At 42.2% G+C, this 975175-nt stretch overlaps 3 protein-coding genes and 1 non-coding gene across 7 annotated transcripts; 1 reads left to right on the forward strand and 3 right to left on the reverse strand.

Moving 5' to 3' along the window:
* Positions 1-62384: 62384 nt before the first annotated feature.
* Positions 62385-200968, reverse strand: LOC141140706 (bifunctional protein GlmU-like). Its single transcript, XM_073628144.1, has 4 exons — positions 200852-200968; positions 192805-192864; positions 82343-82525; positions 62385-62833 (listed from the first exon to the last, which is right to left on the reverse strand). The coding sequence occupies exons 1-4, from the start codon at positions 200852-200854 to the stop codon at positions 62573-62575; spliced, it is 507 nt and encodes a 168-aa protein (XP_073484245.1). The 5' UTR covers positions 200855-200968; the 3' UTR covers positions 62385-62572.
* LOC141142032 (U5 spliceosomal RNA) lies at positions 165600-165714 on the reverse strand. The gene has a single exon (XR_012244282.1). It is a non-coding gene; the product is annotated as a U5 spliceosomal RNA (small nuclear RNA).
* Positions 200969-340049: 139081 nt separating the features above from the next.
* LOC141141584 (uncharacterized) lies at positions 340050-342610 on the reverse strand. Its single transcript, XM_073629169.1, has 2 exons — positions 341599-342610; positions 340050-341480 (listed from the first exon to the last, which is right to left on the reverse strand). Exons 1-2 carry the CDS (start codon positions 341775-341777, stop codon positions 340496-340498), a joined length of 1164 nt encoding a protein of 387 aa, XP_073485270.1. The 5' UTR covers positions 341778-342610; the 3' UTR covers positions 340050-340495.
* Positions 342611-369578: 26968 nt separating this feature from the next.
* RALGAPA2 (Ral GTPase activating protein catalytic subunit alpha 2) lies at positions 369579-974309 on the forward strand. 4 transcript variants are annotated; one of them, XM_073628149.1, is made up of 41 exons: positions 369580-370014; positions 438708-438818; positions 444454-444503; positions 448969-449026; positions 472458-472501; positions 486269-486446; positions 487923-488038; positions 494197-494335; positions 496786-496985; positions 510894-511136; positions 517087-517260; positions 519375-519509; positions 522563-522711; positions 529784-529895; positions 533256-533493; positions 534768-534932; positions 537931-538071; positions 541101-541244; positions 542619-542701; positions 557331-557421; positions 558132-558308; positions 573533-573726; positions 581503-581601; positions 584595-584750; positions 625641-625769; positions 636362-636490; positions 638134-638192; positions 642899-643007; positions 648174-648284; positions 651810-651878; positions 652555-652692; positions 657090-657273; positions 668624-669392; positions 675088-675159; positions 726605-726728; positions 734126-734281; positions 739547-739705; positions 763148-763275; positions 890274-890395; positions 943769-943798; positions 970570-970701. In XM_073628149.1, exons 1-40 carry the CDS (start codon positions 369909-369911, stop codon positions 943771-943773), a joined length of 5766 nt encoding a protein of 1921 aa, XP_073484250.1. In that variant the 5' UTR covers positions 369580-369908; the 3' UTR covers positions 943774-943798; positions 970570-970701. The 4 variants fall into 4 exon arrangements, with proteins under 4 accessions (XP_073484246.1, XP_073484248.1, XP_073484250.1 ...); XM_073628145.1 differs by lacking the exon at positions 943769-943798 and having other exon boundaries at positions 369579-370014; positions 970570-974309; XM_073628147.1 differs by lacking the exons at positions 890274-890395; positions 943769-943798 and having other exon boundaries at positions 369579-370014; positions 763148-763289; positions 970570-974309.
* The last annotated feature ends 866 nt before the right edge of the window (positions 974310-975175 follow it).

Raw genomic sequence — 975175 nt, forward strand, 5'->3', positions numbered from 1 at the left:
TATTAAGATAGGTGATAAATAAGAAAATACAAACAGTGCACAACCAACCCAACAAACCCACCAACAACAACAGTATATACAGCAAGGGGCAGTACCAGAAACACAGATGTCAGCCAGGCTAGGGTCATACACAGCAGATCAGCAGAAGGACAAGGGATGTTCCAGAAACATAAACATTAGCCAGGCCAAGGTCATACACAGGGAGATCAGTAGAATGAGGGACTGGGAACCAATAGGACAAGGGAGGGGATGGGTTGGGCTGAAGGGTAAAGGTAAGGGTACAGGAACACAGGAGGGACTAGGTCAGGATAAGCTTGGGAACAAGGTCAGATGCAGGCTCAGGATCGGGTAACAAGTGAGCAAGGTCAGGGCCCAAGGAGAGAGAGATACCAAGGCAAGCATGTGAGGGCTTGCCGGGTATTTTTGAGACTGCCAGTAATTGACCTCATGTAACACCTGAGTGCAGGAGGTGCTGTCTGCTCTACCGTGCCACCAGCAGGGGAGTCCTCTTATTACAGGTCCCGGGTGTAGGAAGACACCCGCTGGTGGACACTGGTACTGTTATCCAAGAGACCGACAGTGCCACCAACGGGTTAACCCTTTCATGACATTGTTAAACAGGCCAGTGACAGTGGGAGTGAGCTGTTCTGTTTCCACTGATTGGGGTAGGCCACGGATTCTCAGGTTATGGTGTCTACCCCGGTTGTCTAGGTCCTCCATGTGGCACTGGAGTTCCCTGAGCTGGAGGGTGTGCATGTCCACTGTCCAGGTAGCCCTGCAGAGGACAGTGTCATGTTGCTCAGAGATCCGCTCCACCTCATGGACCCTGTCAGCCAAAGTGTGTATATCTAGCCGCAGTTCTGAGATGGCGGCTGACAGGGTATCCTTGATGTCTGCAGCGATGGCCCTCAGATCTTGTATGCTGAGGTGCTGCGGGGGAGGGATACTGTTCTCCCCTGATCCCATCTTACCCACTGTAGGAAGAGCGGATGGCGTTCCAGGCAGCGGCGGGGATGCGGCCTGTGTTCGCCCGTGGCAGGAAGAAGCCATATTGTCTCTTTGAATCCGGAAAATCTCTGGGATGTTTTGGCCCAAACTCCCCTTTTGTTCACGGGGGAGCGGGAGCGGGATGCTGAGGAGTTGCGGAAAGCTGTCCCCATGGTGTGTGCGCAGTCTAGGGCATTTTTACATCCGTAGGAGAATGATTTCAACCCATAGTGGCGGGAGCTCTGCCTTTACTCGGCCATCTTCTAGCGAGGTCAAACCACCGGGAAATAAAGTTTAATGAAATTTCATCCATACCACTAACATCTACCATGGAAACAAACTACTTTCATGTCCATTTTCATGTCAGTAGGTCAGTATGTTTAGTAAATATAACCTAAACAGATGCAGCCTGCAAAAAAACAGTTGTGAAGCTTGCCATAGTATGGTCACTATTATCTTAATTTGTATCCCTCATCCAAATTTTATATCTTTGTTGTTCACTTTAACAGGCAAAATGAGCCATGATTATGGAGACCATTCAAAACCTCAAAAAGTGTTGGCTTTTTTTGAATGTTTTATGATGAAATACACATATTCAGATTAGTGTGGTACTCTTTCTCTCCCAAAGCCCATGGATTCAATCTTATATATCTGCTTGAGGTCCTTTTTTCTATATGAACAGCCTAACTTGGATCACTGTGCTCATTCATGTCCCAGTCTGCACTGAAAATGTTAATACATCATTTGGTTCCAGGACCCAAACCCAATTTCTCTGTAAAGTGACTCTAATGCCTCGTACACATGATCGGACTTTCCACCAACAAAACCATGGAATTTTGTCCGAAGGGCATTGGCTCAAATTTGTCTTGCATACACATGGTCACACAAATGTTGGCCAACAATTACGAACATAGTGATGTACTAGACGTACTACGTGGTTTCTCAGCTCTTTCGCGCCACCCTTTGGGCTCCTTCTGCTAATTTAGTGTTAGTAGAAGTTTGGTGAGTGTTGATTCACGCTTTTCATTTCGCACTTTTCAGTTCGCACTTTTCAGTTCCCGCTTTTCAGTTAGTTTCTGAACGGCCGTTCGTCAACCAGACATGTTGCGGAATCGGAGGAGATAACGTGATATTTATTAATGGCCTCGGAGTTATTGCTTTGACATTATTTTTTTAGTTGAATAATGATTTGATTTGGTATATTTTCTATATTTTTGGATGCATAGAATGCACTTTTTGGTTACATTTTATTGGCAGATAGCATGTCTAATTTTATTTGTTTTCTTTTTTTAATGCACAATAAAAAAATTGTGTAGAATAATACTTGGCTATGTGTTTTACTTCAAATGACAGTTTGGGAGTAGGCAGTTACATTAAAAAAAAATACAATGTAAAATTGACCAGGGACACCAACATCTTTGATCTTAAAAACTATGGGATAATGGTGTTGTGGTAACTTGCCCAAATAAAAAAAAAAGCATAATAATATTATTCTTGATATCACTAGAATAAAAAAGCCTTTAAAAGTTCATTTCCAATAACTCCATCAGTATCACCAGCAAAGCAGCTTCATTATTATCCCATTAAAGAAGAAGAGAATTGTGCGCTGTATTTAGAGATTTCTAATTTGGCACGTTCCGAATGTTAATTCTCCATTACAAACGCTAGTTTATAAGACCGACCGCTTCTGGCTCGTCCTTGCCTCCGAGCATGCGTGTTTGTACTTTGCACTTTTGTCCGACGGGCTTGTGTACACACCCTCGAAAAATCCGACAACACACATTTGTTGGCGAAAAATTTGAAGACATGCTAGCCAACATTTGTTGGCGGAAAGTCTGACAACAATTGTCTGATGGAGCATTTTCCGCCAACAGCCTGACATCCAACATTTCCCGTCGGAAAGTCTGATCATGTGTACGGCCCTTAAACCTAAAAAAAAAAAAAAAAGAAAAACTGCTAAAAGATACGAAGTGTAAGCACCTAGATGTTCCTATATATAGCTGTAGTAATTCTCATTGCCTTCTTCTATTGCCAAATGTCATGGCACCTAGAATGTAGGCACTAGGGATGAGCCGAACACCCCCCGGTTCGGTTCGCACCAGAACCTGCGAACGGACCGAAAGTTCGCACGAACGTTAGAACCCCATTGACGTCTATGGGACTCGAACGTTCAAAATCAAAAGTGCTCATTTTAAAGGCTAATTTGCATGGTATTGTCCTAAAAAGGGTTGGGGGACCCGGGTCCTACCCCAGGGGACATGTATCAATGCAAAAAAAACTTTTAAAAACGGCCGTTTTTTCGGGAGCAGTGATTTTAATGATGCTTAAAGTAAAAAAAAAAAAGTGAAATATTCCTTTAAATATCGTACCTGAGGGGTGTCTATAGTATGCCTGTAAAGTGACGCGTGTTTCCCGTGTTTAGAACAGTCCCTGCACCAAATGTCATTTTTAAAGGAAAAAATCTCATTTAAAACTGCTTGCGGGTTTAATGTAATGTCGGGTCCTGGCAATATGGATGAAAATCAGTGAGACAAACGGCATGGGTACCCCCCAGTCCATTACCAGGCCCTTTGGGTCTTGTATGGATATTAAGGGGAACCCCGCACCCAAATTAAAATAAGGAAAGGTGTGGGGCCACCAGGCCCTATATACTCTGAACAGCAGTATACAGGCTGTAGGTTTGTTGTTAAGTAGAATCTCTTTGTAATTTTGAACGGGTACATTTTTAACGTGTTTAGCTCCAGCCAAAAAATCTTTTTTAAGCTTTTTGGAAAACATAGGGAAGGGTTATCACCCCTGTGACATTTGTTTTGCTGTCTTTCCTCCTCTTCAGAAGATTTCACCTCACTTTTTGTCCCAATGGATTGGAAAGCATCAGTGGAAAGGAGAAATGTTTTTCCCATATTAACTCTTACAGGAGAGAATTTCCCTTCCTAGGATTTATTCTCACTTCCTGTTGTCTCCTTCCATTTGCAAGTAGGAGTCGTTTGTAAGTTAGTTGTTTGAAAGTAGGGTCCTGCCCTATATACTCAGCAGAAATTTGGGCCTTAGGTTTTGCTGTGGCCACAACACTGTAAGCCCTCACAGGGCTCTGCTGTGAAATATTAGATCAAGAATTGTAATTACATGCCCCTGTTGAACAGGAGCTGAAAAATTAGGCCTTAGGCACTGGTGCTGGTGCCACAACACTGCAACCCCTCACAGACACTCTAGTTGGAATGCAGGAACGAGCCCTGCTGCAAAGTATTGCATCAAAAATTGTAATTACACGCCCCTGTTAAACAAGGGCTGAAAAATTGGGCCTTAGGCACTGGTGCTGGTGCCACAACACTGCAACCCCTCACAGACACTCTAGTTGGAATGCAGGAACGAGCCCTGCTGCAAAGTATTACATCAAAAATCATAATTACACGCCCCTGTTAAACAGGGGCTGAAAAATTGTGCCTTAGGCACTGGTGGTGGCACCCAGAACCAAAAATGTTCTTACAAGCTATCAGCGTGATGATTGAGGAGGAAGAGGATAATTACTCAGGGATAGTCACTCAGCATCAGCATAGGCAGTCTTTGAAGGGATCTGAGATTTCAAAAAAAATTATTCGGTTACATCAGCATCAGGTGCTTGGTAGCTGGTGGTGATCCAAGACTCATTCATTTTTATGAAGGTCAGTCGATCGACCGAGTCAGTGGACAGACGCACCCTGTGATCGGTTACCACGCCTCCAGCAGCACTGAATGTGCGTTCCGAAAGAACGCTGGATGCAGGACAGGCCAGTAGCTCAATTGCATACTGTGCAAGCTCTGGCCAGTGATCCATCCTCAAGACCCAGTAACCCAGAGGATTTTCGGTAGGAAAGGTGTCCAAGTCTGATCTTGCCCCTAGGTATTCCTGCACCATGTAAAACAGACGCTGGCGATGGTTGCTGGAACCGATCATACCTTGGGGCTGCGGACCAAAAAATTGTCTGAACGCATCGGTCAGACGGCCACCTTCTCCACCGCTCCTTCTTTGACTGACCGAAGCCTCAGCAACACGTTGTCCAGAAACAGGAGTTTGTAACCTCCCAGTCTCTGGGAACGCGTTGCACAGACCTTTCTGCAAGGCCTCCCGAAGATGTTTCATCCTCTGCTCCCTCTGCGATGGCAAGATAAGGTCCGCAACCTTACCCTTGTAACGTGGATCAAGGAGGGTTGCCAGCCAGTATTGGTCCTTCTCCTTGATACCACGAATACGAGGATCCTTACGCAGGCTTTGCAGGATCAGGGAGGCCATGCAGCGTAGGTTTGCTGAGGCATTCGGTCCGGAGTCCTCTGGGTCACTAAGGACGACATGGTCCGCAGCCACCTCCTCCCAGCCACGTACAAGTCCATGTGTTTCTTGGGACTGATCCCTTAAAGACTGCTGCTGATGCTAAATGCCAGGCTCCACCTCCATACTGACACAATCTTCCTCCTCCTCCTCCTCCTCTTCCTCCTCGTCCTCTTCCTGTGTGATCGGGCGGGCACACAGGAACACTGTCTGGATAAAGGGGGCCTTGAGAGCTAAGGAAGTCTTCCTCTTCCTGCCTCTGTTCTGCCTCAAGTGCCCTGTCCATTATTCCATGCAGCGTGTGCTCCAACAGGTGGACAAGGGGGACAGTGTCACTGATGCATGCACTGTCACTGCTCACCATCCTCGTGGCCTCCTCAAATGGTGACAGGACAGTGCATGCATCCCTGATCATGGCCCACTGGCGTGGGGAAAAAAACCAAGCTCCCCTGACCCTGTTCTGGTGCCATAGTCGCACAGGTACTCATTGATGGCCCTCTGCTGCGTGTGCAGCCGCTGCAGCATGGCCAACGTTGAGTTCCACCTGGTGGGCATGTCACAGATTAGGCGGTTCTTGGGCAGGTTAAACTCCTTTTGGAGGTCCGTCAGCTGAGCACTGGCATTATATGACCGGCGGAAATGCACACAGACTTTCCTGGCCTGCCTCAGGACATCCTGTAAGCCCGGGTACCTGCCCAAGAACCGATGCACCACCAAGTTAAGGACGTGAGCCAAACAGGGCACATGGGTCATTTGTCCCTGTCGGAGGGCAGAGAGGAGGTTGGTGCCATTGTCGCAAACCACCATTCCTGCCTTAAGTTGGCGTGGCGTCAACCACCTCTGAACCTGCCCCTGCAGAGCTGACAGAACCTCTGCCCCAGTGTGGCTCCTGTCCCCCAAGCACACCAGCTCAAGCACCGCATGGCATCTTTTGGCCTGCGTACTTGCGTAGCCCCTTGAACGACTACGGAGCACCGCTGGTTCCGAGGAAGAGGCCATGGAGGAAGAAGAAGAGGAGGGGGTGGAGGAGAGAGGTGTGTCACAATCATTAGCATTTTGGAGGCGTGGTGGTGGAACAACCTCCAACACTACTGCACCTTGTCCTGCATCCTTCCCAGCTGCCAGCAGAGTCACCCAATGCGCCGTGAAACTTAGGTAACGTCCCTGTCCATGCCTGCTGGACCATGAGTCAGCGGTAATATGCACCTTACCGCTGACCGCCCTGTCCAGCGAGGCATGGACATTGCCTTCCACATGCTGGTAGAGAGCCGGAATCGCCTTCCGTGAGAAAAAGTGGCGTTTGGGTACCTGCCACTGAGGAACCGCACATTCCACAAACTCACGGAAGGGGGCAGAGTCTACCAACTGAAAAGGCAGCAGTTGAAGTGCTAGCAATTTTGCCAAGCTAGCATTCAACCGTTGGGCATGTGGATGGCTGGGAGCAAACTTCTTTCGGCGGTGCAGCAGCTGGGGCAGGGAAATTTGCCTGGTACAATCTGACGTCGGTGTACCAAAATCAGATTGCCCACAAGTACGTGGCTGTGACACACCTAATTCTACACCTTCATTCCTCTCAGTGCAGGTCTCAGAGAGGACTGAAGGTCTAGTGTGGTTGGAAATCTCAGCTGATGAGGAGCAAGCAGAGGTCCTCTTTGTTCTTTGGTGTGGGTCTTTTAGATACGCTTGCCAACGAACTGCATGGCAGGTCAACATATGTCTGGTCAAGCATGTGGTACCCAAGCGGGAGATGTTTTGGCCACGCGAGATACGCTTGAGACATATGTTGCAAATAGCAGCGGTGCGATCTGATGCACTCGTCTCAAAAAAGGCCCACACCAAAGAACTTTTTGAATAACGCGCAGAGACTGCAGCGCCCTGCACATGTGGAGCTTTGGGGTGTGATGCAGTCAATGTGCTGCCCTTAGGCTGGCCCCTGGAGGGCATCCTGCCTCGTTGGTGATGTGCCGCCTCCTCCTCCTCCTCCTCCTCCTCTCTCCTATCAGGCATCCACGTTGAGTCAGTGACCTCATCATCCCCTCCCTCCTCATCACTGGAGCAAACCTGGCAGTATGCTGCAGCAGGGGGAGCATGACTGCCAGATTGCTGTCCTTCTTGGGCACCCCCTCTGTCCGTGCTCGTGTTACTGCCTTCATCGAGCTCAGTATCATCATCAGAGCCTTCCAAACGCTGGGCATCCTCCTGGAGCATGTACCCAACACTGTGGTCAAACAGTTCGAGGGACTCCTCAGGAGGACATGGTGGGGCTAGGGAAGCAGTCACTGATGACATTGAGCCGAGGGAAGAGGCCGCTGCTTTGCCAGACAAAGTACCCTGGGCATGGGTGAGAGAGGATGAGGAGGATGAGGACGGCTTGGTCATCCACTCGACCAAGTCTTCCGCATGTTGCGGCTCAACATGGCCAGCTGCCGAAAAAAAGGCCAAGCGTGTCCCATGGCCACGTGCTGATGAGGATGCACCGTCTCCACGACCAGCACTAGACGCAGAGCCTGCTTGCCCTCTCTTATTGGCTTGTGACTGTCTGCCTCTCCTTCTTGGCCTTCCAGACATACTAATGGCCTGTAGCTGCATTAAGCTGGGATATATATATATATATATATATATATATATGTACTGATACTGCAGCTAGCAAAATCAACTGCCTGCCTGTAGTATGAGAACACCACCAACCTTCTACAGGTAGCTTTAGCTGAACACTGTGAGGTGGACGCACCCCACTAACTTGTAGGTTTAGCAGAACACTGTGAGCAGGACGCACTGCACTAACTGTAAATAGTCTAGCTGCCTGACTGTGGTACTAAAAGGATCAAAAGAACACCAGCAATTTTCTTCAGGTAGCTGTATTTACTGTAACAAGACAAGCCTGCCTGTCAGTAAGAAGATAACAGAAACGGATCTAGCTGAACACTGTGAGCAGGACGCACCCCACTAGCTTGTAGGTTTAGCTGAACACTGTGAGGTGGACGCACCCCACTAACTTGTAGGTTTAGCTGAACACTGTGAGCAGGACGCACCCCACTAACTTGTAGGTTTAGCAGAACACTGTGAGCAGGACGCACTGCACTAACTGTAAATAGTCTAGCTGTCTGACTGTGGTACTAATAGGATCAAAAGAACATCAGTAATTTTCTTTAAAATACTGTAACAAGACAAGCCTGCCTGTCAGTAAGAAGATAACAGAAATGGATCTAGCTGAACACTGTGAGCAGGACGCACCCCACTAGCTTGTAGGTTTAGCTGAACACTGTGAGGTGGACGCACCCCACTAACTTGTAGGTTTAGCTGAACACTGTGAGCAGGACGCACCCCACTAACTTGTAGGTTTAGCAGAACACTGTGAGCAGGACGCACTGCACTAACTGTAAATAGTCTAGCTGCCTGACTGTGGTACTAATAGGATCAAAAGAACACCAGCAATTTTCTTTAAAATACTGTAACAAGACAAGCCTGCCTGTCAGTAAGAAGATAACAGGAACGGATCTAGCTGAACACTGTGAGCAGGACGCACCCCACTAGCTTGTAGGTTTAGCTGAACACTGTGAGGTGGACGCACCCCACTAACTTGTAGGTTTAGCTGAACACTGTGAGCAGGACGCACCCCACTAACTTGTAGGTTTAGCAGAACACTGTGAGCAGGACGCACTGCACTAACTGTAAATAGTCTAGCTGCCTGACTGTGGTACTAATAGGATCAAAAGAACACCAGCAATTTTCTTCAGGTAGCTGTATTTACTGTAAAAAGACAAGCCTGCCTGTCAGTAAGAAGATAACAGGAACGGATCTAGCTGAACACTGTGAGCAGGACGCACCCCACTAGCTTGTAGGTTTAGCTGAACACTGTGAGGTGGACGCACCCCACTAACTTGTAGGTTTAGCTGAACACTGTGAGCAGGACGCACCCCACTAACTTGTAGGTTTAGCAGAACACTGTGAGCAGGACGCACTGCACTAACTGTAAATAGTCTAGCTGCCTGACTGTGGTACTAATAGGATCAAAAGAACACCAGCAATTTTCTTCAGGTAGCTGTATTTACTGTAACAAGACAAGTCTGCCTGTCAGTAAGAAGATAACAGAAACGGATCTAGCTGAACACTGTGAGCAGGACGCACCCCACTAGCTTGTAGGTTTAGCTGAACACTGTGAGGTGGACGCACCCCACTAACTTGTAGGTTTAGCTGAACACTGTGAGCAGGACGCACCCCACTAACTTGTAGGTTTAGCAGAACACTGTGAGCAGGACGCACTGCACTAACTGTAAATAGTCTAGCTGCCTGACTGTGGTACTAATAGGATCAAAAGAACACCAGCAATTTTCTTCAGGTAGCTGTATTTACTGTAACAAGACAAGCCTGCCTGTCAGTAAGAAGATAACAGAAACGGATCTAGCTGAACACTGTGAGCAGGACGCACCCCACTAGCTTGTAGGTTTAGCTGAACACTGTGAGGTGGACGCACCCCACTAACTTGTAGGTTTAGCTGAACACTGTGAGCAGGACGCACCCCACTTACTTGTAGGTTTAGCAGAACACTGTGGGCAGGACGCACTGCACTAACTGTAAATAGTCTAGCTGCCTGACTGTGGTACTAATAGGATCAAAAGAACACCAGTAATTTTCTTTAAAATACTGTAACAAGACAAGCCTGCCTGTCAGTAAGAAGATAACAGGAACGGATCTAGCTGAACACTGTGAGCAGGACGCACTGCACTAAATGTAAATAGTCTAGCTGCCTGACTGTGGTACTAATAGGATCAAAAGAACACCAGTAATTTTCTTCAAAATACTGTAACAAGACAAGCCTGCCTGTCAGTAGGAATATAACAGGAATGGATCTAGCTGAACACTGTGAGCAGGACGCACTGCACTAAATGTAAATAGTCAAGAAGATAACAGGAACGGATCTAGCTAAACTGAATACAGTGTATATATATATATATATATATATGCAACACCTGGGATGCATATATATACACAATACACTTTAAGTGCAGCTAACTGACTGACTGTCCTGCCTAATCTAGCTAACTCAAATGAAATGACACTGTCTCTCTCTCTCTCTAAGCACACCGGAACACACTGCACAGGGCCGCCGTGCAGGCGGCCTTATATAGTGTGGGGCGTGTACTAAATCCCCTGAGCCATAATTGGCCAAAGCCTCCTTGGCTTTGGCCAATTATGGCTCTCTGTTAAGGCGGCGCTGTGATTGGCCAAGCATGCGGGTCATAGTGCATGCTTGGCCAATCATCAGCAAGCAATGCACTGCGATGCCGCAGTGAATTATGGGCCGTGACGCGCCACACAAATTTGGCGCGAACGGCCCATATCGTTCGCAATTCGGCGAACGATCGAACAGCCGATGTTCGAGTCGAACATGGGTTCGACTCGAACACGAAGCTCATCCCTAGTAGGCACCTAGATGTTCCTGTATATATCTGTAATAGCTCTCATTACCCTCTTCTATTGACAAATGTCATGCCATTCTAAATGGGCAAAGCTCTTCCTGGTCGTGACATAGCAGGCCCACCTCATTCTAGCTCACACACATTCATTTTAATCAATAAGACAGTCCGTCACAGTGGATTTCTAGGTATAGGTGAAAGCAGGCAAGCTCCATAACTATCTGAAAGAATTTTCAGAAAGAGTTCTTCTTGTTCATAATGGGCTGACCTTTTCGCCATAGCAGAAAGAGATGAGAGTTGCTACTGGTATCTGTGGAAAGCTTTAGGTGTTTACACTTTACACCTGCTAGCAGCTTTATTTTTAAGTAACAGAATCACTTTAACATCTGCCTGGAGTTCACCTTTAAAGTTCAAGCCTGTGTGTAAACAACAGAGGTCATTTGGGACATTCAGGAACAAGAAACAGGAATATTTTCCCTTAAGCAACATTTGCAATTTTCAAAATCAAACGAGAAATTATTTTTTAACATGGTAAGTGCTCATTAAAATCATTTTTTGCAGCCACTTGGGTGTAGAATATATTATTTAGTTGGTAAATTGAGCAAAAGTAACTTATTAAGCACTGAATAACCTTTTTCTGATTGCTCCTATAGGTTATGTTTTTTTTTACTTCTCCAAAGATTGTCTGCTTCTTAGAAAAAATAATAATTGTTTTATTCCATGGCACATCATGTACGAGAAAAAGCAAGTTAGGTTTAAAGATCAAGTGTGCTTTTGAAAAAGAAAAGTACTATACCCCCACCCTCTTCTTAAAAAAAGACCACACAAATCTCAGATGAAGATATGTAGGGATGAGGTTCTGGTTCGAGCCCACCATAGGTTTGAGACAAAACCTGTTCATTCATGGTTCAAGAACATGCCATACTATTGCGAGATTTCACGGATATAGAAATCAACTAGCCATAATGCACTTCCTGTCCTTTGAAAATAGGTCAACTGGCTTACAAAGGGTCAACGAGGGGGATTGTTGGATAAGTAAGCCCCTTCACAATAAAAGGATGGGTTCCCAGCAGCCATATTTACAGTATGTTTAATATGTTTAGCTATGATATGGTTCAGCAGAAAACTATGTGGATTTATTTTATTTGGGTTTTCTTATATGTGTCAGGACCAATCAAAGTCTGAGATCTGCAGCTTTTCATACTTTGAGTTATGCAGAGCCAGTTCCTTTGCGACACTGTTTATATACAAGTGACTAAAATGCCTTTGCATGGTGTAGCATTAACAATACCCTTTACTGGAAACACCACGCCTAATATAAACTTTTGGATTAAAGTCATGTACTTTTAAAAAAATAATTGGTGTTTTTGTTTTGTTTTGTTTTTTCGTTTTTATATCTATGTGCAGGTCCCCAATAAGTAGGGATACGCTTGGGTTTAAGTTAACTGTCATTTGCTGTGCCAATGAGCTGCAGGAAAAGATCCCCTGGCCGGTAGCTGCATGTATACAAGAGTCTGGGGACTGTTTGTGACATCACTGACCTAATATGGCCATATTGGGGCAATGACATACTAGCATACACACTAGCAGTAGCCCCAGCAGAAAAGGAGGTATTTATTTTTAGTTGAAATATATTTGTGGTGGTAACTATGCATTATTAAGTAGTTTAGCTTCTGCTCTGACCCCCTCCGGGTTCTATTAAAACAAATCCTCACTGACCTCTGTAGCTGCAGGCACTGTTGACCAATTCATCCTCAACATTTACAACAAAAGCAGTGAAATCATCCAAGTTAATCTCAAACAGCTCAGGTCATCCTGTCCCCCTACCAGAGAACCTGCTCTGTGTTTTTATTAAAGATTTGTAGGTTTAAATGCTGCTGAGTTATTGCTGAGAGGGAAGCAGGATGTGCTAACTCAGGGATCTCCAAACTACGGCCCTCCAGCTGTTGCAGGAACTACACGTCCCATGAGGCATTGTAAAACTCTGACATTCACAGACATGACTAGGCATGATGGGAATTGTAGTTCCTGAACAACTGGAGGGCCATAGTTTTTAGACCTCTGTGCTAAGTTAACAACTTGAACCACTTCAGCACACTTGCTATGAATTAGGTGATTTACTTCACAGTTCCAGCAGCTACAATTCAGTAAGGGTTTGTTTTAAAGCAAATTTACTATTTGTTAGGAATATATAAATACTTGTATGGCCATAGCATTGCCACAGGTTCACTGTAAAGTAAACTTGTCATTATTATAATTATAATAAAGCACTATGCCAATGGTTAAGGCACTGACACAGACTTTCTGTCAAAACTTTAGTTCCAGCACTCTTGAACCCCGGGTACACATAGTATGTAAAGCTGACTTTACAGAAAGATACATTGGAGTTGACTTACTAAAACTGGGGAGTGAATAATCTGGTGTAGCTGTGCATGGTAGCCAATCAGCTTCTAACTTCAGCTTGTTCAATTAAGCTTTGACAAAAAAAAAATGGAATCGGATTGGTTTCTATGCAGAGCTGCACCAGATTTTGCACTCTCCAGTTTTAGTAAATCACCCCACTGAGACACACCCCCTATATTCTGTAATGCATTACACACAGCTCCCAAGAGATTCATTAGGTGGCTACAATGCGTTGTGGCATGTTTCTCTTGTTTATGAAATTGTATTTGGGGGTTTCATCATAAGGCTACCTTTTTCATCTAAACCAAAAAGTAAAAATCACGAGTGCACCCATGGTCATTTCATACCACCTGGAGTATCCACCCGGCAGGGGAGGTAGGGGGCTAAAGACACAAAAACAATAAACAAATGTCCTTGCTTCAGTATGTTTCACATACAATAATTACATTACCTTTTGATTCAGAGTTTAAAGTAAATAATATTTATACATCTAAAACATACTCCAGACAAATGAGAAGACTCTAGATGCTTTTGTATGAGATCCTCAAGAGCTCTACAAACATGAAAGCGCCACCTCAATTAGGCCCATCTTCATCTGGGAAAAGAAGCAGCGAATGAGGGCTGAATATATTAGATAATGCATACTCACAGAGGAGCATTCTCTCACTGAAAGGAAATTTTTCAGATAAGAAACCTAAAGCTGGCCTCCTAGTTTCTCACTGCTAATTTTATTTGAAACTGTTTAACTAACTGTGAGCAGATATCCATATTAACAAAGACTTAATTAATGCAAGCCACTCTTTCCTTTTTCTTTTTCTCACTCTGAAAATGTTGCAAGAAAGCCCACAAGTACAGGAAAATGTATTTTTAAAGAAACTAATTTAACGACAAAGGGTTGACCTATAGCATTTCATTAAATAAATCATTAGGAAAAAAAACACTGCCAGAACAAGCCCAGTGCAATTCAATAAGGCAATTTCAAAATGCAAATTGTAATCTGCAGATGTGGAGGATGATATTTTAAATATATATGTATATCATTTGCTCAGAAAAAAAGAAAACAGAACATTTGAAATTGAAATGCTAAGCAAAATCAAACATGCTTACAAGAGTCTTTTAAAAGTGGATCCAAAAATAAAAATATAAAAATGCAGAAGTAGTTAATACATTTTAATAATTAAACATTCTTGTTACATCATCAGCATAATATATTAATTATGGAGCATTTTAAAATTCATTTTTTAATTAAGATAGTAAGCTTCAAAAGGGTATAAAATAAGCTTCATTAAAAATGCATAGGAGCAAGTTTTGTTTCTCATTTTTGAAAATAGTGTACTACTATAGATATATAGGTAAAGAGTCAATCTCAGATTGCCAGATTACAGTGAACCTACATAAATTTTTTTTATTTGCTTTGAGACAATGGGGAAATAGAATAAAGTTTCTACTGGGATTCTATCAGTGCCTTCGTTGTATAGGAGATTAATATCCATGTCCTTTTATGTCACTGGGAGAAGAAGTTGGGTAAAAACCTCCAACAGAGACACAATGATAGGCAAGGGCTGCAACTCTGGACCATTAGTCTCCAATATAGGCTAAAACTTTTGTCAAGATTTCTTTTTTGTACTGTAGTTTCAGTTTAAAGCTGAATTCTGGGATTTTTTAAAAAAAAAACAATTTTTGCACAGAGATTGCCAAGATTTACAAATAAAAAGCAGGAACAAATTTAAAAAAATACATTGCTTACAGATTTTTAAATTAGTAATTCCAGTTTGATTGACTCATAGTAGTATGTAATTTAGTTTACTGCCCTTCACTTGTGTGCACAGAAGTTAGAAAACCTTATTCCATGTTAAAGCAACCTTAAAAAAATTACAAAGGGAGCAACCTGTAAAAGAATTAATACTTACTTGTCCAACAGATGGCAAAGAAAATCTTAATTGCCTTCAAGGGATTCCAGTGCCACTGAAAGTCTTGGATAGCATTGGTGCCAGTATTTTATGAAGAACAACGATTTTATTGCCAGGAAAAGTACATAATAATCTTCTTCTTTACAGACTTCCCACTTTTTCTTTTATTCAACAAAGCAACAGGGTTGCTGTAAGGAAAAAAGGTTCTGGATATATTTAATTTTTTTTAGGTCAAATAATTCAATTTTAGTCTTGTCTAACCACCTTAAACACACCTTCAACGCACCTTGAAGATTCTGAGGCCACATAGAAAAAAGTGTTATGGTCAGATGAGAATAAAATTGAATTATTTGGCCTCGACACCAAACTATATGTCTGGCGGAAATCCAATACAGCTCACCATCCAAATAACACCATTCGTACAGTTAGGCATGGAGGTGGTCATATCCTGTTATGGGGGTGTTTCTCTGCAGCAGGAACTGGAGCACTTGTCATGATAGAAGAAAAATGGATGGGGCAAAATACCATCAAATTCTAGAGGAAAATCTGGTGCCCTCCGCCAGAATGTTGTCAATGGGAAGAAGGTTTACAGCACACAGCAAAAATGGCCACAAAGTGGTTGAAGGAGAAAAGAGTGAATGTCCTCGCATGGCTTAGTCAGAGCCCAGACTTAAACCCCATTGAAAATCTGTGGAATGACTTGAAGACTGCAGTCCACAAACGGTCGCCATCAATTTTAACTGAACTTGAGCAGTTCTGCAAAGAAGAGTGGGCAAATATTGCAAAGTCTAGATGTGCAAAGTTTGAAGAGACATATCCCAACAGACTAAAGGCTGGAATTAAAGCAAAAGGTGGTTCAACAAAATACTGACATAAGGGGGTGATCCTTTTTTCAACTCAGTGATTCTATTTCTGATTTTTTTTTTTCGAACGTGTTGGTGTTATATCATTTACTTGGAAGTTATAAGTAGTAAATACAGCTGGATAAAACAAAAATTGCCTCTGTCTTCATTTCAGGCTGCAAAGCAACAAAATGTGGTTATTTGAAAAGGGGGTTATTCTTTTCTATACCCACTGTATTTATTACATGACAAAAGATTTCTAGCGCATTAGGGGTTAGCTAAGGAAATAACACAGCAAAAGCAATTTCCTTTATGATTGGACCTATCTGAATGAAACTTTGGTCTGAGCATTCTGATAAGGGATAAGACACTTATGCCGCGTACACACGGCCGGACTTGCCAACGGGCTAAACTCCGTTGGCATTTCCGACGGAAAGATTCAGAACATGTTCTATATCCGAGTCCGTCGGAAATGCCGACAGAAAAAGTCAGATGGGGCATACACACAGTCGGAATGTCCGACCGAAAGCTCCCATCGGACTTTTTCTGTCGGGAAGTCCGGCCGTGTGTACGCGGCATTAGACTTTTTCAGGTCTGTGTGTAAATTTCAACTTGGATTATTGATCTGAAAACATCAAGCTTTTTACATGGAGCAAGCACAAGTACAGTAGTTTATGTATTGTTGTGTCCCTATGACCAGGAAAAATCTTCACAAGGAAACAAGCAGGCCCATGCTTTTGGAGCAGCTTTTCTGTAATTGTAGATAAACACTTACCAATTGGATTGAACCCCTATACAGGGGGATTACTTTGGACCCTTTTAAAACCTATAACAATGGGCTTACATCCATGTGCATCATATTGACAGGGTGCAGCTTGGATCACTATCAATTGCTCATTTCACCCATTACGATTTAAAATCGTTTTATCTCCTTTTTCTACCACATTCCTCCATAGAGTGCTCCCTTCCCACCAGTTGTGTACTAACTGATGTCCCTTTTCCTGTTGCCACTAGTAGTATCTGGTTTGTTGAAATGTCTTTTGAACAGTAACCACATCTGTACATATTATCCACTTATAACATTTCTCATCACGATGCATTTTTTAGTTTACGTTTTTTATTAAATAATGTAATTAATACCCAACACTGCATACTGTATGTTATAGTATTTTATTAGTACATATCACAGAAACAAAAGAAATCTAAAAAGCAGGGGAGGTGGAAGTAAGTGGGTGGCAGTTGGTGCTTTATGGAGTGTCAGACGTCCTTTATATATGGCCAAATCAGTTAGATTTATACGTTTACAAAGCAATATTCGGAGGATCATTGTGGTTAAACATCAAAGGCGCTTGGTTAAAGCAGTTGGGTATTTTGTGTGAAGTTTCTTAATCAGATGCATATAGAGAACATTACATTTAAAATTACATTTCACATTGCTCCACCAATGTACAATTTTGTCCCTACTGGAGCAGTACAGGGTGCAAAAATAGTATATCTTCCTATGGCCAACTCTCCCACAGATTTTTTTTTATGTGGCTTAACATAGGTATTGGACATACCTCCCAAATTTCTGTGATGAGAATGACGCACAAATTAGTATAAAGTAGGAAGGCAAAGCATGCCTCCCTGTGATGCTTCAAGCTATATGGTCCATGAAGAACTTATACCCAAAAAAGATTGGTTAAACCCGCAAGTGATATTTTTCTCCACTACTTTTTTGATTGGCTTTTCGAGCAAACTAGTTCAATCATTCAGTAGTTGGATGTACAGTTTATTGCAGTATAACAATTCTGGTAGATAAATATTACATTTCTTTATAAAGAGGGACAGAGGGATTTGGTTCCAAAAGAGGGACAGTCCATCCAAATCAGGGACAGTCAGTAGCTATGGTATTGGAATCAGTACGCATATTCCAATACCCAATACCAGGTGAGCATTGAAGTTTGCTAGTATAGCCAGCTGTAACACTCATCTAGAAAAGCAAGACCTTGGCATAAACAAACCCACTTTGCCTTTATATGTTAGGGGATATAGGGGTTTATTTACTAAAGCTGGAGAGTGCAAAATCAGGCTCACTTCTGCATAGAAACCAATCAGCTTCCAGGTTTTATTGCCAAGCCCTAATTGAACCAGCTGAGGTGAGAAGTTGATTGGCTACCACAACTGCACCAGTTTCTGAGTGCTCCGGGTTTAGTAAATCTACCCCATAGTCAGGTTACAGACAGTCCAGCCTAGTAGCAGCCAAGTTCCTAAAATTAAATTATAGACATTTTTAATCCTACAGAACTTGCATAAAAAAGAAAAAAAAACAGGACTTCAGAAGATAAATAGTCCTCCTGCTGACTTTGTACAGTAACAATTTATAAGTTAAGATTTCAAACCAAACAATTTTTTATCCAGGTTCTAATAATGTTAATTTGTTCCATGTCCTACCCTTATTTTTAAATACAGATAAAGCACAGCATACAAGTGGCTATTTATAATGCCTATTAATGTGCTCTAAATTATGTAGCAAAATTAAAAACTGCATGTTACATGGACATGCATACTAAACAATTCTCTTGGCTGGTGTGGGATAATAAATCTGAAATTAATTCATCATGTTAAGTGGACACTTAAGCAAACACTAAAAAGAATTGTATTATTTTAGAGATGGAGTGGAGTGGTAATGTAAAAAGATGGAAAGGTATTCTTGCAGGGTTTTGTATCAAAGATTTGTATTTATGAATCAGAAATATAAGTGTACCTTAGTTCCTTTGTGTCTGCATAATGCAATATCTTCACCATACATGCAGCTCAGTTACATTATCATAGTATTAACCATGACATCACTCTAAGTACAGAATGACCTTTCACACATTTAGTCAAAGAAACCATGTACAGTTGCTTATAGAAACCACTCAAATTCCTTGCTTGATTTGAAAGATATTAGGTGCTTAGCAGCTATAGAAAATGACTGCAGATTCTCTATATACAGGAACTGACTTACACATAGTAATAATAGTGGACCATAGGGATAAAACCTAAATGATGAAGGTTTTTTTGTATACATAAAGGTAAAAAACCTTCTGTCTGCAGCTCCCCCCCAGCCCCGCCTAATACTCCCCTGAGTCCGATCTCAATCCAGAGATGTGCACAAGAGCAGCTGCTCTCCAAGCTTTCTTCTTCCTCACTGGCTTAGACACAGCAGCAGGAGCCATTGGCTCCCACTGCTCTCAGTCACAGCCAGTGTGTATGGAGTGGGGGGTGGGGCTGAGCCCCATTCTGTGTGTTAATGGACATACAGAGGTGAGTGAGCATGCATGAGTGCTTGAGGCTTGCTATGGGGGCACTCAGAGGAGGGGGGCCTAGAACGCTGGGGGGAACCTGAGAAGAGAAGGATCGGGGCTGTTCTGTGAAAAAACATTCCACAGAGTAATTATAGAAATCCACCCAAATAGACCCAGAGGTTGCCAACATCCCAGTAAAAGGAATAATGAGAAAAGAATACCCCCCAATGAAAATACTATGGGACTTTAAGGGCAACTAACAAATATCAAAATATACGAAAAATATAAATTTATTTGTATTAAAAATGTGGTGCATACATCACCATTGATACAGATACATAAAAACAAAGAGCAGCCAAGGATCATATGAATATAGTTCCTTCAATATTGAGTCCGACGCGTTTCAGGACCGATATAGAGTCCTTTCTTCAGGGGCATTCCATGTGAAGTATTATTGCTACAGAACATTCTACAAAAAACACAATTACAGATAAGAATCAGAGTTAGGGACAAATAATTCTTTGTCCCAGATTCTGATTCGTATCTGTAATTGTGTTTTTCATTCATCATTCAGGTCCTGCAGAAGGACTATATTAATGTAAGTTTTCTCCTTTAACCACTTGCCGACCGCCTAACGCACATATACGGCGGCAGAATGGCACGGGCAGGCAGAATCACGTACCCATACGTGATCTGCCCCCTGCGGGTGGGGGGTCCGATCGCCCCCCCCCCCCCGGTGCCAGCGGCGGTCGGCATTTGACTGGGAGCGTCGGGAGGCGAGGGGGAGACCATCCGATCGTGGCCCCCCCCTCGCGATCGCTCCCAGCCAATCGGAATCCTCCCCTGCCTGTGTGTAGTTTCACACAGGCAGAGGATGTGATGTCATCTCTCCTCGGCTTGGCAGTTTCCGTCCCAGCGCCGAGGAGAGAAGACATGTGAGTGCACAACACACACACAAACACAGTAGAACATGCCAGGCATACTTTACACCCCCGATCCCCCCCCCCGATCGCCCCCCGATCCCCCCCAATAACCCCCCAATCACCCCCCCCGTCACAAACTGACAGCAAGCAGTATTTTTTTTTTTTCTGATTACTGCATGGTGTCAGTTTGCGACAGTTACAGTATTAGGGCAGTGAGTATTACCCCCCTTTAGGTCTAGGATACCCCCCTAACCCCCCCTAATAAAGTTTTAACCCCTTGATCACCCCCTGTCACCAGTGTCACTAAGCGATCATTTTTTCTGATCGCTGTATTAGTGTCGCTGGTGACGCTAGTTAGGGAGGTAAATATTTAGGTTCGCCGTCAGCGTTTTATAGCGACAGGGACCCCCTTGATTGCCCCCTAGTTAACCCTTTCACCACTGATCACCGTATAACCATTACGGGTGACGCTGGTTAGTTCGTTTATTTTTTATAGTGTCAGGGCACCCGCCGTTTATTACCGAATAAAGGTTTAGCCCCCTGATCGCCCGGCGGTGATATGCGTCGCCCCAGGCAGCGTCAGATTAGCGCCAGTACCGCTAACACCCACGCACGCAGCATACACCTCCCTTAGTGGTATAGTATCTGTACGGATCAATATCTGATCCGATCAGATCTATACTAGTGTCCCCAGCAGTTTAGGGTTCCCAAAAACGCAGTGTTAGCGGGATCAGCCCAGATACCCGCTAGCACCTGCGTTTTTCCCCTCTGCCCGGCCCAGCCCACCCAAGTACAGTATCGATCGATCACTGTCACTTACAAAACACTAAACGCATAACTGCAGCATTCACAGAGTCAGGCCTGATCCCTGCGATCGCTAACAGTATTCTTGGTAGCGTTTTGGTGAACTGGCAAGCACCAGCCCCAGGCAGCGTCAGGTTAGCGCCAGTACCGCTAACACCCACGCACGCAGCGTACACCTCCCTTAGTGGTATAGTATCTGAACGGATCAATATCTGATCCGATCAGATCTATACTAGCGTCCCCAGCAGTTTAGGGTTCCCAAAAACGCAGTGTTAGCGGGATCAGCCCAGATACCTGCTAGCACCTGCATTTTGCCCCTCCGCCCGGCCCAGCCCACCCAAGTGCAGTATCGATCAATCACTGTCACTTACAAAACACTAAACGCATAACTGCAGCGTTCGCAGAGTCAGGCCTGATCCCTGCGATCGCTAACAGTTTTTTTGGTAGCGTTTTGGTGAACTGGCAAGCACCAGCCCCAGGCAGCGTCAGGTTAGCGCCAGTACCGCTAACACCCACGCACACACCGTACACCTCCCTTAGTGGTATAGTATCTGATCGGATCAATATCTGATCTGATCAGATCTATACTAGCGTCCCCAGCAGTTTAGGGTTCCCACAAACGCAGTGTTAGCGGGATCAGCCCAGATACCTGCTAGCACCTGCGTTTTGCCCCTCCGCCCGGCCCAGCCCAGCCCACCCAAGTGCAGTATCGATCGATCACTGACACTTACAAAACACTAAACGCATAACTGCCGCGTTCGCAGAGTCAGGCCTGATCCCTGCGATCGCTAACAGTTTTTTTTGTAGCGTTTTGGTGAACTGGCAAGCACCAGCGGCCTAGTACACCCCGGTCGTAGTCAAACCAGCACTGCAGTAACACTTGGTGACGTGGCGAGTCCCATAAGTGCAGTTCAAGCTGGTGAGGTGGCAAGCACAAGTAGTGTCCCGCTGCCACCAAAAAGACAAACACAGGCCCGTCGTGCCCATAGTGCCCTTTCTGCTGCATTCGCCAATCCTAATTGGGAACCCACCGCTTCTGCAGCGCCCGTAATTCCCCCATTCACATCCCCAACCAAATGCAGTCGGCTGCATGAGAGGCATTTTCTTTATGTCCTCCCGAGTACCCCTACCCAGCGAACCCCCCCAAAAAAGATGTCGTGTCTGCAGCAAGCGCGGATATAGGCGTGACACCCGCTATTATTGTCCCTCCTGTCCTGACAATCCTGGTCTTTGCATTGGTGAATGTTTTGAACGCTACCATTCACTAGTTGAGTATTAGCGTAGGGTACAGCATTGCACAGACTAGGCACACTTTCACAGGGTCTCCCAAGATGCCATCGCATTTTGAGAGACCCGAACCTGGAACCGGTTACAGTTATAAAAGTTAGTTACAAAAAAAAGTATAAAAAAAAAAAAAACACACATACAAAAATATAAAAAAAAAAAAAAAAATAGTTGTCGTTTTATTGTTCTCTCTTTCTCTATTCTCTCTCTATTGTTCTGCTCTTTTTTACTGTATTCTATTCTGCAATGTTTTATTGTTGTTATGTTTTATCATGTTTGCTTTTCAGATATGCAATTTTTTATACCTTACCGTTTACTGTGCTTTATTGTTAACCATTTTTTTGTCTTCAGGTACGCCATTCACGACTTTGAGTGGTTATACCAGAATGATGCCTGCAGGTTTAGGTATCATCTTGGTATCATTCTTTTCAGCCAGCGATCGGCTTTCATGTAAAAGCAATCCTAGCAGCTAATTAGCCTCTAGACTGCTTTTACAAGCAGTGGGAGGGAATGCCCCCCCCCCCCAACGTCTTCTGTGTTTTTCTCTGGTTCTCCTGTCTCAACAGGGAACCTGAGAATGCAGCCGGTGATTCAGCCAGCTGACCATAGAGCTGATCAGAGACCAGAGTGGCTCCAAACATCTCTATGGCCTAAGAAACCGGAAGCTATGAGCATTTTATGACTTAGATTTCGCCGGATGTAAACAGCGCCATTGGGAAATTGGGAAAGCATTTTATCACACCGATCTTGGTGTGGTCAGATGCTTTGAGGGCAGAGGAGAAATCTAGGGTCTAATAGACCCCAATTTTTGCAAAAAAGAGTACCTGTCACTACCTATTGCTATGATAGGGGATATTTACATTCCCTGAGATAACAATAAAAATGATTTAAAAAAAAAAAATGAAAGGAACAGTTTAAAAATAAGATAAAAAAATAATAATAATAAAGAAAAAAAAAAAAAAAAAAAAAAAAAGCACCCCTGTCCCCCCTGCTCTCGCGCTAAGGCGAACGCAAGCGTCGGTCTGGCGTCAAATGTAAACAGCAATTGCACCATGCATGTGAGGTATCACCACGAACGTCAGATCGAGGGCAGTAATTTTAGCAGTAGACCTCCTCTGTAAATCTAAAGTGGTAACCTGTAAAGGCTTTTAAAAGCTTTTAAAAATGTATTTAGTTTGTCGCCACTGCACGTTTGTGCGCAATTTTAAAGCATGTCATGTTTGGTATCCATGTACTCGGCCTAAGATCATCTTTTTTATTTCATCAAACATTTGGGCAATATAGTGTGTTTTAGTGCATTAAAATTTAAAAGGTGTGTGTTTTTTCCCCAAAAAATGCGTTTGAAAAATCGCTGCGCAAATACTGTGTGAAAAAAAAAAATGAAACACCCACCATTTTAATCTGTAGGGCATTTGCTTTAAAAAAATATATAATGTTTGGGGGTTCAAAGTAATTTTCTTGCAAAAAAAAATTATTTTTTTATGTAATCAAAAAGTGTCAGAAAGGGCTTTGTCTTCAAGTGGTTAGAAGAGTGGGTGATGTGTGACATAAGCTTCTAGATGTTGTGCATAAAATGCCAGGACAGTTCAAAACCCCCCCAAATGACCCCATTTTGGAAAGTAGACACCCCAAGCTATTTTCTGAGAGGCATGTCGAGTCCATGGAATATTTTATATTGTGACACAAGTTGCGGGAAAGAGACAATTTTTTATTTTTTTTATTTTTTTTTGCGCAAAGTTGTCACTAAATGATATATTGCTCAAACATGCCATGGGAATATGTGAAATTACACCCCAAAATACATTCTGTTGCTTCTCCTGAGTACGGGGATACCACATGTGTGAGACTTTTTGGGAGCCTAGCCGCGTACGGGACCCCGAAAACCAAGCACCGCCTTCAGGCTTTCTAAGGCCGTAAATTTTTGATTTCACTCTTCACTGCCTATCACAGTTTCGGAGGCCATGGAATGCCCAGGTGGCAAAAAACCCCCCCAAATGACCCCATTTTGGAAAGTAGACACCCCAAGCTATTTGCTGAGAGGTATAGTGAGTATTTTGCAGACCTCACTTTTTGTCACAAAGTTTTGAAAATTGAAAAAAGAAAAAAAATTTTTTTTTTCTCGTCTTTCTTTATTTTCAAAAACAAATGAGAACTGCAAAATACTCACCATGCCTCTCAGCAAATAGCTTGGGGTGTCTACTTTCCAAAATGGGGTCATTTGGGGGGGGGTTTGTGCCACCTGGGCATTCCATGGCCTCCGAAACTGTGATAGGTAGTGAGGAGTAAAATCAAAAATGTACGCCCTTAGAAATCCTGAAGGCAGTGATTGGTTTTCGTGGCCCCGTAAGCGGCTAGGCTCCCAAAAAGTCCCACACATGTGGTATCCCCGTACTCAGGAGAAGCAGCTAAATGTATTTTGGGGGTGCAATTCCACATATGCCCATGGCCTGTGTGAGCAATATATCATTTAGTGACAACTTTGTGCAAAAAAAAAAAAAAAAAATTTGGCACTTTCCCGCAACTTGTGTCAAAATATAAAACATTCCATGGACTCAACATGCCTCAAAGCAAATAGCATGGGGTGTCTACTTTCCAAAATGGGGTCATTTGGGGGGGGGTTTATGCCATCTGTGCATTTTATGGCCTTCAAAACTGTGATAGGTAGTGAGGAGTAAAATCAAAAATGTACGCCCTTAGAAATCCTGAAGGCAGTGATTGGTTTTCGGGGCCCCGTACGCGGCTAGGCTCCCAAAAAGTCCCACACATGTGGTATCCCCATACTCAGGAGAAGCAGCTAAATGTATTTTGGGGTGCAATTCCACATATGCCCATGGCCTGTGTGAGCAATATATCATTTAGTGACAACTTTTTGTAATTTTTTTTTTTTTTGTCATTATTCAATCACTTGGGACAAAAAAAATGAATATTCAATGGGCTCAACATGCCTCTCAGCAAATTCCTTGGGGTGTCTACATTCCAAAATGGGGTCATTTGTGGGGGTTTTGTACTGCCCTGCCATTTTAGCACCTCAAGAAACGACATAGGCAGTCATAAATTAAAGGCTGTGTAAATTCCAGAAAATGTACCCTAGTTTGTAGGCGCTATAACTTTTGCGCAAACCAATAAATATACACTTATTGACATTTTTTCTACCAAAGACATGTGGCCGAATACATTTTGGCCTAAATGTATGACTAAAATTGAGTTTATTGGATTTTTTTTAGAACAAAAATTAGAAAATATCATTTTTTTTTCAAAATTTTCGGTCTTTTTCCGTGTATAGCGCAAAAAATAAAAACGGCAGAGGTGATCAAATACCATCAAAAGAAAGCTCTGTTTGTGGGAAGAAAAGGACGCAAATTTCGTTTGGGTACAGCATTGCATGACCGCGTAATTAGCAGTTAAAGCGACGCAGTGCCGAATTGTAAAAAGTGCTCTGGTCAGGAAGGGGGTAAAACCTTCCGGGGCTGAAGTGGTTAACATCACATTCTATGTATTTAATGTTTGCTAATGTATTGTATTTATTTCATTATTCCATAATTACCATGATTGTAATATGCTGTGAATGTCCCCTTTGTCCTCATGCATCCTGGAAGTTCCTTTTTTGTCCTTCATGCATATATGCATTCACTAACCTCCCCAGCATGCTATCCTGGGCCCATACACACCTAGCCTGGTCACTTAACAATGTATTTTGTCAGCTCCATTGTAGTGCTTATCCTAAACACCCCCTAAAATGTGTCCAAATGTTATTTTTGTCCTTAAATTCATGCAGGGTGCAAGAGGCTTTTTTTTGGGTGGGGCCAAAACTCATTTGGAACCCTCCCTCCCCCCCAACCGCTAACTCAATCGATACCAATACTCTATCTGCTAACTTTGACAAACCCATACACACTATACCTACCTCTTTTGCGGTCATTAGGGATGAGCTTCGAGTTTGAGTCGAACTCATGTTCAACTCGAACATCGGCTGTTCGCAAGTTCGCCGAACAGCGAACAATTTGGGGTGTTCGCAGCAAATTCGAATGCCGCGGAACACCCTTTAAAAGTCTATGGGAGAAATCAAAAGTGCTAATTTTAAAGGCTTATATGCAAGTTATTGTCATAAAAAGTGTTTGGGGACCTGGGTCCTGCCCCAGGGGACATGGATCAATGCAAAAAAAAGTTTTACAAACGGCTCTTTTTTCAGGAGCAGTGATTTTAATAATGCTTAAAGTGAAACAATAAAAGTGTAATATCCCTTTAAATTTCGTAGCTGGGGGGTGTCTATAGTATGCCTGTAAAGGGGCGCATGTTTCCCATGTTTAGAACAGTCTGACAGCAAAATGACATTTCAAAGGAAAAAAAGTCATTTAAAACTACTCGCGGCTATTGCATTGCCAGTCCGACAATACACATAAAAGTTTATTGATAAAAACGGCATGGGAATTCCCCACAGGGGAACCCCGAACCAAAATTTTAAAAAAAAATGATGTGGGGGTCCCCCTAAATTCCATACCAGGCCCTTCAGGTCTGGTATGGATATTAAGGGGAACCCTGGCCAAAATTTAAAAAAATGACGTGGGGGTCCCCCTGGATTTTAACCACTTGAGCCCCGGACCATTATGCTGCCTAAGGACCAGAGGTCTTTTTCCAATTTGGCACTGCGTCGCTTTAACTGCTAATTGCGCGGTTATGCAATGCTGTACCCAAACGAAATTTGCGTCCTTTTCTTCCCACAAATAGAGCTTTCTTTTGATGGTATTTGATCACTTCTGCAGTTTTTATTTTTTGCGCTATAAACGGAAAAAGACCGAAAATTTTGAAAAAAAATGATATTTTCTACTTTTTGTTATAAAAAAAATCCAATAAACTCAATTTTAGTCATACATTTAGGCCAAAATGTATTCGGCCACATGTCTTTGGTAAAAAAAATGTCAATAAGCGTATATTTATTGGTTTGCGCAAAAGTTATAGCGTCTACAAACTAGGGTACATTTTCTGGAATTTACACAGCTTTTAATTTATGACTGCCTATGTCATTTCTTGAGGTGCTAAAATGGCAGGGCAGTACAAAACCCCCCCAAATGACCCCATTTTGGAAAGTAGACACCCCAAGGAAATTGCTGATAGGCATGTTGAACCCATTGAATATTTATTTTTTTTGTCCCAAGTGATTGAATAATGACAAAAAAAAAAAAAAAAAAAAATATTTACAAAAAGTTGTCACTAAATGATATATTGCTCACACAGGCCATGGGCCTATGTGGAATTGCACCCCAAAATATATTCAGCTACTTCTCCTGAGTACGGGGATACCACATGTGTGGGACTTTTTGGGAGCCTAGCCGCGTATGGGACCCCGAAAACCAATCACCGCCTTCAGGATTTCTAAGGGTGTAACTTTTTGATTTCACTCTTCACTGCCTATCACAGTTTCGGAGGCCATGGAATGCCCAGGTGGCACAACCCCCCCCCAAATGACCCCATTTTGGAAAGTAGACACCCCAAGCTATTTGCTGAGAGGCATATTGAGTCCATGGAATATTTTATATTTTGACACAAGTTGCGGGAAAGTGACACTTTTTTTTTTTTTTTTTTTTTTTGCACAAAGTTGTCACTAAATGATATATTGCTCACACAGGCCATGGGCCTATGTGGAATTGCACCCCAAAATACATTTAGCTGCTTCTCCTGAGTACGGGGATACCACATGTGTGGGACTTTTTGGGAGCCTAGCCGCGTACGGGGCCCCGAAAACCAATCACCGCCTTCAGCGTTTTTAAGGGAGTGAATTTTTGATTTTACTCTTCACTGCCTAACACCGTTTCGGAGGCCATGGAATGCCCAGGTGGCACAAACCCCCCCCAAATGACCCCATTTTGGAAAGTAGACACCCCAAGCTATTTGCTGAGAGGCATGGTGAGTATTTTGCAGCTCTCATTTGTTTTTGAAAATGAAGAAAGACAAGAAAAAACTTTTTTTTTTTTTCTTTTTTCAAATTTCAAAACTTTGTGACAAAAAGTGAGGTCTGCAAAATACTCACTATACCTCTCAGCAAATAGCTTGGGGTGTCTACTTTCCAAAATGGGGTCATTTGGGGGGGTTTTGTGCCACCTGGGCATTCCATGGCCTCCGAAACTGTGATAGGCAGTGAAGAGTGAAATCAAAAATTCACGCCCCTTAGAAAGCCTGAAGGCGGTGCTTGGTTTTCGGGGTCCCATACACGGCTAGGCTCCCAAAAAGTCTCACACATATGGTATCCCCGTACTCAGGAGAAGCAGCAGAATGTATTTTGGGGTGTAATTTCACATATTCCCATGGCATGTTTGAGCAATATATCATTTAGTGACAACTTTGTGCAAAAAAAAAAAAAAAAAAAAAAAAATTTGTCTCTTTCCCGCAACTTGTGTCGCAATATAAAATATTCCATGGACTCGACATGCCTCTCAGCAAATAGCTTGGGGTGTCTACTTTCCAAAATGGGGTCATTTGGGGGGGTTTTGAACTGTCCTGGCATTTTATGCACAACATTTAGAAGCTTATGTCACACATCACCCACTCTTCTAACCACTTGAAGACAAAGCCCTTTCTGACACTTATTTTTTACATGAAAAAGTTTTTTTTTTTTTTGCAAGAAAATTACTTTGAACCCCCAAACATTATATATTTTTTTAAAGCAAATGCCCTACAGATTAAAATGGTGGGTGTTTCATTTTTTTTTTTTCACACAGTATTTGCGCAGCGATTTTTCAAACGCATTTTTTGGGGAAAAAACACACTTTTTTAAATTTTAATGCACTAAAACACACTATATTGCCCAAATGTTTGATGAAATAAAAAAGATGATCTTAGACCGAGTACATGGATACCAAACATGACATGCTTTACAATTGCGCACAAACGTGCAGTGGCAACAAAATAAATACATTTTTAAAAGCCTTTAAAAGCCTTTACAGGTTACCACTTTAGATCTACAGAGGAGGTCTACTGCAAAAATTACTGCCCTCGATCTGACCTTCGCGGCGATACCTCACATGCATGGTGCAATTGCTGTTTACGTTTGACGACAGACCGCCGCTTGCGTTCGCCTTAGCGCAAGAGCAGGGGGCGACAGGGGTGCTTTTTTTTTTTTTTTTTTTTTTTCTTTATTATTTTTTTGCTTTTTTATCTTATTTTTAAACTGTTCCTTTCATTTTTTTTTTTTTTTAAATCATTTTTATTGTTATCTCGGGGAATGTAAATATCCCCTATGATAGCAATAGGTAGTGACAGGTACTCTTTTTTGAAAAAATTGGGGTCTATTAGACCCTAGATCTCTCCTCTGCCCTCAAAGCATCTGACCACACCAAGATCGGTGTGATAAAATGCTTCCCCAATTTCCCAATGGCGCTATTTACATCCGGCGAAATCTAAGTCATAAAATGCTCGTAGCTTCCGGTTTCTTAGGCCATAGAGATGTTTGGAGCCACTCTTGTCTCTGATCAGCTCTATGGTCAGCTGGCTGAATCACCGGCTGCATTCTCAGGTTCCCTGTTGAGACAGGAGAGCCAGAGAAAAACACGGAAGACGGTGGGGGGGGGGGGGGCATTCCCTCCCACGGGTTGTAAAGGCAGTCTAGAGGCTAATTAGCCGCTAGGATTGCTTTTACATGAAAGCCGACCGCTGGCTGAAAAGAATGATACCAAGATGATACCTAAACCTGCAGGCATCATTCTGGTATAACCACTCAAAGTTGTGAATGGCGTACCTGAAGACAAAAAAATGGTTAACAATAAAGCACAGTAAACAATAAAGTATAAATAATTACATACCTGAAAAACAAACATGATAAAACATAATAACAATAACAATAACAATAACAATAAAACACTGCAGAATAGAATACAGTAAAAAAAGAGCAGAACAATAGAGAGAGAGAATAGAGAGAGAGAACAATAAAACGACAACTATTTTTTTTTATTTTATATATATTTTTTTTTTTTTTTACACTTTTTTTGTAACTAACTTTTATAACTGTAACCGGTTCCAGGTTCGGGTCTCTCAAAATGCGATGGCATCTTGGGAGACCCTGTGAAAGTGTGCCTAGTCTGTGCAATGCTGTACCCTACGCTAATACTCAACTAGTGTATGGTAGCGTTCAAAACATTCACCAATGCAAAGACCAGGATTGTCAGGACAGAAGGGACAATAATAGCGGGTGTCACGCCTATATCCGCGTTTGCTGCAGACACAACATCTTTTTGGGGGGGGTTCGTTGGGTAGGGGTACTCGGGAGCACATAAAAATGCCTCTCATGCAGCCGACTGCATTTCGTTGGGGGATGTGAATGGGGGAAGTACGGGCGCTGCAGAAGTGGTGGGTTCCCAATTAGGATTGGCGAATGCAGCAGGAAGGGCACTATGGGCACGACGGGCCTGTGTTTGTCTTTTTGGTGGCAGCGGGACACTACTTGTGCTTGTCACCTCACCAGCTTGAACTGCACTTATGGGACTCGCCACGTCACCAAGTGTTACTGCAGTGCTGGTTTGACTACGACCGGGGTGTACTAGGCCGCTGGTGCTTGCCAGTTCAATAAAAAGCTTCCAAAAAAACTGTTAGCGATCGCAGGGATCAGGCCTGACTCTGCGAACGCTGCAGTTATGCGTTTAGTGTTTTGTAAGTGACAGTGATCGATCGATACTGCACTTGGGTGGGCTGGACTGGGCCGGGCGGAGGGGCAAAACGCAGGTGCTAGCAGGTATCTGGGTTGATCCCGCTAACACTGCGTTTTTGGGAACCCTAAACTGCTGGGGACGCTAGTATAGATCTGATCTGATCGGATCAGATATTGATCCGTTCAGATACTATACCACTAAGGGAGGTGTACGGTGCGTGCGTGGGTGTTAGTGGTACTGGCGCTAACCTGACGCTGCCTGGGGCCGGTGCTTGCTAGTTCACCAAAATGCTACCAAAAAAACTGTTAGCGATCGCAGGGATCAGGCCTGACTCTGCGAACGCTGCAGTTATGCGTTTAGTGCCTTGTAAGTGTCAGTGATCGATCGATACTGCACTTGGGTGGGCTGGGCTGGGCCGGGCGGAGGGGCACAACGCAGGTGCTAGCAGGTATCTGGGCTGATCCCGCTAACACTGCGTTTTTGGGAACCCTAAACTGCTGGGGACGCTAGTATAGATCTGATCTGATCGGATCAGATATTGATCCGTTCAGATACTATACCACTAAGGGAGGTGTACGGTGCGTGCGTGGGTGTTAGCGGTACTGGCGCTAACCTGACGCTGCCTGGTGCTTGCTTGCCAGTTCACCAAAATGCTACCAAAAAAACTGTTAGCGATCGCAGGGATCAGGCCTGACTCTGTGAACGCTGCAGTTATGCGTTCAGTGTTTTGTAAGTGACAGTGATCGATCGATACTGCACTTGGGTGGGCTGGGCGGAGGGGCAAAACGCAGGTGCTAGCGGGTATCTGGGCTGATCCCGCTAACACTGTGTTTTTGGGAACCCTAAACTGCTGGGGACGCTAGTATAGATCTGATCAGATCAGATATTGATCCGATCAGATACTATACCACTAAGGGAGGCGCATGCTGCGTGCGTGGGTGTTAGCGGTACTGGCGCTAATCTGACGCTGCCTGGGGCGACGCATATCACCGCCGGGCGATCAGGGGGCTAAACCTTTATTAGGTAATAAACGGCGGGTGCCCTGACACTATAAAAAATAAACGAACTAACCTGCGTCACCCGTAACGGTTATACGGTGATCAGTGGTGAAAGGGTTAACTAGGGGGCAATCAAGGGGTTAAAACATTTATTAGGTAGTATATGGGGGTCCCTGTCACTATAAAACGCTGACGGCGAACCTAAATATTTACCTCACTAACTAGCGTCACCAGCGACACTAATACAGCGATCAGAAAAATGATCGCTTAGCAACACTGGTGACAGGGGGTGATCAAGGGGTTAAAACTTTATTAGGGGGGGTTAGGGGGGTACCCTAGACCTAAAGGGGGGTAATACTCACTGTCCCAACACTGTAACTGTCACAAACTGACACTATGCAGTAATCAGAAAAAAAAAAAAAAAAAAAAAAAAAAACCTGCTGGTGTCAGTTTGTGACAGGGGGGGGGGGGGGTGATTGGGGGGGGATCGGGGGGCGATCGGGGGGGGGATCGGGGTGTTTTGTATGCCTGGCATGTTCTACTGTGTGTGTGTGTGTTGTGCACTCACATTGATGTCTTCTCCCCTCGGCGCTGGAACGGAAAATACCGAGCCGAGGGGAGATGACATCATTTCCTTTGCTGCTGTTTAGCATACAGCAGCAAAGGAGTGTTCCCATTGGCCGGCGGCGATCGCGAGGGGGGGGCCACGAACGGATGGCCTCCCCCTCATCTCGGATCGCCGGGGAACAGAACGGGACCGCTTCGGGCACCGGGGGGGGGTCCGATCGGACCCCCCACCCGCGAGAGGCAAATCACGTACATGTACGTGATTTTGCCTGCCCGTGCCGCCTTGCCGACGTAAATCGGCGTTAGGCGGTCCTTAAGTGGTTAAGGGGAACCCCGCACCAAAATTAAAAAAAAAAACGGCGTGGGGTCCCCCCAAAAATCCATACCAGACCCTTATCCGAGCACGAAACCTGGCAGGCAGCAGAAAAAGAGGGGGGGACGAGAGAGCGCCCCCCCTCCTGAACCGTACCAGGCCACATGGCCTCAACATTGGGAGGGTGCTTTGGGGTAGCCCCCCAAAACACCTTGTCCCCATGTTGATGAGGACAAGGGCCTCATCCCCACAACCCTGGCCGGTGGTTTTGGGGGTCTGCGGGCGGGGGGCTTATCGGAATCTGAAAGCCCCCTTTAACAAGGGAACCCCCAGATCCCGCCCCCCGTGTGAAATGGTAAGGGCCTACCATTTCACTAAAAAACTGTCAAAAATGTTAAAAATGACAAGAGACAGTTTTTGACAATTCCTTTATTTAAATGCTTCTTCTTTCTTCTATCTTCCTTCATCTTCTTCTTCTCCTTCTTCTTCTTCTTCTTCTTCTGGTTCTTCTGGCTCTTCTGGTTCTTCCTCCGGTGTTCTCATCCAGCATCTTCTATCTTCTTCTCCTCGGGCCGCTCCGCACCCATGGCATGGGGGGAGGCTCCCGCTCTTCTCTTCATCTTCTTCTCTTCTTCATCTTCTTCTCTTCTTCTCTTCTTCATCTTCTTCTCCGGGGCACCCCTCGAGGTGAGGAGGACAGAGGGGAAGGAAGCCGGGGGCTGCATTCTTCCATCATATTTTTGCGGGTGAGACACCTTCATCGAGTTCCGGACCATCAATCTCCCCCAGCTCACCAACGATTGCCATAGAGGAACCAGGGGATCCTGCTGCACATGCCCTCTCATCGAGCCTATATTGGGATCGCTGATCCTCAAGCCTGTATGACACCTAGCCGTACGGCAAACGTGTCCACCCATTCTGGTAAGGGTATTTGCTCCTTCTATACTCTTTTGTGGATATCGACTATTGGAATACTATCCCAGTGATTTACATGGCTTCCAAGAGTTTTGAGACATCATCCTTGTGATTTACATGACATCTTAGATTCACTTCGTGCTCATCCATAAACACATCATTTCACCATTATTTCATGGACTAAATAGTTATTTCTTGAAAAGAATTGTTCAAATATTTTTTCACTTATTTTACAATTTTTTTACATGTCTGGTAGTCACTTATATGTGCACCGTTCACTTTCATTTAGCGCTGCATCTTTTATCACTCATCTATGACAATAACTTGCATATAAGCCTTTAAAATTAGCACTTTTGATTATTCATGTTCGTGTCCCATAGACTTTAACGGTGTTCGCATGTTCGAACAAACTTTTTTCCTGTTCGCATGTTCTGGTGCGAACCGAACAGGGGGGTGTTCGGCTCATCCCTAGTGGTCATATTTATGGATGAATTCACCAAAGCATGTAGTGCAAGGGCCTGCCTGAATACTTTAAAATGGTACTGTTTAAAATTTTGTTCTCCTATTATCTTGATAGGTAAGAATGTAAAAATGTGCTCCAATTTGGAGAGTGTGTATTCCTATTTTTGTATTATGACACTTCTTACCTGTCCAGTGGGCTGCTAAGAGTATAAGTAAGGAGGGGCTGGCCAAAGCAATCCACATTATTTATGTATTCAGCTCACAATGAAGTGGAGAGGGTTACCTGTCCAAAACATCTCCCCCCCACCATAAACCATAACATTTTTACAATGGGCCATCAGAGGGGGTGAGGAATCTGATAAGTGGACCTTATACTTTTGTCTTTAAAGATTCATTTCAATAAATGTTCTACTTATGTTGGCCAAGAATGTTTGTGTCTAATCTGCTTGCAATGTTATGTGCAAAAGTTCTAATTTTTTTGCATGTTTCACTCCTTAGTTTCCTACAAACCCACAGGAATGGCAGACTGTGGCATCCGGTTTGCTCATCAGTGGGACTTCCCAAACTGCGGAGGGGCAATAGATGGGAAATACGTCCACATTGTCCCAACTCAGGGTCATGCTATTATAATTATAAGGGGTTTAATAGTATTGTGTTGTTGGTGGTAGTTTAGGCGACATACAAGTTTTTGTATGTGGACGTGGGAAAGAATGGCTGGATGTCAGATGGTGGAGTCATCACCCAGATTGAGTTTTACAGACGGCTCCAGAATGGTGGCTTGGGCTTGCCACCTGCGGAAGACAACGTGGCTGGTCTTCCATTTGTGTTCGTCGCTGATGAAGCATTTGGGCTAGGTGAACATCTTATGAGGCCATTTCCCATGAGGACCCTCACCCTGGACCAGAGGGTTTTTAACTACCGGCTGGCAAGAGCCAGAAGAGTGGTGGAGAATGCTTTCGGAATAATGGCCAGCCGGTTCCGCCTATTTCTGACACCAATCCACATGGCAGAATATAAACTGAACCATATTGTGCTTGCTTGCTGCATTCTACACAATTATCTCCGCAAAAATGCTACAAACTATGTGGCCTCAGTTGGGCCTGAGGCCGGATTACCAAATAGTAATTTGACAGCACTTGAAGCTGGCCGTCCTGGCTTGCCCCCCCAAAGCACCTGCGAAGTGAGGCAAATTTATCTTGAGTACTTTGCGGGTAGGGGGGCCATTAATCTGCCAGCGAATGCGTGAAACATTTTTTAAATACATTTTCATTATAAACTGAACTAATATTTCATTTGATTTACTGCTTGTGTTTCTTTTAGCTGTCTCCTAGGTTCTCCAATGGGCTTTTCTTTTTGGCCATTTACTTCAATAGTGGAAACGTAATTTATTTTATACATGAGGTGACAATCTCTTCTTCAGCTAACTAGTATGTTGTGGGTCTGCTACACACACACCTTGTTTTTGTTGTTAAGGTATGTAATGCATTAATTATAAAAATAATCATCCTTTTCAGCACCATGAATTAATTGTTTTGAGTCTCTAAAATGGCTTGATTGAGGCAAATTTTAGAGCACTGTGGGGGTTATTTGCTAAAGGCAAATCCACTTTGCACTACAAGTGCACTGCAAGTGCACTTGAAAGTGCACTGAAACTGCACTGAAAGTGCACTTGTAGTGGAAAGTAGATTTGGCTTTAGTAAATAACCCCCATTATCACTGTAAACACCAACTTACTCCAAAAACTGGTATTGAGCATTGAAAGAAGAAGCCACACATTGTTGAGTAGAAAACATTTTACTCCGTGCACATCCACATGTGCGTTAGAAAAGGGTTTTTGAACAAACCGACATCTTTGGTGTATAACATTTTTATGTTTGACATTAGAAATATCTTTTTTTGATTAAACTGGCATGTTTAAAACCATAAAAACATACACAACTCAGGAACTTACAAAGTTCAATTTTGAAAAAGTGAAGGCAATATCAGACATTAGTATGCCCAAACTGTTTTGATCTTGCCTTCATCAGATGGGGTGATGTCACTCCTGTAAAAACCAAATTTTGAAGATGCACACAAATTGGGAGTCAAAATGTGGTTTTCACTCCTGACTCCATGCCTAGGATCAATGGACGTGTTTTGGGGGTGCAACCCCTTCCTCTCACCTACTTGAGTTGAGAGGAAGGGGTTGCACCCACAAAACGTGTACATTGATGTCACGTGATGGCAGATAGCACATGTTGACACACTGTGTCCATCTTCAAAATTTGCCTTTCAAATTACTTTAAAACTTCCCAACGGATTTTTGAGCAGGGAAAGTGGTCAGGCTGCTTGTTGGCCTGGCTCTCCAGGGAACAGGCAGGGGGATGAGCATCTCACATATTAGGGACTCCTCGGGACAGCTGATCCATACACCTGAAGGGATCAATTGCTGTTTTGCGGAGTTCTACGAATCCCTCTATGGGTCCAGGGTGGACTATAGAGGGGAGGATCTGGTGGCATACCTAGACGACATTGATATCCCAACCCTTACAGTAACTTATCGTGACAAGCTTGGCGCTCCAATCACGTCCTTGGAGATACTACAGGCACTTAAATCAATGCAGACAGGGAAAACTCCGGGACCCGATGGCATCCCTGTGGAGTTTTATAAACAATATGCTACGGAACTAGTCGATAAACTTCAGGGCCTCTTCTCTGCATCGACGCGCCTTGGAAAACTCCCGGACACTATGAGCGAGGCGATCATAGTGGTGATCCCCAAGCCAGGGAAAGACCCCAGGTTATGCTCCTCGTATCGCCCTATTTCCTTTCTGAATGTGGATGCAAAAGAACTGGCAAAAGTACTGGCCAATAGGCTTAACCTGGTAATTACTGCTATCATCCACAGGGATCAAACAGGCTTCATGCCCGGGAGAGGAACTGACATTAATATCAGACGCCTCCATACCCACATAGACAGGGCGGACGAGGTGACTAATGGAACGGTGGCCTCACTCGACGCGGAGAAGGCTTTCGACTCCGTCGAGTGGAGCTACTTATGGGAAGTGCTCTCGCGATTCGGGTTTGGCCCGGGTTTCACGAAATGGCTCCGCATGCTATACCATTGCCCCTCACCTAGCATACGTACCAACGGATGCCTCTCGGGGAAGTTCCAATTGTTTCGAGGCACGCGACAGGGGTGTCCCCTCTCCCCGGGTCTATTTGCTCTGGCGATGGAGCCCCTGGCTATATTGTTGAGGGCCGACCCTGGGGTGAGGGGACTCCAGGTAGGTCCCATTGAGGAGAAGTTATCACTATACGCGGACGACGCTCTGCTTTATTTAGCGGATGCGCCGTCCTCTTTGCAGACTGCACTCGAACTGATTAACCAATTTGGTGGGTATTCGGGGATTCGCATTAATTGGGACAAGTCGGTTCTTTTCCCGCTCCATCCCTCGACCCCTAGGGTACCACACCCGCAGCTCAAATGGGTAGATGACTTTAAATACCTGGGGATAAAAATTAGTGGTAAAGTCCAAGACTACATGGACAACAATTTGCGTCCACTCATGGCACAGCTTACGGCTAGGTGTGCTGCTTGGCGTTCCCTTCCACTGACCCCTGTTGGCAGAGTCAATTTATTAAAAATGATTTACCTCCCAAAATATCTATATTTCTTCCACAACACACCCATACCCATCCCTAGGACTTTTTTTCGAAGGCTGGAGAGTCTGTTGATACACTTTGTCTGGGCTGGGAGGCCACCTAGGGTGGCCAAGCAGATCTTATATCTCCCACTCTCAGGGGGGGGACTGGCGCTACCGAATTTTCAAATCTACTATTGGGCAGCCATTTTGGTCATGATTCGGTGGTGGTTCTCCCAGCCCATGCAGAATCTGGCGGTCATTCTGGAGGCAGCCATTCTGGGTTCCTTTGCTGCCCTGAGCAATCTCCCGTTTCGTGGTCTCAGGGCCAGTTTGTCCATGACAACTCCGATGCGAACCACTGTGACGGTATGGCAGGAGGCTAGGAAAATCTATAGGAAGCCCAACTACATTTCACCCCACATGCCCCTATGGGGTAACCCTATGCTCCCCCACTTTTACACTATACCGGACCCCTCTCTCTGGGCAAAAAAGGGAATCCTTACATTAAAACATATAGTTAAGGATGGCAGGCTTATGACTTTCCAAACCCTGAGGTAATCCTTTGCTATCCTATCCTCCTTCCAATTCAGATACTGGCAGCTGAAGCACGCCTTTGAGGCTCAGTTCCCTGCCCCCCTCATTCTGGAACCAGACTCCATTGAAAGGCTCCTGACTTCCAGTGTGATGGGGAAGCCTCTCTCAACACTATATCTATACCTTACTGTGGAGTATGATGCTAAACTAACTAAAACCTGGGGAAAGTGGAGGGTTGATATTCCCTCTTTAGACGAGGAGGAGTGGAAGGAGTGTTTAATATCCTACATTCCTTCCATGATCGCTGCAAAGGATAGGTTCATACAATTCAAGTTCCTACAAAGAGCGTACTTCACCCCACAGAGACTGGCGCGCATTTACCACCAAAGAGATCCGAACTGTCATAGATGCAGACAGGAAGTGGGTCCTTTCTGGCACATGGTCTGGTCTTGTCCCAAACTCCGACCCTTTTGGTCAGCAGTGGCCTCCACACTGAGCAACGTCATAGGCTCAGACTTACCGGTTGATCCCCAAATACTATTGCTCAGTCATCTGGAGGATGTTGAGGGTGATAGGTATGGTAAATTGTGTCTAACCTTCCCATTGTACTATGCTAGGCGGGAAATTCTACTGCGATGGAAACTGGTAGAGCCTCCTACCCTGGCCTCGTGGATAAGGTCGGTGAACAAGGTACTCCCCCTGTATAGATTGACGTATGAAAGTAGGCAATGCCCGGGGAAGTTTGATCAAATCTGGTCGTCCTGGGTGGACGCCTCCGGGGACCCTGAACCCCCCTACCTCATAAGTAGAGGACATAGGATGAAACATAGTAGAGGACATCCTGCATCTCACGTCTATTCTTCTTATGCCCGTTTCCCTTCATTCCCTTCCTTTTCCTCCCTTTCCCCCTCCCCTCCCTTCCTCCCCCTTCCCTCCCCCCCTTCTCCCCCCCCCTCCTTTTCCCCCCATCTCCCCCCCCCCCCCCCGCCGCCCCTACTAGGCTTGATTGAATATTGGGTTATTTACTTTATATTATCTAAGAATTTTAAGATGATATGAGCCATGAGAAGTATGGTTAAGTGAAACTTCTTGTCGTTTGCACATCTGGAGCACCTGATAAATAGTGGTTATCGCTTATGGGTAAATCTTACTGTCATTATTCTCACCGTAATGAATGTACTAATTTCTTGTACTGTAATGATGATTTGTTTAATAAAAATTTTCTGTAAAAAAAAAAAAAACACATCTAGACAACAATGTAATAAACTTCTTTTAATACAAATAGGCCTGAACAAATGTAGTTTACCTGCATCTGTCAAAAACATCGTATTAGTGGGCGAACGAGCGATGTTTACTACGAACGATTAGCTGTCCCCACGAACCTGAAACTTGCCATTTTAAAAGCCATTTTAAACTGTACAACAGTAAAGAAAAGCGCATGGAGCAGCATGCAAGTAATAATAATAATAGGAACGCATACTTACAAATACTTACATTTTTGCAGCACTCTCTTGATCCTTCTGTACTGATCCTGCTCCCTCAATTTGAGGTCTGACCAGCGTTTCCTCAATTGCTCCTTGGATCGTCATAACCCAAAATTCTTCTGCTGACTTCTCACAACTTTAGACATGATCTTGGCCTTTCTCACATTTGGGTTTGGGTACGGTCCATACTTCCCATCATAGTCGGCCCTCTTCAAGATGTCCACCATCTCCACCATCTCAACAAAGGCCATATTTGAGGCCTTAAATCTCCTCCTGGAGCGGGACGTTTCTGGCTCCAGACTTTCGTCGTTGCTGCTCTCTGCTGCATGCACCTGTTGTCTCTCCGCCATGTGCTCTCCCACTGCGCCAAAAGAGAAGGGGAGGGAATATACTAGAAATAAGGTCAGGAGCGGAGTTTCACGCATGCGCAGTGTATATAACGCTGACACGCGTGCGTCGTACGTACGATCTGTGAGCTGGGGACGGAGTAGCGTAAGCGCCAATCGTGCTAACAAAGGGAACAATTTTAACTTGGGGCATCAGTGGCCTATACTGCTTATAGATTGAGGCCTATATTGGGACAAGATTGTGGGTGCCAGTAGAATCAGAGATTTTAGTTTTATTGTGAACTTCCACTTTAAGAACTGTAGATATAACAGACATACAAAAACTACATTGTTTTAGATGCGCCAACTCACTCACTGTGGGAAAGTACACAATATTGCACACATTCCTGAAACACACAAATGTCAATTTGGCCTCGGACTTATGTCATGAGAAGGAACATGAAAGTACAACAGTGTGTAGCACTGCACAGCAGAAAGCAAGGCGCAAATAATGATGTAATATTGCTGCCCCTATGTACATATATAATTACAAATTATAGGGAAAAAAGGCTTTTAAGGCATTAACATGTATTGACACTGACTCTTTATCAGTTGTATCTAAAAAAATATTTAACAGACTGCACACTATAAGTGACTCACAGAGATTAAACTGCAGTTTAATGTTGGATCTGGACCTGACCACCAAAAAGCATGATCATATGCTGTTATTTGGAACATTTCACTGGAACCTCTTTGTTACTATTAGGAACCAATACGTGAGAGTTTATTTTTGAAAATGTCCATCAGAACACATAGTCAAAACTCTCCGTAGGATTGATTCAACCTAACCAAGCGCAACTGCAGTAAATGTACAGTTACACTCTAAAGTGGTTGTAAAGGCAGAAGGTTTTGTTTATCTTAGTGCATTCTATGCATTAAGATAAAAAGCCTTCTGTGTGCAGCAGCCCCCTCAGCTCCCCCCCCCAATAATTACCTGAGGTCCGTGTAGATCCAGCGATGTTGCACAAGAGACTCAGCTGTCCGGGACTCCCCCCCTCATTGGCTGAGACAGCAGCGCGGCGCCATCGGCTCCCGCTACTGTCAATCAAATTTAGTAAGCCAATGAGGAGAGAAAGGGGGCAGGGCTGGGCCGTAGCTCTGTGTATGAGTGGACACAGGGACCTTCGGCTCGGCTCGGGTGCCCCATAGCAAAATGCTTGCTGTGGGGGCACTCAACAGGAGGGAGGGTCCAGGAGAACCAAAGAGGGACCCGAGAAGAGGAAGATCTGGGCTGCTCTGTGCAAAACCACTGCACAAACATGTAACATGTTTGTTATTTTTAACGGAAAAAAAATTAGACTTTAGTATCACTTTAAATGAGTCAAAGTTTATGCAAATCTATTCATTACAAACCCACATATGTTTTAATGTGTTAATGTAATTTTCAATATCTTGAATTAAGATAATATCTGGAGATCCTGCCATGAATGTCCTTGGTGAGCTACTACTAGTCTGTCCCTGTCTCCCAGAGGTGTTTTTATATTGTGGCCATTTCAACATAAATTATGCAGCCACGGTCCACTGTTGTCACCATCAGGAAATTTGCTGTGATGCAGCCAGGGCTTTTTTTAAACAGGAACGCAGGGGAACTAGAGTGTGCTGGGGGGTCTATTGATGCTGGCTGCTGGGAGATCTATGGGCGCTGTGGGGATCTAATGTTGTGGGGTTTCTAGTGTTGCTGGGGAGGTTTATTGTTGCTGGTGGAGGATCTACTGTTGCTGGTTCGATCTTTTTTTTGCTGGGGGGTCTATGGTGGATGTGGGGGTCTATTGTTGGCTGCAGGGGATCTATTTTATTGCTTTTCCTGTCATCAGTGTCAAATTCCATACAAATCACTTCTATACAAATTACCTGGTTCTGTATTCCTTAACTGCTTGCCGCCTGCCCACTGTCAAATGACGGCAGGGCGGTGCGGCTCTCGATCTGGGACACCGTCATATGACAGAGTCCTAGAACAACCGTTCTCACGCACCCGTGGGCGCACGCAGAGCGGCGATCACGGCCACACCGTGTTGCTAGGACATGGCGCGACCCCAATCTCTGTAAAGGGCCGCATCCACTGCTCTTTAACCATGTGATTGGCTGTGTCTAATCACAGCCGATCACATGTAAACACGGAGATGCCGGTGTCTTGCCGAGAAAGTTCCCCCGGTGGATAAGGACCCCCCTGTACTGCGCAGCGCTTGCGCAGTACGAACGACTAGGAGCCGCTGAAAATAGCCGAAGGTATAAAACTTCAATCAGCTGTACACGGCGCCTGCACCCTGAGTCCAGGTTGAAGCCCCACCATCCAAGTGGACCTAGAGGGAGAATAAAAAAGTGCCGAGCGAAGCGAGGCCGTGCCTGAAGCGTGGCGAGTGAAGCGAGGCCGTGCCTGAAGCGTGGCGAGCGAAGCGAGGCCGTGCCTGAAGCGTGGCGAGGGGCCCTCTTACAGGCGCCGTGTACAGCTGATTTCTATTCTATTCGGCTTCGGCTATTTCCGCCGGCTCCTACTGCGCAAGCGCTGCGCCTGCACAGTAGAGGGGGGTACTTATCCGCCAAGGGGAACTTTCTCGACAGAACACCGGTAATCGGATCTCCTCGCCTCACACTGACAGAGTGTATGGCGAGAAGAGCTGATCAGCGGCATCTCCACACAGGGGGACATCTAGAAATGTAATCAGGGCACTGATCATCAGTGCCCTGATTACAATATACCCATACAGTGTCACCAATCAGTGCCCACCATTGCCCACCAATGCCAGCAATCAGTGCCCACCAGTGGCAGCAATCAGTGCCCACCACTGCCCACAAGTGCCACCAATCAGTGCCCATTAGCAATGTCAGTCAGTGCTGACAATCAGTGCCGCCTATCAGTGCTGCCCATCAATGCCCACCACTGCTGTCAATCAATGCCCATCAGTGTTGCCCATCAGTGCCACCCATCAATGCCCATCAGTGCCCATCAGTACCGCCTATCCGTGCGGCCTATCCGTGCCACCTATTAGTGCCCACCAGTGCCGCCTACCAGTGCCCACCAGTGCTGCCTATTAGTGTCCATCAGTGCCACCTAACAGTGCCCATCAGTGCCGCCTATCAGTGCTCATCAGTGCCACATATCAGTGCCACCTATTAGTGCCCATAAGTGTGGCATATTAGTGCCTCCTCATCAGTGCCCATAAGTGCCACCTCATCAATGCCCACCAGTTCAGCCTATCAGTGCCCATCAGTGGCCCCTCATCAGCGTACATCAGTGAAGGTGAAAAATTACTTAGTTACAAAATTTACTGACAGAAAAAAAAATGAAAACCATTTTTTTTCAACATTTTTGGTCTTTTTTTTGTAAAAAAAATAAAAAACCAAGCAGTGATTAAATACCACTAAAAGAAAGCTCTATTTGTATGAAGAAAATGATAAAAAAAATTCTTTGGCTACAATGTAGCACGACCGCGCAATTGTCATTCAAAGTGCGATAGTGCTGAAAGCTGAAAAATGGCTTGGGCAGGAAGGGGGTGTAAGTGCCCGGTAGGCAAGTGGTTAAAAGGGGTGGCACTGGGAGGTGGGTAGGGGTGGAACAAAGGGACGGTGCTCGAATGTGGATATGAGGGGGAGACTAGGGATTATTGGGAAGGGGGGAGAACCTGCACCTATCCCCTGAGAAAAATGCCCTGGATGCAGCCATTAATGGAGTGCACGTAGACAGGAAGTGGTTGCAAGAGTCTGCAGGAGATCAGCAGTACTGAGATGCAAAAATGTTAAAAAAACTTATTTCAAAGAAATGTTTATTTTTTTATGGTATACAGGGTTTAGCAAATTAAATATCAGCCTTTTAGGGTTAACATCTACTTTATAAGTCTATCAGTGCCTTACACTACTATAGATTGATACTTATATTACATTTGTACTCTTTGGTTCTAGATTGGCCTTGATGCACCATATCATGTGCTTCCATTGTTTAATAATGGGTAAAGGACAATGTCCTACAAACAATGCGGTATATAGAGCATCTTTACTAATAATAAACAAGCTTTACAACATTTTTATTCTAGCTGAGTGCCCTGAAAGCATTATAAACAAACAAGGCTTACAGATGTCAGGAGGACAAAATAGATGACTTCCGGGCGTGTGGAAAATAACAGAAAGCATTCATGCAAAAGTGAAGGGGCCATTGTACTTGCCCTGTACGGCACCATTGCTTAAAAGCTTTCAGGGTACAACAGAAGTCATTCTACCCAAGTACTAAGAAAGAAAAAAATTGAAAAGAATGACACCGTTTTTTTTGGTTTTGTTTTTTTGTCAATAAAGGAAAACAATTATACTGAACTATTATGTGTAGCATTTATGAAATACTGAGTGTGAAGAGTAGCTTTACAATTATATGCATACATGAGTCAATGTCAACCTTAGCTTTGTTTGTGGGCTTGTAAGGTTTTATCCAACTATCTATACTTCTATTCCTGTGCTTGGTTGAATAGGTATTTACTATGCAAAGGCCATTTATCAAAATACATCAAAGGCACAAAGTACCATAAACATATCATACAGGCAGTGCTTGTCTCTCTCGTCCCCTGACTGTAGGAGCTGACTCTCCACAGTGGTGAGCCACTGTACATAGGACATTTAGATACTCCAGAACAAGGAAGGCGGAGATGCTCATATAAAAGCCAACATTCTGATTTATTGAAGTCATAAGGAACTTTTGACTAAGCTCCTGTGAGGAACGCATTGCATTGGGGCTGTCTTGGCACCAGAGAATTTGTATGTGCATCGGTTGACTTGAATAAACTAGAACTTTGGCTTTTATGTGGGTGGCTCCCCTTTCTTGCTCTGGTTGTATCTAATTGTTAAAGGCACAAAGTAAGTGAAAGGTTGACTAACATTAAGGAAATAGGTCCCTGCAGGTATATAGATCTTGTTCATTGGCCATGATCATTTTTTTATTTCTGTGACCCCTATGTGGTTCTTTGGCACTATATCTTCTGCTAGTTAGTTTGGTCAGACCCAGCTACTGCCTGTTTTTCAGTTCTGGTTGAATGACTCCTTCTGTACTCATTGCTGTTTTCATGGACATTTTTTTTTACATTTAGATGCTTTTTTTCAATAATATGTTTTATAACCAGTTGCCAAGAATCATTCTGAGAGACTTTGCAGCTTCATTCAATACAAGCTTTAAAAGAGTTGCGTACTTTCAGGCAAGCCCACAGAGACAGCTATTATACACATACACTAATTATGTACATTTGAATATTTTTACCCCTAAGGTTTCAACAAAATTCTATTTAATAGAGATGTTTTTTTTTTTAAATCATACTTACCTAGGTGGATACAGCATTGGGCTGAAGCTGCATCTGTTCCCAGCCAGCTCTAAGACTGAGAACTGAGCAATCAATCACCAGTGACCACTCAGTTCTCAGTGCTCTGTGAGCAGAGAACTGGTAACTGTTAGTCATCGCTGTCTGCTGCGCCCCCCCCGCTCACTGGTGCGCTGGGCAGTGGAGGGGGCGGGAGCAGCCTTAGAGGCTGAGCCAGCTGTCAGTCCAGGCTTCTGGGTGGATCCGGACCATATGGTTGTGATCTTTCCCCAGCCTGGACCAGCTCTGTGACATCAGCCGACAGCAGCCTTCAGCCCGCTGTTTGTTGAAAACAGGTCACAGGAGTGTGGAACAGACTGCACTCCTCTCACTCACAGGAGAAGTACAGCCAAACGAGCTTTGGCTGCACTTCTCCTTTAAGAAGGACCCATATTCTTCTGAGGCCAAAAAGGGGAAGTGAGGGGCAAGGGGGTATAAACCAGTATTGCATGTGGGCTCTCTCATGCTGTTCTTTTTTCCAAAACTGACCTATAATGCCTTTTACACAGTGTCTGTGTGTGGAGGTAGCCATCTTGGTGGGGGAGCAGGGCTTTGCTTCCTCATATCACAGCTGCTCCCCAATAACTTGTGGGTTAATTATGTAGCACCCTGGTGTTAGGCAGGGTTACTAACAAATTGAGTTTGCTCGGTGGTAACTATCTGATTGTTAGGGAGATTCACTGACCTTTTCCTAAATCTGGGTTTGATTCATCTCTCTCCTCTGTCACTAGGTGGCATTGTTACCTGTGGCATTCAAGCTTGGAGCCCAACCAAGTTGCAGGGGGTTCTGCCGCAGGTGTTCGCCACAGATGAAGGGAAGCAGTTGCAGTTGAGACGACCACTCCTGTCGCCAGAAGCAAGCGAGAACCAGAGTCAGAGGTAAAGGGGACACAGGCTGAAGAAGAGAGGGCAGCCTTTTTCACTAGCCGGGGATGGTGAAGAAGCTGGGAAAGCTTCAGCAGAGTCAAGCTAGGGACCCAGCGGAACAGTGTGGGTGATGCTTGCAGAGTATTCAGCAGGTTAGCTGAAGAGCCAAGTCAGGCACCCAGCGGGACAGTGTGTGTGACACTTGGAAGCCACAGTTGTGAAGAAGCTCAAGAGATCCAGTTGCGGCTGGGATCTGAAGAGTCTAGTGAGAGACTGGGAGAGAATCTGATCTGTATTGAAGTTATCAGATCAGTTGCTATAGGAGACAGCGGTCTACAGATACAGTTTGCTGCAATTTAGCTTAAAGGCCTTTGAACTGTATAGCTGTTCTTCTATTCCTATTTTTGTCTCGGAGTCTGCCAAGCATCTGCCTAAACTTTTTTAGGCTCTAACCCTCTTTCCTCAGTTCTGTTAAGAGACAATAAATCTTTTTTTGCATTTTCGAAGTGTCTTGCACCCAACTTACTCTATCTGTATCAAACTCACTATGCCTAGTAACCCACACTGTGAAGATAAATGTCAGCTCTCCCTGACTCTGGAGGTCACCATTAGGCCTCTAGGGGTAAGGGGCCAAGGCTACAATTCTAAAAAGCATCAGGTGGGGTGCAAGAGGTATAGTTCTACAGAGTAAAAGAAGTATTAGCAAGTAGACCCTTGTATTGCAGGGCCTCAGACTAACAGTCAAGGGTTAGTTAGAGTGTCTAAAGTAATCTCACACTGTAAGGCTTGCTAATAATGAGTTTTGGCTGCCAGGTAAAGCAGGAGCAGTGAAGGCCATTTCCAGAAATATTTGTCAAGCCACTTAACGGCTGCTTTCACACTGAGGAGTTTCAGAAGCGCTTTTACGTTAAAAAACACCTGAAAAGCTCAAGAAAAATGCTTCTCTTTAAATTATTCTATTATTATGTTCACACTGGGGTGGAGCGTTTCCATTGCGGTATAAAAAAAACATGCTTGGAGCAAGTTTGGTGAGTTAAAAACCGCACCCAAAACGCTCCTCCCCATTTAAATGAAAGGGAACCACATCAAAATCGCCTCAAAAAGGCAAACACTAAGTGTTTTTGTTGCAGTTTATGAGTCACATGTCCTTAGAGAGGGAACACTTTTTAAAATGTATGTTTTTCAGTTTTGGTTTAAAGCCATAATAAATACATGCTAAAAACCTATGTTCCCTTTTTAATTAAACGAATATAGTAGTATACTGCCACCCCTATACAATTCGGTCTAATTTAAATAATTATTTATATTCTATATAACAGGCATCTTTTCAAGAAAAACATCAATGTTTTATATTCTGTTTTATTTTATTCTACACGTTGTAAATATTTTCAGCATGTTTTTAGCTACTCTTTATTTAAAACAATTTCTTGTATTTTTTAGCATTTTAACTTGTTTAGAAGAAAAATTGAGAGCAGGATTTGTGCTTCTTAAAATACAATTGATGATTGTCTTCAGTTATCAGTGTCAAAATTCAGTACTACAGTGCAGCATTATGTTGGTGCCAGACTTCCATTGTCATGAATTTGTTATCACTGTGTCATGGTGTAGTAAAAAGAAATACTAGGCTCTTCTATGGAAGATACGAGGAGGAAACAAGAACAGCATGTAATTCATTCAAGCACAGGGAGTTACTGTCCCTTAGATTTTACCAGCGCTGTTTTATGGCCTTCTAACCAATGGGCTTTTAAACGACATGTCTTACCTTCCAAGGATTAACATAAGACTGTATGGCTGTGTAAAGAGGGATGAACTCTGTGAACTTGCTCCTTTTTTCCAGATATATTAAGTATGATCGTTTATCACTAGAATGAGTTTCTTGACATGCAGTTCCATAGCAGCAAGAGTGGAATGTGTTCTGCCACTATTCTAAACTACAGTTTTAACAAAAAAAAAAAAAACTGAAAAAAAATTGCTTTATGATGTCTTGTCACTTTAATTCCTTTTTTTTTTTCTTTTTTGTCGATTTTTCAAGAAGACACATTATTCATAGACTCACAATTAGTTGAAGTTTTGTTGTTGTTTTTTAATCAGAACCAAACCCCCATTGTATTAAAACATGTATTAAATGTACTATATAATAAAAAGATCAGACATTTAAAGCTACACTCCATGTTCAATCCTGTTTTCTTTAATCTTTTTTCCATTCTACAACATCAGTATGTACTGTATGTAATATTGTATTACAAGCAAATTCATGAACAGTATAAATAATTTTGTAAGTAGGTACATGTTTTCTATAACACCACTACTTATTAGGACTGTTTCAGATAATATTTGTCCTGTGACAGCTAGCAAGCTTAGGCTTGCAAAATACACAACAATTTAGTGATGTTTTTAAATATTTTTTTTAATCAATTTGAAGAGCCTCATTACTGGTGTTTTGATGGTTTATCCTCTAATTCCAGTTGCCAACGTTTTCCAGTTGATTGATTTAAACAAATGCCAAAGCCCCGATGAAAGCTCTCAACAACTTTCCAACCTGTTCACTCACTTCCTTTTCATTTTGACCTTAGGAGAACTAACAGTGATCAAATAATATCCCTGTGCATTTCTAATGTGTGTGTGTGGGGGGGTGATGATGGTGAAGGATAGAGAGTAGAAGTTGATGTGGAGGTAATCAATATGAGCTGATGTTCAATGGTGTGGGAGACAGGGGATGGTGGATCTCAATAAGAGTTATTGGTGGTCAGTGGGAGCTGGTGGTATATTGGGTGGACGTGGAGTAGAGGGAAAGGTGGAAGCTGATGGAAGAAGTGTCTGAGGATGGGAGCTGATGATGGAGAAGGGGCAAAGAACACATGGGGATCTCATTTTAATGTATGCAGGACAGTATAGGCATGTGTGATAATAAAGGGGGGTGGAGATCAGGAGAGCCGATAAGGACATGCATAGTTAGTGGTGGATAAAGTTAGTCTATGTTATGTGGAGCACATTTTAGAGTGTCAGAGGGACCAAATTCCACCATTTCTCTTATGTTCAAAACATCTACTATGGCATCCAAGGGCTACAGTTTTTTGCAGAGATGAAAATAATTTGGAGGAGCAAATTCCAGTGCTTAAAAGAGATTTGAAGGAAGGCTGGAGAAGATCTGTGAGGAGTGACAGAGATTTGAAGGAGGAATATTAAAAGTTTGGAAGGAGTGAAGAGAATGCCTTGAATTTATCACAGATATCTGAATTTAAGAGAAGTGTTAGATGTTACTTTTCTTGCCTGTAATTTCTTGTCAAATTTGTTTATTAACTTCTAAATGTAATAGGAACAATTCAGGTACAGTGAATGATACATAAATGGACATAGACATGTACCGGTCTGGCATCAGGTAGAGAGATCAAAAGTTAGGAAAGTCAAGGTCAGACACAATACTTGCTGTAGGCCAAGGGTAGGCAACCCCCGGCACTGGTGCCGCAAGCGGCACGTGAAGCCTCTTTTCCGGCACTCGACTCCCTCCCCATCAGCAGAGCAGTGCAGCATAAGGAAGTGTTAGTGAGACACTAATGCACTCCAATTTCAGAAATCCCCACATCGCACCTGCACTGGGGAGAAGGCACTGTGCCCCCACAAATTGCTTTTTGTGATGGGGAAGAGATTGGGTGCAGTTCTGCTAGGGTTGGGCAGTCCCTGTTTCCAGGAGGAGGAGGACTGTCTTGGCCACTGCTAAAGCCAATCACAGTCCTGCTAGCCCCGCCCACCACCTGGAGGAAGATGACTTGCTTGGTTGCCACTACCAATCTCAGAAAGAAGGGATTTCACTGTGATTGAGAAAACCACAATCAGGTGGTGACAGCTTGTGGAATTACTGTTGAGCTTCTGGGAACTTTGTTGAATTTATTCCTGAACCTTTGCGTCATTTACTACTGAGCCCCTGCACTTTGTTTCCCTTTAAGCCACAGCCAGAATTCAGCGCAATGAAAATCACACCCAACCACTTTTTCTCAGCTGCAGGGACCCAACTTATGACCCTGCATACAGGCCCACTGCTTTCAGAAAATGCCCCGACCTGAGCTCATTATTGCGCATCCATTCCATATTCTTGTATGTGACATCACTTACAAGCACGTGGGCTGGATGAGAGAGGTGGATCAGCAGGATGAGTGTGCCAGGACAGGTAGATGTGTCGCCTCTCTGCTTCCTTTCACCATTCTGCATATCACGCATATCATAGATGAGAAGAGGGTACAGACGTGGAGCAGATGAGCAGGAGGGTACAGCATTGGGGAAAATGAGCAGGAGGGGTTCAGAGGTGGAACAAAAGAGCAGGAGGGTACAGCGGTGGGGCAGATGTGCAGGGGGTTCAGTGTTGGACCAGATGAGAAGGGGGTTCAGTGTTGGGGCAGAAAAGCAGGGGGGCAGAGCAGTGGGGCAGATGTGAAAGGAGGTGTACTGGTGGGGCAGATGAGCAGGGGGTTACAGTGGTGGGGCAGGAGAGTAGGGGGAACAGTGGTGGGACAGGAGAGCAGGGGGAACAGAGGTGGGGCAGAAGAGCAGGGGGTACAGAGGTGAAACAGATGTACAGGAGGTACATTGGTGGGGCAGATGAGAAAGCAGGTTGCAGTGGTGCGGCAGATGAGCAGATGGGTTCAATGTTAGGACAGATGAGAAGGTGATTCAGTAGTGAGACAGAAGAGCATGGGGATAAGGCGGTGGAGCAGATGTGCAGGGAGGTACAGTGGTAGGACAGAAGAGCAAGGGTGTACAGTGGTGGGGCAGATCTGCAGAAAGTATAGTGGTGGGAGTAATGAGAAGGGGGTTCAGCAGTGGGACAGAAAAGCAGGGGGGTACAGTGATGTGGCAGATGAGCAGGGAGTTACCGTGGTGGGCCAGATGAGCAGGGGGGTTCAGTGTTGGGCCAGATGAGAAGGGGGTTACAGTGGTGAGAAAGATGAGCAGGGGGGGTTCAGTGTTGGGGCAGAGGAAAAAGAAGGTACATTGGTGGCACAGATGAGCAGGGGGTTACAGCGGTGGGGCAGAGGAGCAGGGGGTACAGAGGTGGGGCAGATGTGTAGAAGGGTGCAAAGGAGAAAGAAGGTACATCGGTGGAACACATGAGCAGGGGGTTACAGTGGTGGAGCAGAAGAGGAGGGGGAACAGAGGTGGGACAGATGTGCAGGAGGTACAGTCGTGGGGCAGATGAGAAAGGGGGTTACAGTGGTGGGGCAGATGAACAGATAAGTTCAGTGTTAGGACAGATTAGAAGATGGTTCAGTGGTGGAGCAGATGTGCATGGAGATATAGTAGTGGGGCAAATGAGAAAGGGGGAACATTGGTGGGGCAGATGAGCAGGGGGTTACAGTGGTGGGAGAGAAGAGCAGGGTGGTACAGTGGTGGGGCAGATGTACAGGGGGTTACAGTGGTGGGGCAGATGTGTAGGGGGTTACAGTGGTGGGGCAGATGTGCAGGGGGTTAAAGTGGTGGGGCAGATGAGAAAGGGGGTTACAGTGGTGGAGCAGATGAGCAGGGGGGTACAGTGGTGGGGCAGATGTGCAGGGTAGTACAGTGGTGGGGCAGATGTACAGTGGTGGGGCAGATGTGCAGGGGGTTACAGTGGTGGGGCAGATGTGCAGGGGGTTACAGTGGTGGGGCAGATGAGAAGGGGGTTACAATGGTGAAACAGATTTACAGGAGGGACAGTGATCTGAGATGTGGAGTTGCCGGAATTGGGGCTGATCTGAGGCGTGAGAGTGCAGAATGTTCATTTCTCACTACTAAAGTAGTTTATAGCATTTGCTTTATAAAAAATCCTTTTTGTGATTGAGAGTGGGAAGTTGACATTTTTTTGTTATAAAATCGGCATTCGCTCAATTTCTTTGAAAACATTTTTCGGCACACTGTGCTCAAAAGGTTGCCTGCCCCTGCTGTAGGCAGTAAACATAAATTTACTTTTGACAAAACTTCTGGAGTGGCTATCTCCAGATAAAAATAAAAGGTGAAATACTGTAAAGAGCAAATCCCAGCAATCTTTGCAATAGAGAAGGACCAGCTTTGATAAACTGGTGTAGTTGAAGACAAGGCCTGCAATTGGGAACTGTACCATTACTGCACCATTATGATAGGAAAGCGTTAAAAAAATAGGAAAGAAAGATTACAAGAGATGACCAGGGAAGAGGAGGAAAAGGAGGAGAAGTAGGGCAGGGAAGTGGGTGAAGGTGAAGTAAATCCTTGAGGGTGGGACTTGCCAGTAATTTCCTATCCACTTTTTTTTTTAGAACAGAGCTCTTTCATATATTAAACGATTAGACTATTGCAATAAACAGAACTTCCCTTCCAGATATCAAACAACTTGGATGATACAGGCACATATCTTTATCTGTTGCTAGTCACAAATTTGGAATATTTCAAGTCTGATATTCTTTTTTAAGTGGGGGCTCTCCTGTCAGTCTGTTTCACCAGTTCTGGTGCATCTCTCTGAGTTGACTGTTCTAACTCTAGCACCCCAGCCTATATCTGTTGCTGCATTTGTGTGTATGACCTGTTCTCACCTGTTTTGGCTTCACTTCTAATACAGTCTGTTTGCTCTGTACTGGCATTTTGTCTGCTCCTGTCTGTGCTCATGCAGGCATATGTCTAGGAAATACCATGGACCAGATACTGCTGCACAACTCTATCTGTACTTTCAGCACTTCTAAAGAAGTACCTGCACTCCAAGAAGAGCCATTTACTCTTGGCTGGCAATACAGTATTTAAATGTTTGTCTGTTCTGACCCTGTACTTGTTCACACCATCAACTCCTGTCCAGTCATCAAGTTCCGTTACCCCAGGGGTTTCCAAGAATGCTAGATATGGACAGTAGTCCCCTGCAACCTATGACAAGTTTTTGACTAAAGGATACGTCAACTTCGGTCCCCTCAACCCTTTTCTAATAAAGACACAGACTGCTTGACATGGGTTTAAATGGCCACAGCAGTGATTTTATTAACAAATTAATAAATAACATAAACTACAACAATTTCAATAATGCAAATTTACCAATGCAACCAGGAGGGGGTCTTTGGTTGTTCTTATGGCACACTTTTGCAACCATAATCTTCCATGTCCTCAGCCACACCCCAATCAGCTCGAAGGCGATTACGGACTCAACATTCTTACATTTTCCCCCAGGAGACCTAGCTCCTGGGAGAACCACCAATAACCAATTTGAGGCACCATACCTTAGATGGGCCACCCAATTTATGTAAAAATATAATTAAACACTGACCCCTCCTTAGACCCCCTGACCCGCCAAGCTGCTGTGACAAATGTAAAATTGGTACATTTTTATTCATTATTATTAATATTTTTTTAGTAAAATTTATAACCACAAAACATTGCCTCACAATCCCACGTACACCAGGAACCAAGAATACAGGGCGGGAAGGAGGGGAAACTTCCTCTTTGTCAGAACTTTCTAGAATGAATCCCAGCATCCCTTGCAAGCACCACCCTTGCGGCTCAATCCTGCCCAACTGAGCCGCCAGTCGAGTAAGAACCATGCCCCTTCCCCACTACAATCATAGTTAACCCTTCTCTGACCTGTTCCTCTCTTTAGTTATGCAAACCCTCCATCCTTTTTCTCTTCTCCAGGTCCCACTTTTAGTACTCAACACAAACCAATAGAAACATTGCTTTTGATTTTCACATTTACCTTGCATCACAAACTCTTACTCAAAATAAACAAAACCAAAGATTTTTTTAAATAGTACGTGGAGATAATTATCTTTAGTAGATACTCTAGTAAGCACAATTACCAGCTGATCACACAGTAGATTTAAAGACGAGACCATACAGTATATTGCTTCTTCTACGTAGATACACCTTAGCTTGCATATTTGTGAATTACTGGTCCTCGGAAGCTGCACAGACCTAAAGTGACCATAGAGAAGAGATCTATTTAATAGAGTGTTTTTGAGAAATCTGGGTCACAGCAAGAAGTGAAGTCTTTATTGAAAGCTCTTCATTTTTCAATTGACATGAATGGAGATGTTTTAAATTGGCACTTTTCACCCTTTATTAAATAAAGCTATCAGAGCAAAACGATTATGCCAGATTTATACTAATGACAATTTATTAGCTAAACTGACTAATGTTCTGCCTGTAGAGTACAATTAATCAAAAGTATTGTTTACAGTACGAATAATAAAATAAATATTTATTTGAGTGCATATATACATGCGTCTTTGAGTGCAGCATATAATAATGTTGGGAATTATATATTCCAACTAATTATATAAAATATGTTCTGTTTATTGAATTTTCTCAAACTGCAGAAATGTAAAGTGTTACTTTTTATCCACACTTCTGTCCTAATAAAGACACACTTTTTCATTTTTTTATACATTTTATTGTGGGCTTCAGCTTCGATTCAGAGAGGTAATCCAAGCCACATGTAAGGTTAAATGGCTTCCTGCCTGTGTTTATTGGTCAGGGTGTACAGCAAACTAAAGGATTCCCGCACAGGGCTAAAAAACACAGTCTAAAAACTAAAGTCCAGCAAAACAGTTTTAAGCTGCCTGGCTAGTAAATAGACCTCACTGGGTCTGCTCCAGTCCTGCAACATGTTCCCTCACAGCCTGCTTGTCTACTTTCTCAGCACCAACCCTGATTAACCCAGGGAAGAAAATTATACCCCAGGTGGGGAGCAAGGCATGGCCAGTGCTTAACCCCTTGCGTCCTGCTATAGACCCCTCACTGCCACCCATTTACATTTCGAACCTCTAAATTCTATGTGGCAGATACGCACCATCGACAATTGACAGGGGCTTTCTGTCACAGTATGTATTCTTAAAGGGGTATATTTAACAATTACTTTGCCCAAAATTTGCCCAGTATTAGCTATTCACCCAACTTATCAGGTAGGGTTGCCACCTCATCCCTTTAAAACCGAACACATATTAATTACACAGGTTCTGTGGCCTATTAAGGTGGTAATTAAACTCACTTGGTGCCTTATCTGCATTAAATTAGCATCAGAACCTGTGTATTTCATATGTGTTCGGGTTATGAAACGCGCTTACAACTCATCCAAAACACGGCGGCAAGACTGTTAACAGGAAAAAAACCCTGGGAATTCATCTCCCCATCCCTAAAGAGCCTACACTGGCTAACCGTGAAGAATCGGATCACATTCAAGACCCTCTGCCTCACCCACAAATGTATACAAGGAAATGCTCCGCTATATCTCAGGGAGAAAATAAAACACTACACACCGAATCGCAGTCTTCGATCAGCCAACCAAAACCTCCTTATCATTCCCAAATACCGCTACAAAGCAAAGGGAGAACGAAGATTTGCAGTCCAAGGACCCCGACTATGGAATGCTCTTCCTACCAACATCCGCATGGAAGAAAACCACCAGGCCTTCAGGAAAAAACTAAAGACCTTCCTCTTCTAACAAGCTGACAACAGAGCGGTTAAGCTGCATTATCCCAACAAAGCCATGTACGGATTTTAATCATGTTATTACTTTTTCAATAAAGAGGATTTTATTTTTCACTTTTCCAATCCGGAGTGCGGCTGTCCAGATTTTTCCATCACACACATACCATTGGAATAGCAATTGCCGGCACCTGGGGCTCTCACAATCATCCACACAGCGGAGGACGGGAAGCTTGAACCCGATCACCTAGAGCGGTGGTAATTATCCTGTTAAGCTGACAACAGAGAATGTATCTCAGCGCCTTGAGGCGATTCAGTTCGCATTTGCTGCGCTTTACAAATCATTCATTCATTCATTAAAGGGATGCGGTGGCAACTCTAGTATCAGGTCAGATCAGTAGAAATTTGCCCAAGATTCACCCAGTGAAAATGACACTTCCTGACATTTGGCAACATCGGTTCTTTACTGTAATATTCACCAGTCACCACATGTAAGGAAGAGTTGAGTGTTACCTTCCCTGCACATTCACCTGACATTCCCTCAACCTGTTATTTCTAAAATTCCCTCCACAATGCAACAAATTGTCTGTGGTGAGTGCTGTACCTGTGTTTTTAATACAAATTTAGCACTTCAATTCATATTTGTTTATATTTATTTTTCTAATAATAATGTTTTAACTGTTTTTCCTGCTAAAATGATTTCACGCCATTTTAACCACTTCAGCCCTAGGAGGATTTACCCTCTTTCTGACCAGAGCACTTTTTGCGATACGGCACTGCGTCGCTTTAACTGACAATTGCACGGTCGTGTGACGTTACACCCAAACAAAATTGGCGCCCTTTTTTCACACAAATAGAGCTTTCTTTTGGTGGTATTTGATCACCTCTTCGTTTTTTATTTTTTGCGCTATAAACAAAAAAAAGGCAACAATTTTGAAAAAAAGCAATATTTTTTACTTTTTGCTATAATAAATATCCCCAAAAATATATATAAAAAAACAAATTTCTTTCTTAGTTTAGGCCAATATGTATTATTCTACATATTTTTGGTAAAAAAATCGTAATAAGCGTATATTGATTGGTTTGCGCAAAAGTTATAGCGTCTACAAAATAATGGATAGATTTATGGCATTTTTATTATGAATTTTTTTTATTAGTAATGTCGGCGATCTGCAATTTTTATCATTACTGTGACGTTATGGCGGACATATCGGACACTTTTGACACTATTTTGGGACCATTGTCATTTATACAGTGATCAGTGATATAAAAATGCACTGATTACTTTGTAAATGACACTAGCAGGGAAGGGGTTAAAAACTAGGGGGTGATCAAGGGGTTAAGTGTGGCCTAGGGAGTGAATCTAACTGTAGGGTAGATTGTCTCACTAGAGCATGACAGAGATCACTGCTCCCGATGACAGGGAGAAGTAGATCTCTGTTATGCTGCTAGGCAGAACAGGGAAATGCCTTGTTTACATAGGCATCTCCCCGTTCTGCCACTCTGTGACACGATTGCGGGCCCCCGGCGGACAATGAGTCATGGAGTACGCGACGGGCACACACGCGCCCACTATGCCGTGATTTAAAGGGGACGTACCTGTATGGCCATTTGTGCCGACGTATATCGCCGTGCGCTGGTCGGAAAGGGGTTAAGCACCTACAGCATGAGGCCTTCAATATGCCATTTGTTTGTAAAAATATTTTTTAATAAATGTAGGTAAACTGACAAAGTTAAAAAAATCTTGTATTCAATTTTTTTAAAGCATAATGCATTTTCCTAAAGAAGAATTTCAGACATGGTATATTTTTACATAGTTACATTAATCCATCTTGGAATAATGTAACTAAGTATATACCAAACCTGGCCAATGCCTCTGGAAGCTGGAAATCACTGAAGTAGAGACCGCTACTTCACTGATCCCCACTTGCTTCTAGGTGTAACGCTGAGCGCCCCACCTGATGCATTGTGAACACAGGGGGTTGCACACTCAGCATAGGCTCAGAATTTAAAGCATTCTCTGATTGAACAAGGAGGAGAGGCAGGGCAGTGAAGTCACACTCTTCACCCCATCGAATCAGAGAATGTTTTGCAAAGCATTCTCTGAATGGGGCGCATGCTGAGCAGTCAACCTCCTGTATTTAGAATGCATCAGGCTGGCCACTCAGCACGGGACCCAGAAGAAAGTGGAGATCACTGAAGTAGCGGTACCTACTTCAGTGATTTCTAGCCTATAAGGGCATCGGCCAGGTAGGGTATAAACATAGTTGCATTGCCCAAGCTTCAATGGAATTATGTAAAAATATATCATGCTGGAATTCATCTTTAATATCTTTTTAATCTAAAAGTGTTATTATTAACATTGAGTTGGGCTTAAAGTAACAACATCAAGGCTGCCAAAGTCAAAGCTATGTACCTAAGTCGTACCTATTCAGTCAAAGGAATACATAAAACAAGGTCTTTCCAATATAGCATACACAGAAGGAATGTATTGTATAGGCAATTGCCAAGTTAAAAAAAATACTGAAGACAATTGAAATGAGAGACCTAATCATACATTGCTCAAGAAATAGCTGCAAAATAATATATCAAAGACCATATAATTATAATCAGTTGATAAAATATGAAACCTTAAATCAAAACTGAAGTGTGCAATCTCAAATATAGGAATATTTGGTGAGTAGTATTCTTAGACATAACAGATCACAAAAGAGTATATGGCCAGAGTACACTGTACCTAAACATACAAGAGCCACTGTTTAAAATCAAGTAGACACTGTGCTAATGGACCAAAGACTGTGCCTGCACATACCCCAAATGTTCAGAATTTTTCATGGGCAGTCTCTGTGGTCATAGATCAGTTTCTTATACAAGAGCGTTTTATTAATCTTCACTTTCCATTGTTGTAAGATCGGCATCCCAGCTCAAAACTACACAATCACCTTCTTGGAGTACTATTCTTTATGTTTAATGTTATTTTTTTTTGTTTATTTTGAATACAGAGAACCCGAATATGCATTGATGTATATGCCAATGCTGTGTGGTCATTAAGCAGATGCATACATTTTAGATTTTTAGATACTGGACATTTTTCAGTAATGTGCTCTCAATTCAATGCTTATAATTCATAACAAAAAAAAATCCTAAAAATGTATTTAATCAAACTAACACTAATTAAATAATTTATTAAATACCTTAAAAAAAACATAAGCCTATTAGCAAACTAATCAAATGACCCATTGTTACCTAATATATAAGTTTACTATTTAATATTTTACATTTACACTGTGACTGTCTGATATACAAATCTACCAAAAAAGATCCTATCACCATACATAAAAACACAATCACCAAATGACCCCCCCCCCCCCCCAAAAAAAAAAATGCCAGCTGCTGAAAGAGCAATGAGCCAGGCTGTATGCATCCGTAGACACACACAGCGTGGCATGCCAAGGCCCCCCCCCCCCCTCGCTTCTCACAGGATTTGACTTACAACAGAGCTCATGTGAATGCAGGAAGAGAGAATCAGCACTGCTGTACCAAGATTAGTGTGTGCTGTAAATTGCCTCCAGAATTGCCTATGTTTCTTCTAGCTGGAGGCCTCCATTTTGTTGAAGCTCAGAGCAGTCACTTTCTTATTGAAAATGTTTCCCCTCTCCTTGGTCTCAAAAACTATATATCACTTTCTGCATTTCTAGGCTTGATTGTGTGACTTGGCTCAGCAGGTTGACAGAAACTTTACACTGCTGACTTTCAAAGGCTGCCAAAGAGGAAGAAAGGGAAAATTTCAATTTATTCTGCCATCTCTTCTGCTTTTCATTTCCCCCTCTCTAATCTGTATTCCCCCTGCACAGTCTGTCATTCCTGTTGCTTTCTTCCCCTTCAGCAACAAGAAATCTTAAAGCTGTCAGCTGATTAGCCTCTAGAGGCTCTGATTTTAGGCACAGTGCCGAGAATAGAGAGCAACTGAGGTTGTGCAAAGCAGGGTGAGATGGTGTATTACTGGATTTTTATTTTTTATATTTTACAGAGATTTACTTGCAAAAGGGGTCAGCCTGAAGTGATCTACCAGGACTTCATTTTTTTTACTAAAGTTCCTTTAAGCATCTTCTGTTCTGATGACAGTTAGTAATCAGAAAATTGGTTACATTTCCATTCACTTCAAATCTGCTAATTTATATCAAAACTTTTATGAACTTTGAATACAAATTGCATTAAAGTAAAACAGGGTGAATTTTGGCCCTTAACCCTGGACAAGCTATTTTCACTCCAATGGCATGGGAAGCCAGGCACAGCTGTAGGGGGCCTTTGGCGATGTAGAAAAAAAAAACACTTCTAGGCTGAAGCACTAATTTGTTTATTCAAATGGCTGTCTTTACCTTAGGTCCTTGTATTTGCCTGCTGGCACTGCCATAAAACTGTGGTGCAAATGGCCAATTTTTATCTTCTCAAACCTAAGGACTAGCCGATCAATTTTTTTTAACCCTCATCATGACTAGTGCTGCCATTATTAGGCCTGTTAATGCTGCCACCAAACTGTGGTGACACTAACCAATTTTACCCATCCATGCTTCTGAGGGCTGTAGCTGCAGTTTCTTTAGAGAAATTGTCTGCCTGTGCCTTGTGCCTTCACATTTGCCTGTCCACTGCTGTCAAACTTTGGTGCCGCTGGTCAGCTTTAATCCACCAATGCATCTGTAATTTAGAAGGACACCTCCTGTTGCGTGCATCTTTGCATTTAGGCTTGTTGGCCCATAGTTTTTTTATTATTGGACATATGGTGATAGTGAGGTGTGCAGAATTTGGCGTGCACACTGTTTAAAAAAAAAAAAAAACTTTTCAAACTATGCCGTGGGTTGCTGTGAAAAAAAGCCAGCATACATTTGGGCAGCAAGCGACTACAAAAGAAAATCTCTATCACTATACAAAAAAATGCACAATCACCAAATTACCTTCTCTCCCCTACAAAAATTGTAATGCACAAAGTGCAGAATAAGTTCTCCAAGTGGACAGTCAGCAGCAAGAGACTCCAAACATAAAAAAAACATGTCTTGTCCATAAGGCATTGCATGGATGTGGCCCAGAGTACCTGAAGGAAAAATTCAAGAGTAAGTATGTGCCTTGAGATCAGCAAACTTGGCCATATTGAAGATTCCAAAATTCAAAAAGGAAATATGCGGAGGGAGAACGAGTGAAGTACAAGGAGCGAAATTTTGGAACTCCTTGCCTCTGAAATTGAGACTTGAGAATTACTTTCTGAAATTCCGAAAGAAATTGAAAACTGTACTTTTTGTACAAGCTTTTGGAGTCATTTATTTTAATGGGGTGTGATGGACAGACCCCCAGGCTTTTATTCTGTATGTTGTCATGCTGGTATGTTGATTCTCCTAAGGTCTTTATCATGGTTATGCAATAGAGTTTGTCAGCTTACCTGTCTCCATGTGTTCATCTCCAAAGACCAGCTGTCTCTCACCTGATTGTTTTTATTAACTCTCCTCTAGCGTGGCTCCACCCCAGCTCCTATCAGAGAACTCTATATTAACCTCCATACTGCAGGTTAGCCCTGCTGATCAACCTTTGTGTATTTGGCTTCCTGTTCCTGCCTGCTGTGTGCTCTACTTTCATTTCTGTTACAGAGCTTGGCGTGTCCTATACTATTCCTGTCTGCTCGTGACCCTGACCTTTGGCATGTCCCCGACTATCCTTGTTTGCCTGTGACTCTGAACCTTGGCGTGTACCCTGTTGTCCTTGTCTGCTTGTGGCCCTGACCTTGGCTTATTCCTTTACTATCCCTATCCTTCTGTTGCCTACTGTGGGTGTGAGCTGGGGGACCCTGGGGGTCGCGACCTGGAGCCAGTTGCAGCCCAGTCCATCCTCACCACTAGAGGCTCTGGTGAACACCTGCTGGCTCTTAGACTCCGCACCCCAGAGAATCCTACGCTCTAACCCGGTGGGATCCACTGCCTTGCGGTGCACTCCTGATCCCAAAGGTGTGCATCTGTCACCTAGCCTCAAGGTGACCTGACAGTCTTTTAATGTCAATGTATTTTGTTTTGCACATCGAGGCCTTCGGGTAAAACTGTGTAGGTTATGCATTTTAATAAATAAATATAAAAAAATAAATAAATATCACCATACAAAAAAATACACACTCACCAAATTACCCCCACCAATGGCCAAACTCCAGCTTTTAATAATAATAGTGATAAGGAATTATTTCCATTTTTATGATTGCATGTATAATTGTTATTAATACCAAATATATTAAACATGCCTGTTCTTTAAAATCGTATCACAACTAAAATCATTTTATTTATACAATGTAACATATTATGAAGAACAGGTAGAAGTTCTCTTCCAGGATCCGTTAGGTTACAACAGCTGTTAACCTTTAATAAGAGCATAGTTTGTGCTTGTAAACAGTAAACTGCAGGACTAGGAAGTACATTGCTACAGCTTTTGCTTTAAATCCAAGTCACGCATATCAGATAACTGCTCCTCTGCATTTGTTCACCCTGTCCCTCCCAATTAGTGTTCTAGTAACCATATAAAGATGAGCAAACGGTACATTCATTAGCCTTCTGAGCAATTGTCATTGTCCTATACCCTCTCTGGGGCAATCAGTCTCATAAAATCCTAGCAGAACGGCTGGCATGAGAAGAAAAATCCCCAAACATTAAAGGCAGCCCATGTTGATAAACCGCAGAAATTAATGACAAGACATTTAAAGAATTTATTGAGATGATTTTGCCGTGTGTATTTCATACATGACTGATTATGTTGTGAGTGATCAGATGGTTGAAATCAATACAATAATGCAAAGAGCAGTCTAAGGACATGCTATGAAGCAAATTTATCTCATTCAGTGGCTGGCAAGGAAAAATGGTAAATAATTTAGAAGCTAGGCAGAGGTAGTGTTTTCTGTTCGCGGACTAATGACGAGTTCTGGGAAGCCCGTGCGTTCATCCATCTCCCGAGTGAATTGAAGGTCACTGAGTTCCCCAATCACTATCTCAGCAGTGGTGAAGACCTCCAAATCTCCTATTGCATGGCCACCGATGGTCCTTCCATCTTTATCAGACAGGGAGATGTGCAAGTGAGCATGCTCATTTAGTGTTCCAACCAAAGAAACAATTTCAAATTTTTGATTTAGAGATATTATCTGAAAAACAAATCAGGGAAAAACATATTTATAAATGAACAACACATGCATCCCCAGCATAGTTTCAGAAAAAAAATAGGATGCAATTTCAGCTAAATTCACCTCAAATTGACTCCAGTTCATTTAGATAAAAGTGTGAGAAAAAATTCTCATCTTAGAATGATAAGTGAAACTAAGTATTTTTCCTTAGGTAAAATTTTGGAGAAATGCATTGGCAACCAGCAACTGTTATGTGAGAAGTGCTGTAGCCTATAGCAATGAATCAGAAAATCAGAGTTGGACTCACCGATAACTATATTTCCAGTAGTCTTCCAGGACAGCCAATGAGACCTAGGGCTCCTCCCGCCAGAACAGAAAACACGTTACTGTCCTGCAAGACTACTGGAAATAGAGTTATCAGTAAGTCCAACTCCTGTGTTCCCCAATCACTTTCCAGGAAAGCCTATGAGACAATAGGCAAGGCCTTACACAGTCTAGGAGGGACCTGGAGGACCTTTCCACAAAATTCTTGATCCTGAACTGATAATAGGACCCAACAGTAATGCTTTACAAAGGTGAAGAACCTTGACCAAGTTGCTGCTCTGCAAATCTGTCCTAGTGTGGCACCAGTTCTCTATACCCAAGAGGTAGACAAGACCCAAGTTGAGTGCGCATTCACAAACAGTGGAGGCGTCTGCATGATCCAGTATGCTTCACATATGGCCTGTCTGATCCATCTGGCCATAGAGAATTTGGAGGCCCGGACACCTTTATGTGCACCAGAAAGGAGGACAAAAAGGGCTTTCTGACTTTCTGAAATGCATAATAACTTCAAAGTAAGCCAAAAGACATCCCAGGACATCAAGTAAATTGAAACTCCTTTCTTTTTTTTTTCCAGAATGGGAATTGCAAAATGTCGGCTATACAATATCTTGATATCTTTGGAAAGAACAAGATACCTTGGGTAGAAACCCAGGGTAAGTCTTTACAACAAATTAAAAAAAAATAGAGAGAAAGGGTTCTCTAATAGAAAGTGCTTGCAATTTACTGATTTTTTGGACAGATGGGATGGCAACCACAAAAACCACATAGCCGCGTCATTTATTCACACAGCTCTGTGTGTGAATGAACTACAAGCCCCAACATCCTTTGATGTTGACCACTTGTAGTTCTCGATGAACTACCACGGTGCTGTGGAGCGCCATGGTAGTTCATTGATTTCTTCCTGTCAGAGTTTCTGCCTGTCCATACGGGATGTAGGGATACACAGATATACTGACAGATCTGAAGGAGATGTGCATGATCTACTGATCACTGGTGCAATGCTTTACAGGCTCCAAAAGCAAAGAAAATAATAGCTTCAAAAAAATGTGCATTTATTATTTTTTTCTAAAAGGTGAACTTACCCTTTAAGGTGAGAAGCTTTACAAAGGTGTTTTCCAAAGAGGCCAGTAGTAGGTAGGGCAGAGTATAGGAGTCAGCAGTTTGTAGGACAGATAAGTGAACGGTGTCAGTAGAGCAGTGGATGGTGTCAGTTAGTAGGACTGCGGACGGTGTCAGTTAGTAGGACTGTGGATGATGACAGTTATGCCCCGTACACACGGTCGGACTTTGTTCGGACATTCCGACAACAAAATCCTAGGATTTTTTCCGACGGATGTTGGCTCAAACTTGTCTTGCATACACACGGTCACACAAAGTTGTCGGAAAATCCGATCGTTCTAAACGCGGTGACGTAAAACACGTACGTAGGGACTATAAATGGGGCAGTGGCCAATAGCTTTCATCTCTTTATTTATTCTGAGCATGCGTGGCACTTTGTCCGTCGGATTTGTGTACACACGATCGGAATTTCCGACAACGGATTTTGTTGTCGGAAAATTTTATCTCCTGCTCTCCAACTTTGTGTGTCGGAAAATCCGATGGAAAATGTCCGATGGCGCCCACACATAGTCGGAATTTCCGACAACACGTTCCGATCGGACATTTTCCATCGGAAAATCCGACCGTGTGTACGGGGCATAAGGCTGTGGATGGTGACAGTTAGTAGGGCTGTGGATGGTGACAGTTAGTAGGGCTGTGGATGGTGACAGTTAGTAGGGCTGTGGATAGTGCCAGTAAGGCTGTGGATGGTGACAGTTAGTAGGGCTGTGGATGGTGACAGTGAGTAGGGCAGAGGATGAGGTTAGTTAGTAGAGCAACACACATGACATGTGTGTACAGGGGCTCACAGGAAAGCAGAATTTTTCCTCACGTGCAGAGAAGGGACTGCCGATGACACATGACTCTTCTTTCTCCTGGCTGCTGGTACCCACTCTGTCAGCCCTGCTACTAAGACTAAAGCAGTGGTGTCACTAGGGTTGGTGTCACCTGGTGCGGTAAAAATGGTGTCACCCCCCACCCCCCTATTTTTGGGCCAGAGGTCAATAAGGCCTAGAGGATAGCAGGTTAGGCACTTCCATGAGCACTTGGAGCCCCCCGTTGCCTGCTCGATAAGATGGCTCTGACTGGGCTTCCTAATGTACTGGAAGCAGACGATCCACAGCTACCACCTGCCAGCAAAGAGTGGATTTTGTGGATGGGTAAAAAGGAAAAAGAGGTACAGATGTACAGACACAGACAATGAGACTAGGGATTCCACTACCAGTTCCACAGGTAACATGGTACTCCGGTCAGGAGGGAACACTAAGGCCCCTTTCACACTGGGGCGTCGGCAGTAAAGCATTGCTATTTTTAGCAGCGCTTTACCGTCATTTTTGCAGGGGTTTTTGGCTGCTAGCGAGGTGGTTTTAACCCCCGTTAGTTGCCAAAAAAGGGTTAAAACGACCTGGGCAGGAGAGGTGAAGGAGTGGTGTATACACCGCTCCTTCACCGCTCCAAAGATGCTGCTTGCAGGAGTTTTTTAACGTCCTGTAAGCTCACCGCTCCAGGGTGAAAGCCCTCAGGCTTTCACCCTGGAGAGACAGGAGGGGCTCTTTACAGGCGCTATGCAGGCACTATTTTTAGCGCTATAGTGCCTGTAAAGCGCCTCAGTGTGAAAGGGGTGTAAAACTGAGGTGAGGATATGGAGGACCACCTTTTAACTTCCTAGGGAGGAGCTCTAAATTTCATGGGCTGTCCTGGAAGATGGTTGGAGAAAATATTTATTTAGTGAGTTCAGTTAGTGACTTTAATGCTTGCAATGTCAACAGAAGCATGTCAGCTGCTGTGTGTACTCAGTAGCCTTGTTTTAGAGCCATTAGGATACTGTATATAGACACAACCAGATCGGTGAATCTACCCAAGTTCAGTATGAGGGGGTTCATCAAATCCTGTTTAAAATTCACAATACCTATAAATAGCAGTAAATCTCACTGGCATCTATATGAGGCAAATCTTTGATACTAAATTCTCCCCATTTCCAGGTTAATAGGAAAGCTGTTATCAAAAAAGGACATGGAGAGCTGGGAACTACCATGGGATGGGGGATATTTAACAAAGCAAACATTTAAAAAAAATACCACACAGCAGGGAAAGGCTATAAATAATGAGACAACATGGAAAAACCATTAATTGTTTAAATTGCATGCTTAGGAAATGCTTTTAATCTGTGTGTGCTGTTATGGAACAGTGCGATTTTCACAGACAGCATCAGCGACATCATATTTTAGCATTGCATATTTTGGATGTGTAATTGATTTTTTTATTTTTAAGTTGAGGTTTGTTTAACCACTTTCTGATCGCCAGCAGTACCCGTAAGACACGGTGCACATGCGCACTGGCGCATGGTGGATTGCATCCGGTGAATTGCAGTGCTCGGTATCAAGTTGCTATGAGCTTGGTATCAAACAGCTGTGATTGCTATGATCCATTTATGACATCAATGTTTACTATTGTCTGTGATCTGTGATTAGGTACCAGTGATCACAAGAGCCAATCATATAAGCTGCTGATAGTCACCATTACTAATAAAAAAAATAAAATTAAAATAAATAAAGCTATCTAGTTTGTAGATGCTATAACCTTTGCACAAACCAATCAATATATGCTTATTGGGATTGTGTTACCCAAAATATGTAGCAGAATACATATTGGCCTAAATTTATGAACGAATTTGGATTTTTCTAGTTATTTATTGGATATGTCTTATAAAAAAAAGTAAAAAATTATTGTTTTTATTTTTTTTTTCAAAATTGTCGATATTTTTTTGTTTATAGCGCAAAAAATAAAAGATGCAGAGGTGATCAAATACCACCAAAAGAAAGCTCTATTTGTGGGGAAAAAATTACAACAATTTCATTTGGGTACAGTGTCGCACAGCCACGCAATTGTCAGTCAAAGTAATGCAATGGCGTTTTGCAAAAAATGGCCTGGTAATGAAAGGGGGGTAAATCTTCCGGAGGTCAAGTGGTTAAGTACCACTAGAGGAAAGCCCTATTTGTGTGAAAAAAATGATATAAATTTTATCTGGGTACAGTGTTGCATGACTGAGCAATTGCCAGTTAAAGTAGCACAGTGCTGAATAGCAAAAAATGCCCTGGTCATGAAGGGGGTAAAACCTTCCAGAGGTCAAGTGGTTAGTGGTAGCTAGTTTTAAATTAAGCAGTAATAAGCCTAAATTGAACAGTGTAAGTAACAGTCAAAAGAGATCTTAAAATTATAGGAAACATTACTATAAAAAAAAAAAAAGCTAAAGCCCTCAACTTTGTACAAAGTTTGTGAGATTTTACTTTTGCAGTACCACCCTATATTCTCTTAAAAAGTTTAATAAAATGCCAAAACAGAGTGCACAAAAACACTTCAAATCCTTCAGGTTCTGCAGAACCTGCTGTTATTTTAGGCCTTCCTGATGTTTTTTTTGTTTTTTTTTTATAAAGGGGATTGCCTAAACCTAATGGCAGCCGTATGCAGTAACATGCTGCAAACAAAGGGCAGCTTTGCCTGTGTCAACAGTAAGTGTGCACCCTGTAATAATATTAATAATCATAATAAAAAACACCCTAGCAACAGAAAATAAAATAAAAAATAAAAAAATATGAAACACTAAACCCCAACCCAATTTTTTTAAACTTTCTGGATTGTAAACACAGGTGGTATACAAAATATACACCCTAACACTTTGCAAAACACAGTAATTTAAAATAGTTGTAAACCCTGGGGAAAAAAAACAAAAAAGAAAACCCTGCACGGGCTCTAATGACATCATCGGCTGCATGCACTCTGAATATCCCCTAAACTGTGCAAGTTTAGAAGATATTCACAGTACCTACAGTATGCCTTATTATAGGCTTACCTGTAGGTACAAGTAAAACATAAGACTTTACTCCCACTTTAATACAATGTAGCACAGTATAGCACGGTATCAGCTGACTATCTCTGCAAAGACCATCAGCTCTTCCTTAACTACTCCAACACACAATGCCTGCTGGGAACCCACCCTTTTCATAGTGAGGGGGCTGGCACATAACAAGGGCCTCATTATGTGCCCTTCTAAGACAAGCTGAAAGGCCAGACATTAAAATTATAATTTTTGCAGAAAACAAAAGCAGCTTCAATCTGTGTTTTGCTCCTGCAGAAAGCAGAGGCTCAATCTTCAGCAAGAACTTAAAAAAAGTCTTGCGTAAAAAATAATAATACGCAAGAAAGAAATCTCTCTAGCTCTACCCCCCCAATTCTCCAGAATCATGAATGCTGGGCACAGTGAGCTTGGGGCCACTATCTTTCAGTGGGGTTAGTTTAGTGTGAGAAATTTGTTTAGGGGGTTGGATTAAGTTAGCGCTAGACTCAGGCATTCAAAGGGCTCAGAGGAAACTTGTACTAAGAAAAAATGTTTCTATTGCCAATCCATCCTTGCCAGGAGGTCCCTGACTTCAGTACTTAGAAATACTGACCACAAACAACCATGCAAATCGAGAAAGTCAAAGCTTCCAATCTGCCAGTAACATAACAAATTCTATTGTATCATCAAAACAATCTGGAACTAGCATAAATGGTCACCAAAAGCAGTCTTGGTATTTCCTCACACAGATTTCTTGTAAGGAGCTAAGGTTATATGTTAGGTTTATGGTGGTATTTGTCATTTATGTGTTCAATGAGTAGAAAAAAAAGCCTATTCTCTGCTAGGAGTTTACTTGCTTTCTATGTAAAAGCAGTGGTCTCTCTGCAGAGGTCTGATACACCCTATACTGAGTCAGAGCTATAGCAGTCACATACCTGTATAAGGAGCCTGAGATGATGAGGGTGGCTTCTTGCATAATTCCTGTCTGAGCACTCCTAGAAGTTGAGAGGAGATCTGCAAGGGCAATGGAAGGGCACATATGCCAGTGTGCAGACAATAAAGCCTGGATATTGTGAGTGCTGTTATCAGATAAGTAGGGGTACAGCTGGTGCTATACAAAGTTGCGTTATGAGTAATGGACTGTGATATTAAACTTATACTCTCCACGTCCAGGAAACTTAATATTGAATGTGAAAAACCAAATTGAATGAATCCCACAACAGCAAAGCCCCCAAAGCAAATAAGATTATTTGCCTGGTAAACTGTCTATCCAAAGCGTAGCTCATAGTATTTATTGCTTTGGATGAGTGGAGTGGAGTCCAGTAACAGCCGAGCAAGAAGGCACTGAATTGTATGCAGGATCAGAGTCAAGAATAAGCAGAGGTTAGCAGCGTGCAGGCAGCAAGATACTAAGTCAATAAACAGAATCTTGGTCAGAAGTCCAGGCCGAAGTCAGTAATGGAGATGAGCAGAAATCACAGACAGTCAAGGATCATTTCAAAAGCAGGTCAGGTGGAAGCTGGGTCAATAACAAGGTCAGCATAAGTTTCAAGATCAAAAGTCACAGCGCGTATGTGTGCGCAAAGTCGCACATCTAGTTAGGTTTCTATATGAGTAAACATGTGCATGTTTATGCCCATGCACAATAATAGGATTTTTATAACAGCTTATCTGTAAACTCCTTTTCTTGGAGTAACCAGAAAGAGGGGAGGGACCTCTGTGTCCCATGAAGTACTCCAAGAAAAGGATTTTACAGGTAAGCTGTTATAAAAATCCTATTTTCTTTATCGTACATCACGGGACATAGAGCCACAGTAATTACTGTATGGGATGTCCCAGAGCAATGCTATCTGAGGGGAGGGAGACACAAACAAAAGTAGGGTGCAATAAGACCTGAGGACCTATACTGCTGCCTGCAGCACACTGCGCCCAAAGGCGATATCCTCATGTCTTCTTATATCCACCTGATAGAATCTGGTGAATGTATAGACTGAAGCCCAAGTTGCAGCCTTGCAGATTTGAGCCATGGAGGCTTGGTGACGCACTGCCCACGAAGCACTAACGGCCCTGGTGGAGTGCGCTTTGATTTGAAAAGGTGGAACTTTCCTATTCAAATCATAAGCTTGAATAATTACTTGCCAAATTCATTTAGCAATAGTAGATTTCGACTCTGCCTGTCCTTTTCTAGGACCTTCAGGCAACACAAACAAAACATCAGTTTTCCGAATCTTAGCAGTCGCCTTCAAATAGATTTTGACTGCTCTCACTACATCCAGAGAATGTAGTGACTTTTCTTCCGTAGAACAGGGTTCTAGAAAAAATGACGGTAGAACAATATCCTGGTTTACATGAAAACCTGAAACCACCTTTGGCAGAAAGCCAGGATGAGGACGCAACACTACTCTATCCTTGTAAATGATTAAATATGGCTCTTTACAAGAAAGGGCAGCCAATTCTGATACCCTTCTTGCATAAGATATGGCCACCAGAAAAACTAGCTTCCTTGTCAACAGGAGCAAGGGAATATGTCGTATCGGCTCAAAAGGCTGTTTCTGTAACGCCGACAGAACTAAATTCAAGTCCCAAGGGTTCAGGGGTGCTCTAACAGTGGATTAAGCCACGTTACCCCCTGTATAAAGCTTCGGACCAAAGAATGCAAAGCAAGTGGTCATTGAAACAAAATCGATATGATGGTATTCAAGGCCAGCTTCAACTCTAACGCCATTTGCAGAAAGGCAAGGATTCTACCTATAACATAGTTTCTATGCCACCCCTGGATTCACACTAGGAAACATATGCCTTCCAGACTCTATAATAAATGACTCTGGAAGCTGGCTTCCTTGCATTAATCAAAGTAGATATCACTGAGCCTGAAAGCCCATGACTCTTCAGAATGTGGGTTTCAATAGCCAAACCGTTAAATTTAGCGTTTGTAAGGTAGGATGGAATATTGGTCCCTGCGATAGCAGGTCTGGACGTGGTGGTAGGGTCCATGGGGCCCCTACCGCCATCTTTACTATTTATGCATACCAAGATCTTCTGGGCCACGCTGGGGACACAAGAACTACCGACTTCCTTTCCTACTTGATCCTGCGAAGAAGTCGAGGTAGCAGCAGAATAGGAGGAAATGCATAAATCAGTGAAAACTGATCCCACGGGGTCACCAACACATCTGTTCCGCATGCGAGTGGATCCCTTGTTCTTGACACAAAGTTGTCGACTTTGTTGTTGACGGGACGCAAACAGATCTACGTCCGAGATCCCCCATCTTTGGCATATAGCCAGGAAGATGTCGGGGTGAAGGGACCATTCCCCCGGGAACAACTGCTGGAGACTTAAGTAGTCCACCTGCCAGTTCTCTACCCCTGGAATGAAGATTGCTGATATGCACAACACATGCTTTTCTGCCCAGGTTAGGATATGGTTTACCCTGGGCTGCATGACTTCTGGTGCCCCCTTGGTGATTGATATAAGCCACTGCTGTGGCATTGTCAGATTGAATCCTGACAACCTGAATGTCCAGGCCTTTAGGGCTAGGTGCGCTGCCCGAATCTCTAGAATGTTGATGGGCAAGGTCCTTTTGGTTCTGGACCATTTCCCTTGGACAGACACTTCTTCCAGGACTGCTCCCCAACCCGAAAGGCTGGCATTTGTTGTTACCACCTTCCAGGTAACTGGTAAGAAGGATTTCCCCTTCTGCAGATTCTCGGATATCCTCCACCAACTGAGGCTCTGGCACACTTTTGGCGACAAACGCATTGGAAAATCTAGTGCTTGGACCTTCTTGTTCCAGGCAGACAGGATACTGTTTTACAGCAGTCATGAATGAAACTGAGCATAAGGAACCTCTTTGAAAGAAGCCATCATCTTCCCCAACAACCTCATACAAAGGCGAACAGAAGGACCCTTCTTCACCCTGACCACCAGAACCAGCTCCTTTATGGCGCTGATCTTTGCCTGGGGTAAAAACACCCTCTTCTGGGCTGTATCTATAACCAGACCCAAGTACTCTAATCTTCTTACTGGCTTTAAAAAGAGATTTCTCTAGGTTGAGGACCCAACCTAGGTATTCCAGATAGTTGACTGTGGTGTCCATACTTTGGTCTAAGCGGGCTACCAACTGGTCTATCAAGAGCAGGTCGTCTAGGTATGCTATCATTTTTATACCTTGAATCCTTAATCTGGCCAGAGGAAGGGCCAGAAGTTTTGTAAAAACCCGAAGTGCAGTAGCTAGACCGAAAGGCAAGGCTACAAACTGAAAGTGAAGTTTTTCTACTTTGAAACGCAGATATTTTTGATGAGCGGGAAAAATAGGTATATGCAGGTATGCATCCTTGATGTTGATTGATGCTAGAAGCTCTCCTCCTTGTAGGATGGAGACTACTGATCGGATTGATTCCATGCGAAAAGAGCAGATCTTCAGGAACCGGTTTAGATCTTTGAGATCTAGAATGGGTCTGACATCTCCATTTGTTTTGGCACCGTGAAAAGGTTTGAATAAAACCCCAACCCCTGCACTTCCATGGGGACCACCATGATCACTTTTTGCTACAAAAGTCGGTCTAACGCTTGAAAGAGAGACTTCTTTTTCTCTGGATCATTGGGAACATTTAACCTGAGGAAACGAGGAGACGGGAATTCTCTGAACTCTAGTTTGTAACCTAGAGCTATTGTGGAGACCACCCATCTGTCTCAAAATTCCTCCTGCCAGACCCTTGAGAACTGCAAAAGTCTTCACCCCACTCGAACGAGGGGGGGCGCCCCTTCACAAAGAGGCTTTAGCGTTCTGTCTTGCAGGTTTCCTCCCCCAGGACTTCTTTTGTCCCCGGGGTTGACCCTGTCTGGAGGCTGATGCCCCTGGCACTGGAGAAAGAGCCCATTTAAATGAGTGATGTTTACTCCTTTTCTTAACTGGCAAAAGGGTACTTTTCCCATTTGATATATTTTGGATATATTTATCCAAATCATCCCCAAACAGCTTTTCACCGCGAAAAGGAAAACCAGCCAGGAGCTTTTTGCAATAGCGCTTCAGCTGACCAACTTTTCAACCATAAGATTCTACGCATATGCACCAACCCATGCGTAAGGTGAGCGGTTTGAATAATAGAATCTATGATTGTGTCAATTGCAAAACACAAAGCCGCTGGCAGCTCGGCTAAAATATTGGGCCTGCTGTTCAGGGAAAACCTTGAGCACCTGTTACAAATGGTCTCTCAAGGATTGACCCCAATTGCCACCACTGCACGTTGAGCCACTGAACCTGCCAAGGAGAAAATGTTTTTTAACAGGAATTACAATTTTTTATCAGTTGGATCCCTAAGCATTGTGCATTGTCAACCTTATAAGTCAAGCTTTTATTCACAGAGGATATAGCAGCGTCAATTGCTGGTATACTCCACATCTTAGTAAATTTTTCCTCTATAGGATAAAGTGTTGAAAACTTTTTAGGGGGGGGAAAATGCTTATCTGGGTGATCCCACTCAGAATACATAAGCTTTTCCAGCAACGAATGGACAGGAAAAGCACGAAAAGAGAAGGTTTTAGTGAACCCAAACAAGAAGTGGGCTTTTCAACCGACTCAGTTAAGGGTAGCTTAAATTTGGAGGGGACCATTTCAGTAAGAGAACGCACCAGCAATTTCTCAGATTGTGAAGCTGAAGAATGTTCTTCCCCACTTGATCCCACGGAAGAGGAGTCATCAGTCTCTTCACAGTCCCCTGAGGGGGATTCATCTTCCCTCTCCCACTGTTCCTCTGTTTGAGGATCCTGGGTGGTAGAAGGGGACCTAATGCGTTTTCTTCCACTATGTGAAGATGCGATTAAAGCTGCTAATCTTTCCTCCAATCCAAACATGGCTGAGGAAAAAACCTCCTCAGTAATATAGACAGTATGGAGAAAGAGGAGCTAGTTAAGAAGCTAGTCCTGAGGGTCTCTGCCACATCCCAAAACCTAATATGAAGAGAAAAAGATGCCCCAAAAGGGATAATATGGGCAGAAAAAGAACACAGGATCAAAGTATGGTGAATACAAAAATAGATAAAAAGTATATAAATTTTATTCAGTATACAAAAATAGCACAAAAATGACAAATGACATTCCTAAAAACATTGGATAGCAAATGAAGAACAGGAGTATTGCACAAATGGTTCGAATAAGGCGTGCTGTTGTGTTTAATAAACGCACGTTCCTCTGCAATGATAGTGACAAGATACACAGCAATATTGAAGATAGATGAGATCCCACATCCAAAAGTCCACTAAGTTGAATTGTCAAGTTGGAGTAACCCAGGTGAGATTAACTTTTTACTGCCCACTTGGGTGTAAAATGGGTGGGACATGCCTCAGATCATAACTTGGAGAGACAGGTGAGCTGGACCCAGAGAGAATGGAGCGGTAAGTCAGAGCTCACAGGAACCGCCAATAAGATAAGGAGGGTGCGAATCTCTAAATAGGCCTCTCATGTTCCTGCAGGAATGGTATTCAATTGGGCTGTGTAGCGGGTAATATAGACAGGGGCTGAAGTGTCGGAAGCATTTGCAACCCCTGACGACCCTGATGGCTCACTCTGACCAGCCTCCCTGGGCCTTTCTGGGGGGGGTGGTGTTGCAGAGGGAGGATCCTTAGAGCCTGAGGGCGACCCCTTTGTGCCCTTGTTTTTTTAGGTATTTGTACCTCCCCCCGGTCATAGTGCCAAGCACAAATGCAGAGGTACTACCAAAATGCACCCACTGCTGAAGAAATAGTCCAGCAACTGCCGCTGCTATATATGTTCAGCCTGATGCTAAGTAAATGTGCCCTGGGAATGCCTGTGTCACCAACACTCACATGCCCCCATCTGCTCTGTGTCCCTCTGACAGCTGAATAAACCTGAAAAAAGGTGCACTTTATAGCTTACACAGCCCCACGTTTGTGAACGTCTGAGGCACATCAATGCTGCGCTAAGCCCTGCCCCCCTTTTTCCATCTTCCCAACGCGCCCCCCCCCCCCCCCACTCTTTTCAAAAAAAGATTGTTTTCCTGCGCAAGCGGGCCTCTGATCCGACCGGATCGCATGGGGAGGGGGGGCTGGGGTGGAGGAGAGCTGATGGATGGAGAACTGTCATTATGGCGGCGGGAGCAGGAGCGGCGCGGCATACCGCCAACTGGCCCATGCTCCTTCTGCCTCCTGGAGAGGAGCTGTCCAGGTGGGGGATGTTTTAAAGAAAAAAAACCCCCTTCCCACGTCTTACCTGGGCTCGGGCTGGAGGAAGCGTGCAGCTTGTATTGACACAGAGCGAGACTGACAAGCATGGAACAGGTACGTGCTCTTGACAGCCCGCGGTGGCGACTTTAGGCATGACAACATTTACTTTAAAGGAGAAAACCCAAGAATTAGAAAATTCCTTAGGAATCTCCACTTACCTTATCCAGCTGCAGGGTTCTGTGGTAAATCAAACAGACCCAATTTTCATCACTCACGGTGGGCTCCGTTTAAAAAACCTTCAGGGACCAGGGCCCCTTTTTATCGAGGTTACACACCCCTGGACCTGTAAAGCACCCCGTCAGGAAATATGGCTGAAATAACCAAAGCACCGGATCCCAGGGTCCAGCTCTCTAAAAAGAGAAGCATTACAGGAAAAACCTCTTTTCCCCACCACGAGGCCCGGGTACCATTCAATTCGGCCTGAAAAGACACTTTGAATGGATCCGGTAAGGGGAGGGGTTATATGGGAAGTTGAACTTCATGTCTAGGGTGTGCCAGTGTCCGTCACCTGAAGGTGCCATATAACCCATTCAGTAATTACTGTGGCGCTGTCTTCCGTGAGGTGCGATAAAGAAAGCCCAACAGCTTGCGCAATGTTCCTTACAATAGCTCTGCAATCAGCAAAGGGCTTGCTCAATGCTGAATGGAAAGCTCTGCAGGGAGACCACTCCTTCCACATAGACATCAATGGACCCCTTTCTGCAGCATGCTGGCAGGGGACCAGCTTTTCTACTTAGGCTGTAGCTGCTTTCTAAAGAAAATATACTGTAAGACTTTGCATACCTTTTCTATAGAAGCATGTCGGAATGTAATTAAAGTGGTTGTAAACCTCAGTCATGGAATTTGAGCAAAGCACATATATCTGTAGTGTTTACTTATCTCTCCAAAGCTCTAATGCCCTGTACACACGGTCGGATTTTCCGATGGAAAAAGTGCGATTGGATTGTGTTGTTGTTGGAAATTCGGATCGTGTGTGGGCTCCATCGGACTTTTTACGTCGGAATTTCTGACACACAAAGTTTGAGAGCAGGATATAAAATTTTCCGACAACAAAATCCGATCGTTTAAATTCCAATCGTGTGTACACAAATCCGACGCACAAAGTGCCATGCATGCTCAGAATAAATTAAGAGATGGAAGCTATTGGCTACTGCCCCGTTTATAGTCCCGACGTACGTGTTTTACGTCACCGTGTTCAGAACGATCGGATTTTCCGACAACTTTGTGCGACCGGGTGTATGCAAGAGAAGTTTGGCCCAAAATCCGTCGGAAAAGATTCGATGGATTTTGTTGTCGTAATGTCCGATCAATGTCCCATCGTGTGTACAGGGCAAAGGTGTTGTTTCTCTCTGGTGCTTTGTTCCTCTTTTATCAGCAAGAGTCACTTCTGAGAAGTTTTCCCGACACATGAGATAAAATTGTGTCGGGAGGGGGAGAATGGAGCTAGTCTATTCACAACACAGTTCTTCATCTAATTTCTTTTCTCCAATCAGCTCTCACACACTGTAACTGCAGCCTCTCCGCCACCTTCTCTGTGCTGCTGACAGATGAAAAAAGATTTTAACATGACCTGCACTTTTGAAAGGGTGCAGGGAAAAGGAGACTGCAGATAAACACGTAAAAGCTATGTAGGAGGATTTGTTTTATCTCTGTGTATCACCTGAGGCTGTTCACTTCACTGGGTATATGTGAGGGTTTACAACCACTTTAACTAATTTAAACTGAAAGTGCAATTGGGTATTCACTTTTAAGACACACAGTAGGTTAAATGTTGAGCATGGGGGGGGCGTAGCTTAGCGCATGGAGCCATAGGACATGTATCGCGGCAGCTCCTGGTCCTGACGGTTCTCACAGGGCTCTAACTCCTCCAATCCTTCTCAATCTCCTCCAGACTGTACCGATGGGCAAGGGCAAGCCCAAGGCCAAAAAAAAATCCAGCGGTGGCCAGGTAGGAGGCGATCTGGGACATCATCTGCAGCCTCTATGCACAAGGCAAAATCCAAGATCCTCCCCAGCCTGCTCTGAGCCAGCAGATGCCATGCAGGTAAGCTCCAGGGGCCGTTCTGCATCCCTTGCTGACTTTGATCCACCCACACGCAGCTCTCAAAGCCTCTCTCAGGCCTCACTATACTCAGGGGATGGATGGATGGGATATGGAATCGCAGAAGTGATCCTTACATTCATATATACGCTCTCTGCCTAGTAAGGTTGATTTTGAACACTATGTCAAACGCATTGATAAGACATATAAGCAGGAGATTACTAAGCTCAAGAAAGACCTGGGGGTCCACATGGAGGACATTGAAAATACCACGGATGGTGTGTGCAATGCTCTGCAATCCCATGAGGAGACACTGAACTTTCATACTGTTTTACTGCAACAGCTCATGTACCAGCAGGACGACATTGAAACAGAAATAGACAGAACAACATCAGGATCCATGGCATTCTTGAATCAGTAGAGCATAAGGATCTGGCGGGGGCAGTCATCGCCATCTTTAACCAGCTGCACCAACAGCCTAAAGATTCCCCTTTTGAATTGGACAGAGTCCACAGGACCTCAGTCCCGAGGAACCCCGATTTTTTCTTTGTTTGTGACACACTGTGTAGGGTGCATTTCTACCATGATAAAGAGGCAATCATGCGAACTGCCGGCACACAGGATTCCATTCGGCTGAATGGGACCCTTGTCATGCTCCTGCAGAATCAATCCCGCCAAACTTTTTCCATGAGACGCTCTCTAAAACCACTCACATCCCTCCTCCAGGAAAATAACATCAAATACCAATGGCGGCTCCTCTTCCAGCTACGGGTCCATCATGACAGCAAAGCGGCCCTATTCCTCACCTTGGGGGATTTTCCAAATTTCTAGAGTACCCTGGAACTGCCTCAGGTCTCTCTTCCAGATTGGCCCCTCTCACCTACAACCCCAGGACTCTCATTCCCTCCACAGTGGCAGAAATACAGCAAGAAGAAGCTCTCCAAATCCTCTTCTCAGCTGCCCCCAGATGATTGAGCTTCTGATAGCTCCTGCTATGTTTACCCTTCTTTGTTGTTTCGGGGGCCAGGACTGTTCTTTGCCCCTGCACAGGGTTTACACCCTGCACCCATGACCCCTTAGGGTCTGCTCATTTGGCTCTCCAAGTAACCTATTCACAATTTACGTCTTGTGTTTTATGTTCTCTAAACCGTTCTTGTTTGCAGGTGCCAAAGAGACACATACTGTATCTTAAACTATCCGGGATCAGTGCTTATATCCCGTTGTTCCCTCGCCCTCCCATATAATATGTAATGTTGTTTTAATCTTGTTTTCCTCAGTGCTCACTGTGGGCTTCAAAACCCTTGCCTTACAATAGTTTGGCGGAATTTCACATATTGTATTTTATCGCCTTATGGTTCCTTATATGCTATATATAATATATGGTGTCCATTTTTTTTTATTCATTTAAATTTTTTTGCCTACATTCGCCTCCCCCGTGGGATTGTGAGATGCTACGTGTGCTTAACACGACTACACCCCTTAGGACCTGCAGTGTGTGTCCATGCACTGTACATTTTCTAGATTGCTATATATTGTAGAGATATGTTTCTATTCATTCTGTGGTTTATTGCTGCCACCTAGTGGCCTGTCATTTTTAGCTGGAAGGTGGTTTCCTTCTCATACTGTCTTGACTTTTCCTTCTCCCCTGACCTGGAGTTGGAACCTGCCCACTCTCCTTACTTGATCACGCTTTCCTATTCTTTTCTTTCTGTCTACCTACCTTTTCTCGCTAACCCTCTCCTGTCTTTCTCTATTGAGCAAATCTTGTTACACATTTGGTCAAGTGATGGCTATATCATAGAATACCCGTGGGTTTTTTTTTCTTTTTTCCGTTACAGTCATAATGTCCCATAACAATATTGCGTTATCTTCTTTCAATTGCAGGGGTTTTAACACCCCGGAAAAGAGGAGTCAGATATTATACTACTTCCACAAAGCCCGCTCTCAAATCTTACTCCTACAAGAGACCCACTTTAGGGGCACGGACATTCCTGCCCTTAATAATCGCTATGACCGAAAGTGGTACCACAGCACGAACCCGCAAGCCAAATTACGAGGGGTTTCCATAGCCTTCCATAAAACATTCAATCCAGAGGTTCTGGATTCCCTTATTGATCCTTCAGGTCGCTTTATTTTTCTCAAACTGAAATCTAACTCATCTATCTTCACAGTGGCTAATGTGTATGGACCTAACTATGATCAGGGAGTTTTTCTGTCCGTGGTTCTAAACAAATTACTCTCTTTCGGTGGTCTCTGCTTCATTCTGGGTGGTTTATCTCAGCGTGACTCTTTCCCCAGCTGTGGATACCTCCTCGGGTAAGTCCTCCATCCCTCACTCCACCCTCACACATATCAAGTCACTTCTACACTCCGCTCAACTGGTGGATGTTTGGCATATACAGCATCCCTTCGAGAGAGACTACAGCTGTTACTCAGTAGCTCACAATTCCTATAGCCGTATTGACTTTTTTCTTGTCTCCCAATCAGTGTTAGACCTTCCTCTTAGAGCGTCCCTTGGTAATCTATTGTGGTCCGACCATGCTCCTATACATCTACAACTAGCACACCCCCTAAGGTCCATAAGAAGTTCTCTTGGCGCTTAAATGACAACCTATTAAAAGATACTCCTTGTATGGCGGCGATTAAACTAGCGATCCAAAACGTTGTCTTGGATCATAGATCTGTTGATACTAGTCCTTCAGTTAAATGGGAAGCCCTGAAATGCATGCTGCGTGGGGTCTTCATACAGCATGGATCACGCTTAAAGAAAGCCAGATCTGCTGATAGCCCGTCTTCTCTCAACTACAGCTACCCTTGAGCTCTCCCACAAACAAAACTTATATCCTACGATCTATGAAGATCTCTCTAATGCCCGCTGAGAATTGCTGGGTATCCTAGACTTCCACTTTCTTATAGCTAGGGATAAAGCACATAACTACCATTACTCCTTAGCCAACAAGTGTGGACAGCACTTAGTGAGGGCCTTCCACCCACGCCACCCTCGTCGTTCCATACAACTCATTTGCACCTTCTATTGGCAGCGTATCTGCAACACTCAAGGCTTCTCCACTGCCTTTCGGCAATATTATTCCAAATTATATAATCTTCCCCCGCAACCTAGGACCCAACAGATGGGCCCCCCTTCCTCTGTCATGAAAGACTACATCGTAGAGACAGCCCTACCACATGTAGACGCCGAAGCGGCAACTGACCTCGAAAAACCTTTATCTGAATCAGAGTTCCAAGGTGCCATTAAAGCTATGAAACCAGGGAAATGTCCAGGCCCAGATGTGTTCTCACCTAGGTTCTATAAATTGTTTGCCCCTCTCCATGCTCCCTTACTATCGACAGCATTCAACTCCATTGACGATTCCAAATTACCCTCTAAAGACCTTCTATCCGCTAACATCTCTGTCCTTCCTATCCCTACCTGCCAATACCCTTGCTCAAGTGAGATCTAATTTCTCCTTTCCTTGGGGCACTAGGGGTATCTCATATTTAGGGATAATGATTCCTTCTAACTTGTCAGACCTATACGCCCTGAATTATGTCCCATTATTAGCTCAAATCAGGAAGGACCTAGATGCCTGAATTAATCCTCTGTTATTCCTGTTATAGAATGCAAGATTACATTACCACATTTAACAGTCAAGGAAGCAATGATGATCTCTGTGAGAAGATGTATGTGAAAAGAAAGTTGGTTAATGAGAATTGGACAGCCCTGGGTCTTCTTGAATACTGGTGCCAAACTGTCTGGGTGGCCAGTGACCTAAGTTACCTAGGCTTGTCTAGGTGACAAGTTGTTAATTAGCTTACTGTTTAGTTAAATTACTGTTTATGTTGGCTGTTCCTTACGTGTGCTAATGATATTAGTGTTTACAGTTTGCTTTGCTTAGGATCTTATCTGATTTTGTGTGGTATATATTCTGTGTGAGTTTATGATAAAGTCAGTTCCAGTTTGCACCTAAGCTAGTGTCTTCTAGTTCCTGGGTGTATATATTTAGCTATAATACCTGGTTCCTGGTTCCAGATTGGAGGAAGCTGTATCTTGGTGTAAGCACCTAAGCAGGGTGCAAGGCAGTCCGTCACAGCATACAAAACCAAAGCAATAACATTGTGTTGGTGCTGAGTGGCAACAGGAAGGACCCAGGTTGAATACTGCAACCTGCTTAGATGACAGTCACACACATCATGACATGTTGCTAGCCACCACTATCCTGACTATGCAGTCCTAGCCTACATGTGGCCTAAGATCGCATGCATCCCTGGTTATTTATGCAACTTTTATATAGCCATAGCTGGTCATTAAGATGTCATTTTCTAGGACAGTATAGTAAATGAAATCTATCATCTACTTGGCTTCTACAGGCTGCAGCAATTTTTCATTCACCATTAACCTTCAAAAGAATGCCATTAGTGCCTTCACTGGTATCTCTGGTTAAATGTGAATTAGTCCACATCAACTCTATTTATAATCTGATCCATGTACCTGCCTATCCTATATAATATTCAGCACATTACCAAAACAGCCATTCTTCTGGAGAATCATAAAAAATAAATAATGCGAAAGACATAAATGTAGCCCTTGTGCCTACCAGAACCATTATACAGTAATTCTATTCAACAGCCGGAGCTTGGAAAGAATATGCATGCCAAGTAATTGAGATGAGGAGTGCGAAGAGAGGTATTTCCTTTGTGACATAAGAAATATTCTACATATTTTATCATTTCAGCACTGCCAATGTCTTTAATTAAAGATTATATCAAATTAAAGATGACAGGACACCTTCAGGGGAAATGCATTTCATTCTCTGCATTTCTGGAGCAAGACACAAAGAACAGATTTTAGGAACAGCTTGTAGTGTGGCACCAAAATCTTATAATTACATAATTAGGAACAGTACACTTCTCTTGAAACACTCCACGGCCATCTTGCTGTATCTATGCATGACTTAAAGTGATCCAGTATATCAAGCAGACCTGTCAGGTACCTCATTCCTATTCACCGCATCTGCGTTAGCCAGTCTAAGTGTTGCTTTGGTGACACTGCCCACACATGTAATAACAAACGGCGCTCTCAGTTCCTTCTCTTGCACAAATTTAAACAATGATGTGACTATTTCTTCTCCTGGTCCCAATCGCAGGGCGTACACTGACAGAGAGCTCGGTCCCCCCTGAGTGAAAGAACAGAAAAAGAGATAATTGTTTATGTATTTGTCAGAAAAGTATAACCCGTGCATATCAAGACAGAGAGTTAGATATGAATGGAAAATGCAATCTAAGTTTAATTCAAATGTGCAAGATTGCATTACATATTTTTTTGATTTTGCTATGCTTCTCTCCATTGTATAAAAAAATAAATAAAAGCTAGAGCCCTAAAAGAAGAAGACATTTTTTACTGGAGTGGAATTCCTTTGGGTCTAGCCAGCCACAGCTTATCTGCAGCCAATCAATGCTTTTGCTGCACACAGAATGCATCCTTAGCTGCGGATGAGAACCAGAAGTGTTGGGGCACTCAGATTTAGAGGTAGCCCACACTAGCAAATATATAAGCATTTCAGAGTTCTAATTTTTATTTCCTAAGGGGAGAAGTAAACCTAAAGCCAAAATCTTCTTTAAAGTGTTATTAAAATCATTTTTTTAAATTAAAATAACATGTTATACTCACCTGCCCTGTGCAATAGTATGGCACAGAAAGGCCCAGAACCTTCTCTTCTGGGGTCCTCCGCCGATGCTGTCTACTCCGCTTCTGTGTCTGACCCCCATAGCAAACCACTTGCTACTGGGGCAGATATGCGGGCTAACTCCCGAGCCAAGCTCTGCGTGTCCATAGACACACACAGCACATCTCAGCCCTGCCCCTCTCCCCTCCCTCCTTACAGGATTTGTTTGACAGCAGCAGGAGCCATTGTCTCCTACTGTTGCCTCCGTGCATGTGAGGAGAGAGAGAGTAGCAATGTTGCTCTCGAGCACAGCACTGGATGGATACAGGACTCAGGTAAGTAATTGGAGGAAGGGCCCAAAGCCTTTAGAACTACTTTAAAGTGGTTGTAAATCCTGTTACACCACTTTTACCTACAGGTAAGCCTATAATAAGGTAAGCATGTGCGGGAGTTGCGTCATCGCGTCTCCAGCAGATCACAGCGCCGGAGCCTGAAAACTCAGAAATACCACGCAAAAGTATGGCAGGCATTAATTCTACTATACCATTTGGTGGCATGCAGTTTATTAGATGCATTTGGGGTGCTGTTGACAAATAAAGGCACCGGTGAGTGTCTAACAGAGGGCAGCTATGTGGTGCAGGAAACACATGGAGAAATGCATGTTTCCTGCACCACAAGTGGTGTGAACAGGCCCTTAAGCAAGACCCTATGTTCTACTTTGTAATTTATCATTAAGAACCATTATCACAAAAAATATTGTATTCTGATAACTGCATTGTCAATATATGTAATGATAATAGTAATTTTATTAATTCTTTTATATTCCCTTGTTTATAGTTTTTATTCTAATTTTTACACAGACACACCTGTCCACAAAATTGACAGGGGATAGGACAAACTAAAACACAGCCTAGGCTGCTGGGCCTGTTGCAAGAGCAGTAATACAATAGATAATATAAACCATGTAAACCGAAAAGCAGTTAAATGAACATAAAAAATAATTTTAAAGTAATTGTAAAGTCTCGTTTTTCTTTTTAAAAATAACAAACATGTTATACTTACCTCCTCTGTGCAGTTGGTTTTGCACAGAGCAGCCCAGATCCTCCTCTTCTTGGGTCCTTCTTTGCTGCTCCTGGGCCTTCCCTCCTATCGAGTACCCCCTCAGCCAGCAGCTCTCTATGGGGGCAGCTGAGCCAAGTCAGAGCTCTGTGTATCCATTTAGACACGGAGCCCCAGGGGGCCGTGTCCGGATGTGAGCCGTAGAGGATGTGCTGCTGAAGAGCTCCGCAAATCCTGCCACTATCCGTTGCCATCCTGTACACTGACTATCCTGGTGAGCCTCCAAATCTGCCCTACCTGTCCCTGGGCATCCCCTGCCTCAGCCCCAGCCTGAATTGCGGAGCCCGGCAGGATGGCTGTGTCTTTACCCGGCCCACGGCTGGCTCCACACAGCCGAGATCCGCCGCCATCTTGAGGCCTACATAGCCTCCTGCATCCTCCGTGCTTGAGTGCTGTGATCCGCGGGACGAGTGGCAGCCCCATCCTCACCCACCTGTTGCAGCTTCTCCGGAGGAGGTAGATCGGGTGTATGTCATTGGGGGGCCGCCTGAGGATCCCTAAAGGCTAATTCCACACACCCGCGGCCCACTGCCATCTTGCGGCCTACGAAGCCAGCCACATCCTCCCCGCTCGGGTGTTGTGATCCGTGGGAATTGCGGCCATCCCATACTCCTTCCCTTGTGTCAGCATCCTTGGAGGGGGCAGACTAAATATATTGCAGCTGGGGGCTGTCAGCTGAGCCCATCTGGTTCCAGAGAGGGAGCTCAGCATTGCACAATCCTCAGGTGTCAGCCATCCCTGCAGGAACTCTCCCTCTTTACACATCACAGGCTCTTAAAGGGGTATACCTACCTACCTGCAATTGATCTGAAATTCTCCAGAACACCCACTCACGCCCTCAAAGAGCAAATCAGCAACCAAAAAGGTGCCTGCATAGCCCGCCCAGTGTCCCAGTGCCATCCTGGATCAACTTAGAGTGCTATTAGCGGACACGGACCAGGCAGCGAAACTGGCAGCCTCTCCACCTCCTCAAGTGCCGCCACAAACGAGTGACACCGCTGTTATCCTTGCAGCCATAGAACAAAGTAGAACCTCCTTACTGGTCCGTATTGACCACCGGGCAGAGGAATGCAACCTTATCAGGGCGGATCTGGATAAAATCAGGGGCAGACTTTCTGAGACCGAGTCGCAGATCTCTACCACAGAAGATCTCACTGCACGCCATGATGTTGCCCTCCATTCACTGCAGCGCACCGTCCAATCACTGGTGGATAAATCTGATGACGTGGAAAACTGCCTCCGGAGGAATAATATCAGGGCCCTGGGTCTGCCAGAGGGGGCGGAGGGAGACCGCCCTGCTGAATTTGCAGAGGCCTTCTTTAAGACACTTCTTAACCTGACTGAGGTCCCCCCGACCTACATGGTGGAAAGGGCCCACAGAGCCCCAACTGGCCGGAGCACCCCTGGGGCCCCACCAAGGCCCTTTCTAGTGGGGTTCCTGAACTTTAGAGACCGTGATCGCATCCTTAGTGAGGCCGCAAACATCCCACCCTTCCCTTTGAGCACACTGTGGTACATCTTTATCCTGACTTCTCCGCGGACCTACAGAGACATCGAAAAACCTTCACTGATGTCAGAAGACAGCTACGGGAATGGAATATCAAGTACTCCATGCTTTACCCAAGTCGCCTGCGAGTTCAACATGGTGGTTCGGTGAAGTTTTTTGAATCCCTCGAAGAGGCAGACAACTGGCTACTATCTTTGCAATAATCTTTCTGTTCCAAGGATCGTTTGTTCCTGTTTCACAGCTGCTTGATTACTTCTGCAACAAGTGGAGTGAGGCAGTTCACCCATGGGGGGGGCATGCAGGGGGACTTCTCCACCCAGCTGCCTGACACCCTTCTTCATCCTTGTGACCATCTAACAAGACTGCCCAGATGTCCTCTGAGCATGCCCCCCACTCGGGGGGTGGGCTGGCCTTCCACTAGCTAACCCATGTTGTTCCCAGTGTCTTGCCGCAGGCTCCCTCCAAGGCGGGCGACTAGGGCAGCTCACCCCCCCAATTGGGGCAATACTCTCCCCAGCACTTACTTGTTCCTAGCTAATTGGAGCTACAGCAAGACATTTCAACACACCTTCTCAATGACACTGTGGCCACACAGGGCATCTATGGACTACCCGGTCCCCTGCCGGATGTGATGGGATACGCATCCCCTCACCCACGCCTGCTGTTAGAAGCCAGGCACCATCAGGGTTCTGCCCTGAAACTTTGAGACTTCCGTAGGTAATTTTTGTTGGTACTAAACTTTAGGGAGTAAACTACAAGCCTGGTTATGTTGGGTATTGGCTAAGTAGTAGGGAGTTTTTTAATATGGTTATAACTACTCGGTTGTCTGATTACACTGTTCTGCTTATCACCACCTCATCTCCTTTTCTACTCCACTGTTTTCTGAGGAAATTTTTTCTAAGGTCATTATTGAAACATATAGCGATAGTCTTCACTAACTATCTGAAATTATTACATGATGGCTATGTCTAATGTTAAACTGGTTTCCTGGAACATAAGAGGCCTGAATTACAAATTTAAACGTTCCCTAATGTTCAAATTCTTAGCGTCACACAAGCCACACATCCTCTTTCTACAGGAGACTCATCTCATGGGAAGTAGGATATTGGCTCTGCGTAGATTTTGGGTGAGACAGGCCTTCCATGCCACATACTCGACCTATGCGAGAGAAGTCGCAATCTTAATCAATAAAGACCTACCATGTAAAGTTGAGAAAGTGGTCTCGGACCCCTCTGGCAGATACATAATTCTGTTACTGGAACTTCATTAAGTTCTCTGGGCTTTTGTAAATGTCTACCTGCCCCCTCCTGTAGACCCCACTCTTCTCTTCTCCATTAGCGAGAAACTAGCTTCCCTCCCCCAACACATATCATTTTTGCTGGGGATTTTGAATAAATTCTTGATCCTGCCCTAGACTCCTCTAACACCCAGCGCACTGTCTCCCCTGATCTCGCCCAATGGGCGGACACCTTTGCTCTATCTGAGATATGGAGATGGAAACATTCTGACTCTAAAGTCTTTTCAGACCTGTCCACAACCCACAAATCTGGCTCAAGAATTGATTTTGCACTTGGTAGCGCTCCAGTGCTTTCCAAAGTCTCTGAGGCATCGTATCTCCCAGCAAACAAAAAGAAATACCCCCTGAATGGGACTTTGAAAGACCACCAACTCTGATATAAAAATGAATGACTTTAATAATACCGCATAATTCAATACAAATGAGTAAAAAGACGTATAGCGTCTGTACAGTACATACATAATACATAAAAAAACACAAAGAAAATCATGGTATACAGAAGAACATCAATATTCTCCAATGGGTAGTGTACCCTGATACCCTCACATGGTGAGTTTCCCTTCTCTTCTATTGTATCTCCCAGCAGGACTCTCTGACCACTCTCCACTTGAAATATGCTTCCGGTTGGGTAGACTCAAAGATCCAGGCACCTGGAGGCTAGCTCTCAGATGGATTAACAATGACAGTGTGTCTGAGCTCATATCTCCACAACTCAAAGATTACTGGTCTCACAATACGGACACAGCTCCTCCTGGGGTGGTGTGGGATGCCTTCAAGGCCACAATTCGAGGCTCCTATATTTCGGCCATCAAAGCTACCAGAACCGATTGTGCTTCTGAAACCTTAAGACTAGAAGGTCTAGAGGCTGATGCTTCTGCCTCCTTTGCTGAGCAACCCACACCATTCAACTATCTCCAACTGGCCCAAGCCAGGAGGAATATAGCTCTACACTACACTTCTCTGACCCAAACTGATATCCGTTTGTTGTCTGGTAAAATATTTGAATCGGGTGATAAAAACGGACACCTGCTAGCCAACCTGGTGTCTGAGCCTCAACTTCAAACTATAGTCCCTGATCCCGACGCAATCTTTCACAAATGTTATGCCTTCTTTAGGAACCTATATCACCATCCCCACTGTCCTGCCCCTGAGGTTCTTGAATCTGAACTACAAAAATGACATCTCCCCAGCCTCCCATCTCTAGAGATCGAGGCCCTGGATGTCCCAATAACAACCCAGGAGATAGAGTTGAGTATATATATAAATGGGGTAGTGGCGCTCCCTAGAGTTTGGTTGGGCAGGTGGGTGATATAGAATACCAGTAGTGAATGGGACCAAAAAAAATGTCCCAATCATTACTGGTATTCTATATCACCCACCTGCCCAACCAAACTCTAGGGAGCGCCACTACCCCATTTATATATATACTCAATTCTGAAACACCTTGGGGAGTTTCCTTAGGGGGGCTGCATACCTTTATACCGTCCTAAGCGCAGTCATTATACTTTATTCACGAGATAGAGATGGCTATCGCCTCAATATCTCCATTCAAAACCCCTGGCCACGGTGGCCTCCCGGGTGACTAGTACAAAAGATACACCAAGATTATAGTTCCCAAGCTCCAGCTACTCTTCTCCCGATCCTTAGAGGTCAACTCCTTACCACCCATGTACGGAGCCCACATTATTTTCATCCCTAAACCGGGCAAAGACCCGAAACATTGTGCCTCTTACAGGCCTATTTCTTTATTAAGCTATGACCTAAAAATTCTGGCCAAGGTTCTCGCCACTAGGTTGGTCAAAGTTCTACCTGATCTGGTCGACACTGATCAAACCAAGTTCATGCCAGGAAAATCTACTGACATCAACCTGCGTTCTCACTCATCTGCAGCTCCCAAACTCTCATTCCCAAACCCGTGTAATGGTAGCATTAGGTATTGAAAAAGCCTTTGATATGGTAACTTGGCAATATATGAAATCAGTCCTACAGACCTTTGGATTCGGTCCCTCCTTTTGCAAGTGGATAGACATACTGTATAAATCAAAGGATATGAAAAATGGGAATCTCGTTGGGGTAACACATAGTAGCACTCACCACATATATCAAAGGGGGTGTGATCAAAAAACTATATTAAGAAAAAATAAAAATAAAAAACTAAATGACCAAGGCACACTTAAAAAGAGTAAACTACAAAAAAGTGTATTTGCTATACAAAACTGAACACAAAAGTATGCACAACCACCCCTAAAAGATAGATATGGTGGGGTATAATCCCTGCGCAATGGCTTTGTTTTCTGTGTTTGCTTTACATATCATGGAAGTCCGCTGAAAACTGGAAAACTCTACCATAAACCAACGGCAGTGAAATTGGTATTATTTTTGAACCCGTTGCTATATATTTAAGCATACCTACTAATGAATCCACTGCATATATCTGGGTTTACATATAAGGTCCTGTCACTTTTTTACAAAGGACATTTATGTTACACAATTAGTGGACGTTTTATTTGTGTATATTCACTTATTAAGTGTATTTTAGTTCACAGGAGGACTATTTATTATTTATTCACAGTCACTTATCATATTGTTGAAAGTTCACTCATTTATGGTACTTATATTTTAAGACACACAGTGTATTATTAACAGGTTAATATCAGCCCAATTATTTATTTATATATGCTTTAGCTGTAAAAAAGCAGATTTCTCTGTCTGTGATGTCACTCCTCCATTCAGCCAGGAGGAGGAGTGACATCACAGACACAGAAATCTGCTTTTTACAGCTAAAGTAGTCCTCCGTCTATGCTGCTGGATCTACTCACCTTCTTCACCCCTCCTAGTGGGTAACAAGCGTATTTGATCATTTGTTCACTCAAATGGTCCATCTTATCTGGTAAGAGTGCATTTTTACTAACGGTGGAGGATCTTTCACTAAGAACGTTGGCTATAGCATTTGGCTCATTCCAATATATAACGTGGTGGATTACATAATATGCTGGATGTGTATGGACTTTCATTATTGCGCTGCACCTTTTTATTTTTTATATTTTTTATATTTATATGTCAGATACAAAGGCAAAAATTTATATAGTGTCTGGTCATATATCAAAGGTTGGGCAGTGAACACAAAATCATTCTCATCATAACACTAAAATGAAACAGCCTTTTAGAATAAGAGACATTGTATGAACCTTAGAGTGTTTGAAAATAAAGTAATAGATTTAAAATATCTATATTTTGTCACTAACATTCTAAGACACTATTAATATCCAAGTTGTACATCTAGAAAAGCACTGACCTTAATAACAGCAGTATACTAATCCAACTGTAGAACACTAAAATCCATTCCACCAGATAAAAAAAATAAGAAAAATTATTTTCTAAAAAATTACATTCAGCCTGAACAGGCTGCCTCTGGCAGATAACTCTAATATCTTATAAGAAATGGCAACCAGTAGCTGGTTGCTGTTTAGTATGTAATTAGATATGCGATAAGAATCAAAATAAATCTATATGAACAGTTTGAAAAATGCTATGCAGATAAGATAAGCTTTTTTAGCATTAAGTTTTCTAGCTGCCCTGAGCTCCAAGCGCTGCCTGTGAGTTAGCCTGCTGGGAGACAGGAAGAAGTGTTGACGCATCTTTGCCCTACTGAGATTTTATATTCTGCCAACTTAATTTCTCTGGATGTCGCTACTTTTGTTGGCTGAAGAATCTGACGTTGTATTTTTGCTCTTTAGTTGCTAACTTTGGTGCTGAAAATTAAATCTTCACACAAGTAGCAGACTGCGTAGTGAAATGGTAATAGTTATTATTATATAACACTTTCCAAAAATACAGTATAGTCTTATCACTCTAAATATACCAAAAAACAGAAATGTTTGCCACCTAAATGGTCCATAAAACTCAATGATATCCTGTCTTTTCTGTATGAGAAAGTGATGTGGGTTTTGCACTCACGGTATACACAAGCTAATCCTATTCTCCTCAGTCTAAATAAACCAACCCTATCCATTGTCATGTTGCGTCATCCTTCCTCATAAAGAAACACCCATCCTGGAGAAAAAGTGGAGTTGCGCCACTTCCTATTCACAAAAGAATCACTCAATATATTGCAGCTTACCAATAATTAGATGTGGTGGCTGCATTAGTTTTCTTTTTTTAGGCTTTTTTTCCTTTGTTTTCACCTGGTCATCTAGCAAGTAACACATCTCCTGTATTAGTAAGACACAACTCCAGATGAATGAGCACAGGGGGCATGGCAGACAGCAGCATTGTCAGTCTGGGGGGAGGGTGGTGTTAAATGTATTAGCAGATTTAGATACCCTAACAGACTGAAGCCAAACTACAGCTCACATTTTATAACCAGTTAAAGCAAACAGTTATTTCCTTTTGGGATACATTTTTACATGAATAAGTAAAAAATAAAAATGTGCATGCTGTGTCGGTAACACCAGGTGATGTCGCCAGGTGGCCCCTCCATTACCTATATAAGAACTGGCAAATATCGGAGAAGGCATTCAGTGGTCAGCAGTCAATGAGTGCAGAGCGTATTTTTTTTTTCTTTTCCAGGTGCGGAGGGCGGCGTGATTGGCGATGGCTTTACATCAGGGGAGACTGTTTTTCTATTTTTTATTTTTTAACCGTCTCTGTGTTTTTATTACTTTTTTACACTTTTGTACACTTTTACACTTACACATACTCATTCACATGGGGGGGCGGGATCTTGGGGTGCCCTTCTGGAAGGGGGCTTCCAGATTCCGATAAGCTCCCTGCCCGCAGACCCCCACAACTACCACCCAGGGTAAAGGGGCATGTTAAGGGCATGTGGCCTGGTATGGTTCAGGAGGGTGTGGGCGCTCGCCCCCCCTCCTTTCCTGACCTGAGAGGCTGGGTGCTCGGATAAGGGTCTGGTATGGACTTTAGAGGAGACACCCACACTGTTTTTTTTTTATTTGCCGTTTTTATTTTACTATTTTTTTTTAACAGCAAATGGTTTTTTTTTTATTATTCAGCTGTCAGCGGGGAAGCCCATTGACAGCTGATGACTCATCGGTCAGCTGGCTTCCCAAGCCCGCTCCTTAACAACCAGCTTTTACTGTGCCCTGATTGGACAAAGCTTTGCCCAATCAGGGCACAGAATGCACTGTGCAGTGCGCAGTGCATTTCAGGGCATTTGGAGGGCATTTGGAGGGGCGAACACCCTGCAAATGCTAGTGTTCCCCAAACAGGGCACACAACAAGTGCAGGGAAGGGCTAAGTGGATCTAAGCTATTAGGGTAATCCAGAACAGGCGATGTGTCACTGCTCAGTGGTATACTGCATAAGTATGCTAGTGTCTAAGGAACTGGATAGCAAATTGTGTTAGCTAGTGTCTTGCCTTGTTTTGTGGTGCAGAGTGTTTGGTGGGTTGGCAACCCTCTCACCAATCCTGTGCTTCAGCTGTTAGTACCGACAGCAGAGGGGCCCCTCATGGATCGATGATTTGTCTCTGTCAAACCTGCATTGTGTGGCTGTAGATGCAGTTGTAGGCCCACTAACCCACTCTGAGTGGCTGCGGATGCTGCTGCTAAGGCCACACTGTAAGGCGAGTGCCCATGGACTCATCACTCTAGCTTGGACATCTGTTTCCTTCCCTGGTCTAGTGCCAAGTCCCCCTCTCTAATTGCCTTTTAGGTGAGAGGAGCAGACTGGCAGAGAGCTTTAGTCCTCGGGATCCTGAGCGAAAAAGCCCTGAACTTTCCCAGGCAGTTTGATAACAAAATCCTCCTCTGCATCCTCCTAGGTCTTGAGTCAGGGATCAGGAGCAGGGATGGGGCAAAGAACAGCAGCAAGAAGAAGCTGGTGGGAAGCCACTCATAAATCTGTCTCTATAAGATCAGAGCCACTGTGGAGCAGTGTCGGAAGGGAGGGGAAGGCAGCCCACACATGATGCCACTTCCTCTGTACCCCAATGCCCGCAGTGGTGGGGGAGGGGAGAACAAGCAGGGATAGATCACAACAGTCGACACTCGGCTACACTCCATTCTTCAGCAATGGCAAAGGAAAAGATCCATAAGCCGCACATCATGAAGCAGACCGATGTGCTTGAAGTGAGATGAATGGCAGCCTCTGCCCGAACTCTAGGACAGCCATGCCCCAACATGTTTGGCTCTGCCCCTTGGAGCTTAATCATGGGGATGGGAGTTTTGAGCATAAGGGGGTGTTTATAAGAGCATCATTGGATGTCATGTGATAGAAATGGATGACACAGACAAACAAAATACACAGGTGCTTAAACAAGCAATCAAATGGGTAAAACCGGCCACAGGCATCAAAGTTGGTCACAAACATCAAGATTGAAAAATATCTATTATACAGCAGATGTATATAAGGAAAAATGAAAAAACAAAACTACAAAAAATTGCAAAACAATATTGTTGAGTTAATCATTTAAGCTGTTACTAAACCCAGGACCCTGCAATCACTATATCTGGTCTCCCACAGTACACAGAACATGGGATTGCAATTATTTTAGTAAATATAAACTGCTAAAAACCTTTTCTCATCAACAGTTAGAGCAGTCTTGTGACTTCTATCAGTATCTAGTCAAGCACCATTTAAAGCTTGTAGGAGGAGTTTTCTGAGTGTCTTATGAGACTGCAAGCCCCCTGACCCTCTGTCTGGATAGTGCTGATTGGCCCTGTGCTGATCACATGCACTCTCCAAAGAAAAAAAAATCTCTCTAGCAATACAAAGCAAACTGAGCATCTGCAGCCTGACTCCATAGGCTCTGTGTTAGCAGTAAATTATCAGGGGACAGTGGAAGGAGGGGAGGATCAGAGAAGACAGGATCAAACAGCCTTTTTGCACAATGCGGAGGATTAACCCCTTAGGTCTCCACAGTGAGTATAACAAGCATGCTTTACGCAATATACAGACTGATTTTAATGTTGTGGGTTTAATAACACTTTAAGGTGATCGATGTAATTATTATTAATAAGTAGTTTATTTAAAGTGACTGATGTATTCAGCCACATAGAAAAAAATTAAATAACAATAAAATGTAATGCCGCGTACACACGAGCGGACTTTACGGCAGACTTTGCCCGGCGGACGGGATTTCGTCGGACAATTCGATCGTGTGTGGGCTCCAGCGGACTTTGTTTTCTCAAAAGTTGGACGGACTTAGATTTGAAACATGTTTTAAATCTATCCGTCGAACTCGAGTCCGGTCGAAAAGTCCACTCGTCTGTATGCTAGTTCGACGGACAAAAAGCCACGCTAGGGCAGCTATTGGCTACTGGCTATAAACGTCCTTTTTTTAGTCCGGTCGTACGTCATCACATACGAATTCGACAGACTTTGGTGGATTGTGTGTAGGCAAGTCCGTTCATTCGGAAAGTCCGTCATAAAGTTCGTCGAAAAGTCCGCCGGGCAAAGTCTGCCGTGAAGTCCGCTCGTGTGTACGCGGCATAAGTGTACCTGCGTGTGTCAGCCTGGTGAGCATAATGAAAACCAATAAAATTAATCGAGAAAAAAAATTGAAAACAAATGAATATATATGCTCTGGAACAGAATCAAAATTGTTAAAAAGACTAGACACCCCCAAAACACAGACATAATGGGAGCATATTATCGATGAGTTTGTTACTGTGTACCATCAATGATTTGAAGCAATTTGTGCAAACTATATTTACTAATAATAATATTGGACATAAACTACACTCCATTCTTGTATGATTTGTTGTCTCTTTCTCTGCACTCTCCTGTGCACCTGGATTTCTTTAGTCTTTCACTTTTACTTTCCTTTCTTGTATGTGTGCATCTTTGCAGCCTCTCGCTCCCCCTTTCCTCTTCTTTGTGCCTGTGTCTCTGCAGCCTCTTACTCCCCTTTCCTCTTCTTTGTGCCTGTGTCTCTGCAGCCTCTCACTCCCTATTCCTCTTCTCTGTGCCTGTGTCTCTGCAGCCTCTCACTCCCTATTCCTCTTTTTTGTGCCTGTGTCTCTGCAGCCTCTCACTCCCCTTTCCTCTTTTTTGTGCCTGTGTCTCTGCAGCCTCTCATTCCCCTTTCCTCTTCTTTGTGCAAACCGAGACAAAAGAAAAACAGGGGCGCACCAGCCTAGTGTATTAACTCTCTTCTTTGTGCCTGTGTCTCTGCAGCCACTTACTACCCCTTACCTCTTTTGTGTACCTATGTCTCCACACTCTTTCACTACCCCCTTCCTCTCCTGTGTCTTAGCCTCTTACTCCCCCCTTCATCTACTCTGTGCCTGTGTCAACACAATCTTCCCCTTCACATTCCCCTTTCTGTGTGCCTGTGTCTCTACAGCTTCCCACTCCCTATCTTCTTACCTGTGTGCTATTTTCTTTGGCAGATCAGGGCTGCTGTTCCTACTGACATGAAAGTACACCTAGAGCCAATACCAATTTTAACATTTTGGATATAGTGGGCATGCCTAGACACCATGTTTGATAGATAAATAATACAAACAACAAGAGTGGCCGCAGGCATGCAAAGCAAAATATGGGGTAAGTGGCCACTTGTTTGGGTTGCACACAGACAGCAAATGCCTAAAGTTGCTGTTTCCATACATGTTTGAAAATTTACTTCTGTTTTGCAACACATTGATGATATGTTCATTGATTAGAGTAGAATTAAAGGTAACAGAGGCACCTTGTGTATCTTTCACATATTTTTGCCAATGTAACACAAAGATCTATTTTCAAACTTAAAACTGGTTAGACATGGGCTAATCCTAAAATCGACCTAATCAGACTACAAGAAATTTCATACAACCTTTGACTATTACTAAAAAAATGCCTGTTAAATATATTAAGTGTTACATAAAAAGAATGGTATCGCGTACGCTGCTTAGTATTATACACTGAACATTAATTAACCATTTATGCCATGTTTGAACTGGCATCTAAGCATTACACATTGCACAATTATCCTTTATGCATAGAGGTTTAATTTCCATGCACCTGCCTCACAGAAAGTGTCAGGTTCCATGTCTAAAACCTCTCAGGCCAGGGGAGAAATAGAAGAGGCTCTATGTAACACTGTCCTTTATACTGGGTTTGTTAATGTATTACTCTACATATTTAATATGGAAATTAACCTATAACAGAGGATAAACATGAATATTTGGACAGGCAGCTGCTAAAATGTATATGCAACCTCCTATGTTAAAGAAAGACATAATTAAAGAAAGAGATAGGGAGATGGATAAATAAGATAGATAGATAGATAGATAGATAGATAGATAGATAGATAGATAGATAGATAGATAGATAGATAGATAGATAGATAGATAGATAGGTGTTGAAGAGACTGCAAGAATATAGAGTCTATTGTAGTGTCTGTGCTGTTTCTTTAGTATCTAAAGTGGCAGAAATATTTGTAAATAGGGATGGGTTATTCTGAAAAAAAAAAAAAGATTTTGCTGAAAAATTACCAGTTGCATCTTACTGAGCTGCTTTGGCAAAATCTACACTTTTTATGTATTCAGGGGTTGCGTTTGGGCACAATAACAGGTCTAGGATAGCTAGCTTACAGGAGGGAAAGGCACTGAAATCAGCAAATGAGTTTTCTGCCATATTCCAGTCAACCGACTGGATGTGAGTTTTTGACCAGGCTATCTTCCTAAAGTGCCATGGAGATTAGCGAGGTCACTGGCTGTGCTATCTGGCAGATTATTTTGGATAATATTTGAATAACAAGACTGGCAGAAGAGATCTTTTGTCAGGTAGTTTTGTCAGAAAGTATTCATACCCCCTTGAAATTTTTCACATTTTGTCATATTACAACCAAAAACGCAAATTTATTTTTTTTTGTGATTTATTTTTATGTGATAGACAATTACAAAGCGGCACATAATTGTGAAGTGGAAGGAAAATTATAAATGGTTTTCAAATTTCTACAAATTTGTAAATTTTTTACAAATAAATATCTGAAAAGTGTGGCATGGATTTGTATTCATCCCCCTTTACCCTGATACCCCTAACTAAAATCTAGTGGGACCAATTGCCTTCAGAACTCACCTAATTAGTAAATAGAGTCCACCTGTGTGTAATTTAATCTCAGTATAAATACAGCTGTTCTGTGAAGCCCTCTGAGGTTTGTTAGAGAACCTTAGTGAAGATTATAAACAAAATCCCAAGCTTTGAACATCTCACGGAGCACTGTGCAATCCATCATCCGGAAATGGAAAGAGTATGGCACAACTGCAAACCTACCAAGACATGGCCGTCCACCTAAACTGACAGGCCGGTCAAGGAGAGCTTTAATCAGAGAAGCAGCCAAGAGGCCCATGGTAACTCTGGAGGATCTGCAGAGATCCACAGCTCAGATGGGAGAATTTGTCCACAGGGCAACTATTAGTTGTGCACGCCACAAATCTGGCCTTTATGAAAGTGTGGCAAAAAGAAAGCCATTGTTGAAAGAAAGCCATAAGAGTCCCATTTGCAGTTTGCAGTTTGCATGAAGCCATGCGGGGGACGCAGCAAACACGTGGAAGAAGGTGCTCTGGTCAGATGAGACCAAAATTTAACTCTTTGGCCTGAAAGCAACTAACACTGCACATCACCCTGAACTCACCATCCCCACCTTGAAACATGGGGGTAGCAGCATAACATTGTGGGGATGCTTTTTTTTAGCAAGGACATGGAAGCTGGTCAGAGTTGATGGGAAGATGGATGGAGCCAAATACAGGGCAATCTTAGAAGAAAACCTGTTAGAGTCTGCAAAAGAATTGAGACTGGGGCAGAGGTTCAACTTCCAGCAGGTCAATGACCCTAAACATACAACCAGAGCTACAATGGAATGCTTAGATCAAAGCTTAGATCAAAGCATATTCATCTGTTAGAATGACCCAGTCAAAGTCCAGACCTACATCCAATTGAGAATCTGTGGCAAGACTTGAAAATTGCCATTCACAGACACTATCCATCCAATCTGACAGAGCTTGAGCTATTTTGCATAGAAGAATGGGCAAAAATTTCACTCTGGTAGAGACATCCCCAAAAAGACTTGCAGCTGTAATTGCAGTGAAAGGTGGTTCTACAAAGTATTGACTCAGGGAGGCTGAATACAAATGCATGCCACACTTTTCACATATTTGTAGCGGTACCCCCGTAGGGGCTGCTAAGTGATGTGGCCCACCTGTCATCCTGCCCAGCCCGGCATTCAATCCTCAGACACTCTAAGACAATGAACAGCCCATATGCTTTGTTTTGTATTTTTATTGGGGGAATTTAACTTGGATGGGGTAAGGGAAATATTGGATGCCCAGTGGAATTTGAACAATTTGATTGGGACAACCTTTATACACTTTGGTATATACACGTCTCTCTTCCTCCAACACAACTCTTGCTGCAGACTACCAGTCTCCAGAACCTCCAGCACTCTACTTGTTTGAACTTCCAGGCACAGCTAGCACTGTGTGGTTAGGCCTGACACTGGCTCAGCCAGGCCTTAGCAACTGCCTTTTGTAGGCAAGGACCGCGGGCCCCTATAGTGAGCAATAGAACGTTCCTGGTGCTAGGTGTTCTAACTTCAGCTACTAAGTCCAGTAATCCATCTTCAGGCCCTACCAGCCCTCCTGACTGCAGCTGCCCTTCCCCACTGCCCATGACACCACAGTCCACACCACTGGTTCTGCACCCATTCCAGACTGCATCCTCCCAGTCTTCTCAGGCGTGCCTCCCCAGTCCTCCTGACTGTGCATGTCACTCACCAGCTCTCCTGGCTGTGACCAGTTGTTCCTATCTCTGGAGACTTGCCCAGGCCCAAGGTCACCACCCCAGACTAGGGGGCTCCCTCAAAGCCCGACAGCCTAGCGTTCCATCTCCATAGCTCAGAACAACTCCAACTCCTCCCCCGCTGGGCTGACCCAGGGTATTTAAGGAGGCCTGCTCCCTGCCAATCCAGGTTGGGAAATGGTATGGGCTTCTCGGAATATCCCAGGCAGCTCCACCTCTCCTCTCCTCCTCTCTAGAATCTTCTAGAAAGAAAGGGGAGGTCTCAGTGATGCTGCCTGTGAGTCACCAGCTGCTACCCTGAGCCACTCCCAGCCCAGACCAAATCAAAACAAACAGGCCTGGGTGCCAGCCAGGCCTGCCTAAATTTACCTAAACCTAACCAAAAAGAAATCCCCACTCTAGCACCTAGCTACCTAGAGGGTGCTACATATTTATTTGTAAACATTTTTTTAAGCCATTTATCATTTTCCTTCCACTTTACAATTATGTGCCACTTTGTGTTGGTCTATCACATAAAACCCAATAAAATACATTTACATTTTTGTACGTAACATGACAAAATGTGGTTATAATATATATATATATATATATATATATATATATATATATATATATATATATATATATTTTTTTTTTTTTTTTTTTTTTTTGTTCAATGTTTGTATATATACTGTGATTTTAGCTATTTTCCCAGAGTTCTGCTTAAAAATAATGAGAACACAGAGCTCAAAGTCTAACACTGAGGATTTATTTTGCATATTATAGCTTTGATGTCTACATATCTATATGATTGTGTGCAGTGAAGAGAATATAAGCTCATATGGGCAGCATTTTCTCTCTAATTTCATCTTCTTGTTATTAAAGTCGCAATTTCCCTCTCCCCTTCCCCCCCCCTCCCTTTTCCCTCCCTTATTTCCTCATTTTCTCCATAATGACAGGGATGGAGGTGCTTGATCTTACCAGGCCATTTCCTCATTTAAAGTCCCAAATTCCAATTCCTCTCCTTTCTTATAATAGTCAGTATAAGGATGGAAACATGTGGTTGTGCGCCTTTTATTATTTGAGAGGTAGTCTTTAGTCCATTGGATGATATTCTATATACTCTCTCATGATGCCCGGTTGGCCGAAGTTGTCCCCTTCATTTATTTTAACTACTTAACATGTCCCCTCAGACTGCTATGTATGGTGGTTGTGACCATCCGCGCTGTCATTTAATTCGGGAGCTGTGATGCCCACTGCAGGCTCCCCCTCCTCCCCTGCCGTTCTAACGTGGGATGGGCGGGTGCACTGACACTGAGCATCGATGTCATGTATTGTGCGCCGGACGTGCGGCGCCCACGTGGAGCTTTCCTGCCGTTGTTACACCTGCGAGCACGGTGAGAGCTGATTGGCGCCAATTGCCCGATTATATCATCGGTGCACCACAGCTCCTCTACTCTCGCTCTGCACAGTTGCATGAAGTTAGTGGGGTGCTGCAGTGTTGGCCATGTGGGATTGGTCCACGGTGGTTTTTGCACTCGTGTCATTTTTTTCACATTGTATATTATTATCACATGGGACCTCGATCTATATCCTAGAACGAGGCAATCTCAGCCTTCAACAGTCACCACACAGGTTTGTTTTGATTCCACTTAATTTTTGTTCTGCAATTGGGTGAATTAGCTGTTCACCTTCCCCACTTCTTATTTTTAACCTTGTAGTTGGGCTCCTAATAAGCCACTGTTGAATAATTATCACTGGCCAACTATATATTTGGGCCAGTTTGCACAATTTTGATCTACACAATGTCATCTATTATATTATTTTTCACAGAGGCCCTTATTGATTGATCCCACTCATCTACCCAACCACTATCATTGATCTATACCCCCCTTGATTGTTGTCCCGCATTGGCCGACATCTGTTACAGCTCCCGGAAATGGTTTTCTCTGTCTGATTTGCAACCTTCAGTGCCATGCCATCACTACACAGACACCCTGTGAGTAACACGCCCTAGGGGGATTTTTCATATCCACCCGATTATTGCTATTTATCAATATTGCCCTAAAAACTTTTTTTAGGAACCAATATAATTATAGTTTTTAACCATAGATCCAGCTCTCCTGCTTCGTCCTGAAAATTGGCTACAGCTATGAAACGTGTTGAGCTACAGATGCCGTGTACTTTGTCATACCCATTCCAACTACTTTATGTTTATTATCTCAGATAATAGGTTCCATGGGTGTCTGTGTGAATCCTTCTTGGGAAGTTTTAACTAGTGGAAGGGAAAGACACCAGCGCTATATATGCAGAAATTTAACACAATCAAGAAAATAATTTAAATTGATAAGGTGAAAAATCAATAAAATTTAAATAACAAAAGCAGCCGCTAAAAGGTGAGATACACACACTAAAGACAATCAATATAAGGAGCAGCGCTGTGAGTGTTATATGCTTATAAAATTAAACCTTTGTAGGTATAAATAAACCAATATGGTAAGATAAATAAATAAGCACAAGATTGAAATAATTAATATCAAAAGTTCATAATCAAAACATATATAATTGATAGCAGTCCTAATCCGTGATCAAAATCGAGATAGGTGAAGTGAAGTGGAGAGACATAGGCAAGGCCCCAGTCTAAAGGCAGGAATGCAAGTAGGAAGTGGATGAATCCTTCACCGCACCACTGTGATACTGATAAAAAATGCGCGCTTACCAAACGGCAAGCATAGGAGAGCTTGCGACCTTAACCCGGTCGGGGCCTTTCATGGGATGGAGACACCAACATACCACTCCGTAAACCTTGAGATAAGCCCGCTGTCCACCAGGTAACAAACAATCCCTCTAATGTGGGGATAATAAACTCCTAGCTAGGGGTTGTTCTCACAAGAAGTGCCCCAAGGAAAAAAAGGAGAGCAACATAGCGTAATCCTGGTTAAGTATTTAATAAAGGAAATTAAAATCAAACTTACAATGTGGTAGATGCACATAAGCATAAAGAGCCGGCCGGCTAGAAGCGAACACCCGTCCTGCAGACGGTAGATGCAGCACGTCAGCACGCCCAACGTACGTTTCGTCACACTCTGACGTCGCCCCAGCATTAGAGGGATTGTTTGTTACCTGGTGGACAGCGGGCTTATCTCAAGGTTTACGGAGTGGTATGTTGGTGTCTCCATCCCATGAAAGGCCCCAACCGGGTTAAGGTCGCAAGCTCTCCTATGCTTGCCGTTTGGTAAGCGCGCATTTTTTTATCAGTATCACAGTGGTGCGGTGAAGGATTCATCCACTTCCTACTTGCATTCCTGCCTTTAGACTGGGGCCTTGCCTATGTCTCTCCACTTCACTTCACCTATCTGGATTTTGGTCACGGATTAGGACTGCTATCAATTATATATGTTTTGATTATGAACTTTTGATATTAATTATTTCAATCTTGTGCTTATTTATTTATCTTACCATATTGGTTTAGTTATACCTACAAAGGTTTAATTTTATAAGCATATAACACTCACAGCGCTGCTCCTTATATTGAAAGTTTTAACTAGTATCTATGATAGGGATCTATGAGGCCCCACAATAGGGCATTATTGTGTGTGTGTGTGTGTGTATGTATGTGATCCATTGGACCCTGTATTGCCTTATTGTATAATCCTGTGTATCATCAATGTTGGGGATTAGGAGAGGCCCCAGATTATATTGTCTATATTGTATTTTTATATGTTCAATCATGCATATTGTTCGATTTTGTATCATTACCATATATGAATCGAATTGGGTTTTTGTATTATTACCATAATATACCCTGGCCATGAACTATTAAATATGAATTTTACTCAATTAATTATATTTATTTACCTTGTATCCACAAGTTTCAATTAAAGTCCCGATTTCCCTCTCCCCTTCCCCCCCCCCCCTTTTCCCTCCCTTATTTTCCCATTTTCTCCATTTTTGTTATTAATATTGCATTGTTAATGACTATCTATAAGAACTTTGAAATTTCTTTCAGACCATATTTACATGTGTAAATACAGTAGATGTATATAGAAGGTTGAAGTTACGCCAATGTTGTGTTTTTGAAAATACCTTTGTTCTTTTTAAATTGAATATATTGTTAAATTGTAATAATTGTGCTCTATGAGTACCATGGGTATAGTTTTGTACGTAATTACACCCTTTAGCAATTAATGATACAATATCTTAAAGTGATATTAAAGTCAGTATTTATTATCATACAGTTCACTTTCAAATTTTAAAATAAAATATACATGTACTTTTTTGTACTTAGCGCCTGATTCAGTTAACCGCCACAACTGCACTTACTGGGCACCTCAGAATTTGCACATTATGGAGGAACATCATGTTAATTTACCAGAAGTGACGGTGTGGTGCAGCTTGTCAGCGCATGGATTATTTGGACTATTCTTTCTTGATGGTACTGTAACTGGTGTCATTTACTTGCTGCTGGAATCTGTCATGCCACGTATTCAAGAAGATTTTAGAGATGAGACCTTTTATTTCCAATAAGATGGAGCATCCTCGGGGGCGTGACCGGAAGCTCACCTGGATGGGTGCCTGATCTTCCAGCTCTCTCAGCCCGCAGCATAAACGGCACGGGAGGATCCACCACACTTACATGGGCAGATCGAGGACCACCCACTCATCCAAAGCCCGGGGCACATCGCAGCCCCCTCTGGGCTCCTCGGCGGACCTCTGATCCTTCTTTTATCCGCCGAACATGGCACTAGGCGGAGAGGACAACATGGTGCCAGACGTCTATGCATCCCACTCCCGGACCACCATGCAGCTCTCTTCTTCAGCTCCCTCCATGCATCGGACCTCCACAGGTCCCCTGCTGGCTGCTACGGGCCCCATGGAGTCCGCCCTACACTCCGGAGCGGTGAGTCCCCGGACCATCCCACCTCCCCGGAGGCCTCACCACATGGACGACAGACCGCTATGTCTGACCCCCCTCCAGCATTACACACAGTGCTCAGAAGCATTCCCGAGGCTGCTGAGGACAGCCTCAGACCCCTGCGTCCATGAGACAGATCCTGGATCCCCTACCACCTCAAACTTTTCCCTGGACTTCCCGGCCCTACCAGGCCCTGCATACCCCTCCAGCCAGACACCTCAAGGGCCTGCGGACTTACATGCGGCCTCCTGGGCCTCGGCTGCATCCTCACCCCCCCAAAGCACAGAGACTATCCCGCTCAAAGGATCCTAGCTCATCCAGAGCGCAGCCAGCACAAAGGACCATATACGCACAAAAGGCCCACTCCCCGGCCCCCCTCCCACCTGGGGGACACAGTGTGAGGCCCCTCCAACCAGTGCAGGCTTCAATATGGTCAGAACCGTGGGACCCTCCGGTACTAATACCGCACCTGGCCTCTGGCATGGCTACAACGAGCCCCCAACCACTGCCACCCTGTCCATCATCACCCCCCCCCAGTTCTATGGGCCTGTTCAAGCACCTCTTTTACCCCCCAGTGGCACACCTATTTGGAAAGAAGAAGGAATGCCTCCAAATAGTGTAACTCAGGGTATTTTTATTACTAAAAAACCATGATACATGTAAAAAGTGATCACGAAGTAAAAAAGCAGTGTATAGGGTCTATAAAAATCCGCCCTACGTGTTTCGGTCCAATGACCTTCAACAGGGGCATATGGGACCCTCATAACACTGCCCAAATTTATAAAATAATGTATACCATCTAAAATAATACAAGACCAATGGGCTGTAAACATACAAACAACAATAGACACCATTGGACCCAAAGAGCATCACCTGTTGGGGTATGACACGTCCTCTGAATATGTCCAATCAATTTACCTGTGACATAAAACTTACTATATCTTTTAGACCAATAAAAATATAACATTTCCCCATGTCTATATCAATACTTATGGCTGCAGAGTGGGCGTCCACGTGTAGAAAGCCCGGGAACACAGCCAAACCTGAACGTGTGACGTGCAGGAGGGTTGCCTAGCAACCATGTACGCTGCCGCTCGAAAGCCCGCGAACACAAGGGGCGTGTCCACGCGGCCGTCACATGACGCTAAGTAGTCGGGAATATGCGGACCGTGCAGGAGGGTTGCCTAGCAACCCTGCACGCTACTGCCCAAAAGCCCGCGAACACAAGGGGCGTGTCCGCGCGGCCGTCACATGACGCTGAGTTGTCCCTCATGTGGTGACTGACGTCATTCACACATGGACGCTCAAGGCAGGTTGTCAGGAAAGTCCGCAACAATGCGGATGCACCCGCACTGCAGTCACCTGATCAAAAAAAAAGGATCTTTCCCATAACCCCTGACATAAATCCCCTTTTAGAGAATACGCCAGTGTGCTGGGAGAGATTGATTACATTCTAAAATGAGCACCCAAGCTGGATAATCCTGGTGACACTCAGAATTTAAAGGGGGACGTGCAAAAAATGAGGAAACTAAAAATGTGAAAAAGAAATGGAAATAAAAATATTGAGAAGCTAATAAATAAAAACCTGTTCATTAATGTGTAAAATGAAATATCAGGTGATAAATGAAAAATAAATGAAAATAAAATAAAAATAAAAAATGAAAATGCGGTGAGGGTTATGCTTTGGGGATTCTCAATAAAAAAGAGAAGAATTATTTGGTGCCCCTTGTTCCACGGATCCCCGCAATATATTATCTCCCTAAAGTCCACAAGGACCCAGTCAATCCCCCTGGCAGACCTATTGTCAGCGGGATTGACTCGGTCACCTCCAGGATAGGGAGATATGTGGATTTCTTTCTCCAACTACTGGTTCAATCCACTCTGTCCTATCTGAAGGACACTAGGGATGTTATCCAACGTCTAGAAAAAGTTAAGCTTAAAGAGGGAACATATTTGGTTACAGCCGACGTGGCTGCGCTATATACGTGCATACCACATCTGCTGGGATTTAATGCGGTTGAAAAACATCTATCCAGGAACCATACGTTGCCAATATTGCAGCGCAATTTTATCATGCAGCTTTTACGGTTCGCCACCGGCCACAACTACTTTTGGTTCTAGAACTAGTTTTACGTACAACAAAAAGGTGTGGCCATGGGGGCTAAGTTTGCCCCCAGCCTGGCCAACCTTTTCATGGCCCAGTGGGAGGAGGATGTCGTCTGTGCCTGCCAGAGACCAGAGTTGGCCCTCTGGGTCAGGTATATTGACGACATCCTCCTCCTATGGCAGGGAGACCGTGAGTCGTTGGACGTTTTCATGGCATTTTTGAATGCCAACGATCGTGGTATTTCCCTGAGCTATGAGGCCAGTTTACATTCTATTCATTTTTTAGATTTGGAAATCATGGTAGTAGACCAGCATTTGGAGTTTAAAACTTACTTCAAACCCACAGATCGTAACGGGTACATCCCGTCTGACAGTTGTCACCATACCCAATGGTTACGGTCTGTTCCACGCAGCCAGTTTTTACTATTGCGTCGCAATTGTTCCCAAATTAATGATTATTATGCTCAATCTCATATATTAAAGGACAGATTTATAGCTAAGGGGTATAATGCAGGAGAACTTGATGTAGAAATCAATCGAGTGTCACAGATTGATAGGAACTCGACACTCATTGGACGGTCCACTAATACCTCTGATTCCAGAGCCAAATGGTCGTTTTTCACTACATACTCTACCCAGTTTAAGGAAATAAGGGCCATCTTCAGAAAACACTGGAAGGTACTTAAGAGTGATAGATTTCTAGATCCTGCGTTACCGGAAAATGCTGGGGTCATTTTCAGAGGGGCCCGTTCTATACAGGGACAAATTGCCCCTAACATCATAGATCCCTCAAAGAAAATTTCCTTCTTCCAACAATGCCAAGGCTATTACCCGTGTCGTAGGTGCAATGTATGTGCACATAATGTGTAAATAGGATGTAAAATGAACACCTTTAGTTCTACCATTACCTCACGTATTTACCATATGAAAGAGTTTGCCACCTGCACCACTCAGTATGTGGTTTATTTGATCACCTGCCCATGTAAAAAGCAATACGTGGGCAGGACCATCAGAACATTCACCATACATGTAAATTAACACATTGCGGGTATAAAAAGTGGCAAGGATAAACATACGGTACCCCGACACTACTTACTTCACCACAATAAGGACCCCACGGGAAGTACTTTCCAGGTGATTGACAAGTTTGTCCCCCATTGGCGGGGCGAGTCCCGCTTGCAGGGGGTATCTAAGCTGGAGACGTACTGGATACACCAGCTCAGATCTTATTTCCCGTTTGGGCTTAACGTGGAATGGAATCTGAACTCGTTTATCAACCTATCCTAACACAATTTTATTTTTCTTCATTCACCTCATCACCATTATCACCTTTTCAGGTCACTACAGCAACTTCTATTTAGTATATTTCCACATATTATTTTAATACACCTCATATATATATTTTTATACATTTATATATATTTTCCCCACATGTGTATCCATACACATGTACTAACATTCACATGATTTCCATTTATTTAATACCAGATTTTTGTCTTGACCTTGAGTCAAGACGCACATTATTATTATTTTTTGTCTGTATGTGGTTTAATGGGTTGGGCTGAGTTCAGGTCCGGTCCACTTACCGCATTTTCATTTTTTATTTTTATTTTATTTTCATTTATTTTTCATTTATCACCTGATATTTCATTTTACACATTAATGAACAGGTTTTTATTTATTAGCTTCTCAATATTTTTATTTCCATTTCTTTTTCACATTTTTAGTTTCCTCATTTTTTGCATGTCCCCCTTTACATTCTGAGTGTCGCCAGGATTATCCAGCTTGGGTGCTCATTTTAGAATGTAATCAATCTCTCCCAGCACACTGATTTACGTCAGGGGTTATGGGAAAGATCCTTTTTTTTGATCAGGTGACTGCAGTGCGGGTGCGTCCGCATTGTTGTGGACTTTCCTGACATTGCATTGCCGCTGCCTGGCAACCTGCCTTGAGCGTCCATGTGTGAATGACGTCAGTCACCACATGAGGGACAACTCAGTGTCATATGACGGCCGCGCGGACACGCCCCTTGTGTTCGCGGGCTTTCGGGCGGTAGCGTGCAGAGTTGCTAGGCAACCCTCCTGCACGGTCCGCATATTCCCGACTACTTAGCGTCATGTGATGGCCGCGCGGACACGCCCCTTGTGTTTGCGGGCTTTCGGGCGGCAGCGTACATGGTTGCTAGGCAACCCTCCTGCACGGTCCGTACATTTCAAGTTACTGACGTCACACGTTCAGGTTTGGCTGTGTTCCCGGGCTTTCTATACGTGGATGCCCACTCTGCAGCCATAAGTATTGATATAGACATGGGGAAATCTTATATTTTTATTGGTCTAAAAGATATAGTAAGTTTTATGTCACAGGTAAATTGATTGGACATATTCAGAGGGCGTGTCATACCCCAACAGGTGATGCTCTTTGGGTCCAATGGTATCTATTGTTGTTTGTATGTTTACAGCCCATTGGTCTTGTATTATTTTAGATGGTATACATTATTTTATAAATTTGGGCAGTGTTATGAGGGTCCCATATGCCCTTGTTGAAGGTCATTGGACCGAAACGCGTAGGGCGGCTTTTTATAGATCCTATACACTGCTTTTTTACTTAGTGATCACTTTTTACATGTATCGTGGTTTTTTAGTAATAAAAATACCCTGAGTTACACTATGTGAAGGCATTCCTTCTTCTTTCCACATATTCTGAGGAACTGAGAAACCACTCTGTTTTTTGGAATCCATTTTGGCTCTGCTTCGGTGGATAAAGAGGGGACGTCCCGGCCTTGCAGAGGCTCTACCCTTGCCTCCAACACTTCACCACTTTGCCCTGGGTGGCACCAAGCTCCATTGATTCTATGCTTATGGCAGTAGAATCCAACCTCTCTGGTAAGCGTATTCCATCTATTCGCTAAAGTTGATGACATACAAGTTGACGGTTGGGAAGCAGACAGGATTGATACATGGATTATTCACTTTCACTGTGGACTATCGTCCTTTTGGATTATATATTACTTTTTGGGACATTACGTTTACATGCACTTAGAACTTTTTATTTACCTTTAGTGTATGTGTGTTTTTAGCGCTACAATTTATTTAATATTTGTTTTCCTTTTTGTCACATGGTTTGTAGCAGCTGGTTTTGTTTCTTTTGGGTAGCGCATTAATCATCCCCTTTTCACTGTTAGCACACCTATTTGCAAGCAATGCCAACAAAAGAGGACTTCAGGCAACTAATAGAGGATGTGAAATCCACATGTTGCTCAGAAATCCAAGTACTTCAATCTGGCCCTAAACATCTTGCAGATAGCGTAGAAATGGGCGAAGAAGAAATCCAGGAAACAAAACTGGCCATGCATAGGACCTAACTCCAGGGAGCAGACCATCAATCCCTGCTCAGAGACATACAGCGACATGTAGAGGACCTGGAAAAAAGGGGGCGCAGAAAGAACATTCATGTGAGAGGTGTATCTGAACCGGAGGGCTCCAAAGACCTGCAATCGACCCTGCAGACCATATTCAATAACCTACTTGGCGAACCGCCCAGTGTTGCCAACCGATGGCCATAACAGGCTTTAACGGGCAGCCCAAAAAAGGGGTTAAATTTACGGGCTGCCCGATAAAGTCTGTTATGGGCATCGGTGCCCGTTAATAAGATGGCTGCGAGCTGACCATGCAACTGCGCATGGGCCATTCCGAAGCCGGCCGGGCTCGGGAAAGCTCGTACACGCTCAGCCAGGCGGGGCATGTGCAATAACATAATGGCGCCGCCCAGCGCCATTTTCGAATAGATGATCGGGACACTATGACGGTCGGTGGTTCGTGCAGTGCACTCGCCATAGGCAGAGGTCCAGAGGAGCCGAGCCGAGACTGATGTGCTCTGTCCAGTGTCCATCATCATATTACTTCTCCACATCATCAGTGTGCTGTGTCCTCCTCCTGTGCCCCTTTCACCTCTCCACAAGTCAGGGCAGACCAGTGGAGAGGTGAAAGGGGCACAGGAGGAGGACACAGCACACTGATGATGTGGAGAAGTAATATGATGGTGGACAGAGGAGGAGGCTACTGTAAAGGGGTGAGGAGGACACTATCATATTCGCAGCCTTTGTCCACCTCCTGCAGTATGTCCGCAACCTCTGTCCACCTCCTGCAGTATGACTGCAACCTCTGTCCACCTCCTGCAGTATGTCCGCAGCCTCTGTCCACCTCCTGCAGTATGTCCGCAGCCTCTGTCCACCTCCTGTAGTATGTCCGCAACCTCTGTCCACCTCCTGTATCGTGTCCACAGCCTCTGTCCACCTCCTGTATCGTGTCCACAGCCTCTGTCCACCTCCTGTATCATGTCTACAGCCTTTGTCGACCTCCTGTATCATGTCCGCAGCCTTTGTCCACCTCCTGTATCATGTCCGCAGCCTCTGTCTACCTCCTGTATCTTGTCCGCAGCCTCTGTCCACCTCCTGTATCATGTCCGCAGCCTCTGTCCACCTCCTGTATCATGTCTGCAGCCTCTGTCCACCTCCTGTATCATGTCCGCAGCCTCTGACCATCTCGTCTTTTATCATGTCTGCAGTCTCTGAGGGGGATCCTAGAAAGTAGTCAAGAGTGGGAGCACCGCCGGGATGGGGGTTACGGGAAGAGACAGACGTGTATGGACTGTAGAGAGGAGACTATAGAATAAAACCAGAGCCGCCAAGCTGGAGCCGTCTGACTGAGCCCTGCACAGTGCACCTGAGAGGAGGTCAGTGACAGCACCACCAGGCCAGTCTGGGGGGGTCACTGATGTAAGAAGGGGAGTGAATACAATAATGTAAGGGGGCACTGATATAAAGGTTCCCCCCATATTAGTAACCCTCCCCTTACCTTAGTGTATTCACTCTGCGGAAGGTGGCCTCTATCCACCAGAGCCCCCCTCCAAGTCAGAGTTCCCCCTTACATCATGATCTGCAGCGTTCCCCTTTACATAAGAGTTCCCTTGCACTATAAGGGGGAATCCTGCAGACTCTGATGTAAGGGGGAACTCTGTGCTGGCTGGGTTATAGTAATCTAACCTTCAAGTAAATTGAGAAATACAGTATCTCACAAAAGTGAGTAGACCCCTCACACTTTTGTAAATATTTTATTCTATCTTTTCATGTGACAACACTTAAGAAATTACACTTAGCTACAATGTAAAGTAGTGAGTGTACAGCTTGTATAACAGTGTAAATTTGCTGTCCCCTCAAAATAACTCAACACACAGCCATTATTGTCTAAACCGCTGGCAACAAAAGCGAGTACAACCCTAAGTGAAAATGACCAAATTGGGCCCAAAGTGTCAAAATTTGGTGTGGCCGCCATTATTTCCCAGCACTGCCTTAACCCTCTTGGCCATAGAGTTCACCAGAGCTTCACAGGTTACCACTGGAGTCCTCTTCCACTCCTCCATGATAACATCATGGAGCTGGTGGATGTTTGAGACATTGGGCTCCTTCACCTTCCATTTGAAGATACTCCACATATGCTCAATAGGGTTTAAGTCTGGAGACAAGCTTGGCCAGTCCATCACCTTTACCCTCAGCTTCTTTAGCAAGGCAGTGGTCTTCTTGGAGGTGTGTTTGGCGTAGTTATGTTGGAATACTGCCCTGCGGCCCAATCTCCGAAGGGAAGGAATCATGCTCGGCTACAGTATGTCACAGTACATGTTGGCATTCATGGTTGCCTCAATGAATTGTAGCTCCCCAGTGCCAGCAGCACTCATGCAGTCCCAGACCATGACACTCCCACCACCATGCTTGACTGTAGACAAGACACACTTATCTTTGTACTCCTCACCTGGTTGCCGCCACACACGCTTGAAACCATCTGAGCCAAATAAGTTTATCTTGGTCTCATCAGACCACAGGACATGGTTCAGTAATCCATGTTGTTAGTCTGCTTGTCTTCAGCAAACTGTTTGCAGGCTTTCTTGTGCATCATTTTTAGAAGAGGCCTCCTTCTGGGACGACAGCCATGCAGACCAATTTGATGCAGTGTGCCGCGTATAGTCTGAGCACTAACAGGCTGTTCCCCCACCCCTTCGAACTCTTCAGCAATTTTGGCAGCACTCATACCTCTATTTCCCAAAGATAACCTCTGGATATGATGCTGAGCACGTGTACTTAATCTCCTTGGTCGACCATGGCGAGGCCTGTCCTGAGTGGAACCTATCCTGTTAAACTGCTGTATGGTCTTGGCCACCGTGCTGCAGCTCAGTTTCAGGGTCTTGGTCTTCTTATAGCCTAGGCCATCTTTATGTAGAGCAACATTTCTTTTTTTTAGATTTTTTTAGATCCTCAGAGAGTTCTTTGCCATGAGGTGCCATGTTGAACTTCCAGTGACCAGTATGAGAGAGTGAGAGCGATAACACCAAATTTAATATACCTGCTCCCCATTCACACCTGAGACCTTGTAACACTAACAAGTCACATGACATTGGGAAGGAAAATGGCTAATTGGGCCCAATTTGGACATTTTCACTTAGGAGTGTACTCACTTTTGTTGCCAGCGGTTTAGACATTAATGGCTGTGTGTTAAGTTATGTTGACGGGACAGCAAACTTACACTGTTATACAAGCTGTACACTCACTACTTTACATTGTAGCAAAGTGTAATTTCTTCAGTGTTGTCACATGAAAGGATAGAATAAAATATTTACAAAAATGTGAGGGGTATACTCACTTCTGTGAGATCCTGTATGTTTTTTGACTTTTGTTTAGCTTAAACACATTGCTAATAGCAATAGCTATGTGTTTATAGTTCAAATATTGATATTGGCACTGTTTAGCACTAAAAACAGTTATTTTAGGTACTTTTTTGCAGTGCCAGTAAAGAATGTGGATCTGCGAGTAAATTTCATGATTTTTTGCCAGTAAAAAAATTGGTTCCGTTTGTAAATTTGGTTGTTCTGCCAGTAAATTTCACTTTGGGGGATTGGCAACACTGGAACCACCTGCAAAACACATAGAAATGGACAGAGCCCACCGAGCCCTACAACCCAAGGGAGCCACCTCTAAGCCAAGAGATATCATATGCAGGATTAGCTCCTATCCCCTCAAAGAATAAATTATGCGGCAAGCCCACCTGGCACGCAAAGTGACTTTTGACGGTGTCAGATACAATTTTATCCCAACTTTCCTGGATCACCCTCCAAAAACGCAGACTGCTCCAACCCTTACTGCACACACTGCAAGAAGAAACCATCCCTTAACGATGGGGGTTCCACTTCAGCCTCACTGCAAAACACCAAGGCAAATCCGCCATTCTACGATACCCAGAAGATCTACATGCCTTCTGTGATGTTCTGGGGATACAAACCCACAACTACCAGATTGGGACTTAGTGGCTACACCGCCAACACCACCCACAGTTTGGCAGAAAGTACCCCCCTCTAACCGTCCTCGGAAACACGGATACTCCCTGTAGATCTGCCAAGCAGAAAAGCAGCTGAACTATAATAACTGCAGCTCTAGATCAACGCAAGAACCAATCACTTAGACACTGTGGATGAATCAGCCCTGGACAATTTTTCTTTTTTCAGCTCAGAGTCCCCCATATAGCCCCAGCGTTAACTCCCAGTTTATTCTAAGGGCATGTCTCCGATGAGACTTGAGAGTGAGGGTTTTCTCTCACACACCTACCAACCCCCCCCCCCCCGGTTTATAGCTTAGAGCTATCTGAAGTTTACTTGTTTTCTTTGACCAGTTTAGGGCCCCCCTGGGCCCCCCCCGGCCCATCCATTTGGTACGGGGTCGAGGGGGCACCTGGGAAACCATATTAACCTAGGCTTGTTAGCCTCTGAAGGTTTTATGACATTGTTTGCTCAGTCCTCTCCCTGTTATATTGTACTAACTACTTTCCTCTTTTTCAGCCCCCCCTCCTTCTCTCTCCTCTCCATTCATCGTCTGGCCCGCCATGTAGATTTCGAAGATTGCCTAGGTCTCCTCCCGAGGAGTGCCTGCTCCCAGTCCTCAGCTTTCGGAAACTCCACATCCTCATCAGGTAAGCATACATCCTTTTGCTTATACCCAACATCATGGCTAAGATCCTATCTCTGAATGTACGCAGCCTCAACTCCAACAGAAAGAGGCATCTGGCACTGAGGGAGTTTAGACAGTCAGGAACGGATGTTGTATTGGTCCAGGAGACTCACTTTGACAAGGGGGGCTCCTTTGCATTCGCCTCCAAATATTACCCCCAGATCTTCCTCTCATCGGGCCTCCATAAAAAATCTGGAGTTGCCATACTTATTAAACACGGGTCCCCCTTTACCTGCTCGGCTCACTACTGCGACCCTCATGGTCACTTTATCATACTGCAGGGAATTTGGCAAACACAAGAGGTCACCTTCTGTGCCCTATATGCCCCAAACACTAAACAACACAGCTTTTTGTCCAGGGTATATGCCCACATTTTTAAGACAAATCACGGTATCCTTGTAGTGGGAGGGGACTTCAACCTAACCCAATCAGCAACTGCGGATCGCCATGTGGTGAGCTCCCGGGCACCCCCTTCTCGGGCCCTTAGAGACTCGAAGATCTTCCGACAAATCTCCAGACGTTATGCTCTCTTTGATGCCTGGATGGCTCTCCATCCAAGTGATTGGCAGTTCACCTTCTACTCAGCTCCCCATCGCACACACTCCCGTATTGATTATTTTTTCGTTATAACACCACACTCAGAATAACATGCACAGCTCAGATACTCCCTATCTCATGGTCGGACCATGCCCCTATCTTGCTTATGTTGGACCTAGGCTCCCCCAATCGTAGACCATATAATTGGAAGCTAAACATATTCTTCCTCCAACACCTCCCCGCATGAGAAGAATTAAACACCACCCTCAAATTCTATTTTACATAGAACAATACCCCAGATATATCTCTCCCCACAGTATGGGAAGCCCACAAGGCAGTCCTCCGAGGTAGGTGCATGGCACTGTCCTCCGCAATAAAAAAAAAAGACACAATGGCCACAAAAGTGCCCTCGACTACAACTCACCCCTACAATATCTCTCCTTAAAAAGATAGTTAACCTACGTGCAACCCTGAGTGAATTGGCCCAAGGCCGTGTCAGTGAAAAATCACTGACCAGGCTGAAACAATTGTTATACGACAAAGGTAACAAAGCATACTCCCTTCTGGGAAAGAAGCTACGTGAAAACTTCCACATGCCGACCCCACACCAGATTAAGAGCAAATCGGGCCATATGCTATCCCACCCCACAGAGTTTGCCCATGCCTTTGCAGATTTTTATAAGGATCTCTATAACAAACCGGACATCCCCAGTAACCCCCCTTTCCTGACCTTTCCCCTCGCATGTGACAATATTTGGAACGAAGTGGGATTCTCCATCTTCAACTCTCTGACCTATTGTCATTTAACACCCCGATCACCGACGAAGAAATAGAACAGACTCTTAAATCCTTACCATCTCACAAAGCCCCAGGCCCGGACAGATTGCCCTATGAATATTATAAAACCTTTCTCCCCCTTATACTCCCCCACCTATGCAAACTGTTTAACACCTTCCTTCCACCCCCATTCCCTCAGACATGCAGCGCTCTTTTATTACCCTATTTCCAAAACCAGACAAGGACCCCCCTTTACGCTAACTACAAACCTATTGCCCTACTGAACTCTGACCTTAAAACTTCACAAAATTACTCTCAATCCGCCTGAACATGGTCCTTCCCTCCCTGATTCATAAAGATCAAGTGGGCTTCGTCCCACTTAGAAAAGCTGGCGACAACACCAGAAAAGTGATAGATCTGATAGACGTGGCGAACAGGGAGAACTCGGCAGCCTTGCTACTGAGCCTGGATGCCGAAAAGGCCTTTGACCGTTTAGGGTGGCCCTTCCTGTTCGCCACGCTACGTCACATAGGGGTTCAAGGGCCCTTCATGCGGGCGATCAGACATCTCTACTCCAACCCCTCCTCTCAAGTCTCAAGTTAGGACCCCCTTTGCCCTTTCCCCTTCTTTTTCAGTGGCTAACGGCACTAGACAGGGGTGCCCACTCTCACCCCTGCTATTTGCACTATGCGTTGAACCCCTACCTGCCTCTATCCGGGACAAGCCAGACATTCGGTGCATATCGATCAGGGGCAAAGAGTTCAAAATTTTCCTTTTTGCCAACGACATTATCCTCACACTGACCCAACCCCACATATCCCTTCCGATCCTGCACACAGAACTAGACCGCTATGGAGCCCCCTCGGGATATAAAATTAATACATCCAAATTAGAGGCCTTGCCTATTAACATTCCCGGCGCAGAGATCACACTTTTAAAAACCAACTTTTCTTACAGCTGGAAACAACTGCCCTGAAATACCTGGGGATCCAAATCACCCCAAAATTCGCTACCCTATACCAAGAAAATTTCCCACCCTCTTCCGCTCAATCAGATCTTTACTGCTCCAATGGAAGAAACACCACATCTTCCTCCTAGGGCAGATCGCTTCAGTTAAAATGACAATCCTCCTGAAGCTTTTCTATCTTTTCCAAACTCTGCCCATACCTGTCCCTTACAAACACCTGAAAAAGCTTCAATCCGACCTATTTCACTACATCTGGAACTACAAAAGACATAGAATACCTAGGTCGGTACTGATGGCAGCATGCAGTGAAGGGGGCCTCGCATTTCCCAACCTTATCAAATACTATCAGGCAACCCAGCTATGAGCAGTTGCCTCATGGTTCTATCATGGTTTGTTATAGGACCAACGGAGGGAGCCCCCGAACGCCTGCTGGGCTCCATGTCCTAACTTAGTTATAGGACCAATGCAGAGGTAGCCCCCGAACGCCTGCTGGGCTCCATGTCCCAACTTAGGTGGCTATGGCGCAAATTGTCACAATCCATGGTTTGTCATCTGAGAGATCGCTTCTGACCTCTTTTATCTGTAATCCCAAGGTGTCAGATAGCCTCACTCATCCCATGTCGTATACGTGGACATCGCAGAACCTATTTCACTTTAGGAACCTAGTGGACCCCAGGTCACGCAAATTGTTACCCTTTGCTGAACCTCAGACCAAATTTGATCTACCACAACAGGTGTTCTATGGGTATCTGCAAATCCGAAATTACGCACTTACTATAGCCCCTAACTTACAATTCTCCCCCCATCCCCCTTTGAAAATATAATTCTGGCTGGTACTGCACAGAAGGGCCTAATATCAGATATTTATAAGATATTAAATACTTGCCCCCTAGAAGATCAAGGGAAGCATTGCTACGTGACTAGAAGGAAGAAAGCCCTTAATGAGGAAATTCCCATAGAACAGTGGCAGGTGATATGGTCCCAAGCAGCAAAGAGTTCAATATGTACACTATAAAAAGAAAACATGTACAAAATCCTCCTATTCTGGTACATGACCCCAGATGTACTCCACGCCATCTATCCTACTAGCACAGATAGGTGCTGGCGATGTCAGGGGGGAAAGGTACTCACCTCCATATCTATTGGAGCTGCCCACTAATCACCCCATATTGGACCACAGTCCAACAGCTATTGGCCCATTGAGATACCAGTCCCGGCAACCCCAAAATTTTTTCTATTAGGTCTGTACCTGCTAAAGCTCCCAGCACCCTATAAAAAATTAGTGTGCCATGCCCTCACAGCAGTACGCTGTCTTATAGCCCTAAAAATGTTGTTCCCCCCTTCTCCTGAAGCCCTTTTCTCCAGAATTAAGGATGTCGAATTGATGGAGAAAATGATGGCTAGGATGCAGGACAGACTGGAGGCTCATAATAAGGTCTGGGAGCTGTGGCACCTACGGGAGGACCCACCATGATCAGGTAATTAAAAAAAAAAAAAAAGCTTGATGACTTCTTTCCCCTTTCTTCCTCTTTCCCCCTCCTTCCCTTCATATAGAGTATTCTTATGACTCTTATAGCCACATACAAACTGTTACGATTCATTAAATGGTTCAGCGATGCATATTTGACAAAATGATAACGCTAGATAAATATCTACCACTGTCTTTAAACATAGCATCAGTATTCATGAGTAACTATTACTACGATTTGCACCTTTGAAATTGTGTACTTCTTTATTTTGTATCGCAAATACAAACAATAATAAAATGTTATTTGGAAAAAAAGAAAGATGGAGCATCCTCATACTATTATCGTGATATAAAGGCCTATCTTGATGACAATCTGCCAAACAGATTGATTGGGTGAAGAGGTTCAGTAGAATACCCTCCGCGTTCACCAGAACTCACGCCACTGGACATTTTCTTATGGGGATTTCTAAAAAATTAAGTTTATGCTACAAAACCGGCAACTCTTGACAAATTAAGAATAGCCTTTGAAAAATAATGCACCCCAGTTGCAAACAAAGTGATTCTATGCATCAAGTTATCAGCCATGCTGTAACCAGACTGGTCATCTGTTTGAGAACAAGCACTAAGTATAAAAAGTACATTTATGTAATTTATTTTAAAATTTGAAAGGGAACTGTATGGTAATTAAAAAAAAATACTGACTTTATAAGCATCCACATTGTGTAAAAATTTGTGGGACACCATTTATACAGTATATGTGCAACATATACCATATGTATATATATATATATATATATATATACACACACACACACACACACACACACACACACACACACTGTATATCATCTTGAATAACTGAATCCCATGACAGCTTAGATGGATTGGGAAAACATTTATTTCCCATTGAAGTGAGAGCATGTTCTATTTGTTGCAATGGGTAAAACAGAGCATAATAGGTAATAAAATGCATCTAAAGCATCTGCTAATTTACAACCTATTTACCCATTCCACGTACAAGTGCCATTTGTTTTAAAATGTTTAACTAAATAGATAGTTGTTGTCTCTTCCATCCCTCACTCTGTCTTTAGCTGCTGCCCAATTCACCCATGATGTTAGCAATCCATAGCTAATTTAGATACACTGAATATGTTTTTAATGGGATTTGTTCTAAACGAAAGCTCAAAGTCTATAGCCTTTTGTGATATTTAGCAGCATACATAGAGACCCATGAGGGGGGCTTTAATTGTTCTTCCCTGACAAAGTAGACCAACAGAATGACAGACTTTAGTCATACATCTTTTAAGTGAGAAACCAAATAAAGGAGGACATTTCATGGCCATGCAAAGGCATGGTAAATGTGCACTGTATAGCATTACTGTACATAATAACACTTGGATACTCCACCATAAAAGCCAACTTTAGTTTATTGAAGTAAAGTGATACACCAACAATTCACCTGGTGCCAAAACAGCTCTGCCGCATTTCACTCTTCACATGAGCCTAATTATAAAGTAAAAGTACATGGAGAGATAATCCATATATCCAAATCTAACAGCTCCACCTGTAACAGTTTAATTATCCATTCAATTATTATTATTATTATGAGCTGAGTGGACAATTCCACAGCATACCAAAAGCAGTTTCACTCTGGTCAAACCACAATACTATTGTAACATAAAATAAACTAAATAGACAAAGTACAGTGAAGACCCCCATTAAGAAAAATTGTGACAATAATATCAGGCTCAAAGATATATCCAAATAATTGGAACCTGAATTATATTAAAGTATAACTAAGGGCAAAACTTTTTTTTTTTTTTTTCATTTTGGATAGAGTGCAGATATATTGAGCAACCATTGGGCTTTTATTGCTGTCTGTGCCACTGTTAGGGAGATTTAAACCCAATTTTCCTGTTTACCATTATCACCCAAAAGTGAAAGTGAAAGAAAATCCCAAATTTTGGGTTTTCCCCAGAAAAGTAATGAAAGGGAAATCTTCCAATGGGGACATTAGTTCTGGCTACATAAGGGGCCCCAAGGGATTCCCTTAATTTGTAGGGATTTCCTCTCACTTCCTGTTTTGGCTACGGGAAAGGAAGTGAAAGGAAATCGCCCCAATGAGACATAGATGGCAAAAAAACTGGCAGGGGTTATAACCCTCTCTAACTTTAGCAAAGTGGTTATAACACTCTCTTACTCTAGCCAAAATAGAAAAAAGTTTTGCCTGTAGTTTATCTTTAAATCATTGTCACAATGTTTATCAAAAAAATGAAGGTCTAACACTACTGGACTGGACAAAGAATGTGAAAAACTCACATCCAGTGTAACCATCTCAGCACTAAGCCAATAAGAACACAAAAAATGCCTTATAACATAAAATTACATAAATATAAATATGCCTTATAACATAATTTACATACATATATAACATAAAATGATCTATTCATCTCATCATTATCAACAAAACTACGTGCCATGTTCACCAATGCCAGGAGTCTGGCGGACAAGATGGGTGAACTAGAGATATTGTTGTATGAGGAGGATTTGGATTTTGTGGAAATTTCAGAGACCTGGTTCAACAGCTCTCATGATTGGCTGGCAACCATTCAAGGGTATACCCTTTATCGCAAAAGCATAGTGAGGGTAAAAAAGGGGGAGGGGTATGCCTATATATCAAGAATAATGTACAAGTGAATGTGAGAGATGACATCACTAAGGGAGCTAGGGAGGAGGTGGAGTCCTTATGGGTAGAGCTCCAAAGGGATGAAGCTAAGGTGAAAATAATACTGGGAGTATGCTATAGGCCCCCTAACTTGAGGGAGGAAGGGGAGACAGATCTCCTATCACAATTTGGATTAGCAGCAAGGATGGGAAGTGAACAGGGGGCGTGGCGACCAAGCTCCAAGATGGACACTTAGCCTAGGAGCTCCGTCCGCCGGAGAAAATCCACCACAATCTGAGCCCACCGCCTCAATCCCCAGCCACAAACATCACCATCCTCTAGACAACGACCCGCGGCACAGATTGAGGATGACTAGGTGACGAAAGGACCCACAGCAGCCACGCAAGCTCTCCAGCTACTTTACCACAGAGCAGAGCGGGCTACAACAAATGGTGGCGGCGCATGGGACCAATGGCCTGATCACAGGGCCAGAACACACAACAACCATCGTGTTATGCCGTCCGTACCATCCAGTGCTGCCAAGCCACACAGTGAGTCCTCCTCGGGGACGTCTAGCCCCACAACACGAAGTCTGGCGAAATCTAAACCCAGGAGGGACTCTCCTGCTAGGCCGCAAGTCCATCCAAATATGGAGGTTAGCGGGCCGCAACACTCCTCCTCAGCACAGAGGGCACCTGAAGGAAACCCCATAGTAGACTTCCCCACAGCAGATGGACCCATCTCTGACACTACATTAAAGGAAATGTTGCTGTCCCTACGGTTGTCACTGCAGGCTGATATGATAAGGGGGATTAACAAATACCACAGGGAAGTACAAGCCCTAAGTATCAGGGTGGACCAAGTGGAAAACAAGATCGAGGAATATACCCCCTCATATAATGTGATGGTAGAGGCCCATACAGCACAGAGGGAAGATATAACATGGATGAAAGACAAAATCGCAGACCTCAAGGACAGATCCAGGAGGAAACTGTGAGGCATCCCAGAGTCTGTCCCTCCTAATCAACTTCTGCAATATGCCCAAACCATGTTCTCCACACTTGTGCCAGAATTAACAGTCCAAGACCTCATTGTGGACAGAATCCACAGGGTCCCTAAACCATCCTTTCTCCCTGACGAAACCCCAAGGGATGTCCTAATGAGAGTTCACTACTACCATGTGAAAGAACAAATACTGCAGGCATCCTGTAAACCGGACAAAATCTCCCCACAGTACGCTAACATACGGCTGCTCCCTGACCTCTCCAGGCATACACTACAAAGGCGCCGCAACCTGGCGACTATCACTAAAGCGCTGAGGAATCACAACATTCTCCACAAGTGGAAATACCCAGCTACACTCTCGATCACCCATAACGGGGTTACTACACTGATAGCCACATTGGAGGAAGTGATCACCTCCCTAAAAAAGTAGAATATTCTACTAGACCAAGCCGCAACCCACTCACCTCCAGAAGGCACACAACCTATGCACAATGAATGGCAAGTAGTGTCTCACAAGCGCTCACATAAGAAAATCGCCGGTGGAAACTCGTAAGCAAACCACTAGCATACATATGAAATTCTCCCATGACAGGATATCTATGTTTGTTTTCTCCTCTTTCCCTCCAAGTAACAAGTAGCAGACATAACTGCCCGCGAATCCATTCCAAGATCCTCTTCTTATGCTACCCATGTTGACTTTCTTTTTCGTTGTTATTACCCTTTGTTCCTTTTGTTATCCATTCGATATGCACAGATATCTCCGAAGCCACCGGATCCTAACTACAGAAGACACCCGGCATCAGACACATCACTCACTATGGACTGAATCATACCAAAGAGAACCATACGGACGCAGTAAGTACCTACACCGCACAACCATACAGCAACCTGCAATACCCAAGCAATGACGATTGCATGCTTATCAATTAATGCCCGGGGTCTGAATCATCCCGCTAAAAGATTTTCCCTGTGGACGGAAGCATGCAAAAGTAGAGCAGATATCCTCTGTGTACAGGAAACTCACTTTCAACTACACAAAACCCTGCAGTGCTCAAACAAAAACTATACGCATATTTTCATGGTCTGCACTCCCAACCACAAGAAAGGAGGAGTCCTAATGGCCATAAGCAACTCCGTATCCTTCCAACCCAAGGAGTCATTTCTAGATGAAGGTGGGAGATTTATAATCGTCACTGGAAACATTAACTCCAAACCATACACGTTAGTCAAGCTGTATTCCCCAAACTCCCACCAATTTTGAATTATAAAAAAGGTACTCAAAAAAGCTAATTATGAAAACAATGAAATATGGCAACATCTTAATGTGCGGGGACTTTAACCTGGTATCAGATCCTTCACTGGACACAACCACAAGCAAACCTAGAGGTACAGTATCTCTTCAGGCACTACTCCACACTGAGGACCTATTCGACGCATGGAGATGCCACCATGCCAATGAAAAGGACTACAACTTTTTCTCACATAGACATGGTTCATACTCACATATAGAGATGTTTCTGACAGATAAGTGGCTCCTACAACACGTAGAGACCACTAAAATACATTACATCACGTGGTCCGACCACGCTGCAATATCTTTGTCTATCCAAGAAAAGGGAGTCTCCTCTTCACCCCCCATCTGGTGAGACTATTCAAAAAAGGAAACAAATCAGTGCAAACATGTATATAGAACACAGCAGCTGAACACCAGGGTCAAAAATCAAATCCCTAAGCAACAATAAAAAACAAATGGTGCAGCGCTCAAAATAAAGAAACAATGAAAGTCCATAAACATTCAATCAATCCGATTGTTCAGGTGTAGTGTGACTTCATGCTGACATCTCAGTGACTTTCTGTGAGCCCTCCACCAAAGTAAAGGATGGCCTGTCACCTTATAGCAGGGACCCTTTGGTTATAGAGGGTCAAAAGTGCCTTCCCTTACGGGTCAATTAAGGATGGTGCACAGCAGATCCAGATCAGTCAGACAACGGGACACAGGCAAGCAAATGGTAGCATATGGCGCTCTCCCTGCGTTTACATTAGTATAAAACAGAAAGGGTACAACATAGTGCTCTCCATATAGTACAATTTATTGGATAAAAATCAAGTATCTCACTTACAAACAAGGCACTCATCCAGTGCCGGATAATGCAGCATGTAATCGTGTGGAAACAGAGAGATGCGTGATGGCCGCGGGTGACGTCACGACGCTTCCTCGTTCTCGATATCCCTCACCCCCTGATCACAGGTTTCCAGTTTGGTCCTAGCACGCATAACATCAATCTATTCGCGGACGATGTCATCCTGCTCTTGACTAATCCACTTACATCCCTAAACCAGGCACATAAAATCCTAACGGACTTTGGGGATATCTCGTATTACAAAGTGAACTTTAGTAAATCCCTAATCCTAGATTTGAGTGTACCATCCCCGTTATGGAGCTCACTACAAAACAAATTGCCGTACACATGGAGTGACAAAAGTATTACCTACCTAGGAATCACCATTACTAATACCATTTCAGCGCTAGTTAAAACAAATATGACCTTGCTAATTGCCAAACTGGCAATTGAGAGGCATGTCGAATAAAGAAATATCATGGCTAGGTAGAATAACAGCCTACAAAATGTTGATATTGCCGCAAATCTTATATGTTTTCCGTACCTTGTCAATTCACATACCAAAAACCTACCTTAATCACCTGTCAAGCATCAGCTGGAAGTACATCTGGGGAAGTAAAAAAGCTAGATGCTCACGGAACAATCTCCCACAGGAAAGCAGGAGGGGCAGGCCTAGTAGATATATACGACTATCTGTGGGCAGTTAGACTAGACCACATCAAATACTGGCTATGCAGCCAGGAAACACCTTTATGAGTAGACATAGAAAAGACAACTTCACTGACAAAAGACCTCACATTACTACTTCTGGGTGATTTATGGTCACCATGGGACATATCAACTATTTCCCCTCCCACACAGACTTCTTTAAGGGCAATGGAGATTCCTCCTCCAGATAAAAGAATCTGATTCACAGGAGATAAACTATAGACTACCGTTAAATATACTAGAAGCAAAAATCCCAATGCTCTCAGTTAAAGAATTGGTAAGACACGGCATTACACACGTGTCGGACCTATACAATGGACCACAGCCCAAGACCACAGAACAAATAATTATGCAATATCAACTGCCTAGCGGCAAGTTGTTCACATGCTTACGCATATCACACTTTCTCCAATCTCATCCAAGTCCACAACTAAAAATCCCGCCAAAAATATGGCAATTCTACTCAACTTCCGAACAAGCTGTAAAAGGAATTTCACTATTCTATAATCTTCTTCACAACTAACAAACATTTTAAAAAACCATAGCAATAGGCAAATGGGAAAATGACCTAGGCACCTCATTTTCAAATGATCAATGGCAATGTACGTTTAAGGAAATACACAAAGCTTCACACTGTGTTAAACACTGGGAACTGACAATAAAAATGGCAAATAGATGGCACTATACCCCATATAGACTAGCAAACTACTTTTTAGGATCATCACCACAATGCTGGAGAGAATGTGGGCAAATAGGAAAGTTACTCCACATGTTATGGCAATGCCCAAATATAAGAAGTTTGTGGAACCAAACATTCCAGCTAATTTTTTCCCTAACAGGAATACTGCCCCCTCCTGCCCCGGCCTTAGCAATCCTACACCTAGGCATAGAAAAGTTCCCACCAGACTATAGACCAATCGTGAGTCACATCCTACTTGAAGTACGAATACTAATGCTCCATACACACGGTCGAATTTTCCAACGGAAAATGTGTGATAGGACCTTGTTGTCGGAAATTCCGACCGTGTGTAGGCTCCATCACACATTTTCCATCGGATTTTCCGACACACAAAGTTTGGGAGCAGGCTATAAAATTTTCCGACAACAAAATCCGTTGTCGGAATTTCCGATTGTGTGTACACAAATCCGAAGCACAGAGTGCCACGCATGCTCAGAATAAATAAAGAGATGAAAGGCTACTGCCCTGTTTATAGTCCCGACGTACGTGTTTTACGTCACCGCGTTCAGAATGATCGGATTTTCTGACAACTTTGTGTGATCGTGTGTATGCAAGACAAATTTGAGCCAACATCCGTCGGAAAAAATCCTAGGATTTAGTTGTCAGAATGTCCGATCAATGTCCGACCGCGTGTACGGGGCATAATACTACGTAACTGGAAAACTAAAACTACCATAAACCTCTACAAAAGCAGTCCATAGGAACTACACGTTCGAACATCTCATAGCAATCAATTCTATGCAATGCAATAAGTTTGACATATGTTGGTCTATATGGCCTAAAAAGTAATAGCGCTTTATAAAAGTCTCATAAGATAGTTGCTTTATGTATGCTTCAATTCAGTTCTTACGTTTAAACTGATATTTTGTTACTACTCATCTTACGCAATTCCGTTTATGGAGATTTAATGTGTAACTGTTAACCAAGCACAAATTTTACAATTGGGTGTATATCATGTTTATCGAATTGTCCTACCTGATTTGTACACTGTTTTATATGAAAAATTCAATAAAAAAATATTGGATAAAAAAAAAAATTCTTAGGAACAAAGAACACGGAGAAGAGATGGGTTTGCTTTAAGAGCATATTAAATAAGGGCATTAGCCAATGCATCCCATAGGGTAATAAATTTAAAAGAGCGAACAAAAGTCCTGGATGGCTTAACTCCAATGTAAAAACGCATATAAAAGCAAAGGAGAAGACCTTCAAAAAATACAAGATTAAGGGATCATCATCAGCATTCAGACTTTACAAAGAATGCAACAAGAAATGTAAGGGTGCAATAAGGACGGCTAAGATAGAACATGAAGAACATGAGAACATACATTAAGTATGTAAACAGTAAAAAAAGGGAGGACAGACCATATTGGCCCCATAAAGAATGAGGAAGGACATCTGGTTACAAAGTATGGGGAGATGGCGAAGGTATTGAATTTATTCTTCTCCTCAGTTTTCATGAGGGAATTGGGAGGCTTCAGTACCCAAAACTGCAGTGTTTATCCTCGTGACACATCATAGGAAGTAACTCCATGGTTAACAGAGGACAGAATTAAAATTAGACTTTGGAAACTTAACATTAATAAATCACTGGTACCAGATGGCTTGCACCTGAGGGTACTTAGGGAACTCAGTCAAGCAATTGCCAGACCATTGTTCCTAATTTTTACTGACAGTCTACTGACTGGAATGGTGCCAGCTGATTAGAGAAAAGCCAATGTAGCACCAATATTTAAAAAGGGCCCAAAATACATCCCTGGAAATTACAGACCAGTTAGCCTAATATCAATAGTATGTAAACTCTTGGAGGGGATGATAAGGGACTATATACAAGATTTTAGTAATGAGAACGGTATCATTAGCAGTAATCAGCATGGATTCATGAAGAATCGTTCTTGCCAAACCAATCTATTAACCTTCTATGAGAAGGTGAGTTGCCATCTACATAAAGGAAGGCCCGTAGATGTGGCGTATCTGGATTTTGCAAAAGCATTTGACACAGTTCCCCATAAACCTTTACTGTACAAAATAAGGTCCGTTGGCATGGACCATAGGGTGAGTACATGGATTGAAAACTGGCTACAAGGGCGAGTTTAGAGGGTGGTGATAAATGGGGAGTACTCGGAATGGTCAGGGGTGGGTAGTAGGGTCCCTCAGGGTTTTTGCTGGGACCAATCCTATTTAATTTGTTCATAAATGACCTGGAGGATGGGGTAAACAGTTCAATCTCTGTATTTGCAGATGATAATAAGCTAAGCAGGGCAATAACTTCTCCGCAGGATGTGGAAACCTTGCAAAAAGATCTGAACAAATTAATGGGGTGGGCAAACTATATGGCAAATGAGGTTCGATGTAGAAAAATGTAAAATAATGCTTTTGGGTGGCAAAAATATGAATGCAATCTATACACTGGGGTTAGAACCTCTGGGGGAATCTAGGATGGAAAAGGACCTGGGGGTCCTAGTAGATGATAGGCTCAGCAATGGCATGCAATGCCAAGCTGCTGCTAACAAAGCAAACAGAATATTGGCATGCATTAAAAAGGGGATCAACTCCAGAGATAACACGATAATTCTCCTGCTCTACAAGACTCTGGTCTGGCCGCACCTAGAGTATGCTGTCCAGTTCTGGGCACCAGTCCTCAGGAAGGATGTACTGAAAATGGAGCGAGTACAAAGAAGGGCAACAAAGCTAATAAAGGGTCCGGAGGATATTAGTTATGAGAAAAGATTGCGAGCACTGAACTTATTCTCTCTGGAGAAGAGACGCTTGAGAGGGGATATGATTTCAGTATACAAATACCATACTGGTGACCCCACAATAGGGATAAAACTTTTTTGCAGAAGGGAATTTAACAAGATTCATGACCACTCATTAAAATTAGAAAAAAGAGTTTTAACCATAAACTAAGTAGAGGGTTCTTTACTGTAAGAGCGGCAAGAATGTGGAATTCCCTTCCACAGGCGGTGGTCTCAGCGGGGAGCATTGATAGTTTCAAGAAACTATTAGATAAGCACCTGAACGACCGCAACATATAGGGATATACAATGTAATACTGACATATAATCACACACATAGGTTGGACTTGATGGACTTGTGTCTTTTTTCAACCTCACCTACTATGTAACTATGTAACAAAATAAAAAATAAAACATACAATTTATTACAAACTCACTAAAAAATGGGACCAAATTCTCATGATACTCACTAATCCATGTTTTTTAAAAAGCAACATTGCTAATTCCTGAACACAACAGGAGGATGGGAACAAAAATAAATAACTTATACATAATAATGGGAAACGTCCCTTTTAAAGTTAATACCACCCGGTATAAAAGTGTTCAAAGTGTCCAAAACAATTCCCAACAGCATAACTTTGAAAGCCTATGACCTCCTCTTGTTGGCTTCTTTACACATTCAATAATTTGTATTTTAAAACTCTCAACATTTTTGGCATGTGAATCTATAAAATGTTTCTCTGCATTGGTCTGTTTATTTCCTTTGATATTCTGTAGGCAATCTTGCAGTCTGTAACCCACATTCTTCACATGTAATGACATACAGTATATTGCATATCGTGTTTAGCAGTTCACCAACTGTTTGATTTAATAAATGTTACCTATGGACGTGGAGACCACGTCATGGGGATCTCTCAAAAGACTATAGAAAGAGCACCTTGTCCCTCCTCATCTAAATAGCCCCTGGGTTCTCAGCCAATAATTCCCATTTGTTCTGGAGAGCCAGCTCCTGCAGCCTGGAGAGAAGAGAGAGGAGTGCAGCCTGTAACGGAGCATTATCTTTCCTGACTGATATTAATATTTTCTAATTGGCAGCTGCTGGTGGGTCAACTCACCCACTGGCATCTTACATCTCTATAGGATTCCACCAGGGCAATGTCCCTTACAAGAGTCGCTTTCCCGCAGCTGTAATATTAGGACCGAAACCCAACTTAAAACTGGGTGGGTACAGAGAAGTTCAAATGGTATAAACTGCAGAGTAAAATGTGCAATGTGAGGCAAGGCAGCACAGATAAATGGTGTGTTGAGTTATTCAGTCATGCTTCTTTAGCCCCTGGTTTCAGGCAGTGCCTGGTGGGTTGCCAATGGACCCAAGATAGAGGTTGTAAAATATTATACCTGAACAGTGGACAAGTATGCAGGTTTATATTGAGTGCAGGTACTCCTGACATCAACCATATCTCAGAGGCAAAGCAATGATTTGAACTTGGATGATCAAGGTGCGTTCTCACAGACTGGTTAGTATCTACCACAAATCCATGGATTTCCAGGAATGATCAGATAGTTTTAGTGTTAACAAACAATATGAATAATAAAGAGCATTAACAAGTAAGCGGGTACAAATAACTCTGCATTCATAGGGTACAGCTATGACAAAATAAAAAAGTCAATATGGGTTTTCTGAAAAAAAAGAGTACTGTACATTTCTACAGTGCCCTTCAGGCTTTCTGAAATAAGGAAAAATCACTGTTCTGACACATTCAATAGCTGTGTAAATTTCAGCTTGAGTTATTGAACTCTGTAAAAAAATGCTTTTTACAACATGTGATAAGCTGGAAAACTTGTAAAATGAGTCTTAAGCACCACTTGCTGGCTAAAAAGAGATTCCAGGTATTCATATTTGGCTTTTTCCTGGAAGGCTTCCTCCTAGCTGCATGACCAGTCCTCCAAAAACACTTCTCTTCACCGCTTCACCATTACAGGATTTACCACATTATCATGTACAAGTGCTGCCTGCTGCAGGAGCAGTAAATATGGTAAGTATTACGCTTTCAATCCCCCTAGACCCCAGGTGCCCAACATGCAACAATTTGGTCCTGTGAGCCCTCTGCGTGTAGCCCACAAGTGCTGGGCTGTACTGTGAGGCAGTAAGGTACTGGCCTCACAGAGAGAGAGCCACACAGGAGCGGGTGATCAGTTAATGACCATCTATTGGGGGGAAAGGAGTTAACTTTCACTGCCATTTACCATCAATGTGGGAAATTGCACTGCCATTTATCACCAATGTAGGGGGAGGATGATGGGGTTACCTTTCACTGCCACTGAAGACCAATGCATGGAGGATAGAGGGCTAATGTCCATTGCTTATAACCACCAATGTGAAGGAGAAAGGGGGTTTAACTTTTATATCTATTGATTAATATGGGGGGGGGTAGAAGTTAACTTTCACTGCCGCTGAGATTAATATAACTGACACCAGTGCTAGAGGTTATTATTGTACTCACTGACACTAGGAGTGGGGTTATTATTGCATCCACTGACATCAATGTTGGGTATTATTATTTCACTCACTGACACCAATGCTGGGAGTTATTATTACAGCAACTGACAACAATGTTGGGGGTTATTATTGCATCCATTGACACCAATGTTGGGGGTTATTTTTGTGTCCAAAAACTCCAACGTTAGTGGTTATTATTGTGTCCACTGGTGCCAATGTTAGGTTTTATTATTGCACTCACTGACACAATGTTGGGGGTTATTATTGTGTCCACTATATTGTAAAGCTGCTGCCACACAAGTCCTGATACAATATATATATATATATATAATGAAAACAATAAAAGTGCAGCACTAAGCAGATTCATATTACTTAAGAACCATATTCAACACAAACCTTTCAAAATTAGAGCAAATCACAATAAATGTTGTTCATCATATATATAACAATCTGTGATCAATTTCAATGTGTAAACAAATTTTGTGTATGTGAGAAATTTCTGTCAAAATGTCCATACACAATCTGAGACCAATCTCAATGAATACAATTTGTGATAAATATTGCTGTGCTCATAGAGGTTAAAACATAAGGGTGTATAACCAACCTAAAACATTTAAATGCATAAGCGTGAAGAACTCAATGTGAAGATCATTGTATCTAAAAAGATATCCAAGCAATGTGAACACGATAAACCCAAACTGCTTACCAGAATGGAATGACCCGCCATGATTGAGTGGTCATTAGCACTTGTGGGAATATTTCCCAATGTCCAGGATCACACTTGTCCCTCTCTTGGTATAAGAGCATACTCACAAACAGATAAAAACAAAATGGAGAGCAATCTACATAGTGTAGGTATAGGATATTAAAATAAACAGGCTTTATTAAGAAGTAAAGTGTGCACTCACATTAAAAGAAAGATCGGTACAGCATATCAAAACAAGTCCAAACTGCATATCAAGCTGAGAAAATGTCAACTATAGGCTACTTTGCATGATGACAGTACGTCTGGCTTTGCCCTGTGTGTTTCGGCACTAGATGATGTTGTCAAGGGGCTTGGCTGGATGGTTTCAATCATGTATAGTCTTTATATATACAGTATTTCACAGAAGTGAGTACACCCCTCACATTTTTGTAAATATTTTATTCTATCATTTCATGTGACAACACTAAAGAAATTACACTTTTCTATAATATAGAGTAGTGAGTGTACAGCTTGTATAACAGTGTAAATTTGCTGCCCCCCTCAAAATAACTCAACACACAGCCATTAATATCTAAACCACTGGCAACAAAAGTGAGTACACCCCTAAGTGAAAATGTCCAAATTGGGCCCAATTAGCCATTTTCCCTCCCCAATGTCATGTGACTTGTTAGTGTTACAAGGTCTCAGGTGTGAATGGGGAGCAGGTATATTAAATTTGGTGTTATCGCTCTCACTCTCTCATACTGGTCACTGGAAGTTGGCACCTCATGGCAAAGAACTCTCTGAGGATCTAAAAAAAGAAATGTTGCACTACATTAAGATGGCCTAAGCTATAAGAAGATTGCCAAGACCCTGAAACTGAGCTGCAGCACGGTGGCCAAGACCATACAGCGGTTTAACAGGACAGGTTCCACTCAGAACAGGTCCCACCATGGTCGACCAAAGAAATCATGTACAAGTGCTCAGTGTCATATGCAGAGGTTGTCTTTGGGAAATAGAGGTATGAGTGCTGCCAGCATTTCTGCAGAGGTTGAAGGGGTGGGGGATCATCCTGTCAGTTCTCAGACCATACGCTGCACACTGCATCAAATTGGTCTGCATGGCTGTCATCCCAGAAGGAAGCCTCTTCTAAAAATGATGCGCAAGAAAGCCTGCAAATAGTTTCCTGAAGACAAGCAGACTAACAACATGGATTACTGAACCATGTCCTGTGGTCTGATGAGACCAAGATAAACTTATTTGGTTCAGATGGTGTCAAGTGTGTGTGGCAGCAGCCAGGTGTGGCGTACAAAGACAAGTGTGTCTTGTCTACAGTCAAGCATGGTGGTGGGAGTGTCATGGTCTGGGGCTGCATTAGTGCTGCCGGCACTGGGGAGCTACAACTCATTGAGGGAACCATGAATGCCAACATGTACTGTGACATACTGTAGCCGAGCATGATTCCCTCCCTTCAGAGACTGGGCCGCAGGGCAGTATTCCAACATAAGTACGCCAAACACACAGTGATGGACTGGCCAAGCTTGTATCCAGACCTAAACCCTATTGAGCATCTGTGGAGTATCTTCAAACGGAAGGTGGAGGAGCGCAATGTCTCAAACATCCACCAGCTCCATGATGTCATCATGGAGGAGTGGAAGAGGACTCCAGTGGTAACCTGTGGAAGCTCTGGTGAACTCTATGGCCAAGAGGGTTAGAGTGGTTGTAAACTCTCCCCCACAACTTTGTCCCATGTAAATCAGCATAAAAAACCCTAATGAACACTGCTTGTAGATATCTCCTTACCTGCTTAGTATTGTTGTAATCCTTTATGATCTTTAGAATGACATCAGTGAGCATGCCTGGATCTCCCCTGATTTACAGCACACTCTGTGTAATTATCTATCTATTATCAGGACTTCCTATGGCACACAACTGCAATCCCAGGAGACTTCATAATCACTCAGAGCTTCCTCCTACACCCCATGTGACCATGTGACATCACATGGAATGTAAACCAAGGCATCGGACAGCATTACTGCAGCCTTATCAGCTGAAGCTGATAAGACTGACACAGGCAAACACTAGATTATCGGCACAAGTAAATACTATGGAATAAAACAAGTCAGCTATTAGCAGGGAAGCAGGGTTGCCATAGAAACGATGGATTGAGAATGAGGTTTGGTTAACAGTACAGGAAGTGCTCAATGTAAGGGCGGAAATACACTCCACTGTGGACTCAGAAAACAATACTTAAGATGGCGCTGCCTAACCACTAGAAACAAGTTTTTTTAAAGTTTCTTTAAACAGTAAGTAATATGCGATTTGGGCTGGATTACAGTGGCTATAGTTTGATAATTACTTATTATAATGGACTAAATGAAAAGAAGCATCAGAGGTGGAGAGTTTACTTCCTCTTTAAGGCAGTGCTGGGAAATAATGGTGGCCACACAAAATATTCACTCTTTGGACCCAATTTGGACATTTTCATTTAGGGGTGTACTCACTTTTGTTGTCAGCGGTTTAGACAATAATAGCTGTGTGTTGAGTTATTTTGAGGGGACAGCAAATTTACACTGTTATACAAGCTGTACACTCACTACTTTACATTGTAGCAAAGTGTAATTTCTTCAGTGTTGTCACATGAAAAGATAGAATAAAATATTTACAGAAATGTGAGGGGTGTACTCACTTTTGTGAGATACTGTATATCCAAGTGAGAGCAACACTATTAACTCCTTCCAAAAATCAAAAGTGTTAAAAAGTCAAAGGGGAATAGCATTAAATACATCCAATGTATACATTTATATTAATCAAAAGCTAAAAAATAAGAAATACATTTAAAAAATACATAGATGAAAAAGGAGTAATACAACAGAGATATAGCAATACTAAAACCATTATCCAGCTACCAGTATTATTCATATACAGTATGTGGATGTGCAAGCAAACCCTAATTTTTAAGGTGTATCCTGCAATGTAACAATACTGCATCAACTATTATTAATAAAACAGTTTACATCCTTTCAATATTTAAACCAAATGGGGTAAACATTCTAAGATTGTATATCCAATATGTCTCAAGCCTAGAAATATCACCTTTAATATGGCTTGTTCTCCAAAGCAGTATAAATGTATCAATACTCATAAATAGGGTACCCACATGTTTTTTTTGATGGTGCATAGCAGAAGGTTTTGAAACACTATGTCCTGGGAAGACTCTTTTATTATTACCAATAGGTTCATTGAGACGTGTCTGCAAAGTAATGTGTGGTACATCCCACATAAATAGACCTCATTCTTGAAAGACCATGTTATGAATATATCAATATTGTATCCCCTAGAAGTTTGTTGAGATTGAAAGGAAAGTAACTTTCTACCCCTAAGCTTGTAAGAGTGCAGTGCCAAACTGCACATTTACAGTAGGGATAGTAACCCTTCGTAGTTTGGAAAAACAAAGGTTTCACCGGCTGGTGAACCCCATTGGAAGATACATTATGTCTCAAAGACGGTACCCCTTATATAAAATCGGCAGATTTTCTGGGAGAAGGTAGCCTAGTATTTTGTCATTTTTTTTTAGTACAGACTGATGTTTCTTAAAAATTATTCTTAATGCATAATGTTGGGTAGAATATGTAGTTAACATAGCTATATTTAGTAGTTGTGTAATTGTTATAACCTTCTTAGAGTGCACCTCCAAGTGCCAACAAAGCTACTTGTGTGTTCCATTACTTTGAAGGGGTGCTGGCATCAGAAATCCTCATCCAAACAGCATACCAAAGTGTGCAATGTGAAGGCATGGTCTCAGGAGGAGCTGAAGCTGTCGGTGTACGGCGCCTTCACATGGCAGATTTAGTAAATTTCTCACCCTTCTCCCTTAACATTATTTCTCTGTCATGATAACCTCCATAATAACTTGGTCCAAACTATCTTTATTATATCCCTTTTCCAAATCATCAACTTTATATCATGTGCCTGTCTAAAATAATCCTCTGTCAGAGTACAATCTTAACCTCCCTGGTAGTAATCCTGAGTGTGGCTCGGGGCTTAAATTTCACTACCATTAGCGGTAACCCCATGCCACACATTTAGGATTGCATTGCAGGATCCTGGTTCAGGTTACTTACCTTGTCCCCAGGATCCTGTGTCCGCGGGCTGTATCCTCCGCCCGATGCCTCTGTGTGCTGGGCTCCGTTCCCTGCAAGCATCGCGATGCATGGTGGCGGAGCCCAGCAGCAAATTCAAAAAGTACAAAATTCATAACACATACAGTACATTGTAATCTTACAGTTTACATTACTATATCAAATCTTTTCACATCCCTTTTGTCCCTAGTGCTTTGTCCAGTGCCCTGCATGCAGTTTTATATTTTATATACTGTTTTTTCTGCCTGAGAAACTTGAGATTGTCCATGGCAACCAAAAAGTGTCCCTTTACGTCAAAAGTGGTTTTAGACCAGCCAGAAAACAGCGATAGTAAATTAGAACACTTGCAGAATTGAGCGCTAGTGAATCGTAGGGAAATTAATTTAATTATTTTTATATTATTATTTTTTATAATTATTTACAGTTATTTATTATATTATAATTTATGATGTCGTGATTCAAACGTTATCATACCCGGGATGTCTACTAGACTCTTGTTTGAACAGATTTAGGTGTGTTATTACTAAGAATGGCAGGCCTACAATATAAAACACCGAATTTATATATTTTATTTATATTTAAAACAATTGTACCGCTTTGAGACGCAAAAATCTGACATAATCATACCACCAGGGTGGTTTTAAGCATTGTCTTTAAGGAACAGACCTGAGTCAAAAGAGGTGATGACAGCTATTAAGTGAAATGTAATGTATGCATTCCTGTCAGTATCTTTAAAATAGGTGTAGTGAGAATGGACTCCCCACAGCCTTAATTCTGAAATCTAGGAAGTTCACCTCCTGTTGACTTGCTTTGTGATCCAAAATAATGTCTCTATAATTAATTACTAAGGCCCTGAATGAACAAATCAAGGGAATGCATGTCCCCCCTCCCATATTATCAATATATCCTCGCCTCATAATAAGCTCTGGTCGGCAATTTCCATATAAGCCATCCTCCTCCCATTATGCCATGAATAGATTGGCCATACTGGGAGCAAATTTAGCCCCCATTGCAACACCCTGATAATGCAACTAGTACTTGCCCCAAAACCAAAAATACTTAATTGAGAAGCTTAATAATTGTAAAATGAAATTTATTTGGACCAATTTTAACTTGTCATCTCGTTCCAAAAAATATCTGACTTTGGCTAGACCTTGTTCATAAGATATTATGGTATACAAGGAGACCATGTCAGCTGTATTCCTTTCAATAAGTTAATGACATACATAGTGTCCTTGGTGATAGTGTACAACTAAAGGTTGTACAACATGTACACTGCAGACACATTTCAATAAACATATTGTTACTATTAAAAGTGGTTTCCCAGGAAATAGTGTTTCAAAACATTATGCTATGTACCATAAAAAAAAAAACCCTGTGGGTACCCTATTTATCTGTATTGATAAATGTATCCTGCATTGGAGGAGGAGCCATATTAAATGTGATATTTCCAGGCTTGAAACACATTGGATAAGCAATTGTAGAACATTTACCTAATTTAGGTTGAACAACAAATGGAATTTAAAACCGTTTTATTAATAATAGTTGACGCAGTATTGTTACATCGTAGGATACATCTAAAAAATGAAGGGTTCATTGCACGTCCTTATATCTTAATAATACTGGTAGCTGGATAATGGTTTTAGTACTGATATTTCTCTGTATTATTCCTCCTTTTTTCATGTATATATATTTTTTTATTTCGTTTTTAGTTTTTGATTAATATAAATGTATATACTGGATTATTGGATGTATTTAATGTTCTTTTTTTTCACTTTATTGAATAAATTAGTATTAGACATTTGTCTTTGTGTATATTATCATCGAGAAACAATTTGTTCTTTAGACATTAAATGGCACTGTGTTGTGTATTCCAGCGCTGATCCATTGATTAAGGAGTGAATGGGGTTGCTGTCACTGATCCTGGGCATTGGAGAACATTCCCACAAGAGCTAATGACCACTCAATCATAGAGGGTCATTCCAATCTGGTAACCAGTTTGAGTTGATTATGTTCACATTTCTTGGATATCTTTTTTGGATACCAGAATCTTCACATTGAGTTATTTGCACTTATGCATTCAAGTCACTTATGTTGATTATTCACCCTTTTGTGTGAACTTCTATGAGCACAGCAAGATTTGTCACAGATTGCATTCATTGAGACTGGTCACAGATTGGCTTGTGTATGGACATTTGGACACAGATTTCTATAAAAAATTGCTTGCACTTTGAGATTGATCACATATTGTTATATGTATGATGATTAAAGTGGAAGTAAACCCTGCTATTGTTTTCAGCCAAGGAAGCAGCCATCTTGGCCTCTGTTTAATCTACAACTGCCATGATGCTGCACATGTGATCAGCTATGACGCCAGCCATTGGATGGTTTGACAGTTTGGTTGAGAGCACAACCAATGGGAGTGTTGCATTCCCGGCATGTGCCGGAAATGTAACTGTTTTTTGAAACTGGTAAATGGTTTACTTCTGCTTTAGCAATTATTGTGATTTGCTTTCACTTTGCATGGTTTGAATTTAATATGATTTTTAAGTAATATGTACCTGTTTAGAGCTGCACTTTTTTGTTTTCATTATATAGGGTTTACTATTGCACTCACTGGCACAATGTTGGGGGTTATTATTGTGTTTGCTGACTCCAATGATGGGGTCCACTGACAGCAATGTTTGGGTTTATTATTACAGCCACTGATATCAGTGATGGGGGTTATTATTGTGTTCAGTGGCGCCAATGCTGGGGGCTTATTACTGCACCCACCGGCACTAATGCTGGGAGTTATTATGGTAATCACTGACATCAATGCTGGGGGTTATTATTACTGCCAAATGACACCAATGATGGGTGTTATTGTACTCAAACTTAATTTTCAGTGTGCATTTGGATACACTGCAAAAAATTCAGCAGGTCAAAAAATGTTGGCGTTAAGTGAGATGAGATACAGCCCATCCCTTTTGAATAGACTGCCTAACTTGGTGTCATGTCCCTCAATGCAGGAAAATTAGCTGCTATTGTGAGGCTCTCTGGAAATGTCAGGAGCTGCACCGGAGGCCCTCTATAATTAAACTAGTACAAATTTAGTAGCTTAGTACAAAGTTACAACATGTGTTGCACTGTACAATGTTAAAAAAAATTATTTGTACAGAGAGTGAACACGAAAATATGTGAAAAATGTATTTTTCAGGAATGAGGTAACGGCTCTAGTCAAAATGTGGCATTTGAAAACGTCATTCAAACTTTCCTTTCTAATTCAAATATTGTTAGAAAAGCAGATACCAATGTTATCTTCGACTTACTAGATTATTTAAAAAAAAAATGTAACCTGTTATAATGAAACACATACTGGTAGAGAAAGATACAGGTTACATGGAAGTCATTTATTATTCAGTGGCTGTAGACTTTAACATATCATTTTCTTAGCGTTCAACCATTAAACTTGTGATGACCAGGTTCCTTTCTGAGCAGTTTCCAAAGCCCTCTGCGTTACAACTGCACCACTGACCAGCGTATACTGCGTGACCTTTGTATTCACTTGTACTCATAAGTGCATCTTTATTGGATTTCTGCATCTTAGAGAATATTTGAGACTTATATAACTAATATAATTTGAATCTGAATGTGACCATGAAATGTAATTTTCATTCTTCACTTTGAATCAGTTGTTCACCAACCCAACTAGTATTGAGAAACTGCATTCTTAAATATTTTATAGATTCTCATGGCAGAGAAGTATAGTTCTCTAAATAAAACCTATGAATAATTTTGGCTTAGCTTTTAATGTTAGGAGGACGCTAAGAAAAGCCAGTGTCTCAATTCAGTCACCCATAATAAATCTTTGTCTTTGCCCACCCTGTATTGAGACCACTAGAAGTCAGGAAGAGATCTGTGGTTTCTCTGTCTCACCCCACTATTGACAGCTATGGCATGTTCATTTCTTCTGAATATGTTTAGTAGTCGGAGGCAGGCCCAGACTAACCATAGGACACGTGGGCATTTGCCTGGTGGGCCGGGGACGCACATCACAAGGCTGGTACCCACCTCATCCCTTTCTGCCTGTCATGGTAGAGGAGGAGCCTGGAATAACCTCCTGGTACCTCCTCCCCGCAGGCGGTCCGCCACATTTAGTGGCTGTTCAGTGTCCTGGCTCGTTACTATGGATTGGACCGTGGGATGGACCAATAGCTGCAGAAGGTCAGAAGGTCTTCTATCACCTGGCCTGTAGAGGAGGGGGCACCATTTCTGGGGTAAAGTTCCCTCTGCAGGGTCCTGGACCTGGAGCCTGGGATAGATGAATGCAAGGGGCTGCTGGAACAGCCGCTGAAGTGCCTACCCTTCCAACACTTCCATGCCAGGCTCTGCAGACACTTCACCTCCAAAGCTGGGGCCCTCCACCTGTCTGGGAGCCAAGAGAGCCAGATCCAGCTGAACAGGAGGAAGAGCACGGAGATTACCCTGACAGAGGAGGACGAGGAGCTAAATAGGAGGATGAGAACCAACATCACTGGGAACTGATAGAGTACCTGAGGATAGTGCTTCAGGTGAGTAAGAGGATCTGCAGGGGCAGGGACTAATTACTGGATAAAGGCTTAAAGTAGAGAAACCCGATCACTAATGCTTCTTGCATGTTTTACAATGTCAGTGTATTTTCAAAAGTTGTCTTCAGTATTTTCTTCTGCAGTTTTCATATATATAACACTTTGTCATCCTGCCATAAAAGTCCTTCCCAGGAGGAATTAGTATATTCTTGCCGGTGGTTGTAAATATGTGCAAACAGATGCAGCTGTAAACAGTAGTGGCTGTCAGGCCCAGATTGGCCATAGGGCACACCGGGCATTTGGTTTATAACTAAAAAATGGGCTGCTCAGTCTAAAATGCATAGTCCTATTTTTTGTCCCAGTCCGGGCCTGGTCAGAGGCATAGGGGAAACCTATATACAGTGTTGTTTTCTTTTTTCATAAAGAGGGTGTATTGCTTGTAGTGCTTCTAAACCATGTTATGTTTTCAGTTAGACTAACATTAGTCCTTTATTCATTTCTTCTTTATAGCTGGTAGCACACCGCCCAAATCCACCAAAATCTCTGTGATGTCTTGCCCCGCAGACAGTAAAAGGTTTGGCCAAGCTCTCTGGAAACCCATCAGTTGTGTAGCTGCAGACCTATATGGTTCAAATCATTTGGTGGAGGGGGGATTAGGGTGTGGGGTAGTTTTTTAGGGTTGGGCTTGGCCTTTTGGTTCCAGTGAAGGGAACTCCTAAGGCATCAGCATACTAAGACATTTTGGACAATTTCATGCTCCCAGCTTTGTGGGAACAGTTTGGGGATGGCCCCTTCCTGTTCCAACGTGACTGCGTACCAGTGCACAAAGCAAGGTCCATAAAGAAATGGATGAGCAAGTTTGGGGTGGAGGAACTTGACTAGCCTGCACAGAGTCCTGACCTCAACCCAATAGAACACCTTTGGGATGAATAAGAGTGGAGACTGCGAGCCAGGCCTTCTTATCCACATCAGTCCCTGACCTCACAAATGCGCTGGAAAAATGGTCAAACATTCCCATAGACACACTCCTAAACCTTGTGGACAGCCTTCCCAGAAGAGTTGAAGCTTTTATAGCTGCAAAGGGTGGGCCAATTCAATATTGAACCCTATGGACTAAGACTGGGATGCCATTAAAGTTCATGTGTGTGTAAAGGCAGGTGTCACAAAACTATTGGTAATATAGTGTATATTAGTAGCTTTCTTAGACTATATACTGTATCTATCTATCTATCTATCTATCTATCTATCTATCTATCTATCTATCTATCTATCTATCTATCTATCTATACAGTAAATGTCCAGTTAGGGTTTACATGGCATTAAAGTTCATGGGCGTGTAAAGGCAAGTGTCCCCATACTTTTGGTAATATAGTGTAAATTCAGATTGCTGGAAATCAACTAGGCAAGTTGGCTTTCCCTTTGATCCCTGTTGATTATTTAAAGATAGTCCTATTATACTCCTACTGCTCTATGAAGTGCTTGTCCCACATCGTTTGATGTAGATATTAGACTGGAAAATGCAATCCACATACAATCTCCGCTCTTCTCAAGACCTCCTACTCTCAAGCTCTCTCATCTCCTCCTCTCACGTTCGTCTCCAGGATTTCTCCAGAGCCTCTCCCATCCTCTGGAACTCGCTACCTCCACCTGTCCGGCTATCCCCTACTCTTGCTACCTTCAGGTGATTCCTGAAAACTCATCTCTTCAGGAAAGTCTATAACGTCTCTAACTAATCTTTTACCACTTCCATCAGCTTATTCCCCACAGTTACAACCTTTTGTACCACCTGCCCCACCCTATTAGATTGTAAGCTCTTCTGAGCAGGGCCCTCTTAATCCTCCTGTATCTTATTGTATTATAACTGTATTGTCTCCCTTTTATATTGTAAAGCGCTGCATAAACTGTTGGCGCTATATAAATCCTGTATAATAATAATAATAATACAACAAAAACTGCTAACAAAAATAAAAATAAAAAGGCATATATAAACAGTAAAACAAAAAAATGTGAAACTGAAATCCAGCTACTAGTAGTTATCTGTTTGTATGTTGATTCTGTCAGCTTTTTTCTATGGCCTTTAAAAAAGTGCATTCAAAAGACTGGGAAAGCAGCAGTTAGTAAAATTAATACATTTATACATATTATCCCAAAACAAGGTCTAGTAACTTTTAGAGAACTCTTCATTTGTTTCCCATTTAGGAATCCCCAAATCTCTCACCATAAATCATGTCTCTATAATACAGCAGGTCATAGATCGGACAGACACGCACCCACGCACAAGCCTGGGACTCCTTTCTATGGCTTTTGTTTATTTGTTTATTTGTTTTGGCTGAGTCTGATGAGGAACCTTGGACAGGTCAACATCGTGAACTTGAAACTTTTTTTTTTTTCAAAGTTGTCAGTTGTTTAGTGAGCACCAACTTAAACATCTACTCTTATTTTACTATTGAAGTGAAAGTTCATCTAAATTCAAGAAGAAAGTATTCATATTTCTGCCTGTATGTCAAGGATTAGCACTATTGAACGTGTTTTCTATTATCAGCTTGTCACTTTCTTTGCTTCATAATCTCTTTCTTTCTTGTGCTCAATGGCTTCCCATTGTGTTTTTTTCCCACTGCAAGTGTATTCTTTTTCCCCCTTGCCATTTTTGTTTCAAGACGTGCAAAGTTAAAAGGCCCAGCTCAGCCTGACCACCTGGACACAGCAATGGGGCTTTATCCTTGGACTGGCTCCCTGCCAGTTGCCAGCTGTGTCATTGTATGCATCCATCTTAGTTAATTCCATGAGCTAGGATTGTACTGGTTCTGTTTACAACAACCTCTTGCCCCTCCTGTGTCCAATTCCAATTGTCCTTAACTCTCCTTGTTTAATACTGTTTTGCAAATTATTAAGCACTGGAAGTCCATTAATCACAGTTCATGTCCTGTGTAAGCCCACACAAGGTAAGGAAAAGAGGGGGAAGGGGAGGCACGTTCATAGCCCTGAAAGGGCTTGGACGGTGGTCCATTCAGATCCCTAACGAGATCATTACAGCTAACTAAATACAAACCTGACCTTGCGACCCTCTGGGAAATTACGTGGGCCCACTGCTAGACATTAATATGTATCCCATCTCTCCCAGTCCCTTGATAGGATGAACACTAACCCTGCGATCAAAAGAAATCTAATCACTGCTCTGATTGTAGTAAACCATGCCTGACAGAGAATTCCCTGGGATCTCAATAGCTACATCAGTGCCACCCCCAGTGTGCAACATTTGCCAGGCTCTACAGCAGCCAGCCAACTGCAAAGAGCCGCAGCTTTTCAGTTTATTTAACACAGTGTGTCTACTTTCACAGACCACCTGGTAGGCTCATTTTAACACGGTGCTGGTTCCACTCTCCCACAGCCGAAATAAAAACAATTGACAAAAAATAAGTTGCATGCCACTTAAAAAAAAAAAAAAAAAACAAATGCTGGTTCCCAGGAAGTTTTTCCATGAATATGTATATTATGCAGAAAACCAGTTATGTGAAAGCTATGAAGAACACAGACATAATAGTAGAAAAATACTTCCATGTAAAATTCAGGTAAATTACTTTTCTGTTAAAAAAAAATTTAGGTAAATTGTTGGAGGACTTTCACATTCTTAATGTAATACTATGCCTTTTCTACCTATTGCAGATCCAGTGCATACTGATAAAAATATATTTATGTAATAATTTGGTAACATACCTGTTCTTCAAATTTCCAGTAATTTCAGAGAATGCTTGAATACTCTTAAGGCTGCCATAGACATTATAGATCAGTTGGACATGCATGCACAGTCCGAACACCCTCACACATTTAAGTTAGCTGATGGGTCTCTAAACATGAATGACTGAATCATGCAACTGTTCATGTTTAGCCTATGCAAGGAGCCAGGGGAATGCACGTTGGTCACTTCAAGCAAAAACTTATCAGTGGTAAAAAAAAAGGGATTAGAAATTATTTTTCACATAACAATTTTTATGTACACTTTACAAATTATAATTTATATATTTTCTTTCCTAAAATATTTCCTTATTTATATAATAATTTGCAAGGGCACTTTTAAATTAACAATGTATAGTTATATTTTTTTTTTTTAGCATATAGATAATATTCACTTATTTACATAACAATTTGCATGCATATTTATGCACATTTACATATTTATATTCATATATATGTATGCACAGTATATTATTATTATTATTATTAATAATAATATTATTATACAGGTTTTATATAGTTTGTGCATCGCTTTACAACATGAGGGCAGACATTACAGTTACATTACAATTTGGTACAAGAGGAATCAGAGGGCCCTGCTCGTTAGAGCTTACAATCTAAAAATAAAGGGTCAATTGATACAAAAGGTATATAGTATACAGTATATATAATTATATTTTTTTTTTTTCATAAAAATTCAGAATATAAAAAATATCTTGTAAAATATATTCCTAGAATTGGTAAGTAACGCCATTTCTGTAATTTTACCAGGGGCCTTGAATTACTGTGTTTGTGTTTAAAGAGCCATACACACTTCACAATTTTCTTTAGTTTTTTTCCTTTAGATTTACCAAAACCATATAATATTAGGTCAAACCTTAACAGTTTAAATTTGTATGCAATCAGGCAGGCCCTTGCACTACATGGTTTTGGTAAATCTAAAGGAAATCAAACAATAAAAGTTGTATAGTGTGTATCCAGTTTAAGATTTTTTAACGCCACTGAACAAAAAAATTGCGTTTTAGGTCATGAATGACTGTTTTTGAACAGATTTTGAAATTGGCTTGGGCATTGTTACAGGTTTTTATTTGTCCTTTCTTAACGCATCTACAAAGTTGGTTTTGTGGTGTGTATTAAAAAAAAAAAAAAAAAAAAAAAACTGTGTGCATCATAAGCTAAAGACTTAAGTAAATGAAGTGGCTGGTGATGGCATGCTAGGACACATCCAAAACAAATCACCATGGTATACTGACACAAGATTAGAAAAATTTAGATCTCCTCAGAAAATGAATATTGTAACGGGTAATTTTCTTTGTATAAATAAAGCAAAATGGAAAAGAAGAGCGTGTAACAAATATTCATACCAAATAGAAATCATATTTATATTGGCAAGTATATTTTAGACAGATGTAGATAATTTGTCTCCACAGAAGTGCAATGTAGTTAAAGAACATTTTGTGAAGCAAATTAGAGGGATACATTTTAATGCCAAACATGAATGGAGATTTAGAAAAGACAGATTTGCATAAGCAATTGCCTATATTTTAGTCTAATAGGATTGTTCATATGCAGATCTGGGACATCATGATCATTTGCATAGAAGTGACCAATTGGTATTGTTTAGAGCACTCTCTGGTTTACTGGGGTATTGTCTAACTATACAGAAAAAATACTATAACACAGAAAGATTTCTACTTATTAAATAAACAGTTACACATAGACCCCTTATTCACTGCCAATACCAACAGACAAAATATAGGTATGATTAGATCAGAAAATCTGTTTATGTGTGTACCAGTGGAGGTAGGAGCCTTGACCCTATAGCCACATCATTAGATCACAGAAGATCTGTGCCCATTGCTTAGAAAAGTTTTCAATTTAGCAAATTTTGACTTAGATTTTGCCCCTGAGATAAACATGGTACCAAAGGCACCCACGCATTGTATATGCATGCACGTTTATGGATACATGTCTACGCACAGAAAAAGTCTATGACAGTCAGAATGAGCATTAGCCTGGTTTATAACATCTATGGCTAACTTATAATTTTATTATACGCCTTGTGTATGTGAAAAAATATACAGCCAAATTAAAAGGCACTACTCTCCTATTAACCTAATTTAATCATTTGATACCAACTTATCTATGGCCGAGCATACCTGGTTCAAGCAGAAATTAATCTGTGGTGGGGATGCAGACATTGAATCAATTACTTATTCTGAACAAGCAGTAGATGAGTTTAAAAACAAGCCTCTACTGATCACTTGAGGTGCAGGCACTGTGGAACAATTCATGCTCAAATTTCACAGCAGAAGCACTACACAGCTCCCCCCTGCTACTTCTCCAAGAGCTTTTGCATTGTTTTTGCATTAGGGATTAGAGGGCTAGATTGTTGCTGATTCACTGCTGGGAGGGGGAAGCGGGGTCAGCTGGGCTGCTTAGAGAATAACGTAAACCACATTGCTGGGATCTACAGCTGCAGTAAAGGCTTGTTTTAAAGCTCTTTAGCTGCCTAATAATAACAGAAGTGCTGTAGTAACCACAAAATCTCTTGTCCGTTGATGGACACAGGAATCAAGGAACTCCTAAACAGTCGGGTTATACTGCTGCCAAAAGTAAGTTGAAACACTGGCAAACACTGGTGGTATAACTCTGTCTCTAACAGTTTTACCTCCATTTTTGAACAAGCAATACAAACAGGCATTAACACAAAATATCTTTTATACATGATTAACCACTTGGCCTCCGAAAGATTTATCCCCCCCCCCTTCATGACCAGGCCATTTTTTGTGATACGGCACTAAGTTTTAACTTTAACTGACAATTGTGTGGCTGTGCGACACTGTACTAAAATAAAATTTATGTATTTTGTTTCCCAAAAATAGAGCTTTCTTTTGGTGGTATTTGATCACCTCTGTGTTTTTTGTGCTAATTTTGTGCTAAATTTGAAAAAAAATTTACTTTCTGCTATAAAACATATTCAATAAAAAAAATTAAAACATCAAATTTCTTCATCAATTTAGGCCAATATGTGTTCTGCTACATATTTTTGGTAAAAAAAATCCCAATAAGCGTACAGTGCCTTGCAAAAGTATTCACCCCCTTGGCATTTTTACTGTTTTATTGCTTCACAACCTGGAATTAACATTGATTGTTTGAGGATTTGCATAATTTATTTAAAGAACATGCCCACAACTTTGAAGATGTTTTTTTTTTATTGTGAAGCAAACAAATAGGACAAAATAACAGAAAAAGTCAATGTGCATAATTATTCAATTATTAACCTCCCTAAAGTCAATACTTTGTAGAGCCACCTTTTGCGGCTATCACAGCTCCAAGTCATTTTGAATAAGTCTCTATGAGCTTGCCACATCTTACCACTGGGATTTTTGCCCATTCCTCCTTGCAAAACTGCTCCAGCTCCTTCAAGTTGGATGGTTTGCGCTTGTGAACAGCAATCTTTAAGTCTGACCACAGATTTTCTATTGGATTGAGTAATGGGCTTTGACTAGGCCATTCCAACACATTTACATGTTTCCGCCTTAAAACAATCAAGTGTTGCTTTAGCAGTGTGTTTGGGGTCATTGTCCTGCTGGAAGGTGAACCTCCATCCTAGCCTCAAATCACACACAGAGTGGTATGGGTTTTGCTCAAGAATATCCCTGTATTTAGCACCATCCATCTTTCCCTCAACTCTGACCAGTTTTCCAGTCTAGACTGCTGAAAAACATCCCCACAGTATGATGCTACCACCATGTTTCACTGTGGGGATGGTGTTCTTTGGGTGAGGTGAGGTGATGTGTTGGGTTTGCGCCAGACATAGCAATTTCTTTGATGGCCAAAAAGTTTCATTTTAGTCTCATCAGACCAGAGCACCTCCCTCCATACATTTTGGGAGTTTCCCACATGACTTTTTTCAAAGTCAATATGTGCCATTTTGTTTTTTGCTGAAAGTAACGGTTTTCTTCTGGCCACTCTGCCATAAAGCCCATTTCTATGGAGCGTATGGCTTATTGTCATCCTATGTACAGATACTCCAGTCTCTGCTGTGGAACTCTGCAGCTCCTCCAGGGTTACCTTAGGTCTCTGGGCTGCCTCTCTGAATAATGCCCTCCTTGCCCGGTTCATGAGTTTTGGTGTGCGGCCTTCTCTTGGCAGGTTTGCTGTTGTGCCATGTTCTTTCCATTTGGTTATGATAGATTTGATGGTGCTCTTAGGGATCATCAACGATTTGGATATTTTTTTATAACCTAACCCTGACTTGTACTTCTCAACAACATTGTCCCTTACTTGTTTGGAGAGTTCTTTGGTCTTCATGGCAGTGTTTGGTTAGTGGTGCCTCTTGCTTAGGTGTTGCAGCCTCTGGGGCCTTTCAAAAAGGTGTGTATATGTAATGACAGATCATGTGACACATAGATTACACACAGGTGGACATCATTTCACTAATTATGTGACTTCTGAAGGTAATTGGTTGCAGCAGAGCTTTTTATGGGCATCATAACAAAGGTGGTGAATACATACGCACATCTCAATTATCAGTTTTTAATTTCTTAAAAATAGTTTTATGTATATATTTTTCTGATTTTACTTCACCAACTTAGACTATTGTGTTCTGATCCATCACATATAATTCAGATTAAAAAAAACATTGAACTAAAGGCTATCATGTAACAAAATAAGTAAAAAGCCAAGGGGGGTGAATACTTTTGCAAGGCACTGTATATTGATTGGTTTGTGCAAAAGTTATAGCGTCTACAAACTGTGGGATATATTTATGAATTTTTTTTTAATAGTAATGGTGGTGATCAGCGACTTATAGCAGAACTACGATATTGCGGCGGACAAATTAGACACCAGCTGACACTTTTTACACTTTTTGGGGACCAGTGACACAGTAATACAGTGATCAGTGCTAAAAAATATGCACTGTCACTGTACTAATGACACTGGCTGGGAAGGGGTTAACATCAGGGGCGATCAAAGGATTAACTGTGTGCTTAGCTAGTGCTTGTGTACTGTGTGGGAGGTGCTTGGACTAGTGGCAGGCATTGATCTGTGTTCCTGCTTTGCAGGAACACAGGATCAATGCCTTCCCTACTGACAGAACAGCAATCTGCCTTGTTTACATAGGCAGATCGCTGTTCTAGCTCTCTGCCTAATGATTGACGTGTGCTGGCGAACATCGAGTCCGTAGTACCCGCAGATCAGCTCCCACTGTATAATCACAGTAGGAGTGTGTCGCCGGTGGCGCACATGCGCGCCCCAGACCCGGAAGTGCAGGATCACGTACTAGGTATGCGATTCTGCGCAGGAGAGCCGTATATGTAAGTTATACGGTTGGCAAGTAGTTAATAGAGTTTTGGCAATAAAGTTTGACTTATGAATCCCTGCACATATAATTATCAATGTCATCTTGAAGTTACTCCAAGAGAGAAGCTTGTAGGGGAGGCAATAAGCTGCATATATTGGTCGTCCATGTTACTCTGATGGTTGTTCAAGTTTGTAAACATATTTGTGTCACCATTCAATATGAACATGCTATTTGCAAACAAGAATCTTTTTCTTTAGTTTAGTTTATTGCCCCTAATGATGAAACGTAGTCTTTGAAAAGTTCTAGGGTATAAGTCTAATAAACCTGCCTTTTGAAGGAGTAAAAGAAGAACTTATTTAATGAAGCACTGAGAAATCTGCTTTTATTTCCCACACAAGAAAAGAAACGTCTTTTGTAATTTTAGCTGGTTTACACAAATCAGAAACCCTTATTAAGATTGCAACACATTTTCTTCTACCAGCGATTAAAATTAACAATCTTTAAGACCTTCCCGTTTCCTTGGCAACCCATTAGAGTGTGACTCCTTACCTTGGTTACCGCAATGAGGCCTTTTAAATATTCTGCGGAGTACTTATTATCTATTTGCTTGCTCTCACCTCAATCTCACCTTTCCGTTAAACACAGAATGCAACTCAATCCACTACAACTAAAGACCAGTCTGAGAGTCTGATTAAAATTATCCCTGTCTGGCCTGACCTCTTTTCTCTGCAGGTGAGAGTGTCCCCATTCACAAGCTAAATGAAGCAGAAATGATGGAGTGTTTGTTTTCCTTGACTTTCTTTCAGTCTGCCAGTAAATTTACAGCCACGAATATGAAGTGTTAATTTAATGTTCCCACTGAGCATCTCATTGTCAACAAAGACTTCAAACCTTAAGAGAGGAAAAAGGTTAGTTCATGCAGAAAATGACCCTTATGGGTTGATTGTCTTCTGGCATAGACAAGCAGTCAGCAGAAAGCAGAGGGCTTTGACTCCCAGCTTAATACATTCGATAGGTCCTAATAGAAGCCCTATACCTCTCTGCCAAGACAGAATCACCTGTATTGTTCACTTATTTATCTTTGCTGTAATCTCTGGGAAAACAAACAATGGGGATCTCTCTTTTTCACTCCTGCAACTTGTTTGACAGGAACCAAAACTAAAACCTTCCGATATCTCAAACTTAAACAAAGAGGTCTATTGCTGCAAAGATTTCAAGAGAGAATTAATGACAGAATAAAAAACGGCCTATTTCTTTTCCCACTTGAATGTTTCATGGGTTTGAGGGGGACTAGAAAAGCTCATCATCTGACAACCATGTTAGAATAATTTATCTCTCTAATTTGGAAAATATGAACAGTGTTCATACTTATCAGTTGTCTAATAATTTTTTTTTTAAACCTACATTTTAAGAGCCTGTCTATATTTTACAAATTTATTTTGCAGCTTTATCACTGTATTGCCAAAAAGTATGTGTTTTTTTTTTTAATTCCTATGGTACCACCAACTGCCATACACCTGTCCAATGAGAGTTCCCTTATGGGTCACTGGGGTAATCTCATTGGACAGTGGAATGGCAGTTGGCATAGTTTGGTAATTAAAGCATAACTATAGACATAATAAAAATAAGAATAAATAAAGGGACCAGCAGGAGGATGTACAAGTCCACACGCAATGTTTCTCTATCTGAGTAAATTGAAGGAATGGCCCTTAGGGATTCATCTCCTGGGTGGCTCTGGGATAACACACCAAGTTTCTAACCTGCTATTCATGTCTTTGAGGGTTCTCTAGCCAACATCCACCCTATAAGGCTTCTCCTGCTGCCAGCCACATAAAGCATCACCCAACCCTCCGGGAGGCAACCTCCATTTTTTTACACAAAAAAGTTTTTTGATGTTTCATATTTCTCCTCCTTTTTTTTTAATGGATAATCTATCAGAAATAAGGGACTGGTGTGATAATATACATTTCCTGAAGAAGCCTACAAGTTGGCGAAACATGTCAGAAGCAATGTACCACAAATATAAATCTCCAATAATACTATCTGTATGAGTACTCAGAATCAAATAGTTCAATGTTTTTAATATTCATTTTTTGCCTGTTCATATGATTCTCTAACATGAATTACATATTTAATTAAAAATCCATAACCTTATTCAATCAATATTGAATAAAGTTATGGATTTTTAATTAAATATGTAATTCTAGTTATTGGCATCTTAAAAATCCCTGCTCCTTATGCCCTGCACATACGGCCGTTTTTGCCGTCGGAAATAACTCTGAAGGTTTTTCTGACGGAGTTCCGACGGAATTACGCTCAAGCTGTCTTGCATACACACGGTCACACCAAATTCCGACCATCCAGAACGCGGTTACGTACAACACGTACGACGGGTCTAGAAAACGGAAGTTCAATAGCCAGTAGCCAATAGCTTCCGTCTCGTACTTGCTTCGGAGCATGCATCATTTTTACGTCAGAACAGCATACAGACGAGCGTTTTTTCCAATAGTAATTTGTTCCGTCAGAAAAATACAAAACATGTTCTCTATCTAAGTCCGTCTGAATTTTCAACAGTGAAAGTCCAATGGGGCATACACGCGGTCAGAATATACGATGAAAAGCTCCCATCGGACTCTTTCTGTCGGAAATTCCGCTCGTGTGTACGCGGCATTAGAGTAGCTTTTGTATCCTGTTCAAACATAAATTATGTTTTTTGTCACTAGCATCAATGCATCAATTTTTGTCTTTTTTAGTCACCTCAGAACATAGTTTTATTACCGTTTGAACCAACCAGTAGATCCACTATGGGTCAGGGACAGAGTTTTCAGTGTTTATTCAGTGGTTTTTATAATTGCTAAATTACTCTTCAGTTCACCATAAAAATTTTACAAGTAAATCTAACTGGGGATGTAAAAAACAGGTTTGCTTTAAAAGCCCTGCACTATTTGTAATACATTATTTGATTTGGGGTATAACAGAAGTAAAAGGTTCTATCGGATTATTAATGCAACCTGGTCAAAATGGGAAGATTTTTCCCAACTTCCTGTCAGGACAGGAAATGAAGGGAAATCTCTGCAAAAGTGACACAAGTAAAAACATATTTTTAGTGCAACAAGGGAGAGTTCAGAGTCTGCTGCCCACGCATTTCATGTCACAGTGACATAAAAGTAGGTAAATATCTCCCTAATAGAAACACAGATAGAAATAATAATCTAACAGAAATTTTAAAGCATACAAACTTTATTTAAAAAAAAGCACAGGTAGGCTTAAATGGCTGATCCCCCAGCTGCATTTATTAACCTGCAGCTCTGCTACCCTGCTGCTCTGTTTAGCCACTGGAATGGAGGAGAACACCCAGTACTTTGGGGTATAGCAAAGCATGTGATACACTCACCTGTGTAACAGCACTGTTGGGATTATGTTTTCATTGTCTGTGTCCCATTTGGGATATTTCCCTTTATGTCCTGTCCCAGAGACACCCAATGATGTAAAAGGAAATTCCCTCACCTCCTCTTCTTTTACAATTCAAAAAGATTGTATTCCCAGTCACTTTCTGTTCTAGAGACAAAGGTGACCAGGATAAATAGAGAGACTCCGGGTGTTATTTACAAAAGACAAATCCACTTTGCACTACAAGTGCACTTGGAAGTGCGGTCACTGTAGATCTGAGGAGGACATGCAAGGAAAATAAAAAACAGCATTTTAGCTTGCACATGATTGAATGATAAAATCAGCAGAGCTTCCCCTCATTTCAGATATTCCCCTCAGATTTACAGCGACTGCATTTCCAAGTGCACTTATAGTGCAAAGTGGATTTGCCTTTCATAAATAACCCCCTCTATCTCCACAGAAGGGACACAAACCGCAATAAAAAAATAGACAGGGCTAACAAACCTTCAACAGTTTCTTAAAAAAAAAAAAATTTAAACTTTTTTCCTAGTTTTTTCCTAGTTTCCATTGTTTTTATGTAACTGATTTCTACAGCAGTAGAAAACAATCTCATCCATTTGACTGACCCATTTGGCTCTTTTAGTCGAAAAACATTCTTAAGGAGCAGTTTATTGATGTTGCTTTACCAGTCAATAATGAAATAAGTTACACATAAAACAAACAATAGATTTTTATTACCTTTACCTTTTTGTGACCGCACTCAAGGGACATCTTCACTGTACTCCAGATTTTATAGGGTTGACAATATCTGACCATTAAAAAGGAATGATGAGTATGATCTAGCTTTGGCACTAAAAATGGTAGAGCTCTCAATAAGTGTTGGTGCAGAATTGCAATCAGTTCTTCTGCCGTGCACTCTTCTTGTATAGGGCCTATTGGGAAGAGTGGGGGGAGGTGCAAGGAAAATGAAGGCTGCATGCATTTTCCCATTAAAGAATGTGAAAAGAATGCTCCTCTAAACACTTGTTCTACACAAATCAGCTAAACACTTTTATTATATGGAGAGCCATTAAAGTGTATGTAAAGTCAAATTTTTTTTTTCTATAGAGTGAGAAAGTGTTTAACCCCTTAGTAGCTAGAATAGCAACCATTAGGTCTTGGAAATCCTTATCCATTTTATTCAACTTATTTAGAGCAAAACTGTTGTGGATTATGGTGAATTAAAGTTTAACTGCTATCTTGAATGATAAAATGCCTTTATTTGACAAAACATGGAAACCTTGGATATAAATCTCTCAGGCGTCAACAAATAGTTTAGAATGGGGGCCTCCAATGCATCGCCTGCTTTCTTCCCTTCTTTTTTTACTTGTCTCTTTCCTCTTCTGTACTCTTTTCTTTTCTCACCTTTATGTTACCTTTGGAGTTCGTTAAGAAACGTCTAATTTTGTTATCATGAAACAAATGACTTCTAACATGGAAGACATGAATATGTTTTATTTTGCAAGAAATATCTGTTTGGAGATATTATAATACACATCCTTCCACATTTGAATGGTTGTGACCAGAAATTGCTGCCTTTTTTAATCCTTTGATTTACATAAAGTGTACATGTTTTATTGTTACAATGTCTTTCCTATTACCACCTCACTACCACTAGCTGCCAGAAGACCACAATGAAACACTGTAATTTTAGTCCAGTCAATTTCTATTCTCAACTCTACCATCACAAGAAAGCTCTCGGAGGTTGCCTGTTGAGCACCACCTCTATAACATGTAGAATTATTTATTCATGGCAGTACACAAGTGAAACATGGCTTCTATGGAATAAAGATTCCAGAAAATCTACATGGCAGAACCATTTGAATATTCGGCTCAATAGGTATGCACAGTAGCCATGATCAGAAGGGACATGTTGATTGCATTTTAAGGGGTTTGAGACCGGTATGGAAACAAGGGACAGAAAACATAAGATAGAACATAGACAGTGAGAACTCTTTAACTAAAACTCAAAGAGATTGATTAACTAAAGAAGTCAAATCTGTTCACTCAGAATACCAAATTATGTGTGAAGCAAATTAAAATAGAACACATATTCGCCTTATTTACTAAGCTCACTAAACATTTGCTTTGCAAAGTGACTATTCCACTTCCGAAGTGAACAGTCTCTAATCTTTTAATAAATCATCTCAATATGTTGAGGCACGCTTGGTTTGCCTTCAGGACTTACCACTGGATGAACCTCTGCTGTAACTGAGCAGAGATGTCATAAAAGAGCAAGATCAATACCCTTGGAAAAACAGAAATAGATGTCATGCAGAGGCAACTAGACATGTGCTATTAGTTTCCTTAAAAACTTGTTTTCAGAGGAAATTCGGCATATTCGTTCATTTGGAAGCATCCGAATGAACGAAAAACTCTTTTGATGAATGCATACAAAAACAAATTTTCAGAAAAAGTGAAAATCCAAAGCAACGAAAATCAGAAGAACGTAAACCCGAAATCTGTATTTTCTATTGTAATGAAATTATTAACTATTATTATAGTTTTTATTGTTATTATTATTATTATCATTATTTATTATTATTATTATTATTATTATTATTATTATTAACTATTAAATTATAGGTATTGGAATTTCCTTTCAAATTTGGCTAAAGTAACTGTTAGTGAACGTAACGAATACAAATGCATCCAAAATTACAAATTATCCGAAGGAACAAATGCCTCTTCTAAACGAATGGAACGTAAGGAATACAAATGCTTCTGAAGTTACGAATAAACCGAAGTAACGAATGCCGATCATAAGAATGAACCGATAAACGAAAAAAAAATCTTTTGGTAGTGCACATGTTTAGAGGCAACATCAATACAATTGGAAGTCTGAACCAGGAATAGCAGATAGGATACATAAACAAGGCGAAGCCAGATCATCCACAGGGCAACCTGAACAAACTTCTATGACCCAGAGGATGTCCAGGGGGCCCAGCTATAATCTTCATGCTCCTACATTAAGCCAAGGTAATATTACAAAGGAGGATGTACTTTCAGGAAGTTGGTATCTAGTGGTACCATACCAATACAGGCAATTCAAACATACAGCTAATCTTTGCCTATTGCAATCCTAATCAATGTCAATTGAAGGTATGGGGTGCGAAAACTGCCACCTTTCCTAGGTTCCCATTCTGCTTTAACCGATTCCCGACCGTCTCACGCAGATATACTGTGGCAGAAGGGCACGTACAGGCAGATTAACGTACCAGTACGTTGCCCTTTGAGAGGCCGTGACAGTGATCGCGGGGACCCAATGTCCGCGAGGATACCCGCGATCGTCTCACGGTGAGGAAGAATGGGGAGATGCTAATGTAAACAAGCATCTCCCCGTTCTGCCTAATGACACTGTCACTGATCACAGCTCCCTGTAATCGGGAGCGGTGATCAGTGTAGTGTCACACACAGCCCCTCCCCCCACAGTTAGAATCACACCCTAGGACACACTTAACCCCTACAGTGCCACCTAGTGGTTAACCCCTTCACTGTCAGTCACATTTACACAGTAATCAATGCATTTTTAATCGCACTGATCACTGTATAAATGTGAATGGTCCCAAAATCGCGCCAAAATTGTCCGATGTGTCCGACATAATATCGCAGTCACGATAGAAAACGCTGATCGCCGCCATTACTAGTAAAAAAAAAAAATCAATAATGCCATAAAACTATCCCCTATTTTGTAGACGCTATAACTTTTGCACAAACCAATCAATAAACGCTTATTGACATTTTTTTTACCAAAAATATGTCAAAGAATACGTATCTGCCTAAAATGAGGGAAAAAAAAATTATATATTTTTTGGGGATATTTATTATAGCAAAAAGTAAAAAAATAATGCGTTTTTTTCAAAATTGTCACTATTTTTTTGTTTATAGCGCAAAAAGGTGGTGAGGTGATCAGAGGTGGCAGAGGTGATCAAATACCACCAAAAGAAAGCTCTATTTGTGGGAAAAAAAGGACGTTAATTTTGTTTGGGAGCCACGTGGCACGACCGCGCAATTGTCAGTTAAAACGACGCAGTGCTGAATCGCAAAAAGTGCTCTGGTCTTTTGCCAGCCAAATGGTCCGGGGCTTAAGTGGTTAATGCATCTCTGAAATAAGGTGGACAAATCTGAAAATACAGAGCTGAATATTGAGTCAGGGTACATATGACAGGAAAGGAGAGCTAAGTTAGGTACATAATTAACAGTGAACTGAGAATACACAGGGTGATTGACTAACGGAAAACAGACGACTCAATTGGTAAGGTGGATGTTCAAATTAGAAGGTGATGTACACTTTGGGAAGTGAATGTTCATTTACCTTAATGAATAAGATGAAGCTGTGTCCATTTCCATCATCCAATCATGCAATGCAAGCAAAAATCATGTTTTTTTTCTCCCCCTTCACATGATTGGGTATTCAAAATGAGCATAGGTTCATCTTTTACAATGGCTATAAATGAGTAACAGGCAAGCTACACAGTCAAAGTATACAGGTACATATGTATTTTAACTTCATATTTTACACCAAACCTGCTTTTTTTCCTAATTTGTAAAGTCCAAACAGTGCATGAGTGTTTTTTATCTTAGGCTACTTTCACACTAGGGGGGCGGGCGTCGGCGGTAAAGCACCGTCTTAGTGGCACTATTCGGCCGCTAGCGGGACGGTTTTAACCCCGCTAGCGGCCGAAAAAGGGTTTGGCGGCGCTGCCCCATTGTTTTCAATGGGCAGGGGTGCTTTAGGAGCGGTCTATACACCGCTCCTACAGCGCTGCAAAGATGCGGCTTGCAGGAATTTTTTTAGCATCCTGCAGCGCACAACTCCAATGTGAAAGCACTCGGGCTTTCACACTGGAGAGACAGGAGAGGCTCTTTACAGGCGCTATGCAGGCGTTATTTTTAGCGCTGTAGCCCCTGTAAAGCACCTTAGTGTGAAAGTAGCCTAACAGTTTTATTGTGCATTGTGGTGTTCTCAGTTTTGTATATCAGTGATTACACCCACATCCCATATGTAGTGCTGTCCCCGAAGGAGCCACTGATAGATTTGGGTCCTCTGCTCTTTCCTTGGCCCTAATCGGAGCCCCACCCTGCTGACACCACAAAAATACCTTGGCCAGGTGGTCTCCTGGCAGTCACACAGGAGAATACCAACACGTTATGTTGATAAAAATATAATGGTAAAGCAATGCAACAATTTGAATGTTAGCTGGTAAACCACAGTGAATCAACACAGTAAAAATACAGTACAGTCAAATATACTTTAAAGTGTGGCCACCTATGTCCTGCAGGACCAAGAGCACAAATACAGTAGGGATGGGCCGAACAGACCCCTGTTCGGTTTGCACCCGAACTTTCGAACACCGCGAAAGTTCGGACCCGAATAACGAACCCCATTGAAGTCAATGGGACCCGAACATCAAAAATCCAAAGTGCCCATTTTGAAGGCTTATATGCAAGTAATTTGGCATACAATGGTTATAGGGGTTCGGGTCCTGCCCTGGGGGACATGTATCAATAAAAAAAAAGTTTGTGATAAACGTAATTTTTAAATGAGCAGTGATTTTTTGATTTTTAAAGTGAAAGCATAAAAATGAAGAAATCCTTCCAATATAGTGCCTGTGGGGTCCCCTTAGTCTACCTGTAAAGTGGCAGATCTGTACCATGTCTAGAATCTGCTTCAGCAATAATTTCATTTATAAAGCCAAAAAAGTGAAATTTTCCCAGCAAGCTGCCTTTATTTTTCTCAGCAACAGCTGGGGAGCCTCTGTGTAGGATGAGGCCACAATGTAGTGCACGGGGAACAAGATTAGAGATTTTTTGGATACATTCTGGTGTCACTTTGACTTTGGATAGAAGTAACGGGTATGTAAAAATTTGGTCTTTGGGTGTCGGTGGCGCCTTCCCACCATAACCCTGTAGAGGTACTCTTGATGAAAGCAAGAATTGGCCTTGCTGTAAAAAATTGCAATGATATGCACCTGTCAAACAGGTGATGAAAAATTGGTCTTTGGGTGTTAATTGTGCCCATGAAACCTATACCAAAAGCATTCTTCCAGATGAAATGATTGAACACCCTCAAAGCTAGGCAGCCTCGAAGTCCTGCAGAGATTCTACATCCCAAAAAGACTTAATCAGTGACATCGGCATCAGGGGCTTCATAGCTGGTAATCCAGGACTGATTCATTTTTATAAAAGTCAAACGGTCCACGGAGTCTGTGGACAGACGCGTTCTATGATCAGTAATGAAATCTCCTGCAACACTGAATGCCCGTTCTGAAAGCACGCTGGATGCAGGGAAGCCCAACAACTCAATAGCATACTGGACAAGTTCTGGCCAGTGGTCTATTCTCATGACCCAGTAAATCAGTGGATCGTCAGCTGGAAAGCTCTCCATCTCTGTTTTAGCCCCGAGGTAATCGTCCACTATGTGATGCAGATGCTGCCGATGGGATGTGGAAGCTGTCAGCCCTGGGCAGCAAGGAAATTCTGAAATGCCTCACTTAGGAGGACGCCTTCTCCAACGCTCCTCTTTTGACCAGCAGAAGACTCAAAATGACGTTTTCCATGACACTGTAATCTACTGTAGTCAGGAAAAATGTTCAATAAAATTCTTTTAACCTCCCTGGCGGTTTTCCCGAGTGTGGCTCGGGGTTAAAATTCAGGACCATTAGCGGTAACCCCGAGCCACACTCGAGATTACATCGCAGGATCCTGGTGTGGCTTTACTTACCTTGTCCACGGGATCCTGCGATGTCCCCCGCTGTGTCTGCGGGCTCTGTCCTCCTCCGAAGCCTCTCCGTGCCAGGCTCCGTTCCCTGCGAGCGGCACGATGCACGAGGGCGGAGCCTGGCGGCAAATTCAAAAAAATTGTAAAATCATAACACATACAGTACTGTAATCTTACAGATTACAGTACTGTATGAAATTATTTCCCATCCCTTTTGTCCTATGCCCTGCATGCAGTTTTATGTTATATATACTGTTCTTTCTGCCTGGAAACTGGAGATTGTCCATAGCAACCAAAAAGTGTCCCTTTACATCAAAAGTGGCTTTAGACCAGCTAGAAAACAGCGATAGTAAATTAGAACACTTGCAGAATTGAGCGATAGTAAATCATGGGGAAATGTATTTTATTATTATTTTTTTTTTTTTTTTAATTATTTATTTTTATTTATTATATTATAATTTATGTTTTTGTGTTTCAAACTTTATCATACCCGGGATATCTACTAGACTCTTGTTTGGACAGATTTAAGTGTGTTATTACTAAGAATTACAGACCTACAATATAAAACGCCAAATTTCCGTGCAAAATAATGGTACCGCTTTCAGCACCTAAAATCCGAAATAATCATACCGCCAGGGAGGTTAAGAGATTTTATCTTCCGCACTCTCTGTGGGGATGGGATGAGTTCTGAGGCCTCCCCCTTATAACGGAGGGTTGCCAACCAGTAATCATCCATCTCCTTTATGCCAAGTATTCTTGGGTCCTTTCGCAGGCTTTGAAGCATGAGGTTTGCCCATGTGCCTCAAATTTGCCGAGGCTTGAGAAGCAGACTCCTCGGGGTCACTCAGGATGACAGCATCTGGAACTTCCTCCTCCCAGCCATGTACTACACCCAAGGGTCCGGGGGTTGGAAAGGCATTGCTTACAGATTGACGCATGTCTTCCTCTTCTTCGAAGCCTATGAAAGTGCCAGAATCCTCCTCCTCATCCTCCTCCTCTTTCTCCTCCTGTGTGTTCTGTGACATAGGAACGATGGTGTCTGGATAAAGTGGGCCTTGAGAGGAAAGGAAGTCCTCCTCTTCCTCCTGCTGCTCTGCCTCCAGTGCCCTCTCCATAATGCCACGCAAAGGACAATACAGTGCATGCATCCTTAATGATCAGCCATTGGCGTGGTGAAAAAAAGCAGAGGCAGCCTGAGCCTGTCGTCATGCCGTACTGGCATAGGTACTCTTTGACGGCCCTCTGCTGCATGTATAGCCGCTGCAGCATTCCCAAAGTTGAGTTCCACTTGGTGGGCATGTCACAAATCAGGCGGTTTAAGGGGCAGGTGGAATTCCCACTGAATTTCAGCCAACTGAGCACTGGCTGTGTATGACCACCTGAATGGCTACAGACTCTTCTGGCCTGCTTTAGTACATTTTGCAACCCTGGGTACGTACTTAGGAAATGCTGCATCACCAAATTGAGGACATGTGCCAGGCATGGCACATGTATTAACTTTCTCAGTCTAAAGGTGGACAGGAGGTTCGAACCATTATTGGACACCACTATTCCTGGCTCCATCTGGCGTGGTGTGAACCACCTCTGGGCCCGTGGCTGCAGAGCTGCAAGAATCTCTGCTCCAGTGTGGTTCCAGTCCCCTAAACACACCATCTGAAGCACTGCATGGCATCTTTTAGCCTGACTCTGGGAATAGCCCTTTGAACGCTTAGGGGGTACCTGATGTTCATAGGACAATTCTGCAGAGGAGGGCATGGAGGTGGCGGAAGAGGAGGAGGAGGGGGTAGAGCTCACAGGTCTGGCATAATCACCACCAGCTGTATGGAGATGTGGGAGCACAACAAGCTGCAGCATTGAGCCCTGTCCTGCATCCTTTTGAGTTGCAAGCACCGTTACCCAGTGTGCTGTGAACAAAATATATCGTCCCTGCCCATGCTTGCTGGACCACGTGTCAGCAGTAAGGTGGATTTTACAGCTGACTACCTTGCCCAGCAATGCCAGAACATTCCCTTCTACGTGATGGTAGAGAGTTGGAATGGCCTTACGTGAAAAGTAGTAGCGACTGGGAACCTGCCATTGTGGTACAGCACATTGTGCAAATTCACGGAAGGGGGCAGAATCAACCAGGCTGAAAGTCAGAAGTTGGAGAGCCAGCAGCTTTGACAAGCTTGCATTCAGACGCTGGGCATGTGAGTGGCAGGGATTCTATTTTTTTTCCACTGCAGCAGATGGGGCAGAGGCATTTGCCAGCAACAGTCTACAGCTGTTGGTGTGCTGCTGGCAGATGTGCTGCTAGGACCTGGGAAACCCTGTGCTATACCATCATCCCTGTCAGTGGAGGCTGATGAAAGGTAATGACTCGGTATCACAGGGGCAGAATGAAGCAGGTAAGGAGGAGGAGGAGGAGGGACAGATTTGTGCCCCTTTTGTGTAGCTTTTAGGTGCTCTTGCCAACGGGCTGAGTGGTTGGACGTTAAATGCTTTGTTAGGCATGCGGTGCCCAAATGGTTGGTGTTTTTGCCAAGTTTGATGTGCCTGTGACACAGTTTGCCATGTTTGATGTGCCTGAGACACAGTTTGCAGATAGCAACAGTGCAATCTGCTGCAGATGTGCTGAAAAAGGCCCAGACAGCTGAGCTTTGAGGAGTAGGCCGGGAGATAACAGCTGCAGAATGTGATGGAATAGGGTGGCTGCTCTCTACTCTTTCTTGATGTCGGCCTCCTTGGGGTTGTGCTGCCTCACCTTCAGTTTCCTCCTCTGCTCTATCTGGCACCCAAGTCGCAACAGTGACCTCATCATCATCATCATCATCATCTCCATCTCCTCCATCTTCATAATTACCACTTGAGACAATTTGGCAATACGCTGTGGCTTGGGGAACATGAATGCCAATTTGTCTACCAGTGTTCCTCCCTCTCTCTAGGCTCATGTTCCTGTCATCCTCAACCTCAGAACCAACATCTGAATCCAGTAATGGCTGGGCATCATCAAGTGGCAAGTGGCTGACGCTGTGGTCAAATAACTCAGCTAACTCCTCAATGGCTGATGTTGGGGCTATGGCGGGAATAGATGTGGACAAGGAGGCAGGTTTATCCACTCTGGCAACTGCAGGGGACTGCACACTTGTCTCTGCTTGTGTGACAGAGAATGACGCGGATGAGGAAGGTTTAGTAAGCCAGTCCACCACCTCCTCTGCATGCTGTGGCTGGATAGCACGGGCAAACTCACTAAACAGAGGAAATGATGCCCTGCCTGAGGACTGACCACCTCGTCCACCTTTGCCTGTGGACACATTTGTTGCTGGCCCCCTTACAGTGCCAAGGGAATGTCTGCCTTTCCTTGTTGTCCTCCCAGACATTATTGGGAGGGAGGGGGCGGTGCTTGTAAGCAAGTGTAAAGAAGAAGTTGAAATCTGTACATAGATGCACTTTAATCAATGTAAAGAGGTGTTTGGTGCACTTTAATTTGAGTACTCACATTACACAGACACACGCCACTGATACACTAGAATATACTACAATGTAATGCGCCAAATGTACAGTGACGCACAGAATTATATGGCGTTAAACTGACAGTAACGCACACAGAAGTAAATGGCGTTAAACTGGCAGTAATGCACACAGAACTGCATGGTGTTAAACTGTCAGTAACGCACGCAAAACTATATGGTGTTAAACTGGCAGTAACGCACACAGAAGTAAATGGCATTAAACTGGCAGTAACGCACACAAAACTATATGGCGTTAAACTGGCAGTAACGCACGCAAAACTATATAGCGTTATACTGGCAGTAATGAACACAGAACTATATGGTGTTAAACTGGCAGTAACGCACGCAAAACTATATGGCGTTAAACTGGCAGTAACGCACACAAAACTATATGGCGTTAAACTGGCAGTAACACACACAGAAGTAAATGGCGTTAAACTGGCAGGAACGCACGCAAAACTATATGGTGTTAAACTGGCAGTAACGCACACAGAAGTAAATGGCGTTAATCTAGCAGTAATGCAATCAAATAGATGGTGTTCAACCGTCACTACACTGACGCTATCTGAACTGTCCCTACTCTAGCTATACACTAATATAAAGATTACTGACACGGTCTCACTACACTACACTGAAACTATCTGAGTTGTCCCTACTCTACACTAATGTATGTATGAATGACACGGTCTCACTATACTACAGTGAAACTATCTGAGCTGTCCCTACTCTAGCTGCACACTATGCAAAGCTGAATGATGGTCCTCCTCACTACACTAAAGTCATGATGACAGTGTCCAATCATGACTCTGACAGTGCTCTGTGCCCTGATTGGCTGAAACTTTCACTGTTTCAGCCAATCAGGGCTTGCAATGCACTGTTCAGCACGGCAATGCATTGTGGTCGGTTCGGGGGGGCGAACAAACGATCAAATGACCCGTTTGTTCGGCTGTTTGCCGAACGACCGAACAACGAAAGTTCGGCCCGAACCTATGCTCGGGCCGAACCTTTCGCCCATCCCTAAGCACAGACAAACAATAGCCCTCTGACTGAAAGATCACTCCCCAAGTGAGGCATATTAGGTTAGCAAGGAAACAACAGGCTAACTCAATTGCAGGTCCTTAGTCTAGAGAGTCTAAAGCCCCATCCACACGATCGGATTTTCCAACGGGAAATGTTCGATCTCTGGCTGTTGGCGGAAAATCTGACCGTTTGTATGCTCCATCGGACAATTGTGGTCGGACTTTTCGCCAACAAATGTTGGCTAGAATGTCTTTTCCGCCAACAAATGTATGTTGTCGGATATTCCAATTGTGTGCACACAAGTCCATCTGACAAAAGTCCAAAGTACAAACACACATGCTCGGAAGCAAGGACAAGCCAGAAGTGCTCGGTCTTGTAAACCAGCGTTCGTAATTGAGAATTAACATTCGTGACGTGGAAAATTATGAAATCTCGAAATGCAGCGCATATTCTCTTGTTCTTTAATGGGATAATAATGAAGCTGCTTTGCTGGTGATACTGATGGAGTTATTGCAAACTCATTTTCAAACCTTTTTTTTTCTAGTGATATCAAGAATAATATTATTATGCTTTTTTTTTATTTTGGCATGTTAACACAACACCATTATCCCGTAGTTTTTAAGATCAAAGATAGAACTATGTTGGTGTCCCTTGTTAATTTTACATTGTATTTTTTAAAAGATAACTGCCTACTCCCAAAATGTCATTTTAAGTAAAACACATAGCCAAGTATTATTCTACACAATTTTTTTATTGTGCATTAAAAAAAGAAAAAACAAATAAAATTAGACATGCTATCTGCCAATAGAACTTAACCAAAAAGTGCATTCTATACATCCAAAAATATAGAAAATATACCAAATCAAATAATTATTCAACCAAAAAAATAATGTCAAAGCAATAACTCCAAGGCCAATAATAAATAACACATTATCTCCTCCGATTCCGTAACATGTCTGGTTGACGAACGGCCATTCAGAAACAAACTGAAAAGCACGAAATGAAAAACGCGAACTGAAAATAGCTAAATGAAAAGTGCGAAAGAAAAGCATAAATCAACACTCACCAAACTTCCACTAACACAAAATTATCAGAAGGAGCCCAAAGGGTGGCGCTAAAGAGCTGAAAAACCATGTAGTACGTCTAGTACATCACTACGTTCATAATTGTTGGCCAACAATTGTGTGACCGTGTGTATGCAAGACAAGTTTGAGACAATGCCCTGGACAAAATTCTACGGTTTTGTTGTCGGAAAGTCTGATCGTGTGTACAGGGCTTTGGTTTAAGCCTGAAAAATCTGTTAGACCTCCTACACACCAGTACTTCTAAAAGGATTAACCCTGAGTGTAAACAGTCTGAAGGTTGGTTCTTCTGCAGGCTTAGTTGGGCCCCTTATGTTGGTGCGCAATGAAAGGTGCTGTCCCTTTAGGATGTAGAGTTAATATGAGAATTTCCTTTCAGATCCAAAGTTACTGGCATAGGTCCCTTTAAGATGTAAACATGTTGTTACAGTTTGCTTTAAAAATATGAAGTTGCTGGCTAGGGTTAGTTTAGGATAGTGGAATTGTAGGTGCGGTTCACTTTAACAGGAAAGTTTGAACTTGAACAGCAAAAGTGCTCTCTATAAATGGCTTGGGCTGAAGTAAATGCAGCTACAGGGACAAATTCTGCCTAGCAGGGAGCAAAGGAGGTGACTTAGCTCAGCAATTGGTGGGCAGTGGCCACAATAGCAAACAAGCTATGGTGGTTGTCAGCAATAAAGGGCGAAGATATATTTGTCTCTGCTAAATGCAAATGCTGAAGAATGTTGTAGTCTCAGCAAGCCTAACTGGCAAAACAAACTAAATCTAACTGGTAGCTATGATGCAACCCCCTCATCTAGTCCCCCGTGACAACTGAGCAAAGCGACTGTCATCTGGCTGTGGGGGCCCCCTTTTGATTGCGACTCCCATACCCCTGAAGCTGAACGATCTCTCTGGAGCGACACGTGATGTTCAGCTTAACAGTCTCCTCCTCAGCTTCCTCAGCTGTACTCGACACTCTGGAACAACTCAGACTGTTCGGGAATAGCACAGCTCAGCACAAACACTCACATACTCTTTTCTTTTCCCACCCCTTGGCAATTACTCATGGACTTTGTAGTTCAGCTTCAGGTTTACTGTTTAGCCTACAACTCTCAGAAGACTCTAAACACCTGTGTTAAGGCTATGGCAAGTAAAAGTACTCAATGCTGCCACCTTGTGGATAAATAAAGTTCTGCATTCTCAGTAACAATGCATGGTGTTACACATATGATACCACATTACAATTCAAAGGTCACTAATATCCATGAGCAAATCTGCCTGCTATCGATTCACAGAAGGTTTACCTGCTATCGATTCACAGAAGGTTTATCAATTCCTGCTTGAAATCCATGCAATGTGAACATAGCTGTGAATTCCTCTGAAGTCAAAGGGGGGCATCCTGATACTAAATTCTGTCCATTTCCAGGGATAATAGACAAGATGTTGTCATAAGCGTACATTTTAAACTAATCACTGCTATTGGGGATTTTTTTTTTTTTTTTTTTTAAGCCCAGCTTTAGCTAGGCATCAAAAAATTCTCTGAAACTCATGGTTGTTCCCCTCCATGGAAATCTTTAGTAAAAGGCGAAAGATTTATTCGATCTGAATAGAAACTAGAGTATATTATTGGGGATATTTAACAAAGCCAAACATTTTTGTTTGACTTTGCGGGTGACATCAGAAAAACACCAACGCTTTAAATGATATGCTTGGGAGATGCCCTCAAGCTTTATGCAGTGTTACAGAACAGTATGATTCTCATGGACAGCATCAGAGACATTGTATTCTGCCATCACATATTTTGGACGTGTAATTGATTTCTTAACTTTTACATTTAGCTTGGCTTAAACACAGCCAGCAGCAATCCAATCTGATTCAATGTAACTTGGAAAAGAAGCTTTAATACATACTTTTGGCTGTGACACCTGATTTATCAAGTGGTAACAGGTATGAACTAACAGATGGCTGTAGTAGCCACAACAGATCTAAAAGCTATATGAATGTTTATTCTTAAAAAAAAAAAAAGTAAAAGCTGTCAACTTCGTACAAATTGGCCAGTGGTAAAATAGTTTATTAGGATAGATTGTGTACAAAGTGTGCACCAAAGCACCACATATTTATCCCCCTACTCCCATTAAATTTAACAAAGCGATGGTCAGGCAGCACCATCTAGAGTCAGGGCATGTCTGTCTTTTCTATTTCAGAGTGGCTATGCAAAAGCTCGTGAAGTGGCTGACAAAGCCTTTATCTTATTTCTCCTTCCAGGCACAGAGTAGTCAGTTATCTGCAAGTGCTGCCAATGCGCACTTTTTCTTCTCCTTCTCTTCTCCTAATCTCACCATAGCCCCGCAAACTGGCTATGAAGAGTCAAAGTAATTATTCAAGCACACAATCACTGACAATGGTCTTGGTAATGCACAAGCATCCTTTCAGATATTGGGGAAAATAGGGCCATGACTACGAGGGAGAGAAGGTTTTTTCCTCAAAGGATGCAGTAAGGTACTGTGGAAAAATGCACCCTTGAGCAGACTGTTAGCAACAACTTCCTGTCACACTAAGCATTCCAACCAAAAACATTTTTTTTATAAAAAATAAAAAGAACCCAATGAATAGAAAAAGTAGCTAAGGCTACTGAAAATTGAAGTAGCTTTCAATCAGTTGTTGCAAAAAGATATTGGTTCCTAAAATGATTTTTGGTTGTACAGACCTGGGCACACAGGGCACATAAGAAAATGTACCCCAGTACTCATAGTTTTAACTCAAGCAAATAGAAGTAAAACCAAACACTTAAAGCTCATATTAGCTTCCTTATGTTTTCGAACTCCCAGTATCTTTAAACTTAAATGAGTATGGTTACATTAAATACATGTTATCTGTTATTTTTGTACCCCAGACAAACATCATATTTTTCCCACCCCACTGTGTTGATGGTAGTAACACATGGATGTTGACTTTAGTCTGGGTTTTTTCTTCCTCTTAGGAAAGATATAAGTTTAATACATTTGGAGTAAGCATCAGGTTTTACTCTTTACAGTATTGGATCTAGAAATTACAGGATTCAATTCCAAACATAGGAATAATTATTTATGATGTTGGAGGATGTAATCTTCAGTCCTATATTATCTATATCACTTTATCTGTTAGTGTACCTGTTTTGCTATGACTCTTGGTATTGTATCTTTCTGTTTTTCTTTCTTTTTTTGGCAACTGCTATACATTTTTTCCTACCTGGTTGTCCCACTCCTGTCTAAAGATTTGAAAAAAATGCTCATATTAGATTAGCTTTACCATGATATCTCTTAGGGCTTGTTCACACTTGACAACATTTCTAACGCTCCTATAGCGTTAGTATGGGCATTAGAGTTTTGAAGCGTTTGATGAGCATTAAGGCGTGTTAAAACTGCTTCACAAATGCAAATTCTATTACAGTAAATAAACTAAACTTAACGCCCCACAACCGCACCGCAAATGCCTGCCAGAGTGTTTGACAAGCGTTATCATAGACTTGAATGGGAGGCAATGAAAGGCTTCAAACGCCTCCTGACTTGACATGAGGCTTCAATTTTGAAGCAACGCTAATGCTTCATGTTTTTATAGTGTGAACAGCACTATGTGCTGTCTATTGTATCATGTGCATAGGCATTTGAGGGGCATTTTTAATGCCTGCTTTTAATGCCGGTGTGAACTTAGCCTTAGAAAGCTTATTTTTATTTTATTCACCAGTTTTCATGAAAGTTACAACTGGTGTAAAGGTCCTTGTTAAAGCACTTTGTGTTATGGGGTGACAATATTCTGCGCAACCTCCCACAATCTCCTGCCTGTAAACCATCTCAGACACAGGGGCGGATCCAGGGGGGGGCAACGGGGCAATTGCCCCCTCCGAGAAATGCAGGTGACTGTGAGAGCAGGGTGTGTGAGAGAGCCGCCGGGCGGCTCCGTGAGTGAAAGAGGAGCCGGGCGGCTTCGTGACTGAGAGAGCCGCTGGGGGGTTCGGTGACTGAGGGAGCCGCTGGGCGGCTCAGTGACTGAGGGAGCCGCTGGGCGGCTCGGTGACTGAGAGAGCCGCTGGGCGGCTCGGTGACTGAGAGAGCCGCTGGGCAGCTCGGTGACTGAGGGAGCCGCTGGGCGGCTCCGTGACTGAGAGAGCCGCTGGGCGGCTCCGTGACTGAGAGAGCCGCTGGGCGGCTCCGTGACTAAGGGAGACGCTGGGCGGCTCCGTAAGTGAGGGAGCCGTCGGGCGGCTCCATAGGCGAGAGAGAGACGCCGCCCAATGTGTTTGTGGGCGGGCTGCTGCCTGCTGGCCAATCAGGGAGCCGGCGGGCGGGGGAGCAGAGAGATGACATCATCTCTCACCACCCGGTGCCCGCCCTGCATCCCTGCAATTCAACTTCCCCCCGCAGGCAGCTGCGGCAGCAGAGAGATTACATCATCTCTCTGCTGCCTGTCTCTGGGACACAAGAGACCACCTTAGCAGGTGGCAAGTGACAGGCGACGTGGCAAGTGACAATCCGCAACATGTGGCAGGCGACGTGGCAAGTGACAATCCGCAACGTGGCAAGTGACAATCTGCATCTGGTGACAGGCGACGTGGCAAGTGACAATCTGCATCTGGTGACAGGTGACGTGGCAAGTGACAATCCGCAACATGTGGCAGGCGACGTGGCAAGTGACATGGCAAGTGACAATCCGCAACGTGGCAGGCGACGTGGCAAGTGACAATCTGCATCTGGTGACAGGCGACGTGGCAAGTGACAATCCGCAACGTGGCAGGCGACGTGGCAAGTGACATGGCAAGTGACAATCTGCACAGTGGCAGGCGACGTGGCAAGTGACATGGCAAATGACAATCTGCAACGTGGCAGGCGACGTGGCAAGTGACAATCTGCATCTGGTGACAGGCGACGTGGCAAGTGACAATCTGCATCTGGTGACAGGTGACGTGGCAAGTGACAATCTGCATCTGGTGACAGGTGACGTGGCAAGTGACACACTCGGGGCTCCCACTGATTCTGCATTATGGTGAGTTAAACTATTTAATTTTTTATAACAATGTAATTATAGTAATAATGCGCTTCAATCATCCTGACACCATAACAACCATGGTGCCGTGATGATTGAAGCGCCAACACCAGCCACTTCCCCGATAAATGTACCCCAAAAAAATATATTTTCTGGCAGTGCCCCTCCCGAGACTAGACTCTGGATCCGCCCCTGCTCAGACATGGTGATATCAAATACACCTCTTGGAAATACCAGAAGTCGGGGCTGAGGTAAGTCATTTTCAAATTGTTTTTAGCAACATCTTTATTGGTAAATCATTTTTGGGCTTCAATACAATGGACCTTGCATTTTCATGGAAGCCTTTTAAAAAACAACTGCAGCCATCAACAGTTATGAAATATGCCCCGTGAAAGACACATGCAGCCTGTTATCATGGTAGTGTATGTGGACAGGACATGCTGTACAGAGACTACAGCATTAAGATATAAAATGGATGAAAAAAAGATAATGCCCCCACCCCACTCCCACTCCCACCACCACCACCACCACCATACACAACATTTTGCTTTCTAAACGCCATTCGAAAGCCAGGCACTGCATTATGGTTACTACTTTCCAAAAACCCACATTATTTTGCTGGGTCTGCAAACCTCATACACACAGGATTCGAAGTGAACTTGAACCTCATCCATAGTTACTAATAGGCTAAATACACATGGTACAAATAAAGGTATATTCCCAAACCAAATTTATTATTCATTAAGTCAGTGTGAAGGCCATCTAATTATTTTTATTCTGAAAGCAATTTATACTTTTAAATGACCCTTTTTACTGGATGATTTACCCTACAATTTACATGATAAGAAAATTATAACACTGACACACTACATAACAAAATATTATCATAATTAAATGAGGCAAATATGTCACTGTGTCAATCGTTGTTAAAATACAGATTAGAAATAATACAATAATAAAGCCTTATAAAAGTTTGGCTGTAGCAACTTATATAAAAAAAAGACAACTGTGTTCCTGGGTTTTGGCTCAGCATATATAAACTGACCAGGTGAGCAAACAAATATTTTACATTTGGGCATTCTAGTCCATATTGCAGGTATAGACTTGCAGACTTTTGGTTTTACCATTGCAAATGATAAGAGGGGTAAGAGAGTGTCTCTGCCTTCTCTCTTAATTCAGTATTTGATCCTCTGCTGATTTTGTACGTTTGCCCACTGGAAAAGAAATGATCAGTCTTTAATTTTAATGGTAGGTTTATTTTAACAGTGGGAGACAGAATAACAACAAAAATATCCAGAAAAGCGCATTTAAAAAAGTTATAAATTGATTTTAATGACTGAAATAAGTATTCAACCCCTTCACAAAACATTTTTTTTTACCTGTGCTTGTATATTTTACTGTAGATTTTAGAGCTAACAATCCCTGTTAACAACAGGATTTTTAGAACAGGTAGTAAGAAAAAGGAGCCTTGAACTGATGGGATTTGATAAAAGAAAACATATTCTTATGCAGCATTTTAGATTTACTTGACTAAAAAAAAAAGAGATCTTTTTAGATCTCACCATAACTAATGTAGCACTTACCCCCGAAGGAGCTGCTGGTTTTTATTGGGCTTACCGTTACCTTACCCTTACACCATATCCGTCACAGGGGTCCCATTAAAAAGAAAAGATTTAATGATGTCTGCACCAAACACTTACTAGTTTCTTTTTCTTCAATACTTTTATTCTTCAATGTCAGCTAGAGGGATGGAGGGTTAAGGGGGGATTCAGGTACCTTGTATTGCGGATCAGGGTATTTTTTCTATCCAGAGGACAAACAGGTTCCCTCAACTGGATATAGCATTCACCGGATAGGTCTCTCTCACTGACCTAGCAGCCGGTGCAATGCTCGTACAGAGTCTCTGCCACAGACTTGACGAGAAACAATAATCGCTGCGGTCGTTACACAATCCTCTGCCACAGGACGGTGCAACCAACTTTTGCTAGAGTTAAAGCTTAACTGCACAGTACCAGTTTCTTTCAGCCGATCCAGCGATACTGTGAGGTAGGTGATCCAGGTTGCATCCTTCGATTAAGTCTCCAGGCTCCTCCTGAGATACCAGCATACTTTGCTCGATCACCTCCAGAGAAGTCCTCCCCTGGCCTCCTCCAACCAATCAGCTTCTCCCCGCAGGCAAGACAGCACAGGACCACCCTTTGGATCAGCAGGCCCCAGAGCTCCTGGGCCTACTTCTGTAGTAGCAATGCCTCGGGCCAGCCGGCCCCAAGGCAACAGAGCTGCCCAGGCCCCCTTTTGGCCAGGAGGGCCTTCAGGTCAGGGACAGTGATAAAAAAAGACCCCGACCAATTGGCACCTGTACCTTAAATACCTTAAATACCCTCACCCAGAATGCACAGTGAGTGAACCACTCCCACTCCGCTGTTTCTGAGTAAAAAGGGTACCCAATGCATCCAACCTGTTGCATTTCCAACACTTACCGGGGGCCACAGCGACACCCACGGTCAAGTGGAAACTGACACAACCCAGCTGAACTGATACAGAAACCAGTAAATTTACCATAATTAGTCTGAGCTAAACTATGACTTCAGCCAAACTTAAATTTACACAGATAGCACCTGCCCATCAGGAGCAGGGCGCTACACTAATAGGGACATTAGTGTAGCATATACAAAATGATTCAAAAGACAAATTACATGCCATGTTAAAGTTTTCACACAAATTTTCTTTCAAAAACTAAAATCTTCTTCTGTGCCCTCTCTGATTCAATTATACTTTGTTACTGGGGCCTGACTTCCTCTGACTGAGCCCTGCCATCTGCCATTCCACTGTCTGATGACACATCCCCAGTAAAGACATACTTATTGGATTGCAGTTAGTATATCTAAAGCCAACACTTTTTTATTTAGGATAGAGTTATGAATGGATACGAATAGTTTTTGGATTTTTCTCTTTTGGATTTTTTTTTTGTTTTTTTGGTCACATCTGTCCCAATGGGAAGATTTCCCTTTGCTTCCTGTGATAACAAGTGAGAGAAATTATCTTATAGACAGTTTTGACTGAAAGAAGTGTCCCCATTGTGTCCCCTATTTTTCTGTTCTAATAACAACTCACAATTTTGGGATCCTGGGGACCAGGGCTGGGACAAGGGGTGGGAAGGAGGGGTGGCTGCCCTGGGCACTGTGGTATCATGTGAGGTGGGGACACCACAGGGAGATTGGGGGGAGGGGACTTGTGTCGGATGGGAGAATTTGGGGGGCATCAGGGAGTAAGTATTGTTCCAAGAGGGGACATTTGTGGGGGTGCTAAGATTTGTGTTGGAAGGGGGGATGGTAAGGAAAAGATTTGTGCTGGGAGGGAGGGATTTGAAGTAGGTGGGGGAGAAGGTGTACTAGGAGGGGAAATTTTAGGGGTAGAGGATTTGTGGTAGGAGTGGTGAATTTTTTTGGGGGGGTATATTTGAGCTGGGGGGACAAAGATTTGTGCTTGGAAGGGGATTGCAGCAGGGGGGTGGATATACATCTTTGGGGGGTGCAGTTTGGCATGTTCACCCTGGGCTCTAGATGACCTTGTCCCAGTCCTGCTGGGGACAATGGTCTTTGGGGACAAACAGAAACATTGAATATCCCCAGTGGGGATACAGGCAGCAATAAAATCCGGACAGGGGTTCTAACTCCTTGACACTGTATCAAAATGTAAAAAAAGTACCTTAGATACACTTTAAAGAGTAACAAAGCAAATAAGGAAAAAAAGCAAATAACAAAATAGTATAGCATATACAATTGCTACACAAGCCATATTTTAATTAAAAGTGGTTGTAAACTAGACGTGTGCAATTCGTTTAGTTACAAATTCGTTAATTCGGAAATATCTGAATTTCCAAATTTTTCCGTATATTCGGAAATTCGAAAATTCAAAAATTTCGGAAATTCGGAAATTCTAAATTCCAAAATTCCAAAATTCCGAAATTCGAAAATTCGGAAATTCGGAAATTCAAAAATTCGGAAATTCCGAAATTCGGAAATCCAAAAATAAGAATGAAAATCCGAAAATTCAAAAGAACGAAATTCAGAAAATAAAAACAAAAATCTGAAAATTCAAAATCCCGAAAACTCGAAAATCTGAAATAATAACTAATAACTTAACTATTACTAACTATTAAAGTATAGGTATTGGATTTTCCTTTTAAATTTGGCTGTTAGTGAACATAACGAATAAGAATTTATCCAAAGTTACAAATTATCCATAATAACGAATGCCATATCTAAATGAATGGAACATAACAAATTAATAATACATAACAATAATATTAATAACCTATTATTATTGTTTTGTTACGTTACATTTGTTTAGATGTGGCATTCTTTATTTTGGATAATTCGTAACGTCAGATAAATTTGTATTCATTACGTTCACTAACAGCCAAATTTGAAAGGAAATACTTATAATTTAATAGTTAGTTAGTTAGTTAGTTATTATTTTGAATTTTTGGATTTTCATTCTAATTTTCTGATTTTCCTTTCTTATTTTCAGATTTTTGAATTCCGAAATTTCGAATTTCCAAATTTCCCAATTTCTGAATTTTCAAATTTCCGAAAAAAACCAAAAAGGAATGAAACGAAAACAAACAAATTTTTCGGCAGTGCACGTCTATTGTAAACCTTTACATATACCCAGTGAAGTGACAAGGTGATACACAGACATGACACAAATCCTCCAACATAAGTTGTACCTATTCGTCTGCAGCCATTCCTTTTGTACAGCCGTTAAAAGTCCAGAATTTGCACTGCATTTCTGAGCTTCAGAAAGCAGGGGACAAGGAGTTGAAGTTACACTCTTCAGAGATTAATGAGAGCTGATTGGAGGGAAGGGACACACCCCCGTCACACAACACACAGGAACAGAGCTGAGGCTGCCAATCACAGGCTGTGTGCTGGAGTGTCCCTCCCCTGTCACCTTTTTCTCTTGGTGTCATGAAAACCTTGTCAGATGTGACTCATGCAGATAACAGAGGAATGAGGCAGCAGAGAGAAAAGACACATACTGCTCTGGATTTGAGACAAGTACACACTATAGAGGGATATGCTTTTTTCTTATTTCATGTCAGTAGTTTACAGCCACTTTAAAGTGTTACTAAAGGCAAAGTTTTTTTCATTTTGGAATTTTTTTTTATATAAACTAACCCCTGTCAGGTTTTCTTTTCCACCCATGTCCCATTACAAAATATTTCCCTTCACGTCTTGTCCCATAGCCTAAACAGGAAGTGGGAGGAAATCCCTCCAAAGTGAGGGAATTCCGGGGTGTCACCAGAGTCACTAGTGTCCCCATTGGAGGTTTTCCCCCTCTATTACTGTTTTCTATCAAATTTAGTGCAATATGGCAACCTGGAGGCATTCTTTCTTGCTAGAGTGCACTCTGGTGGTTCAGCTTCAGCTGGTGCACTGTCAGTGTTCTGATGAGAAAAAAATTGCAGTATCTGCATCCCTTTACAAGTAGTTAACCCTTAGGGAGTATCTCATCAAAAACGACGTGCTCCCTAATGGTTTATCACTTCTAAAGGGAGGCAGACACTGCAACTTTTTTTCCATCAAGATTCTGAAAGTGCACCAGCTGCTTATAATGAATAAGGCACTCCCATTACTCTGCACACAACATAACCAAAAAAAAGGGGCTGTGCTTTCAGATCAGAAACAGGTAAGACTCTGCAACAAAGTTTGGTAAAATCCTTGCACAGTACATAGATCACACAGAGGGGATTGTTTTTTTCTCAACAAAAGTGGAGTTACTCTTTAGGTCAAGAAAGGTCACACCCCAGTTACACAACAAAACATAATCAGAGAGGGCACAGCAAAGGCTTTTACATTTATTGAAGGTACTAGCAGGTACTTTCTAAACAGGGCATTTACTTTTAAATGTTTAAAATTGAGTGAGCTTCACTTTAAAGCCTTAGAAAAAAAAAAGTTTGGTTAAGCAGATTCTTATAATGATTGACACAGTTGTTATATTACAAGCTCAACTACATTGCATTCTGCAGACTGAGCTTGAGAGATACATAGCAGAAGTTTTCCAGTGAAAATAATTGGACGTTCCATCAATACATGCTGTCCCAGAGGAGAGTCTAAAACAAATATATCCCTCAGGAAGACATTACTGACAAGTCTCATCCTGAACACCCTGAATACGATCCAAGCCAATGTGGAAATCAGGTGCTCTCTTCTCTCTCTAATTGCCATATTCGAACCTAACTTGTACATGTATGCAATGAACATCAACACACAGCAATATTCTGCATGATTCTGTCTTCAATTACGAGGTAGGGGACATTACTGACAGCTCTGACAGGGGCTCTGAGCTTTACCCAGAGTCAGGGGACACAATGACACAAAAGTGATTAACACTTGAAAGCCAAGATGTGGCCTGTGACCAATGAGTTCAATGTTGATGAACATGGACATTTCTAATCACACCAAATAGTTATCACAGGGGATTACCCAATTATCAGGAACTGCAGAGGAAGGCAAGGGATGGCCAAGAGAGGCAGCATCCAGGGGAATGACAAGGCTGGTGGTCCAGCATATGCAATGAACACATCCATTAGAGGACATACGTATAAGAACTTTCACACAAGGAACACATGCTGTTACCCTTGCTATTAATAATCATTTTTTTCTGTGGTATTTGCCTAAGAAGAAAGAAATTCCTGATATTTCTCAGGGCACTCCAACTGGCACCTGCTCTGAGTCTTGTGTAGGTAAAAGGGGTCATTACCCGGCAGTAAAACTACCAAATAAGGTGTGCATGCATTTAAATTGTCTCCATTGGAACCTTCTGTTTATCTAAACCCTAACTGGACATGTGTGTGTGTGTGTGTGTGTGTGTATATATATATATATATATATATATATATATATATATACACATTATACAGTCTAAGAAAGTTACAGTACTAATAAATGAAAGGGTAGATGACTGCGCTTAGGAGCCTGTCTAGGTGTGCTGCCTCCCCCAATATAGCTCCCCTGATGGGTCTATTGATACAAGGTTATAATGAAAATTGGATGGTGGCGCTCCCTAGTTTGGGTAAGAGTACCAGTTAATGGTGTGTACTTAACTCAAATGTGATACACTACAAATTAATATAATTGATTATAAAATATAGTTAACAGTGAGCTTCAAATCCGTGAATAGTGTTTATAACTATTAGTCACTTGAGCAAGATGATCCGCCATATAATTAGCTTATCTTCACTCACTTGACGTTTTTCCACTAGTGAATTTAACCCAGTATATATATCTCTAAGGTGAATATTGGGTTAATAGAGCTCCGTATAAATACTGTGCTTGACAATCATAAGTGGTTATGTGTTTATAACAACTTAGGTGGGTATGTAAAAAATAAAATTATACATATGCACTTATTAGAAAAACCATATTAAAGAAAACCTTAAAAAAGAACAGTAGAAATAGTGTTGGTATACATATGCATGCTAATATTCCATATGATGTATTAGGTCCCCACTCAGGGTTATCAACACAAAATTGCTGAGTATAAGTGTTTTCAAGAAATCTTGGTACACCTGTGCGTAACTAATAGTCCATCTGATAGATTGGGTCTTCATTCAGAATGATTAACACAGAAATGGTGACTGTGAGTGTTTTCAGAAATTCCACTTGTGACTTTGTGCTCCCCCTCCAGAGTCCCCACTCACCAGATCCCCTCACCCCCACGGGGGTAATGCGCTTATATTTGAGACCACTACGGTTGCTCCACCATCCTCATCCAGGGACCTGGGATGTCCCACCTTCTTTCAGATGTTTTTTCTGATGTACTCTGTGGTAGACTCCTCATAGAGGAAAAAAGATGTAGGCTCCCATAGTGTAGTAAAAATGCTGGGTTTATTAAAAATATACAGCAACTCGGTACAAAAATAGCAAACTTGATAAAAATATATATTAAAATTATTCCTGGAATGCCTTGTTATACCCCACAAGCCGCGCACGGGGCCGTGATTTGTAGTGGGCGGCTAGTGTTAGGATATGCCGGCCTTGCTTTGCAATATTCACCTTAGAGATATATATACTGGGTTAAATTCACTAGTGAAAAACGTCAAGTGAGTGAAGATAAGCTAATTATATGGCGGATCATCTTGCTCAAGTGACTAATAGTTATAAACACTATTCACAGATTTGAAGCTCACTGTTAACTATATTTTATAATCAATTATATTAATTTGTAGTGTATCACATTTGAGTTAAGTACACACCATTAACTGGTACTCTTACCCAAACTAGGGAGTGCCACCATCCCCTTTTCATTATAACACAGTACTAATAAACACCATATTACCAAAAGTTTTGGGATGCCTGCCTTTACACACAGTCTTATGCCCCGTACACACGGTTGGACATTGATCGGACATTCCGACAACAAAATCCTAGGATTCTTTCCAACGGATGTTGGCTCAAACTTGTTTTGCATACACACGGTCGCACAAAGTTGTCGGAATTTCCGATCGCCAAGAACGCGGTGACCTAAACCACGTACGACGAGACTAGAAAAGGCCAGTTCAGAACCAAGCGCGGCAACCAACCCTTTGGGCTCCTTTTGCTAATCTCGTGTTAGTAAAAGTTTGGTGAGAGACCATTCACGCTTTTTCAGACTTGTGGCTTTCAGATCGTTTTCTGCTGTTCAGTTTGTGCTTGTGGGTTTGTATCTGCTCTTCAGTGCGTGCAAGTAAGCTATGCGTGACTTATTTGAGTCATTGTGTTCTTGTTCGTTCGTTACTGTTTTTCAGGTCGCTCTTCACAGGCCTTGCTGTTCTTCAGTGCGTTCTGTTACTTCGTTCTGAGCAGCCGACCGTTTTCTAGCCATGTTGCGTATACGTACTCCTCGTAGAGTTCGTGCTGTGTGGGGGCTTGGTGTTGGGGTCCTGACCTTGACACAAGTCCAGTCCATGAACAGGGTGGGGAGGAGTTCATGGACCAAGAATTGGTTGCTCCAGCGTGACCAGTTCTGTCATATGCCTTTGCTCCGTGAGATCCGCGAGAATAATCCTGATGATTTCAGGAACTTTCTCCGGATGACGGACCCCGTATTTCACCGTTTGTTGGCTTTGCTGACCCCCTATATTAGCAGGCAGGATACCTGCATGAGGCAAGCCATCACTCCGGAGCAGAGGCTCGTCGCTACCCTGCGGTACTTGGCGACGGGGAGAAGCCTGCAGGACTTGAAGTTCTCGACAGGCATCTCCCCCCAGGCTCTGGGAATCATTATCCCAGAGACCTGTTCTGCCATCATACAGGTCCTGCAGAAGGAGTATATGAAGATAAGATGTTTATCCTTTAATATCACATTTTATTGTATTTATTGTTTGATAATATATTGTATTTCTTTCCTCATTCCCGAATTACCATGATTGGAATATGCTGTGTCTTTTGTCCTCATGCATGCTGGATTTTTATGTAATTATTATTTTGCTCCTTCATACATATTTGCCTTCACTTACCTCCCCAGCATGCTCTCCTGGCCCTATATTTACCTCATGTAGTCACATAACAATGTATTTTATCAGCTCCATATTAGTGCTTTACCCCAAACACCCCCTAAAATGTTTTAAAATGTGATTGGTGCTTTAAATTGAGGCAAAGTGCCAGAGGCTTTTTTTGGGGGGGGTCCCAAATCATTTTTAACCCTCCCTCCCCCCAACTGCTAAGTCAGCTGATAACAATTCTATATCTATCCTCAATCATCTATCTGCTGACTTTGCCAAACCCATACACACTATACCCACCTCTTTTGTGGTCAGATGTATGGATGAATTCCCCAAAGCATGTAGTACAAGGGCCTGCCTGAATACTTTCAAATGGTACTGTTTAAAGTTTTTGTATCCTATTATTATCTTGATAGGTAATAGCAGAATTTCCAAATGTGCTGAAATGTGTACAGTGTGTATTTATATCTTTGTATTATGACACTTCTTACCTGTCCAGTGGGCTGCCAATAGTGTAACTAAGGAGGGGCTGTTCAAAGTAATACCCATTATTTAGGCATTCATCTCTCAATGAAGTGGAGAGTGTTACCTGTCCAAGAGCTCCCCCCCCTATAATGTTAGAAATGGCCCATGAGAGGGGGTGGGGGTGGGGGAGGGGGAGGGGGAATCTGATAGGTGTACCTTATACTTTGGTGTTGAAAAATTCCCATTAATAAATGTTATCTTTATGTTGGCCAAGAATGTTTGTGTCTAATCTGCTTTCCATGTTTTAATGTGCAAAAAGACTAATTTTTTTTTGTTTCCTCCACAGTTTCCTTCCACGCCACAGGAATGGCAGACTGTGGCCTCCCACTTTGCCCAGCGGTGGGACTTTCCTAACTGCGGAGGGGCAATTGATGGGAAACACGTCCACATCGTCCCACCACCCAACTCGGGGTCATACTATTATAATTATAAAGGGTTCAATAGTGTTGTGATGTTGGCGGTGGTGTCGGCTAATTATGAGTTCCTGTATGTGGACGTGGGGAAGAATGGACAGATGTCCGATGGTGGAGTCATCGCCCAGACGGAGTTTTACAGGCATCTCCAGAATGGCAGCTTGGACTTGCCACCTTCAGAAGACAATGTGGAAGGACTCCCATTCGTCTTCGTTGCGGATGAAGCCTTTGCGCTGGGGGACCACCTTATGCGGCCATTCCCGATGAGGACCCTCACCCCAGACCAGAGGGTTTTTAATTACCGGCTGGCCAGAGCCAGAAGAGTGGTGGAGAACACATTTGGAATCATGGCCAGCCGGTTCCGCCTATTTCTTACACCCATCCATATGGTGGAGTATAAACTGAATCATATAATCCTGGCGTGCTGTGTTCTACATAACTTTTTACGGCAACATTCTGCCAACTATGCTGGCTCAGTTGGGCCTGAGGCCGGAATTCAAAATGAGTACCCGTGATGTCCGGCTAAGATACCTTGAGTTCTTTGCGGGTAGGGGGGCCATCAATATGCCAGACAATTTGTGAAACCTTGATCAAATAAAAAAAAATTAAGCAAATCTTTGGTGACATTTACTGCTTGTGTTTGTTTTAGCTGACCCTGACCGAAATGTGTCCTGAAAATGGCGTGATTAAGTAACCTTACAAAGCACTGTTGGGTGTTATTTACTAAAGGCAAAGACACTTTGCACTACAAGTGCACTTGAAAATGCACTGAAACTGCACTTGTAGTGCAAAGTGGATTTTCCCTTAGGAAATAACACCCATTGTCACAGAAAACACCAATTAGAGCACCCCAAAAGTGTTGTAGCGTTGAGACAATAATCCACACATTCTTGATTAACAAGCTTTTTAATACCTGCACAATCACATGTGCATTTAGAAAAGGTTTTTAAAACAAACCAACATGTTTGTTGTATAACAATTTTTGTGGTGGCATTATCAAAAATAGAAATGTCCATTTAAGATAAAACAGGCATGTTTCAAAACAACAAGAAAGACACAAATCTTGAACTTACAAAGTTCACATTAGGTAGAACTTGAAGGCAATATCAGACATGAGTATTTAGGAACTGTGTTTGATATTGCGTTCAGATGGGGTGAAGTCAACCCAGGAAAAGCCAAATTTTGAAGATGCACACCAATTTACGAATGTCAACATGTGCTAGCTGCCATCACGGGGGATCAAGGGACGTGTTTTGGGGGAGCAACCCCTTCCTCTCAGCTACTTTAATATTGAGGAAGGGGTTGCACCCCCAAAACGCATCCATTGATCTCCCGTGATGGCAGATAGCACATATTGACACACTGTGTGCATCCTCAAAATTTGGCTTTTCTCAAAATCGCTAAAACATTTTTAACATTGTAGCACACAAAAAACAAAGGGATTTGGAGGGGTTTTAAACTCTCCCCAAAACATCAATGATGTTATTATTTTTTTGAATAACATCATTGATGTTTTTCTTGAGGTTTTCCAATGCTAAATTACACCCCATGATCTCCTCGATAAGGATCTGTGCACTTTCCGAGGTGAAATGCCCTGGATCCACAACATCACGATCACCTAAAAAGATAGAAACCAAAGAAAAAACCATGTATTATAAATATGCCGGCATCCATCTCTTACCTGAGTCTGTGGTCGCAGACACTCCCCTGTTGTGGTGACTAGTTCCACCACGTCTTCTTCCTCCTGCTCTTCTTGTGTTGGGGGTATTTCCCCTTCTTCCCGGGGAGGGGGGTCTCTGGTCTCCTCGGATGAGGGGTGTCCTCCGAGTCTTTTCTCCCCTATGTGAAAAAAAAAAGGTATACTTAGCACACAGATATTTGATGGCAGAACTATAAATATGAAACATTGCTTGGAAGTGGGGTACAATTATCTGTTTTGCAAGAGTTCCAAGATGTAGAATTTTGAGTGTCTTTTGTCAAGCTTCAATACTTTACCTGTTTGGTACAAGCTTCACAGATGGAGACACCCCTATAGTATACACTGGAGCACCTGTGTGGGCCCCCTAATAAAAAGGGTGTTCTTGTGTCCCACACTAGTGCTCCAGTATCCAGATGTGTAAACAGCTGCTGAGTGTCCTCTCCTTACACAGAATATAGTTTGCATTTCATTCTAGTAACAAACCCATCTACACAACCAAATTATTTTCATACAAGTAGGCCCTAAAAAATGTGGGCAAAAGCATATGGCCAAAACAATGGTGTTTTATAGGCCGAAAGAAAAATGTTTGATACGAATGAATAATGTACCCTTGAACATGAAATTTGCCATTTTAAACTGTACAACACTTAAGAAAAGCACATGGAGCAGCACGAATGTAATAAAGACAAAAAGAATAGGAACACAGCACAACTACTTACTTTTTTGCAGCACTCTCCGGATCTTCCTGTACTGCTCGTATTCTCGTAATTTCAGGTCCGACCACTGCTTCCTGAGCTGATCTTTCGATCAACGTACCCCGAAATTCCGGTGCAGACTTTTGACCACTTTCGCCATGATCTTGGCCTTTCGGACATTGGGGTTGGGATATGGTCCATACTTTCTATCATAGTTGGCCTTCTTCAGGATGTCGACCATCTCCAACATCTCCCCAAAGGACATATTTGAGGCCTTAAATCTTCTCCTTCTGGATCCAGACGTTTCCGGATCCGGGCTTTCCTTTTCCTCATTGCTATAATTAGCACGCACCTGCTGTGTCTCCGCCATGTGCTCTTCCCCCCACTGCGCCGAACGAAAAGGGGCAGGGAATAGACTAGAAAGAACGTCAGGGGCGGGTGGAGTTACACGCATGCGCAGTGTGTATAAAGCGTAACACGCGTGCGTAGTACGTACGATCTGTGAGCGGAGGAAGGAGCATCGGAGGCGTCGATCATGAGAACGAAGGTAAGATCTAAACTTGGGACTATACTGCTTCTAAATTGTAGCCTATATTGTAACAAGATTAGGAGAGTTTGGCCTGACATTAGGGTTTGTCTTGTGTTGTTTCTTGTAGAGAAAATGGATGGCTTCAATGACCACGACTGCTGGAGTTGGTGAAGCCGGTGGTCCCCACGGCAACCATCCCCTATTTAAAAACCAAAATTGGTGGCCTGAGGAGCACTTATCTTAGGGAGCGCAAGAAGGTCACGGATTCCCAGAGGTCCGGAGCAGAAGCAGATGACATTTATGTCCCCAGGCTGTGGTACTATGAAAGACTGCGATTTCTGTCAGACCAGACTGAAGTCAGGGAATCCCTCTCTACTCTTCCTTCCACTCTTCCTTCCACCCCAGCTGAGGCTTCCGATGTCCAAGCCGGGACTTCCAGCCAGGGAGAAGTGGAGGAGCCCAGCTTGAGCCAGGTATAGCATTCTTCTACAGATTTCTGTTCAATAAAGAAATGATCTTTACTAGATGTCATTATTGATCACTAATTGCTGATTGAAAAAAGTGTTTGACATATCAATAGACAGTAGTGGGCACCAAAAAATGGGACAAGAATGAAAAATGCTGGGCTCAGAAAGATAGTCTGTTATATTTGTTAACATTCAATTTGCAACAGTCAGGAGGTGAAAATTGTGTGTGATTGATGAATAAAAAACTAAAACTATGTCCCTTTTTCATACACAGGAAGACCTCAGCCAGGAGGAGGCTGTGGAATGTGGCAGCCAGGAGGAGGCGGGGCTAAGTGTCAGCCAGGAGAAGCCTGGGACAAGTCGAAGCCTGAACGAATCACAGGTTCCTCCCCTCCGCCTTCCATACAAAAGAGCGAGGAAGGCGACTCACATGCAGGATTCAGCGCTCAGGCTCATTCAGGAGGCTTCTGCGTCCCTCAGAGCCTTACCCACTCCTGAAGAGGCCTTTGCCTGCATGGCTGCCACAAAACTGCAGGGCATGCAGGAGGGTCAACGCAAACTATGTGAGGACCTTCTTTATAAAGTCCTAAGTAAGGGGGTGAGTGGTGAACTAACACCCAATACCCACCTGAGTGAGTTGGCCCCTCCTCCTCCTCCTGCTGCTGCCACAACTCCACCACCAGAGCCACAGCGTGGAAGGAAGCGTGGAAGGAAGACCAGAGAGTGATTGGCCTGGGTTCAGTCTGGTCTGACAAAAGATGCAGGCTCTTGTATGACCACAGCCTGGGGACACAGATGTCATCTGCTGCTTTCCAGATCTCTGTGACTTCTGGACCAGACTGCACTCCCTTATATATGGACTCCTCAGGCCACCAATTTTGCTTGAAAATAGTGGATGTGTGCCCTGGGGGCCAAAGGCTTCAACCATTTCTACTATTTCTCCAGCGTTGCCTCCCTCTTTGTTTAGTTGTGAGCCCTTAATAAATGCAATTTTTGTTCAATTATACTCTCCTATGTGTGTTTGCATTCAAAAAGGACAGTTTGTTTGTGAGGAGGCAGGTACATTTCAAAATACAATGTGAAATTAACAAGAGACACCAACACCAAGCAATCTCCTACAGATTATAAATAATACAAGATATCAATGGTGTTGTGGTAACTTGACACACAAAACACACACAAAAATATTATAGAGTAAAACACAACAAAAACAACAACACAGCCTGGAAAAAAAAAAAAAAACCCCCAAAAAATACAAAAAGCAGCCACGAAGAAAACCAAAAAAAATTACAAACAACCAAAAACTAATTTGGTCAGATGTGACAAGTCTAAATATATTGAGGGAATCCCAATAAATAATAAAGAAATAAGTTTGTGAGAAGTCTGTGTGAATATGAGCAGCAAAACTATTTCATTCTTCTCACATTATAAAGAAGAAGAGAGTGCGCTGTATTAAACAATTTTTGACATTGCAGCGTGACAAAAGTGCTGTATCCATTCCGAACGCTAATTTTACCCGACCGAGCTGTTCCATCTCGGAATTTCTTCTGAGCATGCGTGGCACTTTGTGCGTCCGAACTGGCCACACACGGTCGGAATTGACGCGATCAGATTTTGTTGTTGGAAAATTTTATAGCCTGCTCTCAAACTTTGTGTGTCGGAAAATGCGATGGAAAATGTCCGAAGGAGCCCACACGGTCAGAATTTCCGACAACACGCTCCGATCAGACATTTTCCATCGGAAAATCCTACCGTGTGTATGGGGCATTAGTCCGTAAGGTTAAATATTGAGTTTGTATATAGGAGCAAGGTTTGGGACTTTGCGTGAAAACATGCAGCCAGGGAGGCAACACAACATAATGAGGTCTGGTGGGTAAACCATATTTGTGACCAATATTTTGCATAATAACGATATACATCCAATATAAAAAAAGTAAAACAAAGAACCTTTAATTCCATAATATAGTACATAATAATATATTGGCATAGCAACATAGTGTTATCACAATAGTAAAATCATAGTGGTCATCCCTAGTTAAATTGAAGTATCCATACTTCATACATCCAACGAGACACCCACTGGGCTCAAGTTAGTTCCCGTAGACACTACACACCATTGAATTGAGATATCTACACAGGAGACTTTAGGTATTATTTTGGTAGTTCATTCTTATTATATACAGTTTCTTCTGTGTTTTCTTTTTGCCTTGATGATCTTTTTCTATTTCACACACTAATTATGTCCCCTGGTTGGTTTATACTAGTCCCTTTCCACCACCTGTCAACTTGTTTCCTGTCCAAGTTTTGTCACTGTACTTACCCATCAATACTTGGTCACATATTAGTATATCCTTTACTAAACCATTAGTCATTATTTTATATACACTTTTTTACACTATATACTATTATATTTTTTATAGATGGGTTTTTTATATGTGGCTCCCACTACCCTTCATTGTCCATGGAGACTGCCTCCCTTGTTGATTATTCCATCCGTGTTATGGGGATCCCCACCTCAGCTCCCGGGGCTGATGACCCCGCCCTCCCCAGCACATTTCCTGACTCATGGCTGGTCTGTAAGTGTGAGTGGGGGACTTACTCTTGTACTACTTCATTTATTTATTACCCTATCTAATATTTACCTTTAATACTCTTATAGACATCTACACCGTATCTTCTCCTGAAGAGTGGCAAATTAGTCACGAAACGTGTCAAGCTATTAGACGCCCCACATATTACTCTTATCTAATATCTACAAAATGCTCTTTTGGATTCTGCCAATCTTAATTTAAATTACATTTTTTACTATGAAGACACACATTAATGAGTCTGGCGTTTCTATGATGTTACTATTGTAATAATACTATGTTGCTATGCCAATATATTATTATATTATTATGTACTATGTTATGGAATTAAAGGTTCTTTGTTTTACTTTATTATATTGGATGTATATGCAAGATATTGGTCACAAATATGGTTTACCCACCAGACATCATTAAGTTGTGTTGCCTCCCTGGTTGAATGTTTCACACAAAGTCTCAAACCTTGCTCCTATATACCTCAAATGTTGGGGATGGAGGTACAATCAAATGTCCTCATATAAAGTCCCAAACCACACTTTTTCTCTTCTTCTCGTTGTCAATATTGAGTTGGCCCACTCTTTGCAGCTATAACAACTTCAACTCTTCTGGGAAGGCGGTACACAAGTTTTAGGAGTGTGTCTATGGCAATGTTTGACTATTCTTCCAAAAGCGCATTTGTGAGGTCAAACACTGATGTGGACGAGAAGGCCTGGCTCGCATTCTCCGCTCTAATTCACTCAAAAGGTGTTCTACTGGGTTGAGGCCAGGACCAGTCAAGTTCCTTCTCCCCAAACTCGCTCATCTATGTCTTTATGGACCTTGCTTTGTGCACTGGTCTGAATCATTTGGTGGAGGGGGGATTGAATTAGAGTGGAGACTGCGAGCCAGGCCTTACCGTTCACATTAGTGCCTGACCTCACAAATGTGCTTCTGGAAGGAGGATGGTCAAACATTCCCATAGACACACTCCTAAACCTTGTGGACAGCCTTCCCGGAAGAGCTGAAGCTGTTATAGCTGCAAAGGGTGGGCCAACTCAATATTGAACCCTATGGACTAAGGCTGGGATGCCATTAAAGTTCATGTGCGTGTAAAGGCAGGCGTCCCAATATAGTGTATTAACATTTCTGATGGTTAATGAAGTTCCTTTTAACTATTCTAGACCTGTTCCTATGCTAAAACAATGGCCCCTCGTTACCTTACAATTTTTTTACTTTTTTTTCTTTAAAGAAATAAATAAAACACAAGTGGAAAAAAAGTTTATGTAGTTTTATACAAATAATAATTAAATATTAATTTTAACACAAATACAAACAATACTAAATGAAATAAAATAAATGACAATAAATACACCCTGCAAAACACACTAATGCCGCGTACACACGATCGGACATTCCGACAACAAAATCCTTGATTTATTTCCAGCAGATGTTGGCTCAAACTTGTCTTGCATACACACGGTCACACAAATGTTGTTAGAAATTCCGAACGTCAAGAACGCGGTGATGTACAACACGTACGATGAGCCGAGAAAAATGAAGTTCAATAGCCAGTGCGGCTCTTCTGCTTGATTCCGAGCATGCGTGGAATTTTGTGCGTCAGAATTGTGTACACACGATCGGAATTTCCGACAATGGATTTTTTTTGTCGGAAAATATGAGAACCAGCTCTCAAATTTTTGTTGTCGGAAATTCCGACAAAAAATGTCCGATGGAGCCTCCACATGGTCGGAATTTCCGATAACAAGCTCCCATCGAACATTTGTTGTCGGAATGTCCGATTGTGTGTACGCGGCAAAACACTCTCTAAGGGTCCTTTCACACTGGGGGGGTTTGCAGGCGCTATTGTGCTAATAATAGCGCCTGCAAACCGACCCGAAACAGCCGCTGCTTTAATTCCAGTGTGAAAGCCGAGCGATGCGCTGGCAGAACGGTAAAAAAAGTCCTGCCAGCAGCATCTTCGGAGTCGTGAAGGAGCGGAGTGTATACCGCTCCTGCCCATTGAAATCAATGGGACGGCGCGGTTATACCGCCGGCAAAGCGCCTCTGCTGAGGCGCTTTGCGGTGGCTTTAACCCTTTCTCGGCCGCTAGCAGGGGGGTAAAACCGCCCCGCTAGCGGCCGCATACCGACGGTAAAGCGTCGCTTACAATAGCGGCGCTTTACCGTCTACAACGCCCCCGCCCCAGTGTGAAAGGGCTCTAAATAAAGAAAAAAGTAGATTTTTTTTACTCATTGAGCAATAAGTATAGTCAGGACCTTTTGTGGTAAAAATCCATTTCTTTAAAAATACTCTGGTGATCTATATACTTTAGGGTACATTTACACCTCTCAGTTGTGATGCACTGCCATAACACACAAGCTAACAGACACGTTATAATCATTACCTTTTTTTGGTGCAATTCAATTTTGATGGTACCCTAGCACGCTAGGGCCATGTATCTCCGACAAACATTTATTTTAGTGCACCACAACACGTGAAATAGCACTACTCTTACTGTGGTGCCTTGTTTTGGAAAAATAGTTTGTGTTCTTTTTTTTGCTTGAGGTGATTGTAGCCGTATGGTGCACTTGAGTACTGTCCATTCCTTTTTTTTATAATGCATTAAAACAATGCACTCCTTATATTTCAGGAAACATAAAACCATTTCTCCTATCTCTTGATTGGTGGTTATACGATCGAAAAGGATCTCTACATTTGAAGCAGACGGCCAGTTGCCTCCAATAGTACATTTAAGCAACATTTTTCACTCCAATAATCACATGACACAAAGGGTGGAGCCTATACAAGGAGGCATCATCATTTCGATGTTCCTGGCACAAAATCAATAAATACAGCTTTGCCAAAAATTCCATCACATGTGTGCTGCCTTGTACAGCCCGACCTTCTCTTCTCTCTTGCAGAACTCCAAAAACCGCCACCACCTAGCAGACCACAAACTTGTTCAGTAGCAGCAAAAAGGCAATTGATTTAAAAAAATCCTGCAATACAGTGCATTCTAAGCATGGAAAAAAAAATTCCCAACACTGCCTGATTAAAGTTGAAAATGTCAGTTCAAAGTTAAATTGTGGTGATAGCGGCATCCATAAAAGCAAAGATCAGTGGGATCCCCTGTGAATATAATCACGTCACAAAACGCCTTTTTCTCCAGGACATCTTACCGGGGGGTTCACACTCATTTTACGAGATCTATTGTGCTTTACATTTCATGTTCTATTTACTGGAAATGTGTATTTGAAGAATCAATTTATTTTAGCAAGGCACGATGGACACACAGCGTGGAATAATTGCTCTGCTCTAGGCAGTAAGTGAAATTCACAGATGTAGAGAAATCAGGATAAGAGTAAAAATCTGTTAATGATCAAAAAGTGTTGCAACTGAAGGTTCAGTGACTCAGTCTACATGTATACCAACACTATACAAAAAGTGATTATTCAGCTATTCACAGAGACTGCACTATTGATTCTAAATAACAAAGAGCGCTATATAAATCTCAGTGGCTGGGAAAATTGATTTTCCTTCTTCCATTTCTTGCCTTGAAGTTACTCTAGGCTTTTAATCTTTCATCGGTGCAACTTTCCAATTCTTCTGGCAAATGCACAAATAATTAAAAGTTCATAACAAAACATACATATTGAAAAGAAATCTTGCTTTCATAGCAAAGAAAAAAAAATAAATCAACGTTGATAACTGAACCCCATGTAGCATTGTCTGGAGTTTTAATATGTGAGAAGATTTTTTAAAATACAGAATATGAAAGGATACAGATCACATTTCTTCATATGAAATACACTGATATGGTTGGGAGGAAAAAAAGAGACCTCTGGGAAAACATAATTTCTATTGAGGACATACATTCCAGACAGCGGATTAATTTTTATTATCAATAAGATTTGTTTCTCGAATGATAAAATTTTACCTGGAACATTTGTTTAACAGTATTTGAAGTTACAGGATTAGAATGAAAAATATATGTATGTATTTCGCCTGTATTAGTGGCTCGACATTTGGGGATGGTCCCAGCAGAGATACAGTATATTCCATATACTGGATCTTAGAGTAAATGTATCATTCTGAAACTTTAATCCATAAAAATATTTTACTTTGGTAATATAGCCAATTGCTATATGCCCAATCTGTAGTTGCAGGTAGTACACACTCTCTCTTTTTAAAGGAAATCTGGCATATAAGGCAAAATTACAGAATTGCTCAGCATAAAGAAAATGTTTTATTTTTTTTTGGCAAGGCTGAGTAGTTAACAGAGAAAATAAGTGGCTATTCTCTTTCAGAAATACAGATACTCCTCGTTTAATGACTTACCTGTTTAACGACTGCTCGGACTTACGACCAGCTCTCCCAACCTGAACGACATGCTATACATCATTGTATTGTACAGTACAGTACAAAATTTTCATTTGTATTCTGTACTTATGCAAATTAAAACAAGGTTATTGAGCTGGAGTTTTGTGTTTAGACCTTTTTTTCATACTATAGTACAGTACAGTCGTTAAGAATGCTTAAAATATTGATTTCTTGTGACTCCTCATTTAACAACCAATTTGTTTAATGACCTGGTCGTTGGAATGGAACTTGGTCGATAAGTGAGGAGTACCTGTATACTGAAAGCAATTATTATGCAGAAATCTAAAATTCACAAAAAAAGTGACAGAACATTGCTTATATCTTTTAAATTAGACTTAGATGTCTGCCCCCAAATATATATGAAATTATGAATATAAACATTTTAAATGTATATTTTTTCCAGTTTAATAAAAAAAATAATAGCAACATTATATTAACTAAATAGTGGAGGATAAATAAAAGCATGAGCATGTCAATATGAAATCTCATACCCTTGAATACAGTCCTGTTCTACCTATAACAATCTATTTAAAACATTTTAGCACTGAACAGCTATCCTATGTGTAAAAATACAGAGCTATAATGCATACTAAGAAAGTCTAGAATTTGCATGTACAAACAGGGGTTTGATGTTTGATTTTGGTGCCTATTTTGAAATCTTTACCACCTTTGCAGAAAAGCTGCTTGAAGATAGACCTTGTAGCACTACTCTGCATCTGCACACTTCAACATGGCAGCTCCTAGAGTGAACTTTAAAATCACACTGTAAAATACCTAATGGGAATATGATACTCAGTATGGGAATATGAACCTAAGTCTTTTGGGTTCATTTTAAATAATGAGTTTAGGAGAACAAAACACAATACAGTATTTAAATGGAGCAACATTTTTTTTTAAGGGTTAGGTTTCATTGTTGTTTGTATATGCCTTGCACAGACCTCTAGAAGATGCCAGTAATATAAAAATGATTTTTAATATCATTATTATTTTTATTTTTAATAATAATAATAGTAACCTGAAGAAGAAGAATAAAAACAATGTGGATGAAAACAGAGATGTACAATTCCAATCTAAATTCCAACAGACTGAAAAAAAAGTAAAAAGGCAAATAAAAATAAAAGTAATCCACGAAAGTAATGTATTTTGTAAAAATCCAGGTTACAAGAACTAAAGCTGGAAAAACACAGCCATGTGTATAAAGCAACTCCTCCTAATACTCTCATGTTCCTTATACATAGTACAACATATATGAAAAAAAATCCTATTAAGGAAATGTGTTTGTTCTAAGAAACTGCTGATCTTTAAGTTTAGGCAAGAGCAAAATTAAAAAGCATCATAAAACACTCTCTATAGAGAATTGACCAAAACCTATATTTTAAAACATTAAATATTGGATTGTACAAAGATTATTTATGAAAATAATTTACTAAAGCAAATCTCTGCAGTTATACATCACGACCAGTGCTTAAATAAAATAAAAAGAAATAAAAGTTGTTATCTAATTGGTCTGTCTATGATATTTCTGTTGCCAATATGTTATCATGAAAGTTCACATATCTTAGTAGGGGCACTAGGAATGAGCGTAGTGATTTTAGTGAAATTTTGCCAAAGTGGAAACTCTCAATTTTTTTTCTTTATTTAAAGGGTGAGTTTCTTGTGAGGGAAATATTTAGCCTGGGTTCACACTAGAACACACAGCAGCTCACAGCAGGAGTCTGATGCGTCTCCATTCACCGGTTCAAGTTCAATTTCAGCCCAAATTTTGGGCTGAATTCGGACCTGAAACGGACCAAAAGACGCACAGGGCTCCTGTGCAATTCACACCAGAGCCACTGCAGAGATGTGTGAGGCGGCTCCATAGAGAGCCGGTCACAATCTCCTGCTATGCAAATTGGATGTGGGGAAACCCGCCTTAAATTCATATAGGTGCGAACCCAGCCTTAAGGTAGTTTATTTCATGTAATGTTCTTTGTCTTCATGTTTTTGTGTATTTTTGGGTGTATTTGATTGTTAGTTGTGTACTATTGCTTTATTTTTTTTATTTTACAATGTACTTCTTTTTCATTGCCTTTATTTTTTTAAGCGTCAACCTCTTGGATCATCTTTGCAAAGCTTATTAATGATGGTTTCTTAGTATGGTCAGCATTTCACAGGAAATTGTATTTGATGGTTTTACCGACAATATTTTTAATGTTTTGGAATAAAATTTATATTTTTATATAATTTTGTGTGTTTGTTCCTCTCTGGTACCAGTAAAGTCTGATTACTATAGTTTTTTTTGTAGATAATGGTTAAGATGGATGAGGTACCTTTACAATAGCCAAAAACCTCTTTTTTGTTACATTTATTTTTTAAGGTAAAATGATGAGGTAATGCTGGGATGTATGTTAGTTTAAACGAAGAAGTAAAAAATATATTAAACTAATTAAAATGCACTGACAAAAGTGGCTTAATGAAAGGGGGGTGGATGGATGCAGACCACATGCATAGGGAGATGGATGAGATGCAGACACCTGCAGTGCTGAGGATACCTTGATTGGGCGTATGAAACCCAGAAGTACAGCCATGACAATGGAATTTCCTCCGTGGCCATGTCTGTGTCACTTGTGGTGCATGCACAGGCAGGACAGTGTTTGGAGGAGTTCTCACCTCTCCATGAGTTTTTGGCTCAAGAACAGATTAAGGATAGTTGAAATGAGCTTTTAAAGGAGCCATTTAAAGCCTGTTTCACCCTCAAAAACAACCGTCTTTTGCCCTCTCTATTGAGCCCCCAACAGTTCACCAAAATTACAACAATTTGCTAAAATCTCAGGTTTTTTACTGAAATTTCAGGGATATGAAGACCTCTAATTTCATCCATCCCCAAGGAACACCCAATAGGGAACCATCTAACAATTAAATAGGCTGAAAACATTTATTTGGAAAATGTACCTGAATATAGGCAAATGCACATGTTGTCATCAGTAACAACCCGAAGCACTGAACAGGAGACTGCAAAAAAAGAAAGGTTTACCACCTTTAAATGTAAAAAGTTCTCATACTGAATGTATACTTCTAACTCAAATATTGTACATGTAAACGCTTTACTAACTTTACTATCTTTGCTGCACATTTATATGGTGAGTTAATACATAGGGCAAAAGGACCTGTTCATGTAACATACAGTTATGCCGCATACATACGAGTGGACTTTTCGACCAGACTGGTCCGACAGGCCGAGTCAGTCGGACAATTCAACCATGTGTGGGCTTCATCGGACCTGCAGCGGACTTTTTCTGTCGAAAATCTGACGGACTTTAGTTTTGGAACATGTTTCAAATCTTTGCGTCGGAACTCTGCCAGCCCCAGTTCCTATAGAAAAATCCGCTCGTCTGTATGGTAGTCCGACAGACGAAAACTGACGCTAGGGCAACTATTGGCTACTGGCTATGGACTTCCTTATTTTAGTCCGGGCGTACGTCTTGGTACGTCATCACGTACGAATCCGTCGGACTTTGGTGTGATCATGTGTAGCCAAGTCCGTTCGTTGGGAAAGTCCATCGGAAGTCCGTCGAAGGTCCGTCGAATAGTCCGTCGGACCAGTCCAGTCGAGTCGAGTCCGCTCGTGTGTATGCGGCATAAGGTGCAGTAGAAAATAATTCCCCTCAATCTGATAGCTTGATTGTATGATATACACATCAGCATTCTTTAATAAACAGCTCTTGTTCAGAACTTAAAGAACAACAATTTAACTTAAAGAAATCTAAAAACAAAGACTAAACAGCTGCAATTCAGTAATATTAAAAATAGCGTAGAAAAAACTTTTTGAAAGAGAAATGGAACTTTCAGAGGTGTTGAGACCTACGTTCAAAATGATTCACCAAAACATTTTTATATTAAAAAATACTTTTTTATGATAAATTCAAAACAAAAACAAAAATAAACTTTTGTAATAAAAACAGCGTAGCGCTCCTAGGAGCGCTACCCTTTTTTTTATGATTTATATATTTTTTTACATACTTTTTTATATCAAATTACTTATTACTGACCCCCCCCATCAACAGCCACTGTGCCCATCAATTGCAGCCATTGTGCCCATCAAACACAGCCACTGTGCCCATCATATGCAGCCACTTGTGCCCATCATATGCAGCCACTTGTGCCATCATATGCAACAACTTGTGCCCATCAAATGCAGCCACTTGTGCCCTTAAAATGCAGCCACTTGTGCCCATCATATGCAGCCACTTGTGCCCGTCATATGCAGCCATTGTGCCCATAATATGCAGCCACTGTGCCCATCAAAAACAGCCACTGTGCCCATCATATGCAGCCATTGTGCCCATCAAACGCAGCCACTGTGCCCATCAAATGCAGCCACTTGTGCCCCTCATATGCAGCCACTTGTGACCGTCAAATGCAGTCACTTGTGCCCAGTATATGCAGCCACTTGTGCTCATCATATGCAGCCACTTGTGCCCATCATATGCAGCCACTCATGCCCATCAAATGCAGCCACTTGTGCCCATCAAATGCAGCCACTTGTGCCCATCAAATGCAGCCACTTGTGCCCGTTAAATGCAGCCACTTGTGCCCTTAATATGCAGCCACCTCCTCTCCAGCATGTGTCTCCTCCACTGAGTCCGCTCCCCTTCCTAAGAGTCAAGCATCCAAAAGGTTGGCCTGGTGCTTTGGCCAATCAGGAACCAGGTCTAACACCCTGCCTCCTGATTGGCGGGGAGGAAGGTTAGTGTGAAAATAGCAAAAATGAATTTGCTATCGTCACACAATTGGGCGGGAACAGGGCACACTCTCTGTGCCCCGAGCCTACCCTATTTTGAAGCCTATTAGAGCCTTCAGTACCACTCCTTCCCGCCCCGCCATAGGAATCCATGCATCCGGCGTCCTGAAAGGGGCCCCGGGCGCATGGATGGGGGGGGCGGCGCCCATGCACTGTGCACGGGCCACCACTGTTTATATGTGATCTATTCCTGCAGTGCAGCATTTATAAACTGGTAACTGGATACATCCAAAATATAGATAATGATAACCTGATAATTATAGTCTTATATTTTACAATGAATGAATGACTAAACATTTCCATCTAAGTAGAAACATGGACACTATCAGTGTGATTACAAGGGTATCCTAATGTCAAATACAGTATGTTATGTCATTTTTTTTGATTTGCTGTTGCTTATGGTAATTGTGGTAAAGCCTGTGTTGAAAAACAATTAACAACTATGTGCTTCATGAGTAAAATCTTTTGGAAGGGTGATAATCAGCTATGCAAACAGAGGGATTGTTTCACTGTGTAGATACTCTATTTAAAAATGCACTGGAATACTGTTTTACAAAATATTTTCATCATGTGTCTTGCAAAGACTTCTTAAATTTTGTAGGAAAAGATCAAAATCTTCATTGCACTGGGGGGGGGGGGGATGGGGCAGGTAATAGCAAAAATAAATCTGAGCTAGATAAAACCAGGGACAGATTGTTAATTAAAGCTAATATGCCACCGAGTCCCCCCAGAAAAACTCAATGTGGTGTTAAACAAATGGTTGCACCAATGTGCTGCCAGTACCATCAGGTGTCAGACTATTAAGCCTTAACTCTATAATTCAAGAAGATTGCCTACAAGTGTCTGCATATACATATTGTATAAACTATATTGTCAATATACTGTATATACTATATTGTCAAAAGTATTGGACCGCCTGCCTTTACACGCACATGAACTTTAATGGCATCCCAGTCTTAGTTCATAGGGTTCAACATTCAGTTGGCCCACCCTTTGCAGTTATAAGAGCATCAACTTATCTGGGAAGGCTGTTCACAAGGTTTAGGAGTGTGTCTATGGGAATGTTTGATCATTCTTCCGGAAGCACATTTGTGAGGTCAGGCACTGATGTTGGAGGAGAAGGCCTGGCTCACAGTCTCCACTCTAATTCATCCCAAAGGTGGTTTATCGAATTGAGGTCAGGACTCTGTGCCAAATCATTTGGTGGAGGGGGGATTATGGTATGGGGTTGTTTTTCAGGGGTTGGGCTTGGCCCCTTAGTTCCAGTGAAGGGAACTCTTAAGGCATCAGCATACCAAGACATTTAGGATAATTTCATGCTCCCAACTTTGTGGGAAGAGTTCTGGGATAGCCCCTTCCTGTTCCAACATGACTGCACACTAGTGCACAAAGTAAGGTCCATAAAGACATGGATGAGTGAGTTTGGGGTGGAGGAACTTGACTGGCCTGCACAGAGTCCTGACCTCAACCTGATAGAACTCCTTTGGAATGAATTAGAGCAGAGACTGCGAGCCAGGCCTTTTCGTCCAACATCAGTACCTGACCTCACAAATGTGCTTCTGGAAGAATGGTCAAACATTCCCATAGACACACTCCTAAACCTTGTGGACAGCCTTCCCAGAAGAGTTGAAGATGTTATAGCGGAAAAGGGTGGGCTAACTCAATATTGAACCCTATGGACGAAGACTGGGATGCCATTACAGTTCATGTAAAGGCAGGCGTCCCAAAACTTTTGACAATATAGTATGTGAAATGCCAGTTTTTTTTAAATAAACACAATTTTCTCCAGGTCAACTACTGTGCATGCTTTAAATTTTAAAAACTATTTTACTTTGTGAGAGGGTCTGCTTTCACTACAATCACCTGATAAGCCTCAAACCTCCATACAGACTTCAGTGACAAGTGGTAAACCCATCACATAAACAGGTGGATAGTGATTCTGGGAAGCTCCTTAATAAAACAAGTACTGTTGCCATGAATGTACAGAAGAGACCTTTGAATTATTTGGCAGGTTTAGAGAACCAAAGCTTTTTGGAGATTGGAATACAAATTTCAAACTGAGAAGCAATTACATATTGTATGTATATAATTTACATAGTGAAAGTGATGGTTCCTTTAAAACTGCTTCTCCTGAACAGGAAACCTGCAGTTTAAAATGGTAATTAAATATAACAAGAGTGGATGTGCTTCTGCATCTAGCGCCTCTGTGTACAAGCCCAAGAGTTCACAAATCAGATAACTCATCATGTTATTGGATGCCCTTCTAAATCCAGTGCCTGTTTAGACAGCCCTGCAGTTCACAAAACATTGCAATACTTAATGTCCCTCTACATGCAGCCTGTTTATCAGTGTCAGCACTCCCTGTGAAGATGTTTTTCTGCTTCCCTCCCTCAGCATCTCTGATGAAACAAAGGTAGATGTACAAGTAATCTGCAGCCAGGTGAGTGACCTTCTACTGTCTTAACTGGTGTGTAGGCAGTCAGACCAGAGCCTAATAATATGCAGCTTTTCCAGAACCCCTTTAAACTGCTACCAGAGTACTCTATTTCCACTGGGGTGACTCTTTGTCCATGGGGTTTGGATCCCTCCAGTCATTTGCCTGTGTTACCAGAGCTACTCAGGACTTCACTGCGAGGGACATTGTCTATAAGGATAGTCACAAGTACAGTGGCAAAATAATTATTTGATCCCCTGCAGATTTTGTAAGTTTGCCCACTTACAAAGAAATGAAGGGTCGATAATTGTTATCATAAGTGTATTTTAAATGATGGAGACAGAATATTAACCCAAAATCCAGTAGAAAAACACATGATACATATCTTATAAATTGAGTTGCAGTTCAGTGAGTAAAATAATTATTTGATCCCCAAACAAAACATAACTTAGTACTTGGTAGAGAAACCTTGTTGGCAAGCACAGAGGTGAGACGTTTCTTCTAGTTGGTAACCAGGTTTGCACACATTTTAGGGGGGGTTTTGGTCCACACTTCTGTACAGATCTTCTCTAAATCCTTAAGGTTTCTTGGCTCTCGCTTGGCAACTCGAAGTTTCAGCTGCCTCCATACATTTTCTATAGGATTAAAGTGGATGTAAACCCAATGTCATCCTTTCTAAACTACTGCCATAGGGGTTATCTATAAGGATATACATGCCTCCTGCATGTATCTTTACCTGTCAAATGTCTCCCCTCTGTCTGTTATGAGAGCTGAAAAACTGCAGATTCTGTGGGCGGGTCTGTTGCCTGGAGCTCGGTGGGTGGAGTCATGATGTCAGTAGACTCCCCGCCCACCTCTACACTCCCCTTGTCAATATGCATTTCTAACACTGAACTTCTGCTGAACTTCTGCTATGATCTCTAACATCCAGTGAAAAGACAGGAAAGTAACCACATGACTTCAGCATGCCAAATCATGCTGAGGTGTGGAACAGCCAATCCTTGCAGAGCTGCTGAAGAAAGGAGTGGGGGAGGGAATTAAAAAATACTGCCTCTCACTGAACAATAAAAGGGGATTGCTCAGAGATGGATTAACTCTGTGTGGCAAGACTGGGCTCAAATGATAGGAAATCTTATACTCTACAGTATGATATAAAAAAAAAAAAAGAATTTTCGGGTTTACATCCACTTTAAGGTCTAGAGACTGTCTAGGCCACTCCATGCCCTTAGTGTGCTTCTTCTTTAGCCACTCCTTTGTTGCCTTTGCGGTATGTTTTGGGTCATTGTCATGCTGGAGGACCCAGCCACGACCCATCTTTAGTGTTCTGGCTGAGGGAAGAAGGTTCTCATCCAAGATTTTACAATATATGGCCCCGTCCATTGGCCTCTCAATGCGGCAAAGTCTGCCTGTACCTTTAGTAGAGAAACAGCCCCAAAACATAATGTTTCCACCTCTGCTCTTGACTGGTGGTGGGATGGTGTTCGTAGGGTCATAGTCTGCATTTTTCTTCCTCCAAACACAGTGAGTCGAGTTAATGCCAAAGAGCTAAATTTTGGTCTCATCTGACCACAGCACTTTCTCTCAATCCTTCTCTAAATCATTTAGATGTTCATTGGCAAACTTCACATGGGCCTGTACATGCGCCTTCTTGAGAAGGGGGACCTTGTGGATGCTGCAGGATTTCACTTCATGGCGGCTTATTGGGTTACCATTGGTTTGTTTGGTGACTGTGGTCCCAAATGCCTTGTGATCATTCGCAATCTCCTCCTGTGTAGTTCTGGGCTGATCCCTCACTTTTCTCATGATCATTCTTACCCCATGAGGCAAAATCTTTCATGGAGCTCCAGACTGAAGGCGATTTATGGTTATTTTGTATTTCTTTCATTTTGCGAATAATCACTCCAACAGTTGTCTCCTTTTCACCAAGCTTCTTGCTGATGGTCTTGTAGCCCATTCCAGCCTTGTGCAGGTACTCAATCTTGTCCCTGACATCCTTTGACAGCTCTTTGGTCTTTCCCATGATAGTGAGGGTTGAATGAAAGAAAGAGATTCTGTGGACAGGTGTCTTTTATACACATAATGAGTCGTCGTTAGGAGCACCTTTATAAATTGACAGGACTAATCTGTGTACCACATGAGCACATGCTGTAGCCAGTCTGTGGGAGCCAGAACTATTGTTAGTTGGTAGGGAATCAAATACTTTTTTTTGGCTCGTCAGCGGCTTGAGATGGATTATTTACTTTGCGGGACATTTTTATTTTTACATTTTTTGATAAAAGACTTGTCCCAAAGTGTCTCCTGTCTTTTTTACTATTTTTGACACTTTTTTTGTGAAATGGTAGGGGTACGATGTACCCGTTACCAATTCACATGGGGGGGTCGGGATCTGGGGTCCCCTTGTTAAAGGGGACTTCCAGATTCCGATAAGCCACCCTCCCGCATACCCCCACAACCACCGGGCAAGGGTTGTGGGGATGAGGCCCTTGTCCCCATCAACATGAGGACAAGGTGCTTTGCGGGGCTATGCCAAAGCACCCTCCCCATGTTGAGGGCATGTGGCCTGGTACAGTTCAGGAGGGGGGCTGCTCTCTTGTCCCCCATCTTTTCCTGCGACCTGCTAGGTTGTGTGTTCGGATAAGGGTCTGGATTTTGGGGGGCCCCTACGCCATTTTTTTAAAATGTGGTGCAGGCTTCCCCTTAAAACCAGGTCTGGTATGGATTTTGGGGGGGACCCCTACGCCATTTTTTTTAAACTTGGCACAGGGTTCCCCTTAATTTCCATACCAGATCTGAAGGGCCTGGTGTGAATTTTGGGGGGACCCCCACACATTTATTTTTTTATTTTTGTTCAGGGTTCCCCATAATATTCATACCAGACCCAAAGGGCCTGGTAATGGACTGGGGGGAACCCATGCCATTTTTTCAATGAGTTTTATCTATATTGCTGAGACCCGACATTTCATTACAGCCGCGATCAATTTTAAAATACTTTTTTCCTTTAGAAATGTCATTTTGTTGTGGTATTGTTCTAAACATGGGAAAATGTGGGTAGCACTTTCGCCTAGCAGTAAGAAGGGTCGCTGGTTCGAATCCCAACCACAACACTACCTGCCTGGAGTTTGCATGTTCTCCCTGTGCCTGTGTGGGTTTCCTCCGGGTACTCCGGTTTCCTCCCACACTCCAAAAACATGCTGATAGGTTAATTGGATCCTGTCTAAATTGTCCATAGTATGTATGAATGTGAGTTAGGGACCTTAGATTGTAAGCTCCTTGAGGGTAGGGACTGATGTGAATGTACAATGTATATGTAAGGCGCTGCGTAAATTGACGGTGCTATATAAATAACTGAAATAAATAAATAAATAAATAAAAACTGTGCCACTTTACAGGCATACTATAGACACCAGTAGGCATGATATTTAAAGGAAAATTTGGGGGGTGTTCGGCTCATCCTTACTACTCAAGAGATAGTCTATGCCCCTGTATGTAGGTTTATTTTTATTTTTTTTTAACTAACTTCAAAATTCAAGTAGCCTTCTGCTTATTAAGCAAAAAGCAACATGCATTGCTGATTTTAAAGGCACACTTTAAAAATCTACTTTTTGCAACAAAGTTTGAATAGGGAAATAAAATACTAAAAGTACATATCATTTTATATTAAACTCCTGAAGTGATTTATAAAAAATAATTATACCATGGAATACACAATGTATTGTTTAGCTGGTTAGTTCCACTTACAACACATGCACAAAAGTTAAACTCACCATGACTAATGGACAGCACCCAGAGTTTTCTTTAGGATGACACACACTTGTAGCTGCACTGTTTTCTTATAACAGACCATTAGTTGTGGTCTAAAGGTCACGAGTGACGTGATATATTCCAGGTCACAGGATGGCTTCTTTAATAAAGGATTTCATGCGCCCTCTGCTGGAGGAAAACTGATTATTATTTAACCAGCAAGATGGCAATGATTGGTTTCTTCATCTTGACCCAGAAGAATAATACTGAATATATTTCCTCTACATTCTGATAGGATCAGTATTTGCCAAATTGATCTCAGACCGGTTTTATTACTAAACAGACCTACAACTTGTGTCCTACTTACAGTGATAAACTACCTAATAAGCCCTCCTATTCGACCAGTTTTCCTAGCAAATCATAGCACTTTCAACCAACCAATAGAAGTTGGAAGAGAAAGTTTTTGAGGCTTCTTCACAGGTCCTGCATGCAAAAGCAGAAAGGATGGCGCAGACAGAATTGTGTGCAAAATTTGGACCAGCCACTTAACTTGGCAAGCAAAGGTGAGTATACTGAGTGAACACTGTCAGAACTGTGAGCTGAGGGCCCTTTGCAGGTGTCAGAAATAACCACAAGTGCCCAAATGTGGCTACTAGTCTCCTGAACACTGCATTCTCCTATTTTCCACCCAGTGCAAACCTTTACTAATCTCTTGTATCTTTAATTTTCACCACAACAATAATGTACTTTCCCATAGTATGATATTATTATTATTATTATTATTATTATTATTATTATACAGGATTTATATAGCGCCGACAGTTTGCGCAGCACTTTACAACTTTAGGGCAGACAGTACAAATATAATACAATTCAATACAGTAGGGAATCAGAGAGCCCTGCTCGTTAGAGCTTAAAATCTAGGAGGAAGGGTCAAGTTATGATATGGATTAGTGTGGGTGTGTCATAATTTAAGTAAAGCATCACATCCCTTAAATTGAAAAAGGTAGAAGCAGAGGGTTCCTATGGACTTTTAAGGTGTAACACCAGTCCAAGCGATTCATTAGAATAACAATATTTTTACAAAATTTGGTTAAAACAATATATCCATATAAAACTTAATACATTATTGACCCATTTCCAAAAGTCCTTTAGTCCAAAGCAGTATTATGGTGTTGAATCCCAACATGTTTCACCCGCTGGGCTTCCTCAGGGGAGTACCATTCGCTAAGGGGTCATGGCACTAAATCAAATAACGACAGAATATAAATATACATAGATCTCACAACAAATGTGTACATATATTCAGAAATGCTGATCCAACGTGCTTACCCCATAACTATATCCATATCTATACCCTAAATATTATATTTGGATATAGTTATGGGGTAAGCATGTTGGATCCTCATTTCTGAATATATGTACACATTTGTTGTGAGATCAATGTGTATTTATATTTTGTCTTTATTTGATTTAGTGCCATGACACCTTAGATGATGGTACATCCCTGAAGAAGTCCAGCGGGCAAAACATGTTGGGATTCACCACCATAATACCGCTATGGACTAAAGGAATATAGAAAATGGGTCATGAATGTCATTCATTTATATGGATATAATGTTTTAACCTAATTTTGTAATAAATATTGTTATTTTAATGAATCGCTTAGTCCCTAGGAACCCTGTTTCTAACTTTCTCAGGCGCATGTGAATTCTAGATCACAGCAAGTGCAATAGTATGCATTACCTTCCCTCCATGTCCAATCTAAGCATCTTCACTAGTGATGAACAAATTCGCTTTTCTTTAGTTCCCTGGAGGATCCGCAAACACAGTCTGAAATCGGCAAACCCCAAACTTATCACCCAAACCCCACTGAAGTCTAAAGGTGACAAAATTTTCTCGCCTCTTTTCAGGGCCAATTTGCATGATTTTGGTAAAAAAAACAAAAACAAAAAAACAGCAACAGTAGTTATGCACTGTTATTTTGGGACATGTACAATGCGAAACACATTTTTTTTAAATATCGGTCAGCAGGGAATGGGTCTTAAAGTGTAACATTAAAACACACAATTTCTTAGAATAAAATGCTTGAAGATGCTTTAAACCTTCATGTAAAATGGTGCATCTGTAGGCTGTGCTACAGCAAGTGACATCATACCATCAGTATAGTGGGACATGTTTTTAATAAAAATACTGTTTTCTGTGGTTACTTACTTTGTCAAGTTTTTTCATGAATGAGTAACAAGGGTTACATCCCCTTGCACATTTACAGTGGAGGGGGCCAGATATCAGAGGGCCCACCTTATCTTAAAGGGGCTTCAGATTCTGATACATCCCCCTGCAGAGGTTCTTGTCCCCAAGGGGGAGGAGAGCCTTCTTGGGGCACGTGGCCTGGTATTTTTCTGAGGAGTGGCATGGGGTTTCCCTTAAATGGCGAAGACTCCCTTAAAATCCAAACCAATCCCTTATTCTAATGGCCCATACACACGATCCGAATATTGTACGACAGATCGTACGACTTTCATCCAGCGATGTAGATCCATATCAGTCAAAACAAAACAATGCCCCAACAACCTCCAACACAAACACCTTGCCAGGCTCTTTCCACAAATAACAGCTAGCTGGTCAGCAGCTAAATGTCAACAAACAGGTCGGGGTTGCTTGCTGTTGTCTTTGACCAAATATGAAATATGAAATATGAAACAAGGCAGCGGAAGCTGTCATTTAGTGACCATTGAGATTCTGCCACTAAATGAATGACTTGCAGCTGCAGCAGCCAAATGTTTGGATGAGCAAGTGAGCAAACTAAACAAATCTTGCTATTTAGTTCCCCTTTTTGAAGATCATCCTTAATCTTTACCAGGCAAGGTGCCAAAACAGCACACTTCTGCTTCCAGGGCAGTTGTCTTGACAAATTCTGTGCACCCAGCTCAGAGACATTTGCATTGCTACTTGTTGTATAGATGTTCAACTGAACTGCTTTACTTTGCAAACTGACATTTATGTGGCAGCAATTGTTTTCACACAGATGTTTCTTACCACTAGAGATCATTGTTATTGACAGCTTGCAAGCAATCTAGCCCAATGTAATTCAGACTACCCAAAATGGCTGGCACAATTTGATTCATTGAGATATATTACAGACAGGATAGGGTTTATTTGCTAAAGCTGGAGAGTTCAAAATCATTCTCACTTCTGCATAGAAACCAATTAGCTTCCAGGTTTTATTGCCAAAGCTTAATTGAACAAGCTGAGGTTAGAAGCTGATTGGCTAAAATGCAGAGCTGCACCCGATTCTGAGTGCTCCAGTTTTAGTAAATGTACCCCAATGTGTCAGCTTGGAGTGTAAAATGTGATGTCAGGGAGGACGAGAGATTTCTGGAAGAAGGCAGCTGAGAAAGGTTTCAGAGAGACATCCTGTGGCAACCTTCAGTTGGGTTGTTTGTTCTGTACCTGAGCACAGTGCAAAGAAATTATAGAGGTTTCTTCAAATTTTTGAGATGAGAATAAGGGACACCTAATAGCAAAAGTATGTAGGCATAGGACACACCCCATGCCACACCCCCTTAACCGCTAAGCCACCGCCCACCGTCATATGACGGCTGGACGAGGCTTCTATTGTTCTGGGAGGACGTCATATGACGTCCTCGCCTTCCGAGCCACTAGGGGGCGCGCGCGCGCCGCCGGCGGCGCGCGCGCGTGCCCGCTGCGTCGCTCGGGACCCGGTGCGCGTGCCCGGCGGCCGCGATGTCCGCCGGGCACCCGCGATTGCCGGGTAACAGAGCAGGAGCGTGGATCTGTGCATGTAAACACAGATCCACGTCCTGTCAGAGAGGAGAGGAGACCGATGGCGTGTCCCTTGTACATAGGGACAGCGATCGGTCACCTCCCCCAGTCAGTCCCCTCCCCCCACAGTTAGAATCACCTCCTTAGGTCATACATTAACCCCTCGAGCGCCCCCTAGTGTTAACCCCTTCCCTGCCAGTCACATTTACACAGTAATCAATGCAATTTTATAGCATTGATCGCTGTATAAATGTGAATGGTCCCAAAAATGTGTCAAAAGTGTCCGATATGTCCGCCGCAATATCGCAGTCACAATAAAAATTGCAGATCGCCGCCATTACTAGTAAAAAATAAATAAATAATAAAAATGCTATAAATCTATCCCCTATTTTGTAGACGCTATAACTTTTGCGCAAACCAATCAATATACGCTTAGCGCAATTTTTTTTTACCAAAAATATGTAGAAGAATACGTATCGGCCTAAACTGAGGAAAAAATTTGTTAAAAAAAAAAAAAAAATTGGATATTTATTATAGCAAAAAGTAAAAAATATTGTGTTTTTTCAAAATTGTCCCTCTTCTTTTGTTTATAGCGCAAAAAGTAAAAACCGCAGAGGTGATCAAATACCACCAAAAGAAAGCTCTATTTGTGGGGAAAAAATGATAAAAATTTCATTAGGGTACAGTGTAACATGACCGCGCAATTGTCATTCAAAGTGCGACAGCGCTGAAAACTGAAAAATGGCTTGGGCAGGAAGGGGGTGAAAGTGCCCTGTATTGAGGTGGTTAAATAAGACTTATACAAAAAAAAATTAGTTAAACACACAAGTGCTTATTTTACCACTATTATTGCTTTCTACTGACTTTTGACATTTTCAATTTAGAGATTGGATGAAAAGTTAAGCACTGTAAACCACTTTTTAAAAGATAAAAAGTACATTTTATATACAACTATATATACCAGACCAAAATAAGGGACAAATGAGAAGGAAAGAGAGACAGTCCCTCTAAATCATGGATAGTTGGGAGCTATGAGACTGCTGAAGAGCACTGAGGAGAGCTGATTGCTTTATTGTAAGTGCCACATGCTCTCTGCAAAGAAGTTCCTTGTGCTACAGTGACTTTCTCTCAGATTTTTAGGAATCGGAATGCATTAGGCCTCATGCACCCAGCTACAGAGGCGGCTCTCTAATTAGGCAAATTAGGCAGCCGCCTAAGGCCTTGCACTCACAGGGGCCTCGCGGCCACCTAATTTGCCTGTGATCAATACTAATGTCGGCGTCGGGGGCTCCACCTCCCCCCCGCCGCCGGGATGGACTGACCAATCGGGCACTGCCTGAGGGCCCCCTGGGCAAATCATGGAGCATCTCTGTCTGGTGGCAGCAGGTGCGGGGAGCTGGACGTCAAAGACCTCTAGGTGCCAGCACCCGACTCCAGGTGCAATCTCAGCAAGGCTGCTCCTTCAGTCCGCGCTGCTCACCTGTGACCTGACCGCCAATTCAGTTCAACTGTCAGGGACAGAAACTATCCAGCAGCGCAGCCACATGACTGTGAAAGGGAAGGAGCTTCAATGGATCTGATCTTCTAATGCTGCCTGGCCATCCGGAGAAAAAGTGAGTGCCTGGCCATGAAGCCCTCCTATTCTCCCGAATAGGAGTAGCGGCGGGGCCACTGCATATAGAAGAATTGATCTTTCAATATTCCTCCTGCAGTTGCTAAATGTTTGCAGGAGGGGGAGGAGAAACTAGCATTCACCAGCTGCAGGAAGAATATGGAAAGATCAATTCTTCTATATGCAGCGGCTCCTCCTATCCAGCTTTTTTTGCTGCCCCCCCTGGCTCCGCCCCCATGATCTCCTCCGACCCCTGTGCTCTTCACCCCACCCCATGCTCTCGGTCCCCCCATTTGCTCCTTTGTTCTGCCCCCCATGATCTTCTCTGGCCCCCCTGTGCTCTCCACCCCACCCCATGCTCTCAGTCCCCCCATCTGCTCTCCACCCCCCCATACTCTCCACCTCACCTTGCTTTCCAGCTCCCCACACAGTGCTCTTCAGCTCCCCCAGCGCTCTCTGCCCCCCATGTGCTTCCTGGCTACTCTCCCTAGTGCTCTCTACCCCACCATGCTCTCCAGTTCCCCCATGTGCTCCCTGGCTCGGCCCCCCCTGTGCTCTCCACCCCACCATGCTGTCGATCCCCCCATGTGCCCCCTGGCTCCGCCCCATGATCTCCTCCACCCCCCCTTGTGCTCTCCACCCCACCATGCTCTTGGTCCCCCCATGTGCTCCCTTGCTCCACCCCTATGATCTTCTCCAGGCCCCCCCATGCTCTCCAGCTCCCTCCCCCGTGTTCTCCATCCCACCATGCTCTCGGTCCCCTATCTGCTCTCTGCCCCCCCAGTGCTCTCCACCCCACCATGCTCTCAACCCCTATCCGCTCTCCGCCCCCCCATGCTCTCCACCTCACCTTGCATTTCAGCTCCCCCAGTGCTTTCTGCCCCCCATCTGTTCCCTGGCTCCCCCCAGTGCTTTTCACCGCACCATGCTCTCTAGTTCCCCATGTGTTCCCTGGCTCCCCTCCCTAGTGCTCTCCACCCCACCGTGCTCTCCAGTTCCCCCATCTTCTCTACGCCCCCCCGTGCTCTCCACCCCACCATGCTCTTAGCCCCCATCTGATCTCCACCCTCCATGCTCTCCACCTCACCTTGATTTCCAGCTCCCCAAACAGTGCTCTTCAGCTCCCCCAGTGCTCTATTCCCTCCAATGTGCTCCCTGGCTCCCCTCCCTAGTGCTCTCCACCCCACCATGCTCTCCAGTTGCCCCATGTGCTCCCTTGTTCTGCCCCCCATGATCTTCTCTGGCCCCCCTGTGCTCTCCACCCCACCCCATGCTCTCAGTCCCCCATCTGCTCTCCACCCCCCCATACTCTCCACCTCACCTTGCTTTCCAGCTCCCCACACAGTGCTCTTCAGCTCTCCCTAGTGCTCTCCACCCCACCATGCTCTCCAGTTCCCCCATGTGCTCCCTGGCTCAGCCCCCCCTGTGCTCTGCACCCCACCATGCTGTCGGTCCCCCCATGTGCCCCCTGGCTCCGCCCCCATGATCTCCTCCACCCCCGTGCTCTCCACCCCACCATGCTCTTGGTCCCCCCATGTGCTCCCTTGCTCCACCCCCTATGATCTTCTCCAGGACCCCCCATGCTCTCCAGCTCCCTCCCCAGTGTTCTCCACCCCACAATGCTCTCGGTCCCCCATCTGCTCTCTGCCCCCCAGTGCTCTCCACCCCACCATGCTCTCAACCCCTATCCGCTCTCCGCCCCCCCATGCTCTCCACCTCACCTTGCGTTTCAGCTCCCCCAGTGCTTTCTGCCCCCCATCTGTTCCCTGGCTCCCCCCCAGTGCTTTTCACCGCACCATGCTCTATGGTCCCCCATGTGTTCCCTGGCTCCCCTCCCTAGTGCTCTCCACCCCACCGTGCTCTCCAGTTCCCCCATCTTCTCTCCACCCCCCCAGTGCTCTCCACCCCACCATGCTTTTAGCCCCCATCTGATCTTCGCCCTCCATGCTCTCCACCTCACCTTGTTTTCCAACTCCCCAAACAGTGCTCTTCAGCTCCCCCAGTGCTCTATGCCCCCCAGTGTGCTCCCTGGCTCCCCTCCCTACTGCTCTCCACCCCACCATGCTCTCCAGTTGCCCCATGTGCTCCCTGGCTTGGCCCCCCTGTGCTCTCCACCCCACCATGCTCTCGGTCATCCATGTGCTCCCTGGCTCCGCCCCCATGATCTCCTCCACCCCCCTGTGCTGGCCACCCCACCATGCTCTCGGTCCCCCCATGTGCTCTTCACCCCACCATGCTCTCATCCCCCATCTGCTCTCCACCCCTCCATGCTCTCCACCTCACCTTGATTTTCAGCTCCCCCAATGCTTTCTCCCCCCCATGTGTTCCCTGGCTCCCCCCAGTGCTTTTCACCGCACCGTGCTCTCTGGTCCCCCATGTGCTCCCTGGCTCCCCTCCCTAGTGCTCTCCACCCCACCGTGCTCTCCAGTTCCCTCCCACAGTGCTCTCTGCCCACCCCCATGTGCTCTTTGGCTCCCCACTATGCTCTCCACCCCACCGTGCTCTCCAGCCATCCCCCCACTGCTCTCCACCTGTCATGGATCTGCCACCTAAGGGTTAACTTAGTGCAGGCTGATTTCAGTGATTGGCAACAGGCTGCCTTATTTAAACACCTCAGCAGCACTGTGTCTTTGCTGTCTGATCTGCAGCTCCCTGCGACCCCTGCTCCTGTTTACCTGCTTCTGTGATTGATCTCCTAAATGACCCGGCTTGACCTTTGGACTTCCCTTACTTTCTGCCTGTACCTGACCTCGGCTCACCTCTGACCTTGAACCTGCCTGCTCCTTTGGATTCCACGCTGACCGCCAGTTGTAGACTCGGCCTGTGACCTGACCTGTTTGCCTGTAGCTCCTGCTCCAGCATCTCCTGTCTGTGCTTTACCTGCCTGCTTACCTCTGCTTGAATCCACACCCCTTTGAACTGTGTACTGACTGCCAGACCCGACTTCTCCAGGGAGCATAGATAGCAAAGCCACCTCAGGAGAGGGTATGATTGAGGTCGTCATGAGTCTGCAGTACAGGTCGAGGACCTTTTGCCAGAACCTCTGCACAGGGGGGCATTCCCACCAAATGTGGAGTAATGTTCCCATGGATGACAAGCAACGCCAGCAGGTATCCGGGAGCGGCGGTTTATCTGGTGTAAAGTCGAGGGGCATCTGTACCAATGGGTCAACAACTTTTTCTTGATCTTTGGAGGCTAAGGATATTTTGTGAGTCAGAATGAAGCACTTTTGCCAGTCAACAGGTGAAATGAAGTGACCCAAATCTTCCTTCCAGGCCTGTGTGTATAGGGGGAGGTTGGGATTAGAAACCATATGTAGGAGAAAGTATAGTTGAGAGACCACATGCATGGGGGGATCTGAAGCAGCATGTTCTCCAATTCTGTTAAGTCAGTAAGTATAACGGTCAGTGATGGGAAGGTACGAATGTAGGATATCACTTGTTGCCTCTGCAGCCAATGCGTCAAAGTATGAGGAGATGGGCCGGAGGGAACATCTTTAATCAGAGAAGAGTCTGAACGTAGGACTTGAGCAAGTCGTCTGTGTTCCTCCTTACACCAAGGTCCAAAACTCACCCCCTGTAGGGCCGGTGGAAAAGCCGGAGTCCCAAACAGTGGTGTCATGGGTCCCTTTTAGTGGAGATAGGGTCTTGGAGGAATTCATTTGGGTCCATATTTGTATAGTTTGTCAGGTGAGATCGCCAAGGGGTATCCCGCCCTTTCGGGAATTCAGTGGGCGTCCACGGCAAGGAGCGGAGATCTATTGGATTGAGATGGCTCTCTATTTGTACCCATAATTTGGTAGAGGAATAGTGGAACAGTTAAGTATATGCGTGAGTACTGCTGCTCTATAGTATATAGAGGCATCTGGAGCTCCAGCTCCACCACGAATCTTGGGGAGCGATACAGTCTCATAGCGTATCTAAGGACGAGTCCTCCTTAATATAAAGGAGGAAAACAGTTGGTGGAGCTTCTTAAAGAACCAGGAGGGTATGGAAATGGGAATTGTCTGCAACAAAAATAGAAACCGAGGGAGGATATCCATTTTTAGAGCATTCACCCTGCCTAGTCATGATAGGCATTTCTTCATGTAGTTTGAGAGATCTGTCTTTGTTCTAAGCAGAAGGGGAGCGAAGTTCAGGGAGAACAATTAGGACCCTTCTGTGGGTATTTGGATTCCGAGGTAATGGATGGAAGTGGAACCTGTTTTAAAGGGAAACTTACTGGAGACTTGGCGGAGGGCCTCCTGGGACAGTGAGATGTTCAATATTTCTGACTTATTTCTGACTTAGTATGATTTACTTTGAAGTTGCTCAGCTTCCCAAACCTTGTGAACTCCTGCATTATATGTGGTAAGGATAGATGGGGTTGGGTTACAAACATTAACAGGTCATCTGCAAAAAGAGACAGTTTGGAATGAGTGGGGCCTACCGACACACCTGAGATGTTGGGGTTATTGCGCAAGGCAATTGCCAGGTGTTCCATGACAAGGACACAGAGAAAGGGAAATAAAGAACAGCCTTGTTGTGTCCCATTGTGGATGGAAAATGTATGATCGTGCCTTTGCGGCTGATCGTGCCTTTTTCAAGTGGGACCCCATCTGAATAAAGATTCCTTGCAGGACAGCTTTAAGTGCCTCCCACTATAAGGGTAGCAGGGTAGTGTCCGTGGCATGATCTGTTAAGAAATTAGTAATGGGAATTGTCTGGAACAAAAATAGAAACCGAGGGAGGATGTCCATTTTTAGAGCATTCACCCTGCCTAGTCATGATAGGCATTTCTTCATGTAGTTTAAGAGATCTGTCTTTGTTCTAAGCAGAAGGGGAGCGAAGTTCAGGGAGAAAAATTGGGACCCTTCTGTGGGTATTTGGATTCCGAGGTAATGGATGGAAGTGGAACCTGTTTTAAAGGGAAACTTACTGGAGACTTGGCGGAGGGCCTCCTGGGACAGTGAGATATTCAATATTTCTGACTTATTTCTGACTTAGTATGATTTACTTTGAAGTTGCTCAGCTTCCCAAACCTTGTGAACTCCTGCATTATATGTGGTAAGGATAGATGGGGTTGGGTCACAAACATTAACAGGTCATCTGCAAAAAGAGACAGTTTGGAATGAGTGGGGCCTACCGACACACCTGAGATGTTGGGGTTATTGCGCAAGGCAATTGCCAGGTGTTCCATGACAAGGACACAGAGAAGGGGAAATCAAGAACAGCCTTGTTGTGTCCCATTGTGGATGGAAAATGTATGATCGTGCCCTTGCGGCTGATCGTGCCTTTTTCAAGTGGGACCCCATCTGAATAAAGATTCCTTGCAGGACAGCTTTAAGCGCCTCCCACTATAAGGGTAGCAGGGTAGTGTCCGTGGCATGATCTGTTAAGAAATTAGTAATGGTTTCAAAACCTTGTGGGAACAGTCAGGGTTCGTGAGAAGTGAATCATTCAGCTTCCATGTCCATTCCCTCATCGGAGTAGTAGGGAGCGATAGTGTCGGATAGATAGGTGAGTGGTCAGACCAGACCATTGAGTCTATCTTGCATTCAGGTGACCAATCCAAACAGCTATGATCAATAAGAAAATAGTCCATACGACTATAAGAGTGATTGACCTGTGAGAAGTGAGTATAGTTGCGATTTTTTGGAAACAGAACCCACCAAATGTCAAATTGACGGAGGTCGTAAATAACCTCTGAATGCTCTCAGCTTAGTAAAGGAGATGGCTGAGCGAGAGGCTGATGAGTCTAGGAGTGGATCCAAGGGGGCATTAAAATCACCACCTAAGACCAGTTTACCTTCTGCAAATTCTGACAAGATCCTCATGTACTGCAGAACAGATGATATTTGGTTAGTATTTGGTAGGTAAAGGTTGGCGATAGTGAATTTCGTACCTCATAAGGAGAACTTCACAAACACATACCTTCCCTGAGGGTTTTATGGAAGGCGATAGAAATGCCTTTGGTTTTCTGGGAGGGGTTTGTACTGTGGAACCATCTGTTAAAGTACCTGTTGGAGCAGGAAGGGGTGGAAGGGGTGGAATTCGTGAGGAAATGTGTTTCCTGTAACAGCGACACATTTTCCTGTTGTTTATGCATTTGGTAGAGGATTTGCCCTCTTTTGGATGCAATATTGAGGCCATTTACATCGTAGGAGCAAAATTTTAGGCGAGGACGAGATAGTATGTGTGGGCCATAATGGAATGAGAAAAAGAAAATCAGACTATAGACAGCAGAGAGAGGAAGAGGGATGGGGAAGGGGGAAATTGTAAGACGGAAGAGATATACTAGGACAAAAACTAGGTAGGGGGCCACCTAAATAAAGAGCCTATTGAACTCAGTTCATGCCAAGCCTATTGAGGGTGGGAAGTCAAGGTGGAGAGTCCAAGCCATGAGCCCAGTAGCATAACAGGCATATATAGCTTAATTGAGGCACATCAGTGTAATAAGAAATTTAAACAGTAGAACACACATTGGATTGTTTGCGAAGGAGGGTGGCGGTCTGCGTGGACAAATATCCCTGATCAAGATCGCCCTCTCTCCTGTAGAGGAGTTATCAATATATGAAATAACATCATGGGGGGGAAGTAATCATTTTCAACACATGCTATCCACAGACCCCAACAAGGGCCCTGCAAAAACAAATCTGAGTATCAATACTAAAATCAGTAACAGTGTAGATTACCATTTTAAGGTGAAACTAATCGGTGTATGAGAAACTGTATACGGAGAGCTATAGGTGCCCACGTGGACAATGGCAAAAGACCATGGACCCAACCAGTCCATCTATCGGTCCCTCTGCCTGTATCCAGGTGGGACACTTCCGCTAAACACATAAAGATTAGACCAGTGCAAAAAAGTATATTAGAGGCTCAATAATTGCATAACCAAATCAAACATCAGAATTTTTTCAGATCCATAGTCCCTCCCGAACCCCAGCTAGGTATAGCACACCAGCAAAGGACAGGGAGAAGGCCAAACAATTTGTTGCACCAGCTATCTTGACACATTAGAGTACTAAGCAGGTCATTCTGTCACCCATTGTAAAATATCTGGCTGAAAACAGTTGAAACAAAGAAGGAAAATGTAATAAAAAAAGGGGAAAAATGGGGGGGGTCCAAACATCGACCTGTCCAGGAGACAAGAAGTAAGCAGTGTATTAGAATGGTACATCAGTTGGGTCCGGCTCCAGAAAGAGGAAGAAGGCTGGGAGTTGATCCAGGTCAGAGAGGACAAATTTACGCTCAGCCCTGGTCACCTTAATACTGAAGGGATGTCCCCATGTATACGTTGCTTGATGTATCAGGTCTAGGAGTGGGCGGACCATGTGGCGGATGTGGATAGTGTTGCGTGAGAGGTCCGGATAGAGATGGATTGCAGAACCATCAAAGCCCACGGGGACCAAAGTTAAGCATAAGTTCTTCTTTAAGGGTGTAGTAATGTACCCTACAGAGGACATTGCGTGGGCGATCGCTATGATCTTTCCTCTGCCATCCTACTCTGTGCACCCAGTCCAGTTCAATGGGGGATGAAACCTCTCTTCCCAGGACTAGGTTGAGGATGGCAGTAACAGAAGGTTTTAAGTCTGTACCAGCCATAGGCGCCGATATTCTTTGCAGCCGTATATTGTTCCTGCGGCTCCTGTTTTCTCCGTCTTCTATGCACAATTAATGTTGCCACATACGGTGTAAGTGCTCCCTGGAGGCTCGTTCGAGGGATGTGATGCAGGCTGCATGGTCAGTTTGAATGTCAGTTAGGGCAGACACTCCAGTTTTATTAGTTGAAACCTGCTGTTGGAGGGCCTGGAGGTCTTTGTGGAGGGAGGCCTCCATTTTGAAGGCCCAGGACTCAAACTCCGCCCGGAAGGCCAACAGGAGGGCCGAGGCCTCAGATCCACAGGGCCTGTGTCTGTGAGCAGGGCAATGGGGATCACTGACCTGGATATCACAGCTGGAGGGTCCGAGTGCGAGACCGGGGGGTCATCCGATTCCTCGCTGCTGTCTGTCACCGGCTGAGTGGGGGGAGGAGGCTTGCTCTCGCCCTGTGTTTCGAGCAGGCGCCATCTTGTCTTTGGGAGTATGGGGTTCCAACTGAGATGTACGGAGCAGGTATCGCTGGTATGTGCCCTGTTGCAGATCTGTAGACTCAGCAGAGTGAGAACTGTGTGCAGACATGCTTTTTAAAGATGTGCATTGACTGAAATATAGCCTGTCAGCTATGGGCAGTCATGGAGCTCAGCAGCTCATGTCTTTAGCCATCCATGGGCATCTACGTTTCCCTGTGGAGCTTTATGGATGGGGCCATAGGTGACAGCTGAACCTGTTGGGCAGCTCTTGTGGCTGTGCAGGGAGTGATCAGGCTCAAAGAGGTTAAGGGGACCAGGAGCATATGTGGATACTGCAGCAGGGTGTAGCAAGATGGCCGCCACAAGTGGTCTCTCCGGGGCCAGGGCCGTGGCTGCAACCCGTGCACAGATGGGGGTGGATGCTTGTTAATATCCCTATATGGGGCCACGATCTGCCAGGCTGGGGTGCCCCCGGGGGTGGATGGGGCTTTGATCAGGCCCAAAGGGGACGGGGAGGCAAGATGGCCACTGTCACTTACCAGGTCCTTCAGGCTGGCATACCAGAGTGTCACAGGGATGATTGTGGGCCACAGATGACAGGCTGGATGTCTCCGGTGTCCGTGCAGTGAGAGAGCCTGTCACAGGGTAAGTGGAAAAGCCTGGAGACAGCGTTCACACAGTATCCGGGTGGAGCAAGATGGCCGCAGCTCCCTGTGTTAAGGCCAAAGCCACGGTCTGTCTCTCAGGTGGCTGGAGCTCCGCGATCGCCGCTCCAACAGTTTCAGGTGGCGCCCTGACAGTCCGGGGGAACCCTGGATCCCTGGAGGGAGCAGAGCAAGTCCGTTGGGTGAGTAAAGAGCTAAGTGCGCTCCAGGACGGCAGGAGCTCACCCCAGGTATACTCAGACCTCCGTTCGGCCACACCCCTGCATTTATGGTTTTTAATTAGCATCAGCATCGCAGCTGCAGAATGACTGAAGGTCAAGGTCATTTTGTATCTGCAATTTCTGCCTATTATTTACAATTGTTTATTTTGTTGTGTCATGGGATTTTGAGGGTGTCACCAGATTCAGGTAGGAACCTTAACCACATACTTACCAAAGGAAACACTAAAGGGTCAGCTACATCTGACAGATATCTGTGGAGCTGAAAATTATATTTAGCAGCTGCAGAGCAAAGCTAAGAGATCAGAAATAGACAGAGTAAAGCTTTTGCTTGTTTTTGGTGTTATTTAATGAACGTGAAGCTGAATGCAAAATGGTCAATTAATTTAACTGCACCAAGAATACACAAGTGTGAACAGGGCATTTCTAAAACTGTCCTTCAGTGCTATCATTTTCCTTAATGGCTAATCTCCTGCTGAGCACCATGCACTAAGGGTCAGTCTGAACACAGGGACGTGAGATGTTTTCTAGTTATACTGCAGCCTTTATTCAGGAAAGGTAGTTGTAAAAAACACATCCTTTCATAAGGACAGCAACAGGTTGCAATCTTTCTTGTCATTAACCCTGTGAACATCTGAGCACAGCCTGTTTACCAAAACAGTGTACTCAGCCCATTGAAGATACTGTATCTTCTCTGTATATACAGTTTGCGCTTGCTCCAAGTACCAACAGCATTAAAATCTGGTGGTGCTCACGTTCAACAAGCACTAGCTCTTCACACAAACCTACTGACTGATCTCCAATGGACATAACCGTCCCTCTGCAGACCTGGCTGAACACAACATCTCTTCCTTCCCTCCACCAACTGGGCTGAACTGTGACCGTCTCTAGACACATCCTCTTGCAACGTGTCTTAGAGATTGTTGTAGTCTATCTGTAGTGGAGTGTTTGTCTAATTTTCTATTGGTTAGTAGGGTTAATTAATGAATGAATTAATTTTTTTCTTGGAAAAAATCATACACACTGTAATGAAACATGTTTGTTATGTCTGGGATTCCTTTCAAATAGTAGGTCTGGACAAAATTTAAGGGGGTTTCAAACGAAATTACTTGACAGGATGACAGGAAAAAATGTTCTGATTTTTCCACAAACGATTTTTCTACAAATGTTAGAATGAAAATCCTAATATGAATGCCCAGCTCAAGTCCAACCATTTCATGTTCTTCTCCAAAATGAATACCTAACTTTCTGAGATGGAAAAGGATATCTGTTACCAAAAAGTATGTAGGCAATTGGGGTTTCTTTACTTGGATGAAGAAAATGTTTACTCAGCAAAGTGAATGTTCCTTGAACATATTAAAAAAAAACAAGTAGACTTCCGGTATGTGAAGAACCTTTCCTTAGAGCTCCAGACCGCGCTGAGATCCTTTCACTATCCTGAGAACCCCCAGGCTTGGAATTTTGCCATCCATTCGGTGGAACCGCTGTGGGAACACATGACCATGGTAAATAAATACGGCCCGAAGGTCAGTGTTAAGCCCGCGGACAGGCTGGCTCGCTTCGCACACGACGCAAGCCGAGATGGCGCCCAGACGGCAGAAGCACAACACAGCTCTGCAGCTCCGGATGGATGCCTGTGGACCGAGGGGGACACGGACTGGCTAGATCTGACTGATCCTCTGGCGAATCTCCTGCCCTCTCCACCGTCGGAGTCAGGGGAGGGTGGCTCCAGTGCACAGGTAGGATAGTCGACGCTTGCCCAAATAATAGATACCATTAAAATCTGCCATGCGGCGCTGTCCACGCAAATAGAGACTATAAGGGTGTTCTTTGCCATACTGAAGGATGATGTCCACAAAATCAGACACAGGGTCACCAGTGCTGAACAGCGTATCAGCACAGTGGAGGATGAGCTTAATTCACTGCTGGTGCATGTAAGAGATGTGGCGGTGGACCACAAGTCCCACAAAGCCAAACTTGGAGACATTGAGGACCGGCTCCGAAGGAATAACCTCCACTTCCTGGGGTACCCAAAAGGATCGGAGGGCAAACACCCTGAGAAATTCCTACTAGTCTGGCTTAAGCAACTTTTGGAGCAGATTGCTTTTCCCATCTGTTTGCTATAGAGCGGGCCCACAGAGTTCCCCTAAGGGCCCTGCAGCCGGGGCAGATATCCCAGGCCCATGCTGGCCCGCTTCCTGTACTTCAGGGATAAAGAAACTATCCTACGCAGGGCCCGCACCATGCCTGACTTGACGTACAACAACAACCGCATCACCATCTTTCCAGATTTTTTGCCCACAACACAGAAGCAACGGTCGGCTTACCAAAGCGTGAAGCAGCGCCTGAGGGATCGCAGTCTACCATACAGTATGCTCTACCCGGCAAGGCTGAGAGTGGTATATCACGGAAAAACGCAATTTTTTACCTTTCCTAAAGAAGCCAACCACTGGATAGAATCCTTGGGACCCGCATAATATAATCCTATAATTTCGCTGGACACACAGACTCACCTGAGGACTGGAGGGGACCCTCCAGGCAGCCGGTCCTGGACTGCAGGCCAATGATAATCCTCGCTGGTTCATTGTTTGGGATGAAAGCCTGTGGGATGTTTGGGGCTACGGGCAGGGTGGGGGCACAGAAGTTTGAGATCCTCTGTTATGGATCACAGTTTATTATTTTTTGTTCATTAGTTTTATATGTCGTTTTCTTTACACTGAAAGGTTATGTACACCCTCCACTGTTACAAACAACTGTCTTACTGAATATAACTATACCCCTTATTGAGGCCTACGGGTCCGGGGTGGGGAATTAAATGCTCGGTCCCTATCTAGGTGGCTTCTTATCCGGCCTCCACAAGCATTTCTGTAATCCTCTAGTTTTGATTATACCAAACATTAAGCATGCAAACCCTTAATTTACTATCGTGGAATGTGAGAGGCCTCAATTCCAGGATTAAGCGAGCTTTCGTTTTTAACCACTTCCGGAGCACCCACTGCAGTTTTACGTGATGACTTTGAAGGAGGATATCGTTGTTATGGCAGCAGCTATCTGCCATAACCCCGGTATCCTCGTCTTCAGCGGGTGGTCCAGTTTAAGATAAAAGTGGTCTCTGCGGCAGATTCGCTTTTATCGGTGGCGGGAGAGGGCCACCCCCTCCCGCTGCAATCCGGTGCCCTTCCTCTGCTTACCGGAGCTGTCGTCAGCGGCGGAGGCGATCGCGTCCTCTCACTTGCTGGGTATGGAGACGAGTGAGGGGAAGATGGCCCCCACCCATCTCCATATCACTGAAGGGCGGAAGCGACGTCAAAACGTCACTTCCGCCCGTCGCTCTTAAAGGGCCATTTTTCTTTTTAAATTTTTTTAAATTACACGCCCCCTCCCGACGAGCTCGCGTGCAGAAGTGAACACATATGTGAGTAGCGCCCGCATATGAAAACAGTGTTCAAACCACACATGTGAGGTATCGCCGCGATCGGTAGAGCAAGTGCAATAATTCTAGCCCTAGACCTCCTCTTAAAACATGCAATCTGTAGAATTTTTTAAACGTCGCCTATGGAAATTTTTAAGGGTAAAAGTTTGTCGCCATTCCACGAACAATTTTGAAGTATGACATGTTGGGTATCAATTTACTCGGCGTAACATTATCTTTCACAATATAAAAAAAAATTTGGCTAACTTTACTGTTGTTTTTAATTCAAAAATTGTTTTACAAATGCGCTTGTAAGACCGCTGCGCAAATACGGTGTGACAGAAAGTATTGCAACGATCGCCATTTTATTGTCTAGGGTGTTAGAAAAAAATGTATAATGTTTGGGGGTTCTAAGTAATTTTCTAGCAAAAAAAAAATGTTTAACTTGTAAACAACACATATAAAAATGAGGCTCTGTCTTCAAGTGGTTAAATACATACAAAAGCATAGTCCAAGCCTTATCGTCCTCCAAGAATCAAATCTGATTGGATCCAAAACACTAGCCCTCCATAGGGCATTTGTGGGCAGAGCATTTTATTCCACGTACTCGAATTACGCTAGGGGAGTATCAGTGCTGGTGTCCAAGTCTCTACTATGCACTACCAAGAAAGTCAAAACAGATCCTCTTTGTAGATTTGTAATCTTGGACCTGATAATTGATAACAGGCCACATACATTTGTGGCAGTGTATATGCCACCTCCTTTTACAGTGGGGGTATGGGAAATGTTGATGACAGGGGTCCTCCAAGTAGCAGAGGGACCTATAATTTTGGCATGACACCAAAAAGCAGCTCCCCTCTAGAAGAGTGTGTGAAACCATATGACTTACTGGAGGCTTGGAGGTGGAAAAACCCAGATACTAAGGCATACTCCTATTATTTCTCCACATTCAACACCCTTTCTAGACTAGACATGGGTTTTGTGTCTAGGGAGCTGTTACCAAAAAGTAGTAGAGTAGTGGAGGCCCAGTACCTCCCCCGAGCCATCTCGGACCACTCACCTCTGCAGGTTACCTTTGACATGGAGAGGCCAAGAGGGTATGTCTTGTGGCGGTTGAGCCCTTTGTGGCTCCAGGAGGAATGCTTTGAGAGATCCACAATGGTGTCCATAACTAACTTCTGGCTGGAACACAAAGATGAAGTACCGATAGGGGTTACCTGGGATGTTTTCAAGGCCACACTTAGAGGATCTATCTCTGGAGTTATTAAACAGCTTACAGCAGATAGGGAATGGAAAGTGAAGGAATCAAAACAGATTGTTAAGGATGCTGAGGTGGACTATATCAAAAATCCTAACCCAGATACACATAGGGCCTGGAGGGAGGGCGTTCGCAAAGTAGACTTAGTCCTAGTGGAAAAAACCCAGAAAAAACTCATGTATCAATCACAACGCATCTTTGAATTTTGTAATAAAATAGCAGGCTGTTGGCCTACCTAGCTCACTCACAACAAGCACCGGCCTCCATCCCATGCATTTATGATACTCATCAGAAACTATGTACAGCACAACTAGACATTGCGAACGCGTTTGTAAAGTTTTATTCTGAATTATACTCTTCCAGGGTGGATTATGGAGGAGAGGCGGTTCACGACTATCTGGCCCCCATTCCTCTCCTGGAACTATCCGAGGCAGCAAAGGAGTTAGAACTCCCAATTACAGTGGGGGAAAATTATATCTACAATACGTGCACTCAACCCAAATAGGTCACCAGGACTGGATGGCTACCTAGTTGAGTGGTACAGCACTTATGCAGACAGCTTGGCATCTAAGTTACTAGAGATGTACAGGGGGGCTCTCGATCAGGGAGCCCTCCCTGAGTCCCTGAGAGAGGCACTTATTGTGCTGATCCCTAAGCTGCACAAGGACCATGAGCTACGTGAATTATATAGACCCATATCGCTAATCAATGTTGATGCTAAAATACTAGCCAAGCTACTAGCCACACAACTAAACAATGTGATAGCTTCAATCATTCATCCTGACTGGACAGGCTTTATACCTGCAAGGTCGACTGCCATAAATATACATCGCCTCTTCACTATTTTGCAATCTGATGGGCCCAATCCAGACACCCGGGTAGTGGTGTCATTAGATACACAAAAAGCATTTGACTCTATTGAGTGGCCATATCTGATAGCGGTCCTTGGGTGGCTAGGATTTGGCCCTAGATTTATAGCCTGGGTGGAATTACTATATACCAAACCAATAGCATGATTAAGGATAAATAACACAATTACGGATCCCTTGGAGATAGCAAGAGGCACTCGGCAGGGGTGCCCACTGTCGCCCTTGTTGTTTGCCCTCGCTATAGAACCATTGGCAGCACTCCTGAGGACAGATGAGGGAATCAGGTAATGTAGAGTCAATGAAAGAGAGGAAAAAACATCACTGTATGCAGATGACATGTTCCTCTATTAAGCAGAAGTGGGGGTCTCCCTGGGGGCGGACCTGGATAGGATCTCCGTGTTCGGGGTATATTCTGGCTTCAAGGTGAATTGGAATAAATCTGTAATCCTCCCGCTCAGCTCCGAGTATAAACCTGTGATGCTGCGGGTGGTTTCCCAATTTCAATACCTGGGGATTGAGATCCAGCTGCCATTAAACACGTATATAAATAATAACCTATCTCCACTGATGTTGCGCCTGAAGGAGAGTCTCCAGACATGGAACAAGCTGCCTCTTAACCTCCTGGGAAGAATAAGCATATACAAAATTATTTATCTCCCCAGATTTCTATACTTGCTCTAGCATGCACCAATATACGTCCCTAAGAAACTGGTCATAGAAATCAATAAGATACTTATGTCTTTCATTTGGGGAGCCAAACCAGCTAGAGTGTCATTGGACACATTAAATTTGCCAATACGAGCGGGAGGTCTGGCATTGCCAAACCTGCAGTGCTACTATCTAGCGGCCCAATTAACACATGTGCACTGGTGGGGCTTCCCAAAAATGGATATTGCCTCTGTGGCCACTCAGGCAGCCCAGGTCCACTCATATGAGGCTCTAATTAATATTCTATACAGAAACGGCCCATAACCTTCACAAGGAGCAGGTATACTAAAACTATCATACAGGATATTCATATGTGTAACGCTAGGATGGGGGCACCAGCCTGACCATTTCTCCAAACGCCCCCTTGTGGCATAACCCTCAACTTGGAGAAATATATAAGATCCAAGATGGAGTGTGTTGGGCAGCATATGGGGTTAAATATGCCCATCAACTGTTTAGGGATAGGACCTTCAGAACGTTTATAGACCTGAAGTCCGAATATAAGATACCTAACACATTCTTCTTCCGTTATCTACAACTGCGTCATGCAGTAACAGCACAATATGGTGGAGGGGAGATGGTGCTTTTCTCATCATAGATAACAATCACTAATACCGGGACAGGCACTCTATGACTGTTTTTGCATTACGAGCTCGCTGCTCATCGGATCTCCACCCGGTATTAGTGATTGTTATGTGAGTATATATGATTTTTGAATAAAGAGTTGTACGCTTGCCATACAATATTATACCATTGTGGGCTTCCTTTTCTGATTTATCTGGGTGACCCCGGGACACTACTTAAAGGAATAGACGCCCGCATAGGAGATAGATCAGGATAGGATTACATCTCCACCATCCCCCACAGCTGGTTGATTCCACCGTCTCTACAAGGATAGCTTGCCATGCCTTTAAGTGGCTAAATGTGAGTACCCCATTACCTTCAGGTAAGGGGCCACTGCCCACTAGTGTGTGCCGTGCTGCATGAAGATTTACCACTACTGTCACGTATACTCAGCACCAAGTGGATCACTCATATTTTGTGGACTTTGAATAATTGATCATTTTTTAAGTGGAGCACTATTTTTGTTGCATGTGTTTTTTGCATGCATATGAATGAACTTTATATCACTCAGCCATATTAAGACTGTCACTCTATGTTATGCACTATAAGCACGATTCACTTTGTATATATACACCTGGGAATGTGTTGAATCACACCAGGTACATGCCAGTACAGTCAGAGACTGGTTACGTTGAGAGCTAGCTGATATTTTTTATATATTTTTTTATATATTCTTATATATTCTGTGTATTTTGGATGTATTTAGAAGCACTAGTCACTGTTCACTTATCTCGTGTGTTTTATTGTTAGAACTAGTAGAGTATCTGTATGATAGATATATAGTCATACGCTGCTAGAAGACAGATCACCACCATATGCTTTTACTACAGTGTCACATTTAGGTATTGGTTTATCGTTATATATTATTTTATTATATTTTTTATATATTTTTATGTTTGGAGATACCCACTATCACTGAGGTATTACACTTATAACCACTGTTCATCTAAAAGGAATAGCGCAGCACCACATTTTTACTCATGGAAAAAATGATAGCTGATGAAGACCACTCCAAGCTTATTTCTAAATACTATTTCACTGTATGAAAGTCAATGGTCCCAAAAAAGTGTCAAAAGTGTCTGATCTGTCCTCCGCAATGTCGCAGTCCCACTAAAAATCGCTGATCCCCGCCATTACTAGTAAAAAAAATGCGTGCAGCTCCCCTCCCTGAACTGTTCCAGGCCACATGCCTTCCACGTGGGGGAGTACCATGTCAGGGAGGAACACCCTGACAAAACACCTTGTCTCCATATTGATACAAGATAAGGGCCTCTTGCCCACAACCTTTGCCCAGTGGTTGTGAGGGTCTGTTGGTAAGGGCCCCCTTTAGATTCCCCCCCCCCCCACACACACACACAGTTAAAAAGCAAAAGGCGTACATAGCACCCCTACTCATTATTCACAAAAAAAAGTAAATGGTAAATACACCTAAATCTATCTACTGTATCTACACCCCACACCATGCCCTTATACCAACTAAATACCCACACATCTCAAGATCTACAGCAAGTAACAAAAAAATCTATGTCATCCTGTTGATATACAGTGGGGACAGAAAGTATTCAGACCCCCTTACATTTTTTACTCTTTGTTATATTGCAGACATTTGCTAAAATTATTTAAGTTCATTTTTTTCCTCATTAATGTACACACAGCACCCCATATTGACAGAAAAACACAGAATTGTTGACATTTTTGCAGATTTATTTAAAAAGAAAAACTGAAATATCACATGGGCCCAAGTATTCAGACCCTTTGCTCAGTATTTAGTAGAAGCACTCTTTTGATCTAATACAGCCATGAGTCTTTTTGGGAAAGATGCAACAAGTTTTTCACACCTGGATTTGGGGATCCTCTGTCATTCCTCCTTGCAGATCCTCTCCAGTTCTGTCAGGTTGGATGGTAAACGTGGGTGGACAGACATTTTTAGGTTTCTCCAGAGATGCTCAATTGGGTTTAAGTCAGGGCTCTGGCTGGGCCATTCAAGAACAGTCACGGAGTTGTTGTGAAGCCACTCCTTCGTTATTTTAGCTGTGTGCTTAGGGTCATTGTCTTGTTGGAAGGTAAACCTTCGGCCCAGTCTGAGGTCCTGAGCACTCTGGAGAAGGTTTTCGTCCAGGATATCCTTGTACTTGGCCGCATTCATCCTTCCCTCGATTGCAACCAGTCGTCCTGTCCCTGCAGCTGAAAAACACCCCCACAGCATGATGCTGCCACCACCATGCTTCACTGTTGGGACTGTATTGGACAGGTGATGAGCAGTGCCTGGTTTTCTCCACACATACAGCTTAGAGTTAAGGCCAAAAAGTTCTATCTTGGTCTCATCAGTCCAGAGAATCTTATTTCTCACCATCTTGGAGTCCTTCAGGTGTTTTTTAACTCCATGCAGGCTTTCATGTGTCTTGCACTGAGGAGAGGCTTCCGTTGGGCCACTCTGCCTTAAAGCCCCGACTGGTGGAGGGCTACAGTGATGGTTGACTTTCTACAACTTTCTCTCATCTCCTGACTGCATCTCTGGAGCTCAGCCACAGTGATCTTTGGGTTCTTCTTTACCTCTCTCTCACCAAGGCTCTTCTCCCCCTATAGCTCAGTTTGGCCAGATGGCCAACTCTAGGAAGGGTTCTGGTCGTCCCAAACATCTTCCATTTAAGGATTATGGAGGCCACTGTGCTCTTAGGAACCTTAAGTGGAGCAGAAATTTTTTTGTAACCTTGGCCAGATCTGTGCCTTGCCACAATTCTGTCTCTGAGCACTTCAGGCAGTTCCTTTGACCTCATGATTCTCATTTGCTCTGACATGCACTGTGAGCTGTAAGGTCTTATAAAGACAGGTGTGTGGCTTTCCTAATCAAGTCCAATCAGTATAATCAAACACAGCTGGACTCAAATGAAGGTGTAGAACCATATCAAGGATGATCAGAAGAAATGGACAGCACCTGAGTTAAATATATGAGTGTCACAGCAAAGGGTCTGAATACTTAGAACCATGTGATATTTCAGTTTTTCTTTTTTAATAAATCTGCAACAATGTCAACAATTCTGTGTTTTTCTGACAATATGGGGTGCTGTGTGTACATTAATGAGGAAAAAAAGAACCTAAATGATTTTAGCAAATGGCTGCAATATAACAAAGAAAAATGTAAGGGGGTCTGAATACTTTCCGTCCTCACTGTATATGATGAAAGGGACATATTGCAAACTATTATATTACTGCATCTCACACACATACATCATCGCTGCCATGTCATTGGACCTGCATCCTACAAGCAGCTTTACAAATATTATTTGCCCAGTGTCACACAGCAGCATGAGCATGAGCACCTTTAAGTAAACAACTTCTTAGTAAGGGTTTAGTTAACTAAACCTCAATCATTGTGGTAGGCAGGCTGAGATGCCTACTGGTGTCTTTATTTTAGTCCTTTATTGCTCCCATCTGCCAATAGAGACCTGTAAACCCCCAAGGAAAATCCAGGTATGGGGTACACATGACACTTCACCTTGCCTCTCACAATCAAGCTCTTGGTGCTTGAGTTGCCAGTGGCCAGACTCAGCACCTGGGGATTTAGGGGCATGCTCAATATCTACTCCACAGCGGCACATCAGGGTTACAGGGAGTCTGCTAAATGTGAGAACAGGCACTAAGTAAACCTTTGGCCAGGGTATGGGCATTTGAGTATTTGCATGTTCATAACAAGCAGCAAATGATCCTTAAATCAAGCCCTATTTTGATCTTGTAGCTGCAAGCACTGTAGAGCAATTAGTCCTCAAAGTTCACAGCAGAAACACTGAAATTTCAAATATTTCTCTTAGCAGCTTATTTCACTCTGCTGTTCCCTTCCAGAGCACCTGTTCCATGGTACATTTAGGGATATTAAAAGACTGGAAGGTGGCTGAGTCAGTACTGGGAGAATAGAGCAGGGTGAGCTGAGCTACTGGAAGAATGACTTAAACAACATCAACAATGTTTTGGCTGTAAACTTTAAGGATAAATTGCACCAAAGTATCTACAGCTAGAGAGGTCAGTGAGGGCTTGTTTTAAAGCTCAATTACGACTTCATACAAATATGTCAATACCTGAATTTTCATAGAGTGAGCATACTGTATATTCACCTTAAGCCTTTGTATTAAATGGCTGAGATATTTTGTTTTTATCTGATTTGTCCATAGATATCAAAGCTAGGTTCAGATACATGCAAGCATGCCTTTTTGTGAGCAAATGCCCAGCTCCAAGGTTATTTAAGAGAAACAATAGCTACAGCTACTGGATACCCAACTAGCTTCACACTGCTAAAAAAATGGAGCCAGCATCCGCAATCTTAACGAATGGCCAATTAAAATCTATACATCCCTTTGAGGCAAACAAAATCCATGAAAATGTTGATTCCTTTTAAAAAATTAGGCGCTTGTTTGATTATTTACTTTCATTTTTGTTGGTGTCAAATTATCAAACGATTCTCAGCTGTATAACTCCACACACCAGAGCTGTACATACAGATAAATACATATTGCCAGATCTGTGTTTAAAGTACAAAGAAAAACAAAAGGTTCCTAGCTCCTATTTTCTCTGTAGGTTTAAGCCCTGGCAACTCAGAAATAAACTTATTAGATCTCATATTTCTTAATATCAGCAAAAACAGACAGGAATATATTTTGTTTGTTTTCATCTCTTGCTTCTTCTTTCCCTGCTCTTATGCCCTTTTCACAGTATGTGGTCATTCATTACAGTACGCCATAAAATAAATAAATAAAAGGGGACTTTTGTTGTTAGATTGCTGACATGGTGGTTTAGCGGTATGTGAAGTTGTTGAAAGTGATGGATTTTCAACAGATATCATTATGGAATAAATAATGTCCTAAAACTCACACAATAAACACCCAAAGATCTCAGCAAGAACCCTAGGACAGCATAGACAACATGAAATGTTAGTGCTCATGAATATAGCAGCTAATGTGCTTAAATGTGCAGTGCAATTTAAATTTTCATTTAACATTAGCGCATGTTGAACACTCTTTCGAGCGCCTTTAACTTGTGAACAAATTGCGAGAAATGTTACAGGCAAGTGTTAGATATTATTTCTACATATTTTTTTTTAATTCAAATATTTCTTTCAGAGGTTGTTCTAGATATGTGGATAATATTGAAACAGCTTTGTTTCTTTTACAGAAAAAATGGTGACAGGTGATCCCTACATGGCTAGGTTATTTATTAGTAGAATTGGGCGAACGGTTTCAGCCCACGCATAAGTTTGTGCCAAACATTGGCTCTTCGCCCATTCGGCGAACACTCAAATTATCAGGGCGTTTGACTATTTGTTCGGCCCGCCGAATGACCACAATTCACTGTGCCACATGTTGCATTGGAAGCCCTGATTGGCTGAAGCAATGAAAGCTTTGGACAATCAAAGCACAGAGCACTGTCAGAGCCATGATTGGAGAATGTGATGATGACTCTATCCAATCATGGCTCATTGCTCTTAGTCCCTCCCCACACTATAAAAATATTCTCCCCAGGGCGGCCGTTTGCAGTGTGATATTGGCGTAGAGAGAGATAGAACAGGGCTCTGTTCAGTGCTACAAGCAAGTTAGTGCGCTATAGTGTGCTATTCTGATTCTTTTGTCAGTGTAGAATATCCGTTTAATGTGAATCTAGTGATAGTTCAGTGTGAGTGTAGTGTGACCAAGCTGTACACTCACTACTTTACATTGTAGCAAAGTGTAATTTCTTTAGTGCTGTCACATGAAAACATATAATAAAATATTTACAAAAATGTGAGGGGTATACTCACTTTTGTGAGATATTATATCTGTGCATTACTGTGCGTTTAATGCAGTACATATCTGTGCATTACTGCACATTTAACGCAGTATATACCAGTGCAATACTGCACGTTTAATGCAGTATATTTGAGTGAGTTACTGTAAATTTAACGCAGTATATATCAGTGTGTTACTGTACGTTTAACGCAGTATATTTCAGTGCATTAGTACATGTTTACCACAGTATATTGCAGTGCATCAGTGCAGTTTTACTGCAGTATATTGTAGTGTGTCATGGAGTCATGGAGTGTTTCTGTGTAGTGAGTACTTAAGTTAAAGTGCACCAAACACCACTTTCCATTGATTAAAGTGCATACACGTACACATTTTCACATCTTTATTACATTTTGTTAATAAGCGCCCCCCCCCACATCATGGGAGGCCAACAACGAGGGGCAGACATTCCCATGGCACTGTGAGGAGGCTGGCAGCATATGTGTCCATTTGCAAAGGTGGACATGGTCAGTCCTCCTTGGGCAGGGCTTCATTTCCTCTGTTTAGTGATGTTGCCCATGCCATCCAGCCACAGCATGCAGAGGAGGTGGTGGACTGGATTACTAAACCATCATCATCCTCCTCATCCTCTGTCACCTAAGCAGAGACTAGTGCGCAGTCCACTGTAGATGCTTATTCTGCCTCCTTGTCCTCCTGCCATAGCCCCAGCTACTCCTGTCATAGCCTTAGCATCAAGCACAGAGGAGTCACCTGAGTTATTTGAACACAGCATTAGCCATTTGCTCCTTGACAATGCACAGCCATTACTTGATTCAGATCTTGGTTCTGAGTAGGGATGGGCCCGATGTTCGAGTCGAACGTAAGTTCGATTTGAACATCGTGTGTTCGGCCGTTTGCCGAATACTGAACATTATGGGGCGTTCGCGGCTATTCAACTGCGACGGAATGTCCTATAATGCACTGCAAGATGGTAGTGCATTGATGTCTGATGATTGACCAAAGCATGCACCTGGCCTGCATGCTTTGGCCAATCACAGAGCGCTCTGCTGTGAGAGCCATGATTGGCCAAAGGCAGGGTGCCTTTGGCCAATCATGGCTCAGGGAGCTAGGTCCACGCCCCACACTATATAAGGCTGCTTATACGGCGGCCGTATATAGTGTTATGCTTATGATTGAGAGAAAGTTAGCTAGAGGAAGGTTAGTTAGTGGCGTGCAGGCAGTTTAATATATAAATATATATATATATAAATACAGTGCAGTCAGTGTAGAATATATATACAGTGCAGTCAGTGTACAGTATATAACTATATAACACAGTGCAGTTTAATATATTATATATATACACGGTGCAGGCAGTCTAATATATATATATATATATATATTTATATATATATAAATACAGTGCAGTCAGTGTAGAATATATATACAATGCAGTCAGTGTACAGTATATAACACAGTGTATTGAAGTGGTTAAGGTGAACCCTAAGACAGAATTAAGAAAAAAAACATCATGGGACCCCCCCCCCCAGTTCATACCAGAGGTATAGATTTTAAGGGGAACTCCACACCAATTTTTTTTTTTTTAACTGCGTGGGGTCTCCCCAAAACTTATATCAAGCCCAGACCACAAAAGATAGCTTTTGACAATTCCTTTATTAAAAATGAAAAAAAATCACACCGCCCAATGGACCCGAAAAATAGTAAAAAAAATGAAAATACTCCACCTCCATGGGAGGCGTCCTGCCAACTGCTGTCTTTTCGCTATGACAGCTGTTATATAGGAAAGAGCGGGGCCACCCGGTGACGTAACCGAGTGACCCCACCACTTCTAACATTATGTGCCGTAAACAACCTGATTTGTGACATGCCCACCAGGTGAAACTCGACTTTGGCAATGCTGCAGCAGCTGCACATGCAGCAGCGGGTCGTCAACAAGTACCTGTGTGAGTATGGCACAATGACAGGCTCAGGCCGGCTCGGCTTTTTCTCGCCACGCCAATGGCTGCTGATAAAGGATGCATGAACTGTACTGTCACCATTTGAGGAGGCCACAAGGATGGTGAGCTGTGACAATGCATGCATCAGTGACACAATCCCTATTGTGTTCCTGCTGGAGCAGACTCTGTGTGGCATTACAGACAAGGCACTCGAGGCAGAGTAGCGGGAGGAAGAGGAGGACTTCCTTTCCTCTCAAGGCCCGCTTTATCATTGAAGTGGCAAGAAGATAACAAAAATATAGCAAAATACTCAAAAGCCTCGTACACACGATCGGACTTTCTGACGGGAAATGTTCGATGACAAGCTGTTGGCAGTAAATCCGAACGTGTGTATGCTCCATCGGACAATTGTTGTCTGACTTTCCGCAAACAAATGTTGGCTAGTATGTTTTCAAATTTTCCGCAGACAAATGTGTGTTGTCGGATGTTCCGAGCGCGTGTACACAAGTCCATCGGACAAAAGTCCAAAGTACAAACACACATGCTCGGAAGCAAGGACGAGCCAGAAGCAGTTGGTCTTGTAAGCTAGTGTTCTTAATGGAGAATTAACATTTGTGAAGTGGCAATTTATGAAATCTTCAAATGCAGCACACATTCTCTTCTTCTTTAACCACTTGCCGACCGCCTCACGAGGATATACGTTACGTGATCTGCCTCCCGCGGGCGGGGGGTCTGATCGGACACCCCCCCCGGTGCCCGAGGCGGTCGGCTTTTGTCCAGCAGCAATCGGAGGTGAGGGGGAGGCCATCCATTCGTGGCCCCCCCCTCGCGATCGCCGCCGGCCAATGAAATCATTCCTATGCTGCTGTATGGTAAACAGCAGCAAAGAAAATGATGTCATTTCTCCTCGGCTCGGCAGTTTCCATTCCAGCGCCGAGGAGAGAAGACTGTAATGTGAGTGAAAACACACACATACACAGTAGAACATGCCAGGCACACAAAACACCCCCGATCCCCCCCCCCGATCACCGCCCAATCACCCCCCCCCCCCTCCCGTCACACTGACGCCAAGCAGTTTTTTTTTGTTTTGTTTTTCTGATTACTGCATGGTGTCAGTTTGTGACAGTTAGTGTGTTAGGGCAGTTAGTATTAGCCCCCTTTAGGTCTAGGGTACCCCACTAACCCCCCTAATAAAGTTTTAACCCCTTGATCACCCCCCGTCGCCAGTGTCACTAAGCGATCATTTTTCTGATCGCTGTATTAGTGTCGCTGGTGGCGCTAGGTAGGGAGGTAAATATTTAGGTTCACCGTCAGCGTTTTATAGCATCAGGGACCCCCATATACTACCTAATAAAGGTTTTAACCCCTTGATTGACCCCTAGTTAACCCTTTCACCACTGATCACCGCATAACTGTTACGGGTGACGCTGGTTAGTTCATTTATTTTTTATAGTGTCAGGGCACCCGCCGTTTATTACCGAATAAAAGTTTAGCCCCCTGATCGCCCGGCGGTGATATGCGTCGCCCCAGGCAGCGTCAGGTTAGTGCCAGTACCGCTAACACCCACGCACGCACCGTACACCTCCCTTAGTGGTATAGTATCTGAACGGATCAATATCTGATCCGATCAGATCTATACTAGCGTCCCCAGCAGTTTAGGGTTCCCAAAAACGCAGTGTTAGCGGGATCAGCCCAGATACCTGCTAGCACCTGCGTTTTGCCCCTCCACCCGGCCCAGCCCAGCCCGCCCAAGTGCAGTATCGATCGATCACTGTCACTTACAAAACACTAAACGCATAACTGCAGCGTTCGCAGAATCAGGCCTGATCCCTGCGATCGCTAACAGTTTTTTTGGTAGCGTTTTGGTGAACTGGCAAGCACCAGCCCCAGGCAGCGTCAGGTTAGCACCAGTACTGCTAACACCCACGCACGCACCGTACACCTCCCTTAGTGGTATAGTATCTGATCGGATCAATATCTGATCTGATCAGATCTATACTAGTGTCCCCAGCAGTTTAGGGTTCCCAAAAACGCAGTGTTAGCGGAATCAGCCCAGATACCTGCTAGCATCTGCGTTTTGCCCCTCCGCCCGGCCCAGCCCACCCAAGTGCAGTATCAATCGATCACTGTCACTTACAAAACACTAAACGCATAACTTCAGCGTTCGCAGAGTCAGGCCTGATCCCTGCGATCGCTAACAGTTTTTTTGGTAGCGTTTTGGTGAACTGGCAAGCACCAGCCCCAGGCAGTGTCAGGTTAGTGCCAGTAGCGCTAACACCCACGCACGCACCATACACCTCCCTTAGTGGTATAGTATCTGAACGGATCAATATCTAATCCGATCAGATCTATACTAGCGTCCCCAGCAGTTTAGGGTTCCCAAAAACGCAGTGTTAGCAGGATCAGCCCAGATACCTGCTAACACCTGCGTTTTGCCCCTCCGCCCGGCCCAGCCCAGCCCAGCCCAGCCCACCCAAGTGCAGTATCGATCGATCACTGACACTTACAAAACACTAAACGCATAACTGCAGCATTCGCAGAGTCAGGCCTGATCCCTGCGATCGCTAACAGTTTTTTTGGTAGCGTTTTGGTGAACTGGCAAGCACCAGCGGCCTACTACACCCCGGTCATAGTCAAACCAGCACTGCAGTAACACTTGGTGATGTGGCGAGTCCCATAAGTGCAGTTCAAGCTGGTGAGGTGGCAAGCACAAGTAGTGTCCCGCTGCCACCAAGAAGAAGACAAACAGGCCCTTCGTGCCCATAATGCCCTTCCTGCTGCATTCGCCAATCCTAATTGGGAACCACCACTTCTGCAGCGCCCGTAATTCCCCCATTCACATCCCCAACCAAATGCAGTCGGCTGCATGAGAGGCATTTCTTTATGTCCTCCCGAGTACCCCTACCCAATGAACCCCCCCAAAAAAGATGTCGTGTCTGCAGCAAGCGCGGATATAGGCGTGACACCCGCTATTATTGTCCCTCCTGTCCTGATAATCCTGGTCTTTGCATTGGTGAATGTTTTGAACGCTACCATACACTAGTTGAGTATTAGCGTAGCGTACAGCATTGCACAGACTAGGCGCACTTTCACAGGGTCTCCCAAGATGCCATCACATTTTGAGAGACCCGAACCTAGAACCGGTTACAGTTATAAAAGTTAGTTACAAAAAAAAGTGTAAAAAAAAAATATATATATAAAATTTAAACAAATAGTTGTCGTTTTATTGTTCTCTCTCTATTCTCTCTCTATTGTTCTGCTCTTTTTTACTGTATTCTATTCTGCAATGTTTTATTGTTATTATGTTTTATCATGTTTGCTTTTCAGGTATGCAATTTTTTATACTTTACCGTTTACTGTGTTTTATTGTTAACCATTTTTTTGTCTTCAGGTAAGCCATTCACGACTTTGAGTGGTTATACCAAAATGATGCCTGCAGGTTTAGGTATCATCTTGGTATCATTCTTTTCAGCCAGCGGTTGGCTTTCATGTAAAAGCAATCCTAGCGGCTAATTAGCCTCTAGACTGCTTTTACAAGCAGTGGGAGGGAATGCCCCCCCCCACCGTCTTCCGTGTTTTTCTCTGGCTCTCCTGTCTCAACAGGGAACCTGAGAATGCAGCCGGTGATTCAGCCAGCTGACCATAGAGCTGATCAGAGACCAGAGTGGCTCCAAACATCTCTATGGCCTAAGAAACTGGAAGCTAGGAGTATTTCATGACAGATTTCACCGGATGTAAACAGTGCCATTGGGAAATTGGGAAAGCATTTTATCACACCGATCTTGGTGTAGTCAGATGCTTTGAGGGCAGAGGAGAGATCTAGGGTCTAATAGACCCCAATTTTTTCAAAAAAGAGTACCTGTCACTACCTATTGCTATCATAGGGGATATTTACATTCCCTGAGATAACAATAAAAATGATTTTAAAAAAAAAATGAAAGGAACAGTTTAAAAATAAGACAAAAAAGCAAAAAAAAAATAAAGAAAAAAAAAAAAAAGCACCCCTGTCGCCCCCTGCTCTCGCGCTAAGGCGAACGCAAGCGTCGGTCTGGCGTCAAATGTAAACAGCAATTGCACCATGCATGTGAGGTATCACCGCGAAGGTCAGATCGAGGGCAGTAATTTTAGCAGTAGACCTCCTCTGTAAATCGAAAGTGGTAACCTGTAAAGGCTTTTAAAGGCTTTTAAAAATGTATTTATTTTGTTGCCACTGCACGTTTGTGTACAATTGTAAAGTATGTCATGTTTGGTATCCATGTACTCGGCCTAAGATCATCTTTTTTATTCCATCAAACATTTGGGCAATATAGTGTGTTTTAGTGCATTAAAATTTTAAAAAGTGTGCTTTTTCCCCAAAAAATGCGTTTGAAAAATCACTGCGCAAATACTGTGTGAAAAAAAAATGAAACACCCAATATTTTAATCTGTAGGACATTTGCTTTAAAAATATATATAATGTTTGGGGGTTCAAAGTAATTTTCTTGCAAAAAAAAATAATTTTTTCATGTAAACAAAAAGTGTCAGAAAGGGCTTTGTCTTCAAGTAGTTAGAAGAGTGGGTGATGTGTGACATAAGCTTCTAAATGTTGTGCATAAAATGCCAGGACAGTTCAAACCCCCCCAAATGACCCCATTTTGGAAAGTAGACACCCCAAGCTATTTGCTGAGAGGCATGTCGAGTCCATGGAAATTTTTTTTTTTTTTTTTTTGCACAAAGTTGTCACTAAATGATATATTGCTCAAACATGCCATGGGAATATGTGAAATTACACCCCAAAATACATTCTGCTGCTTCTCCTGAGTACGGGGATACCACATATGTGAGACTTTTTGGGAGCCTAGCCGCGTACGGGACCCCGAAAACCAAGCACTGCCTTTAGGCTTTCTAAGGGCGTAAATTTTTGATTTCACTCTTCACTGCCTATCACAGTTTCGGAGGCCATGGAATGCCCAGGTGGCACAAAACCCCCCCAAATGACCCCATTTTGGAAAGTAGACACCCCAAGCTATTTGCTGAGAGGTATAGTGAGTATTTTGCAGACCTCACTTTTTGTCACAAAGTTTTGAAAATTGAAAAAAGAAAAAAAAAATGTTTTTTCTTGTCTTTCTTCATTTTCAAAAACAAATGAGAGCTGCAAAATACTCACCATGCCTCTCAGCAAATAGCTTGGGGTGTCTACTTTCCAAAATGGGGTTATTTGGGGGGGTTTGTGCCACCTGGGCATTCCATGGCCTCCAAAACTGTGATAAGCAGCGAAGAGTGAAATCAAAAATTTACACCCTTAGAAATCCTGAAGGCGATGATTGGTTTTCGGGGCCCCGTACGCGGCTAGGCTCCCAAAAAGTCCCACACATGTGGTATCCCCATACTCAGGAGAAGCAGCTAAATGTATTTTGGGGTGCAATTCCACATATGCCTATGGCCTGTGTTAGCAATATATCATTTAGTGACAACTTTGTGCAAAAAAAAAAAATGTGTCACTTTCCCGCAACTTGTGTCAAAATATAAAATATTCCATGGACTCAACATGCCTCTCAGCAAATAGCTTGGGGTGTCTACTTTCCAAAATGGGGTCATTTGGGGGGGTTTGTGCCATCTGGGCATTTTATGGCCTTCAAAACTGTGATAGGTAGTGAGGAGTGAAATCAAAAATTTACGCCCTTGGAAATCCTGAAGGCGGTGATTGGTTTTCGGGGCCCCGTACGTAGCTAGACTCCCAAAAAGTCCCACACATGTGGTATCCCCGTACTCAGGAGAAGCAGCTGAATGTATTTTGGGGTGCAATTCCACATATGCCCATGGCCTGTATGAGCAATATATCATTTAGTGACAACTTTTTGTAATTTTTTTTTTTTTGTCATTATTCAATCACTTAGGACAAAAAAAATTAATATTCAATGGGCTCAACATGCCTCTCAGCAATTTCCTTGGGGTGTCTACTTTCCAAAATGGGGTCATTTGGGGGGGTTTGTACTGCCCTGCCATTTTAGCACCTCAAGAAATGGCATAGGCAGTCATAAACTAAAAGCTGTGTAAATTCCAGAAAATGTACCCTAGTTTGTAGACGCTATAACTTTTGCGCAAACCAATAAATATACGCTTATTGACATTTTTTTTACCAAAGATATGTGGCTGAATACATTTTGGCCTAAATGTATGACTAAAATTGAGTTTATTGGATTTTTTTTATAACAAAAAGTAGAAAATATCATTTTTTTTCCAAATTTTCGGTCTTTTTCCGTTTATAGCGCAAAAAATAAAACCGCAGAGGTGATCAAATACCATCAAAAGAAAGCTCTATTTGTGGGAAGAAAAGGACGCAAATTTCGTTTGGGTACAGCATTGCATGACCGCGCAATTAGCAGTTAAAGCGACGCAGTGCCAAATTGTAAAAAGTGCTCTGGTCAGGAAGGGGGTAAATCCTTTCCGGGGCTGAAGTGGTTAATGGATTAATAATGAAGCTGCTTTGCTAGTGATACTGATGGAGTTATTGCAAACAAATTTTCAAAGGCTTTTTTTTTCTAGTGATATCAAGAATAATATTATTATGCTTTTTTTTTTTTTATTTGGGAAGTTACCACAACACCATTATCCCGTAGTTTTTACGATCAAAGATACAACTATGTTGGTGTCCCTTGTCAATTTTACATTGTATTTTTTAAAATGTAATTGCCTCCTCCCAAACTGTCATTTGAAGTAAAACACATAGCCAAGTATTATTCTCCACAATTGTTTATTATTGTGCATTAAAAAAAGAAAACAAATACAATTAGACATGCTATCTGCCAATAGAACTTAACCAAAAAGTACATTCTATGCATCCAAAAATATAGAAAATATACTAAATCAAATCATTATTATTCAACCAAAAAAATATAATATAAAAATATATAATATAATATAAATATAATATATAAAAAATGTCAGAGCAATAACTCCAAGGCCAATACAAAATAACACGTTATCTCCTCCGATTCCGCAACATGGCTGGTTGATGAACGGCCGTTCAGAAATGAACTGAAAAGCACGAAATGAAAAGCGTGAATCAACACTCACCAAACATCTACTAAGACGAAATTAGCATAAGGAGCCCAAAGGGTGGTGCTAAAGAGCTGAAAAACAACACAGTACGTCACTACATTCGTAATTGGCCAACAATTGTGTGGCCGTGTGTATGCAAGACAAGTTTGGGCCAACGCCATTTGGACAAAAGTCCACGGTTTTGTTGGCCAACAATCTGATCGTGTGTATGAGGCTTTACACTAACTTAGTGCTGCTCATCTACTGCACCATACTTCTGCCACTTCCTGACAACATGCATGTGTCTCAGTGGGGGCTTCATGTTATGCTTAAGGCTTGTGTTCTGATAGGAATGTTGGAAGATAGCAAAGTGTTGTCGTTCCAAAACAGGAAGGGTATGAACAACGACCTTCATGTCAGGATTACCAGGTTTGATTTAAAATGTTAAAGCAGAACTCCATCCAATAATAACAAGATAAAAATAAATATCCCATTAAAAGATAAAGTACCAAAAACATTCACTGTTATTGAAGAAAATTCCCTTGTGCCGCGTACACACGAGCTGAATGTCTGACAGAAAAAGTCCGACGGAAGCTTTTCATCGTCTATTCCGATCGTGTGTATGACTCATCGGACTTTCTTTTTCGAAAATTCTGATGGACCTGGAAATAGAACATGTTCTAAATATTTCCGACGGAACCAATTCCTATCGGGAAAACCGCTCGTCTGTATGCTGTTCCGACGGACCAAAAACGACGCATGCTCTGGAGCAAGTACGAGACGGAAGCTATTGGCTACAGGCTATTAAACTTCCTTTTTCTAGTTCTGTCGTACGTGCTGTACATCACCGCGTTCTTGATGATCGAACTTTGGTGTGATTGTGTGTACACAAGACAGTATCAGCGGAATTCCATCAGAACTCCGTCGGAAAAACCTTCAGAGTTTATTCCGACAGGAAAACCGGTCGCGTGTACGCGGCATTGCAGTCCTTTTTAGTTCTGCAGGATGTCCTCAGTTTAATGGCTAAGCATCACTCAACCCACTTCCTCTGAGCTCACCCCAGCCTGTGATTGGACAGTGAAAGGAGAAGCAGCACAGTGATGAGTTCATCTATCTGTCCCTCTTTTCTCTCCTCCTATCAGCATGCCTCTTTTCAGCACAAGTACACTCCAGCCCTGATGCACAAGGCTGATACCAGGACAGATTCTGGTACTTACGTTGCTTGAATATTAAGATACATTTAGTGATGTATTAAAACTTACAGAACTTCATTAATTTGTGTATTTAAAATCTGCCTAAAACTGATCTGACAATTATCTGAGTTTTTCATAATTGGGCTTAGATTTTTTTTTTCTTTTTGGCTTAGATTTCACTTTAGTGTATTAGATATGTTACATGAAAACTAGCACTTGTTAATGCATTTTATTGAGCAACAGACAGCTATAACATATTTAAAGTATGTAATGCAGTGTCCATACCATGGTCTATACTGCCATCTTCTGGCTAGATTGGAGTGGGCACAAAAGGGTGAATGAATGGAGGAGATAAATTTGTATGGTGTCAATATTGATTCAAAAACAATTAGACAGATACACAGGCAGCCACAACTGCAACAGAGAGTAGTCGTTTACCTGGTGTAAACACAAAATGATTCAATATAATTATAGCTTGTTAACAAATGCTTTCATTGCTACAGTTAGAATCACGATGCTATCTACAATCATTGTATTCAGCTATGTCAGTGGCCGTTGCAAAGCACATTAAAAAAATTACTAAATTTGGCACATAATTAACATAATTAGTGTGTGAAATGAAGATGATGATTACAGCGTAATTACGGCTATAGTCATCAGTGTTTTTTTTTTCTTTTCTTTTTTTTTTTCTAATACTGTATATGAATTATATCACGTCATTCACAGCTGCTCTGACTATTGCCACTCTTTACATTGATGATTTTTGGCTATAGAAACATATTGCATGACACAATACACAGTAGAGCTTATGTAAAGCATTGTCAATTTTTATTATAGACAAATATCAGATGCTGGGCTTATATAATTTGTCTGTCATTCCTATGTACTCAGACAGAAGACAACACATTCACTTTCTTCATTGGAGCAGTTGGCAAGTGGTCTATTTCAATTTTTTATTATCTACAGAGAAATGCAAATGCCACATCTTATAATTTATTATTATTATACAGGATTTATATAGCGCCAACAGTTTGCGCAGCGCTTTACAGCGTGAGGGCAGACAGTACAGTTACAATTCAATTCAATACAGGAGGAATCAGAGGGCCCTATATATGTCACTGTCAATAGCTTGAGCTGTGCTATATTGCAAAGTGTTGACGACTAAAGTGGTTGTAAACTGTTTTTAACAATTCCAAAAAAAAACAAAAAACTGCAAGATAAAGGCATAATGAGCTAGTATGCATAACATACTAGCTCATTATGAATTACTAACCTGAGATCGAAGCCCCCGCAGCAGTCCTCATTCACCGCTCCGGCGGGCCGACATCTCCCCAGGGGGGGTTACTTCCGGGTATCACAGCTCCGGCGCTGTGAATGGCCCGGAGCCACGATGACGCCACTCCCACGCATGGAGCCGCCAGTAACGGCACAGTACAACTGAAGCAAGGGGACGTACGTGCCCCTTGCTTCAGTTTGCTTAAGTGCGCATGTGCCGATGACGTCGGCACATGCAAATACAGGGATATCTCCTAAACCATGCAGGTTTAGGAGATATCCAGTGTAGCTACAGGTAAGCCTAATTATAGGCTTGCCTGTAGTATAAAGTGGTTGTATAGGGTTTACAACCACTTTATTTGTGATTCTATTCTGGCACAATAGTACTATCAGAAAAAGAAATCCAGTGGTATGTCCCACACACCACCTTTAACTTTTTGTGTCTTGTTTATGTAATTAAACTGGTCCTATCATTAAACTGTAAAAGCTTATGGATTCTTAAAGCGGATTTCCAGTCCCCCAATTCATTTCTTTTTAAATACTCCACTGTAATTGTGTCCACTTCAAATACAACATTTAGGCTCTGTTCACACATGTTGCAGCCGCAGCCCAGAACATGGGGTTTGGTGCACCCCTGTTCACCGATTCAGGTGCAAATCAGGTACAAATTTTTGCCTGAATTCACACCTGAATCAGACCAGAAGATGCAAAGGACCCTTTTTCAATGCGGACCGCGGCCGCCCCGGAGCCGTGTGAAGCGGCTCCATTGAGAGCCGGTCGCACTCTCCTGTCATGCAAATTGGATGCAGGGAAACCAGCATACAATACACATCTGTGTGAACCCAGCCTTAGCAAATGGCATTAATGTTGTCTTCTTATTTAATGTTTAACCACCTGCTATCCGCGCTATGGTCGGATGACGGCCACAGCACGGACCTGCATTCCTGGGAGGCCGTCATATGACGGCCTCCCCTGTGCACGCTCCCTGCGCGCGCCCTGCAGGGCACGCGCCGGGCACGCTGTGATCACCGAGTCACTGAGACTCGGCTGATCACCGATCCGTGTAAGGGGCCAGTCCTGGCCCCTTACCATGTGATCAGCTGTCAGCCAATGACAGCTGATCACATTATGTAAACAAAGGATCAGTAATCATTTTTTTTTTTTACTCACGCTGACAGCGCGAGTAGAAAAAAAAGCCGATCACGGCTCGGATGCCAGGGACATCGGTCCCCAAGTGGAAGAGGCACATCTGCCTCATCAGTGCCACCTATAAGTGCCACCTAACAGTGCCCACAGTGCTACCTAACAATGCCCACAGTGCCACCTAACAGTGCCCACAGTGCCACCTAACAGTGCCAACAAGTGCCACCTATCAATGCCCACAAGTGCCACCTATCAATGCCCCCCTGTAGTGCCAATCAGTGCCACCTGCCAGTGCTGCCCATCACTGCCACCCATCAGTGCCCATCACTGCCACCCATCAGTGCCCATCACTGCCGCCTATCAGTGCCCATCACTGCCGCCTCATCAGCGTACATCAATGAAGGAGAAAAATTACCCGTTTTAAATTTTTTATAACAAAATATAAAAAAATAAAACTTTTTTTTTTTTTAATTCAGTTTTTTACATTTTTTTAACAAAAAGTAAAAACCGCAGAGGTGATCAAATACCACCAAAAGAAAGCTCTATTTGTGGTGAAAAAATGATAAAAATTTCATTTGGGTACAGTGTTGTATGACCGCAATTGTTATTCAAAGTGCATCAGCGCTGCAAGCTGAAAATTGGTCTGGATAGGAGGGGGGTTTAAGTGCCCTGTAAGCAAGTGGTTAAATCGTTTAAAACAAACCTGATCTCGGACGCAGGCAGGGTCCATCAAGGCTGTGGACATCTGAAGCCCTCTTTCTTTCATTTTCAGGATTCGGTGCAGCTGGCTACCCAGCATGCACCTCCTGATTTTGCGCCTGCGCAGTAATGCCTCTGCGCAGCACTTTTTCGTGCTGACGCGTTGCTATAGGAATGGCAGCAGAAGTTCCCATTCCATTGCTATAGCAACCTGTCAATCAAAGAAAATCCTGAGCAGAGAGGCTCCACTTCCTTCCTATAGATGCTCATCCTTGAAAATGTTGCCTAACTCCTCCAGTTCGCGTCATTTCATTGATTGATTGGTGAGTATGCATTGCATGGGGGTGAAAGCTGGTGAAGGCTGGTGATCAGTGTTTGCCCATCTATTTTGCATGGAGTGATATCCACTTGGGTGTAATTATCGAAATTGTAACAATATTGCACCATACAAGTTTTTTTTATCTTTTTTCTAACATACCTGGAGTTTCACTAATAATGATAAAGGAGAGGACACACCAACTCCAAACGCTGCACATTTTGTATGTTTATTGTCTTGAAGGATTAGGTATATTGCCTTTTGCTAGCAGCTGTATAATTTTGGTTAATGGTCACTTTACAATTTTTTCAGGCGATTCCCATGTACTCCTGGGCTAGATGACGCCGATATCCCAGGAATCTATGGGATTCGCCTAGTTACGTCTTTGTCTAGGCAGCCAGGGCCAGAAGTGTTCCATACAATAAAGAAAAAAGGTACCAAAAAAAAAATTAAAAAAATAAACTATTTGCCATTTTAAATATAAATGAGAATAGGCACTGGATTGATTCCAAGTTGAAAAAACAGGTGGAACTCTGCTTTAAATATGGTGGTTGCATTCTTTTTCTTATTTAAGGCTTTTTTACCTTTATTTTCACCTGGTGATTTTGCCAGCAATGCACTTTCTTGCTTAGGGTGTCTCCAAAGGGTAGTGTTAGATGCCCTATCAAATTTAGACACAAAATATCAAATTACAGCGCAAAAAGGTGTAGAGACACTGACCGCATACAACTCCCTAAAAATCTGTCAAGGCTAAAAAAGTTACCAATGGGAGAGAACATACAACAGTCTATTCCTATGACTTCGGAGTTAAGAGAGAGTCTACCTGAGACATATAAATTTCATGAAATCCCATTAGGTGTTGTACTTCAGTAGGCAGCTCCACCTGCGACAAGAACAAATCTCTGAAATCGCAAAAAGGAACACAAGTGCAGCATCAATGAGTGTTTAATCAGATTAAAATGCCAAGTGCAAACTCACAAATCTAAAAATAAAAAGAGCCTAACCTGTCTGCCTTGGAGGACCACATATAACGGCCAGCGACGTTTGAAAAAAGTGGCCATTGGTTTGAAAAAGGAGCCAATAGAAGCTCCGAAACGCATAACCATAGCAACCAGCTCACCCACGGCATGACGTCACATCCACTCCTGCGTTCCATTGTGGCTCTTCCAGCTCTTCAGACTTACGGGAACAGAGGACTTGGCTCTCCAACTGTTATAATTGCTATATGCGGTCCTCCCAGGCGGACAGGTTCCAGTATATTTGATATGGCCGCCGATAATTTCTTACTATTTTTATCCTTGTGAGTTTGCACTTGGTATTTTCATCTGATTAAACACCCATTGATGATGCACTTGGTTGGGGCAGTCCTGTGTTCCTTTTTGCACTAGCAAATTTTGTTGAAGTTGACTAACGAATTAAAAAAGCTGAACTCCAGTTAATATTTTTTTTAGTAGTTACAGCAACATTTTTTCCTCTTGAATTAAAGGTTTTCCATAAATGCATAAAAGCTGACAATTGTAAGCACCCCTGTCCCCTATTGGCCAGATCACCAGGTGAAAATAAAGGGAAAAAAGAGACTAAAAAGGAAACAAATGCAGCCAACCCATTAACTGATTGGCTAGCTGCAATATTTATTATATATATATAATCATTGTCTTTGCCACATAATAGTGTAACATTATAGAATAACTACATATCCTTTATTCCTTTATAAATAACTTTTCTATGATTTGTACCAGGAGTATAATTTTAGTGGGATGCTTTATGGGACAAACTACAGAATAATTTTGTACTTTGCATCTACAGCTCTAGTTGTTTTAAACCTATCATTGGTTAAAAAAACAAAAACTATTTTTTTTTTTATAACACATAAAAGCGAAATAACACCAAAAGAAAGCCCTCTTACCCTCATGTAATGAAAGTTTGGAAAGGCAATTTTTTTAGCCCTTGATATAACGGGGAAGGGCAATTTTTTTGCAGCCTGTGTCCTTGCTGAGGAGAAGAGAGAAATGTCACCAGCACACCATGTGTCTCCAGAATGGGTCCAAAGCTTTATTCAGCGATCACATCATTACAGCAAATAGCAAAGTTTCAGAACCACCCAGGACTCCTTCTTCAGGCATGTGACAATGTGTGATACAGAACAGAAATGATTGCTGAGGAGACGCTCCTCTCTATGTATCCTAGTAACCACTGCCACTGAGGCAGAAAGTGGAAATCATCCAATGGCGATAAATAGTCTGGTGACAACTGTCTAAGATGGGAATGACACTTTTTTAATTACTTCCTCTCACTTCCTGCAGCATCTAAAGACAGGAAGTTAAGTGACATCTTCCAAGCAAGACATAATAATAACAACCTGATAGGGTTTTAATCCTTCCCTACTCTGTTTAAAACTACAAAAAACTAGGGAATAAGAAGTAAGCACACTTCATATTTTATTAGAGGGCTCTTTGTGTCTCATCAAAAATCATAACTATAGGCAAACATTATTTTTTTTAGATTTAGATAGAGAGGTGAGGGGTTAGAACCACTGTCATGTTTTTGTTGCTAGAAAAGAACATGTACCAACAGAAGGAGCCCCAGATCAAATGATAAAAAAGCCCAAATTGATTTATTGGTTGATAATAAAAAACAGTCAATGGGGTAGATTTATTTAAACGGGAGCACTCAGGATCTAGTGCAGCTGTGCATGGAAGCCAATCAGCTTCCAGTGTTAATTTTGTCTGCAAATTTCGATTTAGTTTTAGTCTTATGCCCTGTACACACGATAGGATTTTCCAATGGAAAATGTGTAATAGGACCTTGTTTTCGGAAATTCCGACCGTGTGTGGGCTCCATCAAAAATTTTCCATGGGAATTTCCGACACACAAAGTTTGAGAGCTTGCTATAAAATTTTCCGACAACAAAATCCATCGTTGGAAATTCCGATCGTGTGTACACAAATCCGACGCACAAAGTGCCACGCATGCTCAGAATAAATTGAGAGACGAAAGCTATTGGCTACTGCCCGTTTATAGTCCCGACGTACGTGTTTTACCTCACCACGTTCAGAACGATCAGATTTTCCGACAACTTTGTGTGACCGTGTGTATGCAAGACAAGTTTGAGCCAACATCCGTCGGAAAAAATACATGGATTTTGTTATCGGAATGTCCGATCAATGTCCGACCGTGTGTACAGGGCATTAGTCTTGGGACTAAAATTGCATTTTAGTTTTAGTCCCATTTTAGTCTTCTGCAATTGTTTTAGTCGTTTTTTATGGTTAAATTTTGTATGGTTAAATGTAAGTACAGAGCTTAGTTCTAGTAGATCAACTGGCCCTTTGCTTTAAGGTGCTCTTGGGTCAGTTTAGATCATGTCTCCTTCATTATTTTTAAATTTAACTTAACTCGAGATAAATATTTACCTTTATTTACTTATATAGTCACTACCCCCTTTTTTGCTTAATTGCAGCTGGGTATTGACATTGACTCTATGGCCCATTGAAATCATGTTAGCATCTAAAATCGCATGTTACCCAATATCCAAATTAATCACATTAATTTCTTATTCACATGTTTTTTGGCTTAGGGTCACTTTCTGTAATTTTTGCACAATCACTATGCATGGCAGTTATTGCTCACTATATGTACTGTTTCATCATATTTTTCCACCAGTGATTAGTAGGTGGTTCTTACCCATTCACCTATGTAGATTCCACATTGCACCATTTATAAAATAAATTTTTCTTGATTATCATATTCCCTCAATGGTTATCATTTTCACCTCCATGTACACTATCACACTAATTTTTTTCAATTAATATAATAATCTTCACTAATATTACAATAATAATGATTAATCAATTTTTATGTATTTTTTGTCTTCTTCAATCAGGAGTCCTCATAATATTAATGACAATAGTGTATCTACACACTGATAACTTTTATACAACATGTACTTAGTCCATTTATACTTCATTTATTTATCATCTTGATTATTTCCTTTCATCTAACACATTATTTTTACATGGGAATTTTGCCGCAGGTGCCGCTGCTTCAGCCCCTCCGAGGGTGGTGTCCAAAGTTTGGCTCCTTGTAAGCCCCTTTTGTTTGCTGGGTCCCTCTCCTTTGTGGGCAGTGAGCAGAACCACAGGGCCTCCTGGATCATTCACCTGCTTTTTAGAAATACTCCCGGCTATGTGACCACCCATTCCATTTCTAAGTGGTAAATATAGCACTACTACGAATAATTGTTTTGGTGCACAACCTATTATAAAAAAATTGAGATTTCTAAAATGTATCTTTGTAGCAAATCATCCCCCTGAAGAAGACCATAAATGCACAGGTCGAAATGCGTTGGAGTCTTCTACATAGCCAAACATCCAATTATGAAACACTGTGTATAGTCCTATTTGCATTATTGGAATATTGTATGTATTCTATAGTCGGTATCTTTAATAATTTTAATTGTAACATGACATTTGAACTCTTTGAATTTTTAATAAAGAATTTTCTACATTTATTCCATCTTGAACTTTGTTATATTGCTGCTAAAAAGCCCCATGGGGGAATTTTCCTTGCTTGTCTATTCATTTTTGGGGTGTGCAGCCTCTATGTCTCTCCTATATGTGTGTTTCTTCCATTGTTGCCAATCATCTTCTAACTTCAGCTTGTTCAATTAAAGGAGAGGTATGTTTTTTTTTTCTTTAGATTCATACTTACCTAGGTGGATGCAGGATCGGTCCGATGCTGCAGCTGTCCCCCGCCGTCTCTGCACTGAGAACCGAGCCACCAAACATGGCCAATAGCTTGGTTTTCATAGATCCCAGAGAGGAGAGCTGCTGTCAGTCAGCAGCTCTCCTCTCTGCTCCTCCACACTCATTGGAGCCCTGAGCTGTGGAGGGGCGGGGAACGTCCATCTCAGCGTCTCAGCTGCTTGCTGAGACTGCCATCAGTCAAGACAGCTGGCGGATCCAGACTTCTGAAGTTGGGATGACACGCTGCCTCAGCCAATGGCAGTGACATCAGCGGAGAGCGGACAACAGAGCGCTCTCTGCTGAAAATGGGTCACAGGAGTGCAAAACAAATTGCACTCCTGTGACCCAGAGGAGAAGCCCAGCCTAAAAAGCTCAGGCTGGACTTCTCCTTTAAGCTTTGATTAAAAAAAATAGAAGCTGATTGGTTTCTATGCAGATCTGCACCAGATTTTGCACTATTCAGTTTTAGTAAAACAACCCCAATACATAATAAATGTGAATGAAATTGGTATAACTTATACGTCTAACAACCTTAGACTTATGATTATACCAATCGCATTCAAATTTATATTATATCATGTTTTGTTGTAGCCCTGATGAAGTGGGCATTTGTTCTAGCCCCCGAAACGCATTAATTGATTTTTAGTGGAAACCAATATATCAATTTGGACTCTTTTTTTTCTAAACTGCTGGGTACCCACAGGAGATTATCCCTGTCTGTTGTGAGCAGCCTAACTTAAACCAGTAAGCTCTTAAAATGTTTTTGTCCTAACTACTTTGTATGAAGTCACATCAAAATCCCAGCTCCTATTGGTTGCTTTCTCCATTGGAGGCTTTTGTTGCTGTCTGTGTCCTCATTAGGGAGATTCACTCTAATTGTCCTGATCACCAATGTCACTTGATATGAAAGTGAGGGTATACATTTTTGATTGCCATCAGAACAGGAATAGATGGGGAATCTTCCAAAGGTGACACCTGTTCCATAACATTGGAAAAATTACCTCCCACTCCCTGTTGAGTCTAGAGGACAGGAAGTAAAGGGAAATCTCTATAATGTGATTGGAAAAATGGGGGGAAAAAACTGCCATTTTAACCCTCCTCTACTCTATCCAAAATGGAATTAAAAGGTTGACTATTTTTTATATATATATATATATATATATTTGTAGCACCCTGACATTTAGGCAGGGTTGCCAGCAAATTTACCTGCCAAGTGATAGTTACCTTGGCCGATTGATAGAAGGTCAATTGATTTCACTCTAATTATGGAATTGCTGCACTTCTCTCTTCTGTCACTAGATGGCCGGGTATCTGGTGGCATTGGATAAGACAAGGGCATTGCAAGGATGTGTCTCAGCCAATGGGCAGGGATTTTCTTAGGTGCCTTGGCCTGCTGGGAGAGCCTTTTTATTTGGGTGAGGTCAGGTGATCAGGGTTGTGTGCCACCTGGACGCCTGTCTGGGTGGATGTGTGTTGTGCTGCCCTGGGCTGCTAGGCCGGAGCCTGACGCCTATCCCGGGGACAGCTGGCTGCTAGGCTGTCTGAAGGCCTTGTAACCCACTCTACACAGAAGGATGTCGGCTGTCCCTAACTCTGGAGGTCACCATTAGGCCTGGAGAGGCTCAGGACTTGGCTACATATACTTAAAAATAATTTGACTGTTTATACTGCCTTATTGCTCCCCAAGCTGTATGCCATATGAACTATGTTTTCCTAGTTTCCATATTGTGCAGTAATGACAGCTAAGAACCCTGAAACAGATATATCCAGTTTAGTCACCAGAGTAGCAAATCCCAGCAAAGGTTCCATGGAATGGTGCTGGCAAAGTTCCATGGCCAATGCCACTTGAAAGATTAAGTAGCGTGACACCAATGATCTTTCTAGCTGTCTGTAAGGGAGGCATTCTGACCACCACTGAAAGAAAAGGGGGGTGGAGGTAGCATTCTTCCAAATGGCCACCAATATAAGGTACATTTTTCCCACTAACTCCTAAATGAATTGGTTCTAGCAGGGGTTCCCCTTTCCTAGATCTAAAGGATTCCTTCGGGGTAAAGAGGTTGGAAAAGGCTGCACTTGAGCTAAACAAAATAATATCTAATTCAATGTAAAATATGTAAATACTTTATATTTTAGATAGAATTTCCTCCATAAGTACCAGCTTTTTATTGTGAAACATAAACAGGTTGTCATCTGATCACCTTACACAGCAAAAGCTCCATCAGCACATAACAATACATTTTTCTCTTCCTTTCACTGCCGAAAGTTGGGCAATTTCTGCTGAATTGTTACCTAGTTATTTTCAGAGATGATAGCATGCTTGCTTTGTATAGCAAAGGAGAAGAGAAACCACAATCAACTATATTACCCATGGCAAGAACTCATTGTATCATTTCCTGTGATTTCAAGTATGGTGCGTTTAGAATAAACTGAAGATGATAACTTCGATTTTTCTGTGCGGCTCAGATACATACTAGTTGGTAAATGACTGAAAATAGAGCAGGGAAAGATAACCTTCAAACTGATAAAGTGAGAGGGAATCCATTATTGAGGATAGGTTAAGTAATGCTGGTCACACATTCATAGATTTAGATATTAGTTGTATCAATAACCACACAGAGATAAAAAAGTGTATAAATATTATCAGTCACTAATCATATCATTAAAGTGACATTAAATGATATTGTTAAACTCCAAAATATTCTATACAACTCCACTACTTAAAGCAGAACTACACAGTATGTGAGCACCACAAATCAAAAATGCTATTTAATTTATTTTTCAAGTTGCGTTACATGTAAGTTGTTTAAAAAATGCAATATATCAAATACAGTCCACATGAAATAGTGAAAATATATTAAAGAAATCTTCTTTAAAAGTCCATTCAAAGCTCCAGCACCTCAAGTGAAAAAGACTCCTTGTGTGAATACCACCACCTCAACTCCAGACCAGCCACGTCAATTCCCATGGACGAATGTATAAAGGGAAAGAGATGCTCCTATAGTTGAAAATTGTTTACTAGTTTATTAAAACAATTAAAAAGTGCACTTACATCCAATAAGAGATATATATGCCAACTGTACAGTCTTTCTTGCCGAAAAACAATACACCCGCGCTTGCAAGATCAGTGTAAACACAATGACATCAGCACGCTGCACAGCTCTACATGTTTCATCATAGATGACTTCCCCTGAGGCACGATTGACGATGATCATCTATCCTTTGTTCAGGCCTGCAGGCCGGAGGGTGTGCTTAGCTGAGAAAACCCCTCCTGAAGACTCATGGGTGATAGCCTGGTACAGGTGTAAAAGATAACACCACATCGTTGGGGAATGCTTCAAGCCTTGCTGCCCTCTAGGGCTGGGGATGTCCTGAAGCCGCTACAAAAAAAACAAAACAAAAAGGGGTGTACCAGCTGATAGGGAAATTACATATTTTTTATGGCTCACTATATCTAATAATGAATGCTAAAGTTAGTTAATGGGCCACATAAGACATAAGAACGCCTCTAATATCCTGGTTTTCCTGATTACTTTGGATGACTCATGTGATAGGAATGTAATTGTAAGCTGACTATATGGACAAGCCAGCCCACTCTGTGCCATTTTCCTTAGAAGGTCATACTGTTCTGAGAGTGGGCTTGACCATTTTCTACACATAAGACCTATATACCCTAGCTAGAACTGGTAGGTTTGGTCTCACTCAGAACTGCCATCCGGCATGTGTCTGGTTCTTATCCCACGGCGCAATGCCATTTAATGGGGGGACCCATGGCGGAAACAGCATCTTTAGTTAAGTATTCTTGTCATATCTTCTTTATCTTTATTTGTATCTGTCATTATCTTTAATAAATGTTATGCTTATAAGTATTTGTGCGATCTCTCTTTGCACATATCAAAGAGAAAAAACTCATCTATAACCCAGTGGTTCTAGACTGCACACTCCAGAGTGCAGGGGGACCTCGCCGGGACCCTAATGGCTAACGTATTTAGAAGGAAGGCTTTCAGAGGTCTTTTATGAAGAAGGGGTTTCCTTCTAAACGTCTTAACCATTAAGGATCCTGGTGAGGTCCCCCTACACTCTGGGCTTTAGATGAGCAGCTTGATTAGTGATTTTTAATTCACATTCTTCTGAGTATTATTCTTGTTGATCTTAAATCAATGCTGTGGGAAAATGCACTATGCTGGTGCGCCCTCTTTTGTTTGTTTTTTGTATTATTTGCCTAGGCATGGAATCCAGGAAATAACTAAAGAAATATATATATAAAAAAAAGTTTAAAACAAGTGAATATGATATACTTTCCTATGTATTTACTAATGCTAGCAACATAAGGATTAAAAATAGTCAATGTTGATTGAGAGAATGAAGTGCCACTTTAATGGCTCTGTAAACTATTCTTCATTATATAATTTCTTTCTTTGTTTTTCTGTCTCCTTGTAATGTCCTCTGTGAGCCCCAAACCTCTCCTTTTCTGTCTCCCTTTTATTTAATTGGAATGAGCAGTGCATGTTAGATGCAATGTATCTTACGTAAACGTTATATGGTCTGTGCAGGAACCCTGTAGCAGATCTCAATGTGTTTCGCAAATACTTATTGCTTCTTCAGGAGACATACAACAGAATAATTAAATGTGCATGTGGCATCACATCCAGCGAAGAGCCCAAATAAAGTCCAAATACAAGTATATGACTGCCTAAAAACAATATCCAGGATTAGAGTAATACTAGAGATGTTGTGGGTGGCCAATGGAGCCTCTCAATAAGGAGCTCAAAACATCGGCTTTAAAGTATAGAAGAAATGACCAACCATAGAAAAAAATTTTCTCCGCTTGGGATATTATAGCACACTGCAATCACATTGAGCCACAACCAAAAACAGCACTGTCCACCTTTATCCCTGCTAAAGATGATCCACAGCATAAATGGCAATGTTCTAGGCAGCTGCTGCAATCAAAATAAAATGACAGTTGCATGGCTGAAAATAAAGATACTTATCATTGTGTAAATGCCATAAGTGTAAGGCAGGCCAAAGATGATGTGATTTTCTTTCCTGCGACTACGGGTTGCAGGAAAGAATATAGCTTGATTCTCTATCAACACAGGCAGTTTGATGGGGGTATTCCTCCCGTGGAGATATTGTGTTCTCCCGGCAACTTGGATACAATCAGCCTGCCCATTGATGGTTCGAATCTTGGCTGGTCCCTGCTGAACCAGCCATGATTCCAACCATCTATGGCCGGCTTAAGTACCTTAATTTGACTTGGTATTAGCCTCTTTCAGTCCTTGTACAGCAGAGCTCAGAGAGGTGAAGGGAGAAGAAAGGCAAGAAGCCCATTGGGTGTGTTGCAAAGCAAGGAGCACACTGGTAGGAGGAGAGGGTTGACAGCCTGGGAGATGAGCTCATCAGCATGCTGCTTCTCCTTTCATTCTCCAGTTACAGGATGGGGGTGGGAGACCTGTAAGTGAAAGTGAAACTGCAACATAGAAAGTTACGGTCTCCTCCACTGTTAGGGAGGACTGTGTTGTGTGGAAGAGTTATGTAAATCCCAGGAGTCAAACTGGATGGACAATAATACAAATCCCTAGTCAAATAATACAGTTCCTATATATGTATTTCATCCATTTATTTGGCTGTTTGCCTAGAGGCAGTTTTAAAGCAATGTGAATTGAGCTTATAATAGACAATCACCTGAGCAGTGCCGACTGAACCATCTACCTAATCATCCATTCATAATTTATCCAGATAATCTATCTATGGGGGCCCAATAGGCTACTATGAACATTGACTTACATGAGAAAATTGAATAGGCTATGGGGGTACCTCATCCTATAGATATTTTGAGATAGAACTGTTATGATGGACTTTAACGGTACCAGTAAGGGACATATACACAAATCTAATACTTAATGTCTTTATTATAAAAGATGAAGATTATTTTTTTACAAACATAAAATCATTGAAAATTACTTGGGTATCAATACATTCGAGAACTTTAATAGCGTTCCAACGTTCAAATCTAACGTTGAAGGAACTGCAGGGTCCCCGCTGATATGCCGTTTGGTTGATGTCCATGCTCCCTCTCCTTCCCTTTCTCCATGAAGACTCCATCCTTTGTGAGTACAGTGTTATGACAAACCTATGTCTCATTTATTGTCTCCACACCGAGTGGCATTTCCAGGCAAAATTACATGATCTTTTGATGTTTTATTTATAGTGACTAATTCTGTGTTTAAAGACACTAGTTGTTGGATCACTCTCTTATGACACCTGGCACGTCATTTTTTGCGGGTTCTGCCTAAATGTGAGTTGCTGTATATGCTATTTTTCACCTTATTGGATGATTTTTTGGAATAATTCTGTTATGCTCCTATGTAATCCAAATGTAAATAATGTTTACATGTTTTTCTCTGTTTTTGAACAGAATCTCTGTTTTAAGTCAATAATAAAAGGTCCTGAAGAAGCAAGGATATGAAACGCATCGACTTCTTCATATTTGTAATAACAGAGATCTCTAATGTATTGATACTCAGTTATTTTCAATGATTTTATGTTTGTAAAAAATGAATCTTCACCTTTTATAATAAAAACATTAAGTATTAGATTTGTTTATACGTCCCTTACTGGCACCGCTAAAGTCCATCTTATCAGTTCTATCTCTGAATATGAACATTGACTGTTAATGACTTTTGAAAGAATGCAATGCATCTATTACATACAGCGGGTCATAGATGAGGTAGATGAACACACCCTTCAAATAAAAGAAACAAAAAAGTTTTTTTATGCAAATTTTAACACTCTCCACCACCACCTCTTCCCACTACTCTCTCTCTGATTGACAACAATGATTTAATTTATTTTTTAATACCACTGACACCAATAATGGTATTTACTTTATTCTCATTGACACCAATGATGTGATGGGACTTATTTTATTCCTACTATTTCTTCAATGTACCCCTCAGACTGTCTTGACAGCATGCTTCGCACACCTCATTTTTTTTCTCAAACCCTTTGAGAAGCTTGATCCCTCTTGTTCTGCAACTTTTTCCAAATTGGCACAACACAACTCACGTTGCACCACAACAAGCGGCTTTAGGTTGTGTTGTGCAGTGTTGGGAAAAATCTGAATCAACCCTCTGAACACTGCTATACACCCTTACACATTTCTAGCATAAAAACAGGGATTTTTGGTTCACATACATTGCAATACATGTTTAACTCCTTGGCTCCGGTCGTACGCATATATGTGGCCTCTTGGCATGTGGGCCTTAACGCTAAGCGGCCCTATATATGCAACCCTGTGTAAACTTTTTTCCATGCTGAGAGCGTGCTCCCTGCACGCTCCCAGTGGGGATCGATAAACTCCCAATGCATACTTGCGATTGGGAGCTTTCCGATCATGTGACTGCTGTCACAGCCAATCACAGCGGTCACATGACTGGAAAGCCCGCTTCCGCCTCACTTTTAGAACCCTTAAAGGCCCGATAGGCGGCCGTAGCCAAGGGGTTAAGCTGGCCAAATGCATCCACGTAATCCCTCTCTGACCAGTCCCTACTCTGCTCTGCATAATGCACTTTACTTACTAGCTGGCTCAGAAAGAGTCCAGGGGCCAGGCTTGGCATGAGTCTAGTTTGTGGGCTGAACAAAAAAAGAACATAACAGATGCCTCCATTCACAGCGATCAATGTCCATGAAGAAATCTCTGCCAGAAAGAGTGTTTTCCCATCATTAGAAGTTTCTGCCACACATACACCCATGCTTCTAATGTTGCGCATACATGTAATATGCTGTTTTTCATTTAGCCTCTGGACTGAACAAAAAAAATAACATAACAGGTTGCTCCATTCACATCGATCAATGTGGATAAAGAAATCTCTGCCAGAAAAAGTGTATGCCCAATGTTAGAAGCTTCTGCCTCACATCCACCCCATACTTCTATTGTTGGGCATACATGAAATATAACAGATTCCTCCGTTCACATTGATGGATGTGGATGAAGAAATCTCTGCCAGAGAAAAGTGAAAAAAGTGTATGCCAAGCACAGAAGCTATCACCTCCTGACCACCCCATGCTCCTAATGCTGGGCATACATGTTTTTTTTAACTGCGGGAGAAATCTCCCCCTGCAGCACTGCAAGAACTAACTTATATATTCTGAGACACTCCAACAAATTTCCGGCCATATGTCGGAAATGGGGTACCCCGGATGTAGACCTGTTGGCTTCCACTTTTAACAAGAAACTGGAAAACTTTGTGTCAAGAACAAGGTATCCGCTGGCACAAGGGTCAGGTGCCATAGCGATTCCGTGGGATCAGTACTTTCTGATCTATGCGTTCCCTCCAGTTTCGCTTCTCCCGCCATTTCAGGCCATATGTCGGAAATGGGATACCCCGGATGTAGAGCTGTTGGCTTCCAGGTTTAACAAAAAACTGGACAACTTTGTGTCAAGAACAAGGTATCCGCTGGCACAAGGGTCAGGTGCCTTAGCGATTCCGTGAGATCAGTACTTTCTGATCTATGCGTTCCCTCCAGTTCCGCTTCTCCCACAATTCCTTCAGAGGGTGAAAAGGGAATGGAAGCCGGTAATTCTGGGGGCCCCGGCTTGGCCCAGGTGACCTTGGTATGCAGAGATCGTAAAGATGCCAGAGGGAAGACCTTGGGTTCTTCCTCTACGCCCAATCTACTCTCACAGGGCCCAATATTCCATTCTGCCTTACGAAGTCTGAATTTGACGGTTTGACCGTTGAGACCCACATCCTGAAGAGCCATGGGCTCTCTGGTCCAGTCCTATCCACTCTGGTTAATGCTAGGAAGCTGGCCTCCAGGCTCATCTATTACAGAATCTGGAAGGCATATGTTTACCGGTGTGAATCCAGGGGGTGGCATCCTAGAAGGTATGCCATTAGCAGGATTCTTGCCTTTCTTCAATTAGGTGTAGAAATGAGGCTGGCCTTGAGCACTATCTCAAAGTTGCTGGTATTTTTTCAAAGATCGCTTGCTTCTCATTCCCTGATCCAGGCCTTTGTTCAAGGGGCACTGCGCTTGAATCCGTCGATTAAGCCTCCCGTGTGCCCGTGGGATTTAAATTTGGTTTTGTCTGTTTTACAGAAACAACCTTTTGAACCATTGCACCATGCTCCTTTGGTTCTTTTGACAAAAAAATAGTTTTTTCTTGTAGCCATATCCTCAGCTAGGAGGGTATTGGAATTAGCAGCTCTTTCATGTAAGGAGCCATATTTGATTTTTTACGAAGACAGGGTGGTGTTGCGTCCTCACCCGAGTTTTTTGCCTAAAGTGGTTTCAGGATTCCATCCGAATCAAGATGTGGTCCTACCGTCCTTTTTTTCCACATCCGCAGTCCGCGGAGGAGAAGTTGTTACACTCTTTAGATGTAGTAAGAGCAGTCAAAATCTATCTGCAGGCAACGGCTCAGATGCGAAAGACTGATTGTCTATTTATACTGCCAGAAGGCCCCAAAAAGGGCCAGGCAGCGTCGAAGTCAACTATCTCTAGATGGATTAGACAGGTTATTATTCAGGCTTTGAAGAAGAAAATTCCTCCTTTTCAGGTTAAAGCGCACTCGACTAGAGCAGTTAGTGCTTCTTGGGCAGTGCATCACCAGGTCTCCATGGCTCAGATCTGCAAGGCTGCAACTTGGTCTTCAGTCCATACATTCACTAGATTCTATCAGGTGAATGTAAGAGGGCATGAGGATGCTGCCTTCGGGCACAGTGTGCTGCAGGCAGCAGTATAGGTCCTCTCGTCCGATGGCAGTCTGTGTTTCTGATCTGTGTCTCCTTCCCCTCAAATTTGGGCATTGCCGTGGGACATCCCACTTAGTAATTATCAAAGGCTCTGTGTCCCATGATGTATGAACAAGAAAATAGGATTTTTAAAACAGCTTACCTGTAAAATCCTTTTCTTTGGGAGTACACAGGGCCGCTGATAGGCCAGTACAACTGGCCCTGTTGTACCGGGCCCGGCCAGCAGGGGGGCCCGCAACCTGAACAGATATGTATTTTAATGTAAAAAAAATCCTCCAGCCATGTCCCTTAACGTCGATCAAGCCAACTACCCCCCCCCCCCCCCTTTTACATTTTAATATTTTTTTTTTCTGATCGCTAAGGGCATGATTAGGTGGTGGCAGGGGAGGGACTATTTGTTGTATTTTGGGCACAGAAGAATGCCTCTTCTGTGCCCGCTCCTCGTGCTGGCTCAAGTCCCGGCCAGCGCGTCCTCTGTAGTGCCGTCCTCCTGGCGCCGCGTAGTGATTCCTTCCTGTCTCTCCGCGTGAGAAGTAGCAGTAAGGCGACTCAGGCGAGCAGCAGCAGCAGAGGCTATCGGCAACAGCATCTGCACACGGTGAGTTGAGGTGTTACAACACCCATTGTAATAGAATCATCCACATCCTCACAGTGCCTTATGATTCTCAGCATAGGATAATCATTGGCACAGGAGGTGCTCTATGGCTCCGTCAAAGTGTGTCACATGCTGTTGTGTGCTGACTTTGTTACTTTATGACTGTACTGTGTGTTACAGATTGTACCACTGTACAGCCATAGCAAAGTCAGCACCCAACAGCATGTGACACACTTTGAAAGTGCCATAGAGCATTTGCTGTGCTGTGTGAATGATTATCCTAATGCTATAAGGCCTCATGCACACAGGATGCTTTAAAAATGATCCTCCTCTTGGCAGCAGCCTTTTGCCAGAAAAAAATGCCAGACGCTTGTAAAAGTGTCTAACACTTTTACAAGCTTTTAGGCTCATTTACAGGCGTAAAGCACTTGGGCATTCATTTGATTGGCCAAAATAATAAGTTATTCTGGTCACTGAAATGAATTATTGCTCAAGCAGTAAACGTGCCTAATGGTAACATGCGTTTAGGAGCATTTGCATCCGTCAAGCATTTTTTCGGTCAAAAGACTGCTGCTCCTGGACGCACTGGCCATGTTTTTTTTTTCCAGCTTGTAAACGCCCCTGCCACTAAAAATTCTAAAATCCTATGTGTGCATAGACACATAGAATAACAGGAAGAGGTGCTTGGAAGCAGTAAAAAAAATGTGTGCATGAGGCCCAAAGATCACAAGGCACTGTGAGATGCTACTGTACACTTGTGTTTTTGGAGTAAAAATGCACAGCTGAGCTACATTTTTTACAGCCCCCAACCATTTCCCTTTAACCACGGCATTTTATATCAGAGCTGGGGCCTTGCTGCAGGCATGTCTTTTTAAACACATACACACATTTCCAGCTGTGGTCAGCAGCCAGCAGTGTGTGTATATTTGTAAAAGCAACTGTCAGGTTTCATGTGGAAGTGATACAAGCAGTTCTGAAGTCGCCTTTCACTTCCACAACTGTTGCATCATATTCCCCCCCCTCAACTTTCAGGGAGGGGGAGGGGGAGGGGCCAGGGGTGGGGTCGGGGGCGGTGGCCCTGGGAGTACATCACGGGACACAGAGCTCCCGCCCCTCTTCGGGATTATATGTTGGGATACTTATTGCTTTGCTACAAAACTGAGGTACTCTCCATATGGGAGGGGTTATATAGGGGAGGAACTCGCCTTGTAATTAGGGTTGCCAGTGTCCAATCACCTGATGGTGACTATCTAACCCACTTAGTAATTATCAAAGGCTCTGTGTCCCGTGATGTATTCCCAAGAAAAGGATTTTACAGGTAAGCTGTTTTAAAAATCCTATTTTTAGACCTAATTTTGTTTGTAAAATATGGAAACCAAAATACATTTTTCCCAAATCACTCCTAATGCTCATTTCTAATGCGTATACTGATATATTACAGGTAGGAAAGGGCCTTCTGTGTCTGGAGTTCCTCTTTAGTTCTTACTCATTATTGAGGTAGTACAGTAAGGACCGGTGCTAAATGACCCCCCCATACAAGTTTATGGGATGCAACTGCAGCTTGATGCAGGTCAAATGCTGGTCAGAAGGAGGACAGCTGCAGGTCAATTGTGCCTGTCAATGCATTCTGATTGATCTCAGAAGCGTCTCAAGCCTGACAAAATCATGTTCATCATCACACCTTTCTAGAGCAACACCTACATGTAGGATTACTATGCTAATTTGTGGCAAAAGAGTGACATCTACAGGACCACTGCAGTACTACAACACTTTTTCAGCACTATTGAGAAGAACATTTTTTGGTTGGTACCTCCTGAATGGGTGTGGATGCGGGCTGTAAAAAAAAAAAGTGGAAGTACCCATTTTGGACTTTCCTGAACAAAAAGAAAAAAGCACTGCCTGAGGTCATGCTTGCTGTCAAGAATTTGCCTTTTTATGGTTTTTGATAATCTTGAACTTCAGCTATGTGTTAATTATTGTGTGGTAGGTGGGAATGCTGTATTTAGCCTCTAGCTCAGGAGGGGATTGTATTTTGAGCTAAGTCATGCTAAATATTGTTCAATTAGTTTGAACTAAATGTTTTTTTTATTTTCATAGCCTCTGCTTTAAATAGGGTTGCATGTCTTTATTGTTTTGTATACTTCATTTTTACTTCATAAAGATAATATAATTCTTGCAGTGTAATTTCCATCCACAATTGCTGTAATAAACTAGTTTAATAGTGCAGCAATCAAAACAGCTGCCAAATGAGTTTGTTAGATGACTAGGGTGGATATTGAAATGAGAAACAGACAAAAGAAACCTCTGATATTAAAAAGGAAAATGTCAGCGGGATGACCTAAAAAGGATAGAAAATACAGACTTTGCCTTTGTGGTGGTTATAGCAGACTTAATTTGGTAGTAGAATACCTCCGAGTCCACCCTATTTTGAAGCCTATTAGAGCCTATGGCTCTAATCCATGGGTGCTCTAATTGGTTTCTTCAAAAAAACACCCCCGCCGCTGTAATTAATGTGCCTGAAAGGGGCCGGATGCATGAATAGGGGGTGGCCATGGATAGAGGGTGGATCTATCCATTATTCATATAGGGGGTGGTGTGAATAGAGGGGGTGGCGTGGATAGAGGGGGCGGCACCCGTGCGCCATTAATGGACGGGCCACCCCTGGTTGTTGGATTGTTTCAGCAATCATCTCACAAGGCTTATTTCACAGACTTTTTTAACTGCAAATGGGTCTGAGTTGACAGGCTTTTTTTTTTTTCGCTTTGAGCATGTTTTGCACTCCCATACAAGTCTAGAGGAATGTAAAATCCACCAAAGCTGGTAAAATGCAGGTCAGAAGGAGGTCAACTTCACCTGTCAACAAATTCTGAAAGCTGAAGCTTATGTGGTATGGTATGGCTATTTTTACATAGTTACATCAGTCCAGCTTGGAACAATGCAAGTATGTATGTGCCACACCTGTAGGATTCCTGTGGAAGGTGGAAATGACCATATTACAATGATCTCCACTGGCTTCCAGGTCCCATGGGGAGCCGCTGCCCTGCTACATACTGAACACAGGGGTAGTTTGCCTGATGCGGATGCCATTCACAGACTGCTTTGCATTTCAACAATGCATGCAACGTTTTCTCTGAATAGGAGAAGCAAAATTGTGACATCATCGCCCTGCCTCTCCATCTCGTCCAATCAGAGAACACTTTGCGTTAATATATATATAGATATATATATTTATTTATATAGATATATATATATATATCTATCTATAGATAGATATATATATATATAGATATGTATAGATATCTATATATAGACTATTTGTGTGTATATGCCTGTTATATGTATATATGTATGTATGTATAGTCCATATACTCTTGTTTCATTAATTTTCAGTCACGGAAGAATGAAATATGTTTAATAGAAGGGAATGAACCTTTCAGAGAATTCTGACCTGCTTGTAGATTATTTGAGATTTTGACTCCAGTGTTGATTTTGCCCATAGTACACTCTCATGGTCAATGCACAATTCTTTGGCAATATATGGCTCCCTTTTGCCACCTGGTGGTCAGAAAGAAAAGTGATCTAAATTTGATGTAATATATATCAGTTAAATAGTTGGTAACATTTTTAAAGAACATGTTGCTGTTAACTAAGTGTATCTAAGCCTTTTATACACAGTACAATCTTGGGGGACCAAATAGCACAATATTGTAAACTATGGGTTGCTTAACGTGTTTACTTTAATTTTAAATGCTCATAAAAAATCCTATTTTCTTCAACTTTGTGCAGCTTCAAGCAAAATGCACCATACAAAGGGAATAATAGTAATGTATGTACAACACACCTAAAACACACCTTAAAGGAACTGCACTTAAAATGTAAGCTATGAAATGCCCCTCCAGATAATAGTAATGTGTCCTCCCCACTGTCACATACAGCCCTGAAGAACTTAGATTTACCAAAAGTGGATAATTCAGTAAGAGCCTTGCAGCTGTCCCGGTGTTGAATTCTCTAGCGTTCAGTCTGGTATGGTTAGTATACATAGCATGGCAATGTTTATAAAACTTGCTTTTAATCACTACCATGGTAATGTTTAAGCAGGAACAAAAGTCTTATGCGTTACCAATCATCATTTTAGATAATTCTGGCTGTCATTGACAAATTCTCAGCACTTTATTCCATTTTATAGCATACGTACAAATTTAAATCAAATGCCAAAGACTGAGGTCATGCAGACCTGGAGGAGAACAGTTAGACTGCTGAGACCCTATACTAACTTCAAAGCTTATTTTATAAATCAAATGCCACCCAGTGGTCAGAAATAGCAATGTGCCAGTTTAAAGGCTAAGTTTACCTTTAAGAAAAATAAATAAATAAATAAATGCACATATTTTTGCAGATAAAAAAAAATATGCATTTATTATTTTTTTCCTATGAGTCTGTAAAGCATTTAATCCGCAATCAGCAGATTCCAGGATCCTGCAGACTCTGTAGTGCTGTCTGTCCGTACCTCCATTACAGGCAGGTAGCTACTGGATTGCAGGGAGATCAATGGACTACTCATCAGAGCTCTCATAGTTCATTGAGAACTATAACCTGTTAGCCACAATGCTTGGCGGTAGTTGTAGTTCATTCAGAGCTCTGTGAATTAAAATGCAGCCATGATTTTGAATTGTGACAGCGGGTGCGGGTGGAAGATCCCCTGCCCGCTGTCACAATGGGGGCCTGGGTCAGGGTGATAGTATGTGATTTAGTAACATGTTACACCCTAAATATTAAATATATTATATATAAATATATATAGGGTGTAACATGTTAGTAAAGATGAACCTATCCTTTAAACTGCATGTGTGACTTTGCAATTGTTCGTTAAAGTGGTATTTAGCCTAAAAACAAAAATCTATTAAATTGCAACTTACCAATTCTTAGATTTGATGGCTGCATTTGTTTTCTTTTTATAGGTTTTTAATTTATTTTCACCTGATGATCCAGCTAATAAGTCTGTTATTTTTCAACTTACTTTACCAGAACAAGCTGTCCAGACAAAGTAGCAAATAAAGGGTTGAGATAAACCATTTACACTGATAAGGTTGCTCACATTGGTCAGCTTTTATCCATTTATGGAAAACCTGTTTGCTGTTACTGCTTATACAGTTTTGCCTGGAGTTCAGCTTCAATTTATTAGTTATGTCTATCTAAATCTGCTCATCTAAGGAAAAAGCCCACAGTGCAGCAGAAAAGCAGCACTGACTTTATCTGCCTACACCCTGAAAATGAAAAAAAGAGTCCCTCCTCTGCTCCCACCACTTGAGTCCCTCTGTTACCCTGATGGGGCCTAGCAAAATTTAAATTTCGCTAGGCCCCATCATGGTAAGCAAGTAAGAGTGAGGGTAATTTATTCAGTTAGGTAGAAATGAACAATAAAGCTGCCCTGGGCCCCCCTGTTTAGCTGATGGTTCCTGAGCCCAGTACAACAGGACCGATTGTACAGCTTTATTAGCAGCCCTGACACTGGGCAGCTTCTAACCAGGTTTGAAAAAAAGAGTGTGTTGAGCCTAATGGGTGGGTATACTTACTCCCTGTGAGTTTTTTATAGTTGTCTGTGCCCCTGTTAGCATGGGTGGATCCAGAGTCTTGTCTCGGGAGGGGCACTGCCAGAAAATCAGTTTTTTTTTGTGGGCAATTTATCGGGGAAACGGCTGGTGTTGGCGCTTCAATCATCCCAGCACCATGGTTGTTACAGTGTTAGGATGATTGAAGCGCATTATTTCTATAATTACATTGTAATATAAAATGAAATAGTTCAACTCACCATAATGCAGAATCAGTGGGAGCCCTGAGTGTGTCACTTGCCACGTCACCTGCCACACGTTGCGGATTGTCACTTGCCACGTCACCTGCCACACCTTGTGGATTGTCACTTGCCTGTCACCAGATGCAGATTGTCACTTGCCACGTCGCCTGCCACACCTTGTGGATTGTCACTTGCCTGCCACCAGATGCAGATTGTCACTTGCCACGTCGCCTGCCACACCTTGCGGATTGCCACTTGCTACGTCACCTGCCACACCTTGTGAATTGACACTTGCCACGTCACCTGCCACACCTTGCGGATTGCCACGTCACCTGCCACACCTTGTGAATTGTCACTTGCCACGTCACCTGCCACACCTTGCGGATTGCCACGTCACCTGCCACACCTTGTGAATTATCACTTGCCACGTCACCTGCCACACCTTGCGGATTGCCACTTGCCACGTCACCCGCCACACCTTGCGGATTGCGACTTGCCACGTCACCTGCCACACATTGCGGATTGTCACTTGCCACGTCACCTGCCACATATTGCGGATTGTCACTTGCCACGTCACCTGCCACATCTTGTGGATTGTCACTTGCCTGTTGAGGTGGTGTTTTGGTTGTCTCTTGCTGTGTCCCAGACTGAGTCAGGCAGCAGAGAGATAATGTAATCTCTCTGCTGCCTGCCCACTGAGGGCGGAAGTTACTGCAGGGATGCAGGGCTGGCGGAAAGAGATGATCTCATCTTTCTGCTCCCCTGCCCCTGGCTAACTGATTGGCCAGCTGCCAACACACTGAGTCACCTGGCAGCCCGGCCCGCCCACAAATCGCACCGCCCGCCCACAAACCGCACCACCTGGTCCGCCGGCTATGTTACCTGCCCGAGGAGCCGCCGGCTATGTCACCCGCCGGTGGAGCCGCCGGCTATGTCACCCGCCGGCGGAGCCGCCAGCTATGTCACCCGCCGGCGGAGCCGCCAGCTATGTCACCCGCCAGCAGAGCCGCCCGCTATGTCACCCGCTAGCGGAGCCGCCCGCTATGTCACCCGGCCAGCAACAAATTTCTCGGGGGGTGGCAATTGCCCCGTTGCCCCCCCCTGGATCCGCCCCTGCCTGTTAGGGAGATTCACCCTCTCTGTTTGTCCTGTTATCACTAAAAGTAAAAGAAAGAGTGAAAGAAAATCACACATTTTGGGTTGTCCCCAGAACAGTAATAGAGGGCAGTGCTAAATTTAGACCTTGGGGGGCCCAGGGCACTTAAAGGTTGGGGGACCCCAAAACACAGACATTTAATTATTTGACAAATATAAAAGTAAACTGAAAGTAATGATAAACGGCATTTGTTCTAAAAAAAATGTTAGGTTCTTGCCAAGACATGTAAGGAAGGTCCTCTACTCTCTGCCAATTGCATCCAACACTCTGCTATGTCATTCTGGCTGACACATGCTGGGCCACACCTGTCCTGAATTTGACCAATCTTGTAATTTCAGATAACACTTGCTAACAAAGTTTATCCTGTTCAAGATGGATTCGCCCCTTGACCCAAAAAGGGTCAAGCGGGGGACTGAGCTTCTCTCTCATGTTTCTCACTGTGATAAATCAATGCTGGTCATTAACTTCATTCCCACATGATGGGGTCTGGGGCTATTGCCTGACACTTTCAACATTTTTCAAGCGTTTTCCCTTCTCCCACCCATTTGTCTCTTGTAAGCAAGGCAATAAATTCTGCAAGGCAGTCATGTTAAAACAAACATCTTAACCACTTCAGCCCCGGACCATTTGCCTAGCCAAAGACCAGAGCGTTTTTTGCGATTCGCCACTGTATCGTTTTAACTGACAATTGCGCGGTCGTGCGACGTGGCTCCCAAACAAAATTGACGTCCTTTTTTCCCCCACAAATAGAGATTTCTTTTGGTGGTATTTGATCACCCCTGCAGTTTTTATTTTTTGCGCTATAAACAAAAAAAGAGCGTCAATTTTGAAAAAAGCGCAATATTTCTTACTTTTTACTATAATAAATATTCCCAAGAAATATATAAGAAAACATTTTTTTTCCTCAGTTTAGGCCGATACGTATTCTTCTACATATTTTTGGTAAAAAAAAAATCGCAATAAGCATTTATTGATTGGTTTGCGCAAAAGGTATAACGTCTACAAAATAGGGGATAGTTTTATGGCATTTTTATTAATAATTTTTTTTTTATTAGTAATGGCGGCAATCTGCGATTTTTATTGTGACTGCAACATTATGGTGAACAGATCGGACACCTTTGATGCTATTTTGGGACCATTCACATTTATACAGCGATCAGTGCGATTAAAAATGCACTGATTACTGTGTAAATGTGACTGGCAGTGAGGGGGTTAACCAGTAGGGGGCGCTGTGGGGGTTAAGTGTGTCCTAGGGATGTGTTCTAACTGTAGGGGGGATGGGCTACGTGTGACACAACACTGATCACCGCTCCTGAGCACAGGGAGCGGTAATCAGTGTCCTGTCACTAGGAAGAATGGGGAAATGCTTGTTTACATCAGCATTTCCCCGTTCTTCCTCTCCATCGAGTCCACAGGACCCGCGATCACACTCACCGAGCTCACGGGGGGCGCCCACAATGCCGCGTCTTAAAGAGCAACGTACAGGTACGGTAATATGTCTGTACATGCCCTTCTGTCGACGTATATCAGCGTGAGCTGGTTGGCAAGGGGCTAAATAGTAAAATAATTTGAGAAGTTGGAAAGTAAAACATCTGCCAGAAGCCCTCATTCCTTTCTTTGCCTCTGAAGTTAAGGCTTAACCGTTCCATATCCTGACACCCATACATACTTCGTAAATTTTTTTCATAATAAAACTAATTTTAGATGTAGCAATGCGGACTACCAGCAAAAAGCACCATACCTTTGGGTGTTTCTAGACATTGCTTGTCCTTTGGAGAATTAGTGACCTCATATCTGTGTGCCCACCAGAGTGAATTGTGGGATGAATAGTCCTCTTTCAGATAGTTGCTTTGCAATAATGTACCCTAAGACTGCATATCCCAGGGATCCTTGCTGTAACCTGAAGATTGCTGGGAGTGGCTATAAAGGAAGCTGAAAGCCCGTGCAAAGGTCTCTTTCTCCTGGGTCTGACGCAAGACAGACCTCTCCGTGCCACTGGGAGAGAGGTCCCGGCCTACCACGCGGGGTCTACCTTCAACCCGAGGCCTAAGGGGTCTAGCTCTGTCATCTGCTGCTGGACACCCTGTCATCACACTACTGGGATCACCTGCCTGTCGGTGTGGGTGCGTGTGACAAGCTTCATCTCGGAAGATCAAGACAGCGGATCTGCCGCACAAGCATCGCTACACGAGTCCCAGTCCTGAAGACATCGGAGCGATCTGGCTGGTGGTGAGAGGGCAAATAGCTCAACTTTTACCTATTAATTGCCATTATTACAGAGACGCTGTGCACAGACATCTTTAGATCTTCCTTACTAGGAACTTACTGCTTCATCAAACCGCTAACGGATTACAGTTAACAAGCTTCAACTAGCTAGCGAAGAACATCAGATCTGCAACGTGGAACTTTCTTTGGCACTACTTAGAGGGCCCCTATACTACTCTTGATAGACCTGCTCTTATCCTTTGATATAGTGTAGATTGGCCAGATTACATCTTTCTCTGTGTGGCAGCATAAGTAATTAAAACATCCTTTAGGGAGAGTGTATATATGTGTTTAAATAGTGTTGTTGCTGAACATTGTTTTGTGCCTTTGGCAGGGGCTGGTTTGCTGAGTTGGTGCTGTTGTCTTGACTCGGGAGATTATCACCTCCCTCTCTAAAATAACTTATCTTATTGGTTCAAGTAAAATATTTCAGAACCTATTCATACTGAGTTGTTTGATTATTACCAGACAGTGCTACAGGGATGTCTGAACCCAGAGTGTCAGGTGGGTTGGAAGATTCACTTGGTCATGGCCTTGCAGATGAGCAGGTAATTCTCAGCAGTCCTCTAGGGGGCCGTGCTACATAGAAATATTTTTTAAAAATGTTATAAAGGATGTCTGTGGCCCCCTCTGGAAGTGGGGGCCCAGTGCAATTGCCCCTTATAAATTTGGTACTGATAGAGGGGAAATCTTTCAGTGGGGGGGCACTAGTTCTGGTGACACTTGTGACATCCAGGGATTCCCTCACTTTATAAGGAATTTCCTCTCACATGTTTTGGCTATGGGGCAGGAAATGAAGGGGAATTTCCCCAATGGGACACAGATGGTAACAAAAAAAAATATCTAACAGGGGTTGTAACCTTCTCTTACTTTATCTAAATGGGAAAAAAAGTTTTGCCTTTAGTCCTACTTCAAAGCTGATCTCTGCATTCAATGTCCCTTAAAATAGTCCAAGCTAGCCCAAGTAACCTATTTACTGCACCAATAGGTGCACTTGCTGGGTGCGCTGTATAAACTGTATGCAGCCTCAGCTATATACAGTATACAGCGCTGTGATGCTTTTTTGCATATTATCACATAATAAAAGGGTGTATTTTTTGATGAAGACATGTGGACTGAGGCCGCTACTTATTGTTTATTTACCTGGACTGGTTGGGAGTAGCGGTGAACCTTTCCTCTTTACATTTACTAGCTCTTTGGAGAGGTTAACAGTTGCTGCAGTTGGATAGAGCTGTACGGATGTACCATGAAGTACTTACATTTAAGGTCTTATGCACCAAGGGATGAATACCAAGAATGCAGACTGCTTGCGTTACAGGCAGTGGCCTCCCGTCCATTAGGGGCACCCGGGTGCCGCCCCCTCTATCCACGCCACCCCCTATATGTATAATAGATAGATTCATGCATAGCATAGCATGAATCTAGCGTGAATCTATCCATGGCCACCGCAGCCAGCCCCTATTCATGCGTCTGGCCCCTTTCAGAATGCCGGGTGCCTGAATTACAGCGGAGAGCCGGGGAACAGAAGGCCGCCGCCGAGCGGGGGAAGCAGCCAGTGAAACAATGGGGTAAGTGCTACCGGAGGTCTGTTTGCCGCCCCCCCCAAAAAAAAATAGTTACCACCGGCTGCCACTGGTTACAGGCATTTGTCCTTGGGCGCATGATGCCATTAACATAAGTACCACTCAGTGCATTGTCCAACCCTATGCAGCTGCAGGATCTTCCGGCAGCCTCTCATAGAATTTGACAGGCTGCTGGCAGCAGTGCTGGATGATGTGCCTGTGCCCTCTGCCTGCTAAACGCCCAGTGTGAATGAGGCCTCAATTTTTTATTTGTCGGTTTCAAATTTTTTTTTTTTTTTTAAAGTGCAACCTAACTGTGTTTGAGAGCCACAAACTGAAAATTGGTTATTTAATTTTTAATATTCAAAGTAAACTCACCCATCCATCCATGTCTCCATTCTTTATTTGGTTGAGAAATCATTTTGAAAAACACCCTCTAGCATTTCTAGCCACAGCCATCTTGAGTATAGACAGATGATTAAAGTAGGATTGTCTTTCTGGAATCCATCTGCCTTTAGCTCAGGCACGCAGGCAGGAGGGTGTGCTTAGCTGAGAGAACCCCTCTCACCCTCCTCCAGATGAAAAACAAATGTCCGTTAGGAGTCCTGGTATGTATGACATCATTTTGGCCTAGGGCAGAAACCCTGAAACAACTGAAGAAATGTAAACAAATAAATAAATAAAAAAAGTTAAAACAAGTAAAAATAATATTCTTTTAAATCTGTTTTTACTAAGTCTAGCAGCCTAAGGATTAAATTGTTAATGTTGATTGAGCGAGCTTAGTTCAGCTTTAAAGGTGTTTAAAACCATTTCTGCACATTATCAGTGGGTGGCAGCAAAGCACTTCAAATCAAGTGTCTAGTTGGCCAGCACAGTTGAATAAACTAATCTCACTAAAGCTGGTAATACATATTAATTTGATTCTATGGACTCATTTTGACATGCAGCAGCCTTTGCCACCCCACGGAAAAGCAATCCGATTTTTGCCCTCTTTTGACCGGCAGAAGTAGCAGCCATAATAGTCCTAAATATAGAACAGAAAGCCACAGGGAGTTGTCTTTCTAAAAAATTGAAGCTAAAGCCCTCAAGTATAGATAGGTAAATATTAATGTAACTTATCCAAGATTAATTATCTGACAGTAAAGTTGTCCTTCAAGGTAAAGTGAAATAATGTTCTGATTTTAAGTATGCGGTTGGCATTGATTACCCTCCCACCTGTTGCATAAAATTACTGTAATCTGATTGTTTTGAGTCACCAACTTCTACACATCCCTACTGACTTATGTACTGTCAACAGAGAACTTGCAAACTGCATTTATTCAAATTTCAATATAGAAGATATAATGGAGAATTCTTTCACTGGTCTATTGCTATGGTGAAGTTACTCCAAAAAAGGGTTCCAGCACCAATGGCAGAAACCTGTGTCCACTGAGAGAAGGGCAGTCCTGGGGTTTTCAGGAGTATACTTGAAGGTAAAGCGGCAGCAGTAGGTACTGATGGTGGAGCGTAGCAGGCCAGACAACTGCTCAGTGAGCCAGAGACTGTGTGAAGGCACAGGTGTCACAGAGGTGGGTAAGGCTCACTGGGAGTCACTAGATGACACAGGGTGCTCTGAGGTGTACTGGAATCATGGGGTCCACTGGGAGTCACTAGATAACGCAGAATGCTTTGGGGTGCACAGAGTCTTGGGATGCATAGGGACACACTGGAGTGACTAGAGAACACAGAATGCTTGGGGGTGCACTGGAGCCACGGGACACATGGGAATCCCTAGGTGCATTGTGAGTACTGGAGTCACTGGGTACACTGAACGTACTGGAGTCACTGGGTACACTGGATGTACTGGAGTCACTGGGTACACTGGATGTACTGGAGTCACTGGGTACACTGGACGTACTGGAGTCACTGGGTACACTGGATGTACTGGAGTCACTGGACATCCTGGAGTCACTGGGTACACTGGACATACTGGAGTCATTGGGTACACTGAACATACTGGAGTCATTGGGTACACTGGACATACTGGGGACATTGGGTACACTGGACGTACTGGAGTCACTGGGTACACTGTATGTACTGGAGTCACTGGGTACACTGTACGTACTGGAGTCATTGGGTACACTGCACGTACTGGAGTCACTGGGTACACTGTACGTACTGGAGTCACTGGGTACACTGTACGTACTGGAGTCACTGGGTACACTGTACGTACTGGAGTCATTGGGTACACTGTACGTACTGGAGTTATTGGGTACACTGCACGTACTGGAGTCACTGGGTACACTGCACCTACTGGAGTCACTGGGTACACTGTATGTACTGGAGTCACTGGGTACACTGTATGTACTGGAGTCACTGGGTACACTGTATGTACTGGAATCACTGGGTACACTGTACGTACTGGAGTCACTGGGTACACTGTATGTACTGGAGTCACTGGGTACACTGTACGTACTGGAGTCACTGGGTACACTGTACGTCCTGGAGTCATTGGGTACACTGTACGTACTGGAGTTATTGGGTACACTGCACGTACTGGAGTCACTGGGTACACTGTATGTACTGGAGTCATTGGGTACACTGTACGTGCTGGAGTTATTGGGTACACTGCACGTACTGGAGTCACTGGGTACACTGTACGTACTGGAGTCATTGGGAACACTGTACGTACTGGAGTTATTGGGTACACTGCACGTACTGGAGTCACTGGGTACACTGTACGTACTGGAGTCATTGGGAACACTGTACGTACTGGAGTTATTGGGTACACTGCACGTACTGGAGTCACTGGGTACACTGCACGTACTGGAGTCACTGGGTACACTGCACGTACTGGAGTCATGGGTGTACTGGGTACCCCAAAGTCACTAGGTGCACTGGAGTCAGGCACAGAAGACACATAGATACTCATACACAGAAGGGGGATCCCCTAAATCCTAGCGAAACACTGCTTGAACACAGAGCCATGAAAATCCAGGCCAATCAGGAAAGCTTTCTCCTGAATTCAGACTTTAATGCCAGAACTTGGTGCCAGAGATGAATCTCTTAATGCCAGAGATGAAACTCAGAAGTGCTGGAGGCTGTGTGCTGGAGAGAAGACCCCGACCTGGATCCCAGAGGAAGTTGTGACAACCAAATCAGGCAACACAGGGTACTTGAAAATATCTATAATCCTAATATTTTATAAAGTCTGTAGATAATGGATCACAATATGACCGCATGTAGATTGTACAGAAATCTCAAATCTGTGAGCTGACATAGGATTAAATGTATACAGATGAAATAAAACACTAACTGGATATGCTAAAAAATGAATTACTGTAGCTATAAACAAATGGAAGAGTTAGCCAGATTTTAAAAAAAGTCCCTTTCCATCCTGCAATTTATACAGATTTCTCTGTAAGGGGGGCTCTAGTCTTCTAAAATAGTATGAATTTACTCATGAATGAGATTAGCTTAATTCAAATAATCCTATCAGGGTATATTTACGTTTTAAGCTTCTTTCCACATATGTATATCTACAGTAAGGCTGGCCATACATTATACAATTTTCTGACAATTTTGTGTACAATTTTCTTTAGATTTACCTTCAAATATGTAGTGCAAGAATCTGCCTAATTGGATACAATTGAATGTGTTGTTTCGTTTTGACCTCATATTATATAGTTTTTGGTAAATCTAAAGGAAAATTGTACAAGAAAATTGAACGGGTATGGCCAGCCTTAGTGTTATGAACACAATTGTTTGTGTTGAGGCATAAAGTGACCCTGTCACCACAAAGTCACTTGTAAACAAAAGCATACTTGCTAAAAAATGAATGAATATACATATCTTTTTGGCAGCTCCCTGAACACTGCAAGTGTTTAACCCTTTTGGTGGGTCGAATATCTGTTTCCCCTGGCACACACTATGGTTCCTTCTACCAGCATGTAAGTCCTGTACTGACGTACAAGTCAACAGGAGAAACCACAGCATGCAGCAAGGGAGCAGGTATTCCACATACCCAGAAGCATGGAAAATTTGCTGTGGTTGGAAAGCAGCAACATTTCAAAACAATGGGCCCCAAAAGGTAAGTATATTGCCTCTTTTTTAGCAAGTATGCTTTTTACTGTATATACAAGTAACCCTATGGTCACAAGGTTTTGTTAAAATGAAATTTCAGGTATGGTTTTTATTACATACAGTAATTACATCGGTCTGGTCCTATGTAAGTATACACATTCCATACTTGTGCGACCACAGTGGAAGCGGAGAATCACTGTCACCACTACCACAGTGATCGCCTTTGCCTTCTGGGACCTGTGCCAAGTGGCTGCCCTTCTACATAGTGAACACAGGGGGGCACTTGCTCGGAACAGCCTTGTATTGCTTTTTTTTCAAAGGCGTTCTCTGATTGGATGAGGTGGAGTGGCTGGTTGGTTTCAATGGGGAAAGCAGCACAGGGCCCAGAATTCCATAGACATTGTGGTAGTGTCAGCTACTATAATGATTCTCCACTTCCACAGCCATTCCACAGGATATACTCTATGTATACTTATGCCGCGTACACACAATTGGACTTTCCGCCAACAAAACCGTGGATTTTTGTTTGAAGGTTGTTGGCTCAAACTCATCTTGCATACACACGGTCACACAAATGTTGGCCAACAATTATGAACGTGGGAACGCGGTGACGTACAAGATGTACAACGAGCCGAGAATGAGGAAGTTCAATAGCCAGTGCGGCTCCTTCTGTATGATTCCGAGCATGCGTGAACTTTTGTGCAGACTTGTGTACACACGATTGGATTTTCCGACAACAAAGTTTTGTTGGCTGAAAATTTGAGAGCCTGCTATCAAACATTTGTTGGCAGAAAGTCCAACAGCAAATGTTCGATGGAGCATACACACGGTCGGACTTTCTGACAAGCAGCTCACATCCAACATTTCCCGGCGGAAAATCTGACCGTCTGTACGCAGCATAACTGTATATTGGTCCAAGTTGGACCAAAATAACTATGCAATAAAACTATACCTAGTTTAGCTTTGAGCAATTAAACATTGATAAGTAATGTTTTGTTGTAATATAGTTATGTCTCTATATTCCATGTTTTATATATTTGATGATTCACGCGGTTTGTACATAGTTGATGAGGTACAGGATGTATGTGCCAGTCTAATAAAGAAGAGTAAGCCTGACAGCCTGCAGAACTGAGTGCAGGATGTGTCTACCTGTCTAGGCAAAAGGAGACTAGGGGTGTCAGTCTACAGACTGGGGTGCAGGCTGTGTCAATCAGTCTAGAGCAGGAGTCTCCAAACCTTCTAAACAAAGGGCCAAATATGCCCTAGTGACAGCGGGGGTAAAAAACACCCCCAGGTTTTGTGGTCAGTGGAAGTAAAAAGTTAGAGGAGGACTAGTGCCCCATCATTGGCGTTGGGGGGAGAAAAAGTGCCACATACAGTACATATGGCATTTAACCACTTCACTACTGGATACTTTCACCCTGTTCGTGCCCAGACTAATTTTCAGCTTTCGGTGCTCTCACACTTTGAATGACAATTGCACGGTCATTCAATTCTGTACCCATATTAAATTTTTAGAATTTTTTTCACACAAATAGAGCTCTATTTTGGTGGTATTTAATCACCGCTGTTTTTGTTTTATTGTTTTTTGGGTTTTTTTGCTAAACGTACAAAAAAAGACAGAAAATGTTGAAAAAAAAAAACAAATTTTCTTAATTTCTGTTACAACATTTTGCAAATAAAATAATCTTTCTTCATAAATTAAGGCCAAACTATATTCTGCTACACTTGAAGAATCAGCTCAGGTGAGGACATCGCTGGATCCCTGGACAGGTAAGTGTCCTTAATTTTTTTGCCCAGACTGGAGCTCCTCTTTAACTAAAGCTTTTAGAAATTATGAAAAGTACCTGTATTGTGGTACATATCCATCGCCATTTGTCTGCGTTTGGCTTTTTTTGGTAATAATTTTCATCTTTGGTTCCAAAAGAACCCCTGATCTAGAATGATGGAGGGCTGTCAGTCTGAAGAGTATACTCATTCAGTGAAAGAGAAAAATTAACTAGGATTTTTTTTTTTTTTTTATTAAAAAAAAAAAAGGTATAACCCGTCAGGTCATAGTGAAGTGGAAAAGCAACCAAAACGTAATCAGCTAAAGTACAGTACACTACAAAACAAAACATAAGTACATATCATTAAAAGATTATTGGGCATACTCTGGAGACTGGTCACTTAGGGGTTAACGAAGATACACTGGAGACGGATCCCCGAGGACTTAAAGTGATAATAAACCTTTTTTTTATTATTAAAATAACAAACATGTTATACTTACCTGCTCTTTGAAATGCTTTTGCAGAGAGCGGCCCTGATCCTCTTCTTCTGGGGTACCCCACTGGCACTTCCATTGCACTTCCATGCCCCCCTTCTTCAGTGAGTGCCCCCACGGAAACCTGTTTTCTATGGGGGCACCTGTGCGTGCTCGCTCCTATTGACACAGAGCAGGCAGGTCGGCCCCGCCCCCCGCTTCCTCATTACAGCATTTTGATTGCCCAATGAGGAGGGAGACAGTGGTAAGTGCTGTTGCTATTGTGCACATCACTGGATTGGATCAGGATTACGTAAGAAAAGGGGGGGGGGCTGGGGAGATCCTGTAGCACAAAAGTTTTTTTTACCTTAATGCATAGAATGCATTAAGGTAAAAAAAAACCTTAAAGTGATTGTAAAGGCTCGCTTTTTTTTAAAATAACAAACATGTTATACTTACCTCCTCTGTGTAGTGGTTTTGCACAGAGCAGCCCGGATCCCCCTCTTTTATCCTAGTCCCTCCCTCCTTTGAGTGCCCATCAGTCAGCAGCTTGTTACAGGTTGTCACCCAAGCTGAGTCAGAGCTCCTTGTATCCATTCAGACACGGAGCCCCGACCTGGCCCCGCCCCCTCTCTCCCCTAATTGGCTGACTGACTTTGACAGCCGCGGGAGCCAATAGCGCCGCTGATCTGTCTCAGCCAAAAAGGAGGAGTGTACTGGATGGCTGAGGGGATCATGGACATTGCTGGAGAGAGAAGGAGGTGAGGTAGGTGATTGGGGGGTGCTGGGGAGGCTGCTACACACAAAAGGTTTTTTATCTTAATGCATAGAACGCATTAAGAAAAAAAAAATTCTGCCTTTACAACTCCTTTAAGGCTTTAAAACCACTTTAGTGCACATACACTGGCAGCTGGTCCCTGAGGGGCATACACTGGAGACTGGTCATTGATGGAATAATACTTAACTTTTGAGACTAACTTTATGCATATACAGTGGATAATGGATAATGAGGTGGTAAAGTATATTTGGTTAAAAACCCTGTTAGTTTTTTGCCATCTGTGTCCCATTGTAGATATTTCCCTTCATGTTCTGTCCTTTACAAATAACAGGCAGTGAGAGAAAATCTCCCCAAAGTGGAAGGAAGTTGTCACAGAAACATGTTCACATTATTAGATTTCCCCCTTTTCCCATTTTAGTGACTTACATTTTTGCATTTCATATCACTTCCAGTACAGGTGACATTGGACACAAGGACAAGTAAAAAATGACTCTCCCTAGTGTTAATATAAACAGCCCTAAAAAAGCTGATTATTTCTAACCTGCCAACACTGTATACAAGATTAAAGCAGAACTTCACTGTTTCAATGAACATTGACAATTTGTAATTAGAGATGGGCTGAACACCCCCCAGAACTCTCGAACACTGCAAAAGTTTGGACTCAAACTAAGAACCCCATTGAAGTCTATGGGACTCAAAAAGGAAAAATCAAAAGTCCCCATTTTGAAGGCTTATATAAAAGTAATTGGCTATAAAAAGGGTATGGGGGCCCAGCTACTTCCCTGGGGGACATCTACCAATGCAAAAAAACTTTTAAAAAATATATTTTTTTAAAAGGAGCAGTGATTTTAATGATGCTTAGAGTGAAACAATTAAAATGAAAAATTATTTTAAATCTAGTGTCTGCCTGTAAAGTGGCGCATCTGTACCGTGTATTGAATCTGCTGCAGCAAAACTGACATTTCTAAAGAAAAAAAAATGACATTTAAATTGATTTTCCCTCCAAGCTTTCTTTATTTAGTAAACAGCGGTTTGGGGCCACAATTTAGTGCACTCGGAACAACATTAGAGATTTTTTGGATAATATCTGGTGTCTCTTTGGCAGACTTTGGATGGAAATTACAAAGTTTTGTACCACAGCGAGCAAGCCTTATGTGAAGAAGTCAAACTCTAGTACACTCAGGCCAAGATTGACCATTTTTTTTAGATAAAGTCTGGTGTCTCTTTTGCAGACTTTGGATAGAAGTAACAGGTGCGGAAAAAATGGGCTTCGGATGTTGGTGGTGCCTTCTCACCGTAACCCTATAAAGGTACTTTTGATAAAAGCAAGAATTGGCCTTGCTGTAACAAATAAAAATTTGATGCCCCTGTCAAACAGTTGCAGAAAAATTGGTCTTAAGGTGTTGTTGGTGCCTTCACCCCATAAACTTCTATAGGTACTCTTGATGAAAGCAAGAATTGGCCTTGTTGTAAAAAATTGAAATTTGATGCACTTGTCAAACAGGTGTGGAAAAATTGGTCCATGGGTGTTAATTGTGCCCATGAAACCTATACCAAAAAAGTATCCAAGATAAAATCAACACCCACAAAACTAGGCAGCCTGGACAGTCTTGCAGAGATTTTAGATCCCAATAACACTTAATCAGTGACATCGGTATCAGGGGCTTGACAGCTGCAGCTAATCCAGGACTGATTCATTCATTTCTGTGGACAGACGCGCTCTTTTATCTGTCACAAAACCTCCAGCAGCACTGAATGCCCGTTTGGAAAGCACGCTGGATGCAGGGCAGCCCAGCACCTCAATTGCATACTGGGCAAGTTCTAGCCAGTGGTCTATTCACATGACCCAGAAACCCAGTGGATCGTCTACTGGAAAGCTCTCTTTCTGTTTTCATCACTAGATAATCTTCCACCATATGATGCAGATGCTGCTGATGGGATCTTGAAGCTGACAGCCCTGGGCGCCGAGGACTAAAGAAATGTTAAAATGCATCACTGAGGTGACCCCCTTCTCCACCACTCCTCCTTTGATCAACAGAAGCCTCAAAACTAGATTTTCCATGAGACTGTAACCTACCAGAGTCTGTAAAGGTGTTACATAAACTCCTCTTTAAGGTGGCCTCAAGATATTTCATCCTGTGCTCCCTCTGCGGGGGGCAGGATGAGTTCCGAGGCTTTCCCCCTTGTAACGGAGGTCAAGGAGGGTTGCCAACTAATAATGATCTTTATCTTTATCCTTGATGCCACAAATTCTTGGGTCCTTTCGCAGGCTTTGAAGAATGAAGGAGCCCATGCACCTCAAGAGGCATGAGAAACAGGGTCACTGAGGATTACAGTATCTGGAACTGCCTCCTTCCAGCCACATACTATTTCCAAGGTTTCTGGGGACTGAAAACCAACTCTTGAGGTTTAAAGTATGTCTTCCTCTGCTTCTATGCCTCCAAAACTGCCAGAATTCTCCTCTTCCTCCCTCTCCTCTTGTGTGTTCTTTGGCGTTGTAAGAATGGTGTCTGCATAAAGCAGGCCTTGAGAGGAAAGGAAGTCCTCCTCTTCTTCCCGCTGCTCTGCCTCGAGTGCCCTGTCCATAATGACATGCAGAGTATGCTCCAGCAGGAACACAAGAGGGATTGTGTCAATGATGCATGCATTGTCATGGCTCACCATCCTTGTCACCTCCAAATGGTGACAGTACAGTGCATGCATCCTTTATCAGCAGCCATTGGCATGGGGAAAAAAAGCCAAGCTGGCCTAAGCCTTTCCTTGTGCCATACTCACACAGGTACTCATTGACAACCCTCTGCTGCATGTGCAGCCGCTGCAGCATTGCCAAAGTTGAGTTCCACCTGGTGGGCATGTCACAAATGAGTCGGTTTACGGCAGGTCGAATTCCCGCTGCATTTCAGCCAACCTAACACTGGCTGTGTATGACTGCCTGAAATAGCTACAGACTCTTCTGGCCTGCTTAAGAAGATCTTGCAAACCTGTGTACCTATTTAGGAAACGCTGCACCACCAAATTGAGGACATGTGCCAGGCATGGCACATGTGTCAAATTTCCCTGTCAAAGGGTGGACAGAAGGTTAGTGCCACCACCATTCCTGGCTCAAGCTTCTGTGGAGTGAACCACCTCTGGGTTTGCCCTTGCAGAGTTGAAAGAATCTCTGCTCCGGTGTGGCTCTTGTCCCCTAGACAGACCAGCTGAAGCACTGCATGCCATCTTTTAGCCTGACTTGCTGAATGGTCCCTTGAACGCTAAGTTCACAAACGCAAATTGCAACAGTGCGATCGGCTGCACGTGTGATAAAAAAGACCCACACAGCTGATGTCAGGGAACTGGCCAGAATACAAATACGCACACACGTATTGCAAATGCATGTTCGCCATGGCGAAGACGTGTGTGTGCTGGCAATGGACGTCAGATCCGGCTGCCCTCAGGCCTTTAAAAGGATGATTGTGGCACATGGACATTGTTGACTGGTCTTCAGCTTCCTGCTTCCTGTGTTTGCTGCTGCTTCTGATCACCTGTTACCAACCCGGCCTGCTCTTAGGTACCTCTTGTCTCGCTCCCAGCTCTGACCTCATATTGTTCATGGATTTTCTCTTGTTTTCTGCCCTGTGTGTGACCCTGGCATGCCTAACCACGAATCTGCTATCTGATTTGCTGATCCCTGGCTTACTGACCTCTACTTCTGTCCCCGACTATGCCTTCTGCTGTGCCCTGTCTGCAGTTGTCTGCCTTGGTGCCTATCTCCTGTACCCAGCCTGTACCTACCTTTAGTACTCATCTGTTGATCATGTCTGCTGCACTTTCCATTACAACCTGCTTCCAGCCATGTGCAGTCTGCACCATCATCAGCACTCCTGGGTCCTAGTGCTTACCTCCTCTGGTGTCCACCTGCAGAGAGATCTCCATACCACCAACCCTCATCTGGGACACAGCTAGCAATCCCTGCTACTTTGGGCTTCATGTTTTCTGTTACCACCTTCAGGGACACCGAGTACTCAGCCACAAGGAGAGCCCTCTCAGCATTTCGGCTTCAGGACCAGGTACATGACAGCTGAGATGTAGGAATTAGGCCAGGCTGGCCACAATCTGAAGGAATAGGGTGGCTGTTCTCAACTCTTCCTTGATGGCTGCCTCTGGAGGACATTCTGCCTCGTTGGGGTTGTTTATCCCCCTCACTTTCCTCCTCTGCACTATCCAGTACCAAAGTCGCGTCAGTGACCTCATTATCATCATCATCCCTTCCATCCTCATCATCACTGGAGCCAACTTGGCAATACACTGCGGCTGGGGGCACATGGCTGCCAATTTGTTGTTTATCAGTGTTCTCCACTCTCTGTAGGCTCATGTTACTCCTTTCCTCTACTTCAGAACCAACATCAGAATCAAGTAATGTCTGTGCATCCTCAAGAAGCAAGTGGCTGATGCTGTGTTCAAATAATTCAGCTGACTCCTCCATGCATGATGCTGGGGCTATGGCAGGAGTACCTGTGGACAAGGAGGCAGAATAAGCCACTCTGGCAGCTGTGGTGGATTGCACACTAGTGTCAGCTTGGGTCAAAGAGGATGAGGAGGAAGAGGATGGTTTAGTAAGCCAGTCCAACACCTCCTCTCCATGCTGTGGCTGAATAGCACGGGCAACATTATAAAACAGATACGAAGGTGCCCTGCCTGAAGACGTACCATGTCTACCTTTGCCTGTGGACACAGAAGCTTCTGGCCCCCTCATAGTGGCATTGGAATGTCTGCCTCTCCTTGTTGGCCTCTCAGACATGATGGGGGGGGGGGGGCTTATTATCTAAATGTAATAGAAACTGGGAAATGTTGAGCCGTGATTGGAAAAAGTCATCATCACTTTGTCCAGTCAGGGCTCTGACAGTGCTAATTGGCAAAGCCTTGCACCTGACCAGCAGTTAGGGTAATGACCACATATATAATGCCGCGTAAACACGGGCGGACTTTTCGACCAGACTGGTCCGACGGACAGAGTCCGGCGGACAATCCGATCGTGTGTGGGCTTCATCGGACCTTCAGCGAACTTTTCCAGTCGAAAATCTGACGGACTTTAGATTTGGAACATGCTTCAAATCTTTACGTCGTAACTCCGCCGGACCCAGAAATCCGCTCGTCTGTATGCTACTCCGACAGACAAAAACCGACGCTAGGGCAGCTATTGGCTACTGGCTATCAACTTCCTTATTTTAGTCCAGTGTACATCATCACGTACGAATCCATCGGACTTTGGTGTGATCGTGTGTAGGCAAGTCCGTTCGTTAAAAAGTCAGTCCGCCAAAAGTCCGTTGAAAGTCCGTAGGACCAGTCCGGTCGAAAAGTCCGACCGTGTGTACACTGCATAAGGAGCATTCTTCTCACTGTCCATCACACTTATGTACCATGAGTTGTAGTTATAGTAATTTTTAGCAGGGGTTCCCTATGACTGGAAAGGTTTCTCAAGGGTTCCTCTGTGTTGAAAAAGGTTGGGCTGTATGATAGTAATAAATGCAGCATGAGGAGTAAGTGCCCTGCGCCCACTCCCCCCCCCCCCCCCCCCATTTTCACAGCAACAAGAAGAGTGACACTTTAAGGGCAGGAGACATACATTTAATCACAACTAAAATATACCCAGTACATATTATTCCCCCCCTTCAAATCCAAAACACAAAACACTCACTGCTGTCAGTTAGCAGGATAGTTACAGTAGCTTCCTTGAAGCCGTAATCCCTTGCATGCATATCAGATCATCTTATGATGAAGTGAGGTTTACAATCCTATGAAAAGGGGACATCGCAGGATAAAGCGGTATTATGTTTCAGTATATCAATTCAAACAAAGGACAGTGTTTCTAAACATGTCCTTCTGGAATATCTCTCTGTAATGTAGGTTCACAAGGTGTCTGCCAGCAAGAATGTAGGATTTGTATTCAGCTGCAGTCTTTCTTCAAGGAATACATTAATAGGCTTTAATGTGCTTATGTTTTTGTCTGAAGGGTATTACTTGTAGTATTAATTCCTTTCTCCTGAAGATGTGATATACTCGTCCTCGGTTCTTTGGTATGACAATCCGCTAGATGCATAAATATTTTTTCCAATTCATTTTACTTCATTCTGTTAACTGTCAAGTTTAGATTTTTTTGTTCTTGATTTTTAATAGTCTTCTACAGCCATTCCCAGTAGTCCTCCAAAATATAGCAGCTCTCAAAAGCCAGTCTCGGTGGTCCTTTACTGTTCCAATAGTCTTTGATTAGTCAGGAAATGTTGGGGGATCTTCAGCTGTTGAACAATAATTTCTTACTCAGCAAAAGGGTATCTTTATTCAAGTTAAAATAATATACATACTTATGCAACAGCACAGTACAGAATTCATAAGGTTGTACTTAACCACCTCCAGTCCGGGCCTTTTCTGGCACTTTTGGTTCACATGTAACAATCAGCAGTTTTTTGCTAAAAAATTACTTAGAACCCCTAAATATAATATATTACTTCTGGTTGGACTACAAGCCCGCAGTCCCAACACTATGCTGCTTCTAGATAGGCCCTCAGACAGCCTAGCAGCCAGATGTATGGATAGGCCTTAGGTTTCTGCCCTAGCAGCCGAGGGCAATACAACACACATCCACCCAGACAGCCGTTCAGGTGGCACAGAACCTGACTCCACCCAAATAAATAGGTTCTCCCAGCAAGCCAAGGGATCCAAGAAAATCCCTGCCTATTGGCTAAGACACCCCAATCATTCCTAATCTGTCCTTGCAATGCCCTTGTCTTATCTAATGCCACCAGATATCCGTCCACCTAGAGACAGAAGAGAAGTGCAGCAATTCCAGAATTAGGGCATAATCAATTGATTTTCTAAAAATTGGCAAAGGCAACTATCACTTGGCAAATAAAATTAATAGCAACCCTGCCTAAACATCAGAATGCTACATCCTCCCCCTGCCTAGGAAAACTACGTTTTGGAGTTTGCAGAAAAATAATTTGAGCTCTTAAGCCTGAGAGCGAATGTCCTGGCAAAAACTGGGATGGGTGGGGAAGCAGGAAAGGAATAATGATAACAAACAATACATGTGGCTTACCACATGAAGTAAACATGCATAACATATACATGAGCGAGTGGCAGTTCACACAAGGGCAAATAAATGACAGGCATTGTATACAATTTTACGTGTGGCGTACCACCCAAACAGTTAGGGGAAAAATGCAAACAGTAGCCTATATCCTAACCATCTATCTACTATACACAAAGAAAAAAATATACATACAAAAAGGTTAGTAGTGCTATCCAAGTCGAAATCACTGTCTCTCCTTGTCCAAGAAAGATGCAATGGGTGCAGGAACACCTGAAAGAGAGAAACACACACAGCAGAGAAATGCATCCTATCCCTACGATAATACAATGTAACATATACATAAGTGAATCTTAAGAAATTGTTAATTTCCCTCAGCAGAGAACAGCATAGCAGTGTAAATATACCCTATAATATATTTAAACTAAACACATATAAATGAAAGTGAGCCCCATCATCATCCAAAGTTGCCCCCCCCCCCCCTTCCACAACTATCTTATAGAAACTTTCTTAGCATATTCTATCAGATATACACATAATGTGAATAAGAGTTGGCACTACTCACGCCACCCGGTGACCAGTATAGGAAACAATCCTGGTACAGGACCGCACTTCTGAACACAGGTCCCCTTGCAATGGTAATCTCAGTCTATCTGCATAACAGCCGGGAACTGAGAAAATATTTCCAACATGTTGAAAGTCACATCAACAGGTTACTTTTCAGAGGGAGGCACACTGGCGACTTCACAGCACTAGCCAGCATGACTTAAGTGTGCACTCCCTGTATCTTTTGGCAGCATTCAGTCCAGCACAGTCTCAGTAATACAGCCAACAGGAATGTTCCCTACTAGGGACAATTCTTGTACAAAAGGTGGAGTGACTGCTCAGTAGAGCATCCTAATTTCACAAAGCACACATTTGTAATCCACATAGTGTGAGGAAAACACAGTCCAATATCATTTACCAGTAATATCTGGGATCCGGTAACTTCATGGCCTCTCCTTTAGCATTTACTGTGGTAAGGTAGTGTCAAATGTCTGTCTTGTTAGGCCTACGGATGATCACACTGTCTAAGTTAATTTTGCGACCATAGTCCCACGTGTGCAGCACTGAAATATACTTCTCGGCTATCTTGGGTGACAACTTTGGGAAGTCCACCCGCAAAGGGATCCGAAGGAAACTTCGCAAAGCTTCATCTATCCATCGAGTCTCTTTATCCTGGATCTCTTCCTCTAGATGGCCCGGTATATAAGGATACAGATATCCATACTCTTCAGCCACTTTCTTAATAATGATGCGCTGTAACTTGGACAGCCTGGGCAGTGTCCTAGGGTCTCCATACCCGGGTAGGACCCGTGTGTCTGGAGTACGCTGAACCAGGTATCCCGTAACAGTATCAGGTTTGCAATCGAACTTGTTGCCTCTATCGGTTTGGTGGGAACAACTTTAGAGACCCAATGTTCCCAGTGATCCTCCTCAGAGGACTTAGTAATACACACAGTTGGAGCGGTGTTAGTAGACAGTTCAATCTTAACACTTGCATTAGGCCCTGGAGGAACCTCATCCTCTTCTAAGTCACACAACTGCTCCTCCTCACTATCACTCCACTTTCCAGTCCATGACAAATTGTCTGAGGGGATGTCCGAATTGCATATCGTGGAGCATTCTTCAGCCGGGAGATAGTTGCACGTGGAGCTGTCTTTAATTGGCACAACCACATTATCTCCTTTAATAGCCACAGGTATCACCTCCCCCCACAGGGACACCACTTTCACCCCTTGCAGGCTTACCCAACTCCGGTACCCTTTTGCTCTGTGATTCCGCCATCAAGGAGAGCAGGTGGGCCCGACCATGGCCTTGAGGGGCGACCGGAGCACTGGGTCCTGGAGCAGCCACAAAAGCAAGAGGGGCAGCTTATCTCATGAGCCGGGTGATGGCAGGTGGACTCTCAATGCCACTCCCAGACATTCTTGTTCCAATCTGCTTGCAGTATCCGCAGAGGTTGGGCTGGTGAGACTACCTTGAACAGGGGTTCCATGCAACGTCCACAGACGATCCAAGGCCTCAGATGCGTGGCCAAACCGGAACACTTCTCGCTCAGTCCAAACCCAATACCCAGAGCATACATTTTTCAATCCGCCATCGCACTTCCAGACTGCTCCATCTTCTCCAACCCACAACTAAGCACACGTGGCAGCACTTCCTTATCCTCCTCTGCAGAGCGGGGGCTCCTCCCCCTGCCAACGGATTGGTGCAGATACTTTCTGGAAACGTCAGCGCCCGCCTCTTTTCCTTCGTGGTGTGCCAAAAATTTAATGGAGTCTGTTTTAACCCTTGCAGTACTGGCGTAAAGTATCAAAAGACCAGGCTGATACTTTCCAATGAGCAATGAGACATGAGACATGCTGGTTCTTCCCCACCTTGTTGGAATGCAAAAAAACACTATACAAAGTAAAGATGTTACTTGCCACTTTCCCATAGGGACAGACGAAATCCTGATGTAGCTGTAGCCGGTGGCTAGGAGCGACTGCTGTAGGAATAACGCCTTTGCCCCACGTTGGGCGACCAAATGTAGCAAATTCCTGGGCCTCTTTAGGCCCAATAGTGACCTCCAGAGTTAGGGAGAGCTGACATCCTTCAGGCCCCTTTCACACTGGAGCAGTGGGTGCGTCGGTGGTAAAGCACATCTATTTTTTCAATTTCGCTGCGCTATTCGGCCGCTAGTGGGCCGCTTTTACCCCCCGCTAACGGGCGAGAAAGGGTTAAAACCACCCGCAAGGCGCTGCTGCAGCAGAGCTTTGCCGCGGGTATAGCCACGCTGCCCATTGATTTCAATGGGCAGGAGCGGTGGAGGAGCGGTATACACTGCTCCTTCACGGCTCCAAAGATGCTGCTAGCAGGACTCTTTTTAGCGTCCTGCCAGCGCACCGCTCCAGTGTGAGAAACAGGAGCGACAGGAGCGGCTCTTTCACGGCGCTTTGCAGGCGCTATTTTTAGAGCTGTGGTGCCTGCAAAGCGCCTAAGTATGAAAGGGGTCTCAGTGTAGAGTGGGTTACAAGGCACGGTGGGTGTAATGCAAGATGAACAGGTGGGCGTCAGACACTTTTTAAATGCAAAGAGATTTAGTGTCTCTTAAACAGAACTGTGGGAGAGAGGATTAGGGCCAGGACACCCTTAAGTACATGACTTCTATAGGTAGACAGCTATACAGGTGAAGGCATTCAGCCGGACACCACTTCTGTATAGGTGGGTCTCCTATGGCAACAATCTTGTAGCTGTTACTAACGGTAAAGGTATTCAACTATCTGCAACAAAAACAGTTCTCTTTACCCCATACTCACTCACTGTGGGTCTTCACTGAACAAGCTCTCAGTCTCTCTTACTAGACTTCAGATCCACTAGCCACTGGATCCCCTGAGCTCTTTCACTGTAGCACTTAGTATCTTCCTCAAGCGTCACCCCCGCCTCACTGCTGGGTCCCTGGCTTGACACTCACTAATACTCTTCAATCTTCACCCCTGTTGACACGTTAGGTCCCTGACTTGGCACTTGCTGAAGTTTTCCCACTTCTTCACCGCCCCCGGCTAGGAAGAAGTCTGCTCTGGTACTGGCCTCAGCTTACTCACTGTGATCTCCGTGGATGGTCCCTTAATGGTGACAGCTTCCCTTCTACCTCCGACCACAGCTGGTTTCCCGGCCAGCGGAACCGTTACTCCTGGTTGAACTACAAGCCCACAGTCCCAACCCTATGCTGCTTCTCCTGCTTCTGGATAGGCCCTCAGACAGCCTAGCAGCCACATGTCCCCGGGATAGGCCTTAGGATTCTGGCCTAGCAGCCCGGGGCAATACAACACATATCCACCCAGACAGCCATCCAGGTGGCACAGAACCACGATCACCTGACTCCACCCAAATAAATAGGTTCTCCCAGCAGGCCAAGGGACCCAAGAAAATCCCTGCCTATCGGCTGAGACATCCCATTCATTCCTAATCTGTCCTTGCAATGCCCTTGTCTTATCTAATGTCACCAGATACCCGGCCACCTAGCGAAAGAAGAGAGAAGTGCAGCAATTCCAGAATTGGGACAAAATCAATTGATATCTTAACAATTTGCCAAGGCAACTATTACTTGGCAAATAAATTTAACAGCAACCCTGCCTAAACATCAGGGTGCTGATGTCGATATCGGAGTGATCCCTGCAGCTGTATAACCATGGGTACGTCGCTGGATGGGAAGTAGTTAAAACATGAGGTGCAGTAGTAGATACACACATTAGGGAAATGCTGTATTTACTGTATTTATTATCGATTGTAAGAGATTCAATGACTACAGTATAGGTAATATTAGGCTGCATATTGCTGATGATAAAAGAAAGCTTTTAAGTGTAACTTCACTTTCATGAAAAAAGAATATAGCAAAAAAAAAAATTATATAGAATATACAGTTGCTACTCATGCCATGTGGTGGTTTATTGTTATTAAAATGACCTTATCTTTTTAATCTGCAGCTGCTGTAATTTTCTGTACTTCACATGATTGGGCTATTGATATTCCTGGCAAACATAAAGGTAGTGGTGTCTGTCTCTACGGGGTTTATTTACTAAAGCTGGAGAGTGCAAAATCAGTCTCACTTCTGCAGAGAAGCAAATCAATTTCCAACCTCAGCTTGTTCAATTAAGCTTTGGCAATAAAACCTGGAAGCGGATTGGTTTCTATGCAGAAATGAGACTGATTTTGCACTCTCCAGTTTAGTAAATAAACCCCTATGTGAGAAGTGATCTCAAAGCGAGTGTAAAAGAGGACCTAGTTGATGGAGAGTGTGATGAGGCTGTAGCATTATGGGTGGAACTGCATATGGGTGTGCATAGCTCCCAACTGTCCCTGATTTCGAGGGACTGTCTCTGATTCGGAGCAATGTCCCTCTGCCCCTCATTCCTCCTCAATTGTCCCTGGTTTTGGTCTGATCTATATAGTTGGATATAAAATGCACTATTAGGAAGTGTTTCCCAGCACTAAACCTTTCATCTGATTTTTAAACTGCTGCATTTGTAAATTCCAAAAGCCAATATAAAGGAATAGTAGTGGTAAAAAAAGCACTTGTGGGTTTAACCAATCTTGTTTTTTGCACAATTCTCCTTTAAGGGTGTGTGGCAAGGGTTGTGTTCTATGCCTGCATACTTTTGCTGATAGGTGTCCCTCATTCCCATCTCAAAAAGTTGGGAGGTATGGGTGTGCGTACTACAAGGTTAATCAGTGGAGTTTTTTACAGGTCACCCAGTGTTATTGAGGAGGTGGAGACTCAGCTCCTTGCAAGGAAAGAAAGGGCTTCAAGGGCTGGGACCATGATGAGTAAGGGCACTGCTAGAACAGTTAAAGGGCAAGAATGTAATAACCTAATAAACAATAATTTTGTGGTTCCTAGAAGTCCCAACTAGAAATAATGCTCTGCTGGACCTGGTGATCTCAAACCATGCAGAGTTTATTACTATTGTTCATATAAAAGAACATCTGGGTATCAGTAACCATAACATGATTTCAATTAATGTTAGATGTAAACAATAAGCACATACTGGAAAGACACAAACATTTAAAGCAGAGTTCCACCCAATTTTAGAGGTGGTTTTAAACAAAAGACCACCTCTCCACCCCTCGTTTTTGGATATTTAACCACTTCAATACCAGGCCATTGTCAAACGACGTCCACTGATGGGATCTCCCATCCTGGGTGGGCGTCATATGACGTCCTCGGTATCTCGCCACTCCTGCGGGCCCCCGGGGGCCCGCAGCACGGCGATCGTGGATGAGATGTGTCCCTCGGGCACAGCCCATCCCCAATTCATGTGATCCGCATCCCCGATCTACCCTAAATCCACATGACCGGCTGTGTCCAATCACAGCCGGTCACATATACTGTCTACATGCACGGCACTCGTGCACGCCCCTAGGGTGCGTGCAGAGCGGTGATTGGGGACGAGGCTTGTCACCTTGACACAGCCCAACCCCGATCGCAGTAAAGAGCTAATTTCATTGGCTCTTTACCACGTGACCGGCTGTATCCAATCACAGCCAGTCACAGAATGTCAACAAACCGCGGTAACGAGATGTTACCGGGTTCTCCTCCTCACACACCGATCGTGTGTGAGAAGGAGATTGCGGTAACATCTCGTTACCGCTTAGTGTACACCAACACACACTGATTACCCCCCCATAATAAAGAGGACCTGTCACCAGCCATCAAAGTACCTGTCACCAGCCATCACCCGTCACAGTCCACCTGAGTACCTGTCCCAGCCCATCTGAGTACCCAAGTACCTGTCCCAGCCCATCTGAGTACCCGAGTACCTGTCACAGTCCATCTGTGTACCCGAGTACCTGAGTACCTGTCACAAAAAAAAAAGATTTTCATTTTCTTTCCAAGTTTTCTGAAGACTTGTGTAAAAAAAAATTAACCGTTCAAAAGACTCATAATGCTTCACAGAATATACCTTGGGGTGTTTGTTTTCCAAAATGGGGCAATTTTGTAGGTAATTCCACTGTCCTGGTGCTCCAGGGCCTTCAAAATTGTGATAGGTCGTTAGGAAATTAGAGGTGCAATTTATGCTCCTATAACGCCTGACGGTTCTCCCTGCATGTTGGGCCTTTGTATGTGGCCAGGCTGTGTAAAAGTCACACACATGTGGTATCGCCATACTCAGGATGAGTAGCAGAATGTATTTTAGGGTGTCATTTTTGCTATGTACATGCTTTGAGTTAGAAATATATTATAAATTGACCACTTTGTGTAAAAAAAAAATACGTTTTCTTTCCACGTTTTCCGAAGACTTGTGGAAAAAAATTAACTGTTCAAAAGACTCATTATGTCTCATAGAATAGACGTTGGGGTGTTTGCTTTCCAAAATAGGGTCATTTTGTGGGTAATTCCACTGTCCTGGTGCTCCAGGGCCTTCACAAATGTAATAGGTTGTTAGGAAATTAGAGGTGTAATTTATGCTCCTAGAACCCCTGACGGTGCTCCCCACACCTGTCTGTGTGGCCAGGCTGTATAAAAGTCCCACACATGTGGTATTGCCATACTCGGGAGGAGTAGCAGAATGTATTTTGGGGTGTAATTGGAAGTATGCATATGCTGTGTGTAAGAAATAACTTGTTATTATGACAATTTTGCGAAAAAGAAAAAATCTTCATTTTCCCAAGAATTGTGGGAAAAAATTACAACTTCAAAAAACCCACCATGCCTTTTACTAAATACCTTGGACTGTCTACTGTTCAAAAAGGGGTCATTTGGGAGGTTTTTGGGAGGATATTTCAGAGCCCCAAGAAATGAGATAGGCCATCAGTGCATCAGGTGTGATCAGATGTGATCAATTTTCAATGATTTGCACCATAGCTTGTAGACTGTATAACTTTCAAAGAGACTAAATAATATCCACTAATTTGGGTTATTTTTACCAAAGAGATGTAGCAATATAAATTTTGGCCCAAATTTATGAACAAAAATGACATATTTGCAAAAAAAAAAGAGCGGGGTTTTTTTCCAAATTTTTGCTCTTTTTTCACTTATGTCGCAAAAAAATAAAAAACCCAGTGGTGATTAAATACCACCAAAAGAAAGCTCTATTTGTATGAAAAAAATGATAAAAATTTTGTTTGGGTACAGTGATGCATGACTGAGTAATTGGCATTCAAAGTGTGAGAGCGCTGAAAGCTAAAAATTGGTCTGGGAAGGAAGGGTGTATAAATGCCCTGTATTGAAGTGGTTAAAAACATTTTTTTACTTTCTCTCGTACCTTTTTTGGAAGTACTAAGAGTACTTCCGATCCAGCTGGGCCACGGCCGAGGACGTCATATCCTCTTCTGCGGCGAGCCCCCGTTGTTTTCTGGGACATGTGTGTGTGTCCCATGCAGTGAAATAACATCCTTACAGGATGTCTCCAACTTACAAGCCTACCTCAATGTACTGTTTAATTGGGTAATTTTGTGGGAAATTAGGTTTAATGTTAATAAATGTAAAGTTATGCACTTGGGCAGGGCCGCCATCAGGGGGGTACAGCCATTACAACTGTAAAGGGCCCCGGGGCCCGCCTGGGCCAGAAGAAGGCAGGATGAGTGAAGGGGACCCGTGCTGTGCATTACAGAAACAATCTCACAGCGTGTGCACTCTGTGGCATTGAGCTCAGACATCCAGCTCTTTACTGCCACTTCTGGCTACTTTGTGCATGTGCACCCCTCGTGTACTGGGCTTTTCTATGTCAGCAACATGTCAGCTTTGTGAAAACAAGCTGGGACCAGGCGGGAAGAAATTCTTTACAAGTAGGGGCTGTGAAGGAAAGGGAGAGGGGGCTGTTTGTGTACAGGGAGGGGCCAGAGCCTTTTGTGTTTACAAATTTGTGTATGTGTGGGGCTGACATATATATACACATATATATATATATATATACATATACATATATATATATACACATATATATATATATACAGGTGTGTGTGGGGGGCTGGCATATATACAGGCAGTGGCGGTGCGCCCATTAAGGGCGCACGGGCACCTCCCACTCTCTCCAGCCACCCACCTCTATGTATCATGGATAGATTCATGCATTGCTTTGCATTGCACGAATCTATCCATGGCCGCTGTAGCCACCCCCTATTCAGGTGTCCGGCCCCTTTTCGGACACGGGGCATCTGAATTACAGTGGCGGGCGTGTATTTTTTAAGCACCTGATTAGAGCCATAGGTTCTAATAGGCTTCAAAAAAGGTGAACTGCGAGGTCAGAGCATTGCGCTCGCAGTTCACCCAGGTGTGTTAGAACAGCGAATGAATTTTCGCTTTTCTCACACTAAACCACCTCTCCGCCAATCAGGAAGCGCGGGTGTGTTACCCGTCACCTGATTGGCTAAAAGGACAGGCGCTGTTATTGGACGCATATCAGGAGAAGGAGAGGAGATGCATAGAGGACACAGCTCGCTGCCGTCACCCACTGCCCCACCGAGAGAGGGTAAGTCATGGGCAGACAGCGAGCGGGCGTGGGGGTTTACAGTGTTAACTTTTAAATGGGCACAGTGGCTGCATTTGTTGGGCACAGTGGCCGCATTTGATTGCACAGTGGCAGCATTTGATGGGCACAGTGTCGGCATTTGATGGCACAGTGGCAGTGTTTGGTGGGCAAAGTGGCAGCATTTAAAGGGGACAGTGGCAGCATTTGATGGGCACAGTGGCAGCAATTGATGGCACAGTGGCAGCATTTGATGGGCACAGTGACAGCATTTGATGGGCACAATGGCTGCATTTGATGGGCATGGTGGTTGCAATTGATGGGCACAGTGGCTGCAATTGATGGGCACAGTGGCTGCATTTGGCACAGTGGCTGCAATTGATGGGCACAGTGGCTGCGTTTGATGGGCACAGTGGCTGCGTTTGATGGGCACAATGGCTGCATTTGATGGGGCACAGTGGCTGCGTTTGATGGCACAGTGGCAGCATTTGATGGGCACAGTGGCAGCATTTGATGGGCACAGTGGCAGCATTTGATGGGCACAGTGGCAGCATTTGATAGGCACAGTGGCAGCATTTGATGGGCACGGTGACAGCATTTGATGGGCACGGTGACAGCATTTGATGGGCACAGTGACAGCATTTGATGGGCACAGTGGTTGCAATTGATGAACACAGTGGCTGTAATTGATGGGCACAGTGGCTGCAATTGATGGGCACAGTGGCTGTGTTTGATGGGCACAGTGGCTGCGTTTGATGGGCACAGTGGCTGCGTTTGATGGGCACAGTGGCTGCGTTTGATGGGGCACAGTGGCTGCATTTGATGGAACAGTGGCTGCAATTGATGGGCACAGTGAGGCTGCAATTGATGTTTTTTTCTGAATTTTTCAGTTTGTTTGTGCCCCCCAAAAATTTTGAGCACTAGCCACCACTGTATACAGGTGTTTGTGTGTGTGTGGGGGGGGGGGGGGGTGGCATATATACAGGTGTGAGGAGGAGACTGACACATATACAGGTATGAGGGGGGCTGACATATATACAGGTGTGGGGGGGGGGGCTAGCATATATACAGGTGTGTGGGGGGCTGACATATATACAGGTGTGGGGGGGGGGGCTGACATATATACAGGTATGTGGGGGAGGCTGACATACAGTGGGGCAAAAAAGTATTTAGTCAGCCACCAATTATGCAAGTTCTCCCACTTAAAAAGATGAGAGAGGCCTGTAATTGTCATCATAGGTATACCTCAACTACGAGATAAAAAATGTGGAAACAAATCCAGACAATCACATTGTCTGATTTTTTTAAAGAATTTATTTGCAAATTATGGTGGAAAATAAGTATTTGGTCACCTACAAACAAGCAAGATTTCTGGCTCTCACAGACCTGTATCTTCTTCTTTAAGAGGCTCCTCTGTCCTCCACTCATTACCTGTATTAATGGCACCTGTTTGAACTTGTTATCAGTATAAAAGACACCTGTCCACAACCTCAAACAGTCACACTCCAAACTCCACTATGGTGAAGACCAAAGAGCTGTTGAAGGACACCAGAAACAAAATTGTAGACCTGCACCAGGCTGGGAAGACTGAATCTGCCATAGGGAAGCAGCTTGGTGAGAAGAAATCAACTGTGGGAGCAATAATTAGAAAATGGAAGACATACAAGACCACTGATAATCTCCCTCGATCTGGGGCTCCACGCAAGATCTCACCCCGTGGGGTCAAAATGATCACTAGAACAGTGAGCAAAAATCCCAGAACCACACGGGGGGACCTAGTAAATGACCTGCAGAGAGCTGAGACCAACGTAACAAAGGCTACCATCAGTAACACACTACGCCGCCAGGGACTCAGATCCTGCAGTGCCAGACGTGTCCTCCTGCTTAAGCCAGTACATGTCCGGGCCCGTCTGAGGTTTGCTAGAGAGCATTTGGATGATCCAGAAGAGGATTGGGAGAATGTCATATGGTCAGATGAAACCAAAGTAGAACTGTTTGGTAGAAACACAACTCGTTGTGTTTGTAGGAGAGAGAATACTGAGTTGCAACCAAAGAACACCATACCTACTGTGAAGCATGGGGGTGGCAACATCATGCTTTGGGGCTGTTTCTCTGCAAAGGGAACAGGACGACTGATCTGTGTACATGAAAGAATGAATGGGGCCATGTATCGTGAGATTTTGAGTGCAAACCTCCTCCCATCAGCAAGGGCATTGAAGATGAAACGTGGCGGGATCTTTCAGCATGACAATGATCCCAAACAAACTGCCCGGGGAATGAAGGAGTGGCTTCGTAAGAGGCATTTCAAGGTCCTGGAGTGGCCTAGCCAGTCTCCAGATCTCAACCCCATAGAAAACCTTTGGAGGGAGTTGAAAGTCTGTGTTTTCCAGTGACAGCCCCAAAACATCATTGCTCTAAAGGAGATCTGCATGGAGGAATGGGCCAACATACCAGCAACAGTGTGTGACAACCTTGTGAAGACTTACAGAAAATGTCTGACCTCTGTCATTGCCAACAAAGGATATATAACAAAGTATTGAGATGAACTTTTGATATTGACCAAATACTTATTTTCCACCATAATTTGCGAATAACTTCTTTAAAAAATCAGACAATGTGATTGTCTGGATTTGTTTCCACATTTTGTCTCTCATAGTTGAGGTATACCTATGATGACAATTACAGGCCTCTCTCATCTTTTTAAGTGGGAGATCTTGCACAATTGGTGGCTGACTAAAAGAAAATACAGAAAAAGAGAAAACTGCGCTAGAAAAATTATATATAAAGCAGCAGCTATCAGTGAGATAAACACAACAAACAAATAGAAAATAGAAAAACCGCGCAAAAAAATTAAAATAAAAAATCATGAATATAATAAAATAATCTCTGTGAAAAATTATATAAATGGTGATTAAAAAAAACTAGTTGAAGTCCACATTAATAGTACCAACTTTCCAATTAATAACATTCAGTGATTTGATAAAGCAGACTGTATCCCCAACTGATGAATGGCATGCTTACCAGAGTGTAAGCCAATCAAGCGGATGGATTTAACCCAGCCTGGGCCTTGATGTAAACCAGTCAAAGTAGGGTATAGCGATATTCCACGTACAATGGATGTGCGTTGAATCCACAAAAAAATATTTATCCCCAAAAAATATAGAATAACAACATAGCGTAATACTGACACATAAATTATTGTGATATAAATGAATAAGAGTGACGCTCACATTGTGAAATAAAAAATTGGCATATATTGGACACCCAGTGTTTGAAAAATTGATAACCACCAACACCACACAGAGGGCCTCCTTACCAGATAACAAATAATAAGTGCAAATCCTACAGATATGTGGAACATCAACCAGTGAAGAGATCAGTAAATGCACCAATACCACACGGAGAACCTGCTTACCAGATGAAAAATAACAAGTGTGAATCCTGCAGATATGTGGAACATCAACCAGTGAAGGGATCAGTAAGTGCACCAACACCACACAAAGAGCCTGCTTACCAGATGGCAGGCTCAAGAAGCCAAATGTCTTAACCACCTGATGGAATTCAGCTAGATAGAGGTTACAGATGATCCGTCCCCGCAGCCTCAAACCGAAGGCTCCACGGCTCACACGATGTAAATAGGAGAAAACCAAAAAGGAATGGAACAATGCCAAATAGCGTGATAACGTTTACACTAGTTTATTTAAATATAGAAAAAACACTTACCAACGAACTGTAATATGAGGGATACAAAGGGTAGATCGAAGCCGGCCGGCAACAAACAAAACTCCCGTCCTCCTCAATGGGGCGACATGGTGACGTCAGCACGTACCTCCCAGACGCGTTTCGTCATAGAATGATGTTTTCAATGGGGAACGGGCAGCGTGCTGAACAACCACCATATATATGCACACCAAGCCTCGCTTTGAGTCCCGCAGAGAGAGTTACAAAGCGCCATCTTAAGTGTGGGTGCAACCTTTGAATGCCAATAAAAAATAAAAGGAATAGAAGAGATGCCTCTCTATTCCAATAGAAAAAAATATATTAAAAATATATATTATATTAAGCCATATATATATATATATATATATATATATATATATATATATATATATACAGAGAGAGAGAGAGAGAGAGAGAGAGAGAGAGAGAGAGAGAGAGAAATCGATTGACTTGTTCCAAAACAAAAATTAAAAATTATAAAAACATAATTTAAACAATCATTCTGGATAATAAATGGCTGCTATAATTGGATGTCAGACCAGTACAAGTAGATATGATCTACATAAATGTAAGAGTCTAAGACTAAGATATTTTGACAATGGCCATAATAAATTATACAAATAAAACATTTTTTGGGGACATGTCTAATAAAAAATTACTATTGAAAAATTTAACTGGTAAATTGACTAAAAAAAGAAAAATTACTATAAAAATAAAATGATAAATGGCAAACCAAAAGGGAGCCACTAAAAAATCTTATAAAACCCCATGCAGGGCTCAAAGCAAACACAAAATGTTAAGAATTATCAATAAAAGCATTAACGTCCACGTCAACATTCAATCCATGGGGCACATATGTCCTGATCTTATGGATCCAATTTCTCGCACCATAGAGCTCCCACGCCAATAAGGTCTATATTTATCAATCCCTAAAAAAAGGGTATTGGAGGGGTCTCTATTATGCACTAGACGATAATGTTTTGAAACTGAATGGTTTCTGAACCCAGATAAAATATTGGTAATATGCTCATTGAGCCTGACTTGAAAAGGGCGTTTGGTCCGCCCAATATATTGCAAGCCACACGGGCATTGCAACAAATATACCACACCCAAAGTGGAACAAGTGATAAATGGGGTGATGGTGTGCATCTTACCAGTACTTGTGGATTCAAAGGTCTGGGTTCTTCTATGTGTGCAGCTATTTAGGGAGCATACCCAACACTTCCTACATTGATAAAAACCTGTTAGCTGGTCAAAAAAGGTACTTTTATTCACTGGGGAGTCTAAAATATTGGGGGCCACTCTATTCCTAAGTGAGGGTGCCCCTCTAAACACTATCTTTGGTCTAGCTGGCAAAACTTTATTCAAAATGTTATCATTATTGATAATATGCCAGTGTTTAGAGACTATCTGCTTTACATTTTTATGCTGAAGGGAATATGTAGTAATGAAGGGTACTCCTAAATCTTGGCCTAAATTGCTCGTCCGGGGTTTATCTCGGAGTAGTAATTCCCTGTCCATCCCCTGCACTTCATTAAGCACAGGTAACAACGTATCCAGGGTATATCCTTTTTCAAGAAATCTACCAGTAAGCGTATTAGTCTGTGTTAAAAATACCCGTGAGTCAAGCAATTCCTACGTAATCTTATGTATTGGCTCTTAGGTATTGAATTGAGCCAAGGACGATGATGACAACTGTCCAATGAGATGTAGGAATTGCGGTCAGTATTTTTGAAAAAAGTGGATGTGGACAAAACGCCCTCCTCAATAGTCAGTCAGGTCTAAAAAGTTTTTTTTTTAATCACTATTTATATAATTTTTCACAGAGATTATTTCATTATACTCATGATTTTTTATTTCAATTTTTTTAGCGCGGCTTTTCTATTTTCTATATATACAGGTGAGTGGGGGGGGCTGCCATATATATACAGGATTGAGGGGGCTGAGTGTGTACAGGTGAGGTGGCCGGTGTGCAGCTGCCCTGCACTTGGGGGCTAAGAATATGCATGCATCATACATACTAGGGGGAGTACAACTGAGGGAATCAATGGTGGAGAAGGATCTGGGTGTTCTGGTGGATCATAAGCTTAATAATAGCATGCAATGCCTTGAACCCACTTTCATTAGCATTTGTAGGGAACTCTGAAGATTTTATTGCCTCTAATGTTCTGCAGTAAGTCGATCTTACACACACACACACCAGTGTTGCCAACCCTCCCAAGTGAAATTTACTGGCAAGATGCCAAAATTTACAAACGACACCAATTTTTTTTTCTGGCAAAAATCATGACATTTACTGACAGAGCCACATTTTTTACTGCCACTGCAAAAAAGTACCTAAAATGGCTGTTTTCGGTGCAACTCAGTATTTAAACTATAAACATGTAGCTAGTGCTATTAGCAATGTAAACAAAAGTCAAAAACATATCTCTCTATTTACATGAAGGTCAGGTTAATATAACCCAACCAGCACAGAGTTCCCCCTTACAGTGCAATGGAGAACTCTGCGGACTGTAGCAGAGCGTCCCAGAGAGAGCCAGAAAAAGTCCTGTTCGGGGTTTATACGTCTCCCAGGCTTCTCTCGTACACATTCAGGAATCTCTGATCCATGATCCAGTTCGGGTCTTGATCCTCTTCCCCAGGCTAATTTAAGCTCACCTGAGCAGACAGCCTTGGCTCTCTGCCTGGGAAACACAGACAATGCTGGTCTGTGAGAGAAAAAAGGTTGGTAAAAAGCTATTAAGCAGTTTATGTGGAAACTGACAAGCGGTAGGCTTGCTCAGCCTGGTAGTTAGGGCCTGCATAGTGTATAGTTAGAGCCAAAACACGGCTAGGTTTTTTGTTTGGCTATTTTGTTCTGTTTGTTTTTTTTTAACACTGTACAGCACCTCTATAGACTTGTAAATATCACCATTAAACACTTCACTGTTTGTTACTACTTCACTTGTTCTGGTATCTGTGCCTGAAAGCCTGCTTATCCTAGGGAGCTTTTGTACCTGTTACCTGTCCCCCAGGTTACAGGACCTTGATGAAAAGGGCAATGCCACAGATCATGATCTAAGGGGGAACTCTGATGTAAGGGGGGGCTTTACATTTCCCTTTACATCAGAGTTCCCACTTACATCAGGGTCTGCAGCATTGTCCTTTACATCAGGGTCCACAGAGTTCTCCCTTGCACTGTAAGAGGAAATCCTGCAGGGAATGTTGGGAACTCTAATGAGGGGGGGACTCTGGTGACCAGAGACCACCTTCGCAGGTTGAATACACTAAGGTAAGGGGGGGTACTGATATAAGGAGGAATCTTTATGTCAGTGCCCCCCTTACATTATTGTGCTCACCCCCCCCTTAATCAGTGACCCCACCTCAGACTGACCTGGCGGCGCTGTCACTGACCTCCTCTCATGTGCACCGTGCAGAGCTCAGTCAGACAACTCCAGCTTGGTGGCTCTGGTTTTATCCTATAGTCTCCTCTACACAGTCCACATGCATCTGACTTCTCTCATGATACCTAATCTGGCAGCGATCCCACTCTTGACTCCTCCCCAGGCTCCCCCTCAGAGACTGCAGACATGATAAAAGATGAGATGGTCAAAGATTGCAGACATGGTAAAAGACAAGAGATGGTCAGAGACTGCAGACATGGTAAAAGGCAAGAGATGGTCAGAAATTGAAAACATGATAAAAGACAAGAGATGGTCAGAGATTGAAGATATGGTACAGGAGATGGTTAGGGGATACAGACAGTGGCGTGCGTCCATAAGGGCGCACAGGTGCCACCCCCTCTCTCCAGCCTCCCCCTCAATCACCCATAGATAGATTCATGCATGAATCTATCCATGGCCACCGGTGCCACCCCCTATTCAGACGCCTGGCCCCTTTTCGGGCGCGGGGCGTCTGAATTACAGTGGTGGGGGGTGTTTTTAAAGCACCTGATTAGAGCCATAGGCCCTAAAAAGGGAATGAATATTTGCTTTCCTAACACTAAACTGCCTCTCCGCCAATCAGGTGCTTGGGTCTGTTACCCGTCACCTGATTGGCTGAAACAACAGGCGCTGTGATTGGATGTTTATCAGGCGTCCAATCATAGGAGAGAATGGGAGGAGAAGACGGGAGAAGACATCGAGGACATGGAGGAGCATGACGGGACATCGCCCATCGCCTTCACCTGCTGCCACACCGAGACAGGGTAAATGCTGGGCCCAGTGGCAGCATTCGATGGGCACAGTGGGAGCATTTGATGGGCACAGTGGCAGCATTTGATGGCACAGTGGGAGCATTTGATGGCACAGTGGCAGCATTTGATGGGCACAGTGGCAGCATTTGATGGCACAGTGGCAGCGTTTGATGGCACAGTGGCAGCGTTTGATGGGCACAGTGGAAGCATTTGATGGCACAGTGGCAGCGTTTGATGGGCACAGTGGCAATGTTTGATGGGAACAGTGGCAGCGTTTGATGGGCACAGTGGTGGTGTTTGATGGCACAGTGGCTGCGTTTGATGGCACAGTGGCTGCGTTTGATGGGCACAGTGAGGTTGCAATTGATTGGGGTGTTTTCCGAATTTTTCAGTTTGTTTGCACCCCCCCAAAAATTTTGAGCTGCAGCCACCACTGGATATGGATATGATACAGGAAATGGTCAGGGGATACGGACATGGCACAGGACATAAAAGAGAAAAAAAATATGTGCACAAGTGATATAACTAAATAAAGCGTGATTAAATGCTGCACCTCTATAGGTCAAATACCAAAACCTAAAACCAATATTAAAAAAGAAAAAGATGCCCAAAGAAACCGCTACAAATAACAATAAATATTGCTGTGAACAAATTCTCTAAAACATGATAATATGAAAAATTGAGTGGTGTATAAAAAACAAATAGTCCATGTGATATAAAAAATAAATGAATAAAACCAAAAGTGAATTTATCAAAAACAGAATATCCCAAAATGATCATTCAAAATTTAGGAGATGCAAAAGTTCTTTACTTAATCCTAAAAAGCAGGACACATATTCATTTGAATCATCTGGAATACGTAGCATAAAATGCAAATACAAACTGCTTACCAGATCCGTTGGATCTCAAATAATAGAGATCAGAAGCGATTGTGCATTAGCCTGCCGGCAGGTGAACTCACAGTGATTGAAAGCAGAGAGGAATCCACCTGTTTATCCAGGAATCAGCAAGGACAAAACTTCACTCTCTGGGACACTCTCATAAAAGCCAGGATCTGGGTATTCTCATGTAAGGAGGAATACTAAAGGGCTTCATGCAGTATGTTCCAGCAAAGGTATTTATTTAAAAAACAAATCATACAAAGTCCATAAATTCAAGCAGGTAAGAAAAGCAGGTTTGAATCAGCCGCAGTGTCTAACAGTCAGCTGTTCAGCGTGGTGATGTCACAGGCTCATGCTCCACCCGACATGTTTCCCCTTAACAGGCATCCACTGGGAACGGAGATCATGGTTGTATTCATTTATTTTTTATATCACATGGACTATTTGTTTTTTGATACACCACTCAATTTTTCATATTATCATGTTTTAGAGAATTTGTTCACAGCAATATTTATTGTTATTTGTAGCGGTTTCTTTGCGCATCTTTTTTAATAATGGCACTAGACATGGTCAAAGGATATGGACATAGCACAGGACATGGTCAGAGGATATGTAGATGGCACAGATGGTTAGAGGATATGGACATGGCACATATGGTCAGAGGATAAGGACATGGCACAGATGGTTAGAGAATATGTAGATGGCACAGATGGTCAGAGGATATGGATATGACACAGATGGTCAGAAGATATGGACATGGCACAGGTGGTTAGAGGATATGGACATGGTAAAGATGGTGTCAGAGGATATGGACATGGCACATGTGGTCAGAGGATATGGACATGGCACAGATGGTCAGAGGATATGGACATGGCACAGATGGTCAGAGGATATGGATATGGCACAGATGGTTAGAGGATATGGACATGGCACAGATGGTCAGAGGATATGGACATGGCACAGGTGCTCATCGGATATCAACCTAGCACAGATGGGTAGAGGATATGGACATGGCAGAGGTGGTCAGAGGATATGGACATGGCACAGATGGTTAGAGGATATGGACACGGCACAGGTGGTCAGAGGATATGGACATGGCACAGGTGGTCAGAGGATATGGACATGTACTGTCTCTGAATGACCTTGTGCACTCACCAGGGTCATTGGTGTGCTTGCATTGCTGGCCAGGGCCTGGTGTGTGTCCGTCCGTCTGGCCCCGGGTCTAAGTCCACTGTAAATCTCCTGTTTCACACACGCCAGCCAGCCCACTGCACTGTCCAGCACTCAAGGAGGCTCCTCCGCCTGCCCGGCTCCTGGGGAAGTGCGCCGTGTCATCATCATCGCGTGTGGGACTCACCTCGTAATAGTGAATACTAGGCGCATTGTCTGCACACACAGCCTCTGTCAGAGCTGTCTCCTGCACACGTGCGTGGCTGAGCACCACCTGTCGGAGCTGGCTAAATGCAGGGTCAGCTCATTATCGCATAACCTCTGGGATTTCAGGGAACTGCGCATGCGTAGTTCTGACCCGAGCCAGTCGCAGCCATTTTTTACTGCATTTTTTTCATGCCACTTTTCTCCTACTACGGGCATTTACGGGCAGGAGAAAAAGTACCCAGTTTTTACGGGCTGCCCATATAAATATGGGTGGTTGGCAACACTGACACACATACACACTTTTGGTATACAAAACCAATAAACAGAATATTAAAAAAAAGAATAAAAGTTTATAATGCCAAGCTGGGGTTTCCAAAGTGAGCAAAATCCTTTCTTGTATTAAAAGAGGTATGGACTGCAGAGAGAAAAATATAATTTGGCCCTGTACAAATCATTAGTAAGACCTCATCTAGAATATACAGTTTAGTTTTGGGCACCAGTTAACAAAAAGGATATTGGGGAACTGGAGAAAGTGCAGAGAAGGGCAACCAAACTGAAAAGAGGAATGGGGGAGCTCAGCTATGAGGAACTGAATTTAGTCTCTCTTGAGAAGAGGAGATTAAGGGGGGATATGATCAACATGTATAAATACATAAGGGGTCCAAATAGTGATATTGGTGTTGAGGTATTACTGTTCACAAGGTCTTAACAGAGGACAAGGGGGCACTCTTTACGTCTGCAGGAAAAGAGATTTAATCTCCAAATGTTGAAAGGTTTTTTAACAGTAAGAACTGTGAATATGTGGAATAGACTCCCCCAAGAGGTGGTTCTGGCAAGCTCAGTACATTATTTAAAAAAAGGCCTAGATTCTTTCCTAAATGCACAAAACATAACTGGGTACTAATATTTCCAGGTAAAGTTGATCCAGGGAATATTGCCTCCTGGGGGATCAGGAAGGAATTTTTTTCCCCTGCTGGAGATAATTGGATTATACTTTATTGTTTTTGGAATCCTCTGAATCAACTGTGGGTATAGAATTGTGTATATGGAGGTTTTTGTTTTGTGTGTTTTGTTTTTTATCTGGGTTAAAAAGATCGGACGTGTGTCTTTCTTCAAGCAGATTAAAGAGGTTGTAAAGGTAAGTGTTTTTTCACCTTAATGCATCAAGGTGAAAAAACACCTGTCAGTGACCCCCCCCCCCCCCCAGCCCCCCATTTTACTCAAACTTGTCCCACGGGGATGCGCCGTCTCTCTGTCTGGGGTTCTTGGCTGTTGATTGGATAGACTGAAACAGCACAGCCATTGGCTCCCGCTGCTGTCAATCAAATCCAATGATGCCGCCGACAGGGGGCGGGGCCAAGTCCTGCATTCGGGCGCTCGCAAGGTAACCCCCAGGGAGAGCGCTTCTCCCAGGGGGTTATCTGAAATGGGGAGGAGCCGAGAGAGCCGCCGAGGGACACCAGAAGATGAGGTTTGGGGGCACTCTGTGCAAAACGAGCTGCACAGTGGAGGTAAGTATGACATGTTTGTTATTTAAAAAAAAAAATGTAACTTTAGTGTCACTTTAAACTATGTATGCAATACTATGTATGTAACATATTCACCATGCAGAGGATATTGTGAAACAAACAGCTATTTCTTCACAGCAACAAATGGTAGAAATCTTCTACAAGGTTTGTTACAAATCCTTGCAATGTACATTGATCACCCTGAGGGGATGTTTTTCCCCAACAAACGTGAAGTTATTCTTTAACTAAAGGGGTATTAAGAAAGCAGTAAACTTGGGGGCATTGGTACCAGCACATTTATAGTGTGCTTAGATGGAGGGGGAATAGAGTTATCCATCTACTCTAGATTTTCTAAAGCATATGTTAGCCCCTACCTTGTTTTTTTTTTTTTATAAGTGATCATGTAATAATGTTTTCATAAGGGGCCTGAAGAGAAGAGAAAAAGCAGCACACTAAATTTCCTAGTGAATCCCTGTGCATGGGGGGCATGACTTCACAAGTCTTGGCCATTGGAGGACAGGCAGGTTGTTCTCCCAGCACAGCCAAAAAACTGACCATGCTGACATGGCCATGCTCTCATGCTCTCAATAGTAAAGCAGGGTCACTAGGTATTTCACACAAAGGAAGCAATACAAAAAAGAACAGGATACTTTTTAACACATATAAATCTTAAGACAAACACATATCAGGAATATGAAATGTTGGGGTAACATGTTCTTTAAAATTTCTGGGGGCAGGTCCTATGCTCATAAAATAACTTTTTGTAAAGTAATGTAGAGATGACAGTTATGATCAGCTGCTCTTTAGTCGCGCAAAAAAATAATCAACCAGAATCTAGGTATTAAATTATGTGAAGTAAATAAAATATAATGCAAAAATGTTAGTGGTAGGTTTGTTTAAGAGGGTATGCATTTGTAGCAAGGTCCCAGGCCACCTCTAGTCTAATGAGAACCTTTAGAGGCAAGAACTGCTGACATCCTTCCGTACAGAGTGGGTTGTGAGGCATAGTGGGTGTAAGGTAAAGTAAATTAATGGGCACCAGACACTTCTTGAATGCAAAGAGATTTTATTTCTCTTGAACAGAACTTTGGGAGAGAGGGTTAGGGCCAGGACACCCTTAAGCAGATGCAATGTTAATCGGCAGACTCCAAAACTTCTACAGGAGGACAGCCATGCAGGGAAAGGCATCCAGCAAGATGCCACAACTGCATGTGTAGGAATGCTGTCTCCTATGGCAACAGTCTTTAACAGTTTCTAACACAAGGTGAACAGGTCTGTCACTTCCACTACAATCACTTATTGTAGTTCTTCAACCCACAGAGCTCCCAGTCTCTCTCTCATTAGACTAGACGATTCACTGCCAATGAATCCCCTGAGTTCTTCCAATCTTCACTGTAGTATCTTCCTCAAGCGTCACCCCGCTTCTCTGCTGGGTCTATAGCTTGGCACTCCAGATACTTCTCAAGCTTCACTGCACTGGCCTGCTCGGTCCCTGGCTTGACACACAAGGCTGCACTGCAAGCCTCACCTCCGCTGGTTGGGTTCCTGGCTTGATACCTGCTGAAGCTTCCCGATTCTTTACCGTCCCCGGTTGGTGAGAATTCTGCTCCATTACCTGCTTCAGCTACTCATTGTGGTCCCTGGTAATAAGGTGGATGATCCCTTAGTGGCGAAAGCTTCCCCTCTACCTCCGACCATGACAGGTTCTCCGGCCGGCAGAACCGTCACTTCTGGTTGGATTGCAAGCTACAATCCCGACCCTGCGCTGCTCTCTTGCTTCTAGATAGACCCTCAGACAGCGAAACAGGACCCTTTGCGTCTGGTTTGGATTTCGAAGGGAACCCCATACCAAAATGTTTTCTTTAAAAACCCCTACCCTCAATCCATACAAGGCCCTGCAGCTTCCTGTATTTATCTAGGAATATTGGGAGAAAGCTGTGGTCTTTGAACCCATATTTTAGGGAGTATTTAAAGACAAAAGTATAAGGTCCACCTATCAGATTCCTCACCCCCTCTGATGGCCCATTGTAAAAATTTTAGGGTGGGGGGGTGTTTTGGACAGGTAACCCTCTCCACTTCATTGAGAGATGAATGCATACATAATGTGTGTTACTTTGGACAGTCCCTCCTTACTTACACTATTGGCAGCCCACTGGACAGGTAAGAAGTGTCATAATACAAAAATATAAATACACACTGTACAAATGGAAGCACATTTTTACATTTTGCTATTACCTATCAAGATAATAATATGAGAAAAAATTTTTAAACAGTAACATTTGAAAGTATTCAGGCAGGCCCTTGCACTACATGCTTTGGGGAATTCATCCATAAATATCACCACAAAAGAGGTAGGTATAGTGTGTATGGGTTTGGAAAAGTCAGCAGATAGATTGGTATCAGCTGACTTAGCGGTTGGGGGGAGGGAGGGTTCCAATTGGTTTTGGGAACCCCAAAAAAAGCCTATGGCACTCTTCATGAATTTAAGGACACAAATAACATTTTTACACATTTTAGGGGGTGTTTAGGGTAAAGCACTACAATGGAGCTGACAAAATACATTGTTAAGTGACTAGGCTAGGTGTGTATGGGCCCAGGAAAGCATGCTGGGGAGGTTAGTGAAGGCAAATATGCATGAAGGACAAAAAACGAACTTTGAAAAATTCCAGCATGCATGAGGACAAAGGGGACATTCACAGCATATTACAATCATGGTAATTAGGGAATAATGAAAGAAATACAATATATTAGCAAACATTAAATACATAGAATGTGATGTTAAAGGAGAAATCTTACCTTAATATAGTCCTTCTGCAGGACCTGAATGATGGAAGAACCAGTCTCTGGGATAATGATCCCCAGAGCCTGGGGGGAGATGCCTGTCGAGAACTTGTGGTCCTGCCGGCTTCTCCCAGTCGCCAAGTACCGCAATGTGGCGACTAGCCTCTGCTCCGGAGTGATGGCTTGCCGCATGCAGGTATCCTGCCTGCTGATATAAGGGGTCAGCAAAGCCAACAAACGGTGAAAAACAGGGTCCGTCATCCTGAGAAAGTTCCTGAAATCGTCAGGATTATTCTCACGGATCTCACGGAGCAAAGGCATGTGAGAGAATGGGTCACGCTGGAGCAACCAATTCTTCATTGGGTTTGGGTCAAAGCTAAAAGCCCAACACCAAGCCCCCGCACAGCACAAATTCTACGACAAGTACGTACACGTAACATGGCTTCAAAAGGTTGGCTGGTCAGAATGAGGTAACAGAAGGCGCTGAAGAACAGCAAGGCCTGTGAAGAGCGGCCTGAAAATCAGCAACGAGCGGACAAGAACGCACTGATAATCAAATACGAACCCACTGCACGCACTGAAAAGTAGATGCAAATCCACAAGCACAAACTGAACACCAAAAAAAATGATCTGAAAACCACGAGCCTGAAAAGCGCGAATCGTCTCTCACCAAACTTTTACTAACACGAGATTAGCAAAAGGAGCTTGGTATTGAACTGCCCTTTTATAGTCCCGTTGTACGTCACCACGTTCTTGACGATTGGAAATTCCGACAACTTTGTGCGACCGTGTGTATGCAAGAGAAGTTTAAGCCAACATCCGTCGGAAAAAATCCGATGGATTTTGTTGTCGGAATGTGTGATCGTGTGTACAGGGCATAATAGTGAATTGCAGATAGAGTCCACTATCCTTCGATGGCCAATGCAGTTGTGCAGAGCTATCAGGACAGGAGGACATCAGGTACAGTGTGTGGTTAACCCTTGTTTATCCCCTAGCCCCCACCTGACATCATCAATCAAGTCTCTGATTGCTGTCTTGTTGCCCAATCCATTTTTGAGTCCTGCAGAGCACACTATATAGCATTTCCTATTCTTCAACCATATTGATGGTGCCCAGTGTACACATATTGAACTTGCAATGCCCCATGTTCTGGTCAGTTTCTGGAGATGAATGTATGTGACCTAACATGCCGCTATTAGTCTGTAGTCATAGGTCAGCAGTAAACCAATATTAAAAAAACCTGGGGTACCAAACTCTCACACAAAAGGGTAAAAAAAAAATCACTGCAGGTATCTGATTTAGCAGCGGAGAGGAGCAGAGGATCAGGTAAGCAAATCTACTTTTTCCATACCCTCTTGACCTAAAGAAGCAGTTAACCCTTGCAATGCAGGAGCAGCCCCACTTCAAGGGAGCATTTTCAAGTTTCCTAGATCTGGACTTTAAAATGTTACTAAACCCAGGACCCTCCATTCACTATATCTGGTCTCCCACAGAACATGGCAAAGCAATACATTTAGTAAATACAACCTGCTAAATACCTTTTCTCATCAGCATTATATAACAGTCTTATGACTTCTATCAGTGTCTGGTTAAAGCTTGTAGGCGGAGATTTAATTCTCCTCTGATTGCCCTATGAGGCTGCATGACCCCTGACCCTGAATCTGGACAGTGCTGATTGGCCCTGTGCTGATCACATGCACTCTCCCAAGAAAAAAAACTCTCTAGCAATACACACCAAACTGAGCATGTGCAAAGTGACTCCAAGGCTCTGTACTATCAGGAGATGGATTGGGGACAGTGGAAGAAGGGGAGGATCAGAGAAGACAGGATCAAACAGCCTTTTTACACAATGCAGAGGATTAACCCCTTAGGTTCCACAGTGAGTATAACAAGCATGCTTTACTGATTTTACTGTTGTGGGTTTAGCAACACTTTAAGAAAACTGTATACAGTGAGGCATAATGTCAAGCATACTGAAAAATAGATTTAGGGGCATATTTTTAAAGCAAGGATAGTGACACACACTAAACATTCACTGCAGGTGAATTATTCACTACCTTTTAAAACCCCTGCAGTTAATGTTTGATAAAGGTCACATTCACTCCATTATTAAACTACTCTATTATTACATAACTAAGCAATGATGTCAGAAAACATACTCCAGCACAGTGCATTAGTATCTTCTTATGAGATTTTAATCCTCAAGCTTTTCGACAGAAGGTCCCATGGCATCATCCTAGCCTAAGGACTGTGGGCAAAAGCCAGGTGCAAGGTAAGTATTTTTCACTTTGATCACTTACATTTTTAACTTTATGTTTTTACATGGGGGTGAAGCATTAGTGTACCTTTACTTATTTGCAAAGTCAATTGAACCAAAAAATTATTTAATTATTGGTGATTAAATAATAAATCAAACAATTTATGTTAATGAATGTCTTTGTCTTCATAAAAACGGTTTGAAGTTTGAAAAAAATCTAGTGGCCCTGGATTGAATACAGTAATAATGTGAGGTTTTGGAATTTTGTCAGAACTCAATTTTACCATTAAAATAAAAAATTTGCTGCACTTTACTTTTCTGTTTTATTAGATATCGGTGTACAATCAATCCATTTTAACCACTTCAGTTTTACCCACTTCCTGACCAGGCCATTTTTTGTGATACGGCACTGCGTTGCTTTAACTGACAATTGCGCGGTCGTGCAACGTTGTACCAAAATAAATTTGATGTCCTTTTTTTCCCACAAAGAGAGCTTTCTTTTGGTGGTATTTGATCACCTCTGCAGTTTTTATTTTTTGTGCTGTAAATAAAAAACAATATTGTTTACACTCTGCTATAAAACATTCCCAATAAAAAAAAATTAAAAAATCAAATTTCTTCATCAATTTAGGCCAATATGTATTATGCTACATATTTTTGGTAAAAAAAAATCCCAATAAGCGTATATTGATTGGTTTGCACAAAAGTTATAGCGTCCAAAAACAATGGGATAGATTTAGGGACTTTTTTTTTGTTGTTATTGTTTTTACCATTAATGGCGGTGATCAGCGATTTTTAGTGACACTTTTTGTGGACCAGTGACACCAATACTGTGATCAGTTCTAAAAAAAAATGCACTGTCACAGTATAAATGACACTGGCAAGGAAGGGGTTAACACCGGGGGTGATCAAGCGGTTAAGTGTGTTCTAGGGAGGTGTTTTTTAACTGTGTGGAGGAGGGACAGACTGGAGGAAAGGAGAGATTGTGTTTCAGCTTAGCTAAAACACAAAGATGTCTCCTTTTCTCCCTGACAGATCAGCGGTTTGCCGTGTTTACATAGGCACACCGCTGATCCGTCTCTACACAGAACGATCGACAGGTCGCTGTGGCCACTGTGGCCGCAGGGCCCGTAGCGTGCCCCCTACACTGCGTGCACGAAATCACGTATAGGTACGTGATTTTGGGCAGCCGGGCCTCCCTGCGGCAGTATATGTACGGTGGGCGGTCCAGAAGCGGTTAATACATTCTTACTGTATATGTGCTTTGGATAGGTCTTAATATGTGTCATTTCATTCACTGCTGTTATTACTTCTTTTTCTTTGCTTTTAACAGAGAAATGTTGTTTTTCTTTGTAGCCCCCTGCGTGGGGTTAACTTGCTTTTTAATGTTACTTTGTCCTTCTATTTTCAAACCCATTAAAATACTTGAAACTAAAGTTGTGTTTATAGTAAACCGCTTAGAAGCAGCCAAAAGAAAGCAGCTATTGAAACTGGGTACATATGGCAAGGACAGATAAAATTATTAAAAAAAAAAAGAAAAAAAAACTATTTTCTGTTTGGATGGGAGCTACAGCTGTGATATTCCCATTTAAGAGTTGAGTGAAAAGTTTCATTATTAAAACTTTTAATTAGGGCATCATTTAGCAGAGTACTCTCATCAGAATTTCCAGAAATAGCAGCCTATATAGCTGTTTTATTTCTCATTCCCAAGTAAAATATTCAGCTACTCATAGAAAAAGATGAAGATTGCATAATTTAAAGTGGGCATTATTCAAAATACCATGTATTATGTTAAAAACACATATCGAATATGTAACAGCAATGTTAGATTTTCTGAGCCCCCTCGGTAACATAGTTTACCTGTTAATCCATTATTTTTCAACTTCCTGTAATAGAATAACAATACAGCAGTGTTGTCACCCAGGGGACCGGGTAATCTTGAATGGGCATATAGTTTTAACCACTTCAATACAGGGCACTTTCAACCCCTTCCTGCCCAGGCCAATTTTTAGTTTTCTGCGTTGCCACAATTTGACTTGCGCGGTCATGCAACACTGTTCCCATATAAAATGATTATCATTTTTTTCAGACAAATAGAGCTTTCTTTTGGTGCTATTTAATCACCACCGAGTTTTTTATTTTTTGCTAAATAAATGAAAAAAGGCCAACAATTTGGGGGGGGGGTGTTTTTCTTAATTTCTGTTATACAATTTTGCAAATAAATAATCTTTCTTCATAAGTTTAGGCCAAAATGTATTCTGCTACAATTCTTTGGTGAAAATAACCCAAATTAGCGTAAATTATTTAGTCTGTAGGAAAGTTATAGAGTCCACAAACTATGGTATATACTGTATATCTGAAAATTGAACATTTCTGAAGTACTGACGGTCTATCTCATTTCTTGAGGCCTGAAAATGCTAGAACAATACAAATATCCCCCAAATGACCCCTTTTTGTAAAGTAGACAGTCCAAGGTATTTAGTAAGAGGCATGACAAGTTTTAATTTTTTTGTCACAATTTTTTGGAAAATTAAGAAATTAAAAAATATTTTTTTTCACATTTTTAAAATTGTTTTTTATACTGTCACCAGTGTATTACAGTGTCATCATATAACTGATGTGGCGGTGATCAGGGACACTGACGAATATCTATATATATTTTCCTTTTTTTTTACATACTGTGGTGTCCGTTTATGAAGCTGTGATCAGCGGTGATCCCAAGGATCGCCGCTGATCACAGTCCGTAAACAGTTTATGAAACAGTGATAATCGGGGAGAACATGTTTGAACTTATTCTCCCGCCGATTATCTCTACACACCGAGAATCCTCATGAATGACACAGTAACGGCCAGTTTATGAAGCGGTGATCTCACCGCTTCACTGTCGACCTGAGTCAGAATTCACACTCCCAGGTTCACCAGCTCAGAGGTGGTGAATCGGGGAGTGAAGAGGAAATCTGGGGGGATCTGAGGGGGAAGGAGGAAGATTTTTAACTTCCTTATGCCTCGTTCAGACCCCCCAACACTGTAACCATGTCCCCCTGTCATATTTATGTGTATACATATATATACATATATACATATAATGTGTATATGTATATATATATATATAATGTGTGTGTATATACATGTATATATAATGTGTGTGTATACATATGTATATAATGTAGGGGGACTCATTATTTTATTAACATTAATCCACACCGTCTGTCCGTGTATTGAGCGGTGATAATTTATCACTGCTTAATAAACTGACATCTTGGTGTTTCGGTGAATTTCTGGTGCTGTAATCTCGTAAAGTCTCACGAGATTCCAGTATCAGGGGCCGTTCTCCACTTTTGGAAGCGTTTGTAGATCGCTTCACTCCTCAGAAGGTGAAGCGATCTACACCGCTTCATAAACTGGCACACAGAGGAGAAAGATCTTCACTGTGAATGCCGGAGAATGAAGCAGTGAATAAATTTCACTGCTTCATAAACGGACACCTCTGACCAGAGCAATATAGTGTTATCATAGTAACACTGTACTACTCTGGGGAGGTGATCAGGATTTGTTTTACACACTATGATTGCTTATAGCAGTAAATTTCACTGTTATAAGCAAGTATTTTTACTGCATGAAATAGATTACAGGCTCTCCTCAATGACCAGGTTCTGTTAAGCGAATTGGTCGTTAAACGAGGAGCCACAAGTAATCAATATTTTAAGCATTCTTAACTACTGTACTGTACTGTATTCTGAAAAAAAAGGCCTAAACACAAAACTCCAACTCAATAACGTTGTTTTAAATTGCATAAGTACAGAACACAAACATGTAAACAAAAATCCTGTACTGTACTTTACAATACAATGATGTACAGTGCCCAAAAAGTAAGAGCTGGTTGTAAGTTCATAAGTCGTTAAACAGGTACCGTATATACTCGAGTATAAGTCGAGATTTTCAGCCCTTTTTTTTGGGCTGAAAGTGCCCCCCTCGACTTATACTCGAGTCACTACTGTCTGCCTACATAATCAGGCTGTCATGCAGGCAGACGGCGGCCAGCGTGTGCTATTACTATTCGGCGGCCATTCCACTGTTCAAAAGCCGCGCCTCCTCCTCGTCTGTGATAGGCAGAAAACTCAATTTCCCAGCAGTCAGTGTACAGCCTATCACGGATATTCTCTCATCCTCGTCTGTGGTATGAGAATGAGAGAACGTCCGTGATAGGCTGACCGCTGACTGCTGGGAAATGGAGTTTTCTGCCTATCACGGACGAGGAGGAGGCACGGCTTTTGAACAGTGAATGGCCGCCTAATAGTAATAGCACACACTGATTGGTGCAGAGCGGCACCCAGAGGCATGCACAGGACACAGGTAGGATACACACATACACAGGACACAGACACATGCACACATACACAGGACACAGGTACAAGACATATACACATGCACATATACACAGGACACATGACACATGCACACATACACAGGACACAGGTACAAGACATATACACATGCACATATACACAGGACACATGACACATGCACACATACACAGGACACATGACACATGCACATATACACAGGACACATGCACAGGACACAGGGAGGTATACAGCTGCAGATGGGCATTGTTGACCCTCTTTTTCCACTTACAGTAGCTGCTGTATTTTCCCATTTTTTTGTGGTAAATTAGGGCCTCGACTCATACTCGGATCAACCTATACTCGAGTATATACAGTAAGTTGTTAGAGAGAGAGACTGTAATTCAGTGTGTATTGTTGTGATTAGCTGTATTTGGACACAGCTAATAACATGGTACAGATGAGCTGTGATTGGCACTGTCTATACCATGTGTTCACTGTGACCAATCACAGCTAGCAATACAATTGTATTCAATGAATGGCATGAATCAAAGTCATTCATTTTTTACAGTTGTCATGTGATCTGCTGTAATTGGTCATGGTACCGACAGTGGGCCAGTACACTGACCTGTCGTGTGCTGTGTCTGGTTGACATAGCAGGTGACAGATCGCCAGATGGTACCGGAGTGTGGCTCGCGGGGCCCGAGCAAGGCATGTTCTGAGGAGGACGTCATATGATGTCCACCCAGAATAATAGGACTCCCACTCGGGCATCATTTTACAATGGTCCAGGCAGGAAGCAGTTAAGTGGACTTAATGTAAAAGACTAAAAGACAAATTAAAGCCTAATTCCCCCTAACACTTTTAACCACTTGCCGCCCAGCGCACAATGATATACATCGGCACAATGGCAAGGCTACGCAAATGGGCGTACCTGTACGTCGCCTTTAAATCACGGGCTAGTGGGCGCGCGCCGCGTGAGCGGGTCCCATGGACTCGATGTCCGCCGGTGGCATGCAATCGTAACACAGAGGCAGAACGGGAAGATGCCTATGTAAACAAGGCATTTCCTTGTTCTGCCCAGCAACATGACAAAGATCTACTGCGCCCTGTCATCGGGACCAGTGATCTCTGTCATGTTGTAGTGAGACCATCCCCCCTACAGTTAGAACACACTGAGGGAACACAGTTAACCCCTTGATCGCCCCTAATGTTTAACCCCTTCCCTGCCAGTGTAATTCACACAGTAATCAGTGCATTTTTATAGCACTGATCGCTGTTTAAATGTCACTGGTCCCAAAATAGTGTCAAAAGTGTCCGATGTGTCCACCGCAATGTCACAGTCACGATAAAAATCACAGAGCGCTGCCATTACTAATAAAAAAAAAAAATAATAAAAATGCCATAAATCTATCCCCTATTTTGTAGACACTCTAACTTTTGCGCAAACCAATATATGCTTATTGCGATTTTTTTTTTACCAAAAATATGTAGAAGAATACATATCGGCCTAAACTGAGGAAGAAATTTGTTTTTTTATATATTTTTGGGGGATATTTATTATAGCAAAAAGTCAAAAATATTGCTTTTTTTCAAAATTGTCGCTCTTTTTTTGTTTATAGCGCAAAAAATAAAAAACGCAGAGGTGATCAAATACCACCAAAAGAAAGCTCTATTTGTGGGGAAAAAAGGACGTCATTTTTGTTTGGGTGCAACATCGCACGAATGCGCAATTGTCAGTTAAAGCGACGCAGTGCCGTATCGCAAAAAATGCTCTGGTCAGGAAGGGGGTAAATCCTTCCGGTGCTGAAGTGGTTAAGAAGGTACCATAACTATTTTTCCTTTTTAAAAAAAAGGATTAAAGCAGTATTAAATCCAAAACAAAATGTAATATATTTCAGCTTACTACTCCTTAGATGTGGTGGCTGCTGCAATAATTTTCTTTTTTTAGGCTGAGTTACATAGTTACATAGTTATATAGTAGGCGAGGTTGAAAAAAAGACACAAGTCCATCAAGTCCAACCTATGCGTGATTATGTGTCAGTATTACATTGTATATCCCTGTATGTTGCATTCATTTAGGTGCTTATCTAATAGTTTCTTGAAACTATCGATGCTCCCCGCTGAGACCACCGCCTGTGGAAGGGAAATCCACATCCTTGCCGCTCTTGCAGTAAAGAACCCTCTACGTAGTTTAAGGTTAAACCTCTTTTCTTCTAATTTTAATGAGTGGCCACGAGTCTTGTTAATCTCTCATCTGCGAAAAAGTTTTATTTTTATTGTAGGGTCACCAGTATGGTATTTGTATATTGAAATCATATCCCCTCTCAAGCGTCTCTTCTCCAGAGAGAATAAGTTCAGTGCTCTCAACCTTTCCTCATAACTAAGATCCTCCAGACCCTTTATTAGCTTTGTTGCCCTTCTTTGTACTCGCTCTATTTCCAGTACATCCTTCCTGAGGACTGGTGCCCAGAACTGGACAGCATACTCTAGGTGTGGCCGGACCAGAGTCTTGTAGAGCGGGAGAATTATCGTTTATCGTTTATCTCTGGAGTTGATCCCCTTTGGCATGCCAATATTCTGTTTGCTTTGTTAGCAGCAGATTGGCATTGCATGCCATTGCTGAGCCTATCATCTACTAGGACCCCCAGGTCCTTTTCCATCCTAGATTCCCCCAGAAGTTCTCCCCCCAGTGTATAGATTGCATTCATATTTTTGCCACCCAGTGTTTTCAACAGGTGATCTGGCCCGCAAGGTCCCCTCTCCAGTTCACACTAGTATACCACAGTATACACCTGTGCGAGGTCCATGTTTGCCCTCTCGGGGATGTACATAGATTCCACGAATCCCTATGCAGATCGTCCCATGCATGTAAACTGGGATGTAGCAGCTGCAAAGACACAGCCGCTGGTCCCAACTTGACATCCATGCCTGTGCAGTATGCATTAAGATAAAAAGCCTTCTGTCTGCAGCAGCCACCCTCATCCCCATAATACTTACCTGAGGTCCCTCCCTGTCCAGCGATGTCCATGAGTGTCTCAGCCCTCCAAGATTCTCCCTATTTGGCTGAAACACAGCAGCAGTGCCATTGGCTGCCACTGCTGTCAATCAAAGTCAGCTAGCCAATCATGGGAGAGGGGGTGGGCCAGGTCGGGGCTCTGTGTCTGAATGGACACTGGGAGCTGTGACTCGGTTCGGGTGCCCCCTAAGCAAGCTGCTTGATGTGGGGGCACTGAACAGGAGGGAGGGGCCAGGATCACAGAAGAGGTACCCGAGAAGAGGAGGATCCAGGCTGCCCTGTGCAAATCCACTGCAACAGAGCAGGTAAGTATAAAATGTTTGTTATGTTTATAGGAAAAAAAACGAGACAATCACTTTAACGTTATAGCTGACCTTGGATCATTCAGTGCACCATACACTTCAGGAATATATCAATCTATCAGGGGAGGACTGACAATGTACGGGGCCCCTGGGCAATAGGAGATCATGAGGCCCCCTATGTCCCCAACCACACTCAAGCCACACCCACCCAAAGCCCCACCTACATATTTCTATGCCCACATTACGTGCGTTCATCACAGATTTTCTCTATACTATTATACTATGTTCAAAATAACTTACATTAAAGTGGATGTAAACCTGATTCATAAAATTTGACCTAAGCACATATATCTGTAGTGTTTTCTACGCTCTCTCCAAAGCACTAAGTCACGTGTTTCTGCTGCTCTGTTCCTCTGTTATCAGCATGATAACTTCTGACAAGCTCAATGACAACTGAGATAAAACCAGCCTGAAATTTGTGTCAGGGTGGGGGCTATAAATGGATTAGCAGAGAGCTGGTCTATTCACAGCACATTCCTTTCTTCCTTGGTCTATATGGAGGGGGGGGGGGGGGGGTTTACCTTTCCTCCAAACAGCTGTCACACAGAGCAGTGCAGACTCCCCACCCACTGCTGAACGGGAAGAAAAAATCTCTAAGTTGGTGTGCACTTTCTAAAGAATATAGAGAGGGGAAGACAACATTCTAGAGTGATCCATAGGATACAATATTAAAAATCTAAACACAATTTAGAGCAAATTAGGAACAAAATTAAATATTTGGCGAAAATTAAATTGCAGATTTTAAGCGTCCATGCACACTGGGTTTAAAAAAATGTCAGCTCCCTTGGAAGAAAAAACACTCATACAGAGCATTTTTGTACATGCGTTTAGGAGCGTTCAGCATTTATTTCTGCCAGAAAACTCCTCTCAAAAATGCATATCAGAAGGTTTTTTTTCTGCCCCTAAATGCTGAGCTTAGAATATGCCTCTAAACATCCTAATGTACATGGACACATAGGCTGAATGCAAAACTCCTGTAGAAGCAGCATTTTTAAAGCTCAGTGTGCATGGACAAGAATAAAGAACACACAAAAAACGGACAGATCCCCTGCTGGGCAAGTGGACTCCTTTACCAAGTGTGAAAGGGGCCTAACAGGTAAATTGCCTGGTTTACACTTAAAAACTCACTTGCTTTATAGAGGGGTAGTAGGGACTGTCAAAGAGGCTTCCATGGTGAAAGGTCCACTCTAAGCCACAAAGAGCTTGTTCTGACTCTTATACACTCCATTTATGTGTGGATCTATAGCTTGGTTACATAGTTACATAGTAGGTGAGGTTGAAAAAAGACACAAGTCCATCAAGTCCAACCTATGTGTGTGATTATGTGTCAGTATTTCATTACATATCCCTGTATGTTGCGGTCATTCAGGTGATTATCTAAGAGAGACTGAATCCCAGTGATGGTCAACTGCAAACATGATACATGAGATGTTCAGAGACTGCAGACATGATACATGAGATGGTCAGAGACTGCATGCATATTACAAGGGATGGTCAGAGAGTTTATTATGCAATTATGCCTGAACCCAGTGTAAAGGTGTATAATATTGCAGGGCTGTTCCACTTGTAGAACTGACCACCGAAGGAGCTGCTGGTTTTAAATTGGGCTTACCGTTACCTCACCATTACACCGTATCCGTCACAGGGGTCCCATTAGAAGAATGTTCAATGATGTCTACACCAAACACTCAGTTCCTTTTTCTCCAATTCTTTTATTTAACAACTACAGATAGAGGGATGGAGGGTTAAGGGGGATTCAGGTACCTGGTATTGCGGATCAGGGTATTTCTTCAATCCAGAGGACAAACAGTTTCCTTCAACTGGATATAGCAATCACGGGATAGGCCTCTCTCACGGACCTAGCAGCTGGTGCAATGCTCGGACACAGTCCCTGCCACAGACTTTAGAAATCACATTACGGTCATTACACAATGCTCTGCCACAGGATGTTGTAACCAAACTTTTGCAAGATTAAAGCATAACTGCACAGTACCAGTTTCTTTCAGCCAATCCGGCGATACTGTGAGGTAGGTGACCCGGGTTGCATCCTTCAATTGAGTCTCCAGGCTTCCCCTGAGATACCAGCATACTTTGCTCAGTCACCTCCAGGACAGTTCTCCCCTGGTTTCCGTCAATCGATCGGCTTCTTCCCACAGGCAAGACAGCACAGGACCACCCTCTGGATCAGCAGGCCCCAAAACTCCTGGGCCTACTTCTGTAGTAACAAAGCCTCGGGCCAGCCGGCCCTGAGACAGCAAAGCTGCCACGGCACACCCTGGGCCAGGAGGGCCTTCAGGTCAGGAACAACGACCCCCGACTAATTGGCGCCTGTACCTTAAGTACCCTTACCCAGAATGCACGGCGATTGAACCACTCCCACCGGGCTGTTTCTGAGTAAAAGGGGTACCCAATGCATCCAGCCTGTTGCATTTCCAACACTTACCGGTGGCTACAGCGACACCCACGGCAAAGTGGAAATTGACACAACCCAGCTGAACTGGTACAGAAACCAGCAAATTTACCATAATCAGTCTGAGCTAAACTACAGCTTCAGACAACTTAAATTTACATAGATAGCACCTGCTCATCAGGAGCAGGGCACTACAAGTACACACTCTACTTAAACCAGATCTGCAAGATCAAGTCAGTAATCCTGCTTACAAAGTACGCCTAAGTTACAGAAGGTAGCAGCACTGTCAAATTCCAAAATACAATTTGAGCAGTTGACTGTTTGTAAGACAGGAGCAGTGAAGGACAGTCAATGGGTCTGCGAAGCTGCTAGCCTACTTCAAGCAAATCATGCAGCACACACATAACTCTAGCCGAAATAACTCAATAGCAACTGAGGAAGATCATCAGCAGCCATGTGTCATACTGTCATTCATCACATGTAATGCTGGCCGGCTGCAGCATCTTCAAGAAATCTAATCAGTGTATTCAGGCAGTGTGCAGGTTGGGTTAGGCAGGTATAAAAAAAAAAAACAACAACTGAGACAAGAGGGAGGGTAGGCTTTCCCTGATCAGTGTGTATATTGTTTGACCTGCACTCTGCACACTGATTAGATTCAAAGACGTTGCAGCTGGCCAACATTGCATGTGACAAGTGACACATTGCTGTTGACAATCTCCAGGGAGGGAGGGAGAGACACAAAGTACCTGAAGCACAGGAGCTTTAAGAATGTATGATCAATGTTACACAAAACAAGTCATGCAGCACACACACAACTCCGAAATAACTCAATAGATACAACTAAAGATCATCAGCAGCAATTTGTCACTTGTCAGATGTAATGCCAGCCAGTATCTTCTAAAATCGAATCAGTGTATTCAGACAGTGTGCAGGTTAAACAACATTGATCACAACACACTGAACAGGGAAAGCCTCTCCTCGCTATTGTCTAACTTGTTACCAGTGTTGCCAAACTCCTGCTGCATTTTATTACTGACAAAACATAGGAAATATACTGACGGAGCACATTTTTTTACTGACAACCTGAAAAATGACAAAACTCCTATTAAAAACGAAGTCAACTGATAGTTAAACAGTATAAACACAATATGGAAACCCTGACAATGCCCATAAGTAATTTGCCTAGTTTACACTTAAAAAGTCAACACAGCATGACAAATTATCAGCCCCTAATATTTACAGACAGTTGTAAAAATCCCTGATTTTTACAAACTGTTTGTAAATTTACTGACAGTTGGCAACCCTGCTTGTTACTCTTTTTTTATACCTGCCTAACCTAACCTGCTCACTGCCTGAAAACACTGATTAGATTTCTTGAAGACACTGCAGCTGGCCAGCATTACATGTGACGAGTGACAGTGTGACACATGGCTGCTGATGATCTTCAGTTGTTTCTTTTGAGTTATTTTGCCTAGAATTCTGTGTGTGCTGCGTGATCTGTTTCATGTACTGTAACTTTGATAATACCTTCTTCTTGTAGCTCCTTTAGGTACTTAGTGTCTCTCTGTTTGAAATTCTGTTAATAGCCCTACAGAACAGACAGTGCACAGCCCATATGAATTTATCTGCTGCTTAACTGCAGACAGGAAACAGGAAACGTTATTATACAGAGAAAAGACATAGAGTTTACCATAGAGCAGCTACAAACTTATAAACGCTACCATCTTCTGGTTGGTGTAGTTGATCAAATGTGGCAGGCTGGAGAAGGGGCGCCAGGGAGGGAGAGTGTTGGAATACATTGATCATGTATTCATTGCTTGCTGATCGACTAAGGCCAGCCATAGACGGAGCGATTTTCCTTCCTGCAACCAAAGGTTGCAGGAAAGAAAAACGCTCGATTACCCCATAAACACAGTCAGTGTTGATGGGAATTCCCTCCCATGGAGCCATTGTGTTCTCCCAGCGAGGGGGGGGGGGGCATTAGGGTGGGGGAAGCCGGGAGAACACAATGGCTCTTTGGGAGGGATTCCCCCATCAACACTGACTACTGTAATACAGCAGCTAGCAATAATAGTGTGTAACATTTGAAAGGCTGATTGTAACCAAGTTGATCGATTGATCAACTTGGGTACATTCAGCCTGCCCACACATGGTTTGAATCTCGGCCGCTTCCTGCTGCCGGCTTAAGGATGGGCGGGAGTAGCACTTCATTTGATAATACTGATATAACTCATTTACTTAATGTACCACAACTTTGCATTGTGAATGCAGAAGTTTTTATTTTCGTGCATATACAATAAAACAAGTTTAACAAAAAAAAGAAGGATTAGCAGGAGGAGGAACAATTGTTGCTGCAGCCAGTGCAGTGTATTTGCCTTGTCGGCAGGCCCTCCCTCATAATCAGATAAGCAGCGCTATTGGCTGCGGGCCTCCGGGCAGTGCCCGAGTGCCTGAATGGTCAGTCCACCCCTGCAATTTGATGAAATTGATTGGTTTTGCTCAAAATCAATCAATGATACAGTATATGTTTTTCTGATAATTCATACATTTTAATATATTATCTAATTCTGCAAAGAATAGTTTTATTATAGTTAGGTCATATGTATGGCAATCATAAGGCAATTATGAAATGTTTAAAGACTCAAATATATACATTTCCTGCATACAGTATAGTACCTATCATATAAGTCATGAATACACAATATTCATTGTTCTTCATAACAACACCTAGCCAGGAAATTCTAGTATGGAACAAAACAATAAATCTCATTTTTTTTTATGAAGTGCAATGAAAACTGCATCTGGAAGATCATAAAACTGTTTTTCTAGCTTTTCTCTGTTGAAATCACAAACCATCACCTATATATACAGAACATGCCTGCCAAAATCCTCTAACAAGAACAATGACATTGCGCCATATTATGATTTTAAGTAGAACTATAGGCAAAACTTTTTTTTTCTATCATTTTGGATAGAGTAAGGGACAGTCATAACCCATGTCAGTTTATTTTTTGCCATCTGTGCCCCACTGGGGAGATGTCCCTTCACTTCCTGTCCCATAGCCAAAACAGGAAGTGAGAGGAAATCCCTTCAAATTAAGGAAATCCCATGGGGACCCCCAGGTCAGCAGAAATGGTTTCCCCATTGAAAGATTTCACCTCTATTACTTTTCTGGGTACAACACTAAATTTGGGGTTTTGTTTTATTTTCACTTTCAGTGATAATGGTAAACAGGACAAAAAGAGAGGGTGAATCTCCCTAACAGTAGCACAGACAGCATTAAAAATTGGCAGGGATTCTAATCCATCTACACTCTATCCACAACTAAAAAAAAAAGTAGTTTTGCCTTTAGTTGTACTTTAAATGTCTGGCACTGGAAATCCCAGGGATTTTTTTAAAGAAAAACTTCAGGCACAGAGCTTTTTGTAATTTATGGCGTGTGAAAAAGCTACCCTTGCTCAGGTGTATGTCATATTGTATCAGGATTGCTGCACTGTACTTTAAAATGTATGCACAATTCACCTCCCGCTATATTTCTAGCCCCCAGTGGTTATGAGAGCTGTGGCTAGATGGAAGCACTAGTGTCATCTCTCTGCCTTGTTCTCCTCTTGCCGCATATTTTACGAACCATTCTGTTTTAAATTCTCACACTCCAGGTTTATTTTTATATATTGCAACACAATAAGCCTTCTGCATATTGTGTTTTACTTACAATGAAGGAGAGTTAGAGCTTCTATTTTTAGATGTTGTCTTCATTTTTGAGCCGATTTCCTGCCTCATTCCTGCGTGATATGTGTCACCTGAATAGGAAATGAGGGGAATATACCTATTGGGGACTGTTTTGCTTGTGTCTTTTCAGCTACTTTCAGGTAAAGCAAGGAAACAAAAGGGTTCTGTAGTGTATTAATGTGCTTTTACAAGACAGTACTACAAATTTGCATACAACACCATGCATTCGCTATCTAACCTGCCTAGCAAATGAGCATTGACAATGGTTGTATGCTTTTAGGATATACTAAAAAGTCACTTAGCTTTTGTTATAGCTGGTCAATAATTTTCTGTAGCAAACAGGATTCCAGACATCTCTAATGATTGCAAGAAACTGGGTTCTTCGTAATGTTTATCTCTTGTAGTGTAGCTTCTAGTGTTATCCCTTCTGGCAGAGTCTTTTTTAGTCTTATGGAATCCCACTTTCAGCTTTTACTGTTGGCCTTTTATTTATAAATCTAACCTTGATTCAAAATAGCGGCAAATCACGGGATGCCCGAGCATTCTCTGTCACTTCCAATGGCACCCCGATCGCTACACGATTCTGCCGCGATTCGTCAAGTGACAATCGCGGTAAAATCATGCACACAAAATCGAGGGATGCCTGTCGCCCAAAAGAAGTTCTTGTACTTCTTTTGGGCGACAGGCGTCCCGCGATCTTGTTTGCGTGATTTTACGGCGATTGTCACCCGAGGAATCGCAAAATTCTACAGGTTGCATGTTTTAAGATACAGAGGAGGTCTAGGGCTAGAATTATTGCTCTCGCTCTACCAATAGCGGCGATACCTCACATGTGTGGTTTGAACACCGTTTTCATATGCGGGCGCTAATCACGTAAAATACACAATATTTTGTTGCGCTAGGAGATGACAGCTGTATGTACAATAAATCGAGTAAACAATATATTGTATTGCTGAAAAATGATGGCTGTGTATAGGGAGGATGATAAATCAAACCAATATAAAGTATAAATGGAATATATACAATCGGATGGATTGAAAAAGTCCAGGAGCAATAGTGGGTGGATGAGCAGTAGTCCAAATATAAAATTTGGTAAAATAAAGTAAAATACATTTGGTATAAACCCCTGGTGGGGGTATCCGGGGTGAGTGGGGGGGAAATCAGGGGGAGGGGGGGAGGGGGAAGAGGGGAACCAACGCTGTGCCTCTCCTACCCCAGCCTGCGACACTGGATTCCACCGGCGCCGCTAGACGGGAACAGACGAGAACACCCCAGCACACAAGGATCACCCTCTGTGGAGCCCTGCTGCCCACCACACGACCCACCCAGACCGCTTCTATTGATGTGCCTATATTTGTCATACTCAGAGTGAGTGCATTTCTACTGCCATTAAAATGTGTGTGTTTTAAATACTGCACTTAGGTTGGCGCTGCTTTTTTTCTTTTTGGGTGATAATCACGTATGCGCTCGCTTCTGCACGCAAGCTCGTTGGGACGGGGCACATTTAAATTTTTTTTTTCATTTATTATTATTTATTTTACATTTTTTATTTTTACACTGTTTTAAAAAAAAAATAGTCACTTTTATTCCTATTACAAGGGATGTAAACATCCCTTGTAATAGAAAAAAGCATAACAGGACCTCTTAAATATGAGATCATGGGTCAAAAAGACCTCAGATCTCATATTTAGACTAAAATGCAATAAAAAAAAATTTAAAAATTGTAATTTAAAAAAATTAGTTAAATAAAATGGCCCTCTAAGAGCTGTGGGCGGAAGTGACGTTTTGACATCGCTTCCACCCAGCAATTGTATGGAGACGGGTGGGGACCATCTTCCCCTCACTCGTCTCCATACCTGACAGGAGAAAGGACACGATCGCCTCCACCTCCGCCACTGCCGACGGCTTCGGTAAGCGGCGGAGGGCACCAGATCGCGGCGGGAGGGCGGGGCCCCTCTCCTGCCACAGATAAAAGTGATCTTGCGGTGAATCGGAGACCACTTTTATCTTGAAGCGGACCGCCCGCTGAAGGCGAAGATACCGGGGTTATAGCAGCTAGCTGCTGTCATAACAACGATATCCTCCTTCAAACAGCCGCCGTAAAACTGCAGTGGGCAGTCCGTAAGTGGTTAATATAGAAATGAAAGGTAAAACATATATTTATATTTATAAATACTTTTTTCCCTTTTTTTTATAGGTGCTTATTGTCCCTCTGTTCTAAGCTGCATAGAGAAGTGAGGGAGAACAAACACCACCAGCCCCCCCCCACCCCCCCACCCCCCCCAAACAGATTTTTTTATTTTATTTTTGAAAGGTGATACTTACCTTATGTAGCGAGTGCCCCACAATTGCTGCAGCCTGAGACTTACATTAACGCAGCCAATCTGGCAGAGGTTCTTCTCTTAGAGTGAAAAGCACCTGTCATGTCTACAGGGGATTTCTTCACCCTCTCCTTCTTCCTGTTTCACTGACTGACTGAATCTAACGTAATGCAAGCTGGCTCACACAGAGCCGTACACTCTGCAGCCTCCCCTGTGTCCCTATTGACAGGAAGAAGAAAGACAATTAAAGGAGCAGTCACAGGAGCCGATCAGAGGGACTTTAACAAGCTACAGGAAGCAGCTGCAAAGGACTCTGGAATATGAAGTTCCAGCACAGAGCGGCCCCATAGCCTTGTATAGTGACAGGAACTACCAAGACCAGCATGCTCTGCTGGCAGGAAAGTAAAGACTCCATTTTAATTTCCTGAGGGGATTCTCAGTCAGCACGAGGCTGGGAAAGAGATCTGACCTGAGGGAGAGATGCTATCTCTCAGATGATCTCCCTGCGCGATTCAGGCCTCCATCGCCAGTTGGGACATCCAGCCTGAGAGAGGGGGGTCCTAGGTGCATATCCAGGTGCACCTGCAAAGATAGTGAAGTGTTCCAGTGTGAGGTGACCAGTTGGGTTGCCAGGAGAGCCTGCTGCTCCAGGATTGGGCCTTGACCACAGGATTTGGTGGAAGTGCTTTTTGCCCATCTGCAGGGAACAGGGACACTGCACCACAGAGGGAGTTATATGAACACTGTACACAGACATCATTGTCCTCCCACCTTGCTGAGGAAGATCCTCCCTGTTTCACTTGATAATCTGGGCACGTTGTGTTGTTGCTATCCAGGAGTTTAAGTGCACCAAGGAAGGTGGCTACCCTGTTTCCCCGAAAATAAGACCTAGCGTGATTGTCAGTGATGGCTGCAATATAAGCCCTACCCCCTAAATAAGCCCTACCCTGTTTCCCTGAAAATAAGCCCTACCCTGAAAAAAAGACCTACAAGGACTTTAACTAGGGCTTATTTGGGGGGTAGGGCTTATATTGCAGCCATCACCGACAATCACGCTAGGTCTTATTTTCGGGGAAACAGGGTATCTGAAGACACCAAATCTTATCTTTTCTTCAAAAGGATTGAAGCTACTAGTGCCATACGGATCCGCACACACATTTTCAGGGCTCTGTATATGCATTTAGTGTGTGGGACAGTTTATCTAGGAAGTTAATCCATTACCTGTTAACTTAAATAAAGTGTTTAGAGTTGGGCCTGTAGTGTCAGGGGACAGAAGAGAGAGGCCTGACACAAATATGCATACAACAGGGAGTCATTCCTCTGCTCTCCCCCTGCCTGGACTCATAGAGCCAACCAGTAAAGGTAACCAATCTGATCTAAAGTGTCATATTGTGCTTTAGTTGCAATTTAAGTGTGCCTCTGCTCTCTGGGACATTTTCAGGTTTGGAATCCCCTGAGAGCAGCTTGAACATAGGATTGATTATATTGCTCTTAATCTCAGTTATTGCTCTCTAGTTGATTACTTGAATATACAATGGGGCAAAAAAGTATTTAGTCAGCCACCAATTGTGCAAGTTCTCCCACTTAAAAAGATGAGAGAGGCCTGTAATTGTCATCATAGGCATACCTCAACTATGAGAGACAAAATGTGGAAACAAATCCAGACAATCACATTGTCTGATTTGGAAAGAATTTATTTGCAAATTATGGTGGAAAATAAGTATTTTGTCAATATCAAAAGTTCATCTCAATACTTTGTTATATATACTTTGTTGGCAATGACAGAGGTCAAACATTTTCTGTAAGTCTTCACAAGGTTGTCACACACTGTTGCTGGTATGTTGGCCCATTCCTCCATGCAGATCTCCTCTAGAGCAGTGATGTTTTGGGGCTGTCGCTGGGCAACACGGACTTTCAACTCCCTCCAAAGGTTTTCTATGGGGTTGAGATCTGGAGACTGGCTGAGCCACTCCAGGACCTTGAAATGCTTCTTACGAAGCCACTCCTTCGTTGCCCAGGCGGTGAGTTTGGGATCATTGTCATGCTGAAAGACCCAGCCACGTTTCATCTTCAATGCCCTTGCTGATGGGAGGAGGTTTGCACTCAAAATCTCACGATACATGGCCCCATTCATTCCTTCATGTACACGGATCAGTCGTCTTGTTCCCTTTGCAGAGAAACAGCCCCAAAGCATGATGTTGCCACCCCCATGCTTCACAGTAGGTATGGTGTTCTTTGGTTGCAACTCAGCATTCTCTCTCCTCCAAACACGACAAGTTGCGTTTCTACCAAACAGTTCTACTTTGGTTTCATCTGACCATATGACATTCTCCCAATCCTCTTCTGGATCATCCAAATGCTCTCTAGCAAACCTCAGATGGGCCCGGACATGTACTGACTTAAGCAGGGGGACACGTCTGGCACTGCAGGATCTGAGTCCCTGGCGGCGTAGTGTGTTACTGATGGTATGCTTTGTTACGTTGGTCCCAGCTCTCTGCAGGTCATTCACTAAGTCCCCCGTGTGGTTCTGGGATTTTTGCTCACTGTTCTTGTGATCATTTTGACCTCACGGGTGAGATCTTGCGTGGAGCCCCAGATTGAGGGAGATTGGTCTTGTATGTCTTCCATTTTCTAATTATTGCTTCCACAGTTGATCTCTTCACACCAAGCTGCTTGCCTATTGCAGATTTAGTCTTCCTAGCCTGGTGCAGGTCTACAATTTTGTTTCTGGTGTCCTTCGACAGCTTTCTGGTCTTCACCATAGTGGAGTTTGAAGTGTGACTGTTTGAGGTTGTGGACAGGTGTCTTTTATACTGATAACAAGTTCAAACAGGTGCCATTAATACAGGTAATGAGTGGAGGACAGATGAGCCTCTTAAAGAAGAAGATACAGGTCTGTGAGAGCCAGAAATTTTGCTTGTTTGTAGGTGACCAAATACTTATTTTCCACCATAATTTGCAAATAAATTCTTTCAAAAATCAGACAATGTGATTGTCTGGATTTGTTTCCACATTTTGTCTCTCATAGTTGAGTTATACCTATGATGACAATTACAGGCCTCTCTCATCTTTTTAAGTGGGAGAACTTGCACAATTGGTGGCTGACTAAATACTTTTTTGTCCCACTGTATTCTGTTACTATCTGTTATTCTTCTACAGAAATATTGCAGTAAAGAAAATTTCTGTTTTATCTTAAACGTAACATGTGTGTTTCTCATTGGTCCTTGCACTTACATTATTGCCAGGTGTGCCAGAAGGGGCTGAGGCTGTTACTAGGGTTGAGAGGCAGATTAACGGGCTTAACAAACTTAAGCGGCTACTACGGGGGTAGCGCTACATGTGGGGGCTCATCTGGGATAATAACGCTACTCTGCAATCAACTTCTCAAGACAGCACCCCTAAAAGTGCCAAGATGGACCCCGTTGCTGTGACACAGTGGTGTTATGAAGAAGGCACCAGCCCAGAATCAAGTGTAGTGATTGAACTCCCCGGGGAGGCCTGGACTGAAGAGCAGATCAGACAGGTAGTACAGACATTGTCCTTAGACAAGAAAACATGAGTCATCATGTTAGACCTGACCGTGAGGCCTCCTGCACACATCTGATGCTGGAATGGAAGCAAGGGATTCCTTGTCGTTTCATACCCCTTGAAATTTTCCACATTTTGTCATGTTACAACCAAAAACATAAATGTATTTTATTGGGATTTAACCACTTCAATACAGGGCACTTATACACCTTCCTGCCCAGACCAATTTTCAGCTTTCAGAGCTGTCGCAGTTTGAATGACTATTGCGCAGTCATACAACACTGTACCCAAACTAAATTTTTATCATTTTGTTCCCACAAATAGAGCTTTCTTTTGGTGGTATTTGATCACTTCTGCGGTTTTTATTTTTTGCTAAACAAATAAAAAAAAAAAAATTTTGAAAAAAATAAAAGTTTTGCTTTTGTTTCTGTTAAAAGATTTTGTAAATAAGTCAGTTTTCTCTTTCACTATTGGGCACTGATAAGGCGTCACTGACAGGCACTGATAAGGCGGCACCGATGAGGTGGCACCAATGAGCGGGCACTGACGATGGGCACTGATATGCGGCACTGATGGGCACTGGTAGGCGGCACTGATATGCAGCACTGATGGGCATTGATAGGCGGCACTGATGGGCACTCATGGGTGGCACTGGTGGGCACTGATAGGTGACACCGATGGGCACTGAAAGGCTGCAAGGATGGGTTCTTATGGGTGGCACTGATGGGCACTGATAGGTGGCACTGCTGGGCACTGATACGTGGCACTGATGGGCACTGATACGCGCCAATGATCGGCATCCCTGGTGGCACTGGCAGTGGTAGGCATGGCGAGTGGGCACTGATTGGCAGCTGCCTGGGCATTGATTGGCAGCTGCCTGGGCACAGATTAGTATTTCCCTGGGGGTCTAGGGGGCATACCTGGTGGTCCAGTGTGGATGGCTTCCCTGGTGGTCCTGGGCGGCTTCCCTGGTGGTCCTGGGCGGCTTCCCTGGTGGTCCTGGGTGGGATCCGAGGGGGAGCTGTGCTGATAAACAATCAGCACAGACCCCCCCTGTCAGGAGAGCAGCCGATCGGCTCTCTTCTACTCGCGTCTGTCAGACGCGAGTGAGGAAAAGCCAATCACCGGCTCTTCCTATTTACATTGTGATCAGCCGTGATTGGACACGGCTGATCACGTGGTAAAGAGTCTACGCCAGAGACTCTTTACCTAGATCGGTGTTGCGGGGTGTCAGACTGACACCCCGCAACAACCATCGCAGTGATGCGCGCCCCCGGGGGTGCGCAGTGGCTCAATATCCTGCGGACGTCATATGATGCCCAGTCAGGGTGTTGAAACCACTTTGCCACTGTCATTCTGCTATATGGCGGGTGGCAAGTGGTTAATGTTATAGAGCAACACAAATTGGCACATAATTATGAAGTTGAAAGAAAATGATAAATGGCTTTCAAAATTTTTTACAAACAAATATTTGAAAAGTGTGGGGTGCATTTGTATTCAGCCCCCTTTACTTTGATACCCCTAACTAAAATCTAGTGGAAGCAATTGCCTTCAGAAGGCACCTAATTAGTAAATAGAGTCCACCTGTGTGTAATTTAATCTCAGTATAAATACAGCTGTTCTGTGATGCCCTAAGAGGTTTCTTAGAGAACCTTAGTGATCAAACAGCATCATTAAGGCCAAGGAACACACCAGACAGGTCAGGGATAAAGTTGTGGAGAAGTTTAAAGCAGGATTAGGCTATAAAAAAATATCCCAAGCTTTGAACATCTCATGGAGCACTGTTCAATCCATCATTCAAAAATGGAAAGAGTATGGCATAACTGAAAACCTATCAAGACATGGCCGTCCACCTGAACTGACGGACCGGGCAAGAAGATTATTAATCAGAGAAGCAGCCAAGAGGCCCATGTTAACTCTGGGGGAGCTTCAGAGATCCACAGCTCAGGTGGGGGAATCTGTCCACAGGGCAACTATTAGTCGTGCACTCCACAAATCTTGCCTTTATGGAAGTGTGGCAAGAAGAAAGCCATTGTTGAAAGAAAGCCATAAGAATTCCTGTTTGCAGTTTGCGAAAACCCATGTGGGGGACACAACAAACATGTGAAAGTAGGTGCTCTGGCCAGATGAGACCAAAATTTAACTTTTTGACCTAAAAGCAAAAACACTATGTATGGCGGAAATTTAACACTGCACATCACCCTGAACACACCATCCCCACTGTGAAACATGGTGGTGGCAACATCATGTTGTGGGGATGCTTTTCTTCATCAGGGACAGGGAAACTGGTCAGAGTTGATGGGAAGATGGATGGCGCCAAATACAGGGCAATCTTAGAAGTAAACCTGTTAGAGTCTGCCAAAGACTTGAGACTGGGGCGGAGGGTCGCCTTCCAGCAGGACAACGATCCTAAACATACAGCCAGAGCTACAATAGGAGAGTTTATATCAAAGCATATTCATGTATTAGAATGGCCCGGTTAAAGTCCAGACATAAATCCAATTAAGAATCTGTGGCAAGACTTTGCTGTTCACAGACATCCAATCTGACAGAGCTTGAGCTATTTTGCAAAAAAGAATTGACTCAGGGGGGCTGAATACAAATGTACGCCACACTTTTCACATATTTATTTGTAAACATTTTTAAAAACATTTATCATTTCCTTTACTTCACATCTACACTGAGTCAAAAAAGTATTTAGTCAGCCACCAATTGTGCAAGTTCTCCCACTTAAAAAGATGAGAGAGGCCTGTAATTGTCATCATAGGTATACCTCAACTATGAGAGACAAAATATGGAAACAAATCCAAACAATCACATTGTCTGATTTTTTAAATAATTTATTTGCAAATTATGGTGGAAAATAAGTATTTGGTCACCTACAAACAAGCAAGATTTCTGGCTCTCACAGACCTGTATCTTCTTCTTTAAGAGGCTCCTCTGTCCTCCACTCAGTACCTATATTAATGCGCCTGTTTGAACTTGTTATCAGTATAAAAGACACCTGTCCACAACCTCAAACAGTCTCACTCCAAACTCCACTATGGTGAAGACCAAAGAGCTGTCGAAGGACACCAGAAACAAAATTGTAGACCTGCACCAGGCTGGGAAGACTGAATCTGCAATAGGCAAGCAGCTTGGTGTGAAGAAATCAACTGTGGAAGCAATAATTAGAAAATGGAAGACATACAAGACCACTGATAATCTCCCTCAATCTGGGGCTCCATGCAAGATCTCACCCTGTGGGGTCAAAATGATCACAAGAACGGTGAGCAAAAATCCCAGAACCACATGGTGGACCTAGTAAATGACCTGCAAAGAGCTGGGACCAACGTAACAAAGGCTACCATCAGTAACATACTACGCCGCCAGGGACTCAGATCCTGCAGTGCCAGACGTGTCCCCCTGCTTAAGCCAGTACAGTACATGTCTGGGCCTGTCTGAGGTTTGCTAGAGAGCATTTAGATGATCCAGAAGAGGATTGGGAGAATGTCATATGGTCAGATGAAACCAAAGTAGAACTGTTTAGTAGAAACACAACTCGTCGTGTTTGGAGAAGAGAGAATGCTACCAAACCAAACCAAAGAACACCATACCTACTGTGAAGCATGGGGGTGGCAACATCATGCTTTGGGGCTGTTTCTCTGCAAAGGGAACAAGACGACTGATCCGTGTACATGAAAGAATGAATGGGGCCATGTATCGTGAGATTTTGAGCACAAACCTACTCTCATCAGCAAGGGCATTGAAGATGAAACGTGGCTGGATCTTTCAGCATGACAATGATCCCAAACACACCGCCCGGGCAATGAAGGAGTGGCTTCGTAAGAAGCATTTCAAGGTCCTGGAGTGGCTCAGCCAGTCTCCAGATCTCAACCCCATAGAAAACCTTTGGAGGGAGTTGAAAGTCCGTGTTGCCCAGCGACAGCCCTAAAACATCACTGCTCTAGAGCTCTTTGCAGGTCATTTACTAGGTCCACCATGTGGTTCTGGGATTTTTGCTCACCGTTCTTGTGATCATTTTGACCCCACAGGGTGATCTGCATGGAGGAATAGGCCAACATACCAGCAACAGTGTGTGACAACCTTGTGAAGACTTACAGAAAACATTTGACCTCTGTCATTGCCAACAAAGGATATATAACAAAGTATTGAGATGAACTTTTGATATTGACAAAATACTTATTTTCCACCATAATTTGCAAACAAATTCTTTCCAAATCAGACAATGAGATTGTCTGGATTTGTTTCCACATTTTGTCGCTCATAGTTGAGGTATACCTATGATGACAATTGAAGGCCTCTCTCATCTTTTTAAGTGGGAGAACTTGCACAATTGGTGACTGACTATACTTTTTTGCCCCACTGTATGTGCCATAAAATCCTCCCCCCCCCCCCCCAAAAAAAAAAATAAAACATTTAAGTTTTTGGTTGTAACAAGACAAAATGTGGAAAATGTCAAGGGCTTTAAATACTTTTTCAAGGCACTGTAGATCCCAGCTGCCTGTTGAGTATCCATACATACAACTTCACACATTGCATAGAAACATTCTAAAAGTACCCTTTGTGTACAGTACAGTGAGAGGTCTCAAAACAGTATAAATTCAATGTGTATTTTTTTTTCTGTGAAAGCTTACAACATGATCATGAAGACTATCACACATTAGCACCAGGAGAGGAAACTCTGTATAGAAAGTCCAGTTGAGTCTGGCTGATAAGATAATGTGCTTGGCCCCAAACATTTTGCAGCTTTGAGGCCCAGACATCCTTCCTGTGTGCTGAAAGGAAATGAATCCCGAAGTAATTTCTCTGGTAGTTTGAACTGGTTCTATACATTCTATCTAAGCTATATAAAATGAGGGTGACAGTAAAATAAAAAAGCCTTTAATTATTTCACACCAGGAAGCTGCTACCTTCTGTGCACAGAACAATAGGATGTGACCTGCTAAACCAACTTACTTAATGAGCTTACAAGCTGTGTCTGACCTTTGCATTTTTCCATAGAAAAACAAATACATCATTACACTAGCACAACCATATCTTGTAGCAATGACACCTCTGTGTGCTTTGGAATTACTAATGATCCAGATATGTAAAAAAAAGTATTGGGGCGCCTGCCTTTACACGCACATGAACTTTAATGACATCCCAGTCTTAGTCCATAGGGTTCAGTATTGAGTTGGTCCACCATTTGGAGCTATAACAGCTTCAACTCTCCTTGGGAAGACTGTCCACAAGGTTTAGGAGTGTGTTGACCATTCTTCCAGAAGCGCATTTGTGAGGTCAGGCACTTATGTTGGACGAAAAGACCTTAGCTTGCAGTCTCCGCTCTTATTTGTCCCAAAGGTGTTCTATCAGGTTCAGATCACTCTGAACACGCCAGTCAATTTCCTTCATTCCAAACTCACTCATCCTTGTCTTTATGGAGCTTGCTTTGTCCACTGGTACAAATCATTTGGTGGAGGGGGAATTATGGTTAACTTTAAGGGGTTGGGCATGGCCCCTTTGTTCCAGTCAAGGGAACTCTTAAGGCGTTGGCATACCAAGACATTTTGGACAATTTCATGCTCCCAACTTTGTGGGAACAGTTTGGGGATGGCCCCTTTCTGTTCCAACATGCGCACCAGTGCACAAAGCAAGGTCCATAAAGACATGGGTGAGCGAGTTTGGGGTGTAAGAACTTGATTGGCCTGCACAGAGTCCTGACCTCAACCCGATAGAACACCTTTGGGATGAATTAGAGCAGGGACTGTGAGCCAGGCCTTCTCGTTCAACATCACTGCCTGACTTCACAAATGTGCTTCTGGAAGAATGGTCAAACATTCCCATAGACACACTCCTAAACATTGTGGACAGCCTTCCTAGAAGAGTTGAAGCTGTTATAGCAAAATATTGAACTCTACGGACTAACTGGGATGCCATTAAAGTTCATATGCGTGTAAAGGCAGACACCCCAATACTCCTGGTAATATAGTGTGTGTGTACAGTATATATATATATATATATATATATATATATATATATTGTTTTTTTTTTGTTAGGCAGGTATAAATAATGCATATTGCCGCGTACACACTATCGGACATTCCGACAACAAAATCCTGGATTTATTTCCGACCGATGTTGGCTCAAACTTGTCTTGCATACACACGGTCACACAAATGTTGTCGGAAATTTCCGAACGTCAAGAACGCAGTGACGTAAAATATGTACGATGAGCCGAGAAAAATGAAGTTCAATAGCCAGTGTGGCTCTTCTGCTTGATTCCGAGCATGCGTGGAATTTTGTGCGTCGGAATTGTGTACACACGATCGGAATTTCTGACAATGGATTTTGTTGTCGGAAAGTTTGAGAACCAGCTCTCAAATTATTTTTGTCGGACAAAAAATGTCCGATGGAGCCTACACACGGTCGGAATTTCCGACAACAAGCTCCCATCGAACATTTGTTGTCGGAAATTCTGATCGTGTGTACACGGCATATGAATATTGTGTAGTTGATTGTTTATACAACCAGCAGATAGTGCTCTTGACGTCTTTTCACATGTTTGCCATACCAGTGTAATCTAATAGACCTGTCAGCCGCGACACCTCTCAACACCTGCAGCTACAAGCCTTTGAGGAAACACTTGTCATGAGGGGTATGGCTATTACACTTCTATCCCAGTGTAGAGGTTTGGAGCAGGAGGGAATTTCCATCAAGAGAAAAAAAGTATTTTAAGCCATTTACAGACAGGATCAATTAGAAATCTTAACATAAAGTGCTACAGAACTACAAAGAGGTAAAAAATGTGTGAGCCTGCATTTGTGCTTTAAAGTGAACCTGTAGGTTCCCCTAACCTTTTAAGGTGGCCCTGGGTTTATAGAGCCAGCACCTCTCTGGGTGCTTGCTCTCATTTTTTCTTCAGTACATTCTGGTAACCCTGAATTTCTTCAGCAAGAACACACACAGCAAATAAAACCTGACAGAATGTCTCACCTTCCACACTCTCTCAAAAAACAAAAAAAAAATCATTTTAAAGATTTTTTTTTTCCCTTGCAAAATTGATCACAGTACGGTATAAAAAGGGACGGAATAAGGCACAGCACATAAGTTCCATTGAGGAAAGCAGAATAAACATTTTTTTCTTTCAATATAGAAATTTGTTTAATGAGTAGGATGTAGGCATTTGTGTAGGTACGTGTCAAAGTTCTGTTTCATAACTGAGGATTGTTACAAGAAAAAGCAATAATAAACCAAAAAATTGTCAAGTCATGATTGTGGTGTTTGGTGTCATTTATTAAGTATATGTGTGCTAAACAGGGCAGAAATGTGCAACCTGGAGTATACCAAAGTAAACGTACTGGCAACAAATACAGTGTTCTATTTTTCCAAGGTCCTGCAGGTGAAAAAATATTTTTCAGTTTTAGAGTAGCGTTTGTATTACACATCTAATCCATAAACCAATTGTAAAAAAATGTAATTGAAGTACACAGGGTGTGTGTAGTAGACCCTGACTTCTGCCCCGCTCCAGCTTTCCCCTCCTCAAACACACACACTTACTTGCTGGCAATACCCAGGTGTCAAAATGATAGTTTGGAGTTGCCGTGTGCATATACCAGCTGTAATACTGCTGCTACTGGCTAAAAAACAAACCGTATGACACTGTGTTTATAAACGCTGCTCAGACTCCAGATAGAGGTACAAAGTAACATTGTTACTTTTGTATATACTCTGTTTAATTCATCTGCAGATCAAAAGGATTAGCTTTGATCTCCATATGATGTCAGTTAAAGCAACCTGACATATAGAAAAAAAGGTTTTTGTTTTTTAAATAACATTTGCTTCTATTTAATGCTTTATTAAATCTGTTGGCAATCTGTCTAAATGGACAGTGGTAGGATCAGGGTGCTTATTTTGTCCCTATGGAATTGGTCCTTCTGTAGGTGAGGAAGCGGCATGTCACTTCCATTGCTAGTGATTGTGATTCAGCAGTGTTCAGGCCAGCATCATAGCAACATCTTGCTGTGTGGGACTACAGAAGGAATAATTCCACATGCAGCCTTTTTAGCAATCCTGCCCCTGCCAATGTGTCTGTAGTGGCAGAATCACCCACGTATCATTAGCCTAACCTTTATGCCGCGTACACACGAGCGGAATTTCCGTCAGAAAAAGTCTGATGGGAGCTTTTTATCGTATATTCCGACTGTGTGTAAGCCCCATCGGACTCTTTCCATCGAAAATTCAGACGGACTTAGATAGAGAACATGTTCTATATTTTTCCAACTGGGAAAACCGCTCGCCTGTATGCTGTTCCAACGTACCAAAAATGACGCGTGCTCTGAAGCAAGTACGAGACGTTGTACGTGTTGTCCCGTCGTACGTGTTGTACGTCACCGCGTTCTTGATGGTCGGAATTTAGTGTGACCGTGTGTATGCAAAACAGCCTGAGCGGAATTCCGTCAGAAAAACCTTCAGAGTTTATTCCGACGGCAAAACTGGTCGTGTGTACAGGGCATTAGTTTTCCCCTTTTCCCTTTAAATATTTTTTTTTGATAATTTTTTTTTTGGTGTTTATTTCTATTTTTCTACCAAATAATAGAATTTTGTCACATTGAAAAGCTTAAAATTAGAAAATGAAGGCCTTTATTTCATTTGTAAATGACTTTGCAATGCTTTATTCCAGAATCATTTTAGTGTTGTTTTACACAGGACAAATTATAGAATATAATGTATGATTTTTATCTACAATAACAATCATTTTTTTTTAAACTAACACTGATCAGTATAGAAAAAAATGCTAGTTTTTTTTTTTTTTGGCTATGTAGTGCAAAATATGACCAAGCCATATTACTTTACTAGCTTAAAGTGCCGGTTCACACTGATGCGATGCGATTTAGATGCAAATTTTTTCATTGCGTGTTTGATTATTTCCAGCACGATTGTATTGCGAATCCAATGCGAATTGTATGCGAATTGTATGCGCTGTACATGTAAATTAGGCACAGATGCGATTTGTGCTCAGGCCAATCAAAAAGGCAAGAAAAAAAATGGGTGTTAACTTCCTGTGCTCTTCCTTGTTTTCCTTTGTGGGGGAGTATTGTCGTTGAGGAGTGTGGTTTGTCTGTGAGTAGTATCATTATGTTTCATCAAATGCCGTTGATCATAGCAGCAGTTGTTACTGCTACTGCTGCAGTCCTGATGGACAAAGCCAGGAGGAAGAGGAGGAGGAGGATGAGGAAGAGACTGATGAGTACAAGAAGATATTGGGTCCATCCAATTATTCAAAATAGGGAAGAGAGAGGCCAGTTCAGGATCCTCTACAATGATCTCAGGCAGCATGAGGAGAAGTTCTTCAACTATTCCCGGATGTCAGTAAATAGGTTAGTACCTGTACCCTTCCTCCCTCCTTCTTATCTATCACAGACATGCATCCCACTGACCACCAATCCCACTGACCACCAACGCCACTGACCACCAATCCCACTGACCACCAATCCCACTGACCACCAATCCCACTGACCACCAATCCCACTGACCACCAATCCCACTGACCACCAATCCCACTGTCCACCAATCCCACTGTCCACCAATCCCACTGACCACCAACGCCACTGTCCACCAACGCCACTGACCACCAATCCCACTGACCCCCAACGCCACTGTCCACCAACGCCACTGTCCACCAACGCCACTGTCCACCAACGCCACTGTCCACCAACGCCACTGACCACCAATCCCACTGACCACCAATCCCACTGACCACCAATCCCACTGTCCACCAACGCCACTGACCACCAATCCCACTGACCACCAATCCCACTGACCACCAATCCCACTGACCACCAATCCCACTGTCCACCAATCCCACTGACCACCAATCCCACTGACCACCAATCCCACTGACCACCAATCCCACTGACCACCAACGCCACTGACCACCAACGCCACTGACCACCAATCCAACCTTTGATCGCTTTTCTCCTTTTACTAAAACTGTTTCCTATTACCATTTTATTTGAATTTGTGTATGGGCTTTAGCCTGTCACTTACATTGAATTTGTGTTTTTATTTCTTAGTTTTGATGAATTGCTTCGTCTGCTTGGTACACGTTTGGAGTATCAGAACACCACCTTTCGGAATAGTGTAGAGCCAGCGGAAAGGTTGCTTGTTACATTAAGGTAAAATATAGATATACTTTGTAATTTTATGCTATGCACCATAGTAAGCTATACTAAGGAATGCTAAGAATGCAGATGGATATGACAACAAAATTGTTTGCCAAAAAATTTTTTTTTTTTTTTATTTTAAAAAACTTAATATGTAAATTTTTTGGATTACATACTTGGCATGAAATATTTTGGAAACAATCCAGCTCCCTCTGACTCTCTGACCTCCTGACTCTCTAGCTTTCTAACGTCCCCAGACTCTCAATCTGACTCCCTTACTTCCCCTGACTCTCTAACTCCCTCTGACTCTCTGACCTCCTCTGACTCTATAACTTCCCCTGACTCTCTGACTCTCTTACTTACTGTAACTTTCTTACTTCCTCTGACTCTCTTACTTCCTCTGACCCTCTCACTTCCTCTGCCCCTTTCACTTCCTCTGACTCTCTGAAGTGTCTCCTCCACCTAGTGCGAGTCCTTCTGTAATAAAAAAAAAAACATAACTAATTTATTTGATATTTTTTGTCAGGTACCTAGCAACTGGAACTTCATTTGCCAGCTTACACTATGAGTACAAATTAGGAAAATCTACGGTGAGCACAATTGTGCGTGACACCTGTATCGCCATCTGGGAGGTTCTAAGAGATGTGGTCATGAAAAAACCAAACAAAGATGAATGGAACACCAAAGCTGAGTTGTTTTGGGAGCGCTGCAACTTCCCTAACTGTGTTGGTGCCATAGACGGCAAGCACATCAGAATTGTGAGGCCAGTCGGTAGTGGGTCAAAATTTTTTAATTATAAAAAATATTTCTCTTTCGTTCTGCTGGCAGTCGCTGATGCAAACTATTCGTTCACCTACATCGACATTGGTTCTTATGGGAGCAGTTCTGACTCCAGCATTTTTTCCCACTCTACCTTTGGAAGAATGATTCGGGAGAACGCACTGGACCTCCCAAACGAACGACCACTCCCTGGAACATCAGAACCCTGTCTCCCTTTCATATTTGTCGGTGATGAGGCTTTCGCTCTCTCAGAAAAAATGCTCAGGCCATATGCTAACCGGTCGCTGTCTGTGGAGAAAAGGGTCTTTAATTATCGGCTAACAAGAGCACGCAGAGTTGTGGAGTGTACTTTCGGAATTCTGGCAAACAAATGGCGTTTTCTCCACACGCCAATAAGTTTACACATGGAAAACGCCATAATTGCCGTAAAAGCTGCCTGTGCACTCCACAATTTTGTCCGCGAAAGAGATGGATACCTTTTCGAGGACTCTTTAATGGATGAGATGGAAGGCGCAGATTGGACACATACAAGGGGCAATTACAGGGGGGCCAGCATCCGTGAGCAATATACTGACTTCTTTATGAGTCCTGCCGGTCAAGTATCATGGCAGCTTGATTCCATTTAATACAGACCAATCATTTTTTCTTTGTCAATGCTGCATCGTGTACGATCTGTACTTTTTTCTGCAATAAAGTTTTATTGTTCGACAGTGTGTCCATCTATTTGTGGCATTTTCTGTGTCAACATGCAGACCATGCAATATCATTCAACAACATTGGTGGTCAGTGGCATTGGTGGTCAGTGGCGTTGGTGGACAGTGGGGTTGGTGGACAGTGGGGTTGGTGGACAGTGGGATGCATGCCCTTACATTGGTGGTCAGTGGGATGAATAAATATAAAGAGTGTGTAGCCGTACAATGTAGCCTAACCCTGACGTCTCCAATCAATAGACAAATACACAGTGATAAGCAATATAGTTATAATGGGTTTATAGGTTCCAGGAGGTAATCGGTACATGAGATGGATGATTTGTGCCATAGTAAGCAATAGAAGCAATGCAGACAGAGATCACACCATTGTTCTCTTCCAAAAAAAAATGGTTTTTATTTGTTTCATTTGTAATCTTCAAGTAATTACATACTTTTGAAAATATTTTTTGGAAAATAATCATACTTCAAACTGCAAACATTATGAAGAACCACATAACCAAGAGATAATACTCTGTCTCCTACTTCCCTTTCTCTCATCCTTCATTCTTTCTCCCCCTCACTTGATCTCTTCTTTCTAGTATGACCCTCTCACTTCCTCTGACCCTCTCACTCCCTCTGACCCTCTCACTCCCTCTGACCCTCTCACTTCCTCTGACCCTCTCACTTCCTCTGACCCTCTCACTCCCTCTGACCCTCTCACTTCCTCTGACCCTCTCACTTCCTCTGACCCTCTCACTTCCTCTGACCCTCTCACTTCCTCTGACCCTCTCACTTCCTCTGACCCTCTCACTTCCTCTGACCCTCCCACCTCAACCTCCACCTTACACTCTCTCTTCATCCAAAATTAGTACAAGTACCCCACTGCATAATCCACGCTGACCTGAAAAGTTGGTAGGACCCAAAAAATTTTGCATAACGTAAACAAATGCAATATGGTTAACAACATGAAAGAGGCTGTGCCGTTTAACAGGTAGGCATCTATCAATTTGAAATATAGTTCTGTTTCTCAGGTCTTACTAGCTTCAGGTACAAACAGGGATTTCACAGTATCTGGTGGTTCACTCGTGGCGGGCCGATATAGCATAACCGCATCACAGACCTTGACATTTTGGTCAGAGGTGGGATACAAGCCCTGGCATTTGTGGACAGGCAATCCCACAGACCACCAATGTCAGGGCTTGTGTGACCACCAATCGGTCGTCTGGTGGGATGCAAATACTCTAAAAAATAGAAAACATAACCTAAACAAATCCAATTTGGATTAACAACATGAAAGTGGCAGTGCCATTCAACAGGTAGGCTACAGGCAGAGTATTACAATAAATTTAAATCTATAAATTCAAATATTTTGTAACACTCTGTTGCTCAGGCGTTGCTTGCCTCAAATGCACAGGCGGGGATATCACTCTATCCGGTGGTTCACTCGTGGCAGGCCGATATAGCATAACCGCATCACAGACCTTGACATTTTGGTCAGAGGTGGGATACAAGCCCTGGCATTTGTGGACAGGCAATCCCACAGACCACCAATGTCAGGGCTTGTGTGACCACCAATCGGTCGTCTGGTGGGATGCAAATACTCTAAAAAATAGAAAACATAACCTAAACAAATCCAATTTGGATTAATAACATGAAAGTGGCAGTGCCATTCAACAGGTAGGCTACAGGCAGAGTATTACAATAAATTTAAATCTATAAATTCAAATATTTTGTAACACTCTGTTGCTCAGGCGTTGCTTGCCTCAAATGCACAGGCGGGGATATCACTCTATCCGGTGGTTCACTCGTGGCAGGCCGATATAGCATAACCGCATCACAGACCTTGACATTTTGGTCAGAGGTGGGATACAAGCCCTGGCATTTGTGGACAGGCAATCCCACAGACCACCAATGTCAGGGCTTGTGTGACCACCAATCGGTCGTCTGGTGGGATGCAAATACTCTAAAAAATAGAAAACATAACCTAAACAAATCCAATTTGGATTAACAACATGAAAGTGGCAGTGCCATTCAACAGGTAGGCTACAGGCAGAGTATTACAATAAATTTAAATCTATAAATTCAAATATTTTGTAACACTCTGTTGCTCAGGCGTTGCTTGCCTCAAATGCACAGGCGGGGATATCACTCTATCCGGTGGTTCACTCGGGGGCCTATATTGTGCATTTGTGGGAGGCTCGATTAAATTATCTTCAAGTGATTGATTTCTATAGGGATAAGGACTAGGATTGATTTGTTTGTGCTGTTCCATAGGTCTTGACACAGGTGTATAGCGGTTTGGCATGGATGGCATTTGATTGTAGAGCTGTGGCACTCTGCTTTGTTGTGGTAAATGGTGAGGAATTGATTCGCGTGGTCTCAATTCCATTGCCCTTGTTATACCAGGGGTACTAGTTGGAGGGATGATTAAGGAAGCAATTGGTGGAGGAACCGGATATGGGTTTTTTGATTTGGGGGTCTCATATATGCTTGGGTAGTCAGAAAAACTGGAAGGATAAGGGTTTGGTGCAGGATTTTGAGCAACAGAAAAGGGTGTAATTATTTGAGTACTAGTACTCTCTTGCGTTGGCTCTGAAACATGGCTTGGAATAGTGAAGGAATGTATGCAATGTTGCACTGCAATCCTCATGTTAAAGTACTTTTCTGGCAATACCTCTTTGAGCAGAGGCACCAAACTTAGGGCAAACATTGTATGAGGGCATCTCTGAACATCCATTTGTTCAGTGATCCCTGATACAATACTGAGCAATTGATTTGTCTGATCTTGTTCTTCCACCTGTTCTGCTGCCCTGCTGCTTCGCTTCCTGCGTGAGTTAGATGTTAGCTTTTTCCGTCTGTTGGAAGGTGTAGAAATGTCCGTAGACTCATTTTCTTGCTCCTGAGTCGATGATTCATGTACATCGATTGCGTCACCCTCTACCTCAAAAGATGATGATTCCTCTACGTTTTGGCAAGCGAATGAAACTCCCTCATCTACATCAACAATATTAGCATCCTCCTCTCCCTCTTCCTCCTCCTCTTCCCAACTTGCTTCTGTGCTGAAAGACAAAAGTTGATACTTGAAATTCTAACTAAAGATGATAGCGGTAGAAGTGAAGGTTAGGGGGAGGACAGGAGAGGGATGGTAGAGTGAAGTATTCTTGTATGTAAACTTACTTCCTTAATTCTAGCACTGGCTTGAGAAAGTCCAGGTATCGAGCAAACGAATAGGGACGCTTTGGGGCGGCACCAGACCCACTTCGTGCTTCACGCTCCAGTCTCTGGTGTCTTTGTAGCGTATCCTTCAGGCTTCGCCACCTAGTACGTACGAGTGCTTCTGTAAACAAATAAAACATAACAAATTTATTGGTGGTGAGTGGGAACAATGCTCATTACACAGCTGGTCTGTGGGATTTGTGGTCTGTGGGATGGATGCCCTTACATTGGTGGTCAGTGGGATGCATGCCCCTAACATTGGTGGTCAGTGGGATACATGCCCTTACATTGGTGGTCGGTGGAATACATGCCCTTACATTGGTGGTCGGTGGGATACATGCCCTTACATTGGTGGTCGGTGGGATACATGCCCTTACATTGGTGGTCGGTGGGATACATGCCCTTACATTGGTGGTCAGAGGGATGGATGCCCTTACATTGGTGGTCAGTGGGATGAATAAACAGGTACTTACGTTTATGTTTGCGAACTTGTGGAGTAAAATCTTCCCAGTCAGAATATAAAGTTTTACATATTTCTTCCCAGCCTCTGCCCTTCTGGGCATTATTTTTATATTCGGGTATACGGCTGTCCCATATGTATGGCCTGTCACGAACAAGCCTGATGAGCTCCTCATTGTCGATGGAGTTCCGACGCCGGGGGGCCATCTTATCTGTCTGCATATGGACATGAGACAGGAAACAGGAAGTGAGGGGGCATGAGACAGGAAACAGGAAGTGAGGGGGCGGTACTGGGAGAGGTGAGGGGGCAGTACTGGGAGGAGGAGCTGGAGGTTAGGAATTCGCACATATGTGAACCATCAAATGCGATTCCAGAACGATTTACATTGATGTCTATAGAGACTAAATTCGCAACGCTACGCAGTAAACTCGCACAAGACCCTTTTTTTGATCGCATCGCATTCGTAGAGGAATCGCAACGCATGTATGTGAACGACCGTCATTGAAAACAATTACTTCAGGGATGACATGCGAATTTAAATTGCTTTTGACGCATCGCATTCATTATGAACTCGCATCAGTGTGAACCGGCACAAAGCCGCGGCAACAGCTGATTTTCGTGCGCCCATCGAATTTCAGTGATCGGCATGTTAGAAATTTTTAAAAAAACAAACGATTTTCTAATCAATGATGGGAGGACCGTGCAAGAAATATAATCAAAAAAGAAATGCGCATGAGTATGAAAATTCCTGGAAAGAAAAGAAGATTCTCAGCCACAAAAAAGTATTTTCTGTAGCAACATGAGGTGAAATTGAAGGCTTGGTTGGTCGAATTTCTAAATCAATAGTGGAATCATCAGATCACAAAATTTCAGATTTTCGAAAGAAAATTAATTTGGAATTCGACCCATGTATGGCCTGCATGAGTAATGACAAAGTTGGAACACCCAGAGATTGGGGAGGGCAATGACACCCCTGTTCAAAGATTTCTAAACTTGTTATTTTCTGATTTGTGGATGTTTCTTGTGTCATATCAGTTCTCTAAATTTTGCATTAGTGGCCTTGAAGATTTTGTTTTGTAAATATGCACAGGGGCATAGTGTAGCACAGGGGTAGGTGACCCCTGGCACTGCCGCAAGCGGCACGCAAAGCCTCTTTTGCCAGCACTCAACTCCCTCCCCATCAGCAGGGAAGTGTCAGTGAAACACTAATGCATTCCAATTTCAGAATTCCCCACGCCGCACCTGCACTGAGGAGGAGGCACTGCGCCCCCACACATTGTAAAAGATGGGAAACATTGTTTGGTTCTCTAGCTTTGCTGTAGCAGCTTTTGGGATGGGGAAGAGATTGGGTGCATTTCTGCTAGGGTGGTCCCTGTTTCCAAGAGGAGGAGGAGAACTGTCATTGGCCACTGCTAAAGCCAATCACAGTCCTGCTAGCCCTGTCTACCAGCTGGAGGAATATGACTAACTTGGTTGCCAATACCAATCTCAGAAAGAGGGGATTTCACTGTGATTGCGAAAACCCCATTCAGGTGACAGTTTGTGGAATGACTGTTAAGCCTCTGGGAATTTTGCTGAAATTATTTCCGAACCTTTGTGTCATTTACTACTGAACCCCTCTGCACTCTGTGTTCCTTTAAGCCACAGCAAGTATTCAGCGCAATGAAAATCACACCCAACTTTTGCTGCGGCGCAGAGCGCCACACTTTTTCTCAGCTGCAGGGGCCCAACTTATGATCCTGCACACAGGTACACTGCTTTCAAAAAATGCCCCTGACCTGAGCTCATTATTGCGCATCCATTCCAGATGCTTGTATGTGACATCACATACATCACATACAAGCACGTGGACTGGATGCGAGAGGTGGATCAGCAGAATGAATGTGCCAGGACGGGTAGATGTGTCTCATTTCTGCTTCCTTTCACCACTCTGCATATCACGCATATCATAGATAAGAAGAGGGTACAGCCGTGGGGAAAATGAGCAGGTTCAGAGGTGGGACAGAAGAGCAGGGGGATGCAGCTGTAGGGCAGATGTGCAGTGAGGTACAGTGGTGGAAGAGATGAGAAGGGGGTTCAGCAGTGGGAAAAGAGCAGGGGGTTCAATGATGGGGCAGATAAGCAGGGGGTTCAGTGTTGGGGCAGATGAGAAGGGGGTTCAATGGTGGGACAGAAAAGCAGGGGGGTAAAGCAGTGGGGCAGATGTGAAAGGAGGTGTATTGGTGGGACAGATGAGCAGGGTGTTACAGTGGTGGGGCAAGAGAGCAGGGGGAACAGAGGTGGGGCAGAAGAGCAGGGGGGTACAGGGGTGAGACAGATGTGCAGGAGGTACATTGGTGGGGCAGATGAGAAAGCGGGTTAAAGTGGTGGGGCAGATGAGCAGATGGGTTCGATGTTAGGACAGATGAGAAGGTGATTCAGTAGTGAGACAGAAGAGCATGGGGATACGGCAGTGGAGCAGATGTGCAGGGAGGTACAGTGGTGGGGAAGATGAGAAAATGGGTACATTGATGGGGCAGATGAGCAGGGGGTTACAGTGGTGGGACAGAAGAGCAAGGGGGTACAGTGGTGGGGCAGATGTGCAGGAAGTACAGTGGTGGGAGGGATGGGAAGGGTGTTCAGCGGTGAGACAGAAAAGTAGGGGATACAGTAATGGGGCAGATGAGCAGGGGGTTACAGTGGTGGGACGGATGAGCAGGGGGGTTCAGTGTTGGGGCAGATGAGAAGGGGGTTCAGTGGTGGGACAGAAGAGCAGGGGGGGAAAAGCGGTCGGGCAGATGTGAAAGGAGGTGCATTGGGGGGACAGATGAGCAGGGGGTTACAGGGGTTGGGCAGAAGAGCAGGGGGTACAGAGGTGGGGCAAAGGACAGAGAGGAGAATTGGTGGGCTAGGGGAGTAGGGGGGAACCGAGGTGGGGCAGATGTGCAGAGGGGTGCAGAGGAGAAAGGAGGTACATCGGTGGAACACATGAACAGGGGGTTACAGTGGTGGGGCAGAAGAGCAGGGGGAACTGAGGTGGGACAGATGTGCAGGAGGTGCAGTGGTGGGGCAGATGAGAAAGGGGGTTACAGTGGTGGGGCAGATGAGCTGATGAGTTCTGTGTTAGGACAGATGAGAAGATGGCTCAGTGGTGAGACAGAAGAGCATGGGGGTACGGCTGTGGAGCAGATGTGCAGGGTTGTACAGTGGTGGGGCAGATGTACAAGGGGTTACAGTGGTGGGAAAGATGAGCAGGGGGGTACAGAGGCGGGGCAGATGTGCACGGTAGTACAGTGGTGGGGCAGATGTGTAGGGGGCTACAGTGGTGGGACAGATGTGCAGGGGGGTACAGTGGTGGGGCAGATGAGCAGGGGGGTTACAGTGGTGGAACAGAAGCACAGGATTGAAACAGTAGTGGGGCAGATATACACAGGGTTACAGTGTTGGGACAGATGAGCAGGGGGGTACAGAGGTGGGGCAGATAAGCAGGGTAGTACAGTGGCGGGGCAGATGTGCAGGAGGTTACAGTGGTGGGGCAGATGTGCAAGGGGAGGTTACAGTGGTGGAGCAGATGTGTAGGGGGTACAGCGGTGGGACAGATGAGCAGGGGAGTACAGTGGTGAAACAGATTTGTAGGGGGACAGTGATCTGAGGTGTGAAGGCGCAGGGATTTGGGCTGATCTGAGGTGTGGAGTTGCAGGAATTGGGGCTGATCTGAGACATGAGAGCGCAGGCTGTTATTTTCTCACTACTAAAGTAGTTTAAAGCATTTATTTTATAAAAAATCCTTCTCGTGATTGAGAGTGTAAAGTTGACATTTTTTTGTTATAAAATCGGCACGCTCAATTTCTTTGAAAACATTTTTCGGCACACTGTGCTCAAAAGGTTTCCTACCCTTGGTGTAGCAGATAGGGTAGTTGAGGCATAATTATTTTAATTCAATTAGCATGAGAGGGGGAATTTGAGCCAGGTCCTGGATTTAAAATTAAACGTAGGAAGCAGTGAAGCTAAATTATTGCATTGAAACTTGCAAAAGTGCCATGAGATCTGTATTTCTAGACACTTGAAAGTTGAAGCAATTAGTATGGGTAAAATATCAGATTGTGTACAGCCAGGCATCTAAAGTCTAGATTTTTCCCAGTTGATCTTCAACCCAGAGTAAGACCCCTTTCACACTGAGGCAGTTTTGAGGCGTTTTAGTGCTAGAAATAGCACCTGTAAAGTGCCTGAAAAATGCCTCCAATTCATTAAAATGGGTGCTTTTACACTGGGGCAGTGCGCTTGCGGGACATTCGAAAAAGTCCTGCAAGCAGCATCTGTGGGGCAGTTTGGGAGCGCTCTATACAGCTTTCCTAAAACGCCCCTGCCCATTGCAATGAAAGCGATTCGGAAGCGCCGCAGCACGGGAGAATTTTTAACCCCTTTTTTGGAGTTAAAGGCATCCCGCTAATGGCCGAAAAGCAGCGCGAAAGCACCGCTTAAACAGCGGTAAAGCACCGCTAAAAGGAGCAGCGTTTTACCGCTAACGGCCGGTGCTTTCAGTGTGAAAGTAGCCTTAGTACCAAAGGAGATTATTCAATCTATTACTGTACATGGTCCAGAGAGAAGGTAGTGCCTTCTTGGTTAAAGAAGTATATTGTTTGCATATAACATTTTTGTTTTTGCGTTGATCCATAGTTAAAGAGGTTCTACAGTCACTTTTTAAAAAATTTACAGTCAGCAGGTAAATCTTTTTAATAATAAGACACTTACCTGTCCAGGGATGCAGCACAGTACTCACCCAAGCTGTTTTTTTACTGGTCTGCTGTGAAACCGGCTCCCCACTACGCATGAGTGAGCTGCGCTGTGTGAATGGTCTCGCAGCCTCCTGAAACCTGTGAGGTGTCCTAGAAGGTTGCAGGCAGGGAGGGAGGGGGGCGAATTTCTAGTGGAATCGCCTAGGTGGTTCCAGCGGAAGTGGGGAGCGGATATCTGTCAAAACTAGGTACCCTCTCCCCCCCAAAAAAATTGTGTTTCTAAAGTAGAAGAGGAGGGGGGAGTAGGAGGGAGGCGGAACTTCCTTTTTCAATGAAGTTTTGCTTTAAGGCATGACATGGTGTCTTATAAGGGAGACAAAAGGCTCAATGGGCAATGCAAATAAGAGAGTGGACAATGGGCAAACCTGTCTTGTGCCTCAGCTAAGATCAAGTTTAGATGATGTTGTACAATTTCCTAGTATTTTAGACATGGAGTGTGAACATTGCATTTTAACCCATTTTATAAAAGTGTTCGCAGCCACTCATGACCTTCCAAAGATATCCACACTCGTACTGTTGAAGGCCTTGGCAGCTCTGAGTGTGAGTGTTGCCCTTGACTTAGTATTAACAGGTTGCAGTTGTATGTTATTAAAGAGCCTACGTAGATTAACTGTGGTTGTGGGAATAAAGTCAGCCTGGTCAGGGGGGGATAATAGATGTCTTATTAAGTCTCCTGGCCTGGACCTTTTTTTTTTTTTTTTTGAAGGTGTTTATTTTAGATTTTTAACAATAAATTACATATAGCAATAAGAAAATATACAGTATCGAGGGTACACAAATATAAATTCCCAAGTAAGGTAACCAATTGTAAAGAACAAGGCGACGCAGAGCACGGATAAAAATATCATGGCATAGAAAAGCATTACATTGGGAAGACAGAACACAGTAATAAAACAGAATCACCAACACACAAGCACACACACAACACTCAAACCAGCGCCGCTCTCACACTCCTCTGCTCCGACAATGAGGATACCCATTACAAAATATTAACAAGAGTTACATGAGGGAGGAAGACAATTGTGAAATAGTAATATCCCCCAGAAAAAAAGTGAGATATCAAGCCAAGGCTGCCAGATTTTAAAGAAATTCTCTGGACAGGCCCATCCCCGATAGCTCAACTTAAATTTAGCTACAGTATATTCCCATTCACTATACGGTAGAACTGCTGTACTAATGGCGAAGCAGTACTCTTTCAGTTTAACAAAATAACCTTACAGGCATAGCCACTTGTGAACGTTATGGATTCTCGTCTTAAGAAATGGTCACCAATGCAACTGTCACGTACCTGACGCTAGAGCCTGAGGACGGCCTCTCTTACACCTCTGACTCAAGGTCCCCTGGTACAGCAGACAGGAGGCGCAGGAGTGCAGAGTCGCATGAGTGCCTGATGGGTCGCAGACAGCTGAGTAAGGCAGCTGCAGGATGGACAGCAGCTCAGCAGGATTCTCCAGGCAGTAGAGAAGGCAGGTACAGGCAGGCCAGGTCATACACTGGTGGGCAAGTCAGGAGCAGGTGCAGAGGCAGAAGTCGGGATACAGGCCGGACTGGGCTGGCAGCGAGGTAGCAGGAGGAGCAGGCAGATGCGGTGGTCAAACAAGCCGGTTCAGGTGCAGGCAGAAGGCAGGAACGTCAGAGGCAAGCCGGATCAGATAACAGGAACAGGTATCAAATACAGGCAACAGGAACACACGGGAATGCTGTAGAGCAGACAGCACTGAGTCTGGCTACTGGCTGAGTTTAAATAGTTTGTTGGGCGCCAAAAAATGTCACAGAGTGCGCGCGTGTGTGCGCTGACGCGCACATGGGCGCGCACAGGCGCACAGGTGGTATTCTGACTGAGGAAACAGGCCATCTTTGGTTGTCATCTTGGGTACTGGCATGCCCTTCTCAACAATGTGCGCGTGCGCAGATGCACCAATGGTATTCTGACAGGGGCTGAGGTCACAGGTCGTCTTCTTTGGCCGCCAACTTGGGTACTGGCTAGCCCTTCCAGACAGAGACACTCATGGCTGGGAAGGATGTCACTCTTTAAAGGGGTTGTAAACCCTCGTGTTTTTTCACCTTAATGCATCCTATGCATTAAGGTGAAAAACTTCTGTCACTGACCAGCCCCCGAGCCACCCCCCCCCCCCGTTTTACTCACCTGAGCCCGTTCGTTCCCACGCTGGAGACACGAACACCCTCTCTGGCCGGGGTCTCAGCTCTTGATTGGATAGATTGATAGCAGCACCACCATTGGCTCCCGCTGCTGTCAATCAAATCCAATGACACAGGCGCCGGGGGGCGGGGCCGAGTCCTGCATTCGGTGTCTAGGGATCCAAATGCTGGACTCAGGAGCACTCCCGCATGATAACCCCCAAGGAGAGCGCTTCTCCTAGGGTGTTAACCGACACGGGGAGGAGGTGTGAGCGCAGTTGGGGGACCCCAGAAGATGAGGATCGGGGCTACTCTGTGCAAAACGAACTGCACAGTGAAGGTAAGTATGATATGTTTGTTATTTTAAAAAAAACAAGGGTTTACAACCCCTTTAAGATCCGTTCATGTACGGATAGAGGCTTGAAAACCATGGGTGAGCTTAGTTCCCGCTCTCACCTGAAGGCAGGTGAATGGCTTCAATACTTTCAGCTACGTAATTTCTATAAAGGGCTGAATAGTTTAAGTATCTGTAGGGACTTAACTCAGTTTTATTATCGCACGCATTTCCAGATCGACCTTTCTATGTCTGAAACTGGGAGCGAGAATTAGGTAAAAATCTGTCCCATGAAGACTGGGACAAAGTGTTCTACCTCACCTTTAAAATAACTTTGTCTTCTTATTCACAGGAACGTAACTATAAGATTATGACGAGACGGTATTGCTGTCCATTCTTACTAAATAAAATTAATCCAGCTATGTCTGACCTATGCTGGAGATGCGATGAATCGAGAGGCACATTATTAGATCTATGGTAGTCTTGTTCGAAAATAAAACCCTTTTGGTCGGCTATATTTAAACTCAGTCATGTGGTCATTGGTAAAATTTCAGGAGACTCCCTAGGTAGCGCTTCTCTCTTTAATTCATGGGCCAATTAAATCAATTACAAAGGGAATATTTCGATCTTTTTTTTTTGATGGCAGGAAGAGCTTTCATTCCCAGACATTGGAAATCCCCAAAAACATCAACAATACGGGAATGGTAGTAGAGATGAACCATATAATGGGGATGGAAGAGCTGCTATGTACAGCAAATAACAGTGAATGTAACTTCTGGGAAGTCTGGGCCCCATGGGTGGAGCTACTGGAGTCTCCTCAGATGTTATTTTTTCTGTTGGGATCCTGTCTGTTCGATGCTATATTTAATTTAATTTTTTATTTCTTTTCCCCCCTTCTTTTTTTTTTTTTTGTTTTTGTTTGTGGGTTGTATGTTGTTGTTTGTTTTTGTTTGGTGTTGTTGTTTGTTTATGTCTTGTTTTTTTTGTTTGTTTTTTTTTATGTGTGCATATATGTATACAAAAATTGGCATCAATAGTGAATATGTCAGCACGTTATATTTAGGCAATTTTCAGTTTTCTATTTTGTGAAAATACAAATGGGAATAGGAAATATAAAATTAATTTAAGGATATTTAGGCCATGGTCATTAAGCATAATTATTCCCTTTTCCTTCAGGTTTTTCTTCTCTGTGTTGTTGTTGTACAATGCCATTCTTTTTGAATAAAAATATATTTAATAGAACCTTACAGGCATAGAAAAATAACAAGCAAAGTATAGTATGTGCATGTGTAAGTGGGATTAGATAGAATTAAAAATCCCCAAAACCCCCACTTCCGGGGTTTGTTGAACCGGAAGCTGCAAAGTAGTTTCCAGAAAATAAAATAAATCGTGCCACAAGGTAGACAGAGTTGGGCAGGCCCATAACATATGTAGAAGATCAGCACAACCAAGCCCACAACGTTTGCAAGAGAATGCAGACCCAAACCCCATATGGGCCAACCTAGCTGGGGTATAATGCAAATGATGAATGAACTTAAATTGTATAGATTTATCAGTGCTACTAATAATATCTTGAAAAAAAACTTCAGTAGCCTCATCCCTGCCCTCTTCCATTAAACTTGGGAACCAAGTTCAGCCATTTACCATGAGAAATCTGAAATGGGTTAGTCCCAGTCACCTAGGGCAGCTGTAGATAGTAATAACTAATTTCATGATGTCTGCAGTAAACATTAAAATTTCCAGGGGGAATTCAGAGAGCTCCAGTGTCAGGGCCCAGAACTGTCTCCTAATAGCATGGTGAAGCAACAGAAAAATTTGTTGGGTATGCAATGTCGCTCCTTCAACTGATCCAAAGTGACAAAATGGTTATCTGAAAAATCCTGTAAAAAAAGGTTATCCTGAAAAATGTTGGATAAGTGAGTAACCAGAAAGAGTCCAGGTGACCCAGAGTCCAGGTGACCCAGAGTCCAGGGAAAGTACGGTTATACATTAATGGAACTTTGGGCGACACCACGGAGGTGTGTGGGGATAACATTTTCCCAGCTACTCCTAGCCTGGACTTTATCCATGATTTTAATGTCTGTGGTTAGCAAGGAAATGAGATGATATGAACCTGGGTTCTTACTTGTTTCCAGTATAAGTACAATATGTGTCTCTACCTTAAAGCAAGCGCACAGTGTTGTTCATAGGCTTTCAAAGACCTTCAGCTATCTAGGGAGGACAGCATCAGCATTTTTTTTTTAATAAATTTCTACCGTGAGCCCATCAGCTCCAGGAGACATATTATTTAGAAAGGAGAGAGGCTAATATACTTTTACCACTTCAGCCCCGGAAGGATTTACCTACTTCCTGGCCAGGCCACTTTTTGCGATACGGCACTGCGTTGCTTTAACTGACAATTGCGCGGTCGTGCAACAAATGTATGTCCTTTTTTTCACACAAATAGAGCTTTTGGTGGTATTGGATCACCTCTGCGGTTTTTATTTTTTGCTCTATAAACAAAAAAAAAGTGACAATTTTAAAAAACACAATATTTTTTTACCTTTTGCTATAAATATCACAAAAAAATTCTTCATTGGTTTAGGCCAGTATGTATTTTTCTACATATTTGTTGTAAAAAAATCGCAATAAGCATATATTGATTGGTTTAAACAAAAGTTATAGCGTCGATTCCCTGCAAGATGCCAGGGGTCCCGCTCCCTGGAGACTAAACAATTCTCTTCTGAGTAACTTTTCTGTCTGTTTTGACGTTGTACAGCGTCTCACGGAATATTTCTCCCTGAACAACCCGGAAGACACTTCCCCTGTGACCAATTGGGCAGCCCACAAGGCCACAATTAGAGGCTACCTCATACAAATAGCGCCCCGAATTAAAAAAACACTCTAAAGGCCCGTACACACGATCGGACTTTCCAGTGGGAAATGGTCAATGTCAGGCTGTTGGTGGTAAGTCCGACCGTGTTTACGAGGCATTACTCATTGATAAGGGACAAAGAATGGGAATTGACCAACCTGCTGACCCAGCACAAGCAACGCCCCGATCTAGACCTTAGAGACAAAATAGATTCCGCTTGGTTGCAATTAAACTTTTGTTTGACTACTAAAGCAGAAAAAAGCCTTAGGTGGACCCAGGCTTCCTTCTACCCATTGAAGGATAAGCCAGGTAATATGCTGGCTCGCAAACTTACACCTTGGACTCGTCGAACTGTACTCCCTAAACGTAGACAGCCCAATGGAAACTTGACTCAGAACCCACAGATTGTAACAGAATTGTTCCACTCCTACTATTCCTCCCTATACTCTGAACAGGGAGGCCCCCCACCCGGGCCCTGCATGACTTTTTTAAGGATGCAGCCCTCTCATCTGTTTCGGATTCCCACCTTGAGATCTTGGAGGGGGACATCACTGTGGCAGAAATACTGCCTGCAATCAAACAGGCTAATGCATCCAGGGCTCCGGGGCCGGATGGCTTCTCAGCCTCTTATTACAAGAAGTTTGCTCCACTGTTGAAACCCCATCTACTAAAATTCTTTACTGCCCTTCGTGACGGGGTATCACTCGATGCAGACTCTAATAGAGCCCATATAAGTTTGATCCCTAAGCCAGATAAGGATCATAGTGGTGTGGCAAACTATCGCCCGATATCACTGATCAATAGCGACTTGAAACTACTTACAAAAATATATGCAAACCAATTTAATACATTTTTGGTGGAATAGCGGCCATTAAGATGACGGTACTCCCTCAAATCTTATATTATTTCCGATCATTGCCGATTCCGATACCATTCACATTCTTTAAAAAACTTAAATTGCTGGTCTACAAATTTATTCAGGGTGGTAGTGGATGTAGGGTAGCTCACTCCACTCTATATATCTCCAAGTGGAGAGGTGGACTGGGAGTTCCTCACTTTTTGAGGTTCTATAGGGCTGCTCAACTGGTACAACTATATCAAATTTTCTCTACGACATACCAACCTGACTGGGTATGGTTGGAAGCGCAGGCTAGTCCCTCACTGCCTGTAGACCTTCTGATGTGGCTTCCGACAAGAGAACGTCGGGCCATTTTGAGTCCTTCTTTATCCCGCTCCCTGCATCTCTGGGACACAGTGTGCAAATTATACCTGCTGAGATCTCCCCATTCCCCTGTGGCCCCTATACTCAATAACCCGCACTTCCCTCCAAGACAGAATCCCCAACAATTTACATGGTGGGTTAACAAAGGTCTCTACCAGATAGCACACTTTATAGGCCACGAAGGGATCAGGCAACAGGCTTACTTCCGGGAGACGTTACAGATGCCCCAGACGGAATCTTTTTATCTACATCAAATTACTCACTTTATAAAATCCATGGGTACCGATCTGATAGACATAACAACTAGGACCTTGTTTGAAAATAAATGCCTACGCGGACCTGAGTCACAGGGGGGGGGATCTTGGAGCTCTATGCCCTCTTCACCGATCAACAGACCAAACCTTCATACTAAACAGCATGGGAATCAGATCTAGACGAGACTATAGAGGAGGAGGTTTGGGGGCAGTGGTCGACCATGGTGCACAAGGGAATACTCAATACCTCCCTGGTGGAATGGAATTACAAGGTGCTTTCCAGGTGGTACCTGGTTCTGGCGAGGCTGGCGAGATTATACCCTGGCACTTCACCCCTTTGCTTCAGAGGATGCGGGCAAGAGGGTACCATGTTCCATGTCTGGTGGTCCTGTCCCAAGGTCCAGCACTTTTGGATCAGAATATTCAACCTGGTCTATTCAGTGACAGGACAAAACCTACCTAAAAACCCTAAGACAGTGCTGTTTGTGGACCTGCTAAACGTGACCCCTAGACATCTCCGAACTCTCATCTTCTTTATTTTATTAGCAGCTAAAATTACAATAGCCCAAGCATGGAAAACCCCAGTGGTCAGTCTTGCACTAGTAAAGCATAAACTTTCCTGGATCATGGTCAATGAAATATTGACCAGCATACTTAAAGACAGACAAACCAGATTTGACAGGGTGTGGTCCCCATGGTTTAAGTACCTCCAAACCTCATAATCTCCAGAACTGGATAGAGGAGGGCCTAGGCCGCGGGCAATGACTCCTGCTTTGGATTTCTGACCTTTACCCTTCAATCTTTCTCACCCACCTCGGCTCCCTCTTCCTTTCTCCTTTATGTTTAATAATCCACCTTATGGATACAAATGGAGAGTTCTGGAACCTCTCATTTTTTTGACACCAAAGTGTGTAAGAAGTACTAAGTACCTAACCACCTTTGGTGATAAGGGCCCCGATCTTGAGCTATGTTAGAGGCACTACAATTTGATCTAACGTTGCTGGGAATTATTCCGCTCAGGCCCAAAAGGGCAGTATCCTAACCCAACTGTAAATACTGTTATAATTATTTTTTACATTACAGCCATATGGATCGGACACTTGGTCACCTTTTGAGAGTGCATGGATTTTTCTGTACAGATATACTATTTGTATCCTAAGAAATTGTTAAACTTTTGAATAAAAACCTATTGCAAACAAAAGTTATAGCGTCTACAAAATAGGGGATATATTTATGGCATTTTTACAACTTTTTTTTTTACTAGCAATGGCGGTGATCAGCGATTTTTAGCGTGACTGCGACATTGCAGCAGACAGATTGTACACTTTTGACACTTTTTTGGGACCATTGACATTTACACAGCGATCAGAGCTAAAAATAGCCACTGATTACTGTATAAATGTCACTGGCAGGGAAGGGGTTAACACTAGGGGGCGATCAAGGGGTTAAGTGTTCCCTAGGGAGGTGTTTCTAACTGTGGGAGGAGTGGACTGACTGGAAGTAGAGAGAGATAGCTGTTCCTGATCACTAGGAACAGCAGATCGCTCTCTACTCCCATGTCAGAACGGAGATCTGTTTGTTTACATACACAGATCCCTGTTCTGGCTTTCTATGGGGTGATCGCAGGTGGCAGCCGGACGTGGGCATGCGCCCCCTATACCTCTTAAAGTGGCCGACGTACACCTATGGTGGTTGGCGCAGCCGTGCCGACCTGCCGCCGTATAACGATGGCGGCTGGTCCGCAAGAGGTTAAAGTGAAATTAAACCTTCTTTTTTTAAAAATTAAAAATAACAAACATGTCACAATTACTGGCTCTGTGCAATGCTTTTGCACAGAGCAGCCCTGATTCTCTTCTTCTGGGGTACCCCGCCGGCGCTCCAGGCCCCCCCTCTTCGGCGAGTGCCCCCACGGAAAGCCAATTTCCGTGGGGGCACACATGCGACCCCACCCTGTCACAACATTTGATTGACAGCAGCGGGGGCCAGTGGCTCCCACTGCTATTATTCTGCCCAATGAGGAGGGAGACAGCAGCGAAAGATGGTACTATCGTGCACATTGATGGATCGGACCAGACTCAGGTAAGAAAGAGGGGGTGAGGGGGCCGGGAGAATCCTGCAGTACAGAAGGTATTTTACTTTAATGCACAGAATGCATTAAGGTGAAAAACCTTAAGGCTTGAGGTGCAGGCTATGGTAGGTGCAGGTTACCATAGTATGAATAAAGTGGACATTACCTTATTGCTGCAGTCTGCTCTTGTTTCCTTCTAGTGCTGCACTCAGACTCTTTGCATCCTATTTCTGAGCCAAGGAGCGAAAGACAGTGGGATTTGTAGTCCTGTGTTCAGCCATAACTGGATTCCTGAGTCTATCTCAGTCTATGTCCCAGTAAGCTTCTAACTAAGAAGGGGGATTATGGGAAAGGCTATATAAGAGGTGTTTCCAGCGGGCCTGCTCTCTTCTCCCTGGGATCCATCAGGGAGCATCTGTGTAATTTCACCTAATGCCCCGTACACATGGTCGGATTTTCCGATGGAAAATGTGCGATCGGAGATTGGACATTCCGACCGTGTGTGGACTCCATCGGACATTTTCCATCGGATTTTCCAACACACAAAGTTTGAGAGCAGGCTATAAAATTTTCCGACAACAAAATCCGATCGCGTCAATTCCGACCGTGTGTGGCCAATTCCTTACCCCAACCCCAATGTCAGAAAGGCCAAGATCATGGCGAAAGTGGTTAAGAGTCTGCACCAGAATTTTGGGGTACGACGATCGAAAGATCAGCTCAGGAAGCGGTGGCTGGACCTCAAATTAAGAGAGCACGAGCAGTACAGAAAGATCCGGAGAGTGCTGCAAAAAAGTAAGTAGTTGTCCTGTGTTCCTATTATTTATGTTTCTTACGTTCGCGCTGCTCCATGTGCTTTTCTTAACTGTTATCCAGTTTCAAATGGCAACTTTCATGTTCATGGGCACATTATTCGTTCGTATAAAACATTGTTCGTTCGGCCTATAAAACACCATTGTTTTGGCCATATGCATTTGCCCACATTTTTTAGGGCCTACTTGTCTGAAACTAATTTGGTTGTGTAGATGTATTTGTTACTAGAATGAAATGCAAACTAGATTCTGTGTAAGGAGAGGACACTCAGCAGCCGGTTACACATCTGGACGCTGGAGCACTAGTGTGGGACACAAGAACACCCTTTTTATTAGGGGGCCCACACAGGTGCTCCAGTGTATACTATAGGGGTGTCTCCATCTGTGAAGCTTGTACAAAACAAGTAAAGTATTGAAGCTTGACAAAGGACACTAAAAATTCTACATCTTGGAACTCTGCCAAAATAGACAATTGTACCCCACTTCCAAGCAATGTTTCATATTTATCGTTCTGCCATCAAATATCTGTGTGCTAAGTATACCAATTTTTTTTGACATAGGGGAGAAAAAACTCGGAGGACACCCCTCATCCGAGGAGACCACAGACCCCCCACCTCTGGAAGAAGGGGAAATCCACCCAAGACAAGCAGAGCAGGAGGAGGAAGACATGGTGGAAATTGGCACCACAACAGGTGAGTGTCTGCGACCACAGGCTCAGGTAAGAGATGGATGCCGGCATATTTATAATACATGGTGTTTTTTGGTTTCTATCTTTTTAGGTGATCGTGATGTTGTGGATCGAGATCCTTTCGCCTCGGAAAGTGCACAGATCCTGATCGGGGAGATCATGGGGTGTAATAGGGACTTGGAAAACATCAAGAAAAACATCAATGATGTTCTTCAAAAAATGAAGAACATCATTGATATTTTAGGGAGAGTTTAAAACCCCTCCAAATCCCTTTGTTTTTTTTGTGTGCTACAAATTTTTGACATTTTTTGACAAATTGGAGAAAAGCCAAATTTTGAAGAGGCACACAGTGTGTCAACATGTGCTATCTGCCTTCCCGGGAGATCAATGGACGCGTTTTGGGGGTGCAACCCCTTCCTCAATAATAAAGTAGCTGTGAGGAAGGGGTTGCACCCCCAAAACAATTTCCTTGATCCCCCGTGATGGCAGGTAGCACATGTTGAAATTCGTAAATTTGTGTGCATCTTCAAAATTTGGCTTTTCCTGGGGTGACTTCACCCCATCTGAACGCAATATCAAACACAGTTTGTAACTACTCATGTCTGATATTGCCTTCAAGTTCTACCAAATGTGAACTTTGTAAGTTCAAGATTTGTGTCTTTCTTGTTGGTTTTAAACATGCCTGTTTTATCTTAAATGGACATTTCTACTTTTTCTAATGTGACCGCAAAAATTGTTATACAACAAACATGTTGATTTGTTTTAAAAACCTTTTCTAAATGCACATGTGATTGTGCTGGTATTAAAAAAGATTGTTAATCAAGAATGTGTGGATTATTGTCTCAACGCTACAACACTTTTGTGGTGCTCTAATTGCTGTTTTCTGTGACAATGGGTGTTATTTCCTAAGGGCAAATCCACTTTGCACTACAAGTGCAGTTTCAGTGCAGTTTCAAGTGCACTAGTAGTGCAAAGTGTCTTTGCCTTTAGTAAATAACACCCAACGGTGCTTTGTAAGGTTACACAATCATGCCATTTTCAGGACTCACCACATTTCTGCCAGGGTCAGCTAAAACAAAACACAAGCAGTAAATGTCACCAAAGATTTGAGTATTTTTTTTTTTTTTTTAATTTGAAAAAGGTTTTAGACATTGTCTGGCATATTGATAGCCCCCCTACCCGCAAAGAATTCAAGGTATCTTAGCCGGACATCATGGGCACTCGGGGGGGCAAGCTAGGACGGCCAATTTCAAGAGCTGTCAGGGTTGGTTCATTTGGAATTCCAGCCTCAGGCCCAACTGAGCCAGCATAGTTGGCAGAAGGTTGCCGTAAAAAGTTGTGTAGAACACAGCACGCCAGGATAATATGATTCAGTTTGTACTCTGCCATATGTATGGGTGTAAGAAATAGGCGGAACCGGCTGGCCATGATTCCAAACGTGTTCTCCACCACTCTTCTGGCTCTGGCCAGCTGGTAATTAAAAACCTTCTGGTCCGGGGTGAGGGTCCTCATCGGGAATGGCCGCATAAGATGGTCCCCCAGCGCAAATGCTTCATCCGCAACGAAGACGAATGGGAGTCCTTCCACATTGTCTTCTGGAGGTGGCAAGTCCAAGCTGCCATTCTGGAGACGCCTGTAGAACTCCGTCTGGGCGATGACTCCACCATCGGACATCTGGCCATTCTTCCCCACGTCCACATACAGGAACTCATAAGTAGCCGACACCACTGCTAACATCACAATACTATTGAACCCCTTGTAGTTGTAATAGTACGACCCCGAGTTGGGTGGTGGGACGATGTGGACGTGTTTCCCATCAATTGCCCCTCCGCAGTTAGGAAAGTCCCACCGCTGGGCAAAGTGGGAGGCCACAGTCTGCCATTCCTGTGGCGTGGAAGGAAACTGTGGAGTCAAACCAAAAAATAAAAATGATTTATTTTGCACATAAACAGGGAAAGCAGATTACACACAAACATTCTTGGCCAACATCAAGATAACATTTATTTGAGGGAGTTTTTAAAGACCAAAGTATAAGGTACACCAATCAGATTCCCCCTCCCCCCTCTCATGGGCCATTTCTAACATTATGGGGAGGGCTCTTCGACAGGTAACACTCTCCACTTCATTGAGAGATGAATGCCTAAATAATGGGTATTACTTTGAACAGCCCCTCCTTAGTTACACTATTGGCAGCCCACTGGACAGGTAAGAAGTGTCATAATACAAAGATATAAATACACACTGTACACATTTTAGCACATTTGGACATTCTGCTATTACCTATCAAGATAATAATAGGATAAAAAAACTTTAAACAGTACCATTTGAAAGTATTCAGGCAGGCCCTTGCAATACATGCTTTGGGGAATTCATCCATACAGCTGACCACAAAAGAGATGGGTATAGTGTGTATGGGTTTGGCAAAGTCAGCAGATAGATGATTGAGGATAGAGAATTGGTATCAGCTGACTTAGCAGTTGGGGGGAGGGAGGATTCCAAATGATTTGGGGACCTCCAAAAAAAAGCCTCTGGTACTCTGCCTGAATTTAAAGCACAAATCACATTGAAAAACATTTTAGGGGGTATTTAGGGTAAAGCACTACTAGGGAGCTGACAAAATACATTGTTAAGTGACTACATGAGGTGAATATAGGGCCAGGAGACCATGCTGGGGAGGTAAGTGAAGGCAAATAGGTATGAAGGACAACAAAAATAATTATATAAAAATCCAGCATGCATGAGGACAAAGGAGACATTCACAGCATATTCCAATCATGGTAATTAGGGAATGAGGAAAGAAATACAATATATTATCAAACATTAAATACAATAAAATGTGATATTAAAGGATAAAAATCTTACCTTAATATACTCCTTCTGCAGGACCTGGATGATGGCAGAACAGGTCTCCGGGATAATGATACCCAGAGCCTGGGGGGGAGATGCCTGTCGAGAACTTCAAGTCCTGCAGGCTTCTCCCCGTCGCCAAGTACCGCAGGATGGCGACGAGCCTCTGCTCCGGAGTGATGGCTTGCCTCATGCAGGTATCCTGCCTGCTGATATAGGGGGTCAGCAAAGCCAACAAACGGTGAAATACGGGGTCCGTCATCCGGAGAAAGTTCCTGAAATCATCAGGATTATTCTCAAGGATCTCACGGAGCAAAGGCTGACGCAACCAATTCTTGGTCCATGAACTCCTCCCCAACCCTGTTCATGGACTGGACTTGTGTCAAGGTAAGGACCCCAACACCAAGCCCCCGCACAGCTTGAAATCTACAAGGAGTACGTATACGCAACATGGCTAGAAAACGGTCGGCTGCTCAGAACGGAGTAACAGAACGCACTGAAGAACAGCAAGGCCTGTGAAGAGCGACCTGAAAAACAGTAACGAACGAACAAGAACACAATGACAAAGTCACGCGTATTTGCTGCACGCACTGAAGAGCAGATACAAACCCACAAGCACAAACTGAACAGCAGAAAACGATCTGATAACCACGAGTCTGAAAAAGCGTGAATTGTCTCTCACCAAACTTTTACTAACACGAGATTAGCAAAAGGAGCCCAAAGGGTGCCGCGCTTGGTTCTGAACTGGCCTTTTCTAGTCTTGTCGTACGTGGTGTACGTCAACGCGTTCTTGGCGATCGGAAATTCCAACAACTTTTTGCGACCGTGTGTACGCAAAACAAGTTTGAGCCAACATCCGTCGGAAAAAATCCATGGATCTTGTTGTCAGAATGTCCGATCAATGTCCGATCGTGTGAATGGGGCATTACAGATTTTTCTGTAAAGGTGAACTTACACTTTAACATTTCAGAGCATCAGCGTGCCAGTGAAGACTGTGTTTAGGTTTGGCACTTCGACTACCCTTATCCCATCATCTGCAGGGTGTGAGCTGGCCCAAATAGCCTTAAACCTTTTCTCCCCTATAAGAGTAGAGTTCCCTGCAAGCCAGCCTTTCTTTAGTCACAGCCCCTTCCTTCTTTCAGCTGTGTGAGCTCATTCAATTATTCATTGCTCAATATCTTGCATATTTTAGTGTTATCAATCATTACTGTCTATTTTGTTATTCTGGGTATACTTAATTGCCATGTGTCCAACTCGACCAGTCTTGGGTGCTGTCCCAGGGTTTGGCTGATTGACACCTCATTGCACCCACTGTTTGTATTCTTAAATAGAGAAGTCTGCTGAATTCAGCTTACATTGTGTCTGTGGTTCATTTAAAGGGGTATGCATCATGTCAGAACCTAGAGTTTAGGTTTAAGGGCTGGGAAGCTCCCAGGGTTAAGGCAGCACAAGAGGACAAACAATATTCAGTGGCCCTTACAGGGGGTAGCACTACATTTAGAAGCACTTTAAATTAATTGGTGACTTTAGGTAAGTTCCATGTCGAGGGCTAATGGTGGGAAGTGATATTTGCTGTAAAAATTGTTTTAGAATGACTGAGCAATAGGAAGCTGGAGAGGAGTACAGGTCAGAGGAGAAGGTTACAAGAGAAGATTTTTTGGGGTATTTACAATCTCCACTGTAGGCCTCCACAAGGCAACTGTACATTTGTTTTGAAGTTGGGCCCTGACTTTAGTCACTAAGAGATACCAAGTTTGCCAGCTTCATAAAAAGCAGCCTTACAAAATAAGAATTTATGCTAAGCCTTGGAGTTAAACACGGTGTGTGGAGTGGTCTGAAAAGCCAGCCAAGCACCCTGAGTCACTAGGCTGGGTGCTGTCAGAGATTGTTATAGCAGGCCACCTGGACCATATTTGTCTCTTACAACGTATTTACTGGTAGCAGATTTGATGGAATTAAAGGCTTATTGACTGTGCTCACATTAAAAAGGTGAAAATGGCAGATAATAAAGAAATGAAATGTACATTTGAGGATCGTGGAAGACAATCACATACAGAGTAACAGCCCCCCCCCAAAAAAATACACTAACATACAGGAAAAGGCAACATACAGCATATTGAGGCAGTCACATCTGGCCTAACACCGTATGATACGTATGCGTATAAACATGTAGAAATAAATATATAAGGAGAATCACTCAGGGTAATGGAAGTAAATCAACAGGGAACTGCCTGGGTGAAGGAAATACCCACTCATCGGGCCAAAAAAGAAGAAAAAATATGTGGGAAGCAAAAGAAGAATCGGGGGTTGGGGGATGTTGGTTCGAGGGGGTCTTGACCGCTGAAAACCTAGATGCTTAAGAGGGAATTATTGACTCTAGAGGAATAGGCATGGTCGATCCGCAGGTGCAAGAATTTGTCATGAGAATTCTAGATACAGTAGATATTAGGACTAGTTAGATTTAGGCTACTTTCACACTGAGGTGATTTACAGGCGCTATAGCCTAAAAATAGCGCCTGTAAAGCGCTTGTAAAGGACTTCTCCTGTCACTCCAGTGTGAAAGCCCGAGAGCTTTCACACTGGAGTGATGCGCTGGCAGGACGCAAAAAAACAGCTGCAAACAGCATCTTTGAGGCACTTTAGGAGCAGTGCCCTTAGTGCTGGTTCACTGTGTTCAGTGGAGCTGTGTGTGTTTTGTTAGGTAAATTTAGCTTGCCTCACTGTAACCAGTGTAGCTGCAATTGTTGTGTCAGGTAAATTTAGCTGTGCTCACTGTAACCAGTGCCGCTCGCAGCTCCCCAGTGCCAACAGATTTGTGTTTGACTATCTTGGTTACTTGGGGAGCCACAGCCTGGTCTGAATAAGGTGTCCGGGTTTCAGTCCAACTGAAACCTGGACACAAGATTCAAAACTCGGACTGTCCGGGTGAATCTTGCAACCCTACCCTCTGCTTTCTAGAGAGCTGTAGAATTCTCTGGAACATAGGTGTGGGGCAATGCAAACAATAGCATGCATATTTATGCAGCTCTTGCCAATCCCAGGGGGCAGGGTCATGAAGGCTGCTGGGAGTCTGCATAAATACTTTGAGACACTAAACTTCTGGGTCTTATCCTGCTGTTCTCCAGGGCAACACTGCCATGTGCTTGCTGTTCAGGCTGGCGACCCGAGGGCTTGGATACTGAAGCTACAGAGAGCTGAGTGAAGGGCTGTCTGCTGAAGATCTAATCTGGTATCACTTGAGAAAAGGTGCAAGTTGAAAGGAGGCAACCAACTATCCCTGGACATTCCATGAGTACAAACTGCTGTGGGAGTGACTTTTGAGCTTCTGCCACCCCTCTTGTGCTAGAGAGTCAGCTGTGTGTTTGACCAAAGGGGACATCGACTGGTGTTCTGAAGAGCGTAATCTATCTAGTTCCATGTGAAGGGACTCTCCTCTTGTTGTTCTAAAAAGAAGTGTACTTTTAACTGCTTCTACTACAATGCCAAGACTACAGTTTGCTATTATATGGATTTCTGCTTCAGCTTTTCAAAAAGGTGTTTATTGTCCTCAGTCTGTGCATACCGTAGTTCTGTTTTTGGAGAATCCCACTCAACTTCCCCAACCCTGTCCCAAAAAAAAAAAAAAAAAAAAGAGAGAACACCTCAACACCTCTAGACTTCTTATTTCGGAAAAGAGTGACTGTGCCAGGAGAAATCCACTGGAGAAGAACCTGGGCAAATTTCAAGCAGCTCCTTCGTGGGTAGCGCTACACATGTAGTATTAAAAAAACAAATCTACAGAATAAACAGCACTTTTATGTATACCATACAGTATATAAAAAATATAATAATCACAAATAATGTTCTGTAATTAGTCTCAATGCCCTATATTATGAAAATAAAAAAATTGGAGTGGATGTAAACCCGATTTTTTTTTTTTTTTTTTTATATCGTACTGTAGGGTATAAGAGTTCCTATCATTTGAGCCCAGTCTTGTCACACAGAGTTAATCCATCTCTGAGCAATCCTCTTTTATTGTTCAGTGAGAAAAATCTTGACAAACTGAGAAAAACTTTGTCAATACTCCCCCTTGCTGTGAGTGACAGCCTAAGACACAGGCAGTATTTTTGAATTCCCTCCCGCACTCCTTTCTTCAGCAGCTCTGTAAGGATTGGCTGTTCCACACCTCAGCATGATTTGGCATGCTGAAGTCATGTGGTTACTTTCCTGTCTTTTCACTGGATGTTAGAGATCATAGCAGAAGTTCAGTGTTAGAAATACACAGAAAATATGCATATTGACAAGGGGAGTGTAGAGGTGGGCGGGGAGTCTACTGACATCACGACTCCACCCACTGAGCTCCAGACAACAGACCCGCCCACAGAATCTGCAGTTTTTCGGGTCTCATAACAGACAGAGGGGAGACATTTGACAGGTAAAGATACATGCAGGAGGCATGTATATCCTTATAGATAACCCCTATGGCAGTAGTTTAGAAAGGATGACATTGGGTTTACATCCACTTTAAATAATCAAAAGTCCACCATTTACTGTTAAAAAATAAATAAACAAAAGTCCACAGTAATGGAACATCATTGGTTTTGTTCTTTCTATATTTTCTTATGTTTTTGCACCCAGTGAAAAAAAAATAAAAAATTATCCACCTGGTGGTAAATTAAACTCATCAGAATGAATGGATCTTTTTTAGAAGGTCAAACAAACAGAGAATGTCGAAACACACACACACACATAACTACACAGGATATGTCATTCTTTACATCTGTCCCATTTGGCTAGAGGATCTGGTTGGCTGAGAAGTAGCACGCTCAAAGTGAGTGCACCACCTGGAGTGTTGGTCAAGCTATATTCTGGACCTTGCTCAAGGACACTGACAGGAATTTCACAAAACTGGAGCTGCCAGAATCTGGAGCAATTGTGCATGGCAATTAATCAGCTTCTAACTTTTTTTTTTACAAAGCCTAAAGCTGGCCATACACCTATAGATTATCTGCAGATTTTCTATGGTTAGATGGAAAAAGTGCAACAGATTTCTCCATGTTCGCTAAACTGTGTGGATGGAGGAATCTCCCACTTTTTCCATCAAACCATAGAAAATCTGCAGATAATCTATAGGTGTATGGCCAGCTTTAGGCCCCTTTCACACAGGCGCCTCCCTGGAACTGAATCCGCTTGCTCAGCGGGGGATCGCTCCGCTGATTCCCTCTATGCAGGTGGATGACAGGTCCGTCTCCGCTCACTGTGCAGAGACAGACACAGTCCCGCTCTCCTCTATGGAGAAATCGGGTGAAAACGGATCGCCTGTTCATTTTCTTTCAATCATATCCAGTGCAATCCGCCAGACATATGGAAAAAAAGACCACCATCTGACAGGATCGTATGGTGGCCGGTGTCAGCGGACATCTGCCGCTCCTTAGGGAAGACTGGAGGCTCCGATTAGGTCCGCCTAAAAAATCAGGCCGACCTGATTGGACAGCCCATGTCAAAGGGCCCTAACTGAACATGTTGCAGTTAGAAGCTGATTGGTTGCCATGCACAGCTGCTCCAGATTCGGGCTGCACCAGTTTTACTCATCCAGAGATAATCGCTCCATCAAATATGACATGGGATCAGTCACGAATAGCTGTGGAAGCCATCAGCCTCCCAATGCTTTCAATTGGGGCCTTCTGGGTCTAAGGCCTGGTTCACACCTATGCATTTTTTAGTGCATTTTTAGTTTTGCGGAAACACACTACAGTCCATTTAACATGGTTTCCTATGGATGTAGTTCACATCTGTGCATTTTATGGAAAGGGCCAGGGATTTTTTTCCCCTGGTTTTTGGTTCTATAGACTTCAATTAATCAAAAGCGTGTATTGAAAAACGCAAAATGCATGTGGAATATGCAAACTGCAACCTGCACAGGTGTAAATCAGGCCTAAATGCAAATCGCAAACGACCCTATTTGCAAGTGGGAATGGAGCCTTATAGACTAGGTTTCTATACCTGGCTATTTAATTCTTTTTCTACAAATTAAAAATAACAAAGGGCAAAGACATGAAGAAAAAGTTATAAAAATGTCAGCTAAAATTCTCGTTTTTGGACTAGATTGCTTTAAAAAAAGGATTTCTTGCTTATGCCATGCTGTTCTCAAACAATGCAAATATTCCAGAACCATCACACTTTAATATAACATTTGATAACTAAATGATACAAGGAATAAAGCTCTAAGAACGGTGGGGCTTAAAGCTGAGCTCCAGGTGTAAAATAGTTTCTGACTTTTTGGCTGGATTCACATTAGTCCATTGTGAATTGCAGCTCCGATTTCCCTGCAAAGATAAAAACGATTCATTCAGAGGTTCCTCTCCTTTGTAGCTGCAGATCAGCTGACCAAGGAGAGGGGGGAGGTGTAGTAGGAGGGGAAGAGAATTCCTGTTCAGAACGAACCACATCTGCGAATCAGATGCATTCCCATTGAAGATTATGTGCCTGCAATTCGCACCGCACTGCCTAGAAAACGCACACGAATTTTGTGCAATGTGGAGTATGGATGCAACGCACATATGTGAACCATACCCATTGAAAATAACATGTTTTCAAATGTTCAGCGAATTGGATGTGATGTAAGCCGCATACAATTCGCAATAGTGTGAACCCAGCCTCACTGTGTACAAATAAATGACCTGTAATGGTAGATCTCCTAGCTCCAGGTGGCTGCTGTTTTACGTAATATAATCCTAGTTTCATTCATGCCAAACCCTGATGTCAGTGCGAAACTACCGGTGATGCTGATCTCATACAATGAAAGGATCTCGTCAGATCTTTGGCCTAGGCCTGGAAACAAAGAAGTAACTGAAAAAAATGAAAAAAAAAAAAAAGTTTACAAGTAAATATGATATACCTTTCTATCTATTTACTAATGCTAGCAGCATAAGGATTAAAAATAGTCAAAGTGGATTGAGAGAGTGAAGTTCCACTTTAAGGTAAAAAGATTTCATGTCATTACAACAACTTTAACTTTAAGCTAATAAACAATTTTAATTTTACCCAAAAATGGGTAATAAACACTGTATTACCAAAAGTATTGGGACACCTGCCTTTACACGCACATGAACTTTACTGGCATCCCAGTCTTATGCCGCGTACACACGACCGGTTTTGCCGTCGGAATAAACTCCGAAGGTTCCTCCGCAGGAACTCCGACAGAATTCCATTCAAGCAGTCTTGCCTACACATGGTCAATCCAAAGTCCGACCGTCCAGAAGGTGGTGACGAACAACATGTACGATGGGTCTAGAAAAAGGAAGTTCAATAGCCAGTAGCCTTTTACTGCATATATTACATTAACCACTTGTCGAACGCCCATGGACATCCTTGGTTTGCAGTGGTTATACCGGGATGATGCCTGCACCTGCAGGCATTAACCTGGTATGAAAATTTCCAGCTGGCAATTCCCTGTAATGCAGAAGTGATTTGAGTGGCTAAACAGCCACTCGATCACTTCTGCAGGTGGTGGAGGAGGGTCCCACCCCCTTTCCCCGGCTCCACCATCAGATCGCGGAGCCCAGGAGCGATGAAACCCATGGCGATGGCTGCACAGAACAGAGAGCGAGGAACTGATGGTATTCCTCCCTCTCTGACCCCAGAAACTAGTATGTCGTCACTTCCTGTTCAGCCTCTCTGTTTACCTGCCAATTAGCAGGCGATTAGACCAATCTGTGTCTGATCGGCTGCATTGGAGGCCGGAGGAGAGATTTGGTGTCTAATAGACCTCAGATCTCTCCATAAAGAGGACCTGTCACGGCCCATGCTGTCACAAGGGAAGTTGTTCATCCCTTCAGATAGAAATAAAGGTAATAAAAAAAATAAATAACCGCTTGCAGACCGTATACTGTATATATGGTGGGTCTCCTGTGCAAAATCACTTACCTGTACGTGATTCTGCACTTCTGGGGTGCGTGCGTTATTGGACACAGCGGGAGCCAATCAGTGGGTCTGACAGATGCGATGGAAGCCAGGACCTGCCAATCGTTCGAGAAATAGACCTCTGCCTTCCCATAGTAAAAGCAACTTCTACACACTTAGTAAGCACTCCCTATGCACACCTTTAACCTTTGTTTGCCCTGATGTTAACCCCTTCCCTGCGAGTGTCATTAGTACAGTGGCAGTGCATATTTCTAGCACTGATTACTGTAATAATGTCGCTGGTCCCCAAAAAGTGTCACTTAGTTTCCGATTTGTCTGCCGCAATGTCATAGTCTCAGAATAAGTTATTGATCGCCGCCATTGCTAGTAAAAAAATTAAATAAATAAAAATTCCGTAAATCTATCCCATAGTTTGTAGACGCTATAACTTTTGCGTAAACCAATCAATATACGATTATTGGGATTTATTTTACCAAATGTAGCAGAATAAACATTGGCATAAACTGATGAAGAAATTCGATTTTTTCCATTTTTTATTCGATTTGTTTTAGAGCAGAAAGTATTTTTTTTTTTTTCAAAATTGTCAGTCTTTTTTGTTTATAGCGCAAAAAATAAAAACCGCAGAAGTGATACTAGTGATAAAGAAAGTGTTAAAAAAAAAGTTTTTGTATAAAATAAATGATAATACAAAAAAAAATGAAAAGCGGCCCCGTCCCCCCATGCTTACACGCAATTGTGAACGCATACATTACTCCCGCACACATATGTAATTGGTGATCACATCACACCTGAGGTATTTTCGGGAACGTCAGAGTGAGAGCAATAATTCTAGAACCAGACCTCCTGTGTATCTCTAAACTGGTAACCTGTAAAGGTGTTTAAATGTCGGTTATGGAGAATTTTACAATCCACAATTTTAAAGCGTGACATGTTAGGTGTAACATCATCTTTTATATTTTACAAAAAGATATTATATTGTGTTTGTGTGCAATAAAATTTTAAAAAAAAGTGTATTTTGCAATAGAATTCAATAAAGTGCATTTTTTTTTCAAAAATTTTGCATTTGGAAAACCGCTGCACAAATACCGTGACATAAAAAATTGCAACACCCATCATTTTATTCTATAGGTCCTATGCCTAATATATATATATATATATATATATATATGTTCGGGGGTTTTAACTAATCTTCAGGCCAAAAAATTATGTGCATAAAAAAACAGCTCTGGTAGTGAAAGCGTTAACTGCAGCAGAGAAAAGTCAGCTCATCAGGCTAGCTTGTGCAGCAGGATTGTGCATATGTGGAGGGGCAGGAATACACATAAAGGTTTTCTATACAGTATGTACTTTGTCCCGCAGTTCAGCTTTAAAACGTGTGAATGAGAAGCTGCAAGCGGCCAGTGACCACCCTACAGCAGGTGGAAGCACATCGCCGTCTGTAAGGGTCGAACTGACAGCAGCTTAAACTTATCCCCTCCTCTTCCCGACAGCGACCCTATCAGTGATCTCCCAGCCGTGCGTTGCAGGCCTCTGTTTAGCTGCACGGTCCCTGAGGAGCAATATGAAGTGAGGCTTGGAACGCACGGCCCCAAACTGCTCTTCCGCATTGGGTTCCTTCCCCTCCCCGCAATGGTGTGACGTTATTGCTGGTCAGTTCCGTGTTTACACACCCCGGGGAGGAAGAGAGGGAGAGAGGGCAGACAGCCGGGAAAGGAAGGCTGGAGCAGGGGACACTGCACCGCACCACAGTGATAGTGACAGAGACAGACAACAAAGGCAGTGACTGTTCTCCCTGTCCTCTCATTGTATGTGCTGGGGGGACATGCTGCGCTGTTAGTGAGGGAGGCTGGGGATATCAGGTGGCCCATCACCCTCCTCACACCATCCACATACACCTCTGAGCCTCGGCCCTGAGCGGGATGTTTTCCCGAAGAAGTCATGGAGACCTCAAGAAATCTACACAGAAAGTTCTGGACCCAAAGAAGGACGTCCCCACCCGCCTCAAACACCTCCGAGCTGTGCTGGGTATGTACTACTACTACTACTCAGTGTACTGTGCTGGGGATGTACTACTACTACTCTGTGTACTGTGCTGGGTATGTACTACTACTACTACTCAGTGTACTGTGCTGGGGATGTACTACTACTACTCTGTGTACTGTGCTGGGTATGTACTACTACTACTACTCAGTGTACTGTGCTGGGGATGTACTACTACTACTCAGTGTACTGTGCTGGGGATGTACTACTACTCTGTGTACTGTGCTGGGGATGTACTACTACTACTCTGTGTACTGTGCTGGGTATGTACTACTACTACTCTGTGTACTGTGCTGGGGATGTACTACTACTACTCTGTGTACTGTGCTGGGGATGTACTACTACTACTCTGTGTACTGTGCTGGGGATGTACTACTACTACTCTGTGTACTGTGCTGGGGATGTACTACTACTACTCTGTGTACTGTGCTGGGGATGTACTACTACTACTCTGTGTACTGTGCTGGGGATGTACTACTACTACTACTCTGTGTACTGTGCTGGGGATGTACTACTACTACTCTGTGTACTGTGCTGGGGATGTACTACTACTACTCAGTGTACTGTGCTGGGGATGTACTACTACTACTCTGTGTACTGTGCTGGGTATGTACTACTACTACTCTGTGTACTGTGCTGGGGATGTACTACTACTACTCTGTGTACTGTGCTGGGGATGTACTACTACTACTCTGTGTACTGTGCTGGGGATGTACTACTACTACTCTGTGTACTGTGCTGGGGATGTACTACTACTACTACTCTGTGTACTGTGCTGGGGATGTACTACTACTACTCTGTGTACTGTGCTGGGGATGTACTACTACTACTCAGTGTACTGTGCTGGGGATGTACTACTACTCTGTGTACTGTGCTGGGGATGTACTACTACTCTGTGTACTGTGCTGGGGATGTACTACTACTCTGTGTACTGTGCTGGGGATGTACTACTACTCTGTGTACTGTGCTGAGTATGTACTACTACTCTGTGTACTGTGCTGAGTATGTACTACTACTCTGTGTACTGTGCTGAGTATGTACTACTACTCTGTGTACTGTGCTGAGTATGTACTACTACTCTGTGTACTGTGCTGGGGATGTACTACTACTCTGTGTACTGTGCTGAGTATGTACTACTACTCTGTGTACTGTGCTGAGTATGTACTACTACTCTGTGTACTGTGCTGAGTAAGTACTACTACTCTGTGTACTGTGCCGAGTATGTACTACTACTCTGTGTACTGTGCTGGGGATGTACTACTACTACTCTGTGTACTGTGCTGGGGATGTACTACTACTACTCTGTGTACTGTGCTGGGGATGTACTACTACTACTACTCTGTGTACTGTGCTGGGGATGTACTACTACTACTCTGTGTACTGTGGATGTACTACTACTACTCTGTGTACTGTGCTGGGGATGTACTACTACTCTGTGTACTGTGCTGGGGATGTACTACTACTCTGTGTACTGTGCTGGGGATGTACTACTACTGTATGTACTACTACTCTGTGTACTGTGCTGGGGATGTACTACTACTCTGTGTACTGTGCTGGGGATGTACTACTACTACTCTGTGTACTGTGCTGGGGATGTACTACTACTCTGTGTACTGTGCTGGGGATGTACTACTACTGTATGTACTACTACTCTGTGTACTGTGCTGGGGATGTACTACTACTCTGTGTACTGTGCTGGGGATGTACTACTACTACTCTGTGTACTGTGCTGGGGATGTACTACTACTCTGTGTACTGTGCTGGGGATGTACTACTACTGTATGTACTACTACTCTGTGTACTGTGCTGGGGATGTACTACTACTCTGTGTACTGTGCTGAGTATGTACTACTACTCTGTGTACTGTGCTGGGGATGTACTACTACTACTCTGTGTACTGTGCCGAGTATGTACTACTACTACTCTGTGTACTGTGCCGAGTATGTACTACTACTACTCTGTGTACTGTGCTGAGTATGTACTACTACTCTGTGTACTGTGCTGGGGATGTACTACTACTACTCTGTGTACTGTGCCGAGTATGTACTACTACTACTCTGTGTACTGTGCCGAGTATGTACTACTACTACTCTGTGTACTGTGCCGAGTATGTACTACTACTACTCTGTGTACTGTGCCGAGTATGTACTACTACTACTCTGTGTACTGTGCCGAGTATGTACTACTACTACTCTGTGTACTGTGCCGAGTATGTACTACTACTACTCTGTGTACTGTGCCGAGTATGTACTACTACTACTCTGTGTACTGTGCCGAGTATGTACTACTACTACTCTGTGTACTGTGCCGAGTATGTACTACTACTACTCTGTGTACTGTGCCGAGTATGTACTACTACTACTCTGTGTACTGTGCCGAGTATGTACTACTACTACTCTGTGTACTGTGCCGAGTATGTACTACTACTACTCTGTGTACTGTGCCGAGTATGTACTACTACTACTCTGTGTACTGTGCCGAGTATGTACTACTACTACTCTGTGTACTGTGCCGAGTATGTACTACTACTACTCTGTGTACTGTGCCGAGTATGTACTACTACTACTCTGTGTACTGTGCCGAGTATGTACTACTACTACTCTGTGTACTGTGCCGAGTATGTACTACTACTACTACTCTGTGCACTGTGCCGAGTATGTACTATTACTCTGTGCCGAGTATGTACTATTACTCTGTGCCGAGTATGTACTATTACTCTGTGCCGAGTATGTACTACTACTCTGTGCCGAGTATGTACTACTACTCTGTGCCGAGTATGTACTACTACTCTGTGCCGAGTATGTACTACTACTCTGTGCCGAGTATGTACTACTACTCTGTGCCGAGTATGTACTACTACTCTGTGCCGAGTATGTACTACTACTCTGTGCCGAGTATGTACTACTACTCTGTGCCGAGTATGTACTACTACTCTGTGCCGAGTATGTACTACTACTCTGTGCCGAGTATGTACTACTACTCTGTGCCGAGTATGTACTACTACTCTGTGCCGAGTATGTACTACTACTCTGTGCCGGGGATGTACTACTACTCTGTGCACTGTGCCGGGGATGTACTACTACTACTACTCTGTGTACCGTGCCGGGGATGTACTACTACTCTGTGTACCGTGTCGGGGATGTACTACTACTACCCTGTGTACCGTGCCGGGGATGTACTACTACTACTACTACTACCCTGTGTACTGTGCCGGGGATGTACTACTACTCTGTGTACTGTGCCGGGGATGTACCACTACTACCACCCTGTGTACTGTGCCGGGGACGTACTACTACCCTGTGTACTGTGCCGGGGATGTACTACTACTACCACCCTGTGTACTGTGCCGGGGATGTACTACTACTACCCTGTGTACTGTGCCGGGGATGTACTGCTACTACCCTGTGTACTGTGCCAGGGATGTACTGCTACTACCCTGTGTACTGTGCCGGGGATGTACTGCTACTACCCTGTGTACTGTGCCGGGGATGTACTGCTACTACCCTGTGTACTGTGCCGGGGATGTACTGCTACTACCCTGTGTACTGTGCCGGGGATGTACTGCTACTACCCTGTGTACTGTGCCGGGGATGTACTGCTACTACCCTGTGTACTGTGCCGGGGATGTACTGCTACTACCCTGTGTACTGTGCCGGGGACGTACTGCTACTACCCTGTGTACTGTGCCGGGGACGTACTGCTACTACCCTGTGTACTGTGCCGGGGACGTACTGCTACTACCCTGTGTACTGTGCCGGGGACGTACTGCTACTACCCTGTGTACTGTGCCGGGGACGTACTGCTACTACCCTGTGTACTGTGCCGGGGACGTACTGCTACTACCCTGTGTACTGTGCCGGGGACGTACTGCTACTACCCTGTGTACTGTGCCGGGGACGTACTGCTACTACCCTGTGTACTGTGCCGGGGACGTACTGCTACTACCCTGTGTACTGTGCCGGGGACGTACTGCTACTACCCTGTGTACTGTGCCGGGGACGTACTGCTACTACCCTGTGTACTGTGCCGGGGACGTACTGCTACTACCCTGTGTACTGTGCCGGGGACGTACTGCTACTACCCTGTGTACTGTGCCGGGGACGTACTGCTACTACCCTGTGTACTGTGCCGGGGACGTACTGCTACTACCCTGTGTACTGTGCCGGGGACGTACTGCTACTACCCTGTGTACTGTGCCGGGGACGTACTGCTACTACTACTACTCTGTGTACTGTGCCGGGGACGTACTACTACTCTGTGTACTGTGCTGGCGATATACTCTGGGTGTACTCTGTGTGTACTGTACTCTGTACTGGGCTGAGTGTGTGCTTTGCAGGGGATGTAGTGGGTGTGACTTGTACTGAGTGTTTACTGTGCTGTGCTGGATATGTAGTGTAGTTTGCTGTGCTAGGTATGTATGTAGTGTACTCAGAGTGTGCTGTGTATGTAGTGTGTACTATACTTAGTTTGCTGGGTATGTAGTGTTCTGTGCTGGGGGTATATTCTGTGCCAGGTGTGTAGTGTGCTGGGCTTGTACTGTACTGGATTTGTAGTAACTTGTGATGGGTGTGTAGTGATGGGTATGTATTGTGCCTTGCTGGAAATGATGTGATCTGTGCTGGGTGTCTGCTGTGCTGCATATGTTGTATGCTATGTTGGATGTATAGTGACCTGTGTCGGGTATGTAGGGATATGTGTGGGGTGTGTAGTGGTCTGTGTACCGTGCTGGGAAGCCACAGTTGGCTCGGTGACCCCCCCATCATAAGATGACTGTCCTATGATTCCCTCACTCTTATCTTGTAGACACGTCGGGAAGTGGGAGGAAATCCTCAGGCAGACAGTTGTCACCAGTATAGGTGTTCTCATTGAAAGTGTTCTCCTCTAGTCATGTTCTGATGACCGCCTAGGACTTTGGCCCCTTTTGCATGGGTGCCCTCTGTTCGGTCTCTGCATGGAATCCTAGATCCCCCTGCTGAGTTGGATTAGAATAGAAGTGGATGTTATATATCTGTCCAGTCTGATTTTTACTCCTCCTTGTGATGGAGGAAAAAGAGGTCTATGTAATCCCTATAGGTGACCAGGTGATAGAAGACATGGGACCTCCTATCTCCTCTCCTCTCCAGGGGCACTGGATTCAAACTTTTCTCTGCTTAGGCTGATGAACCTGAATGGACCCGGGTGTGGGTACACATAGGCAGCCAAACACCTTCTTATATCGGGCCACTCATAGAAATACACTGTAGGAAGTTTTTGATCCATGTAATCACGGGTCATAAACAAAGTGACAGAAGAAGGTCCATGTGAAAGGGGCCATGGCGCCCAGGTTGGAGAGGGTGACCATCTCCAGAGGTGATACAGACTGCAAAAATCCCTGATCTAGGTTTAGCTTCGGATCCACTTTAACCATGGAGATCAATGGGGTGCTTTGTTCATATGTAAACAAGCACAGGTGATATGTACACAACATTGTGTCTGTGCAGCTGGCCTGCTTACCTGTGTGCACAGACCTCTGTCAATGTCCTCAGTCAGGGACTATGGGGCACATGTGGCCCTCGGGTCCCACTGTTGGTGCTTGGTACAGCTTTTAGTAGGTTCTTAGTAATTATAGGCTGGAATGCCTGCTTCATATTGCCATAATTATGTATTGTGCCTAATTGAGTTTGTTTTTGAAATAATTGATAATGAATAGACATACTGAGTTCTTACTGTATATATTGCTGTTCATTAAATCTGACCTTGGCTCACAGTCACATCAAGGTTGGGGATTTCTGATCAAATACAACAAACGTATCATATTTCTGCATGTGTTTGTATGAATAATTTGCTTTTGTGTGCAGTTGTGGCTTGTATACCTCTGCTGAGTCTGTGGAGGTGATCTGAACTGTCCTCAGTGTGCTAAAATTCCAAATACCAAACCTGCCTTTTTATTTCAATCTGAGTATATCCAGGGATATTAGATGTTTGGTAACTTTCCACACTCTCTGCGTTTTCTTATTTCTGAAGGCCACACATTCACTGTGGAAAGGGCATATTACAAACATAGTCCATTAGTGGTGTCACTGACTTGTGTTTGAATTTAATGCATCTATGGCCAAAACATTATTCATTTATTTATAGATAAAATCTAGATTGTTTTTGGATTGAGTAGGGAAGGGTAGGAGGCTCTGTTAGGGCTCTTTCACACGGACGATCCGTATGTCCGTTTTTCATCCTTCCGTTTTCGGATGGAAAAATGGACATACATGTATCCCTATGAAATAGCGGATGTCAGCGGATGAATGTCCGCTGACATCCGACCCCCTCCGATCCGAAAAAGTGTAACGGAGGAAAACCATACTTTTCCATCCGTGATCGGATCGGGTGACAACGGACTCTACGGTCCGTCATCATCCGATCCCCCATAGGGGAGAGCGGTGCTCTGACAGGTCCGTCGCTGCACAGTGTGCAGTGACGGACCTGTCATCTTCCTGCTCAGCGGGGATCGGCGCAGCGATCCCCGCTGAGTAAGCGGGTGTTCACGGGGCGGATCATCACTGATCCGCCCCGTTTGAAAGAGCCCTTAGGGGTCATCAGTGATGATCCGCCCCGTGAACACCCGCTTGCTCAGCGGGGATCGCTCCGCCGATCCCCGCTGAGCAGGGAGATGACAGGTACGTCACTGCACACTGTGTCAGAGCGCCGCTCTCCCCTATGGGGTATCGGATGACAACGGACCGTAGAGTCCATCGTGATGATTTGCAAGGTATTTTTGAAATTGATGGCAGCACCATGTCTCAAAAAAGTTGGAACACAGCAGCAGAAAGCTGGCAAAGTAAGTGGTACTAACAAGGAAAAGCTGGAAGAACATTTTTGCATTGGCAACAGGTCAGTAAAGTGGGTATAAAAAGAGCATCTTAGAGAGTCAAAGTGTCTCTGAAGTAAAGATGGTTAGAGGTTCACCAATCTGTGAAAAGCTGCCCTTATAAATGTTGAACTATTTCAGAACAATGTTCATAAATGTAAAATTGCAAAGACTTTAAATTTATCATCATCTACAGTACATAATAACTAAAACAATAACTAAAAAAACCCTGAAAAATGGCAATGCCTTGATGGCACAGCACCCTGTTTGAGAAAGACTAGTCTAGTCTAAAAAGGCATTTCCCCATATTTTCAATACATTTCTTCTCACTTTCTGTCTTTTCTGTCTTGGGCTTGGTCCACATCCTTGCAGTTTGCGATTGGTGCGTTCTACAGTGCATTTTGCGCTTTTTTTGACCATGCGATTTACGTTTTGCAGGGTTTTTTTTTTTGGTCAGTTTGTTGTTGGGCAGATTAAAAAATGCAAATCGCGGCAAAAAACGCACTAATTGCATTTCTGCAGCTTCTTCATTGAAGTCCTATGGAAGCAAAAAAGCAAAAAAAAAAAAAAGCACAGTTTAGAAAAGTCCCTGACCCTTTCCAAAAACGCAGTGGCAGAAAAAAAATCATAGAAAAAAATCATAGATGTGAACATGTCCCATAGGAAACCATGTTAAATGGACTGTAGTGCGTTTCTGAAAAAAGCAGCAAAGCAGCAAGAAACGCATAGGTGTGAACCAGGCCTTAGTGAATGAGAAATGTTCTCCAATGAGTTGCAGTCTGTATAAAAAAAAAAAGGTAGTTTTTAATCATTACTTACTATATCCAAAATATAAAGAAAAAAAAAGTGACTAGAGCAGCTTTTCTCAAAACATTTTAGTTTAAACTCTTAAAATAATGTTCAAGTCTTGGGGAAACCCCTGCTAAAAATGATTTTGTAGTTAAAGTATGGTATCTTGGCCACATTACGTTTTTGTGTTCAAAAAGAGATGGTTCTCTTACACTGGTGGTTATTGGGAAGAATGCCCTGTTATGCTGGTGGTCAGGGTAATGCCCCCATACATTGCTTTCTTGCCTTAATGAGATGTTCATTTTTCCCTGCTGAGGATGCAGAGGTAGGCCGATGTTAGGTAGGCAGTGTTAGCTGTGTATAGAAAATTTGACATGCAACAGGAGATGATCATATCAAGTGAAAAGGAATTGCTTCTAGCTTTGTGTTTCAGTATGCCTAAATAAAGGCCCTATTGTGCTGGTACATTTATTTTTGTCACTACAGCTTTTCTGCTGTACGAACTTGTGGGTAACTTGTTGGCAATGTCTATAATGGCGTGGATAAGTGGGTACTATTGGTTGAAACCTCTCAATGTCTCTCGTGTATGTCAGAGCATCTTGTAATAAATCTTTTGCAGTTTCTGTTAAAGTGCATGTTATGGGAAAAAACTGTACCTCCCTACAGTACATGCATATTTCCCCAAGTTTTTGTCTCTCTAATAGAGAACATGTACAGAAAAATATCTTGATCCTGCCAGAAATCCAGTGAATATCTAACTTCTTGTTTTTAAAGTGGAACATCACCCAAAATCAATCATTGTACATCATCCTTTCCTTGCCTAATTGTTTAAAGTATCATTATAAGATTTACCCTCCAATCTAAGTTTATACCTGTGGATCCTGCCAGTGCAGCTTTACTTCCTGTGGAGGCCCATGAACCGTAGCATAGCACCTCTGAATTAGAATCTCCATTGTCAGCCCTCCAATGTATCTCCACATTAATGTGAGTGAATGATGTCCTTGTGCCTGCACCCAGCACTCAACGTTCTCTGTGCTCTCTACAGACACAGCTCCTTTGCTCTCCTATAGCACTATCTTGTCCATTCCCTAGTCCAGGGGTCTCCAATCTTTCTAAACAAAGGGACAATTTAGTGTACTTTAGAGTGGCCAGACTGTGGTGAGTGGGAGTAGAAAATGCCCCGGGGTCAGTGTAAATAATCATTGTCCCATCACTGGCATTAGAAAAATTGGTGTATTTCGCGCTGACATATATCAAATAGTAGCCAGCACAACACTAAGACAAGTGTAAATCGAGGGATATTTAAAAAGTAAAATTTTGTGCAGCGCTCAAAAAATGAAAATTAATGTATATACAAACTAATATACACTGTGCAATGACCACAAAAATGAATAATAATGAAAAAGAGTCCAGACATGGAGGTCCCATATTTTGGTGGTTACACCATAAGCCTTGTTGACTCACTAAACATATGTCCATTTGAGTCCTTCCATTCCTTTAAAGCGGTAGTAAACCCGCACCTTTTTTTTTTTTTTTTTTTTAAAACAAAAAAAACCTGCAAGGCAAAGGCATAATGAGCTAGTATGCAGCACATACTAGCTCATTATGAAATACTCACCTTAGAACGAGGCGTCGGTATCTCACCCGATCCACACTGAGTGAGCTGATGTGTTGCCTCGGCGTGTCTTTCGGGTATCGCGGCTCTGGCGCTGTGAGTGGCCGAAACCGCGATACTTCGAGTCTTTTTCCCGGCAAGGTCTGGCAGTTCTGCCGGACCTTCAGCCGTGCCTTAGCGCATGCGTCGCATGACGTCAGCGGCTGCATGAAAAGTAAAGATCTCCTAAACCTATTAATTTTACCTACAGGTAAGCCTTATTATAGGCTTACCTGTAGGTAAACGTTCAAAAAAAAGTCTATACAACTACTTTTAAGCCTCCTCACTAACCGGTGGTGGTTCTTTTTGTCTGTGTCTTCACCTCAACATTGATGTCATGTGGAATCTCACTTCTAGTTACACGATTTGTTTTCACCGTCTACTCAAGGACTGTTATGTTTTATATTTTAAAAAACCTTTTATATGATGGCACGTGGACTTTAGTTTGGGTGTGAGTTCCACATGTCTTTTTCACTATTATTCATTTTTGCGGTCATTGCACAGTGTATATTGGTTTGTATATACATGAATTTTCATTCATTTTTTGAGCGCTGCACAAAATTTTACCTTTCACCCTTCGCTGGCATAGTTAGAGGAATAGTACCCCTTCGTTGGCGTCAGTGGAGGGGGGGGTAGTGCCCCATCATTGGTGTCAGTGGGGGGGGCCTTGTATCACAGTGGGAGAAATAGTACCCAAGGGTCAGAGAGAGGCAAGCTAAAGGCCACATCTGGCACTCGGCCTGCAGTTTGGAGACCACTGCCCTAGTCAATAGAGCACCCAGAGGGGAAGCAATTAGATCAAGGTATTGGTGATTATGTGACTATAGTAAAATAATGCTAATGTTAACACTGTAATGTTTTGGATATCTTTAGTGTGCATGTCCTTGCCATCCACTTTAAGCTGACAACTTTTTGCACTGAAATCCCCAAAAGCATTATCAGCCCTCTCTCCTACTGGTTACAGAACATCTCCCCCATCTTGTGTTATGGAGATGAGAAGAGGGGTAAGTGCTCTATAGTCTAGCAAGAGAAAGCTAGGCAGTGCTCAAACAGGAAGTTAGGAGCACACAGGATTTCCGGTGAAGCAACAGGTAATAAAAGCTTTAGCATCGTAGTTCTTGTTTGAAATAGCTTGTATAACAATGTATCTGTATATTTATGTTGATGTATGCAATATAAGTATGATTTTATACCTATATTAACCGTAACTAAAGTGTTGGACCTTTAATACTGCTTTTGAAGTAAACCTGACCTGGCCTAAAATGTATTGAATGTAAGACTCTATTCACACCAGATCGATTTTAATCGCAGGCGGAATTGCCACAATTCTGAATGGTGGCAAAATGCGGGACGCATTTGCCATGCTATTATTTCTCAGTGGCACCCCAAACGCAATGTGATTTTGCAGTTTGCAATGCTATTCTCAATTGCACCCCAAACGCGGTGCGATTATTTTATTTTTCCCACGATTGTTGCATGACCAATTGCGGGACGCATGTCGCCAAAAGAAGTTCCGGTTGCCATTGAGAAATAATGGCATGGCAAATGCATCCCATGTTTTGCCGCAATTCTGAATTCCACCCGCAATTCAAAGCGCCCAGGTGTGAATGGAGCCTAACAGTGCTAAAGTGCAGGCACCTTGTGGTGTCTGCAAGTATGTGTATTGTTTAGGGAAATCCCTGTATAACTCCTACCACCAAGCTGCACATAGACCTCAGTCATTTAGTAGTCAGATGCCAAAACCTTACTGGGCTTTTGACACTTGAATAACAGGATATAATCTTGAATTTGGCAAAAGTTCAAGGCCCATGTACAGCCTGGGCCTAGGATTCAGGGGGGACTGCATTGGGACTAATTTGAAGACTAAGGCTAGCCATACACATGTTGAATCTATAAGAGCTGGCCTATGATGCTTTAGGGACAATTCACACCATAGAAATGCAGGGTGGATGTGTTCCAGATGCTTTTCTGCATGTGCATGTTTGCCGCATTTTTTTAATGCATTTTGGTGTGTTTTTGATGGAGTGCAGTGCACCCCCCCTCCTTTTTTTTCTTAACCTTAAATAAGGACGTGTGTTCCAGTGTGTTTTTGCATTTTACAGTGTTCCAGTGCTGGAAAAATGCAGCATATAACTTACATTCCATGTGTTTTTTTTTTTTTTTTTTTTTTTTTTTTAATGCAGAAAAAAAATGCACTAGACTGCATGTGGTGTGAACTGGCCCTTATTGGATATAAGAATTCTTATATAGTGGAATTAAACTACACTATAGTTTAAAAATGTGGAATTAAACTACACTATATTTTTAATATAAAAATGATATAATGCCTCCCCCCCCCCGGAGCTTTATGCAAATCGGTGCTAGTATGCACCACATATTAGCACATTATGGCAGATTTACCTGTAAAACAATGCCCTTCTGCGATGCGCTGTCAGTGCTCCCGCTGGGCACGAGCGTTTCCATCTTTTCTTGGTCTTCCTTCCGGGTTCAGTCTGTTTGGTTCCTTTAAATGGCGGGCCAGCGATGATCTCACTCTTGTGCACATGTGAGTCACATTATGATGACACAGAGTGGTGCTGTAAATGTATGCTGAGCTGCATGTGCACCTGTGTGTGCCTTTCTTTGGGGGCACTCGTGCGGGCTCGGTTTTAAAGACACAGGCAGCAGGACTCGGCCTCGCCTGGCACTCCCTCCTCACTGGCTTTGACTGACTGTAGCAGAAGCCAATGGCTCCTGCTACCTCAGCAAAGCTGGAGAGACCAGGAAGCGAGGGGGGAGAAGAGCTGCTGATGGGCACAACGCTGGATCGAATGAGGGTTCATGTAAGTAAAAGTGGGTAGTAAGAGAAGATGCTGATGCCTAAACCTTCACCTAATGCATTAAGGTTAAAAAAAACATTTAGGCTCACTTGAAGTGATTTTGAGAAATTGGTAGTACCTTTTGGCTGCCTCTATTATGTCACTACAAAAGTTAGCAGTGATGTTGGGGCTGGTGGAAAGAATGCCTTCTATTGTAGGATCAATGTAGTCAGAATGTAGATGTCCCATTTCACAATGAAGTTTTTACAGTTCATGAAGTTATTGAAAAAATAATCACATTTTTTTGTTCTTCTAAGCAAGAAGAGGGTGGTGGATGTTCATAAACCCAGAGCCAGTATTTAAACTACTCTAAATGAGAGCAGTCCTGTGAATTGTTAGTTGTGTATATCTGCCTTATTTGATAGTGTGATGGTCTTTAGGAAAAGGTCTTTGTGTTGGGCGTAATAAAAGGCTGTAAAATGTGTTGGTGCCTTGTTTAACTACTATTTTTGTTTAAGATTAGCACAAGGGGAGCTTTCGCTGTAATTCTGTCAGCAGAACATTAACTATATTCACCAGGGGGAAAGAAAAATCCATAAAACTTACTTCACACAGGATTCGGTTTGTAAGCATTAGTCTGAAGGCAATGGGGTTGATTTACTAAAAAGCAAATAGGCCGTTCACTTTGCAGGGGGGTTTTCCCCAGAGTTTAGTGGATAAGGTGAAGCTCTGTTGACTTCCATCATTCCATCATCCAGAAAATGCTGTTTTTTTTGTTTTGTTTTTTCTTGCATGTGTTTGGGTATTCTTTGAAAAATGAAATTTTACCACGTTCACTAAGCCTTTGCCTTTAATAATTCAACCCCCTATATGTACAGCTAACATTTAGAAGGCTTTTGGTACATCTTGTTAGTGCTGTTATTTGGGAATGTTCTACAATCAGATATTTCTGGACCATGGTCGATCAGCTAGTTTTTTCTGTCTTAGATTCTAGTATTGTTAGGAATCTCTGTGAAGCCTTACTGGATCTTAAACCATCTGAATCTTCTGTTATCTTCACTGGCACTAAACAGGCCATTATTTGGGTGACACAAACAATGTCATGGCTACGTGTTCAGTGAAAAGCTAGCAGCCATCCTACATGCTCAAATAAAAAATGTGGACCTGTCCTTTTTGGGGAGAATTCTCTCTGGACATTCCCATCAGTGCCCACAGTGCTGCCCATCAGTGCCACCTACCAGTGCCCATCATTTGCCACCTATCAGTGGTACCTATCAGTGCCGCCTTAACTGTGCCCATTAGTGCTGCCTGAACTGTGCCTATCCATGCCCATCAGTGCAGCCTATCAGTGCCGCCTCATCAGCGCATATCAATGAAGGAGAAAAATTACCTGTTTGCAAAATCTTATGACAAACTACCGTATGAAACCATGATTTTTTTTTTTTTTCCAAATTTTCCATCTTTTTTTGGTACTTTAGCAAAAAATAAAAATCCCAGCTGTGATTAAATGCCACCAAAAGAAAGCTCTATTTGTGGGAAAAAAAAATTATAAAAATTTCATTTGGGTACAGTGTTGTATGACCGCGCAATTGTCATTCAAAGTGCGTCAGCGCTGAAAATTGGTCTGGGCAGGAGGGGGGTTTAAGTGCCCAGTAAGCAAGTGGTTAAACAGGTGTTCAAGGTTATCCTGTTCAGCAAGCCCAGGATCTGGCAAGCTACTAGCAGCTTTGTTTGCAATAGTTGCTATGAGAGAGTCTATCTTTCTGGCCTTGCGCCCTTCGCTAAGCACAACGCAAGAAGCTCCTGGCTGGTCTTCCTTTTTGCGATGAAACGGCTATTTGGGGATGATTTGGGTAATACATCCAAAGAAATTCTAGTGGAAAGTACCCCTTTGCCATTTAAGAAAAGGAGTAAACTTATTTTCATTTTAACAAGTTCCTTCTCCTGTGCCAGGGGCATCAAGCCTCCAGGCAGTCACGACGGCTTCCGCCATCAAGTTCAAAAGGTAATCCACAGGGTCCACCCCAGGGACAAAAGAGGTCTTGGGGGAGGAAACCTACAAAATACTAAAGCCTCCTTATGAGGAGGTGCCCCTGCTGGCTCGAGTAGGGGGAATACTTCTGCAGTTCTCAAGGTTCTGGCAGGAAGAGTGTTGAGACAGATGGGGGACTTCCTCAATAGCTCCAGGGTACAAACTGGAGTTCCAAGAGTTCCCGATCAAACGTTCCTAAGGATCCAGAGAAAAAGAAGTCTTTCTTTCAAGCTTTGGAGCATCTTTTGGCAAAAAGTGATCATGGTGGTCCCCATGTAAGGCTCTATTCACACTAATGCGTTTTTTGATGCATTTTGCAAAAATGCATGGGAATTTTTTAACATGGGTTCCTATGGAACATGTTCACATCAATGCATTTTTGTGCCTCTGCGTTTTTAGAAAGGGTCGGGGACTTTTTTTCATGCAAAATGCACCGTTTTGCATGTAATAGAATTCATCCAAAACGCAAGTACCGCGTTTTTTGCCACGTTTTTATTACGTTTTTGGTGCGTTTTGCGTTTTTTTTTCTTTCTTTTTTTTTTTTTTACACTGTATACAGTATAAAAAAAAAAAAAAGAAAAAAAGCAAAATGGAAAAAGCGGCAAAAACGCATGTTCACAAACGTGGCAAGCACCGCAAAAAGTACTGCGGAAACGCTCAAAAGCAGCATGCATAAATTTGAATTGAGCCTTAGAGCAGGGGTTGGGATTTGGTTCAAACCGTTATTCACGGTGCCAAAACCGAATGGACATTCTGGATCTCAAAAATCTAATTCAATTCCTGAATATAACCACTCTTTTTTCCGTATGGTGTCAATCCAATCAGTTGTCTCCATCCTACAAGGAGGAGAACTTCTGACGTCAATCGACATCAAAGATGCATACCTCCATGTGCCTATTTCCTCGCTCAACAGTAATATCTACTTTTCAAGGTAGAAAATCATAATTTTCAGTGTGTAGCTCTGCTTTTCTGTCTAGCTACTGCACCTGTTTACAAAGGTTTTGGCCCCTCCTCTAGCCAGATTAAGGGGCCAGGGTATAATGATTATAGTTTACCTAGACGATCTGTTCTAGACCAGTTGGTAGCTCACTTAGACCAAAGTATGGTCACGACATTCAACTACCTGGAATACCTAGGTTGGATTCTCAACCTAGAAGAAATCTTCTTTAAAACCATGAAGAAGGCTAAAATACTTGGGTCTGATCATAGATACACCCAGAAAAGGGTATTCTTGCCCCAGGCAAAGATCAGTGCCATAAAGGAACTGATTCAGGTGGTCAAAGCAAGATGAATTCTTCTATTCAGCTTTGCATGAGTTTGTTGGGAAAGATGGTGGCTTCATTCAAGGCCGTTCCTTATGCTCAGTTTCATTCGAGACTGCTACAAAACAGTATCCTATCGGCTTGGAACAAAAGGGTTCAGGCTCTAGATTTCCCAATGTGTCTGACTCCAAAGGTGCGCCAGAGCCTCAGTTTATGGTTAATAACCAAAAATCTGCAAAGGGGAAAATCCTTCCTTCAGTTACCTGAGATCACCCAGATAAGCATTTTTTTTTTTCCCTCGTAAAAGGTTTTTTCACACTTTATCCTATGGTGGAGAAAATTTCTCTAAAAGTGGGGTATACCAGCAATTTAAAGCTGCTATATCTTCTGTGAATAAGAGTTTGACTTGTCCGGCAGACAATGCTCAAATGCTTAGGGGTCCAACGGATAAAAATTCCTATTAAAAAAAAAAAACAGTTTGACTTGTCCTGCCAGGGTTCAACCCGACAATGCCACAGCAATGGCCTATATTAATCACCAGGGGGACACAAGAAGTTGTGTGGCCCAGAGAGAGGTGAATCATATCCTATCCTGGGCAGAAAACAATGTACTTTGCCTATCGGCAGTCTTCATTCTAGGAATAGAAAATTGGCAGGCGGACTACTTGAGTCGCCAGCAGCTGTTCCCAGGAGAATGGTTCCTTCACCCCGATATCTTCCTGTCAGTATGTCAAAGATGAGGGATCCCAGACGTAGATCTGTTTGCGTCTAGGTTCAACAAAGAAATCGACAACTTTGTGTCAAGAACAAAGAATCCGCTAGCATGCGGAACAGATGCCTTGCTTTTCCCATGGAATCGGTTCTCACTAAGTTATGCATTCCCTCCTATTTTGCCTGCGTCCACGACTTCTACGCAGGATCAAGCAGGAAGCGAAGTCGGTAATTCTTGTGGCCCCCAGCGTAGCCCAGGAGATCTTGGTATGCAGAGATTGTAAAGATGGCGGTAGGGGACCCATGGACCCTACCGCCATGGCCAGACCTCTCGCAAGGTCCAGTATTCCATCTTACTTTACAAACACTAAATTTACCGGTTTGGCTATTGAGACCCACATTCTGAAAAAGCGTGGGCTGTCAGGTTCAGTGGAGTCTACTCTGCTTAATGCAAGTAACCCGGCCTCCAGAGTCATATATTGTAGAGTCTGGGAGGCATATGTCTCCTGGTGTGAATCCAGGGGTTGGCACCCCAGGAAGTATAACATAGGTAGAATCCTTGACTTTCCACAGATGGGATTAGAAATAAAGCTGGTCTTGAGTACTATCAAGGGCCAGGTTTCGGCCTTATCGGTATTATTTCAGCGACCACTTGCTTCACACTCTTCACAAACTCTGGTTTGTAGCTTATTCAGGGGGTAACGCGGCTTAATCCTCCGGTTAGGTCACCCCTGAACCCTTGGGACTTGAATTTAGTCCTGTCGGCATTACAGAAACAGCCTTTTGAGCGGATATGACATATTCCCTTGGTCCTTTTGACAAGGAAACTAGTTTTTCTGCTAGCCATATCTTCTGCAAGAAGGGTATCAGAGATGGCTGCTCTTTCGTGTAAAGAGCCATATTTAATTATTCACAAGGATAAGGTTGTATTGCGTCCTCATCCTAATTTTCTACCGAAGGTAGTGTCAGGTTTTCATTTAAATCAGGATATTGTTCTACCTTCATTTTTCCCAGAATCCCGTTCTGCGGAAGAAAAGTCACTACATTCTCTGGATGTGGTGAGAGCAGTCAAAATCTATTTAAGGACGACTGCTCTTGACAAGTGATTGTTCAAGCTTATGGTTTAAAGAGGAAAGTTCCACCTTTTCATATTAAAGCGCACTCCACCAGGGCTGTTAGTACTTCCTGGGCAGTGCATTACCAAGCTTCCATGGCTCAAATCTGCAAGGCTGCAGCTTGGTCTTCAGTCCATACATTTACCAGATTCTATCAAGTAGATGTAAAAGATCATGAGGCTATCGCCTTTGGGCGCAGTGTGCTGCAGGCAGCACTATAAGTCCTCTGGTCTCATGGTGCCCTACTTTTGTTGTGTCTCCCTCCCTTCAGTTGGCATTGCTATGGGACATCCCACATAGTAACTACTAATGGCTCTGTGTCCCGTGATGTACGATAAGAAAATAGGATTTTTATAACAGCTTACCTGTCAAATCCTTTTCTTTGAAGTACATCACGGGACACAGAGGTCCCTCCCTTCTTTCTGGTATACACGTGCTTTGCTACAAAAACTGAGGTATTCCCAGTAGTGGGAGGGGTTATATGTGGAATGGACTTTCCTGTCTTAGGGTGTCCATCACCTGAAGGTGGCCTATAACCCACATAGTAACTACTATGGCTCTGTGTCCTGTGATCTACTTCAACGAAAAGGATTTTACAGGTAAGCTGTTATAAAAATCCTATTTTTTAAGTTCATCTAAGTTTTTGTTCTCTGGTTATGTAAAACCTGCCCTTCTTTAATTACTCACACTGCAAGTGGACCAATAGAGCAAAGTTCAATATTCCCAAATTGCTTCATTACATTTCAGTTTTAGATAGACTTTTATACCAAACCATGCCTCAATGAAGTGTGAATGCACCCTTCTTGTGGCCTGTGTGTTGAGATGCTGCCTCTTTGCTGATCCCCAGCCACTGCATGTACTCTACACTTGGGTGTGTTGAATATCTGCTCCCTCGGTTTTGTGTATATATGACCCAGTGATGACAGGGTGACTTTAAAGATAATCTATGGTCACAGCATACATGTTCCTTTTAATAGCACCAGTATTGTAATAGTAATTCAAACAATAGTTTATGTTTGACAATCCCATATAAGCTTAGTTTAAAAATCCTCCTTTTTTATGTTGAGTTCTGCCTGTCTGCTGGCCATCTCTTTCCACAAATTCCTGGATTCACTACATGCTTTGCAACTTCTCTTCTGCTGTGTACTTTCAATTTCTAAGGGCTACATATCCCATGGTACCTTGCTGCCTGCAAGCAGTGATTCCTGTACTGACGCTGCCTCCAAATCCTCCTCCCAGCACCTCTGCAGTTCAGAAGGCAGGCTCTGTAAAATATGTGACGCAGCAGTGCCTACTCACAGGGAATGGTGAACGTGTGTTGCAGAATTCAAAGCAGTAAATGTGTGGGAATCTTCACATAGTAAGTTTACAAACTTCAAGATTGTTTGGATTAATAGGAGTAGGCTAGAAATTACTGAAATATATAAATTTTGACATTTGATCATAGATTTAAGCTTTAAGTAACATTGTACATCTGGGTTGCCACGGAAAACAAACTGCTGCTTGACTTCTGTTTTAGCAGACGACTGCTGCTCGACTTCTGATTATGTTATCTAAAACTCGCCATACACATTACTGCGTGACTGTTTAGTCTTTTTTTTATATTTAACTTATTTTTTCTTGTAACTTATTTTCAGGTTTACCAAAATTATATATGTAAATTGAGGACCTACTTTAAAGTGGGGTTCCACCCAAAAAAACAAAAATACCTGAAAAATTCTAAAAAAAAAAAACCAAAAAAAATTTGGATATTTTTTTTTTTTTACTTACCTCTAAATGCCTGTTGCTAGGTGGTCCCTCGTAGTCTGCCTCTTCCTTTGCCTGGGCTGGTGACATCACTTCCCCCTTGGCACAGGAAGGGCTCGGCTCTGCTCCCTCCCTCCTGTCAATCATCTGGGATCCATTACAGGTCCCAGGTGATTGAGCGGCCAATCACGGCGCGCGGTGCCGCTCGCGCATGCGCAGTGGGTGCCAGGCTGTGAAGCCACAGCAGGCACCCACAGTTGAAATGCCGACGAGCGGAGGGGGGGGATGAGCGGGGCTTCGATCCCCCGCATCGCTGGACCCAGGGACAGGTAAGTGTCCAATTAAAAGTCAGCAGCTGCAGTATTTGTAGCTGCTGACTTTTAATTTTTTTTTTTTTTTTTTTTTTAATGGACCCCCTGGGTGGAACTCCTCTTTAAATATTCACTTCTGTTCACGCTGCAACTCCTTTGTCGTGCAATTTCCAATGCGACTATGCAGTAGAAAGTAGTGCAGGAACTTTTTTTAAAAGTCATGACTTGAGTCACATTGGTTGGAACCTCATCGGATCAGTGTGAACCGGGGCTTAGGAAGACCCTTGTAGAAAATACAGTGCCTTGAAAAAGTATTCATACCCCTTAAAAGTTTCCACATTTTGTCATGTTACAACCAAAAACGTAAATGTGTGTTATTGGGATTTTATGTGATAGACCAACACATAAAGTGGCACATAATTGTGAAATGGCAGGAAAATTTATAAATGTTTTTTTACAATGTGTTACAAATAAATATGTGAAAAGTGTGGCATGCATTTGTATTCAGCCCCCTTTACTCTGTTACCTCTAACTAAAATCTAGTGGAACCAATTGCCTTCAGAAGTCACCTAATTAGTAAATAGAGTCCACCTGTGTATAATTTAACCTCAGTATAAATACAGCTGTTCTGTGAAAACCTCAGAGGTTTGTTAGAGAACCTTAGTGAATAAACAGCATCATGAAAGCCAAGGAACACACCAGACAGGTCAGAGATAATGTTGCAGAGAAGTTTAAAGCAGGGTTAGTTATAAAAAAAAATATCCCAAGTTTTGACCATCCCACGGAGCACTGTTCAATCCATCATCCGAAAATTGAAAGAGTATTGGACAACTACAAACCTACCAAGACATGGCGGTCCACCTAAACTGACAGGCTGGGCAAGGAGAACATTAATCGGAGAAGCAGCCAAGAGACCCACGGTAACTCTGGAGGAGCTGCAGAGATCCACAGCTTAGGTGGGAGAATCTGTCCACAGGACAACTATTAGTTATGCACTCCACAATTCTGGCCTTTATGGAAGTGTGGCAGGAAGAAAGCCATTGTTGAAAGAAAGCCATAAGTAGTCCCGTTTGCAGTTTGCGAGAAGCCATGTGGGGAACACAGCAAACGTGGAAGAAGGTGCTCTGGTCAGATGAGACCAAAATGGAACTTTTTGGCCTAAAAGCAAAACGCTATTTGTGGTGGAAAACTAACACTGCACATCACCCTGAACACACCATCCCCACCGTGAAACATGGTGGTGGCAGCATCATGTTGTGGGGATGCTTTTCTTCAGCAGGGACAGGGCAGCTGGTCAGAGTTGATGGGAAGATGGATGGAGCCAAATACAGGGCAAACTTAGAAGAAAACCTGTTGGAGTCTGCAAAAGACTTGAGACTGGGGCGGAAGTTCACCTTACAGCAGGACAATGACCCTAAACATACAACCAGAACTACAATGGAATGGTTTAGATCAAATCATATTCATGTGTTAGAATGGCCCAATCAAAGTCCAGACCTAAATCCAATTGAGAATCTGTGGCAAGACTTGAAAATTGCTGTTCAGACACTCTCCATCCAATCTGACAGAGCTTGAGCTATTTTACAAAGCTGGTAGAGACAAACCCAAAAAGACTTGCAGCTGTATTTACACTGAATGGTGGTTCTACAAAGTATTGACTCAGGGGGGCTGAATACAAATGCACGCCACACATTTCACATATTTATTTGTAAAAAATGTTGAAAACCATTTATCGTTTTCCTTCAACTTCACAATTATGTGCCACTTTGTGTTGGTCTATCGCATAAAATCCCAATAAAATACATTTACATTTTTGGTTGTAACATGACAAAATGTGTAAAATTTCAAGGGGTTTGAATACTTTTTCTAAGGCACTGTGGTTGTATGTGTGTGTGGATCAAAACGCTATTGTACATTCATACTGTAACGTAGATGGTAAACCTAAAGCTTTGAAAGCTTAAATTAGATGGTGCCTAGCTGCAATGAGAGTGCAATAGCTTAGTGGTTAGCACTATTACCTTGCAGCACTGGTGTCCATGGTTTGAATCCCAGCCAGGACAGTATCTGCTAGACTTTACATGTTCTCCCTGTGTTTTGCGTGGGTTTTCTCCAGGTACTCCAGTTTCCTCCCACACTCAAAAAACTTGCTGGTTAATTTGCTCCTATCTAAATTGACGTTTGTATTTTCAAATTGGCTATGCACACGTATTACCACTTTTTGCACGCTGTTCCCAAACCTGTGTAAATGAAGAGGGTTGGGGAAACACCTGCCAACCTACCCCGGAAAACTAGGTTGCCTATAATATTCCATTGCAAAGGCCCTTAAGTGTAAATGACATAATTCCCAGAGAGCTGCCTATACAATCTCCAAGAGTCAGACTGCGAATATCATACACACAGCTACCATGAGCTTTTCTGGCTATTTCATATCATTAGAATGTGCAGAGCGTCTTTTCCTTTTTTCAGTCAGATGCTGGTAGATGTGCGTTGGGCCCAGAGAATCAGCAAGGCACTACCATTATGCAGGACTACTAAGCAGGAAGCAAAGTCTGCCTGTGTAATGAGTAAATTTAGCTCATGTAAATATACAATAACATAGAAGCAAGGTATAATTTTAGCATTTTGTATTTGGCAAAATAGAATATTAGAAGCAATCTAGTCACTTACACTTTTTTTTTTTTTTTTTCTTTCGTTCTGAATTTAAATGGCTGAGAAGATTGTTACTCTTGGTTACTTCTCCAGTATTTCCCTTTTTCTTTCATGAAGCCATTTGGGTTTCTTTGAACGGATAGTAGGTTATTCAAGGTTAATCAATATATTCGTAAAATGTTTCCCTAGCTCATCACATGCTGGTTTAAAAGAGGCATCTTTATAGTGTCCTTACTAATGTAGGGGCCGTAGTTCTTTCTACTTATGAATAAGTGATGAGAATAGTTCTATGCAGAGCGTTGTGACTAAGTGCGAGGCCTGAGACATGAGCTCCTGTTTTATGGAAAATATTGTGGGTTTTTGCCAATGGGGGGGGGGGGGGGGAGGGGATGTAAAGGATAACTTTTGGAACAGTATTGAATTTTGAAAGTGTATTGACATTTAAATTAAGTATTCAGTTACTAATTATTTTTTTAATGAAAGAAATAGTCCACCATTTGGAAAGAAAAACTAATATATGCACATTATTAAAATAAAAAATGTGTATTTAATAAATTGTTGCATTGAAAGCTTGCAGAGCATTGCAACTGAAATTGGTGCTTTTCAGTGCGCAGGCTCCAGCAGATTCTTCTCCAATTCCCAGGTCAGTATGGAGGTACAAACCTGCTGTTATGGGGGTGGAAGAGTTAAATAATGGACTACAAGTGCAGACACTATCTACAAGTCCTTGTCTAGCAGATTAGACTTGTAGTCTTTCAATTCACCGATCTCTTTATTTTTACTTGTTGATCCTGTCAGTAAGGATTTGTCCGGATGGGCACTTTTTGGTGTCTACATCCACCCGGGCTGCATGCAGGCAGCCTATAGAGGTGATTCAGTGGCTTCACGGCCACCACCTCATATTAAAACTTGACAGCTGTGCAGGAAGAGCTGCACTACCCTGAATGCAGACTCTAGCTGCTCCTGCATGACTGTCAAATTTTGCCATGCAGTTGTGTCCATGCATCTGCATCCACCTCCTAAAGGATGCTTATACATGCTTGGGGCAGATGCTAAAACAAAGTAGCCTGCACACATGACAGATGCCAGCAGACTTCTGAACAAAGATTTACACACCTACTCATAGAGTGACAATGCATACTAACTTACTCTGTCTATTAAACAGCAGTGTTGTCACCTTAGAAGAAGAAGAGTGAACACCTCACCCATATGTCTTCCACATAACATATGGGTGAGGTGTTCTGTAGTCCATAGAGAGAACTGAGAACAATACTATCTATTAGCTGTCAAATACAGGTAGAGAGCATAGGAAGATATCTACTCACAAGTTCTTTGGTGGGCTCTACAGGTGTGTTTTTTTTTCCCGAGGAGATATATCAAAACTCTTTCAATGGTATAATTAACAAACTAAAAGAAAGCGATTAAGAGAAGTTAGTTGTTGAAACAGAACTCTGGCTCTGTCAGTCGCAGGCACTCTGACATTATCACGTACAATTCAGGACTAGCAGCTCTGTATTGTGAGGATGCCGAAGGCCCACTCATGACTCGTAGTGTCGCAGAAAGGCAGTGGCTATCTGAGAGCGAGAGCTAAAGCCAGCCATAATCTGAGTGTTTTTTTTTTCCCCCCTGCAAACACAGGTCCCTCCTGCGGAGCTATTGTGTTTTCCCAGCAGGGGGCGCTGTCCCGGGTGGGAGAACACACAGTGGTTATTGCCAACAGCTTTAGCTACTGGCAAAAATTGCATGAGAAATGCAAAACATGCTCTTTGTACCCAATCAGCCTACCCATACATGGTTTGAATCTGCCGGTTCAGCAGGGACCGGGGATTCGAACTGTCTATGGCTGACTTAAAGGAGTTGTAAGGGCAGAAAGTTTTTTTATCTTAATGCATTTTATGCATTAAGATAAAAAAAAAACCTTCTGTGTGTAGCAGCCTCCCTCAGCTCCCCTTAATTACTTACCTGAGCCCCTTATTTGTCCAGTGATGTCCACGAGTGTCTCAGCCGTCCGGGACTTTCCTCCTGATTGGCCATTGGCTCCTGTGGCTTTCGATCAAAGTCAGTTACGCAATCAGGGATGAGAGAGGGCTGGGCCGTGTCGGGGCTCCGTGTCTGAATAGATACAGAGCTGTGGCTCGGCTCGGGTGCCCCTGTAGCAAGCTGCTGGCTGTTGGGGCACTCGATAGGAGGGAGGGGCCTGGAGCAGCGAAGAGGGACCTGAGAAGAGGAGGATCCAGGCTGCTCTGTGCAAAACCAACTGCACAGAGGAGGCAAGTATAACCTGTATATTATTTAAAAAAAGAAAAAGAGACTTTACAATCACTTTAAGGAAGTATGGTTGCTTTTTATGTTCCAAAAGTGAAAAGGGAGCATGTAACCCTTGCAATACAGGAGTCCATTTTTTCATTTTACCTGGAGTTCAACTTTAACACTTTAATAAGGAACAAAGTTTCAGGCACTTATAATAGCTGCATTTGGAAACCGGTTATGAGAGAAAGAAGTAGGAAATGCTTGTTTTCTGACTGTCCTAATGATCCAGTGCTTGATATATTTTCTGAATAACGAGTATAGGAGGAATTCTATAATATCCCCCACTTTCACTTGCTGCATTCCATGCCTGCTCTGTGATGTGCTAAAGCCAGATATAACCAGGCAGCTAGCATTTCCAGAAAGAATCCAGACATGGCCGCCGTATTTTTATCATGTACTTTAAAGCTTTGTCATCAGAATCTTTTCTTGTGCTGCTATGTAGGTCAGCGTTATTGTACATTGATGTTCATTGTTTGTGATGGTCACACTTTGTAAACAATTCTTCCTTGGTGTATAACCTGAAATCAGATCTACTGTCATCGAACAGTTGTCCCTGTTTTTGTCATCTCTGCTTTTTATTATTAATGTTTTTCCTTGTCTAACTGTTGACAGCTTTGTTGTTTTTCATAATTGTCCTGAGATGTCAAGGTGTAAGAAGAGATTGTTCATTGGTTGTGAAGATCGGGAGGTGTAAGCATTGTGATAAGCAGAATCAGGCAAGAGCATTCCTGGTTTTGACATTACTAAGAGGAATATTTTCAGCTGTCACTTGGATGATAGAGCAGACTGCACGTGAAAGGCTCTGTCTGATGCACACATGTTGAAGAGTTTTTTAGAAAGCATTACACCTAGTATGTTGTTTTTTTTTTTTTTTTGTTATTAACCATATATTAAATATTTCAAACTAAAATTACTTACAATCTCTCACAAAATATCTTTGAATACAATTAATACATTTTAAAACCGATATAGGCCATTTTTTCATTAACAGTTGATGCCTTTACCCAAATTATCACTTCTGCAGTCTGTTGGGTCTTACACATACACACCCACAAATATATGTTTCTCTCCCCTGCACAAGCAGCCATTCCCTCATTAGTATTGGTTTCTTAATTTTTACACATACAGTTATGGAAGCAAACACACACACACGGGACGGAAAGTATTCAGACCCCCTTAAATTTTTCACTTTTTGTTATATTGCAACCATTTACTAAAGTTCATTTTTTCCTCATTAATTTACACACAGCACCCATATTGATAGAAAAACACAGAATTGTTGACATTTTTGCAGATTTATTAAAAAAGAAAAACTGAAATATCACATGGTCCTAAGTATTCAGACCCTTTGCTCAGTATTTAGTAGAAGCACCCTTTTGATCTAGTACAGCCATGAGTCTTTTTGGGAAAGATGCAACAAGTTTTTCACACCTGGATTTGGGGATCCTCTGCCATTCCTCCTTGCAGATCCTCTCCAGTTCTGTCAGGTTGGATGGTAAATGTTGGGGGACAGCCATTTTTAGGTCTCTCCAGAGATGCTCAATTGGGTTTAAGTCATGCTCAAGAACAGTCACGGAGTTGTTGTGAAGCCACTCCTTTGTTATTTTAGCTCTGTGCTTAGGGTCATTGTCTTGTTGGAAGGTAAACCTTCGGCCCAGTCTGAGGTCCTGAGCACTCTGGAGAAGGTTTTTATCCAGGATATCCCTGTACTTGGCCGCATTCATCTTTCCCTCGATTGCAACCAATCGTCCTGTCCCTGCAGCTGAAAAACACCCCCACAGCATGATGCTGCCACCATGCTTCACTGTTGGGACTGTATTGGACAGGTGATGAGCAGTGCCTGGTTTTCTCCACACATACCGCTTAGAATTAAGGCCAAAAAGTTCTATCTTTGGTCTCATCAGACCAGAGAATCTTATTTCTCACCATCTTGGAGTCCTTCAGGTGTTTTTTTAGCAACTTTCATGTGGGCTTTCATGTGTCTTGCACTGAGGAGAGGCTTCCGTCGGGCCACTCTGCCATTAAGCCCCGACTGGTGGAGGGCTGCAGTGATGGTTGACTTTCTACAACTTTCTCCCATCTCCCGACTGCATCTCTGGAGCTCAACCACAGTGATCTTTGGGTTCTTCTTTACCTCTCTTACCAAGGCTCTTCTCCCCCGATAGCTTAGTTTGGCCGGACGGCCAGCTCTAGGAAGGGTTCTGGTCATCCCAAACATCTTCCATTTAAGGATTATGGAGGCCATGGGGTCTTAGGAACCTTAAGTGCAGCAGACATTTTTTTTGTAAACTTGGCCAGATCTGTGTCTTGCCACAATTCTGTCTCTGAGCTCTTCAGGCAGTTCCTTTGACCTCATGATTCTCATTTGCTCTGACATGCGCTGTGAACTGTAAGGTCTTATATAGACAAGTGTGTGGCTTTCCTAATCAAGTCCAATCAGTATAATCAAACACAGCTGGACTCAAATGAAGGTGTAGAACCATCTGAAGGATGATCAGAAGAAATATGAGTGTCACAGCAAAGGGTCTGAATACTTAGGACAATGGTTCTCAACTCCTGTCCTCAGGACCCACTAACAGGCCAGGTTTGCAAGATAACTGAAATACATCACAGGTGATATAATTTGCTGCTCAGCAATTGCAGTATTCTAGTCTTCATCTTCCCAAGGTAATACATAAAACCTGGCCTGTTAGTGGGCCCTGAGGACAGGAGATGAGAACCACTGACTTGGGACCATGTGATATTTCAGTTTTTCTTTTTTAATAAATCTGCAAAAATGTCAACAATTCTGTGTTTTTCTGTCAATATGGAGTGCTGTGTGTACATTAATGAGGAAAAAAAATGAACTTAAATGATTTTAGCAAATGGCTGCAATATTATAAAGAGTGAAAAATGTAAGGGGGTCTGAATACTTTCCGTCCCCACTGTGTATATACACACACACACACACACACACACACACACACACACACACACACACACACACACACACACACACTCTTTTACAAATTAACATTTAGTACATTACAGAGAATTTGCAGCGCACTATGAATTTGTTAAAACGATAGCAGGCAAGCCATTCATGTTAAGATTTCACTTGTTTAGCCCTCGTTCCATCATGAATGTTCTGCCAAACTGCTTTGATTTTCCAATCAACTTGTGTAGAGCCTGGTGGTGCTAACGAGCCACCTATGGCTTGAATTTTGGTAAATTCAGCAGCAATTAGCTAAAAAATTGGAGCAGTGTGTGGCCAGCATTAGCTATAAGGGATGATTCCATGATCATAGGCCATTAGCTTCTGTATGTGTAAATGACAGCTTGAACTATGGAGCTTTGTAAGCAAAAGGATTTTTTTCTACATGAAGTAAATTGATTAAGGTATAAAAATGTAAACGAACTTCACGCATCACCTATATTTATATACAATATTTTATATTTATCTGACTCATTTAGTGTATTAAATTAAATACAAAACCCTTACATATTTCCTTTTAAAGGATACCTGTCATGAGGAAAAAAATGTCTACCTCTGCTGATCTCCCATTTTGAAAATTTCACTTGTCTGGCTGTTATGTTGACCCTCTTGCCTTAAAGAGGAGCTCCAGACTCCTTCAGAAAAAAAATAGAAGTCAGTAGCTACAAATACTGTAGCTGCTGACTTTTAATATTAGGGCACTTACCTGTCCACTAATCCCAGCAGTGTCTTCACTCAAGCCAATTTTTCAATCAGCCCTCGGGTGCTGTCGCTGCCATCTTGGCTAAGGGAAGGAGAAGGGGGAGGGGCAAAATTTCAGTTGAGGTACCTGCCAACCCCCCCACCCCCAAAGGTGCCAGCAGAGCGGTGAGGAGGCAAACAAGCGGAACCTCCCCTTTTGGGTACTGACAAGTGCATAGATCAGAACTTCTTATCTAGTAATTTCAGGAGAAAGAAAGGGTCGACTCTGTATGTCTCTTATTGGGTATGGGCTTTGTACAAGATGGCTCCAGTGTTAATATAAAGTGCTGTAGAAAAAGGCTGTGCTACTCCATCCCCTCATAATTCATACCCCCCCCCCCCCCCCCAAATAATATATACAAATCTCCAAGCGCTAGTGCAAAATTTACAAAAATATTGCCTCAAAATAATTGTGCAAACATACCACATGTACATAAGGTGCTAGAGATATAATGTGCCAAACAATTCATAAAGTGCGATTCACATAACTTGTTGCAAGAAAGAAATATAAAAAAAAAACCGAAGTCAGTGTTGTTCCTAATTTATAAAGTCCCAACAACATCCACATATTGTGCTGTGTGTAAATGTGATAAATCTTCATATAATGTCGCTCATGCCACTGTGCTTCACCCAAAGTGAACCTCCACCGTCCGCACTAAATGAACTCGCCAGAAATACTGGCTGGTAAAATTATAAACCAGCTAGCACGCCAAGATAGGTCCACTGTACAAAAACAGATTCTACTCCAGTCCAGGAGCACTTTATGTACATGTGGTATGTTTGCACAATCATAATGTAATATTTTTGTAATTTTTTGCACTTGCACTTTGAGATTGTTATTGCATATTTATATATTATTTGGAGGTGGGGGGGATATGGAGGGGTTGGAGTAGCAATGTCAGGCCAAAGGAGTGCCTGCGCCTATTTCCAAGTAGCACAAAAGAGCATTCAATAGGTGTGAATGGACCCATAGACAGTAATGAGATTTATACTGTTCTGCATTGTCGCGTGGTGGTTGAAATGCATAAACTGCACAGTTTGGAACGGGGACTGTTGTAAATATATGCAGTGCATATGTTGTAGTCTGTTACTACTACTAACACAGCAGTTTTTGTTTAATTCCCCCTGTACTACCTCTTGATCGGGGGGAGGTCACCCTGCCGTCCATCGCGATCTACAAGTTGACTGCGGGCAGCCGACAGGTAGATTGTGAACACTGCCCTGCATTGCTGGTCCTTCCCACCGCCCAGCCTCTGCTGCTCTTCCTCTCACTGCAGAGCAGAGTGGGACATATAACAGTACTAGTTGGAGGGCAAGATCAGGAGTTGCCAGAGTTAACTGTTCACATTAACCAGCAATTGATTGGCTGCTAGGAATCTGGGCTGTTCTAGCAACCAATCACCAGCTTGTTAATGTGAAAAGTTAACTCCAGCAGCTCCTTCTCACACCCTCTATCCAGTACTGTGACACGTCTTGCTCTCTGCTCTGCTGCACAGTGTAGGTAGGAGATTGCTGCCTACACTGCGGGAGGGTGAAGGAGACAAATGACGCTGGTTTTGGGGGGGGGCAGGGCACTAAAGGGGGGGTGGGGTGATGTAAAGCGGGCGGGAGCAGATGACACTGCAGAAGACACTACTGTGGGTTGCACAGGACACTGTGCTGTGTTTTTATTGGGGGCTTGATAGTTTTCCCCTCTTTTGGTTTCCTCCATGTTATCCAGGTAGATCTCTGAAAAGTTGCCTGCCCCTGCTATTGATCATGTCAATGTATTCAATATTGATAGACTTCCTTTAAAGCCGAACTCCAGGAATTTAGCCAATTTCCAAATTGTTTTGGCTTACTATGAATTAAGTCCAGAGAGGTGTATGCCACCCTGTAGACTAATTTCTTTTATTTACAACTGATCACAGATCGAGGTAAAGGGCCAGTCACAGCGACCCTTTATGATATAATCAGCTGTGTTCAATCATAGTTGATCACATGTAAACAGACAAGTCGGTTATCGGCATTCCTTTCCTCAGGTGCTGTCACAGCATGAGGAAAGGAGAGCCAGTCACTAGCAAGTGTGACAGGGGACATTTACACAGATAATTAGGGCACTGATCATCAGTGCAGCCCCAACTGTGCCCATCAGTGAAAAAGAAAAGTTACTTATTTGCAAAACTTTATAACAGAAACTAAGAAAAATGTTTTTTTTGTCTTTTCTTTTTTTCCTTTTCGGTCTTTTTTCGTTTGTTTAGCAAAAAAAAAAAAAAATACCCAGTGGTTATTAAATACCACTAAAAGAAAGCTCTATTTGTGTGAAAAAATTATAAAAATTTTATATGGGTACAGTGTTACATGATCGCTCAATTGCCATTTAAAGTGTGACAATGCTGAAAGCTGAAAATTGGCCTGGGCAGAAAGGGGGTGAAAGCGCCCTGTAATGAAGTGGTTAAGGTGCAAAATGCTAGTGTGGTCATGCTTTCCTCACATCTTGAGTCGCTGATCCAGAACAAGCATACAGACAATGAAGTGTTATGTTATCTGACTACCTTTTACAGGTCAGAGGCTTTCAAATGAAGCAAGGATAAAAATAACAGGCCCAAAGGAACACTGCTTTCAAGGATTGTGTGTGTGTGTGGATATAGATATCTATCTATATATCTGTTTTCTGCATATAGATCAGTACGTGTCAGCATACCTATGTAAGTATACAAAAATATATTATTTTTCTCTGCTCCAATTACCCTGAAGAGAGAACGTGGTTTAAAATGTACGGTAATTTACAAAGTGAAAAACCCATAGGAAATCCTCATCTGTGCTCTAATCATATCTGCTTCCTTCCTAATATTACTGAAGCAATGTACTTGCTGCTTGGCCCATTATATAACTGAATGTTTTTACTGTAACTTTACATGTTTGATTTCCCTTATCACTCTTGAGAGAGCCTGAGGGTGAAAACTGTGCAAGGAAGAGATAATGTTCTCATTTCTGCCTTCAACATACATGAATAATGTGTGTGCTTTCTTTTAGTAGTAGCAGCATACATGTGACTAGATAGATGTATAATATAAGTATTGCTTAGTTGTGACTTATGAATTCTTCATTTCTGCTGATCATGCATAAATAGAGATAAAACTAGACTAGATTGCTAACATATACACTAAATGGTATATAAACCGTAAACAGAGGATTGTCTGGGGCCTGATCTTTATAAATATCTTCCTTTTTAGTAAGGCTCCATTCACACCTGATCCCGGGCGGAATCGCTGCGATTCCAACTCGCTGCAAAATGCGGGACACGCTTGCGATGTCATTACTTCTTATGACACCCCAATCGTGCTGCAATTGCAATGAATTGAAACGCGTGACATTGTTGACAAGTAATTAGGCTAATTTCCCTTTTGAGCGACAAGCAGTGCGATTTACCACGACAAAATTGTGGCACGATTCGGGTGCCATTAAGAAGTAATGGCATCGCAAACGCTTCTCGTGTTTTTCAGTGATTTGAAATCCTGGGCGGAATTGTGGCAATCCCACCCGCGATCAGGTGTGAATGGAGCCTAATAGTCTAAGGCAGGCCATAGATAATATAATTTTTCTTTCCTTCCACATGGATCGATCCATAGCCTGGGACCGGCTTTGTGGCATTAGCCAACAGCAAGCTTTAGCACAGGACAAAGTGCACTCCTATGATCCACAAGAGAAGTAGGACTAAGAGAGCTTTGGCCCTACTTCTTCTTTAACCACTTCAATACTGGGCACTTTCACCCCCTTCCTGCCCAGGCCAATGTTCAGCTTTAGTGCTATCACATTTTGAATGACAATTGCACAGTTTATGCCACATTGTACCCATATGAAATTGTTATTGTTTTTTTTTTTTTTGTTACAGAGATTTATTTTGGTGGTATTTAGTTACCACTGGGTTTATTTTTTATTTTTAGCCAAGTAAATGAAAAAAGATCGAAAAGGTTTACAAAAAAAAAAAAAAAAAAAAAGTTTTTCTTAGATTCTATTATAAAATTTTGCAAATAAGTAATATTTTTTTTCTTCACTCAGGCGGCACTGATGGAGCGGCACTGACGAGGCTGCGTTGATGGGCATTAAGAGGCGGCATTGATGGGGCTGAACTGATGGGCACTAATAATCAGTGCCCTGATTATCAGTGTAAATGATGTAGTCACTGTGCCCTGTCAACAGTGTTAATTTTGACTAAAATGCCATTTTAGTTTTAGTCATATTTTAGCCAATCTCCAGTACTTTTTAGTCGACTAAAATCGAATGGGTTTAGTTAATTTTTTTTTTTTTAAGCAGTTTAGTAGATGCCCCCTACATATTCTTATGTGATAGTGCAGTGTTAATTTTGACATCAAATTTCAATTTAGTTTTAGTCATAGTGAGTAAAGTGATTTCGCGCAAATGCAATGGAATGGTATAAATAAATCGTCACAGATGGGGTATAAATATAAATAAATAAATACGTGTATTTACACCATCCAACTGAAGTGACAATGTATAATTTACAAAATTACACGCCTAGGTCATATAATCTCAATCATGCCGTGTATACTTCAAATGTGCCCTAATATAAACTCATGTGAAAATAGGTGTGTACCACCTTGTGTAAAGGAAAAGCAAACATCCAAAAATTAAATAAAAACTAAATGGAAATAAAGTAAGTGTTAATAAATGTCCAAAATCTCCTAAGGTGATGAAAATGGACCATGTGCTGACAGGTCAGTCGGCCTTGGAGACAGAACAGTGGGCCGTGAGTGCCAGCTTGGGAACAGATGGATATTGCCATTTGTGTGTAGGCATCATCCAGGGCTAGCATATACTTTTCAAACTGGATGCCTAAAGATGATATGGCACCCCCCATACCATTGAGATCTGCGAGCATACCGCTGTACCCTTAGGAGGAGCACTGCCACATCTACTACACAGGGAGGCCAGTGGAGTTCCCAGATGGTGATTGCCTGCTATTTATAGCATTGAGGTGAGAGTTCTGGGAGACTTTAATATTTAAGAAACCACAGCAGGATCATTTATGGATAATCCTCTCCATCAATCCTAACAGCCACACAATTTTATCACTTTTATTCACCTTAGGAGATTTTGGACATTTATTAACACTTACTTTATTTCTATTTAGTTTTTATTTTTTGAATGTTTGCTTTTCCTGTACACAAGGTGGTACACACCTATTTTCACATGAGTTTATATTAGGACACATTTGAAGTATACAAGGCATGATTGAGATTATATGACCTAGGAGAGTAATTTTGTAAATTATACATTGTCACTTTTGTTGGATGGTGTAAATATACGTATTTATTTATATCCCATCTGTGCCGATTTATTTATAACATTCCATTGCAATTTGCGCAAAATCACTTTACTCACTTTGATTGTTTAGTGTTATGTGATACACTGAAAGATTTTGCTGCACTTGTACTTGCACTTTTTATTGGTTTAGTTTACTGCTTTCAAGTAGCGCGAGAGGCTTTTTTCAAATAGTTTTAGTCATAGTCTCTTGACTAAAATGGCATTTTAGTTTTAGTCTTATTTTAGTCATCTCAATTGTTTTTGTTTTAGTCGACTAAAATAGTATTAGTTTAGTAGACGTAAATATGTTTTAGTCGACTAAATTAATACTGCCTGTCAGATCAACTCTCCATTCCTCACATGCTGTCCCTGTGTGAGGAAAGGAGAACCGATAACTGGCAAGTCCGTTTACATTTGACCAGCTGTGATTGGACACAGCTGATCACATGGTCCGCTGTGATTGGCCCTTTACCCCAAAGGACACAGAAATCACAGAGCGTGCCCGATGTGCGCCCCAGGGGGCACGTGGGAGGCGCACATGTGCCAGGATGTCCTCCCAGAACCGGTGATCCTTCCTGAAGTCATCTTTCAGCTATAGCGTGGTCAGAAAATTGTTAACCTATAACTACATATAAAACTTTTTGTTTAGTTTTGGATGGAGTGGAGAGGGATTAGAACACCTGTCTTTTTTTTTTTTTTTGGTCAGTGCCTCGTTTAGGGAGAGTCACCCTCTATATGTCCTGGTGACAGTTGACACCTGAAAGTGAAAAGAAATCCCAAATTTTAGGTTGTTCCCCAGAACAGGGATACCGGGGAACTAGTTCTGGTGACTACCAGGATTTCCCTGACTTTGGAGTATTGTACTCTTCTTTCCTGTTTTGGCTTTGGAACAGGAAGTGAAGGGATGTCCCCCAATGGAGGACAGATGGCAAAGAAATTGAGAGGGGTTATAACGCTCCCTTACTCTTTACAGAATGAAGAAAAAACGTTTTGCCTTCAGGTCTATTTGAAAAATGCATGTTCTAGTGTATATGTATGTATGTATGTGTGTGTGTGTGTGTGTGTGTGTGTGTGTGTGTGTGTGTGTGTGTGATATATGCGTGTGTGTGTGTGTTTAGTATTAATACTGTGTGTAGGATATATTTACATTGCAGCACTTTTGCTGTCCCCTTTTCACCTTGCTGATCAGTGCTGAGAAAGTACTTTTGCATAGAATAAGTAATTGCATTTTTTTCAAACACTGCCAAAAAGATGTGATAGAAGTGTCAAACACGTTCCCATGTGGCTTAATCTTCATGATTTGCCTGTGAAAATTCACTTGTAAAATTCACAGTTCAGAAATGACAAAAAGACAGCTTTATGTAATCCCGTACCTTCTATGAATTGCTGTTTGCTGTTGCAGTGCATTGCTGTTTTTCATTAGAAATTATAAGCAAAAGGCCACTCTTTTTTTTAGAGTGGTACTTGGGTTCAATTGGTCTTTCTGTTCCTTTTTAGGTTTGAAAATCTCTACATTTTGAGTTCAAGTCCACTTTAAGGTCTTGTATTCACTGAACTTCGGACACTCTGAGTGTCCCTATATGACTAAATTGGCTTGCAGACAAATGAGCCCAGATTAGGGGTGTGTGCATTTAGGCAGTATAATGAAAGCTCCTCTAGGGACGGGACTGGGGTAAATAGTTTAGTATACTTTGTAATGTCAGTACTTTAACATTACAGGCTATAATAAATTAAAAAAAGCTGAAACCTGTGTCGCATCATTTGCAGAGTCACACAGAATATGACTAGCGTTAGAAACAGATGGTATAGCAAATAAGGAATCGGTTCAAATGACTTTACCTGTGATAGCAGCTGTTCCATATGCAAAACGGTGCACCATCTCCGTTGGGCTTCCTGAACACTTCAGTGCTCAGCTACAAAGAGATAGCTTAAACACAAGACATACATAATGCTGTGATATGATTTATATATATATTGTGATACATGTAGCAAGATCTAAACAAGATCGGAAACAATCATGTAGGTCTATGTGACAACAAAGTACTGTGTTCTTTCAAACTATTCAAGGTACGTTTTCAGGCTCAAAGAGGTACACATGGATTGTTGCATTAAAAATGGCAAATTGCCTAGTCTGTTGGCTATTATGCATATAGCAATACCAATGTGCAAACATGAACAGTATAAATATATACAGTGCTCAGCATAAATGAGTACATCCTAACAGATTTGTCAGAAAACCTTTACTTTCCTTTCAGAATCAACATTTTCTATGGGGTAGTATACTACACTACAAAATATTCCCACAAATACACAAATACAGGCCATTGATTGCAACCAAGATTTGTTAAGTTGCGCACACACACACAAAGTATTTTTCCTAACAAATTCATTCAAGACCATGTTGCAAAAATGAATACACCCCAGTGAAATTCTTTGGAAGCAAAGGTACATTTTAGATAACAAAATCCTAATTAACAAGAATTCAACCACAGGTGAGTCTAATTATTCATTAAACAGGTGTCCATCAGACTGTTGATTTATAAAAGGGTGTTGCTTAATAAAGAAAAGGAGTTCAACCGAGCTCGACAGGTTGCCACTCGAGTCCTCTTCCACTCCTTCATGATGACATCACAGAGCTGGTGGATGTTGGAAACCTTGCGCTCCTCTACCTTCCATTTGAGGATGCCCCACAGATGCTCAATAGGGTTTAGGTCTGCAAACATGCTTGGCCAGTCCATCACCTCTACCCTCAGCTTCTTTAGCAAGGTTGTCTTGGAGGTGTGTTTGGAGTCGTTATGTTGGAATGCTGCCCTGTGGCCCAGTCTCCAAAGGGAGGGGATCATGCTTCAGTATGTCACAGTACATGCTGGTATTCATGGTTTCCTCAATGAACTGTAGCTCCTCAGTGCCGGCAGCACTCATGTAGCCCCAGACCATGACACTCCCACCACCATGCTTGACTGTAGGCAAGACACACTTGTCTTTGTACTCCTCACCTGGTTGCCACCGTACATGCTTGACACCATCTGAACCAAATAAGTTTATCTTGGTCTCATCAGACCACAGGACATGGTTCTAGTAATCCATGTCCTAAGTCTGCTTGTCTTCAGCAAACTGTTTGCAGGCTTTCTTGTGCGTCATCTTTAGAAGAGGCTTCCCTCTGGGATGACAGCCATGCAGACCAATTTGATGCAGTGTGTGGCGTATGGTCTGAGCACTGACAGGCTGAACCCCACCCCTTTAACCTCTGCAGCAATGCTGGCAGCAAAAGATATAATAAAATATTTACAAAAATATGCAGGGTGTACTCACTTTTGTGAGATACTGTACATGCATTATGAGATAAATTAACATCGGTATGGTACACTGATGTGGGACATAGGAAACAGCCACTAAGGAGGACTACAAGCTCCAGCACAACCAGGATTACTATTCAGGCATATGACTCTTATTTAAACCTAAAAGTCCATACGGTGAGTGAGAGCACTGGAGGGAAGCACAATATTTGAAGGGATAGCACTTGGCACAGTTCCTTCCTGTATTTTGCAATGTGCTGTGTTTGATAGTTGTCTATTATTTATAGAGGCAAAAAAAAGTTAAGGATAAAGTTAAGGAATTAAAGATGATGCTAGGTGAGTGGTTGTTGATTGGATGGAAGCTTTTTAACCAAGGCATTTTAACCAAGGCATTGGTGAATTGAGCTAATAAGAGCACTTTAAAAAGAGATGGATGCTTTGGTTTGTAATAAGGTATTCTGACTTATACTTTGCTATTTAATACAGTGTTGGCTTTATTCCTCCGCTCAATTAACATTATTTATTCAGATATCTTTAACAAGATCAGTCTATATTGACCCATGTGCATGCTCAAGCTGTAATTTTAAAGGCAGGTTTATATATGAGTTTTTATTTATTTTTATTGTAGAAGCAACAGACACTTTGACAAAGATGCCAAACGTCTTTTAAAGAGAACCTGTCATGATTAATTTTATGCCAAAATCTGGATAATCTTTTTGAGATTGATATAACTGTGCAGGTTTACACATAGTGTCTGGAAGTGCCAGTGGCACTGTGGTTCTCAAACCTGAAGGCTGTAGTTCCAGTGTCCACCAGTGCGTTTCTCCCAGCTGCTAGCAGTTTCTAGGAATAAGTCTTCAACTGATGCTGGCTACTGGGAGGGTATTTAGTTCCTCCCTTCGGCTGGGTTCACACTATGTGTGGAGCGGCTCGCAGCAGGGGGTCCGGTGCATTCCTGCTTACTTTTTTCTGGGGCAAATCTGGTCAGAATTTTTGCCAGAATTCGGTCCCTTCTACTGTGCACTCCTTGGCCGCCCCGGAGATGTGTGAACCAGCTCCATTGAGAGCCGGTCACACTCTCCTGTTATGCAAATTAGATGCAGGGAAACCCTCATCCATTTCGCACAAGTGTGAACCCAGCCTTAGTTATTATTTGTGCTTCTGTGTTTTGTCTGTCCTGCTCATGCCCTGTTTGTTTATGTCAGCTTCCCTCCATTTTGTATATCGTGTACATAGTTAGGTTGTTAGTTTGGTTTTTGCTTCACTGTCGCATTTCATTTTCACTTTTGCTTTGCTTATGGTCTGTAGGCGTTGGATTGGTGTTCCGTGCATTAATAAACCTCATTTTAATCTTACTTAGTCTTATTCCAGTTTCCTAAGTACAGCTACGCAGAACTGGTCATCTCTTGTGCTAGATGCCTGCATTTGGTATCCTTTACATTTCTGTAGTTTTATAAAATTTTTGAAACATTGAACCATTTCTGCTGCCAGAGCCTGTTTAAAAAAATCTATTTAGCTCTGAAGATTGCAAATAAAACCCAAAACATATGTTTTCTGAAAGACAGACACCCTAGAGAATAAAATGGTGGTAGTTCCAATTTTTTTTTTTTTTTGGTACAAGATTTTTGTGCAAATGTCTAGAAAACACAAAATTTCAGTAAAAAAATAAAGTAAAGTAAATTTTGGGTCAAACAAATGCAATAAATTACACGAGTTTTGGTAAAATATAAAAGATGAGGTTGTGCTGAGTAAATAGATACCCAACATGTCAAACCTTTAAATGACATTAGTCTGTGAAATGGAAACAAACCTCAGTACCCTTTTTTTTCCATAGGCAATGCTTTAAATATCATTACAGGTCATCAGTTTAGAGCTATGCAGGAACGTGTAATGTGTTCTGCAATCAACATTTTTGTGTGTGGGAACCGTCCACCATTTGGGGGGGGGGGGATTTTTATGAGCTGGGGTGTAACTTTAATTTTTTACATATGTTGTTTTTTTATATTTATTTAATTTTAATTAACCACTTAAGCCCCGGACCATTTGGCTGGCAAAAGACCAGAGCGTTTTTTGCGTTTCGGCGCTGCGTCGCTTTAACTCACAATTGCGTGGTCGCGTGACGTGGCTTCCAAACAAAATTGACATCCTTTTTTCCCCACAAATAGAGCATTCTTTTGGTGGTATTTGATCACCTCTGCGGTTTTAATTTTTTGCGCTATAAACCAAAAAATAGCGACAATTTAAAAAAAAAAAAGCATTATTTTTTACTTTTTGCTATATCCCCCAAAAATATGTAAAAAAATATGTAAAAATATGTAAAAAAACATTTTTTTTCTCAGTTTAGGCCGATATGTATTCTTCTACATATTTTTGATAAAAAAAATCGCAATAAGCATATATTGATTGGTTTGCGCAAAAGTTATAGCGTCTACAAAATAGGGGATAGTTTTATGGCATTTTTATTAATTTTTTTCTTTTTACTAGTAATGGCGGCGATCAGTGGTTTTTATCGTAACTGCGACATTATGGCGGACAGATTGGACACTTTTGGTGCTATTTTGGGACCATTCACATTTATACAGCGATCAGTGCGATTAAAAATGCATTGATTACTGTGTAAATGTGAATGGCAGTAAAGGGGTTAACCAGTAGGTGGCGCTGTAGGGGTTAAGTGTGTTCTAGGGAGTAATTCTAACTGTGGGGGGGGAGGGGCTATGTGTGACACGACACTGATCACTGCTCCCAATTACAGGGAGCTGTGATCGGTGTCCTGTTACTAGGCATTAAGGGGAAATGCTTGTTTACATCCACATTTCCCCGTTCTTCCTCTTCGTGAGACGATTGCAGGTATCCCTGCGGACCTAGAGTCCGCGGGACCCGCGATCACACTCATTGAGGTAGCGGCGTGCGCGTCCACAAACCGCTTCTTAAAGGGCAACGTACAGGTACGTTATTCTGCTGACGTATACCGGTGTGAGCCGGTCGGCAGACGGTTAAAACGGTCCTTCACTCTCCTCACCTCTATCTATCTATCTATCTATCTATCTATCTATCTATCTATCTATCTATTATAATATATTGTGACGGTATGCGAGGTGAGGTCATCAATAATCGGTATATTTCACCTCACATTTGTTCTAATGTCAGAGACTGAACCGGAATCCGGCCCAGATTTTTGCAGGCTTGGTTCCGGTCCTGGTCTTCTGGTCAACTTGAGTCCATGCTCAGGTGGACTTTAAATGACCAGGAAGAGAGCACAGCAGTACTCTGGCCTGAGACTCAGAAGGGAATCTGAGAGCCCTTTCACAATGAGGCTTGCAGGCGCTATTGCGCTAAAAATAGCGCCTGAAAACCGACCTGAAAGTGCCGCTGCTTTGTCTCCAGTGTGAAAGCCCCGAGGGCTTTCACACTGGAGCGGTGCGCTAGCAGGACGGTAAAAAAAGTCCTGGTAGCAGCATCTTTGGAACGGTGAAGGAGCGGTGTGTGTATACAGCTCCTGCCCATTGAAATCAATGGGGCACCGCGGCTATACCGCCGGCAAAGCGCCTCTGCAGAGGCGCTTTGCGGTGGTTTTTAACCCTTTCTCGGCTGCTAGCGGGGTATACTGACGGTAAAGCGCCCCTAACAATAGCAAGTCGTGCAAGACCTGCAAGTCGTGCCGCCCCTGTGTGAACCGGCACTAACTGTTTTGTTTATTTTTATGACTTTGCAAACCAGCTGTAAATAAAGCTGGCAACCCGCCAGATTTTAAAGAAACTGCCTGTACGCTGACGTTCATTTCGAGAAAAGGTGATCCCCAAGAGCTAATCTCCCCACTAGATATAGAGAGAGAGAGAGAGATTTTTTTTTTTTTTTGTTTTTGTTTTTTTTTTGTTTCTTATCTCCTTTTTAACTGGTTGTGGATACTGCACAGATAACATACTCACCTGTCCACCAGCGATCCTCCTCCCTTCTGCCCCATGCTCATTCCTGCACTGCTATCTTCATGCTTGACACCATTGGGAAGCTAGCGGCTATTCCGGGTTCATCCGGCTGCTTTCCCAATGACTCACCGTTGGGCCCCCCCCCCTTCTCTTTTCTCAACGCAAGCTAATGACTTCCGAAATATGTGATGTGGATATCCTTGGTGGCACAGCTAGCAGAGGTGAGGTGCAGAGAAGGGAAGATGAGTAAGAGGGTAAAGTGCTGCTTTAACGTTGACTTAAAAGTCCCCTATTTGATGATTGTTTGACAGGTTCTCATTAATGAGATATCCCGAGTCTAAAGCACCTGCATTAAATCCAATGCAGTGCAGATCGCTCTGCATAAGATTCTTCCCTGGCCTAAGCAAGTGAAAGGAGAACTCGGAAGTGACATCACACACATCGCTTTCAGGTCAGCAAGAAGAAGGGAAGGAGAATGGATGTTACTGGGGACGTTTGGAAGCTTTCAAGTGGCTGCTGGCCACCACATTGACATCTGACAGCCAGTGGTCAGCTTGTCAGATATACATACACTCCTGGAGGCCAGTTTTATCTTGAAATAAACATCACAATGTTTTATCTGAGAGACAATGGGCACAAATAATTGTTTAATGCTGACGCACTGGATTAGCTGCAAACGGAGTCACAACGCAGGATTTTCTTGCAGAAATCATTAGAAATTTGGCAGCTGATGGTCCAGCAGTGGAATTGGCTAATAAACCTTTGAGGCACAAAGCAGCATTTACCCTTCAGCAAACATTTAGAAGTTTGGCAGCTAAGGTGCCCAAAAAAGCTGCTTCTTCAGACATTTGAGCTTTTTTTTCTCTGTTTGTAAACTTCCCTCCATGTTAGCCTATGTGTCTATGCATGCTATAGGTGATTTCATTAGTTTAGTGGCAGGGGAGTTCACAGGCAAAAAAAAAACACCAAAAGGCGTTTTGGATAGGAGCTTTGTGCATTAATGCAGATGCGTTAATGCATTCTAATGGCCAACATTCTGGTCAATAAAATGTTTTAATGCCAGACATGGGAATGCCCATTAACGCCTACGCAAAATGCGGTGACCATGTTTTTGGTCAGGAGAAAAAAAGCGTCAAGAGCATACCGTGTGCGTGAGGCCTTACAGTGCCAGGGCACTAGAATAACCTGCAGACATCAAGGCGCAGTATAGGATTTACCCTGCAGCAAACATTAGAAAACTGGCAGCTAAGGTCCAGCCGTGGAAATGGTATGTGGCACCTTTATGTTGCTGGAGCCCCGGAATAGGCCAGGAAAGGTGGCAGGAGCAGGTAGTGGGGGCAGGATTTTGGAGAGGGTGGCCTTTTTTCAGTATACCATATTTTTCACTCCATAAGACGCACCTGACCATAAGAAGCACCTAGGTTTTAGAGGAGGAAAACCAAGAAAAAAAATATTCTGAACCACATGGTGTCCTAAAATATTTACCATTGCACATAAATGCAGCCATACCTCATGTCATTCCATCCTCCTGACACAAGACAGAGCAGCCCGAGCAGATGAATGCTCGGTCTTCTGTCTCAGCAACAATGTGAGGCCCAGCCGGGAGATTGCCCGGCGCTCACAGGGGCTTCAGATGTCTGTCCTCCGCTCTCCTGCTTCTCTTCCGGCGGTGGCGGGGGGGGGGGGTTGGCATTGCCAGCGGTGGCGGGGGAGGGGCGTTGCCTAGCATACATTCTCTCCATAAGATGCAAAGACATTTTCCCCCATATTTCTGGGGGGAAAAAGTGCGTCTTATAGTGCGGAAAATACGGTAACTTTATTCCCCCAAACAGTTTGGGGCAATGACAATCGGACAAGACATATAGCAGAACCACCAGCTCCATTGGTATGCCCGGTAATGCATTCTATTCAGCAACCAGAAGACAGACCCGGTGTACCGTGAAGGTTATGTAGCATCCTTGCCCATGTTTACTGGACAACATGCCTGTGGTCATGTGTAGCCTTCTTATGTTGTGTAGTACATGCCATAAACTTACAGAAGGGGGCTGAATCCACTGGTTAGTATTGGAGTATCTGCAAAGCTGTGGGACTTTTTTTTTTTTTTTCCGAATGCTTACTGTTACCCCGACATTTCATATTCCTGATATGTGCCTGCTATACCATGTACTTGTAAAATATATTGTTCTCTTTGTACTCTTTGTATTGCTTCCTTTGTGTAAAATCCCTGGTGTTCCTGCCAGTCCCTCTGCTTTCCTATTAAAAACTGACCACACTAAGCAGGAGAACACACCATGGTCAGTTCTCTAGCTATGCTGGGAACTCGGTCTGCTCTTTTCCAATGATCAGACTTGTCCTGACACACCCCCCTTGCACAGCCATTCACTATGAAGCTCAGTGTGCTGCTGTTTCTCCTCCCCCAGCTCCTGCTCGCTGCCCTGCCCAATCCATGATCCCGGTTCCTAATCACGATACAGGGTGCCGGATGCATGGATTTCAATTTTTTTTTTTTTAAGCACATGATTAGAGCCTGAGGCTATAATTGGCTTAAAAAAAGGGTGGGCTGGGGGTTCAGATCACTGCTCCCTGAGCCCACCCAGTTATGTGACAATAACAAATTAATATTCGCTATTGTCACACAGATTCTCCTCCCAGCCAGTCTGGAAGCGGGTCTTGACACCCGACTGGCCAGGCGGTGTGAGTGGGAGGGGTTGGATTGGCGGCAACAGTGGTGGTGGTGGTTGGCGGTGTGATTGAGGGGGGGGGTTGGATTGGCGCCAACAGTGGGGGTGGTGGTGCGAGTGAGGGGGGAGGTTTGTTTGCCGCCCCCCCAAAATATTGAGCGGCGGTGCGAGTGGGTAGGGGGGAAGGTTTGTTTGCCGTTAAACCCCCCAAAATATTAAGCACCAGCCGCCACTGACATCAACTTGCAACATGTATGAATGAGACCTTCAAAAGCAGCCACAGTCTGAGTGGAAAAGCCTATCTCCTGCCATCATGCTGCAGAGAAAGACCCTTACTCTGTAATAAAAATACATTGCCAAATGTCAGAGAAGCGGGGGAGCAGGCTTTAAAGAGGAGCTTCCCTTTTTTTGGTGATGTTCCGCTTTAAACACTTACCTGAATTTGTGTCACTTCAGCGCAGTCTCCAGCTCTCCTCATTTTCTGCTTTCTCATGAGAAACTGATGGCAGTTGAACCATAGGCTTCTGCTGCCATCAGGCAACCTCTTGTGAGGAGGAAGTGGGGGTGTAGCTTATTAGCGATGTGTGTCTCTATAGACGCACAGAGCCTGGCTTGGGAGCATGCACAGGTACCTCGTTAACACCGAGCTTGCTGCAGGAGGCACCTGGAGGAGGAGAAGCTGACAGCGCCGGCGGGGGGATGGCCAGAAGAGGAGGAAAGTGACGTCTCTGTGCAATATTGTTACATGGGTCAGATAAATATTACTTTGTTTTCTTATTTAAATAGTCTCGCTTTACATTTTCAAGTAAACTTCTTGTCTTTTAGCTGTAAAAGAAATAATGCCTTATGACATAATTTGCTAAGGCTATATTTTGTATGTTCCCATTTGTACGATTTCACACATTGATCTGAGTTTGGAAAAAATTATATGTGTTGAGTGCGCTACTCTATTTTGGATACACCACTCTATTAAAATTCATGCTTATACAAACATCATGACCCCAAAACCTTATTGTTCAACCCACTCAATGTATCTTGAATATGTCTCAACAGAAATAAATACAAAATTAATACAAGACATTTGTGTCCAAACTGTAATGTCCAAATTCATGTGCAATGGTTACAGAGGTTTCTGTAAAACCTTCCTTTGAATTTACGTGTATTATCCGTGACTCTTCGTAACACTTCCACTACTTTTTTGACAAGCCCACCACCACATGGATTAGCCACTCACCAGATGCCAATGAACAATGCACCTTTGGTTCATTTAGTAGGGATAACCACTCCACCTGCACCGTTTCTTTGCTGACCCCAATGCGCTATATATAAACCATGTCCTCCTCATAAGAAATAGCGATCATTGCGCAATATGTAAAAGCTGTTTATTTAAACTAAGTTAAGAAAAAAGATTGTACACTCACATTTCAAGGTGCCCGTGAGTCGGCACCAAGCTATTCCAGCAGTTAAAAATGGGTATAGAGATAGCGTTGTGTGATTCCTGTGCCGGCGTGCGGTGCAAGCCTCGCTTTCACCCAGCTTGCGCTTCAAACCTCGCTCCCGCCTAGCCCGGAAATGACGTATTGACGTGACAAAAATCTCCCAGCAGCCTCTACGCATTTTGCATCATAGTATGCGTCATCAGGAAGCTTCCTAGAATAGCTTGGTGCCGGCTCACGGGCACCTTGAAATGTGAGTGTACAATCTTTTTTCTTAACTTAGTTTAAATAAACAGCTTTTACATATTGCTCAATGATCGCTGTCTATTTCTTATGAGGAGGACATGGTTCATATATAGCGCATTGGGGTCAGCAAAGAAATGGTGCAGGTGGAGTGGTTATCCCTACTAAATGAACCAAAGGCGCATTGTTCATTGTCATCTGGTGAGTGGCTAATCCATGTGGTGGTGGGCTTGTCACGAAAGTGGTGGAAGTGTTACGAAGAGTCACGGATAATACACGTTGTAAATTCAAAGGAAGGTTTTACAGAAACCTCTGTAACCGTTGCACTTTGCACATGAATTTGGACATTACAGTTTGGACCCAAATGTCATATATTAATTTTGTAATTATGTTGAGATATATTCAGGATACCTTGAGTAGGTTGAACAATAAGGTTTTGGGGTCATGATGTTTGTATAAGCATGAATTTTAATAGAGTGGTGTATCCAAAATAGAGTAGCGCACTCAACACATATCATTTTTTCCCATTTTTTTTCACTTAGTGGTGTTTTTTTGATTGCAGCAACTCCATTTTGTATTAATATTTTTCAAATAATTTTTTGCGCCGGTGACACATCTATGCTCAATTGATCTGAGTTTGACAATTTTTTCGGTTGTATATTATTAGTTGCAGGAATAAAGGGCAGCTTTGAGGAAAGACGCAGAACTATGATACAGTGGAAAGGAAAGTAGATTCCGAACATCTCTGTAAAACCCTGCAGCACCTGCTGGGCTAAATGTCCTGGTGTGGACTCTGTCTAATGGCGCCCAGTGGGATATAGAGTACTCTTTGAATTACTGTGTTTAGTATAGCAATTACTGAGACTAGGTGAGTAGAGAGTCTGTCAGGAGAAATTGTTCTATGTCAAGAAAATTAACTTGAATGATACAAAGCAAGGAAGTCGGTGGGAGATGACTGCAGGGAGGAAAACCTTCATAGACAGGGAGAGACTTTGTGGATCCTCTGTTGTTCAGGAGGTGAGCCCTTTCCTTTTATTCTGGGTATTGCCTTGTTATTAAAAAGATTAGGTTGTCTGTGATATACTACTAGCCATCCCCACGTCCATTAATAGGTATAGTCTGGTATTTTACAGCAGTTCTAACATTTTTTTTCCAGTTACTTTCTACACACATCCCGTAACGAATAAACTGACAATAAGTCCATTACAGATTTGTATAGGTGAACATTATAGGAACGGACAGAATTCAGAGGCTTTGATATCCTCTAATGTCTCCAAGCACTTTTTGGAGATGCATAGGGGGAGTGTATCCTCCTTTTATGACATACAGAAGGTTACTCTGGGAAAGAGAGGGGGTGATCTATATTATTATTATTATTATTATTATTATTATTATTATTATTATTATAATAATACAGGATTTATAGAGCACCAACAGTTTATGCAGCGCTTTGATCTACATGGTAAGTTATTGGAGAGGGAAGTATATTGGATACACAGGCACCCCTGCAGGATTCACAAACATTTTTAGTCACTGTAGGGATTTGAGTTTGTTTTTAATATAATTATTGGAGTGTTTCTGTTGCTATGGACACCACAGTAATGGGTTTTGTTGCTATGGACAACCATAATGTTCTTTTATTCCTATGAGCAGCCACAATGTATAATTTTATCACTGCTACTGCCGCCTGTTTTTTATTTATTTTTTATTTTATTTTTTTTCCAATTGCTGATCATCAATTTCTTTGCATGACCGTGCCTGTATCTGCAAGCCAAGCGTTTGGCTCACGGTTGTGGTGCAGACCCATTGAGCTCAATGGGTAAAGTTTCATAGGCAGTGCAGCCTTTTAAACTCTGTATCCCGGGTTTAAAATGATGGCCAGGAAGTAAAGCATTGTGGCCACAGCATGAATACAGCCCTGTCAGGCTGTAATGATTGAATTTGGAGCGTCTGGGAGGGTGGTAAAACTGCGGCTCAGTGGCTGTTTTTTACCACTCCCTGGCCACCAGTGTGAGAGAGCCCTAAGAAAGGTGGACCATGTATAGCCGATAGCTATGACTAAAGCTAAGGAAGGGAGAAAACGGCACAGACCTCTGGTGTAGTAAAAGGATCAAAGGGCTTTATTAAAAACACATATTTTGTACAGCCCTGGCCAAAAGTTTTGAGACTGACACAAATATTCTCACAAAGTCTGCTGCTTCAGTGTTTTCAGATCTTTTTATCAGATGTTACTATGGTATACTGAAGTATAATTACAAGCATTTTGTGTCTCCTCACTGTGCATGCAGATGTACTCACACCGGCTGCCATTCTTGAGAAAGCTCAGCACTGATGGTGCCCCAATCCCGCAGCTGAATCAACTGTAGGAGACGGTCCTGACACTTGTTGGTCTTTCTTGGGCACCCTGAAGCCTTCTTCACAAATGCAGTGGAAATGTTTTTTTATTGGATTAAGTTAATTTTCATGGCAAAGCGGGATTTTGCAATTAATTGCAATCCATCTGATCACTCTTCATAACATTCTGGAGTATATGCAAATTGCCATCATAAAACTGAGGCAGCAGACCTTGTCAAATTAATATTTGTGTCATTCTCAAAACTTTTGGCCACGGCTGTACTCACAAAATACAATATAAAAGAGTGCATATAGTCCATGAGAAAGAGCCCACTCAACACACAGCAGAGTCACAAGGACAGGATGGATGAGCAACCACAGTGTCCGGATCACTGTATGGGCAGCTGACAGGTGAAGAGCTGGGCTGGATGCCAGATATCTCAACCCCCAAGGACAGCACTCAGTGGACAATGGTCTCCTGGAAAAGTGGGGTCATAGGATGCGTTTTGAGGACTCCTCTTCTTCAGCTAATAGCTATGACTAAATCCGGTCCTATATAGTTCAATTTTTCACATTTTTGTTCAGCCAGAGGGCTGAATGAAAAGAACTGAACTGATTCCCCATTCACACATTGGATGTGAATGTGGGAATCCTCCCAAATGTGTAATTGTATTCTGACATCGGGACTCCCCTGCCGTCAGAATACACAGATTAGTGTTGCAAGCTCTGATTTGAATGAAAACTTTCAAGCAGACCATTCATGAGAAGTTGATTAATAGGTTGAGTTTTCATGAACAGGAATAGCCATAGATGGATCAAAATGTCAATCCGTGTATGACCAGCTTCAGGCTTCCGCCTAAACGCGTCAGCATTCTGCTGGGTTTGTTTGGATGTGCTAGGTTGCTTATCTTACCAATTTAAAGTATTGTAAAGGATTGTTATTGGACTCCAACTCTCTCTTTGAATAAATTGTCATAATTAAATTAAAGTCTAGGCTGATATAATAGGTGCTATTTTTTTATTATAACATTTTTATTCTAGAAACAATTCATCATACAACATCAAAACAATCGGTGATCACATTACATGTCTTATAATAACCTATGTTGATATATCTGTTGATATATGCATTTTACCTAAATATCTGTATACTTCCAACTTATTCATCTAAATTTTTCACAAAAGGACAAAGAAAAGAGAGAACCCCCCCCCCCCCCAAAAAAAAAAAAAACACATCAAGGAAGGGGGGATTAGGGGAAGTGGTATGGGAGAGAATGGAAAACTTACACAAAACATATTTTCTTTTTCGTACATCATGTGACAGTTAGGCTAATATTCATTACCTACTGGGTATACGCCATCTCTAGGTGAATGGACACTGGTAGACAGTCTTAGACAGGAAGTGATCCCCTATATAACCCCTCCCATACAGGAAGTACATCAGTTTATTACCAGTGTCTGGAAGGTGGATGGGCACGTTTGTTTGAGCTCTCTGAGCTCAAGGTCTCTAGTCCCACAAACTGTTCTTAAATGAATCAAAGGATTGACCGATCGGATCAATTTGACACAGGCTCTATATGCTTAGATAAATGGTACCCGAGCTTCACAAAGAAGACTCAAGATCCTGTGTGGTTTTGCCTGTAATGCGACCTCTGGGCGCTGGACCCTGCAAAGTGGAATCCTGGACACTACAGTGCTAAGGCATTCCTGCAGGGTGCTGTACAGGTCCAAGGGAGTGGACCCTAAACATGAAAAGTATACCCAGTCCTTGAAGGTCCTCAAGTGACAGGAACCCGCCGTGATGGGTAAGGATTGGGCTCTTAGTTTCTAAGCTGCCCTGCGCCTGGACAGGTAAGTGAAACACCCTTGTTTACTTGTTGTGGGGTGTCCCAGTGTTTGTAACCAATGAGTCAAGATAGCTAGAGGCTGGACACCTGTGTGTGGTGACCATCTGGGGGCGTTTTGGGCTAGCTGTGGGTGCTTACAAGGTGTACCCTTTTTTTTTTTGGTTTGTTTGTTTGTTTGTTTTTTTGTTTGTTTTTGTTTTGCTTGTCTGGCTGTTTTTCACCTGTATGATGGCGCAGGACGGTGCGCTATTTTGCCTCTTGGTTTGCCAGGGTGCATGTGCATTCGCAAGAGCGCTGCTGTGCTTAGCAGTTTGTTTGGCGGCCATGGTGCACGCGGCTTCGCCATAGGCGTTATGCATACTCAAAGCCGCACATGCGCCGTAGCCTAATCTGGGCGCACAAAGATTTGCGTCCTATGCAAATACAGCCACGCCCGTTTGCCGGGACCGCGTATGTGTGTGCACATGCATGCGCAGAACGCACCGACGCACAGCCAGCTTATTTAAGCTGTGTATGCCAAGCATGCAGTGTCTCCAGAAGGCAGCCGTGGGACACAGAGCAGGCTCTGAACCAGGCTTTTGCAGCGTTTCATTTCTCCTTACTCGGGTCATGTGCGTCACCAGGTGTTGCTTGGCAGGCTGCGGTGCTTAGCAGGATTGTTGCATATGAGCTTGGTGAGCCCTATCCAAGGGTCCCCCTTCTGAGATGTGTTAGGCCTGATTCACACTTGTGCGATGCCAAACATCGCATGTAATTCACAGCGCACTGCTGTTCACATTACATGTGATGTCTGTGCAGTGCAATTTCAGCCATACAGATAGTATGGCTGATATCGCACCACATTCGGTCCAAACACGCACAGGACCCTTTTTTCTGTTCGGACTAGAATCGGATCACGTGTGTTCACACATATGCGATCCGATTCATGTCCGAACTGTCAGTTCGCAGTGTGATACGCAGGCTGAACTGGGGGTGTCGTTAACAATGTATTGACACTCCCCAGCAGTTTGTATATGGCAGTGGAAACTGCCATGCGAGTCGGTGCTATGCGGGAACCCGCAGTGGATTCGCAGGGTTCTCGCATCGCACAAGTGTGAACCGGGCCTAAATACTACACCCAGGTACTCTCTTTTTGTGGCTTGTAAATGTCTTCAAAAAAGAGGAGCGGGACTAACCCTACAGAGAAGGGCACACCTATGTCGTCAGCTCCTGATGAACATAGTCATGTCCCAAGTGTAGTATCCCCTGAAAGACCAGAGGCTTCCGGGCAATCTGAGCCGCTGCGCCTATCTCGCATTGTGCCTACAGTCAATGCTGCTGCTTCACCCTTTATCACCAAAGATGAACTTTCCTCAGCCCTAGCCGAGTTAGAGCTCAGGATTGCTGGCATGATTGCCTCCATCCCACAGGGTTGCAGGAAGCGTGACAGATCCCCCTCCCCCAAGCCTCCTAGTTTGGAGCAGGAATGGGTTGAGGATGGGGTAGAGCTAAAAGCTCAGGATTCTGTAAAGGTTCTGGCGGATGAGTCTGCTTCTGAGCAATCTGGACTAGAAGATATCCAGTTGGTGTCTGCCTCTCAGTCGCAGAGGCTTTTGATTCAGACTCTTACTGAGATGGTTCGTTCTGCCTTTGAGTTGCCTCTTGCAGAGGTTACTGAGCCCCCTAGTCCATTTTGGGGTCCCTGAGGCCTCTACAGGCCGCACAGGCTTTCCCCTTACACCCACTGTTGGAACAGGCGGTGTATGCTGATTGGGAACATCCTGACAGGATTTTTGTTCCTCCTAAGAGGTTTTCCCTTTTTATATCCCATGGATGAAAAGTTCATTAAGAAGTGGAGCATGCCAGCCGTAGATGCAGCAGTCTCTTCCTTAAACAAGATTTTAACCTGTCTGGTGGATAATGCACGGGGCTTGAAAGACCCTGTTGACAAGAAACAGGAGTCATTATTAAAGGCTTCCTTTTCTTTGACCAGTTCAGCTATTCAGCCAGCTGTTGCAGCAATTGGTATCTGCCAGTCCGTAAAGGATCAGGTCGGACGGCCTGACAGGCCTAACCAGGAGGATGATCTTGCTGAAAATAAGACCGATATTCCTCGAGCGCTGTGTTTGGCTGTTGATGCCTATTAAAGGTTTCAGTACAGCAGGTTTCTCGTTTGACTCTCTTGTCTGTACATATGCGCAAACTTTTGTGGCTTAAGAACTGGTCAGCTGAGCTTCCTTGTAAGAAGTTATTGGCAGGTTTCCCCATTTTATGGTGAACGTTTGTATTGGTGATGATTTGGACAAATATATCCAAAAGATTTCCGGAGGGAAGAGCTCTCTACTTCCTGTAAAGAGAAGCACCAGGTGTCCCAGTTTAAAACCTCCGGGACTGCTTCCTCAGGTGTCTCAGCACCAAGGTGGTTCCGCTGCCAACAGGGCGCTGGAGCCAGGGGAAAGCTGCAATGCCAGGGGCAGGAAAAGCCCTGGGTCCAAAGCTCTTCTAAACCCGACACCAAGCCCTCCTTTTGAGGGGGCGCCCCCACTCTAACGGGTGGGGGGGAAGGCTGCTGCACTTTATGGACATTTTGAACAGTGGTTCAGTACAAGTGGGTCACCTCGACTATATCCCGCAATTACAAGCAGGAGTTACGGGAGGTGCCCCCTTTTAGAGGTTTCCAAGATCCAGAATTCCCTCGGATCCTCCAAAAAGAAACTTACTGTTTCAGGCACTACATCATTTAGTGCATTAATGAGTGATTTCTGTATCCGAAAGAGGCACGGAGTTTTATTCGAACCTGTTTACGGTTCAAAAAACAAACGTGGACACACGGGGATCTAAGATCCCTGAACCAGTATCTACTAATCCAGCTCCAGATGGGAGACTTTCTAGCCTCCATCGATGTAAAGGACGCGTATTTACACGTACCTATCTTTCAGCCTCATCAGAGGTTCCTGTGATTTGCAGTAGAGGAACATCATTTTCAGTTTGTGACGCTACCCTTCGGGCTTGCCACAGCTCCCCGGGTGTTCACAAAGGTCCTAGCACCAGTACTGGGTCTTTTAAAGGGCCAAGGGATCTTGGTGCTCGGGTATCTGGACAACCTGCTTAGAGATCACTCATTACAGGCTCTAGAACAGAGCATAACCTTCACAGTTCTGTATTTATGACCCAGCCTAAGCTTTCTAAATACCACAAAGTCAGCCTTGAGCTCAAAGTTTGAAGTATTTAGGTCGATCCTAGATACGGTCCAAGCAAGGGTATTTTTGCCACCCGTAAGGATCTGTGCCCTGAAGGATCAGGTGCGTCAGATAAGGGGCACCAGACAACCCTCCATTTGGCTCTGCATGAGTCTTCTAGGAAGGATGGTGTCCTCCTCCTTTGAGGCAGTGCGCTATGCCCAGTTCCATTCCAGACCTATACAACAAGACATCTTGTTGGCTTGGAATAGCAGAGGACAAGCCCTGGGTTATTCAATGTTCTTATCTTCTCGGGCACGCTTAAGCCTAAACTGGTGGTTGCAGGAACAGAACCTGCTAAAGGGAAGATCCTTCCTTCCCAGTAACTTGGAGAGTACTGACCACAGATGCCAGTCTCTCGGGTTGGGGAGCGACCCTAGAGGGGCTCACAGCTCAGGGGAACAGGGGAAATGGTCAAGGACAGAACTGATCCTACCCATCAACATGCTGGAGTTACGTGCAGTACGTCTGGCCCTACGGTCCTGGATGGTGGAGCTTCAGGACTGCCCTATCAGGGTTCAGTCTCACAATGTCACTCCAGTGGCCTATATAAACCACCAAGGTGGTACCAGGAGTCATTTGGCTCTGATGGAGGTGAACCACATACTAGCCTGGGCAGGGTGACATATGCCGATTCTATCGGCAGTCCATATCCCGGGAGTAGAGAACTGGAAGGGAGATTATCTCCGCCACCAGCAGATCTGCCCAGTGGAATGTTTCCTACACCCAGGAGTGTTCCAGGAAATTTGCCAGCATTGGGGATGTCCAGAGGTCGACCTATTGGCATCCAGGTTCAACAACAAGCTACAGCAGTTTGTGTCCAAAACAAGGGATCCTCTGGCAATCAGAGCAGATGCTCTGGTAGTTCCATTGAGCCAGTACTCCCTGGGTTATGATTTCCCTCCAGTCCCTCTCCTTCCACATTTGTTGCACAGGTTTCGGAGAGAAGGGGTTCAAGTCATTCTGGTGGCACCAGCCTGGCCCAGAAGGCCCTGGTTCCCAGAGATTGTGAGATTGGCAATAAACGGGTCTTGGACGCTTCCACACTGCCCGGATCTACTTTCTCAAGGTCCTATATTCCACCCCAATTTACAGTCTCTAAATTTGACGGCATGGCTATTGAAGCCAGGGTGTTGAAGGACCATGGCATCTCAGGACCAGTGGTGTCTACCCTAGTGAATGCTAGAAAAGCTGTCACTAAAAAGATCTATCATAAGGTCTGGAAGACTTATATTGCTTGGTGTGAAGCCAGAAAATGTCATCCTTGGAAATATGTGATTTGGAGAATTCTCTCTTTTTTTTTCTACAATAAGCTGTGGAAATCAGATTGGCTTTAAGTACAGAGTTCAGATTTCGGCCCTGGTCCGAACCTTTATGCAGGGAGCAACTCGTTTGCTTCCCCCCATTAGGTCACCTATGTGTCCTTGGGACTTGAACCTGTTGCTGTCTGTGTTTATAGAAACAATCATTTGAGCCTATCAAGGAAATTCCATTAGACTTGCTGTCACGCAAGCTAGCCTTCACCTCGGCTAGAAGGGTGTCGGAGTTAGCGGCTCTTTTTTATGCAGGGAATCGTGCTTGATCCTTCACCACGACAGGGTGAATGATCCATCCTTTTTGACAAAAGTGGTGTCAGCCTTTCATTTAAATCAGGACAATATTTTTGCCTTCTTTTTTTTCTCTCCACCTCTTTCTGCGGAAAAGAGACTACTGCATTCCTTGGATGTTGTCCGGGCAGGCAAGGTTTATTTGTCTAGACCTGCAGAGAATCGAATCGAGGATCAGACTCCTTTTTTGTTTTACTAAAAGGACCCAAGAAGGGGCAAGCAGCTTCCAAAGCTTCCATTGCCAATTGGGTCCGTCATTTGGTCACTTAGGCCTATGGTCTGAAATGTAAAGCTCCTCCCTTTAGGGTGAGAGCTCATTCTACCAGGGGTATAGGAACCTCCTGGGCTTTTCACCATCAGTTATCTGTGACTCAAATTGGTAAGGCTGCCACCTGGTCTGCAGTGTAGTACGTTCACAAAATTTTATCAAGTGGATGTTCGAGGAGCCGAGGATTTGGCTTTCGGCCGCAGTGTACTGCGGGCTGCCGTATAAGGTCTGATGGCTATTGTGTGGCAGGGTGTCTCCCTTCCCTGAAGGCTCTTGTTCTGGGACATCCAATAGGTAATGAATATTAGCCTAACTCTGTGTCCCATGATGTTCTGCCAGTAATAGTTGCCCTAGGGTGACAACACTCACTAAGACTCGGTTCACACTGCAGCGATGCGGGAACCCTGCAAATCCACTGGGGGTTTCCGCATCGCATGTCTCCCAGTGGCAGTTCACACTTCCCTATGCGAACTGCTGGGAATGTCAATTAAAAGTTAATGACCCCCTAAATCAGTTCGCATATCGCAGTGCAATCTGCAAATTTGGGAAGGAATCAGATCGCATAATTGTGAACACCCATGCGGTCCGATTCTGCTGGACGTTTCGTTACACGGACCAAATAAAGGGTCCTGTGTGAGTTTGGTCCGAATGCGATACAAATTCAGCCATACCATCTGTATGACTGAAATCAAATTGCACAGAGATCGCATGTGATTTGCACTGCGGTGCGAATCACATCCGATCTCTGACATTGCACCAGTGTTACCTGGCCCTTGGGCTAATTCACACTATATGTGTGATGACAGACATTTTACAACATGCATACAGGGCGTCTAGCCCCTGTGTGTCCAATCCCAGTGTTTTTGTGTGCCCGCCAGGTACAGGTGCGGTCAAAGACATTGACAGGCAGAAATGCTCTGTAGCTAGATGGGGCTGAATGCTTTACTGAATGGTACACTCATTTTGGGCCCTATGTGCTCAGGAAAAAATGGCTGGAATGCATATATTCTGCATTCCAGGCATTCGTCCCTGAATATATAGAGCGCTAAACGCGAGTAGACCTGGGTACAGCATTCAGCCTGGTCCAGCCACAACTTATTTTAGCTTGCCATGAACTTTGACAGTTTGCAGGCAGCTGGACTGGACGCTGCACCTGTACCTCCCGGGCGCACTCAGTTTTCGAGGTTGCACGCACTGGGACTAGATGCCATATGTGCAAGGGGCCTTACTGCAATGTTATAGGGCCATCTGTAAAATAAAGGAGAGTTTGTGGATTTGAGAAGAGATTAACAGGAATTGGCTTAGTTGTTACGAGCTGTCGTTCCTTCATACGCCAGTTATGAAGTTGACCGCCCTGTATTGCTTTGAATAAAGTTGGGGAAAAATGAATAGTCTGGATTACACATTTTTTATTCGTGGAAATTCATTCACAGATACACATTTCAGTTGTGTATTTAGCTATTTTCCTACGCCTACACTTTATACCTGCATGTCTTTGTTGATCATCATTGATGCATAAGGATTTTAGTTAGTGAGTGCATTTTGTCAACTTCATAGAGGCTAAGCATTCCCATTGCTTCCATCTGAAATTTGTTGTCGCCTCGGAGTGTGTACATCTGAATTATGAGAATGGCGCACAGTGCAGGCTATGTCCTAAATAGGCCTCAAAGATAAGCTACAGAAGTTGTAAACTATAACATATTTTACTTTATAAATAGGACCATGGGTGTGTGTTTCACCCTCATTGGTATTTATGTAGTTTGGTTTACATTGGCATTTTTAGCTCAAAGAACCTGTATTCCCTTCAATCATTCAGTCATGTAAAGTAATACTTTTAATTCCTATGCATTGGATTGGATGAAAGTAAACACTGGTTCATTCGGCAAAGTAAAAAATTACTCCCTAGTAAATTACCTTCATGGTGTGGAAGGATTTAGACAGAAGGCCATTAAACAAAATGTGTATCTACATTTTACAGTGCCTTAGGTTCCAGTTACACTAATGTGCTGCAGTTATATGAACATTACCATAACACGTAAAATACAATGCAGTTCCACTCATTTTTTAATGGCACAACAACACAACTGTTTGGCACACCACAGTGCACAAACATTAATTATCGGTGCACTTTAGTGTGCTGCTTTACAAAAACGGTTCATATGTGTGTTTTTCTGTACGTTGTGGTGCTGACTTAAAGGGTAACTCCACTTTTGTGGGAAAAAATGGCAAATTAAAAAAAATAATATAGCATATACAATTGTGACACAAGTCGTATTGTAATTGAATGTTATTAAAAATAGCCTTTCCTTTTCAATCTGCAGCTCTGTTAATGCAATATGTGTACAGAACGTCCCCCAGAGATATAATTTCCTGCTTGTCTGATTGGCTCACTGATTTTCCCAGAAGTCTACACAAAGATACAAGTCAGATTTCAGGTATCCCCTGCAACAAAAATTTCTTTTTTAGTGAGATACTCCCAATAGGAAATTGCATCTAAAGGGATGCAGATCCAGCAACATATTTTCCTCATTAGAGCCGTGCATGTGCAGCAGCTGATTGATAGTTATGAAACCACTCCCATTAGATTCACTTACCACATAGACACAGAGAAACACACATGGATTTTTTCAGAATAAGAAAAGGTAGGAATCTGCAACAAAGTTTGTTAAAATCCTTGCAATGTTCATAGTTCAAGCATACCCAGAGGGGAATGCTTTTTTATTTTTTTTTCTCAGCAAAAGTGGAGTTTCTCTTTAATGCAATGCATGCTAACCTGTCTGTGGGCCATGTGAATGGGCCTTACAGACAAACCTTGAATTTCACCATTACAAAGCTGTTCATGGCTCTGGATTTAAATTTGGCAAAGTTAGTAAAATCTGAAATTCCCGGCTCCCTAATATAAAAAAGATTTTTTTTTTGTCAGTTCTTGACACGTTTGCACCAACACTCTATTCCCACCTGATGGTTCAGTCATTTTTAGCATGGAGGCAGGTGGCCAATAAACCTGAAAATAACTGCTGCCTGTAAGTAATTTCCTATTTAAATTCATAGATGTGGACCTTAGCCAGCTCTTAGTAGATTGACTGGTTCCTCATTTATGCTTGTTTTGCTCACCTTTTTATAGGACAGTTGCAGACACTTGCAGACATGTTTTCTGTTAGCTGGTCTTATTTAAACTCACAAAATCTCATTTGCCCTTTAAGTCAATATTTGGCGGTGATCAAAGCAGAGTATATATTTGCAGCATTTTTATTTCAGACATGCCGCAGGAAGCCGTGTGCTTTTATATCTTCTGGAAGGGTAAACGAGAAAAAGAAAACAAAAAGTGAAAATGGCATTCCTATTAGCTATAGTAAGGTGTATTTTACATTGATCTGCTCTCCTGCTTTTTTTGCTTCCTTGACACTTCCTGTTCATCACCAGCTGTGTCAGGATGGAGCTTGGCTCTGAGATGTGCTAAACAAACATATCCACAGTGGTAAATGATCCTTCCAAGGTCAGCAACATGCTTGGATACCCATTTTTTTTTTTTTTGTTCAACTCCTCAGGCTTCATGCACGCTGAGCATAAAATATGCTGCTTTTAGAGACGTTTTATGCATATTTGAAGAGGAACGTTTAGAGGCAGAAAAAAAACACCCATTACTTGCACGGTCAAGAGAGGAGTGTTTGACCAGAGAAAACATCCAATGTGCCTAAAGGCTTGTAAACGCTAGGCATCTTTAGCGCTTGAGCCTTAATTCATTTCAGTGAGCGGAATAAATTCATATTCTGGCCGATGGAATAAATGAACACTCAAATGCTTGATGCACCTATACGCATTTGCAAAACACAGCTAGGCGCGTTTTTGAGCTACTTTCTCCAGCCAGGAAAAGGTGTTCAGAAGATCCGGGCAAACGCACAGTGTGCACAAGTCCTTAACCACTTGCCGCCCGCCCTATTACAAAATGACGGCGGCAAAGTGGTTTGATATTCCTGACCGGACGTCATGTGACGTGATCAGGATATCTAGCCGCTGCGCGCATCACGGCGATCGTTGTTGTGGGGTGTCAGTCTGACACCCTGTAACACTGATATAGGTAAAGAGTCTCTGACGGGGACTCTTTACCACGTGATCAGCCGTGTCCAATCACGGCTGATCAGGATGTAAATAGGAAGAGCCGGGGATCGGCTTTTCCTTTCTCGCGTCTGACAGATGCAAGTAGAGGAGAGCCGATCGGCTGCTCTCCTGACGGGGGGGGTCTGTGCTGATTGTTTATCAGCACAGCCCCCCCCTCGGATCCTACCCAGGACCACCAGGGAAGCCGCCCAGGACCACCAGGATGGCCACCACATGGACCACCAGGTATGCCCCCTAGACCACCATGGAAATACCAATCTGTGCCCAGGCAGCTGCCAATCAGTGCCTACTCCAATGCCTACCACTGCCAGTGCCACCAGGGATGCCTATCAGTGCCGCCTATCAGTGCCCAGCAGTGCTGCCTTTCAGTGCCCAGCAGTGCTGCCTTTCAGTGCCCATCAGTGCCGCCTATCAGTGCCCAGCAGTGCTGCCTTTTAGTGCCCATCAGTGTCGCCTATCAGTGCCACCCAGTGCCACCCATGAGTGCCCATCAGTGCTGCATATCAGTGCCACCCATCAGTGCCGCATATCAGTGCCCACTTATTGGTGCCACCTCATCGGTGCCGCCGCTTCAGTGCCTGTCAGTACCGCCTTATCTGTGCCCATCAGTGAAAGAGAAAACTTATTTTCAAATTTTATTAACAGAAACAAAAGCAAAACTTTTATTTTTTTTCAAAATTTTTGGTCTTTTTTTATTTGTTTAGCAACAAATAAAAAACGCAGAGGTGATCAAATCATCAAATACAAAAACAAAGATACTAAAGAACAATATTGTAAACAGAAACTGCACCACCCAGCAATGCATAGCACATATTGCATGCATGTGGTATGGATATGTGCTACATTTTTTTTTTCCAAAGGCCACAATGTTATGATTTTCTGTCAGTTCTAGATATTCATTTAATGGTGCTATTGATGCCTGGGGTGCAGAGTTAGATTCTAAACAAAAATCTATGATATGTGATTTCTAGAAATTCAAACCGACCAAAAGCACAACATTGCGCTGTCCATCATACATCACACATAGTGCCTATTGCACTTACTCGATGGACAGTCACAGAAGCCTTGGCACCTCGTAGTACACTGCACCAGAGAGGTCTATCAGAAGTTTCCCACAAAAATGCACCATCCTATCTGCAGCTGTGCATACCCCACTGCCATCTTCCCACCTCCTGTCTCACCAGACAACTGACAAACCCTGTGAAAGGCACACTCCACTTGAATGCATTTGGTTGTTGTGAACAGGCCCTATACAATGCAAGGTTTATTGCCTTGTCTCTGCGTTAGGAGTGCATTGCATGCAACACTGCCAAACACATCCCTACAGGGATGCTGTGAACTAACCCTAAGATTAACACTAAAATAATGTCTCAAAAGATGTGCTCTCATAAAATACATTCTACTTTCCTATTGCTTATGTTCACTCAACCTGTTACAACTGATGTGTACTGCTGGCGGCAACCAATTAAGATATCCTTTATGTCACGTGGCATTGTTGGTCCAAGTTTGATATGCAGCACCTTAAGGTGTCATGCACACTATAAGCTAAAAAAAGGCAGAAAAGCCCTGAATAAAAAATCATGTTTAGAATAGCGTTTTTGTGCCTACTTTTAGCAGCATTTAGGAGCATTCAGCTTTTTATAAAAAATAATCTGCTTGCAAATCCCTCCCAAAACAGCAATTTGTCATTCACACCTTGGGGCTTTAAAATTGTGGGCAGAATCGCTGCAAATCTGCCCGCAATTCAAGACGCAGAGGTGGGAATGCAGCATAAAAGCTGATGCTAGTGTGCATGGAGCCTTAAAGCAGACAACACTTTGTGGATGTGGTCTTATCAGTCTTGAGAACAGATTTGGGGATGCAGTGTTACAGGCTAACCTCTAAATACAGCTGTTTTGAACTGAAATGAGAACTCAATAGCTAAGAAGATTATCCATTTGCCACTGTAGCTATGCAGTGGTTGAACACAAAGATAATGCTCACCCCAGCTGTGTCATCTCATGATAAGCACATGGAAAGCCGCGTAGACGGCATTAATTGATACTGGACAGGAAGGGAAGAGGAAACGTGCTCCATAACATTCTCTTGACCTTTTTTCCCCAATTCTGCAGCTTTTGTTTTTGTTTTTCTTTCTTTTGTCGGAGTCAGCTATAAAAGAAGATAATGTAATGTGCAAATGGACATGCTTATCCAACACAGTAGGTGGACTTCTCTCAGTTTCTTTAGAGTGTAGAACTTGGTGTCCTGGTCTGAAGTCATACCAAACTTTTGTAAATCATGCAGTGGACATATACAATTGGAAGCTGAAATCTCAGCGTTAGGGGTAGAGGTGAGACTGGCCTGCTACCAAGAAATGGGCTAGCATGCGCACACACATTCAGTTACTATGTACTGCATATTCCAAAGGGGAGGTCATCCCTTATACAAATCTGTGCTTTGCTGATACACATACATTTTTAGTAATTAGGAAAATACTTATTTGACTTTCACTTTAACCACTTGCCGACCGCTGCACGCCGGTATACGTTGGCAGAATGGCACAGGTGCGCAAATGCGGGCAGGACCACAGGCAGGGGAAGTGATGTCCTCTCCCTCTCTGGAATTCTTTTTGGTTCCAGAGAGAGGACGTCTAAACGTGAGTTGCACAGCACTACACTAACACCAGTACACGTAGGTACACTTGTCACCCCCCTCCCCCCCCCCCGATCGCCCCCCCCACCCCCCAGTTAACCCCTTTACTTCCTGTCACTGTGTCACCAATTACAGTTGTCAGATTTTTCACTGATCACTGTATTGGTGTCATTTGTGACTGTAATAAGTGTTAGGTCAATTAGTAGTAGGCCCAGATAGGTCTAGGGTACCTCCCTAAACCCCCCTAATAAAGGTTTAACCCCTTGATCACCCTCCAGTTAACCTTTTCACCCCCTGTCACCAATGTCACTAATAGATCTTTTTTCTGATCGCCATATTAGTGTCACGGGTTAGCCAGTTAGTTGATTAGTTTCACCGTCAGGTTTTTATAGCGTTTTGTACCCCCATATACTACCTGATAAAGGTTTTAACCCCCTGATTGCCCCCTAGTTAACCCTTTCACCCCCTGTCACCATTGATCATCGTATTAGTGTTACGGGTGACGTTGGTTAGATAGTTTGTTTTTTATAGCGTCATGGCACGGCGGGTGACATCAGTTAGGTTTTAGTGTCAGTTGGGGTCCGCGTCGCCCCAGGCAGTGTCAGATTAGTGCCAGTAGCGCTAACACCCACGCACGCACCATACACCTCCCTTTGTAGTATAGTTTCTGAACAGATCAATTTCTTTGATCTGATCAGATCTATACTCGCATCCCCAGTAGTTTAGGGTTCCCAAAAACGCAGCGTTAGCGGGATCAGCCCAGATACCTGCTAGCACCTGCGTTTAGCCGCTACACTCCGCCCAGCCCACCCAAGTGCAGTATCAATCGATCATTGTCATTTACAAAAACACAACACGCATAACTGCAGCATTTTTTTGGTAGCGATTGAAGTGGGCTCTGACAGTCAGGTACTCTTTTTGCCTGTGAGTCTCACTAGTTGTACCAGTAAATTTAGAGGCCACAATGTCCAATCGAAAGTACACTAGTGAAGAGGCCTACACATTTCTGAGCATGACAGATGAGAGTAAAGGGGAAGTCCCCCATCTGTCAGATTCATGCTCAGTATTCAAATCCGTAGACAGCAGCGGCACCCTGACAGATAGCTCTGATGACTGAATAGTGGTCCTTGCCAAGGTCAGGTGTACCTGACCCTGTTCTTCTGCTGTTGTTGAGGTGCAAGAACCGCAGGGCTCTCATATGGAGCAGAGAGCCAGTACTAGCGCCGCTTATCCTTCTGGTGAACTGGCAAACACCAGTGACCTAGTACAACCTGGTCATAGTCAAACCAGCACTGCAGTATCACATGGTGACGTGCCGAGTCCCATAAGTGCAGTTCAAGCTGGTGCAGTGGCTAGCACAAATAGAGTTCCGCAGCCACCAAGAAGACAAAGACAGGTCTGTAATTCAGGTTGAAACAGTTGATTTTACGTCACTTGATTTTTATTCGCTGTTTTTAATGGAAGATCCTCATTTAAAGTTTTTTTCCTGAAACTTCCCTCTTAACATAAATATGATAAATACGGTAATTTTGGGGGGTTCAGTAATTTTCTTGCAAAGAAAAAAACATTTTTTCATGTAAACAAAAATTGTCGGCAAGAGCTTTGTCTTCAAGTGGTTAGAAGAGTGGGGTGATGTGTGGCCTAAGCTTCTAATGTTGTGCATAAAATACCAGGACAGGTCAAACCCCCCCCCCCAAATGACCCCTTTTTGGAAAGTAGACACCCCAAGCTATTTGCTGAGAGGCATGTCGAGTCCATGAAATATTTTATATTTTGCAAGTTTTGGGAAAATGAAATTTAATTTTTTTTTTTTCACAAAGTTGTCACTAAATGATCTATTGCTCAAACATACCTTGAGAAGAGAATATGTGAAATTACACCCCGAAATACATTCTGCTGCTTCTGAGTACGGGGATGCCACATGTGTGAGACTTTTTGGGAGCCTAGCCGCATACAGGATCCCAAAAACCAATCACAGGCTTTCTAATGGCGTAAAATGGTGATTTCACTCCTCACTACCTATCACAGCTTCGGAGGCCCTGATATGTCAAGATAGCACAAACCCCCCCAAATGACCCCATTTTGGGAAGTAGACACCCCAAGGTATTTGCTAAGAGGCATGTTGAGTATTTTGCAGCTCTCCTTTTGTTTTGGAAAATAAAGAAAGAAAAGGAAAATGTATTTTTTTTTCTTCCTTTTTTCAATTTTCAAAACGTTGTGACAAAAAGCGAGATCTGCAAAATACTCACCATGCCTCTCAGCAAATGGCTTGGGGTGTCTACTTTCCAAAATGGGGTCATGGGGGGGGGGGGGTTGTGCTATCTTGGCATTTCATGGCCTCCGAAACTGTGATAGGTAGTGAGGAGTGAAACAAAAATTTACACCCTTAAAAAGCCTGAAGGCGGTGCTTGGTTTTCGGGGTCCTGTACGCGGTTAGACTGCCAAAAAGTTCCACACATGTGGTATCCCCATACACAGGAGAAGCAGCAGAATGTCTTTTGGAGTGTAATTTCACATATGCCCATGGCATGTTTGAACAATATATCATTTCAGTGACAACTTTGTGTAAATTTTTTTTTTTGTCATTTTTCAATCACTTATGACAAAAAAAATATTTAATGTGCTCAACATGCCTCTCAGCAAATTCCTTGAGGTGTCTACTTTCCAAAATGGGGTCATTTGGGGGGGGGGGGGGTTATTGTACTACCTTGCCATTTTAGCAACTCAAGAAATGAGATGGGCAGTCATAAACTAAAAGCTGTGCAAATTCCAGAAAATGTACCCTAGTTTGTAGACGCTATAACTTTTGCGCAAACCAATAAATATACGCTTATTGAAATTTTTTTTTTTTTTACCCGAGACATGTGGCTGAATGCTTTTTGGCCTAAATTTATGACTAAAATTGAGTTTATTGTATTTTTTTTTATAGCAAAAAGTAGAAAATATAATTTTTTTTTTTTTTTCAAAATTCTCGGTCTTTTTTCGTTTATAGCAGAGAAACAGTCGCCCCTGGGACTTTAAATGAGGTGTTCATGATGATCAAAAGGTGGACAAGTATAGGAATAAAAAGATTTATTGAATGGTAAAAACATCATTCAACATAAGACATGAGCATGGGTGACAAATTCATAAAACGGCAACATAGCATATAATCCTTAAAACATAGCCATAATAATGTAATATCACAAGTAGTGCAGATATACATGATACATCTCTAACCCGACGCGTTTTGTGAGCTTTCCTCGCTTCATCAGGGGCTGATGTGCATATCTGATGTCTGTAAAACAGATAAAGTACATATTAGAGTATAGGTTATGATTGGACAAGAGCAAGAAGCCTGAACCGATCATCCCATACTTGTCAGACAATAGGCTTCAGAGACTGATCCCAAACAGGGGTCAGCGGAGGGCATCTCCCCAGGGAGCTTGAAGGGATGGAGACCACAGCAAGGAGGACCGAGGCCAGACGCAGGGCAGGCATGGCAAAAAAATTTTATTTTTAAAATTTTTTTTTCAAAGGGAATGTATGGACACCAAACTTCTCCCATAGGTCTTGCAGGGCGTACTCACTGTATGGAATATATGAGTATAAGTATGTATGGATTTCTGGAACAGCTGGAGTGGAAATGTCTTGAGAGTATGAGATACTATACATTGTTACACAGGGTTTAAGAGTGTCCTAACGAGAAGGTTTGGAGTGACTAAATGGCAATGTCATAAGAGTGTAAAAAATATGTTCTTAGTACAAGGTATCCAGAGGTATCCTGCAGAGCATGGGAGGAGAGAGGATATGGAGTGAAGTGAAGGAAAGCAAAAAGGAAAAGTGGTGAATAAGAAAAGAGGGGAGAAGTGGGGGAGTGAAAAGATACAACAAAGTAAAAAGGTAAAATGGGAAATAAAATAAGTAAAAAACAAGTGAACTGAGGATGTAACGAAAAAACCCAGAAGAAAGGGGGAGAGGATGATATGTATGTATAGAATGTGGATCAAAAACCACAGGGTGTGCATATTGGGAATAAATACACAAATGAAATTGCGTATGTAGGTATTGAAAGTGTATCAAAAGTGCCTACCGGTGTAGTAGAACCTCCCGCCTGTGTGTTGAAGGGACACAATGGAAAGAAAGTTTGCCATGCCAGCACCCACCGCCTAAATACCCGGACATCCGCCGCATCCTCCGCCCCTAACGTCATGCATCTGGCGGAGAGGGGAGGAACCGCAACGCGCCCGCCACCACAGTGGCACGCAAACGCGATCCCACCCACTGCCTGGAAGACGCACTGCGCCCAACAGATGGGGATACCGCCAAAGTGCATCGCAGCTCCCGGAGGGTGAACAAACCACATCCCCCAGAGCGAGGGAGCAGTACACAGGAGCCAAGTCTGCAAGTAAAAAAGTTTAAATAAGCAGGCATGTCATTGTGGATCTATAGTAAAAATAACAATGTTGACTGTAAAGATCTGGGCTCAGCGACAGACAAGGGCATTTAGGTGTCTTCCTCCTGGGTACAATTGAAAAAGAAATCTGAGGACTGACTCCTAACATGAAACACCTCCATCCCTAAACATAGCAGAGAAACAGTTGCCCCTGGGACTTTAAATGAGGTGTTCATGATGATCAAAAGGTGGACAAGTATAGGAATAAAAAGATTTATTGAATGGTAACAACATCATCCAACATAAGACATGAGCATGGGTGACAAATTCATAGAACAGCAACATAGCATATAATCCTTAAAACGTAGCCATAATAATGTAATTATTAGGATCACTTTGATAAGTGACTCATAAGCTGTGCTCTGAACCCTCTTTGGCTGCTTTGGACACCTGTTATCCTACTATCCAATGAGAGTGTCTTTATTAGCCTTTTGGGCTTTCACGCAGAATAGGGGAGTGTTGCTTGGTCTAGGTTCAGGGCAGGGTTCTTATCTGAAGTCAAAGAAACAAAACCTCTAGAATAGAGACATTAGGACATGGAGCACATGGTAGAGATTTTAGGATTGATCAGAACTCCAGCCTTACCTTTGTTCTTGCACAGGCTCCTCTCCTCCTGTACTGAAATTCCTTACTCTGATTTCACTGCACATCATGAGTGTCTCAGTGTTCATTAGAACCTACTGCAAGTAAGATCAGTTATGACACCAGCCATTTGATAGTATGACAGTTTGGTTGAGGACACAATCAAATGTGACAGTTCGCAATCCCTGCATTCCAGGAATGTAACTATTTTTTGAAGCTGTTAAATCAATGGGATTAGCACTGCTTTATGATTTACTGCTGCTCAGGGGCTCTGGTCTTCAGCAAAAAGGCAGCCTCCAGCAAGAAGAAACAGGCACAATGCTGAAGATAATTTACAGCACACACTATATTTGGTAGCATCATTATTAATGTGGAATGTATGTTCCTTGCTAAAGAGCATTATTTTTTTTATCAAGTTGTTATGGGTAAAGTTCCGCTTTAATGTACCTAAAATGTTTTAGGTAAATTGCAGCTAGCAGTATTTTGGGATGTTTGCAGTATAGATAATTATACTAATATCAGCCTAACTGTACACTAAACAGACACCCAGGCTGCAGACTTACCTCTGGGAAACTGGTGATTGGCCAGTTCGACCAGCCCGGGGATGTCTTTTAGAAGTCACAAACTTCCCATAGACATACACTCGTTTCTCAAACCAGAGGCTTTGAGTACCTTGCTGTTATCAGTCTGAGTAGGCAACAATCATCTTGTGTTTTTTACTGTCATGGAAGAGATTGTTCACCTTGGGTGACACATTGTCTGGCTTTCCTCTCTGTGCCTTTTGCACCTGATTTTTAAGTATGCTTTACTTGTGAGTATAGTCGACTTTGGCAGTGTAAAAATAATTTGATGGCTCCACGATTATCTGGCACGATATAAATTATTATTAATGTCGGAAATGTGCTTGTGATGAGCAGTATTATGCAACATCTGCAGTAATTAGGCCAGTGTGGGCTTTAGTTTCATAGTAAACATTTGCTAATTTCCTTTTCATCTCTGGTTTGACAGGAGTCTGTTCCTTTTAATAAATTAGAAGCATTTTTCTGTCTAGCGTCCAGACCAGTGTTTATAGCAGGAGATGGTATCTTTTTATTCTTTCTGTCAGGGAGTTTGGAGGCGATGATTAATGGTTTTTCTATCATTAATATTTAAACATTACGTATATTTTCTTAATATGCCTTCTCAAAACATTGTTTTATTTTATAATTCTTAGCCCTGGTTCACACTAGTGCAATTTGACAATAAAGAATCGCATGACAAGTCTCACCGGCAATGGAACTGTTCAGATAGTTCAAAGTTGGGATTGGACTGCTGAGGACTGGGGTAAAGTCATTTTTTCTGAATTCCCTTTTCGATTGGTTGGGGCATCCAGAAAAAAACCTTGTCCGGAGAAGAAAAGTTGAGCGCTACCATCAGTCCTGTGTCATGCCAACAGTAAAGCATCCTGAGACTATTCATGTGTGGGGTTGCTTCTCAGCCAAGGGAGTGGGCACACTCACAATTTTGCCTAAGAACACAACCATGAATGAAGAATGTTACAAAAACATCCTCTGAGGGCAACTTCTCCCAACTATCCGAGAACAGTTTGGTGACAAACAATGCCTTTTCCAGCATGATTGAGCACATTGCCATAAGGCAAAAGTGATAACTAAGTGGCTTGGGGAACAAAACCTAGAAATTTTGGGTCCATGGCCAGGAAATTCCCCAGACCTTAATCCCATTGAAAACTTGTGGTCAATCCTCAAGAGGCGGGTGAACCCCCCCCCACCACCACCACCACCACCACCACCACCACCACAAATTCTGACAAACTCCAAGTTTTAATTATGTAAGAATGGGCTGCCATCAGTCAGGATGTGGCCCAGAAGTTGATTGACAGCATGCCAGGGCGAATTGCAGAAGTCTTGAAAAAGAAGGATCAACACTACAAATATCGACTCTGCGTAAACTTAATTTAATTGTCAATAAAAGCCTTTGACACTTGTGAAATGCTTGTAATTACAGTTCTGTATACCATAATAACATCTGACAAAAAGATCTAAAAACACTGAAGCAGCAGACTTTGTGAAAATGTAATATTTGTGTCATTCTTAAACTTTTGACCATGGCTGTGTATCAAAGCCATGTAAGACTATAGTGGTATACTATGCATGCCCTTTTGTATGTAATATTGTATGGTTGGAGAAAAATCAGGTGGCCAGCCCTCCTCCAATATTTCTCCAGGGACCCAGTGCTTCTCTGTCCTGGACTGCCTGCATTTTAGGTCTGTAATACTTTGGAATGTCTGGGTTACTGTTACAGCTATTCAACAGTGAGAAGAACCTATCCAAATCCACGGAACCACTCTAAACCTGTACCTCTTACCTCTTGCAGCCCGTCTCCCCTCCAACATAAGAATATAAGAAGATGGGAGTCACACTCTGTAATTAGCTCATCTTTATACTTTAATTCTTTTACAGAAAAGTAGCTGCATACATGTAGTCTCCACCAGAAAAAAAAAAAAAACACTTGAACACGTTTCACCCCAATGGACTTGCTCAAAAGTATAGAGTTCACCTAATTACGGCGTGCACTCTCATACTATTCTTATAAGTTTTTCAACAGTGACTACGTGTATTGTCCGATGCAAATATTGTCCAGTTTCTTGCGCATCAGATCTGATCTCACTGACTTCGCTTGCTACATGCTTGTTCTGGATTGTTGGTGTTACATTATATTACTTTATTTGAAATATGCCAGTAATTCATATGGTTCACAAAATACTCAATTGACTTTGTTATAAAAAAATACATTTTATCCTTTCATTGTTTATCTTTCAGATATTCAGGAATGGGGTGAACTGAAGCAATTTTTTGAAGCGTACTATTCTCAGATTTATTTTATCTTCTATGAAAATTTCATTACACTGGAAAGTAGCCTAAAAGTTAAAGGTAATGTCCTTTTTGTATTGTTTGTGTATTCGTATGAGAAAATGCCTACATATAATTCACAGTGTATTAGTATGAAGTGTATGTTTGTTTATTTTGTTGTATTATTTTGCCAGACAGGAGGCAAAAAATTATTATTGGTGTGTACATTTGCAGAGCATTTTTTTTTTTTTTGTGAAACTGCATTCCTACTGTGTAACTAGGGGCAGAATTAATATCAAAAAACAAAATGTGAAAGACTGTGCAACATGCAATTTAATACAATTCTTCTTAATAATCCCAAAATTGATTTCCCAATCCACTAAGTGTTGCTGCAAAGCACTCAAATGTGTTCCCACATCCAGCTCAAAATTAATAATTAAAGTGCTGCGCTACATCAAAACATAAATTTTACAAAACTGTGCTACAAATAATGGACCCGATTTGTCAATATCTCAACAAAATATATTTTTGTATGCAAACTCAATAAAATGTGTATAATACAACCCCTGGCAAAAATTATGGAATCACCAGTCCCTGAGGATGTTCCTTCAGTTGTTTATTGTTGTAGAAAAAAAGCAGATCACAGACATGGCCAAAAACTAAAGGCATTTCAAATGGCAACTTTCTGGCTTTAAGAAACACTAAAAGAGATCAAGAAAAATAATTGTGGTGGCCAGTAACAGTTAGATTTAAAGAACAAGCACAGGGAATCAATTATGGAATCACTCAATTCTGAGGAAAAAATTATGGAATCATGAAAAACAAACAAAATAACACCCCAACACATCACTAGTACTTTGTTGCACCACCTCTTGCTTTTATAACTGCTTGCAGTCTCTGAGGCATTGACTTAATGAGTGATAAACAGTACTCTTCATCAATCTGGCTCCAGCCTTCTCTGATTGCTGTTGCTAAATCATCTTTGCAGGTTGGAGCCTTGTCATGTACCATTTTCTTTAACTTCCACCACAGATTTTCAATTGGATTGAGATCCGGACTGTTTGCAGGCCATGACATTGACCTTATGTGTCTTTCTTCAAGATGCATTATCATCTTGATAAATGATTTCATCATCCCCAAACATCCTTTCAATAGATGGGATAAGAAAAGTGTCCAAAATTTCAATGTAAACCTGTGCATTTATTGAAGATTTAATGACAGCCATCTCCCCAGTGCCTTTACCTGACATGCAGCCCCATATCATATTTGACACTGGAAATTTGCATGTTTTCTTCAGACAGCCGTCTGCATAAATCTCATCGGAAGGGCACCAAACAAAAGTTCCAGCATCTTTACCTTGCCCAATGCAGATTCGAGATTCATCACTGAATATGACTTTCATCCAATCATCCACAGTCCATGATTGCCTTTCCTTAGCCCATTGTAACCTTGTTTTTTTGTGTTTAGGTGTTAGAGATAGCTTTCTTTTAGCTTTTCTGTATGTAAATCCCATTTCCTTTAGGCAGTTTCTTACAGTTTGGTCACAGATGTTGACTTCAGTTTCCTCCCATTTGTTCCTCATTTGTTTTGTTGTACATTTTCTGTTTTCAAGGCATATTGCTTTAAGTTTTCTGTCTTGAGGCTTTGATGTCTTCCTTGGTCTACCAGTATGCTTGCCTTTAACCACCTTCCCATGTTGTTTGTATTTGGTCCATGTTTTAGACACAGCCGACTGAACAACCAACATCTTGTGCAACACTGCGTGATGATTTACCCTCTTTACCTACATACTAACAAGCAGATTTAATCTGATGCAGGTGTTAGTGTTTGTAATGAAAATTTACAGGGTGATTCCATGATTTTTTTCCTCAGAATTGAGTGATTCCATAATTTATTCCCTGTGCTTGTTCTATAAATCTAACTGTTACTGGCCACCACAATTATTTTTCTTGATTTCTTTTAGTGTTTCTTAAAGCCAGAAAGTTGCCATTTCAAATGCCTTTAGTTTTTGGCCATGTCTGTGATCTGCTTTTTTTCTACAACAATAAACTACTGAAGGAACATCCTCAGGGACTGGTGATTCTATAATTTTTGCCAGGGGTTGTATATACGCATTTAATTAATGTTTTATGGCAAAAAGAACCATGTATCAGTAGGAATGTTGCACTACCACTCGATACTGCAGAACAAGTGCACAGTTCATAAACTTCAACCTTATAAAGGTCACCATTTGCCTTCCCCTTTAAGAGGTCACTATTGGTCACTGAGTATCCAACTTCTTCCTCCAGGTTTTTCTCCAGGAATTCTGATGTGTATCGAATCTACAAACTCCACCAGCAATGTTACTCAAAAGGAATTGAAGCCACACATAGTGTTTTATCACTTAACCCTTAGACCCTATAAAGATAACAATGCCCCTTCCCCTTTAAGGGGTCACTTTAGGTCACTCCAAATATCCAATGCCTTCCTCCAGGTTTTTATCCAGGAATTCCAATGTGTATCAAATAAGCCAAGCAAACTATCCACACATCACACATCAATGTCACTCAAATGAAATGGAAACCACACATAGTTTTACCACTTAAAGAAACATTAAATATTTATTGAAATCCTTTAAAATACACTCACAATGTCAGTGCACCAATCATCAGTAGTGTACTACCTTAAAGATGAAATATAAGTGTATTTCCCCTTAAGGGAAAGATCACAGCATCATCAAACTCCAGTATTCAGGTTGCTTCTTCTTGGTGGCATGATGACGTCATTAGGCTCTGTCCTGACATGTTTTGTCACTTACTGTGACTTTTTCCAGAGGAGGATCCTTGTGCAGTTTCTATTCCTTTTGAGTGACATTGATGGGTGGAGAGTTTGCTTGGCTTATTTGATACACGTTGGAATTCCTGGAGAAAACCTGGAGGAAGGAGTTGGATACTCTGAGTGACCAATAGTGAGGCACAGGGTGCTCTTATAAGGTCTAAGAGTTTAAGTGAGCGAAGAACGAAGAGAGTGACTGGTGGTGGTTCACAAAAAAGAGGAATCACATTGGTGAATGAGGAATATTCTTCAGTAGGGCATAATTTGAAGTTTATGAACTGTGCAATTGTTTAGCAGTATCACAGTGGTGGTGGAACCTTCTTACCGACAACATGGCCTTTTTGCTTTACATTTAAAAGTGTAAGTATAGCACTAAAAGTCAAATTTATGACAAAGGCCTATGTAAGAGGCTGAAACACGTTAACTACGGGTATTGATTACTTTTGTTGGATGGATTAAATCAAATCGTACATGTTTTATTTTTGAAACATCGTGGTGCTGGATTTTTATCTCTTTGATTGGATGTTTGGATGCCTGAGAACTGGGGCCATCCAAGCACGTGAGACTCCATCTCACCCTGTTTATCATTCTTGGCTATTTTGGGGTAGCAGCACTATTTCAGTAGAAGTGTGAACACAATACTCCTGTGCTACTAAAAAAAAAAAAAAAAAAAATGCTAATACGCAAATACCTGAAGTAAATTAAATAGATGCTGCTCTCCTGGCCAGCCATCATAATGTAGTAAGTCAAATTGGTTTCAGCCTCCAAGTCCCTGCCAATAGGCCATGACCCTTGACCTTTCGTCCCACCAACTGGGGCTTAATCGTTTGAAAGAAAGCCTGGAGCCAGATAGGGAGAATTTATGCATCATTAGCCGCAAACAGCATGGGTAGGACAGGTGAAAAATATATATGTAATCAAACAAAGTAAAGTGACAAAGTGAATTAAGAACTAAGAAAAAAACTTGAGGCGATGAAATGAATGATAATAATTTACTTAAAAAGTAAGAGATGAAGAAAAATAAAATATTAAATAATGAGTAATAGCGATAAATGAAAATGATAAAAAAATAAGAAATAAAGAAATTGAAATTTAAAAGTGAAAATATTTCACTTTTTATGTTTTTATGCCCTATTTATGTTTAACATTTTTTGTTGAATGAGTAGTGGTACTGTATATCCTATACTCCTTCACATATGGGGGGGGGGGGGCAGGGTTGTGGGGAAGTGGCCATTGTCCTCATCATCAACATGGGGACAAGATGCTTTGCCAGGGGGGGACTTCCCCTGGCAAAGAGTCCCCCTCCATGCTGAGGGCATGTGGCCTGGTATGTTTTTTTTCTTTCTTTGGGGTTTTCCCCTTAATATCCATATGAGACTGAAGGGCCTGGTATAGATTTTGAAAGACAACCCACACGTTTTGTTGTTTTTGTTGTTGTGGGGCCCCTTCAAAATCAATAGAAGACCTGAAGGACCCATTTATGGATTGAGGGGGATTCGTACAACTTCCGATGACTCATCCTTGTTTCTGATAGCAGGGATGAATCACTGGTTGTTGGGACACTGGTGGGTGCTTGCTCCTAACAATCAGTACAAATCACACACAAATGCATAAAAAAAGTATGTAGATGTGATTTTGATGCGCTTTTGTTGATGTCTATGAGCCACAAAATCGCACTGCATTGAACCAAACTAGCACAGGACCCTTCCCCAAAGTCTCATGACAGCTGCTTTGCATTGCTGTTAACGGGCACTGTTGGATGGTATTTCTATTGTCATGCGATTCAGTGTGAACCAAGTCGCATTTGCAGAAGGATCAGTGGCCAAAGTATTGCCATTTTATCTATCGGGGTTTGTGAAGCAATAATAATGAAGGTGGAACTAAAATCCCTAAAAAAGCAGTCTAACATAAGAATTCTTGTTCTCCACGTGAGTAAGAGCCAGGGGGAACTACTGATGAGATCTAATGCATCTGCAGTGAATCGGTTTTGTCTGTATGCATATTGATAGAGGTCTACTGTGAAGCTGATGGCCTTTATAATGTGCCATGACCAGCTTTTCAAGGCACTTCATCATTATTCAGGTTAGAGTGCATTTGTACCCCAAAGCTCAAACACACATGCCTTTCTCTGTAGGCTCAGCTACACGGGACAGTGAATGAATGGGAAGTGCTCTCTGCTGAGCGGCTTGCTGTTCATTTACAAACTGAAGCATAGTAAACACAGTTTACTATGTTTCAGTTATAAATTAATGCAGTGAGTGAATGTTCACTTAGAAAAGGAAGGCACTGTTAAATTACCTATTTTTTTAGCCAGCCCCTTCCCCCACTCTCCATCTCCACCCTCTGAGGGCCAGCTTACGCAGTGGAGAGGTGAGCTAGAATCTAGGGGAAGTGTTAGAATCCTCAAAATGGGCTTAACATTTTTTTATCGTGTCTCTAGCAGAATGATCCCTTGGACATTCTGCATCACTGCTTTGTATTCTGTGGTGTAAGTATTGTATGCATGCACTTACATTTTCTCTGAAAGAAAACAGCATTGCTATAGAAAGATGTATTTTGAAATACAGTTACCAAGCTTGCAGCATTTTCTTCTGTTTTGTTATGTCATTTAAAGTGGAAGTAAACCCTTCGATTTTAACAGTTTCAAAAAACAGTTCTATTCCCGGCATGTGCCATAAATGTAACACTCCGATTGGTTTGCTCTCAACCAAACTGTCAAACCATCCAATGGCTGGTGTCATAACTGATCACATGTGCAGCATCATGGCAGTTGAAGATTAAAGAGACCAAGATGGCAGCTTCATTGGCTGAAAACAATAGAAGGGTTTACTTCCACTTTAAATATGGGTTATACTTCCATGATGTAGTCATGACAAAGCTTATTTTCTGTTATGTTTTTCAGGGAATAAATCTCAAAGGGAGGAGCTGGACTCCATCTTATTTCTTTTTGAAGTAAGTAATATAATAAAATAATTTAGAGTTGAGTGTTTAATGCAGGATAAGTAGTAGCTAGCCATTTTACCTGCTCTCATCATTCAATGAGAAGGAATTTTTCACATTAAGGATGTTGATGACTGTGGCTTCGTACTGTGGAAGAACAGCAGGAAGAATGCTGGCCAGAATACACACCTTACATGTGCCCAACACTCTTCATTTCCCATAAAATGATTGAATGACGATTCCATCAGACATTGCGGAAGGACTTTGGCTATAACTACCAATGATTACTTTTGTTGTGAGTCCTTATGATTATCTGGTTAATAAATGAATTATAATGGTGCACAGTCACTGCACCGGGAACACTTAGCTTAGCAGAATATTAGTTAGCCATTGGCCATTTTACAATGTCCTGGTATCCTTTGTACCAATACACAATAATATTAAACTTAAAATAATGCGGATAGATCTCCTATAGTCTTCACTTCAGTAATATTCTACAATCCTTTTTGGTTATTCCTGTAGATGCTCTTGTGTTGTCCCTGTGTGTACTGGTGGCATCATTTTCAGTTTGCATACACTTTTAGGTCAGTAGCCTCCCTTTTCTGTCAGATTTGGACAGTAGATGGCAATATTTCCAGTTGGTTTGCTCCACTAAGTAGGCTTTCTCAGGTCCTTTGGCTGGATGATGTAACTGCTACTGTAAGCATCTTACAAAATTCCCAAACCTTTTAATGCCAATCCAATCCGTGACCTGTTGGTTTGTACCATTTGCAGTGACGCCTTGTACCACCAGTAGTCCACATCAACATTTTGGAAAAAGCTAAAGTTTATTAGTTCATACAAATCGGAAATACATTTTTCTGAACTGATTTTTGTGATTTTAAAAGAGAAATTCATGATTTTAAAAGCACAAGTAATTATACTCACCTAGGTGGATGCAGCATCGATCCAATGCTGCATCTGTCCCTGCTGGCTCTTCAATGAGAACTGAGCAAACAAACAATGCTGATCACTTGGTTCTCCCCCTCTGCTCTGAGCAGAGAGCAGTGTATGTCAGTCAGCGGCTCTCTGCTCTCCCCTCCAGCGCTCACTGGAGCACTGGGCTGTGGCGGGGTGAGGGGCTCGCTCAGGCTCTCAGTTGATCACTGAGAGGCTGAGCCAGGTGCTGGCCCAGGCATCTGGATGGATCCCGACCATATGGTCAGGATCTATCTCATGCCTGGACCGGCTGAGTGACGTCGGCTGACAGCAGGTCACAGGAATACAAAGTGAACTGCGCTCCTGTGATCTATAGGAGAAGTATGGCCAAAAAAGCTTTGGCTATACTTCTCCTTTAAGTCTGATTGGTCATTTTAGAGGTTACTACACATTGGTTTATTTACTAAAACTGGAGGGTGCAAAATCTGGTGCAATCCTGCAGAGAATCCAATCCGCTTTCAGGTTTTGTTGCTAAAGCATAACTGAACAAGATGAAGATAAAAGCTGATTGATTATCATTTACAGCTGTACCAGATTCTGAGTGCACTAGTTTTAGTAAATTTACCCCATTGTGCCCCATAATTTCTTTTGTTGTATTTTTCTGACTAAGCTAAAGAGTCATGGGATCAATATATGTATATGACACCTGCAAAGGCTCTATTGACTCTTGCTTGGCTTCTACAGTCCTTACGCTAAGGTTTTTCTTTTATTATCTGCTCATACGGCTGAATAAAATTGCTACTAAAGCCTTGCCACTTTTGTTTTAGCTTATCATTATCAGTCAATAGATATTGTGCTGGGAATAGAAATTTCACAAAATCTTCTCAAACCTTTAAAGAAATCTTTTTGATTCTGCATTTTGCGTTTGCATTTTCTGTTGTGTTATTGTATGATTTCGATGTAAAGTCCACAGGCCCAAATGTCATGATATATTTCAAAGCTACTTAATTGTAATTAACGCTTGGTTTTATCTCTATTTAAATATCATGTGCTGTTAATGCACAATGCAGACTACCATGTTTAGGTATAAGCATTAAAGTATTGATTTTGTTGGACATTGATTTTTCAGCAGCTGGGTAATTGATTATGTGCTAAAACAGTGTTAATCATTTGTTTCTTGCTGACACGATAAGTTCACAAAACAGCAGACACTGATCTGATTAGCAGTATTGAGGACTGGGTTAATTGCACCTTAATTAAAATTATTCCAAAACTCTGACCTATCTTTGTCCCTTGAGGTCTGAGGTCTGCAAATTGGTTCCACTTAAAGGAAAAACCTACTTTCACATTTAACTATAAGAAATTCTCTGCATTATATGCATGCCTTTAAAGTGTTTGTTAACCTAAAAAAACAATTGTGAAAAATATCCTGTACCCTTTAAAGCATGTTATACAGCACAGTGATTGTGCTGTGTAATTTGGCCCCCTGTAACACCTGAAATAACTGGTTGATCCAGCCTGGGTCTGCCCTCCCCTTTGTAAACTGACTGCGTTTGTTATGGCTGCTGAGCCCTGACAGTGTGGTCAGTTGACGTGCCTCTATCATACACTGTGTCTCCTGTCTCTCCTTTGTGTTCTCCACCATCCTCTTCCCCTTCCCTGCCCTGCCTGTCAGCTTCGTGTCCATGGGAAGGGGGGTGTAGCGCTTAAAAATAAAAATCAGTAATAAAATTCATCAATAAAAGTTCGATCGATCAGCATAAAGTCCCTTTAAGGTGTCTTCATATATGGAAGGAAAGGTAGACCATCACCATCACCCAATCAGGCTTGGGTGAAGTCTGGGACGTGTGATGCAGATCGTGGGCGGTGATGTGGCTGCCATCTTAGTGGTTTGAAATGCTGGACGTTTCTACATGCCTGTTTTACCTACATTAAATATGAGTGGATCCATTTTTATCTTCAATAAATTGGTTTGTATTGATCATTGCACAATGAGCGTTCCTTTCTATTCTTATATACATGTCGATGCTGGAGCTTGCCTGCAGTAGGTCTTTTCTGGATATGGAGTGATTTCCTTACCCTTAATAGTCTCACATGAGGTGGAGCAGCTCATGTGGAGTGGAACAGTGTTTGTAGGAAGGATCTATGGCGCCGCTATTCAGTATATTTAAAAGTGTATACCCCATACACTGATGGTAAGAGTCAGTACTATTGGGTGATTGTGATGGTCTATCTTTCCTTCCATATATGAAGACACCTTGAAGGGACTTTATGCTGATCGATCGAACGCTTTTTGATGAATTTTATTATTGATTTTTATTTTTAAGCGATATACCTCCTTTCCCATTTCTTTCAATTGTACCAAGCAATCTAGTGTTGGCAGTTTTTAATTTTTTTTCATTATTCATTTCCTTTGTATCTGGCGCAACAAATCCCTGTACTATTGAGCTCCGTGTCCATGCTCCCACCCTCCCCTCCTGCTGCACAAATTAGGGTTAAATTTACATTATCCTCTCAGTTGACTAATGTCCCCCTGTGACTGTGCTTTATAAAACAAAATGCAGCTATATACCTGTTTACAGAGCGCAGATCGGCACTCTTGTGACCCGTCGCCTCTCTCCTCTCTTGCATGACAGCTGCAGCGGGCGGGGCCGCCTCTCTCCTCCTCCCCTCCTGAATCAACCGAGAGGATAATGTAGATTTAACCCTGTGGGTTAACAACCACTTTAAGTGTCTGCTGGTTATAAACATATAAAGGCGCATAACCTATACTGTTTATGTGGAACTCCTAGACACAGAAGTTTTTATTTTATTTTTTATTTTTTTTATTTTTTTTTTACGAACAGGAACATTTATTTCAGATGAATGCAATGCTGGCAGATACCTATGGTGTTACTTACCTATTTATGTAAAGTGTTTTGCTTTGTAAGTCTGTTCAGCTGGTCTTTTGATCCAGCAACCCCACTAGACAGCACAGCCAGATCCTGGACCCCCCTGTAGACTACACTGTGTTTAAATTTTATGGTCTTGGTTAGGTTCTGCCCCAGTGGTAGTGGTATTCCCAAAGAAACCCACCCACTTAATACTCCTCCTTGCTGTCTCACTTACAAAAAGTCAGTAGTGAAAAGTTTCCCCCAAGCACCAATCAGATTTAACCCTGTCCTGTAAGTATAAACGTAGTTATAAATACAGTAAACAGAATGAGAAAGTTGTTTCAGGAAGTAACTGCCAAACACTCTGTGAGGTGCTTTGTAAATTATGCCTGTAGCACATATAGAGAGCTCAAATAAAAGCAAACCTGTAATGAGATCAGTACAGAGAACCTACCTTCTTCTTTCGTATTTCCTATCAAGTATGAGATAAGTAACTGGTCTGTGTGTATGCTTTAGTGTGTAGGTTTTTTTTCATACAAGTTGGATCATCATCTACACTTATTTTATTTTTGTGTTGAGCAGCTCAACAGTTTTTAAGGCTATAATTTATCTTGCTGATAATTCAGTTTTTTTTATTCTATATAGAGTATAAGGCTTTTAGATAACAAACCTTTTTTGTTATTTAGAAAATTCTACAACTACTACCTGAAAGGATTTTCTACCGCTGGCAGTACCATAGTATAGGTATGTATTTTGAATTAATAATCTAAATACAGAATTATTGTATTCTTTCTTTTGTAGTTGTTGAAACACATTTCCAGGTGTGGATATTTTATACATAGTTGCATAGCTTGGACAAATGTAACTATGCATATACCACAGCTTGCCGATCCCCCTGGAAACTGGAAATGACTGAAGTAGACATTACTACTCCATTGCTTCCAGGTCCTGTGCAGAGTAGCTGCCCTGCTGCATTTTGAAAACAGGAGGTTGGATGCTCAGCGCTAGCTCTCTGATTGGGCGAGGTGGAAAGGTAGGGTAGTGACATCAAGCTCTCCACTCCATCCAATCAGAGAATACTTTGCATTCATTCAGAAAATAGAAAGGATTCAAACAAACACCAGTGTTCAATTTGAACACAGCTCTGGACTCTGAAGATAGTGGGAATCACTAGAGTACTGGTGTCTACTTCACTGATTTCCAGCTTCCAGGGGGATTGGCCAGGTATAGTACATGCATCGTTACATTGGCCAAGCTGGACCACTGTAACAATGTCTTAAATATCCATAACTGAAATTCTTCTTTTACATTTAATTTTTACTCCAAAAATTCCATCTATTTGCAAGTTCAGATTTAGGACTGTCCTACTTTTTAAAATAAAACTGATCCAAATATTTGTAGTTTTTCCTTTTTAAGCCTCTCAAATTTGCCAGAAAAAAACACACTGTAACACGTATTAGTCACTAAAGCTAAAACAGTAGGGAATTGCATGTTAACTAATAAAAAAACAGGTCCTTGTTATTGTATGCCTTCTTGCATCTTTCCCTGGCCACTTTTCTATATCTGGCCTGTGTCACCTCTTCTGTTTGGCAGCTGGCCATGGTTAAAACGCATGTAAACCAAAAATCTATTTTCTGTCTTGTACAATACAGGGCACAAGTCTTCATTTATAACAGATGTGTTATTTATGGCTCCATAACTCCCAAAATGTTATCCTCAATTTTTGCTAGTGTGCTCAGGTGATGGATGCTGATTTCATGTAGAAAAATGTAAAATAATGCATTTGGGTGGCAAAAATATGAATGCAATCTATACACTGTGGGGGAGAACCTCTGGGGGAATCTATGATAGAAAAGGACCTAGGGGTCCTATTAGATGATAATAGCAGTTTGGCATTGCATGTCATTGCTGAGCCTAACAAAGCAAACAGAATATTGGCATGCATTAAAAAGGGGATCAACTCCAGAGATAAAACAATAATTCTCCCGCTCTACAAGACTCTGGTCCGGCCGCAACCTAGAGTATGCTGTCCAGTTCTGGGCGCTAGTCCTCAGGAAGGATGTACTGGAAATGGAGCGAGTACAAAGAAGGGCAACAAAGCTAATAAAGGGTCTGGAGGATATTAGTTATGAGGAAAGGTTGTGAGCACTGAACTTATTCTCTCTGGAGAAGAGACACTTGAGAAGGGATATGATTTCAATTTACAAATACCAAACTGGCGTCCCCACAATAGGGATAAATCTTTTCAGCGGAAGGGAGTTTAACAAGACACGTGGCCACTCATTAAATTAGAAGAGGTTTAACCTTAATCTACATAGAGGGTTCTTTACTATAAGAGTGGCAAGAATGTGGAATTTCCTTCCACAGGCGGTGGTCTCAGCGTGGAGCATTGATCGTTTCAAGAAACTATTAGATAAGCACCTGAATGACCACAACATACAGGGATATACAATGTAATACTGACATATAATCACACACATAGGTTGGACTTGATGGACTTGTGTCTTTTTTTTCAACCTCACCTACTATGTAGCTATACATAACTGGGACAGAGTGTCAGTTCTCCAGATCTCCAGATTAATGCTTTCTGGAATCACACGGGGGGGGGGAGACTGCACTTGGGCCCTAAATCAAGATATGAGAGGGATTTGCCTCCAACACTGAGTATTGGATCCAACACTGCTGTCAAAATTTGAAAAACAATCTGAATAAATGCAGTAGAAGTCCTGTCTGTCACCGTGGCAGATGCTGTGCAGTTCTCGGTGAACTGTGATTGCACAGTTTTTTTTTCCCTGTAAAAAACGTGCATTTTTTAATAGTTATTATTTTTTCTTTAATGGCCTAAGGTTGAAGTGGTTATTTCGTGATCCTGGTAGAGGGTACATCCTTGATCCCGGTACTGTTCTTTTTTTTTTTTTTTTTTAGGTGGCGATTCTATTTTCTGTAAAAGTGATCAAAGTGGCTATAGAGCTGCTGGATTACTTACAGGCTCCAGATTTGGGCCCCCCATCCTGCTGCCACCTTTACTGGACTCTCCCGTCTTATCGAGGCGCCTGGTAAAGATGCGATCGGTGGCATCGGCTTTCTGGGACGCAGTAAGAGGAACTGAGGTTGTTCCTCCCACTGTATGACGTCAGAAACTGGAAGCAACAAGGATTTAGTCCCTTCCTGTTTTGGTCTCATGTAAACAAGCCATTATCGGCTTGTGAAAGCATCTGGTCAAACCTCTGGAGGCCAGGGGAGAAATCTGGGGTCTAATAGACCCCAAATATGTGCCAAAAGAGAACCTGTCATGGCCCATGCTATCACAAGGGATGATGTTCATCCCTTGTGATAGCAATAAAGTTGATCCAAAAAAAAATTGAAGATATAATGTAAAAAACAAAAACGATAAAGCTCCCCCTCCCCGTACTATTGTACAAATGTGAACACGCACGTAGGTCATGCACACATATGTAATCGGTGATCACACCACACATGAGCTATCATTGCGAATGTCAGAGCAAGAGCAATAATTCTAGCATCAGACTGCCTTTGCAACTCTAAACTGGTAACCTGTAAATGCATTTAAATGTATCATCTATGGAGATTTGTTAGGTCCCGTAGTTTGGCGCCATTCCATGGGTGTACACAATTTTAATATGTGACATGTTAGTTATCTATTTACTCGGTTTTATGTTTTACTAAAAAATTGGGTATTATATTGTGTTTGTGTTCACTAATACTAATTAAAATGTATTTTTTACTGAACCTCTACACAAATCTTGTGTGACATAAAAAAAATTGCAGCAGCAACCCTTTTATTCCCCAGGATCTCTGCCTAAAAAACTGTTAATGTTTTGAGGTTTTCAGTAGTTTCTAGCAAAAAAAAAAATGCTAATTTTTACATGCATGACAGAAATGTCAGCATTGGCCTGTACTGGATGCTGTTTAGCCTTTAAATGTAGTTCGACCGACATTTGGTCTCTACTTTCTTGAAATGTTGCTTTTTCCACAGGTGACCAGGGCACAGGAGCTTCTCCTCCTCTCCCTCAGTCAGGACTCAATCTAACTTCTGACTCAGGAGCTTTGTTGTCTGAGATGCCTTTTCATGTCTGAGCGAACAAGAATTTTGATCCCAAATATCCTTTCTTGTAAACCAACTTGTGCCTTTTTTTTAACAAATCGGCTAAAAAAAAAGGCAAGGGCTCACTCGCAGTCCCTCAGTTTCCACCTAACCTTCTGATTCTGAGCCTTCTGATTGGTTGGAATTGGAGGAGATGGATTTACCCCGGGCAGATTCTTCCTCTGACTTAGACAATTTGTATGTGGAAGGATGTCCTTTTGCCATGGTGTCCCTTAGACTGAGGTCTGCAAATGTCTTAAGTTAGGCTGTACCGTGCCTGGTGGCCCCAAAATGACAAGCATGGGCTCTAGAAAAGAGGAAAGAAAAATTACTAATGCTTTTCTGCTTCATGCTTTAGATGAGAATGTTTTATTCAAGGATTGGAGCATTCAGAAAAGGGTTATGTGCCTCCTAAGTGCTTTTCACTACAATATGAATTGGAGGAGGAATTCTGCAAAAAAAGGTTGTTCCCTGAGTTGGACCCAGCTATTGCTTGCCTCAGTAACTCTCTTACTATATCAGTTGAGAACCTACCCACTTTCAGGGATCCTGTGGGTAAGCGCTTTGAAACTTTGCTCAAGGCTTTGTTCTCTTTCTGGGCTGTCTGCACAACTAATTTGTGGTTGTCATGGCGGTTTGTCAGACACTTCGGGTATGGCCCAGGCATCTGGATAGGAATCCCAGAGGTAATACAGATGGTCCTTCCTTCTCCTTTTGCCACAAGTCTTGGTCCTCCAGACCCTCTAAACCAAGTCCCCTTCACATTGTAGAGGTGCCTTCACTGGGTTTATTGTGGGGATGCTTGCTGGCCTTTGCAAATTGTCAGGGCTGGGCTTTTAGCAGCTCTCTTCTCAGTGCTCAGGCTTCTCAGCGGTCAGATAATTACCAGCCACTCATTGTTTCCACAATGACTCACCTGGTTGCTATCACCTGCCTCATTAGTTCAGCCTACAGCCAGCCTCTTTTGGGTATTTAAACTGCTTTGCTCATTCCTTCGGTTCCTTCGCCTGGTCAACATATCCTGTGTGTCTCTCTGCTGTGTTCCTGTTTGACTTTGCCTGGCTGACTTTTCTTCTGGTTCCTGATCCTGATCTTTGGCTTCTGACTACGCTGATTCCGTGTTGTCTGATTACCCATTTTGGTTTCCTAACCCTGGCTTCTGTTATTGACTGCGTTCCTGGTTTTGTATTATTTTACTATTGCATTAAAGGTGTGATTTTAACTGCATTTTCTGTTTCTCCCTGGTTCATGGTCCTTGACGCAAATATCCGGTGTCAGGAGATCTCAGACTCCAGGGTACAGGAAGTTGTATCTTCCAGCTACAAACTGGAATTTCAAAACTGTTTTCCCCCTCCTTATCGTCGTCAAATGTGCCTTCATCTCCTCAGCGTAGAATGAACATACCTAAAGCTGTATCCCAACTTCAGGCTTAGGGAGTTGTGATACAGGTCTCCGAGCAAGAGAGGAGTCAGGGGTTTTACTCTAACCTTTTTACAGTCCCCAAACTGAATGGTAAAGTTAGACCTGTCTGGACCTCAAATCATTAAATCCCTGTCTGAAAGTCACAAAGTTCTGCATGAAATCTGCTAAATCCATCATAGCTGGGGAATATTGTGGTATTTATAGATATCGAGAATGCTTACTTACACATCCTGAATTGTTTCTTCACATCAGCGTTTCCTTTGCTTTGCAGTGAAGGACAATCACTTTCAGTTTGTGTCTCTCCTTGCCTTAGCAACAGCTTCTAAAGTCTTTACGAAGGTGCAGGGGACTTTCATTCTGAGGGTTATTGTCCTGGACCTGAGGGCAGTTTATCTTTCCCTAATTTATGATGAACATGACAAGGCCACAACGGTGGCTTACTTAAACCAACAAGTTGAGCAGCTCAGCAGAAGTCAAATGTTCTGGCCATACCCGCTGTGAACATCCTGGGAGTGGAAATACAGCAGGCGGATTTTCTAAGTCTGCGGTCTGCCATGTCGGACTCTGGTGTTGCTGTGGGACATTCCTTTGATACTGTGAAAAAAGTAATTGCCTGCCCCCCCATCCTTGCTATATCATGAATGAACTGTGATTAACCTCATTTTTTGTAAAATTGAATTATATTTCACTTGCTACACCCGAGCCTGATTTACTGCCAGATCTGTTGAATCGAGAAATCACTTACTTAGAAGCTGTCTGACAAAGTGAAGCATGCTAAAAGATCTCAAAAAGCAACACATTATGCCAGGATCTTAATAAACTCAAGAACAGATGAGAAACAAAGTAATTGACATATATCAGTCTAGAAAGGGTTACAAAGCCATTTTTAAGGCTTTGGGACTACAGTGAACCACGGTGAGAGCCATTATCCACAAATGGAAAAAACTTGGAACAGTGGTGAACCTTCCCAGCCTACCAAAATCACCCCAGGAGCACGACTACTCACCCAGGAGGTCATAAGAGAACAACATCTAAAGGACTGCAGGCCTCTCTCGCCTCAGTTAAGGTCAGTGTTCACGAATCAACAATAACAAAGAGACTGGGCAAAAATGGCGTCCATGGGAGAGTTCCAAGGCCAAAGCCTCTGCTGACCAAAAAGAACACAAAGGCTCTTCTCACATTTGCCAAAAAACATCTTGATTATACCCAAGACTTTTGGGCAAATATGCTGTGGACTGATGAGTCAAAAGTTTAACTTTTTGGAAGGTGTGCGTCACGTTACATCTGCCGTAAAACTTATACAGCATTTAATAAAAAAAAAAACCATACCAACAGTCAAACATGGTTTGGTGGTGGTAGTATGATAGTCTGGGGCTGCTTTTGCAGTTTCAGGACCTGGGTGACTTAACATAATTCATGGAACCATGAATTCTGCTCTCTACCAGAAAATCCTGAAGGAGAATGTTCGGCCATCAGTTCGCGACTTATGCAGCAGGACAATGATCTGAAGCAAACCAGCAGGTCCACCTCTGGCTCAAAAAGAAAAAACAAAATTTAAGGTTTTGAAGTGGTCTAGTTCAGAGTTCGTCAACCTCCAGGCCGCGGCCCAGACCAGGGCGTGGTGCCTCTGCTACCAGGCCATGCCGCGAGGGAGACTCTGTCAGCGGTGCGATGGCCGAGCAGAGAGTTGACATCATTTCTCATTGCCCGCACCGCTGCTCTGCCCTTTCATACAGGGCCACGAAAGCTGCTCTACATAGAGGAGCAGCCGCTGCTGAGCGGAGAGAGTATGACATCATCTCTCATCGCCCGCCCTCACTCTGGGACAGCACCAAATACCCATGTGCTAGCTAGCTGATTTATCCGTGCTGAGGAGAGGCTGTCAGCACCTGTAAGTACTGTACTCTGCAGGGCTGGTGGGAAAAAGCATGATTTTATTTAATAAGTGATGAGCTGCTATTTTTTGGTGGCAGGTAACACTGACAATTCACATCTAGTGGCAGGCTGCAGTAGTGACAATCCACATCTGGTGGCAGGCCGCAGTAGTGATAATCCACATTTGGTGGCAGGCCGCAGTAGTGACAATCCACATCTGGTGGCAGGTAACAGTGGCAATCCACATATGGTGGCAGCATAGTAACAATCCACATCTGGTAGCAAAATAGGGACAATCCAAATCTGGTGGCAGAAAAGTGACAATCCACATTTGGTGGCAAGTTGCAACAATGACGAGCTGCATCTGGTGGCAGGTGACGTGGCAGGCGATGTGGCAAATGACAAGCTGCATCTGGTGGCAAGTGACAAGCTACATCTGATGGCAAGTGACGTAGCAAGTGACAAGCTACATCTGGTGGCAGGTGACGTGGCAAGTGACAAGCTACATCTGGTGGCAGGCAACATGGCAAGTGACAAGCTACATCTGGTGGCAGGTGACGTGGCAAGTGACAAGCTACATCTGGTGGCAGGTGATGTGGCAAGTGACATGCTGCATCTAGTGGTAGGCGACGGCGGCAAGTGACACACTCAGGGCTCTCACTGATTCTGCATTATGGTGATTTGAACTATTTCATTTGATATTACAATTTAATAATAGAAATAATGTGCTTCAATCATCCTGACACCATACCAGCCATTTCCCCGACAAATTGCCTGTGATTGAGGTGATGTGGCATGACCTTAAACGAGCCATTAATGCTTGAAAACCCTCTACCGTGGCTGAATAAAACAATTCTGCAAAGAAAAGTCGCCACATCGATGTAAAAGAGCCATTGCCAGTTATCGCAAATGTTTGATTGCAATTGTTGCCACCAAGAGTGGCACAACCAGTTATTGGGTTTACTCCACAATTACTTTTTCACATAGGGCCAGACAGGTTTGGACAGCTTTTTTCCCTTAATAAATGAAATGGTCATTTTAAAAACTGAATTTTGTATTTAATCGGGTTATCTTTGTGTGATATTAAAATTAGTTTGATCTGAATCAAACAAATGTGCAAAAAAAAAAAAAAAGCATCAGGAAGGGGCAAATACTGTTTTGCAGCACTGTATAAGCCACCCTTTTAAACCACTTGCCGACCGCAGCACGATGATGTACGTCCAAACTTTGAAGGGGTATATCGTTGTTATGGCAGCAGCTAGCTTCCATAACCCCGGTATCCCCGTTTTCACGCGGCAGCCGGCTTTCAGATAAAAGTGGTCCCTTCGGCGGATTCGCTGTGAGATCACTTTTATCGGTGGCGGGAGAGGGGCTCCGGTGCCCTCCGCATCCGTCTCCGTCCTGTGCCTGGAGACAAGTGATGGCTAAGATGTCGCCCACTCGTCTCCATGACGCTGCTGGGCGGAAGCGACGTCAAAACGTCACTTCCGTCCACGCCTCTTAAAGGCACATTTTTTCAAATGTCATTTTTTTTTTTAAATGACTTTTTTTTTATTATTGCATCTTAGTGTAAATATGAGAGCTGAGGTCTTTTTGACCCCAGATATCATATTTAAGAGGTCCTGTCATGCTTTTTTCTATTACAAAGGATGTTTACATTCCTTGTAATAGGAATAAAAGTGACACACAATTTTTTTTTTTAAACAGTGTAAACATAAATAAAATAATGTAAAATAAATAATAAAAATAAAAAAATTTTTTCTTTAAAAACCCCCCGTCCCGACGAGCTCACGCGCAGAAGCAAACGCATACGCGAGTAGCACCCGCATATGAAAATGGTGGTCAAACCACACATGTGAGGTATCGCCGCGACCGGTAGAGCAATAATTCTAGCTCTAGACCTCCTCTGTACCGCAAAATATGCAACCTGTAGAATTTTTTAAACGTCGCCTATGGAGATTTTTAAGGGTAAAAGTTTGACGCCATTCCACGAGCGGGCGCAATTTTGAAGCGTGACATGTTGGGTATCAATTTACTTGGCGTAACATTATATTTCACAATATAAAAAAAAAATTGGGCTAACTTTACTGTTGTCTTATTTTTTTATTCAAAAAAGTGATTTTTTTTTCCATAAAAAGTGCGCTTTTAAGACCGCTGTGCAAATACGGTGCAAAAAAAAGTATTGCAATGACCGCCATTTTATTCTCTAGGGTGTTAGAAGAAAAATCATATATAATGTTTGGGGGTTCTAAGTAATTTTCTAGCAAAAAAACCTGTTTTAAATATGTAAACACCTAAAATCTAAAACGAGGCTAGTCCTTAAGTTAAAAAAAAAAAAAAAAATCAAAATAGGGTTGACAAAAATTGAAGGTAAAGTAAAAACTATATTTAAATCTTTAAAATGCCTCTTTCGCGATCATTTTGAAAACGTATTTTAGATAAAAAAGCTAGTGTTAATGATGGTGTAACCTGCTTGTTTTTCAGCCACTTGCTGAGTTTGCAGGAATATATCTGTGCATAATGGCTGGAAATGGAAGGTCAGGGGAAATGAAGTTGTTTTGGTGGGAAGACTAAAGCATCTGTACTGGCTTCTTGAAAGCTTCTTCCTTCCTGTGCTTGTTTTTTCATTATCATTTGAGAAAAAACATTGAAGCCCTTGCCCAGTGTTTTCATCTGAACAGACATTTAATATGTTTAGATACTGGAATCATATTCTGTTTTAATGAAGAAGTTCACCTCATGCACTTCATTTTGCAGGTACAAAAAATGTGAATTTTATTATTCTTTTTTTACACTGCAGCTTGAAAAACTTTGCACCTACGATCAGCTGATCGTGGGTGCAATATCAGGCTCCTACAGACTCTCGGTATAGCTGTCTGCTGGTACCTCCCATAAGGACAGACAGTTGCTGAACTGCAGGAAGAACCAATGAACTACATGAGCACTCACCAGTGCCCCTGCAGTTTATTGTGAACTACGAGCCATCTGCTGTGATGGCAGACATTGAATGAATGATTGAATGATGCTTCTGTGTGGGCGGAGCCCGGCACAGCCATGCAGTTTTCATATTGGGACAGTGGGTGCAAGGAGATGATCCTCCAAACGCTGTCACAATGAGGGGTGGGTTTGGTGTAGGGCTGCTACTTTAGTAACATGTTACACCCTGAATACAGTGAACATATTAGCCCCAGAAGTATTTAGCCCCTTAATGACCAGGCCATTTTTTGCGATACGGCACTGCAACGCTTTAACTGACAATTGCGCGGTCATGCAAAGTTGTACCCAAACAAAATTGATGTCCTTTTTTTCCCACAAATAGAGCTTTCTTTTGGTGGTATTTAATCATCTCTGCAGTTTTTATTTTATTGCGCTATAAACAAAAAAAGAGCGACAATTTTGAAAAAAAAAAATGCAATATTTTGTACTTTTTGCTGTAATAAATAGCCCCATTCTTTTTTTTTTTTTTAAAAAAGCTAATTTTTTTCCTCAGCTTAGGCTGATATGTATTCTTCTACATATTTTTAGTAATAAAAATCGCAAAAAGGGTATATTGGTTGGTTTGCGCAAAAATTATAGCGTCTACAAAATAGGGGATAGATTTATGGCATTTTTATTATTATTTTTTTTACTAGTAATGGCGGCGATCTGCGATATTTATCATTATGAGGGACTCATTGGACACTTTTGACACATTTTTAGGTTGATTGACAATTATACAGCGATAAGTGATCTAAAAATGCACTGATTACTGTAGAAATGTCACTGGCAGTGAAGGGGTTAACATTAGGGGGCGATCAAGGGGTTTATTGTGTTCCCTGTGTGTGTGTTCTAACTGTGGGGGATAGGACTGACTATAGGAGATGAGATGTGCTTCCCAGCTCGTTGGAACTCACGATCTCTCTCTCTCCTCTCCTCACAGAACTGGGATGTTTGTGTTTACACACACACGTCCCTGTTCTGCCTCTCGTGCCCGTTATCGCTCACGAGCAACCGCCGGTCACGAGCATCGGTGCCCGCTACCCCGCTTAAAGGGACCGACGTATAGCTACGACGGTTCCCGGGATGATGCCTACCTGCCACAGTATAATTAAGGCGGCTGGTCAGCAAGTGGTAAAAAAAAGGTTGTACAGTATACCAGCTCTGCCATCTGCTTTCCATTGTGTCTAGTGATTCTTTAATACAGTCTCATCTGACGTGTGAATGTTTAAATACACCCAGTCTATTGCGAGCTCAGACTAAATTTAGAAATTCTGTGTATTTCTAGTTAAAGTCTCTTTTTTTTTTCTTGGAAAATAGCCCAGATCGGCACTCCTGGTCCCTCCCTCCTGCCAAGTGCCCCCACAGCCAAGCTGCTGCTCTGTGTGTCCATTGAGACACGAAGCCGCGACTTGACCCCACCCTCCCCTCCTCATTGGCTCACTGACTTTCACAGCAGCAGGAGCCAATGGCGCCCACCTGCTGTTTCGGCTAGGGTTGTCCCGATACCGATACTAGTATCGGTATCGGCACCGATACCGAGCATTTGCCCAAGTACTTGTACTCGGGCAAATGCTCCCGATGCTTCACCCGATACCTGGAAGACAGCTGTGATCGGCGCGTGGGGGAGTTACAAGCTTCTCCCCCAGCGGCTTTCACCAGCTTTAGTGACACAGCGGTGATCGGTCACCGCTGACTGTCACTGCATCCTCCTCCATGCACCCTCCGTTCCTCTGTCCCCTCCGTTCTGCTCTCCTTATCTGTCCCCTCCGTTCCGCTCTCCTTATCTGTCCCCTCCGTTCCGCTCTCCTTATCTGTCCCCTCCGTTCCGCTCTCCTTATCTGTCCCCTCGGTTCTGCTCTCCTTATCTGTCCCCTCCGTTCCTCTCTCCTTATCTGTCTCCCTCCGTTCTCCCCCTCTGTTCCTCAGTCCCCCTCCTCCTTCCTTTGTGTATGGATAGAGTCAGCTGACTCTGTCCATTCACAATAACTGAAACATTGTAATCTCCTGTGATTACGATGTGTCAGTTTATGAATGGAGAAGAGCCGCTGTCTTCTCTCCATTCATTCTCAGTGCAGCTGAGGCTGCAGAGAAAGGGACTGGGGAATCTCTATCCTCTGTCTCTTTCTCTGTCTCAAGGGGGAGATATCAGAGGTCTGTTAAGACCCCTGATATCTCACCAAAGCCCCCCAAAAGGGCTGATTAAAAAAACAAAAAAAACAAAAAAAAACAATAAAGAATAAAAAAAATATTATTGTAAAAAATAAAAGTTGATAATAAAAAAAAAAAACACACACATACACCGTTCACCCCCCCCCCCCCCCCAAAAAAAAAAGCAAGCACTGTTAAAAAAAAAAAAAAAAACAAAAAAACAAAAAACACTGTCACGTGACATTTAAAAAAAAAAGTATCGGTAATCGGTATCGGCGAGTACTTAAAAGAAAGTATCGGTACTTGTACTCGGTCTTAAAAAAGTGGTATCGGGACAACCCTAGTTTCGGCCAATGAGGAGGGAGAGTCCCGGACAGCCGAGACTCACATGCAACATTGCTGGATCAAGATGGGGCTCAGGTAAGTATTAGGAGGGCTGAGGGGAGTTGCTGCACACAGAAGGCTTTTTATCTTAATGCATACGATGCATTAAAGTAAAAAACCTTCTGATTTTAGGACCACTTTAAGTGGTTGTAAACCTCGGGCATGACATATGAACAAAGTATATCCCTCTATAGTGTGTACTTGTCTCAGTTAAAGTGTTACTAAACCCAGGAGCCTGCATTCACTATATCTGGTCTCCCACAGTACACAGAACATAGAAATGCAATTATTTTAGTAAATATAAACTGCTAAATACCTTTTCTCATTAGCAGTATTGTGACTTCTATCAGTGTCCAGATGAGCACTGGTTAAAACTTGTAGGAGGAGTTTTTATTTTCCCCTGACTTGCCTATGAGGCTGCATGACCCCTTATCTTCTGTCTGGACAGTGCTGGTTGGCTCTGTGATCACATGCAACCTTCCAAAAAAAACTCTCTAGCAATACACACCAAACTGTGCATGTGCAGAGTGCTAACAAGACTCTGTACTATTAGCAGATGGATTGGGGACTGTGGAAGGAGGAGAGGATCAGATAAGACAGTATCAAACAGTCTTTTTACACAATGCAGAGGATTAACCCCTGAGGTTCCACAGTGAGTATAACCAGCATGTTTTGCTGCATATACAGACTGATTTTACTGTTGTGGGTTTAGAACTTTAAGAGCACCCCAAAAACACAATAAAAGCAAATAAATCACTTTTTCCAGCGCTCATCAGACACAAATAATGATCAATAAAAATGATTTATAAAAAAGTCCATTGCATCTTCAGCAGCTGCTATATTCAACCTTCATTACATAATCGTAACAAATGCCTTAAATTAATATCCTTAATAGCATTAGCAGCTCTCTCCAGGTGAATAACACCTCATATGCTTTTCCATGCGATTAACACCAAATAGTTGGTATACAATTTCAATCGATAACTCCCATCACCGCACCATGTGAGAGTTTCTTTTTTTGGGTTTTAAACTCACCAGATCTTCACATATATCACGCCTGAGGTACAACTCCTCATAACGATCGTCCACTAGAAGCAAGCTCCTCCTCTCATTAGAGTGTCTTTCATGTCACACAAGAAAAAAACTCACATAGCCTGATACCATCTTAAAATGTATTGAAATCCAACAAATTCCCCCGTATAAATGCATTTACAAAGTGTCACAATATATCAAGGATGTAATCATCATGCCGGACTATGTAGCAAATGTGCCTCCCCTCACCTCTCCCCAGAGCTAGCTGCCATAACCCCAGTATTCTCTTCTTCAGCAGGCGGTCCGCTTCAACATAAAAGTGGTCTCTGCGGCGGCACAAGATCACTTATTATTTGTGGCGGGAGAGGGGAGTTGCCCTCCGCCGCTGCCGACGGCTCCGGTGAGTCGGATCCTTTCCCTAGCCTGACATGGGGATGAGCAAGGGCAAGATGGCCCTCGCCCGTCTCCATATCATTGCAGAGCGGAAGCAACGTCAAAACGTCCCCTTCGCCCATAGCTCTTAAAGGACCATATTTTTATTTTTTTTTCTTGTATTTTTTTTAAATGACAACTTTTTTTTTTTTATTGCATTTTAGTGTAAATATGAGATCTGAGGTCTTTTTGACACCAGATCTCATATTTAAGAGGTCCTGTCATGCTTTTTTTCTATTACAAGGGATGTTTACATTCCTTGTAATAGGATTAAAAGTGACATATTTTTTTTTAAAGAACAGTGTAAAAATAAAAGGTAAAATAAATAAGAAAAGAAAAATATTCTTTTAAACGCGCCCCGTCCTGACTAGCTCGCGTGCAGAAGCGAACGCATACGTGAATAGCGCCCGCATATGAAAACGGTGTTCAAACCACACATATGAGGTATCGCCGCGATCGGTAGAACAAGAGCAATAATGCTAGCCCTAGACCTCCTCTGTAATTAAAAACATGCAACCTGTAGAATTTTTTTAAATGTCTCCTATGGAGATTTTTAAGGATAGCTTTGTGCTGACAAGGTAATAGTAAGTCCTGTTCCTTCCAACAACCCCCGAGTGTGTCCTGATGAAACACGTTGATGCACAGGGGCTCACTGCTACCTTTTGTTCACACCATATATTTATGATCACTATATGTGAATTGTATGTTTTTTTTAAACTTTTCTCTACTTGACTTGTTTGTAATGATTTGCTGAATAAAAATTTAATTTTACTATACTTTCATCCATTTTGCCTGGAAAGTCCAATTTAGAGCAGTTAGGCTCCTCATTTTTTCTCCGGAGATTTTTAAGGGTAAAAGTTTGTCACCATTCCACGAGCGGGTGCAATTTTGAAGCGTCACATGTTGGGTATCAATTTACTCGGCATAACATTATCTTTCACAATATAAAAAAAATGGTCCAAATTTACTGTTGCCTTATTTTTTAATTAAAAAAAGTGTATTTTTTCCAAAAAAAAAGTGCGCTTGTAAGACCGCTGTGTAAATACTGTGTGACAGAAAATATTGCATGACCGCCATTTTATTCTCTAGAGTGTTAGGAAAAAAAAAGTATAATGTTTTGGGGTTTCTAAGTCATTTTCTAGCAAAAAAACAAAAAATATTTTTAAGGGGCTCGGTCCTTGATTGGTTAACGATATCTTTGCTAAAGTATATATACAAAATCGACAAAATTTATACAAATCGACCATGTATGGTGACTTAATTCAATTAGATCAAGAAGCATTTAATATCTAAGTTACATCAAAGCTGTGGTATATCAAGCTAATTCGCTCCATCACGTGTACCACATCTAATAAAATTGCATATTAATAATGCCTGAATAATAAACTATAATGCCAAAATTGCATTACATGACAATAAGATCAAGTATAAGTTAAACTCCATACATCGTACATGATTTAAGATCACCTACTGATAGGTTTTTCTTCTGAAGCTCTATTTTGTAACCTATTAAAATGTATTAATAAACCTAACCAATAATCGCTAATTAAACAATTGAGATCTAGTTCTATATTCATTCCCCTAGACTCAGAATATCTGTAAGGAAAATCCACTTAGTCTGACATCTAGATAAATCCCTCACCTGGTTTGCCCCCGCCCTACTGGTTGGGTTTTATTTATACTCCAAAACTTTAGTCCTGAGGGGTCCCTATTGTGTTTACATCTAAAATGCAACAACACACTATGGTCTTTGAACCCTATGCAGATGTTGTGAATATGCACAGAAATGCCTTTACATAAAGTTCACTTGGTACAACCAATATACATTAACCCACATGGACATTCAAGAGCATATTCAACATGGGTAGAGTACATAAGATAAATTCCTTTATCTCTAATTACCTACCATTCACAGTTGATTTGAAGTTAGCCCCCTAATATGTTTGTTCACTTGTTGGCAGGCCCTACATTTTCTGCAGGCATAAAATCCTGCTTTATCCCAGAACATCTGGGGTCTTACAGGTGGATCCAATACTTTTTTTTTACTACCCTATCTCCAAAAGGATTTAGGATTATTAGGGAGTACTTTCCTCAAAGTCGTGTCCATGCTTAATATATTCCAATATTTCTTGAAAATGGATTCAACCTCTTTATATTGAGCATGGTAATTACTAATTAAACCCCATTCATGATTGCCATCTTTTGATCTATTTTTTTATCTATTAGACACATTTCTTGTGATACCTGACCTACCTCCTCAATCACTCTCTATGTGGGACTTTATACCCTTTCTCCATAAACAGTTTTTTTGTTTTTATTATTTGTGATTGTGACATAAAGTCTGAATCAGAGGAACAATTCCTCCTGATTCTCATAAACTGCCCTTTTTTCTATATTCTTTAACCATATAGGGTGGTGTCCACTTTGTATAGGGAGATAACTGTTTCGGTCTTCAGGTTTGAAATGCACCTTGGTGGTTAGTTGACTATTTTAAATCATTACATTTACATCTAAATAACTGACCTCTTCCCTACTTCAATGGTTTTCTAATCGTATATTGTTGTTTGTATTTAACTGATCAGTTAAATCTACTAATGATATTTCAGAGCCGACCCAATTGAAAACAGGTCAACTATAAAATGTTTGTAAAATAAAAGCTCAGACCTCTTTCTCCCAAAAATAAACCTATCCTCCCACTGATTAATGAAGAGTTTGGCGAGACTGGGCGCAAATTTCACGCCCATCACCACACCCCTCTTCTGAGTATAAAATTTACCATGGTACCAGAAGTAGTTGTGGGATAATAATCCAATTCCATCCCCAAAAACTTCTTTTGTAAGTGTAGGGCAAATCATTTCTCTGACTGAAAGCCCAATTCAGGGCTAGCAGCGCATCGTCGTGCTGGATCACCGTATACAGTGATGAAACATCTGCAGTTACTAAGAAAATGTCGGGCTGGTTAGGTAGAATTATTTCTTTCAAGAGTTGTAAAATGTTTTTGTATGCTTTAAATATGCTCTCGTATGTACAACACTCATTTGCAAAAATGTATCCAAATATTGCCCAACTCTGGAAGATATCGAACCTTTAGGCCCTTTTCACATGATCAGACCGTTCAGGTTCGCCTGTCAGTTTTGACGGCGGACCTAAACGGACGCTCCATGTTAGTCTATGGAGCGTTGGATGTCAGTGGAGACCTGTCCGCTGACATCCGGCCCCGTCCGATCCGTTAAAAGGATGGCCCTACGTTCAGGTCCATCGCTGGTGGATCGGGTGAGATCTGATGAAAACGGACATGCTGTCCATTTTCATCCGATCCCTCCATAGGCGGCAGCGGCGCCTGACAAGCCCCTCCCCGCTCAGTGAGCAGAGAGGGACCTGTCATCCGCCGGCTCAGCGGAGATCAACGGACAGATCTCCCGCTGAGCTGGTGGACCGAGGTGGGCTCCGTAGAAACGGAGTCCGCCTCGTGTGAAAGGGGCCTTACTGTTCACTATAGGTCTAGCAGGCGGGTTTAAAGGATCTTTATGAATCTTTGGTAAAGTATATATTGTGGGTATCCGGCTAAAACTTGGCATTAAGTTTCTATTCTCTTTTTTAGGTAATATCCTTGTCCATATTCAACTAGATTATTAAGATCTCTTCTGTATCCAGTTGTAGGGTCACAATCCAGCAATGTATAAGCTCCATTGTCTGCTAACCTGCCTAATAATTGGGATTGGTAAATTTTTTTTCTCCAAAATTACCACCCCTCCTCCCTTATCCGCTGGCCGAATAACAACTTCTTTCCTTTTCTCCAATGACTCGATCCCCTCCTGTATATACCTAGGGTTAATATTCTTTTTTGGGAGCTATCGCCCCCAAATCTTTTAAGACTAATTGCTTAAATACCTCCATGTGATGGTTGGATGTTTGGGGGGGGGGGGGGGGGGGTAAACAGGGACTTGTTATTTAAACCACTCTTCATGGCTATTGTTGAGGTTGTCTGCCCTATTTTTTTTAGTAGCACCATTACCTAGAAAATACTTTTTCATATTGATCTTTCCTATGTATTTTATGTACATCAATATACACATTAAATGTATTTTTTTTTCTCAGCACATTTTAAACCAGCAGTTAGCGTATTAACTTTTTTGCTATATGAACACTAAGTGTCATTTCTCTCTGCTGCTTCCTTCCTCTGCTATCAGCATTAATCACTTCTAAAAGGTTTTCCTGACACCAAGAGAAAAATGACAGGGAGGGAACTCCAGCTGATTGACAGCCTCAGCTCTGTTCTTGTGTGCTGTGGGGAGGGGTGTCCCTTCCCTCCCCTCCAATCAGCTCTCAGGGCTCTCACAGAGCTCTGCAAAGTGTGATTTCAGCTCCCCCCACCCCTTTTTCCTGAAGTCTTCTGCAAGCTTTAAAAAAACTGGACTTTGAATGGATGTATACAATAGAAGACAGCAGATAGACAGGTACAACTTATGTAGAAGGTTTCATCTCTGTGTTTCATCTGAGGCCAGTCACTTCACTGGGTAGATGAAAGGGTTTACAATCACTTTAATTGTAATGGATTGTACAATATGGTTATTTGCCTTCTTCTGTAGATTGATTAATAGTTCTGGTGCTTGCTTCGGCATTACATATACTAAAATTGGAATGATACAGAGGATATTAGATTAATAGTTCTGGGTGGTTCTGGTGTTGATAATTTTAAAGGCATATGAATATTTTTTTTAAACTATACATAAATCTATTTTTGAAAAATACAGTTGTGCTCATAAGGTTACATACCCTGGCAGAATTTATGATTTCTTGGCCATTTTTCAGAGAATATGAATGATAACACAAAAACTTTTGTTACACTCATGGTTAGTGTTTGTCTGAAGCCATTTATTATCAATCAACTGTGTTTACTCTTTTTAAATCATTATGACAACAGAAACTACCCAAATGAATCTGATCAAAAGTTTATATACCCCAGTTCTTAATACCGTGTATTTCCCCCTTTAACATCAATGACAGCTTAAAGTCTTTTGTGGTATTTGTGGATGAGGCTCTTTATATTCTCAAATGGTAAAGCTGTCCTTTTCCTCTTGGCAAAAAGCCTCCAGTTCCTGTAAATTCTTGGGCTGTCTTTTATGAACTGCACGTTTGAGATCTCCCCAGAGTGGCTCAAATGATATTTAGGTCAGGAGACTGAGATGGCCTCTCCAGAACCTTCATTTTATTCTGCTGTAGCCAATGACAGGTCGACTTGGCTTTGTGTTTTGGATCATTGTCATGTTGGAATGTCCAAGTATGTGCCATGCGCAGCTTCCTGCCTGAATGCAAATGTTCCTCCAGTATTTTTTGATAATATACTCCATTCATCTTGCCATCAATTTTGACCAAATTTCCTGTGCCTTTGTAGCTCACACATCCCCAAAACATCAGCAATCCACTTTCGTATTTCACAGTAGGAATGGTGTACCTTTCATCATAGGCCTTGTTGACTCCTCTCCAAATGTAGCGTTTATGGTTGTGGCCAAAAAGCTCAATTTTGGTCTTGTCACTCCAACTGACTCTGTGCCAGAAGGTTTGAGGCTTGTCTCTGTGCTGTTTGGCGTATTGTAAGCGGGATACTTTGTGGTATTTGCGTAGTAATGGCTTTCTTCTGGCGACTCGACCATTCAGCCCATCTTTCTTCAAGTGCCTCCTTATTGTGCATTTTGAAACAGCCACACCACATGTTTTCAAAGAGTCCTGTATTTCACCTGAAGTTATTTCTGGGTTTTTCTTTGCATCCTGAACAATTTTTCCTGGCAGTTGTGGCTGATATTTTAGTTGGTCTACCTGACCGTGGTTTGGTTTCAACAGAACCCCTCATTTTCCACTTTTTGATTAGAGTTTGAACACTGCTAATTGGCATTCTCAACTTCTTGGATATCTTTTTATATCCCTTTTTCTTTTTTATACAGTTCAACTACCTTTACCCGCAGATCATTTGACAATTCTTTTGCTTTCCCCATGACTCAGAATCCAGAAATGTCAGTGCAGCACTGGATGAAAGATGCAAGGGTCGGTCAGGAGCCCAGAAACTCACTGACCTTTTATACACACACACTAATTACAAGCAAACAGATGACAGGTGAGGATGGTTACCTTTTAATAGCCATTCAAGCCCCTTTATGTCAAGTTGTGTGCATGTTATCAGGCCAAAATCACCAGGCTATGTAAACTTTTGATCAGGGTCATTTGGGTAGTTTCTGTTGCTATTATGATTTAAAAAGAGTAAACACAGTTGGTTATTAATAAATGGCTAAAGCCAAACACTAACCATTAATGAAATATGTTTTTGTGTTATCATTCATATTCTCTGAAAAATGGCCAAGAAATCATAAATTTTGCCAGGGTATGTAAACTTATGAGCAAAACTGTATATTCTTTCCCCATGTTTTGGTATTATTCTGCTGCATTGTTCTGCGTTGCTCTATTTGTCGGAGTAATAGTACCACAAGCAACCGACAGACAATGCAGTAAATGCTCCAGTGCCTCCTAAAATGTAAATTTAAGCTCATAGCAGATCTAAAATATACAAATAAATGCATCCATGTACTCATTAATACATTCCTAAAGGATAGCTCTACATTTTGTAAAGTTGTCCCCCCTCTCCACTACCTGAACCAACTTGTGGTAAAGAGTTGCTCAACTTATGTTGAGAAAAATACATTCCCCTCTGTGTGATCTGTGTACATTAGAAGGATTTTGACAAACTCTGTTGCAGATTCCTACCTTTTGTTATTCTGAAGAAATTCCCTCTGGTTTTCATGTCCATGTCCACAAGTCAGTCTAATGGGAGTGGTCTCTAATTAACCAGCTGCTGCACCTGCAAAGCTCTAATGTGGAAAATTGAAGGCCCTGCATCCCTTTTTAGATGTGATTTCCTATTGGTAGTATCTCACCAAAAATTACGTTTTTTTTTTGCAGGGGAGTGTATAAGAATGTGCAGAACGGCTCCAGGTAGCCATAATGTATTGCATTTCAGAAAAAATTACAGAGCTGCAGATTGAAATGGGAAAGTCATTTTTAATAGCATCCAATTACAATATGACCTGTGTCGCAATTGTGTATGCTATATTATTTTTTTATTTGCTATTTTTTTCTTCCATGAAAGTGGAATTACCCTTTAAATATCCGTGTTAAATACCCTCCTCCCTACTCCTGCAATCTTTACTAAGCAGTCCTCCTAGGTGCCACACAGCTTTTGCAAGGAAAATATTCCACTGGGTCTTACTTCCTTTTCCTACTACACACGGCATTATTTATTCTTATGGCTGAAACGTACTACACTGGGCAGCTGGAAACCGCTAAAAGAAAACTTGTCCTTTTTTAAAGGGGTTGTAAAGGTAAAAATTTTTTCACCTTAATGCATTCTATGCATTAAGGTGAAAAAACTTTTGACAGTACCGCCGCCCCCAGCCCCCCCGTTTTACTTACCTGACGTCTCGAATCTTCGCTCCTCGTCCTCGTCAGCTTCATTGCAGCTCAGCCTGGTCGCTGATTGGCTGCAGTGGATGGATTGAAAGCAGCGCAGCCATTGGCTCGCGCTGCTGTCAATCACATCCGATGACGCGGCGCGCCGGGGGGCGGGGCCGAGTGATACAGCGAGCGGCTATAGCCGCCGGCTGTATCACGGGAGCGCGCCCGCAAGCACTCACCACCGTGCGAGGGAGCTCGCATGAAGGTGGTAAATGCTTGCGGGGAGGAGCTGAAACAGCCGCCGAGGGACCCCAGAAGACCAGGTTCGGGGCCACTCTGTGCAGAACGAGCTGCACAGTGAAGGTAAGTATAACATGTTTGTTATTTTAAAAAAAAAAAAAAAACAACTTTACAACCCCTTTAAGTGTGTGTATGGAGAGTCTGGAGAGTCTATTGATGCTGGCTGCTGAGAAATCTGTTATTTCTGCTAGCGGTCTATTGTTGCTGGGGTGGTATTTTGTTGTGGGGGGGTCCATTGTTGCTGGGGGAAAGTATTTAGTTGTGTGGGGGGTCCATTATTGCTGGGGGAACTCTTTTGTTGTGTGGGGGGTCCATTGTTGCTGGGTGGAAAGTATTTTGTTGTGTGGGGGATCTATTGTTGCTGCGAAAGGTCTATTGTTTCTGGGGTGGAGTCTATTGTTTCTGGGGTGGAGTCTATTGTTTCTGGGGTGGAGTCTATTGTTGCTGGGGTGGGGTCTATTGTTGCTGGGGTGGGGTCTATTGTTGCTGGGGTGGGGTCTATTGTTGCTGGGGTGGGGTCTATTGTTGCTGGGGTGGGGTCTATTGTTGCTCATTGCAAGGAATGTTTTAATATCGTTCTTGTTTTCATTACCAAATTTCATAGAAATCACTGAGTAGCACAAAATACTCAGTTCTGTATTCTCTGAAAGGTGCTGGGAGGGGGTGGAACCAAGGTATGTTGCTCAGAGACGGGTAGGGGGCATAGATGAAGTGTGACTCAGAAGGGTGGAGTTCCTGCACCTATTCCCTGAGAAAAAAGCTGTGTGTGTGTATATATATGTGTGTGTGTATATATATATATATATATATCTATATAGATATATATATATATATATCTATATCTATATAGATATATATATATATATATCTATATAGATATATATATATATATATATCTATATAGATATATATCTATATAGATATATATATATATATATAATTATTTTTATTATTAAAGGGTAAGTGCCTAAATTTGACCTTCGTATAAGAAGACTGTAGAAAATCAGAGAAGGGAGAATCATCAGCACAAGGTGCCAGTCAGTTAAGTTGCAATGCTAGGAGTATGCTGTCAGACTGACAGAGAAATTAGGTTATCGATGTGCTGCTGGTTCTTTCATTGTCAAAGCTAAGGCTGAGGATGAGGAGGAGACCTGTAAGTGTTACAAAACTGGAGGAGAAAAAAATCTGGCCTCCTCCCCTACCACACAGGGCTGTGCTTTGTGGCAGAACTCTGTAAATCCCTGAACTGGTTGGATAGAAATACAAATCCTTTGGCAGGTAAAATTTCTTCCATAGATGTACTGTATTTCATCTGTGTATTTATGAGTTCAGCTTTAACATCATACCTAGTTTAATATACTTTTTAGGTGTATTCTTTAAACTATATGAATGATAAAGGGAGGTGGAGATGATAGTAACCCAACAGGAATCTGTTTTTGGTTTACTTGACTTGGCCAACGTGGTCCTGTTGCTATAGTTTACAGCACATGGAACAATTTCATTGCACTTCACTACCGCATGGCTTCTCTACTATTGAGTAAATGCCAGTTCACACCAAAGAAATGCAGTCTGGATGCGTTCCAGATGCTTTTCTGCATGCACGTTTTTGATGCAGTACAGTGCATTTCTTTTCTCCTTTTTTTTTTTCTTAACCTTACATAAGGACATGTGTGCTCCAGTGTGCTTTTGGTGCATTTAGGTGCGTTCCAGTGCATTTTTGATGCGTTTTACAGCGTTCCAGTGCAGGAAAAATGCAGCATGTTCTACTTTTTTTTTTTTTTTTCTGGAACTGCCGGAACTGGTGTGAACTATGCTATTGAAAACCATATAATCTACTTTCCATGCATTTTTAATGCAGAAAAAAAAGGCACTGGACTGCATGTGGTGTGAACTGGTCCTTACAGAGGTCCAGATGTTTTGTATTTTGACACACCATTCCCAACTACCAGTTTGCTAGGCTGTTTGAGTCCTGGTTTAGAAAAGAAATACTTAAAATGTCACTGCTTTTGTCAACGCATTTTTAAATGATTGTCCAATTTTTTTTTGTGCTTTCAGGTTCCGTTTTAAAGAAGCTTTTACACACTGGAAATTCCATAAAGGTATGAAAAAGAAGAGTCTCTGTGCCTAGAATTAATGGCTGACAAACTTTCCCATCTCCTTTAATGTTTGCACCAGTAAACAAATCGCTTTTAGTTTATACAATGGTTCCAGTTGTACTAAATGCATGCTTTATTTTGTTTCTGATTACAGGAATCCTGTGTTCAGCCAAAATATAAAGCTGCATTTACTACAGCTGTTTTTCACAGAATTCTAATTTGAAGTTTGCTTATTTAAAAATATAAAAGCAAACTCATGCACACTGGATGTTATTCCTCCTTCCTTTCCTGGCAGTGGTCAAAAAACGTTTGCCACTTGAAAACACATGTGACATATTTAGGCGCATCAAGCATTTGGACTTTTATTAATTTCATTGGCCAGAATAATAATTTATTCTGTCCACTGAAATGAATTAACACTCAAGTACTGAATGTGCCTAACTTCTATGTGTGTTTAGATGTGTCAAGCATTTTTTCTGCTAAAAGACTGCTGCTCCTGGATGCAATGGCAGTGGGTTTTTGTTTTTGCCTCAGTGATCTGTTTATAGCCATTTCTTTTATATACCCATTAGTAGGGTGATATAATAAACTTTGGATGATCCTATATCCCTCTCACTGACTTTGCTGTTTTCAAGTGCAATCTTTATTATAAATGTTACTTTGTCTTTCACTCGCCTGCCTAGTCTGCAGCAATCAGGATGTAGTTCTGTATATACAGTATAGAAGCAGATATTTCCGCAGGCTGCATCAGCATGTTTTTTCAGACATTGAGGATGAGTTTCATTAGTGGTACATAGCAATGAGCCCGATGTTTGAGTCGAACGTAAGTTCCAATTGAACTTCGGGTGTTCGCCTGTTCAGCGAACAAAATATGGTGTTCGTGGCAAATTTGAAAGCTGCTGGAACACCGTTTAAAGTCTATGAGACACTAACAAGAAGAATCAAAAGTGATAATTTTAAAGGCTTTTATGCACGTTATTGTCATAAAAAGTGTATCAATGCAAACATTTTTTAAAAAACGGCAGTTTTTTCGGGTCTGATATGGAAATTAAGGGGAACCCTGCGCCAAAAAAAAAAAATGGCGTAGGGGTCCTCCCCAAAATCCATACCAGACCCTTATCCGAGCACGCAACCTGGCAGGCCGCAGGAAAAGAGGGGGGGACAAGAGCGCCCCCTCTCCCTGAACTGTACCAGGCCACATGCCCTCAACATGGGGAGGGTGCTTTGAGGTAGCCCCCCAAAGCACCTTGTCTCCATGTTGATGGGGACAAGGGCCCTTTTGCCTTTTTTTTTTTGTGAAATGGTAGGGGTACATTTGTACCCCGTTACCAATTTACACGGGGGGAGCCGGGATCTGGGGGTCCCCTTGTTAAAAGGGGCTTTCAGATTCCGATAAGCCCCCCGCTCGCAGACCCCCACAACCACCGGGCAAGGGTTGTGGGGAGGCCCATGTCCCTATCAACATAGGGACAAGGTGCTTTGGGGGTCTACCCCAAAGCACCCTCACCATGTTGAGGGCATGTGACCTGGTATGGTTCAGGAGGGGGGGGGGGTCACTCTCACGGAAACACGGCTAAACGCAGCAAAGCGGACGTTTTAAACGTGGGTTACTATCTGTCAAGTTAAATCGTTCAGGAGAGGTTGTAAAATGTCCCGTGTACATTAAGCCTAATTGTCACCTTTGTGTTACTGTTGTACTTGTATTATGTCTTACCCAAGGTCTTTTGAATTTGGCCTCATGTACACTGTAGCTGCTAAACTCATGTTTAGAAGCAGTTGGGCATTTTTTTCAGCAGCCCCTGAACTCTCCTCAATGTTATCTTATGTGTACATGTACACTCAGTAGTTTAGAGGCAGGTAAGTTTACTGGTGTTTTTTTGATTGCAGAAAAATCACATTCAGGACTGTATTTTACCGGCCTGTCAAACACCACACTTGTAAATGTGGTGAACTGCGTTTATAAGCATTTTCAAAGTGGAACATGTAAAATGTGTAAAAAAAAAACACCATTTTCACCACATGGAGAGAGGGATTGATGAATGGAGGGATGGAGAGGCATGGAGAGAGAGGGAGGGATGGATGGATAGAGATGGATAGAGAGGGGATCCATAGTTAAAACAAAAAAATCTATCCACAAGCACACTGCTCTCTCTTCTTTCACAGAATGGCTGAAATAGTTAAAGTGGTTGTTAACCCCCTTATACTAAATGCTCCTATCTTCTCTGTACCATTATACTAATTGTCCCTGTGCCTGTGTTCTGTAAAAAATTTGCCCGATTGTACCAATATAAGCTCCGCTTCGGCGCTCAGCTGATTGTTGGTACTTTCTCTCCTCTCCGGCTCACAGCTGCAGTGGGCAGGGCCGAGCCCTCCCGCTGACGTCAGCTGAGGAGGGGGAGAGATAGAGACCTGAAAATCAGCTGAGCACCTGGAGCTGCGCTCATATACAGTGTATATAAAAAGTCTACACATCCCTGTAAAATGCCAGGTTTCTGTGATGTAAAAAATTTCAGAACATTTTCCACCTTTTAATGTGACCTATAAATTGTACAACTCAATTAAAAAAACAAGCTGAAATCTTTTTGGGAGAGGAAGTAAAAGTAATAAAAAAAAAAAAAAATATGGTTGCATAAGTGTGCACACCCTCTTATAACTGGGGTTGTAGCTGTGTTCAGAATTAAGCAATCACATTCAAACTCATGTTAAATAGGAGTCAGTACACACCTGCCATCATTTAGAGTGTCTCTGATTAACCCCAAATAAAGTTTAGCTGTTCTAGTAGGTCTTTCCTGACTTAGTCGCAACCTACCGCAAAAGCCATGGTCCACAGAGAGCTTCCAAAGCATCAGAGGGATCTCGTTGTTTAAAGGTATCAGTCAGGAGAAGAGTACAAAAGAATTTCCAAGGCATTAGATATACATACAGTGAAGACAGTCATCATCAAGTGGAGAAAATATGGCACAATATTAACATTACCAAGACCTGGACGTCCATCCAAAATTGACAAGATGAAAACTGGTCAGGGAGGCTGCCAAGAGGCCTACAGCAACATTGAAGGAGCTGCAGGAATGTCTGGCAAGTACTGGCTGTGTGGTACATGTGACAACCATCTCCCATATTCTTCATATGTCTGGGCTATGGGGTAGAATGGCAAGACAGAAGCCTTTTCTTACAAAGAAAAACATCCAAGCCTGACTAAATTTTGCAAAACTGAAGTCTCCCAAAAGCATGTGGGAAAATATGTTATGGTCTGATGAAACCAAGGTTGAACTTTTTTGGCCATAATTCCAAAAGATAGGTTTTGCACAAAAACACTACACATTACCAAAAGAACACCATACCCACCGTGAAACATGGTGGTGGCAGCATCATCCTTTTTGGCTGTTTTTCTTCAGCTGGAACAGGGGCCTTAGCCAAGGTAGAGGGAATTATGACCAGTTCCAAATACCAGTCAATATTGGCACAAAACCTTCAGGATTCTGCTAGAAAGCTGAACATGAAGGAGAACTTCACCTTTGAGCATTAGAATGACCCAAAACATACGTCCAAATCAACAAACGCATGGCTTCACCAGAAGAAGGTTAAAGTTTTGGAATGGCCCAGCCAGAGCCCAGACCTGAATCTGATTGAAAATTTGTGGGATGATCTGAAGAGGGCTGTGCACAGGAGATGCCCTTGCAATCAGATTTGAAATGTTTTTGCAAAGAGGAGTGGGCACATATAGTCAAATAGTCAAAATGTGGCATGCCGATAGACTCCTACCCAAAAAGACTGAGTGCTGTAATAAAATCAAAAGGTGTCTCAACAAAGAAAGTATTAGTTTAAGGGTGTACACACTTATGCAACCATATTATTTTATTTTTTTATTTTTACTTCCCTCCACCTAAAAGATTTCAGTTTGTTGTTCAACTTAGTTGTACAGTTTATAGGTAACATTAAAGCTGGAAAAAGTTCTTAAAACGATTTAACTTTTGAATCATTTTTTTACATCACAGAAACCAGACATTTTAACAGGGGTGTGTAGACGTTTTATATCCACTGTAGGTACAATCGGGCAGATTGTTTACAGAACCACAGGCACAGGGACAATTATTATAATGGTACAGAGAGGATGGGATTATTTAATAGCAGATATGAGAGCAGGGGGGGGGGGTGTTACACTGGGGTACAAGTGGGCGGGGGGGGACGCGGGAGACAGATAGCAGGCTGTGGATGATGGCGGCCTGCAAACTGACCACTGTGTCAGGGCGCAGCAGCCATGATTATCGTGGTCAATTTGCAGGGGGGGAGGGCATAGCCAGGCAGGATCAGCCAGGTAATGCGGGGGTCCATATTAGATATGAGAGCAGTGGGGGGGGGTTACACTGGGGTACAAGTGCGGGGGGGACGGACGCGGGAGACAGATAGCAGGCTGCGGATGGTGGAGGAGTGCAAACTGACCACGGTGTCAGGGCGCAGCAGCCATGATTATCGTGGACAATTTGCGGGGGGGGGCATAGCCAGGCAGGATCAGCCAGGTATTTCAGGTGATGCAGGGGTCCAAATTACACAGCACAAGCACTGTGCTGTATAACATGCTTTAAGGGAACTGGATCTTTATTATATTATTTTGGGTTAACAAATGCTTTAATAATTGACTTGTTTTTCATGCGTTGTGGGCATTTGGGAGGCAGAATAAACACTTGATGTTACTAAAAGCTGCTTGACACGTTTAGCATTAATTTATTTCAATGGCCAGAGTTATTTATTCTGACCAATAAAATAATATAATGCTCAAGAGCTTGTAAAAGCTTTAGTAGGATATTAGTTATGAGGAATGGTTGCGAGCACTGAACTTATTCTTTCTAGAGAAGAGACGCTTGAGAGGGGATATGATTTCAATGTACAAATACCGTACTGGTGACCCCACAATAGGGATAAAACTTTTTTGCGGAAGGGAGTATAACAAGACTCGTGGCCACTCATTAAAATTAGAAGAAAAGAGGTTTAGCCTTAAACTGCGCAGAGGGTTCTTTACTGTAAGAGCGGCAAGGATGTGGAATTCCCTTCCACAGGCGGTGGTCTCAGCGGGGGGTATCGATCGTTTCAAGAAACTATTAGATAAGCACCTGAACGACCGCAACATACAGGGATATACAATGTAATACTGACATATAATCACACACATGGGTTGGACTTGATGGACTTGTGTCTTTTTTCCACCTCACCAACTATGTAACAAGCATCAGGCATTTTTTTTTTTTTTTTTTTCAAAAAACACTGCTGGATTCTAGGAGAGTTAATATAAACATCTTGTGTGCATGAGGCCTTATCTATTAATCTTCATGCAGGCCTGCTAATGAAAGTCAGCACCAAATCTGCTTTCCCTCGCCAACATGCCCTAGCTAATTGTAACTTACCGATTTGTTGTTGGTTAGAGCACCTTTCAGAGCAAACCTTTAACAAAATATATACACAAAAAGAATCACTCTGGGACTTTAGATGAAGGGAGCACAGTTAGCCACTAACAAGTTACTTTTGTTACTCAGTGGCTAACTGTGCTCCCTTCATCTAAAGTCCCAGGGCGATTCTTTTTGTGTATGTATATATTGTATTAGGGATGGAGGTGTGTCACTGGTGGCACCAGACCTTTCTTATTGTCTAAACCTTTAACAAATCGTATGAGGACCCCTTTTTGGAACTTTGTTTACTCTCAAGGCTAGCATACCGCTCTGTAATCTGTAAATTTAGAATAACTAGTAAATTAAAGGGTGGTTATAGGTAATAGAGCTATTGTCATGTGGCAGGAATGATCTGTTCTTCTAGTTATTATGTATTCATATCTAGTATGCTAAATAATATGTCCCTATGCCTAAATAAGGTGGTTCTGTGCACTTTTGCTGACTTAACTGTGCCAGTTGAATAAATTGATGCTATGACATACAGACAAGCACCAGCAGAGTGCAGACATGATATAAGGTGATGTTAGGGGTAACTTGGGTCGTTACACTAGGGGGTACATAGCCAAATGAAGAGAACAGAAGTTTATTTTTAACTGCCTGACAATGTCATTGTACTTGTGTGCATAGATCAGACTTTAACTGTACTTTATTACATGACTCTCAGCCTCTTTATTACTAACCATCTGTCATCCTACACCTTGCTGCACCCTTATCCTTTTATCTGTGATGTCATCTCAAGAAAATGTCACTGTTATTGTACAGCGTGCACTCCTCCCTTCCCTTATGCAAACTATAGGGTTTTTTATAATACTGTACCCAGTGTAACTTAAAGGGGAAGTGTTGCATATTTACATAAGGAAATGTGCTCATTTCAATTGATTATTTCTGTATTGAACTAAGTAGTTTTTCTCTGGAATCATTTAAAATGGTTGTACAGGCAGAAAGTTTTTTTTTTTACCTTACTGCATTCTTGGTCCCCCCTAAATACATACCTAAGTCCAATATCCATCCAGCAAATGTGCACAAGAGCCAAGCCTCCCTCGGCTCTATCACTCCTATTTGACTCAGATAAAGTAGCAGAAGCCATTGGCTCCTGCTGTCACAATAAGAGCCAGTGATGAGCGGGGGTTAGGGCTGAGCCCCTCTCTGTGTGTCTCGTGTGAGCACACACGAGTGCCCCTATAGCAAGCGGCTTGCTATGGGGGCATTCTGTGAGGGGGAGGGAGGGGGGAGTCAGGAGCGCCAGAGGGGGACATGAGGAGAGACTGATCAGGGCTGCTCTGTTCAAAACCACTGCACAGAGCAGCTAAGTATAACATATTTGTTATTTTAATTAAAAAAAAAAAAAAAATGAAGCCTTACAATCACTTTTAAGTTAAATAATAGAGATATGGGTATTGCAGTTTTCTTAGTAAACTATAGCAATAACATACATTAATCAGCCATAACATTATGACCACTGACAGGTAAAGTATATAACACTGATTATCTCCTGATAATGACATCTTAAAGTGGTTTAAAACCTTTTTGTCTTACTTTTATCTATAGGTAAGCCTAGAATAAGGCTTGCCTATAGATAGTGACAGTGGTCCCCAACCTTTTTGGCACCGGGGACCGGCTGCGTGGAAGAAAATTGTGCCAAGGCCTGGCGTAAACGAATTTCATGGGCAATTTATCAGGGCAATAGCTGGCGTTCTGCTGTTGTACTTCAATCATCATGGCACCATGCTTGGTGTGGTGTCAGAATGATTGAAGCACATTCTTTCTATTACATTGTAATATAAATTAAATAGTTCAACTCACCATAATGCAGAATCAGTGGGAGCCCTGAGTGTGTCACTTTCCACGTCGCCTGCCACCAGATGAGGAATGTCACTTGCCATGCTGCCTGCCACCAGATAAGGATTGCCACTTGCCACGCTGCCTGCCACCAGATGAGGAATGCCACTTGCCACGCTGCCTGCCACCAGATGAGGAATGCCACTTGCCACGCTGCCTGCCACCAAATGAGGAATGCCACTGGCCACGTCACCTGCCTGTGCCACCAGATGAGGAATGCCACGTCACCTGCTTGTGCCACCAAATGAGGAATGCCACTTGTCACATTAACCTGCCTGTGCCACCAGATGAGGAATACCACTTGCCGCGTCAACCTGCCTGTGCCACCAGATGAGGAATGCCACTTGCCACATCACCTGCCTGTGCCACCAGATGAGGAATGTCACTTGCCACGTCACCTGCCTGTGCCACCAGATAAGGAATGGCACTTGCCACGTCACCTGCCTGTGCCACCAGATGAGGATTGTCACTGCATTGGTGACACTGGTTCAGTGGTCGTTCTTGAGTGAGGGCAGGAGAGCGGGGATGCGGGGCAGGCGGTGAGAGATGTCATCTCTCTGCTCCCTGCCGCACCTCCGACCATTCTGTATGCTGTGAGGGCGGAAGAGCGGTGATGCTAGGCGGGCAGGGAGAGATGTCATCTCTGCTCAACATTCCGCATGCTGTGAGGGCGGAAGAGCTGTGATGCTAGGCGGGCGGAGAGAGACATCATCTCTGCTCGCCAGCCCGCTTCTCTCATTTGCCCGCCCGCTTGCCTCTCTGATCCTCCCGAGCTCTCTCACCCACCTTATAATGTCATGCCGCCCGCCGTGGCCCGGCTTCAAATAGGCTATGGCCCGGTAGTGGGCTGCGGCCCGGGGGTTGACGACCCCTGGTTTAGGAGATATTTCACTTGTAGTGCGCTGATCTCCTCATCGGCGCATGCGCTGTGAAGAAACGGACCACCGTACCATTTCTTCCCTCAGCATGTGTTGTGACTGATGGCTCCCGCGCTCGTGTGCGGGAGTGACGTCACGCGGCTCTAGCCAGTCACAGAGCCGCAGTCCGTGGCCCCGGAAGGAAGAGGGGCGAAGATGGACGCAGGGGACAGCATGGGCTTCGTTTGCAGGTAAGTGTCATATAATGGGCTAGTATGCGATGCATATTAGCCCGTTATGCTTTTAATTTGCAGGCCTTGCGGGGAGCAAAAAAGGAAGTAAAACCTATCAGGGTTTACTTCCTCTTTAAAGTGGGTAGGATATCAAAAACTGGAGACTGGAGAAACATTTGCATTCATCACAGGAAGCTGTGCATGGAACGTACTTGGACATTCCAACATGACAATGATCCAAAACACAAGGCCAAGTCGACCTGTCATAGCAGAATAAAGTGAAGGTTCTGGAGTGGCCATCTTAGTTTCCTGACCTCAATATCATTGAGCCACTCTGGGGAGATCTCAAACGTGCAGTTCATGCAAGACCGCCCAAGAATTTACAGGAACTGGAGGCTTTTTGCACAGAGGAATGGGCAGCTTTACCCTCTGAGAAGATAAAGAGCCTCACCCACAAATGTCACAAAAGACTTCAAGCTGTTATTGATGTTAAAGAGGGAAATACACGGTAATAAGAACTGGGGTATGTAAACTTTTGATCAGGTTCATTTGAGTAAACACAGTTGATTGATAATAAATGGCTTCAGCCAAACACTAACCACGAGTGAAAGAAAAGTTTCTGTGTTATCCATTTTCTCTGAAAAATGGCCAAGAAATCATAAATTCTGCCAGGGTATGTAAACTTATGAGCACAACTGTACCTGGGGCTCTGTTAAGAGGGATTTCCCTACACTTTTGGGCCTGCTGACAACATATTGCCAGACAGGAAGTGAATGAAGTTCTCCAACGGCAACACAGACCAAAATAAAAATGCTTCCCCTTATAGGAGAGTAGAGGGAACCTTTGTCAGATTTCTTTGTCCGTATTGTAGATTTTTCCTCACGTCCTGTCTAGTGAAACCTTTGTCAGCAGGACAGTAAGTAAAGGGAAATCCTTCTAATGGAGACTCAGATAGATGCTGTAAAATAGCTGTAAAAATCTATCAAGGGTTCTTACCTTCCTATCCAAAAACCAGAAAAAATTTTTTTTGGCTTGACATATATTCATCTTTTTATTTTTTTTTTCCCCATACAAACATTTGTAGAAAATGTTTCCAAATATAGCTGCTTGAGGCATAACTGTCCCCTGCAAAAGATGTATATGGAGAAACACTCAACAGTGACTGTAATTTCAAGGACAAATCTTATGTGGAAATAGTAGTTTGAAGAACTCCAGCTGCCATAAAAACAAGAGACAGTCATTTATAGTTTTGAGATGTTCTTAAAAATATGCCTTTCAGATGGCAGTGTTGTCATCCAGAGCACTTTAGTGCTCCGTTTCATAAAACTCTGGTTTCAAGCCAGTTAACAGATTTTACAGCATAATACCAAGAACAGATACACCATTCATGTATTTATTGGAGATAACAATTTAACGTTACATTTTATTTTATTGTTTGGTAGATATGTAATGTTTTTTTTTTTTTTGGCCACTTATCTTGTGCATCACAGGAGTGCATGTCCTTTTGCATTCCTGTGACCCAGAGTCATCTGATAGTGGGCAATTGCCAGCTATCAGCTGATGAAGCTGAGCCACTCCAGGAACTGCAAGGAACCTGACAGTGTATAGACAGCTGGCTCTGGCTTTCAGCATGTGACTGATAATCGCTGCTCCCTGCTCCAAGAAGACTGAGACCTGAGTGATTATCGGTCATGTGATCGCTCTCTTCTCAGTCTTGAAGCCAACTTGGACAGCTGCAGCATTGAGGTGAGTATGTATGTTTGTATTTTTTTTCTAAAGCCTAGTGCATACTATTAATCTCTTTTTGTTCAACCCAGCGGGCTTGGAAAAAAAAACCGGAAAAGCTCGGGAGGAGCTGTACTAGCAATCCGATCTTTAGTACAGCGATCTCCCCGCTGAGCTATTGGGTTCTGACAGCCATTGACTGAGAGCGCTGATCAGATACCGATTGGCAGACCTTTTTCGGTCATGCCCCTTCGACAGAAGCCGGACTGGCTGCCATACACACGAACCGAATGCCGCTCGATATTCTTCCCGTGTGTACGGGGCTTAAGCCCATACTTCTCCTTTAAGTTCCCAGATCAGCATATCATCATCAGCAATTTCCAAAGGGTTCCACTACTACAGTTGGAGTTTTTTGGTTTAATGGATTTTTATTATTTCAAGCAGTAGCAGTAGAAGTTAAGCTCTAAATCAAAAAAAGAGCATATGGAGGGAAATCTCGAAGGATTGAGTCTCCTGGCAACTTAAGCCAACACACTTTGTTTAAGGTTCCAGATATACTTGACTGTTGCATGGCTGTCTTCTAGTCCTCCCAAGTTTATACTAAAGATTACATTGGCTCACCAATCTGGTGCAAAAGACTGCTATGGAATTTGTGTTTTTCATTAAATGTCTTTGATAAGTAACCATTTGGACTGTGGACACAAAACCAGAACATGTGAAGAACACTCCTAAGAATTTTTTTTTTTTTTTTTTACAAATAACGTTCTTTATCCGAGAAGTGTATGGTTACAATATATTAGCAGTTATGATGCAATCGTACAGTTACAAAGAGAACGTGAAATAAAATAGAAAGCATGAAGAATAATAGTGCAGACACAGATGAATATTGACATGATACGTCCTAACTCCACTAATGTACTGTAAGGAGAATTTGCCTATTCTACATTCTCCCAGTTTAGACGGAGTCTTCTTCCATTTCATCACATGTGGAGGCCCTTTCCAACCAGGAATCCCAAATTTTTCTTATTTGGCAGGACATCCTCTGTGAACATAAAGCTCTTTTGTAGGGTAGCACGCGGCTATCCACTCTTGGACAGTAGGTGTTAGTGCCCTGAGCCACTTTCGTGCTATGAGCAGTCTAGCTATAAACAGTGTTTCCTGTAGGAATATATAGTGGAACTTATCAGAGTCTGGGTCTGGGAACACGCCCAGTATACATTGTTTAGGGCATAGTGTAAGGGGAGACCCCATCTTGTCATGTATACATTTCACTGTTTGGGACCAATAGTCCTGTATTGCCGGACAGGACCATATAATATGGAAGAAAGTGTCAGTGGAACCTTCGCATCTGGGGCATAGTGGACTATAGTTGTCTCTATATTTGGCTAAGCATGGGGGGGGGTCAAGTAGGACCTATGTAAAATGTATAGCTGTGTGAGATGGTCTGACAATTTGGGGGAGACCTTTTTGCATGCATCTAATACTTCTTCCCATTCGTCCTCCATCTCCCCCACGTCTCCAGTCCATCGGTCTTTTAATTGGTAGGCGAGAGCCGTAGCAGTTGGGCGTAGGAGATAATTGTAAAATGTAGAAATTAGTTTTTGAGACTTTGACCTGGATATTACACTCAGAATATCTAGTTGTTCTAGGTTTGGGGGGTGTCTCGGAATTGGGTCTGGAGGGCGTGGCGGAGCTGCAGGTATCGGAAATGCATTGAGTTGGGGAGGCCGAGTCGTCAGGATACTTCCACAATAAATCTCTGTTAGGTATACCACTCCCCTAGTGATCCAAAGGCTGCGGTCAAGTAGCCGTAGCAGCTCATCTAAGCAGGGGTGTCTGCTTATGCATGATGGGGGGGTTCTGGGTTTGCGCCTCACCACTTCCCACACCTTACAGTGATTATATAGTAAATCCTTTCGACTTCCCAATGTCCAGGGGTCACCAGGATCTCTAAGGAGAAGTTGGAAGGGGTGTTTGTGGATTCGGGTGAAGGGAGAGCATACATCGATCCTTATCTCCCTTGTCTAGATTTTTGTTTTTTCTTTGCGGGCATAAACCCAGTTTGGTCTGAGTGGATAAGATTCAGGATCACCTTATTAAGCCTCATCGCCAGGATTATGGCCAATATCTTAATGTTAATGTCTAGTTAAAGGAGGGAGATTGGGCGATATGATTCGGGGAGTTCTGGATCTTATGGTAGGGAGCCGGATTTGAATATATAATATATTTTAAATGGCTCATGCCGTTTGGGGACTAGGATCTCACTATAGTTTGTGTAGAATTCAAGGGGGAGACCGTCTGAGCCAGGGGCCTTGGAGGGGGCAAGGTGGGACATTGCATCCGCAATATCGCCTTTGGAGATGGGAGTCTCCAGCATCTCGACTTGAGAGGAAGTTAGCTTAGGGAAATCCAAGATAGAAATTCCACTAGGTCCTCTTTAGAGTTGTTAGTTGTGGACGAGTAAAGGGATGAGAAGAATGAGCGAAACTCTTTGGCCTCCATGTCTGGGTCACATATTAGTTGGCCAGCCGCGTCTCGTAAGGAGCTCCAAGTGTGCCAAGTAGGCCAATAGGCACCCTGCTCGCTCCCCATACTCGTATACCCTTTGTTTGCTATAGAAGATTTTCCTTTCTGCTCTTTCAAAGTGGAGGCTGTTTACTATATGGGCCTGTGGTTTTATCTGGTCTGCCGTGTCTGGCGTGGGGTTGTTAGAAAAGGATTTCTCCACTTCTAACACTCCTAAGAATTACCTGACTTGATGTAGACAATGACCTGGAATTAATTTAAAGCAAACTCAAGTGTGATAAAGTAACCACTATGCGATTTAAATTGTATAGGTATCAGAAGCATTTTTAAAATGTTGTAATTTATATCATGCAAGGTAACTGTGTTACAGCTGTTACATCAAGGATACACACAAAGCATTGTCTTCTCTCCATATTGAGATTTAGACCCTTCCTCTTGTTGTTCAAATACTCCAACCACTTAATTGAAATTTGATTGACAAAGCCTTAACTGCTGACTGAAGCTCTGGAATTTGTAAAAAAGTAGGGGTGGTGCTTCGTGCTGGACGAAGTGAATGTTAGCTTAAAGTTGGGGGTGGGGAGTATTTTCAAGATGGAGAATTATCAGTTGGACCTAGGACCCATGGCACTTTACAGGAACACTGAGATTGAGTTGAAGGCCGAAAGCTGTATTTTCAGACTCAACAAGGCCAAGTCAGGTCAAGTTCCCTTTCATTCTTAATTTAATGTGGCATTCCACATTTTTCAAGCTGAAAGGGGAGGCTGCTTGTTTGCCTGTATAGGGCTAGGTGGTAATCTGGCCCCATTATAGATTTGTTCAGTGCTGGGAGAAGACGTGGGATTGCAATAGCTATGTGATGGCACTGCCTTCTAGGGTTTAATATGTTTAATGTTAGTTGAGCACATAAAGCGGCTTACTAAATTGTGTGAAAATATGTTACTAGGTATCTGCATTCATAAAGCATGTTTTAAACAATAAAAAAAATGATAACCACTAGCACTTACTACCAGCCAGGGTACATGACAAAATCCTTTCAGCCCCTTCCACGTGCATGTTTCATTTTCTTGCTGTGCTCTTGCATGTGTAATAACTTGCACTGTATTTTTGGCGCACTCATCTGTTTAAATGAAATTGTCTTTCATCCTTTAGATACGATGTGAAGGAATGCGGCTGTTTCTTCTCTGGCTTCAAGCACTGCAGACAAATTACGGAGAGGAGCAGGCGCTTATTTTTGCATGTCTTGTTCCTGGCTTTCCTGCCGTCATGTCATCTCGAGGTCCTTGCACACTGGATACCCTCATAAATCCTACTTACAATTTACCTGATGGTTAGTGACAGTGCTTTTAACTGGATTGCTGACTTGGTACAGTTCACCATAGCAGTACATTAATCAGCCTCCTCGCTGCTACTTAAAAAAGGTGTCAATTAAATTATGGTTATATGCAGCATTTTTCAAGCCTTAAATACCTGTGGTTGTTCCACTAAAGGAATTCATGTCAGGATGTATCATCTATTGGCATGTATTCCATGGATGAACTGCTGTTTATATAGTTTCAATTGCAAATATAATGAAATGCACAGGTAATTGCTACTGGATAAACTAGGAGGACACCATTAATTATATTTGTGTGCTTTTTTAAGTTGCATAACGCTACAATCAAAGTGCTGCTGGCGATCGGCATAGCCACGGGCCAAGTATTAACAACATGCACATTTTTGAAATGCTGTTTAATCTTGTAACATTATTAATACTGATTAATGGGGTTTAAGGCAGAGCTCTGCTCTAAATAGAGACTTTTCAGTAGTTGTACCACAGCTGTTGAGCACTCTAAATAAAAAGCTGATCTTCAGGCTGACATAAAGTAATTTCCAAATTAGCAGATATGTGTTAATATATACGTTTGTAGTTTTAAAAGCAAAGGGGTGAAAAAATTTTAATTGATTTATCTATCTCTTGCAATCCCCACTGTAACAGAACTCAAACTTGGAAGCACAATGAGCCATCCCTACTATAGCTCAGAGTGGGAGAAGTAGCACAAAGAGCCAATCAGTGGTGCTTCAGTACTCACGTGCTAACAATAAACATGCTGTTGGTTAGGAGAGAACAGAGGGATGAGTTAATCAATCTGCTGCTTCTCCCTTCTCACTGACCAATCACAGGCTGAGGATAAGAAGGTGATCTAGCTTTTTTGCTTAACTGCAGTAGAGAATAAGCATCTAATATCTGTGTATCTGCATTATCATTCCTGACCTATAATGCAGATGAAGGAAAGTTCCTTTGTTCGTGGGACTAGTGCTTTGTTCTATTTCTGATTCAGAAATGAAATGCTTAATGCGAGATTAGTTACAAAGAGTCATAAGAGTGCACTTAGTTCTGCACTCCTGTAACCCAGATTTAGCCGACAGCGGGCCAAGGTCTGCTGTTGGCTGATGTCACAGAGCCAGTCCAGGCTATGCAGGGATTCCGACAATAATGTTAAGATCCCCCCAGATGCTTGACTGGTGGCTGGCTCAGCCTCTGAGCGCACCGCTCGTGCCACTCCACATTCTGGCTGTCCAGTGAGTGCTGGAGGGACAGTGCACAGACTGACAGTCACCTCTCTCTGCTCAGAGCTGACCTGACAACTTGGTGATGTCTTTGTTATTGGTGTAAAGGTGGTGGGGAATAGCAGCAGCTCCGATCGATGCTGCACTCTACATAGGTGCGTATTATTGCTTTATTTTTTTTTCAAATCCCACACTTCTCTTTTGATTACTGCTTGTCACTGCTGACACAAATGAGTTTTCCTCATTTGTGTTTTAGGTAAAGTTTACCCTGAAGAAATAACCCCTCTTTTGCCAGCTGTGTCTGGTGAGAAAACTCCTGAAGATCAAAGCTGCTATTTATTACAGATGTTGCTGAAATACATGGTAATACAGGTAAGTGCCTTACAATTGCAGTCCTTCAATCTACTCTTCAAATGAACCTGTCTTATAAAGTCCAGACATTATTCAAATAAACTGCCTACATTCAGAGAATAGCTTTAACACTAAAGCTGAGCTCCAGGCAGATATGATAACATTGCCTAACTCACGTATGTCTTATTTAAAATTTTAAGAGTGGTATATGTTGTTAATAAGTACAGTGATACCTGGGTTCACGAATGCTTTTGTTCACAAACAACTCGGTTCGTGAACAGAAGAGTTCACCAAAATTTGCTTCGGTACGCAAAACTCCTCTTCGGTTCACAAACACGAGCCGCGGCCATCTTCCCTGCTCTGACGCATTCATATTGAGAAGAGCAGTTCAAGATGGTCTTAGAACCATCCACTCATATAGGGGTTTCTGCCCCCTGACTACCATACCATACCATAAGGGTGGGCTCATTTGATTGGGAATCATGGAAAAACAGTTCATTTGAATTCTACAACTTTATTATGCCCTCAGATGATCTTTTCCTGGTTGCACAGTGCTGTTTTCTGGCCCCTAGATTAGTCATTTAAATTGGGGTTTGGGATTGTTAATCAAGGATTAAAGAGGCGCTATAGCTTTTTTTTTTTTTTTCTTCTTTCATTTTAGATGTACACATGAAAGAGGTCAGGTTAATGTAAAAGACCATATGTAATAGGTTTAAAATCCTTTTTTTGTACTGTACATACATTGCATAATTTTATATATAAACAAAAAAAAAAAGTTCAGAATGGATTCACCTGATTTACATTGAACCCTATGGGAAAATGTGCCTTGGTTCGCAACAATTCGGTTCGTGACCGGAGTCATTTCACAAATTAAGTTTGTGAACCGAGGTATCACTGTACTTGAATTTGTCCAGCTAGCCTCCTGCACTCCCCTGCATTGCACTGACATTGGGAGAGAGAGGGGGCATCACTATGAGACAATCAATGCGGTGCTGCTTTGCACAACCCTGTTAGCCAGTTTTTTGATCAGGCTTACAGAAGGAGCAAGCAGCTTTGTATTTAATGGTTTGCCTTGATTTTAGATACAAATATTGTAATCATAAGGGCAAATTAGGGCTTGGCAGTTCATGTGCAGAAACAACTGTTTTGTTAGGGACATACTTAAAAGCACAATGAATGTATTTTAAAGCAATTGTAACCCTAAAAAAAAAAAGAAATAAAAAAAAAAGAAAATAGATCCTGTTCCTTTAAAGCATGTTAAACAGCTGAGACCGCTGCGGGGGGCTTCGACCTAAGGTGAGTATTTCATAATGAACTAGTATACTATGCATGCTAGCTCATTATGCCTTTGTCTTGCACGTTTTTTAAATTTTTTTAGTGGGTTTACAACCACTTTAACAGAAAACTACAGAGTAAAAATGGCCAGTAAACTTGTTAAATAGCATGCTGTGGGCACCCGATCTGTCCGTGTGAACTGAAACAACTATTGCAGTAATTGCTGCCATTCCCTTTATATCATTTTACACAACTTTTCTTAAGAGATGTATGTTTTTTTATTTATTTATTTATTTATTTATTTTTTCTTTTTAAAGAATCCTACTTACCTAGGTGGATGCAGCATCTGCCCCCGGCGCCTCTAACACTGAGAGCCAAGCGATTGAACACTGCCGATCGCTCGGTTCTCACAGCTCCGCAAGTCTCCCCCCTCCAGCTTTGACTGTACTTCTCCTTTTAATTAAATAAATAATTCAGTATTTGATCATCCTGCAGTGGATTTGAAGTAAACCTGTAGTGCTGTAAATAAAGTCCTGGATGGCTTAACGCCAATGTAAAAATGCATATAAAAGCAAAGGAGAAGGCCTTCAAAAGTACAAGGAAAAGTACAAGTACAAGAAATATAAGGGTGCAATAAGGACAGCTAAGATAGAACATGAAAGACACATAGTGGAGGAGAGCAAAAAAAAAAAATCCCAAGAAATTCTTTAATCACTTCAATATAGGGCACTTATACACCTTCCTGCCCAGACCAATTTTCAGCTTAAAGTGCTGTCGCAGCTTGAATGACAATTGTGCGGTCATACAACACTGTACCCAAACTAAATTTTTATCATTTTGTTCTCACAAATAGAGCTTTCTTTTGGTGGTATTTGATCACCTCTGCGTTTTTTTTTTTTTTTTTTTTTTGCTAAACAACCGAAAATTTTGAAAAAAATAAAAGTTTTGCTTTTAATTCTGTTAAATTTTTTTGTAAATAAGTAAGTTTCCTTTCACTGATGGGCACTGAAAGGCTGCAAAGATGGGTTCTTATGGGTGGCACTGATACGCGGCACTGATAAGCATCCCTGGTGGCACTGGCAGTGGTAGGCATTGTGAGTGGGCACTGATTGATTGGCAGCTGCCTGGGCATTGATTGGCAGCTTCCTGGGCACAGATTAGTATTTCCTTGGAGGTCTAGGGGGCATAGCTGGTGGTCCAGTGTGGATGGCTTCCCTGGTGGTCCTGGGCGGCTTCCCTGGTGGTCCCGGGTGGGATCCGAGGGGGGGCTGTGCTGATAAACAATCAGCAGAGACCCCACCTGTCAGGAGAGCAGCCGATCAGCTCTCCTCTACTCACGTCTGTCAGACGCGAGTGAGGAAAAGCCGATCACTGTCTCTTCCTATTTACATCGTGATCAGCCGTGATTGGACACGGCTGATCACATGGTAAAGAGTCTCCGTCAGAGACTCTTTACCTAGATCGGTGTTGCGGGGTGTCACTGACACCTCGCAACAACGATTGGCGTGATGACGCCCAGTCAGGTTATTGAAACCACTTTGCTGCCATCATTCTGCTATATGGCGGGTGGCAAGTGGTTAAGTATGTAAACAGTAAAAAAAGGGAGGACAGACCATATTGGCCCCATAAAGAATGAGGAAGGACATCTGGTTACAAAGGATGGGGAGATGGCGAAGGTATTGAATTTATTCTTCTCCTCAGTCTTCCAGAGGGAATCTGTATTTGCAGACGATACTAAACTAAGCAGGGCAAAAACTTCTCCGCAGGATGTGGAAACCTTGCAAAAAGATCTGAACAAATTAACGGGGTGGGCAACTACATGGCAAATGAGGTTCAGTGTAGAAAAATGTAAAATAATGCATCTGGGTGGCAAAAATATGAATGCAATCTATACACTGGAGGGGAGAACCTCCTGGGGAATCTAGGATGGAAAAGGACCTGGGAGTCCTAGTCGATGATGCAATGCCAAGCTGCTGCTAACAAAGCAAACAGAATATTGGCATGCATTAAAAAGGGGATCAACTTCAGAGATAAAACGATAATTCTCCCGCTCTACAAGACTTTGGTCCAGCCGCACCTAGAGTATGCTGTCCAGTTCTGGGCACCAGTCCTCAGGAAGGATGTACTAGAAATGGAGCGAGTACAAAGAAGGGCAACAAAGCTAAAAAAGGGTCTGGAGGATGTTACTTATGAGGAAAGGTTGTGAGCACTGAACTTATTCTCTCTGGAGAAGAGACGCTTGAGAGGATTTTAACTTATAAATACCGTACTGGTGACCCCACAATAGGGATAAAACTTTTTTGCAGAAGAGAGTTTAACAAGACTCGTGGCCATTCATTAAAATTAGAAGAAAAGAGGTTTAACCTTAAAATACGTAGAGGGTTCTTTACTGTAAGAGCGGCAAGGATGTGGAATTCCCTTCCACAGGCGGTGGTCTCAGCGGGGGGGGGCATCGATAGTTTTAAGAAACGATTAGATAAATTCCTGAACGACCGCAACATACAGGGATATATAATGTAATACTGACATATAATCACACACATGGGCTGGACTTGATGGACTTGTGTCATTTTTCAACCGCACCTACTATGTAACTATGTATATAGCGTCTAGGAGCAGAAAAAAATGTTTTGTAGGTTTTTTTGGAGTGTTTTTCCAGCAGAAAAAAATGCCAAATGCTCCAAACTGCCTCTAAATGCTACTAAAATGCTTCTAACTGCTTATTTTGAGTTTTTTTTTTTCCTCCTCTTCTTCGTGTACTGCAAAAATGCTAATAAACTGCTAATGCTCCTAAATGCTCCTAAAATCTCCTAAAAGCTACTAAAATGCTACTAGAAGCTGGCACAAAAATGCCTATGAAAAATGCTTATGTGCAAGGAGCCTAAAGCTCTTTCTTAGAACATTCTTTCTTGCCATCAGTTTATTTCAAAAGCCCGTAAAATTTAGTCCAGACCTGCAATTTGAATGTAATCCCAGACATACTATACTTTTTTTTTTTTTTGCCTGAGCTCAACCCACATTCACAGATCGACATTTGTTAGTTTGAAAGACGCTTTCCATTCTGCTTCTTCAGATTTTTTTCATCACTACAGTCAACAATGAACATCGATTTTATACCTCACTAACCGTTAGAAAATCAAACGTCCCAAAAACACAATTTTTCTTATAAAATTCAGCTGGTTTATGACTTAGGAAATACTGAGTTTCTGAAAGTTGATAGATTTATACGCAGCCACAAAAAAGTAGAAAAGCGCAAAATGTCCCTGCACTCACAGAGATTTAGTAGAAAATATACTAGACTGTAATGCCACTTTTTATTATAGATCTCTGAAAACACCCATGTGGATATTGTACATAAAAATAAAAACATAGTTTGTATTTTGCCTCTAGTTTCACAAACCTTAAAATTGACAGATTTTTTCTAATAGAAGAAGTTACCCCACTTTTTTTAGGCCTGTGTTATAATATATGTACTAAAATCCATTCCTAGCTAACAATGTGCTAACAACTCCCAGAGAATCCCTCTTGCCGCTCCATTGTCTTCTTCCAGCGAGCTGGGAAAGCCGTGCTGGGAGACGACAATGATTATCGCTAGTGGCTATAGTAGCCGCTAGCAATAATCGTTAGAGAATCCGGCAGTCTGGATTGTACTCAAGTTGAGTTCAGCTTGCCCATTAATGGTTCGAATCTCGGCTGGTTCCTGCTGAAGCGGCTGAGATTCGAACCGTGTATGGCCAGCCCAAGTATACAGTATTAAGACTGCTGTGCAGGGGATTATAAGAGGCTAATATTAAGAGAGATTTTTTTGCCTGTTGTGTGTAAAAAGTTTTCTAAAAACCTTTCCTGCAATTCACCTTCAGCCTCAGTTCACACTAGATGCGGTGTGAATTCGCTGTGGATTCCTCATTGCATCAAATTTGCAACCCGCTTGTGGAGTGTATGTTAAGTTAATGACACCCTGAAATCGGTTTGCAAACTGCAGTGTGATTTGCAGAATCAGATCACATGGGTGTGAACACCCAATTGATCTGATTCTGGTGCAGAAAAAAGGGTCCTGCATGAGTTTGGAGAGAATGTGGTGCCATTTGAGCCATACAAATCCATGGCTCAAATTGCACCCTAGAGACAGCGCATGTAAATTGCACAGGGATGTGCTGCGATTCCTGTGCGAATTACATGCGGTGTCCAGCACCGCATCAATGTGAACCCGGATTCAATCCCTAAATAATAATAAGCAGCAGTAGATCTATGGCCTAATCAATGGGGCAATCCTAAAAAAAACTTTACATCTACTGCCTGGCTAGGATCTGCTTTGCTATGATTTCTCCCTCTTCGGGATCAGGCTGTTATTAATGGTCTCCCACTTTACGACATGCTAGAAGTCAGAGGTTTTTCATAATCAGTCCCCGTTACTGGCCAGAGAAATTACGTGACAAAAGTGCAATGAATATACTACTTTTTTTCTATAGGATATTTGGTTGGGAGAAAAACAGCATTGCCCCTTAGTGTGGAATATAAAAATAAACAGCGTGTAATCACAAACTTAAAATTCCAGAATGGGGGGGAAGACCTTGCATTGGGCTCCCCTGCACTGCATGCTCATTACTTCTAGGGGGTAGAGAAAGAGTTATATTTGCTTATTTCTATCCCTTAATTTGATGCTCCCCCTTTCTCTCTGATTCTGTGGGCTGTGGATGGTCCCTCTGCATTATTACCTACACTATGGGGCTATTACCTTGCATTGTAAGGAGTAATAAGTAATATGTGTGTGTATGTATGTATGTGTATGTATGTGTGTGTGTGTGTGTGTGTGTATGTATATATATATATATATATATATATATATATATATATATATATATGTACACATATACATTTTAAAATATATTTATTTTTATTTACAGGCTGCAAGTTTATCATGGAGAAATAAAGAAAACCAAGACACAGGCTTTAGGTTTTTATTTAATCTGTTTAGAAAGTATTATCTTCATCATTTGTTTCCTTCATTTACGAAGTTAACCAACCTTTATAAGCCTGTACTTGGTGAGTATTTGTAATATATAACTACTGTACATGTTTCAGCTTTAACGGTACATTGTCTTTTTATGTATATGCTACGAATGTACAGTATAACTTTGCCTAAGTTATTTAATCTTGTCTGCTTGCTCTTTTGTGGTCTTAGTGTATTGCTAAAAAAAACATTTAAAGGAGAAGTTCACCTTTTGTAACATGTTACATGTTACACCTATATTTAGGGTGTAACATGTAAGATGTTACAAATACACTGACCCCTAGCTCAGAAGTTATGCCGCTTGTACCAAAGAAAAAATAAAACAAAGACACACAGAGGAGGGTTTTATGGCTAATAAAGGTATTGGAAACCAAATTGTGATGCCTGCTCTTTGGTAGGACTTACCTTTTAACAAAATATAATAAATGCACATTTTTTTTGCATTATTTTTTGTTTCTGGAGCCTCTAAAGCATTGCGCCCGCAATGCAAGTCTCCCGCAGACCTGTCAGTGTATCTGTGTGCCTGTACATTGTACGGACAAGCAGATAGAATCTGACAGGAAGACTCAATGTACTACCACAGCGCTCCACAGCATTGTGTTCATTGACAACTAGAAGCCAACAGCCACAAAGGCTGTCAAGACTTGTAGTTTTCCATCCACAGAGGACTGTGAGGCTGGGTTCGCACTGTGTGGAGCGGCTTGTAGCAGGGGGTCCGGTGCATCCCCGTTTTAGGTCCGAATTAGGTCTGAATTTTTACCTGAATTCGGACCTAAAAAGGAGCCAAAGACACACAGGGCACTTCTGCTGTGTGCTCCGCAGCTGCCCCGGAGGTGTGTGAACCTGCTCCATTGAGAGCTGGTCACATTCTCCTGTCATGCAAATTGGATGCAGGGATACCTGCATCCATTTTGCATAAGTGTGAATCTGGCCTCAATGAGTGATGTGGCCAGGCAGGCAGAGGCCCGCCTGGCCACGTTTAAAATAAAATAAAAAAAAAAAAAAATTGTGACAGCTAGTGGAGGAGAAGATCCCCTGCTAGCTGTCACAATGGGGGGTGCGGGGGGCGGTCCATTCTGAATATGGGTGCAACATGTTATGAAAGGTGAACTTATCCTTTAAGAGTTAAAAATTGCTGACAGGTTAATTTTAAGGTTTTACGTGAATGGATTATTTTGTGGTGTTCTATTCATTTACAGGCGGTTTAGGCCAGCTGACACGCTGAACCTCAGATGCTTTGGATGATATTTGCCAGACTTTTTGAGTTTTCACTTAATTTGTTATATAAAAAGTCAATTTTTTTTCTCATTTCCCTTTTTCTTTCTAATTAAAGTATACGTGAAGCCAGATTTTTTTTTTTTTTACCTTTTTAAATTTTTGAATAGTGTGATGATTGTTTATGTCCCATCAGGAAAATTTCCCCTCACTTTTTGTCCTAGAGACAAAGCAGGGAGTAAAAGGAGATTTCCCTAAAGAGTTGATAGTTCCACTTAGACAATTGTCATTAGTACAAATTGAGCCATTAGAAGATTTTCTCTCCCCTCCTATTGCTGTGAAAACTCAAAAATGTTAGATTTCCCATTACATTGTGAAGGGGTTACTAGAGCAAATAGAGAATGAATTTCCATAGCGAGACACAAACCTACATCTGTCCAAAACTACATTCAAAAGTTTTGGCTTTAAATACATTTTAAAATGTGCAAAATAAAATGAGAATCAGAATCTGACACCAAATTAAAAGGCCTGTCAGAAGAAAAAAAAAATCGCCAAACAGCAGTTACCTTGTCAGGTGGAAGCATTTCGGCAGCTCCACTGTCTCCTTATTGCTTCCACACACGCAGGTAAAGTGCCCCCACCCCCCTGTGTGCGCCTACGCGTTAAAATGTTGATTGCGATACATGGTACATATCGCCACGCACAAACTGGCTCCTAACTTTTTTAGCCGGTTCCTAGATTCAAAGAAAATCCGTCAAGCCCTGTGTTAACACTATATAAACTATTTGTTATTTGCCACAATTGTCCTTATTTTCTGCCATGTGACTTTTATTTTCTGCTATCACTGGCTGTTATCACTGCATCTTGTGATGGCAAATAAAGATCATTATAGGTTAGTGAATGGGGACTATAGTGTGCTAACCACTAGCAACCAAACAATCCCAATTTTTGTATTGCAACTTTATGTACTTGTTACTGTGAATTGGTATGGGCTGGACATCACCATTGGTTTCTTGTATTTTTTACATGCATTTAGCTCATATGGATGCACTAGACATACTTTATAGCCTGCTACATAAAAGCTGGTTCAATCTATTTTGACTTTGTTTTTTTACTAGAGTAAAGACAAAGATATGGAAATTTGTAGGGACCTGGCGGAAACCTGGTGACATGCAGATTATGAGACAATGATGCTCATTGTTTGCCAATCTTTGAGCAGAGTTGCTGATAAAATGAAAATAACATAAAGTCTCTCTGTGCATTTTAGATATTCCAGATGTCAGACCAAAGCCAGTGTATGTCACCTCAACTCGTAACAACGAAAACCACTATAGCACAAAAATCCCACATATGGCAGCTAGAGTTGTGTTTATTAAGTGGCTTGTCACTTTCTTTTTGGAAAAGAAATATGTAGCATCTACTCAAAGCACTAAAAACGGAGGAGAAGTTCTGCCGAAACTTATACAGGTATGTGAAGTAGTCCCTGGTCCTATGTACTGCATCAGAACATATGCAATAAAGTGCTCCTGTGCCTAGACAGAAACGTTTTTTTCATATCTTTAAGAAGCAGTAAAAAAGCTTAAAGTGTTCTCCTTTACAGAAAAAAATATGTAAAGGTGAACTAATACCGTACACCTGCTTGACATGTTCCCAAACGGTGGTGGTGGCCAAAATAATCCAGTTGCACTATACTTATATAAATGTTGCCCAGACATTCTATGCAAATGGTATATCGACTAGTTTTTTTGGCAGGATCTTGTTACCAGCTTCTGCCAGCAAGATCTTGCGTAATTTTCTTATGCCCATCTAAATGAGCTTTAAAGGGGAAGTTGTGAATTCAGTGCTTCTGTTTTGAACTTTGAAGGTGAACTTCTCCACATAGTGTATAGCTACAGAGGTGAATGAGTGCTTCTTTTAAAGTGTATTTAATGCTTTATGTTTATTGTGCACTGTCTGGGCACAGGTTCACTTTAAGGAGCAAGTAAATCTAAAATGCAGATTGTCTTGTAAAATTTCTCCACTGATATCATTCACAAATGTACATGAGCATTTGTATAAAATGCTCTGCAATTGTATGTATTTTTTATGTTCAGGAAGAAATAAAAAAACATTTTATGATACATTTCAATTTTTTTTTCAGTTGAGTAGATACAAAACATTGCTTATATTGCATATCTGTTACTTACAACCGGTAGGTGGAGCTTTGGGTTCCTCTGTACTTGTTTACCAGACTTATCTTTAGGCAACCTTCAAGAGAAAAGTGTTAATACTCACCTTTCCTATTGTCTGTGCAACAAACTGCTTCTCTGTTAAGGAGGAATTTTTCCCCAAAGTCTACTGGTAAGCGGACACTTCTGGTAGTGTCATTCTTCTGTGTCCCCCACAATGGTTAATGGTTCCTACTGCCAACCTCCACTTCGCTACAGGACATAGTAGTCACATTTTTTATCCGTTTTATTTATTTTATTTTTGTGACCTGTTTTTTAAAGCCACGGGTTTTTTTTTTTTTTTTTTGGATGGAATGCGGAAGTGTTAAAACATCTGTCAGGTCATTATTTCTGTCTCAGTCCCCACTCTTTTTTATTGTCCTGGTGAGTATTGTCACTGTGACCAAAAGTGATGGGAAATCCAAACTTTTGGGTCAGTTCAAATCTGTATGGTGCATTTTTTGGTGCGTTGTGTTTTGGGCACAGCTCTGTGTCTGAATGGACACACAGAGCATCGGCTTGGCTTGGCTCAGGTGCCCCCATAGCAAGCTGCTTACTGTGTGGGCATTCAACAAGAAGGAAGGGCCAGGAGTGCGGGCGAGGGACCAGAGAAGAGGAGGATCTGGGCTGCTCTGTGCAAAACCACTGCACAGAGCAGGTAAGTATGACGTGTGATATTTTTAATAAAAAAAAAAAAATCAAGGCTTTAATATCACTTTAAACACTAAACATTTCCAACTCGGTTCAACTTTAGATATAGTTTATGGAACTATAAAACATAACTCAATTTACATATACAGCTAGAAAATCTGAGAACTAACTGCCCCTCATCATTCTTCATCCGGAAACAGTCACAAAAGACACCTATTTGTGTGCTTATGCTTTAGAAATCCTAAAATGCCCTTAAAACCACCAGTGTCATGTGTAAACCCTAAATTGTTCATTACTAAAAGTTTTTTTTGTTTTTTTTTTATCAATAATAGGTAATTACATCAAATATCAATGTAAAAACCTTTGCAATATACAGAACTGTGTGAACAAAAAAAATAAAATTGAAAGCCCAGATGACAGCCAGAGCTTGGAAGTCCCATGCATACCTGGCACTGAGAAAATTCTCAATGGGAACAATGGGTTGAGTTTTACCTTCCTTCTACTTTTCGCGAAAACTCCTTTCAACCTGTTGCATGTGCTTTTAGTACATGTGGTTTTTTTTATCTTCAATACATTTTATAGCTTTTTTTTATTTTTTAAGAATAGTTACAGGTGATGTGTTGTCAAATCTTATTTAACAAAGATGCTTATTCTTTAGTGCAAAATCATAAGTACAGTAACCCATAGCAGAGTTCATCTTGTCCTGTTCTGACTTCACCAAATAAAATTCCAATTGGTTGTTAAAGTACTCATTATTTAAAAAAAGTCAAGCATTTGCCATGGGCCCAATTGCTACTAAATATAATATTATGCTGAATACAGTGTTAGGCCTCATGCACACGAGACGCCAGTGCAAACTCTGCTGAACACATGTTTTTAAAAGCTGAAACCGGCATTTAGAAACGCCGTTTAGCCGCGTTTGCATGCCGCGTTTAGCCGCGTTTGCGTCTAGAAGCGTCTGCAGAGCAGAGAATGACATTTTGCGACCCAACTTTGGGGCCCCCTATCTCACAGGAACCCCAAATCTGGTGTGCTAACACAGTGGAACTAGTACTACAACATATCCAAATTTGGGGTTCCTAGGGGTTATAGTGTTAGTCCAACTGTGGTAGCACACCAAATTTGGCGTTCCTAGCACCAAGTGGCCCCGAGATATGGGGCCCCAAAGTCGGGTCGCAAAATGTCATTCTCTGCTGCAGAAGTGCTTGACATTTTGCGACCCGACTTCCTAGCACTTGGTGCTAGGAACCCCAAATTTGGATATGTTTTAGTGCTAGTTCCACTGTGTTTGCAACCCCAATTTGAGGTTCCTAGCACCAAGTGGCCCCCCGTGATATGGGGCCCCAATGTCGGGTCATAAAATGCTCCTCTAAAAACACTTAAACGCAAACTCGGCTAACTGCGCGGTACTGGTGTTCAGCCGCATTTGGCATCTGAAACGTGGAAAACTTTTGCGTCTGAACCCATTTTTTTGCTTCTGGAAAAACGAGGTTAAACGCAACTGCCTAAAAATGCCAAAAAAGGAGACTGTGTACATGGACACATAGGATAACATTAAATGGGTTCAGGGGCAGTTGAAAAAAGTGTCCAACTGCCTCTGAACGCGATTTTAACAGCGTCTCGTGTACATGAGGCCTTAGGGATGCCTGAAATTAGACCTCAAGCTCTGTGCAGACATACAGTACATGAACAAGATGAGCATTCTTGGAAGTTCTGAATAAGGTAGTATTGTTGTAATGCGTAGAATGTTGCAAAATTTTTATCTCCTGGCAAATGTTTAGAAAATGACCCCTTTCTGGAAATCAGACACCCCAAGGTGATCTTGTTTTTGCCATTGTTTTATGGAGGGGTATGTGAAAGGCTTAAAATAAGATTCCACAAATTACATAAATTTAAACCTGCCCACCTTGAATCTGCTGCTACATACACTTCATTAAAAACCCCTTCATTGGCAGATTCTCATTCCTCCCCTTCTTTCACACTCCTTTTCATTGTGGGCTGCATTAGCATTATGGTTGCCCTTCAAGGGCCGGTTATAGCTGTAAGACTATATAAATGTATCTACTCTTTATCATAGTAAACAATTGCTTCTGAATTTTGATTGTTACTGATTTTAGTAATCACTTCAGACTTAAGCTGGGAGGGGCAGGTGCAGACCGGCACGGAGCCCACTCACACTCCAGGAGCAGATGATGCAAGTCTGAAAAAGAGGTTCGCACACCACTGGTATCGTCTACAAGAAACTTTATTGGAGACTGCTGAGACAGAGCATGGTTCTGCCATGGTGTTCTGTCTGGGCAGTCTTCAAGGAAGTTTCTTGTGGATGATACCAGTGGTGTGCAACCCTCGATTACAACTGGCATAGAATTGTATTCTTCTCATATTAACTACAAGCAGATGTCCAGAGCTTCCCACCACCCCTTAAATCAGATGTTAAGAGCCCCCCCCCCATTGTGTTCGCTCTGCTGCCGACTGCTGAGACAAGGTGAGGGGCTGAGATGAGGAGGGTGCCGCAGCTGCAGGAGAGTTGTAAGGGCCTCATGAAATAGCTTGGTGGGCCGGATTCGGCCTGTGGGCCTTGTGTTTGACACATGTGCTTTATTGTTAGAGGAATGTGAGGGCTCTCAAATGTGTCTCAATCTGCTGACGTTAATTCATGATTTCTGTGATTGGCTGTGACAGCAATCACAAGGCACAGGGCTGCTCTGATTAGCTTTGTGCATTTTGCCTGGAGTCTGTGATGTCTAATGACAGGGTGATCACAGGGATTACACATGTAGTAAACAACACTGATTGTTTTAAAATGGTGCTACAAAAATAACCATCCACTTTTCTGCTGTTATGAACATACTGCTATAGTAAATTGTTTAATGCTGAACTCCAGGCACAAAGAATAGAAATCCACTTTACGTGCACAAAATGTGTTTGCAAACCCAGATATTACCTTGTAAAAGTATTGGTGACATCATCACTGTGCTGCACATAGCTTGTGCAAAGAGCAGAGCTGTAGGAGGGATGCAGACGCAGCAGGCCCCACCCACTACAGGCTGCCTGCAGAAATCCACAGGAGGGGGCGGATACAAGACCAGTCATCCTGCGCAAGGAGCGAGATCAGCAGTGAACAGTCTTTATTACAGGAAGCTCCTGCACGGAGGCAAAGTTTCACACTGGATTATTGCACAGATCTGGAAGAAATAAACAAAGCACACAAAGATTCAAGGAAGAATACACATGACAAATGTATTCAGACAATATTTGCTAATCCTGGAGTTCAGCTTTAACCACTTGCAGACTGCCCATAGTACATTTACTGCGGGCGGCCGGCACGGGCTGGATGGATCACGTAAATGTACGTGATCTAGCCTTCTCTGGGTTAGTGGCAGGCGGATTCCGGTACCCAGCAGCCTTCAGTGGCTGGTGGAGCATGTGATCGCTATGTGATCACATGATCACAATGTCAACAAAGCAGTTTTGAATGAATTTCATGTATACCAGCTGTGTTTCCTGCAGAGTGATACTCTTATTGGCCCACAGCTATCATATGGTACCTGGGCCAGTCACAGGACCTTGTACCATGTAATTAGCTGTAGCCAAAGATCACTAGTAATCACAATGGTCATGAATGTAACCCATTCATGACAGTTGAAAACATTGCTGTTACAATGATCATCATTGTACCAGCAATCAAAGTGTAAAATAAAAAAATCCTCAATCACCCCCCCTCCCCCCCACTATGCTCGGATGAGCGTTTGTAAGAAAAGAAAAAAATGTTAAAGTTTAAAAATGTTTTACTGTGTCCCTGCTCACTGCCACACCAGTCATATGATGACGTTGTACTGCTCTAATGTATGTAAAAAAAAAAAGTGAAAAAAAATATTTCCTTTATTTGCCAAAAAAGACACAAAAATTGCAACTACAAAAACTTGCCATGCCTCTTACTAAATGCGTCAGCCTGTCTACTTTCCAAAAAGGGGTCATTTGAGTGTATTTGCTTTGTCCCTGCATGTCAGTACTTTAGGATTGATCATTTTTCAAATACACTGTACAATAGTTTGTACATGCTATAACTGTAACGCAACCAATTAATATACACTTATTGGTATATATATGGCCTAAATTTATGAAGAAATCAGATTATATTGGATATGTTTTATAACAGAAAATAAAAAATGTTGTTTTTGTTTTTTCAAATTTTTCGGTCTTATTTTTTGTTTATATCTCAAAAAAGTAAAAATCCAAGTGATGATCAAATACCACCAAAAAAACTCTATTTGTGAGAAAAAAATGATATTAATTTCGTTTGAGTACAGTGTTGCATGACGATGCAATTGCCAGTCAAAGGCACACAAAATATGGCAAGGTCATGAAGAGGGTAAAACTTTCTGCAGCTGAGGTGGTTGAATATTAAAATGTATTCTCTAATAACTTGATATAATTGAATTAACAAAAGTAGAATTTTCCTTTTTTAATTGGCATTATTTCTTTCTGACTAGTGTTTGGAAAACTCTGTAATTGTACTTTGTAGCATTGTTAATTGCACTCTGCTCCTGTGTGAGGATGGTGGAACATTCTACTTTGATTTAAACAGAGACAGCAATCTGCTGAGTGTGCTCGGGAAGTTTGCATCTTCCTTCCACAATCTAAAGCAGCCATGCATAGCTTCTAGCTTTTATTTTCAAAGCTTAACGGGTTACCAAACCCACAACAGTAAAATCAGTCTGCATATGCAGTAAAGTATGCTTGTTATACTCACTGTGGAACCTATGGGATTAATCCTCTGCATTTTGTAAAAAGGCTGTTCTGATCCTGTCTTCTCTGATCCTCCCCTTCTTCTAGAGTCCCCAATCTATCTCCTGATAGTAACGTATTTTTTTTTTGGGAAGGTGCATGTGATGGGCACCGGGCCAGTCAGCACTGTCCAGACAGAGGGCCAGGGGCAGCCTCATAGGACAGTCAGAGTAGAATGAAAACTCCTCTTACAAGCTTTAACCAGACACTGATAGAAGTCACAAGACTGCTATGTATTGCTGATGAGAAAAGGTATTTAGCAGTTAATATTTACTAAAATAATTGTATTTCCATGTTCTGTGTACTGTGGGAGACCAGATATAGTGAATAGTATACATAGAAATATATAGAATATAGTAATGCAAAGGTGAACTAACATCTGACCCCACCCCCCGGTCCCCACTGTGCTTACCTCTGGCAATCTTGACCTGTTAGGGCTCCCGCAGCTGGTCCAGGGATTTGAAATCTCTGCTGTTTTCTCTCTTTTCTGACCAACCAGAAGGTTAGTACAGCAGGGACCAGTTTACATTTTTTCATTAAAAGTGAAATAACACTTTAACTGAACGCGTTGATTGGTTGCTATGCACAGCTATGCCAAAATCTGTCTGCTCCATATTTAAGTAAATACCCCCCAAGTTCTTATTAATCAAACAATGAATAGTGGGCCCACAGGCACAATTGTAAATTGTGTTTATTGATATGATTGAATGGACTTGTAAAGCAGCCTTAGGTGTTTGAAATGTGTTTTCAGTAGGATTAGCCCAAGTCACAGTATTGTTGCTTTAAATTTAAAAAAGCCTTTTGAGGTCATATATCTGCAGGGATACAGATACAATTAGTGTGGGAAGCTGTAAAGTTCTACATTTTCATCATAACCTAATTTCAAATTTTCCCATTCTGCAGATTTAAAGTGTGTCTAAAGCCAAACCTTTATTTTGTGTTTCAGATAGAGTAAAGCTGACCCTTCTTTTTTTCTTTGGGAAGAATTTTACTTCACTCCCTGTCTCAAGATACAACTAGAAATGCATTACAAGATATCTTCTCTATTCTTTCGATGACTACTGAAACGTTTACAGTCTATCAATTAGAGAGGGGGAATCTCCCCATTGGGAAGCCAAACAACAATAAAAACATGACAGGTTTTAAAGCATTTCCCACTCTATCCAAACCAATAAAAGGTGTTGACGTTAGATCAGCTTTTGAGTAAATCTGTGTCCAGATCATGCACACTAAAGTATTTACATATTTTGAAGAAACAGTTAAAGCACTTTTAAAGGAGAAGTATAACCAAAGCTATAAGGGGCTACAATAGACGAACAAGAGCTAGAAGTAAAAATATAGCGTTTCACAGAGATCGGGTGGAGATGATTCAGAATAGTAGTGCAAATAAACATAAACAGTGCAGTGTCTTCAATAGAAATAAAGTTAATTTTGTCACTACATTTCCTTTAGAATACAACAAAATTGTTGCGATTCTCAAAGAACATCTTTCCATCCTATATCCTGACAAGGATCTGTACAGTGCCATCCAGGGGGGTTGTCATTTTTCTAGTAGAAGGGCCCCCAGTCTGGGTAGCATGCTGTTACCCAGTCTGTTTTGCTCTCAGAAGGCAAACAAACCACAGACCTGACTCTCCACTGTAGGTTCCTACATGTGTGGCCTTAATACCGGAAGACAATGTCATAGACATAAAAAAAGCACCTCAGTTTTTTCCTTTTCTACTAAGAAAACATATACCATCAAACAGTATATTAACTGTAATTCTAAATCGGTGGTTTATGTTATTCAATGTAGTGCCTGCAGCCTGCACAATACGTTGGGTGTACTATACGCCCTTTGAGAGTAAGAATCTTGGAACATGTGAATGACACTACAAATATTAATGCTAAAAATATCTCTAATGTGTCAAAACATTTCCGAGAATTTCATCGTGGTAATCTCGATACTTTTTCCTTTTTTGGTGCTGAACAGGTTAAAAAAAAACCCTAAGAGGAGGTGACACTCATTGTATTTTGCTCAAACGTGAAGTGTGGTGGATCCATACTCTCAATACTAGAAAACTGTATGGCTTGAATGATGGGATGGGCATAAATCTTTTTCTAACATAATCGCATTGTTTGATACATTTATTGTACCACTTTGAACATGCTTTATTTGTTCATGATATGTCCTTCATATGCCTGCTGTGCTTCTTCCTTTCTTCTCTCCATGTGTTTTTAATTGTCTTTGATTGTTTCTGATCAGGATGCACCCGCCCCATTTGGACTGCTTACTTTGTTATAAATATCAGTTTTTAAATCAAACATGTATGCTTTTATGAAGGCTTCTTAGCCGAAACGCGACAGGGTTAAACCATGTACACGTGTGCCCATGTAACCAATAAAGGACTTTTATTTAAGAGCATCCGAGTTGCCAGCCCTTTTTGATTCAAGAATAACCAAAGCTATGGATCATAGAAGTGCAGTCTGTGACCCGTGTTCAGCTGACAGTGGGCTAAAGCCTGCTGTCGGCTGATGTCGCTCAGCTGGTCCAGGCTCTGGAAGGTCCTGACTTTACCGTAGGGATCCACCCAAATGAGTGGACCGGCAGCTGGCTCAGCCTCTCAGCATGCTGCTTGGAGACTGAGCCAATCATTCCTGCCCCCTCCACAGCCCAGCGCTCCAGAGTGAGCACTGGAGGGGCAGAGCAGAGAGCCTGTGACTGACAGTCATCACTCTGCTCAGAGCAGAGGGGTGAACTGAGTAATTGGCGGTATTTGACTGCCCAATTCTTGGGGTAGAGCAGCTGGGATTGGTGCTGTATCCATCTAGGTGAGTATGATTTGGGCTGCGCTGATGGGCACTGATTGGCTGCGCTGATGGGCACTGATTGGCTGCGATGATGGGCACTGATTGGCTGCGATGATGGGCACTGATTGGCTGCGATGATGGGCACTGATGGGCTGCGATGATGGGCACTGATGGGCGGCGATGATGGGCGGCACTGATGGGCACTGGTGATCACTGATAGGCAGCACTGATCTGTGGCACTGATTGAGACACTGATGGGCATTGATTGACAGCACTGGTTGGCACAGTGGGCACTGGCAGCTGACACTGGTGGGCACAGAAAATGCAGCCGTGGCTTTCTGTGTGAGGGACCGATGTCCATCTGACAGAAGCTGTTGATCTGCTTTTTTTTCCCAGCGCAAGGAAAAAAACAAAAACAATTACTGAGCTGCTTCTTGCATCACGTGATCAGCCATCATTGGCTGACAGCTGATCTCATGGTAAGGGGCCGGGATCGACCCATTACATCGGATCTGTGATCACCGAGTCTCATGGACTCTGTGATCACAGAGCACGACCCGCACGGTCGCGCAGACAGCGCTTGCTTGGGAGGATGTCCATGGACGCTCTCCTGGCAATTAAGGCCCGCGCTGTAGCCGTCTTTCGGCAATAGCACGGGTGGCAAGTATGTAATAGATGGAAAGATGAAAAAATGATTGAAGGTCCGCTTTAATTACCCATAATCTAGGCACCGGTACACTTTGAGGAGCATTATTAAAATTTGAACTAAGATTTATGACAGCGCTATGCAAACCCTATTCCAGTGCAGCATATATTCTGATCCAAATCCCACATACACTTTTAAGTGTTATTGATGGTGATGAAGCGTACTTGCAGGTTTACCCACTTTGGGTCTGTACACCTAGAATTTAACTTTTAACACTGTAATAAAACAATTTATGTGCTAATTCTAGGTTTACTGACACAGAATAACCAAGTTTTTCAGGGTTGCCACCATTAGCCTTGGCCTGCCTTTTATAGATATGACGTCTGGGCTAGTTACTGTTATATATAAATAAATATCGCGCTGTCAGAAGAAGTAAACGTAAATAAGCAGCTAACACATACAAGTGACCTAATCATGTAGTTACAACCAAATAAAGAAAAGTGTAGCGTTAACAGTTATAAACATAATACTCGTGCATAGTTTAACATAATGTATACGGTACATAAATGTGTATAATAATCCTTAGGGAGTAGTACACATTGAGTCCATAGTACAGAGAAAAGTGTCAATGATACACTTATACAGTCCAAAAAAGTTAGAAAGTCCTTAAAGAATATATAGCACCAAAAATTTGTGAGAAGTTGGGGGCTTACCAGAAAGATTGGACACAGGTGGGTATACACCCACTGGGTCAATCTAGCTTGTAACTGTGGGGATCCACGATGGTATCTGTGCTGGATAAGCGTCAATCCAGGTAGCCCGGGTGCTTGCGATTATTATATATAGTATAGGGGATAGATCCACTCAGGCATCCAATATATATATATATATATATATATATATATATATATATATATATATATATATATATATATATATATATATATATATATAGAAAAAATGTAAAGATACATAGTATGATACTGTATAGAAGATTAAAACTTGTTTATTGAAGGTAAAAAACAGCGCTTATAAAGATGCAGAACTCAGGCAATATTGGTGGTGTCAGCAGTTAATCCCGATGCGTTTCGTCCTAGGGGACATCATCTGGGGTCCCCTAGGACGATGATGTCCCCTAGGACGAAACGCGTCAGAATTACCTGCTGACACCACCAACATTGCCTGAGTTCTGCATCTTTATAAGCGCTGTTTTTTCTTCTAAAATGTGAGTTTTTTACCTTCAATAAACGAGTTTTAATCTTCTATACAGTATCACACTATGTATCTTTACATTTTTATATATATATATATATATATATATATATATATATATATATATATATATAGGATGCCTGAGTGGATCTATCCCCTATACTATATATAATATTCGCAAGCACCCGGGCTACCTGGATTGACGCTTATGCAGCACAGATACCATCGTGGATCCCCACAGTTACAAGCTAGATTGACCCAGTGGGTGTATACCCATCTGTGTCCAATCTTTCTGGTAAGCCCCCAACTTAAGAGGTGGTGGATCTTCTATCAACACACACTTAAAGTTTCCTCACAAATTTTTGGTGCTATATATTCTTTAAGGACTTTCTAGCTTTTTTGGACTGTATAATAAGTGTATCATTGACACTTTTCTCTGTACTATGGACTCAATGTGTACTACTCCCTAAGGATTATTATACACATTTATGTACCGTATACATTATGTTAAACTATGCACGAGTATTGATTATGTTTATAACTGTTAGCGCTACACTTTTCTTTATTTAGTTACTGTTATAGTAAGGGTAGTCAGTTGATTGGAGTAGGGGAAAGCAATACATGACAATTGGCCTGATGGCACAAGAAATATAAATCCAGCCCTGCTTGAGTGCCAGTTATAGCTTAAAAGTGGTTTCAAACCCTGATATATACCCAGTGAAGTGACTGGCCTCAGGTGATACACAGAGATGAAACAAATCCTCCTACATACATTATCTCACAAAAGTGGGTACACCCCTCACATTTTTGTAAATATTTTATTATATCCTTTCATGTGACAACACTAAAGAAATGACACTTCTACAATGTAAAGTAGTGAGTGTACAGCTTGTATAACAGTGTAAATTTGCTGTCCCTCAAAATAACAAAACACAGCTTCAGTATGTCACAGTACATGTTGTTATTCATGGTTCCCTCAATAAACTGTAGCTCCCCAGTGCCAGAAGCACTCATGCAGCCCCAGACCATGACAATCCCACCACCATGCTTGACTGCAGTCAAGACAAACTTGTCTTTGTACTCCTCACCTGGTTTCCACCACACACCCTTGACACCAACTGAACCAACTAAGTTTATCTTGGTCTCATTAGACCACAGGACATGGTTCCAGTAATCCATGTTCTTAGTCTGCTTGTCTTCAGAAAACTGTTTGCGGGCTTTCTTGTGTATCATCTTTAGCAGAGGTTTCCTTCTGGGACGACAACCATGCAGACCAATTTGATGCAGTGTGCGGCGTATGGTCTGAGCACTGACAGGCTGATCCCTACCCCTGCAACCTCTGCACCAATGCTGCCAGCACTCATACGCCTTATTTCCCAAAGACAAACTCTGGATATGATGCTGAGCACATGCACTCAACTTCTTTGGTCAACCATGGCGAGGCCTATTCTCAGTGGAACCTGTCCTGTTAAACCGCTGTATGGTCTTGGCCACTGTGCTGCAGCTCAGTTTCAGGGTCTTGGCAATCTTCTTATAGCCTAGGTCATCTTTATGTAGAGCAGCAATTCTTTTTTTCAGATCCTCAGAGCGTTCTTTGCAATGAGGTGCCATGTTGAACATCCAGGTGCCATCCTACGATATCATCAAACTATAGATATGATACAATGTGTACATGAATTAAATTAAATAATTGCCACACCTTTGGTAATTTCAGTAAATTTTTTTATATAACAATTTTATAATTTATAGCAACTAGTGCAGTATTCTTGTATAGGTACAATGCACTTGAAAGCACTCAGGACCACTGTTTACTCTCCAGCCTGAGGGTGTTCTGTGGGCAGGCTGAAAAAGCATTGCAAACACATATACTGTAGTAGTTGCACACCACTTCCACAAAGCTAATAACAAACTTTATTGATTCAGTACAGAGAAAACAATGCAATATTTTCCAGCACACTTGCCAGCTAGATGGGAAAAAAAAACACTATCTAACAAATCAGTATGTGAGAGTGATAACACCAAATTGAACACACCTGCTCCCCATTCACACCTGAGATCTTATAACACTAACGAGTCGCATGACATCGGGGAGGGAAAATGGCTAATCTGGCCCAATTGGGACACTTTCACTTAGGGGTGTACTCACCTTAGTTGCCAGTGGTTTAGACATTAATGGCTGTGTGTTGAGTTTTTTTGAGGGGACAGCAAATTTACACTGTTATACAAGCTGTACACTCACTACTTTACATTGTAGCAAAGTGTCATTTCTTCAGTGTTGTCACATGAAAAGATATAATAAAATATTTATAAAAATGTGAGGTGTGCACTCACTTTTGTGAGATATTGTAAGTTGACCTGTTTATCTGCAGTTTTCTCTTCTCTTTACATCTGTTCAAAGTCCAAAATTCCTAAAGCTTGTCGGAGTTCAGAAAAACAGGGGTGGAGAGCTGAACTTAAACTCTGCAGGGCTCAATGAGGAGAGCTGATTGGAGGGAACATACCCCGTCCACACAGGAACAGAGCTGAGGCTGTCAATCAGCTGAAGCTCCCTCCCCTGTCACCTTTTTTCTCTTGGTGTCAGGAAAACCTGTCAGAAGTGATTCATGCTAATGGCAGAGGAATGAAGCAGCAGACAGAAATGATGCTTAGTGGTCTTAATTGAGACAAGTACACAATATAGAGGGATATGCTTTTTTCATATTCCATGTCTGAGGTTTACAACCAACCAATAGAAAACCATGTCCAATGAGTATCATTAAATGACTGCAAAGGGTGTTCATACTTGATGAAGAATATTTGTTTTATATTCACTTTATTAAATCTCACAACAATCTGCCAATTCCCAAGCTTTTTACAGCATTCCTTGTTACTTTGACTTCAAATAGCGGTACTGACAATAATCTTTTTGGTCTGCAATGGCTTTAGAAAAGCCCCTTTCTTCTCTTGTTTCAGGCAAGTGGGTAGTGTTGGGTATTTGGGGGTTGCCCAACAATTCCTCCCAAGCATGCTTATGTCAATCTGAAACCAAAATAATGTTAACAGCCATGAGATATAACCTGTGTCTTTGTATGCCCTGTGTAGACGGTATCCATGGTTAATGTGAATCAAGAGAAGAACCAAGAGAAGAACCCAGAAGCAGAACCCGCAGGGGCCCCAGAACAAGAAAAAAACCACTCAAACAGCAGCACTTTGTCAGACCGAAGACTTAGTAACTCCAGCCTGTGCAGCATAGAAGAGGATCACAAGGCTGTGTATGACATGGTGCAGAGAATCCTCTTCTCTACACGAGGGTATATCAACTTCATCAATGAGGTCTTCAGGCAGGTGAGCGAGGCATGACATCAGTGGCATTTTTTTTTTCTAAGGCTCATCTAATAAGCAGTGACACTTTCGTTTACATTTCTTAAGAATTGCACTATACTATTCTTGTACCTATAACTAATAAAGCCAACATTGGTTCAGCATTGCTATCAATGTATATCGCTCTTCTCTGTTTTGTTGTGAGCAGGAGCATTGCACAGAGCTCTGTTGGTGTTTTTGACACATGGGTTTTTATTACAGTGAAAGTAGTGCTGAACTAAGGTTGGCTTCATCAGCTCAGCAAACTTTAGTAAAGTTATTGCATGCTGAAGCAGTTAATATACTGATGATTTGTGATGGAAGGACAAAAAATGGTCAATTCTCTTTGTGATAGGTTAGATCCTCATTGTGTGACCTGTGAATCAGTGGTCCAGATGGGAGGTCTCGGTTTTTTTTTTTTTGCAACAGTATTTTAAAAAATATTGTGCTTATTAGGGTTGTCCTTAAAAAGTGTAACAGTTCCTACCCACCCCTTTTACCGAAATATTGCAGTGAATTGTGGGAACACACCTTATTAGTTGCTGACAAATGAGTACAACTGGATTACATCTATTTATAGGTAGACTTGTACCATGAAATCACTGAGATCACTTACTGCCATCTAGTGTTAAAAAGCAGTACCAACATTAAATCTATAAAGTGCAAAGTTAACAGTTCTGTCAATCGTCACTTGTGAAATCGTCTCATCTGCAGCTCAATAAACTGCTGTGCCTTACTTGTATCCACCACTTAAAATGATTGAATGCTTACCTCCAGCTTAGACCTCAAAAGAAATTGTGAGATGTAAAAGCGCTTTTCATCACTCTTGGTTGTTGCAAGGACCTGGTTATCCAAACTCTGCTTTACTCCACTCCACACATCCTCCCATACAAAGTTGGATGAGAAAGCAAAAAAAGAGATGAATAGTGCTCTCTGTATAATTAGTGAATATTACTACATAGAGTTGGAAACAGTCGCCTTGTAAAAGCATTTAATGTGGTAACACCAGCATTGAATACTCAAATAAACAGTGCTGACAATCACCACTGTGCCAATCGTGAAGAATACTCTTCTAAAACTAAATAAACCATTGTGCCATGCGTGCAGCTGCCACGTGTACCAATTGAATGCTCACTTCCTGCTTTGACCTTATAATGAATTGTGAGGTCAGACAGTGCTCTGGATCCTCCTCAAGGCTTGCAGGAACCAGGTTCTCCACATCCTATATAATTCCGCTTCATACACTGCTCAAACAGATATGGTATATATGGAAGGTAAAAGGGAACTAATAGTGCTCTCTATAAACTTTATTGATAATACTAAACCATTTAAAAACATTCACACAATAAAAGTGCAAACAGTGCTATCAAAAGGTGCTCACGGGGATCCTGTATAGCTTAATGCTGATTTCAGCACATGACAATCCACATTCAGTATGGCTCCGGGATAACGTCACAAGCATGGCTCCGCCCCTACATGTGTTACGTTTGTGGGCTGGACTTCTTCAATAGGATCACCGCTATCTCTTCCGAAGCATCTAAATAGCCTCCCCTGCCGCCACCATAGAAACCATGTACTTAGCGGCCAAAACGAGAACCAGAATAAGTGCATGTCCCTCTTCAGTGCAATCACAATGTAAAACAAATCCAAAAAAACATAAACATGAATAATAAGAGCAAAGCATAAATACATATGTGCCAAAAAGTCCAAACATTATATCAAAAGTTCACCAGTGACCAGTGATTTTTTCAGGTATTTACCTAAACGTATTCAAGCTATAGTTAGGTAATGGATATGGCCTGAAAGTGCACACTCTCAGGTTTAATTTGAGGTTATGTACATTCAAATTGGAGGAAGGGACCAAAAGTAATTGGACAATTGAATCAAAAGCTGTTTCATGGCCAGGTGCGGGCTACTCCTTTGTTATTTCTTCATCAATTAAGCAGGTAAAAGGTCTGGAGTTGATTCAAAGTGTGGCATTTGCATTTGGAGTCTACTACTGTGAACCTACATCATGCGTTCAAAGGAGCTGTTCATGCAAGTGAAGGCCATTGTAAGGCTTCAAAAATGAAAGAAATCCATTAGAGAGATAGCAGCAACATTAGAAGTGGCCAAATCAACAGTTTGGTACATTCTGAGGAAAGAAGAACGCACTGGTGAGTTCAGCAACATTAAAAGGCCTGGACGACCACGGAAGACAACAGTGGTGGATGATCGCAGGATCCTCTCTATGGTAGAAAAAACAATTCACAACATCTAGACAAGTGAAGGGCACACTCCAGGAGGTGGGCGTATCATTTTCAAATTCTGCAATCAAGAGAAGACTTCACAAGAGCAAATACAGAGGGCTCACCACAAGGTGCAAACCATTCATGAGCCTGAAGAATAGAAAAGCCAGATTAGACTTTGCCAAAAAAAAACATCTAAAAACGCCAGATCAGTTCAGTCCAAAGCATTCTTTGGACAGATGAAACTAAGATTAAAGCGGAGTTCCACCCGAAAGTGAAACTTCCGCTCATTTGTCTCCTCTCCCCCTCCGGTGCCACAATTGGAACCTTTTCGGGGGGGGGGGAGTCTGTGCCACGGGCCATGAGGTCACAGTGGGGCTCCCTCCTCCTCCTCCCCTCTGTCGCCGTGCCAGTAGGAGAGAGGAGCGGGGCCTCGCACATGTGCAGTAGGGTTCCCCGGGTGAAGCCGTAAGGCTACACTGCCGGGTCCTCTTACCCGCAATGGCGGCGGCAGCACCTTACAGCTGATGGAAACATAAGCTGCGGTGACAACATAACATTGCTGGACTCCAGGACAGGTAAGTGTCCTATTGTTAAAAGCCAACAGCTGCAGTATGTGTAGCTGCTGGCTTTTATTTATTTTTTTTGGGCAGACCTCCGCTTAAATCTCTGCCAGAATGATGGGAAGAAAACTGTGGAGAAGGCTTGGAACAGCTCATGATCCAAAGCACACAACGTCATCTGTAGAACATGGTGGCGGCAGTGTGATGGCATGGGCATGCATGGCTTCCAGTAGCACTGGGTCATTGGTGTTTATTGATGATGTGACAGAAGCAGCCGGATGAATTCTGCATTGTTTAGAGATATACTGTCAGCCCAGATTCAGCCAAATGCAGCAACGTTGATTGGAAGGTACTTCACAGTACAGATGGACAATGATCCAAAACACACTGCAAAAGCAACCTAGGAGCTTTTGAAGGAAAATAAGTGGAATATTCTACAATGGCCAAGTCAATCGCTTGATTTCAACCAAATTGAGCATGCATTTCACTTGCTGAAGGCAAAACTAAAGGCAGAAAGACCCACAAAAAAAGACAGCTGCAGTTAGAGCCTGGCAAAGCATCAGAAAGGAGGAAGCCCAGTCTTTGGTAATGTCCATGGATTCCAGACTTCAGGCAATCATTGCCAGTAAAGGATTCTCAACAACATATTAAAAATGAACATTTTATTTATGATATTTGTCCAATTACATTTGAGCCCCTGAAAATGGGGCGACTGTGTATAAAAAATGGTTGCAGTTCCTAAAACTTGTATTTGATATTTATGTTCAACCCCTTGAATTAAAGCTGAAAGTCTGCACTTCAAATTAATTTGGATTGTTTCATTGTATTTTTATTCTGGTGGCATAGAAAGCCAAAAGTATGAAAATTGTGCCTGTGTCCAAATATATATATGGACCTAACTGTAAGTGCCCCCAGCGTTCAGGTGCCGCTCCCCCATGCACAGCCTCTTACCAGAGAATAGACCATAGAGCGCTTTGAATAATACTGAGGGATCCAGAAATTGGCCCCTTAATGATAACAACAGAGGATATCTGTCTCCTTAGCCCATACTTGAATCCACAGATAATGGCAAAATTAAACAAAGAAATCTCATAGCGCAGTGCAGCTTAAAACATTTTTTTTTTTTTTAAAGTATTGCACTCACATGTTCAGTAGGAACAAACAGTAAAGAGTATACACAGCACTGGTGCAGGTCCGGCCGGCGTGCGAGTTGACATCACAGAGCAGCTCCACATGACATGTTTTCCCAAAACAGGCGTCTTCAGAAAAGGAGACTTTTCCATTTGTTCCTACTCAACTTGTGAGTGCAATACTTTTTAAATAAATTCACTTAAAACACCTTGAGTCACATATAGCATGCCGCTAGCTGGCTTCAGCACTTTTTGAAACTAGTTGAAAGCCTGCTAGCACTTGGTTTAACCTTACAACTTCAATACAGGGCACTTCCCCCTTCCTGCCCAGGACAGTTTTCAGCTTTCAGTGCTGTTCACACTTTGAATGGCAATTGCGCGGTCATACAACGCTGTACCCAAACTACATTTTTATCATTTGCTTCCCACAAATAGAGCTTTCTTTTGGTGGTATTTGATCACCACTGGGTTTTTTATTTTTTGCCATACAAACTAAAGACCGAAATCTTTGAAAAAAAAAAAAAAAAAAAAAAAGGGTGTTTTCTTCGTTTCTGTTATTAAAATCTTTTTTTCTCCTTCACTGTCGTCTCTGATGAGGCAGCACTGATGAGAAGACACTGATATTTAGAATTGATGGGCACTGATAGCCGGCACTGATATGCAGCACTGATGGGCACCAATATAGGCTACACTGATGGGCACTGATGGGCAGCACTGACGGCATTACTGATGGGCATCTGAAAGGCACTGATTGGCAATTTGGGTGGGCACTAACTGGCAGCTGATGGACACTGATTTGCAGCTATGGTGGGCACCTCTGATGGGGCTGTGCTGATTATCATCACCCCCCTCTTTACCAGCTGATCACGTAGTAAAGAGAGTCTGTCAGAGGCTCCTTACCACAATCGGAGATGCGGTGTGTCAGAGTGACAAACCACCGATCGCTGCACTGCGTGCCCCCACGGGCGCGTGCCACCTTGTTATCTTGAAAGACGTCATATAACAGAACCACGGCCTGGCCGTCATTCTGCTATAGGCCGGGCGGGAAGCAGTTAAAGTGGCAGTCAGCACTTCCATTAGGATCTGTGTTCAACATTTACAAACTGAAGCTGAATGGTACTTTAAAAGTTTCAGCAAAGCTTGCGGAAAGGTCTAAAAATGCTCTGTCAAAGCTTGCTGTTCATGCTGCTCTTTTACAAGCTGAAGCCTATGTGAAAGGGGCCTAAATTAGTATTTACAGATGGCGTCAGAGTGCTGTGATAAATGAATGCTCTATATGGGACCTAAAAGTGTTATGACACTTCCAAACACAAGTATTCCACTAGCCCAGAATGTAGTTTGAAGATTAATTACTATTTGTAAACAGTCTCCATTAGATGAAGGGCCTGTTCACACCAGTAGCTGCGTTTATAAAGTGGCCAGTGGTGTGCACTGTGAAGTAAACCGTGGCTATGCGATGTTTACTCTGCGTTTTTTTTTTTTTTTTTTTAATTTAATTTCCCCAAAATGTCAGAATGACATTTCATTCACGTTTTTGTGCTGCAATGCGTTGCGTTATGGTGTAGTGTGTTGTAACACACTGTGGTGAAAAAAGTCATGCATGCCTTACTTTCAGCATACACCACTACAATGCAGCCATGTGAACTGAACACATAGGATACAATGCAAATTGCTTTGTTTATGCTGCGTGTAAGAAGGCTGCCCAGAGCAGCGCAACACATTTTGGTGTGAACGGGCCCTTAATAAGAACATAACATGTGAGTCATGCAGATGGCACAGTGAGGCTGCAGATGGGCATTGTTGACCCTCTTTTCCACTTACAGTAGCTGCTGCATTTCTCACCCTAGGCTTATACTCGAGTAAATACGTTTATCTCATATGAGTTCAGAAATGATGCAGATGTTTTTCTAGACATGAGCATAGGGATAGTAAAGTAAAACCGTTAATTAAAGAATGTGCTTATAAATTGCTTGCAATCGGATTACTATCCCCGTGTGTTTGTGATTTTGTGTAGGCGTTCCTGTTACCGGCCTGTGATGTCTCTGCCACAAGGAAGGTTGTGAAAGTTTACAGGAAATGGATCCTACAAGAGAAGCCGATTTTTATGGAGGAGCCCTCAAAACCACCCGAAGACCATATGAATGTGCCAGTTTTTGAGTCTGCTGCATCAGAACCTGATGGCAAACCGGTATGGTTAGAGGAATGAAAACTACTATGGCCTTTAATTTTAACTGAATGTATAGATTCTTTGAGGTCTTTCGGAGTTCATCCTGGCTTTTTTATTACCCTTTCATGACCAGAAACTTTTTTTTTTTTTCTTTTGCTTGCACACTGATGCTTTGTACTAATATACCATATTCTCTCTGCTGAGCTATTGTGCAGACAGATGAACAAAGTCAGGTCAGTTCTTTACATACAAACTTCCAGTGATCCATATGATTGGCTGTCATGATGATCACTTGAGTCTGAGACTTTCAGCAGTGACAGCACAATCACAGAACTAGGAAGATGCTTCTGGTTTACAGCTGGAACATATATTGGCATTCCAACACTAAACAGTACCGTGCCTAAAAATGTTAATATACAGATTATAGTCATCCAGGGGTTAATGGTTTAACAGGAAACAGCAAGCTTGAAGTGTTCTCATTAGACCCTGTTCACACTGGCATTAGAAACAGGCATTTAAGGTGCATTTTTGCTGCACCTTGAATGCCTAATAAAGCAGCCTGCAATTTATAATATGGACAGCGGACAGAACTGTTCAGTTTGAAAAACATGTAGCGTTTGCGCCATTTCGCGATGCTGTGCAGGCAAAATTCGGCTATATGTCAAGTCTGGGAGAAGTTGAAGCTTGCCAACTCCTTCCATTTAAATCTATGTTAACGTTCAGCAAACACAGCCCTATGGTGCATTTACAGTGCATTTGACAAGCATTAATCAAATATCAGTGAGGTGAAAGGTGGAATATCAGTGAAGTGGAGAGAAAATCACTTGGAGGGCATCTGGGGTGAGTTAACATTATAGGCATGTTGGTTCGTGTTATTGTCAGTGTTGGTATGTTTAGCAAGTATGAACCTAGCCTTAAAAGAGAAGTATGAGTTTCGGTAAAAAAAAAAAAAAAAAGAATTCTACTCACCTAGGTGGATGCATCATCGATCTGTTGCCCTGCCGGCTTTGTAGTGAGAACTGAGTGTTCAGACACCACTGATTGCTCAGTTCTCCTCTCCACTCTGAGCAGAGAGCTGTGACTGTCAGTTACCGGCTCTCTGCCCCTCTATCGCCCACTGAAGCTTTCTTTCTTTCCTTTTTTTTTTTTTTTTTTTAATAAGAGGTCAGGACAGTGGCAGCCTTCGTATTTGTTTTAGTGCATATTTCCTGTATCCAAATTAGGTCTCATGCACACTGACCGTTAAAAACGCTGCTTTTAGGGGCATCTGCTGTTTTTTTTTTCTGCATCTAAATACTCCTCCATGTTAGCTGATGTGTCCATGCACACAAGTGTTTAGAGGCATTTAAATGAATTAAAAAAACCCCACTGCCAGGGAGTCCAGAAGCAGCAGCGTCTTGGCAGTTAAACACCTGCTGTGTCTAAACACGCAGTAATGCTAGGCGCGTCAAGCACTTGAGCAGTAATTCTGGGGTGCACTAAAACACTAGGAGGCACCCGAATACCCGAGGTACTGAATCTGGGCAGTCCTCTGTGCCTCAATCTACACCTCTGTGTAGTTTATCCATTGGTCTTTTCCTCAGTTATGACTTATTAGCCTCATGTCCAGAAATATCTCATTTACATCACACAGAAAGCTGTATGACAGGTAAATTGATTGTCATTCCACACAATTTGTGGATTCTTGTAAAGAAATCTTCTGTTTTTATTCTGGGCACCAGCAGTGAGACCTCAAGGTCCAATTTTTTGTTTTTGGGCTCTGTTCTGGCCCACGCTGGAGTGTTCAGGGCTCTTAGCGTTTTGTCACTTTTCCTATTACATTTTCCATGCTATAAAACAAATTAACATTCAAGAGAGACAACAGCACACTCTTGTAATGGCCCCAGCAGGGGGACAGACCTGAGGACTGAAAGCTAATGATCTAATGATTAGAATACCATCAGATAGAAGAAGCTGTTAGGGGGACTGAGCGGTGACTAGTGATTTTGTGACTTGCTTCAGCTCATTTGTTTCCAATCAGCTGTGCTATAAACTGTACTGGAAACTGAAACCAATATTCTTATCTGATAGTGCGCTGTTGTTTTAGAAGTACAGCATTGTGACAGGACAGTGAATTTGTGCTACATCTGTTAAAGGTCCCAGAGCAGAGCGGGCACAAACGATCATCAAGCTGGGGGAGAACTTACTCTTTCACTAGTGCTGTGAGTCGGGGTTGTGTGTGTGAAGATGAGAACATGGACGTGAAAGCCGGGGATCAAGCTGCTTTACAGGTAATACACACAAAGAACAATTGAAATTGTGACACAAACAAATACTAATGCACCATGCACATGAGCGTTGCCTAGTACACACGGGCCGAATGTCGAGAGACATCAGTCAGTTCAGTAAAAAGCATCTGACACTCAGCCTGTGTGTTAAGATATGCTTGTGTAGCATAGGTAGTTCATAAAATGTTCATAAGGAGTACATACAAATCCCATAGGAAGGGTGCTGTACATCAGTAGGCAGCTCCACCTGAGACGGGAACAAATCTCTGAAATTACAAAAAAAAAAAAAAAAAAAGGAACACAAGGGGACGCAAGCTAAGTGCAGCACCAGTGGGTTTATTACAATTAAAAAGCCAAATGCAAACTTATAGAAATATAAAATCAAAGGACTAATCTGCAGCCATGCCACCTTAGATGGAAGCCGTCTACCGAAAGCGCCGTCACCGAAAGGTGCTGTCACATCTGGGGCGGCTGGTTGCTATGGTAACGCATTTCGGAACTCCTATAGGCTCCTTTTTCCTGTTGAAGGCTTCCATCCAGTGTGACATAGCTGCAGATAAGCTCTTTGAGTTTATATTTCTGAGAGTTTGCATTTGGTTTTTTATTCATAATAAACCCATTGATGCTGCACTTAGCTGGCGCCCTCTTGTGTTCCTTTTTGTAATCCACACAGAGGACTGTTTCTTGTTTGTAAATTTAACACCATCTGCCAGGTTCCTTGTCAAGCTAAGATTCTTTTTATTTTGTTTAATAAGACATTATATAGAGCCCTGGCAAAGTATAGTAACTTAAGGCAACCAATTATTTTTCATTTTTTATCATTTTCGAGAACTTAAAATCATTTCTGGTTTGTTGTTCTGAACACTTTGCACATTTTCTCCACACATAACATAAATAGTATGTAAACTTTTTATATTAGGTAATAGTCACATAACAGTCATTTTATGAGATTTCCAGTAATTTGGAAGTGTTCAAGTCTCTTCAAGCAGAATAGGGTGAGAAGGCCACTAAGTTGAACAGCCCAGAACAATAAAGAACAACCTTCATTAATTAAAATATTTTCTTGTTGCTTTTTAGGATGGCCATTTCTTAGGAAGCAGCATTACAGTTCATATGTTCTTGTATCCTGTTAAGTAATCTGACTTATTTCACATCCATGCATAAAGGAAACACATTTTGAGATTCTGTTAGGAAACTTCCACTTCAATAACCGCAAGGACATTAACTTTGAAGAATGTGTATTTTCTTTGAAACAAACGTAACTGTAAAATTATTTATTCTCTATATATATTTTCACAATTTTAAATAACCCAGCTAATCATATGGCTAATCGGCTGGCATATAAATCTGCAAAGCTGAACCAGGAACAATTGGCATCTTCATGGCTTTGCATTGTAGAAGGCTTTGTGAATCACATACTAAGTGGGCAGTTATAAATTTTAGCGGTTTGCTTGAATTTTTTTTTTACGCACTTATTAAAGGAGAAGTCTTAACAAAGCTCTTTTGGCCCCCACTTCTCCTGTGGATCACAGGCTTGCACTTAGCTCTGCACTCCTGTGATCCGTCACTCAGCCGGTCCAGGCTCCGGAAAGACCCCAACTTTACAGTTGGGATCTACCCAGATGTCTGGACCGGCAAATGGCTCAGCATGCCCCTGAGAGGCTGAGCCAGCTGCTTCCACCCTCTTCACAGCCCGGCGCTCCAGTGAGGAGCAGTGGGAAGAGCAGGTGACTGACAGCCACTGGCTCCTTGCAGACTGTATACTGAGAACTGAGCGATCAGTGGTCTTTGATCGCTCAGTTCCTGGTGTTAATGCCCAGCTGTTGGCTATGGATCATATGTTGAAGGCTTAGAATTCCTGTTATATTTATGTTTATTTTGTCATCAGTGTCCCCATTGCGGAGATTTCCCTTCACCTCCTTTCCCAGAAATGAACCAGAAAATGTATGTAAATCTCACTAGTAAAAGCAGTAAGGACAAATCTGCTCAAAGGGGTTGCAGAAAGAAACCAACAGAGTTTTTGAACCCTATCACGCTGTATTCAAGAACAATGGAAGTTTCTTCTTTAACTTTCATGGGCAGGTTAATAGCAGCTGCTAGGAAATGCATATGAAGACCCATTTGTTGTAGTTGTAATACATACTTTAATTTTTTTCTTAATGCACTTTTAAGTTTAGTTTTATCATTTGGTATGTTGAGATTTCTTTAACCAGTTGTCAAAAAATGGATCTTCTGACACAATGTTTAAAAACACTGTATAGATACAGAATTCCGAGAAAATAACAATACTGGTATTTGTTATTTACATTGTTCAGCTCATCTGCAAGGGATGAGCTTTGATCTGCAAATGAAGTAAATAATATTTTTTCCTAATGAACCCCTTATTATTCATTAGTTTACCCTTATTAATTAATCCCATTCTCCCGATTGCTATTACAGTATCTTCCTGTTGATTTTTTTTGTTTACGCCTATTTATCTAATCGTTATTATTTACATTTTTTTTTTTTTACAGTTTGTATTTGCTTTGTATATTATTTTTTAGTGCTGCATTAAAGTGCAAAATTGGAGAAAGGTGTTAGCATGCCCAGCAGACTCAGATCTCATACTCATTTGACACTCTTTATAGTATTGACCTTTGCTCCATCCCCAAATGCCACATAAAAGGTTATGTAGGGATGTGAGGGGAGGAGCTAGACATGCATGGCCAGCACAAACAGTTATTAGACACTCCCAGAAGAGGAAGGGCAATGACATGCAAGGAGGGAGGGGGCTGTGATGCTGAGCTGACTCGCCTGGAGTAGTCTAATTTTCTAGCAGGTTTAGGGCACATTACAAGTGAGTAAAAAATAGTTTACAGAAAAGAAACATGCTGCAATAAGTATTTAGGATACTTATTTTTTCTGTGCTTTTTCCAGGAGTTTTTTAGGTTGGTGACAGGGTCTCTTTAATGCTGTCTGCAGCATCTTTAATTTTTTATTGCATTAGCTTTTTTATGCAAATAACATTTTCAATTATGTAGGTGCATGTAAATATTGGAATCCTTGTTTACTTCTAGGTCTTTTTGACGAACTCGGCAAACGTCTTCTTGCTGGAGCCATGTCCTGAAGTCCCGTTGCTGTTGGAGGAACAAGTGGAAGCCTGCAAATCTGTTTTAAGTATTTACAGGCGAATGATCATGGACCTCGCAATGGATAAAAAGACTTGGTAAATCTTAAAGCGATACTAATTTTTTTTTTTTTATAAAATAACAAATATTTTATACTTACCTGCTCTGTGCAATGGTTTTGAACAGAGCAGCCCTGATCAGTCTCTCCTCCATGTCCCCCTCTGGTGCTCTTCTCTTCTTCTGGGGTCCCCTGTTGACGCTACAGGGTCCTCCTCTTCGGCAAGAACCCCCATGGAAAGCCGCTATCAATAAGGGCACCCTGGCATGCTCACTCCCGAGCCGCCTTCTCTGCGTTTATTGACACAGAGCAGGCAGCTTGGCCCTGCCCCCCCCAACTCGCTTGGCAAAGCAAATCTGCTATCAGTTTGCCTAGGGAGGAGGAAAACAAGGGCCAGAGCTTCTGCTCTCGTGCACATTGCTGTAATGAAGATCATTTTTGACATTAAAATATTTTTTTTTTCTGAAAGATGGAATATGCAATACTGTAGTTTTTTATTTAGCTACAATGGGATACATTTGAGATATTTGAAATAAAAGATTCAGAAAGTTCTCAAATCATGTGTATATTTGGTCTTCGAGTCTTGGTTTACCATTATTGGTTACCTAAACAGTCTTCTCCCTCTGCCTATTCTGTAAAAAAAAACACACCTCTGTATTGTCTAGAGTTAATTTAAAGCCATTAAAATAGTTGCCAATATTAGTGAGGTGTACTTTGTCAGGTTACAGGCCTTTCTGATGTTTGCTTTTATTTTGTTCAAATGTGACTGATGATAGAGCAAGACGTGCCACTTTTCTTCCTTTGAACCATTCTTTTTATCAAAGGGATGTTTTCGAAGCCACCAAGCAACAAACATCTATTTACCACCTAGCAGTGCCAAGTTATCAGGCTTTTATATGTTTCCAAGATTTGTCTTACTGCAGATACTAGACACTTTCCTAAGCCAACTTCAGACACCACAAATCCTACATTTCCCTATCTGGCAATTCAGATGTTCTTATAAGCTGCCAATTTCCTTAATTTTTATTTTTTCCCTCAAAACCTTTTACATTTCATTTTTTAAATCCTAATTATGTTTTTCTTATACTATTGATGAAGTGTATCAGCTACTAAAAGCTTGTACTGGCAGCCATTTTCTGGGTACAACCTGGATTGAAGGAAAGTCTAAAGGATGTTCTTACGCTGGACACATTACTATGCATTTTGATGGATTTTTTTTTTTAAATGCAGCAAGATGCATTAACTTAAGAAAATATTGTTTTCTTGATTCAGATTTTTGGGTGCAAGCTATTCAGGTCAACTTAATTAAAATCTAAAAGTCACACTAAACCGTTTCCTTTTTCTTCAAAAAGAATCCATATACATCCACTAGGTAATGACCCTGTTTTTTTTTTTAATGTTTTTATTAAAGTTTTCAGGTTCACAGAAACAAAACCAGAGAAGTAGTTATATACATGGTAAAACATGAAAGGCACCAAGACATTAACCTTGCAATGTAAGATAGACAGTAAACAAGTCTTCATAGAATGTATACATTTGGCTACACAGGTGTCTAAACTGTTGAGGATTGGGGGTGGTGTATTCAGAGGGCTTTATTTAGGAAATGTAGGTAAACCATATATGCCACCATGGTATCCAAACACCCCTATTGGGAACTTAGTGTGAGTGGGTGAGGGCAGTGATTGATGTTATTTGTTTTCCCATCAGTATTGGTTCACTGAGAGGTTTAGATGAGTCACTCTGTGTCATTGGGTTTCAGTTCATAACTAATTCCTCCTATGGGGTAGATAGCTAGGGATGATCCCCAGGCGACCTCATTTATTATGGCAACCGGTCGGAAGTCTTAGAAAGTAATAGGTTCACCTGGGAGGCTTTGATTATTTTTCAGGGGAGGGTGAGGAAAAGGGGGGCGTGGGGGGAGGGGTGTTAGCACATATTTGTATTCAAAATGTAGGCATATAGAGTCTTGTGGGTCTTCTCAGGTTAAAACGATTATGCATTCATTGAAAGATTGCGGAAATCTGCGGATTCCTTAAAGTGTAACCAGCAGGCCCAGGTTGTTTGATATTTCGTTGGGGTCTCTTTAGTTTGGTGAATTAGGGCATCCATTTCTGCTATTCTCTCTATGCTGCCGAGCCATTCAGAAGTGCTAGGGGGGTTAGTATCTCTCCAATGTACAGGTATGTATTGTTTGGCAGCGTTGATGAGGTGGTGGGTGAGAGATTTTTTTGTAGGCCGAATGGGGTATGGATGTGTGGTGAAATAGGTATTGAGCCGGGGTAAAGTATGGGGGGGTGGGTTGTTATTTGAGCAGTAAGGCGATGTACTTCTTTCCAAAAAGGTTGTATGAGTGGGCAGTCCCACCATATGTGCATCAAGGAGCCTGGGGCTGAATCACATCTCCAACAAAGCGGGGATACACTGGGGTGGTACTTGTGGATCTTATCCAGGGTCCTGTACCATCTAGAATAGATTTTGAATCAATTTTCTTGTGCAGATATGTCGATGGATCCCTTATGGATGTGGTCATAGATTCTCTCCCATTCTTCCTTAGGCAGATCTAGTGTAAGATCTCTTTCCCATTGGTGGCTGATTAAGTTTGCCTTGGGATCACAGCCTATGAACAGGAGTGAATATATGGCCGAGATCAAGTGTCTTTGGGGTTCAATGCTGGTACAGATCGCTTCAAAGGGAGTGTAGTCCCTGTGCCACTTGGCGAGGGGCTTCGAGCTATTGAGGAAGTGTCTGATCTTTAGGTATTTGAAGAAGGGAATGGTTTGCTCAGGGATTGGGGATGAGAGGGCTGGGTACGTTAGAAGCTCATCATTATAAAAAAAAGTGCTCTGCTCTAAGTGACGGTTCGTGGAGAGGGTTATTCGGGTTGCGCTCTGAGAGACCAGGAGGGAAATTGGAGTTCTGATCTATAGGGGTCAAGTGTCCAGGTGAGGAGGCTAGATTGAGTTTCTTGCAAGCTACCTTGAAGGTAAGTAGGGTAGGGCCTATTAACGGGTGAGCAGCGCTTTCTTAAATTTTTCTGTTTGATCCATGGTAGGTGGAAGATTGGTACCTGGGCAAAAGAATCCTCAACTTGAATCCAGTCCTTAGTGTTTGTGTGGACGTGCCAGTCGATTATGCTCCTTAGGTTGTATTTGTAAATATCTGGAAGTCCAATTCCTCCTTTCAATTTAGGCAGTACCAGTCTGTCCCAATTCAGTCTGGGGCTGTTGGAGGACCAGATGAAATTTCTACAAAGCCTCTTGTATGTTGTAAAGAAGTTAAGGGGATTTTGATTGGTAGGGTTTGAAAAAGGTATAGGATTCTGGGTAGAATATTCATTTTTATGACGGCCGCTTTTCCAAACCAAAAGAAAGGGCCCGTGTTTCATTTTTGGAGGTCCTGCTGAATGGTTTTAAGAATGGGTAGAAGGTTTCTACAATATAGCTCGGATAGGTTTGTGGGGATCTGGACACCTAGGTACGTAATAGCATGGGGTTCCCAGCCAACGGGAAAGTTAATTTGGCATTGCATCGCGATGGCTGTGGGCAGGAAGACGTTCAGATCATTGGATTTTGTAAAATTGATTTGGAGATTGGAGAGTGTTTTGAAGAGGGCGAAGTCTTTTAGTAAGTTGGGTATGGTGGTTATGGGGTCTGTAAGGAATAGCAGAATATCATCCGCGTAGGCCGCTACTTTGCAATGTTTGTTTTTAATGTCAATTGCTTTGATGTCGGGGGTAGTAGGAGTTCCTTGGTAAGTACAAAGATGAGGGGGGATAAGGGGCAACCTTGGCGTGTGCCGTTCGAAATGGAGAAGGCGTCCGACAGGCGGCTATTGACTCGTTTTTTTGCTGTTGGTGACGAGTGGAGAGCGAGTATCAGTTGAAGCGTGCGATCTGGAAACCCCATTGCCTTTAAAGCCTCTGTCATGTAGTCCCATGCCACTCTGTCGAACGCCTTCTCCGCATTGAGAGATAGTAAAAAGCCTAGTTTTGATGATGCTGATTGCCAATGATGGATGTTGATAGCTTTTATGGTGTTATCTCTGGCCTCTCGTCCGGGGATGAATCCAGGACTTTTGTAGTTTGATACCACAGTGGTGTCTTTGCCTGGTTTCGGTATAAGCGTTATGTGGGCTTCTAGGATGTCTTTATTAGCTTGAGGCGAGGAGGATAATAAATTAAATGCTTTTATAAAGTGGGGGAGTAGCATGTCAGTAAAGATTTGTAATAGCAAACGGTTAGGCCTGCAGGACCAGGACTCTTGCCTGTTTTCAGTTGTTTTAGGGCGACAGTGGTTTCTTCCATGGAGATAGGGTGGTCTAGTTCCGCCTGTTCGTCTACGCTAATGGGTGTGGGGCTATATTGATTAAAAAATTGCCACTTGCCTCTTTTCGGTCGGTGTCCTTCCTGGTCGCATTTGGGGTGGGTAAGTTATAGAGTTTGAAGTATTGTACGAATTGGTCAGCAATGTCTTCTGGTGTGACAAATGTGGTACCCGAAGAGTCTTTGATAGTGTGGGTGGTTGATGCCGCCTTTCTAAGTTGAAGGGCTCTAGCCAGCATTTTCCCTGACTTGTTCCCAAATTCGTAGAATAACTTTTGCGTCAATGCATATTTGCGCTTTAAAGTTTTCCCTAGTTCCTCCAAGAGATCCTCTCTGGCCTTTAGTAAGTTGGTGAGGGATTTGGTGGCTAGAGTTTGTGCGCTTGTTCGAGAGAGCGAATGCGCAGGGATAGTTCCTCAGTATGTGCTCTTTTGGCTTTGTGTCTTTTAGCAGCTATGGAGATGAGTTCACTCCTGATTACGCATTTATGCGCTGCCCACAGCGTGGCAGGCGTGGAGTCTGCAGATTCATTCTCTCTGAAATACTGTGCGAGGTGATTTTTTTCAATGTCATTTAGTAGGGAGTTGTCAAGGCGCCAAATTGCCAATGTGGTGCGTGAGGCTGGAAATGTCAAGGTCATGGAGATGGGGTTGTGATCTGAGAGGAGCATGGGGTCTATGGTTGCCTTAGTGAGAAGTGTCAAGTTGTTCTGTGATATAAAGAAGTAATCGATTCTGGAGTATTTGTTGTGTGGTGGCGAGAAGAACGCGTAGTCCTTCTCGTTGGAGTGTAGTGTACGCCATGTGTCATGTAGGGTTAAGTCGCTAAGGTGGGTTTTGATAGCTCGGAGGGCTCTGTAAGCCATGGAGGATGATCCTGCGGAGGAGTCTTGGGAGGGGGATAAGGCTACATTAAAATCTCCCCCTACAATGCTTGATTTGGACTGAAAATCCCTAGGTCATCTTGGGAGTGATCAAGAGAGGGTGGCTATGTTCCTTCATACAGCAGGCCCTTAGAGAATAAACCTAACCACTCTCTAACAGGAAGTCAGTTCACAGCAAATAAAAAAAAAAAATATATAGCGATTTGGAGAAGGCTGGGAGCAATAGAAGGTATGTTTTTGAGTTAGGAATACTTAACTCAAATGGATTTCTTTTAAAACCAGAGGTTAATGTAATTTTTAATGCGCAACACATCGTTTTAGTGTTTGTGAACTTCATTATATATAGCAGTGAATAGGGTTATTGTAGCTATATTTAGCGCTAAGCGGTAATGTTCATTACTTGTATGTAATTATATATGTTATTCAGATATTTATATATGGTCATTACATGTTAAGGCACATCTTCCTTCTTAGCTAGCTGTACTATGTACTAACTGTGCTGTACTGCTGTTTTCTGTCAAGCCTTTCAATCTGATCAAACCGATTGAAAGCAGACTTCCCATGTCGTTAGTTGCTCATACCTTAAAGTGTTACTAAACCCAGGACCCTGCATTCACTATATCTGGTCGACCACAGTACACAGAACATGGAATTGCAATAGTTTTATTAAATATAAACTCCTAAATACCTTTTCTCATCAGCAGTATATAGCAGTCGTATGACTTCTATCAGTGTCTGGTTAAAGCTTGTAGGAGGAGTTTTCATTCTGCACTGACTGTCCTATGCGGATGCAGGACCCCTGACCCTCTGTCTGGACAGTGCTGATCATATGCACCGTCCCAAGAAAAAAAAAAAAAAGAAGCTCTCTAGCAATACACACCAAACAAACTGAGCATGTGCAGCTTGTCCCCTAGTTCTGTACTATCAGGAAATATATTGGGGACAGCAGTGGAAGAAGGGGAGGATTAGAGAAGACCGAATCGAACAGCCTTTTTACACAATGCAGAGGATTAACACCTTAGGTTCCACAGTGAGTATATAACAAGCATGTTTTTCTGCATATACAAACTGCTTTTACTGTTGTGGGTTTAGTAACACTTTAATAACCCATCAGTAAAAATACTAATTATATTTAGTCAAAAAGAGAGCCTGCACCACAGCATATCTTCTGCAAACATGGGCTTTATTCAGTAAACATACACAGTAACAGCTACAAATGTCAATGCGTTTCAGCCAATAATGGCCTTATTGGCTGAAACGTGTTGACATTTGTGGCTGCTACCATGCATGTTTATTGACTAAAGCCCACATGTTTGCAGATGACACTGTGGTGCCCGGCTCTCTTTCTTGGTTGATATGGATGAGGCTTTAGCCGCCCTATCCTAGACACCTGTATTCTAGCTGCAGGATATAACGGGAGGTAGTAGCACCTATGTTAATTATATTTAGGTCCATGCACACTGGGCTTAAAAAAAACTCCACTTCTTTTGACTGAAAAAAATGTTCATATAGATTGTTTTTGTACAGGTGTTTAGGAGTGTTTAGCATTTTTTTCTGCCAGAAAACTCCTCTCAAAAACCCAAACCATAAGGGATTTTTTTCTGCCTCTAAATGCTGAGCTTAACGTCCTAATGTGCATGGACACATGGGATAACATTGAGCTGCTTCTGCAGGCAAAACACAAAATCCCTGTAGAAGCAACGTTTTATAAGCCCAGTGTGCAAGGACCCATACTGATATACATAGTACTGTGGGTATGGTCTTCAATTCTGTGTATGAAATACAAACTTCAGGATGTGGAGCGACAAAGATGAAAAATTTAAAAAATTGGTTTTAGGCAAATGTGATAATAACTCAGTCTGCCATCCTGTTCATTGTACTGACAGATCTTTTGTCTTCCCTGCACAGGGAGCAGATGCTGCAGATACTGCTGAGAATAACAGAAGCCGTTGTTCAGAAACCAAAGGATCCCTCAAAAAAGGACTTGTTTTCTCAGGATCTTGCTGGTGTCCTTTTCCGGGTATGATCTATAGTGTCTTTTCTATGCCCTTTCTTCATAATGGTTTTTAAGCATCAGAACTTGAGGCATTGTTTTTCGGTGTAGAAACAAAAAGGGCAGGACAAAACAAAAGTTCCGTCCTGCCCTTTACCAGTCACATGCAGTCAGCAATGCAGTGTTGTGTGATGATTAAAATCAGATCATTTTTCTCTGATGCTTTTCTTGAAGACTTTTCTAGTAAGACATGTTCTCTCTTATTGAAAAAGGAATGAGCTTTAATGTGTTTTTCAATATACATGTAAAAGAACAGCTTTATCTAACTAACCCTTGAAAGTATGTGTTAGTGTTTTAAAACATTATTTCTACCTACATTTATCCTCAAGGCAGCCATATTTCTCAGTTGTACATTGGGTTATGATGCTGGCTTCAAGGGATTGGACACTGGCGAAACAAGGTGTAAAGACAGCTCATTATAACTCCTCCTACTCCCAGCATGCCTCTGCCTTTTTTTTTTTGTGTTCCCTACCCCTCATCTGGACCGCTTTTGGATGCTCCAGTGTATATGAATAGTTTCATCCTGTGTCCCATAATGTACAATTAAGAAAATAAGATTTTCAATGTACCATAAAACACTTTTTTTGGAGTACATTTTAGGACACAGGTCCTTCCCCTCTGTTTTTATGATCCACTCCTACTGCTGCTTGTTAACATAACTGAGGCATGATGGGAATGGGAGGGATTCTATTAGGCTTTTTTTACAGCAGCTTTGCAGTGTTACATAATGGTTGTGTTGTACTGTTCCTGCTCACCATGCAAGCCTATGCAGTACATTGAAAAAAATCAGAAAAATACAAAAAATTACCGCGCTTCACAAACACAAAAAATGAATAAGCTGCTGTCCCAATTTGTGAGGCATAACACAAATAAACAAGTCAAAAAAATAAAAAATGCACTTGACTTCCTGCCCAGCTATCTGGGGGACCGGATCGCTTCCAGTCTGGTAAACCCAAAAACAATCGTGTTTTAAAACATTATCATGCTATGTGAGTTTTGTTTGCTCCTTGCATGGCATATAAACTACACGTGTGACCTATGTTGGATTATCTATGAGAGAGGAAGCTATGCAGGTACCCCCCTTTTTTCCTTTCCACCATCTGCTGATGACATCTGACAAGACACACTTCTCAGAACCAGTGGTTATTAAGCCTTTTTGACCTGTCTGGCGTACGCCATTTCAGTTCAATTTTTTCCGGTAAGCCTCCTCTACTTCTGGTGTTGGCCCCGGCACTGATGTACAATCTATGCACACTTGTGGTCTTCCTTCTGCCTACTCTCCAGATTTGGTGTAACCATACATCTGTGAATACCATCTGGGCACGCATCACCCCCCATTGAACTCTGCTGATGTTTTCCTCACTATTTTTCTACACATTTTCTATGGACTGTTAAGTTTTATGATTTTTTATGTTTGGTGTTTGATTTATGGAACCAGCACAGGTTTCTACTAATCACTGGCACATTTGTTAACTAAGTATTATTAGTTTTTTCACCTTATATGTGATCAACACTGACTAACTATTTGACACTATCCATATTATGGTTATACATATTTTGGTAGTATTCACCATTTATATATGTTCTTATTGTAATGTACACGATTGTGGATGTGATATATAGCGCTACACTTTTTATTCCCTTTTGATTTTTTTCTGCCTTGAGTCTATAGGTGTGTTGGCTGCTTTTTCATTTTTTCTAAACGTAGCGATGTACTTAATTTTTCAAAAAAATAAAAAATGAACTGCGCTAAACCAGAATTGAAATAATATACTTTGAAATATATATCAAACACTATCAAACACAAAATCTGACAGTATTAAAAAAATAAAATCATGAATCAGATAAAGTGACATAATAAAAATAATGAAGTGAATAGCAATGTAAGAAAAAAGTCCAAAGAAACAAAAATGGTATCCAAATGGTGATTAGATTAAACTCCTCAAATGACACCCAGTGAAGGATCCACCACCTGTGGATCCCCATAGTGTAAATCAGTAGATAAGAGTTTATTAAAAAAGGGGGGGAGGTTACACTTACATAAACTGCATGAATATAGGCATAAACGAAGATTAAAACAGCCAGCTGGCCTGCAGACACCCGTTCGGGACAAGATGACACCGATGACGTCAGCGCGTCAACCATCCGACGTACGTTTCGTCCTAGAAGACGTCATCAAGGGAATATTCATGCAGTTTATGTAAGTGTAAATCCCCCCCCCCCTTTTTTTAATAAACTCTTATCTACTGATTTACACTATGGAGATCCTATTTTTTATTCCTCCCGGTCCCCCTTGCTGAGTACCTCTACCCACTGGACGGTGCCTTCCTGCCTTGTCTTCCTCTCTCGGTGAGGTCGGATTGGGATGCCTCCATTGAACGGATATCCTATTCATACACCAGCTGTCTTGTAGCATGCCTCTGGTAAGCGTGTATTACTACAGGTGGTGGATCCTTCACTGGGTGTCATTTGAGGAGTTTAATCTAATCACCATTTGGATACCATTTTTGTTTCTTGGGACTTTTTTTCTTACATTGCTATTCACTGCATTGAAAAAAATCTACTGCATATATGGCTAATATACCTGCATTCATCCCTACACGTTGCGGTTTCAAGCGTTTTTTTGGAGCAGGATTGCATGTTTTTGCAGTTTTTGTCAGGCATTTTTCAACTAAAAGGTGTGAATTGCTTCTGAAAAAGAGGCGGAGAGCTGCTGATGGAGCAGAAAACATGCAACAAAGCACTTGAAAAAACACTTGAAAGAAGCTTATATCATGCTTTTCCAGCTTTTACTTCAAAGTTTATGGGGACAAAAAACGCTTGAATTCTGCCTGAAAAGAAGCTTGTGTACTTTTCTAAACGACAGGCAATTTGCTACAAACAGGACGCTCAGATGTGAACAAGGGCTTTTAAAAACAATGGGTTTTTGCTTTGTTGAGCCTTTTTGAGATTCGAGCTACAAGCTAGCAAATGCTCTAGTGTGAACAGGGACTTAGAATTAAGGAATTAATTGCACGGATTTACGGAGGGCTCCTTCTGGTAGCTATTCTTCCAATCACAAAATATAATGCAAGCTTTATAACCTGTGAAAGTTATAAAAAAAAAAAAAGGTGAATGTTGGAGTAATCGCTTGAAATGCACAGTCACTAAAATATGCTATACTTTGCCTTTAACAAGTCTAGAGGCTTTATGCATTGCTCTGCATTCTGTGTACTAAAGCTGCAAACTTTTGTAGAATTCAGATGCTTACCACACAGGATAGTATGTGGCAGGCAATACACTGATTGGGATAAGATTTGCAAAATTAAATGTATTTCTCCTTCACAGACACTAATTGTAGCATGGATCAGAGCCAACCTGAGTGTTTTCATATCCCGAGAGCTGTGGGATGAGCTGCTGACTGTCTTGTCTTCACTCACTGACTGGGAGGAACTTATAAATGAATGGTCCAAAATCATGGACTCTCTTACTGCTGTCCTCGCCAGAATGGTTTATGGGCTGGACATGGGCAACTTACCTCTGGACAAGCTCAGTGAGCAAAAGGAGAAGAAACAGAGGGGCAAAGGTATGCCTTTTCACATACGTCTCTTATATCATATAGAAAAAAAATCATCATTAATAAAAATACAAAATCCTATCATAGGGGCACACGTGCAGTAAAACTATGGACTTACAAAAAACATGTGCCTTAAAATATGACGGGGAAGCTTAAAGTCTAACTCCATCTTTAGCAGCATGTTGCACCCATATTTACATTGTAACGTAACATGTTGCTAAGCAATCTTCCAATCCAGAAAGCAGCCCTCTTCTCTCCCCCCGTTAAAGCATGTGGGGTTTTATTTGCACAGCCACATATTTCATTCGCACAGATCTGTGAATGAATAAATGGCAAGTCCCATCTGCCACCGCTGTGATCACCATGCTTGTAGTCCATTGACACTTCCTCCAGCTCAGTATGTCAAAGCCCATGCAGTGGTATAGACAGGGAGCAGAAAGAAGAGTTTATAGGAGCCAGGCATTGCACCCGCCATCCACTAATCATAGGGTGCAATTTTTATTATTTTCTGCAAAAAGGTTTATTTTTTTTGTTCATCTCCTGTTTCCCTTCATTTTCTGTCATGAAAATGGAATAGGAAGTGAGAGTACAGATCTGCAAGCCAAGGGCAATTCCCTTCTTCGACAGTTGTCCCCAGAAGAGGTATGCCTACTGGAAAATTTCCTCTCTATTCCTGTTCTGGGGACATCTGTAAAATATGGGATACGCTCAGTTGTCCTTTTCCTTTTTCCATTCAGAGGAAATTTATTAAATCATTTTGGACACCTTCAGACTTGGCAGAAACACATTTTTCTTGTCTAATTGAAAATGTAAGAGTTCACCAAAGAACTCTGCTTTTGGTAACAGAATAAATCTTTAAGTTGCTCATATAAATAAAAATGTATTAAAAAAAAAACCCAGAAGTATCCCCTAAACCAGTCAGGTGTACAGGGTGCAAGAAACATCCCTGCTTTTGCCTATTTTCCATTTTATTTTAGAAGTGTAGCAACAGAGACATCTAGTGGCCATTTTTATAGAAACACTTTTGGAACAGAATCCTGTGGTAAATGTCAATTACTTACTGTATATCTGTATGTTCTCCTATACTGTGTGTGCATGTTTTTCAAAATAGCTCCAAAGTCAGGTTCATGATGTTGTCTGGCCTTCTTTTATGTTTAGTTAAACTGATTCTAAAGGAAAGATTGAAAGAAAAAATAAATAAACAAACATGTTATACTTACCTGCTCTATGCAGTGGTTGCACATTGCATCATTTTTTTATAGCTCTGTATTTCCTGTCTCTAGGTGGCTATCCAGATCCTCAGAAGGGGGCTGCAGTAGGCAGATCCTTTTCACTGAGTTGGAGAAATCATTCAGATGCACATGAGCCTATGAGATTCAGGAGCGCCACTACCTCTGGGGCCCCTGGTGTGGAGAAAGCAAGGAACATGGTGCGGCAAAAAGCTACAGGTATGTTTTTTGGGCCAGCAGTTCATATGTCTGGAATGTCATAAATATCTGAACTGAGTGGTAATAAAAAAATAACTTTTTTAAAGTGAGCTTGACCTGACCTAAAAAGTGACCTGGATATGAACGCTGTTGAATTGCAGCCAGTACCTGCCAGTATCTGGGAGTCTCTATTTTTAGTTTTTTTAATAACTCCTTGTGTCCTGTGAAGCCTATTAGGTCTTAGGTTCAGGTTATAGGCAGGGCCTTAAAGCGGAACTTCAGTCATTTTTTCATCTTTGCATCTATTAAATCCTCTTCCCTTGTTGTTTTAAGTTTGGATAGTAAAACATTTTTTTTTCTGCCAGTAAATACCTTATACAGCCCACTTCCCATTACTTGTAGGCTTATGACATCATGCACAGCTCTCTCTCACTCTCCTGAGTGTTTGCCAGGAAGGGAGGGGGGATAAGTCATAAGAGAGCCAATGAAAGCTGCAGGGCTGGAGGTGTGTGTCCTGTGTAAATCCGGAAAGTGAACAGGCAGCAGCTTTAGCTGCTCACAGTTAAAATGTTTGCAGCCAGACTCAGTGGAGGGAGATTTTTGCAGCATATTTGGCAAGTACAGAATCACAGCATATATAAAATAATATGCAAAGTGGTTGGAGGGAAGCTTCAAAATGGCAAAGATGTTTTTATTACAGATTATGTTAGCAGACTGCAGTTCCTCTTTAACGACTATCAAGTAGAGAAATGTGAACAACAGGCATTTTAGAGCATGTGACAAGGAGAACTAAAAATGTAACGAGTCGGAAGCATCAACTTCTAAATATTAAAGTATTACAGAAAAACATTAAAATGCCTTGCCAGTTGCTTTTTTTTTTTTTTGCTATAAACTTTAAAAAAAAATGAACCGGTAAACCAATAGTGACAATAAACTACAACATAAAATCATCAAAAAGAGAAAAGAAATAGAAGGAATGTGGTTATCGAACTTAATAGGGCTAACTGGGACTTAATAATAGAGTAGAGAGTACATTATATGCATTAAAAAAAAGAAGAAATTATTTTCCCCCACTTTTGGGTTTGTTACAGCTGATCTTAGGCTCGGTTCACACTAGGACGACTTGTCAGGCGACCTAGGTCGCCTGACAAGTAGTGTCCCGTTCAGTACAATGGAACCGTTTGCGTCGCTCCGACTTAGAAACAGGTTCCTGTACGACTTTGGGGGCGACTTGGGGCGACCTGCATAGACTTCTATACAGAAGTCGTTTTGCAAGTCGCCCGGGCAGTCGTGTGCAGGTCGCCTCGGTGAGGCGACCTGCAAGTCGTGCTGCCTCTGGTGTGAACCGAGGCTTACAGAGCAGATTACATAAGAAGATGCAACAATGTTGCAATTAATAATCACTGTAACAGGCTCTTATGGGATTGGCTTCTGCTTATTCATCAGGGTTATCAAACTGATAGCCCTTCCTGGAGTAGGCATGTGTACTTCATGGTGGCGGGATAATGAAAGAATGCAGTGTCTCAAAGAAGCAGTTTCAAGTACCACTTACATTGTAATGCAGGTATCTTCTGATGCATTCATTTCAAGTCAGCTTTTCTTTATGTTGCTCTAGCCTAGGAGCTACAAAATGAATCATTTATATTTTCCTTCTTCGCCAGCTATGCGTGTCCCTTCTTGCCACTTGCAGCTTACAAATGCTGATCTCTGTAATGGGCAGCATCACTAACCAAAGAGTAAAAAAAAAGTCACTTAGTTACTTAGTCAGGTTGAAAAAAGACACAAGTCCATCCAGTTTAACCTTAAAAACAATAAATAAATAAAAAATATCGTACAATCCAATATACCCAATTTTATACCCACAGTTGATCCAGAGGAATGCAAAAAACCCCAGCAGAGCATGCTCCAATTTGCTACAGCAGGGGAAAAAATACCTTCCTGATCCCACAAGAGGCAATCGGATTTTCCCTGGATCAACTTTACCTATAAATGTTAGTACCCAGTTATATTATGTACATTGAGGAAAGTATCCAGGCCTGTCTTAAAGCAATCTACTGAGCTTGCCAGAACCACCTCTGGCGGGAATCTATTCCACATTTTCACAGCTCTTACTGTGAAGAAACCTTTCCGTATTTGGAGATGAAATCTCTTTTCTTCTAGACGTAAAGAGTGCCCCCGTGTCCTCTGGGTTGACCGTAAAGAGAATAACTCAACACCAAGTTCACTATATGGACCCCTTATATAATTGAACATGTTGATCATATCCCCCCTTATTCTCCTCTTCTCAAGAGTGAATAAATTCAGTTCCTCTAAGTCTTGTTATACCTAAATGGACAATTTCAGAAAATTTTTTTTCCAAGTACACACAGTAGATTTAAAATGACCCCCCCACACACACACCCACCACTATGGGCACTATGGGCAAGTTTAGACCCCCTCACAGGCTGGTGATATACAATCTCACTGATAGCTTCCAAGGATACTTGTGTCAGTTTCTTCAGTATTCTACACTATATTTTTGCTGCAAAAAAAAACAAAAAAAAAGTGCAATATATTTTCTGATGAAGAGCTGTTTATTTCTCATATTTATTGTTTTCATACCTTTGTAATATCCTTATCGCAAACATTGGAGATTATACATACTACATGCCCAGTTTTATGATGGCATTTGTCAAAAGGAACAACAATTATATTTCCAATCTCTATAACTCCTGTATTGTTATATTTAGTAGAATGAATTCATTTAGAGGACAAAGGTGTTCATTGGTTGCAATTTAGTTGTCCTTGTGTTATTACCAGGAGAGTTAATAGTTGGGGTTCAGTTATATGGAAATACATTTTTTTTTATGTTCTATTATTTTTTTGCACATTGTTGTCAATTGATTTCACAACAACACTAAAACTTAATCAAACCCATAGCTGCTGCTTGCTATCTGAGTACGTTTCTGTGCATGCCAAGTATTTGAAGTTCTCTCTTAACATGTTCTTCTTCCCTCTACTCTGTCTTCTCCACCTAAAGCCAAGCGAAGTCAGTCTATCAGCAACTGTGTTCATCTGTATGAGACTTTGCCAGCAGCTAAAAGTGTTCCACACCTTCTTCACACTGTGAGCTCTCTTTTACCTGGTATCTCTTATGCTTCTTGCTCTCAGAAACTCTCAGGTACTGTATCTGATTCTTTTCTTGCTTACTGCTGTTCTTCTTTACTTCCAGCTTGTGTTTATTCTTCACACTTTAACTGCCAGAATCTCTCTGCCATAGTTCATATCAAAAGCTGACTTAAAATTCTTTTGTATGCCCAAGTAGCGTTAAAGTGCACCTAAAGCCCAAATGATTTTTTTGAGTTTTGGATTGAGTGAGGAAGAATTAGAATTCCTGTCAGCTTTTCATTGCTGTCCCCACTAGGTAGATTCACCCTCTCTATTTGTCCTGGTGATTGTTGTCAGTGAATCAGAATTTGAATGAAGAGTAAAAGGTGGTTAATCCTCCAATGGAACACCTGTTCTGGTGAAAGCTGTCTTTGGGGCTTATTCACATTGGGTGTAGCGGACCTTACACCGGAAAAATTAGCATGTTTCTGCACCTGGGTGTCACATGCGTGTGTACAGCAATATCAGTGACAGGCTGTGGTTGTATGCTGGCAACTGCACATCTGAGCATTTACACGTGTACAGGGAGTGGTGAATGGCCCTGGATGCAAGCAGTCTGTACCCAGGGGCACAGACCTGTCCCTGTATCCATGCAAAGGGGTTTGTTACTAAAAATGTAATGTGGACCTCCAATTCTACCTCCTTTACCTAGTCATCTTTATTTTTTCATGGGTAGGTTTCTGTTAGGGGTTCAATTTTGGTTGTAAGAAAATCTGTCAGCAAAGAGATGACAGCTGTCAATGCTGGCCCATTTTTTGAAGATGTGTGCCCTGGGGCTGACATCTGTTTCTTGCTTCCCTATTCATAAGGCCTCATGCACACAGACATTTACTTGCTCAAAAGTCTTCTAGCGTAAATTTTTAGCACTTTCCTGTGTCATAGGAGTCACAGGTGTTCCTGTACAGCTGCCTGTGCAGGTAAATGGTTGTATGCTCCACTTTTGCATTTGGGAATATGTGTTTTGGTAAACGCTGATGCAGCAGTTTTCGTTGCTTAGAAGTGTACAGCAGCGTACAGCCATTCATTTGTATGAGTGGCTGTACGCAGTTTTCCTGGCGCAAGAAAATGGCAAAAATGTTATGGTGGAAGACTTTTATAAATATGTAAACATCTCTGTGCTTGAGGCCTAAAGCCCAATAAAATTGACCCTCAGCAGATTTTGGAAACTACAAAAATAGCACGTCTTCATTCCGGAACGTGTTGCGGGAGAATGTTTTTCCTCTACAAGAGGTCTTCAGTCTTTTACGTTGAATGGCGCCCAGCATCAAACTCGAAAGACTAATAAGAGGAGGAACTGCAAGGCTTCACCATGGCTCCCTGAATTTACAGCATAATGATGCAGTGCATTGCACTGACATTATCATATCAGTGATGATCTCCAGGACCACCCACAGGCAGTAGATGATTGGAAGAAGAACAGGACCCTGTGCATCATGTGGCCAGCCTGAAAACTTCAGAAAAGGTAAGTATAAAAAATATATACTGAACCGGAGGTTGGGCTTTAAGTCACCAACACAGAATGGCATAACTCTAAATCTGCAAAAACATTCTCAAAAGCAAGTAAGCACTGGCAACTGCCATATTCCTATCCTGAGAGGTTCCTTTCAAAGAAGAACATCAGTAAAATTTTTTTTTTATACCTCCTCTGGCAGAAAAGATATATATATATGTATGTATGTGTGTGTGTGTATGTATGTGTATGTGTGTGTGTATATATATATATATATATATGTGTGTGTGGGTTGGGGTCTACATGCCTCCAGTAAGTAAAAGCCCCCCCCCCCCCAAAAAAAACTTTAGCATTAGGTTGTCATGGTTGTGAGTGGTACAAATGTATAAACCACAAAATGTCTCATACAGACATCAGAAACCTTAGCCTTGGAGGAGTGGAAGAGCTTGGACGACAATAATGTTGTGTTGCTGGTTTAGGTGGTAAATAATGTTAGTGGCCCTTCTGACTTTAGAAACTCATATAAAGTTGTCCATATGTTAAGGTAGGAGTTGAACTCTGCTGTGCAAATGAGTCCGTACAGTTGATGCGTATCCATTTAGTTGATATAGGCTGCCAGCATGCAAATCAATGTTAGTACAAAAAGTAAACAAATGGCTCTTTAGTGACCTGCGATGTTTAAGGCAAGCAGCTAAATACATTGTTGCAATACTATGTTTGCTATTTAGTCTGACAAAAGATTAGTAATTATGTGCAGCCGTTCTTGTGATACATACACCACCGATACACAATAAGACATCTACAATTCCAAATGTACTATTAGTGCTGTTTGTGCCATCATCCTGGACAGAGGTGATAATGGTGACTTCCTGTGGACTGTGTGTGTCCTGGACTTGGACTTGTCTGACAGTGCATTGTGGACAGTTTTTGTAAATTCTAATGCCCCGTACACACGGTCGGATTTTCCGATGGAAAATGTCCGATCGGAGCGTGTTGTCGGAAATTCCGACCGTGTGTGGGCTCCATCGGACATTTTCCATCGGATTTTCCGACACACAAAGTTGGACAGCAGGAGATAAAATTTTCCGACAACAAAATCCGTTGTCGGAAATTCCGATCGTGTGTACACAAATCCGACGGACAAAGTGCCACGCATGCTCAGAATAAATAAAGAGATGAAAGCTATTGGCCACTGCCCCGTTTAAAGTCCCGATGTACGTGTTTTACGTCACCGCGTTTAGAACGATCGGATTTTCCGACAACTTTGTGCGACCGTGTGTAGACAAAACAAGTTTGAGCCAACATCCGTCGGAAAAAATCCTAGGATTTTGTTGTCGGAATGTCCGAACAAAGTCCGACCGTGTGTACGCCCTATAAGACTGTATAGAATGGCAAATTATTTGTCAGGCAAAACAAATCAAACAATTATGAATTGCAACTGCATATTTAGGGGTTTGCCTGGAGTTCTGATTTAATGTGAAAAAAAGCAAGATGTTTTGGGAAGTAACGACTAAATAAGATGCAAGTAAGCAAAAGTTTAGCAACTTTTTGTATAAAAGCAATTTTAATTCTGGTGTTATGGGACATTGCAGAAGTGGATGAGATGCAACAGCCACAAGATGGGACAACTTGCTCTGAATCAAGTGGTCCTATTTGTAGTCAAGAGTCACAGGAACTAACTCGGTGTAGCAGTACCTCTGACCTAGCAGAGCAGACACATCCCAATTCATTGCAAGGTGAGACTTGTACATCACACATATTGGAAACTACTTTTTAATAAAATCATTGTTTATGTACATATATGTATGTATATTTGTCTGTGTTTGTGTGTATCTCTGCTGAAATTAGAAAGGTGGAGGACTACCGGAGAAGACTTGACATAAGCCCATCTTGCATTGCAGTTGATTCCCCACTAGGTAGATTCACCCTCTCTAGTTGTCCCAGTGATTGTCCTTTGATGCTTCCAGAGGACTACACAATGACAGTTCATTGTTATGTATGGAGTTGCAGCCCATTCAAAATGAATGGGCTTTAACACACACTAAAGAGAAAGTTGGAATCATCTTGGTGTCAGTGACCGCAGTAAAAGCCCCTTGCATTGATTTCAGTAACCACAGCAAAAGCGTTGGTGTTAATGGGCATTAAAATAACTCCCAGCATTGGTGTTAGTGACCACAATAATATCCCTGAGCATTGGTGTCAGTGGTCACAAAAATAACCCCCAGCATTGGTGTCAGTGACCACAATATTAGCCCCCCCCCCCCCCCCCCCCCGCATTAGTATTAGTGACCACAAAATGGCCCCCAGCATTGTTGCCAGTGACTGCAGAAAAAAACCCAAGCATTGGTGTTGGTAACTGCAACAGCAACCCCCATTATTGGTGTTGGTGTCTACAACTATAATCCCCATCATTGGTGTTGGTGCCTGCAATATTAACCTCCATCATTGGTGTTGGCGACTGCAATATTAACCCCCATCATTGCTGTTGGTGACTACAATATTAACCACACCATTGGTGTTTGTGATTAAAATATTAACCCCCATCATTGGTGTTGGTGACTAAAATATTAACCCCCTTAATTGTTGTTGGTGTCTACAATATTAACCCCATCATTGGTGTTGGTGACTGCAACAATGACCCTCAGCATTGTTAGTGATTGCAGTAATAATTCCTTGCCTTGGTGTCAGTGGATTTAATAATAACCCCCAGCATTAGTGCCAGTGGCCGCAGGAAAACCCCCCAGCATTGGTATCAGTGACTGCAACAAAAACCCCCAGCATTGGTGTCAGTGACCACAACAACAACCCCCAGCCACAAAAAAAAAAAAAAAAACCCTTCTCTCAGTGGCAGATACACTAGTTTAGACAATATACACAGTATCAGAAAACTGGATGTAGAAAGAGTTAACTGCATGCTGCAGAGTAGGATGGTTTTTCTGCTCACAAGACACTGAGTCTCAGACTTTCTGCTCAGGATAAAGTGTTTTAAGGCCTTTTCTTTTTTTTCTTGCTCCATCTGATATTGCTTTGTTGTTTGCAGTTCAAACAGCTAAGAAAATATATACTAACACCTTTTTTTTGTTATGTCTCTTTTATGGATCATAACACAGAAAACACTAATGACTGTTCATCAGAATGTAACACTGCTTTAGAGCTGGGAGAGGGTACAAAGAGAGACAGCGATGGTCCATTGGTAAGCCTGATTTTCAACTAAATTGTTCATTACCATAAAGCTTAGGTTAATTTTGCACATACTGTACATCATACCTGTGAAGTTTAAGTGATAATAAAGTCTTGTTTTTCTTTAAAAATAATAAACATATTATACTTACCTGCTCGGTTTTGCACAGAGCAGCCCAGTTCCTCCTCTTCTCGGGTCCCTCTTTGGTGCTCCTGGCCCCTCCCTCCTGTCGAATGCCCCCACAGCAAGCAGCTTGCTATGGGGGCAGCCAAGCTGCAGCTCCGTATGTCCATTCAGACACAGGGCCATGGTTCGGCCCGCCCCCTCTCTCTCCTGATTGGCTAACTGACTGTGACAGCAGCAGGAGCCAATGGCGCCACTGCGGTGTCTCCACCAATCAGGAGGGAGAGCCCTGGACGACCGAGGCACTCATGTACATGGCTGGATAGAGATGGGTCTCTGGTAAGTATTTGGGGGGGGCTGCTGCACACAGAAGGTTTTTTATCTTAATGCATAGAATGCATTAAGATAAACATTCTGCCTTTATAACCCCTTTAAAAGAAGAAATGTTTAAAAAATCCAAAATTTATACTGCTAATTTGTATTAAACTGCAGAAAAAAAATGTTAAGATTTCAGTTTTATATCTCACCATACTTTTCTTTTACCACCCACTATACTATTCAAATTGAAATCCTCCTTCATCTGCACAGGTCAGAACTTTTGAGGCTCTTCCGTGTCACAAAATCATGATAGCGGTGCCTTCAAATTTGTGCCCGCTCATGGAATGGTGACAAACTTTTACCTTTAAAAATCTCCATAGGCGATGTTTAAAAAATTCTACAGGTTGCATGTTTTGAGTTACAGAGGAGGTCTAGGGCTAGAATTATTGCTCTCGCTCTACCGATCGCGGGGATACCTCACATGTGTGGTTTGAACACCGTTTTCATATGCAGGCGCTACTCACGCACAGGTCAAAAAGACCTCAGATCTCATATTTACACTAAAATGCAATTTAAAAAAAAAAAGTTAAAAAATTGTCATTTAAAATTTTTTTTTAAAAAGGCCCTTTTAAGAGCGATGGGCAGAAGTGACGTTTTGATGTTGCTTCCGCCCTGCAATGGTATGGACACAGGTGGGGGCTATCTTCCCCTCACTCGTCTCCATACCCAGCATGTGAAAGGATCCGATCGTCTCCGCCGCTGCCGACGGCTCCAGTAAGCGGCGGAGGGCACCGGAGCGTGGCGGGAGGGGGGGGTGCCCCTCTCCCACCACCGATAAAAGTGATCTTGCGGTGAATCCACCACAGAGACCACTTTTATCTGAAAGCGGACCGCCGGCCAAAGAAGAGGATACCGGGGTTATGGTAGCTAGCTGCTGCCATAACAATGATATTCCTCTTCAAAGTTAGGAGGTAGACTTTTACACAGCGTGGTCACATAGAGAGGCCGACATGCAGGGAGCACCTTCAGGCGTTCTGGAGCCTAAATTACACCTCTAATTTGCTGACTACCTCTTGCACTTTTGAAGGCCCTGGAACACCAGGACAGTGGAAACACCCCAAAAATGACCCAATTTTGGAAAGAAAACACCCCAACGTATAATCTATGGGGCATATTGAGTCTTTTGAACATGTTATTTTTTTTTCTACAAATTTTTGGAAAATGTGGAAAGAAAATGAAAACGCATTTTTTAACACAAAGTTGTCCATTTATACAATATTTCTAACACGTAGCATGTACATACCAAAAATGACACCCCAAAATAGATTCTCCTACTCCTCCGTATGGCGATACCACATGTGGGAGACTTTTCCACAGCCTGGCCACATACAGAGGCTGAGTACGGCCCGAGTATGGCTGGGTACGGCTGAGTATCGCCGAGTATGGCTGAGCATGGCTAGGTACGGTTGAGTATGTCTAGGTACGGCTGAGCATGGCTGGGTACGGCTGGGTATGGCTGAGTATGGCCAAGCATGGCTAGGTACGGCTGAGTATGGCTGGGGGTGGATGGGATGGCTGAGCATGGATGGATGGATGAGTATTGTGGAGCATGGATGGCTGAGCATGGATGGGTGGATAAGTATGACAGAGGAATGGCTGAGCATGGATGGCTGAGTATGGCTGGCGGGATGACTGAGTGTTGTCCATTTATACAATATTTCTAACACGTAGCATGTACATACCAAAAATGACACCCCAAAATAGATTCTCCTACTCCTCCGTATGGCGATACCACATGTGGGAGACTTTTCCACAGCCTGGCCACATACAGAGGCTGAGTACGGTCCGAGTATGGCTGAGTACGGCCCAAGTATGGCTGGGTATGGCTGAGCATAACTCGGTACGGCTGAGCATGGCTGAGCACGGTTGAGTATGGCTAGGTACAGCTGTGTATGGCTGGGTGCGGCTGAGCATGGCTGGGTACGGCTGAGCATGGCTGGGTACGGCTGAGCATGGCTGGGTACGGCTGAGCATGGCTGGGTACGGCTGAGCATGGCTGGGTACGGCTGAGCATGGCTGGGGGTGGATGGGATGGCTGAGCATGGATGGATGGATGAGTATTGCGGAGTATGGATGGCTGAGTATTGCGGAGTATGGATGGCTGAGCATGGATGGGTGGATAAGTATGACAGAGGAATGGCTGAGTGTGGATGGGGGGAATGGCTGAGGGTGAGTGGGGGGTTGGCTGAGTGTGGATTGGGGGGGGATGGCTGAGTGTGGATGGGGGGGGGATGGCTGAGTGTGGATGGGGGGGGGGGATGGCTGAGTGTGGATGGGGGGGGGGATGGCTGAGGTGTGGCTGGGGGGGATGGTGAGTGTGGATGGGGGGTTGGCTGAGTGTGGATGGGGGGGTTGGCTGAGTGTGGATGGGGGGGATGGCTGAGTGTGGATGGGGGGGATGGCTGAGTGTGGATGGGGGGGATGGCTGAGTGTGGATGGGGGGGGATGGCTGAGTGTGGATGGGGGGGGATGGCTGAGTGTGGATGGGGGGGGATGGCTGAGTGTGGATGGGGGGGGATGGCTGAGTGTGGATGGGGGGGATGGCTGAGTGTGGATGGGGGGGGATGGCTGAGTGTGGATGGGGGGGGATGGCTGAGTGTGGATGGGGGGGGATGGCTGAGTGTGGATGGGGGGGGATGGCTGAGTGTGGATGGGGGGGATGGCTGAGTGTGGATGGGGGGGATGGCTGAGTGTGGATGGGGGGGATGGCTGAGTGTGGATGGGGGGGGATGGCTGAGTGTGGATGGGGGGGGATGGCTGAGTGTGGATGGGGGGGATGGCTGAGTGTGGATGGGGGGGATGGCTGAGTGTGGATGGGGGAGATGGCTGAGTGTGGATGGGGGGGGGTTGGCTGAGTGTGGATGGGGGGGGTTGGCTGAGTGTGGATGGGGGGGGGGTTGGCTGAGTGTGGATGGGGGGGGGTTGGCTGAGTGTGGATGGGGGGGGGTTGGCTGAGTGTGGATGGGGGGGGGGTTGGCTGAGTGTGGATGGGGGGGGTTGGCTGAGTGTGGATGGGGGGGATGGCTGAGTGTGGATGGGGGGGGTTGGCTGAGTGTGGATGGGGGGGGGTTGGCTGAGTGTGGATGGGGGGGGGTTGGCTGAGTGTGGATGGGGGGGGTTGGCTGAGTGTGGATGGGGGGGTTGGCTGAGTGTGGATGGGGGGGGTTGGCTGAGTGTGGATGGGGGGGTTGGCTGAGTGTGGATGGGGGGTGGCTGAGTGTGGATGGGGGGGATGGCTGAGTGTGGATGGGGGGGATGGCTGAGTGTGGATGGGGGGGATGGCTGAGTGTGGATGGGGGGGATGGCTGAGTGTGGATGGGGGGATGGCTGAGTGTGGATGGGGGGGATGGCTGAGTGTGGATGGGGGGGGCGGCGGGGGGGGGGGGTGGCTGAGTGTGGATGGGGGGGGTGGCTGAGTGTGGATGGGGGGGATGGCTGAGTGTGGATGGGGGGGATGGCTGAGTGTGGATGGGGGGGGATGGCTGAGTGTGGATGGGGGGGGATGGCTGAGTGTGGATGGGGGGGATGGCTGAGTGTGGATGGGGGGGATGGCTGAGTGTGGATGGGGGGGGGGATGGCTGAGTGTGGATGGGGGGGGGGATGGCTGAGTGTGGATGGGGGGGGGGATGGCTGAGTGTGGATGGGGGGGGGGGGATGGCTGAGTGTGGATGGGGGGGGGATGGCTGAGTGTGGATGGGGGGGATGGCTGAGTGTGGATGGGGGGGGATGGCTGAGTGTGGATGGGGGGGGGATGGCTGAGTGTGGATGGGGGGGGGGATGGCTGAGTGTGGATGGGGGGGGGGATGGCTGAGTGTGGATGGGGGGGGGGGATGGCTGAGTGTGGATGGGGGGGGGATGGCTGAGTGTGGATGGGGGGGGGATGGCTGAGTGTGGATGGGGGGGGGGATGGCTGAGTGTGGATGGGGGGGGATGGCTGAGTGTGGATGGGGGGGGATGGCTGAGTGTGGATGGGGGGGGATGGCTGAGTGTGGATGGGGGGGGATGGCTGAGTGTGGATGGGGGGGGATGGCTGAGTGTGGATGGGGGGGATGGCTGAATGTGGATGGCTAATACAGAGGGATGGATGGCTGGATGAGTGCTGCAGTTGTCACTGAGCAGCTGTGGGCACTACACATCCAGCCCACATCGCTGCTGTATCCGTTCTCTCCCCTCTCCTCTCTCACTGTACGAAGAGGGGAGAGAAGAACCAGACATGATGCCAGTTTCTTTACATGTGATCGCTCCATCATTTGACGGAGCGATCACGTGGTAAACGCCCGCTGTCAGCGGCCATTTACCATGTTCCGTGATGTGCCGGGTCCTCTGGACCTGGTGGTCATGGATACTCCCCTGTGTGCGCCATTCTGGGGGGACGTCAATGTACACCCTCCCAGAGTTATCGAGCCGCACTGTAGCCGTCATTCGGCTATAGTGCGGTCGGCAAGTGGTTAAACTATTCCCCTGTGAAGCGGAGATTTATTATTAGGTAGAGAATCTATGGTCCTGGCAATCTCTGTTTCTGAAAAGGGAGAGTTGAGTGTCTCCAATTAATCTACTGTCAAATGAAGAAGTTTAATCTTGTCTAGAAAATCTGAGATCAGGGAAGGGTGTAGGTTGGATTGTATTAGGGTCCTCTCGTAGATTATAGAGAGAACTATAACAGCTAAATGCATCTGCAATAGCTTGTGGGTTGTGCATTTGTTCTTGAGTGGTGGGGTGTATGACATAGGGAATCTTGGTTTTGTGTCTATGCCCTCTAAGGCGATTGGCTAATAGTTTCCTGGCCTTGTTGCTGTTTACATAGTAAGATATTTTGAGTCGCTTAGAAGCTTTCTCAAAGTCATCAAGTAAAATTAAACGTAGATTATACCTAAGTTGTGTTAGTTGTTCCTAGACATGTGGGGATGTGTTTTGTTTTGTTCTGGTCTTCTAGGGCATGAATTTTAGAAGTTATATCTTGTATTCGCTGCCACCTCTATCTCTTAGCCCTTGCTCCCATTTTGATAAGCCCTCTCATATACGCCTTATGGACATTCCAAATAACAAAAGGGTCTGAAACAGATTTTGCATTATATGTAAAAAAATCATTTAGGTCCCTCGTAAACATAGATTTGGAGGGATCAGCCTGGAAAAGCCTCCAAAGGAAATTAGAATTGACATTTGGAGAATCGTCAGCTGAAAGCGTCACCGAGGCCTGATCAGATCAAGTTATGGTATTGATCCTTGGTGTTTCAATTTTAGGTATCAACCATTTATTTGTGAGAAATAGGTTGAGTCTTGTGTAAGCTGTGCCGTGCAGAGAAAACGGAATAGTCCCTTACCATGCCATGAAGGCCACTCCAGGCGTCATAGAGTTCATGGGCATGTAGTAGTGGTTGAAGTGAGTGTTGATGCCTGATAGGAGGGAGATTGAAGTTCCTACATATTAGGAGAAAGCCTTTTTGTACTTGATGGATTTTTTTTAGAACTTGGTGTAAAAAGCGTGGTTGATGCTTATTAGGTGCGTAGTTATTGACTTATAAGTTGGTGTCACATATTAGGATAAGATACCTCCCTTGGGGGTCTGCTATCTCTTTGTGCAAGGTGAATGCAACTGTGTCTCTAACAGCCGTTATTACCCCTCTTTTTTTGGCCAAGGTATTTGCAGTAAAGATATGGGGGAACATTGGATGGGTACATTTGGGCATTAATAGACTGTGTATATGAGTTTCCTTGGCACAAAGAACATCGCAGTTATGCTGGGTTGCTTCATTCCACAATGATTTCCGTGTTGCCGGGTGATTGAGACCCTTGGTATTAATGGTTAGAAAGGTAACTGTCATTATAACATGTATAGTGGGTGCAGCATGTGTTTAACACTTACATCAGGTGGCAAGTTTTTCCACGACTTTCCGGAAATGCTGCTGTATCCCAGGTGATTCTTAAGATGTGAGTACACTTCAGCTTGATTCCGTGTAGACAAAATGGAACCGCAAAGCTAACTGCGGATATAAACAGTAAATGATTTGGTGAACAATAGATAAAAGAAACAACAAAAAAGAAACAGTCCATATAAACAGTTGTAGGTCATGACGACCTGGGTGTAGCATATAGCCGCTCAAACTTGGGGGGGAGGGGGGGGGGGCGTGTACTGTGCCCATTAAACCATTCAATGATGTCTATGAGCCTTTTTGGAATTGACCAGGTGCCAGTCCTCCATGCTACGTTCAGGACTGCGATTGTTGGACGCCTGTAGAGGGTCATCTAGAAGAATTTGCCACGATTTCAACAGAGCTAGGCCCTTTGTGAAAGAATCCACCGTATGATCCTTTCCATCTTTGGTGATGATCAATTTTGTGGGGAATCCCCATTTATAGGTGATTTTGTGGTTCCTTATTGCCTTAGATATGGCATTGAGATTTTTGCAGTGTAAATTGGGACAGATCAGTGAAGAACTGCAGATCTTTGTACTGTGCAGGGAGATGTTCCTTGTTGCGTGCAGCTAACATTAGGCATTCCTTTACATGAAAGAAATGTAAGCGCAGGATAATGTCCCTTGGCACTTTGTCAGGGAGATAAGAGGGTTTTGGCAATCTATGGATTCTGTCCACTATAATGACCAGTTCTTTGAGATCAGGCAGAATGGAAGTGAACAGTTGAGCTACATACTTGCGTAGATCTGATTGCAGGATTGATTCAGGGACCCCTCCTGGTTTTTAGGTTGTTCCTTCTGGAACGATCCTCAATATCAGCTATTTTGGCTTTAACTGTCTCCATCTCATCTTTCTTAGTGTCATGGGCATCAACAAGGCTGTTAATTGTGGTGGCAAACTCCCCCATCTTTGTTTCAACATTATCTACCCTCGCTGACACTGACTGTATTTCCATCCCAAACTTGTGTACACAAAACATCATATCAGCATGTAAAGAGCCCCCCCCCCCCAAGTGAAGGCATTTTAACAACATCAATACCGGACACTTTCACCCCCTTCCTGCCCTGCACTTTGACTTTAACCACTTAAAGACTGGACATTATAAATCCCCTTCCTGCCATTTTTCATTTTTTTTTTTTTTTTGGGCACAATTACACTTTGAAAGACAATTACCCATGCATGCAGCACTGTGCTCAAATACATTTAAATATTATTTTGAAACTGAGCGTGCTTTCCTTTTGTGATATTTATTCACCATTGGGTTTTTTTTTATTTTTTGCTATATAAAATAAAATATACCAGAAAAAAAAAAAACTTTACACATAATTTTTTCTTCATAAATCGGTGTATATTATTTGGCCTGTGTGAAAGTTAAAGAGTCTACAAACTATGCCCATCTAATTTCTTGAGGCTCTAAAATGCCAAGACAGTACAAATACCCCCCACATGACCCTTTTTTGGAAAGTAGACAGTACAGGGTATTTATTAAAGTGGTTGTAAACCGACTTTAGCATTTCCAGGCAATCCCCTATGATAGATAATGCAATGTTTCCAGTGTATATGCTTTATTTAAAAAAAAAAGCCTCTGTATACCTTATTTCCGAGCGCTGCTCAGCGCTCATGTGACCGGCCACCTCTCCAATCTGACAGCTACAGCAGGAGGGGTCGAGTATCTCCCGCTGACATCAGTCAGGAGAGGAGAGCAGAGGAGGAGAGAGACGGCTGGTGACGTGAGTGCCAAATGGCACTCGGAGATGAGGTATACAGAGGCATTTTTTTTTAATAAAGCATATACACTGGAGACATTGCAATATCTAACACAGGGGATTGCCAGAAAATGCTAAAGTTATTTCAGCAGGGGAGGGGCGGGCACTTTCACGAGCTGACAGGCAGGGATGGAGGTAGGGGGAGAGGAGGACAGAGAAGAGAGCGGATGATGGAGGCACTTAAACTGACCATGGTGTCAGGGCTCAGCAGCCCTGATAAACTGTGGTCAGTTTAGAGGGGGGCAGGGGGCAGAACAAGGCAGGATCAGCCAGGCATTTCATGTGATACAAAGGGCCAAATTACACAGCACGAGCACTGTGGTGTTCTAAATGCTTTAAAGGGACAGAATCAATTTTTTTTTTTTTTTTTTTAGGTAACAAACGCTTTAAGAGGCATGAGGAGTTTTTTTAAGTTGCAATTTGTTCTCTACAATACTTTGGAAAATTATGAAAGTAAAATTTTTTTTCACAAAATTTTCATTTTAACAAATTATTTGTCACGCTGCATACTCATACTTAGAGTTGTACCTCAAAACACATTTTGTGATACCTGGATAGCACGTGTGAGACTTTTTCACAGCCTTGCCACATAGAGAGGTCCAAAATCTAAAGAGCATCTTAAGGTATTCCAGCGGCATAAATTACATGTATAATTTCCTGACTACCTATCACATTTTTGGAGGAGTGGAAATACCCACAGAATGACCACATTTTTTGGAAAGCAAACACCCCAAGATATTTTTTAAGAGACATCATGAGTATTTTGAAAATGTCATTTTTTGCCACAAAGTTGTCATTAACAAGATATTTCTAACACACAGCATGGACTTAGAATTACACCCCAAAACACATTCTGCTACTCCACCTGAGTACGAGGATACCACATGTGTAGGACTTTTTCAATGTTTGGACTGATTATGTGCCTTATGCCGTGTACACACGGGCGGACTTTTCGACCAGACTGATCCGACGGAACGAATCCGTCGGACAATCCGACCATGTGTGGGCTTCATCGGACCTGCAGCTGACTTTTTCAGTCGAAAATCAGACGGACTTTAGATTTGGAACATGTTTCAAATCTTTTTGCCGGACCCAGTTCCTATCGAGAAATCTGCTTGTCTGTAGTCTAGTCCGACGGACAAAAACCGAAGCTAGGGCAGCTATTGGCTACTGGCTACTGGCGGTGAACTTCCTTATTTTAGCCCGATCGTACTTCATCACATATGAATCCATCGGACTTTGGTGTGATCGTGTATAGCCAAGTCCGTTCGTTCGAAAGTCCGTCGGAAAGACCGTTGGACCTTTGATGCCGAAAAGTCCGCCCGTGTGTACACTGCATTACATTTCAACCTGTGTATCACAAACGTCAACCAACATTTGTATAGAAAAAATGTACTGTAATGGTCGCCTCTATATGAGTGGTCAGTGCAGAGCATAGTGTAGCTTCACAGCAGCCCTTGTTCCTAACAGTCGAACTGGCTTAACCTATTGGTACATGGCTACCCCCATAGCACAATGCTATGTTCACTGGCCAGGAAGTTCAGGAGGCAGAACAAAGGGTTATCTAAGGAGTACCTATGGTTCCATTAGTGCAGTTGTTTACAGAGGATGGGTGGGATTGATGTCTCGCAACAGTGTACTCAGTACGTTGTACAGATGGATCAGTACTGGTGCCAGGCAGAGACATGGTCTGCAAACAGGCAAAGGATTGGTCCAGGCAGAAGGCAGGAACATCAGGCTTAGGGCCTTGTTCAGGTAAGACCTGAATGCAGGGGTAGAGACTTCTTCCCACCCAAAGCTCTTCTAAGCTACTGGACTCCAGACCTTGATCCGGGATCCCAGAGAAGACCAAAAGCTTTGGATTTCTCTGCTATAAAACAATAATCTGGAGCCTCTCGCTCTGCATGCATGAGACCTCTTTGTTGTCTTCAATCCCACTACTTCAGTGGCCTCGCACTGTTACAATGGTCAAAAGATCAGTCCAGGTGGCAAGATAAATTCAGGGGGAAGGCAGAAATATAGACAATAAACCGGACAGGGTCAGTTCCGGTGGCAAGAAGAGGCATATTCAGTTGGTCAGTATACAGGCAAATGGTCCGTCCAGGCAGCAGGCAGAAATGTAGTTGAGAAAACAGGCAAACGATCAGTACACATGACATCAGATACCGGGAAATGGCAGGTACTCAGACACATGAGAAACATCTTCACCATACCTTCAGCACTTATATCAAAGTGAGGTATGGTAACAACGGAAGCAGTCTCCTGAACAGAAGCCAGATTGTGAGGGACATTGAGGGCAATAGTAATGGGTGTCGCACCTTATTCTATTACTGGTACATACACAGCATTTTTTGGGGGATTTTCAGCCTGTTTTGAAAGGAGGGATAATATTGGGGAAATGTCTCATGCAGCCTGTTCTCTGCATCAGAACAAAGGTGTTCAGGTGCAGGGTCTACCTGATAAATAAGGGCTGTTCTCTTGGTATTTTAGGTGGGAGCCAAGTCTTTCTGTTGACTTATATTAGATGATGTAGAAGTTGTAAAAGGCTAATTTTTTGTACCAATGATTGGATCTTCTGGTGGCTAAGTAAGACCATCATTTGGTCTAATGATGTACAACTCCTATGGACTTAATTATAGGCATGTATTCAATCAGGTTTTTGGACCAGACTGTACCTCCCTTGGATTTCAACTGAGATGTCTTCGTGGATGGAAGAAAGACATACACATTCCATGTATCCCTCCATTTAAAGTGGTTCTAAAGGCAGAAGGTTTTTCATCTTCTGATTTGTCACAGCTATCACATGGTGCAGGGCCAATTTCATAAGCTATATTCAGGTGATTTTAATGTTTCAATAAATCTGGATGTTTTATCGGAGTGTAGCCTTCCAGATTTTTTGAGTTTTCCATGCATACAGTTATACAGTGGCTTGCGAAAGTATTCGGCCCCCTTGAACTTTTCAACCTTTTGCCACATTTCAGGCTTCAAACATAAAGATATAACATTTTTATTTTTTGTGAAGAATCACCAACAAGTGGGACACAATTGTGAAGTGAAACGAAATCTTTTGGATTTTTGAAACTTTTTTAACTAATAAAAAAATGAAAAGTGCGGCGTGCAAAATTATTCGGCCCCCTTGCGTTAATACTTTGTAGAGCCACCTTTTGCTGCGATTACAGCTGCAAGTCGCTTGGGGTATGTCTCTATCAGTTTTGCACATCGAGAGACTGAAATTCTTGCCCATTCTTCCTTGCAAAACAGCTCGAGCTCAGTGAGGTTGGATGGAGAGCGTTTGTGAACAGCAGTTTTCAGCTCTTTCCACAGATTCTCGATTGAATTCAGGTCTGGACTTTGACTTGGCCATTCTAACACCTGGATACGTTTATTTGTGAACCATTCCTTTGTAGATTTTGCTGTATGTTTGGGATCATTGTCTTGGAAGATAAATCTCCGTCCCAGTTTCAGGTCTTTTGCAGACTTCAACAGGTTTTCATCCAGAATGGTCCTGTATTTGGCTGCATCCATCTTCCCCTCAATTTTAACCATCTTCCCTGTCCCTGCTGAAGAAAAGCAGGCCCAAACCATGATGCTGCCACCACCATGTTTGACAGTGGGGATGGTGTGTTGAGTGTGATGAGCTGTGTTGCTTTTACGCCAAACATATCGTTTTGCATTGTGGCCAAAAAGTTAGATTTTGGTTTCATCGGACCAGAGCACCTTCTTCCACATGTTTGGTGTGTCTCCCAGGTGGCTTGTGGCAAACTTTAGACGAGACTTTTTATGGATATCTTTGAGAAATGGCTTTCTTCTTGCCACTCTTCCATAAAGGCCAGATTTGTGCAGTGTACGACTGATTGTTGTCCTATGGACAGACTCTCCCACCTCAGCTGTAGTTCTCTGCAGTTCATCCAGAGTGATCATGGGCCTCTTGGCTGCATCTCTGATCAGTCTTCTCCTTGTCTGAGCTGAAAGTTTAGAGGGACAGCCAGATCTTGGTAGATTTGCAGTGGTCTGATACTCCTTCCATTTCAAAATGATCGCTTGCACAGTGCTCCTTGGAATGTTTAAAGCTTGGGAAATCTTTTTGTATCCAAATCCGGCTTTAAACTTCTCCACAACAGTATTACGGACCTGCCTGGTGTGTTCCTTGGTCTTCATGATGCTCTCTGCGCTTTCAACAGAACCCTGAGACTATCACAGAGCAGGTGCATTTATACAGAGACTTGATTACACACAGGTGGATTCTATTTATCACTATCAGTCATTTAGGACAACATTGGATCATTCAGAGATCCTCGCTGAACTCCTGGAGTGAGTTTGCTGCACTGAAAGTAAAGGGGCCGAATAATTTTGCACGCAGCACTTTTCAGTTTTTTAATTGCTAAAAAAGTTTAAAATATCCAATAGATTTCGTTCCACTTCACAATTGTGTCCCACTTGTTGGTGATTCTTCACAAAAAATTAAAATTTTATATCTTTATGTTTGAAGCCTGAAATGTGGCAAAAGGTTGAAAAGTTCAAGGGGGCCGAATACTTTCGCAAGCCACTGTACATACTGGATTGGCACCCAAATGTGTGAGGGGTATTAAGGACAAAAGCAGCAGACTTCTCTTAAGCAGCGGCTTATTCTTTACTATTAAATAAAACTGTTACAGGGGGATTTAAAAAAAATGCTGTGGCAAATGTGGTATGGCAGATGTTTTAGTGAAATCCATGCCAGTCCAGTTAAACTGTCTTTCAAAGGTTAGGCAAGCCACTTTTATTTAAACAAAGTCCACAGACCCAGCTGGCCACACAGGGATTGTCCAACAGCAAAACAAAAAGGGGAAAAATACTAAGCCATCTAGCTGTCTCAACTTGTAGCCCTAGTCCCCAGGTCTTTGGTTCTCCTGGCTCACTCAGCCTTTAGTTGCAGCATCTCGCTGCACGGGCCCACTCCTGGAATAGGGGTTCTCCCGACAGGCTGGGCTCTCTTACTCTCCCAAGATGTACAGACTCCCTCCAGTCTCCTGGAATCGCTAGTCGCCTCAGCTTTCCCAGTCTCCCCAGACTCCCTAGACTTGTGCAGCTGTCCCAGCTCTCTTAGACCTGTGGGGAGGGAGTCCCCTCATCATGGGGTGCAGCCTCTTGGCAGGAACACACGTCCCTCATGGTAGGAGCACACAGCTCTCTCCTGACCTGTCTCTGTCTCCAAATAGGAGCCCTAAACCATGATCAGGCCTGGTATGTAACTAATCTGCTAACCTGTGCACTCACACAGCCTGGTCTCCAACAAGCCCCAGACACAGGATTGAAGTCTCCATTCCATCTAAGTCACTATGAAGCCTTCAAGCTTCAGGCCCTGATCCATGTTTACCAAACCCAAAGAAAACTGATATCCCAGTGATCGCTGCTGCTACCGCCACCCATGTCTAGTGCAATGTACATTCCTAGCATCAGTAAGAGCCAAGTTCCAGGATGATGTAAATATCCAACACAGGCTTGGAAGTTACATCCTTATTGGCCAGCGAGTGCCTGAAAATAGACATTCTGCAGATACAGCTCCACATTAATGATAGTCACAGATTGCATTATATGTCATCTTTGTTTTTCTATGGTTTCACTGTAAGCTACTGTAAATGATTCATATTTCAACTGAATCATGGAATATTTGCTAACCTTAATTTAATTTACTAACCTCTGTACAGGGCACCTGGAGTGTGTCCTGAATGACAGGTATATTATAGCACCTGTGTCAGTGAGGTAGAGTTGGAGAGAGTGGCCTCCATGCTGTGAGCAAGTGAGGAGCTCTCTGGAATTAAGATAATGCTGGTTGTTGAACCCCTGTGGCCTGTCCAGGTCCCTTAACAAGGAGAAACCCTAACGCCAGTGTGGGATCAGGAGGTTGGCGGTGAGCCTGCTCTATAACTACATTGTGCCAGAACTTTGGACTGTTTACTTGTTTGCTGAAGAGAGCTATTTTGGCTGTTTTTTTTTATAGAAAGGCTCATTGCTTTTACCCATTCGACTGGCTGATTTTTCCCGAGCTACACCATATCGCACATCTTTGAAGTGCCAGGGTCAATGTAACTATACATTTGAAGTTAAACCTAATCCTCCTATCCTTTATAGCCAAAGGATACGCCTTTATCCTTCTGTTTGATCTGCAGTTGCCATGTTGCTGACCATATGATCAGTTATGACACAAGTCTTTTGATGGCTTGACAGTTCAGTTATGAGTACAAGCAACCATGAGAGTTAGAGTTCATGGCATGCTTTGAATGTGACTGTTATGGTAAACAGTTAAATTGGGTTTAGTTCCGCTTTAATTTTGTATTCAGTTTGGTAGGTCCTTTCTCTGCTTAGCTGTTGGTAAACATTTTGTTTTTGGTGACTAAATTGTGTTTCTCCACTGGAACAATATATTATAACGCAATGACCTTTTATAGTAATTTAGTCTCCATTTTACCTATATCGCTATAGATAATGATACGACGGAGCAGCAGCCCAGCAGAATTAGAGTGGCATGCAGATACCCAGCAGACCAACGAAAGAAGTGCTGATCATGAAAGAGGTAATAGAGTAAGGGCATCGCTGTGTGATTTTCTAAGTATTCTCAAATCCTGGCAAATATGGGTAGATTAGGTGACCAGGTTGACCTTGTGTGTTGGTAGTATAATGAGTGGGGTGACGCAGAGGTTGGAACAAAGGTTAAACTAATATTGAAAAACATTTTTAGGGTGGGTTTTGTCTAATCCAGAAACTTTTTTCTAAGTAACTGCTGGAATTTTGTATCTTGCCAGTAGAGAATTGCATCTCTTTCTGCTCATAAAGCCATATCATTGACAACTACAATTTGGCTCTTTAAAGTGCATTTAAAGCCAATTTTTTTTTTTTTTTTTTCATTTTGAAAAGCGTTGAGAAGGGTTACTACCCCTGTCAGATATTTATTGCAGTCTGTGCTCCTGTTGGAGGAGATTCATCTTTTGTTTGTCCTGGTAACCATTGTCCTCAAGACCGAATATGAAAAAAAGTCAAAAATTTTGAATTCTCTCCAAAACAGGTACAGAAGGAAAAACTTCTAGAGCAGAAACTGTTTTTCGTTTGCTTTTGTTATAAGTATCTAAGAGGGGATTGTCTTCACTTTGGAGAGATTACCCTACATTTCCTGTTAATTGGGGAAACCACATGTGCTTGGTCTCTTTCATTTCCTGACCATTAATTCTTCTGAATCGCTTTGTTAATTTAAATCTCTTTTCTAACAAGCTTTCACTTTTTTTGCAGTTGATAGTGTCAGCAGTGATATGACAAATGGATACAGCCGTGATACCGAGATTTATCTTATGCCTTGGCAAAATTGTGACGAGGACCCTGAGATTGCTACACCTACAGATGTGGCAATTGACCAAGATGCAAGACAATGGCTGCAGCTCAGTCCTGCCGACGCTGCACCTCTTACAGGTATTTACTGGTTACATCTTAAATTTAATGTCAAACTTTAAAGCGGTATTAAACCAAAAAACAAAAATGTTATTTATTTCAGCTTACTAATCATTAGATGTGGTGGCTACTTTGTTTTCTTTTTTTAGGCTTTTCCCCCTCTATTTTTACCTGGTGATCTAGCCATTAACACACCTCCTGTATTAGAGTGCCCCCACTCTGGATGAATGAGCACAGGATGCCCCTTTGGACTGCAGCATTGTTAATTTGGGGGGAGGGTTGTCAGGAATGAGCAGCAGGGATGATCAAATCTGTGTAGCTACACTGAGATCAGACTGTGTATTCTTTAAGTGAGATTTATTTACAGTGAACCATAACCCATCCAAACAACAGAAAACACAGCAAACATAAAGATCTAAGTGAATCATACCCCAATGATAAAAAATCTAACTAGCAACCTAACAGAGTAACAACCTAAATAACAAACTGTTATATACTATACATAGTATAGTGCACACATAGTGCTATACACTATATACACAAAATGGGGAACACGGATCAACCGGTTAAACTATAGATGCAGATAACAGATGGGAAGGGTGAAGCAGGTCTGGGATCAGGAACAAGAGGAGCAGATAAGAGGTAGTAGGGCACAGGATACAGGGTCAGAATCAAAATAAATGGCACATAGTCTCAGTCAGCAGAACAAAACACTAGAGCGAGAAGCGCTAGTAGGGGAGGACCTAAATACCCTCCCAGCAGCCAGCATCAGGTGGAAACTGATTACTGGGATCTACTGGCTTCTGGGAGACACCTACCGGTGAACACTGGAACTACAACCTTCTGCCCTGGGAAGTACAGTGCCACCAGCAGATGATTCAGGTCCTGTGAGTGGGATTGTTAACTGTAATATCAGATTTAAATACACTAAAAACTTGAAGCCAAACTCCAGCTAACTATTTAGAAGCAGTTACAGCAACAGATTTTTTTTTCCTTTTTGGGATAAAGGTTTTGCAAAACTAAAAGTATAAATAACAAATAAAAACTGTAGGCTTGTAAGTACCCTTGTCAGTGCTAAATGCTTTGTCCCATTCCTGTAACTGCTACAATCTGCAAAAGAGCTTGTTGTTTTGAAAAACTAGAAGAAAGAAAGCCAAAAAAAGAAAACAGATGCAACCATCCTCTCTAAGTATTGGTAAACCACAATAGAATAAATGTTTGCTTTTGGGTTTAAGTACGCTTTACCATTTTAAAGCCTAAAAGATTTTATGATTTGGTGTATATGTACACTACTGTGTAAAAGTTTTAGGCAGGTGTGAAAAATGCTGTAAATTAAGAATGCTTCAAAAATATGAGTGTTCACTGTCCACTGCAGACACTCATTATTGTGCCTCCAGCTACAGCCAAATATTTCAAATTTTGATTCATCAGTCCTGAGCACCTGCTGCCATTTTTCTGCACCCCAGTGCTTAAGATTTCATGCATAAGTGAGTCACATAGCCTTGTTCCCACGTCGGAGGTATGGCTTTTTGGCCACAATTATTTCATGGAGACCACTTCCGGACAGTAGATGGGTGTACCTGGGACCCACTCAATTCCGCCAGTTCTGTGCTGATGGCACTGCTGGGCATCTTCCGATGTCGAAGGAAATAAAGCATGAAGTGTCTTTCATCTCCTCCATTGTTTCCTTGGCTGACCACTGCATCTATCGACCTCAACATTGCCCGTTTCTTTGTGCTTCTTCAAAAGCGCTTGAACAGCATATCTTGAAACCTCAGTCTGCTTTGAAATCTTTGCCAGGGATAGACCTTACTGATGCAGTATAACTACCTTGTGTCTTGTTGCTGTGCTCAGTCTTGCCATGGTGCATTACCTGTGACATGAAACTATTTTCCACTACCTCACCTTACTATCAGAGTTTGGCTGTTCTACGCCCATTTTTAAGCCTCCTACACAGCTGTTTCTGTTTCAGTTAACCACTTGCCGACTGTGTCACGCAGATATACTGCGGCACGATGGCTCTCCTGGGCGAAATCCTGTACGGGTACGTCCTACCCGTTTTCGGCCACCAGAGGGTGCGTGAGCGCCCACTGCACTAAGTCACCGGCCACGTGCGATCACGAGCGCCAGCACAGGGATTTGTATGTGTAAACACACAAATCCCTGTGCTATCGGAGGAGAGGAGCTATATCGTTTCTTCCTACTAAGTAGGAAAAACGATATGGCTCCTCTACTAGTCACTCACATCCCCACACAGTTAGGACATGCTGAGGGAACACACATTTAACCCCTTAATCGCCCCCTTGTGTTAACCCCTTCCCTTCCGTTAACCCCTTCCCTTCCAGTGACGTTTACACTGTAATTAGTGCATTTTTATAGCACTGATCACTGTATAAATGTCAATGGTCCCAAAAAAGTGTCAAGTCTCCGATCTGTCCGTCGCAATGTCACAGTATCGCTAAAAATCGCAGATCACCACCATCACTAGTAAAAAAATAAAAATAAAATAAAAAGGCCACAAATCTTTGCCATAGTTTGCAGACGCTATAACTTTTGCGCAAACCAATCAATATACTCTTATTGCGATTTTTTTTTTTTTTTTTTTATACCAAAAATATGTAGAAGAATATATATTGGCCTAAACTGATGAAGACATTTTTTTTTTTTTTTAAACTTTCGGGGGATATTTATTATAGCAAAAGTAAAAAATATAGTTTTTTTTTCAAAATTGTCGCTCTCTTTTTTTGTTTATAGTGCAGAAAATAAAAACCGCAGAGGTAATCAAATACCACCAAAAGAAAGCTCTATTTGTGTAAAAAAAAAAGGACGCAAATTTTGTTTGAGTACAGCGTCCAACGACCACGCAATTGTCAGTTAAAGCGACGCAGTGCCAAATTGTAAAAAGTGCTCTGGTCAGGAAGGGCGTAAAATCTTGAAGTGGTTAAAGAGCAACTCCACTTTTGTTGAGATAATCTCTGTACATTGCAGGGATTTTTTCAAACTTTGTTGCAGATTTTTACATTTTGTTATTCTGAAGAAAGAACTTTTTGCGTCCATGTGCAGAGTTAATCTGTATGGGAGTGGTTTTATAATTATCAATAAGCCGCTGCACCTGCAGGGCTCTATTGAGGAAAATGGCAAGGACTGCATCCCTTTAGATGTGATTTCCCTTTAGGATTATCTTACCAAAATGATATTTTTTTTGCAGGGGATGCCATAAATCTGACTTGTATCTTACTGCAGATTTCTGGGAAAATCAGTAAGTCAATCAGTCAAGCAAGAATTTATATTTTCAGAGGGCACTCTGTACACCATCTGTATGCAGTATGCCACCAGGTAGCCATATTGCATTGCATTATACAGAAAATTACAAAGCTGCAGATTGAAAAATTATATACCTGACTCTAATCCTACAAAATTCCTGACTTTGTGCAAGTGTACAAAGTGTGTAGGTGTAAGAATTTATCCTGGTTTGAAGCCAAAGGGTAGTCACACCAAATATTAATTATATTTAGATTTTTCTTCTGTTCCCTCACTTTGCATTTTGTAATTTGATAAAAATAAACCATTTGACCATTTGCTTACTGGGCACCTAAACCCCCCTCCTGCCCAGATCAATCTTCAGCTTTTAACGCTGTCCTTCTTTGAATGACAATTGCATGGTCATACAACACTGTACTCAAATGAATTTAAAAAATTTTTTTTTCCCCACAAATAGAGCTTTCTTTTGATGGTATTTGATCACCTCTGGGTTTTTTATTTTTTGTTAAAAAAATTAAAAAAGACAGAATTAAAAAAAAAAAAATACAAAACCATTTTATATTTTAATAAATTTTGCAAACAGGTAATTTTTCTCCTTCATTGATGTACGCTGATGAGGCGGCACTGGTGGGCACGGACGAGGCGGTGCTGGTGGGCACGGATGAGGCGGCGCTGGTGGGCACGGACGAGGCGGCGCTGGTGGGCACGGACGAGGGGGGCGCTGGTGGGCACGGACGAGGGGGGCGCTGGTGGGCACGGACGAGGGGGGCGCTGGTGGGCACGGACGAGGGGGGCGCTGGTGGGCACGGACGAGGGGGGCGCTGGTGGGCACGGACGAGGGGGGCGCTGGTGGGCACGGACGAGGGGGGCGCTGGTGGGCACGGACGAGGGGGGCGCTGTTGGGCACGGACGAGGGGGGCGCTGTTGGGCACGGACGAGGGGGGGCGCTGTTGGGCACGGACGAGGGGGGGCGCTGTTGGGCACGGACGAGGGGGGGCGCTGTTGGGCACGGACGAGGGGGGGCGCTGTTGGGCACGGACGAGGGGGGGCGCTGTTGGGCACGGACGAGGGGGGGCGCTGTTGGGCACGGACGAGGGGGGGCGCTGTTGGGCACTGACGAGGGGGGGCGCTGTTGGGCACTGACGAGGGGGGGCGCTGTTGGGCACTGACGAGGGGGGCAGTGATGGGCACTGGTAGGTGGCAGTGATGGGCACTGGTAGGTGGCAGTGATAGGGGTAGGTGGCAGTGATGAGGCACTGATTGGCACCACTGGTGAGCATTGATAGGTGGCACTCATTGTTTGCACTGTTATGTACTGGTGGGCGCTGATTTGTGGCACTGTGGGTACTGATTTGTGGCACTGTGGGCACTGGCAGGCGGTACTGGTGGGCACTGATTTCCTCACCCTATCAGCGCGAGAAGAAAAAAAACCCATTACCAATCTTCTGTTTACATCACGTGGTTAGCTGTCATTGGCTGACAGCTGATCACGTGGTAAGGGGCTGGGATCGACCCCTTACTCCGATCTGTGATCACCCGAGTGCGGAGAGCGTGCAATGGGGAGGATGTCTATTGACGGCCACCCGGCAAAGTGGATCCACGCTGTAGCCATCATTCGGCTATAGCGTGGATCTGAAGGGGTTAAATATATATTTTTGAAAGCATTCCTACTTTACAGAATTTCTTCACACCTGCTTAAAACCTCTCCACAGTACTGTATCTCATTACCCTGGCTACTCCTACTTAATGCAACATGAAATGGAGTGTTATTTTCTTTGGGTTACTGCATGTTATTATTACTGTGTATTTACCCACCGCGGGGAAGTCTTGCCAGTAAAGACACAAGCACCAATAAAAAAAAGTGATGGAGATTCCAATTTTTCCATACTGTATTCAAAACTTGGTAAAAACCTAATGTTGCAGGTAAAAAAAAAAATGTGTATTTATTATTTTTTCTTAGAAGCCTGCAGAACATTGCACCTGCGATCAGCAGATCATGGGTGCAATGTTGGGCGCCTGCAGACTATTCAGCTGTCTGCACTTACTCCCATACACTGGTGAGTAAGAAGAATAGATGAACTAGAAGAGCAATCACCTGTGCCCCCAGAGTTCATTTAGAACTACTAGTCGCCTGTCGCACTGGCAGACAAGACTTTTGTAGTTAGTTTGTCAATTCACAAAACTGTGAACAGTGCAGAGCCCCACACAGCCGTGTTTTAAAAAAAAAATTGTGATCGCAAGTACGGGGAGAGGAACCCCCGCATATTGTCACATTTGGTGATCGGGAAGGGGGGGGGGGTTACATTGTGAATACGGGTGTAACATGTTACTAAAGGTGAACTTAGCCTTTAACTTCCTGCCCTATGGACAAAACAGGAAGTAAGGCAATCTCTCCAAAATTATTCAAAAGCTCTCTTGTTAACAGAAACACTGTTCCGTTTGGAGGAGTTTCCTTTTATTACTGTTGTGATGATAATTCAGAATTAAGAAATTATGAAGAAATTAGATTATAAAGTCAACCACCTTGTGTATCCTGCCCACTGCAATAATATATAAATAACGAAATGATCACATGGATATATACTATATATTATACATACCTGCGATTATATATAACATCTCAAGTATGTTCATATGACCATTAAGTTATCTATATACAGTATATTTGCAGTGGGTGGGATATGTACGGTGGTTCACTTTATATTCCAATTTCTTCATTAGGATTTGACGAACAGTTTCTTTTAGCATGATTTTAACATATAAAATATACTGTACTTATTTAAACATTGTAGTGCTGTGTCTTTCCTGAGACTTTAAGCACCTTTTAAAAGTCCCACATTTTTTTGTGTATATTAATGCTCCTAATGGCTCGTAGCATCGTGACTTGGAGATGAGCAGTACATGTTCACATGTCAGTCACATGACCTGCTATAGATAAAGTGCAAAAAAGAACACTGAATAGAACAAAAGGCCTTTTATGGCTGACTTGTTCACCAGTCATCGCTGTGCGCTTTTGTCCTGTGGTTTTTGAAAGGTGTACAGTATAAAGCCTTTGTCCAAAGTCGTAACTTGTCTCCTGACAGAGACCTTCAGCTGCTGGCAGGTGTACACACACACATCCTATCCATAGTCAGTGGCTTAACCCATTCAATGGCATTGTTGATTCAGACACTGTTATCTCTCCTCGCTGTGCCCTTTGCCACCAGGCTTCTTGTATGCCCGTAACTTGGAAGATGAATGCTGGCTTTATTTATCAGCATTGTTGATATTTGCATGGTGTCTCGTGTGTACGATAGATCAGAGTCGAGTCCTGTAGATACACTCCCCCATTCACCCCCACGCAGCTGCAGCTCATTAAAAGGAAAATGTAAGGTAGAGGGGACAGGTGCTAGGAGGCTGCAAGACATCGGCAGTCAGCCCGGATGGACCGGCATTTATTAGTCAATAGGAATCCCATTGTTGTGTTCTTGGCACTGTTGTATAGCATTTAAGATAGCACTTATCAAAGCGCATTCATTCTGACTGCGGCACAGGCAGAGCTGGAACTTGCTGCCACTTATAGGCGCATGTACACATTCAGTTGCTGGCTTTGTTTCTCTTCATTGTTGGAGGAGAAGACACCAAACTCCATTATAGCCTGAGAGTATTTGTTAGAATTCTCAGCTTCTGTAAACATGTTTCCAGAGAGACCTGGCTGTTAAACGCTCGACCGACAAATAAGCATAGGGTCCATTAAATACAGAATGCCTAACAATTACCTTGGGAGCAGCACTTCAGCATTTTTTGACACCATACACTGTGTGACTGATTATCTTAGTTTGGCTTATGCTAATCAGCTGTCTCTAAAAGCTTCAATACTTTTTTTGTCATGAACTGTCTGCAAATGTGCAGGACCCTCTGTCAGCTGTAATTTGTCTTAGGGTCCATTTTGTTAATTAAAATTGCAATGTCCTTGCTACTAAACAACAACTACAGTTTCTAATGGTAGAGCTCTAAATATAATCAGTTTATAACAACTTTTTCTCAAGCTGGAAAGTAATAATTTGCTTATGAGCTTGCCTCCTGACCTAGATACCCAGAATTGTTTGTCAGTAATCACTTTGGTTTAAAGTAATTGGGGAACAATAGTATTTTTTGGGCTCATGCACACAGGTGTACAATTTACTGCATACAGTTGCGTAATTTAGACTGATTTGAACGTAACAGTATTGTATGCTATGGGCCTATGTACACTGCTACATTTTGGTCCGCAGTGTTTACCTGCATAAAGAAAAACAATAAAAATTTGCAGTTATGATCCTTTGGACCATATGTTATCTTGTACACAGGTAAACTTTGCACTAATGGTTATCTGTGTACATAGACTCCATTGGCTACCACTGCTGTTCAGGGCCAAATAAAATATCAACAATTTCTATCCAGCTGTGCCACCACCACTGATTACATACTATTGTATCCCCCTCAATAAGTCAGCCATGCAGCAGCAGAGCATGCTCTGAATGGCATCAGCCTTCAGACATTACCAATTGAATTAGGTCATTCTGCGCATGCGCTGTTGCTTCACGAGTGACTGATTTAGGGGGAGATCTAAACCTTATTTACAGACATGTTTGATGTCTGTTTCAGCACTTCTGTTAAGGTACCTACTCTGGCTTAAGTGTTGGTTTGTGGATCAAACATCCAAAGAAGGCTCTGACTCAAATGCTGTTTGCGGGCAGTCATCCCTTTGGCGATTCTTTAAACAAAATTCTTAAAAACCTTTTAGGTGGTAAGAGCACCTTTCTGCCCCAATCCAAGAATTGCAAGGAGTCTGGTTGTAAGGCAGGCCCTTCCTTCTCTGTGCATAAATGCATTTTTCGTGGCCTGGGGTACTTCAAGGAGAAATCCACAAAGCCTGCCACGTTGTCAGGATGTAGGCATCCCTGGCAACACAAGAACCCGAAGTCCCAAGTAAATACTACTTCTACATGAATGTCTGCCCCCACCATAACACCTGGGGGGGGCGGCACGGGTTAGTCGCAACTTCTATCATTTGCGGGTTGGTGGCTATCGCTTATTTCAGGCTTGTAAGTTCTGAAGGAGGTAGACTATGACTACAAAAAAAAGTTCCAATTCTTTCCTCCAGGATTATTTTTTTGGACTTTTATTCCAAACTGTGCCTCTCCCCTCAGCATCTGGTGGACCTGCATCCGGCGGTTAGGGGCTTCTTGTATAGGGTGTGATAGTTCCTTCTTCTGAAAGGTTCAGAGGTTTTTATTCCAATCTGTTTACAGTTCCAAAGAAAGAAGGTGTGCATCCCGTTCTGGATCTGAAGACCTTGGACGTCTTTGTGAATGTGCGCAAGTTTTGAATGAAATCAGTGCAGTCATTGGTAGCCTCTCTGTGCCAAGGGGGACCTCTTGGCTTCAGTCGACATCAAGAATGCCTAGCACCTCCCTCAAAATCTCTATCTTCTGCAACCATCAGAGTTTTCTTTGGTTTGTGGTGGGGGAGCTTCATTACCAATTCATGGTTCTCCCTTTGGTACTGGCTCTGCTGCAACTCCACAGCATCTCAGATGTGGGATGATTTGTTTTTATGAGCGGAGTCTGGCTTGGACCCGGGACAAAAAAATTTCAATTCATGATTCAGTCGCTGGAGGACTTCGGATTGATCCTAAATCTTTACAAGTCAGCCTCGCTCCCTTCCCCTTGTATGGAGTACCTGGGCCTTATAGTGGACACTACAGTGGCAATGGTGTTTTTCCTGCAGAGAAACTGTCTTTCTGTTAAATGACTGTCTTTCCTCCAGACTATCTTCATTTACTGTTGCATGAGGGTTCTAGGCCTCATGGTCTCTTTCTTCGAAACAGTCACTTATGCACAACATTACACCAAAACTCTGCAGTGGGACATTCTAGTAAAATGGAACAAGCTTCCACAGTCTCTGGGAAGGACCATTCCCCTGTCTCCCTGTCCTGGTGGATTCTCTCTGCCATACTGCTGTCCAGAATGTCCTTCCAACCACTCAGTTGAAGATCATCATGATGGGTACCAGCTTGTTCTTCTGGGTGGGTGGGGGGACACTGGGGCTGTTGTCGGTTCCTACAGTACTGTGCAGAGGTTTTAGGCAGGTATTTAGAAATGCTGTAACGTAAAAATGCTTTCAAAAATATATTTTTTTATTGTTTATTTTCATCAGTTTACAAAATTCAAAGTGAGTGAACAGAAGAAAAATCTAAATCAAATCAATATTTGATGTGACTACCCTTTTGGCTTCAAACCAGTATTATTTCTTACAGTTGCCCATTTTGTACACTTGCACAAAGTCAGGGATTTTGTAAGATTAGAGTCAGGTGTATGATTAACCAATTATACCAAGCAGGTGCCAATGATCATCAATTTCATATGCAAGTTTGAAACAGTCATTACCTGAAACAGAAAAAGCTGTGTAGGAGACTTAAAACTGGATGAGGAACAGCCATACTCTGCTACTAAGGTGAGGTTGTGGAAGTTTCATGTTACAGGTCACCATGGCAGGACTGAGCACACAAGATAGTTATACTGCATCAGCAAAATCTCTCCCAGGAAAAGGTTTCAAAGCAGACTGGGGTTTCAAGATGTGCTGTTCAAGCTCTTTTGAAGAAGCACAAAGAAACAGGCAACGTTGAGGACCATAGACATAGTAATTAGCCAGGGAAAATTAATACAGCAGATGAGACACATTGTGCTTACTTCCCTTCAACATCAGAAGATGTCCAGCAGTGCCATCAGCACAGAACTGGCGGAAACCAGTGGGACCCAGGTACACCCATCTACTCTCCGGAGAAGTCTGGACAGAAATTATCTTCATGGAAGAATTTTGGCCAAAAAACCATACTGACCTGAAAACAAGGTCAAGCAACTCGATTACACACAAAACATAGGAAAGGTGCTCTGGACTCATGAGTCAAAATTTTTAATATTTGGCTGTAGCAGGAGGCAGTTTGTTCACCGAAGGCCTAGTGATCGGTACAATAATAAGTGTCTGCAGGCAACAATGAACCATGGTGTTGGTTGTATTTCTGCAAATGGAGTTGGAGATTTGGTCAGGATCAATGGTATCCTCATTGCTGAAAAATACTGGCAGATCCTTATTCATCATACCATTGCACCAGTGAGGCATGTAATTGGCCCCAACTTTATTCTGCGGCAGGACAATGACCCTAAACATGCATATGTCATTAAAAACTACCTTCAGCATAAAAAAAACAAGTAGTCGTGGAACTGATGGTTTTTCCCCAATAGAGCCCTGATCTCAGCATCAAGTCTGTCTGGGATTACATGAAGAGACAGAAGAATAAAAATCTATTAACACTTCTATTTCTGAAAGCTTTCTTAATTTACAACATTTCTTTACACCTATCTAAAACTATTGCATAGTACTGTAACAAACGCCCCCTGCCCCCACCTATAACTGGCCAGTTATAGGTGGGGGCAGGGGCCATTTGTTTGTTACTGGTGTATATTTGGTCCGGGGACACACTGTACACCTTTGGTGCCATTGTGCTCTTGCTGGGTGTCCAGTGTGCTCCTGTTCCTTTAAGGGGGATTGGGCTGCCTCCAGGCCCACCTGCCCCTCATCTATCCATTTAATGCATGTGCTTCCATTGTGGAGATGCTTATAAATTCAGTAGCGTTAGGACTGCAAGCATACACAGGGTGCCGTGAAGAGGCCTTGCAGCTTATGCTGGCGTTTGCAAATGCGTGCTAACTAAACCCCTGTTTTTAACACAGACTGTTGGACAGGTTAATTTGGTGAGTTGAGCTATGGAATGTTCTGTTTTTGTCTTATACAGTACTGTAGTTGGAGACCAGGCTTTCCATCAACATTCTGTAATTCAAGATGATCTGATTCATTACCACTGGGGCACGATGGACATAGATCTCCTTGTGTCCAGACACAATTCGGATGTTCCCCGGTTCGTGGCTAGGGCAAGGGATTCCTGGGCTGATATGGTGGTGGCTCTGTGGACTGGTACACCCTGATTTATGCCATTTCTGCTCCGAATCTCCTACCCCAGTTTTTGTGGGGAGTAGAGTGTGAGGGCATTTCATACCTCTGCTGGCCCCGGATTGACCGAGCCAAGCTTGATTTGTGGACCTCATTCAGTTGTTTGCCAGCAAGCCATGGCGTCTGCCTGGACCTTCTTTAACAAGATCCAATCTTCTACCCCACTTTGCAGTTGCTGGCTCTAAAGGTGTCTCTGTTGGAAGCCATGTACTAAAAGACAAATGTCTTTTTCTTGTTGTCATCTCCACAATGATGGGTCAAGCTTCCGCTTTGGCTGTTCTCTTCTAGCGCTCTTTGACTTCACTTTTCTTGGTTTGTACATTCATCCAGGGAGTTACATGGATTGTTCCATCTACACAACCCCTGCTGATGCTATAAAGTCTGAATCTAGTTCTGTCATCTCTGCAAAACCCTCCTTCCAAGAATATTCATGAAATTCCCCTACTGACTTTAGCAAAAGGTCAGCTTTCTTGTGGCCATCACTTCGGCACACAGGGTATCCGAACTGTGCAGCTGTTTCTTGTAAGCAACCATTTTTGGCACTAAATAGGCATAAGGTGGTACTTCTTCCTCTGTTGTCTTTCCTGACAAAGGTTGTGTCACTGAATGAGGACATTGTCTTGCCTTCTCTGGGTCCTAATCCCCTCCATACCAAGGAAGTGGTGCTTCATTATTTGAATGTGGTTCAGGTCAATTAGGGTTTACCTGAATTCTACTGCCTCTATTTGGAAAACTGATTCCTTGTTCATAATCAGATAGTCACAGAAAGGGACAACTGGCCTTGTCATTAACCATTTCCAGGTGGACTCATCAGACTGTAGTTCAGGCCTATGCCATCTCTGATCGGTAACCTCCATTGCCTTTTATTTCTCAGGTTTGCAAGGCAGCTACCTGGTGGTCTGTTCACACTTTTACCAAGTTCTACAGAGTCAGCGTTGCTTCTTCTGGGGATGCTAGTTTTGGCCTTAAGGTTTTGCAGGCAGATTTTTGAGTTCTGCCGAGTTGTGTTTTTTTTAATACCTTTAGCTGATTAATTCTGAACAACACCCTCTTTGCTTCTGGCGCTGCTTTGGCTTGTCCCATTGGACACGATCTAAATATCCATCTGTGTCCTTTAATGAATGTAAGAGAACATGCGATTTTTGTACACACCATAAAATTATTTTCTCTGCATTCGTTGAACACATTCCCCGTCCTCTTTGAGTAGTTTTCTTCTCAGTTGTTTCTCTGTTGTTGTTTCTTTTTTTCTGCTGCCCACTAACTGAGCTGTGTATTGCAGATGGGGGACATCCCTAGGGTTTGTTCTTTTTTGTTGTACCTAATGCCCTATTTCTGCAGGTGGCGTAATAACCCATTGCTCCAATCTAAAGATCCAACTGTGTCCCCCTTTTTTTTTTTTTTTTTCTTTTCTTTTCTTTTTATATAGTAAAGTCGATCAGAACATACAGGAAAGCATGTGAAATGGGGACTGGGGCTCCATCTGCTGTTTGTATATGGAAATACCAAGTATTCATCTGTAATATTCATGTTCAGGAGTGTTATGTACAGGAATGATCCCAGGCTTCTGGTGATCAATTGATTTTTTATTTTTCTCAGAATTTAACAGCATTTTAAGGCAAAGCAGTGTTTTTGAAACACAACTTTGTCAGATGATCACCTAATGCTGACCATGTGCTGGGAGATGATGTTTATCCTCCAGCAGCTTCACTGTGTCCATAGCTATTAGTAACACTCTAAGTACAACAAGTTCAAAGTACACTCAAAGTAACCTAATGGTGGTTTTCAATATTTTTTTAGTCAGGACTGTAACATTTGTAACAATATTGTTAAATTTTAGTAGGGTGCATATGAAATAGTGCAATTACATATATTCTTACACATGAAGCATCACATTTTTCTTTTCCAGAGGCATGCATGCACATGGCTTTAAACTTCTAAGGATAAGGAGTCTGGAACAACACTGCTTGGTCCTCACAGGATTAAAAACACTGGTTACTCATAAACAGGATATTAGTTTAAATGAGGAGATGCTAAAATGCCTATGTAACGATAGGTGTGTGCAGCCTATTGCGTTAAGGTATGCACCCCAAAGCTTAAACACACGTGTGTCCATGGACATTTATGGACAGGAGAAAAGTGCCTGTTTTTTACAAACCGTCTGTTGCATTTTGTGGGTACAATACCTGCTGAACATGACCCATTCAAGTGATTGGGGCTGCTTTGCAAGCACCCCACAACTGCGTGCAATGCATTAGTGCGGGTTTCTAGGGATTAAAGCAGGTGCTGATACAGTGTCTCCTCACTGCCTGCCAAATGCTCTCTGAAGAGTGATTTGAATGCAGATATGGAGAGAAGGGAAGGAGATGAGATGAGTTCATACACTGTACACTGCTCAGCTCACTCACCTCAGGCTGGTCTCTGGTGACTCAGGCAGAGGCATTAACTATGCAGCCATCATTTAATTGCCGGCTGTGGTGCTTCAAACTTCCTTCCACACATCCCCTTTTCAGGCATAGTACTGGGCGGAGTTTGGAGAGTGGGTTGGCAGACACTCTAATCCCTGCACAGGCAGGAGGAGATGGAGCAGAACAATCTCCTCTGGATGGGAGCGGCTTTAGAATAGGTAAGTATAAGCATCTTTTCTTTCACAGGGTAGACAGAATTGTCTTATAGAATGGGGGTGGGAGTGGGTTTAGCTTTAGTTAGATGTTGACTGAACTTTGCCTTTAAAAACATTAGAGCTCAATCCAGCTGCTGTCTACATTTCTGATACCACACACTAAATCCAGCCTCAATTCAGGCATTTTATGTTATTTCATCTAAATTGTACTTCAGGTCCTTGTTCAAGCCCTTGAGAAGTGGGGGTCCTTTTCCCCTGCAGCATGTTGGCTCAGCTGATGTTCTTAACAAATAAACATTTTAAATGAATTTCAAACAAGATGGAAGCTTGTGCTCAACATTCCTAGCTATATACCCAGAAGTTTTATCTCTAGAGAGCAGTTTGACTGCTATGACAAGAGAGGCAGCAGTCTAGGCCCAGAACCCGGTACCTACCTTGATAACAAACTAAAGTGAGGAAAACACTTTTTACCTCCTTATTTATTTGAAATAAAGTGATTGTAAAGTGATTTTTTTTTTTAAATAACAGACATATTATACTTTACCTACTCTGCAGTTGGATTTGCACAGAGCAGGCTGGATCCTCCTCTTCTCGAGTGCCTCTTCTGTGCTCCTGGCCCCTCCCTCCTCTCGAGTGCCCCCTCAGCAAGCAGCTATCTAAGGGGGCACCCGAGCCAAGTCAGAGCTCCGTGAAACCATTCAGACATGGAGCCCCGACCCAGCCCCGCCCCCTCTCTCCCCCGATTGGCTGACTGATTTTGATTGACAGCCGTAGGAGCCAATGGTGCCCCTGCTGTGTCTCAGCCAATCAGCAGGAGTGTTTGGGACAGCTAAGACACTCGTGGACATCACTGCAGAGAGAAGGGGCTCAGGTACGTGATTAGGGGGGTGCTGGAGAGGCTGCTATAAACAAGGTTTTTATTTTTTTATCTTAATGCATAGAATGCATTTAGATAAAAAACATTCTGCCTTTACAACTCCTTTAATCTCTACTCACATTGGTTGAGCATTATCACACACCTATCAGACCTCACTGAGACAATATGTTTGCAGCAGTCATTTTGTTCTTTGCAGCATGTCATATTCTGCAATATGACATGTGCATTTTACAATCATACTGTAGAGTTTAGATTCCTGAGAACATTACACTGCTGTTTGCACAGGTGTATCAGAAAACCTGCCTTCTTGTTTTGTATGAGTGTATATAAGTTTTACAGGGATTAACCAGACAAACTGAAAGCTTTACAGCATTCTTGATCTAGGAGTATTTTGTTTACTATCCACTTGTTAAAAAAAAAAAAAAAAAAAAAACTTTTTTCTTATTTTGTTTGTAGACAGCATTGAGTGCCTTGCTGGGGACTGTAGCATCATAGCCGGTGGTAATCTGGCTGGTTGGCATGCGGACTCTGCTGCGGTACTGTGGAGGAGAATCTTGGGAATACTCGGAGACGTGAACAATATTCAGTCTGCCCAAATTCATGCAAAGGTGTTTGGCTACCTCTATGAGCTGTGGTACAAGTTAGCAAAGGTATGGCTTATTTGCCTCTTTTACCTATGTGATATTACTTTGTATTTTCAATGAATATCTAAATATAGTTTTGCTCATAGCTACCGGTAGCGACTTTCACTTTTGAGCAAGCCATTGAAAAAAAGCAGTTTGATTGGACGGATCTGCTCTCAGCAATCCCCCTTCTTTCCTCTCTCAAAGTTTTGTGAAATAACCTTGTCTCATCATATATTTTGTCAATAACACTTATTACAATGCATAAATACAAAGATAACTGACAGCAACTGCTTAGAAAAAAACCCTTTTCTTTGTTTACGGAAATGATCCTTTGTGATTTAAAGTGTTTGTTACCTCAGTATTTCATATTACTGATTTGTGTCTGCTGTACCCTGTACTTGTATGAGAGAGTCTCCTGTTCTCTTTGTATTGCTTCCTTTGTGTGAAATCAGGAGACCACACCGTGGTCAGTAATCTAGCAAAGCAGGGAAATCAGTTTACTCTCCTCCAATGATCAGACTTTTCCTGACACGTCCATCCCTGCACAGCAATTCACTGGGAAGCTCAGTGTGCTGTTTCTTCTCCTCCCCCAGCTCTTATGCAGCTGAGAACAGAGATTTTGTGATTACTTATAAAAAGAGAAAAATTGTATTTATAATGTGGTCGTTTACAAGTACTTTAACCTGTCATGTCTTGGGTCATACTACAGCTATAATATGAAAAAGGTTGTATTTTTAAAGGGCCTATCCACCCAAAACGGATATTTTAACTTTTGATTTTCTGGAGTCAAACCACCTGACAGCTTCTTGTGTTTCTTTGGGACTCTGTTGTGTTCTCTGCACTTGAGTTCCTTTGTCAGCACACCTGCTGTGGCTGTTATAAGTGGTCCCACTCTCCTTGGGTTTTTAATGTATTTTATACTATGGAGAATGAAGCAGCAGGTGCTAGAACAGTTGGCCATAAACACCCAAATCTGCCAGGTGAACAGGAGCACAGTCTGGAATGAAAGCCGTGCGAGCTTGCTGTTGGAGTTTTTAAGACCTAAAAGAAGCTTGGGAGAGCCTTACTGGTTTTCAGTTACAGCTAAAATATCGCTTTTGGGTGGACTGAAATGATTTTGTCATCTAGGTATTCATAAATGCTTTCATCAATGATGAAACGTGGTTCACTAAGAGATAAATACAGTATTATTTTTTTTTATAGCATGATTTGACACATGTAAGGAGTCTGAAAGGCTGCACACCCTGAATAACAAAATGTTGTAGAAAAAGAAAATTTAGCAGCAATTGTGAGTCAATGAATTTATAGAAGTATAATTATTTTATTATCAAAAAAGCAAATAGACAATATAAACACATGAGTTAAAACATGAGCTCTGGGTATATACACTGCCAGACTAGTACATTAAAAAAGGGGGAAAAAATCACAATATTGGCAATACCATAGAGGTTGAAAAAAGGGTAGGATTATCTGATTCTGCAACCTACAATCATTGAATTGTGGTTGTGCTGTCCGATGTTTGGAACAAAGCCCCAATGCATTTTGACCTATATATTTATGGTCTTCCTCAGGGGGTTCATGTGTTTCTATAATTACATCAAAAGACAGTTTTCAATCATATGAAATATGATAGCCATTCATGGTCATTTATGTATATATATCATGTATAAAATTCAAAAAACAAAACAATAATTGCATCATATTTACCCTCTTCGTCAGAATAGCTCGCTTATCCAGAGACTTCTTATTAAAACAAGCACACACGAATTAGACAATTGATATTCCCACTGGTGGTCTTGAAGACTGCTGGGGAGCCATCCGCACCTCGACCCCGTAGAGGACCGCCCACGGTCGCAGGACTTACAAGTGATTTTTTTTTTTTTTTTTTGCCTTAAAATAACCCATATGGTATTTATCACAAAAATAGTCAATTTCCTAAAAAAAAAAAAAAAAAAAAAAAGCATTTTAAAAAAAATGTTGCTGTATTTACACTCAGTTTAGCGCAGACAGGACCTCTGGCTGAAGAAGTTGTCAGTTCACTAAAAAACGTGCATCAATTTTTCTTAATTTCGCTATATTTAACACGTGTTTTACTCCTTAGTTTAGCGCAGACAGGACCTCGAGCTGCATCAGGAACTAAACATTTAGCATTGGTATTACAACCACTGCCAAATATGACAGCTCCCTCTCAGGGCTGCTGGTTGCTAGAAAGAATGCACCCGTAGACATCCTAACAACCAATGACTCAACCCCACTTGGTTCAGCTGGGTATTCCTGGCTGACAGGTGAGAGTTAAGAAAAGGATGTGGAGTTTAAAAAAAAAAAAAAAAAAACAATATGGGGGTTTCCCTTCAGGCCTAGTATCAACTTAAAAGCGTTGTTCCCAGCCAGGGGAACATTTTTTTTTAAGTCAGTAGCTACAAATACTGTAGCTGCTGACTTTTAATATAAGGACACTTACCTGTCCAGGGAGCCTGAATGTGTCAGCACCCCAAGCCGATCCGTCCATCTGCTCCGGGTGCAGGCGCCAGAATCCTTACTAAGGGAAACAGGAAGTGAAGCCTACTTCGCATGCGCGAGTCGTGCTGCACTTTCTGTATGGTCCTGCTGTGTTCTGGGACCTGTGTGTCTCCCAAAAGGCAGCGGGGAAAATGAGGATGGGCCGGAAGTTTGGTAGATCATAGCACAATGATGCAGTGATCTTACTCGGAAGTGGGAGCGGATACCTGGTTTTGACAGGTATCCACTCCCCCCGAAAGGTGTCAAATGTGGCAGCGGAGGGGGGAGGTAGCAAACAAGCGGAGCTTCCCCTTTTGGGTGGAGCTTTGCTTTAAGGTGATGGGTTTTAATCAGGAACTCCATAAAAAAAAAAAAAAAAAAGAAGAAAAAAAAAAAGTTGGGTCCCCCCAACCCAAAAATCCATATTAGACCCTTTATATGAGCATGTCACCTGGCAGAGCAGGAAAGGCGATGGGGTGAGCCTTGCTGGGGGAGGGGATGTTGATGAGAACAAGGGCCTCTTCCCCACAACCCTCGCCCTGACCCTACTCACTCACAAAGGAAATGTACAGAGTAATAAAAAAAACACACATTCATACACTGTTTTTGAAAAGTCCTTTATTGGAGGGGGAAAACCCCCCCACAAAGAACGGTTCCAAGTTGTACATCCACCATTACTCATGTAATCTAGCTATGCAGGTCCATGTCAGTTACGTTGGACAACGGCTGCCAAAAGAAGAAAAACAGATGCCCAGCAACATATCCTAACACGACCCAAATGAAAAATGGTCCTGCAACTTGCCCAAACACAGGGAAGATTGGTTCTCATGATTGATTAGGGCTGATGAAATTTAGGCACTCATCTGTATCATCCAAGAAGGGACCATACTTTTATAAGCTCCAATATTTACACCATATCAACCGCTTGTAGGCTGAAACATGGAGGGAGTGGCGTGGGAAACCTAGAGTGGAGCTGGAACCTCCCTTTGTAGACCATTGTTTGATCCTGCCTGAGACAGAGCTTGAGCATCTCCACCCTGCCTCTAATCCCCACCCCTATGGATGTACCCAATATCATCTTCTTGTTTACCCCAGTCTTCTCATACACCTCTTCCCCAGTATAGCTAGAGCTATCACAGTGATTAGGGCTGTTGTGCCAGACATCCTGTTTCCCCCCAAAAAAGGAGAAAATCATCTCAAAAATCCTCTAAAAACAAATTTGTCTTCCCTCACACCCCTTCTCTTCCCACAGGATGTGATGTCAAAGGAAATCCTGTAAAAAAAATAAATAAAATAAAGCAGTACGCTTTAATGTCAAAATGCACGTCAGCGTTCATTAAAGCGCAACTAAAATACATGGAAATGTAAAGTCAGTGTGAATTCACCCTTAAAGTGGGAAGAATTTTGTGATGAAGTAAGATTTAATTTGCCCCAACATGTAAGGATGTTTGCAAGTTATGTGCCTTATAGGAGCCTTGCTAGTTAAAGTGCGGCTTTATGGATTAGAATGAGAAGCAACAAGTACTGATTTGTCACTGCCATCATTCTGTCAATCCTGTCGGAGATATCAGATGATCCTTTGTACAATCAGCTGGTGGCAGCACTTCACAACCTTTGCCAGCTTGTAAGACACTTTTAAAAGTTCCATTTCTAGTAGCAGAAAGCCACATGTACCTTCTAATCCATTGTTTGGGTAGTGCTGAACAGTGCACGAAGGCTTGAGTCCTGATAGCTTTTCAAATACAGATAGCACACCTTAAATGAGCTGCATTATTTTTTGGTGGACTTTCCCTTACGGTGATTGACTTGGAGCTTTGTCTGTAACTTGGAAAAGGCATTAATGTAGTGCAAAGAAAGTCTGGAGGCTAATGTTCTTTTATCGTATCTTTTGTGTTCACCATCTTTTTTTTTTTTTTTTTTTTTTTGTAGAAAATGTTAATACATTTAGCTGTACACTGTGTGTGTGTGTGTGTGTGTATATATATATATATATATATATATATATATATATATATATATATATATATATATATATATATATATATATATATATATATATATATAAGAATAGTTGAGTTTTATATAGTCAAAATAAGCTTTCATCTAAAGTATAGTAAAACTTAGTTGTTTGCTATATGGTACTGTACTTTGCACACTACAATTGCTCTGTGCATTGCTTTACTGACTATGACTGTACATGGCAGTATACTAATGCAATTTCCTGCTGTCCTTCTTGGGTCCTTTGGGAGCAACATTTTATACATTTTTCCTGTGTGTGGTCTGGTGTTACCATAACTTTGGGATAATAATTGCAATGTTCCAAATTTAACCCCTTCATGCCTAAGCCTTTTTCTGACTCTTGTTGCTGTTATAATCAGTATTTTTTTGCTAGAAAATTACTTAGAACACCCAATTATTATATATATATTTTTAGCAGAGACCCTACAGAATAAAATGGTGATTGTTGCAATATTTTATACCATACTGTATTTGCGCAGTGATCTTTCAAATGCAATTTTTTGGAAGAATTACACTTTCATGAATTAAAAAGAAAACAAAAAGGTAAAGCTAGCTTTTTGTATAATGTGAAAGATTTTATGCTGAGTAAATAGATACCTAACATATCATGCTTTAAAATTGTGCATGCTCCTGGAATGGCGACAAACTACGGTACTTAATCTCCATAGGCGACGATTTAAAAATTTCTACAGGTTACCTGTTAAGGTTTGTCTTGTGCTAGAATTATTGCTCTTACCCTGACGTTCGCAGCGATACCTCAAGTGTAGTTTAACCACTTCCGCCCCAGAAGAATTGGCACCGCAATGACCAGGCCATTTTTTGAGATACGGCACTGCATCACTTTAACTGACAATTGCGCAGTCTTGCGACGCTGTAACCAAACAAAGTTGACCTCCTTTCAATTTGCCATAAATAGAGCTTTCCTTTGGAGGAATTTGATCATCGCTGCATTTTTTGCGCTGTAAACTAAAAACGAGCAAAAATATTTTGTACTTTTTGCTGTAATAGCCCCAATTTTTTTTTAAAAAAAGCTAATTTTTTCCTCCGTATAGGCTGATATGTATTCTTCTACATATGTTTGGTAATAAAAATCGCAAAAAGGAGTATATTGATTGGTTTGCACCAAAGTTATAGCGTCTACAAAATAGGGGATTTTTTTTTCTTAATGGCGGCGATGTGCGATTTTTATCGAGACTGCGACATTATGGTGGACACATCGGACACTTTTGACACATTTTTGGGTCAATTGACAATTGTACAGCGATCAGTGCTATAAAAATGCACCAATTACTGTATAAATGTCACTGGCAGGGAAGGGGTTAACAATAGGGGGCGATCAATGGGTTAACTGTGTTCCTATGTGTGTGTCCTAACTGTGGGGGATGGGACTGACTATAGGAGATGGGAGATCGTGGTTCCCAGCTCGTAGGAACTCACGATCTCTCCTCTCCTCACAGAACCTCCCTTTTCTGCCTCTCGTGCTCGAGATCGCTCGTGGCCACTGTGCAGCGGGCGCGCTCACGCCCTTGCTATCCCGCTTAAAGGGACCGACGTATAGCTACAACGGTTCACGGGATCGTGCCGACCTGCCACAGTATAATGATGGCGACTGGTCGGCAAGTGGTTAAACACTGTTTACATTTGTGGGCGTGACTTATGTATCCATTCGCTTCTGCGCAAAAGCACAGAGGGATGGGGCGCTTTAAAAAAAAAATTCTTATTTATTTTGTTTATTGATTTTATTTTTACACTGTTCCTTTTTTTAAATTTTATTTATTTTTTTATCACTTTTAATGCTGTCACAAGGAATGTAAACATCCCTTGTGACACTAATGGGCAGTGACAGGTACTCTTTATGGAGGCATCTGAGATCTATAAGACCCCAAATCCCTCCTTTGCACTTAAAAGTATTCAAAACATCAAGTTTGCCATTTTTGAATACTGTCTTTTTTTTTTTTTTTTTTTTAACTCTGGTGCCTTTTTAAGTATTCAGTAAACCGGAAGTGATGTCATGACATCACTTGCGGGTTACTATATCCAACACCTGACCAAAGCCAATTCCGACTTCTTTGGGTCTCCAGCAAGACAGGGGTTTTACCGGCTGGTCGCGCGGGTCTCCCGGTGGATGGTAGTGCTTGGGCGAGCCGTGTAAGGCGGCGAGGGGATGTCCCCTCCTGCTGCTGCTGCTGCTTGTAATAGCAGCTGACTGGCTGCTTGGCCGCAACTGTTGTTATTACAAGAAAGCCAACCCTCGGCTCTAAAAAATGGTACCGGAGTGAAGCATCACCCTGGTACAACCCTTTGGAGCCAAAGGCTGCATATTTGCATTACGTTAGCGTGAATAGGGTTAATGTGTGCAGAAGATTGTAATGCCCTATACACACGATCGTATTTTATGACAACAAATGTTGCATGTGAGCTTGTTGGCTGAAAGTCCAACCGTGTGTATGCTCCATAGAACATTTGTTGTTGGACTTTCCGCCAACAAATGTTGGCTAGCAGGTTCTCAAATTTTCCGCCAGTAAATGTTTGTCGTCGGAATTTCCAATCGTGTGTACACAGGTCCGACGCACAAAAGTTCACCCATGCTCGGAATCAAGCAGAAGGAGCCTCACTGGCTATTGAACTTCCCTTTTCTCGGCTCATCATACGTCTTGTACATCACCGCATTCTCACGTTCGTAATTGTTGGCCAACATTTGTGTGACTGTGTGTATGCAAGACAAGTTGGAGCCAACATCCTTCGAACAAAAATCCACGGTTTTGTTCTCGGAAAGTCCGATTGTGTGTACGGGGCATTACTCTATTACCACAGTGAGAAGCTGGTATAGAATTCAGAGTAAGGCTCATCATACATTTTACAATTTTCTTATACAATTTTTCTTTAGGTTTACCAAAACCATATAATATAAGATCAACCCTAAACACTTTCAATTTGTATGCAATCAGGCAGGCTCTTGAACTACATAGTTGAAGGTAAATCTAAAGGAAATTGAATATGAAAATTGTATAATATATGGCCAGCCTAAAACACACATTTACAAAGGTGTTCTATAAAACCTCACCTGTGTCTGTCAACGGAATCCCTTTGTATAAGACACCTGGACACTTCCAGCATGTAGTATATTGAAACGTTTTGCATATCAAACACTAGGTGGCAGCATTAAATAACGTTTGGTACAGTTTCTGGGTAATAAAAGGTGTAGTTGATTTGTTTATATTATAAAACTGCTGTGTTTTTCTTTTAAACACCATTTTAGATTTACATTATTTTCTCTTTCAGATTAGAGACAATCTGTCAATCAGTCTGGACAATCAGTCTTCCCCTCCGCCTCCTATTTTGATCCCACCTCTCAGAATGTTTGCATCTTGGCTATTTAAAGTAAGGGATACTTGTACATGGATAACAATATGAAAATTACACTACACTAATTACGCTATGAAAATAAAATGCACAGCATTCGTGTTGTTTTTTTTTTTTTTTTTTTTTTAAATTACTGGTGATTACTTCAGTACCTTGTAGACAAAATGAAACCATTTAAATGAAGCCCAGAAATTGGCAGAGATAGAGAAGAGCGCGTATGTACAAAGTAATCTGGTCAAGGTTGAAGGTTGTACATTATTTAAAAATTTTGTTTTTGGGATTACTAAATTTAGGAGTAGAAAATAATTCTAATGTTAATGTTGAAATGTAAAACTCTTACTTCGTAAATGGTACAGAATATGAACTATTTACCAGGAACAAGCCATTAAGTGGTTGACTTCAGTTCAGGGCTCATACACACACGACAATAAGTAGTTTGCTGTACTCCAGTCCAGATGCTTTACAAGAGGCTCCTAGCTGCCAGTGCACTAGAAGTTTGTTTTTTTTTTTTTTTTTTGAGTGGTATGGTTTCAATTTATAAACAAAATGCATTTAGTGCTGTGCTTCATAGGCAGCCTCATCACTTGAAGGATGAGAAAGCATTCTTCTTCCAAAACTTCTATTTAGAACATTCAGCTCTTGTATGTAAGAGACCAGATTGATACAGAAAATGAAAACATCTCATTGCTGACCAGAGATGCTCAGTCACTTTTACATTATGGTCCCAGGAGTCACTGTACCAGTTTTTAGGACACCAAGAATGAGTTTGCATTTGTTTTGGGGAGACATTATATATATTTATAGTTCAAATATAAAGTTTGTTTCCAGTTCTAGGGACAGCTGCTACATCCACATCATGTTGTTTAAGAGAATATATACAGTTTGGGAAGCTATCCCATAAAAAATGTGACTTTTAAGAATGTACAGCTGATACTGAGGTGAGCACAAAGTTTCGTTTAAAACAGGTTTATTTCATACAAAATTATTAATAATGAACACAAAGAGGTATGAACATCTCATAAATTGTGAACATAGCGGAGTGTTGATATTGATACTTGTTTCCAATGCTGATATGGGTTCATATATGTAGAAGCATCCAATGCATTTCGTGGAGCGATAGCTCCGCTTCTTCAGGGAAATGCAAAATATATCTAATTGTCATTGAATTGCAAAAAACATCATTACTATCAGAGAATGGCATATAATTCATTCATCTATCATATGTTTATTTACAAAAATTTCATAAAAATGCCACATTATAAAGGTGCTCACCAATTTCATCAGCATGTAGCCGTATGTACTCCCAAGGGCTCAGCACAGACCAAGACTACCATCCAACCAACTGGTCCCTGGTAATAATAACCAGGTCCAGGTCTGGTGGACACTGGATTGTATATTGACAGATTAAGGCGAGAATGGTAACCAACCCAAAAAAAGTTCTGTGACGTATATGGGCCCTGCCCGGCCCAGCCGTGTCAGGTTGGATCGTGTGTATATATAACACGGCGGTGGCAGGTATGCGTTAGAGGCTGAAGAAATACTTCCTTCATAAAGTAAACGATGATGTGACATTCCATCTATGTGAATAACAGTTGAATGTGAGAATAGATAAACTTTTATCAGGGTTACCTATACACTGTGATGAGGGTGGGATATGAATTTTTGGCTGTGTGGGAGTTGATTTAGAGGTTATTACTTTTGGCTCAGTGAATTCAGTCATTACCTAAGTGGATGCTATGTAGACTTACAGGATGTCTTATTATTGATTAACTGGATGAGGTTATGAGTGGTGTCAACCACATATGGTTATGGGAGATGTGGTAATGCCTTATGTGCCCCCCCCCCGCCTCTGCAATCCCCCCCCCCCCCTGCAAACTTCAGCTGTACATCCTTAAAAGTCCAATTTCTTCATGGGATAGCTTCCCAAACTGTATATCTTACATTATATAGATTTATCAGTAGGTCTCTATTGAATAAATTAAGTTCCTGTCTATTTAGAAACCTCAAACAATTTATTGTGGAACCCCAAACATAACCCTGGTTTGAGTGTATAGGGTCTGGAAGGCAGACATTATGTGGAACCCGAGAAGGCTTAATATATTGGATGCTATGTCTAAGTTAAATTGGTTGCAGACCCTCACATATACCCAGTGAAATGACTGGCCTCGGATGATACACAGAGATGAAACAAATCCTCCTACATAAGCTGTATATGTTTATCTACAGCCGTCTTTTCCCTTACATCCATTCAAAGTGCAGAATTTATACAGGATCTCTCAGCTCTTAAAAGCAGGAGGTGGAGAGCTGAAGTTACACTCACTGAAGAGAGCTCTGAGATCTGATTGGAGGGAAGCGACACAGCACACAGGAACAGAGCTGAGGTTGTCAATCTGCTGGAGCTCCCTCCCCGTCACCATTTTTCTCTTGATGTCAGAAATACTTGTGAGAAGTGACTCATGCTTATAGCAGAGGAATGAAGCAGTGGACAGAAATTACACTTAGTACTCTTAAGCAAGACAAGTACACGCGTTAGAGGGATGTGCTTTGTTCACATTTCATGCCTGAGGTTTACAACCCCTTTAAGGTTCTAACTTTTGAGGACACCCCCCCCCCCCCCCCCTTCAGGCTATAATAGACATATGCAGAGGTGTATCTTCAGCCAGAACTTCTTTTTTTAGTTTTTATGATAAAGCATGAAATATTTAGAGCCCCGTGAGGTTTTTCTTGCCCCCTAGGGAGATTTGTCTTTAACTCTTGACCTGGAGACATGAGAGAAAATGAATTAAAAATCAAATACCCTCTTAGTTACCAGAATTGGTGCCCTCATTGAAAGATTTCCCATCAATTTTTGATTTTTTGTCACATTGTCAGTGGACAAATAGTGTCCACACTCTATCAAGAACTAAACTACCAAAAAAAAATAGAGATGCATTTTAGTTTCCATTGTTTTACATGTCTGGCATGATCTGTGATTTCTGTTTCACATTTAACAATGTGTAATTTGTTTTCAGGCTACCACCTTGTCAAGTGAATACAAGGAGGGCAAACTGCATGCTTACAAGCTGATCTGTGGTATGATGACAAGACGGCAAGATGTTCTACCAAACTCAGATGTCTTGGTTCAGTTTTACCTAGTTTTACACAATGGCCTCAATCATGAAGATCAAGTAAGTGATTGTCGATTGTACCACATTTTATAGCATTATATATGCACTGTACACATACAATCCATTGGAAGTCACTCTCCAGGTAGTGTACGCCGAAAGACCCATGAGTGCCCCTTTTGTCTTCAGCCTTTCTCTGTTTGTGACCCTACAGGGAATGTTTCATCCCACTTCCTGTGCCTGTGACACCAGGACAAGAAATGAGAGCAACCCTTCCTTGTTTTTACTGAGAAAAAGTGTTTTGTTGCAGGCTGTGTCCTTATTGGAAAAAATTTCCCATCACGTTCTGTTCCACCAGAAAGTGAGAGGAAATATCCCTGATTGGGAGGCAGATCACAATAAGCACACGACAGAGATTCTTTCAATTACACACTATTCCTGATGAACATGCAGCAAGAGGTTTTTGGATAACCAGTATAATGTTTTCCCCATCTACCATTATTTTCTTTCTATTTAGAGATTTTATAAATGTTTTTCTAGTTACTACTAAATCTATTAGTACGTTTTGTGCTTTTAAATAATACATGTGCTCACTTTTTATTTTTTAATATAAATAAATATTTATATGTAATAATGGTATGCCTATGAAAGGTTGGAAAAGAAAGTGTTAATGTATACGTAAAAATGATTTTCTCATCAACTATCGATAAAAATGGTTGTAGACAAGCCTCTTGGCCCCAGCAAAACTATTTCCTATTTGTATATGTAACAAAGAATACTCCAACAACATGTTCCAATACAATGCAACAAGGAAGACAAGAAATACTAAATCAACCCTATATTTTTATTGTGAAATGAACCTTTTCAAAAAAAAGAATTTGGGTCTGGAAATTTAGACAGTGGCTTAAAGGATAAACTGTTGAAATTGCAACATATCACTGTAGGAATGTTAATTTAACAATGCCACCTTAGAGGCCTACGCTGGTACTAGGTGCCAACGTGTATTGCTGACGCCAATCCTGATCTTAGTGAGCACTGTTTTCGAGGCTGTGGCCATCACAGGGTCGTTTCACACACATGGTGGATTTGCCCTTGATTAATAGGGTTTTGGCCCTGAGTCTTCGGCCTGCTATACACCCTGTTTTTTCTGCCTATCCAAAAGGATGTTAAATTGGCCCTGCTGCACTGCCCCATTCCGGGCATCTATGCTTGTCAGCAGAAACTGGCAACATACCTATTTTTGTCTGCCAAGAGGGCAATTGCCCATGCCTGGAGGAAGTCTATAGTTCCCTTTCAGGGTGTTGGAGGGCGTATGACAGCTCTCATGCTCAATGAAAAGATGAAAAGCATTCTCAAGGACTCTCATGCCAAGTTTTTAAAGATTTGGGAACCTTGGCTCCAATACGCTTTTCCCTCACTTCCTCCAGCTAGCATCAGATGCCTATGACTGACCCGCCTGACGATCCCAAATTCATATACTTCCCATGCCATCCTCTCCTTCCTTTCTTCCCGTGACTTACCCTCGATTTCCCCTTTCTTTTTCCTTTCGTTTTATCATCTTCTCCTTCCTCTCTTTTTCTGGGCTCATGCCTCTCTTTTTCTTTTTTGTGGTAACAGCGCACTCTCTGAGTGCGTATTTAAATTGCATTACTAGCAGGGACTTAACCGGTTCAGGTTAACATTGATATTCCTACAGACTTTCCTGAACCCCACCTCGACTTTCTAGATTTGGCGCATAGCCACTGCCACTGTTTTCTTTTGTTTGGTGGTTTGTAGATGAAGTTTTCCCTGAGTTGCTTTGCCACTCTGAGCCCGTGCATGGGCAGTTTACATATGCCTTTTTGTTGTTCCGTTACATTTGAATAAAAATATTTGTATCGAAATTGCGACATATAATATATTCAGTTAACATTTACATATTTTTCATGCGATGCATAGAAATTAAATTTTTATGTGGTCAACTACCTCACACAGTGTATAATTGTGACTGTGCTAATGTTTAGTGTGCTAGTGTTTTAGCGCGTCAGCCCTCTCAACCACCAAGCTGCATCTTAACATGGCCAGCAGCCATGTTGGTATACATTTCCACGGTAGGGGTGCGGTGAAAGTTATACCGCCGCCGTAAGTCGCCTATTCAAGTGTAATGCACACAGTTGTAGCACTGAGCTGCAGGCTCTATCTTGTTAAAATAGGTATTCAGGAGGCTTCTGAAAAGGGATCCACCACCTTTTTTATAGGGGCTGTAAACAAGGCCTAGACATTTGTTTTTCTTGTTTTATGTAAAGGAGCGGTTGTTTTTAATATTTAAATTATTGTTTGTTTTTAATATTTAAATTATTGTCTGTTGGTAGTTAAGCTGAAATAATTCTGCTTTAAAGAGAAAAAGTAAGCTAGGTGTCCACTTGATAGACATTTCCCTGACAGATGAATGGCTAAGGATAGGTCATCTGCCCAGGGCATAATAACCTATTGGAAATATCCACGCTAGTCAGTTAAGTAACGCAGTGTCAGATCTCTTGAGTCTTGCTTACTCATCTGAAGGTTTTTTTAAAAAAAAGAAAAAAAAAAAAAGCCTTTTTTCATAAAAGAGGTCAATTTAACCCAACCCTGCGGTAATGTCAGCTTTCACCATTTGGAATGCAGAGGACAAGAGATGTCAGCTCTCTTACCTAATGTCACTTCCTGCCAAACACTGTGCCCATAGAAGTACTTTGCTCCAGTTTTCTGCCTCACACCTAACTCTTGAAAACATTACCACCTTTAGTGTTAGGAATCTTTTAGTCTTCACCGACAAGAGTATGAATGTTAAAGGAAGCATGGAGGAGCAGCAAAACTCTCAACTTTAGTGCTTACGGCATAAAATCCTCATGTTGTTACAAACTTTCTTTTGCATTCTTGCCTTCCTCTGTTCTGAATATAGTACAAGCACAAGGTTTCATCTAGACCTTTTGTCATTTTTGGACCCACAGGTAAATATGGAGATTCTACTGAGAGGATATGGTCGCTAAAGGGTTGATTTACTAAAACTGGAGAGTGCAAAATCTAGTGCAGCTCTGCACAGAAACCAGTTAGCTTCCAGTTTTTTGTTAAAGGTTAATTAAACGAGCAGAAGTTAGAAGCTGATTGGCTACCATGCACAGCTGCATCAGATTTTGCACTCTCCAGTTCTAGTAAATCAACCCCTAAGGGCCTATTGACACTCCCTGCAGTAAAGCACATGCAATTTTACTGCATCAAAGTGCATTAAAAGTAGAAATCCTTTTCTTTCCTATGTGACTGGTTTTATGTACTGCAGATTGTTTTGAAAAGGAAACTAGAAGGACCTATTCATACTTAAGCATGTCGGTTATCATGTGCACTGCATGTAGATTGGAATTCACTCTAACTCTGCCATTCTGAATTTAAAATGTCTTACATGTTTAATCATCCTTCTGTGCTCTTAAGCTGTCAGAACGTATCTGATAGAAGCCCAAATGTCAATACCGCTGAAAGTGTGTTCATTAGATGCATGTATGTCCTAACTGCATTCTCTATCATGTAACATTCAGTAGAGTAGGTAATTTATACTGTTTTTTTTTTTTTTTTTTTGGTTTTTTTAAAATTTCAGTAATTTTAATAATCTATAGATTGTAGTTAAGAGTTTAGGGATCAGGAATAGGGAGTTTTTATATTTCTCTTCTTTCTCATCCATTGAGGGAAATCGGAATTCAGATACGTTTGGATCATACTGCGGCTTCCAAATGGTTTGGACACTGGCAAAACAGAAAAATCGTTAGCCAGCCCCCATATAACCCCTTATTTACCTAACGTGACCCACAAGTGCTCTAAGAGGTTGAATGCCATTTTTTCAGTTCTGCTGAACTATCCTTTTTGCTAGAATTTTTTTTTTCTTCTCCTTTTTCCTCTGGGACTTCAGTTAAGATTCCTCACTTCACCACTTCTTGTGCTGGTCTCTATATAGCAGCTATCCTCAGCAATAGCTTTGGAGTCCAAACCCATACTCCAATGGACTGGTTGTGCAGGGCTAGCCTAGAATGTGACCTTTAGGCACTGGGCCCTTCCTTGTGATGCTTTCCTTACCTGAGTGTACTGTGTTAGTCATGGAGTGCTTTCCAGGTCCATAGCCATTCCATAGCACCAGGTGTGACCATGTCTGTAAAGACTTGCTATGTGAGTAAGTCAAGCCCATTCAGGCTAAAGCACCAAGGGCTGGCTCACTGTTTACACCACAGGGAACCTTTTTAAATTACACCGTTTTTACCTTGGCAATGATTAAGGACCAAACACTGATGTCATCTACCAGGTGGAGCAACATGTGCTCTGTGCTCTTTTTCCTCTCATTCAGCTTGGCTGAAGTGCTTTCCCTATACTTACAATGCACCATGTGGATCTCTAGCAAATGAGAGCCCCTTGCAGACTATCACTGCTTTTGAAGCACCTCAGTCTCCTGCCATTACCTCGGCGGGTTGTTTCAGATAATATTGATGCAGTAGTACTACCCTGCATCTAGGATCAGCCTGATGTTTCAGGCCTTTAGAGCTCCTAAAGCAGACCTGCAGGTCCTGTAGATTCTTCATTATCCTGCAGATTTCTTCATCAGGTCTCTGGGACTTTTTTTGGTGTTAAAGTGGATGTCATTTTTTTTTTGTTCATGCTCTTTTTTTTTTCTTCTGACTGCCCCCCTTTTTTTCAGTCTGGGGTTGCAGTATACCTTTTATCCCTTCCTTCCCCTGTAGTGGTATCTCTCCCATACTTTTTTTTTTCTCACAAGAAACTCTCCCATACTTTACTTTCTTTCAGTCAGGCTGACTCTTTAGGATTGTACTTCTGAGTTCTGTACCAGTTCCAGGGGTCACTTGGAATCATCACAGTGCAAAAGCCTAAAAGAATTGCCAACATTTTTTTTGGATATCTCATTTAGTGACAGGCTGGTTGACAGGCCAGACAACCTCCTTTTTATCAAATAACTCTACTTCCCGAAATCCTAAGGATTGGGTGTCTAAGGTTTGGATATTCACATGTAGACCTGTTTTTTTCTTGTAAACCTTTGTTTTATCCAAGGTTTATCCAAGGTTCCCTCCGGTGACCTCCTTCCTATGAGATTGCCTTGTGGGTTTTTTTTTTTCCTTTTAACCACATCACGTTGCTAGCCTGTTTTTCAATTATCAAGTAGTTATATTGTGCCACCTGTTCATGGTTCACAGCCTCTTTCAGGTTCAAACTCTGTTCTCCTTTTGGTAGAGTAATTCCTCTTTGGCAGTGATCTACGCTATCCTGAACATCAGGCTGATCCTCTGTAGCTTAGTCATTGGCAGCTTCTCCTGTCTTGTGGGAGGCTTCACCTTGTCTGGTTCAGGTTTGGGTTCTTTAGGTGGCCCTGAGTTGCAGACAGTTTGCAGTCTTTTCTTGTTGATCTGTTGGTGTTAGTTGTCCACCCCTCATTTGGACTGCTTTTGAACTTCTGTGTCCCTCGGTGGTAGTGTTAATTTCGTCAACTTAAACCGACTAAAACATTTTAGTCAACTAACTTAATACCATTTTAGTCGACTAAAATACGACTAAAACTAAAACCATTGAGATAACTAAAATGGCACTTTAGTCAAAAGATGAATGCCGCATACAGACGATCGGGCATTCCGACAACAAACTCGTGGATTTATTTCCGACGGATGTTGGCTCAAACTTGTCTTGCATACACACGGTCGCACAAATGTCGGAAATTCTGATCGCCAAGAATGCGGTGACGTATAACACGTACAAGGGGACTAGAAAAAGGAAGTTCAATAGCCAGTGTGGCTCTTCTGCTTGATTCAGAGCATGCGTGGAATTTTGTGTGTCGGAATTGTCTACACACGCTCGGAATTTACGACAACGGTTTTTGTTGTCGGAAAATTTGAGAACCAGATCTCAAATTTTGTTTATCAGAAATTCCGACAAAAAATGTCCGATGGAACCCACACACGGTCGGAATTTCCGACAACAAGCTCACAACGAACATTTGTTGTCAGAAGTTCCAACCGTGTGTACGAGGCATAAGACTAAAACTAAATTGAAATTTGACGTCAAAATGAACACTGGTCTGTAGTGCATGTTCATACCTCAATACCATAAATAACATGTTTGATTTTTCACTCCAGCAGTATATAATGAGTTTGGAAATTGTATAGAAAGGTTAACTAATGCATTATAATTTAACTACACCCATTAGATTTTAGATAACTAAAATGAGTTTTAGTCAACTAAAATGTCCTGGAGATTTAATAGACTAAAACAATTGCAGAAGAATAAAATAGGACTAAAACTAAAATGCCATTTTAGTCCTAAGACTAAATCGAAATTTGCTGCCAAAATTAACACCGTGGCATGCTGGGTAGGGGAGGTTTATACAGGGGCTGGCTTGCAATTTTTCTGTTTGCCAATGTCCAAACCTCCTGGATTTAACAATATAACCCAACTGTATCTGAATTGCAGTAGTACAAAAATATGTATTTTTTACAAACTAATTATCGGTGCTGCTGTGGGTTGCATCTGACTGTCCTTAAGACATGTTGGGTATCTGGGAAGCAATGGATTTAAGCTTTAGATGTGCTGATGCGTGTTCAGTCATTTGGCTTGTTAGAACATAGAACTTAGAAGCTATCTATCAAAAATATATTGTGTATGATGTGTGTGTATGTATGTATGTATGTATGTATGTATATATATATATATATATATATATATATATATATATATATATATATATATATATATATATATATATATATGTATATATATGTGTGTGTGTGTGTGTAGATATGTATATTATATCTGTTTTATGAGTACTTTGTAATTTGTGTGTAGCTCTGTGTATCCAAATGCTTAAGATTCACATGGTGCTTTATAAAAACTACATAAAAAATGCAGCAATCAAAACTGTGTAAAATGTTAGTCCACTAAAACTCATAGGCAAATTTGTGCCTGAGAAAATAGAATAGAGCTGTCCATGTGCTTTAGATGCACTTTCAGCTGTGTTAAGACACACCTAAATGACAAAAGCATTAGCAGGCCTTTTACCTGTGTACCTTAGTCTCCATTTACACCTGGGTGATTTGATTTGCAGGCGGAATTGCTGCTATGCAGAATAGCGGAAAAACGCGGGATGCATTTGCAATGCCATTATTTTTCAATGGTACCCTAAATGTGGTGTGATTTTGCCACAATTGTATTGGCAAAATGCGGCAAAATCGCGCAAACAAACTTGCAGGACGTGTGTCACCCAAAAAAAAAGTTCTGGAACTTTATTATACAGTTCCGGAATACATTATACAATTTTTTGGTACAATTTTCCTTTAGAATTAATAAAACCATATAATATGAGGTGAAACCTAAACAATTTCAATTTGTATACAATCTGGCAGATCCTTGCACTACATAGTTGAAGGTAAATCTAAAGGAAATTGAACAAAAAATTGTACAATGTGTAGCCAGCTTTATGCTAAAAACATAATGGGGAAAAGTTTTATGAACACTGAAGCAAACAGAATCTGGAGCAGCTGTGCATGGCAACTAATCGGCTTCTTTTGTTCATTTTCAAAGTTTAACTGAACACAATGAAGATAGAAGCTGATTGGTTGTCTTGCTTTAGATTCTGTGTGCTCCAGTTTTTGTAATTGTCCTTTTATCGGCTTTCCATTTCAGATTGCTCCTTTTTTTTTTTTTTGTGAGCACATTTCTGTTCTGTTAAAATAACATAATTGGATGTCTGATATCTGTTGCATTACTGTCATATTTAATCACTTGAAAACTTGTAGCAACAAAATGGTTATCAGTCATAAGATGACAATAGAGAGCTCTGAAAACTACTTATTGACCTAATTAAAGTAAGTTACAGTGCACATTATTAATTTGTAAGCCTTACAGATTGTGCCAAGTCCCCTCTTGTCACAGTTGAACAATTTATGTACTTTCAGTCTGGCTGGTTTACTTTTGTTATTGTAGGGAAGGCTGAACTCAAGGAAATAAAGGATATACAAATTCATTTAGCTCTTAAAGAGGAGCTCCAGGCTCCTTCAGAAAAAATTTAAAGTCAGCAGCTACAAATACTGTAGCTGCTGACTTTTAATATTGGGACACTTACCTGTCCACAAATCCAGCAGTGTCTTCACCCGAGCTTTTTTTTTCCAATGAGCTCTTGGGTGCTGCTGCCACCATCTTGGCTATGGGAAAGTGGCAGTGAAGTTCCCTGCTGCACATGCACATTGTGAATGGCCCAGCGCCGGGGGTCGAACTTCCAGCTGGGTTCGCCACAGCCGGAAGTTCATTGAATGAATTCACCGCAGCTGGAAGCTCATTGAATAAAGACACCTATTCGTAAAACCTGTCCAAGAGGGAATTTCCTTCTCTTTGAAGAGATTCCTCTCACTTTCTGTTGTGTCTTTAGGAGGACAAGTGAAGGGAGATGTGTCCAGTGGGCCACCGAAGGCAAGAAGGAAAAAAAAAACTGTCGAGTTTTAACTGTTTCCTGCTCTGTTAAAAGAAAACATTTTTTTGCTTTAGATATACATTAATATTGCTTTCATTAGCCTAGGATTAGTTATGGTTATTTTGGTAAAATTGTAATATTTATCTAGTGTCTATATGGTACATGATCACAAGTTTTAGTTCTAAAAAATATTTGATTAAAGATACATTTTTAACATGCAATGGATGATCATAATCGTTTAATTATTTGCATAGAATGTTAAAGAAGGTGCTCAGACCAGATCCCTATTTTTATCTGAAATGATTTAGCTGGTTTTCTTATTTAGATTAGAGGTTGGGTGGGTAAAAATGACTTTTTGGAAAAAAAAAAAAAAAAAATCATATGAGGTGAAGTTAAACTTTTCTGCTGTAATGTAAATAGAATTTTCCTGTTTGACCACAAGGTGGTGCCCTTGTATGCACTTATTTCTAATTCTGAGAAGTCCGGTCTTGCCTTCCTAATGCAGAAGGCATTTGTGTCATGGCTTCCATCATGCATCTAAAAAAAAAAAAAGAGGCTTCTTCCTCATTTTAGGATTGTGTACAGAGCTATGCAAATCGTTTCATTATGTGGCTAACGCCAGCAGTCAGCCAGATGCAGCCTATGTCTAAAGAGCAGGTTATTCCAACTAGCATACAGCTGCTTTTGGCTTTTTGGACATCAGCTGTCCAAGCTATGGAAATAAGGGTTTTGTGGAATAGGGCCTGTGGAGTACCAAAACAGGGTGGTGAGTTGGGGCAATAAGAGCCAAAAGCACTTAATCTGAGTGCAAAGTATAGAGCCATGATGTAAATTATAGCCATGTAAAAGGTACCATCTATAACCATGAAACATAAGTATGAACAGGTCACAGAGTCCATGGAGCAGTCTGTATTCCAGACCACATAAAAAAGGAACATTCATTAGGTCTACATTTTTCAACTAATTATCTAACTTGCCTTTGCCTGGACACATTTTAAAATCTGTTCAGACGAAACATGGGCAAAACTGGGCATGTATTGCAGAAATGTACTGATTATTTTAAATTTAATTGTTATTATTCCCTATCTGAGTTCCATTCTGCTGGACTTCTAAACACCTTCAGCTTTCAAGCAGAAATGACAATACTGCCTTGCATTTCCACGGAATGACAATGTTTTTGGGCTCTTCCACATGGGTGCCGGGGGGTCATTGTGGTAAAATAAGGAGGTTGAGCTACAGTTTTACTGCCCCTCAACCCCCCTTAGGGCTAGTTCACACCACAATCCCTATTTTTAGTGTACATTTCCACATGCACATTTCTGTGCAATTTTAATGTGGTTTCAATGCTTTCCAGAGAGTTTTTTTTTTTTTGCACTTGAAAAAAATAGAGTGTTAAGGATCCCCCTTGTGTTTATGTGCATTCTAGTGCAGCGGTCACCAACCAGTGGTCCATGAACCACTAATGGTCCAGCCTGTGTCTATTTCAGTCCATGTGTGCTGCAGTCAGTCTGACAGAAGGCGAAAGGGCATGACCGAAGAAAGTCTGCCGACCGGCTCCTAGTGGGCGCTCCCCGATTAGCGTGGGGGGTACCCCTGTCAGAGCGCAGTAGCACAGCAGGGGAGAACGCTGTACTAATGTCAGATAGTTAGTACAGCAGTCCCTCATGAGCTGTCAGATTTTTTTATTTAGTTCAACCCTGCAGAGAGCCAGAGCATTGTGTGCATAAGGCATGTAAAATTCATGTTAGTGGTCCACAGGATTCAAAATAGTTTAGTGGTCCGTGAGGTTTTAAAGATTGGTGTCCACTCCTCTAGTGCATTTATACACGTCGATCACTTGTTTGTTTTTGTTTTATTTTACTTTGTCTATTGAGGAGAACAAAAAGTAATCTTTCAGACAAATAACAGTTCTTAGAAAAAAAGGCTTGCAATGCTAAGATGGCTATTTTAGTGTAAAAAAATAAATAAAAATGAAAAATTCCACACCACCCTGAATGTTTTTAAGAGAAGATGGTTTGATATAAAAATACATACAGCTTATTAAATTGTCCCCATAATAGTTTGCACAAGTACTCGGTATACAGCATTCAGACTGTTTTCTTATAAATAATGTTATGATTTGTTTTGCATGGTGGCATCATTTGGAATGGATATTAATGTGATAGTATATCTAGGCACTATAATGTAGATTTGTGTCCTCCTCCTTTTTCAACATAACTGAACTCAGCCATCCACCTCTCTCCTCCCCCTCCTCTTTCATTGAAATAGAAGGTTATTTGGAATCCTAAAGCCTGTACTTTGTAAAATGCTGAAAGAAGACACTGGAAGAATGTCCTATGAACAGATGGTCACAGTTCCAGCAAAGACCAATTAGATTTTAGCCTACATGTTATGAGTACACTTCAATATGTACAAGGTGTAAGGTGATAGCTGCAGCGAGTACTATTTAGATGAGAGAAGGGTTGCCTGAAAGGTTAATTGTGACCTGTTTACTGTTATTGGGTCATTAGCAGCAGATGCTACAGATTTTCATTAAACATGCATATTGCCTAATAACCTCAAATCTTCATTGAATTTTTTTTTTTTTTAACAGTAAGGCTTGCTATACAATTCTCTTGTATAATTTTCCATTTACCAAAACAAAAATATAATATGAGGTCAAATCTAAACACTTTCAATGTGTATGCAATCAGGCAGGCCCTTGCATTACATAGTTAAGGGTAAATCTAAAGGAAATTGAACAAGAGAATTGCGTAATGCAGCTTAAAGTGATATTAAAGGCTTTTTTTAAAATTAACAAACAAGTTATACTTATCTGCTCTGCGCAGTGGTTTTGCTCAGAGTAGCCCCAATCCTCCTCTTCCTCCCCCGCCAGCGCCTCTCCCTCTGGCTGAGTGCCCCCAGAACAAGCAGCTTGCAATAGGGGCTCCCGAGCTGCAGCTCTGCATGTCCATTCACACACAGAGCCACGGCTTGGCCCCACCCCCCTTCTCTCCACATTGGCTCACTGGCTGTGATTGACAGCAGCCAATGGCTTCCACTGCTGTCTCAGCCACGAGGAGGCAGAGTCACCGGAGAGCTGAGGCATTCCTGCACGTCGCTGGATTGCGATAGGCTCGGGCCAGAATGTGGGTCGGGGGGGGGGAGAGGGAGTGTCTACTGCACAGAGAAAGTGTTATGCCTTCATGCATATAATGCATGAAGGTAAAAAACCTTGAGACTTTAGAACTACTTTTAAGCCAAACAATTGCTTTATGGATAAATAAAAAAAAGAACAATTCTTTTCTGTATATCTATGGACTAGTATGATAATATAATTCAATAAAGTATTTGGGACACATTTCTGGTGGTGTGTGGATGTAGACAGAGGTTTTGTTCCAAATTTGTGAAACCTGTGCGACAGTTTCAGTGTTAATACCGAGACGTGCAACAAATTCATGTAGTTCTTATTTTGGCAGTTTTGACTATCTCTCGCTATTGCTGTGACAAATTCATAAGGAAATCCTGCCATATGTAATGAGGAATGTGGAGGTAAAAAAGGCTTCTTCCATGTTGGGGTAAACTATGTCACACCTGTAACTGTTTTGTTGCATCTTTAAACACTTCTGGGACAAAATTACTCTGATACAATTCTGTGATTGATTTACACCTTACTGGTGCAAACACAAGTCTGTCGCAAGTTGCGCACAATACTACAAGGCAGATTTCTAAAGAATATCTCTATGAATTTCTCAGATAATGTTATTGAAAGCAAAGAAGTCGGGCTAATTTCAATGAATATAATGAACCAAATTGTAAGAAAAAATGGCAAAACAAAAACCTATAGAACACAATAGGTCATTATATGATTAACAATAACGCATGTGAATGGGCGGAGCTACGCACTGACGTCATCACGCCTCATGTGACCCCGGAAGTGCGGGTTTTCGAATTTTGTTTGCCGGCAACCATTTTTATGATGTATGTACATCCAGCCTAAGATTTTTAGCAATAAACAAAGCTTTAAAGATAATGCACTATCGGAGCCTTTATTCCTCTATTTGCTCTGTGTTATCTCGGAAAATCGGGATCTCGAGGACGGGATTTGGTTGGTAGCTGCTTACTAGGAAGGACGCTCTCAGACTGCCAGTGTATTCCCGAGCCAGGATCCATCCTAGACACCCCAGAGGGCTATATCTGCAGGTGCGTGTGACCTTGCTGCTACAGGAGGTACACTCCTTCTTCCGGTAAGAGTCCCCAATTCTTTGAGTGATTGCCACACGGAGATCTGGAACTTTCGCATTGCAGAACTCTCTCCACTTTTTATCTTTCAGAGACTTTAATTTTTTATCAATACTCTTTCACATTCACATGTGTTATTGTTAATCATATATTCACCTATTGTGTTCTATATGTTTTTGTTTTGTCATTTTTTTCTTAGAATTTGGTTCATTTATATTCATTGAAATTAGCACGACTTCTTTGCTTTTAATATTTGTTGTTTTTATGAATATATCTCATGTTTTTGTGTCGCTGCTTTTTTTGTCACAGTTTTGGTTTATAAGCGCGGTATACCGCTCCCATTTTTAACAGATAATGTTAAGACTAATCTCTGAAATGACTGAAATGAAACCTTCCATTTTTTTTTCCTGTATGTAGGGAATGTTTAATTTTTTGTCTCTTCCACAGTTCGGTGACTTAGTGGGTTTCTTGGCTATAACTTTGTTGCCAAGGATTTTCCAGAGGTTTTCTATTGGGTTTAGATCAGGACTCTGGGCTGGCCATTATTTCTTTTTTTTTTTTTTTTTTTTTTTTTTGAAAAAAGCTGTACATGTGCAGTACATTGTAAATAAATCCAAAGTAATACTGACAAATCCCGTACAAATAAGGGATTAACACTTGAAATGTACAAAAATATTAATCAATTATTCAAAACAACTTATAAATGCTATTGGAGCTGTAGGGAAAGAGGAATCTTATGTTCCCTGGATGGGTTGGCACTCCCAACACCCCTAATGGGTTCACACTGTGTTAGGTGCCCCCCCATCTCCAGGGAAAGAGTTTTAGCTACCCCGGGATCCCTACTGGCCCCGCGCCCAAGGACCTGCAAAAGTCCCTGGGGTAAAAATAGAGACTGCTAGATAAGTAAACGGTCCTCTTCAGCAGCTCCTATCTAACTGGTAATAAACCGTTTTGGAACCATGTCGTCAACTCACTATTCAAAATCTTATGTTGACTTAAGAGATTCTACTCCATTGTAAACTAGTAAGGGAAATATTACTGATACACTGCGGTTGTGATTTCAGATCACTATATTAGCAGAAAGAAAGGAAAGAGAAGAAGGAAAGAAGAGAGAGATAGAAAGCTAGGATGGTTGGATACAGTTGTGCCCGGTCCGATTTTTTTATTAGCTTGTCCATACCGTTTGTATACCAGGGGTAAGGGGAATGCCTATATGCCTAGCCCAGGGCTCCCATGTTGCCTCAAATGATTTAGTGGTGTCCGTCATAGAACTGACCGGTTTTTCTTGGGGCATGATCCACGAAATCTTTCTTTTGGCTGCCTGGAAAGACACTGTGGGTTGCTTCCATGCCTTAGCTATGGTGGTTTTAGCCCCTATCAACATGAAGGATATCAACTTTTGTGAATGTTTCGCTGTCTTAGGAATTGGGGCATTGAGTAATGCCACTTGGGGAGATTTCGCAATAGGAAGACCCGAGACTTTTCGAATCATGGCGAACATTTTGTTTCAGAAACCTCTTAATCTCGGACAATCCCACCAGATATGAATCATGGAGCCCTGAGTTTGACAACCTCTCAAGCATAACGGAGAAGCAGTAGAAAACATAGTCGCTAGTCTGGAGGGTACTAGATACCATCTCATAAACACTTTTAGGTTAGCTTCTATTAATGAAATATTTAATATACCTTGAAAGGCTCTAGTTCTCCTCCGGTGCCACTCCTCCAGGTTCCAGGTCTCCTGCAGGTCCCTCTCCCACGCCTCCATGTAAGAAAATTTGGTGGTAGGTTCACAAGAGACGCATATATGAGAGATATGCCCCCCTTTATGTCTAAAGCTTGGCCGCACCAGCGCTCGTATTGTGTGAATTCCATAGGGTGCGCCTGTCCCTTCGTGAGTGAGGAGAGAAAGTGAGAGATCTGGATGAATCTGAATCTCTCTGAGCCTGGGAGATCAAGTTTATCTATACAGTGCTTCATCGTAATTGGACCCGCGGGAGTAAAAAAGTGGCCAATACGATACAACCCCTTGTCCAGCCACCATTGGAAGGACTTGATGTCCATGCCTGGTCCAAAACGGGGATTATGGAAAATGTGGTCTAGGGGGTGGATGATTGAGGTCAGTGCTGGTAAATGTTTCACGGTGTCCCATAATTTAAAGGATTGAGACAATGCTGGAGCTAATATGGAGGGCCTTGATTTCATGGAGCACCAGAGGAGGTAGTCTATGGTGTGTGTCGGGACAGCTTGTCTCTCAATATTTATCCAATTGGGTTTCTCAACTCTGAAATATACCATTGAGAGTTGGGCCAGTCTGGCAGCTTGGTAGTAGCTATATAGGTCTGGCAGACCTAGACCCCCCCTGGTTTTGGGACTAAAGAGAATATTGCGGGCTAGCCTGTGTCCTTTTTTACCCCATATGAATTTTATGATCTTCCCTTGGAGTGATTTGAGATGGTGTTTTCTAATTTCGGGAGTGACCTAAATAAATAGAGGAGCTTGGGCAATAAAGTCATTTTGATAGAATGTATTCTACCTAGCCAGGATATATTGTAATGGGACCAGGATAGGATGTCAGATTCTAATTTGCGGAACATGGGAGGGAAATTGGCTTGAAAAAGCCGCTCAAACTTGGGGGTAAGGTTTATCCCCAGATATCGGATCGATAAGTCGCTCCATTTAAATTTGAATGAAGGCTTGAGCCTGTCTACTTCTGCCTCTTGAAGTGAAATGTTTAATGCCTGAGATTTGTCCATGTTGACCCGTAGACCCGACAAGGATCCAAATGTTTTTAAGAGTTTGTATATATTGGGTAGAGAGGTAGTTGGGGATGTGACAAATAGGAGGATGTCATCCGCAAAAAGGGCGCACTTGTGGGTGTGCGAACCACAATTCACACCTTTAATGTTTTGGTTAGACCTGATTGCAATGGCCAGAACCTCTATAGCCAATGCAAATATCAGAGGGGATAGGGGGCACCCCTGTCTGGTACCCCTGTTTATTTGAATGGGATCCGAATAGAAACCATGTAGTTTGACCTTGGCACTAGGAGTGGAGTATAGAGCTTTCAGGATACTTATGAACTTTTCCCCGAATCCCCAACGTCCCAAGATTGTGAATAGGTATGACCATGACAAGGAGTCGAAGGCCTTTTGAAGGTCCAACGACAATAATAAGCCTTCCTGTCGTGGGCCTCCATCCCAACCCGATTGTAGTAATGAGACAATATCGACCGCCCTTCTAACTTGATCCGGGCCCTGTCTTCCTGGTATAAAGCCTACTTGGTCTTTGTTTATATATTGTTTGATGAAGGAATTAATTCTGTTAGCTAGGATTTTAGTAAGTATTTTCAAATCGTTATTAATCAGCGATATTGGTCTGTAGTTCTCAACTAAAGATGGATCCTTGTCGGGTTTGGGGATGACAGAGATGAAAGCCGTATTTAATTGTGGTTCTAGAGGTGCCCCCGCCCTTTTGGAGTTGAAGAATTTAGTAATATGGGGTGCTAAGGTATTCGCAAAAGTTTTGTAATATTGATTGGAGAATCCATCGGGGCCGAGAGCTGAACCCCCTTTTAAATTTTTAATTACATCTAATGTTTTTTCTGTGGAGAAGGGTGCTTCCATGAGGTCTACATGGTCTTTCCTTAGAGTGGGTATGTTAAGATCATCTAGGAATGATTTAATGGAAGATTCTGACATAGAGTCATTTTTTCTGATATAGGTTAGAATAAAAAGACTGAAATGCTTGCAGAATTTTTGGAGGGTTAAGTGTTGTGGAGCCATCCTGTAGTCTGAGGTTTGGGAGTGTGAAGCTAATGAATTTGGGAGAGAGCTTTCTTGCTAATAGCGTACTCATCTTGTCTCTCTGAAAGTAGAATTTCGCATTATTCCATTTCAAGGATCTCTCGGCCCTTACTGTGTGAGCTAAGTTTAAGGCTATTCTGGCTGCGTCTAGTTGTGCTATTTGGACCTTAGAAGGATCCCTTTTGTGTTGTTTACATAGGGCCTTGAAGTCCCTCTCGAGTTTCTCTATCTCTGCTATTTGTTCTTTCTTCCGTTGAGAGGACATTTGAATGAGTTTTCCCCGCATGGTAGCTTTATGAGCGGCCCATAGAGTCTCCGCTGAGATTCCCTCCACATCGTTCCGCAAAAAGTAATCTTTCAATTCCCTCTCAATCTCTATCACTGAAATAGGGTCATTAAGGTTAGTGTCATTGAGTCTTCACTGGATAGTGGGTGGTTTGTGGGAACTGCCCCGTAGGGTGATGACCACCATGGCATGGTCTGATAAGGCTGTGTCCTTAATATAGGCTTTGACTACATAAGGGATATGGCTCGCTGACAGGAGGATGTGGTCAATCCTGGAGTATGTTCTGTGTGGGTTTGAATAATGTGTAAAATCTCTCTTTGTGGGGTTATGTTCTCTCCAGATATCGGCTAAGCCTTGTTGATAAATAAGTTTCGCGATCTTAGAACTTGTTTTTTTGGGGGGGCGGACTGATTGTGCGTTTAGAGGTTTAGATTTATCTAGACCAGGGTCGAAAGCGACATTAGAGTCACCTCCGAATATTACCGTTCCTTCTAATAGGGGGCTTAGAGTTTGAAACATTGCTTGAAAGAATTTTGTCTGACCCTTGTTGGGGGAGTAATATGATATAAACGAGTAAAAGCACTCATCTATTTTACCCTTTACCATAATGAATCTACCCTCTGGGTCTCTGTGCACCAGACTGGGCTTGAATTTACAATTTTTCGCAAATGGTATTGCCACACCTCTTGTCTTATCTTCCGCGTTCGCTAGGAAGAATAGGGGATATTGAGCATGTAAAAATGTCGGGTTATATCTTGATGAGAAATGTGTTTCTTGGATCATGACTACCGCCATTTTTTGTGCATGATAAGACTGGAATAATTTACGCCTCTTTACTGCTGAGTTTAGACCTTGGGCATTGTGTGACGTTAATTTAAAGGATGTAAGGGGCACGGTGTTACTTGGCATATTGGCTGAGTAGGGGAAGCATGTGAGAGACAGTATTTCTTACCTCCTCTGGGTTGTTGTGGAGAGTTTCTTTTTGAGGTGTGAAGCAGGACCTGGAACCTGAAGGAGAGGATCCGCAAGACCTGTGGACTGGCACAAAAGAAGACAGGGTTAGAAGAGAAGAACAGAAGAAAGGAAAAACAGAGAAAAAGAAAGTGCGGGTGATGTCGTGCAAAGTGGCCCAAAAAGGACCTGCGTCATCGGGAGGGCGAAAAGTGCCTCCCAATGACGCAAAACATTAAACAATAGTAGCCCTCCAAGGGGGCTAACTGTCCATCTCCCGACAATGGGGATTCCCTTATCGTGGGATGGATGGAGGCGCATGACTGCTACCCCAGTCAGTGCCAACCCAATTGGTCAACCTGTATAAAGTACTTTTCATAACCTTGTGAAGAAAACCAATTAAAAACTCTAACATTGTAAACTGTGTGACTCAAAGCCAGCCGGCAGAATTATTCTTACAGTAGGCCTAAGAAGCCTTGGGAAGGTACGTGGGAAAGAGGGGTGAAGGTAGAGGTGGGGAAGTAAAAGGAGGGGGACGGGGGGAAGAGCGGGAGGGAAGAGGGGTAGGATTAAGAGAAGTGGTGCATCTCAATCTACGAGGGGATAGATATTCCTGTCCCTAGGTTGTTAGGGGAACGAGGTAGAAATCCTCTAAAAAAGTCCTCTGCATGTCCCCCTAGAGTCTTTGGAGAAATCTTCGCAAGGTTCTATCATGTCCGACTCCTGGTCTCCAAATCTACCAGCCGGTGTTGAAGAAGTCCAAGAGGGGAGGAGGGTCGAAAAATTCGATCTCTGTTGCTTGTCGTCAAGTTGAGAGATAGAGGACAGGGTAAACCTTTTGAAGATGGGGGGGGAGCAATGGGATTTCGATCCGCTTGAGTAGGATCCAAATATCCAGCAGAAGTGCTTGCATTGCGTATAGAGACATTCTTGTGGATCGGTGGGACCTATCAGGTCCGAGGTTTCAGAGTCAGAAGATGTAGTGGAGGTGGGGGGATTCCATTAACCCTGATGGGTCCGTAAATCGGACTTACGAAACCTGTGGGGGAGTCTGGGGGGGTCCCCATCTCAGTAAGTAGGGTTATTAGGGTTATTAGCGTCCTGGATTCGTCCCTGCTGAGTACGTCGTATGAAAACCTGGAAATACTTGTCGGAATCAGGTGGGCAGCGGTTCCCTCAAGCGCCTGCTTTTGGTAGTTTTCCATAATGGGGAAACTGGGCTGGTTGGAGTAGGTCTCTTGTAGGATCCGGATTGTGTATTTGACGTGTCCATCTCTGAGTCCTGAGATATAAGCTTCAGTGAAAGGAGGACCCGTTCTCCTTCAGACAGATTGGAGAATGAGTGGGTTTTGCCTTTGTAGGTAAATTTTAAAGCAAAGGGGAAAGCCCACCAGTATCTAATTTCCTTCTGCGTCAGGATTAGTAATGGTGGTTTGAGGGCTCTGCGTTTTTGTATCGTCATAGGCGAAATGTCCGCAAATATTTGAACATCGTGGCCTTGAAAGGAGATGTGCGGTTGCTGGCGGGAAAGCTTCATAATGTCCTCTTTCACTCCGTAGTACTGCGGCTTCACCACTACATCCCTGGGGGACCCATCCTTCCTGGGGGGCCCCAGCGATCTGTGGGCTCTGTCTAATTCCAGCTTGTGTGAAGAAATATCAGGAATAAGGGTTTTGATCAAATCTTGCACCGCTGTAGGGACATCTGTGCAAGATTCTGGAATGCCTCTGACCCTAAAGTTCTCCCTTCTCGATCGGTTTTCCAAATCGTCGATCCTATTTAAGGCTACATCCAACTGCTCCTGAACGATCTGAATGTGATCAGTGTTTTGATTGGTTCTTGAGACTGTGTAATCGAGTTTCTGTTCAATCGCTTCTATTCTGGTGCCCAGGTTCTGAAAATCAGAGCGAATGTCATTTATGATTTTGTGGGCTGTGTTAGCTAATCCCCTCTCCAACAGGTCAGATAACTTGAGAAAGAGATCCCCTGCATTCTGGGGCATGTCAGTGTCCGATCCTCCCATAAGGTTGTTAGTGTGCTGGAGGTTAGAGTTATGTCCCATAGTAGATAGCATGGGGATGGCCAGGGAGTGATCATCCAGAATGTCTGAGTTATAATTTGAGGTGGCTGCGGTTAGGGGGGTGAAGGGATCGCTAGAGGAGGATATGACAGTGTTTTAGCTGTTGTGCCTGGCATGGGTGGGAAGCCGCTGAGTTCCCCGAGCAGATCCCGCTGTGTACGGGGTCGCGGCTGGCCTTGAGACGGCGCTAGGGCGGCTGGCTGGCTGGCTGGGGTAGTGAGGAGCTCCCGGCTTACGCGGCCATCTTGGAGTCCCTCGCGCATGCGCCCCCCCCGCCATTTCATTATTTCAATGTTTTCAGCTTCAAGGAACTGCTTTACCCGTTTTGCTGTGTGTGCATTGTCGTGCATGAAAATTGCTGGCTGATTGCGTGATGAATGCAGGGAAGGAACTGCATGTTGTTGAAGAAGGTTCTGACACCCCCCAAACCATGACGCTTCCCCCTACACCTTTCACTAACTTCTTTACACATTTTGGGTTCCCTCTTTCCCCAGTTTGACGACAAACATAATGTTTCCCATCGGACCCAAATAAATTAAACTTGCTTTCATCACTAAAGTGAACTTTGGACCAGTTCTCCTCTGTTCACCAACATGCTCCTCAGCAAAGGTTAGTCTAGCCTTTTGATTCTTTCTGCTGATGAGAGGTTTAGCCACTACATAGTGGGCTTTCAGTCCAGATTCTCTTAAACAGCGAGACACTGTATGACAAGACAGATCCTTACTCTGTTTAGCGCTGAACTGTCGAGCGAACACAGCTGCAGTGTTAAACCTATTGCCCACTGAGATTCTCCGCATTATCCTATCCTTTCTCTTGCATTTGTCTTTCGTGGGCGACCAGCCTTCTTGAGGGACTTGAATGAGTTTGTGATGTTGTAAAGATGCAATATTCTGGAAATCACTGATTTGAAACAATAAAATTCTCTTGCTATGGCTGAAAAAGTCATCCCTTTTGGCCTTCATCTGGACAACCTGCTCCCGGAGGGATTCAGTCACTTTAGAACGGCTCACCATCTTGAAAAGTCAGTGAAAACTGGAAAGTTAGGATGCAATTTAATTTTAGGTTTGTCAGAAAATTAAAGAAATTAGCACTAGGTGCCAGATTAACACCAATAACTGAGAGGTATCTGAAAGTGTTCTCTAATTTTGATCAATGTTCTTTTTCAAATCTCATTGAAGTTTTTTATTTTGTGCTTCAAAATATATGTAACTCGTGAAGTGTGCTTAACAAAACTGCTCTTTTACTCCTGTTTAGATCATTTCAAATAGGACTAAGCAGTGACATTGAAATTTAGGAAATTGTAGGTTGTTCTCTAATTGTAATCTCCAGTGTATATATATATATATATATATATATATATATATACACAGTGGATATATAAAGTCTACACAGCCCTGTTAACCACTTGCCAACTGCTGCATGCCGATATACGTCGGCACAATGGCAGCGGTGGGCAAATGGGCTTACCTGTACATCCCCTTTAATTGGCGGGGCTAGTGGGCGTGCGTGCCCACCGTGGATATCGTGACCATGCCCACGGGTCCCGCAGACTCTATGTCCGCCGGTGTACTGCGATCATGTCACGGAGCCCCAGAACGGGGAGATGTAAACAAGGAATTTCCCCATTCTGCCTGGTGACATGACTGGGATCTACTGCTCCCTGTCATCGGGAGCAGTGATCGCTGTCATGTCAGTGATAGCCCATCCCCCCACAGTTAGTGTCACTCCCTAGGTTTCACTTAACCCCTTGATTATGTTTAACCCCTTTCCCTGCCAGTGTCATTTACTCAGTAATCAGTGCATTTTATAGCACTGATCGCTGTATAAATGACAATGGTCCCAAAATAGTGTCAAAAGCGTCCGATGTGTCCGCCATAATGTCAAGATAAAAATCGCAGATCGCCGCCATTACTAATGAAAAAAAAAAAATATAATAAAAATGATAATAAAAATGCCTTAAATCTATCCCCTATTTTGTAGACACTATAACTTTTGCACAAACCAATCAATATACGCTGATTGCAATGATTTTTTACCAAAAATATGTCGAAGAATAGTTATCGGCCTAAACTGAGGAAAAAAAGTTTTTTTTATATATTTTTTGGGGATATTTATTATAGCAAAAAGTAAAAAATATTGCTTTTTTTTCAAAATTGTCGCTATTTGTTTATAGCGCCAAAAAAAAAAAAAATATGCAGCAGTGATCAAATACCACCAAAAGAAAGCTCTATTTGTGGGGAAAAAAAAGGACGTCACTTTTGTTTTAGTGTAACGTCGCATGGCCGCGCAATTGTCAGTTAAAACGACACAGTGCCGAATCGCAAAAAGTGCTCTGGTCAGGAAGGGGGTAAAATCTTCCGGGGCTGAAGCGGTTAAAATGTCAGGATTCTGTGATGTAAAAAATGACACTAAGATAAATAACTTTTACTAAAATAATATGGTTGCATAAGTGTGCAAACCCTTAAACTAACGCTTTGCTAAAGGACCTTTTGATTTTATTACAGCACTGTTTTTTTGGGTATGCATGACACTTCTTGACTTGGCAATATTTGCCCACTCTTTGCAAAAAACACTCCAAATCTGTCAGATTGCAAGGTCATCTCCTGTGCACAGCCCTCTTCAGATCACCCCACAGATTTGGGCTCTGGCTGGACCATTCCAAAAATTTAATCTTCTGGTGAAGCCATTCCTTTCTTGATTTGGATGTTTGCTTTGGGTCGTTGTCATGCTGAAAGTTGAAGTTGGTCTTCATGTTCAACTTTCTAGCAGAAGCCTGTAGGTTTTGTACCATTATTGACTGGTATTTGGAACTGTTCATAATTCCCTCTGCCTTGACTAAGGCCCCTGATCCAGCTGAAGAAAAACAGCCCCAAAGCATGATGCCGCCACCACCATGCTTCACTGTGGGTATGGTATTCCTTTGGTGATGTGCAGGGTTGTTTTTGCGCCAAACATATCTATTGGAATTATGGCCAAAAAGTTCAACCTCGGTTTCATCAGACCATAACACATTTTCCCACATGCTTTTGGGAGACTTCAGATTTTTTTTGCAAAATTTAGCCGGGCTTGGATGTTTTTCTTGGTAAGAAAGGGCTTCCATCTTGCCACTCTACCCCATAGCCCAGACATATGAAGAATACAGGAGATTGTTGTCACATGTACCACACAGCCAGTACTTCCCAGATATTCCTGCAGCTCCTTTAACCACTTATGGACAGAGCCCTGTTTTGAGATTTGGTGTTTACAAGTTAAAATCAGGTTTTTTTGCTAGAAAATTACTTAGAACCCCCAAACATTATGTTTTTTTTTTCTAACACCCTAGAGAATAAAATGAAGGTCATTGCAATACTTTCTGTCACACCGCATTTGCGCAGCGGTCTTACAAGCGCACTTTTGTTGAAAAAATACACTTTTTTGAATTAAAAAATAAGACAACAGTAAAGTTAGCCCAATTTTTTTTTTTGTATTGTGAAAGATAATGTTACGCCGAGTAAACTGATACCCAAAATGTCATGCTTAAAAATTGCACCCGCTCGTGGAATGGCGACAAACTTTTTCCCTTAAAAAGTTCCATAAGCGATGTTTAAAAAATTCTACAGGTTGCATGTTTTGAGTTACAGAGGAGGTCTAGGGCTAGAATTATTGCTCTTGCTCTAACGATTGCAGTTATACCTCACATGTGTGGTTTGATCACCGTGTTCATATGCGGGCGCTGCTCACGTATACGTTCGCTTCTGCTTACGTATTCAATCGCGAGCTCGGCGGGACGGGACGGGACGCGTCAAACATTTTTTTCTTATTTATTTTTTTATTTTTACACTGTTCTTTTTTTAAAAAAAATGTCACTTTAATTCCTATTACAAGGAATGTAAACATCCCTTGTAATAGAAAAAAGCATGACAGGACCTCCTTAAATATGAGATCTGGGGTCAAAAGGACCTCCAATCTCATATTTACACTAAAATAATAAATACATTTAAAAAAAGTCGTTTGAAAAATAGGTTAGTCAAGCACCCCATAGTGGTTTGAAACATGTCAGCTTTTCATTGATCCTATGCCTCCGATGTCTTTGTACCAGAAGAATTTTTAAATCATCTTCAATAAAGGTGTCAACAGAGTGCGCCCATCCAGTCTTTTCTTTGATTCATTAAAAATTTTGACTCATAAGTCCAGAGCACCTTTCCTATGTTTTTGTGTGTAGTTGAGTTGCTTGACCTTGTTTCCACTTCGGTATGACTTTTTGGCCACAATTCCTCCATGAAGATCGGTTTTGTCCAGACTTCTCCAGAGAGTAGATGGGTGTACCTGGGTCCCACTGGTTTCCGCCAGTTCTGTGCTGATGGCGCCGCTGTACAATTTCTGATGTCGAAGGGAAGTAAGCACAATGTGCCTCATCTGCTGTATTAATTTTTCCTGGCCAATTACTATGTCTACGGTCCTCAATATTGCCTGTTTCCTTGTGTTCAAAAAAGCTTGATCAGCACATCTGGAAACCCCAGTCTGCTTTGAAATCTTTTCCTGGGAGAGACTTTGCTGATGCAGTATAACTACCTTATTATGTGCTCAGTCCTGCCATGGTGTATGACCTGTGACATGAAACGTCCACAACCTCACCTTAGTAGCAGAGTATGTCTGTTTCTCACTCAGTTTTAAGCCTCCTACACAGCTTTTCTGTTTCAGGTAATGACTGTGTTTCAACCTACAATTGATGATCATTGGCACCTGCTTCGTATAATTGGTTAATCATACACCTGACTCTAATCCTAGCATACACCTGGCTCTAATGACTAAGCACCCCATAGTGGTGAGAAACATCACAGCTTTTCATTGATACTGTGCCTCTGAGGTCTTTGTACCAAAAGAATTTTTAAACCATCTTCAGTAAAGGTGTCAACAGAGTGCGGCTGTCCAGTCTATTCTTCCATTCATTCCTGTATGCAGAGCCAGCACCTGTTTCCATTAGCAGGTGGGATGCATTATGAGATGTCTGCCTAGAGCGCTGTTCTTTTGTTGTTTGTATTTAAACCCCAAACATGGTTGACCTTGAGCTATTAACATTCCCCTAGCGCATTTATGAAAGTATTTTCAAATTAAAAAAAAAAAATATCGGAGCCATGTACGTTAGATATTTTTTCTCCGAAATACCCTTTTCCAGATTACTAATTAAAAAAAAAGAACAGCTTGCCCTGCTTCTGAGAAAGAGATTAAAGGTCTATTTGGTTACACTGCAGTAATCATTTTCCCCCTGCACAAAAATATCAGGTTAAAAATAGCCATACGCTTGCATATTTATCTTCCTTTGACCTTTTAGAGTCCACAATCATTCGTGCGTTTGCTCATTGTCTTTTCCTTCTATGCTGGAGATTGTGAAACCCTGTGTAGTAATTGTCCTGCTTAATTCATTATCACCTCCTGAGCTCTGTTAAACCTCTGTAGTCCTGAATGTCGGAGCGTGACGGCGGCACACGGGGCCGAGAGGGTTAAGTCCGCTGTCACTCACCCAGTTAATCATCTGAAGCTGGCACACCTAGGGTACCATTCCCATTCTGCCACCACAGAATTTTCATTTTAAATTGGAAATGGTTTATAATGGCTCTATTTTTTTTCTCCTCCTGTTTAATACTTTTCCATAACAACACAAGCACCAAATTATAGCTGTGCAATTATGTAAACAATGGAAATGCTTGCAGAACGCATCCTTCCTCCGTCGTACCATTTCATTCCACGTAATTGCCGATAGCTTTGCAGCCAATAATAAACAAAATTATTTTACACATTTATCGCTCTAAAGGTCAATTATGAAAGTGCTGCAGAAACAACGTTGCTCAAATTAGTAAACCAATTTCTGTTGCCACCACCATATGTTTCTACCTTGTTGGCTGTGTTTTTCCAGTCACTGTGTACATACAGTAGCATTCAATTAAGGTGATTCATTTACTAGGCAGCATGCGTTTCAGTGCAGCTTGTGTTTAAGGACCTGCACCTTGCATTCTGGAAGGCAGAGCGTCTGTTTGCATGACGTGATTTTTTTTCCTGTCCCTTTTACAAACATGAAGATAAGTAACATATGTTCATGGTATTTCAATTCTCACAGAGCTGGTAAAATCTTCTCTTACTTTGTAAATGCAAAATAGAAACGGTCAGGTTTCTGGCAGCTTTTACATTAATTTAAATTTTATTCTTCATATTTTAAAAAAAATGAACCTTATCTAAATTGATCTAAGTTGACCTTACTCCTAAAGGCTTCAAGCTAAAGAAAAGCTAAAGTCCAATTGGACACTTCACACCACTACATTACAAGGGCGGTGCGTTTTTAAAAGTCCTGCCTGCAACATCCTCGATGTGGTTTGGAACTGCACCAAAAACACCGCTTTCTATTAAGATTAATGGAAATGGCGGCAAAATTATGGTAAAAACGCACCGTGATTGCATTTTTGGTGCGTTAGGCAACCCAAAAGCAGCAGCGCCAGAAACACACAGGAAACGCAGCTGAAACACAGCAAAATCCTTTTTTACTGCGATTTTGCTACGGAGCAGTGTAAAAGGGCCCTTAAAGCCCTTTCACACTGGTGCTCTTAAAGTGCTAATATACACAAAAGCAAACATTTTATTATATTGCAGCTTACCAATTTTTAGATGTGATGGCTACATTAGATTTTTTAAAGTGATATTAAAGGTTGTTTAAAAAAAATAAATAACAAACGTCATACCTGCTCTCTGCAGTGTTTTTACACAGGGCAGCCCTGATCCTCCTCTTCTCAAGTCCCCTGCCGGGGCTCCTGGCTCCTTGTCTTCTCAGAGTGCCCCCATAGCAAGCAAGCTTACTCCTAAGCCCCACTTTGTATGTCCATAAGACACACAGAACGGAGCTCAAACCCCCCCCCCCCCCTCCCCCTCGCCTCCACTCCTTTCTCGCTGGCTGTGACTGACAGCAGCAGGACCCGATGGCAGAGACCCGGAGAAGCAACTGCTCTTGTGCAAATCACTGGATCGCAATCAGGCTCAGATAAGTATTAGGGGGAGCTGCATACTAAGTGCATTGGATGCATAGCCTTTAGAACCATTTTAAGGCTTTCTTTCTTCACTTTTTCATCTGGTCATCTGGCCAGTAAGTCTGTTGTTTTTCAAAAAAAAAAAGCTCCCTTGCAGATTTTTGGGCTACAGGGAAAACAGAAGGGGAAGAAAGCCTAAGGCTGGGTTCACACTATTGCGAATTGGATGTGGCTTCCCTCCGCATCCAATTCGCATGTCAGGAGACTGTGACTGACTCTCAATGGAGCCGGTTCACACAGCTCCGGGATGGCTGTGGAGCGAATTGCACAGGAGTCCTGTCCATTTCAGGTTCAAATTCAGCAAAAATTTCAGACCGAAATCGGACCTGTAACTCTGTGTACTGAGCTGCTCTGCGTGGCAGTGTGAATCCAGCCTAGAAAAAAGAAAACGATTGCAGCCACCACATCTAACAATTGGTAAGCTGCAATATATTACATTTTTGATTTTGGGTTTGATACCACTTTAAAAAAAGGTATGCATTTTTCAAAAACACATATCACTTTTATAACGTGCATTTAATATCTTTTTGGTGCACTTTTTGGTTTCCTGAAGGCCAGCATGCAGCTGTGAAACATGGACATGTGACTCAAAAAAAGCACACCAAAAACTCAGACGCTGTATGTTTTTGATGCACATTTGATGTGTTCCTATTGACTTAGGGATGGTTCACACCACAAAAACGCACTCTGCATGTGTGCTTTTTATGCATTTTCAATGCGATCCAGTGCTTTTTTCCTCCCTCTTGTTGTTTTCTTTTTTCCCAAGGTTTCCCAGGATTTTTTTGCTGTGTTCAGTGCGTTTTTGACCCATTTCTGTGCATTTTTGATGCACTTTACTGCGGTCCGGTACAGTTCTGCAGTGTTCGGCGTACCTGCAGCACAGTGATGTGAACAGTTGCAATGGATTTAAAGAGGAATCTTTTTTATGTGAAATCACAGCAGCAGTCTGAAAAGGTTGTTGGGCTCCATGCACACTGGACCTTAAAATACTTTTATAAAAACGCAGTAGTTTTGCAGTGCGTCTTTCAATGTTTTTTAACGTTTTTGCAATAGCATTTAGTAGCGTTTTCCGCGTTAGTGTTTTTTTTTGCTTTTTTTTTTTAATTTGAATTTTTTTTTTTTTTTTTTCAATGCATCAAAAATGTTAAACGCTTGTGAGCCTTTTTTGTGGTCAGAAAAACGACTTCTGAAAGCGATTTTATGCCATTCAGAAAACAGCCCATAAACTCCACTGCTGATAAATGTCCAAAAACGTTCATGTGTGCATGGACACATAGGATAACTTAGAGGGGAGTTTATGGGCTCTTAAAAAAAAATGCCCAAACTCCCAAAAATGGCCATTTATGAGCTTCAGTGTGCATGGAGCCTAAAGGTCTTGTGATAGCAGGAGATGCCTCCAATGTAGAGCATCAATTTAATTTATCAGGCTGTTTTCTATTTTTTTTTATTATTAGATTTATTGCAGGTAATGAGCCCTTTCAGCAGTCAGAGGTGCTTGTTATCACACCGAGGGAATGTTTTGACCTAATAGCAAATCACTATGTGACAGACCTCAGATGTGTGCACAGATTATTTGATCAGAGTGTTTTCTAAAATGAAAACTGATTTTGGAGAGTTTTTTTTTTGCTTTGTGTTACAAATAGAATCTGACTGGATGCTTAGATCAATGCACACAATTTTCTTTTCAAATGTTTTTGATACATAAAGTTAATTGGTCCTTATCCTAAATAAAATAACTGAATTAATAGCAGTAGAATATAGTCTGAGGCTTCATGTACACGGGACCTTTTTACAACCTCTCCTGAACGATTTAACTTGACAGATAGTAACCGACGTTTAAAACGTCTGTTTTGCCGCAATTACATGCCGCGTTTGCGTTTCGAAGCGTTTTTTTAAATAGCCAAAAATTAAAAACACCTGTAAACAAAGTGCGGCTAAACGCGAGTTACCGTGTTTACACGCGTTTACAAGCTGTTACAGGAATTTGGCGTTTCAAATGCCTCCGAACATCCGTTCTGAACGCATTTTTTTGCGTTCCAAAAAAATGCTTTTAAACTCAACTGACTAGAAATGACAATAAACGACCCTGTGTACATGTACAATTTCAGGTTTAGCTGAAAAAAAAAAAACGCCCAACTGCTCCTAAACATCCGTTTACCAGCAGCAGTGTACATGAGGCCTGAGTCATATCACAGCAAGCTTGCTGCTTCCTAGTACAATGATAGACAGTATTTTGTTCAACCTACAACATTTTCTTGTAGTATTACAATAACACTTGCAGTAAATAAAAACACTTTGTAAGGAACCCTTACTAAGGCCCTGTTTAGATGTCTCTTTGGGGAAATGAGCATTCCCGCTTGCAAATCCGAAAGCTCGATATACACGGGTTTCCAGGTGTAAATCATGCGTAGGGCAGCACATTCACCTCCATAGGCTGTGCACTATACACATTTTTCGCTCCAAAAGAAGCTCCTGCTCCTTTTTGGGCAACAAGCTTAGTATAATTATTAAACACACGTTTGCTGTGCAACAATTGCGACAAGTTTGGAGTGCCATCAAGAATAATGGCACCCAAATGCGTGTTGTACCTTTTGCAGGCGAGTTGTAATCACGGTCAAAATTGTGGCCACTCCAAACGACTTAATGCGAACAGGACCTAAGAGAACCACTGATACCAAGTATGCCAGTTTTCTCTTAGTTACATAGTAGGTCAGGTTGAAAAAACACACAAGTCCATCAAGTCCAACCTATGTGTGTGATTATATGTCAGTATTACCTTGTATATCCCTGTATGTTGTAGTCGTTCAGGTGCTTATTTAATAGTTTGAAACTATCGATTGGCTTTTCTCCAGTCCGCTGGTACCATTCCAGTCAGTAGACTATCAGTAAAAATTAGGACATCACTTCTTTTTAAAGCACACTGGATGTTAAAATAATGTTATAAAAACGCCAGTAGTTTTGCAGTGAGTTTTTCAACGTTTTTTAATGTTTTTGCAATAGCATTTTTTAGCGTTAATTAGCGTTCTTTAGCGTTTTTCCATGTTAGCGTTCTTTAGCGTTTTTTTTTTTTTTTTTTTTTTTATTCAATGGATCAAAAACGTTAAACGCTGGTGATCCGCGTTTTTGAGTATTTATCAGTGTTTTTTGAAAACCGCTGAAAAACTCCTCTCAGATCCCACTAGTTTTGTTTTTTAAGCCACAAAACGGCCCAGCCAAAAGTGATGATAACAGCCTATGTGTGCATGGACACATAGGATAACATGATGGGGAGTTTATTGACTGTAGAAAAAAAACGTCTGAAGCCAGAGGCCTAAGAAAAAAGCAACTCAAATGAAAGATTCAAGTAAATCATCAAGCACCCCGCCTTTATTTTCCTTTTCTGGTTTTCTTCTTCATCTTTTCTCACTACTTCTGTTCCAATTCAGTTGGGTTTCATTGGGTACAAACAGCTCATCATGTATCTGACAAATGTAAACAGTAGGAAACTTCCATAACCAGCGGAGGATGTTGTGTTCAAACAAACTCTACTATCAAATTTAAAGTTCATTATCTATGACTACATACCTCATGTACTTGCTATGTTTTTCTAGATGTAAACAATTAACTATTTGTTACAATAATGCAACTTAAATTGATACTAAACACAGTTTGATTTACATTGTCCCTTCTATTTATTTATGTGGATGATGGCACTGTAATTATTTTAATAAAAAAAAAAAAAAAAAAATCATCTAAGTATCCTTTTCCTAATCGATATACAGCTGTCACATGACCCAGCTCTTTACCAGCCTGTCTGCAGGGAAACATAAGCAGCGGGCGCTTCTAGTCCTCTGCTGCAGGTCACATGTTCAAAAAAATATATAAAAAAACAGCCTTTGGAATATAGAGTAAAAATAATTAATAAACTGTTTTAAAGTGTCATACAAATATATATTTAAAAATAAAATTTGTATTCATTCTTTGGCAATAACATGGTGTGGGGGATTTTTACCACTCACAGGTGTCAAGCACCTCCAGCCTGTGACTTAGAATAAGAGGAAGGTGAAGCTTCCATTAATCTACATGTAATATCCTGTCCCCTGTTTGTTCAGCTGGTTAGTGGGCATAAAGGAGGAGGGAGGGAGTGGGCTGTCATCCGCCCACATGTGTGACTCTCTAGTCACATGGGCTGCTCAGATGTGATAGGGAGGAAATGCTGAGCATAGAACTCACTGAAAACTGAGCATGTGCAGAGCTGCCAACACCACTCTGCAAAATCCCTAGCTGAGTTGGCGAGTTGGGGACATGGACAGAAGGGGGAGATAGCAGCAGAATCAACTAGGTTTTTTGCAAAGTACAGAAAATGAATCTCATAGTGACTGAGTATGAACAGCATGTAATATTTATTGATAGTTTTTTATGATGTGGGTTTAGTGACACATTAATACTTTGATGTACAAGACTTCTTCAATGAATAGTTAATGTATTTAAGTCTAATTAAAGAAGACCATAACTAGGCATGTACTTGCATATTAACCAACCAAATATCTAGACACTTTTGTTTTTAAAATCAGAAACCTGGAACTAGGTTGTTCTTAGTGTGACCCCACACATTCCCTGCCTCTAACCTAACCCAATGACCACTTATTATCCAAACCTTATAATTTAACGTAACCCTAAAGAGGGCCTCAAAATGTCAAAGCTGTGAAGAGCTTAAAGTGATTGTAAAGTCTTGTTTTTTTCCTATAAAAATAACAAACATGTTATACTTACCTGCTCTGTTGCAGTGGATTTGCACAGAGAAGCACGGATCCTCCACTTCTTGGGTCCCTCTTCCGTGATCCTGGCTCCTGTTCAGTGCCCCCACAGCAAGCAGCTTGCTATGGGGGCACCCGAGCCAAGCCACAGCCACGCCCCCTCTCTCCCCTGATTGGTTAGCTGACTTTGACAGCAGTGACAGCCAATGGCTGTGTCTCAGCCAATCGGAAGGGAGAATCTCGGATGGCTGAGACATTTGTGTACATCGCTGGACAGAGAGGGACCTCAGGTAAGTGTGAGGGGGGCTGCTGCACACAGAAGGCTTTTTATCCTAGGGCATAGAATGCATTAAGATAAAAAACCTTCTGCTTTTACAACCACTTTAACCACTTGCCGCCCGCCCACCATCAAATGATGGCAGGTCGGGGTGGCTCTCGTTCTGGGTGGACGTCATATGATGGCCTCCCAGAACGACCACTCTCGCATCACCGCGGCTCTTTAACCATGTGATCGGCTGATCATCGCTCCTCGCCTCACACTGACAGAGGCATTTCTTCACAGGGGACAGCTAGGTATGTGACCAGTGCCCTGATTAAAATTATAGCTCAGCAGTACCAGCAATGATTGCCCACCACTGCCAGCAATCAGTGCCAACCAGTGCCCACAATTGCCACCAATCTGTGCCCACAAGTGTCAGCAGTCAGTGGCCATTAGTGATGCCAGTCAGTGCTGGCTATCAGTGCTGCCCATCAGTGCCGCCTATCTGTGCCCAGTGCCACCTATCAGTGCCCATAAGTGTGGCATATTTGTGCCTCCTCATCAGTGCCCATCAGTGCTGCCTCATAAGTGCCCATCAGAGCTGCCTCATAAGTGCCCATCAGTGAAGGAGAAAAATTACTTATTTACAAAATTTACTGACAAAAACTAAGAAAAACTTTTTTTTTTTTTCAAATTATTTTCATTATTTTTTTTTTTTTTTTTTTTAGGAAAAAATAAATCCAGAAGTGATTAAATACTACTAAAAGAAAGCTGTGAAGAAAATGATAAAAATTTCACATGGTTACAGGGTGGCATGACCGTGCAATTGTCATTCAAATTGTGACAGCGCTGAAAGCTGAAAAATGGCCTGGGCAGGAAGGGGGTGTAAGTGCCCTGTATTGAGGTGGTTAAAGGACTAGTTACTAGCAATGCCTATGGACTCCCCTTAGCTGATCTTTTCCCCATTGCTGACTTACCATGTTTATGTTCTACATTGTGTTACTGCGCAGATGGCTATCTTGGTAGAGGCAGAGCTTTGCTTCCTTATGTCAGAGCTGTCACCTGATGAATGGTAATCTGCTGATTGGTGAGGGAATATTTCAAGAGGAGCTGGAGAGATCCACAGAAGGGATGAAGCAGGGAGATCCTTACATGCCAGGTCTTCAGGTACAGCCTTTTCTCCAGCAAGGCAAACAGTAGCACAGTGGTGACATCACCAAATCTCATTCCAACCTTGTGACACTAGCAGAGGAAAAATGCCTTACATTTTAGATGTGCATCTATTTGTCCAGGCTACGTGTACATGAGTATGTCCAGGCTTTTTTTCAGGTGTATTTCAAGCCAACTTTTTTTTTTTTTGCTTGACAATTTAAATGAACTCTAAATTTCAAGATTTGCTATGTTTTAAGTAGGTTTGCACTGATACCGGTATTCGTATTGGTATCAGTGCAGATGCCAAGCATTTGACTGAGTGCTTGTACTCGGGCAAATGCTCCGATGCTTAATCCGATACCTGGGCAGTCAGGGGTGATCGGTGCGGCGATGTGGAGGAGTTACAATCACTGATCTCCCGGTATACATTTCAATGTTCCATCGCAAAATGAAAAGGAAAAAAAAGTAACAAAGCTGATATTTTTTTGGAAACAACTCCCTATGTCTTTAAAGGCCCATTTATTACAGCTATGTTAATGTGTTTGTACACCAATTTTGTCCTAATATATTAGAGTGAGACCTTCGCATAAGGCAAAGCAAAGTTCATAACAATTAGCAAAAAGAAAAACAGTGGAAGGCCCCCTTTACATCAATGCAGCGCAGCTGCGATGCGACTTTGGGGAAGGGTTCTGTGCGATTTTGTGATCCATAGGCTTCAATGGAAACAATCTAAAATTGCATCTACATTTTTGTGTGTGATTTGTGCCTATTGTTAGCTTGCACTAGCTGGCGTCCTAACCACCAATGATTCATTCCTGCTGCCAGAAGCAGGGATGAGCCACCTGTTAAGGAGCCGACGCCTGCTTGCATCCTAATAATGATGAGTCATTCCTGGGTCTGGTAAGGATTTTGGGGGGGCCCACATTTAAAAAAAATATATAAAAAATCCATACCAGACCGAAGGGTCAAAGAGACCCTATGAATTTTTTTTTTTTTTTGGAGTGGGGTCCTCTTTAAAATTTTATACCAGACCGGCTGGCGGCAGGGATGAGTCACAGTAAACAAATCAAAATCACATTGCAAAGTCGCACTGCAGCTGCACTAGAAAATCACATGGAAAATCGGATCAAAATCGCACTGCACCATTGTGAACCTAGCCTGAAGAGTCATCAAAAACAGTGTTTTTGAGAGGAGCTTTTCGGCAAAAAAAAAAGCCTGATGCACATTAGCATGGCGTCTTCAATTGTAAATTGATTTATAGTTAAAAATGAGCAGAGAATGTTTTGGAAAAAAACGCTTATAAACCCGTGTGTAATATAATTTTTGTGCTGCTTTTTTCTGCAAGAGGTTCTGGCATTATTCCAGGTGCCTAAGTACTATTTCCCAACCCCCCCCCCCCCCAAAAAAAAATAATATAAAATACCGTAAATAAACACATAAAGTAAAATAGCAATTTAACAAACTTAAAAAAGAATATGAATGATATCCCATTATTTAAAGCCATCTTCAATCATGTCATCCAGCGATGTAAATGCTCATCAGTCATGAAAATACACAGCCCAGCAACATTTCCTCATCCTGCTCCCATCACAAATGACCGATATCCTGATGCTGCGGTAATATAAACACTGCACAGGGGATCCTGAGTGATGTCTTTGACCAGATATGGTCATAAACATATTTGGTCAATGACATCGCTCCAGATCCCCGGATGTTCATTTACATTATGGTACTCAGGCTGCATTCACACCTGAGCGTAGCGTCTTTGACTTTTTTTATTAGCCAACTATCATCTTGCATCATTTGTTGCTAGGTATTTCAGCTTTTTTAGTTTTTCCATGAGCTTTTATTTCTTTTTTAATTATTATTCATCTATTATTTTTTTTTTCCTTAGGGTAAGGGGTTAGAGTTACGGTTAGGTTAAGGTTAGGATCTGGATTTAGGGTTATAGATTATCATTTTTTCTGGTTAGGGTGTTAATACTACTACAACTAATCATAATAAATTAATGTAAAATAAATACACAAATAAAAATATAAATCAATAATAAATTCAATAAATAAATACTAAATAATAATAAATAATTAACCCCTAACCCTTAAAAAAATGTAATAATAAAATAATAAATAACTAAACAACCTAACCCTAACACAAAATAAATGAATCAATTAGTATTATTATTAATAGTAATACATTTTTTTTGTTGTTCAGGTTTGGGTGTTTATTATTATTTTATTATTATTAATAATAATAATTTAATATTTTTTTAAGGTTAGGGTTTCATTATTATTTATGTATTAATACGTTATTATTTTATTTGTATTAATTTATTTGATTCGATTTTTAGTTATTTATTTATTTTTTATTTATTCATATATTATTACTATTTTATTTTATACATTTCTTTTCATTTGAGGAAAAAAAACGCGTTACAAAATGCAAATAAAAACTGGCCAAAAACGCTCAAATCTGCCCGATTCGAGCTACAAAAAAAGCTCCAGAACTTTTTTGAGCTTCTGGCGACTTAGAGTGGAGATGTGAACCATCTCCACAGAGAATAACATTTTTTTTTTTCTCCAGCGTTTTAGAGCTACAAAACGTTGAGGTGTGAATGGGACCTCAAGGATTCGGGTGGACAAACTGGTCAATTAAAGGCCAATTTGTTCGGCAACCAGGCTTTATTCAGATCACACTCTTGTTTAATCTGAAATCTCATCCCCACTTACTACCTACATTATGCTGATAAACAACACAGCTCCACAGATGGTGCAATAGCAGAACAAGAACAACAGTCTTTATATCAATTCCAAAAGCCCCCCACTTCTCCGCTTCATATCTTCTTAGCTGTAACTTGTTTAGGAGGATATGTGACCACACACAGGGCCAGTTAATGTACCTGACAGTTCAAAGCATCACCATAAAAACAATATTTTTTTTCACAGACTCTTGATGAGTTGATGTAGATGAGCTTTTAAGTTTAAAATATTGTGTGCTAGGATTTGCCATTTGCTTCTTACTTGCTAGGATTTGCCATTTGCTTCTTACTTAATGGGTTCAAATAATATATTTTTTTGTTTGAATTTCCATGGGCAACAGATGGATGTAAAAGCAGGCAGAGCAAACTTAGCAGCATAGCTGTTTGAGTTATTAATCTTCAGATATGCTACATTCTGTCACCTCTTGTAGCCAGGTTTGTTCGAAGCCTTTTATTGTAGCATATGTCAACAGATACGTGCTCCCATCTGCTGCATATAGTTTGCTGTCTGCAATGCACAGATGAGGGCACAGTACAATACCTAGCTGTGTCAGTAATTACAGGTGTGTTGTGGGGAACCCTCAGCTTTAATCAGCCCCTTAATTATGAAAAAGGTGGGTCTTTTGTTCTCTCTCGCACAGCTCCATCACACTTTTTATGAGGCCCAGCATCCATCTGCTCACTCTCAGAATGTTTACTTTGACTGATATTGACATAAAAATGTATCAAAGGAAGTGATTAAAACCAGTTTACACATTAACCTGAAAGAAGCATTTAGGCCAGTTTGTTTGTCCAGTGAAAACACAATCTGTCGAGATGTCAGAAATAAGATTGTGCATTTTATCTCAGCAGGAGGTGGGGACTTGGATTTCGCCTGCAGAAAAATATACCTTTGGTGGCAATAAAAGCATTGCAGCCCTTCATTTTTTATTTATTTTTTCTTCAATTTTGAAAAATAGATAGTGAATGTACATGAGTAACTAGAACTAATGAGATCCCAGCAATGTAGCCATCAAATACCACAAGGTCCCATAAGAATGTCTGTAGCTGCAGTTCAGTGGTATCAATGCTAGCTAGTGCAGTGATGACGAACCTTGGCACCAGTGATGTTTTGGAATTATATTTCCCATGATGCTCCACTACACTGCAGTGCGCATGGGCATCTGGGGTGCCAAGGTTTGCCATCACTGGCTTAGTGTGTTTTCATTACAGAAAATAGTATTAGTGCAACTGTCTTTCAGATACAGTGCCTTGAAAAAGTATTCATACCCCTTGAAATTTTCCACATTTTGTCATGTTACAACCAAAAACGGAACTGGATTTTATGTGATATAACAACACAAAGTGGCACATAATTGTGAAGTGGAAGGAAAATGATAAATGGCTTTTTAAATGTTTTACAAATAAATACTTGAAAAGTGTGGTGTGCATTTGAATTCAGCCCCCTTTACCCTGATACCCATAACTAAAATCTAGTGGAACCAATTCCCATCAGAAGTCACCTAATTAGTAAATGGAGTCCACCTGTGTGTAATTTGTAATTTGTGTACTAACAAACAAAGGAAAAAGGCACATCTCAGATATCCAGGTGAATAACAGACAGAACCATTATACATGCCTCCTTATAAATTGGGAGTACAATCACCCATTTTTCACTTCTTAATAAATGGTGTGCACTAGGCCCTCTTTCTGTTTTCCTGTATATGGTGTCTATTGACCATTCCAGTCTGAGAAGGGCAGCAAGGCGTAGTCAACAACTGAGATTTGAAACTGTGTTGATGGACCCAGGATACTTGGAATAGAGTGTCCATTTGTGATTTAGGCTGGATTCACACACATGCGATACCAGACATTGCATGTGATTCGCACCACATTGTTATGCACATAACATGCAATGTCTGTGCGATGCAAATTCAGCCATACCGTTTGTATAGCTGAAATCGTATCGCAGTCACACCAAAATGGTGCAGGGCCCTTTTTTTGGTCTGCACTGGAATCGGAATGCATAGGTGGTCACATCCATGCAATCCAATTCCACAGTTCGCACTGCGTTCTGTAAACTGATTTGGTGGTGTCTTTAACTTTTTATTGGCACCTGCAGTGGTTCGTAGTGAGCAGTGTGAACTGCCTGTGAGTTAGATGCGATGCGGGAGCCCACGCAGGTTCCCGCATCGCATTAGTGTGAACCGAGCCTCAAGTACCACACCGCAGAAGACCGATTATGCTCTGTCAGAAGACCAGCACCTGTCAGCAGTAATTCAAATTGGTGAGCTTAGTATGCAGCTGCATTTGAGCGGCACTTTCTCTCATATGGTGCCTTGAAAAAGTATTTGTACCCCTTAAATTTTCCACATTTTGTCATGTTGCAACCAAAAACGTAAATGTATTTTATTGGGATTTTATGTGATAGACCAACACAAAGTGGCACATAATTGTAAAGTAGAAGGAAATTGATAAATGGTTTTCAAAATTTTTTTACAAACAAATATTTGAAAATTGTGGTGTGCATTTGTATTCAGCCCCCTTTAGGCCCTTTTCACACAGGGCTGTCCGTTTTGACAGACTCCGCTTGCTCAGTGGGGATCCATCCTTTGATCTCCACTGAGCAGGGGGATGACAGGTCCGTCTCCGCTCACGGTGCAGAGATGGACCTGTTGGATCCCTGCTGTTCTCTATGGAAGATCAGATGAAAACGGATCAGCCTGTCCGTTTTCATCTGATCCGCCAGTCGGATGGAAAATAGGGTCTCCATCCGTCTGGATTTGGCAGACCAGATCAGATAGTGGCGGATATCAGCGGACATGTCACCGCTGACATTCGTCATTCCATAGAGGTGAATGGAGAGTCCGATCAGGTCCACCTGAAAAACTGACGGACCTGATCAGACAGCATGTGTGAAAGGGGCCTTACTCTGAGACCCCTAACTAAACTCTAGTGGAGCCAATTGCCTTCAGAAGTCACCTAAATGGTAAATAGAGTCCACCTGTGTATATTTTAATGTAAGTATAAATACAGCTGTTCTGTAAAGTCCTCAGCAGTTTGTTAGAGAACCTTAGTGAGCAAACCGCATCATGAAGGCCAAGGAACACACCAGACAGGTTAGGGATAAAGTTGTGAAGAAGTTTAAAGTAGGGTTAGGTTATAAAAAAAAATATCCCAAGCTTTGAACACCTCACAGCATTGTTCAATCCATCATTGGAAAATGGAAAGAATATGGCACAACTGCAAACCTACCAAGACATGGCCGTCCACCTAAACTGACAGGCCGGGCAAGGACGGCATGAATTAGAGAAGCAGCCAAGAGGCCTATGGTAACTCTGAAGGAACTGCAGAGATCCACAGCTCAGGTGGGAGAATCTGTCCACATGACAACTATTAGTCGTGCACTCCACAAATCTGGCCTTTATGGAAAGCCATTGTTTAAAGAAAGCCATAAGAAGTCCCGTTGAGCACCATTTCCCATGATGCTCATCTACACTGCAGAGTGCATGAGCATCATGGGAAATGTAGTTCCGAAACATCTGGGGTGCCAAGGTTCGCCACCACTGCGTTTGCAGTTTGTGAGACGCCATGTGCGGAACACAGCAAACATGTGGAAGAAGGTGCTCTGATCAGATGAGACCAAAACTGTTTGGCCTAAAAGCAAAACGCTATGTGTGGTGGAAAACTAACACTGCACATCATCCTAAACACACCATCCCCACTGTGAAACATGGTGGTGGCATCATGTTGTGGGAATGCTTTTCTTCAGCAGGGATAGGGAAGCTGGTAGAGTTGATGGAAAGATGGATGGGGCCAAATACAGGGCAATCTTAGAAGAAAACCTGTGAGTCTGTAAAATACTTGAGACGGGGTGGATGTTCACCTTCCAGTAGGACAACAACCCTAAACATACAGCCAGAGCTACAATGGAATGGTATAGATCAAAGCATATTCATGTGTTAGAATGGCCCAGTCAAAGTCCAGACCTAAATCCAGTTGAGAATCTGTGGCAAGACTTGAAAATTGCTGTTCACAGACTCTCTCCATCCAATCTGAGAGAGCTTGAGCTATTTGGCAAAGAAGAATGGGCAAAAATGTCACTCTCTAGATGTGCAAAGCTGGTAGAGACATCCCCAAAAAGACTTGCAGCTGTAATTGCAGTGAAAGGTGGTTCTAGTATTGACTCTGGGGGGGGGGTTGAATACAAATGCACGCCAAACTTTTCACATATTTATTTGTAAATAATTTTGAAAAGTATTTATCATTTTCCTTCCACTTCACAATTATGTGCCACTTTGTGTTGGTCTATCACATAAAATCCCAATAAAATACATTTACGTTGTTGGTTGTAACATGAGAAAATGTGGAAAATTTTAAGAGGTATGAATACTTTTTGAAAGCAGTGTATGTTTAGAAGGATGAGGGACTTTATTTTTTTACTGTAATTCAAGTCTCATTGGATTTAGCGGTGAATAACTGTGACTTTTTTGAAAATAAATATCTTTATCCAGATGTGCATGCTTTGTGACTTGAGTCTGTGATGGTATGATAATAAGGTGGTGACACAGGATGCTGCAAATAGGAAATAGATGTGACATCAGCTTGGCTAGATATGTAAATCACGAGACTGAATTAACAGAATTAAAAATTATTAGGCAAGTAAAAAAAACACACAACATTGAGAACTTGATAGGGGATCTAATTCTTCCTATCCAAAACTAAAAAAAAAAAAAAAAAAAAAAAAAAAAAAAAGGGGTTTGGCTGGACTGCCACTTTATTGGAAGTACTACATAGTGATTGATTCTATGAAAGTGTCTCTTTTCTTAACTATACAGTAGCAATTTTGAAAATGTTGCCAAATCACTGAAGTCTCTATCCTATACTCATTTGAAAATAAAATAAGTCAGATATAATAGTCAGACCAAAAAATTGTTAGTGCATGCAGAGAATAATTGCACAGGAAAGAAAAATGCCATTTAAAATAAAATATAGTTTTTTGTAATCCGTATTCTGTTATGGAGCTTATTAGTCGATGGACAGAAGAATTTCAATTGCTACAAGCATAAGCTTTGGAGCTGTAATACATTTGTAGAGAACGGACTGTATTCTTTTGGGACTTCAAGTGTAATTTATTCATGCTGCCATTAAGTGCAATTTAAATCAAAGTCTGTGGACTAAGTTTTTTTTTCTTTTATTATTTTTTATTTTTCAGGATATTGTGAATACCATCATAAAGCACTGCTCGTCCAGTTTCTTTTTCCTCAGCTTGCCCGGCTTCACCATGCTGATAGGGGACTTTATCACAGCTGCGGCCAAGGTTCTCAGTACAGACATGTTAGAGGTGAGTATGACAATGCTCTTTGTGCACACCCTCTGGAGAGAGCCTAGTTGCTAACAAGGTTCAGATTTCTCCACTCTAACAGGTGTCAGCTCATTAGTGCAACGTGAAACTGGTCTCCAGGGGAAAGATACCAGGGCAGCTGATGTGTGAAATTGTAGGATAGGATGACACACTTCTTCTGCAGAGGTGTTTCATCAAAGAACTGAAGTTTGACAAATCATATCTTCACTAATATTGTGGCAGGAACTGTGTAGTCTTTGGTTTCACAGCCTCATTAGCTTTGTTCAATAAAGGGGACTGAAAATGGCAAGGTTTAGAAAGGTGCTATTCTGAAGGGCCTGAGGCTGCGGGACATGTCTTCTGTGTCAGAGGTGACCTGGCTAAAGAAGAAAATGCCATCACACTAAGTTGAAAGTTTTACAGTAATGAGAAACTAACAAATGGCAAACTTTTTGGGAAAAACAGCTGGCTGTTCATTAGTATAAAAATGTTGGTTTAAAATGAATGCTATTAGCTGATCCTTAGGTGACCAAATTTATATATTTTTATATATTTTTTTTTATGTTTCTTTGTGTTAACCAGTGAGTTCAAGTGTTACTAAACTCACAACAGTAAAATCAGTGTCAATATGCAGTAAGGCATGCTTGTTATACTCCCTGTGGAACCTAAGGAGTTATTTGTCTGCATTGTGTAAAAAGGCTGTTTGCTCCTGTCTTCTCTGATCCTCCCCATCTTCCAGAGTCCCCAAACCATCTCTGGATAGTACAGAGTTAGGGGACAAGCTGCACATGCTCAGTTTGGTGTGTATTGCTGGAGGGTGTTCAGATAGAGGGTCGGGGGTCCTGCAGCCTCATAGGACAATCAGGGGGAGAATGAAAACTCCACCTACAAGCTTTAACCAGACACTGATAGAAGGCACAAGACTGCTCTAACTGCTGATGAAAAAAGGTATTTAGAACTTTATATTTACTAAAACTATTGCATTTCCATGTTCTGTGTACTGTGGGAGACCAGATATAGTGAATGCAGGGTGCTGGGTTTAGTAACTCTTTAAAATTTAGTTATCACTGTTTATGCTGCTGTATAACATAACTATCAGGCTGTTTGTATACACTTTTTATCTTTACTTAGGAAACAAAAAAAAAAAAAACAAAGATTGCAAAAAAAGGTTCTGCCTATCTATTTAACAGTTCTTGGAGCTCTTTGAAGAACTGCAGGCTTTTATAGCTAAACTTCCCTTTCAAACACTCTGTGAGAACACTTTTTTGGGGTCTGTGTAGACTTACCAGGTTGTAAGGATGTCCTGTATCTCTTGCTTAAGCTCAGTGATAATAGATAGTTTAAAAGAGTCATGCAACAAGAGTCCTGTGACTGTCACTATTATGTAAAATAGTTCAAAATGACTTGAAATTCTCTTTTAGCTGCCTGTACATAGTGTCAGTCATCAGCTCAGAGAAGAGACAGGACAGTCTCTATGGGATTCTTACAGCCTAACACCTAGCTCCATTTCTGCTCTGACAGCAAAACAATACAAGTGAATAATAGCACACAAACCTATCCATGAGGGGCAAGGATGTACTAGTGTAACAAAATAAGAGTGGAGATCCAAGATCTGAAGGGTTCTATTTAAAAGCTATAATGGTTTTTGGTCAATTCTCTTTTTTTTTTTTTTTTACTGTACAAGTTCTGTAGAATATGGCTCCCACTCTGGTTTCACTATTTACATATAATAAAAGAAGGTACTTAAGCGTTGACACAATCTTTATTCTATAGATTAACTCTAATGGTTGGCAATCAGAGGAAGCTAAGGCCGGGTACCCTGAGGGTTGCATGAAAAAAATCTGTCGGCTCCGGTCGGAGACACTGTACTAACCATGGAAGGTTAGTCCAGAGATCTCCCCCGCTGAGCTGTTGTGTTCTGACAGAGGAACCCCCCCGCCAGAACACTCCGATCAGCTGCTGACTTTCCAGCATGCACGTCCCACAGAAGCCGGCGGAAAGGCTGTTTTCTATCGGACAGACCAACATACACACAGGCGGAATGTAGGCTTTTTTTTTTTTTTTTTTTAACCGGCAAATGTCTCTCGACATTCTGCCTGTGTGTATCATGCTTTAGATTGCTTAAGGTTATTGTAATCTTTCACCTTGTAAAAAAAAAAAAACATTCATTTTAAAATGGTAATGAAGGGCAAAACATTTGTGTATAGATATGAAAAACATTATGAATACCGATTTCCCTTTTTTTGTAAGTGATCACATTCCCTCTGTTCTCAGCTGCATACATGCTGGGGAGGAAGAAACTGCAGTACACTTATCTTCCCAGTGAAAGGGTGTGCAAGGGAGGGTGTGTCAGGAAAAGTCTGATCATTGGAGGAGAGCAGGCTGAGTTCCCAGCACAGCTAGAGAACTGACCACAGTGGGGTTGATTTACTAAAACTGGAGAGTGGAAAATCTGATGCTCTGGAAAGAAAACAATGGGCTTCCGGGTTTTTTTGTTAAAGTTTAATTAAACAAGCTGAAGATGATTGGCTACCATGCACAGCTGCACCAGATTTTGCACTCTCCAGTTTATAGTAAATTAACCCCACTGTGTTCTCTGGCTAGTGGCCCATATACACGATCCGAATATCGTAGGTCAGATCGTATGACCTTTTTCGTTTAATAGTCGCAAGTAGAAATTGAATAGGTAAATAAAGTCACAAAAATTCTCGTACGACAGGAAAAAAAAACGAAAGTGATGTCGTGTTGTAATGTATTTGCATTGTATTTTCGGATGACAACTATACTGACTAAAAGAAAATCGTACGATCTGGAATCGTACAAGGAAAATTTTCGTGCATGTCCGATCGAATAATATCGGATGAACTGTCGTGATCGGCTGTCGAAAGCAGTGTACACACGATCCGAAAATCGTACGATTCTCCCTCGGACGACAGTTTTCGTACAATATTCGGATCGTGTGTACAGGCCGTTAGGCTGGGTTCACACAGATGCCCCCATCCAATTCCTTTGACGGGAGAGTGTGACCAGCTCTCAATGGAGCCAGTTCACACAGCTCCGGAGCGGCCGAAGTCTGCACTGGAAGAGGGTCCTGTGTGTCTTTGGCTCTGTTTCAGGTGTGAATTCAGGCATAAATTCTGACCTGATTCGCACCTGAATCGGTGTACAGGGATGCACCAGACCCCATGCTTTGGGCCGTGGCCACAACAAGTGTGAATCTGGCCCCATAGTGTGGTCAGTATTTAATAGGAAAGCAGAGGGACTGGGATAGCAGAGGGATTTCACATAAAGGAAGCAATACAAAGAGAACAGGATACTTTTTTTTTTTTTATACAAGTACATGGTACAGCAGGCACATATCAGGAATATGAAGTGTTGGGTTTACATATTCTTTAAGTTATGATCATTAAAAGTCATTAAAAGTAAGCTTGGGACAAAACTGTGAAAAAATACTTTATATTCCACTGGATAGTTTGTATGTGTTTTGAATATTACAAGATTCCTTTTCATGATGGATCACCTTGTCTTCAGGTTTGCTCAGCGTAAGAACTAACCCAGATACTTAGCAAATTATATACATTTTAATCAGCCCTGTATCAACCATTTACTACTTCACTTCTGCGATCTGAACGTGTTCAGAGATACAGAATTTTCCAAGTAAACTCTATAAATCTACTGAGATGCCTGTCATTTAGAGACATCCAGTTTTTATAGAAATCAATAGTACAGAAAAATAAAAATTAAAACTAATAATCTAGTTTCCCTATTATTTTTGGATGGTTACTTTCACATAGCCTATTAAGAATGATGTTTCCCTGGAGAAAAATCAGCTTTGAAGCATATGCTTTGTCTTGTTCTCTGTAGTAATTTGCAAGGCTGGGAGAGGGAATATGGAGTTCGGGAAGATGGGCTGGATATGATTGAGAGATGAAGCGGTGCAGCATTCCTTGTATTTTTCTGCTCATAAAGCTCCATTATTCTTGTAGCATCTCTAAGCTGCACTATTTTTAGTTGGCCTTTTCCACTTTTGTAAGCTTTTCTGTCTCGATATTACTGACAAAATAGTATGAGAATAACATGAGGTAATCAGCTGTGGATTTCAAGGGTGGGGAGGATTATAAAGGGGGGGGGGGGACTTGTTGCAGACCAAAGAAAGGTTAATTGTGTCTCGTGGGAAGAATAATTCCCATCATAAGTACTACTTGTAATCAGTCACTGTAATCTCAGGGCTCACCAGTTCTGTGCACGGCAGAAATAATTATCAAGAAGATGGCTAACTGGAAATAAAATCATATCGACACAGGCTGATTGGAAGTAAATCTATCAAAGCGCAGTTAAGTACATCTGTGTGCTGTCATACCTGCAGTGTTTAATGTGATCCTTACAACACTGTTCCTGTCCTGAGGCATCAGAGTGTGGAAATACATTGTGGACTGAATAGCATTTTAGTTTAAATATATGCACCACACAGGAGCCTGTAGGCTCACAACCATTGAAGCCTAAAGGTATGGTAGTGTCAAGAGCAATGTGGAAAAAGACCCACTGCCCACATCCCTAATAGATTACACAAAAAGCAAAGATTTTTTACTCTTGTGGGACTTTAAAAGGCAGGAGTCTTCAAGCAATCATTAATTCAAAAATATACATTTATTACAAAAAGTTAAAACATGACAATAATAAAAGAGATGGATGCAAATGGGGTCGGATGTTAGCAAACAAGGTGTATATATAGATCTGATACAACAATACTAAAAGGGCACCACACACGGCTGTCCAAGCAGTGGGCTGGGACAGAAGGTCCGACGCGTTTCAAGGTTGTAAGTAGTTAGACCTCTTCTTCAGGCACTGATGGTGAAGTATGTATTTATCTTATCACTTTAGAGCCAACATCAAGGTAGCATCCAACTTCAGGTGAAATGGGGATGAACAGTTTGCCGCCAGGGATCAGACCTCTAGGCCAGAGCTTCACATCAGGGGATGCACAGGACCAACACCAGGACTGAACACAGAGGGCGTCCTACCACTGAGAAATATCCCCATGGGTTCAAAAGGCCCCTTTCCCCTTGGTCATCTGCTGATGTATAGTGGGTATCTTATATCAATGAAAAGACGCCTCAAAAATGTGTTAACAGCAGGTAATGTTACACCACAGATGGATAAATTCCAAATGAAGGCAGTGGAGTCATAAGGGTGACAGAAGCAGCCTGGGGAGTGAGCGACCACGTGACCAGTCCGATGCCGGCTCAGGAAAGACAAGAGGAAAAAAACTTTGCTTTTTATTGAAGCCTAAAGCAAGCATCCCCTGCTAGGATTACCCTCCTTTACATGCATTTTCTTGTTTTATTAGTTCTAGCCTTTCTAAAGCTGCTTTTACACTGGGGCGTTGGGGGCGTCGGCGGTAAAGCTCCACTAAAAAAAAAGTCGTTATAGCCCCGCTATACAGCCAATAGCGGGGCGCTTTAAACCCCCGCTAGCGGCTGAAAAAGGGTTAAAAGCGCCATTGCAGCGGTGCTTTGCCGGCGGTCTGGCGGGACTGCCCATTGATTTCAATGGGCGGGGTGCTTTAGGAGCAGTGTGTACACTGCTTGCAGGACTTTTTTTACCGTCCTGCAAGCGCACCGCTCCAGTGTGAAAGCACTCGGTCTTTCACACTGGAGTGAGAGGAGAGGCTCTATACAGGCACTATGCAGGCGCTATTTTTAATGCCTGTAAAGAGCCTCAGTGTGAAAGCAGTCTTAGGCAGGCCTTATTTTATGCAGTTTTCTTTCCTTCACCCAGGGGTTGAAGGATTGCTCGATTTACAGTGTTGATGGGGGAATCCCTCCCACTGTATTCTGACGGTAGAAGGTTTCCCAGCCGTCAGAATACAGTGATCATTGCTTGCGGCTATAGCTACTGGTAGTGATCGAACACAAGATTAAACAACACGCTGATTGAACTGAATTTGATTGATAGATTGACTTTAGTGCAACCAGCCTGTCCATACATAGATAGAAATTTAGCTGCTTCCCACTGTACCAGCCAAATTTTGATGTGTCCATGGCCAGCTTAAAGCAGAAGTCCGGGCAAAACCTTTTTTCCATGTTCTTGTTGCTGATCTCCTACCTTCACCAACTATGCCAGCCATGTTTTCTGAGCTCTTCTGCAGTAGCCTGCTGATCTTGCTGAAAAAACGTTAATCCCCTGTGATATCCTGTTTTGTAAGACCGCTGGCTGCTAATCCTCCTGTATCCTCAGCCAGCGGTCTTGTCACTGCCCTGCTTCCCCTCCCTACACCTTCCCCCATCTTCCCCTCCACCGCACCCCCCCAACCTGTGGTTCCGAATGTCCCCCCCTCCTTTCTTATGCTGCCCTCCCTTCCCCTAGCCCTGTGAGCCAGCTCCTCTCTCTTACCGATGACTCGGGGCACTGCAGGGGAGTCACAGGGGATTGAGCTGTAAAAAATAGAACCCCGCCCGATTCCTCTCACTGATCCGACCCTCGTACTGCTCCTCCCCTCACCAATACCCTGCGCTGGCTCTCTGCAGTGCTGCTCGTCGGCTTCCCTACAGCCAGCTTCAGCTACTGCAGAGGAGCTTAGTGGTGGGGAATCCAAAGCGGCCTCTTCATTCCACGGCGCTCCCGCACCTCTTATTCCAGGCTCTGACCCGCACTCGCCTCCCTTCAGCTGCTTGTCGGCTTCACCCCCTCCCGCTGCCTGTAGTTGCTGCTAGGATGGGAGATCAATGCAGCTGCTGGTTTTCAGGATAGAGAGGGAGGGTGTCACCATGCCCCAGTGTCTATCAGTGCAGCTTCAGTCAGTGCCTGTCAGTGCAGCTCCATCGGTACTCATCAGTGCATCTCCGTCAGTGCCCATAAGTGCAGCTCTGTTGGTGCCCATGAGTGCAGCTTCCATCAGCGCAGCTACATCAGTGCATCTTTCAGCGCAGCTTCCATCGGTGCATCTTTCAGCGTAGCTTCCATCGGTGCATCTTTCAGCGTAGCTTCCATCGGTGCATCTTTCAGCGTAGCTTCCATCGGTGCATCTTTCAGCGTAGCTTCCATCGGTGCATCTTTCAGCGCAGCTTCCATCGGTGCATCTTTCAGCGCAGTTTCCATCGGTGCATCTTTCAGCGCAGCTTCCATCGGTGCATCTTTCAGCGCAGCTTCCATCGGTGCATCTTTCAGCGCAGCTTCCATCAGTGCATCTTTCAGCGCAGCTTCCATCAGTGCATCTTTCAGCGCAGCTTCCATCAGTGCATCTTTCAGTGCAGCTTCCATCAGTGCATCTTTCAGCGCAGCTTCCATCAGTGCATCTTTCAGCGCAGCTTCCATCAGTGCATCTTTCCGTGCATCTTCCATCAGTGCAACTTCCTTCAGTGCAGCTCCATCAGTGCAGCTCTGTCAGTGTCCATCAGTACAGTTACGTCAGTGCAGCTTCCATCAGTGCAGCTCTGTCAGCTTCCATCAGTGTAGCTGATCAGTCAGTGCCCATTGATGCAGCTCAGTCAGTGCCCATCAGTGCAGCTCAACAAAGCAGCCTCATCAGTGGAGGCTCACCATTGCTACCTCACAATTGCATCCTCACCAGCCTCACAATTGATGCCTTATCAGTACAGCTTCAAAAGTGCAGCCTCACCAGTGGAGGCTAAGCATTGCAGCCTCACAATTGCGGCCTCATCAGTGCAGCCTCACTAGTGGAGGCTTACCAGTGCAGCTTCATCAGTGGAAGTTCAGCATTGCAACCTCACCAGTGGAGGCTTACCAGTGCAGCCTCATCAGTGGAGGTTAACCATTGCAGCCTCATCAGTGGAGGCTAAGCAATGCAGCCTCACCAGTGGAGGCTCATCAGTGGAGGCTAAGCATTGCAGCCTCACCAGCGGGGGCTCACCAGTGCAACATCATCAGCGGGGGCTCACCAGTGCAACATCATCAGCGGGGGCTCACCAGTGCAACATCATCAGCGGGGGCTCACCAGTTTAGGCCTATCAATGGAGGCTAAGCATTGCAGCCTCACCTGCGGAGGATCACCAGTGCAGCCTCATCACTGCAGGCTCACCAGTGCAACATCATTAGTGGGGCCTCACCAGTGCAACATCATTAGTGGGGCCTCACCAGTGCAACATCATTAGTGGGGCCTCACCAGTGCAACATCATTAGTGGGGACTCACCAGTGCAACATCATGATCACTGGTGAGCATTGCAGCCTCACCACTGGAGGCTAAGCATTGCAGCCTCACCAGTGGGGGCTCATTAGTGGAGGCTCACCAGTGCAGCCTCATGCTTTACAGTTAGACTGTCATCTATCTGTGTGCTCAGCAGTGTGGCTGCAGAATGAGGGAAGTGGGCGAGTTCATATTAACATGTACAGGCCTAGTGTACCCTCCCACATTCAGTGCAATTCCAAGGATTCATGGGAAATGTAGTTTGATTGTGGTTTAGAGAGAGATGTAATTACTGTTCTAACAGCTCCTCCTTGGCAGAATACATGATGCATTTTTTGAATCACAGAGCTGACTTCCTGGAAATTCAATTGGACTTTTCTTTTCAATGATATGGAATTTCACAATTGCAATAACTGTTTAGTGTTTAGTGTAGGGGGTGTACTAATGGATTTTTTGCTGATCCCAGAGTTCTGCTTTAAAGACAAAGGCCTAACTGTAAGTTGGACCTGTTTGTTAGTGGCAATCTATTCAGTGTATATATTTTAGAATGTCTAGGTTTTACAAAGCCTTTTTGAAATTATGTTGGCAGGAATCATCCCTTGGCCATCAAGTATAGGTCAAAAAGGCCTCCACAACAATCAAACTCAAAGTGACGATGAGCCACTTGCATTTGTTTCTAGCTTTATTTCCCATTTCATCTTCCAGGACAGCACATAAGAGAGTGGCTCCACCCACCTAAAACAGGAAACGCATCATCCACAATCAAATAGAAAGAGCATAGTCTCTCAGAGTCCTCGGTTTTTGTGTTTCCTCCAGCCTAGCAGGAACATCTAAATGGTTTGTTAGTTTCTCCCTCGGGCCTTTCTGCTGGGTGCAGGGGCCTCCCTGTATATGCTTCCCCATGATTCCAGGACAGTGGCTTAGAGGGGTCGCATATCTGGGTTTTTTTTCTAACATTAAGTTGTATTCGTCCTATTTTGGACCTAACGTATCTCTAAAGGCAAAACGTTTTTTTTACCATAATGCATTCCCTGCATTAAGGTAAACAATGTTTACAGTTTGCTATCCTCCCCCACCTCCCTAAATACTTGCCTCAATAGATCCAAAGCTGTGCATGGCTGGATCTCTTCTCTTCCTCTTCATACAGGAACTCAGGCAGCAGCAGGAGCCATTGGCTTTTGCTGCTGTCAAACAAATGCTGTTGGGAGGAAGCAGGGGTGGGGCCAAGACATGCTGTGTGTGTGTGTCTATGGAGAATGGCTCCATAGACACACAGCTGGGGAGTGAGCACGCACGTGTGACCCCACAAAAATTGGCTTGCTGTGAGGGCAAACGGAAAAGAGGAGGAGCTAAGATTGCAGCGGGGGACCCCAGAAGAGGTGGATTGGGGCTGCTCTGTGCAGGGAAGTCAGGGGTCAGGGAAGTTCTTTCTTCCTGTCTTATAGAGGATCCTTACAATGGTTGCCAGCCTTTTGGACTGTGGAGCAGTCCTCGGCACTATGTTGGTGCAGAGCACTTGGTCATTGGAGAAATCTTACCTCCCCATCAACATCCTGGAACTTCAGGCGATGGGCTGTTTGCAGCATTGGACCATACTACTGAAGGGTCACCTGATCTATATTTAATTAGACAGGGTCACTGCAGTGCTCCATGTTGATTACAGGGAGGAGCCAGAAGTCTCCCTAGAACATGATATCGAGCAGATTTTGTCCTATGAAGAATATCAAGTTCTAGTATGTCAGCTGTGTATATTTCAGGCATAGACAACAGACAGGCAGACTTCCTCAGCTGATAGTGCCTGGACCTGTAGGTGTGATTCATACACCAAGAGGTGTTCCAGGACCTGTGTGTCAGGTGGAAGACCCAACCAATGTGGTCCTGCAGATTCAACAACAAACTGGACAGGTTTGTCCCCAGGTACAGGAATACTCTAGTAAAATATGTAGATGCTCTAGTTGCTCCATGGGATGAGTGCATCCTGATATATGCATTTCCTCCCCCTTAAGCTCCTGGATCAAGATGGAGGGCGTTCCCATGAACGCCGTAAACTGCCATTTAAGCCCAAAGGAGACATTCCTTTCTCTGATTCCACTCAATTGTACAAGAAAATTGTATAATGTAGGGCCAGCCTAAGTTCTGGATGTTGCAGGCTTATCTTGATGCTAGCTAAGGGCATTCTTTTTATTCCATAAAGGTCCTGGTCCTGCAAACCCCCCCCCCCCCCTTTTTTTTTTTTTTTTTTTTTTTTTTTTTTTTTACAATATTTTAAAAGGGTGATCAAAGCATGGCAATCTTGTATGACATGTGTTAACCTTGATCTCCCTCAAAAAAAAAAGCAGTGCAGAGAAAGAGCATTATCGTTCATAGTCTAGATGAACGCTACAATGAACTAATGAATATATTTTCAGTTTTGCGTGTGTTGATCTGACCTTGCCACTCTTTTTGTAGGCACCGCGATTGGAAGCTCAGATAATTATTGGGTCACTTGTGTGCTTCCCAAACACTTACAGAGATCTCGCTTTACTGGAGGCTTCAGCTGCAGCAAATGATATTGTCATAGAAAACAAAGATATAAAGGTAAGAAGGTATAGCTTTTAGTAACTGAGAAAAAAGAGAAAGGAGAAGGCCTTGCTCCATAAACTAGTAATATGTAATTTTTCATTATAACAGTTATTTTGAAGCTCAAATGTAGTTTGTTCAAAAGGTATGCAAATCAAGTCAGTGTAAAGTAAAATAATAGGCGATAACTGAAATATTAGTTTACAAGCCTCCGAAGAAAATTAATTTGCTCGTATTCAGAGACCACTGTTCTATGTGTGGGAGTATACATTATGCGTTTTTTTTTCATCAGGTTGAACAAAAGAAAATGCCTCAATTCAGCCATTCACACATTCCATGGGGATGGGGGAATCCCTCCCACTGTTGTATTGTATTTTAAAAGCAGGGAGCTTTCCCCGCCCTCAGAACACACTGATCAGTGTTGCCAGCGGCACTGAATGTTTGGTAAAAACACAACAGGCTGGTTGTACACAAGTCGATCGATAGATTGACTTGTGTACAACCAGCCTGCCCATACATATATTGAAAAATGGCCAGTCCCCACTAAACTGGGTGAATTTTGATCCTTGCATGGCCAGCCTAATGGTCTCTCTACAGTGGTGTAACATGCCCCCTGCTGAGTCACCACTACAGCTGCCACTTAATACAAATTTCAAAGCTGGATTATTGACTCAGCAAGTGACGTGACCACTGATATCACTCAGGAAACAAACAATTACCACCTGTTATATTAAGCAGCCCCTATGCGATTTTAAATATTTTTGGATAAACTACATTTGGCCTGTCTTATCTGCCTGTTTTGAGCTCTTCAGCTTTCACTAAAGAAAATCACCAGCCTTTTCTAATATTTGGATATTAGAATTCTTCATGAAAAGTGCAGGTATATATAACAGTTGCTGTTTTTTACAACTGTTAACGGCAACCGTTAAATGATTGATTTTTACATCATTCACAATTAAGCGATTATACCAATTAACATTTGTCCGAGTCACAATTTTTCCTATATTGCCCAAAAAATTCACATGATTGCCAAGTTCATTCTCTGCACCAAATGTGCTGAAAGGATAAGTTCACCTGCAAAAAAAAATATATATATATAAATGCACATCTTTTTGCAGGTAAAAAAATGTGTATTTATTATTTTTTTTTCTACTTGGAGCCTGTAAAGCATTGCACCCGCAATCAGCAAATCACTGGTACAGTCTGCGGGACTCCTGCAGACTGTCAGTGAAAGTTGTCTGCTCGTACCTCGTACGGGCAGGCAAATACGCACTGATGAAAAGAGAGATTGAACTACCACAACGCTCAACTGCGCCAGTTCATTGAAACTACAAGCCAACAGCCACAAAGATTGTCAGTACTTGCAGTTTCCCATTCACAGAGAACTGTGAATGAATGATGTGGCCGGGCAGGCGGAGCCAGCCAGTGACAGTGGGCCCCTCTCCCTGTCACTGGGGAGGGAGAGGGGGAGAGGCTGCAGCTGCTAGAACATGTTACATATTCCACCCTAAATACTGACTTATCCTTTAAATTTGTCCAGAGTTCATAAACATATACCTGTGTCATTTTTTAAATCGAGTTTCTCTTAAATTGCCCTTTTATCCTGGTAGATGTTTGTAGAATAGTAATATTTTTTTTTTTCATTTTTCCCCTATCTTTAGAGTTTCTTGGTTAACACTTTATTGAAGAATGCCAGAGAGGAGCCCATCGAAGTTGCTAGGTAAGAGATAACCTAAGAAAACCTCTGTTTATTTTTGTAAATCACCCTTTATGACAGACATCAGTAAAATAATATATAAATACACCCAGTTATTAGCTGAATGTACTGGTAATGCTGATCCCCAGGCGTATAGTCAAGTGTATAGATAAATACTTATATTTATAGTTTTACTTGACAAAGTAATTATAACTATTTTTTTGTTTATCTATTACAGGTACTTATATACACAGTCCATTACAAATATTATACATTCACATCAGTCGCTGCCCTTAGGTGCTAGCATAACCACTCAAAAAACTGTTCTAAACGCTGGAAGTTCACATGGAAGTCCAGGCTTTTTCTAACTATACTTAAACATGCTCCCACCCCCATTCTAACTCCTAACTATCCTGTGAAAGGAAGTATACTTAAGTATACTTAACTATTCTGAGGGTGCTCTGGTCTGGTAACGTGATCTCGCCAGCGGCCAGCTTCAGTGGGGAGGAGAGATCGCTGATAACGGCTGAAATGGCTGTGCGGTGACGTAACCCATTGGCTTGCTATGGGGCAATCTTTGTTGGCTGTCTCTCCTCTCCCCTGAAGCTGCTGTTGGGAGCTGATCATATGACTGGACCAGAGCTCCCTCTGGGGGCTACATATACACATCTTCCTTTCACATGGTAGTTAGATTAGGAGCTAGAATGGGGTCAGAACAGGTTTAGGAAAGCCTGGACTTCCACAATAAATGCATGGGATTGAAGGAGGAGTTACAGTATATGTGAACTTTCTGGGTAGATTGTAGCAGGCTGAATCAAAGCTTCATACTTGTCTTCAAGTTTCTAGGTGTCCCAAAGGTTGGTAATCGTTAGGAGTAATTTAGATTTTTTTTTCTGTTAAAGTTGAGTTTGGTTTATTACTTAGTATGTATTAATGGTCAACCATGATAATTTTTAGTTATTTTATTTCATTTTTTTTTTTACATCTACAGGTTTAGGTTTGCTATTTTAACTATTTATTTATAAACAACTACCAAATAGGTACATTTCCATTAATATCCAACAATATTTTTAAGATTTCATATGCACTGTTGCATGCTCACTTGATTAAAAACAAAAATGTAACATAAAATATTTTTTTGGTTATAAACATATATTAAAACAAAACAAAATATAGTGTAGCGCAACCATAAACAAATACAAATAAAACAAGCCCAAATATAACAAAATTCCACCGTTGTGCAACTTTCAGTGACAGTTCATAAATTTGCAGTGTCTTCAGTGACCACTACCTCTAGCTAGAATGCCTGCTCCCCTCCAAAAGTTGACTCCACTACAGAGTCACACACGCCTGTGATTATATCTCTCAGGATACCATGGGAAAACAACTCCTCCTCCTGGTGTTCCTGGACAAGACAGACCTCCTCACTGGTTCTCATTATGTAAACCCCACTGCAGAGTCGCATACGCTTAGTGTAATATCTCTCAGGATTTTTCAGGAACACAAATCCTCATCACAGTGCACTTAGACAGCTCAGACCTCCTCCCGGAATCTCATTCAGTCATGTGTGGCCATATAAAACAAAGGCAAACCATAGTGCTAATAACATTTGTTAAAACTGTAACTTAGGAATACAATACTCACATACAAATGTGAAAAACATGCATATCCATCAATCATGATGTGAACGGAGAAAACGTTCTGAATAGCGACACCTCACACTTGTACGCGTTACGCTCTCTGATGAGCTTCTTCAGCAGGACCTGATCAAAGCAAAATTTTCCAACAAACCTGTTCAAGAGCATTCAGTCATTAGATCTGACAGGAACGGCCATAGCAGGATTCAAATCCGACCAGTCCCTGCTAAACTGGCCAAATTTTGATCCATCTTTAGCATAGGGTATGCTTGACTGCTGCAGAAAGATCAATGCCCTCATACAGAGAGGAGCAGTCCTTAAAAGAGAAGTTCAGGGTTTAAAAAAACAAACATTTATACTCACCGAGGTGGATCAATGCTGCATCTGTCCTCTTCCACCTCTGTAGTGAGAACTGATCGATTAAACACCGCTGATCACTCAGTTCTCCCCTCTGCTCTGAGCACTCACTGGAGCACTTGCCTGTGAAGGGGGTGGGGGGCTGGCTCAAGGTTGTCAGCCAATTGCGGAGAGGCTAAGTCAGGTGCCAATCCAGGTTTCTGGGTGAATACCAACCATATGGTCGGTTCTTTCCAGAACCTGGACCGACTTTGTAACGTCAGCAGACTTCAGCCCACTGTCATCTGAAAACGAATCAAAGGAGTGCAAAACAGACTGCACTCCTGTGATCTATGGAAGAGGTATGGGCAATAATGCTTTGGTTATACTTCTCGTTTAACTGCAAACTACTGGCGGGAAACACAAAAAGGACATTTCATCATTAAGCTGGTTATACACATTGAGCTTATTTTTTAGCTCAGCCAGCGGGATGAATGAAAAAAAAACACAAAAGTGATGTGGATGTAGGGATCTTCCCTGCTGCACTATTGTAGTCTGGCGATTGGCTTCTGTTGAACAGAGAGGGGCATACACGGATTGAAATCCAGCCAGGTCCCATCTGAATCAACTGAATTTTGATACTTGTTTATCCAGCTTGAGTTTTCGTCTGCATGGGAAAAAAAAAAGTGATTTGTAAACCACAGACATAAAATATGAACAAAGAATTTCATTATAGTGTGTACTTGTCTCAATCCAGAGCACTAAGTATCATTTCTGTATGCTGCCTCGTTCCCTCCGTTATATGCATGAGACACTTTTTGATGAGTTTTCCCGATGCCTAGAGAAAAAAGGTTGATGGGATGGAGCTCCGGCACACAGCCTTTGTTTGACAGTCTCAGCTCTGTTCCTGTGTGCTGTGCAAAGGGGGAGGGGGTTATCCCTTCTCTCCAATCAGCTCTCAAAGCTCTTCTCCCTGAGTGTAACTTCAGTTTCACAACCCCTTGCTTTCTGAAAACTCAGGCAAGCTTTAAAAATTCTGCCCTTTGTTGGCTGTAGTGAAGAGAATACTGCAGATAAAGAGGTACAACTTGCATAGGAGGCTATTTTCCACCTCTGGGTATAACCTGAGGCTAGTCACTTCACTGGGTATATGTAGGGGTCTACAACCTCTTTAATGTAGTTCCTTTTTCTGAAAATTTTAATTGGGCTCAAAGTAGACATCATGGTGGCTTGTTTTAGAGCCATGATCATTTATAAGGTGGTCTCACTGCTGATGTAACCAAGAAAGAAAAGTTGCTCAAATAAGAAGGCATTTTTTCATCTGTAGCATGCCTTACCCCTACTACAAGGGGCCTTATCTTTGTACATTTAAAGTGGTGGATTTACAACAAGCTGCACAGAAAACAGTCTTGCAAAAACACACAGTTTGCAATTGTATTTAGAAATGCATGCAGATGCTATAGTAAAATATGCACCGTTGAGGTGATCAATGCGTATTACATGATTTGCACATAACATTAAGGTGTCCCAGGGAAAATTTTAGGTCTCTGAAGGAATTCATTACAATACTAAAGTTTTGGTAAAACATTACATGCAAATGTTAAGCACAGCTATGCAAAAAAGAGTAATAGGGAATTTGCATTATATGTTACTTGAAGTTGCAAAATTGTAAAACAAAGTAAAAGTTTGAACATTTTGTTCATGAACTGGAGACTGGATCAAAATTGAAAACAATTATCCACAGTAATGAATTAGAACTAGTAGCAAATGGGGGGAATATGGGACTTTTCAAGTGCATGAACACATAAATATACAGAGAAATATTTTGTATAAAAATTGTTTTACAAAATGTTAATTACAAAAAATGTAGATTAAAAGCATATTGTACAGTCGTATAATGTCATTTATCTCACATTTTATTCAACGTGTTTAACCTATTCAGGAAGCATTTTCCTGAAGAAGCCGGAATAGGCAAAACATGTTGAATAAAATGTGAGATGAATGACAGTATATGACTGTACAGTATGCTTTTAATCAAATTTTTTTGTAATTTAAATACAATTTTGTAACAAATATTTTTTATACAAAATATTTCTCTGTGTATTTATGTGTCCATGCACCTAAAAAGTCCCATAGTTCCCCCATTTGCCTCTAATTCTTTATTAAGGGATGTTGGTGCCTATGATTTTGTGTAAACTGGTCTTGTCCATGCAATTTTCATAGTCATTAATCAGACTTTAGTTTTTAAATGAAACAAAGGGGTTGATTTATGAATGCCAAATCTACTGCGCACTGCAACTGCATTTGCTCCAGATCTTAGTAAATGAGGGGGAGCACTGCTGACTGCTATCATCCAATCATGTGCAAGCAAAAATGCTGTTTTTTTTTTTAATTTTTGCATGTAATTGGGTATTTTTTGCAAAGTGAATTTTTTCTCAGCTCTGGAGCAACTGCACTTGCAGTACACAGTATATTTGTCGTTAGTAAACCCCAAAGATTGATTGTGATTAGCAATTGCTCTTCATTTTTTGTAACTCTATCCTTGTTGGTAAATCTATTTATATATGTTCCGATTTTTACTTACTTTGCCTCACTTACAGAATTTTACATCTAATGGTTGATTCATTATTATAAGGTGACCCCTTCTAGGGCTTTTTTGAAAAATTCTGGCCATGTTGTTTTGATGTTTCCACTGTTCCATTAATGCAATCTGCTCTTATTCTTGCTGTTCCTTACACTGAAACTGTTGTGTTTAAGGTGCATTGCAATCTGCTGTCTTGGAGTTTGGATCTGTGAAGAGCTAGTAGAGAACACCAATCACCCTCAGGTTATAGAGGCCATTAATGTCATTGGCGTAACACTAAAGGTATTGTTTATATTTTCTTCAAGAACTGCACGCATTTAATTTCTCAATTTCCGCTGTGAGCTTATTTTGCCTTGGTCTGTGCCGAGACCTTTTATTTAATGGATGGATGCATCTAATGCAGGAGAACAGGATTTAACACACAACCCTTGGCTAGTGAAGTGCCTGAGGGTCCTACAGAACCAGACAAATGCAGCATATACTGTTCTACTAGTTTTCATCTTCAGTATGGGCTGGAGGTAAAGTGAATGGTGAACGATAAATTGTATACAATATTTTGCTAGTCTAAGTAGATGGGTTAGCTGCAGATCATATCTAATCATATAATTTCAGTTTTTTGTGTTTTTTTTTTTTTTTGCAATCTGTGTCTAATCTGGGAGATTTCTCTTTACTTCATGTCCTGTAGACACAACAGGAAGTGGGAGAAAATCTCTCTTTTTAAATGATAAGTGTATCTATTAGAAGACTTCTCCTTTATTTCTATTCTGGTGATATCTCACAATTCTGGAGTTCCCACCACTCTTTGATCTTGGTCACCAGGACAAATAGGGAATTTCCACAGACTGCAAAAAAAAAAAAAAAATAGTTTTGCAAATAAGCCTTCAAGACTAAATTATGGAACATGTTTGTTGATTTGGGCAACAGCTTCACTATTGCAACAGTCTTTGTAAGTCAGTACTATTTGTCTTCTGTTGAAGAAAAGCAAATCTGGTTGATACAATTTAGAGATGGGCACTCGTTCATTTGCAATAGAGGCTTGTAGATTGCACTTTCCTTTAAAATCTTGGATCACATTAGTGACCTTACACACTTGTGGTTGTGTCATTAGACTGCTAACTCTACTCCAACTATCACTTATCTACATTAGTTAAACTAATTTCTCCTGGTGATAAGCTGAAATGAAACCTGAGTTTGGGTTTCTATGCAGCACGTTTAATATCTAATGCACTGTTAAATTAATGATTGTGGGCTGGGGATTGTGATTTGGGTGTCCATATTACCAATACCACAAATGTAATATCTAGTAAACCTTTATATAAATGATTCTAGGCTGAGGCATTACTCACGCTAGGTGGGAGAAGAATAACCAAGTATTACAAGTTGTTCCCTTTTGTTCTCTTGTTTTGATGGAAGAGTCTGTATCACATGTGTACTTGAAGCGCTTAATGAGCTCAAATGAAAGTACAAGAGGCTCCATTTAACATGACACAACATGTGGTCGAATCATATTGTTTACCATTGAAGTGGATGTGACATTTTCAAGATATGAACTCATTTATCTTACCATTGATATTTTCATTAGATAGTGATTAGCACACTGCGGCATTGAATCATTGGGTTTAGTTTCTACATGAATCTATTTTGTTAGTGTTTGTATTTTCTTCCACAGTCCAAAAGCATTCAGTTATGTAAATTATGAGCGAATGAGCCATGGGGTGTATGTGGGGGGGTCATGTGATTGTTAAGGCCACTAAAACAGGGACAGACATGCATGCTAAATGGGTACTCTGTAAACGGCTTCATAATGTGTTGATATCATTAAAAATAACTTTCAGGCTTTGAGGAAGCCCTGCCAAAACCAATTAATTGGTGGTCAGTGGAATAAATGCCCCTTACACTCCTGACCAGTTAAAAGAACGTCCCACTTACATTGTTGGTCAGAATGCCACTCTTACAAGCATCTAAAATATCATTGGTGTCAAGCAGCTGGCTCTGTCAAATGAGATACTGTATGCCACAGGTCAGGAAATCCGTAGCAACCCCTGTAGGAACCTTTTGTTTAACAGAACCCTGATTGAAAATGTCCGAATCAGACAGATTATATAGGCTTCCCCTTCAGCTCAGGGAGAAATGAAAAAAAAATTGTACCCATGATGTAAAAGGATATACCTTACAGTGTCTGGAAGCCTTAAGCTGTCCTTACAGGTTGTATCCTAATTGTATAATGGCTGCATAGTATCTTTTAGATTTTTAAAAACTATATAATTTGAGGTGCTACCTAAAAAATACATTCAAATTGTATCCAATAGGAAAGGCCCTTGCACCACTGGTGGGTCTTCAAGGGTCACAATGGCGACCTCGCCCATGCTCCAGGGGGCCCCTGCAGCTTCCCTGTCGCATTAGGTTTTGCGCAGAGGGGGACAGTTATACGATCTGATCCCCTTTACGGCCCGGTCTGCAGCAGCTGAAGGCCAGCTTCTCCTCTCCCTCCCACTGCTTTCAGCTGCTGCAGGGAGCCATACAGGGGATCCCTCCCCCCACATTGATCACTCTCTTCTATCCACTATCAGATTCCGCCTGCTGCAGGAATTTTGTATGTTATGTTTGTGTCTGCTAATAATGATTTTATTGTAAATAAAAATCCAAAATAACTCTTTAGCCAGTTGGAGTATCTTGACACTTGGTGGAAGTGGCGGGTGGTAGTGGGGGGTGCCCCAGGTCAAAGTTTGCATCTGGCCCACAAGTTTCAAGCTACGTCTCTGCCCTGCACTATGCAGTTGTTAGTGGATCTATAGGAGATTGTACAATCAAGTTGTAACATGTATGGGGTGAGCTTTGTTCCCATATCTGTATTGTGACACTGGGAAGCTGAATGCTGATCTTTCTTGAAATAAATAGGTTTTTGGAAAATGTCGGTTTTCTGTTCATTTACATGCAATGTGTAAATACCAAAGATGTTCCAGCACCAGACTCCCTCTGATGCTTGATTGTTAGGATAATGCTGAATTCATTACATGCAGAATTTTTAAACAGCTATTAAGCCTAATGACTAGGCAATGAAATATGTCTTTTTACTGTGAAAATGCATGATGCAATCAGGTATGCTTTTCACTTTTTAAAAACCTATGCCAGGCTAATTAAAACCAATATCTGATTTGTTATTATTCCTGTAATTGCATTGTGGCCGTGCCTTCTTTTCCAAAGAAAAGGACATAAAGGGCTGTCATGTGTTTTATAAGGCATAGTTTTCATTCCGTTTATGACATTGTTTTTCTGCTTTGCAGCTGTCATGATTTTACAGTCCTTCATATTGCACTGTTCTTAGCTTGCCTCACAGTGTTGCTAATTTCAGCACCATGGGCAGTTCCATATCTACACTGCCTTTCTTTCCATACAGATTAAATAGATGCTGCTTTTACCATACTCAGTTTAGATTCCATAAAAAACCCGAATATATACAAAAGCTTGACTGTCAGTCTTATTGAACAAGTTAGTGCAAAGAGCAGTGATAGCCTGTAGTAATAACATTCATTTGCAGTCAGTTTAAAGCAGGCAGACCAGTATACCAGGATTGCTGATTTATTACTGGATATAGTTTCACATTTTTTTAACTTTAATTACCTAGTGAAAATGCAATATTAATAAATGATCCTAACGAGACAGAAAACCTTAAAGCAATATTAAACCCAAAAGCAAACATTTATTATATTGCAGCTTACTGATTCCTAGATGTGATGGGTGCTTTTGTTTCCTTTTTAAAGTGGGTGCTTTTTAAAGTGGAGCTCCAGGCTCCTTAAGAAAAATTAAAAGTCTGCAGCTACAAATACTGCAGCTGCTGACTTTTAATATAAGGACACTTACCTGTCCAAGGATCCCACAGTGTCTGCACCCAAAGTAGAGCTGCACGATTCTGGCCAAAATGAGAATCACAATTTTTTTGTGTAGAATAAAAAGATCACGATTCTCGCAACGTAAAATCTTTCACATTATACAAAAAAATTGGGCTAACTTTACTGGTTATTTTTTTTTAAATTAAAGTAATTTTTTCCCAAAAAATTGCATTTGAAAGACCACTGCATGAATACAGTGTGACATAAAATATTGCAACAACCACCATTTTATTCTCTAGGGTCTCTACTAAAAAATATATATATAATGTTTGGGGTTTCTAAGTAATTTTCTAGCAAAAAAAAAAAAATGATTTTAACTCGAAGCCAACAAATGTCAGAAAAAGGTTTAGTGTTTAAGTGGTTAAATATTCCTCACTTACACACCAAGTGTATTCCATTGACAAATTGTTACAATGTTTAGACTTAGTTCAACTGATAAAGAATGTTGTGCTTCTTGGCAGACTGCCCAGATTTTTTCTTCCTTTCTTTTGATGGCTGTGGCTTCAGAAGAGCAGAGAGAATTCTTTGCATAGCAAGAATCGTGAAACACTTTTATCAAGATTGCAACGGGGAAAGAATCGCAATAACGATTCTTGACGATTAATCGTACAGCTCTAACCTCAAGCCGATTCTTCAATTGGCTCCAGGTGCAGGCACCCGCATCTGTAGTAATAGAGACAGGAAGTGAAGCCTTGCGGCTTCGCAGCCTGTTTCCTACTGCGCATGAGGAAGCCATGCTGTGCTTTTTAAATGGTCCCGCTATCTTCTGGGATGGGACCTGTGTGTGTCCCAGAAGGCAGTAGGGGGAGGGGGGGTAGAAATGTTGTAGATCGCGGATCAGCGATCTTACCCGGAAGTGGGAGTAGGTACCTACCTATCAAAACCAGTTACCCCCCCCCCCCCCCCCCAAAAAAAAGTGCCAAATGTGGCAATGGAGGGGGGGAAGGGTGCAAACAAGTGTAGCTTCTCCTTTTGGGTGGAGCTCCACTTTAAGCTTTCTTTCCCTTACTTTCATCTGATGATTTGGCCAGTAGCATGTTGGTTTTTCAATAGAACAGACTTACAAATGTAGCAGTTAGAGTGATAAGAACCATTCACTGAAAGAGGTGCTTACAATGATCAGCTTTTATCTATTCATGTAAAACCTTTATCCCAAAAGAAAAAAAACTGTTGCTGTAACTGCTTGTGTAACTGCAGTATGATCTGGAGTTTGGGTTCAATTGGTTAGTGAATCTAAATCTGCTAGTACATTTAACACTCCCCTTTCCCCAGACTGGCAATGCTGCTGTCCAAAGGTGGGGACACTCTAATACAGGGGGTGTGTGACTGGCCAGAAAACAGTCACTACATCTAAGGATTGGTAAGCTGCAGTATATTACATTTCTTTGGTGGGGTTTAATACCGTTTTAAATGTAAAAATATGTTTTGTATAAAAGTGCAGCAATATACTTGACTGTAATTTAAAAAATATTTGTTTAGTAGGAAAGAAACATAATCTCAAATAAGGGGGCTCTTAAAATCACTGAATATAACCAATTGATATTGTTTTGCCTTACAGTTCTCTAATAAAACAGTTGCGCAGGTGGCCTGTGATGTCCTTCAGCTGCTAGTTTCATATTGGCAAGAGCTACAGAATCCTAAGTTACCTCTTTCCAGGAAGATCACTGAGGTAGGATATATCTAAGTAATCCCCTACCACGGTCATTTCAGATGAGTCTAGAAATGTCAAGGGACCTACAATATAACTCCTTCGCGCCGACTGTACGCAAATTTGCATTCATGGCTTGAAAGGGTTAAACCAGGGTGATGCAGCTGCAGGCATTACTCCAGTACTGGTTTTTAGTGAAAACAACCAATGTGGCTAAAAACCACTCAGCTGTTCTCCAAAAGGAGCGGGAGACCCAAGCCACCAGCCAGGGCATCCGCCGCCTAGGCTGAGACCCAAACAAAGCCGAATTCGGCTTTAATCTGGTCTCCGATGTAAAACCCTGGAAACAATGTTACTTCTGGTTTACTTGGCTGCCAATGGCACTGATTTAAAAAAAATGACAGTATTCAGAATCACTGATTGTGGCGATCTGAATACTTTTACATGCAAAGGAGGGATTGGGGGTCTTTTAGACCTTTGTACCTGTCACCACCTATTACTGTCACAAGGGATGTTTACATTCCTTGTGACAGCAATAAAAGTGATCAGAAATGTAATTTTTTTTTTTTTTAAAAGGGACAATGTAAAAAAGAAAATAAATAAGAAAAAGTAATAAAAACGCATACGTAAGTCATACCCGCAAAGTAAACTGTGTTCAAATCACACATGTGATGTATCGACGCGATAGTCAGAGTGAGAGCAAAAATTAGAGCAGAACACCTCCTTTGTAACTCTAGCCTGGTAACCGTTACATTTTTTTTAAAGCGTCGCCTATGGAGATTTTTAGGTACTGTAATTTGTCACCATTCCACGAGTGTGTGCAATTTCAAAGCATGACATGTTGGGTATCTACTCGGCGTAACATCATCTTTCACATTATACAAAAAAATTGGGCTAACTTTTTACTGTTTAGTTTTTTTAATTCACAAAAAGTGTCTTTTTTTCCCAAAAAATTGTGTTTGAAAGACCGCAGCACAAATACCATGTGACATAAAATATTGTAACAATCGCCATTTTCTTTCTACCATCTCTGCTAAAAAATATATATATTTATATTGTTTGGGGGTTCTAAGTAATTTTTTAGCAAAAAATACGGATTTTAACTTGTAAGCAACAAATATCAGAAATAGGCTTAGGCATAAAAGGGTTAAGATATCTGTGCGTATGCTGATCATGTGCTGTGTACAGGTGACCTGTTCCTCATTAGATCCAGGGAATTACTGATGTGTGGAGAGAGTAGAAGTTAAAATCATGCATTGCTTAGGAGCCTAATTATCAAAACTGGTAATCTGCATGTCCTCATGGGTATATATGCACAAACATCTTCCTCTTCCATCTATGATACATTTTTATCTTTTCTTCTATTTCAAAAAGCAAGAAGGAAAATGCAGTATGCGTTAATCACCATGAATGTTTCCTAAAATACAGTAGAAACAATAGGTTTTTCATTGCTTTATTTTGCAGACAATAGAAAGCAGATGGACAATACTCAGTTCTTCTCAATGATTATTATTATACGTGATTTATATAGCGCCAGCAGTTTGCGCAGCGTTTTACAGAATATAGGGAGACAGTATAGATACAATAAAATACAAGAGGATTAAGATGACCCTGCTCCTAAGAGCTTACAATCTAATAGAGTGGGGCAAATGGTACAAGAGGTTATAACTGGGGGGTGGGGATGAGCTGATGGAAGTGATAAACGTTAGTAATTCCTGATTTCTGTGCCCAATCTAAACACCATTCACATTTGTTAAGGTAAACAAAGAAAAGCGCTCTTAGTGTTAGATGGGCAGCACTTTGCAGTACATCAAAAGCTGATTGGCTTACACTCCTAATCTCCCTCTCCATGTCTAAGGGGGAATTAGAGGGGCTTGAAATACAGATAGCTTCAGGTACTTATAGTAGTGGTAGTGGAAGTAGTAGTTGTAAACCCTTCTTTAAACCCAGTTAAGTGACTAGCCTCAGGTGATGCACAGAGATTAAACAAATCCTCTTAAATGAGTTGTATCAGTTTATCTGCATTTTTTCTTCATCCGTTCAAAGTCCAGCGGTTATAAAACTTGTCTCAGCGTTCAGAAAAAATGGGGCAGAGAGATCAAGTTACACTCTGCAGAGCTCAGTGGGGAGAGCTCTGACAACCCCCAACCCCCCCACCCCACCCCATTCTGCACACAACACACAGAAACAAAGCTGAGGCTGTAAATCTGCTGGAGGCCTCTCCCCGTCACCATTTTTCTTTTGGTGTCATGAAAACTTCTCAGAAGTGATTCATGCTGATAGCAGAAGAACGAAGCAGCAGACAGAAGTTACACTTAGTGCTCTTAAGTGAGACAAGTACCCACTTTAGAAGAATATGCTTTGCTCATATTTTATGTCTGGGGTTTACAACCACTTTAAGTCACTTGAACTGGGGCTTCAGTTCATTTTTAGCACTAATTTTCTACTATAGAAACTAACAGATGTTTTCTGACATGTTGGAAATATATGCGACACTGTAAATAAAAATGAGCATATTTTATATTTGGAAGTATTTTTTTTTACTATACTCCTAAGAATTTCTGCATGACACACACTTGCTAGAACAGGATGCTTCTTTGTTTACAGTCAGGCCCTTCATTTTTAGCTTATTTGTACTTTCTGTCTGGCTATAGTGTTTTGCTCAGGCTTTTGGAAATGCCACAAGGTAGGTAATGCTTATCTTTGACCAAGTCGTGACCCTCTCTTGAAATCTAAGTTTTGGGGTGTTTTTTTGCCAGTGATAGCAGGATCCTGGGTTGTTGCAGTAAATGTTGTTACATATGAATGTAACTCTTTTTTTTGTAAATTCTAAAAATTACTACTTAACCAAGTTCTGTGTCTGGTCTTCTTATATTGCATTTCTCATACCCTTAGGACTATCATGTTACATGCTGTAATTCTATTAAAATAACATAAATGCCAGTGATAGATTTAATGCCCTTTATGCGTTGAATGGTGGAGCGTGTGAGAGTCAGGTTTTACCTACCACAGTATCCACTTACTGCAATTTTCATATGTACAGTCCATTTGGATAAATGTAATCAATCACTTGCATTTTTCTGTTAATTATACTATAAAGAGGCAGTAACCAATCAAACCATGTGCAAAGAAGATACAATTATACTAAAGTATGACTGCAGTTTTATTTTAATCAATAAAATTGTATTGGATTATATGCTAGTAGGAATATTTAGAGTGTGTGTTAAAAACAGTTTTCTGTGTTTGAAATTTGTAGCACAGTAGGTGCCTTTCAATACAAAAGGTATTCACATGTCTCATTATATATGATATCCTAAAAATAAGGTGATGGTGGGTGGAGCCACACAGATTTTTATTTTTTTTTTGCACCCTCTGCCTTTTTGTGCTGTACATTGGTTACCTGAAGGGCTTTTTGGATTCTTTTGGCCTCACTCAACAATCATGAATAGTCTTACTTTTTGTTTGAGATTTGAATATTTCCCCCTTTGGGGTTGCAGCATAATACAAGCATCTGTTTATTGAGTAACTGTTGATCTTTTCTTTTAGATTCTTGTGGCAACGATTTCCTTCCTTCTGCCAAGTGCAGAAAATTCCTCAGTGGAGACAGATAAAAAGGTATATTTTATAACCATGAAGTATTTTTTTCTTATGTATTCAGAGACACCTAAAATATCTGGAAAAAACATCTGTATTTGGAGAGGAAGACATAAAAATTCCCCAGTATTCACCTTGCTAGTCGGGAGCAAAAATTTGAGTGCAGCTCCCTGCCATTTACTCTTTTCCCCTGTACTTTTTTAGTGATTTCACAGATCACTAAGCATGCACCCCAGGGTTGGCATGAAACTTTAAAGCTCCAAGGGGGACAGGAGCAGAACTAAGAACTATGGTAGGAAGAGTATATTGATGAGTCCGCAAGAGATACAAGAAGCTTGCAGTAGACTCCACCTTCCAGGCTTCACCTGTAGCCCTTTTAAGTGATCTTGTGTCTTAATAACTTGTGGTTATCTTCATGTAAATGTACCAGGGGCTGCTTTCCTAAATGACCCTCTTACCCAGGGACCTGGGACCCAAGAAAGATTAATGCCGAATGATTCAAGTGCACATCAGTAAAGGACTGCTCTTTACATTTTCAATGAAATGGCAAAATAAATTTGTGAAATAATTTTGGTATAAACTGTCAGCTATACAGTAGATATTACACAATCAAATACTAAAGCGACTGCCCTGCTTTGTAGCAGGTGTGTTTGTGATAAAAATTCAGCCATGTTTTCTCTCTTGTATCCCCTTTCAGTTTATAGTGTCCCTTCTGTTGTGCCTGTTAGACTGGTGTATGGCCCTTCCCCTGCAGACATTGCTAGAGCCAATATCTACATTTCCACTTGAAGAGCCACATCAACCTAAACCATCCCTCCTTGACTACATTTACAGGGTAAGTGTTATATGTGTGTGCATTAAATGTTAACATTATTCAGTTGGATACGCTCCCATCAGCACTTGAGTCATCTTTCTATAAACTGGCACATTGTTAACCAAGGGCCTTCAATCTAGTGGTTAGATCATCAAACACCTCATTGATAGGGTCAAGTAAAGACTTGTGGTGTGGATTTGATGTGCGATTTCTTTACTACCAGAATGAGTTCAGTAAGGCAGCCTCACTGAATATATTTAATTGCAGTGAATTTTATTTCTTTTTTCTGTTTTGTTTTAGTTGGTGTTCTGTAAAATAGGTGGAACAGGTTTGGTAGAACCATCTAGTTTTGAATAGCGTGGAGAAGGATTAGAACAACTTCAAGATTTTTCTGATGTCTGTGCCATTGTCGGGAGCCACACTTTTTATTTGTCCTGTTTACCATTATCACAGAAAATGAAGGAAAATACCACATTTTGGGTTGTCACCAGAACAGAAATATTGAGGGGAAGTCTTTCCTCTTACTTCCTTCCTTGGCCATGGGACAGGAGGTGAAGGGAAATCCCCAAATTAGACACAGATGGAAAAGGAAAAACCTGACAGGGGTATAACCCTCCCTTACTCTATTCAAAATGGGAAAAAAAGTGTTGACTTTAGTTCTGCTTTAAGTTCACCACACACCTTCAATCTGTGACTGTGGTTAAGTGAGAGAGCATTTTTTTCCTTGCAGTACTGGATTGTTGGCTCATCTCCACTTGTAATGGCCCATTCACACCAGTGCCTGGTAGTAACATGCGGTAAAAATGAATGTTATTGCAACACACAAAACACAGTACTGTGCATTGTGGTCCTATTTGTTCATTTAGCTCACTACTATACACAATTGTGAACCATCTGTTCACTACCTTTAAAAAAGGCGTGTGTCTGTTTTATGCATGTTGTGGTGCTTTGGCAACCTATTCAAAGTGAATAGTAGGCTCAACGCAATGGGAATGATGTCAGGGGCCTTTATAGTGTGTTGTCAAATGTACCTGTGCTATATAAATAACATAGGTGAGGGGGGCGTGGCCGAGCATCTGAGCGTGATGGCAGCTTAGTACGGGGGTGCCGACATTCAGAGCCTTAACTTGAGCTATCATAAGCGGGAGACCGCTATATTTGGAGATCGAGAATGACAGGGAGAAGCACATCTACCTCCTGATCGCAGACGGACCCGTCCGCCTAGCTGAGCGGGAGTATTCCGGCAATGTTCCGCACACAACAGGCGGCCTCACAGGCCCTATTTTCAGGCCTTGGATCATGGTACACGGGGGGTCCCACTGCGGCAGAAACCCCTGAGACATCTGTCGCAGACATGCTTCATATCTGGTGGACATGCCCCCTGATTCAACCGTATTGGCGTATGGTCCATGACACGACAACCCTGATCACTACACTCCCGCTAGAGTTCACACCGGCACAATATTTACTACATCATTCACAAATCCCCAGAAAACGCTATTTCAAGTTGATGGCTATGCACATGATCAACGCAGCTAGGCTTTGCGTACCGGTCCACTGGAGGTCCACCTCTCCTCCCTCTTTGCAGGAGTGGACCTCTCATATCCACCACGTTGCAGTGATGAAGGAGCTGAAATATACCACACTCGACAAAATATCTGAATATTCAGCCATATGGGCAGCTTGGTACACGTACTGAGAATCTCAGACCTACCAAGAGCTGATACGACATAGCAAATGACATGTCCCGTGAGAAGGGGACTTGGCAGCAAATGATCCTCCTTACTGCTCGTCAATTGCCACATAATACAACTCGACATGTTAGAGATGGAGAGGGTAGCTGGTGGTGGCCCCGCCCCCCTCTCCTCCCTCTATCCTCTGAATTCTTCCCCCCCCCACCCCTACTTTTTTTTTTTTTTTTTTTCCCTTTCTCTCTCCTCTCCCTTCCCCTCCTACCCCTGCTAGCAAAATAGATATGAAAGGGCACAGTGGGACCAGTAACAAAAAAGTGTTGACTGATATTGCTCCCACACCCCTTTTGGATACCTCAAACAACCCAACCAAAGGTGCTCCTATATACCTTGTTCTTTAATATTAGACAGTTTGTGGTTATTCTCTACAATAAACTTGAATGAAGGGTACAATATTGGGAACAGCTAATCACGTCACAGGAACAGGATGACTCCCTCGGATCTTAATAATCTTATAGGCTATGCGTGGAGTTGTTTCTGTATACCATGTTTTGTTTTTGTATGTATTAGTTTGCCTGCAGTGATGTCTATGGAATAATTTACTGTATTGTGCGTGAAAACCTTTAATAAAATCTTTATGAAACAAAAAAAAATAACATAGGTGAGAGGCAAATGCCATCTGATTTATGCTTATTTGGATCGTTGCGAAAAAAGTTTAGCAATCATTATGATATGGTTGGGTTGCCAATGTTTACATCTAATATTTAGGTTACTTTTAACCACTTCACATCCAGGCCATTTCTGACACTTCGCTCCTACATGTCAAAAATCATCATTTCTTTGCTATAAAATTAGATAGAACCCCCAAACATTATATATGTTTTTTTAGCAGAGACCCTAAAGAATACAATGGCGGTCATTGCAACTTTTTATCTTGCACGGTATTTGCGCAGCAATTTTTCAAACGCGTTTTTTTTGAAAAAAAAACAGTTTCATGCTTTAAAAAAAAACAAAACAGCAAAGTTAGCCAAATTTTTTTGCATTGTGTGAAAGATGAAGTTACGCCGAGTAAATAGATACCTAACATGTCACGCTTCAAAATTGCACACGCTCGTGGAATGGCGCCAAACTTTGGTACTTAAAAATCCCCATAGGCGACGCTTTAACATTTTTTACTGGTTACATGTTTTGAGTTACAGAGGAGGTCTAGGGCCAAAATTATTGCTCTCGCTCTAACGTTCGCGGCGATACCTCACATGTGTGGTTTGAACACCGTTTTCATATGTGGGCGGGACTTACGTATGCGTTCGCTTCTGCGTGCGAGCTCACGGGGACAGGGGCGCTTTAAAAATTTTTTTTTTTTTTTTTTATTGTTAATTTTACTTAAAAATTTTTATTTTTACACTTTAAAAAAATTTTTTTTTTTTTGATCACTTTTATTCCTATTACAAGGAATGTAAACATCCCTTGTAATAGGAATATGAGACGATCAGTCCTCTTTACAGTGAGATATGGGGTCAATAAGACCCCACATCTCACCTCTAGGCTGGGAAGCCTAAAATCAAAAAAAAAAATAAAACGATCGCCGCTTCACAGCTGAAGCGGCGCCGTTTTTTTTGAATGCAGAGGCCGGGCGTGACGTCATAACATCGCGCCCGGCCTCCGAACGATCATAGAGACTCCGGCGACCATCTGGTCCGCCGGAAATCTCTATGGTGAACATCCGGCGCCGGCGGATCCGCTATCCGACTCACCGATCGCTGAGGTGAGTCGGTAGTAGCACCGGAGGGCGGCGGGAGGGGGGGGACGTCCCCTCCCGCCGCCCGTAAGAACGATCAAGCGGCGGAACAGCCGCTATGATCGTTCTTATGGTGTACGGAATCGCCGGCTGAAAATGCCGGTATCTGAATGATGTCTGTAGCCTCAGACATCATTCAGATATAAGCCCCGAAAGTCGAGGACGTCATATGACGTCCTCCGGATGTCAAGTGGTTAAATGGATTCTGTGCTGAGTGAAATAAGAAAGTTTCCATTGTTGATCTCCTCTCTAAAATGCTAGTCACCTGGCTGATTCTGGTTTGAACAGTCACAAGCTTAGGACAAAACACACAACAACTGGAGCAAGATAGATGCCAAAACTACTGATCTGCACACTGATCAGTGACACCATGACAGTCGCCCAACTAGGATTATCAAAAGAAGAGATAAGCAGTGGCACACTCTAGTGTAATTTCCATCTATTTCTGGTTTCCTTTATATAAATACTCTACTTGAAATGTTTTTAATTTGGCCGATTGGGCCCCATTCACACTTTGATGCACGATGCCAGGCATTATACATGTACGCATTTATTTTTTTGAAACTTTGTCATGCTACATGCATGGGGCAAGCCATTAACTGGCTGTCCTAAATGGGATAAATGCAGCAAAGTCGTTAATGCACCTTTTTGAGCTTTGTGAATTTTGTTGCGTTTGTCATGTGTTTTTTGCATGGTGAACATGTTTCTGCTTTGCCATGCTTGAGGTGCTATATACAGTGAGTGGCAACTGCAAGCATGACGTGTTTTTGTGCATTTTGTAAACACGTACAGAATTGTATCTATTTGTGCGTATTCCCAAAATGCTATAGTGTGAATGCAGATAATGAAATTACTATTATTATTGTTGTCTGTGTTATATTATGCTTTCATATGTGTTTGTTTTTTTTTTTTTTTTTTTTTTTTTTTAGGTTCTACATTGTTGTGTGTGTGGCTCCAACACATACACTCAACAAAGCCAGTATATTTTAAGTCTGGCTGATCTCTCCTCCATAGACTATGACCCATTTCTACCTTTAGGGAATGTAAAAAATTCTGAGCCTCCACCTCCAAATAACGCCTCTGATTTCAGTAATCTCCTCACTGTGGCAGAAGGTAAGCATACATCTGCATTAATGACCATTTATTTCTCCATATTCCCTACAAATAGAAGTTCTAAAACTAGAAATGAGACTGCTATTGCATGTGTGTGTCTTTCTCTTGCGCTCTTTCTGTCTGCATCACTCCTCCTCCATTAATTATTTTACCTCTCACTTTCTGTCTTTCTCTCTCATTATTTCGCTGTTTCCTCTTACAGTTGCTCTCTCTCACATACCCCTAAAGTAGTTGTAATGCCTAAACATTTTCTACCATAATGCATTTCGTGCATTAACCACTTCCATACCGAGCGAATTCCAGCACTCCTCTCCTACATGTAAAAATCGCCATTCGTTTGCCAGAAAATTTCTTAGAAACCCCCAAACTTTATATATATATATATATATATATATATATATATATATATATATATATATATATATATAGACCCTAGGGAAAAAAATGGTGGTCATTGCAACTTTTTATGTCACTCTGTATTTGCGCAGCAATTTTTCAAACGCAATTTTTTTGGAAAAAAACACTTTCATGAATAAAAAAAAAATATAAATATAAATATAACCATAAAGTTAGCCCAATTTTTTAGTATAATGTGATAGGTGATGTTACGCTGATTAACCGCTTCAGCCCCAGAAGATTTTACCCCCTTCCTGACCAGAGCGTTTTTTGCGATTCGACACTGCGTCGCTTTAACTGACAATTGCGCGGTCGTGCGATGGGGCTCCCAAACAAAATTGATGTCCTTTTTTTCCCACAAATAGGGCTTTCTTTTGGTGGTATTTGATTGCCTCTGCAATTTTTATTTTTTGCGCTATAAACAATATAAGAGCGTCAATTTAGAAAAAAACGCATTATTTTTTACATTTTGCTATAATAAATATCCCCCAAAAATATATAAAAAAACATTTTTTTTCCTCAGTTTAGGCCGATCGTATTCTTCTACATATTTTTGGGAAAAAAAAAATCGCAATAAGCGTTGATTGATTGGTTTGCGCAAAAGTTATAGCGTTTACTAAATAGGGGATAGTTTTGTAGCTTTTTTATTAAAATTTTTTTTTTACTAGTAATGGCGGCGATCAGCGATTTTTATTGTGACTGCGACGTTATGGCGGACATGTCGGACATTTTTGGGACCATTGTCATTTATACAGCGATCAGTGCGATTAAAAATGCATTGATTGCTGTGTAAATGACACTGGCAGTGAAGGGGTTAACCACTAGGAGGCGGGGAGGGGTTAAGTGTGTCCTAGGGGAGTGATTTCTAACTGTCAGGGGGATGGGCTGGTGTGTGACGTCACTGATCTCTGCTCCCAATGGCCGGGAGCAGAGATCGAGTGACACTTGTCACTAGGCAGAACGGGGAGATGCTGTTTACATCAGCATCTCCCCATTCGTCCTCTCCGTGAGGCGATCGGCGCACGCGATGTCACGGCGGTGAATTCAAATGGACGTGCAAGTACGCCCATTTGCCCAGCCGTGCCATTCTGCTGACGTGCGTCGGTCGGGAACTGGTTAATACATGGATACCTCACATGTCACGCTTTAAAATTGTACACACTGGTGCGATGGCGCCAAACTTTGGTACTTAAAAACCTCCATAGACAATGCTTACATTTTTTTACCGGTTACCTTTTTAGAGTTACAGTGGAGGTCTGGGGCTAGAATTATTGCTCTCGCTCTAACGTTTGCGGTGATACCTCACATGTGTGGTTTGAACTTCGTTTAGATATGTGGATGCGATCTATGTATGCATTCGCTTAAAGCGGGGACAGGGACGCTTTAAATCGTTTTTGTTTTTTTTGTTTATTTTATTTACATTTTTTATTTTTTCACTTTCCCATGATTACTGTTATTCCTATTACAAGGAAAGTAAACATCACTTGTAATAGGAATAGTGCGTGACAGGTCCTCTTTATGGAGAGATGTGGGGTCTAGAAGTCCCCACATCTCTCCTCCAGGCTAGAAAGCCTGAGATCAAAAAATTAAATAAACGATCTCCGGCTTTCCAGCTGAGTCCCCGGCATTGTTTACTTGCGCCGGACGTGACGTCATAATGTTGTGCCCAGGCCTCCTGAGAGTCATAGAGACTACCGGGGACTATCTGGCCCACGGTTTTCTCTATGGCTAACTTCCAGTGCCAGCAGACTCCTTCTCCGGTGGTCGCACGGACGAGCCAGTAGAAGCACCGGAGGGGGGAGCTCAGCTTAAATTTCATCGGGTTTACATCCACTTTAAATAGCATGCCTAGGGGATCCCTGAACATGTCTGTGAAGTGGCACATCTCTACAATGTATACAACCTCCTGCAGCAAAATAGATATTTACAAATGCAAAAACATATGCTGTTTAAATTGCTAGTTAATGACCGCTTCAGGCTGCTTCTGTTTTCAGCCAAAGCAGCTGGAGTTTCCCTTCATGTGTACTGAATCCTTAACCTAGATAGGAATCTGACATATAGAAACTCATTATTATTATACAGGAATTATACATTCGCCGACCACTTTATCAGGTACACCTTAACTGCCTTAATTCTTCCTGGCATAGATTCAACAAGGTGTTGGAAACATTCCTCAGAGATTTTGGTCAATATTGACATGATAGCATTACCCTGTTGCTGCCGATTTGTCGGCTGCACATCCATGATGCAAATTCCCATTCATCACATCCCAAAGGTGCTCTATTGGATTAAGATCTTGTGACTGTGGAGGCCATTGGAGTACAGTAAATGCATTGTCATGTTCAAGAAACCAGTTTGAGATCAGTTAAGCTTTGTGACATGGTACATTATCCTGCTGGAAGTAGTCATCAGAAGATGGGTCCACCATAGTGATAAAGGGATGGACATGGTCAGCAACAATACTCAGGTAGGCCGTGGGGCCCAAAGTGTGCCAAGAAAATATCTCTCACACTATTACACCACCACCAGCCTGAACCATTGATAGAAGGCATGGATCCATGCTTTCATGTTGTTTATGCCAAATTCTGACCCTACCATCTGAATATCGCAGCAGAAATCAAGACTCATCAGATCAGGCAACATTTTTACAATCTTCTATTGTCCAATTTTGGTAAGCCTGTGTGAATTGTAGTCTGTTTCCTTTTCTTAGCTGACAGGACTGGCACCTGGTGTGGCCTTCTGTTGCTGTAGCCCATCTGCTTCAAGGTTCGATGTGTTGTACATTCAGAGATGGTATTCTGCATACCTTGGTTGTAACGAGTGATTATTTGAGTTACTGTTGCATTTCTATCATCTCAAACCAGTCTGCCCATTCTCCTCTGATCTCTGACATCAATAAGGCATTTTCGTCCACACAACTGCGGCTCACTGGATGTATTCTCTTTATTGTACATCATGGGACACAGAGCCTTAAGTAATTTCTTAATGGGTTATGGGCCACCTTCAGGTGTTGACACTGGTATACCCAATACAGGAAGTTCACTCCCCTATATAACCCCACCCTTTTCCAGGAGTACCTCAGTATTTTCGTCAGTGTTTAAGGTGTTGGTCACGAGTGAAGATGTGCTCTGAGGAGCTCCAGGAGGGATCCATGCTGGATTTAAAAAACCTCCACAACCGGATCCATCCACGCCACTGAGGCCACAGGATGGTACCTGGGCCTCGCATAGAAGAATGAGGTTTTGCCTGTAACGCTTCTCTTTGAGAGCTGGACCCTAGGAACCAGGACTCTTTTTTTTGATCTTGCTACATTACCTAAAGTTGCTCCTGAGGGGTGCTATAAAGGTCCAAAGGAGTGGAACCCCTGTTAAAAGGGACCCGGTCTTTGAAGGTTTTCAACGCAGCCTGCCGTGATGGGTGAAGTTTGGATCTGCTATTATGGCAGTATCCTGCAGCGAGGATAAGGTAAGGGAAGAAGCCTAGGAACTGTAAAAAGTCCATCTATGCCTTTTTCTTCCATATATATAAAACTTTGTATGCCTTAAAAATGTCTCCACTAGAGGGAGTATATTACCCTTACCTGGTACGATGCTTTTTCAGCAGCTCTGTGTCCAGCTATAGCAGCATGTGTGGTCCCAGCAGCCAAAGGGTGGTTCTTAGTTGAACAAATGGCATTTCTCTTCTGAGGGATCTAAGGGGGTACAGCAGGAGTTTATAAGCACATTTTTTTGTATTTAGCAGCTCTGACTAACACTATCTAGGAGCCTAACAACACTGCTGACAAAAAAAAATGTCCCCCTCCCCTCCCGGAGAGGTGCAGTGGCGGCTTCCACAGTTTTAGAAAATATCAGATTTGCCCTTGTTGAACACTATCATGCAGGTTTTTACCTAATGGAGATATACCCAGCCTGATATTACAGGCAGCATGTTCTGGCAGTTTCAGATGGCACTTCGTGGCTGCCTCCTCTTTGGGTCTGCATTTGCAGACCCGAATGCCGTCTGCGTGCGCGGACTAGTATTACTTTGAACAAGGGGGCGGGTATGTAGAGGGTCGTGTCCTCAAAGATAGGCGGCGCCGTGTGTGGGATGTAACGTCCACATGGAGCACACGGCGTATACACTAGGAAGGAAGACACTGAGGACGCCTAATCAGATTCTCACCTGAGGCTTAAAACACACACTCTCAGTTCATCTATGCTGAAGACAGAAGTCTGACACACGAAGGGACACAACAGCGCTGGGCACATAAGGGGTGTAAGCAGGCATTTCCAGTACAGGAAATACAGTTGTTACTCAGCATTTAAGGCTGATCTTTATGAACCCAATGAAGAAAGTAACTCTGTTAGGGGATTCTCAGTTCTCTAACCCATGGAGGAAAAATTCACTAAAAAAATGCAACGTTCCAGCGGTTGATGCTGTGATTTCCAGTGTAAATAAAAGTTTAACTTGTCCAGTAGACAATGCACATATGCTTAAAGATCCAGCAGATAAAAAGTTGGAATTCCTGTTAAAATCCTTTTTTGCCTTGGCAGGGACCGTTACTCAGCCTGCAGTCGCAGCAATAGGCATCTGTCAGTCCTTAAAGGACCAATTCACAGAGACTCTTAAGGGGCTCCCTGCACAACAGGCCTGTGAGTTGGCCGAACTACCAAAAGCATTATGTTTTGCCATAGACGCTATGAAGGATTCTATTCACCAGGCGTCCCGCCTTGCGCTTGTGCTAGTACACATGCGTAGGACCCTTTGGTTAAAAGGTTGGGCAGCCGAAGCACCTTGCAAGAAGCTTCTGACTAGTTTCCCATTTCATGGGGAGCCATTATTTGGTGATAATTTTGATAAATACATCCAAACGAATTCTAGTGGAAAGAGTACTCTTTTGCCAGTCAAAAGAAAGTATAAACGTCCCTCATTTAAACTGACTTTTTCTCCTGCGCCAGGGGCATCTGCCTCTAGGCGGTGTCGACGGCCTCCACCGTCAGACTCTAGAGGATCTAGATCTCAGGGTCAGGCCCAGGCTCAAAAGAAGACCTGGGGCTGGAAAGCTGCAAAGCAGAATACTAAAGCCTCATCTTGAAGACTTCTGCATTTCTCAGAAGTCTGGCAAAGGGAAATTCAGGACCGATGGGTTCTCTCCACGGTGTCTCTCGGATACAAACTAGAATTTTGAGAGTTTCCACTGTCTCGTTTTCTGAGATCAAACATTCCAAAGGATCCAGGGAAAGGGCAATCCCTGTTTCAAGTATTAGATCGATTATTGGCTCAGGGGGTGATCATACAGATCCCAACAGAAGAGCAGAGTTTGGGGTTTTATTCAAACCTTTTTACGGTACCAAAACCAAATGGAGATGTTAGACCTATTCTAGATCTAAGGAATCTAAATCAGTTCCTGAAGACCCGCTCCTTTCACATGGAGTCGATCGGGTCAGTGGTCTCCATCCTACAAGGAGGAGAACTTCTGGCTTCCATTGACATCAGGGATGCATATCTGCATGTCCCTATTTTTCCCGCTCACCAAAGGTTTCTGCGATTCGAAGTAGAACAGCAGCACTTTCAGTTTGTGGCCTTGCCCTACGGCCTAGCCACAGCACCCCGGGTATTCACAAAAGTACTGGCCCCACCTCTAGCCAGGTTTAGGGCACAGGGCATAACAGTCTTGGCGTACCTAGATGATCTATTGCTAATAGACCAGTCCGTGGCTCGCTTGAAGCAAAGTGTACGCATTACAACCAGTTACCTGAAAAGTCTGGATTGGATTCTCAACCTAGAGAAGTCTTCCTTAAAACCGCTAAAAAGGCTGGAGTATTTGGGCCTGATCATAGCCCAGAAAAAGGTGTTCTTGCCTCCGGCAAGGATCAGTTCCATACGAGAGCTGGTGCAGATGGTCAGGTCGAAAAGAAATCCCTCTATTCGCCTTTGCATGAGGTTGTTAGGAAAGATGGTGGCTTCATTCGAAGCAGTCCCCTATGCCCGGTTCCATTTGAGACTGTTACAAAACAGTATACTGTCTGCTTGGAACAAAATGATCCAAGCTTTGGACTGCCCATGCGGGTGTCCCAAAGCCTCAGTTGGTGGTTACTAACCCAGAATCTGCTGAAAGGAAAATCCTTCAGACCAATTATCTGGAAAGTAGTAACGACAAATGCCAGCCTTTTAATGCTGGGGAGCAGTACTAGAGGAGACGACTGCCTAGGGACAGTGGTCGAGAACCGAAAGAGCCTTGCCCATCAATATCCTAGAAATTCGGTCAGTGCGTCTGGCTCTGAAAACCTGGACTTCCAGGTTAAGAGATTGTCCTGTCAGGATCCAATCCGACAATGCCACGGCTGTGGCTTACTTATATCAATCACCAAGGGGCACCAAGAGTCTCTCAGCTCACAGAGAGGTGAACCATATTCTAACTTGGGCAGAAAGGAATGTTCCGTGCCAGTCTTCATTCCTGGAGTAGAGAATTGGCAGGCGGACTACTTAAGTCGCCAGCAGTTATTTCCGGGGAAATGGTCTCTTCACCCAATGTTTTTCGGGCTGTTTGCCAAAAATGGGGGACTCCAGACGTAGATCTTCTAGCGTCCAGATTCAACATGAAGTTAGTCAACTTTGTGTCCAGGACAAGGGATCCACTCGCATGCGGAACAGATGCGCTGGTATCCCCGTGGGATCAGTTCTCACTGATCTATGCATTCCCCCCTATTCAGTTGCTGCCATGACTTCTTTGCAGGATCAAGCTGGAAAGAAAGCCAGTAATTCTGGTAGCACCAGCATTGCCCAGAAGGTCATGGTATGCAGAGATCGTAAAGATGGCAGTGGAGGGTCCATGGTCCCATCCACTAAGGCCAGACCTGCTCTCACAGGGGCTGATATTGTATCCTACTGTACGAACGCTAAATTTAACGGCCTGGCTATTGAAACCCACATTCTGAAACGTGGGCTTTCCGGGTCAGTTATCTCTACTTTGATTAATGCAAGGAAGCCAGCTTCCAAAACTATATATTATAGAGTCTGGAAGGCTTATGTTTCCTGGGGTGAATCCAAGGGTTGGCACCCTTGGAGATATATCACAGGCAGAATTCTTGCCTTTTTACAATTAGGCGTAGAGATGAAGTTGGCCTTGAGTACTATTAAGGGCCAAGTCTCAGCCTTATCAATTTTTTTTCAAAGACCGATTGCTACACATTCTTTCGTCCGGGGTTTTATGCAAGGGGTGACATGGATTAATCCGCCAGTTAAATCACCTTTAAGCCCTTGGGAGTTGAATTTAGTTTTGTCAGTGTTACAAAAACACCCATTTGAACCTATACAGCATATCCCCTTAGTCCTTCTGACAGGGAAGCTGGTATTTTTGGTTGCTATATCCTCAGCAAGGAGGGTTTTGGAATTGGCTGCTCTTTCTTGTAAAGAGCCATATTTGTTATTCATGAGGACAGAGTGGTGTTATACCCTCGTCCAGGCTTTTTGCCAAAAGTGGTTTCAGGCTTTCACCTGAACCAAGATGCTGCCATTGTTTTTTCCAAAACCATGTTCCAGGGAAGAAAGGTCACTACATTGTCTTGATGTGGTGAGAGCAGTGAAAATCTATTTAAAGGCAACTGCTCAGATTCGACAAGTGATAATTCAAACTTATGATTTAAGGGGTAAGATTCCCCCGTTTCAAGCTAAGGTGCACTCCACCAGGACAGTTAGTGCTTCTTGGGCAGTGTGTCACCAGGCCTCCATGGCTCAGATCTGCAAGGCCGCAACTTGGTCTTCAGTACATACATTCACAAAATGTTATCAGGTGGATGTAAGGAGGTATGAGGATATCGCCTTCGGGCGCAGTGTGCTGCAGGCAGCAGCATAAGTCCTCAGGTCTGGGGGTGCCCTTCGGGTTGTCTCTACCTCCTCTCAAATAGCATTGCTATGGGACGTCCCATTAAGTAATTACTTAAGGCTCTGTGTCCCATGATGTACGATAAAGAAAATTGAATTTTTCTAACAGCTTACCTGTAAAATCCTTTTCTTGGAGTACATCATGGGACACAGAGGTCCTTCCCCTCTTTTATGATGTTCAAGTATATTGCTTTGCTACAAAAACTGAGGTGCTCCTGGAAGGAGGAGGGGTTATATAGGGGAGTGAACTTCCTGTATTGGGTATACCAGTGTCAACACCTGAAGGTGGCCCATAACCCATTAAGAAATTACTTAAGGCTCTGTGTCCCATGATGTTGTCGAAGAAAAGGATTTTACAGGTAAGCTGTTCTAAAAATCCTATTTTTTCAGACCATTCTCTGTAAACTCCAGAGATGGTTGTACGTGAAAATCCCAGTAGATCAGCAGTTTTTTAAATGCTACCGTCTGGCACCAACAACCATGCCATGGTCAAAATCCCCTTTCTTCCCCCTTCTGATGTTTGGTTTGAACTTCAAGTCGTCTTCACCATGCCTAGATGTCTAAATGCATTGAGTTGCTGCCATGTGATTGGCCGATAGCAGTTTGTGTTATCAAGCAATTGGACAGGGGTACCTAATAAAGTGGGCGGTGAGTGTATAGCACCAACAGTTTGCTCAGCGCTTTACAACATGAGGGCAGACAGTACAGTTACAATGCAATGCAATACAGGAGAAATAAGAGGGCCCTACTCGCTAGTGCTTACAATCTAGGAGGGAGGGTTAGGTGATATAGAAAGTAATAATCGTGGGGGATAAGCTGATGAAGAAAATAACAGTTCAGTTGCAAGGTGGAGGCAGGATAAGTTTCTCTGAAGAGGCGTGTTTTCAAGTAGGGAATAGTCGGACAGAAAAAAAAGAAAATGTAAAAAAAAAAAAGTTTAAAAATGTAATAAATGAATTAATTCATTTATTTTAACATACCGTCACGAGTCCGTATCCTTGATCACCACCAAGCCAGTCATATGATGATACTGTACTGCACTGGTGACAGTATGTAAAAAAAATTGTGAAAAAGCAACACATTTTTATTTAATTTCTTAATTTTCCAAAAAATTGGATCTTTGAACTCACCATGCCTCTTACTAAGTACCTCAGAATGTCAACTTTCCAAAAACTGGTCATTTGGGGGGAATTTGTACCATCCGTGCATTTTAAGGACCTCAAGAAATTAGTGCATCAGTACATATACCATAGTTTGTAGATGCTATAACTTTCTCACAAACCAATTAATATACACTTGTTGAGATGTTTTTTACCAAAAACATGTATCAGAAAACATTTTGGGCTACATTTATGAAGAAATGCATTTTTTTTTGGATATGTTTTAAAACAGAAAGTAGAAAATATTGTTTTGAGGTTAAAAAAAAAAAAAAAAAATTGGTCTTTTTTGGTTTATAGTGCAAAAAATAAAAGCCCATCAAAATATTTGTTTAAAAAAAAATTATATAAATTGAATTTGCTTACAGTGTTGCATGACCGTGCAATTGCCAGTTAAAATAGCACAGTGCCTAATAGCAAAAAAATGGCCTGGTAATGAAGGGGGTAAAACTTTTCAGGAGGTCAAGTGTTTGAATTATTACCCCCCCCCCAAAAAGAGACACACAATGTAAATCCATTGTCAGTCATGTTGTTCAGTGCAGATCCACGTCAGTCACCATGAACAATACCTACCAAATGACAGCTCCAGTCCATGTTGCAAATTGTAAACAAAGGGTCTGGGTATACCCAGTAATGTCATTGAATAAATATAGACATGTGGCCATATTTGGTCTGCGCTGTCCCTGCCCTTTTGTTTACATGGCTGATGATTTCCCAACAGCAAATGAATGGGGCTGGTGATGTTTCTGGTTGCTAAGGACACAATGGGAACGGCATTTGCTGCTTCCTTAACAACCATTGACATTAGAAGCTGTAATATATATATATATATATATATATATATATATATATATATATATATATACTTATTTAGTAGCTTTAGGAAAAAACACTACTATATATGACTATGTATAACTTTTGGCTCCCGCCATATAATCTTAAAGTCCACCGTTCAGACGAACACCCTAACAAGCAAATTTCAGTCTGAAACCTGTTTAGACCAAACCGACTGCTCATCCTTAATTGTAACGTGTATGGCGACTCTTGGTCTCACCGTTTGCCTTTCTGTCTTCTATTTCTCTCCCCATCTCTTTCTCATGCCCCTGTATATCTCTCTTTTACATTTCTCTCTCTTTTTATTTTTCTGTTCTGTTTGCACAAATTATTTATAATTTTTCCCTGAATAAGGAATAATTTAGAACAAAAAGTACTTGCTTGCCCAAATTCATGGAAATGGTATCAATGGTGTTCTAGGCAAATACGTCAAACATTTAGAATGCTGATGGCTTTGTAAAAGTAATTACATTTAATGAAAATGGTACAGTATTGTGAAGAGAGTAATGTTATTGCAAGTGATGTTGTAGTTTTGTTTTCTGAGCTAAAAGCAGCAGTTTGCTTTATAACTAATCTTGTAAACATTTGTGATGCTTATTAAATGGTGTCTTATTCAGTAAGATAATTTATTTATCTGTATATGTAAACTCTGTATATGTCAGTGACAGTTTATTTAGCCATTTGGTTTTATTTTTCATTTTAATAAGCTGATACAGAGTGTATCTACTGTCAGCTAATAGATTTAAACTAATGAATGCAAAGATTTAATTAAGTAATAAAACCACATAACCACTACCTGAGAAAGTGGTTAGTTCTTACACATTGTTATATCAGGCTTTTTCTTATATGAAAAACAGAAAATGACTAGGTTGGAGATGTTCAGGAATAGCTATACTGTATTTTACAGGTAATTAAAAGGGGTTTCCAGATCACCAGAATAAAAGCAAGTGGCATTACCTACAGTAATGCCTGCATTAAATACTGAGGTCAAAAACAAACATGTTTGTTCCCTTTATGCCTTCTAATGCTTACATTTAATTATACCTGGAATGTACCTTTAAACACTAAATTATGCTTTTTTTTTTATGTTTCTATTTCAGAAAAGAAGAGAAGAAACATGGAACTCATCCCTTTGACAGCCCGTATGCTCATGACGCAGCTTGTGAACCACTTGGGACACTATCCACTCAGTGGTGGCCCAGCCATTTTACACAGCTTGATTAACGAGAATCAGGATAACCCCTATGTGGAGGCATTAGAGTTGTCAAATGATGTGTTTCGAAGTCCCAACTTGCAGCTTTTTGTATTCAACGACAGTGCTCTTATTTCATATCTGCAAATTCCTGCAGAAAATTCTGTTGGAAGGGACTCAACAGGAGTACCTGGCGATGTACGGATAATTGTCAGAGATATCTCAGGGAAATACTCTTGGGATGGTGGAATCATGTATGGACCACTGGAATGTCCTGTTGTTTTTTCAAAAGAAAAAAAACTGCAGACAGCACATCAGGTCTGTGAATATCGCAGCTTGTCTCAGTCAGATCTAGTGGAAGGGGAAGGAGTGGATGCTCTTGATTTTCTTTTGGAAAGACTTGGCACCGTAAGTCCAGAGTGCCTACAGCATACGGAGCTGAAGCTGAATGAACCTGCTTTACCTCCTGTTGGAATGAGCCGTGAGCAGGAGGAGGAGATCATTGAGGCAATTACAAGACAGAGTTCCAGTGAGGCTGAGCATATTCAGAGGTGTAACTGTGACCCTGGTGTCAGGATCTCATGCCAGGAGGAACCCAGTACAGCTGAGCCACAGGCTCCATTTTATTTCTGTAGGCTTCTTCTGAATGATCTGGGGATGCATTCATGGGAGAGAAGGTATGTGGAAGATCCCTTTAGGGTTTTTGTGTACTGTGTGATGAAATGTGTGCGCTGACTATGTTCAGATCTCTAACTAGTGACTTTGCAGGCACTTTAAAGCTACCTATAGATGAGCAATAAAAAAAAAAATGTCTTAGTGCCCTCAAAATACTTGTGACAATATAAATAAAAGAGCTTGTGAAAAGTAAGCAAAGAAAAGTCCTTCAGAAAAAACAGTTCATGTACATAGGTGAATTAAAAACACAAGTGCTTAATCCAGGCATTAGAATCATCAAGAGCAATTAATGTGCAAGTCTACCCTAACACTAAAATCCCCGCATCTACAGATATCCATTATCTAACACTAACCTATCTAGCCCTGTAAAAAAGAAATCAGTATACATGCCTTTTTTGAAGCCGATCCAGTCTCCAGCGGTGGAAGCTCTGCAGAGGACACACCTGACAAAGGCTGTGAAATGAATGGGGAGTGAAGTCACCCTTCCGTTGTCGGCTGTGTCCTCTGCACCCGCCTCCACAGCGAAGCCACAGCTGACAGCGAAGCGTGGGATCGAGTCGGATCGGCTTCAAAAAAGGTATGTATACTGATTTCTTCTTTACAGGGATAGATAGGTTAGTGCAGGGATTTTAGTGTTAGGGTGGACTTCTACTTAAAGCTCCTCTTGCTGCTTTTGTTGCTGCCCCTCACAAGATTGGGGAAATCGACAAATGACATACAAACAAACAAACGAGCGCATACGAAGTGCATTAGAGTTAAATGCTTTAATGTTAAAATCAAACGAAAAAAAATGGCCAACTCACAAAATTAAAATAAAATAACACTCCCCAGCATGGACTTATCTCCGCATTCACAATTGGAGTCCTGGATAGCAGTGCTTTCAGGTGGAGGAATAGCTGCAGCTGAAGGACAAAGCTTGACAGAGGTCCTTCAAAATGTGCAACCACTCTCACTGCTTCGCTCACATGTGATATCTTCCAGGAGATTCCCTGCAACACACTTTGAGTTGATTTACTAAAACTGGAGAGTGCAAAATCTGATGCAGCTGTGCATGGTAGCCAGTGGGATTCTATCTTCAGCTTGTTCAATTAAGCTTTGACAAAATAAAACCTGATCAGTTTCTCTGCAGAGCTGCACCAGATTTTTCACTTCCAGTTTTAGTAAATCAACCCCACTGTGCCTGTGTGAAGAGCTTTGGTCTGTCCCTAGTGTGCGCTCTTCTTGTTTGTCTCTATAGACCAGAAATCATCACAGACCAGCCTTGCTATAATTTATGGATCCATTCTGGAGTTCTTATAGACTGCTCTCTGAGTAAACAGTCCATTTCACAGATAAGGAAAGCATTTTTCCGGCAGTAAGCAGCAGCACTGCAAGTGTTCATATTTCAATTCTATTTCCCTCTATCTTCTCTATAGCAATTAGCATGCATGTTTATGCCCCCAGTGGAACAGAGCTGTGCAGGGCACTTAGGTCAGGCTTGCTTGTCTGCTTGGCCTCCCAAAGTGTGCCAAAACCTATAAACAAAAATGTATTTTATTGCAGCTTACAACCTTTTAGATGTGGTGGCTGCATTTGTTTTTTTTTTTTTTTCTTTTCTATAGCTTTTTCCCTTCCCTATTTTCACCTGGTGATCTGGCAAATAAGTTTGAAGTTTGTCAATGTCCTTTAACAGACCAAGATATATAGGAAAAATGACAATGACAGTTACAGGGTTGAGACGAACACTGACACGAGTGCTTCCAATGGTCCTTTTTTTTCCATATAGTTAAAACTGTATCCCAAATGTAAAAAAAAAATAATTCTAGAACTGTTTAAAGTGGTTGTAAACCTTTACATATACCCAGTGAAGTGACTAGTCTCAGGTGATACACAGAGATGAAGCAAATCCTCCTACATAAGTTGTACCTGTTTATCTGCAGTCCTCTCTTCTCTACGCTCATTCAAATGTCATCATTTATGAAGCTTGTCTGAGCTGTCAGAAGAAAGGGGATGGGAGCTGAAATTATACTCTGCAGAGCTCAGCGAGGAGAGTTCTGAGAGCTGATTGGAGGGAAGGGACACACTACCTACACACTGCATGCAGATACAGAGCTAAGGCTGTCAAGCACAGGCTGTGTGCTGCTCTGTTGGCTGTCAAAATATACAAACAGTGGCTGCATCTAATTGGATGCAACTGCTGTTTGGCCCACAGTCTTCCGCACAGTTGTTTCGATTTTTCAAACAAAGGACCCAAAATTCTCCAGTGGATACAGTGCCACTATGGGGCAGATAAACGCAAGCTGTAGTAGAGCTACAGGTGCACATATATGCGGCATCATGGAAGTGGGTTTTTATCCTTGGAGCCGCATATATACCTGCTCCCTGCACAGAAACTGGGCTCTCATTGAGCACCCTGGGTCTCAAACTAACAATCGGTAACAGGGAAGCCAGGTTCCCAATTTTCTGATCGCTGCAATAGCCTCTGATTGGTTACTATAGCGCTTCTTGGCCTTTTCGGCTAAGATCAAGTGTTCTTATCAGTGTCCAGTAGGGGCTCTGCACAGTTCATCCAGTCTTTGCAGAGGGAATGGCTGTATAGTGCTTCTGCTAGTATGATGGGTGCTTCCTGTGAGGAACCAGGGCACTCACTGGGTAAGGTGGGTCACAGGAGTAATTCCTTAGTGGAGGAATCCCAGTACCTCCTGATTTGACTGTGCTACCCTGCCTGGTCAGGGGCTGGGAAGATAGAGCCCACAGGGAGGGGTCCTACTTCTTTGAGAGGTGGACCAGAGACGCAGCCTAAGAGTACTTTTTTGTGTGTTCACATGAAAGTTTTTGGTTCAGTTACAGGTGTTGGTTTTTCTGCACACACCATGGGGTTAAAAAGGAAAAAGTGACTGTATAGCCCACCCATGGGTTTTTCTACTCTTGAATGAAAAAAATTATACACTGTATATTTTTCTTCTTGCTAGAGGAGAAAAGTAGAAACAAAGGAAAGTGTGTAAAAATAATATAAAAAAAATAAAGAAAACCTAGCAATATCAGGGTTTGATCTAGGTCAGGGGTAGGCAACCCCCGTCATGGGTGCCACAAGCGGCACGCAAAGCCTCTTTTGCCGGCACACGACTCCCTCCCCTATCATCAGAGCAGCACAGGGAAGTATCAGTAAGACACAGCTTCTGCCGCACTAATGCATTCCAATCTTAGACTCCCCCACCCTGCACTGAGGGGGAGGCACTGCGCCCCCACACATTGTAAGAGATGGGAAACATTGTTTGGTTCTCTAACTTTTCTGTAGCTGCGAACGTCAGCTCTTGTGATGGGGAAGAGATTGGGTCCAGTTCTGCTAGTTTGGTGGTCCCTGTTTCCAGGAAGAGGAGGACTGTAATTGCTAACTGCTAAAGCCAATCACAGCCCTGCTAGCCCCACCCACCATCTGGAGGAAGAGGACTAGCTTGGTTGCTGCTATCAATCTCAAAGAAAGGATTTCACTGTGATTGAAAACACCACAATCAGGTGACAGCTTTGACAGCTTGTGGAATTATTTTGGAGCTTCTGAGAACTTTGTTGAAATATATATATATATATATATATATATATATATATATATATATATATATATATATGTGTGTGTGTATATATAATATTTTAGAGCTGTACGGTTCTGGCCAAAATGAGAATCACAATTTTTTCCCAACACAAAAAGTTTACGATTCTCGCAATGTAAAATCTTTCACATTATACAAAAAAATGGGCTAACTTTACTGGTTAGTTTTTTTTTTTTTTAATTTATTAAAGTAATTTTTTCCCAAAAAATTGCATTTGAAAGACCGCTGTGCGAATACAGTGTGACATAAAATATTGCAACAACCACCATTTTATTCTCTAGGGTATCTACTAAAAAATATATATGTTTGGGGGTTCTAAGTAATTTTCTAGCAAAAATAAAATAAAATGATTTTAACTTGAAACCAACAAATGTCAGAAAAAGGTTTAGTGTTTAAGTGGTTAAACTTTTTTCCCTTACACACAGTCTATTACATTGACAAATTGTTACAATGTTTATACTTAAGTTCAACTGATAAAGAATGTTTTGATTCTTGGAAGACTGCCCGTTTTTTTCTTTCCTTTCTTTTGAGGGCTGTGGCTTCAGAAGAGCAGAAGAGAATTCTTTGCATAGAAAGAATCGGGAAACACTTTAGTCAAGATCGCGATAACGATTCTTGACGATTAATCGTGCAGCTCAAATTATTAATATTATATGTGTGTGTATGTGTCACTTACTACTGACCCCTCAGCTCTGCATTATCTACTCCCAACCTCTGAACTCTGCTTCACTTACACCTGACCCCTGAACTTTGTGTCACTTATTCCGAACTTTTGCGTCACTTACTACTGAACCCCTGAACTCTGTGTCCCTTTAAGCGACAGCCAGTATTCTATTCAGCGCAATGAAAAATCATGCCCAACTTTTGCTGCGGCGCTCCACTTTTTCTCTGCTGCTGCACACAACTCCACTGGTTTCAGAAAATTCCCCTGACCTGAGCTCATCATAGATGCTTGTATGTAATGTCAGATACAAGCACGTGGGCTGGATGTGAGAGGCAGATCAGAGGGGATGAGTGTGCCAGGACAGGTAGATGTGTCTCATCTCTGCTTCCTTGCTCCATTCTGCATATCACACATATCATAGATGAGAAAAGGGTACAGCGGTGGGGCAGATGAGCAGGGGGGGTACATCGGTTGAGCGCATATGCAGAAGGGTACAGTGGTGGAAGTGCCAAAGTTGCAAAATTATTTTCAGGCTTTAGGATGTGTTTTACCTTCTGTAATGAAGGGGTTAAATGGGGGGCTTTCCTATAAAAATATTGACATATAATATTGTAGACGGCATTTATAATAATAATAAATCATTTCTACAGAGGAACACCCCTAAAGAAACCTCACTAACTCAGCATGGTCAGTATATGATAAATAAAGATCTTTATGATCTGACATATACTGATTATATTAGGTTAGTGTGGTTTCTTTGAGGGTGTTCCTCTGTGGAGATTATTATTATTTATAAGTGCTGTCTACGACATTATTTTGCTGATAATGAATTTACAATTTCTCTTTCCTGTATTGTATGTTTTTTTCTTTAACTTTTGTTATAGTAAAAATTTTAATGTTGAAGTAGTTGTACAGTCATAACATTTTTTACCCCGTAGCATTCCCTGCATTAAGGTAAAAAATGTCTCAGTAGCAGGATCACACCCCCCCAAATGCTCACTCAATCCAGTAGTGTGTCTGTAGCAGCTCTCTCCTCTCTTCCTGCTTTCACAGGGCACAGATGCAGCATCAGGAGCCATTGGCTCCAGCTGCTGTCAATCAAATTCAGTCAAATCCTGTGAGCGGGGGGGCGGGTCCGAGCCATACAGTATGTCTATGGATGCACACAGCTTGGCTCGGGAGCTTGTTCTCACGTTTGTCCCATAGCAATAATAAATTATGCTTTGGAATCAATTTAAGCAAACCCATTTTTATAAATTACACGTCAATGAGCGGCACCTGAAAAGTCCCAGTGTCCCTTTTGTTTAGTTTTTTTATTAGTAATTCAAATGTATTGAAATGTATTCCTGTTGATTTCAGCTTTATACTGATATTTCCCTTAGGTTTAGCAGTAGAACACATTGTTTTCATGTAAAAGCTAAAGCCTAACCACTTTTCTTTCTGCAGAAAAAATTTCCACCTGTTGAAGAAAAACTCAAAGTTATTACGAGAACTTAAAAATCTGGATTCCAGGCAGTGGTAAGGATTCCTCTGAAGAACATTTTCTATAGCGTTCAACACAGTTATTTTTAATCTGCTTTCAGAATTAACATTTCTTCTCAAGTTTCTTTTATAAGTATGTAGGCATTACTGTAAACAGGGTTGACTTTCTGCAGAGCTGACATAGGCAATGACCAAGGGAAGCACAGATCCACTAATATGTTGTTGTCCGTAACACATACGCATGTATAATGATAGATTCCAGGTTGTCACCCTGAAGAATAGTGGCCAGGTACCTAAAATTGTTTTCCCCATACAATTAATGCATTTTTTATCAGTGGAATAGTGTACTGTATAGTTTCGGGTCATCCATTCTATGTTTGTTCACCTAAAACATTTTCTCCTCCTCTGTACTGGGTGCCCCCAGCTAATGTTCTCCTAAAGCCCTATAACTATGTATGCCTGCTTATGAAAGATCTTTATTTCTTTATCGTACATCATGGGACACAGAGCCACAGTAATTACTGTATGGGTTATATGGCACCTTCAGGTGATGGACACTAGCACACCCTAGACAGGAAGTTCAATTCCCCATATAACCCCTCCCCTTACCGGGAGTACCTCAGTTTTTCCGCTAGTGTCGTAGGTGTTGGTCACGAGTAAAGATGTGCTGTGCTGAGCTCCACTGGAGAAATCTTGCTGGGGCAAGCCATGCAACCGAATCCATTCAAAGTGTCTTTTAAGGCCGAATTGAATGGTACCCGGGCCTCATGGCGGAAGAAACGAGGTTTTGCCTGTAACACTTGTCTTTTTAGAGAGCTGGACCCTGGGATCCAGTGCTTTGGTTTTTTCAGCCATATTCCTGGCGGGGTGCTTTACAGGTCCAGGGGTGTGGAACCGCCCGATAAAAAGGGGCCCCGATCCCTGAAGGTTTTTTAATGGAGCCCACCATGAGTGGTGAAGATTGGGTCTGTCTGATTTTACCACAGAACCCTGCAGCTGGATAAGGTAAGGGAAATTCCTAAGGAATTTTTCTAATTCTTGTGGGTTTTCTCCTTTAAAGTAAATGTTGTCATGCCTAAAGTCGACACCGGGGGCTGTCAAGAGCACGTTCCTGTTCCATGCTTGCCAGTCTCCCTCTGTGTCATTACAGGCTGCACGCTTCCTCCAGCCCAAGCTCCAGGTAAGACATGTGAAGGGGTTTTTTTCTTTTGAAAGTCCCCCACCTGGATAGGGGTACCTGCTTCTCTCCAGGGGACAGAGGGAGCATAGGCCAGTTGGCGGTATGCCGCGCCGCTGCCGCCGCCATTACGGCGTTCTCCGTCCAGCAGCTCTCCTCCACCCCAGCCCCCCCTCCACATGCGATCTGAGCGGATCTGAGCCCGCTCGTGCGGGTAAACAGACTTTTTTGAAAAAATGGCGGGGTGCGGTGGGAGGTTGGAGGAAGGGGGCGGGGCTTGGTGCGGCATCAGCGTGATTCAGCGTCCACCACGCGGTCTATGTAAAGATATAAAGTGCACTTTTTTCAGGTGCATACAGCTGAAGGAGGGACACAGAGCAGCAGCACCAGCATGTTGAGTGTTGGTGACACAGGCATTCCCAGGGCACATTTACTTTGCTGCTGGACTATTTGCTCAGCAGTGGGTGCATTTTTTTGGCAGTACCTCTGCGTTTGTGCTCAGCACTATGACCAGAGGGGGTGGCACAAATACCACAAAAAACAAGGGCACAAAGGGGTCGCCCTAAGGATCCTCCCTCTGCAACACCATCCCCCCCTGAAAGGCCTAGGGAGGCTGGTCAGAGTGAGCCATCAGGGTCATCAGGGGCTGCAATCGCTTCCGACATTTCAGCCCCTGTCTATATAACTGAGGAGCTTTTTTCCTCAGCTATGATTGGATTGGTTTATTTACATATCAATGGAGGGGGAAAGGCCTCTGTAAACATATGCTCTTACCAAACCTAACGCTCTATATTATTGCTATCAAGACAATACAAATGGCCATAGCAACACAAAGAGGCTGATGACTCCTCTTCCGAGGGATCAAGTGAGCAAAGGACCTTCTTCGGCTTCACAAGCTGAGAAATTGCTGGTGCATTCTCTTACTGAAATGGTCCACTCCACATTTAAGCTACCCTTAACTGAGTCGGTTGAAAAGCCCACTTCTTATTTGGGTTCACTAAAGCCTCCTCAAGCTTTGCGTGCCTTTCCTGTCCATTCATTGCTGGAAAAGCTTATGTATTCTGAGTGAGATCACCCAGAAAAGCATTTTTTTCCCGCTAAAAAGTTTTCAACACTTCATCCTATGGAGGAAAAATCTACTAAGATGTGGAGTATACCAGCAATTGATCCTGCTATATCCTCTGTGAATAAAAGTTTGACTTGTCTTGTTGACAATGCGCAAATGCTTAGGGATCCAACTATAAAAAATTCGGTTTCTTGTTAAAAAAAACATTTTCTCCTTTGCAGGTTCAGTGGCTCAACCTGCAGTGGCAGCAATTGGGGTATGTCAATCCTTGAGAGACCATTTGAAACAGGTGCTCAAGGTTTTCCCTGAACAGCAGGCCCAGGATTTAGCCGAACTGCCAGCGGCTTTGTGTTTTGCAATTGACGCAATCAGAGATTCTATTCTTAAAACCTCTCGCCTTACGCTTGGGTTGGTACATATGCGTAGAATCTTATGGTTGAAAAGTTGGGCAGCTGAAGCTCAATGCAAAAAGCTCCTAGCTGGTTTTCCTTTCCGCGGTGAAAAGCTGTTTGGGGAGGATTTGGACAAATACAGTATATCCAAAAGATATCAAGTGGGAAAATTACCCTTTTGCCAGTTAGGAAAAAGAGTAAACGTCCCTCTTTCTCCAGTGCCAGGGGCATCAGCCTCCAGGCAGTCGCGACGGCCTCCTCCGTCAGGTTCAAGAAGTAAACCTCAGGGTCAACCTCAGGGACAAAAGAAATCCTCAGGGAGGAAGCCTACAAGACAGAATGCTAAAGCCTCTTTATGAAGGGGCGTCCCCGCTCGTTCGAGTGTGGGGAAGACTTCTGCAGTTCTCAAAGGTCTGGCAGGAAGAATTTCGAGACAGATGGGTGGTCTCCACAATAGCTCTAGGTTACAAACTAGAGTTCCGAGAATTCCTGTCTCCTCGTTTCCTCAGGTCAAATGTCCCCAAAGATCCAGAGAAAAAGAAGTCTCTCTTTCAAGCGTTAGACTTTTGTTGCAAAAAGTGATAATGGTGGTTCCCATGGAAGAGCAGGAGTTGGGGTTTTATTCAAACCTTTTCTCGGTGCCAAAACCAAATGGAGATTCGTTCTAGATCTCAAAGATCTAAACCGGTTCCTCAGTATCCGCTCTTTTCGCATGGAATCTATCTGATCAGTAGTCTCCATCCTACAAGGAGGAGAACTTCTGGCATCAATCGACATCAAGGATGCATACCTGCATGTACCTCTTTTCCCCGCTCACCAGAAATATCTGTGTTTATCTGCGTTTCAAAGTAGAAAAACTTCATTTTCAGTTTGTAGCCTTGCCTTTCGGTCTAGCTACTGTACCTACAAAACTTCTGGCCCTTCCTCTGGCCAGATTAAGGACTCAAGGTATAACAATAATGGCATACCTAGACGACCTGCTCTTGATAGACCGGTTGGTAGCCCCCTTGGATCAAAGTATGGTCACCACAGTCAACTACCTGGAATACCTAGGTTGGGTCCTCAACCTAGAGAAATCTTCTTTAAAGCCAGTAAGAAGATTAGAGTACTTGGGTCTGGTTATAGATACAGCCCAGAAGAGGGTGTTTTTACCCCAGGCAAAGATCAGTGCCATAAAGGAGCTGATTCAGGTGGTCAGGACGAAGAAGGGTCCTTCTATTCGCCTTTGTATGAGGTTGTTAGGGAAAATGGTGGCTTTATTCAAAGCAGTTCTCTATGCTCAGTTTCATTCGAGACTGCTGCAAAACAGCATCCTGTATGCCTGGAACAAGAAGGTCCAAGCACTAGATTTTCCGATGCGTTTGTTGCCAAAAGTGCGCCAGAGCCTCAGTTGGTGGAGGATATCTGAGAATCTGCAAAAGGGGGAATCCTGCTTACCAGTCACCAGGAAGGTGGTAACAACAGATGCCAGCCTTTCGGGTTGGGGAGCAGTCCTGGAAGAAGCGCCTGTCCAAGGGAAATGGTCCAGAACTGAAAGGACCTTGCCCATCAACATTCTAGAGATTCGGGCAGCGCACCTACCCCTAAAGGCCTGGACATTCAAGTTACGGAATTCTCCTGTCAGGATTCAATCCCACAATGCCACAGCAGTGGCTTATATCAATCACCAAGGGGGCACCAGAAGTCAGGCAGCCCAGGGAGAGGTAAACCATATCCTAACCTGAGCAGAAAAGCATGTGCCGTGCATATCAGCAATCTTCATTCCAGGGATAGAGAACTGGCAGGCGGACTACTTAAGTCGACAGCAGTTGTTCCGGGGGGGAATGGTCCCTTCACCCCGATATCGTCCTGGCTAGATGCCAAAGATGGGGGATCCCGGACGTAGATCTGTTTGCGTCCAAGTTCAACATCAAGGTCGACAACTTTTATGTCAAGGACAAGGGATCCACTCGCATGTGGTACAGATGCGTTGGTGACCCCGTGGGATCAATTCTCACTGATTTATGCATTCCCTCCTATTCTGCTGCTACCACGACTTCTTCGCAGGATCAAGCAAGAAAAGAAGTCGTGGTTCTTGTGGCCCAGAAGATCTTGGTATGCAGAAATAGTAAAGATTGCGGTAGGGGCCCCATGGACCCTACCACCACGTCCAGACCTGCTGTCGCAGGGACCAGTGTTCCATCCTACCTTACAAACGCTAAATTTAACGGTTTGGCTATTGAAACCCACATTGTGCGGAATCGTGGGCTTTCAGGCTCAGTGATATCTACTTTGATTAATGCAAGGAAGCCGGCTTCCAGAGTCATTTATTATAGAATCTGGAAGGCATACGTTTCCTGGTGTGAATCCAGGGGTTGGCATCCTAGAAAATATGTTATAGGTAGAATCCTTGCTTTTCTTCAAATGGGGTTAGAGATGAAGCTGGCCTTGAGTATCATCAAAGGTCAGGTATCGGCCTTATCAATTTTGTTTCAACATCCACTTGCTTCGCATTCTTTGGTCCAAAGCTTTATACAGGGGGTAACGCGCCTTAATCCACCGGTTAGAGCACCCCTGAACCCTTGGGACTTGAATTTAGTTCTGTCGGCATTACAGAAACAGCCTTTTGAGCCAATTCGACATAATCCCTTGGTCCTTTTGACAAGAAAGCTAGTTTTTCTGGTAGCCATATGTTCTGCAAGAAGGGTATCAGAATTGGCGGCTCTTTCTTCTAAAGAGCCATATTTAATCATTCACAAGGATAAAGTAGTATTGCGTCCTCATCCTAGCTTTCTGCCAAAGGTGGTTTCAGGTTTTCATCATAAACCAGGAGATTGTCCTACCTTCTTTTTTTTCCAGAACCCTGTTCTATGGAAAAAAAGTCACTACATTCTTTGGATGTAGTGAGAGCAGTCAAAATCTATTTGAAGGCGACTGCTCAGATTCGGAAAACAGATGTTTGTGTTGCCTGAAGGTCCTAGGAAAGGACAAGCAGCGTCGAAATCTACTATTGCCAAATGGATTCGGCAAGTAATTATTCAAGCTTATGGTTTGAAGAGGAAAGTTCCACCTTTTCAAATCAAAGCGCACTCCACCAGGGCTGTTAGTGCTTTGTGGGTAGTGCATCACCAAGCCTCCATGGCTCAAATCTGCAAGTCTGCAACTTGGTCTTCAGTCTATACATTCACCAGATTCTATCAGGTGGATGTAAGAAGGCACGAGGGTATCGCAGTATCGGTGGGCGCAGTGTGCTGCAGGCAGCAGTATAGGTCCTCAGGTCTAATTGCACCCTACTTTTGTTGGTGCCCCCTCCCCTCAGATAGCATTGCTCTGGGACATCTTATACAGTAATTACTGTGGCTCCGTGTCCCGTGATGTACGATAAAGAAAATAGGATTTTTTTAAAAGAGCTTACCTGTAAAATCCTTTTCTTGGAGTACATCACGGAACACATAGGTCCCTCCCCTCTTTCTGGTTACATGTGTGTTGCTTTGCTACAAAACGGAGGTACTCCCGATAAGGGGAGGGGTTATATGGGGAATTGAACTTCCTGTCTAGGGTGTGCCAGTGTCCATCACCTGAAGGTGCCATATAACCCATACAGTAATTACTGTAGATCTGCGTCCCATGATGTACTCCAAGAAAAGGATTTTACAGGTAAGTTGTTATAAAAATCCTATTTTTCCAGCCTATTTAGCTTAATGCACTTTGGTTCAGACATTTCAGCTTGAGTCAGAGGGTAGAAAGTTGCCTGAAACTTGAAAATCGCTGCTGTGGCACTTGATCTTACAAGGCACACACACAGAAACTGGGTGACAGTGTTTGAGGATAGGCATTTGACAGTTTGGCACCTGTCAGGCTTCTTCAAGTAACTTTATGCCTTGAACAGAAGGGGCAGCAAGCAGGGGCAGCATTTCCTGGAACAGCTTTCCTGTAATTCTAACCGGCAGCACCTGAAAATGGTCCGGAGGGACAGGAGGAGAAGCCAACTTTTAGCTGCTGCAGGGGGGGAACTACAGAAGATTAGTTCCAGTAAATGCTGCCCCTCCTGTCTAGGTTCCCCTTTCTTCTGCTTGTCAGCTGCCTGGGCCCTCCTGTTGAATTGATGGGACCCGGTGGTACCCCTTTATTAAGTGGCCCGGTGTTCAGTCAGAATTAACAACCCATCAGATTAGGGAACAGAAGTGAGGGGCTGTCAGCTGCGCATGCCTCCACTGGTACCAGGTTTACTCATCTGACAGAACACCTGCAGTGAAAAGGAGGCAGCGGACACCTTAGTACACCCAGCTACGTCTTAAATTCACAGTAATTTTAGCAATAAAGTGAGCGTATATAATATAAATATAGTATATTGACATCGGTTTGGAAGTTTAATTGTGAAATTCTGAAGGTTTAGCGCTGAGCAGTACGGGGTGTACCAACATGGCCTCTGCCACCTTCCTACTGCTGTTGTCCAGCTTCTTTCAAAATGTAACATCCAAAACAGCATCACAGATGTCAATATACTATATTTATTCATATACGCTCACTTTATTGGTAAAATTACTGTGAAATTAAAGACCCAGCTGGGTGTTGTAAGATGTCTGCTGCCACTTCTTCTCACTGCAGATGTTCTGTCAGATGAGCAAACCTGGTGGACGCATTTGCAGCTGACGGAGCATCACTTCCATTACCTAATCTGAAGGGTTGCCGATTCTGACTGAACATCGGCACACAGACTCTGTGAATCAACACTGGAGGCATGGAGAGGTAGATGTAGAGCATTGACAATATCCAGTATTTTAACAGCAGGCCTGGGCAGGGTGCATGTCGCAAAACTGCAGTAATTACTAGCAGTAATCATTGTGTTATGCCAGCTTGAAAGGCTTCCACCCGTGATGGAAGAAAAAAAAAAGAATCATCTATGGAGGGGTTAAGGGGACACGAAATTACCATGTCAGCATTGATTTGCTTGCATGCCTGGTGTGGTCAGTTTAAACATGAACCACAGGAAACTGACAGGATTACCAGGTGTTTAGCAGCAACTTGCAAAATAAACAACTTACAGTCTACATGTATCAACAACTAAGTAACTAACCAAACACCTATCGCTTTTATTTTTTATATTATTTAAGGGTAAAATGCACTTTAACTGCTTGCCGACCAGCCACCGCAGTTTTACTGTGGCAGAATGGCACAGCTGGGCCAAAACAACATTACATTACGTCGCTTCGCCTTTTGGCCACTAGGAAAACGCACGTGCCCGGAGCCGATGCCAGTGCGCGGCGGGTGCAACGACCATCGGGCTCCCACGATCTCTCGTGACAAAGTGATAACCGGGATCTGTGTGTCTGTAAACACACAGATCCCGGTTCTTTCAGGGGAGATCAGACAGATCGTGTGTTCATACTATGTATGAACAAAGATATCTCTCTCTCCTCCTAGACAGTCCCATCCCTTCACAGTTAGAAACACACCTAGCCAGTCTACAATTCAATGGCACCCTTCCCTGCCAGTGACATTTACACAGTAATCAGTGCATTTTTATAGCACTAATTGCTATATAATTGTCAATGGTTTCAAAAAATGTGTCAAAAGTGTCCAATGTGTCTAAAGTGTCCGATGTGTCCACCATAAAGTCGCAGTCCCAATTAAAATTACAGATCACCACCATTACTACTAAAAAAAAAATAAAAAAATAAAAATGTCATAAATCTATCCCCATTTTGTAGACGCTATAACCTTTGCGCAAACCGATCAATATACGCTTATTGCGATTTTTTTTTTTTTTTTTTACCAAAAATATGTAGAAGAATACATATTGGCCTAAACTGAGGGGAAAAAATGTGTTATTGATTAAAAAAAATGGGATATTTATTATAGCAAAAAGTAAAAGATATTGTGTTTTTTTTTTTTTTTCAAAATTGTTGCTCTTCATTTGTTTATATCACAAAAAATAAAAACCGCAGAGGTGATCAAATACCACCAAAAGAAAGCTCTATTCGTGGGAAATAAAGGACGTCAATTTGGTTTGGGGACCGCGCAATTGTCAGTTAAATCGACGCAGTGCCATATCGCAAAAATGGCCTGGTCATTGAACAGCCAAATCTTCCGGGACTGAAGCGGTTAGGTTAAGCTATTTCTCAGTTTGTTGCTGCATAAAACAAAAAATTGTTCTTGTACCATAGACAGCCCCACTTGTGAAATTCTGTCTTACCTTAGAATTCCAGCTTGTTCATAGATTTTTAGAACAACCCTTGATGAGTCCATGTTGGGTTAATGTGTGGCTAGTCTGTGGGTTTTACTTCAGTCTGCGTTTTTGTTTTCTAACTTTGCATCAGGTTTCTTAGGGGCTTCAAAACAACTTATCAACAATTAATTCTATAAAAAATCAATAGCAAAGAAGCACCTATTTAAACCTTTGCAGATACAAACATGTGAATACTATACCAAAAAAAACATCTATCATGCATAAAGTATAGTCCATAAAATATCTTTAAGTCTATGATTAAACACCCTAAATGCAAATTGAGATCTTCCTACCACCATTGTGCTGATAAAGTGAAAATCAAAAACACCCAAGGTAGTAATCTCTGGGTGTTTTTGATTTCCACTTTATCAGCACAACACTGGCAGGAAGATCTTAATTTGCATTTTGGATGTTAAACCACTATATACTATATATACTCATATATGCAGCTTCACAGAAGTGGATTTTATTCCTGTGGGATTGCATATATGCTTACCCATGTTTGTGCTGTACAGCGCACTCCCAGCACAGAAACCAAGCTCTCAGCAAGAGCCCTGCATCCCATACTAACGATCCAGAACTGGGAGGCCTGGTTCCTGATTGCTGTGAGAGCCTCTGATTGGCTATCGCAGTAAAGCTCACCCCATTTTTTGTTTTTTTTTTTCCCTTCTCTTGAATGGAGAAAAAGATGCATTGCATATTTTGCTCCTTGCTAGTGGAGAAAAGTTTAAAAAAAGATGAATGTGCAAAAAAAAAAGAAAAAGAAAATAGATTTGATCTGGGTTGAGGTTAGGGTCAAAGCTCAGTCTGTATTTTAGGAAGGATTAAAAAAAAATAAAAAAATGTTTAATTTGTAGCAGTGTCGGTGTGTTTTAGGTAGGATAATTAAAAAAGCAAACTGTGCAATTTGCTCTACTGCAGGTACAAACGCCAAATAACATACACATGTCTGGTATTACTGCTATCGTCAGGAGCTGGAGAATTTGTTTTGGGTTGTTCTTTGGCAGTAGGTTATATAGTAGTAATAATATTAAAAAAATATATATTACTATTATGTGCCAGCTTTTCTTACCACCAAATGAAAGCCCAATCTCTCCTAAAAATAACAAAAAAAAAAAGGCATACTTCACCTGGATATACTAAGTTGTGATGATTTGTACAGTTTTAATAACACATGTCAAAGTTGCCAAATTGTGTTCAGGTGTTAATATTTGCATTACTATCTGTCATGGGTTAGTTGTGGACTTATAGATGTTTTTTGGTTTTAATTTACTGAATGTATGATGGATATTTTCTATATTTTTTTGGTATGATAGTCTCATGTTTAGATCTGCACAGATTTAAGTAGGTGCTCATTTGCTATTGATTTGATGTTGCATGTATACTATTTACGAGGTAGCTGCCAATTTTATTATTAAGTGTTCTTGCATAGCAAGACCACCTAGAAAAGGTACAATTTCTGGGGAAATTGTGAAAGTGTTCTTGCCTCTACAACTGGAGTGGGCGGAGTAACTGGGTGGGGTGGAGTGGCTTGAGTAACTGTGAAAAGTGTTAAAAAGCTTAATATTTTAAAAAGTATAAATAGTAGTAAAAAAGTTCCATCATTCGCTGAAAGAGCGGAACATTTTTTTCAAAAGTAATTTTTTTTTTCAAAAATGAATTTTTTTTAATCAAAAATGATTTTTTTTTCTTCAAAAATGATTTTTTTTTCAAAAGTAATTTTTTTTTTTCAAAGGTAATTTTTTTTTTCAAAAATGAATTTTTTTATTTCAAAAATAATTTTTTTTTCGAAATTATTATTTTTTTTAAAGTAATTTTTTTTTCAAAAATAATTTTTTTTTTTCAAAAATATTTTTTTTTCAAATATATTTTTTTTCAAAAATATTTTTTTTTTTCAAAAATAATTTTTTTTTTTTCAAAAATGATTTTTTTTTTCAAAAATTATTTTTTTACTTTTTTCAAAAATTACTTTTTTTTTTCAAAAATATTTTTTTTTTTACATGGGGCGGTCATAATGTTTTGGCTGATCATGGGGTGGTCATAATGTTTTGGCTGATCATGGGGTTGTCAGCTTTTGTCACTTCCCACTCTAGTTTTGAACATTTCGCCATTCATTCCTATGGGACCAATTTCGCCGCAAAAACGTCATTTCGTGGACCATTCGGCAAAACATTCCACAAAGTAATAACACGCCAATCGGGAACAATCCGCTCGTTTCGGTATATTATTTGTCTCTGTAGTGTGAAAACTGTGGGAGGAGTCTACAAGCATTATCAAGTCTAGCAGATGAAGTCACATGCATTTGGAGTGTCTCAGCATCTTGTGTTTACAACCACTGTTTCCTAGCAACGCTCATGCCCTGTTTATGCTTCCCAAATACTGCTTCATCAAAACTGCCCCATCATATTCCTCTATTATAAATCAGTACATGGTGTGTCTGTCCCCTCCCCCGGGCTCTGTAATCAGCTGAGATGCTCCAGCCACCTCCCCCCTGTGTATAACAGAAGCTTTGGTAACCATGGCAACAAAACAAACACTAACAGTACACTCTGATTAATGGCTAAAATTTCCTGAAATGACCTCTAAACAAATGGCCGTATTTTAAAAACTATACATCCTACAGTGAAGATCTTTATATTGTGAGAATCACAAGACCCAGACCTAGATTTTGATGTATAGTATGTCTGTGAAATATTAAAAATGAAGGCACAGTCGCAGTTTAGAAATTGCCCTTCAAATTTGGAGGGGGCTAGAGTGTAGTTTCAATGAATGTCAATGGACGGCGTGAGTTGCAAACAAATGGTCATATTGTGAAAACTATCAGGACTATGGCTTAGCCGTGGACATGTTTAGTGGCAGCAGGGATAGCTGAACGTTTTGATATAAGATTTGTGTAGGTGGGCTTGAAAATGAGGGAGTGGCGGCAGTTTAGAAATCATGTTCTGATTTTCCAGCTTTTGTCATCTCCCACTCTAGTTTCCCCATTCATTCCTATGGGACCAATTTTGCCGCAAAAACGACGATATTTCGTGAACCATTCGGCGAAACGTTCCACAAAGTAATAGCACACCATTCGGGAACAATCCGCACGTTTCGGTATATTACTTGTCTATGTAGTGTAAAAACTGTGGGAGGAGTTAGGGTGGTAAATTTGGCTATAATAATAAGAACTAGAAAAGGTACAATTTCTGGGGAAATTGTGAAAGTGTTCTTGCCTCTACAACTGGAGTGGGCGGAGTAACTGGGTGGGGTGGAGTGGCTTGAGTAACTGTGAAAAGTGTTAAAAAGCTTAATATTTTAAAAAGTATAAATAGTAGTAAAAATGTTCCATCATTCGCTGAAAGAGCTGAACATTTTTTTCAAAGGTAATTTTTTTTTTCAAAAATGAATTTTTTTATTTCAAAAATAATTTTTTTTTCGAAATTATTTTTTTTTTAAAGTAATTTTTTTTTCAAAAATATTTTTTTTTTTTTCAAAAATATTTTTTTTTTTTCAAAAATATTTTTTTTTTTCAAAAATGATTTTTTTTTTTTCAAAAATTATTTTTTTATTTTTTTCAAAAATTATTTTTTTTTTTCAAAAATATTTTTTTTTTTACATGGGGCGGTCATAATGTTTTGGCTGATCATGGGGCAGTCATAATGTTTTGGCTGATCATGGGGTTGTCAGCTTTTGTCACCTCCCACTTTAGTTTTGAACATTTCGCCATTCATTCCTATGGGACCAATTTCGCCGCAAAAACATCATTTCGTGGACCATTCGGCGAAACATTCCACAAAGTAATAACACACCAATCGGGAACAATCCGCTCATTTCGGTATATTACTTGTCTCTGTAGTGTAAAAACTGTGGGAGGAGTCTACAAGCAATTATCAAGTCTAGCAGATGAAGTCACATGCATTTGGGGTGTCTCAGCATCTTGTGTTTACAACCACTGTTTCCTAGCAACGCTCATGCCCTGTTTATGCTTCCCAAATACTACTTCATCAAAACTGCCCCATCAGAATTACCCCATCAAAACTGCCCCATCATATTCCTCTATTATAAATCAGTACATGGTGTGTCTGTCCCCTCCCCCGGGCTCTGTAATCAGCTGAGATGCTCCAGCCACCTTCCCCCCCTGTGTATAACAGAAGCTTTGGTAACCATGGCAACAAAACAAACACTAACAGTACACTCTGATTAATGGCTAAAATTTCCTGAAATGACCTCTAAACAAATGGCCGTATTTTAAAAACTATACATCCTACAGCGAAGATCTTTATATTGTGAGAATCACAAGACCCAGACCTAGATTTTGATGTATAGTATGTCTGTGAAATATTAAAAATGAAGGCACGGTCGCAGTTTAGAAATTGCCCTTCAAATTTGGAGGGGGCTAGAGTGTAGTTTCAATGAATGTCAATGGACGGCGTGAGTTACAAACAAATGGTCATATTGTGAAAACTATCAGGACTATGGCTTAGTCGTGGACATGTTTAGTGGCAGCAGGGATAGCTGAACGTTTTGATATAAGATTTGTGTAGGTGGGCTTGAAAATGAGGGAGTGGTGGCAGTTTAGAAATCATGTTCTGATTTTTCAGCTTTTGTCATCTCCCACTCTAGTTTCCCCATTCATTCCTATGGGACCAATTTCGCCGCAAAAATGACGATATTTTGTGAACCATTCGGTGAAACGTTCCACAAAGTAATAGCACACCATTCGGGAACAATCCGCACGTTTCAGTATATTACTTGTCTATGTAGTGTAAAAACTGTGGGAGGAGTTAGGGTGGTAAATTTGGCTATAATAATAAGAATAATATATATGTGAGATAACAGTAAGTGGTCTTGCTATGCAAGAACACTTAATAATATATATGTGAGATAACAGTAAGTGGTCTTGCTATGCAAGAACACTTAATTACTGTTATCTCACATATATATTATTCTTATTATTATAGCCAAATTTACCACCCTAACTCCTCCCACAGTTTTTACACTACATAGACAAGTAATATACCGAAACGTGCGGATTGTTCCCGATTGGTGTGCTATCACTTTGTGGAACGTTTCGCCGAATGGTCCACGAAATATCGTTGTTTTTGCGGCGAAATTGGTCCCATAGGAATGAATGGCAAAATGTTCAAAAGGAAATGTTGCTAGGAAACAGTGGTTGTAAACACAAGATGCTGAGACACCCCAAATGCATGTGACTTCATCTGCTAGACTTGATAATGCTTGTAGACTCCTCCCACATTTTCCACACTACAGAGACAAGTAATATACCGAAACGTGCGGATTTTTCCCGATTGGTGTGCTATTACTTTGTGGAACGTTTCGCCGAATGGTCCACGAAATATCGTCGTTTTTGCGGCAAAATTGGTCCCATAGGAATGAATGGCGAAATGTTCAAAACTAGAGTGGGAGGTGACAAAAGCTGACAACCCCATGATCAGCCAAAACATTATGACCACCCCATGATCAGCCAAAACATTATGACCGCCCCATGTAAAAAAAAAAATATTTTTGAAAAAAATAAAAATTAATTTTTGAAAAAAAAAATATTTTTGAAAAAAAATATATTTTTGAAAAAAAAATTACTTTTGAAAAAAAAAAAATTAAAAAAAAAATCATTTTTGAAAAAAACAAAATTTCATTTTTGAAAAAAAAAATTTCATTTTTGAAAAAAAAAATCATTTAAAAAAATCATTTTTGAAAAAACAAAAAAACAAAATCATTTTTGAAAAAACAAAAAAACAAAATCATTTTTGAAAAAAAAAAATCACAAAGCTCTGAGGGGAATTATAGCTCCTCTCACACAGCTCTAAGGACAATTATAGCATTATAGCTCCTCCCACACAGCTTGGAGGGAAGTTATAGCTCCTCCAATACAGCTTTGAGGGGAATTATAGCTCCTCCCACACAGCTCAAAGGGGAATTATAGCCTTATAGCTTAGCATTATAGCTCCTCCCACACAACTCTGAGGGGAATTATAGTTTCTCCCACACCGCTGTGAGGGGAATTATAGCTCCTCCTACACAGCTCTGAGGGGAATTACAGCTTAGCATTATAGCTCCTCCCACACAGCTGAGGAGAATTAGAGCTCCTCCCACACAACTCTGAGAGGAATTATAGTTTCTTCCACACCGCTGTGAGGGGAATTATAGCTCCTTTTAAACAGCTCTGAGGGGAATTATAGCTTCTCCCACACAACTCTGATGGGAAATGTAGCTTCTCCCACACAGCTCTGAGGGGAAATATAGCTTCTCCCACACAGCTCTAAGGGGAATTATAGCTCCTCCCACACAACACTAAGGGGAATTGTATCTCCTCCCACACAGCTCTGAGGGGAATTATAGCATTATTGCTCCTCCCACACAGCTCAGAGGGGAGTTATAGCTCCTCCCACACAGCTCTGAGGCGAATTATAGCTCCTCCTCCAACACAACTCTGAGGGGAATTATAGCTCTTCGAACAAAGCTCTGAGGAGAATTATAGCTCCTTCCACAAATATCATCATGCCATCTAAAGGAAAGAGATCTAAAGCTGCAAAGATACGCTGGACTAAACTGGATCCGGAGCCCCACAGCAGCATAGTGGATATGGAGGTTTGTGACAGTGAATGTGCCCAGGAGGTACATAGTGAACCTGTGGTGTCATTTTCATGTTCAACTCAGTGTCAAGTTCAAGAGCACAGTGACAGTGTGATGGGCACTTCTGAAAACCATGGCATGCAAGAACCATGTGTACCAAGTGAGATTTCTGTGCAGGCATCATTTCATCAGGGTCATCATGGCTATGGAAGGTTAAGGAACAAACAGTGTACATGCATGGCTCTGACATTTTTGGCATACCACAGTGAGCTTGATGATGTGAGAAAGGGTGATCTTGATCAAATACTGAAGAAGGGCAACAGCTTGTATGGCTCAACAATAAAACAGCTAAAACAAAGAAATGTCTATCAGCATCAACACTTGACAATGGAAGAAGTGCCCCTCAGAGTCAACACTGACAAATATGAGTATAACGTTGTTAAATCTCCAGTGTTATCGGGATGTATGAGAGACACGGTAGACGGTGACAACCAAGGTTGGTTTGTTGACCTCTCCACAAGACTTCAGTGCCTCAATGCAGATGTTACACATGCACTTTTTATAGTAGTGCCATATTGCATTGCATTGTTCAGAGACAAGTCTGGGAGATATGGACTGTTTGATTCTCATAGTCGAAATAAGGATGGACTTCCTGCCACTGGAAAAGGAAAAGCTGTTATGATCACTTTTACACATTTGAGTGATATGGGGGCAAGGATTTATAAGTTGTATGAATTGCTCCTTACAGACACCAGAGGCCCTATTGATGGACTGCAGTATGACTTCATGCCAGTCTCATTTCATCGTGCAAGACGTCTGTCAGATGGTTTGCTGTCCCCACTGGTGCAATCTGACAAACCACATAATGCAAAGCATGTGGAGAACAAAGTGACACAGATGACCAAAGATGTAACACACACTGGATTCCCAGCCAGCAAGCATTCTCCACGGTCAGTTGATGCGAAATCCTCACAGGGCATATGGAAGGACAGTAAGGCATTGTCCAAATTAAATGCACAGAGACGACAAAAACTGAAGACAAGACACAGAAATGAAAGAAGGCGTGATTTCAAGGCTACAAAGATGTCTGTCACCAATAAGAAAAGGACATACATCACCAGCCGATACAGAGCAGATGCTGATTTTAAGTTGAAGCAGAAGCAATATATCATTCGCAAATATGCAACAGATGCCAATTTCAACTTGAAGCAGAAGCAATACATCACCAGAAAATATGCGACAAATGCAGATTTCAACTTGAAACAGAAGCAGCACACCACCAGAAAATATGCGACAAATGCAGATTACAACTTGAAGAAGAAGCAATACATCACCAGAAAATATGCCACAAATGTCGATTTCAAGTTGAAGCAGAAGCAATACATCACCAGAAAATATCATAATGATCCTGCTTTCAGAAAACGTCACTTGCAACATTGCATGAGTTACATGAAAATGAAGCGTCAAACTCAAGCAGATTTTCGCATAACCCATAAGATGCAATGTGCCTTCAAAATAAGAATGAAATACAGACGATGGACTCGTGTCATGCGGGAATGCAGTCAACCAGTGGACAACAGCCTAATGCAGACAGCTATATCCACTTTCCATGAATGCATTAAAGCTGGGCCAACATTTGTGTGCACGATGTGTCATCGCACCCTTTTCCCTAACCAAGTGAAACATTGCATTCACAGCAATTACAAGAAGAATCTACACATTGTTGCTGCCTGTTTGACAGGGAAATATGTCCATGTGTGCAACAATCACTGTCAAGGACCTGAACAATGCACCGTACCAGATGAAAGGACCAAAGAATGGATTTGTCACAACTGTGATTTACATTTAAAAGCAGGACACAAATCATCCATCGCTGTAGCTAACAACATGGAGCTGGCGCCCATTCCCCCAGAGCTCTGCGATTTGAATGTGCTGGAAAGACAACTTTTGGCCAAAATACTGCCATTTGCCAAGATCATCACACTTCCCAAAGGTCGACAGGCAGCTATACATGGCGCTGTAGTGTGTGTGCCATCCGAGGTGGAAACCACGGTCAATACTCTACCAAGATCGCACAGCAAATCCCAGTTACACAGAGTCAAGCTGAAAAGACGTCTGACTTACAAAGGCCACCAGCTGTTTCATTATGTCAACATGGGAAATGTAGTAGCAGGTCTGTCAAAACTCATTGACACACACCCCGACTACAGTGACATTTCAATTAGAGTGGATGAGACAATCGCTGATGATGATGATAATGATGATGGGATGGAACTCGACAGTTGTGACGAAACTGAAATGATGGAGATACTTGAACGCATCGAAAATTGTGATCCATCAGAGGTACAGTCTGCATGTTTACCGGCTGCTTCTGAGCAACAGGAAGGCCATGACCAACAACCTCCCAATGCAGAGGATGAGAAGGATACACTAAGACCTGGAATTGGCCTAGACAGTTGTTTGCAGCCATCTGACCTTGGAGAGGAAGCACTGACACACGGTGATGGAATATTCAGCATTGCACCTGCACAAGGAAACACACCTGTCAGCTTCTTTAAAGTTCCTAGGCTTGAGGCAATGGCTTTCCCTGTTCAGTTCCCTACTGGACAGAATACATTGGACCAGGCAAGACAAGTCAAACTGTCCCCGAGCATGTATTTCAATGCAAGGCTTTTTTGTGTTGATACTCGTTTTTCAAGAGACACAAGCTACCTCTTCTTTGCGCAGTTTGTCACAGAAACACACATGGCCAAAAGCAGCATGTCCATCCAGTTAAGGAAAGGAAAACCCAATACCAGGGATGGACGGAAAATATCCAACAAGCTGCTACAGGACAAGTGTGAGGTTGAGAGGTTGGTGCGAAACCGAGATGCCACAAGGTTCATGCAACCACTGAGAGGGAGTCCAGCTTACTGGGATAAAAATCTGAAGAATTTGCTAGCCATGGTCAGACAATTGGGTAAGCCAACATTTTTTCTTACCTTCTCTGCTGCAGAATTCAGATGGCCAGAGGTAATAACGGCAATAAAGGCACAACAAGGTCAAAAGGTGGATTTTGCGGGGCTAGACTGGGCTGAAAAGTGTGACATTCTTCGAGGCAACCCAGTGACCACCATGCGCATGTTTGACAAACGGGTTGATGCTCTGATGCGAGAGCTGCTGTTGGGTCCTGCACAGCCAATTGGTGAAGTTATCGATTACTTTTACCGGGTTGAATTTCAGGCGAGAGGGAGCCCTCATATACATTGTCTCTGTTGGGTAGCAGGAGCTCCTATATTTGGACAAGACAGTGATGACAAGGTGTGTGCCTTTATAGATCATAACATCTCATGCCAGCTGCCTGATGAAGCCAAACAGGCCTTACTTCACAGATTTGTAACAGAACTTCAAATGCACAGCAGATCTCATTCAAAATCATGCAAGAAAGGTAACAGAGTATGCAGATTTGGATTTCCAAAGCCACCTATTAGAAAAACGAGGATAACTTACCCGATGCCAGAAGAACAAGGAGATTGTGCAATGAAACCACAAGCAGCCAAAAACAAACTGAAACCAGTCTGGGATTTGCTTAATAACCCAAAAGTGCAGCTTGAAGACATGTCACAGCTACTGGCACAGTGTGATATGACTTTGAATCAGTACAACTCCTACATTCAGGCATTGACCTCCTCAAGCGTGATTCTAATGAAGCGTGATGTCAAGGACTGCTGGGTGAACAACTATAATCCACATTTGCTGACGGCCTGGAACGCCAACATGGACATCCAGTACATTCTTGATGAGTATGGTTGCATCATGTACATGTTGTCCTACATATCCAAGCCAGAACGGGAGCTGAGTGACTATCTCAAAACAATAGTCAAAGAAATGAGCCCAGAAACAGCGACAGAACGAGAAGAAATGAAAGAGGTTCTTCAGGCTTATTCAAAACACAGAGAGGTCAGCGCCCAGGAGTCTGTGGCCCGTACGTGCAGCCTGAAAATGAAGTCTTGCTCACGTGAGGTTGTTTTTCTGCCAACTGGTGACAACGCACTGAAAATGAGTCTCCCGCTCAGTGCATTGCAGAACAAACCAGCCGATTCTCTTAATGTGTGGATGACGAGTTTTGTCGACAAATACAGAGCCAGACCTGAAACACCAGAGTTTGAGTCCATGTGTCTGGCAGACTTTGCATCCCATTACAGGGTTGTCTATGGCAAGCAGAAGGAAGATGGCAAGCAAAAGGAAGACAGCAAGCGTGTCAGCCTATTGAATGAAATGGGAATGATTCAAAAACGCACGAGAGGGAAGCCTGCAATCATCAGGTACGCACGCTTCTCAGAGAAGAAGGACCCTGAGAACTACTACGGCAGACTGCTTAAACTGTACCTCCCCCACCGTTCAGAGTCATCACTGAAAACTGTAAGGTTCCCAACACACCAGAATTTTTACAAAGGCGCCTGTGTGAGCTTACCAGGAGAAGAAGCAATCCAAGCAGTGTCTGCAATTGTTACCAGCAACCAAAAGAAGTTCGAACAACACAACAAAATTGTGGAACAAGTCTTGGATGACTTTGTAAAAAACGGACCTGTTGAAGATGCTTGGAACACCTTTGCCCCAGAAGCTGAGTTGGATAGGTTGGAATGTGTAGAGGAACGCAAAGAAGGGGAGCCACTTCATGAGAATGAACAAGATGATGTTCCGGAGTATACACGTCACAAACAAACAGGTGGAATTGCGCTTACTGTGAAAGCCCCACAAATGTGCCCTGATTTCCTTCGGAAAATGTACAGAAACCTTAACCGGACACAAGCTCAGACATTCTACTCAGTTTGTGACTGGTGCACTAACCGTGTGCGTGGCCTAAATCCTGACCCATTCTATTACTTTGTCACTGGTGGTGCAGGGACAGGCAAATCACACCTGATAAAGTGCATCTATGCTGAGGCGACAAAGATACTCTGTAAACTTACCAGACTACGTGAGGAAGCAGACATATCCATGCCCAGCGTTTTACTAACTGCATTTACAGGAACAGCAGCTTTCAACATTTCAGGCAACACATTGCATTCTCTGCTGAAGTTGCCAAGAAGCTTGAAGCCACCCTACCAAGGACTTGGAAATCTAATAGATGAAGTGAGGGCACAGCTGTCAAATGCGGAGATCATTGTTATTGACGAGGTGTCAATGATTTCAAAGCCCCTGTTTGCCTACATCAACTGGAGATTACAGCAAATCAAAGGCAGTAAGAAACCTTTTGGTGGTATGTCAGTACTAGCAGTAGGAGACTTTTACCAGGTCCCCCCGCTGGGAAAAAGTAAGCCACTCTGCGTGTTTGAGGAAAATACCAATGACGTCTGGAAAGACAACTTTCAGATGATCACGCTGACAGAGATCATGCGACAGTCAAGCAGAAGACTGGCACCTTAAGCAATGATGACAAAGCTCTGCTTGCTCAGGCTTTTACAGATCCCACCCACTGCCCTAATGACGTGCTACACATATTTGCCACAAACAAAGAGGTTCACAAACATAATGCTACAACTGTGTCTGTTCTCCATTCAAACGTCACCAACATAGATGCCGACGATTACAGAAAAGACCCTAAGACAGGAGTGATGCTGAGGCAACACCAACCTTTCAAAGGACACAAAGACAATCTGATTGACACACTGCAAGCAGCTGAAGGTGCCCGTATCATGATCACAAGAAACATTGATGTAGAAGACGGGCTTGTTAACGGGACATTTGGCAAGATTGCAAGAATAATCATCCAGACTGAGAATGGTGCTACTACGGTAAACAAGCTTGGGCTTGTGCTGGACAATCCAAATGCAGGACAGAGATACCGTAACAAGTCGTCTTGTGATGCTGACAACTTGGTGTACATAGAAAGGGTAGAGGAAAACCTGAGACAGAAAGGAGTTGTTCGCAGGCAGTTCCCCCTGAAGTTGGCTTTTGGATGTACGATTCATAAGTGTCAGGGGATGTCGATACAGTCGGCAGTGGTCTCATTGAAACGGGTCTTCCAACCGGGAATGGCCTATGTTGCTCTGAGTAGAACGACTACACTACAAGGACTGTACATAACCGACTTTAATGAGAAGAAGATCTTTGCTGATCCTGAAATCACAGCTTCCCTGGATTCAATGAAGAATGCATCACTGGAAAGTGTTATGCCCCTCTTAAAGTTTCTACAGACAACAGACAAACAGCAAACATTAACAATTATCCATCACAACACGGAAGGATTACCAGCTCACATTGAAGATATCAAATCTCACCATGAGTTGACACTTGGAGATGTTTTATGTTTCACGGAAACTCATCTCTCAGGCTCTTCTGTTGCTGAAAGTCTCCAGCTGGAGGGCTACAACCTGTTCAAACGCAACAGACACCTCTCGTACACAAACCTTCCTGACATTGCAAGTAAAAGTGGCGGAGGTGTCGCCTTGTATGTCAGAAACCATTTCAAGGCCTATGAAAAGCAGTATCATCACAATGTGACTGACTTGGAGTTCTTGGTTGTCAAACTGGAGTCCCCTGTACAAGCTTTGATCGCTGTCGTTTACAGGCCACCGGATTACAGTATTGGCCAATTCCTTACTAACCTGCTGGGCCTCTTGGAATCTTTGGAAATAATGGATTGCCAACCTATAATACTCTGTGGAGATTTCAATGAAGATTTTCTGTGCAGAGAAAAGAAGCCAATATCTGACCTTCTTCACTCAAGAGGATATACTCAACTGGTCTGGGCAGCCACCACAGAAAAAAACACACTGTTGGATCACATTTACATCTCCAGGGTGCAGCAGTGTCTCCAGTCAGGAGTACTGCACAGTTATTACAGCTACCATTATCCTGTGTATTGTGTTTTGAGCAGTGGTTGTGAACACGCTTAGAGCCTGCATAAACAGGGCATGAGTGTTGCCAGGAAACAGTGGTTGTGAGACAGTGGTCATCAAACAGATAAAGTGGCAATGAGGGTCAGTTTACGTGGCCATAGTTATGTGGGACCATTTACAATTAGCTAAACATCATTCTCTATATTTCATGTTCGGTGTACTTGTTAGACACTGAACTCACTTACTCCCCCCCATCCATCACAGACATCTGTCCTCATCATATAGTAAGAGGAATACCGCGCTGTAGTGCACCCAAAAAGGGTACCTGTTCGTGAAATATTGTGAATGACCAAATAGGGGATAACCAAAATAGTGATGAAAATAACTTGGTGAAAAAAAATTAAAAAAAACTACATAATAACAAAAGCAGCCACTCTATGTGAGATACACACACTAATACAACAATATAACAAATATAGTAGCGCTGTAAATAGGAGTAAATACTAGTACCAGTGTTGAATAGGACTAATTGGTTAGAACCCAAATTAAATAACTAACACAGTTCTTGAAACCTAAATCAATAAGTGTTCACTGGACAGTCCTAACACAGTGAATAAAGTCCAAATAAATGTTGTGAAAATACATAGGCTCAGACCCCATTTTTTTAAAGCAGGAAATGTAAAATAGAAAAAATTCCTCCACCGCACCACGGTGGTAGCTGAAAATAAAATGCGCGCTTACCAAACGGCAAGCACAAGGGGGCTTGCGACCTTAACCCGGTCAGGGCCTTTCATTGGATGGGCTTCTAGGAAACGACATGCCACTTCATACAGCCAAAGGGTGATGATACCACTAGTCCACCAAGTCACAGGAAATCACTCTTATCATGGAGATTAATAAAAGACTCCTAGCTGGGGGGTTGTTCTCATTTAGGGGTACCCCGGGAAAAGAGAGGGAAACAACATAGCGTAATCCTGGTTTTGAGGTTTATTAAAAGAATTAAAATAACACTTACAGTGTAGCAGATTCAAATAAGCATAAGAAGCCGGCTGGCTAAAACGATCACCCGTCCTACAGACGGTAGATGCAGCACGTCAGCTCGCCCTATCACACTGTCCTCATCACACTCACCCTCTCCTTCCTGTGCTATAGCCTGCTTGCTGATTAGTAAGACAAAGAAACAGCAAGGAGCAAAACTGCAGAGAAACTGAAAATTTGTAAGGGTTTAAAGTATATGCTTTAATGAATTGCCTTGTATCCAAAAAGTTCAAAAAGTTGACTGTTCAAAATGTTAATGTTAATGTATAACGGAAATATACCGCCAGTTCGCTTGTGATGCAATATATTGAAATTATATGTACACTGTGTAAACTGTTTTTGACACACTTGATTTTGGGACGCGAGTCCGTCAGGTGCTATGCTTTGGCTGGGGCGGAATAAATCCTGGTAACCCTTAAGTCTGTGTCCGACAAAGTCATTTACCGATATTTCTACCTTCTACATCATTAGCACTTGTGCACTTTTTAAATTTGATCAATCAATTGGTTAGTGTAATGTTTACTATCTTTACTCACTACAAACACTCCACACAGTTACTCTGCCCATCTGCCCAGTTCAACCTTTCCACAGTTACTCCAACCACACAACAGTTACTCCAGGCACTCCCCCCAGTTACTCCGCTCACTCCAGATGTAGAGGCAAGAACACTTTTCACAATTTCCCCAGAAATTGTACCTTTTCTAGTTTTTAATTTGTTTTTGTATTTTTTACGTTTGTTATTTGGGTGCAGCACATTTATTCATTTTGTGAACATTCAATTCTAAGCTAAAGGGGGGATGAGCGTGCCCATGTCTGCTTGGCAGCAAAATGTTCTTTTTAACCACTTGCCGACCGACAACTTATATATGCTGTGGCTTTTTGGCGTCTCTGCACCGGGTCATGTACATATATATGATTGGGCTCTTCCAGGTAGGGGGCGCACATGCGTGCTGCCATTCATTCCTGCACATGCCAATTAGTGGGTCCCGGCCAATGATTTATGCCCAGAACCCATTGATTGGCAGAGCGAATGACAGGAGAGAGCTCTGTGTTGGTAAACAGCACAGAGCACTCTACTGACAGCAGTGATGTGCATTTTTTTTCTTCCTGCAAAGCAGGAATGCTTGGTGGAAACACTACACAGTAAACACATTACACATTTTAAGGCACACAACTAACACTTGATTGCCCCTAGATGTTAACCCCTTGTGCCAGTACAGTGACAGTGTATATTAGCACTGATCACTGTATTAGTGTCACTGGAGAAAAAAAAAATCCAGTATTTTTCCCATAGTTTGTAGATGCTATAACTTTCATGCAAACCAATCTATATACACTTATTGGGATTTTTTATTTTACCAGACATTTAGCAGAATACATTTTGGCCTAAAGTTATGAAGAAATTTGATTAAAAAAAAAAAAATATTGGCTATGTTTTATAGCAGAAAGTAAAAAATATTGTTTTTTTGTTTTATATGATAAAAAAAGCGCAGTGGTGATCACATACCTCCAAAAGATTGCTCTATTTGTGTAGAAAAATTATATACATTTCATTTGAGTACAGCGTTACATAAATGTGCAATTACCTGTTAAAGTATCACAGTGCGGTATAGCAAAATATGGCCTGGTCATGAAACAAATAAAATCTTCCGGAGCTCAAGTGGTTAATGGAATACATTTTTTTTGTTGTAAAGTTAACGTTGTCCTAAAGGCAGAAGGTTTTTTTTTTTTTTTTATCTTAATGTGTGCAGCAGCCCCCAAATACTTACCTGAGCCCCATCTAGATCTAGCGATGTTGCACGAGGTGAATCAGTCTAATTTGGAGTGATGTGAACTTTAGTAATGTATGGAAGACAGGAGGGGACAGGTCATAGTTTTCATAACAGACAACTCCAGGATGATTGATGGTCTATCGTAAAATGTGTGCACCCCTAAGTGGCTACTATACGTTTGCTATTATTTCCTTTTTTTTTTTTTTTTTTTATGGTGACAAGTGTTTTTTGTTCGAATCAATCACAACATGCCTGTACATTTATAACCACTCCAGTGAAAAAGAAGGTATCTATAGATGTCTGAACTTAAGTTTAACTTCTTGAGTTTATTAGACGCTCCAAAACCCAGGCAGGGTGTTGTATTCTGAGAAAGTCATACTGTGGCCCTTATCCACGCCCTCACCACTCGCACCCTGCTGTTAGTCACCAGTGTAAAGCCGGCCATAGGCAAAGAGATATTCTTTCCTGCAACCACGGGTTTCAGGGGGGGAAAAAAAATCAGGACAGTGTTGATGGGGGAATCCTTCTCGTAGAGCCTATGTATTCTCTAGGCGGGGGAAGCCGTCCCTGCTGGGAAAACACAGTGAGTACTGCTAGTGGCTATAATAACTGCTATAAATAATTGCATGCAAAATCCAACAGGCTGGTTGTAACTAAATTGATCAATTGATCAACTTGGGTACATTCAGCCTGCTCATACAAGGTTTGAATCTCAGCTGGCCCCTGGTGAACCAGCCGAGATACGAACCGTCTATGGCCGGCTTAAGTGGGGTGGAGGATGCCTGGAGCTGGACTTTTTCTAAAGGTCAAGATCTGCATATTAGGGATCTTCTCAAGTATCTATAAATACATGCAAGTACCTGTGGTTTCTGTTTTTAACTCCCGGTGGCAGTAAATAAGGTTATGAACACAACAGGCCATTTTAATTAAAGCAAAAAAAAAAAACTTTGAAGGTTTAAAAGGCAAGTCATAGTTTTTACTGATACACATGTATACCATGAACAATGTAATACATTATTAGGTTTTTATTAGGCTTTCCCCTACCCAAGTTAATTTTGTTTCTTTCATAATAGTCAACAAAAAGTAGGTCAAGAAAACAGGATAGAAGCACAGTAGTAAATGTAGCAAGTAAGTGGAGCAAAATCTCAGCCAGACACTTATAGAGAGAATTAAAAAAAAAAAAAGAGAGAGCAACTTTTCATTCAAACCAGAATAGTGGTTTCAGCCAAAATGCAGGTGACAAATCCAGTCTGCGAGTTCTACTCTGGCTCTCTCCCACTGCGTATGTCAACAGGCTCCCCAAGAGGACATTCATGTTCCTGTAATTCTCTGTTATCCATACATTTATTATTTTTAATGTAAGTCTTTTGTTGTTGGCCTTGGTGATAGAAGGAAAGTTTCCCCACCAGCTGCTGGGCACCAACCTCTAGTGGCACCGCCAGAGCAGCAGGAGGAATTGTCTTTAGCCATTAAATAGAAATCATTTGAGGAAAAACAGGCTGTTATGGGAAGTCATGCTGAAAGCATGGAAGCTGCTGTTGCTTAGTCATTGACCAGTAGAAATCCTCAAAGAACAAGAATGCAAAAAAAACAATGCATTGTACATTTTAAAAGAAAAATTGTGTATTTTCCTGATGAAGTATTTAAGCTATTTCAGTGCTTTTTTTAAAAGTAATTTTTATGTGACTGTAACATTTTACAAGCATTTTCATTCATTTTTTTTTGCCATTGTATCACTTTGATAGGAGAGTTATCACTAAAGGAAGCTCTACTCTGATTTATCACTAAGGGCAAGCCGTCCCCGTCAGGAGAACAGTGATTATTGCTAGCAACTATAACAGCAGCTAGCGATAATCACATGTAAAATATGTCGAGCTGGTTGTACCCAAGTTGATCAATCCTTCAACTTTGGTACATTCTACCTGGCCATACATGGTTCAAATCTTGACCAGTTCCTGCTGAATCAGATGAGATTTGAACCGTCCTATGGCCAGCTTAAAGGCAAAACTTTTTTGTTTGGTTTTTGGATAGAGTACACAGGGATTGGAACGCTTGTCAGTTTTTATTGCTGTCTGAGTTTCGCCCTCTCTATTTTTCCTGCTTACCATTATCATTGAGAGTAAAAGAAAACCGCTTTTTGGGTTGTGCCCAGAAAAGTAATAAAGGGGAATTCCAACAGGGACACTAGTTCTGGTGACCTGGGGGTCCCCAAGAAATTTCCTTAATTTGCAGGGATTTCCTCTCACTTCCAGTTTGGTTATGGGACAGGATGTGAAGAGAAATCTCCGCAATGGGACACAGATGATGAAAAAAAAATCTGATAGGGGTTTTAACCCTTCCTTTAGTTTTGCCTATAGTTCTACTTTAATATGCAAAATAGGATTTTCTTTTATAATCTTAGTGTTGTGTGCTATAATTAGATAAAGTTTTAGTCTTAGTTTTGTTTCATGGAAGCTTCTTTATATATCGGTCATTTCACATAAAATTGTTAGGTAATGCTACAAATTAACTAGGCTAATTAGGCAATATTTCAAATCATTTTGAGAAAATATTTAGAGTGGGGTTATACTATAAGGCCCTTTTCATATCTGCACATTGCCCTAATGCGCTTTTTTTTTTTTTTTTTTTTTTTGCGTGACAGCATAGGGCTTGACTTGAATGGGCTGCCCTACGTGCAACAAATGCACCAAAGAAGCCCCTGCACTTTTTTCCGGTGCAGAAGTTAGTGTGTATATAAATGTTTGTTTTGGTGCATTTTTCACGCTACAAAACACGTATCTGCTAGCTGTGTTTGGGGTGCCATTAAGAATTTAAAGGATAACTTCCCTTTAAAAAATAAATGCACATTTTTGCAGGTAAAGAAAATATGCATTTACAATTTTTTTTTTCTTCTTTTTTTTTGTTAGGAGCCTGGAGATCGTTGCACCTTGGATCAGCAGATTGCAGGTGCCATGTAGGACTCCTATAGACTGTCAGTGTAAGCTGTCTGCCCATACAAGCAGGCAGTTTCACACTGTCAGGAAGACTCAATGAGTTACTCAAGCGCTCAATATCGCCCTGGTAGATCATTGAAAACTACAAGCCGACAGCCGCAAAGGCTGTTGATAGTTGTAGTTCATTGATTCACAGGGATTTGTGAGTCAATGACGCAGCCAGGTGAACGGAGTCTTTTCCAACAGTGACAGCAGGTATGTGGCGGACATCCCTGGCCTGCTGTCACTGGGAGTGCAGGGATTTCTGAGCAGCCACAGGATTGGGAACATGTTACATGTTCCACCCTAAAAACTGCTGGAACATATAACATGTTCCCGAAGGTGAAGTTATCCTGTAACCTCAAACCTCTAAATACATATGAAACAAAAACACGGGGGCTGTTTTGCATGTCTTTTCAGTTCTGAGATTTAAATAGCCTCCTCACACTGCACAACAAGGAGGATAGCACTTTTTGTTATATTGAGTAAAGTGGTTTCAGTACCCTGCCCCCCCCCCCCCCAGCCTGCTGATTGGGCTGTGAAATAACAGCAACCAATGAGGTCATCCTTCTGCTCTCCCCCTGTTAGCTTGTTCATTTTCAGCATATTTGCTTGTGGCCCACTTAATTGGCTCCTTGTGCCACCCCTTCTTCTCGCAATCTGAGGGCTGCTGTGCAGAGTATAAAACGAGGCTGATACAAAGTCACATTCAGGTCCTTACACTGGTTGCATTTACAAAAATAAATAATTGATAAACAAATACAGAATTGCATTAATGTTTTTTATATCTTTTTGAAGGTTGTCTTTGAAATTATCAAAACCTATAAATCGCCTTTCTCTATCTACTGACAGCCTTAAAGTGTTTGTTACCCCGACCCTTCATTTTCCTGATATGTGCCTGCTGTAGCATGTACTTGTATGAGAAAGTATCCTGTTCTCTTTGCATTGCTTCCTTTATGTGAAATTTCTGGTTTTCCTGCTAGTCCTCTTGTTTTCCTATTAAAAACTGACCACATTAAGAGAGCACATTGTGGTCAGTTCTCTAGCTATGCTGGGAACTCCGTATGCTCTCCTCCAATGATCAGACTTGTCCTGACACGCCCCTGCTACACAGCCTTTCACTGGGAAGCTCAGTGTGCTGCTGCTTCTCCTCCTCCCCCCAGCTCTTATGCAGCTGAGAACAGAGGGAATGTGATCACTTATAAAAAAAAAGATATTTATAATGTTTTTTTATATCTCTATACAATAGAGCTGCACAATTAATCGTTAAAAAATCGCGATATCTATTAATTCCCCCTCACAATCTTAATCCGGCATTTCCACGATTCATATAACAAGTGCAGAGCCGTTCTCTGCTCAGAGCTGTCAAAAAAAAAAAGCAGCTGGCAAAGTTTATCACAACATTGCTCAGTGCTGAGTGATAAAAAAGAAACATTATATCACTTAATTCTTTTAGATCAAAGGAATGAACTTTGGTCTGTAAATGAGGTCAGTTCAACCACTTAAAGACTAAACATTTTTCTGACACTTGTTGCTTACAAGTTAAAATCAGTATTTTTTGCTAGAAAATTACTTAGAACCCCCAAACAGTGTGTATATGTATGTATGTATGTATGTATGTGTGTGTGTGTGTGTGTGTATGTATATATATATATATATATATATATATATATATATATATATATATTTATATATTTATATATATTTAGCAGAGACCCTACAGAATAAAATGGCGGTCATTGCAATGTTTTATGTCACATCGTATTTGAGCAGCGGTCTTTCAAACGCAATTTTTTTGTAAAAAAATAAACTGTAAAGTTATCCCAATTTTTTTGTATAATGTTAAAGATATTACGCCGAGAATCGTGATCTTTAGTTTAAGCAAAAATCAAGATTCTCATTTTATCCAGAATCATGCAGCTCTACTATACAAAAAATGTTTTGCCTTTCATTTCTATTTTAAAGTGAATGGGTTGTTTTACAAGGTGATTGTTTACAATCATTTTAAGGTACCTTGAGTAATGCCAGTAACATACAGTAACCCTTATAACAATGTAACACAAAGCAAAATTCATAAATCCTTTTTATTTTGGTAGACAAATCAGTAATTTTTATGAATTTTCCAACTTGATTTGGATGTTGCTAAACTTCATATGTTTATGTCACCTTTGTTTCCCCACTTGCATGACATTGAAAAAAGTTGTTAAAGTGGTTGTAAAGCCACTATGTGATGTTCCTGTAATTTTAATGATAAGTATGGGGAATTTTAAATAAATAAAGTGTTTTGACGAACAGTACATGATAAATAAAAGGGTAATGTGGGTAACCTGGACATACTTAAGGGGAGATTGCTAAATTTGATGGGGGGATCTTTGCAGGTGGAGGCATCATCTAACCACCTGTCCCAAATTTTATGATATTTGGTTGGACAGCCCTTATGCGAGTACAGTACCTTTTTGTAGGGAAGGGTGGTATTGATAGCCCTGATCCACTGTTGAATGGTGGGGGTGATTCTCTTAACCAGGACCTGGTTATTTGCATTCTAGCTAAGAATAGTGTCTCTTGCAGAAATATGTTTAAATACTTGTCCTCATCAGAAAGGGAGAGGAGGCCAAGTACACACTGGCAAGGGCATAGAGTCAGGGGGATATTGTATAGAGGGACAGGACCATAGCAAGTGATAAAACGAGCCCCTAAAGTCACCACACCTAGGACATGCCGGACTGTGTTCCGGCCTATACTTGGAGAGAAGGGGTTTTAAATAGGACCTATGGAGGATATAGGGATGGGTGAGGTGGTCAGACAACTTAGGGGATTCAGATTTGCATGTAGCTAGCGCTTCCTCCCAGTCCTCATCCATCGCATCACCCAGATCCGTCACCCACTGAGATTTTAATTGATAAACCATAGCTTTGGCAGCAGGCAACATGAGATGGTTGTAAAACTTGGAATTGAGTTTTTCGGGATCCTGGCCCGTGATGATATCTACCAGATATAACAAATCTAATACTTGGGACGGAGTTGGAGTGAAAGAACATGCAGTTGGGGACATCAAAGCCATCTTTCAATGCTTAAAACGATTTGACCGAGCTGTTGGCTATAACGTGCCAAAGATATATGACCCCCTTGTCAATCCATAGGCTATGGTTTGGGACAGGTAGCAATTTGGGCAAGCACGGATTGTCCCACATTGGCGCATGGGTGTGGAATGTAGGAGCCTTGCTATGACTCATGGCCAGCTGCCAGATTTTGCGATGATGGCATAACATAGGCTCCTGTTGCCCATATTCGCGAGTATCATAAAGCAAAATTTGAAATGGATGAACAACCGGGCAGGGTGGAGTACCTAATCTTATCGGTTTGATTAAAATAAAAGAAATGGGAGAGTTAAGCGATTTAGTACAGAGACAGGTCCGGTAGTGCGGTGCCACCTAGATCAACAGGACATTTCAGAGCTCGCCATGACAGTTTGTGACGGGAGGAGATAAACGTGTAAAGGATAGATTCCATAGATTTGAATGTGCATGGTGGAATGTAAAGAGGGGCATGCCAGAAAATATAGAGTAGTTTGGGAAGGAGTATCATTTTTACTAGGTTGATGCGTCCCTTAACCCCATGGGGGGAGACAGAACCATGACTGTGTTTTGGCCTTTAGGATGTCGTATAGGGGTTCAGGGTTGAGGCCTATGTAATCCATTAAAGATCGGGAGATTTGAATGCCCAGGTATCTAATCTTACTGGCTCTGACCAGGGGAAGTGTGGCTTGTTAAGCTGTGGGGGCACCTAGGTCTAGTGGTAGGATTTGGGACATAGCCCAGTTGATCTGCAAGCCAGAGAATACCCGGAATTGCTTGATAAGCTGTAGAGCAGCCTGGAGTGATGGGCTAGCATCTCTCAGATACAGGAGCATGTCATATGTATACAAGCTAATAGCCTCGGTCACCTGTCCAATACGGAGGTCTTAAATGTCTGGGTGTGCCCTGATGGCGAGGGGTTCTACGGCCAGGGCGTATAAAAGTGGAGATATAGGGCAGCCCTGGCGAGTGCCACGGGAGAGGGAGAAAGGGATCTGAAACCCTGCCATTAACTTGGATATGAGCCGTGGGAGCTTGGTATAGGAGTCTGATAAATTTCAGGCAGAAGCCAAATCTGCGGAGACACTCCCACAGGTAACTCCACTCCACATAGTGGAACGCCTTAGCAGCGTTGAGACTAACCACTACTCTGGAGCCAACGTGATCATGAGGGGATTAAAGGTTCATAAAAAGTCTCCTAAGATTAAACGCTGTGTTCTTATTGTGCGTGAACCCTGTCTGATCTGATTTTATTAGACTGAGTATTACTTTGAGACACAAATCTAGGATTTTGGCAAGTATCTTAACATCTAATTGCAAGAGAGTTATGGGGCAGTATGATTCGGGGGAACAGCGGGTCTTTCCTGGTTTGGGTATCAAAACTATAAGGGCTTCACCCATGGTGGTGGGGAGTATGGCTGAGTCGAATATGTGGATATATAGTTCTCTCAGCTTAGGGACAAGGACCTCCCCAAACTGATTGTAAAACTCTAGAGCAGGGGTCTCAAAATGGTGGCCCTCCAGCTGTTGCAAAACTACAAGTCCCATGAGGCATTGCAAGGCTGACAGTTACAAGCATGACTCCCACAGGCATGATGGGACTTGTAGTTTCGCAACAGCTGGAGGGCCGCCAGTTTGAGACCCCTGCTCTAGTGGGAGCCCATCAGATCCAGGTGCCTTAGAGGGTGGAAGGTGTGCTAGAGCCTCTTCAATGCAGTCTGTGGTGATTGGTGCCTCGTGCAGATCAACCCGAGAGGGCGTCAACGCAGGGAAGGCGACATCTTGTAGGAACGCAGACACCTCCTCCTGAGAGTAGCAGGCAGTGGAAGTATACAGTTCAGAATAAAAATTTCTGAATTCTCCGGTCACCAGATCAGGGTCTGTGATCTTGGTCCCTGAGGCAGACTGCAGTGTAACTACTACCTGGGGTTTGTGATCAAGGTGTGTCATGTAGCGAGCAGTTTGCTAGTATGCTCCAAAAATTTAAAAATACGTTGTTTACTGAAAAAAAAATATCTTGTGTAGTTGATCACTGAGTCTAGTCTGCATGTATACCAGAGAAGCATTTGCTGCAGAAGGATCCTTCAGGAAGACCTGTTCAAGGGATCTCTGATGCTCCTCTGTCTGCTGGAGTATCAGCTTAGAAGAGGCCTTATGTCTATTGATGCGTGAGGACAGGATTAAACGGGCATGTGTTTTAAAGGCTCCCCACACAGTCCCAACCGGAGCTGTACCCCGGTTAGTGCGAAAATAGTACGTCCATTCCCTCTGGATACTATCAAGGTCTGACAGAGTAGAAAACCAGAAGGGATTCAGCTTCCAGATACGAACCAATGGGGGGAGCAGGCAAGCGTAGCATAGCCCAATATGGGAAGTGGTCAGAAAGCACCCTGACACCAAATCCCACATCGAGTAGGTTAGGCAAAGGAGGAGACGTAACAAAGATAAAATATATGCGGGGCATGGCAGAGAGGGAGGGGGTGAAGCATGAGAAGTTTATCGATGTCAGGCATCTGTGCCTCCAGGTGTCAATCAGGGTGAACTCTGAAAGAAACCTCCTGACTCCAGTGATTAAAGGCAGGGTGGACATAGGGGCATTAGGACTCTGTTTGTCAAGACTAAGGTTAATAATCATATTAAAGTCCCTGATCCAAATTACAGGCACCGTGGGATGTTGAGCCATAAAGGCCACTTCCTGCTGTAGTATAGTAAACTGGAGGGGGAATGTAGAATGCCATAAGAAAGATTTCCAGGCCATTGATAGTGGCATGCAAAACTAATGACAGACTGTGGGTCCGATTGCAAAGTGTGGAGCTGGAACTGTACTGACCTGGCTATTAGGATAGCCACTCCACAAGAGCTAGAGGTGAATGGGGCTTGGTATAGCCAGCCTTCCCAGGGTTTAAGAGCCATTTGCTTTTGGCCAGTGAGATGGGGATAGGATAGCAACACGTTTGGCCCTAGCACACAGTCCCCGGACATTCCTGGTCACAAGTTTAAGTGAAGCCATGATATTTGTGGGGGTATGGAGGCATGCAGTGAGACCCACAGGGGACAGCCAGCTTTACAGCACAAAAACATGAACATGAGGAGACCTTTCTCAAGTGCATAGTTATTCATATAACACATTGTGAACATACAATAACGGTACGGTGCTGAAATTCTAAGAGAGCTATCCGCCTGTGGAAAAGGGCTGTATATGCGTGAAAGGGAGATTGCAGGTGACCCTTCAATTGAGACAAACTGTATATAGAGTTTTGGTGGTATGTCAAAAGTGCGTAAAAAACAACAAAACATATATAGTCATTAACAGCACAGGACCAACATAGCAAAACGAACAGACTGCTACCCAACACAACTGAGGGTTCAGGGGCTGGCCAGGGAAACAAAACTTGAGAGATCAAAAATAAAGGCCAGGATAGATAGGGTGACATAAGTTCAGGATGACCGTTGAGGTCTAGGGGACGAACAGTTACTGAAGAGCACACAACAGTGCAGGAAGGTAAGTGTCTTATAGTGGAAGAGAGGCAGGTGGAACGCTTGAGACTTGCAGGATGCAACAGCGGTTGAAGAAGGGGGCATATTAAACACCTCAGTGGAGAAGAGGGGACGTGGAATGGGGAGGACCCCTAAAATAGTGGGGTGCGTTCAGGGAGTGGGAAAACAGGGGCTTAGTGCTCAACTCACAGTTCAAGAAGAATAGGATGGACCAGATCCATAGCAGGATGGCAGATCATCAATGAACATAGTTCTTGTAAAAGCAGCAACAGAGGCTGGGTGAGGAGAGGTTTAGGCGGGACCAGGGCCGGGCTGCGTCTCAGCACTCTAGCCATGACAGAACCTCTTCTGGATCTTCGAAAAACTGTGCCTTGCCATCGCTCACCATTCATAGTCTTGCCAGGAAAAGCATTGCAGACATCAGATGGTGGATGTGGAGCTGCCGCTTGGTCTCAGCGAACTGCGCTCGCTTCTTCTGTACCTCAGCAGAGAAATCAGGTAACACCGCAACATGCACAATACCAAAGGGGATGTTGCCTCTTTCACGAGTAAGCCTCAGGATGGTGTCTCGGTCGCAGACATTTAAGAATTTAGCATTGAAGGTGCGCGATGGGCCGCCACTCGGTGGAGGCCTCGCAGCCAGGCGGTGGGCACGCTCTACCACTAACATGGAGGAGAAGGCCTCTCTGCTGAAGGTTTTGGTCAGCGGGATTTCCAAGTAGGTGGGGGGGGGGTCTGAGCCTTCAGCCCATTCAGGCAGTCCCACAAAGCAGAGGTTGCAGCGACTGAGTCTGTTCTCCATGTCATCCTGCTTGTGGAGAACAGAGTTCAACTGATGCTGCAGCCTTTCGGTAGTTACTTGCAGTGGCGGCAGGCCATTCCCCCACGTGGCTGACTCGGCACTCGGTCTTAGTTACCCTCTCCTGCAGCTTGTGTATATCTTGTCGTATGAGGGATATAGCAACCTTCACCTCCTCCATCTTAGAGGTGAGGGTAGTCTGGCATAAGGAGATGGCCTCAAGCACTCTGTCCCAGTAGCAGGCTCATCTTCCTCTGGGAGTGGAGCGACGCCATCTTCCTCCGCCGGGTCCCGCTCCCTGTGGCGGTACTTATCTAGCGTAGAGATGGCTCCGGACACCCTCTTCGGTGGAGACATGGTGGTTTGAGGTCCAAGAGTTGTGAGCACGGGGTTGGTGTTTCATAGGAAGGATATCAGTAAAAAGGATTCTGCTCAAACAGAGCTCTCACTCTGCACACCTTATGCCGTGCAGCTCCAGGCCACTCCCCTATGCATGTAAATTTTAAAAAACTCTACATTTGTGCAGTCAAATTTCAGAAAACCCCACTGTATGTTTGTTATGAGTTCCCATTCACACAGCATACCTAAACATTTTTCAAACAAAAATAATTCTTACCTGAGATGTTTCTCAGGAGAAGGGGTCATGTCTGAGTCTGTCCTCATTAATTTACAATGCAAGAAGCCTTGTCCCTAAACGTTTGCAAATTTTTTTTTTCATTCAACCTGGCAGGGCTGAACGAAAAAAAAAAAAACTGACAGCTTAGGAGAAGCCGCTGTACTAGCTATGCAATGTTAGCATAGCGATCTCAACTGCTGTTCTGTTGTGTTCTTAAAGGGGGACGGCCCCCTGCCAGAACACTCCGGCTGAGAGCACTGATCGGGAGCCGATTGGCAGACTTTTTTCAGTCATGTCCCTTCAACAGAAGCCAGCCATTGAACTGGCTGCTGTACACATGGGCCGAATGCCAGACGGTTTCTTTTGAGCCACCCGACATTTGGCCTGTGTGTACTAGGCTTTAGGACAGACAGTGTTCCAATCTAGTTGCATCTGATCTGTCTGCATAGTACAAACAGGGTTATTTCTAGTTAAAAAAGGCTGCCCAGTCCTGTCATAAACTGAGAACTAAGCAGAATTTTTCCTTGCTGGAGCATCTAAAAAACGTAAGACACCATTTTTTATATTTTTTTTAATGTTATTCTATTTGAATGGGGACATGTAACACATATGAAGTGTGTTATCCCAATTTGGCTGCAAAGGTGGAAACACACTTTAGCCCCCCCCCCCCCCCCCCAAAAGAATTAAAAGTCAGCAGCTACAAATACTATAGCTGCTGGCTTTTAGTATAAGGATATTTACCTGTCCAGGGATCCAGTGATGTCCTCACCAGAGCAAATTCTTTGGCTTTGGGTGCAGGCACCGGTATCTCAAGTAAGGGAAACAGGAGGTGAAGCCTTGTGGCTTCACAGCTGGTTTCCTACTGCGCATGAGCAAGCCATGCTGCACCTTGTGAATGGTCCCGTAGTCTTCTGGGACCTGTTTTGTGTCCCAGAAGACTGTGATTGAGAGAGGGGAGATGAACTTCCAGCTCAGATCGGAATTGGGAGCTGGTACCTGTCAAAACCAGGTACCCGCTCCCCCCAAAAAGTGCCAAATGTGGCAGTGGAGGGGAGGGGGGAGCAAACAAGTGGAACTTCCCCTTTTGGGTGAAGTTCCGCTTTAAGGTGTATATTAAAACTTTAGATTCCTGGAAAAGTCCAATTGTGACTGTCTTTCTTTAAAAATGGAAATCTGTGTTGTATCTTACAACTTTGTGCATGGTTATATATTAAATAACCCCCTCCACTCTCATGTTTTTTACATACAAGATGTGATTTGCTAAATGTTTTTGTTGCTTATTGAAATGGGCATTAGGAAGTGTGAATGAGTTCTACCCACATGGCTTTTTCCTATAAGCGATTGGCCCCACAATCTCCATTTTCAGCTGTTCCTCAAAGGATGCTTTGATTATTCCTAGCCCATGCCAGGATCATCATGCACTATTCATGATGTCTGTGTGCCAAGGGAGATAGATTTCCTTTTGTGTACACCAGCTGAAAAACAGGAGCTTCCACAAGGACTTTGCCAGGGTAGGGAACTTTTTTTTTTCTTTTCCATATCTAGACTTTATTTCGTTTTCACAGCTGATGGCATGCTGCCCACATTAGGATGCAGTTAAGCAAACTTTTTTCATGCACAGTTAATTGGTCCTCTTAGACTTTTAATGGCTTGGCATTATTTCAACTATTACTGCATGCTCCCCACTATGAGAATCATGCATTAGTCATAAATCACAGTTTTATCATCAAATCTGTGTTAAAAATGAATCAATTCAATGAATAACCAAGCAGCAGTTTTTGATTTGGTCCTTTGATTCATGGAAAGCCTGGTGCTGAACACGTATTGTCAGCGTTTCACATGATTTATGGATTCTGTTTCATCAATGATGGAGAAAGCTTGCTTTACAAGATGGAACAACGATTGGGTTAATTTCAATGGACTGCTGACATGGTAGCAGATAATAACAATGAAAATGTGGGTTTTTATTTTGTGGATGTTTTAGAAAGAAAACAATCTGTACAACATGGGGATACTGTTACAACTTTACCACACAGCAGACCAATGCAGAAAAAGAACAGTGTGAAAGATTATGAAACATATTTACTATAAATCCACAGCCTAGCGGCTAGGCCTTAGTGCGGTCACATGATAGAGAAGGTGGTTTCACTGCTCTCTCTGAGCTCTGACTCCAGCCATCACCTGGTAGTTTGATGGCAGATGTGATTGAGGAAGGAAATTTGGGTTGTGCCGGAGCGGTGAGCATAAAGGGTTTAGCATGTGGGCTTTTACACACTCAAGTAGGCGAAAATGGGAAAGGTGACCGTGTCTCTTTAGGTTTCCCTCCCTACTGTTCAAAAGTAGCTCTGCACCAACTTACCGCCCATGATTGCTTTGGAACTTGAGAAAGAATAATAATGAAAAAAAAAGTTTAAAATTAATAGAATTATTAAATTATTCTTTACTTATTGTTATTTGAACAAATAATGTACTAGGATTGGGTTAGTTGGGTAGGTCAAGTGATTGTAAACCATCACTTTGTAAAACAACCCATTTAGTTTTAAATAGAAATGAAGGACAAAACATTTGTATATAGATATAAAAAAAAATTATACCTTTTTAGATCTGAAGGGTTCTGTTTAAAAGCTTTAATGGTTTTTGGTCAAATTTTTATAAATGTTTTAATGTCTAAGTTTAAAGTTCTGTAGACTATGGCTCTTTCACTTTTTATATATAATAAAACGAACTGTAAAACAATGTACTCATGTATAGACTTATATTGAAATGTACTTTTTTATGATTTGTACACAATCTTTTTTCTATAGATAAACTCTAATGGTTGGCAATCAACGGAAGCTTACATTGACTAAAGTGATTGTAACCCTCAATATGTAAAACAACTAATTCAGTTTAAAATAGAAATAAAAATGAAAGGCAAAACATAGTTAGGTCCATATATATTTGGACACAGGCACAATTTTAGATTTTTTCAGGTATTTACCAAAACATATTCAAGCTATAGTTATATAATGGTCTGAAAGTGCACACTCTCAGGTTTAATTTGAGGTTATGTCCATGCAAATCGGAGGAAAGGTTTAGGAATTACAGCTCTTAATAGCCATCACCCCTTTTTCAAGGGACCATAAGTAATTGGACAATTGAATCAAAAGCTGTTTCAAGGTCAGGTGTGCACTACTCCATTATTTCTTTATCAATTAAGCAGGTAAGAGGTCTGGAGTTGATCCTAAGTGTGGTATTTGCATTTGGAATCTATTGCTGTGAACCTACATCGTGCGTTCAAAGAAGCTGTCATTGCAAGTGAAACAGGTCATTGTAAGGCTTCAAAAATGAAACAAATCCATCAGAGAGACAGCAGCAACATTAGGTGTGGCCAAATCAACAGTTTGGTACATTCTGAGGAAAGAAGAACGCACTGGTGAGCTCAACAACATTAAAAGGCCTGGACGTCCACAGAAGACAACAGTGGTGGATGATCACAGGATCCTCTCTATGGTAAAGAAAAACCCATTTACAACTACCAGACAAGTGAAGGACAATCTCCAGGAGGTGGGTGTATCATTGTCAAAGTCTACGATCAAGAGAAGACTTCACGTAAGCACATACAGAGAGTTCACCACAAGGTGCAAACCATTTATAAGCCTGATAAATAGAATTGCCAGAGTAGATTTTGCCAAAAAACATCTAAAAAAAAGCCAGACCAGTTCTTTAAAAGCATTCTTTGAATTGATGAAACTAACATAAATCTGTACCAGAATGACGGGAAGAAAAAAGTGTGGAGAAGGTTTGGAACAGCTCATGAGCCAAAGCACACGTCCTCTGTAAAACATTGTGGAGGCAGTGTGATTGCATGGGCATGCATGGCTTGCAGTAGCACTGGGTCATTGGTGTTTATTGATGATGTGACAGAAGACAGAAGCAGCCGGATGAATTCTGCAGTGTTTAGAGATATACTGTTAGCCCAGATTCAGCCAAAGGCAGCAACATTGATTGGACAATGCCTCATAGTACAGATGGACAAAGATCCAAAACACACTGCAAAAGCAACCCAGTTGCTTTTGAAGGAAAAGACATAGAATTTTCTGCAATGTCTGAGTCAATCACCTGATCTCAACCCAATTATGCATGCATTTCCTTGATGAAGCAAAACTAAAGGCAGAAAGACCCACAAAGAACAAACAACTGAAGACAGCTGCAGTTAGAGCCTGGCAAAGCATCAGAAAGGCGGAAACCCAGTCTTTGGTAATGTCCATGGGTTCCAGACTTCAGGCAGTCATTGCCAGTAAAGGATTCTCAACAAAATATCAAAAATGAACATTTCATTTATGATTACATTAATTTTTCCAATTACATTTGAGCCCCTGAAAATGGGGGGGGGGGGGGGGGGGGCGGCGCTATGTATAAAAACGGTTGCAGTTCCTAAAATTTGCACTTAATGTTTATGTTCAAACCCTGGAATTAAAGCTGAAAGTATTCACTTCAAATTAGCCAAAAGTATGAAAATTGTGCCTGTGTCCAAATATATATGGACCTAACTATATGTGTATAGATTAAAAAAAAAATTATACATACCTGTCCTGCCCCCGCCCCCCTTTTTTTTAATAGGGGTCACATTCCCTCTGTTCTCAGCTGCATAGGAGCTGGAGGAGGAAAACCGCAGCACACTAATCTTCTCAGTGAATGGCTGTACAGGGGGGAGGGGGAGGTGTCAGGACAAAAGTTTATTGGAGAAGAGCAGGCTAAGTACCCAGCATAGCTGGAGACACTGTGTTCTCCTGCTTAGTGTGGCCAGTTTTTAATAGGAAAGCAGAGGGACTGTCAGGAACACCAGGAATTTCACACAGGAAGCAATACAAAGAGAACAGGATACTTTCTCATACAAGTACATGGTACACTCTAGCAGAAGTACACTGTATTTGAGCACCACAAACTAAAAATGCTGTTTAAATCATTTTTTATATTTAACCACTTCAATACAGGGCACTTCCCCCCTTCCTGCCCAGGCCAATTTTCAGCCTTCAGTGCTGTCACTTTTTAAATGACAATTGCACGGTCATGCTACACTGTACCCAAACTAAATTTTTATCATTTTGTTCCAACAAATAGAGCTTGCTTTTGGTGGTATTTGATTTATTTGCTAAACAAATAAAAAAAGACCGAAAATTTTGAAAAAAAATGTTTTTCTTTGTTTTTGTTATAACATTTTGTAAATAAGTAAGTTTTCTCCTTCACAGATGGGCACTGATAAGGCAGCATTGATGAGGTGGTACCAATGAGATGGCACCGATGTGGTGGCACTGATAGGAGGCACAGATAAGCACCCATAGGTGGCACTGGTGAGCACTGATGGACACTGATAGGCGACACTGAGTGGCACTAAAAGGCTGCACTGATGGGTACTTATGGGTGGCACTGATAGGCAGCACTGAAAGGCGGCAGTGATGGGCACTGATGGCTGGCACTGGATTTCACTGATAGGCATCACTGGCACTGGCAGTCATTTTTCAATGGCACTGATTGGCAGCTGCCTGGGCACTGATTGACATTTCCCTGGTGGTCCAGTGTGGTGGCCATCCCTGGTGGTCCTGGGCAGGCATCCGAGGGGGTGCTGCGCTGATAAACAATCAGCACAGACCCCCCTCCTGTCAGCAGAGCAGCCTATCGGCTCTCCTCTACTCGCGTCTGTCAGACGTGAGTGAGGAAAAGCCAATCAACGGCTCTTCCTGTTTACTTCGTGATCAGCCGTGATTGGTCTCTGTCAGAAACTCTTTACCTAGATCAGAGTTGCAGTGTGTCAGACTGACACACCGCAACAAGGATCGCGTGATGTGAGCCCCCCAGAGGGCGCGCAGCACCTTGATATCCCGGCGACGTCATATGACATCCGGTCAGGATATCGCAACCACTTTGGCGACGTCATTGCTATATGGCGGGGGGCAAGTGGTTAAAGCAAACTTACCCATCCATCCATGTCTCTATGCTTTATTTTGTTGAGAAATCACTTTGAAAAACACTCACTACCATTTCTGGCTTTGGTCATCCTGCGTAAGGGAAGATGATTTATGTAGCCTTTACTTCCTGGAATCCATCTGCCCCTAGCTCAGGCATGCAAGAAGGAGGGTTTGCTTAGCTAGAAAAGCCCCTCCTTCCTCCCGAAGACTCCTGCCATGTATTACATGGCCTAGGCATGGAAACCAGGAGGTAACTGAAGAAATGTAAAAAAAAAAAAAAAAAAAATTAAAGCGAATAAATATGATCAACTTTCCTATCTATGTACTGCTAGCAGCATAAGGTTTAAAAATAGTCAATGTTGATTGAGAGAGTGAAGTTCCGCAATAGTTTTAAGCAAGGCAGATTCTTTGGTTATCGCTTAAAAAAAACATTCCCCTCTGGGTGATCTATGTACATTGCAGGGATTTTAACAAACTTTTTTGCAGATTTCTACCTTTTTGTTCCCATCTCTGTTCCTCTGTGCTGAGTGAGTCTAATGGGAGTGGTTTCATAACTATCAACCAGCTGCTGCAGAATCAGGGCTTTAATTAGGAAAATTGCAAGGTCTGCATCCCTTTAGGTGTGATTCCCCTTTGGGAGTATCTCCAAAAAAATGACATTTTGTTGCAAGGGATGCCAAAAATCTGACTTGAATCTGTAGACTTCTGTGAAAATCAGTGAGCCAATCACACAAGCAGGAAATTCTATTTCTCCGGGCATTCTGTACACATTCTGTGTATAGAACACCTCCAGGTAGCCATATTGCATTGCATTTTACATAAAATGACAGAGGCTGCAGATTGAAAAGGAAAGGTCATTTTTATTAACATTCAATTACAATATGACTTTGTAGCAAATGTATATGCTATATTTTTTTTTTTTTTCCCATGAAAGTGGAGTTACCCTTTAAAATGAAACTTTACCGCTGGATGACTTAGAGGGCAGACCAAGGATGACTTATTTTGGTGCCTGCATAGAAGGGGTGAAGCTAACCATTCCTTGTTCATCTTAAAACTCGAAGTTCATTCTTCAGCATCTAACACGCAAAGAGAAATCTTGACAAAATGTAACGTTAATCTCAACCCTAATCTAAATGCTATTTGTTAACCCTTTAAATGTTGGAATATGTAGCTTGGGTCCCAAATCCTGCACCAACTGCAGTGGCATCTAATCGCAGGCACTGAAACCAACTGTTCTGTATTTCAAGTTGTCTTTTGTCATGTTCATCCTTTTGCCTTTCAACTGTTACAAAGTTGAGTAATGTAAAGCAATGCAGGAAATTACATTTCCCTGCCCCACTTGGAGTTAGAGCATCTTGTTAAGGTATGCTGTCTTTACTGTCTGTGGCCTCATTTTACCAAATATTGATGAGACATTCTGTGCACTGGTGGGAACAATATTACAGCAAAAATAACAAGGATTAATGCTGTTCTTGTAACTTCTTTAAAGACAATGATTTCCATGGAACTGATTAAATTATTTCCAAATCAATCTGGAGTCTCATCAGGTTCCTCTTTATTTATCCAGTCATAACTATGAAGTAGCATTATATTTCAAAATGACAGGTAAATCCTATAGTAAAAAATAGTTTAGAAAGATGAGTGTCATTAATTAAAATACTCAGCCTAAAAAAATAACAGCTGCATGTTTAAATTGAAATCAACTTAACTTTTGCCATCACCAACACCTATTCCTCTTTCTATTTGCTGCTTGGATATTTGGGACCATACAGCTTTCATCCATTAATTTCATGCGATAGCAGAGCTGTTTGTTTTGTCCTTTCAGGCACTCTGAGCTGTCGCATGGGGGTGGGGAGAGAATCCTCAGTCCTGTGTAAGCTCTAATTTTGTGACTCGGAGCTTACACTGGGCTTCTTCATGTCATTCTTGACAGCCAAACAGAGCAATGGGAGAAAATCGGTTGTAAGTATGTTTACAATGAACCTGCACAGGCAAAGCACTGGTTCACTTTAAGATAAAGAACTTTTTTATAGCCTTGGAGCCACATACAGTATGTCACAAAAGTGAGTACACCCCTCACATTTAAGTGGCAACCTGTGAAGCTCTGGTGAACTCCATGCCCAAGAGGGTTAAGGCAGTGCTGGAAAATAATGGTGGCCACACAAAATATTGACACTTTGGACCCAATTTGGACATTTTAACTTAGGGGTGTACTCACTTTTGTTGCCAGTGGTTTAGCCATTAATAGCTGTGTGTTGAGTTATTTTGAGGGGACATCAAATTTACACTGTTATTCAAGCTGTACTCACTAATTTACATTGTAGAGAAGTGTCATTTCTTCAGTTGTCTTACGAAAAGATTTAATAAAATTTGTACATAAATGTGAGGGGTGTACTCACTTTTGTGAGATACTGTAGCTGTAAGCAATAGAACAACAATAATCTGCTCCGCAGAGCAGCAACTTCAGGAAACAAATAAATTAGTGAATTGTTAATGCTTTTCAATAAATATTGCAATTGTGCTAAAAGTAGACATATGAAGTAATAACCTAAAATAACAGCTTGGCAGAAGGGAATCGAGAACAGAAAGCTAAAGCATGTTTCCTGGAGAAAATGCTGCTACAGGCCACTTCCAGTGCTGGTCATGTGATATAGATATATAGTCAGCCTTAGGCCCCTTTCACACTGGCGGACCGATTGGGTCCACCTGTCAGTTTTTTAGGCAGACCCAACCGGACCCTCCATTCTCCCCTATGAAGCTGTGGATGTAAATGGATATGTGTCCGTTTACACCCACTGACATCCGATCCTGTCTTCTAAAAATGGATGGGGAATCCGTTCCCCATCCGTCGATCGGATCACAGTTGGATGCAAACTGATAGGCAGTCTGTTTACAACCGAACCCATAGAGGAAAGAGGACTTTGTCCGTGTCCGCTCTGCATAAGTGGCGTGGACATGGACCTGGCATCCACTTGCTCAGCGGGAATTAGCGGAGAGATCCCCCACTGAGCAGTCAGAACCCACCACTGTCAAGAGCCCTTAGTCTGACTATTGATCTTCCTACTATTGAGTTCACATTACCAGAAATTTGTATGGCCAGCCCTTCTGTTAAAGAAGATTGTGAAGTAGAAGGAAAATGATAAATGGTTTTCATTTTTTTTTTTTTCTTTTTACAAATATGTGAAAAGTGTGGTGTGCATTTGTATTCAGCCCCCCCAGAGGTAATACATTGTAGAACCATCTTTCGCTGCAATTATAGCTGCAAGTCATTTTGGGTAAGTCTCTACCAGCTTTGCACATCTAGAGAGTGAAATGTTTGTCCATTCTTCTTTGCAAAATACCTCAAGCTCTGTCAGATTGGATGGAAAGCGTCTGTGAACAGCAATTTTCAAATCTTTCCACAGATTCTCCATTGGATTTAGGTCTGGACTTTGACTGTGCCATTCTAATGCCCTGTACACACTGTCGGATTTTCCGACGAAAAATGTGTGATAGGACCTTGTTGTCGGAAATTCCGACCGTGTGTGGGCTCCATCACACATTTTATATCGGAATTTCCGGCACACAAAGTTTGCTATAAAATTATAGTTTTGCTATAAAATTTTCCGACAACAAAATCCGTTGTCGGAAATTCTGATCGTGTGTACACAAATCTGACGCACAAAGTGCCACGCATGCTCAGAATAAATTAAGAGACGAAAGCTATTGGCTAGTGCCCCATTTATAGTCCTGACGTATGTGTTTTATGTCACCGCGTTTAGAACGATCGGATTTTCTGACAACTTTGTGTGACCGTGTGTATGCAAAACAAGTTTGAGCCAACATCCGTCAGAAAAAATCCATGGATTTTGTTGTCGGAATGTCCAATCAATGTCCGACCGTGTGAACAGGGCATAACACATGGAATTGTAACCATCCATTGTAACTCTGGCTGTATGTTTAGGATCGTTGTCCTGCTGGAAGGTGAACCTCTGCACCCAGTTTCAAGTCTTTTGCAGGCTCTAACGGGTTTTCTTCTAAGATTGCCCTGCATTTGGCTCCATCCATCTTCCCATCAACTCTGACCAGCTTCACTGTCCCTGCTGAAGAAAAGCACCCCCACAATATGATGCTGCCACCACCATGTTTCAGGGTGGGGATGGTGTGTTCAGGGTGATGTGCAGTGTTTGTTTTCCGCCACACATAGAATTTTGCTTTTTGGCCAAAAAGTTCAATTTTGGTCTTATCTGACCAGAGCACCTTCTTCCACGTGTTTGCTGTGTCCCCCACTTGGCTTCTCGCAAACTGCAAACGGGACTTCTTATGACTTTCTTTCAACAATGGCTTTCTTCTTGTCACTCTTCCATAAAGGCCAGATTTGTGGAGTGCACGACTAATAGTTGCCCTGTGGACAGATTCTCCCACCTGAGCTGTGGATCTCTGCAGCCCCTCCAGAGTTACCATGGACTTCTTGGCTTCTTCTCTGATTAATGCTCTCCTTGCCCAGCCTGTCATTTTAGGTGGACAGCCATGTCTTGGTAGGTTTGCAGTTGTGCCATACTCTTTCCATTTTTGGATGATGGATTGAACAGTGCTCCGTGAGATGTTCAAAGCTCGGGATATTTTTTTATAACCTAACCCTGCTTTAAAACTCTCCACAACTGTATCCCTGACCTGTCTGGTGTGTTCCTTGGCCTTCATGATGCTGTTTGTTCACTAAGGTTCTCTAACAAACCTCTCAGTGCTTCACAGAACAGCTGTATTTATACTGAGATGAAATTACACACAGGTGGACTCTATTTACTTATTAGATGACTTATTAAGGCAATAAGGTCCACTAGATTTTAGGGGTATCAAAATAAAGGGGGCTGAATACAAATGCACGCCACGCTTTTCACATATTTATTTGTAAAAAATGTTGAAAACCATTCATCATTTTCCTTCCACTTCACAATTATGTGCCACTTTGTGTTGATCTATCACATAAAATCCCAATAAAATACATTTACGTTTTTGGTTGTAACGTGACAAAATGTGGAAAATTTTAAGGGGTATAAATACTTTTTCAGGGCACTGTAGGTTTAATCTTCTGTCTTATGGTATATTTGAAGATTAACAGTATTTGGAGAGGGAACAGTATTTGTGAATTTTTTCAGTTTTAAAAAAATGCAGCTTTGTTGGTTCTCCATTTTTCCATGTTATAAGGGCACAATAATGCTGACGTTCTTGCAGAGAATTTAGTAGATTAACAGCTACTATTTCAGAGATGTGTGATTTCCACATTACTGCTGCTAAAAATTAGAGTACAACCGATTTAAGAGGTGGCCGAAAGTCACTCTTTTTGCAGTATCGGTCACAAACCCGATATTACCAATATTGCGTCAAGCATGCAGCTGCAGGCATCACCCCAGTACCGTTCTTTAGAGCGGACGGTCTGGTTTATTGTAATAACAACCAATGCGGCTCAGCAGCCGCTCGGCTGTTATTACAAGCAGCGGGATGGGACGTCTCCCCCCCTTTCCCGCCGACGCTCGCTGGGCTCTCCCATCCCACCAGGAGGCCCAAGCAACCAGCCGGCACATCCGCCAGCTGGCCGAAGACCCGAACGGAGTTGATGCTTTGTTCGGGTCTTGGATCTAGTAACCCAACCCAGAAGCGATGTCATGACATCACTTCCCGGATTACTGGCATCTTAAAGCTGATCTTGACGTTTTGAATACTTTCCAGTGCAGAGGAGGGGTTTGAGGTGTAAAAATTTTTTTATTTTTTTAATGTATAGAATATTGGCACACAGTATAGGCTATCTGCCTGAGAGGTGGCCGAAATATCGGTATTGGCATAGAAAAAACGATATCGGTCGATCCCTACTAAAAATGTTACTGCTCTGCCTGCTGCACATATACTACCAAAATACAGTGATAGTACAGATCAAATACCATTGGTTAATCCATGATCGTCTTGCTTTTGTACAACAAATTATTTCTCAGACCCATATTCTGTAGAGATGTTAAGGTCCCAGGAGACCCAAAGCACGCTGTTGTTAAGTAGAGATGTTGATTAATACTGCAAGGGGAGAAATTGAATTAGGTGAAGAGAATCCCTGTGATAATTTAATTGGAGGACTATTGAGGTAGGCTAACGTCAGGAATTTATAGATTTACATTGGTTAGATGAAGAAATAAGCCCATGGAGCAATTATTGAATGAGTCTCCTGCTGTGCTTGCTATAACCATCAGTCTTTATAAAGATGCAAGTTTTATATGTGGCACATCTTTGGCTTGGCGGTGCCTTAAAGTCGACCAGACAGACATAGAACAGCACATTGACTTGATATGGAAACAGCCTTTGCTTATAGCAGCTGTCAAGTAACCTCGTTGTAATTATAGGGTTTTTTTCAAAGAAAATCGGACCAATTCAACTGAATATGTAATCAAATGAATGAGCAGAGATTACCTTGAATGAGAACTGAAAATGTAAAAAACTTTCATAAATTCAGAGCTAATAAGCAAGTGAAGCTATGTACAAATAACTTCTGTAAAAGCTTAGCCCTGCTTTAGATCCAGGAACAACTTTCCTAAACTCAAAACCAAAAATCTAATGTATTGCAGCTTACCAATCATTAGATGTGGTGGCTGCATTTGTTTTCTTTTTTTTAGACCTGTACCCCCCTGTACTTGGGAGGCTACACTGTGGGTGAAGGAGCAACAGGAACACCCTTGGAAGTAACTCAAACTCAAGCTAACACTTTTTAAGCAGTTACAGCAACAGTTTTATTTTCCTTTTAGGTTAAAGGTTGTACATAAATTAATAAAAGCTGATCATTATAAGCACCCCTGTCAGTGATAGTTTGTCCTAAACCATCTAACTTCTACATTTGCAGCGCTTCTTGTTCTGTTGAAAAACAGCAGAATTACTGGCCAGATTACCAGGTGAAAATAAAGGAAAGGAAGCCCAAAAAAACAAATGCAGTCATCGCACCTAAGAATTGGCACGCTGCAATATAATAAATGTTTGCTTTTGAGTTTAATACTGCTTTAACTGTATCTGAGCACCACAAACTGAAAACACTGTTTAATTCATTTTTAATATTCAAAGAAAACTCGCCCGCCCATCCATGTCTCCATGCAGTTCTAGCCATGGCTAGAGTAAGGGAAGATAATTCATGTAGAATTTACTACTTTAATCCATCTGCCCTTAGCTCAGGCATGCAGGCAAGAGGGTGTGCTTAGCTGAGAAAAACCCCTACTCCTTATGAAAGAAAAAAAATGCCCATGAAGACTCCTGGGATAAATGGCATCATGTTGGCTTAGGCCAGAAAAGAGGAAGCAACTGGAGGAATGTATAAAAAAAAAAAAAAAAAAAGTTTAACTCAAGTAGTTTCCTTATCGATTTACAGCTGTCACATGATCCAGCTAGTTTGCAGGTAAACATAAGCAGGAGGAGCTTATAGTCATCTGCTGCTGGTCACATGTTCAAAATTAAAAAAGAAACTGCTTTTGGAATACAGAGTAAAAATAAATATCAATAAACTGTTTTAAATTGTCATACAAATATATATTTGAAATCAAATCTTTAGCATTTTTTGGCAATAACATGGTCTGGGCAGATTTCTGCCAGTCACAGGCTGTGTCACGCCCCTCTAGTCTGTGTCTTAGAATAAGAGGGAGGTGAAGCATCCATTAATCTACCTGTAATATCCCACCCCCATTGTGTTTAGCTGTTTAGTGAGCACAGAGGAGGAGGGTGGGAGTGGGCTGTCATTTACCACTGTGTATACGCCCACATGTGTGACGCCATAGTAACATGGGCTGCTCAAAAGTGATAGGGAGAAAATGCTTAGCATAGAACTTCACTGAAAACTGAGCATGTGCAGAGCTGCCAACACTGCTCTGCAAAATCCCTAGCTGAATTGGGGACTTGGACAGAAGTGGGAGATAGAGAACAGCAGGATCAACCAGTTTTTTTGCAGAATACAGAAAATAAATCTCATAGTGACTGTGTGTATGAACAGCATGTAATACACCATTTACTGAAAGTTTTAAAGATGGTGGATTTAATGACACTGGGTTCGTCCCGTGCTCCCCTGTGTCAGCCAGTGGCAGCTGCAGGGTGAGAGGAGAGAGTGCTCTGACAATGGCTAGTTAGGGGTAAGCTGGAATTCCACTTTAATATTAAGAATTTAGTTCTGTTTTAAGGAACCAGTAGGCAGGCTCAGAAGTTGGACATTGTTGTGAACAAGCATACCTTTTAAAGGAAACATCAAGATTTTCTTATAATGTCAGCTGCATATATCTCTGATCCTGATTTTTGTAACGTGTAATTTTCATTGACAGTATTATCTAATGTATTTCTTGATCATTAGCTTTTTTTTTTTGCTTTGCTTGTGTTTTAACGAAGCTTTGCTTGGTTTTAATATTGCTACTTTTCCCATTTATTTTCCTTGTTCTCTTTGTTGCCTCTCAGTCTGGAGTAGCTTCTTATTCTACATTAATCTGTCCACCTTGTCATGCACTCTTATCGGTCACTAGCTTGTGTAGGAACTACAGGCCGCTGCAGGGCAAATGGATAGGGGTGACAGGAGGCTAGAGGTCGACCAATATATCGGCCCATTTTTGGTGTTTTTTACTTAATCGGCATCGGCTGATTGTGCTGATAAAAAAGGCCGATATCAGTGCACTTGCAATTGACTTCTGTAATAGAAGTCAATACAAGTTGCCTGAAAACTTCTGTGAAGAGACTTCTCCCCTCCTCTGGGCAGCCTGCCAAATCTGATAAAAAGAAGCAGTAAAGTTAGCCCATAGAATGCATTAAGATAAAAAACCCTTCTGCCGTCACAACACCTTTAACCCCTTTCCACCCATGCTATAGCAAAGACAGCTACAGCGCGTGCTTACTTGGTGGGAAGGTGTCTATGAAGGTCCTCCCTTGATCACGCTGTCCGCGCCCCCCTGCAGCGATCGGGCAGCGTGCTCTGTAATCACAGATTGGGTTAAAGGGCCAATCACCGCAGCCATTTACCATGTGGTCAGCTGTGCCCAGTGACAGCTGATCACGGATGTAAACACAAGCCAGTTATCTGCTTTCCTTTCCTCATGCTGGCTTCTGTAAAAGGACATGTACACTGATAATCAGGGCACTGATTATCTGTGCAGTCCCAACAGTGCCACCAATCGGTGTCCATCAGTGCCTTCTCATCAGTGTCACCTATCAGTTCAGCCTCATCAGCGCACATCAGTGAAGGAGAAAAATTACCTGTTTGCACAATTTTATAACAAACTATGAAAAGGTGTTTTTTTATTTTTCACTTGTTTAGCAAAAAAAAAAAAAAAACCCAGTGGTGATTAAATACCACCAAAAGAAATCTCTATTTGTGTGAAAAAATGATAAAAATTTCATATGGGTACAGTGTTGCATGACCGCGCAATTGTCTTTTAAAGTGTTATTTGGAGTTTGTGATCCCATTTATGGCAATTAAAATGTATGATTTATACAGTATATGTATGTTAAACACTTTAAATGAGATTACTTTTTTTTTTTTACAGTCGGGAAACCCACAAGATTGCTGTGTTTTACATCGCCGAAGGACAGGAAGACAAGTGCTCCATACTGTCTAACAGCACAGGAAGCAAGGCATATGAAGATTTTGTAGCAGGACTTGGGTGGGAGGTAACTGAGATGAATCTATCGTTTTTGCTCACAAATAATATAAAAGTCTTGTCAACATGTGGTGCCTGCATTCATTTTCCTTTATAGGCTTTTGTGCCTTTATTTTCACCTGGTGATCTGACAAGAAACTCTGCTGTTTTTCAACAGAACAAGCTGTCCTGCAGATGTAACAATTACAGGGTTGAGACAAATCATTTACTATTGACAGGGATGCTTGCATCATCTTTAATTTATTTATGTACTATTTTTTTTTAAATCCATCTGTTATGATAGGATTATAATGTGGCACTCGGTCTGATAAATTGCGCCGCTATAGTTAATCTTTTATCTAAAAACGAACCTTATATTCCTCCTTGTTGTGCGTCCCCATCTTGCTTGTGGGCAGGCGAAGCCCACAAGGATAAAGTTCCGGGATACGGTGCTGCTGAATAACCAGCATGCACCGCCCGTTCATGCGCAGTATACACACCTCGCAGAGCAGTAAAAGTCTCAGCTTGCCATCACGACAGGCGGCATCGTCAGAAGTGCCCACCCCGTTGTGATGGCAACCAAGATAAGCAGAAGACACGCACCCAAACCCGGAAGCCTTTGCTCACATCATTTCCGGTTTCTAAATAACGCAATGCTAGCCCTTGGCACTGCCCACTGACTCCTGGGAAAGGATGACACACATCTCCCAAGAGCATGAGCAAACACTGGTGCCGAGGCAAATGACATCAATTGCTGCGGAGAGGAAGTGGCAAAATACAGGGGACCCCTCAGCAACAGTGCTGAAGGAGTGAGTAAAAAAAAAAAAAAAAAAAAGATTTTCCAAATGTCGTTGCTAAGGGTAATTGTAGTTGAACTATGTAAAGTACATTTTATGGGTGGAACTCCACTTTAACAATGCTGCTGTACCCCTGCGCTCCTTCATCCAGAGTGGAGGCGCGCTAATACAGGAGGTGTGTTACTGGCCAGATCACCAGGGGAAAACAGAGGGAACAAGCCTAAAAAAAAAAAAAAACAAATGCAGCCACCGCATCTAATGATTGGGTAGGTGTAATATATTACATTTTTGGTTTTGACTTTAATTCCGTTTTAAACCTTATCAGTTTTTTTTCTGCATCCGTGAGTAAATTTGTGGTGTGTGGCTTAAATCTTTTGTTCTGATTATGTTAGAGACCAAATATAATTTTTTAGTTGGAACCAAAACAATCCCAATTGTACTTGTTTGGGAGTAAATACTTACCTTTTCTGCTATCCGCACCACCAGTTGATTCAAAAGAAATCCTCTACTGAAGTTACATGGGAGACTGACACTTTGGGAGTTTAATATATATTTTTAAAAATGCATTTATAATAATTGTTGTTAGCACATCTGGTCAGTCCATCCCCATCCATCATTCTCCTGCTACATGAAAGGAGCCTTTGGAGACTTCAGTATCTGCAACTTCAGGTCTGTCGGATGTCTAAATCTCCCCACTGCTGCAACACCTCCGATTAACCCCCCCCCGTTCACACCTGAGCGATTTTCTACTTGAAGCTTGTAGCTCTAAAATGCTCAACAAGCCAAATCCTATTAAATTCATTTGCCCCTGTTCACATCTGAGAGTTCTGTCGCCTGAAGCAAAATACCTGAAGCTCAAAAATACATGAGATTCTTTTTGGCAGATTACAAGCGTTTTTAGACCTCAATAGAAACGCCTGACTTGAGCGTTTTACGAGCGTGTTGTCACTCGTTTTCTGCTCAAGCAGCAGCTCTCCACCCCTAATTTCCTCTCCCTCTCTTCTCCTTAGTGTTTCTATTGGCTAATCAAAAGCACCTAAAGCTGTGAAACGCTTGTTATACGCTTCTAAAACACTTTAAAAAAGCTTGTAAAAAGCTGCAAAAAAATCTCAAAAAAATTGCCAGTACATCGATACGCTCAGGTGTGAATTAAACCTTTAGAGGGATCCCCTAGAGATGTAGTGACTAGGGGATGAATACATGGGCACCTGTTACCACCAATATATATATATATATATATATATCTTGCAACCAACAAATATTAGGAAAAGGTTTAAGTGGTTAATTTCCCTCATTTTCACACCAATGTGTATTCCTTTGATCTAAAGGAAAAATTGTTACAATATTTATACTTCGTTCAACTGCTAAAGAATGTTGTGATTCTTGGGAGACTGCCTAGTTTTTTTCCTTTCTTTTGAAGGCTGTGGGCTTTAGCAGAGCAGAGAGAATTCTCTGCATAGAAGGAATCGCAATGCAATGGGAAAAAAATTGTGATAACGATTCTTAACGATTAATCGTGCAGCTCTAATAATATGCGTGTGTTTCCCAAAGCATTTTAAAATAGTTTAGTAGTTACAGTATATTCTGTTTAAAATGAAAACACATACAAGGTCATATAAACTGCTTTACTCTTGAATTTATCCAATCCATCATTGAATCTTTTAACTGCTAAAAGATAAAGGTGGTTTACTCTGTGGGGTATGTGCTTCCTTCCTCCCGCTTCCCAGTGTGGAACTTTTTTCCCCCTATGTTTATAGGCAGACAACTCAAAAAAGGTACTGTGGCTCTTTGTCCATTCATTAGGCTTTAGCAGCAGAAGGCCACTAACCAAGATAAGCCATTGTTTCTTTCAACAATGGCTTTCGTCTTGCCACTCCTCCATAGAGGCAGGATTTGTGGAGTGCACGACTAATAGTTGTCTTGTGGACAGATCCTCCCACCTGAGCTGTGGATCATTGCAGCTCCTTCAGAGTTACCGTGGGCCTCTTGGCTGCTTCTCCTATTAATGCTCTCCTTGCCTGGCCTGTCAGTTTAGGTGGACGGCCGTGTCTTGGTAGGTTTGCAGTTGTGCCATACTCTTTCCATTTTTGGATGATGAATTGAACAGTGCTCTGTGAGATGTTCAAAGCTTGGGATTTTTTTTAATAACCTAACCCTACTTTAAATTTGTCCACAGCTTTATCCTTAATCTTGTCTGGTGTGTTCCTTGGCCTTCATGATGCTGTTTGTTCACTAAGGTTCTCTAACAAACCTCTGAGAGTTTCACAGAACAGCTGTATTTATACTGAAATTAAATTACACACAGGTGGACTCTATTTACTAATTAGGTGACTTCTGAAGGCAATTGATTCCACTATATTTTAGTTAGGGGTATCGGAGTAAAGGGGGCTGAATACACATGCACGCCACACTTTTCAGATATTTATAAAAAAAATTTGAAAACCATTCATCATTTTCCTTCCACTTCACAATTACAGTGCCTTGCAAAAGTATTCACCCCCCTTGGCTTTTTACCTATTTTGTTACATTACAGCCTTTAGTTCAATGTTTTTTTTATTCTGAATTATATGTGATGGATCAGAACACAATAATCTAAATCGGTGAAGTAAAATTAGAAAAATATATACAGTGGGGACGGAAAGTATTCAGACCCCCTTACATTTTTCACTCTTTGTTATATTGCAGCCATTTGCTAAAATCCTTTAAGTTCATTTTTTTTCCTCATTAATGTACACACAGCACCCCATATTGACAGAAAAACACAGAATTGTTGACATTTTTGCAGATTTATTAAAAAGGAAAAACTGAAATATCACATGGTCCTAAGTATTCAGACCCTTTGCTCAGTATTTAGTAGAAGCACCCCTTTGATCTAATACAGCCATGAGTCTTTTTGGGAAAGATGCAACAAGTTTTTCACACCTGGATTTGGGGATCCTCTGCCATTTCTCCTTGCAGATCCTCTCCAGTTCTGTCAGGTTGGATGGTAAACAGTGGACAGCCATTTTTAGGTCTCTCCAGAGATGCTCAATTGGGTTTAAGTCAGGGCTCTGCCTGGGCCATTCAAGAACAGTCACTGAGTTGTTGTGAAGCCACTCCTTTGTTATTTTAGCTGTGTGCTTAGTGTCATTGTCTTGTTGGAAGGTAAACCTTCAGCCCAGTCTGAGGTCCTGAGCACTCTGGAGAAGGTTTTCGTCCAGGATATCCCTGTACTTGGCCGCATTCATCTTTCCCTCGATTGCAACCAGTCGTCCTTTCCCTGCAGCTGAAAAACACCCCCGCAGCATTATGCTGCCACCACCATGCTTCACTGTTGGGACTGTATTGGACAGGTGATGAGCAGTGCCTGGTTTTCTCCACATGTACCACTTAGAATTAAGGTCAAAAAGTTCTATCTAGGTCTCATCAGACCAGAGAATCTTATTTCTCACCATCTTGGAGTCCTTCAGGCGTTTTTTAGCAAACTCCATGTGGGCTTTCATGTGTCTTGCACTGAGGAGAGGTTTCCGTCGGGCCACTCTGCCATGAAGCCCCGACTGGTGGAGGGCTGCAGTGATGGTTGACCTTCTACAACTTTCTCCCGACTGCATCATTGGAGCTCAGCCACAGCGATCTTTGAGTTCTTCTTTACCTCTCTCACCAAAGCTCTTCTCCCCCGATAGCTCAATTTGGCCGGACGGCCAGCTCTAGGAAGGGTTCTGGTCATCCCAAACGTCTTCCATGTAAGGATTATGGAGGCCACTGTGCCCTTAGGAACCTTAAGTGCAGCAGAATTTTTTTTGTAACCTTGGCCAGATCTGTGCCTTGCCACAATTCTGTCTCTGAGCTCTTCAGGCAGTTCCTTTGACCTCATGATTCTCATTTGCTCTGACATGCACTGTGAGCTGTAAGGTCTTATATAGACAGGTGTGTGGCTTTCCTAATTTTTCCTAATCAAGTCCAATCAGAATAATCAAACACAGCTGGACTCAAAGGTGTAGAACCATCTCAAGGATGATCAGAAGAAATGGACAGCACCTGAGTTACTTATGACCATGTGATATTTCAGTTTTTCTTTTTTAATAAATCTGAAAAAATGTCAACAATTCTGTGTTTTTCTGTCAATATGGGGTGCTGTGTGTAATGAGGAAAAAAAATGGATTTAAATGATTTTAGCAAATGGCTGTAATATAACAAAGAGTGTAAAATTTAAGGGGGTCTGAATACTTTTCGTCCCCACTGTACATAAAACTATTTTTCAGAAATAAAAAACTGATTGGCATGTGCTTATATGTATTCACCCCTTTTGTTATGAAGCCCGTAAAAAGCTCTGGTGGAACCAATTACCTTCAGAAGTCACATAAATAGTGAAATGATGTCCACCTGTGTGCAATCTAATGCCCTGTACACAGGGTCGGACATTGATCGGACATTCCGACAACAAAATCCATGGATTTTTTCTGACGGATGTTGGCTCAAACTTGTCTTGCATACACACGGTCGCACCAAGTTGTCGGAAAATCCGATTGTTCTGAACGCGTTGACGTAAAACATGTACGTCGGGACTATAAATGGGGCAGTAGCCCATAGCTTTCGTCTGTTAATTTATTCTGAGTATGCGTGGAACTTTGTGCGTCGGATTTGTGTACACACGATCGGAATTTAACTGATCGGATTTTGTTGTCGGAAAATGTTATAGCCTGCTCTCAAACTTAGTGTGTCGGAAATTCCAACGGAAAAAGTCCAATGGAGCCCACACACAATCGGAATTTCTGACAACACAATCCGATCGCACTTTTTCCGTCGGAAAATCCGACCGTGTGTATAGGGCATAAGTGTCACATGATCTGTCATTACATATACACACCTTTTTGAAAGGCCCCAGAGGCTGCAACACCTAAGTAAGAGGCACCACTAACCAAACACTGCCATGAAGACCAAGGAACTCTCCAAGTAAGGGACAATGTTGTTGAGAAGTACAAGTCAGGGTTAAGTTATAAAAAAAATATCCAAATCTTTGATGATCCCTAGGAGCACCATCAAATCTATCATAACCAAATGGAAAGAACATGGCACAACAGCAAACCTGCCAAGAGAGGGACGCGCACCAAAACACACGGACCGGGAAAGGAGGGCATTAATCAGAGAGGCAGCACAGAGATCTAAGGTAACCCCGGAGGAGCTGCAGAGTTCCACAGCAGAGACTGGAGTATCTGTACATAGCACGACAATAAGCCGTACGCTCCATAGAGTTGGGCTTTATGGCAGAGTTGCCAGAAGAAAGACATTACTTTCAGCAAAAAACAAAATGGCACGTTTTGAGTTTGTGAAAAGGCATGTGGGAGACTCCCAAAATGTATGGAGGAAGGTGCTCTACTCTGATGAGACTAAAATTGAACTTTTTGCCCATCAAAGAAAATACTATGTCTGGCGCAAACCCAACACATCACCCAAAGAACACCATCCCCACAGTGAAACATGGTGGTGGCAGCATCATGCTGTTAGGATGTTTTTCAGCAGTCGGGACTGGGAAACTGGTCAGAGTTGAGGGAAAGATGGATGGTGCTAAATACAGGGATATTCTTGAGCAAAACCTGTACCACTCTGTGTGTGATTTGAGGCTAGGATGGAGGTTCACCTTCCAGCAGAACAATGACCCCAAACACACTGCTAAAGCAACACTTAAGTGGTTTAAAGGGAAACATGTAAATGTGTTGGAATGGCCTAGTCAAAGCGCAGACCTTAATCCAATAGAAAATCTGTGGTCAGACTTAAAGATTGCTGTTCACAAGCGCAAACCATCCAACTTGAAGGAGCTGGAGCAGTTTTGCATGGAGGAATGAGCAAAAATCCCAGTGGTAAGATGTGGCAAGCTCATAGAGACTTATCTAAAGCGACTTGAAGCTGTGATAGCTGCAAAAGGTGGCTCTACAAAGTATTGACTTTAGGGTGGTGAATAGTTATGCACATTTACTTTTTCTGTTATTTTGTCCTATTTGTTGTTTGCTTCACAATAAAAAAAAAAAAAAAAACATCTTCAAAGTTGTGGGCATGTTCTGTAAATCAAATGATGCAAATCCTCAAACAATCCATGTTAATTCCAGGTTCTGAGGCAACAAAGCACAAAAAATGGGGGGGGGGGGGGGTGAATACTTTTGCAATGCACTGTATATGCCAGTTTGTGTTGGTCTATTGCATAAAATCCCAATAAAATACATTTACGTTTGGTTGTAAGAAGACAAAATGTGGAAAATTTCAAGGGGTGTGAATACTTTTTCAAGACACTGTATGTGTTCAGACATGCTGCTCCTAGGTTGTCTTGAGATTAACATGAGGCCCTCTGTTTCAGAAGTTGGCATCCTTCTCATATACCCAGTTTCTCCCAGCTAGAAAGAGGCATTAAGAGAAAATGTATGCCACCTGAGTATATAACATATTAATCTACGATATAGGCAAGTTATAGTGCCAGTTTGTTTCTCTTAGCGGTTTATGATTGCAGACTTATGACTGTCAAACAATGATTTATATTTACAAGTTATATGACAAATTTTATGCATTGAGGCAAAACATAGTCAGGCAGAGTAGAGGTGAACTCACAACAGTTACCAAGTATTAGCTTGCTTTTTTACTTTACTTTTTTCTTACTGTTCAGGTTGACCTTTCCACACACTGTGGATTTATGGGTGGTCTACAGAGAAATGGAAGCACTGGACAAACTGCACCGTACTATGCTACCTCTACTGTTGAAGTGATTTTCCATGTGTCTACACGGATGTTGTCTGTCTCTGATGATTCTCTCACCAAAAAGGTAAGCAAGAGTGTGTGTATATATATATATATATATATATATATGTGTGTGTATGTGTGTGTGTGTGTGTGTGTGTGCATAAACGCAAAGCTGGACATACACAGCCTCATATAACTGTCATTCACACTATATCATTATATAAATGGCATTTCTGAAACATTTCAATCTTTTTTACTTCTTCAGTCAGTACCTGGAGTTTGCCACATTTGGTAATTTTCGTTATTGGCTGTCATGGTTACCTCATTTCCTATGAATAACTATTAGATAACCTGAAGAAGTGCCCCTTTAAGCTGTGTCTCTGTGCAGTATTATTGACCCTGTGTTCTTCTGCTGGAAAGTGTCATGTTCAGTGTGAACTGATGAGCTGGGATTGTGCGTTGACTTCCCAGCTGAGGCACTTTTTACCATCAGAACCTCCCTTGGTTGAAGTAAAATTACTTTTAGCTGTGGTATAAAGCTGGCTAGATAAATCCAGTCATGTTTTTGACCACCTTCAAAGCATGCCATTTAAAGAGTACTGGATGCCTCTGTTTTGAAGGAAGGTTCCCCACTCAAGGAACCATGACTCAGATTGTACCTTTTTCAGCTCAGAGATTTGTATTCATTAGCAAGAAGCATTTTTTATCAGGATGTCTCTGCTAGAATAAAAAATCAATCAGACTAACAGCTTCTTACAATCTGCCCTGCTATCCTAACTAAATTGCAGCTAACCGCTCTGAAATGATGTTCTTAAAGAAGTAGGAAAAATAGCCTTGGCTTATTTGATATTTGGCCATGTTTGAGGCAGAACCTTTCTCCATGCAGAGACCTTGATGTAGCCCCATCGTGAACTCTTGCGCCTCTGCTGCAGAAATTTGTTAGCTATTTCCAGATTAGATTTTTAGCAGCTAATCTCTCTGCTGTAGGGGTTTGTAAAGTGGGGACAGGGCTGTGCTATTGGATTTGTCCAATTCATTTAACTCTAGGACTATAATTGCACTTATGTCTTACCAGGCTTTTATAGCCCGGGGCTGGCCGGCAGCAGAAAAACAAATTGGCAGTGATACAGTAAGAGTGAAAGGGAATGAAAGGAGCACATTATTAGTCTCCAGGCACCGCTGGTCTGGCAGGAAGTTTCTCGGTTAATTTACAAATAAAACTTCGATTTTAGGATGGGCACACTGTCAGGGAAACAATGAGGTTGTTAGGCTCAAGATACTTTGTAAGAGCAGCAGCCGTGACTATTCGACAGCAGAAATTCTTCAATCAAATAGACAAGTTCTTGCTGGAGCCAGCTGGCCATGTAATGCAATTAGTAGGGAAAGGAGGTCAGACCATTAGGTGTGTACCATGACCAGTGTCACTAGTGGCGTGCTGCCCGGCTGGCTGCTTATAAGAAAGACTAGTAGGGAGGGGACAGAGGAAGGGAAATGAGATGGCCTTTTCAGCAAGTGAATGAATATGTACAAGGACACCCTCTTAAACTATTATAGTGTTTTGCTAAGGCTTGAAAAAATGAGCATTTGTTTAGGAGCTTGATAGCAGGCCCAGGCTGCTTCTGGAAATAACCAGTTCATGGAAAAAGAATTGGCTTTAGCATTGACATCAGCAACATGTACTTTCTCCAGCTGACCTGACCCTCTCAAATAATGATTTGAGCTACATGAGCACCCTAGGCCTTTGCCCTGTTGTGATCAATAGATTATTCGATTCCTGTTTCCACTGTTTCTGAATTTTGGTTGGACTAATTGATGGTATTCCTAAGGCTGGGTTCACACTGGTCCGACAAACGCTCCGACATTGGGAGCTCATGTCGCATGACGTGTGAAATTTAATGTTTCCCTATGGGAGCCGTCCTAACTGGTCCGGCACAAGTCGTTCCGACTTTAGAAATGCTCCCTGTACTACTTTGGTCCGACTTTGATCCTACTTCAGCCTATTGACTATCACTGAAGTCGGATCAAAGTCGGATTGCCGTCTTGCATGATCCGACTTCGGCACGCGACTTGTGCTCAGATGTTCTTGAGGGGGAACTCCGCGCCAAATTTTAAATAAAAAACCGGCATGGGTTCCCCCTCCAAGAGCATACCAGGCCCTTGGGTCTGGTATGGACCTTGAGGGGAACCCCCTACGCCGAAAAAAACGGCGTGGGGGGTCGCCCCCAATCCATACCAGACCCTTATCCGAGCACGCAGCCCGGCCGGACAGGAATGGGGTGGGGACGAGCGAGCGCCCCCCCCTCCTGAACCGTACCAGGCCGCATGCCCTCAACATGGGGGGTTGGTGCCTTGGGGGAGGGGGCGCGCTGCGGCCCCCTACCCCAAAGCACCTTGTCCCATGTTGATGAGGACAAGGGCCTCTTCCCGACAACCCTGGCCGTTGGTTGTCGGGGTCTGCGGGCGGGGGCTTATCGGAATCCGGGAGCCCCCTTTAATAAGGGGGCCCCCAGATCCCGGCCCCCCACCCTATGTGAATGAGTATGGGGTACATCGTACCCCTACCCATTCACCTAGGGAAAAAGTGTCAATTAAAAAAAAACACTACACAGATTTTTAAAGTAATTTATTAGACAGCTCCGGGGGTCTTCTTCCGACTTCGGGGGTCTCTCCGGTTCTTCTCCGCGCTCTCCGGGTCTTCTGCCGGGCTCCTCTGCTATCTTCTGCTCTTTTGCCGCTCTTTTGCTATAGCGGAGGAGCCCGGTCTTCAATCTTCTGCCTTCTGTCCTCTTCTCCTGATGTTGACACGACGCTCTCTTGGGCTGGAATGCACTCTGGGCGCTCCGCTCTGAATTATATAAGCGGTGACCCCGCCCCCTTATGCCGTCACAGTCCCTGGGCATGCTGGACTGTGACGTTTTAGGGGGCGTGGTCATCACCCGATGACCACGCCCCCTTATGCCGTCACAGTCCCAGCATGCCCAGAGACTGTGACAGCATAAGGGGGCGGGGTCACCGCCTATATAAGTCAGAGCAGAGCGCACAGAGAGCATTCCAGCCGGGGAGAGCGTTGTGTCAACATCGGAAGAAGAGATGAAGAGAAGAAGCGGCGAGACAGCGGCGACAAGACAGCGGCAGCAGACCGGGCCCCTCGCTGGCAATAGAGCTGGAAGAAGATAGCGGCGGGGCCCGGGAGAAGAGGCGGAACACCGGGAGAAGTCGGAAGAAGATACCGAAGCTGCCCAATAAATTAATTTTGAAACCTGTGTTCTGTGGTTTTTTTTATTGACACTTCCCTAGGTGAATGGGTAGGGGTACCATGTACCCCATACTCATTCACATAGGGTGGGGGGCCGGGATCTGGGGGCCCCCTTATTAAAGGGGGCTCCTGGATTCCGATAAGCCCTCTGCCCGCAGACCCCGACAACCAACGGCCAGGGTTGTCGGGAAGAGGCCCTTGTCCTCATCAACATGGGGACAAGGTGCTTTGGGGTGGGGCGCCGCAGCGCGCCCCCTCCCCAAAGGCACCAACCCCCCCATGTTGAGGGCATGCGGCCTGGTACGGTTCGGGGGGGGGGGGCGCTCGCTCGTCCCCACCCCCATTCCTGTCCGGCCGGGCTGCGTGCTCGGATAAGGGTCTGGTATGGATTGGGGGGGACCCCCACGCCGTTTTTATCGGCGTAGGGGGTTCCCCTTAAGGTCCATACCAGACCAAAGGGCCTGGTATGCCTTGGAGGGGGGAACCCATGCCGGTTTTTTATTTAAAATTTGGCGCGGAGTTCCCCCTAAGATTCATACCAAACACAGTGCCGGGCATTGGCGGGGATCCAAGTCGGATCCCCGTTCATTGAAAGTCGGACACATGCCGGCTTCATGTCGCAGGGCAAAGTCGGATCCAAAGTAGGACGGCTGTCGTGTCGCACCAGTGTGAACCCAGCCTAAGGCTAAAGACTGCCAGTGTTGGAAAGCAATGGCATATTTTTTTTTTGAGCATTTTAGGGTTTAAAGGCCACACGGAAGCAGGCAGACTTTTATTATTTTTTGCAGAGTTTGTTCATCATGTTTAATTTTTGCAGTTACATTTCCTAGTCAGGAGATAATATGACAGCAAGTCTGAGTTCGAGACAAGGGTGGGTAGAATACTCGCCAGCTTTCATATCCAGTGAGTACACGTGACTATGAACAGTTGTGTGCAGCTTCTCCAAGTTTTTCTTGGCATGCACTTACAGCTACTTATTAAGAGTTTCTAATTTAAATTTACAATTACATGTTTATTACATTTTTAATCTACAATTAAACGTATGGCTTTTATGTTCATAAATTGATGGAATGTCACCAGCTGGAGAACTGCAAAGAACAGACAGAGAGAGAAGTAGTGGTAGACAAGATACACAGATAAATAGATTTTCTGCTTTTTCTCAGTAATGACCTTACTTGTAAAACCCCAACCTAGGCTCAACCGTCCTCCCCCTGAATATGACCCCAACAAAGTATGTTGTGTGTCATTCAGCGCAGAATGTTGGGGGCCTATATTAAAAAAAAAGCCCAGAGCTGGGCTTTAATCTTGCCAAACTTGCTAAATTCTTTCCACTTATGAAATTGTGACAGGCGTTTACTCTGTCAGTAAAGGGGAAGTCCACCATAACACTAAAATCGCTGCATCTACAGACATCCACAATATAAGCCTAACCTATCTAGCTCTATAAACAAGAAATCAATATACATACCTTTTTTTAAACCGATCTGGTCCGGTCTCCAGTGGTGGAATCTCTGCAGAGGACACAGCCAACAACGGCTGTGAAATGAATGGGAAGTGACATCACCCATAGACTTACTATGGGGCTTCTGTTGTCGGCTGTGTCCTCTGCACCCAGCTCTACAGCGAAGCAGCAGCTGGCAGCTCAGCGTGGGATCAGATCGGCTTGAAAAAAGGTATGTATACTGATTTCTTCTTTACAGGGTTAGATAGGTCCGTGTTAGATCGTGTATGTCTGTAGATGTAGAAATTTTTAGTGTTAGGGTGGACTTATCCTTTAAGAGTGGTTGGACCCTCTCTCCCCAGTCACCACTTTGGTCCTCTTGGAAACCCATACATTATAGTGAATTTTAAAACAACCGTTCCAGACTACTGTGGTAGGACTAACAGCATTGACAATTCTGCTATTTTCACAAAATAAAGGTAGCACACATTTTAATATAAATTATTAGAACACACTTCTGGTCTTCTTTAGACCCCCTTGCAAAGTATCATCTGTAGATTAGCATTAGTGGTGAATCTTTCAGTTTTTACAATACTTATCTTTGATATTAAAAGACTTCAATAAACTAATTACAACCATTATTTTGTCAGCTTCGACACTTGGGAAATGATGAAGTTCACATTGTGTGGTCTGAACATACTAGAAACTATCGAAGGGGCATTATACCTACCGACTTTGGTGATGTTTTGATTATCATTTACCCAATGAAGAATCGGATGTATTTTATTGAAATCATGAAGAAACCAGAGGTGGGTAAACCAAACAAAACAATAGCTTTGGCAAACTCTTTAAACCTATCTGCTCTGCCTCTAGCATGCATTCTGAAAGGAGAAGTGCAGCCAAAGCTTGTTTGGCTGTACTTCTCCTGTCTGCGACCCATTTCTCCTGACATCACTTCTACTTGAAGCCCGCTGTCTGCTGACGTCACAGAGCTGGTCCAGGCTTGGGCAAGATTGCAACAATGAATTCGGGATCCGCCCACACACCTGGACTGGCACCTGGCTCAGCCTCTCAGTGAGTCGCTGAGAGCCTGTACTGGCTGATCCCACCCCCTCCACAGCCCAGTGCTCCAGTGAGTGCTGCATCCACCTAGGTAAGTATGATTCTTAAATTAAAAAAAAAAATTGTTTTCCCTTTTAAGGGAAATATGGTGCAAATCTGGGTAATTCAAATTGGGCATATCATGACAGCTTTACAGTTGCAAAATTTCTGGTCATAGACCAAATTAACACCATTTGACAATTTGAAGACTTCTAACTTAAAAAAAAAAAAAAAAAAAGCCCAAGATAAAATAAATATGGATACTCTTTCTGATAAGGCCAACTACAAGGGTGTTTTACTAATCCTGTGACAATACTGTCTGCATCATCTGGAATCAATGTGGAGACAAGAATTTCTGACTTCACTAGAAGCATACATATTCTACATCAGTTAAGGCTGAACCTTAGGAATAAGACAAAATTTACCCTTGGTGTGGGGCTTATCTGCACTGCATTGGTTAAATGCTTGTTTAGTCTAGGGGTGTTGGCATAAGGTATAATTCTTCTCTAAGGCACTCTGGGCTGTTGTTATAGGCTCGCCTCCTGACATGGAATGCAGGGTTGATATCCTTACACGGTCCTTCTGCCTTTAGAACCAATTTAAGTTTTCTTTGGGACCTTTGCAACCACCTCAGAGTTCACAAGCATTTCCCTTTTAGTGGAAAAGTATGCAGAGTGGAATTACCCAGAAAAGGCTATTGTACCACCAGAAAGTGGGCGCAACAGTGCTCTAGCTCAGTAGGAATTTCACGTGCACAGTGGATAACGTCCAGGTCTTCATAGACCCAGCTTACAAGAGACTGGAGACGCTATTAAAAGGGCAATGGTGGTCCTGCCAAGTCAGCTAAGCAAGATTCCAAGTCCTCTTCGCTATGATGGGCATGCCCACTTGGGCGGGCGTGGGGGTGGCTGCTGGCTTTTTCAAGAGCTTGACAATAGCTGTTTTCAGGCAGTTGGGTACTTTCCATAGTCTCTAACAGGTACAGGTTGGAGTTTTGGGATCTTCCTCCTCCTCGGCTTATGAGATTGAATGTACTGGTAGATCAGCAAAAGAGAGCTTCCTTGTTTCAAGCACTCAGTCGACTCTGGGCAGCAGGGGGGTAATTTAGTCTGTTCCAGTGTCCGAAAGATTCCTAGGCTTCTACTCCAATCTCTTTACGGTCCCAAAGCCAAACAGAGATGTGTGGCCGATTTTAGACCTCAAGAGTTTAAACTAATTTGCAAAGGTCCAGTTATTTCATATGGAGTTGGTGTGTTCAGTGGCCTCACTCCAGCAGGGGAACTTTCTTGCATTGATAGTCATTAAGGATGCATATCTCCATGTGCCAATCTTTTCGCATAAAAAAATCTTACATTTTCAGGGGAGGACCAGCACTTTCAGTTTGTGGCCCTGCCTTTTGGGCTAGCCACAGCTACTTTTGTATTCACAAAAGTGTTAGCCCCAGTGCTGGGCGTGTTAAAGGTTCAAGGAGTGTGCATCCTGGGTCATCTGTAGGACCTGTTTCTCAGAGAACATTAAGTGAATCGGGTACGGCAGAATGTTTCACTCACGATTCGTATGCTGAAAGTTCTTGGCTGGATTCTCAATCTGGAGAAAACCTCTCTGTAGCCAGCACAGAACCTGGAGTACCTAGGTCTAATCCTGGATATGGTTAAGGCGAAGGATTTTTTGTGCCTCTGGAAAAGAGTTTTTTTCTGAGAAATCAAATTGTAGGAGTCACAGGTCTCTTTAGTTCATCTTTGCATGAGACTACTGGGGAAGATGGTTGCCATGTTCAAGGCTATTTCATAAGCACAGTTCCATTCCAGGCCATTACAGAGGAATATACTGTCAGAATGGAACAGGAGGGTTCAGCCTTTGGACTTCCGAATTTCCCTAACTCCCAGTTCGCTTCGGGCATTAAACATTAAACTGGTGGATAGTTCCTCAGAATCTGGAGAAGGGGAAGTCGTTTCTTCCAATTTTTTGGAAAGTAGTGACTATACAATTCCATCCTGACAGGATAGGAAAACATTTTGAAGCTTCGGGCTGTTCGGCACCAGGATTTAGATCTCCCAGTGGAAGTGGATCATATTCTGGCTTGGACAGAGCGTCATGTTCCAGCCCTATCATCAAAACATAATCCTGGGTGTGGAGAATTGGCAGGTGGACTTTCTCAGTCACCGGTGGTTGGTTCCAGGGGATTGGTCTCTTCAGCCTGAGGTGTTCAGTGCAATTTGTCAGCGTTGGGGCACACCAGATGTGAATCCTCTAGCGTCCAGGTTCAATACAAAGCTGGACAGGTTTGTATCCACAACCAGGGATCTGTAGGCGATAGGGGTAAACGCCCTAGTAACTCCATGGGACAATTTCTCCTTAATTTATTCCTTTCCACCAGTTCAGCTTTTTCCACATCTGTTACACAGGATACGGGAGGAAAAAACGTGCACCAGCTTGGCCCAGGAAGGTATGGTACAACAACATTGTAAACATAGCAGTTTACATAGCAAAGTGGTGCTGTGTCCTCATCCGTCTTTCTTGATGAAGGTGGTGTCAAGTTTTCATTTGAATTGAGATATTGGCTTACCTTTGTTTTTTCAATAGTCGCTGGGAGGTAAAGCTCTGCATCGTATGTGGTTTGAGCTGTCAAGGCTTCCTTGAAAATCTCAGCAGCAGTGTCAAGTAGTCAGATTCGTTCATCCTGCCTGAGGGTCTTAGGAAGGGTCAGGCAGCTTCTAAGTTGACCCTTTTGCAGCGGATTAATCAGCTTATTACCCTGGCCTGTGGCTTAAAGGGTAAGGCTCTGTCTTTTTAAGTGAAGGCTCACCCTACTAGAAGTGTTGGGACCTCTTGGGCTGTTCGTCATCAAGCATCAGTAGCTCAGGTCTGCAAGGCTGCAACCTGGTTTTCGGCACATACCTTTACAAGGTTTTACCAGGTGGACCAAAGAGCTGTTGAGAATGCTGCCGTGTGTTGCGGGCTGCTGAGTAGTTTCCTTGGGCCCGATGGTGGCTTTTGTGTGTCTCTCCCCTCATGTGCATTGCTTTGATACATTCCAGGTAATTGTGATTTATACCCTGCTCTGTGTCCTGTGATGTATGATAAAGAAAACTGGATTTTTATACTTGTACTCCTGTAAAATCTATTTCTTGAAGTACATCACGGGACACAGAGGATATGCGCTCTTTCTGGAGGTTCATTGCTTATTACAAAACTGAGGTACTTCCTGTGTAGGAGGGGTTATATACAGGAGGACTTCCTGTCTGTTTCTGCCAGTGTCCATTCAGCTTTAGATGGCACATAACCCAGGTAGTCATGATTAATAGCCTGCTCTGTGTCTCGTGATGTACTCTAAGAAATGGATTTTACAGGTAAGTACTAAAATCCAGTTATCTGTAATGAAGTATGTCCCACACCGTGCAGGCAGCTGAATCCTGGAGATATCTTATTTGCAGGGATGCCCCATCTTCTTCCTGCTGCTGAACTTCTGCCATGGCATGACCAGCTTCACATCTTCTTTGAAGCTACTGCGAAAAGGTTCCCAATGAGGAACTGTTCCCTCCTCTTCCATTGAGAAATGTTTTTTTGTTTTTTTTGCTTTCACATGTAAATGGGAACTTATCAAACTCTCTCCCATTCACAGATCGAGTTACTTACAGTGAAAGCAATAAAAAAACATTTCTCAGTGGAGGGGATGGGTGCTTATTGGGAACTTTTTCACAGCAGCTTCACAGAAGTTCCGAAGCTATTAACCCTGCAGTGCTGGGATTTCAGCAGCAGGAAGAGGTCGGGGAATCTCTGCAGTGAACGTTTTCTACAAGATCCAGCTGCCTCCACAACGTGGGACATATTCATTCCTGGAGTTCAGTCTTAAGCCATGAAGTCCAATACCTCAAGGCTGATAATATATGCAGGACTCCAACGATAGCAAACTACATATTTTTCTCAGTACAGGTGTCCTATAATTAACTATAAAAGGTATGTGTTGAACAATCTGTGGATAAAGGTTGCTAATAGAATGATGAACTGGAAATATTCAAGAAAACCTGTCATAAGGAAAGACTGAAAGATGCCAAAGCTGGCTTTTCCTGAAAACGCTAGTCGCCTATGTTTTTCGCTGACCCTTTATCTCTATACTTCTATACTAGGAGTCAGCGACCTGAAACAAGGAAGTACATGATTTCTGGATTTCCTGTTTGATCCTTTCACCGGCACAATAGCACCTTAGAAATCAATTGTATATATCAGTCAGATATCCACCTGTTTACTCACACCAGCACTTTGTTTTTGCACTATTGATCCTACTTTATATATATCGTTTATATGGTTATTGCACATGCATAGTAACGATTAGGAATTATTGCACTTCATTTATGTTACATATAAAACAAGTTGGGTTGTCTTACACATTGCACTTTCATATTGGGTCAGGTATATAGCCTGACACTCATTCACACTCAGGAGTTTATATTTGGATTCACATTAATGTGCACAGCTTTACATCATTTCTCTTCCCCACCTTAAATATCTTCCTCCCATTCAAGGGAGCAGCATATACCTGAATCCATCAGGTCTGGAACGGCGCCATATCTACTCTTTTTTCCTTTTTCACTCCAGGACCTTAATGTGCTTCTTCTTGAGCCACTCCTTTGTTGCCTTGGCCGTGTGCTTTGGGTCATTCTCATGCTGAAATACCCATCCATGACCCATTTTCAATGCCCTGGCTGAGGGCAGGAGTTTCTCATCCAAGATTTAACGGTACGTGGCCCAGTCAATTGTCCCTTTTGATGCGGTGAAGTTGTCCTGTCCCCTTAGCAGAAAAACACCCCCAAAACATAATGTTTCCACCTCCATGTTTGACGGTAGGGATAATGTTCTTGGGGCCATAGGCAGCATTCCTCCTCCTCCAAACACAGCGAGTTGAGTTGATGCCAAAGAGCTTGATTTTGGTCTCATCTGACCACAACACTTTCACCCAGTTCTCCTCTGAATCATTCAGATGTTCATTAGCAAACTTCAGACTAGCCTGTACATGTGCTTTCTTGAGCAGGGGGACCTTGCAGGCCCTGCAGAATTTTAGTCCTTTGCGGCGTAGTGTCCATCAATTGTTTTCTTAATGACTATGGTCCCAGCTGCCTTGAGATCATTGACAAGATTCTCCCCTGTAGTTCTGGGCTGATTCCTCACCATTTCCATGATCATTGTAACTCCACGAGGTGAGATCTTGCATGGAGCCCCAGACCGAGAGAGATTGACAGTTATTTCGTGTTTCCTTCATTTGCAAATAATCGCACCAACTGTTGTGACCCTCTCACCAAGCTGCTTTGGCGATGGTATTGTAGCCCATTCCAGCCTTGTGTAGGTCTACAATCTTGTCCCTGACATCCTTGGACAGCTATTTGGACTTGGCCATGGTGGAGAGATTGGAATCTGATTGAATGATTGCTTCTGTGGACAGGTGTCTTTTATACAGGTAACAAGCTGAAATTAGGAGCGCCCCTAATCTTAGCTTGTTAACTGTAGAGAAGACACCTTGGAGCCAGAAATCTTGCTGATTGATGGGGATCAAATACTTATTTCACTCATTAAAATGCAAATCAATTTATAACTTTTAAAATGAGTTTTTCTGGATATTTTTGTTCTGTCTCTCACTGTTAAAATAACCTACCATTAAAATTATAATATAGACTGATCATTTTTTTGTCAGTGGGCAAACGTACAAAATCAGCAGGGGATCAAATACTTTTTTCCCTCAACGTACAAGTGATAGATTAAGTGACCTGTTGAAATTACTGCAGAACAGCAGAAGCAGTCAACATAGGATATGGTAAAATATAGAAGGTGTATGGTGTATGGGTAAGCTATTAGTCATTACTGTCTGTTGATGTGTTAGGACCATGAGTGTACGGAATACAGGAAATGATGGTAAGCAGGGAAGATTTCTCTTCGTTCTCCTACTCAGGAAACATACTGATCAAAGCTTGCTCTCAAGTGCCAGAAAGCACTGTCAAGGACCCTGACTGCAGGATAAATGAGAGACTGAAAAAATCTGAAATCAGCAGTCATTAAAGTACTTTGAAATTCGGTTCAATATAATGTTGGTAAAAGAATTACAAGTAGGTGCACAGAAGAGATGTCTAGAATTAATTGATGTGCTGCAATTAATGTAGCTCTTAGAAACATCATTTTCTGAAATATATCAACATACAACTTTTCCATTATTCTGTACCCAAACACACTGTTATAGTGGGCTTGTTATTAAGCTCAGCAATGATTGCTTTTTGTTTCTCTGAACTATTTTCTTTTTCACTATTGAATTTTTCCGCAACTGTGGAAACTGTGCAGTGAAAAAATGTTGGTAAATTGCACAAGTTTTCTGCTAAATAGATTTTGTTAAATTATTCTCCCTCATTCAAAACATCTGAAAGTGGTATTAAACCCAAAAGCAAACCTTTATTATATTGCAGCTTATCAATTCTTAGATGTGGTGGCTACATCCATTTTCTTCTTTAGGCTTTCATGCTTCTATTTTCATCTGGTGATCTGGCCAATAAGTCTGTTTTTCAACAGAACAAGCTGTTTTGCAGATGTAGCAGTTACAGGGTTGAGACAAAGCATTTACCACTGACAGGGGTTCTTACAAAGATCAGCTTTTATTTATTTATGGAAAACCGTTTTCACAAAAGGGAAGAAAAAGGTTTGCTACAACTGCTTGTGTAACTACACTGTGAGCTGGAGTTGGGCTTCAGTTAGTTAGTGAATCTAAATCTGCTAATACATCTAAGACTCCCCTCCCACCAGACTGACAATGCTGCTATTCAAAGGCGCCCCCTGTGCTCTTTACTCCAGAGTGAGGGACTCTAATACAAGAGGTGTGTTACTAGCTAGATCACCAGGTGAAAACAGAGGGAAGAAAGCCTAAAAAAGAAAACAAATGCAGCCACCATATATAATGATTGGCAAGCTGCAATATATTACATTTTTGATCTGTGTTTAATACTACTTGAAAACTAGTAGAGAGATTGCATAGAATAGCTTAATAATTGGGTGATTTTTTTGGAAACAGATATTTCCATCTTTAGCCTAGGCTCACATTGGAGCGGGTTAGAAATCGTGCAAGTTAACCACTTCAGCCGCAGAAGATTTTACCCCCCTCCTGACCAGAGCACTTTTTGCGATTCGGCACTGCGTCGCTTTAACTGACAATTGCACGACGTTGCACCCAAACAAAATTGACGTCTTTTTTTCCCCCAAAGGGCTTTCTTTTGGTGGTAATTTGATCACTTCTGCAGTTTTTATTTTTTGCGTTATAAACAAAAAAAGAGCGACAATTTTGAAAAAAACAAAAAACGCATTTTTAAGTTTTTGCTATAATTAATATTTCCCAAAAATATATAAAAAAATTATTTTTTTCCTCAGTTTAGGCCGATATGTATTTTTCTACATATTTTTGATAAAAAAAATCACAATAAGCGTATATTGATTGGTTTGCACAAAAGTTATAGCGTCTACAAAATAGAGGAGGATAGTTTTCTTTTTTTTTTTAGTAATGGCGGCGATCTGCGATTTTTTTTTTTTTTCTTTTTTTTTTCTTTTTTTTTTTTTTTTATCTGGACTGCGACATTATGGCGGACACATTTGACACTATTTTGGGACCATTGTCATTTATACAGCAATCAGTGCTATAAAAATGCACTGATTACTGTGTAAATGGCACTGGCAGTGAAGGGGTTAACCACTAGGGGGCGATGAAGGGGTTAAGTGTGTCCTAGGGAGTAATTCTAACTGTGGGGGGGGTGGGCTTCAAGTCACATGACAGCGATCACCGCTTCAGATGACAGGGAGCGGTGATCTCTGTCATGACACAAGCCAGAATGGGGGAAATGCCTTGTTTACATAAGCACTTCCCCGTTCTGAAGCTCCGTGACACAATCATGGGAGACCGGCGGACACCGAGTCTGCTGGTCACGCTGTACGCGGCGGGCGCACGCGCGCGCCTACTATCCCTGGCTCTTAAAGGGGGCGTACAGGTACGCCCATTTGCCCACCGCTGCCATTGTGCCAACGTATATCGGCGTGCAGCAGTTGGCAAGTGGTTAAGCTGAACTTGCGTGATTTCTAACCTAGTTATGCAGTCCAACTTCAGCTGCGATTTGACAGACACCTGTGCGGGTTCCTGTGCAGATGTCTTTACAAATCGCTCCCCGAAGTTGCCAAAAGTAGTTACAGGAACTACTTTTGAAAATCAGTGCGGCGCTGCACCGATTCAGACGGTGCCATTGCCGGCAATAGCTGCCAAATTGTCATGCGATTTGACATGTCAAATTGCATGCCAAATCGTATCAATGTGAACCTCTGCTCATAAATGGTTCTCCCTAATAAAACTGAGAAACGCAGCCATTGTATTGAACTTGTCCTATATATTGACATTTGTCTGAATTAGACCTCACGTGACCACCTTCTGCCCTGTGCTGCCCTCTGCATGAACCTGTCTATTATACATTTTGGTAGAGTTTCCCCACATAAAGGAATTTCTTCTGACTATATGGATCTCCAGTAATAACCTTGACTGCACCACTCCTCACTGGATCATTTATTATACAATTGTTAACATCACTCACTCATATATAAAATTTTTATATATATATAATTTTATTTTTTTTTAAACCGAGAAATGTTTATTGTTTTAAAAGTCAACAGACAGTACAGTGAACAATATGGGTAATAACAACCCAGGACATTCAGCACATAGTACTACATACTGGACTATTGTACACCTATACCCCTATAGTAGTATGAAAAGAGTATCAAGACACAGTAGTATAAGGCAAAAACACAATACAATACAAAACAAAACAGTCGAGCCAGAAGAATGCTTTTGTTCTATCGGGTTGAGGTCCGGTCTCTCTGTGGGCCAACCAAGTTCCTCCACCCCAAACTCGCTCATCCATGTCTTTATGGACCTTGCTTTGTGCACTGCTCCAAATCATATGGTGGAGGGGGATTATGGTGTGGGGTTGTTTTTCAGGGGTTGGGCTTGGCCCCTTAGTTCCAGTGTAGGGAACTCTTAAGGGCGTAAGAATACCAAGACATTTTGGACAATTTCATACTTCCATCTTTGTGGGAACAGTTGGGGATGGTCCCTTCCTGTTCCAACATGACTGCCTACCAGTGCACAAAGCAAGTTCCATAAAGACATGGATGTGCGAGTTTGGGGTGGAGGAACTTGACTGGTCTGCAGAGAGACCTCACCTCAACCCGATAGAACACCTTTGGGATAAGTTAGAGTGGAGATTGTGAGCCAGGCCTTCTCGGTCACATCAGTGGCTGACCTCACAAATGCGCTTCTGGAAGAATGGTCAAACACTCCCATAGACACACTCCTAAACCTTGTGGACAGCCTTCCCAGAAGAGTTGAAGCTATTTTAGCTGCAAAGGGTGGGCCAACTCAATATTGAACCCTACTGACTAAGACTGGGATGCCGTTAAAGTTCATGTGCGTGTAAAGGCAAGTGTCCCAATACTTTTGGTGTATGTTTGTTTGTATGTATGTTTGTTTGTATGTATGTTTGTTTGTATGTATGTGTGTGTATAAACATATGTGTCATAAGAAACATACAGGGGAATGGGGCGAGGGTTAGACTGGCCATATATTCTACAATTTTCTATTTACCAAAAACTGGTTAAACCTAAACACTTTCAATTTGTATGCAATCAGGAAGACCTTTGCACTGTATAGGTGAAGTTAAATCTAAAGGAAATTGATTAAGAAAATTATATTATGTATGGCCAGATTTAGAGGACAGAGCCTGCAGCTAAGAGCATTCACCAGTATAAGAGACACCTCTAGTTCAATATAAATGCTGTCCCTTGTGCTGATTACATTATAGAAAAAAATAGGCTTTAATGAAACAAATAAGTACTATTTACAAAATTTATAATTTAGTTACCCGGTTTCCAATATAATTTCTGTCCCAAAGTTGGAGCTAACATTAAAGAAAACCTGCCACAATCTGGGTACTTGATGTCCTCATAAACTTCCCTGCTGTTCCTTAATAGGGCCCATGTCAACAGGCTTTGGGCTTGTGTCAATGGCATCCATTTGAGATGCTTCGGAGATCCTTTAGAATGTATTGAAAAGTGCATTTGACATGCAGTTGACCTCCATCTGTAGTAGTTATAGTAGTATTTCTTGTTTTCAAGAGTCTGTTTGACCAGTATGAAACCTCAGGAGATGGGAGGTAGTGGGACCACACTCAGCTTTTACAGAAAAAGTCACAATTTGCATACAGTATCAGCTACCTATTATTTTTTTTTTATTTTTTTCCTGCTGCCTATTTTTAGTAATATTTTTAGTTTGTATTGCACAGGTTTCCACATGTTTACTTCAGTGGATGTGATGTATTTACCTACCCTTTCCCTATTCTCAACTAAGCAAATCACCTATAAAAATAATAAGGTAATTTAATGTAGTCATTCTTCTGTACTGGTCCCTGGGAAGTAATCATGTTCGATACCCTGATCCCTAACTGAATAGATCACATGCAATCACCTCCTACACTGATCTCTGTGTGTAATTGATTTACATAATTGTAATCACTTCTATATTGTTCCCTGACAGATATAATCACTTCTGTAGTAATCTTAGGTTAATGGATTCCATCAGATCTATTTAGTAAATTATCATTTTATTTTTTCATTCTTGTACACACAAGTCGCACTCTGAATAGAACTGATCCCCTGTCATAATTTGGTGGAGTCACCTTTCTTGTGTCTTTAAAAATATTATATATATGTATATTATACTATATATTGTATAGAATAATTATTCACTCTATTATTGCTAGGATCTACCTACAAATAATATAGTTTCTTCTCCAACTTCTGTACATCTTTCTCACACTTCCAGTAGGTCGTTTTGGCGTTTATATAAGGTAGTATACAATGTAATTACCAAGTACGTTAACCCATTTTTTTTAATGTATAAATTATTCTTATAACTTATATTTTAGGCAAAATCTTAGTATATGTAATGGAACCCTTATATATAAAAAGCATGCAAACCCATTACTGGGTAATAAAATAGATGCAGACATTTCCAGGGCAAGTGCGGCTGACCTTCTGTTCACCAGCAACTGACCCCAGTGTGAATAGAAGAGGGAGATGTCTGTTGTTTGGCCCCATTGCCTGGTATTTAAATTGCATTCCCTAATCAAATGAAAAGGCTGTCCTCTATCAAGTTACAACATCCATGGCAACATTTGGCTTTTATATAACATAATGTTAGTCTCTTTTTGTTTGCTTTTAGAAGGGAGACCTGGAACTGCGCTCATTTTGTATAAATTGCTCCATCGTATGTCCTGATAGCCATTAGGCTTGTGCGGCAGAAAATCCCCAATCAGATTTATTTCCATTTCAAATATAGATTTCCCTGTTTAGAAAACAGAACAGATCTGCATGTTTTCACTTAATTAAGCAATATAATTATCACAGCCCGTGAACGGGCTTCGCTCAACAAAGCTCCAGAGGAAGACAATGGAAAGTCTGTTAGAATGAAAGCATTCCACGCGTCACAGATGTATAAGGGTATTCTAAACAATGAGGTGAAAAGCTGCCTGCCATAGCGGACAAAGAGCAGCATGCATACTCTCCACACGGCACATACCGCCAGGGACAGAGTCCGTCCTCCCTGGGACCCAGATGCCTCGTTATGTAGCAGCTAGTCATCAGAGATTAATTCTCAACCATTTGGTACAATAATTTATCCATTCCCCGGTGTTTAAACCAGTGGCATTGGTTGTGGACTGCAGGTCTTTGTATTCAGAAGCTTAAGCTAACCTCATCTAGTTTGTTTTCATAGAGTGTGTATTTTTTCCTAATGTGCTTATCCTAGTTTGCTAAGATTTTTTTTTATATGGGGACATTATAACTGTGCAAAGAATAAATTCAGTTGAATTAGAAAGCAGGGTTTTGCTTTAAAACTACACATATCATTAAATATGGCTGGCTGTATAATATTTTTTAAGTATTGGCAATGGTAGAGAAGCTGAAACCCCATCCTTTAAAGTGGTTCTGAAGGCTGAAGATTTTTTACCTTAGTGCATTCTTTGCATTAAGGTAGAAAACCTAAGTGCCGCTCCCACCCCCCATACTTACCTGAGCCTGATCCCAGTCCAGTGCTATGCACAAGAACAGCAGCTCTCTCCACTCTCTTCCTCCTCAGAGGCTCATAGACAGCAGTGGGAGCCATTGGCTCCTGTCAATAACAGCCAATGAGGAGAGGGCCGGGTTGAGCCACGCTTTGTCAGTGGAGCCTACATAGCAAGCGGCTTGCTATGGTTGCCACTCTGCAGGGGGGAGGAGCCAGGAGTTCCGGCAGAGGACCTGAGAAGAGGAGGATCAGGGCTGCTTTGTGCAAAACCATTTTTTATTAAGGAAAAAAGGGGGAATATTAGGGACTTTCAGGAAGCCATGATCTGGTAAGATCATGTATTTCCATCCCTAGGGACTTTAGATGATATAATGGCCTGGTGAGGTCATGGATATCCATCCCATTTATATTAAAAGAAAAAGTATATATACATATACAGAAGATGTAGGTCTTTGTGTGAAGCATATGGCAGCAAAAGGGTAATTGGGTGAATAAAAGGAATTTTATTAAGCATATATTGTACATACATATTACCAGGTAGCATAGATAAATAACATACATAAGGTAATAGAACCAATGAGCACAGTTCATGGTACATAAACTGGTGACAACAAAAGTATGCAAAAAACAAGGTAATAACTATAAATAGATACTAAAATGATAGTTTTATATAGTAGAAATATTTAAAATTCCCAGGTTCACCACGACATATGAGTGTATAGCAATGTTTGAAAGGATATGACCTGCAGGACCTATGGCCTCACTGAGCCTGTTGGGGTACAAAATATATAATAACTTGAAATTCTCGATAAAACAGGTAGATACACGGCAATTAGTAGCTCTACGCGTTTCGTGGCTACAGCCACTCGTCCACAGCAGGCACGTGTGGTTTCTATAAAAAATATTAACATAAAAAAAAGCAAAAGAAATTGTGAATTGTAAAGACAAGGTTAGGGGTAGAATACAGAACCACCATAACCCGGGCTTACTTACTAAGATTGGGCATGTTGAAGGTGCAGTGGCAAGGCCCTGCAAGCAGTCCGGAAAGCAACTCCACACCGGGAGCTGAGGTGGGCAGCCCCGCGGGTCTGGGAGGGGAGGTACTCATGGCAGGCACGACAACTGAGGACATTCTAGAAGTGAGGGGACAATAGTGATCAAGGGGGGTAAGGGGGACAAAGGGGGGGGGGGGAAACCATTTATTAAAAAAAAAAATGAGTTTACATTAAAAAAATGAGTACATGTATATTTAAGTACAACAGGTGCAAGTATCTCAATCTGACTTGTTATCAACCTCTCTTAATCCCTTACCTAGCAGACTGGGGAAAAGTGGAACCAGCACTTAGAGCCAATCAGATGTCCTAAGAGGTCAGCAAAGGGATAAGCTTAGCCATGTGCTGCAACTCCTTTTCTGTCCAATCACTGGCTAGGGATGAGGAAGTGACCAGACTGTTTTATTTAAATGCAGTTGAAACAGGAAAGGCCTGGTAGGGCTGTGTAAATCTTAAGACAGGAGAACACAGTGATTACTGCTGTAATAGCCGCTAACAATAATCACATGTAAAATCCAACAGGCTAGTTGTACCCAATTGATCAATCGTTCGATCAACTTGGGTACATTCAGCCTGCCCATACATGGTTCGAATCTCGGCTGGTCCCTGCTGAAATGTATTCAGCTACACATTTTTGTAAAAAAAAATCCCAATAAGCGTATATTGATTGATGTGCGCAAAAGTTAAAGCGTCTACAAACTAAAAGATATTTTTATTTATGTTTACTAGTAATGGCGATCAGCGACTTATAGCAGGACTGCGATATTGCAGCGGTCATTCTGGCACCAGCTGACACTTTTTGGGGACCAGTGATACTAATACAATGATCAGTGCTGAAAATATATGCACTTTCACTGTACCAATGACACTGGCTGGGAAGGGGTTAACATCAGGGGCAATTAAAGCGTTAACTGTGTGCCTAACTTGTGTTTTACTAAACCGTGGGAGGTGCTTTTACTAGGGGAAGACATGGATCCTAGTCCTCGTTTTGCAGAAACACTGGATCGGTGTCTTCCCTCCTGTCAGAACAGCAATCTTCCTTGTTTACATAGGCAGACTGCTCCTTGGTCTGCTTCTCTGCTCGATAATCGGCAGGTGCCAGCAGACATTGAGTCCTTGGTACCTGTTGCCTACCCAGAGGAGCCGGATCATGTGTATATATATGTGATCTGATGCAGTAAAACTGCTATAGGACGGACCATAAGGGGTTAAAATATAGCTTCACCTTTAAAGCAAACAAAAGAATAAATACACGTTTTTTGCAGGTAAAAAAATTACCATTTACTAGTTTTTTTTTGGAGCCTGGAGCCATGCAGGTCTCCTGCAGACTGTTGGTGTGAGCTTGCTGTACATACATGGTACGGACAGACAGTCTCACACTGACAGGAAGACTCAATGAACTACCACAAAGCTCAACAGTGCCATGGTAGTTTATTGAGAATTACAAGGGTAGTTGTAGTTCATCCATTCACAGAACTCTGTGAATAAATAATGCGGCCATCTCGTTTCAAAAAGTGACAGCTAGTACAGGGAACGTCTCCCCGTGCTGCTGTCACAGCGGCTGCAGGATCGGGAACATGTTACATGTTCCACCCTGAAAACGGGTGGAACATGTAACATGTTCCCGAAGATGAACTTATCCTTTAAGCTCACCTTTTCTAAAAAAAAAAAAAAAAAATTGCCTCTGCAAAGGGCCCCAACAAATATGAAAAGGTCTTGCTGCTTTATACAGTGTTGATTATATTGTTATACCTGTATGCCATTTGGGCTCACCTGGAAGCTTGTCTGAAAAACTCCCAATTAGCAATCCCTTCTTCCTGCCTTATTATTAGGAGATGAAACAGTTGATTTTCTCTCCTGTATTGTTGAAAGTGAGCATCCCAACAGTTTTCACGTCCTAGCAACAAGGCAGGACCGGGGGATTGCTAACTTGTTTTAGTATCTACTTGGGTCCCCTGACTGCATAGGCTATTTTTTTTTATGATCAACATAACTGAACCTTGTATCTCCGTTCTGAAAGATAGATCATGTCAGGCAATAAGAAGTGTTCAGATAGTGATCAGCTAGGCTTCTTTACCCCTTGTTCAATCAAGCTGCACGCATGCAATGTGGCTCTTCTAGGGCCATGTGTAACTGGAAATGCTTTAAATTCTTGTGCACAGAAGTAGATTGTTTCAGCTGAACCGAAACCATCTGCATTATTTCAGCTTTATAGAGGAACACTTTTTTTTTTTTTCTTTTTTTTTTTCTTTTTTTTTTTTTTGTTGAGTAAGGCAAGATCCCAACAAATTAGTATTTCATCTGTGAGTAAAAAATATTCTCAACTTCCCTGCTGTGAGTTGAACTTCTAATGCATTGTGGTGTCATTAGCCCCCTAGTGGTCTCTCCATAGGAATACACAAAAAATACACTCTATTGTGATCTAAGAAGTGCTACTTACAGCACAGTTCTTGCCATACAATGGGTGGTGTCATGGACAGCTGTAAACAACCTTCAGGAGAACAAATGCAGGTCCACTCCAACAGCACAAAAAAAATTTAAAAAACAGTAGAGAGCAGCTTCCACTGCATGTAGGGGCAGGGTTTTGAGCCATACAAATAATTCCTTGATATCCCACTGGCCATCTATGCTTTGTACTAATGCATGTGTGAGGTTAATATGTGTACAATACAGTCTGTGTAATTGCCTTGAGATGGAAGGGCTTGAAGGAATACAAAATAACAGCACAGCAGTCATAGTCTGCCATACATTGGTTTATGTCTCAGGTGCTTAGTTGATGCATTCTGGCTCTACAGTGAGTGCTACACTCAGGTTTTCTGATCTTAGTATTACATGATCTTTTTTCCAAGGATTTGGGAAGAAGAATGTTTTATTTAGTGGGGGGGGGGGGCAATTTTTGTTACCGTGCTGCAAGGACGAGCAAATGCAGCTGCACTGCCATCTTTTTATTTTTGCATATTTATGTAGTTGGCCCAATTTGTACTTATATACAGTATGTGTTCTATTTTCACTCAGGATGGGGAATGTGGGTTTTGGGCTTACCCTGAAGTCTAGGGGGAGGATGTGTGGCCATCAGATTTTTTTTCCTCTTTAGGAGAGCCCTCCACCTAAAAGTTGTTGGTCAGCTTCAGCTGATCATGAGGAGAGGGGTCTGCCAGGCCTTTTGGCTATGTGGAATTGAATGTGCCTTACCCCTGTCAGAAGCTTTGCGCCCTAGAGGCCAAGGTGGGACCCTTCCTCTTCGTGAGGGGACCAAAGACACAACTAAGTGAAATTTTTGTGTTTGTTTACATGCACTTTTTTTGGTTCACTTACTGGTGTTTTGTTTTATACACCTTCTTTATTTCCACCTAGGGATCCTACCAGTAATACACTTCCTGTCTTAGGGTGTCTCCACTTCACTAGAGGTGCAATGGAGACCCCTTTGGAAAGCAGCACTATCACTCTGTGGAGAGGATTGTGTTAGAATTTCTAGCAAATTCAAATGGTCCTGGCTCGCAAATTAAAACCAAACTCCAACTAACACTTTCAAAGCAGTTATAACAACAGATTTCTTTTTTTCCTTTTTTGATAAAGGTTTTTCACAAATTAATAAAAGCTGACCATTTTAAGCACCCCTATCAGTGTTGATAGGTTTATCTCAAGCCTCTGAGTGCCGCTTTTGCTGGACAGCTTGGTCTGTTAACCGCTTCCCGACCGCCTCACGCAGATATAAGGGCACGTACAGGCAGATTAACGTACCTGTATGTTGCCCTTTAAGAGGCGGCGGGCGTGCGTGTGCCTGCCGGGAGCTCCATGAGTGTGATCTTGGGTCCCACGGACTCAGTGTCCGCGGGGATACCCGTGATCGTCTCACGGAGAGGAAGAACGGGGAAATGCTAATGTAAACAAGCATTTTCCCGTTCTGCCTAATGACACTGTCACTAATCACAGCTCCCTGTAATCGGGAGCGGTGATCAGTGTAGTGTCCCACATAGCCCATCCCCCCACAGTTAGAATCACTCCCTAGGACACACTTAACCCCTACAGCGCCACCTAGTGCTTAACCCCTTCACTGCCAGTCACATTTACACAGTAATCAATGCATTTTTAATCGCACTGATCGCTGTATAAATGTGAATGGTCCCAAAATAGCGCCAAAAGTGTCCGATGTGTCCGCCATAATGTCGCAGTCACGATAAAAATAGCTGATCACCGCCATTACTAGTAAAATTAAAAAAATTAATAAAAATGCCATAAAACTATCCCCTATTTTGTAGACACTATAACTTTTGCGCAAACCAATCAATAAACGCTTATTGCAATTTTTTTTACCAAAAATAGGTAGAAGAATACGTATCGGCCTAAACTGAGGGAAAAAATTTTTTTTTTGTTTTTTTTTTATATATTTTTTGGGGATATTTATTATAGCAAAAAGTAAAAAATAATGCGTTTTTTTTCAAAATTGTCGCTATTTTTTTGTTTATAGCGCAAAAAATAAAAACTGCAGAGGTGATCAAATACTACCAAAAGAAAGCTCTATTTGTGGGAAAAAAGGGTGTCAATTTTGTTTGGGAGCCACATCACACGACTGTGCAATTGTCAGTTAAAGCGACACAGTGCCGAATCGCAAAAAGTGCTCTGGTCTTTGACCAGCCAAGTGGTCTGGGGCTTAAGTGGTTAAAGGAAGTTGACAAATAACATCCTTACTGACTGGATCACCAGGTGAAAATAAAGGGAAAAAGGTCTACAAAATAAGAAAACTAATGTAGCCACCACACCTAAGAAATAAAGTGGTTGTAAAGCCTTAGAATGCATTAAGGTGAAAAACTTGTGCTACAGCGACCCCCCCCTTCTTCTTACCTGAGCCCGATCCAATCCAGCGATGTGCACGAGCGCAGCGGCTCCAGCCGCTGTCTCTCTCCTCATTGGACAGATTAATAGCAGGAGCCATTGGCTCCCCCGCTGTCAATAAAATCCTGTGACACGGATGCAGGGAACACCCAGTAAAGAGGAGAAGCCTGGTACACCAGTGGGGGATCCCAGAAGAAGAGGATTGGGACTGCTCTGTAAAAGCATTGCACAGAGCATGTAAGTATAGACATTTGTTATTTTCATACAAAAAACCCTTTACAACCACTTTAATAAGCTGCATTATTCATGTTGTTGTTTTGGGGTTTAATTCCGCTCAAACTAAAATATCACCTGAACTATTGGCCAGATACTTCCCTTACTGATCAGATACTTCCCTAAGTGTTGGTGCTGATTTAAACCATTCTGGATGCAGGGAGTGACAATATGTAGTGGTGTTGATATCGTTCATTGTCTGCTACCCCTCTCTGCCACTCTCCCAACTAATTAAATTTAAAATACTAACAATAACTTACAAAGCCATTCACAACTCGGCCCCCAGCGACATCATCAGCCTATTCTCAAAATACATAATCTTCATTCTACCAAAGACCTCCTGCTCTCTAGCTCCTTTGTCACCTCCTCCCATGCTAGTCTCCAGGACTTCTCCTGAGCCTCTCCCATCCTCTGGCATTCCCTACCCCAGTCTTGCCCAACTATCTCCTACTCGTTCCACTTTTAGGCGATTCCTGAAACTCATCTCTTCAGAGAAGCCTATCCAACTCCCACCTAACAACTGTGCTTTTATTTTTTCCATCAGCTTATCCTCCACAGTTATTACCTTTTGTATCACTTGACCCTCCCTTTTAGATTGTAAGCTGTAACTAGCAGGGCCCTCTGATTGCTCATGTATTAAGTTGTATTGCAACTGAACTATCTGCCCTCACGTTGTAAAGCGCTGCACAAACTCTTGGCACTATATAAATCCTGTAAAATAATAATACCTCTGTTTCTGAAGCTCCTAGGTCCCAGTGACTAGGTTTTCTACTCTCCTGATCACTGGGACTTAACTTTATTTTTATATGTGTTTATACTTATTATGGTTTTCTTATAGTTTCTGTTAAACATATTGCCCTTGTTTAGGTAAATTATTTACTTATGATTTGATTTGAAGAGGATACCAGGTTTATACTATTTCATGTGTTTGGTGTTTTTCTATGTATTAATATCTTTCAATAAATTGTGTTCTTGTTATGGTTTACTGTACTTTTCATATTACTGTTGCAACCCTGAACTATACTGATGCATAAGCCTAATAGTTTGTGAATAAAGGTTTCGTAGTGTATAACGTATTACAATTAATGCTCAAATCAGTTTTTCATTGCCACATTGTTACCTTATGTGGTTTTTGTCTTTCATTTTCTGATTTTCAGGTTCTGAACTATGCTTACCTAAAGGCATGCATTTAGCTTTTTAAGTGGTGTTTTAATAATTCAAAAAGCATGTGTTCCTTGTCTTACAATGCTGCTCACTAAATCCATCGTCCCTCCGCGTCCGAGCTGGCTCTGGTCAGTTCTGACTGATCTGCACACATAAGAAAAGGGGAACAGATGGTGTAAATCTGGTGTCAGACCTGACCGTTTTCTCCCTAGAGGACCTAAGTGAGCCTATCAAAGTGCTAGAGTGGAGGCAGAGGCTGCATTCTGTCTCTTGTGGAGAAGCTGCTCAATCTGTCCTGCTGAGCTCTTAAGGACAGTAGGCAGTTGTGATTGGGGCGATCAATATTCTGTGTTTTTTTTTATATAGGATCCTTTTTGTTTGCTTTATTTCCCTCTTTCTAGCTAACTCTAAAGATGCTTGTTAGACATGTTCCTGCCACCACTACAGATGTATAATGTAGCTTACAAAATGAATACTGATTTGCAAAGTGAATTTTTTTCAGCTAAAGTGCAGAAGCACTTGAGCTATTCTCATATAGTCCTCATCTTTACTGTTCACGCTACTTAGCCTTAGCTTAATATACAGATCAGCTATTCAGCCTGTCAGTATTCAGAACGGTTTGTGACCCTTCTGTCAAATGTCACTAATCTCTGTATGGGCAGTCACAGTTTCTCTGCTGGAACAGAAATGAGCACAGCAGCTTATGAATAACTAAAACATGTTTTTTCTACGAAAATCTGTTTGGCGCGCCTGCTATTTTGTGTTATTTTCTAGAAGTGTTTATTTTAAATATTGATATTTATTTAATCTAGAATCCTGCATGCAAAATGACAACAAAGGATATCATTTTGAAATGCTCCTAATATGGTGGCTGACATGGGGAAATATGGCAACTTTTAACTTTATATATCAGGATTTACGTTAAAGTAACTTTGTGTCATTTCTATAAGCTTCGTATTTTTTTATTTTTGCAAAATGTTGACATATGCAGGCTAGATTAGCTGCTGCAATTACTATTCCTGACTACTATTTTTTTTTTTTTACTTATACAGTATATTTGTCTTTCCAGAGTGTGTGTGTGTGTGTGTGTGTATATATATATATATATATATATATATATATATATATATATATATACATTTTTTTTTTTTAAATAATATCTGTAGATTTGCCACTAGACGCTAGATATATTCGCTTTTACAATCCCACGTCATTCCTTCCTGATTAACAACTGTTGATAGAAAATTTTTGCCACACAGACACTTGTCTGGGAGTCGGCTACCTCAGATTTGCATTATGAGAAGCAGCAGTAAAGCAGAGGCATTTTGCGGTACTGCAAACAAAGCACAGCCTGAGTACATAATGTGAAAATATGGCTGCCTACATGTCAATACAAAACTCCAAATTGCACATACAATCAAAGTTTTTAAAGAGATCAAAACATAGTCACATTATTAATATATATTATGCGAAACTTGGTTACATGTACAGTATAGAGCTGGGCGATTTTCTCAAAAAAAAAAAAATCTGCGATTTAAAAAAAAAAAAACTCGATTCACGTTTCGAATCGAGTTTTTTTTTTTTTTTTTTGGACACTGCGCTGGTCCTGAGAAGCTGCGGGCAGGAGTTTTCAGGCGAGGCCGCAACTTCGGCCTAGTCCGCGGCGTCCGGCCTCGTAGACTAGGCTGAAGCCGCGGCCTCGCCTGAAAACTCCTGCCCACAGCTCCTCAGGAGCGGCGCAATGTCAACGGCAGTCCTGGTGAAAAAAAAAAAATCTAAAAAAATCGATTTGCTTAAATTTTGAATCGATTTGACCTCTCAACTGGATTCAAGATTCAAATCGATTTTTTCCCCAGCCCTAGTACAGTATATATAAAAAAAAATCATTAATATACCTTGCCTCCAAAGCTGAACTCTCCTGTCCACCATCCCCACCCCTACTGTCTAGATCTAAAGCTACACGGAGAGAGTTATTTTATTTAGCCTGCTAACAGTGCAGATGGACAAATCCCCCCCCCCCCCCTCCAGGCCATTATATTCCGATAGCCAAAGCCACTGGATGTCACAATACCCGAGTATTGCCTGCATCTGATTGGATGTTCGGCCAATGATTTTCCAACAGGCTCTTTCAACGAAAGTCAGTTGAACACTCAACTTTTGTCAAATGGAAGAGTGCCAGCAGGGCCATACACTGCTTGAATGTCTGCCAGGCTGGCAGGAATGAGCTGAAATTTGTGCATTGTTTAGCTTTATGCTCATTTAGTCTTGGTGGTGTAAAGCAGGAGAGTACAAAACCTATTACTTGCTCCTGCAGACATCTTTTCTGCTGGGTTCCAAGAAGAATGAGCTGTCCTTTGAACTTTTTCCTCTTCCCTGGTTGTGCAGCCGTTTACTCACTGACATCATCACATAAAATGCAGAACAAGCAATCCTGCATTGTATGTGAGGATGTCAAGGTACCACCTACATGTCAGTATTCCTCTTCTTTAACCCCCCACCCTCTTTCCCCATAATTAACGAGCAATAGATCCTTACCATACGGAAGGGGGCACTCAAAAGTTGTTTTAAAAGGCTGACTGAAGTTTATTTTTAAAGCAATATTAAAGGTTCATGTTTTTTTATTATTATTAAAATAACAAACATGGTATACTTACCTGCTGTGTGCAATGGTTTTGTACAAAGTAGCCCCGATCCTCTTCTTCTGGAGTCCCCCACTGGCGCACCAGGCTCTTCCTCTTCGGTAAGTGCCCTCATGGAAAGCCGCTATCGAGCCACCGTTTGCATCTATTGACACAGAGCGGATGGCTCGGCCTCGCTCGCTCAACACAGCAATTGATTGACAGCAGCAGGAGCCAATGCTCCCGCTGCTATCAATCTGCCCAGGGAGAAGGGAAATAGTGGCAACATAGCTGGATTGGGTCGGGCTCAGGTAAGTATAAGGTGGGGGGGATTTTGCAGCACAGAATATTTTTCACATTGAAAAATCCAGGTGAAAACCACTTTAATATATGTTCAGTTTGTAAGTAAATGGCACCATCTTATCTTTGATTCAGGCACCTTGTTCCAATGCCTGCAACCTAGTTGCTGCTCTCTCCATGGTTGTTCCCCTTAGTCTGTGGATGGGTCATCTCTCTGGTGTGCACAGCCCCTGGGTTGAACTCCTATTCTGTGAGTTTGTGTTGACCTTGGATTGATTGAGTTGACTACCATTTTGAGATTGACACCCCACCAGCAACATCAAACGCCTGATGAAGTGAGCTTTGCTTCACTGAGATTATGATGTTATCCATCTTGCGGAGCTTTCTTACAATTATAATTTGTACTTTAACATAAAGAAATAAGTAACTGTGTGTTGTAGAACAATTCTATGTGATATTTGGCCTTATATTGGTGCACATTTATTGGTGCACATTTTTGTTTTTAACATTTTATTGGATATTTGTAATAAAGAATTAGATTTTTTTATACTTTATATGTTTAATTTGGTTTTTGACCTCCATAAAATCCCAGGCACAAATATTTTTGGCACTTCTTTGTAATTGTAAATACATGCAACTTCCATGCCTAGCAAAACTGAAATATCGAGAAATTGGCAATAATGCAATGAATGATGAAACCTAGAACAAGAAACAAACATTTTGTCCATGACAACCTATCAAGCAATATATTTACATACATTATGTATTTGTTTTTTATAGGTGCCATTTTTTGGTCCCCTTTTTGACGGCGCTATTGTAACAGAGAAGCTCCTACCCACACTTGTATGTGCAACCTGCATCAATGCCAGCAGAGCAGTGAAGTCCCTTATCCCTCTTTACCAGAGCTTGTATCCTTTTTATGGTAATGTACAAACACAGTTTTTCACTTCCATTTGGTAAGCCTTTGTGTATTTTTTTCCCACTCCTAGAGAAGTACAGCAGCTGGTATGTTATATTTGTTTAAGCCTCGGTTCACATTGGAGCGATTTGTCATGTGATTTGAGAGATCAAATCGCATGACAAGTCGCAGCCTATTGTAGGCAATGACACTGTTCCAATTGGTGCGACAACGATTTTGCGGCGCCACACCGATTTGCAAAAGTAGTTCCTGCACTATTTTTGCCGATTTCAGGTGCAACTTCAATATACATCTGTGCATGAAGCCACACAGATGTCTAGCACCTGAAATCGCGCTGACCTTGCTACTTTGAAATTGCGCTACTTCAAGAGAAGTGGTCGCTATTTCAAAGTAGCATCAATGTGAACCAGGGCTAAATGAGGGAAAAAAGAAACAATAAAATGAATAAAAATGCTGTGTTCAGGAGGGACTTACAGAAAATGATGCAGGGAATGATCATTACTAGTTGGTCATTTGCATCACAAGTGTCAGTATGTTTGCACATTCCACAAGTCCCATGATCCTTTGCAAGCCTTGGCAATATAAGGGATCGGGATTAAAATGTTGAATATTTATACACAAATCTGTGTTTTCTTGTATTTTGAATGACTATAAAGGATTTAATTGTATCTACCGGTATATTCCTTTATGTCCACCAGATACACACATTTCTGACAAATTGACATACATTTTTAAAGCACTTTTTCACAGTGTAAAGAAGGAACTGCGTGTCACTGAATATTTAAGAAATAAAGCTGGTTTTCTTTCATTTTTGTTTGTAAAGTCCATTCACAAACTCCAAAACACTTACTACTGCTATAACAGTCCAAAGCTCAGGAGGCCCCTTGCTGGCACTGGCATCTTGTCCTCGGCTTCTTACAGGTGTCCATCTTCAGCCATCTTGATTGGCTGGTTCAGGATGACAGCACTCCCACACATGCCTAGGAGTGCAGTCATTACGGAATGTAAACTAAGCTGCACGTACACAGCTCAGTGTACATTCTACAGAGTACTGTGAGCAGGCAGGCAAGTTTAGTTTATTGCAGAAGAGACATTGCATGCCTTGTCTGCAATAAGAAGCCTGCCTGCTTCCAGATTTTTTCTTTTTAGACTTTAGTTCCACTTTGCAATAAATCTGTGGTCAGGCTTCAAACATTCAGATTTTACACATTTTTTTATAAACTTTAAAATGAGCTAACTTCTGTAGCTCCTTTAATATTTAGAATACCAAGGATTTGTCCTACGTGTAATGGCCACCAAAGGGTTATAACAAGCTTGCAACAAAAATAGTGGCGTCCGTTCCCTGAAATATCTACACTTCACTGAGTTCTCCACTCTAAACACTTCTAGGTTCATGTCTGTCATATCCTGGCCAGCTTGTCCTTGATCTTATGTAGGACAGTGCAGGGGAGGGTCAGGGGTCTAACAGACCCAAATTGTAAAGAGTACTTGTCACTCTACGTTATTGCTTTTGTGGGGGGCTTGTCAAACCTCTTTTGGTACCAATAAGGGTAAGTGAAAAAAGTGTCTTAAAAAATAAGAAAATACATTTTCCAATCTATGTGTATATCTTCTGTGTATTTATTTTTTTTCTGCTGAAAGTGCATGCACAGTTTACTTTTAAAGGGGCTTAGGTTTTGTTATATCCAGACACAGATGTAGTGCACCGGGTCAGTTCCTTTTTTGTCAATAGTCTGTTCATCTGCAAACCCATTATTAGAGGTGTCCCAATCCCACTGTTAGCATCTCGCTATTTTTTATAAAGGTGACCTCAGGAATTAGACTTGCCCAGAATTTAGCAACAGTAAAATGTGTTATAAACAAAACCTCTTAGTATTAAAACTGTATACATCATAAAGGAGATATTTTATTAAAATGGAAGCTGACCTATATTAAAAAAAATATATATCACCGTTGGCTACATGGAAGTACTGTGCAAGTTCCACTACAGATAGTATAAAGCCACTACAATGGTTTTATGGATAATTGTGTCTGCTAGAGTTTAGGGAAGGGGTGTTTCTGAAGCAAATCTATCTCCACAAGGACAGTGCAAGCTTGGCAGCCGTTTTCAAGTAAAGACAGCTGAAGTCACTTGTTGGAACGTCTGCAAACTCTGGATACAGCTGCACTTGTCAGAAGCTTTGAGGGAAGTGTAATCAGCCGCAGAGATTCATTTGCATCTCAATTAGAAGCGAGTCAGGAGGAAGCACTGAAGTCTGTTGCTGGAAGGTTGCAGAAGAAATCATGCACAAAAGACCCCAACATTCAATACTCCAGCTGAGTATAGGACAATGTACCAGATTTGGTTTCCATGGGGACCAGCAACCTGCTGAGCCATTGAAAAATCTCAGGGGCTTGCACTGTAATCATTTGATCATAATGACAAATTCCACCGTCCTTACCAAATTCATTTTTAGCTCTTAGAACTTTTTTTCAGATATTGCTTCTACTTCAAATTATTTTCAGTATTCATTTTATGCAGTTGGTTTTTCCCTTAAAGGAGAACTCTAGGCACGCTAAAGTAAAAGCTAAGGCACAGTTCTGTAATAATAGCCAAAGTGCCATTAGAAATTTTATAAAATGAATACTGTATTACTAAGTTGCCCTCCCATGGTCAATACAGACTGCTTCCAACCATATGATGACAGCAAGAAAATATGACTGATAATATGGACCATCAGGCCACTGTGCAAGCATCCTAAGATCAGAATGCAGCCAACTTTGGATGAGTTCATCATAACTTTGGAGTCTCCCAAGCCATCAATATGTTCAAAAAGTATTTTACATGTAGACTTCCTCTCTGCCTATTTCAGAACAATAGTGACCATCTCAGTGAACAGCAGGGTCAGGGGCCTCCCTCAGAAGTAAGATTGTCACCCATTTCCTGCTGGGTAGCAAACTGTCATCTCATGCCTATGTAGCTTACAGGAATTCAAGGTACTCTTCCGGTATCAAGCAAAAAATAAAAAATGCTGCATATAATTTATTTATTTTTTGTTTTCATAGTGTGAGCAGCGACAACTTAACAGAGGTCAAGTCTTTACTAGCAGATGTGCACAGAGAATAATTCCACTAATTGACTCTTCCAGCACCATAAGTACAGTGCCTTGAAAAAGTATTCATACCCCTTGAAATTTTCCACATTTTGTCATGTTACAACCAAAAACGTAAATTAATTTTATTGGGATTTTATGTGATAGACCAACTCAAAATGGCACATAATTGTGAAGTAGAAGAAAAATGATAAATGGTTTTCAAAATGTTTTCAAATAAATATGTGAAAAGTGTGACGTGCATTTATATTCAGTCCCCTTTACTCCAATACCCCTAACTAAAATCTAGTGGAACCAATTGCCTTCAAAAGTCACCTAATTGAGTAAATAGAGTACATCAGTGTGTCATTTCATCTCAGTATAAATACAGCTGTTCTGTAAAGCCCTCAGAGGTTTGCTAAAGAACCTTAGTGAACAAACAGCATCATGAAGGCCAAGCAACACACCAGACAGGTCAGGGATAAATTTGTGGAGAAGTTTAAAAGTTTAAAGCAGGGTTAGGTTATAAAAAATATATCCCTAGCTTTGAACATCTCACAGAGTACTGTTGAATCCATAATCCGAAAATGGAAAAAGTATGGCACAACTGCAAACCTACAGAGACATGCCGTCCAGACATGGCATTTGTTAGCCCCCCCCCCCCCCCCCAAAAAAAACAAAAAAACAGATTCTGTTCCTACTATACAGCACAGTGTTTGTGCTGTGTAATTGACTCCCTGTAACACCTGTAATACCTGGCTGATCCTGCCTGGCTATGCCCTCCCCCCTGTAAACTGACCACGATAATCAGGGCGCTGAGCCCTGACACTGTGGTCCGTTTACCTTCCTCTGTCATCCACAGCCCTGCTCTCCTGTGTCTCCTATGCCCTCCTCCCCTCTCTGCTCATTCCATCCGCGCTGTAATATACCAATAAGTGTCCCTGTGCATATGTTATGTCAAAAATATGCTTATCTGTATCCATATCAGTGCGGCTCCCAGCAATCAGCTGATGCGCATCTCTCTCTCCTCTCCGGTTGACCTCAGCGGAAGTGCTCGGCCCCATCCACTGGAACTGTGAGCCGGATAGTGAAGAGAGCCTAAGAGTCAGCTGAGCGCTGGGAGCCGCGCTGATATAGATACAGATAAGCATATTTTTTACATAACACAGGCAAGGGACATTTATTGGTATATTACAGCGCAGATGGGATGATTTTATATAAGTGAGTTAACCACTTTAACATGCCAGGCCAGGCATGGAGAGCATTACTCAGAGAAGCAGCCAAGAAGCTCATGGTAACTGTGGAGGAGCTGCAGAGATCCACAGTTAAGGTGGGGAAATCTGTCCACAGGACAACTAATAGTCATGCACTTCACAAATCTGAAGTTGAACTTTTTGGCCTAAAAGCAAAATGCTATGTGTGGTGGAAAACGAACACTGCACATCACCCTGAATACACCACCCTCACCGTGAAACATGGTCGTAGTGGCATCATGTTGTGGGGATGCTTTTCTTTAGCAGGGGCAGGGAAGCTGGTCAGAGTTGATGGGAAGATGGATGGAGCCAAATGCAGGGCAATCTTAGAAGAAAACCCGTTCAAGTCTGCAAAAGACTTGAGACTGGGTGCAGAGGTTCACCTCCCAGCAGGATAAGGACCCTAAACATACAGCCAGAGCTACAATGGAATGTTTTAGATCAAATCATATTCATGTGTTAGAATGGCCCAGTCAAAGTCCAGACCTAAATCTATTTGAGAATCTGTGGCAAGACTTGAAAATTGCTTTTCACAGATGCTCTCCATCCAATCTGACAGAGCTTAAGCTATTTTGCAAAGAAGAATGTGCAAAAATGTCACTCTCTAGATGTGCAAAGCTGGTAGAGACATCCTCCGTAAGACTTGCAGCTGTAATTGCAGGGAAAGGCGGTTCTACAAAGAATTGACTCAGGGGAGATGAATACAAATGCACACCACACTTTTCAGATATGTGTAAAACATTTTGAAAATCTTTTATTATTTTCTTTCCACTTCACAATTATGTATCACTTTGTGTCTATCACATAAATCCCAATAAAATACATTTACATTTTTGGTTGTAACATGACAAAATGTGGAAAATTTGGTATGAATACTTTTTCAAGGCATGGTATCTATTAATAGTATATGAGTGGTTTCATTATGTTCCACATCTTGAAGTCAAAACATCGCTGGAACATTACATTAGGAAGATACTTTGAAATGACCCGTACATTAAGCACGGGTAACATTTTGTCACCATTCAGTTTGCGTGTAGGTATTAAAGTTTATATAAAAGAAATTAAGATGTTAGAAATCTTAAAAAAAAAAAAAAAACCTTGCAAGTATTTGTAATTTGTAAGCTAATGGCAAGAATTTTTGTTTCAAGATTTTTATGATAGGAGAGGTATGAATTATTAATATTTAATTGTAAAATTAAGTTTTCCATGTTCAGATAAACAGTCTTGCCATAGCAGACTTGTTATGCATTATAAATGTGCAGTATTGTAGGCGCCGAAAAGCGTTAGTACTTATGCACTCTTTTGTCTGCTAATTCAATCCATCTGTTACAATATAAGCTATATTTATGTATAGAACATCAGTGCCTGATCCAGTGTTAAAAAAAAAAAAAAAAAACACACCTGCAATTGGAATAAATAATAAATTGAAGTGTTGATCATAGCAACCGGTGAGATGTTAGTTTTCAGCTTTAAAAACTTTATTTTAGGCAGAGCTAGTCTAATATGCTATCCATAGTGTTATTTCCTGTATTGTAGATCAGTCATTGCTGCAGCTCTGCTACCCACAGGATGACCAGTCACCTGCTCACTTCCATGTAGTTTTCTCTAGGTTATCCTGGAATGGTGCGTCTAGTCTTTCCCTGCCCATTTCTGCCCTGCTCCATTTATTGTTAGCACATTGTTGTCATCTGATATAACCTTGTGCATCACCCAAACCTCTCCCAATACTCAGTTCAAAACATAGCATCATGTTGAGGGCTTTTAAGAGATTGGTTGCAAGAACACACCTACATATTATCTGGATGAAATGTAGAGCACCATGCTGATATACCCCAACTGCAGTGGGCAGCATCTTAAAGAGCTTTTGATTAAAAAAAGTGCTTAGATGATTTCAGAAAATGGGTTTGGGAAGTTTTGTACTCTTTCTTGCCTGGAGTTTAGCTTTCACAAGTGCAAGAAAAATGACAGCCACAGTACCTGTTTAAATGACATCAATTTATGGAAAATCAGAGTTTATTCTGAACACAGTGCCTTTCCAAAGCTAGGGACCATCCTTTCCAAATGCAAATTTTGAAACACATGGTCAGTTGGGGATACATTCTCACGATCTCTGCTATTTACTGCAGAAGTTTTTTTTTTTGGAACATCCAAATGGCCTCTCCACAATCTTCTGTACCTGTCCCTATGGTGCATGTATGGCTAATTTAAATACACTGTATTTTGATGCTTTATTTTGACATCTGTGCTAAACTGTACCATTACAGTATTATAATTATACTACAGCTATAATTCTGTATAACAGCATGCTGCGTGCAGGTCTATTAAACGGCACTGCAGTGCAGGCATGTGAAGAACCCTATGGATTGGCCCAATCAAACTCTTCTCTCTTGCATTAGTGCCTTAAAATGAGACTGTACCTAGCTGGCAATTACTAGCTGGGAGAACCCAAAATACAACCCACCCCATGAATCCAAAAACTGTATCACATAAGGGGCCCCTGGATTGGCCAAAAAGCCTATCACCTCATAAAGCAGCGCAGTGTATTTCAGACTAGTGTATGTGTCCTCTTTGGAAGCATAGGTTGTCTCTGGTGAACTAGACTAGTTCTGGGTTATTGAGGAAGATGATGACTATGTGCAATTACCATAGCTTCCCTTCTATGGCACGTGGATACCATATAAAATTATTGCTCTACACTATACCACATTGATTTTAAATATCTTCTTATAATTTTATCATTTATCCATGAATGGTAAAATCTCTTTTTCGTATATTTTATGCAAATGATAAACCTAGGCCTTGTATGAGCTTTGGACTTGTGTCTATGACATCAGGTTGACTTCAGTTTGAGACGCTTCTGCTTCAACCTGTATAGGATTTGTAGGTATGTATATAGATTTGTATAGGAATGCGACAACCGCTTAAAGTGAACAAAAGTCCATTAACACAGGCTATCAATGTCTTTTTTGTTAGTTCTTATACTTGTTATAGATTTCACATAATTTTGCATTTATTGATTGCTGATATCTAGGACTTGATTACTATTTAATATCATTATATACATTTTTCTGTGGTTTTTTTATCGATTTAGTTTGCTTTGATTTCTCTCTGCTGTGTTCTGTGCTGTTTTATCCATGTAGAAGGAGCTGATGGTGTAATTGAGGTGGCTTTGTGTCCACTATATGGCAGCAGAGATCAGTTCCACCTTCTAGTCATGAGTAAGTGCTATACTAGTGCAAAACGCGTTTACTCTTCTTTGCATCCCCTGTTTTTCTTTTTGTCTGTATATTTGTGTTTTTTATTTTTTATTTTTTTTTATTTTTTTAAAGTGGTACTCTTTCAGAGTTCAGCCATCTGAAGTATTTCATGTATCCTATGTTTCAGCTGATGAACTGGGCATTGCATCCGATGGACTGATAGTGTGGGAAATCATTAGACTAATCTGGAGCAGTGTCCACCTGTCTTTTTTGTTTAGTGTCATAACCAATGTATAGAAAAGAAAAACATTTTGACATGCTAAATTATCCTGGTTTCATGAAAAATCAAGGAAAAATGCTGTACATCTCTGCAATATGCCTATTTCCCCCACGTATTATCCCTTTAAAAACTCTGCTAGTACAGGAAAATAGTTCCTGGACAACAAGAAATACACTTAGCTCCTAGGTCCTCTTGTGGGCTTAGCAGACACAGCATTTTTGGTAGAGGTCGACAGATATGGGTTTTTCCCTGACCAATGCCGATATTTAGAAATCGGGACGGTTGCCTTTTTTTTGCGGCCAATATTTTAGGCCGTTTTTTTTTTTTTTCCCCTTCATCTCATAAAATCTAGAGTGGAGAGGCAGGGAGGAAGTTATTGTTTAGGATGGAGAGGTGGGGAGGAGGTTTTTGTTTAGGGTGGGGAGGAGGTTATTGTTTAGGGTGGAGAGGTGGGGTGCAGCCCATCAGTGCCCATCAGTGCCACCTCATCAAAAAAAAAGTCAGCAGACCGTGTGTTGCGTTTGTTACAATATGATTTTTTTATACTAATCAGACATAAGATACGTGGGACATAACATTACACAATAGTGGTTGATCAAAGAGATACTGTCAGGTTCTGGCTTGAGTAGACAATGGGTACGTTGTATTCAATTGACAGTTTTCAACAGGCTATTGTCTCTATAGCTACAGTACACAAGAGATTTACTTGTTTGAGGTTCTTTCAGCTCTCAAACTGAAAGAATGACTGTTAGATTACTGTCAGGTGTTGGCTTGAGTAGACAATGGGTACGTAGATACCATTTTTGTATTCAATTGACAGTTTTCAACAGTCCATTGTTTCTACAGCTACAGTAAACAGGTATGTTTTCTGTTGTTTAGTAACTATGGTAAACAGCCTAACACATAAAAGGGGTCAGTAGAGACTGGGACACACACACACCATGTTGCTGTAAGATTAGAAGCCACTCATGATAGAAGAAAGGTGCCTGATGCTCCAGGAGAGTAGTTGCCAATGGAGATCATGAACATGCAGTAACAGAAGATAAGTAACCTTTAAGTGTATTTGTACTGGTATAGACCATAGGCATTTGCTAGGCATTTTGCATGTTATAGATATCTGTCAGTCTTGTATTATATTCCTAATATTGTAATATTTTTGTATGTACAGCATCTTTGTATAGTGAAAGCACATTTACACACTGCAGAAATCTCAGCTTCCTTGCTTATACCACAGAGTAACCTTGATAGCGGCCGATTTTGAATAGAAGGTAGGCGGCATGGGGGGGAAATTTCCACCCTGCCCCCCGGCCCAGCCCTCCCATCCTTCCCACCCCTTCCTCCCCCTTCCTCCCCCTTCCCTCCAATACCAGCACTCACCTTCTGGCTCTGGTACACCGCACTGCTGTGTTAATCGGCCTAACTTGCATAATAATTGGCCGATCCCGATTTCTTAAAAAAGGCCAAATATCAACCGATATATCTGTCGGCTCTAATGTCTGGACCACCAGAAATGCATTTAGCTCCTAGGTCCTCTTGTTTAGCTTACTAGACACAGCATTTTTATAGACTGAGTGGTGATAGCCCTGCCCATTGGTCTTTTTGTTAGTCAAACCATCCCCTATCCTATTCTCCACAACCCAATTGTTCAGTATTCCAAGAAAAGAACAGGTTGAGTTCATTATTCTCTTTATGAGAAACACCAGAAGTGTACACAGGACTCAGGGCAGATTTGAATTTCTGACATGATCAACAAATATTTTTTTGTTTGCACTTATCAGGGATATAAAAACACACCTTTAATAGTATGTTTAACAGACCAAAGGTAGCAAATAAGAGAGATTTATTAGGGTTTATATACAGTGGGTATAGAATTATCCCCCTTTAAAATAATCACATTTGTTTCTTTGTAGCCTGATAACACAGTTTTAGTGTTACACAGTTTTCAGTTTTATCCAGCTGTATTTACTCAGTCCAACTTATAACATCCAAGTGAAAGATATAAAACCAACATGTCAGAAAAAAATTAAAACAATTAAAAAATAGAGTCAGTGAGTTAGAAAAAGGATCACCCCCCCCCCCCTGATTGAGTAAACTCAATCAGGTGTAGCTAATCACCCTCTCAATGGCACACAAAGCCATTTGGCTTTCAACTGTGATAAGCTGGGGTCATTTTGATTAGTTAAGCATGAAAACAGCTTTCCTGGAGCATTTCAGTCCCCAGTAGTGCGGCTGAGGCAAACAATCAACCATGGGTTAGAAATAGATAAAGGAATCCGCGCTTAGGACACTGATAAGGCTGCTGCCTTTCCCTGATTAGTTCCCTGAAAAGGGGGCTAATTGGTAAATATAAAGGGTAGTTGGGAAAGATTGGCGCTGCCCTACTAGCAGTAATAAATTATGGGTATAAAATCCTTTGTAAAACAAGTATTAAAAAAAATATGCTAACTCCTACAGCCTTTATGTGAAAATGACTTTTAGTCTATGCTAGAGCTACCATATGCATGGGGAGAGAAATGATTCCACTAGTGATAAAAAATAATTAAATGAAAAACATCAGACATAGGCTTTGTTCAATCCTTAAATGTTACATGTGAATGGGTGCCGTTTCACCAGAGACAATCACCCCTACAGGGGTACCGAGCGACAGAGTGGTTGGCTTGGGGTGGTTATTTTCAATCAGATCCTGCTGTCATTCCTCTGCTCTGTGCGATCCCTCCAATGGTTTCGAATTTTAGCTGTGCCTTCCAAAGAAACCGGCTCCTCCACTACTTCCCACCGTATGTCTGTTTAACTCTCCATTGTATCCAAAAGAAAGAAAACAGGGGGCTTCCGTCGTGAAGTATGTCCAGTTTATTAGTACACAAATATAAGAATCCGCAAGTTTAAAACAATAGTAGGTTAAATGCAGGCACCGCTGTGAGCGAGGATGGGACCAGGAACGAGATACGAGCGTGCGTCCCACCTTGCGTTCCACCCTGCGCTTCCGGGTATGACGTGTGAGCGTGACTCCAACTTACGCGTTTCGTCATAGGACGTTCTCAAAGACGGTGTCGACGCTGCACGCTTCACACTGTAATATAGTCCTTCGGTCTTCACATGCCCTCCCCTAATTATGGTAATATCGCTCGGGGGGTGTGGGCGTGAAGAACCGCCGGGTTATACATAACCTTAACAGTATGTGATTAACTCATCTCATATAAACAATAAAAACAATATACATTTAACTTCTTTAGTGATCCTTAACAGGACTTTTAGGCCATGTTGATCGGTGTATTTGATCCACTTAGTCAATATGTGTTCGACTTATTGTGCAAAAAGAAAATCCTAGGACAACTTTATATTACATGATTAAAATTTATACTAATTAAAAATGATAAAAAATTAATTTTAATTTTTAATAGAAAAAAGTAAATCCCAAATGGATATGGGTAAAAAAAGGGGAGAAGGAGGATAATAATGTATTAAGAAAAAAAACAATTTTTTTCTAAAAAGTTAAAACTAAATTAGGACAGAAGTCCAGATAGAAAATATATAAAATTTTTTTTATATAAAAATAAAAAGAAAAAAGAAAAATAAAAAGGAATAAAAATCAATATGGGGGTTTGTTCATATATCAAAACAAGCGGTGGACTTGAAGTATTTTATACCACTCTTACCAAGGTGAAATTAATAATAATAAAAAGATGAAAATAATAGTAATATTAAGTAATTCTAATAGTGTGTATATGTATGGTCCTACACCTTTATAGACAATTTGGGTGGTTATATAAGTACATGGTTGATGTTTATCTACCTCAGGTGGACCTACACCATTACAGTGGTATTATAACTAAATATAACAATTAGTGGGGGACCACTGGTTGATTTGTTCTCGCATTAGGCTATTTATGTACCATCTGTGTAGTGCCTTCACATATGGACATCAAGGAGTGGGTGAGGGAGGAGGAGACTTGTTCATGGGGCTTTCACATGTGGTATCGTGAAGCCACATATACATTTTTATATATATATCCATATTTATATATATGCCTAGTTTGATTGGAGCGGGACAATCCAACCACATAAGGGCCCATATGTTATACCCCAGGTGTCAGGCATTAATACGGGGCCTAGGGGCCCCATGAATTTAGATATAAAGAGAGACAGTTGTGGTTGGTGAGTGACAATATGTAAATACCGCTGGTATGATAAGGTAAGGATGGTCCAACCACATGAGGGGCTATACACAGAAACAGAGGCTAGAGACAGAATTACGGAGTTTAGTTCAACCTCCATAAGATCTAGGTATGTTGCCTAACTAATCTTTATTTGTCCCTACATTCGGACGTTTATACCTATTTGGGAATTGGTTGTATAAAAATGTTTTTTTTTTTTTTTTTTTTTTTTTTGTATAAGAATTTTGAATTTAGATAATTTCTATATGTCCATATTCCAGCTATTTAAGGATTGGCTATAAAACAGTTTAAGTCTATGTCCAGATTTAATCCTTTAGGGGCAAGAAATCCTAGTCGGTATATCCAGCTGGTTTCATTTCTAGAAATCAAAGTTTCTCTATTTCCTCCACGCCAATGTTCTTGTACTAAATCGATACCGTAGAAGTGCCGGGACAAGATGATATGTTCCCTAATCCGGACAAAGAGGGGGCGAGTGGTTCTACCCACCTATTGTAGGTGGCAGGGGCATTCGATGATGTACGTGACATGTGTACTTCGGCAGGTGATTAGTTGGTTAATACGATACTCTTTGTGATCAGTACACGATTTAAATGTAATCTTCTTCCTTGGTTGCCGCTTGGCAACTTTGCATGGTAGACACCTCTGGCATCTAAAAAATCCTTTCAGTTCTGGACAGATTTTGATAGGTTGCGGGGGATCTATGACGTTTTTCACTAAGTGATTTCTTAGATTAGGTGCCTTCCTATATACAAACTTAGGTCTCCCGGGTAGAATTTTAGATAACGTAAGATCTTCCTTGAGGATTGGCCAATATTTTCTTATTTTTTCAAAAATCTCTGTATTGGCTGTTAAACCCGGTGATGAATGTTATGTCAGCTTCCTTGTTGCTCTTTCTGTTCTTATTCTGGAGGAGGGAAGTTCTGTCCATATTCATAATATTTGTTTTGAGTTTTGAGAGACCATCCATATCATATCCTTTTTCCTGGAATCTTTTAGTAAGGATGTCGGCCTGGCTACTAAAATCCTCAACCGTATCACAATTGCGGCGTATGCGTAGTAGTTTTTATACCCATAATCAACCATGGGTGGCAAGGCACTGTCAAAAGATCTCTGGGATAAAGTTGCGGATAGGCATAAGTCAGGAGATGGATACAAAACATTTTTCAAAGGCTTTATCAATGCCTAGAAGCAATGACCATTATTAGGAAGTGGAAGGTATTTGGTACAACACAGACCCTCCCTGGATCAGAACATCGTTCCAAACTGGATGAAAGAGCCAGGGGGGTGAAACTGGTCAGAGAGGCTAACAAGAGGCCCACAGCAACTCTGAAACATGTGCAGGAATTTATGCCAAAGAGTGGTCATCATGTGCATGTGACAGCAATGTCACAAATTCTCCACAAATAGGGCTAGTATGGGAGGGTTGGAAGTATAAAGCCACTCCTCAAGAAAGGCTACATGCAGTCATGACTGAGCTTTGCCAAAACACACCTTGAAGATTCTGAGGCCACATGGAAAAAAGGTGTTATGTTCAGATGAGACTAAAATTGTATTATTTGGCCTCAACACCAAACGATATGTCTGGCAATCCAATACAGCGTACCATTCAAATAACACCATTCCTACAGCAAAGCATGGAGGTGGCAATATCCTGTTATGGGGTTGTTTCTCTGCAGCAGGGACTGGAGCACTTGTCAGGATAGAAGGAAAAATAGATGACACAAAATACCATTGATTTTATATTTTTTTTTTGCAAATTTTTTTGGCCGATTACACATTGCCGCGACTTGAAAGACGTGCAATTTTACCGTGATTTTCGCTGACGCAATTTCAATGTGATTCCAGGGAATGCCTGTGTAAACTTGAGGTCTATGGACCTCAACTTGCATCAAAGTCGGACCAAAGTAGTGCAGGGACTCTTTTGAATTCACACAGATGTGAATGGTTATCATTGGGAATCATGGGGTACGACTTGTCATGTGACTCTGATGTCCAAAGTCGCAGGAAACGTCGCACGAGTGTGAAAGGGGCCTACATTCGTATTGTTTGAGAGAGGTACAAGACAGATCCTCTGAGCATACCCCGGCTCGAAAAAAAAAAAAAAGCAAATCCACAAGTAAAGAATATCAAACATAAAACCCCAAGCTTGCTGCAAGAATAGAAAAGTTATAAGTGCTCCTGCACATGGAATACACAATCGGTACCATTGAATTTGGGGAAAATCTGCCGCCTTCTGCCAGAAAGTTGTCAATGGGAAGAAGGTTTACCTTCCAAAATGACAATGACCAAAAGCACACAGCAAAAATTACCATACAGTGGTTTAAGTTGAAAAAGGTGAATGTCCTTGCATAGTTTAGGCAGAGCCCAGACTTGAACCCCATTGAAAATCTGTGGAATTAATTGAAGACTGCAGTCCACAAAGGGTCACCATCAAATTTAACTGAAATTGAGCAGTTCTGCAAAGAAGAGTGAGCAAACATTGCAAAGTCTAGATGTGCAAAGTTAGTAGAGTACTATCCCAGCAAAGGCTGTAATTAATCCAAAAGGTGGTTCAACTAAATACTGACACAAGGGTGTGATCCTTTTTTCCTTGTCAAAAGAAGTTTATTGAGTATACAATGTTATAAAGATACATAAATATACATAAAGTAAGTTTACAAGGATCTATAAAGTAAGCTCATTGTTTTACAGTAGGGTTTATATAGGTAAATATCATGAAATTTCAAATATTTAACATTGGGTTCACGTAAACCTAAATTAAAGATATATATCATTTCCTTAGTTACTTTTGTAGGTATTTAAATGATTTATACCTACTATACATATTGTTTACAAGTAGAGTGTATATAGGTCAAATAAGTTCTGATAATGAGCTTTAATCGTAAGGTGGAGAAAAGGAAAGAGAAAGAAGAAAAAGGGTTGAAAGGTAGAGGTATGGTCCACAAGGTTGTCCCGCTCGTCAGTTTATTATTCTTTTTAGTTCTCTTTGAAGCCTTAGAATGGGTGTCTCTGTAAGTCATTTAATCTGTTACCATGGCAACAGGACAGAGTCACTGAAATTTGACAGGAACTGTTGTTTTACCCAAGGATGCCAAAGTTTTTCAAATTTTGGAATTTGATTTTGATCGATGGCTACCATCTTAGCATGGGACATTGTATTATTCATTCTGTGAATTGTTTCTGCTAGTACCAATGTAGGAGATTTCCATGCCTTGGCCACTGTTTGTTTTGCAGCCGTTATTAGTTGGATCATAAGTTTGAATTGAGAGAGTGTTAACCATTCTGGTTTTAGATTAAGTAAAGTTAAATATGGATCTGGTTGTATTATTTTTTTAAATATTTTAGATGCAATCACGAAGACTTCCTTCCAGAAGGTTTGGATTACTGGGCACGTCCACCATATGTGTAAATATGTGCCTATTTCTGGGCATCCTCGAAAACAAAGAGTTGAGGTATTAGGTGAATATTTTGCCACTCTAGCGGGTACAAGGTACCAGCGAGTTAGGACTTTATAATTTGTCTCTAGTGCCAAGATGTTGGGTGAAGATGACTTAGATGTGAGCCATATATTAGACCAGTCCGTGTCTTCTAAAGTTCGTCCCAGGTCCTCCTCCCACCTCTGAACGTAAGAGGGTCTATTAAGATTTGCTACTCCATATAATTGATTATAAAGTGATGAAATTGTACCTTTAGCAAATGGATCTTTTGTACAGATTGATTCAAAAATGGATAATTGGGATAATGGTGTATCCCCCTTTAGGAATGGTGTATAGAAATTTTTGATTTGGAGATATCTAAATATCTCAGAGTTTGGTAGATCATATTTTTCTCTAAGCGATGGGAATGAAAGGAATGATTTAGATGCTATGAAGTCATTTAGTGTCTGAATACCTGATGTTGTCCAAGCTTTAAAAGAATTTGGGTAGATCCATGCCGGATAAAAGGCCGGATTTCTGATAAAAGAAAGGAGAGGATTGTGTGGAGATTGTAACTGATATTTGGTTTTTAGTTTATCCCAGAGAGATAAGAAGTGTTTAGTTATGGGATTATGAATTTTAAAGCGGTCTTTAGGATCAAGCCATAATAAGTTTGATATTAATAGAGGGTCATTTTCTGAAGCCTCTATAAATACCCATAATGGGATTTCCTGTTTTGCATGGTATTTGGACAGACTGGCCAAATGTGCTGCTCTGTAGTAGTTAGTAAAATTAGGGTATCCCAGGCCTCCTTTATTTTTGGGAAGATGTAGTGTGTGTATAGGTATACGTGGTTTAGAAGAGCCCCATATAAACGAAGTTGCTCTTTTTTGTACTATTCTCAAAAAATAGGAAGGAATTGGAATAGGGAGGACTCTGAATAGATAAAGCAATTTGGGTAGAATAGTCATTTTGATTGCATTAATCTTCCCTATCCAGGATAAAGGAAGTTGCGACCATTGTTTTATTAGATTTGTGATCTGTCTTAATACAGGAGGATAATTGGTTGAGAATAAGTCAGAATGAGATGCTGTTAAATGAATTCCAAGATATGGGATTGATTTTTCTGCCCATGGGAGTGCAGCCCTAGCCGGGATCAATTCCATGTTTGTGAGTGAAATATTAAGCACTAGGCATTTCTTAGGATTAATCATAAGGCTGGATAGGGCTGCAAATCCATCAAGAGCTGGTATTAAGTTAGGACCAGAGACCTGTGGTGATGATAGAAAAAGTAATATATCGTCTGCAAATATACATAATTTGTGTGTAATACCTCCTACTTCAATGCCAGTTATAGTTTGGTTTGTTCTGATGTATTGGGCCATGGGTTCGAGTATAAGGGCAAATAATAAGGGAGATAATGGGCAACCCTGTCGGGTACCTCTTTCGATATTAAAGGCTTCAGATTTGTATCCAGCATATTTTATATAGGCTTTGGGTTTATTATATAATGCTTTGATCCATGTTAAAAAGTGGGGTCCAAAACCCCATTTTTGTAATGAATATTGCATATATTGCCAGAATACTGTGTCAAATGCCCTCTTAATATCGAGAGATAGAAAACATAAAGGGATTTTCCGTTTTTTTAGCAATATGTGCCAATAACACTGCCCTGCGTATATTATCGCCTGCCTGTCTATTTGGCATGAAGCCTACTTGATCTCTATGTATTAATTTTCCTATAATGCTATTGAGGCGTTTTGCTATTATTTTTGCTAATAATTTAATATCGAGGTTTAACAGAGAGATAGGCCGATAATTCACACAGGAAGTATCATCAGAAAGGGGTTTTGGGATCATACAAACAATTGCCATTAGTGTTTCTTGCCGAAAAGAATGTCCATCTAGAAGTTTGTTAAAAGTTTCAGTGAGAATGGGAGAGAGTATTTCTGAGAATGTTTTATAGTATAAAGCCGAGTAGCCGTCTGGGCCTGGTCTTTTGTTAAGTTTTAGGTCTTTTATGGCGTTAGCAACTTCATCTACAGTTATAGGCTCATCCAAACTGCTTTTTTGATTCTGAGATAACTCAGGTAAGGTTATTTTTGAGAAGAAGGATTCAGCTTCTGTAGGATTAAATTCATTGTTTGTCTTGTATAAAGTTGCGAGATGTGAGTGAAATTTATGGACTATTTTAACTGGATTACAAGTGTAAACATTTTTTGATAATTTCAAACGTATTGGTTTGAAAGATTTGTTAGTTGAATTTAATGCCCGAGCCAAATATGTACCTGGTTTGTTTGTATTCATGTAGAAATTGTGTTTGGAGCGTTTGAGGGATTTATCAACTGACTCAGTGAGAAATAGATCGTATTCCAATCTAGATTTTTCCAGATGAGATTTTGTACTCTGAGATGGATTATCTTGAAATGATATGTAGGCTGCATTAAAATTGAGTTCTAGTTTTTTTGCTAGATTTTTGCGTTCCCGTTTAAATAGTGCCATTTGTCTTTGTATTGTACCACGCAAGACAGGCTTATGAGCTTCCCACAGTGTTATTGGGGAGATGTCTGTTGTATTATTAATTGATATATATTCCTTTAAAGCTTGTTCAATGGCCATCTGATGTAGTGGGTGTTTGAGCATTATGTCCGGTAAGTACCACGTTGGGTCATGCGCTTTTGGTATGGCTGAGGCTATAGTAGTGTATACTGCATTATGGTCAGACCACGGAATCGGAATTATATCTGATGCAATAATTTCTGGTATCATTCCTATTGTTATGATCTATTCTGGTGAAGGTTTGATGAGGGTGCGAGAAATAAGTGAATTTCTTTTTCATTGGGTTACTTTCTCTCCATGAATCTACTAGATTGTATTTGGAAAGAAGTTGAGAAAAAGGTAATCTAGAGGTTATTTTGGATGGTGTAAAAGGTGATTTATCTAGAAATGGGAGGAGGACCTGGTTTGAATCCCCACACATTATCACTGTTCCTATTTTGTGTGTATTAATCACTTGTAATATATGTGAGAGGAATGGTGTAGGTTGTTTGTTAGGAGCGTAGTAGGAAATCACCGTGATTGCTGTATCCATTATATAACCCATGAGTATCAGGTATCTACCTTCTGGGTCTTTAATTTCTGATGATAAGGTGAATGGTGTGGATCGGTGAAATGCAATTAGAGTTCCCCTTTGCTTGGTACAGGCAGAAGCCGTGTAAATTTGTTGATAAAAAGGAGAAATATATTTTGGAGTAGAATCTTTGGTGAAGTGTGTTTCTTGGAGGCATACTATGTGAGCCTTCTTGTTATGGAAAGTACGGAAGGCTTTGGTCCTTTTTTGAGGGACATTTATTCCCTGAACATTCAGGGAAAGTATATTCAGTGGTGCCATGGCAATAGATCAAATAGTTTTGACTTACTTTTTGTTATGCAGAGCTGACTGCGCAGATCAACCTGTGTGGACTGAAGAGATGAATAGATAGAAAAGAAACCAGTGAATTCTGGAGTAAAGAGTAAACAAAAAACATATGAGATTAGATGATACATTGTATAAATTATTTTTTGCAAGTAATCACAATTTACCCGTGAAAGAGAATAAATATCTCTCTCAGGGGAATAAGTGCCTTCGTCACACTCCCACATAATATGGTTGGGAGAATGAGGAGGGCTAATGGGGGTACACGGATCTTCCGCTTGCAGGAGAGAAGTGCTATGTCAAAAGACATCAAAATGATGTTTCATTAATTGGAGTGCAGAATATAGTTTTTGTTGAAATTATTTATTCCAGGGTGGTTGTATATGGTTAGTCTTGCCCTAGGCTAAATAATTCAGTTAGAAAGGTACTGTTAATAACTTTGGTATTGATGAAGACTCCTCATTTGATTGGCGAGAGGAGGGGATAAAAGGAATGATGGGGATTTAGAGCGGCCTATCCCATGATTAAGATACAGACGTATCGAAACATGTCGGGGGCGTGGCTGCATGAAGGATAACACCACGTACGAGTGACAGGAGGAAGTTAGCTGCACGGATTACCGAGTGGGGGAGACGGCGATATCCATTCAAGAAGTAGGCGGGGAGAGGGTGAGAGATACTTCCTATACGCTGGCTTTTAGAGGGTCCGCCGTGACCGCATACCCCCTGGGAGATTGATCTTAGCAGCCGGTTAATACTACACTGGACAGATTGCTGTGGAGTTTGCTGTGTTTTTATTTTTTTACACAATGTGAGTGAAACTGTTGAAGTGGTATTTGCAGTGTGATTCATTAAAAGTGTTTTACAGTATTACACTATTGGGAGTTTTCTTGTTTTCATATGGAACGCTCTTCCGGATGGATAAGATTTTAACCCTTGCCGTTAGAAGCAGACATCTATGCCTTTTAGCCTCATACGTAAGTGGAGGCATGAGTTGCTGGTGAGTGGCTGTCCATAGGGAGAGTGGTCACTGAACACAGAGGTGTGGTGGAAGATTGCACTAGAAGAATCTACACTCCTAAAATAGAGGAACTTGCGGATGCACCAGTTTTATTGCTTTTATGAGCACTGATTTGGACACTTGTTGGCACACTTGTGTGATATTTAAGGGACTTGATTTATACATTCACTTTTATAGAAGTGTATGGTGATGCTCACGGATTGCCATCTGATGGGCTTATACATATAAGTTATCACATTATAACAGCATCTGAGTGATATTGACACTAAGTCACGTTTATTTTTGTGGTGTTTTGACATATTGTTTAGACATATTTTTTTTATGTGGATTCATCAATAGTATGTTTTCATCGTAGTACTATTGCACACATCTATCTAATTTTTGCACTATATATAGATGAGCACCGGCCAAAGGTGTTTGCTAGATTTAGTTTTTTACCTTAGAGGTGATATAGATTTGTTGAGTAATAGCGCCACGATTTAATTTGTCACGTGTGGTCTTTGCACTGATCACAGGCACTTATTTAAATCTAATATATACTATTGATGAAGATAGTTTGAATTATTTTGGGATTTTAACCCTTTTAGAGTAAACAATTACATATTTTATTCATATGTAACTGTTTAGATATGTTAACTCATAAAATTGAGGTTGTATTGCTTCAGATTAGAATAAACAAAAACATAATTCTAGGAACTAGTTAGGTAATAATATATTTGTTTTAAGAAAAGAAAGAAAAAGCTTCCATTACTTCTGGATTATTGAACATATTTGTCCTAAAAAGTAATAAATCTATTGTTATTACCTGATAATATATAACTGAACAAGAATTTCCTTATTTCACTTATATATTCTAAGGCTATATGAATCAGAAGTAATAAGAAATATAACTGGAATGTAACATGATCCCATACAGTGTGTGACTATCAGTTACATTCAGTTATAAATATAGGTTTTTTATAGAGAACCATCTCTTAGTATAATAAATTAAGAGATATCAGGAATTAGGATGTCAGTCCATTGAATCTTCTTGGTCCATGGATGATGTGGCATAACGGCCTCTTTTGTGAGAATGATGATTCCCATTTTGTTCTGAAATTTTCTGGGTGCTGCCTGAAGGTGAAGATGACGCCATTCTTCTGCATGTGGGAGTGTTGCTGCTTGTGGGTTCTGTCAGATTTAATTTTAAAAGGGTTTGTTGTAGTTCATCTGCTGATCTGCTTCTGTAAATTGTACCTTGGTAGTTAAATCTGACTGAAAAGGGGAAGCCCCATTGATACGTAATGTTGTGGCGTTGCAGTTCCATTAGTTGGGGTTTCATGGATCGTCTTTTAGTAATAGTAAGTTGGGATAGGTCAGCAAAAATTTGATAATTGTGTCCTTGAAAATTAAGTTCTTTTTTTTCTCTTGCAGCAATTAGTATTTGTTCTTTCGTTCTGTAATAATGAAATTTTGTGATTATATCACGTGGGGGTCCATCTTTCTTTTTGGCTGTGAGGGCTCTGTGTACTCTGTCCAGTTTTAAACGTTCAATAGGGATATCTGGCTTTAGTTCTTGTAATAGAGCAGTAATAGTAGATTGCAGGTCTGTCACAGTTTCAGGTATTCCCCTTATGCGCAAGTTTGAACGTCTGGCTCTATTTTCGTAATCTTCGAGCTTAGTTTGAAGTATTAAATTCTCTTTTTTTAATTGTTCCAATTCTGTTATATTTTCTTGGGTTGTAATTTCAATTTCATCCATTTTTATTTCTAAGGCTGCGGTGCGGTTTCCCAGCTCTCTTATTTCTTTGGTTAGGCTTTTTGTTATTTGGTCTGAGGTTTGTTTTAAAGCCTTATGAAGCATCTTTTCAAATTGTAATAATATTACTGGGGATACTGAGGAGGCTTGTGGAGAAGTTTGTGAGAGGATTTGTTCTGTATCTGACTCAAATGGAGAGTCTTGCTGTGACATTTTCTGTCTGTGAGAGCGCCCCGATGCTGTATCTTGTGAGGTGACTGGAGCTGCTTCAGCTGCAGTGAGTGCCTGTGAGCTCTTTGTGAGGTGATTTTTATTTCTGCCACGGTTTCCTCCCAGTACCATATTTCCTGCCCAAACTTTCACAGTTTGTTCCCTGGGGCAAAAAGGTTCAAATGGATACCTTTTGAGCCTGCAGGCTCCGCTTTGTCCTTCTCTTCTCTCCTCAGCGGTGTGGAGCTCTAACAATGCATGTCTGCTCTGCTAGGCTCCGCCTCCTGCCCCTTCGTGATCCTTTTTTCTAACTCGGTTATTCTGTTTTTGAATTTATTTACTTTTTCTGGCATGTTGGTGGTATATCTTTCATTTGGATGTTATAAGTTGCAAATTTGCAAGTTGGTAAATACAAACATAAAACAAAATTTGTGTCTGTCTTCATTTCAGACTACAAAGCGGCAAAATGTGATTATTTTTAAGGGGCTGATTCTTTTCTATACCCACTGCACATATTAAGCAAGTGCAGAGATGATTTAAGAAGCCCTTTAATCCTTAAACTGTCCTTTTGTCTATCTATTTAATAGAACTATGGCAGTCAGGTGAATTGCATATATTTTTGTAAGCACTGATTCCTGTCGGGCAAATCTTGAGATCCCATTTTAGTTTAAATGAAATCAACAGCATTGCTTTTACAGGTAATAGGCACATTTTATTTATAAGATTTCTATCCCTTGCTCCCTACCTCCCCTACCAGTGGCTGGAGTGTGCCCATCCAGCTCCTGCATGCAAATTCATTTGGAAATGATTATGGAACTCTAGAGCAGAGGTTGACATTGCTGTGGCAATTTATTCTCTGTGGCACCTGACAGCTTTCCTCCCTGAGATGTTCATCTGTGATTGACAGGCTTGTCTGCGGTCGGTCTTTGTTACCTAGTTCAGACGAAAACACAAGATTTAACTTGCCTTCTTGAGCCGCTGCTGTCAGATATTGTAGCCGGTTATGTGAAGACAGGCCAGAGGTTTGAGGCATAAGAACTTGCCCAAGCAACACCAATCTTGGCTGTGTCCTAATGAACACTGCAGTAGTTATAATAGGTGGGATAAAGAAGCCCTGACCTTCATTTTGAAGTGCAGTTTCCTGCTGCTGCAGATCGATAGTTTAGCTCCGTCTCCACTGCTTACCTTCCGTTCTCACAGTGAGAACCTTATCCAGGCATGAATCGATAGCTCTAATCTGCCCTAGCCTGTTACAACTCATGCAAGGCAAAGCTTTTAGGTAGCATTACACAAGATGGTGGAAAATATTTCCTTACTTGTAGCCCACTTCATGAACTTGCACAGAAATTTGTCAGATTCCATTTCTTTTAGTCTTCAAAAGCTTGCCTTTGTTGTGTACCTTTAAAATTCTAACCACGGGTTGCAGGAAAGAAAATCGCTCGATTCCACCATCAACACAGTCAGTGTTGATGGGGGAATCCTTCCTGCAGAGCTTTTGTGTTCCCTGGGGGCAGGGAGGGGGGAAAACACAATGATTATTGATAGTGACTATAACCACTGACAATAATCGCATGAGAAATACAACAGACTGGTTGTCCCCAAGTTAATCAATCGATCAACTTGGGTACAATCAGCCTGCCCATACATGGTTCGAATTTCTGCTGGTCCCTGCTGAACCGGCCGAGATTTGAACAGTCCATGGCCGGCTTAATGGTTGCAGGTTTGTACAGTGTATCATCTTATCAGTAGTTTAAACTAGTACCATGAAGATAATAATGATAATTGGGGTACATCAGATAACATTTAGGTTGTTCAGTTGGAATAGCTGCCTTATACATTGTTCTCCATCATGGTATTTATTGGGTACAATTCCTGTGAAGATCAAACTCAGGCTTGGATTCACATTGTGCTGTGTGTTGTTAATAGTAATTAATTTATAAAGACTAGTTGGAGTTTAGAAGCTAAAATATAAAGGTGAGAGTGCTGTAATAGAGCAGTGATTCCATTAATTCCAAAATTGAGGCTACAAACAGCTGTGTAGTAAGTTTGAAATAAATGGCTGTACAATATTAGGCTGTATGGCCTCATACACAGGCAGCAAAAACAGGTGGCTTGTCCTTTCCCCAACTGTCTAGCAATGTTTTTTAATTTATTTTTAATGTAGTGCAAAAGGTAAAAACTGTGGGTGATGATCTCATAGAGTTAAAAATTCAGTTGTTAGAGGTGGGCTTCCCTGAGGAGATGAGTTTTCAGGGATAGTCTAAAGGTGGCCAGAGTAGGAGATAGACAGATTGCGGTAGTGAGTTCCAGAGTATGGGAGAGGCTCTGCAGAAGTACAGGAGACTAGCATGGGAGGAGGAGATGAGAGCTAAAGAGCAGGAGGTCTTGGGAGGAGCAGAGAGGACAGTTTGAGTGATATTTGGAGACAAGATTGGTGCTGTGGCATAGGACTGAGTTGTGAATGGCTTTGTATGATGATGTTAATAATTTGAATTTATGATGATAGACTGAAGAGGGGATAGTCTACTTAGAGGTAGGCTGATGAAAAGGAAGTTGCAATAGTCAAGGCGAGAGATGACAAAGGAACGAATTAGTAGTTTGTAGTAGTGGTGGTAGTAGTTTAAAAGGGGTGCATTTTAGCTTTATGGAGGTGAAGTCTACAGGCATTTGACAGCAATTGGATTTGGGACCAAAAGGACAGGTCAGCATCTAGGATTACACCTAGTACCCTGGTGTGAGAGGAGGGAGTGATAATTGTATTATTGATCTTTATAGACAAGTCGGGGGCTAGGGCATGAGCAAGGGGGAATAATACAAGCTCACTTTTAGAAAGAAGTGATGTGATATCCTTGCTGATACTTCAGTAAGTTAGTAATATGAGAGGAGACTGAAGAAGTTGGGTGAGGAGTAGAGCCATAGATTTGGGTGTCATCAGCATAGAGATGGTTTTGGAAGCTGTGGGAGGTTAAGTGACCAAGAGTGGAGGTGTAGACAGAGAAGAGAAGGCATCCAAGAACAGAGCCTTGGGGGACCCCTACCGAAAGAGGAAGTGGCCAGGAGGAGACAGAGTTGTATAACACTGAAGAAATGCTGTGATAGATACAGTGCCTTGAAAATGTATTCATACCCCTTGAAATTTTACACATTTCGTCATGTTACAACCAAAATTGTAAATGTATTTTATTGGGATTTTATGTGATAGACCAACATAAAGTGGCACATAATTGTGAAGTGGAAGGAAAATGATAAATTGTTTTCAACATCTTTTACAAATAAATATGTGAAAAGTGTGCTCTGCATTTGCATTCAGCCCCTACTTTGTAGAACCGCCTTTCGTTGCAGTTACAGCTGCAAGTCTTTTTGGGGATGTTTCTACCATCTGCCCAGTCTTCTTTGCAAAATAGCTCAAGCTCTGTCAGATTGGATGGAGAGCATCTGAACTGCGATTTTCAAGTCTTGCCACAGATTCTCAATTGGATTTAAGAAAAAATTACTCAAACATGAGTGTATATCCTCTAGTGGGGCTTTGATTTGGGTCACTGACAGGTAGGTAAGTATTAATATATTGAGTAGAGAAGTAGAAATTAAAAAAGAAGATATTTATTATAGGACAAAGATAAAAACATAGTAACTATGACATAACATAATGAGCATTAAAATGTTAATGCATTAAACTGCATTAAATCAGTTCTAAATGGCATGGGGGTTGTAAAACATGGATATTCCAAGCAGCAGTCATTTACCATAGAGCAATAGCAGTGTCAAGTATCAGTCATATATGGCATGGAGAATGGAATGGTGAATTTGTGTTGTATACCACCAGGCCTGGATAAGCAGTTGCCCCAGGGGCAAAAAAAGGAATTATTTCCTTTTTGTCCGTGGAAGTGGTCTAGACCTCTGACATGAAAGTATGTGCATATATCATAGTTACATAGTTAGTCAGGTTGGAAAAAGTCCATCCAGTTCAACCAAAAAAAAAAACCATTCAATCCCATATAGACAATGTTTTACCCACAGTTGATCTAGGGGAAGGCAAAAAACCCCAACAAAGCATGATCCAATTTGCTACAGCAGGGGAAAAAATTCCTTTCCGATCCCCCCCCTAACCCCCCCCCCCGCCGAGAGGCAATCAGATTTTCCCTGGATCAATTTTACCTATAAATGTTAGTACCCAGTTATATTATGTACGTTAAGGAAAGAATCCAGGCCTATTTTAAAGTAATCTACTGAGCTGGCCAGAACCACCTCTGGAGGGAGTCTATTATTCTACATTTTCACAGCTCTTATTGTGAAGAAACCCTTCCATATTTGGAGATTACATTTTTTTACTCTGGACGTAAAGAGTGCCCCTTTGTCCACTGTGATAACCTTAGATTGATTGTAAAGTCTTTTTTTTTTTTGCCTATAAAAGTAACAAACATGTTATACTTGCCTCCACTGTTGTAGTGAATTTGCACAGAGCAGCCTGAATCCTCCTCTTCTTGGGTCCCTCTTCAGTGCTCCTGGCCCCTCCCTCCTGTTGCGTGCCCCCACAGCAAGCAGCTTGCTGTGGGGGCACTCGAGCTGAGTCACAGCTCTGTGTGTCCATTCAGACATGGAGCTCTGCCCCCTTTCTCCCCTGATTGGCTAGCTGACTTTCATTGACAATAGCTTATCGGAATGGAGAATCTGGGATGGCTGAGACACTAGTGGAAATCGCTGGACAGAGAGGGACCTCAGGTAAGTATTAGGGTGGCTGCTGCACACAGAAGGCTTTGTATCTTAATGCATATAATGCATAAAAAAACCTTCTGCCTTTACAACTCCTTTAAAGTGAATAACTTAACACCAAGTTCACTATATGGACGACTTATGTATTTATACATGTTGATCATATCCCTTATTCTCCTCTTCTCAAGAGAGAATAAACTCTAATCTTTCCTCTTACCAGTTTGGTTGCTCTTCTTTGCACTTTCTCCAGTTCCTGATCTCCTTTTTGAGAACTGGTGCCCAAAACAGAACTGCATATTCCAGATGAGGTATAAGTAATGATTTGTACAGAGGCAAAATAATCTCTCTCTCTCTCTCTGGAGTCCATAACACTCTTAATACAAGAAAGGACTTTGCTCGCTTTGGAAACCGCAGCTTGGCATTGCAGGCTATTATTAAGCTTATGATCTACCAAAATCCCCAGATCCTTCTCCACTATGGATTCCCCCAGTTGTACTCTCCCTGGTATGTATGATGCATGCATATTCTTAGCCCCCAAGTGTATAACTTTACATTTATTAACCACTTACGGACCGCCGCACGCCGATATACGTCCTAACTTTGAAGAGGAATATTGTTGTTACGGCAGCAGCTAGCTGCTATAACCTTGGTATCCTCTTCTTCGGCCGGCAGTCCTCTTTCCGATAATAGTGGTCTCTGCGGCGGATTCGCCGCAAGATCACTTTTATCAGCGGCCGCGGGAGAGGAGCCCCCCTCCTGCCGTGCTCAGGTGCCCTCCGCCACTTACCAGAGTCGTCGGCAGCGTTGGAGGTGATCGGATCCTTTCACATGCTGGGTATGGAGACGAGTGAAGGGAAGATGACCCCCACCCCTCTCCATACCATTGCAGAGCGGAAGCAACGTCAAAACGTCACTTCCACCCATAGCTCTTAAAGGGACATTTTTTTAAATGACAAAATTTTTTTTTTTTTTAACCACTTCACGACCGCTCACTGTATATATACGTCATTTTTTTAAAGATGGATATCTCGGTAACGGCAGCAGTTGCTGCCACAACCGAGATATCCATCTTTACAGCGAGCGGTTCTGTACACGATAATGGTGGTCTCAGCGGCGGGTTCGCCGCGAGATCACCGTTATCGGCGGCGGGAGAGGTGCCACCCCCCCTCCCGCCGCTCTCCCGCACCCTCCGCCGCTTACCGGAGCCGTCGGTAGCGGCGGAGGAGATCGGGACCTGTCACCGCTGAGGTACTGAGACGAGTGAGGCCAAGATGGCCCCACCCGTCTCTATACCATGTGACGGCCGGAGCGACGTCATTACGACGGCTCCGCCCACTTCTCTTAAAGGCACAATTTTTTTTGTGTCATTTTTTTTAAACGACTTTTTTTTTTTTTTTTTTTTGCATTTTAGTCTAAATATGAGATCTGAGGACTTTTTGACTCCAGATCTCATATTTAAGAGGACCTGTCATGCTTTTTTCTATTACAAGGGATGTTTACATTCCTTGTAATAGGAATAAAAGTGATCCAAATTTTTTTTTTTTTTAAAACAGTGAAAAAATAAATTAAATAAATTAAAATAAATAATAAAAAAAAAAAAAAAAAATTTAAAGCGCCCTGTCCCGACGAGCTCGCGCACAGAAGCGAACGCATACGTGAGTAGCGCCCGCATATGAAAACGGTGGTCAAACCACACATGTGAGGTATCGCCGCGACCGGTATTGCGAGAGCAATAATTCTAGCCCTAGACCTCCTCTGTAACTCCAAACATGCAACTTGTAGAATTTTTTTAAACGTCGCCTATGGAGATTTTTAAGGGTAAAAGTTTGACGCTATTCCACGAGCGGGCGCAATTTTGAAGCATGACATGTTGGGTATCAATTTACTTGGCATAACATTATCTTTAACAATATAAAAAAAAATTGGGCTAACTTTACTGTTGTCTTATTTTTTTATTCAAAAAAGTGATTTTTTTCCAAAAAAAGTGCGCTTATAAGACCGCTGCGCAAATACGGTGCAAAAAAAAGTATTGCAATGACCGCCATTTTATTCTCTAGGGTGTTAGAAAAAAAACAATATATAATGTTTGGGGGTTCTAAGTAATTTTCTAGCAAAAAAACCTGTTTTAAACATGTAAACACCTAAAATCCAAAACGAGGCTGGTCTTTAAGTGGTTAACTGCATTTTAGTGTAAATTATGAGATCTGAGGTCTTTTTGACCCCAGATCTCATATTTAAGAGGTCATGTCATGCTTTTTTTCTATTAAAAAGGATGTTTACATTCCTTGTAATAGGAATAAAAGTGACACAATTTTTTTAAAAAGAACAGTGTAAAATAAATAAGAAAAAAACATTTTTTAAACGCGCCCCGTCCTGCCGAGCTTGCGTGCAGAAGCGAACGCATACATGAGTAGCGCCCACATATGAAAACGGTGTTCAAACCACACATGTAGGGTAGAGCGAGAGCAATGATTTTAGCCCTAGACCCCCTCTGTAACTCAAAACAAGAAACCTGTAGAACGTCGCCTATGGAGATTTTTAAGGCTAAAAGGCAGAACAAAAAGCACCTGGCTACGCCTATGGGCTGTCCTTAGTCAGTATATAACCCCCTCCCTGCTCTAGGTATTCAGTTTATTTCTGTCTAGTCAGGAGTAAGGACCTAGCTCCTTGCTGGGATCTTTTGGTCCTAGCAAATTTTCCTTTTTGTCTCCTTTCTTCCATGCATCTTCTCCTAGAAGATCTGCAATCAACTGCCGGGCTGGGCGACAGGCTGGATAATCTAGATCCAGTGGTGTCCCCAGTCCAGCCAGCAAGCGTGTGCAGACCGCAGCTACACGCTAGGCCGACCGCGACATAGCCTCAGGGGACGGACGCTGGCCTGCGAGTGAATCGCAGGGTCACATACGAATGGGCTCTGGTCCCAGTCGCAGTGGTCCCTTGGCCATCAGCCCACCACTGGCGAGGAGTTCTATCTGGAGGGTCACCCGCACTATAGATCGGCAAGCACAGTCCCCCCTTTCCCCCTTTTGTGTGGTTTGGGGTGGACGTGGGTACCCTCCAGGGATGGTCGGACCTGCCTGCAGGATCCCTCCTACAATCCCAAAGTCCCTTGGTTAAACTAGTCTTCCCCCTCCCCCACAGATTGGTGGGAGTCCCAGGGCAAGCAGCAGAGACCCCTGGGGGTCTCCCCCGCCATTCCCCTTCTGGGTGGTGTGTGTCCTGCCCTGGCGGTATGAGGGGGGTTCCAATGCAGAGAGTACAGCGGAGACCCCTACCTGCATGCCCTGCTGTGTGTGCAGTGTGAGGTAGTGTGCAGTTTGGGGGACCCAGTGCAGAGAGAGCGGTGCAGAGTGGAAGGGGGTCCCCTTGCAGAGGGTGCAGCAATGTTGAAGGCACAGAGGATCCTGGCAGCATGCCTCAGCATGTCAAATGGCCGGCGGCCATTTTTGGGTGGTCTGATGACATCACGGCGGCCATTTCCCCTTAGTCTGGTTGGTCTCTGGCTGGTGGCCATGTTTGTGTAGCCGATGATGTCACGGTGGCCATTTTTTGTTAGTCTAGTGAGACGCTAGAGATGGCCAGAACCTCGTGGAGATGCCAGAACTTCTCCTGCTTCTCTTCCTGTCCCGGCATATATGAAATGGACGCCGGCATTGGTGTTTCTGGGTCCGAATTGCGACGCTCCTCCGTTTTGTAGGGTGAGTCTTTGAGGGTCCTTGTGTATCTCCCTCTCTGCTGATGGGTACCCTGGCCATTGGGGTGTCCCTTAGTGGTGCCAAAGTTCCTTTGTACTACAGGGTCTTCTTCCCTATGGAGCCTCAGGGTCACATCTTACCCACTGATCCCCTCATGGAGGTGGCAGGTCCCTTGGAACCCCAGCTTCCCATGGTTGCGCTGACTGTGGTCCTTGAGTCATTGGTATCCCTGGTGGAAGTAGCATGTGGGCAAAGACCCAGGAGGAATTGTCCTGCCGCCTTCCCCTGCTTAGTCTGTCTCATTTGATTCTGAGCCTGATGCCACCGGGGACGTGGCCCATCCAGGGGGGTTTAATATATTGCCCCCTGACCCGTCCAATACTGCGGTCTCAGCAGCGAGTGAAAAAGCGCTGGTGGACGCACTTGTTACTGCAGTACGGGAGACTCTGAAGATGGAGGATGCGGCTGACAGGGCCACGGATGTGTCCTTTGGTATGCATAAGGCACCTCGCTACTATGACTGGTTCGGCATTGCGTCCAGTCTTGGCCTCGGCCCTGGTGTCGCAGACCCTAACTGAATGGGCCAAGCTTTTGCGCCAGGGTCTGGGTAGTAAGCAGGTTCCCGCTGCTTATGTTGATTTAGCGGACCGGTCTGTCCATGGGCTGCAGTATATTTGTGATGCAGCTCCTGTGCTGTCCAAGCTTTCTGTTTCAGCGGTGGTGATTAGACGTGTGCTGTGGCTTAAGTGTTGGTCGGCAGACCAAGCCTCTAAGAAAGCTCTCATTGATCTACCCTTTCAAGGCGACCGCCTGTTTGCGGCTACTCTGGGTGGCATCATTAAGGGTGTCCCATGGGGGGAAGAGTACCTTCCTGCCTCAATCTAGGAAAGGGAAGGAGCCTCGTCGCAGACGGGGGCCTTCCTTTTCAGCCCATAAGAAATTCTTCCAGGCTCCCGGGACTGCAGATAAAGGAAACCGATCTCTCAAGTCTTCACCGGAAAGTTCCCAGCACTCTTGATCTGGTAAGCCTAAAACAGGCTTCTCCGGATCCACTGACAAGACTCCTTCAGCATGAAGGTCTGCCCTCACCCATTGCTGGGGTGGGGGGGACATCTTCGCTGGTTTCCAGATTCATGGACCTTCTTCATGAGCGTCAAGGGGGTCCACCAATTGAACCTTTTGGGGGTACCAAATTAGGGGGACAGAGTTCATCCACTTCGGGGGGCCCTGTGTCTCCTTGTGTGGGTATAATTCCTGTAAAGGTTCGGGTGACGTCCGAACTACCCAAGGTCCCCTTTAGCCCCATCCAGGAAATTGAGTTACCTGGGTCTTACTCTGGAGTAAATGCTGACCAGGTTAGTAGTTTTTCTTCTCAAACGTCAGCCCCTTCAGCAGGTTCAGTTCAACAGGAAGTAACTGAGGCTCATGGCAATCTCACAGGTTCCTCTGTGGTGCCTGCGAAGGACCGAGGGTGAAAGTCTTCTGGTGGCCGTAAATGTCCCTTGGAAGCTACCTCTCAAAGAGGACCAGTTGTACCGAAGCCTGATCTTCCATCCTGCTTTACAGTAACCAGTTTTAATGGCCTAGCCGTTGAATGCCAGGTACTGAGAGATAGAGGTCTGTTGGGATCAATAATCCCTACTATGGTGAAGGCGAGGAAGTCGACTTCTAGTAAGATATACCATTGTACGTGGAAAGCGTACATTTCTTGGTGTGAGTCGATTGGTGTTCATCCTCAATCCTTTTCTGTGGCTCGGATCTTAGCTTTTCTTCAACAGGGCGTTGAGCAGAAGTTGGCTTTAAGCACCATCAAGGGCCAGGTGTCTGCCTTCGTACCTTCATTCAAGGAGTTCATTCAAGGAGTTCATTCAAGGAGTCTTGGTGGCTATTACCTCAGCCCGCAGGGTTTCGGAGTTGGCGGCATCCTGTCATAGTCACTATTTAGTACTCCATAGGTATAAAGTGGTTCTTCGTCCCTGTCTGTCATTTCTGCCCAAGGTTGTCTCTGACTTCCATTTGAATGAGGACATTGTGTTGCCGTCCTTGTGTCCCAAGCCGGCTCATCGCAAGGAATTTGCTTTGCATACCTTAGATGTGGTTCGTGCCATTTGGGTGTATCTGGCAGCCACTGAGTCCTTCCGGAGGTCAGACTTACTTTTTTTGGTTACACAGGGACCAAGGAAAGAGCTGTCTCAGACAGACTGTGACTCAGGCCTATTCTATTAAGGGTTGGGTTCCTCCTTTCCCTGTCGCATTCTACTCAGGCGGTTAGTACTTCTTGGGCCTTCTGTCATTAAGTGTCAATATCACAGGTTTGCAAGGCGGTCACTTGGTCGCCAGTGCATACCTTCACTAAATTCTATAAAGTAGATATTTTGGCATCTGCGGATGCTTTTTTGCAGGTTTTACAGGCTGCTGTTTAAGAGGGGTGTTCCCTCTTGAGAGTTGTTTTTTCTTTAAAAAAATGTTATTTCAGATGGGACTCCTGTGTCCTGGTTAGGGCTCTTGGGGTTAGCCTTGGGTTATTCTGCCCACCCCTCATTTTTCTTTGGCACTGCTTTTGGATGTCCCAATGGTCAAGATTAAGGAGGCTCTGTGTCTGTCAATAAACAAAAGAGAAAATGTGATTTTTGTACTCACCATAAAATCCATTTCTCTTCGGGTTCCTTGAGAATCCTCGAGTTCATTGACAGACACAGCACCCACCCATCTATGGAGTTTTTGATACTTCTATTACTGCTTGCTACTAAACTGAATACCTAGAGCAGGGAGGGGGTTATATACTGACTGAGGACAGCCCACGGGCGTAGCCAGGTGTTTTTTGTTCTGCCTAGTCCTACTCCTGCGGAGGCGATATAACCCAATGGTCAAGATTAAGGTGGCTCTCTGTCCATCGATGAACTCAGAGAAATAGATTTTATGGTAAATACAAAATTTATGTATTTTCCATTTTTAATCCCAGACCCTATATCATTTATAAAGTTATTAAAAAGTAGGGGTCCCAACACTGAACGCATAGATCAGCGGCTTGAGGGCGAACATACAGCTGTGCCCCCAGGGTAAGCAGTTTTCTTTGAGGGCACTGCTTGAGGGGGAGGAGCGCCCAGGGAGGACCTGAAAAGAAGAGGATCGGAGCTGCTCTGTGCAAAACCTCTGCACAGAGCAGATGAATATAACATGTTTGTTATTTAAACAAAACAAAAAAAAAACTAAGCTTTAATAATACTTGTGTGCTTTTATTAAAAGTAAGCAGCTGTAGTATTTTTAGCTGCTGACTTTTTTCTTTATAGGATGAAGATACTCTTTAAGGTACTGCTGCCTATAATTCCAGCTGAAATTGACCCCTCATGCTTATAAGAATTGGAAGTAGTAGGAGGAGATGTTAATGACATTTAAAAGATAAACAGCTCAACCAAGATACAGTGGGTTTGTTCCCCCATTTTCCTTATCATTTTTTACCCCAGGTTTTTTTTTTGGTCTTGCCACTACATTGCAGCACAGTGTAATTTTTTGGTGTTGAGCATTAATAAGCGTATTTGATTACATGGAAGCTGTCATGTCTGCATATTTTTTCGTGTGTATATTTTGGAGCAACTCATTTACCTCATTTACATTCATTTATTTTATGTGCTTTAATTATTACATTCTAGAGCATTGTGAAATAATTGCATTTCCTACTGTGCCATTTTTTCACTCGACTTTTTTTTTTTTTTTTTTTTTGTGGCGTTGTGCATTAAGCCGATTTTATATTCAACAGCGATAATCATATATTCAGCACTGAATCACGCCATTTGATGAAAATGTGACCCACAGCATGTTGCTTTTCTGCTGCCCATCTTTCATTTCAGATTGTTTATATGCAGTGTTTGCAGGCCACCTTAGCACTTAAAGGGTTAATTGAGCAGTCAGCATCTCAAACACTTCATCAGCTTCATTTTCCTTCCACTTAAATATGCCGGATTAACGCAGTAACCAGCCGCCACTCAGTGGGCCATAATACACGTATCGCTGAGCTTTTGAGGAGCCACTGTATTTAGGAATATTAAGCAGGATAGTTCATTAGCATTTCCTTTACATGTCATTTTTCATTGCCTACACTAGCAGAACATAAGCAAGAGTTCGACAGATACTTGAAACATTTCTGAGCAATCGGTCTTACTCTGTCTTGCCATTTTTTTGTATTATGATTTGTCGCGGAGCAGGTGTAAATAGCTTTATATTTAATATAACCAGACACAAGAGACCATTAGGGAAAATGTTCAAGTCCAAGGAGGGCTTCATCCTCAACTTTTTATGGCTACAAAAAAATAAACTACAGAAATGATTCTATTTTTTGGTAAGCAAGTAAAGGCATTTACTTCTGTGGGTTTTTTTTTTGGTTTTTTTGTTTCTTTTGTGAATTTTGCTTCTTTTTTTTTTTTTTTTTTTTTTTTATTGCCAAATTAGAGGAAAGCTAAGATATTTTTTTTTCTCCTGGCAATGTTGTCAGTTGACCGAGTCTCATTAACATTCTAGTTCTGTATTGCCATTGCTCCTTGCTAGCTTACCAGCTGTTCCTGCTGCTAGCTACAATGTCTGATGTGTTCAGATCACTGGGTTCCTCCACTCACCACTGAGAGAAGACAGCCTTTCCATTGGGGATACCCACGTGTCTACCCTGTCTACAACGGCAGCGAATAAAGTAATAGAGCCTCGCATGGCATATGGTGTCTGGATTCATACAAGATGCAAAACTATTCCAACACTAATGCACAATGACTCATAGCATTGCTAATTTTTCCAAACAAAAGCCACCTTCCACACCCATGCTTTTCAACCTCAGGCTATGAAGTCTTGAAAAGCTTTTGGCATCTAAAAAAAATCTATAGATAATTCCGTAACTTAATGCATTCAGCTTATAAACTTCATTTTTTTTCATTTTTATATTTACTTTTATTTAGTGGGTTTTCCCCTGCATATTTATTCATATAATTTCTGAAGTGTTGCTTTAACTGGTAATGAACACCGTGGAGTCATTGCAACCAATCAGATTTATTTGTGAGAGTGAGGTTCTGCAATTTTGGCTTATAAATAACGTGTAGTGAGTTTAAGGTAAGACTTTCAATGTTTTACACAATATTTAGCTTTGTTTTGTGAAGACTGCCATCATCTTTTAAATCACTTGTAAAGCATGACCATTGTGGATATTTAGGGGCTAGATTTATCATGAAATTCATCAGCTAGGTAGCACTCAGCTAATGCAGGGAGCAGTTTTAAACTGAATTTGGAAACAATTTGAGATCTAATTGTGAGTGCATCAGTTATTGTATATGGAAAAAAAACAAAAAAAATATATAAAAATTCACCTGACCTAGTTCTTCTGCATCCACATGGTGCCCTATGAGTACATGCTTTCCAAAATATTGGAAATCTGTGCAAGTAATGCCAGTAATTTTCACTGCTTTGACATACCAGTTGTTAACTACTTCCCTGATGGTTTAGGGCAAGTGACAGTTTCATTGATCTCTATTGGGCCAAGTGTGAGGTGGCTTTACTAACCAGCTTATGAATGAATATGTGCCATGATTTATCACCCTTGTCTATGACAGGAGTCTGCAACTTTTTTCACATTGTAATTTTTACAAGCATTAAAAAACCTGCGTGCTAGTGACCAGTAGTACTCTGTAGTCATATCGTTTGTTTTCCATTTTTGAACTCATAAGTGTACTGCTAATTGCAAGTTAAACTCAATTATTATTAATTGGTGCATGCACAAAACAAGTTTATATTTAGACCTCAGATTAGCCCCAATTCCTGTAATGTCAGACTTCCGATCATGCCTAACCTTCAGACCTCGGATCATTCCCAATTCATGTACAATCAGACCTCAGGTCATGCACCTTCAGACCTCAACCTTCAGTTGTCAGGTCAGCCCCAGTCCATGCCTCTTTCCTGCTCAGATTAGCGCCAGTTCCTTCACTTTTAGACCTCACATCAGCCCATTTTCCTATGCCACCAGATCAACCCCAATTCTTGCAGCTTTATACTCCAATTCATACACCTTTGGATGTCTGTTTAGCCCCCATATGTTTACTTTCAGAACTCAGACCAGCCTCAAACTTTGTAATTTATTATTTTAGGTCAGGCTAGATAAATGTAGGAGACCACCAACACCTGCCTGTCTCATCTCTATCATTGTTGTGCTGCCCCTGCACCGAAAGCATCCCTCACTTCTACTCTGTGGTAGCCGCACTTCAGCGGCTTACTAGCCGCTTCCCAGTTGCTATAGTGACACCAAGCAATATGCTTTGTTGATCTTCAGAATGCCCAGTGCTTATTGGCTGCCAATGACAGCAAATGCCACTGAAAAAGTTCCAGGGTTGCTGACCACTGATTAATGGTGTTATGTATACCTGAAGCTTGAGACATGGGGGTTGATTTTCTAAAGGCAAATACGCTGTGCACTTTGCAAAGTGCGGTTGCACTCTGCGAGAGTAGTTGCTCCGGAGCTTAGTAAATTAAGTAAAGCTTCACTTTGCAAAGAATACCCAATCATGTGCAAGGAAAATAAAAAAAAACAAAACTGCATTTTTTGCTTGCACATGATTGAATGATGGAAGTCAGCAGAGCTTCTGCTCATTTACTAAGCTCTGGAGCAACTGCTCTTGCAAAGTGCACAGGGGTGGATTTACTAAAATTGGAGAGTGCAAAATCTGGTGCAGCTCTGCATAGAAACCAATTATCTTCCAAGTTTTTTTTTGTGAAAGCTTAATTGAACAAGCTGAAGTTAGAAGCTGCTTGGCTTCCATTCATAGCTGCACCAGATTTTACACTCTCCAGTTTAAGTAAATCAACCCCACATTGTATTTGCCTTTAGTAAATCAACCCCATGGTGTCACTGCTTCAAGGAGCCAATCACACCAGGTCTTTGATAAAGTTCACTGCCATAGCCATTCAGAATGGTCACAATGGAAAATCTTTTGAAAATAAAATGTTTTCTCCATTTTAAAAATTAGACTTTTTTTCTTTTATCAGGAAAACAAAACATTTTTCCATATTTAGCATTATTTCATCATATAAGTATCAAAGATTTCAGTTATCGATATATGATGTCAGAAGAAATTAATGCCATGAAAGAAAAAAAAAAAGTTTACTTTATATTAAATAAAGCATTGCCAGATAAATATCCTGCAAACCTGGGACAAACCTGCCAGACCTGAAGTGGTTAATCAGTAATGCAGTTTACTTATTTGTGGGAGCTTGTCATGTAGAATTAATAGATTACCTCCCTTCACAGTGCTCATTCCCTTGAATTTAAATGGACAATATGCAGGTCATGTGTTTGATTTCTAGTCTAAGTATTTTCATGACCTAATTTTACTACCTAAATCTACTAAACCATTTACATTTCCAAGCCAGCTCGTTTGTTTAGAGAGTAGTGACTGTGTTTGCCTCTATTTGGAATTATCATGCTAATTGACATGTGTTCCTCACATCTTCAAAGTGCTTTTCTGGCACTGTTTGTGGGTGCTAAAGTGTGCTGTGGTCATTAGCCTAATGTACGCCACTCAGCAGGAGTCAGCAGTGCTGTGAAGTTCAAACGGTGCTCTACTGTCGGTTTAGTGAGTGTACACTTAAGGTGAGGTCAAAGGGATGAATTTGTTCAGGGAAACAATTCTATATGTATAACCCTCCCAGCTGAGTGATTTATTTCTTAGTACCCAGCATTTCCAACATGAGTGCCAGGTGTGCAGTTGTACCCTGCTTTTGTGCAAAGAATGCCTTAGAGCAGACATGTCAATCTGGTGCTTTTAGGCGGCATGGGGCTATTTTTTCTCCTCCTTTTGCACCTATGGTCAGGGCCCAGAGTATTAAGGCTATGCTTTCTTGGGTTGTTTGTCAGTAAAATAGTTTAGAAAATATTGTTTGACACTGTTATAAAGATTAAAATATTTCCCTAATGTAATAAAAAAATTGGAAATATTTGAAGGTCCATTCACACATGTTTTGTGCTAATCTGCCAATTGACATACTAATCGCTGCACGATATGTTGATACACCATACACCATACACACAATAATGTGTTGCTGTGTCATTCATTTTAATTGACTTCCTAATGCACTAAGGGAATTACTTGGATTGTTGGCAAATTGTAATGCACTACTATGCATTATAGTGTGCTGTGTTGCAAAAGAAGGTATATATGCATTTTCAGCTATGGTTTTGTGCATTGACCTTTCAAATGAATGCTTTAACCCAAAGCATTGTTCACATCCCCAGCAGTGTCCATGTCCTGCCCCTATAGACATGGGTATAGAAAAGAAGCACCCCCTTTAAAATAATCACATTTTGTTGCTTTGCAGCCTGAAATGAAGACGAACACAGTTTTTGTTTTATCCAACTGTATTTACTAGTGCAACTTATAACATCCAAGTGAAAGATATAACACCAGGACCACCACCAATGTCAGGAAAAAAAAAATTCAAAAACCGAATTACTGAGTTGGAAAAAGGATCACCCCCCCCCCTTTAGGTCCGTATTTTGTTGAACCACATTTTGCTTTAATTACAGCCTTTAGTCTGTTGGGATATGTCTCTACTAACTTTGCAAATCTAGACTTTGCAAAATTTGCCCACTCTTCTTTGCAGAACTGCTCAAGTTTGGTTAAATTGGTGACTATGGACAGTAATCTTAAAATCATTCCACAGATTTTCAATGGGGTTTAAGTTTGGGCTCTGGCTAGGCCATGCAAGGACATTCACTTTTTTCTCCTTCAACCACTGTGTGGTTATTTTTGCTGGTCATTGTCATGTTGGAAGGTAAACCTTCCCATTGACAACTTTCCCGCAGAGGGCAGCAGATTTTCCTCAAGAATTCAATGGTATTTTGTCCCATACATTCTTCCTTCTATCCTGACAAGTGCTCCAGTCCCTGATGCAGAGAAACACCCCCATAATAGGACATTATCACCTCCATTCTTTACTGTAGGAATTAAGTTATTTGGATGAACTGTATTGGATTTCTGCCAGACATATCGTTTGGTGTTCAGGCCAAATAATTAAATTTTAGTCCAAATAATTCAATTTTAGTCTCATCTGACTACCTTAAATGCACCTTGAAGATTCTGAGGCCACATGGAAAAATGTTATGGTCAGATGAGACTAAAATTAGTGAATACAGCTGGATAAAACAAAAACTGTGTCTGTCTTCATTCAGGCTACAAAGCACCAACAATATTATTTTAAAGGGGGGTGATTCTTTTCTATACCCAGTGTATGTGCCATCAGCAGTGTCTGTGTCCTGCCCCCACAGACTAAGTGTCCACTTCTGCAGCGTCCATGTCCTGCACCACAGATATTACTGATTTAGCCCTGATGACCATCCTGAAGGTTTGGCATACTGGATGAAGCACAACGCAGCTGCAGTCTCTGTTGTCTCCTTCTCTCTATGCTGGGAAAAAGCACAACAAAAACTGCAGCATGAATCTGTGTGGGGGAAATCTGCTTACTTAGTTTTGGTAAGTGTACTGGGAGAGGAGGTTGGTTGTTTGGATTGTATATGTAGTTTGATTCTGTGTGTGTGTGTGTATAATGCAGTATTGTGTACATGTACAAAAAACATTATATAAAAGCCCTTTTAAATAATACCACTATGAACACCCCCTGTGGTATCAAAAACATGTTTACCATTCCCTATAACTGAGCTACTTCACAAATCTAAGGAAAAAAAATCTTCATTAATCATACAATATATTATATTGTAAGGTTCATCCATTATGTATCCATCTGAACGATGAGGCAATTTTGATGCAGTTACTCTGCAAAGAGACCGTGTGGATATATCATACTATGCATTCAAAGGGGATAAACAAGAAAGTGCATTTTTAAGTTGGATATCTGCTAACTCTTGGGCTAGTCATTCGTATGTGATCTTTCCACATGAAAAACATTTAAATATGTAAGTTATAGTATATTTTTGGGGATGTTTTTATATCGTGATCTTTGGGGGTTGTTTAGCTCAGTTGTAGTGCTTCTCAGTGAGTTCAGACCACTTCAGAAATGCAGATTTTAAGGCTGGTTGGCCCACTTCTGTTAAAAAGAAAAAGTTCACACAAAATCAGCAGCCCTCACGGGGGTTTCCACCATCATTGAAAATTTCAAAACAAACACCTTCAGCCTCCTGGCTCACTCTTGCCACCTAGCTGCTTCAGGCCTCAAGCCTGATCCCACAGACCAATTCACACAGCTGCTTAGACTCAGTTATCGCACAGCTTACTCTTTCAGCTCTTTGCTGCTCTGTCACCATCTGCATCTTGCAGACATGCACGCCTCTCCCCTGCAACCACATGGACTCCTTGGGAGATTGGAGCCTGATCTGCTGTCAGGTCCCAAACTATAACGGGTGTGAACACCTGCATCGTTATTGTGGCCCTTGCCTGCAAAATCAGGTCCTAAGAGTGGAGATTTCCTCCCTCCCAAATCTCTGCGCTCCAGGTCCCAAACCAGGTTTTACCAACCACTGAGGAAATGGGAAAACCTGTTTCCTCCAAATTAGATAAGCACCCTGAAGTCCCTCAGCCTGCCTTGTTTAGAATCCTGTGTGACGCAAAGCATTTTTACCACTGTGCTAGTGCCCTGCACTGTCACAATATGTTGTGCTTATTTACACCTACACATTATTATATAATTAATGTATATTTAAGAGCTAGGGTTGTGGTGGTATTTATCTGCAAACTTTTCCTCTCTAAAGAAGGGCTGTACTCGAACTATGCCACAACTGCATACAAAATGCTTTGGCCGTAGTCTTTTACATGCTAAACCGCACAAGACTTGTGATGCTTACAAATCGACTCTTGCTTAAGACAGCCCCACAAACCTGTTTGATAAACGTGATTGTACATGCTAAAATAATGTGCTCTAATTTTAACAAGCAGTGCTTTAGTGAGGTATTCAAAACCGTTTTGTAATTTATTGAATGAACAATAAATATTCTTATCTATAAAATCCCTGGATTGTCCCCAATACCGTTTCTTTTCCCGGTATTGTATACTTGTATAGTACTGAATTGTGTGTATAATAATAAACATTCTAATATAGCTTTACAAGCTGTTAATGCACTTGCTCTGTCTCTGGTAATATGGCTTTACTGACTTTGGTAATGTAGTAACACTATAACATGGTCTGTCAGTAAGTATAATAGCATAGCATCATTCTGGGTCTTGCATACACCTCTCTGCATTTGGCAATGCAACATTGCTCTGGCTCCTGTAACATGTCAGCTGTGTTTTTCTGGTGATATGGCACACCTAATTTTTGATCTTGTATTATGGCTTTGTTTGTGGCTTTAATCTTTTAGAGTTGAACTCTGGCCACCTATATAGTTAAGCATATTTTGTGTTTCCTACACACTAGAATTTCTTCATCAAAATTGTCTTTCCATCCTCCTTTGTGGTTGTCCCATTAGCAAATCAAGTCACTGGATAGGAGACATCTTGAGGTCCTCCAATACAGAACAGTGACATGGCTGTCAGGAAAAGTGGATGTAGCCCAGTCTGCAACTCTGGCAGCAAAAGAACTGTGTTTTTGCTTCAGAGGAGACTATCGTTATTGTGGAACTGTGCAGGCAGTGTCAAGCCTGCCCTCTACAGAATAAGGATGCACACTGGATGTGGACTGCAAGGATTGTGGGAGGTGTAGTTCTGACAGACTGAGAAAACACTAGTGCAGTCTAGTCTCAGAGTCACAGTGGTTCCATGCTTTTTTCCTAGGCTGAGGAGAAGTGTGGAGGCTGTTCTGAGAAGACTGTGCACATTTGGCTGCTGGCATTCTGCTCATCTCATCATTGCACGTGAGAAGGCGATTGGCACAGGGACAGACATCTGAGGACATTTGAGAGCCACAGATGTTGGTGGAGCCCTCTGCCTGATCAAGTGGGAAGAAGATTACAGACGCAGACAAGAAAGGTTTCAGCCAATAAACAGAAGGAGACCATCTATTAATACTAGAAGTTTGTAAAAGGCCGCTGGCCAAGTTCACCTTACACTTTGAAAAAAGAGCGACGGTGTTGCCTGGGAGTAGTAGAGAACCAGTGACGGTATTGGTGCTTAAAGGGACTAGAGTCAGTGTCAACATCAGTGCTTAAAGGGTCATTATCCTGAGCGCTCCGACATAACAGTTGGGTTCCAAGTAGCTGGTCAGGAGAAGGGAGTATAATACGAAAAAAGATATTTGGGGGGCACACCCTAAAAGATGCATTAAAGATGGTGCAGCCATAAGACTATACAACAGAACAAAATATTACAGCGCACACATGCAAAAAAGACATTTACCTCCAGCAAGGCTTATTTAAAACGCCTAGACATTTTCAAAAATCATTATCAAAAAATATGGGGATTAAGTACCTCTCATTAGTGTCCACCTGTGTCATGGGTGGAGACCTCAAGTTCTCCCATATAGAGGAGTGTATTGCCCCCGTGGTTCAGAGAAGCAGGATCACCCAATCTATGGATAGTGTAGGTCCCACTAATCATGGGGTACTTTGTCGCAGTAAGTGGGCTTAAGCACCATATCGCAATATGGTGTGACCAAATCCCCGTATTTTTTGATAATGTTTTTTGAAAATGTCTAGGTGTTTTAACCACTTGACCACTGGGCACTTAAACCCCCTTAATAACCAGACCAATTTTCAGCTTTTGGTGCGCTCACATTTTGAATGACAATTACTCAGTCATGCAACTCTGTATCTATATGAAATTTTTGTCCTTTTTTTCACACAAATAGAGCTTTCTTTTGGTGGTATTTAATCACCGCTGGGTTCTTTATTTTTTGCGCTAGAAAAGAAAAAAGACAGAAAAATCTGTAAAAAAAAAATGCATTTTTCTTTGTTTCTGTTATAAAATTTAGCAAATTAGTAATATTTCTTCATGTATTTTGGCCAAAATTTATACCGCTACATATCTTTGGTAAAAATAACCCAAATTGGTGGATATTATTTGGTCTTTGTGAAAGTTATAGAGTCCAAAAGCTATGGTGCCAAAATTTGAAAAGTGATCACACCTGAAGTACTGACGGCCTATCTATTTTCTTGAGACCCTAACATGCCAGAAAAGTACAAATACCCCCCCAAATGACCCCTTTTTGGAAAGAAGACATTCCAAGGTATTTAGAAAGATGCATGGTGAGTTTTTTGAAGTTGTAATTTTTTCCCACAATTCTTTGCAAAATCAAGTTTTGTTTTTTTTTCTTCTTTGTTTTTTTTTCACAAAATTGTCATATTAGCAGGTTATTTCTCACACACAGCATAAGCATACCACAAATTACACCCCAAAACCCATTCTGCTATTACTCCCGAGTATGGCGATACCACATGTGTAAGACTTTTACACAGTGTGGCCACATACAGAGACCCAACATGCAGGGAGCACCTTCAGGCGTTCTGGAGCACCCAGGCCAATTCTGACATTTCTCTCTTACATGTAAAAATCATAATTTATTTGCTAGAAAATTACATAGAACCCCCAAACATTATATACCATATATACTCCAGTATAAGTCGAGTTTTTCAGCACATTTTTTTGTGCTGAAAGTGCCCCCCTCGACTTATACTTGAGTCAAGCACTTTTCTGCAGCAAAAAATTTCATTTTCTGAACCGACTTTGGGGCCCCGTATCTCAGGTCCACTTGCTGCTAGGAACTCCAAATTTTGTGTGTAAACCCAGTGGAACTGGTACCATAACATATCCAAAGATGGAGTTCCTAGCACCAAGTGGCCCCGAGATACGGGGCCCCAAAGCCAGTTCAGAAAATGTCATTCTCTGCTACAGAAAAGTGCTTGACATTTTCTGAACTGATTTTGGGGCCCCGTATCTCAGGGCCACTTAGTGCTAGGAACCCCAAATTTGGTGTGCAAACCCAGTGGAACTGGTACCATAACATATCTAAAGATGGAGTTCCAAGATACGGGGCCCCAAATTCAGTCAACTGTGTCCATCTGCAGCAATGTCATTTTGGGACCCTTTGGGTTCAGAGACCCCAAATTTTGGCTGCAGCTAGGGGGCATCTAGGAACCCTTAACTACCGAGTTTGAAGTTTGGGGGACCTATGGCTGCAAATGGGCACAGTGAGGCATGCAAATGGGCACAGTGAGGCTGCAAATGGGCATTGTTGACCCTCTTTTCCACTTACAGTAGCTGTGCATTTCTCACCCTCCTCTTATACTCGGGTCAATAAGTTTTTCCCATTTTTTTGTGGTAAATTAGGGCCTCGACTTATACTCGGAACGACTTATACTCGAGTATATACGGTATGTTTTTTTAGCAAAGACCCTAGAGAATACAATAGCGGTCATTGCAACTTTTTATCTCGCACGGTATTTGCGCAGCAATTTTTCGAATGCGTTTTTGTTTTGTTTTGTGCTTTAAAAAAACAAAACCGTAAAGTTAGCCCAATGTTTTTGCATAACGGGAAGGATGAAGTTACGCTGAGTAAATATATACCCAACATGTCACCTTTCAAAATTGCACACGCTTGTGGAATGGCGCCAAACTTCGCTACTTAAAAATCCCCATAAAAAATCCCAAACCTCACATGTGTGGTTTGAACATCGTTTTCATATGTGGGCGGGACTTACGTATGCGTTCGCTTCTGCATGCGAGCACACGGGGACAGGGGCGCTTTAAAACATTTTTTTTTTTATTGTTCATTTTACTTTATTAATTTACTTTATTTATTTTAGTTTGAATCTTTTTTCCCAAAAAATAATTTTTTTGATCACTTTTATTCCTATTACAAGGAATGTAAACATCCCTTGTAATAAGAATATGGCATGACAGGTCCTCTTTACAGTGAGATATGGGGTCAATAAGACCCCACATATCACCTCTAGGCTGGGAAGCCTGAAATAAAAAAAAAAAAAAAAAAAAAGATCCTGGCTTCGATCGTAGTGGTGAGTCGGTAGAAGCACTGGAGGGCAGCAGGAGGGAGGTCGTCGCCTCTCGTAAGAACGATCAAGCAGTGGAACAGCCATTATGATCATTCGTATGGTGTAGGGAATAGCTGGCTGAAAAAGCTGATATCTGAATGATGCCTGTAGCTGCACCCATCATTCAGATATCCCTGCACAAAGTCAAGGACATCGTATGACGGCTGGCGGGCGGGAAGTGGTTAAAACATTTTGTTTTTTATTTAACACAAAGTTGTCCATTTATACAATATTTCTAACACATAGCATGTACATACCAAAAATGACACCCCAAAATAGATTCTCCTACTCCTGAGTACTGCGATATCACATGTGTGAGACTTCCACAGCCTGGCCACATACAGAGGCCGAGTACAGCTGAGCATGGCTGGGTATGGCTGAGCATGGCAGGGTATTGCAGGGTATCGCCGAGTATGACTGGGTACCCCCAAACCATCAGAGATGCAGACTCTTGAACTGAGCACTAATAACATGCCAGAAGTCTGGAGGATGCGGCACCCATGGTTGCCAAAAAATGTCAAATTTCGATTCATCTCATCACAGAACAGTTTTCCACTTTGCAACAGACCATTTATATAAGCTTTGGCCCAGAGAAGACGGCAGTGTTTTCTGTTCAGATATGGCTTCTTCTTTTCATGATAGAGCGTTAATTTGCACGGCGTACTGTGTTCCCTGACAGTGATTTTTGGAAGTATTTCTGAGCCCAAGCAGTGACAGAATTATGTCTGTTTTAATGCATCTTGTATTGTGTTTCAGCCTTGTCCCTTGCACACAGAGATTTCTTCAGACTCTTGGAATCATTTGATAATTATATGTACTATAGATGATGATATATTTAAAATCTTTGCGATTTTTACATTGAGGAAAATCATTCTGAAACTATTGCCCATTAACCTAATTAGTTGCAAAATGTTCTTATGGCTTTTTTTTGTTAGTACCACTTATCTTGCCAGTTTTTTGTTGCCCTGTCCCAACTTTGTTGAGACGTGTTGCTGCCAACCAATTTGAAAATTACCTTATGTTTTTTGTTAAAATGGTTCATTTTCTCAGTTTAAAACCTTTGAAATGTTTTTTCTATTTTTCTAATATGGGTTTATGAAATTTGCAAATAATTGCGTTCTGTTTTTATGTAGATTTTACACAGTGTCCCAACTTTTTTGAACTTGGGATTGTATTTTGCTTTGCCTGGTTCTTCCTTTCCACTCAACATACCAATAATATCTTTAAAAAAAACATTTTTTTTTTATATTAATATTTTTTGTTTGGGTAGAGTAGGGCCGTACCTACTACATGTACTGCATTCTACTACGAGATTATGTATACACACATGTTCCTTAGTGATTAGTATAGAAGCTGGATGGCTCAGTACAAATGCATCACTAAGGGGTCTATTTATAAAAAAAATACACATTATGGCCACTAAATAATGCTGAGTGTTGGAAATACATACGTCCACATCCTTGTATGGTTACATTTATTAGCAAATTCCCTTTTTTAGAATTGGTACATTTCTTTTGTTGCAAGGATGTGTGTATTTCCTATGCTCCTCAGCTCCATCTAGTGGCCACGGTACTGTATATTACAGCTGCCCATAATAAAAGAACATTCGTTCAGAAGAGAAAATTACCTAAAGAACATAAGTCTAATTCAGTGCAAGTAATTGTAGTAAGCATGGCCCACTTAAAGTGGTACGAAACACGGTTTAATTTACATTATCTCTTCTCTTTCTGTATGTGGACGATGGCACTGTAATTATTTTAATGAAAAAAAAAATAGAAGTACCTTTTTTCTTAATATACAGCAATCGCATGACCCAGCTCTTTCTCAACCTGTCTGTATGGAAACAGTACCAGGAGGAGCTTCTAGTCCTAAATGGTTTTAAATTGTCACACAGATATATATTTAACCACTTGCCGACCTGCTCATGCAGATATATTGCAGCAGGTCAGCTCTCCTGCGCAAATCGCCGTACCTGTACGGCGGCTTGCACATGCGCAGTTGTGGGCGCGCGACGGCGGTGGTGCGCTCTGTGCACGCTGTGGGAGCGTGCCCGCAAGTCGAGTTGACTTTGTCTGCCAGCGACCCACGATCGCCTCTTACAGAGGCAGAACGAGGAACTGCCTTTGTAAACAAGGCGATTCCCCCTTCTGACAGGGGACATGTCAGATCTTCTGTTCCCAGTGATCGAAACGCTGAGGGAACACAGATAACCCCTTGATGGCCCCCTAGTGTTAACCCCTTCCCTGCCATTGTCATTTTTAGATTGATCAGTGCATTTTTATAGCACTGATCAATGTAATAATGTCACTGGTCCCCAAAAAGTGTAATTTGGGATCAGAATAGTCCGCCGCAATGTCGCAGTCCCGCTAAAAAATGCTGATTGCCGCCATTACTAGTAAAAAACAATAAAAAGACAATAAAAGTCCCTAAATCTATCTCATAGTTTGTAGACACGGTAACTTTTGCGCAAACCAATCAATATACGCCTATTGTGGTTTTTTTTTTTTTTTTTTACCAAAAATATGTAGAATATATATCGGCCTAAACTGATGAACACATTTTTTTTGGATATATATTATAGCAAAAAGTAACAAAAAATGTTTTTTTTTTTTTTAATTTTTGCTCTTTGTATATAATGCAAAAAATAAAAACTGCAGATGTGATCAAATACCACCAAAAGAAAGCTCTATTTGTGGGGGGAAAAAAGACTTCGATCCTGTTTGGGTACAGCGTCGCACAAATGCACAATTATCAGTTAAAGCGATGCAGTGCCGTATCGCGAAAAATGGCCTGGTCATTAAGGGGGTTTCCTTTATTATTTTTTGCAGTAACATGGTTTGGGTGGATTTCTGCCAGTCACAGGGTGTGCCACTCCCCTCCAGCCTGTGTCTTAGAATAATGGGGAGATGAAGCCTCCATCAATCAAGATGTAAGATCCTATCCCATTGTGTTTAGCTGTTTAGTGAGCATGGAGGGGGAGGGAGGCAGTGGGCTGTCCTTTAACACTGTGTATACGTCCACATGCATGACTCCATGGTCATATGGGCTGCTCAGATGTGATCAAGGAGGAAATGCTCAGAGTAGAAATACACTGAAAACTGAGCATGTGCACTATCTGCCAATACTGCTCTGCACAGAACTGGAGGATTAACCAGTTTTTTTTTTTGCAGAATACAGAAAACAAATCTCATGGTGACTGAGTGAGTATGAACAGAATGTAATACAGACTTTATTAATAGTTTTTAATGATGTGGGTTTAATGACACTTTAAAGTCTTAGTACAATTCTGTAAGTGGTACAAAGAGTGATCAGCCATAACGTTATGACCACACAGCGAATATTGAGTAGGTCCCCCTTTTTGTGCAAAAAAAAACCCTGACCTGTCCAGACATTGATGCCAATAGACCTTCTGAAGGTATGCTGTGGTATCTGGTACCAAGACATCAGTAGCAGATCCTTTATGTATTGTAAGTTGCAAGATGGGGCCTCCATGGATCAGACTTTTTTCCAGCACATCTCATAGATGCTTGATTGGATTAAGATCTGGAGCATATTGGAGGCCAGGTCAAAACCTCAAACTCGTCGTTGTGTTCCTCAACCCATTTTTGCAGTGTGGCAGACTGCTTTATCCAGCTGAAAGAAGCCATTGCCATCAAGGAATACCCATTAATGGGTTTACTTGGTCGGCAACAATGTTTAGGTACATGTCAAGTAACATCCACATGAATGGCAGGACCCAGAATTTCCTAGAAAAACATTGGCAAAAGCATTTCACTGGCTTGCCTTCTTCCTATACTTCAACCTGGTGCCATCTCATCCCCAGGGAAGCGACGTAAACACTCCACGGCCATCCACATGGTGTAAAGGAAAACCTGATTTATTAGACCAGACCACCTTCCATTGCTCCTTGGTCCAGTTCTGATGCTCACATGCCAATTGTTGGCACGTCTGGCGGTGCACAAATGTAGGCATAGACACCCTGACTGGTCTGTGGCAATCTCCTACACAACAAACTGTGTTGCCCATTTTTTCTACTTTCAACACATCAGCTTCATGGACAACATGTTTACTTGCTGCCTAATATACCCCACTACCTTTCAGATGCCATCATAAAACAAGGAAACGGAGGCGCCTCTGGGTGCAGACTGTAAAAACAATTTTAATTAAAAAAGGCAACAACCTAGTTTGCACTCACATTTAAGATGAAGATATCAGGCATTAAAAAGTCCCAAGACAATCAAGGGTGTCTGTGAAGTCATCTCTCTCTGCCGTGGATGTATCTTCTATCTGGTTCACAGGCGCTGGATGTACTGACGGACGGCAGCGAAGGGGAACACCAGAACGAGGCTTGGGAAGCAAGCGAAGATCCAGACGAGGGTAGAGGTTAGATGACGTCACACAATGTGCGGCGGGTTTCTTGAGCCGGCTAGCCATGAGTGGCGTGACGGCTGCGCTCCTTTGTCAAGCTGATTGGCAAGGGGCTGGGAAGCAATATATAAGGAGATACAATGGGAAAGAGGATGGGGCGGGGAGAAGACGAAAGGGGAGGAGAAAAGGTGACCGAACAAAAGTAATGACGGAAGAGAGGGGATGGGGGCGGGGGGAGGGTGTAGGGGAGGGAGAAAAAGTGACCTGAACGAAAGAACTTATTTCCAATTGTCAGCAATGGCAGGTGACATTAAATAACAGCGGAAAAAAAGGGAATAAGAATAGGATGATGAATGGAAGAGAAAATAGATAAAACGGGACAGGACCGGAGTTTATAATCATTATAATCATTATATACTGGATGATATTAGCAGACATCGCATGATGTCTAATAATGGGAAAAGTAACCTGAACGAAAGGACTCATTTACAAATATCATCAATGACAAAGGACATTAAATGACGGTGAAAAGAAGGGGAATAAGGGGGGGGGGGGGGGGAGATGGAATAATAAATAGGAGAGAATAATAAAATGATAAAATGGGGGATGGGACCGGAGTTGGCAGATCATTCTATGCTAAATGATATTAAAAGACATTGCATGATGTCTAATAATGGGAGTTAAAAATGTATTATAAGTATATAAATATATAAAAAAGAGAATATAGATGGGAGTTATATAAAACTAGAAAGGAAAAAGAGATAAATAAAGGGAAGGAAAAGAAACGGGGAGGGGGGGGGGGAGGAAGAGAAAGAAGGGAGAAAAGAGAGGGGAGGGGAGAGAGTCGTATAGTGTAAGGTATCCATCTACGCATTGTCTGCAATGCATGTGGATATATGTCTAAAATCAGGCTGGAATAGGTGTAATATTAAATATGACATATATGCATTAGTGCATGTACATATAGGATTTAGCATGGGGGGGAGGGAGGAAGACGGGGAAAGGGGAGGGGGGGGTGAAGGGCGGAGAAAGAGGGGATGGGAGAGAGATAAATGGAGGGGTAGAAGAAGAGAAAAAAAAAGGGGGGGTGTAGATGGGGGGAGTTGTATGTATGTTGCATATGCATTATGTTACACAATGAGTATGCGTTATGGCAGCCAAAATACAGTATAAATAGATGTGCATATATATGTGTGCGTGTAATAATTACAACCTTTATAATGAATATAATAAATAAAAATGAAATGAACAAAACAGAAAACAAAAAACACACATGAGTATGCACTTGTGGACATTACAGGATGGTAGATGTTAACCCTTTTTCTGCCAACATCGTCTTTTTCGGAAGATATATCGATGATATCATAATCATCTGGGATGGTCCCTTAGATCTCATTCATCCATTCATTACACATTGCAATAGTAACAACTATGGACTATCCTTCACACACGATAGCAATCAGACTTCATTGGCCTTCCTTGATTTAGAACTCCGACACGATAACTGCAAAATATACGCCAAGAATTACATTAAGCCCACCAGTGGCAACTCATATCTTCATTTTAAAGGCTGTCATTATCCTCCATGGATAAAAAAACATTCCTAAAGGACAATTTTGTCGACTCAGACAATATTGCACTAGAGACGTTGACTACATGGAATCCAGTGTCCATCTCAAAAACAAATTTTCGGAGAAAGAATATCCAGAAGATCTAGTCGAAAAAGCCTATGAACTATACCTTCATGAAAAACCTCCACGCCAAAACTTTCCCCCCCACAGACTGCCCAATCCGCTGCATCACTACCTTTCATTCCCAACACAAAAAGATGGAGAAGATTCTGTTGAAACATTGGGACATTCTCCAACAAGACCCCCATCTCCAAACCATCCTTCCCACACGTCCATACGTCGCCTATCGCAGAGCTCCAAGTCTTAAAAACAAAATCGCCCCCAGTAAACTGAAAACTACCTCAGCTTTTCCGTCCATCATTCCGCTCATCCCTCTGGTAGGGATGTACCAATATCGTAAAAAACTTTGCAAAACATGTCACTTTGTTCAACATGGACAAAAATCCTTCTCCACTAAAGGCCATACATACCACTTGAAGGATTTCTTCAACTGTTCATCTGATCATGTGGTATATGGACTAACCTGTCCTTGTGGTCTCATATATGTTGGCCGTACTATTCGGCCCTTGAGACAATGTTTTGGAGAGCATAGGAGGTACATTGAGGGTGGCACAGACCCCCACAGTGTACCTAGACATTTTGCTATGACCCACAAGGGCTCTACTGTGGGACTATCTGTTTGGGTCATAGAACAGATCCCTAAGTCTCTCCCGCCCGCCGAAAGGTTCAAAAAATTGTGCGCAAGGGAGACTTATTGGATCTACCGCTTAGATGTCCTCTCGCCCGGAGGCATCAATGAATGTATCGAAACATCTACCATCCTGTGATGTCCACAAGTGCATACTCATGTGTGCTTTTTGTTTTCTGTTTTGTTCATTTCATTTTTATTTATTATATTCATTACAAAGGTTGTAATTATTACACGCGCACACTGTGTAACATAATGCATATGCAACATACATATAACTCCACCCCATCTACACCCCCCCCTCCCCCCCCCCCCCTTTTTTTTTTTTCTTCTTCTACCCCTCCATTTATCTCTCTCCCATCCCCTCTTTCTCTGCCCTTCACCCTCCCCCTTCCCCGTCTTCCTCCCTCCTCCCCCCCATGCTAAATCCTATATGTACATGCACTAATGCATATATGTCATATTTAATATTACACCTGTTCCAGCCTGATTTTAGACATATATCCACCTGCATTGCAGACAATGCGTAGATGGATACCTTACACTATACGACCCTCTTTCCCCCCCCCCTCTCTTTTTTCTCCCTCCCCCCCCCCCCCCCCATTTCTTTTCCTTCCCTTTATTTATCTCTTTTTCCTTTCTAGTTTTATATAACTCTCATCTATATTCTCTTTTTTATATATTTATATACTTATAATACATTTTTAACTCCCATTATTAGACATCATGCGATGTCTTTTAATATCATTTAGCATAGAATGATTTTCCAACTCCGGTCCCATCCCCCGTTTTATCTTTTTATTATTCTCTCCTGTTTATTATTCCATCCCCCCCCCCCCCCCCCTTTATTCCCCTTCTTTTCACCGTCATCTAATGTCCTTTGTCATGATGATATTTGTAAATAAGTCCTTTCGTTCAGGTTACTTTTCCCATTATTAGACATCATGCGATGTCTGCTAATATCATCCAGTATATAATGATTATAAACTCCGGTCCTGTCCCTGTTTTATCTATTTTCCACTTCATTTTCTTCCATTCATCATCCTATTCTTATTCCCTTTTTTTCCACTGTTATTTAATGTCACCTGCCATTGCTGACACTTGGAAATAAGTTCTTTCGTTCAGGTCACTTTTCTCCCTCCCCTATGCCCTCCCCCCCACCCCCATCCCACCCTATGATTAGTAAAGTGTTTGAATTACTAAAAAAAAAATAAAAATGGTCGGCAGACCTCCGCTTTAAGCCAGATTCTTCCTTTCTCAGGAGAAGGTTGCTTCCCTAAGGTCGAAAACAAGGACCTTATGTCAAAATGGTCTCCATCAGTTCACTTCTACATGAGTGTTTTGGGCATGATGTTGGCCTCCTTCAAGGCAGTTCCCTTTTGCCCAGTTTCACTCCAGACCTCTTCAACCAACAATCTCACTATGTTGAAAAGCAAATTCAATCCTTGAATTGCCAAATTTTTCCATAAAGCCAGACAATGCTACCTGGCATGATCGATCTCCAATCCTGCCCTGGAATTGGGAAAGCCATTCCTTCACAGGCTTTGGAAAATGGTGACAACGGATACCAAGCTTCCCCATAAAAAAAACTTTCCTAGGCAGGAAACTAACATTTTAGCTTTCTTGGCCAGTTGGCAAGTGAAACTTTCTAAACTGTCCATACCTAAACCCAGATGAGTAATCTCTGCACCCAGAGATCTTTCAAAAGCTTGCGAAGGTGGGGAAGACCAAATGTGAACATCCTGTCCTCCAGGTTCAACAACAAGCTAAACAAATTTCAACTAATACCGGGGATGTTCTAGCATTCGTAGTATATGCTCTGTTGATTCTTGGACTCAATTCAAGCTGGTTTATGCCTTTCCTCCAATGAAGATCCTCTCAGGTATGTTGCAAAAGATGAAGGAGGAAAGTGTTCTGGTGATTCTTATTGCACCAAGTTGGCCCAGAATAACATGATACGCAAACATACTCAGACTTTTACCAGAGGAACCTTGGTCTTTTCCTAACAGACCACACTTACTGGCCCAAGCCACACTATTCCATCCTGCTTCTCAGTCACTGGCTGTAATGGCATGGCTGTTAAACTAGTGGTGCACCGAAATTTCGGCTGCCGAAAATTATCGGCCGAAAACAGTGTTTTTGTCATTTGGCTGAATGACAAAACAGCTGATATAGAAAAGGGGGCGTGGCCCACCCTGGGTGCCGCCCATTGCGGGAGTGTCCCTTCCTCCTACTCTCCTTGTGTTAGCATGTCCTCAGTCTCTGACCGTCTCTGTACCATGTCCTCAGTCTCTGACCGTCTCCTGTACCATGTCCTCAGTCTCTGACCGTCTCCTGTACCATGTCCTCAGTCTCTGACCGTCTCCTGTACCATGTCCTCAGTCTCTGACTGTCTCCCTGTACCAAGTACTCAGTCTCTGACCGTCTCCTGTACCATGTCCGCAGTCTCTGACCGTCTATTGTACCATGTCCGCAGTCTCTGACCATCTCCTGTACCATGTCCTCAGTCCCTGACCATCTCCGTACCATGTCCTCAGTCCCTGACCATCTCCTGTACCATGTCCTCAGTCTCTGACCATCTCCTGTACCATGTCCTCAGTCTCTGACCATCTCCTGTACCATGTCCCCAGTCGCTGACCATCTCCTGTATAAAATATTTTTAAAAACAGTCACTTTCGGTATCGGTGTTGTTTCGGTGTTTTCGGGATTAAGGAAGATTTATTTTCGGTATCGGTTTCGGCACCAAAAAACCCGTTCGGTGCATCCCTAGTTAAACCCATGTCATAAATTATAGGGGTATTTCTGATTGTTATTCCCAACTTACTCCAAGCAAGAAAATTCAGTTCCCTCATGAATTACCATTGCATGTTTAAAGTGGTTCTAAAGCTTCCGTTTTTTTTTTTTTTTTTAATTAAAATAACAATCATGTCATACATGCCTGCTCTGTGCAATGGTTTTGCACATAGCAGCCCTGATCCTTCTCTTCTCAGTTCCCCCGCCAGTGCTTCTGGCCCCTCCCCTTTTTTGAGTGCCCCCATAGCAAGCCGTTTGTACATACATTCTTGTACATACATTCATTCCGCTTGTACATACTTCCGAGCCTTCTCTGGGTGCCTATGGGACACAAGAAGTGTAGTTCAGGCCTACAACCCATCCCCTCCTCACTGGCTGTGATTGGCAACAGCGGGAAGCAATGGCACCCGCTGCTGTGTCTCAGCCAATGAGGAGGGAGAGACCAGGGAGAGCCGCTGCTCTTGTGCACATGATTGGATCGGGCTCAGGGAAGTATTGGGGGGGGGGCTGTGGGCTAAGCTGCATGCATGAAGGTAAAAATCCTTAACTATTTACAACCATTTTAAAGGCTAACTTCGCATAGTGTGAGTCCCAAGGAATACTTTATCACTCATATTTTACTGTTCTTCACTCTGTTCTCGATCAGCATCTGAATACCCTTTAGGGACAGGTTTCTGCCTTATCCATTCTATTCCAGAAACCCCTTGCTTCACAATCTCTAATCAAGAATTTTCTTCAGGGAGTTACTTATAAAAATTCCCTATTTTGACCTGTGTCACCTTGGGGTTTCAAAATGGTGCTCTCTGTGCACTTCAGAGACCCCCCCCCCCTTTCCTTTGAACTGATTTGAGATATTCTTTTGGGTGACCCTACTTGTAAGGTTGCCTTCCTCATGGCAGTTACATTTGTTAGGTGTGTTTCTGTGATGGAAGCTTTCTTGTAAAGAGACTTCTTCTTTTGCACAAAGGCAAGGTTGTTTTGCGACCAAAACCTTCCTTCTTACCTAAGATTTTTGTTTCCCACCTTATTAAGTACATTGTTCTTTTTTTCCATCTGTCCTGCCCAAAACATGACAAGGAAATTGCCCTACATTGCCTGGATGTGGTCAGAGTTGTCAAGGTCTACCTGCCACCATAGCCTTTGTTTACAAGACTGATGCTCTTTCTTCTGCCTGTGCACCCTCATAGAGGACGTCCTACTTCCCACTTCACTGTTGTTAGGCGGATCCTCCTTTCCTTATCAGTGCCCATTTAAGTAGGGCTATTGATGTCTTTTAGGCTTTTTATGATCAAGCATCTGTTTCCCATATTTGCAAGGCCGACACCAGATCCTCTGTTGACTCATTCTTCAAGTTTACTCATTCTTCATAGCGGTCAGGGTCATTTACCATGATAGTCATTTTGAAGGCCCATATGGAGTTTATTTTTCTCTAAACACAAGTTACTCCCTTGCATACGTTTAACCATCCAAAATTAGCATTTTTTGCACCATTCCATCTACTAACTACTGACTATGCACAATGTTTTGGTTTTTGGTGTGACTGCTTACGTATGACTACCTATGATCCCCTGTGAACTCTTAAGTCAGCCTCCATATTGTGACCTCTGAAGCACATTATAGCCTTTCCAATTCCATTTGGTCTACCATGTCCATTTCCACCATTTCTTATCATACATCACGGCACATAGAGCCATAGTAGTTACTATGTGGGTTATAGGCCACCTTCAGGTGATGGACACTGGCATGCCCTAAGACAAAAAGTGCACTCCCTATATAACCCCTCCCACTGCTGGGAGTACCTCAGTTTTTTCGACAGTGTCTAAGGTGTTGGTCACAAATAAAGATGTGCTGTGCTGAACTCCACTGGAGCAATCCTTGCTGGGACTAGCCATGCAGCCGGATCCATTCAAGGTGTCTTTTTGGGCCAAATTGAATGGTACCTGGGCCTCGTATCCGAAGAAACGAGGTCTTGCCTGTAAACGCTTCTCTTTTAAAGAGCTGGACCCCGGGATCCAGTACTTTTTGGTATTAAGGCCATAAAGTTTTTACTGGTGGTGGTGCTATTACAGGTCCAGGATTGTGGGTTACCTCGAGGATCCCCAGCTCCTGAAGGTTTAACGGAACCCACCGTGAAGGGTGAAGATTGGGTCTGTTGGTTTTTCCACAAAAAACCCTGCAGTGGGAAAGGTAAGTGGAGTTTTCTAAGAAATTTTTAAAATTTTCTTATGAATGTCTCCTTTAATTTAGTAAATATTGTCATGCCTATGTGTCACCACTGGGGGCTGTATAGAGCACTTACCGTCTCATGCTTCTCAGAGAGCCCACGTTGTGTCTAGGATGCAGTAGTTTTTTCTTCCTCCGGCCAGCAGCAGACCTCCGGTAAGTCTGGGGGTTCCCTCTCCCCACCAGACGCCCCCCTGTGCTGTTTTTTCTTCCCCTCTCCTTGAGGAAAGAGCGCAAAAAAAAGGCGCCAATGGCACGCCGCTTGGCGGCTTCCAGGACCCCCCCCCCCCCCTTGCTATTCCTTCTTCCCTCTCTGTGGATCCCATAGGATCGGAGCCTGCACTCGCACGGGAAAACACTTTTTTAAAAAGAGGGGAAGGACCGTAGGCGACAGGGGGCGAGGCTTAGTGCAGCATTGGCGTCCTTCAACATCCAGCGAGGAAGGTATGTTTTGAAAGGCACCATTTGTGCTATTGCAAGCTGCGGAGGGACACAAGAGCAAAGGTGGCATATAAGAGGTGTGGTGACACAGGCATTCCTTTTGACACATTTACTACTGCATCAGGCTGAGCATTAATAGCAGTGTCACAGCTGGACTATTGTTTAAGCAGTGGATGCATTCCTTCTGGTAGTACCTCTGCTTTGTGCATCGAGTTATGGTCGGAAGGGGGGGTTAAAAAAAACACCTCAAAAAAGCCTCTAGAAGGACTTCTACAGTCACACGAAAGCCTAGATCCATCCCAGGAAAGATCCTCCTCAGGCATCTTCCCCAGAAAGTAATATGGCTGGTCAGAGTGAGCCATCAGGAGGGGCAAGTGTTGCAGCTGTTCTTAACACTGCAGCCCCTGTGTATATTACTAAGGTGGAGTTGGCCGTGATATCAGAAGCATTGTGTTTTACAGTAGACGCTATGAAAGATTCTATTCTCCAGGCCTCACAGCTCATGCTAGGGCTGGTACATGTGTGTAGAATCCTATAGTTGAAAAATTGGTCAGCTGAAGCGCCATGCAAAAAGCTCTTGGCCAGTTTCCTCTTTCTTGGCGAACGGTTATTTGAGACGACCTGGATAAGTATATCCAAAGAATTTCTAATGGGGAAAAGTTCCCTTTTACCGGTTAAGAAGAAGTTTAAGCATTTTTCTTAAAAGTGCTTCTTCTCCAGTGCCAGGGGCATCAGCCTCCAGGCAGTCACGACGGCCTCCACCGTCAGGTTCAAGAGGTAAACCTCAGGGTCAGCCCCAGGGTCAAAAGAGGACCTGGGGAGGAAACCCACAAAACAAAATACTAAAGCCCCCTTATGAAGGGGCGCCCCTGCTCGCTCGAGTGGGGGGAAGGCTTCTACAGTTTTCAAGGGTCTGGCAGGAACAATGTCAGGACAGATGGGTGGCTTCCTCAATTTCTCTAGGTTCACAAACTAGAGTTCCGAGAGTTCCCGTCTCCTCGTTTTCTCAGATCAAACATTCCCAGAGATCTAGTGAAAAAGAAGTCTCTCTAGCTTTGGATCATCTCTTGTCTCAAAGAGTGATATCGGTGGTCCCCTTGGAAGAGCAAGGTTTAGGGTTTTATTCAAACCTTTTCACGGTTCCAAAACCAAACGGGGATGTCAGACCCATTTTAGATCTCAAAGATCTAAACCGGTTTTTGAATATCTGTTCTTTTTGCATGGAGTCAATCCGATCAGTAATCTCCATCCTACAAGGGGGAGAACTTCTGGCGTCAATCGACATCAAGGATGCTTATCTCCATGTGCGGATTTTCCCCACTCACCAGAAATTTCTACACTTCGAGGTAGAAAATCTTCATTTCCAGTTTGTAGCTCTGCCTTTCGGGCTAGCTACTGCACCTCGAGTGTTTACAAAGGTCCTGGCTCCTCCTTTAGCCAGGTTAAGGGCGCAAGGTATAACGATACTAGCCTACTTAGACGATCTACTCTTGATAGATCAATCGGTAACCCGCTTAAACCAAAGTTTGGTCACCGCAGTCAGCTACCTGGAATATCTAGGTTGGATTCTCAACCTAGAAAAATCCTCCTTAAAACCATCAAGGAGATTGCAGTATTTAGGGCTGATCATAGATACAGTTCAGAAGAAGATATTTTTGCCCCAGGAAAGAATCGGTTCCTTAAAGGAACTGATTCAGTTGGTCAAAAAAAAGAAGAATCCTTCTATTTGACCTTGCATGAAGTTATTGGGAAAGATGGTGGCTTCTTTCGAGGCCGTTCCTTATGCGCAGTTTCATTCAAGACTGCTGCAAAACAGTATCCTGTCAACTTGGAGCAAGAAGGTCCAAGCTCTGGACTTCCCAATGCATTAATCCCCCCAAAACAGCCTTTTGAGCCAATGCGAGATATTCACTTGGTCCTCTTGACGAGGAAAATCATTTTCTTGGTTGCCATATCTTCTGCAAGAAGAGTATCCGAGTTGGCTGCTCTTTCTTGTAAAGAGCCTTATTTGATTATTCATAAGGATAAGGTTGTATTGCGGCCTCATCCAAATTTCCTACCAAAGGTAGTGTCAGGTTTTCATTTAAACCAGGATATTGTTCTGCCTTCATTTTTTTCCAGAACCTCATTCTGCGGGAGAAAGGTCGCTACATTCTCTTGATGTGGTGAGAGCGGTCAAGGTGTATTTAAAAGTGACCGCTCAGATTCGTAAGACAGATGTTTTATTTGTGTTGCCAGATGGTCCTAAAAGAGGACTGGCAGCGTCGACACCTTCTACAGGGAGTCCCCTAGTTACAAACATCCGACTTACAAACGACTCCTACTTACAAACAGAGGGAGACAACAGGAAGCAAGAGGAAATCTACCCCTAGGAAGGGAAATTCACTCCTGTAAGAGCTATTATGGGGAAAAGGTACCTCCACTGATGCTTTATCACCAAGGTATGTTTCCACAACAACCCAAAATTTTCAAAATCCAATTGTCATTGGGACAGAAAGTGAGGTGAAATCTTCTGAACAGGGGCACACACAGCAAAACAAATGTTACAGGGGTGATAACCCTTCCCTATGCTATCCAAAAAGCTTAAAAATAGTTTTTTTGGCTGGAGCTACATTTAAAAAATGTACCTGTTCCGACTTACAAACAGATTCAACTTAAGAACAAACCTACAGTCCCTAACTTGTTTGTAACCCGGGGACCCCCCTGTATTTCTAAATGGGTTCGTCAAGTGATTGTTCAAGCTCATGATTTAAAGAGGAGAATTCCTCCTCTTCATATTAAAGCACACTCCACCAGGGCTGTTAGTGCTTCTTGGGCAGTGCACCACCAGGCCTCCATGACTCAGATCTGCAAGACCGCAACTTTGTCTTCAGTCCATACATTTACCAGATTCTATCAAGTAGATGTAAAAGGTCATGAGGATATCGCCTTTGGGCGCAGTGTACTGCAGGCTGTAGTATGAGTCCTCTAGTCTCTTAATGCCCTACTTTTGCTGTGTCTCCCTCCCTTCAGTTGGCATTGCTATGGAACATCCCAAATAGTAACTACTATGGCTCTGTGTCCCATGATGTACAATAAGAAAATAGGATTTTTATAACAGCTTACCTGTAAAATCCTTTTCTTTGAAGTACATCACGGGACACAGAGGTCCCTTCCTTCTTGGTATACAGGTATATTGCTTTGCTACAAAACTGAGGTACTCCCAGCAGTGGGAGGTGTTATATAGGGAGTGCACTTTTTGTCTTAGGGCGTGCCAGTGTCCATCACCTGGAGGTGGCCTATAACCCACATAGTAACTACTATGGCTCTGTGTCCCGTGATGTACTTCAAAGAAAAGGATTTTACAGGTAAGCTGTTATAAAAATCCTATTATTTTCCCCTGAAGAAGACTATATTTAGTCGAAACGCATTGGCTACTTTGGTTGCTATATATAATAAACTCAGCACATGTTTTCTATTCCATTATGAATTATACCAGGAATTGGACTGTCTAGACCAGGTCTTATATTTTAAATCTAAATGTGTTTTTTTTATGTCAAATAAAACTTTTTCTATTTTTATAAAATATAGTCGCTTGGAACCTAATTGCTGCAACAAAAACCCATGGGAGATGCCACTTTTTACTCATTCTCCAAGTTCTATGAGGTGGATGTTCAGACCTTGGCTTATGCAAGTATGGGTGTTTTGTTTGGGTTCTTTAACCCTTTTTTCCTTGTGAGCCAGTTTGTAGTTATTTTTTGCTGTGGTGTTGCCAATCCCACAGTTTATTGCTTGGGTACTTCCCATGGTCTTCGAAAAAGTCCTGTACTGTACAATTATGGCTTCATGCACACTGGTTTATTTTAACCACTTGAACTTCAGAAGGTTTACCCTTCTTCATGACCAGGCCATTTTTTTGCGATATGGCACCGCGTTACTTTAACTGACAATTGCGCTGTTGTGCAACGCTATACCAAAATATAATTTGTCCTTTTTTTCCCACAAATAGAGCCATCTTTTGGTGGTATTTGATCACCTCTGTAGGTTTTATTTTTTGTGCTATAAACAAATATTTAATCATTTCAGGCCAAATGTATTCTGCTACATATTTTTGAAAAAAAAAAATCTGAATAAGGGTGTATTGATTGGTTTGTGCAAAAGTTATAGCGTTTACAAACTGTGATAGTTTTAAATTTTTTAAAATGTATTTTACTAGTAATGGCGGCGATCAGCAACTTGTAGGGGGACTGCGAAATTGTGGTGGAAACATTGGACACTAAGTGATACCTTTTGGGGACCAGTGACACGAATACAGTGATCAGTGCTAAAAATATGCACTGTCACTGTACTAATGACACTGGCAAGGAAGGGGTTAACATCAGGGGCGATCAAAGGGTTAAATGTATTTCTAGGTAGTGATTTCTAATTGTGGGGGATGTGTTTTTACTGTGAGAAGGCAAAGATCAGTGTTCCTGCTTAGAAGAAACATAAGATCACTACCCCCCCTTCTCACAATCTGCCTTGTTTACGCAGGCTGACCGCTGTTCTGCTTCTTTCGGGAATGATCAGCGAGTCCCGGCGGACATTGGGTCCACCGGATCTGCTGATTGGCTCTTGCTGTGTCCAATCACAGCGGGAGCGGGCGGCCGGCGGCGCGTCTGCAAGCCGCAGACCCGGAAGTGCAGAATCACGTACAGGTACACGGTTGGCAAATGGTTAAATGCACTTTCTCCTCTCAGGAGAAAATCGGCATTAAAAACGAACCTAAGCTTCATTTTCTCAAGCCAGTTTAGCAGTATTTGGTGTTTAGAAGTGTATTTCATTGGCCAGAATTTGTATTTATTCTTGCCATTGAAATTAATAGATTCTGAAGTGCTATACGCACCTAACACGCGGGGGTAAGAAGGAGCTGGAGCACGTTACATGATCCACCCAAAAAATCGGTGGCACATGTAACAAAGGTGAACTTATCTGTTAACCTGAACAATATGATATTGCTTTTCTTGCATACTTAATTTCTTGATTTTTGCTACTTACAGAAATTCAGTAAAAATGTCATTATGATCTTGCTATAAATGCAGCTAAGTAACTTTAACAAATCGTCTTTCTTTTCTTATTATATGCACTTTTTGTGTGTATATGTATGTACTGTACGTATGTGTGTGTGTATATATATATATATATATATATATATACATACACATATATATATATATATATATATATATATATACATATATCATTTATTATTTTCCTTCTAAGCAGTTTGGTTTTAAATAGCAGGCTTTCCCTCTATTTAGGATTCAGAGCAACACAGGCAGACTGACAAAGAGATGAGGTTAAGAGCCTTTTAGTTCTGTATGAGCAAGGGTCTAATTAATACTATGCAGAAGAAAAATTAATGTTTTTTAGCTTAAAATTCCATATAGCCCAGAAGAAAAGCAACATCAAGTGCCTGTTATTCTCTCCCTTTTATTTTGGAAAAGATGAAAAAGAGTCCTTAGTGTCCTTTTTTCAAGTTATGTTATAAGGGCCCATTCACACTAAAGCAATCCGTTGCAGGAACATGCGTTTTCATTGAGAATGGGCTTTGGCGCTTCACAATGGATGAAAAAATGTGCGTGACCCTGTTTTTTAGTAAATGCATTGAGGTGCACTGTATTGTGCTCTTCTGTGCAATGCACTGGGGCACCATTCACAATGAATGGCATCACAATGCACTGTACACAGAGCAGGTGCGTTGCCATGCAATATAGCAGCGCATGTTAACACATACATTGCCACAGCGCATAAATTTAAATGGAAACTCAATGACAAAGTGTTTTTCCTGCACTTTTTTGTAAATCCTTATGCATAGTCTTTGCCATTTAATTATAGTCTCACTGCTATACCGAACTAGTGCATTCCACTCTCCACTGATGCAACACAGGTAAAGATCATATGTTAAGAATTTAAAAGAATATAAGCTAATCCTTCTATAGGTAAGGATTCTATAGGGATAGGGCACATTGCTAAATTCATACTCTGTCACGTGACGCTGTCTTTTCATCACTTTTTGGTACTCTGTTGTTATTTGTACCTCATAAATTGCTATATGTATATGTGTGTGTGTGTGTGTGTGTGTATATATATATATATATATATATATATATATATATATATATATATATATATACCGTAATATATAGCATTTATTTTTTTCCTTCTAAGCAGTTCGGTTTTAAATAGCAGGTTTTCCCTCTATTTAGGATTCAGAGCAACACAGGCAGCAAAGAGATGCGGTTAAGAGCCTTTTAGTTCTGTGTGAGCAAGGGTCTAATTAATACTATGCAGAAGAAAAAAATAATGTTTTTTAGTTTAAAATTCCATATAGCTCAGAAGAAAAGCAACATCAAGTGCCTGTTCTCTCCCTTTTTATTCCTGCTGAATCAACCAAAGTCCAGCCATGGGTGGCCCTACATGCACCACCTGGCTCAACAAAAGTCAATCAAAAGACTGAGCAGAGTGGAAAATTATCTGCCTAACAGTGACTGCATCCTATTAGATGTAGTCACTGTTTGGGAATTCAGGCAGCCACAAGTGCCTTGACTGTCTAAATACGGTGACTGACAGGGGAGACTCCCTTCAGCCACTGTTAACCCCAGGGCTGAATGAGAGTAAAACAAGCTGTATTTGGTGGCCTTTACTCTTGTGTTGATTTAAAGCAGTATTAAACCCAAAACCAAAAATGTAATTTAATGCAGCTTACCAATCATTAAACCAAACCATACATGGATCAAAACTCAGCCAGTTCAGTGCCCTGGTTGTACAGAAGTCGATCTGCAGAACAATTTCTGTACAACCAGCCTTTCGGGTCTTTCCTTATTGATTAGTGTCACCGGCTCTGGCCGGCAGCCCTGATCATTTGTATTCTGATAGCGGGGAAGGCCCCCGCCATCAGAATACAATAGCACAGAGGGAGTGATTCTCCCATCCACCTTAATGTGGGGATAGGGAATTCTAGTAATTATTATTTATTTTTTTCATTCATCCTGCTGGTTGAATAAAAAATAAAAAAATAATGACTGTTTGGGCTGCCTTAGATGTGGCGGCTGTATTATTTTTCTTTTTTTAGGCTTTTTTTCTCTGGTGATCTGACCAGTAACGCACCTCCTGTATTAGAGTGCCCCCACTCTGATTGAATGAGCACAGGGGGCACCTTTGGACAGCAGCATTGTCATACTAGGGGAAGGGGAGTGTTAGATGTACTATCAGATTTAAATATAGTAAACCATTGAAAGCAAACCCCAGCTAATACTGTAATCAGTTACAGTAAACTGTTTTACATAAAAAAATAGGATTTTATGCACCCCTGTTAGTGTTAAATGGTTTGTCTTATCCCTGTAACTGCAGGAGAGCTTGTTCTGTTGAAAAACAAGACTAAAAAAAAATTAAACTAACGCAGACACCACATCTTAGAATTGGTAAGCTGCAATAAAAATAATAATTGTTTGATTTTGGGTTTAACACAGCTTTTAGTGAAATATAAAGCAGGTACTTTAATTGCAGAAGTAAGATGAGCTTAAAATGGAATTGCACTTTGCATAATTTGAACCATTGCACTCTGCTGCAGACCGCTGGACCTTCTATGGCGTACTCTGAACACTGTGCTATGTAGTACATACCCAAAATTTCTGCTCTGTGTACACATGTCTAATGTGCTGCATTCCCCAGACTATTTAACTCTGTACACTGTGCTGTATATTCATACCACTAGGAATTTCTAAGGAATTCTGAATTTGGATCTCTTTAAATATTGTTGAATCATATGGAAATCTGAGCTATGCAAATTTACTGTTATATATGTAAACGTTTAGGGAAAAACAACCAGCAGAATGTTTTCTGTACTCTTCAACTAGTGACATTCCATTATGTGGTTATACTGCTATTTTCTAACTTGTTGCTTAACAAGTCAACTTATCTTACAGTTTTTTTTTTTCTTTTTTCACTGATAGTGATTGATGTTCAACCACTTGTTTTATTTAATCTCATTAAGGTCTGCAAACCTACATGCCAACTTACAGTAATTAGAGTCCAGATAGCCATTCCATCTGTTCTTCAAGTACTGTTTAATTAATGAACTTTTCAGCATGTTCTTTGCCTCGTAAAAAGCTCTTAGTATTCTCAAGATGTTGAATAGGATTTGCATTCCTGCTTTTTGCTCATTGATTAGAAAGAAATCTTACAGTGGCGTTCATTATGGAATCCCAAAACTCACACTTACATATTAATACTTGAAAAAAGTTGCAAAGAGATTAGAGTTTTATTATTCAAATGCTTAATTAGACTTTTTCTGAAAATTATGTTTGAAAAGAGGATTTTTTTTTTTAATTAAGCTACAGTATTTTGTTATTGTACTAGTATCGCACATAATAAAGGTGCTACTTCTAGTGTCATTTTTTGCATTGCCAGTCTATTGGTATAGCTTTTTTTCTAGTATCTTATATAATTATTATCTATGAAAAGTCCACAAAAGTGGTTCTTTAACCACTTCAGCCCCGGAGGATTTGGCTGCTCAATGACCAGAGCACTTTTTACAATTTAAGCACTGCGCTGCCTTAGCTGGTAATTGCGCGGTCATGCAATGCTTTGCCCAAATCAAATTTGCGTCCTTTTTTCCCACAAATAAAGCTTTCTTTTGATGGTATTTGATCGCCTCTGTGATTTTTACTTTTTGCAATATAAACGGAAAAAGACCAAAAATTCTGAAAAAAAATTATATTTTCTACTTTTTGTTATAAAAAAAATTAATAAACTCAATTTTAGTCATACATTTAGGCCAAAATGTATTCAGCCACATGTCTTTGGTAAAAAAAATGTCAATAAGTGTATATTTATTGGTTTGCGCAAAAGTTATAGCGTCTACAAACTAGGGTACATTTTCTGGGATTTACACAGCTTTTAATTTATGACTACCTATCTCATTTCTTGAGGTGCTAAAATGGCAGGGCAGTACAACACCCCCCCCCCCCCCCCCATGACCCCATTTTGGAAAGTAGACACCCCAAGGAAATTGCTGAGAGGCATGTTGAGCCCAAGTGATTGAAAAATTACAAAAAAAAATTTCACAAAGTTGTCACTAAATTAATATATTTCTCGCACATGCCATGGTTATATGTGGAATTACACACCAAAATACATTCTGCTGCTTCTCTTGAGTATGGGGATACCACATGTGTTGGACTTTTTGGGAGCCTAGCCGTGTACACTACCCCGAAAACCAATCACCACTCACCACCTTGAGGCTTTCTAAGGGAGTACATTTTTTATTTCACTCCTCACTGCCTATCACAGTTTCGGAGACCATGCAATGGCCAGATAGCACAACACCCCCCCCCAAATGACCCCATTTTGGAAAGTAGACACCACAAGCTATTTGCTGAGAGGCAAGTTGAGTATTTTGCAGATCTCGCTTTTTGTCACAACGTTTTGAAAATTGAAAAAAGAAAAAAAAAATGTTTCTTTTCTTTCTTCATTTTCAAAAATAAATGAGATCTGCAAAATACTCATTATGCCTCTTAGCAAATACCTTGGGGTGTCTACTTTACAAAATGGGGTCATTTGGGGGGGGGTTTGTGCTATCTGGACATTTCGGGGCCTCCATAACTGATAGGTAGTGAGGAGATAGGTAGTGAGGAGTGAAATAAAAAATTTACACCCTTAGAAATCCTGAAGGCGGCTCTTGGTTTTCGGGGTCCTGTAAACAGCTAGGCTCCCAAAAAGTCTCACACATGAGGTGTCCCCGTACTCAGGAGAAGCAGCAGAATGTATTTTGGGGTGTAATTGCACATATTACCATGCTATGTTTGAACAATATATAATTTAGTGACAACTTTGTTCCAAAAAAAAGTGTAATTTTCCCTAAACTTGTGGCAAAATATAAAATATTCCATGGGCTCAACATGCCTATCAACAAATAGCTTGGAGTGTCTACTTTCCAAAAAGGGGTCATTTGGGGGTGTTTTGAACTGTCCTGGCATTTATGCACAACATTCAGACGCTTATGTCACACATCACCCACTCTTCTAACCACTTGAAGACAAAGCCCTTTCTGACACTTTTTGTTTACATGAAAAAATATTATTTTTTTGAAAGATTGAAAGAAAATTACTTTGAGCCCCCAAACATTATATATTTTTTCAAAGCAAAGGCCCTACAGAGTAAAATGGTGGGTGTTGCAATTTCTTTTTCTTTTTTTTTTTTTTTTTTTTTTATTTTAATGCACTAAAACACACTATATTGGCAAATGTTTGATGAAATTAAAAAAAGATGATCTTATGCCAAGTACATGGATACCAAACACGACATGCTTTAAAATTGCGCAAAAACGTGCAGCGGCGTCAAACTACATACATTTTTAAAAGCCTTTACAGGTTACCATTTTAGATTTCCAGAGGAGGTCTACTGCTAAAACCGACGCTTGCGTTCGCCTTTGCGTGTAAGCACGGGGGGAACAGGGGTGCTTTTTTTTTATTATTATTTATTTTGCTTTTTTATTATATTTTTAAACTGTTTCTTGCATTTTTTTGTTTTATATCATTTTTATTGTTATCTCAAGGAATGTAAATATCCCCTATGATAGCAATAGGTCGTGACAGGTACTCTTTTTTTGAAAAAATTGGGGTCTGTTAGACCCTAGATCTCTCCTCTGCCCTCAAAGCATCTGACCACACCAAGAACGGTGTGATAAAATGCTTTGCCAATTTCCCAATGGCGCTCTTTATGTCCGGCGAAACCTAAGTCATGAAATGCTTGTAGCTTCCGGTTTCTTAGGCCATAGAGATGATTGGAGCCGTTCTGGTCTCTGATCAGCTCTATGGTCAGCTAGCAGAACCACCGGCTGCATTCTTGGGTACCCTGTTGGGACAGGAGAGCCTGAGAAAACTATGGAAGATGGTGGGGGGGGGAAACGTTCCCTCCCACTGCTTGTAAAAGCAGTCTAGAGGCTAATTAGCCGCTAGGATTGCTTTTACATGAAAGCTGACTGCTGGCTGAAAAGAATGATACCAAGATGATACCTAAACCTGCAGGCATCATTCTGGTATAACCACTCAAAGTCCAGCAACATACCAGTACGTTGCTGGTCCTTGTTGTGCATACATTGTAATGTTCTTTTTTTCATGCAGCCTGTGGGCTGAATGAAAAAGAGATTTATCGGTGGGTATGCCCACCATTAGAATATTGCCCTCCATCCACCCACTTCTAATGATGGGCATGCATGCACCATTTTTTTTTTTAACTGTGGTGAAATCACCTCTTACAGCGCTAGAGTTGCTGATTTACGTATCGTGGGAGCAATCAGTGCTGCAGCTGAATGGCGTACCTGCTAAGCAATTGATGGTTAACAATAAAACAAAGTAACATTACCGTATAACAGTAAAACTTACCATACCTGCAAAGCAAATTCAATAAAACATAGTAAAAATAAAACATTTTTTAACGCAATCTGTGCCTAAAAAATATATGCCGAAGCATGGGGGCAAATCCACCCCTAATGTTAGGAGCAAATCGCTCCTCCACCCCTGCCCCCAAGCTTAGGCATATATGCTCTTTTTTTAACTGTGGTGGTGAAATCACCTCCGACAGCGCTGGAGTCGCTGATTTACGTATCGTGGGAGAAAACGCTGTTGCTGTCAAGATAAATAAATCCGTGCTGCAGCTGAATGGCGTACCTGAAAACAAAAAAAATGGTTAACAATAAAACACAGTAAATGGTAAAGTATAAAAGAATTACATACCTGAAAAGCAAACATGGTAAAACATAGTAACAATAAAACATTGCATTGTAGAATACAGTAAAAAAGAGCAGAACAATAGAGAGAGAGAACAATAAAACAACAACTATTTTTGGCTTTTTTTATTTTATATTTGGGGGGGGTTTTTTCTACTTTTTTGTTTTTTTTTACAGTTTTTTTGTTTTGTTTTTTTACACTTTTATTTGTAACTGTATTGGTTGTAACGGTTCGGTTCCAGGTTTGGGTCTTCCAAAATGCGATGGCATCTTTGGAGACCCTGTGTAAGTGTGTCCTAGTCTGTGCAGTGCTGTACCCTACGCTAATACTCCACTAGTGTGTGGTAGCGTTCAAAACATTCACCAATGCAAAGACCAGGATGGTCCGGACAGGAGCGACAAAAATAGCAGGTGTCACGCCTATATCCACGCTTTCTACAGACACAACATTTTCTTTGGGGGGCTCGTTGGGTAGGGGTACCAGGGAGGACATATGGAAAATGCCTCTCATGCTGCCGGCTTACTGCATTTGGATTGGGAAGTTGGGCCACAGCACCGTCTGGAAATAGAAGGGCTGTGATGATCCTTCCTGGAATTTAAGGAAGGATCCAGTTCGTCCTGAAGCTTTGTATAGCACATAAGCATTCAGCAGAGCCAATTGAAATAAGTATACAGGCACTTTTATGTACTAGCGTCTTGCCTTACGGGCAACTAGGTACGGTGCCAACAACTGGTCATTGAGGTCCACCCCTCCCATATTAAGGTTATATTCGTGGACACAGAGGGGTTTCTCCACAACACCAGTTGCCGTGGGAATTTGGACCGTGTCTGCTTGGAGGGAGAACAGAATGAAAACATTCTGATTATCCTCCACTTCACAGCGAGCAAATTTATTACACTTCAAGCAGGCTCTCTCCCCCAGCCTAAGACGGGAATCTACAAGTCGTTGGGGTAAGCCCTGTCGATTAGATCGCACGGTGCCACATGCGCCAATTTCATGATCAAACAAGTGACTAAAAAAGTGGCACGAATAATAATTGTCCACATATAATTGGTGCCCCTTTCCAAACAAGGGTGACACCAAGTCCCACACAAGCTTACCAGTGCTCCTTATGTAATCTGGGTAGTTCTCCGTCTCTACGTGACTCTCTTCCCTCGTAAACCATAAAAATATATGTATAGCCTGTGGCCCTGTCACCGAGCTTTTATACATTTTGACCCCATATATGGCACGCCTACTGGGAAGATACTGTTTAAAAGACAAGCAGCCAGAAAACGTAATCAGGGACTCATCAATGCAGACAACTTGATGGGGAGTAAACAAGGCTGCAAACTGTTGGTTGAAGTGGTTTACGAGGGGCCGAATTTTGTAGAGCCCATCATATCCAGGGTCACCCCGAGGACGACAAAGTTCATTGTCATTGAAGTGCATGAACTGCAAGATCTGCTCGTATCCTACCCTGGCCATGGAGGCAGAGAACACGGGCATATGGTGAATTGGGTCAGTGTCAATATGACCACAACTCACTCTTTTTAGTTATGCCCATGACGAGGGATAGGCCTAGAAAGGTCTTAAATTCAGAAACTGTAATAGGTTTCCAATCTCTGGAAAGGGTCAAATAGGGATTAGCGGCGAAGAATTGACAAGCATACAAATTGCTTTGGTCCACAATAGATCTATAGAGATCTTCCGTGAAAAACAGCGAATAAAAATCAAGTGACGTAAAATCAACTGTTTCCACCTGAATTCCCGGTTGGCCAGTGAATGGGGGAAGTACGGATGCTGCAGAAGTAGTGGGCTCCCAATTAGGATTGGCAAATGCAGCAGAAGGGCACTATGGGCTTGATGGGCCTGTCTTTGTCTTCTTGGTGGCTGCAGGACACTAGCTGTGCTAGCCACCTCACCAGCTTGAACTGCACTTATGGAACTCGCCACGTCACCACGTGTTACTGCAGTGCTGGTTTGACTACGACCAGGATGTACTAGGCCACTGGTGCTTGTCAGTTCACCAGAAGGAGTGACACTAGTACTGGCTCTCTGCTCCATGCGACAGCCCTGCGGTTCTTGCACCTCAACGACAGCAGAAGAACGGGGTCTGGTACGCCTGACCTTGGCAGGGACCACAACTCCATCCTCAGAGCTATCTGTCAGGGTGCCGCTGCTGTCTACAAGATCGTATTCTGAGCCCGAATCTGACAGATGAGTGACTTCCTCTTCACTATCATGCACAGAAACATGTAGGCCTCTTCACTAGTGTACCTTCGATTTGACATTTTGGTCTCTAAATTTACTGGTACACTAGTGAGATTTACAGGAAAAAGAGCTCCTGACTGTCAGCGACTGATTCAAATGCTACCAAAAAACTGTTAGCGTTCGCAGGGATCAGGCCTGACTCTGCGAACGCTGCAGATATGTGTGTTGTATTTTTGTAAGTGACAGTGATCGATTGGTAATGCACTTGGGTAGGCTGGGCTGGGCGGAGGGGCTAAACGCAGGTGCTAGCAGGTATCTGGACTGATCCGGCTAACACTGCATTTTTGGGAACCCTAAACTGCTGGGGCCGCTAGTATAGATCTAATCAGATATTGATTCGTTCAGACACTATACTACTAAGGGAGGTGTATGGTGCGTGCATGGGTGTTAGCGCTACTGGCACTAATCTGATGCACCCTGGGGTGATGCAGACCCTGACTGATATCACCCGCCGGGCGATCAGGGAGTTAAACCTTTATTGGGTAATATATGGCGGGTGCCCTGATGCTATAAAAAACAAATTAACTAACCAGCGTCACCTGTAACACTAATACAGTGATCACTGGTGACAGGGGGTGAAAGGGTTAACTAGGGGGCAATCAGGGGGTTAAACCTTTAGTAGGGGGTAACCTAGACCTAACAGGGCCCACTACTAGCTGCCCTAACACTTATTTCAGTCACAAATGACACCAATGCAGTGATCAGTGAAAAATCTGAAAACTGCAATTGGTGACACAGTGACAGGGAGTGAAGGGGTTAACTGGGCGGGCGATCAGGGTGTGGCAAGTATACCTATGTGTACTGGTGTTAGTGTTGGTACAACTCACGGTTAGATGTTATCTCTCCTCTCACTGGAATCGAAAAGACTCCACGAGGAGAGATGACATCACTACCTCCTGTCTGTGTTTACACTTACACAGACAGGGGAAGGTTTCCATTCGTTTGGAGCGATCACCAGGTCCAGACCATAAATCATTGGTCTGGCCCTGGGAACTGATTGGTCCTCTAACGTATCTGACCGCCGCGGGCACAGGGGGAGGGAGGGCTGTACAGGTACGCCCATTTGCCCATTCTGCCGACGTACATCGGCGTGCGGCGATTGGGAACTGGTTAATGAAAAAGAAAAAAAGCTGTTGACTTCCTTTTTTTTCTTTTGATGAAAAACTAGGAGGACAGGAAATCTAGCTGTTGCCCTTAATAACCACTTAGATGGTTGCTTTTTTTCCTAACCTGCATAAGGAAAGAGTGACAGTTGGACTCTTACTGTTTTATGGCAGTTAGGGTCATGTCCTGTTAGCAACTTTGTATTATATTTTTAGCCACTACAAATATCTCAAATCATTTTCTCTGGTTATTTGTGGCTGCTACAGAGTTGCTCTTGTAGATTACTACAGTAATTGCTGATGCAGCTACAAATTATTGGTGTGACATTGTCATCAGCAGCTGCATTTATTATCATGACTAGCTACTGTGGATGGTGATTCTGCAGATAGCTCCATATGCTGCAAAAACTCTTTGGATTATATATTTGGATTGCTGCAAAAAAAAAAATCAGTTTGTAGTCTATCTTTTCCTAGCAACAAAAATGCCAAAGAGTCAAAGTATATGTGAACCCTTACCTTGTAAGACAACCCATTCTACTTAAAATAGAAATGCAAGGCAAAACATTTGTAAAGATATAAAAAAATATATGAATACCTTTATTAAAAAAAAAATATATATATATATATATGTGTGTGTGATCACAGGATCTCTGTTCTCAGCTGCATAAGGGGCTTAGAGATGTGGTGTGGAGACTGCAGGAGTGTTAGCAGAAGGAAGAGAAATAGCAGTACACAGATCTTTCCGATAATTAGCTGTGTAGGAGGGGGGTGTCAGCACAAGTCAGACCATTGGATAACAGGTAGGCTGTGCTCCCAAGTACAATCCAAGGAAGCAATCTGACCATTCTGGGATGGATGTAATTCCATGCCCTGACATATTCGGTTTGAAATAGGAAAGCAGGGGACTGGCATGGCCACCGGGTATTTCACACAAAGGAAGCAATGCAAAGAGAACAGGATACTTTTTAATACAAGTACATAGTACAACAGACACATATCAGAAATATGAAATGTTTGGGGATTTTTTTAACTTAGTGTAGAGCTTACCAGTGAGTGAAGATCCTACTATTTGAAGGGCTTGTTTGCCCACTTTTATTGTAGAGAAAGAAAAGAAAATGTCCAACAAAACACACAGTTGCCCACACAGGGGTATCCACCATCAATGCAAAAATAAAGTACAGTTCAGCCTCCTGGCTCTCTTTAACAGCACCACTGCTCAAGCTTTGTGCCTTGGTCCTCCTGATCGTGTAACAGTGTGCCTGGTTTTAGGTACCAATGCTGTACCTCTCTTGGCACTCTCTTTCGCAGCCTTCCTGCTGGTCCAGCCACAGGCCACACGGGCCTGGGCCCTCTGTCTGCTTAGACTGCACCGTGCAGCCCTCTGGCTTCTCCCTTCCACACCAAGACTCCCTGGGAGCGTTGAGCCCAGAACCCTGGTCCTGACTCTATTAGCCCAGAACCCACCTGAATAATCAGCGTCCTGTCTATTCCCAAATCCTGGTCCAAGGACTGGAGATTTCCCCCCACCCAGATTGCTATGAAATCTCCAGGTCCCCAACTGGATTTCACAAACCACAGAGGAAACTTGACAAAACAGATTCCTCCCAATAAACAATCATCCTGGAGCCCCTCAACCTGTCTGGTTGAAAATCCTGGGAGACATACCCCGTCACAGCTAACTGTACTGTCACAGGTAACCTACACTTTAATACACATATAGTTAATGCACATCTTTGCTACCAAATTACTTATATGACATGGCCCTAAAGGGATAGACTTTGTGTGTGTCTGTATATATAGGTTTTTATGTCGGTGCTGATTTATTAAAACTGGGATAAAAGTGTGGTTGGTTCCCCTTAGTAACCAGATTCATTTTTAATGAGATTTATGTGCAGCCCAGTTTCAATGTCTCTTCACAAATCCTTAAACTTCCCAAATCATAGGTACTGCTGTATTGTCGTGTAATATGGCTGTGTAGCAGTTTATCATACAGTGGTCTGACGTGCATTACTCAGTTTGTACAAATTATTAAGGCTTGGCCCACTCTACTTAACCCCTTTGTGCAGGTGCACCCAAGAATGGGCATGTTTGGGAGGAAAGTATAAAAATGTTTTTATAGCCTCCCCTTTGCATGTCATAAAACATGCACAGCTCTGCCAAGATAGAATCCACTAGCAAGAAGGTTTACAGTATATCCAAACTAGTAAAAGTAGAAAACTATTTAGGGACTTTAAATATGCCTTTGAGAACCAGATTCAAATTATTTTGTATAAAAAAAACTTTTCAAATTTTATTAGTTCACATACATTAAAACCATTATGTATACCATACAGTACAGAGCATGACAGTGAAGCTGGCATAAGGTTTTAATTCTGTTGCAAAACTCTTAGACCAACAAACTTTTGGGTGTTGACCAACAGAATTAAAACCTTATTCCAGTTTCACGGTCATGCTCTGTACTGAATGGTATACATAATGGTTTTAATGTATGTTTTTAATATGTGAACCCACAAAATGTAAAACATTTTTTTATACAAACTGGTTTGAATCTGGTTCTCAAAGGCATATTTAAAGTCCCTAAATAGTTTTTTTACTTTTACTAGTTTAGAAACACATATGGGATGATGCTAATGGAAACCTCATAGAGTATTTGCGAATGGCATTCCACCCCTTATTTACCAAATAGATAAGGTTTACAGTATAGTTTTGCACCAGATAAACTAATAATGTTTGATTTCCCCCCCGATTCTTGCCATAGGAAGGTTTGTGAGCTTTTTATATCTTGCTCCATGGTTTTGTCATAATAAGTGATATATCAGTCTACAACCTTCATCTGTGCAGCTTAGTACAAAATGCCTGCTTTGCCGTACAGTTATTGACTCTGATATGTTGGAATCATTAAAGATCATTCAATCTCATGCTATTTTATCTTAAAAGTTGCAGAATAAAATCCAGTAATAATACAGTGGTGTCTTTGATCTTTTTTTCTTCAATGTTTTCGAGAGCCAGATACTACTTATAATTACTATGTTTTAGTAGTAGGATCAAAACAAGAAACAATCTAGAGCCTAACTAGAATTATTTGAAAATTATGTAAGACCTCTGCTTTTCTCCTTTTTATACATGTATTCGGACCTTAATGGTGTTTACTTACACAGGAGATGCAAGATTAAACATGTTAAAGAGTTAAGCAGTTGGAAAAATGGTTAAGATTGTCTTTGTGATTTAGTTTTCATAATCAAGTTGTAAAAGATGTCCTTGTGACAAGTTCCCTCAATTATGTGAAAAATGTAATTTACACCAATTGCCATGAAGATGGAAGTGATCGCCATGCAAATATTGTCCTCGTGGTTAGTACAGCTTTTGATGTGTTAATGTACAGTGCTTTTTTTCCCCTCAAATGACGATCATTGTTTTGACATGAAGTGTCATCTCCAAATAAGCACATACTGATACCTCTGCAATTAATGCTCCTTGAATATGGGATAATATTATTGGTTCGTAACAGACAGTGCAGTTACCCTCTTTTGTGGTTTGTGCTGATTTTGCTTTTGATGTCTAGTAATGACGTTTGTTCAGAAAATAAGATTGTGCAGGTGCTCTTTTTCACGCTTAGTAATAGATCACTGTTTGATTGTTCCATCTAACTCACTAACATATTGGTGGTTAGGGTATAATGTAGCCTTTATAATATTTTAGATGTACTCAGGAAAGAAATTAATGAGAATATTATCAATGTATCTTAAAGCTTAATTACTACCAAAAATGTTTTAAAATTTGGAATAGAGTATGAAAAGATTATAATCTCTGCCAGTTTTAAACGGCTTTCTGATATTCTACTGTTTAGATTCCCCTCCTTTTCTTGCCCTCTAAATTTTCCATTTTTTCAGATAGATTTTATCCTAAAATACATTACATGCTAGTGTAAAAGAGAAGTAACTAGCTTGAACTTGGTAGAAGGAAATTTCAGCATCTAAAACAAACCAACACAAATAAGAGCCTGCAGACTCCATGCAGAATTATGCTACTGGTTGAAATCAGACCCAAGGCTTTAACTAGTAAGACAACAATGTTAACTTCTGAGCCCATTTTACATGCTTGTCACCTAAGCCTACTTTAGTACAATGGCAAATGCAGTAAAGTCCATTTTTTCGGACTTTTCTACTCAGCTTTCAAACGTCTACTGTTAGATTGGGCTTTTAACATTTGCTTTAATGGGCTTGGTCAGTCGAGCTAACAATTTAAATCTTTTTATTATCATTTGTGATAGAGCAGGAAGCAGAAAATATCTGATTGTGTTTCATATTTTGTTTGGAAGCAGCCTTTTCATTTACATTTTTTTTTTTCAAATGACAGATAAATATGAAAACTGCAACTTCTATACATTTTTGCGAAAAGACCATTGGGTGGTGTAGAATTGGTAATAAACATTTCCTTTTTAGTAGCATAAACAATAAAATCACATCTAAAGGGATGCAGAGCTTGCCACTTTCCTCATTAGAAACCTGCAAGTGCAGCAGATGATTTCTAATTACAAAAAAACAGTCCTATACAGATTCACTCTGCACACAGGCACTGACAAACAGCTATTTCTTCAGAAGAACAAAAGGTAGGAATTTGTAACAGAGTTTGTTAAAATCCTTGCAGTGTGCATAGATCACTCAGGGGGGAATGTTTTTTTTTGTTGTTTTTTTTTTTTTTATTCAGCAAAAGTGGAGTTAATCTTTTACTCTCTTGGGTTAGGGAAAAAGGTTTAGCCAAAGTGTTGTAGCCCATAGAGTAGAAGTTGCTAGTCTATTTTTACAGTGACAGAAGTATGGAAAACAATGCGTACCGTTTATACTTGAGTATAAGTCGATCCGAGTATAAGTCGAGGCCCCTAATTTACCACAAAAAACTGGGAAAAACGTATTGACCCGAGTATAAGACGAGGGTGAGAAATGCAGCAGCTACTGTAAGTGGAAAAAGAGGGTCCACAATGCCCTGTACATGTGTATGTGTCCTGTGTCCCTGTGTCCTGTACATGTGTCCTGTGTCCTGTACATGTGTATGTGTCCCTGTGTCATGTGTATGTGTCCCTGTGTCCTGTACATGTGTATGTGTCCTGTGGCAATCTCCATCCTCCCTGTGGCGATCTCCATCCTCCCTGTGGCGATCAGCGTGTGATAATCTTTTTGGCGGCCATTCCACTGTTCAAAAGCCGCACCTCCTCCTCATCTGTGATAGGCAGAACACTAAGCAGTCACCGGTGAGCCTATCACGGACATTCTCTCATTCTCATACCACAGACGAGGATGAGAGAATGTCCGTGATAGGCTGTACTCTGACTGCTGGGAAATGGAGTGTTCAGCCTATCACAGACGAGCAGGAGGCGTGACTTTTGAAAGCTGGAATAGCCTCCGAACTATATTACCACACGCTGGCCGCCATCTGCCTGCATGACACGCAGATCATGTAGGCAGACGGTGGTGACTCGAGTATAAGTCGAGGGGGGCATTTTCAGCCCAAAAAAAAGGGCTGAAAATCTCGACTTATACTCAAGTATATACGGTATGTAGTGATCACAAAGCTATATCCTTTTCCACACAGTCTAGTCCTTGTCCATTATGTAAGTGACATTAGTGAAACAGAAATAAAGGTGTTGTGTGGTGTGATCATGTACAACACTATGGTGTGATCATGTACAACACTAAGGCAGGACTGATCAACTTCTTACTGCTGTCATTTGTGGGGGAGAGTGGTCCAAAGGCTTTTTTTCTTTTTTTTTTTAATTCTTGTCACATCTTTCCTCATATGGATGGACATACCCCTAAAAAGATGTAAATATTCTTAATTTATGTAATCTGGAAGCTGTTACGACTCCTGCAAAAGAACAACCCTTTTTTTTTCTTGGACAGTTATGGTATATATTGGATGTCGCGATTGTTAATACTCGTGTGTACTGATGGCTAATTTCTTGTTGGTCAATGACCAATCCATAATTCAGTAAAAAAATAATTGCATAATCCATCCTGAGTGGACACTATCAATTATCAAATATTAGCAGTTTAGAATAAATTTATCTGCTATGTAGTAAGATGCTTTAATCAAAAACAGTTACTTTTTTGCTCATTTTAATTTAGATTCGTTACCTGAGTGTGAGAGCAATTAATGCAGATTAAATGCCTGATTCCTACAGATGATGAAGAAGTACCCTATACCTTCTGTTTGAATTGTACCTCCTAGCATAACGTTGTGCTGGCATATTTTCCCACAAATTAAGCTCAGTACTTCCCATAGAAGGAGGCAGGTGCAAGAACCATTGGTGTCCAAACTGGAGTTACCCATTTATGTAGTCTGGCGTATATCCAGACCATCTGGAATTCTATTCCTGTAGTGGTTAAATAAGGGGAATTACAGTTTTGTAATTACTTGCTGACCGCTAATCAGAGGGAATGTTAGGTGCTTACCCAAATGTACGTGTAACTTGGCATTTACGGGCAGGATTTATGATGTGGTCTTGTGAAGACCACTCAACCAGAAAAAGCATGAACTATATGAGAAGATTCACTTTTTTTTTTTTTTTTACAATGCCTTTAAGCGTTTCATAATTGTATGGGTTTCTGTGTTTTGAAAGTCTTGCTAGTCAGTAAAGTTAATATCCCATATAAGTTCCCTAGAAATCCAGCAGCACAGTTTTCAAAGAAATTTAGAAAGATTTCTAATTTATGTAATGTAAGATGCAAAGCGTAATAAGCACCTCATTAGACAGGCACACAAGCTTTCAAGCCTTGGGGAAGCATGGAAACAAAAGTGTTATGTACTTTTGTACTTTGAACCATTATTCTTTAAGATAGCTTTAAAGCATGTTCTTGTCCAGAATTCTACCATAGAGGAGCTATTATGTTGTGGCGTAGTGTAAAGGGACATGGAAGTTTCCTTTTTTTTTTCAGATCCTTATACTTTACATTAAGAATTTTATCACTATTGTTAAAAACAAAAATATAGAGTATACATTAAACACTTAAATTGTTTAAAGCTGAACTCCGGGCTGAATGAATATTGCCTAACTGAAAGAGCCATGTGTATTTTTTTTTTGGTGTCCTTTGTGTATTTATTTTAGATCTTTTGAGTAATCCAGCATGAAACAACCGTGCTTTGCCTCTATGCAGGAATTTCTAGTAATAAAGATTAGTCATTGCAGCTCTCTTTCCTTGTGCAGGGTAAAATGGTTCATCATCAACCCCCTTCCCCCCCTTTATCTTTTCTACAGGCAACCTGTAGTGGGTTGACCTAGTAGGTCCCAACCATAGTTCTGTTGTCTGCACAGGATGTGCAAAACTCATTGATGTCTTTTGAGCAGTTCCAGTGATATGTAGCATAAGCTGTAAACTGACAGTCATCTGAGACAATGTTATTATTTCTTGGCTACCTGCAGGCAATGCAGTCTCTTCAGGATAAATTGATCAAGATATAATTGACTTACATAAATATTGGTTAGGAAGAAGGGATTCCCAGCAGGCTAGGCCTTATCTTGTTCCTTTGAAAAATATTTTTACTTTATTGCTACTTATGGAATGGTAATAGACTAGGAGAGAAATTCAAAAAGCTCAGTTGATGAAACACAAGTATTCTAGTTCTCCTTGCCCATAGTAAACAATCGCATGTCTTGTTTCCTAAGAGAACAAAGTAATGATAGGTCACTATGTTTTTTCGACTTGATGCACAGGTAGACACGTTTAAAAGTAGAAAGCTGAAATGTTAGCATCGTTGTGCAATTGTTACTTACTTGGAATGTTTCTGAACAAGCACTTAATACATATGTAACATGTTTAATAGGTCACAAAATGAGGGTGATGTCACGGGTATTGAGAGGGGGGATGCCCTGCCGACGCAAATGCAATATATATGCAAACAAACACCATGGCAGACATAAAATTTATGTTGTGGAATGTGCGCGGCATGCGTGACAAGATTAAAAGGACTGTAGCACTGCGGTATCTGAAAGGTCAGAAAGTAGATATTGTTGTACTGGTAGAAACGCATGTCACAGGCCACTTACAGGCGGCCCTAAAACGTCCTTGGGTGGGGTGGGCATACCACAGCACCCACACAAATATGTCTAGAGGGGTAACGGTGATGATAGCGAAATCTACACCTTTTGAGTTGGTCTCCATGGTGTCGGATCGGCAGGGTAGGTACCTCCTTATGCATACACTTGTGGGGGGAGAACCCTTGCTGATTTTGGCTAGCTATATCCCCCTCCATACAGGTCGGATGTGGTTACAGAGGGCCTTGCATTTATAGCACAATACCCATCCATATCAGCAGTGTGGTTGGGGGACTAAAATCACACAATGACTCCATCCCTGGACAGACCAGCACAGGCTGAACCCAGTCGGGGCGAACCACTGCACACTAGGCTATACCATACACTGACGGACTTTGCCCTTATTGACGCCTGGAGACATGCAAATCCCACGACTAGAGCATACACCTGCCACTCAGTAAGTCATAATACTATGTCCACGATTGATTATATACTTGTTTCTAGGACCCTTCTGCCCAAGGTTACAGGCTCAGGATTTACTCTTAGGATTCTGTCAGACCACTCTCCGTGTTGGCTGACGGCATCCCTGAGGTCAGCCTCTCCTGACAGGCATTGGCGTCTAAACCCTCACTGGTCATCCCTTCTATCGGACCATGACTCCATTGCTAGGGAGCTGCTTTTCTTTTTCGAAAGGACACAGAGACCTTATGCCCTCAACACACACTGGGACGATTTTAAAAATAATGCTCGTAGAATTTTGTCCTCCAGAATAAACAGGCTAAAACGAGAATCTAACAATATACTTCAACTCACAAAAGACAAGCTACGGGACTTAGAGGTGGCCTACAGTTCCAGTCCATCCTGTGAAAACTTGGAGAGAGTGAAACTGCAGACACGCCTAGTCACACAGCTACACATGGAGAAGGCTAAACAACGTGTCTTGCAGAGGGTGTACGAACAGGGAGAAAGGGCTGAAAGACTGTTGGCGTACTTGGCCCACATGGACGAGAAGCCCCCAGTTTGGGTGTTGCTTGCTGACCCAGACAGACGTAATATAACAGACCCGGGACAGGTGGCAGCCCAATTTAGACAATTTTATGACAACCTATACAAGTCTCAGTGCACATGCACACAAAGGGAGATCCATTCATACTTATCTTCCATACAGTTCCCCCAGCTGCACCGAGAGCAAGTTGAGCTTCTGGACGCACCCATTACTGAACATGACATCACAGAAGCAATAGCACAGCTAGACAAATCTAAAGCTCCGGGGATGGACGGCCTACCTCTGGAATTTTATGCAACATATTCAGATATCTTGGTCCCAAAGCTGAAAGATTTATACCAGTCCATTTTTGATCAGAACTCACTCCCCAAATCTGTGCAGGAAGCCAAAATTATAGTCCTCCCCAAATCGGGAAAAGACCCGCACTTCCCTGAGTCCTACAGGTTGATATCACTCCTGCAAGTAGATATCAAAATCTTAGCTAAAATCCTGGCCTCTAGGTTAAACACTGCTATTTTAACATTAATTCATATGGACCTAACGGGATTTATGCCGGGGAAAAACACGGCCATGAATATCAGGCGACTCTATATGAATATTCAAGCCCGCCACGATAACTCAGGAACGAGGGTGGTGGTGGCGTTAGATACCGCTAAGGCTTTTGATTCCGTAGAGTGGCCATATTTGTGGGAATGTTTACATAATTACGGATTTGGGTCACACTTCATTAACCGCTTCCCTACCCGGCCATAGACAAATGACGTCCACAGATGGGATCTCCCATTCTGGGTGGACGTCATATGACGGCCTCAGGTTCCCGGCCGCCTAGGGGGTGCGCGCGCCCGCCGCGTTGCTTGGGACCCGGTGCGTGTGCCCGGCGGCCGCGATGTCCGCCGGGCACCCGCAATTGCCCGTTAACTGGGCCGGACCGTGGATCTCTGTGTGTAAACACAGAGATCCACGTCCTGTCAGCTCAGAGGAGAGCGATCTGTGTTCCCAGAATGGAGGAACACTGATCGGTCTCCTCCCCTTGTCGTCCCCTCCCCCTACAGTTAGAAGCATTCCCTAGGAAACACATTTAACCCCTCCCCGCCCCCTAGTAGTTAACCCCTTCACTGCCTGTCACATTTACACAGTAATCAATGCAATTTTATAGCATTGATCGCTGTATAAATGTGAATGGTCCCAAAAATGTGTCAAAAGTGTCCGATGTGTCCGCCATAATGTCGCAGTCACGAAAAAAAATTGCGATCGCCGCTATTACTAGCAAAAAAAAATAAATAAATAATTTTTTTTTAAAAATGCCATAAATCTATCCCGTATTTAATAGACGCTTATTGTGATTATTTTTTTTACCAAAAATATGTAGAAGAATACATATCGGCCGAAACTGAGGAAAAATTTTTTTTTTTTTTTTAAATTGGGATATTTATTATAGCAAAAAGTAAAAAATATTGTGATCAAATACCACCAAAAGAAAGCTCTATTTGTGGGGGAAAAAAGGACGTCAATTTTGTTTAGGTACAACGTCGCACGACCGCGCAATTGTCGTTTAAAGTGCGACAGCGCTGAAAACTAAAAATTGGTCTGGGAAGGAAGGGGGTGAAAATGCCCGGTATTGAACCGGTTAAATGGGTACAGCTCCTATATCAGACACCTAAGGCAAGAATCATTGTGAATGGCTGGCTCTCGGAGCAGTTTCCACTAGAGAGGGGTACCCGTCAGGGATGTCCTCTCTCCCCTTTACTATATGCGTTGGTGGCTGAACCACTGGCCATTGCTATCAGAGCACACCCTGATATCCAGGGTCTGCACCGAGGCCCCACAGTCGATAAAATTGGAATGTATGCCGACGACACCATACTATACCTTGCGGATCAGGGACCATCACTCCAAGCTGCGTTGAAACTCATTGAACAAATGGGGGGATACTCGGGTCTGCGTATAAACTGGGACAAGTGATGGGCCATGCAAATTTAATTAAGATGATTATACTGCCCAAGATTTGATATTTGGTATGGCATGCCCCTCTATACATCCCCTTAAAACTCTTCAAGCAGATGGAAGCTATTTTAAACTCATTTGTCTGGGAGCAAAGTAGACACAAACTAGCCTGGCAAACCTTAAAGAACCCCACAGACATGGGGGGCGTAGCCCTCCCGGATTTAAAAAGCACCAGCCACTACTGCGCGGTACAACTCTGGCATGTTGATGCATCACAAAAGAATATGGGAAATCTCTCTCAAAAAGCAAAATGTGGGGAAATTTCATTCACACACCCCATTATGGCTTAATAGTATGATGTCGGAATTGGAAATGATTCCAGATTCAATAGTCTGGGCTAGGTATGGAGTACTATATCTCCATCAGGTCCTATCCACATCCGGGCTTAAGCAATTTCAGACCCTTAGAGAGGAGTTTTCCCTTCCACACTATCTTGCATTTAAATACTTGCAGCTCCGTCACGCACTTAAAACCCAGTTACCGAGTTTGGACCTAGGGTTGGAGCCTCCTCCTGTGCTGGGTATAATACTAGGAGACGACTCCGCAAAGCTGATTTCACACCTGTACTACACACGTAGACAACGGGGAGTAGCAGTTGTGTCACACAAAGCTAAGACGGTATGGGAACAAGATATAGGACCCATAGATGACGCTGACTGGAACGAGATTTTAGAGGGTACCAAGACAGTATCTCCCAAGATGTCAGATAGACTGACACAAATATATATAGTTCATAAAGCATATTTGACACCGTAGGGATTGGCGAACTTCCAGCATACGCCGGATCCGAAGTGTCACTTGTGTAGGGCCGACTCAGGCACATTTTACCATCTCATATGGAGCTGCCCTCATGTCCTGACATTTTGGGCACAGGTTATTCGTTTCCTCCATGACAATATGGGGTCCCCTGTGGTGCTAGACCCTAAGTTATGTATATTGGGGTTACTGCCAGATGTAGAGGTGGATGGGTATCATACTATATTCATCTCTGAAACTTTATTTTTGTCGCGTAACGTGATAGCTCAGAGATGGATGCGGAGTGTACCCCCCACGATGCAGATGTGGAAAAAAGCAATAAATTATACCCTACCATTCAAGGAACTGATCTACGCACACAGGGGATCTTCACAAAAATATTCTAAGATATGGGACAGATGGTTGGAGGATGGGGAGACTTGTGTTTAGTTGGGTCATGCTCGGTGAGGTGCTTCCCTGCATCGGGGGCACACATCGATTATAGGATGGATTAATGTACTAATCGATTCACTACACCTATGAACATAAGAATACACTTCCTCCAAAACTTTTGCTTCTTTAATTTTGCTGTCATAATATGTACTTGACCTTCTTCGAATATATGTACCCAAATGGCTTGTAAAATGTATTATCAATAAAGTTGTTTTTTTCCAAGTAAAAAAAAAAAGTAGATAGCTGAAGTTTTAGATCACGATAAATCAATTTAATGATCTGACACTGCAAGCACCTAATAGTGAATGCATTAAGAACTGAAGCAAAGACAGGTGTGACATTCCAGCAGGTCTCTCCTTTAGAAACAAGTCTGCATGGCAGCTATCAAGTTTGGGTTGCCCATTAAACAAAACTCCGCTAAGCATGTATTCAGGCTACAAATGTAATTTCTATTAGGTTAATAGGCACATGTAGAACAGTTGTTAGTTGCCATTAATCCTAATTATCCTTTATTTTGCTTTAAGTAACCAGTATTTCAGTCACTAAATGTAGGGAAGGAAGTGATGCAGACTGAATGTTTCTCTATTAACAGATCTTTTAAGGATGGTGTTGGTAAAAGCAGTGTTGCATCATTTTTTTATTTTATTTTTTTTAACGGCTCCTAATTTTAAATTACCCTGCTTTTCATTTGGGACACCTGTAGACAGATGTTTCCCCACCCATTTTCGAGAAGGCATTCTCCTGTCCTCTGTACTGATGGGATTTGCCAACGTTTGTTGTTTGTCCTACATTTGATTAACACCCTTCCTTTTCTCATTAAAGTATAACCTTCACAAGAGAAAAAGAGGTACTGACATTTTTGACCTGAAAACGTTGTTCTCAGATTTAAGTACTTTCAAGTTATACACCCATACGTATTACATAAATGGGTATCATTAGAAAAAACAGTAATCCTTGTATTTACAGTATCTCACAAAAGTGAGTACACCCCTCACATTTTTGTAAATATTTTATTATATCTTTTCATGTGACAATACTAAAGAAATGACATTTTGCTACAATGTAAAGTAGAGAGTTTACAGCTTGTATAACAGTGTAATTTTGCCATCCCCTCAAAATAACTTAACACACAACCATTAATGTCTAAACTGCTGGCAACAAAAGTGAGTACACCCCTAAGTGTCCAAATGGGGCCCAATTAGCCATTTTCCCTCCCCGGTGTCATGTTACTCGTTAGTGTTACAAGGTCTCAGGTGTGAATGGAGAGCAGGTGTGTTAAATTTGTTGTTATTGCTCTCTCTCTCATACTGGTCACTGGAAGTTCAACATGGCACCTCATGGCAAAGAACTCACTGAGGATCTGAAAAAAAGAATTTTTGTTCTTCATAAAGATGGCCTAGGCTATAAGAAGTTTGCCAAAACCCTGAAACTGAGCTGCAGTAGAGTGGCCAAGACCATATGGTGGTTTAACAGGACAGGTTCCACTCAGAACAGGCCTCGCCATGGTCGACCAAAGAAGTTGAGTGCACGTGCTCAGCATCATATCCAGAGGTTGTCTTTGTAAAATAGATGTATGAGTGCTGGCAGCATTGCTGCAAAGGTTGAAGGGGTGAGTGGTCAGCCTGTCAGTGCTCAGACCATATGCCGCACATTGCATCAAATTGGTCTGCATGGCTGTTGTCCCAGAAGGAAGTCTCTTCTAAAGATGATGCACAAGAAAGCCTGCAAACTGTTTGCTGAAGGCAAGCAGACTAAGGACATGGATTACTGGAACCATGTCCTGTGGTCTAATGAGACCATGATAAACTTATTTGGTTCAGATTGGTGTCAAGCATGTGTGGCGGCAACCACGTGAAGAGAACAAAGACAAGTGTGTCTTGCCTACAGTCAAGCATGGTGGTGGGAGCATCATGGTCTGGGGCTGCATGAGTGCTGCCTGAACTGGGGAGCTACAGTTTATTGAGGGAAGCATGAATGCCAACATGTACTGTGACATATTGAAGCAGAGCATGATTTCCTCCCTTCGAAAACTGGACCGCACGGCAGTATTGCAACATATTGACCCCAAACACACCTCCAAGACGACCACTGCCCTGCTAAAGAGGCTGAGGGTAAAGGTGATGGACTGTCCAAGCATGTCTCCAAACCTAAACCCTATTGAGCATCTGTGGGGCATCCTCAAATGGAAGGTGGAGGAGCCCAAGGTCTCTAACATCCACCAGCTCCGTGATGTTGTCATGGAGGAGTGGAAGAGGACTCCATTGGCAACCTGTGAAGCTCTGGTGAACTCCGTGCCCTAGAGGGTTAAGGCAATGGTGGCCACACAAAATATTGACACTTTGAGTCCAGTTTGGCCATTTTCACTTATGGGTGTACTCACTTTTGTTTCCAGCGATTTAGACATTAATGGCTGTGTTGAGTTATTTTGAGGGAACAGCAAATTTACACTGTTATACAAGCTGTACACTCACTACTTTGTAGCAAAGTGTCATTTCTTTAGTGCTGTCACATGAAAAGATATAATAAAATATTTACAAAAATGTGAGGGGTGTACTCACTTTTGTGAGATGCTGTATATTTTTCCAAGTCTCACTCACATTTATGGCTTAATATGTGCATTACAGCCAAGCAATTAGCTTGTACAGTAGGAGATCAGCAATGATGGTGTATATATTTTTAGACAGATTCGCAAGAGAAAGAAATAGCCCCTGTCCACAGATACTTACCATCAAGTTTTTGTCCCCTAGGCTGAACCCTATTTACTGTAGCGACACTTATTGACCAGTGCCTACAATCCTGGTGTCCAACCTTCAGCCCTTTGCCACTTACTGAGGCACTTGCAGACAGTATTATTTCTTGATCTAGGCTAACCACCACCAAGAAATCCAAGAAATATTGCAACACTAATGTAATTCCATCACAAACATATGCCATCACAACTGAATACTGAACTACATATTCAGAAAATGTAACTTTTTCAGTTTTTATTCTTTTTCCCCTCTGATATTTTATAATGCAACTCCTGTAGCATGTTTACAGTCTTTGACCATCTCTTGTAGTATGCCTGTATTCTTTCACCATCCCCTGTTGCATGTCTGAGAGCTTTCTGTAGCATTACATTTACTGTATAATATGTGCAACCTATTGCTGATGTTAAGGGCCCCACTTGTGGCCCCCAGCATCAAGAAGATTGACTACCTTTAGCGGAAAGGCACCAGGTTAGAAAGGGCAGCACTACACTTTAAAATATGCAAACTTTTTTATCATTTTGTTTCACTCTTCTGGCCATCTTTGGACATTTGAGGCTAAAGGAAGAAAGGGAGCTGTAGGAGGAGGGGGGTATTAAGAGGAGTCACAAGTTTTTTTTTTGTGGTTCAGGAAACACAAAATCATTTCTTCCTTTCTATGGTTTGATAGTCTTTACAGTTGAAATGTTGTTCTAAATATAATGCAGATCAAATGGTGCCATCAGCAGTGCATTCTAGCTTTCGTTTTTACTAAAATGGTCACATGACACAAGGATGGGGCTTGTACAAAAGGGCATCATCATTCAGGTACGCCTAGAGCAGCTTGATGTCTACATACAGCTCTGCCCTAGGGTTGCCTGCGTATCAGCCTCACATTCAGATTTAGAATTTTCTTGCCATGTATGACCACAATAAAACTGAAGCTTTTTCATTTTTGAATATAGTATTATTATTATTATATATGTTTGAATTTTCAGGTAATTAACTGGTTTAGTGTAGTTTTAGGCAAGATGTTTTTGTGTATATTAAGCTTCACTACTCATTGATATGCTAAGAGAGTATAACTCACTATAAGCATAAAGGAAGATAATCCTACAACGAGTAGGTAATGTCATTAAACAAATAGCACCTGGTAGTGAGGATCCATGGTTAAGGAATAAAGGCTTCCAGGGATGATGTGAGCTGTAGAAGCAGGTGTTCTCTTCCTTTGTCTCTTTGATTCTTACACTGGAATAAACCGCTTGATTTCACAGTGTGACAGCAAGGCTAAGTTTGGAGGATTGTTTGGCAAAGAGGAGCTTCTTGCTCTTCGTAATCTTCTCTACTCATGTCCCTAATCAGCTTGTGTAAAACGGATTGGGTTTTCTTGACACGGCTTGTGGAATTTATATCCAGCTTCAGTAACATAGAACAAACTTTTTGTTAATTTTTTTTGGGCATATTGAGATTTACGGAGAACCATGAAACATAAAATGATCTTTCTGCCAAAATGATAGCGATATGGAGGAGCAGCCCCAATCCTCCACTTCTGGGGGTCCCCTACCATCGTTGCTGGCTCCTCCCCCCTGCCAAGTGCCCCAATGCTCAGAGCACGGAGAGCATTGTTCAGCTCGACCCTGCCTGCCCCCTCCTTACTCCTCACAGGCTGTGATTGACAGCAGCAGGAGCCAGTGGCTCCCAGTGCTGACTCTATGGCTGGTGAGGAGAGAAAGTGGAGAGAGCCACTGCTCTTAGACACAGCGCTGCATCGGGATTGGGCTCAGGTAAGTATATGATGGGGGCTGGGGGGTACCTAATCAGAGAAGGGTTTTTTTACCTTAATGCAGAGAATGCATTAAGTTAAAAAAAACCTTCTGCTTTTACAACCACTTTAAATAGTAACAATTGCTTGTTTTCCATCTGATAGGCTCCATGCACACTTTAACCTAAAAAAACATGCCAGAAAAACTCTCATAATAGAATTTGTGTGCCAGCTATGAGTTAGGAGCGTTTAGCTTTTTTCTGCTGGCAAATCGCTCCCAAAAACTGGGAAAAAGTTTTCTTTTTTTCTGTTCCTAGAAACTGAAGCTTCATAAATGCTTCTAGACTACAATAGTGTGCACGGACACGTAGGTTAACACTATTTGCTTCTAGAAGCAGGAACAAAAGGCTCAAAAACTGCTGCTAGGAGCATTTTTTTAAGCTGGAGTGCATGAAGCCTTAACCCTGTAGGGCTTTTGAAGTATCAACCTATATTTGTGGAGGGGGGGGGGGTAAACAATTTTCAAATTCTTCTTGTTGCTATGGTAGGAGTCTGTCTATAGCTTTGTATATTAATGTTTGCATACAATTTGATACAATGCATTTATAGTATCCCTTGATTCATAGGGGGTGATTTACTAAAGGCAAATAAACGGTTTACTTTAAAAGGGAATTTTCCCTTAGTTTAGCGAATGTGCTGAAAAATCATTTTGTAAAATAGACCCAATCATGTGCAAAGTAAAACATAGTATGTACATGATTGCATATCGGAAGTCAACAGCTTCAGACATTTCTCCTGGAAAATAGGATGACTCTAGGTAGTAATTCCACATTTGATCTTGTTCTTTCTTCTCTAATTTTTTATACATGGACAATAATGTATCATTCTGAGAGTGAGACCCATTAAAGTCAAAACATATACAACTATTGATTATAGGTAGTATTTGTACCCTATTCTCCATTTCTTGTTTATAAGCAATTTTTAGCAGTAAATACAAGTACAAGAAGCAACAGGCGTGAAGCTGCACACCGCTGATCTTTTGGCTAAAACAACCTTATTCGTGCAGTAGTTGTTTTAGCCATTACATTAGATGTGTGTAGTTTTCACATCTTTTGCAAGAGGACCAAGCAGGGAAGATACCGTTCAAGGGGGGGGGGGGGGGGGTACCTTTGTACCTTTGTACCTTTCATGCAGGGAATGGATCCTAAATGGTATCAGTAACTTGTGACTACAGAATGCAACAGGTTGAATAGCCAGTTGAAGGACGTTTGATTTCATACCTCACCTGTTGGTGATATAGTTTCTTTTTAACCTTCATTGTAACAACATATTGATAGTTCACACTCACAACCTAATGACCTAAAAGAGGTGAAGGCATTACAGGCATTGGATCGTGAACACTTTCCCAATATATTCTGTTGTTCCACAAAGGCAAAGGCACATAACTGATGAAGGAATATCAGCTCGTAGGGGAATTTGGGCATACATTGGATTGTTTTCTTAAGAATGATTCCTATCTTATATTTGAGTTCCTTTAAAAAAACTGTACTACACTGATATGGGTTATATAGGTATAATTATTGAATCCAGCCAATACATGTTATGGGAATATATAAAAGGGGGAACAATCAGCGCAAACTCATGAATTCAAAAAATGCAAGCTGAACATTATAGGAAATCACCAAGCCTATATAAATGATGCAAACACGATATTAGTGCAGCGAATAAATAACAGTCTATGTAGAAAAATTGAGAATCCCTTGTGGCATGAAGAGGAGAACAATTCTTCTGTACAAAGTGACGTTAACCTCCACCCCAGACACACAGATGTGCTTACCAGACAGGGTGGACCTCTTATTACAGGAGGTCAAACACGCATGTAATCAGGAGATCCACGACCACTACAGATGTCCAATACGGCCCCTCAGGTGAGCTCTCCAATACAATGGCAAAGGGGATATCAGCCGTATGGGTAAAAGGTAAATCGTATGGGTAAAAGGTAAATCCACATGCCACAAGGGATTCTCTCTTTTTCTACATAGACTGTTATTTATGCGCTTCACTAATGTCGTTTTTGCAATACATGTTATGGAAATTTGACCAACAGGATAACTTTTACTACTCCATCTGTAAAAAGTATGTTGGAAAAAATATCTAAATGTGGACTTTATATAATTCTTATTGGACAAGTATTTTATTAATGACTTATGCTTGACCTATATAGATCAAAATTGTAGATTGATTTTACCTGGCATTGACTGAGTTAAGTTGTTTGCATGAATATCCCTTATAAATAAAACAAAACGCTCTGAACATCTCTGCAAACATTTGGGCTTAACCAATCTTGACGGCATTTTGTAATTGCTATTCCGTATGACTCCTGTTAGCCAGTTCATCCAGAAAATTTTTCAATTTTCTCTGGAGAAATTGAAGGCTGAATGAACAACAAATGTGTCATGTATAGACAATATGAACATTATTACGCTAATGTGCTGCTTACAATGCACAACCGTGGAGAAGTGGCTTTGTCAACTGGATGTGGACATACAACTTTATATGTCTTTAAACCATCATATTAATGTTGTGCTACACTAGACCAAAGTCTTCTGCCTTTTTTTATTGGCATGAATTAAGAATTAGGACATTGCTTCTTGCCGTAGTGGAAATCTTTATAGCTTGAACATCTATGACTGAGGGTGCCTTAATGTTGTATTAATACATCATATATAGTTTTAAATATTTGCAAGGAGAATAACACAGTCCAGCTCAATTTTGTTTAAAGTGATTGTAAACCCACAGGGCATTCTGTATAAAACAAAGGCACAATAGTAATGTGCCCACATATCCAAATGCAATCTATGTCTTTTTACCTTTAAATTCTTTTTTCAATTGCACCTGTATGAGTCCTGTCAGTATTGGAGATCGGTGGGCAGGTCTCCATGCCAGGGCTTAGGAGGCAGAGTTGTGACCTCACTGGACTCCCCTCCCATCTCTACACTCTCCCCGGCAAACAGAGTTGTGCAGCTTTGCCTCATGCATGGACAAGGAAAAGTTCACACACGGCCGTCTCCACTGTCCATTTGGAACTCTGGGAAGAGCAGCCAATTGTAGGAGAGCTTGAGGAGAAAGGGGGAGCAGTCTGCTGCTGGAATGCTGGACTCACTCCCTCTGCTCATGAGAGAAATACGTCATATGTCTGTCACAGCAGCTGGGGTGTGGTGACACAAAATTTTCTAATGTCAGCTTTTAACCCAGCAATGAAACAGAGAAAATCTCAGTGCTGCACATTCACTGTTCATGGCAAGACTGGACACAGATGACAAGCGATCCTTTACTGTACCAGGTAAAGGGCTTCTTTTTTTTTTTTCCAGGCTCACAACCACTTTTAATGGTAGGATAAAATAGGAGTGTGTGTGTGTGTGTGTGTGTGTGTGTGTGTGTATATATATATATATATATATATATATATATATAGAGAGAGAGAGAGAGAGAGAGAGAGAGAGAGAGAGAGAGAGAGAGAGAGAGAGAGAGAGAGAGAGAGAGAGAGAGAGAGCCCACCAATCCCATTAAGTAAATTTGTCATGGAGTGCCAACCCTGAATATATAAAGGGAAGGAGAAGGTAAGTATAAAGCGTTGAACGGTCATCTCCAGACATATATAATAATACACCAAAATTTATAATTTATTAGAAAAGAGACAAAAACACATAGCGAAGAAGGAAATTGACATCCCTATTATTGAAAACAATAATATATGTACAACAATTAGACTATATAAAAGCAATCGATAGCTGTCATTTTTCGCGGTTAATATGCATATTCGCTTCTTCAAGGCTGGGTTGCTTCTTGCTACGTAAAGCTATTGTGGTCATCACTTAAAGAAAAAGTCCAAATAAGTAAGAATGGTGAGTCTGTGAACATATATAAACCCATTGAGGTTGCATGTACTAATGATCAATGAACAAACAGAATCGCAAACAATGTCTACATATAAAGACAAAGGGAGAGACCAATACCCAGAAAAAAATCCAACCATAAACAATAATCTCAAAGAGTCAACGCTAACCTTCAAATGGGAGGAATGTCAATAAGTATATCCCTGTAGGTAGAGTAGTTTGATTTAGATAGATTTCAACAATTGTTCAATGGATCCAGCAGCTTCAATAAGTAGGTATATTCTGTAAAACAAACAGAACATCCATATGGCTATATACGGAGAAAGTTGGTTAACGCCAACCATCCAGGGGCAAAAAAGTTAGACTCAAAGCATGACTCAATATTACAAGCTAGCAAAAATAGGCTTACATAATAATAATAACAGTCACTAGTGACGTTTGAGACCTCTGACTTATAAAACCTGAAGAAGAAGGCAGCCATAAAGGAAACTACTTCCAGTGCGGAGTCCACCCGACGTGCAACAATTCTGGGTCTCCCAAGGATCCCGCTCCCCAGCATGAAAAGCCCATAGCAGACTCTCCCCCCTATATAGCCAGTACAGGAAGGAGAGGGTCCACGGGATGCTGGGCGGGTCCACTCCCCATAGGTCAGATTGCACAAGCAAGCCAAAATCTGGCGGCAAAAGTAATAAATATTACATGGGGCTGCGTCCATCTATAATAGAGATGCCTACAACCTATCAAACTGTCCACTACATGTGGTAAAACCCACATGTATAGCGGCGTCCTTCCGCAACCCGGAAGTGACTGCGCACTCCAATGTTTATTCACAGTGTGTTCCTCTGCCGGCTCACGTCAAAATTGGCGTTCCCGGACGGTTAAAGGCACATGTCTGGCCGGAGAGGAAGGGAAGAAAAAGAGAGGGAAGGGGGCCCACAACAAATCACTTCCCCCAAACACACTGGCATCCAATCCGATACGGACTGGAGTCAAACAATCAGACATGAAAACACACAACCGCAGGGATACCCAACAGAACGAATCGACAGCCACAAAACCAAGGGTATTCGTCCCTCCAGGGAAGGAAAGGCATAACCCAAGGTTCATTCACAATATAAGTGAAAAAGTCTAGAAAGGGAAAACCACAAATAAAAAGCTGTCATTTAACCCATCCCAGAACCTCAAACCAGATAGTAAAAATTGAGGTCCATACTTAAAGTTAAGTGGACCTAAATAAGACCTATGGAGACCGAATCCAGAGGTGTCAAAGGACCAAAGCATATATAAAAAAAAAAATAATTTTATGTGTTGTTTTTACCTTTCTTTTCTCTGTAGTGGACAGTTTGATAGCTTGCAGGTATCTCTATTATAGACGGACGCAGCGCCACCTAAAATATTTATTAATTTTGGTGCCAGTTTTTTGCTTGCTTGTGAAATCTGACCTATGGGGAGGGGTGTAATGTTCCTTCTTCCCTATATATGTATATTTGTCTCTTTTCTAATAAATGATATATTTTTTTATATTTTGGTGTAATATTATATATGTCTGGAGATGACCGTTCAGCGCCCTATACTTGCCTTCTCCTTCCCTCCTTCCACTTTTAATTTAAATATTGGTGTGCTAAGCTTTAAAACCATAAACATTTTTCCAGATTTTTTACAGGCTCTTGTCATCCAATGTGCCTAATAGGACATTTTGCTCATTGTTTTGGGAGTACCATAGACAGCAGTGCAACTTGAGTCTACAGGGATGATTATTTAAGGTGGAGTAGAAGCAGAGACTTCTTAGATAAACCTCATCTTCTAAGTGTCACCCCGTGGACTAACTTGATATCAGTGTGAAACCATACAGAATGTATTCAAAATTTTGATTACATATGTACAGCAGGCTGTTTTGTGGTGGAACCAAGTAACCTGGTGGTTTGTTATTGTATATATTACATGTATTATTATATGTTCTCACAAACCTCTGAGCACCCAAGGAGCTCTTTGAACTCAGGTAATATCCTGATTGGAATCTCAAAGCTGAAATGCCTAAGCCTTGCTAAAATTTCTTTACTTATTTTCACAGATAATTCTGCTACACTGTTTAGATATATCTACAGTATATGTACTATAGATATCCATAACAATGGCTAAGCAGTTAGCTCTGTTGCCTTGCAGTACTGGGGTCCTGGATTTAAAACCCCTCATACTGATGTGCTGTCAACTAATTTATCTTTACTCACATTTCACCAGCTTCAATCAGTGGTTCTACCTAAATACAGATTTTTCCTTTTGACAGCAACCACATGCCCTCAGCAGCTGAAGGGAACTCAGAGCTGTTGGTGGGTAATTTTTACATAGCTTTGGCTATGAGATCAGGTGATAAGCAGATAGACGTTTTAAAATATGTTAAGAGTTTTAAAATTGGTTTAAGGGTAAGGTTTATGACTGCTTTAATGCAGACCATCAAGCATGATTAAGTTTAGCATTTCTATTATGGAGGTGTGCCATAAGGTGTCCTAGCATACTTTTGTGTAACAAAAATTCTCAGGACATTACTGCTAAAAATGCCTGGGCTCTTATGCCAGTATCTACTTTTTCATAAATGCGGCATGCCTCCACCCCTTTAAATGACCGCTGTTGCCTGGTGATATGTTACAGGTACCATGTATTTTATTGTAAGATTGGGGAGGAAATCTGGCAACTTTCCCTACACCCAGAAGCTAGGGCATTTTTAGGGGCTTCAGCAGAACTACTAAGGATTTGTTGTTGCAGATAAAGTACACTCTGGTGACTTATGATTCCTATAGGGAGTCATCTTGACCCTGGCTTCGCTACTAAGTGACTCTGTGACCTAGAATAGGCCTGCAGCCAATCAAATCTTAAGTCTTATTTTCCATCGTGCATCCCTACTGGTAGTAAAGTCAGTATCTGGATGACAGCCTTGGAGCTTGCGCCATTAAAAGTAAATTGAAGTGGCAGCTCCAATATTTCTTACAGGTTTACTTTCAGACATGGGCGTCCGCAGAACTTTTTTCGGGGGGGGGGGCATAATTTTATGGACACCCATGCTCTCAATGTTTACTATTTGCCACATATATGGAAACAGAACCAGTGAGAGATGGAGGTAGTAGTGGAACTAAGGAGACAGTAAGGAGTTCAGTAATGAAGTGGAGAAAACAGGAGTATAGAGGGAGAAGGTAGTACAGATAGAAGACAGCAGAAGAGGCAGAGCAAGAAAGTGAAAGACAGAGGCAGAAGTAGTGAGAAGGGATGGGAGCAGGAGTAAAGAGAAAGGGGGAAGGCATAAAAGATTGAGAGGAAGGCAGTAGTACTGAGAGAGAGGGAGGTAGAGGAAAGCATATTACTTATCACTCCATGCCATGCCTGCAGAATTGACACCTCCCCCACCTACACCTGCATGCTCCCCATCAATCATCCTTCCTCTCACCACCTACGGAGTCCTGGCTGCTACTAACTGCTGTTACCTGTGGTTCCTCGCTGTTCTTGTTGCCTAGGCACAGGTAGCATTAGCATATCACTGGGCGGCTCGCAGTTGAGTGGGCGGTGGCAGTGTCGGCCCGGATCTACATAGTGGCAGACTGCCAGCATGTCACTCAGTGGCTCGCACTTGAGTGGGCGGATCCATCTATACAACATGATGAGACACACCTACACTACACAGGCAGCCAATCACTGAAGAGGAGGGCGGAAAGGCTGAGCTGCGGAGCCGAGGACACTGGACAGTGTCAGGACAGAGCAGAGAGCTCAGAGCAGCCAGCAGTGAAACAGACGTTTCAAAAAAAAGTCCACGGTGGCCGCGGCGGACATTTCAACACAACACACAGTCTGCAAGCCAACACCTGATGATTCCGGGGGGGGGGGGGGCAATTGCCCCGCCTTGCTCCTATTTGCGGACGCTCATGCTTTCAGATCCACTTTCATATAAGCATAAAAAGAGAAGAAAAAGGTAATCCAAAGTATACTCTTATATCAAAGCGAGTTTTCCCTTAGGAGTCAATGGAAACTCAGATAATTTGTTCCACAGTGACTGCTATTGTATGCAGTACTGCATGTGGCCAGAGGTTGGAGGGGCGCCGGAGTCACTTGGAGAAACTTGGGAACAGTATGTTTCCGAGTGTCACCGGCGTCCCCGCACCTCTGGCCAAATGCGGTACTGCACACCCCGTTGGCTTGAATCCTGCTCGTCTTGGGAGACAACGCTCACAAACAGAGTCAGGACTTTTTAAAAATAATAGCTCGTATTTCGAAACGCTCATAAACCGCGTTACTTGCAATCCGAGGTATTACTGTATGTTTTATTTAAAACCTAGATGCAATGTGTTCTGGATTAGAGCAGTTAAAACTGAAAATGCTATATGCAGAAATAGTTAATTTTCCTTATTTTTTCTTACCCTGTAACTGCAGCATCTTGGTCATTCAGCATTGCTGATGTAACAAGGGAGTTAAATGGCTTCAACAAGTGAGTAGTCCCTAAAGATTCAATTAACCTGCCATATCTTTCTTTAAAGCAGCCACTGATTAGAGGACTTCTTCAAATACGTACATGTTACCGTCATTATGAATAGGATTAACAGTGCAACAACACACAAAGGACTGCATTGCTTGGTAACATGCAGCCTTTCCCCACACATACCTCCCTTGGCAATAGATCTGCCTGTAGAATCAGCCAAGTAATTACATAACGTGGCTATCGGCAGTACTGATGGAACAGGACACCTGCATTGTTACAGTGCTCTCAGTAGACCCAATGCGGTTTAGGGATTTGGGTTGTACAGGAAGTAATGACAAGGAAAAAACAGCTTGTGTTATTCTAAGAAAAGAGTAATATTATGCGGTCAATCTGCTAAGAGAAGGAGCAGCAAAATGTCTATATTGATATATAACATATAAGTAAAACAACATTTTTTTGAAATTACGGTTGTTTTTGCTGGTCTAAACCGTTTTAATAGTATTCATCTTCTTTTACTCATTTTGTCAAGCCTGTTTGTTAAAAAAAAGGTAAGAATCTAGCAGTCATGTTACCTAAATTTAAAGAGGAAGTAAACCCTGATGGATTTTACTTCCTCTTTGTTTTCCTGCAAAGGTAAAGTATAATGGGCTACTATGCATTGCATAGTAGCCCATTATGTGTCACTTACCTGATACAGAAGCCTGCGATGTCCCCGCTGGCTGGAAGCGTCCATCTTCGCCCCTCTTCCTTCCGGGGCCGCGAACTCCGGCTCTGTGACTGGCTAGAGTCGCGTGACATCACGCCACCAGTCACGGCATGACCCCAGCTAAAAACGGCACAGCATGCCCTTTCTAAAGTGTGCATGCGCCAAATACATCAGCGCATGTGCAGAACAACTCATCGTACGGGGAATTGTAAATCTCTCCTAAACCGTGTAGGTTTAGGAGATATTACCAGCACCTACAGGTAAGCCTTAATCTAGGCTTACCTGTAGGTGAAAGTGGTTGTAAACGGTTTACAACCACTTTAAGCACCTGTCCTGCCTGCCACACCTTTTATCTGAATTATAAGACTGTGAGAACTGGTGGATTTGAAAATCAGTTATGCGTAAAAATAACCTTAAAGAAGAAGTTCACCTTTTGAACATGTTGCACCAATATTTAGGGTGTAACATGTGACATGTTAAGCACCCCCTCCCCTGCAGCCGCTGTCATTTTGAAATTGTCACAACTATGCGGGGCTCTGCCCGCACAACCGTGCCATCCATTCACATAGATCTGGGAATTAATAAACTAAAGTCCCGTCTGCCACCAGGCAGATGGACTTGAAGTTTCAATAGACTGCAAGCGTGCTTACGCAGCGCATTCACACTCCTTCGAGCTTTCAAATTCAAATCCCGTACAAAGTTACGAGCAAAAAGCTGGAGGGAGAGTGTGCAGGAGCCTGACATTGCATCCATGGATCACTGATTGTGGGTGCAATAATTTGATGGCTCCTGTAGAAAAATAAATAATAAATGCACCTGCAAAAATATGTACTTTTTTTTTTTTTTTTTGTTAAAGGTGAACTTTGCCTTTAACAAACAAACAGAATTCCCTTACTATTCTCCAACAGACAGTCCAGGTGATTCAAGTGTGTTTGCCATTTGTTCAGTTTGACCTGTATAGAGGCAAGTAAATAAAGGGTATTCTCCATTGAGGACACAGCAAACCTCTGAGGTTTTAAATCTTCCCTAACTATTCAAAACTAAAATAAGGTTTTGGCTAGAATTACACTTAAAGTGGAAATAAAGTTCCACTGTCGCAAACTGAAAGCAGGCAGCCCCTTTATTGCATGTCTCTTCTGCAATAAAATTCACCTATCTGCCTGCTTGCAGTGTTCTCCGGCATGTAAACTGAGCTGCAGAAGCCGCCATGGGATGACTATGCAAGAATTACGTCATCCTGCGCCAGCCAATGAAGAGGTCCAATAACAACAAGGTCTTGCCGCCAGGTTAGATTTGGACCTAGTAATTAAGGCTTATTCCCACCAAAAGCTCTATTAAGACTCCAGGACCCAGAACAGAATTTACTAAGATCTGAGAAAACAAAAACTTCCCTCAGCGATAAACCCAGGAGCTCCTCACCATGTGTAGGTGAGAAATATTCACACCTCCCACAACTGTGTGTGTGTGTGTATGTATGTATGTATATATATACATAAATGTATAACATTTATTTTTTATGATTGCAGACCACATTTAACCTAGTTTATTTGTCATGTCAAGACTTTGCCCTTCACAAACATAGCGATGTGTCAATGGCCTTTCAGAGTGTCTGCAGACCTCTTTTACAAGGCAGTTAATGAGCATTATGTGGCACAATGAATTTACTACCTTCCCATTTGAACCTTCATTTAAAAGGTCTGCTTCTTTACAGTGAATATCCAGTAATTGATTATTGAGTTTCCATTGGCTGTTCTCCTGCTATTTCTATTGGATTTTGTGCTGTTGACCGTGCAATTTTGATTTGAAAGCTGCTGTATGAGGCACAGCTGGCCAGCTTCATGCGCCGATAATGTGCTCATTTGTGTTACGGGCTTGAGGATTTCACTCAGAAAGCACGCACAGCCGTTCTTACTTGATAGAGAAAGTAACTTGAGCTTTGTATGAGGCCTTTCAGACAAAATGAGAAAATGGATAACGTTCAGCAATTGATTGCTCCTTGCACTACCCATTTTTTTTTACCCTCCTATCTAGAGATGCTCAATCAGAAGCCAACATGCTATTGTACAAGTGTATAGTTATCACAAGTCATTCTTTTCAATTCCAAAGAAGAAAAGTTTAGTGTTTCAGACAACTGCCTCGTTTTTTTTTTTTTTTGTTTTTTTTTTTGTTCTTCGTTATTACAGAGGGAAAAAAATATATAAATGTGATATGTTATTTTAGATGTATAAACCTTTGCTCATATCAGAATGTATATGGACTATGAAGCTGAGCTCAAGACTACTGGTAGTGTGAATGGTAAATACAGAGGGAGTAGAACATTTTAATGGTGCCTAACTTGTAAAAGGCTTACAGGTGAATAATTTGATATGAAGAAATTATTGAAAGTCTAGCAGATATACAAGAAAAAAAGATAATTTTTTTTTTTAATTTTTTTTAAGAATAAATTAGCATATAAACCTATTTGTCCTGCAATCATTCTCCTGAAATACTCCACAACCAATCACACTTGAGGAAGGAGGGGCAACACTATGGGCCACCCAGAGCACGATTTCTTTGCACAACGCTGCCAGTCAACCATTTGAACATGTTTACGAGAGGAGAAAACAGAATTATGACCTTATCACTGTACTGCTTTTGTGGACAGGTTGGTAGCCAAGTTGAATTTTTCACAGCAAAATAGAAAGGTGGGATTACTGAGCTGGCTACTGTGACACTACCAGAGCTGCAAATGGGAAAGACTGAGAATAAGACTGTGCCAGTCACTGCTGCTCTGACCTTTCCGTCCCTTCCCTTAATTTTTGCATTTGGTGCATGTAGTGCCTGGGCTGAAAAGTTAGTGAGTTTGCGTTCGGTATAGCATTTGTTATGATGTGTGTGTGTATGTGTGTATATATATATATATATATATATATATATATATATATATATATATATATATATATATATATTTAAAAGTGGTATAGCATTATCAAACATACAGACCATAATATCCCACTAAACAGCGCTATTGTTGAACAGAAATAAACATGCATGCGGCCAACAACACATGAAAAAAAGTCCTTTTTATAAAAAGCGGTGATAGATTCAGAGTGTAGTTCAGACAGTGTCCACCAGGTGTTTGTATTGCTGATTCTCAGTGTGCACCTTCCACCAGTCAATCAGATCCCACCATGTGATGACACACTCCCCTCAAGGGGTTAAACTCACCAGAACTGGGTAGTATTTAAGCCTTCAAGGACAAAAACAACCAAGCCATACACTGCTGCAACCACCACTTTGAAGGATTCTCAGATGATCAAGGACCGAAATTAAATCAACAACAAAAGAAAAGGGTACATAGCGTAATCCTGTTTATTGAGAATAGATCCCGTCACATCACACATAAAAAACCCCCCTTCAATATAGGTTCGTACATTATCATGCAATCAACTAAGCACATCAGAAGGCGTTTACTTCACCGCAGTAGATAAGCCAGCGGCTCAGCTGTCCAGGAGCCGCTATCCACTTCCTGGTTCTCGGTGGAACGCAAACGTCACTTCCAGTGTCGTGTAAGCCACGCCCTGACGCGTTTCGTCATATCCTGACTTCGACAGAGGGCGTGGCTACACGACAAACACACGGGCTTAAATTGTACCACCTCCACCTCCTAAGCCAATCACAGTGTAAACGACGTGACGGCTGGTGCACGCCGTCCGCCGAGGTAAACAAAGGCGGCTTAATACAGGAGGGGAAGAGGGACATTTCGCCATACTGCACTACAAGTTATATATATGTGCAAAATACCGCATATTAAACACACAAGTGCGGTAATATGCGGTATTTTGCACATATATATAAGTTGTAGCCCCATGAAGAATAATATAACATAATAAGTAGTGGCTATGTATACACCCAGATTCTAGCCTATTTGGCTAGTGGGTATATGGATATACATAGTTTGTTTTGATGCTACAATAAGTGCAGTATGGCGAAATGTCCCTCTTCCCCTCCTGTATTAAGCCGCCTTTGTTTACCTCGGCGGACGGCGTGCACCAGCCGTCACGTCGTTTACACTGTGATTGGCTTAGGAGGTGGAGGTGGTACAATTTAAGCCCGTGTGTTTGTCGTGTAGCCACGCCCTCTGTCGAAGTCAGGATATGACGAAACGCGTCAGGGCGTGGCTTACACGACACTGGAAGTGACGTTTGCGTTCCACCGAGAACCAGGAAGTGGATAGCGGCTCCTGGACAGCTGAGCCGCTGGCTTATCTACTGTGGTGAAGTAAACGCCTTCTGATGTGCTTAGTTGATTGCATGATAATGTATGAACCTATACTGAAGGGGGGTTTTTTATGTGTGATGTGACGGGATCTATTCTCAATAAACAGGATTACGCTATGTACCCTTTTCTTTTGTTGATTTAATTTCGGTCCTTGATCATCTGAGAATCCTTCAAAGTGGTGGTTGCAGCAGTGTATGGCTTGGTTGTTTTTGTCCTTGAAGGCTTAAATACTACCCAGTTCTGGTGAGTTTAACCCCCTGAGGGGAGTGTGTCATCACATGGTGGGATCAGATTGACTGGTGGAAGGTGCACACTGAGAATCAGCAATACAAACACCTGGTGGACACTGTCTGAACTACACTCTGAATCTATCACCGCTTTTTATAAAAAGGACTTTTTTTCATGTGTTGTTGGCCGCATGCATGTTTATTTCTGTTCAACAATAGCGCTGTTTAGTGGGATATTATGGTCTGTATGTTTGATTATGCTATACCACTTTTAATATGTTTGATGTTTAAATTTTAAACAGCTGCTTTTTTATCCTTTATCTTTTTCCGTGCCTCTTTGTATTTAACAAATTGGACGGTTATACTGCATTCATCTGTTCCAATTGTTGTTTGCGGTTGAGGCTACATCTTGTCCTGGCGCTGAGTGGTGTGATAGAGGGCCCGTACTAACACCGTTTTGTCCATATATATATATATAATGAAGGTTTCTGAATTTTTCAGGAATGTAATTGCGATCATACTTTTAAAGGTTTAGTTCAACTTTACCACAAAACTGCCTATGCAAGCAAGGGGTGCTTATAGGGAAAAAAATCTCTGCAGCTTTGACTAATGTTGGATAATGCCCCTGCTATAGGTGTAGACCACTTTCATACCTCCCAAAAGCCTGACAGAAAAACTCCCAGAAATGGCGTCATCCCATCCTGTTTTGTTGCTAAAGTAAAATCTCTAAAAGAAAACTACAGCTGTATTAAAAAGGAAAGAAAAATCTATATATCAGTTCATTCTGGTCTCTATTAATGCTCTTTTTAGCACTTAGAACTGCACCAGTCTAATGTAAAATTAAGTGAAATCACTGAATACAATTTTTGCCTCCTTTCTTTGCCGTGAAGTACAGGATTTGACATCCTCAAAAATATTATATCTGTTGCTATCACTCCACGATATAAGACCTGTATTTTTTTTTTCATACCAACTAATTATTTCATGTTTCACAAAGTTTTTGAGGGGTTTTGTTTTGTTAAATTGTGTTGCCATATAGTCTGTGTAGATTTAGAGAAAGCACAATTGTATTTTAATTTTATTTGGTCTCAGCCTTCCCCATGCTGCTCCAATGTGACTAAATCCACACATGTAGTGAGTTATTACAGTTTAAAAAAAAAAGCATATTTGAAAAGCCAACTGCAACGTTTCTGGTTCAAATTTATTATATTTACTCCAGTTTTGACATGCAAACATACTTAAATTGCACAGGCATGCCTTAAACTGGTACAGAGAGAATTCCACCATGTAGTGGCATGTAATCTGCAAAGAAAGCTATGAGCTGTGAGTAGATCTGTCAGTGATAGGTGCCTTTTGCTCCTTTTTTTGCTCCGCCTTTGTGAGCCTGGATTGATAAAGTCCTCTATTGAAAGTATGGGTAATCATCGTCATCATACATTATTACATTCCTATTGTATTTCAGAAGTATGTAGATAGGATTTGTCAGGCACACAAAATGTGGTTTATTTTTTGAATTGTTAGGTGAAGTCAGAATGCTAAATGAACATTTCAGAGGCTTTATTTATTTTTTTTATTTGATGTACAAGCTTTCCAACACCTTACCAACCTCACCTTCCCCAGTGGCATGCTGGGGGTCTGGACTGCTCAGCACTGTGTGAGAGTTGGGGTTCAGAGGAATTTCAGACCATTGCTTTCGTACAGAGCAGGAAGGTCCAGATCTCCAGCATGCAACCAGAGAATGTTAAAAATATGCTGTGAAGTGCTTGTATCTCCCCAAAAAATAATGCCTTTACAATCTTAATTCAGTACATTAACATCACCTAATAATTTAAAACGAGGTTACAAATAGGCTTTAATATTTGCAAAGGCATTTCGTGCAAAAAGGTAATAATAGATTCATATTTAGAATAAAGTTTTCATGCCTGGAGTTCAGCTTTAAGGAACAAAAATTATATTTAACCATTTTGGACTTTTTATATTCCCCATTAAAGATTGTAATTTGCTAATTGCACCACTAATGGCTTGTTATGTTTAGACAGAATCTTCCTTTTTAGTAAATACAGCTTGATGATGCCATTTTAATGGCTTTCCTTTAATATGCCTTTTCAGTTTTTGGTCTTTTTAGTTTAATTGTCTCTTGTGAAGTTGCATAGTGCTTTTCCTGGAGGTCACATGATGTCCATCTCTGGTGAGGCTTACTTTAAACTGATGTGACCATGCTAAATTCCAGGCATGAGGATTGAGGTCATTGGTTAAGAATACTTTGTTAGTATAGAAAGCAGGCCTGCATGTAAGACATGGACATAACATAGATTTACAGCAGCTATTTTTATAGTGGTTCTCTTGTATATGTGTGTTGGGCTTCTTTTTCTTTTCCATTTACGATGATGGGGCCCCAGCCAAAATAAATTGGCTTGTACCTGCTGTAGAGCATATCCATATAGGTCAGTATTCATATCTATGGTATATTGGTCAGATAATAAAACATGTACAGCTCTACTCCAACCAAAACATTTTATTTTATTGGTTTTGGGTAGACTTGGGAAGCATTAATACTTCTGTCAAGCATCTTGCTGTTTGTGAGCCTGCTGGGCTGATTTCACCTTTCACAATAAATGGGGGGAGTGACTGTTACTTGGTCAGGAAAACTCGACAAATTATCTAACCCTCCCTAAGTTTATGAAAAAAAAGTGTGCTGTTGCAGTCGGTATCTTCACTGAAGAAATAACCATTTCCTGTCCTGACAGGAAGTTAAGGGGAGTCACCCCAGATTTTTTTATCCTTTCTTGTGTCCAAAATGGAGAAAAAAATCATACGTTTTTAATAATTCTGACGTTTCGAAATAACAAGTGAGGCCAGTTTGTGAGCAACTAAGTTTATTTAGCAACCGCTGCAGCTTTTTAGTCAACTTACTTCAAACTGAATTCCACATATGCAAAAGGCTCTTTAAGACTTTAAAATGAACGTAAAGGCAAAATTGTTTTGCTTTTGGATTGAGCAGAGAAAGTTTAGACCCTCTGTTAAGGGTCTACACCAGTGGTCTCCAAACTGTGGACCTTTGCTTGCCTTTATCCACCCCTTGAGGCATTATTACTGCCACTGACACCATCAATGGGACACTATTTCTTCCACTGACACCAACTATGTAGCATAATTCTTTCCACTGACACCAACTTTTTCTCCCCCTAATACCAAAGATCGGGCATGGTTTACTCCCAATAGGCACAGTCCGGGCCCCCTACCCCCTAAAGTCTGAAGAACAGTAAACTGGCCTTTTCCTTAGAAAGTTTGGAGACCCCTGGTCTACGCCTTTCATTTTCAGATTGTTAGAAGTTTTAGAGTTACAAAGCAAGAGTTGAGGGTAAATTATCCAATGAGGACATCTGTTCCGGTGACAACTGACTAAGGAACTTAGAATTCTTCTCACTTTGGGAAAGTTTGTTCATGAACATGAAGGAAACTTTTCCTAGTGGGACAAAGACAGGAAAAAATAACCTGTTTGAGGTTTAAAGCCTTTTTTTGTGCATATATATATATATATATATATATATATATATATATATATATATATATTCGGCAAAAAGGTATTTAGTCAGCCACCAATTGTGCAAGTTCTCCCACTTAAAAAGATGAGAGAGGCCTGTAATTGTCATAGGTATACCTCAACTATGAGAGACAAAATGTGGAAACAAATCCAGACAATCACATGTCTGATTTTTGAAAGAATTTATTTGCAAATTATGGTGGAAAATAACTATTTTGTCAATATCAAAAGTTCATCTCAATACTTTCTTATATATCCTTTGTTGGCAATGACAGAGGTCAAACGTTTTCTGTAAGTATTCGTGTTGCTGGTATGTTAGCCCATTCCTCCATGCAGATCTCCTCTAGAGCAGTGATGTTTTGGGGCTGTCGCTGGGCAACACGGACTTTCAACTCCCTCCAAAGGTTTTCTATGGGGTTGAGATCTGGAGACTGGCTAGGCCACTCCAGGACCTTGAAATGCTTCTTAGGAAGCCACTCCTTCGTTGCCCGGGCGGTGTGTTTGGGATCATTGTCATGCTGAAAGACCCAGTCACGTTTCATCTTCAATGCCCTTGCTGATGGGAGGAGGTTTGCACTCAAAATCTCACGATACATGGCCCCATTCATTCTTTCATGTACATGGATTAGTCGTCCTGTTCCCTTTGCAGAGAAACAGCCCCAAAGCATGATGTTGCCACCCCCATGCTTCACAGTAGGTATGGTGTTCTTTGGTTGCTACTCAGCATTCTCTCTCCTCCAAACACGACGAGTTGTGTTTCTACCAAATAGTTCTACTTTGGTTTCATCTGACCATAGGACATTCTCCCAATCCTCTTCTGGATCATCCAAATGCTCTCTAGCAAACCTCAGATGGGCCCGGACATGTACTGGCTTAGGCAGGGGGACACGTCTGGCACTGCAGGATCTGAGTCCCTGGCGGTGTAGTGTGTTACTGATGGTAGCCTTTGTTACATTGGTCCCAGCTCTCTGCAGGCCATTCACTAGGTCCCCCTGTGTGATTCTGGTATTTTTTCTCACCGTCCTTGTGATCATTTTGACCCCACGGGGTGAGATCTTGCGTGGAGCCCCAGATCGAGGGAGATTATCAGTGGTCTTGTATGTCTTCCATTTTCTAATTATTGCTCCCACAGTTGATTTCTTCACACCAAGCTGCTTGCCTATTGCAGATTCAGTCTTCCTAGCCTGGTGCAGGTCTACAATTTTGTTTCTGGTGTCCTTCGACAGCTCTTTGGTCTTCACCATAGTGGAGTTTAGAGTGTCACTGTTTGAGGTTGTGGACAGGTGTCTTTTATACTGATAACAAGTTCAAACAGGTGCCATTAATACAGGTAATGAGTGGAGGACAGAGGAGCCGCTTAAAGAAGAAGATACAGGTCTGTGAGAGCCAGAAATCTTGCTTGTTTGTAGGTGACCAAATACTTATTTTCCACCATAATTAGCAAATAAATTCTTTCAAAAATCAGACAATGCGATTGTCTGGATTTGTTTCCACATTTTGTCTCTCATAGTTGGGGTATACCTATGATGACAATTACAGGCCTCTCTCATCTTTTTAAGTGGGAGAACTTGCACAATTGGTGGCTGACTAAATACTTTTTTGCCCCACTATGTGTGTGTGTGTGTATATATATATATATATATATATATATACACATTTCAGGTCACCATAAGAAAGCTTGGCTAGATAAGCGAATCTTAGGATTGTCACTTGTAAGTTAAAGTGTTTGTAAACCTAAAAAAAATAAACAAAGGTCCTGTTCCTTTAAGGCATGAATAACAGCTCAGTGCTTGTGCTGTGCAATTCTTCTCTTCCTAACTGGTAATAAACCTGGTTGATCCTGCCAGTTTCTGAGTCCCCCTGCTGACCACGATAATCATGGCTGCTGAGCCCAGACTGCCGTGGTCAGTTTACATGCCTTGTCATCCACTGCTCTCTTCTCTGACAGTCTCTCCCCTCTCAATCACCCTGCCATCATGAAATCGCTTCCCTCCCTGCCCCTCCCACCTCTATTCAGCTGCATAATGCAGCATATATGGATGGAACCCCATGCAGATATGCTGCCATTAATGAAAGTGTAAGTGTTAGAAATGAATAGGGGGAAATACCTTTTGTGACACTGCAGCCACGTGATCACATGGTTCCCCTGTGCTGACCAGCCTCGCTCTATGGAGCGAAGCAGGATGGGTGGAGATTACCCTGTGACATCAGCCAGCCAGCAGAGGGGAATTTCGCCCCTCCCACTTCTCTGCAAAGATCGAGGCTGGCCAGCACAGGGGTATCATGTGATCGCACTGCTGCAGTATCAGAAAAAGTATTTCCCCTGTTCAATTCTAGCAAACACTTACACTTTCATTAATGGCAGCATATCTGCATGGGATATATGTAAAGTCACTTTAGTGACTTGAATGGGTCATGCTTGGCAGATGCTACACCCACCAACCATGACAGGATGTATAACTCTTGCTGCTGCAGCACGTGTACAACCTTGGCCACTGCAGCTATAAAAACACGTCTTAATTATGGGGTTTTACCACCCCCAAAACTGCAAATGTAAATGAACCCTTACTGTTCTGAGCCCCCTATAAGGCTGCTTTCCCACTGATGTGATGCGGTTTACCTGCACCGTGGGTGCATCTGCATCAGTGTGAAAGCAGCCCTGTACTATTATGCCCACTGCACTGCTTCACACTGACCTGAATATTTATTTTTTCCTGCTGCTGGCACCACTCTGGAGACCGCTAGCCCAGGATAAGAGGTGGAATGCAGTTGGTATCACTCCACATGGAGAGGTGGCATCAGTTTATGTGGCTCTTGCACCCTACTACAGCTCCAACTTTATAAGCAGTCCCTCTGCATTGCACTCTGATGCTCTGGAATGGTGGGACAGCAAACCCAGACCACGATCTACCGGCCACCTGTTCGCAATCTACTGGTAGATCACGATCTACAGGTTGCTGGCCCCCGGTTTAAACCCTCGCCAGGGTTTTTTTTGTTAGCATGCTATTGGGGATATTTTCTTTCACTTCCTTCCCTAATTCCCTCTTAGACATTGGAACAGGTGTCACCATTGGAAAATGTACCCTACCTCCTCTTCAGGTCACAACCATGAAATAAAAAAATTTAGATGATCAATGTTCCCAGTGAGGTTGCAGAGCAATTGGTAACTGACAAATGTCCTGTTTCGTAATCTTTCAAAAATAAAAAATAAATTTAGACCAGATACACACTAAGACAGTGGTTCTCAACTCCGGTCCTCAGGACCCACCAACAGGCCAGATTTTAAGTATTACCTTGGGGAGTTGCAGACTAGAATACTGCAATCACTGAGCAGCAAGTGATATCACCTGTGATGTATTTCAGCTATCTTGCAAACCTGGCCTGTTGGGGGGCCCTGAGGACTGGAGTTGAGAACCACTGCACTAAGACGATCTAAGACTGTGATCAAAACAGTAACTGCCTTCAAACACAGATATCTTTTTTTTTTTTTTTTTTTTTTAAAAACTAACCTTCACCTAAAGCATCAAATCATTTCAAACCACGGGTCAGGACCTTATGTATATTGTAGACTTGGGTTCTGTGGTTTTTTTAGACCCATGTAAAGCTAGATTTTTGCATTTTGATCCTTTTGTTAGTGTGACCGCCTGACAGGTTCTTTTGAAAAAAAAGCTTTAGAAAAACAGCTTGGAGTTTAAAAAAAAATGTTGAGTGGTAACCCCCATGCAATAAGCAATTGTACTAATATATTATACTAAAAAACATATATGTTTTATGCCTGGGACTTTATATTAATCATCAACTATCAGGCATAGTTTACTTTGAAACCACAATCGCATAGCTGTATTTTCCTCTTTGGCACCAAAAATCCCTAAAAGTTTCCATGACACAAACTCCTATTAACTGTCTGACATGAAAGTATTATATTTCATTTTAAATATTTAATTGTAAGGGAAAGTGCTGCCTTTTTGCAGCTTTTCAGGTGGTGCATTTTAAATAAAGTGTTGAATTTTAGTTTTGTTTTTATTTTGCTTCTGGAAAAGAAATTGTTTAAAACACAAAGTTTTACAACTAGAGTATGCTTATAAAATTTCAGAAAATCGGCCATTACACTTTTAATCCTTTACTGTATTTATATAGCTACAACATATAATTGGTCACTTTACATAGTACTTAGAACCGGTTATATCACTTCTGCCCTTAAATGATACTCGTACATACACAAGGGGCAAGTTGATGAAATCTGGTTAATATAGGTGGTACACATATAGTGTAGCTAGTTAACTATGAATATCTGCACTCTGTGCTGGAACTAAAATACCCTGTGTGTTTTTAGGTAGCTTCCATTATATTGTGTTATATTTTACATCAGATAGTGAAAATAAAACAAAAATTACGAGTGCTGCCTATATATCACTTCTACATAAGTGCAAACAAGTGTCTGTGTGATTGTGATCACTCTAATGATAAACGTGTTCTTCACATAGATAATACAAAGGAAAGGAGCTCCTCATAGTGAAAGCATGTTTATTAAAACATATTCCTGAGGAAGTCCATTTTTGATGATGAAACATGTTGGGTGTTACTTCCAGCTGACGTCACATCCTTAAACAGTGCATGGTGGCCATCTTTGATGAGGGCAACTTCCGAGTTTATTATAGGTTGGTGACAGTTTCTTTTAATGTAAGTGCAGTACTTGTCATTTGTTTGTTTTTTAATATGCATAATTTCACTATGTGGGGCTCCTTTTCTTTGTATTATCTATGTGGAGAACAACTGTTTTGAGATGCAATTTATGAGGCGAAGCTGTATAATTACAGTAGAGCTGAAGGAAGATTAGTGAGGAACTGACAGTCAGTTGTTCTCGGTCTCATACATACAAGCCTTTTTAAACCACTTGCTAAAAACAAGGGGTCAACTCCATCCAGAATGTGAGGTGTGAATCCATGTGTGCTGTCTTTCCTTGGAGAAATGTTCCTTTGTGGAAGCACTTTTTTCTTTGAAGTACACCCCTCACTATTTTGTAAATATTTTATTATATCTTTTCATGTGGCAACACTGAAGAAATGACACTTTGCTAGCTACAATGTAAGGGATATTTAGGGATATACTCAGTTTGTTGCCAGTGGTTTAGACATTATTGGCTGTGTGTTGAGTTATTTTGATGGGACAGCAAATTTACATTGTTATACAAGCTGTACACTCACAACTTTACATTGTAACAAAGTGTAATTTCTTCAGTGTTATCACATGAAAAGATATAATAAAATATTTACAAAATAGTGAGGGGTGTACTCACTTTTGTGAGATACTGTGTTTATATATATATATATATATATATATATATATATATATATATATATATATATATATATATATATACTGCTTTAGAAAAAACATTGTTAATATTAGTCAAAAAACAATATACACTGAGGTTATATAAAGGGACACTTTAAATACAAGTACAGTATGTGGCACTTGTTAGACTTTGTTTCCCAGCGGGAACTGATAGCAGCACATATAAACAACAGGGATTTCTGGTGTATTATAATTTCCATTCCCTTTTAAATGTAATGCCTTTGAAATATTGAAGTGCAGTTTTGTTAGGTGTTTCTTATGCTTCCTAACGATTGTTAAGCTTCCAATAAGACAAAATAATTCAATCCTTTTTTCCTTCCGCCCTCTGTTTGTTGCTGTTGTCCGTAGAATCTAACAGGTGTGTATTACAATAAATTTGCATCTTGCGATTAATGTTTCTCTTTCTAAAGCAATCTATGTCCCTGTCATCATTATGTTCTGAAGTGTTGGAAGAATATTTCATTTTCACATGTAAATTATTTTAATAAAACCAGGCCATGGCAATGTGGAAAAAAAGAATTTTAATGTCGCCCTCTCCACTCTAAAACCAGGGGGAGGGAAGAGAAAATAACAAAGTTTAAAATAAATAGAGGAGCTCGCTTTTTTTTTTTTTTTGTTCTTCGCCTTCTGAAGAAACATTTTAATTCAGGTTATTGTTGAAGAAGCAGAAACTGGGTACCATAGAATTCCTTTGATTGCGCACAGCTGAATGACTGGCTTGCAGGCACACAAAGGTCCCCTCCTGCCCCCTCTAATGGTCCTGTTTCAGCCACAGTGCCTCACTAACCCCCATTGATAAATGATGCTGCTGAGGCATTTTTTTTTTAAGAGACAAAATCTTTGAGTGGCAGATGCTAAGGAGGATTGAAACAATATTTAACTTAAGCAGCTTATGAAAGAAACATTTGTTTTGTACGACTACATTGTCAGTTCTGAAAGATGCACATTAATAATGCTCTGAAGTGTGGCTCTTTAGATTTGACTATCTGAACTCTTGGCATCCTGTCAATAAAGAACCAAAATGTCAGTTGTGTTTAGAGCAAAAAGTAGGAGTCTTAATCTTTGAAAAAAAGATATATTAGTTTTATTGTTTAGATAGATGTATAGTGTGTGTGTATGTATGTGTATATGTGTGTATATATATATATATATATATATATATATATATATATATATATATATATAGGTTTTATCCATGCAAAACTAGTGTTGAAGTTTCATATCTTTAGGGGGACTGTTGGTGAGATCTTGCACTAGGAGAAAGACGGCAATAAAAACCTGACAGAGGATCGAACGCCTTAATATTCTATCCATAAAACGTTTTGACTTTAGATACACTTTAGGATACGTCTGCTACACAGGTCTTTTGACTGTTATATTCTCATCATGCCGTAATAAGCTTTTGATAATTCTTGATTCTTTTTCATTGCATAATTGTATCATTCCCTTTTCATCCCCTCCACTTTTTTTAAATATTTTTTTGTATTTCAGTACTTATACTTCAGTTATACTTCAGTTCCATTCTTGCTTTCTTTACTTTACCTTTCTTTTCTCCCTTTTTTTCTTGGTTCTGATCTTTTACATACAGAATATTAAAGATCAGCTTTTATGTTGCCACATTTATACTGCTTTTAAAGCATTAATGAAGGCAAATTAAAAAAAATAACAAACCTGTCATACTTACATGCTCTGTGCTGCCTGGCTTTCTCCTTACAGGATTTGATTAAAAGCAGCAGGAGCCAATGACTCCCGCTGCTGTCTCTGTGCCTGTGAGGAGAGAGAGCAGTGATTCTGCTCTCGGACACAGAGCTGGATTGAAAGAGAAGCCAGGTATTTGATGGGGGGGGGGGAGTTTGGCTGGGGGGAGCTGATATTGGTTTTAGATAGAACCTGGATCATTGGAAGTGTTATACAATGGACTGTCTGCAGTCCCTAATAATATAACCCATACACCATTGTGGATAAAGACCATGTAAACGTCTGTCTAGGTTTTAGATCACACTAAGATGCTCAATATTTTTGTTGTTCAAAAGAATAATGAACTCGTAATGTGGATGTGTATTTAACTGATCAATGTAAAAAATAATTCTAACCTTAAAAAAATCCAAGATATTCTTTCAAAGTGAGGAGCTATTGAAATTGTTAAATGTAGGGCGTTCTCAGTTTTACCTCTTTGCATGCAATGGAATAGCAGCTGCTATGCAGCGTAGCAACTAACACACTCAAAGATCTTGTGCCAGGTACATCAAGCTAAATCACAGCAGAGATTACAATGCACAATCTAGGAACAGTACCTGTTGCATCATGGTAGCTTTCATTTTATATTTCCATAATTATACTTTTTTTGACATGCAGAGGATGAGATTTAGTGGTCACATACAGGAACAAGCAATTAAAATGTTCTGATTATCCTAGAGCAGGAGTATTGATTTAAAATTAACAAAGGGCCAGTCAGTAAAATATTCTTCCAGCAGAGGTCTGAATCGAATGTTTGTGCGATGACTGCCCTGCATCCTCGTAACCAATCACCTGCATGTTAACTCGAGCAGCCTCCATCCTCTGTTCAGAGCTGTCCTGCCTCCAGCTGTCGGCTCTGTGAGAATAGCAGCAGTGATGGCTGTAGGCAGAATGACTCCTAAAGGGTGGGACAGCAGGGGTCCGGATGAGACATTGACTTGGTCCAAATTCGGACCGTAGTCTGTCATTTAGTGATGCCTGTCCTAGAGGTTAGTGTTCTAATTATACCAATAGCATTTTCTTCCCCTAAGTAAAACATATTAATGATCTGAATTTATAATTGGGTTATATAGTTATTTATCTGATATAAGGCAATTTTTTTTTTAAGTTTTTGTTTGTGGGAAAGTTTTAAAACTCTTGGCATGTTTTCACTGCTGTCCCTATTCCTGCTGCAGAGATTTATCTTCTCGATTAGTCCTGGCAATCATTGTTACGATGACAGAAAATGATAAAAAATCAAAAGTTCTAAAGTTATTACCAGAACAGGAATTAGAGGGGACATTTTTTAGTTGAAACACCTGTTCCGTTGTTATCTGTTTGGGGGGGGGGGGGGGGGGGAGAGTCCTCTTCCTTTGGAAAAATTTCCTCTCACTTTTGTTTTTTATTGTCTTCAGGACAGATTAGGTAAATCATCCTAAACTGAAGTTTTGATTTTATGTATACTTCAATCCTATTATTTTGGTTGTAAGTTAAATTTTATGTGCAAAACCTAGCTTGATATTTAGTTGTTTCCTACTGTCACCAATGTTCGGGTTTGTATGGATGAATGATGTAGACACACTGCTGTCAGGTCTTGTCAGGATATTTAATTAAATGTCACTTTTTACTTTTGGTTTTAAGCTTGCCACTAAAAATTAAATGAAAATGCGACACAAATGTTTTAAGCCCTTGTTAATTATTATTAATAATATTATTATTATTATTATTATTATACAGGATTTATATAGCGCCAACAGTTTGCGCAGCGCTTTACAACATGAGGGCAGACAGTACACTTACAATACAAATCAATACAGGAGGGATCAGAGGGCCCTGCCTGTTAGAGCTTACAATCTAGAAATTCTTGCTTCCTCATAACTGTAAATTAACTACTTGGATTAAAATACTGTTGTAACATTTAAAAGGTGGTTGGTTGTGTATCTTATGGCAAAATTATTTGCTTTTACACTATTGCCTGCTTATTGTGCTGCAGAGCTGAAATATATCTTATCCGTAGGGTAGTGGAGGTCTCTTATTGATTGCATTTCTATTAGGACAAAAGTGCCAGGGCTCTGTGTAGTCATTTTCAGCACCATGGACACTTCTCTGCTCTTTTGCGGTAAGCAGCTTGTACTACTGATTTAGATATGTCAGTGTTAGACACTAGATGTTGTAAATGTCTGTTAACACATTTAACAGAAGTTATCCAGGAAAAAAAAAACTATATACAGAAGACAGTTTTATTAGTAGCTTTCCTGGCAACGCTGCTGAGTAAACATCAGGGTATTAACAAGCAGTGCATGAAATGGCAGGATGGCCCTTCAAACAGACTGCAAATAAATGAGTGACCGATGAATTGTAGGGAGATGGCAGGGCCCGCAGAGGTCCTCAGGCTCAGGTGGCTTTCTGACATAAGTTTAGCTCAGCTCTTTCAGTAATTTGTCACGCAGTAGCCTCCTCCTGCTGCTTCACACGTGCCAGCTTAGTGTCAGAGTGCTTGCCCGACAGACGGCCACTCAGGCCTTGTATCCTGCTGGTAACAGAACCAGAGGCTTGCTGTGGCAGTGGAGCCCTGGCAACAGCAAGCACTGTGCAGAATAAGCATGCTTGTAATGAATTGTGAATGTTACGATCCGCTTCCTTTTAGAATCTGCACAGGCGTGTGTCTGCTCTTCAAGGAAGTTTGCAAGCCTATTCATTAAAGTCTCGAGGAGTGCGACCAGTAATGACCACAGCAGCACTGTAGAGTTTTTGTGACTGCAAATTCACAGGCTACAAGCAGGGTCTTATTGGCACTTGTCTTGCTGTTACTTCATTTGGTATAAAAAAAAAAAAAAAAAATCTGCCCTGTATAGAATATTTTTATAAATTGTGCATTTATTTATTTTTTCCTAAGGAGTCTGAAAAGCATTACACCTCTGATCAGTGGATCAGGGGTGCATTGCCAGACTCCTGCAAACAAGCCCTTCGGCTGTCACCCCGTGTCTGCATACAGACTGTTAACAAACTGCAGGACTTGTGAATAAACTACAAGGCTGCTCATCAGCAACCTCGCAGTCCATTCAGAACCAAAAGCTGTCAGCCTCAATGGCTGACGGCAGTTGTAGTGCATGCATTCACAGGATACTGTGAATAAAAGACAAGGCCATGTGTGTGGAGCCCCGCAATTTTAAAATAGTAACAGCAAGCGCAGGGAGATGATCCCCTGTTCGCTGTCACAGTGGGGGGCGCAGTGGGTAAAGGCTGCAGCCACTGTCTGTGATAAAGGGGGTCTTCCCAAACATTTAGATGACACCGAAGTCTTTGATTTCAGCTATACTCCCTACTCTGTGTGTTTATATGAAAAATCCACAGGCAAGCTGATAATACCAACTTTTTTTTTTTTTTTTAAACCTTTATTTTTTTTGATGAAAAAATTCCATATAATGTTCACATCGATCAATCATATTATTTGATAATACTAAAACATATAAAATGTGTAATTTATACAAATCCATTCTTTTATTCCTACCCTCTTTCAGTGCAAAGTTATAATTCTACTACTAATTCATATCTCCCTTTTCCTTTTTTTCCCCTTTCCCTCCTCTCCCCCCTTCCTCCCCTCCTCTCCCCCCTTCCTCCCCTCCACTCCCCCCTTCCTCCCCTCCACTCCCCCCTTCCTCCCCTCCACTCCCCCCTTCCTCCCCTCCCCTCCCCCCCCCACCACCACAGCAAACCATTCCTTTAACCTTTGATAATAAATTTTTTTTTTTTCACCACACTCTCATTTGCTACTAACTTCCCTTATCCAATGTTCTTGATTATCTAATTATACTGTCATTACTTTTACGGGCCATCTTTCTGTTCCTTTCTCCCTTCTCACTTTCCCCACTCACTCCCCTCTTTTCTTCCTTGTTCTCAGCTGTTTCTATCTCCCCTTTCCTCTCTGATCTTCCCCCTCTCTCTCTACATCTGTAGCCTCTCCACTATCAATTGGTGCAGGGCCAGGTCCACATCCCCCAACCATGGATGCCAGATTTTGTCAAATTTAACCCTGTCACCTCTGCGGCTATAAGCCAATCGTTCTCTAGGGAGCAGCGAATTGACGTACGCAATCAATTGCTTCACTGTAGGCACCGTTGAGGCCAACCAATGCCTTGCTATGAGTTTTCTGGCCAGGTACATCAGTCTAGTTAACATGAAATACTTTCCTCCCGGGAACATTTTTGCATTCATGGCTCCAAGTAAGTATACAGTTGATTTTAGGGGGATGGGGACCTGCGCCAACCTCGAGATATACTGGGAGACCCCATCCCAATACCTATGCAGCTTTGGACACCTCCAAATTAGATGGATAAAGTCCCCTCTGTGCACTCTACACTTAGGGCACATTGGAGAGTCCCCTCATCCCCATTTGTAGAGCTGTACTGATGTTCTATAGGCCCTATGGAAAATGAATAATTGTGACAGCCTTTGGGTTGCGGATAGCGACACCACTGGAATAGCCTCAAGCGCCATTTCCCACTGTTTTTCTTCTATTTCTCCTACATCTTCCGCCCATTTATTTCGGCACTTTAATAAGGTATGATCCTGAACCGACCTCAGCAACTCCCTATATATTTTTGATATTAACCCTTTCCTCGTGTCTGCTATAAAAACCTCACTCAAGAGTGATACTGTCAGAGAATGTGTTATTTGTTGTGCCTGTAACGCATGGCGGAGTTGGAGATATTGATAAAAACCCCTCTGGTTCAGATGAAATTCCCTACATAGTTGTTCATATGTCTTTAATACCTCCCCCTCGTATAGTTGAGAGAAGAACCGGATCCCCTTTTCTTTCCAGTGCGTAAACCCTTGTAGTTCCTGGATCTCAGGATATCTTCTATTATACCAATTCGATGTAAATGGGAGCACGCCCGTTATTTTTAGCGCTTTCCGAACCTCCCCCCATACCCTTTTAAGTAGATTGCTTGTGGGTTCTAATCCCTTCATACTTGGTAGGTCCATTTCTAAATGCGAGGGCCGCTTCTAGCGTAGGTTCCGATATGGTCACCAATTTATATGTGGGGTCCTCACTTTCCTTCCTACCCCACCCTGCCATTTGTTGTAGCTGTGATGCCAAAAAGTACAGTTTAGAATGAGGTATTGCCAGCCCTCATCTATCCTTTTCATATTGCAATGTTTCCAGACTAATTCTGGGTGCCTTTTTTTTCCATATCAGTTCCCTCATTAATGTGTCAACTCGCTTGAACCACTTTTTTGGTATCCATATCGGTGAGTTGTGAAAAACGTACAGTTGCTGTGGTGCCCACACCATTTTTATTAAGTTTGCTCGTCCTATAACTGACAGGGGGAGCCTACACCAGCTATTGCATTTTTCTTTCTGCCTTGATAGTAATGGCTCCAGGTTCAACCGAAGATACTCGGCCGGATTCGGGGACACCATCACTCCCAGGTACTTAAAGCTGTTGGCAATTGCTATTTGTTCCGCCCCCACTGGTAGTCGGTCCCTTAACTGGTCTATATGCATCAAGGTTGATTTTGACCAGTTAATAGCAAAGCCTGAAAAGCTGCCATATTCTCCCACTATCTCCATCACTGCCCACAGAGACAAGGTCGCATCACCTAGATATAAGAGTGCATCGTCCGCATATAGAGATATTTTTTTCTTCTCTCTGACACCTACGGAATCCAACCACCTCAGTTGAATTCCGGATCTTTATGGCTAAAGGCTCCATTGCCAAGGCAAACAGTAATGGAGACAGTGGGCAACCTTGTCTTGTACCTCTATACAATTCAAATGGAGGTGAAAGGATATTATTAATGCGTATCCTGGCTCTGGGTTTGGAATAAAATATCCTTACCCATGATACAAATTTACTTCCCAGTCCGAATCTTTCCAGTATTTCCAAGAGGTAGGGCCACTCCACACTATCAAACGCCTTTGAGGCGTCCAGTGACAAAATGGCCCTACCCCCCGGATTATCCACTGGCATCTGTAGATTCAAAAAAAGTCTCCTTATATTGTCCAACGTAGAGCGGGTGGGTATAAAGCCAGACTGATCACAATGGACCAACTTGCCAATCACTTGAGATAGCCTCTTAGCCAAAACACTGGCAAACAGCTTGACATCCGCATTTAATAGCGAAATTGGACGATATGAATCCAATGAGAGTTTGTCTTTTCCGGGCTTTAAAATTACTGTTATTATTGCCTCCTGCATACTATCTGGTAAGTGCCCCACTTCTTCAGCCTCCGTTATGGCCTGCAATAATGAGGGTAAAAGGGCCTCCCTATAGTAGGAGTATACCTCTGCCGGAATCCCATCTGGGCCTGGTGATTTATGGTGCTTTGTCCCTTTCAGGGCTTCTGTTAATTCAGCAAGTGTAATTGGACGGTTTAACATTTCCCTGTCCGCCTCCAGCAGCCGCGGAAGCGGACAGGTTTGTAGAAACTGTACCAAATCAGATGGAGTATAACTAGTTTTACTAGAGTACAAATCTCTGTAAAACTGCTGGAAGCTGTTTAAAATGTCTAAGCTAAGGGTCTGGCTCTCCCTGGATTGAGCCCTCACGGCCTGAATATTGGTAGAGTCTCGTTGCTCTCTAGCTATAAGGGCTAAAAGGCGGCCAGCATTTTCCCCCTCTTCAAAATAACTCTGTTGCTGAAAGTATCTTCTCTTCTCTGTTGCCGATAACCGAACCGAGTTATATACCACTTGGGCCTCCTTCCAGGACTCTTGATTGGATTTTGATGGATCTCTTATTAAAGCCTGTTCCCTTTCTTTCAATTCTTCCCATACCCTGTTCTCCCAATCCCCGGATCGAGTTTTAATTCCCGCAATTTCTTTAATGAGGCATCCCCTTAAAAATGCCTTGAGTGTATCCCATACTATTACAGCACTAGCGGAGCCCCTGTTGAATTGGAGGAACTCCTGTAATGCCTCTCTCATTCTGTCTACCTGCGGGAGCAAAGTTAACCAGTAGGGGTTCACCTTCTATAGGGGGCGCCCCAGCATTCCAGTGGTGTCTAACCGCACCCAAAATGGAGAGTGGTCTGATAGTAAGCGTGGCTCATATGCTGAGTCCTTTACCCGCTGCAAAAGTGCCTCGTTCACCAAACCCAGGTCAGTATGGGAGAAGCCATCATGTGTTGCAGAGTAGCATGAGTAGCATCTGTCCTTTTCATGTCTCTCTCTCCATACGTCCCGTAGTCCTATTTCCGTAAGCAGGGCAGCGAAAGCCGTCCTGCCAGCTGTCTGTCTCCCACTTCTAGATGCCAAGGACATTCTATCTTGGAAGTTGTCTAAGATATTATTATAGTCTCCCAATGCTAGTACCGGGACATCCGGGTGTAGGGCCATAAAGTGTGATAGACACCCAAGCGGAACTGATGAAAATGGTGGGGGTATGTATATAGATGCAATTATGCATATTAATCCATTAATTTTACATAACAAAAAAACACATTTTCCCTCCTTGTCCACCCTCTGTTCCATGCACTCAAAGGAGACATCCGAGGAGATCACTATACTAACACCTCTTGAGTATGAGGTGTGCACAGAATGGAACTGCGTCGGGTATCTCCCTGAGCGCAATAGATGAACAGAATCTGGACACAGATGCGTCTCTTGTAAACAAATTATCTGAGGTTTCATTTTATCAAAGTATCTGAACATTGCACTTCTCTTATCTCTGTTCCTCAGCCCTCTTATATTCCATGTCATTAGGAGTAAACTTTTTTTTTTTTTCCCCTTCTCCTTACTCATATATAAAATAATACCAATTCAAGTGATTATAAAACCAAAAACAACAACATAGATAAAAAGTCAAGATACAATTATCCTTCTGGGTTTTACCTATCCCCTGACCCCCCTTCGTGTACAATACATAACTGCATATCTTCCTCTTAATCCCCCCACCTTCGATGGTGAAGCATAGAAAACATTTGTGACTAAATTTATATTTGTGATATTTTCCACTGTTTGCTTGTGTTATACCTCTACCACCCACCCCTACCTTTCCTCCCTCCCCTCTTCTCCCTCTCTCCCACCCCCTACCCCTCTGCCTCACCCCCCCCATTCCCTCCCACCCCATGCCCTCCCTCCCTGCCCATCTGGGCCTACCCTAGGGGCTTTGTTCCTGATCTCCCACATACATTCACTCCCCATACTGCACCGGCATACCTTGCCCGTGCCGTCCCTTTCTATATCCCCTTTCTCCAGGAATCCCTATCCCCCCCCCCTCTGACCTTTTTAGTGCTTATTCATGTGTTTTAATTTTTGTGCTCATAGACTAAGTACTTTATTGTGTCGGCTCGATATATTCTGATAGGTGTATATCTAACCTTTACTATCTTATATTCTATTCCCACTTCACTCCCTAATTCGTGTTTTACTTATTGTGATTTATTAACTTATTTCTGTTTCTTAATATAATGCTTATTATCTCTATTTTCCCTCTCCCTTCCTTCCTCCCAGATACCCACAGAAAAAAAAAAAAAAAAAGGGGGGGGGGGAAACAAAATCTAATTAGTCTCTAATCTCTCTTCTCCTATGTTCCGTGCTGTGTTCTGATTGCTCTCCAACCATTCTTCCACGCTTCGAGGGGAATCAAAAAAGAGTGTCCCATTCCTTGTAGTTATTCTCAAACGGGCAGGATACAATAATGCATAGTCCATCTTTATTTGCTGTAATATACGTTTAATCGGCATATATGCCACTCTTAAGTTTCTGCAAATCCGGAGAAAAGTCCTGATATAATGAAATTCTTACTCCCTTGTAGAGGATCTCTCCCATTTCTCTCGCCTTCTGGAGCAAAGACACTTTATCTCTGAAGTTAAACATTTTCATGATTATGGGTCTTGAATACTCCTTACCCTGACGGGGTTTAAAGGGGACTCGATGGGCCCGCTCAATGCCAAAAAAGGGAGAAAAGGATGTAGACCCAAATGTCTCCTTGATCCATCCCTCCAGAAATTCTATAGGGTCAGATCCCTCACTCTGTTCGGGCATGCCTATTACTCTTATATTGTTTCTCCGATTTCTATTTTCTAATTCATCTATTTTAGCTGACTGATTTTTTATGTATTTCTTCATATCGGTTATATCTTGTCTCAGCGGGAGTAACACATCTTCCACAGCGCTTAATCTATCCTCTAGAGCAGTGGTTCTCAACCTGGGGGTCGGGACCCCCTTGGGGGTCAAATGATGATTTGCCAGGGGTCACCAAATCCTTGGCTGTTTCTGAAGCCTGCACCACTCCCCCAGCCTTTTTGTGGCCGCCCAGCAGGGCTGTCCCTGGAGCCTGCAGCCGCCCGCCGTCTGGAGGAGACCCTATCTTCTGATTTCCACATAGGTGTCACTGCTACAAGACACCACAAAGTTGGAGACACAGTGAGTAACACTACCTGTGATTATAGTTGCCATTAAAAGTCCCCTCTACAGTTCTCAGATCAGCAGATGAGCTTGATCAAGAGCACCTAAGTTGGCTGATCAGAACTCCCCGCCAACATTGCCACTCATCCCATTCCCCCCACCCCCCCTCCAAGGAGTAAGAGAAGGAATAGAAATAGAGAATACATGGAAAGGAGAGGAAAAGAGGGGGAGGAACAAAGAAAAAGGGAGAGAAAGAATAAGAGAAAGAACAATAAAGACGGCTAGAAAGAGGGATGGGGGGGGGACAAGAAATTAGGATAAAGAGATATAAAAGGGAAAGAAAGGAGAACAAAGAGAAAGAGTGGTATATCCTAAAATGTACCATAAGGGGTTTTAATACTGTACGAGTAGAAGGGACTCAGGGAATACTAAATGTCCATGGGTTAGGGGCGCAAATTACTTGTCTTGCCTTGGGTGCTTTTACGGTTGGGGGTCTCCACAGCTTGGGAAATTTTATCAAGGGGTCACAGCACTAGGGTGGTTGAGAACCACTGCTCTAGAGCTGTTGTTCTTCCCTCCTTTTCTTTTAATCTGCCTCCCAACACTGCAAGTTCCTCTTTTATCCAGACCAGAGATTGATTCCTTGCATGCAGTTATCGCATACAGGATGTCCCTTATTGTAGGTTCTTCCGCTCCTCCACTTTGGACTCCCTCCATGTCTACCTCAGTTATATTGGGTAGCTTTTTAATTTCTATGTCACCACTTGTACTAGCGACTTTTCCCGCCCCTTGACCTTTTGTAGGTGGCACTGCGATTGGGCTTGTTACAGCTGATATTAGCCCGCTATTTTGGTTTTTCTTAACCGCCGAGGTACCTGTTTGAGTTGATTGTTGGGATTTTATTGGTGAAAGGGAGGTCCTAGCAAAACGCTCTAACTTTGTTGCTGCCGCTGCTGCAACTGCTGCTGTGGCTTTCACTTGATTTGTTTGTTTTTTTGCAGAGCGTGTGACCTGACCTCCTACTTGCTGTGGCTGATTTTGTAATTGGCGTCGATTTGATTTATCTTCAGCAGCCCGCTGCCCAGCCATACTGTTATATCAAGGGGACAAAAAAAATGGGAGGGGAAGGAAGTGAGGAAAAAAAAAATTTTTTTCTCTCAGCTTTTCTCTTATAGGTTTAGGATATAATAGATGTTATCCCAATCTGCTGATTTTGCCTGAGAAAAGTAGCAAAAAAGTAACCCTCTACACACCTCTGATATCACAACGTCAACTTAATAATACATAGGGCGATGAGTAGACATATAAGCAATAAAGTTCCATTTACAGTTGATGGTATAGTGAACAACTTGCAATTGTCTTTCCACTGGTTCTATTTATGTTGTAAAAAAAAAAGAAGCCTCACACATCAGCTCCCTGTCCGTCTCCCACCTCGGACTGGGGCTGCTATTTTCTTTGTTTCAGGTACTGTCTCTTTAACACCAATAGATATTAAGGCACAAGTTCTATTTAACCAGGATTTCACATTGCAAGCTCAGTTTGGTTTAGTTTCTTCAATCAAGAACCGGGAACAGAAGTCATTTATAACAAATATGGTATGTGAGGGAAATAAAAAAGGAAAGTTTTCACCTATGTCTGGCGTCTTCTTAATCCTCTCCGGTTCCACGGCGTTACCTTGCTATTTTTGTTAGCCACGGATTATTTCAAAACCTGCTTCTCCTGCTGCTGAGTTCAGCCTGTTCGTTGGCTACTGATAGTCAAGGGGGACCTCTCACGCCACCCCTGTGGCTCCTACCTCCAGGCTCTCTATCCGCCGCACGCGCTGACACCGCTGCTGCTTCAGCTGTTATTGAAGCCGGTCTCCTCGTTTGGCCGCTGGCCAGTTGGAAGTGTCTCTCACACCCCCCTTCTGCCCCGTCCTCCGAGCCTGCACCGGGATCAGGTATGCTCCGTGGCTCAGCGGTTTAGCCGGATACCGCTTCTTGCTCCTAACGCCGGCTGATCGGCAATCTTCTCGGCCTGCAGCTTAGCTGGTCAGAGAGGAGGGAGAGGAGATCTCTCACACCCTCTCACTCCCGCATCCGGTCATGCCGGGCAGCTTTTCCGATAATACCAACGTTAAAGTGTCACCAAACCTCCTAATGATTGTACAGAGAATGACAGTTTTGCTTGCAACAGAGCCCTGGCTCTCCTGACTGTTGTAGCTTGGGAGATCCCATTTGAGGTAAAGACCAAGCAAGAGATAAACCCCTGGCACTTTTTTTTATAATTTTATATATGGTGATATTTTAGAACTAGCTGACATACAGTGCCTTGAAAAGGTATTCATACCCCTTAAAATTTTCCACATTTTGTCATGTTACAACCAAAAATGTAAATGTATTTTATTGGGATTTTATGTGATAGACCAACACAAAGTGGCACATAATTGTGAAGTGGAAAGAAAATATTAAATGGTTTTCAAATTTTTTTACAAATTAATATCTGGAAAGTTTGGCGTGCATTTGTATTCAGCCCCCCTGAGTCAATACTTTGTAGAACCACCTTTAACTGCAATTACAGCTACAAGTCTTTTTGGAGATGTCTCTACCAACTTTGCACATCTAGAGAGTGACATTTTTGCCCATTCTTTTTTGCAAAATAGCTCAAGCTCTGTCAGACTGGATGGAGAGTGTCTGTGAACAGCAATTTTCAAGTCTTGCTACAGATTCTCAATTGGATTTAGGTCTGGGCTTTGACTGGGCCATTGTAACACATAAATATGCTTTGATCCAAACCATTCCATTGTAGCTCTGGCTGTATGTTTAGGGTCATTGTCCTGTTGGAAGGTGAACCTCCGCCCCAGTCTCAAGTCTTTTGCAGACTCTAACAGGTTTTCTTCTAAGATTGCCTCCATCCATCTTCCCATCAACTCTGACCAGCTCCCCTGTCCCTGCTGAAGAAAAGCATCCCCACAACATGATGCTGCTACCACCATGTTTCACGGTGGGGATGGTGTGTTTAGGGTGACGTGCAGTGTTATCCTCCACACATAGCATTTTGCTTTTAGGCCAAAATGTTCCATTTTGGTCTCATCTGACCAGAGCACCTTCTTCCACATGTTTGCTGTGTCCCCCACATGGCTTCTCGCAAACTGCAAACGGGACCTCTTATGACTTTTTTTCAACAGTGGCTTTCTTCTTACCACTCTTCCATTAAGGCAACAGTTGTCCTGTGGACAGATTCTCCCACCTGAGCTGTGGACCTCTGCAGCTCCTCCAGAGTTACCATGGGCCTCTTGGCTGCTTCTCTGATTAATGCACTCCTTGCCCGGCCTGTCAGTTTAGGTGGACGGCCATAGCTTGGTAGGTTTGTCGTTGTGCCATACTCTTTCCATTTTCGGGTGATGGATTGAACAGTGCTCCGTGAGATGTTCAAAGCTTGGGATATTTTTTTATAACCTAACCCTGCTTTAAATTTAAACTTCTCCACAACTTTATCCCTGACCTGTCTGGTGTGTTCCTTGGCCTTCATGATGCTGTTTGTTCACTAAGGTTCTCAAAACAACCTCTGAGGGCAGGTGGACACACAGGTGGACTCTATTTACTAATTAGTTGACTTCTAAAGGCAATTGGCTCCACCAGATCTTAGTTAGGGGTATCAGAGTAAAGGAGGCTGAATACAAATGCTCGCCACACTTTTCAGATCTTTATTTGATGTTCTTATTGGCTGAAACACCGCATACGTTGGAGCTCTGACGTCACGCCGCTGTACGTGCCGTCCGCGGCCATCTTTGTGGTTGGAAACAATTGATACCTATGACAGACTGTAGCTTCTGACATGCCTGCCTTTATTTTATGAAATGTGAGTATTCTGGCTGTTTTAGATGAAATAAATTCACCCTGTTTTTATATGCTACACCATGAGAAGTTGCCTTCTTGTATTCTATGCATGTACCTTTGGATTTACCATGTGTTGAGACTACAAGATCCAGCCATCTACTATCCAAGTGAAGTGGTGCCGTGGTGTTATGGATGTATTATGCTTGTCGGACCACCTGTAATTCAGTGGTCCATTCTCATTGGTAAGAGGTCCGGTGTGTTTGTGTTCGGTGGAGGATATATATCTCATATTCACCTTATTGTGTCCCTGTTTACACCATGGGTGATTCCATTTTTTTTTTCACTGAACAAGGACTTTGTTTCAACACAATGAACTTTTACTTTATAATTTCATGTTTTTAGCGCTGCATGTATCCATCCTTTTGTTTTCTTTTAGAAATAGAGAAGTAGAAGCTAATTTTTACAGTAGTTTCCAAATGGTGAACACTTCTCCTTTTAATTGTTTCATTGTTGGTTTACAATTCCTTAACATGGTTGTTCCAGCTATGAAGAAAGGGCTCTGTACCTTGAAGCAATAATCCAGAACCACAGAGAAATGATGACTTTTGAAGACTTTGCTGCACAAGTGTTTTCTCCAACTCCCAGTTATTCCATGGTTGGCTTGGGTGAGTGTATCTATCACTTTTTGGTCAGTTCTTGTATATCAGGTTCATACATGCTAAAAAATGTGTTCAAAAAGAGATTTCACATACTTCTGTTTTGATTATACTAAAAATACTTTTAATAGTATGATAAAAATCACATTGTTTATTAAACAATAGTGTTTATTGAGTTTTGGATTTACAGAAAATAAGACAAAAACCAGGAACAACATTTAGCATTCGTCTATCGATACTTTGTAGTAGAGAAAAAAAAAAAAAGAGAAAAAAATTTAGGAAAGGAAGACACACGAAAATAAAAAGGGGGAAGGGGGGGAGGGGAAAGGCGAGTAAAACCAAAGGGGGAGAATAACAACTCCCAGGGTAGTACTATAACTTACAATTACATTGTTCCAGCCTGGTTCGTAGGAACTATATCTTATACAAATGGCACTGTTTTCCTCCGCCCGTCACCCCCTTGGGAACTTACTGTGACTAGGCGGAGGTTCAGTCCCTGGAATTCAATATTTTTTTGTGTGCTTCTAGCGTTTTGGTTCCTGTTATCGTCTAAACCCTCGAACCATTATAACATATGTACTACCCGGCTCGTATTATATTTTATACACCTATATGGGCTAAGTTCAAAACAAGTCATCAATCCTTTATGAAAAAAAAACAAAAAAAAAAAAAATAAAAACAGTCTTAGCAAAGAACCTGAGGAAAGAAAGAGGAAAGAGAAATAGGAAGAAGAAGAGGAAAAAAAAAAAAAAGGGGGGGGGGGGGGGGGAGTGAGGCAGTGGGAGGGGGTGAGGGGAGTGGAGGTGGCGTGGACGCGCTCCTGTACACCGCGGACGCCAGGCATCTTACGTATTAGTAAGGTACCATATCCAGGGGTCCCATATTTTGTTAAATCCATTAATCTTATCCTTCAGGATTGCTGTAAGGCGTTCATTTACCATTATCCATGACAGTTTGGATTTTAGTAAGTAAAAGGGGACTGTGGGAGACCTCCAAGACTTGGCTATTGAAATCCTGGCCGCCACAAATATAAATGTGATTAATCTGCGCATTGACTTTGATGCCCCCTCCACTGGACGCCCCAGCAGTGCATACAGAGGTGACCTAACTAGATTCACTTGTGTGAGGGAGTATATGAGATTATACGTGCGTATCCAAAATCTCCTCACTTTGGGGCACGTCCACCAAGTGTGGAACATAGTACCGTTTACATTACATCCTCTGAAGCACTGGGGGGAAGCCCCCGGAACGAAAGTTGATATCCTCTCTGGGACCATGTACCATCGCATCATTACTTTATAGTTTGCCTCTATCAAGGAGGTATTGACAAGCGATTTAGATGCATTCTGTATTATTTTGCTCCATTCTTCCATATCTAGATCGATATCCATGTCTTGCTCCCATTTATGCATATAGTACAGTTTAGGCGTAGATAATGTTAAGATATTGTAGATCTGTGATATGTGACCAGTGTGCTTATCGAAATTCCTACAGAGGCTTTCCATTGGGATGAATGTGGTGAGATCAGAGGTGCGATTCAAGGTCGCCAAGAAATGCCTTATCTGGGTAAAGCGAAAAAGTTCTGAATTAGGAAAATCATATTTCTCTTGTAATGTGGATTTCGACAAAGCACCCCTGTGGTCACAAAAATCTGCAATGCGCATTAGACCTTTATTGGTCCACCACAAAAAATTTTGGGGTTGGAGACCCGGAGTGAACAATGCATTTCCAAGTAGAGGGGCCAATGGGGCGTGTTGGGACTTAAACCCATGAGCTGTCAGCAGTCTGTCCCACAGATTCAGGGAGAACGACAAGCTCGGGCACATGATGGCCGGTCTGTCCTTCGCCTTCATCCACATTAAATGGCTAATCTCTCTGTCAGGGTACAGAGAGGATTCTATTGACATCCAAAGCGGTCTAGGCTGTTTTGTGTGGAATTTGATTAATTGGGACAATTGTGCTGCTTGAAAGTATTTAAGTAAATCGGGCATTCCCAGGCCCCCTCTCAGCTTTGGTGTGTGTAGTGTACGCCTGTTCACTCTGGGTCTCTTGTGTCCCCACACATAGTCCAACAATCTCCTCTGGAATATTTGTAGATATTTCCTTACTATTGCTATTGGGAGAGTCCTAAACAGGTATAACACCTTCGGTAAGACCGTCATTTTAATTGAGCACAGCCTTCCAAACCATGACGGAGGGTTGTTTGACCATTTTTTGAGGTCGTCTAGTATTTTCCGAAATAGTGGGGGATAGTTATGTTTGTACAGTGTGGTGAGTGTTGGAGTAAGGAAGATGCCCAAATATGACATTGTCTCCTTCTGCCATTTGAAGGGATAGGATTGTTGCAAGGCCTGTATTATGTGTGTTTGTAGAGAGACGTTAAGCGCCTGAGTTTTAGAGTGGTTCACTTTTAGTCCCGAGAATTCTGAGAAATGCCGCAACACAACCTGTAGATTGGATAGGGAGGTGACCGGGGAGGAGAGAAGTAGTAAAATGTCATCCGCGAACATTGCACATTTGTGCTCGTGGTCGCCACATCTCACTCCCAGTATATCCTGATGTTCCCGGATTTTAATGGCCAGTGGTTCCAGGGCTAAAATAAATAATAGGGGGGATAGGGGACATCCCTGTCTAGTTCCTCTAAGTATCTTTATGTTTTGGGATTTATATCCCTTGACTACTATATTTGCTGTGGGATAGCTATACATTGTTTTAAGTGTGGTAAGGAAGTGAGGTCCAAACCCATATTTTCCCAAAATAAAAAAGAGATAGTCCCAGGATAGAGAATCAAACGCTTTGTGTAGGTCTAATGAGACCAGTAGTGCTCCTCTCCGGCCCTCTCCGTGCCAACCTGAGTTTAAGGCAGAGATTATATCAATAATGCGTCTAGTTTAGTCTGGTGCTTGTCTATTCGGGACAAATCCCGTCTGGTCAGGGTGAATATATTTTGATATGAACGAATTCATGCGAGTGGTTAATATCTTGGTCAATATTTTGAGGTCGACGTTAATCAGCGATATGGGGCGATAGTTCGCGCAGTCTCCATGGTCTTTGTTCGGTTTAGGAATAACATGTATGAAGGCCTTGTTTTCATGGAGTGGTATCGGAGACCCCTTTCGTAGTGAGTTGTAAAAAGCACAGAGACGTGGAGCCAGGATTTCCGTATATTTGCGGTAATATTGGCCCGAGAATCCATCTGGACCTGGAGATTTCGATGGATTCAGGCATTTAATAGCCGCCGCTACTTCGTTCACCGTAAACTCTGACTCCATCATCTCAGTGTGGTCATTGGACAGAGTTGGGAGTGGTAAGTCCCTCAAAAATTCTTCTACTTTGTTTGCGTTAAAGTCCGTAGGGGAGTTGTAGAGTCTAGAGTAAAATGTATAGAATTCCTGAAGTATAAGTTGGGGATTTTGTGTCACTTGTCCAGTCTGTAGTATCAGTTTAGGGGGCGCTGGGTTGTAAGGCCTTGGGTTAAGTTTTCTTGCTAGTATTCTATTTGGTTTGTCCCCCATTGTGTAATAGTGGTGTTTGGCCCATCTGACATATTTTTCTGCTTTGGTAGTGAGACTCAAGTTTAACGCTGTTCTTGCTGTGTCAATGTGGTTTCTAAGATCCATATGTGGGTTGGATTTTTGTTCATGTGTTAATGTATTTAACTCTTCTTCTTGTTGTTGAATTGTTTGTGTTCTTTCTCTTTTGACCCTTGTAGCTAGCTGTATAAATTTGCCCCGTAGGGTAGCCTTGTGGGCTGCCCACACTATCTCTGGGGGGGAGGTCAAAGGGGTGTTTTCTTGGAAGTATTGTTGTATAGCTATTTCAATTTCCTTGGCAATTATTGGATCGCTCAATAGGGATTCGTTCAATCGCCAGGAGGGCAGTTTTGATTTAGACCATAGGTCTGATAGGTTCACTAGGACTGCGGAATGGTCCGACCATGCGATTGGTACTATTTTAGTCGATGATATGTATGGGAGTAAAGGAGATAGCGTGAATAGGTGGTCAATGCGGGAGTATGATTTATGCACATGTGAGTAAAACGTGTAGTCTCGTTCTGTAGGGTGGGCATCTCTCCAGAGATCTATCAGGTCATGGCTGTGGAGCAAACGTGCTAAGGTACTGCTTTGTTTGGGGGTGTGCTTCAGGAGTGTCCTTCGGGGGTCCGATTTATCTAAAATTTGATCGAGAGGTGTTGCTGTCTCCGCCTATCATCACATGACCAGCTAGGTGAGGTGTTATGACTTCCAGCATTGTATTGAAGAAGTTTATCTGTCCTACGTTGGGAGCATAGTAAGAGAGAAAGGTGACCATACTATCGTTGATCTTGCCAGCGACCATAATATAGCGGCCCTCCTTATCTCTTATCACATTGGAGGGGGCAAAGGGGACCCGCTTAGCAATGCATATGGCCACCCCTCTCTTTTTATCTGGTCCATTAGACAAAAAGACTGTCGGGTATCTAGCGTTTAGGTATCTTGGGGCTGAAGTGCGAGAAAAGTGAGTCTCCTGTAAGAACAAAACATCTGCCCTCAATTTGTGGTATTGCTGAAAGGCCTTGGTCCGTTTAGTTGGGGAATTAAGACCTTGTGTATTGTGCGTCAGTATAGTGTAGGTTGGTTGATTTCTACAGGTCATGGTGGTTCAGAAGGCTGTACTCACGTTTTAGATGTTTCAGAGGGGTTGTCCGGAGAACTCCGGGATCGAACTCTCGGGTTCGTATGTGGTGCAGGAGTGCGTCCAGGGAGTAAGAATAGAAAAAGGGAAGAGTAAAGACAGAGTTAGAGATATAGAAACACAAATAATATAGTACTGTTTTTTGTTGTAACATAAGTTAAACCTGTTAATTATACTGAAAACAGCTTGGGGATTCCTTGTAGGGAAAAAAAAAAAAAAAAGGAATAAGTAAAAAGTAGAGGAAAGGCGCCCAAAGGGCACCTTCACACTGCGTTGCAGTGTGGTTACAGGGGCCACGAGTCCCTGTGTAGTTGTTGTGAGGTTGTCTCTCCGCTTGCGGTGGAGACAAGTTCACTTTTAGTGGCATGTGGTTCACCTCCGGCACTATTTTCTAGCTTCAGGAGGGGGCGAACTGGATCCACCCACTATTTGATTGGGAAGATTGACAGCTTAGGCCAAACAGGATAACACAGGGGGGTGGGGACGGAGGCAATTCTGCTGGTAAAAGCAGAATTCCCTCTTAGGGGGCTGAGGTAACATAACTTATAACCTTAGATAGTGTAAACTTTTAAGTCTTATTAAGACAGGAACAGCTTCAGCGGGAACGGCGTCAGCAGGAACAGTCAGATACTTGCATCTGGGTCTTCAAGAGAAGGTCTTGGACCAGCGTTGGAGTACTCGGTCACGAGTATCAAAGTTGTGTGCTGCTTCTTGGGTAGCTTTCAGGTGACTAGCGGAGATTTCCTGGCTCTGGAGCTTCCCTGTCGGGACCACAGGGGGGAAACTGGTCGGCCCTCGTCGAACTGGACATTGGATCCCTGTGGTTCCATTTGAAGAAGGCCCAGATCTTGGAGCAGGGCCTCGCCGGACTGGAAAGAAGTGAATGAGTGGGATTTGCCTTTATAAAAGAATGACAGTCGGAATGGAAATGACCACCGATATTTGATCTGTCGGTTGATGAGTTGATTGAGTAGAGACTTCAGAGCCCTCCTCTTCTGAATCGTTACCTGGGCTATGTCCGCGAAAATCTGGATCGGATGGCCCGAGACAGTTATATCTCCCTGGTTTCTCACCTCCAGCATGATTCTTTCTTTGATACGGTAAAAGTGAGGCTTAACTATCACGTCACGTGGTAGACCATCTTGTCTAGGGGCTGTCAGGGCTCGATGCACCCTGTCCAGTTCTAGTTGGTGGGGTGAAATGTCCGGTATCAGTTGTTTCATTAGGTCATGGATCGAATCTTCTAGGTCTAGTTCTGATTCTGGGAGGCCTCGCACACGGAAGTTATACCTCCTAGATCTATTTTCCAGGTCTTCAATTTTTGCGTTTGCTTGGTCTAATTGGTCTTGCAGGGATGTGATCATTTTGGAGTTTTGGTTTACTCGTTTTACTGTCCCATCCATTTTGGACTCGATCGTGTCCAGTCTCTCCCCTATATTTTGGAAGTCATCCTTCATACCCGTGGTGATGATGTTGCATGCTTTGGATAGTTCCTGCTGTAGGAGTGCTGAAAATCTAGCAAGGAGAACTGTGTCCCCCGAATATCCAGTAGCAAGGGCTGGTTGTTGTGAAAGAGGCCCGCTGTTTTGACTCAGGGCTATTTCAGCCAGTTCAGCCATTTGCCTATCTGTGGAGGAGGCAGGGGAGTCTGTGAATAATAATGGCCTGTCTGAAGAGCCCGATAGTGGGGACATCTGTGGGTGCTCACTCTGTGGGGAGAAAGGTCCCTCCTGGGACTGGGAAGAGAAGGGATCCCTGTGCACCTCTGCTAGGAATGTGATTGCAGGATGATTAGGTTCCTTCTGCTGTATCTGCGTTTGAGATCTCTCTTGTGTGTAATCTCCCATGTCAGGCGCCATCTTAGGCAGGGGGGGGCGCTGCTGTAGCTGGGGACTAACCTTTTCAGGAGCAGTTAGCTGCTGTGATGGCTGCTGGGTCTCCCAGTTCTGCTGCTGGGCTTGAGTGTTGTGGCCCTCAGAACGACCTCCTCCCTGTTGTGTGGTGGGCTGTGGAGTCCGCCGCTGTGCTGAGGCTCCGCTGCGTGTGATGTCTCCCTTCCCCGGCGCCATCTTGGGAGAGGGAGACTGCTGGGCCTTAGAAGCGCGGGTATTCCTGGGGTGTTGTGGGGGATTTCGGTTGTTTCCCGGTCCCCTCCGCTGCATCATACGCTCCCAGACACCTAGATATAGGTTCGGTGGTGGTCCGCTCGTCCCCTGTAGCTTGCTATTGAGCTGTTCTGGCTGGAGGTGTGCGGAGCGGAGTCAGTGCATGTCCGACTTCGGCGCCGCGCGCATGCGCACTGAAAATCGCATTGTTTGTGATGTTTTAGGAGCTATCTAATCCTTCCAAGCTGGATATTCTAAACAGCAGTTACTGCCGAGGAGTCCAAATTGCTTACAATACAAAGATGTGGCTTGCAGCACAATTAGACAACCCTGGCTTGTAATGTGAATGAAAGGGTGGCTGATTCTTTTTTTCTTTTATCCTTTAACCCCAGTCTGCCATTGTAAAATAAAAAAAAAAAGCAAGCTTTCTGCCTCAGAGCAAACTGCACACAATAATCTTTACTATACCTTTGATAGCTGTAACTCTTCTATGTGCCCGTTTGATGGCAACTCAACTTTCCTGAGTAACCTCTTTGGCCAGTCAGGAAGGTGGGAAAGTTAGGCCCTTAGAAACCAAGGTAGTCAGGAGAGGAGTGGTGTGAAAATAAGGGACTTTTACTTCTGATGATGGTCATAGTAGACCTCTTGTGTTATCTGCCCTTAAAGAGATTCTCACTTTTAAAATGGCTGACAGATTTGCTTTAAAGTATAGCTTTTGTGTAAAAATTGTTTGTGTGCCTTCCCACCAGACTTTGGTGGTATAGAAAAGATCAGCTTTCAGCTGCTCCATCAGTCTTTACTAGTTTCATATGCACACTTCACAGTTTTAGAGGAAGAATTCAACTAGCTTCTCCCATTCATCTGTATGGGCATGTAATTGTGCTTGTGCAGTGGGGTACTCGCAAGGAAACGACCACACTCAACTGGGAGGATTCGTTTAAGCATTCTCATTTAGCTCAGGTTTATGAAAAAAGTTAACATTGCTGTAAGCCAGACAGTTTAGAGGAGTACTGCACTGCATCTATAGACTGATCCCTTTTATACTACCAAAGGAGGGAACAGGAAATACATGGACAGTTTTTAAAAGTGATTTATGTTTTTTTCTTTTAGAATCATACTTGTCTATGTGGATGCAGCATCTGTCCCCCGGCACCTTTAACACTGAGAACCGAGCAATCGAATACCACCAATTGCTCGGTTCTTACAGCTCCGTTACGAGAGAGCTGCTGACTGTTAGACAGCAGCTCTCTGCTCTGCCCCCCCCCCCCCCCTTTGCTCACTGGAGCGCTGGCCTGTGGAGAGGGTGGGAGCGGCTGGCTCAGCCCCTCAGCAGGCATGTGGTCATATCCCAACTCCATTGTCACAGTCTTGCCTGAGCCAGGACCAGCTCTGTGACAAGCAGCCCACTGTCTGCTTAAAACGGGTCAAAAGGAGAGCAGAACGAACTGCACTCCTGTGATCCACAGGAGAAGTACAGCCAAATGAGCTTTGACTGTACTTCTCCTTTAATATACAGCTACCCTTTAAGTTTCCCATAGATGCAATGCATGCTATAGTCTGGGCAAACCTTTTTATGTTGAATTGGGCATCCTAAACTTGGCATATATAGTGAGTTTAATGTTTCTTTTGCCATTCCTACTGAAATATAGAATGGTTTAGAATAACCTAAAGTGAGTTGGACAGCACATTCATGCCCATTTTGGTCATTGTGTCATTGACGTTTTGCCTAATGTCCATTCTAGTCCTTTATTAGAAAGAGTTTTGTATAATTAGGAATAAAATTGTGGTGGCCAGAATCCTGTGTTTAAGTTGGGGGAAAAAAAGTTGTTCTGCCTGTGATCTGGTGTAGAACAGCTATGAACACATAAACCAATGATGCTATTCAGTAACTTTAATTGATGCAAAACCAGATACTCTGAACCATTGTTTCTGTTTCTCATCTTTTAAATTCATATATCAAAAAAATGCCCTTTGGGGATCAGATGTTCACCTGTTTTTTCAAGATAACTGACTGAAAATTTATGGACACATTTGTCCTCCTGAAGCAACTAATGAATATCAAAAGGGAATCGGGAAATTAGTGTTATTTATGTTTCATTCCTTTTGTTTTTCCTTGTTAACCTTCAGACCTATCAAGGTCAATGAATTAATGGTCTCCTTCTCTTTCTTCCTCTCTCTTGGAGGTGTGAGACAGCTTTCCCTGCAGTATTGGAAATGCTTTGCTGAGAAGTGTCAGGCTTAAGAATGTGCACCATACCAGAGTTTTTAATTTTTTTCTAATAGTGTACAGCACAGGGAAAGAAAGCAGTGAATAGTTTTATTTTTTTTTTAATCCAGGAATTAGAATCAGCTAAAATGTAAAGGTGCTAAACGGAAATGTATAGCTTTTTTTTTTTAACACTATATCCTCTAGCAACAATTTAGCATCACTTGGAATGAAAAGAAATATCCTTAAAGAGGAACCCCAAAAATGCTGTTATCACCCGGACTGGTTCTTTACCAGTCTTCAGGCTCTCTGTGCCACCATCTTGGATGTGTGAAGCTGGTTGTGACGTCCTGGTGTTTCTCAGCTTTTTTTCCCACTGCGCATGTGACAGATACGCTGTGCATGCAGACTGGTCCACCAGCCTCCTAGGTTGCAGGCGGGGAGGTCGAACTTCCGCTCTGCTCACCTAGGCATTACAATAATGCGAAAGGTGGAGGGACGAAGGATGAGTGGAACTTTCCTTTTCAAGTGAAGTTCTACTTTAAAGAGGAATTTCAATAGTTTCAACAAAAATATAAAGTCAGCAGCACTGTAGCTACAGCTTTTAAAAAATCATCAAGCATGGCAGCTTTGCCAATCCATATTGCAGCTGGTATACTTTCTTGACAAGTGGATGATGCATCATTTTACATGTACAGCAAGTGTTTTTAGGAGATTTTTATAAACTGTGCTTTGTGGAATCACACTATTGTGGCACATCTATCTTATATACATGTGGGTTGTTAACAACTGAGAGCTGGATGCCTCTCATTTTTTTTTTTATCAGTAGCGTTTGCCTGACATTTTTTAGGAGGCGAGCTGAGCCTGGATGGTGTATTTATAAATGGGTACCATGACAGCTCTACAGTTAAAGTGATGGGCCTCTGGTAAGAGTCTCTCTTATTGGACACGGTGGAAGAGAGAACACATAAACACGTGGCTAGAGGTTTGTTTTTTTACATTGGTTCACACTGTAGTAGCTTCACAGCTGTGTAGGACTTCTCACTTGGGACTGGATTTTCACAAGTTTGGACTTTTTTTGTAATATTGTTTGGGCTTTTTTTTTTTTTTTTTCTTTTTTTTTTTTTTTTGCATTAGTCACATACGTTACACATAAAGTGGATGTAAACCCTCATATAAACCCAGTGAAGTGAATAATAGCCTCAGATGATACACAGAGATGAAACAACTCTCCCTACATAAGTTTTACATGTATATATGCAGTCTTTCCCTTTCTACACTCTCTAGAAAGCACACATCATGTTACAAATGTTTCTTCCTGTTTCAGCAGTGGGTCTGGAGTCTGGGCATACACTGTGTGGGAGCTGATTGGAGGAAAGGCACCCCCCCCCCCCCCCCCACACACACACACATAGGCAGAGGAACAAAGAAACTTGCAGAGCTGCAGTCTGAATAGATGAGCTCTGCTTATCTATTTCCAAGTTCCCTCCCTGACACAAGTTTCCAGCTACTTTTATCTCCTATGTCTGAAAAGTTGTCAGAAGTTATGCAGATAACAGAAACGGAGCAGCAGAAAGACATGGCACTTGGAGAGAGATAATTAAACACTACAGATATATGTGTCTGGGTCAGATTTCATGAATGGGGTTTACAACCACTTTAACCACTTGAGCCCCGGACCATTATGCTGCCTAAGGACCAGAGGTCTTTTTCCAATTTGGCACTGCGTCGCTTTAACTGCTAATTGCGCGGTCATGCAATGCTGTACCCAAACGAAATTTGCGTCCTTTTCTTCCCACAAATAGAGCTTTCTTTTGATGGTATTTGATCACCTCTGCGGTTTTTATTTTTTGCGCTATAAACGGAAAAAGACCGAAAATTTTGAAAAAAAATGATATTTTCTACTTTTTGTTATAAAAAAAATCCAATAAACTCAATTTTAGTCATACATTTAGGCCAAAATGTATTCGGCCACATGTCTTTGGTAAAAAAAATGTCAATAAGCGTATATTTATTGGTTTGCGCAAAAGTTATAGCGTCTACAAACTAGGGTACATTTTCTGGAATTTACACAGCTTTTAGTTTGACTGCCTATGTCATTTCTTGAGGTGCTAAAATGGCAGGGCAGTACAAAACCCCCCCAAATGACCCCATTTTGGAAAGTAGACACCCCAAGGAAATTGCTGAGAGGCATGTTGAACCCATTGAATATTTATTTTTTTTGTCCCAAGTGATTGAAAAATGACAAAAAAAAAAAAAAAAAAAAAAATATTTACAAAAAGTCGTCACTAAATGATATATTGCTCACACAGGCCATGGGCCTATGTGGAATTGCACCCCAAAATACATTTAGCTGCTTCTCCTGAGTATGGGGATACCACATGTGTGGGACTTTTTGGGAGCCTAGCCGCGTACGGGGCCCCGAAAACCAATCACCGCCTTCAGGATTTCTAAGGGTGTAAATTTTTGCTTTCACTCTTCACTGCCTATCACAGTTTCGGAGGCCATGGAATGCCCAGGTGGCACAAAACCCCCCAAAATGACCCCATTTTGGAAAGTAGACACCCCAAGCTATTTGCTGAGAGGCATATTGAGTCCATGGAATATTTTATATTTTGACACAAGTTGCGGGAAAGTGACACTTTTTTTTTTTTTTTTTCATAAAGTTGTCACTAAATGATATATTGCTCACACAGGCCATGGGCATATGTGGAATTGCACCCCAAAATACATTTAGCTGCTTCTCCTGAGTATGGGGATACCACATGTGTGGGACTTTTTGGGAGCCTAGCCGCGTACTGGACCCCGAAAACCAATCACTGCCTTCAGGATTTCTAAGGGTGAAAATTTTTGATTTCACTCTTTACTGCCGATCACAGTTTCGGAGGCCATGGAATGCCCAGGTGGCACAAAACCCCCCCAAATGACCCCATTTTGGAAAGTAGACACCCCAAGCTATTTGCTGAAAGGCATGGTGAGTATTTTGCAGCTCTCATTTGTTTTTGAAAATGAAGAAAGACAAGAAAAAACATTTTTTTTTTTCTTTTTTCAATTTTCAAAACTTTGTGACAAAAAGTGAGGTCTGCAAAATACTCACTATACCTCTCAGCAAATAGCTTGGGGTGTCTACTTTCCAAAATGGGGTCATTTGGGGGGGTTTTGTGCCACCTGGGCATTCCATGGCCTCCGAAACTGTGATAGGCAGTGAAGAGTGAAATCAAAAATTCACGCCCTTAGAAAGCCTGAAGGCGGTGCTTGGTTTTCGGGGTCCCGTACGCGGCTAGGCTCCCAAAAAGTCTCACACATGTGGTATCCCCATACTCAGGAGAAGCAGCAGAATGTATTTTGGGGTGTAATTTCACATATTTCCATGGCATGTTTGAGCAATATATCATTTAGTGACAACTTTGTGCAAAAAAAAAAAAAAAAAAATTTGTCTCTTTCCCGCAACTTGTGTCGCAATATAAAATATTCCATGGACTCGACATGCCTCTCAGCAAATAGCTTGGGGTGTCTACTTTCCAAAATGGGGTCATTTGGGGGGGTTTTGAACTGTCCTGGCATTTTATGCACAACATTTAGAAGCTTATGTCACACATCACCCACTCTTCTAACCACTTGAAGACAAAGCCCTTTCTGACACTTATTGTTTACATGAAAAAGTTTTTTTTTTTTGCAAAAAAATTACTTTGAACCCCCAAACATTATATATTTTTTTAAAGCAAATGCCCTACAGATTAAAATGGTGGGTGTTTCATTTTTTTTTTTCACACAGTAATTGCGCAGCGATTTTTCAAACGCATTTTTTGGGGAAAAAACACACTTTTTTTAATTTTAATGCACTAAAACACGCTATATTGCCCAAATGTTTGATGAAATAAAAAAGATGATCTTAGGCCGAGTACATGGATACCAAACATGACATGCTTTAAAATTGCGCACAAACGTGCAGTGGCAACAAAATAAATACATGTTTAAAAGCCTTCAAAAGCCTTTACAGGTTACCACTTTAGATTTACAGAGGAGGTCTACTGGAAAAATTACTGCACTCGATCTGGCCTTCGCGGTGATACCTCACATGCATGGTGCAATTGCTGTTTATGTTTGACGACAGACCGCCGCTTGCGTTCGCCTTAGCGCGAGAGCAGGGGGCGACAGGGGTGTTTTTTTTTTTTTGTTTTTTTTTCTTTATTATTTTTTTGCTTTTTTAATCTTACTTTTAAACTGTTTCTTTCATATTTTTTTTTTTAATCATTTTTATTGTTATCTCGGGGAATGTAAATATCCCCTATGATAGCAATAGGTAGTGACAGGTACTCTTTTTTGAAAAAATTGTGGTCTATTAGACCCTAGATCTCTCCTCTGCCCTCAAAGCATCTGACCACACCAAGATCGGTGTGATAAAATGCTTCCCCAATTTCCCAATGGCGCTATTTACATCCGGCGAAATCTAAGTCATGAAATACTCGTAGCTTCCGGTTTCTTAGGCCATAGAGATGTTTGGAGCCACTCTGGTCTCTGATCAGCTCTATGGTCAGCTGGCTGAATCACCGGCTGCATTCTCAGGTTCCCTGTTGAGACAGGAGAGCCAGAGAAAAACACGGAAGACGGTGGGGGGGGCATTCCCTCCCACGGCTTGTAAAAGCAGTCTAGAGGCTAATTAGCCACTAGGATTGCTTTTACATGAAAGCCGACCGCTGGCTGAAAAGAATGATACCAAGATGATACCTAAACCTGCAGGCATCATTCTGGTATAACCACTCAAAGTCGTGAATGGCGTACCTGAAGACAAAAAAATGGTTAACAATGGTTAACAATAAAGCACAGTAAAGTGTAAATAATTACACACCTGAAAAACAAACATGATAAAACATAATAACAATAACAATAACAATAAAACATTGCAGAATAGAATACAGTAAAAAAGAGCAGAACAATAGAGAGAGAGAATAGAGAGGGAGAGAACAATAAAACAACAACTATTTTTTTTTATTTCATATATTTTTTTTTTTTTTACACTTTTTTTGTAACTAACTTTTATAACGGTAACCGGTTCCAGGTTCGGGTCTCTCAAAATGCGATGGCATCTTGGGAGACCCTGTGAAAGTGTGCCTAGTCTGTGCAATGCTGTACCCTACGCTAATACTCAACTAGTGAATGGTAGCGTTCAAAACATTCACCAATGCAAGACCAGGATTGTCAGGACAGGAGGGACAATAATAGCGGGTGTCACGCCTATATCCGCGCTCTTACTGCAGACACAACATCTTTTTTGGGGGTTCGTTGGGTAGGGGTACTCGGGAGGACATAAAAATGCCTCTCATGCAGCCGACTGCATTTGGTTGGGGATGTGTATGGGGGAAGTACGGGCGCTGCAGAAGCGGTGGGTTCCCAATTAGGATTGGCGAATGCAGCAGGAAGGGCACTATGGACACGACGGGCCTGTGTTTGTCTTTTTGGTGGCAGCGGGACACTACTTGTGCTTGCCACCTCACCAGCTTCAACTGCACTTATGGGACTCGCCACGTCACCACGTGTTACTGCAGTGCTGGTTTGACTACGACCGGGGTGTACTAGGCCGCTGGCGCTTGCCAGTTCACCAAAACGCTACCAAAAAACGTTAGCGATCGCAGGGATCCGGCCTGACTCTGCGAACGCTGCAGTTATGCGTTTAGTGTTTTGTAAGTGTCAGTGATCGATCGATACTGCACTTGGGTGGGCTGTGCCGGGCCGGGCGGAGGGGCAAAACGCAGGTGCTAGCAGGTATCTGGGCTGATCCCGCTAACACTGCGTTTTTGGGAACCCTAAACTGCTGGTGACGCTAGTATAGATCTGATCGGATCAGATATTGATGCGATCAGATACTATACCACTAAGGGAGGTGTACGGTGCGTGCGTGGGTGTTAGCGGTACTGGCGCTAATCTGACGCTGCCTGGGGCTGGTGCTTGCCAGTTCACCAAAACGCTACAAAAAAAACTGTTAGCGATCGCAGGGATCAGGCCTGACTCTGCGAACGCTGCAGTTATGCGTTTAGTGTTTTGTAAGTGTCAGTGATCGATCGATACTGCACTTGGGTGGGCTGGGCTGGGCCGGGCGGAGGGGCAAAACGCAGGTGCTAGCAGGTATCTGGGCTGATTCCGCTAACACTGCGTTTTTGGGAACCCTAAACTGCTGGGGACGCTAGTATAGATCTGATCGGATCAGATATTGATCCGTTCAGATACTATACCACTAAGGGAGGCGTATGCTGCGTGCGTGGGTGTTAGCGGTACTGGCGCTAACCTGACGCCTGGGGCTGGTGCTTGCCAGTTCACCAAAATGCTACCAAAAAAACTGTTAGCGATCGCAGGGATCAGGCCTGACTCTGCGAACGCTGCAGTTATGCGTTTAGTGTTTTGTAAGTGACAGTGATCGATCGATACTGCACTTGGGTGGGCTGGGCGGAGGCACAAAACGCAGGTGCTAGCAGGTATCTGGGCTGATCCCGCTAACACTGGGTTTTTGGGAACCCTAAACTGCTGGGGACGCTAGTATAGATCTGATCGGATCAGATATTGATCCGTACAGATACTATACCACTAAGGGAGGCGTATGCTGCATGCGTGGGTGTTAGCGGTACTGGCGCTAATCTGACGCTGCCTGGGGCGACGCATATCACCACCGGGCGATCAGGGGGCTAAACCTTTATTCGGTAATAAACGGCGGGTGCCCTGACACTATAAAAAATAAACGAACTAACCAGCGTCATCCGTAACGGTTATACGGTGATCAGTGGTGAAAGGGTTAACTAGGGGGCAATCAAGGGGTTAAAACATTTATTAGGTAGTATATGGGGGTCCCTGACGCTATAAAACGCTGACGGCGAACCTAAATATTTACCTCACTAACTAGCGTCACCAGCGACACTAATACAGCGATCAGAAAAATGATCGCTTAGTGACACTGGTGACAGGGGGTGATCAAGGGGTTAAAACTTTATTAGGGGGGGTTAGGGGGGTACCCTAGACCTAAAGGGGGGTAGTACTCACTGTCCCAACACTGTAACTGTCACAAACTGACACTATGCAGTAATCAGAAAAAAAAAAAAAAAACTGCTGGTGTCAGTTTGTGACAGGGGGGGGGTGATTGGGGGGGGATCGGGGGGCGATCGGGGGGGGGATCGGGGTGTTTTGTGTGCCTGGCATGTTCTACTGTGTGTGTGTGTGTTGTGCACTCACATAGATGTCTTCTCTCCTCGGGCCGGAACGGAAAATACCGACCCGAGGGGAGATGACATCACTTCCTTTGCTGCTGTTTAGCATACAGCAGCAAAGGAGTGTTCTCATTGGCCGGCGGCGATCGCGAGGGGGGGGCCATGAACGGATGGTCTCCCCCTCATCACGGATCGCCGCTGGACAAAAGACGACCGCCTCGGGCACCGGGGGGGGGTCCGATCGGACCCCCCACCCGCGGAAGGCAAATCACGTACATGTACGTGATTTTGCCTGTCCGTGCCACTTTGCCGACGTACATCGGCGTGAGGCGGTCGTCAAGTGGTTAAGGCATAATCACGTTTTATTATTCTTTATGTAATTTTGTGCAAATGTATTATTAATGTTCTGGAAAAAGCATGGTCATATACCTGTACACTACTGTGCAAAAGTTTTAGGCAGATTTGAGCAAATGCTGTAAATTAAGAATGCTTTCAGAAATAGAAGTGTTAATACTTTATTTTATCAAATGACAAACCAGAAAGTAAATGAACAGAAGAGAAATACAAATCAAGTCACCACCATTTGCTTTAAAACAGCATACATTTTTCTAGGTACACTTGCACAAAATGTTTGAAGGAACTTGATAGGTAGTTTGTTCCAAACATCTTGGAGCTAACCACAGACCTTCTGTGGATATAAGCTGCCTCAAATCCTTCTGCCTCTTCATGTAATCCCAGACAGAATTGATGATGTTGAGATCAGAGCTCTGTGGGGGCTAAATCATTACTTTCAGGACTCCGTGTTCTTCTTTAGGCTGAAAATACTTCTTATTGGCTGTATGTTTGGGGTCATTGTCCTCCTGCAGAAAAAAATTGGTGCCAATCACATGCCTTCCTAATGGTATGACATGATGGATAAATATCTCCCTGAATTTCTCAGCATTGAGGACACCACTGATCCTCACAAAATCTCCAACTCCATTTGCAGAAATACAGCCCCAAACTTGCAAGGAACCTCCACAATGCTTCACTGTTGTCTGCAGACACTCAATATTGTATCGCTCTTTGGTAAAAAATGTTCCTGCTACAGCCAAATATTTCAAATTTTGACTCATCAGTCCAGAGCACCTGCTGCCATTTTTCTGCAGTTTCTGTGGTTTTGTTCATAGTTGAGACGTGTTTCCACATCAGAGGTAAGGCTTTTTTGGCCACAATTCTTCCATACTGACCACTTCTGCCCAGACTTCTCCAGACAGTAAATGGGTGTACCTGGGCCCTACTGTTTTCTGCCAGTTCTGTGCTGATGGCACTGCTGGACATCTGATTTCAAAGGGGAGTAAGCATGATGCATTTTTCATCTGCTGCATTGTTTCCTTGCCCAACTACTGAGTTCATGGTCCTTAACGTTGCCCATTTCTTGGTGCTTCTTTAAAAGAGCTTGAACTGCACAACTTAAAATGCCAGTCTGCTTTGAAATCTTTGCCTGGGAGAGACCTTGCTGATGTGGTATAACTACCTTGTGTCTTATTGCTGTGCTCGGTCTTGCCATCCATGGAGTATGACCTGTGACATGAAACTGTCTTCCGCAGCCTCACCTTAGTAGCAGAGTTTGGCTGTTCCTCACTCAATTTTAAGCCTCCTACACAGTTGTTTCTGTTTCATTTAATGACTGTTTCAACCTGCATATGAAATGTATGATCATTAGCATCTGCTTTGTATATTTGGTTAATCATACACCTGACTCCAATCCTACAAAATCCCTGACTTTGTGCAAGTGAGAGTTAGAGTGGCTCAGAAGTAAAGATGGGCAAAGGTTCACCAATCTGTGAAAAGCTACACTAAATTGTTGAACAATTTCAGAATAATGTTTCTCAACTTAAAATTGCAGACTTTAAAAATATATCATCATCTACAGCAGTGTTTCTCAACTGAAGTCCTCAATGCACCCAAACAGGTCATGTTTTCAGGATTTCCTTCAGATGAAACGGCTGTGGTAATTACTAAGGCAGTGAAACTGATCAAATCACCTGTGCAAAATAATGGAAAGCCTTAAAACACGACCTGTTGCGGTGCCTTGAGGACTGGAGTTTAACACTGATCAACAGAACAAAATATCATTAAAAGACTCAAGAGAAATCTCTCTGTGCAAGAGACAAGGCCGAAACAGACAGCACTGCATTAAGAACAGGCATTAACTGTGGTGGATATCACAGTTCGCTGTGCCATCCAAAAATGCAAGTAAAAGTTCTATGATGCAAAGAAGAATCCATATCTGAACATGATCCAGAAATGCCCCTGTTTTTAAGCTAATTTAAAAGTCTGTTTTGTGGTCAGACAAATCAGAATTTGATATGCTTTTTGGCAACCATGGGTGCTGTGTCCTCAGGACTAAAAAGGAGCCCTCTGGTTTATCAGCATTTAGAGCCTTCATCTCTGATAGTGTGGGGGTGCATTAGCACATCTGAAAAGGCATCATCAGTGCTGAAAGATATTTCCACGTTTTAGAGCAGCACATGCTCTCATCCAGACACTGTCTTTTTTAAGGAAGTCCTTGCATATTTCAGCAGAACAATGCTACTACATACTGCATCTATGACAACAGCATTGTTGCTTCTTAGTAGAAGAGTCAAAGTGCCTAACAGACCTGCCTGCAGTCCAGACCTTTCACCAATTGAAAATATTTGGTGCATTTTGAAATGTAAAATAAGACAAAGATGACCCAGGACTATTGAACAGCTGGAAAACTCATACCGGGCAAGAATGGGGCAACATTCCTCCCTCAAAACACCAGAAGCTGGTCTCCTCAGTTCCCAGACATTTACAGTGAGTGCAGTTAAAAAAAGAGGGGATGCTAGTCCGTAGTAAACATGGCCCTGTCCCAACTTTTTTGAGATGTGTTGCTGCCATCAATTTCAAAATTACCTTCTTTATTTTTTTTTTTTTTTATTGTACATCTTTTCAATGTAAACATTCAATATGTTTTCTATTGTGAATAAAATATGGGTTTATGAGATTTGTAAATGATTGCATTCTGTTTTTGTGTAGATTTTACAAAGCATCCCAACTTTTTTGGAATTGAGGTTGTATTTGCTTTGGGTGCTACTGGCGGGCCTTACAAATGAATGCCAAGAAGTATTATCTTTTGATAGCACTGTAAATATAGGTGACTTCACATAGTTGCATAGCAAAAGGTAGTAATGAGGAGCAAGCAGTTTCAGAAAATAGAAAATAATTTACCACCCAACTAGAGAATATTTGCAAGTCTATCTGGTTTTGCACTTCTCTCTTGATGGCAGTAAAAGTTTGATACAGCAAATAGACTTTTCAACACCTTTTGGGCAGGAGAGTCTGAAGATGCATTCAGCATCACATCTTCCATTTTAGTTTTTTAATTAAAGTTAACTTAAACCGGCCATACATGAATTGAAATTTGGTCAGATCGGCAGGGACCAGACGGTGTTCGACTTCTATACAACTGCCCGGTTAGAAAATGTACACTCGATCGGTGCTGCTGTCTATAGCTGGCAGTGCTGATCAATGTATTCTGACTGCGGGGAAGTATCTCCACTGCAAGAATACAAAAGCACAGGGCAAGGCTTTTCCATCCACCTCCAATGTGTGAATGGGGGAATTTAGTCTTTTTTTCTTTGTTATACCCATGGGTAGAATGATAAAAAAAAAAATCATCTATGGGCTGCCTAAAGCTGGCCATACATTATACAATTTTCTTATTCCGTTTCCTTTAGATTTGCCTTTAACTATGTAGTGCAAGGGTCTGCCTGATTGCATTCATTGAAATTGTTTAGGTTTGACCTTATATTATATAGTTTTGGTAAATCGTATAAGAAAATTGTATAATGTATGGCCAGCCTTAGACTATTGCTGTCAAATCCAGTCATTATGGCCTCGCAATAGCTTTTCATTCAGTCTGTACTCTGAATAGTCAAGTATATCCATATTAGCTTCTTTAGTGCAGCCATGTCTGTACAACTGTTGATTTGCATAATTTTAATGCTATTTTTTTGTGAGCAGTTTGGCTTTTAAGTAACCTTACTATATGCATCGTTTTCCCTACAGCGTGGTGTATCTGCAGCTAAAAAGCATATTCTAGAATTGTAAGTGGCTTCTGTACCCAGGTCATATAAGGGCAGGAGAAGCTCATTGTTGAATGGCATTCATCATCATTTATACAGCATAATCATGTGCTGCATCTCCATCTATAACACATTGATGGAATGCTTGCCATAGTTCTACAGATGGACAGGGAACCGTCTGTTTATCTTAAATTAAATTCATCAGCACAGATACATATTTGTCATATGTAGTAAAAAAAAAAAAAAAAAATCTATTTCTCCTTCCGTTTAATTAATAACTGCACTTCTAGACATCCTTCTTTTCTAATCTCCCATTTGGCACAGTTCATAAATATATCTGATGAAAACTGCACTAGTGAAGAAAAGAAATTAAATTCGGTTAAATAAATCGCACAGAAAATCAGTCATGCGTCACTGTCCAACACTGCTGGCCTCTATCCTTGTGCCTTTCTCGAGCTTTGTTCAGAGATAAGAGCTGTGTGCATACACTTGTATTGGTCGCCAGTAGCAGCAGGCAGAAGGCTTTGGAGATAAGCAAGCTGGCAGAAGTAAAGGGAGCTGATGCTATTTACATAATCGTGCCCTGCTTCCTGGAGAGGCATCAAGAAACATAGAGATGGCCTCTATTTATCTTTGTTGAACTGGAATACTAAGCAACATTGGCAGAAGAGCCAAAATAAAGAGTTTTCATTAGCACTCATTCTCTCTCTTTTACTTGCTTTCTCTTTCTTTTCGGTCTTTATTTCATAGAAGTGGGACAGATGCAAACCGTTTTCAACTCTTTGCCAAAAATTCAATTGCTCAAAAAGAATAGTAAAAGTAGGATAATTTGTTGGTATTGTGATCTCAAATGCTTTCGGATTTTGCTCAGGATTATTAAAAGAAGGTGTTCACATTAAAAGTTTAGTTACTTTGGCAAAAACTTGTGCCTTAATAGTGCCTGTTTCTTGGCAATCCAGGACAGCTCTCTGTGGAAAGCTTGTATGTTATGTATGTTGGCTGTCACAAACTGCTTTTTAATTTTCTTGGCCATTCTTTGACATGGGTTGAACATTCTGAGCTTTTAGATGACACAAAACAGGATCTGTGTATGCCCCCATTTTGTACATCTGGGCTGAGTTGCGTTCATTACCTTGGAAAAGTTGATTTACTGAGTTTGAACCCTATAAGGAATCAGGAGTCGGTCCAGTAGAGGAATTACTGCTGTGGCAGCCAAGGACTGTGAAGCATATACCAGACCATACAGTGCCTTGAAAAAGTATTCATACCCCTTGACATTTTCCACATTTTGTCATGTTACAACCAAAAAAGCAAATGTATTTTATTGGAATTTTATGTGATCGACCAACACAAAGTGGCACATTGTGAAGTGGAAGCAAAATGATAAATGTTTCTCAAACATTTTTACAAATATCTTAAAAGTGTGGAGTGCATTTGTATTCAGCCCCCTTTACTCTGATACCCCTAACTAAAATATAGTGGAACCAATTGCCTTCAGAAGTCACCTAATTGGTAAATAGAATCCACCTGTGTGTAATTTAATCTCAGTATAAATACAGCTGTTCTGTGAAGCCCTCAGAGGTTTGTTAGAGAACCTTAGTAAACAAACAGCATCATGAAGGCTAAGGAACACACCAGAGAAGTCGGGGATAAAGTTGTGGAGAAGTTTAAAGCAGGGTTAGGTTAGGTTTAAAAAAAAATATTCCAAGCTTTGAACATCTCACGGAGCACTGTTCAATCCATCATCCGAAAATGGAATAAGTATAGCACAACTGCAAACCTACCAAGACATGGCCCTCCACCTAAACTGACAGGCTGGATAAGGAGAGCATTAATCAGAGAAGCGGCCAAGAGGCCCATGGTAACTCTGGAGGAGCTGCAGAGATCCTCAGCTCAGGTGGGAGAATCTGTCCACGGGACAACTATTAGTTATGCACTCCACAAATCTGACCTTTATGGAAGAGTGGCAAGAAGAAAGCCATTGTTGAAATAAAGCCATAAGAAGTCCTGTTTGCAGTTTGCGAGAAGCCTTGTGGGGGACACAGCAAACATGTGGAAGAAGATGTTCTGGGCAGATTAGACCAAAATTGAACTTTGGGGATGCTTTTCTTCAGCAGGGACAGGGAAGCTGGTCAGAGTTGATGGGAAGATGGATGGAGCCAAATACAGGGCAATTTTAGAAGAAAACGTGTTAGTCTGCAAAAGACTTGAGGCAGGTGGAGGTTCACCTTCAAGTAGGCCAATGACCCTAAACATACAGTCAGAGCAACAATGGAATGGTTAAGATGAAAGCATATTCAAGTGTTAGAATGGCCCAGTCAAAGTTCAGACCTAAATCCAATTGAAAATCTGTGGCAAGACTTAAAAATTGCTGTTCCCAGATGCTCTCCTTCCAATCTGGCAGAGTTTGAGCTATTTTGCAAAGAAGAATAGGCAAAAATTTCACTCTCTCTAGATGTGCAAAGCTGGTAGAGACATCCCCAAAAAGACTTGCAGCTGTAATTGCAGTGAAAGGTGGTTCTACAAAATATTGACTCAGAGGAGCGGAATACAGATGTACGCCACACATTTTTCACATATTTATTTGTAAAAAAATTTGAAAAGCATTTATCTTTTTCCTTCCACTTCACAATTATGTGCCACTTTGTGTTGGTCTATCACATAAAATCCCAATAAAATACATTTACGTTTTTGGCTGTAACATGACAAAATGTGGAAAATTTCCAGAGGTATGAATACTTTTTCAAGGCAATGTATTTGCATTTCCTCCTAGGAAAGAAATGGCATTTACTCACATTAAGTATTCTCCTCTAAAAACAGGTTTTAGAAATACATTCTCCTTGGGTTGTGAATAATGAATTCACCCAAGCTCTACCGCTGTGTCTAATGCCTGGGACCTGGAGATCTGTGCTCTGGCTGGGGCGTCCCAAAATAGCAAGTCCTTATCGAGTAAAAGCCGGAAACTCGGAGTGCTCTTGCAAAGTGAATCCTTTACTGGCTACATGTGTAAAACACGATACAGTAGATGCTAATGCGTTTTGGCTATGCAGCCTTCCTCATAGAACTCAGAGTTGCCGGCTTTTACTCAATAAATAAATTCTCCTTGGGTCCTCCTACAAATTTGCTCTGCTTAGTGGGGCAGTATATAAGCACTGGATGCCTTTTTAGTAACCTATTTCATAGAATAGTGAGTGGAATAACATATAAAGGCCAATCACAAATAATCTTTTGTTTGGCTACCTAGTTAAAGCTGTTGGATGTGAATTAGTTTCCACTTGTTTAATGACAGGACTCCAACCTGCGATATACTGTTCTTATAGACTGTTACTGAATTTTATAATTATACTGCAAAACCATATTTCACCAGGAGGTGGCTGCATGTAAAATCTGTTACTGCTGCTCTCGATTCTAAGAAAGTCATAAGCATTATGAGAGGTAGACTCGACTTCGTTATAAAGGAGTCTCAAAAAAATGGAAACCTCCCTTTTTTTTTTTTTTAATGAAAATCCTATTTAATCAGCAGTGGATTATAATTTAGACAGTGTTTAGTTTGGAGCCCAGAGATATGAGGAAACGTAACTATTATTTTAAAAAGTCACATATCCACTTATAATCTGTGTATAAGAAGTTATACAGTTGCAGTATTAGTCCAGTTCATTTCATTTAGCTGTAGGAGTTATTATAACTGCATACATTATTTTAGAATAGTTTTGCAGCTAAAAAATTTACCCTTGTTAATATCGCTTAGGCGTGTTAACATTATTCTTTACACATGCTCAAATATTTACTTTTTGAAAGAGCCTAGACTATAGTAAGGATTCTATACAACAGAGTTTTCTGTAAAGTCCCACCAGCAGTCCACATTTTTTTAGTAGCCACCTGTGTGCATAGGTATTATTATTATTATATAGAATATTAAATACAGAATACTTAATTAATTCCAAAAGGGAAATTGGGAAATTGTTACAACACAAACACACTTAACAAAGACAACACAAGATCACAACAATAGACTGAACAAGATGCAAAAATACAACAAAATTACTAATACCAGCCAATAACACCATGTAACAAAATTAAAACTACACTACAAATAAAACATCCATACAATTTAAAATACAACATAGAATAAATAACACAGATTAAAATAACAGGCAAACTCCCAAAAACAAATAATACACCACTTTCTCTAACACCGCCCCAGATAATAACCAACACAATACCAACATACTATAAAAACAACACACAATCCTAATCATAAACAACCATAATTTAATCTTCACCTCCAGCCCTCACAGAAAATAATTATATATTAAGGATATTAAAGATTTTATACTTACCCGCTCTGTACAATGATATTGCACAAAGCGGCCCCTTACCTGCTCTTTGGTGTTTCTCCGCCAGTGCTGTCTGCTCCTCCTTCCTCCAGGTGCCCTTTAGGAAGCCGTGTGCTATGGTGGCACTCATGTGCAGGTGCTCCCGAGCCAGGCTATATGAGTCTATTGAGACACACACATTGCTGCTAAGTCACACCCCCACTCCCTCCTCACAGAAATTTGACTGACAGCAGCAGCGGGAGCCTTTGGTTCTCAGTGTATCCTGTAAGACCAGGAAGTGAGAGGAGTGGCGATGCAGCCGGGACAGAGCTGGATCAGTGAGAAGACTCGGAAGTGTTTAGTGATGGAGAGGGGCTAGAAAAGGCAGTGTTTTTTTTACCTTAATGCAGACAAATTTTATGTTTAGAACCATTTTAGTATCTCAGCAATGTGAATTAGCTTTTTGAGGCGATCCACAAAACAAGTACTTTTGTTAAGAGTTAGGTCTGGAAAGAGGATGAAATTATGCAGTTATATAGAATCTTAGGGACTCTGCACACCTGACTGGCAGTAGCATTGTGTTATCACACACACTAATATGCATTGTGTTAGGGCAACCTCTTCAAATGCCATGCGTTGCCTGCATTGTGGTAACAATTGGAAAAATTAACATTTAAAATGTTATGGCAATGCATAGGTATGAAGCACCCTTACATAAAAGATTGCAAAGAATCTTAACATAACCACCTACCTAGGATCTGCAAATGTTTTGCACTGTAATATATTTACTGCCTCTACAACTGCAGAATGTTCTTAGACATTATTTATAATGATATGAAGGTCACTAGAAAGAACTTCCAAAGGGTTAATTACACGGGGACTCTTGACTGCTGAGAGGACTGATCTAATCAGTGCTGAATCCATGTACATCTGTTCACTATGAGGTCATTCTGCATGCTAATGATTTGTAAAATAAAGCATAATGATGCACTTTATACAAATGGATGTAAACCGTTTCACTCCTTACCTGTTACTCCAGACACAAATCTGGAAAGAACTGAAGTGATTTAACACACTGTCTCTTCTTGTATACCACCATCATTAGAATGGGTTTACAAGTTGGTTGTGTTTCCCTCTTCTCTGTATACAACAGATGGCAAGACTTTTTCTTGTCGTTGTTGGGCATAAAACGATTTACCATTAGTCCACTCTATAGATAGTTGGATCATTGGCTGCTGAAGTCAAGTTTAATAAAAAAAACCTACATTTTTGTAGTCTTCTCTGATAAATTACACATAAAGATATTTTTTGCTTTTACGTTTAAAAATAAACAATTCTACATACGGCATCTCAGTTCTACAGACATAGACAGGATACTTTCTACTTATATTTAATAATACATAATTATAAATGTAAACTTACAGCGCTTATATACTTTTTTCACTAATTGCTGGTGTAGGTCACAAGATCACTTTTTTTTCCTTCAGCACAATAAGGACCTGTGGGTCAGTGTGACCAACTCAGCGGCATTGATGTAATTTCACCTTGACAGCAAGGCTGGGCTCTGCTGATGGGGAAGCTGCTGTCACTAAGGAGAGAAGGGATGGCAGGGGGGTGTGGCTACAGTCTGACCATGGAAGATACAGACACGCTGTGCACTTGCACATTGTGCCTGTAACTCTAAAAGAGTTGAAAAGGGACACAAACTGACCACGCTAACATGGATAGGCTTCTGTGCTTGGCATGGTTAGTTTGCAACCAGATAGGCCCCTTTCACACCGGCTTTTCGATTAGGTCCCACCTGTCAGTTTTTAAGGCAGACCTGATCGGACACTCCATTCACCTCTGTGGGGCAGCGGATGTCAGTGGTGACATGTCCGCTGCTATCCGATCCGATCCTGTCTGCCAAATCCAGATGGATGGTGGTCCTATTTTTCATCCATCTATCGGATCGAATGAAAACAAATAGGTGGTCCATTTTCATCCGATCTCCCCATAGAGGAGGTTGGGACTCTGACAGGTCCATCTCAGCACAGTGAGCGGAGACAGACCTGTCATCCGCCTGCACAGCGAGGATCAGCGAATCATTCCCCTGCTAAGCAAGCGAAGTCTGCCAAACGGACAAGCCCGTGTAAAATGGGCCAAAATGTGAAAATGGCAGGATCAGCCTGATATAAGTCTAGGTTCACATCTATGCGGCTGTGCTTGATGCGTTTTTCAGGCACGTTTTGCAGTGCGGTTTTAAACCTTAGTTTTTTGTGCTTTTTTGCAGGGGTTTTTTATTTCTTTAAACACACTGTATATAGCTGGTTGCTAAGGACGGGGCTGGGAAGCTGGCTGTCACGTCCTTAACAACCAATGAGTCATCAGCTGTCAGCGGAGGGACAAGCGAGCGCCCCCTCCTGAACCATACCAGGCCACATGCCCTCAACATGGGGGGCTGGGTGCTTTGGGGGGGCACTGCATGTTGATGGGGACAAGGTCCTCTTCCCGACAACCCTAAACTGTGGTTGTCGGGGTCTGCGGGAGGTGGACTTATCGGAATCTGGAAGCCCCCTTTAAAAAGGTGTCCCCCAGACCCCCCCCCCCCCAATGTGAATGGGTATTGGGTATTTACCCCAAAAAGCAGGGAAATGTTTAAAAAAAACAAGAGCCTGTTTTTGACAAGTCCTTTTTTTTAAAAAAAAAAAAAGGCCGCTCTTTTTCTAAGGCTGTCTTCCTCCATTGTGTTGTCGCCCGCTGTCTGGCCTCTCTTATATAGCCATGGGGTGTGGGCATCTGATGATGTCTCCCAGAAAGCCCACCCCTTGTGACGTCACAGCTCTTGGAGAAGACAGCTCGGGGCTTCTTTTTTAATAAAGGACTTGTCAAAATCCAGTTCTTGTTTTTTTTAACATTTCACTGCTTTTTGGGGTGAATGGGTAGGGGTATGAGGTACCCGATACCCATTCACATGGGCCCCCCCCATGCAGCCTGGTATGGTTCAGGTTCCTGATTTGCCAGGCTGCATGCTTGGATAAGGGTCTGGCATAGATTTTGGGGGGGGCCACACGCCATTTTTTTTCGGGGGGGGGGCCTCCAAATCCATACTAGACCCGAAGGGCCTGGTATGGACCAGGGGGGGAGGGTGGTCAGCGATTTTTTTTTTTCTTTTTACATTTAGCTGTCAGCGGGGATCCTCGCTGACAGCTGATGTCTCATTTGTTAAGGATATGCCGGCCTCCTTCTTAGCAACCAGCTATATACAGTGTTTAAACAGAAAAATAAAAAACGCAAAACACATCAAAAATTGCATTACAAACACAACACTTGCGTTTCTGGTACGATTCCATTGAAGTCTATTACACACGAAACGTGTTGAAAAAGTCTCGGCTCCTTTCCAAAAACGCATTAGCCATAAAATGCATAGATGTGAACATATACCATGGGAAACCATGGACTATAGTGCCTTTCTGCAAGCTGCAAAACGCACTTAGAATCGCATTGGTGTGAACCTAGGGTAACCGAAGAAGCACAATAAAAAATTAGATGGATATATCACAGAACACTATTTTAAAGCCTTAAAGAGTCAGATATTTTAAATGTTATTTTTAAGGTTACAAACACTTTAAACACCTCGATGCAGGTTTGAGACAAGTACACAATATAGAGGGATATGCTTTGTTCATATTTCATATCTGAGGTTTACAGCCACTTGCACTTGTTTCCTGTGCATTGCCACAATGCGTGGTATAGAGCCTAAAGCCGGCCATACATGGATCGAAATTTGGCTGGTTCAGCAGGGACTGGACAAATCTTGATCCAGGTATGGGCAGGGTGGTTTTACAGAAGTCAATCTACTGATTGATTTCTGTACAACCACCCAGTTGGAAATTTTCCACTCCGCCATCACTAATCAGTGTATTCTGACAACGGGGAGAATACAGCTTCATCCATTTTGAGATACACAATGCAAGCCATTCCAGGCCTGCACACCTCATGCTCCTTGTCTATTTACCTGCTTGGCATCTGGTGACTCCTGGTGGCTGTCACTGATGTGCCTCTAAATGGTTCTCGTTCTGATTTCCTATATGGGCATTTTGGTGGATTATCTCCCTGCCGCTTAGATGGATGCTACAGCTGTTTTTTAATGTTACTTGGCTGATGTACAAATATTTTCTTCCTAAATAGCATAAGTGACTGTGTTCTACCACCATGCATCCCTGAAGAAGGAACCCTTTTATGAAACGCATCGGGTGATTCTGTTTGCATTTGTCACGGCATCACTCGTGACATCAACATTATTATGTAGAGCATTTGTGCACTTGGAATTTTGGATGAAAAAATTATTACGCCAGCCAAGAAATATTTTTTTTTTTTTTTTATGAATTTTCAATCAAAGTATACTGTGCTTTTACTCTCTAGTACTTGCTGAAAACTGTCAAATGTAGTGTCAGGCCTCAAAAGTCCCGTTAGGGGGATTCTTTCCTTGTCCATGATGACGGGGAAGTCGCCCCACTGTCAGAATACAAAGGCTCAGTGGGGTGGATTCCCCCATCCAATTTAAATGTGTAAATGGGAGAGTCAAGTCATCTTTTTTCGTTCAACTTACTGATTGAATTAAAAAAAAAATGAATATTATATGGGCTGCCTAAGTGTCCTACTCACTTGCCAGAGTTTCATATGTGAACAGGGCTTACAAGAATGATTATTTAAAATCTTGTAATCTTTCCATATGTGTACACTTGCATTAAAGAGCATGTAAAACTAGTAGCATTGTAGCTGCTGCTTAAATCAATTTAAAACTAAATTGTGATTCTTGTCTCTATTCCAACCCAGATTGGGACATTGACATTACAATGGATAAATTGAGAGCAGATTGCCTAGAGTATGCCCTATTCTCCTTATTGTACAGCAATAATCAGAAAGGACAGATTTGCTTAAGGCCACTGAAGACCTCTAATGTGTGTCTGCACCAAATGCAGATGTCACAAGTATAAAGCTGGCCATAGACTGAGCAATAGGAGGCCTTGTTGGCCCAACATCCTTTTCTTTCTTTTTTTCTTTTTATATATATATATATATATATATATATATATATATATATATATAAATCAGATTTTAAATTTAGAAAATATTCCATGTACATAGTAACATTAAAAGAAACTCATGCAGGACAGATAGACTTAGGCCCCTTTCACACAGGCGCTTCGATCAGGTCAGTTTTTTGGGTGGACCTGATCGGACGCTCCTTTCACTTCTATGGAGCAGCGGATCTCAACAGTGACATGTCCGCTGACATCCGATCCTGTCCGTGAAATCCAGACAGATGGAAACCTTATTTTCCATTTGTCTGGTGGATTGGATCAGATGAAAACGGACAGGCAGTCCGTTTTCATCCGCTCTCCCATAGAGGACAGCGGGGCTCTGACAGGTCTGTCTCAGCAGAGTGAGAAAAGACGGACCTGTCATCCGCCTGCTCAGCGGGGATCAGCGGATTGATCCCCTGCTGAGCAAAACAGAGTCCGCCAGGCGGAAAGCCTATGTGAAAGGGACCCTAAGGAAGAGAAAAAAAGAAATAAAGAAGGGCCAAAATTACAGCACAGAGCATGCAACATACCACCTATAAATGGATGTGACACCTGGATACAATGGTGGGATTGTACAGTCAAATTATTCAGTTAGCAGTAAAAGCAAAAATCTCAACCAATGGCAATGGAAGGGCATATCTCATCTACCTATCTAGACCATACTGCATCAAATTTGTGTTGCGAAGAAGGTATGAATGCTTTTCAAATTGAATGCATCTTTTCAGATTTTCACTCATCTAGAGTTGTTCGACTAGCCGACTCGCATAACATCCTTTAATCTGAGAAACAAAGCAGACCAGGTGGAAAAATTTCAGTCAAATGCAGCCTGTGTTCAGGTATTCTGACAGCTATGGGTATCGGCTGTCAGAATACAATAGCTGACTGAGGAGATTCCTCCATCCACTTTGTTTCGGAACAGCCCTTGTGGCAGAATGAGAGAAATCTTACAGTGCATGACCGGCTTAGTTCTAGACTAAAACAAGTTATCGATATGCTTAAGTTGGCCATAGACTGAGAAAAGTAATTTTCTTTCCTGCAACCATTGTTTGCAGAAAAGAAAATTGCTTGATTTCCCCATCAACACTGATTGTGAATTCTTCCTGTGAAGCTATTGAATTCTCCCTGCAGGAAGCCATCCCCACCGGGAGAACATAGTGATTATTGCTAGCGGCTATAACTGCCACTAGCAATAATCGCATGTAAAATCCGACAGATTGGTTGTACCCAAGATAATTGATCGATCAACTTGGATACATTCAGCCTTGCCCATACATGGTTCGAATCATTCAGCAGGAACCGGCCAAAATTCAAGCCATCTATGGCCGGCTTTACACTGCTTATCACCAGCAATTTTGCATCACTGTTCATGTAGAATACAGATAAAGTTATGTTTTTTTTTGTGATGAGAAAATGTCTATTGATAACTTGATGAACTGGTGTTCTGTGATGTTTAATAAAAGAACAGTCAGATTTGTGCATTTTGATTTCAGAAATACAAGATGTAAGGAGGCAGCTCGTGCCCCATAATTCACACCAGCAAATGCAGATACAACAGACTCCCCTAATCATAGCCCAAGGCATCTTCCACCATCAAATAATTACTCTAATTGGTTCAATCAGACTTATTCATGTCACATTTCAGTACATGTTATAGGTAAAAACAGAATCTTGAATCTGTTATCAAACATTTGCTTGATTATATTTACGTATAAACATACATTATATACAGGAAAATTATCATTTTTTATCATGTTGATATATTTGCAGAATATCATTCCTAATGTAATAATGTAATTTATTCTTAAATATATTCTGCTAAAAATAATTAGATGCCTGACACATAATGACAAATATACCATGTGATGCACTATTTATTTAATCGTAAAAGATTTTTTTATTTTAATGAACATGTAAAGTTAGGGGGAACTTTACTAAAACTGGTACACGCAGAATCTGGTGCAGCTGTTCATATTAACCAACAGTTTTTAGGTTTTATTGACAAAGCTTATTTGAACACTTTAGAAGCTGATTGGTTACTATGCACAGCTGCACCATATTCTGTGTGCACCAGTTTTTGTAAATCCCTCTGTAGAGTTTACCATTGCTGATTTTTTTTTTTTTTTTCAAAAGCATCACCCTGAAGCTGGCTTCATTACCTAGTGAGACACTGAGTTCAGACTTTGCTGACTACATGCTTGGTTGTGAAGCCAGGATGATGGTGCCAAAGCCTGCACCTTTACAAATGAATTCAACTTAAAAAAACATGCAAAACTGTGATGATAAAAGGGACAACAGATGGAACCACAGAGCATGGCAGGGAAGGGAGACAGCCATCCAATATTCCCAGAGGTGTGTCATAATTTTGACAGGGGAGTAAGATCTGCAACAGAGCAAATACCTGGGAAGAGAGAGTTGAATAGGTTAGTATAAACCCTCTTTTTTTTTTCTAATAAGAGACTGTTGCTTTAAGAACAAAGCATACATTATAATTTATCTTGTACAATTGTAATTGATTGTAACGTCTTGTTTTTTTACATAAACATGTTATACTTACCTGCTCTGTACAGTGGATTTGCACAGAGCAGCCTGGATCCTCCTCTTCTTGGGTCCCTCTTCTGTGCTCCTGGCCCCTCCCTCCTGTAGAGTGCCCACATAGCAAGAAGCTTGCTATGGGGGTGTCCGAGCCGAGCCACAGCTCCCTGTGTTGATTCTTACCCTACCCTCTGAATGTCGAAGCTGAAATTGAGACTCATCAGACCAGGCAATGTTATTCCAATCTTCTGTTGTCCAATTTGGTGCGCCCGTGTGAATTGTAGCCTCCATTTCCTGTTCTTGGCTGACAGGAGTGGCACTCATTGTGGACTAATGCTGCTGTAGCCCATCCGCATCAAAGTTCAATGTGTTGTGCGTTCAGAGATGGTATTCTGCATACCTTGGTTTTAACGAGTGGTCATTTGAGTTACCGTTGCCTTTCTATCATCTCAAACCAGTCTGCCCATTCTCCTCTGACATCAACAAGGCGTTTTCATCCACACAACTGCCGCTCACTGGATATTTTCTCTTTTTCGGACCATTCTCTGTAAACCCTAGAGATAGTTATGCTTGGAAATCCCAGTTGATCAGCAGTTTTTGAAATACTCAGACTAGCCCATCTGGCACCAACAACCATGCCACATTCAAAGTCACTTAAACCCATTTCTTCCCCATTCTTATGTTAGGTTTGAACTTCAGCAAGTCGTCTTCACCACATCTAGATGCCTAAATGCATTGAGTTGCTGCCATGTGATTTGCTGATTAGCAATTTGTGTTACCAAGCAATTGAGCAGGTGTACCTACTAAAGTGGGCGGTTGAGTGTATACCATAGTTTGTGTAGATGCTATAACTTCCACACAAACCAATTAATATGCACTTATTGGGATTTTTTTTTTTTTTATCAAAAAGACACGTAGCAGAATACATTTTGCCTTAAATGTATGAAGACATTCTCGGCCTTTCTCGTTTATATAATAAAAAATAAAAAAACCCAGTGGTGATCAAAAACCACCAAAAGAAAGTTCTATTTGTGTGAAAAAAAATTATATAAATGTCACACAGGTACAGTGTAGCATAATTGCCAGTTAAAGTAGCACAGTGGCGAATAGCAAAAAAATGCCCTGATCATGAAGGGGGTAAAATCTTCCGGACCTCAAGTGGTTATAAAATGCTTTTAAACGTTTTTAATAGTGTTTTTTTTTTTGTTGGTGATTTAATTTTTGGCAGACTATGGTTGTGTTACATAGAAGTGCATGAAAGTACGAGACAAGATTACAATTCTCACATTCATGAACAACTGCTTGCAGATTTGTGCATGCCACCTCTGTAAACTCATTGATGTGATGTTATATTGTAACAAATTAAAAGATATTGCCACAGTGCCAGTTAGAAGTTGTAACACCAAGTACTTGTCTGCTGCCACACGCTGTGTAGGAGATTGTTAGTTACTAAAATGTATATTGGTATGTAGTGTTGTTTTTCTTTCATTGTTACTCAGCTTGGTGTTGCATTGGGCTTTCTTTCAGAGATCTGAGCAGAAAAAGAAGCCCCTATAGCTGTGTAACTGATCTGCCACATGTATGGCTATCTCCAGCTTAACCGTTTAAAGAACAGCAGTTGTGCTCCTCCAGTGCTTTGCTGGGCGGAGGAAAGCCCTGCTTAACAGCTGTCATAGCTTGAGGGTGGGCTGGCGTCTGGAACAGAGGCCAGAGAGGGAGGATGATGGAGATTAATTATATATCATCATTCTTTCACTTCCAGCGTGTCCATGGATTGGTTTTAATGTCCATGATTATTGGATTCTTCATCAGGCAGACGGCAACTTCCACTACAAACAGTAAAAAAAAAAAAAGTTTCTCCAACTTTTTCTCTTTTGTTTCTATTTATCTTAAAGAGGATTGGACACACTTAGATTCATTCAGGGTTTCATCAGTTATTACTAGGAAGATTTTCACGTTGATTATACAGCATTGTTATCTTGTGCTTTTCTAAAGCCATACTGGACATTGTATGATCTGCGTCCTCAGTAATCAGGCAGAAAGTATATTCTAGTAAAACAATTCATATGCTCATCTCTCAAGCCGTCAGCAATATGACTTCTGCTCCCCCCTGTCCCAGTGGATCTCTTGTTCAGTGTCAGTTCCCCCTCACTCTATTGTTACTCTATGCTACCCCTCCCTCTCACCCCCATTCATTTCTGACCTATTGTGTCCTTTTCCCTTCTAGATATCTTCTCCCCTTCTGTGCCTACATCTGTTCCCCCCTCCTTACCTTTTCTCTTTGTCCACCCCAAACATTCCCTTCTCTAAACCTTTCAGACGTATTCTTCTCACCCATCAAAGGAGGTGAATTCCCTCCTAGAACAGGACATTTTTTTGTCTTTGTGAAGCTTTGTTTGGTTTTCTGTTTCTCGTGTGTTCTATAGGTATGTTCAAACTAAGCAATGCCTTGCTGAGAGGCTCAGACATTCAGGCTTATTTAGTAAGACAAGAAGTTGTATACAAAGTGGTCTAGCCCATTGTAACTCAAATTGCTCTTCTTTCTCCAACCTGACTTCAGAAAAGATAACTCTTACTGGTTTATGGGTTACTGCATTTTGCACATCTTGACTGCTCTTTGCCTTGCCTTATTAACGTTTATGTAAACCCAAAAATTGGATTTAAGTATGATGCAGCTTGGGCACGCTTACATTCTTATTCGCTCTGCTGAGCTGATTTAATATGTTTAATTCTGGACACTTAGCCCTGTTCTAGTGTGACAACACTCATCCACTGCCCTATATTGCAGTCATGGCATTGTCAACACTGCATCCACAGGGCTTCTTGAACGCTGCCACTCTGATGCAGAGAGTACCTGTAAGGTTTCAAGAGAATGACCAGTATCTGTGGCCACAGTACCACCCGCCGTTGACTGCACTGTAGGCCGATAGCAAGGAGTAACGGAAGTGACAATCTGCTGCTTGTTCTTCATACACACAGCCATGACTCAGCACTGAAAGAGCCCTACTGCAAACAGTCATGTGAGGGCTAGAAATAAGAATACCAAAATTGTTTTAGTGGGATTACACGTCAGTATATTTATTGAGTAGTAGCGCAGAGGTCCTTTTAATTTTATAGTTTTTTGGTTTTACTTGACCATTATAAAAGTGGTTAAATCTCCTGCTTTATTCCACTATTCTATTGTGTTTATGTCCTGTTTCCTTCGTGCCTTGTATTTTGGGGGCTAAAGGAATGCATCCGGACTTCACAGATTATTATTATTATTATACACGATTTATATAGCGCCAACAAATTACACAGACGGCCTGATTTTGAAATTCTAACTAGTGTCTCAACATTAACCATATACCTGTATATATGAACCCTTTGGCCTTAAAGGGTAAGTGCTTTGTAAAAAAAAAAAAAAAAGACGTGAAAAAAATAACAAATGCACATACTTTTTGCAAGTAAAAAAAATGTGAATTTATTGTTTTTGTTTTACTATTATTTTTAATGTTCTTCCAGCTCCTCCTTGTTAGTACTATTTACTTTGCCAGCTTTTTGTTGCCCTGTCCCAACTTTTTCAAGACTTGTTGCTGCCATCAATTTTAACATTACCTTATTTTTTTCTTAAAATAGTACATTTTTTCAGTTTAACCACCCCTTCCTGCTCAGGCCAATTTTTAGCTCTCAGTACTGTCACAATTTGAATGATAACACTGTACCCAAATTAAATGTTTAGCTTTTCTTTTTATTTATTTATTTATTTATTTTTTGGAGACAGAAAGAGCTTTCTTTTGGTGGTATTTAATCACCACAATTTTTTTTTACCATGATTATCCCTGTATAAGCAATCATTTTGTGCCATTGTGTACTATTGTATTAGCTGTATTGGCCACAGCTATCACATGGCACAGGTCCATTGTGATTGGCCCTGTTCCATGTGATTACTGTGACCAATCACAGCGATCACAGTAGTACACAATGAATGGCTAAGAATGAAACCATTGTGTACAACAGACATGTGATCACTGTGATTGGTCACTTCGATCACATCTCAGGGCCAGCCAGGTACAATGATCTGTGTTCTGGTGTGTCCAGTGGACAAAGTGGGTCACAGCTCACACTATTACGCAGCCTCTAGGGCACACACGAGGCGCACAACTGGGAGGACATCATATGACATCCACCCAAGATAACAGTGCTCCAGCCCGGACGTATTTTTATAACGGGCCATGCGGGAGGTGGTTATACATTTAATATGTTTTCTATTGTAAATAAAATATGAGTTTATGAGATTTGCAAATCATTTGTTTTCTGTTTTTATGTAGAGTTTGCGTCCTAACTTTTCTGGAATTGGGATTGTATATTTAAACTTTAATAGGACTGAACAGTGTACAATGTATGCAAAATCAATATAATATCTTATAATTTGTTGTCTGAAATGTCCATCTGTTTTCCGGTTTTGAATGTTTGAAAGCCTAATGCTGACTTATGATGGGATATGAACTAAAAAAAAGTGTGTCTGCCAAACAGTGCATCCAAACCCAGTGTACATTCACAAGTAATCGTCTATTTTTATTGCTTACCACAGATTGTAATATTTTAGCTGTCATTCCCCCTTAAGGATATTGCAGTGATTCTGATTTGTGATGAATTTCTTTCTGAGTGATTTCTAATCTATAAGTAGCAGTAGCAGCTAAGAAGATCAGGAATGGCTTGTTTTTAAGCTCTTAAAACTGAACTACGGCCTTACCTTCAGTCTTGCAGTTGTACAGACTCCTCTACTCTTCTGAAATTATGTACTTTAATTTCACTGCACATTAAAAGCTGCAGCAAGTCGGATTGATTGCCATCCCCTTTCCTGGCTGGAGGATGTCCAACATCATCTAGCCCTTCCCGAACCTGGGCAGTCTGCCTAGACACACCTATTTCTCCAGAGTAACATCTACCCATTGAGGCACTGTAATATTTACCTGATTCTCTCAGAAAGCCAACCCACTCCTTGCTTCAGGGCTGAGAGCTCTTGTGAAGAGTGCTGTCATGTGTTCAGGCAGCTGTATATAGCATCCTGCAAGCCCCTCCCACTCGTCAAGGTCTGCCTGCATTGCATAGAGAAGCATGAAGACACAGTGATGTCAGAGTCCAAAATAAGGTGTGTAATGAAAAGTGAAAATTAAAAATAACCTGTATGTAGAATGAATGAAAATGAAAAATAACCTGTTTGTAGACTCTGCATAGGTGCATTTTATGTAAGAACTCCAGAAAAACCACAACACTTGGCTACCCGTGTTTGGGTTTCCATTTTTGCATAAATCTTTTGTAAGAACAGCTTGTCTGGACAAGCTGAAAAACCAGCATCTGATCAGGACTCGCAGCCAGTTGCTGGGAGTGCTGATCAGTGTGTTCTGATGGGGGGGCGGGTTACGCTGCCAGAACACAAAGGCACAGAGGGAGGAGATCACCACACTAACAACATGTGTGTTAGTATGGCAAACTGTCCGTTTTTGTTCGTTCAGCCTGCTGGGTTGAATGAAAAAAAAAAACTTGACATGTTTACCATGCTTAACTCTACCAACAGGACATACTGCTCCTCAAGACCCTACTAGCTTCTGGCTGTTAACCACTTCCATACCAAGCCTATTTCGGCACTCCTCTTCTACACGTAAAAATCATATTTTTTTTGCTAGAAAATTACTCAGAACCCCCAACATTATATATGTTTTTTTTAGCAGACACCCTAGGGAATAAAATGGCGGTCATTGCAACTTATTTATGTTGCTTGGTATTTGCGCAACAATTTTTCAATCGCGTTTTTTTTTGGAAATTAATTTAAAACATAATAAAACAGTAAGGTTAGCCCAATTTTTTTGTATAATGTGAAAGAAGATGTTACGCCGAGTAAATAGATACCCAACATGTCACACTTTAAAATTGCGCACACTTGTGGAATGGCGCCAAACATTGGTACTTAATAGTCTTCATAGGGGACGCTTTAAATTATTTTACAGATTACCAATTTAGAGTTACAGAGGTGGTCTAGTGTTAGAATTGTTGCTCTCGCTCTAGCGCATGTGGGGATACCTCACATGTGTTTGAACAGCGTTTACATATGTGGGCGGGACTTATGCGTGGGTTCGCTTCCGTGCGCGAGCACAGTGGGACGGGGGCGCTTTAAAAAAAATTTTTTTTTTTTTTATTATTGTTTATTTTACTTTAATGTTTTTATTTATACACTTTCTCTTTATTTCCTATCACAAGGAATGTTAACATCCCTTATAATAGGAATGGTGCGTGAAAGGTCCTCTTTATGGAGAGATATGGGGTCTATAAGACCCTACATCTCTCCTCCAGGCTGGAAAGCATCAGATCAAAAAAAAATAAATGAGCCCATGCTTTCTCGCTGCGATCGCGGCTTTGTTTACAACTGCAGCCCGGATGTAGCTGCAGACGTAAGATATCTGAATGATGCCTGTAGCTGCAGGCATCATTCAGATATCCCCACTGAAAATCAAAGACATCATATGACGTCCTGGGGCTGGAAGTAGTTAAACATTGAAGTTTCAGTGAAGTGCTCCTTGAGGAGAGAAGTAAAAGAGGCTGCTTGAAGTGGTGATAGCATGATGATAACTTGGATATTATAGTGATTTATGAGAAAGAGGTTTTCAGCAGCGAAACAACTTTCATGCAAGAAAATAATTGCACACCTATGCAATATTTGTGACCTTTTTTTAAAGAACATTGCTGTGAAGTGAAATAACAAAATAACTTATACAGCGAAGTGAATGGACTCTCTTATAACTCTGGATATAACCAAATGTTTCCATAGTTTCATAGTAACGTTTCTAAATGCAATCTGATTGCATACTATAACCTGTAAACAGTTTTGCTGCAATGCTGAAATGGAAGAGCTGGTGATATGCTAATTAACTGCCAGACAATCAGATTAATTTGTTGTTTTGCCTATCCTGCTTTAAGTAACTAAGAGTCAGTGGGAGGCTTATTGTGTTTGTGTCTGCTCTTTGCTAGTAATAGCTATGAGGTGTTGAAGAGGATTGACTTACACATTTTTAAAATTCTTCCACATGTGAGAGACTGGTAAGAGGCATGGGGGACCCCACACACCCCCATTTATTCTCAACACAGATTCACTTAATTGACCTTGCTTTACACTTTAGAAATCAGATCCTTTTTTTTTTTTTTTTTTTACTTGAAACATCAGTTTTCCTTTTTTATTGTCATATATACTTGGGCTGTGAAGTAATCATCCCTAGCAGAATGTAAAAGAGAACAGAACGCCGGGGATCTTCATGTCTTTTCTTGTAATTATAAAGGATTATGGAATTGTGTTCTAGGATATAAACTAATCCCTTTGACACGAAATGAATGATCTTTTTTCCTGTGTTTTATAATGCTTGATGAAGGCCAAGAAAAAATACATTAAGACATGACCTATAAATATTTTGTCTGCATTTCTGTGTAATGTATTTTTCTTTCTTTATTGATCTCTGTCTGCCTGCTATTGTACAGCATATGTGTCTATACATACTGATCATTGTATTCCTAAATGCTGGTGTCACTGCCCTTCTCGAACATTCTCTATAGAAATGCCTGCAATAGAACAGCCTTTCTCAACCTTTTTGCTATGGAGGAACCCTTGAAATACTGTTCTGCTCTTGGGGTACCCATGCAAAAAATGATTTTGTGTACAAATCGTGGTGTGTTTGCCACATCACATTGGTGGTCATTGAGAGAAGGTCCCCGCGCACTGGTGGTCAGTGTAGTGCCCCCATATATTGAGGGACAGCGGGGAGAATGCTCCTTATATTGGTAGTCAGTGAAAGGAATGCCCCCTTTTAACATACAGCTAACATAATCATTGGTGTAAGTGGTTACTTAACTAAGAAAAAAGAGGAGAAGCTCCACTGGTCCAATGCTGCTGGCCCTGCAGGCACCATGATCTAAGAGATAACAGTACAAATATGTACAGAATATTTTTTTTTTTCAAATATAAATTTTATTAAAGCTCAAGGAGGGCAAAACCCAGAAATTACATTGATACTATACAATCATAGACAATTCCAGATCCCATGCCAACTTCTGGAGGAAGACTGGTCTAAGAGATTACAGGAAATTCAGCTCTCCTTAGGGTCCTGGTTATCACAGTGGGATAACACACGGGGGTATATCTCCTTAATGGAATCACTTTTTGCAGTAAGTAATCCCACATAGCAATCCCTAAGCTAACAATAAAAAAATGTATTACAATTTTGAGTAGAGTTCTATTTTACCCTTTTTACAGATGTCAAAACAGAGTTCGGCTTTCAGCAGTTAAAATAGTAGCTGCTTGTGGTTTATTACTGTATTTTACTTCCAAGTTATTTAAAGCTGAACTAATGTTCTCTGCTGGTGCTCAGGGCTTTTGCCATAATGTACAAATATGTACAGAATATTGTTTTTTTTTTTTAATTTTATTAAAGCTCGAGGGCAAAACCCAGAAATTACATTGATGCTGTACAATCTATACAATCATAGACAATTACAGATCCGGGGGGGGGGGGGGGGGTTCCTCGGTAGGTGAGACTCCGCTCAGAAGGATGGGCAAACACGGTATAGAAGGTTTTATGTTCCAAGTAAGGTCAACCCCTCGTCAGATACTATAAACATATTCCAGAGTCTCCACTGCTTAGAGTGTTTTTCCTGTCTATTCTGCGCCATTATATCTTCCACTTTGTGCAACCAGCTCGCAACCAGCGATTCTTGCTTTCAAAGTGGAGGGAAGCGGGATTTGGCAGCATTCAGTAGGTGATGCACAATCGATTCTTGGTAGTGTTTCGCGGAAATGTTAGCCACATGGAGTAGGAAAAAAGCCGGATCCCATGCTCCGTAAATTTTTGAGTGACACTCCGGACTACTGTCCAGAAGTGAGTCAACTTGGGGCAGTACCAAAATATGTGGAGGAGTGTTCCTCTATCCCTCTGGCATCTTCAGCGGCATTTTGTAGTGTTTGGATTGAGCGTATGTAAAAGATGTGGCGTATGATACCACCTCGTTATAATTTTATAATTGGTTTCCTGTATTTTCATGCCAATGGACAACTTCAACGAAAACCTAAGAATAAGTTGTTTTTGGGTGTCTGAGAACAATCGATCGATGTAAGTCTGTCTCCCATTTCTGCAGAAACGGTAGACTGTTAGTCCGGAGGGGTAATTAGTAAAAAGTAAGTCTTAGACAGTAGTTGTGGTAGTGTCCCTTCGTCTAAGAAGTAATCTTCAAAAGTCGTTAAGCTGCGGTTGAATCTCTGAGAATGTGGAAGGGAGTGTAGGAAGTGGTGCAACTGCAATGCATCCCAGACGGGAAGTCGGAACTGTCCTGAGCTACTCGTCAATGCTGTGATAGAGGGCCAGCCATCTGAGTTAGCAAAAATGTGAGGCTTGATCATGTCCGTCTTGGAGGAGGGTCCGAAAATTGCGCGTTCACAGGCCTGGGCCAAATGCTGGGTTTCCAAGGATTGGTAACAGTGGGGATTCTTGGGTTGAGAGGGAAGTTGAGAAGACGGCTGTAGAGCATATACGAAGCGTGTTACCAATCAGCGGATGGGCTTGGAGGGTCAGGGGTAGTCAGTCGAAGCACCACAGGGCACCTTTCAGAGGGATGTCTGTTTGTTTGTGACTGTTCCAGTTGTGCCCAAAGTTTAACTTTATAATGCCATCTCCAGTCAATAAACCTACTAAGGTGTGTCGCTTGAAAGTATTTCCGAACATCTGGGAGAGCCAAGCCCCCAAGTCGTTTGGATAAAGTGAGATAGCGTCTGGAAAGTTGAGGTTTTTTTATGTGCCCATATGAATTTGATGAAAACTGAGTGTACCTGTTTGAAATAAAACTGAGATCTGTATCGGTAGGGCTTGGAATAAGTATTTTTAAAAGATTGCATCTGCCAAACCATGAGTGAACCCCTTTATGCCACTTCTCCAGCAAATTACGTGTCCTGGTCAGCAAGGATGGGAAGTTAAGTTCATATGTACGCACTATGTTGCAGGGGATATAGGTGCCTAAATATTTAAGGGCCATGTCTGACCATTTAAACTTAAAGCTGGACTTTAGGGTTGCTAAAAGGGCTGGGGCTATTTGGACTCCCATAGATGTCGATTCATTTAAATTTATTTTCAAGTTAGAGAGTGCACCGTATTCTTCAAACTCCTTCATAAGGTTAGGGAGGGATATCCCCGGGTTAGTCAAAGAGAATAAAAGGTCATCGGTGTATGCTGATATTTTGTATTGTTGGCTGCCAGCCGTTATTCCCTTAATATCCGGGTTCAATCGAAAAACTACACAGGAACGTTTCAAGAGACAGGGGAAGAGAAGGGGAGATAACGGGCACCCCTGTCTCGTTCTGTTCTTTATAGGGAAAGGGTCCGATAGAATGCCATTGACTTTGACTTGGGCTGTCGGTGACGAGTAGACTTTGGTGATCCATTGCATCATGTTGTTTCCAAGGCCTATGTGTATAAGTACTGATATTATGATATTCCAATCAACTCGATCAAATGCCTTCTGTGCTAAGGAAGATACAGGGCGTATGGGTTGTGGCGGCTATGTGAATCAGATTAAGTGCTTTGGTCGTGTTGTCCCTAGCTTCTCTTGTGGGAATGAATCCCACTTGGTCTAAGTGTACTCTGTCTTGCAGATGTTGTACTAGTCGTGTGGCCAAGATTTTGGTAAAGAGCTTGAGATCTATGTTCAAAGCGAAATAGGTCTGTAGCTGCCACAGTGTGATGGATCCTTAAATTCCTTTGGTATGATAGAAATATGGGTTTTCAAATTTTCCCTCGGGAATTCTGTGTCTGAGCTAAGTGCGTTAAACAGTTTCACCATATTTGGGCCCAATATCGGAAGAAGAGTCTGATAATATTGTAGGGTGAAGCCATCTGGGACGGGGGCCTTTCCTAGTTTCATGTCACCCACTGCCTGTTGTATTTCTGCTAAAGTGATGGGGGTCTCTAATGCTTCCCTAGTCTCCGTAGGGAGCTGGGGGATTCGAGATGAGATGTAGTCCTCCATCAAGTGTCTTGGAGCTGTCTCGTCTGATAGATTATATAGGGATGAAAAAAAATTGAAGTGCTGCTTTGACTTTGTATTGTTTGCGAAGTGAGAAAAGTTCAAGTTCTAAAGCGGAATTAGGCGTTCGCTTGTGCTGAGATTCCACTACTTTAATTTTGTCTAGGAGTGAGTTCAACAGACGTTCGCGCTCTTTTTTAATTCTTGAGCTGTGCTTAACAAGTACACCTCTTATTACCGCTTTGTGAGCCTCCCATAGAATTCCTGGGTTACATTCTGGACTGTCATTCATGTGGAAGTAGGACTTCAGCTCCCTAGTCACCTCTTCCAGCACTTCTGGGGTCTGTAGAAGACTTTTGTTAACCACTTACCGACCGCCGCACGACTATATACGTCCTGACAGCTGCTGCCACAACCGAGGTGTCCATCTCTTCAGGCGGCGGTTCGGTTAACGATAATGGTGGTCTCTGCGGCGGATTCGCCACGAGATCACAGTTATCGGCAGCGGGAGAGGGGCCCCAACTCCCGCCGCTCTCCCGCGCCCTCCGCTGCTTACCAGAGGCGATCGGGACCTGTCTGTGGCTGTGTGGAGACAAGTGAGGCAAAGATGGCCCCCATCTGTCTCCATACCATAGCAGGGTGGAAGCGACATCAAAACGTCACTTCCGCCCATACGTCTTAAAGGCACATTTTTCTGTTGTCATTTTTTTCAAATGACAATTTTTTTTTTTTTCCTTTATTGCATTTAAGTCCAAATATGAGTTCTGGGGACTTTTTGACCCCAGATCTCATATTTAAAAGGACCTGTCATGCTTTTTTCTATTACAAGGGATGTTTACATTCCTTTTAATAGGAATAAAAGTGACCCATATTTTTTTTTAAACAGTGTAAAAATAAAATAAATAAGAAAAAAAAATTTTTTTTTTAAAGCGCCCCGTCCCGACGAACTCGCGTGTAGAAGCGGACGCATACGTGAGTAGTGCCCGCATATGAAAACGGTGGTCAAATCACACGTGAGGTATCACAGCGATAGTTAGAGCGAGAGCGATAATTCTAGCCCTAGACCTCCTCTGTAACTCAAAACATGCAACCTGTAGAATTTTTTAAACGTTGCCTTAATGGATTTTTAAGGGTAAAAGTTTGACGCCATTCCATGAACGGGCGCAATTTTGAAGCGTGACATGTTGGGTATCAATTTACTCTGCGTAACTTTATCTTTCACAATATAAAAAAAAGGGCTAACTTTACTGTTGTCTTATTTTTTTATTCAAAAAAGTGAATTTTTTCCCAAAAAAGTGCGCTTGTAAGACCGGTGCGCAAATACGTGACAAAATGTATTGCAATGACCGCCATTTTATTCTCTAGGGTGTTAGAAAAAAAATGTATAATGTTTGGGGGTTCTAAGTAATTTTCTAGCAAAAAAAAACGTGTTTTTAACTTATAAACACTGAGTCTGAAAAAGGGGCCCGGTCTTAAAATGGTTAAGTTTCCAGAACCGTGTTCTGGTGGATGGTACCGTGGAAAGGGTGTACTGTAGAGTAACGGGGGCATGGTCCAACCATGTGATGTTGCCTATTGAGGAGTCCTCTAACGCATGAAGTTGACTGTGTGGGACTAGAAAAAAATCTATTCTCGTATAGACCTTGTGTGGCGGAAAGTAAAATGTGTAGTCTCTTTCTCCCGAATGTTGTAGTCTCCAGACATCCACTAGTTGGGCTCTATGGATGTGTTGTGATATCCGCCGGAGAACGCCAGAGGGGACAGATGACAAGCCCCTTGAGGTGTCCACCTAGGGACTCAGTGGGATGTTGAAATCCCCCCCCCCCGGATGAAGTTGTCCCGCGGAGAACTCCAACAGTCCATCCAGAGCACTGTGCACAAAGATATCCTCCTGATGGTCATTTTGAGCATAGACATTCGCCAGTGTCACTTGTACATCACCTACCGAACCTTTGAGAAACACAAAACGACCCTCTGGATCCACCAACGTGTCACGGCAGATCCAGGAGAGTTTACTTGATAGGAGAATTGATACTTCTTTAGATTTTGCTACGGCGTTAGTCGCATAAGATATAGGGTAAAATCTGTTTTTGTTGTAAGGGATTCTAGTTCTCTTAAAATGTGTCTCTTAAATAAATGCCACATCAGCGTGTAGATTTTTTAGATTATTTAAGCGCATACAGCGTTTTTCGTGTGTGTTCAGCCCCTTCACGTTCAGTGAAACAATTTTAATAGAAGTCATCACTACTGGGAATCGGGGGGGAGGGGTCTAGATGTGGGGACATAAAATGAAAAGGAAAGAAAGAGTAAAGGGAAAATCACTTGGTATTAAAAAGCCAAAATGTGGACAGTGCGACACCATCCACTCCAGTAAATGAGGCGAAATAAATTTGCAATAGCACACCTCGGGAGACTGTGCCTTAACCTATGCGGGGGAGAGGTGGGAACAGGCTCAAGGAGAGCCGGTCCATACCCACCCACCCAAACATATAGAACAAATACTGTACCAGATGAAAAACCTGCCATGTGGTACAGAGTGATAGGGAGCCGATAATTGCGGTGCGCAGCTTCGGGCCCGCCTCACGGAATGGGGTCTCCAAAACCACGCAGCACTGGTCTCACCTCCCTCCCCATAGTCGGGAACTCTGTGCAAGCAAACCAGTTGCATAGGAGAAGTAGCCCGACCAGCCGAGGAACCTGGACCCATACCTCTCATATGGAACACTGACTCACCCGAACCCCTTCAGTCATCTCTTTTTTAATGTAAATGGTTCGTCTTCCGCGACTCTACTGGTGGTATGCGGAGCGCCTATTTCCTACAGCCCGGGGTGCCCCCACGCACGCCCCCTCTCCCCGAAAACAGGCCGGGGGTGAAAGGAGCGGTGGTGGAGCCCCCACCAATGTAAATATTACATTTAACTGGCGCCCAACATTACAATGATTGTTATACCCGCATTCCCATAGATTAGTAGTGCCTTTATGCAAACCTGGCGACTCTGGCCAACCTAAGATTTAAAAAATCCTGGGTATTTTTATTTTATTTTATTTATTTCAGGTACTTATATAGCGCCGTCAATTTATGCAGTGCTTTACATATACATTATACATTCACATCAGTCCCTACACCCTCAAGGAGCTTACAATCTAAGGTCCCTAACTCACATTCATACATACCAGGGCCAATTTAGACAGGATCCAATTAACCTACCAGCATGTCTTTGGAGTGTGGGAGGAAACCGGAGCACCCGGAGGAAACCCACGCAGACACAGGGAGAACATGCAAACTCCAGGCAGGTAGTGTCGTGGTCGGGATTCGAACCAGCGACACTTCTTACTGCTAGGCGAGAGTGCTACCCACTACACCACTGTGGTATGAGTAACAGGTATGTTAGAGAAGGCAACTTATATTTAGTTCCACATTATGTAGACACCATTCGTAAATGTGCATGAAATATTAAGGCACTAAGACCTTTAGGATACATCTTTGGGGATAGGTACTCCAGTACTCCAGCCTCCCTCACTGTGGGCTGTCCTCGCAGAGGGGATAGGATTGTATCAGCAGCAGTTCAAGCCTTGTAGGAGGCACCTCGCACTTGAAGGCAAAAACATTAAGGAACAAAGCCCTTGATAAAAATATGAATGGGTTCAGCCAGTTAATTGAGTTTTTCAGTAAGACACATGATTTCTTAGCCAGGTGGTAAGAGGGGGAGAAACATTAGCTATGTTTATCAGATCAAAGGGGGAGACAAAGCCGCCTGTCGAACATATTTTTTCATGACTCACATGGACCCTCTGGGGAAGTGAATTGAGACCGTCTCAGGCTTCTCTGTGGTCTTGGAGAGAAATTCCTGCGGGTCACGGCTGTATTGGAGCGACCAGCTGGTCTGGGAAGGTGTTGAAGCCAGTTCGGTACTGCAATTGGAGCTGTCTCCATAAAGGCAAAGGGGGCAGGGAGATCTGCAGGCGTGTGGAGGGTAAAGGATCGCTGGTTGTTGCGAAATGTGTCAGCGAGGGGGAAACCCCACCAGGTCCAGGACTGGTCGGAGTAACACTCGGCACTGTAATGTCAAGATCAGGTAAAATTTTGATCACGGCACCATCAAATTCCACTCTTTCCGCTTCCCAGGCTTTCCGCATCATGATCTCCTTATGTGAGTAGCAGTGGATCCGACAGATTACGTCCCGTGGCCTCTCTGGGTCAGGGGAGCGGGTGCCCAAGACCCTATGTATGCGGTCAAATTCCAGAGAGGCCGGGAACAAGTCACCCGCTAGCTGTTGGTAGATTGCAAGCGTCGTCGCCGGTAGGTTCTCCGCGCCCGTTGCTTCTGGAAGCCCCCGGAGCTGTAGGTTGTTGCCCCTACCCCAGTCTTCGATTTCCTCCACATGGAGCTGCAGCGACAGTGCCGTGGTAGTATGGAGAGCCTGTTGCGACTCTAAAGCAGTTACCCTCCGTTCGAGTTTCAGCCACAGCCGGCTCTTCAGGGAGTTCAGATCCTGATTGACTGCTTTGCCATTCTTTACGGTGTGTGGCCTCCACCCAGCTTATTAGGGCTTCTATATCCGAACTGGTCGGTAAGGCCTGGAGAAGGGACCGTAGCTCAGCATCTGCTCTCAGCTTCAGTGGCTGATGCGTGGAGCTCTGCGGATCAGGAGAAAACTTTGCCGGGGTGTCGGAGAAGGTTTCTGAGATAGAAGAGGCCGCCGGTGAGGTAGGGGGATCTTGTTGCATCTGGACCTCGTGCAGAAGATGCATCGAGTTCCACCATCTTAGCTACTGGGGAGGCCGCAGGAGGGTTGGAGAAAAACGTCCTTATTCCTCCCCCGGGTTGCACCGCTGGAACTGTCTTTTTTTTTCCCCTTTGCCTTTTTCTTCTTAGCTGAGTACATTCCGGTATAAGTACAGCAGATTAGATCAGGGTGAGTAGGTAGGGGCCGGGAGCTCAACAGACACACTTCAGTACTCGGCCATGTCCAGACCACGCCCCTTTGTACAGAATATTTGCACATGTTAGCAGGCTTACCTGCAAAAGTCTGCAGTCTCATTTATGGTTCATTATCTTTGGACTTCTTGATTGGCCAGCCAGAATTAAGAAACTACTGTCAGTGGCATAACTAGAACCTTCAGGGTCCCGGTGCAAGAAACCATTAAGGGCCCCCCTGAACCCCAGTCGGGGCCCTTCCCTCCGAGTCAGGTGGTGGAACTCCAGGGCACGATTACAGGTACGACCTTTGTGAGCCCTGTAGTTCTGCCACTGGTATCAGTAGTTTTTTATTATTTTTTTACAATTTTTTTAGGAGCCCCGTGGGGGAGCTTTGGTGACATTTCAGAGGTCTAAACAGACCAATTAAGTGTTCCACCTTTGAGACAAAGAGGAAGACTGAGGACACAGCCCCCAATCTCCTTCTCTGTAGCCTCAGCTACATAGAATGAATGGACAGGAATAGCTCTGTACAGAGCTTCCTGCCCATTCATAAACTGAAGCATAGTAAACGCAGTTTACTATATGCCACAGTTATGAATGGACAGAGTCAGTGATCACTACACATTTACTGGCCCATTTCCCACTCTCCGTCCTGACAGATCCCCAGCAGCAGCCAGCAGGAGAGAGGATGGGGGAACCTGGCAGAGCCGACGAGAAGGTCCGGGAAAGAGCACACGGGCTGGAGTGCACACCTTGCTGCTACTGCTGTACCCATCTCCAGTGACCGCATGCTGGTACTGCTGTACCTCCCCCCCTGGTGTCCAGTGACCCCTGCTGGTACACCCCCCAAATAGCTGGGGATTCAGATTTCCTCTGTGTATTCTGCCCCCTCCTCCATCCTGGCACCCTAGGATGGCTGACGCCAGCCTTGCCAGCCATTATGGTCTATAGATGGGGTTTCTGTTCTTAGGGGAGGTAGGGTCCTGGTCCCCAGGTAAGATGGGATCCCTAGGTAAGATGGAGTCCCCATTGCCAGGGGAGATGAGGTTCCTGTCCATAGGGAGTATGGGGTCCCAGTCCCCAGGTGAGAAGAGGGCCCTGTCCCCAGGTGAGAAGAGGGCCCTGTCCCCAGGTGAGAAGAGGGCCCTGTCCCCAGGTGAGAAGAGGGTCCCTGTCCCCAGGTGAGAAGAGGGTCCCTGTCCCCAGGTGAGAAGAGGGTCCCTGTCCCCAGGTGAGAAGAGGGTCCCTGTGCCCAGATGAGAAGGGGTCCCTGTCCCCTGGGGAGAAGTGGGCCCTGTTCCCAGGGGAGATGGGGTCCTTGTCCCCAGGGGTGATGGGGTCCTTGTCCCCAGGGGTGATGGGGTCCTTGTCCCCAGGGGAGATGGGGTCCCTGTCCTTAGGGGTGATGGGGTCCCTGTCCTTAGGGGAGATGGGGTCCTTGTCTCAGGGGTGATGGGGTCCCTGTCCCCAAGGGTGATGGGGTCCCTGTCTCAGGGGTGATGGGGTCCCTGTCTCAGGGGTGATGGGGTCCCTGTCCCCAGGGGTGATGGGGTCCCTGTCCCCAGGGGTGATGGGGTCCCTGTCCCCAGGGGTGATGGGGTCCTTGTCCCTAGGGGAGATGGGGTCCCTGTCCTTAGGGGAGATAGGGTCCCTGTCTCAGAGGTGATGGGGTCCCTGTCCCCAGGGGTGATGGGGTCCCTGTCTCAGGGGTGATGGGGTCCTTGTCCTTAGGGGAGATAGGGTCCCTGTCCCCAGGGGTGATGGGGTCCCTGTCCCCAGGGGTGATGGGGTCCCTGTCTCAGGGGTGATGGGGTCCCTGTCTCAGGGGTGATGGGGTCCCTTTCCTTAGGGGTGACGGGGTCCCTGTTTTAGTGGTGATGGTGTCCCTGTCCTTAGAGGTGCTGGGGTCCCTGTCTCAGGGGTGATGGGGTCCCTTTCCTTAGGGATGATGGGGTTCCTGTCCCCAGGGGTGATGGGGTCCCTGTCCTTAGGGGAGAAGAGGGTCCCTGTCCCCAGATGAGAAGGGGTCCCTGTCCCCAGGAGATATGGGGTCCCTTTCCCCAGGGGGGATAGGGTCCCTGTCTCAGGGGTGATGGGTCCCTGTCCTTAGGGGAGATGGTGTCCCTCTCAGAGATTATGGGGTCCCTGTCCCCAGGGATGATGGGGTCCCTGTCCCCAGGGATGATGGGGTCCCTGTCCCCAGGGGTGATGGGGTCCCTGTCTCAGAGATGATGGGGTCCCTGTCTCAGAGATGATGGGGTCCCTGTCCCCAGGGGTGATGGGGTCCCTGTCCTTAGGGGAGATGGTGTCCCTGTCTCAGAGATTATGGGGTCCCTGTCCCCAGGGGTGATGGGGTCCCTGTCTCAGAGGTGATGGGGTCCCTGTCCTTAGGGATGATGGAGTCCCTGTCCTTAGGGGAGATGGGGTCTCTGTCCCCAGGGGAGATGGGGTCCCTGTCTCAGGGGTGATGGAGGGGGGTATGTGATGGTATGTGTGGGGGATGGGGTCATCTCACTCACCATGACCAAGCTGCAGGCCGGGCACTCATCCATGGTGGCCTGGGCTCCCTCCAGAGTGCTGCACAGAACATCAGTTTATCTTCCAGAAAGACCTGTCATCTGTGTATGACGGGGGAGAAGGGGGGCTGGCAGACAAGCCTGCGATATCCTCCGAGGAGCCGTCTCTCACAGGGCTGCACTGCATCTGTGTGCTTAGTTTGTTTGCCCGGGAGAAGCATGCAGTGCAGTGTGAGCCGACTCAGGGGGCGGGACTAACACCGGACTGAGCGGTGCTGCATGGAGCAGGAGAGGGGGACCCAGAGGAGCTGGCTGTGGACACAGGTCATGAGGGGAACGCAGAACTAAAGAGCAGCCAGTGCAGTACTCGAGCATGGAGCTCTGCTAGTCACTCCCCGCCTCTAGCCAGCAGCCACCCGTGCGCACAGGCACACGCACTGGTACTCCTAGCCTATGACGCCGCCGGCCATGTGTAAAGGGGGGCCGCATGGGCCCCCTGCAGCACAGGGCCCAGTCGCGGCTGCGACTCTTGCGCCCCCTATAGTTACGCCCCTGACTACTGTGTATGCACACAGGAGATAATTCATTAGGCACCTGACAGATGTTGGGATTCTACACTGAGCTTCTCACATGTGGCTTAAAGCTGAACTCCAGGTTTTGTTACACTTTACATAGTTTGGGCCAAGCTGGCTCAAACAAACTATGTCCCTCACTAAGATGTGAGGCCCCTGGATGTGCTGTATAAACTGTATGTAGCTGCGGCTCCATACTGCACTGCGCTGTGTTCTGGGTGCAAGCCGTGACTTCCTGTCTCATACCAGGAACACAAAGTCTATCTGAGCGGTGCTCAGCCATTTATAGAAAGCGATGTATTCTAGCAATGAGTCAAAGGTTGGGACATTATCAGCCCTCCTCCCTGCCAATCAGAGGAAGCTTTGTATTCATTGCTAGAATACTTTGGAGAACATAGTGATGTATGTTGTATGTAACCTCAGCTACATACATTATATACAGCACATCCAGCAGCCTCACATGTTAGGGACACAGTTCATTTGGGCCAGCTTAGAAAAGTAAAATGTAACAAAACCTGGAGTTCAGCTTTATTGTACATCTAAAAAGACACATCGGCAGGTAGGTAAGATGCGTTTTCTGCAAAAGACATACAGAGTCTTTTCTACAAGGAAAGTCTACCTACCACTAGTGCCTTTATTTTAATAGGAGTTTGGTTGGTTTTTTTTTTTTTTACTTTTTTTTTTCTTTTTAGATTGGATTGGAGCTGAGAGTGGTTAAATCTCTTGTCCTTTTTTTGCCATCTTGGTGATCTTAGGGAGATTCCCTTTGCTTTCTGTCTCAACAGAGAGTCAGAGGAAATCTCTATAAAGGGAGGGAAATCTCCTCTTAGACAGTTTCACCTGAAGAAGCGTTCCCAGTGAAACATTTATCCTTTATTTCTGTCCCGGTGACTACTCAAATTTTGGATTTTCTTTTACTTTTATTCTGGGTGACAGTGATCACCAGGAGAAATAGAAAGGGTTAAATTCCCCCTTGTGGAGACACAGACAGCAGATAAACTGAGGTGCTCCGCTTATGATGACACTGTATCATATATAGTTACAAGAACTAGCCCACACACCCAGAGGTCAAAATGCAAAAGTGGTCGCTTAAAAAATAAGAAGGCACATAGCATCCACTACCAAAAAAAGGGGAACATTGGTAAATAGGTGATGCAAAGGATGTTCACTGTCAAAAATTAAACACCAATCCATTCAGTACCTTACCCGTACACCCAATGCTTAGGTCCACAGCTTACAGTGACACTGTGATACAGCTTGATTACAAGAAAAAGTCAACACATCACTCATGGATCTCTCTAAATAGGGTACGTAAGTGATGTGCTGGCTGTTTCTTGTAACTGAGCAGTAACACGGTGTCACCATAAACTGAGCACCCAGGCATTAGGCTAAAGGGTGCTGGATGGATTGGACAGTTTTTGATAGTGACCATAATGTGCACTCCCTATTCACCCCCAACAACCCCACCTTTCCCCTTATTTTGGTGGTGGGTGCTATGTGCCTTCTTATATTTTTTTTTATGTTGGCACTTTTCGTTTTGACCTCTACATTTGAGGTGCATGGGCAGTGTGCTAGCTGTTTCTTGTAAATGAGCAATAACACAGTGTCAGCAAGCCGAGGATTAGGCATATGGGTAAGGTGCTGGAAAAACTACAGATTTTTTTTTTTTTGGGGGGGGGGGGTGTCCCTCACTAGCTTTAGATGCACTTTAGATATAGAGTTGCATCAATCTGTTTACTTAAACTGAACACTTTTTGTTATGCAGCTAATCCTTTTAAAGTATGTATGATCATTAATAATATGTTGTTGTTGTTAAACATTGCCACTAGTTAGAAATTGCCATTTATTTGTCGATTACAGTAGTTGGATCAGTGAAAATGTATTCTGGTTGCTTACTTTGGGTCATTGCTCAGTTTGTATATGCCTGTTATGGGAGTCCTCCACTTTGGTCAAAGAAAATATCCAGCGTATCACCTTTAGTGCTGCTACTGTTTTATAAGGGTGCATCCACAGTATGGCCCCCAATAGGTGTAGGTGCTATGGGTAACATCTGCCAATTCAATATTCCGCTAAAAATGGCTGATGCAGCTAATGTGTTGTGCTTAACGCCATCTTGTGTTTTTCTTTGTTCTTTTCCTTCTTTTAGATTAGAAAACTCTTTACGGTATTGGGAAAGGTAAGACTTCTGCAACTAGGAAACTGCACTAGTTACCCTGGCTTGTTTCACAGTGGCTTTTCTCCATCCGACATTTATTATGCATTTTGTAAGAGGGGGATGAAAAACAAAACCAAAAATCCCTTTCCAGCCAAAGAAAGCAATTTTTGCGAGAAGCTTCTCTGAAACAAGTGTTATTGGGAACGAACACCTGACTGTGTAGTGGCACTGACAATAACTCTGCACCATTAGTAATTCCCCCTGCCCCTGCATGTCTGAGCTTCAACGGAAAGGCGCATTCTTTTCCCCTTTTCTCCTGCTTCTGTTTGCTTGGGGCGGAATCTGACACCAGCACCTGCCATACTGGAACATGTCTTTGTTGCTTTGCACTTTTGTTTGAATTGCTGCAGGGACGCCAATGGGAGTTAAAATCCATTTACTTTTTTTTTTTCTCTCTCTCTCTGTTGCCTCGCTCTCATTCCCTCTGTAAGCTTAAGAAGCATAGAATAGGATCTGCAGATACACAGATAAGAATCGGCACGTGCTGTGCAACTCTAGCCCTTTGAGTTAGCTAAACTTAATAAGTACCTTTCTTTTTTTTTTTTTTTTTCTTTTTCTTTCTGGGGGGAGGGCAGATTGGGCTTCTGAATGGAACAGCTGGGAGAGGAAAGGCAGACAAAAGAAGGGGAAACATTGAGTGCTATGAACCTAGAGATTGGGGGGAGCAGTCTACAGAGCAGGGAGCAGGCTGGCCACACGCCAGGTGTGACCTTTGCAGGCTCATTGGCTCTGCTTGTTTGTCTGGGCAATTTACAATTCAGCACTAGGGCTGAAAGACAGTGACAGCATACTTGTTGTATATAATAAAGGATGCAGAGGAGGGCTGGTCCGAGGCATAATGATCACAATGAATGCTGTAAACTCACCAGGGGACAGTATACTATATTATTCCCCTAAAAGTTAAAGAAACAAAGTATGTGTATTAAAAATCACCAGTTATTAGCTGAATTTCATGCATGGCACAAAAAGTCCTATAGTTAAAAGAAATTAAATAATAATAAAAAATTCCACACGATTAAAACCGATAAAAGTACTCACCCAGTTGTTATAACTCATTATTTGTCCCCATATTTTATGATACTTTACAATCTGGAGTAATCAGCAATAAAACACGTCCACGTGATTTACTGAAAGATAGGATAAAATGTTAGAAGATTTGTCCTACATAGCTGACCACCCTAAATAAAAAGTGGAGCTGAGACATGGGGAACAGGTTTATACAAAGGGCCAGCTATATTGCGGTATAAAACATAACCGTTTATAAGACGGCTGCCTGTGAATTATATGCAAGTACAGACATTAAAGGCTGGAAGAATCAAAATAGTCTTATTAAGAACGGGGTTCCTTACACTTATACAATCATATTCAAATCTTCCCTGCAAGTTGGAATCTTATTGGTAGCTGCAAGGAAATAATGCCAGTTTTTAGTAATGGGGAGTTATTACATCACTGTGTGATGGGGACAGAGGGGATAGTGCAAGTTGGGGAAGGGTGGGGGTAATTGGAGAGAGAATAAAGATATAAGGCGTTGTCTGTTTTAAAGGACTCTAGAAAAACTGCCATCACTACAAGATTTGGTGATTGCAGCACATTTTAGTAAAATGTAGTGTCCCATTTTGTCTCGCAAGAAACATAAAAATGTGAATAATTAGTTTGATATGTATGCTGTTAAATGTCCATACCTGGAAAGTTTACATAAATCATTACTCTGTCAGGTTTTGAGTAAACTGGGACCTAAAGCAAAGAATAGTGAAGCTGTTGCCTATAGCAAATGGGCAAAATCCAACTTCTGTTTTCTCCGTGCAGAAGAGAGAATGAATTTGAAGAATTTCAGTTGGTCGTAATCACGTTTGCATCTCTTTTCTTTTTTTTTTTCAAATGAGATCTATTGTATTAAAAATTGTAAATATTTGAATCATTAAGAATGCAAAAGGAATTAAAAAGCCTTCCACTAAAATACAATAAAGTATTGCTATAAATCTTTGAAATAGAAGATATTTACGTAACATCAATTCCTTAACAAATTTTAAAATTGAGAAACTTGCTATGATTTTGAGAACAGCGGACAGGGCCATGCAGGTTGTTCCCTTGTATACAGCCAGAACTAGAACTTATTGCACAAAGAGAGATGTATACCAAAAATAATGTCAACCCCCAGTAAATATTTCTTCAAATCTTTTCTTACAAATTGGCTAGTGCCAATATCTGAATTCAGAGAGCTCTGTCTGAAAAAAACTGTTCTTAATTAAAAAGGCCTTTATTATATTGGGAAAAAAATTACATCTCATGTATGAGTATGTAACAAGGAAAAAGACTGCTAATTAATGTAGAGCACTGTTTTTTAACGCAAACTCAATCTGATAACCGTTAGGGATTTGTTTGCGCCTGCTCATGCCTTAACATAAATGGTTGCACAGGACATCTATTTGAGTGGAGCATGCTGTGGGAGATGTTCTGCAATAACCACCAACAAAGTTTTCTAACTTGTTTTCCCCCTGTAAGCCTTGACCAGTGGTGTCTACAGACACTCTATACACACTAGATTTGGATGGTTTGGTGGTGGTTTGTATCACTAAAGCTTTACACTCCCATGCTGGCACTAAACTTCATACCTCTACACATTCACTGCTACTACCTCTGTTGGGAAGTGGAAGTTTTGTCTTTGTCTCACTTTGCTCATCAATCTCTCTACAAATTATACAGTTTACAAACTGCTTCATTCTATATGGTAGGTTTGTTATGTGTTCCACAGTTATCTTGTACATAGTTATCGTGTACATATATTTCACTGTAGATATTTTAACATTTGCAAATTATATTATCTGGAAACAGGTGATGGGAAACCAATTTAACAATCACTAGAATGAAAGTTTTCAGCTTACTGCTGTAGATAAGAAATTATATTGCTACCCATTTTTAATAAAACGTTCATCTGTTCTGTTATTATGGGCAGTTCTTGAATGCATACTTTTATTCAATAGAATAGTTAGAACCTGATTTTCAATATTGTGGATCAAAAATAGCTATGGGTATGAAACCAGATTTGATATGCTAAATGCCAGGAAAATTATCTACTTTATTTTTTGAGCGTTTGCTTAAAGTGAAATTCTTTTCTAGCCAGAACGTAAATACCATTTTTTTTATGTTGTCCAGTATTCATCTAGTTTACACTAAACTGTTTTATTTATATGTCCCCTTGTTACTAACTTGATGAATAATAATGTCTTTTTTAGTGCCTTATTTTAGTTACAGCTAGAGCGCCTTGTCTGGGACGAAGTGGGTTAATTGGTTTACAGCTTGGTGTGGAAACAGACCTTCAAAGTTTCATTACAAGAAAAAGGCCAAGTAATTAGAGTTCATGCCAGGCAGCTTGCAAGTGGAATTACAATATTTGTATGAAAGGCTTTATTTTCTGTGGTTATTACTTGCTCGTTGTGCAGCTGCTGTCTCTCTATCAATCAAGATGCTTCACAAGAAGCTTCAAGGTTGATTGCATAGTTAAGGATTTGCTAGAAGAAAGTTTGGACTGATGGAATGTGCAAAGTTTTCGGGCTAATGGAATGTTGTGAGTACTTGTAAGCACCTAGGTGTGGCTTGTCTTTACACAATCCTGCCTGTTTGGACTGCACTGTTCTTTCTATGCACAGGAGCGATATTGTTGAATAGCTCACATCAAGGCTGCTTGAGCTTGCCCAATTGGCTGAATTTGTATTAATTTGACCATCTGCCATTCTGTTTAGCTGCAGGAACATATGATACAAAAAGCCTCTCCCTCCCCCATCCCCATCCCCCGAGGGAACACGCACAAAAAAAGAGGATAAAGAATTTCCATTCCTAACTCCAGACTAAGCATCTGCATTTTTTCACAGATCGGTTTTCTTTATGTACTGTCCATTACTGATTTAGATTGTTGTCTTTTGCTTCATCTGCTTTTCTTCAGGCTCCTACCATGTCTTTTTTTTTATTCAGATGTGTTAACCTTAATTTTTAATTTAAAACTTGTGAAAATAAAAGCTCCGAAAATATAAGGAGCATTATTTTAAGACCTGTACATCCCATATGTCATGCAGCTTTGCAGTCCCCCCCCCCAGACAATTATATTTACTTGGGGTTTTTTCCTGTGTTCTTAATGGTTTTTAAGACACCTGCATTTGTGCCTGATCTGACCATTTATAGTCCAATCCAGGAATGTTTGTCTGTAGGTCTTTCCTGGCTGGGCTGTCTCACGAAGGGAGTAATTTGACCAGCATGAATTTCTCCTGTTCAATAACTTTTTTTACCCTAAAGGCCCAAAGAATCCATCCCTACAGGAACAAGCACGCATGTTCACCCAATGTAGGCATTTTTAAAGTATAACTAAAGGCAATACTTTTGCCTATTTGCGATAGAGTGAAGGGGGATTAGAACACCTATAAGGTTTTTATTGCTGTCTGTGCCATTAACATTGAAAGTATAAGTTAAAGTGGTGTTCCGGCCGAAATTATACTTTTTAGATAAAAATACCCCTATAATACACAAGCTTAATGTATTTTAGTAAAGTTAGTCTGTAAACTAAGGTCTATTTTGTTAGTTTATAGCAGTAGTTTGTTATTTTATAAACTTGCAGCAGGCCGTGGCCATCTTAAGTGTGGGCATCTGAAGCCAGACTGTATTTCTTCCTGGATCTCATCCTTGCAGATCTCGCACATGCTCAGTGCAGCACAAGCAGTGTAATAGGTTTCAGGCCAGGTTTCCATAGCAACGGCAGTGTCAGAGGAAGTTGCCGCCCCTTCCCAGAAGGCAGTGCAAACAGGAGATGATGCGATGGGCCACGGCCAGGGAGGAGGAAGTGAAAAATGAATACAGCAGATATACAGTAGGTGCTAAGAAAAAAAATGTAAAAATATCCAATTTGTTTACAGTGCGCAGTTTAGTGAGGGATGCTGAAGAGTTGTAAAAGTGGGTGGAAGCTTGGTCCAAGGGTGAGATTTCTTGGCTGGGCAGAGTTCACGCAGTGAAGATGACACTCCTGCCCAGACTACTATACCTTTTCAGGGCCATCCCGATAAATATAAACAAAGAACACCTTTCCAACTTTCAAAAGAAGATCACCAAATTTATCTGGGGGGGGAAAGGACATAGATTTCAACAAAAAACCCTATTCCTTCCAAGAGATCAAGGTGGCATGGGGGCTCCTCAGCTTCTCTGGTACTTTCAAGTGGCCAGGCTGGCCCAATTGTCCACGGTATACTCCAAGGCAGAGAAGCCAGATTGGATTCAGATAGAGAGACAGGCTGTCCCCACATACACCCTGGACTTTCTCCTCTGGACGCCTCACAAACAGAGACCCCCAATTCTTTCCCCTTCCTTATCTCAATCATTTCACATATGGGATAATCTAAGGAAAAATTCGGCCTTAGTCTCAAGATGTCTTCCTCTAGCACACATCTTCAATAACCCTGACTTTCCCCCTGGGTTGGATATTAAGGCTTTCCGTTGGTGGTTGGACAAGGGACTGTATCGAATCGGACATTTCTTCACAAATGAGGGTGCTATCTCCTTTGAGCAAGGTGTAAGGCAACTGGATATTCCGAACTCTGAGCACTTCAGATTGCATCAAATTAGACATTTCCTCTGTCAACGTTGGAGAGGAGGTATTCCCCCACACACCGCCTTCACGCCATACGAACTTTGGTGTGGTCGCTCTTTTGAACAGAGGGGGGGGATCTCCGTCATCTACCAGTCCCTAGCCTCTCACCCCCAAAAAATCCCCTATATGCTTGACTGGGAGAGGGATCTAGCCTTTGAATGGGAGATCTCTAATTGGAGATGCTCCTTTGACAGAGCCTTTAAAGGCATCAAAAACATTTCCTTAATCGAAGGAAGTGTCAAGGTTATAACAAGGTGGTACCTCACATCTGTCAAGCTCTCCAGAATGTTCCCAACAGCTGACCCCAAGTGTTTTCGAGGGTGCCAGCTCTTGGGCACAATGGCCCACATATGGTGGGAATGCCCCAGACTAAGGCCCTTCTGGAATAAGATATTCTCCCTGATACGGAAAACGACACAGATCCAAATCCCGAAATCCCCGACCACAGCTCTTCTTAACGATAACCTTCCCAAGATGCCGAAGAGCTCACGTAAATTGACACACTTCATCCTCTTAGGTGCAAGACTCACCATTGCCAAGGCCTGGAAACAGCCCAAAGTCTCGGTGAAAGCGACAATCCACAAAATCTCGTGGATCATGACCCAAGAGAAACTGGCCAGCATCCTAGATGATAAAACTAAGCAATTCGAAGCCATATGGGAACCCTGGGCAAAGTTCGTCGGCATCTCTCTCATACCAGGAGTCCCACCCCAAAACTAAAAGGGGTCAATTTCGGAGGCGGGGGCCCCTCCAGACGGCCGGCTAACCTTCCTGTCTCACTTCTCCCTTTTACTCTTTTTCTCTTCTGCTCTTTTAGTTGTACTTTTCGTTGATCGTGTCCCTCTGCTGGGGGAAACTAGGACAGAGCAGCATGTAATGGTTGTATTATTTTTTCTGATCAAAATTCCTTCATATTGAGACAAACATCACTCTTTTCATTGCATGGTTCTAATTGATAGGTTATAATTTCCAGTAACTTTATTGTATAGATCCTCGAGACCTTAGGGCCCTAGGTCAATCCTTGGTTAGGAGAGGAGGGGGGCTCACACTGTGCACAGCATGATCCCGTTAGGGGTGCCGGTGGGATCCCCTAGTGCCTCTCCAGTCGACAAACATTTCCCTTAGGGGTCTCTCTCTATGTTTACACCTGTTACAAGGTCTCAAGCATTTGTTACTATACGCCATAGACGGACAATCTCAATGTGCCTTATAAATGCTAATTTTCTAGACCCAGCAGGCGTATCTTATATTTCAGCGGATGTTACATAATATGTGATTTCAAATTCTGTTTTTTATTATTTTCTCTTGTTTTTCTTTTTTTGTATAAAACCAATAAAAGATTTTGAAAGTAGAAAAAAAAAGTGGGTGGAACTCCACTTTAAAAAATAAATAAAAAATGTTGGGTTGTAACCACAAAAGTAATAGAGGGGAAATCTTCCAACGGGGACACTAGTTCTGGTGACCTGAGGGTCCCCAAGAAATTCTCTTAATTTTCAGGGATTTCCTCTCACTTCCTGTTTGGCTATGGAACATGAAGTGAAGGGAAATCTCCGCAATGGAACACAGATGAAAAAAAATCTGACAGGGGTTATAACCCTCCCTTACGCTATCCATAATGGAAAAAAAAATGCCTATAGCTCTACTTTACGCTGTCAATAGCCATGGCAGGTCTCCCTGGAATGATTACATGTCTATAGGAGGCCCCAACCACATCAGCCAGCCATTCTGCTTTGATTCTTACTGTTCTGTCAGAGTATCCTGCATCTATCTCCCTTCTCTGAAGACACACATAGTAACATTCAGTCAAGCACAAGGTACCTGTTTATGGCTATGGCAGTAGTCTAAAGTAGTGGCAGTCCAATTTGGTATAGGGGATCTCAAATATGGCCCCTGACATTGCCAAAAAGTTGTACATAATGTTTACAACAATTCAATCTTACCTGATGGAGTCCTTTTTCCAGCTCTGAAACATTGTTTAGATGTGAAAATCAAAATTACCTTGGCCAAGCATTTTGGTTTGCTTATAAATTGTATTGAGCCCAGAGTTCTGAGACTATAGACTCTTTATACAAAACTGCTAGAGATCACTGCTATTACTGTCCCTTTACAAATCGGTGCTAGAACATTTTGCTCCCTAAAGCCTCTCCTGAAAAATTATGATATTCCTCTCGGTAAAGTCCATTATAAAAGATCAGAGCAAAAACAAACACTTACAATGGGAAAAATGGACAGCACAGAAAAAAAGTAGGAAAGAAATAAACTAAAACATTTACCTACTAGAACTCAGTCTAATAAGTATTTTTTTCTTTCACTGGCCTAAGAACCAAGCTAAGAAAAAGGCAAAGGCCACACAATAAGTGTCAAAGGGCGGCATGTGATCCTGGGATTGCAGGTTGGGCACCAGGGGTCTAGAGTATCTGAGGCCTGTAAGATCCACACCAAAACTTTTAAAGCCCAACCATAAATCCATAAATTAAAGGGGTTGAAAACTATCAAGGGTTTTCACCTCAATGCATTCTATGCATTGAGGTGAAAAACCTCCTGTAATGCTGCTGCCCCCCCGAGCCCCTGTTTTACTTACCTGTACCCCCTCTATCTCGCGCCAGGGACGAGCACACCAGCAAAAGCCAGTGTCTCGGGTCCTGATTGGATGGATTGATAGCAGCGCAGCCCTTGGCTTCCGCTGCTGTCAATTAAATCCAATGACGCGGGGGCGGGCCAAGCACCACTTTCTGTGTGAATAGACGCAGAAGCAGGACACGGGAGCGCGCCCGCTTGGGTGTCCACAAAGGAGAGCGCATCTCCGGGGGAACTCAAGAAGAGGGGGAACCAGGAGCGCCACTGAGAGAGCCCAGAAGTGGAGGATCGGGGCCACTCTGTGCAAAACCAACTGCACAGCAGAGGTAAGTATGACGTGTTTGTTTTTTTTAAAAAACCCTGAACCTTTACAAACCCTTTAAACAAAATCCACCCTTGCAGTGGACCCTCATCATGTCAGGTGTATTGTTAACTGCTAACAAGAGGTTAATATTCTCAGTAAAAGATTATAACAAGGACACAAACAGAAATAAAACAGGTTCTAACTCTTTCCCACTCTACTCAAACTGAAAAAAAAGTATTGGCTAGAGATGGTTGAACAGACAATTGTACAATATTTATTGTGAACAGTGCACCTATACACTGGAGTGTCACAATTGACTGTTTTACCTCTCATGCACACACAAGCAGCAGAATGGCCCATTTTCCAATGTTCTCTCACCTGCATTAAGCATTGATCAGATCTCCATACATTGACAAATCTGGAACAATTTCAGCTTGTCTCTGAAATCATTCCAGTTCTATTTTTGTTCATATAGTTTAGAAGTTTTTTCATGGAATGAAAAAATGAATTTGCTGGAAAGTACAATTGGCTACAACTGTGAAAAGATCAATGACCTACAGCTGTCGGCGGTATATTGTGGTCAGACTAATATAAGATAATTTCTTATTGCATGCCATAGCTTTATGCACATTGCTAATTGTGCATAAATGTCTAAGATGTATGAGATTTTTCTTATACACTATATGGCCAAAACTTTGTGGAAACCTGACTCTCATCCCATATGAGTTTGTTGGACATCCTATTCCAAAATCTGGTAAATAAAAACAAACAACTTTAAACAATTGGGTACTTCCAACCTTGTGACCACAGTTTGGGTAAGGCAATTTTCTGTTCCATAATGACTGTGCCCCTGTGTTAAAACTCAGCCCCATAACTTGGTTTGATGACTTTGGTGTGGAGTCCTGCATTCCTGAATCTAATGCTATTGAACACCTTTGACATGAATTAGAATGGCGGTTGTGTTCCAGGTCTTCTAGTCCAAAATTAGTACCAACCCTCACAGAGGCTCTTTGGAATGAATGAGCACAAATTTCTACAGACATACTCCAAAACCTTGTAAGAAGCCTTCCCAGAAGAGTGGAGGCTGTTATACCTGCAAAGTGGTGGCCAACTTCCTGGTAATACCAGTGGATTTGGAATGGATTTCCAAGAAGCTCATATAGATGTGGAGGTCAGTTGTCCACAAACCATATAGTATATTTGCAATTCAGGTCATGCGACTTTCCTGACACACTGCATACCTAAATTTGTGACACCACTGTCCTTGTCACCTCCATCATTGGCAATGAATAAGTTTTACCACACTGTTGAGGCCTTCCCTGTGCTCTTCTGTCCTGTAGGTTGCGAAATACCCTTCCCTTTCTAGTTTCTAGTGTTGGGTTGATAGCACATATTAACACAAAATTTGTTCAAATGAGACTTTGACTAGTTGTACTAACATCTTTTTTTTTAGTAAATGAATACACAACAGGACTAAAGTAATTTTTTATTTCTTTTTTAATTCAATAGCCCAGCATGAGGATATTTCCATCCTTAGTTCATTTTATTGTGTGGATGGAGGGAACTGTTTTTATGAAAAAATCTTTTAGTATGTGGCCAGCTTTTTTTCATCAGTTAATGTACACATTTCTGTTTAAAGTGTATCTATTCCAAAAAAACTCTTTTTTGTTTTTTAGATTTGGATAGAATGCAGAAAAGTACCACTATCATGTTTTACTGCTATTCAGGGCTCCATTAGAGAGATTTTTTCATCACGTCCTGTTCCGTGGGCAACCTTTCACTTAACTTTAAAAAAAATAATAATTTTCTTATCGTACATCACAGGACACAGAGCCATAGTAGTTACTATGTGAGTTATAGGCCACCTTCAGGTGATGGACACTGGCACGCCCTGAGACAAAAAGTGCCCTCCCTATATAACCCCTCCCACTACTGGGAGTACTTCAGTTTTTCGCCAGTGTCTAAGGTGTTGGTCACGAGTAAAGATGTGCTGTGCTGAGCTGAGCTCCACTGGAGCAATCTTTGCTGGGGCTAGCCATGCTGACGGGATCCATTCAAATTGAATGGTAGCCGGGCCTCTTATCTGAAGAGACAAGGTTTTTTCCTGTGAATGCTTCTCTTTTTAGAGAGCTGGACCCCGGGATTCAGTACTTTTTGGTAGTAAGGCCATAAAGTTTTACTGGCGGGTGCTGTTGCAGGTCCAGGATTGTGGGTTTCCTCAAGGATCCCCAGCTCCTGAAGGTTTAACGGAACCCACCACGAAGGGTGAAGATTGGGTCCGTTGGTTTACCACAGAAAACCCTGCGGCGGGAAAGGTAAGTGGAGTTTTCTAAGTAATGATTTGAATTTTCTTATGAATGTCTAATTTAAAATCAGTAAAATGTTGTCATGCCTATGTGTCACCACTAAGGGCTGTATTGAGCACTCACAGCCTCATGCTGGAAACAGCGCTGTGTCAGAGAGCTGAAATGCCGGACATCAGGACCTCCGGTAAGCTTGAGGGGGGGTTTCTCCCCGCTTATCACCCCCTGTGCTGACAGTCTCCCCCTCGTGGGGAAGGAGCGCTCAGAGTCTTTTTCTAAAAAAAAAAAAAGACAGTAACTAGTGCGATCAGCGCGCCGCTCGGCAGCTTGCAAACTGTCCCCCCCCCTCGCCATGCTGTCTCTCGGTAGGTACGAGAGGACTTGTAGTCCGCCGCTCGCGCGGGAAAACCCTTACTTTTAAAAAAAGTGTGAGGAGCCGTAGGCAACGCGGTGGGCGGGGCTTGTCGGCATTCTCCGACGCCCAAACACGTGGAGGCAAGTTTTTAAAAGCACACTGTGTGTTACTGCAGCCTGTGGAGGGACACAAGAGCACAGAGGTGGCATTAACAGGTTTGGTGACACAGGCATTTCCTTTGACACATTTTTTACTGCTGCATCAGGCTGGGCATTAATAGCAGCAATTGTGCTGGACTATAGACCTAGCAGAGTATGCATTCCTTCTGGTAGTGCCTCTGCTTTGTGCATCAGGCTATGAGCAGAAGGGGGACAAGGAACACCTTAAAGGGTTCTAGAGGATCGATTGTTTCACGACAACCTAAATCCATGTCTAAAAAGATGGCCTCCTCCTCTGAGAGTGATGTGGCCAGTCAGAGTGAGCTGTCAGGGGAGACTGGTGTTGCAGCAGCTCTGGACACTTCAGCCCTTATATATATCACTCAGGAGCTTTTTTCTTCTTTTTTAAGTTTGGAACAGAAGATTGATGCTTTATTCACTTCCCACAGTGGGCCCAAGCGTAGCAGATCCCCGTCCATTGCTCAGGACCCTCATGCTGAGGAACAAGGGGCGAGAGATCATGAAGTTCTCTCAAAGGATCAGGAAGACTCCTCTTCTGAACATCCTAATATGGAGGGATCAGCTTCACAGGAGAGACAGTTGGTACACTCAACTTTTTTACTGCCTGTAACGCAGTCTATTGATGAGCCCACCTCTGGTTTGGGATCGCTAAAGCCTCCCCAATCTGTTGATACCTTTCCTATCCATTCATGGCTAAAAAAGCTGATGTATTCTGAGTGGGAGCACCTAGATAAACAGTTTTTTCCTCCAAAAATGTTTCTATACTTTATCCTATGGAGGAGGAATTCTGTAAGAAATGGGGGATTCCAGCAATTGATGCTGCTATATCCTCGGTAAACAAAAACCTGACTTGTCCTGTAGAAAATGCGCAAATGTTGAAGGATCCAACAGATAAAAAGTTGGAATTTCTTTTTAAGAACAACATTGCCCTTGCAGGTTCAGCCGACTCTTGCGGCAATTGGAGTATCTCAGTCCATAAAGGACCAGTTTGTAGAGGCACTCAAAATTATTCTTGATCAGCAGGCCCAGCAGATGGCTGGCATATCTGAGGCACTGTGTTTCACAGTGGATGCTATGAAAGATTCTATTATTCAAGCCTCACGGCTTATGCTAGGGCTGGTACATATGCGCAGAGTCCTATGGTTGAAAAATTGGTCAGCCGTAGCGCCATGTAAAAAGCTCTTGGCCAGTTTCCCAGTTGTTTGGAGACGATCTGGATAAGTATATCCAAAGAATTTCTAATGGAAAAAGTTCTCTTTTACCAGTAAAGAAGAAGTTTAAACGTTTTTCCTTTAAACGTGCATCTTCTCCAGTACCAGGAGCATCTGCCAGTCTCAACGGCCTCCACCGTTGGGTTCAAGAGGAAGACCTCAAGGGCAGTCCCAGGGCCAAAAGAGGACTTGGGGCAGGAAACCCACAAAGCAAAATACTAAAGCCTCCTTATGAAGGGGCGCCCCCGCTCGCTCGGGTGGGGGGAAGGCTTCTACATTTTTCAAAGATCTAGCAGGAGCAGTGCCAGGACAGATGGGTGGATTCCTCAATTTCTCTAAGTTACAAACCAGAATTCCGATAATTCCCATCTCCCCGTTTTTTAAGATCAAACATTCCCAGAGATCCAGGGAAAAGGGAAGTCTCTGTTTCTGGCTCTGGATCATCTCTTGTCTCAGAAAGTGATATTAGAGGTTCCCACAAAAGAGCAGGGATCAGGGTTTTATTCAAACCTCTTCACGGTACCAAAACCAAACGGGGAGGTAAGACCCATTTTGGATCTCCAGGATCTAAACAGGCACTTGAATATTCGTTCCTTTGGCATGGAGTCAATCCAATCGGTTGTCTCCATTCTACAAGGAGGAGAATTTTTGGCATCGATCCATGTGCCAATTTTTCCCGCTCATCAGAAATTTCTACGCTTCGAGGTAGAAAATCGTTATTTTCAGTTTGTGGCTCTGCCTTTTGGTCTAGCCACCGCACCTCAAGTGTTCACAAAGATTCTGGCCCCTCCTTTAGCCAGGTTAAGGGCTCAGGGTATAACAATTCTAGCCTACCTAGACGATCTGCTCTTAGTAGATCAGTCAGTCACCTGTCTAAACCAAAGTTTAGTCTCAGCCGTAAGTTACCTAGAATTCCTAGGCTGGATTCTCAACCTAGAAAAATCCTCCTTAAAACCATCAAGGAGATTACAGTACTTGGGGCTGATCATAGATACCGTTCAAAAGAAGGTATTCTTACCCCAGGGAAGGATCAGTTCCATGAAGGAGCTGATTCGGCTTGTCAAAACAAAGAGAAATCCTTCCATTCGGCTTTGCATGAAATTGTTAGGAAAGATGGTGGCCTCATTCGAGGCCATTCCTTATGCACCGTTTCATTCAAGACTGCTGCAAAACAGTATTCTGTCGACTTGGAACAAGAAGGTCCAGGCTTTGGACTTTGCAATGCGCTTATCCCCCGAAATGCGTCAGTGCCTCAATTGGTGGTTAATATCCAACAACCTTCAACAGGGGAAATCCTTTCTACCAGTATCCTGGAAAGTGGTAACAACGGATGCCAGCCTTCTAGGCTGGGGAGCAGTCCTGGAAGAAGCATCTGCCCAGGAGAAGTGGTCCAAGTCAGAAAGGACCTTGCCCATCAATATTCTAGAAATTCAGGCAGTTTGTCTGGCCTCAGAGGCCTGGACGCTCAGATTACGAAACTGTCCTGTCAGGATTCAATCCGACAATACCACGGCTGTGGCCTACATCAATCACCAAGGGGGCACGAGAAGTCAGTGCAGCCCAAAAAGAGGTGAATCATGTTCTATCTTGGGCAGAAAACAACATTCCTTGCCTATCGGCCATTTTCATTCCAGGTATAGAGAATTGGCAGGCGGACTACTTGAGTGGCCAACAATTGTTTCCGAGAGAGTGGTCAGACGCCTTGGTCTTTTCCATGGGATCAGTTTTCGCTGATCTATGCGTTTCCCCCCGGTTCTGCTGCTTCCGCACCTTCTTTGCAGGATCAAGCAGTAAGGGAAGGAGGTGATTTTGGTGGCCCCAGCGTGGCCCAGAAGATCTTGGTTTGCCGAGATCATAAAGATGGCAGTAGGGGACCATTGGACCCTGCCGCTGTGGCCAGACCTTCTCGCACAAGGTCCGGTATTTCATCCTCCCTTACAAACGCTAAATTTAACTGTTTGGCTATTGAAACCCACATTCTAAGGCACCGTGGGTCTCCTTCTGTAGTGTCTACTTTGGCTAATGCTAGGAAGCTGGCCTCCAGATTCATTTACTATAGAGTTTGGAAGGCATATGTCTCCTGGTGTGAATACATGGGTTGGCACCCCAGAAAGTATGTCATAGGTAGGATTCTTGAATTCCTGCAGATGGTATTAAAAATGAAGCTGGCCTTGAGTACTATCAAGGGCCAGGTCTCGGCCTTATCAGTATTGTTTCAACGGCCTCTTGCTTCTCACTGTCTGGTTCGTAAATTTATTCAGGGCATAACGCGGATTAATCCTCCCGTCAGGACACCCCTGAACCCTTGGGATTTGTATTTAGTCTTGTCGGCTTTACAGAAACAGCCTTTTGAGCCTATACGGGATATTCCCTTGGTTCTTTTGACAAGGAAGATAATTTTTTGGTTGCCATATCCTCTACCAGAAGAGTATCAGAATTGGCGGCTCTTTCTTGTAAAAAGCCATATTTGATTATTCATAAGGATAAGGTTGTATTGCGGCCTCATCCTAAATTCCTACCGAAGGTAGTGACAGGTTTTCATTTAAACCAGGATATTGTTCTGCCTTCTTTTTTTTCCAGAACCTCGGTCTGTGGAAGAGAGGTCACTACATTCTCTTGATATAGGGAGAGCGATCAAGGTCTATTTAAAGGTGACCGCTCAGATTCGCAAAACAGTTGTTTTGTTTGTATTGCCAGAAGGTCCTAAAAGAGGACAGGTAGCATCAAAATCTGCTATTTCCAAATGGATTTGTCAAGTGATTGTTCAAGCTCATGGTCTAAAAAGGAAAATTCCTCCTTTTCATGTTAAAGCGCACTCCACCAGGGCTGTTAGTACTTCTTGGGCAGTGCATCACTAGGCCTCCATGGTTAAGATCTGCAAGGTCGCAACTTGGTCTTCAGTCCATACATTTACCAGATTCTATCAAATCGATGTTAAAGGTCATAAGGATATTGCCTTTGGGCAGAGTGTACTGCAGGCTGCAGTATGAGTCCTGTAGTCTCTTAATGCCCTACTTTTTTGTTGTGTCTCCCTCCCTTCAGTTGCCATTGCTATGGGACATCCAACATAGTAACTACTATGGCTGTGTCCCGTGATGTACGATAAGAAAATAGGATTTTTATAACAGCTTACCTGTAAAATCCTTTTCCTTGAAGTACATCACGGGACACAGAGGTCCTTCCCTTCTTTGGTATACACGTGTACTGCTTGGCTACAAAACTGAGGTACTCCCAGTAGTAAGGAGTAGGGAGGGCACTTTTTGTCCATCACCTGAAGGTGGCCTATAACCCACATAGTAACTACTATGGCTCTGTGTCCCGTTATGTACTTAAAAGAAAAGGATTTTACAGGTAAGCTGTTATAAAAATCCTATTATTACTTCTGCTTTTGTTGTCGTTGAAGAGATTTTCCGTCTCAAACAGAGGCTCCAATTGGAGAAAAACTTGATGGGTGTTCTAATATTTTCATACCCTATCCAAAACTAAAAAGTTTTGTGTATAGATACACTTTAACAAACAACTTTATGGAGGAACATGCTGGAAGAAATGTAAGACATGCCAAAAATTAATTTTAGGTAAAGACTGCAAAAAAAAAAAAAAAAATGAAAATCACACTCAAAGAAAATACACAGTGCTTTCCCTTCAATTATTACATACAACCATACCAGTGTACTGCATACATATTGCAATGGCTGATAAAACTCCACTGTGATCTGGTATCATTTTCTATTATTATTATTTGTGCTCTTTGTCCTAAACCTGAAAGAAATTATAGGTAATATTTTGTTGATGTATAGGTCTCCAAAGGGGATATACTCACTTCCTGTCTCAGTGAACCGTCACTGAGAAAGCAGGTAAAGATGATTCTTCCAGGCAGGAAAAAAAACGTATAGAGGTTCTTGCATTTTATTGTCAATTAACCACTTCCTGACTGTATAACTTACATATACAGTGGCAAGGTGGCACTGCTGCACCAGATCATGTACCTAGTACATGATCCAACACTTCCGGGTAGGGGGGCACGCACGCGCACAGTGGGAGCTGATCTGCAAAGCAGGGACAAGGATCCATTTCTTCCCCTATTAAAAGCACCTCCCACACTGAACAAAAACACAGGCTAGGCACACAGTTAACTTTAAACACCCCTGATGTTAACCTCTTTCCAGCCAGTGTCAGTACAGTGACAGTGAATATTTTTAGTACTGATCACTGTATTAGTGTCACTGATAACTAAACAAGTGTCAGTTAAGTGTCCGATTTGTCCCCCACAATATCCCAATCCCACTATAAGTCGCTGATCGCCACCATTACTAGTAAAAAAATTAAAATTCCATAAATATATCCCATAGTTTGTAGATGCTATAACTTTTGCGCAAACCAATCAATATATATACGCTTATTGGGATTTTTTTTTTTAACCAAAAATATGTAGTAGAATACATATTGGCCTAAATTTATAAAGAAATTAGATTTTTTTCAATTTTATTTATTGGATATGTTTTATAGCAGAAAGTAAAAAATATTGTTTTTCTCTGTTTTTAAATTGTCAGTCTAGCGCAAAAAATAAAAAACGCAGTGGTGATCAAATACCACCAAAAGATAGCTCTATTTGTGGGAAAAAAAAAATACATAAATTTTATTTGGGTACAGCATTGCATGGGCATGCAGTTGTCAGCTAAAGTAATGCAGTGCCATATCGCAAAAAATGGCCTGGCAATGAAGGGGGATAAATCTTTTGGTGGTCAAGTGATTAAAAGACATATTGTCACTGATATTTGTGTGCCCATTGGAGAGAGCTACCTTAGTGAAGGTTGCCATCATTCGGGACAGAAAATAAGGGGATATCTCCCCAATGAAGATATAGAAGTAAAATCTTGACAGAGGTTCTGATCCTTTCCCAATCTAGCAAAAAAAAAAAAAAAAAAAAACACACTTTTTGGCTGAGGCTTTACTTAAAGCAGAACTTTATTTTGCTGAGAGGTCACTTTGAAAAACACCCCCCTAGCATTTCTGGCCATGGCCATCTTGAGTAAGGGCAGATGATTCATGTAGCATTTACTTCCTGGAATCCATCTGTTCTTAGCTCAGGCATACACGCAGTAGGGTGTGCTTAGCTGAGAAAACCTCTCCTCCCCTCCTGAATACTTCTGGGATGTATAATAGCATTTTGGCTTAGACCTGGAATCCAGGAACTAACTGAAGAAAAGCAAAAAAAAAAAAGTTTAAAACAAGTGAATATGATATAATTTTCTATCTATTTACTAATGCTAGCAGAATAAGGAATACAAATGGTCAATGTTGATTGAGCAGGTGAAGTTCTGGTTTACATACATTAATTGTTAATCAATTCATTACCTAAAGAATGTGGTTGAAAGCATAATAAATCATTAGGAAAGGTTAATGAGCAGATGAATTGATGTTATAGCTTTGGACTGTATCGGGGTTATGATTTTTTTTTTTTTTTTTTATGTCTGCGATTTCTTAGAACATATAGCAGTTGTATATGTTATAGTTCTACCCAGACTAGGATTTATCAGAAGCCATAATGTAAGGTTACAGTAGTTAATGTTTGGTGAGAAGTGGACACAAATAAAAGTTATGTCTATGTTGATATCAAAGTAACTGGAAACCGGTGTGCCAGATGAAGGTTTGACCAAACAAAGGCAAACTGTGTAGGAGAATCTTGAAGGCAGTTTTTTTTAGGATAATGGCATAATTGCGTTCAGTCAAGTCTTTCCACAATGATCCATTCAGCTCCAACAAATGAACAGAAGGAGGAGTGTTAGTTGCTTTGTGTGTCTATACATACTATGCTGGTTGGACCATATAATAGTCTGGTCTAACAATAAAGCTGTGGGTGGCAGGTAACATCAGTGACCTCAGATTCCTCCATACTGTGGAGTGTTCCAGTAGTTCTAATCAGTGTTGGTATTTCAGTTGTTTTTAAGATTATTGCCCCCCCCACACACACACACACACGCACACCTTTCCCCAAACACCAAAGACAAGTAGATTTTACAAATGGTTTAAAAGCACTAACATGATTGTGGTCCAATCAAATGTCTTTGGCCGGAGGAGACAATGTTTAAAATGCTTATACATAGCTGAAGACTATAACGATCAACTGTTTTTGGGTGAAAAATTCATTGATTGATGTGGTTTGCCGAGCATCTTTGGTTGACTTACTGTAAAAGATCTAAATTCAAAACTTTTTTTTGGTTTTGGAGTGTAGAAGGGTCAAAACTTCTGTCAGGTCATAATTGCTGTTTTTGTTTCAAGTGGGGAGATTCACCCCTATGCCCTGGGGAACATCGTCTCCCACAAATTTACAGTTGTTATCAAAACAGGAGGTGAGGGGAAATCGTTCAAGTGGGGGCACAGCCTGAAAGTAATAACTTTTAGGAGGGGATTTCCACTTCATTTAGAGATGTCCTCCTGCTGCGTTTCAGTATAGAAAGTGAAGGTGACACTAAACAATATCCCTATTCTCCAAAAATCTATACACATCTACTATTTAAAGCATTTGTAAAAGTTTACATTTTTTCCATTAAAATAACAAATGTTATACTTACCTGCTCTGTGCAATGGTTTTGCACAGAGTATCCCTGATCCTTTTCTTTTTGGGTCCCCTGCCGGTGCTCCTCGCCCCTCCCGCCTGCCGGGTACCCCCATAGCAAACCACTTGCTTTGGGGGCACTCATGCATGCTCACTCCCAAGCCACCTCTGTGTGTCTATGAGAGAGACAGAGCATGGCTTGACCCCGCCCCGCTCCCTCCTCTTTCCACACTGGCTATGATTGACAGCAGTAGGAGCCAGTGGCTCCTGCTGCTGTGTCTCAGCCAATGAGGAGAGAGAGATCCGGGAGAGCTTCTGCTCTCCTGCATATCGCTGGATAGGGCTCGGGTGAGTATAAGGGGGGACTGAAAGGAGAGCTGCATACTGAAGGGTTTTTAAAGACCAAAGCCACCTTCTAACTGGCTGTTCAGCAGCAAAAAAAAAAGGAATATTGTTTTAGAAATATAAACCTGGACTTTATTAGGCACCCCAAAGATCACAATAGTGTACAATAAAATAATTTTTGTTATGTAACAATCATAAAAACCACAGTAAACATTGTGTTTCCACATTTTGTCTTCACCAAAGAATAGAGAAGGAGGCTGAGAGGGTACTTTTTTCATGAATAAATATTTGAATAGAATGTTTATTTATTTTAAACTAGAGTTTGGTGTCACTTTAAGGGAAATCTTCTTAACAGGACACATGCAGCAAAAAAAAAAAAAAGTACTTTCATCTAAGCCATGTACAGATTGACCTCCACCTGGAGCACTGGTTGGTGAAATATTTTTTGGACTCTAGTATCACTGCATTACTGTAGTTGAGTGTGTTGATGTTCTGCAGTACTAATTGGTGAGGTATAGGGCCCCTTTTTTTGCCATAGAAAGGAATGACAGCTAAGTTTTCACAACTTGGTTTCAAACATATACAGAAATCTCTGCAATCACAAGCAATTCCTACCTGTGAAAGTGTTCCTTATCATCCAGGAGGTAACCCCTACAAGTTCCAGCTGTCGGAAGCTATTATCACGTTGGTTGCATCCCTTGTAAATGTTGAACCTCGTATAATATTCCTAAATAAGGAAATAAACATCGCATTGGTATCTGGCAACAGATCATTTTATATTTCTTTTATCATGCGAAAACAATTATTGTGAAGATAAATCAAAGCTGCCTCAGATTTGTTGACCAGAGAACAGTCTAAGGAGCTCTGAAGGAGCCTATAGGCACATCATCGAAAGAATCCAGTAATAGTCATCTGTACTGCGAAAAAGTAAACCTAGCCATACACAGAGCAAATTTTATGAGGTTGCACGTGAACTGGACACATTTGAGCTGTGAGTGGCCCTGTTGGCTTACTCCCACCTGACATCCTAAGTTCTGGAAGTTGGTGGAGCTGGGCAGAAAGTTTTGGCCGAACGGTAACTGCACCAGATGTAGCCACTGTTTGGCTATTTTTATAACAGCTGGTGCTGGTTGCCAGATTACAATAGCCAGCAGGAGTGATTTGACCATCCATGTGGTTTAGTGTGGATTGTGATGATTTCTCTTGTTCAGCCCGCAAGAACAAACAGGAGAAATGTTACAATGTATGACCAGTTTTGAATAAATAGGAGGCATTGGATGCTCATGCATTATGTCATCACCAGGCCCATTGTGATGCCTTTATCACACTATAGTCACAATCCTGAACATATTATTTCAAATATACTGGCAGAAATAATGAGCAGTTTCACCACTGGCAAATTTGGTTTTCTTTCATTTGATAAGCCACTACGCTGCCCATTTTTCACAAGAAATGCTAGAACAATTGCATCTTTTTTAATTGTTGCCATTACCCTAAACAACAAAAGAACTAGATGAGCCTGGTAGATTATTGTCAGGAAAAAAATCATCCCCCCAGGCTGGAATTTTCAAGCTAGTAGGAATTTTGTGTCTTGGTACTGAAGTTTGCCATAGGTAATAAAGAATGGTTGGATGTGCTTGCACAATCTGACCATCTCCAAAGTCTTTTTGACCAGTCTCTTCACTAAACAGACATGCTTTATTCACATGAGTAAGATGTGGGAGCAATGGGTTGACAGCCCCAGCAATGGGGAAACCAATGTGGATCATGCAAGATCTTCTAACCTGCCCAATCGCAATGTTTTCCAAAATATGTGTATAAGGCTATCAAGTGTTGCCCCGTGAACACTGAAGAAAGAAAAAGTCATATCAGAAAACAAATAATGTAATGTCTATGAAGGGTAAATATTAATCCATTACAATCATGCATGTATAAAATACTACCCATTCAGGCAGAACTCCAGTCAAATTTGTCTTTTCCCCGTGTAGTGGGGCTGTGCTTGCACTCTATGGGTTAACTGTTCATTTTGTTCTAGGGGAGAGGACAATGGAGATATAGATACTTGACTCCCTGACCATCCCCCGCAAAAGACTGGTCCAGCACCCCCACGCTCCAGCAGTCTTGAAAATGGACTGTTCCTGATGTCAGCACACTCTATAGACAAGAACAGTCCACCTGGACCGTGGGGGAGAGCGGTTTTCTGGAGGATCGGTGGATCAGGTGAGTATGAACTTTGTGCTCACCCCTAAGAAAAACGAGCAGTTGACCCATGCAGCACGGATACAGCCCCACTGCATGGGGAAAATGTGCCTGGAGTTGGACTTTCAGGAATTGAACTCTCACCTAATCTCCATTGAAATGTATGCCTTGATTGGCTTTTTAGACCTTAGACCTGTTGTACTAGCAAGATGCAGTATTTTAAATCGAAAACTCGCATTAGTATGCTGCAGCTCAAAAATTCCAAGGCATGGACTTCATTGTCACCTCCATCCATCAGACAGAACAGGGGAGAAGTGAGGTTTTTACACTGCACTTGTTTGTGGCATTGGCTCATGATTTGAAGATAATGCAGACAGATAGTAAGTGATGAAATTAAATTCCCTTTTACCTCGCTGCCCAGGGAGACCGCGCACAGAGAAAGCAACTACAGTCCTCGATTGCAACAGACATTGCTGAATTCCTTGGTGCATCTTTCTAATTGTATTGGGGAAGATTTGTTATACACAGGCTTTAATTTTATTCATTTTCTGGTGTGTTTAATAGCCGCATCCTCATCTGGTCCCATTCAGACAAGCTATTTTGTTGTGACCTTCAGTCATCTTCCTCTTCAGGGAATAATTGCATTGCAAGTTAATGTTTAAAATATCAGCATGTGAGCTGAAGGAAGCCGCTGCTGGCTCAGCCTGCTATTTGCCCTGCTATAGCATGTTATCGTCTTGCTGGTTTTGTTGTATAATTTTTGCTTTATTTGGGTTTTAGGGGTGAGGTAAACAAAGCTGTCATCCTGTCACCTTGTCTGCCTCCCTTTATTAATGCCCTTTTCCCATCTTCTATGAACACAGAGTTCTGCAGCAATTGCCAGATGAAACTCAGGTGATTAACATACCCAGAAAGCATGGCACTGCTTAGCATAGCATAAATGAATCACATGGCAGAAAGGTGATACATTTCATTTATGGAGCATGTATCACTTTGCACTGTTTAATTTAACGTAATGTACATACATTGTTTAAGCTGAACTGCTGGCATAAACCAAACTGCACAGTTGAACTACATCTTTACCTAATTTATTCTGTTCAACCAGTCTTGTGGTCCAAGCACCCCTGCTGGACTTGTTTACATGAAGGCAACCTGGAAGGGAACCATGGAGGCTGCTGCTGCTTACCTCCAATTCTAAAAATGCTTTACTGCTTCTCTGCATTTTTGTATTGAACAAAATCCCATTCGTCTGCTTCCTCCACCAACTCTGGTGGAAGGAACAGTTATCAGACATTCTACAACAATAATGCTGTTGAGATTAGCAGCCTGTCCATGGCAGTCCTTTTGGTTGAGGGATTGCCTGTGTAGCAGCTGCAATCATTATTGCACCTTGTGTGGTTTGGGTCACATTTTTGTATACAGTGCTTAGACTGCTGAGAATTCGGAGAGATTACATAACTCGCATAAGGTGTAAAATTTACCACTGTTCATATCTGGAAAAATTCTCAAAATAGAATATTACTTTTCTGCCAAAAGAAAAATATGTTACTTGTACCTCATTTACTGCACAGGGAAAATTAAAAGGGCACTCTACCCAAAGATGAGATTTCAGCATTGGGTATAACCACTTAAAGTGGATGTAAACCCTCACATATACCCAGTGAAGTGAACAGCCTCAGATGATACATAGAGATTAAACAAATCTCCCTACATAAGTTTTACATGTATATCTGCTGTCTTCAGTTTTATATACTGTTTAGAAAGCGCACATCATGTTAGGAAATGTTCTCTTCCTGGTTACCACTGCAGTGAAGCCTGGGCATAGAGCCAAGACAGCTGATTGGAGGAAAGGTACACACCCCCTCTCAGGTCTGTTCCTTGAATCATTCAGCTCTGTGCTAATCTATTTATAGCATCCACTCCAACACAAAACTCCAGCTGCTTTTATCGGGGCAGGAGATGGCTATGGGACATAGTGCTTTGAAGAGAGATGACAAAACACTGCAGATATATGTGCCCAACTCAAATTTAATGAATCGGGTTTACATCCACTGTAACCACTTCAGCCCCAGAAGGTTTTACCCACTTCCTGACCAAGCCATTTTTTTGTGATACGGCACTGCTTCGCTTTAACTGACAATTGCGCGATCATGTGACGCTGTACCCAAATAAAAACATTTTTTTCCCACAAATAGAGCTTTCTTTAAGTGGTATTTGATCACCTCTGCGGTTTTTATTTTTTGCGCTTTAAACAAAAAAAGACAGACAATTTTGGGGAAAATTTTTTTTTTTTTTTACTTTCTGCTATAATACATATCCATTTCATCATTTCCACTTCATCAGTTTAGACCAATATGTATTCTGCTACATGTTTTTGTTAAAAAAAAAATCCCAATAAGCGCATATTGATTGGTTTGCGCAAAAGTTATAGCGTCTACAAACTACGGATAGATTTAGGGACTGTTTATTTTTACTGGTAATGGTGACGATCTGCGAATTTTAGGGGAACTGCGACATTGCGGCGGACAAATCTGACCCTAGGGGACACTTTTTGGGGACCAGTGAAACCAATAAAGTGATCAGTGCTAAAAAAAAATGCACTGATCCCTGTATAAATGACACTGGCAGGGAAGGGGTTAACACTAGGGGGCAATCAAGAGGTTAAATGTGTTCCCTGGGAGGTGTTTCTAACTGTGGGGGGGAGTGGATTCACTGGAGGAAAAAAGAGATTGTGATTCAGCTTAGCTGAAACACAATCTCTCACTTTTCCTCCCTGACAGATCAGCGGTGTGCTTTGTTTTCATTGGCACACCGCTGCTCCATCACTCCACAGAACGATCGGCGGGTCGCAGCGGCCATCGTGGCCACCTGACCCGCTGATTGGCTCCCGCCGTGTCCAATCACAGCAGGAGCGGCACACCCCCCCCCCTCTAAACCGCATGCATGAAATCACGTACATGTACATGAATTTGCAAACCTGGGCCGCCCTGCTGCAGTAAATGTACGTGGGGCGGTCCGGTAGCGATTAAAGACCAGGCCTATGCTGACACTTTTTGTTTACAAGTAAAAAGCTTTTTTTTCGCTAAAAAATTACTTGGAATGCCAAAACATTATCTATAGATATCTATATATATATAAATATATAATTATTTTTTATCCTTGGGATAAGGGTTTTACAAAAATGAGCAAAAGTTGACTATTGTAAGTACAGTTAAATGGTTCGTCTCAACCCTCTAACTAAAACTTTGTCTGGACAGCTTGATCTGTTAACCACTTGCTGACCGCCCTATAGCAGTTTTACTGCTACAGGATGGCAGCTGTGTGCTGGATCACGTATATATATGTATATATACATGATCTAACTCTTCTGGGTAGCGGACGCGAATGCGCACCGCCGGCGGTTTGCTCTCGCTGTGATTATACACAGCGGAAGCCGATCAACAGGTACCGGAGACTCGATGTCTGCCGGCACCCGCTGATCATTCGGTACACAGGCAGAACGCCATTCTGCCTATGTAAACATAATGCAAAGCAGGAATGTGGATCTGTGCCTTCCCCTAGTAAAAGCACCCCCCCACACAGTAAAAGAACACTGGCTAGGCACACAGTTAACCCTTTTATTGCCCCTGATGTTAACCCCCTATCCAGCCAGTGTCATAAGTACAGTGAATGCATATTTTTAGCACTGATCACTGTATTAGTGTCACTGGTTCCCAAAAAAGTGTCAGTTAGTGTCCGATTTGCCTGCCACAATATTGCAGTCCCGCTATAAGTCGCTGATCGCCACCATTACTAGTAAAAATAAATAAATAAAAATTCCATAAATGTATCCCATAGTTTGTAGACGCTAAAACTTTTGCGCAAAACAATCAATATATGCTTATTGTGATTTATTTTTACCAAAATTATGTAGCAGAATACATTTTGGCTTAAATTTATAGAGACATTTAATTTTGTTTTTGGATATGATTTATAGCAGAAAGTAAAAAAAAAATGTTTTTCAAAATTGTCTTTTTTTTTGTTTATAGCACAAAAAAAAAAAAAAAAAGCACGGAGGTGATCAAATACCACTAAAAAGATCCATTTGTGGGGGGGGGGGGACATCAATTTTATCGCATGACCACGCAATTGTCAGTTAAAATAACGCAGTGTTTTATTGCAAAAAATGGCCTTACATAACAGACTTACAGACTGGATCTCTGGGTAAAAAAAGGTATAAGGCCCCTTTCACACAAACATTCCAAACAGGTCTGCCTGTCGGCTTTTCTAACGGACCCAATTAGAACCTCCATTGTCCTCTATGGAGCGGCGGGTGTAAACATACATATGTTTGTTTGCACCTGCTGACATTCAATATCGTCCGATCTGTTCCGCTTACTGTCCAGCGGATTGGATGGCAGTCAGGTGTAAACGGACAGGCGGTCCATTTACATCCAACTGCCCATAGAGGAGATTGGGTTGTGTTTGCATCCGCTCTGCATAAGCAAAGCAAACAGGGACCTATCATCTGCCTGCTCAGCAGAGATCAGTGGTCAGATTCCCTGCTGAGCAAGTGGATCGCAGGCGGAGAAACTAATGCAGCCACCACATCTAAGAAAACTCGTAAGCTGCATAATAATACATTTTTGGTGGTTAATACCACTAAAACTCTCCAGCATTTGCCAAATCTGAAAAAAAAAATGTTTATCTGATATGGACAATAAGAACAGTTCTTTCTTCAGATATTTAAAAAGTCAGTGAGTCATAAGAAATAAATGCATTCTCAATGGTGACTCATTCCTTAAATCGACAAAAGCTGTACCAGTGTTTCTCTGTACGACAAATATATGGACAGCTTTGGAGGACTGTTAGCAGTGACCTCCGAAGCATTGCATTAGTCTGAAAGAATGTCTAACATTAGAGGGCCTTTACATATGAATTTCTATTAAATAGCATCACTCGTGCGAACTATGTGCGATCATGTTTCCAATTTCCGTGTAAAGCTGTTGGATTTGTCATTTATCTGTCAGGACCTGTTCTCCTCTTTACTTGAGAATCTTATTAACGTACTCCCTGACTCTGCTTTTCCTTCTAGGTCTCCCATCAAGCACCAGTTCCGATCTGTCAACGAATACAGGAGCAGAGCCGGCGGAACCTACATCTCCAACACTAACACGTGCCACCAAAAGCAAAGTCTCGGGAAAGCTTCGTCGCTCTGCCAGTGCTGTCAGCAAATCTTCCAATTGAAGCACTTTTTTTTTTTTTTTTTTTTTTTATATGAACTCTAGTACAGAGCTGTTTTTAATCTAAAGAAAAAAATATTGAAAATATAAATATAACTTTGCACCTGTGAATAGAACTTTTTAAGCCGTGCAATGTTGTAATGTGTGTCTAGCGGGGCAGGACCCCCTGGGTAGGTTATTAGTAAGTTATCCACTAGGCACTAAGACATGATGCAACTCTGGTTGTAACACTGATGATGGCAAGAGGATTGTCTGACGAAGCGTAATGATGCAACAGCACCAAATGACAAGGGACCACGTAACCGGCATGCCAGAATCACAACAATCCCTGCAAGAGTCTTAAGTGACATGGATTTCATTGCCTCATTCTAAAGGCTGTTTGTGTAACACTTTCACTGCTGCAATGTTTTCTGATACCAGGAAAGACAACTTAGAGCAGTGGTGCACTGTGTGTCTTCAGAAGCGTATGCAAGCTACAATTACCTACCTGCTTGACAGACGTTCCATGGAGAGCCTACTGCAACTTGCTCCCGTGGGAACATGGCCTTAAAATGTGAATTTTTCCACATATTATTTTAACAGCCTGAAATAATACATCCTTAAAAACAGCTTGTTTTGTTATAATAATGCAGGCTGTTTTCTTTTGGGGCCCTTTTGAGGCTGATTTATAAAAACTAGAGGTATGTAAAACTAGAGTGATGGCCATTGCAGCCAATTGGGGGAATGCTTTTGTTTTCTAATTTGCACTAGAAAAAATGTCAGACGGAATCTGATTGGTTGCAGTGGTCAGTGATCTCCTGAGCAGGACATCAATTTCATCAGGTGTGTGTATGCAACAATTTAGCTTTGTACACTTTTTCAGCCCTGGGCATCCTGGAGCCCTCAGCTGAGGTTATATACACATGCCAGACACCACAATTTGGCACTTTTGTGTATGTGGCCCATGTTTTTATAAATATGCCCCTTTGAATAGATCTGATATACCTTGATCCTTAATATGCCATAGTTCATACTTTATTTTGAAAGGTTCAGGATTATTGTTGTACAGATCCTTTTTAACTGTTTTATTTCTGACCAACCTTTACCAGGCTTTTTTTTTTTCTGAAGACTGAGGTGTTTAATGTTCATGTTTAATTGTTCTTGCTGTTGCCTGTGTAGTTGATGCTACTTATTTTCTGTGGTCTTTTCCTGATATTTAAAGTCAGTCATTCTAATTAGCAGTTGAGAAGTTTTTGCTGTGATTTCCTTTATGTTCCAATAGATGAAGTAGAGAAAATGCACAAGAAAATGCACATGTGGGCACTTCTGTTTTTTTATGTTGTTCCTTTTTATGTGTCAGTTGATTTTTGCACTAATTTGATTGCTCATTTAAAGAGTGCCTGTCACTCGTCAGCTGGAAGCAGTGATCTTGAGGCTTGATAAAACTTCCAGCCAGTTTTCATCTAAGATTTATTTAAATGTGTGGAGCCTACAAAATGAGGTTTTATAGAATGTGGGTAACAGGTTCACTTCATTTTATATATATATATATATATATATATATATATATATGTGTGTGTGTGTATTTTTTAATTTGTTAAGGGTTGTACCAATAAAGTTTTTGTGTATATGTGTGTATATATATATATATATATATATATATATATATATATATATATTGTTAATTACACTGAGAATTTTTTTTTTTACTTGTGCTAAGTGAAGAGTTGAAGTTGGACTCCAGTAGCAACTGAAAAGCATTAGGCAGTGTGTGTCCCCAGGCTATATCAACAGATGTCTTCACAGAGATGGCCTGCTACTGTTCTAGGCCTTGCAAACATTCATTCTGCCTGAATTTTTGTCTCCCGCTTGTGTGTGGCAAGTCAGCTTCAGATTAATAGTAATTCTGTCATTTGCATATCAGAGATAGGATTGCATTAGTTTAATAATTACTTGTAATGGGAAATTGGGTTTTCTTACTCTCTAATAATGAAGGATATTTTTTTACTGTTAAAAACCTTTAAATTACCTTTATTGTAAAAGCCTACAAAATTACGTAAATATGAGAATTTGATAGAAAGCCCTTCAAGTTGATATCCATAGGAAACACATTCTGTCTAATAGTGCATTTGTTTTGGTACAACATTTATACTTGGCTTCACCTTCATTGCAGACCTCTTTCTGGATTTACTAGTTGACTGGTTGTCATGTTGATCCAGTGGCTTTACTACTTTCTGAGCTCCAAACCCAGAACAAGAATGTTGTTTAGAAGTTCTGTCACTTTACTTTTTTCAGGGGAAGTGACTGAGTCTCTTACTAGCCCTTCCCCTTAGCCCATTTATACTCTACTTCCTCCATCACAGCCACCACAAAATATCCTGAGCTTCAGGCTATGGAGGTGCATGTAATCTCCACCCATATTACGTTCCTCGGAGTGTAAACTCCATTATGGTCTGACACACAGCTCATCCAAAGTATTTTGTGAAGGCTGCAATGAACGAATGCAGTGGGAGAAAGGACTTGTGGCAGAGAGTGGCCTTTAAAAAGCTGAAATAAGAAAGAGCAGAGCCAGGCAGCTAACATTTTCAGAAGTAGGTCAGCAATGGCCTTTGTATTTCAGATTTCCTTTCAGGCAGCTATTTTTGGGGCTGAATCAGATATGACCTATCATTAGTGTACCAGAGCCAAATAAAACAAGGATATTTGTGGGCATCTGATAAAAAGCTTTGCATGCACCACCACCCTTGATGTGTAGTACAGTTTTTCTCACACATCGGTCATTTACAGCAGCTTCTAGATTTTCCTTTATTTAGATAACTAGAGAAATCTGTAGCTGTCAATTAAACTTAAAGTATTAATGATTGAAGGTAAAGTGCATGTACGCCTTCCTGATGTACATGCGAAGCACTCTAATCTGCTTTTGAGTGAATAAGGTAGGCAGCTATAATACCATGGCATGTCATCTGTTGTCTTAACTGAGCTATTTCTCCACCCATACCAACAGATCATGAAAGATGATGGTGTTGATGTCGTAGAGGAGAAAAGTGAAATACAGGAGAAGAGAAGACTGAATCTCTGGGGAAAGTGTCAGGAAGATAACTTAATGTCTTACCAGAAAGTCCTATGGTGACATACTTTCACCTTACTTATGATCCCATTAATTATTATGTTTTGGCTACATCTACACTCATGACTTGCCCTCTTTAGACTCAATCACGGTATTGGACCCTGGGCCCTGTCCAGTTTCCAGCACTCAATAAGCACAGCAACATTTATAGTTACATTCCTGCAGCCTGTGCACTTATGAGGGTAAGTGATGTCACTAAAACCTAGCAGAAAGGTTGTTTTCTAATAAGTATTTCAAAATGGCAGCATCTTACATGAATAGGATGAAAGCTCCCATAGTCGTTGGGGTTTAGGCCTAGGAATCAGTTCGTGGTTTAATGTTCAGTCAATACTGCATGTAAAATATTCTGGAATACAGTGAACAATTGTATAAATAAGCATAATTTGAGTTTCACTGTAATTTATTTGCACTGAGCAGTGAAAGGGTTACACAAGGTTCAGTAATAGTTTGGGCTCTTCGTCTGTCAGAGTTATGCAGCTAAGATTTCCACTCAGGGTGATGTGAAGGAGAGGGATTTAAGCAATTTGACTGTCGCTTCCTCTGGAATTATACAGGTGATGCCAGTAAATATGAGTCAGTGTAAAATTACGGATCACATTCATCTTGCCTGCCACTGTTAAGGTCTGTTTTAGAAGCTGTCAGTCTTTTTATTCAGTTCATAACACCCAGTCCTTACCTAAATGTAAACTACATTGTAAAAAAAAAAAAAGAATTCTAATGGACCAGAATGAGGTTTGTTTCTTAATATATTGTTTGTACTCTATCTTCAATTACTAGGAATGAACAGGGTCTTTTTTTGTTCCTGTGGATTGTATGTGAACATGATATTCTAGGCTTTAAGGCCTGTTCTGTGTTTAGGCCTCCTTCTCACAGGCCATCTTCTTCTTACTTAGGAAGGTGCTTGAGTGTGGATAATCAGTTTTGGATGTTTTGTTGAGTTCTATTAGACGTGGTATGTACATAGCAGTATATCTGTACATTCAAAATCTTGTTCTTTCTAATGAGGGTGTGCTTTAAGAAACGCGGGTCCTTAAATTCCCCTTTTTGGTGCATTAATTGTAATATTTGTAAAAGAAAATATATGCTTGAAATGTCCATCTCTACTGCTGACATATCAGTTTTTTAATTTCTTGAAATTATTTGTGTTATTTCTGAATCTCATTTGAATTTAATTAAAAGTATTTAAAAGTCAACAATTATCTTGTGTGATTATTTGTGAACAAAAGATAACTGGTACCAAATATTATTATTATTATTATACAGGATTTATATAGCGCCAACAGTTTGCGCAGCGCTTTACAACATGGGGCAGACAGTACACTTACAATACAAATCAATACAGGAGGAATCAG

The sequence above is a fragment of the Aquarana catesbeiana genome, linkage group LG04 (genome assembly GCF_042186555.1).
Source record: "Aquarana catesbeiana isolate 2022-GZ linkage group LG04, ASM4218655v1, whole genome shotgun sequence".
Lineage (NCBI taxonomy): Eukaryota > Metazoa > Chordata > Amphibia > Anura > Ranidae > Aquarana > Aquarana catesbeiana.

Bases quoted from the DNA above. Each gene is read 5' to 3' on its own strand.
- LOC141140706 (XM_073628144.1), bottom strand. The intron at 82,526-192,804 runs GTACATTTTCCA...TCTTTCACTCAG, and splicing joins GTGCATTTGCCTATATTCAG to GGGGGACCGAGCTCTCTGTC. The intron at 62,834-82,342 runs GTACCTGACAGG...TTTGTTTTTCAG, and splicing joins ATGCGGTGAATAGGAATGAG to ATAATATCTCTAAATCAAAA.
- LOC141141584 (XM_073629169.1), bottom strand. From the start codon at position 341,777: ATGTTTTATTTGTTTACAGAAGCACTCGTACGTACTAGGTGGCGAAGC. The intron at 341,481-341,598 runs GTAAGTTTACAT...TTTGTCTTTCAG, and splicing joins CCAGTGCTAGAATTAAGGAA to CACAGAAGCAAGTTGGGAAG.
- RALGAPA2 (XM_073628145.1), top strand. From the start codon at position 369,909: ATGTTTTCCCGAAGAAGTCATGGAGACCTCAAGAAATCTACACAGAAA. The intron at 444,504-448,968 runs GTAAGTAATATA...TTTGTTATTTAG, and splicing joins CCATCTTATTTCTTTTTGAA to AAAATTCTACAACTACTACC. The intron at 651,879-652,554 runs GTATATTTTATA...ATCCCCTTTCAG, and splicing joins CAGTGGAGACAGATAAAAAG to TTTATAGTGTCCCTTCTGTT.